General features: G+C 38.1%; 32 protein-coding genes, 4 long non-coding RNA genes and 1 other non-coding gene across 80 annotated transcripts; 21 read left to right on the top strand and 16 right to left on the bottom strand.

Annotated features, from left to right (window-relative positions):
* The first annotated feature begins 8,597 nt into the window (after nucleotides 1–8,597).
* On the top strand, nucleotides 8,598–57,432 carry LOC123872326. Of its 2 annotated transcripts, none has more exons than XM_045916541.1 (6): nucleotides 8,598–9,079; nucleotides 24,661–25,487; nucleotides 29,784–29,871; nucleotides 37,207–37,303; nucleotides 54,992–55,105; nucleotides 55,984–57,432. In XM_045916541.1, the coding sequence occupies exons 2-6, from the start codon at nucleotides 24,674–24,676 to the stop codon at nucleotides 56,971–56,973; spliced, it is 2,103 nt and encodes a 700-aa protein (XP_045772497.1). In that variant the 5' UTR covers nucleotides 8,598–9,079; nucleotides 24,661–24,673; the 3' UTR covers nucleotides 56,974–57,432. The 2 variants fall into 2 exon arrangements, with proteins under 2 accessions (XP_045772497.1, XP_045772496.1); XM_045916540.1 differs by having other exon boundaries at nucleotides 29,766–29,871.
* A 179,556-nt stretch (nucleotides 57,433–236,988) lies between these two features.
* LOC123872319 (broad-complex core protein isoforms 1/2/3/4/5) lies at nucleotides 236,989–286,065 on the top strand. Of its 3 annotated transcripts, none has more exons than XM_045916532.1 (8): nucleotides 236,989–237,555; nucleotides 258,483–258,530; nucleotides 269,890–270,123; nucleotides 272,396–272,578; nucleotides 274,344–274,811; nucleotides 278,341–278,509; nucleotides 278,920–278,967; nucleotides 285,840–286,065. In XM_045916532.1, the coding sequence occupies exons 3-8, from the start codon at nucleotides 269,938–269,940 to the stop codon at nucleotides 286,052–286,054; spliced, it is 1,269 nt and encodes a 422-aa protein (XP_045772488.1). In that variant the 5' UTR covers nucleotides 236,989–237,555; nucleotides 258,483–258,530; nucleotides 269,890–269,937; the 3' UTR covers nucleotides 286,055–286,065. The 3 variants fall into 3 exon arrangements, with proteins under 3 accessions (XP_045772488.1, XP_045772485.1, XP_045772486.1); XM_045916529.1 differs by lacking the exon at nucleotides 285,840–286,065 and adding an exon at nucleotides 281,063–285,449; XM_045916530.1 differs by lacking the exon at nucleotides 285,840–286,065 and adding an exon at nucleotides 280,230–280,961.
* Trnal-uaa lies at nucleotides 271,213–271,296 on the bottom strand. Its single transcript has one exon. It is a non-coding gene; the product is annotated as a tRNA-Leu (tRNA).
* Nucleotides 286,031–294,223, top strand: LOC123872320 (broad-complex core protein-like). Its single transcript, XM_045916533.1, has 2 exons — nucleotides 286,031–286,160; nucleotides 286,679–294,223. The coding sequence occupies exon 2, from the start codon at nucleotides 286,696–286,698 to the stop codon at nucleotides 287,020–287,022; it is 327 nt and encodes a 108-aa protein (XP_045772489.1). The 5' UTR covers nucleotides 286,031–286,160; nucleotides 286,679–286,695; the 3' UTR covers nucleotides 287,023–294,223.
* Nucleotides 294,224–295,598: 1,375 nt separating this feature from the next.
* On the top strand, nucleotides 295,599–304,057 carry LOC123872312 (probable ATP-dependent RNA helicase DDX52). Its single transcript, XM_045916523.1, has 12 exons — nucleotides 295,599–295,765; nucleotides 296,556–296,939; nucleotides 297,542–297,727; nucleotides 297,820–298,072; nucleotides 298,900–298,972; nucleotides 299,797–300,000; nucleotides 300,363–300,475; nucleotides 300,850–300,950; nucleotides 301,686–301,831; nucleotides 302,512–302,592; nucleotides 303,130–303,273; nucleotides 303,785–304,057. Exons 1-12 carry the CDS (start codon nucleotides 295,688–295,690, stop codon nucleotides 304,032–304,034), a joined length of 2,013 nt encoding a protein of 670 aa, XP_045772479.1. The 5' UTR covers nucleotides 295,599–295,687; the 3' UTR covers nucleotides 304,035–304,057.
* A 2,330-nt stretch (nucleotides 304,058–306,387) lies between these two features.
* On the bottom strand, nucleotides 306,388–334,272 carry LOC123872313 (protein halfway). Its single transcript, XM_045916524.1, has 10 exons — nucleotides 333,843–334,272; nucleotides 314,949–315,044; nucleotides 313,157–313,343; nucleotides 311,867–311,992; nucleotides 310,210–310,410; nucleotides 309,463–309,632; nucleotides 308,948–309,136; nucleotides 308,464–308,619; nucleotides 307,949–308,053; nucleotides 306,388–307,181 (listed from the first exon to the last, which is right to left on the bottom strand). Exons 1-10 carry the CDS (start codon nucleotides 333,870–333,872, stop codon nucleotides 306,903–306,905), a joined length of 1,539 nt encoding a protein of 512 aa, XP_045772480.1. The 5' UTR covers nucleotides 333,873–334,272; the 3' UTR covers nucleotides 306,388–306,902.
* Nucleotides 334,273–345,260: 10,988 nt separating this feature from the next.
* LOC123872875 lies at nucleotides 345,261–371,040 on the top strand. The gene is made up of 3 exons (XR_006797559.1): nucleotides 345,261–346,787; nucleotides 357,815–357,817; nucleotides 370,932–371,040. It is a non-coding gene; the product is annotated as an uncharacterized LOC123872875 (long non-coding RNA).
* Nucleotides 346,937–416,837, bottom strand: LOC123872874 (protein real-time). Its single transcript, XM_045917472.1, has 15 exons — nucleotides 416,522–416,837; nucleotides 397,057–397,206; nucleotides 395,873–396,004; nucleotides 390,768–390,897; nucleotides 388,756–388,932; nucleotides 363,694–363,809; nucleotides 359,896–360,085; nucleotides 359,033–359,121; nucleotides 358,413–358,671; nucleotides 357,797–357,915; nucleotides 354,162–354,287; nucleotides 353,761–353,893; nucleotides 353,122–353,249; nucleotides 352,269–352,390; nucleotides 346,937–350,667 (listed from the first exon to the last, which is right to left on the bottom strand). The coding sequence occupies exons 1-15, from the start codon at nucleotides 416,582–416,584 to the stop codon at nucleotides 350,580–350,582; spliced, it is 2,022 nt and encodes a 673-aa protein (XP_045773428.1). The 5' UTR covers nucleotides 416,585–416,837; the 3' UTR covers nucleotides 346,937–350,579.
* LOC123872876 lies at nucleotides 395,015–412,378 on the top strand. The gene is made up of 3 exons (XR_006797560.1): nucleotides 395,015–395,099; nucleotides 397,711–397,719; nucleotides 412,368–412,378. It is a non-coding gene; the product is annotated as an uncharacterized LOC123872876 (long non-coding RNA).
* Nucleotides 416,838–417,609: 772 nt separating the features above from the next.
* On the top strand, nucleotides 417,610–427,539 carry LOC123872824 (ubiquitin-like modifier-activating enzyme 1). The gene is made up of 8 exons (XM_045917374.1): nucleotides 417,610–418,543; nucleotides 420,748–421,158; nucleotides 421,809–422,067; nucleotides 422,632–422,807; nucleotides 423,221–423,442; nucleotides 423,914–424,165; nucleotides 424,547–424,852; nucleotides 425,552–427,539. Exons 1-8 carry the CDS (start codon nucleotides 417,809–417,811, stop codon nucleotides 426,323–426,325), a joined length of 3,135 nt encoding a protein of 1,044 aa, XP_045773330.1. The 5' UTR covers nucleotides 417,610–417,808; the 3' UTR covers nucleotides 426,326–427,539.
* A 240-nt stretch (nucleotides 427,540–427,779) lies between these two features.
* LOC123872825 lies at nucleotides 427,780–439,744 on the bottom strand. 4 transcript variants are annotated; one of them, XM_045917375.1, is made up of 6 exons: nucleotides 439,160–439,743; nucleotides 435,395–437,416; nucleotides 434,650–434,838; nucleotides 433,982–434,136; nucleotides 430,314–430,399; nucleotides 427,780–429,259 (listed from the first exon to the last, which is right to left on the bottom strand). In XM_045917375.1, the coding sequence occupies exons 1-6, from the start codon at nucleotides 439,250–439,252 to the stop codon at nucleotides 429,192–429,194; spliced, it is 2,613 nt and encodes an 870-aa protein (XP_045773331.1). In that variant the 5' UTR covers nucleotides 439,253–439,743; the 3' UTR covers nucleotides 427,780–429,191. The 4 variants fall into 4 exon arrangements, 3 of the variants coding, with proteins under 3 accessions (XP_045773331.1, XP_045773333.1, XP_045773332.1); XM_045917377.1 differs by lacking the exon at nucleotides 434,650–434,838 and having other exon boundaries at nucleotides 439,160–439,744; XM_045917376.1 differs by lacking the exon at nucleotides 430,314–430,399 and having other exon boundaries at nucleotides 439,160–439,742.
* Nucleotides 439,745–440,073: 329 nt separating this feature from the next.
* LOC123872855 (protein-S-isoprenylcysteine O-methyltransferase) lies at nucleotides 440,074–444,144 on the top strand. Of its 3 annotated transcripts, none has more exons than XM_045917445.1 (5): nucleotides 440,074–440,429; nucleotides 441,069–441,327; nucleotides 441,739–441,848; nucleotides 442,402–442,509; nucleotides 442,835–444,144. In XM_045917445.1, the coding sequence occupies exons 1-5, from the start codon at nucleotides 440,226–440,228 to the stop codon at nucleotides 443,027–443,029; spliced, it is 876 nt and encodes a 291-aa protein (XP_045773401.1). In that variant the 5' UTR covers nucleotides 440,074–440,225; the 3' UTR covers nucleotides 443,030–444,144. The 3 variants fall into 3 exon arrangements, with proteins under 3 accessions (XP_045773401.1, XP_045773402.1, XP_045773403.1); XM_045917446.1 differs by lacking the exon at nucleotides 440,074–440,429 and adding an exon at nucleotides 440,469–440,615; XM_045917447.1 differs by lacking the exon at nucleotides 440,074–440,429 and adding an exon at nucleotides 440,735–440,900.
* Nucleotides 444,145–445,604: 1,460 nt separating this feature from the next.
* Nucleotides 445,605–478,259, top strand: LOC123872854. The gene is made up of 4 exons (XM_045917443.1): nucleotides 445,605–446,115; nucleotides 470,663–470,768; nucleotides 476,543–476,693; nucleotides 477,409–478,259. Exons 1-4 carry the CDS (start codon nucleotides 445,736–445,738, stop codon nucleotides 477,729–477,731), a joined length of 960 nt encoding a protein of 319 aa, XP_045773399.1. The 5' UTR covers nucleotides 445,605–445,735; the 3' UTR covers nucleotides 477,732–478,259.
* Nucleotides 464,818–489,265, bottom strand: LOC123872860. Its single transcript, XR_006797556.1, has 3 exons — nucleotides 489,088–489,265; nucleotides 476,772–476,784; nucleotides 464,818–464,829 (listed from the first exon to the last, which is right to left on the bottom strand). It is a non-coding gene; the product is annotated as an uncharacterized LOC123872860 (long non-coding RNA).
* Nucleotides 479,048–499,727, top strand: LOC123872846 (rab GTPase-binding effector protein 1). 3 transcript variants are annotated; one of them, XM_045917429.1, is made up of 15 exons: nucleotides 479,048–479,232; nucleotides 479,300–479,401; nucleotides 480,419–480,556; nucleotides 482,985–483,091; nucleotides 485,487–485,573; nucleotides 485,911–486,018; nucleotides 486,527–486,584; nucleotides 487,090–487,205; nucleotides 487,625–487,857; nucleotides 488,157–488,250; nucleotides 488,864–489,039; nucleotides 491,820–491,922; nucleotides 498,102–498,218; nucleotides 498,531–498,641; nucleotides 498,948–499,727. In XM_045917429.1, exons 1-15 carry the CDS (start codon nucleotides 479,187–479,189, stop codon nucleotides 499,113–499,115), a joined length of 1,764 nt encoding a protein of 587 aa, XP_045773385.1. In that variant the 5' UTR covers nucleotides 479,048–479,186; the 3' UTR covers nucleotides 499,116–499,727. The 3 variants fall into 3 exon arrangements, with proteins under 3 accessions (XP_045773385.1, XP_045773384.1, XP_045773386.1); XM_045917428.1 differs by having other exon boundaries at nucleotides 487,087–487,205; XM_045917430.1 differs by lacking the exon at nucleotides 479,300–479,401 and having other exon boundaries at nucleotides 487,087–487,205.
* A 4,071-nt stretch (nucleotides 499,728–503,798) lies between these two features.
* Nucleotides 503,799–518,376, bottom strand: LOC123872839 (structural maintenance of chromosomes protein 1A). The gene is made up of 27 exons (XM_045917411.1): nucleotides 518,119–518,376; nucleotides 517,825–517,945; nucleotides 517,413–517,512; nucleotides 516,667–516,815; nucleotides 515,941–516,109; nucleotides 515,348–515,560; nucleotides 514,960–515,099; nucleotides 514,558–514,666; nucleotides 514,278–514,436; nucleotides 513,920–514,027; nucleotides 513,564–513,725; nucleotides 513,038–513,249; nucleotides 512,574–512,748; nucleotides 512,292–512,414; nucleotides 511,785–511,916; nucleotides 510,790–510,855; nucleotides 510,066–510,199; nucleotides 509,268–509,389; nucleotides 508,365–508,546; nucleotides 507,985–508,107; nucleotides 507,547–507,653; nucleotides 507,215–507,359; nucleotides 506,526–506,630; nucleotides 505,931–506,005; nucleotides 505,423–505,601; nucleotides 504,745–504,922; nucleotides 503,799–503,883 (listed from the first exon to the last, which is right to left on the bottom strand). The coding sequence occupies exons 1-27, from the start codon at nucleotides 518,228–518,230 to the stop codon at nucleotides 503,824–503,826; spliced, it is 3,660 nt and encodes a 1,219-aa protein (XP_045773367.1). The 5' UTR covers nucleotides 518,231–518,376; the 3' UTR covers nucleotides 503,799–503,823.
* A 940-nt stretch (nucleotides 518,377–519,316) lies between these two features.
* LOC123872859 (transmembrane protein 222) lies at nucleotides 519,317–524,833 on the top strand. Its single transcript, XM_045917454.1, has 4 exons — nucleotides 519,317–519,642; nucleotides 520,048–520,258; nucleotides 520,577–520,707; nucleotides 521,188–524,833. The coding sequence occupies exons 1-4, from the start codon at nucleotides 519,509–519,511 to the stop codon at nucleotides 521,264–521,266; spliced, it is 555 nt and encodes a 184-aa protein (XP_045773410.1). The 5' UTR covers nucleotides 519,317–519,508; the 3' UTR covers nucleotides 521,267–524,833.
* Nucleotides 524,834–525,062: 229 nt separating this feature from the next.
* On the bottom strand, nucleotides 525,063–525,452 carry LOC123872604. The gene has a single exon (XM_045916983.1). It carries the CDS (start codon nucleotides 525,450–525,452, stop codon nucleotides 525,063–525,065), a length of 390 nt encoding a protein of 129 aa, XP_045772939.1.
* Nucleotides 525,453–526,526: 1,074 nt separating this feature from the next.
* On the top strand, nucleotides 526,527–613,955 carry LOC123872840 (histone deacetylase 4). 9 transcript variants are annotated; one of them, XM_045917412.1, is made up of 21 exons: nucleotides 526,527–526,773; nucleotides 528,679–528,730; nucleotides 574,072–574,122; nucleotides 589,488–589,600; nucleotides 594,038–594,109; nucleotides 598,329–598,436; nucleotides 601,733–601,906; nucleotides 605,353–605,423; nucleotides 605,958–606,109; nucleotides 607,255–607,359; nucleotides 608,002–608,174; nucleotides 608,588–608,767; nucleotides 608,941–609,197; nucleotides 609,676–609,872; nucleotides 610,208–610,388; nucleotides 610,641–610,779; nucleotides 611,068–611,304; nucleotides 611,527–611,667; nucleotides 611,847–612,035; nucleotides 612,409–612,602; nucleotides 612,859–613,955. In XM_045917412.1, exons 2-21 carry the CDS (start codon nucleotides 528,691–528,693, stop codon nucleotides 612,920–612,922), a joined length of 2,838 nt encoding a protein of 945 aa, XP_045773368.1. In that variant the 5' UTR covers nucleotides 526,527–526,773; nucleotides 528,679–528,690; the 3' UTR covers nucleotides 612,923–613,955. The 9 variants fall into 9 exon arrangements, with proteins under 9 accessions (XP_045773368.1, XP_045773373.1, XP_045773375.1 ...); XM_045917417.1 differs by lacking the exon at nucleotides 594,038–594,109; XM_045917419.1 differs by lacking the exon at nucleotides 607,255–607,359.
* A 1,020-nt stretch (nucleotides 613,956–614,975) lies between these two features.
* Nucleotides 614,976–620,359, top strand: LOC123872852. Of its 3 annotated transcripts, none has more exons than XM_045917438.1 (3): nucleotides 614,976–615,192; nucleotides 615,765–616,797; nucleotides 620,141–620,359. In XM_045917438.1, the coding sequence occupies exons 1-2, from the start codon at nucleotides 615,063–615,065 to the stop codon at nucleotides 616,781–616,783; spliced, it is 1,149 nt and encodes a 382-aa protein (XP_045773394.1). In that variant the 5' UTR covers nucleotides 614,976–615,062; the 3' UTR covers nucleotides 616,784–616,797; nucleotides 620,141–620,359. The 3 variants fall into 3 exon arrangements, with proteins under 3 accessions (XP_045773394.1, XP_045773393.1, XP_045773395.1); XM_045917437.1 differs by having other exon boundaries at nucleotides 618,603–620,359; XM_045917439.1 differs by lacking the exons at nucleotides 614,976–615,192; nucleotides 615,765–616,797 and adding an exon at nucleotides 616,804–617,665 and having other exon boundaries at nucleotides 618,603–620,359.
* Nucleotides 620,360–625,597: 5,238 nt separating this feature from the next.
* On the bottom strand, nucleotides 625,598–634,207 carry LOC123872842 (GATOR complex protein MIOS-B). 2 transcript variants are annotated; one of them, XM_045917421.1, is made up of 15 exons: nucleotides 633,885–634,207; nucleotides 633,278–633,472; nucleotides 632,596–632,739; nucleotides 631,893–632,063; nucleotides 631,569–631,761; nucleotides 631,014–631,116; nucleotides 630,682–630,832; nucleotides 630,001–630,176; nucleotides 629,573–629,666; nucleotides 628,970–629,102; nucleotides 628,379–628,558; nucleotides 627,943–628,114; nucleotides 627,133–627,624; nucleotides 626,598–626,824; nucleotides 625,598–626,250 (listed from the first exon to the last, which is right to left on the bottom strand). In XM_045917421.1, the coding sequence occupies exons 1-15, from the start codon at nucleotides 634,006–634,008 to the stop codon at nucleotides 626,154–626,156; spliced, it is 2,652 nt and encodes an 883-aa protein (XP_045773377.1). In that variant the 5' UTR covers nucleotides 634,009–634,207; the 3' UTR covers nucleotides 625,598–626,153. The 2 variants fall into 2 exon arrangements, with proteins under 2 accessions (XP_045773377.1, XP_045773378.1); XM_045917422.1 differs by having other exon boundaries at nucleotides 631,893–632,045; nucleotides 633,885–634,206.
* Nucleotides 634,208–634,307: 100 nt separating this feature from the next.
* Nucleotides 634,308–656,929, top strand: LOC123872857 (ras-related protein Ral-a). Of its 3 annotated transcripts, none has more exons than XM_045917451.1 (5): nucleotides 634,308–634,454; nucleotides 643,098–643,280; nucleotides 644,561–644,721; nucleotides 645,761–645,935; nucleotides 649,673–651,856. In XM_045917451.1, the coding sequence occupies exons 2-5, from the start codon at nucleotides 643,128–643,130 to the stop codon at nucleotides 649,784–649,786; spliced, it is 603 nt and encodes a 200-aa protein (XP_045773407.1). In that variant the 5' UTR covers nucleotides 634,308–634,454; nucleotides 643,098–643,127; the 3' UTR covers nucleotides 649,787–651,856. The 3 variants fall into 3 exon arrangements, with proteins under 3 accessions (XP_045773407.1, XP_045773406.1, XP_045773405.1); XM_045917450.1 differs by lacking the exons at nucleotides 634,308–634,454; nucleotides 649,673–651,856 and adding exons at nucleotides 634,512–634,954; nucleotides 656,606–656,929; XM_045917449.1 differs by lacking the exon at nucleotides 634,308–634,454 and adding an exon at nucleotides 634,512–634,954.
* Nucleotides 641,449–642,773, top strand: LOC123872861. Its single transcript, XR_006797557.1, has 3 exons — nucleotides 641,449–641,533; nucleotides 642,698–642,702; nucleotides 642,764–642,773. It is a non-coding gene; the product is annotated as an uncharacterized LOC123872861 (long non-coding RNA).
* Nucleotides 656,930–658,260: 1,331 nt separating the features above from the next.
* On the bottom strand, nucleotides 658,261–672,254 carry LOC123872843 (GATOR complex protein WDR24). The gene is made up of 17 exons (XM_045917424.1): nucleotides 671,899–672,254; nucleotides 671,702–671,818; nucleotides 671,103–671,218; nucleotides 669,889–669,995; nucleotides 669,335–669,548; nucleotides 666,499–666,587; nucleotides 665,848–666,007; nucleotides 664,484–664,653; nucleotides 663,908–664,127; nucleotides 662,955–663,082; nucleotides 662,124–662,254; nucleotides 661,382–661,552; nucleotides 660,802–660,944; nucleotides 660,124–660,314; nucleotides 659,856–659,958; nucleotides 659,277–659,438; nucleotides 658,261–658,953 (listed from the first exon to the last, which is right to left on the bottom strand). Exons 1-17 carry the CDS (start codon nucleotides 671,996–671,998, stop codon nucleotides 658,825–658,827), a joined length of 2,451 nt encoding a protein of 816 aa, XP_045773380.1. The 5' UTR covers nucleotides 671,999–672,254; the 3' UTR covers nucleotides 658,261–658,824.
* Nucleotides 672,255–672,595: 341 nt separating this feature from the next.
* LOC123872848 (ubiquitin carboxyl-terminal hydrolase 30 homolog) lies at nucleotides 672,596–682,521 on the top strand. Its single transcript, XM_045917431.1, has 9 exons — nucleotides 672,596–673,043; nucleotides 674,341–674,513; nucleotides 675,320–675,491; nucleotides 675,890–676,059; nucleotides 676,605–676,692; nucleotides 677,421–677,557; nucleotides 678,063–678,194; nucleotides 678,618–678,805; nucleotides 679,351–682,521. Exons 1-9 carry the CDS (start codon nucleotides 672,773–672,775, stop codon nucleotides 679,475–679,477), a joined length of 1,458 nt encoding a protein of 485 aa, XP_045773387.1. The 5' UTR covers nucleotides 672,596–672,772; the 3' UTR covers nucleotides 679,478–682,521.
* A 3,084-nt stretch (nucleotides 682,522–685,605) lies between these two features.
* On the bottom strand, nucleotides 685,606–687,112 carry LOC123872856 (eukaryotic translation initiation factor 6). Its single transcript, XM_045917448.1, has 2 exons — nucleotides 686,417–687,112; nucleotides 685,606–685,928 (listed from the first exon to the last, which is right to left on the bottom strand). Exons 1-2 carry the CDS (start codon nucleotides 686,979–686,981, stop codon nucleotides 685,756–685,758), a joined length of 738 nt encoding a protein of 245 aa, XP_045773404.1. The 5' UTR covers nucleotides 686,982–687,112; the 3' UTR covers nucleotides 685,606–685,755.
* Nucleotides 687,113–687,284: 172 nt separating this feature from the next.
* Nucleotides 687,285–692,432, top strand: LOC123872850. Of its 2 annotated transcripts, XM_045917433.1 has the most exons (7): nucleotides 687,285–687,583; nucleotides 688,259–688,372; nucleotides 688,732–688,837; nucleotides 689,080–689,231; nucleotides 689,698–689,924; nucleotides 690,531–690,751; nucleotides 691,308–692,432. In XM_045917433.1, exons 1-7 carry the CDS (start codon nucleotides 687,395–687,397, stop codon nucleotides 691,550–691,552), a joined length of 1,254 nt encoding a protein of 417 aa, XP_045773389.1. In that variant the 5' UTR covers nucleotides 687,285–687,394; the 3' UTR covers nucleotides 691,553–692,432. The 2 variants fall into 2 exon arrangements, with proteins under 2 accessions (XP_045773389.1, XP_045773390.1); XM_045917434.1 differs by lacking the exon at nucleotides 688,259–688,372.
* A 68-nt stretch (nucleotides 692,433–692,500) lies between these two features.
* On the bottom strand, nucleotides 692,501–812,121 carry LOC123872836 (microtubule-associated protein futsch). Of its 15 annotated transcripts, XM_045917405.1 has the most exons (19): nucleotides 811,773–812,120; nucleotides 751,935–751,989; nucleotides 751,643–751,757; nucleotides 750,955–751,077; nucleotides 742,839–750,850; nucleotides 741,204–742,626; nucleotides 740,053–740,273; nucleotides 738,465–739,047; nucleotides 737,350–737,454; nucleotides 737,004–737,219; nucleotides 736,730–736,866; nucleotides 708,460–708,558; nucleotides 704,002–704,077; nucleotides 703,221–703,298; nucleotides 699,973–700,065; nucleotides 699,657–699,750; nucleotides 697,553–697,691; nucleotides 694,122–694,273; nucleotides 692,501–693,735 (listed from the first exon to the last, which is right to left on the bottom strand). In XM_045917405.1, the coding sequence occupies exons 2-19, from the start codon at nucleotides 751,986–751,988 to the stop codon at nucleotides 693,612–693,614; spliced, it is 11,844 nt and encodes a 3,947-aa protein (XP_045773361.1). In that variant the 5' UTR covers nucleotide 751,989; nucleotides 811,773–812,120; the 3' UTR covers nucleotides 692,501–693,611. The 15 variants fall into 15 exon arrangements, with proteins under 15 accessions (XP_045773361.1, XP_045773366.1, XP_045773362.1 ...); XM_045917410.1 differs by lacking the exon at nucleotides 750,955–751,077; XM_045917406.1 differs by lacking the exons at nucleotides 699,973–700,065; nucleotides 703,221–703,298.
* A 13,014-nt stretch (nucleotides 812,122–825,135) lies between these two features.
* On the bottom strand, nucleotides 825,136–827,020 carry LOC123872849. The gene is made up of 2 exons (XM_045917432.1): nucleotides 826,525–827,020; nucleotides 825,136–826,197 (listed from the first exon to the last, which is right to left on the bottom strand). Exons 1-2 carry the CDS (start codon nucleotides 826,985–826,987, stop codon nucleotides 825,266–825,268), a joined length of 1,395 nt encoding a protein of 464 aa, XP_045773388.1. The 5' UTR covers nucleotides 826,988–827,020; the 3' UTR covers nucleotides 825,136–825,265.
* A 1,926-nt stretch (nucleotides 827,021–828,946) lies between these two features.
* On the bottom strand, nucleotides 828,947–831,207 carry LOC123872851. Its single transcript, XM_045917436.1, has 2 exons — nucleotides 830,772–831,207; nucleotides 828,947–830,137 (listed from the first exon to the last, which is right to left on the bottom strand). The coding sequence occupies exons 1-2, from the start codon at nucleotides 831,097–831,099 to the stop codon at nucleotides 829,218–829,220; spliced, it is 1,248 nt and encodes a 415-aa protein (XP_045773392.1). The 5' UTR covers nucleotides 831,100–831,207; the 3' UTR covers nucleotides 828,947–829,217.
* A 1,226-nt stretch (nucleotides 831,208–832,433) lies between these two features.
* Nucleotides 832,434–853,823, bottom strand: LOC123872844 (protein deltex). 2 transcript variants are annotated; one of them, XM_045917425.1, is made up of 11 exons: nucleotides 853,502–853,823; nucleotides 853,064–853,269; nucleotides 852,219–852,355; nucleotides 851,220–851,457; nucleotides 850,572–850,820; nucleotides 849,868–850,028; nucleotides 849,207–849,318; nucleotides 840,869–841,170; nucleotides 840,297–840,457; nucleotides 835,544–835,652; nucleotides 832,434–835,102 (listed from the first exon to the last, which is right to left on the bottom strand). In XM_045917425.1, the coding sequence occupies exons 2-11, from the start codon at nucleotides 853,260–853,262 to the stop codon at nucleotides 834,893–834,895; spliced, it is 1,878 nt and encodes a 625-aa protein (XP_045773381.1). In that variant the 5' UTR covers nucleotides 853,263–853,269; nucleotides 853,502–853,823; the 3' UTR covers nucleotides 832,434–834,892. The 2 variants fall into 2 exon arrangements, with proteins under 2 accessions (XP_045773381.1, XP_045773382.1); XM_045917426.1 differs by having other exon boundaries at nucleotides 853,508–853,823.
* Nucleotides 853,824–854,390: 567 nt separating this feature from the next.
* On the top strand, nucleotides 854,391–867,380 carry LOC123872853 (double-stranded RNA-specific editase B2-like). Of its 3 annotated transcripts, none has more exons than XM_045917441.1 (12): nucleotides 854,391–854,560; nucleotides 854,827–854,885; nucleotides 857,599–857,661; nucleotides 860,653–860,733; nucleotides 861,364–861,457; nucleotides 861,923–862,044; nucleotides 862,859–862,973; nucleotides 863,224–863,337; nucleotides 863,831–863,970; nucleotides 864,846–865,005; nucleotides 865,421–865,498; nucleotides 865,811–867,380. In XM_045917441.1, exons 1-12 carry the CDS (start codon nucleotides 854,545–854,547, stop codon nucleotides 865,894–865,896), a joined length of 1,128 nt encoding a protein of 375 aa, XP_045773397.1. In that variant the 5' UTR covers nucleotides 854,391–854,544; the 3' UTR covers nucleotides 865,897–867,380. The 3 variants fall into 3 exon arrangements, with proteins under 3 accessions (XP_045773397.1, XP_045773396.1, XP_045773398.1); XM_045917440.1 differs by having other exon boundaries at nucleotides 857,599–857,667; XM_045917442.1 differs by lacking the exon at nucleotides 857,599–857,661.
* On the bottom strand, nucleotides 858,972–894,479 carry LOC123872845 (rab9 effector protein with kelch motifs-like). 2 transcript variants are annotated; one of them, XR_006797555.1, is made up of 8 exons: nucleotides 894,225–894,479; nucleotides 878,094–878,255; nucleotides 876,421–876,575; nucleotides 875,995–876,193; nucleotides 875,407–875,553; nucleotides 874,967–875,119; nucleotides 873,254–874,776; nucleotides 858,972–858,982 (listed from the first exon to the last, which is right to left on the bottom strand). XR_006797555.1 is itself a non-coding variant. In XM_045917427.1 (7 exons), exons 2-7 carry the CDS (start codon nucleotides 878,248–878,250, stop codon nucleotides 873,818–873,820), a joined length of 1,770 nt encoding a protein of 589 aa, XP_045773383.1. In that variant the 5' UTR covers nucleotides 878,251–878,255; nucleotides 894,225–894,479; the 3' UTR covers nucleotides 873,200–873,817. The 2 variants fall into 2 exon arrangements, 1 of the variants encoding a protein (XP_045773383.1); XM_045917427.1 differs by lacking the exon at nucleotides 858,972–858,982 and having other exon boundaries at nucleotides 873,200–874,776.
* A 5,810-nt stretch (nucleotides 894,480–900,289) lies between these two features.
* On the top strand, nucleotides 900,290–907,755 carry LOC123872858 (ras-related protein M-Ras-like). Of its 2 annotated transcripts, none has more exons than XM_045917452.1 (6): nucleotides 900,290–900,492; nucleotides 900,603–900,712; nucleotides 902,095–902,248; nucleotides 902,849–903,002; nucleotides 903,355–903,517; nucleotides 903,843–907,755. In XM_045917452.1, the coding sequence occupies exons 2-6, from the start codon at nucleotides 900,674–900,676 to the stop codon at nucleotides 903,927–903,929; spliced, it is 597 nt and encodes a 198-aa protein (XP_045773408.1). In that variant the 5' UTR covers nucleotides 900,290–900,492; nucleotides 900,603–900,673; the 3' UTR covers nucleotides 903,930–907,755. The 2 variants fall into 2 exon arrangements, with proteins under 2 accessions (XP_045773408.1, XP_045773409.1); XM_045917453.1 differs by having other exon boundaries at nucleotides 900,290–900,512.
* Nucleotides 907,756–919,080: 11,325 nt separating this feature from the next.
* Nucleotides 919,081–935,647, top strand: LOC123872603 (glucose dehydrogenase [FAD, quinone]-like). The gene is made up of 5 exons (XM_045916982.1): nucleotides 919,081–919,148; nucleotides 926,571–926,689; nucleotides 933,009–933,101; nucleotides 933,253–933,383; nucleotides 934,000–935,647. Exons 1-5 carry the CDS (start codon nucleotides 919,081–919,083, stop codon nucleotides 935,596–935,598), a joined length of 2,010 nt encoding a protein of 669 aa, XP_045772938.1. The 3' UTR covers nucleotides 935,599–935,647.
* A 65,653-nt stretch (nucleotides 935,648–1,001,300) lies between these two features.
* On the bottom strand, nucleotides 1,001,301–1,001,741 carry LOC123872602 (keratin-associated protein 4-4-like). Its single transcript, XM_045916980.1, has one exon. It carries the CDS (start codon nucleotides 1,001,739–1,001,741, stop codon nucleotides 1,001,301–1,001,303), a length of 441 nt encoding a protein of 146 aa, XP_045772936.1.
* A 4,675-nt stretch (nucleotides 1,001,742–1,006,416) lies between these two features.
* LOC123872601 lies at nucleotides 1,006,417–1,009,644 on the top strand. The gene has a single exon (XM_045916979.1). The coding sequence runs from the start codon at nucleotides 1,006,417–1,006,419 to the stop codon at nucleotides 1,009,642–1,009,644; it is 3,228 nt and encodes a 1,075-aa protein (XP_045772935.1).
* Nucleotides 1,009,645–1,016,709: the final 7,065 nt, after the last annotated feature.

Here is a 1,016,709-nt window from a genome sequence, read left to right as displayed (position 1 = left end):
TAGTACCCAGCATCACTATTGATTAAAACTTAAAAGACAGATGCAATTTTGATAAAAACAAGATACAATCGAGACAGACGCTTTTAAAGGAAAAGATGAAAAGATTACTGACTGAAAAATCTATCAACGCACAGCTCTAACTACTGGATGGACCGTGCTGAAATTGGCATGCAGATAGCTATTGTGACGTATAATTCAAACCCTAAGGGGATAAAATAGATACCCCTTATAATATATCATATACCTATTATAATATATCAGAGCTTTATATATTGTCAAAGTGACTAATCACATACAATTAATATGTTAAATGGTGGCTTACAATGACTGTCATCGTTTGGGTAATTTTTTGATTAATAATAACTAATAAGTTTTAAGTAATAAAGCCAAAACTCAAACCTAAGCATTTATTCAAATTAAATACTATTATTGTAGGTACACTTTTTGATTGTCAGTTGTAGAGTTTGTAAAATAATAATACATGAGCTATTCAGCTTTCGATGAAAAGGAACACCGAAAATAACATCTGCGCACTCTTTAATAGTTGTCGCCATATAATGACGCCATGATAATATTAATAAAAAAATATAGAATAAGGAGTACTACATAATAAGTGCCTTAGTCGAAGTAGAATTGTACATAATGTAAAAAATATTATTTTGGTGTTTTGTGTGTTTTGAGTTTTGAAATAAAACGTACTAATGAATATTTGTTTTCTTTGTTGTTCTTATCCACATACTAGGAAGTAAGATGAGAAGCTCCCGAACGAAACAGTGTAATTGCACGAAATAAAATACGATTTGTCGGTAGCATGGTAACTTTAGTCACGGCTGAAGCTTACCGCCAGGCCGAATCAGAAATAATTTAGAATAATTAAATCAAAAACTAGACAGACAGACAGATAGACGGACGGACGGACGGACGGACGGACGGACTGAGAGACACACAGACAGACAGACAGTTCCGTTTTTCCTTTTGAGGTACAGAACCCTAAAAATCACAAAACTGGTCCGAGTATGTTGTATTGTGGACATAATCATTTGATTTAGTCATACCACTGATCCAGAAACCCTTGAATTAAAACCACAGCACTTTTTTCGAATAACCTTCTATGGGGTACTCGCTACTAATCGCTTTACCGCTCGAAGCTACGAAGCACTCAGGAAGAAAAAACATAAACAACTGTAACAAGTGAAACACCAATGCCATTACTCTTTGCATAATCCGAGACCATTTTAAGGGTTCCGCACCCAAAGAGTAGAACGGAGGCCTATTAATGTCACTTTGCTATCTGTCTGTCTGTCATTGTCTAGAGCTCATTAAGTAGAGTGTAAATATAGTTTTACTCTCATTTATTTATTTATCACATTTTATCCTATTTTTAAACAATAAAATAACGAAAACAACAGAAAAAATAACAGAAACAACAAAAAATAAAATAACATAAACAACAAAAAACTAAAGTAACGGAAAAAAAAAATCATATAGTTTTTATTTTTATGTATCTTAAAAAATAAAGAAATGGGGGGCCGTCAAAGTTGTCAGTTTAACACCCTTTTTGTGACAGGGTCTATGTCAAAAATTAAGTGGTTGGGTAAAAATATAAAATTTTGGTACATTATATTTGGTATATTATGTAGTACGTACCATATGCAGTATTCAAACAACAGATACCGAACACAACGATCCATAAAGTAGTAAACCAAAACATAATAATTATGTACGGAATCCTAAATAAGCGAGGCCCGACTCGCGCTTGGCCGGTTGTTTAAACCTTATTTTTGCAGAAAAAGTGAAAATCTGTCGTCGTATTTTTAAATTTTCATTTAGGTTTAACCCTTGACCCTCTAAATTGGAGGCCGACGTATATACTCGTAGGCATATACTTATTATAAAAAATAGTGAAGCTTGCTATTCTTGTTGCTACTCCTTCTAAACATGTTTATTTTTCTCAATGTTCACTGTACACTTACCACACGTGTAAATTAAAAATTTATAGCCGACAAGTGAAGGTTACAGTAACTAGAAAAGAGCTGATAACTTTCAAACGCCTCAACCGATTTTCTTGGATTATAGCTAAGAATACTCTCGATCAAGCCACCTTTCAAACAAAAAAACTAAATTAAAATCGGTTCCTTAGTTTAGGAGCTACGATGCCACACACAGATACACACGTCAAACTTATAACATCCCTCTTTTTGGGTCGGGGGTTAAAAATAGAAGTACAAGACGTAGTTGAAGAGGCAAGTTGACGTCCGGCGGGCACTGGGGCAGGTGGAGCCGGGTGGGCATTAGGAAGGCCACAGTGACCTGGTTCACGACTGCAAACCGGGACAACACGCTTTTACCCACAACTAGGGATGTCCGAAGTACCAAAAGTATCGATATCCATTCCAATTATGGATATTATAAATGTGAAAGTGTGTCTGTCTGTCTGTCGCCTAACTTTTCACGGCCCGACAGTCTAACCGATTTTGCTGAAATTTCAGGTACAAAGTTTGCTTACATCCCGGGGACGGACATAAGCTACATTTTATCCGAAAAAATCAAAGAGTTCCTACGGGATTCTTAAAGGCCAATTACATGAAAGGCAGAGAAATAGCTTGCATCCCAGAAATTCAGTTGGACAATTATTTTTTATTCCAATTTTTTATACCGGGAAATTAAAAAGTTCCCACTGGATTACAAAAATCTAAATCTACGTAGACGAAGTCGCGGGCATCATCTAGCAAGACTATAAGTATATTATCATCTCGGTAGGAACGGCATTCCGAACCATTGGTAACTTATTTAGCACTTGAATAAAAATCTATTCTATTCTATTCATCATGATCAACCATTTGCCGGCTCATGGGTCACCTCTCAGAATGCGAAGGACTTAGTTAGGCCGTCTTTTAGCTGGTCAAGTGCAGATTGGCAGACTTCACACACCTTTGAGAAGCAAGTGATATTTAATCGCTTAACAAGATAAAGTTGAAAACTAAAACGCGACTGCGATCGTCTTAATAAACGCTGAAATATTATAGTAAAATTGTTTTTCTTTTTTGGTATATTTTAATGTTGTATTAAATTTATATTTAAATGAACTCGATAGCAAAAAAATATTTTGGAAGTATTAAGTAAGTCCCGCCCATTAGTTTAAACATCCCTCTGGACCACCACGTGGCTGAGGGTCGTCCTCTCCCTCGCGGTTTTGATATGTTTTCGATACTTGATATTTTATATCGATACATCGAAATATTCGCATCCGTATCGCCAAAAACATCGATATTTTTTCCTACAAGCCTATCCGCAACAATAGTTTATTCATACTCCCTCGGTAGAATTCTACTTGTTTCGTAGGTATATTCAATGTTTTGCTGAATAAATTAAAAAGATTTTTATCCTGAATACTTCTTAGAAAAATATAAAATTAAAAAATAAAATATGAATGCTAAATAAAATATAGGTCAAGTTCTATTTAGATAGGTAGGTATAGCAGCTAACTGTAGTTTGGTAAACACAATTTTCTATACAACAGACTGAAGGCCACCTCTGCGGATATATTAGGACTACATACTATCAGGATATAATATCATATTAAAAGGTATAGTTACCGGCAATTAAATAGTCATCTCTGACCTACGAGCTACGATGCGAGTGTAAGCTCGCGCAGCTATTGTTTCAAGAGCTGGTGTACTCTGTACGGATGTAGCACTCACACTAATGCAGATGGCGAACGGCGGGTGCGGCGCAGCGCGCGGGCTGATTTGTTCCGCTCTTTCGCGTCGTGCGCCTCACTGAAAGACGCCTAAAAAATGCTATTGCGACTCCTGTTACCATTAAGTTTAACAGGGCTCTCTCCGTCACTCGTTTCATACAATCGTAGTTCCAATTTCATTTGAATATCAAGCAACCAAAGTCCATGAAATTTTGCAGACATATTCTAGAAACTAATATCTGTGTCTGTGGTGTTTTAGATTTTTCTAAAAATATGTAGTTTTAAAATTACAGGGGCTCAAAAGATTTGTATGAAAATTTTTAAGACCGCGTAACTTTGAAACCGAATATTTCAACAGAAATCTGGAAAACCACAGACATAGATATTAGTTTCTAGAATATGTCTGCAAAATTTTATGGACTTTCGTTGCTTAATATTCAAATGAAATTGGAACTACGATTGTATGAAACGAGTGACGGAGAGAGCCCTCTTAAGAGGGGCAATTTGACTGTCGCGGACTATACTAGATGATGCCCGCCGCCCGCGACTTCGTCCGCGTGCATTTAGTTTTTAAAAATCCCGTAAAAACTCTTTTCCGAATAAAAAGTAGTCTATTTGCGTCGTCAAGATGCTGCTCTAGCTCAGTAGATGACACCCGTCGTGTGGATTTAAGTTTTTAAAAATCCCATTATATAGAATAATAATGATACGCAGAATATTTCTCGGGTGGCAGAGAAGTGCAAAAGATGTGTTGACAGAACAGCAATCATGCTAAATCGCTTCAACTCGCCTACATCTGGCTGGAGCCAATCTCAGCGTCCGCGGATTGCAAATTGATAAATGTACCTTTTGCCCCTACCATACGCTTATGTTATGTATGCCTATTTTATTTTTAACCAACCTTTTACCTTCAATCAATAAATCAGCCTGTTTGCGTCCACTGCTGGACATAAGGGCTTCCCAAGAGCGCGCACACATGATCCTCCGCCTTCCTAATCCACCCACTTCCCGCTATCTTCTTAAGGTCGTCAGACCAGCGGGTTGGAGGCTTTCCAATGCGCTTGCTGATACGCGGTCTCCACTCCAGAACACGTCTGCCCCAGCAGCCATCGGTTCTGCGGCAGACGTGGCCTGCCCACTGCCACTTCAGCTGGCTAATTCGCTGAGCTATATCGGTCACTCTGGTTCTTCTACGGATTTCCTCTTTACAAATTTTGTCACTCAGAGTGATCTCCAACATTGCCCGCTACGCTTTTACATTCACTGAGTGATATTCATCGCAAGTCATCGGGCGAGTTTTCACTTTTATGTCGTCCACATTTTTATCACTATCTATGAAAAAAAAAAACATACTAAAACACGAATGCGGACCAATCAGAAGAGAGAAAACTTAAATTAGCTCAACAAAAATCAAATTTAAAACTCAGAGTAGGGGCTCAGAGAGTCTTCGAGAACTGAAGTGGCAAACAGGTGACGTATTGTCAGACTGTCAGAACCAATTCAATATAACGAGTGTCGGAAGATACATAAATCTTTATGAACGCGAAGAAAATTACCAGCAAGGTCAAGGGCAATGTGATACAGCTACATTCTATTTTGCCTTTTGCGAAGCTGAAGTGGCAATGGGCAGAGCACATAGTTCGGAAAACCGATACACTTTGGGGCCCCAAGGTGCCTTGGGGCCTCGTATCGGAAAACGCAGTGTTGGAAGACCCCCCAATAAGTTGGTAGACGATGTCAAGCATCAAGAATTGCAGGGAGCCGCTGGATTCAGGCAGCGCAAGACCGTGGTGTATGGAAGTCCCTACAAGAGACCTTATCGGTTGATAATAATGATGATGATGATGATTTTTCCTTCATCATGATCAACCCATCACTAGTACACTGTAGAGCACGTCTCCTCTCAGAATGAGAAGGGTTTTGGCCAGCCTACCACGCTAGCCAAGTGCAGAATTGTAGACTTCACACACCTTTGAGAACATAATGGAACTCTCAGGCATGCCGGTTTTTTATACGATGTTTTCCGTCACCGTTAAAGCAAGTGATATTTAATTGCTTAAAAACGCATAGCTCCGAAAAGTTAAAGGATCGTTCCCGTAACCGAGCCCCCGACCTCTACAATATCACCAAAAACCTTCACCTTGCCGTCACCTTATTTAAAACTAAATGATGCCCGCAACTTCGTCCGTGTGGATTTAGGAAATCGAAAAAAAGGAAATAGAAAATCCCGTAGGAACTCTTTGATTTTCCGGGATAAATAGTTGTCTATGTCAGTTTCCGGGATGCAAGCTACCTCTGTAACATCGGTTAGACAGACAGAACGGACAGGCCTCTAAGAATCCCGTGGGAACTCTTTGGTTTTCCGGGACAAAAGTAGCCTATTTTCTTCCCGAGAAGTGAGCTAACTCTGTACCAAATTTCATCAAAATCGGTTAAATTGTTGGGCCGTGAAAAGGTAACAGACAGACAGACAGACACACTTTCACCTTTATAATATTAAGTATGGATGTTAGAGGTAGGTACTCGTAGCTAAGTATCTAACATTTTGCAAAGTAACGTTATTACCAAGTACTTTTCATGATGCCTTGTAAAGTACAGCTTGGCAGTGTTGTGGTTGTTTTGAAAATTCAGCATTTAATAACTGTTGTACGCTTGCGGGCACAAGTAGGTAGCTGTAATTGTTTACAATGCTTACTCTAACCTAGTTTTAAAGATTTCCCCCCTGGCTGCAGTGAAAAGATCGCTTTTGCTCGCGTTTTTCAATAGAAATATAAATATTTTATACAGTAACTACATAGATTATGCCCGCGCCTTTGTCTTCGACATAACTTAGGTATACACATACTTTCATAAATATTTTCCTACTTCTAAAAGAAGACTCCAACATTTTAAGAGTTAGTGTAGACTTAAATTATTTGAAATAAACAATTTTTATTTATTTCATTTATTATCTGGCATACTTGTATATGCATTGCGACTTGCGGGTAATATTAAAAAAAGTATGAGAAAATTTATGTTCAGCTGAATAAAGGTACCGTAAGAACCGAACAGTGTTCTCTCCTTCAATATTATAATTTTCGTGAATACTCACTTGAAACTGCCAAAATAAATATTATTTCTGCACAGGCTTATTGAATAACCATTGAATAAACATGGTTTTTCCAACTTAAAAACTTTGTTGCACTCCCTAATTGAAAGTCGTTATTATTTTTAAAACGTTCTTCGTACCCGCAATTTGGCGCAGTTATTAAAATTATTATTTTTAACCCCCGACCCAAAAAGAGGGGTGTTATAAGTTTGACGTGTGTATCTGTGTATCTGTCTGTGGCATCATAGCTCCTAAACTAATGAACCGATTTTAGTTTAGTTTGTTTTTGTTTGAAAGGTGGCTTGACCGAGAGTGTTCTTAGCTACAATCCAGGAAAAGCGGTTTAGCCGTTTGAAAGTTATCAGCTCTTTTCTAGTTACTGTAATTTTCATTTGTCGGGGGTGTTATAAATTTTTAATTTAGACTTGTTCAATAATTGATATCGATATTTGACGATTCAAAAGTACTTGTAAAAGTGTAATTGAATAAATATTTTTTTCTATCTCTCTTCTATCTGCGATCAGTCCATGGACTATAAACAGATTTGCGATATTTAAATGTTCACAATTTAGTGTAATTGAATTAAAAAAAAAATATTTTATATCACCGCTCTTCAAATTGAAGTCGTCATTATCAAACGATAGACGTCCACCGCTGGACAAGGCACTGTGGGAGTGTTCAGTATACAAACAAGGACCTCCGGCGTGCCCTGCTGGAAGGGTTCGTTCGCGAAGTAGAAGGTCCAATCTACTACCGGGCTTCGGCGGAAAGCTTCAGGAAAGCAAAACTGTGCCGTTTGGATTCTGCCCGCGACATCATCCATGCGGATTTAGGTTTTTCAAAACCTCATGGGAACTCTTTGACTTTCCGGAATGAAAAATCCTTCCCTAGGATGCACGTTATCCCTAAACAAAGTCAAAGTCAAAATTGTTTATTCAAAGTAGGTAAAATTGTACTCCTTTTGATGGTCGAAACCAAATGTCAATATCGGTTATAAGCTAGTAGGTAGACTGACAGACACCTTCGCATTTGTAACATTGAGTGATAAGTAAGTACAGACTACCTATGAATTATTATATTTTCACGCATATTATTATCTTTTCTAAAGTGTGAGGATGGATATAAAATGTTATTAATAATATCTATCTATGTAAATCACTGAATCACAGCTAAGCATCAGGTAACTTTTGAATTTTCGTAAGGCGTTGAGTTGTTTCAAGATTTTCCAGTTAATTATTAATGAGAGCGAGGAATGAAGTTATCGAAGTTAGTCTAAGTTACCTACCTAATAAAAACTGAAGCAAGAAAATGATAAAGCAAACACATCTTTTAATGAAGCAAAAAACAAAAGTAAATTATTAAGTACAAAGCAAAATGCGGAAAATAGGGGTAAAAGAACAAAAACTGTTACAATAAAGACATCGTTTTTAAAATTCGAACGTGCCCAGACAACAAATTGAGTGGATTATATGCAGTCACTTCCAATTGCAATTGTCTCTTTCTTTGCAATGTGATTTTAGTTTTCCTCCCTGTCTAATTTTCCAGTTTACGCTTGCGCTATGAAGCTTTTCCCGAAAGATGTGGGTCGGTCGAAGCTGCGTAGGTTGTTCAGATTTTAGAAAAAAAAATACACAATTTTTGCACAGCAAATCCAGCAGCTGGCTGTTATTGCGTATTTTATTTTAAGTTTAACTCTATGAATTATAATATCATACAGCTGGGAACTTCTATGTATCTGTATTAATAAAAATTGACGATCCATGAATATTTTGCTATGTGACTGTGAATATTTAGACCCAAACGAAGGAAATGGTTATGCTTATGTATATTTTGCATGTATACAATGTAACACATCCCGTGGAATTATCTAATTTGCAACAATAGTTACGCAAGAGACTGCGCAGTCTACGAAGCTTCGAGCGACCGGCGCGAGTCAGCCTCTGAAACCCGACGAACGTCCCGGGCACCGGGACAACCCGTGACGTGAATTTCCCTGTGCGAAAATTCGATATTCGATCTTTACTGGATAAAAACCCCAATGTGACATTATTTTTTTAAAACTTAAGCTCAGTGATATGAAATTTTCGAACGAAAGCTGACTGTAATTTTTGAATTTACAAACGAACGATTACTTTTTTTTTGTGGGAAGGTCTGTGAATGAAAGCATAAAGCGTGTGTGGTTTTTAAGGACGTGTTAAACTTGACAGTTCTTTTGTGTTCTTTTAATTAAATACATAAGTCGCATTATGGGGAGTGGTGGCTATGGATTTTTTTCCATAATGAAGGAAGTGGTGAGTAGATATTTTAATTAATGAACCGAGTTTTATGAATTCAATGAATGAGTATTCATAAATTCTGTACTTGAGTAATATAAATACAATATATTTTATAATATTCAACCCTATATTATTATGGTTGAACAGTAACTATTTGAGGACTCTTTTTTAGACAAACATTTACATTTTTACGAATATAATATTTTCTTCGTAGTTTTAGGGATCCATTGTGGTTATGCGAAGGATTTGGAAGCCTACCGTATTACCTACTAAGTATCTAAACATAATTTCTATCATAATGATATACCTAACTAGCCCCGCTAATCTTCCGCGTAGACTATACAAATTTCAAACCCCTATTTTACTCCCTTAGAGGTTTGAATTTTTAAAAATATTTTTTTAGCAAATGACTACGTCATAATAGTTATGTGCATTCCAAATTTCACCCCGATTCATTCAGTAGTTTGAGCTGTGCAATATATCCCTTGCTTTAGCGATGAAGGAAAACATTGTGAGGAAGCCTAACTGCCTGAGAGTTCTCCATAAAATTCTCAAAGGTGTTTGAAATCCGCCAATTCGCATTTGGCCAGCATATTTGAATCTTGCCTAAATTCAGGCCAGAGGACACCCGTGCTCAGTAGTGTAACGGTGATGGGTGAACAAGAACAAGAACTCTTAACTCCCTAAATCGCTTGGTTGCACGGCTCTGCCGTTAGTCTGGTAAATAGCCATGGCCGCAGCCACCAGAATGACATAATCTAATACAATTTAGAAATGGGAAATTATCTTTATCAAGCTGGGAATCGAATCCGGGACCTCTCGCTTTTAAGACCAGTAGCATCGGTTCGTCAATTTCAAAACAAACGTTTTATATAAGTAGCGGTTGCGAGTTATAATGACATGAAAATGATCCTATACTAAAGCTCAGAGTCCTTAATTAAGCTTCCATTCGGAGCTAATTAATGATTGAAATGAATACATATTACCTAAGTAATTACTTATTGAAATGAGCGTTTAACATATAAGAGCTTACACACACATAGTCAGTACACAGTAGGCAGGCAAACAATATCGAGGTATATTGATGATTTAATTTGCACAATATTGAACAATGTGGCGTTATAAGTAGGCGGTCCTGGGTTCAAATCCGAGCTTGACCTACGTAAGACGCGGCATTGACTTCGGGTGACCTATTTACGGAAAGTTTTTTGACCTCTAGCGTCAGTCAAATGTTTTATTTGCAACATATTGTTAACTTTTAATGAATAGAGGATAAAAAAATTTTTTTTCGTAGTTTTTTTATGGTATCTTATCAGTCTTCATATCTATCACCTGTCTTCAATTTTGCTAGCGTTTAGGTTACACCCTGTATATTTCACTGCTTTTTCATCACGATGAATGAAAAATGAGGGTACTTTTTCGTACAAGATCACTGTAGAATACCAATTTACCATCTTGAGGTTAATTAGGTTGATAGCGCTGCCCGGAGTCGTTTTGATCGTAGCGATCTAGCGCCACTCGACACTCAATTAAAGGATATTACATTAGATATAACCTTATTGTTTTTTCACCACGATCAATGAAAAAAACCAGCCAAGTGCGAGTCAGGTTCGCGCACCGAGGATTCCGTACTACAGTCGTATTTTTCTACATTTTTCATGATTCAAGGTTAACGCGAAGTACCCTATGATTTTCTTGACAGACACGACAGACAGGCAGACGGACAGACAGGCAGCAAAGTGATCCTATAACGGTTCCTTTTTTCCTTTTGAGGTATGAAACCCTAAAAAATGAAGCCTTAGATACACTTTCGAAAAAATCAATCTCCCATCTTGAGGTTGATTAGGTTGATAGCGCTGGTCGGAGCCGTTGTGATCTTAGCGATCTAGCGCCACTCGACACTCGATTACACACCTCTTCAAACGCGCCAGCTTACCTTTCATCTTCAGGCCGCGTTTACTTGAAAACGATGTAAGTATAAAAAACCTGGCCAAGTGTGAGTCAGACTCGCGCACCGAGAGTTCCGCATTTTTTCGACATTTTGCACGATAAATCAAAAACTAATATGCATAAATATAAATAAAAACCTGTTTTAGAATGTATAGATATACCCCACTTGGTATAGTTATCTTACTTTGAAAATTGAAAATACTAATCATTTATTGTTCATAGTTCATGAATATATTTCAATTTTTTTTGTGATGTAACCACAAATTCACGGTTTTCGGATTTTTTCCTTTACTTTGAAATTGCCAAATTTCATGATTTTAGCCAACGAAGTACCCTATAGGTTTTCTTGACTGACACGACAGACTGACAACGAAGTGATTCTATAAGGGTTCCTTTTTTCCTTTTGAGGCGCGGAACGGAACCCCAAAAAGTAAGAGGTTCTTCAGAGAACGCGTAGCTTAGAGGTTTAGACGTCACGCATCGATCTCGAGGATTTGCACCTCTAGTTTTGGAGTTATGTACATTTTAAGCAAATAACTATTACTAAATCTTGCTTTAACGGTAAAGGAAAACATCGTGAGGAAACCTGTATGTCTGAGAGTTGTCCATAATGTTTTCAAAGGTATGCGAAGTCTGCCAATCCGCATTTGGATTATGACCCTTTGCATACTAAGAGATACTCAGTAGTGGGCCGGCGATGTGTTGAGATAATGATGATGATGATTGAGTACTCGAGGAACAGCCAAAGGTCTAATGGAGGTAGAGGTCTTACCTCTATCTCCACGAATTCACAAATAAACATAGAATATTTCTGTAGTCGAGTATCTTTATAGTAGGTATAGAGCGGAGGTACAAACATTTTCTTCATTTCTCTAAACAGCTTACTTAAGTAGCTGTTATTTACTGCTAAATTCTAACAGCTTTTAAGTCGCAACTCACTGTATAGAGCAAAGAGGGAAGAGGGCATCTTAAAAGCAACTTGTTTGATTTTCAAATGGTCTCGCTTAGTCGCCACTCCGCGCCCGGAGTCGGAATGGGAAGCGATTGCCTTTCAAAAGATCTCATTTCGACTTGGCAATGGCTGGAGAAATTCCGAATATTTCTTTGAAAATACCAAGAAATTTGAAAAGAGAAAATTGTGTAATCAATTTTAAGTTCTAAAATAAAATCTAGTACACATTTTTCATAAGCCGAAGCATTTGACGGCCTTTCAGGAATTTTTTGAATAACCCCATGTTGTAATCTAATGGGAACACCGCAGAAGGGATTATTTATCTAACATAACCTTACCATGGATTTCAGCCCATATATTATTTTGATTATACAATTGTCACTCCAACTGTGTAAATTACAAGTGTAAATTGAAAATTTATAACACCCCCGACAAGTGAAGGTTACAGTAACTAGAAAAGAGCTGATAACTTTCAAACGGCTGAACCGATTTTCTTGGATTATAGCTAAGAACACTCTCGATCAAGCCACCTTTCAAACAAAAAAAACTAAATTAAAATCGGTTCATTAGTTTAGGCGCTACGGTGCCACAGACAGATACACAGATACACAGATACACACGTCAAACTTATAACACCCCTCTTTTTGGGTCGGGGGTTAAAAACAGTGTAAATAGAGATATTTTTATCTAACAAATCACACTAATTTGTAACTTGTATCAATTTCTGGGCCCAACGATGTATGGGAGACGGTCAGTCGCCTTTGGAAATAAATAGAAATTGGTAGTTCACTGAAAAAATAAAATGATCGCTGCCATCAAAATTTTGTTACTCGGTCATCCATCCAGTTATCTACATTAGGTATATACCTACGTTGTTTAAGTTGTTAGGACTAGTCCCCACGAACCTCACCTCACAAAACACAATCCCTGTGCTTTCTAAAAAACCTCGACTTCTGTACTTAATGTGGGTGCAAAATTGAAACGGCAGGTATTTCCCGGGTACTTCCGACCCGTAAATGTAAGGCACAATTTAAATTGGGTTGTGACCTCCTTATGCAATACGGTGCCTTAAGTACCTCTACGTAAATAGTCCTGTGCTATTGTGATGTGGGGACTTAGGTAGAGACTAGTTTTAACTCCCTGAGTGGTGAGCAGTGTGATCTTACAAATGAGAGGTCCCGGGTTCGATTTCCAGTCGGGACAGTTTTGGAATTAATATTTTCTAAATTGTCTGTAGTCTGATCTAATGAGAGGTTTCGGCCGTGGCTAGTTACCACCCTGTCGGGGAGTGATAGTTCAAAATGTATGCACCAATAGTCTATACCTCCAATTGTCCGAGAGTTGATGCTGAGACGTGTGAATTGGATGACAATAGATGATTGCGGTACCATTGAGCGTCTCGCGATGATAATAATAATAATAATAATAATAATAATTTTATTTGATACTTATACATGGGTTACATATCAAGATTGAGATTCCTACCTTCTGCACTAGGAAATACCTGTATTGCAGAAGGTAGGAGTACAAAGTTTACTACAAGTACTTGTGTTTGTTTGTGTGGGCGTGTGTGTGTGTGTGTGTGTGTGCGGTGTGTATGCTCGCGCGCTATTTCTTGACTATTAAAATATTTTCTGTTTCGTCATAGCCCTTAGCTACCAGCCATGGAGCCAGCCATGATGGAGGTGGGAGGCGGACATGAACTCTGTCAGAGGCATATAATATAGCATGATAGTCGAATTTTGATTCATTAGCTTTATTTTCATAAATATTTTCCGAAAAGTACAAAGACAAGAACCTTATGATGAAGATCAAAGGTGGACATGGAATTCTCTAACGGGCAACGGCGTACCTTTTTTATTTTTATTTCGATACAAGATCTCACCTGATGAGAAGTGCAAAGATGCAGTTGATGAAAGCGGGCTTACTTGGAAGGTGTATTACAGTTTCATTAAACCCATAACCCTGATTGGTTTCTACGCGGTATCGTACCGGAACGCTAAATCGCTTGGCGGCACGGCTTTGCCGGTAGGGTGATAATTAGCGATGGCCGAAGCCTCCCATCAGACCGGGCCAGAAAATAAAAAATTATAAAATTCCGAACCCCTGCCAGACATCGAACCCGGGACCTCCCACTAAGAAGACCACACAGCGCTTACCACTGCGCCAGGAAGGCCGTCAAAGAACGGAACCCTTCCTGTGCGAGTCCGACTCCACTTGACCTTTTTTTTCAGATTGCAAAATCTTTAAAATAAACACTTATCCTAGGTTTTATAGGACGCAGTCCTGGCAACGTAAACTTTTAAGCCCCTTATCGGAATGAACTTCAGAGCTTTCTTGAAATTAATCTTCTTAGGTATTTGCGTAGGTAGGGTTCCTTCATTCTTAGTAATAAATCTTGATAAAAATATATTTCAAAGAAAAAAAAGCCTTTTCTAACTTTTCCTTTGACTTATTTCATAAACCTATAAGTAATATCTACCTACATAGAATAGATATTCAACTAAACAATAAACATCGTAAGGTATCGTGAGAAAACCAGACAGTACTTAGCAAAACTGTTTACACCTCTAAATTCAAATTCAAAATATTTTTATTCCATTAGACTTTTACAAGTACTTTTGAAGTGTCAAGAGCAGCTACCACTGGTTTTTGATACTAATACTATTAGTAGGGTTGTAGTGTTAATATTTTTTAATTTTCTTTTAAAGAATTTTACCCAAGTTCATGCTGCAACTAATATTCCCCTTTCCCTTCCAATTAATCGTAATACTTGTGCCAGGAATAGGTACGACAACAGTGCACCGGATTAGAACCGGCAACCTTTCGGATTTCAGTCTGGTAACGGTTAAAGCCGTTGAGCTATCGAGGCTCAAAATTGACCACGGCTGAAGCCTTTCAAGAAACAAGCTAAATCTATCCTTTTGCTTTGCCGCAGTCTGGGGTACGGAACCCTGCTAGTGCAGTGAAATATTGCGCTGCTATTGCCACGAGTCACTGACTCGGAAACATAATAATTACAATAGAGGCGCGGTATTGTTCCCCGTACCAGTAACTTTTTGCCTCGTTTTTCCCATGTGAAATATTGTTTTCCAATTAAAACCAATTTCAAAAAAGTCTGGTCTGGTGGTGTTAATTTTTGGGGTTTCGTACCCAAAGGGTAAAAACGGGGCCCTATTAATGTCACTCTGCTGTCTGCCCGTCTGTAAAAATTTTTCAGGGGGGCTTCCATACATGAAAAAGGAAACAAAGAAAAAAAAATTTTTCTTACTTTAGCATGTGGGGTATCATTTTTTAGAGCTTAATGTTTATATTTTTATTTAAAAAACCCACTAAAAACACAGAACAAGTGTAAATTAAAAATTTATAACACCCCCGACAAATGAAGGTTACAGTAACTAGAAAAGAGCTAATAACTTTCAAACGGCTGAACCGATTTTCTTAGATTATAGCACTTTCGATCGAGCACCTTTCAAACAAAAAAAACTAAATTAAAATCGGCTCGTTAGTTTAGGAGCTACGATGCTACAGACACATACACAGATTCCCAGATACACCCCTCTTTTTGGGTCGGGGGTTAAAAATAGAACCCACACAGAAAGAATTTTGAAACTTTCCACCCGAGTGAATGGATCAGCTAGTTCTGTAAACAAATATATATATTTCTGTTTTGCAATACCTTCCTAGATTACATTTCTACGGTACATTAGTTGCGTGGGGGGTTGTGCTATAAGGCGAAACAACGTGAATTATGAAGCGACCTGTCAACTCACACCTGTCTCATCAAACTTGCATCGTGCCACCAACTGCACTGCGTAGTTGATGAGCAGCCACTCAAAGATGCTATTTCTGTATCATCATCATCAACCCATTGCTGGCTCACTACTGAGCACGGATTTCCTTTCACAATGAGAAAGGCGCTTCAACATATAGATTTTGCATGTAGATTAATTGTTCTAGCCATTCAAAGGGAGAACGCTGCCAGTATCTTCGGAACCTTACCTAAAGGGACTTCTTTTAATAATTTATTTTAGTTTTTATATTACATTTTTTAAGGTTTTTAGTTTTAGGTTCATTGTTTTTATAATTTAGATCTTAGATGTTCTGAAATTAAATAACTACTTTCATTGTTCTATAATAGATTTTCACTTAGAAAGGATTTTCAAAAGTTGCATCCTTGCGAAGCAGACACACCATAGTTCTGTATACAAATAGGTATTTTCTGTTTTGCAATACCTTCCTAGATTACATTTCTACGGTACATTAGTTACGTGAGGGGTGGTTCTGTTAGGTAAAACAACGTGAATTATGAAGCGACCTCTCTCATCAAACTTGCAGCTCGGGGCCAATTGTACCGCGTATTTGATGTAGAGCCACTCAAAGAGAAGCAGTTTTCATAATTAGGACATATCTTAGTTAGAAATTGTAGTAACCCTTATAAATTTTTAACCCCCAACCCAAGTTATAAGTTTGACGTCTGTATCTGTGTATCTGTCTGTGGCATCGTAGCTCCTAAATTCATGAGCCGATTTTAATTTAGTTTTTTTGTTTGAAAGGTGGCTTGATCGAGAGTGTTCTTAGCTATAATCCAAGAAAATCGGTTCAGCCGTTTGAAAGTTATCAGCTCTTTTCTAGTTACTGTAACCTTCACTAGTCGGGGATACCTATTTAATATACTTTCCTTATGTTTTATCACATATTGGACGGATCGGGCTTTGGCGTGCAGATACTATTATGGCGTAGACATTAAGAAAGGCATTTTTGAAAATTCAACCCCTAAGGGGATAAAATGGGGGTTTGCAATTTGTGTTACGCGGACGAAGTCGTGAGCATAATCTAGTTAATGATATGAGAGTAGGAGAATATCGTTCAATTCCAGTTATTTGTGTAAACGTTTAGTTACCTGTTTAAACTGGCTGCGATCGCATTGTGCAAACGCGGTGCTCATTATTATTGTATGTTAGCATTTCTGCAAACTGCTTAATGTACAATTATACATGTAGGTATAACTGCAAATGTATATACCTATTGCAACATACACCGAGTGGTTGTGTAACAATTCAAACTCTAACACCTACTTACTAGCAAATGATGTAGCCTACCTAAAAAAAACTTTTTCTAGGCGATTCCCGCGATTTCTTGGATGATTGATAGGCATACAAAGAATGAAAAGGTTAATTTGCTGCTATAATCCGCTGACAAAGGCAAATCTGTATGGTACAACATGCAGCATGCGACATGCACAACCCGCCCTCCCACTTCTAAGCATGCAGGTAAAGTCAGCCACCAAGCAAGCCCCAAGTACTACCACGCAACACCACACAAATCCAATAGAACACACTCGACGTATACTTTGCAAAGTATTTAGTAATACTAAACTTTGCAATTGTGCATTGTAAGGCCTACATCTCCTGAGGATACTTCGGTGTTGGAGCGAAATGTGCGTCGAGTTTGTCTGGTGGATTTGAGTGGCGTTGTGGTCATACTTGGGGCTTGCTTGGTGGCTGACTTTTCCTGCATGCTTAGCAGTGGGAGGGTGGGTGGTGTATTACGCATAATGCATGTTGTACCATACAGATTTGCCTTTTTCAGCAGATTATAGCAAATTAAGCTTTTGATTCTTTGTATACCATGGACTTCAGTGCGTTCAAAAGTAACGCCTACTTCTATACAATATTGGATTTTTGGTGTTCTCAAAGGTGTGTGTAGTCGCCAATCCGCACTTGGTTAGCGTGATGTACAATGACCAAAACCCTTCTCATTCTGTGAAGAGAGTTTCCATAGAGGAATGATGATCATAATTTTTTACCCGACTGAAAAGGTTATGGTTTTGACCTGTTCGGATGTAATATTCGTTAACTAAATGTACGTTTTATATATATACTAAATATACGTTAATAAATGTACGTTTTATAAATCTATTCACATTTTATTACTAGCCGATGCCCGCGACTTCGCCCGCGTGGATTTAGGTTTTTCGAAATCCCGTGGGAACTCTTTGATTTTCCGGGATAAAAAGTAGCCTATGTGCATATCCAGGGTATTATCTATCTCCATTTCTTTCAGCCAAATCCGTCTAGTAGATTTTGCGTGAAGGAGTAACAAACATACACACAAACTTTCGCCTTTATAGTGTGCGATAGTGTGAAGTGTGATTATATTTTATTTTATGTACATTATTATGTATATGTACATAAAAATCTTATAAAATCAAAATGGCGGATTTTATGCGCTTTGAGTGCGGGCTGAAAACATGCCGTGCAAATAAACCGTTGTCGGGGTTTTCAGAAAACTTTTTGAATTACTTACGAGTACTTGTTCTCATTTAATTTATGATCAGTTTTTTTAGGTTAAGTACAAGTAATTTTTTGGCTTTTCATTAAAAAAAAAAATGTTATTAGTATACCCCCAAAGGACATACACCGAACTAGTAATGATATTCATACCAAGTCAATTTAAAAGTTTGATTATGTCGTTCATGTTTCAAATTCAAATTATACTTTTGTGGACATTTCATACCCAGGAGACCATAATGATTGCTTTTCAACATTTACCTACTTTATCGACAAAGGTACTTATGTAGAGATCAATACTTCACATAATTTTAATACATTTTGCAACTCATAAAGCTTATATTGCTTTAAGGTTATAAGGCTTTGTAGGTACTTAGAGTTGCAGCGGCCGGAACCCCCTTTTTATACACAGGAAATGCCTAACGCATACCCTTCCGTCAGGGGAAACGGAGTGGTTATGTGGGGCTTGCACCCACTAAAACCTGTGTTTGTTCCTCAACGGACTGGCGGTTGCGCGGGTGTCACTAAGGTAGTATTCACCGCATTCCCGCCAGGTGGCCGAACCCTCCTGGCAGTTTAGTTCTTTTTTGGGTTTACCTACCCCCGAGCAAAACGCTGCGCGTATTATTAGGGGCTATCTACTCTTTATTTAAAAGAAATTCATAGTTAATATTATAAATGCGAAATGTGTCTGTCTGCCTGTCTGCTAGCTTTTTACAGCCCATCCATTTAAGCGATTTTGACGAAATTTGGTACAGTATCTCTGTACCAAAACAGTCAGTTTTCGTCATCGGTTTGCATCCTGGGGAAGGGCATAGATTACTTTTATCCCGGAAAATCATGGAATTTCCGCGAGATTTAAAAAAACCAAGGCTGCGGGCATCATCTAGTGATTTTTATGTTGAAAAATGTATGCCAAAGCACTTCGCGCGCGTTCGCTACAAAATGTATGAAAAACAATTTATAAAATTCAGAATGAGTTTCATTTGAGAGTAATAAATAAGTGTACTGGAACTTTTCCCCAAGGATCGAAGAAATATGCTATGCAAAGCACAATAAAAATAGAAAGAGTCAGGCTCGTGCTCCGAGGGTCCCGTAGGTACTACAGAAAAAGTAAAACAGTAAGATTCACTTTTTCTAACGAACCGCAAGCAAAACTAACTTTGTTTGTAGAGGTTGACCATAATTATTTCAGATTTTTCGATTGGTTAACTTCAAAGATAAGGGGGTACCGGTATTTTTTTCGACACTTTGCACGTAAAAATTAGCCAGGTACTATGCCTAAAACTATGATTTTTTTGTTTCAATGATGTTGGGCCACTATTATATATAACTACTCCACATGTTGATAGCTTTAATAGTTACTCGACTGTGACTGACAAACAGACGGACGGACGAATGGACGGAGAAAGTCGCATATTAGGGTTCCATTTTAACCATTTTGGTACAGAACCCTAAAAACTGTAGCTACACCTGCTATGCAGTAAAAGTTTGTTAAAGAGATTAGAAAAAACCAAATTGCCCCGTTCTAGATTTGTCCAATTTACCTGTACACGTTTTCATTTGATCGCGTGAGGTTCGCACGCTAGAACGAATAGAGTCGGTCTAGTTCTACGTTATCGATATATCGATGGATATGCAAAGTTTTTGCTGTTTCCTCCTCTCGTAGCGCAAGGCATTGCAGTCGTAATTCCACGGACACGTACGAAACGATTTGCCTCCTCGAATTAGAAATACTTAGATAACTAATTCGAACCGCTAGGATATGGAACGCCCTTTCGCCATCAATTTTCCCCTCTACTTTTAATATGGGCTGGGCACCTTCAAGTCAAGAGTGAATAAGCATCTTCTAGGTAAGCGCGCTCGTCATCAGCCATCATCACTTGACCAGGTCTGATTGCAGCTAAGTGCTCGTCTATAATAATTAAGAGAAAAACTGAAAAGCAGCTGAAAAAACTATGTAATCACACGAAATTAAATTGCACTTTACAAGAAGAGCAAAAAACCGAATAAATGCTGTTCAAAATTTACTGAAATTGTACTGTTTGATAGAATTAAACAACTTTAGACTCAAATATTAATCTTACTTGGTAACTGGTTACGAAACATTGCTTATACCAACGCGGACGGAAAGAATTTACAGTTTTAGGCAGCTTGCTTAGAATTAGTTCAGATTTGTCGTTGATTTCAAACTACGGAATATAATTTAATATATAAATATCTAATTATATATATTTATAATATAATTTAATATATATAATATTATGGGTGAGCGATATTTATATATTATATTTCCGTAGTTTGAAGGCAACTATTTTCGTGTAAGAAATAAGTCATAATTAACAACATTCATGTCATTTTGGAACGTCAGTTATAATTTGAAAACTATGCATGCAACCGTTACATGCATGACCGCATAGGCAGGTAAACGGTCGATTTAAACTCGTGTAACTATTTGTTTAACGAGTTCACTAAATTGCTCTAACTTTGTCTAGCTGGTTCAACTGTCACTTTATAAGTTACACTAGCGGCACGCTATGATGGCCGGTTTGACACATTACAATAGTGATGTGGAATGTCAATTTATTCTCGAACAAAAAACAATTAAGTTTTGTTTTTGTACCTGATTAAATAGGTTTAATAAAACAAAAATGTATATGTTTATTTAATTTATTTGAACGAACTGAATATTTGAACGAAAATGAATATACATACTTTATATGCACACAAGAAACATATGAATACAAAAGATACCAAAAAAGGTGCCACAAAAGACCATAATTAATCAGATTCGTCCATACTACTATTTTCACTGTCGTCACTGCTATCATCACATACATTAATAATTATATGTTCGTTTTCTATAATATTATCTATTTTCACATCACTTTCATAATCTTCCCTTATTAATTTAACAGTTCTATTCACAACCTTTTCCCAGTCTCCTTTAGTCACATGTTCACAAGCTTCTTCTAATAATTTTAGCATTTTTTTGTGGTAAATGGGGGTTCTGTATTGTGTCTTGCAGCATATCCCTTAATTTGAGCCCACACCAACTCAATCGCATTATACTCACAATGGTAAGGCGGTAACCGTATAACTCTGTGCCCATGTTCTAATGCTATTTCGTCAATGACGTATCGGATCTTGGTTGGTTTGTTTTCTTTTAAAAGACGTACTAATTCCGCTTTTAACATATTCATGTTTGCATCTACGCCATTTTTACGAAGCCATGCGACGATATCAGCTTTCTTTTGGGATTGGGCAGGTGGCTTGTCAATTTGCATCGAGTGGTATGGGGCGTTGTCCATAATTATAATAGATGGTTCAGGGAGGCTACACAACATTGAGGTAAACCATTCAGTAAACTTTTCTCCATTCATGTCTTCATGATAGTCTCCAGTGGTTTTTGACGCAAAAGCCATGAGAGAACCTTCGACAAACCCGTTGATGGTTCCGGCGTGACAAATTATAAGTCGCGATCCTTTTCCTACAGGAACTTTGGAAGTAGATGCTGCTGTGTCATCGTTCCAAGAACGGCCTACAGTATGGTTAGCATTAAGCCATGTTTCATCCAAGAACACAACATTTTGCCAATTTTTGATTTCTTTCACTTGCCGTAAAAAAGTATACCTTGCCATCGCTATATCAAATCTTTCCATCAATATTTTGCGTTTGTTACATTTTTTGTATCGAAATCCAATGGTCTTCAAAATCTTCGTTAAAGAACTTTCCCCACCGAAGAATAATCCAGCTTCCTTCAGTGAATGCACCAACTTTTTTCTTGTTGGATACTCCTTCTGTAAATAGTAGCCGTAAACATGTCTTCGGATAGCATCGGCATCAAAGCTATCGATGCCTACGACTGGTTTTGCTCGTTTTCTCTTTTTTGGTGTGTGAAGTTTATTTTCTTCTGTGCCAGTCTCGCCATATTTTTTTTTTAGTTATCCGTCTAACAGTTCGTTGTCCAATATTAAGCGCATCAGCTACGCGTTCAACCACTGTTGTTATAGGTAAAATTGGCCCTCCATTTTGAGCTTCACGATCGAAATAGTTACGAAGGCGTATTACGAACTCACGTGTCTGACTATTTAGAACAGTTCTCTGCGTACGTTCGGTCATATCGACGAAATCCACAACAAAGGGCTTGAACAGAGTCCAAATTAACGAGCAAGGGTCAACAGTAATGCAGTATCAATATTTGAAATCCAAAGCCAGGTCAAAACTATATCACAATCGCATTGCACTGACAGTTTATACTTTTCGAAGCAACGTCAATTCGAAACTGCTTTGTTTTGCATTGAGCATTGACGCGAGTTTGCCGGAGGTAGTAGTTGTGCTAGCCAGCGATCCTATGTGACGATCGTATTAGATTCCATTTTTAAAAATTTATTGATATTTTTTTGCGATTTCAGAGGTTTGTCCACATAGTGAAAATTGTTCATATTCACAAGTACATTCACCCCTTAAATGGTGCAAACTGATTTTTCTACACTTGTATACATTTAAGAAATCAATTTAATAAATAAATTTTGAGTCCTAAACCTAAAACTACATTCGATAAAATTTATGAATCTCTGCACATCACTATCGTCAATAAAGTAATACAATTATTTCCTTCAAAGTCGTTATCAATTAATACGGAACTTCATGAGCGGACAAACGTCAAACCGGCCATCATAGCGTGCCGCTAGTTTAGGGTAGTTGAATTTGTTACCGAATGGATGAACATTATTGATTTTTAACCCCCGACCTAAAAAGAGGGGTGTTATAAGTTTGACGTGTGTATCTGTGTGTCTGTGTATCTGTGTATCTGTCTGTGGCATCGTAGCGCCTAAACGAATGAACCGATTTTAATTTAGTTTTTTTTGTTTGAAAGCTGGCTTGATCGAGAGTGTTCTTAGCTATAATCTAAAAAAATTGGTTCAGCCGTTTAAGAGTTATCAGCTCTTTTCTAGTTTTCTTGTAGAAAAGAAGGTTAGATAACCGTTAGGTTCATAATATTATGTCAATAGACAAATGTCAAGCTGTCAAGATGGACGTTGCCTAAATACATAATTATTTATTTGAAAATGATGTTTTGGAAAACTCAAATACTTTGGATCGTCGGGGGTGTTATAAATTTTTAATTTACACTTGTATTAGGATTTATATTTTAGTACATATACTAGATGATGCCCGCGACTTCGACCGCTTGGATTTGGATTTTATAAAAATCCTATGGCAACTGTTTGATTTTCCGGAATAAAACGTAGCCTGTGTCTGTCTTTGGAATGCAAGATTTCGGTAAAAAAATAAATTGGTACACGCCTTTTCTCAGTGCGATTCATACGGGTTTCTGATACTTATAATCATTCCTCGTGAAATGTTCTGGTATTAGAATCTACCTACTTAGGTTGGTATAGCACATAAGTACCCATATGTTGTCTATGGAATAGGTAGGCTAGGCACCCCGTGTGAAGCCGAAAATGGACAATTACTATTATCAATCGCAATCAGTAATCTATTATGTAATATATGACCATATTCGTCATATAATACATAATATATTAGTGATTGCGAAACAGTGGACCGTGGTGATTTACTGCGGCCAATCAGCTGACGTCCGTCGAGCAATACTCGTATGTGGGCAATAATGGACGGAATAACGCTGAACGACGAAATCAGGGGGAATTCATAGCATTGTATTGTCGACTTTTTCATTCTTATCCTATTTTTAGGGTTTCGTAGTAAACTGTTCGTGTCCGTCTGTCGTGTCTGTTAAGAAACCTATAGGGTACTTCCCGTTGACCTAAAATCATGAAATTGCAAGTAAATCTTACAGCACAAGTAAAGGAAATAATCCGAAAAACCTGAATTTGTGGTTACATCACAAAAAAAAAATTTAAAATGTGTTCATAAAAAATAATTCCAATTTTCAAAGTAAGATAACTATACCAAGTGGGGTATCATATGAAAGGGCTTTATATTCTGTACATTCTAAAACAGATTTTGATTTATTTTTATATCTAATAGTTTTTGATTTATCGTGCAAAATGTCGGAAAAATACCTGAGTACGGAACCCTCGGTGCGCGAGTCTGACTCGCCCTTAGCCGGGTTTTTGGATATGATAGTACTTATTAAATGTAATGGTATCGTATAAACATTGAACATTACTTAGATGAAGTTATTAGTTGTGTAAAACAGCTAGATAGTATTGTGACGGGCAACTACGGAACTCTGTGCTGCGCGTCACTCGCCACGCACTTGACCGGTTTTTTCTAACCAGGGTCTGCTTAATTATGTTATTTTAGGTTGATTTGACAACCTACAAGTTTGAATGCATATTCTCATTCATCAAGTAACTTAAAAATCTGATTATGAAGAAACTTGCATACTTAATAGTTTCCTTTGTTCGCAGATTGGGTGCACGGATGCGATGGAATGAAAACGGTGCAACAAAACTAGAACAACCTCGAACTTTTCTCTTTCAAACAGAAAATGGCAAAAAATATTTGACTAGAGACGGCCAGGCTGGAGGAAATATGACGAATGTGAAATTAAAGCTAATGTTCTACCTGTTAAACGCACTATTATCGGCCGATTTGGTTCACTCACGGCCGTATTCTAATTTCAATTCAACGGATATAGTTATGGGGTTTTCTAATAATAGTTTTAATATACCAGTAGATTCTAATTCTGATACGCTCATAGTTGCCGATGAAGAGGAAACGGCTGAAGAGACGAACAAAAATTCCAATACAAATATGGAGGCGATAGTCAACGCAGAACAAGATAGAGACGAAGCGTTCTCAAGAAAAAATAATAAAAAACAAGACAAAATTAGTATACTAGAAATACCTAATAACGAAGCGGGAGCTTTCGAGAAACAACTAAACATATCAAGTCCGTTGCTAGAAGAAATGATAGATTCAGAGTCAGATAGGGAAGAAACTTTAACAGACATCCTTTTCAGACATGATTCCGAGTTAGTAGATTCGCCTAGATTTGAATTTTTAATCGCTGCTAAAATAAATAGTAGTGAAAATGGTACTGTAAGAGACAGTACATACAGTGTTAATAATATAGATAAAAGAAATAGAAATAGCACAGATGTATTGAGGAAAGTGGACTATGTAGAGTTGGTAGAAGTTATAAAGCCGTCGAATATGAATGAAAATAAAAGTGCTTATAATTTAGCTAACATCACTGCTCATAATGTTGAAAACGACTTGGCGCCAGACACAAGTGAGTAAACATTCTACAACTTTTGATGACGTGTGTATCTCTGTATCTGTCTGTGGCATCGTAGCTCCTAAACTAATGAACCGATTTTAATTTATTTTTTCACACGTTAAACTTATAACACCCCTCTTTTTGGGTCGGGGGGAAAGGTCGGGGGTTAAAAATCACAATAATTTGCAATCCTATGTCACCATGATATCAGATATAGATATACAGGGTGTTTGGTAATTAGTATATAATGACGACACATACCCATGCTACTTTGATCTGATAAACACAATGCTGAAGTATAATGACGATATAAAATTATAAAAATTTCCTTACCAAATTAAAAAAAAAATATGTCAAAGTTTTCATGACCCTAACGTGCCCTAACTCACTGAGATCGTTGGCCATCTTTAGATAGGCCGAGGCCAACGATGGGCACATGAGTTCCATGAAAACTTGGTCATAAAAAAAAATTAAAATTTTGTATGGAAATTTTTATAATTTTATTTCGTCATTATACTTCAGCATTGTGTTTATCAGATCAAAGTAGCATGGGTACTTGTCGTCATTATATACTAATTACCAAACACCCTGTATAGAATTCTCACGTTATGACAAACATTCAACTTCGATGATGCTCTAAAATGATATTACGTGAATATCTGAAATTCAGGACATTCCCGGGTAAGAATCCGGGTTATTATTTCATAAAATATGTAATTCAGCATATTGGTCATAAATAAAGGTCGGCATTACCAGGCCTGGGACATTTTTGTTTAGGGTCGGATTAATTTGGTATTAAGCATGTCATTGTCACGCTCAAATAAAAATACCTTCGCCATGTGCTTGTGGTTAACCGGGGTAGCTTGACAGCTTATTAGAGGCCAGTTTCATAACAGGCAGTTAAAGTTACATTACGGTTAAAACTAAACTTTGATTATCTCAAAAACTGATCAAGTGCGTACAGAACACGTATAAGTTAAGATTCCGTAGTCAAACTAGTTGCTAAAAACTTTGGCTGTCGTTATTTCTTTAACGAAGGTTTTTATTAAAAAATTCATTAGAATGCTCATAGTGATTTTAAAATACTTACTTACAAAGTATCACTTGAGGGAGTAAACTGATTTTTGTACGACTCCCGCTTTTTTAACATTCAGGAGTTTCTTTAAATTCACTATAGGCACACGTGTGACAATAATTACACTTGATGGCAAGTAATGATGTGGCATAAGATCTGGCACGTTTGCCAAGAAGATGAAAAAAAAAATAACTTAGATATCTTAAAAACAACAGTCAAAACTCTTGTTTTTAAGATAAGTATCTAAGTTTTTTTTTTTTCAAAATTTGAATATGTCTCTGTTCTTACAGTTTAATCTACATGACCAAATAGCAGTCAAATGATGTTTAATAAAAATAATATGTAACCAGCCATACCTAGTTTTAGCCATGAAAAGTGGGATACGACCAAGTTTAACCAACTGCTACCAGCCGCAATTAGTTGGATCCGGTTAAAACTAAATGTAACCGCACTTCGGCTTTTAGCCGTAACATATAACACAATTTAAATTACCAATGGGCAGATTAATTGGGTTTGTTCAGGAAAGCGTGTTTACGAGGTGCGTGGCCATCAGGGGCTTAAACCGGCTCGACGGAACCTTTTTGAGACATTAACGAGTGGCCAGCGAGCAGCAAAATTTATGGTGGACCCCTGTTTTTAGGAGGACTTGTTACCCGCACAGGATGTGCTTTCAGTGTTATAGAACGTCAGGGCATAGGCGAAGGCGGTTTATCAAAAGCTTTTTATTAGGTTGGTTGCAACTCATTTGTCCACAAGTGGGGGGGTCTTCCAACGCTGTGCTTTCCGGTGCAAGGTCGCCATTCTAGTATCTCTGTATAGCGCTGGATTCAGCCGGCGCAAGAACGTGTCGTGCGGAAGTCCCTAAAAGAGGCCAATGTCCAGCAGTGGACATCCATTGATCCTTGACCATCAGGGGTTTAAATCGGCTCGACGGAACCTTTGTGAGACATTATTTTTCCTTTACTTGTGCTATAAGACCTACCTACTTGCCAAATTTTAGGAGTCTAAGTCAACGAGAAGTAGGTACCCTATAGGTTTTCTTGACAGACGAACAGACAGACATACAGACAACAGAGTGATCCTATAAGGGTTCCGTTTTCCCTTTTGAGCTACGGAACCCTAAAAATGGTGGGTGCTAGGTTCGCTCATTCGTATAACTTAGACAGCACCCGGCAGTATCGATGCTACTAGGATAGCCGAATAATGAATAGCACCGGCCTTCGTAGCCATAAAATCTTTTCAATCTAAAAGAAATACTGCTATACTTCGCTTAGTAATTTTCCGAGAAATATCTAAATGGTTCAGGCACGGCTCGTTAGATAGCTGCCTATCTACCGGCAGAGCTGTATTGCCATCGATTTGGGTCATGTAAAACCAATCAGACTTATTAAACAGGTCACAGAAACAGGCGAGTCTATATGGTATAAGGGAAGGACGGAAGTCTAAATGGTTCAGGTACGGCTAGATAGATAGGTGATAGATACGGCTAGATAGATAGATCCACCGGCAGAGCTGTATTGCCATGCGGTTTGGGTCATGTAAAACCAATTAGACTTTTTAAACAGGTCACAGAAACAGGCAAGCCTTAAGCTACCTATATGGTTTGAGGAAAGGGCGGAGGTCTAAATAGTCTGTACACAGCTAAATAAATAGGTAGGTCTATCCACCGGTAGAGCCGTACCTACTGCAGAGCGATTTGGGTCATTATTAAAGAGGTCACGAAACAGGCAAGCCTTAATAGCTACCTATTCGATATCAGGGAAGGACTAAATTCTAAAAACCGGCCAAGTGCGAGTCAGACTCGCGCACGGAGGGTTCCGTGCTCGGGTATTTTTTCCAACATTTTGCACGATAAATCAAAAACTATTATACATAAAAATAAATAAAAATCTGTTTTAGAATGTACAAGTAAAGCCCTTTCATATGATACCCCACTTGGTATAGTTATCTTATTTTAAAAACACATTTTAATTTTTTTTTAAATGATGTAACCACAAATTCGTGGTTTTCAGATTTATTCCTGTACTTGTGATATAAGACCTACCTACCAAATTTCATGATTCTAGGTCAACGGGAAGTTTCTTGACAGACACGACGGACGGATTCCTTTTGAGGTACGGAACCCTAAAAAGTCGAAGGTTAAACCTTCCTTGTTTGACAAAAGTTTTTTTATGCCATTGCAAGTTAACCTTTGCGACTCACGTGTATACGGGAAGATGCATGACTAGTGACTACCCATGTGTTTGTCTGTTAGTTTGTCCTTCAATCACGCCGCAATGGAGTAACCGATCGACGAGATTGTTTGAATGGATATATTTTAAAGACCTGGAAAGTGACATAGGCTACTTTATATCCTAGAAAATCAAAGAGTTCCCACGGGATTTAAAAAAAACTTAATCCACGCGGACGAAGTCGCAGGCATCAGCTAGTAAGATATAAAAGAAGAGGGGACTTTAACACTTTTTGGTATCAAATATTGAACCATTGGGATTCATCAATCCATAATAATAGATCAAAGTTGATTACTTTACTCCTCGGAATATAGCCATCTTCTAAGTAATTACCTAATTGCGCGAATAGATTATCCCAGCTTAGGTAATTGTGTGCTTCGGCCCCTTAATGAATATTAGTCTAGTGCGAAGTGAGGTCGTAACCTTAGCTATTTACGCATGTGTGTGTGTGTGTGTGTCTATTTTTCATTCCATTACAAGTTATCCCTTGACTAAGATTTCACCTGGCGATAAGTGGTCAGTCTGAGATATAGCGGATAATTTTTCGTTTGGGTATGGCAGTTTTTGTTACACCCATTCCCCTTATCGGTTTCTACAGGCATCGTACCGAAACGTTAAATCGCTTGGCGGCATGACTTTCCGGTAGAAGGTAACTAGCTAGGGCCCTAGCTTCCCACAAGACGCGATTCCGAGAGAATTTGTAGGTTTCCCATTTTGGCACACTAGTGTACAACTAAAAACACACGTTCCTGTGTATATCTAACGCGAAACTTAGGTTTAAATCTATAGAGCGCACTTTGACGTTGCTTAGACTTAAGTTTCAGTTAAAACGAGACAGATTTATGCCAGCGGTATAGCGCTGTCTCGTTTTAGGAGTCCTTAGTCTATGGAGGAGAATAACGTCCGTGCCACGTCATGCCACTCGCCACGGACACTCAGCATGCATGCCCAATGAGCAGCATGTAGCCATGTGACCTGTCGCAGTTCTGTCCATGTTTTCAGGTTTCACGGACATGCAGACGTTGTTCCTGGCCTGCTTCGCCACCTTCCTGCCGCTACTCACCGTGCTCTTCGCGATGCTACTCATCAGGTGAGACCTTTGACCTTATATGATTAGACTAGCTACTTTCCACGACCTTGTCAGCATAGATTAAGATTCTAAATGCCCTGCTGGAGATTCCCAAAAACTTTCTATAATCCAAATCCATTCTGATATTACAAATGCGAAAGTGTATCTGTCTGTCTGTCTGTAGCTTTTCACGGCCATCAGTTTAACTGATTTTGAGGTATAGAGTAAGCTTACATCCCAGGGATTCCCGGGAAAGCAACGGGATCCTTAAAGGCCCATGCGTTTAACCGATTTATACCAAATTTGGTCCAGAGGTCACGAAAATTGACATAGGCAAAATTTTTATTCCGTTAAATCAAAGAGTTCCCACGGGATTTTTAAAAGAAGATCCACGTTGTTGACGAAGTCGCAGGCATTATCAAGTATGACATAAAACCGCTTCAGAAAGAAAATAGTGAAACTTTTGTAAGAATTGGTGTATGGAAATATGTCTCTTTTGGCACCGGGCCAGATAAGAACAAATATTACTGTGGTAATATCAGAGATCACAGTAGACAACTACGCAACTTTTTAGGGTTGCCATATACAGTCAAGATTTTTTTCTGGTTTTGGCCACTTCAGTTGTGGCTAGTTATCACCCTACCCTTAAAGATTAAAAGTTTAGGGTCTCTGGCAGGAGGGTGTCTGGCAATGGATGACGTGATTTCTAATACTATTCCGAAGATAATATAAAAAACAGACTTTATAGGTACTTCAACGTAAGATTTTTTTAAATCTTTATTACCTGTTATCTCCCAAAGCCACCATGATCCAAACTTCATAGTCGCTGATCATTCCTCCTTGTGTCAGGGACAACACGCAGAGAAACTTAGCTTTTATAAAATAACGAAGATCTGGCACGCGTTGGCTCTCTTATTCCGATACGATGTCGCGTGTAAACCGATTTTTTTTTATCTTGTCCTTTCCCGGTTGAAAGGCATACTACCTAATTTCAAAATAATAATTGTTGTGGGATCTCTGTTTGTTGCTTATAAATCCTCATTTGTACTGTGTCGCTCTTATTCATACTAATATTATAAATGCGAAAGTGTGTCTGTCTGTCTGCTACCTTTTCACGGCCCAACAGTTTAACCGATTCTGACGAAATTTGGTACAGAGTTAGCTTATGTATATCCCGGAGACGGACATAGGCTACTTTTTATCCCGGAAAATCAAAGAGTCCCCACGGGATTTCTAAAGACCCATTCGCTCAACCGATTTGTATGAAATTTGGTACCGAGGTAGCTTGCGTCCATGTTATTGGCATAGACAACTTTTTATCCCGAAAAACCAAACAGTTCCCACGGGATCTCCAAGATCCTTAATCCACGCGGACGAAGTCGCGGGCATCCTCTAGTCTCAAATAATGACTAATTTATACTTCCAAGATGTACTTACCTTCCTTTTTTTCGAGTTCGGAACTCTTTAGCGCCACGGTAAATCAATTTCACGGTAAATTTGCTCGGAGTAGATCCATTAACCGGAACCGGAGAGCATGTACGGGAGTTTCAACCGGTTATTAAGTTATCCGGTCATTCGCTGACTTACATCACATACAGTTGTTCGAATTGAAACTCTCTTTCAATAGCATTGGGTCATTTTTCGCTTGAGATATTGTAATTTCATAACTCTATTGGTCTAAACTACCTCTAAACACACTTGGTTGGCACTTATATTGATATGATTGGTTTGGTTAAAATTGGTTCTAACAATGTTTGGCCGACAGTTGGATGGCTTAGCCGGACTAATCATAAAAATCAGTCAAGCGCGAGTCGGACTCGTATACGAAGGTTTTCCGTACTATCTTACCAGAATAACACTTTTTTTATTTATTTTCATAGACATCTACTAAGACAGGATTTTTGAAACTTCCTAAGGGGGTAATATAAGATTACACGTTTGTACTCCACGTGAACGAAGTCGCGGGCATAAGCTAGTGTTATAATATTCAGAGAATGCGGTTGTTAGTGATAAGTCTGTAGACAATAACGCTCTATCATCTTGCATCGGGTAACGGAAACCCAATTACCAGCACAATATCCATTAACATTAGGCGGGTGTAATGACGGTATATCCGGCCGGTTGACCGGGCTCATTCAGTTGTCTGGATGTGGCGGTATTTCCCATTAAACGCTTTGTAATTTATTGTAATAAATTGAGTTATGGATGGGATGGATGGAGGATTTAAGAGGTATGAAATATTGACCGTAATTTATACTAATATTATAAACAAGAGGATGCCCGCGACTTCGTCCGCGTGGATTTAGATTTTTATAGATCCCGCGGGAACTGTTTGATTTTCCGGGATAAAAAGTAGCCTATGTCCGTCCCCGGGATATAAGCTAACCTTGTACTAAATTTCGTCACTGTTGGGCCGTGAAAAGGTAGCAGACACACAGACAGACAGACAGATAGACAGACAAACACACTTTCGAATTTATAATATTAGTATGGATAGTATGGCTAAGGGGAGGTTTGAAAGTAGCGCCAGTGGTAGAAAAGATAAGGGGTAATAGATTGGCATGTAATGCGGAGGGAAGAAAATCATGACACTAGAAGAATGTTAAATATGCATATGGAAGGAAAAAAGAAGAGAGGAAGGCTAAAGAAGCACGCAACCCATCCACCTTGGATGGATTGCGTGAAAGAATATAAAAGGGGTATGTGTATAAAAGGGGTAGAAAATACGTTGAAGTATGATGATTCGAAGAAAAAGACATGTTGGGCCGACCCCCACATAGCGTGAAATAAAGGACAAGAAGAAGACGATAATAAACGTGTTTGTCGGTTTGTTTTACTGCTATCTTTTCACGGAATATTTTTTATAGATTTCTTAAGGGAAAAAAGGTCTCTAAAAATGATATAATAGCAACACTTTATCACCCTCGACTTCAGTAGCCAGCAATTCGATTTGAGGATACAACAAGTCCTAGTCGTATCCTCAAATCAAATTTGTCAACCGTCGAGTTCACCCTCGTCACTTGAAGGATGTACAGACGATGAAACGTGATGGATAATTAAATCAATCACCATCGATCAAACATTCTATTCTGTTCTAATGGCCCGCTTTTAGTAGTATAGGATTGTCGCTCGTCGAAGCGATTCGCTTTCTCATTTCTAAAGGTGGATTTAGACCAAACGAATGCTCGCTCTATACTTACCCATTCTGTTAAATTCTCTTTGGATAAACAGAGATCGAATAAGGATCGAACAGAGAGAGTTCTGTTACAGAACTCTCTCTCTGTTTTTCCAAAGTAAATCTGATAGAGATGGTTACAGCTATACTCACGTATTTAGTCGACATACGCCTGACTAGTTTCGTATAGGTTCTATTTCGGATGGGACTGAGATCGCTGCGCGTCGTGGTTGAGAATCAAATGTTGAAGAGTGACCTTCGCTTCACCTCATCATCGCTTAGAGGGTGATAATCTAGTGGTTAAGATCTCCTATTCGGATATGTCTGGAGTTCAATCCCGGGCGCGCACCTCACACACACGCGCGGCCAAGTGCGGGTTGCCAGACATCACATACCTTTACGAAAATTATGGATAACAAAGCTTTAGTCACAATATTTCCTTCACTGTTAAACCAAAATTTTTTTTCGTATAACTCCAGATTCATCCGGAGTTATACCTCAAACAATACTCAATTTTACTTTCCACGAAATTCTGTAAAGGAAGATAGTCCCCATGGCATCCCAAAGTGTCGTTGATAGAAATGAGGTTCTATTTCGGCTGGGACTTGGGCCATAATGGTTCGGGAGCCACATCAAACGATATTCAATACTGGTTTATTGGATTTGGCATTGTGCGCCCTTTGAGCTCTCTCATATAGAGTGTAATATTTCCGCAGAGGATACCGAATATATTATTTTATATTACTACCACTATCACTTTCTAACTTCAACACAGGCTGTGCACGCTTTTTTTACAGGTTCCGTTCACGTTCGTAACCAATTTTTCGTAACCAGATACGAAATAAGATTAATACTTCGTTTTTAACCCCCAAGCCAAAAATAGGGGTGTTATAAGTTTGACGTGTGTATCTGTGTATGTCTGTGGCATCGTAGCTCCTAAACGAATGAACCGATTTTAATTTAGTTTTTTTTTTGTTTGAAAGGTGGCTTAATCGAGAGAGTTCTTAGCTATAATCCGAAAATCGGTTCAGCCGTTTGAAAGTTATTAGGTCTTTTCTAGTTACTGTAACCTTCACTTGTCGGGGGTGTTATAAATTTTTAATTTAGATACAATTGTCATATATTTAGATTTGTTAACCGACTTCAAAAAAAGAGAAGGTTCTCAATTCGTCGTAATCTTTTTTTTTTAAATTAAGTTGAGAGCACAAAATCACAATAATATTATGCACAATATGCGATATATCCGCAAATTTTAAACATTTTGGCAATAGAAATCCAAACTTACCTAGTCTCATATTGATTCAATATGTCCCTAATATCCGTATGAACTCAAAACCTAGTAATTCCTGAAGCTGAGCTAGATCTCGTTTCATATAATACAAATACTATTTGCATGGTCCCATATCACGGCGCATATCCACTTTCATGCAACATTGCAAGTTCACATATGAATTCAGTCTGTGATATGAGTAAAAATTCACTTTAAAGATGAATTTTATTACATTTTTAAACTGTGATAGCCTAGTGCTTAGAACGTCCGGCTTCTAATCGGAAATCGGAGGTTCGATCCCGGGCACGCACCTCTAACTTTTCAGTTATATTTGTTTTTAAGCAATTAAATATCACTTGCTTTAACGGTGAAGGAAAACATCGTGAGGAAACCTGCATGCCTGAGAGTTCTCCATGTTCTCAAAGGTGTGTGAAGTCTGCCAATCCGTATTGGGCCAGTGTGGCAGACTATGGCCTAAACCCCTTTCACTCTGAGAAGAGACCCGTACTCAGTAGTGGGCTGGCAATGGGTTGATCATGATGACATTTTCAAACGCTGAACTTACCTAGTAAACCTTAATACCGTCACGCTCGCAACTTTAGACGCTCCGCGAACTTTGATTTTCCTGGAAAACGTTGCTTTGTTGTTGCATAATTGAAGGACAAAGTATAACAAACAAAACACGCTGACGAAATTGTTTTAGCATATTTTGTTAAGAACATACAGTTTAAACTAAAATATCAATTACATATCTGTTGAGATTACCATGAAAAATTCATATTAATCCATATAGAAGCAGATATCTTTAAAATCCGGGTATCTTTAAAACAAGAGGGAATAGGCATCTTCCAGGTAAACAACGGGTGTGATTGTGGTTAACTACCCTTTTTAAATTCATTTAACCAAAAAGTAGGAAAAATTTGTAGATTTAGCGTGCAGACAACCAAAACTCTATCTACAATATGAGTTTTGATTTTTGTTCATTGGTTTATAGAAAATTGGTTAGAAGTGCAAAACTTAAATTTAAATTTTTTAAATGTTTTTCAGTGTTTTTCAAAGTCGGTACACTTTAGGAAAAGATTTCTTAAAGTTGGTGTATAAATTTCTAAAATACTAGCTAGTTTTCTTTATGCGTGGAATAAGTTGGGAACAGATATAAATCTAGAGAACGTAGATTTTGGCCACGGTCCAGATTAGACGCTGAGACAGCATACGATTTCCGTTCCCAGCTTAACTTGGATATATTTTTCAAACAATTTGTGCAACATATTGAGGGAGTTAGGATTCTAATGTAATACTTGCTTCAGTAGACTGAAGTTAAGAAAGACGAGGTCGTTGGCTTGGATTTTATTTGAAAAATGTCTTTTGAAAATATGATCTTGTATTTGAGTAGGTAGGTATGCCAAAATCCATATCCATACTAATATTATAAATGCGAAAGTGTCTCTGAATGTCTGTCTGTTAGCTTTTGACGGGTACAATATAGCTTGGATTTCAGCGAAGGACATCGCTACTTTTTATCCCGGAAAACCAAAATGTTAAAAAAACCTAAATCCACGTAGGTGAAGTCCCGGGAATCATCTATTTGGTTCAAAGATAAGTTGTATCCTGGGCATGAATTGCTTGCATCTCGTTGACGACATAGGTTACTTTTGATTCCAGAAAATCAAAGAGTTCCCACGGGAATTAAAAAAAAACTTCCACGCAGACAAAGTCGTGGGCATCATCTAGTTATAGGTATATACATATATTTTATTTTCATGAGTAAGTTTTGATCGTTTTTAGAAAATCAAAAATCGGTCAAAATATGCGAGTCAGACACGAAGGGAGCGGCAACAGAATTACACATTCTGTGAAAATTACGACTCTCTATATACAGTTCACGAGATACAGCCCGCGGACAGACATACGGAAGCGCCTGTTGGCACCCTTCAAAGTCAAATCAAGTTGTTCAAATTGGGTACTATTGTAGACTTTCTGATTGTTAAACAGTGCTGTAGTAGTGATAAAATTTATCATTATCATTATTATAATATTATTATAATATTAATTATCATTAATTATCTAAACTTAAAACTAAAGCTTCGGGTACGGAACCCTAAAAAGCTTATTTTGTTAGACGTCTATCTCTCGAACTTGACTTCGTCTGTGGTGGCGTTTGCTGGCGCGCGTGTTATGACTTTTTGGAGTGTTTTTTTGTTAGAAGTGGCCGGTTTTTGTGTTGTGCTGGTGTTTATTGCTGGTGGAACTGACTGGGAAGCGCTCTGGGGTGCCGCGTGTATGTCGGTGGGCGCCAGCACAGACGAAGTCCATACTTATACATATAGTTTCCCTAACTTGTAAATAACTACAAACTTGACATTGGCTAATCAGTGCAAAGCCAGACGAGAGAAAAAAAAAAAAACTCTTGAACTGGATATTTGCTAGCCATTTCAAAATAATGAATAGTGTAGCAGTCTACCAGATTGCTTCGAGAATGGATAGGCAATGTGAATGTTTTATTAACTACTTTCAGTCCGGCTCGCTCCGACTCAACGCTACACCTGTTGAATCATTTCAGTTTTTCATAGTCTATCTACCTAAGCTTCTGTAGTCTTAGGTACTTCTAAGAATAAGGCTGCGGCCACGCCTGTAAGCTTTACTCACATAAGTAACTTACATGATTAACTTACGACTTTACTAATTAATGTAAAGCCGTCCCGCTAAGCGATTTAGCGTTCTGGTGCGATGCCGTGTAGAAACCAAATCCAGCCCGCTTCCATCTGCATCATCTCTTACCACCAGGTGAGATTGCAGTCAAAGGCTAACTTGTATCTTGTATCTTGTTTGTCGATGTTGATTGTTGATGTTTTACACTTGAATAGGTATTTGTATTGTATGTCATGGTCCGCTAATCCTGTAAATGTTTTAGATGCGCGTTGCGAAGGTGGTGTCCAAGTTGCTGCAAGAAGGAGTCCGACTCTTCGACGTCCGTGAGCAGTGACAAGCAGGAGAACAATCACCAGCAGGTTAGTTAATAACCCATTTTTTTTAACTGCGCTTGACCACAATCATACCTGATGGAAAGTGATGATGTGGCCTAAAATGGAACCTAGAAGATGCCTATTCACTCTTGTTTTAAAGATACCCGGATTGTAATTGGTAGGAAACACAGATCGCGGAATAGTATAACCAAACCTTAGCCCCTCTCCTCCTTCTGCTCTGGTGCTGTTCGGGCGGCGATAATCACTTAACATCAGGCGACCCGCCTGTTTGTTTGCGCTCTATTTTTATTTATTTAAAAAAAGTAGTGTTACAATTGCAAAAGTTTGTCTGTCTGTTAGCTTTTTAAGGCCCAACGGATGTAATAAATATTAATAGACGTAGGATTAATCAAGAAATATCCAAAGGGAATACGTTACTTTGAATGGGTATTGAGTACAGAATAATTAAGTATAGTAAATACTTCATACTTCCGTGAATGTGATATTTCCAAAAAAAAATATAAGCAAAATCACATTTGAACAATTTGAGTTAAATTTTTGACAGGCGTTAATAAAAATGAAAACTTTTGCTTTAAAAATTTTAAAAGGCGTTAAAATGATATCTGTAGAGACGTCATGAGTCATGACACAATAAAAGGTCTATAGCAAGTACGCGATAAGTCGAAATGGCCATCGGAGTGGAGACGCCCCGCACGCACGCACATTTCTGCGGATGCTGTGTGGGTGTGAGGGACACCCCCCTTGCCTCATACCCCGATTGCCATCTCGATCTGTCGCGAAGTATAATCAACTAAAGTCATTTTAATTTTTAGGGTCCCGTACCGGAAAGGTGCCAACGGGACCCTAATACTAAGCCTCGGCTGTCCGTCCGTCCGTCCGTCTGTCAGCGGGGTGTATCTCGTGAACCTAATAGGTAGAGAGTTGAAATTTTCGCAGAATAAGTTTTTCGCAGTAATTTCATTATTTCCATATTTAAAAAAAAAAGTTTAGTAGAACAAAATACCATAAATAACAGAAAACAAACAATAAAATAACAGAAACAACAAAAAAATTATTAAATTAATTAATTATTATTTATTGTTAAACAAATTAATTAGATAATGTATTAACACTAGGTAGATAGGTATACTGGTTTATGAATAAATGAATTGTGAATTATGTTTACCCACAGTTACGGAAGTCGTATTTATTCAAACGTAGTAGTGTACCGATTATCTAGAATTTATTTCTGTCAAGGGAGGTGTAACTCTACCGCGCTCGAACCCAGCGCTATCCATACGAACGCAGTTTGGTTTTAATTTAAATCATAGTAATATTATAAAGGCGAAAGTTTGTGTATATGTGTGTACGTTTGTCACTATTTCACGTAAAAACTATTGGACGGATTTGGCTGAAATTTGGAATGGAGTTAGATTATACCCTGGATTAACACATAGGCTACTTTTTATCCCGGAAAATTATCGAGTTCCCATGGGATTAGAAACAAACCGATATCCACGTGAACGAAGTCACGGGTATCAGCTAGTAATAAATAAAACTCAATGAAATATTGCTGACACGTTCTAGAAACAAAGCCTGCAAATTACTTCTTTGTGGCTAATTCTTTCGTACATAATCAATAAACTAAATTGACGTGTTTAAATCTAGTTATCATCATCATCATCTTCTTAATTCATCGCCGGCCCACTAGTGAGCCCACGTCACTCAGAATGGCATGTGGCAAGGGTTTGGCCATAATAGTCCACCACGCTGCCAAGTGTGTGGATTGGTAGACTTCACATACCTTTGAGAACATTATGGCGAACTCTCAGACATGCAGGTGAAATGTTAGAAGGCGTGCCCGTGATCAAACCTCAGACCTTCTAAATAGAAGGCCAAAGTCTTAATCACTAGTTTATCACGGCTTTATCTAATATTTAGCACTCATTGGGAGATAACCTACCTACCGTATGTGGTTGGAAACTTATATAAAGCACGCGTATAATCAAAAAGCCATTAAAAAGTAAAAATATCGTCACATTAAAAGGCTTTAACAAAATTTTATGACATCGACATTATTCACATCCGATGTATTCATAAAATAAATCACCTCCAAAGTTTCCTCACCTAATCTGTTCTTGAGTACATTTCAAAAAAGAAAACCGAAAAATTCCAAAAAAAATCATCATTGCATCGCCGCTCGCTGCATTTTTGCCTGTAAGTTGTATAGATGTACCTCTGTCCCGCTCTATCGTGTGAGAGAGAAAGGGATAGGTGGGTGCGCTTGACCTATGCGCTTGCGCCGCAACGACCGATTTTGGCAGTTTGGCTGAGTGCGGGTGTGCTTGAATTCTTAGTGTACAGTCGGCCTTATTAAAATCTGAAAAATCAAGAAAGTTAATTAGTAGAAAATTAATTACATCACAAAAATTAACAACCCAATAAATTATAATACTTTGCTCTTTCCCTCATTTTGAAAACGAAGCATTAAAATATGTCCATGAAACTTTTGCAATTTTATTTTGTCTTCTGTATATTTTTATCAATGTCAGTTTAAATGTTTATATGCACTAAACAATGCAAAAACCTAAAGAATCAAGGTTCACTTCGCAAAGGAGTTGACATAAATAGTGACTCTTGTTACGAATTACAACGTAAAAAAGTGCAATTCAGCTCGCACAGCTCTGCGGCATAAAATTACATAAACACTTCTCTTTCTATCACGTAAACTCTCATCTTTCTCTCTTTCTCTCATAAGAGATAAACGCCATCCAGGGGCACGCCGCTTATCTACATTGCTCTGGTTACATGACCAAGTAAGCCCCCAGGCTGGTAAATGCAAGAGCTAAAAAATATCACATCAAATGTCGGCGAATTCTCATAAGACAATGGATTAAAAACTTTTGATAGGGATCGAAACCTTCATTAAATTTTTAAAAAGTTTTGGAGGGTAGGTGTGGGTGATTATTAGTTAGGTACTCGTTTAATTGAAGGCTCAGAGGCAAGCGATGGTTGCTCTTTGATTAAACTAATTAGACACCGTCTTTTCAGAGATAATTTCTACCGTAATTATGAAAGGCGATTGGTTTGAAACGGCATTGACGCGTTTTGCACGCTATACACTGCGCGTTTGAAAAATACAATTACTAAAACTACAAAATAAGGCAAATGGTTATTGGCATTGGATTGTGTTCAGGTAGTATGATAATAACCCTAAGTTTTTGCTGACGTTCAGGTTACACCTTGTATTTTATACCCACTGAAATATTAAATGCTTTAAATGGTTTAATCTATCGGCCTATCAAACATTTGTAATTAATTTGCTGATAAAAACTACAAATAAATAAAAAATTATATCAACGAAAATGAACGTCCGACTGTACCTCCAAAATCTATACATACACTCTTTCTATCCTCTAGTACTTACGAATAATGATTGCCTTCACGCACACATACGTAGTAACTTAAAAATCCACTACTACATACAAACGCACCCTTACACTGATATCTCCTATATTAGTGCAGTAAAATACGCTCGAGAAAATACGGTGCAACTTTTCATTGAATCACTTAATTTTTCAATTGGATAGATACTGGTTTTATGTCTCGTTATAGGTAACTTTTAGGCCCCGACCCAAAAAGAGGGGTGTTATAAGTTTGACGTGTGTATCTGTGTATCTGTCTGTGGTATCGTAGCTCCTAAACTAATGAACCGATTTTAAGTTAGTTTTTTTTTTTTGTTTGAAAAGTGGCTTGATCAAGAGTATTCTTAGCTATAATCCACGAAAATTGGTTCAGCCCAGCTCTTTTCTAGTTATTACTGTAACCTTCACTTGTCGGGGGTGTTATAAATTTTTAATTTACACTTGTATATTGTTAGTTTTGCTTTAGTAAAATTTGATACATAATATTACATTTATTTTATGCCTAGATTTTATAATTTAAATAGTTTTAGTAGGCTGATTGGTTTTGTAAACGGGAGATTTTTTAAAGTTTTTAAGGTTCTTACCATCACTATAAATACTACAAAGTAGCACGTGAACTATTTTATTAAAATTAGAGTACAATAAGAGTTAAAATCAAAAATTCTGTCCGCTCTGTTGTATGGAAGACGGAAGTGCAACACGAAAAACGAAACTAGATGGGCTTGCATCGACCGAATACGTGAGTGTAGCCGTAACAATCTATACTTATAATAAAACGAATAACTTTGACTATCATCAAAACTTGGCTACTGCCCAGTTATCAACTTGGAACCACGTCAATAACCCAACAATTCCAATAAATTATTGCCTTTGACAATTTTCTCTACTAATTATTACTGTAGTTTAAATTTAAGATCACTTACTATATTATTATATTATAATATAATCAAACATTACTGTGATATCTTATTTAGATTTTCTACAATTAATTGGAAAAGAGACAAACTTAATCAGCATCGTTAACATTTCAATCCTTCGTGCATCGACGGCTCCTACTGACACGGGTCTCCTTTCAGCATGAAAAGGGCTTAGGCCATAGTCCACCACGCTGGTCAAATGCTCACACACCTCCCAGAGCATTATGGAAAACTCTTAGACAGGTTACACATGAACAAATAATTGTCATTATCATCATAATGATCAACTCACGCTGGCTCATTAGTCGTTACTGTCTTATCCCAGAATGAGAAAGATTTGGCCATAGTCTACCCACGGTGGCTAAGTCATCACCTTCAGACACCTTTGAGAACATGACTGAAACTCTCAATCGAGTTTCATTGTTACAAATAATATTGCACATTAATTTAGCGTATGTCGTGTACACCACAAATTATTGCCAAAATTTCCCTTTGCCCTTTGCGCATGTGTGTTGCGCCTGCGCAAGCGTGTCGGTGTGCGTGTGTGCACATGTGTGCGTTAGCCGGTTCGGTGGAAAGTACATTTAGGGTACCTATAGTGAAAAGCTATTTATAGATAGGTAGCCATTTTTGGGTACTCGTTTTGCAGTTGTTACTTCGAGGGTCGCCTAAATTGAACGATAAAACTTTCAGTGTGAATTTTATGTTCATTATTTAGGTTAGGTACCTTATAATTAAAAGGAATTGCAAATCCTATCAGACTATATTAGTTTAGAAATGAGACAAAATTAATGGGCAAACATTTTTTTATATCTTACTAGCTGATGCCCGCGACTTCATTCGCGTGGAGATAGGTTTTTAAAAATCCCGTAGTTTTTTTTTAATTTTCCAGGATAAAAGTAGCCTAGGATTTGTTAATCCAGGGTATAAACTGTCAGCCAAATCGTAGTTTCGTAGTTTATGCGTGAAAAAGTAACAAACACACATACATACACACAAACTTTCGGCTTTATAATAATTTTAGTGTGATAGTGTGATGTGATTGGTTTTTTGGGGGTTCGATCTAGCATGCACTTCTAACTTTTCGGAGTCGTATCAGTTTTAAGCAATTAAATATCACTTGATTTAACGGTGAAGGAAAACATCGTGAGGAAACCTGCACGCCTGAGAGTTCTCTATAGTGTTCTCAAAGGTGTATGGAGTCTGCCAATCCACACTGGGCCAGCGTGGTAGAAAGGTCTAGGTAACTTTAAGACCGTTATAATGGCGCCAGTAACTAGAACAATACAAAAAATGACACCATAAAGGTGTCTGAAGTGTGCCGATCCGCCTGGACCAGCGTGGTAGATTATGACCTAAGATTTTTCATTATTATGAGAGGAAACCCGTGCTCAGTAGTGGGCTGGCAGTGGTTTAAAAAAATGATGATGATCATTGGGCGGTTTTACAACCCCGTGTCTCAGAAAACACGTACAAACTTCCTCTGGTGCTGCAAAATATTCATGGGCGGCGGCAAACACTTAACATTAGGTGAGCTGCTTGTTCATTTGCTCGCTATTTTTATTTAGAAAAAACCTGTCCTTCTCAGCTTTTTATTACAAAACAAAACTTCATGTATTCCATACGAGCTTTGAATCATTTTCACGTTGTTTTCTGAAAGTCGATGTGTTCTCCATGTCACAATAACGACAACTATACCAGGGGTATATCGTATAATACGTGATTCTGACGATACATGTCTGAATTTAGAGTTCCGTGCCCGAGGGGTGCCATCAACGGGACCCTATTACTAAGCCTCCGCTGTCTGTCCGGCTGTCTGTCTGTATCTCATGACCCGTAGGTTAGAACACAGAGTGTAAATTTCTATAGCATAACAAATACTAAAAACCAAAGTGGCAAATTTCAAAATGACTGCCATGAAAATTAGAACGTACGGTCGGCCTCAGAATTCGAGTAGCAATTCCGTGAAACTATTGCATCAAAAACCTATCGCACTTATGACTTTTTAGACACGCCACACACACCTAACGCATGTGCCACGCGAATATGATCATTAAGGTGCTAAACCACTTCAGGCTCCAATAAATTTTATTATAGAACTACATTAACACTCTTGTATACCTACATAATATTTTCGGTAATATATATTTTTTTTAAATTTAAACTTTACTTATAGGATACCTACTATTAAATATCATGTCACGAAAACCTAACCTTTCTTCATACGCATAAAAACATAACTCATGTCCTGACACCTTTTATTTTTTGCGCAACCATTTTCTCCGTAGTTTCTCGTTAAGCTCATTGTCTCTACTTTCAATACGTTATTTTCACCAACTTATTTTTGCACCTGCCAAAATTAAATTTACACGAAATTGAACTTTAAACACTGGTGATAAGGTTTTCTTGTGGGTTTGCGAGTTGCTAGTGGGATTGGTGTAAAACCACAGCATCTTTGTTACCGGGCGTTTGTTCGGGACTAACGGTAGATCTGGTTTCGAAAGATATGTACCTATTGAGATTTATATGTCGTATATTATGTATCATGTGTGTGTATGTGCCATGAATACTAATAAACCTGAAAATGAGATAAGGTTCCTTGAATAGTAATTAGGTGATAATGTGTTATGGCTTCATCGAATTTATTCTATCAAAAGTCAAATCAAATTAACTTCTCGTAGAAAGATTCAAACCACACCGGCTCACTACTAAGCACGATTTTTCTTTCACAATGAGAAGGGTCTGCTGGCCAAGTGCGGATTGGCAGATTTCACACACCTTTGAGAACATTATGGAGAACTCTTAGGCATGCAGGTTTCCTCATGATGTTTTCCTTCACCGTTATACCAAGTGATATTAGTTAATAACATAAAACCAGAGATATGTGGAATAAAAGGACATATCTTCATAACTTTGAAAAGTCGGAACCGAAACCGGAATCGGAAATGGAATCGGACGTGATGGCAGAAGAGAGATGTGTTAAGGACAGGCCTAACCCTAAGTAAATAAAACTACCTAATCAAAAACTCGGATAAGTACTAGATATAAATTAAGCCCGAATGCACAACTTGCCAAATACGAAACAAAACAAGTAATCGCATACAAACCTGATCGCTGGCCGCCACTGTTGCTGTGCATCAGCCTCCGATATTATAACTTCCGATTAAAATCGAAACCGAAATCGGAATCGAAGGTGCAAAATCAATCGGAAGTTCGGAACTCTCGGATACAGGCGGTAGTCTCCGGAACTAATCATCCGATTCTGAAAATTCTTGCTTTAATAGATGGCTGCACCCGTAGTGTTCCTGAGTGCTATCGATTACGATTAAGTATATCACGCGGACGAAGTCACGGGCAAAGCTAGTTTATATATAAAAATTTTGTAAGTATATGTAGAAGTTAATATAACGTAAAGGAACCTTATTGAGGTGTTATTTTGTTGGTGATTTGCTTTTTTGTTAGCACGTACATGGTACAAAGTCATAACTTCCTGAGTCACTCCCCACACAAAGTGTTGGCTCGCTGATGTCTATGGACGACTCTCGCAGCTTCCGCGAAACAGGCGCGGCCGCTTTCTCTCGTTAACGCTCTAACAAGAATATATCGAACCGCGCGAGATAAAAGGTCACCGATAAACCGACGTATATCGACGCATTTGGGTCCCTTTTGTATTAAGAGTAACGGTGCTAGTAAATAACAAAAAACTTTTGCTCTTGCGAATTTATTTTTACGAACACTATACAATATATTTGTATAGTTTTATACAACATAGTTTTCTATTTCCCGATCGAGTCTTTTTCTCTTAGGACAAAAATATACCAGGAAAATGAAAATCCCCGTCTTACAAATACTAATTAATATTAAATAACTTTCACTGGCACTAATTCATGGTGGCTCTCTCAGCGATTTGGCTAAATGTCTGTGCGATCGTTCGCCATTACCTCCGCAATGCTTCTCCATTAGTGGCGCCTTAATTATTGTTGTACACTCGTAACTGCTCATGACTTTGCTTACAATAATGAAAATTAAATAATCATACAAACTACTACCTTTAAAACAAGAGTGAATAGCCATCTTCTAGGTAAACGCGTCCTATCTTAGGCCACAATATCATCACTTTCCATCAGGTGTGATTGTGGTCAAGCCTATATTCATTGCCTATATTCTTGTTAGACACGACAGACGGACAGACAGACAGACATACAGACAGACAACAAAGTGATCCTATAAGGGTTCTATTCTTCCTTTTGAGGCACGGAACCTCGGAACCACGGAAAATATTATTCTAGTGGAGCCTAAGACTTCAGCCTTCTACTCGGGAGGTCTGGAGTACGATCCCGAACATGCATACCAACGGGACATCAAACCCAAAAGTCAGGATCTCTTTTTGCACCTATGCAAGACAAGTACTTAAAAACATTACAACAGACAAACCCACCTTTTAAATGTATTTATATAATAAAACGAATACTTGTTTTTGTCCCTGCACGTGTCCTTAATTGAGCAAATGAAATGCCTCTTGTTGCAAAGTTCAGGGTTCCTTGCAGAGTGACTGATTTATATGTCGTCTGATGATAAGGCTTAATAATGGATGTATAGCTTAGTGGTTAAACGTGCGGGCAGGGATCTAAAAGTCATAGGTCCAATTTCAAGCCGTTCTTCTTTGTGAATCTTCTCCGGTCGGCATTTGGTCGGAACATGGTCCTTTCCGATTTTCAAACATGTAATATAATTCTCCTTCTTCCTCAAACTTTCCGTTTCCAAGATGTTAAGTTTCCCGGGGCTAAGTAACCCACGCATATTCCACGTCCCTATCGTTTGGATTTGGCGCAACTTAACAGATATTCCAATAGGTATCTGAATTTCCATGGAGAGCCTGGTTTCTTGCTGCCCCGTGGCCGGTAGCACATTTCTCACCATCTGCCTCGGAAGCAGAGCGGTGCTGGTTGCTAGGCGGGTTAGGTTCATGCTGCAAGTGTGGTGGCTGATTGTACTTCCATGATGAATTTCTTGGAAAGATTAGTTTCCCCTTGCCTTCTGTACCAGTCATTTTGAGGATTATTTGCTTACCTATGCTGCTGAAGTCTCTTCTGACAGGTTGTCCCGCCAGGTGTAAGTGGCTATCCCGCCACAGGTCGGTCGCCAGTCGTTCTCCCCCTTCCCCCCAATCTATAATAATCATTTTCAAAAATATTATTCAGCAAATTTTAATTTGGAGACACTTCATAGATTTTCTATAGTTTGCAAGTTATCTATCAAATTGTTTAGTTTTAGAGTTATGTGGTTTTAGTGATTAACAAACAAAATTACAATTAGTTTGATTTGTTGTATTCAAATGAGAACCAAATTATGTTTGTTTGTATGTAAAGCGCTGACTCTTATATTTTCATCATCGTCTTGCAGTCCAAATGCTACTCTGTCTAGTCTCTAAGGCTGATGCCTGTAATAGTAGAACCACTGTAATATGTAGTTGTTATAATATTATATGTGTGCTCTATCAACCAATGGTTCCCCAAAATACTTGTGCCATGATATTTTCCGGGATAAAAATTAGCTTACATCCATCTTCGGGATGCAAGCTATCTATGTGCTAATTTATTAACCCATAAAAATGTAACAGTAAGGTACCTACCGTGAGGTCTATTCCACTTATTAATAAGCCTTACTCACAAACTTGAACGGGAAGCTGGAAGAAATATCTGTGTAGAGATAAGCATTTCCAATGTAACTTAATTTATTACTATTTTGTAACTACAATTTTGGTACATGAAAAATAAAAATAAATAACAGGCAGACAGACTTTGGCTTTTATATTAACTATATGAAAGTATGGCTATAGATGGATGACTTGCAAACATTGAATTTCTTTCGCCTCCAGCAGGTATTTTTCAATTACATACTTAATTTGACATTATCGTTGAATCATTGTCGAATTTCGATAAAATGTTATTTTACACTTTATATTAAAGTTGCCTTCAAACTACGGAAATATAATATAACATATAAATATCGCTCACCCTAGTTTTAAATGTCACTGTTCACGCTTAGATGTAAAATAATATTACATCTAAGTGTGACCAGTGACATTTAAAAGTAGGGTGAGCGATATTTATTTATTATATTATATTCCGTAGAGTAACGATTTATTTTGCCGGCTTGAAAATGGATATAATCATGATATCTATATGACATTTAGGATTAAATTTTTTAACTTAGTTCCCTTTCTAGTAATTTTTTTAGCTGTCTACGTTACCAGCGATCGATGCTAGAAAATATAATAATTCGTTTTGAACCTTAGTCAATTGTTCGTTTAACTCTATGGGAGATTAGTGCAATGGAGAATGATTTCGTAGAACATCGTAGGCGTAGAGCGTCGTAGCTAGATAACCGCTACGGTTGCTACGTCTGCTGCTACACTTCGTAGAAAGAGTTCGAGATATCTATGAAGCTACGGGTATATTTTTAACTAGCTGATGCCCGCAGCTTCGCCCGCGTGGATTGGTCAGATCCCCTGCAGCATCAGGATCGAGGAGTTGGACTCCAAATTTTTTATGAAACAATGTCGCAAAGTTCCTCTATCGATTAAAAAAGAAATGACGCAAATCGGTTCAGAAATCTCGGAGATTTCGGTGTACATAGGTAGAAAAACACAACTCCCTCTTTGAAAGTCGGTTAAAAAAGTAGCCTATGTTACTCCCTGGTCAATTCTCTACTTGTCTGTGAAAATCCCGACAAAATCAGTTCAGCCGTTCCCAAGATTAGCCTTTTCAAACAGACAGACAGACAGACAGACAGACAGACAGACAGACAGACAGACAGACAGATAGACATACAGACAAAAATTTTAAAAACGCGTGATTCAGTTATAGTATCGTTTAAATAACCATATGACCTTAATATGCGGTAGTTATTTCGAAATTACAGACAGACACTCCAATTTTATTTATTAGTATAGATAAATAATTAATTTCTATCTATTTATTCTATACAAATATATTATGATCTATAACATTAACTTTGTTTTATTATTTTAACGATGATTCTGTTAGCGATTTTGGTTAATAATTTTCTTGTAACGAATGTGTGTTACTCTGCCAATCCACACTGGGCCAGCGTGGCGGACTACGGCTTACACCCTTCTCATTCTGAGAAGAGACCCGTGCTCAGTAGTGAGCCGGCGATGGGTTGATCATGATGATATCTATAGCCCTTGGCAACCTGGGCGTTTTACTCGGCTTCTGGAGCGAGCTTGGATGGCTGGAGTGAAGACTTCGACGGGGTGAGGCAATGCATGCATGGCAGATGGAAACATTTAAGTGCGGAAACCGGCCCAGAGACAAGAAAGAGGTCTATAGTTCGTTACATAATCTCTTTGGAATCATGTACTAAGTTTGCCTTAAACTGCATTACTATAAAAGGCGTAAATTCAAACCACAACTGGTTCTGTGTAAAAATTGTCCGAATTCCGCAATAAAATAAATTAGAATCGCGATCCGGCGCACTTTACGACGTACACTATAGATACGATCGCCCGTAAATACTCCGTTTTACGACCAACTTCAAGTCGGTGAAACTTTACATTAGACGTAAGTTTCGGTAAAGAAAAACCCGGTCAAGTGCGAGTCTGACTCGCACGCGAGGGGTTGCGTACCATCGCACAAGCTATACATAACACTATTATGTAGTACACTTTTTTTTTTTGTTGACGCTGAGGAATGCATTTACGCATCCCCCCCGGAAGCTAGCCAGCCAGCCGTGAGGCAGCCAGCCAGCTGAGGGAGGGTATGTGGGACTCGCCGGCCGAGAGGCGACCGGAATACCCACTAAACCCCAGCGGCGCTACTGCGCGTCGCCTGGCGACTGGGTCACGGGAACGGCCGAAGCAAACAACCGCGACCCAGCCAGCGACGTCTGCCGAGGCAGACCCTCCACCGGGGACCTGCTCGGTCCCCACCACCGCACCTCCGTGACGCACCAACGAAGTGCGTCCCCCGACTTTGGGACGCGCACGTCGCACGCGTCCCATCCGCCGCTTCGTCCACTGTGCCCTCTGCTAGTCAGAGGGACACGCGGAGAAACCTCCCCCCCTGCCAGGTCATTAGCCATAGCCAACAATATCTCCGAAGAGAAATTATATTATTATTAAATTGCAGTGTATTATGTAGTACACTGCAAGTTAATGACGGACTGCCCCATCTATAATAAGTGATTTAGTAAATTATTTTTTACGTGTACAACAGTAGGTACACATTTTAATCCATATCCATACTAATATTATAATGCGAAAGTGTGTCTGTCTGTCTGTCTGTCTGTTACCTTTTCACGGCCCAACAGTTTAACCGATTCTGACGAAATTCGGTATAAAGTTAGCTTATATCTTGGGGATGGACATAGGCAACTTTTTATCCCAGAAAATCAAACAGTTCCCACGGGATCTTTAAAAACCTAAATCCACGCGGACGAAGTCGCGGGCATCCTCAAGTTATTAGTAGAACTTACAGAATTAATGTCAAAAACTTCCCGAAAATCTGACTATGATTACGATTTATATATTCACGAAAATAGACTATGTTGTAGGCAATTTTATTTAAAGCATGTATTTGAACAATAGCAATATTTGAATCGAAGCAATTTATTATAGCACCTCATAGTTTATGTGTTACCTTTAATATCGGAATAACTACCAAAACCCCTTAAAAGTTTCACCATACACGAAAGAAGGCGAAAAGAATTGCAAAAAAACTCACTTTTTTCGTACGCAAGCCTAATAAAATTTCATTTTTAACACAAAGAAAATCTGAGGCCTATCGAATAATGTGACGGGAGAAAAAAGGCCTAAGTCGTCAAAAACTCATAAAAGAATTCGGCGGAGGCATGCGGGGTGGGTTGCGGGCGGGCGGGGGCAGGGCTGCCAAAAATCTAGTCTGACTGGCTTGTATAGTGCAATGTACTGTGCGACGAATTTGGGCGGCGCAAGGGTGGAGTGGAGTGGCTTCAGTAGTCGAATTTTTGCTACTTGACAGTTAGAGCTCGTTCATACAGGCTGCGTCAGCGTAGACGTAGCGCGTACCATTGCGTTGTAATGTATGGAATTGTATGAAACATGGCATACCGCTTGCGTGGCGTGAACGTTCACGTAGACATAATGCGTGTTGTTGCGTCTATGGGTTCACGCGCGTCCCTACGCACGTGTCACGTGTACGTCCTGTATACGCAATTGGTGTGAATCGGCCTTAAGTGAGTAGGTGAGTGTTAGTCAACCCATTTCCAGGACACTGATCATAGGAACGGGAAATACCCTGTAGGTTTTCTTGCCAGTGACAACAGACAGACAGATAGACAACAAAGTGATCCTATAATGATCAAAATTTATCTATCGGTACATCTATAGTCAGTGCTCCAAGCGGATATCTTGCTAAATTTAAATGGGTGGTACTGAATTTTTGACTGTTACTTTGAGGTCCATTTTTAACCCCCGACCCAAGAAGAGGGGTGTTATAAGTTTGACGTGTGCATCTGTCTGTGGCATCGTAGCTCCTAAACGAATGAACCGATTTTAATTTAGTTTTTTTGTTTGAAAGGTGGCTTAATCGAGAGTGTTCTTAGCTATAATCGAAGAAAATCGGTTCAGCCGTTTGAAAGTTATCCGCTCTTTTCTAGTTTTCTTAAAGAGGTTTTTGTGTCGGGGGTTTTTTTAAATTTTGAATTATTCTTTGATTGCATGTCACCATAGCCTAATATTTGAATCGCTCCATATCATCGATTCAGGATCTACCCGAGAGTTCCCTCACTCTATAGCTGCCGAAGTATGACTAGCTTCTATTAGCAACATTGAATGAACTCACATTTTTAATATCCGTTTTTACATAGAGCAATGACCGCTCGCCCTCTGCGATTGACTAAGAAGAAGTAAAACATTAGGTTAAGCTAAACAACGACCTAACGAATTAATAATAAACAAATGTATGGGATCAGCATCATTTAGGCACAGACTATTAGAAAATATAGATAGAAAATCACCATCTCAACCCATCGCTGTCTCTGCGACGGTTCTTCTCTCAGGATGAGAAGGTCTTAGGCCATAATTCATCACGCTGGATTTAGATTGGCAGATTTCAGAAAGTTTATATTCGTAACGTTTCATCAGGAAGTAAAAGTAATGATATTTAATTGCTTAAAACGCACGTAACATCGAAATGCGTGCCCGGAGTCCCCGGATAAAGGCAGAGTCTTAGGCTGAGATTTATAGAGCACACTTTGACTTTGCTCAGACTTCAGACAATGTTAAAACGAGACAGCGTTATACCGCTGGCATACATCTGTCTCGTTTTAACTGGAACTTAAGTCTAAGCAAAGTCAAAGTGCGCTCTATAGATTTCAACCTTAGGCTGAGATCTTTAGAGTTGTTAATCATCAGTGGCGTGCACAGAGTTTAAAGCCAGGGTAAGCATTAAAGTATGAGCTTATTTTCTGGCAAGCCATAATGGAAAATAAGTGTTGATTTAGTACAACTAGGGTAGGCAGTACTTTTATACCTCTGTGAGCTGCACGCCACTGTATATCATAACATATTGCATGCTAATAACAGAGTTTGGCTGTACCCTTTTTGTTTTTGTAACATCTCTACCCATACGTGTTTACCCATATTCACAATAAAGAAAATTGAATTGAATTGAATTAGTACAGTCGCTGAGTACTCTATAAAAATTTCAATCTCTACGGTTTTCGCTGTGCAGTCGTTAGATAGTCGTATGGTCAGAGTAGGTGCATCTAAAAAGTGCAATGCGATCGCGGGAGGCTGCGAGTGGCGGCCGAAAAAATAAAGATGGCCGAAATGTGCGCGGGCGACGACCGGCCATCGACCCCGCACTTAGACCGCCTAGGCTTCGCAAGGTGACTTTGAGCTAACTCCTAATGAATATACGATATATCGTGTCGATGACTTTACTGACACACCGATTTTTTTGTTAAGTGCGTTTTTGTAGGTTTTAACTGCGTTAGTTAAGGTTTCTCTTTGATTTGAGAGATAAATCGAAAAATTGTTTTATTTTTATTTTTGGCTAGGGTCTTCCAAGAGTCTGTTTGGCAAAAACACATCATTTTTTAGGATTATTTTTATATGATTTGATATGGGATGCGAGTTCACAGAAAAATGCCTTAGGCGACAAATTCTGGAAAATACCTATGAAATATTTAAATATTATGTAGATGATAGACTCGGATCGTTAGAATTCTTGATTTGTATGGAAGTTGAGGAGTCTATACGCAAGGAGTTAGCGACTCCATACGCATAGACACGACGATTTTCATATAAATTACAGATTCCAACGGTCGCCGTCAACTGAGTTGCCGGGCGACTACAACGCGCCTAAAGAAGTTTTTATTTCAATAGCTTAAAGCTTAAGCTCAGCACATATTATGTTCATCATCATCATGGTCAACCCATCGTCAGTTCACTACTGAGCACGGGTCTCCTCACATAATGAGAAGGGGTTTAGACATAGTACATGGCCAAGTACGGATTAGCATGCTTCACTCACCTTTGCGAAAATTGTGTAGAGCGTAGTGGTTAAGACGTCTGCCTCCTATACAGGAGGTCGGGGTTTCGATCCCGGGTACGCACCTTTGACTTTTCAAGTTATGTGCGTTTTAATTACATATCCCTTGCTTCAAACGGTGAAGGAAAACATCGTGAGGAAACTTGCGATACCTGAGAGTTCTCCATATTAAGTTCACTTACTGTTAATCTAATGTGTGGCCAGCCTAATTGCTTATAACTTATGGATTTGTGCCGAGCGTGGGCGAAGGTACGGCCCGTCAATACACAAGTCATTAGCGGCCAAGTGTGCCGGTGTATTGTGCCCTCTCCATGTTACTCATAGCCAGCTTATGTTTAGATTTAGGGTTGCCAATTAATATTAATCCATATCATCATCATCATCGCGTGCCTTTGGCTTTTGTGTGGATTAATACTTTCGTATTAATCCACACTTCCTACTGATGTATACTATTCATAATAACAATACTTAGTATGTATGCCCTATTACTTTTTCAAGGCGCTATGAGATACAAGTATTGCGTGCATCATGAAGCCGTCTTCAGGACACTTTTTATCCCAGAAAATCGAAGATTTCCCACGGGATTCTTAATGGACCACCAGTTAAACCGCTTTATATATGAAATTTGGTTCATTGACATAGCAAATTTTTATTCCGGAAATTCAAAGAGTTTCCACGGGATTTCGAAAAACCTAAATCCACGCGGGCGAAGTCGTAGGCATCGGCTAGTCAGCCATAAATTATTCATCGCATTTTTATGTTTGCAACTTACGTGTTCAAAAGGTACTGTAAAAATTAATTTTTATCAAAATTCTATTAAAGTGTTAATTTTTTGTAATAACAATAAACCCCCAACCGAATTTTGGCCACAGCGGCTAATAGAGATTAGCCAACTGCGCGAGAGGCATTATAGTACACAAGTGTGTGCGTCTACACAGGTTCTCACTCTATTCCCTCACTCTCATAACCCGATGGGACGGAAATCCGACACGACAGGAGAGAGATCGGGCTGAGGACCGACGGCTTTACGTGCTGTCCAAGGCACAGGGGTAACAAACCACCAATCTAGGCTAAAGGTCATTAAATTAGCCATAAATTATTCACCGCATTTTCATGTCAGCGACAACCCTGATTACAGTGTGAAAGAATTACACCGTATTCGGAGTGTGTTTACGAATGTACATAAAACATTTTTTAGATTGCATGTTTTGAACTTGATGTCAATATAATAAACCTAACTGAAAGAGCTTAAATAAAAAAGGCTTTTTTATCTTTAATACTCATAATTTTAAAGATTTCTTTCAATTTGGGTTCAAGAATTAAAGTAATAATGTTTGCTTCGTGATATAAAGTAAAGACTTTCATTTAATAGGTTACAATACAGTACACATTTAAGAAAGGTCCTTTTAGTGCAGTGTTTGTCTCGTGGCTTCGGCCGTAGCTGGTTACCACCCTACTGGCAAGAGTTTCAATACAATACCGTGTCGAAACCAAAAGAGTATGTATTATATACATGGTATGGTTTATAAGAACTGCCATAGCTCCTTCCAGGTTAGTCCGCTTCCATCTTGGATAGGTCTTTCAAAAACATTGCGGGTATGTGAAAACTATAATTTTCCGAATTAGGGATCCGTTTACGAAATATTAAGCTGTACCAAACATTTCAATGAGAAATAGTCGACCTACTTATAAAGTGTACTTGGAGTTGTATTTGGATGAAGTTGTTAGTTGTGTAAAACAGGTATTTTTAATACGCATATTGTCACGGGCTTTACGGAACCCTTCATTCACGCGAACCGACACGCACTTAACCGGTTTTTTATTTTTTTTCAGCTGAAGTCTTCCGAGGAGGGTGGAACGGATGGGGACACGCCACCAGCTAATGGCTCCATTTTCACCATGACCCTCAAAAACAACCACCTCATCGTTGAGACCGAAGAAAGAAACGTAAGTATAGTTATTAGTATACAGAGCCTCAATAGCTCAACGGTTGAGGAGCGGACTGAATACCGAAAGGTCGTCGGTTCAAACCCCACCCGTTTCACTATTGTCGTACCCACTCTTAGCACAAGCTTTACGGTTGGTTGGAAAGGAAAGGGTCATAATGAGCATGCCTAATAATCTTTATATAAAGAAAAAATAGAGAAGAACATATTATTTGAGTCATCAGAAATATGTTCTATGGCGGGAGCTTTCGATGGAACGGAATCGTGCAAAGAAGCGATGTTTAACTAAACTAAGGAAACGAAAATACGTAATTAAAAGCCCTAGACTTAGAGATTGAGTCAAAAAGTAAACATCTTACTTGTTCTCCTAGGTATAAGCAGGATTCTTAGTTGTTATTTGATTGGATACTAACAGACAGAGAAATAAAATATTTTCAATTTAAATAGGTACTTATCCTTAATTTTTAATGGCCCAAGCCATTCACCATAATTTTTGTAATTTTGTAAGAGATAAGTTATTTATAATGTCGTAAATCAAATTTTTAGGAGACGCCATTAAAAGTTATCAAGAATAATAATTCTTCGTGATTATTACACTGTTAAGAAAGTTTTCAATCTATCATTCTTTGGCTTTTATATAATGGCTGTTAGTAGTGCCACACCAGCACAATGCACTTATCATCATGATCATCATTATCAATCGATAGACGTTCACGTTGAGTATAGGTCTCTTGTAGAGACTTCCATCACATCCAACTTCCACCAACATCTATCGGTTCTTAGAACTATGCCCTATAACTATGAATCAAGTTCGCTTCTTTGAAATTACCAACGTACTTTTCCTAGAAGATTTAGTAAGCTATAACTTTAATTTTTCAGGATATAACTAAGAACGGTCGGGAAACAAAAATGAAGTATTCTCCAGACAACGACGGCATATTCGTCGTGGAGGTCCAACAGTCAGCGGCCTACAGACCCAATAACAAATCACTCCAGAACTCCCCACCACACGACCCTCAGATTTCCACCAATCAGGCCCTAATCCATAGAGTACCTGAGGAACTAGACAGGAAACCCATCATGGAAGAAGATAGTGAAAGAAGCAGTGAAAAATTCGACAAGCAAGCCTTAGCTTTATCAAGCACAGGTCTATCAATTTCCGACCTAAGCATGTCTTCTATAGGCTCTCACAATATAAGCTATTCATACAGCAGTCAAATAGGTTACGACCAAGGACCTTTCGGATACCCAGTATACGCTGGCTACGACACTTCCAAAGATGATATTGGAGATCCGATTATACATGATAACTCCCAAGAACCTTTGATAGGTAAAACGCCAACTGATCCTGATAAACCTGTAGTAACAGCAGCGATATTTAAGCAAGATTCCATTATAAGCAATGAGGTTTTAAAAGGTCCAGGATATTGTATCGAAGGGTCTACTGATGGACCTTTACTATCTGATGTACAAGCTAGAGAATATAGCTTACAGCACTTGCAAGATCAGAAAGAAAAGAAAATGGAAAATGGAGTGGCTATACCCATATCCGATAGAGTTGACAGTGTTAAGACTTTTACTAGAACAGAGAGTTTACCTTCAGCACTAGAAGATGAACAAGAAGTTAAAGTTATGGAGACTATTGTTGAAGATTTACCACCTAAAGACCATTCGAAAGGTAAGAGACCTTCTTTACCCGTCATAACAACTGATATGTACGAGTCTGTGAAAGAAGTTATTCAAACTGGGTCTCCAAAGTTTGAGAAGTTTACCAATGAAATGTCACCAGGCGAGAGCAGTTTCGACAGTCCGCCAATGATAACTATAACGGAAGAAAGTGAGTCGGGTAAGTCTGATAGCACCAGTTAATTCATCTCAATTTTATTGTAAATAGGTGTAAGCAATGATGTGATTTGAAGGTTTGAAGGATATTTAAAATTTTGGTAGGAGTCTTTATGCGGTACCAGTTTACGTATCAATTGATGTTACCCTTTGCCTATTTTCAAAGGTCCAAAGTTCAAAGTTCGTCAATCATTTGTCAAAACTTATCAATCTAAGACATGAAATAGAACTTCAAGTTCGTAGAAAGATTGCATGGACGCGACCGAATAACATATACGCGAAAATCAGAACTCAGAACTTTTAACTTCTGGCAGTGGAAAATTTCTTACCGAAGTTAATTGCAATCTATCTCTATGTAATCTGTTGTTATGTTACTTAGAAGCGCTGTTACGCTGTTATTTTCCAAAAATTGTAGCAATATGGTCTTTATTGACAAATAACAACGCTGCAAAGTAACTTATAGACAATTTATCATTTTCTAATAAAGTAATAAGAATAAGAATAAGAAGTGTTTATAAAGTAAAATTATGCCGGTTTAGAATTAGAAGAAAGTTGTAAATTAAGAAATGCAGATTACGATTATCCAAGATTATAATAGTAAAATAATTATTATATTCACCGAGAATTCCAAATAGGATCAGTTTTAATGAAGACTGGTATCGCATAAGGCATAGGCAACAATTTTGTAAAATTTTCTTAGTAAGTAGTAGTTGTTTGCTATAAGCTTCTTTAAATCTATTTTGGTTCGTCTATCAATTTTTTTAACTGAATGTTGCTGTCTCAGACTATGAATTTGTCTAGATAGACCCTATTATTTAAATGTTTTTAATAAATCCAATCAAAAATCAAACTATGTTTTTGCGCATCGAATAAGTATAGGTAAAATTAATTCTGTTGAGTTATTTGTCTTTAAAATTAAATTAAATTCACTGAGGGCCAATTCAACTGACGAAAAAAAATGTCTTAAAGTTTTTGTATCGGAAATTAGAAATCTTCTGATAAAGTATATTTGATACAAAGAGCCATAGAGAAGCAACAACAAAGTATATTTGTCATTTGAAAAATCAGCGCATAATCCAAACATTTTTTATTACAATGAATATAATAAGAAGGTATATTTTTTGGATTCCTTAGATTTTTTTTAAATTTTTGCCTCTACTTTAAACATTATAGTTTATCTAGACAAATGTGTATTCAAAGTTATCTGTATTAGGTATTCTAACGTAGTTCGTACCTCTGTATTAATTTCTCGCTCTACGTGTCTTGAGATAATAGAATGTTGTTTCTAAAATTTGCAACATAAGACAAAGCTATTTTTTCATCTTTTTCTTGATTCTTACCTAGTTGTGTCAGTAAAAAAAAAAAACAGCGAATTTAAATCCGTGTAGCTAAAAATTGTATCTAAAAATACACAGTTTTTTTCGAGTAAACCGGTATTTTTTTATTTTTAACCGACTTCCAAAAAAGGAGAAGGTTCTCAATTCGTCGGAATGTTTTTTTACTCTAGTGCAAAAAGGTATAGAAGCAATTACCTTTGAGTTCAGCTGCCCACAAGATAAATAATTATTTTTGTTACACTGATGTAGTTTCGCTGCTTTTTTGGGATTTTAGTTGCTTTTTGAGAAGAGAGCTATAAGAGCTGTGAGAGCATAAGGCTATAATATTATATTCTGTGAAAAGAGTAACAACTGAATTTCATGTCAGCTTTTCCTAGTAGAATCTGCTTTTCGAACAAATGATACGAGTACGTACAATAACTGATCAAAATACCTTATTTTTCTTTTATCTTTCTTTTTAGCTAAAACTTTGTCTTATTTTGAAAAAGTTAGAAACCGAATTAGCATGTCTTACATATTATCACCTACTAGTGTCATAGTGAATATTGTAATTTCCTGTTTTCTGAGTTTTTTTTATAAATTCTTTACTTTCTTCCTAAACTCTGCTTCGTATAAAAAATATAGTCAATGACTATTGACACAGTGATATATAAGAGACGTTTATATATAATGTTCCTATGTAAAAGTTATTTTTGTTTTAAAAATGTATGGTTTCAAGAAGACACAGAAAGAACTATGTTGTCCATAAATTGAAATTCAATATTTCTTGTAAATGTCACTATTAAGGCACTTTGTTCCATCGCAGGCGAGGAAGGCATTAGCAACCACCCATTTAACGCTCAAGAAATCTACAATCGATGTATGATTCCATGTCAATAAAAATAGATGATTATATAGTAGATCGCTGACTGTGCACATTTGAGGCCAGAACTCTCTCAATACTAACTTTTTGTGGCAACAAGAGCTAAGAAAATAACTCGTTTAGTGATGCTCGTCAAGTGTGAAATGTATGTCTGGGCGACCGGTGCGAGTAATCACCCGTCTTTGCACACTCGCTTAGCCCAACGACAGAACTACCCTAACTACGCACTCGCCTCTCGTTACTTGCCAACTCGTTTTTTGTTTCTAGCTCTACTCTTTTCTCGCTCGTCGGTCGGACAACTGCCTTAAAGACGTGTATTTAATCTGAATCGCGAATTGTGAAAATTTTCATCGCTGAGTTGTTTTTGGCTATTGTATCGAGTTTTTAAAATCGTTGAATTTAATGAATATATAATAATTAGTTTTGTAAATTTATTATGAATAATTATAATTATTGTAAATAATAATAATTTTGTAAGTTTCGTCTAGCCTCATTGTGGCCAAGTTAGAGCAAATTATTACAATTAAATTGCATTTGGTCTAATTTGTTCATTTTTCATAATATTTAAGTACGGCAGAAATAAATAAAAGAGAAATAAAAAATTGTTTGAGATGCCTTTAAGCACCCATGCCTTTTCATTGCATTATTTCAAATCAGAGAGGTTTTACAGACTAGAGGAAAAAGACAGATTTGGAAATAAAAAAGAAAATTTTGTGGTAGAGTTATTTTAAACCAAGAACGTTTATTTCAATCTAATATCATAAGTTTACGAAAATTATTTACTTTTTAGGCACGACGTTTTAATTCTTACGAAAGGTAGGTTTCACTTAAGTAAATAAATTTTTTGGAAGAGATTTGTCTATCTTTTACTCTTAGTCTGTGCCCAAAATATAAAAACAGTATTGGTAGTTTGCTCAATTTAGCAAATAAGTTGAAGTGACGTAATTATGTTATTTGTATTTTTAATTAAGTAGTATAATTCTTGTTGTAATATGTTAATTTAATTACTATATTGACAGTGTTTTGGTGCGTACAAATGTATGGACTAGTTTTGGAGTAAGATATATGTTTTTGGTCTAGACTATAATTATAATTTAAGCGACTTACTTTCTGATACGCAATATTTTGAACTACGACTACACCGATAAAAGGAATCAATCTTTTTTTTTCTTTATTTATTTAAGGGCTTTTATACATAAATCAATCTTAGACATCATCTTTTCAACTTAACTTAACTTTTGGGTATTTTCAGCTTTCTAGATCGTTTATGAATCGTCACGTTTTTTGGTAATGATTGTATAATAGCAGCCCAAGCACAATCAGTTAGTCTTTTATCGAGGTTTTTGTTTGGAGGAATGTCAAATTTTCAGAATAAGTACCTACCTACATAACCCGTGTTTTGAAGTCAAACTGATTGTTCTGAGCTGTTAGTTAAAAGAGTTGATCCTACCAAAAAAACATTAAAAAAAATTGAATCTAATTTTGAACAATTATTTTAAATAGCTTTGTGAGAAAAGCTGACAAAAACATAGATGTTACAAGTCGTAATTAAAAAAATTAGAAAAACAAATGAACTAAAAAGTAAAATTTTCATATCTGAAAATGCGTCATACGTTAAACAAAACCTTGAAAACACTACACACCTTTACGGACTTCAAAAAAGCACCTACACTTTTTAAACGACTGCCCAACAGTCGTTTATAAGAAAGAGGAATGTGTTTCCACTACGCTTTATTTAAGGGTTATTTAAGAGATAGATAGATATCTGTTAAGCTGCGCCAAATCCAGACGATAAGGGACGTGGAATGTGCGCGGCTTACTTAGCTCCAGGAAACTTAACATCTTGGAAACGGAGATTATCAGATGCGGCCTGAACATCTGTGGACTTAGTGAAACCCACTGGAGAGATAACGGATATTTCCTGACTCCCATGCCGTATACTTTTCTGGCAATGAGACCAGCAGCCGGAACGGAGTCGCTCTCTTAATACCCGCACGCCAGAGGAACTGTGTGATCGGCTTCGAAGCAGTAATTGACCGGATTATCAGCTTAAAGAATCCCCAGTAAACCTGACCATTGTGGAAATACAGGGTGGTCAAAAAGTCGTGGATCAAACGCAATAGGGAGATAGAGGAGGACATTTCCAGCAAAAAATATTTCTACAGCATGGCCTTATTTAAATTGCCCTAAGAGTTATGAATATTTTTGAGATTTTTAACAAAATACCAGATTCTCTTACAATTAGACTAATTTAAAAAAAATGAGATAAAAAATAATAAAACAAACGATGCTGATACATTATCTAGTAATGACACAGCATCGTTTGTTTTATTATCTTTTATCTCATTTTTTTTAAATTAGTCTAATTGTAAGAGAATCTGGTATTTTGTTAAAAATCTCAAAAATATTCATAACTCTTAGGGCAATTTAAATAAGGCCATGCTGTAGAAATATTTTTTGCTGGAAATGACCTCCTCTATCTCCCTATTGCGTTTGATCCACGACTTTTTGACCACCCTGTATATGCCCCCACCAGCACTGCCAGTGATGACATTAGAGAGGTTCTACACGGAACTAGAGACCACCATCACAAAAGTCCCTCAAAGAGAAACTCTAGTAATACTGGGTGACTTTAATGCTAAAATTGGAGTAAACTCAAACCAGCTTAGCCAATGTGTGGGCAGATTTGGACTTGGAGCACGAAATGAAAGAGGTGAACGCCTCATACAGTTTTTTTTGACGTGACAACGTCTTATAATTCGACAGAGCCGGCTGCACGCACGAAAAAACATGACTCATGCGGCGTTACCTCGCTCTGAGGCGTTCCATGTAAGGCTTGAAGTGCAAGCGAGAGCGCGGAACGAGCGACAAAGAAGCACAATCGGCCTTTGTTGTCACGTTCAACTATCGTCAGTAAACCGACTTTACAGATAACCAATTTTTTTTCTCACTCGTCTGGCTTTACAAAGATTAGCCAATGTCAAGTTTGTAGTTATTTGTCACAAGTTAGGGAAACTATACAAGTATGGACCCCGTCTGTGCCGGCGCCCGCCGACACACACACGGCACCCCCTTAGAGCGCTTTCCAGTCAATTTTAACAAAAAAAAAAAACACTCCAAAAAGGCAGAGCACGCACGCCAGCCAATACCAACACAGAAGAAGTCCCCTCATACAGTTTGCAACTGAAAATTAGATAGAAGTAAAGATCGTACTCTAAAATTTCCGTTGTATTTACGAACATCCATGTTTTTATCAGATTTCCTAAATGAAAATAATATAATAATATATGGAAAGGCAATATTTTTTTGTGTTCTAGTTAGTGCCGTCCTTAAAACAAACGAAAATTGTGCCAAGCAAAATTGAATTCTATATAAGTTGTATCAAACGCTATTCTATTGTAAATGAGAACTACGTAAGGAGATTAGAATATGGAGATATTATAAAGAATAGATTATATTATAATTTGCATTAATAAAATAATTTTATTATTAATTTGTAATTACTTTTATAAATAACTAAAGTATTTGCGAATCAATAAATTGTGTTTTATTAGAGTTCCTTACTAGGTCAAGACCTAAGAAGTAAGAACCACTCACTTAAATGGAACTGCAAACTCCCTGATAAATATTAAAGATGGAAGAGGTAAAAAATAGAGACCCATAAAATGCCATGGCATACCGTGATATTCGCATATACTAGTTTATGCTTGGGACCTCAACCCCTAAAAGTTTTTGAAAATCCCACGAGTACTATTAAAAAATCTTATATGTTTAATAGTATAAGTAAAATTATCTCCATTCCAAATTTCAGCCAAATTGGTTCAGTCATTGTGGCGTGAAGGAGTAATGAACATCCAGACTTTCAAATCACTACCATTGACCTATAATGTACTATCACTACCCATTTTATAAATGTGTAAGTGCGGCTTTATTTGTTGGTTTGGTGGTTTGTTCTTCAATCACGTCACAACGGGGAAACGGATTGACGTGATTTTTTGCATAAGCATAGTTTGACCAGTGACATAGGGTACTTTTATCCCAGGATATCAAAGAGTTCTCACGGGATTTTTAAAACCTAAATTCACGCGGATGAAGTCGCGGGCATCAGCTAGTTTATGGTATAAGTAAGATTAGGATAAGTTAAAAAGGCAGAAAATTTCATACGTGTCTAAAGTGAAGACTTAAAACAAACCTACTTAAAAAAAGCGATTGGGTATACAAGAGTAACTTGTAAGTAATCTTACTGTCAGCGCCATCTCTGGGGTGGCGAGAGAAACGTGAGGAAAATATTCCTGCACGAACCCAATAGACTGTGGCTTTTCAGAAGACACCACAATATTCAAACCCACTCCAAGGTTCAAGAATTAATGGCGAAAGCAGGTGGCAAAAAGAACTTAATTCAAGTTAGAGACGTAAGATGGCTATAAAAAAATTACTTACTACTCTTAGTTTTTTTAATATTTCATATATTATGATAGGAGATTTTCGCCATGGCTAGCTATCAACTTTCTACAAAGACGTGCCGCCAAGTGATTTAGCGTTCTGGTACGACGCGGATGTTACGGAGAAACCAATTATTTATTATTAGAGTGGGTTTAGCTAAATTAAGACTGCTATGATATACCTTCCAAGTTACCCCGCTTTTATCTTAGAATGCATTACCACCTACCCGGTAAAATTAGTGACGGGGTAGAAATTCCAAAAATCTTCTGGAACTTCTTCAGTTTCAACTGACAGTCCAAATATCAACTTTCATAGATATACATATGAAACTGGAAAATTGACGGGTTTTCAAACTCTCATCCCCTTAACTTCTTAGGGGTGGAATTTCAAAAATTATTTTTTGGTGAACGCCTACGCCAGAAATGTAGGTACTATCAAAATTTTAAAAATCAAAGATTAAAAGTTTCTAACCCTAGCGGTTTGGACTTTTTAACCGACTTCAAAAAAAGAAGTTATGTATTTCGTCCAGGTGTAGTACATATTTATGTTTGCGATTATCTCAAAATCCAAAGAGCCAGTTTTGGTAATTTTTTTCACCATCGCAATTTCCATAATTTTTGAAAGGTTTTAGTGTGGAAATATACATAGGTATTATTCTTATGTACGAAATAACGCATAAATGTACACTTATAATACCAATTTTTTGGTTTTTGGTACCGATTACTCCGAGATTTTATATGTATCTAGATAGATGCCTAGAAGTTGAATACTTTTTATAGCGTCACAATCGAGTACGAGATACTAAACACATGTGCACACGCTAGAACTGCAGTTCTAGCATGCGTACATCTGTATAGTTTATAACAAAACAATAGATTAATTTTTTTTCCAACTCCAAAATTACCATCCAAATAAACATAAAGGCGTCGTCAACTACCCTCATCTCGCTATTGATTCACTGCGGATAATTGAGTACACGCGTGTCACCCCCCTGTTTAACCCCCCTCAAACCCCCCTCCACACACGTCGCACCTCATTTGATTACAACGGAAAAAGCGACGAAAAATCGAGTAGATGCAGTAATCGGCCGTCGCTATAGCAACCGATATTAACGGGAGCTAATGTGCCTACGCCTTAATGGGGTCGGGACAGTCCCGGAATTGGGGATCAATGTATGATAGTTACAAAATAAAGTAGGTATGATACTCACGTGTTTAGTCGGTGTAAGTCCGACTAGTTTCGAACCTATCCGGGGTACTTTTTCATAGGGACTCAGCTCGCCCGTACGGACCGCTATGTCGGACTTGTGTGTTTAAACGTTAAAAAGTTAGTATGGTTAATAACTTTAACGAAATCCTAATCCTAATATCCTTTTTTTATCCGCTGGTAAAAAGCAGTTACGCTTCCCGTATAAAAGCGGGTATGTGGGACTCACTAGCAATGCCACATTCGTATAGCATACCCACTAAAAATCCAGCGGTGCCGAAAATCCTAATATTCTAAAATGCCCGCGAATTTAAAGTTTTCAAAAATCCCCATGGAACTCTGAAGTTTTCTGGGATAAAAAATAGCTTTTCTCGAATGCAAGCTATAACTGTATCAAATTTTGTTGCAATCGGTAAAAAAAATCAGTATATGTAGTCTGTAGTAGTATATAAAAACACGCCATGTAAATTACGCACGCCGTGGCGAAACGTAATGTACTAAAAATAAATCATAATAATAGTAATTACCTACATTTTGTTATCGCACATGTTTGCCGCGCTTTTGAACGGAAGTCACGTGACATCTGTTGGTAATGTTTTTAGGAACGCAACCGTGGCGCCACCTCGGAAAACTATCTTAAAAGTGGCCTGCGAGAGTTCGAGTCACTTTGGTTCGGTCGATCTTAGTGTGCAGACGTGTTTTATCCATCTGTTATTATTGCGCTAACTAAGTTTTGTTGAGTATCAAGCCTTAATCATGTAAATAAGGGTTATATTTATTATTTCTTATATTTTTATTGAGGTTCACTTCTGTTATTCTTATAATTTTAATTCCGCCACGTCCCGATTCATTACACAAAATTTGGTCACGTTACCCGTAATACATAAATAGATTCCACGCATAATACATCCGATTCCACACACCCGCCTCCCGCCTCATTTTTGTGCCTCGCTAAAAAGCCTAAAACCACCCCCGGCCCAGTTTAAACATCCCCCCGGCTCATGCAGATTAGCTAAAACTACGCATTTTTTACCCCACTCGAGGGTGGACCTTTTTTCTCATTTTGCCCTTCTAACTACCGAAATGTGGGATGGGGTGGTGCGGAAAAGTTTACGTTTTAAATATGTCCGAAGGCACGCATTAAAACGGTTAGCGAAATACAAATCATTAGTGGACGGTTCTCGTTTTTGGCCTCGCGAATTTGCGTTCGGTTTGTTTTGTTTAAAATTTTTGGCGCTTATTAGGTCGGCCTTATTTGGTTTTGTTTTGAGCCGTTTGCTTTGGCGTTGAAGGTCTATTTTCTACTCCTGTGGTTGTTCGTTGCTAAGCCAAAGCTGTACCTTTACTATAAAGATATACTAATAGGTAAATCTCACTCTTCATGCGTCGTATTCCTTCCTCATTGTTGAAAATCGTGACCTTCTCGATTGAAATGAAATAAATGTATTTATGGAATGTAGGACAACTTTTGCCACTTATCATATTATATCAATACTCTATCATATAATTATCTCCGCATTAATTACATAAAATAACTTCTTGAGATAAGTAATATATTGTGGAACTCCCAAACCTATCTGCATTGTGTTGGTTTTTCTTCAATCACGCCGCAACGGAGCACCGAATCTAGTTGAGTTTAGCGACTTGTAGAGTGGCATAGGCTACATTTTAATCCAGAAAAAAGATCCCTCGCCATAAAAAAAAAATCTAAATGGTAACACCAACAGAAATGTATGGTACTTAATGGTAATGGTGGACGAGTGATAAAAGCGATGATAGCTTATATAATAGTGGTTATACGTCGGCCTCTTATATGGAGGAACGAGAGTTCGACTCCAGGCATACACTATTCTGCATTCTAAGCAACTAAGTATCACTTACTTTAACGGTGAAGGAAATCATCGTAAGTAAACTTGCATGTCTGAGAGTTCTCCATAATGTAGTCTGCCAAACCGCACTTGGCTATCTATCTATCTTCCTAGCTATAATCTAGATTCTAGACTATGGCTAAACCCTTCCTCATAGAAGAGACCCGTGCTGACTAGTAAGCCAGCGTTGGGTTGATGATGTGGCGGGCGAAGTAGCGAGCAAAGACTAGTATACTGCATAAACGTGAATATTATTTATATTCCGTGTAATACCTACATAATACCCGGTAACACATAAATCTATCAGATCTGATCGGACGCGCAGGTAGAAACTTGTAAATCACAATAAACTTTCACAATTTTTCGAAAGCAATTACTTCAAGCGAGCAGCAATTATGTTATTGTATTATAACGCATATGACAGGGGTATTCATTCCCAATTTATTAAATGCCTTACAAATAGCTCTCTCTCTCTCTGATTCGGATATACCTACTTAGTTCATGCAGCCAACAAGTCAGATTCTAAGTAAACCTAAAAGTAGACGTATTGATTCTATAATTAAAAGTTTTTTTTTTAATTTATAGACTAGCGCTTGGTTGCAATCAGACCTGCTGGCAAGTGATGATGCAGCCTAAGATGGAGCGCGCTTGCCTAGAATATGCCTATTCACTCTTGACTCGAAGGTACCTATACAAAAACTGATGCCGGAAGGGCGTTCCGTTCCGTTTTAGCGGTTCGAATTAGAAACGAGGAGGCAATTCGCTTCGTCGGTATTCTTGGAGTTTCGACTACGTAGGCAGATCATGACTATCAGATATTATTTTTAAAAACCAGTATCGATGGCTTAACGTGGTTTTCGAGGAAGAAAGCTAGATTCAAACCTCCGAAGTCGGTACCCATCCAGTCACCAACTTGTTGCTATCAGCGCCAAAATGGCGAATACCAAGTTGCTTCAAAAACAGGTCGACAATTGCAAGTCCATTGTACTTGTATAGTATAATTCAGATTGAAATCTATAGAGCGCACTTTGACTTAGCTTAGACTTAAGTTTTATTTAAAACGAGACAGATTTATGCCAGCGTATAACGCTGTCTCGTTTTAACAGTGACTTAAATCTGAGCAAAGTCAAAGTGCCCTCTATAGATCTCAGCCTCAGTGTTTTAAGCCCAGTAGTAAGCTGGCAGCCATTTTCCTGATAAACGTGAGGTCGCATTAACATTTTTCCGAAAGTAAAAGCAATTATGTTATCTACATAGAGCACCATTAATATAATATATGTGTCGGGCGGGATATTATTTCCCGATTTATTAGTTGCCCCGCGAACCCTCTCCTAATTCCTATAGGAGCACTCTGTACGCGTTTTATTTCTAAAACGATTTTAGATAGGGGTCGGTTTGCGTCGGGTAGGGGTTAATGGATAAGCTTGTAGCGGGGAAGTACTTTTTACCTGGATTTCATCATGATCAACTCATTTCCGCCTCACAACTGAGTACGGGTCTCCTCTCAGAATGAGAAGGGTTAGGCCATAGTCCGCCACGCTGGCCCAATGCGCATTGGCAGACTTCACACACCTTTGAGAACATGGAGAACTCTCAGGCATGCAGGTTTCCTCGCGATGTTTTTCTTCATCGTTAAAGCAAGTAATATTTAATTACAAAATACAAGATACAAGATACAAGATTTTTTATTTGCAGAAACATTTTTTGTTTACAGTTAGGTGTTATTAAATACATTGTAGAAATGTTTCACCTTACATAATCAGGCATGCAAAATTTGTACAAGGTCATTCATATTTAAGTTACAGAGTCATTCATATTAAAGATTCATTTATTTAAACTACTATTCTTTGAATGTCAAAAATTCATCTACTGTATAGAAGCACCTTTCTATTAGCCACCGTTTAAGCCTTAATTGAAATAAGTTTAATGGAAGTTCTCTAAACGCCTTTGGTATTTTATTGTAAACTATGATTGATTTTACTGCGCAGTTTTTTAATAGAATGGCACTTTTACAGCCTGGCGTTCTTTTTTTTGTGGGATCCCTAAGTAGAACTTTACTTTTATCTCCTAAATTTTCAAAAAAATGCGGGTTCTTTTTTACGAAAATCCCTACTTCTAAAATATAAAAGCAATTGCTTAAAACGCACATAACTGAAAAGTTAATGGTGCGTGCCCGGGATCGAACCCCGACCTCCGATTAGGAGGCGGACATTCTAACCACTAGGCTATCACAGCTTACCTTTTACCTGGATTTGAAGTGTCAAAAGCCGTGGTAGCATAGTGGTTGAGAGTTGAGACGTCCGCCAACTCGAGACCTCCGGGTTTCAATCTTAGGCACCTATAACAATAATGTGGTATAGGAAATATTTATACCTCTCCTTGTAGGTAAAACTGATAGGTATAAGTGACTACATCCTGAGATTTTAATATGGATAAAGGAAAAAAAATACTACTACATAAAGTTTTCTGATAACCTAGTGCCGTGATGGCCTAGTGGTTCAGATATCCGCCTGCTATTTGAGTGGTCGGGGGTTCGATCTCGGGCAAGCATCTCTATACTTTTCGGAGTTATGCGCATATAAAGCAATCAAATATAACTTGCTTAGCCGATGAAGAAAAACATCGTAGGAAATCTGCATGCCAGAGAGTTCTCCATAATGTTCTGTTTTTCAGGATTCCCGCTATACATCGATCGCGAACGCACAATGAAGCGACAGACATTCATAACTGCTTAACTCAGAACCCGTGGTCAGGTAAAGAATATCAGACTTTAAAACGATGTCGCTCAGTTAGAGTACCACCGTATGGCCCAATATGTAGAGGTATATGTCACCCCGAGGCGTCGTTACAAACGCCAATAATGTTTTTTCCAGGATTCCTGCTATAGATCGCGAACCTCGTACGATGAACCGACAAACATTCCAAACTGATAAACCCACAACCCTCCTGCGGTCGGGTAAAAGACATCAAACTTTAAAATGCTGACGCAGTTCCCTATCTCTATCTTAAGCTACATCATCACTTGCCATCAGGTCTCATTGCAGTCAAGCGCTAGTGTGCAAAGTAAACAACTGTAAATTAAAAATGTATAACACCCCCGACAAGTAAAGGTTACAGTAACTAGAAAAGAACTGATAACTTTCAAACGGCTGAACTGACTTTCTTGAATTATAGCTAAGAACACTCTCGATCAAGCCACCTTTCAAACAAAAAAAAACTAAATTAAAATCGGTTCATTAGTTTAGAAGCTACGATGCCACAGACAGATACACAGATACACACGTCAAACTTATAACACGCCTCTTTTTGAGTCGGGGGTTAAAAAGAAAGACTGTCGTGAATTATGGTGCACACCACTGTCGCTTATGTCATGTACCACACCCCGTATGGCCCAATATGTAGAGGTGGATGTCGCCCCGAGGCGTCGTTACAAACGCCAATAATGTTTTTTCCTGGATTCCCGCTGCAGGTCGCGATCGCTTGTACAACGTGAGCAACTTACTGCCGTCACAATACGATTTATTGGCGGGAAAACTCGCTGAAAGTATTATTTACTACGTTTTGTGTGGTTTAGTTATTTTGCACCTATTGTTTTTGGTAGCTGAGAGCTGTTGGCGTGAATGATTTTCGTGTTTTTTTTAATCGGTTTGATTTTTACGTGCGAGTATTTGGAAGTTATGCCCTAATTCACCAGCTGGAAATAGGTTTTTTTGTGGGGACTTCCACACTCCACGGTGGCCAAGACCGTGGAATGTTGAAGTCCCTATAAAGTGCCGCCTGAATCCAGCGGCTTTTTGCGACTCGTTTGATGTCGTCTATCCGTCTAGTGCAGGGGATCTTGCAACGCTACGTGTCTTCGTTCACGTGGATATAGGTTTTTACCCGATTAGCAGTCTATGTAGGTTTGTATTTATGTGTGTTCTACCGTAGCGCCTAAACTACTGAGCTGATTTCGGTGGTGACGGTGAGAGAAGGCTCATTTTTATTCAGATAAACTTTTACAAATACTTTTCAATTGTCAAAATAATTTAAATTTTAATAACCACTATGTGGTATAAACAGTATGCCGTTTCTACCAAGAAGAACCCTACCCACCCTCTTGTTGTTTCCATTACTGTCGATCGTCTTTTGGTAATCTACGATATCGATATCATCAATTCGATTGTTACTGAAACTCGAAATTTCCCACTAATTCAATTTTATAATCATCAATTGGAATTTCCGAATTATGAAGACGTATCGTTTCGTAAGAATTGGAATGGAAATGATATTGTAATCCATACCAATACTAATATTATAAATAAGCAAGTGTGTCTGTACCTACGAGTATGTGTCTGCTTGCTTATCAAGATCCACCCGTTTAGGATTTTGATGAATTGGTACCTAATATTTAGCTTACATCCCGGGGACAGACATAGGCTACTTTTTATTCCGAAAAATCAAAGAATTCCCAAAGGATTCTTGGCACAGAGATAACCTGTATCCCCAGAGAGTTTTTGAGGTTCTGTACCTCAAAAGGAAACATAAGGAAACCCTTATAGGATCACTTTGTTGTCTGTCTGTCTGTTCGTCTGTCAAGAAAACTTATGGATAGTTGCCGTTGACCTAAAATCATGAAATTTGGCAGGTCATATAGCACAAATAAAGGGGAAAAATCCGAAAACCTTGAATTTGTACATCTGTGAACATCACACATAAAGAAATAAAAATGTGTTCATGAACTAATAATATAAAATTCAGGAACTAATATAATTAGTAATTAGTAAATAAAAAATACCGTTCCTCCACCCTTATATCCGAAGTTTACCGGTCTATTCGAGTCGATTTATCACAGTTTTTTAACCCCCGACCCAAAAAGAGGGGTGTTATAAGTTTGACGTGTGTATCTGTGTATCTGTGTGTCTGTGTATCAGTGTATCTGTGTATCTGTGTATCTGTGTATCTGTGTATCTGTGTATCTGTGTATCTGTGTATCTGTCTGTGGCATCGTAGCGCCTAAACGAATGAACCGATTTTAATTTAGTTTTTTTTGTTTGAAAGGTGGCTTGATCGAGAGTGTTCTTAGCTATAATCTAAAAAAATTGGTTCAGCCGTTTAAGAGTTATCAGCTCTTTTCTAGTTTTCTTGTAGAAAAGAAGGTTAGATAACCGTTAGGTTCATAATATTATGTCAATTGACAAATGTCAAGCTGTCAAGATGGACGTTACCTAAATACATAATTATTTATTTGAAAATGATGTTTTGGAAAACTCAAATACTTTGGATCGTCGGGGGTGTTATAAATTTTTAATTTACACTTGTTGATACTTATTACAAAAAACCTCTACAAACAAAGTTAGTTTTGCGGTTCGTCAACACAAGTGATTCTTACCGTTTTACTCTTTCTGTAGTACGGAACCCGCACACTCTCACTTGGCTGGTTTTCTTGTTTCATCTAACTGTAAATCTTACTTATACTTACCGATTTAAGACTAGTCGTCGTTTTTTGTCATTTAAATGTAGATGGGTATATAGAGTCACGAATTCTATCAAATTAATCCATTTAATCCTCCCGACTCTGCATCCGTGATTATGTAAATAGGATACACGCTAAGTGGGGGTGGGGGGGTTGGCAACTTTTCACTTTAAAGGGTTTTTTCGATGGCCCTCCGTCCCTGGGAGGGGCTGTGGTCGCCCGGACAAATACGTGGAAAGTACAAGGACTAATTCGATTTTGTTTCGTATTATTACGACTGTGGAATCATTTTTGGTGGAACTTTTGCTATGTTTGTCAAATAAAAGTATTCGGTAAATACCTACCCTACCTGAAATTCCTACCTAAGAAATCTTAGTTATCTATATGTACGTAGATATGAACTGAACCGTTGGACGTGTTTTGTATTTGTATTTATTTATTCTTCGTTTCAGACTTATAAAAGCACTTACAAAAGTCACAATACACTGAAAAAATAAGTCTACCAAATATGTAGGATCTAAATAATATCAAAATAACAATAGTAACAATAGTAAACCAACGTGAACCACAGCTATGCCAAACATCCCTCAAAATAACCTATACAAAAGCGAAATTTTTTGGAACTTATTATTGAAACAGAATAAATAGGCATCGTTTAGAATCTGAGCAAGATGCGTTTCATTGTGATTACCTCATTAACACTTCACCCCCCGACCCAAAAAGAGGGGTGTTATAAGTTTGACGTGTGTATCTGTGTATCTGTCTGTGGCATCGTAGCTCCTAAACTAATGAACCGATTTTAATTTAGTTTTTTTTTTTGTTTTGAAAGGTGGTTTGATCGAGAGTGTTCTTAGCTACAATCCAAGAGCTACAATCCAAGAAAATCGGTTCAGCCGTTTGAAAGTTATCAGCTCTTTTCTAGTTACTAACTTTCACTTGTTGGGGGTGTTATAAATTTTTAATTTACACTGTAAGGTTATTTCTTAACATGTCAATACTGAAATCGGCACAATATCGGACGCAGGCGAGTGAGCTATAAACTCTGCAAAACCGGCTACCGCGGCCGTACGACTAATGAAGTCGTAATATTACTTTTTGTCCAACTTCCTCCCGTTTATTGTATTACGCACTTAGTGTTATGATGTACTTTATGTAGTAATCTGCTGGAGACTGTTTATTGGGTCACAAGTGTTAAATAATTGTCAAGTTATTCACTTAAATGTAAAAAATCGGCCAAGTGCGAGTCAAACTCGCGCACTGAGGGTTCCGTACTCGGATATTTTTTCCAACATTTTGCACGATAAATCAAAAACTATTATACAAAAAAAAAAACTGTTTTAGGATGTACAGGTAAAGCCCTTTCATATGATACCCCAATTGGTATAGTTATCTTATTTTGAAAATTAAAACATATTTAATTTTTCTTTAATGATGTAACCACAAATTCGCGGTTTTCAGATTAATTCCTGTACTTGTGCTATAAGACCTACCTATCTACCAAATTTCATGATTCTAGGTCAACGGGAAGTACCCTATAGGTTTCTTGACAAACACGACTGACAGACAGACAACAAAGTGATCCTATAATGGTTCCGTTACCCCCCCAACTTTTTGGGGTTAGGGAACCCCAAAAAACCACACCCTTCGAAAACTTGCATTTGTTTTAATAAAATTTGAGTAAGGTTTGTTCTGAGGTTCTGTTGTAAGTTTTCAAGAAAATCCGCCAGATCACTATTCCCAGATTGAAAAGAGTTTGGTCCACCATGCTGGTCGAGTGCGGATTAGCAGACTTCACAACTTTGCAACTTTGAGAAATATATATAGAACCTTAGACATGGAGGTTTCTTCACGGAGTTTTCCTTCAGCGTGTTTTGGTGTTTAAAAAAAAGTGATATAGAATATGAATAGAATAGATTTTTATTCAAATAAACTTTTACAAGTGCTTTTGAATCGTCAAAATAATCTACCACCGGTTCGAAATGCCGTTCCTACCGAGAAGAACCAGCAAGAAACTAGGCGGTTGCTCTTTTTAAGCGTTCAATTTACAATTTACAATAATATGACATATTGCTTAAAAACAACGTATCTTATAAACTACGAAACGGATTTTAATGCGGTTTTCACCAATAGATAGAGTGATTCAAGAAGAAGGTTTATATGTACCTATAGTTTATATTGTTTTGTGTTAATTTGTTGAAATATGAAGATAATTGTTTAAGGTGTCGGGAGAAATCACGCCGACTGAGGGCTTTTATAGAATATTTACTAATATTGTAAAAGAAAAGTAGGATAAACTCAAGAGCTACTCAACTGATTTTAAAAATTCTTTCACTTATATAGAAAGCTACATTAGCAAAGTAAGATGGGCTATATTTACTTACACAAGTGTAAGTTAATAATTTATAATACTCCCAACAAGTGAAGGTTACAGTAACTAGAAATGAGCTGATAACTTTCAAACGGCTGACCCATTTTTTTTTTATTATAGCTAAGAACACTCTCGATCAAGCCACCTTTCAAACAAAAAAACTAAATTAAAATCGGTTCATTAGTTAAGGAGCTACGATGCCACAGACAGATACACAGATACACACCTTAAACATATAACACCCCTCTTTTTGGGTCGGGGGTTAAAAAAAAATTGCTGGAGACTTCCGACAGACATTCTCATTGTTATGTAACGCGTGCAGATAATATCATTTCACTATACAAGTGTAAATTAAAAATTTATAACACCCCCGACGATCCAAAGTATTTGAGTTTTCCAAAACATCATTTTCAAATAAATAATTATGTATTTAGGCAATGTCCATCTTGACAGCTTGACATTTGTCTATTGACATAATATTATGAACCTAACGGTTATCTAACCTTCTTTTCTACAAGAAAACTAGGAAAGAGCTGATAACTCTTAAACGGCTGAACCAATTTTTTTAGATTATAGCTAAGAACACTCTCGATCAAGCCACCTTTCAAACAAAAAAACTAAATTAAAATCGGTTCATTCGTTTAGGCGCTACGATGCCACAGACAGATACACAGATACACAGATACACAGATACACAGACACACAGATACACAGATACACAGATACACAGATACACAGATACACAGATACACAGACACACAGATACACACGTCAAACTTATAACACCCCTCTTTTTGGGTCGGGGGTTAAAAATAAAATAAATTGCACCCTTGCATAGCCGGGGCGGGTAAATAAAGTAGTAAGTAAATAATTCTTGAAAGTATAATTTTCATCATTTAAAGTTCATAATTTAGGTTTCACGTGGTATGTTTGAATACCTAAACTATTTTAGTCCACTGCTCGCATTGAGAGGGTAAATTCGAGGTATAGTCAAACGAACACCTGGCCTAAGCCCTTGAAAGTCTAATTTTACAGTGCATGTGATAAGAAACCTTTTGCGCAAGGAATCATTGCTCGGTTTCCCAGAACGCGCCCTGTAGGGCGGCGGGAGGTCATCGTCCTAGGTACCCGAATTTCGAAAGGACTAAAAAACTTTTTCAAAATGGCCGCCGAGACCTGTTACCCATGTAACATTACTCTATGGCAGAGGTTAACGACATTTTTTTAAGTGTTGCGACTTTTTAGTTTTATGGTTTGTTATTAAGTTTTTTTTATTGTATGTGACGGTAATAATGTCGGAATAAAACTTATATTTTACAACCTTTTTCGAGGTAAATAGTCACAGTTTAGGCTTTATGCTGAAATTTAGTTGCTAAAGCATTACGTTGCATAATGCACATTGAAACATCACGCTGCTCATATGTCGCTCTTGACAATTTTTTACTGCATCAGAAATTATTAACATTAAGTTTAAGTTTGATTTGCATTAAATCTAAACTGACTGACTGACTATCTATCAACCCACAGCTCAAAGTTCTGGATGGATAGGGTTGAAATTTGGCATGCAATCAATAAATATAAACATCCGATAAAAATCAAATAAATGTAAACGTCTGACAAAAATCAGACATATTAAAAAGGTAAATTGCAGTAAAGCTTGTATTCCATCAAATTTGTAAATTAATGCATAAAACGGTAACTACTCAACTTTTGTTGGTAAGTAAACCCCAAAGCATGTTTTCACGAGCAGCCGGAGCGTTCGAGCGTGTGACTTTTTATGCGTTTTTTCTAGAAACGTTCTTTCACAGTGAAAAGTGTGAAGTACTTATTCAGAGAGGCACCAGTTGCGTACCCCGGGTGTACCTATACTGAGCGCAGGTTACTACAGCGTACCTAACTTGATATCGTGACTCTAGCAGAAGATGGGTATTTTACTACAGAATTTATCAATTTTTTTCGTGATTCTAAAAAATTGCACTTGCTTTTTACGTTGACATCTTAAAAAAATTAATCTATACTTTAACAAAACGACAGACTGTTTGGGTCTCTAAACTTGATATTATGCATGTAAATTTTCCCTATTACATAATATTTCCCCATTAAGAAAAGATTTCTAGAATACCACCCAGGCAAACTCGGTGTTAAAATTGACATCACAAAATGCATCCGCGCATTACAATTTCAATGATATAGGGAATCAGGTTATTTTCATCGTCATTTAGTAATTATAATAATTGTTTCCTGGCCGAATTTCAGCTAATGAAACCAAGCCAAAAGAAGTGCCGAAAGATAAAATTAACTTAAGCTTGTTTATAGTAATTGAAATTCTCATTAACTGATATTTGTGTAATTTCTTTTGAGAATAAAATTATGTAACTACATCCCAACTCAGATACCCAATAAGCAGTTAATTATGTATTATTTTAAATATTAGTTTAAATCAGGGTTATTAAAATATAATTAATTTAAAAAAAGAGTCGCATGTTGCTAACCCCTGCCGCGCCTACTTAGAACAAGTTGCATTTCACCCGGCACGCACACACACGCACTTATTCGTGTGTAAACGCAATAATCATGGCTTTGCGCCGATGCTCAGTTATTAGATCAACTGCATTTCCTTTCGTTTTTTAAGTAAATTAATCCTAATAATATTATAAATGTGAAAGTGTGGATGTTTGTTACTCAATCACGCATAAACTACTGGACGGATTTGGAATGGAGATAGACCCTAGATAATTTTTATCCCGGAAAATCAAAGAGTTCCCGCGGGATTTTGAACAACGTAAATCCACGCGGAAACCTCACATTTAGTAGGAACAGATTTAAAGAAAAGGTCGCATTATCCGGCGTGATTGACTTATATTGTGCGCTGTGGCACTTAGCTTACTTGTCATACAAATGAAAAAATTGGTAGGCAATGGGGACTGCTGATAGAAGTGAAAAATTAAAACTATAAAATACTTAGTTTTTTCATTAACTGTATTAACAAGGGTAAATTAAAAATTTATAACACCCCCGACAAGTGAAGGTGGCTTGATCGAGAGTGTTCTTAGCTATAATCCAAAAAAATTGGTTCAGCCATTTAAAAGTTAGCAGCTCTTTTCTAGTTACTGTAACCTTCACTTGTCGGGGGTGTTATAAATTTTTAATTTACACTTGTTGTAATAGTTCTAACATCGAAACGGTAGGTACCTAATAAACTGGTTATGGGCCGATTTTTCAATCGTCTTAATAACTTTTATTTGAGGTATAAATTTGAGGTTTTGACAGTTTTTGTATGGGAAATCTGTGAAAACATCAAAATTCCTCTGATAAAAGTTATTTGATATTTGAAAAATCGGATAATTGAAAAAATGATGTTTGAACGCACGGTCTAGATAATATTATTATGATAATTAGATTAGTCCGCGACAGGTTAAGATGGCAATCGGGGTATGAGGCGAGGGGACACCCAACACACCAGCACGTACCCGCGCTTGCCCGCATCGGGTTGAGCGGCTGTGCGGGGCGTTCCCTCCCCGATTGCCATTTCAAACTGTCGGGTACTACACGATACATGACGGAAAATCATTTATTGATGCTTTAACTAAATAATATTCAGAGTCCCTAACTCTAAAAATGTGGTGAGTCCTTACTCTACTTTATCTAAAGACCGACTATAATAGTCAATTAGCATAATATAAGGCAGTAGGCATCTGATAGAGTCGCAAGATTAGATATGACAATAGAAAGCATGAATATAACCTGCATTCAAGTGTATGCACCTACAGAAAAAGCCTCAGAAGAAGAGTTACAGAAATTCTATGACGACCTAAGCCAAAGTCTCGAAAATACACCTCCCAATACCATAATCTTAGGCGATTTTAATGTCAAAATCGGACAACCGATTTCAGAAGACGGTAGAGTCGTCGGAAAATGGGGATATGGTAAAAGGAATGATAGAGGCGAATTCCTTATACAATATTGTCTACAGAACGAGCTCTGTATCACAAATACCTTTTTTAAGAAGAAAGCTAAACAACGTTGGACTTGGCTCTCCCCAGATGGGGAAACTCGGAATGAGATAGACTATATCCTGGCAAAAAATCGGAAAGCAATATCCAACATTCAAGTGATAGGAACTACATACTCTACGGATCATAGACTACTCAGAGCAAGTTATAATATATCAGTCAGCTTAAAAAAGAGCAGAACATCTTTTGGACAAACTATATCGGATATAACGCCTACAAAAAGAGAAAAATTAAGACAGTGTTTTGAAGAAATAAGAAAGGATTACACTATGGACAATAAAAACATGCAACAAAAATATTCAGACTTGATTCAACATATAGTAAAAAGTACTGAGCAAATACCCAAAAAGAACAATCTAGCTGAAAATGAGTTTATATTTACAACGCAGCTCAAAAACTTGATAAAAGAAAGAGAAGAATTAAAGAATAAAAAATACAGAACTAAAAATGAAAGAAAACGACTAACTAAACTCTACACAAAAATTAAAAAAAACATTAATAGAAACAAAATTAACTACAGATATAAAATAATCGAAGAGGAACTGCTACAAAAAAGCTCAATAAAACGCTCTGACAAGCGCTTAAAAAAGAGCAAAGAATGGATGCCTTCAGCTAAAAGTAAAGATGGTAATAAAGTGACTAATAGAAATAAATTGATAGAGATCGCATCTAACTACTACAAAACCCTATACAGCTTACAACATAGAGCAAGCTCCCCGGAAATTGTAGACGTACACTCGGAAAACAGTCAGAACCCTCTACCACTATTAATAAGCGAAGTAAGAGCGAGCATCGCCTCCTTAAAGTCCTCAAAGAGCCCTGGCCAAGATAGAGTTACAAATGATATCCTGAAAGCAATTATCGATCCCTTAACTCCCATACTTACGCCACTATTTGACGAAATATTGAGCTCATGCTGTATTCCGAAAGACTGGGAAAACGCTATCATCACCTTAATATATAAAAAAGGTGACCCCTCAGAGATTGGAAACTATAGACCAATAAGTCTACTGCAAACTATCTATAAATTATTTACAAATATCATCTTGAGAAGATTAAGACCAACTCTAAATTCCCATCAACCTAGAGAACAGGCTGGTTTTAGACCAAAGTACAGCACTACAGACCATATATTTACGATATCTCAAATAATAGAGCGCTACAATGAATATAAACTGCCGCTCTACATAGCGTTTATTGACTACTCGAAAGCCTTCGACTCTATTTCACACGAGGCCCTTTGGAGAGCGCTAAAACATCAAGGGATAGAGACGAAATACATAGACCTGCTACAGGCAATTTACCAAAACAGTAGAGCCACTGTAAAGCTGGATCGGATGGGCACTTCATTCCCCATAAAGAGAGGCGTTAGACAAGGGGACCCGATCTCACCGAACTTATTTACAGCTCTACTAGAGCACATTTTTTCAAAATTGAACTGGGAAAATTTGGGAATAAAAATAAATGGAGAGTACCTAAATCATCTAAGATTCGCCGATGATATAGTGCTGATAAGCGAAAACCACGAGGATCTCTACTACATGCTCAAAACTTTAGACCATGCAAGTCAAAAATGTGGTCTAGAAATGAACCCGAGCAAAACCTGCATAATGACTAACCGCACAGAGATCCCCACGGTGATCCAAGGCCAAACGGTTAATTACGTGGAAAGGTACATATATCTCGGCCAAAGTATATCTTTCATCGACCATTCTGTAAAAGAAGTAGAAAGAAGAATTAAGATTGCTTGGGGAAAATATTGGTCAATGAAACATATTTTTAAGTCTAGGATTCCAGTATCATTGAAGAAGAAGGCAATGGACTCTACAATCCTCCCAACGCTACTATATGGATGTCAAACTTGGGCGCTTACAAAGCGAATAATAGGGAAAATACAAATATTTCAACGGGCGACCGAACGAAGTATGTTGGGCATAAAACTAAGCGACCGCCAGAGAAACCAGGATATCCGGAAGAGAACACAGGTTATTGACGCTGCGGAGCTCGCATGTAAACTGAAATGGAGATGGGCTGGCCATGTGGCTCGCGCTAGAGACGGTCGGTGGAGTGAGCTTGTACTACACTGGTGGCCGCGCGACCAGACCCGGCCGCGTGGCCGACCGCGCGCTCGCTGGAGAGATGACATCGAGGATGTAGCAGGACCTACCTGGACGAGACTCGCCACGGAGAGATCACAATGGAGCAAGATGGAGGAGGCCTACACCCAAAGATGGGTACCCAAAATATAAATAAAACCAATCTAAAAATAATAATAGGTGCATAATCCTTTACAATCCTTTATAATGAGTTATTATTGATATTTTGCTACTTCTGTTTAAACAATAATGAAAACGTTTTAATATGTTGTTATTAATAATAGATAATAATAATTAGTTGTATAATAAATAGTACATATAGTAAATTAAACTGAAAGATGACATAATATTATATATAAATCGCACGAATTAAATAATAGAATAAGGTCATATTTTTTGTTAGATATAATTTGCCCGTTTTTTTGACTTTATTTATTGTTTTGATATACTATGTGTTTTTAATATTTTGTTGGATAATAATGAAATTATTTAAGAATCATGTAATATATAAATAGTAACATATACATAATATAATATAATTATAACATATTATAGATAACATAATTATAAAACTAGTCTGTAAAATAATGTAAAAAAAAGCACCTATACTTAGAAAATAATTGTAATGATTTGGGAAATAAATGGCTTATTATTATTATTATTATTATTATTATTATTATCTATATAACTTACTCTCACGCCCGGTTACAAAATAGATATATATATAAAAGCCAAAGGGAATATAATATACTTACATACATAAAAATAAATAAACCTACATATACATTTACATAAATACATATTTGTACCGGGCGGAGGATTACGCCCCGGCAGGGGAGACCAAACGGCCGGGGGTCAGGGCGACAGGTTGAGAAAGCGGCGGACTATCCTAGCCGAGTCTAGCAAGACCGCTTTTTGCATCCTGGCTGCGAGCGAACTGCCACGGAACCCCAGTCGCCTCAGATGGTGAGCGAGGCTGACTGGGATCAACCCGTTTGCAGATATGACGATTGGGATGATTTCAGTGGACCCCACATGCCACATGTCGGAAACCTCGTGAGCCAGATCAAGATACTTGCGTTTTTTCTCCGTCTCAGCTCTCACGAGGTTCTCGTCATATGGAATGGTGATGTCCACCAAAAACACCCTCGACTGTGCTCGGTCCACCACCACGATGTCAGGCTTATTCGCTAGAATAGTCCTGTCCGTGATGATGGACCGGTCCCAATAGAGCCGGACTCCGTCGCGCTCGAGTACCGGCACCGGTGTGTACCTGTAATACGGCAGCCTCTCATCCAGGAGACCGTACTTCAGAGCAAGCTCTTGGTGAAGGATTTTGGCTGCTTGGTTGTGTCTGTGCAGATACTCAGTGTTGGCAAGCGCCGAACATCCCGAAAGCACATGTCTGAGTGACTCACCGGGATGGCGACAAGCTCGACAGATGTCGTGAGTGCCATCCTTCAGAATGTATTTTCGGTAGTTCCGCGTCTTGACCACCTGATCTTGTATCGCACAGACAAACCCTTCGGTTTCCCCGAAGAGGTCACCAAAGCGCAGCCATTGCACGGACGCTTTTTTATCTACGTGTGGCTCATTAAGAGCTTTAAAAAAGCGTCCGTGCAACTCCTTCTCCTTCCATACGGTCTCCCGGTCAGAGGTGCTAAGTACCACCGGTTTCTGCCACTCGGTTTTGGCTAAGGATAGTGGAGTGAGTCCTTTATCACATTCTATGACCTCTCTATGCATGGGGGACCCCCTCATCGTCTCAAAGTAGGTTCTGAGATTGGATATCTCCCGGTTATGCATGGTCTTGACGCTTAATACGCCTCGACCTCATTATTATTATTATTATTATTATTATTATTCTTATCGACCTTATTATTATTATTATTATTTATACTATATATAGCTCGATTACCACTCACTGACTGACTCATTGACATAATTGTTCTCCTAGAAAGAGACGGAAAATGATATAATGATGTAGGGGAGTTGTGTTCGGTTTCGGGAACCCTCTGGGGAAAAATTATGACATTTCGGAAAAACAAGATGGCGGCCGACGTGATTTTTGCAGCTCCTTTGTTTTTTAAGGGACTCCGTTCAAATTCGCAACTATTAAAGAATGTAGTAAACGATTAATGGGAAATGTCGAAAAAATTGGAAAAACAAGATGGCGGCCGAGTCGTAGCGTTTCAAAATTTTTGATTTTTCGACCCCGAACCGCGGCGCCACAGATCCGAGACGGGGTAGTCGAGGATAACTATTTTTTCGTGTTTCGCCCACGATTATCCTGTATTTTGACAGAACGGGAGTGGTTTTAAAAAATTCAAAATGGCGGCTGTCATGGCGGCTGTTTTGTTCGAGGTACGAAAAAACGCAATTTTAAAAGTTAAATATCTCAAAGTTGGCAGCATCGGAGCGATTCGGCTTCTATGAAGCGGTTGTACGTATAGACTCGAGGTATAGATCGGTGGGAAAAAATTACCCCATTTTTTGGGGAAATTTCAAGATTTTCGGGAAATTGTAAAAAATCGAAATACGCACTTTTAGCAAAATCCGAGTATGAGCGATTATGTGTTTTGCTCGTACAAATGACATTTGGGTATTTTTGTCACCGAAGACTGGCAACACTGGAATTTATCAAAGAAAAAGTGATTTTTGGCATGGTCTTTTTCACGGTATCCCCTTTCGCGTGGGTGCGAGCGAGAGGAAAGATTGAAACGTCATCGGGAGCGGTATATCCTGTAGTTAATAGGAAAATTATGAAACCTTGTAAAATCTTTCTGTGAAACGAGTTGGCGGCCATTTTGTATTTTTTTTTATTTTTCGAAATTTTGACCACGTTTTTGAGGCAGTTTGCAACATTTTGGAAAGTCGACATATATCAATCGATTGTGTGACTCAACCAGCAGTATCAAAATATGTAAACAGTGTTTCCACATTTGGGGAGATTTTCGAGATTCTCCCCAAAAACTCCTCCTGTAAAATTTTGTATGAAATTTTTTTTTTCCACTGATGGTTTCGTATAGAAAACAAAAAAAAAATCGAGGAAAAATTTGGAAATAGCTGATGATCGAGGATGTCGGAGACGGGTGAAGGGTCCGCTCAAGGTATTGAAGATAGGTGGGGGGTGCTCGACCAAATGTCATTCATGACGTCATCCAATTGCCAAAAAGCTGAAAAAAAATTCAAAATGGCGAAAAAAAGATGGCCGCCATACAAATTTTGCCGGCGTCCAGCTCGGAGGGTATAAAAGATGGAAGTGTGGTTTCTTGACAAAAGAGGATCAGAATCCAAAGGTCTACTCGATGAATAGAAAAAAAATTCAAAATGGCGGAATTTATTTTTCCATACATTTTGTATGGCGAATATTTTATGTTTTATTCTCCTAGAAAGAAACAATAAACGATACGATGATGTTCGGGAGATATGTTCGGGTGCACGATATGAGTAGGGAAAAATTATGATATTTCAGAAAAACAAGATGGCGGCCGACGTGATTTTTGCAACTCTTTTGTTTTCCAACCGATTTCGCTGAAACTCGCAATCTTTGAAGAATGTAGTAAACGATTAATAGAAAAAGTGGAAAATTTTGGAAAAACAAGATGGCCGCCGTACAAATTTCGTCGGTGTCTATCTCGGAGGCTATAAAAGATGGAAGAGTGGTTTCTTGGCAAAAGATGATCAGGGTCCGAAGGTCTACTCGGTGGAACAAACTCTGCATGCTCGCGGACCACTTTAGTGGTCCGCGCACCCACGCACCCTACTTTATTACCCTCAACTACCCCGTTTTTACAAAAAATGATATGGATATCGTTTTCAGGGTTTTCCAGGGTGCTGATTTTGATAATGACATTTATTTTGAAATCCAAGATGGCGGACTTACATTTTCTACAAAAAATAGAAATGCCTGTCATTTTATGGGGGTTTTCGGGGTGAATTATGTATCTTAATAGATCAATTTGGTTTCATATAATAAAGTTAACCTTACCACGTCACGCGAGCTGCTTTAGCAGCTCGCGCACCGAGCAAAACACTAGTTATACTATATATAGCTCAATTACCACTCACTGACTCATTGACATAATTGTTCTCCTAGAAAGAGACGGAAAATGATATAATGATGTAGGGGAAATGTGTTCGGATGCGGGATTCGACTGGGGAAAAATTATGACATTTCGGAAAAACAAGATGGCGGCCGTCGTGATTTTTGCAGCTCCTTTGTTTTTTAAGGGACTCCGTTCAAACTCGCAACTATTAAAGAATGTAGTAAACGGTTAACAAAAAATGTGAAAAAAATTGGAAAATCAAGATGGCGGCCGAGCCGTAGCGTTTTGAAAATTTTGAATTTTCGACCCCGAACTGCGGCGCCACAGATCCGAAACGGGGTAGTCGAGGATAATTATTTTTTCGTGTTTCGCCCACGATTATCCTGTATTTTGACAGAACGGGAGTGGTTTTTAAAAATTCAAGATGGCGGCTGTCATGGCGGCCGTTTTGTTCGAGGTACGAAAAAACGCAATTTTAAAATTCGAATATCTCAAACTTGGCAACATCGAAGCGATTCGGCTTCTATGAAGCGATTGTACGTATGAACTTGAGGTATAGATTGGTGGGGAAAAACTACCCCATTTTTCGGGAAATTTCAAGATTTTGGGGAAAATGTAAAAAATCGAAATACGGACTTTTCGCAAAATCCGAGTATGAGCGATTATGTGTTTTGCTCGTACAAATGACATTTGGGTATTTTTGTCGCCGGAGACTGGCAACACTGGAATTTATCAAAAAAAAAGTGATTTTCGACATTGTCTTTTTTCAGGGACGATCATTTCGCGTGGGTGCGAGCGAGAGGAGAGATTGAAACGTCATCGGGAGCGGTATATCCTTTAGTTAATAGGAAAGTTGTTAAATTATCTAATTTGCTTCTGCAAAAAGAGTTGGTGGCCATTTTGTATTTTCTTCAAATTTTCCGAAATTTTGATCACGTTTTTGAGGCAGTTGGCAACATTTTGGAAAGTCGACATGTATCAATGGATTGTGTGACTCAACCAGCAGTATCGAAATATGTAAACAGTGTTGCCACAATTGGGGAGATTTTCGAGATTTTCCCCAAAAACTCCTCCTGTAAAATTTTGTATGGAATTTTTTTTTTTCACTGATGGTTTCGTATAGAAAACAAAAAAAAAATCGAGGAAAAATTTGGAAATAGCTGATGATCGAGGATGTCGGAGACGGGTGAAGGGTCCGCTCAAGGTATTGAAGATAGGTGGGGGGTGCTCGACCAAATGTCATTCATGACGTCATCCAATTGCCAAAAAGCTGAAAAAAAATTCAAAATGGCGAAGAAAAGATGGCCGCCATACAAATTTCGCCGGCGTCCAGCTCGGAGGGTATAAAAGATGGAAGTGTGGTTTCTTGGCAAAAGAGGATCAGGATCCAAAGGTCTACTCGATGAATAGAAAAAAAATTCAAAATGGCGGAAAAAGTGATTTTCGACGGGGTCTTTTTTCAGGGACGATCATTTCGCGTGGGTGCAAGCGAGATGAGAGATTGAAACGTCATCGGGAGCGGTATATCCTGCAGTTAATGGAAAAATTGTAAAACTATGTAATTTGCTTCTGCAAAAAAAGTTGACGGCCATTTTGTATTTTCTTTAAATTTTCCGAAATTTTGATCACATTTTTGAGGCAGTTGGCAACATTTTGGAAAGTCGACATGTATCAATCGATTGTGTGACTTAACCAGCAGTATCGATATATGTAAACAGTGTTACCACATTTGGGGAGATTTTCGAGATTTTCCCCAAAAACTCCTCCTGTAAAATTTTGTATGAAATTTTTTGTTTTCACTGATGGTTTCGTATAGAAAACAAAAAAAAAATCGAGGAAAAATTTGGAAATAGCTGATGATCGAAGATGTCGGAGACGGGTGAAGGGTCCGCTCAAGGTATTGAAGATAGGTGGGGGGTGCTCGACCAAATGTCATTCATGACATCATCCAATTGCCAAAAAGCTGAAAAAAAAATCAAAATGGCGAAGAAAAGATGGCCGCCATACAAATTTCGCCGGCGTCCAGCTCGGAGGGTATAAAAGATGGAGGTGCGGTTTCTTGGCAAAAGAGGATCAGGATCCAAAGGTCTACTCGATGAATAGAAAAAAAATTCAAAATGGCGGAATTTATTTTCCCATACATTTTGTATGGCGAATATTGAATGTCTCATTCTCCTAGAAAGAGACAGAAAACGATACATTGATGTATGGGAGATATGTTCGGATGCGCGATATGAGTCTGGGAAAATTATGATATTTCAGAAAAATAAGATGGCGGCCGACGTGATTTTTGCAACTCTTTTGTTTTCCAACCGATTTCATTGAAACTCGCAATCTTTGAAGAATGTAGTAAACAATTAATAGAAAAAGTGGAAAATTTTGGAAAAACAAGATGGCCGCCGTACAAATTTCGTCGGTGTCTATCTCGGAGGCTATAAAAGATGGAAGAGTGGTTTCTTGGCAAAAGATAATCAGGGTCCGAAGGTCTACTCGGTGGAACAAACTCTGCATGCTCGCGGACCACTTTAGTGGTCCGCGCACCCACGCACCCTACTTTATTAACCTCAACTACCCCGTTTTTACAAAAAATGATATGGATGTCGTTTTCAGAATTTTCCAGGTTGCTGATTTTGATAACGACATTTATTTTGAAATCCAAGATGGCGGGCGTGCACTTTTTAAGGAAAAAATCGATATGAGTGTCGTTTTATGGTGTTTTCGGGGTGAATTTTGTATCTTAATAAAAAAAATCGGTTTAATACAACTCATAAACCTAACCACGTCACGCGAGCTGCTTTAGCAGCTCGCGCACCGAGCAAAAGCTAGTTATACTATATATAGCTCGATTACCACTCACTCACTCACTCACTCATTGACATAATTGTTCTCCTAGAAAGAGACGGAAAATGATATAGTGATGTGGGGAAGATGTGTTCGGATTCGGAAACCCTCTGGGGAAAAATTATGACATTTCAGAAAAACAAGATGGCGGCCGTCGTGATTTTTGCAGCTCCGTTGTTTTCCAACCGATTTCGTTGAATTTTGCAATCTTTAAAGAAACTGGTTAAAGATTAATAAAAAAAGTAGAAAAAATTGGAAAAACAAGATGGCGGCCGAGCCGTAGTGTTTTAAAATTTTTGATTTTTCGACCCCGAACCGCGGCGCCACAGATCCGAGACGGGGTAATCGAGGATAATATTTTTTTTTGGTTTCGCCCACGATTATCCTGTACTTTGACAGAACGGGAGTGGTTTTTAAAAATTCAAGATGGCGGCTGTTATGGCGGCCGTTTTGTTAGAGGTACGCAAAACCGCAATTTTAAAAGTTAAATATCTCAAAGTTGGCAACATCGGAGCGATTCGGCTTCTATGAAGCGATTGTACGTATAGACTCGAGGTATAGATCGGTGGGAAAAAATTACCTATATTTTTAGGGAAATTTCAAGATTTTCGGGAAATTGTAAAAAATCGAAATACGCACTTTTAGCAAAATCCGAGTATGAGCGATTACGTGTTTTGCTCGTGCAAATGACATTTAGGTACATTTGTTGCCATAGACTGGTAACACTAGAATTTATCAAAGTAAAAGTGATTTTCGACATGGTCTTTTTTAGGGGCGGTCGGTTCGCCTGGGTGCGAGCGAGATGAGAGATTGAAACGTCATCGGGAGCGGTATATCCTGTAGTTAATAGGAAAATTATGAAACCGTGTAAAATCTTTCTGTGAAACGAGTTGGCGGCCATTTTGTATTTTTTTTCATTTTTCGAAATTTTGATCACGTTTTTGAGGCAGTTGGCAACATTTTGGAAAGTCAATATGTATGAATCGATTGTGTATCTCGGCTGGCAGTATAGAGATATGCAACCGGTGTTGCCACTTTTGGGGAGATTTTCGAGATTTCCAACTAAGAAACTCCTGTAAAATTTTGTATGAAAAATTTTTTTTTCACTGATGGTGTCATATAGAAAACAAAAACTTAGTAAGCCAAAATTATGGAGAGAGCTGATGATTGAGGATATCGGAGACGGGTGAAGGGCCCGCTTAAGGTATTGAAGATAGGTGGGGGGTGCTCGAGCAAATGTCATTCATGACGTCATCCAATTGCCAAAAAGTTGAAAAAAAATTCAAAATGGCGAAGAAAAGATGGCCGCCATACAAATTTCGCCGGTGTCCAGCTCGGAGGGTATAAAAGATGGAAGTGTGGTTTCTTGGCAAAAGAGGATCAGGATCCAAAGGTCTACTCGATGAACAAAAAAAAAATTCAAAATGGCGGAATTTATTTTTCCATACATTTTGTATGGCGAATATTGAATGTCTCATTCTCCTAGAAAGAGACAGAAAACGATACATTGATGTATGGGAGATATGTTTGGATGCGCAATATGAGTAGGGGAAAATTATGACATTTCAGAAAAACAAGATGGCGGCCTATATGATTTTTGCAACTCTATTGTTTTTCGACCGATTTCGTTGAAACTCGCAATCTTTGAAGAATGTAGTAAACGATTAATAAAAAAAGTGGAAAATTTTGGAAAAACAAGATGGCCGCCGTACAAATTTCGTCGGTGTCTATCTCGGAGGCTATAAAAGATGGAAGAGTGGTTTCGTGGCAAAAGATGATCAGGGTCCGAAGGTCTACTCGGTGGAACAAACTCTGCATGCTCGCGGACCACTTTAGTGGTCCGCGCACCCACGCACCCTATTAAATTATTATCCTCAACTACTCTGTTTTTAAAAATAATAATGTAAAGGTCGTTTTCAGGGTTTTCTAGGGTGCTGATTTTGATAATGACATTCATTTTTAGATCCAAGATGGTGGACATGCACTTTTTAAGAAAAAAATTGATATGGGTGTCGTTTTACGGGTTTTTCGGGGTGAATTGTGTATCCTAATAAATAAATTCAACCTAACCACGTCACGCGAGCTGCTTTAGCAGCTCGCGCACCGAGCGAAACACTAGTTATGTATATAACTCACTCTCACGCCCGGTTACAAAATAGATATATATAAAAGCCAAAGGGAATATAATATACTTACATACATAAAAATAAATAAACCTACATACACATTTACATAAATACATACTTGTACCGGGCGGAGGATTACGCCCCGGCAGGGGAGACCAAACGGCCGGGGGTCAGGGCGACAGGTTGAGAAAGCGGCGGACTATCCTAGCCGAGTCTAGCAAGACCGCTTTTTGCATCCTGGCTGCGAGCGAACTGCCACGGAACCCCAGTCGCCTCAGATGGTGAGCGAGGCTGACTGGGATCAACCCGTTTGCAGATATGACGATTGGGATGATTTCGGTGGACTCCACATGCCACATGTCGGAAACCTCGTGAGCCAGATCAAGATACTTGCGTTTTTTCTCCGTCTCAGCTCTCACGAGGCTCTCGTCATATGGAATGGTGATGTCCACCAAAAACACCCTCGACTGTGCCCGGTCCACCACCACGATGTCAGGCTTATTCGCTAGAATAGTCCTGTCCGTGATGATGGACCGGTCCCAATAGAGCCGGACTCCGTCGCGCTCGAGTACCGGCACCGGTGTGTACCTGTAATACGGCAACCTCTCATCCAGGAGACCGTACTTCAGAGCAAGCTCTTGGTGAAGGATTTTGGCTGCTTGGTTGTGTCTGTGCAGATACTCAGTGTTGGCAAGCGCCGAACATCCCGAAAGCACATGTCTGAGCGACTCACCGGGATGGCGACAAGCTCGACAGATGTCTTGAGTGCCATCCTTCAGAATGTACTTTCGGTAGTTCCGCGTCTTGTCTTATTATTATTATTATTAAGGCAGTAGACACTGATAATATTAGTCGAACTTAGAAATACTTTTCACAGTGGTACAAATTCAGAAAGGTATTTTTTAGTTTGTGCTGGTGATATAGAAATGGAAAGAATTTAGTGCTTTTGAATCGTCAAGTAAATCTACCCCTGTTTAGGAATGCCCTCAATGCGGTCATTTCGAACCAATGGTACTTGTAGACTCATTTGACGATACCGTAACACTAGTTTATTATTAATACTTTTTACTGTAATCAAGATAAGAGTTTTTTTTATAAAATAAACTTACATCTTAATTAAAACTAAAAACAAATACAATTATTAAATTAAACTAAAAACTAAATTAAATCTAAAAGCTCATCGAAACCTTTGTTTATTATTTAAATTAAACTTTTCGTCATAATGGTACCACAAAAACAAAACTAATTTGAGACAAATCAGTTTAGAAAGTACAACATAATACACCCAGCATACAAAATAATACACCCTGGGATCAAACCTACCTAACACCTGTTGCATGCAAACTCAAACTCAAATCATTTATTCAAAGTAGGTTCTATTGTACTCCTTTTGATGGTCAGAATTATTAGATTTGTAAGATGATGTACTGGTTATAATTGATTACGTCAACTTAAAACTAAAGCTACGAGGGTTCCAAACGCGCCCATGCAAGTCTAGATTGTATGTTATTCACCAAATTTAGTTTTATTTTAGGACTGAGTTTAGGTTTTCTTGTCTTAAAATGAAACTTAAATTGGTAAATATAGGTAGTTTATATTTCTTGTTTTACTCATAATAGTATAGAGTTATTATCATTTTTTAACCCCCGACCCAAAAAGAGAGGTGTTATAGGTTTGATGTGCGTATTTGTGTATCTGTCTGTGGCATCGTAGCGCCTAAACGAATGAACCGATTTTAATTTAGTTGAAGGTGGTTGATCGAGAGTGTTCTTAGCTATAATCCAAGAAAATCTGTTCAGCCGTTTGAAAGTTATCAGCTCTTTTCTAGTTACTGTAACCTTCACTTGTCGGGGGTGTTATACATTTTTAATTTACACTACTTTAACTAAACCTAGAGCTTAAGAAGGCTTTAAAGAAAAAGGGATTCTCAAAGAAGTAATAAGGTCCAGGAAACGCCTGGAGTCAAAGATAGTGTCTTAATACATAATTATATCCACCAATTTTTCTACGCGCTTTCGCGCCCACACACTATCACACCACACACACACGAAGCCACAGCACACATTCCCGCAACCAATAAATAGATTGAACTAAACGGTGAAATTTAAAAAACGAACAAAACGAACGAATCGCATTCTCGCACACACTGAAACAAATGCAACCCAATCATTAGACTACACAAACTGAAATGCACTTTAATTTAAAGGTGTAAAGTTGAGAATTGAACGGCAGTGCAGCGTTGGTAGAACTAGCATGTTAACATTATGCACGCGTGGGAATGTCACGCACACTTAAGTTTAATTTTTGATTATCGGAACACCGAAATTTTCTTTGGTGTGTCGGATTGTCGCGGTGTGTGTGTTTGGGTGCATTCTTTTTGCGATGGTATTGTGTTTGCGTTTACGCGTGTGTTGCGTGCGTTGTGTGTGTGCGTCGTTTTGTCGTTGGCATGATGGATTCGTGTGTATCGGGAGTTTTTTTGCATCGCACACAGAGGGCCGGGTGAAAAAATAATTTTAACTGGCACACTGCAGTGTTTAATTTTTGAGCTCTCTGTCCTGCGAAATGGGACGTCATTACTTTTTTAAATTACAAATGTCGTCGGTTTTGTATTTCCATTTTCGTGTTTATTTTATTTTTGTATGAATCCCTCGTTTGTTGTATGAAAATCTCGCGGACCTAATGAATTTGCTCTCGAGTACGTCTTGTATGAAATATGTTCCCAATTTGTGGATCAATTCATCGGTGGAATCATTTTGATTGGGACTCAAGAGATACTTTATAATTCACTGTGGCTACGAGTAGATATCTTTATTTTGTAAAGTAGACATACCTTCACTAGCCTTTGTTTTCAGATTTGTTTGATTTTCTCGTCTATCTTCACAATGAGCAAGTACCTACTAGCTTATGTCCGCGACTTCACCCGTGTCAACTATGCAAACTTTCAACCCCTATTTTATCCCCTTTAGGTGTTGAATTGTCAAAGATCCTTTCTTATTGGATACCCAGTAAGAAAGGATCTTTCCTCCAGGATAGAAGGACTGAACCGTCCAGTAGTTTGAGTTTTGACAGATCAATCAGTCAGTCGGTCAGTCAGTCAATCACCTCTTTTTTTTTTAATTTAGTATATTTAGATAAAAGGAGAATGACTTACTTTACATCAACACTCCTACTCTATTCAAATCGTTGCATGTAAGTTCTCTTTCAATTACAATCCGGGTATCTTTAAAACAAGAGTGAATAGGCACCTTCTAGGTAAACGCGTCCCTTAGACCACATCATCACTTTCCATCAGGTGTGATTGTGGTCAAGCGCTTACCTATAGTGAATAAAAAAATAATAATAATAATACTTTCTTATTCTACGTTATGACGAAGAACTCACAAAGAAAGTATTTTCGAAAATTCTAGAATTCTAGAAATTGGGCAGTTAGTTCGCCTAAAAATAAAATCTATAAGGTATCTTTTTCAGCTATGTTTCAGCGTCCTGATATGAGATTTAAAAATAGCTTCCTAAAATCCAAATAGGTACTTACTTACCAGAAGTTTATAGTTAGGAATAGAAATAAAATCTCTAGAACTACTAATTATATGCACTATTTAAAGGGAGTCTCAGCTATGCAGAATACGAACGCATACTTTCCAAATCATCAGTTCGAACCACAACAACATTAAAACATTTACTTATAACATACTAGACGATGCCCACAACTTTGTCTGCTTGGATTTAGGTTTTTTTTAAATCCCGTAGGAACTAAGTATTTACTTTCCGGGATAAAAAGTTGTCTAAGTCATTTTTCGGGACGCAAGCTACCTCTGTCTCGTTTAACCGATTTTACGAAAATTCGTATAAATCGGTTAAACGGATGGGCCTTTAAGGGTCCCGTGGGAACATTTTAATTTTCGGGGATAAAAAGTAGCCTATGTCCGTCCCCGGGATATCAGCTAACTCTGTACCTTTCATCAAAATCGGTTAAACTGTTGGGCCGTGAAAAGTTAGCAGAGAGACACACTATTGCATTTATAATATTAATATGGAGTACCTATGGATTGATTTCAACATATTATGTAGGTACTATAACTTAAGTACATTTGAAAAGGCAAGAGTGAATAGGCATCTTTTAAGCAAGCGCGCTGCAATTTAAACCTCATCATTGCTTTCCTATATGTAGTCAAGTCCAAATGTATTAATAAAAAAAAAATTAGCAACAATCATCACAGGTTTTTTGTCCACAGTCCCTAACCCGTATGACTTCTAAGTCTAGATGAGTTTCAATCATATTGAGATGTCCTTGAAGTACAATCAGTTCGACATCTAAATAAACTAACTGACGAAACGTAGGTACTTTTGTTTACTAGCCCTACAAACTTATTTTTTATTCTGATTTTTTTTTTGGATTTTTGAATCACTATGTGTGAATAAAAATATTTTGATCTAAGTACATACTCTATTTGAATAGACTTAGTAAAATTCTTAAAAATAATCGACTTCTAAACCCACTACAAAAAAATTTGATTTTGTTTAAACACGTACTATGTTGATTTTTATTTTTTTAGAGTTCTGTATCAGAAGGGTGCCAACGGGACCCTCTTACTAAGCGTCTGCTGTCAGTCCGTCTGTCTGTCAGCGGGCTGCATCTCGTGAAGCGTAATATGTAGAGAGAAAAAAAAATTAAAAAGTATTATTTCTTGTACGATGGTACGGAACCCTTCGTATTCGAGCCCGAGTCACACTTGACCGATTTTTTTAATTTTTGCTATCTGTTGTTTCCGACGGACAAAAAATAATTCCTCAATAAATTGTTGCGAATGTAATATCTGCTTATTTGTAGAAAACTTATTTTGCAAGCACACAAAAAGAAACAATTTAGATTTAATTTACCTTACGTATCTCCAAAATAGGACATTTTTTTATATTTTCCGTAGGTATTATTATCAATTAAATTCAATTGGCAATAGACGTTAATCGTTCAAGTGTGGCCACTCAGTTTTGATTATCGTTATAATTATGGCGTTGTTAGGCTTTGACGTTATTAACCTTAATATAGCCGCAACATTAGTGAGTGTCTACATAAAAGGAACCTACTGTCGCAAGTGTCTAACCCCAGCGGCTAAGGTTTCAAGCAACAAGTCTTTTCATATGTGTAGGTGAATAGTCAACCCTACAAGAGCTAACCTTGAAAGATATGGCAGTTTTCATTATACCCATACTCCTTTGGTTTTTACACGGCATCGTACCAGAACGCTATATCGCTTGGCGGCATGGCTTTGCGGTACGTAAAACAAAAAAAAATTAAATCAAAATCGGTTCATTCGTACAGGAGCTACGGTGCCACAGACAGACGCACGCGTCAAACTTATAACACACCTCTTTTTGGGTCGGGGGTTAAAAAAAAACGTAACAAAAGTATCTATTTTTTTTTGTATTTTCCTAGTCCTCGTAAAAATGCTTCATATGGTAAAAATTAAAATCCCACGCAAAAATAGCAGCACTGATATTAGATCAGCCGGGAAACCAAGGGTGAACCGTCATTATCAGTTCCGTAGACGCGCTGTGACACGCGGAGTAACGACCGGGCAAGGTTACTGCGGGGTTACAGTACCGATGCAAATAGCAACCAACTGATTTGAATACTCTGAAAACGCTAAAAAACCGGACAAGTGCGAGTCAGACTCGCGCGCCGAGGGTTCCGTACTCGGATATTTTTTCGACATTTAGCACGATAAATCAAAAACTACTAATAAACAACTAAAACAATAAATAAAAATCTGTTGTAGAATATACAGGTACTTTCATATGATACCCCACTTGGTATAGTTATCTTACTTTGAAAATTGAAAACACGAATTATTTGTTCATGAACACATTTAAACTTTTTTGTGATGTACCTAACCACAAATTCACGTTTTTCGGATTTTTTCCTTTAGGTACTTGTACTATAAGACCTACCTACCTGCTGCCAAACTTCATGATTCTAGGTCAACGAGAAATACCCTAGGTATAGTTTATCTTGACAGACACAACAGACGGATAACAAAGTGGTATGAGGGTTTTGAGGTACGGAACCCTAATAATCGCATCGGGTCTTATTTCAAAAGTAAGTATAATTCGGCCTTAGGTAGGTCTTTCACGCACTACATTCGATCTTTATCCTAGAATTCTCTGTCCGAAGTAGCCGTCATATTTGTATGTACCTATTCGTATCAGATGCAGTGCGTAAAGAGCCCATAATCCTAGACCTTGATCAGAACTGGAACATCAATAAGTGGACTACCATAGAGTAAAAAACTAAAAGTAGAAATAATGAAAAAAAAAAAACAAGTAACCCGTTCCACAACATCACAGGTATCTCAGGAGAAAATCACGTTTTATTTCCTGCAAAAGCGCTAAACGATGATACACAATTAAAAAACCAAAGATACCCACCTCGTGATTCTAAGATCCATTGCTTTGTCCATTCACTAATGCGACATGCGTTACATGCAAAATTTATTAAAAATGTGCTCCTAAAAAAAGTATTACAATTGATGATTATGTAAATGATAAAAGAGCGCGGATTTGACCTGCAGCTCACTCTAGAAATACCCGGGATTTCATTACTTTTATACATGGCATAATATTGTATATCAAGTCTGTGAAATGAGCAACCGCTGAGTTTCTTGCTGGTTCTTCTCAGTAGGAAAGGCATTCCGAACCAATGATAGATGTATTTGACGATTCAAAAGTAGTTGTAAAAGTTTAATTGAATAAAAATATTTTTATTTTATGCGATGCGATGCGCTGCGACTTGTATTGCTGACATTACTAAGTGAACATTCGCCATAATATGATAATGATAAATGTTACACTATACCATTATTTATTGTGATTAACGAGATCTTTTTTAGATTTCACAATCTTTATTAACTTATTGGACTCTATCGCCAGAGAGTGTCATAATGGAGTCTCTTCTATACTTTTTCGTGCGAGACTGACTGTTTATCTTAGGGTGTTGTATGTCAATGGTGAAAAAGCAAAAAAACAATAGCAAACTCGCTGGAAGAAATGTACGTCCGTAATCCGTAGCTGCATGTGGAGCCACACACGTGTCGATACGTCTATTGGCGGCGCGCCTGTGTGTGTGAACTATCGCATAATCGCTGTAGTTGGAGCGATAGAAGAAAAATATTCATTTAATAGCAATTGTTTTTAACCCCCTACCCAAAAAGAGGGGTGTTATGAGTTTGACGTATGTATCTGTTTATCTGTGTATCTGTCTGTGGCATCGTAGCGTTTAAACGAATGAACCGATTTTAATTTAGGTTTTTTTTGTTTGAAAGGTGGCTTGATCGAGAGTGTTTTTAGCTATAATCCAAGAAATCGGTTCAGCCGTTTGAAAGTTATCAGCTGTTTTCTAGTTACTGTAAACTTCACTTGTCGGGGGTGTTATACGTTTTTAATTTACACTTGTGTATTTTTTGATTTCATGACATAAGTTACTAAAAAAGTGTTGAGGACATCCTGTAAGAAAACTATTTTAACGAAGGCTTTTGTGGTCGCTATTATATGTATATTATCGCCTCATAAGAAAGCAAAAAGAGTTGCTTTATGTGATAAAATCAGGAATGAGGAGATTTGTAGAAGAACCAATATAAGCTAGAGCTCAACGGGTTGCCAAGTTAAACCGATAGTCGTTGAGTTGCCAAGGCGCTGGAATTGTGACCTTAAACCGGAAAGCGCAACGTTGCATTGGTACATCTTCACTAGGCTGGATAGAATGACATCAAACGAAAATTACAGGGACTCGCTAGATTCAAACAGCGCGACGCAAGACCGTGTGGGAGTCCTATGTCCAGCTGTGGGAATTTATTATTTGATGACGGCGAGAGCTTTAAAGTGCTAGTTTAATATTCGTTAGCTATGAACATTCATATTATATTTTACACTATTTTCAAGAAAATTACAGAAAATAGAAGCCAAGCAATATTTTATTTAGATCTTTTTAGACTTTTTTTGCCGACTCCCATTTTCAATAGTGTGCGTGCTAGACGTCGCCTAGACGCGCTGACCCACTGCCCGGCGACCTTGCGTTTCTTATGTTGTTCTTGCATCTCTCTCACACGTAGGCACAACTATCGCCCTCTCCGTCGTGCGTGTTTCTATTGATAGGAAAGACGGTTAGGTCCAAGGTCACTCAGTTTCTATGGCTGAGGAACGTGTGTGTTGCTAGGGGATCGATCGGAGGCTCAGGAAGGGCTTATAGAACCTAACAATGATATTTGAGGATGTTGTAGGGCTTTATAGGGTATAACTCGTTCTAAGTGTATTATTATGGAGCTTTTTGAATAGGTAACTTGCTATCTTTTAACCGGTATCCTAGTCAAAGAACCGTAATTAGAATAATGCAACTAACCAACTTTAATTTTAGTTCTGTTAAAGCAAAGATCTATGAAGTGGTAAAGCCTATGCATATTTTAAGTAATTCGAAGGAAAGCATCGCGAGAAAACCTGCATGCCTAACACCATTGATTTTGAAAGAGCCACCCCTAGGCACAATCTCACCTCACAATATTTTCAAAGATTTCTAAGTCTCCGAATTCGCACTTGGTTAGCCCCATCAATGTTAGCCTATTTTAGGCTATATCATGGTGAGATCACAGTCAAGGGCTAACTTGTATCAGAATTAAAAAAAAAAAACTGGTCAAGTCCGAGTCAGACTTGCACCGAAGGGTTCCGTGTCATCGTACGTAAAAGGTATACCTAACACTTTTGTGTAGCACATGCAAGTTAGAAATGGGTTACTTACAGACTAACCAAACCAAGAAGCGCGAAAATAAATATTACAGCCAATGACTTCTATGTATACTTGTATTATGTATTCTATGTATACATAGAAGTCATTGATTACAGCCGCAATAGCTCAACGGTTACAGGAGTGAACTGAATTCCGAAAGGTCGGCGGTTCATACCCCAGCCGTTGCAGTATTGTCGTACCCACTCCTAGCACAAGCTTTACGCTTAGTTGGAGGGAAAAGGGGAATGTTAGTCATGATTAAAAATGGCTAATATTCTTTGAAAAAAAAAAATGAGTAGGTTTACCTACTCATTTTTTTTTAAAGAATAAAATTTTTAAAGATCTTCGCAGTTGGCCCATATAATGGTAATAAGGTAATGCAATACTTACTTGAAAGCATTAATTAAATACTTGCCGGTACGCACTGCAATGCAAAATGTAGCCACCATTTTTATTATATCGCGGACATAATTTATATTTTTATTATTCTTAGGTAGGTAGGTAGGTACATATTTACATAAAACCTAATTATAGCCATATTTAGCAGGTACAAGGAAGCAAAACATCTCTTGCGCATCGAAGAATAAAAAATTATCTACCGTTGCATCATTTGAATAATACGAACACCTATTAAAACATTTTTAGCTTAAAAAATTCAATGTTAAAGCACCTATTAAAGGGCAATTCACACCGGCAGTGTGTACTGTGTATAGTATATTTATTCCTCAATTGACGTACAAAGTAAATCTTCTCGCTGAAATGCATAAGAAACGCACTAAGTACACCTCGCTAGCTCAACGGTTGAGGAGCGGACTGGATTCCGAAAGGTCGGCGGACAGATACACAGATATACATATACCCACGTCAAACTTATAACAGCCCTCTTTTTGGGTCAGGGGTTAAAAATACACTTTATATTTTGACTTTAAAAATTACACCTTTTTTACCTGTTATGTCTCAATCCCAAAGCCACCATGATGATAGTCAGCTTTTATAAAATAACGAAGGTCTGGCCCTCGCTGGTTCTCACTCCATTTTGTTTATTTTAATAAGCTCAGGAAAACTAAAGTTTTTTTGAGCTGAGGGAAGTGTGGCCTAATTAGTGACAGCGCATATCAGTCGATTGCGATTGTCAAGCAACGTCGGTAATAGGATGGGTAACCGAACTTGGAGGTCCAAATGTGCCCGCCTCACTCGCACACTCGCTCACAGCCCAGCGAAAAAAATATCCCAACGACGCACTCGCTTCTCGTTGCTTGCCAACTCGTTTCTAACGCTTTTCATACCATCAGCAGAATTTAAGTTAAACCGCAGTGAGCTGAGTCCCTATGTAAAAGCACCCCGGATGGGTTCGAAACAACACGGGCTAACATCGACTAAATACGTGAATATAGCTGTAACAACCTATACTTAGAATTTAAGTTGTTATTGAAAATGCTCGGATCATCACTCCGTCTGTATGCGGTGACCCTTACTCTTAAGTTAAAAAAATTCACATAATTTTTAATTTTGCCTAATTTGCATAACAACATAAAACTAAAAAAAACTAAAAAAAGTATACGTCTACAGATCCTTTTGAAAGCACATTCAAAGTTGTTTGGAGGCAAAATGGAGTAAACAAAGCACTCTACGGCATTGTTATTCGTCTCTATGGCTTGTACGGTGAGCAAAACAAGTTATAGAATTTCAATGAACCCTTAGTAGGTATAGTTTTGCAATTGGTTTCGCCCGCGTGAAATTCCTGTCAAGCTAATATTATGCAAACTTCCATCCATACTACAATATTATAAATGCGAAAGTGTGTCTGTCTGTCTGTCTGACTGCTACCTTTTCACGGCCCAACGCCCAACTGTTTGACCGATTCTGACGAAAGGTACAGAGTTAGCTTATATCGCGGAGACGGATATAGGCTACTTTTCTTCCCGGAAAATCAAAGAGTTCCCACGGGATTCCTGAAGACCCATCCGTTTAATCGATTTGTATGAAATCTGGTACCGATTGCGTCCTTGTAATTGACATAGGCAACTTTTTATCCCGGAAAATCAAACAGTTCCCATGGGATCTTTAAAAACCTAAATCCACGCGGACGAAGTCGCCGGCATCCTCTAGCACTTAGTATTATAAATGCGAAAGTGTATCTGTCTGTCTGTCTGCTACGTTTTCACGGCTAAAATTTAGTACAGAGTTAGCTTACATCCCGGGGACGGCCATAGGCTACTTTTTATTCCAGAAATCAAAGAGTTGCTATGGGATTCTTAAGGGTTTAACCGATTTATATGAAATTTAGGACAGAGGTTGCTTACGCCCCGGAAATACGGCAACTTTTTATCCCAGGAAAACAAAGAGTTCCCACGGTATTTTAAAAACATAAATCCACGCGGAGGAAGTTGCGGGCATCATCTAGTAGGTTATATTTTATTTTCAAAATAGTTTGAGTCCCTACGAAAATTGTTATTGTTGTTGTATTATGATATTTTCATTGTCAGATCGGTCTAACAGGCCCTTTGGGCCGCGTGCAGTACGCCTCTTACGTGTCAGCGAGAAGTTACTTATTTTTGTACCTTAATAGATTATAGTTCTTTAAAGCAAGGTTAGATTTCAAATAATTTTTGAAAATAAAATCATCGTCATCAACCTATAGACGTCCAATGTGGACAAGCTATCTTGTAAGGACTTCCACACGTCTTGCGCCGCCTGAATCCAGCGGCTCCTTGCGATTCATCTGATGTTATGATGATTTTCCGGTGCGAAAAATAAAATAGGCATCGGAAAACTAAAATCCTTTCGGCTTTGCTGCAGTCGGCTAGTAAAATAAAGTTTTAGGTAATAAACTTCGGTGTGTTAACTTTAGTGGTAGGTTGTACAAACTAGAATCGCTATCACCATTATGGTATTATGATAATAAACGTCTGTCTGTAGGTTTTTATTTATTTTTAGTTCCTAGTCGTTGTTTGTGCATGACTAGCTGTTGCCCGCAGGTTTGTCTGAGTCATTTTCATTTATATTATGTATTTCGCGACAGGTCGAGATGGCAATTGGGGTATGAGGCAGGGGGACGCGCCGCACATCCGCACGTTACCCGCGATATCCCGCACCGAGTTGTGTGGGTGTGCGGGGCGTCCGCACTTCGAGTGCCATGTCGACCGGTCGCGTACAATACTAAGTATAAGAGACTGTTAGCCAAGTGAAAAGATCGGTCAAGTGCGAGTCAGACTCGCACAGTAAGAGCTGGGACACACCGAACGCGTATGCAGCACGTACACGTGACCACGCGCGTAGTGACGCGCGTGAATCCATAGACATGACAGCACGCATTACGTCTACGCGAACGGTCCGGTCACGCAAGCGGTATGCCATATTTCATACAGTTCCATACATTACAACGTCATGGTACGCGCTACGTCTACGCTTACGTGCTGCATACGCGTTCGGTGTGTCCCGGCTTTAAGGGTTCCGCACCATCATACCAGAAATAACACTTTTTAATTACTTTTTAAAATTTCCATGGCGATAATTTTCAAATGTTTATTATTTGTTGTTATAGTGGCAATAAAAATATACATTCTGTGAAAATTTCAATTCTCTGCTTAACATGTTCACGAGATGCAGCCCGCTGACAGACAGACGGACGGACGGATTCGCATTTATAATATTATCAGGATGTCATATTGTTAATGGAATCTATTGAAATAACTTTATCATAATAGAATAAATGTATTTCGTCCCTAAAGCTCCGGCTACACGCTCCGTCAATTCAGTTTGCGCATTTTCAAAGTTGCGACTGGACGGCATGACGGTATCCCGCGCAGTTCCAAAAGCTACTACAGATTGGACTGTGCAGTTCTCCGTGTACTCAGCTCAGATGCTCGATTGCGGTAGAATGACAGCTACAATGTCACGATCGCAATCACCTCTGATTGGTTGACGCTCGCTCACTATTGGCTACAATGCATTGTTAAAACAAGAGTAGCACAAAAGCCAATAACAATAATCGTGGTTAAGGCAAACTTAGAAAGGTGGTGGTACTTATAACAGGACATAGCCCACTAAACAAACACCTTTTCTTTATAGGTGTCACCGACAGTCCTTTGTGCAGGGCCTGCATGGAGGTCGATGAAACACCGACGCACGTGCTCCTAGAGTACACGGGCAACAAGAACGCCATCCCCAACCTCACTTCATTGAGCCCTGGCAACCTGGGCGGTCTACTCGACTTCTGGAGCGAGCTTGGGTGGCTGGACCGAAGACTTCGGCCACAGACGGAACAGACGGAACGTGCGGGAATCAGCCTAGGAAGAAAGAAGAATCGCGGTTGTAATAATGATTGATGCAGGTTTTACGGAATCGGTATACAGTTCCCTATGCAGTTTTAACTACGCAGGCAAGACGGAGCGTGTAGTCGGACCTTTATATCGGAGCCACCCCTATTCGCTTCCGCGTCTAGACGCTTGACCCTCGGGTCGCGAAGGGTCGCTAGTTGACCACTAGTTTCAAGTTCACGGGGACACTGGCCTTACGTTGTGTACTTACTGCTCGATGGCCTTGTTTGATATTAGCTATTTTACGACTGCTTAACCAGCTACGGTGAAAGTACTTACTATTTTTAACCCTCGACCCTAAAAGAGGGGTGTTATAAGTTTGACGTGTGTATCTGTGTATCTGTCTGTGGCATCGTAGCTCCTAGACTAATGAATCGATTTTAATTTAGTTTTTTTGTTTGAAAAGTGGCTTGATCGACAGTGTTCTTAGCTATAATCCAAGAAAATCGGTTCAGCCGTTTGAAAGTAATTATCAGCTCTTTTCTAGTTACTGTAACCTTCACTTGTCGGGGGTGTTATAAATTTTTAATTTACACTTGTACGACTGTTTAACCAGCTACGGTGAAAGTACTTACTATTTTTGAAAGGGTGTAGTAGTGAAGTACCTACTTGTGTACCTACTTCTTCTTTGTAGTAACGATCTGGCCAGAGTGGACGTTAACCAAGGCGTCTCTATTACCAATGGAAACTTCTGTAACACAATCATCAAAAAATACCTGCTCTGGGTTTTCAATTTTTAGGATTCCGTACCTTAAAAGGAAAAAAGGAACCCTTACAGAATCCTTTTGTTGTCTGTGTGTCAAGATGACCTAGAATCATAAACTTTGGCAGGTAGGTCTTATAGCACAAGTACAGGGAAAAATCCGAAAACCGTGATTTTTTGCTTACATCACAAAAAAATTAAAAATTGTTATTTTTGTACGAAGGTACGGAACCCTTCGTGCGCGAGTCCGACTCAAAATAAAATTTGACAAGTACTTTTGAATCGTTAAATACATTTGCCACTGGTTCGGAATGTCTTAGCCACCGAGAAGAATCAGCAAGAAACTTGACAGTTGCTCGTTTCAGTAGCAAGTAATTTGTGACAACTGGTTATCTATGATGGCCGAATCCGTAAATCTCTGTGACAGATGGACGGATGGACAGACAGACAGCCAGACAACTCAATCGGACACTAATTGAACGTAGTGAAAAACCAATTACCAATTTTGACGGCATCACAATATACGGACGAGTGAAACCATAATAAAACTAATAAAACAGCTTTTAATAAAATCTCAACAATGCTTTACAGAAACAGGTGTCATATTAGAGATGGATCATTTCACAGATAGCATGTGAAAAATCATTTGAAAAGACATTGCATGTATAACACTTGCTACATTACTAAAACCTGTGAAAAATCGGGAAGCTATTTAAAAATTACATCATCTAGTCTTGCTTTATTGTTACGCACGCGCACTGTCTAGACCCGAGCTAAAAGCGTGCGAGCGAGAACACTCGCATCGCTGCGTGTTAGAAAGTACTTACCTATCTGTTTATAATTAATTTTTATGATAGTGTTTTTATTCACACTTTTATAAACTTCTATTTTTCAAAATTTCTAAAGGAAATTTCAAAATATATTTTAAATGCACATCAAAACATATTTAGAAAGCATCTACTTTAATTATATTGTAGCTAATATCCGCACTTGCAATAATTATAAATGACTTTCCGTGAAAAACCATCTGTTATAATATTGACCATGATCATTGCTTAATTATTGTAGCAAACGATTGCAAGTGTGAAAGTCGAAAAAACACTTAAAATAGCCTTTAAAAGCACTGCTGTGAAAGAAAATAATTTCACGAATTGAAAATGATTTCAAAGTAGCAGTATGCTTATGAAGTAGAATATGAAGGTCGCAACTTAGTTATAATTTTGAACTCAGCAACTGATATTCAGCAATGAAATAAAATTTCATTTCATTTCAATAATGCCCATCTCTGTTTCCTAGATTATCATCCTATACTTAATCTATTTTGTTCACCCCATGGCACCCTTTACTATCCGTTCACGTCCGCCGCTGACCCGGAAGGTCAAGGAGGGCCGCAAGTTGACCGCTAGTTAAAGTTCACCGGAGCAGCGAACGACCCCTGTCACTGTGGCTCCTATTATATATCAGTAGTTTTGATAACAACGGTAAAATACAAAAATATTCAGTTAAACAGTTATTTATTATATGTATTATAGAAGCAGGCGTTATTTTGCGGCAGTGCATGATATACAAGGAACCAAAATTAAATTAATTAATTTGCTATAATCCGCCAAACCAACGAAATCTGTATGGTACGCAACACCACACAAATTCCAACACCACTCGACGCGCGTTTCGCCCCAACACCGGAGCATCCTCAGGAGATGTAGACCTTAAGACTTTGCAATTAGACATTTTAAGGTCATACATACACACGCCTTCATAATAATTAGTGTGATAGATAATACAATTCAAACGTTAAAAACAAAATCGCAAAAAATAAAAAAATTACAAATCAAAAATATCAATTTAACTAGTGTACTTCACACTCAAACAGAACACTCAAAAAAACCGGCTTCAATCTCCCTTACAAAGTTAGAAATAATTTTTATAAGTAGTATCTACACAGTACAAGCATGTTGAAGTGGTTTTTTTTTAATTTTCGTCGTTTCTTTTTACGCCCGCCCGCCTTCAACATGCGTGTTCGTAAACAATAATAATTATTTCAATACTTTGTAGTTAGAGAAGAACCAGTAATAAACTCGGCGGATGCTATTTTCAAAGATCCGATTCACAATAATTAATATGCTATGTACATATAAGTGCATAATCATTGCAAATTGCAATTCTGCTCATTGCTGGAGCGAGCTATGCTCTTTTTAACCCCCGACCCAAAAAGAGGGGTGCTATAAGTTTGACGTGTGTATCTGTGTATCTGTCTGTGGCATCGTAGCGCCTAAACGAATGAACCGATTTTAATTTACCTTTTTTTGTTTGGCTTGATCGCGAACGTTCTTAGCTATAATCCAAAAAAATTGGTTCAGCTGTTTGAGAGTTATCAGCTCTTTTCTAGTTTTCTTGTAGAAAAGAAGGTTAGATAACCGTTAGGTTCATGATATTATGTCAATTGACAAATGTCAAGCTGTCAAGATGGACGTTGCCTTGATACATAATTATTTATTTGAAAATGATGTTTTGGAAAACTCAGATACTTTGGATCGTAGGCGCGGAATAGTCCAAGAAAATCGGTTCAGCCGTTTGAAAGTTATCAGGTCTTTTCTAGTTACTGTAACCTTCACTTGTCGGGGGTGTTATAAATTTTTAATTTACACTTGTATCATATTTACGACAATCTTCGATTGTGTAATATGTTTTTTCAGGAGCATACTTTTAATAAATTTTTTAGACTTTTGTAACAGGACTAAAATTGATTGCAAATTTTTGTTACAAAAGCCATAGTCGACATAATATTGTGATATGGCAAAACACATTACAATTACCTCTAGCGTCAATTACAACGGAGATTGCCCGTACCTACCCAAATTACCAGTTCTCTGCATTAGGTGAACGAACTAACATCGCTACATACCTAACATACATACATAGCTGCATACACATGCAAAAATCTGTTAGTAAATCAACTCAATACTAAGACATTGGGCGTTTCTTCATTACACAGCACGCCTCCGACCCGGCACCGACACTAACCGTATACAACGACACGACACCGAACCGACCGGTGGCTTTATATTTAGTAGGACGTGATGGCTGCGTACATAACAAATTATATTTGTTGTATTTATTATAATAATTGAGGAAACACACGCCACGGTCTTGCGCCGCCTGAATCCAGCGGCTCCCTGCGACTGGCTTGATGTCGTCCGTCTACCTAATGGGGGTATGCCAACGCTGCGCTTTCTGGTACGAGGTCGCCATTCCAGCGCCTCGGGACCCCAACGTTTATCGGTTTTTCGAACTATGTGCTCTACCCATTGCCACTACATCAACGCCACCCGCTGGTCTATGTCGGTTAGTCTGGTTCTCCTAGGGATTTCCTAATTTCTGATTTGATCACGTAGAGAAACTCCAAGCTCACTGATTGACTCTGAGGTTGAAATCTATAGAGCGCACTTTGACTTTGCTTAGACTTAAATTTCAGTTAAAACGAGACAGATTTATGCCAGCGGTATAACGCTGTCTCGTTTTAACAGTGTCTTAAGTCTGAGCAAAGTCAAAGTGCGATCTATAGATCTCAGCCTGAGCTTTCTTAGACTATAGTGGGCGACCATGTCTCAGATCCATATGTCGTCAATGGCTACACGTGCCATATAATTTCATACAACTATGCTTCGATTGTGATAGCCTAGTGGTTAGAACGTCCTGTCTTAATCGGAAGTCGGGGGTTCGATCCCGGGCACGCATCTCTAACTTTTTAGTTATGTGCGTTTTAGGCAATTAAATGTCACTTGCTTTAACGGTGAAGGAAAACATCGTGAGGAAACCTGCATGCCTGAGATTTCTCCATGTTTCCAAAGGTGTGTGAAGTCTGCCAATCCGTATTGGGCCAGCTTGGCAGACTATGACCTAAAGTAACCCTTCTCTCACTCTGAGATGAGACATATTCTCAGTAGTGGGCCGGCAATGAGTTGATCAATATGTCATGTCGGTACCGGACCGGAGCCGGGCCGTGCAGTGAAGGAACGCCCATTAACGTGCGCGGGCGTCGATCTAAAACGCTCGGTCGGCTGATAATGGCCGACGGGGTGAACGACCGTCGTTACATATTTAGAAAAAAATATTTGGCAAATGCTTCAGTGCAATGCACTGCAGTGGCGTGCCGATAAATTGGGTGCAATTTATCTTTTGCGTAAGTAATTGTTGTAGGTAAAACCTGTGTGATGGAAAATATGAGTAACAAGATGTCCCCGGGACTACGTCCAAGTGAATTTCGGTACTTACTCGTATAAACCCAATGAGAGCACTTTGATTTTCCGGGATAAAAGTAGCCTATATTACTTCCAAGTTCTTTGACGATATCCATGCAAAAAATTAGAAAGAAAGAAAGAAAGATGAATGTTTATTTGGTGCCACAGAAAGTATACAAAAAATAATATCGCTCTTAGTGCGTGGTACCAAAAAAAACTACACTCAACATGTGCCGCGTCTGTGATGCGAATACAGGCACAGCGCTGGTCTTCCGTAGAGCCAGAAATTTCGGATTGACACCTCATTCATCAAAATCGGCCCAGTAGTGGTAGGCTTCGATGAAACACACAGAATCTGACACAAACATACATATATACATAGACTGTTGAAATCATAACACTTCCTTTTGGTTTCGCCGTAGTCGGGTAAAAATGGCGCCACGGAATTCTACGGGTGTGCAGTTTCTTGCGCCTGCAGTGCACAGCTCCCGTAGAGATGCGGTTCAGAAGCCTCGCACTCGCAGCTGCATGTGTGCGTTACATCTAGACTTTATAGTTGGCGCGAATGTATTTTGGAGAGTGACGCGCAATCGGCTAACGACCTTCCGCACTGGTTCAGCGATGCCGCGTCGCCCGAAGTCATTAGATGCAATTTAACATCGTCATCGTCATTCTTCTCATGTCACTCCCTCAGTTTTGAAGATTGTGGCTCCCTCGAGACGTCACCTTCTTCACGATGTTACCCCATTTTCCCTGCTAGAGGCCGTATGCGGCACCGCAGAAGGGTGTGTCGACCGCTTCTCTGATCAAGTAGAACCATCGTCTCCCGCGGGGTCTTTTTCCTCCAACCTTGCTTCAATTCCGCTTAAACACCTCACGTATTCCTAACGGGCAACAAAGTCAAGCTATGAGGGTTCCCTTTCCCTTTTAAAATGTGGAACCCTAAAAAATCATCCAGTATTAAATTACACAATTACAACGAGAACCTCGGCTCTCCGATAATTTGGTACAGTCATTGTACCCGGCTCACGCTCTAACGGTCAAAGATCCGATTTTAGAGCCAATATTTGCGTGTGCGCCTGACACATACGGTGGTTCATCAAACCAGTAGCCTTAAGAGGATCGTCTAGTTGTAAAATTTTCATACAAAAAGCGGTAACGTTTTTCTCCTCTGTATGCTCTATGCTCGTACGTTTTAATTTAAAAAAAATATTGCATAAAATCTTTCTTGAGTAATTTTTTTTAATGTACCTAAAACTACACTAAAGAACAAAAAATAAATAAAACGTACGAGCATAGATTAAGGTGTACTGATAAGAGAGAACTGATGATGCCACGTTGGCTCACATTTTTCAAAAAATCCCATGGAAACGCTTTGATTTTCCGGGATAAAAAGTTGCCTATGTCAATTTCCGGGACCCAAGTTACCTCTGTACCGAATTTTATATACATCGATTAAACGAATTTTATGTACATCGGTTAACGGCTTTTAAGAATCCATTGGGAACCCTTTAATTTTCCGGGATAAAAAGTAGCCTATGTCCGACCCCGGGATGTAAGCTAACTCTGTACGCATCAATATCGGTCAATTTGCTGAGCCGTTAAAAGCTAGCAGATAGACAGATAGACAGACATTTATAATATTAGTATGGATGTTATTTCTATAGACCCTACTAAGAAAAGACCCTACTGAGAAATTCCAAACAAGAGAAGCCAAAGTTGTTTAACTAGTCAAATAAAAAGTCAAATCTAATCTTTATGTCTAACGAGACTGGCAACAGGTTTGTGGTTAGGCACTTGTTACGTTTTGTGTCTGATGAGCTGAAACAGGATCTGTCGGAACGTGATAAGCGTTCACAGATAGTCCTAGGTCACGTCCACTGGTCACGGACGCTATTTCAATGTCAAATTGTTTTAACACTACAATGACTCCACAGTGTTTTGTTCTATTTTGATTTGGGTATTGTGCTTAGGGCACCTTAGGGTCTGTTTCACAACCGCCAGATAAGCTTTATCTTAGGAGTTTCGACATTTCAGAGATTTCCAATATAACAACTATCGTAACGTCATTAGATAAAGTTTATAAATAGTTATAAATAAAATTTAAATAGAAATTTATGTTCTAAAAGGTGTGTGAAGTATGCCAATCCAACGTGGTAGACTATGGCCAAACCCTTTTTCATTTTTAGAGGGAACCTGTGCTCTATAGTGAACCGGGCGGCGCGGTGGGTTGATCATGATGATGTCAGGAGTTTTATATGTTTGGAAATTAGTAACTATTCCACAAGGATTCGCATAACCGACTTATTTATTGGGCTGTGATGGGAACTAAGAATCAAATCCACCTATCCAAAATACAATTAAAAAAAGAAATAATTAAACTGCATCAGAAAAATAATAATATGTAACTATTTATGATATTATAAAACAACTATTTATGAATTATAATATTTATGTTAATATCTATAATTATAATCTATAATTCTGTTATAATTTATAATCACTTTTATGTAAACTGTAATCACATATTGTAAACCCATTTGGCCTTATTTTTATATAGTTTAAAATGTAAAATTATAATAATTGTACCGCTGTTGTTTACAAATAATGAATAAAATAAAATAAAATAAAAATAAGGCTCTCTTAGTTGATAGGATATTACTTTTTATTTTATTATTTTTTATTATTCAATTGTAATCAACAGCGTTATACAACATAATTATTATAATAAATCTAAGTTAAACTTAAGGCCACATGAGATTACCTTCTTAAAATTAATTGACAAGTATTTTAACAGAGTATACAATAATATAAAGAAAAACAATAAAAACAAAGAGATGTACAAAAATTAAAACTGTGTGTGTGTGTGTGTGTGTGTGTGTGTGTGTGTGTGTGTGTGTGTATGTGTATGTGTGTGTGCGTGCGTGTGTGTGTGTGTGTGTGTGTGTGTGTGTGTGTGTGTGCGTGTGTGTGTGTGGTGTATATGATTGTGCGTGAGTGTGTGCATGTTTAGTTGTTAACTATTTTTTTTTTTTTTGCGAAGATGGAATTCCTTTTTTAATTTATTTTTTGTCAGGTGAAATAAGTCGAACTCAGCATACTGCTTATTATAAGTGCGTGCCAGGCGCGGAATTATAGAATTTTGACCATAATTTGTGTTGGATTTACTCTGGTAAAGAAGACAAGAAGAAAAGAAGATAGATTATTATTATTATATAGAAGCTCGTCATGTACGGTTTGTTCGAACCTTCGCTACAGGCGATTAATAAACCTATTTTACATATTTTTTCGGAGTCTTTCACGCAATTTAAAATTTTAAAATTGTTTGTACCTACGTGTTTTGAAAAATGTTGAACAATTGAATATCTACATATGGAAGGTGCGGAGCAATGATCTACGTTTTTCTCTGGGAGTCAAGGGCGAATTGCAAGAAAATATGCTAATCTGTGATTTCCATACGATCCTCGTATAATGTTACGATACAAACATTAGGTTAACAGGGCTCTCTCCGTCACTCGTTTCATACAATCGTAGTTCCAATTTCATTTCAATTTCCTAATATCTGTGTCTGTGGTGTTTTAGATTTTTCTAAAAATATGTAGTTTTAAAATTACAGGGGCTCTAAGATTTGTATGAAATTTTTTTACGCCGCGTAACTTTGAAACCGAATATTTTAACAGAAATCTGGAAAACCACAGGCATAGGTATTAGTTTCTAGAATATGTCTGCAAAATTTCATGGACTTTGGTTGCTTAATATTCAAATGAAATTGGAACTACGATTGTATGATACGAGTGACGGAGAGAGCCCTCTTAAAGGCTTGGTATAAGTGTGAATTTTGTAAATCTAATTCAGTTGCACATAATCTTTAAAATAAACTTTTCTAAGTAAGTCTTTCATAATGCTCCCAGCAGAAACAATAAAATAACATTCCTATTAAACTCCTAATTTTTAACCCCCGACCCAAAAAGAGGGGTGTTACAAGTTTGACGTGTGTGTCTGTGTATCTGTCTGTGGCATCGTAGCTCCTACACTAATGAACCGATTTTAATTTAATTTTTTTTTGTTTGAAAGGTGGCTTGATCGAAGAAGATCGAAGATCGCTTGACAAGAAAATCGGTTCAGCCGTTTGAAAGTTATCAGCTCTGTTCTAGTTACTACTGTAACCTTTACTTTTTTTTTTTTTTTAATTATATAGACTAAACTTAGCATATCGGCTACGACGTAGCATTTTTCCAAATTCGACCCCCTATGATGACTAAGCCTGCAAATATTATATATTCTGTGAAAATGTGTTTATTTGTCTGTTACCTTTTCACCCGCTTAGCTGATTTTCACTGGTAGGTACATATATGTAGCTTTTATCCCTAACACGAACATAACTGAACCCTCAGTGCGCGAGTCTGACTCACACTTGGCTGGTTTTTTTTAAAGAAAACTAGTCATTTTAACGACTAACATTCCCTTTTTCCTCCAAATACCTAAGCGAGCTTGTGTAAAGCTTACAGTGGGTACGACAATAATGCAACGGGTGGGGCTCGAACCGCCGACCTTTCGGATTTGAGTCTGCTCCTATAACTGTTGAGCGATTGAGGGTTAAACTTTGTGCAAGTATCTGGAAAAATCCGGATAAATTGTAGTTAGTAGAAGCAAGTATAGCATCTGTATGAGTAGGTACGGCGCGATTGACTGTGTCGGCTCAAGGTCTGAGCAGGTCACGGCCGGCCGGCCGTTCGCTCTAATCTAAGATGCGGCAGAAATAGATACTATCGACGCTTTAGGTAATTCCAATTTACTCATTTACTCCTTTATATACTTGGAAAATACTAATTTGTCCTGTGGTTTCGATCACTTGTAAGTGTAGCTATAGACCATCCAAATTCTATCTATAATATCTCCATTCCAAACACACAAATCGACTCAGTCATTGTAGCGCGAAAGAGTAATAAACAATAAACATCCAAACTTTCACATTTATAAAATTAGCAAGATATATCATAGGATTAGCGTGGATTAGTAAAATCCAAGAGGATTTTTTTTTGATTTGATTAGAATAGAATATAATAGTATAGATTTTTATCCAAGTAGACTTTTACAAGTGTTTTTGAATCGTCAAAATAATTTACCGTTAAACGGATGAGCCATGAAATGTTAACAAACATACACTATCGCATTTATTTTATAAGTCTGGATAGCAGATGCCGCGTCCGTGTAGCGAGTAGAATGGCTGTCGAACACTTTCTTTCTTCTCTCTGAGCTGTCCGTCTGTTGTGCGTGTGTTGCTCCTCTCCGCCGAAATCTTCACACTAGGCATTTTTAAGCTCGCTCCAAAAGCTGAGTAGACCACCCAGGTTGCCGAGGGTTTCATGAAGTGAGGTTGGGGATCCCAAATGGCGCTCTCGTTGTTCTGCCCGTGCACTTTTGGAGCACGTGCGTGGGTGTTTCATCGGCCTCCATGCAGGACCTACACAGAGGACTGTCGGTGACACCTATAACGAAAAGGCATTTGTTTAGTGGGCCATGCCCTGTTATGAGTCCCACCACCTTCCTAAGTTAACCTCTGTCCAGGCGGGGTAGTTTGTTAGTTTGTCGTTGTCATAGTTTGATGTAGAACACCTTAAATGTTCACGTATTTTTGTTGTTCTGTAGTAGAACGGTTAGGAGGAACAAGGCTGTGAAGTTATCTATTTATCTGTTATCTGGATCGACGTCTGACGTGGAAGCATCACATAGATCAAAAAAGGAATGAACTAAACACTCGATTCAGGAATTTGCTTTGGTTGCTTGGTCGGCAATCCACGCTAACGCTTAACAACAAAGTACTTGTTTACTGCACTATATTGAAACCCCTTTGGCTGTATGGCATACAATTGTGGGGCACAAGCTGTAAGACAAATATCATGCGGATTCAAAGGGTTCAAAACAATATACTAAGGACAATAACTGACGCGCCCTGGTTTACACGCAACGATGAATTACACCAGTATCTTCATATACCAACTGTTGCTGAGGAAATAAACAAGTACTCCAAAAACCACAAAGTTCGTCTTGCCAAGCATCCAAACCCACTTGCCAACTCACTTCTAGCCGCCCCCAGAGTTAAAAGATTAAAACGAGCTGACGTGCTCGATATGTGATGGACGTTGGAGCAATGGCCCTTCCGTTTTAAATCTCAAATTTAGCCCAAATAATCTGCTTATAGTCCCCCCACTGATTGCAGATAAAGGAAAAAAAAAAAAAAAAAAAAAAAAAAAAAGGCTGTGAAGTTTCTGAGGACAATATCAGCTAACGTATCTGCCTATAACCAATAACCATAAAGTTAATTTACTCCTAATTTTTAGGGTTCCGTACCTCAAAAGGAAAAAACGGAACCCTTATAGAATCACTTTGTTGTCTGTCTGTCTGTCCATCCGTCCGTCGCGTCCGTCCGTTGTGTCTGTCAAGAAAACCTATAGGGTACTTCCCGTTGACCTAGAATTATGGAATTTGGCAGGTAGGTAGGTCTTATAGCACAATTAAAGGAATAAATCCAAAAAACTGTGAATTTGTGGTTACATCATTAAAAAAATTATTGAAATGTGTTTCAATTTTCAAAGTAACATAACTATACCAAGTGGGGTATCATATGAAAGGGGTTTATCTGAAGATTCTTAAACAGATTTTTATTTATTTTTATGCATAATGGTTTTTGGTTTATCGCGCAAAATGTCGGAAAAATTACCCGAGTACGGAACCCTCGGTGCGCGAGTCTGACTCGCACTTGGCCGGTTTTTTTTGTAATTGTTTATTAATATTGCTTACTTCATCGCTAGTTAAATTTGCACATGAAACACTGCAGACAGTTCAGTGAAGCGCGGTTCAAGGAGAGTTCACTAACAAGGCCTCTACGGCGTAGGGGAAACGTGCGTAACCGATGTGAAAACGTAACGCCGCGCCGGCGCAGGCCGCTCGACAATCATCTATATACAGCGGGTTTGATAAATCATGAATAACATGACAACTAACTGACTCGTTGGAAAGCCTGGACCACCGTGGAGATGTAAGCTCTCTTTGCGTGTTCTATCGCCTTTATATAATGGGGAGTGCTCAGAAGAGCTGTCTTTCCACTCTCCTTTTTCTACAACCGCACCGCGTGCCACCGTAAGCAATTTCACCCACACCGCAGGGTGTGGGTGAACACCGCACTTACAAACTGTGGAATAAACTCCCATCGGCAGTGTTCGCACTAGATTGGTGTTATTCAAGGGGTGGACCAACAAATTCCTGAAAGGCCGGCAACGTAACGGTGGTTTCTCTGGTGCTGCAAATGTTCATGGGCGGCGGTAATTACTTAACATCAAGTGATCCGCCTGCTCATTTGCTCGCTATAAAACAAATGAGATACCTGATTGCTGTTCTTTCCTCCCTACGTTGGGGACAATGCATAGAAACTTTCAGCTTTTATAAAATAACGAAAGGCTGGAACGGGCTGGCTCTTCATCCATTACATAAACATCAATCGTCTGTCACCAGTTGAACGGCCGCGATCTAGGCCACAGACCACGACCTAGGTCTACGTCTGGTCTAGATTACCGACGACCTTAGACGCTTACAAGAAATTTTTGCGTCTAAAATAAAATTTCTAGTTAAATTACTCGAGAGCTATTATTATAATGGTATCAAGGTGTTTGAAATATCACGTTTCATTGATCAAGACCTAAGTGGTTTTTTTGGAACTTCATTCATCTTTTTAATAACTACGTTGTAATTTTTACTAATACTAATCCATCCATACTATTATGAATGCGAAAGTGTGTATGTTTGTCTATTTGCTACCTTTTCACGACCCATCCGAACAATAGTTTTTAACGTAAAATCACGCTACGTAAATAATATAGATATACAGCCCGCAGACAGACAGACAGACAGACGGGCGGACGGACGGACAGCGGAGGCTTAGTAATAGTGTCCGGTTGGGACCTTCGGGTACAGAACCCTAAGAAAGCTTGTAATGTAAGTGTAGCGTAGTTTAGAACGACAATTTTTGGCGCGTAAAAATGACCCCTGTGCTTTGAGGTCCGGCTGTTTCGGGGATCTATTCCTTACACGGATAATTAGGAAAATAATTTCCTAATTGTTTCGTTTGTGGTTTATTGAAAGGCTTCGACTGTGGCTGTGGCTAGTTACTTCACTACCGGAAAAACCATATACTTGCGCGCCTGCTTCTATCTTAGACTGCATCATCTTGCCACAAGGTCAAGCGTTTCTTAAATATATAAAATTAAAAGGTGACTGACCGACTGACTAATCTATCAACGCACAGCTCAAACTACTGGACGGATCAGGCTGAAAGGCATGCAGATAGCTACTTATTATGACTTACACATCCGCTAAGAAAGGATTTTTGAAATTTTTACCCCTAAGGGGGAAAATATGGGTTGGAAATTTGTGTAGTCCACATGGACGATATCGCGGGCAAAAGCTAGTTAAAAACTAAAAGGCGTAAGATTTATTCATTCTTGAGATATTAAATTATCTGCTAAAATTGATTGAACAAGTTTTTATACCTGACCTAGGGTACGTGGGTACGTGTAGTGGTGACTATAGTTGAATGAGTCAACCGATATTTCTAGCAGAGTATTCTTTACACGGACGATTGCGATACGACACGGATGACTTTGAGGTTATTAATCTGTTGGTCTATTTTCAATAATATGGAAGAAAATGATATTTTTCTCGCATCAACGCAGATCATTTTTAATTGGCAATTAAAGTTAGTGTTAACTGTTCGCCGATTTTTCATGTTAAATGTATATTTAACATGAAAATGAATATTACATAAATTGTTTTCTTTTAATCAGGATCTGTACGATATCTAATTTTAATACACACCAAATAATTAGGCAGAGCAGAACAGTGCTTATAAGGTTTGTGTTGATTTTATTGTTAACGGTCGATGGACAACCCAAATTAGGTACTAAACGAACTAAATAGAATGTTAAAAAATAAGGGATGATTCAGGGTACACCATTCACTTGCTTCGCTTGGAAGTAAAAATCTCTGGAACTTAATTTTCGACTTTAAATCAAGGATCATTAGGTCCATTTTATTAGAACGCCATTGTGTTTCAACGCTCGAATTCTGTCAACATTGGTGAACTGTAATTAAGTAACATTTCATACTAACCACACTCGTCTCGGGTTTTGCTCCAGAGCACATCTGTCTTCAGAATGTCTGCCAAAAAGCGCAGCGTTGTAAGACCACTCACTAGGTAGACAGACGACATCAAACGAGTCGCAGGGAGCCGCTGGATTCAGGCGGCACAAGACCATGGCGTGTGGGAGTCCCTACAAGATACCTATGTCCAAAAATGGTCGTCTATGGGTTGACTAGCTTATTCCCGCGTCTTCGTCCCCGTGGACTACACAGATTTCAACCCCCTTTTTTTCCCCCTTAGGGGTTAAATTATCAAAAATCCTTTATTAACGGATATCTACGTCATAATAGCTATCTGCATGCTGAATTTCAGCCCGATCCATCCAGTCGTTTGAGTTGTGCGTTGTTAGATCACTCAGCTTTTTCTGTTATTAATATTTAGATGCTGATGATGATGATGATAATGATGATGACGTCTGCCCCAACGGCAGACAATGAACTGATGTCGACGTGTCCTTTAATTCATTTTAATGCAGTGAATGTCGTATCGTCGTCGTCCAGAAGAAAGATCCTTTTAAAAGGTGACGCATATTGTATCGTGGTTCTACAAAAAGAAACAAATTATATGAGGTGGGTATAATTCAATTTGGCAATTTAGTTCCCTATATCTATTCTTGAAACTGGTTATGTTAAAATACAAGTACCTATGTAAGATAGTGACGCTTTAGGTGTTTGCTACCAACATAATGAGTTATTAACATATTAAAATTATCAAATACTCATATATTATGTGAGAGAATACGTATTTTATTTAACTATAGATATACATATACTAATATATCTATATAGCTAAATAAAATAAGTAAATGGGGTAATGGTATAGAAAGCGGTAATAATTTAGTGTTTAAAATTTCGGCTTTCTTTTCAGGAAATCATCGTGAGGAAATCTGTATGCCTAAGAGTGGTTACGCACTCATCCGATTTGAGTCCATGAAAATACGGATATGAAAAATCGGCCCGAATTCGGATATTGCTTACGCACTAATCCGCTCTCTGATACAAATCCGAGTTAATTCAATGGACCTCTTTGACATATCTACCTATAATATGTCCGATTTGAATCCGAGGCATATCCGAGATATTATTCTCACGGATGACGGAGAGAACTCGGATGACGGAAGTCGGAGCTAGTGCGTAAGCTACCATACAGATATTTCGATGACTACTTCAGAACGTATTTTCACGGATTCGGATCGGATGCAGTGCGTAATCACCCTAAGAGTTTTCCATAATTTTTTTAAAGTGTATATAAAGTCTACTAGTCCACATTTAGGCAGCGGGGTAGACTATGGCCTGAACCATTCTAATATCGAGTGGGCTACCGATGGGTTAAGATATTAATGTTGATAATAAGCGTCCGCCTACGTTTCAAAATACAGACACATATATTGAATCACAAGCCCACATTAAGTCCTAAAGGCAAATGCATGCTAGGTCAAAGACACGATGTTAGGATATAGTGAGACCTAGGTCGGGTAACCTTGGCCAGTCCGTCTGTCCGGCAATGGCCGATGACTTATGCTAACTAAACGTATTTGTGGATCTACACAAATATTTTCTAGATTCAAAAACGGGTGTGAAAAAACCAATTATTATTATTCTGGCACTTGCACTTGTTTCGAAATCAATTTAACTTTCAAAATAGCTATTTGAATGAATAACTAGAGGTCGCAGAATCGATAAGGTTAAGTATTTATTTAATTGAATTATTAGCATATAGTAATTTAAATTTCATTTATTTTATAATTCAGTTTAAATCTTAGATTATTTCAGTCACGACTGTTTTGTTATTATATTTAGTAACTAGCGACCCGCCCCGGCTTCGCACGGGTGGACATTTATTTTTCTATTTTCCGGGATAAAATATAGCCTATACGGATTCGGAAGAATCCCTCTAAGTAATGGTAAAAGAAATTTTGATATCGGTCCAGTAGTTTTTGAGCCTATTCAATACAAACATACAAAAATACAGAAATACAAAAATACAAAGGTTTCCTCTTTATAATATTAGTATAGATAATATGTATAGACTAGCGTATTTCCGCAACTTCGTCGGGTGGACTACACAAATTTCAGACCCCTATTTGATCCCTTTAGGGGTTGCATTCCCAAAAGTCCTTCCTTAGCGGATGTCTTTGTCATAATAGCTACCTGCATGCCAAATTTCAGCCCGATCCATCCAGTAGTTTGAGATGAGCGTTGATGGATCAGTCAGTTTTTCCTTCTGGTTTAAGACTTTTATTAGTTCCATAAAGGAATTTCCACTTAAATGGAACTTACAGAGTTCAAAATTACATTTTAGAGCGCACAATTATTATAGATATGTTAGTAGACAATTAAAATATGTTATTTCAATTTCTAACTTCTAATACATAATATTATAATATTTATAATATATATAATATTAACGTATAATTATTACAAACTAATGCTGTATACTCGTACCTACATAATATTATTTAAATGGAATGCTAGGAATGATCTCATAATATTATTGTTAGCACATGACCTAGGACATAGACGCAGCTAGTGCGTCCGGCTCGACCTTGGCTAGCGGCCATTGACTTCTATTGTTATACCTACCATACCTACTTTGTTTGTAATTTAGGTTCACTTCCTTTGAAATGAGTATTTTTATTAATAATCAGCTTCTCTATTTATTTATCCGAACTACCTAAATACTAAAATGTTATAAATGTGAAGGCGTGTCTGTCTGTCTGCTAGATTTTCACGGCTTTGACGAAATTTGGTACAAAATTGGGATGCCAGTCTTAGGGATAGGCATAGGCCACATTTTGCCCCAGGCAAATCAAACAGTTAATAACCACAGGATGTTTAAAAAACCTAATTGTATAAAATGTAGTATCATCTATTTGGTACAGGATAACTTGTACCCTGGATACTAGCATAGGCCAATTTTTATCCCGGAAAATAAAAGCTACCCCACGGATATTGTAATATATTAGGAAAATCTACGTAGGTAAAATCGCTGGCATTATCTTGAAAAAATATTAGCCATTATGACATTACAAAAGTTTTTTTGCACTCGAAAGATCTAGAACATATAAATAAAGTTCTAAAAGCGCTAGATTGTTTACTGACCTAGGATATAGTCGGAGCTAGTGCGACCGGCGTGACCTTCAGTGGCGGGCGATGACTTTTGTCATACCTAATCTATTCTTGCGCGTGTGTGAACGTTTCTGTCAGTATGTCGATGGTTGTACGTATATTGCATTAGATGTGTTAGTTTTATGTTGTAAACTTTGTTTTTGCAAATGTAGAGGTTTATTGATATACGAGTTTTTAGGGTTCCATACCTCAAAAGGAAAAACGGAACCCTTATAGGATGACTTTGATGTCTGTCTGTCTGTGCGTTCGTCCGGCCGTCCGTCCGTCCATCCGTCCGTCCTGTCTGTCAAGAAAACCTATAGGGTATTTCCCGTTGACCTAGAATCATGAGATTTGGCAGGTAGGTAGGTCTTATAGCACAAGTACAGGAAAAATCTGAAAACCGCGAATTTGTGGTTATCACACTAATATTATAAAGGAGAAAGTTTGTATGTGTGTGTGTGTGTGTGTGTGTGTGTGTGTGTGTATGCATGTTTGTTATTCCTTCACGCAAAAACTACTGGACGGAGTCAGCTAGTATCATATAAAAAAAATATAAAATGTGTTTCAATTTTCAAAAAAAGATAACTATACCAAGTGGGGTATCATATGAGAGGGCTTTACCTGTACATTCTAAAACAGATTTTTATTTATTTTTATGTACTTATAATAGTTTTTGATTTATCATGCAAAATGTTGGAGAAAATACCCGAGTACGGAACCCTCAGTGCGCGAGTCTGACTCGCACTTGGCTGGTTTTTTTGTTTATAATTACGCTTTGACGCTAGTAACGGGGTGATCCACTAACTCAGAGATCATCACTAAATGAAAGCCATAAAACTCATTTAAGATAGGTTACTTCTACATTGCTGTTTCACTGAGCGACATCAAAATATACATATTCGTAGCAAGCCTTCAATTGATTAATAGTAAAATATGTCGAATGAGTAAAGGCTATCGTTGTCAACGATCCCCCGTCGATTTCCTACGTATGATATTATTGTTCTTATCTCTATCTGCCCTGGTTCGTGCATTCTCGGTTCCTAGATCGGTACATTTGTGATAACCAATTGAAATTGCTGTGATTGGCTGAATTTACCATGTTCTTGCTGCGACAGTGAGTTTGAGCCACTAGCGGAACAATGTTAGCCGGTCAGAAATGATTGCAATTAGTCAACCTGTTTGACGTCCGTGTTCTGTTTTCGATTACAAAAAAGAAAAAATTGTTGTTGCAATCATCAATTTTAGCAAATAGTGAAAGAGAGTCGGCCAATCAGAGGTCACAACTACCGTCACACTTTCTGTCACACTATGGCAGTAGGCATACCGAGTAATGAAAACAATTTTTAAATTCTGTCTAGGAAGTAGTAGGGTTGCCACCTGCCTCTTTTTGATTTACAGGCTACCACCATCAAAAATACGGGGTTTAGATTTGAAGAAATTTGAAAATTTGAAGTATTTAAAGAAATAGGCGGTGGTTCTCTCTGAAATGCATGGAAAGCCTATTTAGATATTTTAGTTTATTTGTAAGTTTTGTATTTTTTCTCCGTATGTTGCCGTGTCTTGATTGGTGAACTGTGTTTGCAATGTGGTTTTAAATAAAAGATTTATTTATTTAAATAGCTTTTAAAAACTCTTAAGTTTTGTAAAGCAAAATGTTATACATTTCATGCATACAATCTTTTCATTTTAACTTAAAATTACATTTAATTTGTAATTCCACCTTCACAGTATCAATACTATGGCCGTAGCCAGGAATCGATTGCGGGAGAGGTTTTATCAGGGCCGGAACTGAATCCTGTCATGAGGAAAAAAACATTCGCTCAACTTTATGGGCTAATTACCTGGTTAGTGGAATTTCGCCTTTCAATTTGTCAGTGAGATAAAATACAACAATAAAAAAGCGCGAGCGCAGTGAGCGTAAGTGTTTTTGGTTCAATACAGAAAAAATTAAAGTGAAAGGGAAACGAGTTTAGCCATAGCAAGATTATATTTTTAAAGCTTCCTATCCATACTAATATTACGAATACGACAGTATATCTATTTGCCTATCTACCCTTTCACGGCCCATCTTCTTTACCAAAATTTTGGTACTTACTATTCAGAGGTAACTTGCATCCCAGACATTTTTTTTTAGGCGGCTTTTTAGCCCGGAAAATCCCCCACGGAATTTTTTAAAATCTAAATTCATGCAAACGAAATTGCGGAGTTTACACCAAGTAATACAAATTCAAAGCGCGAGTGAAGTGAGCGCGAAATGTTTGATATATTTCCAAAAAAAATTGGTAAGCAAATGCAAGAAATAGTGTAAGTATTATTTTAGGCTTAGGTTTTTGACGGATTCCCAGGCGCAGTCGCCATTTCTAAATTTCTGGTCTGATGGGAGGCTTCGGTCATGGCTAGTTATATGGTTACTATGGCCCTAACGGCCAAGAAATTAGACTGCATCATCACTTACCACTAGAAAAGATTAAAGTCACGGGCTAACTTGTATAAAAAAAGGCTTACATCCTCAAACCAAGCCCCGCTGCCTTGGCTACGACCATGATCAATATCGAGTGGGTTTCGGCTACGCATTGCCGCAAAAGGAAAATATTCTTTCTACTGGACCTAACGTCAGTGTTTGATTTCGCCAGCCAGGTTTCTGTATCCCGAAATACGGGGTAACCAGTAAAATACGGGGCCTCTGGCAACCCTATTCGGAAAACACTGTCACATTCAAGTTAATGTCAAATATTTTGTTTTCAATTACAGAAAGCTGCATCAATCATTATTACAATATTTTCTTTGTTGTGATTGGCTGAATTTTTGAGTTTGAGCCAATAAACAGACTGTTTGCCAATTAAACGTCATAACAATATAAATGCCAGAAAGTTTAACCAAATAAAACAAACTTAATGAGAACCTAGTGAGAATGCAAACGGCACACAATTTATAATACATATTATGTTAGTCGTATATAATAGATATTATAGTAGTCGTTCACTTTGGTAATAGTCAGATTGTCATCAGTAAAATTGATATTGGTTGATGTATCGTAAATTATTGTTTCGGTGACAAATATTTTTATTATCTATTTATCTTTGAACAGAATGGAATAGAATGAAATGGAATGGAATACAATGATAAATTTTTATTCCTGTAAACTTTTAGGTAAACTTCAAAGTGTTTTTGGATGGTCAGACAAATTTACCACTGGTTCGGAATGCCGTTCCTACGTTTTCTAGGGTTTCGTACCTCGAAATGAAAAACGGAACTCTTATAGGATCACTTTGTTGTCTATCTGTCTGTCTGTCGTGTGTGTCAAGAAAACCTCTAGGGTACCCGTTGACTCAAAACCATGAAATTTGGCAGGTAACCTAACTGCGTAATTTTGGGTAGTTTTTTTAATCGATAAAGAAAGTTTGCGACATTGTTCAATAAAAAATTTGGATTCCAACTCCTCAATCCTGATGTTGCAGGGGACCTGACTACTAAAGCTAATGGGATTTAAAAAGTGTCGATTATTAATTGATATTGAAGGTATAGGATGCTGTAAGAAATTGCATTACTAAATCCTGGTGATCCCTCGGGATTTGAAAAGGATCATCCGTTTAAATATTCTTACGTGATACAGAAACAAGTTGCATCCCGGGGACGGGCTATTACGGAGAGGCAACTTTTGTTCTGGGAAATGAAAGGATCGGGATTTTTAAAAACCTAAATCCACGCGAGCGAAGCTGCGGGCATTAGCTAGTTGTAAATATATTTAAAAGCTACTATAAGATAATAGATAAGGTACTTATTTCCTTATATTTTTATTGTATGGCAGCGCGCGGTTTTAAATTATAAATTGCACGTCCTGTCCTTTTCTGTAATACATTTTTTTTTCAATATCTACCGCTTTATCTCATAGCAAGAGTCCGTAAGACATAATACAGTGAAAATAGGCAAAATATACAATTTTTGCAGTTTCCACGTCAGTACCTGTCGAATTTTTCTAACAGTGTAAGCAGCAGAGCTGAGTTTACCATCAAGTGTTGATATGTGGGTGTTCCATAGAAGCTTTGCATCTAACATTATACCGAGAAACACGGGGTTCTCCTTTATTTTCAACATATGATTATTTATCAATGAACTTATGTCATTTAAGGTCCTGGTATTGGGCAGTGTGAATTCAACACACTTAGATTTCTTTGCATTTGGAAGTAAATTGTTAGCAATAAATCAGAGAGTGACCTGTGATATGGCATTACATATAGTATAAATTGTCAAAAATTATAATATTAAAGCTGTGCGTATTGCGTGAGGAATAGGTTGCAAGAGAGTTGCAACTTGCAGGGTTTGATGCATGCGCTATTGCCAGCAAACATGAGACATATTTTTATCTACAGGCAACGTCTGAGTAGGTAACGCATACGTCTAACGCAAGTTGAAATGTACCAGTGTATTTAGTTAGACCTATCGACAAGTTTGGAGTTGGGTGCAGTCTAAATGTGGCCCGTGTGTTTAGACTGTCAGTTTCTGTCAGTTTCACGTGTCGTCCCCCGCACTTCACCACCCCGCTTACACAAATCGAGACAGCACGTAATTTTCAAGATTTCTGGGTGTAATTTCTGGTTTTCGTAGTTCCCACACAATTATAACAATATAAAATATATAACGATAATTTTTTTACTACATAATATTCATTAAATTTTCTAGGTCTGTGGTTTTTCCAAATTTCATTAAATTGCTCCATTGTCTAGAAAAACGAGCACAAAGTTGGGCCTTTTTTTAAAGAAAAATACAAATCTTTGAGCCCCTGTAATTTTAAAACTACATATTATTAGAAAAATCTAAAACACCACAGACACAGATATTAGTTTCTAGACTATGTCTGCAAAATTTCATGGACTTTGGTTGCTTAATATTCAAATGAAATGGGAACTACGATTGTATGGAGTAAGTGACGGAGAGAGTCCTGTTAACAAATCACTCACTTTTCTTATTCAACAAGTGTAAATTAAAAATTTATAACACCCCCGACAAGTGAAGGTTACAGTAAGAACTAGAAAAGAGCTGATAACTTTCAAACTGCTGAACCGATTTTCTTGGATTATAGCTAAGAACACTCTCTATCAAGCCACTTTTCAAACAAAAAAAACTAAATTAAAATCGGTTCATTAGTTTAGGAGCTACGGATGCCACAGACAGATACACAGATACACAGATACACACGTCAAACTTATAACACCCCTCTTTTTGGGTCGGGGGTTAAAAATGATAACAAGCACCTTGAAACTTAAATCTAAGCGAAGTCAAGGTGCGTATAGATTCAACCTGAGCTTTGTTATGAGGCCCATAGCACAAGATATAGATAGGTATTCCGAGGTAACGGTAGTCGGTAGACGCAAGATGTTCGTGTAATATAGACAATTGATTTTCAAATAGTCGCGTCAATCGTCATGCATCACACTAATATTATAAAGGCGAAAGTTTGTATGTGTGTGTGTGTGTGTGTGTGTGTGTGTGTGTGTGTGTGTGTGTGTGTGTGTGTGTGTGTGTATGTTTGTTACTCCTTCACGCAAAAACTACTGGATGGATTGGGCTGAAATTTATAATGGAGATAGATTATACCCTGGATTAGCACATAGGCTACTTTTTATCCCGGAAAATCAAAGAGTTCCCACGGGATTTCAAAAAAACCTAAATCCACGCGGGTGAAGTCGCGGGCATCGGCTAGTAATAGATATGGGTGATCGGGCGAAGCAAGGTGAGGCGCGAGTCGAGGTGACGCGGTGACCGCGTTCAGTGCCACGGCGTGTTTTTAACCCCCGACCCAAAAAGAGGGGTGTTATAGGTTTGACGTGTGTATCTGTGTATCAGTGTATCTTTGAATCTGTCTGTGGCATCGTAGCTCCTAAACTAATGAACCGATTCAATTTAGTTTTTTTTTTGTTCGAAAGGTGGCGTGATCGAGAGTGTTCTTAGCTATAATCCAAGAAAGTCGGTTCAGCCGTTTGAAAGTTATCAGCTCTTTTCTAGTTACTGTAACCTTCCTTGTCGGGGGTGTTATAAATTTTTAATTTACACTTGTAGGTTAGAACCCAGGCTCCGTTTACGGCGATTTTAACATGGTACTGATTCTGATTGCAACTAGGGTGATTACGCACTGCATCCGATCCGAATCCGTGAAAGTGCGCTCCGAAGTACTAAGTCATAGAACTCTTTGTATGGCACATATGCTACATTTTATCGAAAAAAAATCGACCTGACGGATGTTACATCCACAAAAGTGTTACATCTCCAAAATTTTTTTTCTTGCTATTGTATCGAGTGGGATATCAGATGAAAGAGGAAAAAATTCTGCGTTCAAAATCAATGCGAATACTCTAAGGGTGAGATCTATAGATCGTAGATTTTTTAGTCGATAAAAGCCTATGTCACCCGGACTATGGTAAATGAGGTCTCAATGAATTCGTTATTATGATAAAGAATTCATTGACACCTCATTTATCGAAATCGGCTCTGTAGTTTAGGCGCTACGGTGGAACACACATAAACACAAACATACATACATACCTACATATTTTTACTTTGGAATAGTCGGGTAAAAAGGTTCCAACTCCCTTATAATACATACATAAGAGTACATTCACGCTATATATTTTAGTTAAAACCTGTTAAATTATAAATGTTACAAAATCTCTAATAACGTTTTTATTATTTGGGAAACCCCAAAAACATCGGCACCTGAAATAAAAACAGATACCTACCAAATGCATCTTATAAACGTTAATATGGATAAATGGGCCAAGTCCGAGTCGGGTGTCGCTCTTTTAGGGATCCGTACATAATTATGTTTTGGTCACAGCTTACAAACCACTTTATGGATCGTGGTTTCAGTTTTTTTATTTAGGTATAGTAATACAAGTACAGTAAGTACGGATATTTTATATTCCTAACCAGTTTAATTTTTGAGATAGATCCCATCACAAAATTGGTCTAAAACTGACAACTTTTACTGCCTTATATTTCTTTATTTTTGAAGATAAAAAAATATATCGTACTCTACTCAATGAGCTCTGACTATGATAGCTTGCAATTTCACATGAAAGGCTAAGAAAAAATTTTCCCCTTTTTCCTTTTTCTCTCCCCCATGGTGGTGCGTATTGCTTCCGGCAATGGCTTTTCCTGCATGTTTAGCAGTAGGGGAGCGAGCGATGCATAATATCGAATGCTACATTTTGTACCATACAAATTTATCTTATTTCAGTGGATTATAATAAATTAAGGTTTTGGTTCCGTTTTACCCTTTAGTTACGGAACCCTAAAAATTAGATGCAATATTATATGCATATTATGCAAACAAAAGTATTTATATCTAATGTTTTTATTAGTCTGTTCCTAGACAAAGTCATGAAGGTCGAGCTCGAAGACTTAGTACGAGATTGTCATATTTCACAAAAATAGTTTTCTAATGACGAATCATTAAAATATCAGAGTAAAATGGACCTGAAACCCAATGATTTAAGATTTATTAAAAAAATCTACTAGCCAGCGCTTTTAGCAGAAATTTTGTAAATGCAATCTATTTAGATTCATTCAGTAAGACTGATTTCAGTCGTACTGGATGAACTAGAAAACAAGCCTTTAGGTCTAGTTTGCTCTGATATTAGGTACCTACTCGTATAGTTTTGCGATATTCGAAATCTATCATCGTTGTCGAGATTTTAAAACTCGTGCTAACTTCGGCTAGCGAATTAGAATTATCATTGCTATGTCATTGAGGCTAGGAAGGTGAATTATATTTGGTTAGACCAAATCTATTAGTGTGTGTGTGTGTCTTTACAGATAGAGTAGGTACACTGTACACACACTGATAAAATACGTTAGAAGAGTAGCTAGCGGACATAGCTAAGTGCATTTGAAAACTATTGTCATGGTATAGCAATCAAACAGTAAGGTTGAAATCATTGATTTTTCAAACGCCACCCCGTTTAAATCTATAGAGCGCACTTTGACTTTGTTTAGACTTAAGAGGGGTCTCTACGTCACTCGCTCCATACAAACTGAGTTCGTCTCTCATTGGAATACTAACCAATCACACTCAATGGAATTTTGTCAAAACGTTCCGGGAACTAATATCTATGCCTGTGGTTTTCCAGATTTCCGTTAAAATATTCGGTTTCAAAGTTACGCGGTCTTAAAAATTCACATACAAATCTTTGAGCCCCTGTAATTTTAAAACTACATATTTTTAGAAAAATCTAAAACACCACAGGCATAGATATTAGTTTCTAGAATATTTCTGCAAAATTTCATGGACTTTGGTTGCTTAATATTCAAATGAAATTGGAACTACAATTGAATGGAGTAAGTGACGGAGAGAGCTCTGTTAAGTTTCAATTAAAAGGAGACAGATTTATGCCAGCGGTATAACGCTGTCTCGTTCTAACAGTGTCTTAAGTCTGAGCAAAGACAGAGTGCGTTCTATAGATCTCAGCCTAAGACGAAAAACCGTTAGTTATTGGCGCAGGCGCTCCCCACTGAATTAGAAGTAAAAAAGAATTTATATTCAAACTATCTTATTCCCGCGACGTTGTCCACGTGGACTATTCAAATTTTAAACCCCTATTTTACCCCCTTGGGGGCTGAATTTCCAAACATCCTTTCTTAGTGAATAATGCATGCTGAATTTCAGCCCGATCCGTCCAGTAGTTTGAGCTGTGCGTTGATAGATCAGTCAGGCAGCTTTTCCTTTTATATATTTTGAAAAAAATAACAAAGTGCTTTCGTATCATGCTTATTTACCACTGGTTCGGAATGATCTTCCTACCGAGAAGAGCCAACAAGAATCTCGGCGACTGCTCTTTTTATTTGCACAGTAGAACATAGTGCCCCTCAGTCAGAAAAGTCGCAATATTAATAACTAGCTGACGCCCGCGACTTCGTCTGCGTGGATTTAGGTTTTTCAAAATCCCGTGGGAACTCTTTGATTTCCGGGATAAAAAGTAGCCTATGTGCTAATCCAGGATATAATCTATCTCCATTCTAAATTTCAGCCCAATTCGTCTAGTAGTTTTGCGTGAAGGAGTAAAAAACATACACACACACACACACACACACATACAAACTTTCTCCTTTATAATATTAGTGTGATTGCATCAAGAAGATAATAATCAGATAAAATATTAATTATTTTTATAAATCTACTGAATTTACTTGGAACTAGATTGCTAATTGCTATGTCATTGTGCAAGGTGAATCATATTTGTTTAGACCACATCTAAAAGTGTGTTTATGTGGGTGTGTATGTTAGATGCATAAAAATATGTTAGACAACTTCTATTGTAGGTACATATCTGTAATACTTAGATGAGAATGTATTTATAGGTGTGGGGAAATACGTGAATATCAGAAGGAATCCTCGTAGCTTTAGTTTTAAGTTTACGTAATTAATTATCACCATCATAATCATCTTACAAATCTAACAATTCTGACCATCAAAAGGAGTACAACAATACCTAATTTGAATAAATGATTTTGAGTTTGAAGGTTTAAAAATATTTTTGTAAGAAATAACGATTAGGTACTAATAATAATAAATATTTATATTTTTAAATGTCAGTATATTAAAACTGAATACATTTTCTTAAAAAGCAATTGAAAATGACGATGATGAAAAATATATCCAGGTATACCTAAATCTACTTATAAAAGGAAAACCTAACTGACTGACTGATCTATCAACAAACAGCTCAAACTACTGGACTAATCGGGCTGAAATTTGGTATGTAGCCACTAGCCAGCTATTTTGACGGAGACATCCGTTCAGAAAGGATTTTGAAAATTCCACCGCTAAGGGCGTAAAATAAGGGTTAGAAATTTGTGTAGTCCACGCGGACGAGATCGCGGGCAAATGCTAGTATTCATATAGGTATACAAGTGTTACTTTTTGTATATCATCTAGTTATCATAAGTATCAAATGTGGCCCAATACTAAATCTAAGCACCCCGACGCCACGCAGTCTTGTCTATTTTACCCCTAGAGTGTTAAAGCGCTATGCCAGAAGCTCGCTAAGTTGTTCCTGAATGAAGAGGAGCTTACGAAGCCGAATGGAGTAACGTAGCGAAACGAAAGTTGAGTAGGTGAAGCTGAATGAAGGGATGAAGCGAGTCTCTGGCGTAGCCCATTTAAGAAAGCTTGATTCATCATCACCATCATTATCGCCATCAGCATGTGTATGCTAACAGCTTTTCAGTCCGATGCGCTCGGTGGTAGGTATATAAGCTGAGCTTTGACAGATCAGTCAGTCACTCAGCCAGTTTTTCATCCATACTTAATACTATAGTGTATGTCTGTCTGCTAGCTTTTCACGGCCCAACTAACCGATAACTAGTTTTGATGAAATTACAGAATTACTCATACAGAACTAGCTTAAATCCCGGGGAAGGACATAGGCTACTTTATATCCCGTAAAATCAAAGAGTTCCCACGGGATTCTTAAAGGGCCTCCGTTTAACCGATTTATACGAAATTTGGTACAGAGGTAGCTTGCACCCCGGAAATTGACATAGGCAATTTTTATCCTGGAATATCAAAGAGTTCCCACGGGATTTTTAAAAAACCAAATCCAAGCGGACGAAGTTGCGGACATCATCTAGTTTTATATATTTAGAAGATAATGATGGTGTAATGGATACGGGAGTCAATATACTTGTTTGTTTATCACAAGTTCAAGTTTCCCGACCCTGAGTGAGTGAACTGAAGCACACGTGTGCGGCGCGGTAATATTTAGACATTATCTGTTTTCCCTGCGCGCACACAGCCATTTAGATGGAAAATATACCATACATACATCCATACATACGTTTTAATTGAAGCTTTGAACAAACTTTTAAACCTGTGCAATCCAATCCGAATGCTAGGAGTCTTATGGACCGGATTTCGCACCAACAACGTCTCCAAGACGTCGGCATTAAACAACGTATTTTATTTCAGCGTTAAGTACAGAGTCGCATACTAAAGTTCTTCGGACACATCTTCCGACGTGAGAGTGACTCCATTGAGCAGGGCAAGCTGGAAAGTACAAGAGGGCGAGGAAGGGCATCCATGCGATGGCCCGGTCCGCTGTAGGCGGTCTATTGGACAAGCTTACCAAGCTCTCGGCCAGCAGGCAGAAGTGGCGAATGCTTGTGAGGCATAAAACATCTGCCACGTCCGCTCTGCCAATAGTATTACGAGGAAGAAAAAGAAGAATTCAATCCATCAGCTAGTATGCGTCCACTGTTGGACATAGGCCTTTTCAAGAGCGCGCCACCTTATACTGTCCTCCGCCTACCCACAACTTTTAGATCATCGGTTCAGCGGGTTGGAGGTCATCCTGCACTACGCGTACCGGTATCTACGTGGTCGTGGTCGTAGTCAGTTCAGTGACAGACATGACCTGCCCACTGCCACTTCATTGTGCTAATTTTTTGAACTATGTCGGTCACTTTTGTTCTTCTGCGAATTTCCTCGTTTCGGATTTTATCCCTGAGAGAGTAACTTTTTAGTGCAAGGATGAAATTCGGTTGCTTATAAGTACGAGGTCCTTGGAAAACTTAACTGATCATGACTTAGTGAATATGGGACTTAAGTAAGGAAACCTTACGCTTAACTTGTATCACAAAAATAAAAGTATTAGTAACTAGATGATGCCCGCGACTTCGTCCGCGTGGATTGAATTCTTCTAACCTCGTGAGAAGATTTTCATTTTCTGGGATAAAAAGCAGCCTATGCCCGTCTCCTACAAACTATCTCTGTACCAAATACACGATTATACGCGAAACTTTGCGTGCGTCGACTACATGGACTTAGATTTTTGTCGAAAACGGTTAAATAGAGGCGGCTGCGTGAAAAACTAGCAGACAGACTACGAAGTGAACCTATAGGGTTCCCGTGTCCTTTTTAGGTACGGAACCCTAAAAATATCTACCCAGAGACACATTCAGTCCGTAGTAATATTAATAAAATAATAATGATATAATTTTTATGTGTAGCTGAAACGATATCGCCTGCTTATTTGAACACGGGCTCTAGGGACGCGGGTTCACAGCCCGGTGGCATATAAAATGCATGCGAAATTAGTTTCTAAAATTTTGAAAACTGATGCTATATTTTGTTGTTCAAATATTGATGCTTTGCATTTTACCACCAGTAGGTAATTATTAAAAAAAATATTTTTGACAAGTGTCACCGCTGCGCCGGCGATTAGCGAGAAACGAGTTGAGTTAAAAACTAGAAACGAGTGTGTACTTTGAATGCCTAGTTTTATCACTGGGCTATAAGCGAGTGCGACGAGCGAGTAATCGCACGCAATAAGTACATTAATTTTAACATCTGCGCAAACTGCGCGAGTGTTTTATCACCAAAAGAGCGTCGCTGAACGAGTTTTTCTTTCATAGCCCTTGTCGCTGTGACAAACTACATAGTTGAGGAAAAACTATGGATGGAATTTCTGAAAATCCTCACTGAAGACCATCACGGTCTTCTTTATATAAAAACAACCTACACTCAAAATTTCAAGTTTTCAGACCCAATGGTTTGACCTGTACATTGATATGTCAGTCACTCAGACTATCTATACTTATCTAATAATCTATACGGAGGTATGTTAGTTTGTATGTAGGAGATAATCTCCAGAACTAATGATCCAATTCAGAAAATTATTTCACTTTCAGATTGCTTTATATTCCTAAATTATATATATGACGAACAAAATTCCATTTAATATCGCCAAGAAATAATACGAAATTAAATCAAAAATATTCAGTTCATTGGTAAACGGTTGGTAAGGGCACATAAAAAGGCCTAATCCCGAGCTCCAAAGTGTCCCAAAACAAAAGGTGTCTACAACCTGCGCCCGCGCACCGTGCGCTTGTGTGAGTGTCGTGTAGACCCGGCTCAAAGAGTATGCAACCGAAGATGTTCCAAAATTATACATCGATGTCCAACATAGTTACTATAGCATATATAAATAGTACAAGCCAGTTAGCAAACTTGTAACAAAACATCGAGGCTTCACCTACACTGGCAGGCGTCAAATGTTACCTACATTTGACGCTAGGTAGGCAATAAAACGACTAAGTATCTTTGATTTCACGTCACCCCTAGCCTAATGTTTAACAGATGTCGTTCCAGGATCAAAACCGAGAGTTTTCCCACTCTGGTTCACTCTGGTATAGGTTTTTATAATTCTTTGTGACCGTTCGAAGTTTCAAGCGGTGGTGATATTTTAGAGGTTATGTCATAGGCTTCCTGTTAGGGAGTTCGAGGGTTCAATCCCGAGTAGATACAGATAACTTGGCAATCGGGGAGGGAATGCGCCACACACCCTCACAACCCCCGAGCTAACCCGATTCGGGCGAGTGCGGGAGACGTACGAGTATGCGTGGCGTCCCCCCGCCTCATACTCCGATTGCCATCTCAACCTGTCGCGGACTATAAAAAATGAATCAAGAAAAATTAAGAGAATAGAGGTTATATCATATAACTCAAAATTTTAAAAAAACCCCTCCACATAAACCTCTATAAAAAAACTAGAAAAGAGCTGATAACTTTAAAACGTCTGAAACGTTTTTATTCGTTTATAGCTAAGAGCACTCTCGATCAAGCCACCTTTCAAACAAAAAAAACTAAATTAAAATCGGTTCATTCGTTTAGGAGCTACGATGCCACAGACACACGTCAAACTCATAACACCCCTCTTTTTGGGTCGAGGGTAAATGAAAATTTTGTATTGCAAACTCAAATAAAGCTGTATGTCTCACAGAGTGTGAGGTACCGAGTAGGTAGGAAATGTCGCATCTGGTAGGTTGATGAATCGTGCATCGTTGTAGTTATAGGAATCGTCCTTTTTCTAACAAGGGCGCGCGGCCGACAACCCCGCTGCCTAGCGCTCTAACTCATGCTGTATAAGATTCCATAGCTATAGCTGCTTATGTTATCATCTCATACGAGCTTATGGCTATATAGCATGTTCTAACAACCGAACGTAAAATGGTAACTTTTATGTTACTTTGAGTTAAAAGTTATATGACACTCAGATACCATCTGAAAAATCAAAAACTTTTATGTAACTTACATAAAGTAGCCTGTGAAAAATCACGAAGTAAAATTTCATGTAATCGACTCGAGTTAAAGAGCGCGCGAGTGAGAACACTCGCATCGTTGCGCGATAGAAAAAGAACTACTTTAACTAGTAGCAAAAAATAATGCTTGCTGCATTTCATGTAAATTTCGAGCGTATGATCACAAATGCGAAAATTCACTTTACGTGAAAACCAGTTTGTAAAACTTGATCATAATTATTCCTAGTTAAATTAATGTAGCAAACGATTGGTAAGTAAGGAAATTAAAAACCGCTTACATGAAAAATAGCCTGTGAAATCACTGTGAAGAAAAGTCAACAATCATGCTCATCTCTAATCCACAGATACGTATATTTATAGACGTTGGGGTCCTAAGGCGCTGAAATGGCGACCTCGCACAGAAAAGTGCAACATTGGAAGACCTTGCACTAGATGGACGAATGATATCAGCCGAGCAGGGAGCCGCTGGATTCAGGCGGCGCAAGACTGTGGCGTGTGGAAGTCCTTACAAGAGACCTATGTCCAGCTGTGGACGTCTATCGGTTAATGATGATGACGATGATGATGATAAGTATATTCTGAACTCAATGACTAGGTAGACCGATTGCAAATAACTGTAATTAAGGCAAAAATACACGCCGATTCGCCGTGTAAGCGCTTTTAACATATTTAACCGTATTTAACCGTAATTGACAGACAGACACACGGGCGGGTCTATATTAGACGGACGACATTTATTCAATTTAAAAAGCTTTGATGCGGTTTTTTGTTATTTATATTTCAGGATCGCAGCGAATTTTAGGAATTTCAACGTTTATTCAGCATGAAATCATTAATTCGAGAGCTTTATTTGTGTTACCTAAAGAGCATTTTTATTAATTAAAATAGAAAATATAGAAGGGAAATCTGACTGACTGACTGACTGACTGACTGATCTATCAACTTACAGGTCAAAGTACTGGACGGATCGAGCTGAAAGGCATGCAAATAGTTATTATGATTTATGACCCTACTGCGTCCGCTAAGAAAGAATTTCTACACAGATTTCAAACCCGCCCTTAGGGGTTGAATTTTCAAAAATCCTTTCGTAGGGGATGTCAACGTCATAATAGCTATTTGCGTGCCCATCCTAATCCGTTTAGTAGTTTAAGCTGTGCGTAGATAGATTCAGACAATCAGCCAGTCAATCAGTCAGTTAGTCAGTTTTTACTTTAAAATATTTAGATATAGTAGGGAAATAGGGATGAGGTCCCCCTGTATATCGGCCGTCCTAACCCACTATGTTTCTGCGCGGCTGGTCAGGCGTGCGATAGTTGGAAGGTCCATTTTGTCCTATTTTTAGGGAACCTGTGAAGTCCTTGCGACCTTTACCGGATTTTTTTTGCTCCAATTCCTTTTTAAAGCCTCTATTTTCATAATCGACACCCTTTAAGTTTATTCAAGCGTAAAGTTTACTATTATATATAGAATAACGTTGCTAAAAGTTGTTAGTATAACTAAGAATTGGTTATCCTGGCGTTTTACCCAATTGAACATTAAAACTAACATGCCTCAAGCAAGAAGGCTATATCCAGGATAAAAAGTAAACTACATCTGTCTCGGAATGCAAGCTATCTCTGTCCTTTTTAACCGACCTCAAGAAAGGAGGAGGTTCTCTATTCGACTGTATTTTTTCAACAAAATCGGTTGAGCCGGTGGACCTTGAAAAGGTACCAGATATAGAGACCTATACTTTTGCAGTTATAATATGGGTTAAGTTATAATAGGTCAATTTATTGTGATATGTAACCGTGGATTTACCTATCAAAGATTATGTGCACTCACACATGCAAAGCCGATAGATCCGTTCACATTTCTCTTTTTTTCGCTTTATAAATTCTGCGTCTGATTTAAGCTTTTTATATACAAGTGGGCTCTTATAAGAAGTTCTAATATTCTTTTTATGGTACAAGTAGAGTCTTATAAGAAGTTCTTATGTCCTTTTTATTGTGAAATCCGTACGTTTTATATCTATCTTGAGATGACAAAGTTAGATGTAAGTGAATAAAAGATAATAAAATTTTTAATGCAGATGGTTTGTTAAAAAACATTGCAAAATTTCAAGTTATTTTAACATGAACGTAAAAGGCTTTAAAAATGTTGTTTATTGTACCTTTTTTTCAATGTAGGTGACCCTTTGAAAGTAATTTAATGAGTCTGTAGGGAGGCAGGTCTTCAGCAGGGTAAAATAGGGACATTCACGGTGCTAATTATGATGTATGATAATTATAATTAAAAATTTACGCGTAATATAAAAAAGGACGTTTTTAGTTCGGACTGTTTTTGGTATGTAATATTTTAATTGTATAAATAATGACTGATTTTGTGAAATAAATTGGTGACCTTGGTCTATATTTTTTACTCCTAAGTACCTAGCTGATACGTGCGACTCCCGAAAAATCCCGAGGGATCTTTGATTTCAGAATAAAAAATAGCATATGTCCGTCTCCAGGATAGATACTTTTCGTAGATGTAGGTATATATAGTAGAATGAATGGATGGGATTTTAATAGATAACAGACACACACCCTCGCATTTCAAATGTCTTAATCTTATTAGAATCGTATTGGATTGCATTTGGTATGCTTCAACTTATAGCTAAGAAACCTATATGAATTTCATTTTATTATTGATAGGTACATAGGTATTAGGTAGGTACTATGTATAAAGGTATGTTTTGTTTTTTCAAAGAAATACAATGTGGTGAAATATTAACTTGCAAACATGATTGAAATTTATACGGAAGTCAGGAAAATAGAGATAATATTTCTCAATAGAAACTAGAAGAAAATTAAGTTTAGCATGCGCAGGAGTGAAAGCTTTCACTCGTTCCTATAGGTGTTATGAGTTGTGATAGGTAGGTAGCGCCATGGGTCGCGCGGGCGCCTTGCATCATGCGTTGATTTAAAACATCTCTTTGTAAAAATAAGATCGAAACGAAGGCGATCGAATGCACCAGGAAGTTTACATTAGCGGCCAAGAAACTTCTTTCCTAAAACAAAGTTTGACGTTTTTAAATGCGCCCGCGCCGAAAAGCAAACAACCGGGGACCGACCGAGCTTCTGTTGCTCGTTGGAGAGCAAAGGAATCCTTTTTGGCGAAATTAGTCAGAGTTCCCGAAAAATACGGCCGTCGACCCCTCAGGGCAACACCTAAATATTTTAATGTCGAAAAAAAATCACCATGTTTACATAACACGCCGAAATTTTAAAGAAACTCCACTCCGAAGGGCCACGTTGGACGCACACAGATAAAAATTTCGTCTGTTGTCAGTGTGTGAGTGGCACACACACGAGGAAGACATAAAAATGCCCCATCGGTACATGTCGCACCACTACAATGAAGGGACGACGTAAGGCGCATACAAGTGCATAATTCGGCCGAGATGCAAAAAAAATATTTGGCAATGCGGCCCCTACGCGCCCGCCAGTCGCCCGCCCGACAGGGTTAGGTTAGGTTAGATTTTTTGGCTCAAAACGCTCGTTGGAGATTTTTTGAAAAGTTATCTACAACACTTGTATTTTTTGTCTACATCACTAGGAAAGGCGTCCTTCCTGGCCGCTTTATTATTTCGCCAGTCAGTACGTCGCAATTTTTTGAATAATAAAGATCTCGGTGCTCGCGTCGGCACGCTCTAGTCAGATTCTAATTAGAATTTTTACATTTCGGACGGACGAACTTAATAGATGGTTTCTTTATTTCCGATTTCCACCGGGCGTTTCGTTCCCTCCCTGGCCGCGGGCGCAGTGTTTCATTTTGCCAATTTTTTTACAGACATACTTTATTTACTATGATGGCATAAAACTATTTCGTTTACGGACTCAAGATTTTTTTCTTTTTATTTCAACGAAAGACTGCAGCAGTGTCTTGTGTCGTGTTGTGATTTATTTTATGAATTCTTTATAATTTTATTTGGACTCTTGTGCTTTTTGGTTCGATTTGTTTGGTAAGTGCTTTTTATTTCTTTTTATTTTATAATATTTCTCTTTTGTGTTTTTAATATTTACGTATTTAGTTTTATATTTTATATTTGCATATCGCGGAACAAGAGAGGGTCTATTCCGTATTTTTACTGATAAAATAAATGTTAAATTCGAAGTTACTATGGATCGCAACACAAAGGATTGTTAGGAATTAAAGTTGGGATCACAGATCGTATCGAAACACATTGTTTAGTAAATATTTTATTTAAAATAAAAAGCTGGCTAGACACTAGACACAAGGACACGTCGTCCAGTGACGTCAGCATCGCTAGGCACTGCCGAGAAAGTCCGCCATCTTGATTTTGTGTGTTTTTTTACGAAGCCTACAAAGTGCGCGGGCACAACCGCGCCATGTTGTTCTACATTCGAATTTAGAAAAAATAGCCAATTTTATAGTAAAAATATAAACAATTTTTATCTAACGGACTTTAGTAAGTATATTGAAGTTTGTATATTGATTTTATTAATTAAAATATTCCTATCATAAATAAACATAAGCAACACTGACTTTCAAACATAAGGTAGGACCTTTGGACATTCTACGATTGAAGTACAGAAATATCGATTATAATGCAATATTAACATTTTTCTTTTGTTCGTTACATTATAAGTTCATTCTAATAAATCATCATTATACGAGCGAATAAGGATTTTGAAGTCTTAGGAATACTATTACAAAATCCAATTTTCTTATAATCATGTCGATTTTAAACGGAATAAAACTTTTTAATTTTTCTGTAATTTTTCAATAGTACGTAAAAAATGGCGAGTATTTTACAATAAAACCACATAATCGCTGGGACGTACAGACTAAAAATACGGATATGGCGCCAATGAGCATTTATGGTGACTGGGTTAGCAGTTTTACTTTTTTTCGCTCCTTATACGCCGTTTTTATAATAATATTACGAGTGTAATGTAGGTGTATTAATGGTGGTCTTTCCGTCACTCGCTTCATACAAACGTAGTTTGGTTCTTATAATAAATAAATAATTTTTTAATCAATTAAACTTTTTCAAGTAGGTTTTTTGAATTTTTGAATCGTCAAATGGTTCGGAATACCTTTTCTACCGAGAAGAACCAGCAAGAAACGAAACAAACTCGATTGTACGACCCGCCCGGGTTCCGCACCGGTATCTTATTACAATTTTCGCAGGGATCTTCAATTTTTTTAATAGTAAAATATAGCCTATGTCACCCCGGAATAAAATAGCTTTCTACTGGTGAAAGAATTTTCAAAATCGGTTCTAGTAGAAGTTTCAGACAGTGTGTCATCCAAGTTCGAAGAAGAATGGCGAGCTATCATTTTTTTTGCAATATACTTTAGACTTACTAATGCTAATACTACTTTTTTATGTTTCTAACTGGAGAACTAAGTTTTCTGATAAGATTGACTACATTTTTAAAATTTGTGTTTCTAAGTGGAAAAATCAGTTTCTGAAAAGATTGACTATATTTTTTAAATATTTCTTACTGGAGGAATAAGTTTTCTAATAAGATCAACTATTTTCAACTACATAACCACAAAATATGTAGATTAACTTGGTCGGAGATTCATATTAACTACTAAACATGGAATTCGTCAGTTAATAAAGCTGTGTAAACCATGTAAGTTGTTTACACAGCTTACATGTTTTACGAGGCTTTACAATGCTAGTGAATTTAGCCACGCTACTCGTGGTTTTAAAGAAACAGTGATAGTATAGAGTAGACTCTACCTACGTACGTAACGCTACACAAAAAAAGATTGCAAAACTTGGCTTTAATTTTGGCATAACATAGTGGAAGTCCATCTATTATTTTTTATTTTCAAATTTTCCTAGGAACTTTATTTAAGACTCTCGTCTAGTAAAAAAAACGCGACGCAAGTACTTTCAAAATGCAATCTATATATCTAAGAGTATATCTATGCCGTGTGATAGAAAGATATGATAGAAGTCCTAGTTGCATAAGTCATTTGCCTACATTCTATTCTTGAAGTATTGTTCGGTTGATAACTTTGTTACCCCCCAAATCTTTACAAAATCAGACAACTTTGGCCTCATTAGATTCATTACACCTTATTCTAGACACGTACGTTTTTTTTTGTATTTTAGTTTAGTTACATAAAAAAAATACTTAAGAAAATTTTTAGGTCAAAAATATGGATATGTAGACGCTAGTAGGGAAGCATTGATTTTGGAAGCGCCTAGTAGGTAACTTTTAACATAAGCAATATTTCTTTAAAATTAAAACGCACGAGCGTTCTACAACATTTCTAAAAATTATGAAAATTGGACTACAATTATACAAGGAGAAAATCTTTATCGCTTTTAGTATGAAAATTTACAACTAGACGATCCTCTTAAAGACCCATTCTAGAAAGAATGCTATACAGAACCCTCCCGAATTCAGTCTGTTCACACTTGACCACGTTTTTGCGAATGGGAACTCCTCGCTAGCTGGCTTCACATGGAATAGAGTGTTTCCTGCTGCAATCTTCTTGACGAACAAACGGCGGCCCGTTTTAACTATTACTATTGTTATCTACCTACCATACCTAACTAACTACTATTGTATAGTTTGCGGGCCCGATTCGTTTGACTTTGAAATTAATTTGAGGATGATTTCATGTATACAGTAATATATGATGCCCGCGACTTCGTCCGCGTGGATTTATCCCGTAAAAATACCCGTGGGAACTGGGAAATGGGAAGGCACTGGCCCCTATAATACGGGCTGTCCTAGTTTAGGGGCCAGGACTCCATGAAATGCGTATATCTAAATTTGTGAAATAAATTTTCATTTCATTTCATTTCATTTCAACTCTTTAATTTTTCGGGATAAAAAGTTAAGAGGATGATTAATAAACAATAATAACAAAAATATTCTTTGTTTTACTTTTGAATAACTACTTTGGATTTTTATATTTAGATTTCTGGATTTTTAGGTTTCTAAAAATACCCGGGGAGCTCTTTGATTTCCCGGGATAAGAAGTAGCCTTTGTCACTCTCCAGGATCTTAACTAAATTCCATCGAATATAAATGGATTTCCATGCTATATCCATATAAAAGTCACGTCGATCCGTAGCTGTATTATAGCGTGATTGAAAGACAAACTGACAAGACAAGAAAAGACGAACATTAAAAAATATATCGTAGGAAACCTTCAACGGATTAAAAATAAATGTCAATGGAGCTCGGTTGCTATCATTCAGTGTTGATCACTGAGTTAGCGATTCACCCCCGCACTAGTGAGTGACATAGGCTACTTTTTATCCCGGGAAATCAAATTCCAATTAAATCAAAAGTTAAAATCAAAATCATTTATTCAAAATAGGTACTATTGTACATTTTTTGTCTGTCCGATTTGTTAGATTTCAAATATGATAATATAGTGGTCATAATTAATTACGTAAACTTAAAACTAAAGCTACAAGGGTTCCAAACGCGCCCAAGTCTGAGAAGTTAGGTGTTGTTCCCGACAGGTCGACAAGGCAATCGACGTATGAGGCGCTATAGATATTTAACAAAAGGATAGAATATTGCCTACCTATCATTATTACCCGGAACCCAAACCCTGAACGTTGCAGGCGTGGCATACATTCGACACTGCCTGCTGACCCTCAAACCTCGGTACAATCTTACTATCATACAACATACAACACGACAAAATAACCTCATATACATATCTCTGTCCTTTTACTACACGCAATAACCGATCTTTTGTCTCACTGTGTCAAACACTGTGTCAAAACAACGACACAAGGATACAAATCCTTTTATAATTCGAAACACAGAATTGAATTTTATGTTGTTGGAAAACGAGCTTTAGTAACCGTGATAGGTAGATATTTGTAATCTTTGCTTCAATTGGGATGATAAAATTTGAATTTTGTACCTTTGAGATAAAGTTCAGATTGTTCTAACAGACATATAAATGTATATGCATTGTGCATGTTTTATTATTATTATATTTAACCAAGCGTTTATTTCTTATTTTATTTTAGGATTTAAAAAATTCATTGCCATCAGGTGTAAAAAATAATAATAAGTACCTACCTGTTAAAGTTTTGCTTCTTAAAATAAATCGTTTTTGTCCGGTTTTGACAACTAGTCAAATCAGTATCTTTTTATCAAACTTCAAAACTTGCGCTTGGTATGCGAGCTAATATGAAATACTGGCATGTGACGTCACAATGTTTTTACGTGCTTTTTTAATTTCATCGATAATTTAAAATGGTTAATTTACTTGGACGTGGATTTTACGTATTTTGGAAAACCCTTTATTTATTTAATCAACGAGAAATCATTTATTTTTGACATAGGCACATACTGTATTGCAAATAGTAGGTACCTACCTAAATGTAATATAGTATAATACAAAGACGAAAGATTAGATTGATTGATATTTAGCCGATTTGAGGTACAAAGAGTAGGTACGTCCTGGAGATAGACTTAAGGCATAGTCTTTTTATCCTGGAAAATCAAAGAGTTCCCACGAGATTTTTTATCCTAGGAAATCAAAAACATCTCACGAGATTTTTGGTGTAGATTGACACAAATCCTATATAATTTCGATGTTCAAGTATTTATTAATTAATTTAAACAAGCACGTATCTTGTCTAAACTAATATCTAAAGAACTACAGCTAAAGTTAAATGTAAGAGCGAAAACTAAAACCACTGAAGTCTGAATCCGTAAGTAACAGTTGAAAAATCAAGGGCTGTGACAAGCACAATGTTTGAAGAACATCTTAACTATGAAGTGCTCTCGTAAGAATAGTGACAGAACTTTCAGATATTATGAAAGATGTCTTTCATCATGCTTTGGTTTAGATTATTCGGAACGACTTACTCCATAATTTTGTATAAATTAAGGTTTTGTAACTGAAGATTGCCAACGGGGTCCTATTAGGTAGGTATCTTGCCTCCGTTGTCTGCCCGCCTGTCTGTTAGCTGGCTGTATCTCATGAACTCATGTTATGTAGAGAGTTGAACTTTTCACAGAGTGTGTATTTCTATTGCCGCTATAACAACAAACAATAAATAACCAAGATGGCGAATTTTAAAATGGCCGCCATACAAATTAATAAAGTTGTATTATTCACAGAAATCGTGAATTAGGAGTTCTGTAGTAATATTATATCTTGTACCACGGTACGGAACTCTTCTTGTGCGAGTTAAACTCACACTTGACCGGTTTTTTTCAAATAGTCAGTTGGGAGTAACTGCTAAGTAAGTGAAACCCGACGATACCGCGCTACCCTACTAGTCGTATGCAAACATCTCAAACCGTCAACTCTAAACCGATCTCACACTAAAGGGATAAGGAAAAGTGCAGTACGTCTTACTCATTGTAGACAACCTTGAAGTTGCAATCATAATCTCACAGAAATATCAACTTTATCTGCATTTACATAAGCTACAATTTTAGTAAGCAAAGGGCGCACATAAATTCAAACAAAACTATACCTAATTATCAGGAAGTTAAGGTTATATATCGTGTGGACGAAGGTCTCCCGACGTGCAAAATGACGAGTTATGCTTTGTACTAATGTGGAAGGTCAGGTGTAACTAAAGGGCGCGAATAAAGCTATCAGAGCTTTTACAAGCTTTTATAAGCTTCTACAAGCTATATTTTGATAGTGTTTTTAGAATAATAAAGTATCCTGTTAGTGTTTTCAAGATCAAATCGGCTTACCATGAGATAGGTAGCTGTCGAAATAACCTTCAAATTCTGACACTACTAGTTGCTATATTTATGACGTCATAAATATTCCCCCCACCACATTAGAGAGCTACGACATGCAGTTTGGAAATCAGTAGACCACGCCGATCCCAAAAATACCACTCATCTATATAAACCTTTTCAGTCTTATGAAGATCGTAATTAGCGACTTTTTGGGGTCTCATATCTGCAGAGAATAAAAGGAACCCTTATAGGGTCACTTCGTTGTCTGTCTGTCGTGTCTGTCGAGATCTGCAAGGGAATCAAAACCTATAGGGTACTTACTAAAGGTTATTTAGAAATATGTGATTTGGCAGTAGTAGGTCTTTAATAGTCTGGTTATTAGGTAGTGATGTCTCATTATAGCACAAATAATGGAGAAAATTCGAAAACCATGAATTTGTGGTTACATCACAACAACAAAAAAAGTGCCATTTCTTGTACGATGGTATGGAACCCTTTGTATACGAGGCCGACTCACACTTGACTGATTTAATAAAAACACGCTGTATGATAAAAGGCCTCAATAGCTCAATGGTTAAATCAGCGGACTGAAATCCGAAAGGTCGGCGGCTGAAACCCCATCCGAACATTACTGTCCATCCTTGTCGTACCACAAGCTTTACGCTTAGTTGGAGGAGAAATGTAAGTAATCACACTTGACACTTAATATCACACTAATATTATAAAAGCGAAAGTTTGTATGTGTGTGTGTGTGTGTATGTTTGTTACTCCTTCACGCAAAAACCACTGGACGGATTTGGCTGAAATTCGGAATGGAGATAGATAGTATCCTGGATTAGCACATAGGCTACTTTTTATCCCGGAAAATCAAAGAGTTCCCACGGGATTTCGAAAACCTAAATCCACGCGGGCGAAGCCGCGGGCATTGGCTAGTAGTATTATAAAGGCGAAAGTTTGTGTGTATGTGCGTGTGTATGTTTGTTACTCCTTCACGCAAAAACTATTTCACGGATTTCGCTGTTTAAACTGAAAATAGATGATATCCTGGATTAGCACATACACTACTTTTTATCCCGGAAAATCAAAAGTTTCCACGGGATTTTGAATGAGCTAAATCCACGCGGACAAAGTCGCGGACTTAATATGGCAGAAAGCGAAATAGTTGAATGTAAAGAATAATTTTCCATTACATTGATTACGTAACTGGGCAGTGCAGAACTTTATACACGCAAACCTGAAACACCAGTCGCGCACATAACCCGTCAGGGAAATATGCCGACATGATTCCGACTCATAATTAATTTTATTTAACTTGGTATCAAAATGACAATTACTACTCGATGTATAACATACAGGGTGTAACCAGAACGCCAGCAAAAACGAAGACAGGTGATTGTACTGATGATTATTGATAAGATACCATAAAAAACTACGAAAAAAATTTTTGAAAATCCTGTATGTTTAAAAGTTCACAATAAAACATCTGACTGACACTAGAGGTCATCGAACGTCCCGTAAATAGGTCACTCGAAGTAAATGTCGCGTCATAGGTGTGGCATTGACCCGAGTTTTGCACGCTATACAACGCGGGTTTTAAAAATACTACATCACTAAAACTACAAGATAAGGCAAATGATTATTGGCATTGGATTGTGTAAAGGTAGTATAATAATAACGCTAAGATTTTGCTAACGTTCTGGTTACACCTGTATGTTATAGGCCAAAGCCGAGATGCCAGCATATCGCGACTGGCCTAGGCAATCTCCAGAAATGCTCAGAACACTTAGTCTAAAGCTAAAACTTTGGATTGGACCTAACAAGTCAGGCCAATTTAGAAGTGCCTTTATAAAATTAGGTACTTAGGTTAATTTAACCGCATTGGTAGATTTAAGTTTCGGGTTTGGACTGAACTTAAATCTACCAATTAATTAATTTTGGAATTTAGATATTACGAGTAAATTACGAAGAATTCCGTGGCGCCACCCGAATCCAGGTTCCAGCTGAAAACCAGCATTTCCAGCCAGGCATACAGCATTTATGCTGAATTGGGACCTATTTTTCTGGCTGTGCCACACATGTCACAGTTTATTAACCCCCGACCCAAAAAGAGGGATGATATTTAAGTTTGACGTGTGTATCTGTGTATCTGTCTGTGGCATCGAAGCTTCTAAACTAATGAACCGATTTTAATTTAGATGTTTGTTTGAAAGGTGGCTTGATCGAGAGTGTTCTTAGCTATAATCCAAGAAAATCGGTTCAGCCGTTTGAAAGTTATCAGCTCTTTTCTAGTTACTGTAACCTTCACTTGTCGGGGGTGTAATACATTTTTAATTAACACTTGTTGGGGTTCTTCTTCTACTTGAGGTCTTTTGGCTTTAATGCTTAAACACCGGAGGCAGCGCCGGCCGAGATAACCAACCCTTAGGTAGGTTAAAACGTGAGGTGTGGCACAACTTACAAAATATACCTTTTTTCTTTCTTTCAAAACCTCGCAGTCATAATATTATAAGTTTGGATATGGAATCTTGGATACGGACAGATTAATGCACATAAAATGCATCACAGTGCGACCTTATAAGCAAGTAAAGACTGCCTGAAGCAATAAATTTGACTTATACCTCACAAAACAAGCCTCGTCCAGCCCTAAAGGTTAATCGAGTATTCAAACGTAGTATATAATAGGCTTATGACTTGTTTTTCCATGAATAGATGAAAAAAAACCTCCCAAGGTAGACCGGTAGAAAATGTTTCTTGCATCGGGTAGGCGCGTGCAGTGTAAATACCTCAGAATTCAAAATAAAAATAGAAATGGTAAAAGCGCAGATGACTAGTGATACATCAGTTATTATAAAAACATATCATTTTCATAGCGTTTCAGTTTACACGGCAATGATATTATATTTTAAAAAAATTTGATAGTTTAAATGTATCTTAAGTAAAGATTTAAAACTACCACATTTGAATTAATCTCACACACACTCTCATTTATTTCTTCTACTCTCGTAAGTTGTGTATCTTCTTTCTTATTCATTAGCGAGGAGTGATTTTATATGCCATGTAATATGAACGTAACATATTCTAATGTAATATTATTCTTATTATCACTTTTTTCGCGTGCATGTGATATTCCATATGATATTCGAAAAGTATACCTACAAACCTACAAATAAAATAACTATTGTATAAAAGGTGTGTGGACATGTATTCATTTATAAAAATAGGGAAAGTATAGGCTTATAACATAGTAACAGTTTCATTTGCTTTGGAAGCTGAAGACGTGGTGAAGGCGTACTAACTAATTATTTTTGTGTGTGTGAACTCTGGGTGACTCACTGCAGTTCAGGTATTGAAGAACAGGGCAAACTATGTCTATAACTTATTTAGCATTCTGTGGTAAATACCTATACTTATTATTAACCAGTTTGCTTACGATTGTCGAGTGTTTACGATTGTTTTATGCTTGTTCATTTTGCACATTTTATGTCTAAATTAAAGGCATATTTTAGTTTTTTCTGAAAAATAAATAACACCCAGTTTGATTGAAGTAATAAAAATAAAATAGTAGTTAAATCGACTTCAACAAAGAAATCGGCTGATTCAAATGCAAAATAAGGGGAACTTCTAACGATACGTCGAGTCTTCAACGTTACTGGTAGATTTATGGTAGTCCTATTTTTCTATGATGTCATGTCACCATAGCAGCTCAGGATCAAACCGAGAGTTCACTCATTCTGGTCCACTCCGCCACTAGGCTATCGCGGCTTTTTACCTACAATGCTTTATCCTAATATCTAGATTGGTTTCCAGGTATCTTTAGCGTCCTGTGTATTGTGTGCAGACTGTTCACCCCAATCCTTGAAGCTTATCAGATGTCGGAGTGCAAATCATTTGGGGGCATTGCACACTACGATTCAGACGGAACACGTTTTGTTCAACCTAATGTCACATAGATTAACTGATCTTGAGCCATGTCAATATTATGACTAATGTTCCCCTTTCCCCTCCAACTAAGCGAAAAGCTTGTGCTAGGAAGTCGTTGTCCGACATAACCACTATGCTCCCCCGTGGCCAGTGGTATCCATGACAGATTTTCCTCAAGATAAAATAATAAAAGAAAGGAAGTCGGGAAGTGCACCTTTGTGTTCCTGGTGCGCCTCAGATGGTGCGTAGGGACTATATTGGTCCTCTGAGGAGGGTCCTCGTGGCCTAGTGGTCAGGACATCGGATGCGAACCCAGAAGACGCAAGTTCGAATCCAGAAGTAGGTACCCTGTAGGTGTCGATTCCCTTGACGGATCCAAATAGACAACGAAGTAAGGGTCCCTTTTTCCTTTTTGAAGTACGGAACCTAGAAAATTAATAAAATCTCTGATGAGAAGAGGGGAGGTCAGTGTACCACAGTCGAGCGGTAGTGGGATCGATTCTGGTAGGGGATCGAAAGTTGCGTCACCTTGACCCCGATATGCGCCTGCACATATCTTTATGCACTTACCACTTAATACTCCATCCAAAGAGAGAAGTTAGTATAGGGCTCTCTCTCTTACATAATTCCATACAAATGATAAGACCAAAAAGTCAATGGACGTTAACCAATTTGAGTCTACTAATCACGAACGAACCTATATTTTTGAATTGAATTTCGAATGTTGTTGATCATATTTTGTTGATATTGCCACTCGCCCAGGGTGAAGGAACTGCCTGTTTGATTTTTAATCGACGATATGTGGAATATTAGGCTATGGTGATGGAAAATCATAGGAAAATGGGGCTACTAAAGGGCTACATGCGTCAAATGTAGGTACTATAGTTCATACAAAATAACTTCTCACGTGCCATTTTGACTCTACGAGTCAACTATCATGTCAAAATTACGGTTCACCTACTAAAGTCGTACTTTTGACATGATATTTGACACTAAAGTTTAAATAGCGCGTACGAACTCATTTTTTACGCATTATAATATTTGATGCCTGCGAGTGACGTCTAAGCCTCGACATTTTGTTAGAAGTTCCCTAACTGCTGTGAGCTGTGGCTAGGCCTAGTGAATGACTATAGAATAACAAAAAGTTTATAGTGAATAACTATAGAATAACAAAAAGTTTATAGTGAATAACTATAGAATAAAATAAAGTTCATAGTGAATAACTATAGAATAACAAAAAGTTTATAGTGAATAACTATAGAATAAAATAAAGTTTATAGTGAATAACTATAGAATAACAAAAAGTTTATGGAATGCAAAGCATGCACTACTTGCGCCGTTTCCGTTTGGGTCGGTCTTTTTATTTCTTGCACACAGCGATATGAATGTCCCACTAGAGCGGCGCTTCATAGTAACAACATGTTTCAACGAACATCGGTATATTTCACAACAATTATTAAACTTTTTTAGGGTTCCGTACCTCAAAAGGAAAAACGGAACCGTGAATTTGTGGTTCCATCACAAAAAAAATATTAAAATGTGTTTCAATTTTCAAAGTAAGATAGCTATTTCAAGTGGGGTATCATATAAAAGGGCTTTTTTACCTGTACATTCTAAACCAGATTTTTATTTGTTTTTATGCATAGTAGTTTTTGATTTATCGTGCAAAATGTCGGAAGAAAAACCCGAGTACGGAACCCTCGGTGCGTGAGTTTCACTCGCATTTGGCCAGTTTTTTTAATTACAGTAAAAAAAATCTGCTAATCCGAACTCAATATAAATTAATTCTCTACAAGTGTAAATTAAAAATTTATAACAACCCCGACAAGTGAAGGTTATAGTAACTAGAAAAGAGCTGATAACTTTCAAACGGCAGAACCGATTTTCTTGGATTATAGCTAAGAACACTTTCGATTAAGCCACCTTTCAAACAAAAAAATTAAAATCGGTTCATAAGCTTAGGAGCTACGATGCCACAGACAGATACACAGATACACGTCAAACTTATAACACCCCTCTTTTTGGGTCGGGGGTCAAAAATACCCATTAAAATGTGTATTGTTTATAAAATGGCGAATAGTGTATTATTAGAGTTAAGTTCTCATGTGAATGACTTTTCTATGTCTTTATGAGAATAAAAAAATATCTTTAAACCTAAACCTATTGTTTTGGTGAACTTTTGGGATATATTATTTTGGTGAACCAGGTGAACTTTCCATTATTTTAAAGCGCTAGTTCGTCAACCCAAAATTCCAGCAACTTGTAACGCGATCGCGGTAATTAATTGGGGTAATAAATTAAAGCCCTCTATCCACCCTTAGCTTACGTCATCACTTAATAATGCTAGGGGTAGAGTTGAAGTTGTGTAAGGGTGGAAAACTGATCAAATTGTGAAATATAACTAAAACAATTACTTATTACTATAACGCATGGTATGTGAGGTTTCATTTCTTATTGAAATTTGGTGAATAATTTAAGAAATTGCATTACAAGTGTAAATTAAAAATTTATAACACCCCCGAAAAGTGAAGGATATAACTAGAAAAGAGCTGATACCTTTCAAACAGCTGAACCGATTTTCTTGGATTATAGCTAAGAACACTCTCGATCAAGCCACCTTTCAAACAAAAAAAAAAAACTAAATTAAAATCGGTTCATTAGTTTAGGAGCTACAATGCCACAGACAGATACACTGATATAGATATAGAATTTTACATTGATGTTTGTTTAGCTACATTTATTGTATTTTTTTTAAAAGTACTTTAACTGCCGAGCTTTTTGCTGGCTCAAAGAAAGAAACTTTTTTTAATAGCTGTATCTCCAAAAAATGGTTGATCAAAACCATCTACCATCATCTACCAAGCTGATGTTCAGCTAGGACCCTGATTCAGACGAATAAGGGCCTGTTTCAGAACCACCTGATAAACTTTTGTCTAACGGATCAATTTAATATTTTGACAGATTTCCAATACAGAAACTGTCATAGCGTTAAATTTATTCGTAAAGATTATCTAGAGATTTTGAAACAGGTCTTTAGTACTACAGCGTACTATTTCCATACTATACCCTACTACGTACACGTGAATAGATCAACACGTGCGGTGACGTCACAAGCGACTGAACTGACGTCACGGATAGCTACTACATACGTCATGCTAATATGCGACATCGACTAGTATGAACTTAAGCTACGTTTTTCTAGAAAGCGATGTAGCTACATCGCGATCGCCATAGCGATCGTAATATGAGAGTGAAACGGCGGATTCGTGGAAATGATACGTGGAAGTTCCTCAGTCATTACTGCAGCCTAATGGCTGCCTTTTTAACCCCCGACCCAAAAAGAGGGGTGTTATAAGTTTGACGTGTGTATCTGTGTATCTGTTTGTGGCATTGTAGCTCCTAAACTAATGAACCGATTTTAATTTAGTTTCTTTTGTTTGAAAGGTGGCTTGATCGAGAGTGTTCTTAGCTATAGTCCAAGAAAATCGGTTCAGCCGTTTGAAAGTTATCAGCTCTTTTCTATGTAGTTACTGTGACCTTCACTTGTCGGGGGTGTTATAAATTTTTAATTTACACTTGTTATTACTTAATGAATTCTACATGATGATGCCTACATCATAATAGCTATTTGCATGCCAAAATGCAGCCCGATCCATCCACTAGTTTAAGCTGTGCGTTGATAGATCAATCAGTCAGTCAGTCACTTTTTCCTTTTATAACTTTAGATTTGATCACGTAGACAAACTCCGAGTTAAAACTACACTCGGTGAAAGTACTTACATAAAAAATATGTAACTTAATATTATATTAGGAGAAAGGCCCAAAGTTCAAAGTGTTCGCATCGCATCGGCCACATGCAGGCTGGAGGTCCCATTCATGTAAGCGCGGCACTTTTGCGTCCATTGCCACAACATTCTCCGAGTACTCGGAAATAGAACTTTCTATCTGTGATCTCTTTTGAGTGATCGCGTGGATGGGTTGATGAATGACATTTAGTACCTATGCAATGCTTGTGGGAGTGATTTAGGGTTCCCTAGAGTAGCAAGGGAACGCTTATAGTTTCAATCAGTATGTCACATTGGCCACATGCAGGCTGAAGGTCCCATTCATGTACCTAAGCGCAGCATTTGTACGTCCATTGCCACAACATCCTCCGAGTACTCGGAAATAGAATTTTCTATCTGTGATAGCCTTTGCGTGATCGCGTGGATGGGTTGATGAATGACAGATGATGCAGTACTATGACATTTTGTATGCAGTGCTGTGGAAGTAATTTAGGATTCCCTAGAGTACTGAACCCATATAGTTTTGTCCAGTTTGTACGTCACAGCCATTTTAAAAATAAACTGTAATTATTACATATAGTTTATTTTGTTAATAATTATTTAATTTAATTATTATGTTTTAATTATTAATATTCTTGAAAAGTTATTACAGTTGTAGAAACCTGTTACAGTTACAAAAAAACCTTTCCATGTAGGTATATCTCTTGAATATGAAAATATGAAATGAATTGAATATGAAAAGTTCAGGGCTTTTACATGAGACGCATACGCATTACGCATGAGAGTTAGGTTATTCTCTAACCTAAATCTCATGCTAAAACTGAGAACTTTTAGCGTAGCTGAGAGCGTAGAGATGAATATAAATAATAAACACAAGTAAGGTAGCAAAGAGAACTTTAATGAAAAATATAAGTAGATAGAGGCCAAAGTCTCCTGAGGGTGTACGGCGCACGTAGAGACCTTTGATAAGATGAGAAGATGCGCCACGTGCCAAGGTAGCGCGACACAGAGGGCGACCGTATCTCAGCGAACAGACTTTAACTGCTTACAGTGTAAAAAAAACTATTTCGTCGAATTTTCTCGCCATATACCAATTTCCGGCATCCGCATTTCTCACCTTAGAATTAGGCAACCAATATAAATGTATCGCACCAGTAATCTGTCCGTACGTGCGTAGACCGCTTTCTAACTCATTTACATGGTGGAGGGTGCTGACTGCAATGTTACGTAATTAGAAGGTAACGATTTAGTTGTGTAATACAAAATGTAATTTTTAGGTAAGTAGATATCTAGCTATTTAGTACTTTTTACACAACTGCTCAAAAAGGAGTGTATTATGTTCAGAGATCATGTCCAGGGTTCACGGACCCGTACGAAGTGATTTGTCTCCTCGTTTTTAATTCGAACCGCTAGCATATGGAATGCCCTTCCGGTATCGACTTTCCCCTACATTTACAAATATAAGTCAAGAGTGAATATTATATTATATATATTATTTATATATATATATATATATATATATATAATATTATATTATATATATATTATATTATATATATATTATATATATAGTGAATATTACACCTTGTTGGCAAGCGCGCTCTACCTTAGCCTGCATCATTACTTGCCTCCAGGTCTGATTGCAGCCAAGCCTAAAAAAATAAAGAAAGAGTATATAATTATAAATTGAAAAAATGTATATACCTATGTGTGACTTTTTTATTCCACTATTAAACCTGCACTTTAGATGTATGGAGTATCGCTAGAATCGTCATCCCAGCTGCAGTCATGTTTTTAATATTTTTTAATATAAGTAATACTTACTTGCTAAGCAATTAAGTATCACTTCTTTAACGGTGAAAGAAAACATCGTGAGGAAACCTGCAAGTCTGAGAATTCTACATAATGTTCTCAAAAGTATGTTAGGTCTACCAATCAAAATGGGTCAGTATGGCAGACTATGGTCTAAACTCTCCTCATTCTGAGAGGAGACTCGTGCTCGGTAGTGCTCCAGCAATGGATTGATCAAGATGATGAGGATTACTTCTTAATGGCTGCTCTCATCTTCATAACATCGAGTGACCTACAGAACCTCCGCTTCGGGTCCAATTCACCTTGTATGTAAGCTTCTAAATATAACCCAGGACCTCGTATTCGGCAGCCGAGTGCTCGCATCATTGCACCTAGAGGTCATCACACAGCAATTTGCCTTCTCTGAAGCGATTAGCATTCAATAGCGTTGCAGTGAACAAGATGAGACAGTTTTTGGGCTAAGCTCGATACAATGGGCTGTCATTAAAATTCAGGCCGTGCGTCCGGCGTACAATGTTGTTAGGATTAAGGATGTAACCAGTAGGGCAGTAGGGATGTATCCAGCATGGCTGGAAATCCTTGCCCATCACTACATGTAAGGGCATCCTGAGGGCTTGCCGTGCCAACTATGTCGTGGTATCCTTAGGTGTTTCGATGGAAAGGCATTCCGAACCAGTGGTAGATGACTTTATAGCTCGTTCACACAGGCTGCGTAAGCGTGACGTACCGAGTACCATTGCGTTGTAATATATGGAACTGTATGAAACATGGCACAACGCTTGCGTAAAGCGTGGACGTATGCGTAACCCGGTGTGGTAGGGGTTTACGCGCGTCACTACACACGTGTCACGTGTACGTGCTTGGTGTGAATCGGCCTTTAGCGATTCAAAAATACTTGTAAAAGTTTAATTGAATAAAAAAATATTTATATTCGATTCTTAGGCATGCTGCAACCTCCTTAGGCACCCCGAAGCTTACCATCGCGAAATTTGTTCGTGCAGCTAAAATAATGACGAAGCGGGACACGGTTGCAGCTTTGCGGTCACCTTGCTTCAGCATCCCGAAGGTTATAAAAGCATTCCAAGGCAAGTTGAGGTATTCCGAACCCTGCCTGCTGAGCCTGCTGACATGGCATGCCTAAGCATGCCGTAGCTTTGTTTTTGTACTTGTGATGATTATTTATCATTGAGATTTAAATTTTATTGACATAACTATTATCTATACTAATATTATAAAGAGGAAACCTTTGTATTTTTGTATGTTTGTATTGAATAGGCTCAAAAACTACTGGACCGATTTCAAAATTTCTTTTACCATTACTTAGAGGGATTCTTCTGAATCCGTATAGGCTATATTTTATCCCGGAAAATAGATAGGATTTTTCGTGGTAGTGTCCACCCGTGCGAAGCCGGGGCGGGTCGCTAGTGTTATATATTTCCATTCGTCGCATGAAAATCCCTTGCCGTTCCACCAACGGATAGCCGTTAAAACCGACAGAGTCTCAAAAAGCACACTTTTTATTTACTGAAAATACGAGTAAGAAACTCTCTTTTAAAGGCGTACCTATTTAGAATTAGTTGGCTCGTTCTGAAAGTTTATCTTTGTAACGAAAAAAGAATTAATATTTGGCTGAGTTATGGATTAGCTTGAACATCAAATATTCCCATTCCCTATCCCGAAAAATCCTATTCCTAAAGTTAACCTATAGCTATAGTTGTTTACCCGACTGCGGCAAAGCCAAAAGGAAGGGTTATGATTTTAGCAGTCTATGTATGTAGATATGTGTGTACTGTGTATGTATGTTTGTATCCAGATCCTGTGTGTTCCACCGCAGCGCCTAAACTACTGGGCCAATTTTGATAAATGAGGTGTCAATTGATTCGTTCGGGTGACATAGGCTATATTTTATACGAAAAAAGTTTACCTAACGGATGTTACATGAAAAAAGTGGGGGTCTCCAAAAATTTTTTGTTGTTATTGTATCGAGTGGGATGTCAAATGAAAGAGGAGAAAATTCTGAGTTCATAAATATAAATGTACTAGGTACAACATTAAAATATACCAAGCGACAGAAAATCAATTTTACTGTAATATTTCAGCGTTTATTAAGACGATCTCAGTCGGGTTTTAGTTTTCAACTTTATCTTGTATTATTAGGACATAGGTATCCAAGACTTTAAGTAATAAATAGTAGGTACACAAAAAAGAAACAATTAAATTATGACTTGGCCATAGTGACCTATATTACGTGTGTTACATTGTGTTGTAGGTAATTTGTTTAATTTATTGATAATTTATTTAGTTTGATATTATTGATACTATAAAGTACAAGCGTATAAAAAACTACCGTCCTTTAATTTTGGTAGAGTTTTTGTGTAATTAATATTCTGTGACTTTGAAAAGTTTGTAAGTACTAACACGTTTCCAAAAATGAAAAAGTTCCCTGTCTAGCTCACCTTCAGTGGGCATGATAAGACTTCGCCATTTACGAAACTTTAACAGCCTAATTTACATCGTATCGCCTTTGAATATGAATGAAAATGGCTTAACGACAACGTATAATCCTAAAAAAATTACACCGATACTAGGTCTTAAGCAAAACCGCGAGAGCTCAAAATCATTTGACAATTCGTTTAGACCATGTTTAGACTGTTTTAAATGCACCGCGCCAGTCTACTGAGCGAATTTGTACCATAAACAAAAAGGAAATGGCCTATAACACATTAGCGGTAGATCGAGGCGGTTAGGCCTATTCAGAATTAGCGAGAAACCGCCAAAATGCATCGGAAGGTCAACGAACCTCGTCCGCCAAGGACAGTGCATTCCATTTTTAAATTTAAAGCTAGCGCGCCAATAGAAGGCAAGTTCTAAATAGCGCGGCCATCTTGCGTCGTCATTTTTCGCGGGAAGACTTTTTTTAATTGCGCCATTTGCATTTTTGAGGTTTGGCTATCATTTTTTGGGACAAACAATAGCCGTTTTGCGTATTATTTCGACGTAATTAGAGAGCGGTAACGAGTAACGAGAGGAAAGTTTTGACGGGGTCCTTAAATTATGCTCGCACCTATCTTATGACGACGCAATTGTAGTTTCAAAATAATTGAAACTGGTTAGTGATAAACAAATTGAGTTGCTCTTATCGTAAACAACAGTCATTTGTAGACTGCACTTAGGATATTAACATAAATTGCATTACATTTATTAAAAAAAAGAAACATGTATTTTATATATCAGTAAACCTACAAGTGCAGGTCCTACCTACTTAATGTACCATGCCTTTACAAAAGTTTAAAAAATCCATTAAAAGTATGCTCCTGGCAAAAGCATATTACACAATCGAAGATTATGTAAATGATAAAAAAGCATGGATTTGACTCGCTCCAGCAATGCGCGGGTCTGCAATTGCTTGTAGAGTATAGAATATTATTGTAAATTGAACAATTGAAAAGAGCAACCGCCGAGTTTCTTGCTGGTTCTTCTCGGTAGGAACAGCATTCCGAACCAGTGGTAAATTATTTGACGATTCAAAAGCACTTGTAAAAGTTTATTTGAATAAAAATCTATTCTATTCTATTCTATTCATGAAAACTGAAGGCAACAACAAATCTCCTATAAATTACTTACGTAGTTAGGTATATCTAGGACATTCAGCTTAATGTGATTTCTGATGCACGGAGGGAGGTGATGGCCAAAGTCAGTCACCCATCCAGTTACCAACTTGGATCAACATTGCGTGACCAGCGGAATCGAAAGTAGCCTATACCGTGCTCCGAAGCGTGTCATCATCATCATAATTAACCCATCGCCGGTTTACTACAGAGCACGGGTCTCCTCTCAGAATGATCAAGGCTTTGGCCATAGTCTACCACGCTTACCGAGTGCGAATTATTATTAAAAAAACGAGTACTTCTATACGTACCGTAAAATTGTATACCAAATCTTTGCAAAGAGCAACCGCCGAGTTTCTTGCTGGTTCTTCTCGGTAGGAAAGGCATTCCGAACCAATGGCAGAAGCTTTTGACGATTGAAAAATACTTGTAACAGTTTAATACTCACTTATTTTGAATTGAATTGTAATTGGCAGACTTCACACACCTTTAGGAAGATTATGGACAACTGTCAGGTATGCAAGTTTCCTCACGATGTTTTCATTCACCGTTAAAGCAAGTGATAATCAATTTTTTTTAAAGTTAGTTAGTTTAGTTAAAGTTAGTGCGTCCCCGGGATCGAACCTCCAACATTCGATTAGGAAGCGGACGTCCTAACCACTAGGCTATCACAGCTTCATCCGTAGCATGTAGTTTCCATACATTCAGCCAATAAAACTAATAAAAACTATTGCGATGGATCTGAATGGTGATAGGAATGCAATGCAATCCACAAAAACTGAAAAAAGGCAAAAAAAGAGCTAACGACGAGAGTGAAACTAAAAATACGCTCGTCCCCACGTCATGCAGCGTCACTGATCTATAGGTACATGACCTAGCCAATTGGCGTAAAGTTATCTAGCTATTCGCTGAACGGAACTCTAAAATACTACGAAAATAGGCTGAGTCAGAATGGACTAGTTTTCGGTTCGATCCTGAATCGTCGTTGAATGACGAATGAAAATTCGAATTTTTGTTATGTAGGTATGAAAATTAATATTTATTTATAAAAAAACCGGCCAAGTGAGAGTCAGACTCGTGCACCGAGGGTTCCGTACTCGGGTATTTTTCCGATAAATCAAAAACTAATATGCTTAAAAATACATAAAAATCTGTTTTAGAATGTACAAGTATAGCCCTTTCATGTGATACCCCACTTGGAATAGTTATCTTAATTTGAAAATTAAAATACATTTTAATTTTTTTTCTGTGATGTAACCACAAATTCACGGTTTTCAAATTTAATCCTTTACATGTGCTATAAGACCTACCTACCTGCCAAATTTCATGATTCTAGGTCAACGGGAAGTACCCTAAAGGTTTCTTGACAGACACGACGGACGGACGGACGGACAGACAGACAGACAGACAACAAAGTGATCCTATAAACGTTCCATTTTTCCTTTCGAGGTACGGAACCCTAAAAAAGACTTAACTTGGGATTTCAAAAAACCCATCGGAAGAAGTCGCGGGCATCTACTTAGTTAATAAACTCAAACTCGACTCAAACCCAAATCATTTATTAAAGTAGGTACTCCTTTTGATGGTATAGTGGTGATAATCAATTACGTAAACTTAAAACTAAAACTACGAGGGTTCCAAACGCGCCCAGGTCTGAGAAGAAAGACTAAAGCTCAATGCACATCTATATCTATACTAATAAATAAAATTGGAGTGTCTATCTGTAATTTCGAAATAACTACCGCATATTAAGGTCATATGGTTATTTGAACGATACTATAACTGAATCACACGTTTTTAAAATTTTTGTCTGTCTGTCTGTCTGTTTGAAAAGGCAATCTTGGGAACGGCTGAACCGATTTTGACGGGATTTTCACAGACAAGTGGAGAATTGACCAGGGAGTAACATAGGCTACTTTTTTAACCGACTTTCAAAAAGGGAGTTGTGTTTTTCTACCTATGTATAGCGAAATCTCCGAGATTTCTGAACCGATTTGCGTAATTTTTTTTTTAATCAATAGAGGAACTTGGCGACATTGTTTCATAAAAAATTTGGATTCCAACTCCTCAATCCTGATGCTGCAGAGGATATGACCAATCCACGCGGGCGAAGCTGCGGGCATCAGCTAGTTAACAATAAACGGAGACCGCTGCCGTCAGTGATCTGTCAAGTTTATTATAAACCAGTAGTGAGTTGAGCCTAACATTACGAAAATAAACCACGAGCCGCTTCCAACCAAACGGCCACTAGTGAAACTGAATTTAGTCGCTCGCTGTATAGTGCAACGACTCGCATAGGGATGGTCAATAGATATATCGATGATAGAAAATATTTGTCGATTAAATTTCTCCCCTTAAAACTCTCTCTCTCTCTGCGTCTGATTCTTTATTACTGAAGGTCGTGACGCTTTCTGCTTCTTATTCTGCTTGAGGTCTTTTGAGGCGCCGTGATAACCTAACCTGTAGATATAACTGGTAATGTGTTTCAAAAAAAATTCAAAGCTTTCAAAAATTTTGTCTAAAAAAGTTTTGTCTTTCTTTCTTTCTTTCCATTAATCACATAATAGTAAAAAAAAGGGATAGAAATGCTATTGGTTCCCAGATTCTTCCACATACAACTCGACTAAGAGAACAAGATATTCTTTGGTTTTTGAAATTTTTTTTTTTTAATGTTTATTTTTTAAGTTGCACACATCACAAGTTATATCTTAGGGGTTGGTTATCCCGCTGCTTTCACCACTTGAGCATTAAAGACAAAATGCCTCAAGCAGAAGAAGAGCTGGAATGAATTGTGTTATGTGTGGCACAACCCGAACAAAACGTTCCAGCGCAGTAAAATGTACCTATGCCTTGTACATACGTAAGAGCATACGGCGCTGGTTGCATCCGAAACCCTGATCTGGGTGACACCATGGAATTATACTACCAAATTGTACTACCGAGAGCAAAAATCCATAGATCCATATTCAATTACTCCATGGATAGTATTTGTCTATAAAACCAACTTATAATTTTCCGATAAAATTACTAAAATTGAAATACATAATACTTTGTAAAAAGTGGGAACTGTACTAATGAAACCTAATTTAGTTGCTCGTTGTTTAGTGGCACAATGAGTCGTAATAGGGATGGGTGTTAGCTCTAATAATGATATTTGTCGATAGAATAAGTCTTTTATTAGTTTCCAAACATTCCTATTTAAATCTATGTAGAAAATAGTCATTTATAATTTGATTTAGTAGCTCGCTGTATATGGTCAATTTTATAAGTATCGAAATTGTTATTAAAAGCCAGTAGCCAGTCCCAAAATATTATTACATAGATAGCTTTAGACAACTTTCAAAATAATGTAATAATTGCTGTAAATACAGTGGTTTTTAGAAAATATTTTCCTTATTCGTTAGTATTTTCGATGCACTAAGTGGGAATATACATATAAACGTTTTTAAATGAATATAAATGTAATATCAATTCGCCTAAAGCGTATGAATTTATATGCACACTAGAATTTGATGTGAATCAACCAACAATTAAGCTGGTTGGCCTTGTGAAGAAGGCTGATGTCGGTACGATAATAACACATTTATAATGTTGCTGCGTTTTCTTATGTTGGAATAATAAAATGCGTTTTTATATATTTGACGTTAATAATCACCTGCTTCCTATTTACCTACTGAAAATTAACTTCCTCGTTTATAATTAATTGCATAAGAAAACCGACCTGTTTGTAGTTTGTAACTTTATATCATCCATACTTGAACTGAACAGGATACAACTTTGACCAGAATGACTGTGTGTTAACAAAAAAATACCACAATTAAAAGGACACATCTTGCTCCCGACTTTTGCAACACTTTCCTAATTACGAAAAACCATTTCCACACTGATTGTGCTTGGACTGCAAAGACCTTACAACTTTTTTCGGTAAGTTTCAGTGTAAAATAACAGATGTAGGAATGAAAATAATAATAAATAGCCTGATAGAGATTTACGTGACTTAAAATGGCCTTCTATACAATTCATTACATCTACACCTAGCGTCATTTAGTGCTTACAGGAAACAGATTTTCCACAAGCATTGGGTGTAAAAAGTTCAAAAACCATTTAAACTAAAAATATGCGAAAATACATAACAAAAGATTTTAGATTTGGCTTTTCGTCATATAAACCGCTGCTGTCTGCATATTAAACTTTCCGATGCATCTTAAACAACAGTTGCGCCATAAACAGCATATCTTTTTGGGCATCATCATAAAATCTAAATAAGCATGTGCAACATTATGTGCGAAGTCAGGAAACGATTGTTTCTCCGTGCTAACTCATCGTAAATTCTTTCGACAATCATTGATATGCAACGAGTGTTGGCCGCTAATTCTACATAGCCGGATTGGGTGTATGCTGAATACTATACAAATATTTAAATAACCAAAAATTTGGAATTCACATAGTACGGTAACCTCTCTGGCTCAGCGGTTGAGTTCGATTAGAACAAAAAATATATACTACTCAATCAAAAATTTACAAAGCATTTTCAAATGGTCAGCGATTGGTGTTAAATTAACAATAGCTAAAATGTCCTTCCTACAGAGAAAAGACAGCAAGAAACTCATCAGTCACATTTTAGGGCTGGTTCAGTCAGCTATTTTCAGGATATTTAGCCTTGCCTAGCAAACTGCCCTTCCAGCTAAGCTATACAAACTGATATTGAATTCCAGCACAATGCGCCACCGTTTCTTACGAACTATTAGATCTACACTAACGAGTTTTTATGACAGTGCCATCAAAATCAGCACGCTTGCATAGGCGTTAACCTGCCTTCAAATAAAAAAGACTAAAATTCAAAATTAACATTCATACTATTGTTTTGTTACTAAAAAGTTCAATGCTCCATGAATGTGTTATTCAAAAGTAGTATAACGATTTCAATTTAAAATAACCTCAAGTCTAACCTTATGACACAAGCACAATATAAAAACGACATTGTTTCGTGAAAGAGGATCAGCACATCCTGTTATAAGTGATTTATTACGTTTTTTAATTTCCGATGTGAAGTGTCCGAAAAATTTTAATGGCGTCCAGTAGCCTTCGTTGGGTATTAAAGCGAATCGGTTGGAGAGGTCGTTATCTACAGACATTATTATTCAAAATCTGTCACCTTACTTACTACTGAGTGCCTTTTTTAACACGTATTGTTTTGTTACTATGTACCTATTACATTACATTGTAAAATATCATTATTTGTATTTTAACAGATATTAGAGGTTTCGGGGTGTTTTGTAACGAAAATTCACTGGTTTTTACTATACCTAGTATTTAGTTAGTATTTAACTTGTTTATTATTACCCTATCATACTTCCTGTACTAGGAGTAATAAACGTAAATTTTTGTTAGATTAACACAAACATTAACACAAAGTTAATCATAAAAAACAAGATGCTTTAATTTTCAATTAAACAAAAATAGAATTATTCCACGATACTCGACATCTCACACTATCGAATACATCCCATCACTAGTATTTCTAATTTCACGGTCGAAGCATCTATGTGTGCGTTGCGCTAGTGTGCGTGACCTTGCTGCGCGTTGCGTTTCGGCGGTCATTGAACCCGATGCATTCCCATCCCTTTGACTTTGGCAATGTACTATTTATACCTAGCATACACTTAGGTTCTATATCCATGTAAATATTTGAACAACTTTCGACTTTATTTTAAAGTAATAAAGTGTATTTTAGTTGGTTGATTGACATCGAATTTTCTAATGCGTAGGACCTAACTTTTTTACTTTGGAAGTGACCTATACATTTTATATTTAACAAATTTAGGTGATATGACTTTAATGCTATTCAATGTGGAGTATATTATTGTTATTATTTACCTGTTTATTTCCACCTTTTTAACGCTAGGACATTGTTGAGACCTAACTTGGACTTTGGTAACGTTCTACCTATTTATATTTGTGTTGGTGTATCTACCATCTAAGCCTTCATACTTACTAATATTATAAATGTCTGAGAGTGTGTCTGTCGGTCTGTCGGCTTACTTTTGGTACATTTGTTACAGAATTAGCTTACATCCCGGGGAAGGGACATAGGCTACTTTTTATCCCAAAAAACCAAATACTTCCCGCGGGATTCTTAAAGGCCCATCCGATTGACCGATTTATATGAAATTTGGTACAGAGGTAGCTTGCATCCCGGAAACTGACATAGACAAATTTTCATCCCGGAAAATCAAAGAGTTCCTACGGGATTTTTAAAAAACCTAAATCCACGCAGACGAAGTCGCGGGCATCATCTAGTCATTCTAGTCCATACATAAATATCCAGCTGTAATGATAGTTTCAAGTTGTCGAAATACATACCTAATTAACAAAATTACCTTCCTACTTCAATTTTTCAACTATTGACGTTGAATAATACAAGTGTAAATTAAAAATTTTCAACACCCCCGACAAATCATTTTCAAATAAATAATTATGTATATCTAGGCTACGTCCATCTTGACAACTTGACATTTGTCAATTGACACTTGAATATTATAAACCTAACGGTTATCTAACCTTCTTTTCTACAAGAAAACTAGAAAATAGCTGATAACTTTTAAACGGCTGAACCAATTTTTTTGGATTATAGCTAAGAACACTGTCGATCAAGCCACCTTTCAAACAAAAAAAAGTAAATTAAAATCGGTTCATTCGTTTAGGCGCTACGATGCCACAGACAGATACACAGATACACAGACACACAGATACACAGATACACACGTCAAACTTATAACACCACTCTTTTTGGGTCGGGGGTTAAAAAGACTTGTATAGTACGCGACAGGTTGAGATAGCAACCGAGTTGGGGACATGCACAGCCTAACCTAACCTAACCCGCTGTGGGTGTGCGGGGCCTCCCCCGCCTCACGCCCCGATTGCCATCTCATCCTGTCGCGTACTTACCTGTACAGTGAAACTTTTTTGCAAACTAGATGATTCCCGCGACTTCATCGGCGTGGATATGTTATGGTTTTTAATAAACCTTGTGAAAATTTCCCCATTAAAAAGTGGTCTACCTAAGTATGTGTTAATTTTTAGGTTAAGTTCCTAGATAGGAACTTGAAAATTAACGAATTTTCTTACGAACTTTAACCCCATATTTAACCCCAGGGGTGGAATTTACAAAAATTGTGGCTAAGTAGTTGTACCTTCATTAAAAAGAAACTTAGCTACTGTGAAAATTTCATGTTTCCAACCCGAGCGTCAGTCAGTCAGGAGTCAGGACTCAGTACATAATAACAAATAACTCTACATAATTATACACATAAGTACAAATCTTTTTGTACTTATGTGTATAATTATGTAGAGTTAGAGAAAAGAGATGAAAATAATGAACTTGGTCTTTTGAGGTAATTCTACCTACATCAATAAATCATTGTCATCATGATCAACTCATCGAAGCCCACCACTGAGCACCAGTAAGAACACTCTCGATCAAGCCACCTTTTAAACAAAAATAAAACTAATTTAAAATCGGTTCATTCGTTTAGGCGCTACGATGCCACAGACAGATACACAGATACACACGTTAAACTTATAGCACCCCTCTTTTTGGGTCGGGGGTTAAAAATAATTAATAAGTGCAAGCACTTAGCACCTTGTCATAGTAAATTCTCCAACAGCTTTCTAATATCAAACAAAACAATCCGAATGTGACACGGTTCTAATTAATTACGTATGCAAATCGTTAACAACTCCACGAACAATGTTCCTAATTTAAACTAACTTAAACATTCCAAATTCAAAATCTAACCCGAAACAAACCATTACCACAGATTACGTATATAACATCCGTCTACGAAGCGTCTAGTCGACTATTCCTCACATCCATTGCAAACAGACCCGTGGATTTGTATACAAACCCCCTTGTTGTTAGAATGCTCGTATGGACTGATCGGGACGCGGGAGGTCAATATAAAGTGGTCGATGGCATGTAGTGTGTGTAGTGGTCCTGACCTAGAGACGATAGTCGTGGCTCTAGGTCAAGGAAGGATAGACACACACATGTATGCTGTTGGTTAAGGCGGTTGCCCACTGAGCTGAGCAGTTTTTGCTTTTTTGGTATCAGTTTTGGTTTTCCTTTGTCAAATCTGGTATCCACTTGTATTTAAAGACCTCTCTGGGTCTAGGCTCTGGAGTAGCAAAACCATGCGTAATGTATTTTTGAAATAAAACTTCATAAGTCACAGCTTGAGAGTAACTCAGATCTTTTAACGTTCGCGTCACTTCCATCCGTATTTAAAATGGGCACCAAATAGAACAGCTGTTTAGGGGTCGCCGCCTTTTATCGAGGTCTTCCAAAGTACCAAGTACCAAGTAGTTAGTTCCCATAAAGTGCCATATTTTAGTAATAATATAAAGTATACTATACTATATTATTATTTAATATTTTATACAACCTGACCCACCCCACTGTACCACACTCTGTACTGGAAAAGAAACGTTGGAAGATAACCATCCCGTTGGTCCGACAACATCACCAAGCTTGCTGGAAAAACCTGGAGGAGGTTCGTCCAACACCGAGAAGAATGGCGTGTACGTGAGGAGCCTATGTCCTTGTCCACGCCTGTGTCCAACAATTAATAAATAAGCAAGAACAAGTGTAAATTAAAAATTTATAACACCCCCGACAAGTGAAGGTTACAGTAACTAGAAAAGAGCTGATAACTTTCAAACGGCTGAACCAATCTTCTTGAATTATAGCTAAGAACACTCGATCAAGCCGCCTTTCGAACAAAAAAACTAAATTAAAATCGGTTCATTAGTTTAGGAGCTACGATGCCAAAGACAGATACACAGATACACACGTCAATTTATAACACCCCTCTTTTTGGGTCGGGGGTTAAAAAGAAGAAGAAGACCCGGCCCAGGCTTGATTGGATGGAATTTATGATAATCCTCTGAGTTTTACATTATGATAAGGGAAAACTGTGATGTAAGAACTCAAGTCTCTATACATACTGAGTGGTTTGAAGCGTACGTTGATATATCAGTCAATTTAATATCTTTTTATATGCATAGTTGTATTTTAATAAATAAATCGAATAAACAAAGGCTCGGTGGATGCAAATCCTAATGCTGGTATCACACGGACGCACCACATAGAACTGCGATGTAGATATAATGTTCGCACACAAACTAACGAGTAACATTCGATATTTGAAATGCGACTCGGTTACATTCTGTGAATTATTCGAATTCGTTCTAAATATGAAAATAAAAGGTTTACATATAAATTGTCTTGCATGAATTCACGGGTTAAGATTCTAGACCTGTTGAAAATTAGCTTCATTGTATTTTACAACAGTTTCTGTCTTCCAAGTATGTAGCATCTTCATTGTCACTCTAGTTCTCATATACGGATCTCTTCATTTCTGATTTGATCACTGATAGAGTAACTCCAAGTATACCTCTCTGCATCGCTTACTAAATAACTCTGAGCTTTCTTATGAGGCATAAGCATATAAGCTGTGATAGCCTAGTGGTTAGAACGTCCGCCTACTAATCGGAGGTCGGGGGTTCGATCCCGGGCACGCACCACTAACTTTTCAGTTATGTGCGTTTTAAGCAATTAAATATCACTTGCTTTAACGGTGAAGGAAAACATCGTGAGGAAACCTGCATGCCTGAGAGTTCTCCATGTTCTCAAAGGTGTGTGAAGTCTGCCATTCCGCATTGGGCCAGCGTGGCGGACTATGGCCTAAACCCTTCTCATTCTGAGAGGAGACCCGTACTCAGTAGTGGGGCGGAAATGGGTTGATCATGATTTCTTATGAGGCATAGTTAGCGAATATGTCAGTTATGTGATTACTGGCAACACGCACTCTTTGAAGCACTGAGGCTTTTATTTTCTTTAGACATTTGTTATTATAGTCTCTAAATTGGCTCAGTTATGGTCTGGTAGGACGCTTCGGCTGCAGCTAGTTGCCTCACTACCGGCAAAGACGTACCGCCAAGCTTGACTGATGCGATACGATCAAACGACAAAGTAGCGGCGATACGCTAGTCGAATAATAAAAAAGTTTAAAATAAACGAACACTCAATAGCCGTTTAAAAAGAAAAGTAATAACCTAAAGTTGCCCTGTTGTCGAATTTCAATATATTCCTATACAACCTAAGTATAGTACCTACGCATCGCAATCCAGTTCCTGCGACCCTCTGCCCTTCGAGTCTAGCTCGACAAGTCTTCAAGAGCCCTTGGCCCTTTTTGTATCGACCAGCCAGTTAAAAGAACCCCTATCTGATTAAACATCGTGCATAGGGTAGGTCAACTTAGACTGGGCGGATTACATTCGGCTCGGAGTATCTTTGTAGAGAAAGGAACGCGCTTATTCGTAAAAAAAAAGAAAAAGTTTACATACGCACAAATCATAGACTACAGACTTCGATAAAAAAGAAAAAAGTTACTTAAGCTTATAGAATAAAAGACTGCTTAATAATTATGAAGGTGCTTCATGCTTTGTTATCATTAGGTAGGTAGGTATGTATTATTTCACTCGTAATTTTTTTATTTGAATTGGCAGTCGGTGGCAGTGGGAAAGAAACATAAAACTGTGAAATTGCGATGGTTTTTTTGGGTTTCAAAATAATATGTACTTAGTATCAAAAAATAAATAATTTCTAGGTAAAAAAACCATCAAATTCACACGAAAAGCCCAAGCCTGAAAAATGGTTACATAAACGTATCTATCTACACAGTCTTCAGACATCGATTCAAAACCGACAGGTTTATGCTTTAATATTTTCACATACTGGCACTCAAGAACATGCTGATTCGTAAAAAAACGGCCAAGCGCGGATTTGCACATGAAGGGTTCCGTACCATCGTACATGATTATAAGGATATGTAGTTTTGATCTTAATTTGAATGGCATCCATTTTGAAATTTTTATTATCTGTTGTTATAGCGGCATCAGAAATACACACACAGGGAAAGTTCCAACTCTCTACCCATTTTGGTTCACGAGATACAACTTGATAACAGACAGACAGATGGACGGACGGAGAGTGGAGGCTTAGTAATAACTAACACTTTTTGACAAAACAATATATTCTATTCTAAGTATCTGTTGTTACAGCGGTAATAAAAATACACATTCTGTGAAATTTTCAATTCTCTAGACCTATTACGGTTAATGAGATAAGGCCCGCCGACAGACAGACGGACGAACAGACGGCGGAGGCTTAGTAATAGGGTATTATTGGCAACCTTCGGGTACGGAACCCTAAAAAGGTTCAAATCATAGACTACAGACATCGACGATGAAAGCAGACATGTACTTTAGGCTTTATCATATTCACATTTTGTCATTTAAAAAATCGGAAGTAGCTATTGGGTAGGTACGGGGGTAGGTACTGTATTTAAAAAAAAACAAAAGCAATAATCCATTTTTAATTGCAAATGTCGAATGCAAATGGGAGATGAAAAAAATGCATTCCCGTTCGAATTACGAATTGAAAAATCGCAATCAGGCCGAATAAAACTTCATTTCAAATTTCGAATTCTGTTTAAAAAACATTCGCTAATTATTGAACGCTGCGGCTATGTGCCTACTGTCCGGCCGCCGTACAGCCTCGCCACACTTATTATTCGATACAATTAGTAAAAATAGCAAGCCATTGTGTTACCTTTCACCCATTAAAAAAGAACTATAATCGTGTACACAATTTCGACATTACGCGGACGTGTACATACTTTCGGTTATATTATATATTTGTTGCGTGTGTGCGTTTTTATATAGAGAAAAAAGGGTGTTTTTGTCTATGTGCCAAATAAAAATGAGGGCGTAATGTCCGGTTGCATGGGCCGTTTATCGTGTGTCGCCGTATGACGCGAACTGGGATAAGAGTCATTTTGTAAATAACCAGATATTTTTTATTATTCCATAAAAGTAACAGTTTTTTTTGTCTTCTATTGTTCTAAAGGTACATTATTTTACTAAGATTTGTATAGGGTGATTTGGCGTCAAATGTCATTCATTATTAAAAGAAAAGAAAACAGTGCTACCGGGTAACGATAAAAGATCTAGTAATAGATACTAAAACTTTAGCTATTATTTTTAAATAATACGTTTGAACATTTTAAAATGCAATAAGTTAGCAGCTGTTAAAAACAAGGACAAAAGCCAATGCACTTAGCTCGCATGCTAAATTGCGCGTCATTGAAATTAATTCACAATGTGGACACGATAGTAATTAATTATTATTATAACGCCTTTGCTTTACGACTTCCTTCTATCCTAATATTATTTAAAAATACCAAGTTGTCGTTGTCTCAAGCATAGATACCCACTTCTGAACATAGGTCTTATACAAGGTTCTCCAGGCGGAAAAAAGAAGACCTCAAGCGAGTTGGTGACTTATTTTACGCTGTGGCTCTACCATGGTTTGATATTAATCATACAGTAACTCAACGTCTTTGATGATTGCGAACCAGGTGGCATCGCTAGACTAGACCGTGCCCCAAGGACTAATAAAAGTGGCATATTATGTAGTTAGAGCGTCTCACCCCCTCACTCTCCCCGTCACGATTACTCTGTCTAGATGTTTCCGTTGACCGACTGTATTAGTATCTTTAGACTGAGACTAAACAAAATTCGTAACACTGTATTCTTCGGTATAAGATAAGACCTACTTATTTTTATTATTCAGATACAAGTTAACCATTGACTGCAATCTCACCTGGTGGTAAGTCATCATGCAGTCTAAGATGGAAGTGGGATAACCTGGAAGGGGTATGGCAGTTTTTATTAAACCCATACCCCTTTGGTTTCTACACGGTATCATACCGTAACGCTAAATCGCTTAGTGGCACGGCTTTGCCGGTAGGGTGGTTACTAGCCACGGCTGAAGCCTCCCACCAGACCAGTCCAGTAGAAATTATAAAATTCTAAACCCTGCCGGGAATAGAACCCGGGACCACAATTCTTACCACTGCGCCATTAAGGTCAACAGTCTACTTGTTTATATTAGGGAGTTAATCTTTTCCAAAAATGTCTAAATGCTACTTTGATGAATATACTGACAGGTTCAAGCGTAACCTCATCCTTTTTACAACCAGCCCGGAAAGAGATAGCGTTATTTTTAGACTTAATTTTAGTTTAATGTAGAGTTGGTATACAAATACCGAAATACTTAGCAGAGCGCGATTTAGTGCGAAAACGCACTAAATGTTTACAAAACTCTAAAAGAAACGGGATTCGTGCAGGCCATTAAATGCAGAATCAACGACTTAGTCTTTAGGTGAAGTTTGATGCCAGCCTCGATTTCACAGTGCAAAAGAGATAAGAATCTTCACTTTTTGTAATTAACACTATAATATTTGTTGTTTGCGAGCAATTTAATTTAAATAAGCAGCTATGTATCGAAATTTAAAGCTAATGAAAATTTTAATTGCGTAGTTATAAAGTAACTTATTTATAACAGCTATACTATATTATATTTGGGTTCCACTAAACTTTTGAAATGCAACAATTATTATTATTACCTTAAATGCTTCAGCGATTTCGTGGTAATCAAATAGATATATAAATACGTACTTAAAATTTTATAAATAAGTAATAAATAATCTTTGTGTAGTTAAAAACCATAAAAGTAAAGTAACTTGTGCATATTACAAGGTAACTGACACTTCATAAATCAAACTAATTAATTAGCTCTACAGAAACCAACTGTCCCTAAAGGCTAGGTAAGCCTGTGTTTATAGATGATAGTGTTTTCCTTAAATAGATGCCTCATGTCATACAAAAGAAAGAGGGAGTCTGCAAGTAAAATAGGATTATATCTAATCACCAATCAGAATAAGGTGGCTCTCCGTCATCAATGTTTTAATCAACTTTCATTTCGTAGTTCTTGATTAGACCTTAATTGTTACATATTATATTAATAAATGGTTTGTCTTTGCACACTGTGACATTTTCACGTGCAGTTAAAACGCGTTATCTGCAACTAAAACGCGTTATTTCAGTTTGTATTAGGTATGCAGTTTGCGGCGTTGCCAACGCCCTATGTAAAACGCGCGTTGACTGCGCGTGAAAATATTGTCATGTCAAATTGTGAACAATAACATAACAATGAAAGGCAATAAAACCTAAGCGCATTGAATATAATGCTATAATCCACTATTTAAACAATACACCGATTTAAAAATTAATCGATGCATCGAACGACCTGGTTGTTAAAGCACTAGAATTACGGTCAAAGGTTTACAAAGCAAGCAAATTCAGGTCTTGCACGAAGACATTTACTTACAAAAATATTCAAGTATTCATATTCACATATTAACTCATATTTATTATTTCTTGAATGTGTCATCCAAGTTTATGAATAACGGATTTTATTGCATACGTGTTTTAATTTTTGTACTATCGTTTGAAGACCTTGAAAAAACTATCAATCTAGAAATAGGTATGCCATACTAGTAATTGACAGGTCTAAATCTAGTTCTATCCCTTTAATTTAGTTTCAGATTGTGTATAAAACGGAATCAGCCACATTATCTACCTTTTTTTTTTAATTCAGACACAAGTTAGCCCTTGACTGCAATCTCACCTGGTGGTAAGTGATGATGTAGTCTAAGATGGAAGCGGGCAAGCCTATAAAATGCTTATATAATTATATTAATGCAAGCTAATATAAAATTTCAGTTCTTTTAAATTTTTAGGTATTTTGTTTCATCAAAAATACATATAATTATATTATACTAGCTACATATTGCACGATAAGTAAAAAATATTCATTTTTTATTTAACAATGAAAATTTTTCAGAAGTCAATGCACATATTATATTTTAATACGAAAATAAAAAATGAAATGTTGCAATTATCAAAATTCGTACTTACACACTTTTAAAAACAGTCGATCGGCTGACATTCGAAATTTAAATGAAGTAGCTATCGCAATTAGTGCGCACACATGCACAGCGTGTACGCGACGCACACACTCGCAGCGAGTGCAAATAAAAATGTTGTGATCAAAAATGTGTGAAAGAATTACGCACACACGCGCACTCCGCCACAATTCAATATCGCTTGTCATTGGGCGTAACGTCTGCATAAAATTTTAATAATTACATAAATATCTCGCTAATATAGTAAATCGGCAAATTGGTTTTGTTGTCTTTGTTTAATATTCAATTGAGTTATTATCTGGGGTCCAAATCCCTTTTTGAGTCGTATGAAGCTCTCGTGTCGTTAATATTAGTATAGTAATCATAGTATCTAATCATTTTTCTAGTTATTGTATAATGTTCGTAATAACAATCGCACTAATATTATAAAGAGGAAAGGTAGTGTGTATGTGTGTATGTATGTGTGTGTGTATGTTTGTTACTCCTTCACGCAAAAACTACTGTACGGATTGGGCTAAAATTTAGAACGGAGATAGATTATACCCAGGATTAGCACTTAGGCTACTTTTTATCCCGGAAAATAAAAGAGTTCCCATGGGATTTTTAAAAACCTACATCCACGCGAACGAAATTGCGGGCATCAGCTACCTAATAAGTGGTAAAATATTTAGAGATAGAGTCGTTTCGCTACTACGCGGCTTTCGTAGACGATCTACGACACGCGTAGACTTTGACTACGATACGCGTAGATAAAAATAGTTGTACAATAGATTTTTCTAATAAAAATACAACCGCATTATTTATGATAGAGTATAATTCTTAGTTACAATAAAAACAACGTTAACAAGTTTACATGATATTCTAGATAGATAAATAATATCAAAATTGAACCTTATCAGCTTGCATTATGGAGCTATTCTATATTAGTACTCATATTTATTAAATGAAAATTTCTGACAGGCTAGACACTGCCGATGCTTATTTTAATAGTCCTATTAGGAAAGATTTTATTTTATCGATCCTAACCTTAAAAAAGTTAGATTTAAGTCCCAGATAATTATAAAAGCAACCCGAGGAGACGTTATACCTAGCACTAGGTATCTACTGGTAGAGAAACTTTAGTTTTTAAGGCTTCATAGTCCATACCCGAAGAACCGATACACGTTGGATCCCAAGCTGCTGGAAGTGCAACCTCACACCGAAAAGCACGGCGTTGGAACACCCCCACTAGGTGGACGGACGACATCAATCGAATTGCAGGGAGCCGCTGGATTCAGGCGGCGCAATACCTATGTCCAGCTGTGGACGTCTATCGGTTGTGATAATGACCCGAAGGTTGCCAAAACGGGCGCCTTTGATTAAACCTCCGCTGCCAATCCGTCTGTCTATCAGCGAGCTGTATTTCATGAACCCTGATCAGTACAGACTTGAAATTTTCGCAGAGTATGTATTCCTATTATCGCTATAACAATAAGTAATAAAAAACCAAAATGGCGAATTTCCAAATGGCTGCCATGTAAATAAAAAAAATTAAACGTACATAATATTATATCTAGCTGAAGTGTAATCATAGCCAGCTGAAGTGGCAGTGGGCCACGTTTGCCGTAGAACAGATGGCTGGGGCAGACATGTTTTGGAGTGGAGACCACTTATCAGCAAGTGCAGTGTGGGACGGCCTCCAACTTGCTGAACTGACGACCTTAAGAGGATAGCGGCAAGTGGGTGGATGATGAAGGCGGAAGATCGTGTATGGTGGCTCGGTCTCGGGAAGGCCTATGTTTAGCAGTGGATGCAAACAGGCTGATTGATTGAGTATTATATCTATTCTATTATGTATTATCTTATCTAGGATATTATATCCTTCGTGTGCGAATAAGACTCACTCTTCACCAGTTTTTACATTTAACAAGTGTAAATTAAAAATTTATAATACCCCCGACAAGTGAAGGTTACAGTAACTAGAAAAGAGCTGATAACTTTCAAACGGCTAAACCGATTTTCTTGGATTATAGCTAAGAACACTCTCGATTAAGCCACCTTTCAAATAAAATAAATGAAATTAAAATCGGTTAATTAGTTTAGGAGCTACGACGCCACAGACAGATACACACGTCAAACTTATAACACCCCTCTTTTTGGGTCGGGGGTTAAAAACAAAATATTTTCCAAACCTAAACAGAATAGGTCGGTAAGTATCAACTAAAATGAATTATTAACTCAAAAATTAATCAGCTTCCACGGCAAATTGCAATTCGCAGATTTGCCGACGGTACTAAATAATACAACCTGCATCGCACGCCGCACGCACACAGCGGCGGGCGATGTGCGTTACAGCGGCGCGGCCATGTGGCGTATTTGGGTCAACTGCAGAAATAACCACGCATCGCCGGCCGACAGTTTTGCACTTTTTGTCGCTTAGAATGGGGCGGGTACTCTCACTGCGTAGTTTTCCTCATTGCTGAGGGTCCCAATCTCTATGTATTATTTAACATTGCTCTACCGAATTCTAAGGTCAAATATTTTTTTGGTTTTTTGACGTGACAACGTCTTATAATTCGATAGAGCCGGCTGCACGCACGAAAAAACATGACTCATGCGGCGTTACCTCACTCTGAGGCGTTCCATGTAAGGCTTGAAGTGCAAGCGAGAGCACGGAACGAGCGACAAAGAAGCACAATCGGCCTTTGTTGTCACGTTCAACTATCGTCAGTAAACCGACTTTACAGACAACCAATTTTTTTTAAATATTGAGACTTGGGAACCCTTTTTATTAATCATATATAATGACAGTAGTATTTTTGGCACAAATGCAGGTCCTTCTTGACTCTAAGATTTGAAAATTATATTATCAAAATAGTTGTTACCATCTGCAGAGTTTAGTTTTCAAAAGATTTCTTAAATTCTGGGATTAAAAAAAGTTTGTCACTGTCTAACATATAACTAAATCCATATAAAAAAAATCACGTCGATGCGTTGCTCCGTGTCAGCGTGTTAGAAATAATAACCGGAACCAACAGCTTATCATGCTCCATGAGACATGGAGGACATGAAAAACTTTGAACTTAAAAAATCGATCACCCATCTGGTTACCAGCTGAGTTCAACGTTGCTTAACCAGCGCAAACAACTGATACGCATTGACGCAACTAGGCCACACGTGTCTCAGTTACAGAAATATCCACGAATCGCCGGCGTGTGTTTTGCACTTTTTGCCGCTAAGAATGGGGCGAGTAACTTAATATAACTAATGCGTGTTGTTTGTTTCCTTTTTTTTGCAAATTGCGCTGACGTCATCATGCCAGTTGAAAAATTGCCACTCTTTAATCATTGAATATTATTAAATAAATTATTTAACCAAGAAATAACTTAAGAAAGCTGCAAGTTAAGTGTAATTTGTCATAAATAATAATTAAGTAATCTGATTACAGATATACTTAGTTTGATTTCAGGTATTTATGACAAGCAGGTAAAAGTTTAATTTTTTTAATGTTGAATACAAAGATCTTATAAAACTCCAAATAAGCAATGAGCATATTATATTATTTGTATTTTAAAAAGTAATACTTCGTATGTGCGTATGTGCGTAGGGCACAGACTAAATGTCAATGTTTACGCAACATGGGGTTAAAAAAACATGCTCAATGCTCATAGATGTCTGAGCATTGAGCATGTTTCAAAATATGGTAGCCCGTTCCAGTCTATAAAAGTTGTTGTTTGGATAGTAACCATTTTTGACTATAACTTAATTTTTTTACTCTATTGTCACTTATTGTCAGATTAAATCGCAATCAAACACCAATTTGTAATTAAATAAAAATCGCGTTTGGCTATCCTCATATTTTACCCAGAAAATTATTAAAGGTAGGTGAAAAGTCAAAGTTCGTTACATCATTCAGATATTCATGTTGGTTGAAATGAGGTCACACTTCCGTCCTCGATTTGGTGGTAACCAAATTATTTTGTTTGCAGTGCATCCAAAACAAGCAATCTTAATTGTACTTTTAACGAAAAACAAATAAAACTACATCTATAAGTATTTTATCAGATGTCGATTGTCATAAAAATGAATTTTAAAACCTTTCGACATGAGTCGTGACTTTCCCAACGACATTGGTACTTTGGTCACCTTTAATTGATATTTTAACATTGATAAACATTATTCGTAATTTTCTTCCTGAGAATCACAATCAGCCTTTTGACCTCTGTTGAGTTTAATCACTAATATTAAGCCTCCAAATGCCACATGACCGGTTAAGTTGAAGTAATTTTTTAAAGTAATGCACACGTCATCTCTCTTGACATACAAATGTTAAAAAGCATATTATTTGCAATGTTCTTTCGCTTCAAATTTGGTAGCTTATCTATATATGGATTGCAATTAAAATTAACAAGTACGTATTTTTGTGAAACTTAATCGACTGATGTAAATTGGAAAATGATTACATCAGGTTTACTTTATAAACACCAAGTATCTATTACCACAACTTTTAAATTCATTAATGCAATAAATGCAATTAGGTGTAATAATATTAATATCAAGAAAACTAAGAAAGTTGTGAGCAACGCTGCTTTCTAAAAAAATGTGTTAATTTAATTCACTAAGCTATAAAAACTGTACCAATTAAAGTTCACTAAAAGTTAGTAGAGTATGTAATTTTCCATAATATTACATTTTTTTAAATAGTTAAATATAATTTTCGCAACCCTTCTAGGTTTAAGAAGATTACAATTATTTTTGAAGTAAAACTTCTATTTTTCTTTTAAATAAGACTTGAAACTCACATCTTTTATCGGACTGAAGTAATTTTTCGACGATATTTTAAAATACCGCTAAACAGAACAGCCGTTTTGGGGTTGCGATTTTTTTATCGAAATGCAACCAAGACGTTAATGCCATAGCTTAAGAGGATCATTGTCAACGATCCCCCGTCGATTTCCTACGTATGATATTATTGTTCTCATCTCTATCTGCCCTGGTTCGTGTATTCTCGGTTCCTAGATCGGTGCATTTGTGATAACCAATTCTAATTGCTGTGATTGGCTGAATTTACCATGTTCTTGCTGCGACAGTGAGTTTGAGCCACTAGCGGAACAATGTTAGCCGGTCAGAAATGATTGCAATTAGTCAACCTGTATGACGTCCGTGTTCTGTTTTTGATTACAAAAAAGAAAAAATTGTTGTTGCAATCATCAATTTTAGCAAATAGTGAAAGAGAGTCGACCAATCAGAGGTCACAACTACCGTCACACTTTCTGTGAAACTATGGCAGTAGGCTTACCGAGTAATGAAAACAATTTTTCATTCTGTAATGTCATGTGGCAAGTAGGGTTGCCACCTGCCTCTTTTTGATTTACAGGCTACCACTATCAAAAATACGGGGTTTAGATTTGAAGAAATTTAAAAATTTGAAGTATTTGAAGAAATAGGCGGTGGTTCTCTCTGAAATGCATGGAAAGCCTATTTAGATATTTCAGTTTATTTGTAAGTTTTGTATTTTTTCTCTGTATGTTGCCGTGTCTTGATTGGTGAACTGTGTTTGCAATGTGATTTTAAATAAAAGATTTATTTATTTAAATAGCTTTTAAAAACTCTAGTTTTGTAAAGCAAAATGTTATACATTTCATGCATACAATCTTTGCATTTTAACTTAAATTTACATTTAACTTGTAATTCCACCTTCACAGTATCAATACTATGGCCGTAGCCAGGAATCGATTTCGGGAGAGGTTTTATCAGGGCCGGAACTGAATCCTGTCATGAGGAAAATAACATTCGCTCAACTTTATGGGCTAATTACCTGGTTAGTGGAATTTCGCCTTTCAATTTGACAGTGAGATAAAATACAACAATAAAAAAGCGCGAGCGCAGTGAGCGTAAGTGTTTTTGGTTCAATTACAGAAAGAATTAAAGTGAAAGGGAAACGAGTTTAGCCATAGCAAGATTTTATTTTTAAAGCTCCCTATCCATACTAATATTACAAATACGACAGTATATCTATTTGCCTATCTATTTGTTACCCTTTCACGGCCCATCTTCTTTACCAAAATTTTGGTACTTACTATTCAGAGGTAACTTGCATCCCAGACATAAACTTTTTAGCCCGGAAAATCCCCCACGGAATTTTTAAAACTCTAAATTCATGCAAACGAAATTGCGGGGCTTACACCAAGTAATACAAATTCAAAGCGCGAGTGAAGTGAGCGCGAAATGTTTGATATATTTCCAAAAAAAAAATTGGTAAGCAAATGCAAGAAATAGTGTAAGTATTATTTTAGGCTTAGGTTTTTGACGGCTTCCCAGGCGCAGTCGCCATTTCTAAATTTCTGGTCTGGTGGGAGGCTTCGGTCATGGCTAGTTATATGGTTAGTATGGCCCTAACGGCCAAGAAATTAGACTGCATCATCACTTACCACTAGAAAAGATTAAAGTCACAGGCTAACTTGTATAAAAAAAGGCTAACATCCTCAAACCAAGCCCCGCCGCCTTGGCTACGACCATGATCAATATCGAGTGGGTTTCGGCTACGCATTGCCGCAAAAGGAAAATATTCTTTCTACTGGACATAACGTCAGTGTTCGGTTTCGCCAGCCAAGTGCGAGTCAGACTCACGCACCGAGGGTTCCGATTCGGGTATTTTTTTCGACATTTTACACGAGAAATCAAAAACTGTTATGCATTAAAAAAAATATGCATAAAAATAAATAAAAATCTGTTTTAGAATGAACAGGTAAAGCCCTTTCATATGATAACCCACTTGATATATGTAGTTATCTTACTTTGAAAATTGAAAATACTAATATTTGTTCATGAACACATGACAGACGGATAGAAGGACAGATGGACAGACGGACAGACGGAAAGACAGACAGACTGATAGACAACGAAGTGATCCTATAATAGTTCTTTTTGCTTTTGAGTTACGGAACCCTAAAAATATTTAGTTTTATTTGCCCCGTATTTTATTTTCATAATTACCGGTTTCTCTATCCTGACATACGGGGTAACCAGTAAAATACGGGGCCGCCTCTGGCAACCCTATTCGGAAAACACTGTCACATTCAAGTTAATGTCAAATATTTTGTTTTCAATTACAGAAAGCTGCATCAATCATTATTACAATATTTTCTTTGTTGTGATTGGCTGAATTTTTGAGTTTCAGCCAATAAACAGACTGTTTGCCAATTAAACGTCATAACAATATAAATGCCAGAAAGTTTAACCAAATAAAACAAACTTAATGAGAACCTAGTGAGAATGCAAACGGCACACAATTTATAATACATATTATGTTAGTCGTATATAATAGATATTATAGTAGTCGTTCACTTTGGTAATAGTCAGATTGTCATCAGTAAAATTGATATTGGTCGATGTATCGTAAATTATTGTTTCGGTGACAAATATTTTTATTATCTATTTATCTTTGAACAGAATGGAATAGAATGAAATGGAATGGAATACAATGATAAATTTTTATTCCTGTAAACTTTTAGGTAAACTTCAAAGTGTTTTTGGATGGTCAGAAAAATTTACCACTGGTTCGGAATGCCGTTCCTACGTTTTCTAGGGTTTCGTACCTCAAAATGAAAAACGGAACTCTTATAGGATCACTTTGTTGTCTATCTCTCTGTCTGTCGTGTGTGTCAAGAAAACCTCTAGGGTACTTCCCGTTGACTCAAAACCATGAAATTTGGCAGGTAACCTAACTGCGTAATTTTGGGTAGTTTTTTTAATCGATAAAGAAAGTTTGCGACATTTTTCAATAAAAAATTTGGATTCCAACTCCTCAATCCTGATGTTGCAGGGGACCTGACTACTAAAGCTAATGGGATTTAAAAAGTGTCGATTATTAATTGATATTGAAGGTATCTATACCAAGTAAACACTTTGTCGTTGACCTCAACCCTGATGCTGTAAGAAATTGCATTCCTAAATCCTGGTGATCCCTCGGGATTTGAAAAGGATAATCCGTTTAAATATTCTTACGTGATACAGAAACAAGTTGCATCCCGGGGACGGGCTATTACGGAGAGGCAACTTTTGTTCTGGGAAATGAAAGGATCGGGATTTTTAAAAACCTAAATCCACGCGAGCGAAGCTGCGGGCATTAGCTAGTTGTAAATATATTTAGAAGCTACTATAAGATAATAGATAAGGTACTTATTTCCTTATATTTTTATTGTATGGCAGCGCGCGGTTTTAAATTATAAATTGCACGTCCTGTCCTTTTCTGTAATACATTTTTTTCTCAATATCTACCGCTTTATCTCATAGCAAGAGTCCGTAAGACATAATACAGTGAAAATAGGCAAAATATACAATTTTTGCAGTTTCCACGTCAGTACCTGTCGAATTTTTCTAACAGTGTAAGCAGCAGAGCTGAGTTTACCATCAAGTGTTGATATGTGGGTGTTCCATAGAAGCTTTGCATCTAACATTATACCGAGAAACACGGGGTTCTCCTTTATTTTCAACATATGATTATTTATCAATGAATTTATGTCATTTAAGGTCCTGGTATTGGGCAGTGTGAATTCAACACACTTAGATTTCTTTGCATTTGGAAGTAAATTGTTAGCAATAAATCAGAGAGTGACCTGTGATATGGCATTACATATAGTATACATTGTCAAAAATTATAATATTAAAGCTGTGCGTATTGCGTGAGGAATAGGTTGCAAGAGAGTTGCAACTTGCAGGGTTTGATGCATACGCTATTGCCAGCAAACATGAGACATATTTTTATCTACAGGCAACGTCTGAGTAGGTAACGCATACGTCTAACGCAAGTTGAAATGTATTTAGTTAGACCTATCGACAAGTTTGGAGTCGGGTGCAGTCTAAATGTGGCCCGTGTGTTTAGACTGTCCGTTTCTGTCAGTTTCACGTGTCGTCCCCCGCACTTCACCACCCCGCTTGCACAAATCGAGACAGCACGAAATTTTCAAGATTTCTGGGTGTAATTTCTGGTTTTCGTAGTTCCCACATAATTATAACAATATAAAATATATAACGATAATTTTTTTACTACATAATATTCATTAAATTTTCTAGGTCTGTGGTTTTTCCAAATTTCATTAAATTGCTTCGTTGTCTAGAAAAACGAGCACAAAGTTGGGCCTTTTTTTAAAGAAAAATACAAATCTTTGAGCCCCTGTAATTTTAAAACTACATATTTTTAGAAAAATCTAAAACACCACAGACACAGATATTAGTTTCTAGACTATGTCTGCAAAATTTCATGGACTTTGGTTGCTTAATATTCAAATGAAATGGGAACTACGATTGTATGGAGTAAGTGACGGAGAGAGCTCTGTTAAAGACTCTATTTTCTACTTACAACATGACAAAAATACTTTATTTGCATAAAATATAGAATCACACGCGCAGTCTAGTTAGTTAGTTTAACTTCAATTGCGCTTGCACACACACTTTGTTAAACCTACACACATCTTATTAAAAACAAGTTAAGTTTTAGAGATATAATAAGTTTTCTTTGTACTTTTTCAAAAAGTGAGTCAGCAACGCGACGATTTTAAAGGCTGCGTAACAGAATAAAATAAAAATTACATTTAATTTATTACACTATCTATGTGACATTAAATTAATATTGCAACCTCAGACATTGAGAGCCTACGTTCAATATTTTTTATTTGTAAATTACGCTGTTTCGGTGACATGTAAAAGACAAAGGTCGTAACGGAACAGGTTTCATGCATCGCAATCGATTTTATGCAACGAATATCGATTATTGGTGAAATTCTCGTGCAAATGGTATTATTAAGTATCGATGGTTTTTATTTATTGTTTATCGTTTGACAGCTTACTCGAATAACACTCCTACATAATAAATAATTAACCTTGATAATATGAGTTATCTGTCGTAGGTATACCTTACAATTTTATTTTATAATAATTGATTATAATCTACTTTTAATGTTACAACTGTTGGTGGTCTTTTAATAAATAAATGAATGTGATAATTTAATTCATGTTTCATGCCTATAACCTTCTCCCAATACACTCTTATTATGTTGCAAAATCATAATTTAAAATCACTATTAATACTATAAATGGAAATTATAATTATAATTATAAATTGTTTATTGCAGCCAAAATTTTACAAAAGTTACAACTTATTCTAGACAAAATTACGACTAAAACAACTAAAATATAATTTAAAATAATTTAGTATAACCTAACAAAACTGACAAAATTAGCACAAATTATATTATTGATCCACTGTCCCTAAACGCGGTAGAACCTGTATCTTAGGCGACAGTGCTCTCCTTTACTAATTGAATCATAGTTAATAGTTAATATGTCATACATAATTTTCTTTTTTTAATTTACATAAAATATTTCAATTTTTTATATTATTTCTTCTTTCTGCTTAATCTTAGTTAGGAAAGTCTTTGTTTCTTGGGGTTTCCTTCAATCACGCCGCAACAGAACAACGGATCAACTTGATTTTTTCACGGACACAGTTATAGACCTGGATAGTAAAACAGGCTACTTTTATCCCGGCACACAGTAAGAGTCTCCACGGGATTTTGAAATCTGAATCCACGCGTTCAAACTTGAACCTCAACTTCAAACCATATTTCTCAAAAAAGGACTACTGTACACTTTTGATTGTCTATTGTTAAATTTGTAAGACATTAAAATCGCGAGCATCGTTTAGTTATATGATAAAAACTTCAAAATAACCAGGTACTTTGACTTCATGAAGTGGTTAGTGTAAATACAACAACATTTATACCACAAAAAAAAAATTGTTTTTAAAAGTAGTCCTACCGTTGAAACGCACATTGATTGGTGATTTTTAATGCGTATTTTGCGACGAGGCCTGCATTTTTGGCAATAGAGTTAATGTTGACTAGTATGGAGTTAGACTTTGTTTTTTAAAACACAGACCAAACACTTTTTGATTGCAAAGAAGAGTTTTTTTTTTAAATTAAATACTTTAAGTAATACCCGCAACTTTATGTGCGTGATTATAGCTTTTAAATTAAAAAAAAAAAAAAAAAAGAATATTAGCCATGTTAAGTGACTAATATTCCCCTTTCCTCTTCAACTAAGCGTCAGGCTTGTCCTAGGAGTGGGTACGACAATAGTGCAACGGGCGGGGTTTGAACCGTCGACCTTTCGGTTTTCAGTCCACTCCTTTACCGGTTGAGCTATTGAGGCTCTATAGCTTTTAAATGTCCAGTAGAAACTTACATTTTTGATTTTCCGGGATAAAAAGTATGGTGTTGGCAGTGTGCAAGCCATCTTTGTGCAAGGTAGACGATGCTTGCGACTTCGTCCAAGTAGACTTAGCTTGATTATCCAGGACCAAAAGTAACCTATCCCGTTCCTATACAAAAAATATAAAGATCAATCTTGAGTCCCTACAAAATATATAGTACAAGTATCCGGCAGAAAATATTGTACATCGAACTTTAGAATGAGATAACGGTCTCGTAGAGCGTTGTCTCTGTCGTTGAGACCTACAAACAAAACGGCACATAGGTTTGAGTTGCAGATAGGACGCTCTACGAAGGCATCTATAAAGATATCTTTATAGGTACTAACATTTACCCGCAACTTCACATATGCGCTTAGGCATAGTGTACCTATCTATCAGTAAAGGATATTTCAAAATCGAATCATTAGTTCCGGAGATTACCTCTTACATCTAAACTTACCAACTTTACTTCTCTATATTATATTAATGTAAATTCAAACTTCACTCACTGCCCTGTGCCGATTCCGCTATTTTTGATATAATATATACTCATTTAAAATTATTTATAAATTTCCTTGAAATGTAGGTAAAATCACTATCATAAAAATTATTTATAAACTTCAATAATAATAATTTTGACCTCATAAAATTAAAACATGTTATATAGTCCGTACAAAATGACTTCTCACGCGCCATTTGAACTGTATTCTATGAAAGGGCTTTACCTGTACATTCTAAGACGGATTTTTATTTATTTTTATGCATATTAGTTTTCGATTTATTGTGTAAAATGTTAAAAGTATACCCGAGTACAGAACCTTCGGTGCGCGAGTCTGACTCGCACTTGGCCGGTTTTTCAAAAACATAATCAAAAATTGCAAGTTTGAATTCTGCCGGTTCCGCAATTTTTGATATGTATTTAAAAACTATTTAGGAATTACCTTGGAAATAAGGACTAAAATTGAAATTATATTTGACACATGAAGTTAAAACGGCGCGTGCGAAGTCATTTTTGAGCATTATACCTACAAAAATATAGGTTGTCAAAACACACTCATATTATCGGCGTCGAATGCACAAGGCAATCGTCCGTGTCCCATACACCGCGAGTCAATTCGTCTTGTTTAAAGCCCACAACTCATGTTTGCTTGCCCTACATGCAAGAGCACTAAAAATTTAGGTCAAAGACTTTAAAGTGTTTATTGTTTGACTGTTAGGTATCGCGTGGAGAACGATGCGCTTACTGCACGTTATTTGTTGCATTGATGAAGCTCTTTTTGATATGATCTTCGAGAACATCATGTTTTTGATGTGACAACGTCTTATAATTCGATAGAGCCGGCTGCACGCACGAAAAGACATGACTCATGCGGCGTTACCTCGCTCTGAGGCGTTCCATGTAAGGCTTGAAGTGCAAGCGAGAGCGCGGAACGAGCGACAAAGAAACACAATCGGCCTTTGTTGTCACGTTCAACTATCGTCAGTAAACCTACTTTACAGACAACCAATTTTTTTTTTGTAAGCCCGCCTACCCTTGGCTCGGGAATTTATGTGCGTGGATTTAGATCTTTGAAATACCGTGGGAATCCTTGTATTTTTGGAATAAAAATTAGCTTACATGTGTCCCTAATCATGTGAAGTTTGCTGTTATATGAAGCTATCTCTGTACCAAACGTAAAAATTGGTTTCGTAAAATAGGCCGTCACAAGCTAGCAGATAGACAGACATACTTTCGCATTTATAATATCACGTATAGATTTTATTATTACTACACTATTATTATAGCTAATTACTAATATAGTAACAAACAAGGAATTGGATTTACGCATTCCATTTCCACTTATGTTTAAAAAAATTAGAAATAAAGTATTACACCAACATCCGTTTCCTTTCTAGCCTAGCTCCAATCGGAGTGTGAAAAAAAAACTAAAAAAAAAATTAAGAAAATGTTGCCATCCCTAATTATAGTATCTGCATAATTGTCAGGAGCCTTCGATGGCCCTAAAATGAATCAAGATATTAAACTTTCCAAAGTTGGTGGGTAATTTATTTTTTCGACGTTGCATCACAAAAGCCGATGTGACCTCGATGTGAGCATGTGTGCGTGCCCTCACACATTGACATGCATGTGTTCGTAATCGATGCGTTCGGATTCACTAATACATGCGGAGTGGTTATGGGGTGTTCCAAATTGTATTTATTTTTAAAATATTGTGACATAAAATGTACTAAGTTAGGTAATTAAACAAAATTAGCAATAATTTGACATCGCGTTTGCTTTCAAACACAAATGTTATGATTTAATAAGACAAAACATATATTTCAAAATTTGATTCACAATAAGATTGCATAGTTGCATTTTAGTAAGGTAATATCTATGTTAAAAAGTAAGAACGAAGCCTTTACTTAATTCAAATATTTTTATTTCACATCAGCAAATCTGTAGCTCTAATGATAAGCCAAAACGAAACAGTCGCTTATTGTCTCGATATCAATAATTTGTGATCATTGTTGATTTTAATTTTAAATTGGCTAGATCTCTTGTGGCATCCTCTGAGATTAGATTTGCCTGTGGTCTCTGAATCCCCATTAGATCAGATTTTTTAATACAAGTGTAAATTAAAAATTTATAACACCCCCGACAAGTGAAGGTTACAGTAATAACTAGAAAAGAGATGATAACTTTCAAACAGCTGAACCGATTTTCTTGGATTATAGCTAAGATCACTCTTGATCAAGCCACCTTTAAAACCAAACAAAACTAAATTAAAATCGGTTCATTAGTTTAATGCCACAGACAGATACACCGATACACACGTCAAACTTATAAAACTTTTTGGTTCGGTAGTTAAAAATTATTTTAAAAAAAAAAGAAGAAAATGTGATAACATCCAGAACACGCTGTACACACCGCGTCACCAATACAAACAAACACGAAATTTCCCATCTGATCGGCTCATAATAAAATGTGGCTTTTTTATCACTATTTACTTTTTTCTATGTACTCGCTTAAAACTCGTATGTACCTACAGTACCTACTGTACATGGACCGCCTCTCATTTGAGTACGTAATCACTATGGTGGTGCAGGCTCTGTCTGTCCGTTGATAAGTACTAGTGGTAGTTTCATCACCAAATGGTTGGGCATTAGACTTTCTTCAAACGAATTTGATAACACGATTTGGAATAAACTGGCCTAAAAAATATTTTTCTTAAAAGACACATTAGGTATGATATATTAAACTTGCCGAATCCTCTAAATCTATGCTGGTTAAGAGGGGTCTCTCCGTCACTCGCTCCATACAAACGTAGTTCGTCTCTCATTGGAATACAAACCAATTATACTCAATGGAATTTTGTAGAAACATTCCGAGAACACAGATATTAGTTTCTAGAATATGTCTGCATGTCATGGACTTTGGTTGCTTAATATTCAAATGAAATTGGGGCTACGATTGTATAGAGTAAGTGACGGAGAGAGCCCTGTTAATAAACATTTTGAGATTTGTTTTTGCTATCTCGGAATAAAATTAAAACAAAAAGTGACAAAATAACAAAAATCTAAACCAGATTTTCGGAGCAATTTGATCCAAGTGGGACTCTATCCATCCATGGAGTGTACATTGACTTTGCTCTTTAAGTTAAAACGAGACAGATGTATGTAGAGATTATATAAGTTTGTCTCGTTTTACAGCCAAAGTGACTATTAGTACTAGAATATAATTAGAAAAGATGTCTATGAACGTTGTGACCGCAAACTAACAATGAAATCATTAAACGAATGAAAACCAAAATGCAATACGTCTAAAACGGCTTATTACGGAAACATAGAATTTAAGGGGTTATTTAAAGTGACATAATACTTCCGAGTTAGTCTGCTTCTATCTTAGACCGCATCACGATTACCACCAAGTAAGATCGTAGTCAAGGGCTAACTTACCTTGAATATCAAAAAAAATCGGACTTAAATAAAATTAATTATGTCATTAATTGTATACAGATTAATTAGGAAAAGTAGTTTTTGAAAGCTAAAGTGAGCTTAAGTCTTTTGCCCCGCCATTTTGGACCGGTATCATTATATAATAATATTCACATAGTTTTGCGGCGACCCTGTTATTGTGCTAATTTACCCTTTTTCCTCCCAATAAATTATTTTCTCAGTAATAATCGGCCCTGATAAACCCCAGTACAAAGTCACAAATTCACAATCAACCGTCAGGGCCCAGATTTATAGTTAACGTAAACTGTGTTATTCTTCCATTTAGTATTAGAACTTTTTCCGCTCATATTAACGCACAATTAACGTTAACTTAAAAATTACTTGAAAAGTTACACTACTAAGGCCTCTAAAGAGTTCTAAAGTGTATTTTACAGCGAAAAAAAACTACATAGATAGACAGCAATAATAAATTTATTGGGAGACCCAGTTAATGCGCTAATTTACCCTTTTTCCTCACAATAATTTTTATTCCTCGGTAAAAATGGACCCTGATAAACCCCAATACATAATCACAATTTCACAATCGACCGTCAGGGTCCATAGTCTAATAAAACTTTTCAAGTTAACTACTCACGCATAATTAACGTTAACTTAATGACAACTTAAAAAGTTAGGGCTCTAAAGAGTTCTAAAGGGTGTGTAATTATATTTATATATATGTATATATTACTTAATTGTCATTAAGTTGTGTAATGACATATTATACAGATAGCAATTATAATGTTTTTAATAAGACACAAAGCAGTGTTTGAAAGCTAGTGAGCTTCCGTTTTTTGCCCCGCCATTTTGGTCCGGTATTATATATTCACATAGTTCTGCGGCGGCTCTGGCAGTGCGCCGCTAATTTACCCTTTTTTCTGATTGATCGGTTAATTGGTACGGCGGAATCGTTTTAGTTGTGTGACGCCGCTAGAATCAATTATAAATTGCTTTTAGTTGATGACTTCTCTATTTTTGTTTTGGCGCGTTCAAATAGACTTGAAATCACAGCCATTAATGCTCGAATGTCTATGTTACTGGATTCAAATTCAAATCTTTTATTCAAATTGTCACTCCACGCATCTTATTTCGAGCAATTTTTAACCCCCAGCCCAAAAAGAGGGGTGTTATAAGTTTGACGTGCTTATCTGTGTATCTGTCTGTGGTATCGTAGCTTCTAAACTAATGAACCGATTTTAATTTAGTTTTTTTTTTTGTTTGAAAGGTAGCTTGATCGAGAGTGTTCTTAGCTATAATCGAAGAAAATCGGTTACGCCGTTTGAAAGTTATCAGCTATTTTCTAGTTGCTGTAACCTTCACTTGTCGGGGGTGTTATAAATTTTTAATTTACACTTGTTCGAAATTCAAAACTGATTTTAGGACATTATCTTACTTAGAAGCATCAGAAACAAAGTAGACTCCGAGGGACCCTTAAAGTTCCGCCAAAAAGTTGATTAAAAAGCGAAGCATAAAGCTTTAAAATTGGCTAAAGGTGCACGTTACGAGCAGGTGTCATCGACGTAATGTAATCATTAAATTATATGACACGATTATTATTTTCTTTGAAGCTTATATCAGGAAAGGATCAGAACATACTTTCATGCACAATAAAGAATTTGCTTGTACTAATTAGGGTGACAAGGTCCGGTTATTTATTGAATCAACATCGTTCACTGTTCACTGCTGGTCATAGGACACGCCACGGTCTGCCTACTGATTACCTACCTCAGTGTCTAATACTGAATGATAGGCACCGAACTCATTTGACATTTATTTTTAATCCATTGAAGGTTTTCGGCTAACAAATCTCAGTGAAGTAGTAATGAAGAACCAACCAATGTCAAATGAGCTCAGTGGCTATTATTCAGTGTTAGACACTGAGTTAGCGACTCGACCCACTGACGCCGCCTGAATCCAGCGGCTCCATTCGACTCGTTTGATGCCGTCCGTCCACCTAGTGGGGGATGTTCAGCCTACAATCTTCGTATTTTAATTGTTATTAAACCGCATCTAATTCTGAAAAGTCAGAGATGCATACCCATAATCGAACCCCAGGCCGTATAGGCCAAAGTATTAACCACTAGGCTATCACAGCTCCAAATCCACATATAAGTACGAGTATGTATGTGTGCAATGTAGGTATTTTTTGGAGGAAAGTGGAACGAGAAAGTTGAAATATCTAAAAATAGAGGCAAACACCAATGAAAGGTAGTAGCGGCCGAAAAGGTGCTTATTCATGCACGTATCGAACGGGAAATCGGGCCAAATTCGGCATTCCTTTATGAGTTTAACCAGACAGACCAGTCTTGTTAGTTGCACAAATGAGGGAGTTATTAATTTATTAATCGATTTCAATTTGACAGTTCTGATACGACGAAAGTTGGAATACCGCACCGAACTATAGAAATAACTTGAGTGCATGTTTACAAATTAAATATTATTGTAGGTAATCCAATTGCCGGCTCACTACTGAGAACGAGACTCTTCTTCGCCCGAGAAGGGTTTGACTATAGCCAACCATGCTAATGCGGATTGGCAGACTTCACAGACCTTTGACAACATTACGGAGAACTCTCAGGCATGCATGTTTCTTTACAATGTTTTACAGCAAGTGACACTTCCGCAGATACTCTCCGAAAACCCTGGACCTCCCAATAATTATGAGGCCGAACGTCTTGATTACTAAGTTATTATCGCTTTGTGTGCAGTCAGTATATTAAATGTTTATTCTATACTAGCTGATGCCCGCAGCTTCGCCCGCGTGGATTGTTCAGATCCCCTGCAGCATCAGAATCGAGGAGTTGGACTCCAAATTTTTTATGAAACAATATTGCAAAGTTCCTCTATCGATTAAAAAAGAAATGACGCAAATCGGTTCAGAAATCTCGGAGATTTCGGTGTACATAGGTAGAAAAACACAACTCCCTTTTAGAAAGTCGGTTAAAAAAGTAGCCTATGTTACTCCCTGGTCAATCCTCTATTTGTCTGTGAAAACCCGTCAAAATCGGTTCAGCCGTTCCGAAGATTAGCCTTTTCAAACAGACAGACAGACAGACAGACAGACAGACATACAGACAAAAATTTTAAAACCGGTTGATTCAGTTATGGTATCGTTCAAATAACCATATGAGCTTAATATGAGGTAGTTATTTCGAAATTACAGACAGACACTTCAATTTTATTTATTAGTAAGTATAGTATTACAGACAGACACTTCAATTTTATTTATTAGTATAGATAAATAAGTATAAGAAACGCACGTCAGGCTTTGCGTTATCATTCCTCATACCCATGACAAGGATTTGGAATACTAACTGTTCGTTGCAATAATTGACCCAAGTCAGTAAATAAATATTTGACTGACTTTGGAGCTCCATATTTGACCATTTTGTTTAGAGTATGTTGAGCTGACGATGGTTATTAACATTAATATTTGACAATAACTGTAAAACTTAAGAAAAGTCCAACTATTTTGTGTGATTAGTGGAAAGGGTTCATGATCCTTAATAATGAGGAGTTCGACACAGAGAAACTCCCTTTAGGTATACGAAATTTCCTATTTATTAATTAATGAAACCCCTGCAGCGAAAGAACTTTGGTCGTATTACCAATCACTTGATCGGTAGGTTTACATTAATAACATTAATTGACGTAATATTAAAAATTATGCGTAACTGCTACTGAATTCAATTTGTATACCATTGAAGGAGTTTCTTAGAAAATGTGGGGTTGAAATCCCCCGTCAAGAAGTAAAGTAAATAATTTTCACTGTTTATTTTAGAATGTTTTCTTCAAATGACCCATTTCAAAAGCGAATTCATCCGAAAGTAGTTCGTTATAATGCCATTTTTAAAAAAGAAAACTCAAAATCGCGAGGTGAAATAAACATGTCGCATTTCCTTTGCATGTGTCCGAAAAACGCATTTAAAAAAATAAACGGTGTCGGCGCGCGGGCAATTTGAAAATAGAACTCTCGCTCTCGACGGCCATTCCCCTTTTTTTGCTTTTTTTTATTTCCACGGCCCGTACGATAGAAATAGTGACGTATTTTTTTCAGGCTTTCGCTTTCATTAGTTCTCGCAAAAGCAAATAAAGATTGGAAAAAACTCGGTTGGATTTTTTCCGCTCGATGTTTTGTAGGTTTATTGATTTTTTTTTTTTAATTTCATACGTGTTAGCGACCGGATGTTTTCATCGTGACCGAAGCGCTTTGTGCCAATTTCCACGTGTCCGACTCGATTTTTGAATGGGAGTTTTATTCTAAAAAAAGAGTAGTTTACAGTTGAACAACAGATAAAAAAAGTTCGTTGTTATTTCTGTTACACTGCGGTAACATTCGTGTTGAATACGTTTTAAAAATTCATCACATTTTTATAGGCTTCAATCGAATTTCAATATACGAATTCAGTTTTTAGGTATCAATAGAATTTTCCTGGGGTCTCAAACACAATTTTCTGGTAATAATTAGGTATTTCAATATGTAGAAACGTTATAAGAGAGTTACAACAAGACTTCTATTTGATAGTACCTTATATTCGGTAAAGTAAGGTTCTTTAATTATAAGTAATTATAATTAAATAACTAAGTAATAAGTAACATAAATTGTAATACAAATAACGGTTCTTTAACGTCTATTTGTGGTATCTCTATCACTGATTCAAAACGCAGCTCTACTAATAGGAAACCGACAAAAAAATTAAAATAAACATATTATAAGATAACATAATATAATATATTATGTCGTACAAAGAAGTCGAAAAGAAGTAAATATACTCAATCGGGATAAAGACTAGATACAGATAGCGTATTTAACTAGGAGTCAAAAATATTTGCTTTTTTTTCAGTAAATAATTCTAGTCAAACACATGACTTTAATACACCAGCTGATTGAACCTAAGTGATGAACTTAGAAAATGCTTGCCTAATGGATACTTTTCAATCTAAGCTTTAAAGGTTGTAACCCTAGAATTGAGACCTAAAAAGGGCATTCCCTTTTCTACTTCAAGACACTTTGGCTTGTACTCGACGATAATCATATAGAAAAAGCAATAATGACTATTCACTCATACCACAAGGCAGAAAAGACGGACGCCGGAAGAGCATTCTTCTTACATCTTAGCGGTTCGTATCAGAAACGACGAATAAAAACGTTCCATAATATTGTAGCAGTGCGTATTAAAAAATAGATTGTTTTTATTCTAACCTAGACTTTTCCTGAATTCTCTTGAACCTGTATTATTATTTATTCAGTTCAAATTGCGTTCCTAAACAGAAAAACCCGCATTCGCAACGCGTAAATTGCGAAAGAAATCGCGTAACTTAAACACTCCAAATCTCCAAACATTTAGGTTAAAATATAAGCATCTTGCATAAGAAAATGTTGGGGTGCCACCCTCCGTATCTCCGTTTTTAGTATTTTAGTAAGTTCGGGGGGAAATTACCCCCTAGGGGGGTAGGCGGTGGGGGGGCAAGATGTTGATGTTTCTTAGTTTTATATTACCGTTTGCTTTATTGCTTATTTGTGTTAGTGTGGGTATCTATGCAGATGTTTTATGAAGTACCCCATGGCACGTTTTATAGATTTGTTTTAGAGTCTGCCATTACTTTTTTAAGATTAGGGCCTGATTTTTTTGACGAGCGTGCTAGTTTCAGTTTACTGGGTTTTTTTATGTTCCGCATTCGCATAGACGGCTGCAATTCCTTTTTTTATGATTGGAGGAATGGATATTGATTTGGGAAATATCTAGAAGTGTAAACCAAAATCAGACTTATCATTATCCTCAGCCTGGCCCACTACTGAGGATGAGAAGGGTTTAGGCCATAGTACACCACGCTAGGCAAGTGCGAATTGGTAGACTTACACTTTTGCGAGTATTATGGAGAGCTTTCGGGCATGCCGTTCCTTACGATGCTTTCCTACACCGTTAAAGCAGTGACATAAAACGTACATACCTCCGAACACACATCATTGCCTGGAAGAGTTCGTGAAGTGATACACACTAACTTGGAAATATTCTGTGATGATTTTTATTGGTATAGTATTTTATTTATGTACAATAAAGAGTTATCGCTTACTCCAAAAAATTAGACTAAGAGAGAATAATGTTTTTTAAACTTTGTGTTAAAAGCTATATTTTTGAGCAATCCTTTCTTAGCAATTTCGGCTACCTAGAAGAATACTAGGTTGGCTTATTCTTAAGATGTTACGTTTTTAGTCTAATAAATAACATTTATCATGAAGACTGCCCTAACACAAATCTCAACTAACTTGGGAACGGACTCGGCAAAGCTTTTAGAGTTTTTGCACTTGATTGTTAGAATACAGAGAACAACGGAAACAACATGTCTAGGTATCTACATTGCACAGAAAAATATTTTTATAATAACTTATTTTTGTAATTTTTAGAATTTCGCACCTCAAAAGAAAAAACGGAACTCTTATAAGATCACTTCGTTGTCTATCCGTCTGACGGTCTGTTCGTCCGTCCATCTGTCCGTCTGTCGGGTCTGTCAAAAAATCTATAGGGTTCCCGTTGAAGATAGATCTTATAGTACAATGAGAGGCAAAAATCTGAAAACCGTGAATTTGTGGTTACATCACAAAAAAATTATTAAAATGTGTTCATGAGCAAAAAAATAGTATTTTCAATTTTCAAAGTAAGATAACTGTACTAAGTTAAGTATCATTTGAAAGAGCTTTACGGCCTAACCCCTAAACCGATTTTGACGAAATTTAGTACAAAGATACTAGGTAGTAGCTTACATCCTGGATACAGAGATAAGCATACTTTTTAACCCAGAAAATCAAAGAGTTCCCACGAGATTTTTAAAAACCTGATTCCTGAAATTCCGCGGCGGTAATCACTTAACATCAGGTGACACGCCGGCTCGTTTGCTCGCTATTTTTATTTTAAAAAACCTAAATCCACGTAGATGAAGACTCTGGCGTCATTTTAGCACCAAATAAATGCAAAAATACGAAACCGTATCTAACAAAACTAAATAGAAACTAAACTAAAAAGATAAACATTTTCTCCATCAGAATTGGATTTATTTTCCAGGCGGTTCCCCTCCTTATTGCCTTAAGAGTATATTTAAGTTTTCCTCAATATGTTTTCGTAACCGCCGAATAACTTTCACATACTTACCCCTAGACCTTTTGATCCCTTATAAAAGAGTATTATTTGTCGTTGACAAGTTTTCGTTTGACTATACGAGTATTGAGTGATGGCCTAGTGGTTAACATGTCATCCTCCTATTCGAGAGGATTAGAGGTTCAATTTCAGGTAGGTATCTTTAACTTTTCAGAGTTAGATATGTGCATTTTAAACAATTAAATATCACTTGCTTTAACTGTGAAGGAAAACGCCGTGAGGAAATCTGCATGCCTGAGAGTTCTCCATATGTTTTCAAAGGTGTATGAAGTCTGCCAATCCTGCCAGTCTGCTATTGTGGTAGTTTCAAACTTTCATTTTAGATACGTACGAAATTATACGATCCAATTCTTTTTTACATATACGTAAAGCCATCATTGGCTCAACCATTAAACAAAAGACAGACATACAGACAGGCAGACACACTCGCGTTTTTAACTAACCTATAAGTAGGGCTAAGATAGACTTGTATACTACGAACGTCTAATGGACAGGCAAAGTGTAAATAAATTCACGTAAATACTCTTGGAGAAAAATCAGTAAAAAGAAAAACCAGACTAAAATCATTTTCAGTTTAGTTAAACCAATTTTTTTATATTGTAAAAAATAAAAATAAAAATTGTATTTCAATACAAAGCAAATCCGGCAAAGTCGTGTCGCCAAGCGATTTAGCGTTCCGGTACGATGCCGTGTAGAAACCAAAGCGGTATGGATTTAATAATAAAAAAAACTGCCATAACCCTTACAGGTTAGCTCGCTTCTATCTTAGACTGCATCACCACTTACCACCAGATGAGAATGCAGTCAAGGGCTAACTTATATCTGAATAACAAAAAATGTATTTTCACTAGTCAAAGAAAATTTTAGTATGTAAATTATGCTTAATTTACCACATTCGGCGAGTAAAATACAATCGAAATGAAATCCTAAAACTCACGTTCAAGACTAATCTACCACCAGCGAATTCTTATAAAATAATCAATTCCTCGAAAGAAACAGTCTTCATATATTGATAAATGAGGGCCCCTTCATATTTCCTACCCCCCGGGGGGTGGCAACCCCCCGTCTTAGGAGATAGTGCCAGGGCTGGGGTAATGAACTTTGGAGTTTTTAGGGTGATCTTATAAGATGCTGTAATGTAGGTGTATGTGTGTGTGACTTCTTGGTTTTATTTTAATTCGGGGGACGTGACGATCAAAGGGTAGGCAAAACGAAATACCCTACGTATAGTACGTAGGGTATTTTGTAATAGAACGGTCTCTATTGAATAGAGAAAGGTTCCCTTATTTTAGTGATGTTTAGAAAATATTTGATAGCCTACACTACAATAGCTACAGTTATAAATGTAAGAGGAATCTGCCCCTTTAAATTTTTTATGTGGGTAAAGTAATAGGATCTTCAAAAGAAAAGTGAATAGGTATCTTGTAGATAACCATTTACCTTAGGCTGCATCATCACCTACTATTTGGTGTGATCTTACATACCTATAGGAAAAAAAAGACGAAAGCAGTTCACTGGGTCCGTGGTTCGATTTCGAACCCTGACACCTATCTTTTCGATTTTTGTATATTTTAGGGATTAATATTACTTGCTCTGATGTGAAGGAAAACATCGTGAAGAAAACTGTATTTTGAGAGTTCTCCATAATGTTCTCAAAAGTGTGTAAACCCTGCACTTAGCCAGCGTGGTGGAATATGGCCAAACCCAGTCTCATTGTGAGAGGAGTCTCGTACTCAGTAGTGGGCCATAGATAGGTTGACATGACGGTCAACCACTCTAAAAAAGGAGTCCGTTTAGTGGTGATAAAAACCGCTGTGAAAACTAAATAACTTAAAAAGCGTGGCGGACTATGGCCTAAACTCTTCTCATTTTGAGAGTAGACCTGTGCTCAGTAGTGGACTGACGAGTCACCCAGCGTCCAATGGAAAGAGTTGCTGCTATGGTCGGAGTCTTTAGGGGATCAAATCAGAAATGAGACCCGCAGAAGAAACTAAAAGCTAGTATAGATTTAATTTTAAGTGAACGATATTAATTATCACCATTACATAATTATTATCTCAAAGCCAACAATCAACAATCTGAAAGTGTATAATAGGTACCTTTGTTTTGAATAAATGGTTTTGCTTGAAAGACAGCCTCGCGCCGGAAAACGCAGCGTTATTAGCCCTAATTCGCACGAGCGTTAAAAAATCGTTGCGTTAAAACCCGCCGTTGGGCTGACAATACAAAGTGCACGATAAAAAAGCGTTGACGTGTGAACAGATACTTGGGAATGCATTTGTTCTATTTGAACGCTTTTTTAACGGACGTTAAAAAAGCTCGTGCGAATTAGCCCTTAGAATCCCCACTATCGGTTGAAGTCAAAGTCTAAGTCAAAGTCATTCATTCAAATTGGGTACTTTTGTACACTTTCTGATTGTCAAACAATGATGTAGTGGCGATAATTAATTATGTTAACATAAAACTAAAGCTACGAGGGTTCCAAACGCGCCCAAGTCTGAGTAGACAGACAAACCCAAATTACGAGATTGTTTTATATCTATTAAGAGTTCTTCTATCAAAATTGGAGTAGTTAGGAGTGTCGCATTTTCGTAGCAGTCCTCATAGTTTAATTGCTAGTAGAGAAGTAGGCGCAGTTGGCAACCCTGTCAGCCTACGCCGTAGCCCGTAGCTCGTAGCCCGTAGCCCGCGTAGGCGCTAGTGCATCCCCCCTATACAACTTTTTACCGACCGAGCGAAATGAGCGGATAAAATATTGGTAGCTTCATTTTACATTTCTAACATTTATTATTACACAATTTTGTAAAAAATCTCGTAATTATTTGTGGGTATTTTGTGTGTCTAAAGAATCTATCTTTCGTTCTAAATAAGCATTATGTAAACTATCTATGTTCATTATTTTTCTTATATATTTTTTAATGTATAAGGTAAAAGGAACATTAAGTAATTATAGTTGTTTCCGTATTTATAAATAAGTTAAGATAAAGTAATTGCTATTCGTTTTTATATTTTTGTGAAACTGTATTTTAATGTTATAGTAAAAAAACTTGACTACACCTAAATATCTTATGTTTTGAAATTAAAAAAACAAATGATGAATTTATTTGAGATATAGGTAATCTAAGTAATTTATATTACAACCCCTCGTTTAAAACCCCTATTTCCCTTTAAAGGGTTTTAAGATATTATGCCTTTAATGATTAGGTTTGCTCTAAAAATTCCTATGAGGTCATTACGACCCCAAGTTTATCTTTTCTCTCATATCGTTGTACCAACTAACCAAATGAAAGTCCTTGTCCCTGCAACCACAGTATATGTTTAATCTCATTTTCCGCCTCACCCGGAATCGAACTCATTTCCACCGTATAATGAACATTTGAGCCTGCGGGGCCGCGCCCCGTTCTTATTTTAAACAACTACGCCTTATAATACATCCCGTTTCGCGACTAAATATCAGCGAATGTAGCGGTGTACTTCGACCGAGGCTTCTTGAGACTGGAGTCATAAATCAGATTTAATTACGCTTTTAACTGATTTTCTTAGTTCTATATTTAAAATAAATATATGTACTTTAATACAAGACAAGGCTAGACTAGATATTGAACATGACTACAGGTATAAGTTTCTAGATTTTGTAGATCTATATTTTAATTTTCTGTTTAGAAAAATAGGTTGAAAATATTTTATATACTTACCGATTTTGTAGAGAAATATAAACTGTATAAAGTTGAAAGTTCATTTTAATTGGAGACCCTGGGTTAGACGCAGGTAAGAGCAGGTTGGTAGGGCAAGAAATCATGCCTGAATAATTTAAATCACGTGCAGATCAATAAATAAATAAGAAATTTATTAAAATTAGAAAGGGCTGATTTTTAAACCAATTATCACCATTGAAAGTTACTTTATGTGAAATCATTAATGCCAAAAAGTTAAAATTCCTCAGTATAATAATTTATTATGGTGAATAATGAAAGGCTATTTAAAATCGACTCTTTATTGAAAATACGAGTTTAAATACAAACCATTTCAGCTAAATATCCATTTATGACAAAGAGACTCTGCAGCCTTAGTAGAGTCTTAATTCACTGCCATGAGATCGTAGACAGTGTAACAACTAAGAATGAAAAGCTCAAGCCGTTTCCGGCGCGCTACTTCCGCGTGGCGTATTTACAAGTATTGTAAGTATAGAATTATATATTTTATAACACCCCCCGCCCCCCTCGCAAACTAAGTCTTTGCGCATCTTTCTATCCCCCACCTTTTTGCCTTCTTCTTTTAAAACCACCCATCGTATGAACCCCTTTCCCCTTATTCGACTAATTTCGGGGTACGACTCGAGAATTATTTCTTGAGAGCCTCATGCAAACTAAAATATACCTTAGCAACAAACAATTACAGTCTAAAATAAGTAAAACAACGCACACAGTCTTGGGACTGTATCTTTTCACTTCGAAAACTAATTCGGAATTAGAAAATGGAAACAAGTGCGACGTAAACTCAAATTATTTTACACCGTATCACCTTTGTGTTAGAGTCGGTTTTTGGTTGGGCATAGTTCTAAAATTAGAACCGTTTCGTCAAAAATATGAAATTAAAATCTTCATACTAGCGAAAGAAGTTTTAGCATCTTTGTTTTAGACAGAGACGGCGGACGCTGCATTAGTCTCGCTCGCTCCCGCGGGAGGGAGGCAAGAGATGGGTAGTTTGAAGTAAAAAGCCCTGGTTCCTTGATCAATGCGCGGCGCATTCGGAATTAATCATAACTGGGTATTTTCGGTCTATTCCTGGGGGTGTGGGGGGGAGGCTATTGGATTCGTATTCTTAATGAAAATACGGCTCTTCCTGTTTACATTTTGTAATAAATTGTTTTACTCCGATGTTTGTACTTGGAAGGAAATCTCGCATTTATTATTTAGGATAGATAACGATTCGTCGGTCGCGGGTAGACCGTAAATTCGGTTTACTATCCGATCTAGTGCGGCGGCGTCGTAAAACAAAAAAATATTAAGCGTTTTCATTTTTATGCGCACGCTTTCCTTTGCTATGCTAATTTTATTTCTCAGAGACTGAAACGCATCTTAAACTTTAAGGGGACCTTAAGGTTTAATTGGTTTTGGCATACTGTCACATTGTCTAGACGGTAAAAAGCAAAAAATAGTATAGTCCGTACAAAATGAGAACTCACCCGCCATTTTAACTCTATCTCTCAAAGTAAAGGTACGATTTTAGTCGTTATTTTAAAGGTGAACCGTACTTTTGACATAACAGTTGACAAGAGAGTGGCAAATGAGATCTCAAAATATACGCATTAACAGGGCTCTCTCCGTCACTTACTCCATACAATCGTAGTTCCAATTTCATTTGAATATTAAGCAACCAAAGTCCATGAAATTTTGCAGATATAATTTAAAAAAAAAAGATTCCGACGAATTGACAACCTCCTCCTTTTTTGGAAGTCCGTGAAAAAGTACTTAGGTGCTAGACAAATGAATTAAGCCTCTTTAAGAGGGCTCTCTCCGTCACTCGTTTCATACCATTTCATACAATCGTAGTTCCAATTTCATTTGAATATTAAGCAACCAAAGTCCATGAAATTTTGCACACATATTCTAGAAACTAATATCTATGTCTGTGGTTTTCCAGATTTCCGTTAAAATATTCGGTTTCAAAGTTACGTGGTCTTAAAATTTTCATACAAATCTTTGAGCCCCTGTAATTTTAAAACTACATATTTTTAGAAAAATCTAAAACACCACAGACACAGATATTAGTTACTAGAATGTCTGCAAAATTTCATGGACTTTGGTTGCTTAGTATTCAAATGAAATTGGAACTACGATTGTATGAAATGGTGTGAAACGAGTGACGGAGAGAGCCCTGTTAACCCATAGATTAATTACACGCTGAGTACAATAAATTGTAAACTATGCCTTAAACTAACAGTTAAATAATTGAAAATAATCGAATATGAAATTAAGTTCACACTTTTGTCTGCCCGTCTCGAAATATAATGAAAAGTAGTACATTCGAAAAATGTATAGAACCAATATTAAGTCAAAATAAATTTTTATCGTATAAAAGCGAGAAAAAGTTGACCTTTATCGTGTTACACTTACTCAAATTAATTTCCTCATTTTAGTAGTAGTTAAAATACATGAATATCTAATCGTCAGACATCAAAAGACTTTCATTTCAGGGAAAATTATTATATAAAAAAAAAATCATCATTCAGTATTTCCCTAAACCATTTACGACAAAACCAGCATTTTTACATTCAAAATGTCTTCATTGTAGCAAGTGAATTTAACATATTGTGTAACCCCAATAATACGGGGCACTGGGCCGATAGCGAATCGATGTCTTGACCGCTAAACGCCTTGCAAAAATCACACAGCAATTCCTTTTATGCGCGATGAATGCGTTGCTCCAATAAAAATGCCAGGCGTTGCAATTTTTAATCCCATCGATGGATATGGTTTAGTTTGAAAATATTCTTATCAAATATTGCTGGAATAATAAGGTATCATATTTTTTAAATAATATAGTTATTGTTGAGTAGAACTCTATATTTTGACAAAAGTGTATTTAAAGCTTTTAATAAACATGATAAGCAAACCCATTTTCAATCCAAGGTCCTAATAAATAACTAACAATTGTTGCTGTGTCTGTGTGCTTGAGAGTTCTCCATAATGTTCTCAACGTTGTGTGTAGTCTGCTAATCCGCATTTGGTGGACTAAACCCTTCTGTGAGGAACCGTGCTCAGTAAAATACGATCTTAAAAAGTTATAGTTGAGACTCTCACTAAGTGGACTCTCTAAGGTGGAGATTGCTCTGAGCTATAAGGACACCTTTGCATACAATTGTTTTAGTTTCTTCGTTTTGTCTTGGTTATTTCATGTTTTGTGTGCAATAAAATCTATCTATCTAAGTAAACCTCGTCCCGTCTCCCGTCCCGTCCTCACCTATGGTGCTGAAACGTGGACACTGACAAATGGCCTTGTTCACAAATTCAAAGTTGCTCAGCGAGCTATGGAGAGGGCTATGTTAGGAGTTTCACTGAGGGATAAGATCCGAAATGAGGAGATCCGCAGGAAAACCAAGGTCACTGACATAGCCCAAACTATTAGCAAGCTGAAGTGGCAGTGGGCAGGCCATGCCTGTCGTAGAGGCGATGGCCGTTGGAGCCGGAAAGTCCTTGAGTGGAGACCGCGTTTAAGCAAACGTAGTGTGGGATGCCCTCCAGCACGATGGACCGACGATATAAAGCGGCTGGCGGGAAGTGGCTGGACGAGGAAGGCTGAGGACCGGGTGTGGTGGCGCTCTATAGGGAAGGCCTATGTCCAACAGTGGACGTCCACAGGCTGATGATGATGATGATGATCTAAGTAAACAGACGATATCATTGAGTCTCTAGATTCAGATGGCGCAAAACCGTGGTGTACCTTTAGAGACCTATGTTCAACTGTAGACGTATACGGTCTATCGGTTGATAATGATGATGATAGATATAACTAAGATTTCATTGAAATAAAAATACTACTTATAAGTATTTTAAATAAAAACATTTCCGGTTTTATTTGTATACTAATGATGAATGTTAATAATGGGTGCATGTTTATTTATCAGCTATAAACTATTAGAACGTCTTATCTAATTTACAATTTTGCTATCTAAGTACTAGACTGGTTTGATGCAGAATTACCTGGCTTAAACCTGAAAAATATCTATTTTAGCTACAAAGTTTATTATTTTACTACAAGATTTAAAGATTGTTATCGTAATCTATGTTGAAAACTTATTTAATTAATTCCAATCTACTTCATGGTCGTTATCGGCCTATGGGACGTCCACTGTTGGACATACGCCTTCCCTAATGAGCGCCACCACATCCGGTCCTCAGCCTTCTTCATCCAGCCACTTGCCGCCAGCCTCATCATATCGTCGGTCTATCGTGCTGGAGAGCTTCCCACACTACGCAGTCTCCCCTCTAGGACTTTCTGGCTTCAACAACCATCGTTTCTACGACAGGCATGGCCTACCCTCTTCATAGTATTATAGTTATTCGTGAAAACTAATTTATACGCACTAGCACAGTTAGATGGAATCATCATTTAACTACTTATTTAATTACAAGTACTTTTGAATAGTTTCCTTTTTATAAAATATCAATCAAAATAATTAAGTACCTATTTCTTTGTAAATTCAGAGTGCTAAGACATTATTATTACATATTTTACATAATATACTTATTGCTACTAGGTAGCTGGTGCTGTAGTTCGTCCGCGTGGATTTAGGTTTTTAAATCCTGTGTAAACTCTTTGATTTTCCATGATAAGAAATAGCCTATGTCACTCTCGTCTTTAACTATACCCATGCAATAGATCTCGTCGATTCATTGCTCTGCGGCGTAATTGAAGGACAAACCAAGGAACCAACAAACTTTCTCATTTATAATATGGGTAGGTAGTGATTTGACTCGAAACTTGAAAGCTAAATTATTTCTATCATCATAACTTTCCAGAGAATCACAATCCTCTCATATTGAAGCGTATCAACGCATAACGAAGTAGATAACTCTAAACAAACCCTAACCCCCGCGAGCCGGCACAAAAAGACCCAAACGAAAAAAAAAACAAAATAAAGGCACAAGTATGCCCGTAATCTAACCCGCGGCGTCACAGCCTCCCGAAAACCCGTACCTACCTACTCCTATATTCATTTCCGTTCCGTTAATACCGCATACTTTTAACTGTCTAACTAGGTGGGTGGGGGCCTCCCGTACCCCCTGCCCCACGCCACTACTTACACGCGGTAGGCGCAACTTTTATAATACTACGTACTCGGGCGCTTTTTAACGAACCCCCCGCGAAGGGGTCTCCACCTGCCACGCATACCGAAAAATACGCAAAACGGGGGGTGTGGGGCATTCCGCACCCCCGCCGGTTAGAAGTGGCCGTATTTTGCGTATTTTTAAATTATTCCCCACATACGGGTGTCGGGATGTTTAGTTCGGAAAATTCCCCGCTCCGAGCGCTTTCTAATTTCATCCGAAACTGTTCATGAGATTAGATTTCTCATTTTATTTATTTTCTTAACTATTTTTAAAAAGCTGAAGCCACGCGAACAAAGTCATCTAATCATATTGTAAATGGGTGAATTTCCCAACAGCAAAATTTACACGACACGGATGAAATTGGTAGTGTCAAACGTCGAATATTTCATCCGAAACTGTTGATGAGATTAGATTTTTCATTTTATTTATTTTCATTCGCGACTCGTTATCGCTAAGAGTAATTCGCGGTTACACAGTGCTGTGCCTACACTTGTAATGCCTATTAGCATATTTTTATTTCATGATGTAATTTTTGCGAAATAATTTCTAGCAATTTTTATTTTTTATGTAAGTTAAGTGGCTAAAAATATTATACGCATCTAAATAACATAAGTAGTTTTGCAGGCATTCAGATTAATGAAATGTATTTTTTAACGTCACTAAAAACACACTTTGTTGGTTTGTTGTTTGTCCGTCTATCACGTCGTAACGCAGCAACGGATGAATATGATTTTGCATTTGAAGATTTGGAGACTGACATAGGCTACTTTTATATCGAAAAATCTAAGAGTTTCCAGGGAATTTTTAAAACTTAAATCCGCGCGCAGATGAGGTCGACAGAATTAGACGTTTTATTCCAAAAAATTAAGAGACCCCACGGGTTTACATTGCCTAATAATGCGGACGAGATCAATGAAGTTATTTCAAACTGTATAACTCAAAATTTAAAAAACCCCGACACAAAAACCTCTGTAAGAAAACTAGAAAAGAGCTGATAACTTTCGAACGGCTGAACCGATTTTCTTGGATTGTAGCTAAGAACACTCTCGATCAAGCCACTTTTCAAACAACAAAAAAACTAAATTAAAATCGGTTCATTCGTTTAGGAGCTACGATGCCACAGACAGATACACAGATACACACGTCAAAATTATAACACGCCTCTTTTTGGGCCAGGGGTAAAAACCGGTAAAACTGCACAATTATAATTGTCCCGTGATTTACACTAAAAAAAAAAAAATAACAGACAAACTATAAAAATTATAGAGGAATAAACCCTTCAGTAGAGCCCTATTCCGTACCGGAAGTCAGTAGAGTGTAACACTGTTACACTGACATCACTGATTTCCTCACTGACTTGATTTCGCGCCTCCTCAAAATAAGGGTTAGATACACAGATATAGACATAAAAAAGCAGGTACGCTAGATAAGGAGTTCAATACAAAATGGCAGTTATTTTTTGTACCCATTCAAAATGTCCCATCAAGCATAGTGGGAATTAAAATTGAAATGACGTGTCTAATACGTAAAATGAAAGCTACAGTGTGACAGGTGATCGTAATCACCTTTGATTCTCTCTCGCTATGGGCTAAAATGAATTGTTGCAGCAAAAATACCATCAATTCAGCCAATCACAAGACAACAAAACGATAAAATTTTAAGTTTATCATCTCTCTGTCGAGTCTTTTTATGAACTAATGGGAGTGTTTTTGAATGAAACATACTTAGAAAAATATTATCAATTTATAGAATGACACTTGGCTGCAATCAGACCTATGGTAAGTGATGAGTAGCCTAAGTTAGAGTGCGTTTGTTTAGAAGATTTAGGGCAGTGAATGCTAGCCTTTATATTACGAAATATCATACGCACACTTGGCAATTATAGAGTCAGTTAGTTGGCACGTCAGTCACCTCGGCATGTAAGCCCGAGTTTCCTTATCGATATCAGAGTGAACCATGTGAACTAACAATGTTGTCATCGCATTGTCGGCACTATAAACTAACTAGCTGTGATTTCGTAAGCATGGATATGGGGTGTTAAAATCGTGTAAACTCTTTCGGAAGAAAAAGTCGCATTATATCACTTTCAACGTCTTTAACTACATGTAATAAATTACGTCAAACTGTTGAATTTTGTGTGTATGTGCGTATGTCTGTGCGTTTGTCGTGTGTGTTCCTCTACGTGTGTGTGCCTGTGTCTATGAATTGTGAATATGTGTGTGTGCTGTACAAAGTAATATTTAAGTAGTCGGCAATAAAAAGGGAACAGATAAAACCTCATAGTCGGGTAATACAGATTAGTGTTGTTAAGGATATCCATATCCGTAACCGAAACTATCGGATATCCGAAATAAAAAAATATCCGTAATACGGTTACTGAATCCGTAATAAAAGTTTTGGATAGTTTCGGATAGGGCGGAGTCTAATTAAATACTACACTCGTACGAATTAACTGTGCACTCCGCTGGAATGCGACACCTTCATCAGTTCACATTTTACAGTTCCTTAAAAAATTAATATCCGTAACCGAAACTATCGGATAATCCGAAATAATTTAATATCCATAACCGTAACCGAAACCGATATTATTTTTTACCAATATCCATATCTATATCCGGATCCGAAATTATATATCCATAACATCCCTAATACAGATTTAGGGCAGTGAATGCTAACCTTTACATTACGCAATATCATACGCCATGTTGGCAGTGAAGTCAGTTAGTTGGCACATCAGTCACCTCGGCGTGGCAGCCCGAGTTTCCTTAACAATGCTGTCATCGCTCTGTCGAGTCTATCTATAAACTAATGGGGGTGTTTGTAAATGAAACTTATTTACGAAAATATTTTTAGGCTTCTTCTTAGTAGAATCTGTTTTCAGAACTGGTGATAGGGTGACAGACTCACTACCAACAGATAAAGTAGACGTTTTAAGAGATGTTTTAAGAGAAGTTTGCTTTTCAGCTTTTTTACTTGAATACTAACCAATTAAACTCAATGAAATTATGTTAGCACGTTTAAAATTTTTTAGAATACGTGTCCTACAGGTAAAGGAGGGATGTTTTTTTTTTTGGTCATCCATCTCATGGTGAGTGGTGTCGTTAGATAGGTCTTTTAAGTATGTTGCGGGTGTGGGCGAGCTATTTTTTGATTTAGGGATCCATTTGCAAATATTAGACTATTAAGTGCTAATTTTTGTTAGAGTCAAGGGTACAAATAAAAGGGTAAAATTTACAAAAATCCTTTCTTAGTGAGTGGAAAAGTTTCTTAGGGAGTGGAGTCGTCAATAAAGGAACCTACTGTCAAAATTGCAAGTTTAGTTTAGTTTATACACCAGCGGCTTAGACTGTGCGTTGATAGATCAGTCAGTCTGTCAGTCTGTCAAGACAAATCTTTTTAGATATCACACTAATATTATAAAGGCGAAAGTTTGTATGTGTGTGTGTGTGTGTGTGTGTGTGTGTGTGTGTGTGTGTGTGTGTGTGTGTGTGTATGTTTGTTACTCCTTCACGCAAAAACTACTGGACGGATTTGGCTGAAATTTGGAATGAAGATAGATAATATCCTGGATTAGCACATAGGCTACTTTTTATCCCGGAAAATCAAAGAGTTCCCACGGGATTTTGAAAAACCTAAATCCACGCGGGCGAAGTCGCGGGCATCGGCTAGTAGGTATATAAAGAGGAAAAAATATTTAAGAGAAAATAAAACAAAATCTTATTAGCGATGAAATTTGAACTGTTTTTTTTTCTATTTTGACTGTGATTTCAATTTAATCAAAAACAATGTTGTTACCATGGGCTGATGTCGATGGTTGTTACTAGGCCAACTTACCTGAAAACACGAATTCTTTGGAGCTCAATGATTTAATTTGTTTATATTTTTCACTTTCACTCAGGAGATGAAATGGAACTAAAGGTCTTGCTTCTGTGGCAGAAAGATTATCATGTGAAATATTATATAGCTCTATTCATACCAATGACACTTAAATAAGGCAATAGAAATGGTTCCTTTTTTTACAAAGAACCCTTGATGTTCACTTTTCTGGGCCCTTGAATGTGCAATATTTGCTCGTAATACTCGTACATTATCTTGAAATAAAATGAATGAATTAAATATGAAATAATTTATTTTACAACAAAAATAGGTAGGTACAATAGGTATTTTTCAAACAATAAAAAAGAAAGTCCTGCTGATGCATTCACTTATTTATTCATCAACGCTCAGCCCAAACCCTTACACTTAGAAAGCTGAAATTTAACATGGAGGTTTCCTACAGCAAGACGTTGAATTATTTGAAATTACCACGAAAGCAAAGCCGCGAGTGTTCTAATAAAAATTTGTAAATAAAACAAATAAATATTTACATCCAAACAAAATAAATAAATTCTTACATCCAAAAAACATTAATTAAATTATTACACTACTAGCCGATGCCCGCGACTTCACCCGCGTGGATTTAGGTTTTTCGAAATCCCGTGGGAACTCTTTGATTTTCCGGGATAAAAAGTAGCCTATGTGCTAATCCAGGATACTATCTATCTCCATTCCAAATTTCAGCCAAATCCGTCCAGTAGTTTTTGCGTGAAAGAGTAACAAACATACACACACACACACACACACACACACATACAAACTTTCGCCTTTATAATATTAGTGTGATTACCACGAAAGCAAAGCCGCGAGTGTTCCAATAAAAATTTGTAAATAAAACAAATAAATATTTACATCCAAACAAAACAAATAAATTCTCACATCCAAAAAACGTTAATTAAATTATTACACTATTCGTGCGTCCGTTTATACAATAACTCGCACTGATGTATCACTAGTCATCTGCGCAGCGACTAGCTCGCACCTTTACCACTTCTATATCTATTCTGAATTTTGTAGTACACCTACACATCCTACTCTACAGTCTTCCTTTAATTGAATAGTTGAACGAAATCAGATACGATTTTCAGGATTCATTGAATCATTTAGGGTTGTATTGTTTGTGGTTTACATTAATATATTTAATAGGTTAAGTAATACCCAGCAGGCTGCTAATTGGATGGGTAACTTGATTCTATTTTCCAAATCTTAAAAACTTCCATACAGAGGTAGCATTTATGCGTGGATATAAATTCTTTTACTTGACCGATTTTTTTTTAATAGGCGGACGAAATCGGAAGTAGGTATATTTATTTCAAATGGGCTGACCTAGAGGACTTATAACAAGTCAGAACCACAGTTCATGACAGTTAGGGGACTTCTAACAAAACTTCGCGGCTTCGACGTCACTGGCAGGCGTCAAATGTTCTAGTACATTTGACGCAGGTAGCCCTAAAGTAGCCTTATTTGTCTTTGATTTTTAACCGACTTCCAAAAACGGAGGAGGTTCTAAATTCGTCGAAATCTTTTTTTTACTTTTTATTTTACGTCATCATAGCCTAATATTTGACATATTTGATTCAGGATCAAACCGAGAGTTCCCTCACTCTAGTACCACTGTTTCGGAAAGCAGCTTCTACTGAGAACAAGTGTAAATTAAAAATTTATAACACCCCCGACAAGTGAAGGTTACAGCAACTAGAAAAGACCTGATAATTTTCAAACGGCTGAACCGATTTTCTTGGACTATTCCGCGTCTACGATCCAAAGTATCTGAGTTTTCCAAAACATCATTTTCAAATAAATAATTATGTATCAAGGCAACGTCCATCTTGACAGCTTGGCATTTGTCAATTGACATAATATTATGAACCTAACGGTTATCTAACCTTCTTTTCTACAAGAAAACTAGAAAAGAGCTGATAACTCTTAAACGGCCTAACCATTTTTTTTGGATTATAGCTAAAAACACTCTCGATCAAGCCACCTTTCAAACAAAAAAAAGTAAATTAAAATCGGTTTATTCGTTTAGGCGCTACGATGCCACAGACAGATACACAGATACACACGTCAAACTTATAACACCCCTCTTTTTGGGTCGGGGGTTAAAAACAGGTCAGAAACTCGGCACATATGTGGTTCTAGTTTACCATAATAACCGGAATATAAAACACCTTGTCTATGACTGACTACCTTCATTAAAGATAATTAAGCAACGAAAAATCGATGCGCGATACATAATACGTAATATAAATAAATATCAGCGTCCCCACCAAAAATGTTCATCGCAAAAAACCATGTCCAATACGAGGGGGGGTGTATGTAAAAAACCAATTGTATAATAACCTGATCACATTTAAACATATACAAAAGTATGTATGTTGCCATGGAGGCGTCACACAGGGTGGCTGATTAAAAATCATGACATGCGCAGAGTAATTTAAAAACTACCGGAGGCTGGGTTAATTTTTAAGTATTGATCAAAAATTGCGTATATGTACCACCACGCTGGGGGTGGCTGGGCGGCGGGCGGCCCTCGTGCGTGAATTAGAACTTTTTTTTATACATTTTTCGGACGGAAATTTGTCATTAGAAAGTTCTTTTGTTGTAAGGGTTGTTTTTTGATTCTGTTTTCGGCGTAATGAGATGCTGAGGGCTTTGAGTGTGTGAGCTCTCGGGTGTATGGGAGTTGCTTTATTTTTTTTTTTGTATATCTTTGATATCCATGATGCATGCAGACTTCGAAAAGATATTAAAATTGCGTGAGATAATCTATCAAACATCAAAATAGGGTACTTGAAGATAAAAATTATAGTTATTCAAACTATACTCGTTTTTATTTTAATAAGTACATTACTGTAAACAACTAAATCGAAATATTAAAAATAAAAAAAAATAAGGAAAATAAGAGAATAATAATAATAAAAAATAAAAGCTTATACCTATTTCTTTATTATTAATATTAAAAATTTAAATGGTTAAATAAAATTATTTGGCTCTTACATTATCATCATCATCATTAAGCTCTCGCTGGCCCACTACTGAGTACGGGTCTCCTCTCAGAATGATAAGATTCAGTCCATTAGTCTGGCCAAGTGCAGATTGGCAGACTTCACACGCCTTGGAGAATATTAACTCTCAGGCTCTCACCTAGCAAGATAATGTTATTGTCTTTTCCAAAGAACGCCGAACAAGCTGATGGTATAGACAAATGTTATAAAATGCCGCATTACATCGCTTTTTAAAATCTCCCATTACACATCAATTTAAATCAACAGCACACGAAATCCTTGACCGACTTACAAATGCCCTAATTTCTTACTGAGCAAGGAAAACGGGGAGGCTGTAATATTTCCGCATTTTCATAACAAACTAGCTTATGCCCGTGACTTGCCGCGTGAACTACACACATTTCTAACCCCTATTTTACCCCCTTAGGGGTTGAATTTTCAAAAATTGTTTCTTAGCTTATGTCTGCGCCGTAATAGTTGTCTGCATGTCAAACAGTATCCTTCCAGTAGTTTGAGCTGTGCATTGATACATCAATTAATCAGTCAGTTAGTCAGTCACCTTTTAAACCCCCGACCCAAAAAGAGGGGTGTTATAAATTTGACATGTGTATCTGTGTATCTGTCTGTGACATCGTAGCTCCTAAACTAATGAGCTGATTTTAATTAATTTTTTTTGTTTAAAAGATGGCTTGATCGAGAGTGTTCTTAGCTATAATCCAAGAAAATCGTTTCAGCCGCTTGAAAGTTATATCAGCTCTTTTCTAGTTACTGTAACCTTCACTTGTCGGGGGTGTTATACATTTTTAATTTACACTTGTCTTTTATATATTTAGATAGATTTAAATCAACAGCAAACATTCACGAAATCCTTGACCGAGTCACAAATGGCCCAATTTCTTACTGAACAAGGAAAACGGTAGGTATATTTCCGCATTTTCATAATAAATACACTAGCTTACACTACGCGACGTCCCCCATTTTTGATTTCTCATTAATATTTAATGGCATCGATGCACTGATATGAAGGAACGAAGATATGCAGTTTCTCTAGAGTTAACTCTATGAGTAAGTTCTCGGTTTGATCCTGACTAGTTAACAGTGGCTAGTTACCACCCTACCGGCAAATCCGTGCTGCCAAGCGATTAAGCGTTCCGGTACGATGCCGTGTAGAGACCGATAAGGAGTAGATGTGGGGTTTAATAAAAACTGCCATACCCCTTCCAAGTTAGGCCGCTTTCATCTTAGACTGCAGCATCACTTACCACCAGATGATATAGCAGTCAAGAGCTATCTTGGATTGGAACTTTAAAAAAAAAATATTCGGAGAGGAGACCTTAGCCAAGTATTGGGTCGTGACGGATTAGATGATAATGGATATCTAGGATTTAGGAGCTATATCATGGGTAATAGGAGCCATATTTCGTATTTTTCTATCGGAATGTAACGCGGGCGACTGTGAATATGTTAGGAACAACTATAGATACGCCCGCGGCTTTGCGTTGAATTCCAAATGCTGCGCGGAACAATATGAGCCTCTCCCTCCGGCCGCGAATTATTGCGTTCATACTTCTATAGACTATTAAATATTAAATAAGTGGAATAACTATGGAATAATAAGACTTTTTCTAGAACATATTTCACTTGGAGTAGTAAATAAAGTTTCTGAATCTATACTAATATTATAAATACCACAGTTTGTCTGTTTTTTTATTCAGATACAAGTTAAAAAAAGTTAGACCTTGATTGCAATCTCACCTGGTGGTAAATGATGATGCAGTCTAAGATGAAAGCGGGCTAACCTGGAAGGGGTATAACAGTTTTCACTAAACCCATACCCCTTCGGTTTCTACACGGCATCGTACCGGAACGCTAATAAGTCTGTCAGTTACCCTTCATCTTCTATCGATTAACTCGGTTTCGCCGAAAGTTACAGATATACCTTGCATCCCAGAGATGGACGGATACTTTTTGTCCGGGAAAACTAAAGATCGATTCAATCACTGACCAACTTATCAACTCACCAGAAGACTAAGATTTAGCAGAGCTGCCCTTTATAATGTAAACAAGAAATAAAAACAAATTTTTCGAAAATGCTAGCCAAAAGAATCCACACACAAAATACTTGAACGTTTTTCATTATAATTTTCTTACTTTGCCTAACCTAATGCTTAAATTTTATTTTACCATGCTTAGATTCAAGGAAACAAAAATCCACTAAAACGTACTATGTACAAGAAATAATATTTACAAGAAACGTGGGCGCTGGATATGGTGGCGATATAAATAATTTGAACACAAAATTAACCCTGAATAACGGCATAACCAAAAAAATCTCATTGAAATATAGGAAGTAGGTACCTTTACTAAGGACTAGTAATTTTAAATCACTAACTCTGAATTTGAAGGTAATATTTCGGGAGGAAATTCTCGTGAATCGTCCTTTGTACTACGCAATTAGAGGGTACGTCTAAATTATTTATTTTCGCGTAGGCGCTCTACGCCGTAGTACTACGATCCGACGTAGATCCATTTATAATAACGTTGACGTACGTCGACGCTCCTTGAGAAAAAGTTATATCATTTTCATGGCTATTTATACCTTTATGCATATTTTTTTGTGGATGGCAAGTTGTTACTAATGAGGGAGGTATTACGGGGCATGTCACGCCATGGCGTAAATCTGATATCTATGCATATAAAAAGACTAACTGACTCATCTATTAACGTACAGCTTAAATGCCACAGGGGTTAGAAACCTGAAACTTTGACAGTAGGTTCCTGTTATTGATTAAACTTATGACGTAAGCACCCACTGAGAAAGGATTTTTGGAAATTCGACCTCTAACCTCTGTGATTAAATGTGAAAGTTTGCAGGAAAGTCTATTATTTATTAAGTTTTCATTTTGAAAATTTATGCATTAGTTTCAGATTTCAGATTCAAAATAAAGAAATATGTATGTTACGAATTTATAGGTACCCGAAGGGTGTTATGTTGAGGTTGACAGTTTGTGTGACTGTTCGTCAGTTTTGAAGCTATACCCCTTTATACCTTCTCTTGAACTGCTGTGATGTTTTGTATAGCGGTGGTTTATGGAGCTAGAATTCATTATTAAAAAGAATAATTGAACAAAAATCATGATTTTTCTTTATTTTTAATATAATTAAATTAATAGGAAGGAAGAAAGGAAGGCAGGCTATCAATGACGTCACAAGAAGATAAACGACAAATATTTTTCAATTTTTGAACATAAAAATAGAGTAATAATTCTAATAAATAATTCTACTGGGAAAATATTTTAAGCAGCATTTTAGTTAAATATAAACAATAGGTTGAGATACTTTTCATAAAACATTCCAAGACGCTATTGTTTACGAATTAAAAATGACATCCTTGTGCCGTTTGGAGCCGTATTCGTCTGTTGCTACATACAACCGGCAGTGGGTAGGTAGGAGTGCTTCACGTCACGAACTAAGCGCTCCTCGCAGGCTAAATCACCCGGACAGAGCCAAGAAAGCGTTGATAACAGCAGCCCGGCAACAAAAGAGCACGGGAAAATAAAAATTTAATAATTACACAACCCAACTCATAGTTGGTGCCCGGATAATGTTGGGAAAAAAAACTGTATCGCACCCTCTCACCCTACCGCGAAATTTTTCACCCTCCCTCGTTTAGCGAGATTCGATCCCGCAATCAGGGGGTGGGGGGGCATTTTTTGGCCTCCCCCCTACCCCTCCCATGCCATCGTAAATTGAAGCATATAATTTTTATTACGGCCCTGTCGTATGAGACCGTTGGAGTTGTCAAAATGTGATACAAAATGTATCTTAGTTAGCACTTTTGGTTGTTTCGTTTCTCCGTATTGGATGGAGGTTCTACCGTTTAGTTTTGTATCATCATCATCGTCACCCATAACCGGTTCATACTGAGCACAGGTTTTTTCTCAAAACGTGTCTATGGTTTGGCCATAGTCCACCACGCTGGCCAAGTCGGATTGTTAGACTTCACACGCCTTTGAGAACATTATGGAGCACTCTCAGGCATACAGATTTCCTCATGATGTTCTCTTTCACCGTCAAAGGAAATGATATTTACCTATTTGCTTAAAACGCACATAGCTCCGAAAAATAGAAGTGCTTGCCCGGAATCAAACTTCCGACCTCCTGAACATGAGATGGGCATCTTAACCACTCGGCTACCATGGCTTCAGTTTAGTATTAAATAACAGTCAGCGCAATATTACAGCTTTAATAACATAATCATATACGTTAGGGTAGGCTGAAAATCAAATGGTCGTAATTTGAAAGCTAACTTTAGCATTTGGCGCATCCATTCCTAAGTCAAACTGTAGCTTAGTTGAAAAGGTCAAATTTTTGCCTTATTATAAATACAAAAGCATTTCCGCGTCCCTGTAAAAACACAAAAATAAACCGTTATAATATTTAAGGGCTGTGTTTGATTTGTCATACTAAAACTGTTAAAAAACTTTTATTTTTCAGTTAAAGATTTATTTGACAATACTTAATTTTAGAAAATCGGTCGTAAATAAAATATGATGTTTAATAAATCATTATTTTTTAATTTACAGACAGGTTGAATTGGATAATTCATTTTCTAAATACAATAGAAATATTTTAAAACAATTTATATTCAATAAATTGACGACGTTTTTCAATGTTTATGATTATTATTATTACTAACAAGTTAATTAACTAAAATACAATAGCCGTCAGTTTTGGAAAACCAATTAAACCGTGAAATAGTTCAAACAAATCCTATTATAGGAAATAGAAAATGCGATGAGTGAATTACGAAATTAAAATACTCGCCGTATTGACAATGTAACGTTGGGCAACACGCAATTATGGCCTAAACGCGCCAGGTACAGGTTTCAAACAAATTGTTACCGCCAATAAATGAACACCGAATTTCCCGAGCATGTTTGTTTACAAACAGCGATGGGAAATAACTGAATTTTAGAATAAAAATGCCCTGGAAAAATTCAAATCCTTTCACTTTCGATACAGTGGGAATAAAGCAAAAAAGTGGCGGGCGAGTCGATTTTTTGTACTTTTTTTAGGATCCGATCTCTAAAAATTGCGAACGGACGCGTACGTAGCCTAAAAAATATTTCCATTCATTTGTTCGTGGCATAAAAAAGTGCTCAAATTCTTCCCACTCTCACTTTTCGTGTCGCTCAAATAAAAATATCCGGACATTTTTTTAAATCTATTTCGACGCATGATTTTTTCCAAGGTCGTCCATCGTATACAGGGCGAAGGTTTTGCGACGCGGAAGGGCGAAGAAATTATACAAGCTCTTGAAGTGATATTCTCTTAGTTGTTTATCAACCGATGGCTTTTAACCAAGACATAATTACGTTCATATTACAAGCCGTATGAAACCCGTTCTCGCTCATAGAGCCAATAACCTTAATTAATTATATTCAATGATCAGAAATTAGTATAAATAATATTAGAATAGTTTTAAAGTACGTATTCAAACTTCACGCACCTTTCAGAATATTATGGAGAACTGTCAGACATGCAGGTTCCCTCACGATGTTTTCCTTCGCCGTTCAGACATGCATCATCTTTATAATCAACCCATCACCGACTCACTACTGAGCATGGGTCTCTTCCTAGAATGAGAAAGGTCATAGTCTACCACGCTGGCCAAGTGCAGATTGGCAGACTTCACACACACGCCTTTGAGAACTTTGCGCATTGTGGAGAACTCTCAGGCATGCCAGTTTAATTAGAATTTTTTCTTTCACCGCTAATGCAAATGCTAATGCAAAAAGTTACAGGTGTGTGCCCAAAATCAAACTCCGGACCTCCTAAATACCACCACTGTAATACTAGAAATCATAATCATTATCATGATCAACTCATTGCCAGCTTATTACTGAAGCTGGTTTCCTGTCAGAATAAGAAAGATTTGGCCATAGTCTACATACTGACAAGTTGCGGATTGGAAAATAGCCTTAGATAGAATAAATAAAACAAAATTTAATTAAAAACATAACATTTATAACACAGCTCTTTAAGTTGTATTAATGTTTTTGCTCTTTTGAACTCATTTGCCTCCTAACATACGTGATACGGGTGTATTCATTATGTAAGTTGAAGCTTAGCTTAATAAGCTCGCGAAGCCTAGCCGTAAAGAGTTCTAAGCCTGAGGACTTTAAGCTGTGCTTTTTCGTACGGTTTTTCATTTAAATATTTTAGATTTCAACCACTACGTTAAAGAATGCTTTGGTATGCTTCTATGGAAAGACCAAATTATATTTTTAACCCCCGACCCAAAAAGAGGGGTGTTATAAGTTTGACGTGTGTATCTGTCTGTGGCATCGTTGCTCCTAAACTAATGAATCGATTTTAATTTAGTTTTTTTTGTTTGAAAGGTGGCTGATCGAGAGTGTTTTTAGCTATAATCCAAGAAAATCAGTTCAGCCGTTTGAAAGTTATCAGCTCTTTTCTAGTTACTGTAACCTTTACTTGCCGGGGGTGTTATAAATTTTAAATTTACACTTTTTAATGAATGAGTTCTGTTTCTGTTCTGTTCACACAGTTTCTGTTTATTTAAGAGTCCTTATTTCTAAGGCAGATTATTAAAAGATAAATCATCTCTTAAACTAATAATAAAATAACCAAAAAAAAAAACACTTAGTTTAATTTTTCGAGATTGGCTACAGTAGCTGAAATTCGGTCGCGAGGATATTATAAGTTGTAATTTCAGACCCTTTAGATTTAGGCTTTTCCGAAGTGTAATGTATTTGTAAGTTTTTAATTTAATTAATTTATTTGTACCAGAAAGTTGTAACAATAAGGAGAAAGAGGAAGAAAAAGTGGACCCCTGTCACTTATCTCTATAAGAGATCTCTACCAATGACCCTTAGAATGCCTAAGAATGCGAGAGGTTGTAAAGGGAGTAGAATAGGTACAACAATGATTGAAAGTAGTTATCTTTTATTTCAAGCTAGGTAAATAGTATAAAGTTTACAAGATTTACCTAAGTGTGTTAGTAACAATATCTAAATATATAAAAGGACGCGCTGACTAACTGACTGACTGACTGATTGGCTGACTGACTGATCTATCAACGCACTATTATGACGTAGACATCCGCTAAGGGGGTAAAATAGGGGTTTGAAATTTGTGTAGTCCACGCAGACGAACTCGCGGGAATAAGCTAGTTTCCTTATAATTTTTGTTAGTAGGGTAGGTACCTACCTAATGTTAGTACTAAATCAATCAATAAAACAGCCTACCATGACAACTCTAGGCGCCAAGTGGTCACAGCTATGTCTTATATCGGGCATTACCTTTAGTCCGCAGAATTCTGTTGTGACTGCTACTGAGTGAAGCCATCTTTTTACGGACAGCATGAAAGCCATCAGTCCTGGCCTCTAAATATAATATCCATAAATATTCTGAGTTTTAATATTCTAGAAATGAAACGAAGCAATCTCTTTCACCTGCTTCACAAATCAAAGCGGTTAATTTTTCCGAGGCTTGTTGAAATGGAAAAAAATGCCAAAAAGGCATATGAGACAATGTAGAGTCTCCAACGAACGTTGAAAGTGGAATTTAAATATGTAAGGAATTAGGAGAGGGGGGTGGCCGGGGGTGGTGGGGGAGGCGGGCGGGGTTTTTTCAAAACTAGAAAGAGATGAACACGCTTAGTATCGCGATCTGAGTCGCGTATGGTTTTTTTGGCAATGGGATTGAGTTAGAGGGATACGTCTGAAGATTTTTATTACTATTTTAAATTTGAATTCTACATATACAAGGAATAGAAAGAAAGAAAGAAAGAAAAACTGTTTATTTGGTGCCAACAAAATGTTAACTAAAAATAAATAAAATATAAAATGAGATGCGTGGTGTGTGGTACCAAAATTGTCTCCACTCAGCATAAGTCAAGATTAATTTGCTATAATCCGCTAAAAAAGGCAAATCTGTACAGTAAAATATGCAGCATGCGACGTGCACCACCCGCCCTCCCACTGCTAAGCATGCAGGAAAAGCCAGCCACCAAGCAAGCCCCAAGTACCAACACGCAACACCACATAAATCTACCAGATCACACTCGACGCAAGTTTCACTCCAATACCGAAGCATCCTCAGGAGATGTAGACCTTACAATGCACATTTTCAAAGTAATTAGACGTTGCAATTGTGCATGATTTTCTAAATTCCACGTGAGCGAAGCCGAGATGGATGAATGCATAGCTGATACGCAAACTACTGGACGGATCGGGCTGTTTGGCATGCAGATGTCTATTAAAACGCTGACATCCACTAAGGAAGGATTTTTGAAAATTAAACCCCCTTAGCCTTCAGGGCCTAGTGGGGTAAAGTAGGGGTTTGAAATATATGTACCGCGGGTGAAGTTGCGGGTATGTGCTAGCACATACCCGCAACTTCTTGCAATAAAAATACAAACCCCATACGGAAAACGCGTGCTGGTTGTTTCTTCAGCGTTTTGTACTACTTCTACAGTAGTAATCTAAATTAAAATATTAGTAGTAATATTTTAATGTCACATTGCATGTCGAGGAAAAAACTAACTCAAAAATAACATACTTTTTGCAGTTAGTCGCTTGTTAGAAATAGGACGCTACCATGACGTCAGCGTTCTAGGACTGTTGGTTAAAAATCTTAAGAATGATCTAGCGACCTACAACGTAATGTGTAGCCCACGCACGCGCTGTAATGAGTGCGCGGGGGGGAGGGGGAGGGTAGTTAGACAATTTTACAACTGCGCCGCTCCGTTTTTTGGGAGATTCGCGTCGCTAGGTGTGTTCAAGAAGATTAAGTTATTGGCAGATGTGTCATAGTATTGTTTACTTGTAAATACCTAAATAAACGAGGTACAATTGAGACTATGCTAAAAAAAAGAGTTTAATATGTTATTGAACTTTATCTGCGAGAGCACTCGACTTTGTCCGTGTTGATTTAGGCAAAGTCAAAGTCAAAATCATTTATTCAAAATAGGTACTATTGTACACCTTTTGTTTGTTCGATTTTTTTAGATTTAAAAGATGATGTAGTGGTGATAACTAAGTAAAGCTACGAGGGTTCCAAACGCGCCCAAGTCTTTTTAGGTTTTTAAAATTGCGTCGGAACTTTTTAATTTTTTGAAATAAGAAGTAACTTATTAGTTACCTTAGATCCTACAGCTGACACCAGTCAGCCTATTTATAACATGAAAGTACCCGATTATATAATTCTTTTTCCGATTTCTTAAATTCATCTATTTCAGAAGGTATTGCTAATGCTTTTTACGTAGTAAAACTTATACATAATTATATTAACTATGCCTGCGACTTCATTCGTGTGAATTAAGGTTTTTATAAATTCCTTGGGAGCTCTTCGATTTTTCGAAATAAAAGTAACCTATACCTAACCTATATCAAACTACCTCTGTGACAAATTTAATCAAAATCGGTTAAGTGGAAGAACTGTGAAAGATAATAGACAGACAGAGACCCATTCGTATTTCGGTATGATACGTATGGAAAGACAGAGTTACGTGATTTCGGTTCTTGAGTGGAAGTAATAATTTTATAGCTTCCTTACATCTACTCTTTCTCTATTTTTAACCGACTTCCAAAAAAGGAGGAGGTTCTCAATTCGTCGGGATCTTTTTTTTTTTTATTTTATTTTTTATTTTTTATGTATGTTCCCCGATTACTCAAAGACCCCTGGACCGATTTGGAAAATTTTTTTTTGTTTGAAAGGGTATACTGTGCAGGTGGTCCCATATAAATTTGGTGAAGATCTGATGAATATCTTCGGAGATGGAGAACAGAACTCCTCAATGGATAGGAGCAAATTGCTCGCGATCAGTGTAATAGCTTAGTAAACAGTAGGGTTTTAACTGGGCACAGCATATTATAGTACAGTAGGGCCACTAAAAATTGTGAAATAAAAAATTTTCAAAAGAAAAATAAAACCGACTTCAAAAACGACAAACACTAAAAAGTAAAAAATAACTTTTGTTTAGCTACACGTGTAATGCACCTAGGTATGAAGTCGGGCGAGCTTCACTCTTGGATTTCTAATTTTGTTTTAATATGCTCGCTCGACTTCATACCTAGGTGCATTACACGTGTAGCTAAACAAAAGTTATTTTTTACTTTTTAGTGTTTGTCGTTTTTGAAGTCGGTTTTATTTTTCTTTTTTTTGTACAAGATGCCACTCGCTGCTAACACTTTTACTACTACCCATTCCCGTCTCTGTATAACACATAATCTTTGCCAACATCTGTAGGTGAGTACAAATTTGCATATGTCGAAATAATTTAGGGGGTTACACACACTGGCGCGTGTTAATGTGTGCCGCCGCCAACTAAGAATAAGAAAATGTATAGATGCTTAGGGGAAGCACGATCAATGGAAAAATACATCGAGTAGAGAGGAAAGATTTCCCTTATTAAGATAATTTGAGTACGATATGAGCGATTTTTTTTATATTCGGCGGCCTTTGGCTGCATCGTCGTTTCATAGCCTTCAAATTCGTAGGTAGCGACTAGCGATGCAAAACCTTCAAGAACACGTGTAAAATATAGACCAAACATCCTCCTGTCTGAGTTGAAACAGGTGTTATTTCTAATGATATCACATTTTATATTACAGTAAGTTTGTTCAGGTGCCGTGGTATTTATTGAAGCTATTTGGATAAAACTATTAAGTATAATAAAATTACTATTTACGTTTTTCTATCCATGTTCTAGATTGACTAGTGGTTCAGTCAATTTTATTATGGCTACCTTCAAGTCAAGAGTGAATAGGCATTTTCTAGGCGAGTGCGCTCCATCTTAGACTGCAACACTTGCCAGGTCTGATTGCAGCCAAACGCTAGTCTATAAATTAAAAAATTAGGTATTTGCTTAAGAGAAACATTTTTAATTTGATAACAAGTGAGCCCTTAATTGCGGTTTTATTTGTCTTAAAATATATGAACGTAAAAGAGTTGAGCTAAAAATTAAAAATGAGTTGGCGAGAAACGAGAAGCGAGTGTGTAGTTTGGATAATTTTGTCGTGGGCTATAAGCGAGTTTGTGAGTGCAGCGGACGAGTTGGCTGTTATACCACGAACTCCGCCGAGTGTTTGGCCGACAAGAAAGCGAGTATTTCTTTAATAGCACTGTCGCTGCGAAAAACTAGTGGAGAGAGAGTTCTCATAGTCAGCGATCGACTATCAATATATTTATTTTATCTCTTTTATTGACACGGTATACAATATATCGATTTTACGTTTCTTGAGCGAGAAAATAGTCGATAGCTAGTCGCTTTCTCGTCGATAGTCGGACGGCAACTCTACTAATACCTAAAACTCTATGGATTCTTGTCACGTTAAAGAAAGCGAGGCACGCTATTCTTATTTAGTGCATCTATTCTGTGAAATGGCGAGAACCTTCAAGACAAGAGTGAATAGGCATCTTCTAGGCAAGCGCGCTCTATTTCTACTCAATTAAACTGATGTAGAGACTGGCGCCAAGAAAATTTGTCGTTTTAGTACTCATTAAGTAGCGTTAAATCTGCAGTAGAATTAAGATAGTTATGTAATGAATGAATGATTTATTTCCTCAATAAAATGTAGATACAGTATGTTGAAATAATGTCTGATGAGCCTTACACATTTTAGTATTGTAACTGGTGTTTGAATATTATCTTAAATTGAATAAAATAATTTTAAAAAGTCATTAAGTTAAGACATACATAGATTAGCTTTTGCCCGCGATTTCGTCCGCGTGATATCACACTATAATATTATAAAGGCGAAAGTTTGTATGTGTGTGTGTGTGTGTGTGTGTGTGTATGTTTGTTACTCCTTCACGCTAAAACTACTGGACGGATTGGGCTGTAGAATGGAGATAGATTATACTCTGGATTAGCACATAGGCTACTTTTTATTCCGGAAAATCAAAGAGTTCCCACGGGATTCTCAAAAAACTACATCCACGCGAACGAAGTCGCGGGCATCAGCTAGTAATTTATAAAGCCTATATATAGCTAGCGATAATGTAGCTATCTTTCAGACAAAGAATTTTTGGAATCGTATGAGTAGTTTTGAAGAACCATGCACAAAATTAAGCGATTCAATCGTGAAAAGTTAACAAACATAGTTACTTTTAGGTCCCCAAGTCTAGGTTTTAGGTCCGTTAGTCTTTTTTTACTCTACTTATACTTACTAACGTTTTACCTTGTTAAGAGGCCAGTGGAGGACGAATTAATTGCCCATACTTAAACGTAATACCAAAAAAAATATTTGGAGTTAAATAGTATTTATCTAGGTACCTGGATATAAATATTTTCAAAATACTTTCCTAAAATTTAACTTATCTTTGTTTTTAATTTAATATTTTAATTTAGATTTAAGTTTTTTTATAGAATTGTCAACTTATATTTCTTTTCTAAAAAGAAATGTAAGCGAATTGCTGTTAGCATATTTTTACGACATAAATTACATGTTATCTTCATATTTATTATACTATTGATTTAAAATTCCTGCATTATATTAAAATATTATTATGTATAGATGATGTTTTAAATGCCGTGGGCAACAAACTACAGTAGTTCATTTTCCTTTTTAGAAAATCATTAACGTATTATTACGTAAGGAAACCTGTACTTAAATGTAATTTTTTGTGTGTTTACTATATATAGAACTAAAATATTGTATATCCTACTATTGTGTATCTTTAGCCCCTATAATACGGGCACGAAACGCATGTACCTACTTAAATAAGATAAATAAATGTTCATTTCATTTCATTTTAATCAGGTGTTTATTTTGGTTTCAGATATTGCGAGTCTGGGCGAGGCGAAAAAGGTAAGTTGTAAGTAAGGTGGAAAATCTTCTACGCTGCCACGAGTAGGTTTCTAGACCGAGAGTTACCTACTGCTGATTTTCTATGTTTTTTTTTTTCAGTCAACAAGATTAGTCGTTTACCAAGATACTCACCTTGGCGGGTGTGTCCGTTTGTATTTGTATACATTTGTTTTATATGGAGGTTGAGCCATAAGAGTCTAGTGGTTTTGACGTCGATCTCCTATTCAGAAGGTCGGGGGTTCGATCCCGGGCATGCATTTCTAAGTTTTTAAACTATCTGCGTTTTATCCAATTAAATATCACTTGCTATAACAGTGAAGGAAAACATCGCGAGGAAACCTGCATACCTGAGAGTGCTCCGTATTATTTTCAAGGGTGTGTGAAGTTTGCCAATCCGTATTGGGCCAGCGCGGTGGATTATGACCGAATCATTCTTATTCTGAGAGGAGACTAGAGAGCCGGCGATGGGTTATTGATGATGATCATGATAATTATATCAAAAAGAATTAAGGTCCTAAACGTGTCTTAAGGCACGTGATTTAAGGCAAATGTAGACCTGGCAGTAGACGAACATCCTGGCTTAAAAACTTTTGCCAGTGGTTCAACATTAGTACAAGGTCACTGTTTAGGGCAGCGGTGAACAAAATCTAGCTAGCCTTAATGATTGCTAACCTCCGGTAGAAGATGGCACTAGAAGAAAAAGAAGAGACCCAGCGACCATCATATAAGTTAGTCATCATACATATAGTTTTTTTTTTAATCGACGATAATGTCATCAAATTTTATATATGGCCAAATAAATATACACAAGCACCTCTCGCCCCCGCGATAAAAAGAGATAAAACGATGGCCGGCCAATTCAATATGAAAAGCAGCACATTTTTCCACCAATCGGGGGAATTATTGGAAAAACTAGCAAATGAATTTATTATGCCCACCGAGAACGCCGCCCGCCCCCCCTCGGCCTGTGGTGCGCTCATTACGGATATGGCAAGGGTTAAAACATTTTTTTATACAACAATAAGGAAGTTCTTGCATACATTTTTTTAAGTATTTCTCTCTTTTTTTTTCATTAATTGTATATTTTTTTCTCGATGACTGGTTTCGAGTGCGACCTAATTGAAATTATTGTCAAGATGTCGTCATGAAGTAGGTGCTTCATATAAAATGACTAGATTTCAGAAGCAGTATTCAAAATTCAAAATCCGTAATATTTTTATTCAATTTAACTTTTACAAGTACTTTTGAATCGTCAAATGCACCTACCACAGGTTCGGAATGTTTTTCCTACCGAGAAGAACCAGCAAGAAACTCGGCGGTTGCTCTTGTCAGAGATTTGATATACAATATTATGCCATGTATAGAAAACAAAGTCCCACGCATTGCTGGAGTAGTTTTGTGTAATTGTAATTGCAGTAGTTTTGTACAAGGTGGTCTCCGCCTGGTATAGTTATGTGCGTGAGCTGGTTTTTTTTTATATTCGGATACAAGTTGGCTCTGGACTGCAATCTCACCTGGTGGTAAGTGGTGATGCAGTCTAAGATCGAAGCAGGCTAACCTGGAAGGGTTATCGCAGTTTTGACTAAATCCATACCCGTTTGGTTTCTACACGGCATCCTACCGGAATCTCAATCGCATGGCGGCACGACTTTGCCGGCAGGGTGGTTAACTAGTTTATATAAAGGCATTAGAATTAGATGTTTATTAGATTTAATGCACAGGTGATGTCAAAAGTGTGTTGATATTAAATAGGATACTATTAAAAAATAATAGCACTTTCATTTCGTTCCGTTCACTAATTTATAGTTGGGACCACCCATTTACCTTAGGTTAGTCTTAATATCTTTTTTATTCAAGACATAGTCTTCAAGAGTCCATCAGCAAACTCATTGCCAGTTTACTACTGAGCACTCTTCCCTCAGAATATATTCTTAAGCCATAATCCACCACGCTGGCGGATTTCAGTGCGAGTCAAATGCGAATTGACCGACTTTGCACATCTTTGAGAAAATTATGGAGAATGCTTAGGAGTTGGTTATTAGTGTAAGTTAATATATTAAATCGACTCATTTCTCTATATTAATGTAATAACGTTATAATTTGTGGTAATGATGTAATAGCAAATTGCTGGAAAAACTACTTTGAACGGGTCGGTTACATAAACTTTGCTTTGAAGTCAAGCGATCAAGTGAACTCCTTTGAAGGAAGATGGTAACTAGCCACGACCGAAGCCTCCTACCAGAGAAAAGCTTATATGATTACTAAATGATGTCCGTGACTTCGTCCACGTAAGTTAAGGTTTTTAAAAATCGTGACATAAAAAATAGCTTTTATCCGTCTTAAGCTACATACAGCTCGTATCTGTACCTGTCAAAAGTAAACATCTTTATTCAGTATGTAGTCTTCAAGATCTATTCAGTCCATCACCATCTTAACCCATTGCCATTCCACTACTGAGCACTCTTCTCTCAGAATATATGCTTAAGCCAAAGTCCACCAGGCTAGCATATTGCAGTGCGGATTGGCATACTCCGCACATCTTCGAGAAAATTATGGAGAACTCTCAGAATTCGATCATTAGTGTAAGTTAATATATTAATTCGACTCTATTTCTCTACATTAACCGTAATAACGTTATAATTAGTGGTAATGATGTAATAGCAAATTGCTCGAACGAACGGCTTTGAACGGGTCGGTTACATAAACTTTGCTTTGAAGTCAAGCGATCAAGTGAGCGGTTTTACGTTGCTTGCCTCTAAGAGGGATTTCAGATTGGACTTTTGGTGCGAAAAGATGCCTTGATGCATTCAATCTAAGTCTAATTTTGTTATTGTTAGATAGGCTTGCGCTTGACGACAATCATCACTTCTTCACAATAATATTATAAAGGAGAAAGTTTGTACGTGTGTGTGTGTATGTTTGTTACTCCTTCACGCAAAAACTACTGGACGGATTGGGCTGAAATTTAGAAAGGAGAGTTGTAAAGGAGGGTTTTATCCCGGAAAATCAAAGAGTTCCCACGAGAATTTTAAAAAACCTACATCCATGCGAACGAAGTCGCGGGTATCAGCTAGTATATTATAAATGCGAAAGTGTGATTGCTCGTTGGTTTGTCCTTCAATCATGCGACAACAGAGTAACGCATCGACTTGTATAATTAATAATTTTATTAAGTAATTAATAAATAAAATAAATGTATTAAATTAAATTAATTAAATTAAATATATTATTAATAACTTTCTATAATTGAATACCTGGAGAGTGACATAGGCTACTTTTTATCCCGGAAAATCAAAGACTCCCACGGGATTTCAAAAACCGAAATCCATGCGGACGAAGTTATCAGCTAATGCCTAATAAAAAGCAATGATGAGGTCTAGTTTGGAGGAGGCTTGCCTAGAAGATGCATACTCTTATCATAAAGCAATGATGTTATACTTTGTAGATGCCACGGATGCTGGAAAGGCATTCCACACCTTAACTAAATATGTTCACTGAGTCTGAAAACGCCTTTACAGTGCTTGTTTATTTTGATTCTATATTTCCTATATTTTTACGGATTCCATAAATAATTTTTGCGTAATTATATTCTATTTTCATTTTCTTATCGACCTTGTGGTACATTAATACAGGCAACGCAGCTAGACTCATTCCTCTGGACCTAAGGGTCCAAGAGGCTGCAAAGCTGTATACAGCTAAGCGTGGAAAACCACCGGACATGATAGGAGACAGTTTATTAGAGACGAACATGTGTTTTTAACTTAATTTTTTTTTTTGCTTAAAAAAAAAAAAATACTTAGAACAAAATTTTAAAATTTAAAAACGTCTCTGACATCATGTCAGGTGTTTTTCGTATATTAAAAAAAAATACAGGCAACGCAGACAAGCTCATATATTAGAAAATAGTATCTTTCTATGGTAAGCAAAACCGTAACAAGAAATGGGTTTATACGAAAATGGAGAAGAGGAATGTATCAGGGTGGAACAAACACATTTTTTGCATTTATAGTATTAAGATTAATTAAACACGTGTAAGCGCGCGTAGCGTTCTGTTTAGTACTTAAAAATACGTAAAAAACTCGGACCTTAACTCGGATATTGACTACGTACTAACCCGATCTCTGATCCAAATCCAAGCTATTCAGTGGACATATTTGTCATATCTACGTCATACGTCCGATTTGAATCCGAGGCACTTCCGAGATATTCTCACGGATGACGGAGAGAACTCGGATGACGGAAGTCGGAGCTAGTGCGTAAGCTACCATACAAATAGTTCTATGACTAGTTCGGAACGTATTTTCACGAAATCGGATCGGATGCATTGCGTAATCGCTCTAGGGCTACTTGTCACTTGCGTCGTAACTCCGTCCGAAATTAAGTTCTCGTTCGAGCAAGGGATGTAGGCAATGTACGCGAGTGGTGTAGCCGCACGTGCTACGAAGAGCTACGTAGACTTTACAAAGTCAAAGTCTTTCACCCAGTCAATTTCAATCTTTTGCTGCCTAATTTTTTGCTACCATAAATCACCATTATACATTAAACTTTATTCTATTAAAATAAATCAAATCAAATCAAATCAAATAGCCTTTTATTTCCGAATCTAACCTAATACATCAGTCCTTAAAAGTAGATAATTTGTATATTATAACTAAGTGTATTTATAGGTAGAATATAGACTTAAAAATTTTTAATTTCTGAGTAATGTCTCTTAATTCGGTGTGTCTGGTGGTATAGGCCTTCTCCAACTTTGGCCATCGGACTCTGTCTACTGCAACCCTTGTCCAGAAAGGATCCAACGTCCGACGGTCTTCCCATCTTCTGCTTGGTTGTCCCTGTCTCCCGGCACCATCCCTTGGATATCATAGAGTGATTTCTTTCCTCCATTTGTTTTCCTATTACCATAGGTATAACCGGATCATATAATATTCAAAGGGCGGACCAACCAATTCTTGAAAGACCGGCAACACATCGGCGGTACCTCTGGTGCTGCAAGATGTTCATGAGCGGCGATAATCACTCAACATCATGTGAAACGCCTGCTTATTTGCTCGCTATTAAAAAAAAATACATCCTAATGAGTAATATTACGTTAGCTTATATTTCTCCTTACAGATTAATTTCTATTATCTAAATTATTATTTGTTTACAGTTTAGTTTAGGAGAAATTGAATTATAAATTATTAGGGTTCTAGTAGTACTTTGCTAAGCTAATGATAATCTACTATATAAAAATAAGTCGGGTTTTCCTTCCTGACGCTATAACTCCATAACGCACGAACCGATTTCCACGGTTTTGCATTCGTTGGAAAGGTCTCGGGCTCCGTGTGGTTTATAGCAAAGAAAATTCAGGAAAAATTTCAACAGAAAAGCGTGAAAATCTTTTTTCATAGCATGTACTACAAACCAATATTTTAATCACCAAACGAAATGTTACAAAATAAGTCGGGTTTTCCTTCCTGACGCTATAACTCCATAACGCACGAACCGATTTCCACGGTTTTGCATTCGTTGGAAAGGTCTCGGGCTCCGTGTGGTTTATAGCAAAGAAAATTCAGGAAAAATTTCAACAGAAAAGCGTGAAAATCTTTTTTCATAGCATGTACTACAAACCAATATTTTAATCACCAAACGAAATGTTACATAAAACGAAGCCATCTGGTGGCGAAACGGAGTTCGCCGGGTTTGCTAGTAATCTATAAGTAGGTACACTAGCTGATACTCACGACTTCATCCATGTAAATTTAGGTTTTTTTTAAATCCCGTGGGAACTCTTTGATTATCCGGGATAAAAGTAGCTTATTTCACTATTTAGGTCTTTTATTATATCCGTGCAAAAAAACACGTCGATCCGTTGCTCCGTTGCGACGTGATTGAAGGCCAAACCAAGAGACTCACAAATAAACACATTATCGCTTCTAAATACATACAAGTGTAAATTAAAAATTTATAACACCCCCGACAAAGTATCTGAGTTTTCCAAAACATCATTTTCAAATAAATAATTATGTATCTAGGCAATGTCATCCTGACAGCTAGTCATTTTTCAATTGACATAATATTATGAACCTAACGGTCTGTTACAAAGTTACAAGAAAACTAGAAAAGAGCTGATAACTTTTAAACGGCTGAACCATTTTTTTTGGATTATAGCTAAGAACACTCTCGATCAAGCCACCTTTCAAATAAAAAAAAACTAAAACAAAATCGGTTCATTCGTTTAAGCGCTACGATTCCACAGGCAGATACACAGATACACAGATACACACGTCAAACTTATAACACCCCTCTTTTTGGGTCGGGGGTTAAAAAGATGGCGATTGACTGATCTATCAATGCACAGTTAAAATTGCTGGACGGATCGGGCTGAAATTTGGCATGCAGATAGCTATTATATTAGTGGTCCACTATACCACTGGTCTTGACTACCACCAAGACCAGTGGTCCTAGTCTCACTCTACATGCCCATAGAAGACCGAATACCAACAAAAGAACTGGTGGACCTCACAACACATTGTGAGGACAACGACATAGATCTAATTATCTCTGTCGATAGCAACGCACATCACAACCTGTGGGGATGCACAGCCAACAACAAAAGAGGTGAGAATCTCATGGACTTTCTACTAACAACCAACCTAACAATTACTAACAAGGGCACTGAACCGACTTTCGTGTCGAGTAGGTACCAAACCATAATCGATCTAACCTTAGCGTCAACCAGAGCTGCAGACCAAGTAACGAACTGGCATGTCAGCGACGAGCCTTCGCTCTCCGACCACAGGCGGATATGCTATGAGCTAGATCTGATGATAACCCAACACGCACCAAAGAGAAATCCAAGGAAAACTAACAGACTAAAATACAAAACCTTGCTAACGCATCAGATAGGTACAAACAAACCTAACGACATCGACGATATCGACAACATCGAACAAAACGTAAACAAACTAACGGAGTGCATTAAGACAAGTTATGAACAAGCTTGTCCTCTGAAGAAAATCAACACAAATCGACTGCCAAAAAACAGCTGGTGGGGCCCAGATCTGGAAAGAATGAGGAAAAACCTCAGACATCTTTTCAACAGAGCAAAAAACACCAGACAAGAACAAGATTGGGACAACTACAAGGAAGCCCAATACAAATACAACAAACGCGTCAGAGAAAAAGACAAAACCGCGTGGCAAAAGTTTTGTACAAGCATAGAGTCGAACGACACTGCAGCCCGCATACGTAAGATTCTAGCAGACGACAACACCCGCACACTCGGCTCGCTGAGGAAAGCTGACGGAACATACACGAAGGATGACAAAGAAATAAGCGAAACGCTCATTGAAACGCATTTCCCTGGCTGTAGAATAGTAGACTCAGCAGACTGGGAACACAACCTAGGACACCATCCCACAGATGAGGATTGGGATCTTGCTAACAACACAGTCACGCGAGATAGAATCAGCTGGGCTATTGACACCTTTCACCCTTTTAAATCAGGGGGGACCGACAAAATTTTCCCTGCACTTTTACAATGGGGAAAACTTCAACTGACACCATGGCTGGAAATAATATATAAGGCCTGTATAGCATACAAATATATCCCAACAGCCTGGAGAGAAGTAAAGGTAGTCTTTCTACCAAAACCTGGAAAGAGTGACTACACTTTACCAAAGTCCTTCAGGCCTATCAGCCTTACATCATTTCTACTAAAAACACTAGAGAGACTGGTTGATCGGTATCTCAGGGATGGAACCCTAAGACATGTACCCCTACACTCACACCAACATGCTTACAGCACTGGCAAGTCAACGGAAACCGCTCTGCATTCCGTTGTTGGCAAAATTGAACATGATCTAGAAAACAAACTATCAACACTGGGTGTCTTCATTGATATTGAAGGAGCTTTCGACAAGACAACCTTTAATAGCATAGACAGGGCCTTGGGACGATACGGGGCGCCAAGAACTATACGCAGCTGGATAAGAGCATTATTAGAACTAAGAATCATACAACTAGATATCAACGGAGTCACAAAAGGCATAGTAGCGAGAGGCTGCCCTCAAGGAGGTGTCCTATCACCAATCTTGTGGAACCTTGTAGTTGACGACTTGATAAACAAACTAAACACAAGCGGATTTTACACCATTGGTTATGCTGATGATCTCACCATCTTAATCAGTGGAAAACTAGAGAACACATTATATGAAGTCATGCAACGGGCATTGCGCGTAATCGAAAGATGGTGCAATGAAAATGAACTCACCGTAAATCCAAAGAAAACAGAGATGATTCTGTTTACCAACAAAAGGAAAATAGAGCTAACCAAACCACCAACTCTGTTCAACACAAGCCTCAAACTGTCAACTGAGGTAAAATACCTTGGTGTGACTCTGGACAGCAAGCTCAGCTGGAAAAGGCATACAGAAGATAAAATTAATAAATCGCTTACGATACTAAACCAATGTAAACGCATGCTGGGGAAAAAATGGGGGCTTAAACCAAAGATAATAAAGTGGTTATACCTAGCGGTAGTAAGAAGCTCATTAACATACGCCGCTTTGATATGGTGGCCGAGAACTCTTCTTACGACCGCCCAGCAAGAACTACAGAAATTTCAACGACAAGCATGCCTCGCCATTACAGGCTGCATGAGTACCACACCAACAACAGCACTTGAAATCATACTGGGGATCCCGCCCCTACACTTACAAATCAGAGAAGAAGCAACGCTCGCAGCCTTGAGACTGAAAACCTCAGGTCTATGGAAAGAACAGAACACAAGGCACACTAAAATTCTAGTGCAAAGCATAACCAAAGAACCACGCCTGGAGTGGAAATGTGACAGAACCAGGAAACAACACATACTGGACAAACCATACAAAATATATCCAGAGATAAACATAGATACGAAGTCAACACGGGATGCAATAGAAGTGTACACCGATGGATCCAAAACAAAAACTGGCACAGGAGCAGGGGCCTACTGCCAAGAACTAAACATGAAAATAAGTCACGCACTCGGTAAGGACAACTCTGTCTTCCAAGCAGAGTGTGTAGGCATTACAACCGCAGCCATAGCAATGGCAAATCGACAGGTAAAAAACTTTAAGATTAACATTAACTCAGATAGCCAAGCTGTTCTCAAAGCTTTAGCTAAATTCTGGACAACCTCCGAACTCATACAAGACTGCCATAAGGCTCTGGAAACACTCGCCATGTCGAATGATATCACCCTACGGTGGGTCAAAGGACATGATGGGGACCAGGGAAACGAGGCAGCGGACGCATTAGCACGCAAGGCCACGACGCTGAAGGTGACAGGGCCTCAGCCTATTGTACCCATACCCTTCAGTGAGTATAAAACTTGGTTGCATGAACTAACACTTAAGGAGCATTCCCAATTATGGGCAAACGCAACTGACTGCAGGCAAGCCAAAGAGGCTTTCCCTAACATAGATATACGACAAACTAACAAACTACTCCGCCTGGACAAAGGTAAACTTAGGAAGGTGGTGGGACTCATAACAGGGCATAGCCCACTAAACAAACACCTTTTCGTTATAGGTGTTACCGACAGTCCTCTGTGCAGGGCCTGCATGGAGGTCGATGAGACGCCGACACACGTGCTCCTGGAGTGCATGGTCGTGGCAGAACAACGAGAACGCCATTTGGGTTCCCCAACCTCACTCCATGAAGTCCTCGGCAACCTGGGCGGTCTACTTGGCTTCTGGAGCGAGCTTGGATGGCTGGAGTGAAGACTTCGGCGGGGAGGGGCAACGCACGCACAACAGACGGAAACGTTTAAGTGCGGAAACCAGCCCAGAGAGAAGAAGAAGAAGCTATTATATTAGAACGGCATTCCGAACCAGTGGTAGATGATTTTGACGATTCAAAAGCACTTGTAAAAGTTTAATTGAATAAAATATTTTGAATTTCGAATTTTGAATTTTATGACGTAGGTAAACTTCTGCAAAGAAAGGATTTTTCAAAATTCAACTGCTAAGGGGGCAAATAGGGGTTTGAAAAAATATATTGTCCACGCAGACGAAGTGGCGTGCTTATGTTAGTTTATAATATGGTGTGATTTCTAAATTCAAATTCAAATTCAAATTCAATAATTTATTCAATAAAATGTAGGTACAATATGTTGGAATAATGTCTGATGAGCCTTATACATTTTACCACTATAACTGGTGTTTGAATATAAAAGAATAAAGTGACTGCACTTGATTTACAAACTTGAAATTATGAATGTTGGTTTTTTCTATCTCCACTAAAAAAGATTTTTACTAATTCCACCCCACCTAAGTTGCGGCGAGTAGCTTTTCCATATTTATACCACCCGATGCAAAAAGAGGGGTGTTATGACACCCTTTGTCTGTCTGTTAGTGTGTTTGTCTCAAAGAATTGGCTCAGAGATAATGTCCGATGTGGAGCAAGAAGTTGGTAAGAGGAATACATATTGTTATAAAACAAAAATATACCAGATTTTAACTCGTTGGATTTTTAATCAGTAAAAAGGTTTGTTGTCACACCTGGGTTCGGTCGGGTGAAATTTCTGAAAGTAATTTCTCAGTCAGTCAGTCAGTACTGTCTCCTTTTGTAAATTTATATTAGAGACTAGATGATACCTACAACTTCTTATTTAAGTTCGTATCTAGGTCTTTAAAATTCCCGTGGAAATTCTTTGATTTTTCGGGCTTCACAGATCTTTGAGAACATTATGGAGAACTTTTAGGGATGCAGGTTTCTTCACGATGTTTTCCTTCACCGTTAAAGCTAGTGATATTTAATTGATTACACACAACTTTAATTCCGCAATCTCACCTGATAGTAAGTGATGATGCAGTCTAAGATGGAAGCGGGCTAACCTGGATGGCGAATGGCTGTTTTCATTAAACCTGTACTCCTTTGGTTTCTACATGGCATCTTATCGAAAGGCTAAATCGCTTGGCGGCACGGCTTTGCCAGTAGGGTGGTAACTAGCCACGGCCGAAGCCTACCAGCAGACTATAACTTCGAAAAGCTAGAGTTGAGACCCTCCGATCTGCCAAATAGGAGGCGGACGACTTAACCACTAGGCTATCACGACTTTACCCTAGATATACTACAACTTAAACCCTAATCAAAAACAAACATTCCGTGACTTAACCGATACGGCTGTCATCGCAAATCATCCGCCAACGAATGTACCCTGGAAAAACGAAAAAAACGTACCAAATAACCTTTCGTATTGTTTCTACTAATAAAAACTTCTAATAAACATGCAACTAAGCTTCGAGCTTCCGGCAAATAAAACATAAAAATATATCCTATTTTCATAGGGCGAGGGAGGCTCCCCCCCAGGGGCAGGGCACCCCCATCTGCGCAAAAACCCAAAAACATCGAAATGAAAATGAGTGTAGCAGGGAGGCAGGGAGTCTGTGTTGGTAATTCATTTTTAACATTAAGTTTGTGTGGGTTTTAAAGTACAGTCGATCGCATTATGCTAATGTGTAGTTGAGATCTTGTGTTTTGTGTCACCGCTTAGGTCTCGGCGCCCTTAGTGCAGCTTCGAAGGTAATCATTCATTAGTAATTAGCTTTGAATTCAAACTAAATACCTTTTTTTTATTTAAAAATGTTAATCGTCTATACCTCATCGCATCTTACCGATTTTAAAAATTCCACTTGAATGAATCTGTTTAAAATAATATAATAATTCAGTATTAGTCTATATAATACTAGCTGATGCCCGCGACTTCGTTCGCGTGGATGTAGTTTTTTAAAAATCCCGTGGGAACTCTTTGATTTACCGGGATAAAAAGTAGCCTATGTGCTAATCTAGGGTATAATCTATCTCCATTCTAAATTTCAGCCCAATCCGTCCAGTAGTTTTTGCGTGAAGGAGTAACAAAGATACACACACACACACACACAAACACACACACACACACACACACACACACACACATACAAACTTTCGCCTTTATAATATTAGTGTGATTTAAAAGGAAAAGCTGACTGACTGACTGATCTATCGACGCACAGCTCAAACTGGATGGATCGGGCTGAAAGTCATGCAGATAGCTATTATGACGTAGACATCCGCTAAGAAAGTATTTTTCAAAATTCAACCCCTAAAGGGGTAAAATAGGGGTTTGAGATTCCACGCGAACGAAGTAGCGGGGATATGCTAGTTAATAAATAAGCTTTCTTATTACTCCAATCGAAATTTCGTGATATTCCTTCTGATATTCTTCTTCCATGGGTTTCTTTTCAAAATAACTTTTTTTTTCTCGAATTCTGCAGGAATTACACATTTTTCTGATTCTGTAAGTCTTACTTAGTAAAAAAAAGTTTTACGTTTTAAATGAAAACACTTTTTGCAGCAGAAAATTAGAAGGAAATTCCTCTCGATGTAAAACGATTGTACAAATTTTTTTTTTTAAATAATCTCACTGAATCCTGAATCAAACATCCGAAGACCTCTAAAACGAAGTGCTGCAAGTTACAAAAATGTAACAAAAATCGGTTCTTCGGGAAGCTTGCTGCCTGCCAATCTTTAAAAAACTTTATCGTTCCAGCCAAACGTTTTCCCATAAGTCTATTTAAAATTATTGAATGAGATTATATTTCGACTTTGACTCCCCTTCCGACGTACCTACCTGTTGACGATTTTAATTTTTATTTCTATTAGCTTTACAGCTTAACTAGCTGGTGCCCCTGGCTTCATCCATATAGATTTAGGTTTTTGTAATTCCGTGGGGACCCTTTGATTTTTTGTGGTAAAAAGTTGCCTATGTGACTCTCTAACTTTTTAAGCTTCTTTCTCTATCCATGAAAAAAATTATGCCAATCCGTTGCTCCGTTGCGGCGTATAATCTAATAAACCAACCAAGCAAACAAACACACTTTCGGATTTTTAATATAGATAATGATAATCGAAATTGTACCATTCTAGCGGCTAGAATTGTTTGTTATTGAACTGACAAGTATACCATAGATTCTACAAAAAAAAAATGCTACGGACATCAGTTTATCTAACATAAACTTTTGATTTAAATATAGAGGAATTAAACTTAGAACATCAGGTTAATAAAAATAGGAGTAAGTATCTAGTAAGAGTTACTAATTTAACTCCAACGTAACTTGATCTTTTCGTAGCGGCCTACGCGCGTAGACGCATTTCCCCGGCTCTACGCATTGATGTAAGAACAACTACGCAAAGCTATTTCATTGATAGCTTTATGTTGACACTGGACGATACTTGTTTAAACTGTAATTTTATAACATACCGCACTATAATAAGTTACTTTTTATGCTTCATACAAAAAAAATGTATTTATTAAAGATGTATTTATTAGACTTTATCCGCGTGGCTTTGGGTCTTTTTTAAATCCCATGGGAACTTCATGATTTTCCGGGAACAAAAATAGCATTCTCTATCTCTGTGCCAAATTTTGTAAAAATAAGTTCAATTGATGGGTCGTAAAAAGCTAGCAGACAGACAGATAGACACACTTTCACATTTATAATATTAATACGGATTGTTAGATATTGTTTACGCATTGAAACAAAGCGTCATTGTTATAAAGTTGTCAAGTCAATTAAAAATGAAGGATGAATTATATTAATTAATAGATAAGTAGGCCTAATACGGAATACCGAGGCCGAGTGTACTCGACGCGAGTTCGCATTGTGCCCCTACACGCACACGCACTAGCGTGAACATAAAACGCAATTTTGTATTAGATTTAATTTGCCCGCACACACACACGCAGACGCGAGCGCCTCCGCACGGAAGTATGCCTTCCTCCGCACAAATTGATTGTGATCGTCGCTGAAAAGACGAATTTCAAAATAGCCTAATAACTTTTTTCTAAACAAGTCCTTTTTTTAGTATAAAGAAAGGCACAGCGACAGTAAGTGAAGCGTGACCAGCGCGTAGAGTAAGGGGGTGGACGTCTTGCGAGTGGCGAGTGGAGAGCATGTGCGCTGCAAAGAAAGTTCGAGAAGTGCATGCGTGATAGTTGGGGCGAGTTAGTGTCGCGCCGGGTGCAGTAGTGCGCGGCCTAGCGCCGCGGCGCCTCGCCGACGAGTGAGCGGCCGATTTAAAAACTATACTCCGAACTCGCGCAGAGAGCCGTAATACCACCCCCCGCGTAATGATTTTTTGGCGATGAATTTATATTCGCGCGCGAGCGGTGCCACTTTTTCGACCCCCCGCCGACCCACTCCCCCCGCTCATTAACGCAACCCAGATATGCAATTCTGATCTTTGACGAGGAGGCTGTAGTGTCGGCGGGCGCCTCGACGGGAGAGGTGCCCCGTTTTGTTTTTTCCCGCCCGGCTTCATTATTGATGGCATCGGGACGGTAATGCGGAAGCATGTGTGAACGTTTCATTACAAAAGGTGGACGCGGCTCGTGTTAATATCGCAGACCGGCCGGACCCGACCGGACGGGTGGACGCTTCCGCAAAAAAATAAACCAAATTAAAAAATAATAAGCGGCGATTAGTTTTTTTTTTTTTAAATTAAGAGTAATAAGGGTCGGTCTTGTATCGGGGTGCGAGCAAGTTGGAGCGCGCGGGTCGCAAGGCGGCTGGGGAAAGTTTGGCGAAGTTCGCAAAGTTCTCACGTGCGTGTGTGGCCGCGAGGCGTGAGTCGTGACGGATTGGCCGCTCGGCCGCGCGCTCGATTTCATTGGACACAGCACCTCCCAATTCGGAATTCCTCTGCCTAGTCTCAATTTGTGAATATTTGTCAACACTCGGGTTAAGTTTGTAAGTTTGTTTATTCGCCGTGTTCCGGGACCGGACATTGACTCCTAGTGACTTTGTTGATGTTTTGTTGATTGTTTTTGTTGAACGCGTTGATGCGGTGCCAGCCGGCTCACCAGGTGAGTGCAAACTTTAGCATTAACACTAGTTATCACATTTCAACTAATAATCCAATCCTAAATATTTTGCGTGGAAGTAACCGACTGAGCTTTCAGTTTCCCACAGTAAAGTGTAGAGAATTTTTACTTGTCTGGATTATGTTACAACTTCTTACAATCAAAAAAGACCAACTGTTAACTAATGATCCAGTTCAAAATTTTTGCGAGGTAGAACCGTCTTCAGTTTTCCACAACAAGGTGTAGAGAATTTTTACTTGCGTTGATTATATTGTAACTTTTTACGATTAAAAATAAGCAACTGATAATTAATTAAGTAATTAATGATCCGATGTAAAATATTTTGTGTGCGAGCTACCGGCTGAACTTTCAGTCGCCCATAAAAAGGTGTAGTGAATTTTTACTTACAATGATTATGAAGAGCTTTTTACGATTAAAAGAGAGCTACTGATAAGTTTTTGGGTTCTTTTTTTCAGTAAAATCTACTTTCCGAACCGGAGGTAGACTTCAATTACTAACCCAAATTATTTTGCGTGGTAATAACCAGCTGAGGTCCATAAAATGGTATACTGAATTTTAACATTGATAATATTGTAATCTTTTATGTTATGAAAAGAGCTGAGTTTCTTGCCGGCAGTAAAATCTGCTTTCGAAACTAATGGTAGAGCCACTGATGTAGCATATCAAAGATTAGACGTAGTGCAACTACATGAAATAAATAAATTTTGATTTTCATTCATCAAAAAAGTCTCTCAAACTTTTTAAAAACTAATAAAAATAAAATTAACCCGTTCCCAACTTGAATCGGTATTCAATTACTGTTCGTATTTTTGTTGAACTTGATTTTTATCTATCCCGAACAATTAGCGAGCCCCTTTGTGAGTTCAACTATTATGATGTAAATATATCTGGACGGACAGACGGACAGGGGTCTAGCTACGCTGCAAGTGCGTCGAGACCTCAGTATTAGACATTCTTGCATATGTAATTAATTTTTGAGATCAACAACCTATGCACCCAAACGGTTGATCTTATAATGAAATTTGAATATCAATAGAAAAATGTTTTAACTCTCTATTACAAATGTGCATAGACAATCTGACAAATGACTTTTGTGTGAAAAATCTAACCGGAAGTTAGAAATGTTTCCGTCCCAATGTGAATTTTTAACTGAACAATAAAAACGGTTACACCTACCTTTAAATAAGCGTTTTGTAAATTATTTGAATAGAATATAACGTACCTAGTAGCGATAGCCTATGTGCGTTTTTAACCCCCGACCCTAAAAGAGGGGTGTTATAAGTTTGACGTGTGTATCTGTCTGTGGCATCGTAGCTCCTAAACGAATGAACCGATTTTAATTTAGTTGTTTTGTTTGAAAGGTGGCTTGATCGAGAGTGTTCTTAGCTATAATCGAAGAAAAACGGTTTGAAAGTTATCAGCTCTTTTCTAGTTTTTTATGTCGGGGGTTTAGGTTTTTGTGTATCAATTAAATATCATGCGTTGCTTTATCGGTGACGGACAACAGCGCGGCGCGCGGCGTAAGGAAACCCGCATGTCTTAGAGTTCTCCATAGTGTTCTCAAAGATGTGTGAAGTCTGACAATCCGCACTTGTCTACAGTCAACTTGTCTATAATCCGCCATGGTCTACCAACTTGCTAGATGGCTAAACTCTTCTCTTCTGAGAGGAGATCCGTACTCAGTACCACTATAAGCCGGAAATGGGTTCATCAAGATGAAAATATTATTTGGGGGTCATAGAGAAAACCTATAAATTAAAAAAAAACTGTCTGTCTGTTCGTTATCTATGCATTCATGCATCGCTTATCCGATTAAGTTGAAACTTTCCTACAGATGTTGTTAGCACTTGCTTGAAGTTTTCTGATGTCATAGTAGGTACCATCAACGTGGAATAGGAGGCGCGCGCGTCGCATTGCAACGCATGCTGGGCATTCGCTACCTAGTTAAATAAATCGAATATCGATCAATAAATCTTATTTATCTTTAACTATTTATACTTACTTTGCATAACATTTAACTAATTAAGTTGTAAATTTGCCGTAGTTGTAATTTTATTAAACTTTTTAATAAGTAATTCTAAGTTTTACAGTTAATTGTTATTCATCATTAGGTTCTACATCTAAATTAGTAGGTAATTATACTTTAGAGGTCTAAAGTTTTTCTCATCATTTAGAATATTGCTCATGGAGGATTTATATTACCTTGAATATTAATCTGTAGGATAGATAGAAGATAACAAAAATTAAGTAAGTAATTTGTTGTTGATAAATAATATATTGAGAGGCCACTAAGAATACCTATTTCCTTTATGTCTAAAAGGGAATTGCGTGGTTTTAAATCTCATGAATGATGTTTGAAAGTTAGTCCTGCTGTTTGAAAAGTGTCATTGTCTAAAGGGCCGTTAAGTGTAAGTAGAGAGGTACCCAGGCTCAATGCCTAGTCGTTACATTCTGCAGTGCGAGCTCGGAGCGCGCGTGCAACATGGCTTGCACCCCTCCGAGCCATTGTGAGCTACATACGCCATAGACAGGTTAACTAGTCTGTACTTAAACTTGACCTTTTTTGATGGTAATTTTTGGCAGTTGAAGTTTCTTTCGCGCAAACTTGAGTGCTATAGTGCCATTGTGGGTTTATTTTTATTATTTACCAACGGATACCCGGAGTGCTAAAAAAAAAGAATGCTCCTAATGTATTGTTTCAATGCAAGCTCTCGGGTCCCCGGTTAACTCAATAACGCTTTCCAAATTTCCTCAAAAAAAGCTCGAGCCCCTGGGACCCACGGACCAAAGGTCTCCACGCCAAAAGGCACAAATATGAAGCTCCCATCGAGATTTAAACCTCTTGGCCCGTTCGGCGCTGGTGGCCGCTGCACCAGCCACAGAGGAGGTCGCCTGAATGTGGGATGCAGCTAAAGTGTCTACACACGTTGCACCCCAAACAAGCGACATGCCCGTCTTCCAAGGAACAAGCATCATACCATCAGGTCCCTAAATAAGTAGTATGGATACCTAATTTAAATAAACAGCCACCTTTTCAAATAACATTTATTTACTCATAGCTTCAACATACTTCACCTAAAATTGCTATCATTATCCAGATAAAAAATAATCAACGAAATTTTCATTAAAGAAAAGCAATCGTAAAACAGAAAGGCCGTCCCTACTACCTCTATCATCGCCCAAGCGGTCATCGAGTTGCATATATCTACATACCTTTTTAGTATCTATTGCTTTTTTCACTTTATGTCCGTTATATCGCATGCTAATGTGAAGAAAAATGCATGACATGAGAGTTTTTTATAATGTTTTCAAAGATTTGTGAAGTGGCTTTAGCCCTTTTCATTTTGAGAGGAGACTCGTGCTCAGTAGTAGACCGGCAATGCGTTGTGATAATGATAACGCCATAGCTTTTAAAAAAAAGGTGTTACAAATAAATAAAAATATTTTTTATTCAATTAAAGTTTTACAACTGCTTTTGAATCGTCAAATACATCTACCACTGGTTCAGAATGCCTTTCCTACCTAAAAGAACCGACAAGAAACTCAGCAGTTGCTCTTTTTAAAGATAAGTTGATATTTTTAATTTTATTACCAAAGAACACAAAAACGATAACCTAGTAGTTAACTTATTAGGATTTCAAATTTTGCATTATCGTTATCTAAACACCGCCAAATTCAATTCTGTTTTAAAGATAAAAACCAGATAAGAAAACTGCATTTTCGCAATCGAAACTTTATCATTTTATCAACTAGAAAAAATATCTATGAACACGAAATCGAAATTTCAATAGACGGAACGCAATCGAAAAACAGAGACGGTCCCCGCTAATTCATCCAGACGATCATCGATTCGCATCTATCTACGAAACATAGCCTTGCAGACTAGAAAAAAGAAAAAATAAAACCACCAAGTGCGATTCAGACTCGCGCACCGAGGGTTCCGTACTCGGGTATTTTTTCCGACAGTTTGCACGATCATTCAAAAACTATCATGCATAAAAATTAATAAAAATCTGTTTTAGAATACACACGTGTAAAGTCATTACATACGATACTCCACTTGGCAGGTACAGTTCTTACCTCAGGATCTTGCTTTCAAATTTGAAACACATTTAAAAAAAAATCTGTGATGTAACCACAAATTCACGGTTTTCGGATTTTTTCCATTACTTGTGCTATAAGAGCTACCTACGTGCCTTTCATGATTCTAGGTCAACGGGAAGTACCCTATAGGTTTTATTGACAGACACGACAGACGGACAGACAGACAGACAACAGAGTGATCCTATAAGGGTTCCGTTTTTCTTTTTGAGGTACGGAACCCTAAAATAATCGCGGCGACTGTCATTCCGTCTCCTAATCGCGGGCCACGCACGCGCGCCTTTTAATTGCGCCCGCTCCCCCCGGAAAGGGCCCGAGTTTCTGGGGATTAGCATACAGCCTCAGCAGGGGTGCACAGTTTTTAGCGCGCTATTTTTCGCGGCATTTTCGGCGGGGAGGGGAGTGCGTGCGCGCTGCAGTCGGCGACCGCCGGCGAACGCGCGATGTACCTACTCGTAGCGCCAACCAAAACGCGTGTCCCCAGGTGCGGTATGGACAAACTTCTCTAAAACCTGTGCAGTGTTGTGTGTGCTTCAAATTTTGAGAAAAAAAAAATTTTTTTTCGGTGAGTTTTTTTTTATCAAGTGACGCTTGCTAATTTAGGCGATAGCTGGGAGCAAGGTCGTGGCATAGTGATAATATTATTTGCACAAAAAAATTTGTTAGTGCTATGGATAACCTCATTTATAGGACAATGCGTGCCGTTGTAAGATTTCGTGTGCCTATTTTTTCTCGTCTATATAGTATATCAAATACCTACTATAATTGGCAAAATATGTTACACGTGTTTGCATTTTTTATCTCGAATGATAGGATCCACACACTATTCACGGAAAAAATAACACTCCATAATATTATTACGAACGTAAATTGCGTGAAAATATAATTATGTATATGTATAAGTAAGAAATTTAAAAAAATATATCAAAAAATCTACTTCCGGTCAGCTTCGTTTCCTCAAACATCATCTACATAGTTCCCAGTTCTTAACTAGCTTAAAAAAAGTCAAAAAAACGTACCTATTTTCATTTGCCAACTACTTAACTTAACTGTTCGAAACGAGTTAAGTAAATACTTCATGCTTAATCCTGAAGTTGAACTAACAAGCTTGAACTTTTTTCTCCTAATATCACTGAGAGTCCTGAATTTTTCAACAGAATCCAAGTTAAAGTTGAAGAATAAACTTTGAATCAGTTACTTTACTTGTAAATTGTACAAGTAGGAACATTCTATACCACATTTAGAAATAACTTTTAGTGACTAACAATACTCAGTAAAATCATAGGTCTATACTAACTAGCCTATTTGTGTGAGATAACGTCATTGGAAATAACTAGAGAAGAAGTTTCCAGAAAATCACCAAACTTTCTCTGAAAATAATAATAAGCAGAGTACCAAAATATTAAATAATAACATAATATAAAATTTTGGTTTTCACGCTTCAACAAAATTACGTAATTCAGGCATAAAACCCGTTTCTGTGCAAGAGTTTTTCTTAATTATATTAGTACACCGTACTTACGACCTCATGGATTTTGGTCTAAATGCTAAACTGTTCAGCTTCATAGCAGGTTTATTTTTTAAACTTTACCAGATGACTAACTGTAACTAACCGCTTTTAGTTCAAGTTTCAGTCGCCAGTTAGGTAAACTAGCTCAGTTTACTAAAACATTACTCAGTTGGGAAGAAATCATGTGCGTCAAAACGTTATTCATATTTTCTACTCAATTCAAGCTTTAATAATAATCATCAACATCATCGTCTCATATTCAAATCTTTCCATTGATGTGTTCTAAACTTTAATGAAAACTACACTGAAATCCGCTAAGAAGTTTAGAAGATACTAGCTTTTCCTCCCAACTTCATCCGCGTGATATAACTTATAGCCTACTATAGGATGCCCGCGACTTCGTCCGCGTGGATTTAGGTTTTTAAAGATCCCTTGGGAACTGTTTGATTTTCCGGGATAAAAAGTTACCTATGTCAATTACAGGGACGCAAGTTACCTCGGTACCAAATTTCATACAAATCGGTTAAGCGGATGGGTTTTTGGGAATCCCGTGGTAACTCTTTGGTTTTGCGGGATAAAAAGTAGCCTATGTACGTCCCCGGGATATAAGCTAACCCTGTACCTACTAAATTTTATTAGAATCGGTTGAACTGTTGAGCCGTGAAAAGGTAGCAGACAGACAGACAGACACACACACACATACAGCAGTAAAAGAATATCTTGGTTTCGGAGATTACCCCCTACTTATAAACTCACAAACGAACAACTTTTTGCTTAGGTGTTTACGCGAATATATAGACAAAGGAAGATTGCAACTTTGTTTTATACTATTTGGAAAAGAAGAATAAGAGTTTTGTAAGAGTTGTATATGTAGGTACTAACAGGGGGTCCGACGTAAACAAAACACGGGTACATAACACAACCCCCGTTATATGATAAAAAACCAAAAACAGCACCTCTCACCAACGCCGTGAAAACACGTAGACGTTTCAAAAGGAAATAAAAAGAATCTGTCGAGACACGAGAGGTTTGAAAACACAAGGTATTGCCACAGCTAGGCTACCATACAGTTCAGGATACAAAAACATAACATTTTTTAAACCCCGATCCAAAAAGAGGGTGTTATAAGTTTGACGTGTGTATCTGTGTATCTGTGAAATGAATGAACCGATTTTAATTTAGTTTTTTTTTTTTGTTTGGAAGGTGGCTTGATCGAGAGTGTTCTTAGCTATAATCGAAGAAAATCGGTTCAGCCGTTTGAAAGTTATCAGCTCTTTTCTAGTTTTCTTATAGAGGTTTTTCCTATATCGGGGGTTTTTAAATTTTGAGTTATAACAATCTACACTTTAAAATCTAGAGTTCAAAATTAAATTTTGTATATATTTAAAATGCGAAAGTGTTTGTTCGTTGGTTTGTTCTTCAATCACGCCGCAGCGGAAAAACGGATCGACGCGATGTTTGCGCAAAACCCTGAAGCCTATGTCCTTCCTCGGGATGCAAGCCATCTCTGCAGCAAAGAAGAATGGACCAAAAGGTCTTCATTGAGGACACTTCCGAAACTTGTTTACATTTATAAGCCACATTTATTACTTTTTAGGGTTCCGTACCGCAAAAGGAAAAACAGAACCCTTACACTTTGTTGTCTGTCTGTCCGTCCGTCCATCGTGTCTGTCAAGAAGCCTATAGGGCTGAATCCCGTTGTCCTAGAATCATGAAATTTGGCAGGTAGGTAGGTCTTATAGCACAAATACAGGAATAAATCTGAAAACTCCGAATTTGTGGTTACATCATTTAAAAAAAATTAAACTGTTTCAATTTTCAAAATAAGATAACTATACCAAGTGGGGTATCATATGAACGGGCTTTACCTGTACATCCTAAAACAGATTTTTATTTATTTTTATGTATAATAGTTTTTGATTTATCGTGCAAAATGTTAAAAAAAATACCCGAGTACGGAACCCTCAGTGCGCGAGTCTGACTCGCACTTGGCCGGTTTATTTCATATCGCCATCATCATCAACCTTACTGACTAGGGTCTCCTCTCATAATGAGAAGGAGTTTACCACACTGGTCAGATTGGTAAGCTTCATTTTTTTTTCAACTTTTGAGTATACTATCTCTCTCTCTCTCAACTCTCAGGAGAAGAGAACTCTCAGGCGTGCAGGTTTCCTCGCGATGTTTTTCGTCATCGTTAAAGCATGATTTTAATTGCTTGAAATGTACAGAACTCCGAAAAATTAGAGGTACATACCCGATTTAGTGTCCGACTTCCCCTATAGTAAGCGGACGGCTTGAAAGAAAGGCTGTCTACAGGTTTCTTAACCTATCATCTATATAAGTTAAAAATAATCATATTTTTCAAGTGGCTGTTCTGAGGATCAAGGATCTTGTATTTTGCCCATTGTCCTTACATCAAAAGCAAGCAGACAGACAGACAGTTCGCATTTTAGAATTTATTAGTATTATAGCCAAACATTAGGCAGTAATTAAGTATTATATATACAGATTAATAGTCTATTTGCAAACCTATATCAATATTTGCACAAATACTATTTTCCTTAAAAATATGGCAATGACCGACCCAAGGGTACAGTGTCAGTCTAATTAAATTATAATAATAATTAATTAGATTACAGTAATAATGCAGTTTGATCCATACTGCAATACCTACTTATTCAATAGAATAATCTTTTTTTTAATTGAAGATGTTACAATGAAACTTAAAGCTAGCCTTATCTAATTAGTGTACAAATTGGAATGGTACTAATAATACTGGGTGTATTTTCGCGCTTGACAGCCAGGCTGATCCTTTGCTCAAAAAATAAACCAGCCAGAATTATTTTGATGGCCATCGAAATTTTGGGTTTGTAAGATAATTGAAGTAGGCAATGGTGATAAATAAATCACGTAAAGTTAAAACCTACAAAGGTTTCAAACGCGCCCTGGTTTAAGAAGCCCACAACAAATTCAGCCGGGTATTCTTTTTATTGTTACCATTTTATGACTTGAAAGAGCTGATAAAAATAATTTAAACTAGACTGTTTATGAAAAGTAGAAACTCGTTTATGTTAGTGTACAATGACGCACAAGCGTAGGCAAATGTGACTTAAAAAACTTAAAATTCGTACTATTAAACACATAGATATAGCAAAACCAAACTACATGCAACTTTATTTTCACGCGATTGCCCAAAGAGAGAAGCGTAATGTTTTCACGTATTGAGTGTGTCATGTATGTATGTCAGAGTTTCCTTATGCCTTAACATCTTAATGCCTGAACAGATTTGGATGTACGGGTTGTCGTTAGAAACTTTAGTTACATCATCCCGAGTGACACTAGTTATCAATTTTTTGAAAAAAAAAAAAACAATTAGGCGACTGTAAGGCGCCATTTTCAAATGTGAAAAATTTAGCTTTTTACATAGTTCGTTTTTTGGCAGGGTAGTGTTTTCCATTTTTTGTAATTACGTGTTGGAGTTTAATAAATGGTTTTAATAGGTCGTTAATAAGGTATAATTCTATGCCACTAGCTTATGCCCCCAGTTTCGCCTGCGTTAGGTAGGTATATGTAACTTTTTAACTTTAGTGTTTCGTCCCTCAAAGGAAAAAAGGAACCCTTACGGTCTGTTAAGAAAAGGGAATCAAAACCATTTCCGGTTGACCTAGAATCATGAAATTTGGCTGGTAGCAATGTCTTATAGCACAAAAGAAAAAATCCGTAAACCGTGAATTTGTCGTTACATCACAAAAAATTAAAATATTTTCATGAACAAGGTAATTATCCAGTTTACTAAATCATATCATAGATGGTGCCGTCCATAATTAACTTGTAGAGTTGCATATAAAAGTGTTATATCTTTTACGATGGTACGGAATCCTTCGTGTGCGATTCTGACTCGCACTTGACAGGTTTATTTTTATTTTCTTGGGAATTCTACGTTATAGAGAAACCAGAGATTTTGCATGTAGGTTTTCACTTCATGTAGTCTCCCACTAAGAACGGATTTTCACAAAGAATCTATTCGGATGAATCCGGGGCAAGTTAGATACTACTACTACTAATGCAAAAATGTGTCTGTCTGTCTGTCTGTCTACTAGCTTTTCACGGCCCATCCAATAAACCGACTTTGGCGTTTCGTACAGACACAGCTTGCATTCTGGTTATGGACGTAGGCTACCTTTTATCCCGGAAAATCACATAATTCCCTGGGATTTTGAAAAAGCTAAATCCTTAATAATCCATCTAATCCATCCTTACTTACTATATATAGAAATGCGAAAATGTGTCTGTCTGTCTGCTGGCTTTTCACGGCCCAACCGTACAATTTTTTTTGATGAGAACAGAAATAGCTTATATCCCAGGGACGCACATAGTCCGTTCCTGGGATAAATCCGTTCGTTTTAATCCAGGAAATTAATGAATTCCCACGGGATTTTAAAAAACCTAAATCCACGCGGAGAAAGTCGCGGGCATCATCTAGTTAGTATAAAAAATATTGATTATAGTAGACACTTGTGCATCTCACAGTACCTTCACTATCAGACTAGACCAAAACTCAATGACTAAACAGGATACAGCGTGCAAAAAACCACCGCGATTACAGTATTCAATGTTAGTTCAGCTTGCTAAATACACCCAAATATCACTATTATTTACTTTACATTCTATTTATTACTTTAATCCTCATTGCTTCTAGTTATTCCTCATTGCTGGGGGTGTGATCCCTTTCCATCAATAGGGCCTTCGACTGTAGGAATAAAATGATGTGATGTTTTTGTATAGTGGTAGTTTTAGGGGGCTAGAATCCAATTAAATAAAAATCATGATTTTTACCCGTTATCCACAAAGCCACCATGATCCAAACCGCATAGATCGTTCTTTCCTGTGTTGGGGGCAAAACGCAGAGAAACTTTCAGCTTTTATAAAATAACGAAGGTCTGGCTCTCACTGGCTCTTAGTACATAAAGGCAAGTCTTTTATTGTGATTCGTTAAGCTATACAAGGAACCAAAATGTTAATTTGCTGTAATCCGCCAAACCAAAGAAATCTGTATGGTACAACGTGCAGCATGCGACATGCACCGCCCGCCCTCCCACTGGTAAACATGCAGGAAAAGTCAGCCACCAAGCAAACCATACGCACCATTGTTTTGGTTTGATTGGAGCAAATTAAGCTTTTGGTTCCTTGTATATCATGGACTTCCGCAAAATAACGCCTGCTTCTGTAATAGACATTTGTGAAGCTTATCTTGGGTGGTCTTAATGTTTACATCATACTTTTATTTTACAAACTCGAGCGAATCTCTCAATTTTAAACAACTCGGTTAAGCAATCCTAAACAATGAAATACCTCAGGTGAGTTAGTTGCGCAATAATCTCCGGCAATCGGCGACCATCTCAGAAACGATGAAACGAGACGCCTCTGACGGTGGTCTATGGTACCTACAAAAATCGGTCAAGTGCGAGTCGAACTCCCACACGAAGGGTTCCGTACCGAGACAGTTTGGTCTGGTGGGAGGCTTTGGTCGTGGCTACTTACCACCCTACTGACAAAGCCATGTCACCAAGCGATTTAGCGTTCCAGTACGATGACGTAGAGAAACCAAAGGGGCACAGGTTCGATAAAAACTGCTATACACCTTCCAGGTCAGCCCGCTTCCATCTTAGACTGCATCATCACTTACCACCAGGTGAGATTACAGTCAAGGGCTAATTTCTATCTGAATAATAAAAAGATATTTGTTGATCGTGTTGACTTAGAAGCTTGATTTTAATAGATTCAAGGAACCGTAGATATGAGTATCTATTTATTATTTATTTCAACTTAATACCTCGACGTGTTCCTGAGAAAAAGGTTCTTGACATCATCTTGACAGACAAACAAATAGACAACGAAGCGTTCCTAAAAAGGTTCCGTTTTTCTTTTGAGGCGCGGAACCCTAAAAACGAACACTTCATAGAAATTACTATTGTTCATTGACTGAGATTAGCTCTATTTCTTATCATAGGTGTCGGAATCAGCTGGTAGTGCGAATTTTTATCAAATGGATACTTTTTTATCCGACCACAGCAAAGCTAAAAGGAAGGGTTATGTTTTTAGCAGTCTATGTATGTATGTATGTAGGTTTGTGTTTACGTGTGTTCCACCGTAGAGCCTAAACTAGTGAGCCGATTTGGAGATAACCTCCTACGTGTAAACAGCTTACAAACTTTACAAAGGTTGATTATTCAGTGCAATCAAATTCTGAAGGAATTATGAGGAAAGTATTGCAACATTCGTATGAAATTGTTTTCCTTAACATCCTTAGAAATAAAACAATATGTCACACATTATAAATTAGTACAACGGCATTTAAGGGTCAAGTTGGATTCTGAGAACGGTTAAAATTAACCAATTAATTATTTTACTAACCGGAAAGTTGTGTTCGCACTATCTGTACAATAAACCCTAGTTGGAAAGCCTATCAACGAAAAATCATCTCTATAGTTTCAGCAATATAACACACAATAGCTTGCAATGGTTTTGCGCATGGAGTTATTTTGCAAGTGCAATTTTTTGGAAGTAAGACAATTGTTGCAGTGTAAGGTTTTCGGTATTTTGGTTTTGTATGGACATACGTGATTAGTGTAGGGTATTGTTTAGTACCGAACAATTAATATGGGTTAGTAGGAAACCGCTTTTATGCGAGACTAGTTGATGCCCGCGACTTTGTCTGCTTGTTTTAGGTTTTTTTTTAAATCACGTGGGTACTCATTGATTTTTCGGAATAAATTTTTTTTAATTTTCGGACGCAAGCTAATTAGCGATGTTCGGGTTTTTTCTTTTATTTGTGCTGTAAGACATTGTTACCTGCTAAATTTCATGATTCTAAATCAACGGGAAGTAGGTCCCTACTCTTTTTTTTTTATACACAGGAAATGCCTAACGCATACCCTTCCGTCAGGGGAAACCGAGAGGTTATGTGGGGCTTGCACCCACTAAAACCTGTGTTTGTTCCTCAACGGACTGGCGGTTGCGCGGGTATCACTAAGGTAGTATTCACCGCACTCCCGCCAGGTCTTGACCCGCCGCCAAGCGGACGGGTCCCTTCGCTAGGCTGGCTGCTACCAGCTCCGTCTCAGAAGCGCACCCGGAACACGGCGCGCTACCTCCTGACCTGGTTATGTATCGGTTGACGAACGCCCCTTACGCCTACTCTATAAGCGTTGATTACTTTTTGACAGACACTATAGACAAACAGACAACGAATTGATTCTTTAAGGGTTCCTTATTTCCTTTTGAGGCCAAAAAACCTAAAAATACAGACGAAGTCTCAGATAAGCACTAGAGCATACTACAAAAATCAAACAATAAATATAGATTTCCGGCGACGTCCTAACGTTTTTATTATTTAGCTGTTTACATATTCGGTTACATAGATATGTTGATATACAATATGTTTACACCGAGTCGTCCGGGCTACGCGATGTTTTAATATCCAAAATACCTTACTCGACCAACTAACATTCATGTTTTTTTATCTATACTGATTTAAATGATTTTTTTGTTCTTAAAATTGGTCTTTTTAACCCCCGACCCAAAAAGAGGGATGTTATAAGTTTGACGTGTGTATCTCTGTATCTGTCTGTGCCATCGTAGCTCCTAAACTAAGGAACCGATTTTAATTTAGTTTTTTTTTTTAAAGGTGGCTTGATCGAGAGTGTTCTTAGCTATAATCCAAGAAAATCGGTTCAGCCGTTTGAAAGTTATCAGCTCTTTTCTAGTTACTGTAACCTTCACTTGTCGGGGGTGTTATAAATTTTTAATTTACACTTGTCACAAATTTGCCTGAATTATGTTTGCAAAACCTGTATCTCAGGGTTCCCGCTCTTTCTCCTCGGCATTCAAAATAATTAATACTTATTTTAAACAAAAACAAAATTTAGAATACAAAAATTAAAAATACGTGTGTGTGCGTGTGTGAGTGATTGTGTATTGTGTGTGAGTAGTTTAACCCGGCTCTGTAGCTATCGAACATTGAGTACTTACACTTATGGCTTAACCCATTCTCATTGTGAGAGGGGACGCGTACTCAGTAGTGGACTGGTCACGGGTGGATCATGATGATGCTGATGATGAATTAAATAAAGCTTAAATAAACAATTAAAAAGCTGCGATATCCCTTCCATTTTAGACTGCATCTTCACTTGCCACCAGGTGAGCTTGCAGTCAAGGGCTAACTTGTATCTAAATAAAATATAAACAGATAACTTTCATCAGCGCGTTCTTCATACAAACGTAGTTTAGTTCACATTTGAATATCACATATTTTAAACTTGTAGCGTAGTATACGTTATACATACCTACACAATATTACATCGGTTTCCTAAATTTTCGTAAAAATTATTAAAAATCTAACTTAGCCTAAGTACAAGCATCTATCTATGAGTATTCAGCAGCTCTACAAAGCTAACTCGAAGTATGTAATTTAGCAAATTAAAGTAACAATCCAACTATTTGCAATCACATGACGTTGGCCTAAAAACCTCGAGTTTATCTATCGTCTATTCAAATAGAAAAAATAATTTCGACTAGTTTCTATTCCGCATTATCTACAATAATTCGGCACACGTTATCAGCGCGATATTTTCATATTCGCAATCTCGTGCAGTTGATAACTGGCCCTGCCCTAGGTTAGGGATGTGACGTGACGCACTCCATTCTTATCGATGTCGACAACTCGATAAGCGGAAGACAACCCCCTGGTATCGCGTGTAAGATTTATTGATAAATTGATAAATATTTTGTATAGGTCATGTTTATGTAAGGCTTGTAATTTTTAACTCTTCTTTACTCTACTTTATTTTTATAAAAATAGTAAGCAGGCGGGTCACCTGGACAGTGGCATAGGCTTCTTTTTATCTTGGAAAATCAAAGATTTCCCATGAGATTTTTTAAAACCTAAATCCACGCAGATGAAGCCGCGGGCTTCAGAAAGTAATAAATGAATATCAGGACTGAGCCAAAGCGTGGCTTTTTAGTTTGTTAGGGAGCCCTAAATAATTTTAGCGCTAAAAAATGGATTATCGATAAATAGGATACCGCAAACGATCCCATCCCTAGCGACAGTGCAGCCGTTATCGGGTTTTTAATACGTTGTCTAAATATTAGCAGCAAACATAGACGACTCTATCCGCAAAATTTGCTCGGATTCTAAACGCGCTCAATTTTAATTTACGAGTAGGTACAAATGTATGTTTGTGATTGTTTTTTAACCCCCGACCCAAAGAGAGGGGTGTTATAATATAAGTTTGACTTGTGTATCTGTGTATCTGTCTGTGGCATCGTAGCTCCTAAACTAATAAACCGATTTTAATTTAGTTTTTTTTTTTGTTTGAAAGGTGGCTTGATCGAGAGTGTTCTTAGCTATAATCCAAGAAAATTGGTTCAGCCGTTTGAAAGTTATCAGCTCTTTTCTAGTTACTGTAACCTTCACTTGTCGGGGATGTTATAAATTTTTAATTTACACTTGTTCCCCGTTGTAAATTCAAATAGGTACCTACTTTATTACATGTTGGATAGATACAAGCCATACTTGGCGAAAGTCCATGATATTACAAGGAATCACAAGTTTAACCCTAATCCTTACTAATATTATAAATGCGAAAGTAACCCTGTCCGTCTGTGGTTACGCAATCACTTTAAACTACTGAACCGATTTAAATGAAATTTGGTACAGAGTTAGTCTGGAGCCTGAGAAAGAACATCGGCTACTTTTCTATACGAAAAAAGGTATGTAAGGGGTTGAAATAGTTTTAGTAATTTACTTATGCTATTAAACCTACCTACCTAACTTTCACGATTCTATGTCGACGGGAAGTACCCTTTAGGCTTTCTTGACAGACACGATAGACGGACAGACGGACAGACAGACAGACAGACAACGAAATTACTTTTTTCAGTTTGAGTTTGATTGGTGTACCATATGATAGTACCATTGTTTGAGCAAAGAGAAAAACGCTTGTATTTTTACAACAATCCTAAGGCTTCTTACATGCGAAAGACATAACTTGTACCTATATTGAATGAATAGGTATTTAGGACTGTTATCAAGCACAAACGCAAACATAAAACTGTGATAGCCTATGGAATTAATTTTTCGTAATATTTCCATATAATTCTTTCATTTCTTGTAATTTAAACTATTTACGCAGCGCACGCCACGGAAGCTCTCAGATGAGACGATTGTTTTCTTCTTAATCCATATTATTACAATTTTCATAGGGATCTCTAATTTTTTTTAAATAAAATATAGCTTATGTCACTCAAGAATAATGTAGCTTTCTCCTGGTGAAAAAATTTCAAAATCTACTCAATTAAGTTCCAGAGATTATTTCCTACAAATAAACTCACAAACTTACAAACTTTACTTCTTTATAATATAAGTGTAGACGAGACCCAATTTGCATAAAAAATACGATTTTCATAAATAGATTTGAGTTGAACCCGTTAATCACGGTAAGCAATTATCCAAACACTGCAGTATAATAGACTCGATTCGCAATTATTATGAAACCAGCGAATAAATGAACTCAGCGGGTGTCATCTTTTGTTTCACGTGAACTTCCGGCTTTTATAACATAACGATATCATTTTTGTATGACTTTTAGTACTAAATGTTAACTAATATAAGTGTTAATAATATTGATAAGAGCAACCACTGAGTTTTCTCTCTTTCTTTTATTCTCGATAGGAAAGGCATTCCAAACCAGTGGTATATTTTTTGACGATGTAAAAGCACTTGTAAGGGTATCCTTGTAGTACGAAATTTCACCGTGCCGTACTCATATATTTACACTAACATAATTTTTGTATGACAAAATATTCTTAGTTACAAGAAAATTGGCGATCTACGCAACAGGCTAACTAGACACCGTAACAGGCTTTGCGACTCGAACGCTCTGCCTCAGGAGGTCCAAAAGTCGTTTGTGGTGGGTATAATCTTTTATAACAAAATTCCTCAATCAATTTTGGACTTGCCTTTAAACAAGTTCAAAAATCTATTAAAACTATGCTCCTGAGAAAAGCATGTTATACAATCGAAGATTATGTAAATGATAAAAGAGTGTGGATTTGACCTGCAGCTCGCTCCAGCAATGCGCGGGACTTCAATTGCTTTTATACAAGGCATAATATTGTATATCAAATCTTTGAAAAGAGCGACCGCCGAGTTTCTTGCTGGTTCTTCTCGGTAGGAAAGGCATTCCGAACCAGTGGTAGATGCTTTTGACGATTTAAAAGAACTTGTAAAAGTCTATATGAATAAAAATATTTTGAATTTGAATAAGCAGAACATACTTAAATATTGGCGCGAGGTTTACGCACCCACTGATTTTAATTTAATCATCATCCCAACTGTCTAGAGTTGGCAAGAGCCCTTATTTTATCGTGAGAAAGCCAATGCTCGGGTTAAAAACCCTACGCCATGAGGAAGAAATAAATATTTATCTATTCATTTTACATAACTCGGTATTTATATCTAGGTTTAAGAACGGTTATAAAAATAGCATTGACTTTATAGTGAAGAATATTGTGATGTTTTTAAATAGCTAACCTATGTATTTTACAATCATAGGTGTATAAAAGTGGAGTTTTCATAAAATAAATATTATGGTCATCTATTTGACTCTAACATTCCTCCTAATTTTTTTGTTAATGCTCGCACACGAAGGATTCCCTAGGTACCATCATACAAGATATAAAACTTTTTATTTTTGTGATGTATATTGTAACCACAAACTCACGGTTTTCGGATTTTTCCTTGACTTGTGCTAAAAGACATTGTTACCTGCCAAATTTCATGATTCTAGATCAACGTTTAGCTTTTGATTCCCTTGACGGTTCTTTAGAAACTCGACATTCAGACAGACAGACAACTAAGTGATCCTATAATGGTTTCTTTTTTGCTCTGGAAATACGGAATTCTAAAAATTACTAATTTTTTTTTTAATTTGTTTTAAACAACTCAGCGGACCACAAAGTAAGACATGCCTAAATGTAAATAAGTAAATACTTATAGAAAAAAATTAGCACGTGTAGTCATGTAGACTGAAAGGAGTTGCTATTCTAATGAAGCTCTAAAAACGATAACATTTGAACTGACAAGGAAAAAATGAATAACTCTTTGTGGAACTCAAGATAATGCTGTGGCAATTTGTTTACTAGATGCTTGTGTTATGGTGGGTCAGACTGAGCGAACGAGGGCGAGCGCAGGCGAAATGTGAGTTTCGCTGATGGATAGGATTTCCTGTAGGGAACTTGGCTGAATTATCCAGCTATTGTAAACGTTGTCTAGTATCCCAGTAGCGCACTAATTTCAGATCATTTTTTAACACAGAAAAGTTCAAAATTTGTGAAAAGTGTGAAAGCAAATCCTGTCTTATATTATAATGCGAAAGTGTGTATGTTTGTCTGCAAGATTTTCATAGCCCAACTTTTTAATCGATTTTGAGTGATACAGAAATATCCCATGGATGGGCATAGGCTACTTTTTATCCTGGACAATAATCATCGTTCTTATGGGCTTTTTAAAAACCTAAATCCAGGCGGATGAAGTCCCGACGAGATTTTGGTTTCTCAATCTGGCAAGCTTATGGACACCACATGCTTGATCATCTTCACTAATTGTGTCTGAACATCAGTGAATCTGATGTACTTTCCTACTCGCAGTAGCACAGCCGAAAACAAGCAAGCGCTGCGCTTCAACTCATTTGCTTTCGCTGTCATCCACCCCTGTTCGTTCGCTATCGTTCGTTAGCTTTCGTTTGCCTTCTTCGCTTTATCTGTACTCAGCTTTATGTGACTTGTTAGCTTATGGGAGCATCGGCCCTTCACTCCTTCTCATCGCAAGAACTTCTTAGTTGGTACAATAGAAAAAATCTATACATATAAAAGAATAAACTGACTGACTGATATGTTCAGCTTAAACTGGTCTAGAAACTTGTTTTGCATGCTTTTTATTAGTTTAACTTGTTCGTATGTCGTCATTCTATCGTAATTGATTTTTCAGCTACTTCCAATTGTACGATTGTTGAAGTTTTGTACGTGTGGTTTGAATGGAAATAGGTAGATGATTATGGTCTAATTGAGCGTCCTGATGATGGAGGTGGGAGGTGGACATTGGATCTGTCTGATGGCATATGGCAGCACAATGCAATTTGGACTAATTGGAATTTAAAAAAATTATATTGCAGTTCAGACGAGTATATTATATCAGTTAGCTTAGTGGTTAAAATATCGGCCTCCTATAGTCAGGGGGTCCAAGCGTCGATCCCGGGCACGCATTTCTAACTTTCTGGAGTTATGTGTGCGTTTTATTGTGCACTTGCTTTAACAGCGAAGGAAAAAATCGTGAGAAAACCTGCATGCCTGAGAGTTCTCCATAAATTCCGAAAGGTTTGCGAAGTCTGCCAATCCGCTCTTGGCCAGCGTGGTGGACTATGGCCAACCCCTTCTCAGATCCGTACTCAGTAGTGAACCGACGATGGGTGGATCATGATATTCAGTAGTTGATAATTTCATGATAAGCTTACCGAAATCCTTGAAATTGAGTCCATGTATCTATTTACTTTGGCACAAACAAATTAATACATAAAGGGGTCTATGTAACAAAATATCCATTTACCGGTCCCAACTAATACATAATGTACGTGAAAAAGGTACGTGGGTCGTGGAAAACTATATCCAATACGGATCAAAAACGGAGGCGTTAATACATACCTACCCGAGGCCCGGAAACACGTAGGCTGTATACATTAGTTCCGTAAACATCCAGTATATGAGTCGGAAGCGACCAATCGGAATGAAGGTCAAATTTTGAATAGCCAACCGGAGCGATTCGTTTGGAATTCCAACTATGTAGGCTCTATACGAAAGTGAAAGTGGGCCAATAGCGCGTCTAGTTTCTATGTGTGTGTGCCATGTATGCTCGTATGTAAATAGGTTGTGTTTGCATGTGTGTGTTGTGAATGGAGCTTTCCAGGCTTTGTTACGTAAGTTAATGAAGCCACTGTTTTGGAGTTTGTGAGTTAAATGACTTAACCGAATGTCCAAAGTTGTATTTCAATTGCTATGTTGCCGATGAAAAGTTAATTCGGATAATTTATTTCGGGTTAACTATTACATAAGACTTCGTATGCAAATATTGCGAACGATTTGATAAAGGGGTAAAATTTGTAAGTTTGAATGTAGGAGGTAATCTCCGAAACAACTCATCAATTAACACATAGCCGGCTCACTACTAAGCATGGGTCTCCTCTCAGAATTTGATAGGTAGCCATAGTCAACCACGCTGGTCAAGTGTGGATTGGCAGACTTCGTACACCTTTGAGAATTTATGAAGAACTCTCAAGCATGCAGATTCCGTCACAATGTTTATCTTTAACGCTTAAACTATCGCGAGTGATTTGCATTATAAGTATAGTTAGGGCTATACTCAACGTATTTAGTCGACGTAAGCCCGACTACCGCGACGCGCATCGATCTCTGAGTCCCTATGAAAAAGGGCCCGGATGGGTTCGAAACTACTCGGGCTTACTCTGACTAAACACATGAGTATAGCTGTAACAACCTATAACCACATAATTCTGAAAATTTAGAGGTGCGTGCCCGAGATCGAACCCCCAATCTTACGAATAGTAGGTGGACGTCTGTGGACGTCTAAACTACTAGGCTATCACGGCCTATCGATGAAGTAAAGTTTGCAAGTTGGGACGTAGGAGCTAATCTCCGAATCTCCTTATCCGATTTCAAAAATTCTTTCATTGATATAGTACGCGACAGGTCGAGATGGCAATCGGGGTATGAGGGATGCCCGCACACCCGCACGCCACTCGCGTTATCCCGCACCGGGTTAGCGCGGGGGCTGTGCTACAGTAATCTCTTCCTGGCAACCCATACTTAAGAACTTTAGTTTTAGCTTTAAAAGACTTACAAAACTACTAGCCGATGCCCGCGACTTCGCCCGCGTGGATTTAGGTTTTTTGAAATCCCGTGGGAACTCTTTGATTTTCCGGGATAAAAGTAGCCTATGTGCTAATCCAATGTATTATCTATCTCCATTCCACAGCCAAATCCGTCCAGTAGTTTTTGCGAGAAGGAGTAACAAACATACACACACACACACACATACAAACTTTCGCCTTTATAATATTAGTGTGAAGTGTGATAAAGCTGTGAACGGACTTTTTATTAGTTTTAGCTTTAAAACATGTACAAAACCTTAAAGCTCTGACATGGAAAATTATTTTTGTTTCAGATTTAACTCAAAAAGGTTGCAGTTAAGAGGGCAGTTGCAATCGCTAGGGTAAGTACAAAAAATTTAAACTTTTAAATACACGTTTTTTTCATTAGCCTTCCTACTACCTAGCAATTAACTTATGACTGATTACATACGGAGGTGGGCAGACGAAATAAAACGAATCTGTGAAATCCGCTGGACTCGCCAAGACCATGGCGTGTGGAAGTCCATACTATCCATACTAATATAATAAATACGAAAGTGTTTCTGTCTGTCTGTCTGTCTGCTAGCTTTTCACCGACTTTTTAACCGATTTTAATGAAATATGGTAAAGAGTTAGCTTACATCCCGGGGAAGGACATAGGCTACTTTATATCCCGGAAAATCAAAGAGTTCCCATGGGATTAAAGGCCATCCGTTTAACCTATTTATATTAAAGGTAGTATTTGGGCTTGCGTCCCAGAAATTGACATAGGCAAATTTCATTCCGGAAAAGCAAAGAGTTCCCATGAGATTTTAAAAAACCTTAATCCGCGGACCAAGTCGCGGGCATCATCTAGTAGGAAATATTTTGAAAGCTGCATTTAAATCTGAGGGACGTGTGGGCCTGGTCAAGTTACGACGAGGCATTATCAGTCTCAGTACCTAAGCAACATTGACCCTAACCGTTAACTGGATGGGTGACCAACTTAGGTATAGCATAGGTATAAATATAGATATAACAACTTGTACATGGTTTGGTAAAATTAGTCACATTAGAAAAGAAAGAAATATTTTTGAAAATGGAAATCAAAAAGGGGTTGAAAGTTTGCATAAACCCCCGTCATTTTTCAAGTTACGTCTTTTAGATTTGGGTTTTCGGTTATAATTTATAAATGAAGGAATAAGCACCTGTTTCAGGATTTTTGGAAATATCACCTCTATCGATTTTCAAAAACTCCATTCGAGCGAAACTGGCGCGGGTATTTTTAATTAGGTCTTAATTAGTGCATATAGGTATATTTACATTTTAATGTCAACTTCAATCAATAGATACGGTTTTAAAAACCTATTATAACACAAAGCAATAATTAAGTCGATTTTTGATAACAAGTAGGTAGGTCGTGACACTGAGCTCTGACACTAAGCTAGATAAAGCCTAAGTTTTTAGTTCTTTCAGAGATAACGACACTTTATTATATTATAGTTTCGTTATTTATTAAACAGTTACAATTTTTATAATAGGTACATAATTGACGCAACCGATATTTTTAGAGATATAAAAAATTGCCTTAGCGTGCTAAAATAGATAAATTCTTGATAAAACAATTTTGTAAGGTTCCGTACGTCGGAATCCTCATAGGATCACTGGGTCTATCCATCTGTCACCCAATTTGCTCCTAATTTAGTGAACCGATATTTCTGTGGCCCAAACACGAACATGTAACCTAAATAAATAAATTTTGAATATGGAGGTTACTTATGTGGGGACAAATCGCACACCGAGGGTTCTGTACTCGGTTATTTTTTCGACATTTTGCACGATAAATTAAAAACTGTTATGCATAAAAATAAATAAAATCTGTTTTAGAATGTACAGGTAAAGCCCTTTCATATGATACCTCACTTGGTATAGTTATCTTACTTTGAAAATTTTAACACATTTTAATGTTTTCGGATTTATTCCTTTACTTGTGCTTTTAAATCTACCTACCTGCCAAATTTCTAGGTCAACGGGAAGTACCCTATAGATTTTCTTGTCAGACACGACGGACGGACAGACTTACAGAAAGACGGTCAACAAAGTGATCCTATAAGGGTTCCGTTTTTCCTTTTGAGGTACGGAACCCTAAAAAATGCAAACTGTGTACTCTTTTTTCCTTCCACATGCATATTATTTAGGTAGGTATTGAAATCGGTATACAAGGAAAAAATTGAGTAAATAGAAGTATACTTATTAAATGATGATAGAGGAGAACATTTTTTATACATACACCGAGTAGATATTATAAGGTACAATAAAACAATAGACCAAAAGCTAGCAATCTTATTACCTATTTATTTCTACACTAAACCCCATTTAAATATTACCATAATTACACATTATTCACACACCATCTGTGCAATTTGAAAAAAACCTTGGAAATTACATTACATATTTGTTTTTCTAGACAAGGTAACGACAGAATGTAACCTATATTTAAGTAATATTTTAATATGAATAGATAAGTTTTAAGATCCGAAATGAGGAGATCCGCAGGAGAACCAAGGTCACTGACATAGCCCGAACTATTAGCAAGCTGAAGTGGCAGTGGGCAGGCCATGCTTGGCGTAGAGGCGATGGCCGTTGGAGCTGGAAAGTCCTTGAGTGGAGACCGCGTTTAAGCAAGCGTAGTGTGGGACGCCCTCCAGCACGATGGACCGATGATATTAAGCTGCTGGCGGGAAGTGGCTGGATGAGGAAGGCTGAGGACCGGGTGTGGTGGCGCTCTTAAGGGGAAGGCCTATGTCCAGCAGTGGACGTCCACAGCCTGATGATGTTGAGATAAATTTTAAAATAAATGGTGTAACTTAAATGACAATCAGTGTGTAACCTATCGATTACTTGGAAATAGTTAAAGACTTGGAGAGTAACTTTTTATCCCGGAAAATCCAAATCCGGAGTTCCAACGGGACTTTCTTAAGACCTAAACCCACGTGGATATCTATAAGTCAGTTGATCTATAAACAGCTGCTAAGGGTCTATAGGGCGTACCTACATATTTTAACTTTCCTCACCTCAGATGCTCTGACATAAACCCTCGTCTCGTTTTAACCCTAAGTAAAGCCTACGCTATACCTATGTAGATTTCAGCCTAAGAATTATTTCACGTTTAAGTAACTCTGTCTTATTTCAACTCTGAGTAAAGTTTGAGCTAGTCAAAGTATGCTCTAAAGGTCTCGAAAAAAATGTGAAATCCAAAACTAAAGGGGCTTAATTGTATATGCCTATGTCATACTCAGTTTCTCAATATAATAAATAAGTATGTTTGGAGAGATTATGTAAGAATCAACATTTACAAAATTTATAATATAGCACACTATCGAACCATTTTTATAGCACTAGAAACGTTCTGAAACCTAAACTATACAACCGATAAGATATCAGGTAGCCTAGGTCTGTGATAAACGCTAAATTTACAAAAAAAAACGCGATAACAGCCGGCTATCGTCGGTATGATGCGCTCGGTTCTAATTCATTTATTAACAAAATATATACATAGGTACCGATACCTATCCTACCCATGTTATAATTTTAAATAAACAAATACGTAACATAATGCGGACAAAATCCATACATATCATGTATGTGGATGATAACTTACCAAGTGCATTCGTAAGCTAAACGCAAGTATGTAATTAACTGATTATATTAAAACTTAACAAGCTAAACACACACACACACACTAAAAATGTTTAAAACCAATCAAAGATTACTACAACTACTAAGTTCATGTAACTTTGATTAAAGAACTTCTAAAAGATGTGGCATTCATTTAGATATCAATGCTTTTATCGGCGAAGCTTATACCTTACTTCCTTGATACCTAGATAAACTTGGCTCCTTTTTATTTATGTTTAAGTACATATAACGAGCAGGCGGGTCACCTGATTTTAAGTGATCACCACCGGCCATGAACATTTGCAGCACCAGAGGAACCGCCAATGCGTTACCAGCTTTTCAGGAACAGGAAGGATATCTACTTACATTTTTTGTGGAAACTCAAATTAGTTAAGACTAAAATACTCAAGGTTCTAACAAATTATTATTTATCTATTTAATTTATCAATGCACTTGCAAGTTCTACAGAGTAATCTAATTTGGATATGATTGATAAAGGCAGCTGTCATTGCTTTGATAATAGAACTAATGCGCTAATCACCGTAGTTTCTAAATTTTATCGACATCAATATATCGATAAGAAATAGCGTCAAGCGAGAACCGGATAGAGTTACGAAATCGATAAACTAGATTCGTAATCTTTTGTAGGCTAAATGGGAATAAATAATAGGGAATCTTGCCTAGAAAGAAGAAAGAAAGAAGAAAATAATGATTATTATCATCATCATGAATCATGATCAACCCATCGCCGGCCTACTACTGAGCACAGTATTTTAATTTAGTTTTTTTTTTTTTTGTTTGAAAGATGGCTTGATCGAGAGTGTTTTTAGCTATCATCCAAGAAAATCGGTTCAGCCGTCTGAAAGTTATCAGCTTTTTTCTAGTTACTGTAACCTTCACTTGTCAAGGGTGTTATAAATTTTTAATTTACACTTGTTGGATGATTTGTGTTGTCGTCAACAATGGCCTTGGATGTTATGATTTGATTTAACGATGCAGATCCCTAATATTTTGCTATCTAGTAAATAATATATCTAGTAGGTAGGTATAATGCACATGATAATGCATGTGTTATATAATTTATCGTGTCTATGCGAGATAGTGCTGATATAGAGTTTTCAACTTAAAAATATTAGCGTCAATTCAATTTTTGCGTTATTTCCACTTATCATAGAATTTTTATCTTTTTATTTTATTTTAGGTACTTACCCAAACGGAAAGGTTGTTAGTAGTTAGGTATCATAGATAAAATGGTCAATTCAATTGTAATTAACTTGGTTTAGATCGTAGATTTGGGAAAACCTGTTTGTTACTTTAGGTACCTATAAAATATTTCCGCACCAAATTGAGAACCTGAGAACCTAATCTTTTTTAAGTTTTTGTAAGTCCAAATTAAGTCCAAATACAAAGTTACTTCTACATAACATTATTCTCATCATGTCCAGTTATTAAGTAACCAAAAAAGTACATTTTTTTCTCATCACACTTAATATTATAAAGGCGAAAGTTTGTGTGTGTGTGTGTGTGTTTGTTACTCCTTCACGCAAAAACCACTGGACGGATTTGGCTGAAATTCAGAATGAAGATAGATAATATCCTGGATTAGCACATAGGCTACTTTTTATCCCGGAAAATCAAAGAGTTCCCACGGGATTTCGAAAAACCTAAATCCACGAAGTCGCGGGCATCAGCTAGTACCTAATATATTTTATAAGTAAGTACTTAAGTTACCTACTGTTAACTTTTAATTTTCTTCCAGTAGGTAGGTAGATTCTTTATTTTATAGGCATTCAACAATTTGTTTTACAATCAAGGGCGCTTTTATCTGAATAATAAAATTTTAAAAACCTTTTTTTTTGAGTTTGAGAAAACTTATTTTTCATTCACTTATCTTTGCAGTTCACGTTATTTTTCTTTTCAGTTATTTCCAAGTTTAAATCGCAAACTGTACCTACCCCTTTACATATTACGCAAAAATCCATTCTTTGGGTTCTCAGTTACTTGAAGTAAGTAGATACCTTATCTAACGAATTTTATTGATATGCTAATTTAAATACTAAGCTATGAGTAATAGGTACGAAATATTATCCTAGGTATGGAGGTCTTTTGTAAATTATTTGTACATAATGTAAATTGTCACCCAAACCCTTTATCGAAGTGACAAATATACAAAAAGTCTTTGATTCACTCACAAAGATGGATAGTTGTTTTTTAAATAGGCCAAAACGGACATTTTAGTCAGGATTCGTGTATTATGTATGGTATAAGTTTTAAGAAATGGATTGAATAAAATAAAAACATTTTATTTAAAACACGTTTCAAACGATCTAATAAAAATTAAACAGATCGATAAATGAAATCATAAGAAACATAACTATAAATATGTACCCGCAATGCAGGATTACATCAAACATTGTATTCTTTTTCTTTAAATAAACATTTTCATTTACTTTTTTCATTTGTAATTATCGAAAATATAAGTTAAAAAACTATACTAACTAATAAGTTTATTTATTTAAGTAAGACTAAAAGATTTTAACAATAACTAATCAGCCACAATGGACAATCTAAACTAGTGGATTTACAAACTTGGAAGTTGGCATGTAGAGTCTTTCTATAAGACATATACATAGTGTATTATGTATACACTATTTTTTGAGACGTTGCTTAAAATAGATAAATCCGTGCATCGAGGGACCAAGTCGCGCGAATCAGGTAGTTTAAGAATAAATAAAAATCGCTCCTGTTATGAATTAGGCCAGCATACAAAGGGAGTAGGTCTTTTCATAGAGATAAAGGCTGAATGGCAAAGGATTTGCCGCGTGGTGTGACGGCCTCTTGTTCAGAGGTGGGAATTTACAAATGGCGACATTCGTATGATAATTGCTAGACTTGGGGTGGGTTCTGTGTTTCTAGACTACTCCTGTGGATAAACGACTTTAATATGAAAACGGTTTTAGGGTTCCGTACGCAAGGTGTGCCAAACGGGACTCTATTACTAAGCCTCCTCTCCTCCTTAAGGAGTGAATTTTCAAAAATCCGCAATGCTCACATAAACTAAGGATTTTTTGAAAATTCATCCCCTAAGGTGAGGTGTTGGTGGTAACTGGTACCCTAGTGGATAATACGTCGGCCTCTTGTTCAAGGGGTTGGGAGTTCGATACGCACCCCTTACTTTTCGGTGTTAATAAAAATGTGCGACAGTGCGTTTTAATATACCTAATAAATAAAAATTAAAATGTGTTTCAATTTTCAAAGTAGGATAATTACTATACCAAGTGGGGTATAATATATGGACTAAACCTGTACATTCTAATAGTTCAGTCAATATGCAAATTGCCCTCCGAAAAAAGACCTACCGTAATTTGACATAATGAATCGTTAGGGGGGCATGTCAAGAGGTCACAGGAAACATTGGTTTTAGGAAACTTTTTCCTAAAACCAATATTTTCCAAGAAAAAAGCATTTCAAATTTTTTTAATTCATTTTTTGAATTTCTCAAAATCAGCAATCAGCGCGACCTTTTTATTTTTCCTGTGACCTCTTGACATGCCCCCCTAACGATACATTATGTCAAATTACGGTAGGTATTTTTTCGGAGGGCATCTAATTATTCCTTACATATTTACTGAACTATAAAACAAATATCATTTATTTTTATGCATAATAGTTTTTGATCTATCATGCAAAATGTCTGAAAAAATGCCCGAGTACGAAATCCTCGGTCCAAGAGTCTGACTCTTGGCCGGTTTTTAACCCTAAAATACCTACTTAGATTTAGGTTTTAATGACAGCCGTATCATGATGTCCACGTCAAGATAGTAACATTCCTACCAATAAGTAACCGGATCATTATTGTCGTAATGTCGGCCACTGGGTTATTGTCTACGGTTGTTTAAAAACTCCATTAATGTCCCACGCTCTTACTGCCTAGGCAATAAGCGCCATTTTCCTATTCTTATTATGTGATACGCGAAGAAGTGCGTGATTAGTTTGCGTTACTCGGAATCGAAGACTATCGCATCATTGGAAAAATGTATCTACTACCATCACGCATTAGTAATGCACATAGCATCGCAAATATTCAAGGAACGATGAGCTTAATAACCCAATAAAAAGAACAAAACATACCTAATATAATGATGCATAATAATAACTATTAAGTTTTTTCGTTGTTATTTTCTATTTTTGTTGTATCTATACAACTTCTCGCACTGCCAAGGGTCTACTTTTTCTTTCTTTTCCACTTTATTTTTTCAATTTTCTGGCACAAATACAAAAATTTAAAAAAAACCGTAAGTATGTTAAAAAGTTACAATAGGTAGGTAGCAGGTCTCATGTTAAACATGCAAGAACAGCAAGCCACCAAGCACCGAAATCTAAAACACACTCAAGGTACGTTTCACTCCGACCCCGGAGCATCCTTAAGAGATGTAGACTCTACCGATGCAAAATTAAATAAAAAATTTAAATTATTATGTGATGTAACCGTAAATTTACGGTTTTCGAATTTTTTGTCTTACGTGGCCCTACGTACCTACCTGCCAAATTTCATGTTTCTAGGTCTACGGGATGTACTCTATAGGCTCCTTGACAGACACGACAGACAGACAACGAAGGGATCCTATATGGGTACCTTTTTTCTTTTCGAGGTACAGAACCCTAGCAACCACAAAGAATCGTTGTGGAATAAGTAGTACTCATCTAGGTTTGAAAGTTTTCATTATATAAACTCTTATACGAATACTTTTAAGATTTTAAAATAACCTTTCACAACAAAAACTCGTAAACAATTCAGGTATACTACGTACAATTTAATACTTTTCAAGTTCGCTTATAAACATAATATTTTCTTTCGCGGTACAAACCATACAAAAGAGTAAAAACATTGCAATAGGTACGAGTAGGTCTCCGTGAACTTTACAACTTTTTGCCCTTTAATACTCGTTGTTAACTTCTGATTAACTCGGAAACCATAAAATGAAACAAAACAATACTTCGCTTTCCTAAAAATGGCGGAAAAATGGCTGAAAAGATATTGTTCGGTTTGGGCCACAAAAAGATTGTAAGGAACCCCCTTTGAATAAGAGGTAGGCCAAATCCAAAAGGCCATATTTCACGTGTGCTTCGCCGTGAAATATTTTTAGGCCTTTTGTTTTAGGCTTTGTTTTAATAACAATAACACTGTATGTTTTCGACTCTGAAATTTTGTAAAGACTTTGTAAAAACGTACCTATTTAAGAAATTAATACCATATATTCTTATTTTAGTACAAATATCACGTAACCACAAGTTTTAAGTTAAAATTTAAACCTCATCGGAAAGTTATTTTAAAATCAATTGTAAACTTTTTTCGACTAACAAGGTAAACTAATAAACAGACAGTCAAGAAAATCAGGGGGCACGGCAGTGCCCCCGCCAAGACGAGCCAAACGGCGGCCGGGGCGCTACGTACCTTTTTCTCGAAGTGTTTCGCCGTATTTTCGACCCGTCATAACTTCGGTCTGGATGACGCTAGAAAGCTGAAATTTTCAGTATAAGGTGTCCTCACCAAATTTACCAAATATACCAAGTATCAAATATCTAGCTTTTATGGTTACAGATTTATTGATACCTAAAATACGCCGATTTCGTCCCTCACTGATGATCATCAAAACCTCTACTCAAAACCTCTAAGGTACTTCCCGAAGTCCTAGAAGACTGAATTTTGGTATGTAGACTAGAAATTGACTACAAACTACAGGAAAATTAAGAAATTGGAAATGCCCCCCCTCTACGCCTCTTAAGGGTGAAGCAAATCTGTAAATTCTGTCGCTAGAATGCTGATATTTTCAGGATAAGATGTCCTTGGCAGCTTTATTAAACGCATTGAGTATCAATTGTCTAGCTTTTATAGTTTCAGATTTATTGACAGTCAAAACTTCTAGTCTGTAATTCTAGGGTACTTCCCGAAGTCCTAGAAGACTGAAATTTCGTGTGTATACTATAAATTGCATACAAACTACAGGAAAATTAAGAAATTCAAAATTTTCCCCCTCCACTCCCACGTATGGGGGAAGCAAATTATTTATAAAGTCTATCGCTAAGAATGCTGATATTTTCAGGATAATATGTCCTTGACAGACTTATCAAACTTACCAAGTATCAATTGTCTACCTGTTATGGTTTCAGATTTATTGCCATTCAAAACCCCTTTAGTCAAAAGTTCTAAAGTACTTCCCTAAGTCCTAGAAGACTGAAATTTGTTATGTAGGCTAGGGATTTCATTCAAACAACAGGAAAATAAACTTTTCCCAGTCTGTACATTTAAAAAATGTGTTTCCTGAAGTCCTAAAAGACTAAAATTTGATATATCTGCTTTAAAATTGAGTTGCAAGATTCCACTCAAACAAACATAGTTACATACATTGCAAGTGGAATAAAAGCTTTTAAAAAAAGAGGTAACGATAGAGAGCGGGCCATGAAAATGATGTAGGTACCTACAAAAAATAGATCCAAAAAAAAAAAATCTAGGGCACCTGCCAAAAAGAAATGAAATCCCACCAAAAACATTTCATGTAAAATATTGCCAAGACTCACAAGTTCATACTGCTTTCACTGTTAAAAAGTTATGAGATCTCTAGTAGAGCCAAGCCCCTAGCTGAGCTTAGAATTTCGCTGCCCATGGGACCTATCCCAAGTCCAAAGTATATAGCTCTTAAATGCTCTTGAGTATATCACATTTATAACAATAAAGAACAAATAACTCTACTTACAAGCTCTGATTCTACAAACCCTAAATCTTGGTTAAAAAAGTACGGCTTGGCCGTTTAATGTTCGTAAAACTATTACATGACATAACATATTATATTATGGTCATAAGGAATAGTTTGTTCGACAATTACTAATTTGTATTATACTTCATGATTGTCGCACAAGCTATTCCGGGCTTAAATATCATATCAGATAAAAGTACCACGAACATTAAACGGCCAAGCCGTCCTTTTTTAACCAAGATTTAGGGTTTGTAGAATCAGAGCTTGTAAGTAGAGTTATTTGTTCTTTATTGTTATAAATGTGATATACTCAAGAGCATTTAAGAGCTATATACTTTGGACTTGGGATAGGTCCCATGGGCAGCGAAATTCTAAGCTCAGCTAGGGGCTTGGCTCTACTAGAGATCTCATAACTTTTTAACAGTGAAAGCATTATGAACTTGTGAGTCTTGGCAATATTTTACATGAAATGTTTTTGGTGGGATACTACTTAGTAGTTAATGTAAAAACGTAAACTTAAAATTATTAAAGCTACAAAGGAAACGCACCCTGGTTTGAAAATAGGTACCTACATTATATCAGAGAATTATGAAAATTAAAAAAAATTTTATCAAAAAGCTATCACGCCTGACTACTAGATCTGCAAGTTACACAATAATTAAAAACAATGATTATAAAAACGGGTCACTCGATAGTAAGACACGAAGATATCGATTGTTTATTACATTGTGTGATGAATTATTGCACATTTGTGCTATTTTTTTGCACAATTATTATTTTATGCTATCGCCAATGCACGTTTCTATTTAAAGCTGTTTGTAATGTAACTTTCCCTGTTATCATGATCAACCCATCGCCGGTTAACTACAGAGCACGGGTCTCCTCCCAGTTGAGTCACTTTTCCTTTGCTGCATATGAATTGAAAGCTCTCAAAACTTTTAACTAGATGCCTCGATAAAGATATACGCTTGGAATTTCTATGCGTCTGTAATCAAAAAGATGCGAGTCAGGTCAAATGCGAGTCGGACTAGCACATGAAGACTTCCAAACCATCGTACAACAAAAACCACTTATAGCGGCCATCTTGAAATTTTTATTATTTGTTATTGCTGCTAGCAATAGAAATACACGTCTGTGAAAATTCCAACTCTCTACTTATCACGGTTCACGAGATAAAGCCCGCTGACAGACAGATGGACGGGCGGACTGCGGAAGCTTAACAGGGTCCGTTGGCACCCTTCGGGTACAGAACCCTACAAACAAACTTTTCAGATTTCCATGAAAGCTAACTCATCTTTCTCGTCCACAGATAAGACACCCATGACTCGATAACTGGCAGTAAACGAAACAAAACAAGATGGTGGACACACAACACTTTTGCCTAAGGTGGAACAACTACCAGAGCAGCATCACCAGCGCCTTCGAGAACCTTCGGGATGACGAGGACTTCGTCGACGTCACCCTGGCCTGCGATGGGAAGAGTTTGAAAGCACACAGGGTCGTACTCTCGGCCTGTAGCCCTTACTTCCGGGAACTACTAAAAGTAAGTACCTATTCTCGTCATCGTCATTAACCCATTGCCAGCCCACTACTGAACTGGTGGGAACTTCGGCCGTGGCTAGTTACCACTTTACTACCTTACACCCTACACCCTACACCCAATTTAGCGTTCCGGTACGATGCCGTGTAGAAACCAAAGGAGTATGGGTTTAACGAAAACTGCCATAGAGTTTATTCCATTATATTCCCAATGGTTTGTGAAGTTTGCCAATCCGCACTTGGCCAGCATCGTGGTAGACTTTGGCCAAAACCCTTCTCATTCTGAGAGGAGACCGGTGCTCTGTAGTGAGCTGGCGATGGGTTGATCGTGATAATGATGATGATGATATTCGTTATATTACATAATTATACTGAGAAAAGCAGTTTCGAAATTGAAAATGTGCGACCTACCCTTAACTTTTCTAAAAGTAGGTACTTGTTGGGTGAGCGACACGTATTGTACCTACGGTTGGGGTGGGAAGTCTAAAATTGTTTGTGGAATTTCATTATAACAAAAGGTTACCGTTATTCCACACTAATTCGAACATTTGAACTGAACTGAGTTTCATAATATCAGCTCTTTTCAGTAGAATGTGCTTTCCGAACCAACTTGACTACTTAAGCTATTTACTATAGAATGTCATATTATTTGCAATACATATTATAATGTTAATTAGGTACCTACCTATACCTTAAATATTTTCACCGAGAGTATGACTAATTTATGTTACTTACTACATCTTCAAATCAAATCATTCATTATAATTTCCATTTCAAAACAATCGGACGACATAGTCAGCGTAAAATCATTGCAAAATTTAAAATGATTCATATTATAAAAATCTCGAAGTTGACAAATTCGTCATGATTCCACGATAAAGATTTGGCCACAATGGCCAATAGTTCAATAAAAAGATCTTGTCGAGCTAGAAGACTCATAGGCGTAGACTCTCCTTTGCTGACGAAACTTCAAACTACTAAACCTAAGCCGCGGAAGGAGGGACGGACGGACGGATATGGTGAACTACAAGTGTTTCTTATTTACTACGGAACCCAAAAATGGTTTAAAAAATTAAAAAAAGCAAAAACAGTTTGTCAGGTGTGGGGTTCGAACCCACGCTCCCTCTCGGGAACCAGAGCTTAAATCTGGCGCCTTAGACCACTCGGCCAACCTGACTTGCCTGTCACCGGTGAAAATATGCAATCGGTAACGCATTCAACTTAAGTAGTAAGTGAACGTTAACAAGTGTAAATTAAATAACACCCCCGACAAGTGAAGGTTACAGTAACTAGAAAAGAACTTTAACTTTCAAGCGGCTGAACCAATTTTCTTGGATTATAGCTAAGAACATTCGATCAAACCACATTTCAAACAAAAAACTAAATTAAAATCGGTTCATTAGTTTAGGAGCTACGATGGCACAGACTGATACACAGATACACACGTCAAACTTAAAACACCCCTCTTTTTGGGTCGAGGGTTATTAAAAGTGTAGTTCGCGACAGGTGGACTTGGCTATCGGGGTATGAGACGGGGGGACGCCCGCACACCCGCACGTCACCCGCGCTTACCTGTAGCGGGTTAACCCAGGGGCTATGCGGGTGTGCGGGGCATCCCCACCCCGATTGCCATGTCGACCTGTCGCGATCTATAGTTATTACCTGCCTAGTTAATATGCAAGAGCGATAATAGAAATTGCAGACCAATTAGTAGGTAGGTAATGATTATTATTGTGTCGTATTAACTGCAGTTTTGTTGTACTTAGACAAGTTTTCTATGTATTTACTCGTATGTTTAACATAGTTTAAGCTGATTGAATATTTATTATATTAAAATAATTACTTAGTTAAGTACCTATTATCAATCTATACTAATTTAGACTGAAATATTATAAAGTGATAAAGTTTGTAAGTTTGTTTGCAGAAAGTAATCTCTGGAACAACTGGACCGATTTTGAAAATTCTTTCCAAAATAGAAAACTACATTATTCCTGAGCGACATAGGCTATATTAAAAAAAATTAGAGATCCCTAAGATATTTTAATAAGCTACCCGTAGCCGTGGCCAGTCGTTATTATTTAATACGCATTTTATTTATTGACTAAAAATATTTGTTACTCAGAGACTTGTACGATGGTACGGAACCCTTCGTGTGTGTGTCGACTCGCTCTTGACCGCTTTTTTATTTAAACTTGTGTAAAGCCAAGTTGCGCAAACAATTTTCGGTCTTTCTTGAGTTAATTAAGCCATTATCTTACCATGGTGCTCTTTTACAGTCAACACCATGCAAACATCCGGTGATAGTACTCCAGGACGTGGCGTTCACGGACCTGAACGCGTTGGTGGAGTTCATCTACCACGGCGAGGTGAACGTGCACCAGCGCAGCCTGTCCTCCTTCCTCAAGACCGCGGAGGTGCTCCGAGTCTCCGGCCTCACACAGAATGACGACGCTCAGGGGGTAAATTACATCTTCTATTTATTTATATGTGAGCCTCGATAGCTCAACGGTTTAGGGGCGGACTGAATTCCGAAAGGTCGGCTGTTCAAACCCCACCCGTTGCACTATTGTCTAGATCAAGCTTTACGCTTAATTGCAGGGGAAAGGGTAGTATTAGTCATGATTAGCATAGCTAATATTCTTTAAAAAAAATATGACATGATGACCTTATGGACTAAGAGCCAGAGCGTGCCAGACCTTGTCTGGTACAGGGTTGCCAGGACACTAAGTGTCTGGCAATGCATGACGAGATTTCTAATACTATTCCGAAGAAAGTATAAAAAAATTAGATATTATACTGTGACGTAAGATTTTTTACACCTTTATTACCTGTAATTATCTCCCAAAGCCACCATGATCCAAACTTCGTAGTCGCAGAGAAACTTTCAGCTTTTATAAAATAACGAAGGTCTGGGACGCGCTGGCTCTCTCTCTCTCTATTATGACTACCAGGTTATTACCCATCCATATTATAGGCTTGATTATAGGTAAATGCGAAAGTATGTTTGTTGGTTTGTCCTTTAATCACGCCGCAACGGAGCAACGGTTCGACGTGATTGTATGCATGGATATATTCGTAGTTAAAAACCTGGAGAGTGACATAGGCTACTTTTTAACCCGGAAAATCAAAGAGTTCCCACGGGATTCTAAATACCTAAATCCACGCGGGCATGAGCTAGTTATCTATAGCGGTAAATATGGTGATACCCTAGCGGTTAAGCCGTCACCCGGATCAACAGAAGGTCGGGCTTGCGATCCCAGGCACCTCTAACTTTTACAGGTTTTAAGCAATTAAATATCACTTGCTTTAACTGTGAAGGAAAACATCGTGAGAAAACCTGCATGCGTGAGAGTTGTCCGTAATGTTCTCAAAGATGACGTGTGAAGACTGCTATCCGAACTTCGACTGCTATCGGCAGCGTGGTGGCCAAAATTCTTCTGATTCTAATTCTCCGTGTTCAGTAGTGGGCCAGCGATGGGTTGGTGGTGATAGCCTATTTCTTCAGATAATTCAACGATATAAAGAGGGTAGCGGAAAATGGCTGTAAGAGGAAGGCTGAGGACCATGTGTGGTGACATTTTTTGGAAAAGGGCTATGTTTAATAGTGAACATCCGCCAGTCTCCGCAGGCTAAAATGATGATAGCATATACCTAACAAGTAATAATATAGGCTATTAAAAATTGGTACTTAACCAAATGGCAAAACATGAAATTCTTCAACAAATGTTGCCATTAATAGATAACTACGTCTAGACATACTAAACCACATTAGAATTTAGATTAAAATACCATATTTTAATAAGAGGTAGGTATGAAAATGTAAATTATTCTTGTTTTAATTTATGGTGCATATTCTTTAAATAAAAAGTTAATTTAAAATACCATCTAATCAGTTATGTAGTAAGTGCATTTTAAATATAATTAATTTGAATTGATTCAATATTGGAAACAATTACTAATTTTGTCTAACGTCTGAATTGCCTAACAAACCATATTGAACTCAATTCATGAACTTATCGAAATTTAAATCTTATTAACGTTGCAAGATGTCAAATCTTATAATTATTCTTTTTTACCGTGAGAAGGCCACGGGGGAGCATTGGTTAGTCAGACTCCTACCGACTAAAAACCTCCCACCGCTGACGACGGAGCACAAGGGACCGACAACATCTCGTTACTCCTAACCCTACTGTAATCTTTCTAACCCAGCATTTTGGTTCACAGCCGTTAGTGCAGAGCATCGCACGCGCAGCCGCCGCGGCAGCGTCATCTCCCCACACGCCGCCCCACCCCGCACACACCCCTCACGCTCCCCACACGCCAAGCTACACAGAGAAGCTCGAGGAAGCGCTCCTCCACCCGCCTTCAATCATGCGCCGCATTCCTCTACCGCCACGCCGGATGTCCCGCTCAGCGGACAACTCGCCCGACGTCATCAAACGCGTCCGTCACGACAACAACAACGATCAACCGCAAATCCACGACTTCTCAACAAAGAACCACTCGATGATGAACAACACTCGCGCGCACGAACAAGGCAACGGGAACGGCATCTCGAATTCCAGCTCATCGCCATCCCCGCGGCTAATGGATGAAGTCAAGAACGAGCCTCTGGACATGATCTGCCAGTCGAACCCTGACATCGACAGGAGCACGGATGACACGCCGCCACATTCCCATCACAGACCACTTGTGAGTTGGTAAAAGTCACCCATTTATGCATTTTTCCACAGATCTATGCTGTCAAATCCGTAGCTCTATTGCGTAAAACCTGCATCAATCATTATTTTTTAATAAAAAAATAGCGAGCAAACGAGCAGGCGGGTCACCTGGTGTTAAGTGATTACCGCCAGCCATGAACATTTGCAGCACCAGAGGAGCCGCCGTTGGGTTGTCGGTCTTCCAGGAATTTGTTGGTCCGCCTCTTGAATAACCCCATGTTGTAATCTAGTGGGAACACCGGCGATGGGAGTTAATTCCAGTTTTCATATATTACATGCCTAAATGTAGACTATTCTTGTTACAACAATGCATTTTAGCCAATAGTGAGCGAGCGTCAACCAATCAGAGGTGATTGAGATCGTGACATTGTAGCTGTCATTCTACCGCAATCGGGTAGCAGTTATGCGTATGGTTAGTCTGTATCAGAGTAGCGAGTAATTTTTTAAATCAAACCAAAACCCTTTGCGTTAAAAGCTTTAAACAAATAGGAATTTTTAAAAGTAAAACAACATAATGAAACATAACGTCAAGTTGGTACTTCATTGGCACGTATGCCATGACATTGAGAGTTACTGAGTATTAGAGACGACTTCTAACTAGAACGTGTACCCGGAATCGTGTTAGAGTCAAATAACTCACTTGGCTTATAATCACTACCCATCTATACTATTTATAATAAATAAAATTGGAGTGTCTGTCTGTAATTTCAAAATAACTACCGCATATTAAGGTCATATGGTTATTTGAACGATACTATAACTGAATCACACGTTTTTAAAATTTTTGTCTGTCTGTCTGTTTGAAAAGGCTAATCTTGGGAACGGCTGAACCGATTTTGACGGGATTTTCACAGACAAGTAGAGAATTGACCAGGGAGTAACATAGGCTACTTTTTTAACCGACTTTCAAAATGGGAGTTGTGTTTTTCTACCTATGTACACCGAAATCTCCGAGATTTCTGAACTGATTTGCGTCATTTCTTTTTTAATCGATAGAGAAACTTTGCGACATTGTTTCATAAAAAATTTTGAGTCCAACTCCTCAATCCTGATGCTGCAGGGGATCTGACCAATCCACGCGGGCGAAGCTGCGGGCATCAGCTAGTATTATAATAAATGCGAAAGTGTGTTTGTTTGTTGGTTAATTGGTTTGTCCTTTAATCACGTTGCAACGGAGCAACGGATCGGTGTGGATCGGAAGTGGTTTTTTGCATGGGAATCGTTTAAGGCCTGGAGAGTGACATGGCTATTCTTTATCCCGGCAAATCAGAGTTCCCAAATCCACGCGGACGAAGTTGCGGGCATTAGCTTGTAATAGGTACATAATTACTTATTATTACAACGGGAAGTACCCCGTAGGTTTTCTTGACAGACGGACAGACAGACAACAGAGTGATCCTATAAGGGTTCCGATTTTCCTTTTGAGGTACGGAACTTTAAAATGGTAATAATATAGGGTAATTCCGGGGGAGATGGCCCTATTAACTTTGAAGTCTGATTGTCAAAAAATCATAATAAATCAAACGATTACTTTAATCACAAACGAAACTTTAATTATATTTCTTATTAAATGTTAACAATAATCAGTCTTAAAATAAACAAAAATAATCATTCAGGCATGAAATAAAAATCTTACGATTGGCCATCTCTCCCCGTTTGTCCGGGTATGATGGCCATAGGAGTGGGGGAGTGATAGCCAGTACTCTTTTTCCCTTTCCCTTTGCCCTTACGTCCTTTCAACTCCTTCTTTTTCTTATTGCCGCAGACGGAGCACATATCCTCAAACTCCGTACAATTTTTATGCGTCCAGAGCATACAAATATTACATTGCAGCCAGTCTTCGACGAGTTGGGTCTTGTAATAATTTTCTCCACAGCCTCTACAGTTATCTTCTTCTTTGTCGTCGTTCTCACTTTCAGAAGTATCACAAAGGGACATGGGGACTTCTTCACAGCTACTGTCTGAGATCCTTCGAATGGCTTTCCGTTTTCTAACAGTCTTGTTTTCCTTATTTCTATCAGTCTCTATTTCTTGTTTAATCTTCTTTGGTCTCTTGAGCTTCTCTTCCTTTTCTTTTTCTTTTATTTTTTGCTTGGCGATGTAATCTTCAGACGTCAAAAGCATACTAACCTGCTTGGCGCGTTTACAGGCTTCTTTAATTTTGTTAGGCAACGGCGATATTTCATTCAGTACTTTTGTTGGTGTAGGTTTGTCATAATAATTTAATTTAATTTTTCCATTTCGCACTTCAGCCATGGCTTTTTTTAAATCTTCTTCTTCCCAAACCCCCCGAGCAGCTGTTGCTTTACGCACGTAGGTATTGGGCATCTGTAAAAGAATGTTTTGATTAATATATATATACCTAAACTAAAATACCGCAACGACATAAAAACATTATATGGCTAACTCACCCTGAAAATAATAGGCCATCTATCCCGATTGTTCGGGAGAGATGGCCATATGAATTAAAAGAAGAAACATACCACTATGATTCATAATTTATAGGTTAGAATGCGTGTAAACTTAATTACTTTACAATAACTGTGCTAAAACATGCAAATATTGTAAAATCTTTTTGCGACCACGTAATATGATAACCCCTTGCCTTATATTGAGCATTCAATCAAACAAAAAAGTGGAATTTACTTACCTTTTCATTTATTTTTTTGACAAAAACTCACGGACATTTGTCGCCGGTCGCGAAACGAAGCGTACTAAATAAATATTAGTGCCATCTATTGCCCAATAGACGTATTTTTATTTATTGGCCATCTCTCCCGTACGGCCATCTCCCCCGGAATTACCCTAATTATTTGGACCTAACTTCGTTTTATTTAGGTCTGTGGTTTTATTAAAAGTAGATAATACTAGTTAATCATTAGGTAGCTGTCACACTGAGCTACAGTTGGTAGTCTAAAGATAATAATAATTTGGAGATAAAAGAAACGTTATTACAAAGTTAGATTGCCGCTTCATAGTTGACGAGTTTGTTCTCGTTCATTTATAACGGTCTCCCATTTCGACTTATTTGGTAACTTAGTACCTATTACTTAATAGAAACTTATAGGAAAACTCAATTTACTTAAAAAGTGTTTTAAAATATAGAAATGGAAGGATTTTGAAAAATAAGGAACTCAGCGGTTGCTCTTTTCAAACATGCAATTCACAATGTTATGCCATATCTAGTGCAGACCCACGCATTCAAAGTCAAATCATTTTCAAAGTAGGCACTATTATATTCTTTTTGATAGTCAAATCAAGCAAAGTAAGATGATATTATAGTGGTGATAATTATTAACTACGTAACTACGAGGGTTCCAAACGCGCCCACATCTGAGAAGAGCCCACAACAAACTCAGCCGGGTATTCTTTTTACTATCAACATTGCACATAAACACACACACAAATTGTTACAGCGAGCCTAAAATAAAATGAATTCTGGTCATAGAATAAAACTTAATCCGTTTCATACTTTAATGCCTACATTATGATTGCCTCAGGGATGCGGGCCGCCTTCCCGCGCGAGCTCTGCAGAAGCAGACGACCGCACGCCGCCACCGCAGCTGCCATCTTCACCGTTTATATCACCCGCCGACACCAAGCTCTTCGCGACATCACAGCACAACTACAACTATAGCATGACAGCGCTCACTGATCACACATTGGCCGGTAATTGCTTTTTGTGACGTGTTTTCTTTTGTGATATATTTTTTTGTTTTATTTAGTGTCTTACTGTTTAGTTAATTTAAGATAAAATGAATTTGAATGATTTGAAAATGAATTTTAGTAAGGAGGCTTCAATATAGGTTTATTCAATAATTGGCGTGGATTTTAGATAATTGTGGTATGAGATTACCAATTAGGAACCTCCGGCGAAAAAAAAAATGATAGATAAATTTTTCTGTCTTAGGTTCAATACTTAAGTATTAACGAACCCGAAACTAAATGCAGTTAATATGGTGGCAGTAGATTCTAAATATTCGATACGGTACTTAAAGATATACTAATTTAAAGCGCAGGATAACAAAATAGGCTATTGGTTCTATCGACGAATGAATAAGAGCCATCGCTACTTGCAGGTCTGCAGAGTCCGCTGGCTCCAGATGGAATGGCGAGCACATCTCAAGGTGAGTCGCGGCTTGTCTAGCAACAAGTTTATTTTATGCATACCTACATATATTGAAACAAACGATATTTTAATGCACTGTCTGTCGTATGCCACCATCACCGCTTCCTCTCTGCTCTGTCATTATTAGGTTTATATATCATTATTAGGTTTTATATTTTTTACAAAATGTATGAGGCAATTATCACGTGACATAATAATATATTGTAATATATGTATTCTAATATATCTACTCCTAACCTATATTTATATATATAAATATATATGTCTTCATTATGTGCTCTGTGTTTTGTATTCAATATTAATGTTAGCTTTTGTGTTATGGTTCGATGGACTCTCGTACGTAGAATCTTTTTTCATTTGTCAGACTTGACCGCTCTGTGGAAATGAGAACTGATCATTGAACCAAAACGCAACGTGGCGTGCATGTTACTGTATTGTTACTCTAGTTTAATGTATTCTATACCAGAGAATTGCTAGCTTGTTTTCTAGATGTGTCTTGATAACTTACGCTAGGAAAATCCCTTGTCCCGTCGCTCCTACTTTACTTCTTTTTTTTCGACTCCTTCAGTTCTTTTAATATTCGACTCTATCCTTTTTATTCAAATAAATTCATTTAGTTCCTCTTTGTTAGATATCAAAACGCACTAAACATAATATTCAATTGGCTTACTTAATTAAATAAAAAAGCGTGCCGGTTAAAATGAAGACTGAAGAAAATTACGATAAAATCAAGAATACATAAATATGGAACAAATCCGATCGAATATTATTGTCATTCACAAAATAAAAGATCCCATGAATCATTCGTGTTTCTAAAAGCAGTCTCGAATTACCCTTAATCTTTATTGTCTTGGGAATCGTATCACGGGGACACAAGATTGGACAATGGAATTTTAGTACGTAGCGATTGCGCGATGTCAGTTTATTTAAAAAAAAAGATATTTCATTGAAGACTACTAACGCTTTTGTTCGAGAAATTTGAAACTGCACTCGCCGATACCGCGTCCCACAAGTTGTTATGAAAACAGGCGACTTATTCATCACACAATCATCGCTGAGCTTAACTAAGCCGTAGGTCGGGTTAGGAAGAGATATTTGCGTTACTAATACCGCTTGGCATTGCCTATATCGACGCGTCGGATGGCTATCATCAGTAAAGGGGGGTGGCGGTGCTTGAGAGTAACGAGAGGCTACGATAGTGAGTGCATTAAAAGTGCGTTCGGAAGCTTCGATGGGGCTAACTGCTTGTGTTGTGACCAGGTGGCGCCCGCACCCCCCAGGAAGAGTACCGATGCGAGCCCTGTAACAAGAGCTTGTCGTCCCTGACGCGCCTCAAACGGCATATCCAAAACGTTCACATGCGACCGTCCAGGGAGCCCGTGTGTAACATTTGCCGGCGGGTATACTCCAGCCTCAATAGCTTGCGAAACCACAAGTCCATCTACCACCGCAAGCAGCAACCGCCCTCCGCCGGCCAGGGCCCCTTCTACCCCGTCAACTGACGCGCGGCGCTGCCCCGCCCGCGGCCAGACGTTGCCATTCGAGGAACCCAAGCTGCCATCCCGACCACCTAAAACATAGCCATAGTCTTGCCCGTAGACCTCTGTTAAGTTTAAATAAAAATGTAACGCGATATGTTCCTAACATTTGTACATAGCATAGTTTTACGTGTACTTGCATGCGCATCGCCAGACTCTATATATTATGTATCTATAACTATCGTTACTAAAATGTACGCTTGCGTGTAAGCGTGAGCCGTCGTCGCCTCGCGGCCACCACGGCGGTACGCTTACACTCGCCTTTCTGGAACCAATTGGGACATCTGTGATCGGTACACGCATAACCACCAACGCTCCTTTTTACAAAAAAGCGCATTAGTCAAATTTTCATAATCGAATCACGTTTGAATTGCCTCTACAACCCAGGTTCGCTAAATTGCCACCCGTGAGAAATTTTTGGCGGCACTGAATTGTGCCAATTGGTTCCGTTGAAATGGGACCCGTTGGATCCGAGCGGTCGCTGTGGTGTTGGTATGCCCCGCGCGTGCGGGTCCTTGACTAATGCGCTAATGTTGGTTGTTATGTGTGGCGCAGTGGGCCCCTTGGGGGCGGGTCACCGATGCGAGGTGTGCGGCAAGCTGCTGTCCACGCGGCTCACGCTCAAGCGGCACACGGAGCAGCAGCACCTGCAGCCGCTGCACTCGGCGCGCTGCGGCCTGTGCCACAAGGTGTTCCGCACGCTCAACTCGCTCAACAACCACAAGAGCATCTACCACCGGCGCCAGCGCGGCCTGCCGCAGGCGCCGCCGGCGCTGCCGCCGCTGCCCGCGCCCGACGCCAAGCCCGCGCTGCAGACGCACGCCATCGACTTCTACAAGTTCAAGGACCAGTTCAACGTGTAGGCGCGAGACCGACGGGCGCTAGCGACTCCTTATTTTCTATCGTATAGTAGATGATTTATATTTTTTATCTCGCAGAGATTATTGACATGTTAGTGTCGCGATTTATTTTATTTACATTTCTCTTTTAAAGTTTATCTTGGAACTTGTGGAGGCGATCTCGTGGGTCGGTCGCGGCGCCGACTCTGATCAGAGTTTACTTCGACGTTATGGAAAATTAACATTCCAGTCCTAGGGAGGGCGACTTTCGGACGAATTTTTTAGAGAATCGATCGTACGCCCGCCGAGTGCAATACTGCGGTATGAGGATTCCTGAATTTTACACTATTGTTAAATGTGTGACAATAAGGCGAAGAGAAAAATTAATATTTTGAGAAAAAAGAGGAAAATCTTGGTGCTGTAAATTTATATATTAGGCTTAAATTTATAAAAGGAACAGTGTTCGTTGTAAGTAACAAAAGAGGCATATTGTTTTCAACGTTGTGTTCATTTTTCGGCGTTTTGCAATTTTATTTATTCTGTACTTTTACCTTCATGATCTCACACTTAGATATTTATACGAGATTACTAAAAATCTATTTAAAAATAAATAAAATTATATACACAAATATATAATTGGCTAATGAGGCTTTTCAAATTTATTATTTTATTTAGGTGTTTTGTTCATTGACTGTAAGACTGAAAGAGAACACGTAGCACCAATAGAACCGACATTTGATTAAACAGCCACCCGCAGACGCACGTCACCACACCTACAGTACAGTACAATACAATACCACAGGTTTCGTTACACAACCACCGAACAGGACTACTACAATAGACACGGCATCACAAACCAACTACTAATTCACATCACTTACTCTAAGAGTCGACTAATTTTACTTTTATATTACTGTTATTCTATCTAGTCGACTGTTTGTTTCACTCTCTTTTACTTTTTTCGATTATTTTCGCGTTATTTTGTCAATGCACAAGCATTAAGTGAATCGCAAGGTGCCATTTTAAGCGAATCAATATTATGGCTATAATATATTTTTTTAGTTTAGTCAGATTTTAGTTTTCAATCGTAAGTTTTATCACTACCTTGTGTTCGTTTCTTATTATTTTGTTGTTATTCATTTCTTTTCGACATGTTTTTTTATCATTTTAAACTTTAATAATTATTATATTCATTTTATACTGAGTTAGGGTAGTTATTTCGTTGGAATAAACTAATCAAACAACACATTATTGATAAAATTAAATACTTAATAGGTAATTACTATTAAATCTTAATAATTCTCAGTGTTAATGTTCCTAAATTTCAACAGTGTGAATTTTTTAATAATGAAATTTTTCTGCTTGCCATAATTGCATAGTCATAAAACTATTATTTTTTTTGTTTATATAGGCGACAAGTTTTTAGACGGTTTTTGTATTGCGGTCTAGATTCAGAGCAGCTGTTTTTGAATGTGTAATTTCCTAAATAACCATATCAGTGTATAATAGACAGTTTCAGTGTAGATATTGATGTCAAAGTTTTGTCAACATAGTTGAAGTTATCACGAGTGCGACTACACAACCGAAACAAACAAAGCTGGCTAAAGAGCCTTAAAATTATAAAGTTTGAAGGCTCTTATATATAAAAAATAATGTTTGTCCGTGTGTCCGTCAGTTAATTGTGCGTTAGCGCATCGTTCATCAGATTGAGTTTAAACTTTCAATGTTAAAGTTGAGTGAAGTCGGAGGTGTTTTCACTAGATTACAATGAGCATATTCAAGGGGCGGACCAACAATTCCTGAAAGGCCGGCAATGCATCGGCGGCACCTCTAGTGCTGCAAATGTTCAAGGGCGGCGGTAATCACTTAACACCAGGTGATTTTATAAAATAAAAAAAGTTCCTGATAGTACCATCAACGTGGCACGTGAGTTGCATAACAACTTACACCCGGTATAAGCCAGTCAGTTATAAACTCTCGGTTATATAGGCGTAATCTCGTGAACAAACATTGGAACCAATACAGTTGTGCTCAAAACTTCAAACTAAATTGCCATGACTAAACTGCGAAGTATATTTTTCGTAAGCACTTTGAAAAGGCCCGGCGCGAATGTTAGTTCTGTCAATTTGGCGTAGTTTGTTTTGGGCACGACTGAGTTCCTGTCAGTGTACTTTGTTGTCTGAATTTTTGTGCCAGCTTATTTAAATCGTAGGCAATAAATGTGCTAGAATTACATTTAACAATCAGCAAACTTTTATCTGGATCTAGACATACAAGTTGTACACAATTCTTATAATTTAACGTCAATGTACTTTTTCTAGTTCAATAAACATCACTATTTTTCAGCGTTGGATCGCTAAATCAATGTTATATTTCATTTTAATAGCAATAAGGAAATCTTATCTAAGTGTAAATGTAAACATATAATTTATTGTAACATTATACACATTAAGTAATTATATTAGTGCCTGCTTTACATAATTATTGTTTTCGATTTGGAAAAAAGACATATTTTGCGTAAACTTCTAAATTTTAGGAGTAGTGTTCGGAACACTCGGCACCTGTGAGGTGCCGCTATTTTAAATAACAAGTATGAGAGGCTTCCTAAAGTAAATTTGAATACTATACGTTATAAGGTTACGTTGTTATTACTATTGCATAAACGCTTAGCCATTACGATTTGTTTAGTTATATTTAATAAGCTTTATTACGATACTTTTAAATAATTGGAAGACTAGAGATTTGGTGCTAAATTGGAACGATGTTCGTGCTAGTAAAATATTAGGGGGGAAAATGGGATAGTCAAAAATGGAATCTAAATTGTTTTAAAATTTCGCAACATTCCGTGCACGGTGAAAAAGTAAAAAAATGTTAAGTTTTATTTTGCAACCCAATTGCAAACTTTTGAACGTAAGACGTAGGATTGTTGTTTTTGTGTAGTAATTTAGTGATAGTTTTTATTGTTAATTTGGGTTTGGGAATTAAGTTAGTTGACTATAGATATAAGATTTATCTGAATTCATAGCGGTAATAGCATCTACATGTTTAATTTACGACTACAGGGATGTGCTGCTGAAAGAGGCAGTTAATTTGGCTATGTCGACGTAGTACTAGACTAAAGATCTTGTGAATTTTATTTAGGACAAATTATTCAAAATTATGCCAAAATTAATAAACGCTATAGACTGATTAGACTAAGTACGCATTTCAATTGTACACTATTAGGCATATTCTCTAGAGTAAAATGTACAATTATTTACTAAAATTGATAATTTTTATAAAAAAAAGAAGTCAGAAGCGTGATTCGTTTCGGTTCGGTATTAATTCAAAATTTCTTGTGATTCGAGGATCTTTGTTTTTTAGTTTGTATTATCGTAGTAGCTAAGTTTTGGAGATCTCAGGAGATCATGTGGTCTATGGGTTTTTAAGGGCGATACTACACCGTGTTCTAAGAAGCAGAACACATCCCTGTCAAAACTACATTAGTTAGGATCTTAGCAAGTTTAAGACTGTTTCTGTGACCTGTTTAAGTTTTTTATCTTTCTAACGTGTTAAGGTATTTTTTCTTACCGCACGTTCAGGCGTGGCGACCTTATTCGATGTGTTCTTATACTTCTTGTTGGCATTTTTACTTATTTTATAAGGAATCTAAATTAATTTATTGGTTATTGTATTGAAATTTTATTTTTTTCTTCTTAAATTATTATTCTACTGTCCTTGGATCTTAGTGTTTTTGTTGATAATTGGCATCTATGTAATGCAGCCCATTACACTGCACAGTTATGGGGTTAAGGGTGCCAAAAATTGTTACTTTATGTTTGTCTTCCATTTAAACGCTATCACAAGAAATTGGCGAAAAGACAATATTTGAAGACCACCGCCTGACTAATGGGCTGCAAGACTCGATAGTTTTATGACTTAAATAATTATTAATTATTAAAATAATTTCACATCACTTATTATATACAAATAGTTATTTTCTCCTTACTTTTAAACCTTGACATAACTACTCATAAAATGTAATTGTAATCGTTAAACCGAACTTCATAAATCCTAATATTGATGATAATGGCGTTTTTAATAAAAACAAATATACAAAATGAGTGCCGTTAGTTTTATTCCAGACCTCACGCCGGTACGCTAGTTTGTGGTTTCCAGCTTCAGTGTAGTGATGAGTCGTAGTGCACCGTTCCTTACGTTGAGCTTGTCTGTTTCCGTTGTCAGAGACTCTACTTCCCGCCACCTGCATGTGTTTGTTCTAACACTTCATTGGCCACTGTAGCTTCGCAATCATTTATATTTATTTTTTTCTTAATTTTACTGTTTATTTTATCAATATTTTCAATCACTTTTTCACTCCTTGTTTTTTTCCAATGTTTTTATTTTTAAAATGAAATTCACAACTTAGAACAAATAACAGCTAGGTGTTATTTTATTTTACCGGGTTCGGGGACCAACCCCATATTTGTTTTGTTTTTTCAATTTGTTTTCAGGTAAAAAATTATTCTCCTGCACGCTATGCGCGAAAGTACTGTGCTCAAAGGCGTCTTTGAAACGGCACATCGCAGACAAGCACGCGGAGAGACAAGAGGAGTACAAGTGCACGATTTGCGAGCGAGTGTACTGCTCCCGGAACTCGCTCATGACCCACATATACACCTACCACAAGTCCAGGCCCGGGGACACGGATCAAATCCGGTTTTTTTAGTGACTACTTGGACGGAGTTGGCGCGGCGTGCGGCAGAATTCATCTAGCAAAGAGAACCTTCACGAGGCCAATCATCCTACAGCCGTACTTAACACCACTCATAAAGGTTAGAATCTGTTTATAGACAGCAATCTAGGGTTAACTGACCGCTAATGAATCATTAACAAAACTCACTTTCGATAGATTAATTAGGTTTAAGGGTCCTTTTTATCTTTCCGTTACGTTACTTTTGTTTTCGTTTATTTTTCATTTTTTTATTTATTATTGAACCTCCCGAGCCAAAGGCCCCCTCCCTACGGGTTTCGCAGTTTTGACGTTGTTGTGTTGCTTGGAGCATGCTTCTATCATTTTTGTTATCACGTGTTTCTGTGTCGATGTGGTTGAGAGAATTTCCTAAAATTTTACATAAGATATAAAACTCGTGATGTGTAGTTAGTCAATGTGTACAGTGCATATTATTAGTATTATAATTATTTTTTTGATAACCTCATACATTCAGACTCATACGTATCGCCTACCTTAACCGTTCTAAATCCGCATTGGATAACTGTACTGGCGCGTGACGAGTACGAGCTTCGCGAGCGGGTCTCCGTCGAGCTATAGAGAGAACGTTTTCCGTTGCAGCTGTACCGCCCCTCCGTATGCCCCCGCCCACCGCCGGCGGGATCAACGAGCCGCAGGAGTGTCCGTACTGCCGCCGGACCTTCTCCTGCTACTACTCCCTGAAGCGACACTTCCAAGACAAGCACGAGCAGTCGGACACGCTGTACGTGTGCGAGTTCTGCCACCGGAGGTACCGCACCAAGAACTCGCTGACCACGCACAAGAGCCTGCAGCACCGCGGCTCCAGCGGCATGCTCAAGCGCCTGCTCAAGACGTCGGCGCTGCACGGCGCGCTGCAGCCCGCGCCGCACCACCTCTTCGACCTGGGCGAGCACGCGCCGCAGCTGCCGCCGGGCCTGCAATGACCGCAGCCCACGGCGTGAACCGGCCCGCGCGCGCCCGCCGCCTCGCGGTAGGGGAGCGACATGTGCAATATACGGACGATGCCAAAACGATGCAGGACTCTGCCGCATTTCTAATGGTTAATTGTGTATTATAATGGTAGTAAAATATTGACGTTAGTTTTAAAAATGAACAGTATTGTCGCACGCGACTCGTAGGAGTCGTCTAGTGTTACGCTTCGAGGATCGGACTTCGCTTTGTGACCCCCACGAAGTTTGCAAGAGTTTAGTAGAAATGGTCAAACAGTGTTCAATACGACAATGTAATTCAGAGCAATACTAAAGTATTAATATGTCTAGTACTGCCAAAATAATGCCAACTGTATTCTAAAGAGATTGCATTTTTTTGAATCACTTTTCGATAAATGTCTAGTGTCAAATTAGATTCGGTAACTGTACAAAGAGAAACGTACAAATTTTAAACAGTAAATATTAAAATAAAGAAAATATTTTTTAAAGAAACTTTTTCGGATCGCCAAATCTAAATTTAAATACAGATTATTTAGGAGTTAATTACCAAAATTTTTAGATAAAAGAGAGAAAAAAATGTTAATGTTGATTAAAATAAAAGACTACTGAGAATCTGATTTCGAAAGTACAAAGGTGTTAACGTCTTATTGAACAATATATTGTATTCTACGTGCGTTTTGGCTTCAAATAATAACATTTTTTGATCAATGTATAAGTAGCCGTGCCTTCGTTCGTCTTCATGCGATTTTAAAAGGTTTGAGGGATATTCCGAACTGACAAAGAATGTGCAGATGGCTGCCGAACGAATCGTGACGGTAGGAGCGCGAGGAATGCTACGGGGCTGACCTCGAATACAGGGTTACAGGGAGGGAGACGCGAGGGCGATGAGGCGCAGGAGAGTCGAAAACTGAGGGTCTTCGAAAAGCAGTTCTCTGTTCGACGATCGTATACGTGCATGATTTCAAATCGTGAGACAAAAATCGTTTCGTCTGTATAAATTACGTAGTTATTAGGTATTCACTAACATAATTATATTTAATCTGTATCCATTTTCGGATTCTCTCTATGAGTGTATAGTGGTTTCTTATTTAAATGTCGACCAACGTAGCGGACGTCTCGTTATTGAAAATTTATTAGATTATTATTATATTCTCAAAATTCTTAAAAGTCTTAAGATCGACCATAAGATGGCTGCAGATGTAAAAATATATTATTTATATTATAGGAAATTGCTTGGGAACCGCATTTGGCTAAAATTGCGACGTACATATCTTTTCAGGGTGAAATCGACGAATTCATTTCGATATAATAGCGAATCTGCATTTACACATATAAGTATAAACCCTACATATCACATATATCTATAAACGAATAAAGATACAGAAATGAAAGTATTTCTACGCAGTGATATTTCACAAGCCAAAGAAAATAAAATGGGGATAATTTCTGCCAATATGCATTTATTTCGAGTAGAATAAAAACATTCTGAAAAATGATTATTATTGATTAAATTGAACTGTGCCATATCTTATCAAAATCATTGAAAAATATTATATTGTACGTAATTTAAATAAAATATACTATAAATTCATATCGTACGTTAAAACAGATAAAAATACGAACACGAAATCAATGCAAAATTAGCCGCACATTTTTGTTAATGCAATTTATTTTAAATTAATTAATTAATTTCGCATTTATTTTTCCAATGTTAAGCTTAGGTATATTCAAGTAGGTTTTTTATTTTATTTTTCGGAATGTTACATATTCTTGCTTTGTGATATGAGTTTTAATGGTTATTTGGTATAATTCCAAATATATTATAAGTTTTTATATTCAGCTTAAATTAATTTGTGAAACAAATTATTTTCTTCTGAGTTTTGGAGCATTTTTTGCTTTTAAACGTGGTTATCCCCGGTAACGCGCGTACCTCCATGTTTGTAATACCTCACATATTTTGTTTTTTATATATTAATTTTTATTTGAATGTTAATTAAAGAAACTGGCTGTAAATTCCGAAAGTAAGAAACGAATTCGGTTCGGAAACGTGAATCGTCATAGTATCACCTTAGGGAGCTTAGAAGAAAAAAAGCAAGCGGGTAGTTTGAATTGTAAATATGTTATAAATTAGCGATTAATACATAATTGAAGGATCGTGGCATCATTTGGGAATAAAGCCTCGTGATATTATTAACTAAATAGTAAATAGATAAAATCATTATTGGAAAGGATTTTTATATATATTCTACTAATGGATTTATTAATAGTGAAACTTAGGACTTAGTCTTTCTATAATGTTTTTATTAGTGTTTGCCTTTATTGTTTTCGCTGTGCAATTACTTATTTCATTGGTTCGGCCGTTCGAAAGCTTGTTGTTGACTGCTTTGTTAAAAAATAAAAGTTTGGATTGTTTTCCCACCAATTGTATTCGTAAAAATATTTTGTAATTCTAAATTTTTGATCTCAGTAGACAGCTGCGGACTAAATCATCTCGAGGACAGCCGTTGGTGATTGTTATTAGGCATAAGCTCTTTGGCGTTAAGTTTGCAAGTGTCGGCAAAAAGTGTTACAATGTAATCGCAGCGGTAAAATTTCAAAAAAGAATCCCATCAAATTTAACAGAATGTAACAGCGAAACAAGAAAAAAACATTTATAATTTTTGCAATGTATACCAAAATACTGCATTTCTAAATAGTAAGATTATTAAGTGAGAAAACTTTTTTTTTATAAATTATTCATCGTCTTGATTTAACTAACTGTACGTATAATTCATTTCGCTTCATAGCCAGATAATTTATTTTAAGTTTACTAATGAAATACGTTAAATAAACAGACTGTGTTACTAAGGTAGGTAATGCACAAAATAATCAACAACGGGATGCCTTCGTAACAGTACAACTATTACAATAGCCTACAATAAGTAAATATTATAAGATACTACGAATAAATTGCAATATGTAAACGAAATCTGCCGTTGAAGACCGATTTAAAAAATACTGGCATGCACACATGCTAGCACTATTTTATTTTAGAGATGCTGAATTTATTCTAATGTCGCAGCTTCAAATGTTCGTTCGTTTCGGTTTTCATATTGTAATTTAGACAGTTTTACTTTGTTTGCAAAACCTGTCCAATGTTACTGCCAATAGAATTCTTAATACGAATCATCGATGTTAGGCACGATCAAAACTTATCAAAAAAAAAATTGATTCAGATTTTTTACAACAATCAGTAGCCATAAGAAAATTAGTATCGGCTAATTGTAAATACATTATCACGTAATTTAAGATGGAATTTACAATATACGGTAAACATAAAATTAACACGGTTCACAAATCGGATTCACAAAACAATCTTGCTTTTTAAATCTAAGTATTACCTCCAATAATATTAAGTATTATCTTTGATAAATCTTTTAATTTTTATTCTTAATATAGCCAGAAAGCTCTCTGTGTAAAACTACTTGAAACATTTATGAGATCCGATAATATTCGTGCAGATAGTATTGCTCAATTTGCTATAAGCTACACTTATTAACTAACAAATAGATATACTTACATAGTTACGCCATTATTAGATTCTTTGCCGAATATATTGGTCGCCAATTTATGCCGGACCACATATTTTTTACATTTGCAAAGATGTCGTATATGTGCTGCGATCGACTCAATCGGAGCAATATATAATCGCATAGTGTGAAAATGTAAACACTTCAACTAATGAACCAAAGAACCGTGTTTCTGGTAGCTAATAGCTATATCGGGACGCCTAATGTTTGCAAGATTTTTCTACGCTCAGTATTTATTTAGGATCCTACATCAAAACCCTTTTTTAATAAATTATCTGTGTATACTATATATACAACTTGTATACAGATAATAATAGATAACAAATATTGCAGAAAATCTGGAAGAAGCATAAGCGTACAAGTAGATCTACACTAGAGAGTCTTGGGTTTACTTTAAACAGGATGAGTCAATAAACGTGATCATTTATATTTATAAATACAATAATTATAGATATTGTAAAACTAAACTATAACAGTTGTTACATAGTTATTTCCATACATACATTATTTTTGTTATCCATATCCATATTTAAAATGCAATAGTTTATCGATCGGTGATTTAATTTTGGGGAGACGTTCCCGAAAATTAAGTCATCGATCCCACCAGATCACAATAGTTAATTATTTAAAATAATTTTAGATTTGCTCGACCGGGGACGCGAAAGCCGTTTATTGAGAATAAATCGACACCATCTAAAATCTAGCCTAAGATACATTCGCATCGACTTATAGTTCGAAGTTATGCCATCGACTGGGTAACTTGTTTTCTTTGGACAATACTTTTTATTCTAGTTATTTTTATACAGATTTTTCGAGAACAAGCAGTGATGTTAGTCATATCACGGGGTTGTTCGTTGTTGTTTTTGACTCGATAAATAAGTCGTTGGTGTTTCTATCTGTAGTCGAATGAAAGTGAGCATTTACAGTTAAGTCGTTATATTCTTAAGTCAATAGCTTTAAATATACAGTATCTTCCACTTTAATATAATTATTATAAATACAGTTATAGCAATAGTTCCCAATCTGCCATAGTACCTCAGTAATTTTACACATATATCTTATCAATAAGTAACGCGATCGATAGCAGATTATTAGCAGACTAGAAAAAGGACATCATTCACTATGCAAAAACCTCTTCTCTCTAAATTAAAATCCTTTTAATTTTACAATATTGGCTACATTAACATCATAACAACATTAGAATCCATTATAAAAACTCAATGCTTTGTCCTCATAAATACCTACCCTAATTACTTACGTATTTTGCAAAACTGTTCCTATACTTAGCGGTTTTATACTGATAGAGGACTTTATATTTAAAGATTTATAGATGTAAATATAAGGAAGTAGTCGGGTGCTAAACACCAAAGCCACCAATCCCCAACATAATCTGCTGATCCCTTTAACTACCTATAGATACAATCATAGTTCCGTAATTCAAAGTGCACTTATGTCTTTTATATAAAAATAAGAAGTATTATATTAGTAGTTCATTCTGCGCCTCCCCGTCGAGCAATGATCGTTGAATACCCGTCTTTGCAGTAACTATATAAAAAGTATTTACAATATACCCACTTATGACATATATTGCTAGATGTAACTTTTATCTACAGAAATAATGGTAAGGCAGGAGTGTAGTTGCGCTAAAAATTCGGCTTGTGCGCAAACTTTCTTTCTTTTTCGTTTACGCCTTGTAATCTGAAGGCTATTAGTATTTATTAAGATGAATATTCATTATTGAATCTTATGGACTTAATTTAATATTTTCTACCCTATGTATACTATGGTGGAAAATGCATTGTTATGAAGACGCTCTGGTCGAGTTTTTATCAGAATTGCACGACTGTTACTTGTTATGCTTGGGTGACACATTTTATAAACAGAAATATTTTTTTAAGAAAATCAATTTATATGTCAATGTTAATTAAGTGGCAATTCTAATTTTAACTGCACTATATTTTTGCTGACACGATTAGGTTTAGATTTTCTTTTTTCGTAATTTAATGTAATGCACGATCTGCGTTTTTATTAGTATCAACTTTTCTTTTTTTTTAAGAGTTTCTTGTCTTAAGTAATGCGTACCCTGGATTCTTTGTGGAGATATACACATTTTATTAATTTATTTTATTTTTTACTGAGCACACGCTGTAATGCAGTGAATGTGGCATTTACGGCCGTTCAATATGCCTAAATATTGTGTTACTATTGTAAAAGTTATAGTTTGCCATCGTTGATCAAAGAGGAAAAATATGTTTTTACATACCTTTAGTTAGTGAGTTTTGTTATACTTTTCATGTTCGGAAAGTTGGGAGGGATGTACAAAAATGTTTCATAGTATTGTGTATCACTCAATAAGGTAATAGATGTGGGACCGAAGTAAGCGGCCCCATAGAGAGTTAGGGATCCTCTTGAAATTGTTGTAAGCTGAACATCTTCAGTCAAGACACTTAAAGTACTTGTTGTAGATTGTATGAGAGTGGAGTTAGGCTGACCACACATTGGATACTATCACTTGAGCTATGTTTCTGAAACGACCAACATGATCAATTTTTAGAAGCTCAAGCGTCCATCTAATTGCTCCAGCTATTCGCGTTTGTGTATAGCAGCCAATTAAAGGTCAGCCTGAATGAAATGAGATTATTCAATGGACACTTAAATTGTAAAACATTGTGACATTGAGAACAAATATTATTGTTGTAGGTACTAACATACTTAAAAATTAATCCCAAGAAAAGAATATGATTAAATTACTTAAAACATTATAAACATAGATAGCTACTTACCCCTTTAAATGTTACTTATTATCCGGTTTTTTAAGTATGTATCTCTAAATTATGAAAACAAATATTACCCATTCAATTTGTTTTTATAATGTAAAGAAATAGAAGATATATTTCATTTTGTGATTTCAAACAGAAATCTCAATTCACATTGTATATTGGTTTCAAAACACAAAATTAATTTTTAACAAAATATAACTTTGTCGACTTTGTTCCTGAGTATCAAATTTTAGCGCCAACTTCAAAATTGACAACATGGCATTCGTTTAGGAATTTCTTATTCATAAACAATACCTATGATACAAACGGGTGGGGTAACTTTGTTTTTCATGTTATTTTGACAGTGTTACTTTAAAAAGGAGTAGCTCAATTTTTCTGGAATACTTTTAAAAATAACACTTTTAACTTATTTAGAATAATTTGGTATCAATAAAGGGATTTGTCGTTAATGCAATATACCTACAGAAAAAACTATGAAATCCCATTCTCTAAAACAATTGCTACGTTTATTGTGAAATTCACATTGAAAAGTAGTTGCCTATTCAGCGTACCAATTTTTTACTATTTCTTTGTCCATTGAATGGGGGTGTCTTAACTTGTTTTGATGTTGTTGATAAATGTGATTAAGGAATCAAACGGGCTGCGTAGTCAGAACATATCAAAGTCGGAAAACCTAGTACTCTAAGTATCTTTGAATCTGACAATCACGAATAATTCTTTTATTGGGTTGTACTAGACGGTCCTTTCTGTTTTGTACGAAATCTGCATTTTGAATTATAATGGGAAATATAACAGTTGGATGTAATGAAAATATAAAATTTAATAAACTCGCAGTGATTCCATTGATGGTGCGTATTTTTATTTTCCCCCCTAGGTTACTTCCAGTGTCCAAAGTGCTGCAGCTGAGATATTCATATAGTCTAATTATATTGGACTTAAGAGTTAAAACGAGACAGATTTATGTAAGACATAAGACATAACTAAATCATCTCGTTTTAACTTTATGTTAAGTTTAAAAGAAGTCAAATTACGCTGTATAGATCTCAGCTCCCTTGCAATTTTACTAATTATTTATTTATTTATTTATTTATGCATCTATAACTTAAAAATAAATTATATTAATATTATTACCTATGCAATGAAAAGACGTGCACAAATCTCTACTAGAGAGATTTTTTTCTAGTCCCTAAAATAAAATCAAAGCCATCCATGATTATTTTAAAAAGTGGTAAGTTATTAAAGTAAGAGGGGTAAATTAAAAAAATAAACCTATAACTACCTAGGTCAAGTTAAATTATGTATCTGCGTAAATAATAAAAAATATGCAATAAGTACGTGTATGAATATACTCGCCACTACAGTTCCAATAAGCGGTTAACTATTGTTTAGTGAACCTTCACTTTTTCATTTTAAATTGATTTTTAACCGACTTCACAAAAGGAGGAGATTCTCAATTCATCGGAATCTTTTTTTATTTATCTTTGGAAGTCTATTATGTAAATATTGCCGACTAACGTAACGCAGTTCTTACAGTTACAGTGTCCAAAAATAATCCATACCTACTTATAATATTATTATAATTAATGGGAAAGTGTGCCTGTCCATCTGCTAGCTTTTCACAGTAAATACATTAAACTAATTGAACATAGCTTGCACGCTAGGAATAGACGTAGTTAGGCTATTTTTTATCCCGATAAATTGGTAATTGGAATGATGGAAATGCACTGACGGTTCCTTTGGTAGGGTGGCGATAATCACTTAACATTAGATGACCTACCTGCTCGTTTGCTCACTATTTTTATCCAAAAAATCAAATAATTCTCACGTGATCCTACCTAGCGGAGCATCGTCTTGTTTATAATTTATTATAATATAACAGTATTTAGTACAGGATTATACTCAGCTGAGTTGGTTTTGGGCTTCTTCTCAGTCGTATATTATTCTCGTAGCTTTAATTTTAACTTGACGGTATATCACCACTTAGTATCTCATCTATAATAATACATTTATTCGACTTTCGAGCTGTCAATTATTATGAAATAAGAAATATTGTGATTTAATTTATTATTATACTTTAGTAAATAACTATTCTAAAACTTTTGAACAATGTTACCCCACTTGACACTTTAGCTTGTGTGAATTCCTTTCTGAACGAATGATAGAAAAAATGATTGGCAAATGTCTGTCAGCTGTGACCTGTCAAGTGTCAAAATTGTGTCACTGTCAAATAAATATTTTGTTGGTGTTGTTGTATTAATGCACGTGTGTTTTAGATAATTCAAATTATATATACAATATATTCTTACAAATATGGATGCTTACGATATATTCAAAAAACTGACGAAGGGATTAAAGTTTAAACATCGAGTTTTGGGAGTAAAAAACCAAGTAAGTATCAACATAACCTATATCCAACTTTACATTCCAATTTCGCTTCAATTTTGAATGAAAACGTTATGCTTCCGACTTGAAATTGATCAGTTATTTCTATGGAGTTAATACCGAGTCAATATTCAATTGTTTGAACTTTACAATGCATTGAAAACATATTTATTATCAATGAACGTTCAGGACCGAAAGTAAACACGTCTGATGGTATAAATAGAACGATTATGTTTCAGTAGGACTCCAGATGTTAAGCAATGGCTTAGAATCTTAGGCCTATAGTGCTAGTTTTGCATATTTTTGGGGTTCCGCACCTCAAAAGGAAAAACGGAACCCTTATAGACTTTGTTGTCTGTCTGTCTGTCTGTCCGTCTGTCAAGAAAAGCTACAGGGTACTTCCCGTTGACCTATAATCATGAAATTTGGCAGGTAAGTAGATCTTATATAGATTTTCTTGACAGACAAACAAAAAAGTGATCCTATAAAGGTTCCTTTTTTCCTATTGAGGTAGCAAACCCTTCAAAAAGGATGGGTTCCCACTTCCTATCTTAGGCCACATCTGCACTGTCCATCAAGGGTGATTTAGATCAAGCATGTGCCCATAGTGAAAAAATAAAAGCTGATACAAAAAATATCAAACACAATACTGATTTGAAAGACTACCATACCATATCTGTTGTAAACAATGAACCATGACTAAAATTAAATATAAAACATTTTTAGGTAAGACCAATTTTGATTGACTACTTCACGAACTTTACTTGACGAATAAATACTTAATTTACTATTTCAGCAAGAACAAACTATTCCATTGACATTAAAAAAAGAAGAAGATATAAAACAGGAAAAGACAGAGCTGAATAACTCTTCAAATGACTTGGAACTTGAAAAGGAACATGATGATAGTAACTTGAGGTCTAAAGATGAATACGATGAAAATAATTCTGATTCTGAAAATGATTTAAATTCTGAAAATGAACACGATGAAAATGATTCAAGTTCTAGCAATGAATACAATGAGGGAAACTTAGTGTCTAAAGGTGGTAAAAATAATATCTTAGAAAAAGATGGTGAATTGCAGTTGGTCAAAGGTATTACTGTGGAAAATAAAAAGGAAAAGAAAAAAAGAAGTAAACTAGATCCAGAACAGTTGAAGAAGAAACTTGAATTGGAAGAGGTTTGTTGTTAATTTTAACTTATTTATTACTACAAGTAGATGATGCCTCGAATTCTGTTTGTGTGGATTTAAAGTTTTTAGAAATAAAGTGGGAATTGTTTTATTTGAGGTTGAATGTAATGTAATAATGTATGTTTACGATGCAAGCTTCATCAAAATCTTAAACAGATAGGCCATGATAAGTTAACAAATACTTTCGCATTGATAATAAATACTAGACTAGATGATGTCTGTAACCTGACCTGCATGGATATACACCTTTAAAAATCCTGTGGGAACTTTATGATTTTCTTGGATAAAATAGCTAATCACCAGCTCCGAGATTTGGGCTTTCTCTGTACCAAATTTCAACGAAATCGGTTAAACAGATAGACTGTGAAAGGCTAACACAGATATGTGAAAGTGTCTATACACTTTCACATAATATTAGTATGGATTTCTTCAAGAGGAAACCTGTATGCCTTAATGTTCTTCATAATATTCACAAGGATGTGTGATACATACATTAGACCTGCTTGGTATTCTCATGCAGAAAGGAAACCTGTGCTCAGTAGTGAGCCAGGAATGGATGAACCATGGTGGTGATGATGGATTTTTTGCAGCAAAACCGTTTTCGCAACTTGCATGGCATCAAAGCAATTGGAAGACATGTACCAAAAGCATTAGAAGATTTCTCAGATCTTGTAACTCGGTACAATATAGCACATACCCTGGTGGATACAGTCATAAAGTGTGGATATTCAGAGCCTACACCAATTCAGCGACAGGCTATACCTTGTATACTAGAGGTAAGTTTTATTTACTTTGCCTTTTTAGAATTTAAAAAATGTAGTTATTCTTTCATGGTTTTCGGCACCATTATTTGTAACTATTCTTTTAGGGACGCCAAATAGTAGCATGCGCCCCAACGGGCTCTGGTAAAACAGCAGCTTTTATAGTGCCATTGTTACATTTACTGGGGGCACCTTCAGGTGGCCCGAGAGCCCTAGTGCTTTGCCCCACGAGGGAATTGGCTCATCAAATATATCGTGAAGCGTTGAGGCTGTCAGAGTCAACACAATTGAGGTGTACAGTTATTAAAAGTGTAAAGGAAAGCAAGATTAAGGAACGAGAGACTACTATAAGGAAAAGTGGTACGTAAAATGGAATTTAATTGTTTCACTTTGTTTCAGACAGATTTATAAAAATTAATAAGCTTTTGAAGTTGAATTCACACTAATATGCTTTGTATGTTATATAATAGTCTTAGGTATTGTCAAATTTATATTTATGTGAATGTGAATGATATTATACTTGTTATAGTCAATTGGAATTTAGCAAACATACATTTAGCAATTTTACATTTTGGTATACTTACAAATGAAGTATTTTAATTATCTAACATAATTAATAATAATTATCTAACATAATCTATACTATCTATACTAATACTAATAAATAAAATTGGAGTGTCTGTCTGTAATTTCGAAATAACTACCACATATTAAGGTCATATGGTTATTTGAACGATACCATAACTGAATCACACGTTTTTAAAATTTTTGTCTGTCTGTCTGTCTGTCTGTCTGTTTGAAAAGGCTAATCTTCGGAACGGCTGAACCGATTTTAACGGGATTTTCACATACAAGTAGAGGATTGATCAGGGTGTAACATAGGCTACTTTTTTAACCGACTTTCAAGAAGGGAGTTGTGTTTTTCTACCTATGTACACCGAAATCTCCGAGATTTCTGAACCGATTTGCGTCATTTCTTTTTTAATCGATAGAGGAATTTTGCGACATTGTTTCATAAAAAATTTGGATTCCAACTCCTCAATCCTGATGCTGCTGGGGACCTGACCCATCCACGCGGGCGAAGCTGCGGGCATCAGCTAGTTAATAATAATTTGAAACTGCATTTGCATAATAGGGTACGTATACAGTACAGTTATGACATATTTTAATCATTTCTTATTTTTCAGATTTAGTAATAAGCACGCCAAATCGTTTGTGCTACCTGCTCAATCAAGAAAACGTAGGCATCAATTTGGATAAGTAAGATTCTCATTAAATGACATTTTTTGTTTTTCAACTGACTGTATGATCGCCAGACTGTGACTCCTTTATCTTGGCAACAAGTGGATGCTAGGTACAGCTTTTATCTTTCACTTCAATACATGTTCGATTGAGACTCAATCCCGGGCACTCACTAGGTTTTTGGAGTTTTAATCAATTAAACATTTGCTTCATTGGTGAAGGAAAATATAGTGAGTAAACCTGCATGCCTGAGAGTTTTCCATAATGTTCTCAAAGGTGTGTGAAGTCTGCTAGTCCGCACTTGGCCTAGTAAAGTATGGTCTAAACTCTAAACCCTACTCATTCTGAGATGATTTTCAGGCTGAGATTCATAGAGCGCACTCTGACTTCGATCAGATTTATAATCCATACTAATATTATAAATACGAAAATGTGTCCGTCTGTCTGATAGCTTTTCACGGCCCAACAGTTTAACCGATTTTGATGAAATTTGGTTGAAATTACTCCGGAAAATCAAAGAGTTTTCACAGGATTTTCAAAAACCTAAATCCATGCGGATTAAGTCATCTAGTTTCTACATAAATCTGTCTCATTTTAACTGTTTTAACTCTGAGCGAAACAGAGTGCGCTCTATAGATTTTACCTTCAGTAGCGGATCAGAGATGGAGTGAGATCAGTGGCGTGCATAGGGTTCAAAGCCAGGGTAAGTATGAACTTATTTTCTGGCAGGTCATAATAGTAAATAAGTGTTGATTTATAACAACTAGGGTAGGCAGTACTTTTATACCTCTATGAGCTGCACGCCACTGGGTGAGATGATGATGATCATGATCTTTTATCAGGGTTCAATGGCTAATCATAGACGAGGCGGACAAATTGTTCGAGGGTTCAACAGAAGAAGTGGATACATTTAGACAGCAACTCGATGTCATAATAGCCGCTTGTAAAGCCAAGCTCGCTATGTTCAGTGCCACACATACTCCCGCGATAGCGAAATGGGCCCGACACAATATGAGGGGACTCATCAATGTCACTGTTGGACTCAGGTAAGTGGACCTATAAAATTGTTGCGCTCGCTTCGCTTAGGCCTCATTTACACGAGAGCCTTTTTAAACGTCCGTTAAAAAAGCGTCCAAATAGAAAAAATGTATTCCCAAGTATCTGTTCACACCATACTGTACATTCTGACGTAACATTCTCTCGTGTAAATGAGGCCTTACGCTTCTAGTCATATTTCCATATTTTGTTCACTTCAGATTAATTTTTGATTCTGTTAAATCTTTTTTATTTATATATTAGTTGTTTTCATCAATTAAATAGTGATATATTTAATAGACCCACAGATTTTTCCATCTTTATAGTGCTAGTATTATGTAGATAGTATAATATTATAGTAAATATTGTTTAGGAACGCCGCGGCCACGACGGTGGAACAGGAGCTGATGTTTTGCGGAAACGAAAATGGAAAACTAGTTGCCTTCAGGCAGTTAGTGCAAAAAGGACTCAAACCACCTGTTCTAGGTAGGCTCTTACTTAAATATAAAAAAATAGCGTCTCCAATTTTTTGGAGTGGATTTTTGAAATATTTTTTCCTTTTTATATGATTGCCCAAGAAAAGAGTGTAATGTTTTCAGTATAATGTCATACGCTCTTAAAGTGAGTTTATTTATTCCGCCATTAATTCTAAATGCCTTAACAGATTTGGATGTATTTGGATGTTTGGATTAAAATCCTTACATAGGCCCGAGTGACACTGGCTATAAATTTTTTGGAAAAAAAAATTAATATGACGGCTATTATATAGCGCCATTTTTTTGGGCAGGGCAGTAGTGTTTATTTATTTTATTTTTGTTGGAATGTGTTCAGAATTAATATTTTCTTTGAATTTGTATCAGTGTTCGTACAAAGTAAGGACCGAGCAAAGCAACTGTTCAAAGAGCTGATCTATGACGGTATCAATGTGGACGCCATACACGCGGACAGAACACAAGCGCAGGTAATGATTTTGTTTTCTCAATTTATTGCTAAAAATCCTTTCTTAGTGAAAGTAAACGTTACTTACATGTAGTACATGAACTGGGCAGCACATATTATTGTCAATAGGAGTAAGTGAGACCCAGAACACCTTCGCTTCTGACGGGTGAAAGCACTTTGATGCTTTTTTTAGGGTTCCGTACCTCAAAAGAAAAAACGGAAACTGGCTGTTCGTCTGTCGTGTCTGTCAAGAAAACCTATAGGGTACTTCCCGTTAACCTATAATCATGAAATTTGGCAAGTAGGTAGGTCTTATACCACAAGTAAAGGAAAAAATCCGAAAACCGTGAATTTGTAGTTACAGCACAAAAAAAAAATTAAAACATGTTCATGAACAAAGTGGGTATCATATGAAAGGGCTTTATCTGTACATACTAAAACAGATTTTCATTTATTTTTATTCATAATAGTTTTTGAATTATCGTGCAAAATGTTGAAAAAAAACCTGAGTACAGAACCCTTGTTGCGCGAGTCTGACTCGCACTTGGCCGGTTTTTTCCATAAAAATGCTTTGTATGACGTTCGCTTAGTATGACGTGTTTGTCAATAATTCCCTTCGAAGTCATTATAAACGGATTCCACTGTATGTTAAATTTCATTCCACTGTAATTTTTCTTTTGCTATTTGTCGGCAGTTCGCGGGTAGTAGTCGGGTTTTAGAGCTGTTTAACGTCTTATTACATTTTACTTTTTTACAGCGAGACAACGTAGTGCGCAGTTTCCGTGTGGGCCGCATCTGGGTTCTGATCTGTACGGAGCTGATGGGGCGTGGGATAGACTTCCGCGGCGTCAACCTGGTCATAAACTACGACTTCCCGCCCTCCGCCATATCTTATATACATAGGTAAATTGCTAAGCTACACAAGGAACCAAAATCTTAATTTGATCCTCGATAGCTCAACGGTTGAGGAACGGACTGAATTCCGAAAGGTTGGCGGTTCAAACCCCACCCGTTGCACTATTGTCGTACACACTCCTGGCATAAGCTTTACACTTCATTGGAGGGGAAATGGGCATATTAGTCATGATTAGCATGGCTAATATTCTTTTTAGAAAAAAACCAGGCAAATCTATTTATGCTAAGCTAATGCTACAGTACAAATAAAATTAATTTCTTTCTCTCTTTCAGTACGAGAGAGTTTTAGAAACCGGAAACCTATTTGGAAACGAATGTGCTGCTTATTTTATTTATTGAAAACTAGATTATGACTGCAATCTCGCCTGCGTGAAGGCTACTTAGTAATTGCGGGGTAACTCTACATTTACCGAATAAAAAGTAGATTATATCCGTCACATAGATGAACAGATGGGCCGTCATAATATAACAGACAGACAGACACTTTAATATATAATATTAGTAAGGATAAATGACTCGAAAGTGGGCGATGGTAGTACACTAGTTACTATTGCAGTGCTTATAGCCATTTCTTGTACAACAGAAATTGTTCCTAATTGATTTTTGTTTTTTTTTTTTTTAAATCTAGTATTTATTGGTTTACTTTACACTTATGTTTTATATTTCAGGATAGGTCGTGCGGGGCGCGCGGGGCAGAAAGGTCGGGCGATAACATTTTTCACGCAAGACGACGTTGTCAACCTTAGAAGGTAAGATCATCATCACAACCCATCGCCGGCACATTACTGAGCACGTGTCTCCTCAGAATGAGAAGGGCTTAGGCCATTGTTCATCATGCCGGCCAATTAATGCGGATTGCAAAATTTCACAAACCGCCAAGAATATTATGGTTAACTGTCAGACATGTAAGTAAAATAAATAATAAGTGTTATTCTTAGTTACAAGAGTATTGGTGATCTACATAACAAGCTAACTAGAAACCGTAATAGGCGCCGAAACAGGTAGTTCCAAAAGTCATTTGTGGGAATGAATATAATCTTTGTCCGCGTGGATTTAGATTTTTTGAATCCCCTGGGAGCTCTTTGGTTTTCCGGGATAGCAAGTAATTTAAGTCCATCTCCAGGATGCAAGCTATCTTTGTACTAAGTAGATGGATGATACACACGGCTTCATCCACGTAAAGCGAAAATTCCATATTTTCCGCGAATCGTGAACAAAATTAGCGATTCGCATACGAGTGTAACACTGGCTAAAGAAAAAGTTATATGGAACCTTTGTATTTTCAGCATCGCGTCAGTAATGAAGCAGTCGGGTTGCGCAGTGCCCGAGTACATGCTGACGCTGAAGCAGAACGCCAACAAGAGGAAGAATCTGCTGAAGAAGGCCCCCCATCGAGACAAGATCTCCACTAGACTGGAGAAGCCAGAAAAGTAAGTTTCCATTACTCTTAGGCTGAGATCTATACACTTTGCTCAGACTAAGACACTGTTAAAACGAGACAGCGTTATACCGCTGGCATAAATCTATCTCGTTTTAACTGAAACTTAAGTCTAAGCAGTCAAAGCGCGCTCTATACATTCAACCTTAAAGACCTTAAAGCTGTTTTTCTTTAAGAGAAGTACCAGTACTACCACTTTGATAAGTTTTCTAGCAACTCATAATATTATTTTAATCATCATCACCATCATTATCAATCGATAGACGTCCATTGCTGGACAAAGATCTTTTGTAAGGACTTCCACATGCCACGGTCTTGCACCGCCGCCATCGAGCGGCTCCTTGCGACTTGTTTGTCCACCTAATGGGGGGTCTCCTAACGCTACGCTCTCCGTTATGCCTAGCACCATTCTAGCCTAGACTAGCCATTCTAGCCTAGCTTAGCCATTCTAGCATCTTGAGACCCCAACGGGAGAGTATTAATTTGTGTACAATTTATTTCAGGAGAAAACATGAAGAAAAATCAGACAAAAATGAAACTGACAAGACAAAAGACACACATGTGGTTAAAGATGGCAAAAATAAGAAGCAAAGGAAAATTGTAAATGGAGACTCCAGTAACAAGAAACAGAAAAGCGTAAAGGAAAAAGGATCGAAAGAAATACGAAACAATGAAATGAAGAAGACAAATACTAATTTAGGTAAAAATAAGAGGAAAAAGAAGAATTTCTCGAAGCCTGTTGTAAAGAAATGATAATAAATTCTTAATTCGTTTTTATGGAATTCGTAGTTGTTATTATTTTACTTTACGACCCACTTTTTTCTGAAAGAGTAAAAGAGAACCACAGATTTCTAAATAATGTAATAGAAGAAGCAGTAAAATAAACATAATATTTTTGTTTAGGAGTTGACTGAGCCACATTTGTTAAGTGTACTTTTTTTTTATAAAAAATAGCGAGCCAACGAACAGGCATCACCTGATGTTAAGTGATTACCGCCGCCCATGAACATTTACAGCTCCAGAGGTACCGCCGATGCGTTCAATCATTCTCTCAAAATGATTGAAATTTTTGAATGTGCGAGGGAGAAAGAAACTTCGCTATTCACAGCGCCATAACAACATGATGTAACTTCTCCATTAAAGGATAAATTAAAAACCCCATTTCAACTTAAATGATTTACTTACTTATACACATCTATACAATACATTTGGGAAAACATGATACAAAATATACAGTCTTCATTGCATTTTATATACAAAAATAAACATTGACATATCTAAAAATTACAAAAAATATAATCTATTTGGACATTAATATATTAAAAGCCAATTATGGCACCTTTTTACGTTGCTTAAGCCTCAAAATCAAACCACCTTCGTTATTTTAAATTTTATATTAGCACTTTGGTGTCAAAGTTGTAGCCAGAGGAGGGTCAGAGTATTCTATAAAAGGAGTGTCTTCGGAGTACGCTTTTTTACCGACTTTTTTACGAAGAGGTTCTGAATTCGTCAGAATCTTTTTTTTTTGTATGTTTCCCGATTACTAAGGCGCCTACCCGATTTGGAAACCTTTTTTTTGGTACCTACACCTACACACCGGTCCTTGTATATAATACCCTCGAGTTTTTACCTATAGCCACAAACTTGAATGTAATTTTCTTAAAGCTACCCTTACTGAACATTTAAGCCTCTGTACGAGTCGCGTACACTTTTTGTTTTCATTTTCACGTTTAGGCTAGGGACAAACCTAGGGCAATTCCGCCCCCAATTTTTTAACTAAAATGAGTGTCATATCTTGACGGGAATTCCGCTCTAATAGTCGTATTAAAATGTTAAAAATAAAAATTTGGATTTAAAATGTTCAAAGTGGTAAAAGTTCTCGGTGACTTTCGTAAAATCGAAGCGAAATTTCCGCTTAGTAGACTTAGCACAAGTTTGCACATCTCGACATCGTTGGTAGATTTCGAGTAGATACTACAACGAGTATTGACCTAAACGCCCTTGTTTTAAGATACGGGTTCGTCAGACATCTAGAGCCAGCGCCATACGCGAAAACATTCTAAAGCAAAAAAAATATATTATTATGGAATAAACCACTTTAAAGTAACTTACAGTAGATAACTTTTAGAAGATTTTACTTAGCCTCACGAAACTAAGAGAGGCTTATAACAAGGGATTGTTTCGATGTTCGAAATATATTATCAGGCATATATTACTGTCGAAATGTGCAGTCATACTAAGCATACAGATATTTTGTCGCTGATTAGGTTCGATTTGATGAATTCATCTCGCAAAATTCCTTTGTCGAATTTCCTCCACATTTGTACCTAGCCTTAACAAAATAAATTCATTTGCACCCAAGATTTTCCTACACTAGAGATTCTTTTCAAAAGTACCCTCTTTTAAAATTAAATCTAACTACAGATTATCATAATTACATATCATAAGATCTTTGTCGTCAATTATATACAAACATAATTATTCTTAATATACACGATAAACTTAATTAAATTCTTTGATATTTTACAACTTAGTAATTCAGGCGGACCACATCAAAGCAGTTAAATTGAGTTCTCGCAACTACAAATGACTTGAGCGGTTACGCAGTCATTCGAGCCGAGCCCGCGACAATACAGATATAACAAGTGTAAATTAAAAATTTATAACACCCCCGACAAGTGAAGGTTACAGTAATAACTAGAAAAGAGCTGATAACTTCCAAACGGCTGAACCGATTTTCTTGGATTATCGCTAAGAACACTCGATCAAGTCACCTTTTAAACAAAAAAAACTAAATTAAAATCGGTTCATTAGTTTAGGAACTACGATGCCACAGACAGATACACACGTGAAACTCATGACACCCCTCTTTTTAGGTGTGGGGTTAAAAACTTAGACCGAACTCTGATATTGCTTGCATACTTATCCGATCCCAGATCCAAATCCAAGGTATTGAGTGGACATCTTTGACATATCTACGTCATAGTACGTCCGATTTGAATCCGAGGCACATCCGAGATATTCTCACGGATGACGGAGAGAACTCGGATAACGGAAATCGGAGCTAGTGCGTAAGCTTCCATACAAATAAGTAGTTCTATGACTACTTCGGAACTTTTCACGGATTCGGATCGGATGCAGCGCGTAATCGTCCTTATTTATAGAGCGCACTTTGGCTTTGCTCAGACTTATGCCAGTGTTACAGATTTATGTAGAATAGGTAGATATAAAATATAAATCTAACTCTGTCATACGAAAAAAACGACGACGACGAGAGAGAAAAAAAACTTTGCCTTAAGTCTCAGTTAAGTCAGAGTGCGCTCTAAAGATTTCACCCTAAAGAGTCAGTTGCATATCAGGCATTTATAAACTCTTAAAGTTAAAGACTACCAAGCTACTTTGGGTTGCCCTAATTAGGGTTCGTTAATATTTGACCTTTGACTCCGTCTCTACTCGAGGACTTTTCGACCATCCTATACGACAAGCACGGCTTGATCATTGCCACTTCAGCTTGATAATGGTTAGGCCTACGTAGATGACCTTGCGGATCTTAATTATTTCAGAAAAACTCCTTAAACATTCAATGTATCACATAACTTTTTAAAGATCCTAATATATAATTTATTCGCATAACCAATCGCACGGCAGCCGAGGCATCTTATTCGCCGGCCAGGGAAGGTACCCAGCAGTTTTGAACACCCAATAGTCGTACGAGACTTTGCTTATTAACAGTACTAGTATGAGAACTTCTAGGCCTATGATGTAGTAGATATAGTCAGTCCAGTCTCTGGGTGTGTGGCACACTTGAGACTCGCGCAGGTCCACCACGCCGCCCATGTTGTCTTCGCATTTCAGGCCTTTGTAGTCTGGTATGTTTTTGAAATGTTCGAGCAGCCATGGCTGGAAAGAAGTTAATCATTCTAAGTACCTACATAATCAAATTGCGTAAGAAAGGTGAGTTGGTATCCAAATAAAACGCAGCTCTGGATTTGCTTGCCACCAGTTTTTGTAATATTGTTTTCACACTAATATTATAAAGGCGAAAGTTTGTATGTGTGTGTGTGTGTGTGTGTGTGTGTATGTTTGTTACTCCTTCACGCAAAAACTACTGGACGGATTTGGCTGAAATTTAGAATGGAGATAGATTATACCCTGGATTAGCACATAGGCTACTTTTTATCCCGGAAAATCAAAGAGTTCCCACGGGATTTTTAAAAAACCTTCATCCACGCGAACGAAGTCGCGGGCATCAGCTAGTTTGTAATATTTTGTAATATTAAACAAGTTGTTAGAACATAACGGCTTATGCCCACGACTTCGTCGGCGTGGACTACCAACCCCCTATTTTACCCCCTTAGGGGTTAAATTGTCAAAAATCCTTTCTAAGAAGATGTCTGTGCCATAATAGCTATCCCGATATCGCAGACGATACTGCCATTGGCGCTATTAGAATGCCATAAGCCTACGTTGTCGTATAAGTCTACAAATTGCGAAAAACCAAATTAAATTTGAATTTCGCGGTTAGACCCGTTAATTCACCTTAAAGTAAAGTAAAATAACCATCCGGATGCGATACCCAGGGATATCTGTATGGGATAACTTGGTACTCATGTACCAAGTTTTTTAAAAGTGTGTTTTTGTTATGAGACAGTTTTTTTTTTATTTACCTTGAGTACTTTTTCAGTGTTACAGTCACAATGAATATAGTTGCCGGAGATGAACAACGAGGGACCCACCGTCTCGAAACGATCGGACAGAATGTATGTATGGATCTGTAATACAAGAACAAACTTAAAATTAATAAAATAATGGTTGTTCCGTACCACAAAAAGAAAAAGAACTTTTATACGATCACTTCGTTATCTGTCTGTCTGTCATCTCTGTCAAGAAAAGGAATAGTTTTTAGGGTACTCCCCGTTGATCTAGAATCATGAAATTTGGCAGGTAGGTAGGTCTTATAGCACAAGTATAGGGAAAAATCCGAAAACCGTGAATTTGTAGTAACATCACAAAAAAATTAAACTAATTGAACACTAACAAATCACAAAAAAATAATTAGTTTACTAAATCATATATAGATGGCGCTGTCTATCATTGACTTGCAGTGGTAACATAATATCGACTGACTTGGCGATGTTGATCTGGTCACAAGCAGCTAAAGCCACATGGAAGAAGTTCTTACCGTCTTGAGTTTGTTGTGGGCGATGGAGAAGACCATGAAGTGATCTATGAACTTAGTGCCTTCCAGGTCCACGATGTTAGCGATGTCGTTGTGGTCCACAAACAGTTGCCGCACGTGCTCGTAGCTCTGGTCCGACACGGGCTGCAGGGATGTTATCTGCAAGAACAAAACACTTTACAACCTTGTTCCTCCTTCACCGATACTATACCTACTGTAGAGAATTGTAAGATCTTGGGCCAGGCAATAAGCCGTATATATCCTTTTTTTTTTAAATAGCGAGCAAACGAGCAGACGGCTCACCGTATGTTAAGTGATTACCGCCGCCCATGAACATTTGCAGCACCAGAGGAACCGCCGATGCGTTGCCGGCCTTTCAGGATTTGTTGGTCCGCCCCTTGAATAACCCCACGTTGTAATCTAGTGGGAACACCGCCCATGGGAGTTGATTCCACATCAAGAAAAATTTATAAGTGCGCCAACTTACGTTGTTGTATGAAACGTTGAGCCTCGCGGTGTTGGGCGGCAGGTTGGTGGGCATCTCCTTCAGGTGGCGCTGCGAGCAGTCCACCAGCACCGCCACCACGTTGTTGACGCCGTCCACCAGCTCGAGCCGGTCGGGCACGCACGTGCAGTTGCTGCCCGCTGGCTTGATGTCGCGGCAGCTGATGTTGAGCTGGGACAAGCAAAAGATTAAGAACTATTAAAAAACCGGCCAAGTGCGAGTCAGACTCGCGCACTGAGGGTTGGGTATTTTTTCCGACATTTTGCAACGATAAATCAAAACTTATTATGCGTAAAAATAAATAAAAATTTATTTTAGAGCACTTTCTCTCGTGAAGGAAAGAGTTGCCCTGGAAAAGAACCAGTTGAAGCGAAGGTTAAGAGCACCTTGTCGAAATTATGGAACATCACCAGCTGCTGTATGTCTCCAAGTCTTTAGTATTGGTTCAAAACCAGCGAACAATTGGAGGGAAGTAGAGGGAGAAAATCTCAGCGTACCTCTTTCTGCACCCTCAGATGGTCGATGGGAACAATGAGTACGTCCTTGAACCAGTTGAAGCGCAGGTCGAGCGCACAGAACGTCTTGTCGTAGTTCAGGAACGTCACCAGCGAACTGTTGTTCGTCTCCATTACTTTGAGGAAGTGCTTGCAGGGGAGGTAATTGTTGCCTGAGAAATAAAAGTATTGTTTTAACATTTACCTCAGGATGTTTAAAAATTATAACTTCTAGGTCTTCCGCTTGGAGTGCAGCTGGCTATAGATGAAATTCAGCTTTTAAACAAAGCCGTTTAGTATCTGCTAAGTTTAACGCTGAAGTGTGTTGTCGCTCCAATTTTATCTGTTGGTTGAATGTAAATTGTAGCGCCATTCGGAACCAAGCTATGACGGTTCGAAAATACGACGAAACGCTTCCAGAAAACGGAAATAGTGCCCCGTCCCTTTGTTAAGGTGGAGTACGCTTACCTAGAAGATGCCTATTCACTCTTGACTTGAAGGTACCCATATTAAAAGTAGAGGCGAAAACTGATGCCGGAAGGGCGTTCCATATCCTAGGGGTTCGGATTAGAAACGAGGAAGCAAATCGTTTAGTCCGAGGAATTTCAACTACGCTCGTCTTGACTGATATACCAAGCTTAGTACCTACACCAAGTTCATGAATATAGTGGATAAGACTGCGAGTGCAAAGCAGGCATGAATTTTGTCTACAGGATCTATCCCTGTAGATGTCAGTTCAAAACTTCTTACCAGATAAATCCACGGATATTTTCCGGTTGCTCTGCACCAAACTCAGTGGGAACTCGGTGAGGTTGTTCGTGGACGCGTCAAGTAATGTCAGGTTGAAGAGGTAAGCGAAGGGCCGCTGGATGGGCGGCTGAAGAGTTGCGCTGCTCAGGTTGTTGTTGGATATATTCAGACAAGCGATTGAGGAGTACTTTGGGAACTGACCTGGAAATTAAAGAAGCTATGGTTAGTTCCGTCGTGGTATAAGGACACGTTTAACTAGGTAGACCGGCATGCGCTTGACTGATATCACACCAGATAGTAAGTGGTGATGCAGACTAAGGATGTCTGCCTGGAATATACTTTGGTCACTCTTCTTTTGAAGGTTCCAATATTAATAGTGTAGCTGAGGGGGAAAACGGAAGCCGGAAGGGCATCCCATATTCTAGCAGTGCGTATAAGAAACGAGGAAGCGAATCGCTTCGTGCGAGTCCGTGGAATTTCGACTATGTAGGACAGACCTGTACGATGCCGCGCGGTCCGATAATAGAATGGCGAGGGCTAGATGTAAGTAAAAAGGAGTAGCAGCCCTCAAATATTTTGTCAGAATGACCCGTCTAGTGTACTGATAAACTATACGGACTAGTTCATTGTCCCCTCCGCCGTTGTCTAGCGTACTGATAAAATTATTGATTTCATCTGTATTTGTAAGCTAGATTATAATTGGTACTTACTGATAAGTTTTATCTCTTGAGTAGGTACCTTTAAGTTTGGCTTTAGCTATTAATAACTGCTTAAATCTTATAAATAGAGTAAGTAGATAGATACACTAGTCTGACATTGAAATAAAAATAGACAAACTTTTTATTCAAAAATTTTCTTCACAAAATGCTTTTGCAGATTTATTAAGTGAATCTGCCACAGGTTCGAAATACGTTTTCTACCCAAAAACCAGAAAGAAACTTGGCTACTGCTTTGCTAGATGAAGGAGCTGGTCTACTCCATAATGTATACTTAGATCTATAGAATACATATGTACTAGATATATACTGGCTACTTAGATCAAACACTTACTGCCATTATTCCTCTTCATTTCCGAGAGGAAATCCTCAGCTTGCGTTAAAAAAAGATAGAGGTAAATAGGTAAGAAAGTGGGTACGGTACATAGATTTATTAAATTGTTTTATATCAATTGTATGTAGTGCATATAATGAAGATATGTCAAACATCGCATTGGCTAAATGCGAAAAAACCGGCCAAGTGCGAGTCAGACTCGCGCACCGAGGGTTCGAATACTCAGTCGTAGTTTTTCGACGTTTCGCGTTTTGTTAGTTCAGCTCATTGAACGGTTAGTGCGATGCTCACCAGTGATCTTGCCGATGGTTCCGTCGGTGAGCGCCATGGACGTGAGGCGCCGGAAGATTGACTGCGACACGTCCAGCTCGGAGATCGTCGCGTTCAGGACGTGGAGGTGCGTCGTGTTTTGTTAGTTCAGCTCATTGAACGGTTAGTGCGATGCTCACCAGTGATCTTGCCGATGTTTCCGTCGGTGAGCGCCATGGACGTGAGGCGCCGGAAGATTGACTGCGACACGTCCAGCTCGGAGATCGTCGCGTTCAGGACGTGGAGGTGCGTCGTGTTTTGTTAGTTCAGCTCATTGAACGGTTAGTGCGATGCTCACCAGTGATCTTGCCGATGTTTCCGTCGGTGAGCGCCATGGACGTGAGGCGCCGGAAGATTGACTGCGACACGTCCAGCTCGGAGATCGTCGCGTTCAGGACGTGGAGGTGCGTCGTGTTTTGCGTCACTGAAACGAAACCGTCACATTTTAAATTATATCTCTAAAATTATTGCAGTCGATTGACTGAAATCATATGATGTTATTTAGTTATCGTTGGTTTCTGTTTATGGGCAAATTGCTTTCAGATTTCTCATTAACAAGTATAAATTAAAAATTCATAACACCCCCGACAAGTGAAGGTTACAGTAAATAGAAAAGAGCTGATAACTTTCAAACGGCTGAACCGATTTTCTTCGATTATAGCTCAGAACATTCTCGATCCAGCCACCTTTCAAACAAGAAAAAAAAACTAAATTAAAATCGGTTCATTAGTTTAGGAGCTACGACGCCACAGACAGATACACAGATGCATATGTCAAACTTACCTATAACACCCCTCTTTTTTGTTCGGGGGTTAAAAAATAATATGTTGTGTCTACTCAGGTAGGTACCTATCAAGTCAAGTAACTACATGTAGTATTAGGTAGATAGGTAGGTAAGTATGTCTTTAATATTGTCGCAAATATGTAACATATTTACACGCCCGCACCAAATCCCAGTGCAATAATAGCTTCGTCTTGTTCTGATTGCGAGCTATTTTTATTGTCAAGGCTGTCTGTTAATTACATTTCTATTATCTAAATCTCTGGCTGTTATCTTTACACAACTAAATATGTCATAGAGGGTATACAAATGACAAGTTATATTTAGTTAATTAATTTAAACATTTCACTAGCATTAAGTAGGTTTTCAGAAGTGGGATTGGATTGGATAAATTGGATTTAGGGTTCTTCTTAAATCCAGTTGTAAAATTGATTTCCCGGGATAGAAATTTGCCCATCTCAATTTCCGGGACGCAAGCTAACCCTGTGCCAATTTTCATATAAATCGGTTAAACAGATGAGCCTTTAAGAATCCCGTGGGAACTTTGATTTTCCGGGACAAAAAGTATCCTACGTATCCGGGATGTAAACTAACTTTGTACCGAATTTTATCAAAATCCGTGAAAAGCTAGTAGACTGACAGACAGACACACTTTCGTATTTATAATATTATAAGTAAACGACGAGCCATTTCTTACTTCCCTCGTCGTCTCGCTCGTATTATATTATTGGCTATATTAGCTCGTCTCGATGAACAGGTTATAGACAGGGCACAATATGTAGTGTAGTGTGTACAGTAGGTACTCACTGGTGATAGCTAAAGCCTCCTTCAGACGGAAGCTGTCGACGTCACAGCAGAACACGGAGTCGGGCTCCAGTCGCTTGCACTTCCCGTCCGTGGGGCAATCCTTGCGCGATAGATGGAAGCATTGGCCCAGCCTCGTCTCTACGCGAGGAGGCTCTGGCTTTGGGTTCTCTGTTGACTGTGGGTGCGCCTGAAAAAAACATTCAATGAGAAATTACGCCACTGTGCATCAGCTAAACTAGCTTTGGGATATTGCAAAATGTCCTACCTATTTCAGATCTAAGATGGTCAACTTGTGGCCCGCATTTTTAAGAAATCGATATGGGTGTCATTTCTGTGATTTTTCAGCGTGCTGATTACAAAAATGACAACCATTTTCAAAATCAAAGTGGCTGATGTCAAGGAGGCTCCAGAATTTACGTAAAAACCTTGGTGGTTCAACCTCCTACCCTAGGTAGGAGCAATCCTAGTTATCCTACCAAAGGAAATACACTATCTTGTTAACGAAACGCCGTACAAATTGTTTTTTAAGGAAGTTTTGTTCATTTTAAGGCTAGAAGCATCGCGAATTATATAACACTAGATGATGCCCGTGACGTCGTCCGCGTGGATTTAGATTTTTTTTAAATCCCGTGGGAACTCTTTGATTTTCCGGGATAAAAAGATTGCCTATGTACGCGGATGCAAGTTACATCTACCAAATTTCATTCGGTTACGGATGGGCCTTAAACAATCCCGTGGGAACCCTTTGATTTTCCGGGATAAAAGTAGCCTGTGTCCGTCCCCGGGATGTAAATTAACTCTCTACTAAACATAAAAATCGGATCAACCGTTGGAAAAACCGGAAAAGCTAGTAGACATACTGACACACTTTCGCATTTATAATAATATTAAGTATGGATTTAGTATTAAACTAATATTAATAATAAATATGGATTTATATAGGAAGTATGGTGGATATATATCTTGTGATCTTAGCGTAGAAAGTGCAAGATAGGTTAGTTGTAAACTCGTATGTTATTCATAGTCTTTAGTGCCTCTATGCAAGCTCACCGAGCGCTCTCCGATGCCCGAGGCCCTGACCTACTCGCTAAACGACCGACGTCTTTAAAAACTTCTTTAGAGTGAGTGCTCTTTAGAGTCACGTAATAATATGATGGCATATGCTATTGCAATCAACATGGGCGGGACTACTTACCCAAGAACGATCTGATGTACTCGTATGAACAACGCGAATCAATAGGTAGGTTAATTAGGGTTCCGTACCTCAAAAGGAAAAACGGAACCCTTATAGGATCACTTTGCTGTCTGTCTGTCTGTCTTTCAGTCCGTCCGTCCGTTTTTTTTTATTTCTTTTTATAGATTTTTATTTATTTTTACGCATAATAGTTTTTGATTTATCGTGCAAAATGTCGAAAACAATACCCGAGTACGGAACCCTCGGTGCGCGAGTCTGACTCGCACTTGGCAGGTTTTTCTTTTTTTTTATTTGCAAATTGATTTGTATTATAAGACAAACTAATGACATTTGAAATTATTGTTGTACTAGCTGACGTCCGCGACTTCATACGCGTGGATTTAGGTTTTTCAAAATCCCGTAGGAACTCTTTGCTTTTCCGGGATAAAAAATAAACTATGCGTTAATCCATACAACTTCACTTTTACAAACTCTCGGAATTCAGTCCGCTCCTCAACCGTTGAGCTATTGAGTCTTCAATGGCTATTAGTGCGATAGATGTGATTATTTGAAATTATTCGCGATGTATGATTTAGATTAAATAGATAGGTATCATACCTCCATACTTTTGTATTTAGAGTCGACCTCCTCCATCCTGGTCTCCGTGAGCTGCAGGTGCGCCGTCAAGCACGCCAGCAGCGCCCACACCATTACCTGCCAACAAACCACAACAATATGACGATCAGGATTTTTAGAGTGCCGTACCTCAAAAGGAAAAAAGGAACCCTTATAGGATCACTTTGCTGTCTGTCTGTCTGTCCGTCTGTCGTGTCTGTTAAGAAAACCTATGGGATAGTTCCCGTTGACCTAGAATCATGAAATATGGCAGGTAGGTAGATCTTATAGCACAAGTAACCATGGATTTGTGGTGACATCACACAAAAATGTGTTCTTGAACAAATACTCGTACCTAATTAGTATTTTCAATTTTCAAAGTCAGAGATACCAAGTGTGGATCGGAATGCTCAATCGCTTGTCAGTACGGCTTTGCCAGTAGGGTGGTAACTAACCACGGCCGAAGGCTCCTACTAGATCAGACCAGAAATTCAGTCAGTAATACCTGAATAGTTAATAGTAGATACCTAAGTAAGTACTGGAATTATAAGTACAAAGCGGTCATTACATCTGATTGGTAATACAATATTCGTTATGCATCTCAGTTACTAGACTATATTTGGTTTGTGAAACACTTAAATTCACCCACGCGTAACATTTTATAGCAACTCAGTTTGTTTTGATGATTCTTAATTCCCAAATATCATGACCAGCCTATTCATATATGTCGGCGGTACCGACTTTTAGCTGTCAATACTTTGCTCACTGAGCATTACGTCATCTCCCCACTGTCGTCGTTGGACTATAAAATCAGACACGCTGTGCGTAGCGAGGCATTATTCGTCCGGTTGTTGCCGAGGACACTTCTCAGTAGGAATAGTCTGTCGTACTGTAGGTTTTAGAGTAGTGGTTACCTAAAGTGGTACTGTTAGTTAAACGAGTTGTTATTGTGGTGGTTAGGTTAGATGGTTGGTTTGGGACCGGTGTAAGGGGTGGAGGAGCCGGTCTAGGTAGGTTAGGTTAGGTTTACCTAGTTACGCTGGTAGTTGTGACATGCAGTAAACGGAAGTATTGTTCTTAACACGTCTGAAGATCGCCTAGTGATCGAAGCAGACCCTAAGGATCTTCACCTGCCTTCATCAATTCTTAAACAATCCTCGGCTCGATCCGACATATACTCGTACATATCAGTGTGTTATTGACTATAGTGCGTTTAAGTATGTATTAATTGTAGAATTTGTAGGTATATTTTAAATGTTCCTTATTAAATAAATTAAATAACATTGATTTGATCATCATTATCATTATTAATTAGGATCCTTAGCCTTAGGATCGAATAAAAAAAGACAATTCATTTACATACAATAAATGCAATAAATGTACTTATGTATAATTAATAATTATTGATCTTGTTTGCCGGTGATCGAAGCTCGTAGCGCAGTATGCAAACAAGGAGGTCTATTTGCTAATCGGAGGCATGTTTTCGACTCCAGGACTCGCCCTGTAAGTATGCTCCGATGGCTCCGGCAATAAGGCGATAAATACACAGCCTTTTTTTTATAAAAATCCAGTGGTTGGGCTATGCTCACAAACATGTTCTCAAAAAACATTCGAAAATCAATTCGAAAATGTTTTTAAAAACATTCGAAATTCGAATTAGAAAACATACTTTCGTTTGTGATCGGTTGGTGAACCAAAATGGTTAGCACCCCCTGAGATTTTTGTCTCTATCATATGTATGAGAATACGTGACAGAGAGAGCGCTATACTAACTTCTTTCCGCTGATAGAGTATAGGTATGCGGTCAGTATGCAAACAAGGCGATCTATTTGCTAATCGGAGGCATGTTTACGACTCGAGGACTCGCCCTGTGTGTTCGGGCAATAAGGCGATAAATAGACGGGCATATTGTGTAGGAAAACAGTGGGTGTGCCACGCTGACATAATATTTAGGACTATAAAGCTTAACTTACTCAATAATTTTAACTCGTAAACTTAGGTAGGTGGTGGGACTCATAACAGGGCTCATTAAACAAACGCCATTTCGTTATAGGTGTCCTCTGTGTAGGGCCTGTATGGAGGTCGATGAAACACCGACACACGTGCTCCTAAAGTGCACGGGCAGAACATCGAGACTCGAGAGTGCCATTTGGGATCCCCAACCTCACATCATGAAGCCCTCGGCAACCTGGGCGGTCTACTCGGCTTCTGGAGCGAGCTTGGATGGCTGGAGTGAGGACTTCGGCGGGGAAGGCCACGCACAACAGACGGAAACGTTTAAGTGCGGAAACCATCGATATATTATATCGATGGTTACTAGGTAATATTCTTAATAACTAATCTTAATTATTCAGAGTGAAGAAGAAGAATATTACCTCGCAATCATCAAAAGATACTAGGTATATACTACTACTATACACTATACTAGATGATGCTGTGATAAATCAAGCTAAAAAATTATGAGTTTTTGATAAATAAAGTTGTCATATTATAATTATCTAGGTAAAAATAAATAAATAAGTGGGTAACTAATGTCTTTCACGATTTTTGAAATCGAGAGATTTCCCTCCCTCTTCTCCCTCCCACAAAGTGAGAATACTGGAGTACTGTTATAAATTTTGTGACACTGGTAAGTAGTTAAGTACATAGGTACCTACTTACTTTTGTATTTTGTAAAAGGTACCTAAAGTATGCCCTTTTGGATTTGTCATAAGTCATAACTCATGACGTCACTCATGACTTCAGTCTTCACTGTTATAGTCGATTCTCTGTAACATAGTCCTTACGACATACCATGTAATGTTAGAGGCATGACATCTAAGCCTGTGGTCTATTTGCGTTATCAGCACTGATAAGAGGATTCCTATGTTTACTGAGAGCAATCTGGGCTTGTGTTATCATTAACATTATTATGCATATAGGTAGGTACATACTTATATAAAACGAAAACAGCTATCATTTACTGTAGGTATGTATTTCATTTGGAAGGGAAGAAATTTCGGTCTTTTTACTATTTTTTTAGAATCTATGCGAGACTATGGAAGAGTACCTATACTTTTTTGAGTACTAAAACTGATATAAACAATTCAACTATCTATTATTTCGGAGTGTTACAAAAGAACATGACGTGTGGAAGTCCCTACAAGACACCTATGTCCGTGTCTAAGTGGGCGTCTATCGGTCTTTTTTGGACCCACTAACCCATTCTAAATACCGACAATCCTCTTCGGAAGTGACCAAAGCTTACACCTACCTTCTTAAGATCAGTTTCAAAACGTACACAGCATCCGATACACCATTATAAATTGAACTTGATAGTAATAGAGGTGAAAATTGCTTGTTATATTCTACTTTGTTTGGTTCTTATGAGGAAAGGAAGTGGAGTATTGGATAATTGGTGGCGGCCGGTAACCGCTCATATGTGACGCTAGCAAGTCTCAAGTCTTAAGGCTGAGACAAACAAGACGCGTGGCGGCAGCGTGGCGTGATGGCAACTGACAGTGCCGGCTTTACCTATAGTGCACGGTGTGCAAAGCAAAATCTAAAACCTAAAGTTTGGTTATATTAGATATTTAGAACATAAATATTCATGCGCCCTTATACTTGGGCACTTAGGTTCTATTGAGTAATATTATCTTAATATTATCAGATGCTCACAGTATTTTATGACATCACTAGATTTGTTTAGTGAAATACGGCCGTATTCACAATCATTACTATGAGGTCTCACAGTGCGCTCGAACGCATAGTGTAGGTTCCACCAATCAGATCATTGTAAATTGACGTGATACAGTCATCTGATTGGTGGAACCGACACTGTGCGTTCGAGCGCACTATGAGATCTCATAGTAACGTTTGTGAATACGGGTGATAGTCTATTTGAGTTGTCGTTTTAACATCTCCCGGGCGTTAGCCATATTCCTAAGGGAGTTGGCTAACTCCCGGCTTATGCCATTTCGCTGTGACATATATCATAGACTTCTATCCAACATTTAGAATATTTAGATATAACTATAGTATTTCCTTGTAACTCCTAGAGGCCGCGTTTCACACGCTGCCGTGTCGCGGCTTGTGTGTTCGGGCTTTAGCGTTGTAATTCTCAGGACAGCTCACTGTCTAATGTCGTACAAGGATGTAGACGAAAATACTTTTGATGACTAGCGCTCTACAGGTGAATTTAGACCAAACGAGCGAATTCTAGCTCTATGCTTACACTGTCAAATTCTCTTTGGATAAACCAAAGTAAGTTAATTACTAGTACCTGGTACCTAAAAAGTACCTTCCTAATTCCATGGGATAAGTAAATCAGAGATCGAGCATTGCTCTATTTTTAGAGTTCCGTATGCGAAGCAGTATCTAGGTACTCATGTGCCTAAAGGGTACCAACGGAACCCTATTACTAAGCCTCCGCTGTCCGTCCGTCTGTCCGTCTATCTTTCTGTCAACTTCGTGGATTTATTACGATAGGTTAGAGTCAAAATTTTTACGGAATGTGTATTTCTATTGCTGCTATAACTAAAATAATAAAATGTAAAAAGTGTTAATCCTTGTACGATGGTACGGAACCTTTCGTGAGCGAGTCCGACCCGAACTTGACCGTTTTTTATATTTAACTTATTCCTGTGCCAACTGCTAAATGCTAACAATGCATACCTATGTATCTAAAGTGATAACAATACATATCATGTACCTATCTAAAATTGTAAATTATTATCAATGCTAAGTGTTATATTCTATGCATAAAAGGTTAAAAGATGAATTGACTACTGACTTACAGACCTACAGAAACTTGAATTTTTTCCTGTAGGTTTTCTGTATAACGTAGATCCCACGAGCAGAGAGTTTTTAGAATTTCCATCAGTGCAAAGCCGGGGTGGGTCGCTAGTGATAAATTATATCGAACAACGATTCCCATACGAAAGTGATAACACGATCATGATTCATGATAGTGAGTATCGTTATCGGGATAGCTTGACATAGTATCGACAAGTCTTTTCATATGGATGATGAATGATGATGGATCCTCCTTACCAATATTATAAATGCGAAAGTGTTTCTGTCTGTCTGTTTGCTAGCTTTTCACGGCCCAACCGTTTAACCGATTTTGATGAAATTTGGAAAAGAGTTAGCTTACATCCCGGGAAAGGACATATCCCGGAAAATCAAAGAGTTTTTTAAGGCTTCGTACGTCCGAATAATAAAACGGTACCCCATATTATTATGATCACTAGCTGTGTCTAGGTCTGTCTATCTGTCCGTCTGTCACAGCCAATTTGCTCCAAATCTACTGACCGATTAAGTTGCCTACAAATAATTGAATTTCTTTGTGTTTTAACGGTGAAGGGAAACATCATTCGCGAGGAAACCTGTACCTATGCCTGAGAGTTTTCCATAATGTCCTCAAAGGTAAGTCTGCCGATTGGCACTTGGCCAGCATGATGGACTATGACCTAAACCCTTTTCATTCTAAGAGGAGACCCGTGTTTAGCAGTAGGCCGGTGATGGGTTAAGATAATGATGATGATTTAGGTATCTCTGCTTGCATATATGTAGTTAGGCATAGATATCTACTATCTAGATTCTACAGAAAATATTATACATGTGAATATACCTAAGCCTGTTTCCACCCTGCAATAGAAATAAGTTACCGATATTTATAGAGATCAATAGATGTCGATGAGACGAATTTATTGAAGTCCCGCTGTGAATAGCCATCTTGCTAGGACGTATTTGCCTCAACCATCGTAATATGCTCATATTATATCGTAACTAGGTATATCTAATAGATACCTAGGTGCAGTACGCGACAGGTTGAGATGGCAATCGGGGTATGATGCGGCGGCACATGAGCAGATATGCGACACCCCGCACACCCGCACGTCACCCGCGCTCGCCCGCACCGGGTTAGCGCGGGGGCTGTGACCCCGGTTGCCATCTCGACCTGTCGCGAGCTTGTATACTTGATACAACTGGGGTAAGGTTGTTGAAGTTATTAAGTACATAATATACCTAACCTGTATTTACTCGCATACCTACCTAATTGTAGCCTGTAGGTACTATTTATATACGTATAGTTCTAGAATGATTATAAATAAATACCTACTAAAATACAGTATAACTGTACGCTTGCTTATCGTAGGAGCGATGACCACTGGAGTCTGAGGTCGAGATCTATAGAGCGCACTTTGTTTTTTTTTTTTGGCACTATCGAAACGAGACAACGCTATACTGCTAAGTGTTAACATAAAACCATCTCGTTTTAACTTGAGCTTTAGTCTGAGCAAAATCAAAGTAACGTTTTTCTCTCTTTTCTTTCTTTCTGTCTCAGCCTGAAGCTGGAAAGTTCTAGAGTGGAGACCGCGAATAGGTAAGTAAACGTAGTGTGGGGACGTCCAGCAAGACAGGCCGATGACCTGAAGAAGGTGGCGCGAAGCGGGTGGAAGAGGAAGGCGGAGGACCATGTTGGGCGGATGGATGAAGAAGGCGCAGGACCAATATGTTTGGACTTAGGAGGCGCGCTCTTGATAAGGCCTGTGTCCAGCTGTTGACTCATGCAAGCTGATGGATTGGAAGCCTTAATAATTAACCTATACCTACTTTCGCATTTTCGCAGATTCTAATCAATTAATTTTAATCTAGTCACCGGAAAACATTAATTTTGTTTTACGAGACATCGATATCGTAAATGTCCTTTATAAACACATATAATGCATAAATTAAGAGCAATAAAATACTAAGAAAGGATATCGGTGTATTAAAATTTAAATATTATTAAATGTCTACATACCTAAATAAAATTATAACTGGCTGCCTGAACAATTTTTTTACATAGGGAGGTATTCATAAGTTTCCTCTTAATTACGAGTAAATATAAAGAATGTATAATAAATAATATAATAATATAGTTTCCTCTGAACATTAATGGCGGTCTCTAAGTTAGTACCTAACTATCTACAAATCTTCTACAATACAATCTACTTATCTAAAAAAATCATTAAGTTTGATTTGACATACAAAGGTGAGCCAAACTAGGTACCTACCTACATTTGTTTGGAACCTCTCACCACACCCTAGTCTGAGAAGAAGCCGAAAACAAACTCATCCAGTCCCAATATTAAGGCAATCGCATCACAACTTAAATATACGTACATATATAAACCTACATTGTAATATAATAAAAACAGAAAACATTGAAATAAAAAAGCAGTGAAGTTGGGCCGTTCACCTCGCTTTGTAACATCAAAAGTGCATCTTGCATTGTAACTCTTTAAAAATACATCATCCTTGAACAGCCAGTCACGTCCTACGCTATGACTGAGGTAGCGTAGACATACGACAATACAGCTACACATTAAAAACATGATAAAACTTTAAGTTTGGTTTTCCATAAAAACTTTAAAGCCGCGAGTTTGAGAACTTTGAACAGACGTGTCTTACTGATTGTTTCATACAGCACAAGTGTAAATTAAAAATTTATAACACCCCCGACAAGTGAAGGTTACAGTAATAACTAGAAAAGAGCTGATAACTTTCAAACGGCTGAACCGATTTTCTTGAATTATGGCTAAGAACACTCTCGATCAAGCCACCTTTCAAACAAAAAAAAACAAAATTAAAATCGGTTCATTAGTTTAGGAGCTACGATGCCACAGACAGATATGTTACGGGCAATTTGATAAGTCCGGGCACTATTAATAATGGCCGGTCTGTATTAATAATGCCCGACTCAAATGGGCAATGTGATTAAAACAGCATGATTAATCACTTTTCCCGGCCCTTATGAATAATGCCCACCCTATCTTGGGCAAAGTAATTAAATAGGTGAACTGTACTGTTTTTGTTTATTAAATGAAAGAACCTAACCTAGCCTAAGTTTTTTTTTATACGTGGGAAAATCCTCATGGATACCACCGTGCTCGGGGAGGCGAGGTGGTTATGTTGGACTCTTACCGACTAAAACCCCACGGCTTACCGTCTCAATTGTTGTTGCTGGGCACAGGGACACGAACGTATTTATCTGCGACCCAGCTAACGGCGCCCGCCAAGGCAGGCCCAGCTCTGGGACTAAAAGGGGCCCCAACACCGTTTAAGGCTCACCGGAAAAAGGGCTTGCCTTCCAACTCGAGGACCTACTCTTCCGCGGGTAACAGACTCCCCGTGTCTACTACCCGGAGACCCTACTCAAGGGGGCAAGCGACGGTCGTGTGCAGCTCACCTGCGCCCGATTATCTTGCGGCGCATGGGATGAGAGCTTTCGGCTTCCTCTCTCAGCCGCTCCGCTGCCTCCTTCTGCGTCATTACTTCCTCGCTGAAGAAGACCATCGCTTGCCAGGCCCTCTCACTGTCGACCATGGATTTAGTCACGGCGGGCAATGAGAGGTCCTGCCCCATAATATCCACCAGTGACTGGCGAGGCTCCGCCCACGCCGGGCACTCAGCCAGCGTATGTTGTGCCGTGTCTGAGACACTACCGCACTGGTGGCATTCCTCTGTGGGCTCTCTTCGCGCCGCCCTGCACAGGTATCTTCCAAAGCACCCGTGCCCCGTAAGAACCTGTACAAGGTGGAACGTGAGTGCTCCATGCTTCCTCTTCGTCCAATCCTCGAGGATGGGATGGATAGCTTCGATAATCTTATGAACAGCAGTGGGTGACTCGAGCCTCCTCTGCCAATGGAAGAGGAGTTAAACTAACCTAACCTAAGGCCCTCCCCCCGCACGTACGGGCCCCTGCCAACGGCCGCGGTCCAATTTATCAAATTGCCCGGCTACAAGTAGGGAATTATTCATACTGCCCGGTCCAAGTGATAAATTCAAGCTATCTTAAACACTAACTTATTACATGGACCACGGGCCGTCGGGCATTATTAATAATGGCCGGTCGAAGTGATAAATTAATCACTATGCCCATCGCTCTTGGGCATTATTAATAATGGCCGGCCCTTATTAATAATGCCCAGTTAATCACGTTGCCCGTAACAGATACACAGATACACAGATACACACATACACACGTCAAACTTATAACACCCCTCTTTTTTGGTCGGGGGTTAAAAATATACGAATCCTTGAGCATTCATTCCTACGCTATAAAATAGCGGTATATCTGCAGGTAGAGCAGACATACAACAATACCCTAAATCAAGAATAAGTCAAATATAAATATAAAAACCGGCCAAGTGTGAATAGACTCGCGTACCGGGGTTCCGTACTCGGGTATTTTTTTCGATAAGTAAATCAAAGACTTTTATGCAAAAAAAAAAAAAAATTGTTTTATAATGTAAATGTAAAGCTCTTTTATATGATACCCCTTGGTATTTCATATGAAAGGGCTTTACCTGTATACTAAAACAGATTTTTGTTTTTGATTTATCCAGCAAAATGTGGAAAAAATACCCGAGTACGGAACCCTCGGTGCGCGAGTCTGACTCGCACTTAGACGATTTTTTTAGTATTGCAGCATTGATAGCGTGTGAAAATAGGTGAGCGATGATTAATCATTGACTATCGAATACGCGATTAGCACATGAATGCGATAAGTATAACGAGTTATGTAAATTGACAGACAAAATCAGCAAAGGTGATGTCTATAAATAAATGCCTTTATTTTTAGAATTTAATTAATGCGAACTGTAGCATTCTTCGTTTTGTCAATATAGGATATCGGATAAATAAAATTAAAAATAAAACAAAATCTTTTAATGGCTAATGCTATTCGAATATCCTACCTATATGAGTTCGTATTTATGATGATTACTTAAAAATAGAGGTGGTTGTTACAAATACTTGTAATTATAAATTAAAAAACCGGCCGAGTGCGAATCAGACTCGAGGGTTCCGTACTTGGGTATTTTTTTTTGACATTTTGCACGGTAAATCAAAAACTATTATGCCTAATAAGATGCATAAAAATAAATAAAAATCTGTTTTAGTATGTACACGTAAAGCCCTTTTATATGATTCTTCACTTGGTATAGTTATTTTGCTTTGAAAATTGAAAATACTAAGTTCATGACCATTACATGACATTTTAACATTTTTTGTGATGTTCACAAATTCACGGTTTTCGGATTTTTCCCTTTATTGTGCTTTAAGCTCTACCTACATGCCAAATTTTATGATTCTAGGTTAACAGGAAGTACCCTATAGGTTTTCTTGACAGACGGACAGACAGACAGATAACAAAGTGATCCTATAAAGTTGCTCACGCACTTGAACTGCACTGCAACTGAACTGCAGCTGTAGTTCAGTTCGAGTGCGTGGTTACCTTAAGGGTTCCGTTTTTCCTTTTGAGGTACGGAACCCAAAAAATTGTAAAATGTTGCCATATGAAAAGAATTACGAGTTTCTTGTCGGCTCGTCTTAGTAGAATATGTTTTCCGAAGAGATAACAAATACAAATATTTTTCTTCTTTTCATTTTAAGTACCTACCTAAGTACTTAAGTAAAGTAGGTACGAGTAGATAAAGACCTCGTATTGAAAATTAAAATGTAACAAGGTCTCGAAGTTTCCACGCAGTCTACAAGAGCAGGCAAAAGGCATCGGTTTTCCATTGTTTTTCGCTCCACAGTCAACACTCGACACCTGTGCCGGTTGCCGCATGAATAAGTATGCATTTAACAGGGCTCTCTCCGTCACTCGTTTCATACAATCGTAGTTCCAATTTCATTTGAATATTAAGCAACCAAAGTCTATGAAATTTTGCAGACATATTCTAGAAACTAATATCTATGCCTGTGGTTTTCCAGATTTTTGTTAAAATATTCGGTTTCAAAGTAACGCGGTCTTAAAAATTTACATACAAATCTTTGAGCCCCTGTAATTTTAAAATTACATATTTTTAGAAAAATCTAAAACACCACAGACACAGATATTAGTTTCTAGAATATGTCTGCAAAATTTCATGGACTTTGGTTAGTTAATATTCAAATGAAATTGGAACTACGATTGTAATGAAACGAGTGACGGAGAGAGCCCTCTTAAATAAATACTTCGCCTTTGTTTTGCATACTGAATAAATCTGAGTGCAATAAAGTAAATTATTTAGCTTAGAATTTAGCTTGCCTTATCGAAAGTCATTCAAAATAGGTATGTAGTTTGCGTTCAAAAAAAATTAAGAAAACTGGGCCAGGAAAATTTTTGAGTCTTCATTATATACCTATGTACAGTATTTAAATTTTTTTATTAAGTAGATATAGCTAATGTAATAAAAAGCGGCAATAGACTCGTAGTCAGTATCCTATTCAAGGGATCTGGGGATCGATTCCAGACACGTATAAGTTTCTTGTCGACTCTGCTCTGTGGAATCATTTTTCCGAACCGTTGTTAGAGTACCCTATAACTACATTATAATATTATGTCGTTAAGCCACAAAATAAGTTAAAATCATAAGTTCAACAGGTTGATACGTCAGGTTTTGTTACTTTGGATCAAAATTTTCCTTGACTAAGGTAAATCATGTAGGAATGAATACTGATTTGTGCAACCCACTTTCCTTTTTATTGGTAGTCTAAGTTTAACGCTAACCGTAACATAACTGTAACCACCTGTCATGCAAATGGATTAAGTACTTAGGTAATTAACCCCGATAAAAACTTTATTTCCGTTAGATAAATATTCATTGTAATAACGTTGGGCTATTTTAGAACACATCCATACAATGTGCATAAAAATAGAAACAAGATGGCCGCGGAGTGCGGTGTGCATGTTTAATGTTTATAACATTAGCTCAGTTGATAGCTAATTGGCGGCAACTCCATTACATAAGCACAAATCTGCGTAAACTGTAACACAGAATTCCTTATTAGGTAATAGAAATAGCATCAGCATAGTATGGATTTTACATCTCACCAACGTAGGTAGAATTCAAGCCTTAAAACACTTCAGCGTTATGCTAAAAATTAACCTTAATTGCCATATTTTTAAGCTTAAGTTCGTCCACACATCTACAGGCAGCGCGCCAAGTGGAAAAGTTGTGGAATTAAAATTGCTGGGTACTGAATTTTTGACCAAAAATCAGGGATTTTTAGGTTAATTTTACTTTGACCTTATTGTGTTTTGACTCTCGAATTATATCAACGTTGGTGCGATGTAAAATCTCGTACAAACCTAACATTTTAGGCATCACAAACTGTAAAAAGTATGCATCAAGTGCCTAATATGGTTCTGAAAGAATTTTCGGATATGCATTGTTATTCAGATAATAATTCGATAAGATTCGTGTAATGACACGAAAAACAATGTATGAAGATACAAATCTATCTTCTTATATGTACAACTATATCTTGATGGTGACCTTGCATCGGAAAGCGCAGCGTTAGCATACTATACCCCCACTAGGTGAACCATTGGACATACGACATCAAACGAGTCGCAGGAAGCCACTGGATTCGGGTGGTGCAAGATTGTGGCGTAAAAGTCCCCACAAGAGACCTATGTACAGCAATGAACGTTTATGACGACGATGCAAATATACGTCTATTTCACAATAATATGCACTGATAGTTCACTAATCATATCAGTGCGGTGACAAGTCAGACTCCCTTGCCATTTCTATACCTAGGTGTTCTGAATTCTGTGGCCTGTACAAACGCAGCGTGGAATGCGCCCGCATCACTAAGCCGGTTTTAAATGCACCCACCTAATATAACTTTGTACCTATCATGAAATATAATTTAGAGAGGATCTAGAATCTTTTCCAGATATTTCTATTTCTTGCTAGTAGCAACAAATGTGTCGAGGCAATTTTGATTTGAAGAAATTGTTGGAACTGGCTGTAAACTAAATTGTTTATATTTAAACTTATTCTTATTATTATTCTTTTTCTAAAATCCTTTTGTTTTACGTTCGATGACTTTTTATCTCACTTCAAATATATATCTCAAACAGGACGTCCAAGCTTTTCTTTTTACTGATATTTTTCCTATAAATTCAAAATATCCCAACAGAAATTCTTCAAATTAAAAAATAAAACCGACTTCAAAAACCAAAAACACTAAAAAGTAGAAAATAATTTTTGTTTAGCTACACATGTAATGTACCTAGGTATGAAGTCGAGCGAGCATATTAAAACAAAATTAGAAATCCAAGAGTGAAGCTCGCCCGACTTCATACCTAGGTACATTACATGTGTAGCTAAACAAAAATTATTTTCTACTTTTTAGTGTTTTTGGTTTTTGAAGTCGGTTTTATTTTTCTTTTGAAAATTTTTTATTTCACGATTGTTAGTGGCCCCACTGTACTATAATATGCTATGCCCAGTTAAACACTAAAACATTTAATCAGCCGTTGATTCGATAATAATTATCAGCCTTTTTAAATATCAGTGAACTCCACCTTTTAAGGTTTAATTTAACTTCTTCATCGTCATCATTATTTCAGCCTACGTACTGGTGAAAATAGGCCTTTCCTAAAGAGTGCCACCACACCCGGTCCTCAGCCTTTATTATCCAACTACGTCCCTAGCACGACAGAATATTTCCAAAAAAAAAAGCTATTTATTACACTTCTTTTGCTCTTCTTCAAGAAAAAGCTTCGAAGTCATTAATTTGTGTGATCTGATCCCACAACGGATCCAATCTTAATTAATTTGCCGGATACGTAAAAAACGACAACAGGTTTCGCCGGAAGACGGATAAAATTAATCTTACGAATAAGTTCCGTTACTAAAATACTCGTCGGCAACTTTTTTGGTGGCGTTTATCATGGTGCTTGTAAGTTGTACCGGGACCGTTTAGTCGAATAAAAACTGTTTGATGATAGCAAAAAGCAATGACGCACTTTGAGGTTTGAGGGAGAGGAATTATTTACTATCGCCAAAATCTAAATCTCTGCCAGAGGACTGGACCACTGGTCAAAAATAGGCGGCTTATTGAAGGCTTGAATTATTATTTTTCCAGTTTTTTTTTTAAAGAATGCTAGGGCATCTTTCTTCTTTCTGCTCGTGTAACATTTATCATTACTCGTGAATACTTAACTTTTTCTTTCTTTAATTGATCATAAAGCTTTTATAAAAGATCAAGCTGTGAATATTCCAAATATTATCACAATCATTGTAATTGACTGAAATGACAGTAGTTCAACAATCTTACTATCAGTTAAGACGAAGAAAGATGTTGTGAAAAGTCCGACAAATTGGATGTTATTGCCATTACCGCTTCTGTCAAAGTTCAGTGCTGCGATAATTATAGTTCAGCGGGTAGTCGAACCTACGACCCTTTAGTTTTCATTTCACACGAAAACTGTCAAGTTTTTTTTTAGATTTCCATACTCGATGAGTGCCAAAGGGGGCTTATTACTAAGTCTCCGCTGTCCATCCGTCCTCCGTCCGTCGATCTGTTTGTCAGCGGGCTGTATCTGATGAACCGTAATAAGTATAGAGTTAAAATGTAGAGAATATTTATTTTTATTGCCGCTATAAAAATTAACAATTAAGTAATAAAAAAAATAAAAATGACTGCCATGAAAATAAAAAAATTGAATAATACTATTTTTTGTACGGTGGTCGGAACCCTTCGGGTGCTTTTCATTATTAACGTATTGCCATTGCGCTAAAACTTCTAATTACTTTTTTTTAGTATTTGAGTTGCGCAGAGCGGACGGATTATATTTTGTCAACTATTGCGCTGAGTAAAAAAAGGGAGAGGAACCTCTATGTCTACTCCTAGGCGTGTTTCTCGTATCCAATCCAGCTACAACAATAGTATGTTGCTAAAATAATACCTAGTTCGTTAAACTTCGTGATTCACAAATGTTTACGTCACTTTTACTATAAATCACACTTTTTGTTGCTCGTAGTTGTTACTCCTTAGTGCAAAATGTAAACTACAGCTAATTTGCTCATTGATGCTTTATACTACGTACGAAAAACGGAGTATGGCAGTATGGCAGACAAACAGGCAGATAGACAGACAGACAACGAAATGATTCTGTAAGGGTTCCGTTTTATCTTTTGAGGTACCCTAAAAAGATCAACTGCTGAGTTTCTTGCCGCATTATATTCTGTTTTCCAAACCGGTATTGGTAGGGTCTTGACATAATATCCTGAGACGCCTCTAACCTGACGTGGACGGCACCGCTGGGTTTTTTAGTGGGTATGCTATATGAATGCAGCACAAATGCATTGCCAGTGAGCCCCACATACCCGCTTTTGAGCGGCATGCGTAATTGCATTTTTACCAGCGGAAAAAAAAAAAACAAAAAAAAAAGGTCTTGACATAATAGTTAGTAGGTACCTATATGTGATACAGGCGGTCATTTTTAATGATGAATTAAAAATTCATATCATTTCATTCGAGTGAAGACGCAACTGAGGCAGCAATAACATAAGTCCTAACGATAACAAGTAATTAGACTGGTCAAAGATCCGCGGCTAATTCGATTGCGAGCCGAGTGCCGACCTCTCAATTGATGGGGCTTGACACTTGTCTTGTTTTATTGAGCTTACGGAAGATGGAATTCAATTGTAAATGTAATTGACTACACTTCCGTCCCACTACTTAAAGATTACTAACTTTTAGGGTTCCGTACCTCAACAGGAAAAACGGAACCCTTATAGAATCATTTCGTTGTCTGTCTGTCTGTCTGTCTGTCTGTACTCTGTCGTGTATTTCAAGAAAACCTATAAGTACGGTATTTCTCGTTGACTTAAAATCATGAAATTTGGCAGGTGGGTAGAGTCATAGGTCACGGAAAAATCCGAAAATCTTTAACATCACAAAAAGAAAATTAAGACGTGTTCATGAACAAATAAAGTATTTTCAATTTTCAAAGTAAGATAATTATACCAAGTGGGGTATCAAAGGGCTTTACCTGTACAATCTAAAACAGTTTATTTTTATTTTATGCATAATAGTTTTTGATTTATCGTGCAAGTGTTGAAAAAAATAACCGAATACGGAACCCCCTGAGTCTGACTCGCACTTGGCCGGTTTTTTATTTTTGTATTCCACGACATGTTAGCGTTTGACTGCATTTCAAACTAATGACAGGTTATTAATTTCATTTCAATCATTGTAAGTAGTATTCAGTGTAGAGCATGGTACCTTCTTGGTAGGTATAGGCTATATTATACCTAATAGTTTAGGTAGTAATTTAAACTAGAGATGCTACCTATCTCCTAAATCAATATTATACATATGTTCTACAATTTGCTTGTTTGTGAGTTTGTATGTAGATGATAGGCAGGTTCCTACCTCCGGAACTAATGATCAGATACTGAAAATTCTTTCATTGCTACCAAGATTCCATTAAAGCTTTTCTTTAAAAAATAGCTATTTGTTAATAAAAACAAAAATTATGAAAACATAATGTGGTGTAAAAAATTCATGAGTGAAAATGAATTTATCGATATTTTTAATGATTGTTACAAGTTACAACTAACATTACTAGTTAGGCACTTATTATCGTTTTTTTTTTTATTAAGTTCTCTCAAAACATAATTCACAAGATTCAACCTATTCATTTTTGTTTATTTTCTTGAATATTATCTTTTCAGCTGTTTACTGTTGTTTACTTAGGTTTTTTAAGATTTTGAAATATTTCAAACTTTCTTTACGAAAGAATAGATAGGTAGGTAAGTACTAAGTAGGTGCTTACTAGTTATTTACAATGTCGAAATCACCAGCAAAGATCATATTTTTAAAAATCCTTACCTGGGTAGGTAGGTACTTACTTAATTGGCTAATTGGGCACGATGTGACAAATTAATAATATCTTGTTTTTATGTAGGTGCTTTAGTTAATTAAGTCAATTTTTAAAGCTTTATTAAGAATATTTTCGTGTAAATACCTAGGTACCTACATAATCATGACCAACCCATCGCCGGCTCAATACTGGTCTCCACTCTGAATAAAAATGGTTTCGCCATAATCAACCACTGGAGAACTCTCATACGTATACAGATTTTTTCACAATGTTTTCTGTCACAGTTGCGTGATGATATTTAATTGCTTAAAATTAGGATTTAATTTTAAAAATAATTAATTATCTTCTAGTATTTAAAAGGTAGTGGGTTCGTTGACTACTGTATTTTTGTGCATTCATTTTTTGGTTCACGAAACTTGAAACTAATTAACTTCCGTCACATAATATTTTCACTTAATTTGTTTTCGCGATAGGCTATTAAAGCACTTTCTTGCCATTCCAGTTAACACGAGTCCACAAACATGTTAAAATGTCAGCAGTTTTAATATTTTACGATCGCATTACTAATCCAAGTTATTTTTAGCCGTAAGCATATATTATTGCGACACTATTATATGTCATCTGCCGAGAACAAATCCTGCTTTGTTCGTTTAAAAATAAACCTACATGGCATTTTAATTGGAATCGCACTCAATGGAATTATACGGTCTAAGTATATTTACTTACTTTAATCATACTATTATATATTCTGTGCTTTAATGTTTTTGTTTAAATAGATAAGTACCTTGAATTTTAATGTGTGTAAATGTTTACTTTAACTACGACTTAACTATGGAATGGAAATATTTCTTCATACGATTGGTAGGTAGGTAGGTATGTAGGTAGGTACGGAGCCGTGATTGCTTAGTCACTAGTAGCTCAAACCACGTGAGTTCCAAAGGATTCCATAATTCGAAGCTATGCCTTCGATTCTTCAATCTTTTAGAGTAAGAATTTTAATGTAGGTAGGTACTTAGGTATTAATTCATGATGAAGGCTGAGATAAAATAACTGTCGACTCTTATGACTTATTCTTTAGTATATATAATTTCGTATAACAATATTTGATTGACGGTTTTACTATAATGAACTGAACTTCCTACTCAGACCACTTCTAAAGCCTATCCGTGTTACGCATTGGATGCCATTGCCAGCCGCTTCCAACCGATTCTTACACAAGCTCAAAGTTTTTTAAGTGGTCGGGCAGACTTACACCATTAATTATATCGTGGTTCAAAACGGATTTGATATTTGTAAACGTAAATTATCTGAAAAATAATCGCTTACAAATCTAATTTCATCTACCTAGTTACTTATATATAATTTTTTTCATAATAAAAAGAAATTACGCAGAAACACTCAATTTTTCAATGATAGCTCTAAAATCTTTTGATTTATGGTTGAACATTAATAGAAAATTTAATATAAGTCTAACTACTTATAAAACTCGAATAGCAACAACTAGAAGCTGGGCCTATGCCAGTTCCCTCTCTATATCAGCAAGTTAGCAAACTCGGAGAAAAATAGAAAAACTTTCTATACTAACGTCCACTTTACTTTCTAATACATTGGGTTTCAATTATATACCTACTTGTATGTAATGTAATCCAACAAAAATAAAACTGCATGAATTCTAACATCATTGAATAAATACCTACTAGTTATATTCATTTCTCATAATATTTCAGAATACATATACATATAGGTAATATCTAGTAGATGGCTACTAAGTAGCTACCTACTTACTTCTGAGAAGTGATGCATCAATGACGTTTTAATAAGGAAAACAATACCAAAACAAAAAAAAAAAAATGTAGGTAGTTACCTAAGGTAATAAATAAACGCTGGTAACATATTATTCATAACAACATTCACGGGTTCGAGTTCTGGTAGAGGCAAATTGGGGATTTATAAGCTCTAAATTATCCCCGGTCTGGTCAGGAGGCTTCTGCCATGACTACTTACCACCCTACTGGCAAAACCGTGCCACCAAGTGGTTTAGCGTTCCGGTCCGACGCCGCGTAAAAACCGATAAGGAGTATGGGTTTAATAAAACATGCGATATCTATACCTACCCCTTCTAAGTTAACCCGTTTGACCCGTTTCCATCTTAGACTGCATCATTACTTACCACCAGGTGAGACTTGGCAGGTAAACTTGCAATGGAATTTAAAAAAAAAATTAAAACAATGGAAGTAAACAAAAAAACCACTCACATCAACAACACGACCTCTCGTTGCAATCATTTTTTAATTTAGGTCTGCCGCTGCACCGATAACAAAAAATCAACAATGCACAAATATTTCTACAACACACTCCTTGCCCCGATTTAAAACTTCACAACTTTCAAAGTCTATCTGAATCTAATAAATGTGCGCCCGGAACGGCGATCACTGTGATATAGAGCCATTTTTCACTTTTCGTAATAAATGAATAAGTCACTTTAGGTACAAATCGTAAAAATTGACGATCACTTTTGACGTACACGCACTAAACACATGTAGCGAGTCTAATTCGGATCGACTCCAACTTGGCAAAACACAAAACTGAATAGTTTACTGATGCGTACGCTACACCCGTATAGCTAGTAACAGCATGACGGTACTCTGCAGGCGAGATAAAGACGGCGACTGAATTATCAACGCGAAAGGCAAAGGTTGTGTGTGGTGGTAAAAAGGGATAGGTATATTTTCCACAGTTGCGTGTAAAGTATCCGGTATTCCCGTTTGAGAATTTGTATGTTTTGTGAGGTGTTGCTGGTTTCGATAACGCCTGTGGTGGTCACTGGTCAGCACTCAGCAGTAGCAGCTGACCTCTATAGATTATCTATAATTATAAACAAGCTCTTTGGACTATGTTGGATTTTTTTAAAGACTGGAAAACTAGAACTACGGTCAGATGTGTAAATTTTCTCACAACTGTTAAAGGATTTCTGTGGTTAAAAGAGTATAAAACAGCAAAAATATCCTACTAAGTATGTTAGATATTTTATAGTTAAAACAAGTGCACTTTGGTATCCAAGTTAACCAAACAATCAATTTAAGTAGCCCTATATATTTATTACTAATAAGTAGAATTTTAAACGATAAAGTTCAAAATCAGTTGATAAAATCAAATTGCCATAATTAATTTTACATAAGTATTATACTGGCACTTTCACATCTATTAATCTTTTTCATATACTTAGTACTCAAATATAAAAATTTATGATATAATTTTGTCATGTCACAATAAAATATGATCAAATATTTTAATTTGTGATTGTTTTTCATTCATCGATGAATTACATCATTTGAGCACTGCACAGCACTATGTCTAGGTACACAACAGAGCGTAGAAATTAAAACAATTTCAAAAAATTCTCCTAATTATTCATCGATAAATTACTTAATAATAATATTATTATGACAACTGCACATCACTATTATCCAAACTTTCCAAAACGTGAGTGACCTAACAAGTCGTAGGAAGGTAGGGTAGGCACCAATTTAAAAAACACGATTGTCCTGCTAAAAAATCTAACTAAAAAGTAACATTTTCACGTTTGAATATTGAATTTTTTCAAAAAATTTATAGCTTGTGTCACTCGACATGATGTAAGGAATAAGGATTTCAACGAACCCTATACATTTAAAATCTAAATCTGTCATTTAGAAGTCATGGTGGACCCTGAAAAAAATCATGATCATCATCATCGCGTGCCTTCTTCGAAACGAATTTCGAAATTTGGCGATCATCATCCGAAAAGCTTCTCTAAAAGCCGCCTCTTTCAATTTCGGGTAACTGAGCCCTGTCCACCCCTTTATTACGTCCAACCATTTACGTCTTTGGCGACCTTGAGCTCTTTTGCCTGCAATTCTCCCTTCCAACACTTATCTAAGGAATGAGAAATGCCCAAAGAAAGCGAGCTTCCTTCGCATGATGGAGGACATGAGTTCTCTCTCTTTGTGGACCAATTCCAATACCATGGTGTTAGATGCAAAGCTTTTCCAGGTTATCTTGAGCATTTTCCTGTAAATCCACATTTCGAAAGCTTGCAGGCGGTTAGTTGCTTTATTTTTGAGAACCCAAGTTTCACAACCATACAAGAGGGTGGACCAGACATACCACTTTACAAGGCGGCATCTTCAACCACGTCTCAACTCTCAATATGCCTGTCCATCTCTCTGAGCACGGGTCTCCTTTCAGATTGAGAAGGGTTTCGGCCATAGTCCACCAAGCTGGCCAAGTGAGTATCGGCAGATAATACTCAGAAAACATAATGTTATTAGGAATAATGCCTTCTTATTAGGATTTCTGTGAATACACTCCTTTGTTTGGGCGGTCCTGTAAAAAAATATTATACTTACCTACTTAATCTCCTCTTTTTTCGTAGATTGAAAACAAAAACTACTGCTTACATTGAATTTTAATTATTGTAGATGCAGATATAGATCTTAAAAGAAATCATTTAAAAATAAGAGCAACAAAAAATGCTTTTCTTGAATTAAAACTAATTAGCATTTAATTAATGAATCGTTTTTGTGGCTATTCGTAATTATGTCGTGTTAGCATAGATTTGCATAAATCAGTTGGTAGAGTGACGGCTGACAGGCCGTTTTTCTGCACGATATCATGATATCAGAATCAGAGTGTGTAGAGTGAGAGAGCTCTCGGTTTGATCCTGATTCGACGATATAGGTACATGTAATCAAATACATAAATGTATACATCAAATATAAGGCTATGGTGACGTGAAATCATAGAAAAATAGGGAGCTATTATAGGGCTACCTGCGCATGGATTTAGGTTTTAAAAAAAAATTGGTTGTCTGTAAAGTCGGTTTACCGACGATAGTTGAACGTGACAACAAAGGCCGATTGTGCTTCTTTGTCGCTCGTTCCGCGCTCTCGCTTGCACTTCAAGCCTTACATGGAACGCCTCAAAGCGAGGTAACGCCGCATGAGTCATGTTTTTTCGTGCGTGCAGCCGGCTCTATCGAATTATAAGACGTTGTCACGTCAAAACCCGTGGGAACTGTTGATTGCCCAGGTGTATGTACATATATAGGCACAACAACACAACTCCATTTTTGAAAATCTGTTAAAAAGTAGCCTAGTTACTAAAATGTCGGAAAAAATACCCGAGTACCGAACCCTCGGTGCGCGAGTCTGACTCGCACTTGGCTGTTTTTTTAATCGATAGAGGAACTTTGCGACTTTGTTCCATAAAATTTGGATTTTAATTCCTCAATCCTGATGTTGCAGGGGATCTGACCAATCCACGCGGGCGAAGTTGCGGGCATACATAAAATAAATAATAATAATTAATGGGGCAAACGCCATTTAAGACACAGCAGCGCCTTTCTATTTTACAGAGCAAATATGTATACACAAAACATATGTGTAGGTATTTACGTATATTTTGTCCAGAGTTTACCAATGTTTTAACTCGTAAACCTTTGCGAAGTAGCCATTCCAGTACCAACGCCTATCGGTTCTTCGAACTAACAAACTAGTAAGCATATAATGCATATTTAGTTAATGAGCTACTTAAGTAGCCAATATTACTGTAACATTTCATCCATCCATCAGCCTGTATGCGTCCACTGCTGGACATAGGCCTTTCCAAGAGCGCGCCACCAAACACGGTCCTCCGCCTTCCTCATCCACCCGCTCCCCGCCACCTTCTTCAGGTCATCGGTCCAGCGGGCAGGAGGTCGTCCCACACTGCGCTTACCGGTACGCGGTCTCCACTCCAGAGCACGTCTGCCCCATCGGCCGTCGGTTCTGCGACAGACATGACCTGCCCATTGCCACTTCAGCTTGCTAATCCTGTAACATTTAGTTTTTTTTTAAAAAAAAGGGTGACTGCCGAGTTTCTTGGCAGCTCTTCTCAGTGGAATCTGCTTTTCGAACTGATGGTAGAGTCTTTCAACATCATAAGTGGCAATATGCAATAAATAAATTCATTTCATTTCATATACCTGCCTACTTATTCCCAATTTATTCCAGAAGCATAATAATCAACAATACCTAATGAGAATGCATTTATAATCGGCAATAAAATTGAATTACAGTTTGTAATAACTCCTGAAATTGAAAAGTAAAGACACATACACACGGAAACTAATTACCGACGTGTTCCGATTTCACGCAAGCTCTGCGCTCGCGCAGTTAAGTTTATCAACATTGATAAACCATCTACAGGCTTTACTGCCACGTTTATGTAGGTTGCCATTCGCCCTATTTGCCTATGTGCTACTGGATTGTTGGAATCTAGGAATAACGTAAAAAGTTCTGGACCTACGCTTTATTGGGTCCCGTAATAAACAATGAACCCTTGTAGTTTCGCCCTGCATGCCCGTCCATCCATCCGTGGCCTATATTATCAGTACTAGAAATCTGTAATTTGATTTGTAAAATAAAAACTTAAAAAAAAATTTTCAGACCTCCCCAAATGTTAAGTGTGGTTAAATTTTTTTTTTCTCCAATTTCTTAGTAGCCATTTTAAAAAGAAACTGAGATAGTATAGAGGTAGGTTGATGGCCCAGTTTTCCCTATTTTCCACTTTTGTGATGGTTAAGTAGACTGGATACCTATTATTATCTAACCTACCTTTAAGCTAGCACCGGCAGTTATGTGGGTCATCTTTACACTTCTTATATTATGTATTTGCCTACTTACAAAGCTAAATACGATCGTGCTACTAGATCATCGAAAAAAGGGAATATCGTAAATTATCTAACTATGATGTCCTTTTTATTTAAACCAAGTCTGCATATTTCTAGTTATTTAGTTTCTTTTAATATGTGCAAAACCTACCTACCTTTATACACACGGACAAAGTCGCGGGCATCATCTAGTTTTTATGTAAATGCAAGTTAACGTTCATAGGTGAATACCACCTCGCCGCCCATGAATATTTACAACACCTGAGGAACCGCCAATGCTTGTCGGCTTTTCAGGAGTATATTGATCCGCCCGTTGAATAATCCCGATAATCGTGACTTGTTAATCTCTTTTTTTTATTTTTCTTATTTGTACCAGAAAGTTGTAACAATAAAGAGAAAAAGCAAGAAAAAGTGAAAAGGGGAGCACTTAATATCTCTATAAGAGATTTCTACCAGTGACCCTTGGCAGTGCGAGAGCTTTTATTATTTTTGCGTGATTTTTGCCCAGAACCGGGCAGTTTACGGAAACCCCAATTCCGCGTCCTCACAGCAGCATTAGAACTAAAGTAATAGTAGAAGTCCCTAACAATAGTTTCTGAAAAACACTTGTGCAAATACCATTTCGTTTCAAGCAGTGTTACTTGCACGCGCGTGCCTTGCGCGTGTCAAAATTGCCGAGTGAAAAAAAAGTTATTTAATTTTTGGTTTTTTTTTTTTAATTTTGTCGTGGCCCAGGACTCTAGTGTTTTGTGACGAGGACGACCCGAGCGGTTGAGCAAACTGTTTTTGGCTAGTTTGTTCGCCCCGGCTCGAGTCGTCATTGCACAGAATATCAGCGTTGCTAACTATAGGCTGTTGAGGACACGTCATTGGGTGCGATTGGTTCCTTCGCGCTACCGTATCACTTAGAGGTAAAAATTGCCAGCAATATTCTTTGTACCATGTTTTAGGGTTCCGTACCTCAAAAGGAACCCTTATAGGATCACTTTGTTGTCTGTCTGTCTGTTTATACTAAATAAACTAGCTAACCCGCCCCGGCTTTGCTCGAGTGGTTTTTTTTTTAAACCGTTGCAGAGGTGAAATTTCCAAAAATCCTGAATCTCTACTTTTAGTCAGATGCCCAAATCTTTATTTTCCTTTCATAGCTCTACTTACTTACCTTGAAAAATACTCATTTTCTACGACTTTCATACAAACTGTCATCCTCTAGAGGGAATCTCCAAAAACCGTAAAACACGTATTTTTTAAAGTATTTTTGATTGAAAATATGTACTTAGAAGTTTCATGCATTGTAAATACTCCATGAAAATTGAAAGATGACGGACTTTCATACAAAGTTTTATCCATATATAAAGTCTATACTTTTATCCCTTATTTAACCCCCTTAGGGGTGGAATTTCCAAGAATCGTGTGCCTACGTTAAATATTAATAAAGAAACCTACAGTCAAATTTTCAAGTTTCAGCTGAGTGTTGTCAGATCAGTCAGTCAGTCAGTCAGGACAGGTATTTTTTTAAATTGTTCCTACATATAAGATAGATAGAGCAAACGAGCAGGGTGGATGGTCACCTAATGTTAAGTGCTTACGCGCCGTCGATGAACATTTCAGCACCAGGGGCATAGAAATCGCCAATGCGTTGCCATTTTTCAGGAATTTCTTAAACCCCATGAAAATCTAGCGGGGACACTGTCGAAGGGAGGTTGTTTTAGCTTGCGCGTGGAAAAAAACCGGCCAAGTGCGAGTCAGACTCGAGCACCGAGGGTTCCGTAGTCGGGTATTTTTTCCGATGTTAAATCGAAAAATATTATGTACATAAATAAATAAAAATCTGTTTTAGAGTGTACAGGTAAAGCCCTTTCATATTATGATACCCCACTTGGTATAGTTATCTTACTTAGAAAATTGAAAATACTAATTATTTCTTCATGAACACATTTTAATATTTTTTTGTGATGAAACCACAAATTCAAAAAAAAAATCCAATTTTTTCCTTTACTAGTGCTATACTGTTGTAAGTGCTATAGTGCTTTACGACCGTAAGATTTTTACCTACCTACCAAATTTCATGATTCTAGGTCAACGGGAAGTACCCTCTGGGTTTTCTTGACAGACACGACAGACAGCCATGTCTGTGAGTCAGATAGACAGACAGACAACGAAGTGATCCGTATAAGGGTTCCGATTTTCCTTTTGAGGTACGGAACCCTAAAAATGAGCCATCCCTTCTTTCACCAGATGAGGCTGTTAACCGGTTAGCCCCGGGATGCAAGCTATCTCTGTATCAAAAGTCGTTTTAAACAGATGGGCCGTAAAAAGTTAGCAGACAGACAGACACTTTTGCATTTATAATATAGTAAGGAAACAAGGATAAATTGTATACTTTTCACGGAGAGAAGTTATGTCGGACTCCTCTTACCAACTAAAAACTATAGTGTTTATTATAGGGCAGGGTGGGCAGTATGTACTGTAGAAAATACAGCATCTTGTGAAACCAACGCAAACTTACAATTTCTAATAATCTAGATTTTTAATCCAGGCATACTACAGCGTTATCGGTTCGTTATTTCGAAAATTCTGCCTAGGAACAATGCAATCGTAAACTGCTGTTATAACCAGGTCATTATAAGTATTCTTTCAAAGGAAAATAGTTTCTGTCCCTATGTTGTAGGGGTGATTATGGCATAAATGTAAAAGTCTGATAATAATTATAGGCGTTTTCTTTAGAATTCATAACGCGAATGCGTTAATGAGCACAGTAAGTTACTGTGCCCAATAAGATTAACAATTAAACAAAGTCTACGAAGATATTTATTCATATTGAAAATATTTTTAACAACCATGGTAACAGGTCGCTATTCTCATGGTATACCGAATCCGAAGGCTGCCAACGGGACCCTGTTACAGCCTCTATCTCAGACCTTTGATTTTATAGTAAAATCAGCAAACTTGAGTAAAAAAACTCTGTAACTGTAAAGGTTGTATTTATACAGAACCCTAAAAATCATATATTTGCTCAAAATACACCTATTATCTATACCTATAGTATGCGACAGGTCGAGATGGCAATCGGGGTACGAGGCGGGGGAAGCCCCGCACACCCGTACGTCACCTGCGCTATCCCGCACCGGGCAGGGCTGTTTTTTTTAAATTCAAATACAAGTAAGCCCTTGATTGCAATCTCACCTGGTGGCATGTGACGATGCACTCTAAGATGGAAGCGAGCTAACCTGGAAGAGGCAAGGCAGTTTTTATTGAATCCACATCCCTTTGGTTTCTATTCGACTTGTCGCGTAAAGAGTGCCACTAACGTCGTAAAGTAAATTCCGCTTAAATAGAATATTTTTTCAATACGTGCCAAACTTTTTCAGAACTTAGGTATTGACCTAAGTTCTGAAAAAGTTTGGCACGTATACATAGATATACCTTGTATGAACATCTTTTAATTAATCATAACCATGGATTGTCAAGGGCTGTGCAAAGTACTTATATCAAGTTTTTACGATAAAAACTAGGCCATTAATGGTGTTGTACCTATTCATATTTTCCTGTTGTTGTTAAACCCTTATCTCTATCTTTTGCAGTTAAAATATAATTATTTCATTTACCTACTTAAATGCTATTTTATTCTGTGCAATAGTTGGCCAAAGATAACAATTATGATGGACTCAGTTAGGTGACCTGTAGAAGTATCTTAGAATGAGAACGGTTTAGACTATAATCCGCCACGGTGGCCAAGTGGTGAGCTTATAAGTGAACTTCTCAGATTCGATTCCCCGCAGGGTTAGTTTGGAGATTTATAATTTCTAAATTGTCTGTGGTCTAATATCTGGTGGGAGGCTTCGGCCATGGCTAGTTTTCCCCTACCGGCAAAGTCGTGCATTCCGGTACGATGCCGCATAGAAACCGATCAGAGGTACGGGCTTAATGAAATTCTCATACCTACCCTTCCAAGTTAGCCCCCTTATATCTCAGACTACATCATCACTTACCACCAGGTGAGATCGCAGTCAAGGAATAACCTACTTGTATTGGAATAAAAAACCTTCGTGCAAGCGAAGTCGAGAGCAAAGTCTATCTTGTACATAGGTAAGAACCTACCAATAAAAAAGAAGCAATAAAAGTAGATCTTAAAATTTTCCAATCTATCATTGCAACATAGAATCGTTCATTATAGGAACGCGAAATTTCCATGGCGTAAAATTGTAAGCGGTCTTATCGGAGCTATAAAAGATTTCAACTAGAGAAATAAACGATTGCCGGTCAATAAATCCGCTTGCTAGGAGCGTAGGTACCCACGTGTAATACCTACTAGTACCTACCTAACGTAGCTATAGTAGCGGAGACGGTGAACATTTTCAGGAGGTGCTTGAAGCTGAAAGTTTGTCAATTGACTCTACGTTTGCTTGAGTTTGGGCAACCCTCAGTTTGGCTGTGACGCCTGGCTGCACTGCTGTCGCTACACGAGTGTGGAAAACACGCACAGCGTGTAGCCAGCCGCTAGGTTGGGTTATTTATGTTGAGTAATCGCGTTTTTTTTTACATAAAACTAGAGGATGCCCGCGACTTCGTCCGCGTGGATTTGGGTCTTTAAAGATCCCGTGGGAACTGTCTGATTTTCCGGGATATAAAGTTGCCTATGTCAATGACAGGGACGCAAACTACCTCGGTACCAAATTTCATGCAAATCGGTTAAGCGGATGGATTTTTAGGAATCCCGTGGAAACTCTTTGATTTTTTGAGATAAAAAGTCTATGTCCGTCCCCGGGATTTAAGCTAACCCTGTACTAAAGGTCAGAATCGGTTAATTAAACTTTTGGGCCGTGAAAAGGTAGCAGACAGATAGACAGACAGACACACTTCCGCATTTATAATATTAGTATGGATAACTAGCAACGTTTACTTGCTTTACATGGATAGCGAAGTTTCCACACATTTTGATTTTTTTTTTAAACTGTTAATGGGAGTTAACATAAAGTTAACCTTTTTTACCGTGGGGGAACCCTCATAGTTACCATCGCGCCCGAGAAGGCACAGAGGTTATGTCGGGCTCTTAGTGACTAAGCTTCCACGGTGTTCCACGTATCACCTGGTGGCTGGGCTGGTGTAGCAAACACGTTCGCGCAACACAGCCTGCCGAGGGCCGTCCTTCGGGACCAATGAAGTCCCTACACATCGTCTGAGGCACACCAGTAATAAAGATGCGTTTCCTGACTGGAGGAGTGTTTTTCTATCGGACTCCCGTATTTATCCGGAATACAGACTCCCCGTATCTATCCGGAAGTTTTTCTCAAGAAGGTAGTGGTCATGGAGCCCGCTTGCGCCCGGCGCCCCTGTGACGGATGGTATGAGTGCCGATACATCCTTTCTCATGACTCTTTTTCCAACATCACCTCCTCGCAGGTCTCTACCGTCTTCCAAGATTCCACCATAATAAAATACTACACACATGATAATGATGGCCATAAGACCACCACTGCTTTGACCACGCCTGAACATAAAAGTTGCCTAACCTAACTTTCAAGCGTTTTCAAGCACCTCTTTAAAACTTACGGCGAGGTCTTGTTCTACAAGTTATGGTTACCTACCAATGCACGATGGTATAATCAAACGCCATAGAAGTGGAATGAGGTCCCTTATCGAAGCTTTGGGGTTTATTTAATCGGTTACGGCTGTGTAACTCACCGTGTTGTACAACGGTCATAAAAATCTTGTTTTATTCCACGTCTATAAAATTTTGTTTTATTACATTATACTACACATTTTTAGTAGAAATTTGGGTACTTCCAGCGTAAAATTCATGGTCGCAGATTTTCGTGATGCGTCGGCGCATCGCAGTATTTTTGTAAGCGCCGGAACGTTGAATCACGCCGTGCCTTAGGTTGACATCTATAGAGCGCACTTTAACTTTGCTTAGACAGAATTAAGTTTCACTTAAAACGAAACAAATTTATGGCAACGGTATGACGCTGTCTCGTTTTAACCGTGTCTTAAGTCTGAGCAAAGTCAAAGTACGCTCTGTAGATCTCAGCCTTAGTTGGTTGTCATAACGCCTTGTAAAGTTGTAAATTAACTATGGCCAAAGCATCTCACTAAACCAGAATTTATCAATTCTTAAACTGACCCAGCTGGGAATCGAACCCAGAACAATCCACTTAAAAACCACTAAGTCAAGAAGGTCGCCTTGTTAGAATGCTTTTTTTTTTCTTGTTTGTAACCTTTTGGGTTTAGACATAACATTCAGTAGATACAATAAATAAAACAAAAAGATGAAACTAAATGTATTTTATTTCATAGACAATAAAATCTAACATTTTGTTTAGTTCATAGGACTTTTAATAAATAACATTTTTCAATTCTTAACATTGTTTCTAAGCTTTTTGAGATTTCATCTATTTAATACATTAATTAAATTGCACATGCTTCCCTCGCAATACTTTCAAAATCGGTTTTACAATCAAAACTTTAAAAAAACGTGTTTAAAAGAAAGTGCCTAAATGTCTACTTTGTGATACTTTCAATAATTTCATCATCTTTTAGCTTTTAGATATTTTACTTGGCGATCAAAAAATCTACTCTTAGGAAAATTAAATAAAACAAACGAAAAATAAATTAAGACTTATATTTAAAAAAAAATCATAAAACAATATTTTGCGATAAACTATGACTTACGACTTAAAATACGTAAAATATTATGACTATATTATTTTATTTATTGCATAAAATAAAATATGGTGTTACTAGTAACAAGTTACAGATTGCATCTTATACAAGTGCATACTACATTTAGAGAACTCAATCGCATATTTCATCGCCATATTTGCTCTATATGTCAACTGTCATGTCAAATTTAATAAATTAAAAATTTTATAACACCCCCGACAAGCGAAGGTTACAGTAACTAGAAAAGAGCTGATAACTTTCAAACGGCTGAACCGATTTTCTTGGATTATAGCTAAAAACATTCTCGATCAAGCCACCTTTCCAAAAAAAAACTAAATTAAAATCGGTTCATTAGTTTAGGAGCTACGATGCCACAGACAGATACACAGATACACAGATCTAACTTATAACACCCCTCTTTTTGGGTTGGGGATTAAAAAGATTTTAGTCTTTATGGGTGAACCGTACTATTGAAATGACTGTTGATATTTATAGAGCAAAAATATGGCGAGTGAGTTCTGAAAATGTATGCATTATCTGTGACAGAAATTTGTATAAGGCACTTGTCCCACCGCCGACGAAGAAGCAAATACCTATCGACTATCAATATTTTCTCGCTTAAGAAACGTACAATCGATGTATGATTACGTGTCAATAAAAGAGATAAATAGATCGCTGACTCTGCACACTGTTCATGTCGGTGAGGATTATTCTCTGTCCACTAGTTTGTCGCAGCGACAAGAGCTATCAAAGAAAAAAACTCGCTCAACGATACTATTCAAACTCGCTTCTAGTTTCTAGCTCAACTCGTTTCTTGCTAATCGTCGGCGGTGGTACAAATGCCTAAAGCGTATGACAATTTTCACTAGTAAGTCTATATTATACTTACTTGTCACTTAAAAATAACCATATCCAAAATTAGAACTAAAGTTTTGATTCAATAAAATCTTAAGAAAATAATCGTGGTTTAACATGATCTAAGCAAAACGCCATAAATTCAGCTAATTTGTGAGTTTCATTGGTTATGCCACTTGCGGGGAGTACCCGTATGCTGCGTATCGACGAAGTAACCCGCAAAAAAATGAGCCATTTTAAAAAAACTTTTTTTTTGATAAATTAAAAAACTCTGTGGTAATCAAATCTCTAAACCAAATTATTAAGCAACGTTGCCAACTTAGTTTTTTTGGTACTAGTTCTTGTGCATTTTTGATATTTCAGTGCTTATAATTCCATTTTAAGAATTCCTAGATTTTTAAGAATTCCTTCCGCTTACAAAAGATAGTAAATAATATATTACAACTCAAGATATAAGTATCATGCGCCCCGATACTGTAAATACTATAAAAAGGGGCGTCCAATAAATCTTACATATAACAAAATAAAGCCCTATATCATAAGTATTATTATAGGGGCGTACGATACAATGAAGAGTAAAAGAGATGTCTAAATTGAAATGTTAAACCGGAAAAAAATTTTTTTTGACTATTTTCTCTTCCAAACTATTTTATTTTCAACGACTTTGCGCATTTTTTGCAAAAGTATCACTTTCTAGTGCATTTCAGAAGTTGGTTTAGTTCATATTTTCTTGGAAAGCAGTTGGCAACACTGCAGCCAGATCTAAAAATAAAATGTCATCTTTTTCACAATGTATTCTGCAGACAAGCATGTAATCCTCCATGTTGTTAAGATATTTTTGTGTGACAGAATTACAGTACCCGATAGGAAATATTGTACATCGAATTTTAGAAAGTGATAACGGTTTCGTGGAGCGTTGTCTCAGTCGTTGAGAATGACTAAACGTCGTATGAGTGACAGAGACAACGCTCTACGAAGCTGTAATCTCTTTCTAGTTCGATGTGCAATATTTTGGGCTGGGTACTGTACAAGCATTGCCCTAACATTTACAGATCTATGAATTATTCGTAGTATTTGCAGTATTTTAGAAAAATATGCGAGATTTCCATCAATTCCACAGTAAGGGGCCAAGTTAACTCTTACCTATTTATTACTATTTATTTATTAACCCTCAAATATTGAGATACTATAATTTTCTACGCGTATTACGTAATTTCAATTCTATGAGCAACATGTAGTTAATTGTTTTATAATACATCTGATAGTTATTATTAATAGTATTTTTCTATAACAAGTGACAATTAGAAACTATTTACTAAATCATTTAAAAAACCCATTCCAATTAAATCTATTACTTTCAAACAAATGACAATAGTATATAAACGTATTTACAAAAATCCAAAAAAAAATCCATTACAATTTTTAGGAAATGTCTAGATAGTCATAAACGGTCGTTTGTTTAAAAAAATATCTGCCCTGGGGGGCGGATATTTTTCACTTCACTGGGGTGAAGTTCTCAAAATTTGTTCCTTATTAATGATACTGATAAGGTTCAATTTTATTTGAAAGTGTCTAGTATGCTAGTAGTCATCACAAATTAGCCGCTTGTGGCTGTCTAGGCACTTCCTTTAGTTTATTAGGCACATCCATTCTTTTGCCGTCATTAGAAAAATATTAGCTCCGATGGAGGCTTCTTTTTATATTCATCAAACTTTGTACCTTACCTTTGTTTGCCTTAATGTTTCTACTAGACCTACAGAGTAAAATTTTTGTCCTCTTTATCACTCGCAATAATAAAGACAATAAGGCCCAGTTTCCACCTAAGCGGAGCGGAGAGGAGAATATGTGTTCAGTCGACCAATCAGATTTTTTGAAAGATGATGAAATAATTTTTCACATCTCATCTTAAAAATCTGATTGGTTAACTGAACACATTTTCTCTCCGCTCCACTCAGGTGGAAACTAGGCTTTAGCCCCGATGCACTTCCACCCATCTCGAATTTGGTTGACACAGGTTACAAAATCTGTAAAATGCAGTTGGGCATGGGCCAAAACACAAATAATATTCTTGCTGTCGGAAAATGTCAACTGGATCGCTTTCCCGAGTTTTCGCTTTAAGAATGAGAAAGGTTCAGGCCAACCAGGCTGGCTAAGTGCAGATTGGCAGACTTTACACGCCACCGAGAATATTTTGAAGAACTAAAACGATTTTGATGAATTACTACAAAATTAAATACCCTTGCAATATCTAACATATACGTATAGCTACAAATACATTTTACATTTAAACTATAATAACTAATAATCGTTGCGAGCGACTCAATATAAGACATACTATTACACACTATACGTAAATCTAAGTAATTGTCCACTTATTCAAAAATATACTCTATTTACTTGAAGTTAGGACAACAATTAGAACGGCTCAGCGCTGAGCTGTGTCATCGATATAATTTATTGCAATAACACGATAACATTGTTTAAATTCCACGTTGGACTCTATTCACATACGTCACTACACAGTTTAGCTATCATACAGTTCCGAAACGGACTTACATCGCGTCGCGGGTGATTACTGATTACCGCCCTACCCTTGATAAATAATGCCACGATGGAACCCAAATACGTAGCTTCTGTCTAACAAAATATGTATGTACAAAATATGACAGAAGCTTTGATTTAATTTTGTTAACAACAACAAAAATAAGGAAGTACACTTTGCACATTGCGTTGTTAAACTTACGTTTTTACTTATATCTTACTTGTATTTTCAGGGGCACTTTTTAAAGTCCTTAAGCTCATCTTGCAATTTATCTGAGTTATAGACAGTAACTGAAATACATAGTATGTGCCTTGTGAAATCTAAAGAATAAAGGAAAAGACATTATTTTATTACCATAGGCTGCTAGGGTGAAAAAGTTTTATAAGGAATTGAGGTAAGATAAAGCTATTAAAGTCATGAGTCGATACAAAAAAAAGTTTATTAGATAAATAATTATAATAAGATTATTCAGATAACCGGGTTAAATATAAATAAGTAACGAAGTATGAAATAAGAAATATTGCCTGCTTGCTCGATTTCACAAACAAAAATTTTGAGAGCGCTCCGCAATTATTAGATCAGTTCGTTTCTGAACTGTATGATCAAGCTTTGGTCATATAACATAATTTATATATTACTTATAACATCTTTAGTATAGTAATAGTGAAGCTTGTATATACATAGTCTTTATTATTAGACTCATTTGAAATAATGTAAAGGTTCTATGTTTAGTCATAGTTGTCAACATCTAGATAAACTACCTAATTTCATCACGATAATGTAGAATTTTCATGTCAGATTAAATGGGATTCACTGACTAATTTTTCACTAAATTATTACCACATTTCCCCAAAATTTCATGATAGGGGTAATACGGCATTACTTCTAGATAAACAATAACTAATTCCATATAGGGACATAAAATAATACAATTTCCGTTCGATTGGCGATGTTATCAGTTTGCAAAGTAAATAAGCAAAATAATTCAAAAATACGTAAGGTATTTAAAGATTGCCCCAATGTGTACCAAAATTTGATCTTTCAATAATTATAATTTATATACCAATCCCAGATTAGTCAAAAAATCACAAACAAAAGTATGATACGTTGAATAGAGCAATGGTTACGCATATTAAAAATGTAATTACCTAACTATAATAGCATCACACACACAGCATAGTAACTATTATACGTCTCATTGTATCGATCTGATTATGATTAATAACTATTTTTTAGTTAACTTGATCCATTTTAACTTATAAAAATAGTGAATCTATCTATTTGTAAATTACAAGAATCGTTATCTAAAAATTATCGTGGTCAAGCCATATCTAATATTTTATATTAGATATAATGATTAATATGGCTTGATTTTGAAATCGGCTCATTCCATGAATCATACTTACTCATTACAATAAACCTCTAAGTTTCATTAACATCACAAAACTACAAAGGTTTAAGGTACAATTATTTCCTCAAAGTCTAAGAGTGAAATAATATAAAATTATAAATATTACATAAGAGTTCGAGTAACTCAGGTAAAGTATAAAACTTTTAAGTATGCCATGGTCATTTTAGAATATTATCAATATGCTCTATATTGCGCTCTATACCTACACACCATAGTCTTACCGTTCAACCGCACGATCTGCACCAATAAAGCCGTGCAGAGCACAATAGGAGTATACAACATTTATAATGAAGTTACGGTACCAATAAATATTTTATTACGTTAGTAATAGTCACGCATAAAATGCGCACATTTAGAAGTCAATATTCAAGATTAAGAACTTTCTTATTACTATGAGAAAGACATTTCAGAACTACCAAAGTTCCTCTACCATCATATTTTAGTTCCTCCAGTATTATCACTTCACCCCAGCAAATGATCCAATCCAGCAATAGTGTATGTGATAACGTTACGTCATCACCAGAATTCTTTGAGAACCATAGAATTACGCGTACAATACGTACAATTAAAAGTCTTTATTAAAGATTATGGCCTTTGCCTTATTATTATTCATTTATTATTATGTAGAAACTACTTTAGTACCTCTTTCACCATTTGTTTATCAAAGTATTACTGTTCGCCTTCAGTATTACCGTAGGCCCCTAATGTTACCGTTTAGCCCCAGTATTACCGGTTGTCCCCGGGTCTTATAACAGAGGGGGCGAGAGCGTCGGGGACATCTGTGGTGGGGACATTTGTGGCGGGGACAGCGGCGCGGGGGCGGCGCGCGCGCATCACCTGGACGGGCAGGAACTGCTGAGCGACTTGCCGCTGAGACACGAGAACCCGCTGATTGCCGATTGCAAGCTGGACATAGAACCCCTGCAACGAGGTTATAATAATAAAACCTGCTATGTATTTAATGCGTTTTATCTTAATTTAAGGTTACCTTTCTTACGCGCATGCCCATACAAACGTATTACGCCTATGAATCTATTACGTCTATGAATAAAACGTATGTAACGTGTACCTTAGCGGTCCCGTTACATTCCTTATTTAGATCGCATATTTTTATTAACATAACCTGAAATCTGTTTGTAGACTTTTTATATGTCATATGTCAGTGTCCCAAACTTCACCATGACGTTTCTAAGGCGTGACGTTTGGGAATGTAATTCAACGATCTGTCAAACCCTCTTTCATATTGGAAAAAAAACTAGTAACATTTTTGACAGCTCGTTTACCGAATGAAGTTGGCATCTTTCGGTGGCCATTTTGAAGGTTCACTTTTTCTTCCTACATAGACAAGCAAACATTTGCTCGTCAATTATTAATTTTTAAAAATGTGAAAGTTAAACTAAATAAGTATAATACATATTTATGGGCCAGAGGGCTATAGAGTGGTAGGACACGGCGCTTTTAGCGGTAAGTGTTCATTTTTCTACCCAATCTCGCCATTAGAACATTGAATTTTCCAACAAGAAAATGGATGAAAATTTTAACCTAACATTTTCCTTGTTACAGCCGTTGATCCTAGATCGTTGATCCTAGATCTCGTCCCTAGATCGTCCTTCTCAGATTGTTATTATTTAACGCCTCATTTGAGCATTTATCATGAGGATTTTCCCGTAAATTTCATTTTGGATCGTACATGTTACGTGTTATATCGGATTCCATCCCGGAATTGGTGTGATGGAATGCAGTTTTCGGCCTGTGGAATTAGTTAGATATTCGACATGTGCCTAGCTTATTCTCTATTTTAACAAATTTTGTGATAATTTGGACTTTATTTTTTTATAACCTAGTGTGTGGCCATGTGGCCCAGGTACTATAAGTTTGTTTATTTTTGATAATTGTATAAAATATATAAAAAATTAAGACAAGTGACAATTGGCTCATTGTATCTATATATAAGACATATAAAATTAAGACAAGAACAAAGGGGCGATACCTATTATAATTTGTCATATTTTTTTTCCTCTTTAATAAATAAAATTTGTATAAAACTTTAGAAATTTAATAAATTAATTTTTAATAATAAATTTTAAATTCTTTGATTTTTATTCACCAATATTTATTTCTTGTGGATATTTGGCGTCCCGGAATAGAGAGCACGGCTAGGTGGACCGAATCTCTGACTTGCGATTAAAAGTCCAGGCCTCGGCAAGTCTATCTGTGGAGATTTCTATCCAGCTGGCTGGCGCCCGAAGGTTTTCCCTATATCCATTCTATATATATATATATTTTGTCAGCTGGAAGTAAAAGTAAGGAATTAATTCTATTGTATTGTTTTTTTAAATTTTATTTTAAAATTTTTCACCTATTGGGTGGTGAAAAATTTTCTTTGTTACACGTATTACGTCTATGAATTTGTAGTTCTAGCTCTAAAACTAAGAAAAATATCCATTTATATCTCCGTTATCTATGCCCTAAAATTTAAAAAAAAATTGTGATTTATGTCAGCTCAACATTGATTGTATTACCTGTAATGGTGGCTGGCGAGGGTCTCGTGGAAGTACATGAGCTGCGCGGCCCGCGACCCATCCAGCGCCTCACATCGCCACTGCAGCACGTAGCTGCCGCTCTCTGACATCACGTGAGAACCCTGACCAAATATTACATCCTTTAAAACCCTATTTTATTCAACGGACCCATTTTGATACAAGATTATTATTTATTAACTAGCTGATGCCCGCAGCTTCGCCCGCGTGGATTGGTCAGATCCCCTGCAGCATCAGGATTGAGGACTCCAATTTTTTTATGAAACAATGTCGCGAAGTTCCTCTATCGATTAAAAAAGAAATGACGCAAATCGGTTCAGAAATCTCGGAGATTTCGGTGTACATAAGTAGAAAAACACAACTCCCTTTTTGAAAGTCGGTTAAAAAAGTAGCCTATGTTACTCCCTGGTCAATTCTCTACTTGTCTGTGAAAACCCCGTCAAAATCGGTCCAGCCGTCCGAAGATTAGCCTTTTCAAACAGACAGACAGACAGACAAACAGACAGACAGACAGACAGACAGACAGACAAAAATTTTAAAAACGTGTGATTCAGTGTTGGTATCGTTCAAATAACCATATGAGCTTAATATGAGGTAGTTATTTCGAAATTACAGACAGACACTTCAATTTTATTTATTAGTAGTGATACAAAAACCGTGGGCATATAAATTCACTTAAGATTCCTCCGTCATGTCCGTTGCGTGTACAAGCATTACCTATATCTTGTACCATGGTACGGAACCCTCGGTGTGCGAGTCCGACTCGCACTTGGCCGGTTTTTCCTAACAAGTAGCCTTATCTGTATGTGGAGACCGCCGCATACATACAACGTACCTGTATGCTCTCGCCGTCGTGGCACACAAGTGTGGGCTCGACGCGCTGGTAGTGCTCCCCCTCCCGCCACCCGCAGCGCTCCAGCACCGAGCGGTGCTCCTCCGCACCGGCCCCGCCCACGCAGTCCGCTGCAAAGGGAAAACATTTGAGGATCTGGCGAAGAACAGCCATAAGTTCTTTTTAAAATTTTTTAAATTCAGATACAAGTTAGCCCTTGACTGCAATCTCACCTGGTGGTAAGCGATGATGCAGTCTAAGATGGAAGCGGGCTAATCTGGAAGAAGTATGGCAGTTTTCATTAAACTCATACTCCTTTGGTTTGTACACGGCATCGTACCGGAACGCTAAATCGCTTGGCGGCACGGCTTTGCCAGCAGTAAGTATCCTGTGAAATTATTGCTTCAAGTTGCCAGAATCTTTTTTATTATCTTTAAAACATATTTTATAGTATTTTATGAAATATACTAGTTAACGGCAGCATGGTCGGGAAGGTCCGATTCCCAGTCGCTCCGGTACACGGCGAATAACATGTCACGTCGCAACACATCAAGTACCCACATCAGAACGCTTTGGGACCGGTGCAATTACGCTTACACGTTTTGCAAAAGAATTAATAATTTTTGCGAATAGACTATTTACCAGCAGCATGGTCAGGAAGATCCAATTCCCGGTCGCTCCGGTACACGGTGAATGAGATGTCGTGTCGCAGCACATCAAAGTCCCACGTCAGGACACTCTGGGGGTCGCGGTTTTGCACTATCACTTCATGTACCTATACAGAAATTTAGATATACAGAAATTGTAAGTGATTTTAATAATAGACTATGGCCAAAACCCTTCTCTCCCTGAGAGGAGACCTGTGACTCCGTGAGCGGCAATGGGTTGATCATGAAGCTCTTCTTACTATGGGTGAGAAAAATTCCACGCATTTACGCAAGTATGAGCACGCTCCCTCGCACGCACATACGCAAATACACTCACTCGCGCACATAGTTTATTTATGAGAAGATGGAACAATGAGAAGATTATATTATACAAACCTGTGCCTTCCCCAAGCTGACGGATCGGTAGATACTGTCTTCGCTGAGGGGGTCTCCATCGCGCTCCGTGAACGCACCGCTCACGTACAAGCTCTTCGGCACCAGACCTCCTTCGTGGACGAAACTCTGGAAGAATCACCGATAACTTAGAAAATTACTTAATTCTACAGATATTCTATTTCTCGATGACCGTTTGGCTATGATTGTGTGAGTGCACACGTACACATTGTTATAGTGTGCGTGGCGCTCAGTGTCAACCGCGAGGCGGTTTAAGTTACGCACACAAATGTCTTATCTGTACACTTACTAAACAACCAAGGCTGAGCGATCATCGTAAAATAGAACATCTATAACTGTATGGTAGTTGTTTTTACTTTGCTGAGTGTTAAGACAATTGTTTCCGGTGGTAATAGTAGACGAGACAGTGTAGACAAAAACAATTTCAATTATACTATTTTGCACTACTTTGTATGTTTTGTACTTCCTTATTGCATGAAAAAAAACCGGCCAAGTGCGAGTCAGACTCGCGCACTGAGGGTTCCGGACTCGGGTATTTTTTCCAATATTTTGCACGATAAATCAAAAACTATTATACACAAAAATAAATAAAAATCTGTTTTAGAATGTACAAGTAAAGCCCTTTCGTATGATACCCCACTTGGTATAGTTATCTTACTTATATTTTATCTCAAGACTGTCGTTAAGTTGGAAATGCTCAACTCATATCCAACCAAAAGGATAGGTTTTTTTTTTTGGATAAACCCAACCACTCCAAAATTACGTTAAACCAGACCAGTTCTCTAAATCTAGTAGTAGCGTTAAATTTCCGAGCATAAATTGCCTTTTATGTATAGCAAATACATAGTATAGATATACAGGATAGATATTATGTACGTGGGCGGTCCCAGAATGAATTGGCCTGATATAGTTCTAAGCAACATATCGATACATGTTATGTTATATCGGACAGTACGTTTATCGTGTTACTTTATATACTAACATGCATCGACATGAAAAGCGTAGTCTCAGCTCAGCAGTGTTTTGAACATCAAGAGTCGTGTGTTTTTTGAAAAGGTCGCAAACCGAATACCGAAGCGTCACAAAGTTTCTGTTTAAAGAAGGCTTATCTCCCGCCCAAATAAAAGATCGATTAGGTGGTGTGTACAAGGAGTCTTTCCCCTCGTACAGCACAGTAAGAAACTGGGTGAAAGAGTTTCGCCTCGGGAGAAAAACCGTCGAAGACATCAGCCATGACGGTCGACTGGTGGAAGTGCTTTCTCCTGAAATTATTGCTCTAATGGGAGAGTAGGTTTTAAGTGGCCGCCGTTTGAAGATTAGAGTAATTGCAGCTAGATTTAGGCTCTCTAAAAGTACCATCCATCATGCAATCCATGACCATCTTCATATGAAAAAAGTTAGTGCAAGATGAGTTCCGAAACTTCTTTCAGCTGTGCAAAGACAGGAGCGAATGCGCTGTGCACCGAGTTTTTAGATTTTTGTGGAGAAAACGTTCACGAAGCTGGAACATTCACCGTATAGTCTAGGCCTGGCCCCGTTGGACTATTATCTGTTTCCAAATTTAAAGCGGGGATTAGGGGGAAGGAAATTTTCAAACGACGAAGAGTTGCAGGCGGCCGTCTTTAGTCATTTTGAAGACAAAGATTGCAGTCACTTTTATGAAGGTTTAGAGATGTTAGTTCGCAAGTTTTAAAAGTTTGTTTATATTAGTGGAGATTATATAGAAAAATAAAATTGGTTTCATCTCATTTTCTTAACTATTTCATAGCTAGGCCAATTCATTCTGGGACCGCCTAGGTAGTAAAAGACGAAACAAGTGTGCATAGTATTTCTAGCACATACATGACATATCACGAGGTTTCTTTCTGTACCAACTATGTTAATGATAGTGAACAAATTAGCGCGTACATTCTACAAGTATTGCGAGTTGCGACGTACATATTGCTAATGTTCTTGCGACTAAAGCTTCATGTACATACATTGTGGATTGAGATACATGTAGATAAAAGACTGTGCTATTTAGGACTGTTCAAAAATGCAAGAGTAAAAATCTTGTTGGGTAAAAAATTCACGTTAGTTAGAATTGAAAACTTATAATTTTTTGATTTACAGACTAACTTTTACAACTTTAAATAAACTTTTACAAGTGTTTATAAATCGTCAAATGAATCTATTGTTACTGGTTCGAAACCTCCTTCCTAACGAGAAGAAACAGCAAGAACTCAGTGATTACTTTTTTTTGAATTCAATTAACAAAATGATGCTCTGTACATAAGCTATTGCAGTCCCGCGCATATTACTGAAGCTAGTAAAATACATACTATTTATCATTTAAAATAATAATTGTCGACTTTATAATATGCTTTTTGTATGAGCATACTTTTAATAGAGTTCTCTAAATAAGTAACATGATGATGTAAACTAAATGCTTGCTTTAATTTTTAAGTTGAAGTTAAGTAGTTTTTCCTAACATCTTCTGTAAATGGACTAGTACCAAATCTTCATGATTTTAATCTTCCTAAATTATTAACTAGACTTAGTTCGACTCTTTACTTTATCTAGTTTTATATGAGTAGCTCTGATTTTATTTGTCTAGATTTTAGAAGATTAAGATTCCTATGATTCTCTGATATTTGAATAAAAAGATCTCATATCAAGATTTTTATTTTTCTACACCAGTTGCTATATACTAGGCAACTTAAAGAAGATAATTCAAAGAAACTTAACTAACTCTCAAAGCTCTTGCAATGTTGAACGATGTCCTCGACGACGCAACAATAGCACATTATTACACGTGGACACTTGTAGCGATGGACATGTTAGCTATGGACAGTAATCATCTCACGTGTCGTACATGGTCGTAATAGCGCTGCGGCACGTTCAGCGACGCGTCTACTATGTCCGACTGCCGCGGGTTACAAACAAACTAATTAAACAGATCGATTCAAAACACCTATTTTATCCTCCATTCATTTTTCCTTACACCTCTTCATAACAACTCTGTTTTGGATCTACCAAATTCCCAATGAAACATCTATTTTTTTTAAAATATTAGCCATGCTAATCATAATTTTGGCTTATCCCAGGAGTGATTACAACAATAGTGCAACCGGTGGGGTTTGAACCGCCTACCTTTTGGCATTCAACGCTCCTCAACCGTAGAGTTATCGATATATTCGAGGATTTATTCACTGCTTGGTTAAAATTCTGCGCGAAAAATGCATAATACAAAAATCACCTTTAATTTTCAATAATATCTATTTAGATTACTAAGCACACGATATGCAATGGCTAAAAAGTTCTTGTTTGGAATGGCAAACAAGAATTCTTGGATGCGAGTTGCAGCTTTTGCTAATAAATTGATAGCCAATATAAAATTTGACAATTTCATAGAACAATGATTTTTGTTTGGAATAGTCTATAAATTCGTTTAATTAAATATTAATTTCATTGCTCCTACTGTGTTTACAATATTGTTAGATAAAGATGCTATAGTTATAAATAAATACAGTTTAACAATTTGTGCATGTCGGATCTTAAAGTTAGAAATTTTATCGGGCAGTGGTTACACAGGTCATTGATAAAGATGAGGAATAGTTTGGGTCATGAAGTCTCACCTTGCAAGGTCCGCCGAGAAAGTCAGGAATGAGATCCTTGGGGATGTAGTCGAGTAACCCACCGGGTTGCAAATAGTCCTTGCCGCCGTAGAACAAGAACTTACTGCGAGTGTTTTCGTCTGAAATTGAGAGAAAATATTATTTGGTCAGTTGTCACTAAAGCCCACTTGCATAAAGGCAGTTAAAGTTACGTTTTGGTTACCGCTAAACTTCTTTAGTTAACTTAAAGTTAACATGGATGGAGTGTAACTATATTCGTAACGTAATTTTAACTGCCTATTATGCAACTAGACTAAGTAACACTCTGTAGCTTTGTATTTGGCTCTTGAAAGCTCTTTTGAAGATCAAAATTAAATTAAATCAAATTACATTATACGATATTTCTCTAAAAATAACAAATTGTCACCAACTTCAACTCAAAATCGTCACCATAACATGGTCCATATTTGTAAAATAAATATAAAGCATTGATATTAAACTTTTACCTTTTTAGAATAACAAAAATGCAGACGTTCAAAAGATTCGTGAAAGGTTTGTAAATCGTTCACAATTTCGATTTCAGTGCTCAATAAAGTTATTTGCGATATGTGTATCCATTGCTGACATCAACGCTTACCTATAAAAGTGCTAACAATAGTCCATAAGATCGGGAAGACCCTCGGCGCTCTCACAATGAGCACCCTTCCCATCGTCTCCGGATAATTCGCCTCCACGATCTGTATTATCCTCAGCAAAGCCCTGACTCCGGGCCTCCAGAGATGCCTCATGTTCAAGCCGTCCAAGTCCACGAGGAGACACCAGGATTGAATCGCGTGTTCTGAAGAACGAGTCGCCTCTTCCAGTAGTTTTAAACCCTCTTCACAAACGTGAAGCGTCTGAAATTTAGTGGACAAAATAAATTACTTTGAAAGATAAAAACGTGTTTGTATTTTGTCCTATTATATTAAAGAGGTCCCAACCCAAATAAAATGGCCCTGATTACAATCTACGGTATCGTCTATTAAAGTGACAAATATGTATTATGTTCTGTAATGTTGAGAAATATTATTATAGCTCAAGTCTCAACCCTAGTTTTAGTGAGACAATCCATTTTCTTTTATGGAGCATCTCTAAATTGTATGTCTGCTTCTACTTTACGAATAAACAGTTAAGTTAGTTTTAGCAAAACTTTGTTGCGTTGTAGATCTAAAAAGCAAAACATGCAATATAACATTTCATTACACTTTGGGCACTTACCAACTTCAAGAGTCCATCTTCTCCAATAGATTTCAGCAATCCCTTAACATCCATTTGTCCCAGTCGAAGAATGTATAGTGGACGTCCGTCTACAATCAAAAAAGGAACTGCTTGTAAAAATATCCTTAACATCCATACTAATCCATATCCATACTAATATTATAAATGCGAAAGTGTGTCTGTCCGTTTGTCTGTCTGCTACCTTTTCACGGCCCAACAGTATAATCGATTCATCGATACAATCGAAATTTGGTACAGAGTTAGCTTTTATCCCGGAGACGGACATAGGCTACTTTTTATCCCGGAAAAACAAACAGATCCCGCGGGATTCCTAAAGACCCACCTGCTTAACCGATTTGTATGAAATTTGGTACCGAGGTGGCTTGCGTCCCTGTAATTGACATGGGCAACTTTTTATCCCGGAAAATCAAACAGTTACCAAGGGATCCTTAAAATCCTAAATCCACGCGGACAAAGTCGCGGGCATCCTCTAGTTCTACATCTTCTGATCGTGTTTGCACAGTTTTTAACATACACAGATTGTGTAAAAAACAGCACAAGAAGGAATGCGTTTCCCAAGATCATACAAAGAAACTATTGATCTTTTCTTAAAATGTTTCTGGAAAGATGCTGTTGATTGGGTTTGGAATAAATTAGACTAGAATTAAATTGTCGCACCCTCCGTCGTTGTGATGGCAGCCGCCAGGGAAGTACTGTTTCAGGACGTCAGGTGTTTCGTACTCGGAGTGGATGCGGTATACCTGGTGCTTTTTACACCAGAGTTATGTCTGTGAGATTAATTTGCAAGTATTTTCTACCTGGAGGCAACGTAGAAAATGATCAGGATAGACTAAGCTCCTTACCCTTGTCGTGGTGATGCCAGCCGCCAGGGAAGTACTGCTTGACGACGTCCGGGGTCTCGTACTCGGAGAGGATGCGGTCCACCTGGTGCTTCTTACGCCAGAGTAACGACTGGGAGAGCATTTCTCGAGCTTTTTCCACGCTGAAGTCCCGCGCCCGAAGGAAACGGAGCAACGTTGTATCGCTTGGCACCTGAGGAACAAGATGTTAAGTATAATGTTATAATACAGAACTCGCACATCGTACTACAATATTGCCGTGATAGCCTGGCCTTCTATTCGGGATGTCGGGAATTCGATCCCGCGCACGCACCTCTAAGGCTGAGATCTATAAGACCGCACTTTGACTTTACTCAGACTTAACAGGGCTTCTCCGTCACTCGTTTCCACTCGTTTCATACAATCGTAGTTCCAATTTCATTTGTATATTAAGCAACCAAAGTCCATGAAATTTTGCAGACATATTCTAGAAACTAATATCTGTGTCTGTGGTGTTTTAGATTTTTCTAAAAATATGTAGTTTTACAATTACAGGAGCTCAAAGATTTGTATGAAAATTTTAAAGACCGCGTAACTTTGGAACCGAATATTTTAACAGAAATCTGGAAAACCACAGACATAGATATTAGTTTCTAGAATATGTCTGCAAAATTTCATAGACTTTGGTTGCTTAATATTCAAATGAAATTGGAACTACGATTGTATGAAACGAGTGGAAACGAGTGACGGAGAGAGCCCTCTAAAGACACTGTTAAAACGAGACAGTGCTATACCGTTGCATATATCTGTCTCGTTTTAACTGAAACTTAAGTGTAAGCAAAATTAAAGTGTGCTCCATAGATATCGACCTAACTTTTCATTGCAATGCATTCAAATCAATTAAGTAATCAATTAAATATAAATATCACTTGCTTTAACGGTGAAGAACAACATCGTGAGGAAATCTGTATGCCTAAGAATAATGCCATACTGTTTTTAAAGATTTATGAAGTCTGCTAAACCGCACTGGACCAGCGTGGCAGACCGCGACCTAAGCCCTTCTCTTATAATTCAAAACGTATTTTAACTATATCAGTTCGCTATGTAATATTACATTTACGTATTCAGCGTAAGTTTTTTTTTTAATGCGTATATGATAAAGTTGTTTGCCCTCTTTAACTCTGTCACTTGTATTATAATTTTTTCCTGATATTCTATCAGGTCACGCTCGTGCTTATCTCCTGAACCCGTATTATCACAAAAGTAGCACGCATGTGATTTGACCTACGAGCAAAAACTTACTTTGAAAATTGAAACACATTTTAATATTTTTTAGGGTTCCGTACCTCAAAAAGAAAAACGGATCCCTTATAGGATCACTTTTTTGTCTGTCTGTCTGTCAAGAAACCTATAGGGTACTTCTCGTTGTCCTAGAATCATGAAATTTGGCAGGTAGGTAGGTCTTACAGCACAGATACAGAAATAAATCTGAAAACCGCGAATTTGTGGTTACATCATTATAAAAAAATGTGTTTCAATTTTCAAAGTATGATAACTATACCAAGTGGAGTATCATATGAAAGGGCTTTACTTGTACATTCTAAAAAAGATTTTTATTCATTTTTATGTATAATAGTTTTTGATTTATCGTGCAAAATGTTGGAAAAAATACCCGAGTACGGAACCCTCAGTGCGCGAGTTTGACTCGCACTTGGCCGGTTTTTTTTTAATGATGTAACCACAAATTCGCGGTTTCCAGATTTATTCCTTTATTTGTGCTATAAGACCTACCTATCTGCCAATTTTCATGATTCTAGGTCAACGGGAAGTACCCTATAGGTTTTTTGACAGACACGACAGACGGACGGACGGACGGACAGACAGACAGACAGACAAACAGATAAACATTGTGATCATTTAAGGGTTCCGTTTTTCCTTTTGAGGTACGGAACCTTAAAAATTGGTAGAATACGAACCGATTTCTCAACGATCATACGGCACAGTAAAGAAGCGAAAGAAAATACCGTGTGCAAATAAATACTAGGAAGTGAGTCGATGAGTCGACAGGTTTGTGATTAAAATACACATCACCAGCCTTGCGGAGTGCGGAAGTGCTCGTGTGGACACTACGACGGGTATCTACTCTCTATTTACTCGCAGTTGATATTATAATATAGTTTACTACGTGATGCTAGAAACTTTGCTTTTTCGGGATGAAAGGTAGTCTATGTCATTATCCAGCCAGGCCTTTAAGAGGGCTCTCTCCGTCACTCGTTTCATACAATCGTAGTTCCAATTTCATTTGAATATTAAGCAACCAAAGTCCATGAAATTTTGCAGACATATTCTGGAAACTAATATTTATGTCTGTGGTTTTCCAGATTTCTGTTAAAATATTCGGTTTCAAAGTAACGCGGTTTTAAAAATTTTCATACAAATCTTTGAGCCCCTGTAATTTTAAAACTACATATTTTTAGAAAAATCTTAAACACCACAGACACAGATATTAGTTTCTGGAATATGTCTGCACATGGACTTTGGTTGCTTAATATTCAAATGAAATTGGAACTACGATTGTATAAAACGAGTGACGGAGAGAGCCCTGTTAAACTCGACTTTGACTTAAAGTTTCGTAGCAAATTGGCTGTGACAGACGGACAGACAAACACACGTATGTTCCTTTAAGGGTTCCGTTTTAAAACGTAAGGAACCCTAATACGCTAAAAATATACACCTAATCAGATAAGTAGCTAAATAACTTTAGACTGCTGTTCGCCGCTTACGACGAAGCGTAATGGAAATCAGTATTTCATCTGACCTCGGCCAAAATTAGATTACTTACCTTAAGTAGGCTAGGCCGTTCCTAATGAGGAGAAAACCTTAAATTCTTAACTTTTTAATGCTCAACTAACCTACTTACATTACCAAAAAAGTACAGTAATGGATTTGGTAAAAAGAATCAGCATTTTTGAACAATTTTTTATGACATTGATTGATTCAATCTGTTTGCGTCCACGGCTGGACATAGGCCTTCCCAAAAGCGTGCAACCACACACGATCCTCCGAATTCCTCATCTAGCCACTTCCCGCTACCTTTTCAAGGTCATCCCATACAACGCTTGCTGGTATGAGGTCTCCATTCCAGAACACGTCTGCCCCAACGGCCATCGGTTCTGCGATAGACATGGCCTGCCCATTGCCACTTCAGCTTGCAATTCGTTGAACTATGTTTCTCCTACGGATTTCCTCGTTACGGATTTTGTCCCTCAGAGAGACACCCAACATAGAGCCATAGCCCGCTCCATAACACGCTGAGCGACTTTGATGTTGTGGACAAGACCAACTGTCAGTGTCCATGTTTCAGCGCCATACTTCATAACTAGTTAGGGTTCCGTACCTCAAAAGGAAAACGGAACCCTTATAGGATCACTTTGTTATCTGTCTGTCTATCTGTCTGTCCGTCCGTTGTGTCTGTTAAGAAAACCTATAGGGTACTTCCCGTTGACCTAGAATCATGAAATTTGGCAGGTGGGTAGGTCTTATAGCACAAGTAAAGGAATAAATGCGAAAACCGTGAATTTGTGGTTACACCACAGAAAAAAAAATTAAAATGTATTTCGATTATTCAAAATAAGATAACTATTCCAAGTGGGGTATCATATGAAAGGGCTTTACCAGTATATTCTAAAACAGATTTTTATTTATTTTTATCCACAATAGTTTTTGATTTATCGTGCAAAATGTCGGAAAAATAACCTGAGTACGGAACCCTCGGTGCGCGAATCTGACTCGCACGTGGCCGGTTTTTCATATTGAACTAACCTTTCCCTTCTGTAAGTCGGCGATCCATTTCCTGAGCTGCAGCAGCCTGGACTCCTGCATGGGCGTCAGTTCCCCCAGGTACCGCTTTATGTACTCGCTGTCCAGGGTGTATTGATCTGCAACAAAAATATATCATGGATAACTTGAATACCTTCAAAGCAAGAATTCAAAGGATAAGAAGACATGATTGTCATCAAGCGCAGGTAAAGTGCATCTTCTAGGCAAGCGCACTCCAATCCAAACCTCATCATTGCGCTATTTCTCAAGCATGATTATCGTCAAGCGCAGGCAAGGCATCTTCTAGGCAAGCGCGCTCCAATCCAAACCTCATCATTGCGCTATTTCTCAAGCATGATTATCGTCAAGCGCAGGCGAGGCATCTTCTAGGCAAGCGCGCTCCAATCCAAACCTCATCATTGCGCTATTTCTCAAGCATGACTATCGTCAAGCGCAAGCCTATCTTACAGTTTAAAAAAAAATTATACAATATTTCTTTCCTTAACAACATTATCATGATCAATGATCATCATGTTCAGTAGTGGGCCGGCGATGAGTTGATCACGAAGATGAAGAAGTGCCATAACACACACAAACACACACACACACACACACACACACTAACACACGCTTAGTTCTGTTATAATTTATAATTACTTTTATGTTAACTGTAATCATACTCGTATATTGTAAACCCATTTGGCCTTATTTTTATATAGTTTAAAATGTAAAATTATAATAATTGTACCGCTGTTGTTTACAAATAAAGGAATAAAATAAAATAAAATAAACACGAATTTTGTTCGCATCGTATTGTGAGCATTGAAACATGTACTATTTTATTAATGTTTAAAGTTTAAACAGTTTAAACTATCGTGAGTCCATATGAAAAAGGGCCCCGGATGGGTTTAAAACTAGTCGGGCTTACATCGACTAAATACGTGAGTATAGTCGATACATTCTATACTTATTATGTACTAAATTGTGATTAGTGTTTTCCTCGCTCGTTTACTAGAGAGCACGAACTTTACTGTCAATCCAAGGAAAAACAACGGTCGCAGAAAATAGCTCACAATCAAATTTTTAGACAGAAGTTCCAGAAAATTCCTTGAACAATTACGTAAATTCATTTTCTTTGTGATTCGCGTTTGTTGCCAACAATGTCTGGTGTTTATTGCATTCTAAGAAAAGGATGAATGAGAATCTTTATAAATCGTGGGTGTTTCAAAGACTTTTGGCACCACTGACCTGTACTAATACGCTGGACTTGCGATCGCCGATCTGTTTTTGAAGAAACTTGATTTTTGCATTTTTGGCGCTGATAGCAGGAGCAAGGGATATGTGAGCGTACTCGGAACTAAATGTTAGTGATGAATGAGTTGAAAGGTCAACATGGTGTCAATATGAGGACCATTGAACATAGTGTCATTTTTAACTCTCGGTATGTTTTGTCGGGCGCGGCGCTTCGAATCAACAGATAAAAAAAAACAATTTGTATGGCCCGTCCAGCGTACCAACTTGTAAATGTCCATTTCAGTGTTTGGCACAGAATGTACTGACAGTGCTTTTCCATTTCATGTTTATCTTTGGATCTGTTTTAACGCCTCTAAATTATAGCCGCACTTTACTTTGCATTTTTTTTAGGTTACAATGGAATAATACGAGGTCACATGCTATGCAGATACCTACCAACATACCGTAAACAAAAATCGGGCAAGTATCATCATCAAAGTCAAAGTCATATATGCAAATTGGGTACTGTCGTAGACTTCATCATTGTTTGACAAATTCAACAATAGACAATCAAAATGTGTACACTGGTAGAGCTTGTCTATTTTGAAATGACGCGCCCCACTACATAATTTTGTTGACTGTAAATTGCGGTGGTGGGGCGCGTCATTTCAAAATAGACAAGCTCTACCCAATTTGAATTTTGACTTTGGCCATGTGAACTTAGCCTAGCTCGCGGTGTGACCTTCGCTTAAGATCGGGGACTTTACAAAAACCGGCTAAAATCCACAAGCGCTTCGCGAAAGCTTACCATAAATATTTGCCTTACAAATAAAAACAAAAGCAAAACCCCCGCAATACAAACGTTCGCTAAGCCAAAACCGACTTAAGCTTCAGGCGGGAAAGCTGTATGTTCATTGTCCCTTATCAGTGCCTGCGACCGTGGTGCTGGCTTACTGAGACAAGGTCCCATTTGTCACCCGCAGCGTGGCTATGTAGAACTTTGCGCAACCGTTGGGTCAAGGTCCACGGCTAGAAAGGGGTTACTGGAAGCGCCAACGATTTATATTACAAGGTTTAAAAATTACTTTTTGAAAATCTCAGAAAAGTTTTTATCTCAGGCACCTAACACTAATCGCAGACGGACGATAAAAAGTCGACGATAAACGATGATAAACACAGGACGTTAAAGTCGCTTGTCCACTGAATCGGAGCTGAGCGGAGACGAGTAAAGCAGACTAATCAGGATTTTGTCAGATGACGGAATGAAATCATCATGACTTCTATTAATAATCTGATTAGTATGCTTGTGTGCTGCGCTTCGGTGGCCAGGTAATAGTTTTCGTACAAAAAGCTTCCAAAAGTCGCAAAAATATACATAAGAGCCACCGTTAACGCCTAGAACAATTTTTTTGAAATACGTATTAGCCATGATAATCATGACTAATATTTCTCTTTCCTCTCCAATTAAGCGTAAAGTTTGTCCTAGCTGCAGGTACGACAATAGTGCAACGGGTGGGGTTTGAACCGCCGACCATTCGGAATTTAGTCCGCTCCTTAACCGTTGAGCTACCGAGGCTTTTAATCGCATTGATCTGCACTAGTACAAAATTGTTATTCGTAGAAACCACCTAAACAAAATGCAGACGGATTAAAGTGTGGATCAATAATGTTTTACATAATTGAGGAATGTGGTGTTGAATCATCACTTTCCGTGATAGCTATAATAATCTAGTGCCCAGTTAGAACAGTTCACGTAACTGAATGCAACATTTGATCGTGATTATACCTATTTTTAATAGTACACACAAAATACATCTATACTAATAAATAAAATTGGAGTGTCTGTCTGTAATTTCGAAATAACTACCTCATATTAAGCTCATATGGTTATTTGAACGATACCAACACCAAATCACACGTTTTTAAAATTTTTGTCTGTCTGTCTGTCTGTCTGTCTGTTTGAAAAGGGTAATCTTCGGAACGGCTGAACCGATTTTGACGGGATTTTCACAGACAAGTAGAGAATTGACCAGGGAGTAACATAGGCTACTTTTTTAACCGACTTTCAAAAAGGGAGTTGTGTTTTTCTACCTATGTACACCGAAATCTCCGAGATTTCTGAACCGATTTGCGTCATTTCTTTTTTAATCGATAGAGGAACTTTGCGACATTGTTTCATAAAAAATTAGGAGTCCAACTCCTCAATCCTGATGCTGCAGGGGATCTGACCAATCCACGCGGGCGAAGCTGCGGGCATCAGCTAGTTCTAAATATACATAAAAGGCATGAGGATAACTATTATGACGTAGATATCCGCTAAGAAAGGGTTTTTCAAAATTCCACCCCTAAGGGGGCAAAATAGGGGTTTAAAAGTGTAGTCCACGCGGATGAAGTTGGCAGTGCAACTTACTATTGTGATAAAAAGCGGTTTTACCCGCATTTAACGCAGGCGATACCGAGGGCAAATACTAGCGGCAGATTAATTAATTAATATTTACTAACAACAGTTATTAATATAACCTTTACGTCTGATATAATAGTAACCTTTTCAGTATCTAATAAAACATTGTCTAAAGTCTAACTCTAAACCATCACGGCATATCTATGACACTGCTCAGATGTCTCGAATTATATAACTTCTGTATGAACTTTGAGTCCCTCATTTAATTGTACTCCTACGTTGTGATCGTGATAACATCCCTTGAGGCTGCCTACGCGTACTTCGAAACACCCACGCATTGCAGGGACCAATTAAAATATATTGAAAAGAAAATTCATTCATTCATTCATTCTAAGTACCTACTAAATTGTATTTTTCAATGGCATCATTACATTGTAGTCGGAAGATTACTTGAAATCATCCACGCATTTTAGGGACCAATTAAATATATTGAAAATAACTATATCATCCTTAGGTTAGCTATTATATTTTATTTTATATTTTACTGTACGACTTATGTTTATGTTAATGCACGCTGTGACTGCCCGTAAGTAGAGTTGCATAAGAGCCATAGAATGTAAGGAACAACATGTATAATTTGAATGTGTAACTCTGTGGGCGGTACTATAGTAAATAAATAAGTAAATAAATATCATTCGTTCACAAGGTACCTACTAATTGTCTTTATCAATGGTCTTGTAGGTAGATGATTACTTATACTGTATCGCAAAATATCCTGGAGCGTCCTGCGCATAGATATTTTACAACACCAACATTTTTCAGGACCAACTAAATATTGAAGAGACATTATTATGTAACTAATTATTCATACATTCAGTATGTACTCATATAAGGTATATATGTGATCGCAATATTTGCTGGAATTGCCTATTTATAACGCGGTCACGCATTTAGGGGATGAATTAATTAATTACTGGAGGAAAATATCTGGAGGAAAATATATCATTCATTCATTCCTTTATACACTCACTGCCACTCATGTCCGCGACTTCGTCCGCGTGGATTTAGGTTTTAAAAATCCCGTGGGAACTCTCTGATTTTCCGGGATGAAAAATCGCCTATGTTTTTCGGTATGCAAGTTACCTCTGTATCTCGGTTAAACGGATGGGCCTTTAAGAATCCTGTGGGAACTCTTTGATTTTCCGGATAAAAAGTAGCCTATGTCCTTTACTGGGATGTACCTAAGCTAACTCTTTACCCATTAATACCGGTTAAACTTGGGCCGTAAAGCTAGCAGATACACAGACAGACAGACACACTTTCGCATTTATAATATTAGTACGGGAGTATGGATTCAGTAGGTCCCAATCGTCACGTGTATTAGGTACACCTATTGTGATTGCAATATTTCCTGGAGTGTTGCGCTTCGCATACCTACTTCAAAACACTTACGTTTCAGGGGCCATTAAATATTGAAGAGAGCCACACAACTTCTGTCATTTGCATGGTTTAACCCTCACAATAGCGCACTTTGTCGCTGATGTCTATTGTTATTTCTCTGAAAACATTTGTGATTGTTTTAATTCTAGTGTCTATGCATTTAAAAGGAGAAACTGATACACGTACAGCTCAAACCACTGGCACCCACTGGGGCTAGAAAATTAAAATCTTGCATGTAGATTTTTTTATGATTTAGGTAGATCCCTACATGATCCCTACTAAGAAAAGTTTTTTCTGAAATTTCGCCCGTAGCTAGGAAGCTGGTATAGGAAGTCAGCTAATCCATACTAATATTATAAATGCGAAAGTCTTTCTACCTTTGGTACAGATAAAATTTTCATCCCGGGTAAAAGGACATTGGCACATTTGTCTCGGAAAATCAAGAGTTCCCAGGGATTTTAAAAAACCTGTCGCTTTTTGATTTTATTAAGTTTTAAATTACATCGGTACTAAAAACTCCAGGTTTTCACTTTAAAAACGCCGGCTTTTCACTTTAAAAAATTTTTGCATTAATTTTACATTTAACTTTTTAATATTACCGTGAATTAGTGGTTCACGGTTTTTGGACTTTCCTCTTACCTGTGCTGTAAGACCTACCTACCTGCCAAACATGATTCTAATTCAACGGGAAGTACCCTATAGTTTTCTTGACAGACACCACAGACAACAAAGTGATCCTATAAAGGTTCCTTTTTTCTTTTTGAGGTACGGAACCCTAAAAATAGGACTTTAACTACTAATGGTATCATTCTTTCAAACATTGTGGTAGGCGCCAGGCGTCAATACATACATTGTATGGAAAGGGTCGTCACAATACGCGCTGTGTATGACGTCATTCGCCCACGAGCGCGTGTGGGCGGACTTGAAAACTTGCCGGAACAATGCGTTATTTCCACTGAATCCATACTAATATTACAAATGCGAATAAGTGTCTATCTGTCTGTTATCTTTTCACTAACTTTCACTATCAATATTATAAATACGAAAGTGTGTTGGTTTGTTGGTTTGTCCCAAAGACCTTACACTTACTAACTGTAAGGTCTTTAGTTTGTCCTTCAATCACGCCGCAACGGACCAACGGATCAGCGTGATTTTTTGCATAAAGCCACATTACCCCAAGTGCTATCTATACTTATAAAATAAAAGACTTGTTTTGACTGACTGACTGATCTATCAACGACAACTAGTAAGCTATGAATTATTATATTATCAGCTATAAGCTACCTGGAATCTGGATAATTTAACAGAATTCGATATACACAATATGTTATAAGTATAACCTTGACGAGTAGAAACTAAACCTAAAGTAAACCCTTGAACGAATTAGTAAGCATACTATCTACAGAAAAGTTCATATGATAAAGTTCATATCTCGAGCTAGAAGTAATAACTTTCAGTCGTTACCAACCTTAGTTACCGGCCATCAACCCACCTTTACTTAATTAATCTTTACATGGAATCCATGACGTCAATCCGTTTCATACATGTAGAACATAATATACAGATGTAAAATTTAATATACCTATAGGTGTTAAGAGTTACGACGCCCACCTTCTTTGTGACTTATTTATTAAAGTTATAATCAGGCAAGAAAATACATAATAAAACATTTTCATAACAAGCCCAAAGGCTAATTACCAAGTTGCCAGCTAATTAGGGAATAAGTCTGTAATCATTATTTTCTTCAAGTACTATAGTTACACTGTAAATTAATAGAATATGTAACGTTCAAGACTGTATACTGTAATTTAGTTTAATATTAATGGATCGTGATATTAATATGAAATCGTGAGAACAAAAACACATCCGCGAAGTAGTTACCTACGTGCATAGTTCCAGCTAGGACGCAATGACACTGGTTCACTGAAATAGACCTTATACAAGGAGGTACGCTGCTGGAAGAGTTGTGCCATATAAAATGATAGACTATTTTTTCGTGCCGAATCTAAGGCTCCACTAAGCGTACAGTATCCAGTATTGTACGTCAATCCTTAGAAAGAGATAGCAATTTCGTAGAGCGTTGTTTCTGTCGTTGACACCGACAAAACGTCACATAGGAATGAGTGACAGAGACAACGCTCTACGAAGCCGAGAGCTATTTCTAAAGGTCGATGTACAATATTTCTTGCCGGCTATATGAAATTTGACATTGGTACCTACTAACTCTGATCGCAACAAAATTTTAGAGAATTCGTATCTTTTTCTTATCAATGTAATAATGAAAGGACAGAGAAACTTAATTTAATATAAAACTATCAAACCTCGTGACGAGTCAGTCTTGAACAGTGTTTTTTTTGTAGAGTTAGCACTAAAATTTTGTGTTTAATTTAAAATTTATTATCCCTGCTTTTTTAGCAATATCAAAAAGAAAAAGATGCTGATACTCTTTTAGTTTAGAGTAAAACATCAGAATTGGCGCCATTTTGGGAGTATTGGTGTTCGTGTTGACGATGACAGATGTCTCATCAATAACATAGTTTCGAGTACGCGCACAAGACGCTCACTGCTGCTATCAGCGCCAAAATAGCGAAAATCAAATTGCTTCACAAACAGGTCGGCAATCGCAGGTCCAGCGTACTTGTGTTCGTAGATGTCAGTGCACTGGCTACATTCTAGGCATTCTACAAGATTCCCAGTAGATTGAATGCATAAAATATTATGTAAGTAACCGTACGGACAGGAAATTATAGAATCATAGAATATTAATATTAAAAGAGATTTTTATATCTACTGGAGTGCCTAGCTAACGAGTACCTACCTAGATCTTGATTTCCGACAATTTATTTTATTTTATTCGGACACAATTTAGCCCTTAACTGCGATCTCATCTGTTGGTAAGTGATGATGTAATCTAAGATGCAAGTTGAGTAGTAGTAAAAGGTGTATGGCAGTTTTCATGGCGGCCATTTTGGAATTTTAGCAGCAATAGAAATACACATTTTATAAAAAATGCAACTCTTTACCTATTACGGTTCACGAGATACAGTCCGCTGATATACAGACCGACAGACGAACAGCGTAGGCTTAGCAATAGTAAATAATAATTAAAAAATACTGATTGGGCTTCACATTGATAATAATACTTCCTCTGATTAAAATTTTCAAAGTAGTTAATTTACAAAAATCGTCTCGATGTTCTATAATGATAATGAGTATAGAAGTAGCACACAAAATGTAATCAGTGCAAAAAAAAACAGTACTTTTGCAACTTGACGTCAGAGTGGGAAGTAAGATACGCCCACTCGCAGCATCCCGTCGATTTCAGCAAACATTCAGATTCCTCGAATTTCTTATCGGAAGCTATCCCGATTTATCTCCTCGGAGATGAGTGATTGAATTTATGTAGCTGTGACGAATCGGATCGAAAAAATTGATGCGAATATTATTCATAACTTACTTTCGATAATATATTTTATTATACAGAGCGTTTGATGCGCGTTTCTTCAATTCGTATTGAAGAGTACCTATTGTAGAATTAGATTCAGAACACCCTCCAAAAACACAATAAATAAACTCAAAATTAGGTAGGATAGCAGAAAATAAAATAAAACGAAAAAAAAGGAAAACAAATATATATAATAAAATAAAATACACTTAACTACCTCAACTCTGTAGTCTCCGCCAGAAGAACATCGAGGGTGAATTCAGTACCAGCACTAACACCATAACACATAACAAAACTATGACTAAGCTATCCCACCTAGTGATATACCCGACAACTGTGCTTTCTCTCTCACAGTTGTAATGTTTCAAAGACCCTCTCTTTGAGTTTTCATCAAAACTTTTAGTATTTAAGTCTGTCTTACCGAGCTGCATCTGATCCAAATCCTTTAGACCCAAATTCCGTTGCCGTGCCAATAACATTGTCTCTTCTATATTTTCCGTTTCATCAGAAATCGCCTTTGGTAGTGTCGTATCTACCTTCTGTTTACTCTTATTCCTTCTGAGATTACTGCTACTCAATACTCTTTTTTTCTCTCCTATAGAAGGAGATGACGATCGCTCGTGCACATTCTGTTTGCTTTTAGTTCTATTGGAGCTTAGGCAACGGAAGATACCAGATTTCTTTGATTCTACTGAGTTTTTGTCAACCTTTTCTCTGCTTTTACTTCTAGACATGTGAGCGCTCGGCCCACTGGTGGAAGCAGACTTTTCTTGTGAATGTTTCATATCCCTAGTATTGACATTAGATTTACTGCGAGGCGTCGACAATTTTTGTATTGATCTCTGTAGGGTGAGACTACTTAAACCACCTGAGGCACGTCTGGATTTGTCTTGGGTCTGGCCTGGCCTGGATATATCTGGGAAGGGCTGGGCATCGGTTTGCTCTTGCTTGGATATAACTGGGATACTCTGAGACACGGTTTGGGATGTGCCTGAGGAAAGGAAGGAAAGGTTAGGATAGGGTTTTGTATTAGGATAGGATTGGAGTTAGGACTTATGTATGAGACATTGAACATTTCATGATCTGGTTGCTTTGACTGTAGATTTAGGTACAGATGAAATGTATAAGTGAGGGTGGGAAATGCTTATACCGTATTTTCTATAAAGTCTAGCTAGCAATTCAATACTTGCTTTAACGGTGAAGGAAAACATCGTGAGGATCCCGCATGCCCGAGAGTTCGCCAAGGTGCCAATCCTCACTGGGCAAGCGTGGTAGACAAGAAACCCTAAACCATTCTCATTCTAAGAGGAGACCGTGCTCAGTAGTGACCAACCACCGGCGGTGGGTTGATCATGATGATAAAATCTAGACTGGTAATAACGTATTCAAATACCTCCCTTTCTTTAAAATAACATCGAAATTCAAAAACATTTGAAATCGTACGCGCAATAGAGCATGGCAAAGGTCAGAGGCCATTATCATTATTCATTATATTCTAATTACCAAATTCCTGAAATTCAAGTGGGGCCTTTGTCCAATGAATAATTACTACAGGCATTTGTAATTGTATGATAATGAGTATAGCATTAGTCTAGTAGTTAGAGCAAATAGAATTGTTACTAGAAAGCTGCGGATTCCGAGTTCTAGCAATACGCGTAAATTTTTTGACCGAGCGAAGCAAGGTCTGAGTCTACTTGAGTGAATTTGCACTTGTCCGTCCGTCCGTCCGCCTGTCCGTTTAAACATAATATGTGGTGAACTGATGGCCCCCAGCCGAATATTGCATAAAAATTATGAAAATCTTTATTTCAGGGGGGCTCTCATAGAAGCGAATGCGAAGTAAAAACAATTTTTCCTGCGTTACATATTTTTTTAAAGACGATTTTCCGGAATAGGAAGTAGCCTATGTCATTCTCCAGGTCCTAAACTATAACCATGCCAAAAATCACGCCGATCGGTTGCTCCGTCTCCGTTACGGCATGGTTGAAGAACAAATAAATACACTTTCGCATATAACATGGGTAGTGATGGAAAGGGGTCGCGGCCCTCAGCAATGAGAAATACGATGCAGAGACAGAGAGACGGCATTTTAAAAATGAAGTTCAATTCCAATTTTTAAATTCCAATGACCGAGCAATGTCACAAACGTACAAAACGATGTATTTCAATTTACATATGAAAAAGCTTTGTGGCCACTGCGGCGCTGAGTTTCAGGGACCGTGTTACTGAATACAACACATCTGTATATAACAGCTCACTGAAATGGACATGATATATACAAGTAGGTACCTACGCTGGAAGAGGTGTGGGACATGATATATACAAGTAGGTACCTACGCTGGAAGAGGTGTGCTATACGAAGTGACAGATATTTTTTGGGCCAATTCGAAGCGAGCGCAGCGTACCGGGAATTAAAATTGACACTTACGTCAAATGGTCTTCGTAGTGACCCCACAGTTCACGAAAGACATGGAACTTCTAACAAAACGTTGAGGCATTGACGTCACTGGCAGACGTCAAATCTTAGTACATTTGACGCAGGCAGCCTTAAAGTAGCCCTATTTTTCTTTGATTTTACATCACCATAGTCTAATATTTGACATATCGGCGATTCATGATCAAACCGAGAGTGCCCTCATTCTAGTTCACTATGTTAATAGTCTTATCACTGACATTTAGTTCCTAATAATACGTTCACATTAGGGATGTTATGGATATATAATTTCGGATCCGGATATGGATATGGATATTGGTAAAAAATAATATCGGTTTCGGTTACGGTTATGGATATTAAATTATTTCGGATTATCCGATAGTTTCGGTTACGGATATAATTTTTTTAAAGAACTGTAAAATGTGAACTGATAAAGGTGTCGCTTCCAGCGGAGTGCACAGTTAATTCGTACGAGTGTAGTATTTAGTTAGACTCCGCCCTATCCGAAACTATCCAAAACTTTTATTACGGATTCAGTTACGGTTAAGGATATTTTTTTATTTCGGATATCCGATAGTTTCGGTTACGGATATAAATTTTTTAAAGAACTGTAAAATGTGAACTGATAAAGGTGTCGCATTCCAGCGGAGTGCACAGTTAATTCGTACGAGTGTAGTATTTAGTTAGACTCCGCCCTATCCGAAACTATCCAAAACTTTTATTACGGATTCAGTTACGGTTAAGGATATTTTTTTATTTCGGATATCCGATAGTTTCGGTTACGGATATGGATATCCATAACAACACTAGTTCACATGACACTCATTGCTGCTATCAGCGCCAAAATATATAACGAAATATAGTTGCTTCGAAGACAGGTTAGCAATGGCAGATCCAGCGTAGTATGGTAGAGGTCAGTGTAACAGCTGAATAATATATCGTGTGTATTGTGTATTCTGTACGCATATTTACCTCCGTTTAATGGGTTTTGTTTCTTGTCACCGACTCAAATGTTTTACATCATATCACACTAATATTATAAATGCAAAGTTTGAATGTGTGTGTATATGTATGTTTGTTACTCTTCCACGCAAAAACTGTCTTAAACTTTGAAGGAAAGCTTAAATACCCTGACTTAATACATAGGCTACTTTTTATCCCGGAGAATTAAAGAGTTCCCGCGGGATTAAAAAACTATATCCACGAGGACGAAGTTGCGGGTGTCATCTAGTCACAGTAATATTATACAGGCGAAAGTGTGTGTGTGTGTGTGTGTGTGTGTGTGTGTGTGTGTGTGTGTGTGTGTGTGTGTGCGCGTGCGTGCGCGCGCGCGCGTGCGTGCGTGCGTGCGTGCGTGCGTGCGTGCGTGCGTGCGTGCGTGCGTGCGTGCGTGCGTGCGTGCGTGCGTGCGTGCGTGCGTGCGTGCGTGCGTGCGTGCGTGCGTGCGTGCGTGCGTGCGTGCGTGCGTGCGTGCGTGCGTGCGTGTGTGTGTGTGTGTGTGTGTGAGTGTGTGTATGTTTGTTACTCTTTCACGCAAAAAACTACTAAACGGATTTGGCTGTAATTCGGATTGGAGATAGATTATAATCAATAATCATATTCATAATTTACTTATTGCAAATACACGTTTTACAATAGGTAGTACAATATTTTATACACTGGATTAACACATAGGGTACTTTTAATTTCGGAAAATCAAAGAGTTCCCACGGGTTTTTGAAAAATCTAAATTCACGTGGACGAAGTCGCAGGCGTCAGCTAGAAAAAAAAAACTTAATCTTGTTAACTATGTCCTTTGGGGAAAACTTGGGCAAATTAATCTGCGTTTGGTTAGCAGGGACAAATAGAAGCGAGGCGTAACGTCCTTGCCGAGAAACGTCCTTCGCAAACGGCGGCAAGGTCTGACATCCAAGGATCGTAACTCTCCTAGGATTTTTAATGTTTAAACTATCGTGAGTGATTTCCATTTTTAAACCCCGACCCAAAAAGTGTGTTATAAGTTTGACGTGTGTATCTGTGTATCTGTCTGTGGCATCGTAGCTCCTAAACCAATGAACCGATTTTAATTTAGTTTTTTTTGTTTGAAAGGTGGCTTAAACGAGAGTGTTCTTAGCTATAATCCAAAAAAATCGATTCAGCCGTTCGAAAGTTATCAGCTCTTTTCTAGTTACTGTAACCTTCACTTGTCGGGGATATTATAAATTTTTAATTTATACTTGTTATGATAGTGTTTTTACCTACACCTACACTACCTCTCTGAATATTTTTTGATATACCTACGTATTTAAAAATTATGCAGATAGCTATTATGACGTTGACGTAGACATTCGCTAAGAAAGGATTATTGAAAATTTAACCTGTAACCTTAAAATAGGGGCTAGAAATTGGTGTAGTCCACGCGGACGATGTCGCGAGCGTAAGCAAGTTTAAAAATAATTATTAGGTCAAATCTCATACGTGCTACTTCAGTGATAATACGGGTTAAGGAGATACGTGACCTGATCACACTATAAAATATCAGGAAACAAGATAAAGTTGAAAACTAAACCCCGACTACAATCGTCTTAATAAACGCTGAAATATTACAGTAAAATTGTTTTCCTGTCATTTGGTATATTTTAATGTTGTTGTACATCAATGACTTTCTAAAACAAAGGTCATTGTTGTACATTTATATTCATGAACTTAGAATTTTCTCCTCTTTCATTTGACATCCCACTCGATACAATAGCAAAAAAGATTTTGGAGACACCCACTTTATGACGTAACATCCGTCCGTCTATGCCACCCGGACCTATACAACGAATCAATTGACACCTCTTTGATCAAAATCGGCCCAGTCATTTAGGCACTACGGTGGAACACACAGATTCTGGATACAAACATACATAGACTACTTTGCTGCAGACTTTGTACAGTTGTTATTGACACTTGCAAGAAGGTTTCTGATAAAGTACCATAAATGAACAATAAATAGGTGCCGCGCAAATTTTTCATACATAGTAGCATTGCAACGCATGTCATAAAATATAATTGTACTTCCACGAACACCTAAGACTGGTTTTAGAGCAGTTATTTATTCATCACGCGAAGGAAAACGCCGTGCGAAAACCACAATGTGGCGTCGGTTTAATTAAAAGGTACATGTTTCGTCCCATTCTAAAAATACAACAAAATCGATAACGAAGACCTTTTTTAATCGTGAGGAAAATCCGTCATGAATACCACTGGCCACGGGGCGCACAGGTGGTTATGTCGGACTCCTACCGACTAAAAACCTCACAAAGTACCATCCCACCGCTGACGACGGAGCTCAAGGGAACGCCTCGCTAATGAAGACCTGATCCAAGTTGTTGCAAAAAAATCAAGCAATTTCGGAGAGTGTGCACAGGAACTTTTCGATCTTGTCCCCCCTTCACCATTTTACCACCGAACCGCAAGACATCGGGCGAGTTTCCATCCTTATGTCGTCGACATTCCATCTACACGCACGAAACGTTTTGCGTCTTCATTCCTCATACGCATGGCTAAGGTTTGGAATACTCTTCCGAGATCAGTGTTTCCTACCAATTACAATCCGGGTTTCTTTAAAACAAGAGTGAATAGGCACCTTCTAGGTAAACGCGTCCCATCTTAGACCACATCATCACTTTCCATAAGGTGTGATTGTGGCCAAGCGCTTACCTATAGTGAATAAAAAAAAAGAAGCAAGTGCGAGTCGGACTCGCACACGTAGGGTTCTGTACTATTGTACCGAGAAATAACACTTTGTACAATTTTTAATTTTCATGGCGGCCATTCAGAGCCAGGCAGTGATAAATGCATTTGACGATTCAAAGTACATAAGTTTATTTGAATAAAAAATTATTTCTATTCTATTCTATTAATGGGCAAATGTTCTATAGTGATTGCTGAATGCAGGGTACACAGAGCTGAGTAAACGCCAGTGAATTAATTTGGTTCCTGAGAGTTGGCAGAGGTCCAGAACTTAACGAATATAGGTATTCTCTATTTGGACTCTACTTAAGTTAGAGGCTCATTTTATATTATGCTTTTTTTATAACTAGAATTAAAAAGATTTTTGGCACACTATCAAAATAACCAACCAAATCAAAACATCACACAAATCACACAAATATACACAGTCCACAATCTCTAGAATTTCAGTTAAAATGTTCCTCCTGAGTCCCGATCGAATTTCGGCCACGGATTGAGACCAGCCAGAATTATACATGCAAAAATCATCCAAATCAGTCTAACATTAAAACAAAACTTTGAAGCCCCAAATATCCATGTATGGTCCCCAATATGGTCACTTAAACGGAAAAATAGTTCAGCAAATCTACAAGTAACTGTGATTTTTAGAGACCTACCTATTCAAATACTTAACTGAAATTCATCATAAATTATTACTTCATGTTGGTATACATATTTACGGCTCTAAAGTTCTTGGCTGTCAAAGTTAAATCTTAATAAAATATTCATTACCAATGGGACCGCTTTGATAATCATGCCATCACTACGGTTAACAGGAAAATATTTCCAGGTCCCGACCCTCGCTGGGCCTGTTGAATAATTCCCTCTTTGAATATTGTAGTGTAATCGCAACTCCTTATGTTTTATTCCCATGTTTCAAGTTCCAACGGTTTTATTCTTCACATTTTTATATGCAACCTTTTTCGGTGAGAGCTTTATTCAGATGTTTTTCGAATGTTTTATTTATCTGTGACAATATACGGAACTTTAAAACAGGGTTTAGAGTTTTTAAAAGGGTAGATAGTTAGAGGGTAGAGAAAAATAATAAAATTTTCAAAATGGCCGTCACGCAAATTAAAAAGTAGGTTATATCTGGTACGGAATCTTCGTGTGCAAGTCCAACACGAAATTAGCGGTTTTTTAGGGTTCCGTATTTTATATTTGATGAAAAGGGGCAACCAATGTTAGCCTATATAGAAATGTCAGAAATCAGAAAATTTTCCCATAAGTACAATTTTCACGAGCACCAATATTTTCGTTAAATTGCGCGTAAAATCAAATTATTTGTTGTTTTCGTTGGTCGTATAACGCACCAAATAAACTCTAAGGTTGAAATCTATAGACCGAACTTTGACTTTGCTTAGACTTAAGTTTCAGTTAAAACGAGATAGATTTATGCCATCTATATAACGCTGTCTCGTTTTAACAGTTTCATAAGTCTGAGAAATGCTAAAATGCGTTCTATAGATCTCAGCCTTAAAGACTAAAAGCTAAAACATAAACCAAACCATGGACCATTATCTTTTTAACGGCCTCTTATAAAAGATACGACGATAATAAGCTATGTTTTATGCCAGACGTTGTTTACTGCCCACCACCGACGTCAACATGTCTATGGGATTAGGAGACTTTTTGGCGACGAAGGCTCTAAGTACGGATTGTTGCGGCTATACTCGCATGCATGCAGGTATTAAAAAATTTCAGGTAGAGCTACAATTTATAAGGTACTTTAATAGTTATTATGTAATTTATTTTAGTCTACCAATCCACATTGGGCCAGCGTGGCAGACTAGGGCCTAAACCTTCTCACTCTGAGAAGTGACCCGTGCTCAGTAGTGAGCCGACAAATGGTTGATCATGACGATGAATAAGCTACGAACTTTTATTTACTTAGGCAGATAAAGAACTACATTTCTATATTTAGAAATCACAAGTATTAAAGCAAAGAAATAAAACCCTAGTGTACTAACTTTAATTAGATGCTATTTGAGAGTAAATAATTTAATTATTTTAGGCAAAACTAGTAAAGAGAAGGAATGAAACGATGTACAAAATTAACACTCTTTTTATTTTTCAATGATTCATTGGATTGGTTTATCAACGAGTTAAAATGGGTACACAACAATTACACAGTTAAGATGAGTTTCCACGGAAATTATTAGGTACATTATTAGGTATACATAACACAATTTATAACAATCAAATACAGAGAGATACAGTAAGAATACTTATCTTTATTCGAGGAGGCTCGTTGCACAAAAACTAACTACTCTCACCCCAACAGTGGTTTATATAGGTTACTATCTTTCTTTGTTCCCTCTACATTTTCCTTATACCAAGCTGACAACATAACACAATATTCTGTTCATAGTAAACAATTAGGCTGAATTACTATCAATTATATGTTTCCAGGCACTAGTTAACATTAATATTAATAATTGAAACCATTATCAAGTTAATACAATATTTAGTTTAAAGTTATTTATCAAAAGTACACACAAGTCATAAGTCAATTGAGGTATTTTAATTCACAATTATAGTACAGCATTACACAAAATTATTCTTAAAGATCATAAGATATTATTCTAATAATTAACAAATAGTTTTCTCTATTTAAAACATTATTATAATTTAATTAAGTAGCAATGACGTGTAACTTGAAAGTTTCTGTCGGAACTCTATAATAGTCAACTGTTCTATTCTTGAATCACATTATTTTCTTGAAACATAAATTAACTACACATTACATCACAAAATTAATAATTATTTATTCTAATAATGTCTACACTTTTCTCTGTTTTTCAATTATACATATTTTAGTAACAAAAATAAAAGAGTATAGCTAATCTTGATAATCAGCCTATTACCATCATAATAAGTACGAATACAAGATAAACAAGTGTTGCCACCCCTTTTTACAATTATTGCTACCTAATTTAATAGTAAACAGTGTTTACATACTTCAATAATTAACTATTCCTCATAAATCACAGAATAAATTTCTTATTTTAAAATAATAATCTATCACGGCCAAACTGACCGTGCTTCGCTCTCGAAGCATAACGACAAAAAAAAAAACAACTTTTCACATAAGGACAATAATAACTCATGACACAGTGAAAAATCAACATGTCTGTGGCTACCATTTACTCCTTACTTTCAATGTGTGTGAAATCCAAAATCACTCCACCATTAATTCCAATAAAAAAAAATTGACAAGTTTTTATTTCTTACCACAGTACATATGTGATACTCCATGGCCTTAAACACCATTGGTTTTCAAGCAGCACCAGAAAATAGCCATGAATACCATTGGTTTTTGAAGCACCACTAAATAATAAAATATCCTTTAACACCATTCGTTTTATAGCAACATTTTATAATATCCTTTTAACACGAGTGGTTTTAAAGCTATAGCATTTATTTTTTTACTAAAAATTACAATCTATCACTGGTCATCGACATACTTTTTTATTCACTACTTTCAATATAATCTTCAACCAAGACATTTTGATCTATCCATTCACCAGGCCAACGTCTTAACTTTTCCTTGGCAATTATAATATCCTTTAAACTTCCTTTCCCTTTTAAAGAAAATCGATCATTTTCCAAAATATTGATAATTTCATATGGACCTTTGAATTTGGCTCTTAATTTATCATGCCGTCTGTGATCCTGATTTACATAGACTACGTCCCCAATGTTATATACTATATTATCTCGCCTGGATAAATCAAAACGCTTTTTAAAATCACTAGCTACATTGACTAGTCGTTGGTGAGCTAGTAAACGCTCAGCACGAACATCTACTAATTCTTTTTGTACATCATTACCATTATCAGTCACATCATTCAATCGAGCCTGTATGCAAGGTATATTACCATTAAGCCCAACCAATAAACGAATAGGAGCAAAACCAGTAGATTTTTGTATAGTTGAATTGAGTGATAATTGAACTTTCCATAAACCGTTTGGCCAATCTGACGTATTACATGACGTAGTTAACATATCTATTATAGTTTTGACATACCTCTCTATTTGACCGTTAGCACGTGGAGTGCCAGTAGTTATCATATGATGTTCAACTTGCCAACTTCTAAACAATGTTTGTAATAGTTTACATGAAAAGTTTGTACCGCGATCTGTAATGACTAGTGAAGGGGTGCTAAATAGAGTTAACGATTCTCGCACATTATTGACCATTTCATCACCACCCATTGACTTCAATGGTTTTAAAATACAATACTTTGTGAAACCATCTATAATCATAAGAATGTATTTATAGCCGGCACTAGATTGTTGAAAAGGACCCGTACAATCTAAATGTACCGTATGGAAAGGTATAGGAGTTTTTTCTATTGGGTATAACATGCCTTGTTTGGGCCCTGTATGTGATTTACGCTCTGTGCAAACTAAACAATGAGAAAGATACTTTTTAATAAAACTTGTTAGTCCTGGAAACCAAAAAGACTCAGAAAGTTTTTGAAAGGTTTTATCATAACCTACATGACAATTTTCATCGTGAAATAAACGTAAAATGCTTAATCTGCTGCCTTTGGGAACATACAACCTTGCCCTACCATCGGAGTTAGTTTTGTAGTATAATAAATTATTTTTAACTAAGTATTGGTTAGTATCCAATTCGCCCGCCTGTACTTTTTCAATCAATGACTGAGTTTCATCATCCTTTTGTTGTGCGATTTCTAACCATGAGTTAATTGGTATAATACATTAATGATCTCCTTAGATTCTGGATTGAAAATCTCAGTTGTTGATGTAGATAATTTAAGTCGGAACCCCGTAACCTTATCTGATCCTATCGTACCAATTACTACGAAAAAAGAACCTAAATTATCTACATAAACAAGTAAAAATTTAAGATGTCGTACAGCTTTAGTTATGGCTCTTTGAAAGACAGATGGGCCATTGCAAATTCCAAAAGGCATTTTCACAAATTCGAAATGCCCATCTGGCGTGACAAATCCAGTATACTTAACAGAGTCTGGTGCAATAGGTATTTGGTAGAACCCGTTTTTCATATCGATTGAAATAAAATATTTTGATTTACCTAGCTTATCTATCTGATCCTCGATAAGGGGCAAAGGAAATTATTTTATTTAGGGCTCTATAATCTACGCACATTCTATCATTTCCGTCCTTTTTTTTCACTAATAATATGGGACTCGCATAGTCCGATGTACTCTCCTGAATTATATTGTTATTTAACAAATCCTTTATTATTTCTTTAACCTTTTCTCGTTCCACTGCAGCTAACCGATACGGGCGGTAATTGATTACTTCATCTTTTTTTTATCTAATTTTTAATTCTCCCGTTCTGACGGTACTCAAATTACCGTTAGACGGTATAATGGACGGATATTTCGTAAAAATTTTTAAAATACTTTCCCTTAGATTAGAATCAAGATGTTGGATCCTATCAGATAATTGGGATAAACTGTTATTACCGCATTGATATTCTAGTAAATTAACTTCTTGTTGAATTACACGAATCTCTGTATTTCGAATTAATCTACTTCCATTTGAATCTGTAACAATGGCTACGTCCGGATGTAACACCGCATTGCGCCCTATTATACAATCATATTTGAAATCATTATTTTTTTCGACGTAAATATCTAACTCGAGACAAATTTCCTCAAATTTAACAGGAACTGTTATTTTCCCCTCTACGTTTATTTTTCCGTTACCTATACCATCAATAGTAAAAAAACAAGGCGATATATTACAATCAAGGCACTTGGCAATTGAATATTTAATGATACTACAACTAGCCCCCGTGTCAAGTAAACAGTTAATCGTGTAGTTATTGATCGTAATCTCAGTTAATTGTCATAGTTGTTTAGCAGCAGTTTCCTTATCGATCCGTTTTTTGTGAAAGCAAAAATCAATGGAATGACCCTCCTTGCTACAAAATACACAGTAAAGATTTTTAGTCTTTTTTACAACTTCTTTACCGTCTGAAGAAGAAGAAAGATTTTTATTTCCTTGTAAACATTGAGAGGAAATATGGCCTAATTTTCCACAAGAAAAACAAGTACGGTCCTTATCAGTTTTAACTCGCTTTGGAATACTAGGCCCGGCACTATTATCGGCATTATTTTCTAATGGGCGTTTTCTTGTTTGTTTCGAAAATGTAGAAAACAAAGTTATTAATTCCGACGTGTTAGTAACGGAAGTATTATGGCAAGTTATTTTAATATTTGGTTCCCGAATTCCCCCACACACAAGCTCAATTAATTGATTTTCAGAAAAATTAATCTTACAACTCTGTAAAAGTCTTAACTTTTCTCTTGCATAATCACAATACGAATCACTTGAATCCGACGAATACAATACAGCCTTTGATAATTTTTCCGAAAGATTTTTCTTTTCAGGATATAATGCAATAATATCTTTGCTAAAATTCTCCCAATTTCTACCTTGTTCGGGCTCCCATGACTCAAACCAAGATAAAGCAGACCCTCGGAGGGCCTTACCTGCTTTAGCTGCTTTTTGAATACTGCTCCATCCAAGCTCGGTGCCGAGTAACTCGATGCTTTTGCACCAGGTCTCAGCCCCGTTGTCGCTTTTCTCAGGATCAAAAATAGGCAGCGCGATGTCATCGCTGCGTTGATTGGATGTTAACGAGTCACGTATACTCTTCAAGATTTCTTGCAGCTGCTCGTGGTTGAGATTCATTGTCCCTCGTTTTTTCAAGACCTGTGTAACAAAAATGCTATTAGGTTTCCATTGCCATAAATAATTCGTATCCCACTTCTGATATTAAAAAATTTCAGGTAGAGCTACAATTTATAAGGTACTTTAATAGTTATTATGTAATTTATTTTAGTCTACCAATCCACATTGGGCCAGCGTGGCAGACTAGGGCCTAAACCTTCTCACTCTGAGAAGTGACCCGTGCTCAGTAGTGAGCCGACAAATGGTTGATCATGACGATGAATAAGCTACGAACTTTTATTTACTTAGGCAGATAAAGAACTACATTTCTATATTTAGAAATCACAAGTATTAAAGCAAAGAAATAAAACCCTAGTGTACTAACTTTAATTAGATGCTATTTGAGAGTAAATAATTTAATTATTTTAGGCAAAACTAGTAAAGAGAAGGAATGAAACGATGTACAAAATTAACACTCTTTTTATTTTTCAATGATTCATTGGATTGGTTTATCAACGAGTTAAAATGGGTACACAACAATTACACAGTTAAGATGAGTTTCCACGGAAATTATTAGGTACATTATTAGGTATACATAACACAATTTATAACAATCAAATACAGAGAGATACAGTAAGAATACTTATCTTTATTCGAGGAGGCTCGTTGCACAAAAACTAACTACTCTCACCCCAACAGTGGTTTATATAGGTTACTATCTTTCTTTGTTCCCTCTACATTTTCCTTATACCAAGCTGACAACATAACACAATATTCTGTTCATAGTAAACAATTAGGCTGAATTACTATCAATTATATGTTTCCAGGCACTAGTTAACATTAATATTAATAATTGAAACCATTATCAAGTTAATACAATATTTAGTTTAAAGTTATTTATCAAAAGTACACACAAGTCATAAGTCAATTGAGGTATTTTAATTCACAATTATAGTACAGCATTACACAAAATTATTCTTAAAGATCATAAGATATTATTCTAATAATTAACAAATAGTTTTCTCTATTTAAAACATTATTATAATTTAATTAAGTAGCAATGACGTGTAACTTGAAAGTTTCTGTCGGAACTCTATAATAGTCAACTGTTCTATTCTTGAATCACATTATTTTCTTGAAACATAAATTAACTACACATTACATCACAAAATTAATAATTATTTATTCTAATAATGTCTACACTTTTCTCTGTTTTTCAATTATACATATTTTAGTAACAAAAATAAAAGAGTATAGCTAATCTTGATAATCAGCCTATTACCATCATAATAAGTACGAATACAAGATAAACAAGTGTTGCCACCCCTTTTTACAATTATTGCTACCTAATTTAATAGTAAACAGTGTTTACATACTTCAATAATTAACTATTCCTCATAAATCACAGAATAAATTTCTTATTTTAAAATAATAATCTATCACAGGCATGTATTTAGTCGATGTAAGCACGATTAGTTTCAAACGCATCCGGGTTCCTATTTCATAGGGATTCTATCAGTGATTGGACTTGGGTGGGTTCCTGGTAAATTGCCCCAATTTAGAAATTAAAACCACATTGCAAAAAAAATAATCAAAAAAAAAGAAAGTCGACTTGACTAAAAAGTAGAAAATACTTTTATACAAGAGTTAATTCAGTTCTATACTAAAAAAATTAAATTTTTATGATAGTGTTTTACCTACACTTCATGAAATAACTTTTAAATACATATAAAAAAAGCGGAACCGGCAGGCAAGCAGGAACTAGATGTCATTCAGTACTGAGTGAACATACATATCACGTCACACGCAGCTAATACTCATAATACTGATAAACCATACATTTCATCAAAACTGCCTATATGAAATGTCCTTGAATTGAACTTCACAAAGTATGTGGGTAGTACTTCGAGTAAGTACAGCAAGATTTACGAGTATAAATAAAGTTCTAGTGAGGCTTTCAGGGAAAAGCAATTTGCTTCTGACATGAAAAGGAAAATTAAGATCCCGTTCACATGGGACTAAAATACCACGTTTTTTTGCACGTTAAATTTTACCGAACACGTAGTGGCGCATACAGTACTATCCCAAAAGTCAAATCATTATTATACATAGTAGGTACTATTGCACTCTTTTTGATGGTCAGAATAGTTAGTAGTAGTAGTAAGATGATATAGTGGTAGCAGTGGTTTCCCGTTGCCTTCTGAAAGAGGCGGCTTTTAATAGAGAAGCTTTTCGGATGATGATCGCCAAACTTCGTTTCGAAGAAGGCACGCGATGATGATGATGATATAGTGGTGATAGTTAATTACGTAAACTTAAAACTAAAGCTAGCAAGGAGTGTTCCAAACGCGCCCAGGTCTGAGAAGTGCCCACAATAAACTCAGTTAGTTTTCACGTAGTTAAACTATTTACGTTTTTGTGCAGTACGAACAACGTGTGAATGGTTCAATGTAACTATGCTCGACTACGCATTTGGTAAGTATATCGTAATATCCTGTAAAAAACGTGCAGTATTAACGCCCGTGAACAGGGTCTTACTCTAAACCCAATTTAGCAATTACCATTGAGAAATAAGAAAATCGATTACACGCCACTACGTATTCGGTAAGATTAATTTTATCTTTACAGTGTTTGCATGTGAACGGTGCCTTACATTAAACCAAACTTAGCGGCTGCCAGTGAGAGCTTGAGAAGTGAGAACAATCAATTATCTCTTATCCTCCGTATTAGATTATATCATGTTCGAGTTTGCGAAACGCTTTGAACACTCGAATTATTCCCATTTGTAAGGTTTCATAAAAAACATTTTTTTTTCTTATATTTATTTATTTTAAGGGATTGGAAGACCGATCGTAGGTACTGTATATGGCAGTCCTATCGCACCTTATAACATAGATTAACGTAATTAACAACACAGCTAGGACTGTCTCTGCACGTAAACCTGTGTAGGTACTCCTTTTATATATATTTAGATGTGGTACAGAAATCATCCAGTTAGTTTTAATAAACGTAGGAAGATTGTCTACTTATGGGTAATTTAGCCAGGGTAGCCAAGCCCTGTGATCTATCCATCTATTTGCCTAGACCCAGATCTAATCATGTGTCTAGACTTATAGTAACGTTTTATAAATAACCTTTACTCAGAAATACGGTCGCCATATCGCACGGTATTACGGCTTTTAGGATTTAATGCCAAGAAAGGCGTTAGGTACTTTACTTAGGACTTTAGACCTTCGTTTCAGACTGCGATCAAAGTTTACGACCTATCAGAGACGACGTTATTTCCTTTCTTTTGAGATGGTTTCTTCGGTTTCTTTTGTAAAAGATTTGTAATGAGTTTAGGACTTTATGGCAAGATATGTTTGTACGTTTTTTACATAGAATTTTCAGGCCTTTTTGGTACTTAAACTATTTTTAAAGCTTTAAAAATTGTTCCGTTTAATTTTGGAGACCCCACTTTTTTGATGTAACATCCGTGAGGTAAATGTTTTTCGTATAAAATATAGCTTATGTCATCCGGATCTTTACTATGTATCAATTGACACCTCATTCATCAAATTCGGCCCAGTAGTTTAGGCGCTACGGTGGAACACACATAATCTGGATACATAGACTGTTAAAATCACAACTCTTCCTTTTGGCTTTGCCGTAGTCGGGTAAAAAAGCATTCGAACTGACCTGGTATAGAATGCTTCTTCGTCTCGGCGATGGGTCGCGGCGACAAGGGCTCGGTGCCGCGCGACACCACCCGCCTCAGCTCGCGGTTGTGCGCGGGGTCCGACGCCTTCCACGGCCGGAGGTCCGTTATCCCAGCAGCGGTGACCTCCTTCATGAACTCTTCGATCAGCTCCTTCCCTGGTGAAACAGACAAAGAAAATTATTATTAATATTAAAATAAATATCAGAATACCCGGCTGTTTGTTTTTTTTTTTTTTGACTTTGAAAAGAACTAGAGTAACCGACATAGAAAACCACTCAACAGATTTATTATTTATTTATTTATTTATTTATCGATTGTGCTTCTTTGTCGCTCGTTCCGCGCTCTCGCTTGCACTTCAAGCCTTACATGGAACGCCTCAGAGCGAGGTAACGCCGCATGAGTCATGTTTTTTCGTGCGTGCAGCCGGCTCTATCGAATTATAAGACGTTGTCACGTCAAAACTGATAGACATTGGGGTCCCAAGGTGCTAGGATCGGGACCTCGCACTGGAAAGCGCAGCGTTGGAAGACCACCCACTACGTAGACGGCGCCGGCGCAAGATCATGACGTGTGGAAGTCCAGCGGTGGACGTCTATCACTTGATAATGATGATGATGATGATCCGTTTTTCATCCGTCAATGCAACGGGCGGGGTTTGAACCGCCGACCTTTCGTAATTCAATTGGCTCTCCTCAACCGTTGAGCTATTGAGGTTAATATTCTGGATGGATGATCCTCGTGCAAAACCCTCTGAAAAGCATTACCACAAAATATCCCAAGACGAATAGGCTATTTCTGGATGAGTTGGGTCCAGACACGATGTGACCTTTTCAAAATGAAGGACGCTTACGACCGAAGCCTAGAGATCTAGCAAAAGTTCTATAATACAAGTCTATTTTAGTCATCCCTCCTCGGATACCGCTTTTCATCTCAGACGACATAAAAAGCCTCATTTTTGGCATAAGATTTGTTATGGTAATGTGGATGGTAAGTGTCTACTCATACGGACCACATCTCCACTCCAGAGCGAGAAAAATGTCGCCAGGCAATGTCGTGTGTGATCGCTGCAGCTGCCTGAAGTTGCGTTGTCGCAGTCTCACAAATTACTACGAATAGAGCAAGGGCTGTTTGAGCTGGCGCCGCCACCACGGCCGTTGAACGCGACTGTATACTATTGTGATATGTGTGGAGCAATGGCATGCAAAGCGTTCAAAGTTGAAATATGCATTTTATACTGATAATAGTCTGTCAACTACGTCAGTTATGGCTAGACAATTTATTGTCCATCATGATTAAATCACCCGTGCCGGTCAATGCGACGCAATATAATTAAAGAAGTTTGATGAATATTACGCCCTACTTATTTTGTTTTAACCTAACCTAACCAACTTCATGTAATTTTCAGTATTATTTTTTTCTTTTCGAAATAATTGCAGTAAGGACTTCTTTTACTTTTTGGTTTATCACTGTTATAAGTAACAACGCGTTTTCATGCAATTTTCGGCTGGTGGATACTTTTTTGCCGCTGTGGCGTGGTTGTGGCACGTCTTAAAGTATCCTAAAGCAAAGTTAGGTCTGTAATCTGTATTTATGAAGTGTATGTAAATCACATGTATAAATGTATGAATTCACTCAGCCGTGATATACAAGGTCATCAAACATAGTATATAATTTAGATTAGTTTCAGGACAAATACATAATATGAAACTTTTTAGACAACCACCGTAATAAGATTTGAATTATGTAATTTTTCCTCCAGGATTATGAATGAATGTATGAATAAATACATTTTCGGGGTTCCGTACCCGAACGATGCCAACGGGGCTCTATTACTAAGCCTCCGCTGTCCGTCAGTCCTGAGAGTTCTCCATAATTTTCTCAAAGGTATGTAAGGTCTGCCAATCCACACTGTGTGTGACAGACCATGACCAGACCCGTGCTCAGTAGTGAGGCAGCGATGGTTTTATCATGATGATGGTTTTATCTTTACCTTTAGCAATATTGGCGGCGTACTGCTTCATGGCGATCTTCTCGACGGTGTTCTCAAAGCCGAAGAAGTTGGTCACATCAAGCAAGGCGCTCTGCTCGAAACACGTCCATTCCGGGTTCTCTGGATGCACCTGATGGAAAAACCACTTGATAAAAACTTTTTGGAATGTCAAAACCTTGAAAGACCACCCTGGCGCAATGGTGTGCGGTATGGACTCATAAGTGGAAAGTCGCGGGTTCGATTTCCGGCAGGGGCATTTTGGGAATTTGTAATTTCTAAAATTGTCTCTGGTCTGGTTAAAAAATTATGCTATACTGAATGTATTGATTACCTGTTAGTTTCTGATGAGGTAGAGATACCTTTACCTGCCACTTTATAAATTCCCAGTATTTCAACATTTTCGAATTCAACATTGTGGGAATTGAAATTCAACGTTTTGCGAATTCAACATTTTGGGAATCGAAATTCAACAATTTGCGAATTTAATATTTTGGGATTCAACAATTTGGGAATCGAAATTCGATATTATGAGAATTCAACATTTTAGGAATTCAACATTTTGAGCATGAAGGGAAAAATACTGTGGTTAAGCTCTTTGTTATTACTCTACTACTACTCTACTCTTTGCTCTCGATACAAAAGTTTAAAAGTTTATTTGAATAAAAATATATTCTACTAGCCTATTCCCGCGAGTTCATCCGCGTGGACTACATAAATTTCAAACCCTTACTACCCCTAAGGGGTTGAATTTTCAAAAATCCTTTCTTAGTTTCGGATGTCTACGTCTTAATAGCTTGCTTGCTTGATAGATCAGTCGGTCAGCTTTTCTTTTCATATATACAGATTCTATTAACAAAATGAAGGTTGAAGGAATACGATTAAATGTATCGATTTGGTCCAATTAACATTACAAATGCGTCAAGACTTGAGACCCGTGTACATGACAACAGCTGTTGAAACTTTGACATAGCTCTTATTGAAAAGCCGTAAGGTTCATAATACCCATCAATGTTGGTATCCTTCGCAAGGCATTGAATAGAATATGCATCAATAACAACCTTCCTGGTGTTCGATTCGAGGATGTAGGCTTCCTGTTGCAAGGTCGGTAAGAACTTGGTATCCATTGTTGTTCAATATACTAGCTGTTCAGTTTATTGCTTTGATCCTGGAAACGGCTGAACCGATAGACGACTATACGAGGGGTTTTGTAGAGTCTAGAAAATTCTTAATAATTTTGTGATGTAACCACAAATTCACGGTTTTCGGATTTTTACCTTATAAGACTTACCTACCTGCCAAATTTCATGATTTCTAGGTCAACGAGAAATACCTTATACGTTTTCTTGACAGGCGGACATACGGATAGATGGACAGACAGCCAGACCGAAAGACAACAGAGTGATCCTATAAGGGTTCCGTTTTCCCTTTTGAGGTAAGGAACCCTAAAAATGGGCATCCACAGGCTGATAATATGATGATGTAACAAAATACACTGGATGAAACCAAATTAGTACCTTCGGTGCCATACTATACGTCCTTAGATCGAACTTTCTTTAATTTTAGGAGTGCTATCTTGAGGGATTCTTAAAACTAAATTACTCGTACTATACTAGTAATAGGTATAAGTGGTAATTAAAGATGAATTAAGAACAAATTGAGGAAATGTCATAAACGAAAAAAAACACTTGGTGGCGGCCACTTCTCGTGTCGAGAAAAGATCAATTAACATGATCTATTTGAATAAAATAGAGATAACAATTTCTCATGTCTTATCACAATTTATGTGAGATATTTATAGCAAACAAAGCTACCTACTTATTTGTTCGTAATACGATAAGAGATGAGTTATTTATTCGCTCTCCTATTTATTTTGAGCAATTAACTATCACTTGCTATAACGGTGAAGAAAAAACATCTTGAGAGAGGCATGTCTGAGAGTTCTCTATGATTCAAAGGTGTGTTAAGTCTGCTAATCCGCAATTGACCAGCGTGCTGGGCTTTGGCCTAAGCATTTCAGGAGACCCGTGCTCAGTAGTGAGCCAGCGACGGGTTGGAACTTGAGATGATGATAATATGTACCTTCTTCTGATAAAACATCGATAGATCAACGGTTGAGAAGCGGATTGAATTCCGAAAGGTCAGCGGTTCAAACCCCACTCGTTGCACTATTGTCGTACCCACTCCTGGCACAAGCTTTACGCTTAATTGGAGGGGAAAGGGGAGTATTAGTCATGATTAGCATGGCTAATATTCTTTTAAAAAAAGATGTTTTCAAAAGTAACCCAAAAAAAAAAAAAAAAGAGAGCTTAAGTAGAAGAGGTTATTTCGGTTATTCTCTAGTCTAAGATATATAGTGTTGAGACTGAGGTGTGTGTATTCGAAATTATAGATATTATGTTTGCAATATTGAAACTTTGGAACATAACATATCAGAAAATGGTGACTCGAACATAAACGTTTGACTTTTAGAAAGAGCTAGGTAAAAGTTTGAAGAATATTTGAATTTAAATCTAACCAACCCTGACATATCACCAGTCGATATCTCTAACTTCCTCGCGTTAAACTATCTTCAGTGAAACGTGTCAGGGTTAGACCTTGTTGGATGTTAAAGTGAAACGCATATAGAATCATGTCTTATCGTATCACAGGGTATATTCGATAAACAGATCAGCGACAAAAGTTATGTTTCTGCATAAACTGTTAAGACACGGTAATATTATCTATATATTACCGTGGTTAAGATTTTATAGCCTTTATCTATGACCAATATTGTGTTAATAGCCTGATAGGCGCACCACAACAATTTAGCAAAGCTTTCAAGTTTTTTTTAAAGAATATTAGCTATCTATTCTCAATAGTGTGTTTGTTTGTTGGTTTGTTCTCCGATTGCGCCACAACGGACTAGTGTTGTTATGGATATCCATATCCGTAACCGAAACTATCGGATATCCGAAATAAAAAAATATCCGTAACCGTAACTGAATCCGTAATAAAAGTTTTGGATAGTTTCGGATAGGGCGGAGTCTAACTAAATACTACACTCGTACGAATTAACTGTGCACTCCGCTGGAATGCGACACCTTCATCAGTTCACATTTTACACTTCCTTAAAAAATTAATATCCGTAACCGAAACTATCGGATAATCCGAAATAATTTAATATCCATAACCGTAACCGAAACCGATATTATTTTTTACCAATATCCATATCCATATCCGGATCCGAAATTATATATCCATAACATCCCTACAACGGACCAGCAGCGCGGCGGATCGACGTGTTTTATTTGCATGGAGTACCTTCAGTTAAAGACCTAGAGACTGGAGAGTGACATAGTTTACTTTTCAACCCCCGACCCAAAATGAGGGGTGTTATAAGTTTGACGTATGTATCTGTCTGTGGCATTATAGCTCCTAAACTAATGAACCGATTTTAAAGGTGGCATGATCGACAGTGTTCTTAGCTATAATCCAAGAAAATCGGTTCAGCCGTTTGAAAGTTATCAGCTCTTTTCTAGTTACTGTAGCCTTCACTTGTCGGGGGTGTTATAAATTTTTAATTTACACTTGTTATCTTAGAAAATCACTAAAATCACTTTTATGAAAAACCTAAGTTCACGCGCACGAATCGCGTGCGTTATCTAGTTGTTTCAAATAGGTATTGTTATGTTCAGTGAATTCCTTATGGGTTAAACACCCCTTGAGACTGGCCTTGTATTACCATTTACAAACTAGATTCAATATCTAAATATACAAGCTTGACCGAAGATATATTACCAAACTACTCTAACCTGATCCATCAAAAAGCACTCTTGGAGCAATATTCCCTAAAACCAAGTTATTTGTGGAGCTAAAAGCGTTTGTAAATAGCTTCCATGCGTCACGGCCATCGACGGCAAAGTTAATGCCGGTAAATTACATACATTACACAGCTGTATGTATTACAAAAACATATCGGCGCTCGGCAGCTATGCCACGTGCTGCAGATAAAACTTACTTTGTTTACCATCCACAGATTATTATGTAAGCAACATGAATTACAGTCAAACACGAATTGGATATGTCCCACGTAATTCAGATAAGCGTTTTTTAGGGTTCCGTATCTATAGGGGAAAAACAGAGCCCTATTAATGTCATTCTGCTGTCTGTCTGTCTGTTCGCGTGTCATTGTCTCTAGCTCGTTAGCGACTTCGGAGTGATATTGCAGACTTTCATATTTGAAACTCGAAAATTTTGGAACGGCTTTGTAGATCTTGGCTTAACTAGTAATCCGCCATATTACTTTTTCCCAAAATAGCGGCCACGCATAAAACCTATTTTAATCAATAGCTGGTATCAATACAAATAAGTATAGTATGAGACGAAATCTTCCAAAGTGTAACCACCATCCAGTACAATTTTGATAGCTCTACTATAGTCATAATATTATAGCTAACTTAGATATCTCAGAAACGTGACACTTTGGAAGATTTTGTCTCATACAATACTTGTTTGTATTGATGCCAGCTATTGATTGATAGGTATAGGTTTTATGCATGTCCGCTGTTTTGGAAAAAAAATGCCGGACTACTAAGGTAGGCCAGGCTCCATACTAAAATATTCAAACACCTTTGAAAATGGAAGTCGATGACTTACCTATAAAAAAAATCTCGAATATTTCTGACTCGACCGTTTCATAAACCCGTATTGTTTTCGTCTTATAATAATATCAATGAATCAATCAGGATAATGCAACATGTACATTTGTCAATATCACCTGAAACGTTTATCTAGATGAATGGGCGTACAGATTGCAGGGATTTAGATAGGTATGTACTCCTAATGCACTTTAAATCTGAAATTACATTCAAAAATGCAAAAATAGTACTGAAGGAAGGAAGATAATTGTGTCATGTGATCATATGTGATCATACTGTGTATTGTGTGTACAAATAAGTCTTATTATAGATGTACCTATAAGTTATTAAATTTAAGTTGTATGACTTTTTCGAAAATAAATATGATTTGATTTGATTTGAACTTGAAATTCCGGAGTTCAAGCCTATCTAATTGTCCAACACGAAATAAATAATTTTGATTTAGAAAGGCGGCACCAAATTACTCACAAAATATCGACACTTCTCGACAACCCCGACCCTGGCGGCGAAGGTCTCGTTGGTGGCTTCGATCTCTAGTATCCTGCTCTTGAGGTCCAGGTGGTTCTTCTGAATGAAGTACACGTAGTCAACACCGATCATCTACAACAAACGGAATCAATTATACTCTATCCACAGGAGAATTTAATATAGGGCTCTCCCATACAAATGACAAAGACAAAAAAGTCACCAAATATTGAATAAGAGGAATAAGCAATAGTGTTATATTTAGGAGCATACTTTTAATAGATTTTTAAAATTGTGTTAAGGCACGTCTAGAACTGATTGTGGAATTTAATTATAAAATATAACCTATACGATGAGTATGAGGATAAGAAATAGAACAGATTTCCCTTCTTATTTAAACCATTTATAAAGCACCAAACGCAAGTCAGGCTTTTAATTAAATCCCTAGATTTCATCTTGAGATTTAAATAGATCAATCTTTCTCTAATCTAAATAGATTAGCCAAAAATATCTTGGTAAGCAAACTTTTTCATAAAAAAGTTTTTTATGAGCCGGCGTTTACTTAATTAAATTATAATTTCCTATTTCAAAGAGAATTTAAGTTCTAAATAATCCGAATCTGACAGATCTTTCATTTAAGCAGCAGGTCGTCTTGACTCTTGGCCTTTGTAATTGCCTACCTTCTTCATAAAATTAGCGACCTTTACATTAAGATGTAGACGTCATACTAGTCTTAGGGAACCGCTGGACCTAAAGGCGCAAGATCGCGGCGTTTGGAAATGCTTACAAGACCTATATCCGGTTGTGGACTTAGGTCTTGTAGGGATGGATGTGTGGATGACGACAGCAAGATGGCAGTGTAGGTGGGGAATCTCTTTTTTTTATTTTATTTAGATACAAGTTAGCCCTTGACTGCAATTCCACCTGGTGGTAAGTGATGATGATGCAGTCTGAGATGCAAGCGGGCTAACCTGGAAGGGGTATGGCAGTTTTTATTAAACCCAATACCACTTAGGTTTCTACACTGAAACGCTAATTCGCTTGGCGGCACGGCTTTGCCGATACGGTGGTAACTAGCCACGGCCGAAGCCTCCCACCACTCTTCTATCACCCCTATTGCTGTCTTCGTGAGTCGGAGACTTGGAAAACTTTCTTTACTATACAATGATATATCAGAACATGCCCACCTTCTTCAGCAAGTAAGGCGCCTCCACATTGAGCTGACATCTCCTGATGGTGTCTCGCTGTGAGTCGTCTGCCGTCCAGCTGTCCTCGGTGATGACGCAATCTATCACCACAGGAATCTGCGGGCAGCTGGGAAACCGCATCTCGTATGCCTGGGGACAAACATTTTTTTTTTAATTTTAAGTACTTGGAAAGCTGTGATAGCTTATTAGTGGTTATGACATCCGCCTCCTATTCGGGAGTTTGGGGCAAAACCCCAGACACGCACCTCCAACTTTTCGGAGTTATATGCGTTTTAAGCAATTAAAATATATCACTTGCTTTAACGTTGAAGGAAATCATCAAGAGGAAACCTGCACGCCTGAGAATTCTCCACAATGTTCTCAAAATGTGTTTGAAGTCTGCCAATCCGCACTTGACCAGTAAGTAGATAATAGTAGTTGAATGCTAGGTAGGTTAAACAACTATTTTTCTTTAATTTCACGTCACTCGTAGCCTAATATATTTGACCAAATCAAAACCAGACCAGTTCCCTCACTCTAGTTCACTCTGCCAAGGCAGTGCAGGCGTCACTTGAGGTGCCACGGCTGGCTCTATTGGTAAGGTACTATGTTCTACAATTATTATCGTAATGCCCACATAGATACTTCACGCAGGATTAATCAGTTGTTTTAACAAAGTTCTTAGCTTTGTCAAGTAAGAAAGAATGTCCACACTACAACAAAGTTGGATCACTCACAAGTTTAGCGCGAGATTCTTCAAATTGAGGTTTGAGTCAAATGAACTTTGAACCAACTTTCATACTTCTGATCAAACTTTGTTTGAAGGTTTGAGAGTTCCATACTTTAAGAAATATTAGCGACATGACGAATGACTAAATCTATATACATATAATAAAATTGTAGAAAAGTGGTGTCTGTACAATGGAAATATATAAAAAAAAAGTAGCAGGGGTTGTTATTATATCGATGCCGAACCCGAAATTGTAATTAATTTTTTTTTTGTCTGTTTGTCTGTTTGTCTGTGTGTTTGTGCACGCTAATCTCAGAAACGGCTTATTCGATTTAGATACGGTTTTCACTAATATATTGTAGTAAGCTTCACTTAGGATTTAGTGTTTATTTCATGTCAATCGGTTCATAAATAAAAAAGTTATGTCAATTTAAAGAATCACGGCGCCTCGCGCCTGAGCGTCCGTGGCTATATAAAGCGCGAAAAGTCACTATTCCACGCGAACGAAGTCGCGGGCACAGCTAGTTCCAAATGAAATCTGCTGTAAGTCCATATATTGCTATATCGTAGAGTTCGTAGACGGAAGAAAACGTAACGAAGAAACGTAATCCTCTAGAATCTAACAAAACCAACTCTAGATTTTGGCGCCCTTCTTCTTCCTCTGGGATTTTACGATTACATCGAATGTGGTTCAGAACGAAATCTGAGTACCAAAGTTTAAACTTAGGTTAGATTAGATTAGAACATAAATATTCATGTGGTGCGCTTAGGTTCTCTTGGGCAATATTATCATTTTTTTTTTATAGGGGCCATGCTAAATGCCATTATCAATAAGTGTTTCACTAGACTACAATCGAAATCTGATCATCCCGACCCCATGCAGGCTTATCGCAGGCTTATCTATCCTACCCCTAGAGAATTTTCGTGAAGAAGAAAATCGGTCAGTTCGGTCTATCGTTCCATCTCATAAACTATGCTCAATATTCTATATTACTAGATTTGTTTAGTGAAATGCACTTGATGGAGTTGTCGTTTTAACATCTCTCGGGAGTTAGCCATATCTCTAAGGGATATGGCTAACTAACTGCCGCTTTATGCCATTTCGCTGCGACATATATACTAGTAAAGTATATGTATTGTTTAGTGTAATCTTTTCAAAGGTGTGTGAAGTCTGCCAATCCGCACTTGGCCCAGCGTGGCGGACTACGGCCTAAACCCTTCTCATTCTGAAAGGAGACCTGTACTCAGTAGTAGGCCTACAATGGGAATTGTATATTGTGTATCATGATGATGATACACAAGATACTATTCTGTGAGTGAATAAGAAAGAAAACGTGACGTAAATTGACGCGACGCGCGTGAAAGGTTTGCCGACAACAACATAGGTTCAGTAATGCAATAACACAGCGCCAGTAAAGCAATAACATAGCGGTAACCGCAAACGGGAATTCTGAAGCTGAAACCGTTTATGGATTCAATACAGATCGTGCGAATTGTTGCACGCACTCGCTTTGACAATGACAACTCACGTATGGATTATTAGATTATCGGATCCTCGGTTATCCCCGTTTACTACTTCCACGCCATTGACAATTTTCTTTTTACGGAACGCGGTCTACGTTTCATAAGCATAGGTAGATAAAGTTAAATATTCTATTCCATATAATTTTTTTATTCAGATACAAGTTAGCCCTTTACTGCAATCTAACCTGGTGGTAAGTGATGATGCAGTCTAAGATGGAAGCGAGTTAGCCTGGACCCCTTCCAGGTTAACTCGCTTCCATCTTATGGCAGTTTTCATTAAACCCATACTCCATTGGTTTACCACAACGCTAAATCGCTTAGCGGCACGGCTTTGCCGGTAGGGTGGTAACTAGGAAGTCTTTCACCAGAATTATTACCAGAAAAATGAATTATTGAACTAGTTTCTCTTGAAACTAGTAGTTGTAAGTAGCTCCAGAATCTCCGCCTAAAACGCTCGTGGATGCAATTTGGAATACCTAACGTCGGCATACCTAACTGCTAGGTATAGCACTGATGCGGTGTTACGCTCAAAGGCTCGTTGCCTAATCTCGATTTCATATCCGGCGTGCAAGGCCGGCCGCCAGACGTTGCCACACTGCTCCGATCAGCGAAGGCCTGAAGGAAAGAGTAAGTATCTATTTTTCATTTTTTAATGCTCTGCGAAGGGTGCTGTCCGTCCGTCCGTCTGTCTCTCAGCGGGCTGTATCTCGTGAACCGTAATATGGAGAGAGTTGAAATTTTTACAGAATGTGGGCTAGTACCGCTTCCAAGGAGTATTTTTTATTCATTCACTGTAGGCAAACCCTTGCCCATATCACACCTGATGGAAAGTGGTGGTGTGGCCCAAGATGAGACGACAAACAATAGTGAATATGCCTTTTTTGTTTTCGCAAAAAAGGTTCCTAAGACAGTTTCTCTGCATATCCTATAGTTTTTGATTTTCCCACACTGACCCAGTTAAAAAAAATACTCTGTATAATCACAACGCTCCCTGAGAGTGTTACTTAATTGAGGCAATGATAATACACATGAAAATTTTCATAGTCTTATCGACTGAATGGTCTGAAACCCCTCAAGGTTGATGTGGCTAAGACGTTACTGCAAAAGTCCTACAGGTTTTCACTGGTTACCAGAAGTAAATGAGCCGACAACAATTGCGATGATCGCAATGTCATAATGATAAGTTTCGCAATACAACCACAGCTGTCGATCGACCTAAAAACCTTGGCATTGCCCGGGCTGAGAGAGACCAGACAAAATACTGACTGACTGTTTATATTAATAATATTTATTCCGTCATGTTTATTTTAGTTGGTTTGGGTTTACTGCGGGAATTTGGTGAGCTGCACAAATTCAAAAGGAATTTATTTTTGTTAGGTTATTTATAGTTAGCACCATTCCACTTTGGCAAATTATACCTAAGCGAATTTAAATTTAAAAAATCTGGATCTAAAATCCATCTAAACTCAAACTTGATCAAGAAACCTGGGGCCAAATTGCGAATATTTTTAAGGCTGAAATTCTGGAACCTCTAGAAAGTCATTCAAATTGATTTCTGGCCTACCAACCTGCCAAATTTCATGATTCTAGGTCAACGGGAAGCAGCCTATAGATTTTCTTGACAGACACGACAGACGGATGGATGGACAGACGTCTGTCTGTCTGTGAACGAAGTGATCCTATAAGGGTTCCTTTTTTTCTTTTGAGGTACGGAACCCTAAAAACTAACAGTCATGCACTTTTTCGACATGTAACTAACTGCATGTATGTTTACACATACCTACTTCAAAATGGAGTAGAAAGCTGATCAGCCGGAAGTAGACGTGATTTAATACGTGAGAGGAAATAATAATTACACCTAAAATTACAATTTAGATTTAGGTTACACGAACCTTATGCGTGTATTACGCGTTTAAAAATATTGTTTTGTAATGATGAAGCAATTATTTTTATGCTTCATTTCATACTGGTAGTTCCTCTGGTACCTATTTTAGATGTCCATGGGTTTAATCGCTTTTAACATCCAGGTGCTCCGAGTTTCAACTTTCCGTTTGATTTCATCTTTATATTTGTAGTTACCAAAGTATATTGCACTAGCTGAAGCCCGCGACTCCATTCCCGTGGGTATAGTTTTTAAAAATTCCGTGGGAGCTCATTGATTTTCCAGGATAAAAAGTAGCCTATGTGTTAATTCAGGGTATATAATCTATTTGCATTCCAAATATAAGGCAAATCCGTCCATTATTTTTCGTGTGAAAGAGTAACAAACATCCATGCATCCATATTATAATATTAGTAGGATATAGAGTTCTCATTCTGAGAGGAGACCCGTGCTCAGTAGTAAGCCGGCGATAGGTTGATCTTGATGATGAGTATGATGATAGTATGTCTAATGTAATCTCCGACCGAACCTGCGGCTTCAGCCAAAATGGGCCGAAATTTGGGCCGAAGCCTAAGTTTTCTATAGCAAGTGCCGAAATCGATTAGTAAGTAAATCAATATCATTAACAACCCTTCATCACCGGCTCAGTCTTGAGAACGGGTCTCAGAATGAAAAATGTTTGAAAAATGCTGGCTAAATGTGGCAGACTTTACACACCTTTGATAATATTATGGAGAATTTTCAGACATGCAGATTTTCTCACGATGTTTTCCTTCACCGTTAGAGAAAGTTTTTTTTAATGGCTTAAAACTCACATAACTCCGAAAAGTTAGATTAGATCCTTATTAGATTTTTTTAATAAGTTTGCGCTTAAAAAACTGTCAAGGGGCACTGGTAGAAATCTCTTATAGAGATAAGTGCTTTCCTGTCCACTTTTTCTCTTTATTGTTACAACTTCCGGGTACAAATAAAATAAAAAACTTTAGACCTTTTTATGGGATGTTCACCTGGATAAGTGGATAGCCTTAGATCAGACTTCAGATAGATATCTATCACACTTGAACAGATAAATTAGCACAATAACGCTAACCACAAAATGATAATGCTAATAACAGGTAATACCAATGCTAAGCACAAGAACGGAGCGGGGAATCCTGTCACGATTCCGTGAAGCATAACAAAACAAGTATTCAACTAATGTTTTATGTTAGGGTTCCGTACCCAAATGGTAAAACGGAGAGCCCTAATAAATGTCACTCTGTCCGTCTATCCGCGTGTCACGGGTCTCTAGCTCGTAGACGAAATGTTGCTCGTGTAGAATGTTGACCCAAAACCGAATATTGAATTTGAAATTCGATTAAATTTTATTTTTCAGGGGGGCTCCTATACGTGGAAAAGGAGCTAGAATTTGCATGTGGGGTGCCAGATGGTCTAAAGCTCAATGAGTAGAGTATGAATATAATTTTTGTTTTTTTAATCTTAAAAAATAAGGAAATGGGGAACCGTCAAAGTTGTCAGTTTTAGAGCATTTCTGTGACGGGGACTATCACAAGAACTATGCGATTATTGCGATGTTCTAGCTCGGAAAAGAAATATTTCATACACCCAAAATATGATGTTCATAATAATTATGTACGGAACCTGAAAAGAGCGAATTCCGACTCGCACTTGACCAGTTATTATATACATTTTTTGCGGAGATTAGAAGGAGTGAGCAAATATTGTCGCAGTCGCCATTTTTCACACGACACCAATTTCTAACTAATCCTAAGAATATTGTTATGATCACCTTTTCAGTTTTCAGCAGTGTGTCTATGTTTCTGCCACATACATAGCAAATGCTGAGGGGAGTCAGTTTTGGTACCACACACTACGCATCTAATCACCAATTTATACAAATAAACAATTTTAATTTAATTTTAATTTATTATTTTATGGAAACATACAGTATTAATATATCTTTCTAAAGTATGGAAAATCTTCGCTTGACTGGTTTCATGGTGCCGTATTTTTTTTTTTATAATTTCACCCTTATAAAGGTAAGCCTATAAAATAACAAGATAGGTAATATGTAAATCTCATGCAAGTTCATGCCAACTCGCAATGAAACCTTCGTTACAAATGGTAATATTGATTTCCAATCCAAGAGCGCCCGAGGGTGAGCCGGGGCGCCCGCTGAGGCGAAAGGGCATCGTGTGCCGTCCGTTACGACATCCCCTCACATAATATTATCTTTGATGTCTTTGATCTACCGTTTGGTATTCAACGTTCATAACAAGGTCAGGGGCAAACCCTGTGGGCAATCCTAACAGAAATGTGCGCGGAAATCCAGTCAAAAATCTAAAATCCGCACTTAATATTATAAATGCGAAAGTGTGTCTAGACGTCTGTCTGCTAGCTTTTCACGGTCCAACAGTTTAACCGATTTTGATGTTTGGTACAGAGGTAGCTTACATACCGGGGAAGGACATGGGCTACTTTTTATCTCGGAAAATCAAAGTTTATACGGGGTTTTTAAAGGCCCATGCGTTTACCCAATATAATGAAATTCGGTATAGAGGTAGCTTGCATCCCGGAAACTTACCTAGGCGACTTTTTATCCCGGAAAATCAAAGAGCTGCCACGGGATTTAAAAAACCTAAATCCACGCGGACGAAGTCGCGGGCATCATCTAGTATACAAATAAGAACGTTCTTCGTCCGCTCTTATTTATTTCCAATCCAAATGAACGTTATCTTAGCAGATATACGAAATTCCCTAATTCCCAGCGCTATTTTATCAAAAAACATTTTTCGGTCATTAATCTTGATGTTCTATTTTCTTGTAACAATAAATTATCTAGAAATAGCTCCATGATTCCCCACGCCTTCGGCAAAACAAAAACAAAACTGTTGGGAAAATGGAACGCAGCCCATAGACAACATTCAATTATCCATCTGTCACTGGGGAACACTGCACTCTTACGTCTTGTCTCTGCCGCGTTACGCGTAATAAAGTTTCAAGTTCTCTTGTATTTTTTGAATATACTTAAATAATTATAAATTTCAAGCCCGTGTTTCAATTAACATATCATCAGGTTATGGGCCGTCCCATACCTAAATAATAACAAGTAAAATGTCAGCAAGTAATCACTTAAGTTTGTGTGAAAAACTCAAAGGGCGTGACAATTACGCCACGTGGAGTTTTTCTATGAAAGCTCTGTTGCAGCTGGAAGATCTCTGGGAATGCATCGATAATGTCAACCCTGACCCCAAGAAAGACACTAAGGCAAGATCTAAACTTATTTTATTAATTGACCCCACATTATACGTGCATATTAGAGAGGCCGCTACGGCCAAAGAAGTATGGGACAATTTGTCACGGGCATTTGAAGATTCGGGCTTAACTAGGAAAGTAGGACTCCTGAAAGACCTGATTAATACTACTTTAGAGAATAGCTTAAACGTGGAAGACTATGTAAATAAGATTATGACCTCCGCACATAAATTGAGAAACATTGGTTTCCAAGTAAATGATGAATGGCTCGGGACATTGATGTTGGCAGGGTTACCCGATGTATATAAGCCTATGATAATGGGTATTGAAAGTTCCGGTGTAACAATTAGTGCAGATCTGATTAAAACTAAGCTCTTACAGGAAGTTAAATCATCTGATACTACTGCATTTTACACAAACAGTAAAAGTAACCCTCCGAAGCACCAACAGCAGTCAAAGCCGAAGGGACCTAGGTGTTTCCGATGCAACCGTTATAACCACTTGAGCAGGGACTGCTGGTTTAAGAAGAACAACAAATCTAACAATAATGATAATAATGGATTTATCGCCGCTTTTTCAGCAACAACCCTCAATGACTCGCAGAGCTGGTACGTGGACTCTGGTGCCTCAATGCACATGACAATGCACAGAAGCTGGCTAGAAGATGAGATGCCTCCACCTATCAAAAGCATAAGGATAGCTGACAATAAAGCATTGCTCGTTGAAAGCTGTGGCAACATCACAATCCCAGTACTCGACGCTGAAGGCTGTTTGAGGAGCATTCAGGTTAGAAATGTCATTTATGTACCAGAGCTCAAAACTAACTTAATATCAGTCAGTAAAATTATAAAAAATGGATGTAAAGTGGAGTTTAACGCACATGGTTGCAAAATATTAAACACAAAAGGTCAGAAGGTAGCAAATGCCACCTTAATAAATGATATGTATAGACTTAATACTGCTTACAAGGAAGGTCACGCCATGCCGGCTCTTATTGAAAGTGATACCTATCTGTGGCACCAGCGTATGGGCCACTTAAACTTTACTGATATAAACAAGATACCTAACTGTACTACCGGTGTAAAATTGTCTCCGATGAAGAAAGATATAACTTGTATAAGTTGTTTAGAAGGAAAGCAGAGTAGGCAACCTTTTCCAAGTGAGGGCTCCCGGGCAACTGAGTTGCTAGAGCTCATTCACTCCGATGTGTGTGGACCGATGCAAACAGCAACACTTGGAGGTGCCAGGTACTTTGTCACTTTTATAGATGATTTTTCACGTAAAGTATTTGTATATGTTATTAAAAGTAAATCCGAGGTATTTGAAAAGTTTATTGAATTTAAGACCATGGTGGAAAATCAATTAGCAGGAAAAAAGATTAAAAAATTAAGGAGCGACAATGGCACTGAATATAAAAATAAAAATTTTGAAAATTATTTAAAAAAATTTGGTATTTTGCACCAATTTAGCAATCCATACACCCCTCAACAAAATGGCTTAAGCGAAAGGATGAATAGAACTATTATTGAAAGAGCTAAATGTATGTTATTAAATGCTGAATTACAGAAAAACTACTGGGGCGAAGCAGTGGTTACTGCAGCACACATCATCAACCGCTCGCCAACCAAATCCCTCTCTGACATCACGCCTGAGCAAGTATGGACTGGCAAGCAGCCAGATTTAAGCCACATGAAGATTTTTGGGTGCAAGGCCATGGTGCATATACCAAAAGAATGTCGCCAAAAGCTTGATGCTAAATCACGTGAGTTAATTTTTGTTGGATACAGCAACTGTGTAAAGGGCTACCGTTTTATAGACCCTCGTACCAAACAAGCTATAACTAGCAGGGATGTTGTATTCCTTGAGTCTACAATAAAAAGGAATAAAATCAATAACATGGAAAATGACTTGTCAATAGAAAACAATATATTATTAGAAAATAAAAATGAAAATTTATCAAAGGAAAAGGAAAATAAAAAACAAATTACATCAAACTCATCATCATCAGAAACGATTTATGTACCATTATTTGACACAGACACAGAAGAAGAGGGAAGTCAGCCTGATGAAAAAAAGAATGAGTCAACATCTTCATCACACCAAGATTCAAGTCAATCATCACACTATACTAATCCTGTTGATGAAACATACATACCTGAAGAAAGTTTCAGCTCTCCTATATATGTGAACACTCGGCCTCGGAGAAATGTGGCAAAAAAGGAAGACACTATCTCGCCTTCTTCTTATATATGCATGAACAGTGAATCAGCGATGAGTATTCTAGACAGTGACCCACAATCCCTCACCGAAGCTTTACAAAGCAATAATGCTGAGTTATGGAAAGAAGCGATGAATGAAGAATATCGGTCATTGTTGAATAACAACACATGGGTTCTTGTAGATTTACCTAAAAATAAAAAGGCCATACCTTGTAAATGGGTATTCAAGACCAAAACTGATGAGGAGGGCAACATTTTCAGGTACAAAGCAAGACTTGTTGTGAAAGGCTACTGTCAAAAGAAAGGTATAGACTACCATGAAATCTATGCTCCAGTGGTACGCTACTCTTCATTGAGATATGTCATTGGCTTGGCAGCTAAATATAGTTTAAAAATTTACCAGATGGACGCTGTCACTGCCTTTCTACAAGGAGACATAGAGGAAGAAATATACATGTCACAACCGCCATGCTTTGTGGAAGGCGACAAAGTCTGTTTATTAAAGAAGTCAATATATGGCCTAAAGCAGGCGAGTAGACAGTGGAATAAAAAATTAAATACAGCTCTCCTTGAAATAGGCATGTTGCGCTCTAAAGTTGATCCTTGTATATACTATAGAATAATTGATAAGGAAGATATGTTGTTTATAACTGTTTATGTTGATGACTTACTCTATATATTCAACAAAGAAGATACAGCCTCTATGATAAAGAAAAAGTTAAATGAAAAATTTCATATGAAGGACTTGGGAATAGCAAAACAGTGCATTGGCTTCAGAATAAATCAAAACAGTAATCAAAATGAAATATCATTGGATCAATCTCTATACATAAAAAAAATACTTAGTCGATTTAATATGAGTGATTGTAAAACTGCACACACACCTTGCGATCCCAATGTGCAATTAAAGAAAGCTGATAGTAATGAAGAAATTTTAAAGAATATTCCATATCAAGAAGTGATTGGATGTCTGTTGTATCTATCACAAGGAACCAGACCTGATATTGCTTATACAGTCAATATGTTAAGTAGATACAATAATAGCCCAACAGCTCAACACTGGATTGCAGTCAAAAGAGTACTTAGATATTTAAAGGGAACTTTGAATACCAAACTTACCTTCAAGAAGAATGATGGCAATATTGTGGGATACTGTGACGCAGATTGGGCTACCGATGTAGAAGACAGGAGATCATGTTCTGGATATGTATTTTTGTTTCAGGGTGCTGCAATAAGTTGGTGTTCAAAAAAGCAGCCAACTATAGCTTTATCTAGTACAGAAGCTGAGTACATGTCATTGGCCACTGCTATACAGGAAGCTATTTGGTTAAAGCAGCTGGAAACTGATTTTTGGCCTCATCTTTTAGGTACACCTATCTCCGTTTACTGTGATAATCAAAGTGCCATTAGTATTTCAGGAAATGATGTGTTCCATGCAAGAAGTAAACACATAGATGTCCGCTACCACTTCATAAGAGAGAGGGTGACAAGCAAGCAAGTTTCCGTACTCTACAAATGCACTCAAGACATGGTGGCTGATGTTCTAACAAAGGGTCTGCACCGGCCTAAGCACATAGGATTCTCCAAGGCAATGGGTCTGCGTTCAGAGGAGGATGTTGGGAAAATGGAACGCAGCCCATAGACAACATTCAATTATCCATCTGTCACTGGGGAACACTGCACTCTTACGTCTTGTCTCTGCCGCGTTACGCGTAATAAAGTTTCAAGTTCTCTTGTATTTTTTGAATATACTTAAATATTATAAATTTCAAGCCCGTGTTTCAATTAACATATCATCAACCACTCAATTACCAATTCCAATTACCAATTCGCTAAGCGGTGTACGCAAATCTGCCGTGTCAGCTAAGTCCAGGCTAAGGGTGATCCCCCGCCCCCTTCCAGGTTAGCCCGCTTCCATCTTAGACTGTATCATCACTTACCACCGGGTGAGATTGCAGTCAAGGGCTAACTTGTATCTGAATTAAGAAAAACCATAGCACACCGCGCAGCCAGAATGAACTTGAGTGCGGGAACTTTCAAATACTAGACTGTGGGTGACGAGAAATCGAAGACAAGTGTAAATTAAAAATTTATAACACCCCCGACGATCCAAAGTATTTGAGTTTTCCAAAACATCATTTTCAAAATAAATAATTATGTATTTAGGCAACGTCCATCTTGACAGCTTGACATTTGTCTATTGACATAATATTATGAAACTAACGGTTATCTAACCTTCTTTTCTACAAGAAAACTAGAAAAGAGCTGATAACTCTTAAACGGCTGAACCAATTTTTTTAGATTATAGCTAAGAACACTCTCGTCTCGATCAAGCCACCTTTCCAACAAAAAAAACTAAATTAAAATCGGTTCATTCGTTTAGGCGCTACGATGCCACAGACAGATACACAGATACACAGACACACAGATACACAGATACACACGTCAAACTTATAACACCCCTCTTTTTGGGTCGGGGGTTAAAAAATAGGCGGTTCATAGGCTACCTAGCGTTAAATATAGGAAGGAACATTTCACGACTGCCAAAAACGTTTTTTTGCAAATTCCCTGACTGTCGTGAACTGTGGCGCAGTTCCATGTTATTTACGTATGAAAAACAAAGCACCAGAAAGTTAGCTTAGCTGAGCACAGCCAGCGCAACATAGCTCAGTATTGATTGGTCAAAAGACTTTAAGCAAATTAGGCGTGATTGGTTAGTTATTAGGCGCTACAAAACTTACAAGGCTAAGTGAAGTGGTAGTGTGGTAATAAATGTCCGAAGCATTTTCATAATTTTCTATGACTACAATAAATTATCTAGTAATAGCTCGAGCGATGATTCAATACGCCCGCGGCAAGTAAAACAAAAACAAAATATCAATTCGCTAAGCGGTGTACGCAAATCTGCCGTGTCAGCTAAGTCCAGGCTAAGTCCAGCTAAGTCTATAATCGGATTAGGCGCGACTGGACTTTAGTTGTTAGGCGCTACAAAACGGTACAACAAACGCGCAAATAGTATTAAAATATCAGAGACATGTACTTATCGGCTGGTGTTCTTTTCACGCTGAACGTCGGCACTGGCGACCAGCGCGTAACCAGTCAGCGCTGACTGTCAGCATTATTGAGAAATCACATCACACTAATATCACAGTTTTACGATGTACTATATTATAAAGGCGAAAATTTGTGTGTATGTGGGTAATCTGGGTATGTGTGTATGTTTATTACTACTTCACGTAAAAACTACGTGTCGGATTTAGGTGTTCGGAATGGAGATAAATAATGTCCTAAAAGTTTTGAACGTAAGGTGGAGAATCACGGAATACGGAGGTGGTATCAGATTGAACAGCTCTTCAGAACGCTCGCCCTTCCACTTGTAGAGTCGGTAGAGCTCATGTCTTTTAGATGCTCTAAGGACTCAAGACACAAGACACCAGACCAGAGTGAACTAGAGTGAGGGAACTCTCGGCACTTTGATCCTGAATCGTTGACATGTCAAATATTAGGCTATGGTGACGTAAAATCAAAGAATAATAGGGGTACTTTAGAACTACCTGCGTCAAATGTACTAACGTTTGACGCCTGTCAGTGACGTCGAAGCCTCGACGATTGTTAAAAGTTCCCCGGACTTCGTCTGTGTTGGTGTTAGCTGGCGGGCGTGCTCTGCCTTTTTGGAGTGTTTTTTTTGTTAAAACTGACTGGAAAGCACTCTAAGGGGGTGCCGTGCGTATGTCGGCGAGCGCCGGCACAGGCGGGGTCCATACTTGTATAGTTTCCCTAACTTGTTACAAATAACTACAAACTTGACATTGGCTAATCTTTGTAAAGCCAGACGAGAGAAGAAGTTCCCCTGTCATGAACTGTAACAAGACTTACTACTGCAGACAATTGTATCGTACCATTATCGTACATTAGCTTCTTTTACTTGTCCCACACATAGCAAAAGGAGGCGTATAATTTCGCCAACGACTTGGCTTCCTAAATCGACGTCAATGACCGTGCTACTTATAAGGTTTGCCTAATTCGCATTATTGGATGACATCCCATAGAAACCAAAAAAAATATAGGTATTTTTTTTGGTTTCTATGGGTTTTTTTGGTTTCTTGGTTTGTATGAATCTAAAATCTACCTACAGTCTGCGGCCTAACGATGACCCAGCTAAGTTTGGAAAGACAACAAGTAGGTACGTCATAGGTACGAAACTTTTCCTTATTTACAATTCATTAACATAATTACAGAAAATTCAGCTCTGCTGAAAATCCAGCAAGACAATAACATATATAATACAAATAATAGAACGTGACAATGCAAATTATAAAATACATCTTTACCTGTTGTTCCTTAGGTTGAAATCTATAGAGCGCACTTTGATTTTGCTTAGACTTAAGTTTCAGTTAAAATGAGACAGTTTTATGCCAGCGGTGCTATCTCGTTTTAACAGTTTATTAAGTCTGAGCAAACTCAAAGTGCGCTCTATGGATCTCAGCCTTTTAAACTCATTTTCATTGGTTCTTTCTTTCTCTCTGGTACATTGTAGGCCATTGGTAAACTCAATACATGTGAAATTAGTTGATTGATATAACAGCATCCAAATATCCTCGAGATAGCATAAAGACCAATTAAATTCAGTTCAGCGAAAGGAATGCGTTTACGAAATCTCACGCATTCCGAATGCTTTCTTTATCATTATATTGTTGACATAAATCTAACGTTTTTTAACTGAAACTTCAGTCTGAGTTGAGTCAAAGTGCGCCCTATAGATTTCACACAGATAAATGAAATATACAAGAATATTAGAAATAGTCGCTGACACACGAGTGAGTCCCACGGGAAATGCGTTAGGAAGTGGGTTAAATACTAGCAGATGTTTTAATTGACGTAGATTCATCGTATGTCTCCAGATGGTTTCAGCAGAATTCCGATCAAAAACAATTTAACTGAACAGTTGAACACGAAGCCATTCATTCCAGCCCAGCACACGGAATTTCTACTTTTTCACTCATTTATGTGTTACTTTTGTTGGTAACATAACGCCTATTTTTCTATTCTTTGTTGTTCTAGATCTATAACTAAGCCATATAATATCGATTTATCTTTCCATTATATATGCCTTAAAACAATTAGTATAATAAAATTGTATACATGGTAAAAGTTATGGCCCTTGAAAAATTTCTATTTAAGAGCGATATTTGAGGGAACTTTGTAAAAAAATGTCTTTAGTTTGTGTAAAAAAAAATGTTTTTTTTTTTTGCCCAAAAATAGGCGTAATTCGAAACGCCGATTAGCAGTAATTATCACTTTACCATTTTTGACTAAAAATTTTTGAATCTTCAGCAAAATTCATTCACCTGCCCTCCCTGGTGAGGTGCAGTTAAAGGAAAAGGTGACACGCACAAATAACGTTGTTTTCGTCACTTATGGAAACAGCACTATTTTAGGTTCCACCCGCCAACTAGTTATCCCTTTGATGAAGCGAGCTCTTAACATTTGAATATGGTAGTGTATTTTATGTTTTGTAGATCTTAGGGCATATGTTCTTTCGAGGCTAGGACCTCGCTCGCTCTTTAGAAGTGGAGGAACCATCAAAGAGAGAAAAAAAGTTCAAAAAACTTTGACCTAAGATGCAAAATTATTAATTCATATTTAGACGCTAATAAATACGAAGAAACAATTTTAGCCTGATGATTATGTTTTGCGCAAGATAACTGGTTTCTGCGTTAAAACTTGTTACCCAAGTTGTCGGTGTGAGAGGAATGCTAAAATTCATTTTGCACGGATTTTTCTTTTAATTGGGGAGTTTTAAAAGCCTTTAAGGACTTCCATCGTGCCTTGTACTTAATGACTTGTATCCTGTAACGTGTAATTACTTGCCTAAGTAGCACGTACGGAAAATCTCATATACTTGAGTTATATTTTGCGAAATTGGTGCAATTACTTTAGGTTTAAGACTACAATTACTTAGTATGAGAAATACTACTTAAATATGAAAGTGGTTGCCAGCACTCTATTAGACATAAACGAGGTGGTCTATTTTTAAACTGATTTAATGGAGGTACCTAGTTTGCTGATAGCGATTTTTCCTATCTCTAATAGTTTTAATGGAAATGAAGTACATTAGAAAATTGCCAAATATCTTTTTTTCAAGCACATTAGGTAGATATTTCCGAAACTATTGGTTCTATCAAAATTAACCTAAGCATCATTTAGTAGATGTTTAACTACAATTATTTTTGCCACTGACCGGTTTTTCATAGGTTTAATAGATTTTGCGGAAATTACGCACGGCTGGGGATATATTTGAGGGGGGAAGGGGTGGAGGCCAAAGTCCATAAGTCTTGAGGAGAAATGTCTAAGAGCATATGAAATTATGTGCCAAAAAACAAAACTACGTTATTTATTTTGAGGTTCCATTCAAAGCAGTTAATCAATAAGCATTTTTGGCAAAGGCGCGCGGCGTAACACCTTTACAAAAAATGCTGTTTCATACAGCTATAAAATGTTTGCAATAATTTGGGTTATGTTTTGCGCATCGGACATATGCGGCATATATTTGCGGAAATAAAACTGAATTGTGTTTGGAACGGCGCCGATTAAGAAATTGAGGAAACGTGTCATCAGAGAGATAGGCTGTTGAAGGAGACCGAATGTGATTGTCGGCCAATTTATCTGCCAAAATAATAGGATGTTGTTGGCGGTCGATGTTCGGAAATTGTGCTGAGTTAGTTCCCCAATTAGCCATTATACCTACTGAGGAACGTGTGACCCCGTTGCGATAGTGCATATTTATCATCACCATTATCAACCGATTGACGTCCACTGCAGAGCATACGTCTCTTGTAGTTTAAGACTACAGCGCTCACCACTAAGCCACGAGGAAGTCATCAGTTTGTTGAATTAATAACATCTTCTTCTATAAATATAAAAGTATAGGTACTGTGAGTGACTGATTGACAGACAAAGCGTAGATGAACCCATCGGTAAATCTAGAGATTCGTTTGGCAGACATATTTCTTGAGTACCATAGGGCCTTGGGGAGAACTAAGAAGCGATTTTGAAAAATTCCAACGGATCTCTAAAAAACGTATCCACACGGACAAAGTCGCGGGAATAACCTTAGTTATATAAATCAAAGATTTGTGTAATACACACGCCTGTTGGCACAGGGGTCTTATTTTGGCATTGACTAATTTTGAAACTGAAAACTTTAGGGAAACTGAAACAATAATTTGTCACTGACATTTTGTAATTTATTATGCCTGCCTGTCCTCAAAAATCGATCGATCTCGGAGCCTAGCACGGAACTTCGGCAAAAGGGTCACGCCACCTTTAAGGGGGTAGCTCTGAATTATTTATTATTTTAAACGAATGATTCCCGTGACTTCGTCCGCGTTTTTAGGGTTCCGTACCTCAAAAGCAAAAACGGAACCCTTATTGGATCACTTTGTTGATGATCACGTCCGTCTGTCGTGACTGTCAAGAAAACCTAGTTGACCTAGAAACATGAAATTTGACAGGTAGGTAGGTCTTATAAAACAAGTAAAGAAAAAAATCCGAAAACCGTGAATTTGTGGTTACATCACAAAAAAATTAAAATGTGTTCATGAACAAATAATAATTAGTATTTTCAAATTAAGTAAGATAATTATACCAAGTGGGATATCATATGAAAGGGCTTTACCTGCACATTCTGAAACAAAATTTTATTTATGTAAAAAAAAACCGAGTATGGAGCCCTCGAAGCGCGAGTCTGACTCGCAATTAGCCGTTTTTTTTTTTAAATCCCGTGAGAACTCTCTAAATAAACAGGGCGCTGGCATGGCCGTAGTCCACCACGCTGACTTATTTCAATTAAGGCTTAAACGGTGGCTAATAGAAAGGTGCTTCTACACAGTAGATGAATTTTTGACATTCAAAGAATAGTAGTTTAAATAAATGAATCTTTAATATGAATGACTCTGTAACTTAAATATGAATGACCTTGTACAAATTTTGCATGCCTGATTATGTAAGGTGAAACATTTCTACAATGTATTTAATAACACCTAACTGTAAACAAAAAATGTTTCTGCAAATAAAAATCTTGTATCTTGTATCTTGACCTGGTGTAGATTGGCACACATCTTTGAGAACATTATACAGAACTCTCAGGCATGCAGGTTTCCTCACGATATTTTTCTTCACCAGCAAGTAAGTAACAGCAAGTAATACTTAATTGCTATATACAACCCTAAAAAGTTTGGCTGGGAGAGAACCCCGAATCCCCCGACAGTAAGGTCAACGCCTTAACTACTAGGCTATCACTGCTTTTAAAATGTTTTATGCAGATGTGTTGTTACTGATTTTTATGGCAATATAAAGTAGATAAGAAAAATACACTGTAGTTAGTGTATTATATTTTTATTATAAACATTGTCTTATCTAACCGATTAAGAAAAAAATAGCAGGAACAATCAATGTGATTGACCTTTCTGCTTCCTAATGACATAATAACTGTGGTTATTTAAAAAAAATATTACTTTAACCATGTTACTTACTTAAATGTGGGTCTGACCTTTACCTATTAATCAATGGTAGAAGTTTTTACTTAAAGTAGAAGGCTCCAAGATCCTTTTACATATTCTTACTTACATGGTATTTAGTATGTATACATAGGTATTAAGCTTGTTTTTGAACAGTCAGCATTCTTTTTTTTAAATACTTTCTTAATTAAGTAGTGACTTAATTGAAAAGTAATTAAGTACTATATGTTTTATGTTATAATTAAATTAAGATGAACAGCAATGTTTATAAATGTCATGTTGCAATTATATCAAAAGGGTACTCAATTTTCTTTATTGTTCTACTTATTTTTGTATATATTATGATTGCAATACTTAATTTTTAAAATATTACTTTTACAGTGAAAACATTTAAAATACAAATCAGTTTTATGGAGTATGCAATTTAGGCCACGAGTCACCACAGCCAATCTCAATGATAATAATAATTTAGTCTTAATGCTCACTGGGCAGGAGATATTATAGTGCACAAGTGTGTTGCACTTAAACACTCTATTCCCTCACTTCCTCATCAATGGGACACCAATCCAGTAAGACCATGCCATACATACAAAATAAAAATGCCATGTAATACATTCCAGTACAAATGCAGTGTCCTGTCTGTAATTAAGTAAGTATTATAGTTACAGAAAGAAGTAATTCTAAGAGAAAGAGGTAGTATGTCATCTAGAAAGAGGTATAGGTGTATTGCTTGTCTGAGATGGCTCGTGGGATAGAATAAGGGTTGCGACAACTATCACCCTCCCGCAAGCAACCCACACCTTATCTTACAAGCGGCCTTAGTATAACGGTATAGGTACCTAGTACTACCTACCTGTAGTAGTAATCTAGTTACTTACCTACTTCATTTTTTTGGGAAACAAATTGTCAGGTTTTTCTCAATTGAATTGGAAACAAAGTGGAATTTGACTAACCTTGAAAGACTTCTAGACAAGTTACACTCATAGACAAAATACTTAAAAATTACATATCGTAGTTTGTTAATTATATGTAAGTATAAGTATAAGTTGTTACTTAATTATGTACTACTTCAGTCTTCAATTATAATACATATTTACAAATTACATAAATAAGTAATTCACTATTTTCATTATTTATTAGCTCGTGGATATATTATGTAGGTCATTTTTAACAATATTTTTGTTGTAACTCTTTACTATTCCAATGGAATTTTAATTCAATGAGACATTTAAAAGTTTATGATTGCCATATTGATCAATAGGTCGTAAACCAGTCCCAAAGTTGAATCAACTGTACCAAATTAAGTTTCGAGGACATTTACAAAAGCAGTACTTACGGCCATCACCATTTCGAAGGGATACTTATGTACCCTCACAGGAGAAACGTATTCCTGGACCATGATTACAAAGTTCAACAACTGTCTATAAAGAAAAAAAGGATCGCGATCCTTGCTATAAACACTATTTACACCACAGTCATAGTGCTCCAGAGTTCACTTGTAAAATTTTTCGTGTTATATTTTATAAAGTTTCCCTTCACTCTTTTTACAAGACACGAAAATAAACGAGTAAAGAAATGTCAATTAGAGACAAAATCCGCGATAAACACGGCGAACACCAACTGCACAAGATGGATTGATTAATAGAACTGAAGTTAGCAACGATTTCGAATTGCTACCTATAGTTTGACACTTCTTGCCATGGAGTTGCCATTTTCTTAATTTCTATTTCTACCATCCATCTCCACTGTGTTTTTTTTTTTAAATTTTAAATCATAGACCTCAAACTGTCTATTTCTACTAAATATCATCCAAATATCACCAGTTTCATTTTTCAGATTTAGAAGTACTTATTTTTTTTTTCTCTCGCCTGTCCTTTACACAGATTAGCCAATGTCAAGTTTGTAGTTAGTTAGTTATTTATTTTACAAGTTAGGTAGGGAATCCATAATATAGGACTTCGTCTGTGTTGGTGTTAGCTGGCGGGCGTGCTCTGCCTTTTTGGAGTGTTTTTTTTTTTGTTAAAACTGACTCGAAAGCGCTCTAAGGGGGTGCCGTGCGTATGTCGGCGAGCGCAAGCACAGACGGGGTCCATACTTGTATAGTTTAACTAACTTGTTACAAATAACTACAAACTTGACATTGGCTAATCTTTGTACAGCCAGACGAGAGAGCAAAAAAAAGAACTATAATATAAGTATGGACTTCGTTTGTGCCAGCGCTCGCCGACACACGCGCGGCACCCCTTTAGAGCGCTTCCCAGTCAGTTCCATCACCAAAAACACCAGTAAAACACAAAACCCGGCCACTTTTAACAACAAAAAAACACTCCAAAAAGCGAGCCAGCAAACGCCAACACAGACGAAGTCAAAAGAGAGACATCGGTGCATAGATAATAATATTATACTGGCTAGCATCGCTGGTAGAAAATAACAAAAAAATAAAAATCACTTCCGTAGACCATTTTCTCCACGTTGATTGCGGCTAACTTCAAGACAGTGAGTAAGCGGGCCTTCAACAAAGCGAATTGCGAATGTCGTCCGCAATTATTTGAAGATTATTTTCTTGATTGAGCCGTAAAAACCCAAAGCAAAATTCTGCCAAAATTGTGCGCGTTCGTGCCCGATGTCTAGTGCTGAAGTCGCCGATAATTCCGTTGATCCCCCGGCGAAAAAGCGGAAGCTAAATACAGGAGAGGCGAGTTGCAAATCCTCAGCAATGGCGAACAATGGAACGCGTGTTGAAGATGAAATCGACGAGAGTTTGTATTCGCGGCAACTTTACGTGCTGGGGCACGATGCCATGCGGCGCATGGCCAGCTCCGACGTGCTGATCTCGGGGCTCGGCGGTTTGGGCGTCGAGGTTGCAAAAAACGTGATCCTCGGTGGCGTCAAGTCGGTGACCCTGCACGACGACCGCAACTGTACCGTGGCGGACTTGTCGTCTCAATTTTACCTGTCCGAGGCCACGATCGGCCAGAACAGGGCTCTGGCTTCGTGCGAGCAGCTCGCTGAACTTAATCACTACGTGCCGACGACGGCCTATACGGGGACCTTGGATGAGGAGTTTTTGAAGAAATTCAGTGTGGTTGTGTTGACTGGAGCTTCGTGGGCGGAGCAGCAGCGTGTGGCAGCCATTACTCGCGCGAATAACGTAGCATTAGTAATTGCAGACACTAGAGGGTTGTTTTCGCAGGTGTTCTGTGACTTTGGTGCTGAGTTCAAGGTTCTCGATGTCAACGGTGAGAACCCCGTGTCGGCGATGGTAGCTGACATCAGCCATGAATATGAAGCTGTGGTTACTTGCTTGGATGACACTCGCCATGGTCTTCAAGATGGAGACTATGTTACGTTCAGTGAGGTTTGTATGCCCGTATTATTTTCCAAATTTTCTAAAACATTATTAATCATGCCTAAATATAGTTTTGACTTAGCGCAATATTGGATAATGCTTGGTAAGTTTTTATTCATCAGCCAGGTTCTTACCAGACATGCAATCATTGTTTTCAATCCTATTAATTAGCTGACACACACTTTGCTAAAATTCAGACTGCAAGATTACATTAAATTGACCCCTAGCTTGTAACCATACTTGTAATATCTTTATTAATCACTGTTTTCACAATAAGTTCCAGTCTTTTATGAGATATACTTTCAATCTACTTGGACAAAATGTTTTTGCTCTATGTTTCTGATACTAATTGCTAAGTTGTGGAATGCCATTATGATGTCTGTGTCTTACCCCATATAACCTAAGTACCTTCGAGGCAAAAATGAATAGGTATAAGATATCTTCTAGGCAAGCACACTCCAACCTGGATCTCATCATTGCTTTTTATCAAGCATGATTGTACTACTATAAATCTGGCATGCAAGTATTTTAGATACTTTCTCCATTCTAAATTCATCCATCATTCTAAAATCCTAGAACCCTAGCTGGTTAACCAACTACTTATTATTCCAAAACCATTATATAGGCTACAAGTTAATTGGTCTGCATACTAGAATAATAAAATGTCCTTTTCTAATATATCAAGGTTCCTTTGTGTGCAAGATTACTCACTGTTGAGAAAATGCCTTACTAGTAATACCAAAACCGACTTTATCACCTGTAATTCTACACCTGTTTTTTCATTAATTCATGATTCACAATTTACACTGACATGAATCACACAGTGCAATAAACTTTGTGCTACCATTCAGGTCAGATCATATTTTATGCCTGACTTTAAATAAGACTGCCTTTTCACTAAAACTGTGGGAGTATTTTTTATTAAATTCCATTACAAATTACTCCTTGACTACAATCTCACCTAATATTACAAATTATGTGTTGATGTTAATCTAAGACAGTAACAGGCTAACTTGGATGAGGTTTGGCAGTTTTTAGTACACCCATACTCCTTATGGGTGTATGTGACAGCATACAGGAATGTTCAGTCATTTGGTGGCACAGCTTTGCCGGTACGGTGGTAACTAGCCATGACCGTAGCCTCCCACCCCACAAACTGGTATATAGATCATATTTTATGCCTGACTTTCAACAACAAGGCTATACAATGCAACCTGCATTGTCCCTTGTATTTCCCTAGGTGAAGACTATTTATACATTGAACATATCACAGGGCATCTTTTCATAGCATAACTCTGGTGGAAAAAGGTAAGCTTAAGTAATGAAAATGAAGCATTTATAATAGTGGATGTTGCACAATCCTTTCTTTACATTCTAGCACAATATCCTTAGTGAAAAGGCAACCTTTGGGTAGAATTGTTGCTGGTATAAGCTAAAGCTACCTATTGTAGGACATAATAGCACAAGCTTAATTGGAGAGGAAAAAATCAGTAAAAATAATCATTGGAATAAGGCTTAGGCTGCATCTTACCAGCAGGTCTGATTGTAGCCAAATGCTAGTCTATAAAGAAAAAAATGGTTCAAGAACTAATAAGTGATTAATAGAAATGAATGGCAACTCACAACATACAGCAATGCTGACTATGCTACAGAGAGAGTTCATTCTAATATTCATTTTGGTCCAATTGTAATATTCGTTCTAATGGTATTCTAATTATCTCATTCTAGAAAGTTTCATCATGTTACACTCATAGTTAATCTTGTTAACATTGCTACAAGTATGGCTGCATATTTATTGCTCATACAGATTTACCTACTCATATTAGAAAAATGACAATGGTACTTGTTATACTAAATCTAGAATAATTTTTGTGCCACCTAATACAACATACAAAAAGTAACAATGCCTATGTGTTTGATTATTTTCACATTGTTCATCCAATTTATTTCAATTACAGTTTGTACAGTTCTTGTTGGGCTTTTTTAAAGGTTTCTGAAATAATACTTTTAAACTGCAATAGATGACGCGGGAGGCACATTACAATGCATCCTGGGCATTAGCTAGTACAAAATAAAAATAGAACTTCAAAACAGCTCTTGTGAAATACTATTAGAATTGATTCATGTCAAACTTTTTCAACCCAATGTTCAGATTTTAATTCACTCATACACTATCTTCCCCCACACACTACAAATGTTAAAAAAACTTTCAGGTGCAAGGCATGACAGAATTAAACGGCTGTGAACCCCTCAAAATCAAAGTACTGGGACCATTCACCTTCAGTATTGGAGACACTACCAACTTCTCCAAATACCAAAGAGGTGGCATCGTCACACAAGTTAAGATGCCCAAGATATTAAACTTCAAACCTTTAAATGAATCTATCAAGAACCCAGAGTTTTTGATCACCGATTTTGCTAAAATGGACTACCCGCAACAGCTTCATGTTGGATTTTTGGCTTTACACAAGTTTAAGGATGCGGAGGGACGTTTACCCAAGCCTTGGTGTGATGAGGACGTTGTCAAGTTCATGGAACATGTGAAGAATATTGTGGAAGGGGAGGAGCTGTTCAAGAAAGGGGAGTTTGAAGCCAACAAGGAGCTCTTGGAGACATTCTGCAAGGTATTTAAAAATAATTCTTACTATTTTTTAAGTCAAAAGCTGTAACTACATTCTGTTGTGGATCTATTTTAAAATTTAAAAAATTTAAGAAAATCAATACTCATTCTTACTATTAATTAATAATATAAATGCGAAAGTGTGTCTGTCTGTCTGTTTGCTAGCTTTTCACAGTCCACCGTTCATCCAATTTTGATGAAATTTGATACAGTAATAGCTTACATCCTGAAACGACATGGGCTACTTTTTGTTCTGGAACATTAAAGAGTTCCCACAAGACTTAAAAAATCTATTTCCATGTGGATAAAGTCTTGGGCATCATCTATTTGGTACAGAAATATCTTGCATTTTGAAAATGATCATAGATTACTTTTTATTCCGGTTAATCAAAGAGTTCCCAAAAGTGTCTTCCCTGTTCTCTTTGGGGAGCGATCGCTTTATTGAAGTTTCTACCCCTCTCGAATGCCATTTTCAACAAGTCATATTAAGAGGCCCTGGCATCCTGGAGGAGAGGCTCCAAGAACTGCATTCCTGTTGGATGTACTCCCCTGGCCTCATGCACCTTCTATGTAGGTAAGACAGCTTGCGCCACAGCCGTCTTCCCAGAGTCGCCGGCCAGACAATTTATAACCTAAAAATTGAAACATCTACAGGTGTCAGCGGGAGACCTAAACCCAATGAACGCAGCGATCGGAGGAGTAATCGCCCAGGAAGTGATGAAGGCCTGCTCCGGAAAGTTCCACCCCCTCGTCCAATGGCTGTACCTGGATGCTATTGAGTGTTTGCCCAAGGACCGTTCCGCTCTCAATGAAGAGAACTGCAAGCCCACAGGGTCCAGATATGATGGTCAGATTGCTGTCTTCGGCAAACATTTCCAGAAGAGGATTGGCGAGCTGAAGTACTTTATTGTTGGTAAGTGTCACATTTCAGCACTAATTTCAGAAAAAGGCACTGAAGTTAGAACCTCCTTCTTTCTTAAAGTTGATTTAAATAATTTGTGTACTTTTTTGGAGCAGTGGAGCAATTCATCATTAAATATCTACTGGAAACATACAACATAAACATAGTCTGAAAATGCGTGTAAAGTCATCCATCCATAGTCCATACACACTAAATGCAATTAAAAAATGCATCATCTACTGATGACGTCATTGGAACCTTTCGTCTTGTGCGATGCTTGGTGATCATCTGCTCTAGATGAGGTTTGAGGATGGACGATAAAGATCCATAAAGTTCAAACACATACTAGAATGGTATGGGGTACCACATGATAGTTTCAGTAAAATTCATCCAATGGTATGAGACCCCAATATCTATCGGTTTATCAAACTATGTGCTTTACCCACTGCTACTTCAGCTTTGCATCCAGATCAGCTATGTCAGTCACTCTGAATCTCCTACAAATCTCCTCATTTCTGATTTGGTTGTGGTCTAATAAGGATACTGTGGGTTAAATTAACTATTATATTACTATAGGTGCCGGCGCCATTGGTTGCGAACTTCTCAAGAACTTCGCGATGATGGGAGTAGGAGCCGATGGAGGTCAGGTCACAGTCACCGACATGGATCTGATAGAGAAGTCCAACCTCAACCGACAGTTCCTCTTCCGGCCGCGCGACGTGCAGAAACCCAAGTCCAGCACTGCTGCCAAGGTAACTAGATCTTTCTACCAATGTCACTTCATAGCAACTAGAGCTCTTGTACACAAGCTGTAGTTGCTATGAAGTGATATTGGTAGTGAACTTCGCAAAAGTGACCAGTGTTAGTAGACCTCAATGGGCAGTATTTAGAGGTTTACTACCTCTGATCTAATCACAAGACTTCTTGTATGTGCAACCTTTGAAATTACCCAAAATAGACCTGCAAGCCAAAGTAATTTTTAAGCTTGTAGGGGTCTTCCATAGTTGTCAGAAAAACAATGTAACATTGACTATTCACCATAAAAAAGCCTATTTTTATTAATATTCAAATCATTTGTACAGAATTTTATGAATATTGTTACCTCTATGCTTGGATGTAAACCAAAATATTCTCTAAATGTACTATAACTCCTCTTTTCATTTAGGCAATCAAAGTGATGAATCCATCAATGAACGTGGTGGCTCAAGAGAACAGAGTATGCCCGGAGACAGAGGCTGTATACGATGATGCGTTCTTCGAGGCTCTGGATGGAGTGGCCAACGCGTTGGACAACGTTGACGCGCGCATATACATGGACCGACGCTGCGTGTACTACAGGAAGCCACTGTTGGAGAGTGGCACTTTGGGGACTAAGGGCAACACGCAGGTATATAAATGGATTTTTGTTGTCCTGGTAATAAATAAAAATTGAATATGCTTGGTCTAGATCTTTCTCTGGACAATTTTAAATAATTTTGACAAAAGTTTCTCCAGAGTTTTCCTAGACAATCTGGGCAGTTTGGATTTTGTTCTGAACAATCTAGAAATTGCTCTTGATATCTTAGTCATTGCTCTGTATGGTATGGTTATTTTGACTTTGGATAGACAAATTACAGCACTGGATGGCCTATCTAAATATCTTAGTGAGTCTGACCTCTGCTTTATATGTTCTTACAATTGCTTTAGACAGCATGGTTGTTGCATTGGTGTATTCTGCATGGACTGTCGAAATATCTGAATTCTGACTTATATGGGCTGACCATTACTCTAACAAGACAATCTAGCCATTGTCCTAAACAGCATTTGTTCTAATCAGTCATTGGGAACTTTTACTCAATTCGCAATGTGTATGTTCCAGGTGGTAGTCCCCTTCTTGACCGAATCCTACAGCTCATCCCAGGATCCACCAGAGAGGAGCATCCCCATCTGCACCCTCAAAAACTTCCCCAATGCGATAGAGCACACCCTACAGTGGGCCAGAGACGAGTTCGAGGGTCTGTTCCGCCAGGCCGCGGAGCACGCTGCGCAGTATCTCACAGACCCACACTTCCTGGACAGGACCATGCGTCTGCCGGGAAGCCAACCTTTGGACGTCCTGGAAAGTGTCAGGGTAAGTCAGTTTCTACTAAACAATGGTACAAGAAGTGTGATAAATTCAAATTCAAAATATTTTAATTCAATTAGACTTTTACAAGTTCTTTTGAATCGTCAAAAGCATCTACCACTGGTTCGGAAAGGTATTCCGAACCAGTGGTAGATGCCTTTCCGAACCATATGATGTTACCAACTAGATGGCGCTGCATACAGTTAAATCACGCTTAGTATTTTGATCTACAAGTAATATTATATTATAATTAGAAAGTTGACACTATGTCAGCCAAGTTTAGTGAAGCTGTATTTCATCATTTCCAAACGTGTAAAATTTAACTTTTTAGTACTTTTTTTGACAGGGCAGTGCTATTTTTTTTTATTATGTTTCATTTTGTTTCAGAACGCGATCACCGAACGACCGCTAAACTTCGACGACTGTGTGACCTGGGCGCGCATGCACTGGGAAGCACAATACTGCAATCAAATCAAGCAGCTTCTCTATAACTTCCCTCCAGACCAGCTCAACACCAGCGGGGTTCCCTTCTGGTCAGGGCCTAAGAGGTGCCCGTCCCCACTGGAGTTCGACCCTGAGGATGAACTGCATCTGGACTACATAGTGGCTGCTGCAAACCTCAGAGCTCAGGTGTATGGAATACCCCCCTGTGTAGACCGGGAGAGGATCGCCAAAGTCGCTACGAGCGTTCAGGTGAGTTGGCTTCTCTCTACTTCCCAGCAGACCAGTACAACACGAGCGGCGTTCCTCTCTGGTCAGCGCCTAAGAGGTGCCCATCCCCGCTGGAGTTCAACCCTGAGGATGGACTGCATGGATGGAGGATGAGGATGGAGTGGCTGCTGCAAACCTAAGAGCCTGATTCAGGGGGTATTCCATACACCTGATATGGATTACCCACCCTGTGTAGACAGGGAGAGGATTGTCAAAGTTGCTATCAGCGTTCAGAAAATAAGCAAAAGAACTCCTTTAGATCTCCCATATTATGATAACTATTGCTAATAACCATCGATGTATAATGGATTAGCCTTTCCCATACAATTCCGTCCGCAAAAATACGCTTGAATCTTACGTCATCGTCATTGACAAAGTCAAGAGACTTTTGCAATTTCTCTTGACTTTTTGAGCGCGTTTTTTATCTTCGAAGGGCCCATCCATATACATCGATGCTAATAACTCTCTCAAAAAGGCATATTCTTAATTATTATAGGTGAATTTCAATTTGAATATCCTCTACATAGTTTTTACATAATTAAATATCTCCATTATATCATTACAAAATTACAGTTTCTAAATAAACATACACTTCTTTTAATTTATATATTATTTATTTAAATAACTGCCTATTTAAAGCATTACTGCAGCAAGATTTTTTAAAATATGGGTATATTTCAGGTGCCAAGATTCATACCAAGATCCGGTGTGAAGATAGCAGTCACCGATGCTCAATTACAACAGAACAATGACGAAATGGACCAGAACCGAGTCAAGAATATCGTGGCCGACCTGCCTCCACCCAGCAAGTTGGGTAACCTGAAGATCACTCCGTTGGAGTTTGAGAAGGACGATGATTCTAATTTCCACATGGACTTCATTGTGGCAGCTTCTAACTTAAGAGCCACAAATTATAAGATACCTCCTGCGGACAGACATCAGTCCAAACTCATTGCTGGAAAAATCATCCCAGCCATCGCTACCACCACCTCAGTTGTTGCCGGCCTGGTGTGCCTCGAGCTTTACAAACTCGCTCAAGGCTTCAACACTTTGGATGTCTTCAAAAATGGTTTCGTCAACCTAGCTTTACCATTCTTTGGTTTCTCTGAACCAATTGCAGCCCCGACTAACGTTTATTATGACAAGAAATGGACCCTCTGGGACAGATTTGAAATCAAAGGAGAGATTACGCTACAGGAATTCATAGATTACTTCAAGAATGAACACAAACTCGAAATTACGATGTTGTCTCAAGGAGTATGTATGTTGTTTTCATTCTTCATGCCCCCAAACAAACGTCAGGAGCGCCTCAACTTGCCAATGTCGGAAGTGGTGACTAGAGTATCCAAGAAGAAGTTAGAACCACATGTGAAAGCTCTAGTGTTCGAACTGTGCTGCAATGACATAGACAAAATCGACGTAGAGGTTCCTTACGTCAAGTATACTCTGCCTTAACAGAAATTTCTAGAAAAAAAACAACAAAAAAAATAAACATCGTCAGAGCCGAAGTTATTAATTTACGTCGACGCACGCGCCGGCGGGTTTTTGTGGCATTTAAATGCATAATAGCGATGTTTTACACGAATTTCACTTACGGAGGGTATTTTTAAAAATTCAATAAGTTTGTCGACGCGAGTAGTTATAGATGTTTTATACGTGCTCGTGAGCCCGCGAGCGGCGACTGTACAGTGATATGATAGTGTTAACCGCGTGAAGAGTTCTTTATTTTGTGCTTCACACACGCTTTTATTGTCTACTGATAATTATTATATGGTATTTTAGCGTTTAAACTATACTGATATCCATTATAAATATTAATATTTAACAACTACACTCACGGGATTAGTCGGAGTATACCCGACTGTACTTTATCCACGGAAACAAGTTAGTATAGCGCTCTCTCTGTTACCTAATCCCATACAAATGATAGAGGCAAAAATCTTAGTGGGCGCTAACCATTTTGGGCCACCAACAAATCAAAAACGAAACTGTTTTCCAATTCAATTTCAAATGTTTTTTTGAAAACATTTTCGAATTGAATTTCGAATGTGATTGGTTGGTGTCTCAAAGTGGTTTTCCCACTGAGATTTTTGTGTCTATCGTTTGTAGAGAGAGAGAAAAAGAGCTCCCTAGAAAGAAGTTAGTAACTTCTTACCAGGGAATACTCTTTACGTATAGAGTATAGTTGGGCATACTCCGACTAATCACATGAGTCTAATTGTTTAGATATTTATATTTGTAATGATATGGTATATTTCGTATATTTATGGTAGTATAATTATTGTCTGCTCACGTGCCGCCACGGAGTGCGCCATTTAGATTATTTTTTTCGCGATTCTTACATACAATTATGGAAGTGTCTTAACGACCACAAGTGGTTGTTTGACATTAAAAAATACCAGGCCACAAGAGGTTGTTTGTTTAAAAAAATATCCAACCATTAAGATTACTATTGTTTTCAAAATTTGTTCCTTAATGCAAACAGATAAGGTTCAATTTTTGAAACATAATAGTCGAACAATAGATAATAAAATCTGCGTACATCAAAATGTCTTACAATCTAGAGTTAAAATATTACAGCTTTACTTTTAAATGTTAATGTCAAAATGGAGGCAGATTTAATTTAAGTCCAAAATTGCGGCTAATGAACTGTTACATGGCCAGTATTACAAATGTAACCTTATCCAAATTACATTAACGAGCAAATTTTAAAAGCTAAGAACTTGTGGCTGGATATTTTTTATCACACAAACAACCTCTTGTGACCTGATGTTTATTATTATAAAACAACCACGTGTGGTCGTGTAGACACTACACTTATTGATTTTACACAAGTTTGTCTGATACTTTTAAAAAAAATGTTTAAAATCAGAAAGGTCTGTATATGGAGGATTAAAAATTAAATAAAATTCGAGCATAATTTTGTTTTATTTCTATAAAAAAAATGTTCTTATAAAAAATTACATAGTTTAAGATTCCCGAATCTTCATAGTTAGTTCTCTTTGGAAATATTAGGTACAAATACAGCACAGAGATTCTATACAAAAACATGCCAATATTCAAGTTGGATAAGTTTGAAACCTAAAAATACATAATATTATTCATAATATTTAGATATGCATACATTTAACAGAATGTAGCATATGACTAGAAATATTGTGACCAAGGGTGTATATTATAAATTTTTTAACTCGTAGCAAGTTTATAACGAAAATACAACCGATTTTACAAAGACTTACCTACAGATATCTACTCTCCCTATCAGATTTTTACTGAACCGATTTCCAAATCGGTTGGCCATACAATCTGCTATTACGTAAGTCATCATGTAAAAAAAATGAAGAAAATCAGTCTGTACATACAAAATCAGGTATAAATAGTAAAATAAACAACCATATTATAATTATTAGGCACCAGAGCTTCGGAAGCCATGAATATACAACCTTAATTTATTACAAACTTATTGCTATAAAATGTTATTGTATTATGAACCTTGTACTGACAGTATAAAATTAAATGTTGTTTGCATTAAGTTTTAAACTAAGGGTCGATTCACATTGACAGAGGCGAAGCGGCAATCTAATTCTGTCTAATACGTGCGCCTTTTCGTCGTTCATTCTCTGTAGAAGTGCATTACGTTATAGAAATAAAGGTTAGATTATGCTACTCGTATCTAAAATTTTAGATTGACGTAATTTTCGATTAGGTTCGAATCTAATCTACGTCAATGTGATCGACCCTAACTAAAATATAATTCAATGGAATGTTAGATTTCGACTTCACAAAATAATTCAGTATCCTAAAAAGAATTATACAAACTCTATAAACTTTCTAAAAGATGTTATTTTATTATGAAATTAAACGCTAAATATTAGTGTTAACAACATTGTACACGATTAAAATATACAAGAAATCTCAGACTCATTTTGCTATAAAATAAAAATTGTTCGTTTTCATTAAAGCTTTTTGTGGGTAGTTACGCAAAGCACTCGCGATACGGGTTCGACAATAATTTCAGTACTACCCACTTCTATAAGTTAGTCGATGTACCTGCGCAGAAACCTATAAGCCTTGAAAGCTATATGTGCGAGTGTATTGTACATTCCCGCTAATTTAAATCACCCTTACATAATTTCAATTTGTATTCGTAAAATAATATAAATAACTATGGTATTAGCACAGGTTAATATGAAATATCTTACCGAAAATAACAAAAAGGCAAAAAAGCATAATAAATATTTGGTAAACTAAATGACCCTAGTTTAGGCCCTAATGCGATTTCCAGCAGTTGCTAGCTGCGATACGAGGCACCGGGTGGAGGTCAGCGCCACGGGCGACGCCGCGGGCTGGGCATGTAGCGACGCACGCTCTTGTCGCCGCTAAATGTCTCTGAAATATTACCAATGGATTAGTTGGACAGATACTGGTACTTGATGGCAACAAAATTTTAGAGTATTCACATCCTCTTCTTACTAATGTAATATGAAGAGGACAGAAAACTTAACAGACAAAATCTTTGTCCTGCCCGTGGCTAGTGACAATTTCAGAACTTTGATTCATTCTTGAGTTGCATATCATGTATTAACTTAGGATTTTCTAATGATTAAGAATTACTTAATAATTGTACTGATTCTGAGCACAAAAACTATGAGTTTTCGCATCCTCTTCTCACTTATGGAATATGAAAAGGACAGACACAGTTAGAAAGTTTTAAATTTAATTTTAGAGCTGTCTAACCGCAAGACTAGCTGCCAGTCGCGTGCCTATTGTTTATTCCGTCCTTTTCTAGCAATATTAAAAGGAGGAGGATGCAGATACTCTTAAGTCTTAATGTAATTTAGAGAAAGACAACAGAATCGGCGCAACTCGCAACTAAATTATAGAGTTTTCACTTGCATATGAGTGGATATTATACAGAAATATTAATGTAGCTTGATATAAATATAAACATATAGCACATAATAATGTAAAAAAGCGTAAACTATGCAAATGATACAATATAACACTACAGGAAACAAATATTTAATGCATTATATTTTTTGATTAGTAGGTACACAAAATAGCTAAAAAAATCAATTTTAAAATGAAAAAAAGATTGAAAAGGACATATGCCATAAAAAGTGGTAAAGATAAGAAAATAGTGGTAAGTTTGAATATTTTAGTATGGAGCCTGGCCTGCCTTCATCTCCGCCATTTCCTTTTTCCCCAAAATAGTGGCAGCCATTTATACAACTTTGATAGTTTATATCTCAGAAATGTGACACTTGTGATTTTGTCTCATACAATACTTATTTGTATTGAGGCCATCTATTGATTTTACAGGTACAGGTTTTATATGTGGCCTCTATTTTTGGAAAAAAAGAAAAATGGCGTACTAGGCAGGCGAAAATATCAAAGCCCTTTGAAAGCTGGCAACATTCAGGTGAAAATAAAATAGTGTTACCATAGTTGGACTGAGTCATGAGCGAGGGAGCGAGTCGCTTGGCGCGCGCCGGGAACGCGCCCGAGTGGCTGTGCGACATTACGTCCCTGTTATATAAACATACACTACTACACATACATAATAATATTATGATCCACCACCTAGTTAATATTATGATAAAATAATAATGTTTACTTTTTAAATAATAATGTTTAGTTACCTACTGATGAATTTTGTTGTTTTTTTGCTGAAAATCGGCTAACTCCAAAAACTGGTTTTTGAGTAGGGTTAGACAAAATACTTTGGTATTAATATTTTTTTAAATTATGTATTAATTTTTCTTTGTGCACCATCCCGCGCTCTGATCATTTTGTTCTTCAACGGTTGCTTGTAAGAGATTGCTTTAGCGATAAAGCCCTCTTTGCACCCTCATGTATAGTTTCTTCTGTCTGTTCTGTATATGTTTGTGTGTGCAATAAAGATTTCTAAATAAAAATACTTTTTTTTAAACATTTTTCTAAATTCCCAAGACGTTATTTGACGATCAAAAACAACTTTTTCGAGTTAGCCATATTCTACCAAAATTGATGTAAATATAAGGTAATTAATACATATTAATATAAAATTCATACTTATCTATAACTACATAACATTACAATGCATTAAGCTTGTATTTTCTTTATATAGATAGTAAATAACACTCAATAACTACAATAAAAAAGTTACTAGGAGATCTGTAATTTTTAAACTTAAGTTTTCTCTGCAGCAACATAACCGCATCACGGATTCACGACGTCTATTAAAAAGCCGGAAACACTCTTTAAAAATAAAATGTGCGTATATCCGTTTCGTTTTTTTTAATTGCGGCGGCCATCATTGATTTGAAAATTATTGTCATTGACATCGTTTCGTAATCAGCGGACCGGCATTAGGGCATTTGACATACGGCAATGTAAGATCTCGAAACCCCTCGAAAATAATATCCATACTGATTCCATCAATTTATTTAAGGGCCAACAGTTTTATACAAGGTGCAAACAGAACGCTAGCAAAAACTTAGGGTTATTATTATTATACTGCCTAAACACAATCCAGTGCCAATAACCATTTGCCTTATTTTGTAGTTTTAGTGATTTAGTATTTTGCAAACCAGCAATGTATATCGTGCAAAACTGGGGTCAATGTGCCACTTACGACGCGGCATTGACCCCGAGGGGCCTATTTACGTAACGTTCGTTAACCTCTAGCGTCAGTCAGATGTTTTGCTTGCAATATATTGTGAACTTTTAAAAAAATCGTTTTTTTTTGTGGTACCTTGTCCTGTCTTCGTTTTTGCTAGCGTTGTTATAAGTGTAATAATCTCCTGTAATATTAAGAAAAATCACGCTTTACAGAGTAATTTAATTCTAATTTATGCATTATTTTAGGCTTCATTTAGACTAAACTAGCGGCACGCTATGATGGCCGGTTTGACGTTTGTCCGCTCATGAAGTTCTGTATTAATTGATAACGACTTTGAAGGAAATAATTGTATTACTTTATTGACGATAGTGATGTGCAGAGATTCATAAATTTTATCGAATGTAGTTTTAGGTTTAGGACTCAAAATTTATTTATTAAATTGATTTCTTAAATGTATACAAGTGTAGAAAAATCAGTTTGCACCATTTAAGGGGTGAATGTACTTGTGAATATGAACAATTTTCACTATGTGGACAAACCTCTGAAATCGCAAAAAAATATCAATAAATTTTTAAAAATGGAATCTAATACGATCGTCACATAGGATCGCTGGCTAGCACAACTACTACCTCCGGCAAACTCGCGTCAATGCTCAATGCAAAACAAAGCAGTTTCGAATTGACGTTGCTTCGAAAAGTATAAACTGTCAGTGCAATGCGATTGTGATATAGTTTTGACCTGGCTTTGGATTTCAAATATTGATACTGCATTACTGTTGACCCTTGCTCGTTAATTTGGACTCTGTTCAAGCCCTTTGTTGTGGATTTCGTCGATATGACCGAACGTACGCAGAGAACTGTTCTAAATAGTCAGACACGTGAGTTCGTAATACGCCTTCGTAACTATTTCGATCGTGAAGCTCAAAATGGAGGGCCAATTTTACCTATAACGTCAGTGGTTGAACGCGTAGCTGATGCGCTTAATATTGGACAACGAACTGTTAGACGGATAACTAAAAAAAAATATGGCGAGACTGGCACAGAAGAAAATAAACTTCACACACCAAAAAAGAGAAAACGAGCAAAACCAGTCGTAGGCATCGATAGCTTTGATGCCGATGCTATCCGAAGACATGTTTACGGCTACTATTTACAGAAGGAGTATCCAACAAGAAAAAAGTTGGTGCATTCACTGAAGGAAGCTGGATTATTCTTCGGTGGGGAAAGTTCTTTAACGAAGATTTTGAAGACCATTGGATTTCGATACAAAAAATGTAACAAACGCAAAATATTGATGGAAAGATTTGATATAGCGATGGCAAGGTATACTTTTTTACGGCAAGTGAAAGAAATCAAAAATTGGCAAAATGTTGTGTTCTTGGATGAAACATGGCTTAATGCTAACCATACTGTAGGCCGTTCTTGGAACGATGACACAGCAGCATCTACTTCCAAAGTTCCTGTAGGAAAAGGATCGCGACTTATAATTTGTCACGCCGGAACCATCAACGGGTTTGTCGAAGGTTCTCTCATGGCTTTTGCGTCAAAAACCACTGGAGACTATCATGAAGACATGAATGGAGAAAAGTTTACTGAATGGTTTACCTCAATGTTGTGTAGCCTCCCTGAACCATCTATTATAATTATGGACAACGCCCCATACCACTCGATGCAAATTGACAAGCCACCTGCCCAATCCCAAAAGAAAGCTGATATCGTCGCATGGCTTCGTAAAAATGGCGTAGATGCAAACATGAATATGTTAAAAGCGGAATTAGTACGTCTTTTAAAAGAAAACAAACCAACCAAGATCCGATACGTCATTGACGAAATAGCATTAGAACATGGGCACAGAGTTATACGGTTACCGCCTTACCATTGTGAGTATAATGCGATTGAGTTGGTGTGGGCTCAAATTAAGGGATATGCTGCAAGACACAATACAGAACCCCCATTTACCACAAAAAAAATGCTAAAATTATTAGAAGAAGCTTGTGAACATGTGACTAAAGGAGACTGGGAAAAGGTTGTGAATAGAACTGTTAAATTAATAAGGGAAGATTATGAAAGAGATGTGAAAATAGATCATATTATAGAAAACGAACATATAATTATTAATGTATGTGATGATAGCAGTGACGACAGTGAAAATAGTAGTATGGACGAATCTGATTAATTATGGCCTTTTGTGGCACCTTTTTTGGTATCTTTTGTATTCATATGTTTCTTGTGTGCATATAAAGTATGTATATTCATTTTCGTTCAAATATTCAGTTCGTTCAAATAAATTAAATAAACATATACATTTTTGTTTTATTAAACCTATTTAATCAGGTACAAAAACAAAACTTAATTGTTTTTTGTTCGAGAATAAATTGACATTCCACATCACTATTGTAATGTGTCAAACCGGCCATCATAGCGTGCCGCTAGTGTAAACCTTGTATACAACGCTGTAAAACTGAAGGTGGATGCCTATTTAGGGGTTACTTGTGCAGTAATACTCACGCGGGTCGGTAAGGCCTGCTCGGCGTGAGCGGTGCGGGCGACAACCGCGCGGCCAGCAGGCGGCGGCGGCTGCGGTCCGCGGCGATCAGCGCGCACCTCTCCTCCGCGGAGCTGGCCACGAATGTGTCGTGTAGCGAATAGCATGCCGCTGTGATCTGGAGACGTATATATATTTTATTAGATACTTCAGCAAAAATCAATTTGAAGTTTCAGACGTATATGAATACAATACAAGGCTTAACCAGAACGCTAGCAAAAACGAAGGCAAGTGATAGTACTGGTAAGATACCATAAAAAATGCGTTTTTGTATCTATTACAGTTTTTAAATATATTGCAAATAAAACATCTGACTAACGCTAGAGGTCAACGAACATTACGTGAATAGGCCACTTGGGGTCAATGCCGCGTCGTAGGTGCAAAACTCGGGCATTAACCCGAGTTTCGCACGCTATACATTGCGGGTTTGAAAAAACTAAATCACTAAAACTACGAAATAAGGCAAATGGTTATTGGCATTGGATTTTGTTAAGGTAGTATAATAATAACCCTAAGTTTTGCAAGCGTTCTTTTTAAACCCTGTATAAAACGAATTCAGACATCCCCCATCACTCCAACTAAAAGCAAGAAACGAATATTGAACATGCAAATGCATCACATCATCTATCACCTGCTGTATCAATCGCCTATGTAGATCGACATCAGCTCCACGGATCCCCTCGCGATCCTGATGCAACTGCAGGGCGCATAGTAAAGCGTCCTTGATGGTCTGAACCGTTGCTTGGACGCGTTCCGTCTTCATCAGACGACGCACGAGGTAACCCTTTGCATATGCCACGATTTTGGTTGCTGCAGCACGCTGGTAAATTGTGGGTAGTACATAAAATTGTGTGAGAAAGAATTTCATGAACAAATGCATGGCTAATTTTTATTAATTTAAATTGTGGATACTACATAAAATTGTATTTCATGAAAAGTGACAAGGGAAATATTTGAAATAAACACCAAAAGTGATTCAACAAAGATTCGAATACTTCATGATGGAATGGCTGATTTTAATTCTGTTTACAAATAAGTTTATAAGTACATTAAAGTTGTATTTAATAAAAAGACAATTATTTGAAATAAACACAAAAAAGGATAAAAAAAAGATGAAATATTTGAGTATTTCATGATAATTGATATGGACAGAGAGAAAACAAAGCATTAGAATGCGGATATATTAAAGAAGAATCAGAAATGGTAAAAGGAAAAAGCAGAAAGAAAAGTAGTGAAAGTAAAGAATAAACAAGGAACTGCGAATTTATTTAAGAAAACCAGTTGAGAAATACAAAACAGAAGAAAACGAAAGTAATCTTACAAACAAAATCACATAAATTTCAACTCATCAAACAAAATACTAGTATATTACTGACCTCTTGAGCTGTAGGCGGTCGCGTAACGAATTTCTTGTTGGTTCTACAGCACATGCTATTGATGGAATTCTGTATGGTCTCCTCCATACTTCTGATGGCTCTATCTGTCGACCTGCACGACGCTGCCATCACCGGCGCGGTCAGAGGACTCTCCATGATCGAACCGCGGATGGTATTATGGCCCGAGCTATGACCGGAATTGTGCATGAAAGGTTGGCATTCCTCGCTATGATCAGAAGGAAAGGTAACATTCAAATCGGCCATCGTGTCGTTCGTTCGATCGGTCAAGATTGGATCGTATTCTCGATCGGAAGAAGCGCTCGTCTCATACGTAAGTTTTCTCGAAGTTGGCGTATTCTTTCGTACAGGAGAGTGAGTTCTTGTTCTACTACCTTCGGGTGGCTGATTTGAACTATGAATTTTTTCATGATCATTGGTGTTTTTAGTGGTTTGCTTCTTTATGCTTCCAGTGATGTCTCTGGATTTTTTGAGGATGTTATCGCAATAATTAAGGTAATTATTTGTTTCATTTAAGGTTGAAAGGACTGGACTATCACAGGTATTTTGTTGTGGCTTATGGTTTATCACTTGGCTCAAACTCACGGGTCCTCGATCAGGAATTTCACTGTTTTTATCAGGCCATGCTTCTTTTACTTCATTTGGTGATTTGGGACAGATTGTTTTCAGTTGGGTGAAAAGCAAATTGTTCTGCTCCTCAAAAACCTGCTGCAGCAACATTTGTTCTTTCTTCTGTTTTTCTACTAGATTCGCCATTTGAATTAGTTGCTGTTTCTGGATTTTCTCATAGAGCTCCCTGACGCGGGTAGCTGGGTCTTCAGATTCTGAGATTGGCTTTTGTTTTTTATTTTCCATTTCTTTTTTGTGATTTGCCGTTTGTGTAGCAGGAGTTTTGACAGTGTTTTGAGCAGGATGGGAATTTCGAATGGGACTCACAGCTTTCTTTGGCTTCTGTATAGGTTCTGATCTATTCATACTTTTGGGTGGACTACGCTTCAGTCTTTCTTGTGCCAGTGATCTAGCTTTAGGCTGTGTAGATTGCACTTTTCTAACAGGCTTTACAGACACATTTTTAGCAGTACTATAAGCGCTTTTTGAATTGCTTATTATATTTTTTTTCTTTAATTCTAAAGCCATAGATGACCATTTCTGTTTAGCGGATTCCAGGTCCCAACTTCTTCGTTTTTTATTTGTATTGCTAATGTTGGATAGAGATTCACTCATGGAAATGGATGTTACTTCTACTCCTGTGTTAATTGACTGAACCTCCAAATGAGCAAGGAGCATGGGGCTCGGTATCAGAACTGTATAAGATCTTTGTCTTACTAAAGGTGCAGCCTGAGATGTTTTTATGCTTTCCATGTGAATATCGTCAAGGGAACCGGTAAAGCTTTTAGAACTCAGGGATGATGGGCCATTGTGGTTGAAATGTGCATCAGATGGATCTTTTAAAATATTTTTATTGATGCTGACACTGAAGCTTAATTTTTCATCTTTGATAGTGCTATCAAAACCATTATTACTATCAGAATTAGTTAACACCTTAGTTTCTTTCTGAGGGCAATCACAATCGCGTTCAGGCAAATCATCAGCGGGAGAGTTTTGACTGTCAAGTAAATTTTTACCAGTTTCATTGACACTCAAACTAAGATCTATCACAAACTTGGACGATAATTTAGAGCATGTACTGTCTGTATCAAAGTTTGAAGTGATGTTATCAAAAGTGTTACTTGCTTGAACTCTGCTAATTTCACAATCATCCAGGCACTTTTCAGTAGTTACTGCTTTTACTTTATCGTTATTAGCATTGGAACTGCTTTGAACATCATCTTGGGATAGTTCATAACTGTGTTCAGAGTCAGGAAGGTCAGGAGCATCAGTTTTATCATCGCTGGATTCAGTATCACTCTCGGTTATCAATGGTCTTAGGGTTTGTATTCGTTTTTCGACTTCTTTTGCTAATAGTTTATAATATTGCATCTCTTTACGGCATTCTTTAGACAACTGCAAAGATATTAATTAGTTTTGACATTACAAAAAAAATACAACAGTGAAAAATATTTCACCTGGGAAGATAGAAAGTGTATTGTTTCTTGGAAGCCTCTTCTAACTAAGCACATAATATTAACTTTCTCTTATTTATTTAAGAAACAAAAATATTAATACTGAAAAATAAAATAAGAAAGAAAACTATAAAAATAATGAAAGTAAAATTATGTTAAGTGTATAAACCATACTACCATACTAATATTATAAATGCGAAAGTGTGTCTGTCTGTTACCTTTTCACGGCCCAACAGTTTAACCGATTCTGACAAAATTTGGTACAGGGTCAGCTTATATCCCGGGGACGGACATAGGCTACTTTCAATCCTGGAAAATCAAAGTATTCTCACTGGATTCCTAAAAACGAATCCGCTTAACCGATTTGTATGAAATTTGGTACAGGTAGCTTGCGTCCCTGTGATTGGCATAGGCAACTTTTTATCCCGGAAAATCAAACAGTTCCTACAGAACCTTTAAAAACCTAAATCCATGCGGACGAAGTCGCGGGTATCCTCTAGTAATGGATATATAACATTCACAATTTTATTGATCTCTTCCTATTGGAAATCCTTTGAAATAGATAGAGGACATGAAAAAATTCATTGGAGTATTTTTCAAAACTTCATTCATAGTTAGATTCATAAAATACTACTATGCTATACCAATTTATTATGCATAATTTGGTGCACTTATAAAACTCCAAGGGTTTCAAAGACACCCTGATCCGAGAAGTCAACAACAAATTCAGCCAAATATTATATTACCACAGTACTAATAAATTATAGCCATTTTTAATTATTATCGATTTAACTAAAAAAGTACCTCAAATTATGTCAAATATTTATGATGTCATATCTGTGTATTTCATACAAGCTTCCTCACTAAGCAAGCAATTTGATGTTTGATAAAAATCCACTAATTTGACCAGTAGTCATCATCCCTATTGCAATAGACTTTCAAAAGAAGAATGAATAGGCACCTTCTAAGCTCCACCTTATCGCATCAATCACCTACTTTGGTGTGATAGCAGTCAAGAGCATGCCCATTTTATTTTTAAAAAAAATTGTTCCTATATTTAACTTCTTCCTATCTATATAAGAGAGAAGTGATGATTCAAGCTGCATAGTATGAACACAGGAATAAATTATCTTCTCAATGACAAATGTGTCATCTTTTAAAATGCATTCTATTGCTTGTAACTAAATGCATTTGATGCATTGCATGTATGTTTTGGATCTATCATCTTTCATAATAAGTCATAACATATTATGTATTATAAAACTAGGTGATGCTTACATGTGGATATAGATTTTTTAAAAACCTGTGGGTTCTTTAAATTTCTAAGATGAAAAATAACCTATCTCTATCCCCTGAATATATCTCTATCCCCTGAATATGAGCTAACTCTGGACTAAATTTCATCAAAATTGCTTAAAAGGATGGACTGTGAAAACATAGCAGACAGATAGAACCCACTTTCGCTTTTGTAATATTAGTATGGGTGGAGTTTGCTCCATCCATATTTGTCTATCTGTATGCACAATACACTAACCTCGGACACTGTGCATGCTTTTTCATTTTGAGTTTGTTGGGAGGGAGACAGTCTTAATGTAAAAACAACGACAAATTTATATTAATGGATTTACTCACGAATTAAATATAGACTATGATTACTAAAAATCAAAGTTAAAGTTTAACTTACGACAGGCGGTAGAAGTGGCACCCCATTTATCTTCATACAAGACATGTATTGGTTTGATTGCCTCACCGATTTCACATCCCACGGGTCGTACATTGCGTCGATTACCTCACACTCCAGGCTCTGACCAAATAATGGCCCGGCCCTGAATAACACACGCTTACTCCAAAAAACACATTACCAGCCACTTCGGAAATTAAGTAGTAGGAAAATAGATTAGATATAGATTTAATATCCGTTGAGATACATAATACTGTATTACATATTGTGCTTTAGAAAATTGTTACGCGAAATTAAACACAACGATGTTGTCATGGAGAGGATGTCAAGTATGAAGTAATTACTAATTAGCCGGGTGGGATAATTTGAATTTTACATCAAACATTACATTTTATGATATTTATTATTATTATAACTCAGAGATTTATCGAAATCTCGTGAAGATTTCGATAAAGTAATCGAGGTTAAGGCTCACGACATCATACACACGAATTTAAATTAAAATGTTTGATAGAGAATTTGTCCGTTTTACGAATTTTAATTTTTTGATGTCCGAAAATGAAAGAAAAGAAACTTGTCATGTTAGACGGTAGAGTGTAGACCACTAGCTAGCAATTTGACCAGTAGCAAACAGTCTCTTGGCAGGTATAACCAATCATAGAATTGCTTACTTTTTCTAATACGTTTTAAACCAATCAGTATTTAAAACACATCAACATGTCAATGTCATTGTACAAGCAACCTTCAACCATAAATACACCATAGACAAGTTTTTTTAACTGAGTTTTTTTTTATAAAATTCTCCCAATGGACGTTCATAACGTTTACTTTTTCGCTTTTTATCGGAATCGGATTTCCCGGATCGGATACAGTGCACAACTGCTCTTTCAACGACGTTTTCTATAAAGTTCAAAAACAGCCGAATATGAATTTTGATTTGTCAATGTCAAAAATAAACAAAATGATTTTGATCATTGAATTGATGACCAATTTGAATTATTTTTAAAAATTAAATCAAAGTATGTATTTTAGACTATTCAGGTATTCAGTAGTATTTTGAGGCTACATAATGATGAGAGACGTAAGCCCCGCCGCAGCGCAAGCTATATTGTGTTTTTCACTATCCTGCTTAGTGTTCACCGTATCGCTATTTTCATCGAGTGTTCTCGGATTCACTTCCGAGCTGTGGGCGCTCACATACTGGGGCCCCGGCCTATATTTCTGCCTGTTGAACTTCGTATTACGATACTCTCTAAAAGGCTTCACATATGATGTAAGTTTAGATCCAATTAGTAAAAATGTGTAGAGGTTATTGTTGATTCTTTATCATTAGGGAAAACATGTAGCTGTATCTAGCTTTTTGGTCACTTTAGTGTAAGAAATAGTATATTAAACTTAGACAAAAGTTTTAAATACGTAAAAGTTTAAATGATTTAATATGGTAGTCAATCTAACTTCGGTAATTTGTTTTTCTTTTAAGTAATAATAAACTAATCTTGTTTGTTAATCTATTTATTGTTACTTGCTTACAATCCAATGAATAACATAATATTATTACTTTATTCAAGTGCCCAGGCATGGCTTGACATGCTAACTTCACTCGCAAAATCTAGTGATATTGGTTACAACTAAGTAATGAAAGAAGTAAAAGTAAAAAGACCAAAACAGTGCTCAATTTAAATATTATTACACTTCTTCATTCGGCCTTGAGTTTCATTTCTGCAATTAGACTTAGCAGTCTACTGTATGTATAACTTTATATTAAAGTACAAAGCTCATACATATTTTAAAAAGTGAAAAAAATTTTGAATTGCTTGTGTGTGTGACACATATGTTTTGTGGCACAGACTTCATAGATATTGGCATGGCAAAATAATAGCAACATGTTAAAGTGTACCTGTATATTTTTCAGGTAGCAGTCAGATCAGCCTTCCTAGGCTCAGCGTTTGCGACAGGGCTATACTTTGCCACATTTGACAACAGCTGCCACATATTTGGACTATATGCCATGGCATTCTCCATGTTTCACTTCTCGGAGTTCCTGTCAGTGGCCCTGACCAACCCTAGAACCTTGACGGTGGACTCCTTTATACTGAATCATAGTGTACAGTATTGGGTTGCGGCTGTGTCCAGTTGGGTTGAGGCGGCAGTGGAAAATTACTTCTTTCCTGGTAAGAAACTTCACTCTCTATTTTTATTTATAAAGGAGAGCCAACAGTTGATGCATTAATTAGTAGCTACATTGCAATTTTATTTCAGGGTAACATGATAAATGCTCAACTGACTAAATGCAAACCTATTATAGCCATCACAAATTATTCGACAATATAATTATATAAATATATTATGTAAATATTAATTTGTTTGATTATGTATGTACTCTCTTGCACAAAATGTGAGGAGACACCGAGACAAGGCTAAAAAATTCTTATAAGATGTTATGTACCGGGCAGTGCCCAGTAAAACCATATATGGTTGTTGTGGCACACATTGTATAAGTTTAATAAATATAAAAAAATATAGAAATAAAGTCAAGTCATCATACTTAAAATTGATTTCATCTCAATAATAAATTGTTTTAGGAATGAAAACTGCATTCTGGCTGTCTCGCATAGGAGTGGTGATGTGTATAGGGGGAGAGGTGATGAGGAAACTGGCCATGTTCACCGCCAAAACCAACTTCAACCATCATGTAAGTTTATTTATTTAGGTCAATAACTTCTTCTTGGTTTGGTGGATGCAGGGCACTTCAGACCCCGTATCACTTTGACCATTGCCGATCCATTGTGATCACCACTGTTTTACAGTTCTCGTCCAATTCTAATCGCCACGGGGAACAGCAGCAGACACTCGCACCAACCTTGAACCCAACCCTCAATGTCTATCGCATCTTCAAACTATGTACCCTCACAATGCCACTTAAGCTTTGGAAAATGTTGGATTATAGTCCGTGTTTTGTAAAATATTGTGTGATTCAATGCTAGAAACTAACCCTAAAAATTATATAATATACTCTGAAAAACCTGCCACTTATAAATTAGCCAAATTAAAAGATCTTCAAAATTCCCTGCTATAGCCAACCATTCTTTAATGTGTCTCTTGAATTCTACATGTCATTGGCAAAGTAAATTATTGTGTTCGTGCCATTCAAAAATACGATTTCTGCGCAGGTACATTAGCATAACTTATAAAAGTGGTAGTACTGGGCATTTTAGTGTGTGTTGATTTAAGTAATGTTATTGTAGGTACAAACGGTGAAGAGTCCTGACCACCGGCTGGTGACGCACGGGGTGTACCGTCTGTGTCGACACCCCAGCTATGTGGGCTGGTTCTACTGGTCCATTGGCACACAGGTAATTTTTAGGGCTCCGTACCTCAAAAGGAAAAAAGGAACCCTTATATAAGATCACTTTGTTGTTTGTCTGTCGTATCTGTCAAGAAAAGGGAATCAAAACCTATAAAGTACTCCCATTGACCTAGGATGATGAAAGGTGAGTAGGTATATCTTGTAGCATAAGTAAAGGAAAAAAATCCGAAAACCGTGAATTTGTGGTTACATCAAAAATTAATATTCAAGAACCTAATTAGTTTATTAAATCACATTCAGATGGCGCTGCTCATTATTAACTTGCAGTGTTGCACATAAAAGTATCAATAATATATTTATCTCGTTTGCAGATAATTCTGCTAAACCCGATCTGCGTGTTAATATACACCTTGGTGTCGTGGTCATTCTTCCGAGAGCGCATCTTCGCAGAGGAAATGTTCCTCATCTCGTTCTTCGGCAGTCAATACCTGAACTACCAGAAGAGGGTGGGCACCGGCCTGCCCTTCATCCGGGGGTACATACCTGACGGCACTGGCGCCTGGTGAAGAGGGGGTGGGATTAACTGGGACTGAACACTTGAAGACCAAAGAAGCGCTGGCCAAGGACTTATGGGCTGAGTTTGTGGCACTGAGCTGAGTAAAAAGAATTATAAAAGCACATTCATTGTATTATAATAATAAAATAAATAACTTTTTGTTAAGAAAGACAACAAAAATTAAAATCATTCAAGTGTGAATCAGACTCATACACAAAGGGTTCCATACCACTGTACAAGATATAACACTTTTTCTTTTATTTTAATTTTCATGGTGGCCATTTTGAAATTATTATTTTCTGTTATAGCGGCAATAGAAATACACATACTGTGAAAATTTCAACTACCTATACAGCCTGTTGACAGATAAACGAACGGTTACCAAATGTTATATTTAAGAAATGTATTTATGGAATTGCAATAAATTGAAATTGAACGGACGGACGGACAACTGTGGCTCAGTAATCGGGTTCCGTTGGGTATGGAACCCTAAAAACTACAACTTAATAAGAAGAATTTTAACAGGACTTCTAGTAATGCCCCATTTTGTACCACTAAGCTATTGTTATTAAAATATGTCAAAAATCAGATCTCTTAATGCATTTTTTAAATTTTTATTACCCTGTATATAAATAGTTAATTAACTTACCTATTGTTTTTATAGATTTTGGTAATGTGAAACTAAAATGTTTACTTATTGACATGTCATTTGAAACTAAGTTTCTTAAGCTACCAAGACCAGAACTTTTGTAATATATACTTGCCTTACTTATTTATAACAAATATTTGTATATAATCGAACTTTACAAACATTGGAATGATAGATTTTCGTAATGTTGCATTAAAATTGTATTAGCACAATCCCGGTTCTCAAATAATTTATTCGTAAAAATTAATTGTTCACTAATAAGTTTCATCAAACAAAACACCTGCTAGTTAAGCCTTTTATTGTATAAGTTAATTAATTACTGTAAATAATGATATGTACCTATTTAATAGGTGGTTCTCTATTGTACATAATACTATTATTATTTGTGTATGTAGTATGTACTATATTGTAAAGAAAGTTTGATTTGTACAAAGGTTGTGAATGTGAAATTCAAATAAATTTAAATTTGATCATAATTTTGTTTTATTCCAAGTCTCTTTTTGTTGAATAACAAAGTCGCATTTAAATCGGTCCGTTTGATTATTGCGATGGCACACATATACAAAAAAATGAATTATTATATGACTTAATAAAACAAAGCACGTTCGTCTGTTTGTCCGTTTGTTTAGCAGCGGGCTGTATCTCATGAACCGTAATAGGTAGAGACAAGTGCTGCACAGAAGTGTACAGTCCGAAAAGGCTCTCTTGGCCCTTGGATGACATTGACAGGGGGCGCAGTTGTAGCACAAGGGCTGCCAACAAATAAAAATTAAAATTATATGGAAGGACCTCATGAATAAACCAATGAATCAAATTGTTTATTCTTACTACTCCACAATAGATGGCGCTACTTAATATTTGTTAGTATTTGTTTAACTTTTTTCCAAAGCTGCTTTCTTCTAAATTAATCTACATTGATCATTCTAAAGTATGATATCTTACTAACATTTTGCATTTTTGTAAATTTTAATTTAAGAAAATATTTTTTTAATAACTAATAACATACAATAACTAACAATGATGGCGATCGCAGCGGGGTCTTCTACGTTTAACCTAGATCAAGACGGGGGTCGTACGGGCCTCGAGGCATAGCCTCCTTGCCCGGGTGTGGCGCGGGGAAGAACACTTCCCCGGTAGCCGTTGTCGGCGATGTTGGGAACAGTTTAATATTTGAAATCAGTTGATGGTTAACTAGGTAAAATTTTTCATTCATTCAGGTATTAAAGCATAGCGATTAGAAATATTAGGTTATATACTTAACCCTTTATGTTGGTAGCTAGTACCTAAGTATGAACCTATATCGTAATCGACAATAATTATGTTAATGTGTATTTACATCATCTGTGACGCTTTGAAACGGGCGTGAAAGTCATTAAGTAATTCTAAGGTAAGTACTATCAGTCATTTAAAATCATTGGCGAAATCATTAGGTAGAGTGTTAACCTAAAATGAAGCTAAATATCACCTCGCTTTAACGATTAAGGAGCACATTTTTTACCCAAACACGGCAAAGCAAAAATGAAGAGTTATGATTTTAGTAGTCTATGTACCTATGTATGTGTGTATGTATGTTTGTATCTAGATTCTGTGTGTTCCACCGTAGAGCCTAAAGTAGTGGGCCGGTTTTGATGAATGAGGTGCCAATTGATTCGTTGTAAAGGTCCGGCTGACATAGGCTATATTTTATACGAAAATATTGACCTAACGGATGTTATTATTATATAGTTTCGCCTTAATGAAGCATAAAATTTTCAAACGGCAAGTTACATAACATAGGCGATAATTGTTTAATCCCCTCGCGACATCAAACAAAGCATCAACATAATACTACAAGTCAGAAAGAAGTGAAATTACATGACGTCAGTGAAGAAAGTGCCCGATGCAGGTGGAACGCCACAGCCGAGCGAAGACTGTTCTGTCTGACTAGACAAGTTTTCTTGGCAGCCGGCAGTCCGCGATACACCGGCGTAGCGGGCGCACGGGTACTAGAGACATGGACAACCAACCCAACTTGCTGTACCTCTAGCCTGTGACATACGCCGTTCTGTCGTATGTTATGTGTGAATAATGTCTTTCCGTAGGCTCATCAGCGCCGTACGGTACGCGCGGGAGGCTTTGAACCGAGGCGCCCCTATGGCCGACGGAATCCTAAAGTCCTTAATATCAGTTATAGTCATATGTTGCATTGCGGTTTCTTCCCCACAAAGTGCGTCCGCGAAACCCTTCGCTTTTACCTTCCCCGCGAGCTGGTCTCTCGCTGGGCTGGTCGGGACGGTGGGAGCGAGGTCTGAGGACGCGGACAGAAGGGAGCCGGGAGTGAAGCCGTACACGGGCAGGAGAGTCAGCAACGAGACTCTTCGCATGATCTACTTCCATGATCAGACTGTCGCTGTGGTGGAGCTCGGAGAAGACAAGCTGCTCCTCAACTGTGAGCTCATCGAGACTTAGTGAGTGATTTTATCCATGTAACTTATAGCTGATTCCCGCCACTTCATCCGCGTGGATTAGGTATTTAAAATCCCGTGGGATCTCTTTGATTTTCTAGGATAAAAGTAGCCTATGTCACTCTCCAGGTTTTTAAGTATGTCCATGCAAAAAAATCACATCGCTCTGTTGCTCCGTTGCAGCGTGATTGAAGGACAAACCAATAAACCAACAAACCAACACACTCTCGAATTTATAATAGGGTAGTTAACTTTAAGTAGGTACCTACCTACCCAAGGGCTCCTTCTTCAAAGTTGTATAGAACAAAACATACGCGCCGATTTGAAAAACCTTCTCCTTTTTGGAAGTTGGTTAAAAATCGTAGCGGTCTACGCTACGATATTCTACAGAGGTAAGTTTGTGGATGTAATCTCCAGAACGAAATATGATCCGGTTCTGAAAATTCTTTCACTGATAGATATCCACATTATCCCTGAGTGATAAAGGCTGTAAAGTATACCTATATTATGTACCGCGGACTAGGTTGCGGGCAAATGCTGGTTACAAATAAACTATTTTAGGATACTTTCCCACACTCTACTATCCATCCACAACTATTTCGATGTCATGGTAAAGTCAATCAATAAATTGATTGACGCTCAACGGTCTCTTGAAGCTGTAAAAATCAAACTTCTGAAGCTGTATCTATCTATCTTCTAATTTTATGTCGCATATTTTGATACTTACTCGCAAATAAATCAAATCCTATCTAGGCATCTTGTTGACCTAGGATCTGGAATCGTGAAGTTTGACAAGAAATAAAATCTCACAGTACAAACAAAGATTTAAAATACGAAAATCGTTAATTTTTAATACTTAGATTAGTAAGTATACATCCAAGAATAAAAAATCAATTAACTAATTAGTTACTTAAACATTTAATAAAACATTTTCGATTAAAAACATACATTTGCAGTTGAAGATAATTTGAGCAACTAAATAATTAAGGGATTTTTTTTAAATTTAAAAACCCCCGACACAAAATCCCTAAAAGCAAGACCATGTATTTATATTGGGTCTTATTTTTATTAACGTATCATTCGAATATACGGAACCCTAGGTGTGCAAGTCCGTTTTTTTTGTACGAAGTTAGGTAACTATTAAACCTCTATTTTGACCTTTTGCCATATTCTAAGTTATCTATGCAGTAAAAGACCTTAAAAGGTCCATGCCCCACGAGGAGCCGAAAATTTATCCTGTGCCAATTGATTAAATTTCAGCATAGTTTTATCTATTTTGAACCTTGTGTTTACAGTTTTAAGAGCTGTAATTGGTTGCACGAGGAGGAAATATAGTTAAACTTTGCACATTTGTCAGTTCGCAAATTTATTGCGGATGTTCGGATTAAGATTGACTGGAAACGGCTAGGTGGTTACAAATGTTTAGGAAGTCTAATTCAAAATTTTCCACTTAGCAGGTCCTACTAATATTGTCAAAAATACACAATTGCTTCGATGGCTCAATCATCAACATAATTATTATCCTTCCTAGAAGCCTTCCCAAGTGAACGCCACAACATCCTGTCCGACTCCTCAAGAATCAGCTTGGCTGTCTAGCACGGAAATGCAGCCAGTATTCTTGGCAACATCCCATGCGGGCATGATTAATTATTTGTACAGTAATTACCTAATAAGATAAAGTTAGCTTGTAACATTTCTTAATTCTCTTTTATAGTGTAAACTCAATATTGCGAACTTATTATATAAACTCCTAACTAGAAATTGCTAAGGTTCATTTGGCCTATTCTATTCTATTCGCTACTTAGGTATATAAAGTTTATAGTGTTTATTTTGTAGGTATTTACATTACTTATAACAATCTTTTTTTTGAAGTTAACCAAAATAAAACAACAAACGTTCCTAAAAGCAGGCCCCCACAAGCAGCGGGGTAGGACCTACGCTGCCAGTGCGTGGTTAGGGCATATGAGTAGATATATCGCAGGTCAGGGCTCCAGAGTTAGGAACCTCCTCATAATCGGAATCGAGCTGGCTTACGACATATCTACTGCCATTCCTGCCCTTGGTCCAATAGCCAAGCGATAGTTTCTTATGTTAGTAAAGTTATTAGAACTAGTTAAATTAATATTAAAACTACACGAAAACAACAAATTACATTAATTAGAGGTCGAAAACTAAAATTGGAACCCATTAGTGTACAAAATTTTAATTAACATTGACTATAAATCGAGTCGATTATCTCTCGAAACACATGGAATTGAATTACCAATCTATAATTTGTAGCAGCCTGTTCACATATATTCCGTCAACGATTCGTTAAAGGCGAAGATTTTCACATAATTTGATCTATAAAACGAATCTTTATTTAATAAAATCTATCTGTTTCAAAAACTAATCAAAGCGTTGATCAATTCTAAGCTTCAAAGTTTGAAACTGCATCAGCGCAAAGTTGCCGGTCTGTTGATATTCTAAAGGAATATCCTTTAGAATACCAACAGACCAGAGGAGAGTGCCCAAAAACTTTTTGACCTGATTCCTCCTTCACCTCTCTCCTACCGTCCAACAGGCCACAAGACACTGTCAAGATCTGCACCCGTACGTAGTCGAAATTCCACGGACACGTAGGTACGTAGTATTGGCGTCACTCAGAAAAGCAGGTATTATTTAATTATTTTTATGGAATTATTGGAATGTCCTCTTATTTACCAACACAAAAAACACAAGTTCAATGTGTAAAGGTAATCCGAGAGTCTTAATCTAAACAAACTAATGCCAAAATAAATAATTTAATTAGAGCGTGATTGCTATCACAACATCTAATTATACAGTTCACAATCCAAATACCGAAAATATGCGATATCGCTCCGAATCTCGGAAGGAGACTAAACTACAATCTTCGAAACACCCGTATTTATGCAAGTTCAATCTTGTTGGCCTCCTAGCAACAGATTGTATGACATCGAATGAGCCAAATATCGATTTTATCAATCTACCTGCATGAGATAAATTAATAATTTTATATTATTTTTGACAACTCAAATCAATTTTTAAAAATAACCTTACAGTTCGGCCGTCCTGAATTTAACACGTCCTCGTGTTTCTAATCAATCTTGTCATGTCAGTCGCGGGCTTCCTTGCCCTAAGTCAAATCCAAATCATGGGCTATCCTGCCCTCCGTCAAATCATTAAAACCTACCCTTGAAGTGCCGAACTCTCAGTTTTAATATCAAGTCAACAATAAATCCAAACGACTAACTTCCCATTCGATGTATACAAAATCTGAACCACTTATTGCAAGTTACTTTCCACTTCACAAAAGACTAAATTCTTAAAAAAAAACTAAAACTTTTAGTCACCAAATCAAACTCAATTAAAATTTTAATCAAATGTGGGTTGTTTAAAAAAAGATACCAAAGCGAAATTAAGGCAACGTGAGACACGTCCCGCTTCTGAATTATTGGCGTCACTCAGAAAAGCAGGTATTATTTAATTATTTTTATGGAATTATTGGAATGTCCTCTTATTTACCAACACAAAAAACACAAGTTCAATGTGTAAAGGTAATCCGAGAGTCTTAATCTAAACAAACTAATGCCAAAATAAATAATTTAATTAGAGCGTGATTGCTATCACAGCATCTAATTATACAGTTCACAATCCAAATACCGAAAATATGCGATATCGCTCCGAATCTCGGAAGGAGACTAAACTACAATCTTCGAAACACCCGTATTTATGCAAGTTCAATCTTGTTGGCCTCCTAGCAACAGATTGTATGACATCGAATGAGCCAAATATCGATTTTATCAATCTACCTGCATGAGATAAATTAATAATTTTATATTATTTTTGACAACTCAAATCAATTTTTAAAAATAACCTTACAGTAGAGATTTGCATTCGAACCGCTGGTATATCGAACGCCTTTCCAGAATCACTTTTCCTTCCAATTTTAATCTGGGTAGCAGTGAATAGGCATCTTCTAGGTAAGCGCGTTCCATCTTAGGCCGCATCATGACTTGCCGGCAGGTCTGATTGCAGTAGGCTTTACTCACAAAATCATATCATAGTCAAAATCGAGAAACAACGCTAGAATACGAAAAGCTAGGCCACGTAGCCCGTCACCGCAACGTTCACTAAATTATTCATTGGTCTGTCCGTATTGACTTCTCCAACGACGCAAGCAACGGCCGATACTTTCGATACTTCGCCATTTATATGTAGGTATAGTAAACAAAACGTATCAACATTTCAGCCTGCATACGTTCCACTGTTGAACTTGAACCTTTTCCAAAGAGCGCCACCACACATGCACCACACTCGGTTCTTTTGCTGGTGATTCGCAGTCAGTGATCAACACTAATGAATAGATATAAAGCTCATTTGACTGTGGTTGGTTCTACTTTTTTTTTAAAGAATATTAGCCATGTTAATCATGACTAACAGCTGATGCCTGCGACTTCGTTTGCGTGGATTCAGGTTTTTAAAAATCACGTGGGAACACTTTGATTTTCCGGGATAAAAAGTAGCCTATGTCACTCTACATGTCTTTAATTAAAAATAAAAAAATCACGTCGAGCCGTTGCTCCATTTCAGCGTGATTGAAGGACCAACCAGCAAACCAATAAACCAACAAACACACATACCTACTTCCGCATTTATAATATGGGTACTGTCTCCTTGTAATTTATTTTTAAAATGGCTGTGGCCTGTGACACAGACAGAGTAGACGGACGGACTGACTGGACGGAACTAAGGTTCGTTGTTTTAAGAGGGCTCTCTCCGTCACTCGTTTCATACAAACGTAGTTCCAATTTCATTTGAATATTAAGCAACCAAAGTCCATGAAATTTTGCAGACATATTCTAGAAACTAATACTTATCTATGTCTGTGGTTTTCCAGATTTCTGTTAAAATATTCGGTTTCAAAGTTACGCGGTCTTAAAAACTTACAAACAAATCTTTGAGCCCCTGTAATTTTAAAACTACATATTTTTAGAAAAATCTAAAACACCACAGACACAGATATTAGTTTCTAGAATATGTCTGCAAAATTTCATGGACTTTGGTTGCTTAATATTCAAATTAAATTGGAACTACGATTGTATGAAACGAGTGACGGAGAGAGCCCTGCACAAAAGCACGCTGGATAATTCCCGTTGCAGCATTTGAAATCTATTTCATCGTCCTTGCCCGTGATCACGCCGCAGTGGCTTCGCCGTACGCTGCCCGTGCCGCATGCAGCTAACTGCGATTCTATTATTTTATATTATATTCAAAGACATATTTATATCGTTGATTTAACTATGAAGTTAATGGTCCTCTAAAGTAATACTGTAAATATAATTCCAGGCATATTAATAAAATTACAATATACTTAAATTAATAATTATAAATTAAAATTACTATTAGTTATCGTCGTCACTCGTCAAAAAGACCACCCCTGGTTGCCCCTGGACCAAAAGTGCCCATCAAGCTGGCAGCATTACCCCGCTGAATGGCGATGGACAATTAGTATAGTAATTATTATATTATATTATATTATAATAAATGTAATTATTATAGTTATTAGATAAAGAAAAGATAAAGATTAAGTTTTATTGTAATATTTTCAATAAAAAAAGATCTTCCAATATATTTGTATATTTTTCACTAAATACTTATGTGCGATATTTTAGTTGATTAGGGAGTTGTAAAAGCGTATAAATAGTAGGTACCTTCTCATTGAGAGACATGAAATATGGAAAGCAAAATACGCCTCCGGGATGCAAGCTATCTCTGTACCAAATAGATGGTGCCCGCGACTTCGTCCACGTGGGATCAGAATTATTAAAAGTCCCGTGGGAAGTTGGGAACTAGCCTTTCAGGTTCTCATTCCATAAAACTTTCAGCAATTTGGACAGCATTGGCCAGATTCGACACAGGTGGATTCCTCTTTTTGATTAAAAAATATTAAAATGCAAATTGAGTGCGCCAACTCGGACCTATTTGGTTTATATGCATAAAAAATGCAATATTGTGATTGCATTGCTATTTTGATGTTAATTAACACTAACAGGACATTAATTTATAGTTTACACCGTTTCGGCCGAAGAGCTGAAATGTCTTACTTGTCTCTCCACTCAAGGGTACCTAGTCCTCTCTGAGGCTCTCAACTCCATTCACACACACCCTCGACCTTCCGAAGAGAAGGCGGAAGTTTTACAGAAATTGACTTTTTTACAGAATTAGGTATAATAATAATTGACATTTCCATAAAAAGACTTATCTAAATAAAAAATTAAAAAATATATTAAATTAAAAAAACCTCACTGAGGCCACCGCAGCGAGGTATTGTTGAGTTGATGCTGGCAGCATTACCTCTTTGAATGGCCAAACTAATTCCTTGCCCAAGTACAGCTCCCTAACCTAACCCTTTTTAAAAATTCCTTAAAAAGAGCTCGAGGTTCCGGGACTCAACGGCTCCAAGGTATGCACGCCAAATATCACAAATACATAATTTAGGTATTGATTAATTCAATATTGCAAGTAATTACTAAGTAGTTAGTCCCGTTTGAGCTTAGACCGGTCTCCAATCCATACCAACTTCTATTGAGGCACAAGGACGAATTGATTCTATGTGCGGTAGCGTGGGTACCTACAAGCTACCTAGATAATTACTCACTAATCACTATCGATCTCTTTATATTTATACTGACACTGCAGTTACTAATTATCTAGTTCAATCAAAAATAGCACATTACTAATGTGTATTTAGGTTTATACCGTGATAGCCAGGTGGCTAAGTTGTTGTTATGGGTAAGTAAGCTCCTATTTGGGAGGTCGGGGCTTCGCTCCCGGACACGCACCTCTTTCCCGGCTACTCCCGTTGACCTAGAATCATATTTGGCAGATAGGTAGAATTTATAGCACAAGTAAAGGAAAAAATCCGAAAACCGTGAATATATGATTAAATCACAACAAAAAAATAAAAAATGTGTTTCAATTTTCAAAGCAAGATAACTATACCAAGTGAGATACCTATTATATGAAAGAGCTTCACATGTCTAAACAGATTTTTATTTATTTTTATGCATACTTAATAGTTTTTGATTTATCGTGCAAAATGTCGGAAAAAATACCTGAGTACGTAACCCTCGGGCCTTTTATAGGCCCCATATAACTGCTGATTGACAATTTATTATTGATGTCAATTCGGAAATAGCAATTCAGCAATGTATGACCTAGGCTAGGGTTATAACAGTACATAGACCTACGTTAAATACGGCGACCTCTATCTAAAAAGCATCTAAATTACAAATTCTAGCGATCGCCGTCGACCGAGGTGCCGCGCCAGCCGACTAGACCGTGCATAATTTAATTTATTTATTTATGGAAACACATAGTAAAAAAATTAATAATGACTCTAAGAAAGGATTTCCACAAATTCCACCTGACCAAGGCCGTGACAGGTCAGCTAGAATAAAGTGACGCAAGTAAAAAGCGCAATGAGATTGTGTAAATATAGTAATCTGTAGTAGTCACGCTGATCTCGGTGATCTAATGTGTAATGAGTACGCTTATGCGCACGCGAGGCTATTGTCCGCGAAACGCTCACTTTTGTTTCATCTATTTATTATGAACTAGGCATCGTTACAATGATCTTGACATTGCGTAATGGTTCGCTTATTGTTTTCGCTTCTAGATTTATGAATTACTAACTGATGCCCGCGACTCGTTCCCGTGGATATAGGTTTTTAAAAATCCCGTGGGATTCTTGGAAAAACTTGTCTCTGGAAATCAAAGAATTCCCACGGGATTTTTAAAACCTAAATCCACGTAGACAACGTCGTGGGCATCATCAGCTATTTGGTATAGAAACATCTTGAATATAGGGATGTAGGCTACTTTTTATCCAGGAAAAACGAAGAGTTCGACTGACCTTAGGTATACATGCGGACGAGGTCGCGGGCATCGTCTGGTAAAAAGAAAAAAATATTTTTTTAAATAAAGAGTCTGAAAATAATTTCTACATTGAAGTCTGAAATTTTAACAAAAGAAAAAGCTTTTAATCAGAATAGTCTGATTTTCTTTGTAAATTCCAGTTCATTGAAGTGTCCAGAACTCGCGAATGTGGACTGTAGTGGTAGCTGTAGGTATGTTATTCGCTCACAATACGCACAATCACAATGGCGGGTCGGATGACGGTTGCCAGCCCAATTGTTCGCCCATCGCTTCCCCGCCGCTCAAGAATATTGGACTCGTGTTGCATCCTCTGATACTCGTAACTGAAAAATGTGTACCGACGCGGAAGCTACTATTATTGAAACTGATCAGCGCAAACGTCTGATTTCCGAATCCTACTACCTAATATTATAAACGCGAAAGTTTGTATGTATGTATGGATGGATGGATGGATGGATGTATGGATGTTTGTTACTCTTTCTGCAAAAACTACTAGACGGATTTGGCTGGGAGATAGATTACCCTGGATTAACACATAGGCTACTTTTTATCTCGAAAATCAATGAGTTCCCACGGGATTTGTATAAACCTCTATCCACGGGAATGAAGTCGCGGGCATCAGCTAGTCTCCAATATTTGCTAAGGTGTGCCTCTCACGTGGGTTCTCAACAACCTTCCTAAGGTGCAACGTCGAACCTTGTGGTCAGTAAAATCACTGGGAGATCCCGTGTTCGGTTCGGAATGTTTTCAGGGGCTTGTTTAGTCTGGCTGGAGGTTTTAGCTGTTGCTAGTTTACCACCTACCACTTGCCGCCAAGCGCTTTACCATTACGGTACAATGTCGCATTGAAACTAATTAGGGGTAGGTATATATGTGATTAATATTGCCATTCCAAACATATTAGATGGTAGTAAACAAGTGTAAGCCTATCTTTACAATGGAGTCCTTTTCCCCTCGTGATAAGCAGCTACAGCAGTTGTTTTCCGTGTCTCCCTGTCTTTGGCTCCTGCCTTGGCATGGCTCCACGAAAGTCTTATTCTTTTAAAGTCTGCTTCAATGGACCTCATCCAGGTGTTTATCTGGTCTCCTTCGACTTGAGACTTGAAACTTGAGCAGCTTTTCCCATCCGCTCTTCGCAAAATATGCCCCACCAATCGTCATCTGGGAGTTGATGGCATTGAAGTAAGTTTTTAAATATGCCTATACCTTGCTGTTTGTAATATTTTACGAAAAGCTTGTAAAAGGCATTCAGAGTACAAACCTAGCAGCCATTCTCTTAATTTGTGACGTAGACAAAATTGCCTTGAGAAATCCAATTAATATCGAAATAATTATTTTTTATTGGTTTGAGCGTATTGGGTGTTTCCGTGGGTTTTGAATAGCTTGCCGACATGCCGAAAGATTTCGTGTCAACAAGCATAAAGTGTCACGGAGTCGACAGTAATATCCATACTTAGTTACCAAAAGTTAAATGTAAAGCAAAATTCAAGTGAGAAGGCAAGTTATATTGACGACATTCGCGACGGCAAAAATGCATACATTATTACATGACTTCCTAGAAAGCAGCTAGTTCATTAAAGTATGTAGAATACCTTACCTACAGACCATTTTCATCTGCATTTTTTATGATTTCGAAGCATCCTCATCAACTCACAAACATCTAACTACTTACTGAGCACGAATTCTGTCAAAACGAGAAGGGTTTGAATCCACCATGAACCATAGACAATAGAGTCTATAGACCACAATCCACCACGCTGGCCAATCGCGATTGATTTCGCCAGACCTGGTTCACCTCGACCGCCCGTTGTGCCAGACCCTTTATTTCCACGCACATGCAAACTGGAATCAACTCCCATCGGCAGTGTTTCCAATAGATTACAACATGGGGTTATTCCATGGCGGACCAACAAATTCCTGAAAGGCCGGCAACACATCGGCGGTACCTCTGGTGCTGCAAATGTTCATGTACAAGCAGCAAGCCTGTTGTAGACATCTATCGGTTGATATTTGATAATGAACTTGTAAACCGAAGGGTTAGCTAGTTATTAAAATATAATAATTATTTGTATCGGAGTGAATAACAGCAGAATGGCCTGTAGTCTGGCGCACTAATCCCTTTGCACTTGACATGCTTCGCTAGGTCGCTACTCGCTTCCCTCTACACGTGACATAACATTTACTTTGTTGCGTCTTTACTCTTCGCAAATCGCAATCTTTTTGCTCGTTGGTATAGAAATTGAAGTTTCTCAATTGCTTCGCCATTTAGAAAAATCCGGTCTAGTGCGAGTCAGACTCGTGCATCGAGGGTTCCGTACTGGGGTATTTTATCACCGTACTGGGGGAAATTATGCACCATAAAATTCAACTATTATGCATAAAAATCTATTTTAGAATGTACGGGTAAAGCCCTTTCAATTCATATGATACCTCACTTGGTATAGTAATCTTATTTTGAAAGTTGAAAGTAATAGTTTGTTTATGAACACATTTTAACTATATTTTTTTGTGATGTAACCACAAATTCACGGTTTTTGGATATTTTCCTTTACTTTTGTGCTATAAGACCTACATACCTGCCGAATTTCATGATTCTAGGTCAACGGGAAGTACTCTATAGGTTTTCTTGACAGACGGACAGGCAGACAGAAGACAACGAATTGATCCTACAGGGGTTCCTTCTTTCACGCACGAATGGTTCCGTACAATCTTAAAAGAAATAGCACTTTTTGTGAGTAACCACATATTCGCGGTTTCCTGTACTTGTACTATTAAGACATTGCTGCCCGACTTTCATCGTAATTGAGGTCGTCAACATTATTTTAAAATAGGTACCATTTCAACTAGGGGTGGTGCTCCAAAATCGATGGTTTCAACAAACTCACACCTTGGCGGGGTTTGCCAAAATGTAGTTTTAACTCTTATCATTAACAACCGATAGACGTTCATCTATCTTAGGCTGCATCATCACTTGCTAGCAGGTCTGATTGCAGCCAAGCGCTAGTCTAAACCTAAATAAAATTAGTATAAACCTAAATTTAAAAAAAATAGCTCTCTCCATCGCTAGCTATGTGACTCTGAGTAATAAGAGAGTTATTAGGTCCATAGTTAGTTTTAACTCTCCCTTTTTAAGAAACCCTGACTGTAGAATACTTTATACTACGGAACCCTAAAAACTTGTGCAAATTCTTTTCCTAGACAAGTTTCTAGAAGGATCCACCAGGGCCGGAGGGGGGAGGCGCGCGTCATGATTCAATCATTGAACAATTGCTGCGTCGGAATCCGAACCTATACGCGTTATGCAATAGGGACGTAATTTGCAAATAAAAAAAAAACAAAAAAATTATCGGTAAGGTAGTGATATTTGTAATAAAACTGCAATTTTTAATAATCATAATCATATTTATTTTGCAAAATTGTGGGTAAATAACAGAAAGTACTCGTAGTACAGTTCAGGTCTAACTACTGTTAGACCCGAACCCAACCTACTGCCGCAGACAGTGTGCAAAAATATGATGCAACTACATCCAATCAGTGGTCACTTTAAATTAAATTAAATTACCAAAATTACATTGCAAAAAAAATACATTTAGTCACAATACAAACAATTGTATTTGTACAATAAGAGCTGATATTCCAAGCGCCAAATAAACTAATTAACGAATTGGCTATAAACCTTCTCATTCTGAGAGGAGACCCGTACCCAGTCGAACACCGGCGCGGCTTAAAATGATGATAACGAAGAACGAAGCCTCAAATTAAGTTTTTATTTCATAACCATTATTCATGCATCATCTCCTAATAACATAATATTATCTAACGTGAAGTTTGGCTTTATAGTTACGGAAAGAGACAGAGTTTATGAATATTCACGAATTACTTATTATGTTTTACTACCTACCTTGCACAATATTATTTTCAAGCTGTTGTAAACATCGGTTACGTGAACATAAGACGTCGGGACGATTTGATGAGCTGCAAATATATTATTTACTTAAATAGCTTACATTGACAACGTAGTCTCATCTAGATTCTAGTTATTTCATGCCTATTCTTCCCGATATGCAGAGCATTACAAATCAAAGACGACCAATGGTAGATTCACTTGACGAGTCAAAAGTAAACTTTTTTATTTATTAGTTGCTAAACCTGGCTACGCTTCGCTGTACTGTATCTCAATGTCGCATTAATAGAGTTAACCTTGGGATTAAAAGTTTATAAAAATAACACTCTTATACTATGTGGTGTAAAAAATTGAAAAAGACAAGTGGTCAATATCGTCTTGTATGCTGTGCAACATCTCGAACAGGGCAATACCTTGCCCTTGGCTTGTGATGCCCCAATGCTGAAATCTCGGCCACTGATTCGAATTTTTAGATTTTTGCGGAACATACGGAATCTGAATTTTTATATATTACAGCTGATTGCTGATACCCGTGACTTTGTTCGCGTGGATATAGATTTTTAAAAATCCCGTCGCAATTGTTTGATTTTTTGGAATAAAACTAGCCTATGTATTAATCCAAGGTACCTCCTAATCTACCTCCATTCTGAATTTCAGTCCACTCCATCCAGTAGTTTTCGCGTGAAAGAGTAACAAACATACACACAAACATACACACAAACTTTCGCCTTTATAGTATTAGTGTGATGAGATAAAAATGTCTATTTAAAGCGTTAATCTAGTAGAGTGCTGAACGGATTTTATTAAAGTTTCTGAATTTGAATTTTTATTAAAGTTGTAATTTTATTAAATTTTTAGATAAATGAAAACTTCTCTAGTAAAGTTCTGATTTAAAACACGACGAAACGTAAAACCGAAACCAAAAAGAGACAAACTCGTACATCTATCAGCTAGTGAGAGAATGAAGTACTTTATAGTATCTAAGAAAACTCAGTAGGTAACACATATATGCGCTATGCACAATTAGCGCTGTTTTAAACCAAAATTTATGTATACAGTTTTAAGCTAAGATAGAAACCAGTGGCGTAACATAACGCTGAGACGCCTGGCAAAACGCCAAAGGTCCCCGAGAGGCTCGCTTAGACGTTATAATTTATAATATCCATAAGTTTATCCGCTTATTAGATTTAACTTAGAAATAATTTATGCGTATGCGTATACGTACCTACTTATTTTTCTTATCCATTATTCGTATCAAAAAATTGTATCAATCAGAAGAAAAAGATAACAGGATAAAGTTGAAAACTAAAACCCGACTACGATCGTCTTAATAAACGCTGAAATATTATAGTAAAATTGTTTTCTTGTCCCTTGGTATATTTTACTGTTGTATTCATGAACTCAGAACTTTCTACTCTTTCATTTACATCCCACTCGATACAATAGCAAAAAAAAATTTTTGGAGACCCCCAATTTTTTGGTGTACTCGTAACATCCGTTAGGTCAATTTTTTTTGTATAAAATGTATCCTATGTCACCCGGACCTTTACAACGAATCAATTGACACCTCATTAATCAAAATCAGCTCAGTAGTTTAGGCGGTGGAACACACTGAATCTGGATACAAACATACATACATACATAGACTGCTAAAATAGTAACCCTTCCTTTTGACTTTGCCGCAGTCGGGTAAAAAGTAGACAAGGTAGCATTAAATCTCTATAAGAGTGTGATTATAAAAGTTGTTTAATAAGAACTACCGTATCCCTTCCAAACTAGCAAATTTTGTTTGCATACTAGGTTATATTATATCTTAGACTGTATCATCAGTCATCACTTACTTACTACCACGAAAGATCGCAGTCATATGATAAAATAGAGTTCATGACTCTACAGAATCAACTCTTACGTAAATAGTTATTTTAATCGTTAGATAAACTAACTTATAATATGAGCTATATTTCACGTAGGCCAATATGTGACTTTTATTTCATCGATCAAGACCAACGCGGTTTCAAAAAACAGATTCTATGAAGACTGCGTTACTAACCAGTCGTAGAGTCTTGACTTTGACAGATTTCCTATACAAAAGTTAAAAAAACAAAACTTATTCCATAGTAATTAACGATCATTTGGCGATTGAAAAAAATTATGTGTTTCATTGCTATGAAAATTCTTAAAAACAACATGAACATCTCTTTAAAAAAAAAATAACATGGAAAACGAAGTAAAAAGTGTGTGAACATCTATCAACCGATAGGTTACAATTACAAGCAACAGATTGTGAACGCTGTTGATTACGGTTTAATAAAAATAAAATAAAAAAAACATGCCGCATGCCTCTGTATTGCATAAGACCGTTCGCAAATTGCTATTATGTGCCCGTTTAGGATCAGACACGTGAGATCGAGACAGACTGAACGCTGAAAGGGTTAGAAAGTCGTGTGCAATTCTTTCCTTGTCTTTTCAAGTTCTTATGTTTGAGGGGATTTTTTGGGCAAAATGCCAACCTCAAAATTTTCCTGATTTTCCGGTGTTTCTCCCGGCTCGTAGAGTGCCCGCGCGCGAGGGTCGTGCGCTGCGACCGCTTTTCGCGATTTCCCAGCAAAGAAACGCGATAATTCGAGCGCATCTTGTCGGCTGAATTGTGTCCCAAGTCGATTTACCTAAGACAGCTGCAGCTGTCTCATTGAGTGTCTCATACAAAGATCGATTCGTTAAAATCGCAAAAATCTTGAGCCCTCGCTCGGTCGTTCCACATTTTCGGGAGAAAATTTCACAGGGCGTCGCTGTCCACCGGCTCCATCAATCTGAAAAAGAAAATTCAATATTTAAAATTTTCCACAAGTCACTTAGAATTTTTTTTTGTGGCAAAATGTCAAGCACAAAATTTTCCTGTTTTTCCGGTGTTTCTCGGCTCGTATAGTGCTTGCGCGCGAGGATATGTTTGCTGCGACGGCTTTTCTGTGATTTCCCAGAGAAAAAACGCGAAAAACGGAAATCGACTGTACTTTTTGTGCTACTGAACCTAGCAAAAATAATGTCATGTACATTCTACAAGATTAATAAATTTAAATTAAAAAACTTAGGTAAGTATGTAAATAAATTATATGGGTACTAGACCTTATAATGAGAGGAGGCCCGTGTTTAGTAGTGGACCAGCGATGGGTTGATCATGATGATGATGATAAATTATAATATGAAAGTTTTACTTGCCCAGAGAATACTTACTAATACTTACCCAGAGGCGTACATAGAGGCGTAACACCACTGCCTACCACAGTAGAAATAGTTGAATGCTCATTTGTCATTATGATCTGATCAGGAAATAGGTACCTACTCTACCTTAGACTCTAAACTCGGGACTCCGAATGAGAAGGATTTAGGCCATAGTTCACCACGATGGACAAGTTTGCGGACAAGTTGGCGGTTTGGCAGACATAATACAGCTCACTTTTTGAAGTAAACTTGTAGGATATGAGCATGATATTTAAGGAACAGTCGGTTGTACTTGACCATCTGTCCTGTCTGGGCCGGTGGGTTGGTACATTACATCAATTATTCACTTCGGTTAAATCGAATCATGTATGTTTGTATAAAAGTGAAGGTTATACATATAACCTTCTTTAATATTAATTTTACTAACAAGTTTCAAATAAAGGATAATCGATATGATGGGAGTTTTCTTATACTTAAGTAAGAACCGAACAAAGATAGTGTCACAGTATAAAGAGAGACACAGTAGTCCAACACCTTTGATCTCGTGGTAAATGACTACCACGACAACCCTTCAACATAGAACCCTAACTACGTAGGCCAGTTCTGGTCGCTCCTTCGCCCCGCACTTACGGCATATTAATATTGCTCTATCCAGACGGCTTCGTCGAACCTCTGTATGTAATATCATATCCTTACTCTGTGGTATGGGCAAGTAAAGGTATGGTAGGGTAGAGATAGAACCCGGGTAGGCAAAGTAGGCCGGTGATGTGTTGAGAATCTTGAGATGATGCATATGATGATCATCCCTATTATCTCTTCGGGTAGTGGTATTCGAGTGGTACAAGATATAGCACTATCATTTTTTTTACATGGCGGTCATTTTGAAATTCGCGATCTTGATTTTTTATTATTACTTTGTCGTTATAGCGGAAGCACACTCTGTGAAAATTTCATCTCCTAAAACGGTCCATGAGATACATCCCGCTGACGAACGGACAGTGGAGGCTTAGTAATAGGGTCGTTGGCACCTCTCGGGCACGGAACCCTAAATATTAAAGGGTACCTAATGAAAGGGTCTAACTGGAAAAATATGGGGTTTTACACTACGACATATATTTTGCACAGTATTAGTATAATAAAAACTATGACCACATATTATAAAGGAAGTAGACATACTGTATACATAATTTACTGGGTAGTTCCAAGACATAAATATACCTAATATGTATAACAGTAGGCATGTATCTAGGAACTGAGTAGCCGGAGGTTGCTATTTATCTTGTGAGTAACTCTGAGTCAGGCACAAATCACAATGCTGGAGTTTTATGCGGAGGTCAGCAGGCAATCACTTTATTGCGTTAAAACGATAAGACGTTGTACACGCTTGTTACACGTTTTTAGGGTTCCACAGTGAACAAGGAGTCTATAAAGTTTCGCCATGTCCGTCCGGTTCGTTCGTGATTTATGTCAAAGATTATTATTAGGTATCACGCGGACAAAGCTTTTCCGCAATTCCGCATAACCTGCCTGCTTCCATAAAACATTTTAAAGAAAAAATATCACAGCTGTAAATCGAAAATTAGTTACTGTTTGCTTGCATTTGTTGCATTTCGTATATGTTTAAGGTTCTATTTTTTTTTATAAAAGTAGAAATAGATTGAAAGATTTTTGTAAGTATTTATTGTCTTTGTATTCTGTAGGTACGTACTCTTATGCGTTATTATTGTAGTTAAATTGTCGTTCATACGTATAAATTGCAGTTTTATGTAGATTCTTCGTTGAAATGATCATGAGACTTGCCTTGCAAAACTTTACCGGCGGCGACGCAGGTCTTATGATGCGCGGTGTCAGACGGCAGTTGCAACACAACGTATCTAGCTCAAGGATGGCGGATAGCGGCCCAACGCGCTGGACCATAATATTAATGACCCTACTCGATGTGCTTGTTCATTGAATTTTAATTTTTTAGGGTTCCGTATCCGAAGTAGCACCCTTCAGGTTCGGGTTTGCACTTTGTGAGCGGTTCGCGTGCGATAAAAATCTGCACGTTGTGCACGTGTTCGTGAGTTTTAGGCTGTGATCTATGGAGCGCACTTTGGCTTTACTCAGACTTACAGACAGACAGGTTTATGCAAGGGCTTAGATGAATTCATCCAAGTACCAGGGATATAATGCCCTTGCGTTTCAAAAGTCAAATTTCGCTGTATAGATCTCGGGGTTAGAAGTGAGTATACCTAAACATGGTACGTCATTCGTTCGCGACATGCACGAGCACACAGAGACAGTGACGCGAATATAGGTGTTCGATACGCGTTGTTTGCACGGTTCGTACGCGTGCGCAGGTGTGGATTCACCTTTGCAGTAAAAGTAGCACAAGTATTTCAGTGATTAGGCATGACAAAGCGAGTGACGGATCTTAGCTACTTACCTACTATCTGAATAGAAGGGCCAAACAAACTACATTATACCTATAGGTACCACGACTTTCTAACAGTGTCGTGCCGCGATGTGCGCCTGCGCATAGAAAATGTCATCACAAACAAGGTTGACCAAACAAAATATCTATAGGTATTTACAAGCTAGATCCATCAATCGCTTCACTCTCTTTCTTTTAAGGGGTCCGGACCTTGAGAGGAAAAAAGGGTCCCCTAAGTAGGATCACTTTGATGCCTGGCTGTCCGTCTGTCTGTCGTGTCTGTCAAGAAGACCTATGGGGTACTTCTTGTTGACCTAGAATTATGAAATTTTGCAGGCAAAGGAAAATATCCGTTTATAATAAGTTTAGATTCGCTACTTCGGGGCAAGATTGAAATTTAAGTGACCTGTGCTTTATAGCACACGCCAGAGTTTCTAGGACACATTGAGGTAGAAATTAGAATAGTACATACTACCTTCCGCAGAGATTTTTCGAACTGAGAGCATCAAGAGATTCTATTTCGAAACAGTTGATGTAAACAGGATGTAAACCGGCAGGTCATTCAAATTTCATTGAAGCCCCTTCACGGACGCTTTTACTCGCGACAACGTATGGTGTTACATAACATTTGTATTATAGCTACACATATCGCAAAAACTTTCATACCTACTGTGTGGTCTCAGACTAATCTGAATAATATGTAACTAGTATTCATAATAAAACTCACTAAAGTAGGTAAGTAAGTAAGTAGGTACTAGTAATGAAATGATATTTATTGATCAAAACTTTGTTACATAAGTTTTTAAATTCTGTAAATAATGGTGAAATTCAACTAGGATTTATTTAGCAAGAAACAGTTAAAAATTATTTTGCTATAATCCGCCAACAGACAGACTGTTGGCGGATTATAGCAAAATAATTTTTAACTGTTTCTTGCTAAACATGAACTTCCGCAAAGTAACGCCTGATTCTATCCAATAGGATTTATTTGATAATTTCAAAAATATTATATATTTAAAAAAAGTTATTTACTAGAATTAGATAGGCGCTGTGCCGATACCCCCAGTATCTTAGAGCGCACTTTGACAGCGTTATACCACTTTCATAAATCTGTCTCGTTTAAAAACTGAAACTTAACACTAAGCAAAATCAAAGTGCGCTCTATAGATTTCAACCTCTGTTCAGCCGTTTAGAAATTATGGTGGAATACCGAAACACATAGTATATACATACATACCTAGTACCTACATACATCAACTCTACATTTCTCCTTTATTTGGGCGATCGTGTAAAAAATAATAAAACTGTACAAACTGTTATGGTTAAATAAAGAAACTCACATAGTAGGTACATGAACCCTGAAAACCAAACAGATAAAAAAGTACCTACTGAAAAACATACACTCCTTTTTTGGACAATCGTATAAAAATAATTAAATTTAATAGTTTAATAATTAAATTTAATAGTAAATTTAATAGTAAATGAAGGTAGGTAAATCGTATAGTACTCCAATCAGCATAAAGTTGCTTACTAACTTGTTTCTATAGTGCTATAAGTCGTACAAGTCTAAGCTAAGACCAGGTAAAGGAACGTCACACAACTTGCTAGGTAGGTACCACGACAGTAGACGTATAACAACATGTTTGTTTGCATTGTCACTAACCTACTGAACCACATTTCTCCGCCGGTGTAGAATTTATAATAGGTAATTCACACCCGGCTGCCCTGGGTTTCACATGTCTCCACTCTCCAATAAAATTATTGTTGTCAATACCTACTGTAAGATGATACAATTTCACTTTATTTTGAAATAAGAACTCTGTGGAGTTTACACATCCTGTTGCATTCATTCATTTATACACGTTACGAGTTAAACGATATAACTTCAATTAAACATCGTGAATTGATTTATTCGATGGTAAAAAGTAGTCCTGGCAGTCGTTTGCGGAAAAACTGCATCAATCGCAATCGTTGTAATTGGCTGAATTTATGGTATTCTTGTTGCAACAATACGTTGTAGCCAATAGTAAGCGAGCAACAACCAATCAGAGATCTTTGTTTGGTAGAATGACAGCTACAATCAACTTTGTAGCTGTCACTCTACCGCAATCGAGCCGCAGATTGCAATCTCTATCTATTGCGAATTTTAAGGTGCAAGGCACGGGTCTGTCCGCGACTAGTTTGTGAGTGACTCACGTCTAACTCATTATTTTGACTAATTTCTGAAACTGAACACTTTCAAGTAAAGATTTTTATATAAACCTGTGGAGATAATACTGCCATTGGCGCTATTAGAATGCCATAAGCCTCCTTTGTCGTATTAATTAATTGCGAAAAACCAAATTAAATTTGAATTTCGCGGGCAGACCCGTGCCCTGTACCTTAAGGACAATATAATATCGTGGTAGCGTGGTGGTAGCTACCAAACTCACGGCATCAATTTGCGGCAACTAATTACACAACAAAGTTACAGTCATGCCACCGCGTGCCTCGATCCTCGTTAAGGATCAGACGAGGCTGACAGCCTGAAAACTTTGAAGTTCAAACAACCGATTAGCTTAGACATAATATTATCCAACTAAGGTCGGAAAATTAATAAATTTCTATACAATTTGTGACATGAATTCTATACAATTTTTTTCTATAGAACTTGTGAATAGTGACAGGATTTTTATAACTTGAAAAAATTTAAACAGCACTAACCGCGAACTGCCGATAGCTAGCGACAAATACAATGAAATTGTTTTTCTGTCGCTCGGTGTATTTTAACATTGTACTATTATTTATATTTATGTACTCGCATTTTTTTCCTCTTTCATTTGATATCCCATTCGATACAATAGCAAAAAAAAATATTTGGAAACCCCCACTTTCTTGGATATAACATCCATCAAGTCGATTTTGTCAAGTCGATATGTCACCCGGACTATAATAACGAATCGATTGACATCTCATTCATCAAAATCGGCTCAGTAGGTTAGGAACTACATACTATACACACATAAACACAAACCTACATACATGTTACATACACAGACTGCTAAAATCATAACCCTTCCTTTTGGCGTTGCTGTAGTCGGGTAAAAAGCAACGCTGAGTTTCTTGGCAGCTCTTTTCAGTTAGAACTTTTTTCCGAACTATTGTTGGTAGGGTTCCAGACGTACCTACAATCTACATTGATTATACCTCTATAATCGAAGCAGACGTAGCTTAAGAGACACTCATTGATTTTAGAAGAGAGCTACCTAGGAGACACTAGTACTTTTTTTTAATGGAATTTTATATGACGCTAGTAATTACATTCGAATTTCGCGGGCAGACCCGTGCCCTGCACCGTAAGGACAATCTAATATCGTAGTAGCTACAAAACCCAATTTTATTTAGGTAACTATTTCATGTACCACTCCTACATGAAATAGTTACCTAAATAAAATTTGAATTTTTGGGTATTTTTAACCGACTTCAAAAAAAGGAGGAGGTTCGTCGGAATCTTTTTTTTTACCAGAAAAAACGACTGAAAACTGGCACTTCACCATGAGGAATTGAAGCGATCTCGGAATGTAAAGTCGGAAGTTCGTCACAGCTGACTAGACCGCGAGGCGAGCACACTGGACGGTAGAGTGCGCCATATCGCGTGACTAGACATGCCGCTTCCGATACACTAACTAGTCTAGCCGACATACAGTCCTCAACAAATCAACGTTGAAAATACCGGTCAAGTGCGAATCAGACTCGCGCACCAAGGGTTCCGTACTCGGGTATTTTTCCGACATTTTGATCGATAAATCAAAAACTATTATGCATAAAAATAAATAAATATCTGTTTTAGAATGTATCGGTAAATACCTTTCATATGATACCCCACTTGGTATAAGTAGTTATCTTACTTTGAAAATTGGAAATACTAATTAATTAATATTATTAATTGTTCATGAACACATTTTAATATTTTTTTCCGATGTAACCACAAATTCGCGTTTTTCGGATTTATCCTTTACTTGTGTTATAAGACTACCTACCTGCCGAATTTAATGATTCTAGGTCAACGGGAAGTAAGTATAAGTTTTCTTGACAAACTCGACAGATGGACAGACAGACAGCAAAGTGCCCTATAAGACTTTCGTTTTTCCTTTTGAGGTACGGAACCCTAAAAATTGTCCTGACTTACTTAATAATTAATATTAAACCTTGTCTGCATCTCCGATCCCGTTGAACTCTTTTCCAGAAACATAAACCACTGCTACATACAAATACTTAACTTTTATAGAATCAGTCCAAGGCTTTATCATTTCTAATATTATATTTAATGCGCCACAAATAGTTTAGGTGCAACTTTAAAGTTCACAACAAGTCCTACTTAATTAAAAAAATTATAAACGCGTCTGCCCTACCAAAAAACGAACTAAAAATCAACAATTTTCACATTGAAAATGATGCATTTGAATACGACTGCCATATCTAATGAATTAAAAAAAAATATTCAGGGATGATTTAAGAATTTTAACGATACCTATCAAATCTGTTCAAGCATTTAGAAATCATAGTGGAAAGAAACTCGCATAAAATTTTATTGTAAATATGACCTTAACACTTTTTTTTTCTGCAATCATGTAAAAGGAAACAATTATAATCATTAAATTCGTGTGAAGATTTCGATGGGAAAGTAACGACTGATATATTATAAGTTGATCTGGTATTACGGGAAATGCGAGAACCAGTTTGGAGATGAGGATGCTGTGAAAGTGAAGTGAAGAGTAGATCGAGGTCGCTGGGTTATGTAATATCTCTATTTGGGCCAACCTTGGGGCCAACGCTCCGACGCGGCTCTAGGCCAAACTGGATAATGTTTTATTATTACGAGTAACTATGGACAGCAGTCAAAGGTTAAATCAATTATTATATTACTAGCTGATGCCCGCGACTTCGCGACGTCCGCGTGCATCATCCGTATCTACTCATGTGCATTATCCATGCAAACGAATATAATAAACCGGGTAAGTGTGAGTCGGGCGGATTTTTTTTCCAGCGCCTTTTTCATGTATGGGAGCCCCCCTGAAAATCTAAAAAATAATTTAATTTAATTTCTCATTCAATAAGTGGTTTTAGGTTAACGTTCTACATTAAATATCAAAATTTCAGGTCTGTAACTCATTTCGTTTACGAGCTAGAGACCTGTGACACGCGGACAGACAGACAGACAGCAGAGTGACATTGTTAGGGCTCCGTTTTTACCCATGGGGCACGGAACCCTAAAAACACTTAAATTATAAATGCGAAAGTGTGCCAGTCTGTCTGCTAGTTTTTCACGACCCATCGGTTTAATGGATTTTGACTAAAAGTACAGAGCGTGCACCCTGTGGAAAGTTAAAAGCTATTTTTCGTCCCGGAAAATCCAAGAAGAACTCTTTGATTTTCGGGTTTTATTTATTTATTTTGAAAACTTTATTGCACCCAACATAATATAGGTATATACAGAAAAAATTATTAACATAAATATATATGTATACCTAAGTAATTCTATGAAGATGAACTTTGAAAATTACATTGGTTTTCAAAAAACCGTGAGCGCTGTTTGATTTTCCGGGATAAAAAGGAAGTCTATGTCCCTCTCTCACCGCTGCACTGTTGCGAACCAATTATACACAAACATACTTTCGTATTTATGAGTAGTGATATCGATATTGATTTTAATAATAAGCACTGGTCATTATCTCAGGTCATGGTTAAGTTTAATGACAGTAAGCCAAACCATACCTGCCTGCCTATCTAGTTGCAATATTAAATCGGTAATTTGTATTCTTTGTGGAACCGAATGACTTGATTGAATACAAAATACCTACTTATATGGTGTTCCCTCCCCGATTGCCATTTCAACCTGTCGCGTACTATACCAAGACTATACTTAGGTACTACGACACAGTTTACGGTGTATACGCGACATCCAATTTTAGCTAACTTTTTGACCTATTTTATACTTTTGTTTGTCGCTGAGGTCTCCGCCAAGCGCTTTATGCAAAAGCTAAAAATAAATTCTCATTAGTTACCTACGAAGGCTTTTGCCCTAGTGGGTACCTACTACCAAACTACTACATATTTATCTGATACCTACATACTTACTGTTATTTTAATACAACAGACAAAAATAGAAAACAGATAAATTTTTTATAGCGGATTATATTATAGCAAATTAAGCTTTTGATTCTATACAACATATATTATACAAACAGCGAAAGTGTGTCTATCTGTCTGTCTGTTACCTTTTCACGGCCCAACAGTTTAACCGATTTTGATGAAATTTGGTACAGCTGGTTAGCTTACATCCCGGGGACGGACATATGCTACTTTTTATCCCGGAAAATCAAAAAGTTCTCTCAGGATTCTTAAAGGCTTATCCGTTTATCCGATTTTTATGTAATTTGGTACAGAGGTAGTTTGCGTCCCGGAAATTGACATAGGCAACTTTTTATCCCGGAAAAGCAAAGAGTTCCCACGGGATTTAAAAAAAAAACCTAAATCCATGCGGTCGAAGTCATCTAGTTTTATTATAAGTTTAGATAGATATGGGATTAATGCACCATGAGCCATAGAGCACATGTAGAGGCCATCTCAGAAGCTCTGCTGCCTTCATGGGTGGCATGCATGTGGCATGGAGATGGAGATTTCTGACAGACACTCCCGACTCTCGTTGTTTTCTAACGCGTGCAGAATCATTTCACAATAAAATAAAATAAATTGCACCCGTGCGAAGCCGGGGCGGGTCGCTATTTATTATAATATACAGAAAAGGATATCCTCCAAATATAATTAGGTACCTTTACCTATCAGCTAACGGAAAATTACCTGTTAAGTGTTAGGTAGGTAGGTACTTAATTTCAACTTACGGGAAATAGACGTTTCGACGTGGTACCACCTATTTGTAAACATAACTACCTATCTTAAATATCCGTCCAGTTGAGAAATAATATTAATGGTGTCTTAAATACCAGCAACAGATACTTAGGTGCTATTTTTTCCTAACATACCTAAATACCTACATCATAAATAGTTTAAAATGTTTTCATTTTTTCCAGTGATGAGGAAGACACAGGCCGTCTCCTCCGGCAGTTGAGCAGGATCAACAGGCCGCTGGGCGTCAGCTTCCCGCAGATGATCAGGCTCATGGGGCAATGTCAACAGGTAATATCCCCATCCTCATCAGGCAACACTAACGCGATAAGAAAGGCAGAGGCCGTCTCATCTGGCAGTTGAGCAAGACCCACAGGTCGCTGGGCGTCAGCTTCCCGCAGATGGTCAGGCTTATGGGGCAATCTCAACAGGTGATATCCCTAACCTCAAACCTCACCAGGCATCTCTAATGCGGTGAGGGAAACACAGTCGTTCTAATTCAACAGTTGAGCAGAATCAACAGACCGCTTGGCATCAGCTTCACGCTGAAGATCAGGCTCATGGGGCAATGCCAACATAATATAATCACCCTTACCTCATCAGGTATAGTTTTCGTTTAAATACTAAAAATCTAGTTTCTATTTCGGTAAATACTATCTCTTGTACTCATATAAGAAAATATTTTATCAATTTTGCATAACAAAACATGTTACTTATGTTTTTATGTAAGTGGGTACGTAACGATGTAAACAACTTACTTAAATGTAAAGTTAACCTTAAGTTCAAAGCAATGAATCTTCGGTACATACGAGTAACTTCTAGTCGTTTAGAGCTGTAATGAGCTAGGTAAATATTTGATATCCATACATTTTATTACTAATTGTTAAATACGCATTATTTATCACGCTAATGATTTATTTAGTAATGAATTTCTCATGTATGTAAGTACCTACTTAATTTTCCCATCTTCATTTTGTAGAAACTAAGAAAACATGTTGATTTACTTACCTACTAGGCATATAATAGCTTCGTGTGTTTATTTCGATGTTATAATTATTTGAGTCCAATTAGCAATTCAGATAATAATTATGTTGTTCGTTTTATTTTTGCTAAAACTTTATATTTATTTGAAGTGGCCTCGTTTAATTGCTGTTCTTTGTTTATTTAGATTTAAATAGATTAAATTGCTGTAATAATTAACACACATATGGACGATATAATAATAGTATACAGACCTAGTTTCATATTAAGTATATTCATTACACGATGCAGCAATAGAGTCTAAAGAGTCGGACTCGGAGAACATTACGAAGAACTCCCAAGCATGCAGGTTTCCTCACGATGTTTTCCTTCACCATTAAAGCAGGACACTTAAAATACACATAACTTCGAAAAGTTAGAACAAGCTTGTCACCGCTTTCGGCTACATAATATTTGATTCATACTTATCATGCAGAACGTTGTCATGGCCTAGTGGTTAGATCTTCTTCTTCTTCTTTCTTAGCCTTTGTTAATCCATTGTTGGACATAGGCCTCCTCACGTGCACGCCATTCCTCTCGGTGTTGTGCGAGCCTCCTCCAAGTCTTTCCCGCCAGCTTGGTAATGTCGTCTGACCAACGGGAGGGCTGTCTTCCAACGTTCCTCCTTCCGGTGCGTGGCCTCCATTCCAGCAGCAAACGAGTCCATCGCTCGTCTGTAGTCCTACACACATGCCCTGCCCATCTCCATTTCAACCTGGACACTTTCAAAACAATATCAGTTAGTCTCGTTCTTTTCCTGATAGTGGCGTTTGGCACACGGTCAATGAGCGATATACCCAGCATGGCCCGCTCCATTGCTCGCTGTGCCACTTGCAATTTGGATGTTATTTGTTTTGTCAGTGTCCACGTTTCCGAACCGTAGGTCATTACTGGCAGCACACATTGCTCGAACATACGCCGCTTGAGATAGATGGGGATCTTCTTATTCTTTAGGACGTCGGATAGTTTGCTGAAGGCAGCCCACCCGAGTTGGATTCGGCGTTCCACCTCTCTCATTTGGCTTTGCTTATCTAGGGTCACTACTTGACCCAAGTAAACGTACTCGTTTACCTTGTCAATCTGCTGACCTTGGATAGATATATGGTCTATATCTGTGTTCCGACACATGAATTTTGTTTTTCCTATATTCATTCTTAGTCCAATAGCAGCAGAAGCATTTTGTAGCTGTTCGAGCATTGTGCGCAGTTCTTCCGGTTGTTTGGCGAAGAGTACGATGTCATCAGCGAAACGAAGATGTGATAGCATTTTTCCATTAATGTTCACTCCGTTTTCAGACCAGTCAATTAATTTAAAAACGTCTTCTAAAGCGGCAGTAAACAATTTTGGGGATATAGTGTCACCCTGTCGAATTCCTCGTTGAATGCTGATTAGCTCAGAGAGTTCATGAAGCCTCACTTGAATTGTGGCACCCCTGTATATTTCCCTTAGCACTTCCACATATCTGTTGTCAACCAAACATCTTTTTAGTGAGTGAAATATTGCCCAGTGCTCAACGGAGTCAAATGCTTTTTCAAAGTCCACAAACGCTAAGCACAGATCTTGATTGTATTCCACACTCTTTTCTATTAGTTGTCTTACTGCAAATATGTGGTCTATAGTAGAAAATTTGCTTCGGAATCCAGCCTGTTCCACTGGCTGTGCATGATCGAGCTTATTAGTAAGTCTGTTAGTCAACACCTTCGTAAATGTTTTGTATATGTGCAGTAGAATGGATATAGGTCTATAATTTGCTAAATTAGTTTTATCTCCTTTTTTAAATATTAGTGTCACTATCGCATTCTTCCACTTTTTGGGCGTGATGCGTGGTTAGATCATTCGCCTCCTAATCAGAGGTTGGGGGTTCGATCCCGGGCACGCACCACTAACTTTTCCAAGTTATGTGCGTTTTAAGAAATAAAATATCACTGCTTCAACGGCGAAGGAAAACCTCTTGAGGAAACCTGCATACCTGAGAATTATCCATGATGTTCTCAAAGGTGTGTGAAGTCTGCCAATCCACACTTGGTCAGCGTGGTTGTACTGTGGCGAATACCTTCTTATTCTGGGAGGAGATCCGTGCTCAGTAGTGAGCCGGCGATGGGTCGATGATGATTATGACGCGACTAGGAATTCGCGACTCGTAAAAGTGTGTGTATGTTTGTACTCGAGTGTTGATTCTCATAGAACGCCGCTAAGAACATATTCACAGAACATTAGGAGGTGTTCTGTGTTCATATTAGAAAAAAATAGGGCCAAGGGCGCGCCGTCCACTGTCAGAGACTGCACATTTAATAGAAACAGATACTTATAATGAAATGCAATAAAATGAAAAGAATGAACGAGTCGTTTCTTAGCAGAAACACGTAAGCGACGACGGTGTATAGGACATTGTGAAAACTATTTCTATGTGACATTTAAAAATAGGTGACGCTATAAATTTCAAAATTTCAAAATAATATATAATAATATCTCAATAGTTCTACTAATGTCTTAGTTTTTAGGTTAAGTTATTTACTTAAGTTTAAATGTTACGATACAATTAATTTATTTTCGATTTTTGGTATTGTTTAGTTCTGTTTTCTAGTTTTCTAAAATTTTAGTTTTTTGTGTATAGCTGTTCTAAGCGACACGTCCATTATGTTATTGACTGCATATGTACACACTTTTTTTTGGAGAGTGGCTAGTTTTTTTTTTCATGGCTTTATTGTAATATTGTATTATTATTGTCATTATCTGTATTGTGTGCTTAATAAACAAAACAAAACAAAACAAAATAGCCACTATGAAATTAAACAAAAAAAACCGGCAAAGTGCGAGTCTTACTCGCGCACTGCGTCTGGTCCTATAAGGGTTCCGTTTTTCCTTTTGAGGTACGGAACCCTAAAAATTAAAGTAAAAAAGTTCTTGTACGGAACCCTTCATGTGCGAGTCCCACTCGCACTTGGCCGGTTTTTTAAATTGAAATTTAAACTTACCTATAGGCCATAGTACGCGTCAGGTCGACATGGCAATCGGGGTGCGATTGCCCCGCACACACCGGCACAGCCACCGCGATAACCCGGTGCGGGATAGCGTGGGTGATGTGCGGATGTGCGGGGCGTCCCCCTGTCTCATACCCCGATCGCCATATCGACCTCTCGCGTACTTTACCTACAATAAAACTCAAAGCTACCTTTTCTAATTACATGAGACCATATTTTGAATAAAAGCTTATTTCAGTCTGAATAATATACTGATGCTATTCCGATAGCGTCATAAAGTCGTCGGATCAAACCTCGTAGATAATGTTAGATCGGGAAACTAGATAAGCTGTAATCGGAGAATTGGCTTGAACTTGTAGCAGATCCGACTGTTCGAAATTCAAATTTATAATTTCCGGTATCATTTATCTTTTAAATGACTGAGCTTTTCCAAGCTTTCTTTATCGTTAAAAATGTAAGTAAGTACTCTTAATTTTAACTAGCTGATGCCCGCGACTTGGTTCGCGTGTTATTCACGGTCTACGCAGAGCGGAGAGAAGATGTGTAATCCATCAGATATTCAAAAGATGACGTGATAATTTTTTCACGACATCATTAGATATCGCGAAAAAATACATTAGTATCTGATTAATCGACTGAAAATACCTGGCCGTGCCCGGAACTTACTTACCCCCGATATCCTGAGTAGGAGCCGAACGTTTAACTACTAGGCCATCACGGCTAAGGCTGGTTATTTAACTAAATAAAATAAAATAGGCTTTTTTTAAGCCGCTTATAGCAAATTAAGCTTTTGGTTCCTTATAGGTACAATATCATGGACTTCCGCAAAGTAACGCCTGCTTGTATACAACATAAAAATAGCCTTTATTTCAGAGTCCACAATATTTTAGAAAGTAAGTATTTAAGTCATTTGCATCACAAAAACTCTTTCAACTCTGAGTGCCTCGCGGCAAAGGCATGCTACAGCTCTAGCCAGTGCTTGTGCCACCCTTTTACATAAGTAGCTGCTACTCTACTTGCTAGTCCTCCATACATCTTTGCTGCCCTCCTTTGTTTCTATTCGCATCTCGCGGGTACCACTATGTCGCTAGGGTACCTAGTTACTCCACTTTCAAGTAAAGTTTAATTAGGTTACGCTTAAATTACTAAAAATCTCGATTCTTAAACAGATACCTACTTAAGAAATTCTAAAGCTTATGAATTACAAAGCGTGTTAGAGAATTTCAATAGGTTTCAAGTTGTCAGCTTTTTAATGAAAATAAGTTGTTAACATAAAAAGGTCCGCGATGGACGCTTGCCAAGAGCTTGCCAAGAAGTTGCCAAGCTTGGCAGTAGGTGTTAATTAAGCACGTACCTACTTCCGACATCAAAGACCGCGGGGAATTGGAAATCGTGCTTTTCCTTGAACCATTTTCTTGTTCTTGTCCAATGAAATTATTTAATTTTGCGATTTCAAAATTAAATAATTTACTAATTGCGTATTTTTTTTTACAAAATTAAGTTTACAGAAAACTTTTCCTTTTGGATTAAGTAAAGCAATAGTTATGTAGATATTTAATGCAGTTCCCTTCACAAAATCTAACCAAGTAAGTTTGGCGTAGCCCGCACAACGATTTTATTTTATTTTATAACACCGTACCGCGCGTTTGTATCAAATCACATTTTTTTTTCCTGCGTGAATTTTAAATCTCAGTGCGGGCTTCTATCTCTATACCTACCTATGATTGCCGGTGTTACGACAGAATTGCGAAAAAAAATCGCACGAGTTAAATTAGCTGTGCGGGCTAGCTAAAGAGCCGACTAAACATTTCGGAAATATGTGCGTTTTAACGCTTAAACAATGAAACATCACTTATTTTAATGGTGAAGGAAAATATGAGGAAATCTGCGCGCCTGAGAGTTCTCCGTAATGTTCTCAAAGCTCTGTGAATTCGTACTGGGCCAGCGTGGCGCACTCTTCCCTAAAACTTTTCTAAAGCGTGCTAGCATAATCCCAGCGGCCGTCCTTTCAACTTTGTTATCGTGAAGATCATCCTCTAATGTGACAATGCTTTGGTTGTACAGGTGGAAGGAGTGGAAGCGGGCGAGGGTGAGAGCAGCAAGCGCGAGGGGTGGCGGGAGCGCGGCGCGGCGCACGCGCGGCTGCAGGCGGGCGGCGCCCACGCGGGCCTGTTGGGGGGCAGTCCGCTCTCTCTGCTACAGGGCATCATACCGGGTAACACGACGATCCTATTCAACGTACTTAACCCTTCCAGTATGCCGTGTTTCTATAATATACCTAACAAGTAATCACCATTATTATACTGCTGGACATAGGTCTCTTATCGGGACTTCCAAACGCCATGGTCTTGCGCCACCATTACTCTTGGCGGGAGGTCACCATTCACCTTGGGATCCCAACGTCTATTGGCTTTACGAACTATGTGCCCTACCCATTGCCTTCAACTGTGTTGAGCTATGTCGGTTACTCTGGTTCTCCTCATTTCACAATAAACCTAGCGCACTGTAACTATTTTTTAGACGCTAGGTTACTATTTTGCGTAAACTGTTCAATCAATCACAATATTATTCCACTATGTTTTGTTGCGATGAAAGCCACCTAATTATAATGTCGGTAGCGATTGCAAAAACATAAAGTAGAGGCTTGAATGAGTTTGATTCGAGCGTGTATTGTATAATCCCCGGTTGATAACTAGTGAGTAGGTATACCCTAGTCCCTACGTAACAGCAATACGCCTTCATCATGATCAACTCATCGCCGGCTCACTACTGTGTACGGGGTACTTACTACTCTTAGAATGAGAAGGTTTAGGCGGTGGGCCATAATTTGCCACGTTGGGCAAGTGTGGAATAGCAAACTTCTGATTCTTCATTTTCTTCTAGATTGTACAAAAGTTCTACAACGCTTATCCTTTATCTGTTGCTTGCAGGTACAAAATGGTGCGGCACCGGTGACATAGCGGCCGACTACCACGACCTGGGAGCAGACCGGTCCCTCGACCGCTGTTGCCGCACGCACGACCTCTGCCCCAGCAAGGTCCGCGCCTTCTCTCGCCGCTACAACCTCACCAACAACTCGCTCTACAGCAAGTCGCACTGTACATGCGACGACATGCTCTTCGACTGCCTGAAAACCACCAACACATCCGCCGCGCACCTCATGGGCCACATCTATTTCAATATAGTTCAAGTTCCATGCTTAGAAGACTATACTACTGGTAGACGATTCAGAGAAGCTAAACAAGGCTTTTAACGCCATCTAGCGTCGAGTAGCTGAACTAAAAAGTGGTTTGTGAAAAAGCGCCATCTAGTAGTTACGTTGATTGTTTGCACGGATTTAAATAAAACGCTGTATATTTTGCATTTATATAAATAAAATATAAAACTGTGTTGGCGTGTTTATGTGTAAATAAATAATTGTAAAGAATATAATTAACGTAATTAATGATAAAATACACGTTAAACCTGTGATATGTCTGTGCCTTGAATTGTTCTTTATTGTATATTGATTAGAAGATGGCGCTATAGCATTTCACATACCTACCTACCTAATTAAAATTTTATTAGTGAATTTGTTTTAAAATAGTGAAGTAATTATTTATTTGTCCTAATAATTAAGTTATCAACTGTGAATTAACGATTAACAGTAAAACGTTTAACTAAATAGAAATTGATTGTTTCGTAAAATAATGTAATAGCACTATGAATAATGTATGTAAGTAATAAATCGCTATAATTTCAAATCTAAGGATTACCAAATACAACTGTTTATTTTATTAATCCCCGATGTTTTATTTATTTATCATCCTTTTTTTACATTTCGTATAAATAAGATTGGTCCTTCGAGCGAGATATATTACATCCCAATCCAAAGTAACAAAGTTAAATCGTTACCTAGGAAACAAATTAGGACGCGGCTAACAGAGTCGGCTGCCAGCAGCGACTTATAGCTGACTGTTATAAATATCTGGTTTCTACACTGAATTACTGTGCAAACTGTCGGACATAATGTGGCGGACGGTTCGGACGTCCGAGGGATAACACGCAAATGACAAGTCGTTTTACTAATGACAGTTCACACAAGTCAGCAGCTGTTTCTTTCACGCTTTAGTTAACGTGTTCAAGGACGGGTTATACACTCTTCTCATTCTGAGAGAAGACCCGAGCTCAGTAGTGGGCCGACGGCGATGGGTTTAGTAGATAATGAAGTAGGTCAACTGATCGGTTGCTACGTGGCATCGTACAGACGGAAAAGCTAAATATGGCAGCACGAATTCGCTAATAATGACTAGCCGTAGCTGAAGGCTCTCACTAGACCTATGCACTAGACTAAACTTAGGCCACTTTTTATAAAAATATACATATATAATCGAATGCGGGATTTCCCGGAGGTCATCAAAAATTCATCCCACAGTCTACGACATAGAAATGAAGTTTGTGCACTATACTCGATCTGGATCCGATAACCGGCATTCGCTACTATTACATAGAGTAAAGACAATTTATGATTTCTTTGTTGTCTATAGTTATCAATATTGTGATGACAAAAACGTCAAAAAATGACAAAAATGTCAACCAATTTTGCATTTTTCATGATCACCGTCATAATTTTTTAATGACTTGTTTTTCAAGGAAGTGATAATATGAATAATAATCATAAACATATGCTTAGAATATAAAACTAGGTGAACAAATAACCTGGGCCGCGATGGACGAGCAAATGATGACGTCCAGCGAGCCTGCTGGAACTAAAGGTGTGTTGCGATGCTGCTTGATTTGTGGTAATGTCTGCAGGAAGTTGAGAAGTGTTTCTGTTTCAAGTTGTGGGGGCTGACGCGGCGGCCGGGCCAGCAAGGCGGGACCTTGAGGAAGAGTTTAACATGCAAAGAGCTAGGATGAAGGAGCTTTTCTTGCAGAAAGAAGGTGTGTATCGCCCTGATGGACTGATCAAGATTCTCCTTATCAATTTTGTGTTGTGTCCTCATTGGATGTTTAATCATCTGGTTGTGCTGTCATAACATAAACTCTGTTTACTAAAAATGAAAATAACTGCTTAGATAAGTTACTTTACATTATACCTACACCATAATGTATTAGTGATATTAAATTAAACATATTCGATACAATTACAGTTTATCTTTATAGTATTGGGCAAAATACAGACATATTGTGGGAAAATTATGCAATTTTCAAGTTAACTCATTAAAAGACTTTCTCTATAACTAAAATTTCCTACAGAACTGTCAACTAACAATGATTTAAGTAATTGCACACAATATTACTATTTAAATGATATTTTACATCATCACATAATCATATCCATACATAAATAGGCCCCTATTACAATAACTTAAACAAAAATGTAATATGTGCATGCTAATTTCCAAACATGTGAGTAAGTTCACTAATCTTTAACCAATATTAAACAAATCAAAAAGTAACATCCATTTTTCATTTCAGTAGATTGCTAGGTAGCAATGAGGCCCCCAAATTGTCCTAAAGTTATAAGTTTTGCTTTTTAAATGTGATTTTCTCTGAACTGAATTTTGTGATGTAACCACAATCATATCATTATGTCCCTGGCCCACTACTAATCATAAATCTCCTATCAGAATGAGAAAGGTTTACTGTCAAGAATTTAATCTGAGTAGTTTCCTAAATTCTTTTCGAGGAGTAGGTTTACTTATTTACCTAAGTATTTTTTGGTGTAAAATGAAAAGATTATTTTAAAAGATTCAAAAGTTATTGCCATAAAGAAAACATTATTAAACGAAGTAAATTCCACATATATAAGTCTCAAAACTTACAGATGCCCAGAACAGAACCCCGGGTCCTCAGAATAAGAGGCTAGGTGATATCTTAACTACAAGACTATCACTGCTTAACAAGCATATAAAATATGGTTCTATTGATGGGAATTTATCCATAATTGATTTGCAGAGGACCTGCGCTGCTTGATGCTAGAGAAACAACAACTGGACTCGGAGGTACTGGGGCTCCGCGCGGAGCTGCAACAGCTTCAGACCCTGAGCGAGAACCAGAAGTCTGAGATACAGAGTCTACAACTACTTGTTAACGGTAAAGAATTGCTTTGTGAAATATAATGTAACTACTATGTAATCTATACTAATAAATAAAATTGGAGTGTCTGTCTGTAATTACGAAATGACTACCGCATATTAAGGTCATATGGTTATTTAAACGATACTATAACCGAATCACACGTTTTTAAAATTTTTGTCTGTCTGTCTGTCTATTTGAAAAGGCTAATCTTGGGAACGGCTGAACCGATTTTAACGGGATTTTCACAGACAAGTAGAGAATTGACCAGGGAGTAACATAGGCTACTTTTTTAACCGACTTTCAAAAAGGGAGTTGTGTTTTTCTACCTATGTACACAGAAATCTCCGAGATTTCTGAACCGATTTGCGTCATTTCTTTTTTAATCGATAGAGGAACTTTGCGATATTGTTTCATAAGAAATTTGGAGTCCAACTCCTCAATCCTGATGCTGCAGGGGATCTGACCAATCCACGCGGGCGAAGCTGCGGGCATCAGCTAGTTATGTAATATAATGTGTATAGTAAGTATGTGCCACGCTTAATATGATGATTTTGAATTATCCATATTATACCTAGTTGTATCAATGATTATATTATTCAACAATTAAAAGCCAACTGTAGTTTTTGTGGCACTGAACATAGCAGGAATAATATCACATAATTTCTATAAGTTTAATAAATAAAAAATAAAAATCAAAGAATGTACAGTTGCACCTATTTTGAATGAATGATTTTAATTTAATTTGACCAAGGCCTTGATAGTTAGAGGTTCAATCCCTGCTGATTCCAAAATTTTTAATATGTATTAAGAATATATTTCAGTTCAATCATTTATTTGTTCAAAGTAGGTACCATTTTACGCTTTTTGATTGTCAGTTGTTGGATTTGTAAGAAAATGATGTAAATGAAATAAAATTAAAACTAAAGCTATGAGGGTTACAAACGCGCCCAGGTCTGAGAAGAACCCACAACAAAGTCCGGTAAATTTCTGAATGTTAACTTCCAGAGCCAAAATCAAACTAAGCTAAGTCATGTTTTGATATTGTGTTGATTATAAGTATAACCGTATAACATAATGAGCTTATCATAAAAATAATAATTAGGTTTAAATAAATTGCTGTTCATATTTTCCTCAAACTCTTTCTATCGAATCATGACATTTAATCAGTTGGTATTAGTGTAAGTTGTGTTGTTTAAACATCATGTTTCCATTTACTCGCGCCACATTCTGCTTCTGGGGCCCTCAAGGTATTATTTAAAGCAGTTTTAACATATTATAGTGTAGATAATGGGTACAAACCATGATTAATTTGATGATTTTGACTTGTCAATATTTTGAGCCAGTTGGACGAGTCATGGTCTCAATAGAACTGCTAGTTGGATGGGACAGGCATTCATTAAACCACGAAGTAAGCCTTAAATCATTATGTTTCACATATTTAAAAACAATGATACTCAAAATAAATACTTATTTTCTTTGGTTGGTGCGGAATTCAACTCGAATTTCCGCTAGCCATTAGTGCGGAAATATTCGTTTCTAATTGCTATTTGAACTAGGTGTTTTTCCCTTTCTAACACGCAGCGATGCGAGTATTCTCGCTCGCGCGCTCTTTAGCCTTTTTGGCCCTTTAGTCTTTAGGTTGACAACCGTGCCTGCGGGAAATTGAAACAGTAAAGCGAGATTAAATATTGTTGTAATTTTCCAACTTTATTTATTTACTTAGAAAACTTTGTGAGATTTTCCTTCACAATTTTTCACAGGCTACTTTAAGTAAATTACTAATTATCTAATTAATTAATATGAAAAGGGCTTTCGTGGGATTTTCCGCATGCTATCTGTGACTTGGGGATCCGAATGTGCTAGAATGGCGACCTCGCAACCTTGAAAAATCATATTACAATGTAAAGGATTATTTAAATGATACAAAAGCTTGGGAATGAGTTGCCAAACAGCATTGATAATTATTATAAGTGTAAGTGATTTTGTAAAGTGGTGATAATAAACAAAAGAATACCTGGCTGAGTTTATTGTGGGCTCTTCTCAGACTTCGGCGCGTTTGGAACCCTCGTACGTTTGGTTTTAAGTTTACGTAATTAATTATTCACCACCATATCATATTTCAAATCTAACAAATCGGACAAACTAAAGGTGTACAATAGTACACCTTTTGAATAAATGATTTTGACTTTGACTGAAAAAGCGCAGGGTTAGAAGACGCCCCACTAGACAGAGAGACGATATCAAAAGAGTTGTATCGAACCGCTGGATGGGAGCTATGCAAGACTGTGGTGTGTTGAAGTGAGGCTTCTGCAAGAGATCTATCCAGCACTGGATGTCTATCGGTAGATGATGATGACGATCTGTGAAATGCTCCAACTCTAAGCCAATCACAAACACAAGATAAGAACAAGTAGTACGATAGCGAGTGTGTCTTGGTTCGCAGAAACAGTGGAGGTGTCGTCATCAGGCACGGAGGAGCTGCGTCGGCTGACGGCGCGCAACCACGAGCTGGAAAAGCAGCTCGCGCAGCTCAAACAGCAACAGCAATATGTATGTAATTTTTTTTAAATAATTATAAAGTACTGACAGCAGTACTTTACTAGGATTACAATCTAGCCTACGAGTAAAGCTAATAAGTAATATTATGTTAACCTAAACTTATAAAAGTACTTATATCTAAGAGTCGTCCATTGACATATCTTAGTTTCTAGTTAGTTTTTATTTTAAGACACTTTGTTCTTGTGTTCATTAAATTGCACTAGCACTAAATTTTCACTTTGTTCTTTCTTGTGTCCTTTACACTGCACTAACACTATAACTACACTAGCTCAAAAGGCTTAGTCCTTTTAAGTTTACGTTTGTGTAATTTGCCATATCTAAATTCACTTTACTCAAAACATTTTTAGTTTGTTCAAAACTAGCTAAGGCTCAGTTTCCACTTGTAAACAACACAGTATAAAAGTTACCACGTCATCTTTTAAAAAATTAATTGATTGACTGAACATACCTCTGTGCTCCTTCGGACTTCGATCGAGTCGAATTTTCGAAAATCGGCGAGGGGGGAGATTTCCAAAAATCCTAAGACATATTTCTTTATTTTTACCAGTACCTAGCCAATTTTCATGAAAATAACTCATTTTTCATATACTTTCATAAACATTGAGCAAACAAATGTGTCTAGAAGATTATATACTTTGTCCACGTGGATTTAGGTTTTTAAGGATTCCGTAGGAACTGTTTAATTTTCCGGGATAAAAAGTTGCCTACGTCAATTACAGGGACGCAAGCTACCTAGGTACCAAATTTCATACAAATCGGTTAAGCGGATGGGTTTTTGGGAACCCCGTGGGAACTCTTTGATTTTCCGGGATAAAAATAGCCTATGTTCGTCCCTGGGATACAAGCTAACCCTGTACCAAATTTCGTCAGAATCGGTTAAACTGTTGGGCTGTGAAAAGGTAGCAGACAGACAGACACACTTTCGCATTTATAATATTAAGTATGGATAATATTTGTATTTTATTTTTGTATAAAAAGTAATGGCGTGGTGTATCGAGCCTTACATTATCGATATTCTACTCATTAGCATATCGCCTCGTTACTCCGCTCGCGCATTTGCATGTGACATTCAAATTAGGCGTTTTATTTCTACCTACTTGCTGCGTTTACGTGTTTGGAGTATTCGATGCGTTGTGGACATGGAGCACGAAACCCTTAGAGCAGCTTTTGCTGTCTCTACTGGATAATAGGTGTCCATAATGTGTGCTGGATGTAGGTCTCTTCTAGAGACTTTCGTAGGATCTCCTTATTTCTCGTAGAGAGACCCGGAAAGCGCGGCTTTGTAACCCCCCAAAGTGGGGGTGTGCTCACTAGGTGGACAGACGACATCATAAGTTGCAGGGAGCCGCTGGATAGCGGCGGCGCAAAACCGTGGCGTGTGGAAGTCCCTACAAGAGATCTACGTCATGCAGTGGATGTCTATCCGTTGTTGATGATGACGATTATAAACAGTGGTACATTCATTTGGACAGCTTCATCAAACACGATTTATACCCGACTGCGGCAAAGCCAAAAGGAAGGGTTATGCATGTATGTATGTTTGTATCCAAATTCTGTATGTTCTACCGTAGTACCTAAACTACTGGGCTGATTTTGATGAATGAGGGTCAATTGATTCGTTGTAAAAGTCCAGTTGACATAGGCTATATTTTATACGAAAAAAGTTGACCTAATGGATGTTACATCAAAAAATGTAGAGGTCTCCAAATTTTTTTTTTTGCTATTGTATCAAGTGGGATGTCAAATGAAAGAGGAGAAAATTCTGATTTCATATTCAGCGTTTATTGAGACGATCGCAGTCGGGTTTCAGTTTTCAGCTTTATCTTTGTTTAAAATAGCTCTTCTACATGTACTATCTTAGTTCTATGGTGTCCGCCCTCTGCCTCGAAAAGGAGACATAGGATTTAATGATGATGGCCAATAGCTACTCTATGGGTTATGTGCTCTATGTTTTGGGGAAAGTCGACATAGTTAGAGTGTACCTTATCGGAAACACTTGTCTTTTAAGTGCCCATGTTTAAATGTAAAGTACATAACATGTAAAAATGGCATAGTGCATATATACTTAACATAGTAATATCACAGAATACCTAATAGTACCTTACAGATACAGAAGGCTCATTCCGCACTTGTTTACTTTCTGTACTATCAACTCTATCGTCTTATTGCTAACCACTTATTCGTAAAACTATATCGTTTTCTTTTACCCTCCGTTTAACGATAACTCTTTATAACGCAATAAAACACCCGGTTACTTCAATTTCGCCATATAGAGTTTACACTGTATTACAAATGAAAATATAGCAATCTATCTGATTGGTATAATGCGTGAATATCGGCAATGAGGAGAAACGCAATGAATGACGCAAACAAATGGCGTTGGCAGGACTCCATGATGGCGCCAGGCATGTTCGTGCGCACGCTGGCGCGCAAGCTCGTGCCCGACGCAGACGACCCGCAACCCGGCAAGAAGGTACGTACACACACACACACACGCACTCACTCACTCCTACGTCTAATACTATAGCTATGTCCTTTGCACCATGTTGGTTGCCTGGTAGAGATCGCTAGGTAGCGATAAGGCCGCCAAATTGTACCTACCTTGTTTTTGCTTTGTATTTGTTTTTTCTGTATTAATTTTGTGGTGTACAATAAAAAGTATATTCATTCATTCATACATACATACTCACACACACACACCGCACGTATACACGCACACCACACGTATACACACACACGACATGTATACACACATTTTTTATTTAGCTGTATGTTTATATAGTATCTAACTTTAACTTGGTGTTCTGTAGAATGAGGAGAACGAACTGGCCAACTCTATCATCGAGCCGTTGGAGATGGAAATCACGGCGCTCAAGAGCAAGCTGCGCGAAACTGATGCGCAACTACAGGAAACGTTGGTAAGCGTCATGGGTAGCGGGCCGCATAACAATATAGACCGTATAATGTAAGAAACAAGACACATTTTCGTTGTTGTTTTAATACACACGAATGTGTCATACCCTCATATTACATAAAAGGTCATATATTATTCTATTACTATAAGATCTTCTTGAAGTGCCGTCTTCTACCGGAGGTTGGCAACCATTGGAGCTATCTGCACCATGCGCTGCTGCGCGAAAAAGAGATCGGGTACTCTTCCCGTATTATTGACATTGGCGTAAATTGTTGAGCCACAATGTTCTTCTTCGGTCAGGTGGTTTTCTACCGATTCTTCCCTGAATAATGAGGTGAAGGAGGTTATATTTGGTATTTCTCATAATGTGGCCGAAGTACTCCAACTTCCGCACTTTTATGGTCATCAGGATTTGAAGATTTTTGATTAACCTTTGTACTATTTTAAGGTTTATTTCATATATTTTTTTATCATTGTACACTTCTTGGATTAACAAGTTTTCAAAATTCCAGAAAGCCAAAGCAACACCCGGTGCGACCAGCAGTAGTGGCGACATCAAAACTGAAACTGGTATATAAGCATGAATTATTTTCCAAAATCTTTTGTGGGTATAAAATTACTATTTTTAACTGACTGGTGACTCGTTCTCTTGTAATGGTTTAAAGACATTTTAACGAGAACTTAGTGATTCGAACCTAAGACTGAAAGCAACGCCCCATCGTCTCACTAGATGGCACCATTGGTATCTTCAATTTGAAATGAAAATAGAAATTGCGGCCTGAATCACGCTAACGAAATTTTAATCCCAGAAGACTATTTGCACATACAAACATATACAGAAAACATTAGAAGAAACTATACTCAATGGTGCGAAGGCGGCCTTATTGCTACAGCAATCTCTTAAGGCAACCTTTGTTGTATGAATTTAGTGACAGGAGCGCGGGATTGTGTACAGTCAAAATTATACAAATTCCAAGATATACAACAGTCCGAATCCCTTTTTTCAGTTTTCGTTAGTACCTAACACCCTGTATATTATGCGTTGTCTGACACGCACTGTTCGTTGTGTTAGCAGAGGGTCGGCAGGCGTGCGACATGTGTGCGAACTACGAGCGACAATTAGTCGCCGAGCAGGCGCGCGCGGACGCGGCCCGCGACCGCGCCTGCCAGCTTGAGCAGGCGCTCAAACTGGTGAGTGTAATACCGGCTTAACTCGGTCCCCCGCCTTGCTCAACCACCCGCTTCCGCCACCTTCAGATTAGCGGTCCAGCGAGCCAGAGGTCGTCCTACACTGCGCTTACCAGTACGCGGTCTCAACTCCAGCGGGGTGATTCGCTTACTCAGTGTCTAACAGTGAATGATAGCCACTGATGTTGGTTGGTTCTACATTGCTGCTTCTCTGGGTGATATTAAAATATTTTTTCGTAGAAAACCTTCCGGATTAAAAAATGAGCTCGGTGGCTATCATTCAGTGTTAGAAACTGAGTTAGCGATCACCGCGCATAACACGTTCTGCCCATTGCCACTTCAGCTTGCTCATGCTTCGAGCTATGTTACTTTTGTTCTTCTTCTAAATGACTAGGCCTAACTAATTAATTCTTTCGAATCAGGCAACCGAGGAACTAGAAGGTGTGCGATCCGTCCACGACGAGACCATCCGCAGCTGGCAAGCGGAGCGAGCTGACAGCGCCAACAGACTGACGGAGCTCGTGGACGCGCTCAACACTGCCAAGACCGACCTCGCCTCCAAGGCCGAGGCGGCGGACCTGGCGTCGCAGCGCGCGCTCGAGCAGGTCACCACCCTCACTGTGGACAGGGAGACGCTGCAGAAGAAACTTGACACGTACGTTTTTACGGCCAAAGTATACCATTTCTAAACTTAAAATATGGGGTATGTAACTGCATACTATGGAGTAGGGATGCTGCGAATATTCGCATTCGCGGATGCGGTAATACGGATGCAGAAGTAAGCCGGCCGCGTAGGGTCTAGTCTGCGTGCGTCTTTGACTCATTCTTAAGGTGCAAGTAATGTATTAATTTAGGATTTTCTATTTATTGAGAATTACTTAATAATATATGGGTTGATTGAAAATTTTTGTCGATTTGTGGGTCAGTTCATTTGGGCATTCTGTGTGGTTGCAGGCTAGAGCGAGACAACGCGATGCTGGTGGGGCAGTACACCAAGCAGGCAGCTGAGATGCAGAATGAGATTATCAACTTACCTGACAACGTTGCGGTAATGCTACTCTGTTTATTTAAAACTAGATGATGCCCGCGGATTCGTCCGTGTGGATTCAGGTTTTTTTAAATCCTGTGAGAGTTCTTTAATTTGTGGGGATAAAAGCAGTCTACGTCTATCTCCAGGTTGCAAGCTATATCTGTAACAAGTATACAATGCCTGCAACTCCATCCGCATGGATTTTGGTTTTAGAAATTCCGTGCGTAGCCTATATGCAACCAGGATGCAAGCTGTTACAGTACCTGTCAAAATCGGTTGCATGGACCGTGAAAAGCAAGCAGACAGACATACTTTTATTAGTATGAATCATAATTATAGGATTTTTGCAGTAAAACTGTGCGACTTTTGGTAAAAGGTAAAACTTCCTGCCAGCTATGATATTGGTACCGCCAAAAGAAAAGTAAATAAGTACCTTCTGGGCAGGCACGCTTCACCTTAGTCTGTATCATCCCCTTTTTGATTTGATTGTAGTCAAGCCTATATAGTTATTAAAAAAAGATGCTACTTCTTTAGGTAACGTTCATACGTCATTTCCGTTGAAAATAGCCGCCAAACAGAACAGCTGTTTTTTGTTAAATTGACGGTTTTTCACAACGCTGCTTTGTTCCAGGAGTTACAAGAGTTGTCCCTACAACTTCGCGAGCAGCTAATTGTATGCGAGACGGGCAGACAGACGGCGCTGGCCGGGGAAACTGAGCTGCGGTCGCAGTTGCTGCAGCACGCTGCGTTGCTGCATCGCCGCGACACGGAGCTGGCGCAAGCGCTGCAGCGGCTGAAGGAGGCGCAGTGAGTGAATGACCTATAGGCAGATCCGACTCATGAATCTATGTACACAGTGTAATTAGAACGCTAGCAAAAACTTAGCGCTTTTATTATACTACCTAATCACAATCCGATACCAATAACCATTTGCCTTATATTTGTAGTTATTGTGATTTAGAATTTTTAGTTTAGTATCAAACCCGCAATGTATAGCGTGCAAAACTCGGGATCAATGCCCGGCCTACGCCGCGGCATTTGTTTACACCGTGCGCGTCACCTCTAGTGTAGTGTTTTCTTTGCAATACATTGTGAAATTTTAGAAAATGGAGGATTTCAGTTCGCGTTTTTTGTGGTTCTTTTATCAGTAATCATCAGTACTATCACCTGTCTTCGATCTACTCTTATTTAACACTATCTAATGGCAGTGGCGGTCTTAGGGGGTGGCGAACGGGGCAATCGCCCGGGGCCTCGCTCTTGCAGGGGCCTCGCGCAACAACCCAAGCAAATTATAAAAAATATACATTTTTTAAACATATTTTTTAATTAAAACTTTTGATTCTGATCTTTAATTACTTATTAAGGTTATTAAATAACGGTAAATTAAAATAAAGTTAGTTAACTAATTCATCGCTCGGGCAATCCCCGTATTTTATTTCGTTCGTCAGTTCTTGTCACCTTAGAATTATTTTGCTTGTAGTATGAGTTACAAAATTGTTACTGGTAAGGTTTTGGGGATTCAAACTCCCAGACAAAGAAAGCTTAAAATAGACTAATTCTCGAATTCCTTCAGGCTTAAAATGTTGAATTCGTAAAATGTTGAATTTGCAAAATGTTGAATTTCGGAGTTGCTAAATGTTAAATCCCAAAATGTTGGATTCGCAAAATGTTGAATTTGAATTCCCAAAATTAAATGTTGAATCTTAAAAGTAAGCTTTTAATTCCCATATGCTTATACGTAAATCACAAAAAAAAACCGGCCAATTGTAAGTCGGACTCGCGCACCGAGGCGAGGGTTCCATACTCGGGTATTTTTTTCTGACATTTTGCACGATAAATCAAATATTTCAACGTTCACACAACAAATTCAACATTATAAGAATTCAACATTTTAGGAATTCAACATTTTGGACCTGAAGGCTCGAATTTACCATTCTCTTATTTAAATATATCGAAAATTTTGCGCTCGCTTCGCTCGCGCTTTTATATTGTATTAGTTGATGCCCGAAACTTCGTTCCCATCGATTCGGGTTTTAAAAAACGTCGTGGAAACTCGGGATAAAGTATCTGTGCGCAAGCTATCTCTGAATTATCTACCAAATTTTAGCTAAGAAGATGGGCCCTGAAAAGGACTTTGGCTAATATTAATATGGTTTTTTTTGTAAATAATATATCAAAAATTTCGCGCTCGCTTCGCTCGCGCTTTTATTGTATATTATTTGATACCCGGAACTTAATCCACATGGTAAGTTTTTGAAAATCCCCCTAGGAACTCTTTGTCTTTCCGGGATAAAAAACATGAGAAAAGTAGAGTGAGGTGCTTTGAAACATAAAATTTTGTTATGGCTGAGCTCGTTTATATTTCTCTTTTTTATCTGTATTAAACAAAAAAGTTGCGCTCGCTACATATCTTTCAATTTTATTGAATACTAGTCGACCGGCCCCAGCTTCGCACAGGGAGCCTATCTATTCCATAGACAAAATATGGGTGGTATTATGGAACAGGTAGACTCCCCGTGCGAAGCCGGGGCGGGTCAACTAGTTATGACTAAGAGTCTACTTTCTACTAAGCTATTATACTGATCGCGATCGTTATGCTGTTACCCGTTGAGGAGTTGCAGCCTCTATTTCCGAAACTGTTCATCAGATCTTCACCAACCTTACATGGTACCAACCTGACAGTACTATAACTTTGTAAAAAAAAGAATTGTGAAAATCGGTTTAAATTTGACGGAGTTATTGAGTAAAATCGATAAAAAGTTTGATCCTGTATCTCGAAGAATCCTTAATTTTTTTGGAATGAAAACTACCCTATATATTAACCCGGAGCACTTTCAGTGCACCTTTCATTTAAATCCGTTCAGTAGTTTTCGCATGATGCGCGTACAGACAGATAGAAAGACAGACAAAAATTCTAAAAAAAATTGTTTTGGGATCTATATCGATAATAATACTTTCTTCGATTAAAATTTTCAAAATATATCAAATGTACAGAAATCGTCCAGTTACAGTTTTATTCTAAGTATCCAAGATTACGTTCTAGTATTGAGTGAGCTGGAAATGTGTAAATTAAAGTATTTGAAGTATTGAGTAAGGTAAAAGTAAAAAAAACTGTGTGATACTTAAAAATTATTTCTGACTGTTTGTGCGAAACAAAACAAGATTCACGAAATGAGTTCGCGTGATCGTGATGCCGGCAGGAAAATTGACTCAGGTAGTTCAAAAAGGAAACGAGGTATCAAAAGAAAGCAGGTAAATCTACGTGGATCTTTCGTCTTATCATTCGTTAGATTATTGCGCTTTAATTAAAGATTTTAGTCTTAGGAAAAGCCACTTATATCAATTTCAAAATTTATCATCTTTGTATTTGTTAATTGTGTAAATCTTTTAATGTAAAATATTTTAAAACTCTATTTATTTGTATAACTTTAGCATTTCTCCTCAAACATGAAAAATACCTAAACAAACAAACAGACCTACTTTCGCATCACATACTTTTCACGAAGAACAAACTAGGGCCTCGCAAGACCTGCCGCCCGGAGCCTCGCAATGGCTAAGACCGCCTCTGTCTAATGGTTTAATTGCAGGGAGGAGTTGGACCGACTACAGACTGAGCGAGAGCAGATGACGGAGCTAGCGGACAAGCTGCGGCACTCCAACGACATGATCGAGCAGTTACTCGAGGATAAAGTGAGCATTCAATTATTTATAACAAGTAGGTGATGCCTGCGACTTGAAATGAAATGAATGAGATATGCTTTATTGTACACCATCATAAAAGAAACACTATAGTTACACGACAAAAATAGTAGTGCAATTTAACTTTGAAGCGATCTCTGCCCAGCAACCACACTACAGAGGATATAATGACTTGTGGGAAAGGGTAAAAGAGTGTGGGTATGGGGAAGGGTAGAGTGTACGTTAACAAAAAAACAAGAAATAAAACAGCAGCAACCGCCGAATTCTTGCTAGTTCTTCTCTGTACGAACGGCATTCCGAACCAGTGGTAAATTATTTTGACGATTCAAAAGCACTTTTAAGAGCGTTGATGCATGAGCTTGGAACACAAGTTTAGGTATTTACCCGAGGTTCTTTGTTTGTTTCCGTGAACGGACGTACCTAGCGCAGTTTAGTTTATAACAAACCGTTTTGATCCTAGACGATTTTCAAACAGATTATTTTTTCAATATTTTTAAGTATGTGGTGTTAGTTTGTCGTTTTTTTCAAAACAATGATGTTTTTTAAAACAGTGTATTGTCTTTATAGATTAAGTACGAGTGAATAAAACTTATAATTGTAGTCAGTAGTTAATACTAATCTTTTATATACTTGTGTAAGTATAAGAGAGTCAAGAAATTATACAAAATTCAACTTTCCTTATACATATTTACGAAAATATGGTTCCCTTATCATGCACAGTATAAATAGTTACACCTACTATAATAATTTTCACACATATATTTATAAAGGCTAAAATAAATGTGAAATCCGTCTAAAATTTAAACAGTCTTAAATATTTAATTTGCAATATTATCAAAAATATAATGCAATGCTAATACTCATAAAGACATTGAGCATTTTTTATTTATTTATGGTCCTTTACAATCTTTTCAAATTTTATTGTTAGTACTAAATCGTACTAACCGTAAGCGCAAGACAATGGACAGTACAAAAATGCAGATGTTACACTTGAGTAGGTATTTATTCATCAAAAATAAGTGCATTGCTACACGAGTAAGCTAGGGATACAAAAACAAAATAAGATAAAGTTCAAAACTAAAAGTACAAAAACCCACCAACTACTTTTAAAGACTTCACCGCAGATGATTGATTTATATTTGAATATGTATAAATTATTATATACATGTATTCGAAATTTTCATAGTAACTGCTATGATTTGATATCAAACTCGATCCATCTATTTCAAGTTTATTTTTTCTCGATATACATTTCTTTTTCATGTCATGTGTAGGTAAACCAATTTCAATATACTTTTTGGGTTTTGTAGGTTATATCTCTTACATTCGTTTTGATTATGATAAGTTCTTTTATGACATATCGGAAAATTTTATGACATATGACAATATAGCCTCTAACACACGGAATGGTAAAGCGAAGCCAAAGAGAGATCTCATTTATCAAAATTTAATGTGCAGTTTGGCAGTAATAAGTGAATCGATGAGCCAATAAACAAACAAATACGCAACACAACACGTGACAGGTTGTGATGGCAATCAGAGTGAGGACGCCCCGCACACCCACACAATCCCTGGGCTAATCCGGTGCGGGATAGCGCGGGTGACGTGCGGGTGTGCAGAACGTCCCCCGCCTCATACCTCGATTGCCATCTCGACCCGTCACGTACTATACATAGCTCCCGAAAACTCAGTCCTCTCTTAGTTACATACTATAATATTATAAATGCGAAAGTGTGTCTGTCTGTCTGTCTGCTACGCTTTCACGGCTCAACCGCTGAACCGATTTTGATGAAATTTGGTACCAACTTAGGATATTTTCCGGGAAAGGACATAGGCTACTTTTTATCCCGGAAAAACAAACAGTTCCCCCGGGATAGCACGCTGTGTTTCACGCATTTGTCGTTCAATAACGCCGCAACAGAGCTACGGTTTGACGGCATTTTTTGCACAGACATAATTGAAGACATAACAAGTGATACAGAATACTTTTTTTCCAAAATAAACAAACAGTTCCCAAGGGACAGCACGCTATTTTTCACGCATTTGTCCTACAATAACGCCGCAACAGAGCTACGGATTGACGGCATTTTTTTGCGTAAACATAGTTGAAGACCTTGCAAGTGATATATGCTACTTTTTCCAGAAAAAACAAACAGTTCCCACGGGATAGCATACTATTTTCTCGTATATTTGTCGTTCAATAACGCCACAACAGAGCTATTTATTAATGTCAATTTTTTGCATTGACATAGTGGAGGATCTAAAAAGTGAAATAAGCAACTTTTCTCTCTAAAAATCAAACAGTTCCTGCAGGATAGCATGCTATCGTTCAGGCATTCGTCATTCATTAACGCCGCAACAGAGCTACAGATTGACGCTTTTTTTGCAAAGACATAGCTGAGAACCTAATAAGTAATAAATGAGACTTTTTCTGCCGAAAAATATGGACACTTCCCGCGGGATAGCATACTATTTTTCACGCATTTGTCGTTCAATAACGCCATAACAGACCTACGGATTGACGGCATTTTTTGCACAGACAGTGAAGAATCTAAAAAGTGAAATAAGCTACTTTTCTCTCTAAAAACCAAACAGTTCCTGCAGGATAGCATGCTATCGTTCAGGCATTCGTCATTCAATAACGCCGCAACAGAGTTACGGATGGACGCTTTTTTTGCAAAGACATAGCTGAGAATCTAATCACACCAATATTATAAAGGAGAAAGTTTGTATGTGTGTGTGTGTATGTTTGTTACTCCTTCACGCAAAAACTACTGGACAGATTGGGGTGAAATTTAGAATGCAGATAGATTATACCATGGATTCGCACACAGGCTACTTTTTATCTCGGAAAATCAAAAAATTCCCACGGGAATTTTAAAAAACCTACATCCAAGTGAACGAATTCGCGGGTATTAGCTAGTCACATCACACTAATATTATAAAGGCGAAAGTTTGTCTGTGAGTGTGAGTGTGTGTGTGTGTGTGTGTGTGTGTGTGTGTGTGTGTTTTTGTTACTCCTTCACGCAAAAACTACTGGGCGGATTGGGCTGAAATTTAGAATAGAGATAGATTATACTCTGGTTTAGCATATAGGCTACTTTTTATCCCGGAAAATCAAAGAGTTCCCACGGAATTTTTAAAAAACTACATCCACGCGAACGAAGTCGCGGGCATCAGCTAGTAAGTAATAAATGCAACTTTTTCTCCCGAAAAATATTATATGAACACTTCTCGCGGGATAGCATACTATTTTTCACGCATTTGTCATTCAATAACGCCACAACAGTGCTATGAATTGACGTCATTTTTTTAGGGTTCAAGCAAAAACGGAACCCTTATAGGATCACTTTGTTGTCTGTCTGTCTGTCTTTCCGTCGTGTCTATCAAGAAACCTATAGGGTACTTCCCGTTGACCTAGAATCATGAAATTTGGCAGGTAGGTAGGTCTTACAGCACAAGTACAGGAATAAATCTGAAAACTGCGAATTAAAAAAAAATGTTTCAATTTTCAAACTAAGGTAACTATACCAAGTGGGGTATCATATGAAAGGACTTTACCTGTACATTCTAAAACAGGTTTTAATTTATTTTTATGCATAATAGTTTTTAACTTATCGTGCAAAATGTTGGAAAAAATAGCCGAGTACGGAACTCTTAGTGCGCGAGTGTAACTCGCACTTGGCCCAAATAGTTCGCGCAGGATAGCATGCTAAAACACATGATAAAATAACTTAGGCATTGCATAAAATATTGTAACAAACCTCAATTATTATTAAAACCTTGAATCACGCGAGTGATGCCGCGGGTAATAGCTAGTTCAAAAATAAAACCATCATAAAGATCCACGAGGGATGACCACGTGCAACTGATAGTAATTATCCTATTGTTTCAGGTGTTATGGTAGAGTGTACAATGTATACAACCAAAATCTAAATACAAAATACCGTACTAATGCTGTAAAAGACAATAAACTAATGCTATTATGCAAATGAAAAAAAAGAAATCATAATGGAATACAAGAAACCGCGCTAATGCCATAAAATGACGATGAATCATCAAAATTTTATTTAGCGGCTAGGACAAATAGCAAGGCTATTGGGATATAGCATTGTCAGCCGGTAATAACTGTAAAACTATAAGCCTTTATGAATATTTGATTCTGAAAAATTATAATTCTAGTCAATAACTAATTATACAAAATTCAACTTTCCGTTTATTTAAAAACATGGTTTTCCTTATCACAAACGGTATAATGAAACCTTGAGTATTGAGTTTTAGATATTTATAAAAGCTCTTGAAATAAATGTGAAACCCATGTAAAATTTAAACAGTTAAAAATTTATTTTTTAGAAATTATTAAAAATATAGATCAATGCCACTGCTCTGATAGGCATTGATCTATTCTCTACCGAAATCGCGTTTTACAATTTTTTTCAAATTTTGAAAATTAAATTATTCCCTTTCAATGACAGGGAACAATAGATACCAATGCAGCTATTTGCTCGAGGCAATACTTATTTATTAACACGTTAAACGCCATGGGGGTCACCGGTGACCTCACCCTTCCTCTATCATAGCGCCATGGGGGTCACCGGTGACCTCAACGTATAGTCATATTCAAACTACTTTTTCTCGCCGCCGGCCATACTGACTGTTACTTTATTCGTACTCCGTGACCGGCACGGCGCTGTAGAACTATACTGCGCAGTGGGACAAACATACCTTGTAAGGAATTGAAAAAATGAAAGATAGCGAAAAAAGTAACCAAAATAAAAATTCAGGATATATAATTCAAATTAGTCTTTATTATTTAAACGAAAATTAGCAGTCTTTATTTTTTAATGAAATACAAACATAAAAATCAGTTTTACTGAAAAATAAAATAAAGTGTAGCGGGTGGCCGGCGGGGTGGCCGGCGCGGCGCCGGGTACCGGAAAATATATTTTCTGTATTTGTGCGCCATGGGGTGCACCGGTGACCTCAGCTATGTATTTGACTGTAACTATGTAACCCATGTACAGAATTGAATAAAACTTATTTTCTATACGTATCGTAACATAATAAACAAATTACGACCATATCGTATTTTTACGATTTTAATTTTTTTCTATCGGCGTTTAACGTGTTAACTAGCTGATGCCCGCAGCTTCACCCGCGTGGATTTAGGTTTCTAAAAATCCCGTGGGAACTTTTGATTTTCCAGGACAAAAGTAGCCTATCCGTAATAGCCCGTCCCCGGGATGCAACGCATTTCTGTACCACGTAAAAAACATCTAAACGGATGATCCTTTAAAAATCCCGAGGGATCACCAGGATTTAGGAATGCAATTCCTTACAGCATCATATAAACACAATTTAAAAATATACAAAAAGTTTTAATCTATCTTTAAGAAAAAATAGCGAGTATTAAAAATACCTAGTATTGAGAAGTGATAGTCGCACTACAATTTCAGGTAAATCGTAAATAATCCGATAACAATTGCTAAGCAAACAAGCGTTACGTCCGTTCTCGGAGAGGCCTCGGCCGATACTAATTTCCTAGTTCAATTTACTATTGCTTGTTGCTCGGTTTTGTAGTGTGTTTCAAGATTATTTTTTGGAAACAAATATTAATTAAATTTAAATATTTTTTTTCTGTTTATATTGCAAATATGTTCTTCTTTAATGAGTACTTAGTTTTATTTATAAATGAAGAAAAATAACCCACCTAAATGACAGTTTTATGTGTCTGTAGTTTTATGAAATTATGACTTTTTTGTTTGAATTTTTATAATGTAAAAAATGCCAAACGAAAGATTTGGTTCTGTCATCTTATTAGTTCAGGACCTTTTCTTTGGTAAATATATCTCTTTGTGAGAATCGACCAAGTAACTTTTGATGTAGTGAACGTCAAAGATGACACGAAATCCAAAATTCAGTAATAGTCTTTTGGTATTTTAGGCAATAAAAGATAAACTATGAATAAATTGCAAAATGTTGTCTGTCAATTTAATAAAACAGGAAATATTCTACAAAGTAGTATATACATGTTTTACATAAATGCAGTGTTTAATAAAATATAGGGGGGCAAAATGGCTTAAGAATAGCTCATGCCGGTTCAACACTCTTAAAAGTTTACTTGAATAACAATATATTGTATTGTATTATGTATGTGTGCTTGTGTGCAGAAACGTCTCCAAACGGAGGCTCTGGAGACGCGGTCGCGCGTCACCGTGCTGCAGCAGGAGCTGGACAACAGCGAGAAGGTGCAGCAGGACTTCGTGCGCCTCTCGCAGTCGCTGCAGGTGAGAAACTTCAACTTGATATTACTTTTGCGAAAGCGCACTTCTCTTCTTGCTGCAACCTTTTTTTTTGCAACTAGCTGTTGCTCGCAACTTTTGTTCGCGTGGATTTTTTTAAAATCCCGTGGGATTGATGATCCCACTGATTTTCCGGTATAAAAAGCAGCCCATGTGTTAATCCAGGGAATAATCTATCTCCATTCCTTTCAGTAAAATCCGTCAACTAACCAATAAACCAGCAGCATACATACATGACACTTTCGCATTTATAATATGGGTAGTGATATTAGTATGGAGTGTGTATGTTGTCGCCAGGTGCAGCTACAGCGCATCCGCGAGGCGGACACGGCGGTGCGGTGGCAGCACGACGACGATGTCAGCGAGTGCAACGCGTGCCGCACCTCGCTGCCCAACAACAAGAAAAAGGTATCTTCTCTCCCACGAGCTCCGAAATTGCTTCATTATTTAAAAACTGGCCAAGTGCTATAAGACCTACCTACTTGGCAAATTTCATGATTCTAGGTCAACGGGAAGCGCCCTTTAGTTGTTCTTGGTAAACACGACAGACGGATAGACAGACAGACAGACAACAAAGTGATCCTATAAGGGTTCCGTTTTTCCTTTTGAGGTACGAAATCCTAAAAAAGATAAATTGGCGGACTACCTTGGTGTGTAAAATCTTCCAAGCCCTTTATTAGTTTTGGGAAAACAATTTCATCCTCGTAATTCTAGATCCACTGCCGGCACTGCGGGCGCATCTTCTGCGGCGCGTGCGTGGCGCACACCGTGCCGAGCGGGCCGCGCGGGCTGCCGGCGCGCGTGTGCTCCGTGTGCCTCACGCTGCTGCAGCCGCACGCCGCGCCCTACTTCAGCACCAGGCCGCCCAACTCTCCCGACTAGGGCCCCCAACTCTACCATCTCATGCGGAATGTAGTTTAGAGCCTAAACTCAAATGCCGAACGCCGTCGAACTAAATCTGTCATAGCAGCATACTAGACGCTCCGCAGCCGTCCCGTTAGCCGCATTGCTATAACAGCATTACGCAATTCCTCTTCAGCACCAGGCCCTCCAACTCGCCCAACTAGGGCCCCCTCCTCTACCATCTCATGCGGAATGTAACAAGTTTAGGGCCTACACCTGTCATAGCATCATAGTTTTGTGTGCATACGTACTAGACGCTCCGCAGCCGTCCGGTATGCTGTATAGCTATAATAGCATTACGCAATCGCAATTTCTTACTTCTTTATTCGTACCTAAAAAGAGACATCTCTATCAGTGATTCTTGGCAGTCAGAGGTAAAGAAATTTCCTAACTAGGAGCATCTATGTATTTAGTAGAGGATGTTCAAAGTTTGGAAGCTGCAAATCTGCGATGCAACACTGGCGCATATTCTGCGGCGCGTGCGTGGCGTGCTACGCTCTACTCCAGCACCAGGCCTCCCGACCAGGTCCCCCACCTCTATCATCTGATGCGGAATGTAAACAATTTAGGCCTTACACTCATAATATAATATCCAACGATATGAACGATAGAACGAATGACGTCGAATCAAATCTGTAAAGGAATCAGTTTCGACCGAAATTAAAATCTAATCTACTGTAATTTGTCTGACTTAGCATTTACTAAAAAAAAAACTTGTAAAAAAAATTGTGTCTTTTCGACGTTGCTAAATAACTTGTCGACAGATTACATACAAATAGGGTTTGAGTTTCAGCCATTAGGGAATCATAACTAAAGTTTTTTTTTTCTCTTTCGTCTGGTTTTACAAAGATTAGCTAATGTCAAGTTTGTAGTTATTTGTAACACAAGTTTGTTAAACTATACAAGTATGGACCCCGTCTGTGTCGGCGCTCGCCGACATACGCACGGTACCCCCTTTTAGAGCGCTTTCCAGTCAGTTTTAACAAAAAAAAAACACTCCAAAAAAGCAGAGCACGCCCGCCAGCTAACACCAACACAGACGAAGCCCTAACTAAAGTTTGACTGTTATTGAAAAGAATGCACTAATCTGCAATCCTGCTTTAAAATAAATTCATATAGTGCACGCAAAACTAGTAGTCCAATTTGCAACATGGCGGTTTGCGCAGACCATAGACTAAGGATTTAAATACACAAGCTTCCTATTCAGTTTGGACTACTGTTTTTCACGCACGATGGTTATACCATAGAAAAACCTATAGCTAAATCAAGCTTTTTCCCTGATTTTAATTTTATAAAATTAAGTATTTTATGATAACCTCAGAACATAGGTTCCTTTGTATAAAATCTGTAATTACATCTACAATCAGCAATAGCTGCTCATTGCAAACGTTTGAATTTTTGTATCATACTTAAATATATTATGTAGTTATTATATTATAGCAAGTTATTTAATTTTCTAGATAGTGAATTTATTGTTCTAATGTAAAGCATCTAACAATACCTTAATTATAGTAAAATTATAAATTTTCACGTAACAATATTATGATGAAATAAAAATATTGATTTCATTGTTATCATATAAGGGTTAATCATCATCATTGTGCATCTCGGCCATGAAGGTATAATACACGTGGAGCAAGCGCTCCTAATGTCTACTTCAAGACACTATCGCTATCCCACTTAAACTGCCGAGCGAGAACGAGAGGTCGGACATCACTGGTGTCCGATCTCTTGATCTAATTTGGTAATCAAAGTGGGACAGCAATAAATTATTGGTGACTCAAAGTGGTTAGGCCCATATTATTATACTCTTTGTTAGGCCCACTAAGATTTTTGTCTCTATCATTTGTATAGGATTATGTAACAGAGAGAGCGCTATATATTCTTTCCGCAACTAGAGTATAGAGATTGTCTCAAGCTGAGTTAATAAAAGTTGCTCCACAATGTAATATAGGTAGTGTTATGGATGCTTTACATTGTACCGTTGTCTCGTTGGAGACTGTAAATAGTTATAACTTATGGATTGTTTAGTATCCTGTAGATAGTATGAATTTGGAAAGGTTTCAAACCGTACGATCGCGGGACCCTTATTTGTTTTACGCATGTACACCTATGACCTATACTCGAGAACTTGAATTGACCTATAAATAAGGGCCAAATTGCTTAAAGAATGTTTACTACAAAGTTGCCTAGCAACTTATGGCAGTAACCATAATAATACCTTTGCAGGGTGAAATACAGTAAAGCCTGACCAGAAAAATTAAATACCTCGCCATATTGCGGAAAACCCGTGGAATTAATACCAAGAACATAATATACTTAATGACCATAGACCATAATATATTAGTAATGTGCCCCCCAGAGCAAGTTTTTATATTTCTGGCCAGGCTTGTCGAAAAATCTTTTATCACCTCATCTTTTAAAAATCAGATTGGTCAACATCTCCTCTCCGCTCCACTTGGATGGAAACCGGGCCTAAGGTCTCGGAGGGACCATGACTAAAAGAATGCCCGTGGCATCTTCCAGGGACCACGGGTAACAAGCGGTGTAAACGACATTCACCCTTAAATTAGGCTGAAATCTATAGAGCGCACTTGTGACTGCTCAGACTTAAGACACCGTTAAAACGAGACAGCGTTATATAGCTGACGTAAATCTGTCTCGTTTTAACACTGTCTTAAGTCTGAGCAAAGTCAAAGTGTGTTGTGTAGATTTCAGTCTAAAGGGTGGCAATTTGATAGTCGATGATATTTCGAACGTGGATAAATTCTTAGCCAGCGAATAAGGGTCCAGTCGGCAGTAAAGCGCTGTTGCATTTCACACCAATATGTCTTATTCTTATGTTGTTAATTGTACGTTAAGGAATCGGCGCAATAGACCTGCTCGGTCAAGTGATAAACAAAAAGTGCTAACTAACATTTACTGTACGTTACGTTTCGGGAATTTACTCGGATCGATCCACATTTGTCGAGTCAACCTTACTTTTAGTTTTACATATGTATATCTTTAGTATTGAGATGTTTCCACCACACGAACGTTAAAATCTCATACTAAGCAGTAAGCATACAGATAAAAATCGGCCTCGGACAAGAAGCTTTCGTCTGTTTATGAGCTCTCGCGTGAATTAAATTATTAACTTATTTAGGGCCAGTTGCACCACGGAATATTACCATTAAAATTAAACTTACCCATTTGTTTGACGCTACGCTAAATTAAGCTCTCATTAAGACCAATAAATGTGGACCGGTCCGAGGGTGGTGTTAAATAAGACTAGTTGATATGACATATTGTAAGATAGATATTTTATTGTAAATAAAGAGCTCGATATGAACCTTAAGTGTCGTAGTTATTTACCACAAATCCGAAGAACAAAAAAGTAAAAGTACAAGATTGTACATTTGTCTTACCACAAAAAATTACACAAGTCAATAAGACAATTACCCACACTTATTTTAAACCTGACAGATTCCGCGCAAAAAACGGTCAAAATGTTAATTCAATTAAGTTTTTTTTTTGTGATAAGACCTTTATAATCTAAATCGGAACAATGAAGGTCGGTTAAATCAAAATATTACTTTTTTTTAATGAATAGAATAGTCGCTCTCGCTCGCACAATTTGCAACCGCAAACTTGCAAGTGAGAGGGCAATACATACGAAAGACAAATAATAAACCCTAGTTCATACACCAAAAACCAATTTTAAAATTGTTAATAGGTATTGTATTTTATAATAAATTACTTGCTTTATAAGGGTGCAAACAAATTGCGTCGTGGTATAACTCAATGCACTAACGCACTCTGGAGTACCCTAGATCATCAAACCATCAGTTCAATGTGTTTGCACCTCAACTCTTAACTCGAATAAAAACAGCTATAATGCGTAAAAAATAACTTCTCACGCGCCATTCTAATTATTTGTGTCAAATATAATGTCAAAAGTACGATTTTAGTCCTTATTTTAAGGTGAACCATACTTTTAACATGACAGTTGGAGTGATAGAGTTAAAATGGCGCGTGAGAAATCATTTTGTACGGACCATATCAAAATGTCATTTAAAACACCTTCCTGCTAGTGGTCAGTGAGGTATAAATAAAAATCAATACAAAATACTCTCCCAGCCCAGCTGTACAGTTGAAAGTTTATATGTATATGTCGTACTTTAGGCTAATGTCAAATATTATGACGACAGTCAACTCTACAGTTAGACCAGACAGTCTAGAATTAAAGAGAAACTTATGAATAATGCGTAAAAAATGAGTTCTCACGCGCCATTTTAACTTTATGTCGCAAATGTCATGTCAAGAGGATTTTAGCCTTATTTTAAAGTTGAACTGTACTTTTGACATGAGTTGACCCATACAGTTAAAATGGCGCCTGAAAACTCATCTTATACGGACTATAACTACGGACTATAACAACTTAGATAATAAGATGCACTTGCACCAACCTGATAATGTGACTAAGTTAAGTTACATTCTTTGTATCTATCCTTTTCTTGTCAACCACAGAATAAACTTGAAAATAAGTGACACACACATCTTTTAAATTATAAAAAACAAAAGCAGTTTGGTGCAAGTGGTATAAAGGGCCGATTTTCCAATAGCCTTTTTGACAGGTTAATTTATAAAAAGTTCTGTCAAAACCTAATTAAAAATCGGACCTAATAAAAATATTTGAACCTATACTCTAATCAGGATACACCTCGAGGCTGAGCGTCATGACGTCACTGACGAGGCAGTCTGCCGGCTGGAAAAAAAGGAATCGATATCATCATCATCATCAACAAGCCAGCTCTGGCCGCTATTGGTTTGTCTCTAAGAAGAAAGGATGGCTTACATTTGCAATAAGTGCTTTCAAAACGGCACCAAAATAATAGTCCGACTTTATTTCAAACTAGCGACCCGCCCCGACTTCGCGTGGTTAGCTTTTAATTATGTAGCTTTCAACTAGTGAAAGGATTTTCAAAATCAATTCAGTAGTTCCAGAGATTACCCCCTACAAACAAACTTACAAACTTTATCTCTTTATAATATAAGTATAGATTGATATACAATCATAACCAACGTTAAGACGTCAGTATGCTGCAACGTGCCTTTAAAAATTCCTCCTCCCTCCGAAATCTTGCTTTTACGGGGAATTTACCCCTTAACACCAAGATTTCGGAGGAAGAGAGAGGGAGGGAAGGATTTTTTCTGTAAGTTGATATCTACATAAGATATGCATGTGTATGCAAACGTGGTCACTTGAGCGATGACATGTTCGTGACCTGTCATCTACCTAATTCATACTTAATATTATAAATGCGAAAGTGTGTCTGTCAGTCTGCCAGCTCAACAGTTTAACCGATTTTGATGAAATTTGGCACAGAGTTGGCTTACATCCCGGGAAAGGATATAAGCTACATACTTTTTTATCCTGGAAAAACAAAGAGTTCCCACAGGATTCTTAAAGGCCCATCAAAGATTTAGTACAGAGGTAGCTTGCATCCTGGAAACTGACATAGGCAAGTTTTTATCCCGGGAAATCACAAGGTTCCTACAGGATTTTTAAAAACCTAAATCCACGCGGTCATGATCTAGTAGGTATAATATTATAATGTATGGTTACCGCGGAACAGATGCCGACGAGGGCGTCCGCGCATCCGTAGAACTCTTCCTTCAGCGAGATGACGATGGTCTGCAGCGAGCCCTTCTTGGAGCGGATGAAGGACGCCACTTTGCCGATGTTGGTGTTGTCGAGCGCTGCGTCGATCTCGTCCAGCAGGAAGAACGGCGCCGGCTGGTAACTGTGCAAACATTTGAAGGTGCATTGAACTTCAAAATTCATCAAAGGAAAAAGATTGAGATGTTCTGGGACCTCTGATAGAGGCGGACTACGGCCAAGCCAAAAGGAAGATTATGATTTTAGCAGTCTATGTATGTTTCACCGCAGCGCCTAAACTATTGAGCCGATTTTGATGAATGAGGCGTCAATCGATTCGTTATTATGGTCCGGGTGACATAGTCTACATTGCATACGAAAAAAATCGACCTGACGGATGTTACATCCAAAAAGTGAAGGTCTCCAAAAATTTTTTTTGCTATTGTATCAAGTGGGATATCAAATGTAAGAGGAAAAAAATTTGAGTTCATAAATATGAATATAGCAAAAGTTAAGCGACAGAAAATAAATTTTACTATATCTATCGCTATCTATCGGCAGGTCGCGGGTAGTAGTCGGGTTTTGCTGTTTCACTTCATCTTGTTCTTTTATGCTGACATCGGCTCTTATACTGAGCACACTGACCTGTGTATCGCAAAGAGCAGGGCAAGCGCGGCCACGGTCTTCTCCCCTCCAGACAGGTTGGACATCGGCTGGAACCTCTTGCCGGGCGCCACGCAGTTGTAATTGATTCCATCTAAGTAAGGCTCTTCAGGGTTCTCTGGACCGAGGAACGCTTGTGCTGACTGGTTCATCGCGAGGGCCTGGTAGAGCGTCATGTTTAGTGTACTATCCGGGACGAAGGACCAAAATAACAAATGTGCTTGATGGTCAGATTTTAACTGATTCTTATACAATAAAGCAACTTGTAAAAATAAATATTTGTAAACAATTTTTGTTAACTATGAGCTACATAACAAGAAAATACATGTTTGAAACCATTACACACACTTGAGATTGAGCATGTTTTTGGTAAGTTTTGTAGAAAACTCAATATTGTTTCAATGCATTTTATGAGAGTACCCAATAGTCTCAGAGAACTTTTAGGTACACAAAAGAAAAGTTAAAAACACAGAAATACGAATCACAGTACCTTATAGATAGCGTCGATCTCATTCGAAACGTGCTCAAAGCAGTCCACGAATTTGTCGTGACGTTCTTTCTTCACCTGCGGAATGTACAATTTATTTATAATCGACAATTTAGTCCCCCTGATGTAATGAAGTTAAGATGGGCTTGCGCATGGTTATTCCGGCGCCTCTAACACTTGAGCACTAAAGCCAAAAGGTCTCAAGCAGAAAAAGTGACGGAATAAACTGTGTCATGCGTGGTACAACCCGAAAAGAAGGTTACAACTCAGCATAATGCTGTATACCTTGCACATACGCAAAAGCATATTGCGATTCAGATTGTTAGAGTACTGTGTAAGTAAACGCCCTTCCAGCTTCCGGAATCAGTTTTCCCCTCCACTTTTAATATGGGTAAGTCAAGAGAGTATAGGCATCTTCTAGGCAAGCATGCTCTATCTTAGGCTGCATCATCATGCAGCCTAAGAAAGATAGAGCAAATTGCTGCTGGCAAATTATGACTTGCCAGCAGGTTTGATTGCAGCCAAGCGCTAATCTATAAATTAAAAAAAACGCGTTTCCCCCCGGCGCCGCGGCGTCCTGTCAGTGATCAAATCGTACCTTTTCGAAGGCCAGCCTGGCTTTGTGCGCGCGTTTCCGCGCCGCCACGAAAGCCTCGTTTGTGGCGTTTACTTTCTCACGCACTTCGTTCAATTTTTGCATTGCCTGAAAAAAATCATATTCATTGTTTAAGTTTTGAATAGACGAATTTTGTAAATTTGAACGTAAGGGGTAGTTTCCGGAACTAATGATTAGATTCTGAAAATTCTTTCACTGATAGTCTAGGCCGAAGCCTTTCACCAGACCAGACTAGAAACTTATCAAATTTAAAAAAAAAAACCAAACCCCTGTCGGGAATCAAGCCGGGGACCTCCCACTAATAAGACTACAGCGTTTACCACTGCGCCTACACGAGAATCAGAGTAACCGACATAACTCAGCGGGTTGCGATGCTGAAATGGCAATGGGTAGGCACATAGTTCGAAAACCGATAGACATTGAGGTCACAAGGTGCTGGAATTGCGACCTCGCACTGGAAACCACAGCGTTACCAACCGCAGGGGAAGACTCCCCACTAGGTGGACGGACTACATCACGCAAGTCGCAGGGAGCCGCTGGCTTCAGGCGGCGTAACACCGTGGCGTGTGGAAGTCCCTACAAGAAACCTATGTCCAGCAGTGGACGTCTATCGTATGATGATGATGGTTATTTATGCCTGAAATAAAAGTCTATTTATTTTATTTAGTTACCCGCATGTTCGGGGCCTGTATCTTGTCGACGGTGTTCTGCAGGGAGTTGATAGCCTTCTGCAGCTTGTCGGCCTTGCGCTTGATCTCATCCGGCTCCTCCAGCTCCTTGAGAGCCTCGCCGAGTGAGCGGTAGTCGACGCGGATCCTGCACAACGAGACATTCGGCTGACCAAGAGACACCTACATCGATAACAATCGATAACAAGGTGGTTCTCAATTCGGCTCGTATATTTTTTTTTATGTATATGCACCGAATTTTTCAAGGTTTCTGGACTGATTTCCATTTTTTTTTCCATAATATGATAGGCTTAAGATGTGTCAAAGTATCTGACCTGGAGTCCCGCTGGTACTGCGCCGCGCTTGAGTAGGACGACAGCTCCGACTCGTCCGACGTGTCTGCCAGGCTGCCCTCCAGCAGTGGGATCGCTATATCGTCGATCTGTACAACGTACCAAACTTATGCTTTACCAAACTTACTAAGTCTGTACTAAACTTATAATTAACTTAATGTACTGTTACGACGAAGAAGAATATGATAACTAGGATAACTAAAACTACATATAATTTAGAGTTATTAGTATAATTTCGTGGCGTCCCGACTGAAAATCAGCGCTGTATGCTTTTATAGTATATGTACAAGGCATACAGCATTATGCTGAGCTGGAACCTTTTTTCGTGGTGTGATACAATTTATTCCAGCGCTTCTTCTGTTTGAAGAATTTTGGGACAACCAGCTCCTAGATATGACATGTTTCTTTTCTTAGCCTCACCTTGCACTGTCGCAGGATGTTGTGTCGCTCGCTGCGGCGGCTCTCGATGCGCGCCTCGATGCTCGCAATCTGCTTCTGGATCGTCTGGATCTCCTTTTGTATGTTGGCCACTTCCTTGCGCGCCTGCCAAATACAATACATATAATATTATCTATATTTCAAGCCCGCATTGTATAGTGTAAAACTCGGGTCTACGACGCGGCACTGACTTCGAGTTACCTATTTACGCAAATTCGTTGACCTCTAGCGTCAGTCTGATATTTTATTTGCAATATATTGTGAACTTTAAAAAATACAGGATGTTTTTTTTCGCGTTTTTTTTTTATCAGTAATCATCAGTCTATCACCTGTCTTCGTTTTTGTTAGCGTATATCACTGACCTGCGAGACCGCGTCGTCCACTTTGTCCTGCGCAGCGCGCGCGGCGGTGCGGTCCGCCTTCAGCGCGTCCGCGCGCCGCAACTCGCGGTCAATGTCCTGCCTCTGCTTGGCTTCCGCTTGTCGACTGGCCTCCAATTCGTCCTCTCCGTCTTGTACAGTACGCTCCCAACGAGTGACGTTCTCTGTTGACAACGCAACAATCAACAAGATAAAGTTTAAAGCGCCGGCCACACAGGCCGCGTATGCGTCGCGTAAGCGTAGACGTAGCGCGTACCATTGCGTTGTAATGTATGGAACTGCATGAGACATGGCATACCGCTTGCGTGGCGTGAACGTCCGCGTAGATGTAACGCGTGCAGTTATGTCTACGGATTCACGCGCGTTACAAGCAAGTGTCACGTGTACGTGCGCGCGTGTCAATAGGCTTTAGAACTAAAACCCGACTGCGATCGTCTTCATAAATGCTGAAATATTAGAGTAAAACTGTTTTTCAGTCGCTTGGTATATACATTAGCAAAAAAAATTTTTTGGAGACCCCCACTTTTTTCATTTAACATTCGTTAGGACAATTTTTTTTTGTAAAAATTATAGCCTATGTCACCCGGACCACCTTTACAACAAATCAATTGAAACCTCATTTATCAAAATCGGTCCAGTAGTTTAGGCGCTATGGTGGAACACACAGAATCTGGATACAAACATACATACATACACATATACAATACATACACAGACTGCTAAAATCATAACCCTTCCTTCTGGTTTTGCCGCAGTCAGGTAAAAATGGAAATGTCTCGATGGTCACAAGCGGTCGGTTCGATTGCTTATTGCTAACGTTTGCATATATACATTTCTAGATTTTTTTCTCGCCTGGTGTATTCTGTCAATCGTATGTGTACTCACTCTGCGTGTCGCGCGACCGCTCGAACTCCAGGTTGGAAGCGATGCGGTCGATCTGCGCCTCGAACTCCATCCGTTTCTTGGCGCGTTCCTGCTGCGCGCGCAGCTCCCGCTCCTCGTACTGACTAAGGAGATAAAAACAACAGTAAATTAGGCATTTTTAGGTAATATTGTAAATGCGAAAGTGTATCTGTCTGTCTGCTTTTTCACGTCCCAACCGCTGAACCGATTCAATGAAATTTGGTACAGACTTTGGATACACCCTGGGGAAGGAGATAGGCTACATTTTGTCTCGGAAAATCAGAGTTCCAACGGGATTTAAAAAATAACCGAAATCCACGCAGGTGAAGCCGCGGGCATCCACTAGTAATATGCTAAAGTGCCGGTCTGTCAGCTAGCTTTTTATTGTATCCGTTTAACCGGGAAGGACATAGCCTACTTTTAGTCCCGGAAAAGTAAAGAGTTCCGACAGGATTTCAAAATACCTAAATCCATGCAAAGTTGTGGGCATTATCTAGTTTATGTGCGTTTTAAAGACAGTGCGTAGAGTTATATGCGTTTTAAGGAATTAAATATCACTCGCTTTAACGATGAAGGGAAACATCGTGAGGATACCTGCATGCCTGAGAAATCCCCATAATGTACTCAAAGATATGGAAGTCTGCCAACCTACGTTTGACCAGCATGGTCTCTCGCCACACCCTTCTCATTCTGAGAGGAGATCCGCGCTCAGTAGTGAGCCGGTACAATGGGTTGATGATGATGATGAATAGTTTAAGAGTTATCAGAAAACAAGTATACCGTATGTTGGCGACGCCTATATCCCTGCAGAAGCCGCGGAAGACGACGTCCTCCACGTTGTTCATGTTCTCTTTGATCTCCTGGATCTTCGCGTCGCGGCTGCGGATGGTGCGCTCGATTTCCTCGATTTGAGGCTAAAAACCACAATAGTTTCGTTGCAAATGCAGAACTGTTACGGAAAATATTGCTTACAAGTCCATAAAAAAAGGCCAAAACATTACGTAAAAAGATTGCTTATAGAAGTCCAAAAAAATGGTCAAAAGATTAATACGGAAAAAGATTGCCTAGCAGTCCTAAAAATGGTCAAAAGATTGTTATGGGGAAATATTGTTCACAAGTCCAAAAAAAATTATCAAGAGTTGTCAAAATAAACCTTTTATTTTATTTATTTTGTACAAAAAGTTAAAACTAAAACAAACATTAAAACGACACGTACAAGGACAATTACTTATCGCTTTAAGAGATTTCTTCCAGAAGCCCTAGAATGTGAGAATAAAAAACTTAAATGTAAAAACGTAAATGTTTATTTTCCAAAAGGAACTTTGCTTCATTTAAACGCAACATAGAGCCCCTATCTTTTTTCCTGTGTGAAGACATTCCTATAAAATAATATGTGTATTCTCAAATTTCAAATGACGTCCATTTTATTTAGTAACTATCAGTCATTTCAAGGGAAACAACATGCAGCATAAAACCTTGGATCCAGGATTTACAAAAGACTCACCCCAAACATGTCCATCCTACGCTCCAACTCGGCGAGCTCGGCATCTAATGTTTTGATTTGTTTGAGCTGAAAACCAAAGTTCAAACTTACTTAAAATACTGATTAATTAATTAATGTAACCTATCAACTATTTTACTGATAGTTTTGGGCCTGGACTGCTGGTATGGTTAAGTCGCAAAGTTCATTTTTTTTTTGAAATTTTTGTGATGTACGGGAGCTGTGTCTGTATGCTCGACCGTAGCAATAGGGAAATTTCCCAAGAGCGGTGTTGTGCTCGGTAGCGCCAGCTGGGCCGACGGTTGTGCGTTGAAACTTCTATATATAGTCCAATTTGGTAAACGCTCTGTCATTGAGATTGAAAGTTGCGTGTTCTATTTTGAGTTTCAATTAGGCTACCCGTGCTGCCATCTAGTGTTTCGAGCGTTGTTGATTCAATGAGTTTTAGAAGCGACATCTTCTTGCGAATGTGGCAACCGCTACAGTGTGAATAATCTGGTGATCAACTAAAGTATATACTAGTGTGAAATCCTTCATAAACTGTACAACTCTGATAGCCATCTGTCCCGTCATGAATGTTTTCATAATAAAATATGAAATGTACCACTCCTTATGAAATGTACCACAGCCTAGTACGGAGCCTCTTAATATGAGCTAAGAATGGCCATTGAGGAGATTTTTGTTGGTAGAAATACCAGTTCACTCACAAGAAGATTTTTCAAAAAAAAGGTGGTTTAGGAGACATGTTGATGAAAAAAATTGGTTGTCTGTAAAGTCGGTTTACTGACGATAGTTGAACGTGACAACAAAGGCCGATTGTGCTTCTTTGTCGCTCGTTCCGCGCTCTCGCTTGCACTTCAAGCCTTACATGGAACGCCTCAGAGCGAGGTAACGCCGCATGAGTCATGTTTTTTCGTGCGTGCAGCCGGCTCTATCGAATTATAAGACGTTGTCACGTCAACAAAAGACGACAATGAAAACATGCCACAGTTTAGTACCGTAGTGTCCCGATCCGTGAGCGCGTACTTGAGCCGCGACTCGAGGCCGCGGATCTGCGAGTCCACGGTCGTCAGTTCCGACTCTTTGCGCGACTTCTTCATCGATTCACGCAGTTCCTCTGTCAGTTTTTCCTGAAAATCACCCTTTATTTTAACTTGAACCTTAAAACTAGTTGGGCTTACGTCGACTAAATACGTGACACAAACATGTTTTCAAAAAACATTCGAAAACAATGTTAACACCCAATGAGTTTTTGTCTCTATCATTTGTATGGGATTACGTAACAGAGAGAGCCCTTTACTATTTTCTCTCCGTTGATAGAGTATAAGTATCGAAGTAACATCGGAAGAATGCGAGATGCGATTTTTTTTATTTTTCGTTTTAAACCTTTTCAAATTCTATTAAAACTTTTAAAAAAAATGATAAGAAGTATATTTGTGGTGTTTTAAGGATTTTCGGTAGATTCAGCTTAAAATATATCGAAAGCTTGAACATGTAATCGTTACCTTTTTGGCTTTGAGCTGGGAGAGGTGCTTCTCGTCCCAGCGCTTGGCCTTGCGCGCCAAGTCCAAGGAACCACCAGAGATGATGCCCGACTTCTGATAGAATGTACCGTCCAATGCCAGTGCCTGTGGAATAATGCTGTTTTTATCAAATAATAATGATACCCCACGACTGTTTTTTGATACCGTAATTACTGTAATTGTAACATATTGTAATTCAGGGTTTTCGGATTTTTTCTTTACTTATGCTATAAGACCTACCTACCTTAAAAAAAAATCACTCACGTCATATCGGCTGTTCTTGGTGCGGTCGAGGTCGTAGGCCACGCGCGAGGCGTCCTCGGGCGTTTCGCACACCAGCGCGTTGTTGGTCACGAACAACACTGCGCGGTGTATGGCGGGCGGCTCGTAGCGCAGCACGTCGAACAGAAGCTTCACGTTTTTCGGTTCCTTTATGTCCCTGCAAGAAACAAAGTTTTTTATACTGGTAGAACGATTGGAAGGATTTTCTGAAAAACATTCCAAGCCACAATCAAGTCAGAATTGAGATTACATTAAGACAAAACCGATCAAGTGCGAGTCGGACTCGCACACGAAGGGTTCCGCAGCATTATACAAGAAAGTATTTTTTAATTTACATGGTGGCCATTTTGTAATTTTTATCATTTGTTGTTGTAGCGTCAATAGACACTTTGAGACAATTTCAACTGCAGCGACTCTTCTCTGTGGCCACTACAATGTCCACGCACCTGAGCCTCTCCCTCAGGGGTTTGGCCTGGATGTAGTCCAGCGGCAGGAAGGTCTCGGGCTCCAACATGCGCTCCTTGAGGACCTGGATGCAGCGGCGGGCGGTCTTCTCCGTGTCCACGACGATGGCTTCCATGTACTTGCCAAGCACCTTGGTGATGGCCACGTTGTAGCGCTTGTGAGTCGGCTGACACATGTTGATCATGCGGTCATACTGGAATAACGGATTAAACATAATATTTCTTGGATAGGAGCAGGTGTTACTTTGCGGAAGTCCATGATACCTAAGGAACAACTAGCGTAAACCCTACTAATATTATAAGCGCGACAGTGTGCCTGTCTGTTTGCTAGCCTTTCACGGTCCATCTGTTTAACCAATACACCCAAAATATTATTATATCTATATGGTAAAAGTGCAGCATGCAATATGCGCCGCCTCTATCTGTGTTGCCATATTATAATATGTAGCGAATTAGCTTGTAGTTCCTTGGACCCAAGATAGAACATGAGGTATCATCTACAACTTACCACACCAGGTATCTCTCGTTTGAAATTCTCAACAATCTCCTGCTTTTTCTTCCTTCGAGCTTCTTCGTGTTTGTCAACCCTCGCATCGCCGAGCTGAGAGGCTACATCTTCTAGAGCTTCCTGCAAGGCTGCGGCGCGACCGCGGCATGAGCCTACATCTGCCTGGAAAGTCATACGTGACTTAGGACATGGGGCAAAACTTTAATTCTTCTTTTTGACTTGTTTTAGACAATTTAGATTCTCTAATCTGAATATTAGATATCTCTGACGACTGTGATGTGAAAATAAAACAAAATTATTTTAAGACCCCATAAAGAGCTCATAAAAAGATCAGGAAATTCCAGAAACAATGATACCTGTAACTCAGCTCGCAGCCTCTTCTGCTCCTCCAGGGCCTGCTCCGAGCTCTTGATGTGCTCGTTCAACTTCTCCACGCGCTTCATCGCTTCGTTTCTTTCGTGGCCCTGATGACAAGGAATAAGGTACAGAAAGTCACAGTGGTTGAGGTCCACACAATCCAACAGAACAATGTTTTTCTTTTAATTTATAGACTAGTGCTTGGCTGCAATTAAACCTGTTGGCAAGTGATGTTGCAGCTTAAGGCTAGTCAATGGTCATACATAATTAAGTTTACAGTCAAGTTGTTTGACGGAGCCCTCAGCCGGCACCCTTCAGTCTTCAGCTCCTCACACCCTAGCCTCGAGCCTGTCTCACCTTCTGTCGATGTTTGTTCTCGAGCTCTCCCTTGCGCCGCATCTCGTTGTCGAGTCGGTCTTGGTCGGCCTTCTGCTCGCGGTTGACCGAGTCCAACTCCTGAAGGTAACGGGCCGCTTGGCGAGACGCTTCCATCTTCAGCTCTTCATATTCTCTTATCTAAAAGATAATAACGATTTTAATACTTTTTCAAGAAGGATATGCCTTTGGACATTGGAAGCGGAATTTGGACTATGTAGGAGTTCAGACTGAAGATCATCAGAGCATCAGAGCTGATTACCTGAGCCTCCTCCAAGTGCACGTCAGCGCGCGAGTGGTTGGAGCCGGTGATGGTGGCTTCCCACTGCGCCTTCTGCTCCTCGATTTGACGCAGCTCTTCTTCCAGTTTCCTGTTACCATAAACAAAATATTCTATTTCAAGTGGACATCAAGGGAAACAACATATACCCTGAGCGAATTATTTTAATTCCAGACAGGAAAGTTCTGTTGTATTGTATCCGGTGGTTATAAGTAAGTGACGAGATTTAAAAATTGGTGGTGATCACTATGGATCGGATAAGGTGATTAATACAAGGAATTAAGGACCTGTGCAGCTCCAAAAGAAAAGGAAAAAAAACACTGGTCAAGTGCAAGTCAGACTTGTACATGAAGGGTTCTTGTGTACATAAAAACAGCTTTTAACCTGATGTCAGCCTGGTGAGCCTCGTGCGCCTTCCGCGCTTGCTCGAGCGTCTTGATGGAGCCTTCCAGCTTCTTCTGCGTGTGCGTCACGCGCTCCTTCGCTTTGATGAACGTCGGCCGCTTCTTGGATATCTCAGCTTCCTGCATTCAAATAAGAAGCAAAACTACCTATAGGTTACGGAGAGAAGATTAAAGAAAAGTTTAGCGAGGAAAAGGGGAAGGGAAAAAAACTCGATTTAAAAAACAGTACGATTTTAGACAATTAACGATTATCGTAGCCCGCGAGTCACCGCAATCATTTGACATAAGCGATGAGCTCAAAAACTCATCGTCTGATTGCTCATAGTTGCTCTAGACGAACCTTCAAACCAGCAACTAGTGATACTCACCACTTCTCTTATTTCCTGCTCTATCCTGGCGAGTTCCCGCTGCGCAGTGCCCGCTTCCTTCTTCTTCTCCTTCAGAGCGTCTTCTGCTTTCTGCCTCTTCTTCTCCACTTTGGTCAGCTCCGACTGCTTGTGCTGGAGCTCCTCTTCCGCGTTCTGGATGTCTTTCTCATTGTGGTAGAGGTGGAATAATTGCAGTTCCACTCGTTGTTGTTGCTGAAATATAATGCGTACAAAATGAGATCTCACTCGCCATTTTAATTTTATGTGTCAACTAGCATTTTAAAAGTACGATTTTAGTCCGCTTACTTGTTGTTGCTGCTCTATGGCTCTTTGCACTGCGGTTTGACGTCCGCTTACTTACGGCAGCGACTGTCACAAATTTCAAACTAACTTACCCCCTTAGCTAGGAGTTGAATTTTCAAAAATTATTTCTTAGCAGATGTCTACGTCATAATGGCTATCTGCATGCTCAGTCCAATTTGTCCAGTAGTTTGAGCTGTGCATAGAGCAGTCAGATAACCTTTTCCTTTTATATAATTTGGTTACAATTTAAAAAAAAAAATGGAAAAAATTGACAATGAAAGGAAATTTACCAGTTCCTCTTTAAGACGGGTATATTTCTCTGCCTCGTCCTTCTCGTACTTGGCCTCCTTGCGCTCGGCGGCCACCCCCTTCTTCTTCTGGTAGGAGTACTGCGCTTCCTCGTCCGCGCGGTTGACTTCCGCGCGACACGCCTCGTACTGCTCCTTCAGGACTCCCGAACTGAGAACAATACATACTGCATTTTAAACAACTGCCCAATAAACTGGGCAAGTGCGAGTCGGACTCGCACACGAAGGGTTCCGTACCATCGTACAAGATTGTGTACTTTTTGTTTTTAGTTTGCATGGTGGCCATTTTGAAATTTCGATACAGCGGCAATAGAAATAAATATTCCATTGTGTCCCTGGAATTTCGACTATGTACGAGTGAAGACCTTTGCGATGTCTTGCGGTATAATAGTAGAGAGGTGAAGAAGGATCTAGGTCGAAAAATTCTTGGGTACACTTACCCTCACTCCGCCACTTACACCACGTGTAACAGTGTACGAACTACGCGGAGTGTCTGAACAACGCGAGCGTCAATTGAGATTCACAGCCTCACCCTAGGAACCCCTTGGCAACCTGGGTTGTCTACTTGGCTTCTGGAGGGAGCTATAATGGCTGGATTAAAGACTCCGGTGGAGAGGGGCAATACAAATATTGCAGACGGAAACATTTAAGTGCAGAAACCTGCCCTAGAGAAGAAAGATAGAAATGCCAATGGATAGTACTACTTACCCACTGATCTCCTCAAACAGAGCAGTTCTCTCCTTGGGGTTCTTCATGGCGATGCTTTCTACTGCTCCTTGGAACACCAGGAAGTTCTTGGCCTTCACATTGATGCCTAGCTTCTCCAGCTCCGACAGATACTGGCTCACTGACACCGACTGCAACAATCACTTTTACTATTATAGAACCCTAAGGGTGCCTGTCCACCATAGTCGATCAATCAGATTTTTGTCAGATGACAGAATACATTATTATCATGGCATTTATCAACATATCCAACAATCTGATTGGTCCGCTCAACACATCTCTCCTTCACTGGACAAACTTCCTAAAGCAGTATTGGCCCAAAGCTTCTTCTAAAATGGAACAAGATCCATTGCTTCCACTTTGGGGTGACTCATCACTTATCCCTCGAGTGCAATGTCTCCTGATGACTTCACACTCAAGTGCTAACTTGTAATAAAATAATGAAAAGAGATGTATGGTGCTGTCTTAGTTAGGCTCACTGGAAATCAGCATCCAGGTACCGAACAATATTGCAATCAAAGATCACAATTTCTTACTTTGTAAATAAATACCATATTCTTAAATGAAAAAAGTCAGTCATTTATTCAAATTGGGTACACTTTCTGATTGTCAAACAGAAAACAAAATTTAAATTTATTACACATTTGCCATGTTTTTTTACAATTTTTTTCATCAGATAGTAAATGTGAAAATTCAACTTTATTTTTACAGAAAATATTTCAACATACCTGTCCATCAATTTTGTGATCAGAGGACTGCCCAATAACTGACCTCTGGAACTGCTTCTCTGTCAAGTCTTCTAAGATGAAGGTTGCTGTCACCGAGGCACTGCAACAACATTCTAGTTTTAAGAAGTGGATGACAGAAGACTGTGATGTGTGGAAATACCTACCAGAGACCTTATGTGCAGTAGTGAATGTCTATCATTTGATGATAATGAGGTACATATCTCATAATATACAATTTTTTATAGAACCACCTTGCCAACTTCTGTAGATTTAATAAAAAAAAATGCAAATCATTCCAGAGGACTAGGAGATATACATACAAAAGAAAAAAAACAGCCCTAACTAAGAACCACCTCTTTTTTGGAAGTAGGTTAAAAATAAAATGTTTATAAGAACATAAGCAGGTATGTACCTTCTTGAAGCAGGTTTATTGATAGAGGCTCCATGGATTAGGTCACTGAGACGTTTCACTCGCAGCAAGGATGTCTTCTCACCCATCACAAAACTCACTGCGTCCATGAAGTTAGATTTACCTGATGCAATATAAATAGAAATTTATCTGAGAATGTCGAGATCAAAAGTTCTCCAAAGCAGTACAAATAGACTTTAAATTTTTCGAAAATCTGTCTGTTGGTAAGGAAACGATCACTATAAAAGTAAAAAGAAACCTCGGTTTCTTGTTTGTGTTTAGTATTAAATGAATTACCTGAGCCATTGGGGCCTACGACGGCAGTGAAAGACTTCAGAGGTCCTATGCGGTGACGCCCGCGGTAGGACTTGAAGTTTTCCATGTCTATATATCGTAAAAAAGCCGGCATTGTAAAAGTTTGTGAAAAACTCTAGCAAACACTTTCTAAATCACTATAATTCACAAAAACATTAGGAAATCTTCGCGCCAAACATATTTCGTCAACAATAATTTACTTCACACCATAGACAAAATAATTGACAACATTTTGTCATGTCATTTTTTTTTTTTGTTTTCCTCTCTCGTCTGGCTTTTACAATGATTAGCCAATGTCAAGTTTGTAGTTATTTGTAACAAGTTAGCTAAACTATACAACTATGGACCCCATCTGTGCCGGCGCTCGCTGACATACGCACGGCACCCCCTTAGAGCGCTTTCCAGTCAGTTTTAAGAAAAAAAACACTCCAAATAAAGGCAGAGCACGCCCACCAGCTAACACCAACACAGACGAAGTCCTCATGTCATTTCAATACATAGTTTGACAGATTTGACATCGATGCAGTGTTTTCACTTTTAAGGTTTAGCCTTATTTTACGGTGAAACGGCTATTATTAGGTACGGCATAGGGCGTTTTTATGCTGACCGGGATATAACTATTATTGGATAATTTGAGGTAAAATCAAACTTCAGGTGTTAGCCATATTTTTTATAACCACCCGATGTACATAACTTTTGGTTTTGTAGATTTATAAGAGGAAATAAGCCCAAAAAGATTAGAAAAGGGCAGAATGAAATTTATTTTTTCAGAAATTATGGAATAATAGCTTTCTTACATACTTTAATAACTTTTTTATAAAAATGAATAGCATACATTGTTAATAATGAGATTGAGAGGTATTCAAATTGAAAATAAAAGAAAATGATAACCAAACACCCTACAAGTCTTACGATGTAGGATCACGAAACTTATGTTGAAATCTTTTGAATAATACCTAATCAACATGAAACAATATTGTTATGTGCCCTAAATAAGGTTTTTCAAACAATTTTTATAATGGTTTTGGGGTAATTCCTACAACCAAAATCGTATTGTGGAAACATTGCATCGATTTGATAATTTCTATAATTTCTACTTTATCTATACCTTTGTACATTGTTATCTGCCAAAGTCAATGTCATAGTGATTACTGTGAGTGTGGTGATTGCATACTCTTTGGTCAATGTTAAAAAATTAAAAATATCACTTGTCATTTTCCAAAATTATTAAAATAAAATTTTACATTGAAATTTATTAAATTAAGTGAAGTTTTTTTTAGTAAATCGTTAATTACTACGAACCACAATTGTATGTTACCTAATTAATTAATCGAAAATGAATGCATATCGCGAGCGACGTTAAATTGGTACAATGAACAGTGACCAAAGTCCTGGAAGCCCTATAGACTTAAGTGACCGCGAACAGGCAGTCCTGATGGATCCTATAGACCATGCTCGATCCCGGTATCCATATTGCATAGTGTGGACACCTATACCAGTTCTAACGCAAGTTTTTTTACCACTTTATGTATAGTTAGCAAGTTGAAAATTTAGCTTATAATAACAATAAAATAATAGTTTTCTCTAGTTTTTTATTAGTGATTTTTCCCATATATAAAACTATAATTTTCCTGTGTAATATAATAAGTATGTGTATCACAGTACAGTTATTGCTAATACATAAACAATTTTTATACGTAGTTAGGTACATGTATTTTGTTAGCAATCTGCTAGCTTGTTCTTGTCAGTTATAATAAACACAATAGCAATGTTTATGAAAACCATTAATTTAATCAAGCCGTACCTATCTCTGCTTATTTGCAAAAAAAATTAACAACTCAACTTTATAAGTACAATACATAATAAAAATAATAATATATTAATTTTTACTTAACATTTGTGTTTATACAGGTGGATTTTCCCATTTTTGGGCCACATGGGAATATGCATGTCAAATGGGGTGATAAGAGACTTTGCAGGCCCATATTTTGTGTCGGAAGACCTCATGGCATTTGGAAACCCCACCAAGTACTGGCAGCTGTCTCCCCACAGAGCTATAAATGGGCAGGCGGGCTGGGATGCTGCTGTTGCAGAGGCGTCAGAGATATACAAGAAAAGAATGGTGAACTAGCTATTTATTTGGTTTTTAGGGTTCTGTACCTCTAAAGGAAAAAGGATCCCTTTTAGAATCACTGTCTGTTGTGTCTGTCGAGAAAAGGGAATCAAAACCTATAGAGTACTTTCTGATGACCTAGAATCATGTAATTTGGCAGGTAGGCTTGTCTTATGGCATAAGTACTTAAATCACAAAAAAATATTTGGTCATAGCAAATGATTAGTTTTCTTTAATTACATATAGACATATGCTGTCTTTCATTAATTTGTATATTATTATGATCTAAAAGTTTGTTTAGAAATGTAATGTCATTTTATTTTCCAGCACATAATATTCTATGACAACTGCCATTCTCACGTAGCAACGGCCCTCAACATCATGAACTATGGTGGCTGCAAGAACTGGAACATGGTGAAACTGGCTCTCTATATGATACCATACTCACGATATGTCAGGTAAAATTACATTTTCTTCCTTTTTAGAAACAAATACTATGTTGAGTAGAGAGAGAGAGAATACTATTACTAGTACTACTCACATGAAGGGTTCCGTAACACCATATCTTTTTAATTTTTTTGTCCACAATAATTCATGGTTTTCACTTTCAGATTTTTCCCTTTACTTATAAAACATTGCTAGGGTTTGCCAAAATTCATAATTCTATGCCAATGGGCAGTATCCTATAGGTTTTAATTCCCTTAACAGACAGACAACGAAGTGATCCTATAAGCATTAAGGATTCTTTTTTCTCTGGATATATGGAACTATTGCATTGTATTGGAAACCTCAGCTAATTTCAATATGTAGAAAAATTAAATGAAATTCAATTTTGCTATTTAATAGAATAGAATAGATTTTTATTCAAATAAACTTTTACAAGTGCTTTTGAATCGTCAAATAATTTACCACTGGTAAATAATTTGTTGCTGTTTCAGTTTTGGGGCATTTCTGAAGACGTGGTTGCCATTTTTCATCATAGTGGCGTTCATTTGTGGGCTGGCAGCAGTTATTTAAGGCCTAAAACAGGTGTCATTGGCAATGTGCAAGCAGGATGTCACAAAGAAATCGCATGTGCGAGCTGTAATACCACAGAACATACACCATCATCATCAACCCCTCGCCGGTCCAATACTAAGCATAAATATCCTCTCAGAATGAGAATTTAGGCCATAGTCCATCTCACTGAATAAGTGCGGATTGGCAGACTTCACACACCTTATGGTCACACTTTCAGACATGGAGATTTACTCACTGTTTTCCTTTACCATTAAAGCTTGTGATATTCAATTGGGTAAAATTCCGGAAAATTAGAGGTATTGCCTATAGAACTCCCAACCTCCCGAATAGCAAGTGAATATCATAACCACCAGGCTATCACAGCTTAGAAGACAGATACACTTTCGCATTCATAAATAATGTTTGGTATTATATTATGATTATGAGTGAGAATTACTGAATGCTGAGATACAAGTATATGAATAGAATTATTTATTGATCAGTGACTTGCAACTCATTTTATGTAAAGAATATATTGCTCATATTTATAATTTAATAATAAGTATATTGTATTAATATTATATAACATTGGTATGTTGTTACTTAATTGATACAATTTATTAAAATGCTTTATATAATAATCATTTTATACAGTGTAAAGAGAAATAAATTACAGTAAACACTATGTTTTTGCATAAGTTAATTGGAGAAATCATTATTTTTATACTCTTGCCATTTTTACATTATGTAATAGAGTAAAATGATAGTTGCAATTTAATATTTACTTTTACATAAGTAATTAATGTATCAATAGGTATATAATAATTAATATCTTACCATTTTCTTTGCTTGTGTCTGTGTCAACTATGTAGTAATATAACATGTACTTAGTACTTGATATAAAGTTTATGAGTATACCTAATATGTAACTTATAATAATTAGTAGTATGTTATATAGAGAATGTTTTTAAGAATGCTGTGTTCTTGGTAAATGGAACAAATCTGAGACTAAATACTGACTGATCAGACGGCAAGGAATTTATGATAAATTATAGTGATTATATATTTTCAACTACGATTTTGAACTAAAAATTTTCACCTTGAGTCAGAACTGATTTGAAATTTAAAGTGCTCAAGGATTGTAGATAGAGTATTTGCAACTATGATGTATGATCTTTTTATTGTGATAGACTCTATATTTCAATAGATTATTTCCTTATAAATACTAGTGTAAAATTTATCAATATTAAAAACTATTTGTATGTCTATTAATGGAATTTAAAATAAAATGTCCCAGTTATAAGAATATAATAGAATTTTATTTAAAATCATTATAATACATAGACTTATAATAATAAATTAGAATATTGATTTAAGTTGACAAAAACGAGCATAGGAGAAAGCAGGTCACCTGATGTTAAGTGTTTACCGCCGCCCAATATTATCTTTAATATTATATTTAATTTGTAAATAATAATCAATTTTACATCATATTATAATGTGTTTTAATTAAAAATAGGAATGATTTTCCAATATATTGACATATTAGCTGGAAATATTTTGATTCTGCATTATCAGGTGATATACATGTTTATATTATAATAATATTTTATAGATATTAATCAATATAATATAATTCAATATTTTAATAGACTTTGTAGTGTTAAAATGTAATTATAATATTGTCGCTGTTTTGTAGAAAGGGTGAAGAATATATTTAAATTCTGTACACAGAAAAATGTCTTATTCGCCCTTTCTACAAACCAGCTGCAATATGGGAAAGTGATATTTGTCTTGCAAAATGTAATTTTCAAGTAACAAATGACAAAGGATGCCTTTTCTATTCTTACTTTGAATACATTATGCTGATAGGTTCACGCCAGGTTGAGATGGTAAGGCGGGGGGTATGAGGCGAATTAGCACTGTCATAGTTATGGTGTTGCATGATTCCACATTTATAGACGTTGCTCATAGTGTTGTGTATTGAAAAATATGACTTTAGATGCCAGTTTGTCATGAGTAATAATAAAATTATGAATAATCCATTCTCAAACACGTGGACTAGCCGGTAAAGAATTGATTGTGACACTGAACAGAAAAAAATTTGTTATTATGTTATGTTGCGTTTATTTATACACTGGCATCTTTCAGAATAAAATATGATTCAAAATCTACATAAGGACTACATGAACAATTGAAATCTCTTTCACAATTCAAATCAAGTGTTCATAGCGATGTTAGTATAAGTTCATTTGATTTTGAGTGTAATAAAATATTACTATAAAAAGGGCAGTAATAATTTTACTCTCATTTTGTTGTGTACCAATAAAATTATCGATATTGATTACCCAGTATGGGATGTCATCTTACTAGAAAATTGCCATCTTGACCTGTAGTGAACAATTATTTTTATTTCAAACTATAATAATAATAATATTATAAAACACTTCAATGTATTTATCTTATAACATCTACAACATTCCTTATGTTATTAAAATAATGTTTTCAATAATAAAAATGTGTGTTGTAAAGTTTTTTCATGTTTAAAATTAGACAACATTCTAAATAGAATATTTGTCATAATGGTAAGTAGATAAGGAGAAAAACACAGCTCAAACTACTGGGCCTAAAACTTGACATTTCACAATATATTATATTTCTTTTCTCTTAGTCCCCACTCAGAAATGATATTGAGAAATAAACGTTTACCCTCATGGAGGTTGCATGTTATTTTTTCTCGACAGATGCATCATGCAACAATGGCAAACCCGCAAGCAACGTTTTAGAGCCATTGACAAAAATTGTAGTAACAATTTGAAGATGAAAACTGAAATTTACAAGGAGTATAATTTTACAAATCTACCTTTACAATTTTTGATTGTGTATTTTCTTATTGAAAATTAAACTTGTGTGTTTTATTTTGTAATTTTTATAAATGTACAATCAAATTACTTGAAATTTTAGTTATTGCATAAATGGCACATTACCAAATTGAAACATTTTTATTTTATCACATTTTTAACCCAAATAATAATAATGGCCACTATTGACTATGATTACTTTTCGCATAAAAAGTTAAAACATTTACTTACCTACATTGTACAATATAATAAGAATTATGTGATCAATATAATAATACGTAAGGACTAAATTACATTTTTTGTTGCACAATCAATTTCATTAAATAACAACTACTTAATTTAATACATAGAAAAGAAAAAGAATACTTCTTATTTTTTGTGTCATCATTATCAACTTAATACAGGTCTCAGAATGAGTAGAGTTTAGGCCATAATCCATCACTAAGTGACGATTGGCACACTTTACACACCTTTGGGAATATTATGGAGAACTCTCATGCCATGTAAGTTTAACTACATAGGATTATACAGTAAAAGCTGGTAAAACCAAAAGTGATATTCACCATTAAGTTACAAGCTACAAACTTTCATTAAAAAAATCTTATAAAAATGGCTTATCTAGTGCCTAGTACACAGAAATTGTATCTGCTAGCTATGTGTTTGCATATATTCTTGCTGATGAAAATTTAATAAAATGTGTGCTAGTAAGTCTGATTTTAGTTTATCCTTGAATGAAAATACTCTCAATTGAATCGATATCTAGCAAGCAAAGAAAACTCATCAAATTACTACTACCCAGATATTTGTGGCTGATTCTGTTGTACACAATCTCTTAACTAAATTAACAGGATTATGAAAGGAATAGAAATATATTCAGTCCTATCAAGTGTCATTTTAGTTAAGAGATTGTGTACAACAGAATACATCTGTCATTAAAAACTAAGCATTGCTTCTTATCTAAACTCTTGAAGAACACTCCTTTCCAATGAGAAATCATAATTGTAGCCGCTCAAGTTCACTTTACCGGTGAGGAAGGCCAGAAGATCGCCGATCTCTGTTGCGAACGCATCTTTATTTGTAGACATTTCTATTTCTTTCGATAGTGAAAAGGGTACACCTTGTAAATAATGGAATGTTGGCTCTGCATTTATCCTCCTAGGAATTGGAGGCAACGGGGCCGGCCGAGGAGGGTACTGGTTCCCACTCACGCTAGGATATAACCCTCCTCTGGGGGAATTCGGGTCCACAATAACAAATCCATCGTCTGCCTTTGGTCCAGGAATAGGTGGCGTATCGTCTTCCACTGGTGATGATCTACGTTTACCAAAGAATGACGAAAACATAATTTTGTGATTAAAGATATGACTTTTTAACAATAATTCTTCGCAGCAAAACGATTACGAATCGAAATATTAGAAATAATTAAAACAATAATTCAAACATATGACTCAGAGGGATGCAACAAAAACAAACTTTGACAGAAGCAGTGCTGCCAGGTCTTAATTTCACTTTCGCCGTGCGCTAATTGGAAAATATATGTCCTATTTTTATCGGTTATAAACTGACTTGTATAATTGCACTATAAATAATCACCATAGTAATATCATTTATGTGAAAGTGTCTCTTACCTACCTTTTTTGACGCCATATGCTTAATAACTTTTGGTACAGAGATAGGGAGCTTCTCAAGACTTTTTATCTCTGAAAATTAAACGATCCTCGTGGTATGTATTTCTACACAAAAATGCCCATCATCTATTTTTTCTAACATTCTTTAATTTTGAAAGAATTAAGTTGACGTACCTATGCGGTAGGTACCTACGATTTATGGCAAATGTTTACATTTATGTTCATGTTTAAATTTTGTACTCATGAGAATATAATTAGTGTAAGTATATTTGAAATAAGAGGAATATCTTAGTTGGTTAAGAATTTGGGTGGTCTGGGGTTCAGACTTTAACTTTTCGGAGTTCTAAGCAATTGCAAATCACTTGTTTTAAACCAATTTCAAAAAAAGAGGAGGTTGTCTATTCGATATAAATCCGTGCCCTTACTTAATTTCTTATTATTCCTTATATTGTACTGTAATACGTCTTACTGACATTTAAGCGAAATTCTGGCCTGCCTTAAAAATAACAGTGCTAGTTCAGTTTTGCCCTAAATTGGTGGGAAAATACTTAAAGTGGCAACACTATTTGACTATGAATTTTGACTTTTGACATGGCATTAATGCATTTTTTAACTCGCTTCCAGCACTGGATACTAGTTTTTTGATGCTGATAAAAATAAGTCTATTGGCTCCGTTAACCTGTGTCAGTTTATTTATTATAAACAACAAGATTCTAATTGATATCCAAGAACTTTACTTTCTAATTAGATCAATCCATGGTGCGTACAAAACCCACAAAAGCAAAGATTGTCACAGAAGCGAAACGTATCGTGACGTGAGACGTCAAAAGTCAAAACTTGGTCTAAGTGGTCAAAACATTAAATAATTTCTCATTGAGTTGTTTTGAAAGAAATTTGTTTTAAATTCTTTTCTTTTTGTGTTTTAATGTGGTGAACGAAGTTTAATAATGTTGTTTGTGTGTGAAATACTTTAGTTGAGTGCTGTTTATGGTCAAATTTACTTCAAGTTCTCAGAAGTCCAGCTGGTTGGAAACGGGTTATTATTCATTTTAGTTATTAGTAATTACATAGTAGCGTAAGATATTCTTGTTATAGATGTACATTTTAAACGTATCTTGACCTTAGCTTCCTAGAAGAAGTAATGCCGCTTTAATTATGATGAGAATTTCCCGCTTATAAAATATCATATTTTGTTGTACCAAAACATTGCGTTTAACTTCGCACTTGGTCTTTCACAAGGAGGAAAGTAAGGAAGGAAAGGTTCCATATTATTCTTTCGTTTCTAGATTTTGTGTGATTATTGATTTGAATAATTTTTGCGACTATAAAGTACAGGATAATTTTTAGCAATAGATACCTAAGTCATGTTTCTGACTAGTGCAAACCAAGATACAATGATGCATAAAACAAGAAGGCTAAATGTATGTGAGAAGTTCTGAATCCCGACACAAGCAAAATCGCCTAACTATTTGAGGAATTCAATGTCCAAATTTAGACACCCTAAGTTTTTTTAATATTATATTATTAATAAACACTTGTATGTGACATATACGGGTAGCAACACAGTCTCCATAGATTTTTTTTGTAAAGAATATTAATCATGCTAATCATGACTAATACTCCCCTTTCCCCTCCAATTAAGCGTAAAGCTTGTGCCAGGAGTGGGTACTGCAATAGTGCAACGGGTGGGATTTGAACCACCAACCTTTTGGAATTCAGTCTGCTCCTCAACCGTTCAGCTATTGAGGCTCTAACCACCCATCTAAGTTGGTCACCCATCTAGTTACCGACTGGGGTAAACACTGCTTAATCAGTGTGATCACACTACTATAAAGGCGAAAGTTTGTGTGTATGTGTGTGTGTGTGTGTATGTTTGTTACTCTTTCACACAATAACTACTGAATGGATTTGGCTGAAATTTGGAATGGATACAGTAATATCCTGGATTAGCACATAGGCTACTTTTTATCCCGGAAAATCAAAGAGTTCCTACGGGATTTTAAAAAACCGAAATCCACGCGGGCGAAGCCGCGGGCATTTTCTAGTCATTTAATATAAGCTGTCACAACTTGGCCACACACCCCTCCTCAATTATTTATGAATTAGTAAACTAAAAATAACAGTATTTAATAATGTTAGACACTTTGGTAACAACTTCCTCTGGTAGTTGTAGAAGGAGAAGAATAGATAAGATTAGGTGACTGGCCATGTTCGAGAAAACATTGTTTCATCAAATATATTAAATTAAGCAATAGCTTCACAGATATGTGATGTGTGGGCTATTATTTTATACACTATGCATTGTACCACATCTAGGCCAAATGTAGAAAGGTGATTTTATTATCTATGCACCCTTCTCATTTCAGGAGACAACCTGACAAATCAGATGCTTTAAACACCTACTTATTGCTATCCTTTAACTTACTGCGGGCAAGTCATCATGCAGCCTAAAATAGAATAGAATAGAATATTTTTCAAGTAAACTTTTAGAAGTGCTTTTGAATCATCAAAATAATTTACCACTGGTTCGATGGAGTGAGCTTGCCTAGAAGATATCTATTTACTCTTTTGAAGGTGCCCATATTAATTATATTCTAAAAGGGTTAGAAGTGAATACCCAGAATCGAACCAGGAACCCACCCAAAAGTAGGCTGATATCGACCATTATACTATCACTGCTTAATACACTCTTATACACCATACATAAGTTATAAGAACATATTTCCACCACTTTTTTGGGGTTCCGTATATAAAGGGTGCCAATGGGGCCCTATTACTGAGTCTGTCTGTCCATCTGTCTGCCAGAGGGCTGTATCTTGTGAACAATCTCATGAACAAAAAAGTGTCAGATATTTCTTGTAAGATGGTACGGAACCCTTCCTGTGTGAGTCCAACTCGCACTTGACCGATTTCATTTGTAATTTTGGTCATTTCCTTTCAGGGCATTTCCACCATGGCTGATGATGACCCCGGGCATTCCTCATCTAACTCAGGTATGTTTTTATTTTTTATTCATGACTCATTATTTAGATTATAACGCTACGCTTACGCGCTACAGAGGATTTATTTATTTATTTTCTTTATAGTAAGTACCTATTTAGTGTGAAACATGCTTCGTGCGTTTTGCATCCGTGTTTCTGCACTAGCCTTTAAGTCAATTAACTATTAATAATGTCCTCTCAACGGAATTGCGGCCACGGCGGCAAATCTCTTTAGAAACTAGCTAACTGCGCGGCAGATATTATATTGCGGAAGTGTGTGCGCAAACACTTGCGTACGCTCTATTCCCTCACTCTCAGAGCCTGATGGGACGGAAATCGGACGTGCGCTCCGAGGCACGGGGGTGAAACAATGCAAACTTCCTAACTCAGGGCTAGTAGAGAGTTTTTTAACAGAACAATCCAATATCCTACCTACGGATGTTTTTCCCGACCCGAAAATCGACCGTAGGACCTCGTCATTCGCAGTCGAATATGATAACCACTAGACCAACGAGGCAGTCAACGAGTCCTAAAGTTGCTTAGGCAGACATAAAATGCGACTGAAGCTGCAAGGCAATATAGCACGCCTGTGAATCTGTCTGTCCAATCCTTTAGTATGACCAGAGAGATCCGGCTCGAAGGACCAATTTTGTAAAATAATAAAAGAAAAATTGGTCAAGCGGACTCGCACACGAAAGGTTCCGTACCATCGTACAAGAAAACGTACGTAACACTTTATTTTTTTAATTTTCATGGCGACTATTTTCAAATTTTTATTATTTGTTGTTATATATATAGAAATACACGTTCTGTGAAAATTTCAACACTCTACCTGTAACGGTCCGCAGTTTACCTTTTACGCAAACTTTGAATTTGTTGAAATATCTTCAATATGCCTTCTGGGAGCTTATTATAGCTTCTAGTCTTTTTACAAGATGAGCTTTCTGTGGTTGCCTGGCAGAGATCGCTTCAACGCAATAAGGCCGCCAAATTGTACTACTTACTATTTTTAACCGACTTCCAAAAAAGGAGGAGGTTCTCAATTCGTCGGGATCTTTTTTATTTTTTATTTTTTATGTATGTTCCCCGATTACTCAAAGACCCCTGGACCGATTTGGAAATTTTTTTTTTTGTTTGAAAGGGTATACTGTGCAGGTGGTCCCATATAAATTTGGTGAAGATCTGATGAATATCTTCGGAGATGGAGAACAGAACTCCTCAATGGATAGGAGCAAATTTCTCGCGATCAGTGTAATAGCTTAGTAAACAGTAGGGTTTTAAATGGGTACAGCATATTATAGTACAGTGGGGCCACTAAAAATTGTGAAATAAAAAATTTTCAAAAGAAAAATAAAACCGACTTCAAAAACGACAAACACTAAAAAGTAAAAAATAACTTTTGTTTAGCTACACGTGTAATGCACCTAGGTATGAAGTCGGGCGAGCTTCACTCTTGGATTTCTAATTTTGTTTTAATATGCTCGCTCGACTTCATACCTAGGTGCATTACACGTGTAGCTAAACAAAAGTTATTTTTTACTTTTTAGTGTTTGTCGTTTTTGAAGTCGGTTTTATTTTTCTTTTGAAAATTTTTTTGTTGTGTACAATAAAGCATATTTCGATTCGATTCAATTCAAGATGTGACCGATGTCTCCAACCGTACGGAGTGTAGGCCGTAGGTAGGTACGGGCACCTGTATCCTGAGATGTAGGGATGGTCGGGGGCTCGTCCCGGCCGGCGATCGATGGCGGCAAGGCCACGGCCGCGCGGCTATCGATTACGTATAAATAGCGCAGCCCTACTGCGCCCGCGCCCTCGCGCCACCTCCCCGCCCGGTTCGACGCCCCCTTGACCTTGCCTCTTCCACGTGCCTGAACCTCGCGATTATCTACTGCCTACTTCCTATCCTATACGTGCAAAGAGGTGTCTCCTTACTACCCATATTAGAATCCTTACTAACATCACTCGTCACTATCCCTATTATAAACAAGCCGATGCCCGCGCCTTCGTCAGATTGAAATCCCGTGGGTACTTACTTTTCGATTTTCTTCTCCAGGACTTAAATTTAAAAAGTGTATAATGGTAGATAGTAGATAGTAGTATGGATTTAAAACATTTTTCTCATGAAATGTCGGAGCTTTCCATTATGCGCTGAAGGTGGCCATCGAAGACTTTTAAGTACTTAGACGTAACAAGGACGTAACCTGATTTCTTCCGCAGGACGTGGAGATTTGATATTTTCCGTGTGTAGGTACGCGGGGAGTCTAAAAGTTCTTCAAATATCTTGAAGAACTTCATTCATATTCTAGCAAATAAACACTTCTTATTCTCATTCTCTTCTTATTCTTGTGTGCAACTGAAAGCGGTTGCTTCTGAAGAAGAAATAATTTATTTTGACAAAGGCATCATCCCCATTATTATTGTCGCTTTTTTCTCTGATACATAGAATTGATATTATGTACCTACCCTTGGTATGTACCTAATTAAACTAAAGGTAACGCGTAGCACGGAAAAAGTTCATTTTTGTAACAACCTTTATAAAGGTCAATTCGGCTACTCGGACAAAAATCCAATTCTTGGTATTTTCGGGAGTACGGCCACGCTAATGATAATACTCGTATATCATATTGAGTGGGTGTTTTATGGAAAGAGGGACTAACTGCCTAAAATGATTTCTACGAAAAAGAGTTGCAGTATTATTTTGAAGTTGTATATAAATTATTTTGTCAGTTATCGGTAAATTTAAAATAGAGATAGGTAAGTTAAACATTTGAAACATTGGAACAAAACCGTGAATTTGTGGTCAGATCTCAAAAAAAAAAATGAACAAATAGTTAGTATTTTCAACTTTCTGAGTAAGATTAATATAGCAAGTGGAGTAGGAACTACTAGGAATCCTAAGAAAGGGCTTTACCTGTAGGTAAACGTTTTGCGTCTTCATTCCTCATACGCATGGCAGGTTTGGAATACTCTTCCGCGATCTGTGTTTCCTACCAATTACAATCCGGGTATCTTTAAAACGAGTGAATAGGCACCTTCTTGGTAAACGCGTCCCATCTTAGACCACATCATCACTTTCCATCAGGTGTGATTGTGGTCAAGCGTTTGCCTATTGTGAATGAAAAAAAGGTACATTTATAACATTTTTTTATTTTTTTTATTTGAGAAAACATACAGCTTAACATATGAGGTCCTAGTCTAGTACACTAAGCCAGTTAAGTTTTCACACAAAAGGACTCATTATTTAATTCACCACAGTTCCCGATCTGGCAAATTATTTTGGCTCGCATACAAAATGCCGAAAAATAAAATTAGCATAAGTTTGCATAATTTCGATGCATAATAGTTTTGGGTTTATCGTGCAAAATGTCGAAAAAATACGACTATAGTACGGAACTCTCGGTGCGCGAGTTTGAATCACACTTGGCCGGTTTTGTTGTTTGAACTAGACTTGAAGTTTCAAAAGAGGCCTAAAGTAAGCTTACTGGAAATAAATTCATCATCATCTAGCTATAAATAAATTGACTGCAGTTAAACCTGTCATCGATAAAAATAATCCGCTCACACAACACAATGATAATAATGAAATGATTTGCTAATAACCATCGATGTATATAACCGGCCAAGTGAGAGTCAGAGTCGCGCACTGAAGGCTCCGTAGTCCGTAGTCGTGTATTTTTACCCGACTGCGGCAAAGCCAAAAGGAAGGGTTATGATTTTAGCAGTTTATGTAATGTATGTAAGGTATCCAGATTCTGTGTGTTCCACCGTAGCGCCTATAAACTACTGAGCCGATTTTGATGAATGAGGTGTCAATCGATTCGTCGTAAAAGTTCCTAGTAAAGTAGGTAACTGAGCTAAGCCAAGCCGCGGATGGACCGTCATCATGGCGAAACTATAAAGGTTCCTTGTTGACTACGGAACCCTAAAAACGAAGTGTTCATTACACCAGACACCAGGCTGACATTAAACATAAATAGACAACTGTCATTATTAATTATACTCTTGATAAGTAATAACAGCACAGATTTATAAACAGCCTCGTCGATCGCTTAATTGCACATTGTGTCAGTTTGTCCATTCCCATGTTTATATCTCATCCGCCTTTATAGGAATTACTTCATAAATCTATAATTATTAAATACTAGCGACCCGCCCGGGCTTCGCACGGGTGAATTACTTTTATTCTATGGAAAAGTGGTTATAATGGCTAAAATATAAATGTTTGGTTTATACTATCGCGGACTTTTTTGTAGGGATTATTGAGTTCTACAACTTTTCTATAGGAGTCAACCATACATCTCTAACCATTTAGGCAGCGTTCGCGAGAATCGTTAACGTACGGCAGTTTTTTCGACGCCTTACTCCACAATTTTCACTACCACGAAAAATCCTATCTATTTTCCGGGATAAAATATAGCCTATACGGATTCGGAAGAATCCCTCTAAGTAATGGTAAAAGAAATTTTGAAATCGGTCCAGTAGTTTTTGAGCCTATTCAATACAAACATACAAAAATACAAAGGTTTCCTCTTTATAATATTAGTATAGATGTATGTACCTACCTACCATTATTCCATTAAATTGAGACAATAGTCATTGTTGTAACTGTAATATCTGGCGTTAATTATTAATATACAACTTTATCATTATTTATTTTTGAAAGAGCGAAGGGAGGCCTCCGTTGACAGTAAATAACTTGTAACTAAACTTCGAAGTTTCACCTGCACTGGCAGGCGTCAAATACTATCTACATTTGACGCTAGGTAGGCTATAAACGACTAGGTATCCTAGGTATAGTGCGAGAAGGATCTTTTGGCACTGGAATGACATTGATAGGGGGGGCGGGGGCGTAGTTGTAGAGCAAAGGCTGCCAGCAATAATTAGAATCTCCTCAATTTTAGGGAACATGTTGAAAATGTCAATGTTGAAATCGAGTAAGTTTTATCTAATTTTGACTGAATTTTGCATGGACTGATGGATTTGCAACCTATCATGTTAACCTGCTCAAATACTATACTTATCTAGTGCTAGATATAGGCTATATAATGCGAACACTTTTATGCTGTACCTATTACCAGGATATATCGTCAAGTTATGTAGGTATAGGGAAAGGCTCTAATATTAAAAAAAAAACAGTGAAAATCAGATTTTTTACTTAGCAACACCACATACAACGGGACAGCGTGACACTTCACAAAATGGCGGCGTTAGTTCCGATTTTGGCCACACGCCAAAAGATCCTTGTCGCACTATATCCTTGATTTCAGGTCACCCCTAGCCTAATAATCGACAGATGTCGATTCAGAATCAAAACCGAGAGTTTCCTCGGGTTTCCTCTTTCCTCTAGTTCACTCTGTTTTGAACCCCGCTGAAACTTGTGACAACTGACAGCGCAAACTACTATAAGCGTTACAATAAATCAAAAAGCCCGTAAAAGAACAAATTGCCTAGCTGTCTCCTTGTGTTGTGACTACGGTTGTTTGGATACGGAAGGTCAAGGGCGTATGTAGGAAGCCGGGAGAGGCCCGGGCCTCAGGGTGGCGGCGCTCCCCCTCCCCCTCCCCCTCTGCCAGGGCTGCTAAACGTACTATTGTAACTAATACGTATTTTGTTTACGCTACGGTATTATTGTGTTTATTATTTATGGGCAGGTTTTATTCATTTACGTTGGAGTTTCCTCAAACGTGTGATTTTATTTAGGTTGAACGGATCTATCAGCCCGTGAATAATTGAAAAATTGGCCGTTTGTTCTAATCCTAATTAATATACTTTTTAGGGTTCCGAAGGCTGCCAGACAGGTTGTTTGTTGGTTTGTTGGTTAATTTGGCATTAAGTTTCACAGCTGGCCGCCTGCCTGACGTCAACCCTCTTTGGTTCGATTCGGTTCTAGAAGAATGTTAAATATGCATGCGGATGGAAAAAAAGAGGAGAGGGCGACCAAAGAAAAGGTGGACGGATTGCGTGAAAGAGGATATGCGTATAAAAGGGGTGGATTATATACCTACGTTGACGAATGACAGAAGAGAGTGGAAGAAAATGACATGTGGTGCCGATCGCACGTGTTGTGGGATAAGGTCAGGAAAAATTACCCGAAGGGTGCCAAGCAACGGGAATCGGAACCCTATTACTAAGCCAAGAGCACCCGGGAAACACGCTAACGCCGGGGGGAGGGGGGAGGGGGGTCTGACTCGCACTTGACCGATTTTTTCCGTAATCGAAATCACAATTCAAGTGATAAAAACGGACTGAATGTACATGAAACCCTTTTATCCTTTTTCGGTTGGATAAAGGAGTCAACCCTAGTGACTCCAGAACATGGGCGTGGCTGTGTCTGGAAATAGCCTCAGCAACACGGTTTGTCAACACACGCCCCCGCAGACGAGCCTGCGGGGGGCGAAGGTGCGCTGGGGGTGGAGGAAACCCCCCTCCGAGGATTCTAGGAAATCGTTCTGCGTTCCCACCTACCTCTAAGCTACTTCATACCCAACCCAATTGTTTTCGCCATTGCAACCGTTGCAGAGCTGTTTGGCACGTTTGGTTTTACTGGAACTTACTATTTATTAAAATATGACCTGCTACAGCTTATAATACAGGGCAAGATAAAAGGCAAACGTAGACCTGGCCTAGAGATGAGTGCCCGCCGCCCGGGATCGAAACCCCAACCTTCCGAAAAGAAGTCGGACGTCTTAACCACTTTATTATGGTTAGGTAATAGTCCATCTAAAACGCAACACATTGTGATCATCATTGTAAACAGATAGTCATCCAATGCTGGATATAGGCATTGAACTAATAATACATAGGTACCGACTACCGATATCTCTCGCAGGAACTTGCGCCGCCTGAATCCAGCGGCTCCCTGTGACTCGATTGATGTCTTCTGTCCACCTAGTGAGGGATCTTCCAACGCGGCGCTGTGCTTTCCGGTGTGAGATCGCCATTTTAATACCTTGGGACCGCAAAGTCTATCGGTTTTTTGAACTATTGCCCTGTCTATTGCTATTTCATCTTTGCAACCCGTTGAGCTATGCCGGTTATTCTCGTCCTTCCGATATCTTAATTTCTGATTTGATCACATAGAGAACCACATTGTGTTGTGCTATTAACAAAGAATAATTTATTGTAATTGGCTGAATTGGTCACATTCTCTGAGTTCTGACCAATGGCGACAGAACGTCAGCCAATCTTTCTTGTCATCAAACTTTGGCGCTAACGAGGTAGAAGGTTTACCATCGTGGTTTGACAACTGCTTGCAGTGTGACGATCTCTGGGTTTTACCACAGTAGGTACCACGTCAAAAACTCATCACACGCGCTTAGCATGCGAGCTTCTATGAAATACTGGCATTTGACGTCGCAATGATTTGACGTGCTTTTTTAGTTTAATCGATTATTGAAAATGGTTAATTTAATGACAATTAAAATGACAAAGTATTTTATGTATTTTGGAAGACCCTCCATTTAATAATCACTGAAAATAATTTATTTCTGACATAGGCAAATACCGTATTTCAAACTATTTTACTATTTTACTCTGTTAGGAGTAGGGTATGTTTACGTTATAATAACTATCCGCATGCCAAATTTCAGCCCGATCTGTTTGAGCCGTTAATAGATCAGTCAATCAGTAAGTTAGCTTTTACTTTTAAGTATATTATTTACTTAGATTGAAAATAGGTAGACACCTAAATAGCATAGGAGTTAGATATAAAGCTCGACAATACAGGTTATCTAGGTCCACGCGTAGCTGTGGCAGCACTATGTATAGGTAGGTACTAGGTAGGTACTTAGTTATAAGCTAGGCACGCAGCCTCCCCCCACGTGCAAGCCACCCACCAGGGCGCGTTTAATTGCGCTTCGATGTGGAGCGCCGCCGCCCGCGCCGCACCGCACCGCAACGCTGCTTCTATCGAACCGAATCACTGTTTGTTTTGCATTAATTGACTATGGCGGGCTGATCTGATAGGCACTTGAGCTCGGAAAACTAGATTGCTGATTACTCCAAGTAAATAAGTAGGTAGATATATAAGGCAATTTTTTTTATTTATTCAGATACAAGTTAGCCCTTGACTGCAATCTCACCTGTTGGTAAATGATGATGCAGTCTAATATGGAAGCGGGCTAATCTGGAAGGGTTATATCAGTTTTTATTAACCCCTTGGGTTTTTAAACGGCATCATACCGGAACGCTGAATTGCTTGGTGGCACGGCTTTGCCGGTAGGGTGGTAGCTAGTAACGGTCGAAGCCTCCCACCAGGCCAGCTACCAGTGATTTAGAAAGTAGATATAAAATTCCAAACCATGCCGGAAATTGATCCCAGGACCTCCCACTAATAAGACCACAGCGCTTACCACTGCGCCCTGGGAGGTCGTCAAAAGAGTTATTGGTAAATGGTACCTATCTACAGCCGAAAATTAAATCACCCATAGTTGCTCCGACGTTATCATACCCCATCCATGTTATGAGTCTTAAAGCATTAACCATAAACTAACCTAGGCGTCGATCATAAGGGTAGAAAATTACGTTCTCTAATTCCTTCAACCATGACCTTAAGAACGTGTATTAAGTATAAAACGTTTTCGATAACGGGGCTATTTTAATCTGACCGCCACTTACCAAGCTATGTACCTAAATGTTTTACTCATGCCGAAACGATTAAGATGCGGTCTAGCTGTATGTAGTTCACTGTTCAACCTCCACAGAGCAGTCGGGGCCTCGTTGCGAAACTACCGAAACAGCATCAAGAGCTCCGCAAATAGACACCGCGAATACATGCACTCAAAGTTAACTGTTATAAACCCGATCGCACAACATTGTACGTTGTAAACTTGTAACGTTTTCAAATGGTTACGTACACGCCTTAATTCTAAAAATAGCATCCACCCTCGTACTTACATAATTATTGTTGGTTGGAGGCTGTGTTTCCTTCCCCCACCACCACCCCACTGCGCGCCCGGCCCGGCCGACGCGACAGTCGGTATCCGACCGCCGAGCAGTGCGGAACACGCTTTTCGCATTCCAAATGTATGTTATGTTCTGCGCATATTGAAAATATGTAATCTACACAAAATGTTAATCACCTGTTTTTAATTCTACTTATTTCTAGATTTAATTCGTTTATCAAATAACATACTATCCGAAATTGCTTAAACATTTATCGCATATAATGAACACATTAATTTAAAAGTTAGCTAAGTGAGATTAGTGTGATAGTGCTAGTGTATTTGTTTGCTAAACTCATTATCTCACAACAATGTCGGCCAACCCGGCGGCTGTTACTGCCACAGGTAAGCTAGACTGTAGAGAAATGTTACTACTTTGTCTGCCTGAATAATTATTGGGACTGGAGGTCTTTCTCTAAAAATCCTGTGGGTAATCTTTGATTTTCCGGGATAAAAAGTTTCCTATCTCAATTTCTGGGATGCAAGATACCTACCTCTGTAGTCTGTACCAAATTTCATATAAATCGCTTAAACAGATCTGCTATTAAGAATCCCGTGGGAATTCTTTGATCACCGGGATAAAAAGTAGCCATGTCCGTCCTCGGGAAGTAAGCTAACTCTGTACCTCATCAAAATCGGCAAAAAGCTAGCAGACAGACAGACATGCTTTCGCATTTATGCCTACTATTAATAGTACGGATGGATGAGAGATATAGTTTGTCAAAATGTCATTGTACTACTTGGCAGACTGCATGAACGATATGTACAAAGCACATTTCAGGATTCTTGATCTACAAACACAGAACACTAGTTACCTAGATATTCAGGGACCACTTTTCTGCAGCATTTTAACCGTCGCTTATGTGAGTAATAGGGAGAGATCTAGTTCTCCTCATTGATTCAGAAATTACTGGACTAATTATTATTATTATTCATTATTTCCTCCTCAACCATCAACAATTAACGTTTGGTGATAAAACTGATGGAACTCTAGAATGATAATTTTAATCACCTTTTTCTTTATAAATATACCTTCTTCCCACCAAAAAAATTGAAACACCTTGCAACACCTTTTAGTTTAGAAGTGTTTTGATTTTTTCGATGAGAAGTATATTTTGACCGGCTAAAACTCACTTGTTTGTATTAAAACTTTGTTTTGAAAAACCTTTTTCTTTTCCATATTGTCTTAAAAGCTCTCAGGCAAATCAATTCTTTGCGAATCTCTATCTTATAAACAAACTCTATTATCCAGATTTCTTGTGTGATTTCAATGGTTTTTGTAATCTTTTTTGTGCTTTTGTTTGAAATCAATCAGCACTTAAGGACATCTCTTTGTGTGTATGAAGGAAATTAGGTTTCGTATCAATTAACTGTTTTAACATTGTTTTAACGACCGCTTACGTTTCGGACAGTAATGACAATGGCAGATCATTTTACGGGTTTTTAACCCCCGACCCAAAAAGAGGGGTGTTATAAGTTTGACGTGTGTATCTGTGTATCTGTGTGTCTGTGTATCTGTCTGTGGCACCGTAGCGCCTATAGTAATGAACCGATTTTAATTTAGTTTTTTTTGTTTGAAAGGTGGCTTGATCGAGAGTGTTCTTAGCTATAATCCAAGAAAATTGGTTCAGCCGTTTGAAAGTTATCAGCTCTTTTCTAGTTACTGTAACCTTCACTTGTCGGGGGTGTTATAAATTTTTAATTTACACTTGTATATCGTTACGTTTACTTATGTCAATACAATAAGGAAGTGCCAGGTATCTTGGTTTCCCGTGTTTTCGCTTTATTCATGATCATTTAAATAAATAAAGTCAATAATTAATCAATGGAAAAGTCAATCAAACCTGCTTTTTATTATGTATAGTTGTAGTTAAAACGAAGGTGGGAAACAAATTGATTGGGAATCAATATTCTGGAAATCATTTCTAAGCAAGTATTATTAGAAGGCTAGGAAGAGGCTTTGTTTAGTTCTTCTACAGCTACTCCTAGGTATATGTTATACCCGCTGACTAAAACTGTTTAACCCCGTGTGGGCTCTTTGATCTTTCGGGATAAAAATCAGCCTTCATCTGTGTCCGGGATGCAAGTCTATCTGTACCAAACAAATGGTACTTTAGATTTAGGTTTTTTAAAAATCCCGTAGAACTCTTTGATTTATCGGGATAAAAATTAGGCTTCATCTGTGTCCATCTGTACCAAACAAATGGTACGGACCCCTAAAGAAGGTTGGAGTTTATTTTCTCACAGTTATAATATAATGAACCCCGCTCATGTCACGATGACGTGTCGATGTTGACCCGATTAACCGGAATTCGGTTGCGTGTAAGTTAACCGCGATGAAAGTTCGGGTTACACGGAAAACGTGAGCTCACGCTCTTTTACAATTTACGAGTAGCTACACCTCATCACGTGGTGTTGCAAATCGCGCCGAGTTTGTTTGAAACAATTTGATGCAATTCTCTAAGGCGTGTTTATTGTGTGGTACCTATTTTTACACGACTGGCCATTAAAAGATGTGTAATGTTTTCAGGCTTTATGTAATTTGTGAATTTCTTTATTCCACCATAACTTCTAAATGCTTGAACAGATTTGTGTGTATGGGGTATCGCTAGAATCCTTACACCATCCCCAGTGACTGTGACTGTATTTTTTTTGGTAAAATTCAATATGGCGGCTGAATCTAACAAACCACAGATTGGAACAATTATTCCACTTGTAAATTGTGGTAATACTGTACCTTACCTACCTAGTGGGTACGTGATAGGTTAGGATGATGACAGTGAATTGTTAGAAAAATGGTTGCTGTCAAACCGCAACCGGTCAAGTCCTGCCAACCCGCACCTGTCTTTACCTTCTTATGTATGAGAGCCGAGAGGAGACCCATGCTTAGTTAGGTACTGCACACGAGTAAGTACTGAGGCCGCGGCGATGGGTTAGTTTAGTATGATGACAGTGAATTGTAAGAAAAATGGTCGCTGTCAAACCGCAACCGGACATTTGGGCCACGATTGACGCACAAGCTAACTGTGTTCAGGCGACAGTTTGTATCTCGGAAGTTGGATTTCCCACCGTGAATCACAGGCGCGTCAGTATCTTTGAAAATAGATGTCGACCGGCGACGCGACGGTAGCCCGCGAAACTGTGCGGATCTTTGATTTTTGTTTTGTCTACGAGATTGGACTCACTTGTTATTTTCGGCATTGATGCTGTTTCGAATTACGTTTAGTACGTACTTTTGAGTCAATGTTTTGATTATTTATTATTGCCCAATCAAGACATATTTTTGATTACAAGTTAACCCTTACCTGCGATCTCATCTCACTGGTGGTAAATGATGATGCAGTCTTAGGTGGTAACGGGCTAACTTGGAAGAGGTATGGTAGTTGTAATAAACCTATTACTTACTTATGTTATACGGCATCGCTTTGACGGCACGGCTTTGCCGGTAGATTGAAAACTAGCCACTTTCGTAGCCTTCCACCAAACTAGAATATGGGTTTCATAAAACTGCCAAACTCCTTCTAAGTTAGCCCGTTTCCATTTTAGACTGTATCAACACTTACCGCCAGCTCAGATTGCAGCCCAAGACTGATTTGTAGTAAAAAGTTTGGAACTGTTATGAAAATGTTGAAGGCCGTGTATCATTGATCGAGAGTTAAACGATTTAATGGGCGTTTGATTCGTGACTGGGCTATTTCTGTCGGGCGCTGGGCGGCGCGGCGCCGTGTCAGCATCACACGGCGTATGATGCATGTGCGACTACCGAAAGCCCGACGTTGGCTGTAGCATGGCGCCTGTGAGACAGCGCTTGATTCGATGCAGGAAGCATTGGCTGAAGGTCGTTAGACGCGAGACAAAATACTATAGTTCCAAAAGCTTTGATTTCTTGGCTAGATGCCAAATAATTGTGTGAAGTGGGGAGCAAAATTTAGAAAAACGGATCCTGGGACCAACGGATCCTGGGCGGCACCTAGGGTTGGTCTTAGTCTACGCTAGGTAAGTGCGGATTGGCAGACTTCACACACCTTTGAAAACATAAACATTTAGGCTCGCAGGTTTCCTCACAATGTTTTCCTTTGCCGTTAAAGCAAGTGATATTTAATAGCTTAAAACGCACATAACTCCGAAAAGTTAGAGGTGCGTGGCCAGGATCGGAACCCAGACTCCCCAAAGGACACCGAACATCGATGTAGGCTGAAGGCTTAACCACTAGGCTATCACTGCCTATACCGTTAAACCTTATAGATTTTTTACATGACTACTAGCTAAGATCATCTCAGATCAGGATTTCTCCTTTCACCAAAGGTTGCCTGGTTGAGATTGCTTTACAAGCAACTAGCTGATGCCCGCGACTTCGTTCGCGTGGATATAGTTTTTTAAAAATCCCGTGGGAACTCTTTGATTTTCCGGGATAAAAAGTAGCCTATGTGCGAATCCAGAGTATAATCTATCTCCATTCTAAATTTCAGCCCAATCCGTCCAGTAGTTTTAGCGTGAAGGAGTAACAAACATACACACACACACACAAACACACACGCACACACACACACACACACACTCACACACACACACACACACATACACACATACAAACTTTCGCCTTTATAATATTAGTGTGAAGTGTGATAAGACCCTTTGCATACAATAGTTTTAGTTTATAGTTTGTTTGTTTTGTCTTGATTTGTTCTTGTTTTGTGTGTAATAAAGTTTTCTATCTACCATCTATGTAGGATCAATGAACCAGCGTATGTTTTTAACTAGATGCTATAGATAACGGTCATCAGATATTTCGAGTGGATGAAACGGCGAGCTGGGTGGCGCCTAGACTCTAGAGTTACTCACTCACGGCGACGGACGGTAATAACTGCCAACTGCGATGATGATTTTACCTCACCATCGGCTGACTCAGCATCTTGGCTCCATGCCTAGCTTATTTAACCGATAGATCTCGTGCAAATGTTACTTTTAGGGTTCGGGACCTCAAAAGGAAAAAAGTGCCCTTATAGGACCACTTTGTTGTCTGTCTGTGTGTCTATCCGTCTGTCGTGTCTGTCAAGAGACCCTATAGGGTAAGTCCATATCACATACCTATAGAGTGGGATATAGTGGTGACAGAAAATACTTATCATCATCAATGCGTTCGTCTACGTCGTTTTACTGTTAAGGAATACTTCTTATCAACCAAAATCAAAAAGAATTACTTAGAATAAAGAATCAAAGTTGTTTTTGTGGTTGACTTTATACAGATAGTTCCAAGTGTACGCCGGATTATTTCTCTACCCACTACGTCTAAGGGCAAAATAAATTACTTTTAATTGTGCTAATACTAAACGCTTAAGTTCACCTTTGATCTTACATCATGCTTTAAGTGCGTCAAACTTTTAAATACAGATGACGCAGTTTTCGACGACTTAACAACTTCAGTTCCTAAAACTTTTGTACCTACCGGGCCCCGTCACATTCCAAGACGTAATGGCGAAGGTTAAGCCTTGTCGAAGTTATGGCGTTTCTTAGAAACTTCGTCTACTATATACGTACAAGTTATAACTTGTAGTTATAAGCCACCACTCGATATCAAAGATAAAATACTTAGTAAGTAACAAAATGTAGAGTAGTTTGAGCCCCATCAGATAGACTAGATAAAATTCAAATCAGTGGTAGATATAGATGACGATACAAAAGTACTTAGAGGTAATTGTAAAAGTTTTTTGACGACGACACTTGAGTCTAGCAAAAACTAAATTTTGAAAACGGCTTCTTGAATCGAATCCATTTAAAGACGTAGGGTGTCCCACACCATAAGATAGATGGGGAAAAAGATTTGCAGCGAAGATTTCTAGTTGAAGAAGCGTGTAGGGGAGGTTTGTACCCTAATTTTTTTTAAACCAAATTACAGGTTTCTTATAGTCTGAGCTAATCCTCGGACGGCCGGACAAACAGGTGTGCGTATTCCCAGCAAAATAATGTTTTTCTTGATTTAAGGTTAGTAGATAGACAGAAAGATGGACATTAGCGAAACTAAGCTGCGTCAGCGAGGTCGTCAAACCGATCTGCAATAGGTACTCATCCATTAATTTATCACCATTAGAAAATGGCACATCTAATATTATGTCACAGGGAGTGTGATCGGTGGAGTGTTTATTTTGCGATCCCTGGCGACATGAAATCGTCGGCGCCGCTCTGTCACTACTCACTTGCCAGTTACCGTATTTACTTCATCACGGTTTTATATAGATCTGCAGCCATTCGATGATCATTTTGTCGATTGTTTATTTGTGTTGGGGACAATATATTGGGGACGCCGTGAAACTTTCATCATCATCATCAGCCTGTGGACGTCCACTGTTGGAGATAGGCCTTCCCCATCCAGCCACTTCCCGCCAGCCGCTTCATATCGTCTATCCAACGTGCTGGAGGGCTACGCTTGCTGAAACGCGGTCTCTACTCCAGGACTTTCCAATGGCCATCGCCTCTACGAAAGGCATGGCTTGCCCACTGCCAATTCAGCTTGCTAATAATTTCAACTTTTACAAAATAACGAAGGTCTGGCCCACGCTGGCTCTATCTTTATAACTCAATATTAATCAAAGACAACAAAGAAATATAGCTTCATTCCGCAATCAAAACAACATTTATGAATTTCGCTTGAAACAACAGTCAACGATTCTTAAGTTAAGAGTGTGCACAAGAACTCTTTGACCTGGTTCCTCCTTCACCTTTCTACCATCGTACTACCAAGCATCGTCAAGGTCTACATCCGTACGTAGTCGAAATTCCCCGAACACGTACGAAACGATTTGCTTCCTCTTTCCTAATTCGAACAGCTAGGATATGGAACGCCCCTCCGGCGTCAGTTTTCCCTTCCACCTATAATATGGGTACCTTCAAGTCAAGAGTGAATAAGCAACTTCTAGGCAAGCGCGCTCCATCTTAGGCTGCATCATCACTTGCTAGCAGGTCTGGTTGCAGCCAAACGCTAGTCTATATAATTAAAAAAAAAATCTAATAATCCCAAGATCATTAAGTAGATTTCTATAAAGGAATTATAATAGTCTTGGAGTGTTTGTGTTGAAAGATGTAAATATATTATTGTCAGTTTAAATGAATTTTAAAACATAAACATTACGAGATACCTTTTGTCCTAAGTTGTAACATTGAACAATGCAAACAAGTATGACGTTAGCTGAACCAGATTACCTAGATCTGTTGAAGAGTCTGTTTACATCTGATATTTGTTTTCTTAAGATAGGATAACAAGAAGAATATTAAATGTATAATTTTACGTTACATTTTATATTTTGTGTTTTATCTTGCCTTGTTTTGTATTTTCGTACAAGATTTTAGCTAATGCCCAACATCGTTGCATCACTTGCAATGTGACTCGCCACGTTTACGTTCGTTGATGGTTTTAAGTCCGAACCCTACGCGCTTGCACCAACAACAACTGTACAGAGTTTCAATTCATGCGCGAACAAAAACATACGACATACACAAAAACACGTTGTATATAATACGAACACAAACATTAATTTTTATTTATGTAGGTAACCTTCGTACGGTGATGGAGCTGGCGTGTCTATGATGGGCAAAAGTCTCATAAAAATTAAGATTTAAAAAATCCTACTGAAATCTGAATGCAACTGGCACGGTGTTGTTTAGCATGCGGCACACCCACGTGTTTTGAATGTGAAAAGTCAAATGTTAGTCCAGTAGGGTACGTACGTGGCTCCGTAAAATATCCCCTGCGTGGGCGATCAATATCCATTATTTAGAAAGCTTCATGATTAGAAACGATCAATTTTTTTCAGTACTTGGCTGTGCTATTTTCAGCACATGATATCGTAAAGGACTACCACTATCTATCCACGTGATACTGAATCATGCAGTGGGTGGTAGAAAGTGTTGAGCGGAAAAAGTTATGGTTATATTGTAACCGATAAGTATTATTTATAAGGAACTAGAGGATGCCCGCGACTTCGTCCGCGTGGATTTAGATTTTTATAGATCCCGTGGGAACTGTTTGATTTTCCGGGATAAAAAGTTGCCTATTTCAGTTACAGGGACGCAAGATACGGTACCAAATTTCATACAAATCTGTTAAGTGGATGAGTCTTTAGAATCCCGCGGGAACTCTTTGATTTTCCGGGATAAAAAGTAGCCTATGTCCGTCCCCGGGATGTAAGCTAACTCTGTACCAAATTTCATTAAAATCGGTTCAGCGGTTGAGCCGTGAAAACGTAGCAGACAGACAGACAGACACACTTTCGCATTTATAATATTAGTATGGATAAATCAGAAATCGTGAATTTGTGGTTACATCATTAAAAAAAAATTAAAATGTGCTTAAATTTAAAAAATAAGATAACTATACCAAGTGGGATATCATATGAAAGGGCTTTACCTGTAGGTACATTCTAAAACAGATTATTATATGCACTAAGTATATTCCCTATCTTTAACCACGGATTGTTTTTTTTGACTGAATTCTTCTTTGTCATCATTTATAGGCAATTCTATAATCTATCAAATGGTGACAGAGTTTCACGAGGTAATTGTGATCGTCACATTGTAGCTGTCAAGCTTTGCTGCTAAGGCAGTGTCAGCGGACTCTCCATTGAATTAGTCATTCAGTCAGTCAGTCATCATTGAGTCAGTTAAGTTGATTGATTAGTTATTATCAAACTGAAACCAATCTGCGTTTGTGTGTAGCAAGTGACAAAGAGACCACCGTTAAGCCTGTCAGTTTTTACACGAAACAATTTTCGGTTTTAGAATGATTTTACTCAGACTTTTCCACTGCCACTCAACCGCGATGTTATCTCGAATTAACTAATACAAAACGTTTGCATTCGTTCGCGTCATAGACTAAAATTAAATAACATCTTCCTAGTGGTGAAGTTTTTGCGAGATCTCGACAGTAGGCTTAGTATGAGATTTTCAAGTCACTAACGTTGATAGATTTCAAGCGTCGAAATATTTTTTATTTATTTATGGACTAGTGCTTGGCTGCTATCAGACCTGCTAGTAAGTGATGATGCAGCCTGGAGCGCGCTTGCCTAGAAGATGCCTGTTCACTCTTGACTTGAAGGTACCCATATTGAAAGTGGAGGGGGTAACTTCAGCGTTAAAGTAAAATAAACTTTAAGGATGTTAGAGCTCAAGTTTGTCCATACATCTACAATCAGCGCTCCAAGCGGAAATGTACAGCATACACACGACGATTTCCATATAAATTAGAGATTCTAATGGTCACCGTCGACTGAGTCGCCGGGCGACTAGTTGGCCTTGCATAGTGGGTACATAAACCTCGCGATTTCTATGAACGTTTGTGAGAAGTAAAATCTCGTGCTAAGCACACAGTTGTGTCACGTCCACTCGGCGTGGCCTCGACTTTGACGCGGAGGAGATAATTTAGCGGCCGCCAACTTCCACCTCCGAGCGAGTTGACATAACATCTCCACTTTACATTTATTTCGATCGAAAGATCTTCTTCAAACTTTTTCTTTGTTTGCTTTATCTATCTTGTATTTTTTGTCTGAAGTTCCCCTATTCCCCTGAATACCCGTGGCGTAGCGGTCTAAGGCGATACTGGGAGACGCAGGTTGAAATACTGTCGTTTCTGCAATTTCTGATATGTATTTAAAAATTATTTAGACCTTGAGGTTTACACCACTCAGTGGTGTTGGAATTTGTGTGGTGCTGCGTACCATACAGATTTAGTTGGTTTGGCGGATTATAGCAAATTAAGCTTTTGGTTCCTTGTATATCATGGACTTCCGCAAAATAACGCCTGCTTCTATAATACCTTGAGGTTTAACAAGGATTCATTAGAAATCAATTTAGAACTATTAATTTTTAACAACCTTTTTTACTAAATCTCATGTTTCACCTAACTTTTAATTTTCTTCCGACAACCAAGTGACATGGGACACCACAGTCAACCTTTTGTTTTAACTGAAACATGATTTTGTCCATATAGATACCATTTATGTACCGATTGCAGACCCGATTTACTATCCGACTGCAGTAGATAAACTCCACGAGCACATAGACGACCAATATTTTTAGCTAATTTAGAAGAGCGCGTTTTTGAGTTAAAAGCACAAAAGTAAATGCTTGGTGCATTTAGCACATCATTTCGCATACAGTTAATTATTCTAAACGAGTATAGAGCTTTGGTAAATGAATTATTCAATTTTTCTAACTGGACGTAGTTATATCGAGTTGTCTATGGAAGATTTGCTAAGTTCGCTGCAAGTAGCTACCTAGGTACCTGCGTGTAATTGTATCCTGTCGGCAACTTTGTGATGACGCGCAAGTTTTTTTCAATGAATAATTAACAGCCAACGTGATTATTGTCACGTAAATAGGTGCAAATTCTCTTTGCGTCAATCGTTTCGATGTCTTCATGTTATTGAATGTCTTTGTTGAGTTTTTGTGCGCGTTAATTGGTTTTCAAAAGGCGTTTGACCGTGACCATAAAGATGTATTGTGATCTTCATTTATTTAGGAATTGATGGTAATTTTGTAATGTTTGAATAACTTATGGTTCTCAAGTTATAAATAGCTTGAATTGCGTCAACAGATTAAATTATGAAAATCATTAAAGCAAGAGTTAAAAAATTCACCACGGTTTTGTGTTTAACCTTTTGCAGAACTTTGTTATATCATTTTATATGTACTTCGCAGAACGCTTTTGTTTAAACTGTGTGTTATGACAACCATTCTCATTCTGAGAGGAGACCCTTGCTCAGGTAATGGACCGGTGATGGGTTAATCATGATTTTGATGTGTGCTATGATTTGTGTTAAGTATGTATGTAGGTGGACAATTATCAGGCTGTGAACTCTCCACGCCTCCGTGTGACACGATCCCTCAGGTCACTGCTAATGTTGTCATCGCTAGTTTCGTGCCGCTCTCGCGTAAGACCCAGTTCTCGGAAAGCTGCATTTCGCTTCAGGGCGCTGGCACGCGTTGTCTTGTGTTTACTGCCAAGATTTTGGTCGTTTTGACAAAAACGAGTGCGTCAGCGTGCGGGTGCGGTGCGGTGCTGCAGACAGCGGTTCGCAGTGGCTGCTCCGAATGAATGAGGCGCGCAGTGCGCCCGCGCAGCGCCGGCCCGCGCTCCACGTCGCTCAGTGTCCGCCTGCGACCCGAGCTCGCCTGTCGCGTTCAGTGTCACACCAGTTCGCCCTTCGCCGCTCCTCGCTAGCGGCAGTGCCAGTTCCGACATAAGATGCTTGCGTTCTTCGCAGTGGATACCGTTTGTGTTACAGTTTTTCACAGTGTTTAAAAGTGGATTCCGGACTATACCAGGCCGTGGAGCACGCGCAGCGGCTCGAGCGCTCCCAGGCCATGTATGTCATAAATTTAGGTGAGTCCGCAATCCTTTATACATTCCTCGTTCTTCACCATCCTATTATTGGAACTAGACGGAACCGGTACTCGTCCGATCGAGCGAGCGTGGTTCTAGTTGTGGACGGATCGCGGGTCGTCATTTAGGTTCAGACCTAGTTTTTTTCGCAAAGATCTTTCTATGGAAAGTGTCAGGATCGCGGCGCAGTGTCTCCACTACGCCCAGGAATTGGCTCAGTGGCCCGGCGTTTATATAAACAACTCGTATGGTTCCATTTCAATTTGTGTTTTATTCATAGCGCACTCCAAGTATCTATGTATGTTTTTAACAGTTCACGTATACAAAGTGTGGGCGTGTGTTGGTGTGTTTGCGCTATCGCAGTTGCTATTTTTATCATGCAAATGTGTGTGTGTTGGCCTGTCCGTATGAACGTTTTTGAATGTATGCGAGTCGTATCCGCGTTCGTCTTGTTATCATTTTCTTTACTTGATATCGTTGCGAATTACTTCATGACTTGTCATGATTTACATTTAGAATTTTACAAGCACTGTTATTTTTCTCGCTTACATTATTTTAAAGATAAATTGTATCTTCTACACCTAAAAACTTCAATTCGTTTTTCAATAAGGTCTCTTTTCGTTTTCGCATTATGTTGATCTGACTCGACATTTGATTATTCAATCACAAAAGTTCGCATCGTTATTGGTAACATCTCAATATGTAAAATGAAATGCATAAGAGGATAAAATAAAAGCTTTTTATAGACAAAACCGGGTTTCCAAGTAGAATCAAGGATGATAAGCACACATTATCGACCACCATAAGTATGCTACTTTATTATTGCCTTGAGTGGTACGAAGCGATTCTAAATTTAAATTCTTATCTCATTTATGTATATTTCCCTCGTTAAAATTTTACATACACAAAGAAAATTACCATTAGCTACATTGATATACAAATTAGGTGTGATATTTTAGACTCAACTTATTTTTAAAAAGGCTGCATTAAAATTTGGAATATTGCACAATCTTTTGCGTAACCTTCTCGTTCTACAAGTTACAATGCCACATGATTTTGGAAAGGTTTTTGAATTCGAACTGGTTGTAGTTCTGAATTTACACTTTCTTATTTGTTAAATGTTAGTGTTATTTGACTTTATACTAACATACGAGTGGCAAATTGACTAAATCATCGGATTTTAGCTGGCTAATGTTACAAAACCAACTACCCAAACATTGATTGATTCAAAATGACAAATCCGTTTGTATCGTTAACGGTATTTTTGTCTTCTGTATCACACATATAAAAGAGCAAACTGACTAACATATTATCAACTTCAAGTCAAACTGCTGAGTCGAGAAACTTGAGATTTTGCTTATAGGTTCTTTCGCCCTAGGAAAGGATTTTATGAGATTTCAAACTTCAATCTAGTTGGTAATTAATTACAATTGTTGTAACGTTTTACGATTATGATTTATTTGTCATACTTAGCTGATTACTATTAATGTTTACTTGCACTATAATGTCCACGTGCTATATTCGTGTGGAGCATAATGTCAGTAAACAGCTCAGATTCTCATTTAACAATTTTACTTGATAACAGATAGATTATATTTTTTTTTTATATTGTAATTTATAATATTCTAAACTTCTTGATTAAAAAAATCCTTCTATCAAGCCTTCATCTTTTGTACACTTTTTGTGTCTATAAATTATTGAATTAATTTGCAATATACACGTACCTACCTATACTTTTTTCTCTGTTCCTGCCCTGGTCCAAATTAAATCTGCATTTATAAATACCGGTATTTAATAGTAACATCAGTTGTAAAATTATAATATTTTATTAGATCTAATAAATATTTCATGAGTTTTACATCTTTAAACATATTATTATGATAATATCCGCTTCATCTTGCATTTGTATTATCGCATCGATAGTTCTGAGAGTTGACAGAAATAAATTATGATTTGTATTATATATTTTAATGATTTCGTAAACATTCTTATCAATTACGCAGCAATTATGTGGTGTTTGTTACAATATTCTGCTGCGATATTGAATAAGTTCTAAATTTAATGCCGCTTATCAATGTTATTGCTTTGAATGTTCAACAAAGATTAAATAACGAACTGCTTACATAAAAACCGATGACCTATAAAATAATTATAAAATATCTAATCTTAAGTATAATAATATGATTTGATGAAGAATCTGTAGTTTTTGAACAACCAGCTGATGCTAGCAATATTAATTTTACAAATTCCATGAAAACTCTGCTTTTCAGAGAAAAAAAAACTTTATAGGTACCCGTGCCCATGATGCAGATTATCTCTGTATCTTTCGTTAGATCCGTTTAGCGGCTAAGCTGTGAAAAGGTAAGAGACAGACAAATAGACAGACTTTTGCATTCATATTATTAGAATAGATATGGCTTTGGGAAATGGAAAGGACCTAGAACTACAGTTTAGTTGATCTCTCTCTCTCTCTCCGGTCGTTCCTTCATTCCCGAAGATCGTGGTTCTGGCAAGATCCCAGCCTCGAATGGATCAGCTGTTACCGTTTTTTCCTGTTTGTGGCCATTTTAGCGATAGTGTAGAACTGACACGAATGGGTATACTCCAGTTGGTCAGACCATCTTGTTTAGTTGACATTAGTGTAATTTTTCGTGATGCTTTTAAAATTTTTTGTTTAAATAAGTTTTCGCTCGTTTGTTGGTAAGTTCTTCTTGTATCTTTCACAAACATTACTAGGCCAGTTGTCCACATCAACAACATGGCCTGGCTCGGATCCGTCAGAACCTGTCCTGAGCGTCCCAGAGGCAGACAAGTCGACGCTGACCGCCAGCCAGACCAGGCCGCTGACCGCGTGCCGGAACTCGATGATGGATCACTCTGTACCCGTTTGGTGAACTCAATCAATAAGGTGTTACACATTAAATATAATACCTATAAAGATTAACTGGAGAGTGAAAAAAATCAAAAACGAAGTCTGCTACCTACTAAACGTACGTACGCGTACAATTACAATTTGCGTGTCCAAATTACGGACTTGGCTTGCGGAGATATTAATCTGAAGTGCTTTCTAAAGCTTGTGAATTTCCGTTGTTATTGTTGGCTACATCGTGCATACATTTGGATCGACGCCTGCACCATCAACCGAAAGATTGCACGTCGCATCTAACGGCCGAATTAGACGATTCACCTTTAGTGTATTTGTTTAGTGAAAAACAATGAAAGATAAACTGCTATCATCACAAACTCAAACGTGTTTGTTAAAATAAAAAAGTTTCATCAATCCTAATAATAATATAATAACGTAAACTTATTGAAAATTGAGTTGCCTAACAGCTTTGAAAGTTCTAATAATTTTAAGTGATATTGTATATGGGTGATACTAAAACGAATACCCGACTGAGTTTTTTGTGGGCTCTTCTCAGATTGTGTTTGTCGCGTACAATGTTACCTATTTTTAACCCCCGACCCAAAAAGAGGGGTGTTATAAGTTTGACGTGTGTATCTGTGTATCTGTCTGTGGCATCGTAGCTCCTAAACTAATGAACCGATTTTAATTTAATTTTTTTTGTTTGAAAGGTGGCTCGATCGAGTGTTCTTAGCTATAATCCAAGAAAATCGGTTCAGCCGTTTGAAAGTTATCAGCTCTTTTCTAGTTCTTGCTGTAACCTTTACTTATCGGGGATGTTATAAATTTTTAATTTACACTTGTGAATAAATTATTTGACGAACACGTCACATAAAAAGTCTTGACTTAGGTACTTACTCAACGCCCAGCCCAAACTCTTGAACTTAGAAAGCTGACACAGAGCTTCCCTTTATAATGAGATGATTAGACAAGGATGATTAGGAAGGAAAGATTAGAATAAGATTTTTCGAAATTCCTGCGGAAGGAAGGAAGGAAGCCGTGGGTGTTTGCTTTTTATAATAAATCATGTGCACCTTTTCTTCGCGACTTTGCGTGGATTTAGATTCTCAAAGATACCATTGGAATTTCTCAAAATTCTTTCTACCTTACGGAGAGAACAAAGATTGCAAAGTTGATATGTCAATCACTTAGGGCTGATTTCACAATCTTCAAATAACTTTTATCTGAGGAATAAATTTGAGATTTTTATAATTTTTCTATAGGAAATCCGTCAAAACGTCAAAATTCCTTACATAAAAGTTATTTGAAGATTAAAAAATTGGCCCTAAATCAGTTTATTTCTTTTAACACATAAATTCACACATTTCATTCAAGAGCATATGCCGAATTTCTTGCTGGGTCTTCCCGGTAAGTAAGGCATTCCGAACCAGTAGCAGATGCTTTTACGGTTTAAAAGTACTTGTTTAATTGATTTTTTTTTCGATTACACGTAGAGCGAGCTACCCACACACACCGAATATCGGCAACCAGAATGTGTGACAAGTGTAAATTAAAAATTTTCTACACTCCCGACAAGTGAAGGTTACAGTAACTAGAAAAGACCTGGTAACTTTCAAACGGCTGAACCGATTTTTTTGGACTATTCCGCGCCTACGATCCAAAGTATCTGAGTTTTCCAAAACATCATTTTCAAATAAATAATTATGTATCCAGGCAACGTCCATCTTGACAGCTTGACATTAATTAAGCTGATAACTTTTAAACGGCTGAACCAATTTTCTTGGATTATAGCTAAGAACACTCTCGATCAAGCCACCTTTCAAACAAAAAAAGTAAATTAAAATCGGTTCATTCGTTTAGGCGCTACGATGCCACAGACAGATACACAGATACACAGATACACACGTCAAACTTATAACACCCCTCTTTTTGGGTCGGGGGTTAAAAAGGCACTTAATGAACCGTCCAATTCAGACTTACGCCAAAATGTTTGGGTTGCATTCAATCCGATGCGTGGTGTGAGTTGTAATGCTAGTAGCGTTTTTATTTTTTCCGTTTTACGTCATTGTTACTCAGAACTGCGTCTAGACAGACACGTCTTTGTATAACGCACCGATTGGATACTGAAGGACACATTTTAATTTTAATGTCACCATCTTTCGGGCTCTTTTACATTGTAAAGAACTTCTTTGAAGATATTTCTTTATAGCTAAAGATTCGTCTTTATCACAATGAAGACATTCACAATTCACATTGTGTATGATAAATTTTGATTTAGAAAAGCCTTTTTTATTATTATTGTACTCTGTAGACGACTTATAAAATTTCTTGTTTTAAGTTTATGTATTTACGTTATTAACGCTTAAAGCAAAACATTTCAGACACAGAAAAAATTAATCAAATATCACTTGCTTTATCTGGAAAACATAGTGTGGAAACCTGTATACCTGAAAGTTCTCCATAATATTCTCAAAGGTGTGTGAAGTCTGCCAATCCGCACTTTGCCAGCGTGGTAGATTATGGGAAAACTGGACTATGAAATTTGTGGTTAAAATGTGTTCATGAACAAATAATTAGTATTTTCAAACTAAGATAACGAGTCTGACTCGCACTTGGGCTTTTTTAATTATTATGTGTTATTGTTATACTGTTGTTTACACCGACCGACCCTCATTAGTGTGTATATATGCATAGTTGGCGTCGCAGTTACTCATGTTTTCCATTATTGTACTCATTCACTACACGGTGGAAATGCCTTGTAATGGTTCGAGTTTATTATCCTGTATGCCTCAGTGACCGCATTGGCGTCAATCGGTTAATTATACTTAACCTGTGTGATAAATATATATTTATATAAGGAACCAAAAGCTTAATTTGCTATAATTTACCTGAACTCTAATTATTTGTTGAATGCCGATAGTGTAGGCGTACCATTAGAAAGCGGTTTCGACACTGCCTGGATTGAGCGCTAAAATAAACTTGTACTATTTCATTATCATTCAGATAGATAAACGAACGGAGAATTTCATGTTCATTTCCATTTATTGCATTAATAAGATCTATACAGCGATCTTGGTCTTAATTGTTGGAGGATATAATTTATTTGACGAAGTTTTCCTACACGATGTTGTAAACAATTTATTATTATAGCTCCAGTAAGTAGAACTCAATTTATAAGTAAACAAACAGATAAATTTTGTTTTTCATAAATATTGAGATGTGATTGTAACAAAATGTTTTAACATTGTTTCTGCCAAAGAAAGTTATGTATTACAAAAAGTTATCCGATAAAGAGTGTGGAAAAATATTGTGATGAACGAAATGGCGCGGTAATTTATCTATTGACATATTAAATCCATATAAAGTATAAGTAAAGTAACAAAATATCATCAGCATCATCATTATCGACCGATAGACGTTCACTGCTAGATATAATATGTCTCTGGAAAAGATTTCCACACGCCACGTCTTGCGCCGCATGAATTCAGCGGCTCCTTGCGACTCGCTTGAGGTCGTCTGTTCACCTAGTGGGGGCTGTTCAAAAGCTGCTCGTTCCGATGCGAGGTCGCCATTCTACCACTTTGGGACCCCAAAGTCTATCGGTTTTTCGAACTATGTGCCCTATTAAAAACGCGTTAATAGCCGTTAATGTAGCCGCGGCATCGAATACCTACCGTATCTTTCTACTGGTGAAAGAATTTTAAAAATCGGTTCAGTAGTTACAGAGATTACTTCCTACAAACAAACTTACAAACTTTACCTGTTTGTAATATTAGTAAGTATATGTAGATAAAGAGGCGAAAAAAGTTATTGTGATAGAACGATTAAGCGCAATGGCGCGGCTAATTTATCTATTTTCGTCGTTTTCACTTCCGAGTTGGGTGAAAAACACCGGGAAGCCAACTCGGCCTTGTACTGAAGTCAAGGTTGCTGTTGTTTGTACATTACAATAGCCAATTAACTATTGTTGAACTTTATTCTTTCTTGTGGACTCGTCGTCATTATCATCAACTCATCGTGAACAATCAAATAGTTATTTAATCAAATATTTTCTCCGCAATAGTACATATTAGAAATCACGTCATGCTTTACCCCCCTGCCCTTAAAGTGGGTTAAGTTTAAGACGTGATTTCTAAAACGTTTATTTGATGTAAGATTTTTTACACCTTTGTTACCTGTTATCTCCCAAAGCCACCATGATTCAAACTTCACAGTCGCTGATCGTACCTCCTGTGTTGGGGTCACAGACCACCTCGCTGGGGTCAATACGCAGAGAAACTTTCAGCTTTTAGGTATAAAATAACGAAGGTCTGGCACGCGCTGGCTCTTTCCCTATTATGACTACTATACGAACAATTATAGGTTTCATATTAAACTCTGATAGGTACTTACGTACCTACTAGGTATAAGTTATGTTGATAATAATTATGAAACCCATGCAGTCATTTTCATCATCTTTTTTTTTAATAAGAATATTAGCCTCGCTAATTATGACTACTACTCCCCTTTCCCCTCCAATTAAGCGTAAAGCTTGTGCCAGGAGTAGGGTACGACAATAGTGCAACGGGTGGGGTTTGAACCGCCGACCTTTCGGAATTCAGTCCGCTCCTAAACCGTTGAGTTTGCAAACTATGAATTCTAGTATTTTGCCTATCCACGAATCAGTGGAGCGTCAAATTGCTTCCGTATTCTCGCACTCGGAAGTCTAAGTTCTTTGAATGCTATCATTGATTGTTGTTATTGAATTTTTTGTTCAGATGCGACATCTTCGTTTACCTTAAAACACCTTTTAAACCCCCGACCCAAAAAGAGGGGTGTTATAAATTTGACGTGTGTATCTGTGTATCTGTGTGTCTGTGTATCTGTGTATCTGTCCTTGGCACCGTAGCGCCTAAACTAATGAACCGATTTTAATTTAGTTTTTTTTTTGTTTGAAAGGTGGCTTGATCGAGAGTGTTCTTAGCTATAATCCAAGAAAATCGGTTCAGCCGTTTGAAAGTTATCAGCTCTTTTCTAGTTACTGTAACCTTCACTTGTCGGGGGTGTTATAAATTTTTAATTTACACATATGTAAGATCACATTGATACTAAATGTAAATAATACCTGTTTATGTTAAGTATAAAAAATTTAACTTGAAATCATTGGAAGAAATTGCTAATACTATAAAATGGTTTAAGAGACTGGTAGGTAGATACTTTCTTGCTTTCATTTATCCTGTAGGTACCTACTTAATTCAATAAAAAATATATTTATAATGAATATGAAAATAAATATATAGAGATTAATATTTACTTACTCTTTTTAAATTTGTGAATAGGAGTTGAAATGATACATTTAATAAGAAAATTGTGTACTGTACCTATAGTTAATGGACATCAAAGCCGATGCTATTAATCATAAATACCTATAGGTACTATAAGAGTTTTAATGGTGGGGTAACTCAAGGAGGGACAATGTATTTTCCCTCACATGACGTCGTATCATAAAATCTTTTATGACCGTGCTATTATTATAGGGAAAATGCGTTATAACGTTGTTGCCATAAGAAAGTTAAAGGTCATCTACGCCTACGGATGTCAAGGAAAAATTCCTACTGACCTAAAAAAAAAATATTTTATTGAAAAGGCACATAAAACAGGAAATCCTTTATAACTTTGATACCAAAAACACCATAATCCAAAGTTCATAGTTACTGATCGTTCACCTGTGTTGGGGACAGTACGCAGAGAAACTTTTAGCTTTTATAAACTAACGAAGGCCTGGCCCTCAGCGAGGGCCAGGCCTTCTGTCTTAGTCTTAGTCCATTATATAAATTGTAACACTTTGGTTAGCAAAACAAACAATAAAGCAAATGGAACAAGAGTTTACTTTATGTAATTAATTCACAAAGATACAAGTCACTTACTGGTTGATTTTACTCTTAAATAGTCGAAGGTTTTTTGGTGAGAACGGATTCAAAAATTTTGTAAATAAAAAACTGATCACGTCATTGTGATCTAATTTGGCCGTGGTATTTAACCTTTTATGAAAAAAATAAACTTGCTCATGGAGCCTTAATTATGCTAAATACGGTGCGGTAACGGTATGTACAGTTTCGATATGGTTGCAGTTTTTGAAGGTTATGCAACTTTATTTTTGGAAAAACCTTTTATGCTAAAATAAAACGGTCACGAAGACTAATTAAGTGAAACACGGTATTTGTCGAATCTATATGGTTGCAGTTTTCGAAAGCCATTTTTGAAGGTAATTCAATTTTATTTTTGGAAACTGTTTACTTACGAGTAAGTAGGTTATCGAACGAATAAATACAGTATTGAAGAATTTTCGAAGTAGGTACTTAAATGCAAAAGTGTACGAAATTATTATTGACTGGCAATATTAATTTAACTAACTCAGTGTCTAACACGAAATGATAACCACCGAACTCATTTGACATTGGTTTTTGGATTTTCTCTTTTACTTGTGCTATAAGATCTACCTACCTACTATTTCATAATTCTAGGTCAACGGGAAGTACCCTATACTCTATAGGTTATCTTGACAGACGCGATTTGCACTGGGACTGACAGTCAACAAAATGATCTTATAAGGGTTCCTTTTTTCCTTTTGAGGTACGGTACCCTAATAGATTATAGTACGTAGGCAAGTACGAGTATGTGAAGTTAAACATAGAATGTGCGGAATTGCATCACGTGTACAGAATTACCTCACGAATATAAATAAACAGTATGGCGGAGCTAATGTACTACGGGCTGTCCATCAGGTATTAATAGCGTGCAATTTGCATACGTGTGGCGATTTGTACTAGCTTCTTCTGCGTTATGGTGGGCTGTGCTGTTGCATTTTTAACATTAATAAATATAAAGTATAGATTGGTAATAATTTATCAATAGCTGTTAATTTTGTAGAATTGGGTGAGCGGGCCGTTGAAATCGTTCGTATAATTTACGACGTCTAGTCGCTCAATATACTCCGCATGGATGCATCGACGGACGGACGCACGGGAGGATGGCTGACGTTAACGATGGACTGATGACATCGTAAAATTTATGGAGTCGTGCCGTATTATTGCCGAGTTTACGCAATGCCATCCTGGGTTGAGACAATATGTTTAATTTTATCATTTAATTGTTAGCAGAAAAAGGTTATTGGGGCTGATGGTAGTGGTGCAACAATATGAGCAATCAGCTTGGCTTTGATTTTGGAAGATGATGGGTAAAAAGTTTTCGCTTGTATTTCGCTTTAAAAGAAAAGAGAAAGTAAAGAGCTATGCATTGATAACTAAAACTTTTTGTAGATGACCATTATTGTATTGTTCTTTATGCACAATTTATTAATAATTGCTAACATTATTATTAATAATTGCTAAATGAAGAACTAATGTCATTCTAGGGTCAATCAAGAAGTTATTAAGGTTTTATTATACTGCTCAAGTAGTTAAGTTTTTTAATCTAATCTAAAACGAAAACTAATAATAACTTTAGACATAATCTTGGATTATAATAAAAGTAATAATTTCATAAAAATATTAAACAATTCCTAACTTTAGCTTTTTGATGGCGTGACCTTTCTCATGCCATTCGTAAGTAGTAGTAACACCTGATTCAATAGAGTCGGGGTCAGGGATCAGCTCATAATGGCATTTATAGAGCAAAGGTTGGCGGACTGACGTGGGAGGAAGTGTTAAAGAACAATTCGCTAAGTACCAAAAAGAACTGGCTCGCGACGGTTTAACCCGATTTTTATGCCTACATATTTTGCGATTTTTAGGAGTCCGTACCTCTAAAAGAAAAAAGGAACCCTTCTAGGATCACTTCGTTGTCTGTCTGTCTGTCGTTTCTGTCAAGAAATCTATCTATCTAGGTACTTCCCATTGACCTAGAATCATGTTTGGCAGGTAGGTAGGTCTTATAGCACACGAAAACTGTTTTAAAACGAAAAAATTTCCGCAGTCGAATATTTATTTTCCCATAGATACGAATAGGTATGTACTGGCGAAGTATTGAATTGTTTAAATTGAATGTTGTTAATCTTAATATCTACTGTCACAATGACTATCTCTATATCGATTTTAAACTGCATGTTTTAGATTGTAAATTGATATTTATCGCGATAATTAGATCTGTTATACAGATATCAAATAGTAATTTGATATTGGGAGCCTAAATAAAATCAAAAATTGAATTTAAATTGACACTCAGGAATTTATAATTGGATATTTTCGTCATATTTTCGTCTTATTAGTAAGTTGCTATAATTCTACACTATTTGTCATGATAATTAATTGGTTCAATAATTTATGCATGAAGTGAGGACTTATTTTTTTATTTATGCACATTCGTATTTGTTTGAATGAACTTTAAAAAAGCCGACTATGTACCTACGTCATAACCTAGCATATGAACATTTATTTTGTTATTCATATCTCTATACATTTAAATTAAGTCATTTATATTATATGGTGATTATTGATGCTGGCAAAGTGATATTGATATACCGGTATAACCGGTAAATATACCTACTGGTTACACAATGGGTACCCAAGTTAACTTGATAATACCGGTTTGCAGCACCCACTAACTAATAACTTTGTCAGACATTGAATAAAAAATAATGTAGTTTTAAGGGTTCCGTACACAAAATATGATGTTCATAATTTTATTATATACGAAACCCTAAAAGTACGAGGCCCGACTCGACTTGACCGGTTTTAATTATGCTAAATATGCAGTATGCACTCTTGCAAAAAGTGCTACTGTTTCTCTCATTATCTAACATAACTTATTCCCGCGACTTCGTTTACGTAATTTATAGCCTATAGCACTTCAGGGTGATGAAGCTACTTATCTATTAGTGAAACAATTTTCAGAATCAGATTCCAGAGTTCCGGAGATTTCCTCCTACATCCAAACTTACAAAATATCATCAATGAGCGTTCCCGTTCTTTGACCGTAACATATCCATCTTATTCTTCAAGTCTGTAAATGGATGAAGATATTATATCATTAGCTACTGGATGTTTTTATGAAATGCTATTTTTAGTATCTATTGCTAAAAAAACTAACCTTGTAGCGTGAATATTAAACCAAAGTTCAGTGTAAAGTACAGTTTCCGCTGTTAACCACTAAAGTCAAGTCAATATTACTTTTTGTAGCACATTTAGATTGATTCAGCGGTTTTCCTCGGAATAAAACGACTGATGAGATTCTTGGAATGGTTTTATGACATCTCTAGTGCAAATGTACCTACCTACTTTTAGAAACAAACTTGAAGACATGCGCAACATCCGGTTTGATTTCAGTACGATGTTTTCATGATGACACGATGAAGTTAGTGACATAGACGTTCCTATGTTCGTTGATCATTTTGATCGTAAAACAGTCCATATTCGACTGTTAATTGTATGATCTATGACTAAGATATCGAGTTATCTCTCCATTATCTAGGCCATAAAACAGTAAATATGGTGAAATTGTAGTTATTTTGAAAGTTATGACCTAAGTTCACCTTAAAATTTCGAAAACTTGCGCAATGTATAAAATTAAGAGTATGTCAACGACAATTTATAGGTACCTACCTACACAGCAACTTTTGAAAATAAATCAAGAGCTTTAATTAATTCTAATGACCTAGTTCTTTTATTGCATAACTTCTTAAAATAACCCCTACTTTCAATTTTGGTCGCGGACGAATGTTTTCCAAAATCCATGTATCTTTATTTCACAATCTCTCAAGCTTTGACAGTCGGTTCCTTTTGCATAGGCACTCAGAAAGTATTTTTGAAAACTCCCTAAGGTAGGAGGATGAAAAGTATGAAAGTTCGACATTTTTGAAGTTATTTTCATCAAAATTGGAATTTAAGCTTTTGTTTAAAAATGAAGAAGTGCATTTATTTCCGATATTTTGGAAATTCCTCCCTCTTACTGATTTTAAAAAAATCCACTCGAAACCAAGGTGGGTCAACTTACTTGTGCTATAAGACCTACCTACCTGCCTTTCTTGAATCTAGGTCAACGGGAAGTACCCTAGATAGGTTTTCTTGACAGACATGACGGACGGACGGATGGATAGACGGACGGACAGACATACAGACAACAAAGTGATCCTATAAGGGTTCCGTTTTTCCTTTTGAGTTACGGAACCCTAAAAACTGAATAAATATATCATAGATACGTTCTATGAAAGTCTGTGATGAATATCTGTGTATGTGGTTTGCCAGATTTTCGTTAAACTAATTAGATTCAAAGCTAGAAAAAACGAGTTTAACTGAAAAAATCGTTTTTGGAAGCCTGTTAATTTTTTTCCAAAATGATGTTGGAGGTCCCGTAGAGCGTGGCTCTATTTTTATAACACATCATAGAGAAAGTAATTACATACTTACTTTTATTAAACTAAGTCCTAATCACACTAATATTATAAAGGCGAAAGTTTGTATGTGTGTGTGTGTGTGTGTGTGTATGTTTGTTACTCCTTCACGCAAAAACTACTGGACGGATTTGGCTGAAATTTGGAATGGAGATAGATAATATCCTGGATTAGCACATAGGCTTTTTATCCCGGAAAATCAAAGAGTTCCCACGGGATTTCAAAAAACCTAAATCCACGCGGGCGAAGTCGCGGGCATCGGCTAGTTTCAGATAAATCTCAGCTGACGAATATAATTATATTGATTAACTTCAGCTCCCATGGCATTGAGTATCAGTATGAGCATTGATAAAATAAGCAAAAAAAAAAAGACTTACTACAAACAAAAAACAACAATTCCTTTTTAATTTATTAACAAGATCGTTGACCGTGATATCGTCGAAGGTAAAAAAACAAAAATAATCGCAATTTTGTTTTTTTAATGTAAACATGAAATTAAAAGTAGGCTATGTTTATTATCAACAATTAATTATTGTTTTAAGGTCTTGTGGCTCAATTGTTTTGGTAATCCATACTTCCGTACTAATCTATACTTCCATACCAATATTATAATTGCGAAAGTGTGTCTGTCTGTCTGCTACCTTTTCACGGCCCAACGATTCTGACGAAATTTGGTACAGGGTCAGCTTATATCCCGGGGACGGACATAGGCATTTTATCCCGGAAAACCAAACAGTTCCCACGGGATCTTTAAAAACCTAAATCCACGCGGACGAAGTCGCGGGCATCCTATAGTTAAGTATAAAATTCCAGATTTCCACTGCCGGGAATCGAAGTCGGTACTTATAAAACAGCGCACGTTGCTGCGCCAGGAAGGTCGTCAATTTTTTTTTGCTACATGATAGCATCTCGTAGTAGCAAATGTGCTCGACTTGAGGACAGTGGCTCTCCAGCCTGGCAAAGTCACAGATAACACAACCAACCTGCTTATAAGTAGTCTGTCGGCTGATTGCAGCTGCAACAACAAGAAAAAAATTGTTAGCATCTGCGAGTCTGATTTTTAGGTTTCTACTTCATTAGCATAGGTTACTACTGTTTTGAACACCCCAAAAACACAAACGTCTCGCTATGCTGACGCGGTGGCGTAAAAACGAGAATGCCAGCTGGCGATCTCCTTTAGAGTCCTCTTAACTGTGAAGGAGGGTTATAATATGTAGAGAGATCAAAAACTAAGGTGGCTTCCGCGGAATGCGTGAGTCAGTGTGAATACAGCTTGTAAGAGTATAGCGACGTTACTCTTTGAACCTTCCCAAAACCCTAGAAATAAAACTTGAATACAAGTGTAAATTAAAAATTTTCAACACCCCCGACAAATCATTTTCAAATAAATAATTATGTATATCTAGGCGACGTCCATCTTGACAGCTTGACATTTGTCAATTGACACTTGAATATTATGAACCTAAGGGTTACCTAACCTTCTTTTCTACAAGAAAACTAGAAAATAGCTGATAACTTTTAAACGGCTGAACCAATTTTTTTGGATTATAGCTAAGAACACTCTCGATCAAGCCACCTTTCAAACAAAAAAAAGTAAATTAAAATCGGTTCATTCGTTTAGGCGCTACGATGCCACAGACAGATACACAGATACACAGATACACAGGTACACAGGTACACAGATACACAGACACACAGATACACAGATACACACGTCAAACTTATAACACCCCTCTTTTTGGGTCGGGGGTTAAAAATCAATTTAGTACTCTACAATATGAGTGATTATCTTCTACTATTGTAACTCGTGAGTACTACTTACGTTGTGATGATGTAGATTGTAGGCGGACGGAAGTGTGCGCAGGCGCAGGGCGGGCGGCAGGGGAAGTGACGCACCGCGCCGAGCGGAATTAGCTGATACAAACACGTTGCACTTCTGGTTCTAGATAGTTTCGTTTTATTGTTTGCGCTTTGCTAATCGGAGAGGATACAGATGTTTGTTGTTACTAGGGTTATTCCTGTGCTGTATTGCGGATAAATGTAATAAATACAGCCTCTATAGCTCAACGGTTGAGGAGCGGACTGAATTCCGAAAGTCACATCGGCAAACAGCTTAATTCGCTGGGTTTAAAAACTTGAGATTTTACATGGAGATTTAGTCTGCAACGTAGACCCTGGCTAAGAATGGTTTTTTAGACATTCCGTCGGAGCGAAGACGAAGCCAGGAGTGGTCATGTGACGTAAGTAGATATGTCTTAGATGTATGAATAACTTGATAGGATAGCTTGAATAGGATGTAGATCAGAAATTGAATTAGTGCGTAAGCAATATCCGAATTCGGTTTGAGTTTTTATATTCGTATTTTCATGGACTCGGATCGGATGAGTGCGTAACCGCTCTTAGTAGGTAGCCAATAGAGAAGTAAGTCCTAATTTTTAATACTACTAACAATGATGACCATAGTCAAAAGAATTAACTTTCTATTACGGGCCTAGAAACCTGTTTAAATTATCCCACTTGTGAATTTAGTATTCTCGTCTGCATCCATGGCAGACATACCCATGCTACGCTCGCATGGCTACACGGGCTGACAGATTTAATCGCCGACACTTTTAGCTCGTCTACAGTTCGCCCCATATAGCCATAGCTATAGAACCCGTCGGCTATTTCGGTTACTCTATAAACGGAGAGCCCGGCCGGGTATATTTAGAAATGGCCAAACGCACCGATGCTCTTCGCACCTGATTGGATGCGGGCCAGGGGCTTCGTTAAGGATTTTTGCGCCTCTATTAAACTTGATAAATTGGTAACTCTAATTTTTATGTGTGCCTCGTGTACTAAGCCCTAGATCCAGCCCTAAAAAAGACACGATAGACCGTGGAAGTGTGACGTCACAAGTCTATTAGGGTTGTGAGCACGCCCATTGCCCATCGTACCCACAACGGTGGGTCCGTGCTTGAACAGAGCGAGAAGATGTTCAGTCGATCAATCAGATTTTTGAGAGATGACGTGATAATTCTATTGGAGTATCTTATACCCATGGGTTTAAGTTGTAGTTAAAATTAGTTACATTGATATGAGATATTCAATTGCTACTTTTGCGAAGAGGAAGACACCCCGAGACATGTGATTTATTGCGCGGATCTTACTCCTCGTACACACACTGCCCGTGTGGCATGGGAAGGAGCGAGGAACGGAGGCAGAGACGTAGTGTGGCCGCGTTACTCGCATGTTCCTCATTCATGCCCATTGTTCCCTATTTTGTTGGTAAGTATGCAATAGCGCGCACGCTGCCACAGTTTCGACGTCCATCGCGTTGCAAAGGCAAGCGACCTAGTGCAGCGGCGTCGCGATTAATTGCGCGAGTAGAGCAGTGTATGAACGAGGGGTTAGAATATCAGCACAGGGAGCAAGTGACAGTGTAGACGCAAAAATTTGATAGCCCGTATGGTGTCAAGCGAAGAAGAGTGGCATAGATACAGTCAGATGCCGAGGGGCATAATGATGAGAAGAGAGAACAGAGAAAAGCATGAAAAAAGGAAAGAGAACAACTAGAGGTTCAGCACGAAGTAACGTAAAACAGTTTCGCGCTGATCTCGTAGAGGAGAGGTTCTTTTAGTTCGAGATGTTCATAGCGAGTAGCGCATCTGCCTCAACACTGCATACCTTCGCATCACACGACAGTGTCCAGTGAACGGTGAACAGTGATGTCTGTGGTACAAGGCGTTAACACGAAGAGCGATCAATCTACTCGCGTTGCCAGCGTGCTTGGCACGGGCATGGACGTAAAACATGTGCGATTCTATTCCACTGCATACCTCTTGTGTAATAGATTTGCTCTTGACTCTATATTGCAATCACACCTGCTATATGTTACGGTATAGTTGAGATACATCATAACGTGCACTCATAGCCAAGACGTTTAACTGACTTTTGTATAAGCGAACTGATGCCTTGCCTTTGCCTTAAGCAGATCTTAACCAAGAATGTAGTGTCACCAAAAAATTAAGACAACTCTAACGAACAACGATATGCAATGGCTAATTAATAAAATTGTTCTTCTGGAATAAACCTTTCAGATTTACTCCAGAAGAACAGCAAAGTATGGCCCATTCTGTATCGTTGTTTAGGTTAGCGTTCATCTTACCTAGACTGCGCATCGTCACTTATCTGCTAGCTATCAGATAACTGATAAGATAGCGGCTTATCTGAAAAGGAAAATAGCTAATTATGGCTAGAGTCGAATACTTTCTACAAATATGTGTTCAGGGTCCCCAACCACTGTTAGTTATACAAGAATCAAAGTATGATGTTTATTCATATTATTGGTGACGAGGTTACCTAGTAAGATAATAATATTTACTTTACGGTTAAACTAGAACGGCTTTTGGTAGTTTTCCACGTTCTGAAAGTGATCTTCTTCGTCGTAGCAATCTTGGTCGAGTGGTCGTGGTCATCACGAAGTGACGTTTTTGAGGGCAGATGTTATACGCCTCACGAGCATTCGCTACTTCTCCTTGCTGGCCGATAGCCTGGTACACTCGAGCAAGGTACCGCTCACAGCGGATTTAATTTGCTCGGTCCATCGCATAGACGATCTTCCTCGCCCTCTTGTACCCTCCACCTTGCCCTGCACTACAAGACGCTCAATGGAGTCACACTCTCACGCCGGACATGTCCCAAAAACTTAAGTATGCGACTCTGTACTAATGCCGATGTACTAATGGGTGTTGACCATTTCGCGTCGTCGACCAATCACAAACGAAACTATATTTCGAATTGAATTTCGAATGTTTTTGATTGGTCGGTGACTCAAAATGCAGTTAACGCTCACTGGGATTTTTGGTTCTATCATTTGTATGAGATTACGTAACAGAGAGAGCGCTACACTAACTTCTTTCTGTGGATAGAGTATCAAGCAATCAATCAATCAGCCTGTTTGCGTCCACTGCTGGACATAGGCCTTCCCAAGAGCGCCTCATCACACACGATCCTCCGGCTTCTTCATCCACCCACTTCCCGCTATCTTCTTAAGGTCGTCCAGCGGGTTGGAGGTCGTTCCACACTGCGCTTGCTCGACTCCAGAGCACGTCTGCCCCAGCGGCCATCAGTTCTGCGGCAGACGTGGCCTGTTCACTGCCACTTCAGCTGGCTAATTCGCTGAGCTATGTCGGTCACTCTGGTTCTTCTACGGATTTCCTCGTTACGAATTGTGTCCCTCAGAGAGATCCCCAACAATATAGAGTATAGTTAAACTGAATCACAAATAAATGCAAGTATGCATTCTGCAACTGTGTCGGGTTGTCGGCGGCCGGCGCGGTGGCAGGCTGCCAATTAGGTGGCCGGGCGGCTGCGGCGCCGGCCCTCGGGAGATCTCTGCGATTGACCTCCACGCCGCTGACTCATCGCTAATGATTAAGATCTCTTTAATTTGATCGGCACTCGTAGATCCAGGGCTGAGATAAATGGCCTTTTTGTTCGCCGTCTAGCGTTGGTAATCACCCACGTGGAAACTTTAAGTTGATGGCTGGGAGTCAAATGATACTCGTTATTTAACAATCAAGTAGAAACTGTGTCACGTTTTCAAAGTTATGCTCTCTGTGATGTGACATGCATTTTACTTCCGCTGACTCCTGACAAGATCTCTAATTGTTGCTCATGCATGATCATCGTTATCTCCGTTATCTAAGATCACTATCATTTCTGATCGGTTTACATTCTCTCACATTGTCAAATCTCTTAAAACGCACATGACTCAGAAAAGTTAGAGATGCGTGTCCGGGATCGAAAGCCCGACCTCTCGAAAACAATACAATAAATTCAACCTATCACTACAATTCAGATCAATCAATGTACTAATCAATGTGTTAATATTTCGTGTTCAGGAGAAAAATACAGATCTCAAATAATAGAAGTATTTTTACCCGACTACGGCAAAGCCAAACGGAAGTTATGATTGTTATGTTCTTCTTTTATTCTATTTCACTGTGATTGTTTTTATTTGGTACCTTTAAGTAGGTACCTAACTACCTGATAATTTATTTCTGTCTTCCATCAAAGCACACGTGCTACGACTCTATTATTTTTAACGGTTTTCCTTTTAGATACGACAAGATAGCATTGTGGGAAATCCGTACGCTACGTGATTTTTTTGATAAATCATTTTTTGTTGAAGTTGTGCGAGTGTTAAATCGGATTATTCCTTTTTGTGTGGGTGTACGATACAGTTAGAAGAAAATATTGGATGTATACGAAATTTTATACTATATTGTTGTAACTACAAATAAATATAGGTTCCTATATTTGTTATTGAATTGAATATTTATGTAACCAAAAGCGTTTCCAGATAGGAACTATATTCCAGGTTGTACGAAGCTATAGGTATTCCAGGATATCGGCTCTTTTGCAACACTCGAATAGCATTCGGAGTCGTAGAAGAAAGCTCGAAGTGACGTGTGACACAGATAATTTGTGGTCATAGGTAAGATGAGATGCAGCGCGGCGTGTCGGTGTCGCCTTGGCCGCGATCGCGACGCGTTGTGCGGCAGACTGTGGGTCGCCGCGGCCCCACGCACTGTTAGCTACTTGGAAAACAGCTGCATTGCCTCGTCGTGTACTCCAACAGAATGTGATGTTCACATTGTTACAGTTGTACAGTCAAAGGCTAAGTCGTGCAGCACCTTAATGATCGCGTGTCATGGTTATGCACATGCGTTAGGGGGTGTGGCGTGTTTATAGAAAAAGGTCATATAAGTGCGACAGGTTTTTGATGCAATAATTTCGCGGAATTGCTACTCGAATTCTGACGCCGACCGTACACCATCATAGAAAGAAACACAAAAATAAAATATTACACAACAAAAATAGTCAGTAAGTAGTAAATTCAAGATTAGAGGCATAAGCATGACTGAGTAAGTTCCTGCGGTACTGCAGGAGCAGTGCGGGAGGGGTGTGATGACGTGACGCGAGAGTTTCCTCCACAATATTGCCTCTTCTCTCTTTCACTTCAAGTACGATCCGTCTTCTCCTGACCTGCCCCTATGTTTTATAGGCATTCAAAAATTATGGCGATCGGTGACAAAGGATTGGCATTTGTCCTGTAAGGGTTTTTTAAAATTTCATTGACCTTTTCAAGCTGTATATGTACGTCTGTTTTGCTATTGCACGTATTTCCATCGAATAAATTGTAAGTACGACGTAATGTTATTCATTATTACGTGACCAAGAATTTCCTTCCGCCCGCGCCTCTTAAAAAATAATAATTTTTGTCCTTGGTTATTTCTATCGACGATGACTTGTTGTATAAAATTATTGAACTGGTATAATTGAAAATGCTTCGTCACGTTTATATGAATTTGATCGGTATTATGTTTTACCATAGATTTTCCATCAAAGGTGCGTTCCTAGCGTGAAATTACAATCCACCGACAATGTACCTCTATTCTAAGAACCTAACCCAACTTGATAAAAGTTAAAGAAGGTTTACCAAAAATTATATGTTTTTTTTCCTAAGCAAATACCTTTTTTATAATCTTTATTTTTGCCGGGGCTTTATCCGTTCGCAATTCTGTCGCCCTCATAAACAAATCAAGCAAAATACTATCTAATATGATTTTTTTTATTGTAATATATCTACTTAGATGAAATGCATATTAAAAATTGAAGTCTGACTTAAGTTATAGTCATATACCTTAAACTCCTATAGCAATATAATTACACTTTTAAATAGACAATTAATAGTGAAAAAATAGTTGGTCCTTCGAGCCGGACAAGCATCTCAATCATTATTTCAGCCTGAAGACGTGTTTTCTCAAAGAGCGCCGTCGCCTACCAAACCCGGTTGTCAGCATTGCTCATCTACTTACCGTCACCCTCTTCACATTTTAGTGGAGCGTGCCCTGAAGTTGCACTATGCTGACTTAACGCGGTCTGCACTCTAGAACAAGTGTAAATTAAAAATTTATAACACCCCCGACAAGTGAAGGTTACAGTAACTAGAAAAGAGCTGATAACTTTCAAACGGCTGAACCAATTTTCTTGAATTATAGCTAAGAACACTCTCGATCAAGCCACCTTTAAAAAAAAAACTAAATTAAAATCGGTTCATTAGTTAGGAGCTACGATGCCACAGACAGATACATAGATACACAGATACACACGTCAAACTTATAACACCCCTCTTTTTGGGTCGGGGGTTAAAAAGTGTATTTACATAAATTGATGTCTTTCTCGAGAGGAAAAAAACTTCTTTACGAACGAACAAGAATAACGTTTACTTCTTGTAGGCCTATTTTCCTACCTATTTTGAAATGTCAAGGTTGTCTATTTGTAGCGGTTCGGAAAGCAGATTCTGGCAAATATTCCGTAGGCCTTTCTGTGCTCTTTATTTTCTTGTTGAAGGTCGTAAGTAGTCCTGGTTTGAAATAATTCAAGTTTGCGCAGCTTCTTTTAGTACTTACTTAATAGGTAGTTTCGTGTTGTTTTTTGCAAGAGGCTTGTGCTTTAGAAAAAAATACTGCTTGTTATAAAACAATGATGAGGTGTAGGTTAGAGTGCGCTTGCCTAGAAGATGCCTATTCACTCTTATCTTGAAGGTACTAATAGTAGGGGAGCCCAAGAGGCTAAATAGGGATTTACTCGAGCGTCCTGGGGATCTATTGCATTGTGAAGATCAGATATCTACTGTAAGCGGATAATCTGTGTATAAGCGGATTCTATTTATTTATTGATTCGCGATAAAGAGCTATTTTGGTGCAGGAAAACCTATTAAAATGATTTAACCACCTACTCGTACCTATACCTATTGCTAAATAAATAACGATAGTATGAGCTTAAAATAAACTTTAGCCTTGATTGGTACATGTTTATTTTCGTGCTTATTGCGTTTAAATGTAAAGCTATTGATTTTCCTTCCTGTACTGAAATAACTAATACTCTGCATAATCATGTTCTTTTGTAACCGAGGAATGATAGAGTGAATTCCTGCCGGTATTTCGAGGACAGTCGCTATCTATGGTAACAACTTTCATCATTTGGTTACCTTATGCAGATCTTAGCCTCCACAACCAAGAGATGTTACTATCTGATTTAAATTCTACTAGCTTGTGACCGCGACTTCGTCCGCATCTGTGATTTTGCGGGATAAAAGCCTATAATCTTCTCCACTAATCGATATACTTTTCCTTTCTCGTAACGTAAACACAATGTGAGCCAACGATGACCGCGTTCGCAAAAACTTATGCAAATGTAAAAAAAAACTTACTGATGTTAGGGAAAATCCCACAAATACAAGTTTCGATACATCTAGTGGAATATTCCGCTGCATACCTATACTTAGACTTCGTGGTAATGGAAGATTTGCATTTGTCGGAGTTATCGGCGCGCGCGAATTTTACCTTTTATAACGCAACATGGAGGCAACTGATATGATCGTCAAAACATTATACGCAATCCGACATTTTACCTACTGTAAATCATCATCATCATCATCAACAACAATCCATTGACTTCACAAACCTTTGAGAATATTATGGGAATCTCTAAGGCATTCAGGCATTTGTTTACGATATTTTTCTTCACCGCTAAAGCAATATCTCTTGCTTTAATTATGAAGGCCGCCATGAAAAATCAAAAAAAATAAAATACTAAAAAGTACATCTGTAGCTACTTATAATATTATAAAGAGGTAAAGTTTGTTTGTAGGAAGTAATCTCTGAAACTACTGAACCGATTTTGAAAATTCTTTCACCAGCAGAAAGTTTCATTATTCCTGGGTACCATAGGCTGTATTTTATTTTCAAAAAAATTAGATATCTCTATGAAAATTTTAGCGTTCCTGTGCGAAGATGGGTCGGGTCGCCTAAGTAGTTACATTTTGCGCGATGGTACGAGACCAACTCACATTTCACCGTTTTTTTGTTTATCAATGGACGCATTGCAACTTGTAAGGGTTCCCACAGGAGTGTATATCGGCAAAGATAGGGCAAAGTCACCCCAGCTGAGTGGCGGTGATAAGCGGGCGGAAGGGCGACAACCTCGCCGGAAGTGTTATCAGACTGACACGACAGCTGCGTTTCGGCGCGGCTGTGTTGCTACTCGCTCGTATGGGCCGCTTCATGAATGGCAGCTTTGAGTTGTACCGCGCGACCTAACCCACACGAGTAAACAACGATAATCATATTTGAGTACGCTTTTTTACCCGACTGCGGCAAAGCCTACGGAAGGGTTATGATTTTAGCAATCTATGTATGTATGTATGTAAGTATGTATGTACGTTTGTATCCAGATTCTGTGTGTTCAAACGTAGCGCTTAAACTACTGAGCCGATTTTGATGAATGAGGTGTCAATTTATTCGTTGTAAAGGTCCGGGTGACATGGCTATATTTTATAAGAAAAAAATTGACCTAACAGATGTTACATCAAAAAAAGTGGGTGGTATTGTCAACGAAAAGAAGGGGCATGACTTTTAATATTTTATCACCGGGGCCAGAGCACAGGGATAACGGGAAGAGTTTTAACAATTTCATTCAATTACCGCAGTCCCCTTTAAATGGGGACAGAGGACGGGGACAAAGGGATGAGTTTTTAATAATTTTATTCAGTTCCCCCTGTCCCCGTTAACGGGACCACGGTTAACGGGGATAACGGGACTACATGGTACCGCAAAGCCAAGGTCTGCCCCCGTAGGTATCTAGTCAAAATCCACGGCTACATACGAAGTGATTTGGCTCCTCGTTGCCAATTCGATCAGCTTGGATATGGAACGCCCTTCCAGCATCAGTTTTCTCCTCCAATTTAATATGGAGAGTCGAGAGTGATTAGGCATCTTCTAGAGCAAGCGCGCTCCATCTTAGGCTGCATAATCACTTGCCAGCAGGTCTGATTGCAGCTGAGCGCCAGTCTATAAATTTAAAAAAAAACAAGTACTATATACTATTAATATTTTTAATGAGGTGCGCGCTTGGGATCAAACCCCGGATTAGGAAACCAACGCATTTAACTATAAACCACTTGACTATCACCGCCTTAATGGCATAGGATAATCGTCATTTTTCATTTCCGCCATTTTTCCTCCGTCCATGATTTGACTTTTTTAAATTATTCTACTCAGCAAAGGCAATGTTGCTAACACTTTTAACTTATCTCTAGATGTAACTTCCTCTGTCAATGCGATCAAAATATAAATAACATAGCCATAGCCACGCTGGTGGATTATTTTCGTAATGCTTCTCGCAACCAGAAATAGCGCACGGAGTCGCACGCGGAAATCTATTGGTTTGGTGTATTTCAGGGTATTGTAGAAATAGCCCGCTTGACAGACCGAGATGCGGGGCGGACTATTTTCACTCCGCGCCAAAACCATTTATTACTTTTTATTCGAAATTTATAGCTTTAATTGACTTTAGAATAGTGCATTTGTCAATAATTTTACGAGGCGAGGTAGCAGACATAGCAAAGAATAGGGATTTTTACGTTTAAACTGTCTATATACGGATGGAGGATAGTGATGCCATTGAATTGGTGTAATTCAGGGTATTGTAGAAATAGCCTGCTCTAACAGACCGGGATGCGGGGAGACTATTTTCACCCACGTTTAAACTATTCGAATTTCAGAGTTTCAAATATTAATTGACTTTAGATCATTTGACAATTGTTTTACGAGGAAAGTATTTCCGAGATTACTAGGCGAGGTTGCAGACATAGCCAAGAATAGGGAAATTGTAATCCAGATAATCTACACATCTAGGTACCTCATTTATTGATTCTCTATAACGTTTTTCTAAAAAAAATTTTTTTTCCAGGTAATTCAAATGGCACAACCTATAGACAACAGCATTATACTTCCGATGAAGGTAACTACCATCTTAATGATAATAATTAATTAAGTTTATCTTACCATCTTAATGATAATTAATTAAGTTAAGTTCCTTGCGGATTTAGGTTTTTAAAATTCCCGTTGGATCTCTTTGATTTTCTGGGATAAAAAATAGCCTAGTATGTCACTCTTCAGGCCTTTATCTAAGTATATGTATGCAAAAATCAGTCAATCCGTCGCTCCGTTGCGGCGTGATTGAAGAACAAACCAATAAACCAACAACCCGAAAAAAAACATTCGTATTTACCTATAATATGGATAGAGATTGTGAGAGATTTATAGACAATTTACATATATTTAACATAACATTGTATTATAAAATCTATTACCGTAAAAATCATACATAATAATATCTACATATTATTTAAATTGAGTAAAAAAAATATTAATTTGTTTCCATGTTTCATCGATAGTTCTTCAAAACATATAAAAAAAAATGTTATCATTCCGATATTTTAACGTTGAACACGCGTGATCTCAATGAGAATATTATGGTAATCGCAAAATTATATCGAAATAAAAAACCGGCCAAGTGCTTGTCAGACTCGCGCTCCGAGGGTTCCGTATTCGACATTTTGCACAATAAATCAAAAACTATTAGGTATGCATAAAAATAAATATAACTCTGTTTTAGAATGTACAGGTAAAAGCCGTTTCATATGACACCCCACTTGGTATAGTTAGTTATCTTACTTTGAAAATTGAAAATACTGATTAATTATTTGTTCATGAACACTATTTAATATTTTTTTTGTGATGAGACATGACAGACTGACAGACAGACAACGCAGTGTGTAAGTGTAAGGTTACTTTTAAAAATTGATTTAAATTTTTTTTTGTCATTTGTCAATTTTTGTTTTTTTGTCAATTGTCAACGATAATATAAAATTATTAATTTATCTAATGAAGGTAGTTTGATAAAATCTATATTTGGCTCATTCGATGTCATACGATCTGTTGCTAGGAGAGCAACAAGATTGAACTTGCATAAATACGGGTGTTTTGAAGGTTTTAGTTTAGTCTCATATCATTTAGATATCGCATATTTTTGGTATTTGGATTGTGAACTGGATAATTAGATGTTGGATAGCAATCACGGTCTAATTAAATCACATATTTTGCTATTAGTGTTTTTAGATTAATACTCTCGGATAACCTCTACGCATTGAACCTTTGTTCGCTGTAAGTGACGCTTATACTATAAGGGTTCTTTTTTCCTTTTGAAGTAAAACTCTAAAAAAGCTTCCAGCTCAGCGTAATGTATGCCTTGATGAATAAAAAAAAAACTATCAAATTTATCGACATTTTGTGTGAGCGAATGACTTTAATATAAACTATAAAGTTATTTGCGGTTAAAACAATATGATTATCCCCTAACTGACGTAATAAACTCAGATAGCGAATTCTATTTCCAGAACAAGCACTTCCTCGAACGATAAGCCCCAAGGCCCGGCTCACACTTGACCAGATTACTGTTTTAACTAATACACTGTTTATTCCGATAATGGGTTATAAATAGTCCAGTACTTTGAGATAAGTGCTTGTTGCTACTATTCTGTTCTGTTTTTAGTTCAAGTTGAGTCAACGTTGAAAGTAGTCCTTTTGATTTTGCCTTGGGTTGATTTGTAAGTTTATAAAAAGTTTTATTTTAGAATAGAATAAGATTTATTTGGTTATCTAACACATACTAAACACAATAAATATTTACAAAAGTAACGCCTTAAAATCTGACTTAACTTAAACAGTGTCTATACTAAAATATATGTGTCGTGCCAACGAAAAGGCCTGAAACTCAGCTATGTTGTGGATACACAACAATTTTAAGTACTTGTGGTACTTACTTATCTATAATCTGCTATATTTTTACCCGACTACGGCAAAGTCAAAGGTTATGATTTTAGCCGTCTAGGTATGTACGTATGTATTTTGTAAGATAATACTCTAGTTGTATTTTGTGGTTAGATACAGATATTTGCAATGCTTTCAAACAAATCATTCTCAGTCATTGGAATAATCAAATTAGAAATATATTCGCATAATTTCCAGTGTTCTGCAAAACATTCACAACTAATCACTTTCAACTGCTTAAATTAATAAACCTACATATTCAAATCAACAAATCATATGTCAATTCACATATACATCTGCGATTTAGATTTAAAGTCGTATACTTAAAAAATCGTTAAAATACCGTCATTTTTTCCATTTTTGACTACCATTTTAAATCGCTCGTTATTACAACTATCACATTAATAAAATAAATACTTAGCATATAAATTCAATTCGATTCTTTATTTGCATAAATGCGGGTATGTGAACATACAGATGTTACAGTATATGAATATCACCACAAATCACCAGGTCGTGCAAAAACTAAATGAATATACAACTAGGTACGAGGTACATAATTTACATCCAACAAACGTCTCGTTATTATAATAAATTACAGTTGGAAAACAGTTAATCATATTAAATTAGTAAACTTATTAAGAAGGGTTTATTCGCAGTGCACTTCAAACAAATGTATTTTCAATTTTTTTTTTTTCAGTACATATATCAAAAATTGCGGAACCAGCAGGAAGATGCAGGTTCGAATCCGGCCGGTATTTAAAAACTATTTAGAAATTTCCTTGAAGTGTAGGCAAAAACACTCATAAAAATTATAAAAAAACGTAGTTTCTTTTATTTGGTAGGTAGTATCCACCTAATCAAACTCAACGAAATTGTGTAGATACGTGCTAGGCTATGATTTCCGTTATAACATTCAGTTGCAAAGTTACACTGTCAAGAATTTATATACAAAGCTTTATATCTGTGAAACTAAAAATAGTAAATTTTTACGGAAATCTGGCAAAATACAGACATGGATATTAGTTTCTGGAACGTATCCATCAAAATTCCACAAACTTATTCAAATAGGAATAAAACTACGTTCGTATGATCCGAGTGACAGAAAGGCCGCCGTTAATTCAAAGAAAATTCATGCTACTGAATGTTAAACAAAAATTAAGATTCATAATTGATATCTCAAAAGATAATTTGTAATACGATTTGCGGTCATTTTATTTTAAGTAATATACAAAGTTCACGTTAAAGTGCGTGCGCTCATTTTCAGTAAAATCAACAGAATGATTTATTTTGTCTTTAGTCATTTCTGTTTGTTTGAGTCGCCTCCACATTCTTGCGTCCATGATGGTTACCTACTATATTTAGCAGCGCGTCATCTTTGACTTTATTTAGATTACCACCATAACCGTTATCTGCATTATCACTTATCAGTGTGAATTTAAAAAAAATTGTTTTAGAAAATATGTAGGTTATGTACCTACCTACCTCGACATATTTAGAAGACGAAACTAAACTCCATACAAGCGTGCGTTAAAAACAACTCTTGTCTAACCCTTAGAATTGAGCAAGCTAGAAATACCAAAGCAAACAAGTCGTGATTTAAAAAAAAAAATGTCTGTCATTCCAATAAAGATCTTGTGTGAACAAAGTGTTTTCCACATTTGAAAATACACCATACAGCTGCCACATTGCCTATGTCATTCGGGATGATATAAAAATTCTAACAATACCCCATACATCCATATCTATTCAGCCATTTAGAAGTTATAGTGGTATAAAGAAACATTACATACATATTATATGAACCCTGAAAACATTACACTCTTTTTTCACAGCATTCCGAACCAGTGGTAGATTATTTTGACGATTCAAAAGCACTTGTAAAAGTTTAATTGAATAAAAATAATTTGAATTTGAATTTGAATTTTCCCCCCTGTTGTGTAATTACTACCTAATGATTAAAAGATTGATTCAGAAAAACCCGAGAAACTTTTCATTTAACTGAGTCAAAATACTGTTTCGAACTTCAGAATCATAACTCAGTTAAGTCAGCAAAACTTTCCAAAACGTTATTCTGGACTGGATTCGAACAAAACCATTCGTGATTAAATCGTGCAACACATAAACAAAAAGGGCCCGAAATAGCCCCCTTGTATAACCACCGCCGAGAATAAACCACGAGTGGGAAAGTATCGAACATGTTATTTTTAGAGTTTGCCGGCGCAGCACTTGTTTCAGCCTTTGTTGGGCAGAAATAACCCATCAACCTCCCCGCTGATGGACGGGCTCCATGGAGCGAGGGAGGGGAACAGGTTGTCGTGATCTGTTTTTAGTCGCCTTTTCTATTTTCAAGCTGGATGCATTTGTTTTATTTAACTCTCTGCGTTGTCTGACTTTAGATTCTGATTGAATATCAAATGGAGCTTATTTTTAAAGCTCAACGCAAAACACGGTGTTTTATCTTTGGAACGCATTATGGCCTGCAATTTCACTGTGGCATAGTAGCTGCCAAATGGATTAACCGTTTGTTCAATGTGATTTATTTTGTTTGAAAGCTTGATTCCACGAAAAGTTTTATCGTAAAAGCCTGTCTCTATTGATGTTTAAACTTTTTTTTTTTTTAAAGAATATTAGCCATGTTAAATGGCTAATATTCCCCTTTCCTCTCCAACTAAGCGTCAGGCTTGTGCTAGGAGTAGGTACGACAATAGTGCAACGGGCGGGGTTTGAACAGTCGACCTTTCGGTTTTCAGTCCACTCCTTTACCTCTGGAGCTATTGAGGCTCTAGTACTGACTGACTGACTTCTTCCCAAATCTGGGTGCGTTTGGAACCCTCGTAGTTTTAATTTTAAGTTTACATAATTAATTATCACCGTTACATCTTTATTATCCTACAAATCCAACAAGTGACTATTAATAATAATAATAATATTAAGGTACAATGTTACATATTTTGAATGAATGATTTGACTTTTGACTTTTATACTTGTGACCATAATGTCTACTCATGTTGACTTAGGTTTATTTAAATTATCTCTACGAATAGAAATTGAAAATGTTTCAAAAGTTCAAGGTCTGCCAATGGCATAATGTTAATTCCTATTTGTAATAACATGAATATTTATATATTCGTGCGATGCCCTGTGCCAAGATATCATTACTTGGACATGGATGCTTATCTTAGTTTGTTCATTATGAATGGAAATGTACATAGGTACGTTGCTATTTTTATTATTCTAGATAACAATCGATCGCCTTATCTAACGCTTACGTTGGGTTTCCCACCTGCTTAACATAATTAGTAATTTCGTGTGATGAATAATAATGATTTTTAAATCGTATCTTTATATACAATCTATGTAATTATTTTATAATGTATATGAAATATAGCTCAAAATATGGATAAAACTGTAGCTAATAGTTATAAGATACTTAGTTTAAAATAAAATAATAAATTAGAATGATGTAATGCATTCTTTTGTGAAAACACTAAAAAATTTAAGTATACAGAATACTAATTAATATTGTATCAAAGCGAACATTATGTTCTTTACGAAAAAATGTATCTTAAAACCGAAATTATTTTTGTTAAATAAAGTTCTAAGAAGAAAGGTCAAATTGGACTATTGTAGACCAACTGCTAACTCCTAGCACGCTTAGTACAAGGGGAAAAGTGTCGTGTAAAATTGATCTTCTAACATTATAAAAAATATTTTAAAGAAACAAATATCCACAATTTACTCGTACATCATTGACAGAGATAATTTGAAGAGAGCAAAAAACGTGTTGACTCGTGACAGTTTATTAGTTGTAACTTGTATCCAGAATTAGTTCCAGCTATAAATACGTCGCGGGAATGCGTGCATCTGTTTATAGCGCCGCAGTCGAGGCGGGGGAGATGTTCGCCTCCCTCTGGTACCGAACCTGTAGCTCGGGACAAGTTCACAAAAACTGTCTCGAGGGTTGCACTTGACAGTCGTAAACATTGCACTTTTTTTGAAACCAACCCTTGCTGCTAATAGGGTGTTTGTTAGGATTTTCTGTATTTTTTTTTTGTCTAACCATGTCAAACTTTTTGTGCATTATAATATTCTTCATCATCCTAAGCCTCCTTTAAGGTCACAAACAAAACTGAAACAGGTTCACAAAAACTGTCTCGAGGTAGGTATGCACTTGACTTGACAGACGTAAACATTGCACTTTTTTTAAACCAACATCATTGACTACGCTGCTAATAGATTTTTGTGATGTTTGTGATTTTTGTCTAAACATGTCAAGCTTTTTGTATATAATATTCTTCATCATCCTTGGCCGCCTTGTGTCTTTGTTTACTAAACATTTTTCACCCAGCTATTTCCAATTTTTTCAGTATCTACATTGGTGCCACCATCATCACTACGCAAAGAGTTCTACTACTTCTTCAAGTGTATATAATTTTTTACTTTTTCCGTATTCAGTTCTTTAATGTAGATATGTAGTGCTTTTTATAAAGAAGTTAGTGATGTAACGCTTTTAGCATAAAATCATCAAAACACTTAAAATATTCCATTTAAATGCCACGCGTTCATAGGACCTGGCGCCAATTTGAATAAAAATAATATACCTGCCTAATTATAAAACAGCACGCAATAGGCTAATCATTAAACATTATACGATTATACAACGCGCCAACCTATAAATATAATCTATTAAAACGCTTCCAAATACAATGTTATCTGGTTCACTATGAGTGTTAAAATTCGGCGGTCACAGATATTGATGACTCAAATTAAAAATAACCTCGTTTTAATCGTGGATATGCGTGCCAAGTGTTTTAACTCCATTGGTTAACATTGCCTCTCATAAATGCCAAGCCAAGTATAATTTTGCGAATCAATTGACTCTACTATTTATCCAATACTGATAAAACTTTAATAAGTTCTGTTCCTTTTATGACTTCGAAAAAGAAGCGTTTAGTGTCTTCAGAATAAAAGGCATCGTCATCATCGTCGTCGTCAACCCATATCCAACTCACTACAGTGTACGGGTCTCCTCTCAAAATGAGAAGTGTTTACCTATAGTCCACTATGTTGGCCAGGTGCAAATTGGCAGACTTCACACACCTTTGAGAACGTTATCTAGAACTATTTACCGATATTTTCCTTCACCGTTAGAGCAAGGGATAACTATTATAACTTCGAAAAGATAGAGGTGTGTGCCCGGGATCGAATCCCGACCTCTGATATCAAGCGAATAGTAATAAAATAATATTAGTGCCTCATTAAAACCAGGACAGTACCGAATCGAGGTTAACAAATAAAAATATTATCGTCATAAGAGACAAAGAGTGTTCACATGTTGTGAGTCAAAGATACCGGAATCCTTTGCTGTAGTCTTTGTATGGGCTAATTTTAGCCGGATAATTATAGGCCTGATTCACTCCTGCGCAGTTCACTCCAAACTAGATTGTCGTGAATTATTACTACCATCTGAGTCCTGGTTAAACGGAAAACCGTTTCGTATTGTACTGTGATTGTCATGTTCACAAGTGTAGTGTTATTAATGGTTCTTCAGAATTAAGAATTAATTTTGAAAGGAAATCTTATAGAAATTCAAATTTCTGTAAACAATCCGCGATCACGTTTGAAAAAGACGCTTAAACCCAGCAGAAGGACACTTTTTCACTTATTTACAATGATTTATCTACTCTAGAGAGCTCATGCCAGTAGGTATTTCATAGAAGATCGCATACTAAGCGCGTGTTTTGACGTTTGATAATAAAATACTGATTTGACTCGGACACCGAATTGGTTTCTTCCTGTACTACTATTTCAGTCTTATCGTACGTTACTTCGTCATAGTTGTCGTCACGTCGACATAATATCTACTCATGCTATCGCAGTAGATACTAGTAACGCTATCGACTAAAAAGTACCTAGACATTTCGGTTTAAATTTTTTTTAGCGCGAGATAGACTCGCGCTTGACGACAATCATGCCTGAGCAAAAGAGCTTAACTTTTCACATCTGTAAGACTTTTTAAAAAGTTTGCAGAAAGCTCAAAAAAATGTAATACAGACGCCTCAGAAGAACACAAATCAAAGATCAAAGCCAACTTGCGTCATTGAAATTGCGTTTATTCGCACAATAATCACGTATTTAACTGTCCATTCACTTCGGTATCAAAACAGTGGTCGAGTATGTATATGCCATCATAATATATCATCACCTGTTGTGTAGTGAGACCGGACATGCCTCACATAGTTTGGCGAATCTTACGAGCGCGCGGCTCTTGCGTGATGCGTGATTTGGTGATTAACTCACGAAAAATACGCTCTCTGAATAATAATTATGCTAAGTGTAACATACAGTTTACAAAAATTTATTTTAGTACGGTTTTGACTTGCCGCTTTAGTTTTGCAACCCGCAAAGCGCTGTCGGTTACTCTAATTCTCCCACAGATCTCCTCATTTCTTTTTTTTCCAATTTTATTTATTAGTAAGTGTAAGATAATGCACATGAACTTATAACTTAAATATCGCCAAACTGCACATACGTTTGTTGGCGAGTTGGCGCTTATAAAAGGTTACGCCGTGGCCTTTACCATAGGTAATACTTACAATATAACCATTGAATTCACTGTAGTCAGTCGGTAAAGGAGTCCTTAATAAAAACTTCTTTTTGACTTGATCACGTAGAGCAACTCCAAAACTGTCTCCATCGCCCATGTATTGACTCGGAGATTTTTGAGTGTAGGTGTTTACTACGAAGTAAATAAACGTACATGTATTGTGGCAATGAAATATTGTTAAAGTTATATAAGAGTACCGCGTAACACGCTTTCCCACGGCGCGGCGATCGAACCAGCTCGTGTTGGTCGCTCGGGTAATAATCTCTACAACTACATAGTACAAAACAAAATCTGTCCCTCTGTACGCTTAGATGTTTTTAACTACGCTTGGGATTTTAATGCTTTTCATCAATAGATATAATGATTTAAGAGAATTAGAAAGTATAGATTAATATTGTTTTGCGTAAATTTATTGAAATATAACGATGTCGTCAGATATCAAGAAGAATATCGGATACCATTACCCCCCCGTTAAGTGGGGCAGAGAACGGGGACAATGGGATAAGTTTTTAATAATTTTATTCAATTACCGTTGGCCCCATTACGGGGGCACTGCTAACGGGGACAACGGGACTACACGAGTTTATGGGTGTCTTATTTATAAAATATAAGAAATAAGCATACTGACCACATTAGGATCTACATTGCACTCGTGGGAAGTCGGGGCGGGTCGTTAGTTTACCTTATAATATTTGACAGAAGAAAGTCGTACAAAGTCCTTGGCAAACAAGTTCTGAGCGAGTGCAAAACATAAATGAACTTTGATTTTACGAGCTTTTTCATTCTTTAATTAAATTTTTTAAAGTTTTTATTAAATACATTGGATTCAAGTTTGTAACATAAAGAAGTTGGTGGTAGGTGGTGTTTGAGTCTAACCATTGTACTACTATCAGTTATTTAATACTTACAATTTGGCAAAATAAATATGATTATGACTATGATTATGATTATTGTTGGTGTACCTAAAGGCGGAACCATGCTTAGGACTTAAACGTTATATACACTAGAATAGAGTCAAATTGAATGGTCATTTCAAAAACCGCATAAATTACTTAGAATTTTTTAAGAACCCAATGAAAACAGTTTCATTAAAAATGAACTAACTTCGAAGCACTTACATAGTTTTTATCCAGTTTTTACATCTTCCTTTGAGTATGAGATAGGTAGGTATGTTTGTTTGTTTTCAGAGAAGTAGTAAATCCGTTTAAAGTGAAGCGTACAAATAAAGCTGAATGTTTCCGGTGGCGGCTGCATTTAGCGGATTGGAAATAGAAGCGGACGCCCATCGACGGATAAATATATTTGCTTCGGGTGGCCAGGAATTTTGAAAAGCAAGTCAACATCAACCGACCGTCGGCCCACTACTGAGCACAGGTTTCTTCTCAGTATGGCCACAGCTCACGACAATTAGAGAACTTCTAAGATAACGTCGAGGCTTCGACGTCACTGGCAGGATGTTAGTACATTTGACGTAGGTAGCCCGAAAGTTGCCCTATTTTTCTTTGATTTTACGTCACCATAGCCTAGTATTTGACATACCGTGGATTCAGGATCAAACCGAGAGTTCCCTCACTCTAGTTCACTTTGGTATGGCTAGCAGGGCTATGTTGGTATACAAACCATCACATTGGTTGGTTGGTATGTTGTTGGTTGGTTAATATACTTTGGTTCTCCTAGGGATTGCGATGCTGGACTGCTGCTTCTGGTCACTGTTGGACATAGGTCTCTTGTGGGGACTTCCACTCGCCGCGTTCTTGCGCCACCGCCATCCATTGGCCTCCTAGATTTAAATATAGAATACTAAGCATAGTTCGCACTACAGGTCGATATGACAATCGGGATGGGGACGCCCCGCGCACCTGTACAGCCCCCGCGCTAACCCGGTGCGGAACAGAGTGGGTGACGTTTGGGTGTGCGAAGTGTCCCCCATACCCCGATTGCCATGTTGACCTGTCGCGAACTATACGTGTTACTAATTGCCAAACAATGGCATGGCGTGCGAAATAAAGTGTATCGTTAATTGGATTATTATACAAATTATACTCCCCGCGTAAAAATCATGGCAATCCTATTTTCAGAAGCGAAAATAGTGTAACGTTTTGGGATGTGGAGCGGCCAGTTGGTGTTTACGGTGTTCTGTTTTTAGGCCGTGGCCTGCTATGGGAATATGGATATGGCTAACGGCATTATTTGTTTAAAATATTTTTACTTCACTGTAGGTACTTTATTTTGACTTTTATTCTGATACAAGTTAGTCATTGACCTGCAATCTCACCTGTTGGTAAGTGATGATGCAGTTTCAGATGGAAGCGGGCTAACCTGGAAGGGATGTGGCAGTTTTTTAAAACCCCTATATACCCCTTTGGTTTCTACACGGCATCGTACCGGAACGCTAGATCGCTTTACGGCACGACTTTGCCGGTAGGGTGGACACTAGCCAAGCAAGAAGCCTCCCACCAGACTAGACCAGAAAGAGAGAGACCCTAAAATTATAAAATTCTAAACCCCTGCCGGGAATCGATCCCGGGAACTCCCGATAATAAGACAGCAGGTCTTACTACTCCGCCAGGGAGGTACACTCAGAACAGTATAATATATAGTTAAATTATTTGCAGTCAAAAATGAAAGACACATGACAAAATGCATGATTAATATTCATTGTGAAGTTAATGAATTGTGTAAATGTATGTCATACGAGCATACGAGTACGAGCAGCGACGTCTCACGGTTAACACATTTGACGGTAGATACATAATGATTGAACATGTAAGTACTACGTACAGCACGTTAAATTATTAATGGTTGATTTGTTTGCAATCAATGTATAGTTGAATATATACACATACAAGGTTTAACCACAACGCTAGCAAAAAAGAAGACAGGTAATAGTACCTACTACCTACTGATGATTATTATTGATAAGGTACCGCAAGAAAAAAACGCGAGAAAAAAAAATTCCTGTATTTTTTAAAAGTTCACAACATATTGCAAATAAAACATTTGACTGACGCTACAGGACAACGAACGTTACGTAAATAGGCCACTCGTAGTCAATGCCGCGTCGCGTCGTACGAGTAGGTAGGGCACTGACCCGAGTTTTGCACGCTATACATTGCGGGATTTAAAAATAATAAATCACTAAAACTGCAAGATAAGGCAAATGGTCATTGGCATTGCACTATTTGTAGGTAGTATAATATCAACCATAAGTGTTTTTTTACACCTTGTATAGTTGCCATGAAATAGATATTATTATTATAGTCGTTCTTAATAAGTGTACATGAGTGTATATCCAGCCTAAGAATAATTTACTTTGGCAACAGTTAACAGGCAGGTACCTACTTCATTGATTACTTACATGACATCAAAGTGATAAAAACTTGACACTTAATTTTAATTTTTAACCCCCGACCCAAAAAGAGGGGTGTTATAAGTTTGACGTGTGTATCTGTGTGTCTGTGTATCTGTGTATCTGTCTGTGGCATCGTAGCGCCTAAACGAATGAACCGATTTTAATTTACTTTTTTTTGTTTGAAAGGTGGCTGGATCGAGAGTGTTCTTAGCTATAATCCAAAAAAATTGGTTCAGCCGTTTAAGAGTTATGAGCTCTTTTCTAGTTTTCTTGTAGAAAAGAAGGTTAGATAACCGTTAGGTTCATAATATTATGTCAATAGACAAATGTCAAGCTGTCAAGATGGACGTTGCCTAAATACATAATTATTTATTTGAAAATGATGTTTTGGAAAACTCAAATACTTTGGATCGTCGGGGGTGTTATAAATTTTTAATTTACACTTGTGAAAATTATTAATATAAATCTACATTAATCTTTAATTTTGTATTGTTTTTAAGAAAAAAGAATGTTTTTGCATGCCAACTTGGATTGGTACAGCTGACCAATATTTTACTATGTCTTTACACCTTTAGGTATATATCTGTATTTGCAGATAAATGAATTGAATTGAAAGTACCTACCTAGTTTATTTATTTCATATATTTATACAGCTTTAGTATCCTATTTAACATGTAAATTGAAGCCAAGGTAAGGCATACTAAACTCCAAAGGCGTTTTGAGGTCGATCGGCCATTAGTTACATTCAATATAGTAGGCGGGTCACCTGATATTATAACAGATTACCGTAAAATTCGTAAAATCCACGTCCGTTGTTAGTTTTAATTTCGCATACTATTTTAAATTATCGATTTAATTAAAAAGTACATACTACGTCAAATTATGACTATGACGTATTATGTTTATGACGTCACATCTAAGTATTTCATACAAGCTCCCTTGCTAAGCGTTTTGAGGTTTGATAAAAAGTCGCTGATTTGACTAGTTTAGTAGTCATCATCCCTATTAAAGCAAATTAGGAAAACCTTTTAAAAAAATACCGCGAACTATGGAAGGCTCTTTTAAAGGCGCTCGCGTGCGTTCTCTAAAAATAGATTTCCATAAATTAATCGTGTATTATTCTCCTTTTCGCTCTCGCGTCGGATAAATCGATAGGTGTGAAGGAGACGAGTACATGTTAGCGGGTGGGGCGCGTCCTTCACTTGTCGAGTTCGCTATTTTTATAACGGGCGGGCGGGGGGTCGGGGCGCGGGGGCGCTCTTTGTGTTTTGCTCTATCTATTAGTATAATATTGTGAAATAGCTTTGTTTCACTTTTTTAAATCGCCTAGCTTCAAAAATTATTTACCTACTGTGTTTTTTAACTTGACTACGGCAAAGACAAAAGGAAGGGTTATGATTTTAGCAGTCTTTGTACCTATTTATGTTTGTATCCAAATTTTATGTGTTCCACCGTAGCGTCTAAACTACTGGGCCGATTTTGTGTGCCGACAATATCATAATACAATTATTATAATCTATTTATAAATCTCATTATCTTGATTTGATACCTACCTTCCACTAATACCTATGTTGTTGTATCAATTCTGCATACATTTGCATGTTTAACGATTACTTACATACCTATAAAACGGACAGACGTCGGGCACGTGCAACACTGATTAAATGTACGAAACTGGTTCGTAATATCTACATTTGTATAAAAATTAACATTTTTATAGCTATCAACCCAAATATATTCTAAATTAAATTGGATGTAAAACTTTTAGTTTTCTTTTTGCAATTATTTATCATAGAAAAATTGTGATGTAGACTCGCGTAGAGAGCTTCGTAGAGGTGCTACGTCATAACAGATCGTTTCGGGTTCGTAGACGGCCGGCGTAGACCACTTTTGTCAACAGCTAAGAATCCTGGGTGGCATTGTTTGATTAAAACAAGTGTTTATACATGTTTACTACTTAAAATATTTTTTTTTTATAAATCAGTTTAATCATGTTATAAGCAAAACATTATTTGTGTTAACCAATAGAGGGTCGAAAGTCTTTTTAGGGTTCCGTACGTGAAAGGGAAAAACGGAACCCTTATAGGATCACTTTGTTGTCTGTCTGTCCGTCGTGTCTGTCAAGAAACCTATAGGGTACTTCCTGTTGACCTAGAATCATGAAATTTGGCAGGTAAGTAGGTCTTATAGCACAAGTACAGAAATAAATCTGAAAACCGCGAATTTGTGGTCACATCATTTAAAAAAAAATTAAATATGTTTCAATTTTCAAAGTAAAATAACTATACCAAGTGGGGTATCATATGAAAGGGCTTTACCTGTACATTCTAAAACAGATTTTTTTTACGCATAATAGTTTTTGATTTATCGTGCAAAATGTTGAAAAAAATACCCGAGTACGGAACCCTCAGTGCGCGAGTCTGACTCGCACTTGGCCGGTTTTATAAAACGTTTTATTAGCTCTCTTTCTTTACGGTCTGTTTGTTTGTTAGTTTATTTTGTCTGTTCTGCACAAATATTGCAATTTATTTCAAACTAACTTGAAGAGAGACAGCTAGAGGCTTGAAATTTTAAGCATACCTATTTGAAACTGGATGACAATGCAACATCAACTATAGCTTTCATGTCTGTCTGTTTGTTAGGCCGGCTCTTTTCAGTTGAATCTGCTTAGGCAAAACGGTGCACAGTGACAGAGTCAAAGACGTAGCATAAGAGGAATTAGTTCTCCTACAAGTTTTTTTTTTTTTGATAAAGGTAAGGCTTTGTCGTTTGCTATGATAAAATATAAATTAAAAGACAAGACAATTCGCGAAGGGCACGATCTAGGCCCCTTCTATATTTAGAGTTCTATAAATAGCCCCGTCCCTCCCTCCCCCGGCGTCCGCCCTGGCAATGTAGGTCACATTTATTTGTCCGTCACCCTCTCCAAGAGACGAGCAGCGAGCTTACAGCTCAGCTTACTTTCCTTTCTATTAAATGTCTCTTTTTTTTAGGTCCTTTTTCTTATCATGATATTTTCTTATAGAACTCATTAGAAAGAGACAATGTAGTGCCCTGTATTGTTATTTTTTTTAGATCTTCTTTGTTTTCAAGATATTTTATGAAGTAATAGACTTATTGGGAAGGTACACTGCACTGCAATAAAATGTCACTTGTTTTAACGGTGATGAAAAACACAGTAAGGAAACACTTGTGCAGCTTGGTGGAAAATGAACAAAACCCTTTCCTTTCTAAGAAAAGACCCAAGCCCAATAGTGCATCGGATCAGGTGCTGGTGGTAATGCACTGAAAGATATATTTTATACTAGCTTATGCCCGCGACTTTGTCCACGTCGCCTACACAAATTTCAAATCCCTAATCTCTTAGGGGTTAAATTTTAAAAAATCCTTTCTTAGCGGATGTTTACGTCATAATAACTACCTGCATGCCGCCCGATCCGTCCAGTAGTTTGAGCTGTGCAATGGACAGACCAGTCTATCAGTTAGTCCCCTTTTCCTTTATTATATTTAGATGTATTCCTTATTGTTACAGAGATGGCGCACGAGAGCGCCAGCGGTGCGGAGGGGTCGCCGCACCACACGCCGTCCCCGCCGCACGCCTCGCACCTGCCCGCCGACACCAGCTTCCACCACCAGATCATGCAGGTGAGGACAACCGCCAGCCTATAACTACCCTCACTGCAACACGCACTATACTATTCAAATTATATACCTATACGACGGATGATGCGTCACGACGAAGAACATTCATGGCCAACCCTCCACCTCTATGGGAGCAAGGGTATAGAACGCCCTTTCGGCATCAGTTTTCACTTCCACTTTTAATAATATGGGTACCTTGAAGTCAAGACTGAATAGGCAACTTCTAGGCAAGCGCGCTCCGTCTTAGGCTGCATCATCTTTTACTGTCTGATTGCAGCCAAGCGCTACTTACTCTCTCTTCGGTACTTGCTCTTGGCGTTTTTTCCGGGGGCCCTTTTTTGACTTCCTACAAATAATTCAATTTCATGGCCAGTTGAAGATGCTAAAATAAGATTGCTATCTAGGCCAAATATAAAGCAATTTGCGTCGAGTAACATTGTGATAAGTGATTTTGTGTGATAAGTGAATAAGGGCAAGACGCTAACCAAGTTCTTTTAAACTAAACGAGGCTGTTAATTGCTATTTCGGCCGAGATTTGTGTAGTACTTTTCGATTATTTGCGAGGAAACAATAAACAAATGAATTCAAGATTCAGACAGACAGACAGACAACAAAGTGATCCTATAAGGGTTCCGATTTTCCTTTTGAGGTACGGAACCCTAAAAATTGTGTTAAGCTTATGAAAACGCTCACACTCATTTTCATTCACTGCGCATTTTTATTTAAAAACTTTTTTTGCCGGAATATACGCTGGCGATGTATCTGGCAGCTGGCACGTGCGACGTGCTCGTATATATAATTTTATGTCTTCAAATGTGCCAAAATCTATCAAAAGGCCAATAAAGTTTTTTATGACCAACTACTTAGATAATCCAAATTAAATACAAACGCTTTGGATTTCCTTGTAACTGTAATCTGGTGCAACTTAAGGGATTTAGTTTTGTTCGTCGTATAGATACATATTTGAAAAGCATAGTGCACCAGGTACCTACATACCACACTAATTGCAGTACGCCTTGGAGTCTATACCACTGAATATATGATTGTTTAGGATAAAAGACAATAAATATAATATTATTGAATATTTTGTTTATTATATAATATATTTCATATAATAAATAATCAATTCAAATTTTTACCAGCTACATGAATATACTTAAATATTCGCTCATCCCCATCAACTCATCGTCGCTGGCTCTCTACTGACCACGGGTCTCCTCTTAGACTGAGAAGGGTTTGATGTCTTTTGTCCGCCCTATAGTGGGGAGTCTTCCAACGCCGCTTTCCGATTCGAGGTCGCCATTATAGCACCTCAAGACTCCAACGTCTATGGAGTTTTTAAACCCACTGCCCTGCCCACTGCCTCTTCAGCTTTGCAACCCGTGTGCCTAGTGGGAGATTTTTAACCTATTCGATCGCGTAAAAGTTACCTGCGTTTTGTATGGAATTGAAACAGCGCCATCTAGTGACAAGAAGATGGCGCTGTTTCAATTCCATACAAAACGCAGGTAACTTTTACGCGATCGAATAGGTTAAAAATCTCCCACTAGGCACACCGTTGAGCTACGAGTTCAGCTCGTATGTCGGTTACTCTGGTCCTCCTACTCCTCATTTCTGATTTGTTCACGACACAGGTATTCGGTGGATCACGAGCCGATTGTGCAGATTTCAAAATTGAAACTTTTATCGCCTAATATTGACTATGATGAAAATAAACTCACCGTCGCGTCGTCTGTTTCAGCAATGAAGACCCAATTTCTCAGAAATCGGTCGCTTCTGAAAACGCGAACACGTTTATGAGTTTATTGGAGCCAAACATATTATTATTTGATAGTAAACGTAATTTATTAATACAATAACAGTGTCGTTCTGCATAATCTTTTAAAAGGATTCGGTGATTAATTACTATTCATAGTACTCACTTTAACGATCCAAATTTGCAACTTTAGTAGATCCTGATGTATATTTCGCATTGTTTGGCATTAATGTTAACTTATGTGCAACTTATACATACATACTTGGAAAATAACCGGTACCGTTTTAGTTAACGAATACAAATATTTTTGATTCAATTAAACTCTTGTAAACATGTACCTACTTTTGAATCGTCAAATGCATCTAACAATGATGCAGCTATAACTCTTTTCCATGTGGTAGGGTCATCGTAAACCCCTGACCTTTTCTCAGTGCAGCGCGCTCAGTCTCGACTCTCGATTTTAAAAACGAACGGTATATTTTTAAAATTTCCGAGCATGCGTTATAAATAAAGCCATACATACGAACACATGTACACAAAACGCGGAACGTGGTCCGTCCATCCGCACACATATACACTGTATATTTACATGCGTCCATGTATAATCCGGGGGATAATTTTAGAAGGCATGTTGATCCGGCCTCCGTAAATATAACGCGGCACGGTATTGCAAATTGGAAAACATTCGGCCATTATCGCTCGCCGCTGATAGGATCAAATATCCGGTTGGATGTGTAAAAATATCGACGGTGCAGCTGTTTGGCGTTCTGTCTGTATTTTACAAGTTGTTCTGTTAAATGAAGACGGGAGGCGTTGGCCCGGTGCCTTCAACACCATTGTTTCAGATCCAATCTAAGATCTTATTCCTCTTCCTGTCATTCCACGCTATGTGAAGTCGGCATAACATTCAATCTTCTTCTTCCATTTTCATCTGTTATCTTCAACGCATTATCCACCCCTTTTACATGCAAATTCCTCATTTACGCAATCCATCTATCTTTTCTTTGGTCTTCCTCCTTCCACATGCATATTTATATTTCAGATCCATTCTGAGATAATATAATCAGAATTTACAAAGTTAGTAAAAGTTACGCCGCCTTCCCGTCTCGAAATAATAGTTATTAAGTACTTAAAACATTGACGGAGTCGCCAGAACAGGATACTACGTTGCAACAAAAAAATTGCTTTCACAATATTCCGTGCAAAACAGAGTGCATTTATCCCTGGAATGGATCCAAACCGTTTTCCACGTCAGATGTAATGCTCACATCTACTTTATTTCCTTGAAATAACGAGATGTGGAGCACCGGAATGCACCATAAATTTTGAGTTTTCAAAATTAAACAAAATCCTATTGATAGTTAGATCCCATTGTTTATGCCAGGTGATGGCGCATGAATATGACATATTTAAGCAAATCTATCATGCTGTGTCTAAACATCCTCAAGATAATATAAGATGCATAAGTTTTCTCAAAGGTTGATGATGTATATGAATATACTAGATTATGCCCGCAATTTCGTCCGCATTGACTACACAAAATTTATTATAACTCCTTAGAGATTGAATTTTCAAGAATCTTTTCTGAGCGTCTTTCCACGTCATAATAGCTATCTGCATACCTGTCAGCCTGATCCGTCTAGTAGTTTGAGCTGTGCGTTGATAGATTAGTCAGTCAGTCAGCTTTCCCTCTTATATATTTCAACATGCAGCAATGTAAATATTACACTACCTTGTGGAATGCTGAATGCAAAGCCGACCGTTTCCATGATATTAGTTATACTTAGTGCAGTTGATCCATAAGTTTTCTCGTGGGTTAATGTCGTTCATGATGTGATGTTTATGATTAAGTAAGTATTAACGTTCGCGAAATCTATAACCAAATCAGTGTATTGCATCGCCGTAGTCGGTTAAGAAAGAAAGAAAATTATATATTTTTACGCCGTCAACCGCCCACAGTCCCGCGCAAAACATCCGTCCGCGCGGCTATTCCCGGCGCGCACGCATTCCTACGCCCGCCATTTCTTTTTTCCACCGTACCAAAATAATGTTCGCGACGCCAGAAATATTATGCGCAGACGCCGGCACAGCACCGCTTTGTGCACGCCGTTTTGTGCCGATATCAAGGCTACGGCAGGCGGGCATCATCCACATATCTGGAGCAACAAATGGTTTCAATAACTCATATCCTCATTTGAAAACTACGGAATCGTCGAAAGTTGAAATCTTTTGTGCAATACAAAAGATTTCAACGATACCGTTGTTTGCAAAAATATTTTCGTGCGGCAAAAAGGGTTACTTTGTGAATTAGCCAAAATACTATCCATGTTATAAACTAGCCGATGCCCGTGACTTTGTTCGCGTGGATTTAGATTTTCAAAAATCCCGTGGGAACTCTTTGGTTTTCCGGAATAAAAAGTAGCCTATGTCACTCTCCAAGTCTTCAACTATATCCATGTGTAAAATCAGGTCAATCCTTTGGTCCGATGTAGCATGATTAAAGAGTGACGCGGAGAGTGACATAGGCTACTTTTTATCTCGGAAAATCATATAGCTCCCACGGGATTTTAAATACCCTAGATCCACGCGGACGAAGATTCGAGCATCATGTGGACTCCAATGGCTACTCATGGTGTGGTAAGTCGGCAAGTGGTATATCTTGATGTGTTTCCTCTCCTTGTCAGAGTCAGAGCCCGAGAAAGAACCATATCGCCGAGAGGGCGAAACAGTCTTTAGACAATAATTTCCTGATGCAAGTGAGTCCTTTACTATACATACGCCCGAATACGCGTACATAGTGCGTCAATATTGGGAAAGGATTCGCCATATTAATTCTATGGCTAAGATCTATAGAGCGCACTTTGACTTTGCTCAGACTTAAGACACAGTTAAAATGAGACAGCTTTATACCGCTGGCATTAATCTGTCTCGTTCCAACTGAAACTTAAGTCTAAGCAAAGTGAAAGTGCGCTCTATAGATTTCAACTTATGTCTCAACTGCCATGTCAAAAGCACGGTTTAGTGCGGCAAAGGTCGTAGCTCATTTACACGACACAGCTCCCGCACGGTAAAGGAGTAAACATTCAAATATGAGCTTAAAGTCGTACTCTGTATATACGTTTTATAGTGATAACATACAATTGCAAAGTGTAAGTGTTGTGTGTAAATGAGCTATAACCTTAACCTTTGGTAAACCTTACTTTTGACGTAGCAGTTGACACATATTGGGAAAATATGGCGTGTCTGTTTTCAAAAATTACGCTTTATACATAAGAGCCCGTGTCAAATTCAACGAATTCTCAAATTAATTATTGCTATTCTGGAACATTACAAATTATAGAATGTCATACAACTAGCGCAGAAGAGGGGTTTATTCGTAGTACGTTTGAAAACTAAAATGTATTTGAAAACTAACCAATCAAACTAACAAAATAGAGTTCGTTAGGTTAATATTCAAATGAGAACCAAACTATTGGTCCAAGATCCCACTGCCGCCAGACGTTCCTTATTTTCTGATAAACAAAATATGTGGGATAGAGTAGTTCTAATGTGTACCTACTTTTAATATTTTAATATACACATATTTGCTAGTTTTGTATTGTACCTCGGGTCAATTTAAACATATCAGTTGCTAAAGGCACGTAAAAACATTACTCTCTTTTCTTAATGTCTGAGTGCTGATTTTTATGGATATTTCCTCGAGTATCATAATATAAAAATTACGACCCAGACTATAAGTAAGATAAACTATGTTATTTTTGCAAGCTTTAAAGCGTCTGGCGAAAATAACCGTCGTCAATATCAATTATTAACAATATTCCGTAAAACATACATAAGCATCAGCAGTCAGACTTTTAGAAAAGTGAGTAAATTTTTTAAATAGGTATTTTTAGTAGCTGATACGTATAAATTGTACAAGCTAGCAGATATGCGTACATTATTAGTGCAACCTAGCACTACTCTATCCCACACTTTTTGTTTCTCAGAAAATAAGGAAGGTCTGGCAGCAGTGAGATCTTGCTCTATACCTATTATGTTGTATGGAGCCAGTGACGGAAAGACCATATTTAAAATGTGATAAATGATAATCAGATGATTAGATGTCTTAGAATTTGTTGTTAGTTTGATAGCTTATATTGTTGCAGCAAGATTAACATGTGTCGATAATACATTAGTAGCTTGTGTTGTAGTTTCTTAAGTACCTATTCAAAAAGTGCAATAGGTGCAAAATGCGCAATTTTAGTTCAATGAATTAACTTCATTCATTTATTTTAACTTGTTAACTTCCCGCGCAGTGATCCAAGAATATTCATCTCGTAATTTTAATACAATGAGAGTAATTTCAAATCTTGGCAAGACACCATGAGCTATATAAAGCAAGTTTTAATGATAGACTCGCGAGCTCCACGTCGTTTTCTAAATTAACTGGTTTGACAATAAATGTAGTATGTGCCATGTGGCAAACACTGCTAATAGAATGGTGATTGATTTATTACTGAAAGTTTTATTTAGCAGCTCGAAACGGTTGTGTACTAGTTACAATGTTACTTTCTTGCTCCGTATTACTACACTTAGGTCAGTTTTCTGTGGTACTGATTCAGATAGCTACTAAATTTTACAGTATTGGCATCTTTTTCTTACCAACGTAATAAGAAAAGAATAGACTCTGTGGCAACTAAATGTTAGAGTATTCGCATCTTTTTCTTACCAAAGTAATAAGAAAAAGACAGAAAAACTTATTTTAATAAATTAACTGTCAAACCTCGTGACTTTAGGTGCCAGTCTTTAGCATCGCAGTAGAACTAAACTTTTAAGTTTTTAATTTATAGTCATTTCCCGTTCTTTTTTTTTTACTTAATATTAAAAGAAATGATGCAGATACTCTAAGTTTACTTTATAGAAAGACATTAGAACCGACGCCAGTATTCACTGCAGTCTTTATTACGCCTTTGTAATTTTTTAAAATTTTGTTTTAAATTGCCAGTTTCTTTCTTTTTTTATCTAAATCTTTTAATAGTTTCTGACGATTTTCGTAATGTTCCATAATCAGTATTTATAGTTTCGGCATCATCCAAAACATTCGTCCTATCTCTCTGATAAGACATTTTATTTCCTATTCTGATAATTTCTTCCTTTTTACATAACACTTTGTCTTTGTTTGAATATGACACCCGTTTTAATGTTATTTTTGAACTAAATCTGTGTGTGACATAAGTGTGTGATGCTAATTTGACGATTTGTGCTTTAGGTATTTTAATCACATTCAATATTGTTGTAAATGTTTTGCACTTCTATTGCTTTTTTATGTTTTATTTCAATAAATACAATTATTAGGTATTGCTTATAAACATACAATATTTATATTTTATATTTAAAACAAATACATCTAATCTGACAGAGAATACATTACACAAACTGTATTTACATCGGGCAGAAATAAAATTCTTAATTGTAATATTTTCTACATATCTGTACTAGTGCTAATATTAAGAGCTACGTAGTAAGTTTAGATGTAGAGAAAATTCTTTCACTGATAGATTATGTTATAGGCTACAGGCCTTAAGACTATAGGACTATAATTTATAGCCTATAAACCTATAGACTTTAGGCTATAAATTATACCGTGACCGAAGTCGCAAAAAAGCTATTATTAAATAAAATTGAGAGAAAAATAAAATTTTGTTATGTGTTATTTAATTAATTTCTGGCATATAAAAGCCGTAGGTAGAGATTTGGCTACAGTCCATTTGGCCGCTGCCCTTCCAACAACAATTCATTCATGTAGCTATCGCTCATCTACTGTTTAGTGCTCACACCGGAAGTGGACTGTACACTATTTAACAATATTTCCGCTACATGGCGAAAAAAAGGAGCATACCAGACCCGTTTTAGGGTTCCGTATCTCCGGAGAAAAATAAAAAGCGGTCAAGTGTTGATAAACCCAGCACAGTTTGATCTTTACGAGTATTGTCAGTATTATTAACGGATTAGATATTAATCTGAGACTCCTGTAGAGAAGCTGCTATTGTTTGATAACATCGCATGGCAATTGTCGTTCGTCAAATCTATAATAGATAATAATAGATAGCCTAGAGTTGCCTATTGTCTTTGACAAACGAAATGTAGAGACTAACAATATATAGAATCGTATCGTAGATGTGCTTATTACACACCACACATTTATATACAGTTGTAATGTAAGGGTGTTACCACATAATATATTCGAACGAACTTGAATAATTTGCTGAATCCCGATAGGGGAGCTGTACCATTAGCGATTCTTATCAGATTACTTGGCGATTGAAAATTCGACCCAAAGTTTTGTTTGAGTAGACACTTATAGAGCAGGATCCCACTGCCGCCAGACCTTCCTTATTCTCTGAGAAACAAAATATGTGGGATAGAGTAGTGCTAGTATGTACTATTAACGTATGCGTATATGCTAATTTAAAATTTTGTTTTAAATTGCCGTGGGCCAACTTACAGGTATCAACGATCATCTACTGAATGATCCAAAACATATACTCATTTTTCTTTAAGTCTGATTGCTGATTTTCATGGATGATTTACAGAATATTGTTAATAAATAATTAATATTCTATACTGCCAGACACTTCCTGTTGGCGGTAATTTCCGCCAGACGCTTTAAAGCTCGCAAAAAATAACATAGTTTGTCTTACTTATAGTTTGAGTCGTAATTTTTATGTTATGACACTCAGGAAATATACATAAAAATCAGCACTCAGACATTAAGAAAAGTGAGTAATGTTTTTACGTGCCTTTAGCAACTGATATATTTAAATTGACCTGAGTTACAAGATAGCAAAATATATGCGTTCATTAAAGATACACACTAGCATTACTCTATCCCACACATTTTGTTTCTCAGAACATAAGGAAGGTCTGGCGGTAGTGGGATCTTGGACCATTAGTAAAGCGCTACTAGGATGTTTGACGTGACGCTTTACGTTACAGCTGAAGAAGCAGCAACAGTTGCAACAGGAGATCTTGTTGCAGCACTTCCAGCAGCAGAGGCAGCAGCTGGCTGAGCAGCACCAGCAGCAGATTCGACAGCATTTAAAGGTGATTTGGTTCAAATCAATCTTGAGCTTTAAACGAAAAGTTATGTGGGATGTGTGGTACCAGTCGATTGTGCTGGTTAAGCAACGTTGACCCAATACAGTGCCTAGATCTACATCATGATCAACTCATTGTGCATCGCCGGCGCACTACTGAACACGGGTCTCTATCCAAAATGCCTTTAGGCCATAGTCTGCTACGCTGGCCCAGCGTGGATTGGCAAAGAAACGTGCAACGTATTTTTCAGATAAAGTGCATCGTCGATGGAAAATTCCAAAATGCCCACCAGTGCAGCTCACTCGATATAATTAAGCTGTGTCAACATTTACGACTCAATATAAATTAGACTTGATAAAATAGGTACCTACTTATAATTAGGTTATCTTACTTCCTGTATTTAATCTACTAACGTCATTGACTATTTCTATACTTTAATAGCTTTTCACAAGAATTCACCCGCATGGATTTAGATTTCGTAGAATTTTCCAAAATCAAAAAATTTATAAAATGACATAAACTCATGACAGATGATATGATATGTTATATGATGTTACAGATGTTTGTATTATCACCACTTCACAAAATCACTTAATAATATCTCTATGCACTTACCTTATTAGAATTATCAAAGCTGTAACGCAACTCATTCCCAGGCTTTCTTATCGTTTAAATAACTCTTTACATTACAAACCTATAGAGCTGATTTTTATTATTAGAGTATAGAATTATAGATCTGTCTACTATTATTATATACCGATGGACTTTAAATAATCCAATATTTCAACGGCAGATAATAATAATAGCACAATAACATTCCATGCGACGTTTGTCGTTGGCGCGAGTCGCGGGTCGCGGCGCGGGCGTCGCCGTGGATGTCACGCCGGGTATAAATAGACGTGAATGGCCTAGCACGTATTCTGCATTACATCACTCATAATGCGCTCCGCCGACCGTGTTAACCTAGCGTGACCCCAATTAGCGGATGGGAAAAATGCTAAGCGCGATGACACGGTTTAAGATAGGAAGACATTTGGTTAATTGTAAGAGGTGTCTTCATTAGAAATTTTTATTGCAGATACCTCTCTCTATCTCAGAAATCTCTGCCTTTAACGTTTAAAACTTTAAACTATCGTGAGTGATTTCCATAGAATAGATTGTCACGGCTAGACTCACGTATTTAGTAGATGTATGCCAGATTAGTTTCGAACACAGCCGGGTCCTTTTTCAAAGGCACTCAGCTCACTGCGCGTTGCGGTTGGTCTGAACAACAATACTTATAATCTCTACCTTGTTTGGTTTTGACTTGTTTTACTATGAGTATTATGAATCTTATATGCACGTATGTATATGGAAATTGCGACTGAAAAAGAAATGGGTTTTATGAGTAATTTAGAATGCTGAAGAGTTAAAGTTAAAGCTAGTATTCATTTTATTAATAACATTATTATGAATCTCGTTAGGTATAAAACGAGGTTGATAGGAGCAGAATTTAATCCACCAGAAGTATACTAATAGGTACTTTCTATTATATCACTTTCCAAAACTATTTTATTATTAGTAATATCATTTATCACCTAATGATTCACGTTTTTCAAGGAAATATCCGTTTAAACATAAGAATTTATGCGTGGTATGTGGACAGTATCCAAATTTTTGTATCATTTAAATAGTGTTTAATGGCGTAAATCTGTGACTTGTGACGCATCGTATAGCTTTTTAATTTAAGAAATGCCAAAAAATCTTATTTTAAATGTATTATAGAAGCAGGCGTTACTTTGCGGAAGTCCATGACATCATACAAGGAACCAAAAGCTTAATTTGCTATAATCCGCCAACCAACGAAATCTGTATGGTGCAACATGCAGCATGCGACATGCACCGCCCGCCCTCCCACTGATAAACTGCAGGAAAAGCCAGCCACCAAGCAAGCCACACGCACCACCACTACCCAGCACCACACAGACCAGAGCAGGCAATTAGCAAATTCTTTGCTAATTGCCTGCTCTTGTCTGTGTTGTTGACTTACAATGCTTAATTGACTTTGCAATTAGGCATTGTAAGGTCTACATCTCCTGAGCATGCTCCGGAGTGGTGTTGGGATTTGTGTGGTGCTGCGTGGTGGTGGTGCGTGTGGCTTGCTTGGTGGCTGGCTTTTCCTGCATGTTTATCAGTGGGAGGGCGGGCGGTGCATGTCGCATGCTGCATGTTGCACCATACAGATTTCGTTGGTTGGCGGATTATAGCAAATTATGCTTTTGGTTCCTTGTAAATCTTATTTTAACACTAATTTATGCCCGCAACTTCGTTTGCGTGGACCACACAAATTTCAAATCCCTATTTTTTACCTCCTGAGGGGTTGAATTTTCAAAAAAACTTGCTGAGCGGATGTCTACGTAATAATAGCTATCTGCATGTCAAACAGCCCCAGCTGTCCAGTAGTTTGACCTATGCTTTGATAATAATCAGTCAGTCAGTCAGCTATGCGTTAATAGATCAGTCTGTCAATCAGTTATTCCTTTTATATATTTAGATGTTGCGATTTGGCTACCAATATATTCAGTAGTTGATAATGAAATCGAATTACATCTAGTTGATAATAATCACTGACATCATCATTAAAGTATTGATTAAAAGATACGAAAGTTGTACAAATGATATCGACATAATCATGGGTAGGTAATCCATTACCTAAATAAAGTACCTACCCAAGGGGTTTTTTCATTTTATTTTGAATCAGTCTTTACAGAATAATATTGTGCAAGGGCCAATGATTCTAACGTTTCATTTACTATAGTAAATTGGTGTAATTTTCTCTTAATTAACACTGACTGTATTTTGCATTAGCATATCCATTGACACAGTTATCACAGCTACTGTGTGTGAAGTGAATATACAAAGAATCGCTTTGAATCCTGGATAAAACTGGGGTGTTTATTTTGGATATTTACCTAATCAAGAAGCTTAAGAAAATAATGGTATGGTGGTATGGAATCTGAGCGTAACTTAATTTTAGGGTATTCGCATCTTTTTCTTAGTAATAAGAAAAGGAAGACCAACCTAATTTAATTTAGAACTGTCAAACGTGGTGACTTATTTAGGTACCAGTCACGACTGTTTGCCTATTGCGCAAAGAAATTAAAAAATAAAATTTAGTCTGGGAATGAGAATTGGGCTCGTCTCTGTAAAGTCCAAAGAAAGCGAGCTTCCTTCGCATGATGGTGGACATGAGTTCCTTCTTTCTTGACCCATTCCAGTACCTTAGTATGCGATGTAAAGGTATTGGTTTACTTTTATTTCAGTTATGGGAACAACAGAAAGCGATGGAAGAGGCGGCGCTGCGGGAGGCGAGAGAGGCCCGGGAGGCGAGGGAGGCCCGCGAGAGGCACGAGAGGGACCGCGTGGAGCTGCTGCGGAAGAAGGATAAGCACGAGCCCAGTGCGAACGCGTCCACGCAGGTCAAACAGAAATTACAGGTGAGCCGTGAGGTGTTACCTAAACAGTTTTTACAAGGGTTCGGTGTTTGGCAAGTATGAAGAGGCACTACAACACTCCGATGCACATAATCTGCTAGTGCCCGTTGTCGAACTCTTAACTTTGATGTTCGTGAAACTATTACATAACATAACATATTTTAAGGTCATAAGGAATAGTTTGTGCGACAGTTACTAATTTGTATTATATTTCGTGATTACGCACAAGTTATTCCGGGCTTAAATGTATGTATAGCAGATAAACACTATTGACACGCACGCACTATTGAGCTGTCCTGTGTTGAGCTGGAGCGATATATTATAGTTTGCGCATACCGACCTCCTTCGGGTGACTTTTCTCTGTTTGAGGACGTCATGGAGGAGGCACTGAGGCGGATATGTAGGTCATCAAAAAAAATATTGATTTGTGGAGACTTTAATATTGATATTTTACTTCACACCTCCTTTACAGACAGATTACTTAACTTATTTAAAAGTTTTAATTTAGAAAACATTTTTGTTGAGCCCACACGTGTAACTGCAACTTCAGCTACTTGTATTGATAACATTTTTGGTGATTGTAAAATTGTTAAAAAATCCATTATCACCACTCTTAGATCCGACCACTGTGGACAAATGATATCTGTTCCCAGCTCTCAACAAAATATAACAAAAGTTATAAAGTATAGGCCAGTCACCACCAAAAAAGTAAGGCAATTCAAACTCAATATTTTATCTACTTTACCTACAATTGACCTTACACAGGGTGGTCCGGATGAACTCTATAAAGCTTTTTTTAGCTGTATAAACTCCCAATTTAATTGTATTTTTAAAGTCATAGAAAAAAGATTGTTTAAAAATCTTAAATTTAGTGAGTGGGCTACTGCTGGCATTTATAAAAGTAGGAACAAGCTGTTTGACTTGTATGCAGAAAAGCAATATAATTATACTCCAACATTTGTTCAGTATGTAAGAAATTATTCAAAATTATTTAGAAATGTTTGCATACAAGCTAAGTCAATTTACATAAAACAGAAAATTATTAATTCTGATAATAAAATCAAAGCAGCTTGGGCTATCATCACAGATGAAACTGGGAAACGTAAAGTGGAAAATAATAAATTGGAACTTAAAATTAACAACCATATTACTGACTCCGACTTAGAAATAGCAAACGTATTTGAGGACTTTTTTCGAAACATTCCAGTTACCACTACCAGTTCCCTTAACTCGTCGCCAACGGAAGCCTACACTCTTCTAAGGAGCAATGTTTCTGAGTGCAGTGTATTATTTAAATTTGAACACGTTACCCCATATGATATTGTTAAAGTATTCAAATCGCTACAGTACAAAAAAACCGGAGACCTATGGGGAATTTCAGTAAAAGTAATCAGCAATATTATTGATATTGTTGCTCCATATCTTGCTCTGATCTTTAATGAGTCCGTAGATTCAGGATCCTTTCCAGATCTTATGAAATACAGTAAATTAATTCCTCTTTTTAAATCGGGTAGTAAAACTGACCCAAATAATTACAGGCCAATTTCAATTTTACCGACTTTTAGCAAGATATTTGAAAAAATTATGCTCAACCAACTGCTCCAGCACTTTAATCTGAATAAATTACTTCATTCGGAGCAGTATGGTTTTACTAAAGGTCGATCAACAATCGATGCGGGCGCAATGCTTTTAAAGCATATATTCGATGCATGGGAGAACTCACAGAATGCTATTGGAATTTTCTGTGATTTGTCTAAAGCATTCGATTGCGTTTCGCATGAGACTCTCTTGGCTAAATTGAACCACTATGGAATCAAAGACTCTGCGCTTAGTCTCATTGCGTCCTACCTCAGTGATCGTATACAAACTGTATGTGTAAATGATGTGAAGTCATCCGGATCAGCCTCACTAATGGGTGTTCCACAAGGCTCTATCTTAGGTCCCTTCATGTTTTTGGTATATATAAACGATTTACCATATTTCGTCCAAAATGATTGCGATATTGTACTATTTGCTGATGATACGTCTTTGATTTTTAAAGTCGATAGAAATTATAATAATTTTGACGATGTAAATAGAACCATATCGCAGGTTACTCATTGGTTTACTGTTAATAATTTGCTTTTAAATGCAAAGAAAACTAAGTGTGTCGAATTCGCATTGCCCAATACTAAGACGGCAAATGATTTTAATTTAATGATAAATAATGATATGTTGAAAGTAGAAGAAACTACCGTGTTCCTAGGGATAACTTTAGATGCAAAGCTTCAATGGAACGCCCATATATCAACACTTGCTGGTAAACTCAGCTCTGCTGCTTACGCTGTTAGAAAGATTCGACAGATAACTGATGTGGAAACTGCAAAAATTGTATATTTTGCCTATTTTCACAGTATTATGTCTTACGGAATCTTACTATGGGGTAAAGCGGCAGATATTGGAAAAAATTTCGTATTACAAAAAAGGGCAATACGCGCAATCTATAATTTAAAACCGCGCGATTCCCTACGAGAGAAATTTAAGGAAATAGGTATTCTTACAGTAGCTTCTCAATATATTTACGCTAATATAATTTTTGTACGACAAAACATTCATAGTTACAAAAAAATCGGTGATTTCCACGACCGGCAAACTAGAAACCGTAATAGGCTCGCATATCCTACGCTCCGCCTCAGGAAAGTGGGAAAATCGTTTGTGGGAATGAGTGTAATATTTTATAATAAAATTCCACAATCAATTTTAGACTTGCCTTTACACAAGTTTAAAAAATCTATTAAAAGTATGCTCCTGGAAAAAGCTTATTATACAATCGAAGATTATGTAAATGACAAAAAAGCTTGGATTTGATTCGCTCCAGCAATATACGGCGTTGCAATTGCTTGTATACAGTATGGCATATTATTGTAAATTGTACATTTGAAAAGAGCAACCGCCGAGTTTCTTGCTGGTTCTTCTCGGTAGGAACAGCATTCCGAACCAGTGGTAGATTATTTTGACGATTCAAAAGCACTTGTAAAAGTTTAATTGAATAAAAATAATTTGAATTTGAATTTGAATTTGAATTTAAAAATTCCACGAATATTAAATGGCCAAGCCATACTTTTTTTAGAAGATGTAGGGTTTATAGAATTAAAGCTTGTTCGTAAAGTTATTTGTTATTTATTGTTATAAATGTGATACAGTCAAGAGCACTTAAGAGCACTATATACTTTGGACTTGGGATAGCACAAATGCGCCATGGCCAGACAAATCTAAGCTCAGCTAGGGGCCTGGCCATACGAGAGAACTCATAACTTTGTAACAGTTAAAGCATTATGAACTTATAATTGTCCCCATAAAACCCATACTTATATAATTCACAACAGGATCAAAAGACCCTCAGCGATGCAGGAGAATTCAGAGAACAATACTTCGAATACCATTGCTCAAAAATTCAAATTGAATTTCAGGAGTTCCTAAAGAAGAAACAAGCGGCAGCAAATGCAAACGGAACAGTAAACAATTCACCCTACAGAAATTGGTATGTTCCCTTCATTTTGCCAATACATACTTTTAAATATACATTTTTAGGGTTCCCTACCTCAAAAGAAAAAAGAAATCCTAATAGGATCACTTTGTTGTCTTGGCCGGTTTTTTAATTTAAGATAGTCATGACAAACATGCCTAGTCAAAAGCAATAATGAAGTTAGTGAATAGCGACGCGATAGGAATAGAGGCGTTTATTTAATTTTACTTGAATTGCACTTTATTACGTCGTTACAAGAGTCGCTATTTATTTAAACATCTTTGAAAACATTATGGAGACGAAGCATGCAGGTTTCCTCAACGCATTTTACCATTAAACCAAGTGATATTTATTTGCTTAAAATGCACTCAACTCAGAAAAGTTAAGCCGGGCACATACCTCAACCTTCTGAGTTGTGAGCATTTGTGCAGGATCGAACTCTAAACTCCTGACTGACTGACGACGTGTTAACCAATAAGGTATCACCGCTTTTAAGAATGTAGATTATGGTGATCCTATTTTCATGATTGCTTGTCTTCTGTCTCAAAGGGGTATAGTCAAATCGTCATCAGGGGAGTCGATAACGTCAACGGGCGCGACGGCCACGGCGCACCCGTACCGCCTCACCGCGCCCCTCCCGCTCACACTCAACGCCGCCCCCCCGCAACCCTCGCCCGCTGACTTCCCTCTCAGAAAAACAGGTATGTACCATTCAAAGTGTGAAATAACTTCTAATTGAATTGTGATAATGTTGTTATCTTTGAGTGGACTAACTTCTTAATTCGAGGTAGGAAATATTATACATCGATATTTGGAAAGAAATAGTGGTCTCTGTCTATGAGACCGACAAAACGTCACGTAGGTATGAATGACAGAGACAACGCTCTACGAAGCCAAAATCTCTTTCCATAGGTTGATGTATGGTTGGTTTTCTGCCGGCTACTGCATATGAGAAATCGTTATAGGAGCTGTCATTTACCGGAATCGTCTAAACTAGGATTATCACCGAGATGTTATAGGCATAGCGAATAACTGAGTATGCTCCTGCGGTAGTGGAGCGATGTGGAAAGGACGAAAGTCACGTCATCACACGCCTCCCGCACCGCTCCAATTCCGCAAGAACCTACTCAGTTAAGCCTTATGCCTATAAAGGGGATCTTTTTGGATCTCCTCGTTCGAGATTTACGATTTTGTTGATAACAGCTCTGAGCATATAAAGTGCGTCTGATTGTTTTTCTATACCTCGCAGAAAATAATTAGTGAATTGAGTGAAATGTTTCTCTAATATATCAAATTAACTTTGGCTGCTGTTACAGCAGATTACTAACTAGATATTTTTCAAAACTGATAATAATTAATATATAAGCGCTCAGAATTATTAAGAGCGAAGCATGATGAATGTATGAGTATTGTTTTGACGAGTGGCTGACGTCATAATATGTAATATAATATAGTTGAATTAACAAATGTGCGCCGAATATAATCAAAAGCATAAAGATAAAGGGATTAACCAATTTTAAAAATATCAAAAAATCTGTCTTATGCGCAATTTATGACTCGGTAAAAATTTCAACAGAGAGTTACCCATATTGTTGGCAAAATGAAATTTTATTTTTAACGTTTAAAGAGTTCATAATCTATGCCAGATCTCCGCTAGTTCGACCTTTTTAAGGGCATTCGAACAAATTGGAATGCATACTCTGTAAGGAGTTTGCTCGTCGAGCGTGTAATTTGTGTGGTGAATCTTATGAACAGTAGTTGTTCCACAAAAAGTGGTTGATCCCTTTGTCTCGGCGCGAGTGTGCGTGTGTGTGTGGTAGCTAGTGTAACCGCATGTGTGTGCCAGCGTCGGAGCCCAACATGCTGAAGGTGCGGCTCAAGGCGCGCGTCATCGAGCGCCGCGCGTCGCCGCTCGCGCGCCGCCCGCTCAAGACGAGGATCAAGCATCGCAGTGAGTAGACACAGTGCACAGCCCTAACATAGGAACGACACTCGACAATGCACACAAACCATGTTTGCTACTTATCCGAAAATAGTAGCCACTAACTTGTGTATAATGCAATGCATATGCACTCATTATAATATTTGCTCTATTTGAACTTTGAAGATGATATTCTACTTAGAGGCTAAATAAAACTCAAATGAACTTATTATTCGATTCGATTGCTTGTGCCATATTTTTCACAATTTGTTTTAATGCTCAAGTTTGTTCGTATATAACCAGCGCCCCAGCGGAAACAGTGCGAAATTAAAATCTGTGGTACTGAAATTTAGATCCATTTTACTTCGACGTTATTTGGTTTCGACTCTCAAATTCTATCGACGTAATTAATATCACCTATCCATTCTATAGACGTAAAATCTTATACTAAGCACACTGATATTGACGAATTATTTTATACTCGGAACATTTTTCTTACGCCTTAAGTTCCGCAACACAAGCGGATAAATAAATATCATTTTAACTGATATTTTATATGATAGAATTTAAAGCTGAATAATATAACTTATGGACACTCAAGGATCCTCAAATATCAGGGGATTTTCTAATTGAAAAAAACCTCTTGTTAAAGCCATAATGTGTGGTTCGTAGATTGCGACGGCTCGTCGCCGCGCGGCTCGCCGCCGGGCGCCGTGGCGGCGCCCATCCGCGAGGAAGAGGAGGGTGGTCGCGCGCCGGAACTATTATTCTCATCGCCTTCGCTGCCCAATATCTCGTTGGGCCGGCCGCACGCGCCGCCTAGACATGTGCCGCCCGCGCCGCCCGTAAGTGCTTTATTCTGTTATTTAATTCCTGTCTTTTATTGGTGCTAACGGAGATGAAGAGTTCCCACAAAGAAGTGGCAGTCAGTGGGAACAGAAGTGAAAACAATGTATGTAATTATATACCACAGGCCGCTGCCCGTTGCCGGTCTGGGTCAATGCGTCGCATCACGGGTATCGCGATGCGGTGACGCGAATCCATAAGTTTTGTCCCTACGAAAAATCGCTCAACGCGGCTAAAGAAGCTTTTCACTTCAAAAATATAACAATTGTTTAACGATTATAACAACTGTGTTAGGGTATAATTTTGTTTGTATATAAAATTATATCATGCTCCTGGCCTTCCAAGTTTTTCTAACCCCAAAATCGTCCAACGCGCTTTATAAGTTTTCACTTCAATAAATGATTGTGTGTAGGTGACGGTGGCGTTACCTCCCGTATCGGAGGCGGAGGCGTACATGGGCGCCGCGGCGTTGGGCGCGCGGCTCAGCAAGCGGCCGCTGGGGCGCACGCACTCCGCGCCGCTACCCCTGGGCGACCCCGCGCTGCAGCCGCCCTCCGCGCACCACTACCTGCGCGACCAGATACGCAAGACTGTGAGTTGAGAGTTGCTTTTTACACTCCCATATGATCAGTTCTCTTTCAGCTTAAGTGGCAGTGGGCAGTCCATATCTGTCGCAAACCCGAAAATCTTAAAATAGGTAAAAAGCGAGGTCTCCGTCACCAAAAGGAAAAAATTCGTTTAACATATTCGTTTGTCCCTCCGCAGGTATTGACCCGTGCGCACGACGCAGCGGCCGCGCAGTTGCGCGAGGAAGAAGGCGAAGTCATAGACCTGACGTCGCGACGCCCCGCCACCGCCGACGCGCCGCCCGGACCGACGAGCGCGGCGGGCCCAGCGGTGCTGGCCGGCGCATGTCCGGCGGTGGGCGCGGCACCGCTGGCGCGTGCGCTGTCGTCTCCGCTGGTAGGCGCGCGCGCGCCCGCCACAGGACTCGCGTACGACGCGCTCATGCTCAAACATGGGTAAACCTTCCATGTATATTTACACTTTTATATTATTTATTTTTATCCACTTTCTTTTTTTTTTGTTTTATTTTAAACCATGAATCTTGATACTGTACACAGTTTTAAACTTAAAAAACACAAAACACGTTAGCAGATTTGGTCCCTTATCTCCAGTATAAGATGACAGTCTAAAAGCTTGTTTCATCCATCCCGCCCAACGTACCGCTGATACATTTCAATTGATTTCTACACTACCGAACATTGCAACAAGAGATATCCACATAAATTGCACACTAGACAAACATTATCACTACATTTTTTCACAAATTTAGCATTTTATTTTCTTTTATTAAGGACTGATTTCATCATAATTACGTTACCTAACTGAAGAAGGAGTTTGACTTTTGACAGTTTTTGTATAGTAAATCTGCCAAAATTAAGTTAAATTACGTCACGATTAAAAAAGTAAAGATTAAAAGTAAGTTGACTTGCGCAGTTGCGCATGCGGCGCGCACGCCCCCACGCACCCGGAGCACGGCGGGCGGCTGCAGTCGGTGTGGGCGCGCCTGTGCGAGACGGGCCTGGCCGCGCGCACGGAGCGTACGCGCGCGCGCAAGGCCACGCTGGAAGAGTTGCAGAGCGTGCACACGGAAGCACACGTCGCCGCGTGGGCGGGCCGCGCTACCCCGGCAGGTAAAATACACTGTCTGTACGTCGTATTCTTAAGACATCGATGAGGGTCGTGATCCAATAATTACATAATAGTAGGTAAAGAGTTTTTGGGATAATGCGGTGGGTTCCCAGATCCTTAATACAAATACTCGCCAAATCTCGCACCAGAAAGCGCAACGTTGGTAGACCCCCTACAATATAAATAGATGACATCGAATGAGCCACATATCATAGAAAAATAAGTCAGTGCCGTTAATATTTCTTACCACAATAATTTGCCTGTTCTTTCGATTGACTTACCATGTTGGCATTGTTTGTTTGATCCGGCTCGAAGGACTGAAAAAATTCCTCCTCAGGTGTGTCAGGCGGCAAGGGTGAGAACCGGTCGGTGCGGCTGGTGCGGCTGGCGTGCGGCGGGCTGGGCGTAGACGCAGATACGGCGTTCAGCGACGCGCACACGCCGGCCGCCGCGCGCCTCGCCGCGGGGGCCTTGTTGGATCTCGCCACCAGGACCGCGCGGAATGAACTGAGGAATGGGTACGTGTAGAGCCGGACGTTTGAAAGCGTATCTTGGAAAATATTAAATATGCTTTAAAAAACTATAAGTCGGTTATTAAAAGCTGGAAAGTACTCACACCAACGCAATTTTATTGTACCGCATGTTCTGAAAAACTCGATTTATATTATTTTAACGAGGCTGTGCCCAAGCTGTCACACTGCCATGACTTTTGAACTCCTTGTCTTGGTTGTTACTTCAGCAGGTTGTATAAGTTTTGGTGTTGTGCGCAGTTTCGCGATAGTGCGGCCGCCGGGCCACCACGCCGAGCCCAACCAAGCGATGGGCTTCTGCTTCTTCAACAACGTGGCCATCGCCGCGCGCATCCTCAACACGCGCCTCGGCTTGCAGAGGATACTTATTGTCGATTGGGTAAGTTGGAGTTCTACTCACTAGAATATAGTGGAGGGGCCGGAAAAATTTCTCTTTTCTGCCCGTACGGAATTACATAATTTTGTACACTTAACTTGAAATCTTATACACGTAGAAATAGACTATTAGTATAGCTGCAGAGGAAAAAATAATCAGAACGAACATCGTCCCTTCGAAATCCACTTTAGATTATAGTTTTCTAATTTTTATTTTGAATTATACTTTCTACTTTGTATTCATTTTATTGTTATCGACAATGCGTCAACGTGTCCATATTTTGTCTATCAGGACGTGCACCACGGCAACGGCACGCAACAGATCTTCTACGAGGACCCGCACGTGCTGTACATGAGTTTACATCGACACGACGACGGCAACTTCTTCCCGGGCACCGGCGCCGCCTCGGAATGCGGAGCCGGACCCGGCTTAGGATACACCGTCAACATAGCGTGGCCCGGCGCGCCGCCCCTCGGCGATGCGGAGTACCTTGCCGCCTTCCGGTCCATCATCATGCCCATTGCTAAGGTGAGTGCATACGGTTCGAAGGACCAAAAATTTATGAATTATTGCCAAGGTTTTTGAATCCGGATTGTAGGACCAAAAAATTTAAATTAGCAGTGTGTTCAAGTCTGGTTCGTAGGACCAAAAAAATTGAGGAGTTAAATCGCCAAGGTATACAAGACCGGCTCGTAGGACCAAAAAAAATCGACAAACAAACTACCATTATATTTTAATTTCTATCAACAGGAATACGACCCTGAAATAGTTTTAGTATCGTGCGGTTTTGACGCGGCGGGCGGTCACCCCGCGCCGCTCGGCGGATACAACGTGTCCGCCGCGTGCTTCGCGCAAATGACGCGCGACCTCATGCAGCTCGCCAATGGAAAGGTAAGGCACTCCATATTAACACAGAGCTATCGTCGGCCAATGTCTTTTTCATTGGTTGGTAGTCAGCAGCGCAACTTTTACACTTGTATCTTTATGATGAATCGTCAAATTTAAAAGAAAAAAAACTTTCTAAACTCTATTATGAATGAACTCACAGTTGTGTATGTGTGTGTGGGCAGGTGGTGCTGTCGCTGGAGGGCGGCTACGACCTGGCGGCCATGTGCGACTGCGCACAGGAGTGCGTGCGCGCGCTGCTCGGCGAGCGCGCCGCCGCACCCACGCTCGCCGAGCTGGCCCGCTCGCCCGCGCCGCACGCGCAGGCCGCGCTGCGAGTCGCCATCGCCGCGCAGGCGCCGCACTGGCCGCAGGTAACAACTAAACATCTATTACTCTGTTGTTTTTCTTATTATAGGAAACTATCAAAATGCCTTTGATAGCTAATCAGTAAGAATTTCGATTTTAAAACACATCCCTTTTTAACTGTCTACAGCTAACTAGAGTGATATTAAATTGTTAGAATCCTTACATTAACTTAAGTTACACTGGCTTTAAGATTTTTTGAAAAAAATTCAATGTGGCGACTGTAAGACGCCATTTTCATATATGAATAATTTTACGTTGATCGTTTTTGGCAAGGCACTCGTGTTTAGACTTGTTAAAAATGTTATTCGTGTGTCCGCATAAGCACACACATAGAATCGAGTTTACCTTTGCTTTGATCTGGCAATCGTTCGTCCGCAGGTGAAGCGCTACAGCTCGCTGGTGGGTCTGTCCGCACTGGAAGCGGGCGGCGCGGCGGCGGCGGCGCGGCTGGGGCGCCTGCAGAGCGAGCGCGACGCGGCCGACACCGCTGCGGCCATGGCCACGCTGTCCGTGCATCAGCTGCCGCCCGCTGCGCCGCTACTCCCGCCGCAGACGCAACCGCTTGCACTCAGGTACTTTACCACTACTAAACTAATATAATCTATACATAAATCACTAGTCCTGACTGACTGACTGATTTATCAATGTACAGCCTAGACCGTCCGGGTTAGAAATCAGAAATGTTGACAATAGGTTCCTTTTATTTCAGTTCAAGTTTCAGTTGTTTTAACTATATTTGCTACTTTTTTCACTGACTCCTTTAGATAACTCCTCAAAGCTCACTTTACTACTAAAGACAGCAGATTTACGTTTACTTGTTATCCACAGCAGGTCGGCGGAGAGTTCTCGCTCGGTATCGGAGGAGCCCATGGAGCAGGACGAGGGCAAGTGAAGCCTCACTCTCTCCGCTGCCGACACATTCCGCGCTCCCCGCGAGCCGACAGCCGCCGGCGAGCACTGCCGGGCGGCGCCGAACACACGCGTGAACTAAAGCTGTATATTGTGACATGTAATATATGAGCCAGCGCGCAGGGCCGCTCGCCCCTCGCCCGACAATCTCCTCCCCCTAGCACCGAACTTGAGATTATTATCATCATCACAATGTTACAATTGCCAGAGTTAAGGCCACTCGCTACAACTGTGTTGTATTTTTGTCATGAGTGTCGAAGAGGATTGCGGTTCTCAAATGATCGCCATCAAAGTTCGGTGCTAGGGCGCCTGTTTCCGCGAAGCGAGATGTGTTATATGTATATTACATAAAATGTCTATTCGATGTGATTCATAATGAATTAGTCTCGGTGAGGCGATCGTGTGTGTAGATGGTAAAATTAAGACAAATCTTAATTTGAAAGCTTTAACGTAGTAAAATTGTAAGTGTACAAAATGATGTTATTATTATATATTTGGATATGCTTTTAAGTATGACTAAGAAGTGTATTATCGTGTAGAAGTAGATACTGTCGTACCTCCGCGGCCGCCGCCGCAGCGTCTCTCGACGTCGAGCGTCGTCAGCGACCTGGGACGGCTACCTTTCACGCCGTCGTTTCAACGAAATGTTTTTATTGGATGTTATCGCTCGGCGCAGATTTCTATTTAAATTTTGTCGGAAAAAGTGTTTCAACATTCCGCCACGAATGCGTTGTATATTATCTTTGTCTATACCAAAGACTTCAGATTTGAAAAGTATGTCTATCGTAATTTGTATATTGTATTTGTTAAATGGACGTCCTTGTAGAAACTCGCAAAGTGTAATACTATTGAATAATGCGTTGTGTTGTATTGTTGCGATTTTATAGCAAAGTCTAGAGGAAACCTAGTAGCCCACTAAATATTGTTATTTTTGTATAGAGAGGAGTTTACGAGAGGTCTTCGTTTCGTTTTAACTTATTGAATCGGTGTTGATAGTCTTTTTTGAGAAACAAATATTTATCCGTAAATTATACTACGAATATATCTCTGATCGATTTTAATTCGATGAATAAAATAACTATGGGTGTCGTGTCGCATATTCGTTCCCCGATCCGTAGCGCTCTGGACGTATCTAGTTAATTTGTCGCGACCTGTCCGGTCCGTAGTCAACGAGGTGTTCAACGGAACGATTTTAGTAGATTTCAATAAATGGATATTTCCTATTCTAATTACGAATAATATATGAACTAATGACCGTTTTCCAGATAGTGTATTTTATAACCTACGATTAATGTTTAACGTCACAGATAATAAATGTTCGTTGGAAAATGTAGATTATATTTTAACGGTGTTGCCACAGAGTCGTCCGCCCGAAGCTTGCAGAGTGATGTGAAACGCAATTGCGGTGAAATATCGAGTCTAGTTTTTGTTTAATTTATCGATGTGGGTACTACCACATTTATAATTCAGCAGCAGCATATAAAGCAGAATTCGTAGAAAAGCGCAACCTGACGACTAAAACCGAATGTACAGTGTACACCAATGAAATACAGACTTTATTGCTTGACGTTAAGATTTTAAACACAAGAACATTAGAGATTCGTGCTATCTCGCTCATATTTCGCGCGTAGGTAACAATAGCAGTCGGACCGCTCTATGATTGGATTGAGATATTTTCGCGCTAAAAATACGATTTCTGCGCAGGCACATCGGCGTACCTAACAGAAGTGGTAGTACTCTATAGTATTTGCTCGGGTCGCGTGCAATAGTTTCTCCACAATTGCGTTTCACAGGCGGCACGTGAGACACTTAGGTTGAAATCTATACACTTTGACTTTGCTTAGACTTAAATTATGCTTCACAAGCTTCATTCTAGCGATTTGGGGTTTACTTATTGTAGCAACACTTTCTACCCACCGGCCTTCACGTTATTTGTAGTAGGGAAAAAAACAAATTTACGTATGGTATCACTATTGTGTCCGCCATCTTGTATACATCCCTGCCTCGACTCACATTAACATTTTCGTGCTCGAGGCCTTCGCACGCAAACTTATTTTTCAAAATTTATATTATAATATTAAGGTTTTTGAAGCAGTTTATCAAGATTATAAAGAAGTTTCATCATGGGAAAGCGGAAAGCAGAGGAAAGAGAGGCAAAAATTAGGAAGAAAATAAGAAAATTGGAAAAGAAATTGGCACCAAAAAGAGGACGTATAATGCGTTTACCTTCCAGCTCAAGTGACGAAAACAACGGTAAGTACCATTCGCAATAATTGCGCCATTAGACAATACTATGATGCGAGACTCCGCTTTGGGTTTTCTCCTTCATTTTTACGCCTTTATGAATATGATGCGAGACTCCGCTATGGGTTTACTCCTTCATAATTACGCCATTACACAACAATAGATGCGAGATTCCGCTTTGGGTTTTCTCCTTCATAATTACGCCATTACACAATAATATGATGCGAGACTCCGCTATGGGTTTACTCCTTCATAATTACGCCATTACACAACAATAGATGCGAGATTCCGCTTTGGGTTTTCTCCTTCATAATTACGCCATTACACAATAATATGATGCGAGACTCCGCTATGGGTTTACTCCTTCATAATTACGCCTTTTATGAATGCTAGGATGCGAGATTCCACCTTGGATTTGCTCCATATTTAAGCTTTACAAGCTAGATTTTTAGACTGAACAGACTTACTTTATTTACTTACCCACTTTATAATAATTTTTATTTTTCATTGGAAGTGGGTACCCACCTTACTTTTGGTTTTAACAAAAGAAGAAATAAAAAACGTTTCGTACGTTTTTTCAGATGTCAATCAGTCGGAGAATGACGCATTATGTGATCCTTTGTCGGTGTATTTTGACACCACGGCCGTACATGACGATGAACGTCCAGACATCATGTCAGCGACGGCATTACCTGGAACAGCTGTCGAAACGACAGTTTTGCAAGACAGTGGTGCCGATTCTGCAGTCCCAGGTCCGGAGGGAAGTACTGACCCTGAACTAGATGGTTCAATTCTTTCATTGTTGGGTGACGCCCCTGAGAATAATAGTGAATTAGGACTACCTATACATAAGGATATTGCCACTAGGTGGCAAGAGATTTTGCAGAAGGGTTTAAAAGAAGACATTAAAAAAGACTTAATCAAATTATATCCTATACCCAATAATTTAGAAATATTGATACCGCCAATCCTAAATCCCGAAGTAAAGGCAGCATTAACAGAGCCTCTAGTAAAACGGGATTTTGCTATATTTCACAGACAGAAGCAGACCGGGATAGCATTGTCTGCTCTTGGCAGATCGGTAGACTCGATAGTAAACGACCCCGATAAAAGTTTACAAAATATTGAGATAAAATCAGCCTTATTAAGACCAATTAGCGATGCCTGTCGCATTTTATGCGACTTATACCAACTTGAGACCAAGAGGAGAAGAACTCATATAATAAATTCAATAAATAATAAGATGAAAGACATAGTTATGGACACAGTGCCAGGAAAGTATCTTTTTGGTGACAATATATCAGAAAAGCTCAAGACAGCCCAGGGTATTAATAGATCTGGGCAGATTTTAAAGGTCATACCAAATAAAACACCCTTCTCTAATTCAAACAAGAATACTATGACGGCTACACCTAGCAATGTTAAGTCTTTAAACCAGAGGACCCCATATCGGAAAACAGCTGCACGTTCTTATATGGGGAAACAACGACTGCAGGATCGTGCAGCACCAGCAACGGTGGCAACAAGCAGCCGCCAGCGACACTACCGCCGCAGCCCGCCGCCGCCGCCCCCTCGACGTCAGAGACAGCAGCGCTATTGAACAGTAACGACAAGGTACGTTATGCAGGGCGATTGTCTTGCTTCTCTCAACAGTGGGAAAATATAACTAGTGACCCGCTTATATTAAGCTGGCTAGACGGTTATGAAATTCCTTTTATGTCTACGCCTAGTCGTGGTGATATACCCTATACTATTTCACATTCAAATCAGGAATTACTGGAATTTAATAAATGTATACAAAAATTATTGAATATCAATGCCATTTCGGAATGTAATCATGAGAAAGAGGAATTCATCTCTAGTGTCTTTTTAGTGCCCAAACCTAATGGAGAGAAACGGTTTATTTTGAATTTAAAATGTTTAAATAAGTTTATTAAAACAGAACATTTTAAATTAGAAGATTATCGTACTGCAACCAAAATTATGTTTCCAGGTTGTTTCATGGCTTCTATTGACCTGAAAGATGCCTATTACTTATTGCCAATTCATGTATCATATAGAAAATATTTAAAGTTCAAATTTAACGATACACTTTATGTATATAATTGTTTACCGTTCGGGCTGGCGACGGCGCCTTATGTTTTTACAAAATTATTAAAACCAGTAATGGAGTACTTTAGGTCAAATAATATACTAACAGTTATTTATTTAGATGACATTATGATTTTTGGAAAATCATATTTAGAGTGCAATAAAAATATTTTATTTATTAAAAACACGCTCGAAAATCTGGGATTTATAATAAATTATGAAAAGAGTTGCTTAACACCTAAAAGAGAATGTAAATATTTAGGTTTCATATTTAACTCTCAAAAGATGGTATTAGAACTACCCGAAGAGAAGAGGCTTAAGATTCAAAAATTAATTTTGAAATTCTTAAATACAGAAATATGCAGTTTACGTGATTATGCTAGATTTGTTGGTATGTTGATATCAGTCTGCCCTGCTATAGATTATTCCTGGTTATATACCAAGCTTTTTGAAAGATTTAAATTTTTATGTTTAGTGGAAAATCCTTCATATGACCAGATTGTAAAACTCCCAGATACATTGCATGAGGATTTGTTATGGTGGTTAAGACACATTATGAACGATTATGCTAAAGTACGAACTCATCATTATGAGTGTGAAATATTCTCAGACGCCTCTCTTACGGGATGGGGAGCATACTGTAATAAGAATAAAGTCTATGGTTTTTGGACCGAGGAGGAAAGAATGCAACATATAAACTTATTAGAACTTAAAGCAGCTTTCTTTGCTTTAAAGGTCTATGCTAAACATCTTACTAATACGGAGATTCTTTTACGTATAGATAATACTACGGCTATAGCATGTATTAATAAGATGGGTAGTGTACAGTATGCACACCTGGAAAAAATTACTCGTCAAATTTGGCAATGGTGTGAACATAGGAAGATTTTCATATTTGCATCATATATCAGCTCCAAAGACAATGTGGAAGCAGATGCAATGTCTAGAATGAAATTCCAAGAGACAGAATGGGAACTTGCAGACTATGCCTTTCAGGAAATTATTCTGTCACTAAAACAACCTAGTATTGATTTGTTTGCATCTAGAAATAATAAGAAATGTCCCATTTATGTTTCCTGGAAGCCAGATCCTGAAGCTTATGCAATTGATGCTTTCACATTGTCATGGACTCATCTAAATTTTTATGCTTTTCCTCCTTTTTCCATGGTATTAAAAATGATACGCAAAATTATAGATGATAAAGCTGAAGGTATTGTTGTAATACCGAATTGGAAAACACAGCCTTGGTATCCATTATATCAAAAAATTAAGATCTCTAAAGAAATATACTTTCGTCCAAATAAAGGATTGCTCGTATCTCCTTTCAGAATTCATCACAATCTGCACAGTTCACTAGAACTGATTGCCGTGAGATTGTCAGGGAGACACTACTAGGACGACAACTTTCCCCAAGATCTGTGGATATCATGTTAGCATCATTGACGGATAGTACATATAAGCAATATGATGGCTGTATTAGATCATGGATTAAGTATTGTGAGATTAATAACATATGCTATCATTCTGCATCTATTTCGGAAATAATACATTACCTTAGTCAACTTTTTGATCAGGGAGTACGGTATGGCACTATTAACTCTCATAAAGCAGCAATAAGTTTGTTAATGGGAAATCCCATAGATGATAATAGGATAAAGAGATTCATGAAGGGAGTATATAGATTACGACCTCCCACACCTAAATATGATATAGTTTGGGAACCTAATATCGTTTTAAATTATTTAAGCCAATTCTGGCCCAACCATACATTAAGTTTAGAAGATTTGTCAAAGAAAACAGTCACGCTTATTGCTTTAGTAACGGCTCATCGTGTCCAGACCATCTCCCTTATCAAAATCAGTAATGTTGTTATAAACCAGGGTAGTGAAGTTATTATTAAAATACCGGATTTTATAAAGACTTCTGGACTTAACATAAATCAACCTGTATTAAAACTCCCTTTCTTCACTCCCCGGCCTGAGATTTGTCCAGCGTTAAGCATCATTGCTTATTTGAATAAAACTGCACCTTTACGTGTAAATAACCAAGAACGATTATTCTTAAGTTATAAAAAACCTCATCAGGAGGTTTCCTCCCAGACTATAAGTCATTGGATAAAGTTTATTTTGGGTAAAAGTGGCGTTGATGTATCGATTTTCACCGCGCATAGCACTCGCCATGCATCTACTTCATCTGCCAATAGAATTGGAGTCAGTATTGAGGTAATAAAAAAGACAGCTGGTTGGAGTGAACAATCGGGAGTTTTTGCAAAATTCTATAATAAGGAGATTATTAACGATCAAAATTCATTTGCTCGATCCATTCTTACGAACAATAATAATAATTGTGACTAAATTAAGTAATCTGTTTGTAATGTAGTTATAAGAACTGAAACTTTACTTTATCATGGTTTTTTTTTTGTGATTATAAAATCAATGATTATTCTTCTACTATAACTTCTATGAAGAAAATCAATAAAAATAATATATAATAAGATACTTTTTAGTGTGTCATTTTATACTACACAGGGACCGTCTTACCTACCTATTTCTTTAATGTATTATTTTTACTATGAACAGCTATAAACATCTACAATAAGTAAACCCCAAATCGCTAGAATGAAGCTTGTGAAGCATAATTTATGATCAAACGAACTTACCTGTAAGTGAAGTTCGATCCAAATTATGCGAGCAAGCTTCATTCGACGCGATTTGGGAGAACCCACCCTAATCTAGTGATGATAAAATATAATACGCGTGGTCGTATTTGAAATAGACCCTCCCTATGCATAGATATATCTACATACATCATGTAAAAATAATAACATCATAAATAGGTATTGCCCCAGGGTATTATTTTATTTCAGGTACCTAACTAGCTTTAAACCAATGAGTCGAGGCAGGGATGTATACAAGATGGCGGACACAATAGTGATACCATACGTAAATTTGTTTTTTTCCCTACTACAAATAACGTGAAGGCCGGTGGGTAGAAAGTGTTGCTACAATAAGTAAACCCCAAATCGCGTCGAATGAAGCTTGCTCGCATAATTTGGATCGAACTTCACTTACAGGTAAGTTCGTTTGATCATAAATTTCAGTTAAAACGAGGCAAACTTATGCCCGCGGTATAACGCTGTCTCGTTTTAACAGTGTCTTAAGTCTGGGCAAAGTCAAAGTGCGCTCTATAGATCTCAGCCTGATATATTTTTGTATGATGGGTGTCTGTAAAGCCGCGAACGCCGGCTTGTGTGACGTCATCGACCAAGTCGAGGCGGCACGGCCGGCGGCCGCGGTCGTACGCCGGGGGATGCGATCCTTGTACGATAAACAGATTTAAACAATGTTGTATCTTTGAGAGTTTTATTGTTAAATTGGAATACAGATGAAATAATTATTTAATAAATGTATATATTATATATATTTGGAAATATATCAGCATTTTCATTTTTATTGCCTTTTGATTCTCGTCATTTTAACCCTTACTGCACTAAGTACAAAAATAGAGCACTCTGTATTTAAAACAAAATACTTAGGGCCTGTTTCATAACCGCCAGAAAAACTTTACCTAACAGATAAATTTGATATTAGATGACAGTTCTTATTGGAAATCTGACACTTCGTTAGCTAAACGTTATCCGACGCTTGAAACACGCCCTTCTACTTATATAAATTGTGGAAATATAACGCACAAAATTTTATTTGTAGTCTTAGCACGAGGTTTGCACATCCGATCCTCGACAGCGATTGAAACACCATATCAAAGTAACATGTAACTAAGTTTCCTTATTTCAAATTGTACTGAATGTACAACTAACATGGGGATTTAGATCCATTTTACTCCGCGAGGCAACGAGATTCAAAATCAAAGCCAGTTATTCAAATTTGGTATTATTGTACAGTGTACACTTTCTGATTGTCAAACAGATGATGATGACAAAATTGATGTAGTGCTGATTATTATTAATTATGTCAACTTAAAACTAAAGCTACGAGGTTTCCGGTCGATAAACGTCGAGATATGCTAAGTGCCAAACATACTATAAAATATTTGTATATTATAATTACATGATGTTTGTATGAGTAATTGACTTTATTTATAACACGGTGAAGACAAAAAGGGCATAGAGCTAAAATATACACCCATAACTAGGCTTCTAAATAAAATATTAATGTATTGACTAAAATAGAACACAAGTAACTTATTCAAACAAAAAAGACTACATTTATTTTATGTACATAATAGTTTTATTTATAATAATTTATACATTTAACAACAAGACTAGTAAATGAGAAGTCAATGCGTAAAACTACTAGATAATATCAAACAAATTAGAGTACCTATAGAACTAGTGATCTCAGGAAACTATAGTTAATAAAATATAGGAGTCCTGTGACAGATGTCGGAGTGACATAAATAAGGCTGCGACAATGCTGAAAATCCCTCATAATAATATCGATATCATTGATACAAAGCTACAAATGTCGATTTTATTTTAACTATGTATATTGTTTTCATAGATAGGTAGGATCACTAGGATAATAATTTGTTAACTACTTATGATAATGAATTTAAACAAAAGGGATGAAGGTTTCATGTATTTAATTATGTAGTCATGCACAACGCAAATCATCGACAATTTGGTTATGATAACAAAAGGAACGTCACTATTAATGTCCATAAAGAAATGAAGTATGATAGATAGATAGATAGAAACTCTTTATTGCACACAAAAACACATATAAGGATAACAACACAGTAAGAAGAAAACAGAAAAAAACAATTGTGTGCAAAGGCGGCCTTATTGCTTGGAGCAATCTCTACCAGGCAACCTTTGCTGAAAGGAGAAGTTCTAGGAAGGAGGTTGGATAGTACCAAGTCGCAAGGATTTTTTTACAAAGATTTATATATATACTAATAAACATAAAAAAGTAATTATATATATATAATATATAAATATATATGTATATGCTATATATGACAATATAGTTACTTGCATATAATATAAAAGGGATACATATAATATAAAAAATAATAATATAATAAATAAAAACAATATTTAAACTATTATGGCATAGATAAGTAGAATTCTTTCAAACGATTTTTAAAAATGGGCAGGGATTTCGAACTTCGAATATTCTTGGGGAGGTCATTCCACAGTTGTACTGCATGTACCGTAAAGGACCTCCCGTAGAATTTTGTGTAATTTCTTGGGGTTTGGAGCTTGTTATCCGAGCAAGAGCGCAACTTCATGTGGCGATCAGCAGCACCGAGGAAAGTGAAGCGATCTTTAAGGTAGGGAGGAGTGTGAGGCTCATAGAGAATAGAAAAGAGTAGAATGAGGACGTGGAAATTTCGTCGCCGTCTAATTGGCAACCACTTGAGACGAGAACGGTATTCGCTGACATGGTCAAATTTTCTCAAGCCAAAGACAAATCGAATGCAAAGATTTTGCAACCGTTCCAGCTTGTTTAGTAACTCCTCATTCAAATCCGTATAGCTGCTATCGGCATAATCAAGAATGGGTAAGAGCAGAGATTCAGCCAAGGATATTTTTGTTTTGATTGGGAGGAGATTCTTCCATCTTTTAAGGGAGCCGACAGCAGCGAAAAGGCGTCTGCTTACATAATTGATATGCGGAATCCAGGAGAATGACGAGTCAATAAACAAGCCGAGATTCTTGACAGTATGACTGAAAGGCAATGTCGAGTTATTCAGCACAATCGAACCTACAGAATTGGGATCGATTTTACAGGTTAGCTTAGGGTTACCGATGATAGCAGCCTGTGACTTACTAGCGTTTATAGTTAGCCCGTGCGACTCACTCCAAGTACTAATTTTACATAAGTCTGAATTAATTTTACAAATACCCATCATCACTTCATCCGCAGGTACGGATAAGTAAATTTGTAGGTCATCGGCGTAAAGGTGGTAAGACGAGGAGAGGGAATAGGAGATAGAATTAATAAATATAGCAAAAAGTAGTGGCGAAAGGACACCTCCTTGAGGCACACCAGCACGGAGACAGGAGACGGAGGAAAACTTATTATCAATACGGATACGTTGCTGACGATGCCATAAATAAGAGTGAAACCAGTTCACAACGTCTTGTGATATATTAATAGACTTAAGCGTGGCTAGCATTATATCAAAATCAACCGTGTTAAAGGCATTACTAAAATCAAGAAGAACAATAATTGTCACAAGTTTGTTGTCAAGACCGTAACGAATGTCATCACAGATCTTAGTGAGCGCAGTGACAGTGCTGTGTCCTGGCCGAAAACCTGACTGGTGAGGATTAAGTAGGTTATTATAGGATAGGTAAAGGCGAAGTTGAGAGGAAACTATACGTTCAGCTACTTTAGAAAGGAACGGAAGAATAGAAATTGGTCGATAGTGAGAGAAAGATGAGGGATTAGTTGTTTTGGGAACAGGAATAACATACGCTGCACGCCACGCGCTGGGAAAAGTACTGGTCGATAACGAGTAATTAAGAATATGACAAAGAATCGGGGTCACTTTTTCCAGCACAAGCTTTATCATTTTCCGGCTTATACCATCACTGCCAACAGCATCAGATTTGATTGCCAAGATGTGTTTTTTGACGTCATCAGGAGTAATTGAGTTAAATATAAATGGGGGAGAGTCAGGAGTAGGTGATGCAGTAATACGGTTTAAAGTATCATTTTTTATATGGCTATCCATTGGCGTAATTGCGGTAAAATGTCTATTCAAGTCATCCAAGTTTACATTCTTTACGGTCTGACAATGTTGCTTGCCAATCCCAAGTGAATTTAGGAATTTCCAGGTTTTAAAAGGGTTACTGTTATCAATAGACTTATGAATATAGTCACGTTGAGCATCTCGGCAAAGTTTACTGCATCGGTTCCGTAGTTTTTTGTATTTATCGAGATGCTCTTCAGTTGGTTGTAGTTTATATTTAGCTTTTGCTTTGTTACGTTTAGACATAATAATTTTTATTTCTTTAGTTAGCCACGGAGCCGGTAAATGTTTCAACTTGATTGGGCGCAGTGGTGCATGCACATCAAAGATTTCAATTAACAAAGAATTAAATAAATTGAGCTTTTCATCCACTGTAGCAGCATCAAAAATGGTATCCCAATCTATGTTGTTGAGATCCTGTAGGAACCTATCATTATTAAAATTCTTGAAGCTCCGTCGCATGACAACAATGATCAATGAATGAATGAATGGCATGATAATGATCGTATGATATTTTTCGCGTACATTCGTCATACATTTTTACCATTACAAAGATGACATCTATCACAGGACTATTATATATTTTATGAACTATAGTACATTTCCATAAAAATCATTTCTATGAGAAAAACATACTATGTATGTATCTCGTAAATGCATACAAAACGACTACAAGGCAGACTACAGAATACATACAGAAACGCCTATGTTCCATTAGTACGAGTTTTTATGGAAAAATTTCTTTAAGTTAACCCATATTAATATAATTAGTCTATCCACAAATACCTTGGTACATTATATACATGAAAAATATTCCAATTATTAATTACAACCAAAAGCACCATTTCTTTATGAAAATATAGCACTTATTAGGAACGCAATTGAGGTAACCAAAGATAATCACTAAGTGAGAGTGACATGATTTTATACTACTACTAGAAATCTGAGTAGTTTATGATATGCTATTTTGCAAATTAAAGAAAGATTTTACTAGGACGTATTGAAAATAAATTATTTCTATTACTCTTCGAATACCTACTTACAGGCTCAGCCTTGCGCCTTCTGCTAACATCACTCACAACTTCGTAATATTAAGGCCTCATTTACACTAGAGCTTTTCGTTAAAAAAACGTCCAAATAGAACAAATGTATTCTCAAGTATCTGTTCACACGTAAAAAAACTTTGACGGTGAACTCGGGAATACATTTGTTCTATTTGAACGCTTTTTTTTAATGGACGTTAAAAAATAGCTCTCGTGTAAATGAGGCCTAAAGGTTGGTTAACAAGGGCTGGCATGGTCACAGTACTCACACAAAAGACAATAATTTATTAGGTAACAGCAATTTAACTACTCAAATAATGTATCGCTGTAATGAATATAATGAGTATAATTTGTATCATTCATAAAATGACTGCTCCCGTCACTATTTTATTGTGATGCATGAAAAACACAGTATTTCACGATATTGGCGCCGATTCTGTTGTCTTCCTCTAAACTAAATTTAGAATATCTGCATCCTCTTAATATTGCTAAAAAAGGACGGAAGATGTTTTTCAAATGAAGATTTTAAATTTTAGTGCACATTACGAAATAATAGGCTCGCGACTGGCATTAACGTCACGAGGTTTGACAGCTCTTAGTTAAATTTAAAACTGTCAAACTGTGTCCGTCCTTTTCATATTACACTAGCAAGAAGAGGATGCGATACTTTGCGAATACGATGCGATGCGAATACTTTAAAATTTAGCTGTGCTCAGTATTGTTATGCCAGAAGCGATTTTTTTTAATATAACTTTTTATTCCAACCTAAAAAATTAGTGGTAGAAAATCACGCTATATTTAATAATAGTATAAGCAAAACAATACATTTTTCGATCACGTTTATAAGTCTGGTTGCGTGCGGAAGAGACGGAGCCTTCTCATGACACTTGCGCTTATTCATATTTCACAGATAAGTACACAAACGCATTGTGTGAATGTAATGCCAGCTTATATTAACACGGCTATTACAACGTTATTACGTTTTGTGAGTGAAGTTAGTAGGAAGTGTAAAGTATTTGAATAATGCAGTACGCATTGATTTTGTTTTTGAGGAAGTGTGGCAGTGTTTGACCCCTAGAGAGAGATAAAATGGCGTGTGCGAGGTCGGTGTCGCTAGGAGGGCGTGTGCGGGGGCCGCGGCGCGGGGTCCGGCGGGTCGAGCGCGGAGCAGCGGCAGCTGCACGAGCTGACGGGACACTCCGAGTGTTCACTGCAATACAAACGACACTTGCATTTTACAAAACTGACCAATATCTCTTTATTTATTATAATATAAAATTAAGACTCCAAACAGTTTAAAATAAAGTAAATTAGAAGCATCAAAAGATTTTTGTGATGTATATTTTTACCAAAAAAATATATACATTCAGGTGCTATTTGTCTTTCCAAGTCCTACCATACCATTAAGCATTGTTTCTAAAGCAACGTCAACAAGAATGCATAATAAAACCAACATCATCTAGTTGGACATCAGATTAAATCCATAGGAAAATGAAGTAGTACCGCGACGTAGCTCGGTACAACGCCATCTGTTAACAACATCTATAAGCCCGTCACCTGAACCACTGCAGCAGATGTGCGGCGTGTCCGCCGTGCCGGCACGCCACGCACCAGCTGAACCAGCCGCCGAAGGTGGCGGCGGGCGCGGGCGCGGCGGGCGGCGCGGGGGGCGCGGGCGGCGCGGCGGGCAACGCGGCCACGCCCCCCGCACCCGTGCCCAGGTGCAGCGAGCACACGCCGCAGCGCGGCAGCGGCTTGCGGCAGTTCGGACACGACGAGATTTGCTGCAACAATGATTTGCCGGTCACTTTAGATGCGTTTTCTCATGAATTCGATGCGCACACGTACGCATCACAACGACAATTCCAATGGCTTCCTATACTACGTTAACCACGTTCGAAGACCCCTATCTTTTAGAAAAAAAAAGAAATGTTGCTAATTCTAGACAAAGTACTGTGAAGAAGTCGTGTAATACATTGAATTCAATTCAATTTATTACACTGCTCGTCCGTGTTACGCGAGCCTATCGCAAACATTACGCGACGTGTGGAAACTGTTAATGAACTAGAAATATTATAAATCTGTAAGCTACCTTCATTTTGGCGGCAGGTGGGGGCAGCCTCGCGAACGCCGGTCTGGGCCTCGCGTGCGCGGCCGCCGCGACCGGCTTCCCGCAGTACGTGCACGCGACGCCCGCGCTCGCGCCGCCCGCGCCGCTCATCTCCCCCGCGCCCGCCGCCGCCACCCACGTGTCCAGCAAGCACCGCGGCCACCACAGCCGCCACGCGTCCAGCAGCTGCCGATACTCCGCCAGCCACGCGCGAACACGCGCGTCTCGCAGCAGCTCCGGCGGGCAGCACCTTGCAGCGACCAACGCAGCAGACTGCACGTCCCCAGTGTTCTCCAGCCAGGTCTGCAGCACGGCAATGCCGTCGTTGCTGATGCCGGTGAGCAGCAGGGCGGACAGGTCGCCGCGCGCGCGCAGCTCGTCGCAAATCCGTGTGACATAGTCGTGCAGTTTTGTGTCGGAGAGGAATATGCACGCGAACGCCACTCGGTCTTCTAGACGCATTTCTGTTTCGTTCTGTGAAATGGTGATTTTTTTTAATCAAAGTTAAGATTACGATGAAAGAATTAGAGATATAGTAACTAAGAAGTAAGAAAGATTCTTTACAATAACACGCAATGTAAGTATTGTTTACGACAGGTCGAGATGGCAATTTTCTAGTGAGATGACATCACATACCGGTTAATCAATATCGACCCTCCCTGCACGATTCACTTCATATCCCGATTGTCATTTCGACCTGTGGCGTACTATATGGTGTTAATGCGATCGGTTGTGTCAGCGCTGTCAGATTTTTTGTCTCGACTCGTAGTGGGTGTAAGGCGGCAGACTCACGAGCACAGCGGAGTAGTCGGGCAGCGGGTCGGGCGCGGGCGAGTTGGCGGCGGCGAGGAAGTACAACAGCGCGCGCAGGTAGGGGTCCGGCAGCGCGGGCGCGGCGGCGGCCAGCGCCTCGCGCCACAGCCGCTCGTCGCCCGGCGCCAGCGCGAGCGCCGCGATACGCAATCTGTCACACCGGCAACTTTACTTGTCTTTTTATTGATTCATTACAGGCAAGCGCTGGACCACAAACACATCTAATGGAAAGTGATGATGTGGCCTAATATGAGACGCGTTTACCTAGAAGATGCCTATTTACTCTTGTTTTAAAGATACCCAGATTGTAATTATTTCAGATTCCAAATCTTAGCCCATGCGTATGAGGAATGATGACACAAAATCCCTAGTACAACTTGTCCCCCAGCCCACACAGCTGCAGCTCGTCACTCACCGCGGCTCCTGCGCACGCGCGAGCACGTCCAGCGCGGTCCTCAGGCGCAGATGGAAGGCAGCGAGCGCGGCGGCGCGGCACGGCGTACCGGCGGCCTCGGCGCGCTCCACGCCCGCGCCCGCGTTTTCCCAGCCCCAGCCCCAGCCGCACAGCTGCAACGCGCGCGTTCGCTCCGCACTCCTGACGATCATAGTAGATACTTCAACATGGGCATAATGGGCGCCGAGATAAATCCCAAGCACACTAGAGCAACCCCCGAGAGTAGCCAGAGTGATGCATCTAGAATCCTTGGGTGCCCCTGGTGGTTCAGGGGCACCCAAGACAAAGACACCAATTACCCCTGCGTTGAATACTCTACTTTTCACACCTCGCGAGTCATTAAATAGAGGCTAATAAATAATTAAAACAATATTCAATATAATAATACATAGTTATTTCAATAACACTACAATACAAACATTTCGAAGATAAGTTCTGTAGGAAATTCAATTCTATACTTTACTTTTATTTAAGCTATGTCGGTCGCTTTTGTTCTGCGACTTACCTCGTTCCGGATTTTATTCCTGATACCCAAAGGAAAACTTTACTAACCTGTAAATAGTAACTTTCCGGTTGGGCAGATCAGGAAGCAAGGCAGCCACCACCTCTGACCGATACCCCTCTCCGGGAGAGCGCAGCACGCTCCGCACTCCGGGGTGCTTCCATGGACTGTTCCGAATACATCCTGGAACAAGTACTTTACTTGCACTTTGTATCATTTTATAACAAAAATACAATAAATCTAAAGCTTAATTCGCTGTAATTCACCAAAATAAACAAATCTGTATGGAACATGATGTAGATAACACACTTTATCATTTGAACATCAAATGATAGCGTAATATCCGTAATGCGTTTGTATGGAGAAGAGTCTAGAAAGCGTAATCTTAATTCTATTAAAAGATTTTTCACAAGTGAGGGTCGAGGGGGGTCATTTTTTTTTTAAGAAAAAAAAAAAAGAATATTAGCCATGTTAAATGACTAATATTCCCCTTTCCTCTCCAACTAAGCGTCAGGCTTGTGCTAGGAGTAGGTACGACAATAGTGCAACGGGCGGGGTTTGAACCGTCGACCTTTCGGTTTTCAGTCCACTCCTTTACCGGTTGAGCTATTGAGGCTCAACCGGTATGAGGTCATTTTGTAACGAACTATTACCATCTTCGACGAGTGACTTGCTGAGGGCCAAAAAATGCCACAGTCCGCTCAGTGCCTCGTCATCAGCGAGGTCTGCGTTCTGCCAGAGGTCCGGCTGAAAATAAACCCTTTTTACATACAGGGTGTAACCAGAACGCTAGCAAAAACTTAGCGTTATTATTATACTACCTGAACACAAACCGATCCCAATAATTTTAATAAATAAATTGCCTTATTTTGTAGTTTTAGTAATTTTTCAATGTAACTTAACTTGCAATATATAGCTTGCAAAATTTGAGGCAATGCTCCACCTACGACGCGGCATTGACTCCGAGTGGCCTTCTTACACAACCTTTGTTGCCTCTTGCGTCAGTCAGATGTTTATTGGCAATATGTTATATGTATATAAAGACATAAAAGATTAACTTTTACACACACGAGACCCATACCTTGAGCCCGTAGTCTGTAGAAGCCCTTGTGCGCGCGACGTGCGAGATGTCCGGCACGTGCGCGTAGAAGGCCGCGTGCATGCGGCGCAGCGCGCCCGCGCCCGCCCACGCCAGCGTGCCCGTGGCCCCCCACGACAACGTCACGCGCTCGCACACCGTGTACTCACTCAGGGACCCTACACACAAAACATAGGGAACAATATCATATAGTATCAACTTAAGACTACAAAATGATTTTAAATTAAATGCCTCTTAATTAAAGTAAAAAGTATGCTAAATAAATTTAAAAATGTAAGTATAGGTTTGTATGAAACTAGTGGTTCATCCCGAACTAACCTGTATTCACAAACATTTATTACTGAAATATCAAACCTTGCTGGCAAACTGAGTTCTGCTGCTTACGCTATTAGAAAGAATCAACAGTAAACTAATCTGCAAACATTGCCTATACTAGTCTTATAGAATCACGAATCATGATATGGGGTAAAGCTGCAGTTATTGTGAGGAATTTTGTATTACAAAAAAAGGGCAGAGTAAATTGATAATTTATATGAACTAGAAGCCTCAATAGGCTTGCGGCTCCTGAGCTTCACTTCAAGAAACTCCGAAAATCGTTTGTGAGACTTTATACAAGTAAACAATAATATGATTAAAAAAAAACTCAAAGACTTATTATATTACCCGATAATGCGAGAGCCAATAGCCTCGCGCACTGCGTAGGGTGGCAGGCAAAAGTCGCCAGCGGCGCCCCGCAGATAGTTATATCTCGCTCCACTGCGGATCCCTCTTCGGCCTCGGCTTCACACTCCTCCAACGCCGCCGCAGCTGACACCTGTTTCCAATGATGCACGGTATTTGCTTGTGCCAGTGGTTTCCCCGCCCCATTCAATTATTTTGTACAAGAATCTATTTACATAACAATTGCGAATATATAAAGGAAGACTTCGTTCACGTGGATGTTTTTTAAACTCAATTGTTAGAAACAAATAAATTCAGAGTAAACTGTATCTCACCACACTGTCCAATGAGTTCTGAGCCTTATACTCGTGCGCTTGCTGGATGTCGTGCAGTCGCAGCGAGTTGGAGTCGCGCTGCAGCGAGATCAGCAAGTTGCGTCTGTGAACAGCAATCCGCTTTACAGGCAACAGCTGAACAGCTAGTGTTATTGCTGTTTGTGAGAAATTGTAGAAATACACCAGGAACTATACCTGGTCAGGAAAACAAGCTAATAGAGAAGTGAGAAACGGTACATCATTGGTTACAGACAATGGATGAGAAATGCAAGTCCACATAGCAACCACAGTGTTAGTCTTTTTAAGGGGTGTCTTCAACATTAATGGTCTTAACTGTCTCTCGTTACATGTCTTATGGTGCTCCTTACATTTGTTTTCAGTTTTTGATTTTATGTTGACTTGGCTAAGTCATTAGAGTGTATTCTGTTTATTTCGTAACTTGGCGTGTTTCTCAGACTGATTCTTGCTATACTTTTGAAGACTCAAATTCTATGTTTGTCACCATAGTATTTCCATTGAAATTCAGAACTAGATTTCGAGAGCCGTTATGCTTACCTGGTAGGGCTCCACTGAATCTTGCGCGGCGGCTTGGGCAGCTGCAGAGAGAGCAAGGGCTGGGCCAGAGACCGCGCGTCCCACACCGCCACGCCGCCCTCGCCGCGCGACGCCACCAGCCAGCCCTGCGGCGCTGCGCTCGCGCCGAAACACTGCCGTGTGTTCGCTACCCCGCACGCTTTGCCACCGCTTTCTATTTGTAATTGATCATTATCATCATCATCATTTTTCGAGTTAAGTTCGTTTTATAAAAACTTCGAACTTGTCAAACAACATCACCAGTTTGTCCCCTGGAAAATATCAAAATGAAAAATCTATACATACCACGTAGATCGTAAATCTTGAGATGCTTCAGGTTCATGGACGCGACGAGCGTGCGCGGCGCGAACGCGCACCACGACACGGTGTGAGCAGTCTCCCCCGTCGCCACCTCCGCCACGGGGCGCGGCGGCTCCGACGCAGGGGGGGACGAACTCTCTACCGGGATATCAGAACCTTTTTAGTGCCAAAGAGATCTCTTCCATGAGGCAATGACAGATAGGTAGGTGGTAGATTTTTTGAAAAAATGTAAATATAGGCTTAACCTTTTTATCACTCTCGATTTAAATCTTTTCTTTTTTTAATCTTAAAATAAATTAATCTTTTTTTTTGTCAGCCCTAGCACAGACTACGGTCTTTTTGGGCAGCAAAATTTCAAGCACCAGTCTCAGTTTTTGTCTAGTGTTTTGGTCTACAACAATTGGTGTAAAATGTTATTTTTTAATTAAGTCTTTAATTAAATAAATAAATAAATAGATTCATTTGATGGTGGATTTCAAAAACATTTGTACATGTGGTGATTTAATCCATACTTTCATACTACTATTATAAAAGTGAATATGTCTTTCTGTTCCCTTGTCACATTATAACACAGTTTTCACAGTCGAAAAAAACTACCACATATCCTGGAGATGGACATAGGATAGATACTTTTATTCTGAAACATCCAAGAATTACCACAGGATTTTTAAAATCACCATCTAGTTACCTATAAAGTCATCTGTACTGCAAGTCTGCACGTCCCACAGCAGGATGCAGTTGTCACTGCGATGTTTCTCCAGCCCCACAGCCAGCAGGTTGTTTTCTCTGCGGTTCCATGAAACTGAGTTGCAAGGACGGGGGTACCGCGCCACTAGCACATGTAAAGAATCATTAAATAATTAATCTTACATTATATTGAGGCTTATATTTGCACAGTTACTAGTAAAGATATACTGTAAAGTTGCTAATTTTAAGTTATGTATTTCTTATAAAGAAATTGTACAATTTTGTTTCTAAGAGATTTTATGAAATATTGGAATGCAATTTTTCTTTGATTTAAAATAATACCCCTGGTAATCCAGCACCTGTCTAATCCGGCACCCCTTGTAATCCAACATGTCTATTAATTATTGAATTTACTAAATTTGACATACATAATGAAATATGATTTATACTTCAGAGTATGTGTAACATATAGAATCTTATCATTGGATCTGTAATTTGTCTGAACTCTTTTGTAAAAAATTCAGGAGGGGGCTTAGGCTGTACTCCATAATCTGACAAATTGGATAGTTCAGATACTGCCCTGCAAAATGTTTGTCGGATTACCAGGCATCCACTGTATTATGTTATTATGTTAGTTTTCAATTCAAAGACAATATTGTGAAAAATATTTAATTTCTGATTACCGAATTCCCTTCCAACTAGTCCAAGGGGGTCATAGGTCTGTTTGAGGCTAGTCAGTGTGACTCTGCCACTGGCATGCCCCAGTGCTAGCAGGGGGTCAGGGTGTTCCGCTATCGCACTGACGTCTACACATCGCACTCCACTCCCACTCTGTGATGCTACTACTACTGCACCTCGGGTGGAAGACAACTGGGTAACTGTACAGAGAAAAAAAAACTCTTAATTTCATATAGAAATAGCAATCATAACAAAGTATAACGGCAGCCTAATCACAAACATTGATGTCTTCTAGTCAAGGCACTCATCTAAATATATAATACAAGAGATCTAAAGAGTTCTATTTGCTATGCTCACATGTGTCCACCAATTTAATCTAGATCCCATCACTTTTTGGTGAAGGAAATCATAATAACGTGACGTGTATATCTCGGCCGATATTGCTGCATAATTATGCATAGTCCCCTAATCACCAAAAGTAGTTAAGTAATAAGCCTAACTCCTCTTTTTCCAAAAGTCCTTTGGCCACAGACATTATAACTTTATGTGTAGTAGACTTACTTTAAGACATTAGAACTAAAGCGAAGTAAATAATAACAGTTAGACTCATACATGTAGTCTTCTTTTCAATATCTTGAAGCCGAGAGACCTCGTATAGGGTTATGTCCTGACCCCATACAATGAACTTATCTTGATGCACAGGCGACCAAATTACATCTAATTTGCCGCCTGACATTATTTCTATTGAATTAAATGCCTGGGTATGAAAACAACTGATTTCATAACTTATTTACTTTTCGAAAACATAGTTTTTATTTACAGCACTGATTTTACAAAAATATTTTGGTTTTCCGTTGTTTTGACATATCAAGGTTTTTTTTTTTGACAATCACAGACGAATACCAGAAGTTAAAAGTTTGAAGTCAGTGACAAAGTGTAAATGCAAAGTGATTTAAGAACGCCGCAAAGAGACTATTGGCAAAGTTGTCAATCACTACGATAGACTATTCGCCTGAGACTCGGTTATTTGTCTGTGACATCATTTGACAGATTAATTTATGCAATTTATGAGCCTATTGTACTTTTTGGACTTTTACGAATTTGTGGCAATTTATGTGAAATCGAGTGATTTTAAAAGCTTTTGAGTTAGTAAAACACCCCTGAAGCCTTCCAGCACAACCGGTGAGTGAGGAAAATATTGTGTAGTGACTAGCGGTGTACCATATTTAGTTGGCGAGTGACGTGATTCGATGATTGTTTACTACAAACTACAGAGGCAACGCCTCTCGTTTTCCCACAATTTCTCGCGCATTGTCTCGCAGTTCTCACGCGTAATCGCTCTCCTCGACCCGTTTGAGCCACTAACCACTATAGTTACTGTTAGATCGATGGTTGTACAGTTCCAACATCACAACAGCCTGTGACTTGCATTTGGTAGATTTTCGGTGAATGTTCTTGTCTATAGCGATTTCTTTGACCGTAAAATAGTTCCTTAATAATTCTAATCCAGTTACATTGATTAAAGTAACTTAAGGTGATGCTCATTTTATAAGGTGCTAGCATAAAATGGGATTGGTAGGATATTTGTTTGCCTGTTGCGCTCAGAAGTCAGTGCCAACACTTTAGTAATGTTCTCAGCGATCGCATATCAACTGTCATCAACTTTTTTGAAGGAACAGAAGGTAAGGATTACAGTTTTTTGACTGTACAATATATGCTAAATTTTATACTGTTGCTTAAGTTCTAAGTTGCTTAAGATGAATTGCATCAAAATGGAATAAGTCATTTTGATGCAATTCGCTAGTAAATCTAGGGATTACCTACATTGCTTTCCAATCGGAAGTAAGAAAGCTCCTAATTCTTCAAGAAATAAAAAGTAACACTATATCCATCAAACAATCCGAATGCCTGGAAATAGCAACTGTTACAGTAGTAAAGATATAGGTACTTGAACAATGCTAACAAATCTAATGTAATGGATTTTACAACATTGTGGTTACAGAATTTATTCTCAAAAGAAATTATACAAATTTCACTTAATGAGAAATTCATTCAACTTCAAATTCTTCTCAGAGATTTCTGAGTAATAATAATTACTCAGTAATAATGATAACATTGCTAAGTTACAATTGACTAGTATTTGATAAAATATTTCAAATGGTTCTTAATAATAATTGATTTTTTAATTTAATTTTGATTAATTTATTTAGCAAATATTTTAGGAAAAAATCAACCCAATAATTTGGGTTAATTTTTTAACTAATAAATTTACCATTTCCAACTCTTGAAATTTTTATAATATCTGCTACACAGTTGACTCATTTCTATGGAAATTGGCTGATGTGGCCCAAATTTGGTTGGGAGGACATTATTATCATTATGTTTATTTTATACTTACCACCATAAATGTATTTTTTTAATTCAGATCCAAATTCAAATATCTTTATTGCGAACTAGGTGATGCCCTCAGCTTCGCCTAAATCCACGCGGGATTTAGGTTTTTAAAAATCCTGTGGGAACTTTTGATTTCCCAGGACAAAAGTAACCTTTCCCTAATAGCCATATGAGCTTAATATGAGGTAGTTATTTCGAAATTACAGACAGACACTCCAATTTTATTTATTAGTATAGATTTGGATTAGTTAAATGGTGTGAATAGTCTAGATTTAATTTATATTTAAATGAAATGTTGTAATTACTGTTAGTGAGCTTCTTACATGAGTACAACAATAGTTATAAAAAAATAAGTATTTATTTTTCTTTACAAAATGAATTAATGATTGCTTCAGTAATCAGTCACTATTGTATAGAATAAAATATTAAGTACATTGAATTGAAAATAGTGATTACAGCACTTATTTTATCATTAAATTTTAGTTTTCCTTAGTGTGATTGAAAGGTAAACAAATAGCTATCCGCGGCCTATGGGCCTTGACAACAAGAACGGAAAAGGTTCCGTTTTTCCTTTTGAGGTACGGACATCCTAAAAAATGATAATATATAATGCATAAAAAATGAGTTCTCATGCAACATTTGTGTTAAATATCATGTCAAAAGTACGATTTTAGTCCTTATTTTAAAGGTGAATACTGTACTTTGATATACAGTTGACCCATAGAGTTCAAGTGGTGGGTGCAAACTATATATAATTATGTCTTGAGTTAAGACTAAGTATAAGTACAAAGAAGCAAACACTATTTATTTACTTATTTAGTTCAGTCCAAAAGTACATTGCCTCCAGTTTCACTTTTGCACCAGTGTAGCTGGAAAATGTATTTATTGTTCAGATGAAATAGTGTTTTTGCTTATAATTCTATTGTTACATGTTTGCCAGGCATTAACTGTCATGCTATGTGATTAATTAGAAATCCAAATGTACATAGCCAACAGTTTAATGTCCTTGTATGATGTATCTTCATAAAACTTATATTATGATCTAATATGACAAAGTTCAAAAACCTGATTACTTTGATATTATAATGTATTTTCAATATGCAACATCTTATTTTCTTCTCTATGGCTCTTTGTACTGTAGTTTTATAATCTGCATTAATATGCGATATCTTATTATGATTCAGTATTTAAAAAGAAAAAAGAAAACTTTTATAAGGTCACTTGTTGTCCGTATGTCTCTCTGTCTGTCTGTCTTTCTGTGTGGCGAAGACCACAAAATAATGAATTGATAGACCAATCAGCAGATGTGGTCATAATGTTATTTTGATAGTTACCAGAGAGCTAGTAGATCTAGTCTATAAGGGGAGAGCACTGATACCGATAATACAGGTGTAAACTTATCATAGGCATCGTAAGCTCAACCTTATTTTGACTGTAACATTACTGAAACAATAAATGATTTATTTATTTACCAGACCTACCACGCCCACGACGTTGTCTGTGTGCATTTATTCTTTAAATTACTGTGGTGACTCTTTGTTTTGTCGTGTTAAACAGTAGACTATGTCACTCTCCAGGACTATACCTAGTACCTACCCATGAAAAAAATCACGTCGATCCGTTGCTCCGTTGCGACGTGATTGAAGGACAAACCAATAAACCAACAAACACTTTAGCATTTATAGTATGGGTAGTGATTTAGCTCGGAATCAACTTAGCTTACTACTAAGTTACTTAGGCAACTTAGGTCAATTTAACTATGACAAAATCTATACAAATCATTACACCTTTGTCACAGAGGTCGCGTCGTGTTTCCGCTTACCATAATTATCTCATTATCATATAAATTCCCTGATTATTGCAATAGACAATTGTTTTAATAGTGCTATAATTTGTCTCGCGAATGATTCACTACAGTGAGTCAAATCTGCGCAAGGTCGGTGATAAGAATAACATTGAACTGTGACTAATTCACAAAAAGTATAACTAGAAGCACCAGTTATAGGTACGGCTAGTAAAATTAAAGATCAGATGAATAGTGTGCTTTGATTTTGCTCAGACTTAAGACAGAGTTAAAGCGAGGCCCATATATCGAAAGTTTGGTGGGACCATAGGAGGTTCCTGGTTCATGAGATAGAGCCCACTGATAGACAGACGGGGGACGGACAGACGGACGGGTAGCAGAGGTTTAGTAATAGGGTCCCGTAGGCACTCATCGGATACGAAATCCTAAAAAAATGTTTTTACAACACTCCACAAATGCATAGCTTTATACTAGGTACCACCCAGATACCTACTACTACACTTAAATGCTCGAGTTTAAAATAACGAATCGTAGATAACAGTAATGGGTATTGATGAACGTCACGCGTAAGTAGTTTTAAACTAAACCATACAAATGCTGAAGCATTTCACAGAGGAGTAATGAGCAATGCAGGCCGTTATCAAGCGCTGTTATCTGTTACCTACTGCCATTTTAGGGTTCCCTAGTCGACGAGGAACCATTATATAGTTTCGCCATGTCCGTCTGTTGGTGGCTTAGCTCAGAGATAGGAGCTATTAAAAATCTATAAATTTAATATGGCTAAAGTGTTAAAATAAAATCTTTAAAAAAAATTATTTTTTTTCAGAAAAATTAAACAGAATTATTTTTCCTTATAATTTTCTACTTCCTGATGACTTCCTGTTTCTATATTCCGTTTAAACCATAGTAGAGGCATAAATCGTTACGATTAACGATTAAATAGAAAAATAATATCATCATCATCAACCCAGCGCCGACTCACTACTGAGAATGGGTCTCATCTCACGGGTCGGCCAGAATGAGAAGAGTTTGGCCATAGTCCACCGCGCTGGCCAAGTGCAGATTGGCAGACTGTACACCCCTTTGAGAACATTATGAAAAACTATTTACGAAGATTTCACTCAAAAATTTTTTCCTCACCATTAAATGCAGTCTAAGATGGAAGCCGGCTAACATGGAAGGGGTATGGTAGTTTTCATTAAACCCATACTCCTTTGGTTTCTATGCTAGACTATAGCTGTGCGGGTACTAAGCGACAAACATGGGAGAGAAAATATTGGTGCATGTCGGTGACAAAAAATCCTAACAGCAATCATGGTTGCTATTTAAGCATTTTTATCGCGATCAAAAGTTTTGCTTTTGTTTCCCTTTCCGGAACGACCTTTGTGCACAATGCTGCCTACCGGTATCTATTTAATCCTTTGTACTCATCACTTCAGTATTGCTGCCACAGTTTCACCCACTAACTACTCATTGAGATAACGTGCAGAATGACAAACGCGTTAACTGTTGGACCGATTAACTTTTGTACAAGGAATTTCCAACTTTATCTCAAAGTTGGTAGAGTTTAAAATTGTTTTATCTCATATGCATAGTTGGTAGTATATGGATAACATGCCTGTTCTTTGTTGTCAGTAATTAGCATGGGAATTGGGTATGTCTGATGGCTGATGCGGAATGAGTATGGTGTGACTAATATTCATAGGCTTCGGTAGATGGGCAAACTTAAAATCCTATCATAGTCTGATTCAGATGGTGTCATCAAATCAGCCAGCAAATTAATGTGACTGAATGAATTTTCCACTACGATTGTCTGTGGGTTTATTAAGAAGTCAGTGTAAGTAATTGTAATTATTTACTATTTTTTATGCAATTAAATATTACTTGCTTTATCTGTGACGGAAAGCATCGCGAGGAAACCTGCACGCAGAAGAGTTTTCTGTATTCTCAAAGATGTGTGAAGTCCGCCATTCCGCACTTGGCCATGCGTGGTACTCTATGACCTAAACCTTTCTTATTCAGAGGGAGATCCGTGCTTAGTAGTGAACCGGCGATGGGTTGATCATGATAATGATGATCTTCAAATGTTTAGCAATTTGGGCCATAAACTCATCAAACTTGACAAGTTACAGAGACGTCACATTTTTAATTATTTTTGCGTGAACGCGTGCATAATACTTAACGTTCCCTTCTGTATCACAGAATCAGCAGGTCGATTCCGGAAATCCTGCATCAATCATTATTACAATCGCAATTGTTGTAATTGGCTGAATTTATGATATTCTTGACGAAACAATGCATTGCAACTATATAAGTGAACGAGTGTCCACCAATCAGGTGATTGCGATCGTCACACTGCAGTTGTCATTCTACCGTAATGAATAGGCTGAACTCTGTATGCACATGATTGCAATCAAATTCGCACGTCTGCCTATAGGTTGGCCAATTGGCTCGTCTAAGCCAGACTCTGAAATGGATGTCTCAGCCAGATTAGAACATGCCATAGCAGACTTGTTGGCACGTCTGTAAATGCTTTAAATGTCTAAAGTTAAGTACATAACTTTATCATTATTATCATTTGGGAGATTCCCACTGGGGCGCTCTTTGTAGAAACCAGTTAGCGCGTATAAAAAAGTGAAATTGGTTCGAACGGCGGCGCGCTTATCAGCTGCTCGCGGCATAACAATCGCGTCTGGATCGTGCGAATATGTGCCTGTATTTAAATATCTAGATTATTTTATACTTAGACAAAACTGTATCATTTTGACTTTCTCTGGCCTATTAAATTATTTTAATGACCTCCGCGGCGCAGTAGTAACGGGTGAGTGTTGTTGTATGTGTTATATAATTGAGAGGTCCGGATTCGGCTCTCGGCAGTGTCATTTTGTGAATTTATAATTTCCATTTGTCTCTGTCCATGCCTCAGAGGTTCTGCAATGTGGACAGTGACAAACGGCTTGATCCACCGATTTTAAGTCGCTCAGCCGCAGTTATGGAGAGGGCTGTGTTGGGAGTCTCTCTGAAAGATAAGATAAGAAATGAAGAGATCCGCAGGAGAATCAAAGTCACTGGCAAAACCCAAACCACCACATCAACCACACCAACAAGTCGGACCATCTTGCTCCAGCAACATAGTCCGACGATAATGGCTAAAGAGGATGGCGGGAAGTGCTAGATGAGGAAGGCTGAGGACCTGGTGTGGCGGCACTCTTTGGGAAAGTTCTTTCCCAAACTCCGCCAGGCTGAAATGATGATAGTAAATTTCTGATTCACCTCTGGCCAAACAGACAATTATTGTCAACAACACTACATTGATTAGACTTTGGAAGTGTTTCGGATTTCATTCTGCCCTCTAAACTAATACGTCCTTATTACAATAAGGATACGGGAATCTCGATTTCAACAGATATTAAACCCGTCTATTCTATACAAAGCACGACTAAACCATTCCCTAAGTTAAATAGAAGCAGGCATTATTACCATACAGATTTCTTTGTTTTGGCCTGGTTTTGGCACTATGTGGTTTTGGCGGACAATAGCGTAAATGTGCAGTCTTGGCTCGCCTGAATAGATAGTTTGTAAGTAGTTGAAGTGAAAGTTGAATGATGTCATCCTCAATGTCGTCTATTTATGGTATCAAACACGCACGACCTATAGGTTGGGCCTTGAAAGTCGATATAATTCGAAGGTAATCCATACTTTCCCATTGTTATATGGTGATTGGTGTGGGTGACAAAATACTTTATGATTATCTTCAAAACTGGTCATTTCATTATCTTGCATGTGTAGTTGTGATCTTATAAGTAGTTCGATTCTCGCAATTTTGTAGTTTATAATTTCAAAATTGGCATCAGTTTTTCCTTCCAATTTTAATAAGGATACCTTCAAGTCAAGAGTGAATAGGCATCTTCTAGGCAAGCGAGCTCTATCTTAGGCTGCTTCATCACTTGCCACCAAGTGTGATCGCATCGTATTTAATCCATTGAAGGTTTTCTACGAGAAAATATTTTACTATCACTCAGCGAAGCAACAATGTAGAACTAACCAATGTCGAATGAACGCTGTTACATACTGGGTTAGCGAATCACCCCCGCGCCGCGCTGGTGGCAATTAGGAGATAGATAGGAGAGTCTGTCAGGTATGTACCTACTTTAATAAACTGTTACAGATGGTCACCGACCCCATTATAAAATCATAATCGTCGTCTTAGCGACAGGCATTATGTGAAGCCATCAACATGCTCACTATATTAGATTCGCCCACATGTTTCCTTTTTAGTTATCTCCAAGTCTCAGACATCAGAAGTGGAATAGACGGATATAACCATTGAATCAAATAATTCATCCAAGTATCAAATATATATGACAATGGCTACTCTGAACAAAAGTCGTGGTTCACAAAGCTGTTAAAACTGAACATTACACGGGCCATCAAGTTATTAGCAAAGGTTCTCGCACACTGGAATGGACATATAAGAACACGCTGGAAATGGTGTGGCATACAAAATGACAGTTATTTTTTGTGCCGATTCGAAGCAACCGTCCGAGTGTACCGGGAATTAAAATTCTTCTTCTTCTCTTGTTTGGAAGCTTTTTCTAGTGCCAACCCAGCACAATGCACTGTCGTTTTATGTCAAATGGTCTTCGTGTTGACAGATGTCTCATCACTAACATTTAGTTTCGCTTACGCTCATGTGACGCTCACTGCTGTTACACGTATCAACGGCAAAATGCCGAAAATCAAGTAGCTTTAAGAAGAGGTTGGCAATCGCAGGTCCAGCGTACCTACTTGTATTGTCAGTGACCAGTGCCCTCGTATCAAAAATCTTGTTTGGAATGGCAAGTCTAGTGCAGATACATAGAGATCAATTATAACGTAGATTATGTTGCCTTCGATTATTATTTATCTTTATTGTGGCTTTTTATGTTAAACAAGTGTTTATCTAATGCTTTAAATCTTTTAACACTCAAAGTTTATATAGCTATTTTATCAATTTTGTTGGTTGATAATGCCAACATTATTAGTTATGAAAAAAAACGTTTTCCTAATATGAGTATTATAGATAAATCGCAGTAATAAATAAAAAGAATTGATTCAGGGTGACGTAAAAAAGCAATCCATTAGCTCGATTCCGTAAATCCTGCATCAATCATTATTACAATCACAATTGTTGTTATTGGCTCAAATGCTATTCTTTTTGCAACAATGCATTGTGGCCAATAGTGAGCGAGCGTCAACCAATCAGAGGTGATTGTGATTGTGACATTGTAACTGTCAATTTACCGCAATCGAGCTACTAATGTTATAAATGCGAAAGTGTGTTTGATTGTTACCTTTTCACGATCCAACCGAAATCGCAACGCATCGGCAGTTCCTCTGGTGCTCCAAATGTTCATGGGCGGCCGTAATCATTTGACATCTGCTGACCCGCCTGTTCGTTTGCTCGCTATTGTTTATATATTTTTTTTTTTCAAATCTCGTAACGTATGGTAATAGGTACATATCTATTTATAGCTACGTCAAAAGAAAGCAGTATTAAATATACCTGACTTTTCGATATCAGGGGACCAGAATCGCGAATGTGTCAAGATTTTTCAATAAAAGAAATTTTGTTGTGATTGTTCCAGTTGTATTCGCGGTGCCCCGCCACCATAACCATGTCGAAGAAGCCGGCGGCGCAGCCCACGCTGCACAAAGTGATCATGGTGGGGTCGGGCGGCGTCGGCAAGTCTGCGCTGACCCTGCAGTTCATGTACGACGAGTTCGTGGAAGACTACGAGCCCACGAAGGCGGACAGCTACAGGAAGAAGGTATGTTTCATTTGTGTACAAGCAAAGTGATCATGTTGAAGTCGGGTGGCGTCGGCTGCGCTGACCCTACCTTCCACTACAAACTAACATTCTAAAATAAAATCATCTCATGTGTTGTTTCGCAACGTTTCAATACAACTGGTAGATCGATAAGTGTAAACAGTTGCAATCGGTAAGTGATACGCGTAATGCGCGGCCTCGAGCGTCACCGCTATCTGTCATCTGATACTGAGAGAACACTGTACCCTCAGTATAAGATTTTACTTCTCACCAATTTGGATAGTATTCGAGAGTCGAAACAAAATAGCGTCAAAGTAAAATGGACCTAAAGAATCTCAATTAAAGTCAAAAATTCAGTACCATTGATTTTAACTTCGCAACGTTGCCACTTGGAGCGTTGGGTGTCTATATATGTACAAACTTGAGCATTAATACAAGGCACTTAAAGGCCATTTTACTTTGACGTTAATGTGTTTCGATTCTCAAACAATATCAACTTGGGTGAGAAGTAAAATCTTGTACTAAGGGTACTGGATGTCAGTAAGAGCTACTGTCAACTTGTAAGCCATACGATTACAATTACCCATTGAAATATAGATGAAGGTTTTGATGCGCGATAGCTAACGGATTTGTTTCACAATAGGTATATCTGCAAATTTATGGGCAGGAGCACATTCGTGATTTCCTACCAATTACAGTCCGGATATCTTTAAAACAAGAGTGAATAGACATCTCTTTTTACTATTGATTAGCTTTCGCTGGATGAGAATCATATTTAGTAAAAGCAATGATGAGGATTAAATTGGAGCTCGCTTGCCTAAAAGAAGCCCATTCATTCTTGCCTTGGAGGGACATAAGTTATACACAGCAGGAAACACGGACGTCGGAACCGTAAGCCGTAGCAGTTTATATCAGTAACGTTGAGCAAAAACGTTTCGGGCGAGTAGGTAAATTGGATGTCGAACAAGATTGTGAATTTCCTGTGCACACCCTCCAATTGTGTCCGAAATCTGTCCAAAATAATCTAGGTAAACGCGTCCCATCTCAGACTGCATCTTCACTTTCCATCCAGTGTGATTGTGGTTAAGCGTGTGCCGATAGTAATAAAAAAAATATTCAAATGACATTATCAACATACAGCTCAAACTCTAAGGCACAAGTTTCTACCTAAAATTATGCATGTAGATTTTTTGGACATTTTCAGAAATTCTATTAAGCCAGTTGGATTCTCTAGTCTTGGATAACAGCTAGAGTTTAATTATTTTTTTTAAATTTTCCAGGTGGTCTTAGACGGCGAGGAAGTTCAAATAGATATCCTGGACACGGCGGGTCAAGAGGACTATGCGGCGATCCGGGACAACTACTTCCGCTCCGGGGAGGGGTTCCTCTGTGTGTTCTCTATCACGGAGCCCGAGAGCTTCGATGCTACGCAAGAGTTCAGGTATCCAATTTACCATTCAAACTCAAACTCAAAATCATTTACTCAAAGTAGGTACTATTGTACTCCTTTGGATGGGCAGAATTGTTAGATTTGTATGATGATATAGTGGTGATAATAAATTACGTAAACTTATAACTAAAGCTACGAGGGTTCCGAACGCGCCCAGGTCTGAGAAGAGCCCACAACAAACTCAGCCGGGTATTCTTTTTATCATCACCACTTCACAAAATCACTTAACTTATTAGAACTATCAAAACTGTTAAGCAACTCATTCCCAAGCTTTCTTATCATTTAAATAAGTAACAAATATACACACACACACACACATACACACATACAAACTTTCGCCTTTATAATATTAGTTAGGTTTCTAACCAGTTCAGTTTGTTGATGGACATTTGATTTGCACTTGAATAGGATAATGTCACGAAATCGAGTATTTCATTTATTATTTTAATTGAAATCACTGTTATTAAAATTCTTGAATGAATTTGTAGAAGCATGAATTAAATGTATGATGCATTGAATAATGTATTGTAGTCATTTTGCACGCTAGAAATTGACAGATTGTAGGCGCTACGTATAAATATTAATAAGATAATATTTACACAGTTACGCAATAAGTGGTTGTTATAAGAGTTGTGGTGACGTCAACCTTCTATGCGGGAAGTCGGGGGCCCGATACCGGGCCGCGACCTTTAAATTTTCGGGGTTATGTATGTTTCAAGCAATTAAATATCATATATTTTAACGGCAAAGGAACAAATAATGAGAAAATCTGCATGCTTGAGGGTTCTGCATAATGTTCTCAAATCGAATTTCTTCATTGCGAATTTCTTTATTCAAAGGTGTGGTCTGCTAATCCGCACTGGGATTATGTCCTTCAGTTATGGCTTTCTCCCCTTCCTTTCTCATTCTGAGAGGAGGCCTGTAGTCTACACAGTTGTGGACTACTGATGGGATGATCATCGCCTTAATAGAGCGAGGTCCAATTCACACTTGACGGGTTTTTTACTCGAAACCGCGTTCCTTCTTCCAGAGAACAGATCCTACGCGTGAAAAACGACGAGAACATTCCATTTCTGCTTGTGGGAAACAAGTCTGACTTGGGGGACAAGCGGCGCGTGCCGCTCGACGCGTGCCGCGAGCGTGCCGCGCACTGGCAGGTGCCGTACGTGGAGACCTCAGCCAAGACGAGGGATAACGTCGACAAGGTAATCTCACACTTATATAACATTCCATTTCTGCTGGTGGGGGATAAGTCCGACTTGGAGGACAAGCGACGCGTGCCGCGAGCGTGCCGAGCACTGGCAGGCGCTGTACGTGGCGACCTCAGCCAAGACGAGGGATAACGTCGACAAGGTAACCTCACACCTATATAACATTACATTTCTGCTAGTGGGGAACAAGTCTGACTTGGGGACAAGCGGCGCGTGAGGCACGTGACGCTCGGCACGTGCCGCGCATTGTCAGGTCCTGTACGTAGAGACCTCAGCCAAGACGAGGGATAATGTCGACAAGGTAAGCCCACACCTGTATCCTACTAGCAGATACCCGGCTACCCTGAAAGAACATCTTCGCATTATTGCCTTTCTAATGAAACCGGTTTGGGGCTCGTCGGTTGGATGGTTTCAAAGTCTATAACGAACCGGTAGGTAGAAACATTTTTGTGTTTTATTAATTGAGATTAGTCATAGACTTGAGGAACTATGGTTAGCTAAGTTTCCTTCTCTCTCGCGCATTCTAACATTTTCATTGATTGCGAAAGAATCAATACACTTTTAAGAAATGTGGCTCGGCCAAGTCCTATACAATAAAATTACGTTCATTTTAGACATATTTTTATCATAGTTTAGAGGAAAACAACAGAACCGACGCTAAATATTCCAAAATATTTAAATTTGTCTGTATTTGTGCAAAACAAATCTACATTAGTAATAAAATTAAAAAAGCAGACAATAAAATAAAAGCAACGTGGTCCATAGTAAATAATGCGACAGGAAAAGTCAAAAATAAATATAATGACTCAATATACCTAAACGTGGGTGGACATGTGACATCCCACAGTGTGAGTGTTGCTAACACTTTTGAATCAACGTTTGCTAGTATTCCTATCGAGACTACAAAAAACTTAATATCTTCACCTGATGACGCAGAGTTTCTCTTAAAGGATAGTTTAGAAATCGTAGCTCCTAATTTTAAATTTGAGCACATTACGTATAAAGATATTGTAAAATCTTTTAATTTAATCAATGTAAAAAAAAGTGAAGATCTATGGGGAATGTCGGTTAAAGCAATCAAATCAATTATTTATGAAATTGCTCCTATATTGGCACACATATTTAATATTAGTATTGACGAAGGTGTATTCCCGGATTTGATGAAATTAAGCAAAGTAGTTCCAATTTATAAATCTGGTTGTAAATATGATCCAACCAACTACAGACCTGTGTCGATATTGCCAGTTCTTAGTAAAATATTTGAAAAAGTATTACTAACGCAATTAAGTGCTCATTTTAACATCAATGGATTTCTACACAAACAACAATTTGGGTTCACGAAAGGCAGATCTACAACTCACGCTGGAGCTGACTTAATACAGAATATTTTAGAGGCCTGGGAAAAATCGCAAAACGCAATTGGCATCTTTTGCGATCTTTCAAAGGCCTTCGATTGCGTAAACCACGAAATTCTAGTCCGAAAGCTGAAGTACTATGGAGTTACTGATGAGGCCCTAAAACTTATTTCATCATACTTAACTGACCGAGAAATGAGAGTATATGTCAATAAAGGAACATCTGTAGGAACTAAGGTCAAATTAGGAGTGCCACAAGGATCAATTCTCGGTCCATTTTTGTTCCTAGTCTATATTAACGATCTTCCTAATATAGTAAAAGAACTAGCAGATATCGTATTATTTGCTGATGACACTTCTCTCGTATTTAAAGTTAACAGAAAAACCTGTGATTTGGGCAACCTTAATAAAGCACTAACCAAGCTTTCGCAATGGTTTTCGGTCAATAACTTAGCATTAAATAGTAAAAAAACAAAGTGTGTATATTTTGCCTCATCGAACTTTCGTGGTGAAAGAAATGTTGAGATATTTCTCAACAATGAAAAATTAGAAATTGTCGACGAAGCTCTTTTCCTTGGACTAACTATTGATTCTAGTTTACAATGGGGACCGCATATTAATATTCTGTCAAGTAGACTCAGTTCAGCAGTATTTGCAATTCGTAAAATAAGGCAGTTAACAGATGTTCAAACGGCTAAAATAGTGTACTTTGCATATTTTCAAAGCTTGATGTCTTACGGAATTCTGTTGTGGGGTTCTGCTGCGGATTGGAAAACAATTTTTATACTCCAAAAAAGAGCTATTCGCGCCATTTATAAGATGAAGCCCAGAGATTCTCTAAGACATTTGTTTAAAGATATCGGCATTCTGACCATGCCTTCACTTTATATATTTGAGAACATTATGTACATTAGAAAACATCTACCATCGTATAAGAAGAACTCTGACTCTCATCACTATAATACACGAAATAAACATAAGTTAAGTGGACACAAATACAGGTTATCTAAAACGACTAAATCATTTATGGGCAGTTCGATACGCTTCTACAACATGATTCCAAAGGATATAACCGATCTTTCTGACAGGCAATTCAAAAGTAAAATAAAAGAAATTTTAATTAAAAAAAGTTATTATAAGATTAATGATTATATAGATGATAAAAACGCATGGAAAATGTAGCCCTGCACAAGCTATTCAACGAGCTAAGCTAAAAATTATGTACCTACTTGTGTACCCGTAATATTAGTTTACTATTGTTACTATTGTTATTTTGATATTATTTAGATCCTACATATTTGGTAGACTTATTTTTTCAGTGTATTGTGACTTTCGTAAGTGCTTTTATAAGTCTGAAACGAAGAATAAATAAATACAAATAAATACAAATTAAAAATTTTAGATTATGTCTCTAGAGAAAAAATATTATTTTTCTTCGCAAGAGCACAAACGGCGAACCGCAGAAATTTTAATTAACGCTAAATGATCTAAAAATTATAGTATAGTTCACACACAAAATTTTCTAACAAACTAAAATAATTATTATTAACCTCACGTAGTTATACGGGCTTTTTGCACAGCTCTGCTTGGCTGTCTTGGCTTTAAACCCTTTCTGCTCACTTCCAGCCAGGCAGCGCTATGCTTGACATTCTTTTCTTGTAGCGTTAGGCGCAGCGCACACCGACAGAGCCGAGGTGCGCCGTTTTTCTTGATAACAACTCAAACTTTGTTCCTTTAACATAAAAGCGGTGCGCAGCAAACTCAAGTTTATTGTTAATATGTACGGTGTAATTTCAACGGTGTATACAAAGTCATAAAGCTGAGTTTGTTGTAATCAAAAACACTCGCTTCTACTTCATTCAGTCTGTTTGCGCTGGGCCTTAAGATTGACTAAAGTCACGCAACATTTGAATACAGAAAAGAATTAAAAGCCCAATCCCATAGAGCCAAACTCAAACGCCCGAAAAATACAGCCAATTACTAAAATTAATATGAGTATCGCAATGTTGTGGTGCTAGGGAACAAATTTTTTTCAACCAATCAAACCAATTTCAAAATCCAATATTCAAACTGAAAATAAATTTACAAAATTTGCATTTTATTTATTTATTTAATTAAAAACTGAGACTGGTGTTTGCAATTTGCAGCCCAAATAGACCGTAGTCTGTGCTAGGGCTGACAAAAATTTATCGGCATCAAAAGATTAAATTTTTTAAGATTTAAAACATCAATTAGTTATCATTATATAGGTATTAGGTAGTTCGTTTAGTTTGACCACAAATGAAGGTGATGGTTCCTTGTCGGATTTGTCTGTATGTTAGCTTGTTGGGTCGCTGGTGTGTTGTCCGGGTGCTGATGGTACTTTTGTTTGTCAAGGTGTTCTTTGACCTGATGCGCGAGATCCGCTCGCGCAAGTCGGACGACAGTCGCGCGACTAACGGAGACGTGAAGAGGAAGCCGCGCAGGAAAATCAAATGCGCCATTTTGTAGGTCCCGACAAGACTGTCGCAGAGTGTGCGCGCGCTTTGACGGGACCTTGCGGGTGTTACGTGTAAAGGACTCCGCTAGTGCTTAGTGCGGTTAGTGCGGACGCTGTGTCGCGATGTACGCATATGTCTGTGCGGTTACAAGTCTATTTTCATTGGCGACGCAACTGTGTGAGGTATTTTGTGTGGAGCGGTCTAATATGAACTTTATTTTGTAACAAATAAGATGCATATTTCAGTAGAAGTGGCACAATTCACGACAATTATGAAACTTACGCAACTATGTGAGGTTTTTTCCGTGGAGCGGTCTAATATGAACTTTATTTTGTAACAAATAAGATGCATATTACAGTAGAGGTGGCACAGGTCACGATAGTTAGGAAACTTGCAACAAAACTTCGAGTCTTCCTATCTACATAGGTAGGCTATGAAAGGACTAGGTCTAGTCTTTGATTTCACGTCACCCCTAGCCTAATATTTGACAGATATCGATTCAGGATCAAAACAGAGTTTCCTCACTCTGCTTTTGGTAACATACAAGATGTTATCTTTCAATGTAATAGTGACTTTGGACTTTTTTTGGGGTACTGTGCGAGACGCAAAATAAATGCATTGCCCCTCCAAATTCGACACAAACAAGTTTATCCTGTGTATCTTGCATTTTAATTTTTACAAAATAACACCTTACCACAGACTACAGAAAAAGATAGGTTAAATGTGTCTTAATTGCAAAAACGAATTTATTTTTTAAATTGTTTTCTGCGGATGTTTTCATTCTTGTCTGCTTGTTTGTTTTTCTTTAGATTGTGGAATCTGTATTAGTTACATTATATGTCGTGGCCAATGAAAGTAGACTTATAAATCTCGGTTTCTGATTCAATGTTGCGTGGAGTTGTCACAAGGTGTGACTGTCACTGATATTGTCTAGTATTAACTGTGGAGCAGTAAGGCTACGTAATGTGTCACTATTCGCCCTGTACGGTGCTGGTATTATGCTGGAATTCTGTTCATGGTGGTCTAGAAAATACTGGAACACTTATTCGTGTGAATACGCACGAATAGTGAATCCCGGTGAATTCCCAACGAGTCACACTCAATCGTGTCACAGTGGAACTCATTTTTATTTAATCACATTTATAGTACTTATAAATTCTTACCTTGTTTTACGATACAAGTTAGAGGAAGGTAAGGAATTGAGTGAATACAGGGTTAAAAAAATTAGCTAATTATTTAATCAAATTATTTCCCGACGTTCCAATCACTATGAGTACGACTAACTCGCACCCAGTCTGCAAGCTCCCATAGTACTTGGAAGGTCGCGATTGTTCGTGCGTGTTCGTACGTATTCGCACGATAAAATTCGTATGAAAACGCATCCAGTGCGGCTAACCATTACATTCGTAAAGAAACACCTAAGGGTACATCATGAACAGGATTCTGTGAATAAATTATTTTGTTATTAATAAAGCATCGCGCTTGCATGTTATTTTTATATATCGAATTTGCAGTGTTCACGTCGCACGATAAGTTTTAGTACACTACACGGCTAATAGAACATGATCTCCTTTTTAATAAAATCTAACTATAAATAAAATTTTGTAAAGGAGCTCAATATTGCATGAAATTGCTGAAAAGTATGTATTTTGTAGATTTAAGGAAAAAGAATGACAGGAGACCTGGCAAACTTAATAGGAAAATAATGCTGAACTGATAAAGTTAATTTTGAGTTTGTACATTATTAAAATCAAGCGAGTTGTACGTAATTTCTACAATGGCCTATTTACAATGAGAGTTCTCAGAAATGGCAGACGACTTTAGGTCTCAGTGATGCCAAATGGTGGTGTAAATTAAAAAAAAACCCTCATTGCCTTTGCCAGTTAACCTTTTGTCTATCTTTTTCCTGTTAGTCTGTGGTGATAAATTGAAGTTTTTAACGTGATTTTCTACTTGAATTAGTAGCGATTTCTACTGTATCTGAAGTTTGAATTAAGAATGACACATTATACTAAGCTGATTGCATATTCTAGTAACAGAACTAGGGAATAAGATGCGTGACGTAAGGCGCGTGCTATAATTTATATATGCATTCAGTTTTATTCGTCGAATACGATATCGAAATGCCAAGCAAATTATGTATGTAAGTCGCAAACAAACATTTTAAGATAGTTTTCTATATTTATTTTAGAATTTAAGTGCTAAATGTGTTGTGTTATGCGGAATTGTATGGGTTTAGTGTTCATAGAAATGGTCCTTCGAACCGGATAAACTTTCGAAAATTCGATTAAATTATTTAACCTAAATTCCGACCTCTCTGGTGCAGCCTTTTTGCAATTGAAAATTCTGGATTTGAGTCCCGGTAGAGTCAGCTGTTTAAAAAATTATATTTCCTTATGTGGCGGTAGAACGAGTTGCCGTCGAGAGTGTGTAGTACAATCGAAACATCGTCATCAATCGATAGATGCCCGCTGCTGGACATAGATCTCTTGTAAGGTCTCCCACACGCCACGGTGTTGCGCCGCCTGAATCCAGCGGCACCCTGCGACTCGTTTGATGTCGTCTGTCTACCTTTTGGAGGCGTCTGCAAACGCTGCGCTTACCGATGTGACGTCGCCATTCTAGAACCTTGAGACCTCAACGTTTATCAGTTATACATCTTGTGCTATGTACATGTTGCTTGTTCATTCGCAACTAACTGTACTGTAAAAGTCGTACCGCCTATGGATTTAGCGTGCCGGTACGATATTAGCGCTAAACTAAAATAGCAGGTTTTAATACAATATTACTATTCCTTTCATAATGCTCGCTGCGGAAAAGGTTAGCACTAGATTTAGACCTATTAATTTTGATTAGCCACTCTGAATCAAAAAAAAAAGAAGCTTATCTGGTTAATGCCATTTTCTATGAACACTAATTACTGCTGTGTGAGTAAGTGAACTGCTCACGGAATGATTATAGATTAATTTTATTTTTATTTTTTCGCCTTATTTTTCGAATTTAGTCTCCAAAACTGTCCCTAATTATTTAGTTTCAGATTTAGTTAAAACCTAAGATCGCTTACGACTATAGTGTAGATTCTATTGAATGTTGTAAATGTACATTATGTATGTTAAGCGATTTTGAAACTTATCTCGTAGTAGCTAGAGTAATTAATCGACCGCAACTTTTCTATAAAGCATACACAGATGTGCGGACATGATCCAATCACAAAAAATAATTAAATGCCAAACCACAGATGGTCATGCAGATGTATGAATAAGACAGCTGCCAACGTAAGTTGGCATGTCTGTATATGCTTTAATATATTAACCAACTAGAAGCAGTTGTTTCAATGGTGTGCATAATTGGGCATAGGAACGAAAATGATCAAAAAGTCGATTTCATTCCACAATTGCTAAAGCTCTTTCCACACAACTGTGCAGTGCCAGCCGACCCTTATTCTGGGCTTTTATGTGAAAACATACACGGTGTAATCAGAACGCTAACAAAAACGAAGACAGGTGATAGTACTAGTGATTACTGATAAGATACCATACAAAAAACTACGATTTTTTTCAAATCCTGTATTTTTTTAGTTTCAGTTTGACAGCTTTTATAGTTTATTCTTAAAGTGGCTGTGACACTAACAGGTGGACTCAACAAATCTATAACGGTTCCGTATTACGGAATCCCAAAAACGACATCAGAGCGCGGTTGTGTGGAAGATATTATATTCGAATCATACATCAAAACTAGTTAATAAATTTTTGTACGACATAATAATATTAGCTATTTTACTGTACTATAATAATCACAAAATGCAATATTTTCTATTTTCTTTATAAGTAATATAAATATTGCTGCAATGTACGCTTTTTTTGTCTATTATCCTGCTTTTATTTATTATTTACTAGATGATGTCCGCGACTTCGTCTACTACGTTGATTTGGATTTTTCAAAATCCGTGGGAACTTTTGTGTTTCCCGGCATAAAAAGTAACCTATGTCACTCTTCAGGTCTTTAAAAAATCACATCGATCGTTGCGACGTGATTGAAGGACCAACAAGCACACTTTCGCATTTATAATATTAGTACTGATACAGCGCTTATAACCAATTAAATAAATACTTCGAAGGGGGTAACTCATAAAACTGCCAAAAGTACTAAAATAATGCAAAAGATTTCCTTAAATCGTACTATAGAAAAAACTTGTATAGAAAGTCACAGAATTAAGTATGTATATTATATAAGTGTAATTAATATGTATATCTCAAAACATATGACATAATTTATGATATAGTTGTAATATGGTGGTGCGTCGTAAATAGATAACTACATAAAAATATAAGCCAGTCTAAGGCTGCAGACACACTATAGTGTTGTTAATAAAACCACAGATATCAGAATGAGTATAGAAGTGTTATAGAAGCGTGACATTGTCGCCGTGCCAATGAGTGCAGACCTTTACGGTTCAAGTATTAAAGATAACCGAAACTATTTCAATTACAATTCAGAGTTCTGTGGTTAGAACGCAAAATGTGTGATGATTGACCAATCTCTCTTGTCTCTTGATTAAAATGCTGACACCATAACATACTGTGCATGTGTTCATATAAAATATACAACTACTATCGCCTTCTGTCGCTTCACAACACTCCACAACACAATAGTGTCTATGCAACTTTATGAAACAGAAACATACTTAAAACACGTGATTTGAGAGTTGAGACTAAGGTTAAAAACTATAGAGCGCACTTTAAATTTGCTAAGACACAAGTTTCAGTTAAAACGAGACGGGTATATGCCAGTGGTATAACGCTGTCTCGTTTTAAGTGTCTTAAATCTGAGCAAATAAATTTATTAGTAAGTATTTTCTGTAACCAGAAATACACTATATACCGCGATCGGATATCGCATATGTCGCATCGAGATCGCTTGTTATAAGTATGTTTCCACCTTAAACGTACTGTGCTTTTGTCCATAAATATCAAAATAATGTTGCTCAATGTTTCTTCACATTTCATAATAATAGCCTTCTGCAATCCAGCTACTATGATAAAATAATTACAAATCCTTAATTATTCAGTTATTATTAATCAATTATAAAAAAAAAATCATAGATAATCTTATTTTTTTTAAATGTAAATACGAGTAAGTATGGCACTAATCTACGAGTATCTCTATTTAACTTCAAGGGAATCTCAGATATTCTTGCAAAGGTATTTTGCATCAAACATTCTAGTTTTAGTTTTCAAAGATTTGACCAAAATGTACACAACGAAAATTAAGTTGCAGGAAATATCACAATAATAAAGACTTCACAATTTTGATGAATACATACCTAATAAAAAAAACGTTTTCAAAAAGCTACATACGCCGCCTCTATATTGTCTGGTAATAGCGATGTAACATCTAGGCCCTGAGTAACTGAACGAAATTTACTCACTGCATATACAGTGTTTATATACACATTTCTGTCATACGTTTAAATTGTGTAAGGCCTCAGGGATCCAATATTAAAATATAAGTGTCTATTCAGGCGGACCACACCGTACATATGTAACAGAGCGGCAACAAGTAGTATTAAAAAAATACGATTGCCTGTCCTGACTAAAAAATAAAAAATTTCACATCTAAAAATGATAAACTGCCATTGTGAATGTTTTTTCGAAAAAAATTATAGCCAGTGTCACTCCGGATGACGTAATGATTCTAACGATACCCCATATATCCAAATCTGTTCAAGCATTTAGAAGTTATGTTTGAATAAACAAACTCACACACATTAAGCTGAAAACATTAGAATAAGTCGTGTGGGACGCGTTTTCTGTGTCGTACCTAACGACATTTTTGCCACTGTAATGTAGTTTGAATACAAGGAGCCATAAAGGTGTTGTGCAGGTCCTTGTGGTCCGGTTGAATGGACACTAATGCGAAATCGGTCGGAAATCAATCTAGATGCGGCATTACGATCGCATCGCTAGATATCCTATACATATATAATAATGTAATTAGATGTATCGTCTAAGTGTCTGTATGTATGTACGCAATGTATATCAGCTCCCACGGATAAAAGTTTATAATGAAATGAAAAGACAAGCAAAAATTATACTGATTTGCAAAATGATCGTCTCTTATTTACTTACTACCATTTCAAACTATACGAGTAGGTACCGCTTGACTGAGATGGCTCGTGGGGTGCCGTTGCGGGAGAGAGATAGCGACGTTAAGAGCAGTAGTCGTACTCGTTTGTTTTTTATGTACACGTTTTGCACATGCGCAATTAATAAAGTTAGTTGTCGCGTGCGTCCTTATTTCTGACAAGTGACTTGGGTGTAAGACCTAAAGAGCGCACTTTGTCTTTGCTCAGACACTGTCAAAACGAGACAGCGTTAGACCGCTGGCAAAAATCTGTCTCGTTTTAAATGAAATTTAAGTCTAAGCAAAGTCAAAGTGGGCTCTATAGATTTTAACAAAATTTGAAATTAGTGCGCTCAACTACGCATGCACGAATTGCACACATGCGCATAAAAGCAAACAACACGACTCTTGGTTTTACATGAATTGCTGCCCTCCTGCAACCTGGGCATTAACTCCCTGTAGGTTCTCAATCAAACACTAAGGTTGAAATGTATAGAACGCACGTTGACTTTGCTTTGACTTAAGTTTCAGTTAAAACGAGACAGATTTATGCCAGCAGTATAACGCTGTCTCGTTTTAAAGTCTGAGCAAAGTCAAAGTACGTCGCTCTATAAATCTCGGCCTTAATTGAAATAGTTAAATATAGGTATAATACAATTTAACGACATGTAATTAATTGAGTTTTGTTGACGGTGTGGGTTGACAGGCGTTCTTGACGCTGATTCGCGCGATGTCGGCGCAGAAGCGCGGCCAGGCTGCTCCTGACGACGCAGCAGACGACGCCAACAAATGCAAGCTCCCCTGCTGTGCGATTGCCTAACTTGTGCCTAACGCCTTAGAGTCGAAATTCCTACATCAATGGGACTGGTAGTTACTAGCCCCATATGACTACAGCTTTAGAATATACAAATAATTTTAGGTTTAAAGGCTGTTTTACGTCGGATCCACGACACGCTACAAGTTACAACGCGGCATTCTACAAATGAAACTGAACACCACACACCCGCATGTCATCTGCGCTATCCCACACCGGGTTAGTGCGGGGTGCCCCCGCCGCGATTGCCATCTCGATCTGTCGCGTACTTACCTATTTCTTCAGCAGGATGACGGACTATAATTCCAAAAGATTATTTTTAAGTTTATTAGGTAGTTATGTATATAAGCTAAATACTATTGATATTACTAATTTTATTTTTATAGGTATCTACTTATCTCTCTCATAGCAACTACTGCAATACTGACTTTGTTTTCCTTTCAGTTAGAATAAAAAATATATAAAATGAAGTACAATGTTAAAACTGGTTCTAAGATTGAGATCTATAGAGCGCACTTTGACTTTGCTGAGACTTAAGTTTCAGTTAAAACGAGACAGATTTATGCCAGCGATATAACGCTGACATAAATCTGTGATAACCTAGTGATATAAAGCTGTGATAGCCTAGTGGTTAGAACGTCCGCCTCCTAATCGGATATCGGGGTTCGATCCCGGGCACGCACCACTAACTTTTCAGTTATGTGCGTTTTAAGCAATTAAATATCACTTGCCTTAACGGTGAAGGAAAACAACGCGAGGAAACCTGCATACCTGAGAGTTCTCCATGTTCTCAAAGGTGTGTGAAGTCTGCCAATCCGCATTGGGCCAGCGTGGCAGACTATGGCCTAAACCCTTCTCATTCTGAGACGAGACCCGTACTCAGTAGTGAGGCAGAAATGGGCTGATGATATAACGCTGTCTCGTTTTTCACCAATGTCAAAATCAAAATGCGCTCTATAGATCTCTCTTATAACTAAGGGTTCGTTCAGACAGACCGGCATGGAGAAAATCGGACAGTTTTTCTCACATACTAGAAGACCGGAGTCGACCGGCAGCTGCAGCCTGAAAGAGCACACAAACAGCCAGAATGAACCTTATTACAATGTCCTAAAACTCGATTTTAAATATCAAATTTTTCCCTGTTCTCCGTCCCGGTCTATTTGAAGGGACCTTTAATAAAAGACATCGGTTGTCTGACAGACTATTCACTGCCATTTTCTACCTGCATATCTATTTCAAAATGACACATTCATGATAGAGTATCGTCACCTTAGTAGTCATAGATAAGGTATTTTAGTAACCTATCTTTGAAATCAAAGAAAATTTAGAAACGAAGAAAATAGAGTCAAATTGCATCTATGTGTCTTTTCTAAAATGTTTCAAAATATTCAATACTTTATAACTCCAAATTGGTAAAGATTTATTAGGAAGTTTAGAATAAACATTGCAGTATTTTAGAAAAGACGCTTTGTTGCGACTGGTCAATACGTCTTGAGCCTTACTGACTGACTGACTGAGGAAAGAATGATATAATTGTTTTATTTTTGTATGACTGACTGAGGGTGATATAAGCTGCAAATAGTATGTAAAATGTATATTATGTATCTATTAATCCTTAGTTTTTGTACCTTTATTAGGTAACTTATTTATAAAACAAATTGTATCAGTATTATAATTATACCTATTGAAGGATTGAATAATGTAATGAATAATAGTTTAAGAGTAAATAAAAACGCCTGTAATATATAATATGTTTTTATTTATAAAAATACAATAAAGGTATGCAACAAATTATTATAATTCAGTCATAAATTAGTAAAATATACAAGTTTTTTTTACATATTTTACAGTAATTAAATTCATAAAATAATATCACGGTATTTAAATGACTTGGTGGTGTGGATTTCAAGTCATATTAAATGACTTGATTGTGTGGATTACATTTTTTTTTTTAATACCAAGGAACCCTTTGCTGCACTAGGATAAAAAATCCCATGTTTGTGTCAAAGATGCAATGCAAGTCAACTTTGTATTGTTGTAGTAGTATTGATTTTGTAGTGTACAATAAAAGTATATTCATTGATTCATTCATTGAAAGTGGGTGGTGGGTCTCAGCCGAGTTGGCAGGCGTGCCCGCAGCCCGCAGGGCAGAGATGGTGCTTCTCCGCCCACGCGCGCATGTGCTGCAGGTGTCCGCCGTGCGCGCAGCCCTGGCACCACGCGTACAGTCCGCGCACCGCCTGCGGACAGCGAAACATTACGAGCTGGCTCAGGGACGCGAACCAAGAGCCTCATTGATCTAGTTCACTTGTACGCACTGATATGGACATATATCAGTTACCACCCTACTGGCAAAGCCGTGCTGCCAAGCGATTTAGTGTTCCGGTACGATGCCGTGTAGAAACCAAAGGAGGATGGATTTACTGAAAACTGCTACACCCCTTCCAGGTTAATTCGCTTCCATCTTAGACTGCATCATCACTTACCACCAGGTGAGATTGCAGACAAGGGCTAACTTGTATCTGAATAAAAAAAACACCCCGCCGCCGGAACGCCAGCTTACCTGATGGCACACGGCGCAGAGGTCGGGGGGCGCACGCGGGCTGCACGCGTCGCACGCGGCGCGCGGGCGCGTGCGGCGCCCGCAGCGTCCGCAGCACGCGGTCACTGTGGTGGACTGCTGGGATAAGCTCCACACGCTGTTCAACCATGCGCAGCGGATCACCTGAATACCATTTAAGAAATGACAAAAAAACCCGCTTCTGACAGAAAACTCAACATGGTAAAAAAATACACTAATGTCATGATGAAGAAAGAAGAAAAAGTTTGTGTGTGTCTGGCTGTCTGTCTGTTCAATAGCTGTATTTCGCATATCGTTGATCCCGAGTTTAAACCTATCGTTGATATCGATTCTTTACCGCGGCGCGCAGTGAGCGGAGTCCCTATGAAAAAGGACCAAGATGGGTTCGAAACTAGTCTGACTTACATTGACTAAATACATGAGTATATATATTACATTCTATACTTAAAATGGAATTCACTCACGATAGTTTAAACATTAAAATCATTGATCCCATTATGTACTCATGAGTTTCAATGTTTAGTCACTATTTAGATGAAAAATGAGGTATTTAGAACTTACCTCGGTAGCGACGTTCCACAGTTTGTGTCTCTGCAATAACTCAATGTATCCCAGCAGCCACTGCTCCTGCAGGCTCTCATCGATGTAGGGGAATAGGTCGTTCCTGGCAAAATAATGAAAACAAATGCCAAAAATTAATCTTTAAATCAAAGTCAAAGGAATTTACCTCCAAACAACTCGCGGGGTACGGGGTACGAGATTTTTATGATCTTTCATATAAACACATTATATTTTCTACCACACTAGAAGCTTCATTTCAGCTGTTTACCTGTGGTCCTGTAATGCCAGACATACAACAGCCGCGGTCTGCACGTCTCCCAGATCCGCGTGGCTCTTCAGCGCCGCGACCAGCAGCGGCGCCGCGTCCAGGGCGTTCCGCGAGCCCCTCGTCGCGCCCTCCCGCACGCACAGCGAATCTCTCTCCCCCACCTCCGCTGATTCCACGCCTTCTCCATCCCCCTGCGTTTGAAAGCATGCATGAGTCGCTCACGAAACCATGCTATAGTTCAAGTTAATATACACCTCAACCGGCCAAGTGAGAGTCAGACTCGCGCACCGAGGGTTCTGTACTCGGGTATTTTTTCCCACATTTTGCACGATTAATCAAAAACTATTATGCATAAAAATCTGTTTTGGAATGTACAGGTAAAGCCCTTTCATATAATACCCCACGTGGTACAGTTATCTTACTGTGAAAAATGAAAATCGTTTTTTTTTTACTTTTTTTTGTGATGTAGCCAAAAATTCACGGTTTTCGGATTTTTCCTTTACTTGTGCTATAAGACCTACCTAGTACTGCCAAATTTCACGATTCTAGGTCAGCGGGAAGTACCCAATAGGTTTTCTTGACAAACACGACGAACAGACAGACAACAAAATGTAAGGATTCCGTTTTTTCTTTTGAGGTATGGAACCCTAAAAAACGCGTGTTGCCAGAATCACTCACCGAACTACAGTTTTGGCTGCTGGATCTCCTTAGAGTAGGCGATATGGGTGGCGGTGCGTAGCCCGAGCCCGAGCCGGAGCCCGACGAACCATCGGGCGACGAGGCCCCTGCTTGCGTCGTCGAATTACGCACCGTGGATACATCTGGAAAGAATTATAGTCTTTTTTAAACTATACAGCGTGTTTTATTTAACTTGGCATATCCAAAACCACAGGCCATACGGGGAAACTGTATTAGGGATCTTTAGGTCTTATTTAGTGAATTTTTCGGTCAAGTGTGAGCTGTCCATAAAAATAAATGAAATTGACTTTTTTAAAATGCCGATCGACTCAATTCTATGTAAGGATTTTATTTAAAAAAAAAATCGGGACAGTAATCTAAGTAAATGTTTTTTCAAACAAACTACGACAAAGGCGTCGCAAGTCGTATACACACACTAACTCAAAAGTTTTAGTCCTTTTTAGTCTTCTCACTGTGTCTGTTACGTCGAGTAGCTGGATTGCCTCAACGTTAACGTGGTGGTGAAGCCTTCGATCGTGGCTTTAATTTGACGACGATGACGACACAAGAGACAACGTACCATTCCCCTCTATGTCCTGGTCGTGGGTGTGCGGATGTGGCGCGTGCGCGGCGAGCGGCGCGAGGGGCGCGGGCGGCGCGCGCAGCGGGAACGCCTCGTCGGGCAGCGTCCAGTCGGCCGCGTCCACGTCCACGTAGTGCGCCGATGCGGCCGACACCCAGCCGCCGCCCTCTGGCCGAATGAAATCCATACTTAATATTATAAATGCGAAAGTGTGTTTGTCTGTCTGTCTGTCTGCTACATTTTCATGGCCCAACCGCTGAACCGATTTTAATGTTTGGTACAGACTTGTGATTCATCTCGGGGAAGGACATAGGCTACTTTTTATCCCCGAAAAATCGAAGAGTTCCTACGGGATTTTTAAAAACGGGAATCCACGCGGACGAAGCCGCGGGCATCCTCTAGTTAAATTTAAAGCCTTTTTTAAATGCGAAAGTGTGTCTGTCTGTTTGCTAGCTTTTCACGGCCAAACAGTTCAACCGATTTTGATGAAGTTTGGTACAGAGTAAGCTTACATCCCGGGGACGGACATAGGCTACTTTTTATCCCAAAATCATAGAGTTCCCACAGGATTCTTAAAGGCCCATCCGCTTAACCAATTTGTATGAAATACAGAGGTAGCTTGCGTCCCGGGAATTAACTTAGGCAACTTTTTATCCCGGAAAATCAAAGTGTTCCCATGGGACGAAAACCTTAATGCAGGCAAAGTCGCGGGCATAAGTTAGTGGTATATAATGCTCACCGTCATCCCGTTTCGCGAACTTGGCGGGCGGGATGTAGATGCTGTGCGTGGGCAGTCCTAACACTCCACTGTTTTTGTGCGAGCGGTTCTCCCACTCTTCCACTTCCTCCATCGGCTCTTCCTCCACCACACTGAAGATAAGATAACGTAAATAGAACTGTCTTTCAAGACTCTTTTTTCTCAGGAACGAGAAGTTAATATAGTAAAAGAGTGGTAGTCAGAAGTATTTTAGAAAATACTTTTTTTTTTTTGAAAATTTGCCTATGTCAAAAATAAATTATTTCTGAGTGATTATCAAATCAATCAATCAAACTTCCAAAATACGTCAAATATACGTTTTTTGTTAGTTTTAAGAGTAATAACCATTAATTGTTGCTTAAACTAAAAAAACACATCAAATCATTATGACGTCATATTATGCCAGTATTTCATTGAAGCTCACATACTAAGCGTGTCTTTTGACGTTCGATAAAAATAAACTGATTTGACTAATCGTCAAACACCTGCAGCTCGATTGCGGTGGAATGACAGCTACAATGTCCGATCGCAATCACTCTTGAGTGGTTGACGTTTGCTCACTATTGTCTACAGTGTATTGTTGCAACAAGAATAGCATAAGTTTAGCCAATAACAACAATTGCGATTGTAATAATGATTGAAGCCGGTTTTATGAGATCGAGCTACACGTCTCCTCTGAGTATGAGAAGGGTTTGAGTATAGTCCACCACGCTGCATCAGGTTTTACGGAATCGAGCGATTATTTAATGAAGTTGGTAATAATTAGATAAGTCTCAAAATCGAAAGGATTTTTGCGTGTTAGTTATTGCGTACCTGTACGGCGGTAGTGGCGGCGCGGGGTCGGCGCGGGGCGGGGGTGCGCGCGGCGGGGGAGGTGCGGGCGCGTTGGGCACGGCGCGCGCGCTGTACACGCTGCGGACCACCTCCCACACGTGGCTCACCTATGAACCAATCATCATGATCAGCCTAGGATGGGCCCACTATTGAGCACGAGTCTCCACCCAGGATGAGAAGGCCATAGGTCATAGTCCGTACACTGGCCAAGTGCGGATTGGTAGACTATATACACCATTGGGAACAAGATGGAGAACTCTCAGGCTTAGGTTTAGGTATATTTAATTACTTGAAACGCGCATAACTTCAAAAAGTTAGAGAGCCCGGGATTGAACCCCGGACCTCGCAGATAGAAGGCGGACGTCTTAACCAAGTTCCACTAAGCTATCGTTTTCTATGAATTAATGGCACTTGTCAAAAATTAACTTTTCAGGTCAAACCAGAGATATATCTAGCGAAGATTCCACAATCGCTGCAGTGTAACAAAATTGGAGTCCCTTAAGCGTGGACAAAACATGAAAAGAATTTTTCACGCGCGGAATATGGTTTTCCTGAACTACCCAAAAGCGGCTTTATTACTTAGCCTATCATAAAAACTTAAATTATTATATTCTACCAACTCACCATGCATCGCTAATGTACCCTCGCCACTCTTGCATCATATCCTGACAGTAGTCTTTTTAGCTAGTACATGTAGAACATGTAACCTGATGCGGTATTTTTTGGCACATTACACTGTCCCTGCAGTCCGAGCGTCTCACTTTCTCCAACACAGCACTCACCATATACCGCTGATGTTCCCTCGTCAATTTAACGTTATACTCCGTCAGCACGTGAAGGGGATGTCCTTTGATACGGCACTCCTTCGCACAGGCCGTACTGCACTCTCAGGGGAGATTGGGGAGGGTCTCGCATCCTCCTAACATACACACCATATACCGCTGATGTTCCCTCGCCACTTTAGCGTTATGTTCCGCTAACACGTGAGGGGGATGTCCCCTGATGCGGTACTCCTTAGCGCAGGCCAGTACTGCACTGTCAGGGGAGACCGGGGTGTGTCGGGCTAGTGAAGATGAGGCACCGCCGGGGAAGGCTCGTTCTAGAGCTGCTTGCGCTGCTGCGCTTAGGGAGCCTGCTGTGGGTTGCTTGCGACTGGAAAAAAAGGCAAAATAAATGCTTTAATGACAACCTAGCACTGCAAGGAACCAAAAGCTTAATTTGCTGGCACTTAACCTAGCACTGAATAGATAGAGTTAGAGATGGGTAATCCTAAGTCTCTATCATTACTGGTGAAATATACGAAAGGGACATTTTTAGCATGTTCAATAACCACCTCTTGACGATTTTTAGTGGCGATTAATCAAAGCTTTACAAAATTTTCTTTCCTCGCTTTTTCAACTTTCAAATTAAAGGGAAATTGTTTACTAGACTTGGCAACTATTGAACAGCCAGGGTAGGTGATGATCGATGAGTTGGAATTACCCCAGAGCCCGCATAGCTTCACTTACCCCAAGCCGGGAACATGTCGCTCAGCAGGTTGGGGAGTGTGAGCGGGCAGGGGACACTCGGGCACCGCGTGAGCTAACTCGCCGCGGGCAGACACGCACACGCTCTGCGGGTTGGCCCACAACACTGGGTGTGCTGCCTCGTTGAATTTGTGCCGGTATAAACTGCAATCCTGTCATAAAAAAGTTTGCGTGTAATCTTTTTGAAGCAAAACTAATCCACTTTCTAGCAGGCTCTGACATACCGCTATATCAGTGGGACCTCATCGATTATAACATATAAGTTTTTTCTTATTTTATCAATTGCTTGATGATGCCCGCGACTTCATCCGCGTGGATTTAGGTTTTTAAAAATCCCGTGGGACCTCTTTGAATATCCGGGATAAAAAGCTATAAAGGCTATGTCTGTCCCCGGGATGTCAGCTAATTCTGTACAAAATTTCATCAAAATCGGTTAATATATCGGTATAATCGGTTGGGTAGTGAAAAGTTAGCAGACACACAGACAGACAGATAGACACACTTTAGCATTTATAAGATTAGTATGGATTATGAAAACTACAATTTAAGAAATAAAAAGGGCAAAACACTCGGATTATAAGTAGGGATGGTATTCAAATGTAAATTGGTGTTAGGACATAAAAGTCTTCCTGTACATAATGTTATCATGATTTAAAAATAGAACACTTAAACTGAAACGTGCGTCGTTTTAGCTAGTTCTACGCCACGTGTAGCTGCAACATTGTTGCGCGAATCTCTTCCTCGCGACAGGTTTATATTTGGTTCACGTGTGTGAGGGTCGATGACTTTTATCATTATTGAACTGCCTTAGCTCTTCGAAGTTTTCAAAGCAGAATGACAGGTCATGTTTGTAGTATTAGGTCCCGTTTGTAACAACATCCCGGTTTCAACTTTCGGGTTGGGTCAACAAAGTTTTTAAGATACCCACTATAGATAGTTATGTTTCTACGCACTAAAACCCCCTTGTGGCCATCCTCGGCGCATATTTCCGAAACTCGTTCTTGCTGCTTAAATACAGTGGTATTTTCACTCAACACAAAGCCTATATTGGCTCCCCAGTGATACTCGCTGAAGTGGGTGGCCTCTTGAATTCGCAGTAAGCTGGGCTGGTTGAACTGATGGGGAGGGGAGCTGCATCAGTGGTCTTACGGACTATGGACAGCTTTGTCCAAAGGAGTGTGGGTTTAATGAAAACTGTCATACCCCTTCCAGGTTAGCCAGCTTTCATCTTAGACTGAATCATCACTTACCACCAGGTGAGATTGCAGTCAAGGGCTAAATGGATCTGAATAAAAAAAAATGTGGGAAAACCCCAGGAATGAAAGAGAAGAGATGATAATGTTTACCCGGCTGGTGGAGAGGAAGGCGTGCGGCGAGGCCTGCCACGCGATGGCGGTGGTGACGTCGCGGTGCTCCGCGAACGTGGCGAGCGGCACGTGCGGCCGACGCACGTCCCACACGTGCACCGCGCAGTCCAGCACCAGCGCGCACGACGCCACTTGGAACCTTTGACACAGAAATAAATAAATGAATCTTTATCAACTAACAAAACATAGTGCTTACAAGCTTTAGTGTGAGGCCCTGCCTCCTCATGAAGTGAACTGTGTTTCAGGAGGTAGTCTAGTCTTCCCATACCTAACATATTGTAACAACATACAACCACTTATTATTAAATTGATTTGAGCAAACGTTACTGGAAACCGCTACATCTGCCCTCAGAATAACCACAGTCTAACTCTTCTTCAAAACTGAGGATTAGACAAACTAGAAACCGTAATAGGCTCGCAACTCCTGCGCTCCACCTCAGGAAAGTGGGAAAGTCATTTGTTAGAAAGGGTGTCATTTTAGAGGAAATATCTAAAATGTCTAGATTTTCGCGTCCAAGGTCACAGATTGAACTGAAGCAATATCGACCGTTTTGAATGGTTGCTTTGAAAACCTGTACCTATGAAACGTAGGCAAATGTCGAATTATCTGTGACAATTTAAGTTACTTACTTCTTCTGAGGTCGCCATTTCACATGTCCAACGGATGCTATCGTATAGATAGTGTGCTCTAAGTTAGGCCTCGCATGGATGTCCCAAACCTGGAACAAATTATGCTCTTTCAAAACTTATGTTCTACAATAATCGAAATCCTGTGCATAGTAGCGGGCAGAAAGTATTGTACATCGACCTGGTGAAATCGGCACCTCGTAGCGCTTTGTCTTTGTCACGTATACCTATGTGACGTTTTGTCGGTCTCAACGACAGAGACAATGATCTACGAAACCGCTATCTCTTTCTAAAGATCGACGTACAATATTTCCTGCCGGGTACTGTATTTTGTTTGGTGAAATCTTCAGCACTCCTTAGGTACCTACTTCCTGGTAAAAAAAATCATCTAAGATGTATTTACCTATTTCATTGAATGATGCCCGCGACTAAGTCCACGTGGATTTAAGTATTCAAAAATCTCGTAGAAACTCTACGTAACGTCCAAATTAGATTTTAGATTTAAGTTTTTGAATATACCGTGGGAACTCTTTGATTTTCCGGGATAAAAGTAGCCTATGGTTTAGGATGCAAGCTATGTTAGTTAAACGAATGGTCCATGAAAGCTGGCAGGCAGACAGACACACTTTCGCATTTATAATATCAGTGTGGATTTTCAAAAAATCCTTGCTTAGAGTCTATGTTATAGGGGAAATCTGCATTTTAAGTAAGTAACTAAAATCTAAAGTAAAAGAATAGTTATTTTGTACCGTCGGCGTCGCGTCGATAGGTATTAGAATAAACAAAAGTATATTTTTGGCACTAATAGGTATGCATAGCATGTTGAACCAGTAGAGATAAACATATTGCGTCATTATACACTGAGAGATGATGCATGGATCCTAGGACGGTATGATCCGATTGTACAAAGGTAACGGAGGAACCAGCAAGGTCGATACAATCTCAGTCGTTGCGATTGGCTGAATTTTGGTATTTTTGCTGCAACAATGTATTTTAGCCAATAGTGAGAGAGTGGCAGTTGGCAGCCAACGAGAGATGATTGTAATCGTCACACTGTAGCTTTCATTTTGCCGCAATCGATCCCCTGGTTAAAAAGTATACCTACCACGTTGTCCATGTTCACTAGTAACCTATTTTCGTTTAACGTTGATTTTAATAGGACCCTTTCTATTTTTTCTACGAGAATTATTACAAATTAGATTTAGAGTAAGTATGTTTAGTATGAGATTTCATATCTCCCCAACGTTCATAGTATTCGAGCATAAAACACCTCAGCGTTATAGTAAACTAAATCTTAACTTCCTTGTTTTATAGCTCAGGATCGCTCATACCTGCATATTTTATAGTCAGCGCTTCAAGCGAAATTTTTGCAAAATTTAAATCGGCAATAGTGAATTTTTTTTTGAGTTCAAATCAAGTAGGTAACTTTAGGTCCATTTTAGTTTGACGTAATTGTATTTCTACTCACGAAAATTATCAACATTTGTGAGATGTAAAATCTTAATATACTTAAGTTTAAATCTATAGAGCGCACTTTGACTTTGCTTAGACTTAAGTTTCAGTTATAACAAGACAGATTTATGGCAGCGGTTTAGCGCTGTCTCGTTTTAAGTGTCTTTAGTCTGAGCAAAGGTAATGTGCGCTCTGTAGATCTCAGTCTAAGCACATAGATTTTTTGGCCAGCTCCGGGCCTACACTATCATACCTACAGCACGTGCGCGCCGTCAGACGACGTTATCTGCGACCTACTTCGCAACTACCCACAATAGCACAATAGATACTCTCGACACGTGTGGCTCTAGCACTTTGGCTACTTTGTATGCTCTACAGTTACACGGGTCTCTGTGCTGTTCTTTAGATGGTAGGTAAACATTGATCACCAGATGATACCCGCGACCTTTTCTGCGTGGATTTAAATGTCGTTCCGTACCCGGAGGGCGCCAACGGAACCCTACTACTAAGCCTCCGCTGTCCGTCCGTCTGTCCAATCTCGTGAACCATAATAGGTAAATATGTATCTAGTTGACATTTTCATAGACTGTGTTTTTCTATTGCCGCTATAATAATAAATAATAAGAATTTCAAAATAGTGTTATTTCTTATACGAAATGTGTAAGTCCGACTCGCACTTGACCGATTTTTAAAATCCCGTGGGAACTCTTTGAGTATTCGGGATAACACATCTTTAGGTCTATCTATATCCATGCAAAAAATCAAATGCGTTGCTCCGTTGCGGCATGATTTCAAGACAAACTAACAAACACACTGACTCGGTCAGTATGCTAATCTGTTTATATTAGAGATAATATCGACGAAAAATAGGCATTAGGCACAATTATATTTGTTCAGTCTAAATTTATGCATTCATACAAAACAAGTCGTTAAATTATCATTAATTTTATTATTGCTATCTAACCCGGAAGATAATGATCAAATAACATTTAAGTCACTTGCAGAGTTTTCATAAGTGCAAGGTTAATGGTATGGGAAATAATTTTTTGTCCACTCAAATAAAAAAGATTTTAAATCTATTGATAGAACGTTACTTTGCGGAAATCCATAATATTATACCTACAAACCTGATGATGAAAACTAAGAACCATGATATAGGAACCTAAAACTTAAATCGCTATAGTCTGTCAAAACGGACAAATCTGTGTGGTACAAGGACAACATGCGATATGCATGGTCAGCCAAGGCACATAGGGATGCCAGTTTCAGGCGAACACAAGGCCAGAGTGTGCAGTGAATTGATGCAGGGCTCTTTCGTGGCGTCTCGCGTTCTTCGAAGTGTCTCGTGGCCACAGCTGGACAGTACCGCTTGCAGTGGGTGTAATACCTTTATAGTCTTGTCCCGCGATGCCGTGGCCAGCCAAGGCACGTCGGGATGCCAGTCGCAGGCGAACACAGGGCCGGAGTGTGCTGTGAACTGATGTAGAGCCCTTTCATGGCGTCTCGCATCCCACAGCTGGACAGTGCCGTTTTCTGACACGGCCGCGAAAACGTGCGCTTGGTGCGGACTGAATTGGACGTCGCGAATTGATTCCGTGTTGCTGGATGGACACCATATAACATTTAAATTTTTACAGTTAACTCTAAGTTAACTCTGAGCAAAATAAAAGGACACTATGCCCAAAACATAGTAAGTACACAATATCAACATCTTACTAACACTATGGGTCAAACGACGTTATACTCGTCCAGTCTCTCGTATCGCCGCGTTAGTATCAGCCTGTGGGCCCATAGAGTTTGTACCGGATTTGGCGGCATGACGAGACTCTCATCAGTGCAGATGGGCCCAAGGTAAATTTTATCATTAATTAAAAAGCTCTCTAGCTTGTATCTTTACAAAATCGATAAAATCATTTACTGAAAAATTAAGAAAGTACTTACCTAATAAAAGTTCTTGCAACTTCCTTCATACGAAGATCGAAGCATTTCATCATCCCATCTTGAGATCCTGATATAAGCAGTGCTGGCTCTGTCAGGTGGAAACTGACCTGGTAAAATAAGTTAGGGAAGGAACTCAAAAATAGAGATATATGCATTCAGCCTAAATATTCTATGAAGTAAGATTTTTGAATTTACAAGTATCTCTATATTATGGATTCATAGATTTGGAAAATTCACACTAGCTAAGTAGAAAACAGCAATGTGTTTCGTTGTCTTCTACAGAATCAGAGTATGTAGGTCTATGTCAAGCGTCTAAGGAGGCGGTATACCTACGTAATTTGCTAGGTGAGTTCCTCTTAGTAAATGATGATTGTTTAATTAGTCCAGTTGTGGTGTATAATGACAATCAATCTTGTCATAAAATAGCAAACAATAAGATGAATCACAACAGAACTAAGCATATTGATATTAAGTATCATTATATAAGAGAGGCTATAGCAAATAATTTAGTTAAAATTGAATATATGCCAACTGAAAAAATGGTGGCAGATATTTTAACAAAATGTTTACATGGTCCTAAAATGAAACATTTTTTATCAGAGTTATGTCTGAAGATATTTGATTAAGGGGGCATAGGGCATAATATTGTAATTGGAATATTATGAGCTTGCCGTAGAACTGGTTTATAGTTTAATTTATTTTGTAATCAAATATTTTCGACAGTTTTATTTCTTTTATCTGATTGACAGAAAATTGTAAAGGCGTGTTTATATTACAATGTAATAGATTGAGGGCGCGATGTAAGGGCGTGTTTATATTACACTGTAATAAGTTAAGGGCATACTATGTCAGTTGCGATGTAATGGATTAAGGGCGCGTATTGGAACATAATATATGTAATCTCATTACATCAAGAAAAACTTAAGACAAAAATAATGTTCTATTTTTGTAGGATGTTTTTCTGTCATTCGATATTCGAGATTCGATGTTTCGTTCCACATGATTGTCGTAAAAAAGTATGTCTTCTTGTAAACATTAAATTATAATTATTAATATAATAAAGATTGAGTTTGTGGGCGGAATAAGATTTTATTATTTTGTCTTAAGTTTTTCTTGATGTAATGAGATTACATATATTATGTTCCAATAACTATAAAGAAACTCGGTAGTCTCTTTTAAAAATGACTTTAATAAAAGTTTAATCTTTGATTTACCTTATTAACAGTTCTCTTGTGGTCAGAGAACACATGTTCTTGCTTGGAGCGCCCTGAGCGGCCGAGGTTCCACACAACCACTGCCCCGTTGGTAGCTGCAGTTGCTAGAGTGTTTTCTACAACAAAAAAATACAGTTTTCAAAGACTTCGAAAAAGTTTTTTAGTTTATAGACTAGCTGTTAGCTGCAATACTGGCAAGTGTGATGCGGCATAAGATTGAGCATGCTTGCCTAGATGGTGCCTAATGACTGTTTTAAGACTTAAGTTGTTACAGACTTAAAGGTACATTTAAAAGCGAAAAACTGGTGCCAGAAGGATGTTCCATATGTATGGTGACCACAACAACTCTGCCAAGAGTTTTGCAATGAAGAACAATAAAACCAGATAAATATCTCCAAAAGGAAGTATACATGAGTAGATGATATATTTTAATCCATCCATTTCAATACTAATATGCAAAAAGTGTGTCCATCTGTCTGAAGATAGGACACTTTTTACCCCAGAAACATAGCACAGAAATTCAAAGATTTCCCACATTTTTTTAAATCTAAATGAATGCGGAAGTTGTGGTAGCAACTGGTATAAAGTAGAAAACTTACCTTCAATAGTACTCCAAGCAACATCAATAGATGAAAAGTTTAAATTTAAATTTTTTCCCACACGCAAGTTGCACACTTCCGAAAAATCATTTTCGCCGATCGAGAACACCTTGAACACTGCCAAAAAAATAATATCATACATTTTACCAAAATAGTAGAAAAAAATAAAAACATTATTTTGTTTTTTTTTTAATTACCATTTCTCCCGGCAATTACTACTTGTGTACAGTCCTTATTCAAAGCCAATGCATTCGCAGGGCCTTCCTGGGATACGCAGATAGTGTTTGAGGGTATCATTTTAGTTAATTTTATAGGTAATAATTAATTATTCGTAAATAATAAGATTCTCTTTATGAGTTCGACTTGCATTGTTTCTGATTTAAATACCTCACGCACGACTGTATAGCGCTAACACTAGTAGGTAGTAACATAATAGAACATGAATTAATTATAGTATTATCGCTACAGTAGTATTTAGATCAATATTTAGTATTTATTTACATTAAATCTTGCGGCACAAATAAGACAAAGCATGTTTTGATTTTACCTTAACGTCAACCGTCAACCTTCAATGTCATATGCCATGCGCAAATGTCATTATCAAAATATGTACACGCTACATTTTACGCTGCTAAGAGGAAGGCAGATTTGGATATGCGCATTTCCTTAATTTCCGTCTAACTGCTGAAAGAATAGATAGATATTTTTTTGCAAATATGAACTTTCAAGTTTTATGGAGTACCATATTATTTATGGATATGTATTTGATAAAATTAAAAAATATAATATACAGAAAAAACGTACTGAGTAATTTTGCGTGTAACGAAAAAAACGTTGGATTATTCTTTGCCAGAAACGTCAAACTTTCAGCAATCCTTTAAACGTCTCACGTCTGTCAAAAGAAACGAAACTATGAAACTAATGTCACAACTCACAATAGAAGTCCCAAAATTAATATTTTTCTACTGAGAAATCGTAATAATAATGGATTTTTCTTATCCTTGTTGCATTTGAGTTGGAGTTGTATGTAAAAAGAATGTGTGAAAAATACTGAGAGACTAAAGTGTTAGTATGGATGGTGGTGACAGGATTTTAGTGGCCGCAGGGCTCACTGCGGCGGTGGTTGTAGGAGCCTTTGTGCTTTGGGGGCCTGGAGGAGCTCCTAGAGTTCGCAAGCGTCGAGGGCAGATAGCAGGGCTCCAGAACTTGGGCAGGACCTGCTTCTTGAACACCTTATTACAGGCGCTCGCAGCGTGCCCTACATTTATTGAGTGGCTAAAGAAGTACGCTAAAGCAAATGCCCATAATAGTATGATTACGACACTGTATACAGTTATTGAAGGTTTGTAAACAATGGAACAATAAGGAATTATTGCATATTTTAGATATTCATTTATGGCAGATTATATAATGGAATTTTGTTATGAATATTATGTGCTTAATGTAACAGTCTACAATTTAAATTGATATTTAATATGTATTATGTATCTGTGTTTTATCATAAATCACAATAAAGGCAGTCTACAAGTGTAAATTAAAAATTTATAACACCCCGACAAGTGAAGGCATCTTGACAGCTTGACATAAATTTGTCAATTGACATAATATTAAGAACCTAACGGTTATCTAACCTTCTTTTCTACAAGAAAACTAGAAAAGAGCTGATAACTCTTAAACAGCTGAACCAATTTTTTTGGATTATAGCTAAGAACACTCTCGATCGAGCCACCTTTCAAACAAAAAAAAGTAAATCAAAATCGGTTCATTCGTTTAGGCGCTACGATGCCACAGACAGATACACAGATACACACGTCAAACTTATAACACCCCTCTTTTTGGGTCGGGGGTTAAAAACTCAAATACTAAAAGAAACTGGGAAGTGTCATTTCATACCTGTGATAGTCATTTTTCTAAAACACTTTCGAAAAGCAAATTCAAATAACTTTTTATTACCTACTTACTAAACTATTTCCAACATTAGTCTGTATTAAATATAAGGCAGCCATTTTATAAATAAGAATGGTATGATACTTTAAGCTCCCACTGTAAATCCAGGAATCCTTATAACTTCATCCAATCTGTCTGTCCATCAGTGTCACTGCCACTTTAAAAATAAAGCTATAAAGTTGAAATTTTGCTGTTATAGAAACCTATTACAACTACATTTCAGAGGCAATGTTTAAATTTTACAAAATAAAAATTGTCATAGTTTTTATCAAATAGCATGATTACAGAACTATCTTATATGCATGTCCTGACTGACACACACACTTGACTCAGTTGTTTTCACCTCCCTATATAAAATCTCAAAGGCAGGTGGTAAACCACCTGCCTTCTTATCTTGCCTTTCAAATTACAGTCAAACTTGCTTTCATAGTTAGTTAGGTTAAGTAGGTTAAGATTTGCTAACAAATAAGTTTAAGTTACATGTACTAACAATAATATGATCCTTTTGGTTGTTTGAAATAAAACATTTATTTATTTATTTGTGTTTTCATAATCTATACTAATAAATAAAATTGACATAGTAATATAGTTTAAAACTCTTAATAATGACTCCAAAATAAAATTTGGAAAAGTTTCTGCCATTAATCAATGGATTTCATAGGGCTTAGTATTGACTATATGTTTATTTGTAGTGGTAAATGGCACACACGAATCAGCACGTGGCACGCCAGTTTGTCCCCTGGGTGTGCTGCAGTCCCTCAGAGCGGCGGGGTGGGTAGTGCCCGCAGACCAGCAGGATGCTCATGAGCTGCTGCATGTGCTGCTGTCCTGCATCGAGGAGGAGACTGCTGCTATGGCTAAGAAGGTTTGTCACTACACTAGGCATGTCAGTGTGTCTACTTTGCATGTTTGACCTTAGTTTGATGTCAGAGCTAATAGGCAATAAACCTTCAAAATATCAAATGGGTTCCAGGTGTATGCCATGAATGGAATGACTTTCCATATGTTGATTTCAAAGTATATGTGGTTGCAGTGTCATGTTAAGTGTCGCTGTGTGACACATATGGACCCTGTATTTGTGGTGTCATATAAGCTGCATCTTTGCTTTCCTTTTTCTAAAAAGGTGCTGATTCCAAAAAATGTGGAATTTTCACAAGCTGATATTTCTAAAAAGAATAGTAAGAAAGACCAAGGGTTATAATTTGGTACTATGAGGCAAAATTTTTTAGAAAACTCAGTTTTTTCTCACTCTCTTTTTCAGTGATGACTACTACTTTTTGGAATTAACTATTTTTTAGCAGAAAGATGGTGGTAGATCGTAGCTCGACACAAGTGGTACCCTGTGATGCCGTGTCATGTACGACACGTGGGCCACAATAGTTGCATTGTTATGTAAACATCTGCGAGAAGACCTGTTAAAAAAAAAAAAAATCTTTTTTTTTGTATTGGAAGGGTATATTATTCCTACACTTAGCAATTTACATAGTATAGTATACATAGAGGCATTAATAGACTAGAATAATTTTATTCTAAATAACTTTTGCAAGTGCTTTTGGATCGTCAAAAGAATTTACCACTGGTTCAGAATAACATTCCTACTGAGAAAAACCAGCAAGAGGCTGGTTGCTCTTTTGCTCTTTTACATGTAGTAATGGGGTGGTATTTGGGCAGCCGGGCTGTCTGTCGGACGCGCTGGGGCTGGGCGGCGCGCGCGCATGGTCGGCGCTGGCGTCGCCCGCGTCGCCGCCCGCCGCGCCGCTGTCGCTGCGTGGCGAGGGCCCGGCGCGCCCCGCCCGCCCTGCCTCCGCCGCGCCGCCGGGCGAACCCGACCTGGCTGATCCTGGTAAATAGGGTCCACATATTCATCATCATCATCATTAATCTATTGCCGGCCTACTTCCTACTGAGCACATGTCTACACTCAAATAAAATAAATAAATAATTCACCATGCCAGTCAATGTCATATGTTTTGAATAATCCTGACTAGATGATACCCGCGACTTCGCGTGGATATAGGATTTTTAATTCCAGGGCAACTCTCTAATGTTCCAGGACAAAAGTAGCCTATGTGTCAAGTCAGAGTATAAACCAAGTAGGTCCAAGTGGTTCTGGCGTGAAAGAGTAACAAGCATAAACACACATACAAACTTTCACCTTTATAATATTAGTGTGATAATAAAATTAATTAAGCTGCATGGTGGATCAATTCGACCCTAGTCTGAGAAGCTGTTGTTTGTCAGACGAGCCAGCCCCAGAGCCGATGCAGCTGAAGAAAGGCGTGTCGCGCTCGTTCTGCCACCTCAGCTCCGTGGGCAGGCGCTGGGCGGCCGCGCCCGCCCGCCCGCCCGCGCAGCCGCCCACACGCGGCACCCTGGCGTCGCGGACGCACTGCACAGTTTGCTCTACCAAGGTACGGTCAGCCTCAGAATTTGAGTAGCAATTCGTCAAAACTATTGCATCAACCTGTCGCACTTATGACCTTTTACTATAAACACGCCACACACGCATGTGCATAACCATGCCACGGGAATATGATCATTAAGGTGCTAAACGACTTACGGCCTTTGACTGTACACCTGTGTTTTTAATTGGACAACATCATGATAAACCTATCGCCGGCTAACTACTGGGCACAAATCTTCTATCAGAATTGACCATAGTCTACCTAACTGGCCAAGTTTTTTATTTATTTATAGACTAGCGCTTTTCTGCAATTAAACTTGCTGGCAAGTGATGATGCAGCCTCACATGGAGCGCACTTGTCTTGAAGATTCCTAGAGAAGAAGACTGATGCCGGAAGGGCGGTTCATATTGTAACGGCTCGGATTAAAAACAAGGAAGCAAATAGACAGAAAAAAACGTTTATTTTTTTCAAATCGCTTCGTAATAAGTATTTGAATTTCTCTTAAATTGATTGAAAACCCAGGAATTTAGAAATTTAAATACTTCTTCCAGAGTCCCGTCCGTTATGACAAGTTCGACAGCATCTCACTGTCCATGGCGAACGCTAGCACAGGACTCTCGGGCACATTTAGCTTATCCGGTAAGTAGTTACGCGTTATTTTAGACAAAGAATACTGTAACTTGTAATCCTTAATTCCTATTTGAAAACAGTATCTTTACAACTTGCCTGGTACACTTCAACCGCTCGTTGTGCCAGATCTTTTTTTCCACGCACATGCAAACTGTGGAACTCTCCTGTGGTGTTCCCGCTAGATTTCAACGTGGGGTTATTCAAGGGGCGGAACAACAAATTCCTAAAAGGCCGGCAACGCATTGGTGGTTGCTCTGGTGCTGCGAAGGTTCATGAGCGACGGTAGTCACTTAATATCAGGTGACCTGACTGCTGTTTTAATTTCTCAAGTCCTTAAAATGTAAGATTAGCCAGTGCATAGTTAATAAATTTTGGCGTCTAGTGAATACTGATACATTTTAAAAAAAATGATGTTCATCATCATTACAATCACAATATGTTGCCACCACCCATCCACTTCTTACCAACGTTGATAGTATTTGAGAGTCGAAACATTTTAGCATTAAGGTAAAATAGCCCTTAACTGCCCTGTTTTAATGCTCAAGTTTGTACATATACAGCCAGCGCTCTGAACGGAAACGATGCGCAATTAAATGGAACTGAATTTTTGACTTTAAATCAAGAAGCTTTAGGGCCATTTTACTTTGACGTTATTTTGTTTTGACTGTCGAATACTATCTAAATTGAAGTAAAATGTTATACTGGTACTGTACCAGAGCTATTGGTTATATGTCAAGCTTTGCTGCGCGCGTTCACTGCGCCGGAGATGGTGAAAGGCGTGCGCTGCACCAAGTGCTGCCCCGAGGACGCCGCCGCGCCGCCCAACAGCGAGCACGCCTACACCAAACACATACGCACCGTCAACTTCGGCAAGGTAACGCAGTAATATTCTCTTATGTATATATACACGCGATCGGAGAGAGATCAGGCGTAGGCCTAACTTTAAATCGGCCCAGTCATTAAGGCGCTACGGTGGAACGCACAGAATCTGATACAAACATATACATTGCTAAAATCATAACCGTTCCTTTTATCTTTGCCGTAGTCGGGTAAAAAAGCAATGATGTGATCTACGTTCGAGTGCGCTTGCCTAGAAGATATCTATTCACTGTTGCTTTGAAGGTATATTTAGGTTATATAATATGCGACAGGTAACATTATAAACCGTATCGGAAACGTTTCGCACGAGTAAATTGAATGTCGACCATATAATAATGTCACCATGCTCCACAATAGAGTAAAAAGGTTTTTTATTTAAATAAAACTTTCAAAATTCAACCAGAAAAATTTAACTTGCAGCTGTGCAATTGTTTTTGTCGTAGAAAGAAACAGATGGCGTTACCTCCGTATTAATACGTAATTATATTTCGCTTGAGCAGTTGCCGCGCTGCCTGGTGCTGCAGATAGCGCGCGTGGAGTGGCGCGGCGGCGGGCCGAGCAAGCGCGGCGAGCATGTCGCCTTCCCGGAAACGCTGTGCATGGCGCCCTTCGCCGCGCAGCAACGACCACAGGTATGCAGGGCCTCAAGCGAGTGCTTGACTTTGACCATCTTTTTGGCGGCTGAAAACTGAGCCCAAGAACTGGTCCGCGCAAGAGTCACAAAAAACGGAAATTATCCCAGTGATCCAGAATATTGTTATTGCGTCGAGAGCTATAACTAACTTTTCAACCGCCAATAAAGTGCACTAGACGGGTCTGCCGGCGAAATCAAATTTAATTTGGTTTTTCACAATTTGAAAGGTAATACAACAAAGTAGGCTTATGGCATTCTAATAACGCCAATGGCAGTATCATCGCCATAGGTTTATATAAAAATCTTTACTTGAAAGTGTTTAGTTTAAGAAATTAGTCAAAATAATGAGTTTGACGTGAGTTACTCACAAATTAGTCGACACTCTGACTCGTAATAAATCCTGCAATTAAAATGATTACAGCCAGACCTAGTGTCCCTGATGGGCGAAGGTCGCCTGCGAAGTAGTCTATCAGTCCTCAACGCATCGGCGAGCAACGCAGCGGACGACCGCGCGCTGTACCGCCTCACCGCCGTGGTGGTGCACGTGGGCGGCCCCAAGTCCGGCCACTTCGCCACCTACCGTCGCGGGAACGGGTTTGAGAGCAAACGGTATGTATATCTGTCTAAAGCCGGACATATAGTATCCCTATAGAAGGTTGACTCCGGAGTAGTCTTCGACGCATCAGTAAATAAATAATTTACAACAAATATGTAAAGCTGTGATAGCCTAGTGGTTAGAACGTCCGGCTTCTAATCAGAAAGTCGTGGGTTCGATCCTGGGCACGCACCTCTAACTTTTCAGTAATGTGCGTTTTAAGCAATTGAATATCACTTGCTCTAACGGCGAAGGAAAGCATCGTGAGGAAACCTGCATGCATGAAAGTTCTCCATGTTCTCAAAGGTGTGTGAAGTCTGAAAATTCGCATTGGGCCAGCGTGGCTGACTAAGTATGGCTTAAACCCTTCTCGCGTGAGCATAGCGCACGTGAAATCTCTTGATAAATCTTGCTTTATAGACTACTGCTATGTTATAGATTATTATAGATTATTGTTGGCAACTAAGTCATTACTAAAATAATAAAAAAATTGCATCTAGTAAAAACAAATAGGTAATGCCGAAAAGTAGTTGTTCATAAGCTCACGAACCCCCTACAGATGGTGGTACACGTCGGACACGCTAGTACACGAGGTGTCGCTGCAGGAGGTCCTGCGCTGCGCCGCATACATGCTGTTTTACGAGAGGCTCATCGACCCCCCACCGCCCATCACTACGCACTTTTAAACTACGGAGCTAAAGCGACGAAAAGAGTGAATTGCCAGTTAACGTGCAGAATGTGAGGTGAACCCCTTGGCACGAAGATCAGAGGTAATTGCGATCGTCACACTGTAACTATCAGACTACGGCGATAGGCCTCCAGTACTCTGTGCTTTCGCCTCGCGTTTTTCGAACGATGTCTTAAAACGCAAGTTTTAACTGTCTCGCATTTCTAAACGTTTTTGATCTTTATGATCCATCCCTTTAAAATTGAGTGAATTCCTAATAGCGTCACGATTTTTCATAATGATGCACTACTCGAGGACATGATTCAATCCGTCAATAAATATTCAATAACATTATTTGTTTCAATCATTTTATAGAAGCGTCATATTGATCAACTTTTTAAGTCTACAAAAAATATTCCCTCTAGAAATTCCGGAGTATAAATAATGACTAACTACGTAACTCCTCGAAAACTCCTTTAGCTGCATAAGAATGTTGGGTAAAAATCGGTTCACACGTTTTAATCGATAGTTCGGATAAACCGATAGACTAGATCAACAGGCGTTTAAGTTTTATTATATTAATAACTCATACTTTAACTGAAAATTATAATATGAACTTTACAATGGACACTTATAATAAAGTCATAGACAAAAATTCAATTTTATTTTTGTATAGACATTGAAATATGTTTCGCAATATTTATTGACAGTCTGAACCTTAAAACAATGATATTTGTATATATCGAGTCTCCTTACTCGACTCATTTTTGATATTTGTTACTTATGTACTTATTACCATTAAATAGCTTTGAGTACAATGGGTTACTTGTTTTACAACAGTGCCCTAATAAAAATGGCTTATACATGATACTAGGCCGCGGATACACTTACAACTTACATGATTAACTTACGACTTTACTTATGTAAACACTTATGAGTACATTTATAGTGCGGCCGTTTTAAGTTTGCGTTTTTGACATGTGTTAGTTACATACAAAATAATATTGTGTGCTCTCTCGCACACATTATTGTTTAGGTGTCAAAAACGTATACTTAAAACGGTCGCTCTGTACCTTAGTTTTATTGCCAATTAACTACGCAAGTGACTTACGTGAGTAAAACTTACAGGTGTAATCGTGGCTTTATGTGAGTTGTAAGAAATAAACACGACTGAATATGGTTGTTCTGAAATGAACTTATAGTTTAGTGATAATACGTATGTGTTAGACATTTATATATTTTACAAGTGTGTACCTACTATAGTAGCGAAGAATTTATTAAAATGGAAGTTTGTAATTATATTATTGTTTAGATTTTAGATATTATTCGTTTTAATGTTGATTGAAGCATTATTTATTTGTAAATAGTACGCTTCAAGCCATGTTGATACGGATGTGGTCACATTGTTATGGCTCTACTTTAGTTTGACAATTGTTCATTTCTGTATGCACCTTATAATTATTTATCATCGAGTATGTAACCCTTAAAGCAGCCATACGCGTACGTATTGCTTAGTAAAAGTTTTACCACTTGTTCTGGTATTGGTATTGATTCTAATGGCAACTGAATTCGAGAGTATTCAAATCTTTTTTTACCAAAATGTTAAAAGATAAGGAAAAACAAATGTATTTTCATTTAAAACTGTCAAATATCGTGACTTAGTTGCCAGTCTTGCACATAGCCAATTCAATTGTAAAATTCTTTTTCATTTTTCCGTCCTTTTTTAGCAAAAGATGTAGGACACTTTAAATTTAGTTTAAAAAAGACATCAGAATCAATGCCACTATATTATTACACCTTATATATACTTAACCAATAAAAGAATAAAGAAGACGAAGAAAAGTCAAAGAACGCTTTTTTATCTAAGATGGACTGAGTCGCAAATAAAAAAAAGGGTTATGTGCTTAACATGGATACCTCCACTAGCATTTGAAATTACTCGTATTTTCCTATTGCATTTTTGGAAACGCTAGAAACATATCTCTCGTGAATTTTCTACGAAACGTTTTTCATTCTATAATGATGATCTAAAATTCTATAATCCTGCTTAATTATTCTAAAACTTTGGGAAGCCATTTTGTAAAAATAAAAGTACTTACCGAGACTTGTATCGACAGATAGTTTTTACAACAATAATTTAGTTTGTACCTAATGAATACTAAACCATTTAGAAAAGAATGGAATAATATTTTAAACTTTTTTAAACTGATAATTTTGTCAAGTTTAGTTTTTATAAACATTTTTTTTTGTTTTTTTGGTGTGTATAGTTAAATTATCAAAAAATATGTACTTACTTAAACTATTTATTAATTTATATTTTTTTACTGTAATACCTATTGTATTTTTATGTTTGGTGAAAAATTTATCTGTCGATATACCTATGTGTACATTTTTATATGTTTATTGTCTAAAAACGTTGGCGTCCTTGATTCTCCTTAATAATACTAAGATGTTAGGTTAGTATATAACTAACTTTGCTGGTTCTAAATTTTTTTATGTATTTGCTTACATAGTTTTTATGTATAACATATTATTGTTGTGTTTATTAGTTAGAGGTATAAGTCAGGAATAGCTGCTTGAAGTGCCTCCACCTGATAATGATAATTGCAAAAAGAAGATAATGAGATATTTGGTTAGTCTGGGTGATTAGTTAACTATTATTTTTAAACTGACGGGACTAAAAGTAGTGCAATTCCAGTCACAATACTCTTTAGAGAAGAATGGCATGGTTTTTCGTACCTCCAAAAGTCGTACCATTATCTGAACATATTTCTTTTGGTAAACCCTGTGTTTTCGAAAATCATTGAAAACTTAAAAAGTGCTATGTATAAGTTGCCATAAAAGAGGCTGTTTTGTAACAAATGATAATAGTGGTTAAGATAATGTTACATCTGCTTAATATTAGATAGCAAGTCTGATATTGAATTTTATCAATCGTTGAATTAAGTCTGTATTTCTAAAATTCTAAACTATGCTCACTTTTGACCCTTAAGAGCACTATAGACTTTAAAATATGATCTTTTGTAAAAAGAACAATATCATAAAATGTTTTTAAATATGTGACTTAAGTGGTCTTACTGTACCTAATTAAATGTCCTTCACTGATCGTGCTAACATAGGGGAATGGTCTACGATCGCATCGTGTATTCGTGTTCTGTGAATGAAGTATCTAAATGTACATTGATTTTTATAATGAATTCTATATATCTAATTACTGCTGCATTTACATTATAGTTAAAATTTGTATTATATCGATTTAGTTCCTTAGACCTAATTCGCACGAGCGTTAAAAAAGCGTTGCGTTAAAACCCGGCGTTGCGCTGAAAATACAAAGTGCGCGTTAAAAAAGCGTTGACGCGTGAACAGATACTTGGAAATGCATTTGTTCTATTTGAACGCTTTTTTAACGGACGTTAAAAAAGCTCTCGTGCGAATGAGGCCTTAATGTTAATACAACATTATTTTTTTTGGATACTATAAATATAGGCTGGGCGCACATTGACAACCGTCGCCTAATGTCTAGCAATCGGTCGTTGACGGGTTTTCCGTTAACGTAAATTGGCCGTTGATTTTCGTGCGTCAACTTTCGAGCAACTTGTTAACATGATGACCTACCATGTTATTCTTAACACAAGTGTAAATTAAAAAATAACACCCCCGACGATCCAAAGTATTTGAATTTTCCAAAACATCATTTTCAAATAAATAATTATGTATTTAGGCAACGTCCATCTTGACAGCTTGACATTTGTCTATTGACATAATATTATGAACCTAACGGTTATCTAACCTTCTTTTCTACAAGAAAACTAGAAAAGAGCTGATAACTCTTAAACGGCTGAACCAATTTTTTTAGATTATAGCTAAGAACACTCTCGATCAAGCCACCTTTCAAACAAAAAAAACTAAATTAAAATCGGTTCATTCGTTTAGGCGCTACGATGCCACAGACAGATACACAGATACACAGATACACACGTCAAACTTATAACACCCCTCTTTTTGGGTCGGGGGTTAAAAAGAGAAAGTTTCAGCGGTCGACGATGTGTGATGCGAATGCGATGTGATTCCCGTTCTACGAGTAGTAGTTAATTGATAGATGGTCAACAGTTGATACGAGATTGACGATTGATTTAACAGCTAGTGGTTTAGTTCAACCCCATTGCTTCTATGAAATGTATTCATTTCCATTCAGACACTCCTCTGACTCAGAGTGTCTCTAAAAATCCTATGCTGCTGAAATAAGTGATCGCTTGGGCGATAGGTGCCAAAAAGCGTTCAGCCTAAATATCCACAATTTGTAGACATGGGATTTTTCTACCTACAATTTTCATGTTTCGTCCATTGCATCCACTATCATATTTCGTCCAATTTTTTTTAAATGATTTGTACTTGTATTTTGTTGTAAATAATATTTCCTTGTTTATTTTTTATAATAGACTATTGTTTTATTTTGGTAAGATACTTTAATTCGATTAGTTATAGGCAGCTTAGTTATGTTTTAGATACTGACTCCATATTTTAGGTTGGCTTACATTTCCGCCGCTACGATTTTAGAAATAAAAAAATCGGTCACGTGGAGTCGGACTCGTACATGAAGGGTTCCGTATCATCACATAAGATATACCTAACACGTTTATGGAGAATACTGCAAGTTAATGATGGACAGCGCCATCTATATTAATTTTTTTCATAAACATATTTGTTTTTTGTAACAAATTCACGGGTTTCGGGTTTTTTCCTTTACTTGAGTTATAACCTACTTTCCATTTAAGAGTAAATCAACGGGTACCCTATCCCATATAGGCTTTCTTGACAGACACGACAGAAAGACAGACCACAAAGTGATTATTTTCCTTTTGAGGTACGGAACCCGAAAAACATGTCGTGGCGCCGCCAATAAGCCAACCCTTAACTGAAACATTTTTATCATAAGAATGGAATACCTATCATATCATAAGTGGCATAATATTGTTTAGTTTTGTTCCTAGTGTGATTGGGACTTGGTTTGGCTTCCGATGGAACCGTTGTGTCAATGTAGATAGGATGACCTGTTTGATCTTATTATTAATATTATTGATAAATAAAGTGTATTATTAAATTATTGGTCTGGTTTTTTTGTTACCTACCCCTGGAAGTTACACCTTAAGTATATCGACTCATTCACTTGCAGAATGCTTTGCCCTTTAATGCTCTCAGCCTTCAGCTGTAGAGACTCTAAATAGTTCAAATGATATAAATAGCTATAGCTTATAACTAGAGGCTAGATGCTCAGACAAGCTTTGGAGGAAGAAAAGCTTTTACTATGAGTACCTTTTGCATTATTTATAAAAAACTGGTCAAGTGCGAATCAAAGTCGTAAATGTAGGGTTCTGTGCCATTTTTTTTTTTTTTTTTAAAAGAATGTTAGCCATTTTAATCATGACTAACATTCCCCTTTCCCCTCCAACTAAGCGTAAAGCTGTGCTAGGAGTGGGTACGACAATAGTGCAACGGGTGGGGTTTGAACCGCCGACCTTTCGGATTTCAGTCCGCTCCTATAACCGTTGAGCTATTGAGGCTTCGAAGGCATTGTACAAAAAATAACAATTTAACCAATGTTAGTGATGTAATCCAAATTCACTGTTTTCGGATTTTTCCCTTTTCTTGTGCTATACCTACCTATCTGCCAAACATGATTCTAGGTCAACTGGAAACACCCTATAGATTAGATTGTTTCATAATATGATAACATGTTGATTTTTCAATTAAATCATGATTGACTAGAAATAATTTTTTTAAAGTGTTCATTATTATTTAGTGTCGCAGAAAAACTTCAATCAGGTAAATTAATCTAGAGCTTTTCTATGGCAAAAGACAGTTGATTGTTGTTTAGTGTACCACCAAATAATGTTAGCATGTACCTACCATTTTTTTTCTATAAATTAGAAAAAAATTGTTTATACACTGGGCTGCAGTCAGATCTGGTGGCAAGCTTTGATATAGCCTCAAATAGAGCATGCATGCATAGAAGATGCCTTTTGACTCTTCTTGAAGGTACCTATATTAAAATTGGAAGGGAAAACTGATGCAGGAAGAGTGTTCCATATCCTGGCAGTTTGAATGAGAAATGTTAGCAAGTTAACATCAGTATTTAAAAAAAAGCAATAACGTTTATTATTTTTTATTATGTACTTAATTAGTGTAAAAACACAGGTCACAGACAGTTTGGTAATCTGATCAACAGAAATTTTACATACAAAACAATATTATAATAAAAATTGCAGGTAGATACAGCCCATCCGGACTACACAGGTGTTATGACATACTATCGATGAGGGAGGCACGCATTGTGGAAGTTATGGCAGTCGGCTTAGCATCGTTTAGCTTGAAGACACTCTCTATCACAGATATCTCTGTTGACGTAGTGTCCATACCACAGAAGGCACACCAATCATTGACCACCAATCCAGCAGCAACTACTTCACTACCTACAAAAAAATAGGAAACATATTAAGAATTAGCTTTTACAGTCATTTATGTATCACTGAGTATTAAGCATTTTCATACTTAAATCATCATCACTTAAAAACAAATGTATAGGTCTTTAAACTACAATAATTCTGCCATGTTAGCCAACTTTCATCTTTGCATTCTCAGTTAGCACTAGATGAGATGCTACAATATTAATATTTAAAAATTAATATATTAGTCCATGTAGATTATTTCAAATGTCTCTTACACTATGTTTGGGAGTACCTTGTCATAAAAAATATTCAGCTGTGTTTGAGGTTATATAAAACAAACTATGGTGAAAGATACACAGTTAATCTGATATTAGTTATATGCTTTTAGTTAAGCTATTATTTAGATTGGTTCAGTAGTTTATGAGTAATTCATACACAAACCAATACAAAACAGTTGTAAAAGACTGACTGAACTTCAAAATAATAATTAATTATTGAGCTGAAAATATTACCTCTATTGACCGTCCCAGCTACTAATGGAACTTGTAGTAAAGACGACAACTCGTCCTGGTCCTGTATAGTCGTTTTAGGGTGCACCAAGCCCCCTCTGTTAGTTAGCGCTGTGTATGAGCCTACTAACACATTTCCCGCGACTGTCTGTCTGAAGACCTCGACGTTTAATGTGTCTGCGAGGATTTCTTCCGTGTCCTTATCTAAATCAGGGTGTACGAGGGCTACGTAGTCGTTGCAAGCGATTACATTACCGAGCGCGCTTAAGCGCTCCTCGACCCTTTGTACTTTGACTGTATCCGGCAAGCTATTCCGTATATGTTGCAACTCTGTGTCTGTGGTCGACGAGGGAACAAGCAGCCCGTTCTTGTTCGCAACAGTCATCCTCCCGATGATCCTGCATCCAGCTATACTGATATGCACCACTGGAATCGTATCCGCGAGCTCAGCTTCGAACACGCTGTAGAAGTTCTCCGAGCCGCCGATAGCGACGAGGCAGTACGAGTTTGTCAGTTTACTAAACACTCCCACTTCGTTATTATTCTCGAATTGTACACGAACCGCCATGATTATTAGATTTCTTCACAAGTAGCGTGCAGTTTCAGGATATTTCACAAGTTATTTTGGTTTCACGTGGAGAGAAGAAAACACAGAAGTCAGAAGGAACGCGATCAATGCTTTTTATTTGTCAATGTCACTTTGAAGTTTTAACTTTTTTAATGATTCTGAGTTGTCAACTCTTATTTCTCTATGTTGTGCAATCGGAAGCGTTCAAGTTGGCAATGAAACAAAATTATACAGTATAATCTATCTGTATAATTTCTGATGCTGACAAGACACGGACAAGATGATTTTAAAAGAATTGTCGTTTTTGACGGTTGTCATTCAATAATTTTGAAAAATATGTGTGAAAATATCGGGTAAATTTTCTTGTTTTGATAAAAAAATTAAAATGTTTCCGGACCGGTATAAGTGGTGCAATGCATAGCTTAGCAAACCTGAACTATCTAGTAAACGCTAATGAGATCCCAACATTTCCAAGCGATAGAGTTCAAGACTTGAGACGAGCAATTCTTGCGCCGGTTTTTTACAGACCAAATATCCAACAAACCTTGCAAAGAATTAATTTTAGATTCCATAGAACTTGCAGCTTTTATAATTTAATACGGGTAATTTACCAAGAGAATTTAAAATTGGATACCTAACTTTATTGTAAAAACATTTAGTTAAGTTATTAACCTGTCTAGAGCGCTATATGGTAGTGCAACCAGGGTGGGTGTACGCTTAGTTGCGCAACCGAACAGACATTGGACCCCCTCCCTATATAGGTGTATTATACATTTTGTTGGTAGCGCGACCTGGTTGCGACTCCGCTGGTGTCCTAGGGAGATAGGGCACATAGTGCATTCTTACACGAGACAATCAGATTTGGGCTTCAACAGCTATAGGTAGGTAACTCCTCCTAGTCACATAAGCGCAAAACTTGTAGGAACTAGACTGTCTACAAGTTGATGGGAGTTTAAGACAGTAATGCTAGTATTGGCGTCACTCAGAAAAGCAGGTATTATTTAAATATTTTTATCGAATTATTGGAATGTCTTCCCAAAAACCTACGCAAAAACACAGGTTCAATGCGTAGAGATTATCCAAGAGTTTTAATCTAAACAAACTAATGCCAAAACACCCGTATTAATGCAAGTCAATCTTGTTGGCCTCCTAGCAACAGATTGTATGACATCGAATGAGCCAAATATCGATTTTATCAAACTACCTTCATCAGATAATTTAATAATTTTATATTAATCACGTTAAAAAATAAGAATGAACTGTATAAACTTGTCCAGGAGTGTAATGTAGCGGAAGGTCAGACGCTGCTCATATTCTGGGGTACGAGGAGTTCGGAGAGCAGGCTGACTGTAAGCATGTCTGCGTCGAGTTGCTCGTCACTTCACATGCCCGTAAGCTTCATTGCGCCTTAGCTTTTCATCCTTCATTATTATCTAAAGTAAATAGAAACCCCAACGGATATTGGTTTTTCAAACTATGTGCCCTGCCCATTGCTACTTCATGTTTGCAATCCGCTGAACTATGTCGGTTACTCTGATTCTCCTACGGTTCTCCTCATTCGCGATTTGATCTCGTAGAGACACTCCATAGCTCTCACCATCGCTCGGTGAGTGACTTCAACGAAACAATAGAAATTAGATTTATTGTAGTATAGGTGAGTAAAAGGCCTCACAGATCTTACCGAGCGTTTTCCATATCTATTAGTGTCGACTTTCATGTTTTCCTTTCCCTATTTGCTGTTATTTTCCAGCCTAGCGCACATGTTGCTAATACCACCGTTCATCGCGACAAGGATTTGCGCTCCACAGCTCAACAGACCGACATTAGCTGTCGTTCTCCGGAAATAGGATCACCAGGTAAATTTTCTTCTGTAAATCTTAATTTTTTTAGTTTAGTGATTAGCCTTGAAATAATAAATTATATCTGCATGTTAAAAACTAACATTTAGTTTGTAAAATACTACATGCCCAATTAACAAATTTCCTCTTTTTAGAAGTTGCTGAATTTATTATTATTTAAGTATTTATTTTGTGAATAGCCTCAGAAAATACTGTTTTTTATAAGGCAGGCCAATAAAGATATCTGTTGCAACTCGCAGTAAACCTGACGGAAAGCGAGGAGCAGCGTTTGATTCGCGAGCGCGTGGCAGATTCCCTGACATTCTCCTCGCCTGCCTCTTCCCTGCTGCCACCGACCCGCCGCTCCGTGTCCATACTGGGCTCTGTTTGTGCTCTGCTGCTTAAGAAACAGGTTTGCAGTGTCGCCTTTAGTAAAATGACAACCTAGTAAAATCCCACTTCTGATGTTAGGACGGTTAAATAAATAAATACCCTTTCCAGCCAAGACAACAAAAATAATAATAATAGATAGAGTGCTATATATACAGTCCCCGGGGAGTTAAGGAGACGACCAAAGTTTATATGCTCCTTGGTTCCTCGAGACCCAGGTATCCTTTCTTAAGTCTAGCTGGCTCAACGGGACGCTGCCTCAGCTAAATGCGGCCGTCAGTCAATTGCAGCGCTGGTTTTCAGGCATATATATATTCACATATGGCATATATATCACGGTCTGATAATAATAATACACTTATCAAGACACAACGAGTGTATCCGCCAAGTTTGTGGCTGGTTCGCCTGTGCCGTACCGCGGCACCATCGTTGAGGTGAATCGCCTTCGCTGAGCGTTGGCTGCTGCTGTAAAGAGGCTGAATGGTCAGGCTTCAGGCGCCAAGGACGCACCCAGCGTGACCGGCAGCCAGCGCTCGGACAACATCTGCCGCATCTGCTTCGGCGGCGAGTCGGCGGAGCGGCTGGTGCGCCCGTGCTCCTGCCGCGGCACCATCGCGGCGGTGCACCGCTCATGCCTGGAGCGCTGGCTGCTGCAGGCCGCCACTTCCTACTGCGAGCTCTGTCGCCATCACTACGTCGTCAGCCGCAGTCACAAGTATGTGAATAACAGTACCTACTAAAATATACCCACTTAAATTACGAATAAAGTTATATTTAAGGCGATATTTGGCTCACAATTTACTTTACTTATATCGTCTATCATCATAGAGTTCAGACAGTTTCTAACGGGTCTAAATTTCTTGAAATGGGAGATGTCTATCTGTGCTTTGGGAGAGCTAAGCATAGTGCTTCTGCGGTATTAGAAAAGGTCTTAAAATACTACTTAAAATAGTTTATTACAAATTGGTTACGCGATGGTTCGATGAAATATCCTAGCCATAAAACTCGAAAACTCTGCATCCAGGTCCAATAATAATGGGATCCAAGATCCCATTTTCTCGGAGTGGTCTATCTCCAATAATCTAGATCGTGTCATTTTCAACCGACAGACGTCCACTGCAGCTGGATATAGGTATCCACACGCCACCTTGCAGCGCCTGAATCCAGTGGTTCCCTGCAACTCGTTTTATGTTGTCTGTCCACCTAATGACTCGGGTCTTCCAACGCTGCGCTTTGCGCTTTCCGGTGATCGTCATTCTTGCAACTCGGGACCCCAGCAGCCAAGTTTAGTCGAATGTATATGCGGCGCTGATGCACTCAGGTGGTCGTGGGCGCGGTCGCTGCTGGAGTGGGCGCGCTCGGGGCGGGGGCGCGCGCTGGCTGCCGACGCGTGGAGGGGCGCGGCGCTGGGAGCCGCGTCGGTGCTGGGCACGGCGCGCGCGCTGCACGCGTGCGACGCGGTCTTGCAGGCGGGGGCTAGGCGGGGAGGAGGCGTCGCGTTGGCTGCTAACCTGTTCTCATCGCTACTCATTGGTATTATTGGTGAGCATCATATATATAAGTTGCCATTTTCTGACTGTACCATAGCGTGGGATTTTAGTTGGCACTGGTAGCAACAAAATTAATAAGTAGTTAGGATCAAAACTCTTTTAAGATTAACACCTATTCGAAGAATTGTGATCTCTTTAGATTCCAGAAGTCATCAGGAGGTAATTCTGGATGTTCCTGGCAAGTTATGCGTGGACTACTTGCAATTCTTTAAATAAATCATTACGTCATAGAGAGATTTCATTGACTGTAGGTACTAGGTAGGTAGTTAGCAAACGTGACCCAGAAAATAGAAGCAACCGTCTGAGCTTTCAGTTGCGCACAAGATGGTGTAGTTATAATTGCTGTTCCTTGTCGGCCCTTGTCAGTAGAATCTGCATTCCGAATCGGCAGTAGAGTCACAGACGCAGCATAAATAAATGAATTTCGATTTTGACAAAAATTATGTTGAATTTGACGAACATTGACGACTCTCTTTATGTACCTAGGTACTTTTAAAAGAAATACCGCGGCAATACTTCAACCGCTTATGATACCTAAACTTTTCCAGGCGCTCTCAACGGCTTGCTAACCACTTGGATGCTCCTCAAGATCCAAGAGCACCAGATGTCGTGGCGTGCGTGGCGCGATAGCACGCTGCACGTGCACGTGGCCCTCGGAGACACGACGCCCACGCAAAGCACGGCGTCCATAGCCACCGTGGTCGGGGACTCCCCTGACGCCACGGCGGACCGGGCTACTAACATTGCTGACCCTTTTATGGTTGCACTTCCTTATACCTTATCGGAACCTTAACAAAAACCCAATAAAACCACCCACCTATAGAATTTTTCCAGTTTTATACTCTCTTCTTATTGACTGCCTTGGTTCTATATCCTGAGTGAAATTTTGGCTTTTATGCAGGTTTTGAAAAATTAAATTAATATAGCAACAAATAAGATTCAAAAATGTCGCAAATGTTTGTATATCTAGTCATATCTACATGTGCCTTCATAATAATACTTTTTGCAGTTGTATTTACGCGACACATTACTGTTCCATCATTTTGCTAACTAACCACTTTTATTTATGTTTCTTAAAACTGGAAATAAAACACCGATTAAAAATTGTTAATCATAATATTTTATTTCATTATAATTATATTATTATTATCAATATAAATTATGTTTTTAAATTATTATAGTCAATTATATAAAATTATTTCAGTAGGTAATAGAGACAATTATTATTTCAAGCAATTAAATAAAACTAGTACGTCAACATTGTAATAGAATATTGTTAGAGAAGTAATTCGTAGTTGAATCGCTATGACATTCAAATAATAACTTCAAAGTCAAACTTGACAGTTATTGTATGAAGAGGTGTCAAGTTTGACCTTTCAAATTCTTTTTCGCGGGTAGTTACGAATTTAATGCCATAGACTAGGGATCTGCACAGAGCGATTTGAGGATGCATCTTGCTTATATAGATGAATAAGTGAAGAAGATTCTCGCTTCGAAGCTTACAGTGCGTCGTGTTTAAACATATTTATAGCGAATATAATACCAAATTAACGGCTATGACCTACAAATACAAAATACTTATATCATTCGAAATATAAACCGTAGACAGAGAAAACTATAGACTTAACTTCCATAAGAAAGACGTATTTATAGAAATGTTTAATTAGGAAAAGGGCACAGATACCTAAAGTTTACAGGTACTGTCCAACTTAATTACGTGACTATCATTTTTTTTTAATTAAGGCACGGTCATGTCTATAAATTTCTTAGTTTACGGCAAAAGTTATTGTTAGTAAATCTTACGGGCTAGATATAAAAAATCACATACATCTTGAGATTAAAAATAAATAGGAGGAGTGTATACGAGACTGCGCGGAGAAACGGCGAGTTGGGCGAACTTGATAAACATCTGACAACATAACACAAACAATAACAACACACACACCAAACGATAAATAGACGGAACCAAGTAACGGGCAAGTAAAACACTATACTGCCAGTTGCCACGCGTAACTTGTGCGACGCAAAGCGCGTGGCACATCTGGTCACTGCGTGTGTATTATATTATTATGTTAAAACTGGACTAGAATTTCCAATAACATATGATATTTTGTAACACACTCTTTTACATTTCGCATTTTGTTACAATATGACTACAATGCCCTTGTCATAGGGAATCAGGGTCATTTTTATGAAAACATTTGTGAGAGGTCCCTCTATTTTTCGTTTAGTCTATGTCACATACACTCTTTGGACTCATTAATCTTCCACAATACATATTTGTGACCTAAACGTTCGACTATCTTAACGCTCTAGCTACTAAACATTACTAAACGGGAAAATGCTACTTTGCTACTCTAGATTGCTATTCTACTAAGTAGTAGTATCGAGACACGGGATACTAAACTAACAAAAACTTTACAAAGGAAACTTTAAAACCTTGTTATATTAATTTACTTTAGAAATACAAATCATTTTTGGCAAAGTTTTTGACATTTTATACATACCTATCTTACTCTCACCCAGGACAAGAAAAATTTCTAAAGATAACAAGATTCTAATGTTGCAGTAGGATGCATAAATTGCCTCCTTATTACCAAACTATTGTTGATTGTGTTGTTTTGTTATCATTGCTATAATTGTTATGTGGGTCATCATTCGTTTTTCCCACCAATAGTAGCCATAATTTCTAAGTCCAAGAAAACTACAACCAACTTTTACTCGTACATGCTTCTGTAGGTTGGTTCGCAAGTCACCACCAAGGTCGACAAGGTGTGATTCAATCAAAGTTTGGTAATAGAGGGGTAAAAAGTAGCATGTTCCCGTTCCACTGCGGGGCGATAGAGCGACATTCAGCGCTCGTCCTTGAAGCGGCGGTAGATGGACTGCACGTACGTGAACACGCACTTCCAGTCCGGCTTGCGCATCGCCACCATGTCGTCCACGTCCAGCAGTGGGTAGATGCCCGCCTTCTCACTGGAAAGGACAATATACCTGGTCAGGATCTAATCTGTTGGTTTTTCTATAAATAGTGCCGAGCATGTTATACATTGACTAATAACCTCCTTTTTTCATCAAATAACTTTATGCGTCGAATTAGAGATTTAGGTATACTTTTTTGGTAATTTCAGTTTATATGAGAAGCTGGGCAAACCATCGATTTACATTGCAAAACCTGAAATTGGTGATTTAGAGAGAGAGGACTGTATGTGATTTTGGCGATACATCCTAAGCTCGGTGATCCAAAGAGACTCTTGACCTCTTGAACTCATGCTTATCTTCATGAAGTCTTTATAAGCATTGTCGATGTAGCAGTAACTGGTGATCGATGAAAAGGTTAAATTACATAGCAGTGAACTTACTCGGCAATTTTGAAGGCGAGCGTGAAGTTGTGTCGGCGCTTGTCCGGCGAGAGCGTCGTGTAGTCGAACGCGTCCGGCAGGAAGTGGTGCAGCAACGCGCAGAACGCCAGCCCGTCCGCCCAGCTCGTCGAGAAGTTCTCCAGCTTCACATTCTGCCAACACAACAGCGCAGCTCAAAATACATGTTCCAGAAACGACGAAAACCCCGACATCTCCATGTAAACGCATGCTCCAGAAACGACGACACTCCCACATTTCCATTTACAGATGTGGCGTACCCACCTAGCTAACTCTGCAAATAATACTCCAGAAACGATAGAATATCCATCATTCCTGTTTGACGGTGTGGCGTAATAATCCCGATCAAACAGGGTCCAGAAACGACGGAAACCTGCCAGATGTGCCATTAAAACCCAAGCGGCCTATATTCTTTCGAAAATATGGGAAACCATCATCCACGAACATGCCAACAAATCGATATTTCGTCTTTTAAGTTCTCTCGAAGCAATGGAAAACGCAAAACTCCCCAACAGCTAGGTGACTAGATGTATAAGATCTTATATACGATACAGACAAAGTAACGTCACATGTAACGTGCTGCATTGTGTTGCAATATATTCTGGCGTGACGATAATATAATATCTTTCCAAAGTGATAAGAAACCAAATGGGACCTAAATGAGCAGCTACATCTGAAGATCTAACAACTTGATAGGCAAAAGAGAGTATTTCAAACAGACCTTTGACCTCTGCTCGATTCTCTGTATAACACAAAAAATCGAAATCAAAATAGTAACAAGAACATCCAAGTTGGATATCCATTATCCATCTCACAAATTAACCGAGTTACGTTCGTTTAAATCACTTCTATTCCAATAATTCAACCTTATTATGATGGCACAATATGAGGTTGAATGATTCAATAACTCTGGTTTGGATGATTATTATCATGGCTTTGGTTTTAGTACCTATTCCTGTTTTTGAATTTTGTAGCACAGACAGGAGATAGAGTGATTTTTGAGATTGACTGTCTTGTATAGAGTTGAATAGATTTTGATCTGTCAGTATATTTTTGTGGTCTGTTAGATCTGATTTTTAGTAACCACTTTTAGTTAATTAGATGATGTATGGTCTAATCTAAGCATCAAATATTTTACAAAGATTAGGTAACCAAGCTTTTCCTTATCTAAGCGTTTTTATGCTCTAAGAATCTTATAGTCTAAGTTTCTATCCAAACCTATAATTGTATATTTGCAAACCATATTTCAACAAATATATTGCATCTGCCTGAAAATTCTTGGCTTACGTTGCCTTTGAAATGGAAACATGAAAACACACAAATCATGCAAATGTACACAAAACATAATAAACCCAAATAACAAAATGTTAATCATGGCAATTTTGCTTTTCTGTTACCTTTCATATGACTCCAAAATTATACAGTAATCCTTAAGCACGTCAAATCGTTAGTTTTTAAAATCACTTCAATCTTTAGAAAAAATATTCAAGATCACGTATTATAGTGAGCTTATATTTGACAATAATAATACATTTTAGTTTAGTTAGAAAACATATCAGACCTTTTATTGCCAAACGCTAACGCAACAAACGTAGTCTTTCTTATTGGATGACCTTTTTCTACTCTCGGCTAAAATTGTGAGTTGTCCTCGAGTAGAAGGTTGTCAAACGATTGAAGGCATTGTTATAATTGCTTTAAAGTTTGGTAATAGAGCGTCGCGTGTAAGATTTGAGTGAGATAACTCGTCACTGAAATTGGCGAAAAGTGGCAGTGTTATGGAAAAGTGAAAGGTTAGCGCCATCTTCACTGACCAGTTTTATCTCAAAAATTGACACACGCGCAGAAAGGCTATAAACCAAAGTAATACAATTTGGTCATGTAACAAAGTAAATAACATATACTTGAGTGTATGTGGTATACCGTTGAGCATATATACAGGGTGTAGCGGGGTATAAAGCGTCAAATAAGCGTGAAGTGTATAAGTGCAAGGTGACGTGGCGTCGTGTTACGATGCGTACACAACAAACGCCAACGCAGGGCTTAGCGTTGGCCATCCAATGGTTGGTGATGGACCAACGTCGGTTTCGTTGGCCCGTTGGCCCGCGTTGGCGCGGTGTGTACGCAGTTTTCGTGCGCGGTCCGCATGCTACAGTGTCGACAACGTCAACGCGTCAGTCTGGTACATCCGCAGACCCCCTGGCGGCAGATGCACATTTCCCTTTGCCTCTCACTTATTATAGAGATACCCGTGATGTCATTGCAAGGATAACAAGTTATAGGAACCAGACCACAGAATTGTAGAGCAATGCAGTAGTTTAATATTAAACTTTTATTTATTTATTTAACTATTATTTATATGCGTTTATTTGCATATGCCAATGCATAGCTTTGTATTGTTTAGTTATGAAACATCTAGGTAAGTACAACGAATCTAACATGTAGATATTTATTCATTTTGAGGGTGAATGTGGTTATTAGTGCGTTGGAGTATCTAATCAAACTCCTGAAAGAGTAGACAAAGTTATCTGATTGTGTTCCATATAAATTGTAGTTTCAGATCATTTTTAAATCATTAAAATACAGCGAAATCGATGATCTGGTTTGTGAAACATTTCTGCTAATTAGTTCGGCTTTTTTTGTAGAAAGATTTGTGCATCTGCTTATCCAGTCCGCAACAAAACATCCCCAATACGTATATTATTTTTATCATCCATAAATTTTTCTTTGGTGATACGCTTTGATTTTATCCCAAAACCGTAACCCAAAAGCCGTCATGAGCGCCGAGGATAGGATTAAAATTTTATACACATCCCAAAAAAGTACCCCAAGTTATCCATAGTTACAGATGATTACTCAATGTCAGTTCCTCCATAGTTACCCTTGGTTTAGTGCGAATCGTTACTTACTGCCCCGACTTTACCTGATATCTACCTCCCACATTGCTTGCCACCATATTAATACCCAGGCTTTTAGAGCGTATCACAAAGGAATTTGTTTAACGGTGGTCTATCCGTCACACGCTCCATACAAACGAAGTTTGGTTCTCATTTGAATATTAACCAATCAAACTCGATGTGATTTTGTGGACACAATTTGTGAGATTTTCGTAAAAATAACTATATAGTTTTGAAATTGCACGGGTTTAAAGACTTGTATATAAATCCTTGAGACCGTGTAACTTTGAAACTGCATATTTTAACCGATATCTAGAAACCACAGAGATAGATATTACTTGCTGGAACGTATCTGTTTTCATTGAATTTGATTGGCTGATATTCAAATGAGAGCCAGACACTTTTGAGTGGAGTGCACTACGAATTACCCCCTCTTAAAGGTTTGCTTTATAATAATTACAAGGTGTTTTGTGAATCGCAGTGGGGTGTCAAGGGTTGGGGGGCGGATCGTGAGTGTACCTCGTAATCCCGGGTCTTGTCGCGACACCACTGCAGCAAGCGCTCTTTAATAGTGACTGCGCTGGCTTGCAGCGCGGGGTCCGTGAACTTGAAGTAAGGCTGCGATGGAGAGCCCGGGCTCTTCGGGGTCTTGGGCGAGCTACAACCGGGTCTCAGGTTAATCCTTTCCACTTCACTGCGCCGACGTCGCGGATTCGCGCAAACACCGCTCCGCGAACATTTGTTGTGACAACGTCTTGTTATATGTCCTTACTCTCTACATGTTCGGCAAAGGAGTATTATGGCACTACGTTAATGTAATAAAAATGTGAAATTGTTTCTAACCGTTTCTTATCTAAATCTCTGAGCTGATGGTTATTTTACCAGAAATCGATAGCTTGTTACCTGAAAACTAAGATAGACTAAATACTTTTACTGTGATAAAATATCCTACCGGCTGCGCCATTTATTAGATATTTGTGATTTAATGAAACTGGTTAACTATTTTAACTAGCTTGGTTTATTTAATAATTGGATGGTCATCCTCATAGAGCATAGGTACAATCCGTCATACAAATAATGACAGCACGAAAGCAGAAATACCACTCAGTTGTATGGAAAATTCCTGTAAAATTCCAAACTAATCTTGACAGCTGTCAAATGAAAAGTTTTAAGAAACACGCATTGGTAAAGGCATTAAAGACGTTGCCACACTCAAAACACTCGCGGTCGTGTCGATTTTATGTAGAAAGTAGACTAAGGTCCTACTGTAATGTTTCTTAAACTTTTCTACGCGTAAGTAGGTTGGTGCGCACTCAGCCACTCGCAATGGTGTGCCTTCACGCGTTGTGCAAGTTATGGCTTATGGTAAGGCAAGTTATGTACATTTGTATTAATGACGCGTGCCTTGATTGTTTGTCTGTAAGCGACTGTCAATCTGGCTAAACTTTGTGTGGATGTAAAGTATTCTAAAATGCTTTTGGTATGATTGCTAAGAACGCACGGAGCCTTTTTCTAGTAATTTAATCCCACTAGTGAATCTACATTTGCTTATTGGTAAGATCCTTTTTATGTATAAATAGCGAGCAAATGAGCAGGCGAGTCACCTGATGTTAAGTGATGAACCCATGAACATTTGCAGTATGAACTGCCAATGCGTTGCCGGCTTTTCAGGAATTTGAATAAGTTCTAGGATCGTTGTTTTAATAAAAAAAAAATTCGCAAAACTGTAAGTTTATTGGATACTGAAACTTATATTTTTCTCGAGTTTAATTTCAAAAGGCAACGGTTTTCTAAAAAAGTGTTTTTTAAGTGGGTATATATTATGTACTCTGCTCCGTAAGTGCTTAGGAAAGCGATGCTATGATGCTTCTAGAACTTTAAAGAAGCAGCTATGACTATAAATATACATGTTACATGAATACCATTTACTGTGAAATTATAATATTTAATTTTTATGTAATAGGTAGGTACTTATCGTATCCAGTAATGGCTGTCAAAATAAATACGCTGCATTAAATATAATATACTATCAAGCAAATATTGGGTATATTATATAACTACGAAGTCTTTAAGAAATTACAAGAAGTAAGTAACTAATATTATGATCTTGTGTTACGCACTGCGGGTTACCGCAAGTTTTTTTTAATTATGAGACAAAGAGTGTTGGTTGTTATTTTTTTTTACAAAATATTGTGGAACAATCCATCAGCGGTAAACCGTAGCGAGTCTTCGATGTTATTGAAGATAGTACTTAATAATTATTATTATAATGTTGTGTATAATTATATTTTGGACCAGAACTCTTATTGTAAGATTTCAAGTTAATTTCGTCACACTGCGTTCGTCAATCTGCAAACCAAGCACAATTAGTGCGACATCGTGTTCTTTCTGGATAAGTTACTAAGCGACGTTTTTAACTGTTTAAAAAAGACCATACAATGTTTATCACGTTGTGCTAAGAAACCTATCCACAGACTATAGATAGGATTGATCATTAATTTTGGCCGTGATAACTTGAAAAGATACACTAAAGAATCTGGGGTAGTATTTATCGTTTATGCTACGGTGTTTGAGACATTATGTTTGAGTAATATGTGGCGGAGGTTTGTGACAGTTTACTTACTTGGGAGAGTTAGTAGAGTTTTGTTTTTCGAGCTGACGGAATTTGGCGAACGGCGACACTTGTTTCGGCGCCGGCCTGGTCATGCTCTCAATTACTGTGGAACAACCAAACCGATAATTAATGTTAAGTATTTTAATGGCCGTATTACGAGTCACGAAAGTCGTAAAAAGTAGGCGGTTACTGCAAAGGTTATCTGTCAATCATGGTCAAGAATAGGTATCTGTCTCTATACCTAAGTTCTCTAATCTAGTGCATTAGAACTATTCTACATTTTCAGCTGTATGATTTGACTGATAGGGAATTATTCGAATATCACCTTTAGAATTTTTGATGGTGGTGCTACTGCTAACGGTTTTCTCGGTGGAGTTCCTCCTCACGCTCGATGTTACAGTCGTCACTTCCTCTTCCTCTGCAAACGAGAGAACACGCTATAACGAGCCAGTCCAGTGGCGATGGCGCTCATAGCTCACAGGGAACACTTGCAAAACAACAGCAAGACAATACAGAGGATACTTAAAGCTATTAGTCAAAATAACACTGTTACGGGACTCGGTGAAATGAAACGTATGTTACTGATATGTATGTACATCGACGTGAGGATGGCCGCGGGGTGCGGAGGGACATGCGACGCGACACAAGCAGGCAGCCCACACACACACGACTCACGCGCGTCTCGCTCGTCCGCCTCTAACTAGTGGAATGTTGGCTACGCGAGCGCCGACACCAGGTCCTCGAACGCGTCGTCGGCGTTGCTCTCGTCCAGGAACTGCAGCTCCGACACCGACGGCATGGTGCGGCTGCGGCCCAGCGCGAACTGCGCCTGCGCGCGCAGCGGCCGCCGCGGCGCCGCCTGCCCCGCGAAGTACGCCTCCACCGTGCGCTTCTTCTCCGGCAGCTCCTCGCGCGCGATCCCGCCCTCGAACAGCTTCGGCACGGCCAGCAGGTGCATGGACTTGGTGCGCGCCACCACCCTGCGCGGCGAGCCCGCCGTCGGGCCGAATTCGCCCATCCTGTGCCAGGAGCCGGAGCGCGCCAGCGCCGCGCCGGGGCTGGAGCCGCGGCTGCCGAGCGAGTCGCCGGAGAACACGGACTCGCGGGACGCGGCGAGCGCGGGGCTGCGGAGCGCGGCCGGGGAGCGGGGCGGCGAGGCGGCGTGCGGGGGAGACGGGCCGGGGCGGGCGGGGGGCGGGGCCGGCCGTACCTGGTTGCGTCGGGGGGCCACCTTGTCGAGCGCGCCGCGCAGGCTGTCGGCGGCGCCGCGCGTGCGCACGCCCGCCGTGATGGTGGCGGCGCCGCGCACCGGCCCGCGCATCACGCGCGTCACCACGCGCCCGTGCTCCGTCGTCGCGCCCGCCTCGTGCACCCCGTTCTGCAGCTCGGGGGGGACCTTCGGCTTCGAGGGGCTCGCGGGCGCCACGCGCTTCGTCGGCGAGGGGATGTATTCGTAGTTGTTACTCTCGTTCATCACGACGTCCGGCAAGTAGTCCACCTTGTGCGCCTTCGCCTTCTCTATATCGGGAGTCTGTTGGAGGGGTACGAAGGTGGAGGTGCCGTTCTGCGGCGTGTAGTCCACGATGGTGTAGTTGGGGGGAGGGGGAGGCTTGTGGACGGGAACTTCTCGGCCGTCGTTCACCGAATTGCTGCGGGACTTTTCCCTGATTTGCCTCTCGTAGAATTCTATTTGGAGCTGCTGCGCGTCCACTTTGGGTGGGAATCGTTCCGGGCTGGGGAGAGTTTTTGTTTCGCCGAGTTTTTTCACGAGCTCCGGCGCTGCTAGGTTGTTCTGGCTCGGGATCGGTTTGATCGGATAGTTCGTCTGCGGACGTACGTGAGTCGGGGGTGGGGGCTGCTGGTATCCGTACGTTTTGGGCGGCGGAGCCGTTTGCGACTCTACCTTATTATTATAATCGTACTTAGTGAATCCGACAGTCCTATCGACTTCGGGCGTCGAGTGCGAGGGCGCGTGCGAAGTGGGGCTGAGTGCGTTTATAACGAGCGGGTAGTCGGTCGATGGAGACACTGGAATGCTGCAAGAAGGCGGACTCCAAATGTTCGGGGGTGCCGTCGTGGGGGACGTGATCTTCTTGAGTGGCTTAAATGCGGACATAGGTGCGTGAGAAAATTGATTTACCGGTATAGGCTTTGCAATAAACGGTTTAACTATTTGTTTGACCGGTGAAATCGGTGTCTGCAAGATAGGCGGATGGACGGGCGGAGGCGGCGGCTGCGCTGGCGCCGCGGCGTGGCTGCGCAGGGAGTCTCTGCGTTGCGATACCCACGGAGGTTTAACGATTTCGGGAGTGATGTCCGCTAAGAATTTCCGTGGCCGTGGTGCAGATGTCTGTGAACTCTCGTTAGCGTTTTTCCAAAACCGTTTAGCCGATGAAGCGCTCAAAGATCTTCCGTTTTCCTGTCTCTCGCGATTTTCAAAGTTATTTTTAATATTACCGAACCTACTACTCCAATTGGCTTGCTTGACGGCTGGATTTCGTGCTATATTATCCTCATTTTTCTGCATGAACGCCAAAAATTTCCTGTCGTTATCAGTTTGCGGCTGAAACGGGGGCACCTGCGGAGCGCGCTGGACGTTGTTTTCTTCGTCCGTGTCGTCGTCGAACCTGTACCCGCCGAGCGGCCGGCCGATGTCTATGGTGTTCGCACGTTTCATGCGACTGCGCTTGTTGTTGTTAAATCGACTTAAAGGTTTCGATAGATCATCGGCTGCGGCCTGTGGGGCTGCGAAGTTGTACCCCGGCGGTGGGGGTCTGTAATACGAGGTGCGCTTCGGTTCCTCTTCGGGTTTCTGTTGCACGAGGGCCGGTCGGCTGACCGGGGCTCGTCTGATAGGGGGAGGAGGTTCCTTCTGTACTTTAGAATCAAACTTATTAGCGATAGCTGCGATGCTGTTTTTTGTGTCCGAGCGCCAGCGTTCGGCAGCACTTTTAGTATGGTCGAGCGCTGCGTCTGCTATTGAATGTCTGAAAAACTCAGGTTTGCGAGGCGCAGGTGCTCGTCTTTCTACGACGCAAGCATCTCTGTGTATTTTCGGTGCGTCGTAAGTGACGTTATGCGGCATGGGGGCAGATTTGTGTCGCGCCTCGACAGGCGTGTGATAACTGACCTGATCGTCGATACTTTGCTTGCGTTCAGGGGTGGACGGTTCCTCGGTGCTCGGGTTGGATTCCGTCGAGGAGGTGCATGGGGTTATGGGTTTAGTGGACTCCGGTAGCAGCTGGCCTCGGTCTACCATGCGCCGCGCTTCCTCTAGTTCCTCGCGGGTGACGCCGACGGTGTGGCGGGAGGTGCGGCTGCGTCGTTTCGGCTTGCGCTTGCAGCCGTCCAGTCTGTCCGCGGCATCGAGGGCGTCCTCTAGCCGGTCGGCAAGGGCTAGGAGCGCGCGCGCTTGGGGGTGGTCGTTGGGGGGCGCGAGGGCGAGGCGCAGCCGCTGCAGCGAGCGCCGCACGTCGGCGACGACGTCGTGCGAGGCGGCGCCGAGGCCGGCCAGCAGGCGCTGCCCGCCGCCCTGCAGCAGGCCCTGCAGCAGCGGGAGGAGGAGGGACTCACCGCGTTCGGCCGCTTGCTCCTCTGCCTCGACGGGCTCGCCGGCCGCCTCCAGCGCCGCGGTCACTGCGCTCGCGCATGCTGAGGACAGTGCACGCATACATTTAAAACTCTGGACCTTGATTTCATGAACACTTCTAAATACACTAGACTATTTTAAATCATGCAGCACAAAAAAGCTGTAAAAAATATGAAGACTAATAACAACGGTAGCTTTAATTCACTAAGGAAGGAAGATATCAAAAATGGTAGGTATATACTATAGAATACAGCCCAGCAATATTCTTGACCCCCAAATTAAGATCTCTTGTGCTGTGTAAACGCTTCAAACAAATAAATACAGCTGCGTATATATTTTTTAATTTTTCGCGGACTCAAAGAAATATCGTTCGTGTAATACGTAGAGATAGGTATACATAAGTAACTAGGTAGATATATGTAATTTAAGATACAATTTCTATTGAATAGATTCTTTCAAAAGTGCGTCTATATAATATCTAAGCGAAAAATTTCATGCGAACTGCAATAACCGCCTACTTTTTACGTTTACATATATAGAAAATTTTATCGTTGCATTGTTAAAAAATAGGTCGTTTCATAATTTGTGTCAGGAACCCTGAAGTGGGTGTATGTGTATGTGTATGTGTGTGTGTGTGTGTGTGTGTGTGTGTATGTGTATGAAAGGTGAAGACGAAGCACATCAAAGTATTAAAATAGTATTGACTATTGACGGAGTGGTATCGATGTAAAATATTGAAATGTCAGCAATGTAACTGGGGTGTACCTTCTTGTTCAGCCATGAGTGTGCGGAGGCGCGCGCGCAGACGTCGCCGCTGCTCGTAGTCGCTGCACTCGTCCAACTAGAATTCATTCAATTTATGCTATTAATTACTAGCTGATGCCCGCGATTTCCTTTCCGTAGATATAGGTTTTAAAAATCTCGTGGGAATTCATTGATTTTCCGGGATTAAAAGTAGCCTATATTCCCAGCCAAATCCGTCCTGTAGTTTTTGCGTGAAAGAGTAACAAACATCCATCCATACAAACTTCCGTGTTTATATTTGTATGATTACCTATGGTCATGTGTAGGTAAATATCACGTTTTTTTATTGCAGATTTTTTTTAGGTATTCAATTCATAGACTTGGCTGCAATTAAACTTGCTGACAAGTGATGATGTATCCTGAGATGGTGCGCGCTTGCATAGAAGATGCCTATTGACTTGAAGGTACCCATATTAAAAGTGCAGTGAAAACTGATGCCGGAAGGGCGTTTCTTAACCTAGCGGTTCGAATTAGAAACGAGGAAGCAAATTGCTTCGTAGGTACCTATGTATGTCCGTGGAATTTCGACTATGTACGGGTGCAGATCTCGGCGATGCCTTAGACCCATTACCTACAGTTGACTAGTCGCCCGGCAACTCAGTCGACGGAGACTCACGACTGGTAGAATCTGTGATTTTTTTTTTTTTTTAATTATATAGACTAGCGCTTGGCTGCAATCAGACCTGCTAGCAAGTGATGATGCAGCCTAAGATGGAGCGCGCTTGCCTAGAAGTTACCTATTCACTCTTGACTTGAAGGTACCCATATTATAGGTGGAAGGGAAAACTGACGCCGGAAGGGCGTTCCATATCCTAGCGGTTCGAATTAGGAAAGAGGAAGCAAATCGTTTCGTACGTATTCGAGGAATTTCGACTACGTACGGATGCAGACCTTGACGATGCCTGGCAGTACGATGGTAGAAAGGTGAAGGAGGAACCAGGTCAAACAGTTCTTGTGCACACTCTCCGAAATATATCCTGTAGAATACCGATAGACTGGCAACTTTACGCCGATGTTCTAAACTTTGGAGTTTAGTTTTCATCAGTGCTTCGTCACCAATGAGTCTTCTAGCTCGGCGATCCACCGAATCCAATGCTTCGAGCTGGTACTTGGCAGAGCCATCCCATAAATGGCTGCAGTACTCCATGCACGATCGAACTTGAGCTTGGTACAGGGTGAGAAGCTGTTCCGGCGTGAAGTACCGCTTGACTTTGTTGAGGATGCCAAGTTTCTTGCCAGCTGTTTTTGCCTTGGATTCGATGCATTGTCCAAAGTTGAGATTGGACGAATTTGTATGGAACTTGCCGAGTCTATTACGCACGGACACGACACGGCGACTTCCATATAAATTACAGATTCTAACGGTCGCCGCCGACTGAATTGCCGGACGACTAGTCCACCACACGTAATGGGTCTGACGGTACGATAGGCTTGCGCTTGACGACTATCATGCCTTAATAAAGGATGCAATGATGATGTCAAGTTGGAACGCGCTAGCCTAGTAGATGCCTTTTCACTCTTGTCTTGAAGATAGTCTACTTAAATTACATGTGGCAGGAAACACGGTTACCAGAAGGGCTTGTTCCGGACTTTAGTGATTCGTATCAGAAACGTTTCGTGCGAGTAGATAGTTTTGAGCTTTTCTTCTATTGTTTTGATTTTAGTAGATAGAGATACCTAAGTAGATAGAATAACAAAGCTTTAAGCCACCCATTGTGTTTTATGACTACCTGGTTTATGGTTATAGCTACTTAAGTGCACTTTGCATAAAAGAAAACACTTTACGTTTAAGTAAATAAAAATCGCTAGAAAATCAATTGTTATACAAACATGTGTATGTACCTACTAATAAAACACTTCACTTACGTACTGTAAGCAAGACTCTACCTATTTACATTATTATTTATAATGGATTTTTAAACTAAAACAAATATTAGTTAAACGTTCAACCGGCAGAAGTAGTTAATGTTGTAATAATGTCCATGTTTATTTAATAATAATAATATAAGCCTGTATTTATTTTTTATACGTTTATAGAAATGAGAGTTCTGACTACATTGGTGGTGAAATCATTCATTTTGTTGTGTTATATTTACATTAACTTTTACTTCATTATTTAGAAACTATAAGTAAATAATATTAGGCAAGTATTTGCTTTTGTTTGGTAAAATAGGTGTGCGCTTTCATCTTTCATCAAACCACGAAAAAGCTTAGCGAGCAGGTTTTAAAGATTTTAACCGTATAATTCCTGAAAACCAGTATTAATCAGGCAAGATTAGAAAGATACTCTCCGCGTCTGTGTGTGTATACTGTATAGGTATATATAAACTTTCATTTTTTTTCATTTCAATTACAGATTTCACTATAGGCTTTGGAATGAAGTAATAAAATGATGTGATAATTTTTTTTGCGGTAGTTTATGGGGCTATAATTAATTATTAAAGAAAATAATTAAAAAAAATGGATTTGATTTTTTTTCGAAATTCGCTATACATCACACATCATTTTATTACTACAGTCCAAGACCCATAATTACCAATATTGCCACAATATTTTTACCATATTATGAGTCCCAATGTACAGCAACACAATGGCGCCTGCAGGGGGAAATGATCAGTTACCGGAAACCGGAAGTGAAGTGACTTGCTTTGTGTACATCTCCTATGTACCGGTATGTAGGTACCGGTGTGCCTACGTCACGGAAATGCACTCAAATGTTTACTGTAGTTTACTGCTAGTGGTTATGGTCACGGTACCATAATTATGGATATTTACACTTTCTAGTTAGTTAGTTCTATGAGTCATTTTTTTAAAGAAACTGATATTTAAAAATTAAGTACCTAACCTCTGTTTGTGCAAAACATCGCTCTCTTTATTCGCTACCTATTTTAAAAGTAGTAGAGAGAATAACCTTCATTATACAAATTGACGTCGATACATCAATAATGACTATTGTTTATCAAAATTGCCCCCGGGCAGAAAGTTGTTCATGTACCTACCTAGCAGTGTAATGTTAGAACACTGAAATGGACTTATACAACTAGGTACGCTGGAAGAGGTGTGCCGTACAAAATTACAGTTATTTTTTGTGCCTATTCGAAACGCCCCACCGAGTGCACCGGGAATTAAAACTGACATTTTGTGTCAAATGATCTTCGTGTTAACACTTGACACTGTGTTGAAAGATGTCTCCGTTCCGAGTACGCTCACATGACGAAATGGCGAAAATAAAGTTGCTTAAAAACACAGGTCGGCCATCCACAATATCAAGTTTGGAACATGAGCAGCTATAGTTTTAAGTTTACGTAATTAAATATCACCATTACATCATTGCCATTCGAAGTCTGTCGATCTGCACTTGGTCAGTGTGGTGGACTATGGTCTATGGCCAAACCTTTCTCATTCTCAGAACAGACCCGTGCTCTGTAGTGACTAGTGAGCCAGTGATGGGTTGATCATGACGATGATCATCATTATCTAACAAATTCAGCAATTGGAAATTAAAAAGTCGGCATACAATGGTACCCAATTTGAATAAATGGTTTGATTTTGAGGTTGAAATCTATAGAGCGCACTTTGAATTTGCTTAGACTTGGCTTAGACTTAAGGTTTAGTTAAACCGAGACAGATTTATAAGGCTGTCTCGTTTTAACGGTGTCTTAAACCCGAGCAAAGTCAAAGTGCGCTCTATAGATCTCAGCCTGAGTTTGAGCAGTTCCAGCGTACTTGTATAAGCAGAGGTCAGTGCTTAGAATGAATTAAGTTGTCTCCAAGCTCGGAGTGGGAAAGCAATAAGTCATGGTGAATATCGGGACAGTCATCATGAGTCGACGCTCGTTTTCACTGAACGACTCGACAGCCGACAGTCGACACGCCACATGAAAGTGAGTCTGACTTAACAGGGTTAACGGTCTCGTGGCTGCAAATTGAGACTCGTTTGTCAAGGTAGGGTTGTTTTGAAGGTTAATCCATACTAAATAATATTAACTAGGTATGGATACTTCAGTACCGTCATAGATTTGATAATACGTACCGTAGTACAGTAGGTATTTGGTGAAGAACGTTGACCCAAAACCAAATATTGAATTAGAAATTCAATTAAATTATTTTTCAAGGGGCTTCCATACATGAAAAAGGAGTCGGATTTTTTTCTTACCATAGCATGTGGGGTATCATTGTTTAGAACTCATTGAGTAGGTATATAATTTTTTAGTTTATTTTTTATCTTAAAAAATAAGGAAATGGGAATGAACCCGGGACCTCCCACTAATAAGACCACAGCGTTGCGCCAGGGAGACATAGGTGTGGAAACTCGCCCGGCGTCTTGCGGTACGGTGGTGAAAATGTGAGCAAGGGTATATAGAACCTTAGCGGTTATAAAAGGGGGAAAATGAGGGGGTTTCTGAGCTGGAGACTTACTAATTTCCTCAAGACGCGCTCGTCCCAGCACTGCTCGATGTCGAGCTGCTCGCTGTGGCGACTGCTGCTCACCTTGCCTGCACTGCTCTGGACTGTCTCCTGGAACAAAACACAAAAATTTTACAACTTTACATTTACCGCTGTCTCGTAGTAAAACTAAGTTCTGCTTTTACCCCTGATAGGGCGTTCACTGATTCGTATTCAGTTCGTTTTCGTGATTCGTGAAATACGATTCGAAGTGGCCGTCATACAAAACGTACGGATACGTGTACACTCATTCCATTTGCAATTTGACTGATCCGAATAATTCCTCCGAATAGAGTCTCTCGAAAAATAAAAGAGGCAAAGAAAAGCTAAAGCTAAACAAAAGCTTATACGATGAACTACAAAATGGTGTTTTGTCACCTTACGTTACCTTAAAACTTAAGCTACGATGGTTCCAAACGCACCCTGATATGAGAAGAATATATATAATTTTTTTAATGCCATTACAAGTTAGCCCTTTACTGCAATTTTATCTGGTGGTAAATAATGATACAGTCTAAAATGGAAGGGGTATGGCAGTTTTTAATAACAACCATACCCCTTTGGTTTCTACACCGCATCATACCGAACGCTAATCGCTTGGCGGCAGGCCTTTGCCGGTAGGGTGGTAACTAGTCACGCAGTCTCCCACCAGACCAGACAAGAAATTATAAAATTCCAAACCCCTGCCGCATCATTTAAATTATCAAAGTTTGAGCCTTTGACAGATATTTAGTGGTTAATATTAGCGGGAATGTATGAAAATGAAAAAAAAAACCGAAGCTCCGTGGCAGGGACCTTGTGTGTTGTGAACGAGTTTGCCCTTCAGACTGACAGTTCTATTTCTAATCCACCATTTCTCTTGATGACTCACTTTTAACCTCTTTATAAATTTTAAGTAAGTTGGGGACATTTTAATGAAAATCTCTAAGAATGAAACAATAGTTCTTACATCGTATTGTTTAAATAGATATTTTTTGTATATATTATCTAATCGTAAAGTAAGGGTAGGTATCTATCTAGTTATGCGCCCAGTTCAATACAATTATTTGCACAACGTGTGAAGGTACATAAGATGTAAAATCTAAGAAACAGAGTTACACATTAACATTACAGAATTGCACATTAGGTATGTCCACGTACAAATATTGAGATTACCAAGGAAAAATATTAAATTTTCTTGTATTCTATCATGGAATAGGCGCGACTAGACCGATGGTATCCAAAAGCACTTAGTAGTTTCAAGTTCAGTTAGTCCAAAAAATTCCCGAATTTGAACGTTTAACTTGAACTTTGTCTTCATTTTCGTAAGTAGGTATATATATTATGCGAATGAAGCCATGACATAAAGTTAATTTTGTAAAATGAGTAGGAAAGCTTAATTTTAATCACATTATTTTGAGGTGAAGGTTGGAAGTGTTGGTTACCTATCAATACCTTCAATGCCATCAGGCGTCTACGGATAAAATAATTAAAAAAAATATTCTCAATTCGACCATTAATTGATTAATTTTTATGCGTGCTAATTACGGCATTCACAGACAGGCTTTAATTGTTATTTATTTTTGTCTCTGACAAGCGTTCAAAAGGAGAAGGTTAGTATCCAGTGGTTCCCAGCAGTCGAGTTTTATAGTAAAGTCGACAAAAACTAGCATTGGAAGTGGGCATCACCTTAAAATACAAGTTGCTACAATGCTGTTCAAGGCTTCAGCGGGTTTCGCGATCTGACTGGCTGGCTGGTAGCTTTCATAATTTACATGTCTTAAAATTAAGGAAATTAATGTAGGGTGCATCATGGATGTAGGAAATAATAATTCTTTTGGTATGCATATTAGGTAATTGACGATCAAAGAATGTTATCTTGTAAAGGAAAAAGCTAAATACTTAGGTAAATAGAGTATGACAGATGGCAAATACCTACTCGGTCAAAACTTACAATAAAATATTATAGACTTCTTAGACTGAAGTTAATGCCTTTTTGATGCATAGTGGAACACTCATTTCCATTGACAGCCTGTTAAACCATTTGACAGGATGTTAAATTAACAAACTGAGTATGGTTAAATCGGGTCTTAGAGGACAATGAAAGTGAATAACAGATATCTAGTTAATTGTATTTTTCTTCGGTGTATTTTATACAGAAAGATCTGACACTGTCCCCAAACGTATATAAATATACAAACAAATGTTTCAAACAAAAAAAACACATCTAATAATAAATCGGAAACTTTATTACACAAGATAGTTATCAAAGCAGTGATGTAATGGAGAAAAACGCAGTGAATATTTAGGCCAAGATTAATAGGAAAATGTGTTTCAGAATTACAGCACTCTACTACATTCTTTTAAACGTCTGCGTGGGTTGAGAATCGTCATAACAAGCCGTTAAGACGTTCCCACTTGCCTCCGGCCTGGGCCTTGGAGTAAAATATGCACTAGTATAATATTATTGCTGTATCTAGTTGTAAACTTTTATGAGCCTAGGATTAATTCATCGAAATAAATGTGTATTAACTTCCGGGCAGATATTTCAACAGCTGAAATAACGAATCTTTTTGTATATTTCCTTGCGATCACAGAAGTTTTGCTGTTACAGGGTGTTTGTGCAACATTCTTATTCGTTTTCGTAAAAATAAGTAACAATACCTATTTTATCATCATTATATTTATGATTTCTTATAACTCTCATTTTAACGGCAATAACAAAGAAACGAGAGAATCTTTAAATAGTTTGAGCGAAAGGGAGGGAATCGTGCAATAACGCACCAACTGCGTTGTAATGTTTTTGTATGAAGACCAACCAAGACGCGTTCTCCGGAACAAGACAAAAACAAAACGACCATGATAACATCCCGTCTTGCATTGCGTCGCACGCGCAGACTTATGGGCATGCGGCGAATGCCGACACGGAGGTTTTTTATCAATGAATTTAAAGAAACAGTTTCTATTATAAGAAATTAGAGAAATGGAGACAAGCAGCGAGTGACCGTGACATCGGTCGAGGGAAATCGACTTTTGAAAACGGTTGTGCTACGAAACGGTGTTTATTGAATATGGTTTTCCGATATCCGATTCCGATTATAATTTTTTTTTGCTATGAAAAAGAAGTAACTTTATTACACTAAAGTTGGGGATAGCAGGCGACCGGGAACTTGCTACTCCCAACTTTAGTGACACTTGGCCTTGTCCACAAGTTTATAGACGCTCAACGCCCAGCTGGCTATGTATCTCTCTGGAGGACAAAATCCGTAATGACGAAAACCGTAGAAGAACCAAAGTAACCGAAATAGCTCAACCAATTAGCAAGCTGAAATGGCAGTGGGCAGGCCAGGTCTAAGGGTAGACGTGTTCTAAAGTGGATACCGCGTACCAGCAAGCGCAGTGTGCGCCGAGCTTCAGCGGATTTTGCGTAAAGGATCAGCCTGGCTGTCCGATGCGGAAATGCTGTCAGTATTCTTGACACCATTCTACGCGGGCATAATTTGTACAGTAAGCAGATAAATCTAGCTTTAAGTTTTATTGTAATATTAACTAGTAAAGTCGATGAGGCAGACGTGTTCTGGAGTGGAGACTGCGAGTGGAGTGGAGCGAGTGGATGAGGAAGGCGGAGGACTGTGTTTGGTGGCGCGCTCTTGGAAAGGCCTATGTCCAACAGTAGACGCATACAGGCCAATGGAATGGAATGGAAAAAAGTAGAATTGATGTTTTAGCACAGAAAATTTTACCATGTTTATATATACTCTGTCATCAATCTCATACAATAAAAAGAAAAGTCCTGACTCACTCACTGACTCATCAGCATCCAGCCCAAACCCTTTGACCTAGAAAGCTCCGCTTAGGTTCCCTTTATATTGTTGACAAGGAATAAGGTCGAATTTTTTGAAATTCTCACGCAAACAAAGCTGCGGGTGGTCGCTACTTTAGTAGTTTAATGGCTACATTAGGTTAATAAACTATTCTTCGGGTTAAATTAATATTAATTTATGAACGTCGTCAGTCTGTTGAGTCTTGTCTTTTAATTGCAACAGTGATTAGTGACATCATCGTCCGTTTAGAACTTTAGATCAATTAAGAAAATTTTACTTATGGCTACTTTCTTCATATTACAGTTCATCTTTGCCCAGTGACCAAAATACAGGGTGTAACTAGAATGCTAGCAAAACCGAAAACAGGTGATAATACTGATGATTACTGGTAAGATACCACAAAAAACGTGAATTAATATTAAAAAAAAATGTTTTGTTTAAAAGTTCACAATATGTTGCAAATAAAGCCTCTGACTGACGCTAGAGATCAACAAACGTTGCGTTAACAGGCCACTCGGAGTCAATGCTGCGCCGTAGAAGGGATATTGACCCGAGTTTTGCTCGCTAAGCATTGCGGGTTTACAAAATACTAAATCAATAAAACTACAAAATAAAGCAAATGCGTTGTGTTTAGGTAGTATAATATAAGTTAAGTTTTTGCTAGCGTTCTGGTTACACCCTGTATAGAAATTATTAAAAACAATGATGAAATAATAACTGTTGTTAGCTGAAGGTAAAGTTATTGTAACATGTTTCTTTATGAAAACACTAACTGCTAAGACAATTTCTTATCGGCTTCTTCACCAACTTTTTGCTTGTAAAGCTTCATTTCATGGGTCTATAAGAATTAAATACGTTTGCAGTGCTGAACAGATAAATAAAGAAACTGACAGGCAAAACAGGGCGTTAATAAAAACGTAGTAACGATTTGATTTTGACTTGGTGACCTACTTTTAGTAGGCTATACAAGTCGTGTTGGTTGTTAAGTAATATTGATTCAAGTCGGTTGGTTCCAGTTTTTATCAGTTTTTAGGGTTCCGTACCTCACAAAACAAAAAAGGAACCCTTATAGGATCACTTTGTTGTCTGTCTGTCTGTCGGGTCAGTCAAGATACCTATAGAGTACTTCCTGTTGACCTAGAATCATGGAATTTGGCAGAAAGGTAGGTCTTATAGCGCAAGTAAAGTGAAAATCCGAAAACCTTGAATTTGTGCTTACATCACAGAAAATTAATTAAGAATCGTTTTTTTTGTACGATCGTAACGGAACCCTCCGCGTGCGAGTCCGACTCACACTTAAGCGGTATTTTCTGTGATAATGTCTAGCGGAAGATGACAAAAACTGATGTTTACTTGCCGTGACCAAGTTTAAAAAACTATGTTTATATAAAGAGAGAAAACATTGTTTCCGGAAAAGTATGTTTATGTTTGTGCAGATGTCATTCACACGGCTGCAAATTGGACACGACGAGAATTGGACCCATTGCTTTGACTACTCCAAATTCATGGAACATAATAAAGAGAGTGTTATGGTCCATGGAACCGATAGAGCATTTGACGATTCAAAAGCACCTATTTGTAAAAGCTTATCTAAATAATAAAAAATCTAAAAATGAAAAGAGGAGCTACCATCAATGCAGGATGATGCTTATATATTCTTCTGAATTAGAAGCTTCGGTAGCTCAACGGTTGAGGAGCGGACTGAATTCCGAAAGGTCGGCGATTCAAACCCCACCCGTTGCACTGTCGTACCCACTCCTGGCACAAGCTTTAAGCTTAATTGGAGGGGAAAAGGAGTATAAGTCATGAATAGCATGGTTAATAAAAAAAATTGTGAGATAATACCTCTGTCTTGTTTTGACTCTGTCTTAAGTCTAAGCAAAGTCAGAGTGCGCTGTATAGATCTCAAGATGCTACTGCTAGTGTGATGATAAACTTCAGTGATCAGATAAGAGGCGGAAATGCAGAGCGAATGAGTGCGTGGTGTCGGTCGCCGTAGAAGATCAGTGGGGCACATTTTTGGCAGGTCACCGCGCGCTATCGACGCCCGCCTCGAAATAGCGGCGTACGATGTGCTCGCTAGGAAGAGCTTAGATCATCGCCCGATGCTAAACTGCGAGTGAGATCAAAAGAACACGATTTATTCATTAATTAGGTGCCCGTCAGGCTAAAGAACTTCGCAAAGAGACCTAGCGATAAAACAATTGTTACAGAGATGCAGATTTATGTGTCACAGTTGTTTTGGGTTCCGTGTCTTAAAAGGAAAACGGAACCCTTATAGGATCGCTTTGTTGCCTGTCTGTCTGTCCGTCCGTCTGTCAAGAAAACCTATAAGTACTTCCCGTTGACCTAGAACCATGAAAGGCCGGTAGGCAGGTATAGCACAAGTAAAGGAATAAATCCGAAAACCGTGAATTTAGTGTTACATCACAGAAATTACTAAGTAATTAAAATGTGTTTCAATTTTCGAAGTAAAATAACTATTCCAAGTGTGGTATCATATGAAAGGGCTTTACCTGTACCTACATTCTAAAACAGTTTTTATTTTATTTTTATGCATGAGTTTTTGATTTATCGTGCAAAATATCGACAAAAATTCCCGAGTACGGAACCCTCAGTGCGCGAGTCTGACTCGCATTTGGCCGGTTTTTTTAATATAAATAGTGAGCAAACGAGCAGGCGGGTCACCTGATGTTAAATGATATTACCGCCGCCCATGAACGTTCCTCTGGTGCTTCAAAATCGCCAGAGGAACTGCATTGCTGTTTTTATATTCAATGTTTGACAGAAAACACAACTAGAATACCTTAAATTTAGCTATATAAATATTAAAAATCGAATAAAATGTGACACGCACTTCGTAGAAAAAAAGTACCTAATATAACAAACGCCAGTTTATTCGTTAGATAACTGTCCGATAACTCATTTTCTATCTATTTATGTGTTTAATTTATTTCCATGTTACAATTAAACGATTTTGTAATGAGGAAACATGGGGACTCAATTTACTCAAGAGGTCATAAAAGTTGCTGTCTCTTTTGCAGCGACATAAAACTTTTACGAGCAACATTTTCCGTTATGCAGGAATAACGTTTTTGTTCTTATCAATCAATTAAAAGTTATCACCGATTTTTTAAAATTAATATTACAATTTGAGCCTGTATAGGTACTTTGAATCTCGAAAATCCCATAAATTCTTTATCAATGAATTCAGCGTTGGCTTTATACACTAAGGCCAAGGACAGAAGACAATTCTAGCGGAATTCCGCTGCAACACATTGAAATATTATTTCCGCGCGTCATTTTCCGCTTGATTTGTTCCTAGCCTAAGCAAGACTATTTTTAGAAGTCTTTGTATAATTGTTTTGTTACTTCTACCACCTCAGAAAAATACTTCTACTAGTATTCTATGTCTAAAATTAAGGTCTTCTACATTATATGAATTCATGTCATATATTTTAACTCATAAGAAAGTTCAGATGTACGAAGGAGAGAGCTATGCCTGGAGTTTCTCTACTTGATTAATTAATAATTGAGAAGATTCGTAGGAGAACCAGAGCGACCGACATAGCTGAGCGGGTTGCGAATCTAAAGTGGCAATGGTCAGGGCACATAGTCAGAAAAATCGATAGACGTTGCGGTCCCGAGGTGTGAGAATGGCGACCTCGGAACGGAAAGCGCATCGTTGGAAGACCCTCCACTAGGTGGACAGACGACATCAAACGAGTAGCAGGCAGCCGCTGGATCCAGGCGGCGCAAGACCGTGCCTTGTGAAAGTCCCTACAAGAGACTTATGTCCAGCAGTGTAGGTACGCCTATCGGTTGGCAATGGTAATAATGATGTCTAATTTGACAAAAGCTTATGGGCAGTTTACATTTTCAGCATTATCCGACATGCATTTAGGAGTAGGAATGGGGAAATTGGGTGACAGTTGGATAAAGTGGTGAATTAGGTGACAGTTGGATAAAGTGGTGAATAAGGTGACAAGTGGATTAGGCAGGTGGATGTAACAAAGGGCACGGGAACGCTGGCGCGGGGCCAGGTGGGTCGTTGGGATACTACGCATTTCGGACACAATACAGTGAACTACTGGTTTAAGTAAAGTAGGCTGAAAAATGACTAACGTTTTATGTTATGACAAGTTCATAGAAACTATAAAAAAGTGTGCCATTTACCTAATCTCCTATCTGGTAATAATTTCTCACCTTTTCATTCTTATCATGTCCCTTTTATAACCAGTATTTGGTTTTCGCCTTATTATTCCTAAACCTGATTATTCGCTTCTTGTAGAAGAATTTGATTGAAGTATTTGGTTTTGGGTCAACGTTCTGCAACAAATACTAAAATTTCAGGTTCAACTCATTTAGTCTACGAGCTAACTGTGGCATGTGGACAGACTGACAGCAGAGTGACATTAATAAGGCTCCGTTTTTACCCTTTGGGTACGGTACCCTAAAAAGATAGATACCTATCTCTATACGAGAGAAAATCTTAATGGACAATGGAGTATACCTAATGTGGTTTTTTTTGTATTTCCCGGACAATCACAATTACAAATGTGCAGTGTTCATCTGGTGGAAATGATAACGGTAATGCTGCGCACGCGCACGCGACGGTATATTATCACGCGCGGTCATAGCAGAATAGGCTCATTAGTATAAGCCGTTCTAGAAGCATTAGTTTTAAGTAGCCATTTTATATTTTAATTTTGAATCTTATATTAAAAATTAAAATATAAATTTCGCAGTTAGGTAGCCCATTTGCCAAAGTTACGGGAATTAGGTGTTGCGAGTAAGTATACTTCATTGATTATTTTGGGATAAAAAGCAGCTTATTTCATAGCACTCAGTGTTTAAGCTATCCCCATTCCAAATTTCAGCCAAATCGGTTAAATTGTTGGACCGCGTAAAGCTAGGTGACAGACAGACAGACACACTTTCGCATTTATAATATAGATTAGGTTTCAGATTATCTTCCCTCAAAGGAAGGCTGCAGTTTGACCAAGGCTTTGGATTGAAATCTGAGGAATAGTGAGGAATTTAATTTGTAGAGACCAGCACGAAGTTCCTACAGCGAAAAACTGCTTACATACAAAATTTATTTGCATATCAAAGTGTGAGTTTTCCAAAGTTCAACGAGTGAGTTTGTTATCTCTTTCAAACTATTAATCTCTACTTAAAAAAATAGCTTATTTTTAAGTGCTTTGTACGCCAGATTATATTTAAAGTCAATGTATTAAAGTCGTTAGACACCTATGTGCATGATATTTATTAGAGTTATACATGCGTTCATCAAATTGTATGTGCACACATACTATATGTCTCAAAGCTGGCATTGTTGAGTCGATTTCTACATAAACACAGACCCTTTGTGCGTGAGACCACTTGCCTAATTATTGAGACAACATTTACTTTTTCACTTGAGGTTTAACAGGGCTCTCTCCGTCACTCGTTTCACACCATTTCATACAATCGTAGTTCCAATTTCATTTGAATACTAAGCAACCAAAGTCCATGAAATTTTGCAGAAATATTCTAGAAACTAATATCTGTGTCTGTGGTGTTTTAGATTTTTCTAAAAATATGTAGTTTTAAAATTACAGGGGCTCAAAGATTTGTATGAAAATTTTAAGACCACGTAACTTTGAAACCGAATATTTTAACAGAAATCTGGAAAACCACAGACATAGATATTAATTTCTAGAATATGTCTGCAAAATTTCATGGACTTTGGTTGCTTAGTATTCAAATGAAATTGGAACTACGATTGTATGAAATGGTATGAAACGAGTGACGGAGAGAGCCCTCTTAAGCAAGCACTTTGCTCAAAAGTTTGAAGTATTTTATCATTTTAGAAACTGAAAGGTAGCGCTAGATACGTTGCTTAGCCGTTGGCATTTCAAAATGTCCTTTTTAAGAATAGAAAATCTACTTAGCTATCTTATGTGTGACCGAATTAATTAGTGTGTTAATTTATTTCGCAACTAGCCGATGCCCGCGACTTCGCCCGCGTGGATTTAGGTTTTTGAAATCCCGTGGGAACTCTTTGATTTTCCGGGATAAAAAGTAGCCTATGTGCTAATCCAGGATATTATCTATCTCCTTTCCAAATTTCAGCCAAATCCGTCCAGTAGTTTTTGCGTGAAGGAGTAACAAACATACACACACACACACACACACACACACACATATACAAACTTTCGCCTTTATAATATTAGTGTGATTTTAAAGAGCTAGAGAAAGGCTACTCAAATAAAGAGATGCTGCGAGCGTAAGTAGAATAAGATAACTAGATTTGATCCAACTTTTCTTTATGCAGTACGCAACTTATTGAAAAGAGGAAATTCGTATATACAGACTCTTCTACGTACACAACGAAGTACTTACTCGTAAGCTATTTATACTACCTTCTACGCAACTAATATAATTATTGTTTTTCATTTATCGGACGTATTGAATTCAAGACAACGCAGAAAGACTTCTGCGCAAATTAATATCAACAAATTACACGTAATCGCAAATCTATCAACACTAATTACAGCAATTATACTATATATAGCTCAATTACCACTGACTCACTCACTCATTGACATAATTGTTCTCCTAGAAAGAGACGGAAAATGATATAGTGATGTAGGGGAGATGTGTTCGGATTCGGGAACCCTCTGGGGAAAAATTATGACATTTCGGAAAAACAAGATGGCGGCCGACGTGATTTTTGCAGCTCCGTTGTTTTCCAACCGATTTCGTCGAATTTTACAATCTTAAAAGAAAGTAAGAAACGGTTAATAGAAAATGTAAAAAAAATTGAAAAAACAAGATGGCGGCCGAACCGTAGCGTTTTCAAAATTTTGATTTTTCGACCCCGAACCGCGGCGCCACAGATCGGAAACGGGGTAATCGAGGATAATTATTTTTGTTGGTTTCGCCCACAATTATCCTGTATTTTGACAGAACGGGAGTAGTTTTTAAAAATTCAAGATGGCGGCTGTCATGGCGGCCATTATGTTAGAGGTACGAAAAATCGCAATTTTAAAAGTTAAATATCTCAAAGTTGGCGACATCGGAGCGATTCGGCTTCTATGAAGCGGTTGTACGTATGAACTTGAGGTATAGATTGGTGGGGAAAAATTACCCCATTTTTCGGGAAATTTCAAGATTTTTGTGAAAATGTAAAAAATCGAAATACGGACTTTTCGCAAAATCCGAGTATGAGCGATTATGTGTTTTGCTCGTACAAATGACATTTGCGTATTTTTGTCGCCGGAGACTGGCAACACTGGAATTTATCAAAAAAAAAGTGATTTTCGACATTGTCTTTTTTCAGGGACGATCATTTCGCGTGGGTGCGAGCGAGAGGAGAGATTGAAACGTCATCGGGAGCGGTATATCCTGTAGTTAATAGGAAAATTATGAAACCGTGTAAAATCTTTCTGTGAAACGAGCTGGCGGCCATTTTGTATTTTTTTTAACTTTTCGAAATTTTGATCAAGTTTTTGAGGCAGTTGGCAACATTTTGGAAAGTCAATATGTATGAATCGATTGTGTATCTCGGCTGGCAGTATCGAAATATGTAAACAGTGTTGCCACATTTGGGGAGATTTTCGAGATTTTCCCCAAAAACTCCTCCTGTAAAATTTTGTATGAAATTATTTTTTTTCACTGATGGTTTCGTATAGAAAACAAAAAAAAAATCGAGGAAAAATTTGGAAATAGCTGATGATCGAGGATGTCGGAGACGGGTGAAGGGTCCGCTCAAGGTATTGAAGATAGGTAGGGGGTGCTCGACCAAATGTCATTCATGACGTCATCCAATTGCCAAAAAGCTGAAAAAAAATTCAAAATGGCGAAGAAAAGATGGCCGCCATACAAATTTCACCGGTGTCCAGCTCGGAGGGTATAAAAGATGGAGGTGCGGTTTCTTGGCAAAAGGTGATCAGGATCCGAAGGTCTACTCGATGAATAGAAAAAAAATTCAAAATGGCGGATTTATTTTCCCATACATTTTGTATGGCGAATATTGAATGTCTCATTCTCCTAGAAAGAGACGGAAAACGATACGATAATGTAGGGGAGATGTGTTCGGGTGGGGGAGGCGAGTAGGGAAAAATTATGACATTTCAGAAAAACAAGATGGCGACCGACGTGATTTTTGCAACTCTTTTGTTTTCCAACCGATTTCGTTGAAACTCACAATCTTTGAAGAATGTAGTAAACGATTAATAGAAAACGTGGAAAATTTTGAAAAAACAAGATGGCCGCCGTACAAATTTCGTCGGTGTCTATCTCGGAGGCTATAAAAGATGGAAGAGTAGTTTCTTGGCAAAAGATGATCAGGGTCCGAAGGTCTACTCGGTGAAACAAACGCTGCATGCTCGCGGACCACTTTAGTGGTCCGTGCACCCACGCACCCTACTAAATTATTATCCTAATTTACAAAAAATATTATGGATATCGTTTTCAGGGTTTTCCAGGGTGCTGATTTTGAAAATGACATTTATTTTCAAATCCAAGATGGCGGACTTACATTTTCTACAAAAAATAGAAATGCCTGTCATTTTATGGGGTTTTTCGGGGTGAATTATGTATCTTATTAAATCAATTTGGTTTTATATAATAAAGTTAACTTTACCACGTCACGTGAGCTGCTTTAGCAGCTCGCGCACCGAGCAAAAACTAGTTATTATACTATATATAGCTCGATTACCACTCACTGACTCACTCACTCATTGACATAATTGTTCTCCTAGAAGGAGACGGAAAATGTTATAATGATGTAGGGGAGTTGTGTTTGGTTTCGGGAACCCTCTGGGGAAAAATTATGACATTTCGGAAAAACAAGATGGCGGCCGAGGTGATTTTTGCACCTCCGTTGTTTTCCAACCGATTTCGTTGAATTTTGCAAACTTTGAAGAAAGTAGTAAACGGTTAATAGAAAATGTAGAAAAAATTGGAAAAACAAGATGGCGGCCGAGCCGCAGCGTTTTGAAAATTTTGATTTTTCGACCCCGAACCGCGGCGCCACAGATCCGAGACGGGGTAGTCGAGGATAATTATTTTTTCGTGTTTCGCCCACAATTATCCTGTATTTTGACAGAATGGGAGTGATTTTCAAAAATTCAAGATGGCGGCTGTCATGGCGGCCGTTATGTTAGAGGTATGAAAAAACGCAATTTTAAAAGTTAAATATCTCAAAGTTGGCAACATCGGAGCGATTCGGCTTCTATCAAGCGATTGTACGTATAGGCTCGAGGTATAGATTGGAGGAAAAAAATTACCCCATTTTTGGGGAAATTTCAAGATTTTCGGGAAATTGTAAAAAATTGAAATACGGGCTTTTTGAAAAATCCGAGTATGAGCGATTATGTGTTTTGCTCGTACAAATGACATTTGGGTATTTTTGTCGCTGAAGACTGGCAACACTAGAATTTATCAAAGAAAAAGTGATTTTCGACGGGGTCTTTTTCACGGAATCCCCTTTCGCGTGGGTGCGAGTGAGAGGAGAGACCGAAACGTCATCGGGAGCGGTATATCCTGTAGTTAATAGGAAAATTATGAAACCGTGTAAAATCTTTCTGTGAAACGAGCTAGCGGCCATTTTGTAATTTTTTTAATTTTTCGAAATTTTGATCACGTTTTTGAGGCAGTTGGCAACATTTTGGAAAGTCAATATGTATGAATCGATTGTGTATCTCGGCTGGCAGTATGGAGATATGCAACCGGTGTTGCCACTTTTGGGGAGATTTTCGAGATTTTCAACTAAGAAACTCCTGTAAAATTTTGTATGAAAAATTTTTTTTTCACTGATGGTGTTATATAGAAAACAAAAACTTAGTAAGCCAAAATTATGGAGAGAGCTGATTATTGAGGATATCGGAGACGGGTGAAGGGCCCGCTTAAGGTATTGAAGATAGGTGGGGGGTGCTCGAGCAAATGTCATTCATGACGTCATCCAATTGCCAAAAAGCTGAAAAAAAATTCAAAATGGCGAAGAAAAGATGGCCGCCATACATATTTCGCCGGTGTCCAGCTCGGAGGGTATAAAAGATGGAAGTGTGGTTTCTTGGCAAAAGAGGATCAGGATCCGAAGGTCTACTCGATGAACAAAAAAAAAATTCAAAATGGCGGAATTTATTTTTCCATACATTTTGTATGGCGAATATTGAATGTCTCATTCTCCTAGAAAGAGACAGAAAACGATACATTGATGTATGGGAGATATGTTCGGATGCGCGATATGAGTAGGGGAAAATTATGACATTTCAGAAAAACAAGATGGCGGCCTATATGATTTTTGCAACTCTTTTGTTTTCCAACCGATTTCGTTGAAACTCGCAATCTTTGAAGAATGTAGTAATCGATTAATAAAAAAAGTAGAAAATTTTGGAAAAACAAGATGGCCGCCGTACAAATTTCGTGGGTGTCTATCTCGGAGGCTATAAAAGATGGAAGAGTGGTTTCTTGGCAAAAAATGATCAGGATCTGAAGGTCTAATTGCGAAACAATCTCTGCATGCTCGCGGACCACTTTAGTGGTCCGCGCACCCACGCACCTTACTTTATTAACCTCAACTACCCGTTTTTACAAAAAATGATATGGATGTCGTTTTCAGAGTTTTCCAGTGTGCTGGTTTTGATAATAACATTCATTTTCAAATCCAAGATGGCGGACATGCACTTTTTAAGAAAAAAATTGATATGGGTGTCGTTTTGTGGGTTTTTTGAGGTGAATCGTGTATCTTAATAAATAAATTTGGTTTAGTATAATAAAGTTAACCCAACCACGTCACGTGAGCTGCTTTAGCAGCTCGCGCACCGAGCAAAACACTAGTCTAAAAATAACGATAAACCACGAGTTACAACAACGGATCTATCAACATTTTACAAGCTACTATAATTCTATTCGGGTAGTCTTTGTTTACAGCGCATAGGAAAGCTTGAGAGGAGCCTAACCTTGGCCTTTTTGGAGTAAAAGCGCGCATGTCCAAATCGGGAGATGTGCAGAGATGAGTTGAGGAAGGGATGCTGGGGTCGTTAGTCGGCGCACGCGTCGGTTGGCACCGCACCAAAACTCGTGCTCGCCAGTACCAACTACATTCAATAGCGGTTTGGTTATACATTTTGGGACAAATTTTCTTTTGTTTTTTCCATTCCATTCCATCAGCCTGTATGCGTCCACTGCTGGGCATAGGCCTTTCCAAGAGCGCACCACCGAAAACGATCCTCCGCCACGTTTCTCTTGTGAATGTGCGTAATAAAATAGTATCTTGGTAGTACTGCGAAGTATGTATAAAAAAGTTTTCATATCGATTCCGAAAAATATACAAATAAGAATAAGGATATCTTTTTGATATAGATAAGTATCTATTTAGGTGACTGCTCGCAGCAGCACAGGACGACATCCATGAAATCCACAACACCTAGGCATAAGACTACAACGTACAAGAAACCTATTATGCCCAACATTAATAATATTACAGGAATTTGAGCCACGAGTGGGTAAAAATAGGTAGCCATAGGTACTTACTATCTGAACATATCGATATTACGACAGTGTCATAGTGTCAGACATTTGGACGCCAATTTACGCGTACCTATTTGTTTACAATAGATGATATTAAGATCTCGTGACCAAAATCATAGCTCGAAAGACTTATGCAAGTAGGGCTTCAATTACTGAAACGCTATCTAGCACCAGAGAGCGCAATGTTTATAAAACCAGGCTGAAAGTCCTTAGACAGAAGTAGCTCAAGTCTGTGAGTTGTGGAAATTCTTACCAGAGACCTATGGATGTCTATAATCCACCGACTGTAGGCTGTAGACTGTAGTAGTAGTTACTGAGGGTATTTACCTATAGGCTGAAACTAGATGGCGCAGTGTTTGTAAAGGCTGGCTGGTAAGGGAACAGACGACATCAAATGACTCACAGAAAGTCGACAATAGAAAGCAGCTCAAAACCGTGAGGTATGGAATTCCTTACAAGAGATCTATGGTCAGCACTTGATGTCCATATTGCATCGGCTAAGACACTGGCATCTTTGATTGGCTAACACTCTATTACCTATTGGCAGAAAATGCACTTACAGGAAACCATAAATTCAACCAGCCAAAACAATAAAGATTAGCAACATGATTCGTATTGAACTCTTTGATAAATCATAATATGTCTAAGGTTGCAATCTATAGAGCACACTTTGACTTTGTTCAGACTTAAGTTTCAGTTAAAACGAGACAGATAAATTATGCCAGCGGTATAGCGTTGTCTCTTTTTAAGTGTCTTAAGTCTGAGCAAAGTTTATAGATCTCACTAAGACATGTGCTATATTCTAGGATATGTCTTAGAAAAAACGCATTCTTGTATGTTCGTACATAGAGTTCCAAGCCAAGAAACCCGCGCTCGACGTCACCTGCGTATTTCTGTCCGCATTTGAGGAGACAAAAGGCGATGATTTGCTGTTATTTCGGATTGTGTCACCGCTTTGAAGAATTCGTACAATAAGGAACAAAAGATGGCCAGACACAACAAAGTGAAACAAAGTTACAAGGAAATCACTACTTATTTCTATTTTCTGCACACCTAGTTTCAGAGTGGTTAAGAGTAAATAAATATTTCATTCATTTGTTCTGTTTCAGTTCTCACGAACAATCTGGACCTTCAATTATTATTAGGACTGATACTGCGAACCAATTGGTATCTATCTAAATACGATTTCTATTTCCTCTCATCTCGAGTGCTGCGAATGATGAACTCTGGTAATTCAGCGTTCGACAGATACCCCGCAGGTAGAACAATTGACCCAGTTGCGAGATGATATATTTAGCACTATCGGACTATAATTAGACGGAAGTGAACGCTCTACGCTGAGTTTCCACGCAAAGTACGCACCTAGGTATATTTCACGAAATTCTGCTTGACCCGATTTACCACGAGTGGCCAAAACTAATTGTCCTATAAATTTTTTATCTGTACCTATACTTAAATATAAAAAGAAAAGCTGACTGACTGACTGACTGACTGATCTATCAATGCACAGCTCAAACTACTGGACTGATCAGGCTGAAACGCATGCAGATAACTATTATGACGAAGATATCAGCTAAGAAAGAGTTTTTGAAAATTCAATCTTTAAAGGGGTAAAACAGGGGTTTGGAATTGGTGTAGCCACGCGGACGAAGTCGCGGGCATAAGCTGTCTTCTATTCTCCTAAGCCGAGATCTCTAGAGCATATTATACTTTGAGTTTGATCAGACATTATCTAGGTCTGTCGCCGAATTCTAGAAGGAATTCTAGCAAGGGAACTAGATGGAGTTATAGAAATTGATGATAAAAAATGGAAAATAGGTAGGTTCCTTTTGCCAAGAGGAGAAATAACTACACATATTATACGAGACTATGTTTGTTTGTTGGTTTGCCTTTCAATCACGTCGCAATGAATCAACTTGATTTTTGTGTGGTTATAATCAAAGACCTGAAGCGTGCATATGGTTAGTTATTATCCTGGAAAATCAAAGAGTTCCTACAAACTGAGGCGCCACTGGCTGGGTTGCGTTGTCTTTGGCCCCGTAGCCCAGCCACTACGCGATGAGTGGAACCCCGTTGGGTTTTTGTCGGTCAGAGTCCGACATAGCCTGCGTGCCTTTCCGGGTGCGGTGGTATCCATGAGAATCCACGGAAAAAAAGGATATTTAACAATCCAAACCTTGAAGTCGCAGGCATCATCACAAAATAAACTAGCAAGTCATGGAGAAAACAAACATTAGCTGACGTCACGTTCGCCACGTGTTGACAGTCATATGATTTTACAGTAATTTGGCACCATCAAAATTACCTAATCATAACATTTGTCTCCAATTTGGCACACCTGAATCGGCCCCATAGCCAACGATCCAAAATTCTTCGTTTCGCGTTCTCTACTGAGTACTGCGGGGTGATTCGCTAACTTAGTGTCTGACACTAAATGATAGCTGATCAATTAAATACCTTAAATCAAATACACTCACTTACCCATACACACACAAACACCCACAAATACATAAATAGATACATTTTCTGACATACACACACACACACACACACATGCATGGTGACTCTGATATTGTCACGGAAGAATGGAAGATACACAGAAGGACTTAGATTTCCTTCTCCTAAAAGAAGGCTCCAGTCTAAACATAAGTTATTTGAAATAAACTATATATTTTTGTTTTTTAGATACAAATAACTGTGTGGAAAACTTACCAAGTGCATGTCGGTACTCAGAACACGCATAAGTTATGTAGGGTTTCACAACCATGCTGATTGCAATTTTTTTTAAAGGTAGCTCTAAAAAAAATCCCGGCGGAATTTCAGGAAATCCTTTCTTCACGGAGGTTTCATTTATAAAGGCAACCTACATGCGATTCTCAATTCTCAAGTTTCAAGCGGTTTGTAATCCATCCATCCACATGATATTCTGTAACTACATACTCGTATATCGATTCCATAGCGCACATAGCTACTTCCGATGAATACGCATGTTACACAACACCAAGATAACTTCTTAATGAACACTTTCTCTTAAACTTTTAAATACTTCCAAATATGTCATCATTTAATGATCGATAACCTGCATATCAATTAATGAAGAATCGAATCAGGTATAACTTTTAGTGTAAAAAATTGGTTAAGTGCGAGTATGTTTGCACAGGAAGGGTTCCGTGCCATCGTACAAGAAATAAAACTTTTTTTTTTAATGTTCATGGCGGTAATCTTGGAATTTTTGGTATTTGTTGTTGTAGCGGCAATAGAAATACACATTCTGAGAAAATTTCAGGTCTCTACCTATTATGGTTTATGATATACAGCCCGCTGACGGACAGACGGACGGACGGAAAATGTAATCTTAGTAATAAGGTCCCGTTGGCACCCTTCGAGTACGGAACCTTAAAAAGAGAAACAGATTGTTGTCTCGCAGTACAACAAGCAAGTTTCAGGTTTTCTTGCACAAAATATCCAGACTACTACCTTCTACTGTTTGCTACCGGGTTGTGGGTTACACGTAGCTATGCTTTATTTAAATTCAAATTTCTATATTTTTATCTATGTTCACTTGTGGTGCTTATATTGTGATAAGACTATGAACAGTTCGGAAAGTAAATTCTACTGAGAAGAGCTGGCAGGAAACTCAGCAGTCTCTTTTCAAAAAGTTCATAATATCTACTCTCATTTATATTCTCTAAAGAGTAAAGCTTGTGTTGCGTGTGTAAAGAGAGAGATTTCAAGATAATAAATAGGTAATAGGCCACTTTTTGAAATGAAATCCGTAAAACCGTCACCCGATTGAAGTTTTAAAGTACGAATCTAAGTTTACACAACCTTCGTAGATATAATTATTTTACAAATTCAACAATTGACAATCCAAAGTTGTCATGACACAATACAGTGGTAGGTACCCATTTTGGTGATTTGAGTGAGTTTGAAATCAATCATGATTTTGAGATTCAACTTACCTACTACTTTTTTTTTTGAGTTTGAAAAAAAGTACCTATTAAAATATTAGGATTCGTGATATCATTCTGAACAGATGCGGTGTGTGTTTGTGCGTCGTCGGTAGTAGAGCTGCGCAGTCGCCGCAAAAACATCCGATTGCGCGCTGATTGCTTCCACATTTATATCGCTTTATGACCGACTGAAATAACTATCACGATTCACGATCACTACCATGTTACTAGTTACTACCTACTGCTGGATCCAATACATGATCGCTAACTAATGGGCCTCATAAAAAAGTTCAGAATCACTCAGCAAGCGATGGAGAGAGCTATGCTTGGAGTTACTCTACGTGATCAACTCAGAAATGAGGAGATCCGTAGGAGAATTAGAGTAACAGACAGCTCATCGCGTGGCGAGGCTGAAGTGGCAATGCGCAGGGTACATAGTTCGAAAAACCAATAGACGTTGGGGTCCCGCAAGGTGTTGGAATGGAGACCTTGCACCGGAAAGGACCCCCGACTAGGTGGACGGACGACATCGGGCGAGTCGCTGGGAGCCCCTGGATGGCGTCGGGCACAAGAGCGTGGTATGTGGAAGTCCCTACAAGAGAATTATGTCCAGCCGTGGACGTGTATCGGTTGTTGATGATGATAATGACGACTTCCTGCTGATTTAAGATCGCATCACACTATCACACTAATATTAGGTATAAAGGCGAAAGTTTGTGTGTATGTATGTTTGTTAATCCTTCACGCAAAAACCACTGGACGGATTTGGCTGAAATTCGAAATGGAGATAGATAATATCCTGGATAAGCACACAGGCTACTTTTTATCCCGGAAAATCAAAGAGTTCCCACGGGATTTCGAAAAACCTAAATCCACGCGGACGAAGTCGCGGGCGTCAGCTAGTCTCAAATAAAATGTTTTCCGAGATATTTTACTACAGCCAGGTTGCAAGTTGCAACACAAAATATCAAACTGTAGCGACTGTAGCCAAGAATTTATGACAGTAATATATGTTTTGGAATCCCGAAAAATAAAAACAAAACTCACAATAAATAACTGACTAAAAATGCTGACAAATGGGTCCAGAACTAAGGGTTTATTCCTAGTGCACTCTAAATAAACATAGTTTGGCTTTCATTTTCAATACTAACCAGTGAAGTTTTGTAGATACGTTCCAGATAACGGGGGTTTTCAGATTTCTGTTAAAATATTCAATTTCAAAGGTCTCAAAAATTTACACACAAATCTTTAAACCTGTGTAACTTTAAAACTAGTTATTTTTACAAAAATTTGAAAATCACTGACATAGATATTAGTTTCTAGAACGTGTCTAGAAAATTACGTCGAGTTTGATTGGTTAGTGTTGAGATGAGAACCTCCGTTTGTATCTTAGACTAGCGACCCGCCCCGGCTTCGCACGGGTGGACATTTATTTTTTCTATTTTCCGGGATAAAATATAGCCTATACGGATTCGGAAGAATCCCTCTAAGTAATGGTAAAAGAAATTTTGAAATCGGTCCAGTAGTTTTTGAGCCTATTCAATACAAACATATAAAAAACAAAAATACAAAAGTTTCCTCTTTATAATATTAGTATAGATAAAGGGTTTGAATGGAGCGATTGACGGAGAGACCTGTGTGGAATATTTAAATCAATAGGTATTATCTAGGCAGGTGAGCAATAAGGTCGCCTTTGCATACAATTGTTTTTAGTTTCTTTGCCTTGTCTTGGTTATTACATGTTTTGTGTGGTGTTTGTGTGCAATAAAGTTTTCTATCAATCCATTCTTCTTTATCCAATGGCCATGACTTCAGTTATAGATCTCGAAATTCAAACATAGTTTTATATTGATTTTGCCGACACACCAATAAAACGAAATGAAGAAAACTTAAAATTTTGAAACAATTGATACCTATTTTTTTTGCGCGATTTTAACAAAAACAAAAGTGTGAATATTATCAATGTTTAATAACCTGTGACATGACATGCTCTGTCACGCTTGACTCTATCTCTCGTAGAGTCACAGTTCGCCGCGCAACCTTGTCACATGTCACAAGCACAACCATGTCACAACAAACAATATTAACATGACTACTGGCTAAACGTGCATTTACATATTCGCACGAATGGCGAGACGGGACGCCAGCTAGATATTCACTTCACACGTTCATTCCAGCTAGGTGATTCGCTAACTCAGTGTCTAAAGCTTAATGATAGCCACCGAGGTTGGTTGGTTCTACGTTGCTGCTTTACTGGGTGACATTAAAATATTTTTTCATAGAAATCGTCTCGCAATCGCGCAGTAATTAAAGATATAATATGTTTTGCTCGACGAAACTTTGTACAAATGCTTTGGGTTTTTAAATGAATCTGCGACTAGTTCAATATGCTCAAGATGGGCTGCGATGGCGAATATGTATATGCGCGGTAAATTGTAAAAACCAAACAGTGAAAAATAGTAGACACCTTGAAAAGAATGTGGTGTGAATAAAATGTGAAAAAAGTTTCCGCTCTAAATGTTTCTGGTATTTCGCAATTAATCTGGCTAACTATGTGATCTCGACGGCCCCTCTAGCGTAGAGGCGGAAGCTGTGTGTCTCATATATGGGATGTATCGGGGTTCAATTCGCCCTAGTAACAATTTGGGAAATTTTGATTTCTGAATTGGCTCTAATGACTAATAATTATGGTCCCAAAAATAATATTTATGTATTTAAATAATTTTTAAATACGTATCAAACATTGTGGGACCGGCAGAATTCAAACTTGGATCTTCTGGGATCGCATCCGAGGCCTTGGCCATAGTCCGCCTCACTGCCAGTGCCGGAATTCAAGAAATTTATTTATTTAATTTAAATACCTAGTAAACGTTATGTTACGAAGAGTTCTCTCTCTACGCAAAAGATCTGGCGATTCTGGCTTAATATCTATAAATCACTTGGATTAGCAACTACCGCCCACAGTGTCCACACGTGGTGTTGATTTATTATTTATTTACATACAATAACGTCACAAGTATGAAACCACTCATAAATCATATTAAATAACATTTATTTACTTATTTATTAATTACAGAGGTTTTCTCTGTAGAAGTTGAATTCTATTAAATATCACAAATCATAGAAAAAAAATTATGTTGCGTGTACGAAAAAAAACCAAAACCAAAAGATACTTAAAATTCGCAAAATATTATAGCTTAAAAATTAAACAAAATATTCATTTTTCAAAGGAGAGACTGCCAATATAGGTACACGCCAACTTAAAGCTACAAGGGTTCCATACACGCCCTGGTCGGAGAAGAAGCCCGTAACAAACTCAGGCGGTTACCTATAGGTCATTCTACTATCACCGTCTCACAATATAACTTGAATCTAATAAAATCTAGCCCTAAATAAAGCCCATGTAATCCGTATTTTTAATTTTATCTAAAAAATCTACTAAAATGCATGCCTACTTATCAAAATGTATATGAAATTACAATTTACAATAACTGATAGAGTTTTGAGTTTTGAGTATGCAGTGCCTCTACGCTTATATAGGAAGTCTCAACTCAACTCAGTATCAACTCACTAGATCAATGCATTGTTCTATAATAATAGAATAATTAATTATAAACTAATTGATCAAAGCAAGCTTACCTAAGCGCGTCGGATGAAAAGCTCAAATCCTGAAATAAGCTTCACTATTTTCGCGGTTATTTCAAAATGATTGCAAGTTATTTGGCAGTTTTTTTTTCAAATTAACGGTCGCGACACTGTTTTATTATTAACAATTAATTTAACATCCCATAAAATGGTTATATGCGTGTAAATTTTGATAACATTTGAACAAGCAACCGCTCTAACCGGGGTCTGGAGATGGACTACGCGCGGGCAGTTCCTATACGTCACTGAACCAAATATAGATTCCGAAGCTTTCCAAGCGACTTTCCTCTCGCCTTATAGGGGAGGTAGGGGAGCATTGGGCACTTTTTTACATAAATGTTAATAAAACTGTTATTTTTTATCATAATAAAAATTGTATTCCCAATATATCAAGCACACATATTTGGCAGTAATTATTGCTAAGAAAAGTTTTGGTATTATAATTAGTTTCAAAGTTACAAAAGATCTTCGAACACTTGTCCAAAGTGCCCAAACCTCCCGCTGGGAGGGAGGTTTGGGCACCCCTATAGGGAGGTTTGGGCACTGAATTTAATATGCAGGATATTGCTTCACTATATAACTATACTTAAGTATTATACATAACATTGCTATAAAAATTGTAAGACAAACAGTTTTTCTTATCATAGACTTTAGAAAAATTAAACAATGTGACTTAGAATCAATAATGCACGATGTTGGACTTAATATATTTTAATAATTTATATTTAAAGGGGCATGAGACGGGCCTGCCCGCGAAATCAAATTTAATTTGGTTTTTCGCAATTTTCAAACTAATACGACAACGTAGGCTTATGGTATTTTAATTGCAACAACGGCAGTATCATCCTCACAGGTGTATATAAAAATCTTTACTTGAAAGGGTCCAGCTTAAGAAATTAATTCTAGTATCGACTATTCTCACAAATTAGTCGATACTCGAATTAATTTATTAAACTGGACCGAAGCGATGTCGTTCATATACAGTTTTAAGATTTTCAAAAAAATCTCCGACATTTTTCTTATTGAAAATTGTGGCCCGTGAGAGAATGGTAGCTTCTGGTGTCCTTATCGAAAGCTGAGGTTGTCTTTTAAAAAATCCCCTTATCCAATCTTTGGATGCAAGTTTCTTCTTGGTCCAGTTACCTGGCATTTTTTTTCAATGGCAGTATTAATACTAATAATAGAAATAATATTTTTATTCATAAACCAATTCGCGTGCCTTCATTTTTGACAGTCTATGGTTTAGTTTAAACGAAATTACAAGATATTCTGAAATTTTTTATTCTTTATCTTTCGTGAGTATTTGAGATGATATAAATTTAGAAAAAATATCTTTCACGACGCTACATGCTTTATGTATCTTTGAAGGTTAGACCTGGGTATATCATATTTCATCGCAGTAGTTTTAATTTTTCCTCCTTTAGAAACTTCTTCCAATGCGCGCAAAATAACATCTTTAGGGATTTCACGTCGCTTTTAAAAAAAAATGAAAACGGCATTATCCTGAAAAGAAATGATTAACCATTCAATTCCAATAGGCATATCAAAAAAGCACAAAATTATGACATCAAAAAACACTTAAAAACAGGGAGCATTGGGCATGCCCAAACCTCCCTCCTACCTGCGTGCCCAATGCTCCCCATAACCTCACTTTTCAAATAGATTTGAATAAGTTTATTTTTATCAAATGTTGAATCCTAATTGACAGGTAAATATAATCTTCATTAAACACAATAAAAGAAGTTAACACAGATACTTACACTTTCTTGCAGATTTCTGTGTTATGTTTCTTCAAATCACAATCAAAATAGTTACTTCTGTACGCTACAAACCGTTAAGCGCATGTAATTTGACAACCAAGTGAAATGACAGCTGACACTTTTGATAAGCGGTGTTGCCAGTTATTAAATTATAGTGCTGTGGTAGAAAACAAAAAATATCTAGAATACATTTTGAGGAATGAGGGGGTGCCCAAACCTCCCGACTGCCCAATGCTCCCCTACCTCCCCTACGTCTTTTTGGTAATATAAGGTTTAATTTCGCGTGTAGTTGCATACGTTATTTTACGTTTTATAGCGTGTCGGTGTGTGAAAAGTAGTTGCGGTGTTATTTTTGCCGGCGATTTTCTTCGTTTCCCGCGCGTGGCTTAAAACGGCAAGGCGGCTGCGCGGGCGCATTCACCTTAGTATGACTTTGCACGTTTCTACAACGTAGATAGATATCGAGTGAAATTGGACGTAACCTATTTTCTGAGAAACGTTCCAACTTACGATCAAGTCAAAATTAAAGAAATATCCCGGATTTTTCTTTTGCGATGCGATATGTCATTTGACCGTAATGTTATCAGTTTTTTTCATAAGTATCTTTCTTCTCTCTGGGCTGGTTTCCATCTGTTGTGCGTTAATATCTTTCTTATTACTTAAGCCAACTTTTATATCAGAGTATCGAATTTTTCGAAACACTTTATGACAAAATTCCGCAATCAATCTTAAAATTGCCTTTACACAAGTTTAAAAATTCAATTAAAAGTAGGTATGCTTCTGATTTTTTTCAAATAGGTACATGGTATGATAATTATTGTAAATCGAATCTTTGAAAGGAGCAACCGCCGAGTTTCTCTCTTGCTCTTCTCGGTAGGAAAGGTTTGATGAACCAGTGGTAGATGCATTTGAAAATTCAAAAGGTTTTCAAAAGGGTAAAGTTTATTTGAAAATTTAATTCTTAAAATTAAAAATCTATCTGTTTTACCCTGAAGGAATTTAGGTACCTAAAGTACCTTTTTTCATCATAAAACCTTAAGGGAAGGCGGCCTAAAAACGTATTGCAATTTATAGAGCATTTTGATATTCGAAATCTATCAACGTTTTCGAAATGTGAGAACTCGTACTAAGGGTTCAGATCGGAAGCTTTTGTTTGTACTTTGTAGCTGCGAGTGGATAGTGATTGTGAGTAGTCAATAATGACTTGCGCGATGCTGTGCCACAGTAGTGGCACGTTCCATCAATCAGCCGGCACACGAGCGGAGAAGTGATACAACCTACATACCTTACAGAGCGCGAATCATAATATAGTGAATTACTATGAGTGAAATGTTTCATTGAGCTATCTTTTAGCGAAGACGTTTAATTGAACCATAATTAACTTTAATACTTACTTCGTGCTTATGAGTTTACTATCAAATGTCTTCATCCACGTGGATTTAGGTTTTTAAAATCTCGTAGGGAAGGAACTCTATGATTTTCCAAAACTATTATTTTTTCACCCTAGCATGTGGTATCATTATTTAGGTAGAGCTCATTGAGTGGAGTACGAAGTAATTTTTTATTTTATTTTTATCTTAAAAAATAAGAAAATTGGGGGCCATTAAAGTTGTCAGTTTAAGACCATTTTTGTAAGGGGACTATTTCAAGAACTGTAGTTAGGAAGTTGAAATTTTGGTATATTATATACCATATACCTACTGTTTTTAAACAATAAATACTGAAAACAACGATTTATGAAATAGTTTGTATTTTTTGGGTTCCGTACCTCAAAAGGAAAAACGGAACCCTTATAGGATCACTTCGTTGTCTGTCTGTCCGTCGTGTCTGTCAAGAAACCTATAGGGTACTTCCCGTTGACCTAGAATCATGAAATTTGGCAGGTAGGTAGGTCTTACAGCACAAGTACAGGAATAAATCAGAAAACCGCGAATTCGTGGATACATCATTTAAAAAAAAATTAAAACGTGTTTCAATTTTCAAAGTAAGTTACCAAGTGGGGCATTATATGAAAGGGCTTTACCTGTACATTCTAAAACAGATTTTTATTTATTTTTACGTATAATAGTTTTTGATTTATCGTGCAAAATGTAGGAAAAATACCCGAGTACGGAAACCTCAGTGCGCGAGTCTGACTCACACTTGGCCGGTTTTTTGGGTTTTTCTTACACGTTTTATTGCGATGTTCTAGCTCGGAAAAGAAATATTTCATACACCCAAAATATGATGTTCATAATAAATTATGTACGGAACCTGAATAGAGCGAGGCCTGACTCGCATTAGACCGGTTTTATTTGAAGGGAATGACTTATGATGCCACACAAGGAACAACGGCTTAAATTCAAAGTAACCCCTGCTTGCTTCTACAACATTTGAAGATTACTCGATGGACTGCACTTGGCAGCACTAATGTTTATAATGACGGCTACACACGGAGACGATTGTTTGGGAGAAAATGTCGGAAACATCGCCGCTGGACGCAGGCCAACTATAAGTGCACATGACTATGAGACTCGTCAAAATTGAGATCTGAAGAATAATATCACACACCGCCGAGTTTCTTGCTGGATCTTCTCGGTAGGAAACGCATTCCGAACCAGTGGTAGATGCTCTTGACGATTCAAAAGTACCTACTTTGTAAAAATAATTCATTCTCATCATTAGCATCAAGTTCCGAATACGGTCACATGACGATTACACCTGCATTCAGCGCCAAAATGGCGAAAATCAAGTTGCTCTTTAAAAAACAAGCCGGCAATCACAGGTCCAGCGTACTTATATTAAGACAGGTCAGTGGTCTTCACGGTAGCACAGTTTAGTTCATTCTGATGGTAATGTGGGTCTTTCAGAACAGTGCAGTGCGCTGTGCAGTGATAGATTCACACAGCTTTGAGAACATGATGGAGAACTGGCAGGTATGATGGTTTCTTCACGGTGTTTTTCTTCATCGTTAAAGCAAGCAAAATACCTACCATGAAGTACATTTTTTTTCAATTATTAAAAAAGATGCTAATGTTGTAGCAATCCAAACACATATCTGCGAAGCAAAATTTAGCGGAAGATTGGAAAGGTCGAGTTAGTTTATTTTACAGATTGATTGCGGAATGGGAAAGCAGCCAAGTGCTGGCGGTTGCAGCGGGTAATTTTAGTCTGGACATTGACTTTAGTATTGCGTTGCAGATCAAGACGTGGGGATTTTACGAACGATGTTCTTCCGGATATGTTTATGGCGTTGCGTCGCGTCCTTCAGACGATAGGTTCTTGACCACAATAACACCTGATGGAAAGTGATGATGTGGCCTAAGATGGGACGCGTTTGCCTAGAAGGTGCCTATTCACTCTTACTTTAAAGAAACCCAGATTGATGACGCAAAATGTTTCGTACGTGAAGGTGGAATATCGATGGCATAAGGATGGAAGCTCGCCCGACGCGACGTCTCTTACGGTTTGGAGGTAAAAAGGCGAAGGGACTACAACGTCGAAAAGTTCCTGAGCACACTCTTCGAAATCCATACTAATATCCATACTAAAAAATCCATACAAATACCAATTCACTGACCTGTTTGATGACCAGCTTGCCCGTGGGCTTCTCGGTAACGTAGTTCTGCATGCCGGCCATGAGCACGGTCGCACCCAGGAACTTGTTCAGCAGAGCACGCGCCTCCGTGTCCGCGCTGCTGTCTCCCTCTTCAATCACTACGGCAATAACAACCAGATGTTATGTTTTGGTCTAAAGAGCTGTTTGACCTCATTCCACCCTCCTTTTACTACAACCGCACCGCACGCCACCGCAAGTCAGTGTTATATATCAATGTAATAAATCGGTTCCTCACCTATATCAGCGTTCTTCATCCTCGTCAGGATGTCTTGCACGCCAGTGACCTTGGTGGAGCTGTCGAGGAAGGAACGCTCCTGCATGCGGCCGTGCCCCGACCGTGTGGTGGTGGTGGTGGTGGTCCTCACGCCGTCGCCATCTTGCTCCGTGGTGGTGGTGGTCACCACCTCATCTTCTGACGCCAGGCTGTGCTCGCTGTCTGTGCGGGTCAGACCTATGAACAAGCGGTTCAAGTATTTAATTGCAAGGGAAGTGTAGGTAAAAGCTTACTTCGCTATAATCCGCTAAAAGTTATAAGTTTTAGATACTAATTTTATAAGTACTTATAAGATTTTAATACTAACCAGCATGGGTAGAGGAGTCGCTGGAGATGCTGTCCTTCATGGTGGATGTGCGAAGAATCAGCCCAGCTTTAGGGTATGTAGTGCGCTCTGACTTCGACGTTTCACCTTAAAAAAAGGCATAAACAAATTGGTTTTGCTTTTACTTATTGCTTAAATTAACTCACTCATTGCTCACGTTTCATTGGCATGTTTTTTTGATGGACAAGTTTATTCGGTAACTTTAAATACCTCATGTCATACTAGTATCAGTACCAAATGAATTATTTATTCAAATGCCTCCTACTATTACTAGATATATTTTTAAGTATTACTAATACTATGGAACTAATTTTGCCAAGCCAGTTGATTTTCGAATGCTGAACTATCGTATGCCTGAACTCGAATTATTTGCCGAATACCGATAGTGGAGCCAAGAACCATGAAGAAAATTCGTAATGCATGATCGAGAAGCGCAAATCGACGAGTTACGAGTTCACTGTTGCCGGTATAAAGGCTGTTGAATAACTGGACAGTACGAAATAATCACGCAAAAAATAGCAGTTACGAAAATTGGCCCCAGCACAAGGTACAGAAACATAAAAGTGTATTAATCTTTGTCTGGCATACCTAGTTTATAAATGCCTTGTTATCTGATTTATTTAAGTATAAATTATGTATTTTTTTATTCAGATACAAGTTAGCCCTTAATCTCACCTGGTGGTAATGGTAAGTGATGATGCAATCTAAGATGGCAGCGGGCTAACCTAGAAGGGGTGGCAGTTTTTATTAAACCCTTTGATTTCTATATGGCATCGTACTGGAACGCTAAATCGCTTGGCGGCACGGCTTTGCCGGCACTGTGGTGACTAGCCACGGCCGAAGCCTCCTACCAGAATCAATATAAAAATAGAAAGCAAACGAGCAGGAGGAGCACTTGATGTTAAATAAAACCCGACAGTTTTTTTTAACGCCAGCTTTTATGCGCCTTTTCAATACCCCTATAATTTGTAATTTATAGGGAACACAGCAGGTGGGAACGTTTTCCAAAACTTGATGTTACGTGACAGAAAATACCGCAAGGAGTTTTTCTATAATAGAGGATCTGACGTTTGAAATAAAATAAAGTCAATACTCACTGGCACTCTTAATGTATTTCTCAGTCAGTGATTTCACGGAACTTTGCCTCACTGTTTTTCTTTCATCCACCCTTTTCGCGATCTTCTCGGAATTCTCATTCGCTTTCTTCCCCACAGTCTCCATCTCCACTCTCTTTTCTGTTTTCTCCTGCACTCTCCTTCCCTTATCTTTAGTATCAATTTTTCTGTCCTTTAAGACACGTCTCTCATAGTCATCTGTGTCCAAACGATCATTTATTTTATCGTTTAAATCAGTGATCCTTTCTGTTCTGTTCTGAACGTATCTGTTTTCTACGCGTTCTGTTCTGTTCTGCACTTGTCCATCTTCTACGCGTTCTGTTCTGTTCTGCACTTGTCTATCCTCTATAAGCTCTATTCTATTCTGTGCTTGTCTATCTTCTTCACGTTCTCTTCTGTTCTGAACGTTTCTATCTTCAACAAAAGCGTCTATGTTTTCAACTTTTTCCTTCTGTGTGTACTTCTGTTCTCTTCTGTCTATGCTGTTAGTTCCGCTAGTGATTCTGCTCTCAGTTATTCGGCGGTCGCTGTGTGTAAACTGATCTATTGCAGCGCGTTCTTCTTTCTGTTTAAAATGATAGCAAATTATAAAGTTGGGTACGTACGTTCACGCGACGTGTGTTGAATTAAATAAAATCATAGTTCTTACGACCATGTTCATACTACATACTACATGGTATGTATAACCGAAGCGATGCTGCGTTAGGTCGATGTAAATAGTATTCTTTTGCCTTAGGTAGGTAATCTTTTATTTTAAGAATCCTTAGGTAATTTTACTACGAAAAATGTTCCCCACAACTTATATGGTTCAGCGTGGAAATGCAACTAAGTAGCATTCTTGGTCACTTGGTACCATTCCATGTGACTACCATTAGAATATTAATTAGTTTAACTTCTCATTGAAATGAGTTCAGAGGTTTTACTGTTTTACTGTGAATCATCGACTAACTAGGTAGGTATGTTTAAGTACAAACCGTCTTCAAAAACTCTAGGCGCAGTTTTAACTGAGAATGCGTGGTAAGGGATACATGTATTTAAAATTCAAAGTCCGAAAACTTGCCTAAAGTTTGTGATAAGAAAATGTGTAAAAAAATGTCAGAATTTTCCATTTACATTATTAAAAGTTTAGTGAAAATTACTGTTTATTGTAGAATAGAATAGATTTTTATTCAAATAAACTTTTACAAGTGCTTTTGAATCGTCAAATAATTTACCACTGGTTCGGTACGTCTCATGATAAATATTAGTGTTCAAAATTGAATGAGATGGAAAGTAGTTCTTAGTGACAGTCTTGTTGTTATAATTTATCATTTAGGTACTTTTCCCATACCTGTGTATCTACCTGAATATGTATAAGTAGGACCAAGATTACTTTTCCATCAGAGATGCCTAAAATGTTCATTTTAGCTTTAAACTAAACTGAATTGAACGGTGAGTTTTACACTCATCACCTAGCCGCAAAACATATTGTACATCCCTGGTGGAAAAAATCCCTTTCCTTATTTTATTAAGACATAAGGCAACTTGCACTTTACGATTTATTGCTAAGAAACTAACAACAGGAACTTACGTTATTAACTGCGCTTAAAGTGGTACCAGTGTCACCGCCGAACTTCTTCGTCGTCGTTATAGCCGCCAGACCATGCAGAAACCTCGACGGCTTCTGTTCCTGGGACTGCAGGAGCTTCTCCAGGTCCTGAGGCTCCGTGGAGTAAGCGGTCACGGAGACGGTGCCTTCTGGTTCGCCTCCGTTCCGCGAGTGGAACTCTTGGCGAACCACAGTACCTTTCACTGCCGGATTAGTAACGAAAATGTTAGCCAACCGTTTATATAAAAAGGTATTGTTATCGAAATAGGTACACACACAAGAACAATAATTGCATCTAAAAGTGCCGGTCTTGAAACTACAGTTTTTTCCAATGTTTGTAATGAAAAGTTACGTTTATTTACGTAAGAAATTAATAAATTTAACGTATATTTACTGAATTATAACAGAAATTAGTTGGTACACTAAACCAGTTGTCAATTTTAATTCCTTATAATGACTAAACTGTAGCTCAGCTGCACAAATATTTAAAGAGTGATGTTGTGTGATTCACAACGGAATTTAATAATAATAAAGATAAGATGTTATAGTACGCGACAGGTCGAGACGGCGATCGGGGTGGGGACGCCCCGCACACCCGCACAGCCCCCGCGCTGACCCGGAGCGGGATAGCCTGGCTGATGTGCGGGTGTGCGGGGCGTCCCCCGCCTCATACCTCGATTGCTATTTCGACCTGTCGCGTACTATACAATATTCTTGCTTATTCTTTTGTGCACAATCTCTAAATTAAACCAAATTGACAGATCTAAAACTCCTTTTCCTCAAGGAACACTATGAAAGGGATAGCAATACATTTAATCCTGTTATTTTAGATTAGTTTAAAAATCGTGTACAACAGAATTAGCCACATTATCTATCTATACTTCTGTACTAATATTAAAAAGAGGCAAAGTTTGTGAATTTGTTTGTAGGAAGTAATCTTTGAAACTATGAACTGATTTAGAAAATTCTTTCACTATTCAAAAGCTACATTATTCCTGACTGACATAGGCTATATTTTAATTTACAAAAATTAGAGATCTCTACGACCATTGCAATAAGCTAAGTGCAAAGCCCGGGCGGGTCGCTAGTTAATAATTTAAATAAATGTTCAAACAGACAGAAGAATTACAAACCTTGATAATTTGAAGCTCCATTTCTCAATGCCTTGATACCAAACAAAGGTCTGCCATCAGCGTCCAAAGGTCCTGGACCATAACTAGATGTTATAACATCAAGAGGTTTGGAGATCACTTTCGACGGACTTGTAGAGCGATACTTAGGTTTCTCAGGCTCTACTTTCTTCGTGCTAAAAGTGCGAGTCTCTGATGTTATCTTCTTTAAGTTCCTGTTTGTGACCCAAGAGGGTTTCTCTTCTTGCTTCTGTTTTGGAGGTATCTTTTTCTCGATTTCGTACACAGTTTTTATGATGGTTTCCTTCTTAGTTTTAGTTGTATCTGACTTCTGATGGTTGAGTTCAAGGTTTGTGAGTCGATCGGGGCTGTGTTGGGTATGACGTGGCCCAGCAGGGCTTTGAGTTCTGAGATCTGGACTTTGAACTTTACGTTCTGGACTTAGAGCTTTCCGATCCGGTACATGAGCTTTACGGTCTGGACTGTGAGCTTTTCGCTCAGGACTAGGAGCTTTATGATCTGGCCTGTGCGCATTGCTATCCGAGATGTATGGTTTTCTATCAGGACTGTGCATTTTTCTTTCGGGACTAGATTTTCTGTTGTCTAAATCAACCTTTCTTTGTGGAGTTGGACTTTGAGTTCCAGGAATACTCTTGTGTGGTGATGGTGATCTCTTACCGTTGATATGAACTGTTTCAATGGTATCTTTTGAAGAAGTGCGTTCGGTGATATTTTTAGATGTAGTTTTCGAAATTTTTGTTTCGACGGCATGATGAGTTTCAATCTTTTTAGATTTTTGCTGTTCTACAACTGGTGTCTTCTTCACTTTTACATCTGAAGTAATATTTTTGTCATTTTCGTCAAGTCCAACTTTTTTCATGTAAGCAGTAGCGTATTCGCTAAAGCGATTTGATTTAGGTTTTGGTGTAGCAGTCTTCGTAGGTGAAATTGGTCTCGGTTTTTTATCAGGACTAGATTGCCGGAGGGGACTTTTGGATTTAGTAGGGACTTTTGGAGCTAGCTTGTTAGGACTGCGTGATCTGATATCCTTGTCTGGTAATGTCCCTGTAGGTTCTTTAGCATGCCCATTTAACATTGGCTTGTCATTTTCCTTTGGATGACTATCGGATGTCAAAGGCATTTGTGGAGATTGTTTTCTAGTATAATCAGGAGTTGCAGACTTTAGTGGGGAATGCTTAGGTGGTCTTTCAGGTGAGTGTGGTTTTTGACTTGCAGGTTTTGCGTGGCGCTCAGGGGATCTGTTTTGACTTTGACGTTCAGGTGAGCTAGTTTTAGTAACTTTAGTTATAGTTTGTTTATTTCTTGTAACAGTGTTTGTAGTTATTTGTTCATTATCCATCTTCTTTGCTACACGCATTTGCGCTCTAATGCGTCTTCTCTGCTCGTAGCCCACGACCTTTTCCAACTGAAAAATAAAAATTAGAAAATATTAATAAAGTTTCATATTTAAAAATATAACCTACATTTCAATTACAATTTTCAAGTACGGATCATAGAGTCCCGGCGTGACCACAACTCATACAACAGAGTCGAAATATCGAAAAAATAAAATTATCTAATTAATTGTGGTATGTATTCGTTATCTAACTCAACATTGTAATAATATTTGGTACTGACCATTTGTTCCAGGAGGTCTAGGTCGAAGATATCCTCTATGCAGGGTTGATGGTGCTCAACACTACTGCGTCGGCGCTCAGCACTGGCGGTTGCTCTCTCAATACTGGTTCTGCGAAGTTCAACTCCAAACTTTCCACTGCCACGTCTACTGCTGATATCAGTTTCCTCTGAAACTTTTGTTTCTTCCTTTAGTTGACTAGTTTTGGTTGGTCTTTGATAACCTGGCACCTTTTCTTGAGGTTTGTCTGATTTTTCAAGACTCGGTCGCCCCTGATTTGGTAGATCAGCTGCAGAAGTAATAGTCGTCACCGTAGTTGAACTGATTTCTTTAATTTTATGTGAAGGAGATCTGGGTCTATCGGGCGACTGTGGTCTTAAACGAGCAGGACTACTACGAGGTTTCTCGTTGTGAATAACATGTGGTTCCCGAATCTCTGAAGTAGTTTCTTTTAAAAGAGCCTTTTCAGATATTGATGTAGTGTGTTTTATAACTTCAGATTTTGGAACATCGTTATCGAAAGAGGATTGTCGAACATTCACTGAAGATGTTAGTGGAGTCTTTTTTGTTAAACTTGTATCAGGTACTTTCGAAGGCTTAGCATTAGGTACTTCCTTAGTTTTAGGAGAGGTTGTAGAAGCTATATTCTCAAACAATGCTTTAGCCTTCTTAACTGCTTCACTACTACGTAATGTAGTTATTTTAACTGTAGAAGTTTTGTCAGATGTCTTAACATTAGGGGTGACCACGTCTCTGACTTTAGCATTAGATGACGCAGTTTCTTTTGCAAATGAGGGTTCTCTTAAATTATTGTTTTGTTCTGATTCAGATGTATCTTTGATATAATCATTTAAATTTTTATTTATTGTATTATCATCCTGATTATCAACAATTTTTCTCATTATCTTTTCATGTTGTTCTCTAATTTTTCGTTCTTTCTCTTCACTTTCAAGAGTTTCATTTAAAAATTGTTCTGCGGTTTTCACGAATTTGTTTACCTTATCCGAAACACTCAGTAAACAATCGTCACTTTTCAAAGAGTCGTCTACACTACTTAGATCAGGGCGCTCAATTTTCTGAGCTGGTTTTGTTTTAGTAGTTTTCACATTTTCAGCTGTTTCAATAAACAAATGAGCTTTGTCATTTACGCTCAATTTTGTATAATCATCCTGGTAAGTTGTGTTGTTATCATATTCATCTATGATATTACGAGAAGGACTCCTATCCTTAGAATCAACCGGCCCTTTAGCAAACTTGTTAACTTTTTCAGAGACTGACAGTAAGCACTGATCTGATTTTAAATTTTCTTTATCAAAATCTGAATGGACTTTCCTTTCTGTTTCCTTAAATCGAGTTGTAGTATCTTTTGTTTTGTTAACGTTGTCTATTTTAGTATTAAACTTCGATACTTTGTCATTCACGCTAAGTAGACTGTCATCTCTCTTCTTGATATCGTCCGTTCTTTTCACAAACAGTTCGTCATCCTCACATATTTCGACAATGTCATCTACTATAGATTCTGTTTCATGAATCGTATGGTGAGTTCGGGTGTGGTATTCATCATCGGGTTCATTCACTTCATCGGGAAATCTGGGTGTACCATTATCGTCTGAAAATCCGACTGGCGTTGGACAAATACGATCTGGAGAGTTTTCACGTGATGACTTTGCTTGTTGAACATCAATAATTACATCGTCTTCATCTGTCGACGTATTCAAAGCTGTTGCTGATTTAGGTTTGCTTGTTGGTAATTTTGTTTGGGAATCTTTAGGCGAATATTTTTGATATTTGTTTGTAGTAGTCGTTTGTTTGGTAACTTTATCATTTACTTGAATTTCAGGTTTAGACCTCATTCTTTGTGGCGAAGTCTTCTTAGTTTTCAATGTAGTATCACTAGCCGTTCGCGTTACTTTTATTTCAACATCTTTTTTCAAATAGTCTTTAGTGCCTTTTGGTGCAAATGTCTTTTTAGGCTCCTGTTCCAAAACTTTATTGATAGTATTTTGAGTAGTTTTATTTGTTGAAACTTTAGTTGTTGATGATTTAGTAAAACTAGATTGTTTTACTGTAGTGTTAAGTTTCTTAACATCAGTTGTAATTGATTTATCTGTTTTTGTCGGTGACGGCCCGCTAGGTGATGGTTTACGTATATGAGAAGGAACTTGATCTCTCGGTTTGATACCACTTGTTTTGGTTACCTGAGGAGATTGCGGTCTTTCAATTGGTGATTGTGGTTTTTTGGGGGATATACTTCTTGTTGGTGCAGGGGATACATTGGATACCTTTTTTGTGGGAGAGACATTTCGTGATGGTGGTTTACTTGCAATTTTTTGATCTTTCACTTTCTCGCGGTTTTGTTTTTCAATATGAGTTATATCATCATTCTCAATAATTGTAGTTTCTTTTGTTATTGTAGTTTGATTTACCATATTATCTGACCCTACTTCTTCAGTTGACAAAGTTACTGGTTTAAATGGAGTCTTTTTATGAGTTGGAGATTTTTCAAAGCAGTCTGGAGAATGTTGTTTAGGCAATTTTTGTATTCTGTCTAATTCTTCTCTCTCCTTTTCAGAAACAATAAATTCTGAGTTATATTCGGAATTTGTAGTTGACACTGTTTTGTTACCAACTTTTACTTCACTATTTTTTGCAGGAATAGTCTTTCCTACAGGGATTTTGCGTGCTGGTTTTGTTGAAATTGGTACAGTTGATAAGTGATCAGTTTCGTCTACAATAACTTCTGTAACATTTTTCACAAAGGCTTCGTTTATAGTTTCAGTGGCATATTGTATTTCAGATTTGGTAATAGATAGCTCAGATTTTAATTGCTTTTTAGGTGGACTAGGTGACCTATTTGACTTGGGAGAAACGACAGTTGGCTTATCATAAGTACCATGAGCTTGCCTTACTGGACTATCATGGCGCCTATGTGTACCTATCTTTTCTGGATATTCTGGTGTTATAGCACTTTTCTTTTCTTTCTGTTTAGGAGTTTGATCTGTGGCCTGACTTTTTGTTAAATTATTCTTCACATTATTTATTTCATGGCTAATATCTGTTTTAGGTAAGAGTGACTTAGGCTCACGAGGTTCATAAGTAGGATCATTTTTAATTTCACGCGTAGGTGAGGGTTTTTTATAGCCTTCAGTTTTTGTTTTATTTAATAGGCTTTCGGTATTACGTTCGTGCTCATAATTTGACATAATGTCTTGAAGCTTGGTAGGCGACGTATCTCGAGATGGAGTTTTAGTCTTCTTTGAAGTATCGGTGATGTTACTCAGACTAACTGTCGTTTTATTTTTATTTTCAGTTTCTTGTGTAGTACATTCTTCAGTCTTTGTTAGTTCCGTAGTTTTCTTTACATTTTTTTTAAATAACAAGTTTTCTTCTTCTCTTGGTGAAGGACTTCTACAAGGCGAAACACTCGGTGAACTAACATTAGCTTCCAAATTTTTTGAACTTGTGATATTTTTGTTTGTAACAGATTCGGTTTCAGTTGCGTCTGTATCAATCATGCCTAGTATTTTCCGACATCTTTCTTCGTATGTTTCACGTCGTTCAAATGGTGGTTTAGTTTTTATTGGTTTATCTTTTTCTTTATCAGGATGATCTTTAATTTGAACTTTATGCTCCGTGAATTCTTTCGTCTCGACATTTGGTGAAATTATAAAACTTGTAGGAGGTTTTTCTGTAGGCGATATCTGAGTAATCGAAGATTTTTTCAAAGAACTTTTTCTAGGAAGGCTCTCTTTTGTTGGGCGTTTTTCTGGAGATGGAGATCTACAGGGAAGTTTTGATGACGGTGAATCTTTAGAACTGTCATCTTTTGGAGCGTGAGTCACTACCTTTCTTGGTCCAGTATTAAAATCTTGTTCATCTAAGTCTGTGACAATTGTTTTATCAGTTGTAGGTGATTTATAATAGACAAAACCACTCACGGATGTAGTTGGTGAACTTTGTCCAGATGAAGGAGCCTGCTCAAGATCTTTAGGTTTTCTCGTTGGACTGGTAGATGGGGTAATGAGTTGTCTTGGTCGTTCTTTTAGCTTGGTTTTATTAATTTCTTCCGTAGTTCTTTCCGTACCAATAAAGTCAGACGTATGCTTGTATTTACTATCTTTCGTCAAAGATTTGACCGGCGAAGTACTGTTTCTTGGAGATTTATTAGTCGGTGTCTGAGACGGGGCACGCCCTATTTTTGGAGAATCAAGATGCTTTTCAGGCTTTGACTTTTCTATAGTCTCATCTGTAATTGTTACGCTGCGTCTTTTTTCTTCTTCATAAGTATTACGCTTTAGATCATAAGACTCAAACTTAGATGGTGACGGTGCCTTACTGCGTTGTGAGACAATTTTTTCTGGAGAATACTTAGGTTCGTATTTTTCAGGAGCGTCTTTTGTTGGGGACTCTTTGCGGTCATAGGAATCTGTGAATTTGTCTTTATTGTCTGTGATAACAGGATGATTATCTTTGACTGGGCTGTATCTGATGGTAGAAGTTGAATTCGGTGCTTTATTTCTCGACGGGGACGGACTTTTTTGTGGATAAGATTTTGGTGAAAAATCAAATATATCAGGATTTTCATCCGGCAAATTTTTTCTTGTTGGTGATTTTTGTGAAATAGGTATGTCATCATTTAAGTTTCCTTGTCTTACTGGACTTGCTGGGCTTGGCTTTGAAGGAGAAGATGGTATTTTCTTATGATAGGTATCAGGACTAGGCGAACGATGTGATTTCGTTGTTTCATTTACATTTTCAGAATAATCAGTAGAACCTTCGTTTTTAGTCTGCTTTTGAATCATATGAACTAGTTCTTCATTGTCATCGCGAGTATACATTTTCGTTTCTTCGTCAATAAATTTATAATGTTGATCTGAGATTTTATTAATGGTAGGTTTGGAAGATCTACGCTCGGGGCTTTTAGAAGGTACATTTTTTGTTGGTGATGTTGCGCTAGGTAATTTAGAATCGTCGCTCAATTTCGGTTTGCTGGTAGCTGTTGGTCTCATGTAACCTGGTTCACTATGAGATGTTTCCTCCGGTTCTTGGCTAGCATTTCTTGCTGGGTTCTTAGGATACTTTTGCAAAGGTTCAGTTGAACTTCTTGTTGGCGATAAAGATTTAGGGTATTTTTCTTCTTGACTTGAGATTCTTTGCGGTTCCTCAGTTGGTTTAGTCTTTGCATTTTCTTGAAATTTGTCAACTACATCGTCGTCTTTTCTAAACAATTCTCGCTGTATATCTGATTTAAGTCGATCGGGGCTGTAGTTTTTAGGTGACGTGGAGAGAAAATTAGTTGGTCTTCCGTCCATTGGACTAGAGTTCCATCTCTGAGGAGTAGTGATTTTTTCAACGTCTTCAGTGGGAGACCTTGGTCTATCATAGACGTTAGCTTTACTTTTCGGTTTTCTTTCTGGACTAGGACTGGTTCTGGAGCGATGATTCTGGTCTGGTTTCTCTGGGCTTGTACTCAGTCTTGACCGGCGACTGTCTTGTAGATATTCTTTAGAACTATTATGTTTGTTTACCGTAGTCTCTTTAACTGTTGTAGTCGATTCAGTAGTGGAATATTTATCAGAACTAACAGTTCGTGAAGGAGAATGTCTATCAATTTTACTCGGACTTCCATCTCGACTCGAAGGTTTCTTGGAAGTTTTATCAGGGCTTTCACCTCGAACTACAGGTGCTCTGTAGCTCTTTTCAGGGCTTTCACCTCGACCCGCAGGTGTTCTGGAACTCTTATCAGGGCTTTCATCTCGACCCACAGGTGTTCCATAGCTCTTATCAGGGCTTTCACCTCGACCTACAGGCGTTCTGTAGTTTTTTTCAGGGCTTTCACCTCGGCTCGATGGTTTTCTGTAAGTCTTATTAGGGCTTGTACTCTTATCAGGGCTTTCAGCTCGACCTACAGGTGTTCTGTAGCTTTTTTCAGGACTTTCATCTCGACTAGCTGGTTTCCTGTAAGTCTTATCGGGACTTTCACTTTTACCCACAGGTGTTCTGTAGCTCTTTTCAGGGCTTTCACCTCGACTCGATGGTTTCCTGTAAGTTTTATTAGGGCTTATACTCTTATCAGGGCTTTCAGCTCGACCTACAGGTGTTCTGTAGCTTTTTTCAGGGCTTTCATCTCGACTAGCTGGTTTCTTGTAAGTCTTATCGGGGCTTTCACTTTTACCCACAGGTGTTCTGTAGCTCTTTTCAGGGCTTTCACCTCGACCTACAGGTGTTTTGTAGCTTTTTTCAGGGCTTTCACCTCGACTCGATGGTTTCCTGAAAGTCTTATCGGGGCTATTACTTCGACCCACAGGTGTTCTGGAAGTCTTATCGGGGCTTACATCTCGGCCCACGGGTGTTCTGGAAGTTTTATCAGGGCTTTCACCTCGACCTGTTGGTGTTCTGTAAGTCTTTTCAGGGCTTTCTCCTCGATTAGCTGGTTTTCTGTAACTCTTGTCAGGGCTTATGCTACTTCTTAAAGAAGATGTGCTCGACTTAAACGTCTTACTTCCAGGAGAGGAAGCCCTTGTCGATGGCCTAGTTGGAGTATCGGAACGAAGAGTACTCGCCCATGCTTGGTGTGCAGGGCTCAAATCATTGCTTATCTTCCTTTGAGTATAATCAGTCTGATATGTTGACTGATACTGATCAGTACTCGTTATCTTCTCTACAACTTTATTTTCACGTGTGATTTTGTGGACACGTTCGTCAGTATTTTTTTGCGAATGAATCTCACTGGTATCATGGTGTCTCACATCCGTGTCATCTTTCGAAGTAGTAATATCTTGACGAGTGAGATGATCACGCCGAGTGATATCATCTACATCGGTTTCGTGCTTACGTTGTTTTCTGTATTTCTCAGTAGTTCTTTCAAAGTCATCAGTTTTATTTTCACGTGTGATATTGTGTACACGTTCGTCAATATTTTTTTGCGAATAAATATCACTACTATCACGGTGTCTCACATCCGTGTCATCTGTTGAAGTAATAATATCTCGATGAGTGATATGATCACGCTGAGTTATATCATCTACATCGCTTTCATGTTTACGTTGTTTTCTGTATTGGTCAGTCGTTCTTTCATAGTCATCAGTTTTATTTACCAAATCATCCTGGGTTTTTCTGTAATCATAGTCCTCAACAGTTGTGTGAGAGTCTACCCTGCGGTTATTTCTATATTTTTCGGTACTTTGATTGTAGTCATCGACTTTGTTTTCAGAATAGGTTTGATTGCGTTTAAAATCATAATCATCACTAATCTTTTGAGAGTCTACAATATCATTTCTATCATTGGTAGATTCATGAATAATTTTTGAGGAGGTTTCATTAATTCGCTTCTGCGAAGTTTCATAAGATTTGTTTGCAGTTCTAGTTTGATAAGAGTGCTGTTCTGAATGACTAGTCTGAACTGAAGGGGCGCGGAACTCCCGGCGAGTGCTCGTCACTCTAGTGCCGTCTGGTAAACGCCTAGTTTCCACTATAACTTTCGTATTCTCATCCGGATAGTCAACTTTCCTCGAAACTATTTCTCCTTGATTGAAATCAATCCTTAAATTCTGTTCGTATTCACTAGTATTTTGTTTTGTGAATTTCTGAGAAGTGATATCATCGACTTCATCGGTACGATTAGTGTTGTAGGATTTTTGTGAAGACAGGTCGAAGTCATCGGCGGATTGATATGGCACTGCTTCGCGAGTGGAAACTTTTTCGAATTTGGACGTGGCAGTCGATGAACTTGTTGTTGATGAGGAAAGCATTCCATCCTTAGTTTTGCGCACGACTTGTTCATGTGCTGCGGTGTTAGAAACGTTTTCATTCCGTTTGAGACTAGTTTTTCCATCGTCGTATTCAGTGGTGGCTTTTTTGTTGTAGTCTACCGCTGCGAATTGACCTTGGCCACCATCGACGTCGTATTTCCCTTCTATGTTAGCGTGGACTGACTTCACGTGCGTGCGGCCGTCGTCTGTCGTTCTGTTCTCTGATTCTACATTCCATCCAGCGTTGGAAAGGTCCTTGAGATCTGGAAAATAATTTTAGTTATGTACTGGGAGTTTTATGATATGTTTTAGGTTACTGGTTAATGCGTTAGTGTTGTTAGACTAGTGTCGTGGTGGCGGTAGGCACCTTGGCCGCGGTACGTGAACTCCTTGGTCGGGGAGCTCGCATCCCGAACCTCCTTGCTTTTCATCGATTGGAAGTTCTGGTCGGCGAACGACTTCACGTGGCCGTGCGTAGTAAACTCACAACCTGTCGAAAGGGGTCGATAAAACTAACTATTTTAATACATAAAACTTGTTTACATCATTACGTGGTAATAAATATGTAAATAGGAGATAATGAAGAACCTAATTTATGATCGTGCACAAGTTTCCGCATAATATAATATCAGACAAACGACAGTAAATAAATCATAATTGACGTTATTTCATAATAACATAGCGTATGCGAAGTATTTACAGAAAAGTACTGGAGAAATATTATTTCTTGATCTAGATAAAATGGGTTCTTTGTTTGTAAATTCCTTAGATTAATGATATGATAAATCTATAGTAAATTCTCAGCATTTATATTTATATTTATACTACACGTAAAAGTGTCTGCCTGGTAAACTATTAAAACGATATTAAAGAAAAGATGCAAACCAAATGCAACGTCTCTGCGAGGCTGTTGAGTCTCTAACCCCGCAGTAAAACTAGGTTACTTAGGCTAGTTTTGCCGCGGGGAACATTTCACAGGAAAAACAGCTGGTTCATATTATATCATAAGAACTTAAATCATAAGGACGAAGGATATAGGTAAAGGAGAGTAGTACCTTTGGCGTCGACGCCGGGTTCGGGCGAGTATAGGTTGCGCAGGCGCTCCTCTCGCAGTCGGTACATGTGCGCGCGGATCTCTTTCTTTCGTGAAAAGTCCTCCGTTTGCTGCCACTGCAGAAACAAATATACGATGACATAAGTAAGGAAATGTTGAGATCTAGAAAGCGTGCTTTGATGCTGAAATTGAGACAGCGTTACATCGCTGGTAAAAAACTGTCACATTTTAATTGAAACTTAGGTCTGAGCAAACTGCGTTTGTTTAAAGTAACCCCTCTATGAAAGACTTACCATCCGACGCAGGACGTCTTCGTCTCGGATCAGTGATACGTCTGCCTCAGACATACTGAAAAAGAAAAAAAAACTTTAAAAAAGTAAACATTGAAAATTCATCAGTCGGCTTTGCATTCCCACATGGATGACAGTCCACAAGGGTAGTAAAGGTATAACTATTACCTGTACTTATTATTAGATTCAAATTCATTTCATTTCAATACAAAACTTAGAAAGAGAACAATTAGTTGAGCTGTATGGTGGCGCCGGCTGGTAAATGTTTTAATTGAAACAATTTCATCTCAGACGCCTCTGATTTACTCTCAATGAAGTTAATAAAGACGCAATTAATATTGCGCACGATGCATCCACCCTCAGAAGCATTGTTTTGTCATTTTTATGATGACAAACTTTCGGTTGCTAGTAATAACATACCTACATAACGAAGTACATAGTAATTCGAGATATGGTCAGAGTGAATTAGAGTGAGGAAACTCTCGGTTTGATCCTGATTCCCGAACCGACATCACTGTCAATTATTAGGCTATGGATGACTTGAAATCAAAGATGATGCCAGTGTAGATGAAGCCTCTAGTGTAGATGAAGAGGTTTTGTTACCATAACTATCGTGAGATAAGCAAGATCAGTCAGAGTTTCTCTCCTTAAGTAAATTAGAAATGAGTAGATCCGTAGGAGAATCAGAGTAACCGACATAGATCAACGGGTTGCGAAGCTGAAATGACAATGGGCAGGGCACATAGTTCGAAAACCCCATTACCAAGACGTTAGGGTCCCAAAGTGCTAAAATGGCAATTTGGTACGGTTGACCTCAGAATTCGAGTAGCAATTCCGCGAAACTATTGCAGCAAAAACCTATCGCACTTATGACCTTTTTTCATAAACATATGCCACACACATCTAACCACGCGAATTACATTACGGTGCTAAACGAGTTACGGCCTTTGACTGTACATACTTGCTAGGTGAACGTATTCGTAACTCCGATGTCACGTTTACTAGCTTGACATCTTTACACGGTAATGATTTGACATACAAATTACGAACGCTTTTTACGCTTTCAGTCCATAAGGGGACGTTCATAAACTTTTATTGATAAGTCGCATTCTATGCCTTTCTAGGTTGATTGGGCGACCATATGGCGGCGAGGCGGCCGCTCCATAGCGCGACCCCGCCGCCCTTGTCCTGTAAAACAGAGCCTTAAATGGCGACGTTCTTGCAAATCTTTGTGTATGGAGTATGGACGTGCGAGGCGAGGCAAGGATTTTAAACAGCTGTCTGTTAATTTCGTAAGTTCTTTGCGGTGACAATATTGCCGAGGCAAGGACACATTTTTTCTGAAAATAATATAGGGCATGTGAAGTTATAAGACTGACTTTAACTACCCTTTTCACTTCTAGGGATTTGTTTATTCTAATAAACTTTTACATAGAAGTAAAAATACCTAGAGAAAGAGTTTTTTGAGCAATAATGAAACATCTGGATTCAGATAGATTTTTAAACACTCTTTTGATGATTAAGGGTTTGTCCTCGAACAAAATTTTAAGTACTCGGTAGATCCATAGCTAACCTGATATGCCATTTTGCTTCTTTTATGCCTTAGAAAAATCTATCGGGTATCGCCCCAAGTACATAATATACTGGTTTGGTACATGGCCGTTGCAGTTTCCAGAAACCTTTTTCAAAATGACATACCTAGGTACCTACCTGCTCAGCCTACTAAATGATGAGTACGTTTCGTAAAAAGGTCTCTACCGAGTACCGACTTATTTACAAATTACTTACTTTAAACCTCATAATTACCAACTGTTAAAAGTACATTGGCTGACCACATCTGATGTAGCCAGCATAGATTTTGTCACTACGTTTCAACCAGTATCAACCAGTTTTAAATCTTATATGTATGACCAGTAAGGGTGATTTTGGCGTGAGAAATCTACATCTGGGTATCGGTATTCAGTTTAGGAGAGATTAGGATATCGTAAGACATGGCCGAGATAAATGTTGGAGCATGCGTCACAGGAAGTACTTACTATAGCTCCTGACACGAAACCTGATAAGGAAATTCGTCTAGTTACCAAATAAGCGACCAATTTATTATGTGCTAACTTTTAACTATTTATAAAGTAAGTCGACTTTACTAAGAGTAAATACCTAATAACCTAAATACCTACAATAAACTAATATTAGTAGACTAGCTAATGCCCGCAACTTCATCCGCGTGGATTTGGATTCTTAAGAATCCCATGGGACCTCTTGGATTTTTCAACGAAAAATCCAAAAATTTTATTTTTTGACGAAAAATCACATCGATTCGTTGGACCCGTTGGCATTGCCACGTGATTGAAGGAAAAACCAATAAACACACTGTCGCATATTTAGGTGGTATGAGTATAGTGATCTAATTACAACAAACAAATTTTGAGAGTTGGATCCTGATTGGAAATAAAACACAGACAAATGCGAGCTGAACTCGATAGTTATTTATTTAAAACCGATTATGCAGTTGTAACTTGCTTTGCGATTCGATAACATAAATAAGCAGACTCGTAAACGATAAATAAAAAATATTACAGTCGTATTTAACTTCAGATGTCGGTTAAAAATAACCTTATCACTATCACCATAAATCACGGTCGATCGTGATAAATGTATCAGCGAGTAATGTGTACTCAAGTCGCAGGTAAGTGCTGATGTGTAGGGTGACCAAGCGTCAGGTTTGGTCGGACCAGTCCTGGATTTTAACTAGGTAGGTACCTATACCTATGTTTTAAATTTTTCCGTGACGTTAAGTACCTACCGAGAATTTAATCATTTCAATATTTTCTCTAGTCTAGTCTGGGACCACCCTACCGGCAAAGGACTTGTCGCCAAGCAATTTAGCGTTCCGGTATGATGCCGTGTAGAAACCAAAGGGGTATGGGTTTGATAAAAATCCTACCCCTACCCCTAATGCCTACCCCTTCCAAGTTAGCCCACTTCCATCTTAAACTGCATCATCAGTCACCACCAATTCAATTCAATTCAAATCATTTTTATTCAAGTAAACTTTTACAAGTGCTTTCGAATCGTCAAAATAATCTACCACTGGTTCGGAATGCTGTTCCTACCGAGATGAACCAGCAAGAAACTCGGCGGTTGCTCTTTTCAAATGTACAATTTACAATAATATGCCACCAGGTGAGATTGCAGCACGATTGCAGTCAAGGGCTAACTTGTATATTTATTTATTTATTTATTTACTATAGTACCGCCCACAGAGTTACACATTTAAATTATACATGTTGTTCCTTAAATTCTAGCGCTCTTATGCAACTCCACTTATGGGCAGTCACAGCGTGCATTAACATAAACATAAGTCGTACAGTAAAATATAAAATACAATATAATAGCTAACCTAAGGACTAAGAAAAAATACCTAAAAGAAAATAAAAATATGAATTTAAAAAATGTTATATTATGGTCGTACTACACGCAAGCAACTTTCGAGTCAGCCTTGAACCACACAACGCAATGAGTCAGCGACCAGTGGACAGCGGTCACCGAGCAACCAGCGATTGCAGCTCTACTTTAATGCCTAACAGTATCCCGCCTCTGAGATATTGATTTGATAAAATATTAATAAAAATTATCATGCTATTTTGCTTATGTACTAAGATTTCCATTCTGCACTAAATTACTCAGTTGTTACATAAAAAATCCCTCGATAAAAATACAAGTTTTGTTTTGTAGTCATTGCTAATTACATTAATGACATTATAAGACAATATGTCAGACTAATCGCTCGCTGCTTCGCTCAGTGAAAATATAGCTTCCTCTTCATTCATTATCCCGTGAGAATTCAAAAATCCAGCTTTATATTTTGTTATAAACTTTCGAAGTTCGAACCCAACCGGGGTTCTTTTTCACAGGGACTCAGCTTTCAACGTGCGTCGCGATTAAGTCTGCGTACCGCTCGCACGCAGTTATATTTTGTTGTCCACAATTCACATTATAAAAGAAAGCTTATAGCTTTCTAGACCTAAGAGCCCTTAGGGCTGGGTGTTGATAAGTCAGTCAGTTAGTGAATCAGGACATTTCGACATAAATAGCCATAAAACATTTAAACATAAAACCTGTCTGAAATCTGCATCTCGCATAATCTATGATGAAATTGGAGAGCTTGAACTAATTACGTAAGTAAGTAAGTAAGTACGAGAGATGTAACATGTTTTGTTTGTTTGTTATTACGAGTAACGACTCAGTACCTCACCGCTGCTGCACTGGCATTCAATGTGACCATTAACAGGGCTCTCTCCGTCACTCGTTTCATACAATCGTAGTTCCGATTTCATTTGAATATTAAGCAACCAAAGTCCATGAAATTTTGCACACATATTCTAGAAACTAATATCTATGTCTGTGGTTTTCCAGATTTCTGTTAAAATATTCGGTTTCAAAGTTACGCGGTCTTAAAAATTTTCATACAAATCTTTGAGCCCCTGTAATTTTAAAAATACATATTTTTAGAAAAATCTAAAACACCACAGACACAGATATTAGTTTCTAGAATATGTCTGCAAAATTTCATGGACTTTGGTTGCTTAATATTCAAATGAAATTGGAACTACGATTGTATGAAACGAGTGACGGAGAGAGCCCTGTTAAGTTAGTAAGTGTAAATGAATGGTCATTTGAAATACTTAGCGATGACCAACTTGTTCAAATTAACAAGACAATTCTTACTTTAATAACGTTAAAAGGTCTTAGTCAATGAAAATGAATAATTAATTGTAAAGTTGGAAAAGAGACAGGATAGAAAAGCGTTTGCCCTGGTTTCAGTTTTTTTTCAGTTTCAATTTTTGAGTAAATAAGTCGGCCATGATTTGAGAACTTCAAACTCCAGCCCCGATTTATCTCGAGTAGAGTTTCCGACTAGTGGAGATAGAGAGAACCAATAGGTATGCAATAACAAACTTTCATTTATTTTAACGCATAACATTTTTGATTTATCGTGCAAAATAATCGGGAAAAATACCCGAGTACGGAACCCTCGGTGCGCGAGTCTGACTCGCATTTGGCCGGTTTATACCACTCAACGATCTTCAAGTTCAAAGCTGATCCACTTTGGATGGGTATAGCTGGGTATGGGTACATCTCGGAGACGCACGTTTTATCCCGGAAACCCACAGGTTCACACAAATGAATCACGGGCATCATCTAGTCACTATCCATATTACTAATGCGCAAGTGCGTTTGTTTGTTGGTTCGTCCTTCAACCACGTCGCCATGGAGCAACGGATTGACGTGATTTTTTGCATGGGTAGAGTTGAAGACGTGGAGAGTGGAATAAGCTACTTTAATCCTGGAAAATCAAAGAGTTTCCACGGGATTTTTCAAAACCTAAATTCGCGCGGACGAAGTCGTGGGCATAGGGTAGTTATAGATGAATCCGCCTGCATCAAAAAGGAAATACAAAACTGTTTTAATCAATTTGTATTCCAGCAAGCTAATGGTGGTTTATGGTGAATGACCAATCAATGATATATACGATCGCTTTCACTATCCACCGGACAAGGTTACCAGAGATGAGCATCATCACTACTTTGAAACGATTTTCATTTGGTGAAATTAGTATTTTTTTCACAGTGATTTTACAGGCTATATCTTTCACGTAATGTGTCTTTTTCAATTTTCGCACTCACAATCTTTAACTAGCGATCAAGGATAATCAAGCTTATAACGCCAATATTTCACTGGCCGTTTTTCACGGCAGGGGTTTGGATATGATTTAAGTGCGATAATTTGCAATGATTTTTAATTAGATGCTTTCTAGCATGAATTCTTCGTTGCTACGTGATTTTTCACAGGCTTCTTTAAAGTTAAGTAAGGTAGCAATTAGTGTCACACATGAAAAGGATTTTCACGTGATTTTTCACATGCTACCTGTGAAATAATCCATCTTTGACTTATTACCAATGAGATATTTACATTCCGAACACACGTACTTCAAGCTTCAATTCCAAGCACGATCGTACTTACACGATGGCGGAATGTTCTCCGGATATGGGAATTTGGAACAACCATGGAAAACATATAAACGTGTAGAAACCTGATGATTACCATGAGAATACAGTATTAGATTTCCATGCATTTCGCTTTCTACGAAGTCTAACTTTTTTGCTAAACCAAATCCTTGAAATGCATATAGTTACAAGAGAACAGCAGTGATATGCGATATTCGGGATGTCGGGGGTTCGATTCCGGGCACGCATCTCTAGCTTTAATGTGCGTTAAATGTCACTTGTTTTAACGTTGAAGGAAAACATGGTGAGGAGCTGCATGACTGAGAATTCTCCATCATATTCTACAAGGTACCTATCGGACTTCGTCTGCGATGGCGTTTGCTGGCGCGCGTGCTGTGCTTGTTTGGAGTGTTTTTTTTGGTTAAGAGTGGCTGGTTTTTGTGTTAGTTGGTGTTTTTTGGTGGTGGAACTGACTGGGAAGCGCTCTAAAGGGGCGCCGCGCGTATGTCGGCGGGCGCCGGCGCAGACGGAGTCCATACTTGTATAAATTCAATAACTTGAAAATATCACAAACTTGACATTGGCTAATCAGAGTAAAGCCAGATTTAAAGAGAAAAAAAAAAGGTACCTATCCACATTTGGCCATAGTACGGGTCTCCTCTCAGAGTGAGAAGGGTTTGACTAGTGAAAATACGCTTGACCATGATCACACCTGATGAAAAGTGATGATGGGGCCTAAGATGACACGTTTAAGAAATTCAATTCTTGTTTTAAAGATTAATTCTTGGTTTGTACCTAATTGGCAGAAAACGCAATATCGCGGAAGAGTATTCCAAACCTTAGCTACGAGTATCTACCTACTAGACAAATCTTTACATCGGCCATAAATCACACTTTAAGTTTACGACTTGCGCAGGAGTTGATAAAGGATGGAACAAAAATGGCGCGTGAACACCTACAGTGCAAATGTAGCCATTTATTCTATTGCACGAATCTGTAAATCTTTGCTGAATTACGTCAGCCCTGACAAACAAACAGATTATGAAATTAAATAAGTATAGCGAATGATATCACTGATTTACCTAGATCATGGATCCTAGCGCATTTGCAGAGATTATTACGAGTTTATTTAAAGAGATCAATTTTATAAATTACTACAACTTTAAGGTAATGAAAATTACAGACAATTACAGTACCCGGCAGAAAATATTGCACATCGAACTTTAGAATGAGATAACGGTTTTGTAGAGCGTCGTCTCTGTAGTTGAGGCCGACAAAACGTCACACATGTATGAGTGACAGAGACAACGCTCTACGAAGCCGAAATCTCTTTCTAAAGTTCGATGTGCAATATTTTCTGCCGGGTACCGTACTATCTGGTACCAGCGACTGCCTGCGTTCCTGTAGGTCGTTATTTAAGAATCCCGTGGAAACTCTTTAATATTTCGAGATAAAGGGTAGGTATACCTAAGTAGTCTACTTATATCACTCTTCAGGAAAAAATCTGTCAAGTGCGAGTTGCACTCGCACACGAAGGGTTCCGTACCATCGTACAAGAACTAAGACTTTTTAAATTTTGTTAAATTATTATGGGGGCCATTTTGAAATTCTTATTATTGGTATTATCGCAGGAATAGTAAAACCTGACAAGTGCGAGTCAGACTCGCGCACTGAGGGTTCCGTACTCGCGTATTTTTTCCAACATTTTGCACGATAAATCAAAAACTATCATACATAAAAATAAATAAAAATCTGTTTTAGAATGTACAGGTAAAGCCCTTTCATATGATACCCCACTTGATATAATTATCTTATTTTGAAATATGAAACACATTTTAATTTTTTTTTAAATGATGTAACCACAAATTCGCGGTTTTCAGATTTATTCCTGTACTTATGCTACAAGACCTACCTACCTGCCAAATTTCATGATTCTAGGTCAACGGGAAGTACCCTATAGGTTTCTTGACAGACAGACAGACAGACAACAAAGTGATCCTATAAGGGTTCCGTTTTTCCTTTTGAGGTACGGAACCCAAAAAAATCAACTCTCTAGCTACCTGACAGACAGACGGGGCGGCGGCGGTAGGACAACGGAGGCGTAGTAATAGGGTCCCATTGGGACCCTTCAAGTGCGGAACCCTAAAAACTAAAACAGTGTGTGTAGTGTGGCGATATTTGTACAAAAACACACCGCTACATTTAAGATAAAATCCAATACAAACAATGACTTCATGCACACAAAAAAACTAGTGTTTTTTTAATAGCAGTCCAAAAAAGCCATAGATATAGTTTCAATATCCATTTACGGCGTTTTCTTACGTCAGTTTCCGTCTTATATAGCAAAACAAGTGTAAATTAAAAATTTATAACACCCCCGACGATCCAAAGTATCTGAGTTTTCCAAAACATCATTTTCAAATAAATAATTATGTATTTAGGCAACATCCATCTTGACAGCTTGACATTTGTCTATTGACATAATATTATGAACCTAACGGTTATCCAACCTTCTTTTCTACAAGAAAACTAGAAAAGAGCTGATAACTCTTAAACGGCTGAACCAATTTTTTTAGATTATAGTGTAAGCTTGGCCCATATTAATTATCTATAAAACATAGTTGGCGCCACTCAAATCATAACATCATATTAGAAGGCGTCATTGATTGGCTGAAGTTGTTCAACATCTGATCGATAAACGTACTGTATATAAAATTCTTATAGTTTTTAGTTGATGAATTGTAGCATAATAAAGGATAATATTTGTAATCAATATATAAGATGAAAACATCTTTATTACTTAGATGATTTGTGAAACGAGCTTGATGATTTGTATATTAGTCACTAAGTTTATTCATTGTACAATTTGGATTGGCCGATAACGATAAGATAAAAAGGGGAGTGGCTAATAAACGTGGAGAGGTTACCTGTAAGAGTGGTTTTAAAACGACGACATTCAAAAATATACTAACGTAAGAGGAACAACATTTATTTGACACAAATGTAAAAGTTAATAAATTTAAATATGAAATAAAAGTGTAATAATTTATCATAAAGATTGTGTTTGTGATTTCGTCAGACCTTACCCAAAAGGTCAGAAGAGGGACATCAAGAAAATATAATATTTTCTTGTCACGCTCACGACTCAGAGAAACAAGTGGAAATATACAGAGGAACGAGAAAGAAGTGGAGGTCTAGTAGACCACAGACATTTTGGAGCACAAGGCCAATATTTGGGCCTCAATATATCAAAGTACCTAGTCATGGCATCAAAGGATTTCTGGATAAACGGGTAGGATCTTTCCATGATTTTATTTTTATTGATACCTATTAATGGTAATTTTTTTTTATTTGTGTGGGTTTTCGTTTTGTTTGTTCTACATTTAGTTATCATTTTGTTAGAAAGCTTTGCTCCGAGTTGGAATGGAAATTATATAACGTTATGATACCTAGAATTACCCACATGTTTATAATTCATCTTGTATATTGGTTATACAAATGCGATCGACCTTCAAATTGTGGTTTAAATAACATTGAGGTATTTAGAAGGCTTATTTTACAATGAAAAATGAAAAATGTTTATTTACAAAATACAGTCTTGTACAATTTTCCTGTGTCTGTGTGGTGGTACCCGCACTAGGTTATCCTGTATCGTGGGTACAATGGAATAGATAGTGAACATAGTGTTAAACAATATAAAAAGTGTGGTTTACTTAATGATGGGCGTTATTGTTACTTTTAAATAGTTTTCAGGATGTATCTACTATGTCCTGCCGGGGTTTTATTTCTCATTAAATGATTTCACAGGTGAATATCTCACGGAACGTGGTATTTCAATCTTCACACTTGTAATCGTGTGCCGAATTAGTTTGGTTAAGAGTTACGATAGGGATTTATTTTCACATAGTGGTTTTGTTTTACGGAAGGTAGGTTCTGGATTTAGGTTCAATCGTTTGCTGCACTCATTGTATAGATAGATGTTTTCCTTTTTCTAGCACACAGTGACGCGATATTATCACACATATTGGCGTCACTCAGAAAAGCAGGTATTATTTAAATATTTTTATCGAATTATTGGAATGTCCTCTCATTACCAACACAAAAAACACCAGGTTCAATGTGTAGAGGTTATCCGAGAGTTTTAATCTAAAAAAACTAATGCCAAAATAAATTATTTAATTAGAGCGTGATTGCTATCACAACATCTAATTATTCAGTTCACAATCCAAATACCGAAAATATGCGATATCGCTCCGAATCTCAGAAGGAGACTGAACTAAAACCTTCAAAACACCCGTATTTATGCAAGTTCAATCTTGTTGGCCTCCTAGCAACAGATTGTATGACATCGAATGAGCCAAATATCGATTTTATCAAACTACCTGCATTAGATAAATTAATAATTTTATATTATTGTTGACAATTCAAATCAACTTTTTTTTAAAAATAACCTTACACACAGCACTCATTGGGCATCTTGAATGTTGTTTTGTGAAATTATTATTTTTTGTAAACCGCTTTGGGATAAGGTAGAAAAAGTTACATGAAATAGCTTTTCGTTTTACGCCTGCCAGTGAAATAATCCGTCTCTACTTGTAATGGTTACTAAGTGATTGGGGATATAAAATGTTAATTGATAAAAATGAAGGTGATCCGTTGTAATAAAGTAATAGTGACCAGGGTTAATAAATTGAGCATTTTGAGAAATATAAATCCTAAAATGGGTGTAAAAGTAGGTTTATCTTATCTGGTTATTCTTTAACTAAATTTAAAATTATGGTAGGTAGGTAGTCAGATAGTTTTAAAATACGGGGTGCATAAATAAGTGTTTTTTTTTTTACAAAAGTGAGGAGAAATGTTTTCATTTATCTATTTTTACCACTTGAAACGCGTAATGTTTGAGTTTCAAACATAACTTTGCTGATAACAGCTCACCATGAACAACCCATGGCCGGCCCACTACTGAGCAACAAGTGTCTCCTCACAGAATGAGAAGGGTTTAGGCCGTAGTCTACCACGCTAGATAACAGCTAATTTACTTTTAATACTGGCACAATAATTTGAGTACTACGAGTAGCAGGTAGGTATAGTATATGGGCAGCGGGGGTTTTTTTTTTGTTTACCTGTATTCACGCAATTAACTGTGTACTGCCGCATTTAAATGCAATATGATTTTGTTTTTATTGGATTAACATCGCTTGGCGGGTTAAATTCCTGGCAAATGTTCTATTAAAATTAGAGTAAGTTTTTTTTTTTAATGGTAATATACCTACAGTACTGCCCTTAGGGCAGGGTGCGATTATAAGTACCTACTACCAAAATACTATTTTCTTTGTTGTACGAAAGAAATTTTAGGCAAATATCTTTGCACTACGCTCGCGTTTGTGGCATGACATTATCCCAGAAATATATTTAAAAAAATTTTCACGCTCGCTTGACTCGCTTCGCGATAGTTCAGTTTCGATATGCATTTAGTTAACGAAACTCTCAGGAAACCACGTTTGTTGTGCTCTCGAAATTGATCAGTCTGTTTGATAAAATCGAAATGCGGTGCCTTATAAATTTCGCTTAGGAGCGCCGGTAGTATCTCATGATAATATGAATAGTGATCATAATTTTTTTTTTAGGCTGATTAAGCATTGAAGGTTTTTCGGCTGGTCTGGCATTTCGCCTGATTTTATGTTTTTGCTTATTTAGCGCGTTCAGGAAAGCTTTGACAACGTTTTATAACATGAGTATATATATATTTTTTTTGTTTTAGTTACCGAAACAGAAAAAAAAAAGCATTAAAGATGTGGGACCGAGGGATAAATCTAGTGTGATTTTTGGTTGGATTATGAAGTTGTAGTTAGGGTATTTAAAATAGAAAGATTTCAATTGTAGGAAATGATGTAAAACATGTTGAGGATAAGTTGTGTAATAAAGTCGATAATTCACTTGTTGGATGTCACGCGATCTCATTGCGAGGAGGAATCTTTTTCTTGTCTCTGTTTTTATAAATACGGTGTTCTGACGGGTTTTTTATTTACGTCTCGGATTATTGAATACTTTCGGTGTTTGATTGGACGGTTAGAGGTTGCAAAAGCAATCGCCCTCTAATTAAAACATTTATTTAGGCATTAGTTCAATTTGGATTAAATCTCGCGAAAAGCCACGGTGGCTGTCTCTCGCGCGTCTTGGAAAGACATTCCTAATGCCTGTTTTTCTGAGGGAGGGATGCATTATCAAGTGAGATGAGCTGCAATGTTTGCGGCTGACTATTTTGGAAAATTTGCAATCGTGGCAAGTGGAGTAAAGTTTGACTAAGCTATTTAATGAACAAAGTATATAATGGATTTGGTGAATGGTTATATTATATAACATTTTGATAAATGGATGAATTTGAAGAGTGTATGTATGTGGTTGATGCACATTTGTTTCATATTTTTACTTAAGTTATAAAGTATTACATTTGGTGAGTAGTTATTTATATTTGGTAGGGTAGGTTTGATAAACAGGTAGTTATCTTGATTAATAAGTGAGTTATCATTTTATAAATGCGTACTTTAATGTTTGATGAACTGGTATACTTGATAAATGTGCATATTTTCATACTTCAAAGACAAGTTGTACCTATTAGTTTCTTCAAGCTTTTAGTTGCTGATAATTATATTAACATTCTTTAGAGCGCATGTCCTATGGACGAAATCGTTTATACATACTTTCACTGTTTGAAATGTTACAATCATAAAGATATAGTTATGACTAGAGGGGGTCATAGCTTGTTGCCGCTCTTGTACATCCATGTGTCAACTAGGTATTGTTATCTCAGTATATTTCAGGGAACCTCCGTTCGGGTGAAAGCGATAGCTGTTGGATAAATGCTTGTTGGGTTATCAGAAGACCGGGTAGTCTTCGATGAGGTTACTTGTAAATATTATAGCGAAATAGTAAGTTTAAAAATAGAATGAGGCTAAACTAAAAAAATGAGACAAAGATAAAAATAATAACTTAAAGCATTGAAACAGCATAAAGTGAAATAGTAACTTACAAACTATACATACATATTTACGAATTATGTAGATAGATATAGTATTACTGGATTATGTATATCAAATAAGAATACTGTCAGCTCATGTTTTGTTTTCGGCGTGGTAATTTTACGCTTAAAACTCATAAGAGATATCATGAGGTTCGCTTTCTGTAAAAGTTATTAGCTTTAACAGTTAATTGATTTATTACATTATTTATTTATTATACACTCAACAAGTAAAAGTATTTTGTTTTGACAAAATCCAAAGAAGTACCTATTGGATTAATAAGGCAAGGTACGAAGCATTGGCTGGATTTTACAACATTTAAAGTTTCCTGTTCATTTTTATCATTGAGTTAATTTGAGGCGGAAGGATCCTCTGGAAAATTTTTAAGATTAAGTTATTAGTAAGAAAGTATATTTTGATTAGGTTAGTTTAAAATGTACAGCCGGTAATTTAAAAAAAATATATATATTTAATTTTACATAATAGGTGAAGCTGGTTGATGCACCAAAAATCGAATTATCATAGGAATTTAATTAAGCTAACATTTTTATTTATTATCAACTTCAAATATACAGTAGCAAACTGATTAGTTGGAATACATGCAGTGATTGGAATATTTAAGTTCCGATAGAAGAATCTATATCGTGGCTTGTTCCTTTATGGACAAGAATATTTTTTTTTGACTCGTGGGACCACTTACACAAAATATCAACGTTCGGTTTGGAGGTCTTCCATGGCTATTCCTACAGTTCCATGAGGTATTGAAGAGGTTAACACTTTGTCGCTCATCACATCAACCAGCACGGCATTTGGGTATGATGGATGGATGTAGATAGGTACACATTTGATGGGGGGGGGGGGTTTAGTGGTTTGTATCAATAGGAACCAGGGGTTGAATGAGGAAGGCTGAGGACAGTACGTGTGGTGCTTACTAGGGAAGGTTTATGTTCAACAGTGACCTTATGATGATGACGATGTAGATGACGATGATGATGATGATGGACGTACGAGGACGAATCTTTTACGAAACGAATAAAGGAAAATCGAACAGATGCGGGTCATTACGGTTAACATATAAAATAATGTATAAGGTACCTACTTTCTTCTAATCTTTATGATCGATCAGCTTGTGATAGAGATCTTGATGTCGTAGAGAATAGAGATGTATCGAACGGAATATTTATTTCATTTTTTTTCCTGCTATTATGTTGATATCGCTTTTCTCTATGAAAAGGAATTAATGATAAACTAATAGGTATCATTCGGCGGCGAGTCGCGACTGTGTCGTTCCCAGGGTCGAATTTGGTAGTTCTGCTTATGTTACTCGAAACGACAAAGTACGCCATATGGTGCATATTATGGCTAAAATAAAATATATAAGTATCATGTGAAATTATAAATCAAAGATTCTTTTTGCATGTAGATATTATATGGTTAAGAGGCACAAGTGACGCAACTACTGTACCCTGGCGTTTGTTTAACATTGTCCATTAGTACTTCAGAATGTGGATTTTGCTAGAAAAAAAAAAAAAAAAAAAACAATAGGTAATTGTAAGAAATATGGGAAGCGTAATCTGCATTAAAAGAAAAAGTTTGAATTGGAAGCAACCAGGCATAGGATTTTCATACATCCGTAATCACGTTCCTTTCAACTCTCTAACTATCACGGTTCACGATACGCCGTTCACGGTTCAGGCCGTGACGCACGTGCAGACGGACAGACGGACGGAGAGCAGAGGTTTAGAAAATAGGGTCTCGTAGGCACCCTTCGAGGGGTACGGAACTGGAGAAAACTAAATTATAATAATGATAATAGGTTTTCTAGGTTACCAAGTAAAATTACTTCTCTTAGGTCGGATTGTATTATGATGGATGCTTATGAAACAAAATTAAATGAACGGTCTACTCAAAGTGTTTTATGTTTGCAGGATCCAAGGATGTTGGAAATGAATAAATGAGGAAAAGAAAGACCCAAAACTAGGTATGGGTCAGGGACACAAAGTCCCAAGGAAGGAAAGCCCCGAGGTTACGGGCTATGGACAAAAAGTCCTATAGGAGGAAGGAGGTAGACCCTAGGATAAGGGTCATTAAAAATTTGGATCTGGAGGGAAAGAACCCTAGGATAAGGGTCATTAAAAATTTGGATCTGGAGGGAAATAAGGACAATCACATATGTATCCCGGTAGAAGAGAGACGCGCCAAGGCTCGGAATCCGCGATTTTCCAATAAGAAGGGAAGAAGAAAATATGTGCGTAAAACTATTGCGTTGAAAGTGTATGAAAATGTTTTGTGATTTAAATCGAGAACTGGCGGCGATTAACTTTAAGTTTAGAGAGTTTATTTTATCAAAAGGACAAAAAGTTCACTTACACATATTCATATTAAGAATCGCTCCCGATTCTAAATATAAATATAGAAGAAAACATAATCTTTAAAGGTATGGTGACTATACAATAATATAAAAAGTCAAAACACGTTATATTCGTTAACAAACTATACCTACATCTAGCTAAGATATCTATGGTGTTTGACACTGTTTGATTAAACTTTAAACTTTGTAAAAGATTTTTCCTCCAGTATGAGTTTCGGCAAGTACATTATGTAGTAGAGCTAGGTAGTTTACATACCATAATTAGTCCTAGCTTTATGTAATTGTAGCATAATAGGTATGTTCGTTTTGTGTACCATATTTATGAGATTTAGCTTTAAAGTGATGCGTGTATGTACGGACTTTAATAGTATTTTCCTAACAAATAGACATATTTTGAATTTGTATAATTGACTTATATAATATAGTTCATCAGTTTTCTTATATAATTCTTTAGTGGGAAGGAGAGTCTAGTTGGAACAGAACTTTTAACAATTTATTTTGAGATACTTGAAACCCTTTAAAGTAGTTTTTAGTAATTAGTTTTACATGCTCATCCCCAAATCTCTATTGAGTGTTCCTGTAAAATATTGGCTTGTGAGTTATAATTGATGCTTCGGACTTTATGCATATACCTACCTTCTTTGATTAAATTGAGGCCTCCTTTAGTTGCTACTGGTCTCGCAATTTTTGATATCTTTATGATTTTTGAAAAATTATTTATAAATTTAGAGTGTCTGCATCTTTTTATTTTAATATTAGCGGAAGAGAACAGAAAAATGAATTTTAGATTAAAGGCTAAATTTGAGTGCTACTGTAGACTGGCAGGTAAAGTTCCGAGGGTAAATAGTTTGGAATTGAATTGAGTTTATCTGCTATTTTCTAATTATATCGGATGGAAAGGGGTGCTGCGAGTGCTCTAAAATTAAGTTGCAATCATAATCAATACCAATGTATCAATAAAACTGTATATTCCTTCTAGTTAAGTTAGCAAGAATATTAATTTAATTAATTACTATCTTAATTTTTTTTTTGTTTTGTTGAACTAAGTCTTTGTCATTTTGGTTGTGAAGTTTACATGTTACTTAAGTTTTAATTTTTTTTTAAAAGCGATGAGACTCGCTTAAAACAGGATGGCCGAGCTGTAAGCTTGGCCCATATTAATTATCTATAAAACATAGTTGGCGCCACTCAAATCATAACATCATATTAGAAGGCGTCATTGATTGGCTGAAGTTGTTCAACATCTGATCGATAAACGTACTGTATATAAAATTCTTATAGTTTTTAGTTGATGAATTGTAGCATAATAAAGGATAATATTTGTAATCAATATATAAGATGAAAACATCTTTATTACTTAGATGATTTGTGAAACGAGCTTGATGATTTGTATATTAGTCACTAAGTTTATTCATTGTACAATTTGGATTGGCCGATAACGATAAGATAAAAAGGGGAGTGGCTAATAAACGTGGAGAGGTTACCTGTAAGAGTGGTTTTAAAACGACGACATTCAAAAATATACTAACGTAAGAGGAACAACATTTATTTGACACAAATGTAAAAGTTAATAAATTTAAATATGAAATAAAAGTGTAATAATTTATCATAAAGATTGTGTTTGTGATTTCGTCAGACCTTACCCAAAAATAGCTAAGAACACTCTCGATCAAGCCACCTTTCAAACAAAAAAAACTAAATTAAAAACGGTTCATTCGTTTAGGCGCTACGATGCCACAGACAGATACACAGATACACAGACACACAGATACACAGATACACACGTCAAACTTATAACACCCCTCTTTTTTGGTCGGGGGTTAATAACAAAATGAACGCGTGCGATAAGCTAAGTTGCGGATATTTTGCTTAAAATGCGCCTGCGACCTTACTCTTAGGCTCACAGGAACACCTTGTCTGAGAGAACAAAGACATAACAATGTTATATTAATGTTGTCGTTCTTAAATTGAGACTGGTTTCCTGACCCATTATGCTAGGGCTGCCAGCTCCAAGAGTTGTAAAATCGGCCAAGTGCGAAGAGGACTCGCATCCGAAAGGTTCCATATAACAATTTTCATTATTTTTTATTCACAAATTCACGGTTTTAGAATTTTTGCATTTACTTGTGCCATAAGACATTGCTAACCATCTCTCATGATTTTTGGTCATGACAAGTGTACCCTATGAGTTTTGATCATGTTTTAATTAATGGGTCTTGATGGACAGGACCGACTGATAGACAGAGAGACATTAGAATAAAGTATATTTTTATTCAAGTAAACTTTCCTCAAAATAATTTGCGCTGGTTCGTTCCTATCGAGAAGAACCAGCAAGAAACTCGGCGGTTGCTTTTTTCAGGTGTAGTAAAATAATAATAGCCATACTGTACAAGCAAGACAACGAAGTTATCCTATAATAAAACCCAAAAAAATGCTAAGTAATATTTTTTCTACAATCAAATCCCATAACAATGAAAGGTCAATCACTGCATATGTTCTAATAACAATTAATCCCACCACAAATAATCCGATTATGATTTTTCAACGTTCAATCGATAAAAACGGTTAAATGCGAGTCGAGCCTCGCTCTGTAAGGGTTCCGTAGATAATTATGAACATCATATTTTGGGTGTATGAAATATTTCTTTTCCGAGCTAGAACATCCAAATAAACCGTAAAAGAAACCCCCAAAAAATGATCTTTTTGTTGGTCATAGCTTACAAACTATTTTATAAATAGTTGTTTACAGTATTCGTTGTTTAAAACCAGTAGGTATGTATATGGTAGGTAAATAAAATACCGAAATTTCATATTCCTAACTATGTAGTTAGCCGGTTTGTAGGAGCAAAGGCCATACCCCTTCCAGGTTAGCCCGCTTGCATCTTAGACTACATCATCACTTACCACCAGGTGAGATTGCAGTCAAGGGCTAATTAGTATCTAATAAAAAAACCGGGCACTGAGTGCACTGTGCGCTCCTTTACAAAAGCAATACCACACCATTAAACCAGAGAGGTCGTTCATCCCAGCAATAAGTTTCGCTAATCACTTCAACCCGCCTCAAAATATGGCAAAGAATATTTCACCAAGAGATTTATGATGCATCCCAGTTATTTATAGCATGTATCCTGTAAGCCACACGGCAAAATGCAACCCCGCGGCGCTCCGTCCTGTAGTCACCTACCTACGTTGCAAGTTATATTATATCCTCTCGGTGTAGTTAAATGGAAACTGGTTTCTTTTGCAAGGAGATGTTGTAGGGTCTTTGTAGGGTTGCGTACCCTACTTTGGGTTTAGTTTTCTGATGCTCGCGACTTCATCCGCATGGACTTAGGTTTTCGAAAAATCCCGTGGGAACTCTTTGATTTTCCGGGATAAAAAGTAGGCTATGTCACTTTACAGCTTTTTAAGTATACCCATGCAAAAAAATCACGTTGATCCGTTGCTCCTTTGCGACTTGATTGAAGGACCAACCAAGGAACCAACAAACTACGGGTAGTAGTGATTCTGAGACGTTGGTGTGTAAATCTATCAATCTGTATGATAGACCAAAGACACGTTAGTCTTACACTTTGAATTGTGTACCTACCTAGGTATATTAGTGATCATACATTGTACATAAATAGGTCCTAAATTGAGCACTAAGATATATTTTTATGAATGATTCAGCCCTAGACCGGTCAGGCAGGTTCGTGCGTAATGCCTAACCGCCGCGCTTATACCATACCATACGTAATATCAATAAAGTAAGATGCCTCACCGAATAATAAATATTTTATAAAAGTAAACGATAAATTACAGGAGAAACTGACTAACTGACTATCAACTTACAGTTCAAATTAGTCTCGAAAATAGAGATTTTGTAGTATGTAAGTTCTATTGTAGACTCCACCAAGAACTTGATGATTTTTTTCTCATAACATTTATTTTGTACCTATACAGAATAGCGGTGAGTAACGTTACTAATTTCCTAATTAGGTAAACTAAATTATACTTAATTCATTTTTTTTTTTAATTTCACGTTTATATGATTTTCCAAATTCGGATCTGGGATCGTCTGTAAATGTAATTTAATTTAAAAAAAACACATCCCTTGGAAAAATCGAATGCGTTGAAGTCTTTTATATAGCGCAACAACATCGATCGAATATTTAAACCTAGAAATATTTTTATCGTATTTATTTAGAAGTTTATCTCTAACTACTAAATCGTGTACTAGTTTTCAATAAATAAGACATTGAGTTTCCTTCTGTGCAATTCGGAATAGATATCTACTCGTAAATGTTATCATTTGTTTGGTACAAATTATCCATTCCTAGGCGTCGTTATTGTCTTGTAAGTAGTAATTCAGCCAGTAATAGCGGTACTTCACCTAAATCGGGTGTCGGTAAGTAATGTAGTTGCTAGAATATGCAAATTATGCGATAATAGCTATTGCCCGTGACTTCGCATGTGCCAAGGTTTAGTGCATGGAAATACTCGTAAACTATGCTAAGTTTAGCTAAATAGGGGACACTGCCCAAAAAAGGGCTCATGTATACAATGCTAAGGATGTATGTGTATAATTTCTAAATGCCTGAACAGATTTGGATGTATGGGGTATCGTTAGAACACTTACATTATCCCAAGTGACATTAACTACACATTTTTTTGAATAAAATTCAATGTGGTGGCTGTATGGAGACATTTTTAAATATTAATTTTCTTACTTTTTAGTTTAAAAAAAATTCATACATGTGCAAATGTAGAGCGCTAAAGTCGTAAGGTAGGCTCAAATATTGAGTACCTACACCTATAGTACGCGACAAGTTGAGATGGCAATCGGGGTATGAGGTGGGGGGACACCCCGCACACCCGAACGTCACCCGCGCTATCCCGCACCGAGTTAGCGCGAGGGCTGGCGGTCCCAATTGCCATCTCGACCTGTCGCGAACTATAAACATAAAGAACATAACACGTATATCACATGTACGTACGAGTAGGTTAGTTACCTATTCAGAATGGGACTAGCCTTCACGGTCTGCGAATCCTTCGCGAGAAGGGAAGGTGGCCTGTTGCTTTATCTTGCCTTTGTAGTTTGTTCTGACTCCTAAGGTTATGTATCCGCATATTATTTGGTAAGCACTTACATGAATACTGAATCATAGGGATCATCATTATCATCATGATCAACCCTTCGCAAGCTTCGTAACAGAGACACGAGAGTTGAAATTTTCAGAGTGTGTTGTATTGCCGCTATAATAATGCTTGACTAATAAAAATAAAGATCAACATGCTTTAAAAAAAATTAAAAGTCCATAATATAGTGTTATTTTTGTACGACAGTACGGAACCCTTTGTCTGCGAGTTCGACTCGCACTTTTTCGAATTGTCAAGTGAATCTACCACTACCAGTATCAGTACCTAATGCTGGTTGGACAGAGAAGAACCAGCAAGAAAAGGAGCACAGACTTGCAGTCACTTCCTAATGAGTAAATTTAATGCTATACTTATCCGTGTTAATGTAGCCGTGATATCGATGTCCTATTCGAGTGGTCGGGGGTTCGATCCCAGGCAAGCACCTCTAACTTTTCGGAGTTACGTATGTGGAGAAAACATCGTGAGGAAACCTGCCTCAGAGTTCTCCATAATGTTCTCAAAAGTGTGTGTAGTCTGCCAGTCCGTACTTGGCCAGCGTGGTGGACCCAGGACCAAACCCTTTGCATTCTGAGAAGAGATCCAGTAGGGTGCTCTTGTAGTGACTAGGTTGATGACATTTATTATAGGATTGCAGTCACCTCCTAATGAGTAATAAACTATGTGCTTATTATTTATTATTGTTTATACAATATATTTGTCCATCCGTCCATTGCATCGGTGCCGATGACGAAGTGTAATTGTCATCAGTCACAAGTAGGTGCTAATGTGAATACAGAGACTCCGAGAAATACTCATCAATCAATTCATCATGATGGATATGGAAGTTATAATACTTAACTTGTTCGTGCATATTAATAAAATATCTTTATAATAATGAAAGGTAAAATTGACTGATTGACTTTAACGGTGAAGGAAAACATCCTTAGAAAACTTATAAGTATGCCTGAGAGTTCTCCATAATATTCTCATTCTCAAAGGTGTGTGAAGTCTGCCAATAATTTCAGAACCTATGTAGGTTCTGAAATGATAATAAGTTATATACACTCAATATCTACATACATAATACTATATACACAGCCGTGTAAACAATATTATAAGTACAATTCGTGTCAAGGCGTCGATTTGCGAGTCAATTATTTTATTTATTTTCGCGAATGACATCATGTCCTGATAACCACTTACTTCGGAAAGGTGAGTATGAGCGTTGAGCACCAATAATTGAGAGTAATAAAATTAATAGGAACTGTGGGTGTCATTTAGTAGGTATCGGTACATAAACATTGAAGCATACAGCTATTGCGTCAGATTTCAATATAAGTGTGGTAAACAATAATCATCTTTTTTTATTAGCAGCAACTCAGTTTTAAATTAAATCTTCATTAGTAACTTTATCATTAAAAAAAAAATTCATGGTCACAGCTGTTCTAAATGTAAAGATCCTGATTTCTGATGGTATTATGTTGACGCGCAGCGAGCCGAGTCTCTATGAAAAAGGACCCCGGATAGATTTGAAACTAGTCTGGCTTACATCGACTAAATAATTGAGTATAGTCGATACATTCTATACTTAAAATGGATATCACTCACGATAGTTTACACAAAAAAATAGGTAAGTTATGATTAGTTTGAGTTTAAACTAAATATATACTTCCAGCACTCACCACTATCTGAGAGGAGCACTGTTTCGCACATGGATGGCTAAAGTAGGTAAAGGTAACTAACTCCCTAGCGATGCGCGGGCGCAGGCGACAAGGCTCGGTCGGCGCGAACGAGTGGATGCGGCGCGGGGTGGCTGCGACGGCGCGAGCGCGGCACCCACGCGCAGCCGGCTCACATGATGCTGGACCGCTACATCATTGATTTATTTGCGAACTTAGCGATTTTTACACGACTGCCCCGAAAAAGGAGTGTAATGTTGTCAGGGTGTATGTGAGTTTTTGTACTCTACCACTAGCCTGACGCCCGAGACTTCTTCCGCGTGGATTTAGCTTTTTAAAAAGTCTCGTGGGAACGCTTTGATTTTCCAGGCTAAAAGTAGCCTATAATACTGTCCAGGTCTTCAACTATATCCATGTAACAACTTGCGGAGTGATTGATGGACATCCCTTAGGGATAGAGACACATAGCTAACTCCCGATTTATGTCATCTGAGTTGCCGGGCGGCGAGATCGTGCGTAATGGGTCTAAACTCTGAACCAACATAGTCAACAAACCAGCAAACAAACACACTTTTGTCCACCCTCTACCACCCTAAATATGGGTCACTACCCTATAATATTATGCAACAGTGTGGTCTGTCTGTCTGCTTGCTCTTTTCACGACCCATCGATTTAATCGATTGTGACGTTGAAATAGAAATAGCTTGGATACAGGGAATGAACATAGGTTACTTTTTGTCTCAGAAAACTTAGAGTTTCCACGGGATTTAAAAACAATTTAATCCATGAAGTTACTTTTAGTCTCGCGGAAAACTCAGTTTCCACGGGACTTTTGAAAAATTTAATCCACGCCGAAGAATTCGCGGATCTTAACTTGTGATGTTCATAAGAAGCAACAAATCGCGAGTGATTTCTATTCCTTCAAGTGTCAACCGCGAGTCGCGACGTGCAGCGAGCTGGGTCCCTGTGAAAATGGACCCTGGATGGGTTCAAAACACGTTGGGCTTATGTCGACGAAACATGTGAGTAAAGCCGGTATAATTTTACTTAAAACTGCTGAATATCATTGTAAATTGAACAATTGAAAAGAGCAACCGCCGAGTTTCTTGCTGGTTCTTCTCGGTAGGAACGGCATTCCGAACCAGTGGTAAATTATTTGACGATTCAAAAGCACTTGTAAAAGTTTATTTGAATAAAAATCTATTCTATTCTATTCTAAAACAAGTTACTTACTTCAAATTCTAATGAATAAAAAAACACTATGTTGAAAATAGTTGCGTGTCTTAAAAATAACTATCTTTTTTCATAATAATAATGGTGGTCTTTGTTAGCAACACTGGCTAAAATACTGTTTATTATCAGCAACACTGACCAAATTACTATTTTTATATAACTTTTGTGTAATGAAACAAGTGTAACCACGTCAATACACCTTATTAAATATGTCATTATACCTTTGTCAATATACGTTTCATGACAAGACGTATATTGACAAAGGCAATTATTATTGTCCGGAAGTAGTTGGAGTTTTCTTCGAGAGTCGGGCCAGCCCGCTCAGTCAGTGTATTTTTGTACTCCAATCGAGAAGGTGTGAAGTGGAATATTGTCGAAGTGTTAAAGTGGCAAATTGTAAAGACAAGTGGTAAAGTATAAGAAATACAGCATTAATTATGAGTAAGTTATGTTTTATTTCACTACTATTAATAATAATAAAATTAAAATCCTGAGATCACAAAATGTAGGTATCTGTTGGCGCGATCTGAGATAGCACCGACATTTCAGAAGTGGGTAGAATTAACGCAAAATCCACTAAGATATACAACATTTAAACGTTAAAATTTCTTTTTATCAAAATAAAATAAAATGAAACACACATTTTGTGATTATTTCATTTTGTGATACTAGTTACCAACAAATAAGAACCGTAAACTTGTCATTTATTTTTAAAATACCCATATTTTGTGAAATTGAAATTGATGCTAGTCACATGACAAATAAAATTCGTTTTTGTTTCAAGTTTTTCTTCTTCTGCAGTGATAAGGCGATGCTAACAGGAGATCGATGAATCATCAAGGCAAATCCTTGATATAATCGACTTCTTGTGGGTATTGCATAAACATTAAAATTAATTCTCATTAGTTTCTCTGAGTGACTTACTCGTACGTCCTCACGGTGATAGTCAAGGAGAATATAGTCGCGTAATGATCAGAAAAATATGAATATCTGTATTTATAATTCATAATTGAATAAAACTAATATGTTCCACATGCATAGAACCTCATATTTTTTCGAACTTTTATTGCCTCCCGTATCTGGTATGGCTTACAGCGAACCCTCCCGAACAAGATGGTGTCTACGTCTCAGTCCACCGAGATGGTGCGGCATCGCGGAAGGAGGCGAAACGCTCCAGGATCTCGGTGGCCGCGCCAGCCGGCGCTCACGCAGCCGTTGCTCGGGCAGCCGCGCCAGCCGGCGCTCACGCAGCTGGCGCTCGGGCAGCCGGCGCCCACACAACCGGTGCTCGTAGCCGGCGTCCACACAACCGGCGCTCGCAGCCGCGCCAGCCGGTGCTCACGCAGTCGACGCTCGGGCAGGCGCACCAGGCGGCGCCCGTGCAGCCGGCGCCCACACAGGTGGTGCTTGCAGCCGCGCCAGGCGGCGCTCACGCAGCCGACGCTCACGCAGCCGCGCCAGCCGGCGCCCTTGCAGCCGGCGCCAACACAGCCGGCGCTCGCAGCCGCGCCGGCCACGCAGTCGACGTTGGGGCAAGCCGTGCCAGCCGGCGCCCATGCAGCCGGTGCTCGCGCAGCAGCGATAGCCGGCGCCCACACAGCCAGCGCTCGGGTGGCCGCACTGGCTGGCACTCACGCAGCCATTGCTCGGGCGGCCGCGCCAGCCGGACCTCACGCAGCTGGCAGTTGGGCAGCCGTGCCAGACGGTGCCCGTGCAGCCGGCGATTGCAAAAATGAGTCTTTTCAAATATTTTTTCGAAACTTTTAGATGCCTTGAAACCTAAGATACGCTCAGATTCTCACCTAGTGGGTGAGAATGGCAAGCTAAATTGTTAACTGCGTTTCTTTCTGACGAAAATTACGATCGGATGCCAAGATAACCGATGATAGCTAACCTTTCCCAATTTGGGGATTCGCTGGAGACATTCTACTAGGGTAAAATTGCTTTAATAAATATTTGTCATATGAATTATGACACAAACCGAAGTAAACCATTAAAAGCGCAGTCCTCAGTTAAAACTATAAATATGCAGTCCGAACAGGGCCTGAAGAGCTCTCGTAGTTGTAACTATAAGCTCGAGGGTCACAAACAGACGGGTCAAGGGTCTTGACAGAGCCTTAGTCCAATTTAAAAAAAAAAAAAAAAACAAATGTGTCACGAACTTTGTGTGAGTGTGTGGCAAGTGTGACGTTGCCACGGAACCAAGCAGTACTGGTTCAAGCTACTAGCTTATTTTTTATTATTTCTCTTGCAGTCATGTCTTACGAGTAAGTATATATATAATGTTACAACATGAAGCCCCGTCAGGGCGTTCCACAGTATAACATTGGTAATTATGATATGTTACAAGTATTATTTCAATTCTACTAAGTGTTATAATTTATGAAAATCATAAAGTATGAATAACAATTAGTAAATAATCATAAAGTATGACTGACAAATTAGTAAGGAACAAGCAGTAAATAAATGAAAATAAAATATGACTTATAAATAAACGTTATAGGAGCGGTCATATCGTTAATCAATCTTAAAAGAACTTAAGTATAAAGAAAAGTGCATACATACAAAATCACTATCGTATTATACCCGGTCAGTCAAAGAAAAAATAACGGTTATGATAGTTTCAATTAATAATCGTACTTATCGTTTTTTTTATATTAACATCATAAGACTGTCAGAATAAATCAAATTTCGTTCAAGGCTTTCATTGATTTTGGCAGCGAATGTTGCATAATTAGATATTACGATTTAAATAAAACCCGTAGTAACTAATATACTGACAAAGATTTGAGAATACTGTGGTACACACAGTAAAATAGTTATATTAGCACCTGTACAGTGTCGCGTAACACACAAAAGCATACATATAGCACACGTAAATATTGAAGTTACAACTACTAAGGACGCCCACATATGTAAGCAAAACCAGTTTAGTCAATGCGCATCACGTTGCGTTGCGTTGGTTAAGTTAGAAAGAATTCTTAATAAATAGAGCAATGAGGATAATATTAATCACTCAATGGATTTAAGGTATCGTCATTCGGGCTAACACGCTTTGCACTTGTGGTGTAACAGGTACGCCCACGATTAGAGGTTATGAGTTCAAATCTCTCTTGTACATTGTCTTTGATGTTTTGTTATTTGTAGTTGCATCGATAAAATGTCTCAAAAAAAAAAAAAACAATAGAACAGCTGTTAACAAATTAATAAATAGTAAGGGAGTTAGCTTCCGTACTTGAATTGAGATCCCTGTTCTTTTCAGTAAAGCTAATAAAAGTGCCATATGTTACTAGCTAATCGAACAGTTACAGTTATAGACATATTTCTTTCTTTTGTACTTTTTATTATTTGAATAATTACATAGGTCTAAAGACCTAAAAACAAAATCAATTCTTATACATATTAAACTTATTTAACATATTATAAACTAAAAGTAAGAAGATAAAAAAAGGGGTGTCCGTATTCTTCGATAATATTTATAAATTGCTTATGCAGTTTTGCAATACATATGAATTTTATTGAAATGGATGAGCTTTACATTTTATTAACAATATTAACTAAATGAGCCATTGGTGTTATGAATTAACATGATTAAATGAATGAATTAAATAAATAAAATCTCTATTGTTTCTAATGTTGCACCTAAAAATTAGTTTGAGCTTCTGATGACCAAACTAAGCTTTATTTAACACTGATGCACTATCTATAACTAGAATTAAAAAAAAAAAATTATATTTTTGAATAATGTAAATGTAGGCTTAACTTAATCTTTTTTTTGTCAGCCCTAACACAGACTACGATCTATTTGCAAATCTTTAAACACCAGTGTCAGTTTTTATCTAGTGCTTTGTCTACAACAGTTAGTGTAAAATGTTCTTTTTAATTAAGTCTTTAATTAAATAAATAAATAAAAAATAAAATAAATAACTAAACCCGTGTTATAGGTAACAGTGCTCTCGATTTACAAACTAGAACTAGAACAATAAAGAAGTTACACAGATAATTTAATTCAAGATTAGATGACGTTAGACTGTGTACATTTTAATACACATACCTACATATATACAAACTAGATCACTTTTCTGGAGAGCCCCTCTCTCTCTGTTAGTATGAGATATGAGGATCTCTAATCTCATTAACAATAATTGTGAAATATTACTGGCTGGACAGTCACTAAAGTGGAACCATTGTATAACCGTTATACAGTTGCACCGTTCACCCTTGCAGACAAATATAAAAATTTACTTTATGGCAAAACATAACTAATCTTCCTTCATAATATAATTAAGGTTAATTAAATAAATACATATAATACAAAATACAAAAATATTTATTTCAGTAAAAAACAAGTTTAAATATATTTTAAATATAACATAGAAATTGGGACCGTCCCAGTAAGTAACTGGTATTAAACTAGTACTTGTGGCGGGCGGCCCCGCTCTTCCATAACATATTCTGTTACAATTGAAATAAATAAGTAGTTTCTAATAGTAATAAATTATATAGAATATATATATAGAATCTCTTTAATTTTCAACCTATATTTTAGAAATTTGGGTATACTGCTCGTATGATACTTACCAATATCATTAATTGTCGTGTGACCTCACTAATGGATAGGTTTTGTCCAAACAAAACAAATATATTTGCAACATCGTTAGATTTTTCATAGTTGTGAGACTTGTTTATGTAGAAGAGACACAAAATCACGGGAAACAAAATTATGTCGTAATTTCACGGAATCGCGTCTTAAGTAGGTGCGATATAACGGTAGTTAGTTTTTTGTAATGATTTTGAATTGTCAAAATAATATAAAATTATAAATTTATCTGATGAAGCTAGTTAGATAAAATCGATATTTGCCTTATTCGATCTCATACAATCTATTACTAGGAGGCCAACAATATTGAACTTTCATAAACATGGGTGTTTTGAAGGTTTTGGTTTAGTCTCCATCTGAGATTCGGAGCGATATCGCATATTTTCGGTATTTGTATTGTAAACTGGATAATTAAATGTTGTGATAGCAATCACGCTCTAATTAAATTATTAATTTATTTATTTAATTATTAATTATTTTTTTAAATTAAAACTCTTGAATAAACTCTTCGCATTGAACCTGTGTTTACGTAGGTTGTGGGAGGACATTTCGATAATTCAATAGTATTTAAATAATACCTGCTTTTCTGAGTAACGCTTATAATAGGTTAATATATTGGTTGAGGGCAGCTCCCTTTTTATGCTGAATGCGTGAGATGAGTATTATATACTTTTACGTATAAGTTTCACCTATATGTGCGTGTTAAGGAATTTACAGTTATATCGTTGGTAATATCACACATTCACACGTGGATGCGTGTTGGTATGCCTTGCAAACTTTTGTTGTTTGTACATCATTATCCCAATAATATTAAACACAAGAAAAAAGTGTTACTATATATGCCCGTTACAGACTTTGAAACCATCCAACCAATGAGCCTGAAATCAATGTCTTTAGAAAGTTAATAATGCGAAGATTGTCGTAGACTACTAAACCAATGCGTTAGGCACATTTCTTCTAGCATAGTACCATGCGCCAGGTTATACGCTGGTGTGTTGTAAAAGCACTGCGTTTGTATTAAAGTTGACGAAGCAAAAGTAGAACTGTTCAAAGTGTTACACATTACAATCGTATACCAGTCATGGTAGGACAGTCCTCAACGGAACAGTCTCATATTGTTATTTAGGATATATGATAGATTGCATATGTCGCAGGACAGTAGTGAAGCTATTTTCAATAGACCACATGAACACTCCTTAATGTCTTCCAGTGAATCCTCAGAAAGGGACCCATAATTGGCTAAACATCTAATTGAAATAAATATCACAACAGTTGATGAATTAACAATTAAAACATAATCGTTTCATTCGAATCGGATAGTAATTGCATACAAAAGATAGTTCACAATAATATAAAATGCTGAGTAACTAATGGATATGGTTATAGGTTTATGGACAACCCTGGTCCTAAATGAATACATATAGTTCAAAGTTAATGGACAACCCTGGTCCTAAATGAAAATAAAAGGGTCATTCAAAAATATTTTCGTGTTGGAAATAAATGACAATAAGATTAAAGTTTTGTTAAATTTGATAAATGTAACACCAAATGAAAGATAAGGAACTAGATTTTTATCAATGGAAAACAACCATTTTTAAATGGCAATCACTAACTTTAAATTCGCTTAATCTGGAGCCTAAAATTTCAATCATCAAAATTAACTTTGCAGTAACGGATCGTAAATTTTGCTTTCCAGATAGCCTCATAAGAAAAAGTCAGTAAGGGTTAAACCTGGACGGTGGCCAATTAACGTCGTCTCGATTACGCTCTTACTGTAGAATTCGAGTCAGTTGACAGGGTTATCGGGATTTATATCCTGTACGGCAACAGTTTTTTTAGGACGCAAGTGTAATGCCTTTTAATAATCGGCAGAACTGTGATTTATTCAAATTCAGAGTTTTTGGGACCAAAAGCATTATAGTCTTATATTAGCTGAGACAGATGGACATATAGTAGACGGTTTCCCCGTTCTTGAAGTTCTTATGCAACCCGGTTTTTTTTGGCCGGCATTTTGTTCCCAGTCCCCGCTTGTGGACCCAATTGAATTTGCACTTAGAACATTGTTTTTACCAACATTAAATTAAAATATTTTATTGAGACGCCCAGTAAAGATATATATTTAAATCCTGATCCTTGTAAAAAAAAAAAAAAACCTGTAGACCTTTCCTCACCCTCTGTTACCTGCGTATGACAGACTACAGACAAAACAGAAACGAAAATATTTCTGAATCACCCTTTAAGGGACAGCCCTGGTCCTAGAATAAATATGCTGGGACAACCCTGGTCCTAGAATAAAATATGCTGGGACAACCCTGGTCCAATATTTATTTTAAGGACCACCATGGTTTGTGACTATGTTTATAGTTAAAATATAATTTGTTAATTTGAAATTATTAATTAGAGGCCTGGTGGCATACGAACAACGTTGGTCTTAGCATTTAACATTGGACAACCTGGTCCAATATTAATTTCGAGGACAACCATGGTCCATGATTACGTAAATACTTAAAATAGAATTTGTTTATTTGAAATTATTAATTATATTTATAGAAAGTCAGAAATTATTAGTGATAGAATAACGTAAATCTGCCATGTTTTGTTGCTTGTCGCTCGAGGTCGACGACCCAATTTGGATGGCCGACTGTTAGCAACACTGGCTAAAATACTGTTTATTATCAGCAACACTGACCAAATTACTATTTTTATATAACTTTTGTGTAATGAAACAAGTGTAACCACGTCAATACACCTTATTAAATATGTCATTATACCTTTGTCAATATACGTTTCATGACAAGACGTATATTGACAAAGGCAATTATTATTGTCCGGAAGTAGTTGGAGTTTTCTTCGAGAGTCGGGCCAGCCCGCTCAGTCAGTGTATTTTTGTACTCCAATCGAGAAGGTGTGAAGTGGAATATTGTCGAAGTGTTAAAGTGGCAAATTGTAAAGACAAGTGGTAAAGTATAAGAAATACAGCATTAATTATGAGTAAGTTATGTTTTATTTCACTACTATTAATAATAATAAAATTAAAATCCTGAGATCACAAAATGTAGGTATCTGTTGGCGCGATCTGAGATAGCACCAACATCTTTTTATTAAATAGATCGCGTAAGCTTAGGTTTTACGTTTTAATTTGAAATAAGTTAAAATTAAATGGTAATTTATGTATGTATGCGCATCCGAATGACCGGATGTGTTGGTAACGGGTAGAGTAGAGTGAGCCTAAACAAACATGAGAGGTTAGCGGGTTCGATGCCTGCGTTCATCTGATATCACTGTACAGATGCATCTTATTTGTGATTAAATTCCTAAAGCTGGTGAAATTGTGGTACTTAGATGAAACTTGAAACTCTACAGTTAGTTAAAGCAAGCACATAATATTATGTGTAATGACTGCGATTAGAAGGTTAATAAGGGCCTACTTTTAGTGTGCAAATATGAAGTGTCAAAACATAATTTTTTAAACCCCGACCCATAAAGAGGGGTGTTTGACGTGTGTATCTGTGTATCTGTCTGTGGCATCGTAGCTCCTAAACTAATGAACCGATTTTAATTTGGTTTTTTTTTTGCTTGAAAGGTGGCTTGATCGAGAGTGTTCAATAGCTATACTCCAACAAAATCGGTTCAGCCGTTTGAAAGTTATCAGCTTTTTTCTAGTTGCAGTAACCTTCATTTGTCGGGGGTGTTATAAATTTTTATTTTACACTAATTGTTGTATCAGTATGTTACAGTTATCTCAAGCCATTTCCGAGAAAATGGGAAAATATGCCAGGACGTAGAAGAAAAACAGTAGCAGAAAATTCTAGCTAAAATATATTCTGATGAACTAATATGACGCCATTCGTGTCAACGTAAAAGGAATTACTTATTTGCATGTTTTATAATAATGGCTACCTTACCTCGAACCGGTTATACATTGAAATGAGCTTAAACATGTAAAGCTTTTGAGAAGATTAACGACGCATATGAATGAACATTTATTAATTGATTCAAGACGGCGGTGTGAGATTCAATTCAATCATAAGTAAGAATGCAATCACTGATTACAAAAAATAAGATTGTTTTAAGTATTGTAATATATAGTTCAGCATTGTTTCATGTAAGTACATATTATACCTATGCTTCTTCGAAAAAATCTGGAGAAAAGGTTTTTGTGTTGACTGAGTGAGAGAGTTGACTGGACTGTTGGACTTGTAAGCAATGGATAAGTAGAATTAGAGACATAAAGTAAAATAATCATGATGAGGTCATCAATCCGGTATGGCTGAACTTGAAAGGTTTGAATTCTGTCGGTTTAATTAACTGTCGTATCAACTTCAGACCCAAGATTTACGCTTAGTTGAAGGGATAAACGATTTCACAGTCATACCAAATTAACTTTTTTTTCGGTAAAAAAGGAAAATTGCCAAGTGTTAACAGTCGGCAGCATGTAACCGCGGCGGCCGTAAACCTGACCACCGGCCAATGTCAGCGTTGCTGCAAATGACGCCACGCGCAGATTTGCAGCACGAAACCATTTATCACCTAGATTATAACACCTATCTACCTGATCTCAGGGTTTCCACTGAATATGCATTATGACCTTCCAAGTTCTAAATAGCTTAGAGATGAAATGTGACAATTAATTCATATCTATATCTATACTAATACTAATAAATAAAATTGAAGTGACTGTCTGTTTGAATGGGCTAATCTTCGCAATGGCTGAACCTATTTTGACGGGACTTTCACAGACAAGTAGAGAATTAACCAAGGAGTAACTTAGTAGTTCTTTTCCCCCTTATATGTAATATATTAAACCAAGATGCAACGGTAGGCGGCAGGCACTTGTGTTTTACCTAGAAGATGTATAAATATTTCCTACGCCATATTCTGCCGTAAAGGTTAGATGGCAATCGCTTCGTTTAGAACCGATTAATCTTTCAATCTAGCCTGTCGTGATACAGACCTTTACTACTAACGACTCAAATGGCAGCATTACCAACTTTACCTTGATCACGGGTTATTATGAACTATAGCAACTCTAGCATGAACAACTATAGCGTTTAGCTTTAGATAGACCGTGTCCGCTCGCGTATTTACGTTTCCGTCTACAGCTGTTATAGGAGGCAGTACATTACACGCACGTTTTTGTTTCGCTTACTCTAAACTCCCTTTCCTAACCCGTGTTCAATTTAAGGCACGCGTCCTCCAATCACGCACGGAAATTATTCTTCCAAACACGTATTCCTGTGTAGGGCCAAAAAATTGTCAAGTATTGGATTTTAATGAATTCTCCGTAGGTACCTTACCTACTACTTAGCCCGGAGTTAGGAAGTTGACGTTAATGCACCCTCGTGCCTCGGAGAGCACGTAAAGCCGTCGGTCCTGCGCTCGGTCTCTCTCCGGTCGTGTTGCATTTCCGTCCCATCGGGCTATGACAGTGAGGGAATAGAGAATGCATACCCTTGTGTTTGGGCACACACTTGTGTACCTTCTACAATGTATCCCGCGCAGTTGGCTAATCTCTATGGAGTGTGGCCAATGAAATTCATTCGGGAGAACAATGTCGTTGTACCTATACGTATCCAGTAAATAGAAATGGCTGGTAAATTATTAGGTCTTGTCAGTGACATTGTCTCGTCTCAGGCGGTCTATATTTAGTGCTGACGAATAAATTCAATAGAATAATTTTGGCACAATTGGTTGCGATGGCCATTGGGTAGATAGGTATTAGTGTAGGTAGGCGCCTCCCGCAATCTGCACTCATCCAGGAAGTTCATAAAACTATTGCAGGTAATTGAAGAATTTAAAAAAAAACAGAAATTTACCTCTATCATTGGCTGATATATATTATATAATATTTAACGATGGAATGGAATCAAGTTACTAATTATTCCTACGTAAGTAATCTATGATTAGCTAGTTAGCTCCGATGTCGCATATGTATGTAGTCATAATAGAAATTAGAATCCTTGTTTGAGTATATCTGTTGGTGTAAATGTCCAAAAAATAGGGCTTTGTCCGCGAGGATGTATAGGTTTTATTGAAAATCCCGTGGGAATTCTTTGATTTTTAGGGGTGAAAGTAGTCTATTCAGTCACCTGGTTTCAATATATTATTGAAGATACATTATGTAAAAATCGGTTAAGCTGATGGGCCATTGAAAAGGTGACAGTCAGGCATATGTACAGATAAATTTAGCATTTATTTAAATAGGCACCTACGGATTATGAATTGTGTGATTTACATCGATGTATGATTTAGTAGCCTTTTCTGAGGACAGTAAAACTTAATATATAATGTCAAGAATCTGCTTGAAAAATAAAGATATAATATCAACATGACCCGTGTCGAGTTCATACAAATTAGCACACTAGCTAGTTAAAACTAATTAAACAATAAAATTGCTCATTATTAAAATTATTCGTACATTTATTTCGGGAATATTTGATAGGTACGTAGGTATTACTAGTAGACATTATTATTAACGACTTGTGTAGATCAGGGACTATTGTTGTTTTATGCTCTGTCTTATGAACTCATGAGAATGCGTGTTTAAAATTTTGATGCCACCGAAATGATAGAACTAGCCACCGAAATGACAGAACTAGCCACCGAAATGATGAAACTAGCCACCGAAATGATAAAACTAGCCACCGAAATGACAGAATGAGCAGCCTCAACCATACATCATCATCATCATGATCAACCCATCACTGGCTTATCAGAGCATGGATCTCCTCTAAGTGAGAAGGATTTTGGCCATAATCTACCATGCTGGTCAAGTGCGCATTGGCAGACTTCATTTTGTCCACGGAGGGCAGAAATGGATCACTAAAAATTGCATCGCATATCGCACACAATGGATTAATAGTACGGCGAAATGCGATAGTAAAAGATCAAGGACTTCAGTTGGATGTCCAACTTTTGTCCTCTGCGGACAGTTATTAGTTTGCGCAGGCAGTTTCCTTTTTTGCAGTATCAGTAATAGGAAAGTAGGCAGATTGGATTTGCCTTCTACGCGAAATGATCGCGTCACCGCTAGGTTTGCTCCTACACAAAGATATAATAAACATATGCATTAGTAACAGACAGGACACAGCGTCAAAAGTTATACAGCCATTTGGCTAATTTTTGCTGTAATGCTATGTAGCATCAATTTTTAGGGTTCCGTAAATCCAGAAAAAAATAAACCCTTACAGGATTCCCGTTGACCTAAAAAAAAATGAAATTTTGTGAATTTATAACACTAGTAAAGGGAATCATCAAAAAACCGTGAATCTGGACACAACAATAGAAAAAATATTTTTTAGGATTTCTGCGACTAAGGGTTCCGTACTCGGGTATTTTTTCGACATTTTGAACGATAAATCAAAAACTATTCTGCATAAAATAAATAAAAATTTGTTTTAGAATGTACAGGCGAAGCCCTTTCATATTATGATACTCCACTTGGTATTCGCATTTGTCCGGTTTTTTACTAGGTAGGTAGGTACATTTAATTTTCCGGATTGATCATGATGAAGATGATAGTGATATCCACTCTATACGATGTTGATATCGCCGGCCGCGGTGGCGTGGGCGTAATATTATGATAAGATGTCTATCAGCGCCATAATGGCGCTGTCACACGGCGCGACTGCAGACGCTATACAGCCATTATTGATATGATTTGTGGTGAACTTGATAGCTCAATACCATGGCTGCTGGGCTGCAAGTAGCAGTGGCGTGCAAGTCACAGACGCGTAAAAGCACTGCTTACCCTAATTGTAATAAATCAGAGCTTATTTTTCGTGATGATCTACCAGTAATTATGTTTCTACGTAAATGCTTATCCTAACTTCAAACCTGTGCACGCCACTGACAAGTAGCATCCCTAAATAAAAGGAAAAGGCATCTAACTATTGACTAATCTATTAACGCACACCTCAAACTACTGGACGGATCGGGCTGAAAGGCATGCAGATAAGTAAGTATATGACCTTAGAATCATCTGCTAAGAAAGGATTTTTGATATTCAACTTGATGGATTTGGCTGTTTAGAATGGAGATAGATTATACCCTGGATTAACACATAGGCTATTTTTATGCCGGAAAATTGCCGGGTATCAGCTACTAGCTAGTGAGTGATATACCTACCTACTTAGTTCAAGGAATTGAAACTTAAATTAGGTTGTGGTTACTGTCTTAATGTGAAGTGCACAGGAAAATAATACTAGTTATTACCATGCAGTATCTACCAATAATATTTTGTCAATGAGTAATTACTAATAATATAATTAATTATGAATTTGTTGACTGCTTTTCCTTATTTACTTGACTTAAAGTTTGGAATTGAGTTGAAGTTTGAAAGTAACAACCAGAGTTAGGTGCCCTTGTTTTAAGCAAATATTTGTCAAGTTGTAGGTATACAGTGAATAGGCATCTTCTAGGTAAACGCGTCCCATCTTAGGCCACATCATCACTTTCCATCATGTGTGATTGTGGTCAAGCGCTTGCCTATAGTTAATAAATAAACATACTTACAGTATAGTAAGTACCTACTCTAACTAACCCGATAGGTTAGCTAAGTTAGCTCGCTGTTCGTTTAATTCTCACGTAACAGTAGTAGGGGATTCGCCGGTTCTGCCCCAGGCCCTGGCCCCCTCCCATGCCTCGCTGCCTCAGCCCCCTCCGTGCCTCGGTCAAGATCGAAACCTAAAAAAAAAAAAAAAAAAAAAAAAAAAAAAAAAAAAAAAAAAAAAAAAAAAAAAAAAAAAAAAAAAAGGTTTTGGGGTACGCTGAATCGATTGCGCTCACTCCCGACGTCGTATCTCTAACGGTTGCAAAGTTAGCTTTTCGAAAAACTAATCCCTAGTTCGTTATCTAATTGCTTAATCACCTACTAATGACGCTCTATTGTTCGCTGGCTCGTTGCTTCATTCTATGGGTTTTAAAGGAAACGCATGAATCATAACTACTCTTTATTAGCCTTCAAATATTGATTTAAATAACTCACATAAAAATATATCATTCTCTACTGTATTTTCATTGAATAAATCTAAAAAATCTGAACTTGTATAGTAACCTGAAAACATGAAATACAAATACATTATACAATATTCTCCACAAACTGATGTGTAATCATTCTGTATCCGCCTTGTATTGAATTGCCATATTCTTGTATTTCTTTCCAAGAACTGCTTATGATATTTTGGTGGTGCTCGTCCAAATGAATCAAAATATTGTCCAACACCATTTGTATCTATATATATGGCTATCCAATGCGATCCTGGTTTATAATCGGGGTCTAGATTGCTTATTAAATAGGCTGGTGTTTCAACATAAATCGGTAACCGGTTTGCGGCATACACATTGTCTTGCAGACTTGGGTGTATTCTTCTTAAATATGTCTTTATCCCTATTGTATTCATATTACTTCAATACTACTGATCTTATCGCTGCCGAGGATCATACATGAATGGGACGTAAGATCATGTTATTTCAGATATATTATAAATCATCAACCCATCGCCGGCTCACTACAGAGCACGGGTCTCCTCTCAGAATGAGAAGGGTTTTTTGGCCATAGTCTACCACGCTGGCTGAGTGTGGATTGGCAGACTTCGCACACCTTTAAGAACACTATGGAGAACTCTCAAGCATGCAGGTTCCCTCATGATGTTTTCCTTCACCATTAAAACAGTGTTATTTAATTAAGTACTTGAAACGCACAAGACTTCGAAAAGTTAGAGGTGCGTGCCTGGAATTGAACCCCGACCTCCGATTAGAAGGTGGACGTCTTAACCACTAGGCTATCACAGCATAGTCTTATTAAAAATAATGGTCCATAACTTAAATAAAAACAAAAAATATTTCTTGTATCAGTGTTTTATTACAAACCTTAATAATAATGTAGGTACAAATTATAACTTAATCTATTTACAGAAATTAGGTTTCTTAGCTGCTATAGTCCACGCTTACATTACGATTTTTATCAATTTCAATAACATTGTCAAACTCTGCATATACGATGCAGTTTATCGTTTCAGGAATAGCTGAATCAAAGCGAACTTCTAGCCTCACACTACCGTGCTTTATAAGATTCCAATGACTAGAGTGAGCTGATAAATCAGGAGTTAAATCGAATGCTAAGAGACAATAGCCTTTTGCATATTGTTCCCTAGATATTCCGTTCCCTTCATTTAAAAAATGGATTCCCGTGCCTGAGAATAACGTATGATAGGCTGAACTGAAAGTATTATCATCGAATGATGGTTGCAAAGCTTTTGAAGGTATTTGTTGGCCATCAATATATAAACTAAATGTATTCATATGATAATTTTCAAAGTTGAATGGATTTTTCGTAAGAGTTCCATTAAATGCTGCGTTGTTAACAAATCCGACAATACATCTTTTAGGAACTTGACCAAGAAAAATATTATCGAGTGTTTTACCCTGAACCCCTGAAGGAATTGTTAAAACTTTAACTTCCGCTCGAGTTATTGGATATTTTGCAGTAGTAGATGCTAAAACTTTTTGATGTGCAAGTAATACAGTCGGATTGATCCGCGCGCGTCTAACTATAAGGGTTGCATCCGTGATACACACTTTAAGTTTTAAATCATTTGAAGAAGCCATAAGACTGAAAGTTTCCCTTGAGCGAATTAATTTAACACACATCTCAACACCATTAATCAAAAATTTTTCCTGGTTGAATATATCACCATGTAAGTGTCCAATCATTTCTATTTCTTTACTTTCGGCTGCAAGACTCTGTCTTTTAGTAAAACCTGTATTTTTTTCATCTACTGAATCCATATTCCCCGCAGTATCTTCATACCAAAGACCGCAAGTCAGGTGAGATTCTTTTGCTGCTGGCGCATAGTTTAATAATGTCTCAATGTAAGCACGGTAAGCGTATGTATTGTTTGGAGGTGAAATGAGTTTTTGATTCAAGTATACATCCAGCTGACTGAAGACTGAATGTAACCAATTGTTAATTGGAGCTACAACTGCAGATGAACTAAGTTTTGATAAGTCTTGATTCACTATCTTAGCTTTTAAATGGATCAACGTATGAGACAAATCTATGTAGTCTTCGCTCGTTCCAGGTATTTGAAATTCTATCGGTCCATCATCAGCAAGGGATGAAATGGGTTTGTAATGAATCCATAATCCATTTTCTATACTTGTTTGCGTTGATGGCAAAGCAAACAAATCTAACTCTGATTTAATACACTCACATGAATGATTATGTAAAAAAGACATAATTAATTAGAAAATATATCTTTTATTTTATTTTGACTGAGCCTTGATTTTTTAATAGCTTTCACTTTAGCTGTCAGCGGTTGAATGAATGAAGATTGTCGTTTTCTTTTAGTTATATATCCTGAGCCAGACATATTAATTCTGTCTATCTTGTCATGAACTTTCCTTTTTAAGTTTGAACTAGCTTCCTTAAGACGAGTTTTGATAGAATCTTCCAAAGGTCGTGCGCTAACCATATCCGATAGAAGACCAACACCTGCATTTAATGCTTCTTTTCCTACAGCTCGAGCACCACTAGAGAGTAGTGGTAAAATAGACCTAAACAATCCTCCAAGAAAACTCCCAATACCATGACCACGTTGATATGGTACACCTTTATAAATTACTCCAATACCTGACCCAGCCTGATGTGAATAATATTGCTCGTAAGGACAAGTTATCTTTTGATAAGGATCCATTATAATTTTCTAAAGTGAAGTTTAATACACACAGTTCCAAACTGGAATGGGATTTTATTGCCTGTGCTTGACCTTATATCTATTTCAATAGTATCAAACTCCCGCCGCATAACAGGTAAATAGTGAGGTGGTGAGAAAATATGCATTTTATTTGCTCCATATACATATGTTGCCGTATCTAAAGGTACAATTCTGAGAAGAGGAGCCATTACATCCCCCACAATTTGCGGTTCTATTATATCACAATAAACAAACAATTGAGATGGCAACCCTAATTTTAAATTAGAAGGATAGCTCCCAATTTTATTTACTGCAAGATTTTTGTTTGGTTCAAATCCAAGTTGTAAACATAATTTGGTTGACAACTTAAGTGTGTCAATTGAGTTATCCAAAATTGATACTGATACGTGTTTGGTTATTTCATCATAATGAAATACTATTTCTTCAAAAGTATATCTATTTAAAGTTTCTATAACATGTTGAATGCTATCATAGTTCATGGCCGGAATCCGTCCTTTATAGTGCACTAATGAATGTGTGTCATCATCAGGCATCAAAACCCATTTAGATGTGTTAATAACATTTTCATGTTCTTGAACAGTAAATACCGTACAAGGATATTGAATTTCTACAACTCCAACAAACCATTCACCTTCTAATATAAGGGATTTTGGTAACTTCGTTGAAAACATAGTTGTTTTGTTTTCCGGGAAGTATTCCATTGAACTATTACTAAGTAAAGTCAAATAAAAGTTTTCCTTTATCATATTTGATTTAAATTATACTCTAAAACCCAACTGTTAAATTTATCAGGATAACCTTTCCACTTCACTAACACTTCTTTTCTGTTGCCGGAGTATCGAGAACTAATGATTTTATCTATTTTATAATTTGAGGAGGGGTCATAAAATACTTTTTGTAATTCTTTTTCATAAAAAGTTCCAACTATAGGTTCGTTTTGTAAATCTTTCAATGTGTAAACTACATGTGGGGATCTATCTATTATTGAAGATATAACAAATATTTCATCACTCCAGTTAGATTCATAACCTTTTTGAAAAATGTGTTTATATTTTGAAATTCTAACATTATCACCAACATGAAATGTAGGTAGTGAATTTTGTGATGATGGTTTGTTAGTTGCTTTCCTATCATATAAATTTCTCCAAACAGTCATTATATTGTTAGAACTAACATCACAAGGACACATCTTAATACTAGAATGAAAACTATGGTTATACGAATATACCAAGTCTTGTAAAATATCTATGTATTTATATGTATTTTTGTATGTAAAATAGCGCCACATTTTAGATTTCAGAGTTCTTTGAAACCTTTCTACAATACTTGCTTTTATATCAGGATTATTTGTAGTGTAATAATTTATATTTTTGCTTTTAAAATACTTTTTAACATCTTTAGAAACAAACTCAGTTCCTTTATCCGATTGTATGTGTGTAGGAGTCGCATTAGATTCATTAAATATACTTTCAAAACATTCGATTATTGTTTTAGAGTTTTTCTTTTTCATCGACCTAGCATAAGCATATTTACTAAAGACATCAATAACACACAATATATAGTTAAAACCATCATTATATTTCGAATAAGTTCTCATATCACTAAGATCAGCCTGCCATAATTCATTGAGATTTGATAATATGTATTTGTTTCGAGAAAACTTTCTGTGAACAGGTTTATGAAGAGTATAGGTTTCTTGTGATTGTAACCATTTCTTTACATCCGTTTTACTCATTTTACCTTTCATGGTCTTTGATAATTTATCAATGCTACTAAACCCAGCTGGGTGTTTTGGATTATAATATATATTATTAATTTCTAATAAGGGGTCCATTTTTCCCAATCAATTTTCTTCCTAATTTTTTTAATATATTTATCACCACTACCTTGTGGAGTATTTAAAGTTCTTTCATCAGATGTAGAGTTCCCTTCGAGTGATTTCATCTGAAGTTGATGAATAAAATCCGACCTCTTAGAATTTCCGATGTAAGTCAATGGTACTTTGATTGCATGTAATGCCTTGGCAAACTTTTCCCAACCTATTGGATCACTTTTTTTTAGTGGTCTCAACGAATCATTAATTAGATCAACAATATTACTTCCAGGGACTTTTTCATTATTAATTATCACTGTACCATCATCATCATCCCAATAAATTGTATTTTTACTCAAAGAAATCAAGTTTAATAACAGCTCACCTTTTTTCAAATATGATTTTGGTATAAGACTTAGTATTTGAGTTGTTGAGTAACGTGGTTGACTATGTTCATTCGAATTTTTATTTTCCTTCACTTCAGCTGTTGGTGACTCGAACGATACTAAGTCTTTATTTTCCATGTTGTTATTTTTATAACTCTTAGTTTCATTTATATTGTCAGTAATGATTGGCAACTCGATAGGTTGTCGTTCTCCTTCGGTAAAATGTAGGTATCTTTGTAGAATTTGTAGATATAAAATACATTTTTTCCGATCTTCGATATTACTATTTAAAATCTTTTGCATTTCTGCATCTAATCGGGACATAGGATTTTCAGTATTGGTATGCTGCTTTAGTTTTTCTATGAAACTAGGCTCAACAAGCAACATTTTTTTAGCATTTTCCATTTTAAACTATAGATGATACTAATCCACTCAAAATAGAACCCAAAATTAAAGGTAAAAATGCTCCTCCTTTTTGAATCAATATCTTTTTTCTTAGTTTATTTTTTCCCTTGCGAACCAAAGTGCGAAGTATACTTTTAAATTTTTTTAACTTTTTCTTTCGTCTATCTTCTAGTGGAACTTTACCTTGTAATACGTTGTGAATGCACTCACAAATGCAATTTATCTCTTCTTCTTCACAGGATTTTAATAATGCTTTTTGATATTTAGGTTTAAGTGTATGCAACGCTTGTAGCAGCTCTTTATGTGTCTTTAGGCTTCGATGCATTATTTGTAAATGATAGGAATTTGATGATTCTTTAAATATTTATAATCTTTTGGTGGGATATATACGACGCAACATTCATCAGAGGGAAATATTTTTGTCTTAATTCGACACATGTCATTTGTGTCTTGTTTCAGATCAATCATCAAATATCCATGTGCTTCTTTTGTCGCATCCTTATAGGCATCCTCAATGAATTTTGAATTTTCTGGTGACACTTGTCTTGATAGGTATCGTATTTGTGTTTTATCACGAGGATTTTTAAAATAAATAATGTAACTTGAATTCAAAGATATATCTCTTTGTCCTTTTCCCTGATGAAATAAATTTTGAGTAATATAAAAAACACTTAAGTTTCTGTGATGACTACCTTTAGTGAAAATATCTACAATACGACCATCAGATTCTCTCATAAGATCATCAATTATAACAAGGTGAGCATCTTTGCCATCAAACATTGTAAGATCAGGAATTCCTTGATGATAGTTAACATTTGATAAATTATATAGTGGTTGCATTTCATCATAACACCAAGTAATTTCAGCAAAGTCTCTACTGCAAATTTCTTTCACATATTTTATGAAATTTGTAACAAAATTTGATTTTCCACAACCACTTGGACCAGCTACGATTGCAGTAAATGGATGAATGAAACACAACATTGTAACGTGTGTTACTTGAAAGGTTTAAAAAAAGACTGAGACATTTCAGTGACAGTATAACATTTTATTTTACTTAATATACATTATATACAATGGAATAAAAGTTCTATGAAACAAAATAAAAATCAAAAAGAAATAAATCACATTAAACATTATTTTTTTTTTAAATCTATTTACAAAAATGAACTAGAGGAAAGTTGTAATAAAATACATATAAAGACGAAAGTTAAAATTAATTTCTTAAAACTATATAGTATTTACAAGTAAAAAAATAAAATAAAAGACACATCAAATTACAATAAAAATTCCTTAAAATATTTACAAGTAAAAAATAAATAAATTAAAGACACATCAAATTACATTAAAAATTCCTTACACTACATTTCTTAAAATACCTCATTATTACTAATTTTATAATGACCCCAAGCTAATGTGTCAATATCATTTTGTAAAATATACCGCTTGGTGTCATTATACGACAGACAAGTTTTATTAATGTTTTGTGTGAAAATCGCATGTTTGATGGATCGAAATCTTAGCATATTACAATACTGAATTTTTTTATCAAGTAGACACGATCTGTAATTTTCCATGGTCATATTTTTTGTGACACTTTTATTTACTCCTTTTGCTTTTGCAAAAGTTTTATGGTCCACATCCAGTGCATACATTTTTGATCTTAATCCTACGAATTCTCTTAAAATTTTCCCATTATTTTCATCTTTAAAGAATCCTAACTTTTTTTTATTTATTTTTGGATAGCCGTAAATATTATCTTGTGGATAATCGGATGTATCGAAATAATTAATTAGATCACATTTTATATCTTCATAAAAATTGTCTGTAAAAATTTGATAAATTAAACTATCTGTATCTGTATACAATAACTTAATATTCTTGTTAAATTTTTTTATCATATAATTATAATGGAATTCATACATTAAAGTTTTAGAAATGTCTAAAATACAAAAACCCAAATAAATTGGTTTGTTATAAGTTAATTTGGTTCTGCGCAACTGTATTGCCACCAAGTTATCGTTGAAAACGGCTAAGCTATGGAATTCAGGTTTAGCAATTAAGTCTTGTGCCCCTAAGACTTTACCACGATTTTCCCAATGCGTTAACATTTTAACATTGACTCTCTTTTCGATATTTTCCATAGTCTTGCCGAAAACGGAATTGTTCATTAATTTATAAAAATCTTTCTCAAAATCTGAAGTAGCCAAAGTTCGCATATTCGTATTTAAATCTATATATGTTTGTAACCAAGGACTTTGGTTAAATTTTAATATTCTATGAATTTTAGTTAACTTTATACCCATACTAAGACATTGTTTTAGATTTCTATAATGAATTTTATATTTCGTTTTATTATTAAGATTGGGTACTAACTTGATATCTTTAGAATTCCCGATACGAAGATTTTCAGGGCATAAAGGTAAGTCGGAATGCAAATCATGAAGTTCATTAGGATACTCCAAATCGACTTCAAGAATAAAGCCAATATCCGATGTGTCTGATACTTTAAAGTTTGTTTCAGTGTTTACCCATTCAAACCCACCTGTTGGAAGATACTGGGACATGGCCCAACCATAAAGATTATTAGCGTCTAGATATGTTAGATACGATTTGGGTTTTTCCTTATCATAATCTTCCATAAATTGATTATTTGCTTTTGCATAACGATTGCTACATTGAGATATGCCTCCTCTGATCCCAGTTTTAATAAAAGCTATTTTATCATAGTCGGTCAATAACTCTAGCTCAATTTGAGTATATTTAAGCATGGCATCCCAACTTAAACCTGGAGCTGTGTAATAATGAGCTGGATCTAATCCATATGTTTTGATGCAAATATCACGAAAATTTTCATATATATCCGTTAATAACAAAACATCCGTTTGCAAATACAGATTCGAATAATCTAACATGTTTTGACAAGAAAAATGACTCCAAATATCTTTTGCATGATTATAGTCATCATCGGAAACATGGGAATTAGACAGCGAATTGTAAAATTGAGGTTGAGATGGGAGTGATGATGATTTTAAACATTCAATGGAAGTCATGTATTCATACGGATAAATACCTTTTCTTCTTAAACGACTAAAGTCATCATTATGAGGAAAGTTTCTTTTTAACGATCTAAATTGATCGTCATTGAGATTTTTTGCTAATTGATCAAGACTGCACGGCAAAAATTTGAAAGAATCTATGAATCTCAAACTTATCTGTTGGTTATTAACATTTAATATTTTTGAAAACGAAATATATCTTTCTTTATTTTGAGGTATTACTTCGATTTCACCTTCCGTAAAATTTAATGAATGAACAATGAAATGTGCGTCATAATTACTAAGATTATGTAAAATTACAGGAATATGACGGGGAGCGCGATATTTTTCCACACATGATTCATGTGCTACACCTCTTAGATTTCCAGTGTGCCAGTCAAAGTCCAGAATGGATTCTCCATTAAGTCTTGATTCGCATATGTGACAGTTATGAGAATTTGCAATAGTTATTTCATCATCTTTTGTTAGAGGGTTTGGGCGTTTTTGAAAACTATTTTTTCTGCATATTAGTTTTATGTCCTCATAGAGTCGTTCCATGAATACTTTAGTGCAATCTGGACCGCTGTATGTTTCATATTTTGAAAGGCTATCATCGTATGAACATTTAATATAATATCCGAAACTATACACTTCGTGTTTCTGAATATTCTCAGTAAAAGGTTTAGAGGGATCGTTTGAGCATGAATTTATTGGTTTTAAAAACGCTTCGAAATCAGCATATATTACAAATGGTATTCTTAACTTTTTATTAAACTTATCAAACTTTATTTTATTGTTTGATGATGGTTGTCCAAACCAATTTTTTTTAGATAGTTCACTGTTTGGTAATTCTGTAATGATATGAACGCAATCATTTTGTTGGTGGGTTTCTAATCTCTCCTGTGTAGGAAAATGTAAAAGACACCCATCACATAAATAAATGGCATGTTCTTGGTTTGAAATTTGCTTGCTAACTAGTCGTGACATGTTTTTAATATAGCAATAATGCGAGTTTGTTTGATTTGAGATTAATAATAAATTAACATGAGTACTATTTCGAGATTTTGTAAAATAGAGGGGACCTACAATACTATGATTTTTCTTTTCTTTATTATATTCTAAGCCAAAAACATTCACACTTATATTGTTTTGCTTTTCAACTTTAGGTATATCCGTTAATTTGACTGGAAATGATATACCATCAAATTTAAGTTTATCTGAATGCATGCTGTATGACGAGACTCTATCGGTTTTGTTATTAGCAGGAGGATATAAAGCAGAAAGTAATGCCCATTTGAAACACATATAATCAGCATTTTTAACATTTATCACCGCTTTTTTTGCTCTAATATCTTGAGGTAAATCAATATAAGATGTACCACGAAGCGGGTTAAATTTATTTACATTCATATGTAAGCATTTTATGTTTGTTAAACTCCAGCCACTGTCTTTTCTTTCAAAAGAACTAATTTTATTTTTAAAAGTGTCACATAATGATGACAGGAAAATATTTAGATCGTCTCCACGGAAAACTATATAGTTTGATGTTTGAAAGTCAAACGAGTTTGTTAATTGTTTGGTTTGTTGTATAAAGTCTGCGTGTAAAATGAAGTTTACCTTAAAAACTGTATGTTCTTTGATCGACTCTTGAACTAGGAATAAAATATCATTTTTTATTGAATTCAAAAATGATTCAGGGGTCTTAAAAATCGACAAATCATCATTTTTACTATTTATCATGTACGTTATTATTCTTTGTCCAAAAGCTGAATCAATTACAGAAACATTCGATAATGATGGGTGCGACTTTAAATGATTATTTTTATGTAAATTACTTTTTAAATGATTAGAAAAATACCTTTTGGTTATAAAAATATTGCAAATATCACACTTCACTTTATTACCTTCTGAATATGCAGATGGTGTAGTGGAGTTATTTTCTGAGGATTGAACAGATGAAGTTGAGGCTCCCTCATTATATTTCACTCTTTTCGCAGAGTTGTTCACTGTGGAATCATTGGACCGCTTTAAAGCTCCACCAATTTGAAGTTTCTGTTTAGTTGGGCTAGAAATAAAAAATAGAAGCATATAAAAACAATAAATAATACACATCATATAATTTTAAAAAGAATAATGCTTAAATACTTACATGATTGAATCAATTGCTTCACACATATTATACAATTCATTATCATATGCTGGATCCAGTAAATCACAATAATCCAAAGCCTCAATGAGTTCCTCATCATTAATTGAAGTGTTGAAAAATGAGCTAACACAGCTCTCAATTGTATCTTCCATTGCTAACAGTTTATAAGACCACAGAGGGAGACTTATTCATTAACAGCACCAGGTGGCTTACTGACATTACTATAGGATTTACAATGTGTTTTTATACTGCTTGTATAAGTGTTACGTCGAATTAATCTCACAAATTAAATTATGGTGAAGTATTTATGTGAGGTAGTTTACTAATGATAGATTAAGTTATTAATTATTAAATGAGTATTTTTTACAACCCTCTGTTTCTGCGATTTCTTTTGTAATATTATAAATTATCTCATTCGTGTTCGCAAAATTTCCATTAGCCTTTTCTGTATAATATTTGATTTTTACATTAGCATGTTTCCAGTGTTGAGACTGAGGTATTTTGGCTAGTTTTTTTAGGTCATACACCTCTAATTTAATGAGATGTGTGGCTGTCGCACCATCGTTGGAGTTCGTAGATATATACGATATACTGCCATCTTTGTTAGCTCGAGCCACTGTTGAACTAGTTTTGTTTTTATTTTTTGGGGATGACTCGAAAAAAATGTCTATATTTTCAGATTTCCTTTTCATTTTCTTTGATGGCATTTCATGATCTATGACCAAATTTTGTGTTTCTTCTTCTACCAAATTCGCAGGAAAGTAATATTGCTTATATGTATTGTTTTCTTGACTATTGCAAGGGGAGTACGATATATTCTGTAACAATAAAAATAAACTATCATACTGATATCATAAATATTTACAATAATTTAAAGGGAACTAAAAGAAAATAAATTACACACTCACCTCCATTGTTTATCACACGACACTTCTTAATCACACACTGCTAATAAACACTTGTATGAACACAATATAGATTTAAAGTCAAACTGTACTCTCTCAGTACTCTTCAGTAGAAACGAGGTAGTAAATATGACAGAAATTATTTATTTTGAGCTTATATAGTAAAACCAATGCCATTATCGTTAGTGAAGAATGTATTTGCACCGATAACAACTAGTTAAACAGCATATTATCGAAAAAGGTTTTGTAATCAATATTTCAAAAATGTGGTTAGTGATTGTAACAATTATTGAACAAAGCCAAAAGGAACGTGATAAGCTAACTACCTAGATAAAGATGTATTGTTGGAATTTTCTAATGACGGACCTACGGAATTTCAAATACCTGGAATGAATAATGACTAATCGACACGCGCCTGTACTACTTGCTCTGACTGTATTACTTGCACATCAAAAAGTTTTAGCATCTACTACTGCAAAATATCCAATAACTCGAGCGGAAGTTAAAGTTTTAACAATTCCTTCAGGGGTTCAGGGTAAAACACTCGATAATATTTTTCTTGGTCAAGTTCCTAAAAGATGTATTGTCGGATTTGTTAACAACGCAGCATTTAATGGAACTCTTACGAAAAATCCATTCAACTTTGAAAATTATCATATGAATACATTTAGTTTATATATTGATGGCCAACAAATACCTTCAAAAGCTTTGCAACCATCATTCGATGATAATACTTTCAGTTCAGCCTATCATACGTTATTCTCAGGCACGGGAATCCATTTTTTAAATGAAGGGAACGGAATATCTAGGGAACAATATGCAAAAGGCTATTGTCTCTTAGCATTCGATTTAACTCCTGATTTATCAGCTCACTCTAGTCATTGGAATCTTATAAAGCACGGTAGTGTGAGGCTAGAAGTTCGCTTTGATTCAGCTATTCCTGAAACGATAAACTGCATCGTATATGCAGAGTTTGACAATGTTATTGAAATTGATAAAAATCGTAATGTAAGCGTGGACTATAGCAGCTAAGAAACCTAATTTCTGTAAATAGATTAAGTTATAATTTGTACCTACATTATTATTAAGGTTTGTAATAAAACACTGATACAAGAAATATTTTTTGTTTTTATTTAAGTTATGGACCATTATTTTTAATAAGACTATGCTGTGATAGCCTAGTGGTTAAGACGTCCACCTTCTAATCGGAGGTCGGGGTTCAATTCCAGGCACGCACCTCTAACTTTTCGAAGTCTTGTGCGTTTCAAGTACTTAATTAAATAACACTGTTTTAATGGTGAAGGAAAACATCATGAGGGAACCTGCATGCTTGAGAGTTCTCCATAGTGTTCTTAAAGGTGTGCGAAGTCTGCCAATCCACACTCAGCCAGCGTGGTAGACTATGGCCAAAAAACCCTTCTCATTCTGAGAGGAGACCCGTGCTCTGTAGTGAGCCGGCGATGGGTTGATGATTTATAATATATCTGAAATAACATGATCTTACGTCCCATTCATGTATGATCCTCGGCAGCGATAAGATCAGTAGTATTGAAGTAATATGAATACAATAGGGATAAAGACATATTTAAGAAGAATACACCCAAGTCTGCAAGACAATGTGTATGCCGCAAACCGGTTACCGATTTATGTTGAAACACTAGCCTATTTAATAAGCAATCTCGACCCCGATTATAAACCAGGATCGCATTGGATAGCCATATATATAGATACAAATGGTGTTGGACAATATTTTGATTCATTTGGACGAGCACCACCAAAATATCATAAGCAGTTCTTGGAAAGAAATACAAGAATATGGCAATTCAATACAAGGCGGATACAGAATGATTACACATCAGTTTGTGGAGAATATTGTATAATGTATTTGTATTTCATGTTTTCAGGTTACTATACAAGTTCAGATTTTTTAGATTTATTCAATGAAAATACAGTAGAGAATGATATATTTTTATGTGAGTTATTTAAATCAATATTTGAAGGCTAATAAAGAGTAGTTATGATTCATGCGTTTCCTTTAAAACCCATAGAATGAAGCAACGAGCCAGCGAACAATAGAGCGTCATTAGTAGGTGATTAAGCAATTAGATAACGAACTAGGGATTAGTTTTTCGAAAAGCTAACTTTGCAACCGTTAGAGATACGACGTCGGGAGTGAGCGCAATCGATTCAGCGTACCCCAAAACGTTTTTTTTTTTTTTTTTTTTTTTTTTTTTTTTTTTTTTTTTTTTTAGGTTTCGATCTTGACCGAGGCACGGAGGGGGCTGAGGCAGCGAGGCATGGGAGGGGGCCAGGGCCTGGGGCAGAACCGGCGAATCCCCTACTACTCGTAACTGACTGGTCACTATTTAGATCAACTCCATGTAGGGATCCTTGCATCAGATCCAATAATAGAATCAGAAGGCTTGCTTGTAAAAGTGAAAACTTGTCTTGCTATGGACTATGGAGTCATGTTACTGTACCTACTCGCCGCTCTATAGGTTTGCGGCGAATTTACCGCAAGGCCGCTGTGAAATTGACCACACTATAATATTGTAACTAAACATACTGTCACTTTTATTATAGTGTATACACGGAGAGAAGTTAATATACGTCTCTCTCTGTTACGTTATCCCATACAAATGACGCCCCCATTTAAAAAACTAGAAAGATATTTTAGACAGTCAAAAAATCTTAACAGGGATACTAGATAGGCTTGAGCTCCGGAATTCCGGTTTTGGTGTAACTCCGGAGCTTCGGAGGTTTAAAGGTTCATTTGTAAAACCGGAGTTATCGTGAACATAACCGGAGATTCGATTTTCATATCTTTAGAAGTAAATCGAGGTTTTCAGCGGTTTCATTATACACTACAAGGCCTTGATAAATTGTACATTTGAAATACATTACAGGGTAAAAGTTATCCAATTTTATAGATGGAAATCCTAATAAAAAAGTCCAAAAGAAAAATCTTACTACTAAATAATAAAAGGTCGTAAAACAAAGTTTCCATTTCATTTTTCTAACTGATTTGTTTTATTTCATGGTCAAGAGACTTGAACATTTATTTAAGTGGAAGAAATATTTAAATCAAATGCATTATTGGAAGAAATTCAATTTTTTTAAATAAAGCATCGAAACTCCGGAACTCTGTACTTTGAACGCTCAGCATCAAAACCCGACTCCGGAGCTGAAAAATAGTCCGATTTTCAAGCCTTACTAGGTATCCGAAATAGGGACTGACTGTTTACATATTGACCGAGGATACTAAACTATTGTAATAACTAGGTAAGATAAGTAATATTTAGGTAATTGTAAGCGCAGTGTGGGACGATCTCCTGCCCGCTGGACCGACGACCTGAAGAAGATGGAGGAGAGCGGGTGGATGAGGAAGGCGGAGGACCGTGTTTGGTACAGGCTGATGGATTGGATTGGATTGAATCACTAGGTAGGTACTAGGTATTCTAGGCCTTCAAACTTCGTTCCCAGTGTCCAGGATGATTCAATCAAAAAAGGCAGACTGTAAATTTTCCAATGATCTGAATAGTTCCGCGGGATGTTGGAGAACATAAAAACAAACTGACACCCACAGCAACGCCTCTGCAGAACTATTATTTCATTCAATATCCTGACAAGGTCAATGCCTATCTATCTAAATTCATCTTTTGTCTATCCATCTGTATGTCTAAATTCGAGATTAATATAATTACGCACTATAAATTATTATTTGGAAGACTATGTTTCACTGCCTACATGCCAAAATAAAATAAATGAAAGGTAGCGGTACATTGATGAACATTTTTGAAGATGGAGGCTTTGGGTCCATGGATGGAGGATGGAAGTTCTTAGGTTGTTTAGGTTAGCTCTTTTCTGCAATCTAACTGGCCTGTTCAGTGGGTCCAGAGTTCCACTCCAGGAATACTCCTCTAACTTTTCGGAGTTAAGTGCGTTTTAAGTAATTAAATAGAACATATCATTTGCTTTAACGGTATAATAAAACATCGTCCAACCTGCATACCTGTATATCGCCACAATACTCTCAAAATCCGCACTTAACCGTGGAGTATGGTATAAACCCTTATTCTCATCCTGAAAGGGGACCCATATTAATAAATAATTGAGATGATTAAGATCGCATCTCTAGACGTCATATTTTTGTAAGATTCTCGTCTCGCCGTTTCCGATGCATGTAGATGAGTGGTCGTTAGCGAAGTCCTTCCGTGACAGTTGTGCCCAAGAGACCATATAAAAGGAGTCCCCATCCTTCATTATGCATGCCATGTGCGCTGTCTGTATGTCCGTGTTTCTGATTACAGATTAATTAAACAAAGGACATCTAGTTCAACATAATAAAACTATAAAATTTGCGTATTCTTCAGTTTAAGTCTTAGATAAATTAACAGTTAAGTATATAAATGCTTGAATTTTTTTCTTTTCAATGCCAATAAAATATTAATACACGAAATGCAATAAAGATAAATTGAAATTTTCTGTACCATTAACTTAGTAAACAGTAATTCTTTTTTTATTTTAAACTGTCGAAGGAATCTCATGTTTTTAAAATTTCTTTTCAACGAGGTATCACTACAGCTTTTTTTCAAGTCTCGCTTTTCAAGTTCCCAAAGTAGACTATCCCGAATTTATTTTTTCAAAATTAAAATATGCCTTTGTAAAATTTGTAAATTTGTAAAACTGTGCAGAATTTTAACTTTACAACAGACAGACGGACAGACTTCGGTAATGGCAAAGTTTCTTCGAAGAGTTTGAGTGTTTGTTTAAATAAAATCACTCAAACTTTGTATACTCTTACCTTATATCATAACGAAAGTAATGAAAGAGACATGTTATCATCTCGCAATAAACACAATCTTCATAATATTTACTGATACGGCCCGATGATAAGCTCGGTAATGAAATACGCAGTTGAGTGTAGGACTTGAGCTCCGGAATTCTGGTTTTAGTGTAACTCCGGAGCTTCTAAGGATTACAGATTCATTTGGGAAACCGGAGCTATCGTGACCATAACCGGAGTTTCAATTTTCATATTTTAGAAGAAAGTCGAAGCTTTTTAGCGTTTACTTATACTGACAAAGTCTTCATAAATTGTACATATTATGAAATAGGAAGTAGGGTAAAACTTGTACAATTTTATCAATGGAAATCCTAACAAAAAGTCTTACTATTTAATTTCTCTATGTCGGTCATAAAATAAAGATTCTTTTTCATTTTTTTAACTGATTTGTTTTATTTCATACTTCACAGACTTGAACATTCATTTGAACGCCAGAAATATTCAAATCAAACGCATTATTTAATGATATAATTTTTTTTTAAATGTAGCTTTGAAACTCCGGAGCTCCGGACTTGGAACGCTGAGCATCAAAACACGACTCCGGAGGTGAAAAATACTCCGATTTTCAGGCCCTAGTTGAGTGTTTGCTGGGGAGACATGCTTGACAGACCCGAGGGCTTGCTAACTGCTTGTAATAGACAAGTTGTCGAGGGCGCCGCTTTGAGAGAATTGTCCATTGTGTGATAATTAGTAGACACGATTAGCGGAAAAAATGCTTACAAAGCTCAAAGCTCAAACTGATTTGAATAAAAATGTGAATCAAAACTCATTCGACGACCTCTTTAGTTCCTAGCGCTGTGGTCCATAACTGGACTTGGGAAGTCCCGGGTTCGATTCCCGGCAGCCGGGTTCGATACCTATTGCGGTTCATGAGATACTGCCCGCTGCCAGACAGACGGACAGACGGACGGACGGACTGACGGATGACAACAATGGGTGCATTTTATTAGAAATGAGCGAGTATGTACATACAGCAAAATACATAATATAATGCATTTAGTAATTAACTAATTAGGTTTAATAAGTGATAGCACACCGCGCACGTGTTTATCACATATATACCTAATTGTACAGCTACAAGATGTATGGCGCAACTTTATATGTTGATAAATAAATTGTCACTAAAATTCTTAGAACCTAGAAAAATATTTATTACCTACGCCCAATTTTAAAGAAACATATTCTAGTTCATGCTCTATCTATTTTACCAACTTTATGGGTCCCTATTCTCCGAATTCAAAGAATAATTATTTAATAATAGTCGAAAAAACGTATATTTACTTCGAAAATTTACGTAAGTAGGTACAAGATTAGGTAGCAAATACCTTATATGAAATGACATCCGATATGGACAAGGTAATGTACCTATATCAGTCACAAATAATTAGCCTTATTTATGGAAAAGATAGCCTTCAAAATACTGTTATTCGTTCGATAAAAACTCAAATTAAAATAAGTACGTTCGACACAATTATTTTGATAATTTTCAAGACAGTTGTCGTAGTAAATATAGGTAGGTATAATAATTGTAAATGTATTTTTTCGATTAATTAGTAGTATCGGTGACCTACAATAAAGGCCTTGTGAAAAATTGTGTCAATATTTAATTTTAAATCCACTTTTAATTAAATACCTATTTTTGTAATTTAAAGTCATGGAGTCTTTGTTTTTAAAATGTAATTAATAGCATATGATTGCTTGAAATCAGTAGGTAATTATTTTGTTAGATACTCGTAGGTATTCAACTCACAGCTGTGTCTTTGGACGTGGGATATTAGAAAAAAAGCAGTGATTGCCTAGTAGGTATGAAGTCGGGGAATCCAGGTTCGATCCCAGGCACGCACTTCTAATTTTTGGAAATTAAGTATCGCTTGCTATAACGGCGAAGGAAACATCGTGGGAAAACCTGCATGCCTGAGAGTTTTCCACAGAGATCTCAAAGGTGTGTTAAGTCTGCTATTTCCGCAAGCGTCTTCGCCGCCGAAGACGAGGTCTCCGATTTCTAACGTCCGCGTCACCCAGACGTAGACTTACGCCATGGTCTTGGGGACATATTATGGACATTTCGTCCCAACGTCATCCTGAGCCGTAATCCGACCATCACAGGAGGTGCCCCCTGATCTCTTCAATTATTATTTGTTCGAGTCCTAGGGTTGGTAGGTCCTCCAGGTGGAGCTTCGCGTTATAGGTATAAGAGTCATTAACCTTTCTTCTTCTTTCTTTCTCAACGAAAATGTCATGGTATCCCCGACCTCACTTCATGAAGCCCTCGGCAACCTAGGCGGTCTATTTTGGAGCGAGCTTGGATGGCTGGAGTAAAGTATTCGGCTGGGAGGGGCAACGCACGCACAACAGACGGAAACGTTAAAGTGCGGAAACCAGCCCAGAGAGAAGAAAGAGTCATTAACCTATTTAGACCACAAATCAAGGTTCCCAGTATGTTAAGTAGACAAGTAGTCGTATAATTAGTAACGCATATTATGACAAGTCACCTGTCACGGTCCGTGGCGCCATTGTAGTGGCCACCACTATACTGTAGTATAGAAGTACAAACAGGGCTAGGGAATGCGAGGCTTTGTGTACCAACGGCCGTGAGGCGTCGGGTGACACAAGTGTTCCTGTCTTACTCTGACGCAATGTTTTGTAAACATTTAACCGACTTCTGAGCTATTTATCTGCTACTTTAATTACATTGAGAACTCCTGTAATCTTTTGTAAACTGTAGCCGATAGTTAAACAGCAGGCCTAGCGCCGATGAAGTAGGATTGATATTAAAGTCTTTTGTAGGGACTTCCACACACCATGGTCTTACACCACCTGCATCCAATAGCTCCAACGCTGGGCCTTCCGATGCGAGGTTGCCATTCCAACACCTTGGGAGACCAACGTCTCTGTTGGTTTTTCGTACTCTATATACCTACTTCATGCCCATTGCCACTTCAGCTTCGCAACCCGTACAGCTATGTTGGTTACTCTTGATCTCCTTCAGATCTCTTCATTTATGATTTGAACACGTATAGATAATCTCCGAGCGTATCTCTCTCTAAGCATAATTTCTCCATCGCCCAGTCAGTGACTTTGAGCTTTCTAATAAGGCCTATAGAAGCAATCATAAGAATTAAGAACCAAATAAATTCGCATAAGGATATGTACCTACAACCAAAACTATAGATATTAGATAGATATCTAAATTAGTATAACATATAAATAAGGCATAAAGATAATGTAGGTAAGTCAATTGATATCAGTAGATGATCTTCTGATATGAATCGAGTTGATGATGGCGGGCTGACATGAGCACAAAAGGTTCCCGGGCGAGGCCGCGATCAGCATTCGAGAACATCAATACCGATCTCGAAGAAAAGATAATATATGATAAACGACGCGTTCCGTTCAATATGTTTAACAATTTTAATGAAAAAGAAAATTATACTTAGATTGAGAGAAGTAAATTTTTTAAAGTCACCTCAATTTTCAAGAAGCTAACTAAGAACCCTTCAATTTAAAATTCACTGAATAAAAAAGTATGTAAATCGGACTGGAAAAAATTGCGTACCTACTCTAGAACTGTAAGACATAAGTTAGGTATGTAGGTACCTACTACATACAAATGTATTTCTAATGTTCTAACAGGGCATTACTTAATTAATTATTGAATCCAAAAAAAAAAGAGTTAAGTACAGTAACAACTGTTATTCGTAAAGGGGTAAAAGGCTTTTAAAGTAACTTGAAGTAGCTACTTATTTAAAAAGTCACTAAGCGATGTTATAGTTAAAACGGTCGTTAAAAATTCTTTCACTGGCTTTAAAGATGTACATCTGCGTCACATAGATCGCCCAAAACCGTCGAAAAATTCATAAGCACCGTTAGATTCATTTGCTTTGCATATTATAATAGGTTCAAACATTTCTCACAATAGGTATAAGATAAGTTATAATTACATTTTGTGTAACCACAAAGTACGCAGTTAGCTCATCTGCTAGATATTTACTACTTAGATACTTATCATCGTCTATAAGATTGTATTTTTTTAAAATCTGCATGGGTAGTAGTAAATAGCAGTGGCGATTTAATTTGGTAACTTAGTTATAAATTGCAAAATCCAACAAATAATTGCCTTCATCTCAAACCACAGGTCTCCGCACAGAATGAGAAGCGTTAGTTTGACCATAGTCCATAATGACATATGATTTGTCGTTGAGCTTTAAACGAGCATTTGAAAGTAATTTCAAAAGAATATGCGTCAGTACTAGATGACATTAAAAGTCACCTTAGACTGATTATAGTTATCTGAAATTCGAGCACTGAGGATAAGTGAACCGTAGCCTAGTGGTCAAAGATGCTCCAGACGCAATACCCAAGAGACGTAAGGTTTGAATCCTGCTGGAACAACAATTTTTGCTATGTATTTAAATTTTTAACATTATTTAGAAATTTCCCGTTTTTCAAAAGTACCAAAAAGATCCAACAACAGGGCTTATTTTATACTTTTCAAGAACTAACCCCATTAATTCGTTTCAAAGATTTGGCAAAATAAATGGGTTGATAATGAATTGTAAATTATGACGGAACAATGCTTCGCAGAACGCGGTCGGATCTTATACGGTCTTCAAATCTCCACACAATACACTTTGCAAGTTGCAACCACTGCCCTGTCACGACAACATGCTACATAGCTTGCTTTATGCTTACATTTCATCCTCATGGCTCAGAATACATTAGTACTGTTTATGGAAAGAAATTGCCTTACCCTACTAGACCTTCCTTCTTTTTCCTTGGTAGCAAGGAAAACCTTTTGAAGAAACTTAACTCCATAGAGAAAGTCTGTAAAGTTTTTCTTAGGAAGAAAAAGGTGAAGAATCGTGTATGATGGTGCGCTATAGGAGTCCTATATCCATCAGCGGATGCGAATAGAGGATGATGATGAAAACCCCAGTGACTATTCAAAGTACATATTAGAAACCTCCAGGACTTTTTTAACTATTCATTGCCTATACCCATTGTGCCATATAATACGTAAACTGTACCAAAAAATAATAAATATAACACAATTACATAATTGAACACTTAAAATTTGTTAAACATTTTAAATTTTTAACGTCTGAGATATAAGACAGTTTAAATAACAAGAAATTCAGTGATCATCCTGACAAAGTCATCACGATACCTATTGCCATCTAAACTCAACACCTGTGACTTGACGATGTTTTATTTCATGTTTAACATGGGACCAAACTAATTTTATAGCACAACCAAATTCACTTTCAGTAACTTTGCCATTTTTTCATTCATGTATTAAGATTTCTGTGGTTTCACTAGTTCTAGAAAGTGTGTTTGCGTTGTCTTCATAAAATCGATCACCGAATATACGACTAGGTATAGTCCTCCTTGTATGGCTTTTAGAAGTGGCCGGTACTGTCCAATTAGTTATACACGCTATCGATGTTAATACTTATCACAAAAACCTTAGGCAGGTCACACGCACAACAGGTGAAAACGTTTAAGTGCGGAAACCAGCCCAGAGAGAAGAAAAAAAAGAAGAAACCTTAGTCAAGTATATAATATTTCTGCCCGCATAAATAAAACTATCGGCAATGTATAATCAAAGCCGGTGTTGTATTTATAACGCTCAATTTACATCGTTCCCATAACATTCAACGGCTGCCTCGAGTAATAAATTACATGGGATGTTAACAAAGAAACAATTTGTTTTCCGGTTTCCTTGTTGAATTATCTTCGTAGACCAGAACACCAACTCAGGTTACGTGCAAAAGCGTGATGACAACTATCCAAAACATTGTTGGCGAGATTTGGATATTTCTAAAATCTAAAACAAATTGGGTAGGAAGTAACTAAATTGCCTTGAAGAAATGTACCAGAAATTGGATCCCTAAAGTAAATCCATTGCAGACCAAGCAAAGAAAGAAAAGTGGACAGGTAAGTAGATAGGTGAATGTTCTTGCAAAATAAAGAGTTTGAATTCAAACAAACAACCACAGCAGGGAAGAGTCTAATAATAACAAAACAGTTAGTATTTCTTTTCATGTAGTATGTAAATGAAAGTAGATAAGTAACTTAACCGCCAGTAAGGATACGAATAGAGAAACTAAATCTCATGTACCTAGTACGTAAATGAAAGTATTTTTATAAGATTTGCTTATAATTTACCAAAGAAAATGAACCGCCAGTAAGGATACGAATAGAGAAAAACAAAATCTCATTAATTCAAATTCTGATAAGTCGAAGAATTATTTGAATAAAATCGAATAAAGAAATCGTTATAAAACAAATGAACAGCCGTAACTTGAGAAGGTGCTTAAGAACATAATAATCGAATAAGCATATCTAGGTAGTAGGAATGATAAAGAGGAGTATGATTTCAAAGAAATCCAAACTCATAGTCCTAGTGCGAAGAAAATTCAACAAAGAAATCATAATAATATTGAAACGTGACGAATACATAAGTCATAAGGTGTTTGGTGACTACCAACAGCCAAATTCCATAACACGGGACGAGACCCGCGAACTATTTAAATAACAATAATGTGACTCACCTGATCGCCGGTTCTGTTCTAATACGACGATAACATTTGCGATTAGAATCTTGTCTTCTCTCTTCTAGTGCACAGTCCGTGGATTATCAGTTTTCACCTTATTATGTTAATTTGCTAAATCAGTTAATTAAGCTCACATGTGTTATTGCTAAGCGGTTAGTTTAAGATTAAATAATAATTTAAGTGTAAAGTTATTCGCGGAATGTTCGCGGATTCGTTTCGTTCGTGTGCCGCTCTCATGCACTTTTTGGGGTCACTCGGGGTCGGGTCGGATGGGTTTTGTCTTGTTTAGGAGCAGTCGGTACGTGCGGCGCGTATGGCGTCCGAGCGATCACTAGCGCCTGCAGCAGGCTGCCTCGCCTCGCAAGGCGCGAGGTTTCGTTGGGATGCGCCGGCGCACCCACCTCCTCCCTTTCCCGCAGGCTTTCGTGCCCCGAGAAACTTATCGCGTTCCGAGAAAACCAACTCGACGCTACGCTCGACTCGCACGATGTATAGTGATGTTATAATACTCTTGACCCAATCGAAGTCGAATTCGAAATGTCAGTTGACACCTTAAAACAAAGGTTAAGGTCAAGGTTATAATTTATTATTGCTTTCTTCATTACCTAACTGGTTATGAAGTATTATATTACTTTGTTATGATTCTTATCTTTCTTATGCGTATTGTAAATTTAATGTTTAGTTTTTTTTAATAAGTACTTAACTAATTATAATAGTACTTCTCGGGGTTCAGTATCCAAATAGTGCCAATTTGATCCTATCAGTAAGCCTCCGCTGTCCGTCTGTCTGTCCATTCGTCTGTCTGTCAGCGGGCTTTATCTCATGAACCGTAATTGATAGAAACTTGAAATTTTCACACAGTGTATAACAAATGATAAATTCTAGGATGGTAAATTTCAGAATAGCGGCCATGAAATATTAAAAAGTAGTTACATAGTGTTAAATCTCGTAAGTTGTACTTATTGGGTAACCAACTGAATCTAATTAATTAAAATGTTAATATTTTTCAGGGCCTCAAAATGTCCGATTAATTTATAATCGAAAGCTCCGATTCTTTAAAGTCGAATATGAAGGGACGACCCTGCTTGGAGCCGCATACATATCCAATTAGCCTAAGTGTGTTATTTATTTGAGACGATTGTTTTTTTTATTTACAAAGTTACCGTTAAGAGCCCTGGGTGCTATAATGTGTTATGCTTTGACAGACAATCGCTGTTTACAAACATAGTAGTATACAAAATCGTGCTTAGTTTTCGCTACGAAAGCTCAAAAGTTTGACATATTATAGCGCATGTTTAATTACATAAAAGCTTTATTAGTACTTACCTAACATTATCGCTAGATATAAAAGTGGATTTAACATAAGTTTAAATTAATATCTCACAATAAATAAGTAATTGATCTTAAACTGAGCAATGAAAACATTGCTGGTTCTCCAGTTTAATAACATATAACGCGAATAACGCGATGTTCAACGGCGTTTCCCGTTAAACGTAGACGTAGCCACGATCAACGTACATCGGCATTCACAATGCCGTTTGGCGTTAGACGGTAACTCCAATTCATGTGGCATTAGACGATAGACGTATGAAAGTTAAATGTTTTTCAAATCAGACAATTACTTACCAAGGACATACATTTTGCATTTTCGAGATAAGTAGTAACTTAATCTTAAATCATCAATATTGTGTCAGGCCCACGCGTTAAACAATGGCGATGTGAGAGAGATTTGAGAGAGAGTTATCCAATAATTGAATTTGGCGACGGCATGACACTGTCACTGTGCAGATGTAGAGACGTGAAATATTGATGCTATCTCAATATCTCAGTTATCTTACTCTGAAAATTGAAAATACTAATTATAGAAAACATTTAATTTTTTTTTTGTGTTTTAGTTTTCGGATTTTTTCCTTTACTTGTATATCTAATAGGTTTTCTTGGGCAGACCGACAGATAACAAAGTGATCCTGTAAGGTAGGAAACCTTCTTTCCTTTTGAGGTAGGTACGGTATTTTATTGACCTTGACACTTCTATCATCATCGTCCAGCAATGCGCGAGACTGCAATTACTTTATACTCGTAATTAGGCAATAAGGCCGCCTTTGCATACAATCGTTTTTGTTTTTAGTTTCTTTGTTTGTCTTGGTTATTTCATGTTTTGTGTGCAATAAAGTTTTCTATCTATGTATTTACTTTTATACACGGCATAATAGGTATTGTATTTATCATTAGTTTTTTAAGGAACTTGCTAGTTATGACAGCAATGTCGATCTCAGAGCTGGCACGGTATTTACAAGACGTGAGTGTACAGAACTCGACTAGGCCATGGTCTAAGCGAGTTGTCAAGGATGATGTGATGATACTATTTCCAGATAAAATCATCTTGTACCTAGTTGATGCAGAATACATTAACTATCAAATAGGAGAATCCTTGCCAAGGTTTTCTTTTACATTTACATGACGCATTGTAGGTTTTAATTAATCTTTGATCTCAGTTCAAGATACTACTACAATCAACATCTACACATCGTCATCATAAACTAATGTCTAATTGCCGGCTCACTACTAAGCACGGATCTTCTCTCAGAATAAGACAGATTTAGCCATAGTCTATCACTTTGCAGACAAAAACCTAGGTTTTTTCTAGCATTCTGGTTACACCTTGTATCACTCTGAAAAGTTAGAGGTGCGTGCCCGAGATCGAACCGCGGACCCGCCCGACTAGGGGCTGAAGTCTTAATCACTAGGTTATCATAATCACCGCTTAACATACGTATATGTTACGGGCAATTTTTTATAAGTCCGGGCACTACTAATAATGGCCGGTCTGTATTAATAATGCCCGACTCAATTGGACAATGTGATAAAAACAGCATGATTATTATTATTATTATTTTATTACTTTGCACAAGATAGGGTGGGCATTATTAATAATGGCCGGTTAAAGTGATAAATTAATCACTTTGCCCATCGCTCTTGGGCATTATTAATAATGGCCGGTCCTTATTAATAATGCCCAGTTAATCACGTTGCCCGTAACATATACACGTTACTTTCTTTTAATGTTTTTAAAATTGCGGTTTGGAAGTTTGTTATGGAGCACTGTTTTAAGATATGTGTATAACATGACTTTAATACTGTGAGGACAGTTATTTAAAGAATGTCAACATTCGCTCCAATTACATCGGCCCAAAATGCTAAATAATTAAAATGATAAAACTCACAAAAATGTTAATTTGAAAACATGAGGCGATATTAACTTCGATAAAAAAACTTAATTACCTTTAAATAATAAACCTTACATAAATTGAAATTTTATTATTGCTGTAAAAGATGGCGGCTTATGTAGTACGTAGGTACAGTCAGCAACAAAGCTAGGCTCACTTACCACCAGGTGAGATTGCAGTCAAGGGCTAATTTGTATTTGAATAAATAAATAAGAGGATGCCCGCGACTTCGTCCGCGTGGATTTAATTTTTTATAGATCCCGTGGGAACTGTTTGATTTTCCGAGATAAAAAGTCGCTTATTGACTTACAGGGACGCAAGCTACCTCGGTACCTTTCATACAAATCGGTTAAACGGCTGGGTCTTTAGGAATCCCGTGGGAACTCTTTGATATTCCGGGATAAAAAGTAGCCTATGTACATTCCCGGGATATAAGCTTACTCTATATCGAATTTCGTCAGAATCAGTTTAACTGTTGGGCCGTGAAAAGATAGCAGACGGACAGACAGACAGACACACTTTCACATTTATAATATTAATAGTATGTATGGATCGTTTCGTTTCAAAATTGACTTTGATTTGACATTCAAATGCAATAAATAAAACTAGCTTCCACGACTAGGCGTGGTTATATGTTTATCAAAAATCCCTTGGGAACTCTTTTGATTTTTCGAGATAAAAATTGTCCGTTACCGGATTTAAGCTATATCTGCAGGAAGGTGCCAAATTTTACAAAACCTAATAACCCGATGGGCGTGAAAAGCAAGCAGATACATATTTTCGCATTTGACGGGATTTTCAAGTCTAAACCCATGCGGACGAAGTCGCGGGCATCTGCTAGTAATTATAGCTTACGGTAAAAATACCTAGGTAGATAAAGTTTAAGAAACTGCTTTTCCTCGAATCCTAGTGATAGTATAATCTAATTGGAAAACTTTCGCGTGGGCTCCAACCATTGCGTCAGAGGATGTCAATTAAAAGACAACCTTCGTAGGTGTAAGGAAAACCGTATTTAAAAATATTAATGTGTAAAACGTCTCGACTGGCGATGTAGCCGCCATTGGTTCGAGGTCGATATGATTCATGCTGCGCTTGCGCCGTTTATCTTGGGTGTTATGCTTATGAGTATTAAGGAGAACGCACACTGTCGGAAGACTCCCAAGAAGTAGACTACACCATGTTTTTTTACTAGCTGATGCCCACGACTTCGTCCGCGTGGCTTTGGGTTTTTTAAATCTCGCGGGAACTCTTTGATTTTCCGTTGCGCATTAGCATCGTAGCAACCCCCTGCCAGACACCCTAACACTTTTAAAATTTAAGAGCGTCTGGCAGGGGGTTGCCACCAAATTTAATATCTGGCAATGCATGACGTGATTTGTAATTTACTATTCCCAAGAAAATATGAAAAATTGGACTTTATATTTTGACGTGTTTGACGCAAGATTTTATACACCTTTATTACAGTGCTATCACCCAAAATTACCATGATCCAAACTTCATAGTCGCTGATCTTTTTTATCTGTGTTAGGGACAATACGCAGAGAAACTTTCGGCTTTTATAAAATAACGAAGGTCTGGCACGCACTGGCTCTCGATCTATTGCAACAGCTAGGCTGCATTGTGTGCGCCTATAGCAGCGCAACTCTGTCTCGAGGTATAGGGTCATCTTTATTGATGGATAATTTTATTGACTTGAATTTGAATAAGTACCTATCCTACTTATAGTTAGTCAATAAAGTCGGTTAAGTTATAGTGTTTCAGTTATCTTGATCTTGAGCTATCAGGGTTAGCCAGCCATTGAATGTGGTGATTTCTTTTTTTTTCATTCAATTACATTCTAGGCAACACACATTTGCGTTTCTAAGTTTTTCTGCGACATGACAGAAAAAGCTAATTAGTTTTTTTACCGGAGTTTTCTTAGTAGAATCTGCTTTCCTGTAGTTACTACAAACTTGAGCCTTGATAGCTCAACAATCTAGAAGCAGGCTGAAATCAATGGAAAGGTTCATGGTTAATGGTTCAAACCATACTAGTTAGTTTGCACTATTTATAGTAGCTATTCCTATTAACATAAGCTTTATGTATGGTTCTAATTAAAGGGGTCAAAGAAATATTCGGTAGGTATTCAGTCGTACCTATTATGGCTAATATAGTTTTAAAAGAAAACAGAATTTACAGAAAAATTATCAGATTAAATGCATATTATTACTTTATTGAATAAACAATAAAATTGACCATGTTTTTCATTAAAAAATAGTGATACAATTATATTATGAAGTATATTTCGGTAATCTGTTTTGCCCTTACTGTGAAGCTGTGAACACCCAATTAATGTTGAATATATCCGACCTCAAACAGCTGACGTGCCAATAAATTTTGCATACAGCTTAAGAGGCCTCGGCTCGGACTCCGGGGGCGACCGAACAAGGCCAGCGAAATGCATACCCGTCCCCATTGAGTAAAACGACTCGAAGAACAATCGAGCGCCAAAAAAGCGCCTCTCCTCACCTTTTCTTTTTTGTGGACGACGACGGTGGGAAATAGTTATAAGATACATGCAGTTTGATTCCGGAAAATTTGCATCAATCATTATTACAATCGCAATCGTCGTGATTAACTGAATTTATGGTGTTATTGTTGCAACAATGCTTGTAGCTGTGAGCGACCGTCAATCAGTCAGAGGTGATTACAACTGCCACATTGTAGTTTCAAATCGATTATTTTGGGGATATCACTGACTCTAGTAAAATGGCAACTCTATGTCTTTTTCTTTACATGACGAGATAATGACGTCATTATCTGTATCACAAACGAACGTACGTCTTTGGATGGCTTTGGAATGACATTTGCTATTGTCTTAACTGACTGAGTATTTTTACAATAATGAAAAAGTTGTATAAACAAGAAAAAAATATTTTCGCGTTTAAACTACCACAAATTCATACTTTTCGAATTTTTCCTTTACTTGTGCCCAGTGTCGGATTAAGACTACTTGGTGCCCTAAGCAATCCATGCCTGTGGGCCCCCCTATCCGTATGTCAACTAGAATCGGTCTTTAAACCTTTACCGCCTATAAAATTAGTTTTTTGTTTATTTATTGAAATGCGCCTTGCGGCTTTCGGGGGCATACGAATTGTCGAATGCACAAGCGGGCAGCGAGTGGGCAAGCGGGAGTGGGGTTATGACTCTAGGTCGGACTCTATGTCAACTTAAAACGCGCGAATTCTCAAATTAGTCCTAGAAACTTTTTTTGGTGTGGTTTTTGTTGACGTGAGAGTGAGACGTGATGCCCTAAGGACGGATTTTTTTTGTGCTTCTTCTGGTGCCCCCTCAGACGTGATGCCCTAGGCAATTGCTTAATTTGATTAAGGGTTAATCCGTCACTGCTTGTGCCTACCTACCTACTTACCTGCCTTTCATGATTCTAGGGCGACGGGAAGTATCCTATAGGTTTTCTTGACGGATACGATCGATGGACTAATAGACAGACAAACAACAAAGTGATCCTATAAGGGTTCCATTTTTCTTTTTGAGATACGGAACTCTAAAAATATATTAAAAATACTTTCATCTACTGGGGAAAATGTAACATTATTGTTAGATCTGTATTTTTCTTAGTTTAGACCTAGTTTTATTGTATCGTAGTCTACAGACTCATAACACTTACAAAGTAAAAAAAAATTGCATGCTAAAATTGAAATCCAATTAAGAAAGCCTTTAAGTCCATAAATTACAATAAACCCCTGGTCTGGAAATATCGATGAGCTTATGAGTGTCGTGAGTGTGCGTGGCACAGGGTGCGTGGGCGAGTGACGTCACCCGACCACCCTATATAAGGCAATCTCCTTCGCCAGTAAATTATCGTGTGTCAATACAGTTATATTACATACAATGTAATGGTAATGAAATGATGTAACCTTTGCATTTTTTGCAAATAGCTATTTAGGTTTCGTCAACTTGCAATTTTGGGTGAAGCTTTCTACAATCGTAGATCACCCATATTACAATAAAAAATCATAACCATTTTTTTTGGATTTGCTGTAGTCGGGTAAAAATACTAAACTGTTTGTTTCTTTCCTTCAGGGCTAAGATAAATTAAATATTTAAAGGTTGGAGAAAAAGCTATGAAAACAAACCGATGAGTAGGTACTTATTCGGCTGGTTTGACTAACATGTCTCATTTCGAATCTTTGTCTCTACATCTCTCAAAAAGCATGACTTTATATTACTTTTTATGGACTTTTCGCTACAGGGATTATAAATAATAAAATATGCAAATGTGCTTTCTATTCGAATACAAGTCTTCCTGGAAATTAAAATGGGTCGGCGCGTGCGCAGTTTATTGGGAAGCGTCGTGCGCACGATACACAAGTCGTACCTAATAGGCACAATAATATACTTACTAATAATAATTATTATGTACGTTGGACATGCACGACACTTCTCCAATTGCATAGTAATGATACCACAACTCTATTCACCAATCTTATGCTTTAAAAGAAGTGATCAAGCTCAGATCGTTAGGATTTAGTCTAGAAAGATTATTTTTGTTATTCAGATACAAGTCAGCCCTTGACTGATATCTCACCTGATGGTAAGTGATGATGCAGTCTAAGATGGAAGCGGGCTAACCTGGAATGAATATGGAAGATTTCATTCCTTACTCCTTTGGTTTCTATATTGTATACTATGTATATTGTATCTAGCATACGGTCCTGTGGCACGCCGCCTGTATTGCTCTAAATCCAGTATCCCCCAGAGCGGGGATGGGCAGAGATGGTCAACCTAAGCTTTTGATCGACGAGGCGACAAACGACAGTCGTTACGTTGATAAAACCTGTCGTGTAATCTAAAGATGCTTAAAAAGCTGAATGAATCAATATACGGGGGCGTGACCTTGGCGAATGATGGATGCTCAGCCGAATAGCCCATTGTATTTGATCCTCTAATGGCACAGTTAATTGCTAGAAATTGCAGGGGTACTCAGTGGAAAGTAGGTACTACGCCACGAACGATGGTTTTTTATTTATCATTGAAACGTTCGTTATTTATAATCGTACTAGACTTGAAGATGTTTAATCTTGACTCTCAAATTAGTAGGGGTGCGTCATGGATGAGCCTGTACCCGGGTGTCACCGATGATAAATGCCATCAAGCATGTGACTTTATCGCAGCTTATTTAAACTTAAATAACTGCATTGTATTTGTTTAAGTTTAAGTAAGCCCTTTGCCTTCAAAGTAAAACGAGATAGTTCACTTATGAGTGTACCTATAACCTCAGTAACCTACATTTTCGGTGAGTAAGTGTCTGCGCATCAAGGGTAGCCGGTTCGACGCTTGCGATGTAGCTGAGGACAGACTTCATTGTCCTTTCTGTTTTCAAGTACTTACGTACTTACTTGTATTTTTTTAAATAGGTTCTGCAAATAAGTTTTTAACAAAATGAAGAAACTTAATGACATCTAGACGCATGGAATCAACATTTTTTGATTTTGAAACAGAAGCACTACTTACTAAATTTTGAACACCAGAAGCTTTATATATCAAGTGGGGTATCATATTTACCTTACTTGTACGTTCTAAAACAGAGTTTATTTATTTTTAAGTATAATAGTTTTTGATTTATCGTGCAAAATGTCGGAAAAAATACCCGAGTACGGATCCCTCGGTACACGAGTCTGATTCTAAGTCTACGGGAAGTACTCTATAGGTTTTCTTAACAGACAAGACAGACGGACAGACGAACAGACGGACAGACAGACAGATAGACACACAGACAGACAACACACTTGATCCTATAAAATCCTTCAAGTGAGAGTTAAAAAAGCGTTGAATTCAACCTTCCTATTCCTTACATCTATCTGTTCGAGTGTATCCACTGACAGGTAGGTACTTACTTATAATGGGTTCGATTTCTGATTGCGGTTAGTCTAACGTTACAGATTGCAGCGAGAACTTTACACGCACTTGCAACAGCGGCGCTTGCGCAAGTGAAGTTAAATGACACATTACACTAAGTAAACATAATTTGTTAAGTTCTATCAACACGATCAAGCCATCGCCAGATCACTCCTGAGCAAGAGTCAATGAGAAGGGTAGGCCATGGTCGGCCACATTGGCCCAGAGAGGATTGGCAGACATCACACACTTTTGAGAACATTACGGAGAAATCTCAGGCATGCAGGTTTCCTCACGATGTTTTCCTTAACCGTTAAAGCATGTTTCTTAAAAGTAAAGATAAACTAACACTTTTCAGAGCTATAGTAATTAAATATCAATTGTTTTGCTTAAAACGCACATAACTCTAAAAAGTGTTAGGTACTTTGTTTAGCCCAGGTATTTCCGAGGTTCCGAGTTCCAACCATATGGTCAGATCGGTTTGATCATAAAATTAAGTCGAAATTTTATTACTATAGTGTTAACCTACAGCATGTATCCGAAGGTTAAACCTATTTATAAAGCGCAATATGTGTCAGAAATAATTAATAAATAAGTAAACTTGAATTCTAAAGAATCATTTTAATTGCAAATCATCAAAAACAGGCCAGGGTTGGTGACATCACGTTGATTGTAGAAAACAAGATTTTCCTCGAAGCCTGCACTCGTCCCGATATGGTGGTGGCCACCGGCCGGTGCCCGGTGCCACCGATATGGTGCTCATTGCTAATTCTGCTATTCACAGTTGAGACAAATTGGTTGAAATGTGCATTGATTCATTTGCGCTGCGTATGCGCTGCCAAAGTACCTAGAGGTTTTTTCAAATTCTACCGAATAAAATGAGTGTAAAGTTCATTGGTTCATGTGTGCGTAAAAATTATCTGAGTATCTTTATTCGGTTTATGGGGTATCGTTAGAATCTTTTTAATACAGTTGCTCATAAAGTGGCGTATTGCAGGGACGTATAGCGTTCGGGATGTGGGCTATCACATACTCGTGCTTTTTCTTTACCTTTCCCGCACTCGTGCTTTTTCTTTCCCAACTGTCAAAATATTAAAAAGAAAAACCAACCATGAAGTTTTTACTAAAAAAAATCATAGAAGTTTTTATGATTCATGCAAATACGTATTTCTAATAAGAAGCTACTAATTTGTTTCAATATCAGATTTAATGATTTGATTGAATGAGTTTGGTTAGGTTTCATTTCATTTCATCTCATTAAATTTCATTTTCATTTCATATCAATAAAAAACTTCTACTGAAGACTTGGCTGTATGGGCATAGTTCCCTTTGCCTACCAGAATGGGTGAAGAAAAAAAAAACTCTGCTTATATTCTACGGTTGGCGCCATTTTTCAGAAATTTTCTTTGCGAGTTTAGTTGTTGGTTGCTTAAAATGAGTAATTTCGACCCTAGTTTTTTATATCTATTAACAATAAAGTTGTTTTAAATTAAATTAAATTAAGTTAGTTGAGTTTATTGTGTTTATATTATTTTATTAAATTGCTTCATTTTTTCGCAACTGTATTAAAAATAGTCGTTCAGTACACGTGCGGAACCGTCATTGCAACTCGTTCCGACTGTCAACCCTCGCCTTCAGCTACGCCTCGGCTCGGGTAGACATTTGTCGGAACTCTTTGCAATGACAGCCTTTCCGCACTTGTAATGAAATATACTATTACACCATCCCGCGTGACACAGGCTATTATGTTTAATTTTTGGAAAAAAATTCAATATAGCGGCATTTTTGTGTCTACTTTTTAATTCGTTTTTTGACAGGACAGTCGTGAGCTCCACAACTTTTAGAGTTCCACACCCCAAGGCTGCTAATGGGACCCTATGACTAAATCTCCGCTGTCTGTCCGTCCGCCCGTCTCTGTTAGTGGGCTGTATCTCGTGAACCAGAATAGGTAGAGAGTTGACATTTTCGCAGATTGTGTATTTGCCACTACTGGAAAATTTCAAAATGGCCGATAGCGGCCATTTTTAAATATCCATAGGGATATTTAAAAAAAACTAGTGTTATTTCTTGTACGATGGTACGGAACCCTGTGTGTGCTAGTCCGACACGCACTTGGCCAATTTTTTAAGATACTCAATTCAATTTTTGAGAGTAAAGTAGGTAGCTTGCTAGGTATTTTATGATTGTTCGACATATTTTTTATTTTGGTAAAGCAGGTAACAATAGGTATAAAATTTAAATAGGCACGAAAAACTTAAAGAGGAATTTTTACGAATCGAGGTACCTATTTTGGGTCATTCATAAAAATATCTTCTCTCATAAATGGATGCGCGTGGGCAATGTAGATCGAGAACTATATTGACTTATAATATGACAGATTATGTCACTTTAACACTTTAGAAGACCTTTGATTTCCTATGGATTAATTGAGTTTTCTGATTTTATCTCAGGAATAAAGCTTCTCATGATAAAGGTACTCTGAATTTTTTTATTAAGTAAAAAATATGCATCTATGTAGCTATATATAGGTAATTACTAAGTACAACTTGATAATTCTACTCGTAAACTATCAAACCAAAATAAGCATACGTAAAAATCTACAACTTCAAGATTTCCTAGTTCTGGAATAAGGATTTTTTTTGAACTTTGGGGGCCTAGTAATTTTCATATAGCAAAATAATCTTTACTCAAAATATGATGTACAATACAGCTCAAACCTCTGCGCTGGCCTAGAAAGAGATTTTAGGTACAAGTCTGTTCTTTAGCTAAACTCCGCAACTCTATTTGACCACCTCTCCAGCGCAGTGGTACAAGCGCTGTGTTCATATCAGTGGGAGGTCCCGGATTCGAATTCCGGCAGGGGATTAGAATTTTATAATTCCTAAATCTTTGGTCTGGTCTGGTGGAAGGCTTCGGCCGTGGCTAGTTGCCACCCTAACGACAAAGCCGTACCGCAAAGCGATTTAGCGTTCGGGACGATGCCGTGTAGAAACCAAAGGAGTTTAATAAAAACTGCCATATTCCCCTTTCAGGTTAGCCCGTTTCCATCTTAGACTGCATCACCACTTACCACCAGGTGAGATTACAGTCAATCAAGGGCTAACTTTTTAAATTGTAATGGATAAAAAGAAGGACTAGTTTATCACGGCACGGCTATTAATAATAAAACCGGCCAAGTGCGAGTCAAACTCGCGCACCAAGGGTTCCGTACTCGGATATTTTTTGACATATTGTACGATAAATCAAAAACTATTATGGATAAAAAAAACTAACAATCTGTGTTGGAAAGTACAGATAAAGCCCATTCATATGATTGCACACTCGGTATAGTTTTCGGATTTTTCCTTTACTTGTGCTATAAGACCTACCTTCCTGCAAAATTTCACGATTCTAGGTCAACGGGAAGTACTTACCCTACCGAACAGACCGACAACGAAGTGATCTTATTAAGTTTTCTTTTATTCCTATTATGAGGTACGGAACCCTAATAAATAGGCAGTTTTTAAATTTTGGTAAAATTATGCCAAGGGCCATTAATAACGTACCAACCAGCTGCAGTATCTTTTAATCAAGGGCCATTCAGGCCCTCAAATAAGATGTCAATCTGGTAAGTAAATGTCACCGTGAGATAGCCTAAATGTTATAGTTGCTGGCCGTCGTCGGCCGTCTAGCATGATATGGAGGCTGTCTGTGAGCGCGACACGTTCTACATGGAGCGAACAGATGGTGTCTCTCAGGACAGGGCGACCATGTATCCAGCTTCTCATTAACCCCCGACCCAAAAAGAGGGTGTTGTAAGTATGACTTGTGTATCTGTGTATCTGTCTGTGGCATCGTAGCTCCTAAACGAATGAACCGATTTTAATTTAGTTTTTTTTTGTTTGAAAGGTGGCTTGATCGAGAGTGTTCTTAGCTACAATTCAAGAAAATCGGTTCAGCCGTTTGAAAGTTATCAGCTCTTTTCTAGTTGCTGTAGTAACCTTCATTGTCGGGGGTGTAGTAAATTTTTAATTTACACTTGTTTTTACTAAGTTTTTACCGGACTAGGTCTCTTCCAGGACTTTGAGATTATGAATTTGATGAATGGTTATTTTTTTAAATCCTTAAAACCAAAAATTTAATAAAGAACTAGGTAATGTGATCCGATGTTACACAGATAAGGATTAAGGATGTCAAGTATAGGGAATGGAATAAAAATGAATACTTGTTTTTAATATTTTTATTAAAAAATATTTTAATAGGTATTTTAAAAAAACGTCATAATTTTATCATCGGATATTGCTATTCATAAATATAAATTAGGTAACAGTAAAATAACATTAGTAAAAACAAATCGATTTGCTTTATCCTAAAACTAAACTAACTTTATGCCGTTACGAATCTCTCGACGAATTCTTCACAAACTTCCAACTGTCTGTTTCTGTAATGGCAGTTCTCGCGAGCGTGAGATATCACAGGCGCAGATCTGTCAACTTCTATGAATTCCACGTACGTGTCTGGATCGTCGAAAGCCTTCTGCGCGGCGACCGGATCCATTAAAACGAACGGAAATATCATAATCGCCACCACCATGCCGAACTTCCGAGCCTTCTCACACCAAATTAAAAATGCATCTTCATCATAGCTCAAATCACGCATTCTCTGTTTCGTCAGCTCATCTACATTATCCACGAATTCCGAATAATAATGTCTGAGGAGCACGTTTTCATATCGATCGCGAAAATCTCTAGAAGTAGTCAAATACAGCAAGGACATGACATCGAATTCGGGCGGACCGTATCGAATACATTGGAAATCTAACAGCAAAGCATTTGTTACTTCATCCCCCTTGTACTTAAACAGTATATTGTTTGCCCAAAGATCTTTGTGAACGATTACGTTAAGGGTATCTTCATATTCCTTAAGAGTGTTACTGCCTTTAATATAAAGTTCGCATAACTTTGCTTCCAAATCTGCCGGGTAATGATCGTATTTTGAGGAGAATTCTCTAAGAAAATTGTTAGTCAACTTAGCACCGCTTTTCACCCATAGTGTATCACCGAAAGACATCGGTGGCTCCAGTACAATATCACCGTATTTGTCCATAAAATTATATCCACGATCTTCAGATTTCTTTTTTGACTCGTATTTTGCAAATGCAGCGTGAAAACGTGCTACCGTTGATACAGTAGTGAAGATGTGGTCTTTGTCGAGATATCTTTGCACCGGATACGTCTTGTAGCCCTGCTCACAGAGGTCAGGCATCACTAATACCTTATCGTTATGAATAAAGGCTTTTGTGTACCAGGAGTTTTGACCTGAAATAAATACAAATATAGGTAGAATATACAGCTAAGTATGAGTAATTTTTTCTATGAATGAAATACTTATTGAAACAATTTTAACTAAGCCAACCAGTTAGCTCAAAGTTATAGCTCTGACTCGCTAATGTTTTCCCTTCCTTCTTTTGTCTTTAATCTAAAAGGTATATGTTGGCAGAGAAGAAATATTGATATTCTTGTACCTAGGCGAAACTCGAAATTAAAACTAGGTAATATTAGGCAGGTAACACCTCTGCTTTTACTACGGCTACCGGAAACATACCTATTATAATATTATAGCTTACAACGCATGCTAGATCTTACCCCCAATTTCCTGCATCTCTTCAAGCAAATTAAACATCAAAGCCTCTCTGTTAAAAAACTGGTTTTCAACAATCAAATCTGCTTTTGGCTTGTTCACTAGCGGCAAGGTCTTGATAAACAAATGTATCCTCCTCACGCAATCATTTTCTTTTACATTAATTGTCATTTTAAAGTGGTCTCCGACGAAACCCTTTAAGCCATCTTCGGAGGCTGGTCTTATATGGTAATCAATAATTTCAAATATTTGATCCGTTGTCTGTTTTACTATGTAATGAAGTTCCTTTTCAGTCAAAATGTCTTCTGTTTTTTTCAATAGCTTCCCATTTTCAACACTATCCATTTTGTCTTCCCGATATACACATCTGATCTTGTTTCTGGCTGTTTTCAAATGCTCGGCGAATAGGATGCACTTGCAGAATTGCTTCCCTGTCGGTGAATTATCCAATAATAGACGACTGTTCATATCATATTGCACATAAAGAGGACGTTATTTCTTATGCAGTAAGATTTTTATGAAAAAAGTTGCCTTCATTCGTTATTATTATTTTTATAACACCATTGCTACTACAGCCGCTGAATTCAACTCGGCTGGCATCCGGAATGCTTCGAGATGTCTTCACGTCCGAGATTCCAGTCGCCCCAGTAGGTGCGTCTCGTTTGATGCGGTCTGTCCACCTAGTCGCCACCCTACCGGAAAAAATGTGCCGCCACGGCCGAAGCCACCCACCAGACCATACCTAAGGAATAGCTATATCTTCAGTCTTCATATCTAGGAGAAACTGGATGACTGACATATCAACATCTCTAAAAAAATTGCGATTTTTAGGGTTCCGTAGGTACCTTAAAGGGAAAAAGGAACCCTTATTGGATCACTTCATTGTCTGTCTTTTTGTCCGTCTGTCTGCCATATCTGTTAAGAAATCTATAGGGTACTTCCCGTTAACCTAGAATCATGAAATTTGCCAGATAGGTAGGTCTTACTAAGTAAAGACATAAATCGGAAAACCATGAATTTTTGGTTACACCACAAAAAAATAAAGTATTTCACGAAAAAAAATAATTTAGTGAATCACATTACATGGCGCAATCGTGTTCTACATAAAAATGTTAGGTATATCTTGTACGATGGTACGGAACCCTTCGTATGCGTGTCTGGCTCGCACTTGATAGGTTTTTTGTAATTGCACTTATAATATGTACGTAGAAATCCATCTGAGGAGAATAATATTATGAAAAAAAAAAATCTTTACCATCGATAAAATAAACGTGTTTTTATTGAGCGTGTATATTTTCACCATTTTTGGCGTATGCGGGAATGTTAATAGGCTTGTTACGACACCGTGTGGAATGAGAGCCGAGCAGCCGCGGCAGCCGTGGTGTGAACCAGAATTAGGTCAATGCTGCTCACTTCAAATGTAGGTAACTAAGTATTTAGTAAGTGTAACGCGTAAAAAATGAGTTCTCACGCGCCATTTAACTTTGTGTCAAATATCATGTCATAGTACGATTTTAGTCCTTACTAGCTCATGCCCGGAGCTTCGCCCGCGTGGATTTAGGTTTCTGAAAATCCCTATTTAGTTAAAATCCCTATTTATAGGGATAGTATAGATTTTAAAGGTGAACCGTACTTTTGACATGAGAGTTGGACCCAGTCATTTTTTACGGACTAGGTATAAGTATATATTATGGTTCAACAAAATACTTAGTCCGAACAAAATAACTTCTCTCGCACTCTCCTACTTATGCAAGCTACAGTTATTATTGGTGTCACATCAAAAGTTTCCAAACTTGAACTTGCGCAGTGGGAGCATTGTATTTCTATGGGATTGGGTGACTATATTGATTTACCTACATAACATTTTTGGTGTCCCTTTTAGAATTAAACTGTCGACCTTTCAGATTTCAGTCCCCTTCTAAACTGTTGAACTATCGTGGACCAGGTTAGATAATAAGTAAACTACACTAAGTACAAATCCTGTCCGCAATCGGGTACAAAGGAAAACCTATTATATCTCGCCCATCCTGAATTATGTGATAACGATCAGGAGGCTAAGTGGAAAATTGTTGCCACATGTATGCGATCGGTTTGACCCTGGGCTTCAGAGGGCACCTGCATTCACTCTTTGTAAACTAGCCATCATCTTCATGATGAACGCATCGCCGGCTCACTACTGAGCATGGAATGAGAAGAGTTGGGTGGCCATATAGTCAACGCTACCATGCGGATTGGCAGACTTCAAGAACATTATGGAGAACTCTAGTCTAGGGAATGCAGGTTTCTTCACAACATTTTCCTTCACCGTTAAAGCAAATGTCATTTATTAATTACTTAAAACACACTAGTTCGATAAGTTAGAGGTTGAAATTGAAACCCGGACTAAGAGGTCGATTTTATCATCGCTTTTTTTCAAACTTGGGCATATCAATTAACTATATTTTTAGTTTGATTTATTTCATCACATCAGAATTACCTACTTACAATGATATAAAATCTAGTTCTTTTAAAATAAAGTTATGAATGGAATCCGCTCGCCGGCCATCTGCAGTTCCTTACGTAGATAGTATATAGTATGGCTCACTACGTCGTATAAGTACCTAACTACCTACCTACATTCAATTCTCGTAGGTATTTTAATGTTGCGCTTAATATTGTTTAAAAAGTTCGGTAAATTGATTGAGGCAGTTTTCTCTCGCTACATTCCCAAAACGTATTTTCCCACGAATTCTTCACTAACTTCCAACAACTTGAGTCTGTACTGAATATTTTCTCTAGCATGCTCTACCACCGGCTTGAATCTGTTCTCTGTCAGGCGCTCCATGTACGTATCCGGGTTATCAAACGTCGACTTCCCTACTTCAGGATCCATGCAGACACAGGGCAAAGTGGCACTCGCTTGTGCCATTCCAAACATACGGGCCTTCTTGCACCAAGTTAAAAACCCTTCAAAATCATATTTCAAATCTTGCAATCTCCTTTTAGTAGCATCGTCTAAATTCTCCGAAAATACTCCATAGTAAGTCTGAAGAACTTCACTTTCATAACGATCCCGGAATTCGTTAGACGTTGTCAAATATAACAACGACATCAGATCAAATGCAGGTGGAGCATAAGTTGAAAGTTGAAAGTCTATTAGTACAGCGTTTATTGGTACATCATTTTTGTACTGAAACAGAATGTTGTTCGCCCACAAATCTTTATGAATAACTAGATTGAGGGTGTCTCCATTATTTTTGAGACTGGCATAACCTTGAATGTAGAGTTGAGCTAGTTTTTCTTCCAAATCTGCAGGATAATGTTTTGCTTTAGACGAAAATTCTATAAGGATGTTGTAAGTGACTTTAGCTGCACATAGTAGCCACTGAGAGTCACTGAACTCCTGTTCAATAATTAAGCCATTTTCCTCGAGAAAGTCTGGTTTTTGTTGGTTTCTTTTTGTGAAGTAGTTCGCAAAGGCTGCGTGGAAGCGGGCCAGCGACGTGGCCGATACGAAGACGTGGTTGCGATCAAAGTATGTCTGTGACGAACATGTCTTGTAACCGTGGATGGAAAGATCTGGCATTACCAACATCTTCTCGTTATGAATGACTGCTTTGGTGCACCAGGGTTTTACACCTGCAATAAAATAAATATGATTTGAATCAGCGATATAAATACAAGGATGATATAAAAGCTTAATTTGCTATAATCCGCCAAACCAACGAAATCTGTATGGTACGCAGCACCATACAAATTCCAACACTACTCTTGAGTAAAGAGTGTGTGGTGTTGAAATTTGTGTGGTGGTGTGGTGGTTTGTATTTTGCGGAAGTCCATGAGGACTTCCGCAAAATAACGCCTGCTTCTATAATACAGCGATATAAATGTTGAATTATCTAATACCTACAAATATCAAAATAAAAAACACTTGTACCGAGTACTAATACGAGTATTTTCTTGTTCCTTTTATGGCGTCGGTATTCACTTAGAGAAAGGGTTTTTTGAAAATTCTACAACTAACAGGATGTTAAATAAGAGCTGAAAGTTTGTATGAAAATCGGTCATTTTTCAAATTACCCTACATCTACTCGTATGAAAATAATTGGTATTTATAGATATAGATTTTCGGACATAAATGAAGAATACGTGTTTATGAAAAGAAGTTTATCATCGTGATGATGAAAGCTAACGGTAAACAGAAAATTGCATCAAAATACCGGCATATCGAGTTTGTTTTACTCGTAAAATATGAAGCCAGGTAAACACTTACAGTTCACCTCCTGAATATGTTCAAGCAACTGAAAAACCAAAGCTTCCTTCTTAAAAAACTGATTCTGCTCTATGAAATCAGCTTTAGGCTTATTTCTCGTTGGTACTATCTTTACGAACAAATGGATCTTTCGCACAAAGTTGGATTCATTTACGCAAAGCGTCATCCTGAAGTGCTCTCCGAGGAAACCAGCTAAGCCTTCCTCACAAGCTGGTTTGAGATCGTAACTTATGATTTGGGAACCCGGTTCGCACATTCGAGCTACTATGTAATGTAGCTGTTTCTCCGTCAAGACGTCGAGTACGCCTTTCTTCTCTGCTTCGGACATTTTGGTTACTGTAGAACAGAAGTCTTGAGATATCAAAAAGACCTGCTTTTGTCGCGAATAAACCGTGTTCTACTCAGGAACCTAATCATTTATAGCACGCTTTTGCTTATTATGCTGTTATCATTTGTGCATCTTCGTCCAACTAGCTATTACTCGCGAATTGGTTTGTGGAAAAATGTTCTATGGGGGAAAAAACCCATGTTGTGTGCCCTAAGTACCTACCTACTCTTCCGCGATCCATGTCTCCTACCAATTACAATACGGGGGACAGAACTTTCTCTTTTTAAGAACCATCGAGAAGAATGGGTATCTGCTATAGGCAAATGCGTCCCGTCTTCACTCACTCGTCCCAGTATCATCACTTTCCATCAGGTGTGATTGTTGACAAAGCGTGTGCTTATTTTTAATTAAAAACATAATATTTTCTCATAGCCAAAGTAATTCTTATGTCCATCTCTGAAAGTGCATGCATTATTATGTACCTACCTAATTTAAAAAATCGATTCAGCAGTTAATTAAAAGGTAATGGACAGACAGGCTTTTGCATTTTCAATATATAGGTGTGGAATTATTTTATCTATCCAATAATAGATCGTACCTACTACCCAAGCAAAACTGCACTCTATTTTTAAGACAGTAGGATTCAAATTGATATTTTCAGTTCAAATTTGCCTACTAACCATTCGCCGCAGTAGATAACGGTATATTTGTATGTTTCGTTGTAAGTATAATATTTGAACAAGGGCTGTGATTGCGCCATAAATTATTAGTTCTGAATTGTTATTATAATCTTGTATCAGATGTAGACTCCGGTAGGAATAAGATAACAGTAAATTAAATAAGATATTATAATAATTATTTTTATCACAGCACTAAATGTGATCCTCCATGAACGCAAATATTTAATTATCTCATTGTTATCATATAAAAAAAAAACAAAAATTCACAGAATGCCCGACTGATCTATGTTTATAACAATACAGAAATAACAGAAACAACAACAAAAAAAAAGAACACATTTGAAGCAGTTCAGTCAGTTCCTTTTGTTTAAAAAAAACATTGAAATTCAATTAGAAAATAGTTTCGATTCTGATTGGTTGGCGACTCGAAATGGTTATCGCCCACTGAGATTTTTGTCTCTATCATTTGTGCGGAATTACGTAACAGAGAGAGCGCTATACTAACTTCTTTCGAAGGGTAGATTATAGCCATAAAGTTGTAAGCAAAAGAGCTACAGCCCACAAAATTATTGTTTGAATGACCTGTCTAGTCAGTGAATACCTAGTACAAAAAGGTCGAGAGTTATTAAATTAGTAAATAAAACCAAAAAACTGTATAGTGTAAATTTATTTACTTATTTATTCAATAATATTTAAAAGGTTCATTTAAGTTCTTGTAAAATGCTTATAGGTACTTATACAATAAAAACATTTCATCGTAACTTGTAAAGCTTTTCTTCGGAAGATCTGTTAAAGGAAGACAGACTGATATAGCTTGTTACACATAAAGTCACGGAAGTTGATACTATGTTTCCTAAATGACGAACATAAAGGCAAACATGACATATTGTGGAAAAAGATAATTTTTTTCTTTTTCTTCTTAGTATAAGATTTTAATTTAATAAATTCGAGAGAAAAACATAATAACATCAAATTAAAATCAACCTAAAGTATTTGATTTAAAGTAAAAAATTCAGTACCACCGATTTTAAAGCCTTGCGAAATTAAAATCGATGGTGCTGGATTTTAAACTTGAAATCGAAGGCCTTGAGGTCCATTTTGATCTGACGCTATTGTTTTGAATGCTGGTGAAATGAAATCTCATACTAAGCACACAAAAATGAGCTTTTACTAAAAGCTACGAAATCTAAATTGCGTCAGAATGTAAAGGTGCATTTACACATTCGCATGAGAAGGTGCGACGAGTAGTGAACCAGGAGGAGATTTGTTTATTCGACTCCGGTTTCGTCTCGCAACCCTGCAATGGCGTGATTATTCGCGACATGTCGATGACAATAACCGCCACGATGGTGAATATGTGAATGCACGGTAACGCCTGACACATCTACCTCCACTTCCTTTATCAACTTACGTGACGTGTACATACATTATATACAAATACAGTTAATAATATTTATCTACTCTCGTATCTTAAAATCCTGATTATGAAATCAAAATGTGCCATATATTGGCATACTTTAATCACAGAATTCTATAAAAAAAAAATCATTATGAAACTATTTTGGCAGCAAAATCAAGAAAAAGATATGACAAATGTCACCAAGATTTTATGGTCTGGTTATAAAGATATGAGTTTAGATATAATAGTGTATGAAATTCTAAATAATTAGGTATTAAAACACTCGTGTGATAATATTAAAAACTCGCGTGGCGACTCGTTCTTTGCATACACACACTCGTGTTTTAATTACCTCTAATATGTAACCGTTTCATAGTATACTTATATTTTTATACTAAGGCACTTACTGGCAAGATCTATATTATAATCTAAAATATAGATTAAATAATGTAAATATTTTCAGAATATTCGTATTTGAGTCAGTCTTAAATATAATAAAAAGATGTAAAGTTAAAAATTACCATTAATTTAATAACTAAGTATGTATTTATTTGTATAGTGTTGGAAGACCATAAGTTCTAATGGAATAATCTTGGAAGACCATGAACACTAATGAGATAGTATCACAAAAATCTGGAAGACGAGTTTGATATTTAGTCCAGCAGTGAGGACAGGGTTTTGACCAGATCAGTCAGATAAAACCCATATCTAATACAAATCTTAAAACTTTTTTAAGGTAAGCTTTGATTTGTATACATAGGAAGTATTCGTCACTGCTCAGCCATTTAAAAAAAAGAATTTGTAAGTTCAAAAGTACTCGTAAAAGTTTAATTAAATAAAAAATATTATGAAATTGATTTTCACTAACATCGGGACGTAACGTATCGTATCTATTTGTTAGTTTATTCAATAAATTGTGATTGTCATCTTGTTATAACCTAGTTTTGTATTACATATTATTTACAAAATATATTGGTCTTTAACACACATTACCTATGTAAAATCATGCAACATTTGGTGTAAACTGTACAAAAAAACTGTAACACATTATAATAGATTCGTTGCAAAACTTAAATTAGTTAAACAATAAAATAATTTAATTATTTTATTAATATACTACGTCTGTCTGTAATACACACCAACCTAATACTACACATTAATAGAACAAAAGTTTGAGATATACGTTAAAAATAATACTGGAAATATTTAGCTGATAAATGCAGATCTTTTCCAGTCTAGTTTTCTTAATGAAACTTCTTTAGTCTGAAATATTGAAAGGACAAAGTATCCATAACCTTTGGAAATATAACTTCGTTTTGTGAAGTCGGTAAAAGTTAAAACTATGTGATACTTCCGTAAAAGATCGAAAACTCACTTTTCATAACGTTACAAAAATCATGTTACATACAAGGATGTGGGAAATGCCTATAAGTTAAAGGACCATGTCATAATTGTTGGAGAACTAAGGAATGTTAGTAGTGTTGAGCATGTGGAGGTAACCATCACTCGTTCTGTTTCACGCAGCAACTTCGAGAGGTGGGCAGCGGATGCGGCGGCAGATGGGTATACCGCTCAGCATGTCAATGCTGGCCCAATGCAGATACCGAATATAATACCGAATATTGAAAAGTATTTAAGTGAAAGCTACATGTACATGTTGTAAGTGTCGGAAAGGTCACTGTGGTAAGGAATGTTAGTGGTGTGGAGGCAAGCATCACTCGTTGTCAGTTTCGCGCAGCAGCCTGGAGAGGTGGGCCAGCAGCCTGGGCAGCGGACGCGGCGGGTGCGGCGGCAGGTAGTGCTGCGGCGCGGCGGGCGGCGGCGGCACGCGCCACGCCACCACGTGCTCGCGCCCCGTCGTCTGCGACGCGCTCACCGTGAACAGCACGCGCCGCTCCCACGCCGCGCGCAGTGCCGACAACACCTAAACATCATGGTGTTATTCAAGCGGCGGACCAACAAATTCCTGGAAGGCCGGCAACGCATCGGCGGTACCTCTGATGCTGCAAATGTTCATGGGCGGCGGTAATCACTTAACACCAGGTGACTCGCCAGCTCGTTTGCTTGCTATTTTTAATTTTTATAATAATATTTATATCATAAAAAAGATGACGACATTTTTAAACGCCATCAGAGTGGTGAGACAGCCCACAGAATCGTAGCTATACTCGGTTTCGCTTAGGGGTTGTTGCTCACATGAGTGAGTGGAACGTGAGATGTGGAAGCGTTAGTTCGTGATATTCCCTATTTTCATCACCATTCTCCTCAATCGCCACCCTATTAATTATAGAAGCCACTTTAATTTTTTTTTAATTCCCAAATCACAGTAAAGTTACAGGTTTAAATACGACCCGAAGTATATTACCTCTCTGCCCAAAGGTGTGTCCGGCAACAGCGAGTGTCGGGGGAAGCCCACGGCGTAGTAGGGCGCGCCCGGCATCGGGTGTCGCGGGCCTTGTCTGCCGGACTGGAAACTGTAATAAAGTCAAAGTCAAAATCATTTATTCAAGATATTCAATAGACACTGTGTGTATGAAAATCGACGCCCTATATCCATTATATATATCGATATCCGGCTCAAAGGACTAAAACTATGTTAAGAATAAGTAGCTAATGGACGGTCAGTGTTTCACAGTCGTCGCTCGCGACCCGATGCGAGTGCACGTATGCGCGGCTACCGGGTTTTAATCGTTTCGCAGTGAGTAGGTAATCTAATTACCTGACTCCGCGTGAATTATGACTGACCAAGGGGTCATCACAATTAACGAGTTTTTGGCATTTTGTCAAAACAAAATGGACATTATGGACGAACTTAGTATAGTGCAAATTTGTGCTTCTAACTTCACTGACGAGGAAGTAGAAGCTGGCAAGACGAATCTTTTTAACGCTCTCGCAGGTGAGGGACTTAAATTCATTCAACGGAAGGGTGAAGATAAGCGGAAGAAAAACATCCGTGATGTCCTCAAAGTGTTTCACGAGATCAAGCCGGAGCTGCAGCCTACCTACGTCGCGAAAGACCTAAACCGACTTCCACCTGTGTCTTTTGACCACGTGGATGTGACACGGCTGTTGAAAGATATTCTTATTTTAAAGACAGAGCTTCAACATCTACGTAATGATTCAATTTCTAAATTAGAGATTGATAACTTGAAGACGAGTATTGTTTCGGAGGTATGTTCTCGCATCGGGCCATCTTCTGACACACGAAAAGAACCTATACACTCACGCAGTAAGATTGAAAATGCCGGACAAGGGACGAAGCGGCCAAACGCGGCTGACAAGAATCGTGCGCCCACCTCGCCCCCCGCGCCGAGGCGCAAGCGCTCTGACTCACTGGTCACTGTCGCATCGCCGCCGTCTTACCGTGATATTGCAAGTCGAACGGTGACGCAACGTGTGAATGTCAACCCTATGCGTACGGGCGATAAAGCTGTAAATGCACATGATGACGACGGATTCACACTTTTTGTGAATAATAGAAAAAAACGGCAGCTACGTAATAGCAACAAATGTGGCACTGCGACCGATCCTAGTAAACTAAAAGTAGCTCAGTTACCCGAGGCCATCTATTTGTCGAGACTGGAGACTACGTGTACTGTTGAGCACGTCAAGGAGCACATAGAATCTAAGGGAGCACAAGCTATTGACGTTTTGATGTTACCCCAAAGGAAAGAATTAGATTTTAGGTCCTTTAAGATCATCGTTGCGAAACAGAACCTAGATACATTTTTAAGCACGGAGTTCTGGCCTGCAGACTTGGTTTTTAGGAAGTTTAGAGAACGTTTTTCTAACGTAATTAAAACAAATTAATATGGATAGTACACCAAATAAGATAAAAATGATTACGTTTAATTGTAAGAATATCAAGACGTCGATGCAACAAATACGGGATTTGTGTGGTGTGGCGGATCTAGTCGCCCTACAGGAGACCTGGCTTTTGCCGCATGACCTCGGCATGTTGGATACCATTGATAAGGATTTTAGCTGTGTGGCAAGGTCTTCGGTGGACCTCTCTGCGGGAGTCCTGAGGGGCCGTCCCTACGGCGGTCTCGCGCTGCTCTGGAGAAAGTCTAAGTTCCCTAACGTGTCTATTGTGAACTGCTCTAGTGATAGGGTGATAGCTATTCGAGTGGCCAATGGTGCACAGCCATTTATGGTGTTTAGTGTATACCTACCAACTGATAAGCAGGATAACGTTCCCGAATTTACAGACTGCCTGGCGCGGGTGAGTGCCATAATCGAGGAAAATGACATTCCACTAGTTTATATTTTAGGTGATTATAATGCTCACCCTAGTGCCAACTTTGGAATTCAATTATTGACTTTTTGTGAAGAGCAAGAACTTTTATGTGCGGACATTGACGAGTTAGGTATAAACTCGGACACACATACGTTTGTTAGTGACGCGCACGGCTCTCGTAGGTGGTTGGACCATTGCGTTACGACTCAGGCGGCGCGCGACACTATTGTGTCTATCGATGTTATGTACGGAGTGTACACGTCCGACCACCTGCCATTGTGCGTAGAGTGTAAGATCGACCTCTGTGGTGGTCTAAACCCAAGCGAGAGCCGGGCACTGACTCATAATTATAAGATACGTTGGGGGAACAGAAATGCTAGTCAAATAGATGGTTATTACGAATACTGTAAGTGTGAACTTGAGAAGGTGAATACGTATGAATGTATAAGTTGTATAAATATGTGTAGTAGTTGTGTAAGTAGCGATAGTGACGACTGTTTTAAAAATATTGACGAATATTATGATAGGATTATTAATGTTTTACAAGTATGTGCCGTTAAATGTTCAAATGTGCGTCCTTCCATAAATAAAAATCGTAAGCCTGTAACCGGATGGAACCTCCATGTCAGGGAGAGTCACCGAGCGGCTCGCCTTGATTATAAATGCTGGTTAGTGACTGGCAAGCCGTCCACGGGGTATATATATGACAGAATGGTGGGCAGTAGAAAAGTATTTAAAAATAAAGTGAAATGGTGTGTTCGTAATGAGGAAATGATTAAGATGGACATACTAGCTATGTATAGAAGGGAGAAAATTTTTCCGAAATTTTGGACTGCAACAAAAAAATTGCAGCACAAACAATGCCTGCCTGTATCCGTGGATGGCTTGCAGGAGCCCAGAGAAATAGCAGAATTATTCGCCTCGAAGTTCAAAATACACTCGATGTCAGCACAAAGCCCGCAGACGGCAACTCGCCCTGTCGTTGCTGTGCAACCAGTGGTGCAGTTCACAGTCGACGATGTAGCCAAGGCAGTACGTGGAATGAAGCGAGGCAAGTCTCCTGGCCATGACGATCTTAGTATAGAGCACATTCTATATGCGGGTGAAGTCCTATGGTCCAAGCTATGTGTGCTTTACAATTTATGTATGAAGCATGCATACCTTCCTGATCCTCTCATGAAGACAGTAGTCGTGCCCATCGTCAAGTGCAAAACAGGAGACTTGGGCTCGTCTAACAACTATAGGCCTATTTCTCTGGGCACCATAGTGGGCAAGGTGTTTGAGCGCCTGTTGCAGCCCGAACTGCTGCAGAAGGTGTGTATAGATGACGCACAGTTTGGCTTCCGTCCCGGTGTCTCAACAGACTCGGCCATCGTCAGCCTCAAGCACACGGTTGACTATTATGTCAGCCGTAACACGTCAGTTTACGCTTGCTTTCTGGATCTGAGCCGCGCTTTTGATCTAGTGAATTATGAAATCCTCTGGAGCAAATTGCGCGGCTCAGGTGTCCCTAAATCAGTGGTAGAGGTGTTGAGATACTGGTATGGGGGACAAACAAATCACGTAAGGTGGGGCGACACGACCTCTGATGCCTACAGATCAGAGTGCGGGGTTCGTCAGGGCGGACTGACCTCTCCGGATCTTTTTAATGTGTACGTCAATGACTTGATCGGAGGCCTGAGGAGCACTGGAGTCGGCTGCCATATCGATGGTGTTTGCTTTAACAACCTGAGCTATGCGGACGACATGGTGCTCCTTAGCCCGTCGGTCAAAGGTCTCAGAAAGTTACTGTCAGTCTGTGAGAATTATGCTAAATCTCACGGACTGAAGTACAATGTCTTGAAGACTGAAATGTTGATTTTTAAAGCAGGGAAGGGTCCGGAGAGGATTCCCGAAGTGTTTTTGGACGGGACAGCGGTTCGGGTCGTTGGGCAGTTCAAATATCTTGGCCACATCGTCACTGACGATCGTAAGGACGATCTTGACATGGAGCGAGAAAGGCGGGCATTGTCGGTTCGGTGCAACATGCTCGCGCGCAGATTTTCTAAATGCAGTACAGAAGTAAAGGGCACCCTCTTCAGGGCTTACTGCCAGTGTTTTTATACCTGTCAGTTATGGTACCGGTACAAGAGGGCGTCCTTCAGCACCATAAGGGTGCAATATAATGATGCATACCGCATCCTTATGAAGCTTCCAAGATACTGCAGCGCATCGAGCATGTTCGCCGAGGCGGGAATGCCCGATTTCTTTGCTGTTATCAGGACGCGGATATCTTCCTTCTGGGAAAGATTGCGTGGCTCTGATAACAGCATCCTCCAGGTGGTAGGCCAGGACCTACGCAGTCCAATGATAGCACATTGGAGGTTGATGCATCGAGATTCAAACAGAAAATAGCTCAAAATTGCTCACCTCCAGTGTGCTATTTTGAATTTAATTTAGATAATGTTAATATTATTATAAATTATTATTTCTTCTTTTTTGTATACTTTTTTGGGTTTTTACCCTAAATAAAGAAATTATTATATTATTATTATTATTAAATGTCATCACTTACCAGGATCCAAGTACTCCGCTGAAAATGGGTTCCCCTTATATCATCGGCGCGCGTTCCTACCGCCGCAGAAGAACCAAAATACCCAACATAGCTCCACGGGTTGCAAAGCTGAAGTGGCAATGGGCAGACTTCATAGTTCAAAAAAACGATAAACGTCGGGGTGCCAAGATGCTAAAATGGCACCTCGCCACACAGACTAGGTGGACGATATCTAAGAGTCTGTGGAAGTAGCTGTATGGCGGCGGCACAAGACCGTGGCGTGTGGAAGTCCCTACAAGACCTATGTGGAGCAGTAGACGTCTATCGCATACAAGTGAGGCTTACTTGTAGGTGACGAGTATAGAGGCGGTGTCGGGCGGGTGTCCGGGCAGGCAGGCGGGCTGGCGGCGCCACGCCATGGAGCCGGGCGGCTGCTCGCCGAACACGCGCGGCGAGCGGCGCCCGAACTCGTGCCCGCACACGATGCACTCGATGTACGCGCTCTCCTGCACACCCAACATTCCACATTACACACACTACACTCATGTTTCTCTGGCTGGACTTAGCTGGACCTGGCGTCCTTACTTCCACCTGCTACTGAGAGTTTCCGACAAAAACCCAAGACTCAGCTGCTAGGTACTAGACCAGCAGGGTGATTCAGAACACTCCATTCCGTAAGTTATCGTACGATAAGATGAATTTTTCAATTGAAAATACATCTTACACTATGCTGTGTCTCTATGAAAAAACCCATCCAGGGTCCCCGGATGGGTTCGAAACTAAATACGTAAGTATAGTCTAGAAAATACTTATAATGGAAATCACTCAAGAAAGTTTAAACGTTAAAACAAAGGACAAACATCGAAAAACCTAAAAAACAGAAGCTTTGCTGAATCAGCTCTAAAATGTCAACTCACCCCTCGCTCCCTCAGTCGGTCGAGATGCGCGCGCAGACACCTGAGATGCAGCACGTGGTGGCACGCGAGCGCCACCACGCGCACGTGCTGCGCGCGCGAGTCCGCCAGCGGGCGCGCGCACACCCAGCACAGCGCACCCCACTGTGGGGACACCTCCGACACCCAGCGCCACACCTCCTCCTCCCCCTCCTCCTCCATCCCCTCCCACGTCTCCCCGTCCCCCTCCGTCGGGTCCCCCTCGCTCTCCGACGTCCCCGATATACCGAGGGTTAGATCGTGTAAGTCGGAACTCAGTTTGCACTCTGTTGTAGTGGTGTCAAAAAATAATTTATCTATAATACATATTCAATATAAAAAAATATTCAGGATATTAGATATTCCTTAAGCCCCATATTTAATATAAAATTTTTAAAGCAATACATTTTCTATTAGTAATTGCTTTTAAATTTGACGAGGCGTTTGCCAAAGATAGACCTACGATCTACGTCACACGATATCAGTAGCGAATATCATACGCGATAAAATATTATATTCTATCGCTACGCGTTGGTTTTTAATTCGTTTGGAATATCGCCCCTCGGTAGTTTCATTTATCAAAAAGATTCTTTCGATTTTGCTATTCAATCAGGACAGTAGTTTTATTTATTTGTGAACTTGGTTGTGGGTGAATACTGAATGTAAATAATAGAACCGTTTTTCCCCCGAAGGGTAAAAAACGGATATTTAGGTTTCAGCCGTAGCTTGAACCACATGTGGGAGATTACCCTTCCAATATCCGTCGTCAACACCTTCTATCTCTTTCGCACACTAGGTAAATCCGTGATGTCTTGACTATACCTGTCCTTGTCTGTTATGAATGAATGGAATGCCTAGCCAGGCAGCGCGCGGTGGCCGTCTTCTTCAGTACCTTGAGCAATGAGCCGGCAAGGCCCTTAGGTGTGGTTCAAGCTACGGCTGAAACCTAAATATCCGTTTTTTACCCTTCGGGGGAAAAACGGTTCTATTTAGGTGTTCGAGCCTACGCTTGAACCACATGTGAGACGTGTTTATTATCTGCCGGCGCTGCCTGACTAGTCGTAGTGCATGACACTCGATATATCAAGACTAGTGCTAAGCGTACTGTGACTCTTAATTTATGAAACGATATCTGATACAGAAAAATATAACAGTAATTCATTATTATTTACGATAACTATGAACGTTTATTACAAAATAACATAACTGTTTACCAAAATTAATTTAGATCACGACAGTACATAATAATATAAAATATCATCAACAGAACAGACTTTCCCAAAGTTAACGTAATTGCTTTGATTGATAAGTTAAGTAACATATGCGTAATTGAAACATTCGATAGCGATTCATACCATTATTATTTATTAGCTACGCAATCGGCGTAAAGTTTATACTTATAATATTTGGATTGCAGCTACAGTTTGGTTTTATCTCTTTGAAATAATGGAGAAGTAAAGTGTTTCTGGATCGCCAATTTTCCCTTTCCGGAATTCCGTCAATATCACAATGCATACCAAGTACCAACCCAGTTGTAAGTCGCAACTACTGCCCTAAAGCTGCCTACTATTGGAGATATGCCAACTTCTTTAAATAATGTTTTGATCCATCCTGCGATCACAGTTCGGAGGCATTCTTGACTCTTCCCCACGTAATAATGAACAGGCTATCCAAGCACGCTGTGTTACGGCGTAACTATCTTTGAAATAGAAATGGTTTTCTTGAACCAAAAAGACTAGATCTAATCGATTATCTGAATTGGTTTCTATCTTTTTCAGTAACCAACTTGACTGTCTGTATGATGCCGAATCAGGTTTAGAGCCAAACTTAGGCCAGAATATTATTTTATACCCCTTGTCTTCGAAGTCATCCTTTCAGATAGAAGTGTTAAATGGTGGACTCTTCTTTTCGCAGAAAGAACAGAAGGAGCACCGAAGTGTGTATTGATACTGCAAACAGGCTCTTGTAATCAAATTGGTATGAATGTAAAAATGTTAGCAAGTCTTCTGCTGAGCATGAAGCAGATTTTTTTTTTTTTTTTTTTGCAAAGATACCTTTCAGTATTTGCCTAACCAGGGGATGAGAACTGAGCTCGGAGGAACTTACAAGGTTTCCGGAGTTTGCCACAACCAACTTGTGAACTGCTATGGTCCTGGGCGCCAGCTTTATAACTTCATAAAGGTAACACCAGTACCTAGCCAAAACTTGTGGACTAGGGTCATCTGCGAGGATGTCCCTCGATTGTACCTGCAGCATCTTAACCAGATTGGTCTATAGGTTTTCAGAAACGATAACCTCCAGATAATTCCCACAGCTTAACTGCCTCCTCTGACCAATATACTATCTGTTTGGACGCACCAACCAAGCCGCCAACTCCAAGTGTTCCAGTCCTTGAAGAGCACAATTTGTGCGGAAATCTATTAGATTTTAGCGCAGGGGTGGCTTTTCTTTCCTTTGGTCTAGTTCTGGTTTCCCGAATACTCTGTTCCACTGTACTTCTGACTTAAGTGGCGAACTATTCGTGGAATTAACGCTGGTGGCGGAAATATCCACCCCAAGTTATACTTTCACTGCCACTGAATGCTTCGCAAAATTGGCTCTCTGTATCGGTCAAATCTTCGCTGACTTGCTTCAGAACAACTGCTGACCTTCTCGTGGCAGAGAGATCTCTGGTATTTCATATTCCTGGGATATCCCCGAGAGACCTCTTATATTGAGGTGTCATTCTGGTAAAACTCTCTCTCTCTCTTGACAACCTGTCCGCTATTCCGTTGTACAGACCCCGGTATATAACGAAATATGATGTGACAATTCATTACATCGCATAATTCTAGAATTTGTATCACAGCATTCAATAACTTTGTCCATTTGGTGCCACCATGTTTGTTTATATAAACCACGCTCGTTCAATTGTCCGATTGCAACATTAGCGTTTTGTGGGAAATTTTGGGCCCTAGTGTTCGAAGGGCTTCGTATACACCCCATAATTCCTTTAGGTTGCTGTGCCATTTCCTTTGATAGGGGGCCTACTTCCGCCACAGGTGACGACTGTTTGCTATGGCACCCCAGTCTTTCTCTGCTGCATCTTCTAGTATCAGTAGTAGCATCTGTAGTAACAAAGATTGATGGATCTTGATAATGGATCGGTAATGTTTTGTGCATATGTTTTAGCCACCTTTCCAGATGTTCTTGCACAGCATCTGGAATCGGATGCCTCTGATGCGGCCGAGTTGTTTTAGTAAGCGAGATGATTTCTGAATTAGGTGGCAATGAAGTCGACCCAGAGGGACTGTGATTGATGCGAAATTTAGTTTGCCCAGATTTATTCTTTATTTATTTATTTGCATTCATGTCTTACATCATAAAACATACATATATTATAATATTACAACATGAAGCCCCGTCAGGGCGCTGCAAAGTATAACATTGAAAAATACCTAGTTAATTAATCAATCTTAAAAGAGTATTGATAAATAACAAATGCATTAAGCAACAAGTGCATTACAAAATTACTATAGAAACTTTGATATTTATTTTGGCATTGTGCCGACTCCATCGAGCTTTTTCTTGAAGATCCTGACTTCAACACTTCTGAAACTCTTGCATTTTCGGTGTCAAAACACCCTTTCACATTCAAATTCAAAATATTTTTATTCAATTAGACTTTTACAAGTACTTTTGAACCATCAATGGTTGAGTTTCGATGAGTGTTCCAGGTAATACCCCCCGGATATTCTATGCTGAACGAAGCCTTTATCGAAGGTTTCGTTTGATTGATCTGCCATCCCAGGCTATTTAAATATTCTGTAGCAATTGTAACTTGTTGTTCCAGGATTATCGGATCTTAGTCAATAAACAGAAAATCGTCGAGATATACTATTACCCGGATGACTTTTTGACGAATCTACTGGCCCACCCAGTTCGTAATATTGACAAACGCTGAAGGGGCACTCGCTAATCCGAAAGGTAGACAAGTCATCTCGTATATTTTCTCCTGTTACAAGAGTGACAAGTATCGACGATGATTTTGATTGGTGGGCACATGAAAATATGCCTTCGAAAGGTCGGTTCATCATGAAATCTCCTTTACCCAAATGAATCTAACTATTGCTGCGTTATCAGGCGAAATTTCAGGGCTAATATATAATCGTTGAGCCTTCTCAAGTTGAGTATCGGCCCATGACCTCCATCTGTCTTTTTCCTCAGGAACATTGCTAACAAGAAACCTGACTGATGTAAGGTCCGGGATTTTAACATTCCCGTATTTCTACAGACGTTTCTGCAGATGCCTGTGTCTGCTAACTCTGAGCGTTTATTCGAGAAAATTTCGCTAAGGGGGAAGTATTCTTGAACGGAATTCTGTAGCCATTTAATATTTTTAAAAGATTCACTGGCGCCTTTTCCCACAGATTCACGAAATTGGCTAGGCATCCTGCGGTGAGGAAGTCATTTCCCTCCTTTCCCCTGCTATGTTGTGTAAGGAAAGGGTCTTTAATGACACCCCCTATGTTATACGGCGGATCTCTTTTAGTGGTGTTTCGTGAATTACGAAATCTATAGTGAGCCGGTTGAGAGGTTTTCGGTTTCGCCGTTTTGTTCGTGTATGGCTTTTCCTTATTAGGAAAGAGTTTATGCATACCTTCCAACTCTTTTACGACCTCTGTTGGGGATTCTTCTTTGAACAGATGAGTTCCTGATGGGGGGAGGGGGGATATTGTGCAGGTTACCCCTGAACTAATAGGTTTATGGGTCTCTCTCTGTTTTATTATTTCTGCTCAATGACCACATACGTATCGCAGAAGGGCATTCGAGTTTTCCCTGAATTCGGAATTTGCTGCAACAAAATCGCGGCCCACCACATTTTTCTAGAATCTCAACTGATTCCCAACTGGAGTTATTGGTGCCAACTGCCCGGAGATTGTTAGGTTTTAAAGAAGTAAATACTGTTGTCGCTTGGAACTACTTTTGGACGTCCGCATATCTCACGTTACAGCAACTAGTCTTACCTAGTCTATGGCAATTCAAACCATGCTTTACGGCCGGAGGATCTGCTTGCGCAACCTTAGGTTCTTGTTCTACGGTGGTTGGCGCAAAATCAAAAACGGTAAGATTAATGTTCTTGTCTTCCGTCAAACTCGCTAGTTCCTCTGCGATTCAGCAACCCTTCTTCGAAGATTATCTTCTTCAGTTTCGCGGTTGTTAGACCAATGGGGAGAAGCTTCGCTTCCCTGGACCTGGTCGTTTTCCTCCTCTTCTGATTGTGTACTGTCCGACGCAACGCTCTGCTGCTGGTTTTGTGTAATAGTTATGATATATTTGTTTTGCTCTGTCTGCGAGCTAAGTACTTTGTTAAACAATGACATTTACCGACTCAGCACGGAAGCGAAATGTTCGCCACTACCTTGCGTTAGTGTGTCATAGGACTGTGAACGAGCAGATGAGCTCAAGACGTTTGTGCAAGCTCTACGCTTTGCTGCGCTATGATGCACTTCGGCAGGAATCACCAACGATCGTTTCGTAGCCGTAGAGGGGCATCTTATTTCCGTTTGTAGACTGAAATGCTCCAACTCTGAAGAAGCTTCCCGCTTTTTTTGTGAGTTTCAGCTTTAGCTCCCTTACAGTGCTCATAAAGGCATCATAGTAAGAGGAAAGTATTTTCCCCATTAAGTTGTGTGGTGCATAGAGAAGAGCTCTTTCCAGAGGCCATTTGACATTACTTGTAGATGGGTTGAAAACTCGCGCTAGATCTACTGTAGGAATGGCAAACTTTAGCTTTGCCTCCATTACTGCCGGGCCTTGGTTGCCCCCAAACCATATGCGTCGCGTAAGCGTAGACGCAGCGTATACCAATGTATAGGAATTGTATGAGACATGGCATACCACTTGCGTGGCGTGAATCGTTCGCGTAGACGTAATGCGTGCAATTATGCCTACGGATTGACGCGCGTCACTACGCACGTGTCACGTGTACGTGCTTGGTGTTTTTATCTTCTACGCAATGTAGGTACTGCAGCAAGGAATCCCATTGACGTTAGTGCGCCCATGGTTCTGGAATTAGATGCGCAATTCAGTGATCTCGTCATTTCATAGAATACATTTAGTTTATCAGTGCTGCATTTTGTGAGACAATGGTCGTCACACTAAACGGAATGACATCGCAGTCGACACGACAGCCGTCTTTTCAGTTGAGACGACGCCGCCGTCCCATTTGATGCGACACGTGTGACGCGTCGCCTGAATTGGGACGTACCGTCGTACCACCGATGCGACGACGGCCGCCTCATTCTAGGCGACACCCGCCGTCTCGAACGAGGCGTCGGCCGTCGTACCATTTTAAGGTATTTACGAGTAATATGTGACTCGTTCGTCGCTGGGCCTTATGGCGCCGAGCGGTAAAATATTATCAACAATGGGCTTGAAAGCGCCGATCGGATAGTGCGCGTAATAATAATTACTTGAGTGACGTGTTGACTTCACGAATATCGAAAGCGTACTGAAGAAGACGGCCACCGCGCGCTGCCTGGCTAGGCATTCCATTCATTCATAACAGACAAGGACAGGTATAGTCAAGACATCACGGATTTACCTAGTGTGCGAAAGAGATAGAAGGTGTTGACGACGGATATTGGAAGGGTAATCTCCCACATGTGGTTCAAGCGTAGGCTCGAACACCTAAATATCATATTTCGATATTCGGAGTTGATATTATCACAGATTAGGTTAGTTACTTGATTTTGTAGATTTGTGACGCGCATATTTGTTATTATAGGTTAGGTACGTAAATTGTATTGGTCTTTTTGGAAATGTGTGTGTTTGTGTGGTCTCATGATGGAACCGGGTGGGCATAGTGGATTATATCCAGGGTCTCATGATGGAACTGGGAGGTAGCCATAGGAACCGAGTGTCTGTTATAGCTCCGGCGTGCTTGGAGCTTGGGTTGTTCGATTTTTGTATTAGTTTTAGCCGTGATGAAGGCTAAAATAAAAACTCGTTATTAAAACGATTTTTAAATAGGTAACTGGGTAAACTTATCTACTTTTTGTACCTTCTTGACATTTCTTTATCATTCCAATTGTTTTTAATTTTGCATAAATACGTAGGTAGGTATAGGTGCCTAGGTATTTAGAGTAAAATTATTACCATATACTATACGTCTTTCGGGATTTCTTTATTGTCATGCTTTTTAGGGTTCCGTATCTGAACCTGAAGGGTGCTAACAAGGAATACAGAATCTATTATTTATTTTTGTGAAGCTTGTAGGTACTTATTGAAGTAAAGGTTTACAAGTGCCTTTGAAATTTGTTGGTACTAGTATATCGTGTTAGGTACTATTTTTATTACTTGAGTGTTATTGAAATGGAGACCCGTGCTCAGTAGTGCGCCGGCGATAAGTTCTCACTTCTTTTTGATGATTCTTATAAAAAAAAAAATGAAAAGAAATAATTTAAGTATAAAAATACAAAATAAAAATTATTTGTTTTTTTAAAGTGATATAATATATTTCTACAGAACCTCCTACGACACCTCCCAGACGTCGCTTTTAAGGTGGTAATCTGTATAATGGTTCGCTAGGGGTGAAAGCAACAGAAAAACAGGTGCAAGTGATTCTCGACCTTATTGACGGTAACGAGAAAGTTGTTATTTTGTCATATTCTTGCTCAGTATCATTCATAGATTGCTAATATGTGGTTTTCTGAAATATGTCAATAAGGTTGAAAATCGTTTGCATGCAAGTTTCTGCTTGCGGCTTTTTTTTTTGATAGTTAATATATTTTAACGTAAAAAATATTCAATATTTTTCTGTAACAAACATTAATATTATGATATAGGAATCTAACCATATTTGACACCTCTACTCTGTTGACAACAGTTAAATTGAAGACAATTTGCTTATTGGTGAATAGCACAATAAGCAAATTTTCTTCAATTATGATAGTCACACAGCACAATCAGTAGCACAATCTATGATAGTCAACTAAATCAAAAGTTAAATCTTCTCACATTTTGGCAACTGGAAGAAATCCTTCTAGTAGAGATAAGTCATTCTTTGTACATGTCAAAATAATGTTAACAAGGAATACTTTATTTTTTTAATTGTTTTGATTTTATCTTATCTCAATTTCGACTAGAGAGATACTATAATTTTAAAGTTTAGATCGCTTCTAATAATATTACAAGAATGTTAAAAGTAACTAGCAGACACAGTTTAAAATTTAAATAATTTTTTCACAAATTAATATATTTTATAGTATGATTCCACATTCTCAAAGTGTAGTAATCACCTGTTTCAGCATACATAAATGGCAATAAAATGCAAGCTCACCCATATTCCTGTCGTGAGTGGAAACCAGTTGGTCTGAGTGGTGTTTAGGCGTGGGCTCGAACACATCGTCGCTTCCCGCACTGCAGTTGAGCAGTTCGCCCACTGACGCTTGCTGAAATACAAACATACGTGCATATTGCGTTTTGAACACATCAATGATATGTATATCTATACTAACCACGGCTACTTACTATACACCAACCACCCACGGCTTCGCTCCCGTGGTCTTGTTCCTTGCTATTCATTACAAAGGAAACATCAGAGCAAAATTTCAGAGTGCAAATGCAAATGCTTTAAAAAAAATCCTTACTTAGGGAGGATTTATGTAGATAAATCCTCCCTAAGTAAGGATTTTTTTTTAAATTCTATCTGAACAAAGCGGGGATGGTTTAGCTAGCAATCAAATTTTCTCATGCCTGATTTTTATTTGTTTTTCAATATATTCTTAATTCTTTAGATGCTCCTATGAAGTTAGTTCCATTTTCGCTTTATAATTCTTCGTAACAACTACGTGCTGCCACGAATCACTTAAAGGTGAGTAAGAAATGACCCCTATTTACGCTTAGTGTATTTTTACAGTGGTCATACAAATAGACAATTAAATTTATTAATAGGATTTTCGATCCCACCCTTGGATGCTCTCCTATCTCAAAATATGTACCTGCAAGCTCTCTTTGCTCTCGTGGCTGAGGTAGGTGGACACTGTGTCGACGCTGTGTCGCCGGCCGGACCTAGTGCTGCTACACTCAGTGTCGGTGTGTCGCTGCTCGTCCACACTTTGCTGCTGCTCCATCACTACTGCTGCTGTTTTGTTGTTGTTACCTGAACAAAGTGACTCAGTCTAGGACATGTTTCCTGGTTTTTGGTACACATTTTAAACCAACTGGGTTTCATCCCACTTCTGATGACAGACCACCAAGATACTGCAGAACTAATTTTATGATAATTTCAGTAATTGTATAGCAGCAAAACAATTTGTAAAAACTGTCTTATCTATACTTATACTAATATATAAAACACAGCTTCAGAAATACTTCATATTATACTATTCAATTTTATTTATTAGTATAGATGTCATACACTACTGAGCACGGGTCTTCCTCAGAAAGAGAGAGGTTGAAATAAAAGAATGCACACCAATGCTCGGGACTGTAATTATTTTTGTACATGGTGTATTATATTGTAAATCGAATCTTTGAAAAGAGCAACCAATGAGTTTCTTAATGGTTCTTCTGGGTAAGAAAGTCATTTTGAACTAGTAATTGCATTAAACAATTCAAAATTAATGATAAAAGTTTATTGAATAACAAAAAATTCCTATTCTAAGCAAAGATCACCTAGTCTGAAAGTAATAAAACAACTTACTACTAAATATATTAAGGTTGTGCAGAATCTGTCGAGCCAATCCTGGTTTCCTATCCTTGGGCGACGCACTCCTGGCTCCACACCTGTCTCTGGGCGGTGCAGATTTTGATGACTGTATTGATTTGGCAGACTGCATTGATTTGGCTGATTGTACAGATTTGGCAGATTGTATGGATTGTATGGACTGAATTGATTGCACTGAGTGTACACTGGAACCTGTGTGCTGTTGAGGTATTCTTGGTCTCCGACCTATGAACGAAAAAGTTTTACTAAAGGCTTATGTATATTAGTTCCAATATTTCTGTAAGCTTTTTGTCTTTGTGAGGCAAATGATAATAATTTATTCACATCAAATTGTGAAAATATGGAAATTCATTCACTGAGGATATTTAGGCTGCCATATCTCAAAAGAAAAAAGGAATTCTTATAGGATGACTTTGTTGTCTGTTTAAGGGAATCAAAAGCTATGGAGTACATCCTGTTGACAAAATGTCTTCAAACATAAGTAGGGAAAAATCTGGTAACCTGAAAATGGTTCCATCACAAAATAAATTGAAGTGTTATTTCTTATACAATGGTACGGAACCCTTCATGTGCGAGTCAGACTCGCACTTGTCCGATTTTTTATTTAATTATGATCTCGCTCACCGTCGACGTGCGGTCGGTCGGGAGGCGCGGGCGGCGGCGGCAGCGCGGCGCGAGGCGCGGGTGCGGGCGGCGGCTCTGACCTCACCAGTGGGTAGGGCGGGTGCGCGGCCCTACGCAACAGCCGCAATGCGCATCCCCGCGGCCCTCGCGCTGTCATACTGCACAGGCACAGCAGCCAGCCCTCCCATTGCACCGCCTCTGAGCCTACCGTCCACGATTCCTCCAGCCGACATTGCACCTGGATGTATCAGTGATCATATTGGTTTATTTGTGTGATTATGCTTGAACAGTTGTAGGACATGATATTGGGGCAGGTTCGGCCAGGTTGGGTAAGCTTCGCGGTGGCATTCATGAGGATTTCCCCACGTTAAAAATAAGGTTGGGTGAGCTTCAAAGCACAAGCAGAGTTTTTCTAAACCTTTGGGGAGGCAGAGGACGGGGCGCGGGTGAGCGGGGCGGCGACGCGCCGTCGACAGGACGTCACGGCGTGGACGTCACACTGCATGTATGACGTCACGTCAGGGTCCAGCCACACTTGGCGTGATTTCTCGAGCATTTGAAAAAAAATATCAAATGATTCTGTTGTCCAAGCGGTATTGAAACGTTTTCTTGACCAAAAGTAAAGTGGCCATTTTCATCTTTTCCACGATTTCGTTGTCCACTTTTGTAATTAAGCACAGAGCAAAGTCAATGTCAAAGTCACTTATTCAAATTGGGTATTATTTATACTTACTTTTTGATTGTCAAACAATAGTGGTGATAATTATGTTAACTTAAAACTAAAGCTACGAGGGTTTCAAACGCGCCCAAGTCTGAGAAGAGCGCCAACCGCGACTGCGCTATGTGACATCTTCTATATTAAATAATACTTATTTAACAACACATCCCGTCGCCATCCCGCCCCATCTGCTGCCTGCCGATTGCTTCACTTTCAATACAACAAAAAAAACTTAAGCCAGTTATTTCTAGGCAAGTTATCACAGTATATTCAATACCCACCTCCATAGGCAGGGGATCATATCGCAGTTCAGCGGCTCGCGGCGGGTCGGCGAGGCGCGCCCACTCCCAGCGCGCGCCGCGCCCGCCCGGCGACTGCACGCTGTAGCACGCGCGACGCACTGCACACTCGCCCACTCCTGCATTCATCATTACCCATATTATAAATGCGAAAGTGTTTGTTTGTTGGATTGCCCTTCAATCATGCCGCAACGGAGCAATGGATCGACGTGATTTTTGGCAAGGGTATACATATCTGGTGAGTGACACAGGCTACTTTTTATCAAAGTAAATCAAAGAGTTGGAGGAGGCCTATGCCCATGGACAAACTGAATGAAAAAGAAAAACAAACAAAACACCAGTGTCAAAATTATTTATTTGTTTAAATTATACACTGTACACAGCATTAATGTATAGCGTGTAATTTCAGTAAATAAAGGCTTTAAATTATTATTATAAATCAAAGAGTTCCCACAGGATTTTAAAAAACCTAAATCCACATGGACGAAGTTGTCAGCATCAGCTAGTATCCATATAATGTTACAAGTCCTAATTTAAAAATTAAAAACACTATTGCCCTGCTATAAAATGAACTATGTATAATTTTTTACATTTAAAAATGGCGCCATACAAAGACCTATTTGAATTTGAATTTTTACAGAAGTAGTGTACAGTATGTGGCACATAAATCACATTGCATCAGATACTAGAACCAAGTTGGATGAAGAATGTTACTAACTAAGATGCTTAGTAACCTATTATGGAGCATAAATGTCTGCCGCAGGCTAGGCAACTTTGTTACTAAACATTCTTCATCCAAGTATAGTTGTAAATGAATCAAGTTTTACCTGGTGTGTCTGAGCTCTGTGTGAGAGTGCGCAGGTTGACATAGTGTCCCTTGAGTGCGGGCTCCGCATCCGACAGCACAACTCGAGTCAGCTTCTTAGCATGGGCCCTCTCCAGGGTCCGTGCCACCCCGGGCGAGTGTGGCAGCCACTGTCCCTCGTGCTGCCACTCCCATACCACCACACAGTGCACGGACGACATTCCTCAACTGGGAAGGAAACTGTTTATGTAAGCTGATAGCAAGCAAACAATATGTGATAACAGTTTGTTGCTCTTTAGTCTTTAATGGACTACTAAGAAATAATACCTAACTTTGTGCGTATAGTCTTAGCTACTGAGGACTATACTTTGTTGACTAAAAATGTTCTACATGAACTTTCAAAAGTTTTGGTAAGTAGACACAAAATTGAAAGGATAAAAATATTAAACAAATTTAACGCACATACCACATCTTATTAGTTCCAATCAACTTTAACTCGATGCTTAGTAATCAATCAAGTCTTGTTAACACAATAATTCACCAACAATTCACTGTGGACACCAATAACAACAGTTACAAAACTTCTGTGTGATGAATAACTTTTGAGTTCCAACCAAATGCTTAGATCCTCAGGTAGACATTTAAAACGGAGCTTGTTATGGACTCGTTATTATATTATGTAAATCACAAGTTTTGTTTGTGAAAATGGGAACTCGAGAATCGAAATGAGTACATAAAATTAAAAATTAGAAAATGTCGCTTGACATATTATGACTCGTTTACTCGTTAGTCGTTTGGTCTTTTTTTCTGGTCACTTGGTCAGTCAGTTTTGTATTTGTCTGTGGTTACTTTTTTTTTTATATAAAGGCAGAACACGCAGTGCCACGCCTGCCAGCTAACACCAACACAGACGAAGTCCCTGTGGTGTGGTTACATGGACGTATTAGGTAGGTATATTATGTGTGGTTACTTGCCGTTGACACTTTTGACACTAGGTATTTGACGCTTTTTAAGAGAATCCACAGATTAAAACTGAAACTTTATGTCGAGTGTACACTCTTAGCGAGACAAGCTGATTCGCGTGACAGGACAACGCGATCGCTGCCTCGGTATTCCTATCCCAAGTCCCCTTGTAACTCGCAAGAGGTGATTCAGACCTGTGATTCAGACGGAGTCAAAATGGAGTCAAAAGAGATCTTTGCTCTTTTGCGTTCCTTGAATCTGGAGTCAAAATTCAAAACTCTCACAAGTAGGTACCTCGCGGATTCGTGCTCTTTTTATGCTTCTTGTACACTCTCGTTTAAAACAAGACATGACGCTTTTGACATTGACAGTTGACACAAACAATACAATCCAAACAGTAAGTCTGCCATTTTGTTTTTTGCTTTAGAAAGGCGAAAAAACTAGCGCGGTTTTAGTCACGTTTCAGTGAAATTAAACCAAAGAAAGAAATCAATTTACTGCACATTTTCTAATAATTAAGAGTCGATAACTGTGATTCTCATGTCTTACAACAAGTGTAAGTTTATATTCCCTATTTCAATATGATTAATATAAATAGTTGGCGGCTCATCCTCCATTCATGCGGAAAAGGTTTAGATTTCTTCGTTTCGTTTGTCTAAAGAATATGTTTTAAATACAATAAAATCAGATTCGAAACGTTAAAACTTTAGCTTTCCATATTATTATGATTAGTTTACGACCCAAAACCAGAATCTTATAGTATTGATTTATTGAACAGAGCATGTGCAGCTCTTCACACTTCCTATTTTCGTGTTTATTCAGATAATACCCGCAACTCCGGGCGCTTCAATACGCCCGGTCAATTTGTGCCTGCTGGAGAGGTAAGTTTTGTAACACTGAGCTTTGTACCTACTAATTTACTAATAATAAAGAGCAATTACGCACGTCCGACTGAGTCGCCGGGCAACAAGTCTATTCTGCATAGTGGGTCTAAGCGTCTAGCATTGTGCGCTTTGGTACCTTACTCTTAGATGCTCTGAGCTTACAATAAATACCATAGCTCAAGGAAGAAGTCCAAAATACTTTCAAGTGGTCCATAATATTATTGACCAAATCCAAAATTTCCAAATTTGCTCTAATCATAGGCTCAGATTAATGAGAAAAAAAGTTTGTACAATAATATCATGGATGGAACAAAGTGTTTTAATTATAAAGGAGAGTATGGGGAAACTTAAACCAAAAGAGATACAGAAAGACAGTCTTTGTTGACTATTGCTGTATTTATTTCCTTAAAAGATAAACAACATAAAGAAAATACAAACTATGCCAAAATTTGATTCCATAGTACTGGTAAGTAACAAGTTTAATTCTTGAATAGACTGTGACACCAAGGTAAGCGTCAAGGTCGCTTTCTTTAGGATTTAAAGGACTACTTCTATAGACATTATGTTCGCTGCATCAACTCCATAGCATAGTTGATCCTATAGTATGCCTATGTCCATAGAAGTCCATATAAAGAATATTAACAGAACTAGGCAAGATGGTGCAGGTCAGATGCTGGGTAGCTCTAATGAGCTATGACCTTAAGGCTGAGGACTATAGGGCTTTGAATTTGCTCAGAATTTACTTTGAGTTAAAATGAGAGAAATTTATGCCACTCACATGTCTTGTTTTAACTGTCTTATCAGCAAATTATGTCTATAGAGTACAGAAAGTACTGCCTAAAAAGCAAAAGTCAATAAAGACATAACAAGAACTCTTGTATCTTTAAAAACTTCCTCATACATAGCCTGATAAGTAAAACTGTACCTAAATATCCAAAATATACAAAAAGTAAAAACATATAAATAACGAGCTATATGTTAACAGCACAATGCAGAGCCCACAGACCCCTGGCACTGGCCACACAAAGTTGCCAGCCACTCTCCAACTGCGCCCAAGCTTCTGCCTACCACCTATGTCATACCAGATGAGAGTTGACACCTTATCTCTTGCGACATGTGGTGTCCACCAAGGCATTGCTTATACTGTAGCTGAGAGGTAAAGAGCTACAAATCGTAATCCTAACCTATTCTGCCATTGTATTTTGTAAGAGAGTTTCAGGATGTGAAGTAATAAATGTAAAACTAGTTTTTGAAAAAAAAAAAATACAAGTTGTAATTTAAAAAAATTAATAGCCAGTGTCACAGGATGATGTAAGGATTCTAACAATACATCCAAAAAATTCAGGCTATTAGAGGCTTATGGAAGCCATATTTAGACCTGTTATTTTAATTTAGAGATTGTGTACTACAGAATTAGCCACATTACTGGCTACAATGCAGAGATGTGACAGAATCCTGTTATATTCAGCCAATCACAATATTTCAATTGTAGTACCACTCCACAATCACCACTCCATACTAAGGAGGCTGATCTTTCCATTACCCTCATGAAATTTATGTAAATAGACTATGTATTACTATTAGATTAGCTAGAGACATTCTGAATATGCTAACAAACATTGTTAATACCTAATTTCACTCCCAATGTACCTAAATGTTGGAGACAACAAAGTTATAAGTAAAGTAGTGATAAGGGTAAAATCTGTTAGCATTTGAATTGGTATATATAGTACCATTTTGTCAAATCCAGATTTCATAACAATGAACATGTCACACTTTACCTCTCAACTACCCTGAATATATGGAGTATTGTAAGTTGGGCCGATGGTGCGTGCTTGCGGGCGAAGTGTAGGCCTCTAGGAGGGTGGCTGAGGACTGAGAATGCATTATGGTCACGAGGCGCCAGTTTCGTGCACATACCGGGTTCTCTAGACTTAACTTAGCAGCCCCACGCTCCTGGCATGAGACTGCCCTTTGCCATTGCAACAGAGCTAATGTCTCGCGGCAAACGACAGTTTTGTTGCGGATCGGTGCAGGATGTTGGTGCAATGGTAGAGGCTCAGCGTCATGATAGGAATGTGGTGGGACGTGGTTAATGTGCGCTCATATCTGAATGGCGAGGTTGACTGACTTGGACGTTGTTGAAGGACTGTGTGGACGGAACTTCCTATCTTTCTTTTTCTTCATATGCTTATTCAGGCATTTAGACACTGTCCACCAACTGTACATCATTCTCTAATCTCTACCTTTAAGTGACTTGGAATGAGGGTGCTCAAACCATCAATCTTTTAGGATCTATTAGATTATCATACTCAACAACCATTCACATGAACCAGAAAAAGTTGACTGTTGCAGTATCAGGTAGTAGAACTTGTATCCCAAACATGGTGGAATAAATCACAATTTAAGGTAATTTCCCTTTGGATTTGCAAGCTATTTTTAACCTGACCTATTTCTAATCCTTCCCGTTATACAATACGTCAATTGCAATTTACCTGATTTGAAAAACCCCTGTTGAGTTACGTGCTGGTTATTCTTGGTACAAAGGGCATTCTAAACTAGGTGGGGTACAAGGGTAGGTTTTGAAATGTAAACGCCCTTCTGATCCCACTTGTGATGTTTCCCCTGTGGTATGAGTGGTGTGAGCGTGTGTGGGGTGTGAGCGCACATTGGCAGCGCGGCACTGAGCCAGCTGTCGGCGGGTCCACAGGGCGGCTACGGCGGCGCCCCGGCGCAGGCGCGCACGCTGCAGCCCGTGCAGTACAACAAATCGGTAAGTAAACTACTACTACGCGCAAGGCACACCGGCAGCCACCGGTGTAATGCAGGGTGTGATTAGAAAGCAAGCGAATACTTAGCGCTAGTAATTATTATCATACATATTACCTAAACACAATCCGATACCTATACCCATATTTTGCGTTATAGACAGTATTAGTGATTAAGTACTCCAAACTGAAAGATTTTAACGTGGTCGTGGTTGTAGTAATAAAACACATTAACTTCACAAACTGAATTATATTATTGAGACTAATTTTACTAATTTTGTACAAAGATTGTTTCGGAGACAAATTAATTGGACACGTAATTTTTAACCAAGAGGGCGGAAACATAGATGCTATAAAAGACATTGACTTTGACATTTCATACATAGATAATAAAATACAGTAGAGGTGTCAAATATGGTTAGATTCCTATATCATAATATTAATGTTTGTTACAGAAAAATATTGAATATTTTTTACGTTAAAATATATTAACTATCAAAAAAAAAGCCGCAAGCAGAAACTTGCATGCAAACGATTTTCAACCTTATTGACATATTTCAGAAAACCACATATTAGCAATCTATGAATGATAATGAGCAAGAATATGACAAAATAACAACTTTCTCGTTACCGTCAATAAGGTCGAGAATCGCTTGCACCTGTTTTTCTGTTGCTTTCACCCCTAGCGAACCATTATACAGATTACCACCTTAAAAGCGACGTCTGGGAGGTGTCGGAGGAGGTTCTGTAGAAATATATTATATCACTTTAAAAAAACAAATAATTTTTATTTTGTATTTTTATACTTAAATTATTTCTTTTCATTATTTTTTTTTTTATAAGAATCATCAAAAAGAAGTGAGAACTTATCGCCGGCGCACTACTGAGCACGGGTCTCCATTTCAATAACACTCAAGTAATAAAAATAGTACCTAACACGATATACTAGTACCAACAAATTTCAAAGGCACTTGTAAACCTTTACTTCAATAAGTACCTACAAGCTTCACAAAAATAAATAATAGATTCTGTATTCCTTGTTAGCACCCTTCAAGTTCAGATACGGAACCCTAAAAAGCATGACAATAAAGAAATCCCGAAAGACGTATAGTATATGGTAATAATTTTACTCTAAATACCTAGGCACCTATACCTACCTACGTATTTATGCAAAATTAAAAACAATTGGAATGATAAAGAAATGTCAAGAAGGTACAAAAAGTAGATAAGTTTACCCAGTTACCTATTTAAAAATCGTTTTAATAACGAGTTTTTATTTTAGCCTTCATCACGGCTAAAACTAATACAAAAATCGAACAACCCAAGCTCCAAGCACGCCGGAGCTATAACAGACACTCGGTTCCTATGGCTACCTCCCAGTTCCATCATGAGACCCTGGATATAATCCACTATGCCCACCCGGTTCCATCATGAGACCACACAAACACACACATTTCCAAAAAGACCAATACAATTTACGTACCTAACCTATAATAACAAATATGCGCGTCACAAATCTACAAAATCAAGTAACTAACCTAATCTTTGATAATATCAACTCCGAATATCGAAATATGATATTATTTACATTCAGTATTCACCCACAACCAAGTTCACAAATAAATAAAACTACTGTCCTGATTGAATAGCAAAATCGAAAGAATCTATTTGATAAATGAAACTACCGAGGGGCGATATTCCAAACGAATTAAAAACCAACGCGTAGCGATAGAATATAATATTTTATCGCGTATGATATTCGCTACTGATATCGTGTGACGTAGATCGTAGGTCTATCTTTGGCAAACGCCTCGTCAAATTTAAAAGCAATTACTAATAGAAAATGTATTGCTTTAAAAAATTTATATTAAATATGGGGTTTAAGGAATATCTAATATCCTGAATATTTTTTTATATTGAATATGTATTATAGATAAATTATTTTTTGACACCACTAAAATACAGACATAGGGTTGCATTCTTTTACAACACAAACCCGCAATGTATAGCGTGCAAGATTTGGGGTTAATTCCCCACCTATTACGCGGCATTGACCCCGTGGCTATCTACGCAACTTTCGTTGACACCTAGCGTCAGTCAGATGTTTTACTTGCAATACATTGCAAACTTTTAAAAAACACTCATAGGATTTTTTCCCTGGTTTTTGTGGTATCTTATCAGTAATTAATACCTGCCCTCGTTTTTGCTAACACCCCCTATATGAACTCTAATTAAGCTTTATTTACTTTGGCATAGTGCGTCTTCCTTGTTTTGTTTTCAGTGTGCCAATTTCAATGGTATGACCAAGTACATAAGGCTGAGTTTAGGTAGACTGTACACTATTATCCACAGCTAAAACTAACCATGCCCTATCTATCCATACCTATCACTAAGGCTGAGATTTATAGAGGGCACTTTGACTTTGCTCAGATTTAAGACTAAGGACACTGTTAAAATGAGACTGCATTATACTGCTGGCATAAATCTGTCTCGTTTTAGCTGAAACTTTAAGTCTAAGCCATAATAGCCTAATATTATATTTTGTCTAAGCAAAGTCAAAGTGCGCTCTATGCATTTCAACCTTAATGCTCTTGATCTTAATTACCGAAGTTAGCCATTACAACTTCAGTTTGACTTTCAAAGTTAAAGCCATTTATTTAATAGGTAATTAAAATTAGGTAATATTATAATGTACATAAGGGGTACATATAAAGACTTAATGACTTTATTTGTTGATATTTCGACCCATGGCATGGCTCGTGGTCGACGGGACTGCTTGGTATTTAGGTAATGGTGATAATAATTAATTACGTAAACTTGAAACTAAAGCAACGAGGGTTCCAAACGGGCCCTTGTCTGAGAAGAGCCCACACCAAACTCAGCCGAGTATTCTTTTTATTCATTTTTTGTTTGATCCCAATTCGTGTTATATTATACATAGAAACTTCATGAAATCAGAGTTTTAAAGTTTTTAAAATATTTTTTCTCTCACACAGCAGGGCAATAGCAACCAAAACCAGAATAATTACTCTAACTTCCAAACTCCAGCGCCGCCGCCGCCGCCTGTCAAACCACTCGTGAGTATCTCAATTCTCGACGATGATTAGCATCTATGGTATGTATGGATATTGGATATATGTATGTTTGTATCTATGTGTGTAGCGCCTAAACTGCCGAGCAGATTTTGATGAATGTAAATGAAATAATAATGTCCTACCGACCGAATATCAGCCAAGGCGGCCAATCAAAAAAAATAATCTTAAAAGATTAGCCAACTGCATGAGAGGTATGCGCAATCACAGGCGAACTTTCTATTCCCTCACTAATAGCGCGATGGGTCGGAAATCCGACACGACCGGAGAGAGATAGGGCGCAGGACCGACGACTTAACATGCTCTCCGAGGCACGGGTGTGACACTGCCGACTTCATAACTCCGAGCTTATAGTAGGGACTTTCATACTATTTTTGGCCCAACCCGGGAATCGAACCAAAGACCTCGTCATACGCAGTTGAACATGCTTACCACTAGACCAACAAGGCTGTCAAATTTGAACAGCTTTTTTTATAGACGCTAGTCTAGTATTGCTTGGCTGCAATCAGACTTGCTAACAAGTGATGATGCAGCCTAAGATGGAGCGCGCTTGCCTAGAAGATGCCTATTCACTCTTGATGTGATCTGATGCAATAATGTGTAATTGTAACGCAGAACCAGCAAATAGATGTGGATATGAAGGTGGAGCCCAACTCTGACTCCCTGGAGGACAACCGGCCGCCGTGGATGAAGGCCAAGCTCCAGGGAGGTTCGTTTACAAGCGCTTCACCTTAGTTTACCACACACACAACACACAAGTACACACTAGATTTTCCAATCTGCACCTAAATTGACACTTCTTATTGTTTTTTGTCAAAAACGGAACCCTTATGGGATCACTTTGCTGTCTGTCTGTCGTGTCCGTCTTGTCTGTCAAGAAAACCTATAGAATCATGAGACAGGTAGATAGGTTACAGGTAGATAGACGATTCAAAAGCACTTGTAAAAGTTTACTTGACTAAAAATATATTCTATTCTATTCTAGTAGTTTGAGCTGTATGTTGACAGACCAGTCAGTCCCCTTTTTTTACATATTTGACATATTATTTAGATTATTGTTATCAATTGTTGAAATGGTGATTCATTTCAACAATTGATAATAATCAAAAATTTTACAGTGCTACCAATTAAAAAAAATAAAAGGCTTGGATTTAGTATAATTGTTGTTGCACAGTGAAGAAGATCTCCAACAAGGAGCGTCGCCGGCGCCAGAACGAGAACTTGCGGCGCCTGCTGTCGCCCAAGAGCGCGCTCATGGTGCTCAACGAAATCATGCCGGGCGAGCAGGTCACCAACGTGAGTACACTGCACAGCCTGTAGCCTGTGAGAGCGGAGTTGTTGGACAGTCTACGGGCACTTAACACTGGAATTAATAGTCTAGTCTGGAGGGAGGCTTCGGCCGTGGCTAGTTACCACCCTACTGGCAAAGCCGTGCCGCCAAGCGATTTAGCGTTCCGGTACAATGATGTGTAGAAACCACAGAGGTATGGATTTAGGGAAAAACTGCCATGCCCTTTCTAGGTTATCTCGCTTCCATCTTAGACTGCATCATCATTTACTACCAGATGAGATTACAGTCAAAAGCTAACTTGTATCTGAAAAAAAAGGGGCTACTTTAGGGGAAGGATGTGTGTACGAAACATGGTGTGTAGGTAAGTTCATGAAATGCGGTAGGGAATCCCAAATGACGCTCTCCTTCTGCGACGCCTGTGCACTCTAGGAGCACTTGCATCAGCATTTCATTGACTTCCATGCAAACCCTACATAGGTGTCGGTGAAATCTATTACGAAATGATGTTTATTTAGTGGGCGGACGCGCGCTATGATTGGCTAAGATATTGCACCATTCAAAGATAAGATTTCTGCGCAGGTACATTGACGTAATTTATAAAAGTACCGTTCAAGTTTATGTTGACTATGGTCTTGTTGAACTTGTCGTAACTTACACAACACAATAACCTTAACACTTTGAAACCGGCCTCCGCTCGTCGCCTTAGCGCTTGCTAGAAGGCCTGAAAAGTTGACAAATCTCAGCCCATTTCGGCTGAAGTCGAAGTTTCGGTGGGACATTAATAAGTATTTATGTTCACAATAGAGCCTCTCTTCTCAGCAATTCCACGTGGAGGCGGTCGGCGGCGCCGGCGGCAACCAGTACTTCCGCTCCAACACGTCGCAGAGCTTCTGCGCCGCGCTCACTCTGCAGGGGAACAACTACAAAGGCTACGGTACGTTACCTGCCTCGCGAGGCAGATGCCTCGTCCGAGCGCTGCCTCAACCAAGCTCATCACTTTAACCTTCAAAATGTCATTGCATAATTTATTGTACTCGTAATTTTATAATTTTGAAAATTTACATAGAACCACAACCTTCCTGGCTCACTGCTGAACGCTGTCTTGTAGGTGGGAGCAATTTATAATTGCTAAACTCGAGGGAGTTGCCCTCCTAGCAGACAGATGAGGGAAGTTGCGTTTGCAGGAGACAACAAGCTGACGGCGCGCAACGCGGCGGCCGAGCAGGCGGTGCGCGACCTCATCCTGCGCAAGATGACCAAGGTGCTGCTGCCCGAAGCCAACGACAGCATCACTGAAGGTGATTACTTGAATAAAAATATATTCTACTAGATGATGCCCGCGACTTCGTCCGCGTGGATTTGGGTTTTTTAAAAATCCCGTGGGAACTCTTACTTTTTCCGGGGAAAAAGTCGCCTATATCAGTTTCCCGGATGCAGCTACCTCTATATTTTTCATATAAATCTGTTAAAACGGATGAGCCTTTAAAATTTTTGATTTTCTGGGATGAAAAGTAGCCTATGTCCACTTGGTATAGTTATCTTACTTTGAAAATTGAACGACGAATTGATGACGGACAGACAGACAGACAGACAGACAGACAGACAAAGTGGTCATATAAGGGTTACGCTTTTCCTTTTGAGGTACGGAAGCCTATAAAAGCTACAAATAAATCTGTCAATCAATCAGGCGGCGCAAGACCGTGGTATGTGGAAGTCCCTACAAGAGTGATGTGCCCAACAGAGAACGTCTATCAGTTGATAATGATGATGAACTCTGTCAATATCTTTCAGAATCGACGGAGGGAGGTGAAGGCGAGGAGGAGGAGACCCTGCCAATGATCCAGCTGGCCTCGTTCGCGCTGCACAAGCTGTTCGCCGAGTGGGAGTACGAGGGACACAAGGTGCCGCAGCTCAGGATTCCCAACGCTTCCGTAAGTTTTCACTTTTGTGAGTTTTCTGGTTCAAGCTTCGGCCGTGGCTTGTTACCACCCTCACCGGAAAGCGTTCCGGTACGATGCCGCGTAAAAACCAAAGGGTTTTGGGTTCAATAAAAAAACTGCCATACCTGTCTACCAGGTATCCTGACCTACTTACTGCCAACTGTCTTAGATTGCATCATCACTTACCACCAGGTGAGATTGCAGTCAAGGGCTTATTTGTATTTGAATTTAAACAAAAATGGAGTGATTTTTTTTATTTTAAATAATTTAATTACGTTTAAAATAACTATTACTTACTTGTATTTAATTAGGTTTATCACTTTTTGCTAATTATCTAATATTAAGTTTACTTGGCGCAATACAATCGTTGTGTACACTTATTACTGACTAGCTGAAGCCCGCAGCTTCGCCCGCGTGGATTTAGGGTCTGAAATCCCGTGGGAAAGTTGTCACAAAGTTCCTCTATCGATTAAAAAAAAAATTACGCAAATCGGTTCAGAAATCTCGGAGATATCGGTAGCCTATTTTACTCCCTGATCAATCCTCTACTTGTCTGTGAAAACCCCGTCAAAATCGGTCCAGCCGTTCCGAAGATTAGCCTTTTCAAACAGACAGACAGACAGACAGACAGACAGACAGACAGACAAAAATTTTAAAAACGTGTGATTCAGTGTTGGTATCGTTCAAATAACCATTTGAGCTTAATATGAGGTAGTTATTTCGAAATTACAGACAGACACTCCAATTTTATTTATTAGTATAGATATAGTGTGTAAGTATGTAGTAAATGTAAAATATGTATATTGTAAGTGTTCCTTTTTAAATAAATGAATATAAAATATCGTAACTGGGTGTGGTGTCGGCAGGTGTCGGACACGGGGTCGGTGGCGGGGTCCGAGGGCGGCTCCAACGCGGCGCCGCGCCCGCGCGCCCTCAAGGTGAAGGTGCTGCCGGAGAACGCGGCCTCCATGCACCCCTGCATGCTGCTCACCTACATGCGGCCGCAGCTCGAGTACCGCGAGCTAGGTAACCATCACCCACTCATCATCATCGCCGGCTCACTACTATATATATGTATAATCTTACAAATCTAACAATTCTGACCATCAAAAGGTATACAATATAACCTACTTTGAATAAATGATTTTGAGTTTGAATTTGAATGAGAAAAGTTCGGTCATAGTCTACCACGCTGGTCAAATGTGGATTAGCAGACTTCACACTTTAAGAATGTTATGGATAACCCTCGGGCATGCAGGTTTCCTCACGATGTTTTCCTTCACGGCTAAAGCAAGTGATATTTAATTGGTTAAAACGTACATAACTCCGAAAAATTAGAGGTGCGTGACCGGAATCAAACTCCCGATCTCCCAAATAGGATGCGGACTTCACGACTATTTTCATTTCACATATTATAATTTCAGTAATGTGTGTATTGCAGGCGTGGAGGGCGACCGGCCACAGAACATGCTGTTCACGATGGGCGTGGACGTGGACGGCACCACGTACACGGGCAAAGGTGAGACACGCGGACAATACAAACGTTTTGGAGTTGCTCCACATTTGCTAATGTTTTGAATTCAGGTAAGTTTTATGAAAGTTTGGCATTCGCCCAATCTTCTAGCCAGTGTACTGACCACTCCTTTACAGTGTGTTTGATTAGAAATGAGGAGTATCAAATGTAACTGTACATGTAACATAACAAATGAGGAGTACATAAGTTTATAAATATTTGCTTGCTGCGAAATGGCTTGTTTTATGCCCTTGTCATACAATCTACTTTTTTGTCTCTAGAAGCATGGAATGAAATAAATATCTATTCTGGTTACAGCGACGAACAAGAAGGAAGCTCGCAAGCAGGCCGCGCGCGCCGCCTGCGCCGCCATCTTCGGCGTGAACTTCGACGCGCCGGCCTAGACGCGCACACAACACACCAAATAGTTGAGCGGAGTCTACTATTGTTGATATAACTATAGTTGTTCTACTTCACGGTGACCGCTCAGCGTTGCTTGTAGTAGTGAGTGTACCGGTAAGCTTTGACGCATTTGTGTGCGTAACCTTAGAAAACTAATAGTTTCACTCCGCAAAATCATTTAAATAAATAGCAACTCTTACTACGACACAATAAAGTGCAATTCACGTCGCACAGCGCTTTATTACCTAGCACTATATTTACCTAGAAGTTGCCTCTCTTTCTTTCTATTTATCTTTTCTCTTATCTTTTCTTGCGCGCGGCAACGGTCTGAATTGGCGGTCGGGTCCCGCCGGGTACTTGAAGCTCTAAACGCCAGGCCTGGCGCAGACACTGCCACGCACACCAATACAATGTGTACGTGTACACTCACACAGCCAGACGGTCTTCGTGAAATAGAACCTACCCTACCTAAATTCGACTTTATGTACTCTGAGAATAGCGTTTAAACTATCGTGAGTGATATCCATTATTTACAAAATATTCTAATGACTTACGGCTAAACTCACGTGATGCGTGCTTCCATAAAGAAGCAGGTTTCCAGAGTACTGCCACTTTTATAGGTTACGCCGATGTACCTGCGCAGAAGTCTTATTTGTGAATGGCGCGAAAATATTGTAAAAATGTAATGGTTCGAAACTAGTCGGACATACTCCGACTAACACGCGAGTTTAACCGTCAGAGATTTATATTTTTTAACTGTCAATCTAAACATCAAATTCATTCCTAAGATTACTAAGTGATTGGAAAATCGGTCCAATGGTACAGCTCGACTATCAGGGTACAACAAATGGTTCGAGTTCGGACTATAATAATAATTACAGTAATTATTATCCCGAATAGCGTGGCCACTTCGGCAAACAACTGGCCACATTATTCGGGATGCAGCGAATGTTTTGTGTTTGGCGAATTTTTAAATAAGTTTGGCGAATCAGCCGGCCGGCAGACGTGACGTTTTGTGATAGCTAATAGTCCTCTCTGGTGTATTAGGTATATACCGGAAAAACAAAGAAAAATAATCTCGCGGTTAAAAAAACTATATTCGGGTACGCGGAACAATTCCCAAAATCACGAACCATTTGCCGAATCCCGATAGTGGAGTCGTACCATAATAGAATAAGAAGTAGATAATTATACGCAGGATTTTCTCGGGCTTTGCGTAGAGCCTTTTAACGTTTAAAAAAAACTGACAGATTTTTACCGTTTAGTTTTATTTAGTTCCGTACCATCGTTCTAGGGTCCCGTTGGCACCATTCCGGGTACGGGACCCCGGAAACTAAAGGTTACTTCGGAACCCTAAAAAGATCTCTATCAAATCAATTATGGAAAGGAATTTTAACGGATCATGTGTACAAAATGCTATTAACAAATAGCTCTTGTAACAAAGCGTCTTGTGAAAAGAATTAAACAATTTTACTTTTTACTAAAACTGTGTTTTATTTGTGTGTTACCAGTTACCACCACCCGACATTACGGTCAAGGGCTGTCTTGTATCATAAATAATTTAACACTTCTCACACACTTCTTGACACAAATCGCAGACATCATCTAGATGGCCGCGATTTCATCCGCGTAGATTTAGGTTTGTAAAAATTCCGCGGGAACTCTGATTTTTGCGAATGAAAACTAGTCTTCATCTCCGGGTTGTAAGCTATTTCTGAATCAAGTAAATGATGTAAGTCATCCACGTCAATCTAGGTTTTGGGAATGGGAACTCCGGGACAAAAATAGCCTGTATCCTTCCCCGTGACGCTAACTACTAACCACATTATAGAAGTGGCACAATTCGTTTGCGCAACCTTACGCCGACTAAAACCCAATGAAATGCAGACCTTATTGCTTGACGCTAAGATTTTAAACAAGAACATTAGAGACTTGTGCTATCTCGCTCATAATTCGCACGAACAAAACATGGCGCCCAAGCCACTAATAGCGAACAGAGGCGCTGTGGATGGCTGAGATATTTCCCACTCAAAAATAAGATTCCTGCGCAGGTACATCGGCGGAATTAAGTTGTAATGTGTACCAAAATCGGTTTAACGGATGGGCCATGCCTATTAGACAGACACGCATTCGCATTTATAATATTAGTTGGGAATGGATTTTAATTTATCCATGTATTAAAAAAATACGAAAGTGGTAATATGTCTGCTAATTTTCACACGGCCCGTCCGCCGTTTTTAATGATAATAAATAACTTTGATCCCGGGAAAATTAATTTGATCACAGAAATTTAAAAACCTCTCAGTGGACAAAGTCGAGTACAGGCATAGCTAACATCCTGGGCATGTAAACCCGAGTACCAAGCTGCTTTTATCCCGGAAAATTTACCTACGAGATATAAAAAAAATCCACGCGGCCGGTCGCCGCTGCACTGCTGTATATAGCATCGGCGAATCCGAATTGAAATACAAACGTATTTTTAGTAAGTATTTTTTTAATATGGAGTATAGATTCTGTTTCGGTTGCACTAAAATTAGTTCAGTAACTTTTAGTAAGTTAATTTCTCTTTAAAAAATAATCCGAATAATTGTGCTATATTACATTCTTGATTAAGGATTTTTAGGGTATTAAAAATAGATATTATTAGGTATGTAGCTACATTTTTATTAACATCAGAAACAATAAATTGCAATTTGAGTCCGAAACACCATCTCTTTACCAAGATGATGAAGTTGTAAACATAAACAAACAAAATTGTACAAAAAATGCTATTACTATTTTAATAAACTTACTTATAATAAAAGTAGGTACGTCTTGAAAAATAAAAATATGTCGATAGTTAACTAAATAAGTAAACATTTTATCCCACCAAAAACATTTCATGTAAAAAGTTAGCCAAGACTCACAAGTTCATAATGTTTTCACTGTTAAAAAGTTATGAGATCTCTAGTAGAGCCAAGCCCCTAGCTGATCTTAGATTTGTGCTGGCCATGGGACCTATCCCAAGTCCAAAGTAATATAGCTCTTAAATGTTCTTGACTATATCACATTTATAACAATAAATAACAAATCACTCTACTTACAAGCTCTGATTCTACAAACCCTATATCTTGGTAAAAAAAGTACGGTTTGGCCGTTTAATAACTTTTAACGTTTAATATGTTATGTCATGTAATAGTTTTACGAACATTAAACGGCCAAGCCGTACTTTTTTTACCAAGATATAGGGTTTGTAGAATCAGAGCTTGTAAGTAGAGTGATTTGTTATTTATTGTTATAAATGTGATATAGTCAAGAACATTTAAGAGCTATATTACTTTGGACTTGGGATAGGTCCCATGGCCAGCACAAATCTAAGATCAGCTAGGGGCTTGGCTCTACTAGAGATCTCATAACTTTTTAACAGTGAAAACATTATGAACTTGTGAGTCTTGGCTAACTTTTTACATGAAATGTTTTTGGTGGGATTTCATTTCTTTTTGGCAGGTGCCCTAAATTTTTTTTGGATCTATTTCTTGTAGGTACATCATTTTCATGGCCCACTCTCTATCGTTACCTCTTTTTTTAAAAGCTTTTATTCAACTTGCAATGTACTCGTATGTAAGTATATTTGTTCGGGTGGAATCTTGCAACTCAATTTTGAAGCAGATATACCAAATTTCAGTCTTTTAGGACTTCAGGAAACACAGATACTTGGTACGTTTGATAAATCTGCCACGGACATCTTATCATGTAAACTTTAGTATTCGAGCAACAGATTTTACAGATATGCATCTCATATACGAGGGGATGAAGGGGGACCCGATTTCTTAATTTATCTGTTGTTCATAATTCTTGAAATTTGTACTTAATGCCAAATTTCAGTCTTCTAGGACTTCGGGAAGTACCCTAGAATTACAGACTAGAAGTTTTGACTTTCAATAAATCTGAAACTATAAAAGTTAGACAATTGATACTCAATGCGTTTAATCAATTTGCCATCTTATCCTGAAAATATCAGCATTCTAGCGACAGAATTTACAGATTTGCTTTACTCATAAGAGGCGTAGAGGGGGGAAAATTCCAATTTCTCAATTTTTCTGTAGTTTGTATGCAATTTCTAGTCTACACACCAAATTTCAGCCTTCTAGGACTTCGGGAATTACCCTAGAATTACAGACTAGAAGTTTTGACTGTCAATAAATCTGAAACTATAAAAGCTAGACAATTGATACTCAATGCGTTTAATCAATCTGCCAAAGACATCTTCTCCTGAAAATATCAGCATTCTAGCGACAGAATTTACAGATTTGCTTTACTCATAAGAGGCGTAGAGGGGGGGCATTGCCAATTTCTTAATTTTCCTGTAGTTTGTATGCAATTTCTAGTCTACACACCAAATTTCAGCCTTCTAGGACTTCGGGAAGTACCCTAGAATTACAGACTAGAAGTATTGACTGTCAATAAATCTGAAACTATAAAAGCTAGACAATTGATACTCAATGCGTTTAATCAATTTGCCAAGGACATCTTATCCTGAAAATATCAGCATTCTACCGACAGAATTTACAGATTTGCTTTTCCCATAAGAGTCGTAGAGGGGGGGCATTGCCAATTTCTTAATTTTCCTGTAGTTTGTATGCAATTTCTAGTCTACATACCAAATTTCAGCCTTCTAGGACTTCGGGAAGTACCCTAGAATTACAGACTAGAAGTTTTGACTGTCAATAAATCTGAAACTATAAAAGCTAGACAATTGATACTCAATGAGTTCAATCAATTTGCCAAGGACATCTTATCCTGAAAATATCAGCATTCTAGCAACAGAATTTACAGATTTGCTTTACTCATAAGAGTCGTAGAGGGGGGGCATTGCCAATTTCTTAATTTTCCTGTAGTTTGTATGCAATTTCTAGTCTACATACCAACTTTCAGCCTTCTAGGACTTCGGGAAGTACCCTAGAATTACAGACTAGAAGTTTTGACTGTCAATAAATCTGAAACTATAAAAGCTAGACAATTGATACTCAATGAGTTTAATCAATTTGCCAAGGACATCTTATCCTGAAAATATCAGCATTCTAGCGACAGAATTTACAGATTTGCTTTACTCATAAGAGTCGTAGAGGGGGGGCATTGCCAATTTCTTAATTTTCCTGTAGTTTGTATGCAATTTCTAGTCTACATACCAAATTTCAGCCTTCTAGGACTTCGGGAAGTACCCTAGAATTACAGACTAGAAGTTTTGACTGTCAATAAATCTGAAACTATAAAAGCTAGACAATTGATACTCAATAAGTTTAATCAATTTGCCAAGGACATCTTATCCTGAAAATATCAGAATTCTAGCGACAGAATTTACAGATTTGCTTTACTCATAAGAGGCGTAGAGGGGGGGCATTGCCAATTTCTTAATTTTCCTGTAGTTTGTATGCAATTTCTAGTCTACATACCAAATTTCAGCTTTCTAGGACTTCGGGAAGTACCCTAGAATTACAGACTATGAATAGTGATGATCATCAGTGAGGGACGAAAACGGCGTATTTTAGGTATCAATAAATCTGTAACCATAAAAGCTAGATATTTGATACTTAGTATATTTGGTAAATTTGCTGAGGACACCTTATACTGAAAATTTCAGCTTTCTAGCGTCATCCAGACCGAAGTTATGACGGGTCGAAAATACGGCGAAACACTTCGAGAAAAAGGTACTACGTAGCGCCCCGGCCGCCGTTTGGCTCGTCTTGGCGGGGGCACTGCCGTGCCCCCTGATATCCTAAATAAATGCTTGTGTAAATTGCATATTTCTTAAGTTAAACTGTTATGTCATCTATCTATATTTAGAATATTTTGGTTTCAAAATTAAATGTTAATATAAAAAAATATCACACACAAAAATTAACAATAAACGAGTAGGTACTGTACAGGAAACAACAATAATAACTAACAAAAATAAAGAACATCAAAAAATTAGGAAATCCTTAATTATCTAAATTATTTAAATAACTTGGCACTTTTCATTGTACCCTCAAACGAATGGACGCGATCAACCGACAATAATTTTAAAACTAGTCGCACATTTTTACTCTCGTCATGAGAGTTGAAAAATGTATTGTACCAAGAATGACAAGAAGTTAGTCCGCAAACGTACATAAATGCCGAGTTGAACGTCTTTCTCTCAGGCTCAGTTCTATAGATAGTCTAAATTAGAGATGTTACGGAGGTTCAATTCTGATTGTTCGGAGCTTCCGATTTATTTTGCACTTTTGATTCCGATTTCGGTTCCGATAAATTTTAATCGGAAGTTATCTCGAAGAATAGAATAGAATAGATTTTTATTCAAGTAAACTTGTACAAGTGCTGCTAACTTCACTACTAGTACCTAGTAGTACCCATAGGTAGTACCTACTGTTTAAGATTTTAAATTCGTTTTTCGATTCTATAGTTTTTACTATCAACACCCAGGCGACCCACCCAATACCTATAGCTTGCTTATTTTGAAATGACGTGCCCCAATACCGCAATTTACTCATCTAAATCAACAAAATTATGTAGACAAGCTATACCTGTATTATTTTTTGAACTAATAATAAGAATTTAACTGATGAATGATGTTTGTAAATTTATTTTCATTTAGACCTTTTCCGCCTCCGATTCCGAAAAACCAAATTAAAAACTCCAGTTCCGATTATTCCGAATTCCGATATAGCCACTTCCGTAACATCCTTGGTCTAAAATTTAAAAGGTTCAGTCGCCTTTCAACCTTTTTCAACTTTCGTGGTAGTTAGATTGTTGGTTTTGTCGATAATATCTTCCACCAAGAACAAACATGACATAGAATATACATTTCTTTTGATTATAAATTGAATAGTCAAGTGTTTTTTCTATGCATACCTAAAATAAAAACATGGGAATGAAAAATGGTAAAAAGTACCTAGCATTATCGTTTGATGACTTTACATAGCTAAGAAATATTTTGGATGGAAAAGTATCTACATATAATAATACTTAGTCATTTCTTATTACCTATTAATAACTTTACTAAGAAATAACAATACAAATTACAAGCATATGCAGAGTGTAACCAGAACGCTAGCAAAAATATATCTTGTAGTTTTAGTGATTTAGTATTTTGCACACCTGCATTGTATAGCGTGTAAAACTCGAGTCAATGCCCCACCTAGAACGTGCCATTGACTTCGAGTGACCTATTTACTGAAGGTTCGTTGACCTCTAGCGTCGGTCAGATGTTTTATTTGCAATATATTGCGATTTTTTTTTAAAATACAGGACTTTTTTTCGTAGTTTCTTTTATGGTATCTTATCAGTGATCATGAGTACTATCACCTGTGTTCGTTTTTGCTAGCGCTCTGGTTACACCCTGTATTAATAAATACTTATACCTACTTACATTTCCTAAATCTATGGGCGTTTTAGAATTTAGAATCTAATTAAATTAGTGTTCCAAACATGTTTAATCTATGACTAAAAATCACGCTGAAATCGTGCCATGGCTTATGTTACGCGCTCAGATTTTGTTGGAAACTAAGGTATTTTGACTTGAACTGATTCGAACCTGCGAATCTAGAGAATCCACGCGAAATGGGGATCCACAGACAAAACCAATGAGATAACAAAACTATGTCAGTGGGCAAAGCTGAACTTAGAGGGCCCGACTTAGAGAGCTCCGGCCGATGTCAAGTTATAATCAACATAGTTTTGTTTGTTTGCTAGCTTTGTTAAGAATAGTTGATCTCCATTCGATCATTTAAAGATGTATGATACCTGGAAGCTCGTAGGTATATAATTTATAGCGTTTGACAGCTCAGTAGGTATAGCCGCCAGTCGGTTCCACAGATGATATATTACCTCTGTGGCCGGTGCTGCGCCATGTGTCGGGATAAAGCAGTGTGGATCCCCGCTATGGCTCCTTAAGAATACAAATTACAATAGTTTGAAGCTCCACATGGACAAGGGGCTCTGCAGCAGCGCCAGGTGCGGCGGCTCCTTCCCGCCGACTAACAGCAAGTGCAGCTGCCTCTCCCCGTTCCTCGAAACGCTCCGGGCGCGTCTCTCGCTCAAATCCTGCAGCTCTATGTCCCCCGGACCCACGCCAGAGTCCGGAGTTAACGCGGACCCTAAATTCCTGATATCCGGACCCAAATAATGAGGGTTACTGAACCCGGAAGACGCCCCGGAAAGCCTGTTAACCCTCTCAGCGCTCGCGTAGTCGGATGTCGACATTTCCGCTTCGTCTTCGGTAGTGATAATCGTTTCTGTGAAGGGCTCCTTAGTAAATTTGACGGACGCTGACTTGGAAATCGGGACGATTTTATTTTTGGTGACGGTTCCGTTCTTGGAGCGCTTCAGCGCTATCTCGCGTTTGACGTCCTCCTCTTCTTCGGAATCGAGGTAGACCAGCTTGGTGGCTTCGGCGGGGGTGAGCACGGGCGTGGGCAGCACCATGTCGGCGAAGTCGGGGACGGAGATGGGTTCGCGCGACAGTTCGGAGCGCCGGCCGTCGGTGTCGTCGTCGCGCTTGGGCGCCTCGTCGCCATCCGCCGGCAGCCTCTCGTCGATGATGTAGGCGGAGCGCGACTTGGATAAATTAGAATGTTCAGTTCGGACTAGACTTTCGGTGGAATCTTGGTCTCCCGCCAGTACGGTGTAGGAGCACCTCGCGGCGCGGCGGATGTGGAAGCTCGACAGCTTGGAGATCTCCCGCAGGAAGCCGGCGGGCGCGTCGGGGCGGCCGCGGGCCTGGCTCTCGGGTCTGGCCAGGGGGGCCACGGGGGCGCTCCGCACGCGGCTCGTGTACGAGCCTCCTATTAGTAAGGCGCGGCTGTCGACGCGCGCCGATGGCCACTTCACGCTTTGGGCTATGCGCTCCCATGTCTCCGTGGCTGTGGATAAAATAAAGCATTATGATTAAAATTAGCAACATAAGATCATGTTCTGGGGGCTGTCTTGACGAACGACAATGGTTTAACAGTAAAGGTTTGTTACAGTTTATATGACAAATAGGTACTTATTACGAAAATCTGTTAGAATTCTGCAGCTATATTTGGTAAGTTTGGTAGATAATGTACGTACCGAAGTGGAACCTCCACAGCTCGTTGGTGGGGTGGCCGTTGGCCTCGCCGCCGAAGATGTAGAGGTGCGCGCCGGCGCGCAGCCCCGCGTGCCCGCTGCGCGCGCTGGGCGACAGCTTGGGCGGCGTGCGCACCTGCGTCCACACGCGCGTCACTGCCGGCAACACATACTCTCAGGCGGGAATTGTCGCACACGTGGCATAACAGGAAAAACCAACATCTCAGCTGTGTTAGTAATGTCTAGTCAACAAGAAACAAGGATAAGACAAGAAATCATTTGTAAATTGTTTGAAAAGTGCCTCGGGAAGTAAACGCTCAAGTACGGGCGCGAACAGGCGCTCTCCTGCGTTTTCCGCTTAGCCTGGCATCATCACTTTATACCAGGTGAGATCACAAACACGAACTAACTTGTAATGGTAGTAGTGTGTGGCTAGTACGTACGTGTGTCGTAGTGCCACAGGTCGGCGCAGGCGCGCAGGTCGCTCTGGCCGCCGTGCACGTAGAGGCGGCAGTCGTGCAGCGCGGCGGCGTGGCGGTGCCGCGCCGGGCCCGCCGCGCTCGTGCGCACCTGCTGCCAGCTCTCCGACTCTGCGCCGACAGAAGCTCATCTCGAATACTTGCCAATCACCATCATCATCAACCGTCTTGTAGGGACTTCCACACGCCATGTCTTGCACCGCCACTACCGACTCGCTTGATGTCGTCTGTCCACTTAATAGAGGTCTTTCTACGCTGCGATTTCCGGTGCGAGGTCGCCCTGCTAGCACATTGGGACCTCAATGTCTATCGGTTTTTCGAATTATGTGCTCTGCCCATTGCCAGTTTAGCTTCACACCCCGTTGAGCTATGTCGTTCAAGCAATAAATAGACTGCAAATACTTGGACGTCGGGTATCTCAAAGAGATTTCCCAGTCTCAGTTATGAAATAAACGTTTTTCTTTCTTTCTTTCTCTCTTTCAAGAGTGAATAAGAAAACGTACGTCCGGCAGAAGTAAAACAATACGGAACAACAGTGTTGGGATAACTTGCCGTAGTGGAAAGCCCACAGCTCGTTGGTGGAGCCGCGCAGGTCGCGGTAGCCGCCGTACACCAGCAGGCAGTCCTTGAGCGCGTGCGCCGAGTGCCCGCGCCGCCCGCGCGGCCCGCAGCCCGCGCCTCCGCCGCCGCCGCGTGCGCGGCTGCGCACCGGCCCGCCGGGCTGACCCGGCAGCTTGCGCCAGATGTGGCTCTAACGACGAAATTACTATTATTGTGGCTTGCAAGTGCATCCTTAGGTTTGCTAGCGCATCCTTACAGGTGTTTTAGACATCACAATTCGCACACCGTGGAAACAATCGCATAGAAAAACTTATAATACTTGAAATTAAAAGGCAAGGCCTCGAAATCGATCTCCAAAACAGTTGTAAGAACTACTAAAAGAAACTGGCGCTCCCCAGCAACCTGTGACAGTGGTACCTCAGTGTCGTATATCCAGAGCGGGGTCTCGTTGGAGAGCGCCCCCGCCTCTCCGCCGAACACATAGAGGCGTGTGCCGTGCGCCGTCGCGCTGTGCTCCTGCAGCGCGGGCGGCGGCTCGCCTCGCGCCTCCAGCCGCTCCCAGCGACTGCTTGCTGGAAGGAACAGATACAAAAGTTGCCTCATTCCGTTTGCATCCACCCTTGAACACTCACCCTACGATATATAGGATGTATAATCATGGCAGAATCGGCTCGAGCACATATATCACTCGGGAGCAATCAATACCCTCGTAGTCGCGAGATCGAAATGGAATACTTATACAGATAATATATTTTCACCAATGAACGGACTCACTACTAGCCCCGGATCCCCAAGCCCAGATGGCGGGCCTACACGATTACCCCGTGCCCTACCCCGTACCCGGGTAAAGAGGCTACTTACGTCTCGAGACCCGTAGCCCCGCTTTGCCTTCGGCCAACTGGAGAAGCCAGTTCAAGCCTCCTTCGTTGGACCAGCGATCGATGCAATTAAGTAATGTTGGGAAGCAATTATAGATTTCCACGTTATAACAAGGTTTTAGATTTATAGCAATAGCAAGCGGTATTTTTCTTAAAAAATTAAGAATTGAATTGTTGCAGAACTGTTTCAAGCGTTCTCAATAAATCGAAGACGAGATTTGTCTAGTTTTGTTTGTGTTTGTAGAGTTTAGAGTGAGAGGAGCGGTCTGGCTTATCAGCCCCGCAGATCGCGCTCGTGCCCGCGCCGCAGCGCCGCGGCGCCGCAGCGAGCGGTGTCAAGAGCGCTCTCGCGGTGCCAGCACTTCTCTACGACACTCACTAATTAGGTCGACACCAGCTTAGCCTTTACTACTACTTGAACAGAGCACAGAGGTGGAACAGAGGTTGGTATATTTCCTATTGTGAATATAACATACTTAGATTTTTATTTGAATAAACTTTAACGGGTGGTTTTGCATCGTCAAAAGAATTTACTTACATTAGGGAGGAGCATGCGAAGAAGCCTACATTTCTTGTTATGGAATTTTTGAGGTGGGTAGGTCTTATAGCACAAGTAGAGAAAAAAATCCGAAAACCGTGAATTTGTGGTTATGTCACACGGGAGAGTGCGGGTCTTCTCCGTTTGGCCGGAACGGCCAAACGGGGGTACGGGCCTCGAGGCATGGCCTCCTTACCCGGGTGAGGCGCAGGGCAACATTGTACCCTGGTGGTGATCTTTTAGCCAGGATTTCACCGGCTAGGGCCCGCCATCTTGGCTTACGGCCCTAGTGGGCTTCTTTGTATGTCCGGTTTTGTTAGTCCGGGATTGGTCTCTGCGCGACGGCGTTGAGTTCGCTGTCGAGCGCGGAGACGGAGTCATGTGTCACACATAAAAAATTAAAATGTTTTCACGAAATCACATATAGATGGCGCTGTCTGTTATTAACTTGCAGTGTCCTACAAAATAGTGTTAGGTATACCTTGCATGATGGTATGAAACCTTCGAGTGCGAGTCCGACTCTCACTTGAGTCACTTGACCGATTTTTTCCCCTAAGTAGGCCTCGCGAACACTGTCTTGGCGGGGGCACTGCCTGGGTGGGGGGGTGTTTTAGGCAGCAATAAGTAGTGCCCAAACCCGTGAGCGCAGCAAGCGCAAAATGTTTACAACTTACCGAGACAGTAGCGCCAAAAGTCGCGCAACGGCACAGCACCGCCGGCGCCACGTCCGCCCAGCACATACACGTAGCCGGCCAGCAGCGTGGCGGAGTGCTTGGCGCGCGCACACGGCGCCGCGCGCTCGCTGCCGCCGCTCGCCACCGACGACCACATGTCATCTGCAAACATTCATTTTATTACTAACTAGGTGATAGCCCGCGTCTTCATACGCGTGGATCTAGGTTTTTCTAAATCCCGTGGGAACTCTTTGCCTTTCCGGGATAAAAAGTTGCCGAAGTCAATTTCCAGGGCGTAAACTACCTCTGTTACATCATATTCAAATTCAAAATATTTTTATTCAATTAGACTTTTACCAGTACTTTTGAATCGTTAAGAGCATCTAGCATATAAATAGGTTAAACGGATAGACCCTTAAGAATCCCGTAGGAACTCTTTGATTTTCCGGGATAACAAGTAGTCTAAGTCTGTCCCCGGGGTGTACATATGCTAACTCTGTAACTTTCGTTAAAATCGGTTCAGCGGTTGAGCCGTGAAAACGTAACAGACAGACAGACACACTTTCGCATTTATAATATTAGTAAGTATAGTATGGAACCCGTAGTTATGTCCCGGGGACGGACCTATGCTACATTTTATCCCGGAAAATCAAACAGTTCTCACGGGATCTTTAAAAACTTAAATTCACGCGGACGAAGTCGCGGGCATCTTCTAGTTTAAAATAAATTTGCAAAATATATTAATTTATTTTTGTGGAATCCCACAATCTCGGGAACTGTGTGATGACTGATGTACAATGTGTTACGTACGTACAGTACATTAGTTGTCGGAATAAGTAGAGCACTTTCGGTCAGTGGTCTGTAACCTAAATAATAATTAATAGTGTAGAGGTCTTTAACTTTGTCTTAATTATTTTTTGTCTTCTCTGTGTCTTCATATGAAAATAATTTGGCTACCTAATACACAGTTGACCTGTGACCGTTCTAAACTAATGATGACTATATAATTAAAATGATAATGTATAAAATCCTGGATCACGGGATTTTAGAATTATAGGCATTTTTTAAAATTCGAAAATATAAATTGGACCTCATCTCATAAGACTACTTTACAAATTTTAGTTCTTGGTCGAATGAGCACAATTAGATTCAATCATCAGTAATTTAATTGCATGAATCATATTCTTGGAATGGGATCTGAAGACTGGAGGAGTTATAGTTGTTCTAACACTAGTAACTTAATTAAAAAGGCTGGACTTAAAAAAGGTTCAATTTGGCGCGGATTTTTATTTTTTGGGTTCCGTGGGTACCTCACAAGGAAAAAAAATCGTTTTCTGTCTGTCTGTCGTGTCATTTCTATCAATTCAAGGGAATGAAAACCTATAGGGTACATCATGTTTGGCAGGTAGCAATGTCTTATAGCAGGCAAGTAAAGGAAACAATCTGAACATTACAAAAAATATATCAAGTAGGAACAAAAAACTAAAAAGTGTTCGGTAGGTATTTCTTTTACGATGATACGGAAGACGGAATTCTTCGTGTGACGTGTCTTTTCCGACTTGCACATACGGATAGTTTCTATTTTCAACAAACTTCTTCTCTGGTACAGAAGGTACAGAGAGGTTGTAAAAGCACCTACAATATGTTTTTGTGTATCTCTACTAGGTATGTAAATCTGCTATGCTTTGGTGCGATACTTCTATGCAAATTACTATTGTGTTTATGCTCATGTACCTAAGTAGGTATATATTTTATCTTGGTTGATGCATTAACCTCTTGTAGTATAAGTAACTACTCTATTCACTAGTTGCGTACACGCTCGAGTTCACTTTAACATAATATCACTTTAGTGCTAAAGCGCCTTTGCATCGTAAAGAAGGAAAATAATAATAAGTGGAATATCGATTTCATTAAACTATCTTCATTAAATAAATTAATAATCTTGTATTATTTCACAAAATTCAAATCAATTTTTCAAAAAAACACTGAACAGTACCTATCGCTTTTCCACAAGCTTTTAACAAAGTGCACCAGATTCCGTTTTCAAGTCATAATCACGCTTTCTCTTCAACGGGCATCCTATAAAAGAAATGCATTATGCCCTGCGGGCTTCCCCTTTGTGACGTTTTATGGGGAGTTTCACGGAATAAAAGAAAGTCTCCGTCCCTCGGGGCTTGTTGTTGCGCCTTTCATCCTTTTCCGTAACTACTGCTCATTGAAGATATGCGTTTCGTGTTTTGCAGGGGACTTCAAATCCGTAACCATTGATTTACGTAGGTACATGTTTCAACTTTTAACTATTTGACGGTTTACGATTTTCTATATATTTTTGGGAATATTTTCCGTTTTAAGGTGTGGAAGAGGTTTTTCAAGAATTAGTTATAGCAGGTTCCAAATACAGAAGGTTAAAGAAGTTTTCCAAAGCAGCGTTAAAGAGCTTCGGGGCGATTACGTCTCCCTGTCACACTCCCCGCTGCAATTGGATTGGTCTCGTAGTCTGGTCTTGTATTGTATACGGACTGCCATGGGTAGTGTTTTCGTACTTTATGCAAGGATAGGATAAACAACAGACGATCTGGCATCTCTGTAGCGATCCATCTACCGAATCGAAGGCTTTCTCATAGTCCATAGATCGATAGACGTTGGGGATAGCTGCTAAAGACGCGACCGGAAAGCGGAGCATTGCAAGGCCCTCACTAGGTACCGTGGACAGATGACATCAAACAAGCCGCAGAGAGCCGCATTATTTTTGTATTCCACTGGTTTAAATGCAAATTCTGTTTTTGATGGCTACTTCAATTTTTCAGAACTCAGCATAGAGCTGACCCCGGGCTGTGTCGATTTTAAACCATCCTACAAATTAAAATGATCTTTGGGATATAGCCAATTAGGTGAGAGCAGCTTTCGAATTTTCTCAATATTGGAAAATATTTTATCTGAATATCATGCCAGCGGGGTTTCGGAGCTCGGTGCCAAATCTGACTATCTAGGAAGTTTGTAACATCTAGGTAGACAGTGAATTGTTTCCTCCGGGTTACGAAAACTGGGGCAAATCAATAATTTGTAAGAAACTGTTCGATCTCATGATTGCATTGTACTTTGAGTTAGATTTTTATTTTTGTGTTAGTCGTTTAGGAGTTACAAAATCGGTCAAGTGCGAGTTTGACTTGCTCACCAAGGGCTCCGTACCATTTCCGTACAAGAAATAACACTTATTTTTTTGTGACGTCATCAGTCACCACCAATTCCCGGTTTTCGGATTTTTTTCCTTGTGCTTTATGAATTATGACATTGCTATTTGTCAAATTTCATGATTCTAGGACTCTAGGCCAATGGGAAGAGCGCTATAGGCTTTGATTCCCTTTGTCTTGGCAGACACGACAGACCGACAGACAACAAAGTGATCCTATTTGGGGTGGGTATAAAGGATTCCTTGTTTCCTTTTGAGGTACGGAATCCTAAAGAATAGAAATCTTCTCAACAAAGGACACAAAAGATCTCACGAGATGTGAAAGTTTTTACGGTGTGAATTTTACGGTTACGGTATCATGAAATAAGGCCAACAGCAATGTCTTATAGCACAAGTAAAGGAAAAAATTCGAAAGCATTGTATTTGTGGTTATATCACAAAAAAAGTGTTAATTCTTGTAGCATGAACCCTTCGCGCGCGAGCCCGACTCACACTTGACGGGTGTTTTATCTCTGTTTACCGCTGTGTTTGCCGAGCGTCTGGTTTCCAGCAGGTAGATAGGAAGTACTTTCCTACTGTCAAACAAACTCACCCTTCTGTATTAAAATAACAAGTTGTTTCAACGGGGGTCGGACGTTGCGTTGTTTTGGTTTTCGGTTAGGGGTTCATTATTGCCAACGAAACTGTCCTACTGAGGGTAGGTAGATACATGCACTTCATCATCATCATTATCAAACGATAGACGTCCACTGCTGGACGTAGGTCACTTGTAAGGACTTCCCGCGCTACGCTCTTGCGCCGCCCGAGTCCGAGGCGAGAAGTAAGCTTTATTTACTCACCATTAGGTAAGTGTTCTCCACTGAAACTGGTCAATTTCCTTACACATAACTATTATTGTGTATTCTTAGTAGTATTCTTGACCGAAACCGTGTCCATTTAACTCCGGATGCAACTAGGGGGCGCTGTAACCCCCCTCGCTCAGATGCAGAGTCACACCGGGGAGGGGTTGCCGCCCCCCTCGGCGGGGGAGGCGATTATCTACTCTCCCCCTCGAAGCCTGGCTGCGCGGCTGAGAGTTTAATTGAGGACCTCTATCGCTTTTGAAATCACAACTCGTTATAAAAAATTTCCATACATTCCCATGCGACTTGTTAGTTTTTAGGTTTTTACACGTTTTTAGGGTTCCGTAACTCAAAAGAAAAAACGGAACCCTTATAGGATCACTTTGTTGTCTGTCTGTCTGTCCATCTCTTCCTCTGTCGCGTCTGTCAACAAAACCTACAGGTTACTTCCCGTTGACCTAGAATTATTTTTGGTAGGTAGAAAGGTCTTATAGTATAATTTTCAAAGTAAGTAATTTTCGATACCAAGTGGAGTATCAAATATAACCTGTACATTCTAAAATTGATTTTTATTTATTTTTATGAATGATTGTTTTTGATTTATCGTTAAATGTCGGAAAAAATACCCGAGTACGGGACCCTCGGTGCGCGTGTCTGACACAAACTTGACCGATTTTTTGCTAACGATCAGACTTTGGGTTAAAAATTCGGTAAAATCAAATAAAAGTGCAACAAAGTGCACTGCTTGGCTGCATTCATATCACGAGCATGAATAGGACGTCATTCGCAGCCTCGGAAGGCTTTGTGCGTAGGACGTAGGTATACTGTAGGTATTCTGTGCTGTATTCATGCAGCGTCATTCAGCCGCCCGCCCTCTCATTGCATGTCGAATACAATAGCTGACATTTGTATTTTGTACCTATTCAGTTCACATTTTATTTTTAGAGTTCCGTAGTCGACAAGGACCATACAGTTTATTATTTATTAGTGTGCAGTTTCGCCATGTCCGTCCATCTGCAACTTTACTCAGAGCCTGTAAGTATACCTATTTACTAAGAAGCTGTAATTCGGCATGGGGAACCCTAAAAGAGCAAGGCCCGACTCGCACTTGACCAGTTTTTACCTCTTGTGGTACGAAACCCTAAAAATTGGCAACAAAAAACTTGAGAAGTTGTCTCGATTGTGAACGTTTGCGCACAGGTCGTGCCATCAATAATGCATTTCTCCATTTCATTTCGTCGCCGACTTGTCCGTGGGATGAAAGTTTAAACTCGACTGAGCGCAGACTAGGGCTTGAACTCCAGTTTTGGGGTGATTCCGGAGCTTCGAAAGATTACAGCTTCGTTTGTAAAACCGGAGTTATCGTGAACATGTTCCGGTTATAGGATATAATATTTGATTCTCATATTTTTAGCAAAAGTCGAGCTTTTTCAGCGGTTACATACACAGTACAGAGTCTTCATAAATTGTACATATGAAATAGAGTGAAACTTATCCAATTTTATCGATGCAATGGAAAACAATAAACAAAAGTAATATTAAGATCTTTAAATGAAGTTTAGTAATTTTCATTTATCTAACTGATTTGTTTTATAGACGTTAACGTGCAAGAAATATTCAAAACAAACGTCATATTTAATCATATTCAACTTTTTCAATGAAGCTTAGAAACTCCGGAACTCCGGACTTGGAACGCTGAGCATCAAACTCCGACTCCGGAGCTGAAAAATAATCCGATTTTCAAGCCCTAGCGCAGACATTGGGGACATGTCGGCTTGTCGGGGTCCGGGGCAAATTGGATTTAACCGTAGATCGTACTTATCACCCCGTCTGCTGATCGCAACACGAGGGGGACTGTTACGCACTTTGTTATGCTATTACTTACGTCATAGGGAAGATGTGAAGAAAAGAAGGGAACATGTAATTACTTAGTTACATTGAAAGTAAGAAGGTGTTATTAAACATATCGGAGATTGTTATTTTCAGGAGCTGGTTAAAAAATAGTTCACGGGACGCGAAGTTGCGAGAAAGAATGAAAAACACGGAGTTACCATCTTGAAAAAAATTGTGTCAACAGTTCTAGTACGAATATTTCACAAGAGTTGCTATACCTTCACATTTTTTATACCTATAATCATCACATTCGTCGACGACTTCGTCTGCGATACATATGTAATTTATAGCCTAAGTTACTTCTGGATAAAGTAATTTTCTAATGGTGAAAGAATTAGTAAAATCGGTTCAGTAGTTTTAGAATTTATCGATTACAAACAATCAAATCTAATATTATACGTATAGATTAATTTATTTGTGACATTTCTTACAAGTGACAGAGATCAAGCCAGGCTCCTAGCATTATCGGAAAAGGAATCTGGGTATTGGCTTCATGCCTTGCCATCCAAGAATCTCGGCACCCTTTTAGATAATGAAAGTTTTCGTGTGGCTCTAGGTCTCAGATTGGGAACACCGCTGTGCCATCAGCACAGATGTCCGTGTGGAAAAGAGGTTGATAAATTTGGAATCCACGGACTCTCTTGCCAAAGGAGCGCTGGTAGGCTATTTAGGCATGGCTCTCTTAACGACACAATCAAAAGGGCTCTTGCCACCATAGACGTTCCTGCGCTCATTGAGCCGGCAGGGATTAGTCGGGATGATGGCAAGAGACCTGATGGATTGACGCTGGTTCCCTGGGAACGGGGACGGGCGCTAATGTGGGACGCAACGTGCGTTGACACATTGGCCCCGTGTCATATCAGGGAGACAGTATCAAGACCGGGAGCCGCAGCAGAAATGGCTGAAAACGGCAAGCGGCGCAAGTATGCCTCTCTTATTGAGAGTTACATTTTTGTTCCGTTTGCCGTGGAGACCCTGGGGCCATGGAGTTTTAGTGCAAAGAAATTTTTACGAGACATTTCACCGCGTTTAATAGCCTCATCAGGTGACAGAAGGGCTGGCTCATTTTTTGCGCAACGGATCAGCCTGGCTGTCCAACGCGGAAATGCAGCCAGTATTCTTGGCACCATTCCACGCGGGCATGATTTGTATAGTAATTAGATAAGGCTAGCTTTAAGTTTTATTGTAATATTTTCAATAAAACGTATAGATATAAATTATAATAGATAGAGGAGGAAAATCCTCATGGATACCTCAACGTTTGGACATACCACATGCCCGATTTTATTAGAGATGCTGCCCAATGCCTACGGACTAAAATTTTTCTCTCCTCTTCAGCTCTATATTTCAGGTCCTTTTGCAAGGACTAGGTACCCTTACTAGTTAGAAAAAAAAATGGTCTATAAAATAGGTACCTAACTACCTTAGCCGGCTACAACTCAGCAGTTAGGTAGGTATTCTTTTAAGTACTATTTAATTCGGTATTACTTACATTCTATGTTTCTAGTTCGAATAACATTAAAATTTTAAGGCAGCACATTTTGTTCACGAAAACCGTGCGGCTTGTATTGATTACAGCGTCCAGCCATTTCAACCTTTCACATAAGTGGTTCAAAATTTCCCGACTGGAAAATATAACCATGTTTGTAAGCAAAAATCAACCAAAAATGTTAAATTATAAAGATTATATTTACATAAAACTAAGCTGCAGTTCCCTTTTGGGGTTAACAATTACTCGCTCATGGAAATTGCACTTTAATTGGTAGAGCTAGGGTTTATTTTCGCAGATTTTTGTCAGGTGGTGTGAGCCCTAGAGAGGGTGAACGACCCTCTATTTTCTCGTGTTAGTGTTACGCAACATGTCTGTCTGTCAGTCGACAAGGCGGCACTTGGCGTAATTTAGCACCTTCGAGGTTTTCACTCTGTTTGCACTCATCGGGTGAACAGTGAACACCCCTGCCGATTGGAAGCAAAAGAGTCAACTAGTCACATGTAATGTACATTAAATTAGGGTGTAACACAGGTGAAGTTGCAGACCCCACACAGGAGAAATGTGTAAGGATAGGTAGCGAGCAATGTATATCAAACTACCAAAAGAAGAAGGAGAAAATCTTTGCAGATTTCTACCTACCACGGCCGTAGTCAGAAATTGATTACGAATTGATTCGGGGGAAGAGTATGTCTGTCTTTTCCTCTAGACCGAAATTTGTCACTGATCTACATAATATATTATAAAACACTGAATAAAATAGATGGCTAAAACCTGCACCCCTAAAATGGCCGTAGGTTTTATTGATAAATCCAGGAGGAAATAGTTGCAGGTTTCACTGAACATAAAACAAAAATGCGAGAGCAACGAGAGGGATTTTTTTGATAAGTACCTATTAAAAAAAATGGTAAATTCAAGGGCGTACCTATACACATATTAAAAAAAATCACGTCATGTATGAGAGTAAATGATAGAATATTTATAGAGCTGCAAGACAGAATTAAGATTTAAGCCTTATTGTATGAGAGTAATGAAAAGCGAGTTAAAACAGGAGTTATTACTGTCTGACTGGGTAGCAGTGGAGCACCCCCCCCCCCATCAGTTGTGGGGGGAAATGTAATTATCGCGTCTATCGCCACAGTCTGCACTGGACCGTGTGCCAAAGATCTATCACCATAAACTTAACTTGTTAACTATATTATTTAAAAAAGTCTATAGTCTAGGTAGGTACTTAGGGAACCTAGGAACATTGTAAAGAGCCCATTCAGATTTCTAATTTACCCATGCCCTATTTTGATGATGCAGCTGATTCAGTGGTGCACAATGTTTAGACCTGTAACTATTTTTAACTAGGTATTATAAAGTATATACACTTGCGGTTTGCTACAAAGGCCAATCACATCAAATAGTGATGAGATGCGATCTTAGGAAGAGCGCGCTGCAGAGCCAGTAGCCACCTTGGTGCCTCTCTCCTCTTATTTTGAAGGTATCAATATTGTAGCAAGCGTTTTATGATGTTACAGATGTTGTACAACCAAATAAGCACGAGTGTGTAACGGACACAGGGTTAGGATTCCACTACCAACTGTCCAGAGTTCTGAATAGTAGAGTCCTGTACCCTGTCAGACATGGATTGTCGCCGTCTGTACCTATTTCCACAGCTATTTCGCAAAACGTAGTGCTTTAACCTCTAGACTTTTGGCAGAAGGATCGAATGATCGAAACCTTACGTTTATTACGTAATATTACGACCATACGACGTATTTTCTTGCCTCTCAAGTACGTTTGTACCACCCTTTCAAAAATAACAAACAGTGTTACATAAGATCAACTAACGTCTCAGCTGATTTGTAATGCTGTTCTGATAAAAAAGAAACAGTAAAAATAAAACCCTTTCATATATTTAGAAGATAAGGATATCCTGAGGGATAGATTTGCGACTCTTTGACATAATGTCGGCTCTGATTCTATTACGTTGAGATACTCAGAGCATATGGCTCTTTATATTATGTAAATCAAATTACCTACCTACGCTACCAGTTTAGAGACTTTGTCAATTAGGTGAACCATAAATAGGAGCATGTTAGGAGCTAGGACAGTGTTAGTTCTAACCTCTTCAAACTAAACGATGGGTACCATTCAACTTTGTGGCGAGGCTGAAGGGACCCCATAACAACGTAAAGTATTCGCACCATTCCTCAACACAATCGAGGCAATTTGCAATACATGACAGATGAAAATTGAAATCCACCTGCCTTCGATGGGAGACGAACCATGGCGGAAATAAATCAATCGTCCTATGAAACCTGACTCGACGCGATGCTAATTGTCAATAGGTATGTATGGATATGGTGTATCTACATTGTCATTTTTTAATTAAAAAGATTTATTTATTTTGCCGAATGTGAGTAATTAAATAAATGTACAAACTTAGACTAAGAATTGGTCTTCGCTGCGCTCAACGAAGCGGAGATCAATTTTTATTAATCTAAGTGTACAAAATACAAATATCTTAGATGTAGAAAATTTCTTGTTCTGGTAGAGACTATACAATAATATTCGCACGAAGCACAATAATATAATTATGTTATTTAGGTACGTACGTCGAATATATGAGGGTGTGGTCGTAAAAAAATGTATAGTTGCATTCATGACATCGTAACAAACGTTACATACCTGACTCAATGATACATTCATGATCAACTTAAAGCTTAGTTCAGAATCATACAATATTATGATTAGAATATTATATTATTTTTACAATATTATATTATTATTGAGATCGCATAACGATTTCGCGACCCTGGGGTCCCGGTCCTTTAGTAGGTGTACGAGGGGCCAAAGCCAACTCGCAGAGACCCCATTAAACATTATATACACTAGTTTACATTAGGTGATACCGCTAAGAATGGTGACACTTATTTTTTTTTGATTTTTATTTTGAGTTCGCAACTTTTCCCGATATTTCTTTTGCCTTTCGGCATTGGTCATTGGTGCCATCTGAAATATAAATTGCACTCTTCGCAATTTTGTGGTCAAAACGACGATAAAAGTTGGACGAACTGAATTAATACAAGAGCTAGATAGAGAGAGAGATTCTATATAATTAATAATTCGAAAAATTATTTTTTTAAAGCAAAATTTTAATTTAATATTTTTTAACTTTACCAGCCAATAACAGACCAGCAAACCAGAAACTTTTGATGGACACCAAACACGATAGATATAAATAACTGTATGTACTAAGTATTTCAGGCATAAAGAATCCTACGGTTATCATTAACAGGGCTCTCTCCGTCACTTGCTCCATACAATCGTAGTTCCAATTTCATTTGAATATTAAGCAACCAAAGTCCATGAAATTTTGTAGAAATATTTTAGAAACCAATATGTATCAGTGTCTGTGGTGTTTTAGATTTTTCTAAAAATATGTAGTTTTAAAATTACAGGGGCTCAAAGATTTGTATGTGAATTTTTAAGACCGCGTAACTTTGAAACCGAATATATTAACAGAAATCTGGAAAACCACAGACATAGATATTAGTTTCTAGAATATGTCTGTATGTCATGGACTTTGGTTGCTTAATATTTTCAAATGAAATTGGAACTACGTCTGTATGAAGCGAGTGACGGAGAGACCCTTCTTAAGAAATTAAATTAAGTCAATATTGAATTTCTAAAGAAGTGTACTCTCCGCCTTACAATCGGTCATGACCGTAACGTTACACATTTCGTTACATATGTTACAATCATGACAGAAAAAAGCGAACGACATAGCCTCAAATCAAAATATCACTGTACAGCGAATAATTACGGACAGAGAAGTAGTTTCATTGTTTTACGCGATAACAAAGCTTTATTAACCTTTATTTATGAGTTCGAAAGAATGTCCAATACTCACCCTGCAATTCAACATAAGAAAAACAATTTTTGGCGACAATTCTCGCGTCAACACACACTGACAATTTTCCTCCTAACAAACATGGCCGTTTTTATTTTCTGAATGTTGGCGCCTTGTTCAATAGTGTTGCCAATAAATGAAAGGCAAAAGCAACCAAATTATTTATGTAGTATGGCAAAAATAGGCGTTCTAATGTCGTTACATTCAGGACGTTACACACGCACAAAAAATTGGACACATTTTAGAAGTTGAAGAAAATTATGGTTATTGATAAAAGAATGGTAACCTTTTGTAAATACGTTGAAAAAGTAATCAGTACTCGAACCCAACTTACAAATGCAACATTAGGACAAAAGTTTTGTTAAAATGACATGTTTTCGATAATAGTCTAGTAGTTGGACAAACTGTTTTTGTATGGAGCAAAAATTTTGCCAATCGGAAAAAAACTAAAATAAATACAAATTTGTAAGGATAGCTGAGATTTCATGGTTTTATTTAAACTACAGATAGGTTATATTTAGATCAATATGGAACATATATTCGTAACTAAAACAGCACTGATTCTATGACAAAAATAAAACCAGGACAACAAAAAAAAAACTAATGTACATTTTTTTGCGACCGAACCCATGAAACTTAGACCTTTGGTTTTTTGTGCGTTTCTTTTTATTCCCCTTAAAAACACTACTCAAGTAAGTATCTAATACGGTTTTCAAGCATTAGGTAAGTACTACAGATTTTATCAATCTCATGATCTCATTGCTCTTCTATGGTCATGGTCGTACCAACTCGGAAATGGCACCGCTTTGGTTTATAAATTAGGTATAAGGCTGCATTTTCAACATAATGAAACAGCACAATATAAATGTCAAACTTACCCCATTTATAGCTGAACAAAACATGCATCAGATAATTACTTCGCTTACGCCCACACAATGCTATTGTTATACTTGTGATTAAAGTAAAACATGTAAAATCAGGAGGTATTAAAGTAGTACGTCATGTACTTTTAGTTCTTTATATTTTCCCTTTTGGTGTTTTTGAGGGGCAGCCACGCGTGACTGATGTTAAATATTATCCACCCCTGTTCTGTTCCATTCAATTTTTTCGGTAAATATCAGTCCCCTAGCTCGAAACTACGTCTAAAAGTATTCAAACGACCCGTTTTTATTTTCATATGAAAATATTCCGAACGTTTTTATAAAATATTCTGAGTTTTTTACCCGACTACGGGTAAAAAACTCAGAATGATTTTAGCCGTCTATGTAAGTATGTATGTTTGTATCCAGATTCTGTGTGTTCTACCCGCAGCGCCTACACTGATAAATAAATATTTAAATTAACTTAAGAGTGTAACTTTGAATAACTGATTTTGATTTTCAATTCAAGAGATATCGCAGCAACTAATAACGCATTAAAAATACCTAACTAACTATTGTTTAATAAATAGCGATATTCAGTTTCAGATACCTACTCAGTTACTTCACCACCATCATTATCATATTATCAACTTTACTGTAAACTGTGGTCCTTGACATTGACGGAACGAGTGGGAGGTCCCACGTCGGGCGCCAAATCTCTCATCGATTCATTACTATCCATTAGTTAATCTCATTACAGTCCTCGCCTGGGTCACCTATATAATTTCTCCGGAAGAATTCAAGGTCCGAAGGTTGTATACGCTGTAAATTAAATTAAACTACGTAAGTATTGGTTATATTGGTTAAATATTTCAGGTCCTGTCCTTGAGAGAAATATTACCCGACTGCGACGAAGCCCAAAGGAGGATGTTTTTTACTTACGAGTACGTGTTTGGTTTCTTTTGTTTTTGATTGATTACTAATCTTGTATGGCTATTCAAGGCTCAGAATCTTTAACAATGTAGTTAAGAAAACGTACTTAGAAGAAAGAATACAAAAGATTCTTTCTTTTTTAATATAGAAATTTCAATTATGATACAAGTAAGTACATAGGTAGGTACTAGGCACTTCCCATAGCTACATAGGTAGCTAGTGGAAAAGCCTAGATAATATTGATTGCCTAATGACTCTGGCAACTACATTCTATTAATTAATAACGTCGTAGAAATATTCTGTATATTAGAGGAAACTTCAAAACAGTATCATACTTAGTAGTAGTAGTAGAAGCAAGATGTAAGTGCTTTCGTATGGATTCCAAATACAGGCGCTGGTTTCTAGCTTGGCACGAACCAAAGCATCAAATACTAGTTTTATCGTGTGACAATTTTGAAAATCTCGAGTATTTCGCAAAACAAATCCCAACCGTTTGAATGATTCGGAGGCGAGTGTAGAAATATGGTCATGGAATGTAAGTTTATGGTCAAATATTACTCCTAGATCCTTTATATTAGTTTGTCTGGGCAACTGAACCCCGTTCATATTATACGGGAAGTAAACTGGACACCTCTTGCGTCCAAAAGTCATAGCCGAACATTTATTGGTGTTGAACTCCATTCTGTTTTCGTCACTCCATCTGCTTCTTGAAAAGGTCCAAAAAGCCTTTTTAAGGTATTTATATAAGAGATTGTACGGGTATTACCCATTTATGTACCCCACAAAATTTCTTCAAGGGCACTTGGGTTTCAACTCGCTTAAAACCCGACGAGAGTGCGACCAAATTGGTACAATTTGCAAGATTCTTAGGGGTGTGATTGACTGCTCTGAGCTGCACAACAAGCTCTGCTCCGTTTATGCACCCACTGATTACAGCTACCTGCGCCGCCGCCGCAAGTTTTTCGTGAGTCCGTTTAGTCGCACGGTCGCGCGCGCCAGGTCTCCCATACCGCGCACTTTGGCAGCGCTGAACGCCCTGCTGAAGGAGTCCCCTCGCTGTGACATATTTGCTGACAAATGGGCTGACCTCATAGGTCAGATCCTGCACTTTTGTGAGAATTTATAATTGACATATTTGATTATTGACTTTATTATTATTATTATTATATTTTTTTTTTTTTCTGAATTTATTTTGATTGTGTAATTTAATTTAATTAGTGTAATTGGACTTAAAAGGTCCGTTCTAATTAAATAATTAATTAAATAAATAAAATAAAAAAAATAAATCAAGATCTTATCGTCTGAAATTCAAAACTACGAGTATGTAACCAAATATACTTAGTACTTACTAGTTACTTATAAGGAAAACATATTGCTGAAAATTAAATCTGTAGATATTTTATGGTACCTTTCGTGTATGTTACATGCTAACAAGTATAAATAATCGCTTTTGGCGTAACCACGGTTCACGGCAGTTAGGGAACTTCTAACAGGACGTTAGCGCATCGACGTCACTGGCGTCATTTGACGCGGGTAGCCTTAATATAGACCTTAGCCCATTTTTCTTTGATTTTACATCACCATAGCCTAATATTTGACATATCGTCGATTCAGAACCAAACCGAGAGTTCCCCTAGGAGCTCCCTCACTCTAGTTCACTCTGGAATGACGACGTTAGCTCGTTACGATGTAACGAGGCAATATTGTGAGTGATAATCACGTTACGTCCCACGTTGGGCGCCACACTTCCGAGACAGTATTTTATTGCGTCGCGTCGATAAACCCCACTGTCAAAGTCAGTCGAGTCGTTTGGTGGGAGACTTCTGCCGTTAACACCCTGCCAGCAGCCGCGCCGCCAGGCAGTTTAGAGTTCCGGTACGATGCCACATAGAGACCGATTAGGGGCATAGGTTTAGTAGAACTGCTATTAAGTACCTAGGTACTCCTTCCAAGTTAGCACGCTTCCATCGTCGATTGCATAGTCATTCATCACTTACCAGTTACCACTAGCTATTGTAGAATAAAATCCATCTATATCACTAATATGTATTATAAATGTAAAAGTGTGTCTGTCTGTCTGTCTGCTACCTTTTCAAGGCCCAACAGTTTAACCGATTCTGACAAAATTTAGTACAGGGTTAGCATATATCCCGGGAACGGACATAGGCTACTTTTTATCCCGGAAAATCAAAGAGTTCCCACGGGATTCCCAAAAACCCATCCGCTTAACCGATTTGTATGAAAGGTACCGAGTAGCTTGCGTCCCTGTAATTGGCATAACCAACTTTTTATCCCGAAAAATCAAACAGTTCCCACGGGATCTTTAAAAACCTAAATCCACGCGGACGAAGTTGCGGGCATCCTTTAGTTTACAATATTTTTTAAAATATAATAAACTAGCTTATGCCCGCGTCTTCGTCCGCATGGACTAGGTACAGAAATTTATTTTGGTGTTATTTTTTGCGTTTTTAGGGTTCCTTTTTTCCTTTTTATGTACAGAACACTAAAAACAAAAAAAAGTGACACCGAGATAGATTCTTAACATGAACGCACACTTATCCGAACCGAACGCGTCGAACGAAACGAATTTTTGAATACTGTAAGTATATGAAATCGCGTCAAACCGTCCGAATCTTCGTAAGTATTTCATATAAGTACAGAATTCTAAAAATTCGTTTCGTTCGACACGTTCGACGCGTTTGGCTCTCATAACTGTGCGTTCACCTTTATGAAGATATTAGACCCATAAGATGCCCGTAAGTATTTCAAATTAACATTTCGTCCAACTTAACTATTATGAAAACTCTAACATACCTATTAGATATTTACTAGTACCTAACCTTAATGTAAAAACACATGTATAGTCATTGACTCTATAATACAAACAACAACACTATTAACATTGTATAAATAATTCAAGGAACACTAATGAATATCTCAGAAATTGCGGCACTTGTCTCCGCGGCGCTCCATCGACAGCACAAGAGGCACGTTACGAGCCGCTACATCAACAAAGCACTCACCGGTACCACAGCATCCCAGTTATTCCATCTGATTATAATCCTAATCGATCACTATATGTTTCAGTTTTCCAACCTATACGAGGGTCAAAGACCCAACGAATACTAATATTTACTACAAACAGAGCACGCAATTTTATTTTTATGAGTCATTTCTTTCACATTGTTTGGTTCCCGAATTTTCTTTGAACGCAGCGAAAGACGTGCACCTGACGCAGCGGGCTACGACGCACTAGTTTCGCCGTTCGCGGTTCGCCCACTGCCGGCTGCCCCGCGGCGGGCGCCGCGCGTCTGGGCTCGGAATAATGAAGGAATAGACTACAGGCCCATGTTTAAAAATGGGTGGGTCATATGAACCACCAGGTGACGTATACAGGACGATATAAGAGCATAAAATAATAAGTTTCAGCACTATGCCGTCACTTGTAAGCTGTCCAACAGAGTGCTGGTGAGAATTGAAAAGTGCAGGTAGAGTGAGTACATTTTGGTCATATATTTTTGTACGGCATTTTTACCATCGATAGATCCATGAAAAATAATAAGAAAGCGCGCAGTGCCGTAAAAAAATGGTGCGCCACAAAGTCAGTAAATCATCATCATCATCATTTATTCATTCTTAGTTCTTAAACTATTTCAATGCACAAATAGTTATCCTAAATATTATTTTACAATATTTTGCTATGTACTAAGTATTTGTTAGTAGATGTGCCTTATAAACAGTAGGTATACAATGTTAGAAAGTTAGTAAGAACATACGAATAGGTTTGACAACCCCTGTGCTAGTAAACACTGTATTACAGTGGGTTGACTTCTCCCGTTCCTAAGAACTTAATTTAAATGTGTTAATATGGTGCGCTGATGGTCGGACATGCAAAACCGTACCAATACAACAGCGTTATAATCAAACATAGTGTACCAATAAAAATAAAAAGTCTTAATAATATATTTTAATGGAGGGTAGGTAGTGATTGTAGTTACGTACACGCGGCATTGTTGTGAGGTATCATGCAATCCAACTGCCTGTCACTCCTTTGTGCGTACATTGAGTTATGAGTTTTTAGAGACCGAGTTCTTATCCTGTATCACTAGTAATAAATATTAGTAATGTAGTGTAATGTTATTGTTAGTAAATATTAAGCCTATAGGTTTTCGTGCGTGTGCGCTTACGTGAATTTTGTGGTATATATGTATGTGTGCATGTGTGTATATGTAGAGTATGCGTGTGTGTGTTTGTGTGTTTGCGTGTGATTGTGCATTGTGTGTTGTTTATGTTTGCAGTTTGTCATACTACTACTACTAATATCATACTATTTTAATCAGAAGATCCTCTGTTTCACCCCCCGGACCACGGAAAGAGAGGGGGTTGCTACCCTCAATTTTTTCCCCTTGTCGCATGATTTTTGTACGGCGTTGCGGAATAATGGATTAGAGGCTGTATTGAAACAGTATGAAACTAGTGCCGTACAGAATTAAATGACCAAATTTACCCCGGAAATTGTCAGAAAATCAAAACATTTACTGACTTTGTGGCGCACCATTTTTTTACGGCACTGCGCGCTTTCTTATTATTTTTCATGGATCTATCGATGGTAAAAATGCCGTACAAAAATATATGACCAAAATGTACTCACTCTACCTGCACTTTTCAATTCTCACCAGCACTCTGTTGGACAGCTTACAAGTGACGGCATAGTGCTGAAACTTATTATTTTATGCTCTTATATCGTCCTGTATACGTCACCTGGTGGTTCATATGACCCACCCATTTTTAAACATGGGCCTGTAGTCTAGAATATAAAATCTGAATTCGTCCAGAAATGTTACGCAACGGCCGCAAGTGTCTAAATTATGACTAACGCACTGACAATTAAACTTCCGGTTTTACATAACGGAATTTACGGAAGTTAACAGTAAGCGCGAATTGTTTAATAATGGTTTGATTATGTAGGTTCTAGGTATTTACTTATTAGCATAATAACATTTAGGTAAGTACCTACATAGTTAGGTACTCCTTACTTACGTAAGTTTTTTTTTAATGTTTTACAATTCATTAGCAATAACTACATAATAGTTATTATGTACTTATTATTACCTTATGTACTTAATATAAATATTTCAGCAGCCTATAATAAGTAGGTAGGGTAGGTACTAGGTACCTACTTGCTTACCTATTAGGATCAAAATTTTCTATAAGTATGTATTTTAAAAATTCAATTCTTCATAAACAAATTTTCGTAAAGTAGGTAAAACTCTAGATGTAGGAACCTCATATTTTTCAGCTAATATTATGATCGCTACGTCCTCAAACGAGGTCAACATAAAATATGTGCCCCTAAATAAATAAACAACGTTACACAATATTTTAAGGTCATTGCGGCCAATGAACTGTGAAATTCATTTTTTCATTCCAATTTTTCCATGAAAGTGTAAAAAAATAAGTTAAGTACTAGATGCAAGAAAATTAGTTACGTAGGTAACTAAGTACCTATAATTAATTAAGTTCGGTAATTATTCACATATTAAAATATAATGACTAGGTCATGAGAGTAAAACCAAATTCGGCAAAAAAGTGTAAAAGTTTAGTTCGGTATAAATAAGCAGATGATTTTATTATGATGTATTTTTATTTGTCACCAAACAAGAAGCAAAATAACAGTAAAAGGACAGAAAACACAGACACAAGTGGGATACAAAGGGCCTTATCGCTCATTAATTATCTCTACCACTCTCTACTAAGCCCTAAGGTAATCTTAGAAATAAAAAACAAAATATAAGATATAAGAAAAAATAGACTGAATACCTATTATACTAATATACATTCAAATACCTAACTAATATTTTATTAGTAAGTTAAATACACACATAAGCCATTTTTTTTAATGTGAACGTAATCAGCGATATTTTAAATTAATATTTTTATTACATTGAACGTTTTATAAAATACTAGATGATGCCCGCGACTTCGTCCGCGTGGATTTACGTTTTTCGAAATCCCGTGGGAACTCTTTGATTTTCCGGGATAAAAAGTAACCTATGTGCTAATCCTGGATCAGCCAAATCCGTCCAATAGTTTTTGCGTGAAAGAGTAACAACATACACACACGCACACACATACACAAACTAATATTAGTGTGAAGTGTGATTACTTACAACCATTTTCTTTTCTTGTTTATCTAAGAAAACTATGAAAATAAGTAGTATTGATTTTTATTAAAATTATCTATTCGAAGGCAATCCGCTACAATGTGTATATCAGTTTTTGAACGCAAGCGGATCGATATTGCGGCTTGTTGCGACCAGTGAGGAAAGCGCGGGAAATCCGTGCAATCGCCATCTTGAAAATACGTTGCCATGGCTACCGGTTATGCCACTACTACACTCATAGACTACACTTAACTATTATTGAAGAAATAAAAAACTTTAAATCTTGCATTTCCTGCATTTTTATAAGTAATTAGCAGCAAATAATAGACAGACGGACAGCTGAGGCTTAGTAAGTAGTAACAGCTGGGACCCATTGGCATGCTTCGGGTACGGAATCCTAAAAATAGTCGTCTGATCAGTGGTAGGTGTAGTAGGGTGGTAGAGTAGTATAATGGAAACCGATTGTGATTGTTGCAGCACTATTGTAACCATGCTCCTAGAGCAGTTGTCGCGTAATTACTATGTGAAGAGCGACTCCGGTGCACGCTGATTTATTTCGAGTACCACGGTCTCCCAAAGTGAGAGCACACATTACCCAGTACCCGGCAGGAAATGTTTTACATTGACCTTTAGAAAGAGGAAGCGGTTTTGTAGAGCGTTGTCTCAGTCTTTGAGACCGACAAAACATCACATAGGAATGAGTAACAGACTCAACGCTCTACAAAGCCGAAATCTCTTTCTGAAGGTCGATGTTGTTGTCTGGCGCGACGAGCTACGAGCCAATCGATCCTTGGACCAAGCGAACCACATTCGATTCAAAGTTACATGGGCTCAAAGATTTAAATACAAATCTTTTAACTATAAAACTAGTTATTTTTACGAAAATCTGGCAAATTACAGACAGAAATAGTTTCTAGATGTATTTACAAAACTTCATTGAGTTTATTCAAATAAAAATCAAATGTATGTAGCGAGTAACGGATAGATTCCAATCATGAAATTGCTAGCGCTATCTGGCTCGCAAAGTAACTTTAGGAACCACTGGATATCTGGATGGCACTTAATCTCCTGTTTAATCTGTTTTCCTTTTGTGGGATGAAAATAACTGACAAGATTGGCAATGATTTATTGTATCATACGTTCATGATTGTATCTTATTAGGTATTTGGGAGCGGAAATGTTGCCAAAGATTAGATAAATAATAATATAATATTTAGGCATTTCAGTCGGGTATCAGATGTTATCGGTTGCTATCAATATTAATAAATCTGGGTCGGACATAATGCTGTGACACTTCAGGATGGGTAGGGTTCAGAATGTAAAAGCCGCAGTTCAGTTAAGTCCCTGCTTACGGTAAGTTCAATTAGCCGAATTTATTGAAAATACAATAATTTAAGAATTGTTATGGTGTGGTATATCTACCCGTACTAGTAGAACAATATATCTACTAAGTATATAGCTATGTACCTAATCAGTCGTTTTAACTGTACTAGCAAGTACAGAATTGACGAACTGTACCTACTATCTAACCTACTCATGAGTAGTAGGTACCTAGTATTATAGCAAAAAAGAAAAACTATTTATTTCTTAAATTGTGCTACACATGTTCTTCACATCTTATATCGAGTTGGTTATCCCGGCGAAAGCCAACATGCCTCAAGCAGAAGAAGCCTGTCTGTGTACTGTGTGTAGCTTTGAATGTTTTATCAGAATACTTGCAGATATACCGCGGTATATTATACCTACAAACCTCATTTATTCAAGCTCACGACGTGAAGCTCGAAGCCTGCTCTGAGCCCTCCGCCCTCTGATATTATGGAGAACTCAAAGACGTACAAGTTTTTCCTCAGGATGTTTTCCTTCGCCGCCATATTTTGCTGTGTAAAACGCAAATAACTAAAAACAAAAGTTAGGGGTGCGTACACGGGATCGAACCCCCAACCGGTAACCCCGAATAGCTGGGAGGCAGACGTCTTAACCACTAGGCTATCGCCACCCTATTTTTACCCGATTATAACAGCAAAGTCAAAAGGAAAGGTTATGTTTTCGTTGTATTCAGAGTTACTAAAGATCAGCGATTCGCTGATACTATTTCTATTAATTATTTTTATAACTCTGTGATTCCGATTTCTCATAGATTCAGTGATCTGGTCAATGTTATTACAATCGATAAGTAGGTACCAACGTGTTCGTTTGATGTTGTGCAGTCGACCATATCGAGCATATTAAAGATCTATGCAATAGTGCTATACCTACATTAATAGCTAGCGATTGATCTTCGGTTGTTACTAATTGTTAGCACCCCATAGCAATCATTTTAAAAGTATCAGTGGTGGTAGAACACTCACAGAACGATGAACGTGTTGTGAAAATAGTTTTTTTATACTCTCAGAGGTGAATAATTTCATGACTTCCATAAATAGGTAACTAGTCTTTACGTCTTTCTATTTGCAAAATTATTTTGAAATTGTTTAGAAAAGGTACTTAGGTAATAAGTACCTAAGTAGTTACAATGGTAACTAATTATTAACTAAGTAATTAAGTACCTATTATAAATAAAAATAGTGTTATTACAAAGTTTTATTAATTTTTTAAAACGCCTGTAATTTTACACATTATACAAAGCTTATTCGAAAGTTGCTCTTGCACACATAACAGTGTTACAAACAGCCGAAGAAAGAAAAAAAATTGAATTCATATTGATTCCAATTTCCAGGGCACATCCGATACATCATACAAGACGATATTGTACGAAGAACGTTTAGTCAGTAGATAATAAAATATAAATACCTAACTTGCATTTTTGCACTCAATGACACTCATATTAATTTTTTGTTCTTCTCTCAATCTTCTTAAATTTTTGAACGAAATCCGTTATCTCTAGATACAGCTGACACTGACATTAGTGATTTATCTGCATTTATCTGTCAAAGTCAACCTCAAAGACATAAATATAGACCTAAAAATTCTCTAAATTCGAAAAACGAAACAAGGAAAATAGGCCTTCCTATGTTTTTAAAGTGATAAACATAAAAATTACTTACTTTCACAAAGTTCCGACCAATCCGTCCATCCTGTCATAGCGTTAGTCCGTCCGAGTGCCACACAAAATACACAAAGCGATGAGGTGAGCCGAAAATTGCGCAGGTATCTCGACAATCGCGAATTGTGATGGACTAAGGCGTAGGAGTAGTGAAGTTGAACTGATGGGGAAAACTATGTTGTCTAATGTTGCAGATAATAAGTGCCCATGAGCGCCGCTCACTCAATTTTGATTGCAGAGGAACCCGAATCAAATAACTGTAAATATGACGCGCCCGGGACCGCCGAGCGAAAATCTTCCCACAGTAAGTTCCTTTATCTTATCGTTATGAAAAATTAACAGACGTTCTATAACTGATTCACTTTTGTTATTTTATTGAGTTCATATTAGGAAAACATTTTTAGCATAATAATTCATACTATTTAACATTTCCATGTTATCACTTCTGATGTTACAATTTAACAGTATTCATACATAAGTTGCAATTATTTAATTATAGTAAGTGAACATAGATTATGTTGCTTTTCAGCATTGATTTGCTTTGTGCCATGGTGTCTATATTCAGAGACTGCGATGGTGTATGTGCTTTGCTTATATTTAGCCTACGTTGTAGTCTATGTACACAAAAACATTGTTATATTGCATGTTAGAGATTCATTGGAAAACTGATGCCACAGATTTTTTGATTTTCCGGGATAAATAATATCTATGTGCCAAATGTCATATTGAAAAGGTAGACAAACACACTTTAACATTGATAATATTAGTAAGTACAGATGTTGTTATATTAATTACTCATTAGCCACTTAGTTTGTCCTACTGTTAGTGTGTCAGTAACATTGCACACTTGCACAGTAATTCACTGCTTGTCCGTGACCAAGTCATTTGCTTGTGTACAATGTTGATGTGAGGTGATTGTTCTCATTGTAGTATGATGGTCTTGGGTTGGGAAGAAGTACCTATAGTAATATTCTTTGGTTGGTTATGACATTGTCAAATGTCCTCGGTCACACATATAGAAACACAGTGATCCTGGCATCTGATGTTCTGAGGAATCTGGTGTTTCTCGTTTGGTAGCTCAAGACTTGCTAATCGTTTGAGTGTTCTTCTGTGAGCTACATAACTCGCTCCATAGTGCACTGAGCTACTTTAATTTTGGGGATGAGATCAACTGGTAGTGTCCACATTTCCGCTTCATAACTCATAACTAGACATCGGATTACATTCAATATCAAAATAGCAAAATGTGCATGCAGATATCCACAAAAATAGGTAAAATATGTAGAGTCAAAATACTATTTATAATTGGAATTTATTCTTATTTATTCCTTTAAGATCTGGGGTTTATATCTTATCTTGCAATGTTTCCGATAGCAAACTGGGTCACTGTTCAATCATGTTTTCCAATATTTTCAAGGACTTGCACATGGTTTTTAGTTTCTAATCTCTCAATGTCTGCAGCCAATCACTGTTCCCGCTTAATTACAGCACACCTAACATTTAGCTACTGGAATATGCATTTGCACATGCAAAAATGCAAATGCATATATTATTGTGTCTAATCATAACAATAATGTTAGTTAGTGTAGTTTAAGCACAAATCGCTAAAATTAAATTAAATTAAAAGCAGGCTTCCTGAGAACATGCTAGAGAGCAGGTCTTAATGATTTTATGTGGAACTTCCAGGTGAAACTGGTAGTGGTGGGGGATGGCGGCGTGGGCAAGAGCGCCATCACCATACAGTTCTTCCAGAAGCTGTTTGTGACCGACTATGACCCCACCATTGAGGACTCTTACATACAGCATACAGAGGTGGACGGACAATGGTGCATACTGGATGGTCAGTTCAGTATATCACTGGCTTGTTATTAGAGATGGGCCGAGCACTCGTTTATTACTCAGTACTCAGCATACTCAGTAATTTTTTGAGTACTCATACTCAGCCAAATAACTCGGTTCAAATGCCGAGTATTTGATTAAGTCAAATAAAGATGGAAATATAAACTATACAGAGCTAACAACATTCAATCACTGTAAACAGCTGGCAAAGTTGCAGGTGCACATAAAAATATTGTCAAGTAGGTATTCCAAATGTGGACATCTTGTGTACTATGTTTTGCCCGCCACATAAATGGGTTTTGGTGTTGTGGTAAGCAGTGGCAAATCAGCCGCCATGATCATCATCACTATTATGCATAAGTTTGTTTGAGCGCCGAGTAACTCGGCCGTGTACTCAGTTTGGTGCAAACTAAACTGAGTAAAACTCGGCGCTTGGTTACTCAGTATAAGTTGTGCTTGGTAGATCAGGTTATAGGCAAACCCTTCTCATTGTGAAAGTCTGAAAGGCGATACACAGTTAGCAGGAAGCCGGCGATGGGTCGATCATGATGATGTACTGTTCCAGTACCTGAGTTTAGTGATGATACACTGATGGTTCCAGTGCTGGACACGGCGGGGCAGGAGGAGTTCAGCGCGATGCGCGAGCAGTACATGCGCAAGGGGGATGGATTCCTGTTGGTGTACTCCGTCACCGACAAGCAGAGCTTCCAGAACATTCGCCACTTCCACACGCAGATCTTGCGCGTCAAAGATAGGTGAGTGCTGTTGACATCGTGAACCTTTTCACCACCTCATCTCTACTCTCTTGGGTATCAACATCTCACCTAACCTCAATTTCAGCCTTTGAAAGTAGGAGGAAACGTGGATGTCGAAAACATCAACTGCCTGTTGTGCCAGAACTTTTTTCCACGCATATGCAAACTGGAATCAACTCCCAATAAATTACAACATGGGCGGACCAACAAATTCCTGAAAAGCCGGCAACGCATCGGTACCTCTGGTGCTGCAAATGTTCATGGGCAGCGGTGATCACTTAACACCAGGTGACCTGCCTGCTTATTAAAAAAAAATGAGCTTTGAAACTGAGAATTTGTTCAATGTTTTCAGGGAAACATACCCCATGCTGGTGGCAGCCAATAAGGTGGATCTGGTGCACTTGCGGGTGGTGAGCGAGGACGCGGGCCGCGAGCTAGCTAGACAGCTGAATGCTCCATACATTGAAACCAGCGCTAAGGAGCCACCTCTCAACATCGACGCGGCCTTCCACGAGGTATCTTATTATTTTAGACGCGCAGTGTCCCATGTATAGGTATATAATATATTAATTTATGCCTGCGATTTCGTCTGTGTGGACCACAAAATTTCAAACCCCTATTGGGTTGAATTTCAGAAATCCTTTCTTAGCGGATATCTACATTATAGCTATCATTTACGCCTTTCAGCCTGAGCCATCCAGTCGTTTGAGTTGTGCGCTGATAGATCAGTCAGCCAGCCAGACACCTTTTCCTTTTATATATTTAAATAGATTCATTGTGTTTTCACTTGTGTTGGCAGTCCCCACTCGCCACTGATTGCCAATGGTTTTGTTGCTTCAGCTGGTGCGCATCATCCGCAACCACCCGCAGCAGGAGGAGAAGCAGCGGCGACGGAGGAAGTTCTTCTCCAAGTGCACCCTGCTCTGAGCCGCGCCGCACACACCGCCTGCACCCTGCTCTGAGCCGCGCCACACACACCACCTGCAATGCACATGTGACGCCCGATCTTATGTTGTCCTATTTCAACGAACACCGTTTGTCTTTGTTTGTGTGAGTGCACTCGTACACATTGTTATAGTGTGCGTGGAAGTGTCGACCGCTTTTTTTCGACTCGGAAAGTGATGATGTGGCACAAGATGGGATGCGTTTACCTAGAAGATGCCTATTCACTCTTTGTTTTAAAGATTGTTGGAAAACACAGATCGCGGAACAGTATTCCAAACCTTAGCCATGCCTATGAGGAATGATGACGCAAAACGTTTAGTGCGTGTCGATGGAATGTGGACGACATAAGGGTGGAAACTCGCCCGACGTCTTGCAGTTCGGTGGTAGACTGATGAATGCGGTACACTCACTCCTACAATCAATTGAGCGGTTATCGTGAAATAGAACAGCTATACCACATATACGAGACGAGAACAGGCATACTTTTCAATATACAAAACTACAAGCAACGATGAAACCCATAAACGCGGTCGATACGCATTCGTACAGCACTAAAACTATGACAGTGTGCGGGGCGTCCCCCCTGCACGACTCACCTTATACCTCGATTGCCATCTCGACATGTCGCCTGCTAGAATTGATCTCAAGAAGAAAAAATATATTGAATACCCCTAAATATTTATGAAAATGAAATCTTTAAATATACTTTCTGCGGAATAGAAGAAACGTGACTAAAATTACTTAAATATACTCATCTATAAGCCAAATGTAAACCAAAGATGAAACTAACGGTATTGACTAGTCTGTAGGCTTAATACGAGTTTGCATATCTCGACAACGTTTATAGTTTGAACACTGAAACACTGTAACGTCAAAGTAAAAGTGAAGATCACTTTTACTTCGACTTTATTTAAAGCTTAAAATTCGTCTAAACATGAACAGCCAGCGCATCAATCAGCGCAGCGAACAAACAGCAACAACACCATAAATACGGCAGAATTGAACGTATACCTAAGTATTTTTACGATACTTTAAAAAAAATATATAGTGTTATAGTGTTTCGATACTCGAAATCTATCAACGTTGGCGAGATGTGCATACTTGTACTAAGGGTGCTGATTAAATATTGACTCGACTATAATAACAAGCCTTAAAAAGATAACCAAATAACATAATAAGTCTAAACCAAATAAATATAAGGTAATAATAATTAAGACCAACAATAAGTTGTTCAAATTCGATAACAAGTAAAAAACTTACGGCCTTACCACAACAATCATAAACAAGCATTGTTGTGTTGTTATTGAACGCGTGTTTACTTCAAATCTGATAGATTTTCCATACAGAAACTGTCAAAACGTCAGTTTGAGTTTAATCATTAGTTTAACATTTTGTTTTACTTTTTGTGGTAAAACTCTTAAGTTTTCCACTATAGGATGTTTAGTTCAAGTTTGCACATCTCGATCACCATGATAGATTTCGAGAGTCGAAATGCAATGTCAATCTTAATGTATCTAATGTCTTAAACTTAGCAAAAGGAAAATCAGTTCTGAGCTTTAGGTGCTTTTTTAATGTTTTGCTTTTGATACTCGAAATCTATTAACGTTTTCGAGCTGAATTAACTTGCACTAAGTGTATGACTATTGGATACGTTGCACAAATACCATGATTTTATACTGTTTTCATATTTTTTTTTTCGAAAACTACTTTTTACTAAGTTTTCTGAGATTTAATGGTGTTTAAAAATGTAGCCGTTATTACTGTAATGCTTGTAACGTTTGAACTTATCGTCTTAGGCCCGGTCTCCACCTAAGCGAAGCGGAGCGGAGAGATGTGTTCAATCAACCAATCAGTTTGTCAAACGATGATGTCAGATGTGATAATTTTTTAAAAATGAATAACTAATCAGTCGGAAAAGTTAAAAAAAAAGTACCTCTAATTTTTTTTTGTTTGATGCTGTTGTTTATTTTCATTAATGCAATGTCATTGTTTATTACATTACAATATAACATTATTGAAAAAAAATATGTTTTTCTGGCGCTACAAAAATAAATATATTATGTTATAAGTTTTTATAGAGCTTTTGTATTATTTATTTATGAATGTATTAAGTTTTTTAGATAAGTTATTTTTAAAGTATAAGAGAGCACAATAAAAATGTGTATAAATACATATATCGCTGTATGTTTTATGTATTATGATAAAACGGCCGGTTCACATTGATCCAGTCGGTGGACCCAGTAAGCTATTGTAAAGTGCTTTACTGCAGTACAGTAATTGCTATAATGTGTACCGGCCGAAGCAGTGTCTATGAATATTATTTAAATTATTATTTAAAGCTGTTGCATACAATACTTTTAGCTGCTAAAATTACAAAACAGGTACAGTACAGGTTAATTAGTATGAGCTGGCACGTTCAATCACTTCTCTTTAATCCAATTTTTCAGAAAATATTGTATCCTAATCTCAAAATAGACACTCATTGGACTAACTAAATTCAGGGGCCCTTCCGTCACTTACCCCATACAATCGTAGTTCTGTTCTCATTTGAATATTAAGCAACCCAACTCAATGAAATTTTGTAGATATATTCTAGAAACTAATATTACGCTGTATTTTTATTTTAGTAGTAAAAACAAAACAATATCTTTCTCTGTCACGCTCATTAGGAGCGTGCGAGGGAGACAGAGAGGTTTTTCATGATACTGGCGCCTTCATAGATACTTCACAAGCGCAATGTGTGAATGTGTTGTACGTGCCAGCTCTTGTTAAGACGGCTGTAATAATGATTGTTGATGTTTTTGTGTAATCTGTGCTAGCGACAGACTTGATGCGACCGATACGATGTCGCCATGTAACAGGAACAGTTAGTACTATCACCTGCCCAGTGCCCATACACGATCAAGTTTACCGGCCCTCGACCAGCGTCCAGTAAATTTGATGGTGTATGGCTATCAGTACGCTTAATATAAGATTTTACACTAACGTTGATAGTATTTGAGAGACGATGCACTTTAGCGTTAAACTAAAATGGCCCTTAACCACCTTCTTTTAATGCTTAATTTTGTACAATTTTAAGCCAGCGTTCCAAGCGGAAAGTTTGCGAAATTGAAATCAACGGTACTAAATTTTTGACTTTAAATCAAGTGTAGTTAGGGACATTTTACTTTGACATTATTTTGGTTTGACTGTCGAATACTATCAAAATTGGTGAGAAGTAAAATTTCATACTTAGCACACTTGACTGGTACTTTAACTTGACGGTAAACTTGATCGAGTATTGCCAACGTGGCTTTTCGCACTTTGGATGCGTTTTCGTTCAAATGGGTGTACGTCGTAAGTACGACTAACTCGCACCCAGTCTGCGCGTTCAGTGGTTTATGATTTCTAAATCTCTGGTCTGGTTTAATGGAAGGCTTCGGCCGTGGCTAGTTATCACCCTACCGGCCAAGCTGTGCCGCCAAATTTTACTATATATATCACTATGTATCGGCAGTTCGTTATAGTTTTGTTTAACTTTATCTTGGTCAGGTCATCGGTCCAACGTGTACGTGTGCTCATGCGAGTCAAATTCGTACGAAAACGCAACCAAAGTGCGACTAGTCCAAAGAATCCCGTACACTCGCCTAACGCTTTAGGCATACATACGTTTGCCGAAATATTGGTCGGCTGAATGCGTTAGCCCAATGTGTACTGGAGCCATAATAAATCAAGCAACGCGTAAACCCCATGTAGCCATATAAGATTGATGTATAAATGTTATAATATGTAACTAAATGTAACTATGTAATTAAATGTTAACTTTATATACACGTGTTTTGAGGTTCCTTTTCCCATGTACATCACTAAAAAACCCTCATAAAATTACAATGAAACTGTAATAACACTTGGAAAACTCTCAGGCATGCAGGTTTCCTCACGATGTTTTCCTTCACCGTTAAAGCAAGTGATAACTGAAATCCGCACGTTCGGCCAGCGTGCCCCTAGGCCAACCCCGTCTCACTTCGAGAGGAGACCCGTGCTCAGTAGTGAGCCGGCGATGGGTGTTGATGAACCAGAGGCAATTTAAATATTATAAACAAGAGGATGCTCGCGACTTCGTCCGCGTGGATTTAGGTTTTTAAAGATCCCGTGGGAACTGTGATTTTCCGGGATTAAAAGTAGCCTATGTCCGTCCCCGGGATATAAGCTAACCCTGTACCTTTCGTCAGAATCGGTTAAACTTCACTTCGTCACTTTTATGAAAAGGTAGCAGACAGACACACACTTTCGCATTTATAATATTAGAATGGATTTTTTAATTGTCGCTGCCGGAAATCAAACTCGGGTCCCCCATTCATAAGGCCACCACGCACCACTGCGCCGGGGAGGTCCTCATAAGCATAATAACCTGAATTTTATGCGCACACAAATCTCGAAAAATTTGTGACGTAGGTAATTTTTCTAGTTTCAATAGGTAGGTTGGTACATATTAACTGATACGTTTGAATAAAACCGGTCAAGTGCGAGTGGGACTTACACACGTAGGGTTCCGTATTATTGTACAAGGTATACCTAACACTTTTATGTAGATCACTGCAAGTTATTGATGGACTGCACTAGGTACCTATATATTATGTGATTTCGTAAATTAGCAATTTTTTTTTCACGGTTTTCAGATTTTATTCCTTTACTTGTGCCTACCTACCTACCTGCCAAATTTCATGATTCTAGGTCAACAGGAAGCACCCTATTGGTTTTCTTGACAGACTCGGACAGACAACAAAGTGATCCTATAAAGGTTCCTTTTTCCTTTTGAGGTACGGAACCCTAAAAATAATCATAATGTTTAACGAACGTCAATGTTAGGCATTTACCTAATTAATGAAAAATTAAGTTTTTTTGCGTAAGAAAATAAAGTCGGAATATTTATCACTGCTGCTTACAAATCGTGTCGCAAAAACATCACAACTACGGTGTATTTTCTTAGCTAGTAAATAACGTTATACCAGGATGCAGAAAAACCCAGCGTTGTTTACACAGTTGATTTATCAATCATGTTTATGTTGGGGTCCCAAGGTGCTGAAATGACGACCTTACAAAGCGCAACGTTGGAAGACCCCTCGCTAGGTGGACGGACGACTTCAACTATCAAGCGAGGCGCAGGGAGTCGCTGGATGGCGGCAGCGCAACAGCGTGGCGCGTGGAAGTCCCCACAAGGGACCTATGCCCACCCGTGGACATCTATCGCTTGATGATGATGATGATGATTTAGCATACTCTGTGTGACGGCCTTCCTGGCGCAGTGGTAAGCCCTATGGTCTTATTAGTGGGAGGTCCCGAGTTCGATTCCCCGCAGGGGCTTGGAATTTTATAATTTCTGAATTTTGGTCCTGTCTGGTAGGAGGCTTCGGCCGTGGTTAGTTACCGCCCTACTGGCACAGCCGTGCGGGCCAAGCGATTTAAAAAGAGGGGTGTTATACCTAAGTTTGACATGTGTATCTGTCTATCTGTCTGTAGCATCGTAGTTCCTAAACTAATAAATCGATTTTAATTTAGTTTTTTTGTTCTTGGTGGCTTGATCGAGAGTGTTTTCTTAGTCGAGAGATTTTCCAAGAAAATCGGTTCACCCGTTTGAAAGTTGTCAGCTCTTTTCTAGTTACTGTAACCTTCACTTGTCGGGGGTGTAATAAATTTTTAATTTACTCTTGTGTTAGTAGCAAATACATTATAATTTGACTTGAGACCTCTATTCGCGTCATAGCACAATATTACATGCTTAATGTTTTACGACGGCCCATAACAATTATTAAACACTGGTTTAAAATAGTTAAATTATACGTTTTTGAAACGAACATAACTAATTGTTCAGTTAATGTTGTATTTTTTTGCTACATCTCCTATAAACTGTTGAGAGAGTAGTTATTTGCGTACAATTTTTTTCTTAGCGAAGGCGTGAACAATTTGTGAAACCTGTTCCTTTTTATTTGGAAATTGTTATCATAGGCTCAATAATTACGTCCGGATTGAAGATTTTATAATATATGGTTAATATTTTTCGAGTATTTAAACAACTCTGCTGACGCAGAAAAGGAAACATGACGTGTACCTAAACTCAGATAATAAGTATCTATAAAAATCTTGTTTTATTTAGGGTACCGTACCAAAATCGTAAAAAAAAATTAAAAAAAAATCGACTTCAATAACCACAAACACTAAAAAGTAAAAAATAATTTAATTTATTACCGAATATATTATTATGTAGGTATACAAGAGTTAATCTAGTTCTATAATAGCATTTTTGGAGCCGGTGCCAATTAGCCGCACGAGCCGTTTAGGTCCTACTCTTCCTACTGTTTGTGACTCTACATTGGCACCTCATAGGTCAGCGGTGGGATGGAACTTCGTGTGGGTATCAGTAGTAGGATTCCGACATAACCACTGTGGGCGGTCGTATCCATGACGGGTTTTCATCACAAAAAAAAGTTCATAAATCGGTAAGTGCACAGCATAGGTACGGCGCGGCCTTGCTAAGCTTTGCTAATTTAAGATTTTAGCATGTCTATGATTTAGCATAGCACAGAACATACTTAGCACATATATGCAAAATGATTACGCGTGGAAAAGAGGGTCGACCACCTATTTTTAGTAAATACCTAATTTTTAATAAGAAATTAATGTTCGTGAAACTATTAAATTAAATGGCCAAGCCATACTTTTTTTTACCAAGATGTAGGGCTTGTAGAATCAGAGCTTGTAAGTAGAGTTACTTGTTATTTATTATTATAAATATGATACAGTAGCTATATACTTTGGACTTGAAATAGTTCCCATGGGCAGCACAAATCGAGTCTCAGCTAAGGGGCTTGGCTCTACTAGAGATCTCATAACTTTTTAACAGTGAAAGCATTATGAACCTGTGAGTCTTCGTGAAATGTTTTTGGCGGCATTTCATATCGTTTTTGGCAGGTGCCCTATTATTATTTTTTATATCTATTTCTTTTACATCATTTTCATGGCCCACTCTCAATCGTTACTCCTTTTTTTAAAGCTTTTATTTAACTTGCAATGATAAGATAAGATAATTTATTTGCAAGAAAGTTGGTACAATAAGATGGAAATTTATGATTAGAGGCCTTAACTTTCTACTAAATTATTAGTGTGCAAATATTTAAGATAACAAAATAAATTAAATTAAATTAATGTCAAACAAATTAGGAGTCAAATGCATTACTTCAAATTTCATAAAAATCAGGAAATAGATATTACAATAGAAAGAGACAAAACAAAGTGACAAAATATAATTTTTAATATATTTTGTCACTTTGTTAATATAGTTAATGTCATAATCTATGTAACTATGTTGGTTCCGGTGGAATCTTGCAACTCAATCGTGAAGCAGATATCTTTAACCAATTCTATATGCTATTCTTAGCCTCTATACCAAATTTCAAACTTCTAGCGAATTGACAGATATACTAGGACTTAGAAAGGGGCGATTTCTTAATTTTTGCGTTATTTCTATGAAATTCCTAGTCTACACACCAAATTTCAGTCTTCTAGGACTTCGGGAAGTACCCTAGAATTTTTGAAACGTTTTGATGATCATCAGTGAGGGACGAAATCGACGTATTTCAGATATCAATAAATCAACCTTGTTACCATAAAGGCTAGATAATTGATACCTACTTGGTATGTTTAAAGGTTGCTGAGGACACCTTGTACTGAACATTCATCACAGCTTTCGATCATCATCCAGACCGAAGCTAGGACAGTTCGACAATACGACGAAACGCTTCCAGAAAAGGTACCTACGTAGTGCCCCGTCCTTCAGTTTGAACATTGGCGTCTGAAACATTACGAGTTATGTTTTTTGCATCTCCTGAAAAGTGTTAATTTTGAGTTATGTCCTTTTTTTTCTTTGAGGCACTGATTTATTCTAATAAATTCTGAAATATTTTGCGTTTTGCGGCGGACTAAGTACGTATTTAACTATAGCAATATCGGTAATTTAACGAAGCTCGGCCCGCGAAGCCACAGTTCATAAACTTTTATTTGGCAAAAAACATTATTAATGTTTGTACCTAAGCCAAGATTATTATATGCTTCCTTCTTCAGGTGTAATTTATTCACAGAGTACGCACACCAACGCACGATTTCAGAAAGTAGGTTGAATACATATTTTAGGGTTCCGTCTCTCCAGAGAAAATTCTGTCTATCGTTTCTGCCAAGACCCGTCAAGGGAATCAAAATTTATAGGGTAGATACTTCCCGTTGTCCTAGAATCATGAAGATTGGCAGGTAGCAAGCCACAAGTAATGGAAAAACTCTCAAAACCGTGATTTTGTGGTTAGGTTACGAAAATCTGTCTCAAACCAAATCCCAAATCAGTAGTTCCCAAAGTGGTCGAGTCTCGAGGCTCGACCACTTTGGAACCTACGTTGGCGACCGACGAGGGTCTACGTTGACGCATCTGGCCAGTAATGATATAGGTACCTACGCAATATGGATCCTAGAGGGCACCTAACTATATGCCTCACAAAAAGAGGCTTTGCTTGGACTTTCTCTACGTCATTTTTTACAGGTATAATTATTAAAAACTTCGAGAGTGACACGGACTACTTATCATCCCGGAAATCAAACAGTTCCCGTAGGATGTAAAATCCCAAACCGGGACATGGCCGAGATGGGACTAACTTATCGGAATCATAAATATATGACACGTGCAGAGTTGCGGACGCAAGCAAGGGTTTTAAGTACGTCACGCACCTCCAATAGTTTAAAGAACCTATAAAAATATTTTTTGTTCACAAAAACCGGCCATTAATAATAATTATTTTTATTCCGACTAATTTGAGGGGTTGTCGCTACGAGATGAACATCCGCGAGGCGTCGACAAAGTGCGTAAAGCTAATTGCCCTTAAGCTGCTCGCACACTGCCGAAAGAACTTCATTAAAAAATAGTTACTAGTGTGTTTATTTCTGTTAGCTTCTCGCAGCTCAAGCGCCGTGAACCACAGAGTTTGCTTGTTTCTTGGATAAGGACATAACATACCTAGGATTTCATTTTGGAAAACCGGGATTAAAAACAAATCTAAAACCACGCAGATAAACTCAACCTTAATCTAAATTCGCTCGTAAAAAGATTTATGAAGTAGTTACACGTACGATATGATATTATACCTACCTATACATACCAGTTCCATGACCTATCGTGACAAAATTAATAACAAGTATCTACCTCCGCCTCACAGACGCATCGCATGTCTCAAAGACTAAAATGGAAACATGGATGGCGCTCGGGAAAGTGAAGCCAGAAGCTTGATTGGCCGTGTTTCAATACAAACAACGAGCGACAGTAGCAGTAGGCCAATCTAGTCAGAAAATTACGCTAAAATATCTGAATTTGAAGGGGCGCACGTTTATAAGAGACCAAATTTTTTTTCGGTTAACATAATCATGGTGATGTAAGAATCTCCACGTAGAGTGCACTGTGTGGGCCGATTGGCACCTCCACGTGCGGTGCCAATCGGCTTCTCCGGCCGTTAGGTAGCTACCTACTTGTCTATAATTTCCAATTAGTCTATGAAAGGTCCATCGAAATAGTCCGTTCCTCTATCTGGTGGAGTTGATCTCGTTTCTTTTGCTCAGAAAATAAGAGATAAAATCTAAGCACTACCAATTAGTAAGGCAGTATACTCGTGTATTTGTCTTCATAGTCAGTTCTACTTCTAAGTAACATTATGTCATCATCTATCCTAATATTCATTATATTTTGTTAGATGTCAAAATGTTGATTTCATGTAAAGCACAATAATATCTCTTATTAGGCTCGGTGGAATTTCTAGAAACCTTTGTTACTGAGGTTCTACAGACAAAACTTGATACAAAAATCTCAAGGTTCTAAACTCAGATTTGAAGTTTGAACTGTACTAATTGACATACCACTAACCTGCCGATTTTCTCTTTCTAAAGTTCGATGTGTAATCTCTCCTGCCGGTGTACTGCAGTTAGTTTTTTCATAACCCCTGTCTTACAAAAATCAGATTAAACGGTCCCTGAACCATATTGTTATTAAGAATTTATTCCGAGATTTTCTGCGAAATAGTAATATGCAAATATTATCACTATGTTTTTGGGCTAAGAGTCAACACGTGCCAGACCTTCGTTATTTTATAAAAACTGAAAATTTCTCTGCGTATTGTCCCGAACACAGGGAGGAACGATCAGCGACTATGAAGTTTGGATCACGGTAGCTTTGGGAGATAACAGGTAATAAAGGTGTAAAAAATCTTACGTCAAGGTACAAAATATTTTTTTTTTACATTTTCTTCGGTTTAGTGTTAGAAATCACGTCATGCATTCCCAGACACTTAGTTTAGTAGCAACCCCTGCCAGACACCCTTGACTGGCAGGGGGTTGCCACGGCACCAAGTGACTGTGATTTTTAATACTATTCCGAAGAAAATATAAAAAATTAGACTTTATACTTTGACGTAGATATTTTACACCTATAATACTTGTTATTTCCTAAAGCCACCATGATCCAAACTTCATAGTCGTTGATCATTCCTCCCTGTGTTCGATACAATACGCAGAGAAATTTTCAGCTTTTATTAAATAACGAAGGTCTAGCACGCGCTGGCTCTTTCTCTATTTCATTTAAAAGTGCATTCATCTGTAGGTGAATATGATAATTTTTGAGGTGATTCCGTCATTTCGAACTAGCTAACTGCGCTTTTTTAAGCTTTTAACGTTACGGTTATTCACAGTTCACACGTCACTAACCCATAGATACACTCATTTTTAGGGGTACGTACTTCGTACCCGAAGGGTGCCAATGGGACCCTAAGCTTTACGCTACTAAGCCTCCGCCGTCATGCATCCGTCCGCCTGTCTGTCAGAGTGTATCTCGTGAATCGTAATAGGTAGAGACTAGTGAGTTAATTTTTTTACAGAATGTGTATTTAGGTATATTGTGGCTATAACAACAAATAACAAAAAAATCAAAATGGCGGCCATGAAGTTAACAGTAAATGGCTTGTTTCTTGTTACCTAGGTCCTAGGCTAATTTTATCTAGAAAAATCAAGGAGTTCCCACAGGAGTTTTAAAACGTGGATTTTCACGCGGACCAAGTCGCGGGCACCTGGCAGCCGAGCTATGCCGATGTTATGGTACTTTAAATGGACTACAATGGGTTCTAGGCCGGCAGTTCTAATGGAATAAGAACCGTTTCATATTGTTCCAGTTGCTACTTCTATAGCAGTAAATCTTTCTAGCGCTGCACTACACTTGCACGGATATAGTATCGTTGTCTAAATTAATCCGTTTTTTTTAAATAAATGTAGCGAACAAACGAGCAGGCGGGTCACCTGATGTTAAGTGATTACCGCCGCCCATGAAAATTTGCAGAACCAGAGCAACCAGGCTGTGAGGGTGAAATTACGTAATTAGAGTGAAGCAGGTGTAACTTTATAGATCACCTGTCATGTGTTAAAATAACGACTAAACATCTTGAATAAAAATCTATTCTATTCTAAAATCGAACTTTTCACATGATATTTGACATATAAAAAAAGGTTTGCATACAAGCAAAGTCACTCTGCATAAAGCAAAAAATTATTAATTCTGATAATAAAATTAAAGCAGCTTGGGATATCATCACGGATGAAACTGGGAAACAAAAAGTGCATAACAATAAATTGGAGCTAAAAATTAATAACCGTATTATTGACTCCAATATTGAAATTGCAAATACATTTGAGAATTTTTTCCAGAACATTCCAGTCATCACTACTAGTTCCCTTAGCTCTTCACCAACAGAAGCCTATGATCCTTTCAGGGCCAATGTCACTGAATGCGGTGTGTTGTTTAGGTTTGAATACGTTACTCCATATGACATTGTTAAAGTGTTCAAATCTTTACAAAGCAAAAAAACCGGAGATCTGTGGGGAATATCAGTAAAAATAATTAACAATATTATTGATATTATTGCACCATATCTAGCCTTAATTTTTAATGAGTCTGTGGATACAGGCGCTTTTCCAGATCTCATGAAATGTAGTAAATTGATACCTCTTTTTAAATCGGGTAGCAAAAGTGACCCAAACAATTACAGGCCAATTTCAATTTTGCCAACACTGAGCAAGATATTTGAGAAAATCATGCTCAACCAACTGCTTCAGCATTTCAATTTAAATAAGCTACTCCATTCTGAACAGTATGGCTTCACTAAAGGTCGATCAACAACCGACGCGGCCGCAATGCTGTTAAAGCATATATTCAATGCGTGGGAGGGGTCACAGAATGCCATTGGTATTTTCTGTGATTTATCCAAGGCATTTCATTGCGTTGAGCACGAGACTCTTTTAGTTAAATTGAGCCACTATGGAATCAAAGACACTGCGCTTGGTCTCATTGCGTCCTATCTTAGTGATCGTATTCAAACAGTATGTGTGAATGATGTGAAGTCATCCGGATCAGCCTCACTAATGGGTGTTCCTCAAGGCTCTATTCTAGGTCCTTTCATGTTCTTAGTATACATAAACGATTTACCATATGTAGTCCAAAATATTTGCGATATCGTACTATTTGCTGACGATACGTCTTTGATTTTTAAAGTCGATAGAAATAAGGACAATTTTGACGATATAAATGGTGCCATATCTCAGGTAACTCACTGGTTTACTGTAAATAATCTACTTTTAAATGCAAAAAAACGAAGTGTATTGAATTCGCACTGCCCAATACCAAGAACACAAGTAACATTAATTTAATGATAAATAATGATATTTTGAAAATAGAAGAGACTACTACATTTTTGGGGATAACCTTAGATGCGAAGCTGCAATGGGGCACCCATATATCAACTCTTGCTGGCAAACTAAGCTCTGCTGCTTACGCGGTTAGAAAGATTCGACAATTAACTGACGTGGAGACCGCTAAGAAGTAGATAATTTTGCTTATTTTCATAGTATTATGTCTTATGGAATCTTAATATGGGGTAGAGCGGCAGATATTGGGAGAATTTTTGTATTACAAAAAAGGGCAATACGCGCAATTTATAACTTAAAACCACGCGATTCACTTCGAGAAAAATTTAAGGAAATAGGTATCCTTACCGTAGCCTCTCAATATATTTACAACAACATAATTTTTGTAAGACAAAATATTCTTAGTTACAAGAAGGTTGGCGATCTACACAACAGGCTGACTAGACACCGTAACAGGCTTGCGACTCCTACGCTCCGTCTCAGGAAGGTCTAAAAGTCATTTGTGGGAATGGGTATAATCTTCTAAAATTTCAAAATTCCTCAGTCAATTTTGGACTTGCCTTTACACAGGTTCAAAAAATCTATTAAAAATATGCTCCTGAGAAAAGCATATTATACTATCGAAGATTATGTAAATGATAAAAAAGCGTGGATCTGAACTTCGATTCGCTCCAGCAATGCGCAGGACTTCAATTGCTTGTATACATGGCATAATATTGTATATCAAATCATTGAAAAGAGCAACCGCCGAGTTTCTTGCTGGTTCTTCTCGGTAGGAAAGGCATTCCGAACCAGTGGTAGATGCTTTTGACGATTCGAAAGAACTTGTAAAAGTCTAATTGAATAAAAACATTTTGAATTTGAATTTGAATTTGAATATAAAGTTAAAATGGCGCGTTAGAACTCATTTTTTACGCATTACTTTAGACTTTTACTATGTATTTTCCATCGTCAAGTAAATCTACCACTGCATTGGTTCGGAATGCTCTACGGAGCACAACCAGCAATCGAGAAGAGAGCAACCGTCGAGATAATACCTAGTGTTTTGAAGCGAACAGACGTAGCGGACTGATATGAATATTTAGTGATGGTGCGTATTATAATTTTTTTCCGAGAATTTGCTGTGATTCGAGATGTTAATAAAAGGGTTAATTCAAGGTTTAACTTGAGTCGCAGGTTGAAGATCGCGCCGCCACCACCTCGCCGACTTCTATCACAACTAGACGATCCTTAACACGTCTAATCGTATTCTAGTTTAAACTATACCTACTAGGTATCCTAAAATAATCTCAGTTTGAGATATTTCGGTAAAGTAAATCAAGATAGTGTTCATGAAAGTTGTGAAAGTCATGAACTTTTTTGTGAAATAATTAAAAAACTTTTTTGTGCATTATAATTTTTTTTGCATGATTTTTGTGTGGTTCCCGCGGCATGGATGATGATAAAAGGTATAGTATAAAATTCCTATTTTTTTTAAGTTTAGAATCTGTAGGTAATAATAGATAACAAACATAAAAATATGTCACACCAAATATAAAGTTAGTATTAATTAAGTTATAATCATTGATTTTGAAAGAGCCACCCCTAGTTATAATCATGTAGATGTACATCTATACTTTCATTTATAGAAGTAAAGTTTGTGAATTTGTTTGTAGGAGGGGGTAGTCTCTGGAACTACTGAACCGATTTTGAAAATTCTTTCACCAGAAGAAAGCTACATGATTCTTGAGTAACATAGGCTATATTATTATTTTTTTTTCAAAAAATTAGAGATCCCTACGACGACGCGACGATTTTAATAAGCTACCCACGCGAAGCTTTTGCGGGTCGCTAGTAGATTATAAAAGCTGTGATATCTTAGTAGTTAGGGATAGGTCTCCTATTCAGTGGATGTGGGGTTTGATTCTAGACTCGCACCTCTAACTTTTCGGAGTCACTTGCGTTTTGATCAATTAAAAAATATCACTTGCTTCATAGTGAGCAAACCTGCTGTGTACTCGAAAGTTCTCCATAATTTGCTCAAAGTTGTGTGAAGTCTTCTAATGCGTACCAACGACGCCAGTGTGGTGGATTATGTCCTAAGCCTGGAGCTGGTCTCAGTAGTGAGCCGGCGACGAGTTGATTGATCATGGTGAAAACCGGGTACATAGGTCTCTACTCTCCAGTCTGTTCATATGGTCTTTACTCTTTTGCTTGACAGATCAGAGAGAAAGAATGAAATTAATTCTTTTATTTGCTCTGCAAGAGTCAGCGTTTTTCCTCGTTTCATAGTAGGTAAGTATGAGTACAACAAAGCTAGGTTAGCACCCGCCCATAGTTCTTAGTTCTTTCAGTGACCTAGTCGGCGGCCTGAGGAGCTCTGAAGTCGGCTGCCATATCGATGATTAACAACCCGAGCTATGCGGACGACATGGTGCTCCTTAGCCCGTCGGGCAAAGGTCTCAGAAAGTCAGTCTGTGAGAATTATGCCAATTCTCACAGACTGACTGGACTTAAAGTACGATGTCTTGAAGACTGAAATGCTTATTTTTAAAGCAGGGAAGGGTCTGGAGTGAGTTCCCGAAGTGTTTTTGAACGGGACAGTGGTTCGGGTTGTTAGGCAGTTCAAATGCCTTGGCCACATCGTCACGGACGATCATAAGGACGATCTTGACATGGAGCGGGAAAGACGGCCATTGTCGGTTTGGTCATCGGTGCAACATGCTCTGTCTGTCTTGTGTGTCAAGACTCGAGAATTAAAACCCATAAACTACTTCCCGTTGACCTAGGATCATGAAATTTGGCAGTTAGCAAAGTCTTATAGCACACGTAAAGGGCAAAATACGAAAACCGTGAATTTGTGTATACATCACAAAAAAAAAGTGTTATTTCTTGTTCGATGTACGGAACCTTCGTGTGCGAGTCCAACTAGCGCTTGACTGTTTTTTTAATATGACGTGTCGTAGTGGAATTATAAGCGTAGATATCCGGGCGCGCTATTCCTTTAGAATTTGTACCCTGGCCGAGTTTCCGATTGTGTACGTTCAATCTAGTTATTGTGTTATAAAAAAATTATTGCCGGAATAATACAATAACTTACAAGAATTAAAATTATAATAAGTACAAGTTACATTAATTAATACAATAATTAATATTAGGTAACTTATAAATTTGTATTATTGTAATTATATTATGTAATTATAATTGAGATAGCATTGTATTATTCCGGCAATAAGTTTTTAAACGTTTCGCACTTAGTCCTTTGATCAGAGAGCTTGTTATAATGCCAGTTTTGCTCTCAATAGACGCTACTGACGACGCGATGCTCAAGTAGTGATGTGCTCGTATGTTTTCACGTGTGAGTGGCTCTCTGTGTTCGCCCACAAAATAACAATATTCGGCCATTAAATACATATTATTCTTTTGTAGTTCTGTGGACCCGAGACATCGATGCCCTGAGTGTATCGTTGAAATTAAATAAAATAAATAAATAAATAAATAAATAAAGCCTTTAATGCTGAAAAAAAAAATTAAATAAGTTATATAATTAAAATATATATATCATTTACGTAACTGTCATATTTTATTTATCTTTATTTATGTTTTGGCAGGTTTTGGCAAAGCAATTTTTTATTGTAATATTTTCAATAATAAATATATCCTAAAATATTTTTTTTAAATTAATTTGCATAACATTTCCTATATTTAAATATAATAAGTAGGTAACTCCAATGCGACGTACGATTATCCGTTCTTGCGTAGCTTCTAAAAGCTATAGTCGCGCGCTTCTATGCAAAAATTGCGTGTTTGTAAGTAGTAGGTATAGGCGCAGAGGAGGATATATTTATTATCTACTTAATATTATGTAGTTTGTAGGGGGGCTAGTTTGTGAATTTATGTATATCACACTATCACACTAATTTATTATAATTTATTAGTGTGATAATATTATAAAGGCGAAAGTTTGTATGTGTGTGTGTGTATGTTTGTTTGTTACTCCTTCACGCAAAAACTACTGGACGGATTTGGCTGAAATTCGGAATGGAGATAGATAATATCTTGGATTAGCACATAGGCTACTTTTTATCCCGGAAAACCAAAGAGTTCCCACGGGATTTCGAAAAACCTAAATCCACGCGGATGAAGTCGCGGGCGTCAGCTAGTAGGTAGATAATTCTTAATTTGCCTCTAGTCCGTTTCGTAGCAGGTCTGATTGCAGCCAAGTGCATGTCTAGAAATTAATCTAAAAAACCGGTCAAGTGCGAGTTGGACTCACACACGAAGGGTTCCGTACCACCACTTTTTAATTTCTTTTGTGATGTAACCTCAAATTCAAGGTTTTCGGATTTTCCCTTTACTCGTGTTACAAGACATTGCAAGTTGCTCTGGTTCTAGGTCAACGGAAAGTAGGTACCCTTTAAGTTTTGATTCCCGAGTCACGACAGAGACTCAGACACGACAGAGAGACAGACAGAGAAAGAAGTGACCCAATAAGGGTTCCTTTTTCCCTGAGATACTGAACCCTAAAAAAAGCTTCGACCGTTATTTACCATCGGCCACTTTACCAGCAAAAACGGACGAAGTGAAGACGGAGTGAATTGCTAAAATATTAATTTCTTTTGCTATATTTAGAAAACTAGTAGAACCGACTTCGCACGCAGAGCCAATGATAGACAAATGAATGTGTTATACCTACCTATTAGAATATTAACCTTCCTCACATTCATTAATGTTCTCAATGATAATGAAACCTGTATTGAAAGATTGAATTCCACTCACAAGTTTAGCTACTTACCAGATTTTTACCGAAATCGAAACTTTTTTATTCAGATACAAGTCAGATCTTGACTGCAATCTCACTTGATGGTAAGTGATGATACAGTCTAAGATGGAAGCGGGCTAACCTGGAAGGGTACGGCATCGTACCGGAACGCTAAATCACCTGTTTGTAAGGGAACAAATTAAACTGTCCCTTTGTATTTAAGGTGTTATATTACTAACCCATTCAACTGATCACGATTGACTTGTTGTTCATTGAGGAGTTCCGTTTTTCTCCAAAAATATCTAACAGTTCTTCACCAAAACATAAAACCAATCTGACAGAGTACAACTTTTAAAAATATATCGAAAAATTTGCTCAAAGACGGAATTATGGAGTAACATTGAGAAAATTCGATTGTTTTTCAATATTATATAAGCTATCCTATATTCCTATATAATAATATATCCCGGAGTATTAACTGTAAGTATGCCAAGCTGCGTTTACATACTTAGTTTGTAGTTTTAGGATGATGGAAGCACAGTCAGACAATAACTCTAAGTACCCATATTATGGATAGTTATTCTTCCTCCAAGTATAATTTCCAAAATATATTAAGTATATACCTATTAATGTAGGTAACGGATCGTCCAGTTATACTTAGTTTTATTAGGGAATATGTAATTATTTTGGAACTTAAAACGTAAGTAGTTCTTTAGGCACCTCGGTGTACAGTGGGTTTATTTTATTTGAAGTTACATATTTTACTTGGTGCTTAGTCTATGGCTCTAAAAAATTATTTTGGTGGGCATTTAATTTGTACCCGTTTTATTATAACATAGATTCACTGCTTCATAGGTCCCTAGTATGCATTTTGAGAGCACTTTATACTCGATACCAGCTGTTGAGGCTTTATTATTACGTTGTTTACATCATCACATCATTGTTGTTTATATTATCTACATATTTTCCTAGTTACAACTGTGTATGACTACGTTTTTAAGAATTTTTACGTTGTTGTACAAAGTTGGCATCTTGACGGAATAGGTATGGAACGGGATGGCATGCGTGTTTGGAATAGGCGCAACTGTTGTCATTGACTCGTGGAACCAATTATATAAACATTCCAACAAGTTTTTGGAAAATTACCATGACTTCATTATGATTTTTTTATTTACTGAAACTAGACGATGGCCGCGACTGAGTTCGCATGGATTTAGGTTTTATTAAAAATCCCGTGGGAATTTTTTGCTTTTCTGGGATAGAAAGTAGCCAATGTTAATTTTCGGGACGCGAGCTACCCCTGTACCCACATAAATCGGTTAAACGGATGGGACTTTAAGAATCCCGCGGGAACTCTTTGATTTTCCAGGCTAAAAAGTAGCCTATATCCCCAGAATGTAAGCTAATATTAGCCAAGTTTATCATGATGACTAATATTCCCCTTTCCCCTCTAACTAAGCGTACAGCTTGTGCTAGAAGTAAGTGCAACAATAATGCAACGAGCGGAGCTTGAACCGGCGACCTTTCGGAGTTCAGTCCGCTCCTGGTCCGTTGAACTATCGAGGCTTGGGTCAATTATGACGTCGCATTACATAACCACAAGCCATAAACTTTTTTGGCTAGGTCGAAATTACCTTGTTGTTCTAAAAATCTAATTTGAGTCATTGTTCTTTGGATTATGTACTATTCTATACGTAAAGTAAGGTATATTATAATTCACACAATATCGATATAATATTATAACTTAATCGCTTTGGTCACAGCTTACAAACTATTTTATCAATCGTTATTTTCAGTAAGTATTTGTTGTTTAAGTAGGTACAGAATATATATATATAATGATACATAATATACTATTCCTGTCTAGTTTAGTTTTTGAGATAGCCCCCGTCACAAAAATGGTCTGAAAACTTTGACGGTACCCCATTTCTTCATATTTTAAGATAAAAAAATGTGTTCGTTTTCTACTCTATACAATAATATGCCACATGCTAGAGTAAGAAAAAAATATTATTTTCGACTGCTTTTTCATGTGCCCCTTAAAACTAATTTAACTGAATTTTTAAATCAAGATTTGATTTTGGGTCAACGCTCTACCAAATACCAAAATTTCAGGTTTGCAACTTATTTCTGTGACACACAGGACAGACTGATAAACAGACAGACAGCAGAGATTAATAGGGCTCCGTTTTTACCCTTTGGGTAAGCAACCCTAAAAATGAGCCTCATATCAATATAAGTGAGAGATATTATGATGAATTTGTTAAAAACTCCAATGTGACAACCCTGCAAACAGCTAATCGCGGAAATGAAGTACCTACCTATGAACTCGTAAAACTCTGCTATGAACTCGAAGGACAGTTTGAACGTTTGGCAAACAAGAAAGAGTCTATATACCTACCTAGTAGATACCTCATCATATATATAACTAGCTGATGCCCGCAGCTTCGCCCGCGTGGATTGGTCAGATCCCCTGCAGCATCAGGATTGAGGAGTTGGACTCCAAATTTTGTATGAAACAATGTCGCAAAGTTCCTCTATCGATTAAAAAAGAAATGACGCAAATCGGTTCACAAATCTCGAAGATTTCGGTGTACATAGGTAGAAAAACACAACTCCCTTTTTGAAAGTCGGTTAAAAAAGTAGCCTATGTTACTCCCTGGTCAATTCTCTACTTGTCTGTGAAAATCCCGTCAAAATCGGTTCAGCCGTTCCCAAGATTAGCCTTTTCAAACAGACAGACAGACAGACAGACAGACAGACAGACAAAAATTTTAAAAACGTGTGATTCGGTTACAGTATCGTTCAAATAACCATATGACCTTAATATGCGGTAGTTATTTCGAAATTACAGACAGACACTCCAATTTTATTTATTAGTATAGATATGATTTTATCAAACACGTTTTATACCATACCTAGGTATTACAGAATTTATATATTACTAGTTGATGCTCGCGACTTCGTTGGCGTGGATACAGATTTTAAAATCCCGTGGTAACTCTTTGATTTTCCGGGATAAAAAGTAGCCTATATCTCCATTCTTTTCAGTTTTTGCGTGAAAGAGTAACATACATACACACTTACGTTTTACTTTCACCTTTATAATATTATTAGATGATGCCCGCGATTTCGTATGCGTGGATTTAGTTTTGTTTTCAATCCCTTGGGAACTCTTTGATTTTCCAGAACAAAAAGTTGCTAATGTCAATTTCCGGAATGCAAACTACCTCCGTACCAAATTTCACATAAATCGGTCAAACAGATAGGCTTTTATGAATCCCGTGGGAACTCTTTGATTTTCCGGGATAAAAAGAAGCCTATGTCCTTTCCCGAGATGTATGCTAACTCTGTACCGAATTTCATCAAAATCGGTTAAACTGTTGGACCGTGAAAAGGTAGCAGTTCGACAGACAGACACACTTTCGCATTTATAATATTAGTATGGATGGATAGAGAAAGTGTGATGCATGCTGAGTTATACTTTATGATGAGTTTACATGGTCTGTGACTGTGTTATGTATCTACGTAGGTTTTAAGTATAGGTACATAAAATCGCTAGTAAATCTTTAGATAAAAATAAATATTCTGTTCTGTAATCGAATACAGGTTGTCACTATACCATTGACCTGTTATAAAATAATGCTACGTAATAATTAATTCGACGATCAACATTCAACGATCAAGGCCGAGATTCGCTTGAACGTCTCGTGCAGGTGCGATATTGTATCTAAAGCCGAGTCCAGACGAGTGTAACGTGTAATGTAAGATTACTTGTAATTTAGCGTCAACAGTGTGGACGGCACACGAGCTCAAAGCGAACTGTGTACGCGAATCTATTATTGAATTCCAAAATAAGCTCTGCAAGCGCCTTTGTGTTCGCGCAAAAAACCGACAGCTGATGGATCAGCGCGAGCGCCGGCGCGAGCGTTACATGAAATGTTCTTGTGCCGTCCACACGTAGAATTCGTGTTACATTACACGTTACACTCGTCTGGAGCCGGCTTAACGGCGACAGTTCACGTTTGACAGGTTTTCCTTTCCGCACTTTCCTCATGCATGAGCATCTCAGGGTTCCGTACCCGAAGAATGCCAACGGGACTCTATTCCGGCTCCGTCCGTCTGTGTATCTGTCTGTCTATCCATCGGCATACTGTAGGTACCTATCTCATGAACCGTAATAGGTAGAGAGTTGAAATTTTCATATAGTAGGTATACAAATGTATCTATAACTGCTATTATCATCACCAGCATCATGATCGTCCATCGCCGGCTCACTACAGTTCACGGGTCTCCTCTCAGAGTGAGAAGGGGTTTAGACATAGTCTACCACGCTTGCCAAGTGCGGATTAGCAGACTTTACGCACCGCCGAGAACATTGTGGAGAACCCTCAGGCATGCAGCTTTCCTCACGATGCTTTCCTTTACCAAGAGCATTACTTGAAACGCATATATTAACTCCGATAGGTCAGAGGTGCGTGCCCGGGCTCGAACCCCCGACCTCCCATTAGGAGGCGGACGTTCTAACCACTAGGCTATCACAGCATTACCGCTATAACAACATGTAAAAAAAAATTAGAATGGCTGCCATGTAAATTAAAAAACTAAACGTACCTCGGTACGATTCGCATTTGACCGAGGTTTTCCTTAGGGTTTTCCAATGTTAGTTCGTTCAGTATTTCTGCTCTGACATTTGTCATCATGATCAACCCATAGCCGGCTCACCGGTTCACTACCGAGCACGGGTCCCCTCTCAGAATGAGAAGGTTTCGGCCATAGCTGGCTAAGTGCGGATTGCCAGACTTCACACACCGCCGAGAACTCTGAGGTATGCAGATTTCCTCACGATGTTTTCCTTCACCGATTATTAACATAACTTCCTGTTAAATATTTGAGTAGTTATAGTCATTGTGTTAGGTACCATGCGTGTAAGTTTTCCACACGTAAAATATGCATGAGTGTTATTTTACATAGAAGTAACATAGCAGTGATAGCCCAGAGACTCAGCCTTCAGCTATTCAGGGAGTCGTCGTCGGGTGTTCGATTCCGGGCACGCACCGCGAGGAAAGGGGACAAAGGGGGTGCTTCCTTGCGTCGTTGGCAAGGGTACTGACAGTTGTTGCTTGCAGGTGGTCGCGGAGGCGCGCACAGCTGCTGGAGCGGTGGCGCGCTGCCCGCGGGGGACTGCTGGCCGGCGGAGTCAGCGGCGAGGGCCGCGCCAGGGGACTGCTCGAGATCCTGGCCCTTGGTACGTGCCTATACTTACCCATTTGTTTTGTATATACCAAACAGTAGTGCAGTGTAACGTGGAGCACGTTTGCTCGAAAGCTGCCTAATCACTTTTCTTTTGAAGGTACTAATTATTATTAATATAGCTAGCGAGGAAAATGGAAGCTGGAATTGCCATATTCTAGCAGTGCGTATTAGAAACGAGGAAGCGAATCACTTCGTACGAGACTGTGGAATTACGACTACTTACTATAATAGAAGTGCAGACAATTGCGATACCGCGCAGTCTAGTAGAAAAAACCGGCCTAGTACGGGTCAGACTCGCGCAGCGAGGGTTCCGTACTTGGGTGTTTTTTTTCGACATTTTGCATGATGAATTAAAAACTATCATGCATAAAAATACATCCATGCATGTCATGCACTGCCCGCCCTCAGCCGATGGACATTTTGTACGTCCAATTATATGGACCAATAATTTCGCCGATTTTCATCATAGACTAACTTTTTCACTACGTGTACGTATCAATATTGTAATCTGGATGTTTAATTTTCTGCTGACAAAAAATCGGTATGATGTGGACGGAGTCTAAGTACTAGGTAGTAGGTACAGTAAAGCGAGCAATATATGTACCAGTAGCACCACAACCAGACTCTTCGAAATACAGGAGCTGATGTTGACTACAAGCTGCACGGTTGCAACAGACAACAGGCATGCTCCGAGTACCTTCTATACAACAATGTTTTCGATTTTCATTGATAAAATTAGTTTGAAACAAGTACAATTTATACTAATGAACCAAATACTCGGTACAGGTAGTACCGAGTATTTGGTACAGTCGGTAGGTAGGTACACTTTATACAATAAAACGTCAAGTACCTACTCCATTTCTCTTTTAAAATTGGGGTTCATCTTTATGAAAAATTATCCAGATTATACAGAATGCCAACAAAATGAAAATACCTAAGTAGCTAGTTAATGAACGACCCGTATTATTGTAATACCTTTTCAAATTTAATATTTCCATCCCCGTATGTTTCCCAGGGGATGTTTCGCAGAAATCTCAATTTGGAAGCATCTTTGTTATTTTATAAAAATGTCTGTTTGTCTCAAACAAACAAGTTTGAAATCTCTCCTTTCTGGTAATTTATTATCCTTTGTGAGGCGAATTTATCTCGACCGTGGTTTTGCCATTTTTTGCCCAAATGCGGCCAGGGACAGACTCAGAGGGAGATATCTTAAGTGTACAATATAATTGGGTAGATTATATATGAGCGCACCTGCATGGAAGACGCCTATTCACTCTCCTCTTGAAGGTATTAATAATATGGTGAGTGTTTGGGGAAAAGCTGCAAAGACATCCCATATCCGAACCGATTGGTGGTAGAGTCTTGACTTTATCATAAGAGCCATGAGTTTTACATGAAATAAACATTTCATAAAAGGAACCACAATGCATAATCATTGCAAAGTAAGACTTTGCAAGTGTGCATTGTGGAGTATATTACCTCCTAGGATGTTTTAGTTTCGGTGTGAAACGTACGTTGAATGTGTGGTGTCTACTTTAATAGTAGCAGGGTGGGCGGTGCATATCGCAAGCTGCACGTTATACCATACCGCATTATAGCGAACGAAGCTTGTGGTTCATTGTATAGCATCGACTTCCGCAAAGTAAAGCCTGATCCAAGAAACACTTTGTAGATTAATTTAGCGACGTGTGGCAAAAATGCCATCGCCAATCGCTTGATTTAGCTTAATCATACAAAAGAGGGTGTAGTTTTCCAAACCGAGGGGGTTTGGACCACCGGCCTGGCTCCGCGCACGCACACAATCATGTCGGCTCGAGTTTACCCACTTCGCGGATAAACGCTGTAATTTGGTGTATGTTGAATTGTGACCGTATTTACCAGAATCCTTCTGAACGTGAGTCGAATGTATAATTTTTGTTGGGTTGCTAACTTTTTAACCGACTTCAATTAATTAAATGCTTTTTATTATAGTCCGTTTTTCCTCATCTCTAAAAACATATTACAAGTGGCTCCTCGCTGAAATGCGAATCAAATCAAATCAAGTTTATTTTTGCAAAATTGTAGGTAAATAACAGATAGTACCTACAATAGGCAGTTAGATGTAGGCGGTATACAACGTAAAACACACATAACTTCGAAATTATAGAAATTCTCAGTATCAAACTTCGGACCTCCATGTAGAAGACCGACGTCTTAACCATTAGGCTATCGCTAACCGCTATAAGGTAAAGTTACCGTAGACAAATTAATTCAATTAGGTAACTTAATTAGTAGCATTTCTGTGTTTTGAAATTCTCTAGGCAAGCCAGATAACAGGAGGGTGGTTGTGCTCTCGAAAAAGAAAAAAAAAAAACAAATAGCGCAAAAGCTTCGCACAAGAGTAATTACAGGCTAGAGGTCATGTTCATTTGTGTTGTAGCTCTGCGCCGGCAATGCGGGACCTCATGTTGCATTTTGTGTACACTGTAGAGTGACAATACGATGACAAAACCCGGCCAAGTGTGAGTCAGACTGGCGCACTGAGGGTTCCGTACTCGGGTATTTTTCCGACATTTTACACGATAAATCTTAAGCGCAAGACGTGTAAATTAAAAATTTATAACACCTCCGACAAGTGAAGGTTACAGTACTTAACTAGAAAAAAGCTGATAACTTTCAAACGGCTGAACTGATTTTCTTGGATTATTATAGCTAAGAACACTCTTGATCAAGCCATCTTTCTAACAAAAAACACTAAAGTTAAATCTGTTCATTAGTTTAGGAGCTACGATGCCACAGATAGATACACAGATGCATAATACACACGTCAAACTTATAACACCCCTCTTTTTGGGTCGAGGGTTAATAAAAATAAATAAAAATCTGTTTTAGAATGTACAGGTAAAGCCCTTTCATATGATACCCAACGTGTTAAAGTTATCTTACGTTGAAAATTGAAAATGCTAACTATTTGTTCATGAACACATTTTAATTTTTTTTTCGTGATGTAACCACAAATTCACGGTTTTCAGTTTTTTTCCTTTACTGTGCTAACCTGTACTGTGCTGGTCAACGGGAAGTACCCTATAGGTTTCCTCGACAGACACGACGGACGGAAAAACAGACAGACAGAGAGACAACAAGTAATCCTATAAGGGTTTCGTTTTTCCTTTTGAGGTGTGGAACAAGCCCAACGTGTCGAATAGAAATCGCGAACACAAAGGAATCACAGATTCACAGCAATTAGGGAGGCAGTCGGGAGTGCGAGGGAATAAATCCACTTAGAGGGAACACCTGCGCTCCTTTGTGATAATTGAGGACCTCTCTGTGATGCCGCCTCGAGCGGTTTTCACACCAAAGATTGCAATGAAAAAAGTTAGCTACTTAATTCAATTCATTTTTTACCCGACTGCGGCGAAGCCCAAAGGAGGGTTATGTGTTTGACAAGTATCTATGTGTGTATGTATGAATGTATGTCCGGTTATAACAACTCAACGGCTCAACCGATTCCGATTTTACGTAGTTTTGCACTAAAACCAGGAAATAAATTAAATATTAAAAAAAACTAAAAACCCAGACTGCGTAAAACAAAATCTAGACTTTACTGGTAACTAAAGAGCAAAAAATAAGCTTTCTACTCTATAAACTAGCATTTGATAAGATCATAAACGTAAAATGTTAGAAAATGTATGGCGGGCGGGGGTAATATTTAGCCAACTAGGACTATTATCAGGATTATTAGGACTATTAAAAAACCAATCCAAAAACGTTATTATAGAACTAGATTAACTCTTGTATACCTACATGATAATATTCGGTAATAAATTAAATTATTTTTAACTTTTTTAGTGTTCATCAGGTTATTGAAGACGATTTTTTTTGAAAAATTTTCTCCATACGATACGATCTCGATATCGTTTATCGCGTGATAATATTGATAGTTTACCACACCTCGTGTAGCAAACCAGTTTTAGTAGTATATAAACATACTAACATTGTGGCAACTTGTATGGGCATCAATGAATAACACGGAAGTTGTGATGGGTGTCTTGGACTCAAGCTTCTACTTTTAACCTGCTTTACAAAATAAGCGTTTTTCTTTCTTCTAGCCGCCCTGGGGCTTATTGCATACAATTAATTGAGAAGGTGCCTTGATATTTTACTTGATTTAAGTTAAAATAATCATTAGGTACTAAGTATTTAAACGCCAAACCTACTTTGTATATACTCGTACGTATTTGGTTATACCTACATTAAATAGGTACTTACTACTTAGACCTATTCTTTGTAACGTCGTAGCTTAGTTTTTAATCCTATTATGAACATTTTTGGTCAGATTATAATATGGTAAACATGTTACTGACGTAGACAGTTTTGAATAATAAAACCGGAAAAGAGCATGCATGCTGCAAGAGCGATTTGAACTAGCGGGGGTTCCGTAGATTAAATTAGATTACGCATGTTGAAGTAGCCTGTTAGTAGTAATATGCATTAATAGTCTTAAGTTTAAATAAGATGTCAGAAAAATCATTATCTATTTCTTTGTATACCGATGGCTTCCTACATATTGAATGAAATAAAATAAAATGCTACCATTTTCCGCAGGGAGTAATATGAAAGGGATGGCAATATAATATTAAGACGTGTCATTTTAGTTTACAAATTGTGTACAACAGAATGAATCACATTGTTGGGTAATAATATTATGTATAATACTTATATACCAGATGATGCCCACGACCGCGTGGATTCAAGTTTTAAGGATCCCGTGCCTCTTTGATTTTCCGGGATAAAAAGTAGCTTATCTCCGTCCCCGGGATGTAAGCTGACGTTGTACCAAATTTCATCAAAATCGGTTAAACCGTTGGTTCGTGAAAAGCTATCATACAGACAGACACATTTTCGCATTTATTTTTCCCAATAATGTGACACTCATCCCCAAAATTTCAAATTCGCACACTACTTAGTTATTGAGAAAACCCAGTTTCCTGATGATGGAAAAGTGTCAATAGTTATCTTTTCAGGGTTCGGTTCTTTTGACACAGAACCCTAAAATCGTTTAGAAAAACAGATTTGTAGCTATTTAGTCATCTGGAAGCGATGACCTAACAGTTCAAGGCGCCGCAGGTTCGCGGAACTGCACGACGTAGGTATCTACTCTAAAATACTACAGTTTGAGGAAAAATTCCAATACAAAATGTGAGTTCAGGTTTTGTTGCACAACCAAATATAAGTTGAGTAGAGCAGGTTACTGATACTATTAATATTGTATACAAATACATTGAGAAATAAACTAGTAAGTAGGTATATCTACTAACACATCCATAAGAACATTGTGGAGGGCTCTCAGGCGTGCAGGTTACCTCATGACGTTTTTCTTTAGTAAGGAGAAGAAATATTTTTTACCCGACTGCGGTGCCTGCCCAAAGGGAGGCTTATGTGTTTGACCTGTATGTATGTCCGTTCCTATTTCCGCTCGTAAGTACTAAACGACTCGACGGATTTTGATAAATAAATGATGTGGGTATTCTACGGATACGTCAATAGATTCGTCTTGATAGCACTAGCGGCTAGTATCGCTGTGTAGGTAAGTTCAATTCCAAAAAAGTCAAAATGGCGCGCCGCAAACCGCAGTCGGGGGTGTTTCAAAAACTTTTTAAATTATTTGGTATTTACTGTTTGCTTTAACAGTAAATACCAAATAATTTAAACTGATAAATTTCAATTAGGTAGGTACTTATTTAAAAACGAACATAACGTCGAAAAGTTAAAAGTGCGTGCCCGGAATCGAACCCGCGATCCATTGAATAGAAGACTGACGTTTTAACCACTAGGCTATCGACGTCTTAACCAATATGGTTAATTGCAGCCAAGCGCTAGTCTGTAAATTAAAAAAAAAATCTTAATTAATAAAGTTTTATCAATATAAAGCTCTACCTATTGTACCTAAATTGCTCAATGAATATTTTTAAAAACTCGTTAGCGACAATCCGCGGATCTCTAGCGGAAAGTTTGACGGAGTTGGCGCTTTGTTGTCGCTTCATGAAGCACTTTGATTGAAACGGTGAAATATTAGATTTCTTACTGCTTTCCAGCTCTCTGGTGCAGTGGTGACATAGGTTGAACATTGAAATCTATACAACGCACTTCGACTTTGCTTACACTTAAGTGTCAGTTAAAACGAGACAGATCTATGCCAGCGGTATAACGCTGTCTCGTTTTAATAGTTTCTTAAGTCTGGGCAAAGTTAAAGTGCACTCTATAGATCTCAGCCATAGTGTGTGTCTGGTGAGACAATTTAGAAAAACTAACATTGTATTTTTGTACAACAGTGCTGACGGTGCTGGCGGCGGTGTGGGCGACGCAGCGCGCCACCACACTGCGGGACTTCGGCAGCGAGCACTTCTTCGGAGACTCTGTTACTGGTATGTTTGTATATCAGGTGTTACCTACTAATCCCTACGGCTGTAAGGCCGCGACTGCTGTGATCCGAATAGTCTTCTCCTTCTTATCCTTAAGCCTTTCAGATCCTTAAGCTGGGTTAGCTATCTTGAGCTGGTTGTATTGGTGTTGCAGATGGCGAGGAGTTCGACTACATCGTGGTGGGCGCGGGCCCCGCCGGCAGCGCGGCGGCGGCGCGCCTGGCGCTGGCCGGCAGCCGCGTGCTGCTGCTGGAGGCCGGCGGGGAGCCTGGCCTTATGAGCAAGGTACGCTGCTGCACTCTTTACTGCGCTTTCCTCCCGATCGGACCTAAGCAACAGCTGCCGATCTCACCGGAGACTAGCAAACTCATCATCATTTTCAACCATTTTTATTTCACAGCTGGACATAGGTTTCTTGTGGGGACTTCCACACCGCCCAGACTTACGCCACCTGGGACAGCTAGCTGCAACTCGCTTGATTTCGTCTGTCCACCTCATGGAGGGTTTTTCAACCCTGCGCTGTCGAGATCGAGGTCGCCAGTACTTTGAGAGACCAACGTCTATCGGTTTTTCGAATGCGCCCGGCCCATTGCCATTTCAGCTTCGTAATCGTAACCCATTATGAACCAACTGCACAAGAAATATTGTGCACAAACACTAACACAATTTCTGTTCACCTATTCTATGACAATGCCGTAGAGAGATGCAGGACCCGCGCCATATAGTGTACTTTCCGTGGCCGCACCGTAGCACCGCCAACTTCTCGATTGCTAGAGTTTCTTGATAGAAAAGCCCAATAACTTTTTTGATCCGACTCTGACTAACCACTATACTCGTACCATCAAGGCAAATCAAATCGGGGCCGTATATTAAGTTATAAGTATTATATTTGCAATTTCAGATGCCGGGAGCCACGTTGGGGCTGACGGGCACGTCGCTCAACTGGCACTACGCCACGCGGCCCAACAACAAGTCCTGCCTGTGCAGCGACGGGCGCGCGTGCCGCTTCGCGCGCGGCCGCTGCGTGGGCGGCTCCACCGGCATCAACTTCATGATGTACACCCGCGGCAACGCCAGGGACTACGACTACGACCTCCCCGGCTGGAACTGGGAACACCTCGAGCCCTACTTCCTGAAGTACGAAGGCCTCTACGACTCTCATCGCCTGCCCGCCTCCTCGGCTCGCCACCACAACACGTCCGGAGTGGTTCCCGTCGGGTACTTCGGCGACTCCTCGAACCCGTGGCACGAGAGAATCGTCAAAGGACTCCGATCCCTCGGCGTTCCGTACAATCCTGACGTGAACGCTCACTCCCAAATCGGAGTCTCCCAAGTGCTCGGCTACACGGCGGGAGGCGAACGAGTGAACATCGGCAAAGTCTATCTCGAACAAAAGAGAGTTAAAAATAAATTAAAATTAGTCAAGAACACGAGATGCACTGGAGTCATCATCGATGAAAATAACGTCGCCAGGGGAGTGACAGTCTTCAGGGAACCCAATGAAACTTTGCATTTTTTCTCAAAACATGAAGTAGTGTTGAGCGCAGGCGCCATCGCGACGCCTCAACTGCTGATGCTCTCGGGAGTGGGACCGAGGAAGCATTTGAAAGAGTTCGGTATCCCCGTGAAAGCGGACCTGCCGGTCGGCGAGGGAATGTCGGATCACATCTTACCAGTTACCTACATTCAAGTCGACGATGAATATAAGTCATCGTTCCAGTTTTCCACCCTCGGAGAGAAGAGTCTTCAAGCCGTGCAGTGGCTCGCCACCCGGAGCGGCCCTATGGCGTCCATCAGCCTCACCGACGTCACCACGTTCATCAACACCGCGTGCTACAACTTCACGCAGCGACGCTTGCTGAACGATCGGCCCGAGTGCGAGCTGCCGACCCTGCAGCTGATCCACGCTTACATGGACAAGGGTTTGGGAAGCTTCGCCCGCTCCATAGCGCGGCATATGTTCTCTCAATGCGACGAGGTTTACGAGAGGGTGTTCTCCTTGAACGAGGAGAGCAGTCTCGTAGTTGTATCTCCGATCTTGCTTCAACCCGAGTCGCGAGGCCGGTTGCGGCTGGCGAGCTCCGACCCGCTGGTGCCGCCGGCCATCACGCCCAACTATTTGGACGACGAGAGGGATGTGGAGGAGATGGTGCGGGCGTTAAAGTTCGTGGAGCATATTGTCGAAACGCCAATCTATAAGAAGTATAACGCGTCGGTCGTGCGGGGTCGTTTTCCCGGTTGCCCCGATTTCCCGGAGGAGGGTTACTGGGAGTGCTACGCGCGGCACATGACTCAGTCCGTACATCACGCGGTGGGCACGGCGGCGCTGGGCAGAGTCGTCGACGAGCGGCTGAAGGTCATGGGCATCAGACGCCTCCGCGTGGCCGACGCGTCCGTGCTGCCGTACGTGCCGCGCGGCAACACCGCCGCTGCCATCATCGCGATCGGAGAGCGACTGGCAGACTTCCTCATAGAGGATCGAGAACTAATCCTCCATTGAAAATAGGTAGATCTTCACTGGTTGAAGATTATTCAGAAGCAAGAAAGTGAAGAATTCCATTTTGGAGATTTGACAAAGTAGACGATGACTGACGACGTCGTAATCAATAATGGCGGCTATGAACTAATATTACACCCCATAAACTATCATTAAACAGTCATTTAAAAAGACTTGGTGTGACTGACTGACTGATCCATCAACGCACAACCTAAACACAGGTTCCTTTTATGACGGCCCCAGGGGGATGAAAATTGTATGAAAGTCCGTCATTATTCAAGTTATATCTACTAAAAGTGGTATTTAGGACAAAAACGTACTTACTTACGTGTTTCAGGATTTTTTCCACCCCCTCAAATATTTTCATAAATTGTACCCGAGCGACACCGGGGCGGCTCAACTAACGTTTAACAGAACCAATGAGGAGTAAAACTCATATTCTAGCATAATATTTCTGTTTTTGTATCCATATTCTATTTTGTAGATGGTCTTAGCTTTGCTTTAGACCGACACAAGTCACTAGTCTTCTACTCAACAAACAAGTGTCAATTAAACATTTATTACACCCCCGACAAGTGAAGGTTACAGTAACTAGAAAAGAGCTGATAACTTTCAAACGGGTGAACCAATTTTTTTTAGATTATAGTGTTCTTAACACTCTCGACCAAGCCACCTTTCAAACAAAAAAAAAACTAAATTAAAATCGATTCATTAGTTTAGGAGATATGATGCCACAGACAGATACGCAGATACACAGATACACACGTCAAACTTATAACAACCCTCTTTTTGGGTCGGGGGTTAAAAACTATCACTGACTGACTGACAGATAACGCACAGCTTGAGCCGGTGGATCTAGAAGCATGGAATTTTATACAGGACTTCCTTATGTGGGTGAATGCTAAGAAAGGATTTTAGAAAATTCACTTCCAAAGGATTGATTCACACTAGCAGCGAACTGCAGCGAAATCCTAGAAAGAAAATTAGAAGTAAGTAGAAGATGCTTTATGTGGTGGTGATTCTATGTACCTTTTAGAATTTTAGAAATTTTAGAAATTCGTTTTGAATCGCTGCCAGTGTGAACCGACCCTAAGGGCGTTTGTGCACTCATTCGTATTCATTTTCGTAAAAATACGATTCAAAGTGGCCGCCATACAAAACGTATGTATGCGTGTACACTCATTCGTATTTTTACGATTCGTATATTATATGATGGATTTTAAAAATACGGATCGTATTTTTACGAAAACGATTCCGAATGAGTGCACAAGCGCGTAACAGTGTTAAAATATGGGACACTTTGACCTATAGTACGCGACAGGTCGAGGTGGCAGTCGGGCTGGGAACGCCCCGCACACCCGCACATTCCCCGCGCTAACTCGGTGCGGGAGAGCGCGGGTGATGTGCGGGTAAGCCGGGCGTCCCTCCGCCTCATCACCGAGTAGCGAAGGAGCCATCTCGGCGATAGGGGTATGAGTTGTCGCGAACTATGCCTGCCTAGTTTTTTAAATCGAAAAAAAATTAAGCGCATTTCAGACTATGGAATATAATTGTATATTACAGTCTGGTCAAAACAGACATTCAAGCATACAATAATTCGTATAGAGGTAAAAATTGGCACGAATGTTGGGAATACCAATATAAATTAACTGTGAAAAGTTCCCATTGATCCCAGATTTGTAAAAAATATATAGTGTACAATGTCAAAGTTCACAAAAATGCGATTTTTGCATTTTCCAGCTAAATATTAGGTACACGTCATATTCCGTAGTCTGAAATGAACTTTACCGTTATTTTAAGGTTTCTATAGTACAATTTTAGGTATAACTGTAAATATATTATTTAACTGTAATAATAAGAATTATTTAAGTAGGTACCTAAATGTGACTCAATTGAAGAATATTGTATTGTATTATAATAGTCGATTAATAAATAATTTTACCTACTTTGGAATTTTATTTGTATCGTACTATATGATGCCGGCAACTTCGTCCGCCTGGATTTAGGATTTTTATATCCCGTGGGAACTCTTTGATTTTCCGGGATAAAAAGGAGCCGATGTAAACTAGCTCTGTACTTGTATTTAATCAAAATTGATTGAACGGTTGGGCCGTGAAAAGCTAGCAGACAGACAGACAGACACACTTCCGCATTTATAATTAAGTATGGATTACCGAATTATAGGAAGTACTGTATCTTATAGAAGAGATCTTTTAGTGAGACACTTGCACACTGTCGCCCATTGGTGTCGCGTCCCATGTCGCGTGTCGCTGTCGCTCAGTCTTCCTTTAGGGGCAATTATTTCACAGATAAAATAAACATAGTCTCACAGTTCACGACAGTGAGGAAACTTGTAAAAAAACATCTACATTTGACGCTAGGGAGGCTATGAAACGACTACCTAGGTATTTTGGATTTCACGTCACTCCTAGCCTAATATTTGACAGATGTCGATTCAGGATCAAAACCGAGAGTGTCTGTAATAATGTATGGAAATGTATGGAGAGCATTTGACGCGAGCGTCCGCGACTCGCAACACTTTCTGTCGCTCGCGTCGCTCGTCGTATTTTGCTTAAATTATATTTTGTTTGCGTAAATAAAACCCAATCAGCCTGTATATTTATTTCAGCGAAATTCCTTTTTGTTTTTATCTCTAAAAAATATTTATTTAGGGATGTCCCATACTCCATGTCCTCAGCTAAAAGCTGCCAAATAAAACAGGACCGCTTTATGTGGAGTCCACAGAATGTTTGCGAAGCTAAGTTAATATTACTTTTATGCTGAATCTGGAGCACTAGTTTTGCGAATAAAGCCCGGAAAATTTATTTTGCTTTTATAAACCAAATCAGTACTAAAACTGCTTGGAATGTTATTTGTTTTTAGTTTTCAACCGACTTCAAAAATAATAAGGATGGATGTTTGTTAGTTAAATATAGAAATGGCAATCAGGTAATTAGCGATCTTTCTGTTTACAAAACGAAGATATAAAACGCCGCCGTGCTCTGCTCTTAATGAATTAAGTGAATCTTCCGCCCGGTGATTGTATCGATCAGTCCGAGAGAGAATCGAGGAATTTAATGCTTTTACAGTTACTTACTTTTACTTATTTATTTCCACACGTATCCATACTTCCATACTTAACCGATTTTGATGAAAGGTAGGTACAGAGTTAGCTTACATCCCGGGGACGGACATAGGCTACTTTTTATCCCGAAAAATCCAATAGTTCTCACAGCATTTTTAAAGGCCCATCCGTTATAACAGAGGTAGCTTGCATTCTGGAAATAATTGATATAGGCAATTTTTATCCCGGAAAATCAAAGAGTTCCCACGGGATTCTTAATAAACCTAAATGCGCGCGGATGAAGTCGCGGGCACCATCTAGTTTCAAATAAAGAATACAAGTTGAGTAGAACGCAAGCATAAATGAAGACAGGTGACAGTAGGTACTGATGATTACTGATAAGATACCTTTTTTTTTTTTTTTTTTTTTGACGGGGGGGAAATCTTCACAAGATACCCTACCTCTTTGAGGAGAGATCGGGTTATGTGGGATTTGTACCCACTAAAACCCCCTCGATGGCCATCCTCAGCGCATATTAAGAGGCTCCGGGAACTCTTACGAACGTGCGCCGGTGCCTCCCCTGCGCGACGCCCAGTGGGCTCATCCTGAAAGATGCACTCCCCTGGCCTCGTGCACTTTGCATGTAGCCACGACAGCTTGCGCCACAGCAAGCGGTCGTCCTTCCAGGGTCGCCAGCCAGAGCTCCGCTCCAGCTACTACAGCGGCCCGGTCCCAGCGCCTGGGACTACTGAATGGAACGATCAGAGCGTTGATCAGCGCCGCCCTGATGTCTCCGCCTCCGAGAAGGATCGGCTCGCTCGCGGTCCCGCTCAGCGGCCTCCTTCTTGCACATTACTACTTCACAGAAGGAGACCACTGCCCTCCATGCTTCACTGTCCTCCAGCATTGCCGCTATGACAGCAGGTGGTGACAGGTCTCTCCCAACGTAGCTGACCAGGATGTGCCGCTCAGGTTCCCAGGCAGGGCACTCTTCGAGCGTGTGCTGAGCGGAGTCCCGGACCTCCCCACAGTGATGACACCGCGGTGTCACCTCGCGACCGATCCGACACAGGTACTCGCCGAAACAACCATGTCCGGTAAGTACCTGTGTCAGCCTGAAAGTTAAGCTGCCATGTTTTCTCCCCAGCCAGGCTTCGAAGTTTGGTAAAATAGCCCCGACAACGCGTTGACGTGCGTTCCTATCCTCTTCCAAGCGTATACGCCAATTTACTAAGGCTTGCCGGTGCGCTTGCCGTCGCAGGGTACCAGTGTCCGGCCCGTCTGCAGTTCTCTGTAAGACTGCGCGGGTCTGGGTGTACACCCTCGCATCCATGTCCGCCAGTATATCCAGCGGTGGAAAGCGAGCCAGTACAGTAGCCGCCTCAAAGGATATGGTGCGGTATCCACGCGCAACCCTTATAGCCATCTTTCGCTGTACGCTATTAAGTTTCGCTCTGAGACGCTTTACACCAGAAAGCCTATGCGACCATACAGGCGCCCCATAGAGAGCTATCGATCGGACGACCTCAGCGTAAAGTCGGCGAACTCCTTCTTGTGGTCCCCCGAGATTAGGCAGCAGACCATGCATTGCTCCAGCTACTTTCTGAATTTTAGGGACTAAGCGCTCGAAATGTTCCTCAAATCCCCATCGGCCGTCCAAGGTAAGACCCAGATATTTGAGGTATTGCCCTACCTGGACATCTACGTCACCCACTCGAATCGATGAGCTGGGTGGTTCCAGTCGCCTAGGAAGCCCATGGAACCATAGTGCCTCTGTTTTATGAGGCGCTATCTTTAGTCCAAGCTCGTGGATTTTGGCCACTACGCAGGCCACGCCTACCTCTGCGAGCCTTGATGTCTCCTCGAATGTGTTGCCTTCAGCTAACACCATAGTGTCATCGGCGTAGCAGACTAGGGTGATACCAGAGGGGACAGTGACACGAAGAACTGCGTCGTAGGCCAGGTTCCACAGAAGTGGTCCTAATACGGAACCCTGTGGAACACCACAGTTTACTTCTCTCCTGTGCATGCGGCCATTCCGCCCTGTGTAAGTGATTGATCTGTCGCATAGGTACGCCCCAACTATGTTGCGCAGGTATACGGGAATGTTATGGTGAGTTAGAGCATTCCTTATAGTATCCCAAGGAAGTGAGTTGAAGGCATTGACAATATCTAAGCTCACCGCTAATGCCACCCCACCCCTGCTAAGGGCCCGTTCCGAAGAGGCGCGTACGTAAAGGATCGCATCGACTGTTGATCGGCCCTGCCGGAAACCAAACTGACTTTCGGACAAGTCGGGGCCCACATTTGATAGATGATCGCTGAGACGGGCAGCTATAATCCGCTCGAACAGCTTACCTACTTCGTCCAAGAGACATATGGGTCGGTAAGCTGATGGGGACTCCATGGGTCTACCTTCCTTTTTAAGAAGAACTAGCCGCGCTTCCTTCCACCCGGATGGGAATATGCCTGATTGAAGACAACTGTTGAATAGGTGTCTCAACCTGTATTCTAAAACCTCCAGAGCTAACACCCAGGCGCGGCCTGGTATGCCATCTGGCCCAGGTGCGGTATTACAAGTTGCGAGACGCCTAACCGCTCGCTTTAGTTCTTCTTCCGAGACATCTAGTTCATCTGACCAGGCTTCTTGCGGTGCCGCGATGGTGGAGGGGCTGTTTTGGGATCTAGGAAAAAGAACATCGACTATTCGCTCTACCAAATTTGGCTCAAGAGTTTCGGTCAGTGGAGGGATCCATGGTCTGAGTTTGCCCAGTACCATTTTGTATGGGCGTCCCCATGGGTCCCTATCCAGCCCTTCGAGCAGCTCTCTCCAGCTCCGCGCTTTAGCGTTTGCAATTGCGATCTGGAGCAGTTTTGTAGCTTCTCGGTAAGTGGAGTAGGCAGTTGCGATTGCTTCAGCTGTAGATCTCCGTCTTCTTCTGGCCCTAGTGTATTGGCGTCTGGACCTTAGACATGTTCTGCGCAGATGTGCAATGTCTTCGGACCACCAATAAACCGCCCGATTTTTGGCCTGCCGACATCTTGGCATCGATGTATTGCATATCCGTGTCATAGTTTCCCGAAACCAGGCCGCCTCCTCTTCCGGATCGGATAAGACACCATTAATTTGTTCTGGCCAGGCTGCGACGCAGGCAGCTGCAACTAATAAATCGCGGTCTGCGATTTTAAAACTGATAAGATACCTACCACATGAAATTGCAATGTACAAAAAAATCCCGCATTTTCTAAGACTTTTTGCATTGCAAATAAAACATCTGACTGACACAAGAGGTTATCGAACCCAAGCAAAGCTGGCGAATCGGCTAGTTATGTGTAACGCTATGTCTAGGTATTTACTACTAAATAACGAAATTGTTAATTTTCCGTTCACTCGTTTTTGCGTACATCACACAATTTATTGCCGATTCGATTTTCGCAGTTCGAAAGGCTGTCTAATCGAATTCAAATATTTTTGATTAAAATCGGTGCACCTGGTTCACGAATTTTTCGTGGGCGTAATTGAGTACAATAGGTATATGGTATATATGTAATATACCTATTATATGAAATTAATTTTATTACAATGTAATATTTCAGTTTTTAATTTGGATAAAAGGCCGCGTGCAGCTGTGCCTCGTCTCAAAATATTGGAAGTGATACGAAATGGCCGCTGCCTCTCCCGTGTGAGGATTACTGCCTTAATCCAATCACTTTCGGGAAATTCACGGGTTCGTCCGTCCGTTGTAAAAGGACACGTGTTTAATAATATTATGTGTATAACTACTCTATTGCGTAATTTTAGCAACGGTACATAGATTAATGTCATAGTGATAATCAACCCATTGCCGGCTCACTACAGAGCACGGCTTTCCTCTCAGAGTGACAAGGGTCTAGGCGACAGTCTACCACGCTGGTGTATCACTTACCTAACAGTAAAGTGAAGGAAAGTATCGTGAGGAAATTTTGCACGTCTGAAAGTTGTTCATAATGTTTTCAAAGGTGTGTTTCAAGTCTGCCAATCCGCATTTGACCAACGTGGTGGACTAAATTGTTCTTATTCTGAGAGGGGATTCCGTGCTCAGTAGTGGCCGTGCAACGAGTCGAGATGATGAGATCATTAGATGATTGTGACGCACACGTAGACTTTGATCTTAGTTATATCTTATGCATAGGTACTGTAACCAATGCAAATGGTCATTAGTTTAAATCAATTTACTATCCAATTAGTATAATACCACAGATCCGGGGTAGGTATTGTGAATTAACTATAATATTATTACTATTATGTAGGTTTTAAAAATATGATTGAACCAAACACACTTTCGCATTTATGATAATACTAACTGATGCCCGTGACTTCGTTCACGTGGATATAGGTTTTTGAAAATCCCGTGGGAACTCATTGATTTTCCGGAATAATATGTAGCCTATGTGTTAATATCGGGAATAATCTATCTCCATTCCAAACAGCCAAATCCGTCCAGTAGGTTTTGCGTGAATGATCCCCTACATACAAACTTTTGAGTGTATAATATTACTACACCTATAGGTATCTATAGTGGGATGGGTAGTGATTAGTATGAAAGATTTTTTGCTGTTCACATTTTTGTTTGCCACGAGACAAATGTCGGCATGTAAATAGTCATGAAAAATAGCAACATGGAATAAGCAATTTGTGATTGTCAGTTGTCACAATAAATCAGCAGTGGCCTCGGAATAGCTAGCGACTAGCGAGTAGCGAGTGTACGGCGGAGTACCTCCAGACGTGTCTCGTTGAGATAACGCGAACGCACCCTCGCGGAATTTTAATCCTGAAAGCTATCGACTCGAAGCGTTCTGAATTCACGATTATGTGGGGTTAATAACATACCTATTACTCGTAGACAGGGTAGTTAGTTCGAAAGTCAATGTAAACGCGTCCCGTCTTAGACTGACAGCTACCTTTCTATTGTGATTGTGATCAAGCGCTGGCCCATAATGAATTAAAAAAAAATTAATATAGAAAAGATTGATTATGTCTTTGCCCTAAGTAGGTACATTAATTTTCGTTAAACCTATAGTTTGACGTTATCATTCTCTTGGTTATTTAGAGGAAGGCTAACTTCCTCTGTCCGTTCGACAAAAACATTTTCATTTTTTTCTTTAAAAACTAATAACGCTAGTGCAACGGCCTCTGTGGCAGATTTATGATTTGTTGTTTGCGTATAATTTTTTTAGGGAGCCTACTAAGCCTCCGCTGTCCGCCCGTCCTTCCGTCCTTCTGTCCGTCTGTCTGTCAGCGAGCTGTATCTCAAATAGGTAGAGCGAACAAATTTTCACAGAATATTTATTTCTGTTGACTCTGTAACAACATAAAATTAAAAAGTGTTATTTTTGTAGGATGGTACGGAACCCTTCGGTTACGAGACCGACTCATACTTTTCAATTTTTTCCCCGTGCCATTAGTTAGCCGATGATTCAGTACCTAATAACAGTGACCGATTCTACTACAACAATGAAATAGTCGATATATTTTATGAGAACTACTCATGCAAATTCCTGCTCGGGCAGTTCCGACCTCGCTGGCAAACGGGCCGGTAAAAAGACCGACAAAAAGTACTTTGCACTATTACGTACCAATATAATATAGGTACTTGTTATAAAATTGACCCGAATAAGGTTCTTATTATAAGACTGCTACGAAGTTCAAGAGAGCTCACCTTTGTGCGCAGAAATGGAAAGTCGAACTAATACTGGAAGGCCACTTTACAGTTTTGTTTGCAATGTTCTCGGAAATTGCTCGGAGCGGACGTCCGCTCCGTGGACACAGCGGACAGAATTACATGCGCTTTGTTCCTTTATTCTTTCTGATGCACGATTGTTTTCTAAACTGTATAATATATTACACACACGTCCGGTAAGCAGAGTATTTCTATTTTTGAAGTGAAGCTTCTTAGCATGAATTCATCTCATTAGTTGGTTAGTGCGTAGAGTTCTCCATAATAATATGAGTGAGTGAGATAGAGTATAAGATTTTTGTAAAATTGGTAAGAGCCTCGCTTTTGTAGGGTTGAAACACCTGACGGTTTTGATAAACTAGGACAGTGAGTACCACTGGCTCTGCTTAAGACGTTACCGTACACACCTACTATCTTAGTTATACGCTCATAGAACTTTTTTAAATTGTTTTATTGTTTATGTTGATATTCGGAGGGGAGATGGATGGCACCGTCCCCGTCGTGGTCCAGGCGCTGAACTGATGGAGTCCTGTCCGATGTCCCACGGATGACCTGAAAAAATTGCGTTGATTTTCATAGAACAGTAGGTATTCATTGTAATATGAGCACCTCAGAGATAGCTGTAACCCCGATATTAAATTCTACAATAGCGGCTAAGCCTGAACAAAGTTGAACTAACTTCGTAATATCCTGTAGAAAGCTGTAAAGCTCTGGTATCTATAGGTAAGTGGTGTAATCTAAAGGAGATTGCTCTTAATTGGCGCAGTGGGGCGGCGGGATGCTGCGGCGCAAAAACTGTGGAGCAATTGTCTCCAATCGATTAGTAATCGCTTCGGGGAGGGAGTGTAGGAGATAAGTAGGGCTGACAAATAAAGGCGGGAGAGTTTTTATTGCTTATAAATATAATAGTTTGGGCCTACCTCGCCTGATGATAAATAAAGCTTTCGAAATCATGCATCCTTTCAGGCTCAGTTAGTGAATGTGAAGGTTTCGGTTTGGCAGTACTGATGTGTACTGCCAAACCGAACTGATATTTGTGGTACGTTCATCTGTTGCCTCTGACGAGTATACTCTAAAGTATTTACATAATTTTGACGATAGAGGCAGTTATCATTGGTTATGCCAAGTTCCGCATGTCGAATTTTTAACCGACTGCCAAAAAGGAGGTGGTTCTTAATTCGGCGCGTTTTTATTACGATTATACGATTTAATCGAATACACTAAGTACTCTAAATTATGTAAGATAGATCTAAAAATTTCGTCTTTTCATTTATTAATTCGATACATTAAAGTTTCAATTTTAAGTTGTTTGAAGTTTTTCAAGGAAAGCAGGAAAGGAAGGTTTAAGAGTAAGTATTGTGTTGTTGCATAACTTTCTATCAGCCCTGTGTGGATATATCTGGCTTCATGAATAAGTTGTACAGCGGTTGAGCGGAGAAGCAATTATGTTTGTAATCCATTCGAGAGTGTGGCTCGTGCTTTATTTCATTCATTTACTTTGATTCAAGTGACGCTATTCGTTTTGTTCCACTTTATAGTTAAACTTTTTCAAACTGAATAGAAGAAAAGACAAGCGGGTTGTACCCGATATTAAATGATTAGTGACTACATTTGGTACAAATTTTGACTGCCAATTGCTGAATATTAAATACGTTAACTAAGCTTGGAGGGTTACAGATGCGCCCTGGTCTGAGAAGAGCCCACAACAAAGCCGGTCAAGTGCGATTCAGACTCGCGCACCGAGGGTTCCGTACTCGGGTATTTTTTTGACATTTTGTACGATAAATCAAAAACTATTGTGCATAAAAATAAATAAAAATCTGTTTTAGAATGTACAGTTAAAGCCCTTTCATATAATACCCCACTTGTTATAGTTATCTTACTTTGAAAATTTAAAAACATTTTAATTTTTTTTAATAATATAACCACAAATTCCCGGTTTTCGGATTTATTCCTTTACTTATTCTATAAGACCTACCTACCTGCCGAATTTCATGATTCTAGGTCAACGGGAAGTACCCTATAGGTTTTCCTGACAGACACGACGGACGGACGATGATACTAAAACGTACATAACTCTAAAAAGTTAGAAGTGCGTGCCCGGGATCGAACCCCGGACCTCCTATAGGCATCCGACATATTAACCACTAGGTTTTCATGGCAAATAACTCATATCTCCCAAATATCCAGTTCCGAGCTCCATAATAATATTATTATCTTTGCGTTAATGGATGATTTCAGTAGGTACTTATCCATTTCTCATTTCATCTCGTCTTTGCCTTCATTGCCTCATCTTCAAATCAATTTCAATTTGAAATCAATATTGGCCCGAAGGCAACTGAGTTTTGCGGATTTATTTCGTGTAGGTAATATAATATAATCACACGATTTAGCCTCATCGGGTGACATGAGGGCTGGCCCATTTTTTGCGCAATGAATAAGCCTGGCTGTCAACCAGCAATGCCACAAATGCAGCCAGTATTCTTGGCACTATTCCACGCGGGCATGATTTGTATAGTAATTAGATAAGGCTAGCTTTAAGTTTTATTATAATATTTTCAATAAATTTTCTTTAATTAATAATATTAATTTTTATTTCATGCAAGTACCTAAACAACCCCATAGTAGTAAAAGTACCTACACAAAATTAATTAACTGCCACTCTACAAGTCGTTGCGATACTCTGTGGAAATAGAAACAAGTAACAAGTTGACCACGTGGCAAGCTTGTACAATTTCAATAGGGGCAACTGGCAAGTTATTTCCCGAGGGGGAAGCGATCACAACTCAATAACCTACATTGTATTGATTTCATTTGATGTAGGCACCTACGTCACAGTTTACACACTTAGGGTACTTGTAACATAACAAGTGTAAATTAAAAATTTATAACACCCCCGACAAGTGAAGGTTACAGTAACTAGAAAAGAGCTGATAATTTTCAAACGGCTGAACCGATTTTCTTGGATTATAGCTAAGAACACTCTCGATCAAGCCACCTTTCAAACAAAAAACTAAATTAAAATCGGTTCATTAGTTTAGGAGCTACGCTGCCACAGACAGATACACAGATACACTCGTCAAACTTATAACACCCCTCTTTTTTGGTCAGGGGTTAAAAACGATGTCACTGGCAGGCGTAAAATGCTAAGCCGGTCAAGTTTAAAGCGGACTTGAGGCGGGGCGCATCCAGTAAACATTTTTTTTATAAAAAAATTGCGAGCAAACGAGCAGGCAGGTCATCTGGTGTTAAGTGATACTGCCGTCTATGAACATTTGCAGCACCAGAGGTACCGCAGATGCGTTACCGGCCTTTCAGGAATCTGTTGGTCCGCCCCTTGAATAACCCCATGTTAATCTTGTGGGAACACCGCCGATGGGAGTTGATTCCACAGTTTGTAGACTTGACGGTGTATGGCTAGCAGTTAACTGAACGCCGCTTCAAGTCCGCGACAAACTCGACGGTTTGACCGTGTATAGCCAGCATTAGGGATTGAATTTTCGAAAATCCTTTCTTAGCGGACGTTTTCGTCGTAATACCTATCTGCATGTTCAGCCCGATCCGTCCAGTAGGGCGATTCCGGAAAACCTTCGTCATTATTACAATCGCAATAGTTGTGATTGGCTGAATTTATGGTATTCTTGTTGCAACAATGCATTGTAGCTAATAATGAGCGAGCGTCAACCAATCAGAGGTGATTGCGATCGTGACATCGTAGCTGTCATCCTATCACAATCGAGCTGCAGTAGTTTAAGCTGTGCGTTGATAGATCAGGCAGTCAACGTTTAGTTTTATACACTTACACTTCTGCAAGTTCTTGCAAGTGGACACAGCTTCGGCACTAACAGTTAATCGTTGTTTAAGTGAAGTTTGACCGCGGTCATGCGGGTCGCTGACCCGAGAGATTACAGTTAGTTAGCTTATCAATTAACTTTAACAAAGCTCAGTACATTTTCACGAGATTACCTCTGTTGAATTATCCCTGCTGCTAATGCCGGCTCGGTAATTTATAGCACGTTTGGAGAGATGCCTCCGCTCTGTTCATTACCGCTTGCGATTCAATTAAAAACAGATTGTTAGCTTACATTGTCTCTGGATGAATTAAGTTGTAAGTTATGTTGATTTTCGTGAATTTGCTGCTTTATTAAGATTATCAGGGCTTGAATTTCCATTCTGAATTCGTTAACATTTGAAGGATGAAATAATATTTGCATAAAGGCATCTATAGACGTTCCAACTACAAGTTCGTCGCACCGTCGCGTCGCAATGTCGCCTGCCTATTGGTTTTCTGTCAGCAAGTCCACAAGTCAACAAGAGTTCCTCCTTCAGCATTCTGCCTAAGAACAGGGAGAAACCTGAACGTTAACATCCTTATGTGATCGACGTCCAATCTACCCACATTTTTGTCCTACTAAGTTTATAACGCCAACCGGCAACGTCCGTTTTTCCTGAAACATATTATGACTTGAGGACCTTCAAGGTAAGAATGAATATGCATCTTCTAAGCAAGCGTGCTCCAACTTGGTTCTCATCATTGTGTCCTAAAGCATGGTTGTGTCAAGCGCAAACCTATCCTGTAAAAAAAACCGGCCAAATGCGAGTCAGACTCGCGCACTGAGTGTTCCGTACTCGGGTATTTTTTCCGTCATTTTGCACGATAAATCAAAAAATATTATGCATAAAAATAAATAAAAATCTGTTTTAGAATATACAGGTAAAGTTCTTTTTCATATTATATATCCCTCATTCCTCCCTCGTTCTTTCATATATTCCTCACTTGGTATAGTTATCTAACTTTGAAAATTTAAACACTTTTTTCTTTTTTTCTGTGATGTAACCACAAATTCACGGTTTTCGGATTTATTCCTTTACTTGTGCTATAAGACCTACTTGCCTGCCAAATTTCATGATTCTAGGTCAACAGGAAGTGCCTTATAGGTTTTCTTGACAAACACGATGGACGGATGGACGGACAGACAAACAGACAACAAAGTGATCCTATAAGGGTTCCGTTTTTCTTTTTGAGATATGGAACCCTAAAAAGTCGAGCCAGTCAGGTAAGTTGGAACGTGTCTGTAGCTAACTTCTTAGCAAACCTAACTAGACTTTTTAGTGAATAAGTTCATTCATTCATTGTACCATTGCGCATTGGCGCGCTTCCAGGCAACGATTGAATAATAGGAATCACAGCTTCAGTTCGGAGCGATGTCTGCGAATAGTGAATGCTTCATGAACAGAGCCTGATACCGGCGATAAATACTGTTATTTATATACGAAAGAACGCAGCTGGCGTGTTAAGGGTTATACACACTTAGCGCGCGATGAAAGGACCCTTGTATATGAATACATTTTTTTTAATATTCCTGAACAAGTTAACCCTTGACTGCGATCTCGCCTGGGGTAAGGGATGATGCAGTCGAAGATGGAAGCGGGCTAACTTGGAAGGGGTATAGGAGTTCCAGTAAGCCGTAATCGTTCCTACGCAGCAATTTCCCAGTGTCTGTCTATCCATAATAATAAAAGTCACAAAGTATCAGCAAGTTTACTCAAAGAGTTTTAGAATAATTAATTATTTATTAAATTAATTTTTAAACTTTTAAAACAAGTGCAAATTAAAAATTTATAACACCCCCGACAATGAAGGTTACAGTAACTAGAAAAGAGCTGACAATTTTCAAACGGGTGAACCGATTTTCTTGGATTATAATAGCCAAGAACACTTTCGATCAAGCCTGTTTTCAAACAAAAAAACTAAATTAAAATCGGTTCATTAGTTTAGGAGCTACGATACCACAGATATCATCATCATCATCATATCATAATCATTTATTTGCTCAAATGTAGGTTAGCATAGATTTTACAATTTACATACACATACACATATACACACGTCAAACTTATAACACCCCTCTTTTTGGGTCGGAGGTTAAAAATGCGGTCTAACGACCGCTCCCTAGTGCTAGGACAGCTTGCGCCACTTATGATATGTCAAGAATCTACCACCGGTACGGAAAAAAGATTCTGCTGAGAAAAGCCAGCAAGAAACTCAGTAGTTGCATGAATCCAGCGGCTTTCTACGACTCGTTTGCTGTCGTCTTTCCGCCTCGTGGAGGGTCTTTTACCGCTGCGCTTTCTGATGCGACGTCGCCATTCATAGCAACTTGCGAGCTGTTGAGCTATGTCTGTTACTCTGGTTCTCCAAGTAAGTCTCATATTTTCTAACTCTCATTTTAACCGCGTTGAGAAATTCCAAGCACAGCTCTCTCCATTGCCCGCTGAGTGATTCTGGCGCATTCTTATGAAGTCCGGAGTGTAACTGGCAACACACACTGTTCCAAGACTTTGGTGTTCAAGCAGCGAGGAATTTTGTCTACGGGATAAAAAGTAGCCTATGTCCGTCCCCGGGATATAAGCTGACCGTGTACCTTTCGTCAGAATCGGTTGAACTGCTGGGCCGTGAAAAGGTAGCAGACAGACAGACAGACAGAGAGATAGACAGATAGACAGACAGGCAGACAGACAGACACACTTTCGCATTTATAATGTTAGCATGGATAGTATGGATTAGTGTGTATTCACATGTACCACAACCACACCACGTCGCAGCGACAAAATGTGGTCAAGCTGTGGTTACGTGTGAATAGTGTCGCAGCGGCATTTTGCAGTTGCGTTGTGGTACCGACAAAATGTGATGTGGCTGCGCGTTGTCGCTGTCGTTGCAATGTGGTAACCGCGTGGTCATGTACAGTTATACTCCGGCTTTCGTAGAGAAAACACGGCTTGACTGAACGTAGTCATGGAGGAAAGATTGTTGTTGCTATCCTTGTTATGGCTTTTATTAATAAGAAGAAGACGACGAAGAAGCTAGGCGCGCGCTGTTGATGACGTCATGTCGTGGCGATGTGGCCGCGGTGCCGCCGCCGGTGGTAGCGTTGCCGTCGCGATGTGGTTGCGATGTGGTCGTATTACACAGGTGGTCGATAACAACGGCAAAATGTGGTACGTGTGAATTGTAATATTAATTTTCAATACAAAATATACGCCCGACCACATGGCGTCGTTGTGGTGTGGTTGTGGCTGTGGTGTGGTTGTGGTACGTGTGAATTGATCCTTAGGGTAGGTATGTGTAGACTGTAGGTGGATTAGGTGCGGTAAAATGTCAACTAAAACATATCGTTAATTATACAAGGCGGTGTCATTGTAATAACAGTGACACCCGCCGAGTGTCGCGTCTAATCAATTAGCGGTAGTTACCGCACTAGGGCCGTAATGACCTCCGTTATGTCGCACGGGGTAGTTACTGTTTGCTTTACACTTATTAGTTTGATTCCATTCCGCTTGAATTAATATTATTGTGTCTATTGTCTACAATGTCGAGTCAATCATTTAAGGCTTGGGTACACGATCGTTAGGAGCGCTGATAGCTTAGTGATAGCTTACTGGATCTCTTATTTGGTAGGTCGGGGGTTCGACCCCAGGCACGCACCCCTAACTTTCAGAGTTATGTGTGGTTTAAGCAATAAAATATCACTTAGTTTAACGGTGAAGAAACACATCTTGTGGAAATCTAAATGCCTGAGAGTTCTCCATAATTTTCTCAAAGGTGTGTGAAATCTACCAATGGGCCAGGGCATCAAGCCAGCCACCGAGCCATTGTGGCAGACTGTGGCCTAAACTCTTCTCATTCTGAGACGAGATCCATGCTTCGTAGTGCACCGGCGATGGGTTTATCGTGATGATGATGATGATGAAAAATATGTCTGATAGTTATCCAAAATGTTTTCAAAGGCGTGTGAAATTGAAGAATTCCTCGCGCGTTTTCCCACTTGATATGTCCGTAGCCTTATGTGGAAATTCACGAAAGTAAACAAACAAAATAATTGGCTGTAATGAAAACGAATTATCTGAAGCCGTTGTTAATTGAATTGCAGATCCGAGCGAGCGGGCGATAAATCCCACGCGCGGGAGCTGATCCCACCGGTGGGACGAACTGAGTGTACCTACAACACTTGCTATCGAGTATCGACCTACTTTTACTTGACTACGGCAAAGCCAAGAGGAAGGATTATAATTTTAGCAGTCTATGTATGTAACCCTTGTATTTAGATATGTTCCACCGTGCGCATAAACTACTGAGCCGATTTTGAAGATTGATGAACGAGGTGTCAATCGATTCGTTATTATGGTCCGGGTTACATAGGCTCCGTGTTATATGAACAAAATCAATATGGCGGATGTTACATGGAAAAAAGTGGGGTCTCTGATTTTTTGTTATCTGAACTCCTGAATTAAACGTACGGAGGTGATTTAGATATATTGTGCGTGGTGTATGGTGATGCGTACCTATTACTCGCTTGGTTGCTTGCTTGTCCTGCGTGTGTAGCAGTGGGGGGGCGGGTGATGCATATCGAATGCCGTAGAGAGGTACAGCCGTTGTACAAGTTTGTCTGTTTTCGTATTTTTTGTTGTTGCCAATTAAAAATTAAATTATGGTATCAAGGTACAAACCCCTGCTCTTCCATTTTCCTGGATATTTAAATTGTGCCTAGATATTCACTACGTGTATTTTCACACAATTTTCTCTCTCTGAAGTCTGTGCTGTAATTTAACTTAAATTAATGACAAGTAGGTGTCTGAAAATGTTCATCTTTGTTCTTTTCGCAAATAAGATTTATTCCCAACACGCAGACAGACAGACAGACGTTGAATGATAACCAGAACAATACCTCAGTACCCACGAGCGAGGCGCTCCACTCAAAGTCTCAAACACCTGTCAAGCTGTCAATACGTTTCCATACGATTGATAGCAGCGCGCCTTACAAAGGATACTTTTCTGCTTTGTTGAATTCTAAAGAAAAATGAATTTATTTCTCCACTAGTTCTAGAGTAGGTACCTATACCTACGGTTCTCGGTCTTTTGATGTGTATAAATAAAAACCACTTTGATCTTTTGGCTACATATCAATCTAAATATTTAAATCTTAATTTTTTTTGATTTTATTTGATTTGAAGTTCTGACTCGCTGACCGGCTGATTCATTAACGCCCAGCCCAAACCCTTAGACCTTAGCTGGCACACAGGTTTCCTTTACAATGTACTAGCTGATGCCTACGTCTTCGTCCGCGTGGATTTAGACTAATATATTTCATAATTTAGAACAATATAGGTCAAAAGTAGCCAATATTCTACCCCGGGATGTAAGCTACATCTGTATTCTGTACCCGTCAAGATCGCTTAAACGGATGGGCCGTGAAATGGGTATCTACTATCTAGTACTACAAACATTGGTGGATTCTTCAAAACTCCCGCGGACCCGAAGCCGCGGGCAGACGCTAGTTATCAATATAAAATGTGTTAGGTACCCTATATCTTTATTCGGTATTTCCAAGTTTTCAACCAAAACAACTTAATTATAAATCACTTTATTTTATCTTTCCTCACTTTCTAGATAGATATTTTTTTCGTTACCTTTGATAGTAATAATATTTTCCGCCCGCAATAAAAACCACTTAACCATCATGTCTGTCTAAATTATATTCAGAGTGTAGAGAAGGATCTCTACACTCTGAAGGTAGGTGGTTGTTTCTGAAAATGATAAATATTGAGTAAATAATGAAAGCACAGAGGAAAGTCTCCAAATTAATTTCCCGAGTCATCTTTCAAATTAATTATACAATCTAAATTAATTATACAATCTGAAAGTACGGCGTCATGTTTGAGAAGCCTGTATTGTACGCCGACATGTCGCGCGGTGGCGACGTGGCCTTAATGACGTCACTTAAGGCTCAACGCCTTCCTAATTCGATTCCTCAACAGCCTGTGGGAGTATATTGCGAGCGATTTAGTGAACAGGGGCATCGTGTAACATGAAATCTGGAATCTTAAATCTCTTCTGAATTTTAAGTTGGGGTTTTAATTCTTTTTAGGGTTCCGCATCTGAATGGTGTCGACTGGAGCCTATTTATAAGACTGCTAGCCTTCCATCCGTCCGTCCGTCTGTCTGACAGTGGGATGTATCTCGTGAACCGTATTTGGTAGAGAGTTGAAATTTTCACAAAATGTGTATTTCTTTTGCCGATTTGCCACTATAATAACAAATAATAAAATCATCTTACATCGACTAAATACGTGAGTGTAGCCAGTACATTCTATATTAAAATAAAATAGTAAAAATTAAAAAATGACCAGCATGAAAATAAAATAAATAAATAAGTGTTATTCCTTGTAGGTACGTGGTACGGAACCCTTCGTGCGAGAGTCCGATTCGCACTTGAGCAACTTTTTTAATACCAAGATAATTTAGCTACGATATTCTCTGAATGAGATACAATGTGTATAAAAGCTTTGTGTAATGTGGGAAAGTGCTTTGTTTTACATTTTGCCGTTCTAGGAGGATTGTTCACGTCACGGGGTTCTCACTACAAGTATTATGAGGATAAGTTTCATGTTCTCGTACAATTTCATCATTTATTAAGTAACGAGTAGGTGTTAAACCTGTTTATGCCAGAGAGTTTACAATTTGCATGTGTTAAATAATATTGTGAGAATTATCTGTGTGCCAGTATAGGTTTACGCATCACACATTCCATTGCTTGTTTTAATTAAAACACATTTTACATTCATCTCACGTTTTATTTCTCAAATTACGTCTTTGCATTTTTACCATTTTTAGGGTTCCGTACCTCAAAAGGAAAAACGGAACTCTTATGGGATCACTTTGTTGTCTGTCTCTGTCAAGAAACCTATAGGGTACTTCCCGTTGACCTAGAATCATGAAATTTTTAGGTAGGTAGGTCTTATAGCACAAATACAGGAATAAACCTGAAAACCGCGAATTTGTAGTTAAGTAGGTACATCATTAAAAAAAAAATTCAAATGTGTTTCAATTTTCAAAATGAGGTAACTATACCAAGTGGGGTATCAAATGTCAGGGCTTTTTTACCTGTACATCCTAAAACAGATTTTTATTACAATAGTTTTTATGTATAATAGTTTTTGATTTATCGTGCAAAATGTTGGGAAAAATACCCGAGTACGGAATCCTCGGTGCGCGAGTCTGACTCGCACTTGGCAGGTTTTTATAACCAAGGAAACTGCGACAATAGAACACGGATAAAGTATAATAACACCCAAGACTTACCTTTTAACAAAAATAAATTGGTATAGCGGAAACCGGTACAATAGGACGATACTTTTTCCTAATAATTGTACTAACAATGTATTAAGTTTGTACATATTATTATGTTGAACCACTTCTCTCCCATATACAGTGAAGTGTTCAAAGCAAACCACAAATATACGTGTTTGTTTTTATTCATTATAATAATAGGTTATAATAATAATAAATATTTCAGTATATTGTGCCACAAAGTTTTTGATGAGCGTAATTTTAATTAATGTGTTCCCGCTTGCGGCTAAAACTGACTGTAAATGGCTGAAGCCGGCTGAACGCGCCCGGCGCCGGCGCCGGCGCCCTGAACAACACAACACGACGCGCGACAGCGCTCCCGGCGCTTTGATGTCTACTCTCTATACTAACTGCAATCTTTTATGCATTTTAAATTGCGATCAAGTGTGAATCGGACTCGTAAACGAAAGGTTCCGTACCAACCACAAAACTTAACACTTAAGTACTTTTTATTTATTTTAAACTACATGATCCCCGCGACTTCGTCCACGTGGATTTAGGATTTTGAAAATCCCGTGGGAACTTTTTGATTTTCGGGGATAAACAGGATGTAAACTAACTAATAAAATCTATCGGATAATCGGTTAAACTAGTCCAACGACCGTGAACAGCTTGCAGACAGACAGACATACTTTCGCATTTATAATATAATATTAGTGTAGATTTCCATGGTGGCTATTTTGTTTGTTGTTATAGAAGTAATAGAAAAAATGCACACGCTGCAAAACTTTCAACTCTCTACCTGTTACGGTTCATGAGATACAGCTTGCTGACAGACAGACAGACAGACAGCGGACGGTGACGGTGGTCTCGTAGGCAACGCTGCAAGTAGGTATTCAGTGTCACCATACCGCTGCCACCATATTGTGTCAATGCAAGGCATGTAGGATGACAAGTAACTTTTATTGCGAAATGTCCACAACAACGATGTAATTTAGGCTACGTACTGTGCTTTACTGAGAGCCTGATGTGTGTGATGATTGTGCTTTGGATGATGGTGGATTTAGATTAAAACCTGCATTATACAATGCTACTAGGGACGGAACTCATATAGGTACTCATACTTTGTATTTACCTCACAGGTAAGCTAGGAATGCTCTATCTCACAGTTGAATTGTCTTATTGAAGTTACAGATTAAATGTTGCGTTTATAACAATATTGTAAAAATCTGCAAAATGAAAACCTTTGAAATGCCTAGATACACTGTTACTCATTTATTCTCTAAAATGTTCGTAATCTAACGCCGAAGCAATTTGCTGGATTCGCTTTCTCATTTCCGCTAAGATAAGGAATGCCCTTCCGGCTTCCGTTTTCCGTACTCTCCTATATACGTAACTAGATGATGCCCGCTGCTTCGCCCGCGTAGATTGATCAGATCCCCTGCAGCATCAGGATTGAGGAGTTGGAATCCAAATTTTTTATGGAACAACGTCGCAAAGTTCCCTTAACGATTTAAAAAAATTACGCGAATCGGCTCAGAAGTCTCGGAGATATCAGTGTACATAGGTAGAAAAACAAACTCCTCCATTTTTCAAAGTCGGTTAAAAAAGTAGCCTACGTTACTACTTGGTTAATCCTCTACTTGTCTGTGAAAGTCTTATCAAAATAGGTTTAGCCATTCCGAAGATTAGCCCTTTCAAACAGACACGACACTTCAATTTTATTTATAAGTATAGATGATCAAATCATACCTTCAAATCAGAAGTGAATAGACAATATCTTCTTGGGCAGAGCTTTACCAGACACCGAATCATCCATGAATTTCTCTATGCGTCCTTTTTCTCCTTGCTGAGGGCTATCCCTTCCTATTGATCCATTCAACACATTTGAATCCATTAATGGACCGAGTTTTTCTGGTTTGGATCCCAGGCTTGCACTTTTGATTTTTCAGGTGCGCTTTAGAATTAGTAAAGTCAATACAATACTATAAATAATAAAATAGACGACGCAAAGAGGTCTGAGATGCAAAAGTTTTCCTGCCAAGCTATTGTAATGTTCTTTTTAAAAATACCTTATAGAGAAAGGATCGTAGAGCTAATCTTTCCACTTGCTTTTACAAACTTTACCAATTTGTTAAAGCAACGCAACGTTACCTTTTAATAAGATCCTCTAAGAGTTAAGTTTATGTTTTGTATAATAGAGTTACCAACAAAGTGTGTAAGTAGTTGCGAACTCCTTAACACAGACAAATTACACTAAAAGCTCTTTACCAAGTTAACCTTCTTAACGTTAAATTACATCACGTTAATGTTAAGTAATGTCGGAATACTCTGTCACGTTGGGTTAAGCTTTAGTTTATATAATATGACCTCAAAGACCTAAAACGCTCATTGAGCGAAAATACAGCTCACGACGCGCTGTGGTCACTGTAAACATCCACATCGCGAAATTCGTGTTATGGCTCTTATGAAAACGCTTACGATGCGACGCTTGTGGAGTGTGGACTGTAGGACCCATACTGCAAATTACTGTGCGTCGTATTCTAATAATATTATGGTGGCGTCGTAGCTTTTCTTCATTACCACAACGCGTCGTTAGCGTTTTCATAAGAGCCATAACACAAAATTCGCGTCGTGGATGTTTTACAGTGACCACAACGCGTGATGAGCTGTTTTTTCGGTCAATGAGCGTTTTCGGTGTTTGAGCGTAACATAATACACATAAGTATATTTAATTTTGTAATAATTAAATATTATTTTCCCTAAAATTAGCGTCTCACAGGCTGAAATTAATTATTATTCTGATTCAGCGAGACTTACGCTAAGTGGATAATATGATATTATAACAACATTATAATTTACAATGCTTGGTATAAAATTGATTATATTTAATGACTAGCAACCGCTCGCGGCTTCATTCGTCGAAAATGTAAATCCAGCAAAAGAGTTCGGGCTAAACGTTAATAAATCAGTAAATGAGTCAGTAGGGTACCTACTTTTCTTTATATGTAACATGTATTTTGGGGCAGATGATGAGAAGATCAAAAAATAACATGCCTACCCGGCTGAAAACGGCGCCATACTGTCGCCATTTTGTTTAATTAAAAAAAAAATAGCCAGTGTTACTCAGACGATGTAACGATTCTAACGAGATCTTATACATTCCAATCTGTTCAGGAGTTGAAAAACTCACAAACATACATACACCCTGATAACATAACACTCCTTTTTTAGGGTTCCGTACCTCGTACCTACGTAAGGAAAAAATACCCGAGTACGAAACCCTCAGTGCGCGAGTCTGACTCGCATTTGGCCGGTTTTTTGGTCGTGTAATATAGACCTATTCTGTATACAGATGGGTGCATAAATTATGAATTTATCCATTTTCAAATATTCTCTCTGTGCCTCGGAGAATCCTGTAGATGTTTTGTAAAAATCAAATCGGTTATGAATAACCGAGTCCTAGTTAATCCGGGAAGCGGCCGGGACGAGCGGCGATAACATTTGCAAGTAAACTGCCTTTTTGGGGAAACTCTTGGGACAAAAGATAAAAAATAATGACTTGCCCGGCATACCTACCTACCGCAGTGAACTGAGATTATTTATTCATTACTTGTCGCTCCGAGATGTCCCGGCCTCACGAGAACACGAGCTCCTGTCCCGGACGTGGCTGCCCGTGCCGATGCTCTGCTCCTGACTTGCTATAACGTGCTATTTATTGTACAGAATGGTTCATATTGTTGCAAACATTATTGATTTTTATGCCGAACTAGTGGTAGATGCATTTGACGATTTAAAAGTACTTGTAAAAGTTTAATTGGATAATTTTTTTATATATGTTTGGGATTCCATAGTTAAGAAGGAACCCTTTTAGTTTTGTGTTGACTGTCTGTCTGCCCATTTATTTGTTTCTGTGTCTGTCCGTGTATTTTATTTATTTACTAACTTACAAGTTACAGTCTTTCGCCGCAGCTGTAGTTTCATGTAGGTACCTACTTACGGGAAACCGCAGGCATGAAGTTAGTGAGATTGTAGTTTCATCATGTATTACCGCATTTCTGTAGATGTAACAACATCACAGGTAGCTTACACATAACAAATGACTGTGATAGTAACCGCGTTCTCCGAGATTGCATTTATGAATATTATAGCGACGGAGCGTCTCACGCCGCGCGGGACGTGCGGGCGGCAAATACAGACCAGATTATAATATTATATCAGCCAAGTCGACGTACCCTGACATACAGGGTAGGAAGTAAGTTACAGGGACATTTGCGAAATCCACAAGCTGTAACATTTCCGCTATCACGCTGCGAGGCTCATAATTTTTTAAGTTTATCTACACATCAGTCCTAACCTCAGCTCACGGATATTATCTAAAATCTTGTATAAATTATAGGTAAGTATATTTATATACTCTACACAACACAAAATCTGCTATGTATTTTTTTTTAGGATGTTCGTTTTTGATGTAATTTAGTTTGGTTTTAAGAGGCGTGTGTACATGAAGAACCCCGTTCTTTAGCATGTGTGCTACATCAAGAGATGATCTTTTTAGCTATGCGATTTTGATCTAAAAGTAAAGGATATTTAAAACAAAAAATAGTTAAAAAGAGTCTCTGAAAACTTGTGAACACTTATTAAACTCCTGAACACTTATTAAACTTTGCCATAAGTGCCCTTCTCTTAGTCGGGTTAAAACGAGCTTTAAATGTAAGAGTCTACTACTTAATTACCTGGTAGATAGATGGTCACTTAACTGAGACCCTGGTTTTTAGTAAGCTAAGCTTGTTAGATAGAGATAATGGTAAAGGTAAATTCGACAAAAAAGGGAAATAAGATAAATCAACATGAAGAAGCACTCTTATCACAAACTCCCGCAATAAAAGAACTTGGCATCGGAAAGGTTAAACTAAATCAAATTAGTTACCTCCGTTTGCCGCAGCTAGGATTTGGAAGTCAAATACGCTCCATAAAATCGAAAAGGGATGTTATTTGTCCAATTTGTCTAATAACAAAAAAGGGTTGACGTAAGTAAGTATAGCATTTGAGTTTTCAATATTACGTTTCGGCATGTTAATGAAATGACGTGACGGTAGCACAACTCATTCAGAAGTGAAAACTTCGCCTTAACTCTTTAAAAGTTTCTGTACTAAATACTAAAGTTAAATTATTATGACTAGCAGAATTCCGTCGCAGCCGAAATATGGAGGAACGTTTCAGTTTTAATGTACGTGCAATTATAATAATGCTAACAGGAAAAATAAAAAGTAAAAGCAGAAGCCGGGACATAATTAAAAACTGCTGTTACACGACAAGCGCCCCACGCGGCGGCAGAAAAGGGTTGTTTTTGAAAAACTCTCGCTTCGTCAACCGGATATTAAAAGCTTTTCCGCTGCTAAATGATAACATAATGCGAACCCCGACCGGAGACGCGTGTGTGCAGGTAATGCCGAGATATTAACCCTTACATTATGTTTTATGAATAAAAAAGGTAGGAATGTTACTTTGGAGTTCCATGGCATAAAATAGATCTGTTTATTGTTACTGTTGACACGGGTTGGAAATTTATTCTAAGAAGTTAGAAGTGAGGTAGAAAAATGATAAGAATTCATCCAATATTACAAATGCGAAAGTGTTTTTAAAGACACATCCGCTTAAATGATGATTTGGACGCACAGGGAAAGTTAGTATCCAGGAAACAGGCACAGGCTCAAGAGTTCGAATGGGACTTTTTACAAACTTAAATCTACGCAGCCTAATGTAGGCAACAACTATTTAGTACGTACTATGTGTGAATAGTTTATATATTGCTGTTCAATAAGACTGCTCTATTTCAAGATCTCGTTCGGTACTAGCATGCTTTTAGCATAGACGTATAATATTCGCTCTTAGATATAGATTTGTGTAGATCCAGCGATCCAGCGATCCAGTGAATAACATAACCATATAGCTAACGGAATACTATACTACTACGGAATACCGAGCCGCACGTAGCACCTGTTACGCTATGTTACATTCTCTTTCCTGAAGCTTTCCTGCCACTGAAAATGAGTGCGCTGCCGCTGTCTCAATATTGCAGATGCAACACTTATGTATGTACTTTACTAAATTACTCATATTTACAACGATATGTGTGATATTTTACCTGAAATATATTTACTAAACTATAGAGCAATATACTCGTAAGTTAGCGGCAGTCGAAGTTTCGCCGGGAACAGAATCGCCCGTTTGCGGCTTTGCGGACTTCAGCAACCATCCGTGTACCTGTGGCGGAGTTAAGTGAAATTGTTGTGTAACTACTTCACACGAGTTGGCAGCGACGGTGACTTCTACACAGGTGAGTTTATTGTGTGATTGTGTTCGTTTATTTGAAAACTTTGGAATTACTACTGGTTGACACCGTGTGCTTCATGCTTATGAGCCCGTGGACGTCCACTTTTGGACATATGCCTCCCTTATATAAGCCCCTCTTTTGAAGCCTATATTGTGATAGGCGGGGAAAACGGAAGCCGGAAGAGCATCCCATATTCTAGCAGTGCGTATTAGAAACGAGGAAGCGAATCGCTTCGTACGAGTCCGTGAAATCAAATTTTTTTGAATGAAGAATTAGAATAGATTTTTATTCAAGTAGACTTTTACAAGTGCTTTTGAATCGTTAAAATAAAGACGAATGAAAACTGTATATTTTAAAGAACTTTGCAATTTTTAAATTATACGACTTTAATGCGGAATTTACATTACGAAATTAGTGGCACGAAATAAGTTTCACAATGCATGCATAGTGAAATTAATGTCGTGAAACTAATTTCGTGCCTCTTATTTCGTAATGTAAATTCCGCTTAAAGTGGAAGTACCTACCTAGTGTCGGCCTCGGAGTGGCGACGAATGTTGTCGTCGGCGAACTTGGACGATAATGAAATGGTATTGTTTTACAATTTCGGCGTCCCGTGCTCTGAATATTAAACACGATAACAATTACCGAACTTTTTGAACGAAAATGACAGCGTATTATTGTCTGTATAATTTGTTACTGCAAATAATTATTTTTTACCTACTCTGTTGTTTTGTCTTTATTGAAATGATTTTTCATAGTTTGGATTTCTTAAAAATTTCAACTGTGTCCAGAAATAAATGCAAATAAAGCTGCACTCTCTATACCTCATTGTCATAGTAAAGTATGGCACTAGTAAATAAAACTAAGGCGGCGACAGGAAACATTATAGTGTGTGTGCGCATTGTGCGTCGTACGTGCGCTCCCTGTTCCCTCAAACTCATAGCCCGATGAGACGGAAATCAGACACGAACGGAAACAGATCAGACGCACGACTGACGGCCTTTACTTATTTGCTCTTCGAGTTATGATCGGTAGACACCGCTAACTTCCTAATTTCGGATTGCCATAGAGTATTTCTTGATAAAACGTGACCCCAGAAGCATCACATTAAACAAACAAAATCGCTGTAAACAATGCATTATTCGGTTGTTATCTAGCGTGTAAATATTTAGGAACAGATTTTAACAGATATTTTTAGCTAATTACGTTTCCGGCGGCCAGAAGGATTATTTTTAACCTATGCTAATTCCTTCTGCACCAAATGTTAGATGCGGACTAGTTTTAGGTAGGTACAATTATACGACTTAATATAATAGCTAACCTAATCTAAAGCCTCGATGACACGGGGCGAGTTTACAAGCTGCTAGCGAACTCGCTGCCTTGTAACTTGTAAACTTGCCACGTGTCATCGAGCTTTTTCACAATCTGCTTTTGAATTATCTGATTGTAAAAACGCTGCTTGAAAAATAGAAAGCCGGGCTAATTTACTCGCCATTCGCTGGCGTGTTGGCCTGTAAGCTAGCTAGTAGCCACGTGTCATCATCACTGCTAGTAAACTAGTTGCGAGCATCTGCGTTTTGGCAGTTAAAGCTAAAATGTCAACACGCTAGCTAGTTGGCTACTGAGCGAGTGGAATGTTTTGTGTGTCATCGACACTCACTTACTCGCTCACTCGCTAGCTTTTAAACTCGCCGACTAGCAGCTTGTAAATTAGCCTAGTGTCATCGAGCCTCTGAGTCTGTGTGAACTGTGATGACAGAGTGCTCTTCTTCATAACATTTCCCACTTAGTTTTAAACACCTTAACTAGCTAGTAATGAAACATTTTAGTTTTGTCCCAATTGTTTAAAAACATGTGGTCACTATGTAATATCGTGCGCTGGACTCACCCTGGACTCAATGACCTTATGATTTAGCCGGCGAGGCTGATTTGCTACACACTATGTCACAGTTGGAATATAGTTACATATTAAGCTGTACAATTCTATGTTAATATTTTTTTTTAAAGTAGCCATTTTATTGTAGACCTTTTATTATATTTGGTAAGTAAGTAACGTTCTGCGATAGGTACATTCGTAAGGAAAATTGCTTTTAAAAGTTACAAACAATAACACAGAAGCTTATCTTTAAAAGGGATGTTTGAATTAAAGGGACAGCTAATTTAACGAGGCCCCTACCCTCGTAAGTAAAGAAAAACACTGGGTCCGTAAAATAAATAACACGAAATAAATTGATGAAACCGACTGAAGCATCCGCGAATAATGAAAAAGTTGTGAATGGACATTTATTTGAGGACTGGCGTTAAAATGGTGGGCAGTTTAACAAATCGCAAGCGACTATCCGTGATGATCGCAGTTCATCTAGCTCATCTCACGCTCACAGCCTCCCGCCGTCGGCACACTCGCTCATCTGTGCAGTCAGTTGTATGAGATGTCACATTTCACCAACGTAAACGTAAAGTAGGGATATCTAAGCGTCGAAACGCAATTAGACCTGAGAGTATTAGACCTGTCAGTCCTTGGTTAAAGAGGCAAGAAGCTTGAGAAGTCACCCATCATCATCACATGCCTGTTATCAAGAATAGAGCAGGGGATGCGGCAGGTGCACTTACAGGCCTATATCCCTCGAAGATCAAAACGAAGATGCTGGACGATATGGGTAAACTCATTTTTGAATTTCCGAAACTGTCAAAAAATGATATTTTAATCTTACTATTTAACTGGTGGGACACTTCGGCCGTGGCTAGTTACCAAGTTACCACTCTACCTACCTTTGACGCGCTCCAGCAATGCGCGGGGCTGCAATTGCTTGTATAGTATGGAATATTATTGTAAATTGAAGAATTGAAAAGAGCAGCCGCCGAGTTTCTTGCTGATTCTTCTCGGTAGGAACGGCATTCCGAACCAGTGGTAAATTATTTGACGATTCAAAAGCACTTATAAAAGTCTATTTGAATAAAAATTTATTCTATTCTGTTCTATTCTACCAATAAAGCCGTGCCGCCAAGCGATACAAGCAACGTTCCGGCACGATGCCGTGTAAAAACCAAAGAAGTATTGGTTTCATAAAAACTCCTATACACCTTCCAGGTTAGCCCGCTTCCGTCGTAGACTGCATTATCACTTAGTACCAGGTGACATTGCGATCAAACTTGTATCTGACAAAAAAATAAAAAAATAATTTAACTATTACTATTTATATATTTAAGTAAGAGCATTCTTACTTAAATTAAATATATAAATCTTACTTAAATATATATTATATATAAACTTTTAGAGAGAACATTATTATGCTCCGCATAGTTGCGTGATTACGTCGTACCATGCAGCCTTTTATTATCTGCGGGTAGTTCCTCCTTTCTACTTCCTCTGCGGAGTTTGCATCGACGCAGTGACCCAGGACACAGAGACATTGAGTTAACGGCCTGTAGAGCAACAAGCCTCATGGGTATAATATAATTTAATTACTCATACTACGCTCCTCCTGAATTAGCTTTACCATCAAGTAAGTTCGCAATCAAGAGCTGAAAAGTTATCATTCCTTGCGGAAAATTGCTGCTCTATAAGTACAACAACTCCACGCACAGAGAGGCTATGTAGAGGCAGGTTTGTAGGCAAGGACACTGCTGCTCCGCTGAAGGCTTCGCATAAAAGTTTTCTCATAAACGGCCGATTAATCTCGCGCATTGTTTAGACGACATCCCCCTCCGCCTCGCCACCGCCCCCACCCGCCCCACCCCCGCCCCCACCCCGACCTCCACTCGTTAATATTTTGTATAAACGCCTCGTATGTGAGGAATTAATTCCAGTTGTTTTCAGGATTTCGCCTTGAGTGTTGATGTTAATATGAGAATAACACCTTTGAGTGTTCCATTTCTAATTGAGGTAGATACTTATTCTGAGGTGTAACGTAGTGAGACATACAAACGCATACATTTTTAGGGTTCCGCACGCAACGCAATCCTATTCTAAGCCACCGCTGTCGGTATGTCCGTCCGTCTGTCTATCTATTTGTCTGTTGGCGGGCTGTATCTCAAAACCGTAAAAGTTAGAGAATTGAAATTTTCAGAGTGTGTATTGCCGCTATAAAACCTGAAAAGTTGAGCCCTTCAATTCACTCGAATCACTTGAATTCCATTTATATAATAATTGGAAGATCTCAATGTTTAATGGCATTTAATTGCCCGTATGGAATTTGAGAAAAATTACGGCTAAAGAAACCGAAAATTAAATTCTACGGTTACGAATTATTATTATCATTCTTTATCATTCTCTTAAAATTCTGGAAAAATTATATTCGCGTACCTACAATTATTCATCTAGTAGGTACCTACTCGGAATTGTTGGGGAATGTACCTCATTAATGTGAGCGGAGAGCGGGCGCCCTTGTTTTTCCAGGAATCAGGATAAAACGCGTTTTTCGCATGACTTTTTTTTTGATAAAATTATTTTTATAATGAACATTGATGTTGAAAAAGGACCTTTTCATTCAGGCGGGAGAGTGGCTCGGACAGGTCTAATAGGGATGTTTCCAATGTCAAAAATAAATTGTATTTTCTAGGGGATCATTTAAGTAGAGGGTCTTCCAAAATACGAAAAACCCACGATAAGTAATAACCATTTTAAATTATCGAATAAACTAAAAAAGCACGTCACGCATTGTGACGTCACAGGCCAGTATTTCATAGAAGCTCGCATACTAAGCGCGTGTTTTGACGTGTGATAAAAAGTTACTGATTTGACTAGTTGCACACTATCCTACTGTCTCTTCAGTAGAGCAGGCTTGAAGCCAGGCTCATTGGGAGAGATATATTGTGTTGCCGGTCGCCAAGTTTAAAACAGAAGTAGTTTTATTTGTTTTGGGTAATAAAATAGATACATTTTATAATAATTAATTTTTATTGGGGCGTTTGAAATAATTATTCTGATATCATTTGCATGTTTTAGCGCAATTAAGTAATTATTTAATCTCGATGCTGAAAGCCATGAAATAATATACAAAAGCTTAAAAGTATATTATTAAAGATAAAATTCATTCGAGCTTATAATGGGCATAATAAAATATCGTTAATTTTCATGCGAACACGACCGCTCATTAAAAGCCAATTATTATGGAGCTTGTTATGAAAACATTCTTCGTGAAAAAAAATACCGACAGATTTCTATCTTACCGAAAAATGAAAACCGAATTATTTTTTTAATTAACTTAAATATTGATTAAGCGTGATAGCCTAAATTAAGACGGCACGCACCTCTGAATTCTCGAAGTTTTGTGTGTTTGTAGCAATTAAAATCACTTTAACGGTGATGGAAAATATCGTGAAGAGTTCTCCATAATGTTCTCGGAGGTGTGTGAAGTCTGCTAATCCGCACTTGGCAAGCGTGGTGGTGTATGTCCTAACTCCTTCTCATCCTGAGAGCATAGATATGTCCCGAGAGAAGACCCCACGCTCACTGTGGGCTCGATGGGTTGAGACTGAGATGACGATGATGAGCCTGTCTACCTAGTGGGAGTCTCCGACGCTGCGCTTTTCGTAACGAGGTCGCCATTGTAGAAGGTCACTGCCTACCTTGGAACCCTAATGTCTATCGGTTTTTTGAACTTCGCCACCCGTTGAGCTATGTCGGTTACCCGGGCCTGGTCTGAGGCCTCATTTCTGATTTGATCACTAGGCAATAAATACTTCTGTACTACTATTGTATACGATAGGTAAAGTTCCGCAACGTTAGGAAAACGCGACGCAACGAAGTGTGGCAAGTAAATATTTCCACTCCGCTACCTGCTCACTAGTCACTACCCACTACCTACCTACTACCCAGTACCCACTTACCCAGGCGGCGGCGACGCGACGGCGCGCGGCGCGGCGCGAGCGTGACGTCGCGTCGCGCAAACAGCTGCTCAACACTTCAGACGGAACTTATTTGCTTTTTAATCGACACATTACCGTAACACTTAGCTTTACTAAAGACCGTCTGTATACTTAGATATACTTTTGGGTTCGGAAAATCAAAAACTTTCCTCAAGAGGCGTGCCAACTTGGATTGGTACAGCTGACCAATATTTTACTATTATATTTACACTTTTATTTGCCTGTATCAACAAATAAATAAAGTTGAATTGCATTAAATTAAACAGGATATGTTAAAAACCTAAATCCCTATCTAAGAAACTTCAGAACTTGAGAAGAAAACGCTGGCATCATATACTTAATTGGTAAAGAAATACTAAGCTTGAATTCCTAAAACCGATAGGGGTCCGTTTTTATCACGGAAAATCAAAGATCTCCCACGGGATGTATAAAAAAATTAAGGGAGCGAAGTCGCGATCATCATTTAGTGTCAATATAAATGAAATAATGTTATATAATTAATATAGTTGCCTGTAATGAAGTTAATGTAAATTAATTAAAAGTAAACAATCTCAGGCGTTAACCAATTTTATTTCTCAGACAACCTTTTCTCCGCGAAATTATAAAATGGGTGAACTTTTTCAATTTAATAAGGATTTGCTTGCTCAACTAGCCGGATAAAATGTAGTAAATAATTGTTATTTTTTTAGAAAACCGAAAATTTCTTTTATCTTCTCTCCTTAAATAGGTACAAATAATGGTCACACTAAATATTATTAAGGCGAAAGTTTGTGTGTATGTGTGTATGTATGTTTGTTACTCCTTCACGCAAAAATTACTAGACGGATTTGGCTGTTTGGGATGGAGATAGATAATATCCTGAATTAGCACATAGGCTACTTTTTATCCCGGAAAATCAAAGAGTTCTCACGGGATTTTGAAAAACCTAAATCCACGCGAGCGAAGTCTCGGGCATCGGCTAGTGTATAATGTATTTTGAGATCTCATTCACCATTTTAGCTCTATGTGTCTTGACACATAAGAAAGTACGATTTTAGTCCTTAATTTAAAGTGAACCACCTGACATTGACTAATCTGTGTAAAGCCAGGCCAGAAAAAATAGTTATAAGATTTATGTTGATAAAAAAAATGTATGCTCTTTACGCGTATTTTTGTCGACTTCAATTCCACTCATATTCATTCAACATGGCGTTTAGAAATTTGAGAGGTGTCGTGAAAGTTGCAGCTGAGGCTGGCCGAAACGAATGGTGGCTGACACAGTAATAGGACTCTTGCAAAAGGAATAAAAGCTCCGACGGGTACTTTTGACTTGCAAATGAGGCAGAGCGATCGACGCGAGGCGTTGGGCTGAATGTGGGATGTTTGAACCGAATGCATACATTCGTGGATGAATTCGTTATGCCACCTACTTCTCTAGCTCTGCTAGTAACAACTGTATTGAAAACGTTTTCCTTTTTAAGACGAATAAAAAACTGTTCAAAAACAGGTTAAAGAATTTATCAAATACCGGAGATTATGGTCCACATATTATAAGTATGTTCCTACAGAAACTTACAAAATTCGCACTATACATTAGACATTAGCTGATGTTTGATATGCACCGGCAAATAATATTACTAATAAGTTTTTACATAAAGCACGTAAGCCACAGCGACTAAGTGGTTAGTTGTACATCGACCACAGAAACATTGACCATAGGTAGGTATGTCAGTCGGTGAGTTTATCATTTTCGCCATTAGGTAGGTAGACCTATCTGATCGTAGTTCAGAGTAAAGTTGGCGATAGAGCAAGTTATCTGTAATTCAGATAGTGTTCGGTGTCGGATGTTATTGTAATGTTATTATCGGGATATAATCTGTCGGCCCCGCGCCCCGCACCCCGCACCCCCGCACCCGTCGTACGGCTCCCGAGGGATTTGTATGGTATCCGCCACAACTACTATGTGTTAATTAGTTATGCTATTACTAAATTATAATCGTTAACTAATATGATATTATGTATACGATATTATGTCAATGCATTACTTTAAATACTATATAATTACTTAACAAGTGCAAATTACAAATTTATAACAACCCCGACAAGTGAAGGTTACAGTGACTAGAAAAGAGCTGATAACTTTCAAACGGCTGGACCGATTTTTTTGGATTATAGCTAAGAACACTCTCGATCAAGCCACCTTTCAAACAAAAAAAACTAAATTAAAATCGGTTCATTAGTTTAGGAGCTACGATGCCACAGACAGATACATAGATACACAGATTCCACGTCAAACTTATAGCACCCCTCTTTTTTGGTCAGGGGTTAAAAAAATACTGTCCTGACTGACTGGACTGATCTACCCACGCACAGTCTACATCGCTGGGGTTAGGAATTTGTGATAGTGTCCTTATGACGTAGAAATGATTTTTGGAATTTTCACCCCTAAGGAAATTAATTTTCATGTAATATCAATGAAAATTGGTATTTTGGGATTACATATCAAATAAAAATTTTTTCAGGATTTTTAGAAATTCCACACCCAAGGAAATGGAAGTTTGTATAAAATGAATTAAGAAGAACGTGATACAAGATTTTTGATAATTTTTCCCCCTCAGTGGTTTTCAAAAATTCCACTCGATCGAATCCAGAACCGGAAATAAAGTTAGGATTTAAATGTTGTTTGTCCAAATAACGGTAAATGTTGGAAAATATTCCGAAGTTTCCGTTTGGTTCGTTCTCAAAGGAATCGTAAGATTGCCGGCGCCTCGGGAACGCCACTCTCCTTTGAAGACGAGCGATTTCGGTAATACGTTGAATTTGATCCGGTATTTTGAAAGTGCCGTTTTTAAAATTTGTATTTGGTAAATTAAATGATGTTCAACCCGTTTTAGCTATAACTTGTTTGCGTTCTGTCCGTCATGGTCCGATGGGACGGCAATCCGACACGACCGGAGATAGATCAAGCACAAGACCGGTGGTTTTGCGATGCTATAAAAGATCATGAATGATCACACTAATATTATAAAGGCGAAAAAATGTGTGTGTGTGTATGTTTGTTACTCCTTCACGCAAAAACCACTGGACGGATTTGGCTGAAATTCGGAATGGAGATAGATAATATCCTGGATTAGCACATAGGCTACTTTTTATCCCGGAAAACCAAAGAGTTCCCACGAGATTTCGATAAACCTAAATCCACGCAGACGAAGTCGCGGGCGTCAGTTAGTTATATCTAAAATAGAATAAAATAGTGGCTAATACCTGCTAAGATTGGATGCCATGGCCAGAATCAGAAAGAGATACCTATTATTTGAAAACAAGTGTAAATTAAAAATTTATAACACCCCCGACAAGCGAAGGTTACAGAAATAACTAGAAATGAGCTGGTAACTTTCAAACGGCTGAACCGATTTTCTTGAATTATAGCTAAGAACACTCTCGATCAAGCCACCTTTCAAACAAAAAAAACTAAATTAAAATCGGTTCATTAGTTTAGGAGCTACGATGCCACAGACAGATACACAGATACACCGATACACAGATACACACGTCAAACTTATAACACCCCTCTTTTTGGGTCGGGGGTTAAAAAAAATGATATGAAATTTCCCCTTTTTCATATAGAACAGCCACAGAACAAATAATACTAATTAAATCTGTGCGAACAGCATTTAAGATGTCAAGACGCTAACACTATAGTATTATGTACTGTTTTATGTGGTGTATATTACAAGTATATTCATTCATTATTCGTTAGTAACTCTAATAGGTACAATGCTAACAACCCAACCCTAACCTGCTCACATTCGGATCTGGATTATTATTCCCTATTATACGTAGTACCTATCAAGTCAAATTCCCCCACGCTTCAATTCTTCCCCTGTGGCTAAATAAGATTCACTTCGAAAACATTTTTAAACTAATGCGTACCCAACACAAATTCGTTACATTTAAATTGCGAATTCAAGCAAACGTAGACATATTTTTGTACATTTTCAGTCAAAGCCGCCATAAACCACGAAAGCCTACGCGAGGAATTTCACCTGACGTGGTTTTTAGGGTTCTGTAGTCTGTACCCGAAGGCTGCCTTATTATTTTGCTTTTTTTTTTAGTGTTTGTCAAATCAAATGATTTTTTATTCTGAGAATAAAATCGAATACTACTTATTTATTTTATTCTCATAGTTATTGTAATAAAATACGAATATAAATAATGACGAAGGTTAGATAGTAAAGATAATTTAAATGAAAAATATGAATAGGGGGATGCCAAAGTTTCCTGCGGGTGTACACCGCTCACGGCGACTTGATGTCGTAGTGGCGTTTTTGAAGCCGACCGTAGTGTTACATTTCATACGTTGGTACGGACCGCTTCGTGCTTGAGTCCGACTTGCGCTTGGCCGATTTTTGCAAGAGTTTTATAGTTTACGAGTAGATATAGCAACATTCGCTCTCCGACCCGAGCAGCTTGATCGTTAGGAAGCCGATAAAACGGCCATCAAACGTGCGGAACGACTGATTGTGGCGCGCCTTTACCTTTCTTACCTTTTCATTCACTTACTGTACTGGTACTCGTTCACATGGTGGCAGGAGCTTACAACTCCGCTATTACCAAATTAGTGCTGAAGTATTATACAGTATTGGTACTTTACATTTTTTTTTAAATTGAGAATGACGTAGCCCTTGACTGCAACTTCACCTGGTGGTAAGTGATGATGTAGTCTAAGATGGAAGCGGCCTAACCTACTCTTTTGGCTACTACATACTCTTTTGATTTCTACACGGCATCGTATCACAATACTAAATCGCTTGGCGGCACGACTTGGCCGGAAAGGTAGAAACTAGCCACGGCCCAAGCCTCTCACCAGACTAGACCAGAAATTTAGAAATTATAAAATTATAAACCCCTTCCGGGAACCGAACCTGCGACCTCCCGCTAATAAGACCACTGCGCCAGAGAGGGAATTCCTGTAAGATTTCTACATGAAAAAAATTCACGGTCGGTTTGAAATGCTAGTAAAATCGACGATAGGCTGCGTTCCTAAACAATGAAGCATTGGAGCTTATGTCACCCAACTATACATTTCTTCTCTCGAGTTATTGTTTTAAAGTTAAATTGCTTGTAAGTAATATATTACTGATTTTATTTTGATGCGTAATTTTAGTTTCAAGGGCGCTATTCTAATTAATTGTCCATTACAGCGAGTTTCTCGCTGGTCCGTGGTTGCCGCTCTGGAACTTTACCCATCCTTCTACTGGTTCAACTTGCCTCCAATCACTGGGATAAAGCGCTGCGCTGAATCTTACCGGACTCACTGGATTCAACTGGAATAATGTGAACCTGCCATACAAGGGTCTTGTGCCTCGTGTTTAGGTATTTCGTTACGGTTTGGGGAAATACGTGCAATGGTAGCGACAGGAGTGAAGGCTACAACTGAAGGACGGGTCGTCGGCGTAAACAGCTATGAAAGAAGTTTATTTTTTCCTCGCCGTGTTTATGTTATCTTTGAATTTATCTGTTCTGTTGTTCACTGAGTGAACACAGACGCTGTGTTTACGTTTTGATCCAAACTTTTTGTGTGAAAGATTTTATTAACAACTGATTACATGTCAGGGGTATAGGTTTAATAAAACTGCCACTTAACCCGCTTCCATCTTACACTGCATCATCACTTACCATCAGGTGAGATCGCAGTCAAGGGCTACCTTGTATCAGAGTTTTAAAAAAACTATTAGGTAGTACCTATTAGTGAAGTAGTTAATAAGACGTAAGCTCCGAATTCAGGTAGGTTTCCTCACGATGTTTTCGTTCACCTGCTACGTAACTCCGCAAACGTTCGAGTTGCGTATCTGGGATCGAATCCCCGAACTTCACACCGCTCTACGCTAGAGCCGAAAGCGAAATAAATAAATAAAATAAAATATCTTTATTTTCAAAAAGTTGTAAAAGTGTGGTTTGCTCGTGGTCTTGACTAGGTGACCTGTGTCGTGGTAACCATGTATGACTTCCTAGAATGTTAATTCACAGAGCATTAGGAGAGTTCCTTTTGCGATCACAATATTTTATATGTTTCAGAACGCACGCTACTTATTGCTTCAATTCGTTGCACTAGACGTAGATACACGCGAGCGACTCAAACAACACAAACAACACATTTCATAGTTTATTCCTTCGAATAGGAAACCAATCAGATGCGGCTTTGGGGAGATTGCTGGCTGCCGACGCGGCGCGCGGCGGGAGATTTGCTCTGTATTTTACATTTCGTTTTACTGTTTTCCATCCGCCTTTGAGCTGCATCATATTTATTGATATGAGAAAATCGAGTTATAGGTATAACAAGAAAAATTGGTGTTCAATCTTAAGAGGGTATTTGATAAGCCCGAATTTGGAGTCACCTAGGTCAGACTGAACTAGCACTGATATGGATATATACAAATACGCTGGAAGCAGTCTGTACGTGTTACTTTTTTGTAGCAATTCGAAGAGCCCCCTCATCGAGCGTATTAACACTTCATGTTGACACCGAGGTGACAGATGTCTCATCGCTAACATTTAGTTCACGATCACACAGTCCTCACTGTTGCTATCAGCGAAAATCAAAAACAGTTTGGCAATCGCTGGTCCAGCGTGCAAATTAATAGAGGTCCGTGATGCCTAGGTTAGCCATAAATCTGACTATAAGTAAACTCTGAGCAAAGTAAAGTGAGCTTTATAGATCTATCGTACAGTAGGTACAGTTCAATATGATTTGAATTATCACGGCTACCGGTCTTTTATGATATAGGTATAGAGAAAAAAGTTTCTAGATCCTAGTTTCTAGATAGATAAATTCAACCGGTATTTCAGTATGTGAAAACACACATTTTTCTATTTGGCGATGGTAGGTATAGGAACGATGATGATTAGATAATGCGCGTTGTGTTAAACACTTACATATTCATGAAGTCACGATACAAGTAGGTAGGTAATATACCTACTCGTACGACCTCGAGAGACTAACGCGGTAGAGACTGTGGAATATTTGAGTTGAAAAGAACCAAAGCAAAACAACTAACTAAATATTCACTTTCCGAAGTCAGGGAAAGTATTTGCAAAGTATCACAAACTCGGTTCTTTGACAAAGAATCCGAGATTACGAATAAAACTTTGGTAAATTCTTGTGTCAAGTTTGAATTTACTTTCTTATGTGGTTTTGTGCGCGTATTCAATTCGTTTTCAATGTAAACTACAACTCTGGATTCATGTGTTAAGCTATAATGCTCCTTTGTCCAGAAGTAATAGATAGGTAGGTAGGTATAGGCTATCAATTACATAGTAATATAAAATATTTACCGCGGACGAAATTGCGAGTAAAAGCTAGTATACTGGGCATTGACCCAAGTTTTGCACGCTATAAAGAATGCGGGTTTGAAAAATACTAAATCATTAAAACTACAAGATAAGCCAAATGATTATTGCCATTGTATTGTGTTAAGGTAGTATAATAATAACGCTAAGTTTTTGCTGGCGTTCTGGTTACACCCTGTATAATAAGTATCTTCAAGGCAAGAGTGAGTAGACATCTTCGAGGCAAGCGCGCTCCTTGACCGATGACCACATATCATCAAGTCTCTCCTGTGATGAAAAAAATGTAGCACATCATCTTTTAATAGACTAATTTGGAGTCCTCTCGACCCACTGGTCATCCATCTGTCATCGTTTCGATTCGATCCCGCGCACGAATACATTTACACGCTTCGAAGAATTGCTCCAATTGATATGCTAAAAAGGTTTTTGCATAATAATAATAAGATCCTTTTTTATATTTTTATCACTTTCTATGCTGGTATTGTACTTCCTATAAGGTAGAATAGAAAAATAACTTCTGCCGTGTATCATAATGCTACTCACGACACAAAAATTCCAGTTTTGTTAAAAAGACGAAAAACTGACTAAAATGATTTGTCTTATTGAGCATGTTGCAGTTGATTTTAAAACTAAGCGAAGACTAGATTCTTCGACTTTGTCTGCGTGAATATCGTAAAAGCTTTTTCATTTTACGGAATAAAAAGTAACCTATGTCACTCTCCGCGTCTTAAACCATATCCGTAGATAGAAAGACAACACAAACAAACATACCTTCGTACTTATAATATAGGCAGTGATACATCGTTAAGAACCTTTATTTTTACATGTTTTCATTATTCTGCTGAAATTCGTAAAACACTCAAAAATATCATATCATTCAAGATGTTCATTTAAAGTATCCAACAGTGTTTTTGTACAATCTTCAAAGAATTTCATCCGAAACAGGCAATTTAAACAGGCAAGCTCTGAGATTCCCTCCAGCGAAGAATTGCGATGAGCCGTTAATATTAATGCGGTACTAAGTGTTTGTTCGGAATGTTAGCTTCACAAATTCACACACACAATTTTTGTTCGACAATAAACTTTACTTGTAGTTTTTTACACTTCTTTTAATTTGAACATTTAATTAGATACCTAACTTGAATTAAGTTTTTCTACGCACTGACTCATGAAAATTTTTTACCACAGAGAATATAATCACTACTTTCGTTTCTGTCATACACTTAAATGTCACTCATTGTCAATGTCAAAGGGTCGGTCTATGGTGCGAACAGTGTTTATCAGCGCACTCGGAGACGGCCGTGGAGTTTGAACCCGCAATAATTCCCTAATATCGATTACATTTCACGGTTTCATTTCAAAAAGGTTTTCCATTACAAGAAACATCTACTTTTTTTATAAAGAATATTAGTCATTTTAATCATGACCGACATTCCCCTTTCCCCTCCAACTAAGTGTTAAAGCTTGTGCTAGGAGTGGGTGCGACAGTAACGCAACGGGCGAGGATTGAACCGCCGACCTTTCGAATTTTAGTCCGTTCCTATACCCATTGAGCTATTGAGGCTTCCAATTGATTAATTATATCAAACCATCATTTGCTTGTAAAGGCTACAAGTACAAAGTATAAATTTTTAATTTATTGAAACTGTGGATGAGTACATTAGTATGGATTTCCACCTTACTAAAATGTTTCACAGTGAAATAGGTCGTGACATTTCCGATAGTTTTAATTTGAACCGCTTTCATCGCTCGACTCATTCCGTATTCTAGTCTGCATTAGTTCGTGCATTCGTTATTAATTTCTAACTACTGCGTCCATCTAGTATTAATATAATCTAGTTTTAATTCAAAAAGCTTTTAGCTTTGACCATTTCCTAGCGTTAAAATAGTAATATATCGTTCTGACTGAATTTTGACGCCGGCGGCCCATCTTAATAGAGCTAACTGCGCGGGAAAAACTATAGTGTAGACACCGGTGCACTATCTATTCCTTCGTTCCTTCACTGTCATAGTCCGATGGGACGGAAATCCAACACGCCCGGAGAGAGAACAGGTGGAGAGAACGGGTGCAGGTCTGATAGCTTGACGTACTTTCCGAGGCACGGAGCTTCCTAACTGAATTTTGTTAACAAAAAAAATCAAATACTTAACTATTCACATAGCTACGGGAAGTTCTGAATCCATACTAATATTTATAAATTCAATGCAAAATTGTGTCCGTCCGTCTGCTATCTTTTCAGGGCCCATCAGTTTAACCAATTTTGACGAAAGATACTTACAGGGATAAGTAGCTTACATTTTGGGGATGGACATAGGCTATTCTTTGTCTCGGAATATCAAAGAGTTTCAGTTCACAAGATTTGAAAAAACCTTAATACTTACATGTGTATGAAGTGGCGGGCTACATCTGGTATTTTACCATACATTTAAATTGCTAAATATTATCTTTTTCAAGCAATTTACCCTTTTCAAAAACAAGCGCAGCAGTAATTCAGTCTGTTTGGAGCCGGATTAAAGTTTTAATTCTCGTGTATTTAATATTTTTATCATTTGCTACGCGACGCTGCAAGGCCTCGGCCGGGGGCCGGGGGGCGGGGGGCGGGGGTGGAAGGGCTAATTGAATGTGTCCGTCCACTTGTGGCTCGCGCACTGATGACTGTGGGGTGCAGTCATTACGACACGATACTACATTACAATAATGTTTAATTAGGGTTCCGTACCTCAAAAGGAAAAACGGAGCCCTTATAGGATTGTTCTCACCTTGTTATCTGTCTATCTCTGTGTCTGTCTGTTCGTATGTCCATCTATCGTACCTGTCAAGAAAACCTATAGGCTACTTCCCGTTGACCTAGAATCATGTTTGGCACGTAGGTAGGTTTTATAGCACAAGTAAAGGAAAAAATTCGAAACGATTTTTAATTTTGAAAGATGATATAATGGAAATTATCAAGCATGCATGTTTTTTTCACCTAAAGCAAGTGATATTTAATTGCTTAAAATCCACATAATTCCGGAAGTTACAGGGGCTTGGCCGGGATCAAATCCCGGACCACCGAGAAAGGCGCGGCGTCTTAATCACTAAGCTATGACCGCTTTGAGAAGTAGGTATAGGTCTTTGCAAAAAACTTTTCCGTCGAAGAAAGAAGAGACTTGTGTCAGACTTCTCGACTATTTCAAGTCGCATCTAGAGTCTAGATTAAGAGATTTTAGTACTAGACGGTTAGTGAAAACTTAAAATAAATAATAGAATGAATTTCTTGACAATGCAGCTGACTGCGCATAAATCTCACTGGAGACAAAGCAGGGAGACGGGGCGATGCGGTAGCTTATCTCGAGATGCGGTTTCATGGTCGTCCGTCCCACTCGCGGGAGACAATAGCTGCTGGATTACTCGGCGTCTTAGCTGTCTTGTGCGGAACTAGGGGTGTATTCAGGCAGAGCTAGTTAATAATTTGGTAGATAATATGTCGGCCTTTTACACAAAACGTTTCTTTTTGACAATCAAAATATAGAAAAACTCGTTCGTTCGCATGTAAAAAATTTTTTATTCCATTACAATTTACAAGTTAGCCCTAGACTGCGATCTCATTTGGTGGTAAGTGATGATGGATGCATTCTTAAATGGAAGCGGGCTAACTTGGAAGGTGTAGCAGTATTTATAACACCCATACTAACGGGTTTCTACACGGCATCTTATTAGAACGCTAAAACAATTGGCAGCACAGCTTTGCCGGTAGGCTGCAGCTAACTAGCCACGGCCGTAGCCACCAGACCAGACTAAAGACTCCGCCGGGAATCGAACCTGGGACCTCATTGTATGAGAGCACAGCGCTCACCTCTGAGCCACACAAATAACAAAATTTAATTATATTTTTATGTAACCCAAGTACAATGCCATCAATTTTATTTGACTTTCTTCATCCCCCATCCCAAATGTGTACGGAAATTGAATCTTTATAGCGCGACGTATCTTTTCATTGCGTAAATCGACGTCAGAAGCTTCGGCGGGGTGTCACCTACTGTGTAGTGTGTACACAGTGTACCCACATACAGTAAGGCGGCGCCCACGAGCTGGCTTTACGCGAGTAGCTGGCACCTACCACCTGAACGCATTCACTTCGGAGAAAAAAAAACACGTAAAAAGGCAGCAGAAGGGAAACCTGCAGGAAACTAAATTTCGAGATAACAGGACGAATGGAGGGCACTACTACCAGGAATATAGGTAATTGTGAAGTTAGAGAATTATTGTACATTTTATTTCTTTTAGGTATTTACATATTATTATTCAGACTCCTAATTTTCAATTTCATGACACGAGAGGATTTGGTAACTAAATGAAATGATAGGAATCTCTCTAATTTCTATCTCATTTTCTCGCAGGCTAAATCCTGTAGATGTATATATGTCTCCCTCTTTTTTGTTTCATTGATTTTCAAATCGAAACGGTACTAAAGAAGTTTTCACATCATAATAACTCAAAATTCAAAAAACCACCGACACAAAAAACCTCTATAAAAAACTAGAAAAGAGCTGATAACTTTCAAACGGCTGAACCGATTTTCTTCGATTATAGCTTAGAACACTCTCGATCAAGCCACCTTTCAAGCAAAAAAACTAAATTAAAATCGGTTCATTCGTTTAAGAGCTACGATGCCACAGACAGATACACAGATACACACGTCAAGCTTATAACACCCCTCTTTTTGGGTCGGGGGTTAAAAATATTAAGGTTTCTCCGCCGACTACTGTCAGTAGCCCGGCCCCCGTCGCACCCCTGTGCCGCAGGATTGCTCTGTCTACACGTGCCCGCCGGCCGACTGTACGGAGTAACTTTTTAGGCTGTGTTGTGCATAAAGCTTGTTTGGAAAAGGGGAAAATATTATGTTTTTCTTCAGTAAGTTTGCTTTCGATACAAGTTTATCCGACGTTTATTAGATTTGCCTCTGTTTCGGAAACATTAGGAATTACGATCGATTGTTGAGACTATCACAGTGCTTTTGTTTTTTTATGGCAAGTTAGCTTTTTTAACTACCTAAATAGGCACAGGCTTGACTGCTGTCACACCACAGTGCAGATGCAGCCTAAGCCGGAGCGCGCTTGCCTAGAAGGTGCCTATTCACTTTTCTTTTAAAAGTCCCAATATTTTAATTGGCAAGGTAAATGGAAACCGAAATGGCATTCCATATTCCAGCAGTGCGTATTGGATCGTACGAGTCCGTGGAATTTCGATTGTGTTAGGGTGTAGACCTTTATGATGCCTCCGATATTAAAATGGCGAGGGGAGAATTAGATCAAATAGTTGCTGAGCACACTCACCCTGCGATCTCATCAAATGACATGATAGTAATATAATATAATATATGGCATCACTATGGAATCGGTAATCGATTTCCAGTGGCGTCGTAATGGAACGTTAAATCGCTATGCGGTACGCCATTGCCGTTGGTGCTGACTTGGAGTGAACAAAGTCTCTCATCAGTGTGGACCTGAGCTAATTTAGAATAAAATATAAATAATCATATTAACCATCGGGAATTAAAATTTGGGATCTCTTTAAGAGATTTTTTTAAACATAGATACAAAACATTAATTATTTATCTACCTTCATAGAGATTACATTTAGTAAAGCAGAGATAGAGACGAGGCAATGTACGCCGAAGTAAGTAATAAAGTTCGAAAGATGTATCGTTTCTATTAAGGTGGGCAAAGGTCAAGTAGCCTAAGGTCTAACACAGACGACTGCTTTTTGTCTGTGACCGAAGTTTTCCGAAAAACAGGAAACGGTGTCGTAGAGCCCAAGTGTGATGATCTCAAACGCTTCTGATTGGCGAAATTATCTCGCTATTTCTTAAAATGCATTGTTGCAGGAAAGTGCCATACATTCAGCCAGTCACCATAGTGAGCTCTATTTTAGGCTGCATCATCACCTACTACCTAAGTATTTGGCGTGATTGCAATCTAGCGCATGTCTATTAATTAGTTGAAAAAAAACTAAGTTTTTCCCGAATCGATCGGCAGTTATTTTACATAGACTCAACGTACTATCTCTCAATCGACGAGGTTTGGCTATAGGTACTTGCTCATGTTTTTGCAGTTTTTACCTTTTTTGTGGGACGTCAGCCTCAGAGTAGAAAATTTCGGTCGTGTGCCATTGGCATTAATCTTAAAGCAGTGTTATCGAATGGTGTCGTAAATATCGTCTGCGAGGTCGCGTCGCGGCCGCGTCGTGCCGCCGAGAGTTATGGTTATTGGACAAACTTCCAATTGTCTCGGGATCACGATAAAGAAACGCTCTTACTTGTAATCCTTCACAGCTACCTGTATAAAATTTAGATGATGATTGAAGATTAGGTTTTTAAATCACCTACGCTAATAGACTCGCTTATTCAGCTCACTTACTCGACCTTCTCTTGGCTACAGAGAGATCGCCGGCTCGCTTCGCTCGCCACCTCTCCTCTTCGTTCCATTCGATCTAGGTTTGCTTCGTTCAGGACCTCCTTCGCGAGCTTCTCGCCTTACAAAAACACTCCAGAGGTTGAAAAGATAAGACTGCATAGAGTCGGGTTGCTCAGTTTTCGTTCTGGTTTAGTTATTATTACGCCATTTTATAAACTCACGAAACGTTTACTAATAAATTTACCCAAAAGTGTATTTAAATGCCAGCTAGCAGTTAAATATATAGAAGTCCAGTGTTCCATGATCATAAACTTGCGAATTTAATACAGTATTTTAGTGACTTTATTACATTAACAAATACAGTTATACGAAACAGTAAAAACTATAATAAACCCGGCGAATCCGTGCTCGGGAAAATGTAGAGTTGGCTGAGCGCCACGCTGCACGCTGCCTCGCCTCCTAACCAAATAACTGTAAATCGCTGTTGGTAGGCAACACTGCCAGAAGCGGCCTGTGTATGCCGAGTGGACTCCAGCGCTGGGAGTTATTGCTTTAAACTTTAAATATTTATTGGGAATCTCGACCTATTGCTATTGCTTCGGAAAAATGCCGTCTGAAGTTCAAACAACGCTTTATATTTTATAGAATCTAGATATATTATGTAGTCCAATTTTAGTATTATTTTTCTTCGTTCATGTATAATAAGATTTTTTAAACAAATATTTCGTCGGAACTCTTTGATTTTCCGTTAAAAAGTGTATGTTTTTCTTTGAAACGCAAGCCGTCTCTGTACCAAACGTCAAAATCCATTTAACGGATGAGCCAGCGGACAGACAGATTTTTTTTTGCATTTTTAACTATATTACCTATATAAGTGTCGTCACTTTACGTTTCTACAATGCAAAAGATCATCGTTGTTATTTGACATTACAAAATTGTAACAATTTGTTATTTGCACGTAAAAACCTACTGGACTGTACAAAACACAGCTTTCGCAGTTCGGAATCATGAAATAACAGCGCTAAGCTTAATCATGCGGTAATCAGTAGGCGCGCAGCATCCCGCACATCAAAACACAGATAAACATCTAAAGCCGAAAAAAGTGTGGGCTTTACTTGACGTACGACGCGTGCCCGGAGACGTCAGAACTAATTTTATATTAAATACTCAAGATCAACTCGCTTTCTACTTGTTCATTTACTACACGCCCAAAAAAAAGAGTGCAACGTTTTCTTTATTCTATCATAACTTTTAAATGCCTGAACAGATTTGTACGTACCGTTAGAATCCTTACATCATCCCAAGTGATAAAATGGCTATACTTAACTTTTTTGAAAAAAAATTCAGTATGGCGGTTATATGACACCCACAGATCAGAGAATAAGATAAACGTTTATAAACTAAGCATTAAGTATTTTTATAGTTAGATAATATTTATTACAGATTACGAGTCGGTACTACATGTTAAACATAGGATAGAGGAAATGGGTAGACTGTCGTTAAATGCAGGAAACGATGTGACAGAGACGTGGTCTGTTTAGTCTTTGTCATGAGCTAGTATGTGTTGAGACAAAGGACAATGAGCAGTTTCTTGAGTCACGTCCTGTGTGATAGTCTTCGTTAGGGTCGCCATCAGTGAATTTATAAACTAGGACAAGAACATGAAAACTCCGGATTTTCGAGCGTAAAACCCTGACATATTAATGGTCAAATTTTTTACCTCACAAATTATATATAGCAAAATAAAAAATAGTAAAAATCTCATTCAATATTCATAAGCCACGACGGATGGATAACGTGCGAAAATAAGAAACCGAAAAAAAGAGTGCATGTAAAACTTATGAAGTAGATAGAAGAAGAGTTCACTTACTTGAAGAAAATACCTACCTATCGCTATCCCACTTCAACTAACAAATTAGAGCATAAGATCGGTGGGTCCATTCTTTCGGTCTCGCTAGGTAGTTGAAGTGGGACAGCGATAAGTAGGTTTTGTTTCCAGCAATCCAGGTATATATGTATATTTGTAGATTGATTGGAAAAACTCAGCCTGTATGCTCCGGACGCCCACCAAACTAGGACAAATCCGAGGAAGCCCGGACAGATGGCAACCCTAGTCTGGGTGTATCGGCGACTGGCGTCGGGCCACTGGGGTCGGTCGTCCGGCCATTAGCGTGCCACTCGATACCCCATTAGCGACGTTGCGTGGGTTTACAGCGAAACACACCCGCTCTATATTTATATCGAGGAAATGGCGACTACGTGCATAGTTTGATCTCAACAACACGTACGAGAACTTGCGCTGTTTTATTTTTATTCGGTTAAAGTTAGCCCTTTACTGCGATCTCATTTATTAACATGTGACGATGCCGTTTAAGATATAAATGAGTAATATATAAGTAAAGTTCGTTCACAGTACCTATATAGGGTGCTATAAGGTTATTTGTGTCCGGTCAACTGACACCGTAGCCGGGTGCAGCGACCTGGCTACGGCGTAGCACACTTCGTAGCCGCTAATGTGTTTGTCCACTGCGCCCGACTCGCGCCCGCGCGCCGCGTCGCACCCGCCTCTCCACAAACGCCTGTTGACACGCGTTGATTAGGGCACTGCATGCCTGAAAGTTTTCCATAATGTTCTCGGCGGTGTGTGAAGTGTACCAATCCGCACTTGGCCAGCGTGGCTTTCACTCTGAGAAGAAACCTGTGCTCAGTAGTGAGCTGGCGACGCATTCACGATGATGATTATCTAAATTCTAAATGGAAGCATTCTTTTATTATATCACTAGCTGATGCCCACGACTTCATTCTCGTGGATATAGGTTTTAAAGATCCCGTGGGAACTCATTGATTTTCCGGGTTAAAATGTAGCTTATATGTTAATCTAGGGTATAATCTATCTCCATTTCAAATTTCAACCGAATCCATTTAGTAGTTTTAACAAACATCCATCCATACATACTTACAAACGTGTATAATATTAGAAGGATTATGTTGTAAGTGTACAAATTATACGGGCATTACGGAAACCCCATTGTCTGTTATCTCTACGACGCCATTGTAACCGCTGTTCCCGACACAACAGTAATGTGCGGTGAGCTTTACAATAACGATGGCGGAGGGAGCGTGTTTGCTCTGAGATGTCCATTAGATGCGCGCTTGCCATTAGCAGGTTAAACGTAGTTTAACTACCTAAATGGCGCAGTGGTGGGCGCTGCGGTAGCGAAGGTCCCGCGTTCGATTTCCGGTGGGGGAAATTTAGGAACTTATAGTATTCTATAAGTTCCTAAATTGCCCCTACTAGAAATCTGACCGTGGGTATACGCGGGTATGCCATAATTCTTCCCATTCGATTCCCATTTCAGACTGCATATTCACATATTACCTTTCAGGTGAAAGCGCATTCGAGAGCTACAATATCGTTATCGAAAAAGAATAAAAACCCGCTCAATAGATTGCTTTTACGTTCAATTTGTACGGCTAACCGAAGCTTTCAATATGGTCCGCCAGGTTAGCTTTTTCATGCATTAAATACATAAATGCACGGAGTAAACGAATTTCTTTTAACTATACAAAACTATTTTATTTGTGGTTGTATTTTTTATTTGTGTATTCAGCGAAGAAAAAATTTCAAGAAAACCTGCACATACCTACCAGAAAGTTTTCCATTGTTTTCTCAAAGATGTGTGAAGTCTGCCAGGCCGCTTCTTCTCGTATGCCCATCTCATTCTGAGACAAGACCCGCGCTGCGAGCCGGTGGCGATGCTCTTATTGATAATGTTACAAAACTTACATGTTGTATAGAAGGAGGCATTACTTTGCGGAACTTCTTGATCGTCACTTTGCAATTGAGCATTGTAAGGCCATATCTCCTGAGGATGCTTCGGTGTCGGGGCGAAACGTGCGTTGGTGTGTTTTGGGAATATTTGTGTGCTAAGTACTGCGTGGTGGCGGTGCGTATTGCGTGCTTGGTGGCTGGCTTTTCCTGCATGCTTAGCAGTGGGAGGGCGGGCGGCGCATATCGCTTGCTGGATGTTGCACCACACAGATTTGTGTATTTCAGCGGATTAAGCAAATTAAGCTTTTGGTTCCTTGTATAAAACTTAAGTAATTAAGGCACTAGTTAAATAGGTATAATTGAATTTAATTTTCCGCTTCAATTATCTACTTCAGTAATCACTGGTGTAAACTAATAATAGGCATTCGGTTTGCGGAAACCACGAGCTGAACAGAACACTGCACGAGTTCAGTTTCCGTCAGCACATGACACGCGACACGCGACAGGTGCGGTGTGACACCGCCCTAATTAAACCCTGAAATACCAATGTTCGCCAATTTTAGCAAAGGTTTATGCTTCAATTTTATTATAATCAGTAAATGCAAAGTATGTATGTAAAGGGTGTCTGTCTGCCTGCTAGTCTTCACGGGCCATCCGTACATATAACTGACTTAGAAAAATAGCGTGCAGCGCGGTGAACGACATAGATTAATTTTTGCCCGGAAAATCAAAAAGTTCCCACAGGATTTTTAAACGCATAAAAGTGCGAAAAGCTTGGTGGTATTTTTATAAACGTAGGTATGTTGAAGTACTTAGCATTTGCCTAAGTAATAAATTAATAATAAATTGTGTATCTACAAGCATATAATCGTCTAAGTTACTAGTGACTACATATACTCTAAGTTACAGTTTTTAGTTACTTCATTACCTAGTGCTAATATCACGTTATGTCATCTTAGGTAATGAAGAATTAATGAATAGGTTCTAATGAAGAATATTATAGTGTTTTAAAGTGCGCACTTCAGACAAATACGTGACCAATCGATACGATATTGAACTTTAAACAAAATCGCTGGGCTTAGGTTTAGCCAGAAATCAGAAAATAACGCGGGAGAACTTGACCTTTCGTCAAACTTATTTTTATTGCTTTTAGGGCCGAAGCGATAAAACTAAGTTTTACGTAAGGTCAATAAACATCCCCGTCCAATGTTGCGAAATATCTCGCGCTTCGACAATAAACTCCTGGAGCGAAATGAAAACTGTAAGAAAACAGTTATTATTTACTCGCGGCCTCTGAGATGACAGAATGCTGCAGCAAGTGGACACTATATATATTATTTTGTTCAACTACGGTCTGTTAGTTGTTAAAGTTGAGTATAACGTAAACACAAACCAGGTCTATTGATTAAATTCAGTGCTAATAGTCCCACAGGGAGCATTATGAAGAATATAGCTACTTACTGTATTTAGACCAGTCAATTCAGCTTACGTCTCTGATTGTATACAATGTAATTTTATAAGTAAGAAACATGTGTGGAAAGTAGGTAGTTATGAACAAATAATGAAGTTTTTGATTTTGCTTTTTTCCGCATGTTTTGGGTTTTACGTTATGTTGAATTTATGATGACTCCAATAGTCTTTGTCGTACGGATCCCTGAGATGATCTCATTTTATAGAATGGGTGTAGTTTGGGAGATATGAGGCTCATAATATCAACACACGTTGCAGAATATAGATGCAAAAATTATAACTCTTTTGCAGACGAGTTAAAACCAAGCAATCTATTTTGCTCCCAATAATATTATGATAACTTTGAAACTTTTTCAAAATGATATCGCTTGCACCGTCATTTCACCGGACATTCCCCTCGGGCTACGAAAGTATTTTAAAAGTACCAAGAACTTTGCTCGTAACATAGAACGAATGAATCTACTAAATAAAGTTAAATTGACATTTTTTCTTAATTAAGTAAAGTCTTCACTGTAGAACTACATATAATATTACTAGTGTTTCGCTCGGTGCGCGAGCTGCTAAAGCAGCTCGCGTGACGTGGCAATGTTATTTTTTTATTGAGATAGACAATCCACCCCGAAAAACCCATGAAACGACACCCATGTCAATTTTTTCTTAAAAAGTGCATGTTCGCCATCTTGAATTTCAAAATAAATGTTGTTACCAAAATCAGCACCCCGGAAAGCTCTGAAAACTACATCCATATCATTTTTTGTAAAAACGGGGTAGTTGAGGTTAATTAAGTAGGGTGTAGTTAATCATTTACTACATTCTTCAAAGATTGCGAGTTTCAACGAAATCGGTTGGAAAACAAAAGAGTTATAAAAATCATATAGGCCGCCATCTTGTTTTTCTGAAATGTCATAATTTTCCCCTACTCATATCGCGCATCCGAACATATCTTCCATACATCAATGTATCGTTTTCCGTCTCTTTCTAGGAGAATGAGACATTCATAATCGCCATACAAAATGTATGGAAAAATAAATTCCGCCATTTTGAATTTTTTTTCTATTCATCGAGTAGACCTTCGGATCCTGATCATCTCTTGCCAAGAAACCTCACTTCCATCTTTTATACCCTCCGAGCTTGACACCGGCGAAATTTGTATGGCGGCCATCTTTTCTTCGCCATTTTGAATTTTTTTCCAGCTATTTGGCAATTGGATGACGTCATGAATGACATTTGCTCGAGCACCCCCAACCTATCTTCAATACCTTAAGCGGGCCTTCCACCCGTCTCCGAAACCCTCAATCATCAGCTCTCTCCATAATTTTGGCTTACTAACTTTTTGTTTTCTATACGACACCATCAGTGAAAAAAAAATTTTTCATACAAAATTTTACAGGAGTTTCTTAGTTGAAAATCTCGAAAATCTCCCCAATAGTGGCAACACCGTTTCTATATTTCGATATTGCCGGCTGAGTCACACAATCGATTCATACATATCGACTTTCCAAAATGTTGCCAACTGCCTCAAAAACGTGATCAAAATTTTGAAAAATTAAAAAAAATACAAAATGGCCGCCAACTCGTTTTGCAGAAATAAATTACATCGTAAAACAACTTTTCCAATAACTACAGGATATACCGCTCCCGATGATGTTTCAATCTCTCCTCTCGCTCGCACCCACGCGAAACGATCGCTCCTAAAAAAAGACCACGTCGAAAATCACTTTTACTTTGATAAATTCCAGTGTTGCCAGTCTCTGGTGACAAAAATACCGAAATGTCATTTGTACGAGCAAAACACGTAATCACTCATACTCGGATTTTGCTAAAAGTGCGTATTTCGATTTTTTACAATTTCCCGAAAATCTTGAAATTTCCCAAAAAATGGGGTAATTTTTTCCCACCGATCTATACCTCGAGCCTATACGTACAACCGCTTCATAGAAGCCGAATCGCTCCGATGTTGCCAACTTTGAGATATTTAACTTTTAAAATTGCGTTTTTTCGTACCTCTAACATAATGGCCGCCACGACAGCCGCCATCTTGAATTTTTAAAAACTACCCCCATTCCGTCAAAATTAAGGATAATCGTAGACGAAACCAGAAAAAAATTATAAGTTTCAATTTCCCGTTTCGGATCTGTGGCGCCGCGGTTCGGGGTCGAAAAATCAAAATTTTGAAAACGCTACGGTTCGGACGCCATCTTGTTTTTTCAATTTTTTCGACATTTCCCATTAATCGTTTACTATTTTCTTCAAAGATTGCAAAATTCAACAAAATCGGTTGGAAAACAACGGAGCAGCAAAAATCACGTCGGCCGCCATCTTGTTTTTCTGAAATGTCATAATTTTTCCCCAGAGGGTTCCCGAAACCAAACACAACTCCCCTACATCACTATATCATTTTCCTTCTCTTTCTAGGAGAACAATTATGTCAATGAGTGAGTCAGTGAGTCAGTGGTAATTTCACTGTAGAACTACATATAATATTATGTTTGAAGACCTCAAAGATTCAATGTAATTTTAAGTAAAACTATTAACGATTCTTAGTAAAACTCCAGTCTAGTAATTTAAATACACGTTCAGTGTCGCGTACAAATGAATTCTCAAGAAGTTTTTCTCCTGACCAATTCCAAAGTTTAGAATTTGACAACAAGCAAAATTCCTTCAAAATAAACTCCAAAAGTCTATTTAAATATGCAATTACTTACTTGGTTTTGATTTTCACATTAATTTTGAAAGAGCCACCCCTGATTTTCATTAGGAATAAATTAACCGATCTATCGGTAATTGCACGAAATCAGGATCAGAGGTTTTCATGATTTAGGAGAAATAAAAAGTATTTTTAAAATAAGTAGGTACATGACCAAAGAACACCTAAATAAATAATTATTTGGACTCTAAGTAAGGGACTATTTTATCAGTTGATAAAGTTAAAAAGGGGAACAGTGGCATTTTCTAATCTAGTTGGGTAAATAAACTCAACATGCAACAAATATACAATCGTTTTATTTAATCTTACATTGTTTACCAATCTTTAATTTCTGAAACTAGCTGAAAACCCTTACTGTATTACTTTTCAGTAAAAAAAATAATCGGACTTCCAAATACAATTGTAAAACGTACGTCTGACGCACATCGTTGCCACATGCATCGTTTCGCTCTTCGTAGCGTTATTTCGTTCCACATTTAAAGCAATAAACCTTTTCTGTATCCGCCCTTTGAATTTATATGGTTATTGAAAAGTAGTCGTAGCTACTGATAGACACAATTATAAGTAAATGAACAGTCAACAAATAGCCAACGAGTCGTCGTGATTCGTGAACTACAAGTTCGTTGTAAACTACAAATGCCTGCCAAATACATCGCCACAAAGAAATTTATTCTGTCAATCATTTCAACATAACAAGCCGCTTTTCCTATGTCCCTCTCGACCCTTTGTACCCGTAACTATTACATTATACCAACAAAAAGTCGCCCACAAAAAGATCGTTATAAAGCTAAAAGGCCATTAGCTTCACACAGCGTGACAAAAACCGTGACACGACGTGACAAGGATTAGCGGCCGCGTGACGCGCGTGATCCATGTGACCCAGCGTGACATCCATACCGGGCATTGTCATATATTTGTGACAAGGGATGCTTTTGATAGCGAAACTATTGAGCTGTAGACTACAGGTCACAGTATAGATACACACACAGTGATACGACGCTCTTGATATTTGCGGGTCGGTGGTCGTAGCTCCCAGGATCAGCCCATGTAGCGCCATGTAGCCAAGGCTGAAATCTATAGACCGCACTTTGACTTTGCTTACACTTCAGACACCATAAAAAGGAGACAGCGTTATAGTATAGCGTGCATAAAGTCTCGTTTTAACTGAAACTTAAGTCCGGGCAAAGTACGCTATGTAGATTTGAGCCTAAGAGGCGCGAGATAAGAATAGAATACCTCGCAGTCACATTTTCACCAGTGATCGAAAATTCGGGTGCAAGTAGGTAATGTATACCTATGAGGGGCCCAAACGCCGGCCATGACCCGGGCGCAGGATGATTCAGATCAAGCGAGCGTCGCATTCACTTTGGAGGCGTCCTGTTATTTTACGAATCTCCTCCTTGCTGATCTGATCGCGCAGAAGATACTCCAAATATAGTGCTCTCAAAGATAAGTAAAGAATGTTTAAATAATAAAAGAAATTTAATTTAATAGACACCACCTGCAGTCTGTTTTTCCTTATATTTCTCCTATTCTTAAGGTTGCCTGCTGAAGATCGCTAATTAACGATAAGGCCGCCTTTTGTATCCTCTTTCTGTCTGTGTTTTTTTGGTCTTTTACTTTAATGCTTTTTGTGGTAGTACAAATAAAGAGTAGGTAAGTATAATAAATTAATAATAAAAAGTAAAAATTTAAAAGAAAATAATAATATGCCGCGTCTCAGGTACAAAATAACTTTGATAAGAAATCTTAGTACCCGTGGGTTCGCGTCAGCTCAAAGGGCGCATGTCGCGAAGAACATCAAAAATTGAAAGCTACTCTGATACAAGACGCGCGGAGCAACATGAATATGTGATTAGTTAGTAACGAGTTCTGTGCATACAACTACAGTGTACTACGTGGTACCACTACGTCGGTAACCTTACCTGGACCTGTATCACGCTGGAACGGATCTCAATTTAATTAATAATTTCCTCCTGATCCGCTGATCGAATTTCCCGTGAAATGAAACGTGATAGTTTAGAGGTTAATACGTTCACCTTCCACTCGAAGGAGTTCACCTTCTATTCTATTGGTAGTCGAGTGACAAGTTTATATTGCGTAGTGCGTAAGTTGGTACTTGGTACGGACTCTACGCAGATGCATCGACCACAAGAGGAGAACAACTTCTCTATCAAGTGCTCCAACTTAAACTAATTCATCAGATAAGATAAATTTCATCAGATAGGAATTAAAAATAACGGAGCGTTAATATTATCATGAACTTATACATAAAGTATAAACACAGCCTAAGCATTGCCACCCTGGCATGGCAATCTTGCGGATTATATTGACAGACAAAAGTCGGTACTAGAACATACTAAAATTATTATAGTATCTGTTTTATCTAAAATAGGTAAATTCACTGTCCAACCCACAGCGTGATGAGATTAGACAGGCCACGGCGGCAGGTCATTGCGGTCGATCGTAAACCTGGAATAAAATCTTAATTGAACAAGTGTCACCCCCTCCCCTCGCCCGCCCTCACCCCCGCCCACCCCGCCATATACGTGTATCTTTATGGGCCTTACCACCTCTATACGTGGGGCGCACTGTACCTGGTAGCAATTTTAGGCTAGGCGCACACTCGCGGTTAAATGACCGTCTGGTCAAATAACCGCCTCGATTTATCATACAAAATTGTCATCATCATCATTTTTTTATTCAGATATACGAGGCTTTGACTGCAATCTCACCTAGCGGCAAGTGATGATGCAGACTAAGATGGAAACCAATGGATGTACCGAATTAATTTTATTATCAAATTATAGACGTCCACTGTTGGACGTAGGGCCATGCCGCGGTCTGGCGGAGGTGTTCCAACGCTCCGTTATTCGGCACGAGGTCGCTATTCTAGCAGCTCGGGACTCCAACGTCTATCAGTTGCAAAATTGTGCCGACTACATTATAATTTCCGCTTGTGAATTACATTGTCGTACGATTTCGTGTGCGCCTTGCCTTATGCCTGTCGTAGTCAGTTCGTAGCGCAACGGAGGTATTTTTGTCGGTATCTGAAAACGTAAAATACAAAAGGTTTTGTTGGTCGCATTTTTCATGTCTGGGCATTTGAAGGTCGTTCGTATAGCTAATACGTGAATCTATCTATCTTTTATGAATTTTACTTAGAAACATTTTATTACCTTATAAAGCTTACGCCCGCGCCTTCGTCCGCGTGGACGACACATTTTTCAAACTCCTATTTACCCTTAGGGGTTTAATTTTTAAAAATTCCTTCTTAGCGAATGTCTACGTCATAATATCTCTGCGTGCCAAATTCCATCCAATCCTGACATCCGAACATTCGATTGTGCCTGTGTGGATTAAGGTTTTTAAATATCCCGTGCAATCTCTTTGATTTTCCGACATACAAAGTAACGTCTTTAACTTATATCCATGCAATGAATCACGTGGAGCCGTGTCACACAGTTTCTCATTTACAACAATAGGTCGGGAGTCGGCATGTAGTTTAATTATTGCATATAGACTGGTTTATTGTAGTAGTATAGTGTTCGCAATTCGGGTGTAATCGAAGGACAAATCCCAAGTGTCGACGGACGACGATATTGACTCGACACGATCGGGCCACGGGCGACACAGGCCGGCGGTACTGCGGGGCCACGACCCTTCGCACAAGCGAGCTGAGCTCTATAACGGATAACGTAAAATACGAAAGGTTTTCTTGGTCGCATTTTTCGTGTCTGAAGACCTTTGAGCCACGGCTTTGCTGTGCGTCTACTGTCACCACCTCATCTCGCACAGTAAGAGAAGAAAGAAAGAAAAACATCAAATCCCCAGTCTAGTGCGTGTCGTAATATAAGTATTAGCTGTTTTACATGGCTGACAACTCTATCTTAGTAATTTTCAATGAAAATACTACTCCAAAAGTATAAAGTACATAATATCTAGCAAGTCGTGGCCCCGCGTCAATACCTCGCTCGGCGCTATTCGGCGCTTGATGGGAAAACTAATGGATTGTAACATCTGCCTCCGGGATCCGATGGAGCGTACTTGTATACTTGTGACACTGGAAGCCGGGCACCGACAGAGGTCGGTTCGAGAGCTGTCTCACTCTAGTTCACTCTGGTTGGACTCTCTATTTATCCGATGGAGCGTACTTGTATACTTGTGACACTGGAAGCCGGGCACCGACAGAGGTCGGTTCGAGAGCTGTCTCACTCTAGTTCACTCTGGTTGGACTCTCTATTTATCCGATGGAGCGTACTTGTATACTTGTGACACTGGAAGCCGGGCACCGACAGAGGTCGGTTCGAGAGCTGTCTCACTCTAGTTCACTCTGGTTGGACTCTCTATTTATCCGATGGAGCGTACTTGTATACTTGTGACACTGGAAGCCGGGCACCGACAGAGGTCGGTTCGAGAGCTGTCTCACTCTAGTTCACTCTGGTTGGACTCTCTATTTATCCGATGGAGCGTACTTGTATACTTGTGACACTGGAAGCCGGGCACCGACAGAGGTCGGTTCGAGAGCTGTCTCACTCTAGTTCACTCTGGTTGGACTCTCTATTTATCCGATGGAGCGTACTTGTATACTTGTGACACTGGAAGCCGGGCACCGACAGAGGTCGGTTCGAGAGCTGTCTCACTCTAGTTCACTCTGGTTGGACTCTCTGTTTGATACGCTTTGCCGCTGACTGACGAGAAAACCTATTTATGTGCAGATCGACAAAAGCACATTCAAACAGACAGTAGGAGAGTTATCTTTATAAGTAGGTATAGTAATGTGTATTTGAGAGGTACTAAATCAATAAGTCTTTAACAATTTATTTTTAGGTCTGTATATGAAATTCTCTTTAACAGTAAAACAATTATTACAAACAAAGGTTAGGTATCCCAAACTCGACGGAATTTATGAATTGTTTCCGTCCTCGTCTGACACAACTACGTTGGTATTTTTTTGTAAAAGTTCGCGGAGCCTGCGCTTCTGCCACTACTACAGTAATACCTACAGTACAGTAAGTACAGTAGTGCCTTTCGTTGGCACGACACATAATACATACATAATACACTGTTTAAGTTAAGTTAGTTTTTAAGTTTTATATTTTAAATTTTATATTTTAGGGTTTATATTTTTTATTTTTATTTTTTATTTTTAGTTTTGTATAAGCGTCATTATTTGTAATACTATGTTAATGTGTCGGTTTCAACGAATAAATTTTATTCTATTCTTTCTATTCTAATAATTGGAGTGGCGAGTGCTGGTCACACAATACCCGACGCGACCGACGACGTAACGTTGACGCGGCTTCTGGGCGCTACGAGCGTAATGCAGGGAACTGCATGGATTGCGTTCACTTTACGGAGCTGCTGTAGTCGCAGTAGAAACAGTATTTTCACATTTAGTGGCTGCTGCATGACACAAGCTGACCAGGAGTTTGAGAAAGTTCGTGCTCGAGCTACAGGGGGTAAAAACTAAAACAAAAAGAATGCGTGACGAAAAATGTATTGTAGCACTTCAAACTAAAATTATATTAACTAATATTAACTAAATAATAAAACAACTTTGAAACAAGAAACACAGGTACAAAATGGCGACGACATACACTTTAATGTGTAAACCCTTTCAAACAGTTGCCACCAATAATATATGTACCTTCTAGAAGCCACGTTGGAATTATTTCCACTGCGCCACATATCATATTCATCAGCCCATACGTCCACTGCTGGACTGCATTTTCAAAAGCGCGCCATTGAGCAGAGGTCTCTCTCTTATTCACTCGTTTATTCAGGTCATCGATGCGGTCATCGTCCCATCTAACATCACAGAACACGTCTGCCGCAAAAATTGTCGCTTACTTGGTTAATCTTTTAACTGCATAAATCACTTTTGTTCGCGTTGCATCGTCGTCTCGCAGCACGTCTGACCAGGGCCCTACAGCCGCGTGTCTGCCATTCCCGGAGATTTATCTCGCGAAACAAACTGAGCAATGCAAGCATTTTTGCTTTGATATTTATACCGCTGTAAAACACGCGAACGAAAATTCAGGATCGTATAAACATATCTCACCTAACATACCAAAATACTTGCTCATACGCAAACAGAAAGTGTTTATATAATATTAAAATTAGTAAAATTAGTAATCAGCTATATTCTAATCAAATGAGAAACTGACTGACCGACGTATCAACATACAGGCGTGGGATTTAGAAACTTGAAATGTTGCATGTGTCAGGTATAGCGTCAGCCAGCGGCCTGACGGGGGGTCCAGGGTTCAATCCCGGGCACGCACCTTTACGAAGTTATGTGCGTGAATCAATGTATTACATTTCGAGGAAACCTGCATGCCTGAGAGTTCTCCGTAAAGTTCTCACTTCTCAAAGATGTTGAAGTTTGCCAATCTGCACGTCTTAGCCAGGGTGGTAGACTATGGCTATACAATATACATACCATCCTAATTCTGAGAAGAGACCTGTGCTTACAAGTGAGGAATTGATTATGATGATATTATGTGGGTACCTACCTAACGCTACTTTACCGTGGAGGGGTCTCTCCGTCACTCTCTCCATACAAACGTAGTTCGTCTCTCATTGGAATACTAACCAATCATACTCAATGGAATTTTGTAGAAAAGTTCCGGGAACTAATGCCTATGCCTGTGGTTTTCTAAATTTCCGTTGAAATATTCGGTTTCAAAGTTACGCAGTCTTAAAAATTCACATACAAATCTTTGAGCCCCTGTAATTTTAAAACTACATATTTTTGGAAAAATCTAAAACACCACAGGCACAGATTAGTTTCTAGAATATGTCTGCATTTCATGGACTTTGGTTGCTTAATATTCAAATGAAAATGAGGCTACGATTGTATGGAGTAAGTGACGGAGAGAGCCCTGTTAAGTACAGAGTGGACGGCTTCAGGATATTGAGTTTATCAAACACGAATCTCGCCCCACTTGTGGTAGGAAAATGGTCGCCATATACGATTATGATGGCCAATATTTGATACATATACTCACAGCCAAACATTACCTTCGCTACATCGACCTCCAATATTAAATTGCAAGCTACGAATAGAGTGCAAGTATTGATTTCTATTGTGCAGGGAATTGTACTTGCTTGATTTTTAAAACTAAAATGTTTCATTTTCTCATACACAATTCAGACCAACTGAAAAATCATTTCAGCTTTTGTTGTCGTTGCAGAAATTTAAAAAGTTTAATTTATCGAATCTAGGGCGCTATCGAATCTATAATCTTTATAATAGTAATGCAATTGAATAAGTGCCTTATTCAATTGTATTCAGCACGATGGACCGACGATATAAAGCGGCTGGCGGGAAGTGGCTGGATGAGGAAGGCTGAGGAGCGGGTGTGGTGGCGCTCTATAGGGAACAACAGTGGACGTCCACAGGCTGATAATGATGTATCTTTAATACAATCCAATCAACTTCTAATATCATTGAATCCAATGATCAGCGATTACCCGCTCTATTTATCGATAGGATGATACTTATCGCTTTGTGAAAAGCTCAACCTACATACCAATATAATCGTCACCCTCAAATTCATCACCCGACCGACGTCCCAGTGGACGTCGAACTGTGGACGCTGAACTGTTAGGAACTGTCACACGCACCGTTATATTTTCTTTAGAAGATGCGAAGAAATTGAATTTCCTGAGAGAGCGAACCGGAGCTAAGGTGCAATTTTCGCGATTGCATATTTGATTCCACTTTCTCGTATAGGAAGTGATTTATTATTTCATCCAATATGATATTCGTAGTTCCTGAATAACTTCCAAAGTTTCGTATTTCAAAAGAAAAGTAGCTATTGAATATCTAACTTGCTGAAGCGATGGATGTTTTTTTTTTTCAGTGACTGAATTCTATAAAAAGAAAAATTCTAGAGTTTAGGATAATTATTATAATACAGGTATTTAAGCTGAACTCCGCTAGAGAACTCAGTCACTCAAACAAAACATCCATCGTTTCAGAAGTCCAAAACATCAGGTACCTATTTTTCTTTTGACGTTGAGGTCCCAAGTTGTTAAAATGGCGACCTCGCACCAGAAAGCGCAGCGTTGGAAGCGTGTTCTACGTGAACAGGGATCCACAAGGTGGAAAGACGACATCCAACGAGTCGCAGGGAGGTACGCTTGATAATGATGATGGCGATGTTCATCCTGCCGTCACTAGCAACCGATACACGGCCGTAATCAATTCATGAATGTGGGTAGCTACTGTTTCAGCAGCATTTTCCTACCGAGAACGACTAGCCGAAACATAACGGTCGCCATTTTTAAAAGTCTATACATAGCAGCGTGCTATGCAATAACATACAAAGTATTAGAGAGCCGGCTCGGTTTATTTACGCCTTTGCATAAACGAGCTTCCACCGACCCGACTCTCGGATTTAAACAACGACTTTGTAATAGAAACTGTACGTCTGTAAATAGTTAATGCCTGAGTCAACCAACAGTCTACACTAAGCTTTACACAGAACTGAACAAACACGTAGTGTGGACATTATACCTAATATCTATATTGGTATAAAGGACTTGTAAAAATTATAAAATTGAAATAAGTCCAACATTTTATGCTTCATAACGTGCATATAGGTTTAAGTTTAAAGACGTTTAATTCTTATAAAGACAATTATAGTGCCAAACTATATGTATTTAATATGGACCTTTCGCATCTTTAAATTAAACACCTAGTTAGATTTATAAATTACAATAATTTTAATCAAGATCCATTGAGTAGAATCCGTGTTAAAATTAAATCCAAATGTAACGTGAGCAGAAACATATTTTAAGATAATAGGCACATAGATCAAAATGAGAAAAAAAAAATGGTTCTGCAGCACACAAGCCTCTGTAAAAGGTTTTCAGTATGCAAACCGGGGAGGCAGTTAATCCTATAACGCTACATGGCGCCGTCATATCATGCTGAGATCTAATTATTGCGAGCTTGATGCAGTCACAGCCGACTCCGCCTCGCCGGAAACTCTCTACCTATTTTTACACTGCTTTTACTGTCCGTGGGTTTTGTGGTATAAAGATATGCAAGTTTTTTTTTCAAGCTGAAGTGGCAATGGTACTGGGTAGGACATGCCTGTCGCGGAATGTGGCGCGGCCTTGCTATGCCCAGCAGTAGACAAAGCTAAGCTTATGAGGATAATACTAAGTTTGAAGACTTCCCTGACGCAGTGGTGAACGTTGTGGTCTAATTAGTGGAAGGTACCGAGTTCGATTCCCGGCACAGGAATTGTGGATTTTAATAATTTCTTTTTCTCTGGTCTGGTCAAGTGGAAGGCTTCGGCCGTGGCTAGTTACCACCCTACCGGCAAAAGCCGTGCCGCCAAGCGATTAAGGCTTCCGGTACAATGTCGTGTAGAAACCAAAAGGGAAAGGGGTTTAATAAAAACTGCCATACCCCATTTCAGGCTAGCCCGCTTCCATCTTAGACTGCACCATCACTTACCACCAGGTGAGATTGCAGTCAAGGGCTAACTGTATTTGAATAAAAAAAACGCTAATAACAATAATACAAGCCAATATAAGATCAATTTAGTAAAGGAATGTGAAGTTGCTTATGCGATAGAAATCAAACGCAGTGTAAATATTTCGCTATAAACGTAAGAATTACATACTATTATAATCGCTTTATATCGGCTTTAAAGTATGACGGCCAGTGAGACCTATAAAGTTCACAATCGAACGCAGAGTTTATGTGTTTCCGATACCTTATGGTCCACAAGCAGGCGACTCGCTGTGCCGTGGGGATTTGTTCACGTGTATTAGTTTTCTATACAAGTATCTACTCAATTATAGCTAAAGGCTGTATTTTATAACGCTATGGTACAATAGGGCCTAGAGCTATAAGCTTACTTGTAAACTTAATTTGTTCCCCTCGTTATCAAACCATTGCTTGTCAACTAGTTTGCACGAGTCTCCTTTCAAAATGAGAAGGGTTTAGACTTTAGACTATATTCTTCCACGCTGGGCGAGTGCAGATTAGCAAACTTCACACGCCTTTGAGAACTTTATGGAGAACTCACAGGCATGCAAGTTTCCTCACGATGTTTTCCTTCACCGTCAAGGGATAATCAATTGCTTAACGCACTTTTACTCTGGATAGTTACTGAGGTTAGATTATTTTCGAGTGGCAAAAATTTTATGTTCAATGGATTACTGGCAAACTGATTAAGTTCAATGTTTTTTTGCTGATCTATCGCGTTATCAAAGATAAGTTCTAGTTCATAAGTATGGGTTGCCTGCAAAAGATTACTATTATAGTGATAAGGTAGCCCTTTGTTTGTAAATCTTTCCTGTATTTTATTTTTTGTCATAGTTTTAAGCAATAAAGTATTTTAAATACTTTAAATAAATAAATACATAATAGTATAAGATCTTAGGAATAATTAATTTCTGCAAAGAAATGAAGCGTCTGCAATCTACAGAGCATTAAATAGTGCTATAAAGTACAAAGGATTGTATTTGCATTTAATGCGGTCAGCCCCACTGCGGCGCCGCGGAGAAAACGTTCCCCGCTACGCGGACAGAGCGGAGAGATGTGGGGAATATACAAACACAGGAACGGGGATTTCATTTAGCATTTTCTTAAATAGACACATTTTCTGAGGAGTTATTCACCCGTGAGCAAGTAGGTTTCAATTCAACAGTGTTGGCGTAATAATCTTCTTTTCAAAGGAGGCTGGCCTAATATGAAATAGATGTTAATTAAACTTGAATTAAATGTTGAACGAACTACAAATTTCTGGTGATATTTTTCTACAGATAGCAATGGGTATCTACCATTTGACCCACCGCGCAATTATGGAGAAAAAACTCACTGTAAGTAACTATGTGAAAACTGAAATTGTAGACCCTGTGGTTTGAGTTGTGCAATGAAATGTCATTCTTTTTAACCCCCAACCCAAAAAGAGGGGTGTTATAAGTTTGACGTGTGTATCTGTGTATCTGTCTGTGACATCGTAGCTCCTAAACTAATGAACTGATTTTAATTTAGATTTTGACGTGACAACGTCTTATAATTCGATACAGCCGGCTGCGCGCACGAAAAAACATGACTCATGCGGCGTTACCTCGCCGCAGGCCTTTGTTGTCACGTGCAACTATCGTCAGTAAACCGACTTTACAGACAACCGATTTTTTTTTTGTTTGAAAGGTGGCTTCATCGAGAGTGTTCTTAGCTATAATCCAAAAAAATCGGTTCAGCCGTTTGAAAGTTATTGCAGCTCTTTTCTAGTTACTGTAACCTTCACTTGTCGGGGGTGTTATAAATTTTTAATTTACACTAATTGTTATCCTTTTATATTATGTAACTAGATGATGGCCGCGATTTCATCCGAATGGCTTTAGATTTTTAAAAATCCCGTGGAAATCTTCGATTTTCCGGGATTAAAAATTCCATCCTATGCCCATCAAGCAAGCTTATCCCTATGCCCGATTTAATCAAAATCGGTTAAACGAATGGGCCGTGAAGAAGTAACAGACACATAGACAGACACACTTTTGCATTTATAATATTAAGAATAAGATGAAAGTATGGATATGGATCACATACGTATGAATAACAAATGATATGAACGATAAATGGCTAAAAGTAAGTGGGACAAATTATTTCATTGTGTCGCTGTGTTTTAAATTTTAATAGAGGTGTGGTAAAAATGAAGATTTTAAATTATTATTATTGGTGATTTTATGATACGACCTTTCGAAAGTAAGATTTTATATCTTCTATATTAAGGCTTATTCTGGGCTATAATTCTCTTTAATCTATATAAATCATATCAAACATTTAGTAGTGAGGGCAAAAATCCAATTACCCCCAGCCTCGGCGCCAATAAAAGCCTCGTGTACATATCTATGCTCGTGAGCGATAAGGACGCGACCCTCATCATGTTGCACGCTTGCCGCCCGCCCGACACTCGCCCGCCCGACACTCGTCCGTCCTACACTCGCCCGCCCGACACTCGCCCGCCCGACACTCGCCCGCCCGACACTCGTCCGTCCTACACTCGCCCGCCCGACACTCGCCCGCCCGACACTCGTCCGTCCTACACTCGCCCGCCCGACACTCGCCCGCCCGACACTCGCCCGCCCGACACTCGTCCGTCCTACACTCGCCCGCCCGACACTCGCCCGCCCGACACTCGTCCGTCCTACACTCGCCCGCCCGACACTCGTCCGTCCTACACTCGCCCGCCCGACACTCGCCCGCCCGACACTCGCCCGCCCGACACTCGCCCGCCCGACAACTTGTACATACAGGAAGTTGCACGAACCACTCGAGCGTGTGAAATGGGACTGAAACAGTTCCCAACTGTTTCGGTTTCATTTCACTGTTACTACGAGTGAGCAATTGCTTTAGAGCATCGCCAGCCGCTGGCGACAGCCTGGGCTCAAACAGACGTCTGCCTTCTACTCCAGATCTTACTTTTCAGTTATGCGCGTTTTAAGCAATTGAAATATCACTTGCTTGAACAGTGAAGGAAAACATCGTGAGGAAATCTGCGCACCATGAGCGTTCTCAAAAGTGTGCGAAGTCTGCCAATCCGCACGGCCAGTGTGCTAGGCTGTAACCTAACCCTTCTCATTCTGAGACGAAGCCCGTGACTAGGGAACCAAGGAACACGAAATCGAGGCTTTGTATTTATTTCGTAAAAACTTAGCTGACACAACGAAACAGGGAACGCCCTGGTATCCTGAATAACTTATACTAATAGTATTCGAGCCAGCACGTCCGCCGCGCATGGAGGGTGCACGGCCCGGCGCCGGCCCGCGCCCGGACCGGAGCGCCGTCGTTCCCACACGGCGTAATTGGATTAGTCACGTCATGTCGCCGAGGTTGTGTGCCGAGTGCTTACAACACCTTGCTAGGGTTCCACACCCGAAGGATGCCGACGGGATCCTATCACTGACTCCGCTGTCCGTTCGTCCGTCTGTTGGTCAGCGGGCTGTATCTCGTGAACCATAATAGGAAGAGAGTTGACAATTTTACAGAATGTGTAGGTATTTCTATTGCCGCTATAACAACAAATAACACCTAAAAATTTCACAATGGCCACCATGAAAATGAAGAAATTTTAAAAAGTGCTGTTTCTTTAACAAAAAAAAAAAACTACGAAACCTTTCGTGTGCAAGTTCGATTAGCGCCTGATCGATTTTTTCGCATAAATTCGACTCATGCTTCTAAATTAAGATTTCTTATTTCTGGATAGCTACAGAAACAGTATAAATAAAAACACGTGTCTATGTACCTATAGTCGCCACTGAGAAACACCACTTTAATATGTAATAATAATGATTACCTACCGTAGGTGTAAAGCTGTGCTTAACTACGCCCTACACGGATAATCCTCAAACTAGCAAACTTAAATTAGCTTCTCTACATGCGTCGAGCTCGCGCTCCACTCGCGACTTGCGAGTTGGGAACGTAACTTGCTTCGGCCTCGAGTAGCTACCTACTGCGCTGTAATGCTGAGTACCAGAGATGTGGTTTCGCCAATTTGCCTAGTCTTGGCACACATAACATAATAACATTTAATAAAGCTGTGACGACGCGACGCTTACGAGTAACTTGAAAGTGCCAAGTTTAAGTGGAGTTCTAAAGTTTCCATTATCTATTGAATATGCGAGATTGCATCCCCCCTCCCACCCTCTGCACCCCTTCTACCCCCCAACAGTCTCCAGTGTATCGGCGCTTTGCTATGGTAATAGGTAATTGTTTGTTTTTGTCTCCACCACCACGTCGCGGTATCGTCGGGACTCGGGATAGCTTTCAATAAACTTAGATCTAATAAGCTTTGATTATTCCACCTCCTCAGCTCGAGCAATAAATTCAAATAAGGGTTTCATCTATGTTCGTTGGCCTTCAATCCTATACTAACAAATAACCACACATCATCATCAAACCACTGTCGGCTCACTACTAAGCACGGCTTTCCTCTCAGAATGAGAAGGGTTTGGCCGAGTGCAGCGGATTGGCAGACTTCACCACCTTTGGGAACTTTATGGAGAACTTACAGTCATGCAGGTTTCCCGCGATGTTTTCCTTCACCGTTAAACCAAGTAATATTTCCAAAAAGCTAGACTTGCCGACTAGCAGGCGGGCATTTTACCCAATGGGCTGTCCTGTCACTGCTAATCAGAATAATTATGATAATTAGATATAGTTAATTAATGCATTCCAAGTTGAGGTTTTAATCAAACCGGCGCGCTGTGAGCAGCTAAGTAATTAAAACCGTTAAATCGACCGCGGCTAAAGGGAATTTATGATCAACGCTAATTGAACTGAATTCTAAATCACAATCAATCCAATATCGGAAGTGTATTGTGACGTAAGGTCGATCAATTTCATTAGAGCGGGCGCACACGATCGTATCGTCAAAATCCAGTATTCTCAGCATCCATAAAGCTTAGCTACGATAACAATTACGACTTATTCTATGATTGGCCTAAAATGATGTGTATGTAAGTTTCTTTAGTCCACCATAACTTTCTAAATGCCTGAACAGATGTGTATGTATGAGGTATCGTTAGACTCCTTACACAAACACGAGTGACACGGGCTATATTTTTTGATGAAAAACCACAACATGGCGGCTGTATGGCATCATTTTCAAATGTGAGTTATTTTCTTTTTCTAACGGTAGCTACTTACTTCGTGCTGGGCAGCAGCTCCGCTCGCGGCAAGCCGGCTATGCATGACAAGTAGATGTGGTGATGGCATACGTAATGCCGCCTCTGTATGCACTGAGTCAGTCAACTCACCCTGTCGGCTCCCTCCGCGCCTTCGCTGCACACCCGGGAATAATGAACGCTGCCCTGATTGCATTACTGAATAAATAATGACATATTCATTGTTACGCGCTAAGTTCGTCTTTCTCCAATGATGTAAGTGGATGGCTTAGTTTTCATACGTCCGCTCATTGAGCCCTCTTCCCTCCGAGTAGTGATGCGCTAATCTATAAAAACTGGTCAAGTTCGTACTAGAAACGCATAAGGTAGAGTTCCTTAGCAATTGCTCACGCTACTTGCTGTATAAAATCAATTTTCGGCGCCCAATTTTCATGTTGAGATATCCTGAAAAATCTGTTAAATATTTCTTAATTCTATTATGCCTCTGTATAGCGGTAACAGATTTACTGTTCTAGAATTTTAACTTTAAAGTTCTTGTAGATTTTTAAGTAACTATCAACACAGACAGACGTACAGACAATAATATATTTCTCATGAATTCCCCTCCTATATACTACTCGCTCTATTATAAATGCGTTATAACAAGGTTTTCTTATATCCGAAGCGGGTATTTCCTGTCAAAGACTGATTCCAGATAATCTTTCATATTAGAAAACATATAATTTACACACACATTATGACTGGACAGTATGTTACGACATGATGAAGAGCATAATGTCCGAGACTCATTAGCTGTGCACTCTCGTTCAGCAAAACTTCGCGAGGGAAATGACCAAGTTCGTAAGTAAGACTGATCGATTGGTGATTATCCCCCCCCCCCCGGGCTTAGCGCGATATCCTCACCATGGGGGGTCAATCTAACACGTGGAAGAACTCAAACAGAACTCTGTTAACTACATACCTACATACAAAGGTATTACGATTCCGTACAAAAACGGTAAAAAAGGAACACTTATGGTGCAACTAGCCTCAATTAGCAGCACACTGAAATCCGAAAGGTCGGCAGTTCAAAGCCCGCCCATTGCACTATAATATTGTTAAAAAATTCAGCAGTAGGTATAGTTTGACTATTAGATACGCGTACTGTCACAGTCAAAAGTACGGTTTAGTACGTTAACCGGGTAAACGGGTACGTCGTACTATTGATATGGCAGTTGATACATATAGAGCAAACTATGGCGAGTTCTCAGATTGTACGCGTTGTACACGCTCTGAAACTTCCAGCTGCTTTGCCTTAGTCAGTTGACAGTACCAAATAAATAGACATACTACTTCCAATGTTGTGAGAAAAGATTATAAATAAGACAAGAATTCTTTGAAAAAGTATTTAGATACCTACTGTGCGGACAACGTTGCCTCTAACCCCAGGTGAAAACATATTTCAAGTTGGCATTTATTCATGTTCAATGCCGGTCGGCCGCCGGGAGTGTACCGGGCCGGTCCCGACGCGCGGCCGGCACCGGTGTTCAGCGCGACAGTTTAGTCTCAATTTATGAAGACAAGTACCCCTGGAGCAACATCAATCGAGTGGCGTCGAGTAAAACATTCAGTGTAAGGTATAAGTAGTTGTATACTGCTTAGGGCATTGATTTAACTTGTGGTTTCTTTTGCAAAGGTTCAATTAAGCTGCGTTTATACTGTTCAGTCGACAATTGCTCACAACCATAGATAACGGAAATTCCATACTCAGTGTTCAAAACACATACAATCTGTTCTAAATACAATGAAACAACGAACATACATTCTGCACAACAGCTACTGAACAGTTTACTCTCGTTTCTAGTGAATTCGAAAAAGATCGGAGATCAACCGAGCACATCCAACGCTGAGCGAATGCTCAGAGAACCTTTCACTCAGTGAAAGAGCAAGGGAAAAATCATTCGCTGAATCCAACCGGTCTTCACCGACTGAACCTGTTCGTTCGCCATGCATACCGCGCGCGCGTGGACGAAGTGCGAACGATGCTCGCGCTCAAAACTGTGCACAACACTGAAGTGAAAGAGTAGTTTTAAAGAAACGTTTTTAGAAATTCCCCGCGAGCGAAGCATATAGTAGTGTTCAATAAATAAGTAATAATCAGTCGCAAATAAACAGTCAGAGGAGGAGTACGTGTCTTTTAATATCCTAATACTGCCAAAGTAAAAAGAAGCCTTAAGTCCTCAACATATGGTCGAAAATCGAAGCCGGATTCATAGACAAGCAAGTGACACGAAACACGAAGCGCGTCGAGTAAAGATACCTACGGTAATTAGCAAGGCGCACGCCAAGTGTGGCGCACCAAGTTCTATGAAGACACATTTTAGCAGTGCATTATGACTACGACACCGGACCAAGTTATAAGCATTCTGGAAGATACGGCGCAACTATTCCAAAAGGCTAAGATCAACCTTAAGAAATGCCCTAAGGAACGCCTCACAAAGGGGTACCTGGAATCCAGAATTAAATCTATAAACGAATATTGGCAAACATTCAAGCAAGCTCACCAAGATTTAATAAGGTGCACTACAAGGGAGCAGAGAGGCAATTTGCCATATTTCGTAAATGAGGAATTCTATGTACAAGAAGACGTGTACCTCTACTTACAAGGATATCTAAAGGATTTGTTGGAGTTAAAAACCAGTTCCAGTAATCGAAGCCCAAGTGTCAACGATACGAGTACATCGAGTCATGTATTAGCGCGGTTGCCGAAAATACAGTTGCCGACGTTCGATGGAAAGTATGAAGAATGGCCAACGTTTCAAGACTTGTTCGTTTCATTAGTGCATACGGACGCTGCGTTAACCAACGTGCAAAAGCTACATTATTTAAAAACAAGTATCACAGGTGAGGCAGCAGCTTTATTAAAATTTATTGAAATTACAGATGACAACTACTCCCTCGCCTGGGATATATTAAAAAATAGATATGGTAGTAGACGGCTAATAGTTAATTCCCTGTTAAAACGACTTTTTTCGATTCGCAAAAGTAATAATAATATACAGTCCGCTCAACATATAAAAACACTTTTAGACACCACTAGCGAAATTATAAATAGTTTGCGTAATCAGAGAATAGATACGGACTCCTGGGATCCTATTTTAATATTTCTCACAGTGCAGAAACTGGACCAAGAGTCCCACAAGCAATGGGAAGATTTTGCACACAAGGACAACGTTGACGAACTACCGGCGTGGGCAGATTTATCAAAGTTCCTCGACAATAAATTCAGAACTTTAGAGTTAGTGACCTCTTCTACAAGTAAAGAGAAGACTACTAAGGAAAAAGTGTTCCACGTGACCAACCAAACGAAGATGTGTATCCGATGTAAGGGTGACCATACACTAGGCCACTGTCAGGAGTTTTTAAAATTGTCTCCAGTGGAAAGAGGCCTTTATGTGAAAGAAAACAACATCTGTTTCAACTGCCTCTCTTCGGGACATATTTCTTCCAGGTGCAGGGTTCCGCATACTTGTAAAATTTGCCGTAAACGACATTCTACGCTTCTCCATCGAAAAAGAACCACAGACACTTCGGATAACCAAGAAACTATACAACCGACAGTATCTACCGAACATAAAGGAGAGATAGTACAAGTTAACGCAAGAATCGAACCCACTACTGAGGTACCTACAAGTGAAACCCTATTGGCAACGTCTTTAGTGAAAATAAGGGATGACTATGGGCACACTACTGTAGTAAGAGCTCTCGTGGACACAGGATCACAAGCAAGCTTCGTAAGTGAAAGGGCAGTACAAGCTTTACGATTGAAGAGGAAAAGCATTAAAGGCACGATCACAGGTATTGGATCAACAAGGACGACTGTAAAGCAAGCAACAGAGTTATACGTCTTACCAAGACACGAAGAAGCATTCAAGATCAAGACGTATATCATGCCAACGCGACTCACCTCAAAATTACCAACCACAACCATCTCTAACAACACCTGGACGCACTTAGAAGGTCTCGTTCTGGCAGATCCAAGTTTCAACCAACCAGGACGAGTAGACATGTTGCTCGGTGTAGATGTATGTGCCCAAATTATGAAAGGAGAAATTATCAAGGGTCCCCCAGGAACTCCAAGCGCGCAGAATACCAGCCTGGGTTGGATCTTATTCGGCACTATACAAAAGACCCAAGGAGATGAGATTATAAGCATGCATCTGAATCTGGAATTGGACAATATGCTAAAGAATATGTGGGAGCTAGACACAAATGAAATACGAAAACATACACAAGAAGAAAGAAATAAGAAAGAAGAAATATACAAAACTACAACCACCAGAACAGATGAAGAACGATACACTGTAGAACTACCAAGAAAAATAAAACAGCTACAATGTGCCGAAAGAAAAACAAGAGATATTGCGCTAAAAGGGTTATATCAGTTAGAAAGAAGATTTGAGAAGAATACAAGTTTAAAAAATGAATACGTTAAAGTCATGGAAGAACATAAAGAGATGAATCACAAGGAAGAAGTACCAAAAGAAAAAATCAACAATCCAGCAGTCGGTCTACTACATCATGCCGTGGTCAAAGCTAAGGTGAATAATCTGGAAAAGGTTGCCAAGACTGCAATGAATACAGATTCAAAAGAAGAATTGCGAAAGGAAGGCTTTGTGCTGCAGAAGTTGTGCTCTAACGATGCTGAATTCCTGAAACAATTTGAACTAAAACAAAGGAGTTCCAAAGTAAACCTAGATATAGTAATCAATGATACTATACGAGCACTTGGATTACAATGGAACAAAGGAACTGACAAGTTACAATACAATCTCAACTTACCTGCCGTAGCTGAGCCAAAAAGAACTATCCTCGCTGATATACACCGTCTGTTTGACCCGCTCGGCTGGTTAGCGCCTTCCATTTTACTTGCAAGGTTATTAATTCAGAAACTATGGTTACAAGGATTAACGTGGGATGAAGAAGTAAACGACGTGATTTCTGAAGAATGGCTCGATCTAAGAAACAGTTTCCAACATTTATCTGGAATAGAGATTAATCGATGGCTTCAAACAACTGAAAAACTGATGAAGAATGTTACAGTTCACGGATTTTGCGATGCCTCCAATAAAGGTTATGGTGCCGTCGCTTATATGCGAGTAAAAACTTCTGAAGGAGAAGTGAAGACTACAATCATCGCAGCCAAAACACGTGTGGCCTCGGTTAAGTCTAAATCCTTACCTCGTCTTGAACTCAACGGCGCAGTGCTGCTTGCTGGTCTTCTAAAACAAATACAGGAATCTATGAGAATACCCGCCAGCCAGATGTATGCGTGGACGGATTCTACTATAGTTTTGTCCTGGCTATTTGGAGATCCTGCAAGATGGAATACTTACGTGCGAAATCGCGTAGTTGAGATCCTAGATGACATCGGCAATCACAATTGGTATCATGTCCAATCGCAAGACAATCCTGCTGATATCGCCTCGAGAGGAATATCCTTGGTAGATCTGAAAGAAAACAAAATGTGGTGGAAAGGTCCTGAATGGTTAAGTAATGATGAGATCGAATACTGCAGACCGAAGAACATAAGTACAAATCTGGAAAGAAAGAAATTTTAGAAACAAACCTAAAAATAGAAAATAAAGATACAAGGTTAACTGCGAAATTTGAAGAATGTGATAATTTAACGGAACTGCTAAAAGTTATAACTTACAGTAAAAGATTTTTAAAAGGAAAGAGATTGCAAGATGAAGACATAGCTATCACAACAAAAGAGTTAGATGAAGCGTTAAAAACATGCATTAAGATAACACAGCAAGAAAGCTTTAAGGAAGACATAAGTTATTTAAAGTCTAATGGAAAAGTCCAAGTGAAAAGTAAATTAAAAACCTTACTACCTTACCTTGATAATGAAGGAATCGTCAGGGTGGGCGGCCGATTGCGCCATGCAGATCTAAACCAAGATGGTAGACATCCTATAATACTAGACCACGATACTTACCTGTCCAAGCTCGTTGTCGCCGACGCCTATTTGAAGACGTTGCATGGTGGACCACAATTGATGATAGGATACTTACGCCAAAAATACTGGATCCTGAAATAAAAAAAAAAGTGTAAAATCAGAGTTTATGAAATGTTTAATATATGCCAAGCAAATTCAAGCCATAAAGTCACTACTTACGGAGACTCACCTCTAAAAAGAGTAAATCCGTCAAGCCCTTTTGCACACAGCGACGTGAAAAAGTCCGATAAAAACTGGCCCTGTCCCGTAACTTGTGTATATAGTAGCAAAAGTAGTGATCGGCAGGGGTTCGTATCCAAACTCAGTGCCATATCAATAGATATTCCTCAATTAATGAGTTACCATTTAATTTTGTGTTATTTTAAGATTTTAAAAAGTAAATTCTAAAAATGTAATTTTTATAGTAGAACTTGGCTCGACACACTGCCGAGATGTCACTCTGAAACTGGTTCAACAATACTTGCCTACTAAGTTGTATTCCATTCAATGGTCGCTTAAAGATTTCCTATCTACCTACGTTTGGATTAATATTGTCATAGAATTTTACTTGTCATGTTAGCTAATGCCTACTACTAATTTGAGTTTTATTCTTAGTTGGTATAAGGGTTAAGTCGAAAAAATGTTTATTTTTATTAGAGTATCATTTTAACATTGCACCTAGGTACCTACTTTAATAGAATTTTCGAAGCTATATTCTGTTATCATGTTTTGCTAGTAGGTGCATAATGATTGTTAGGTCTTATTGTTACCTAAGTTTTAATTGGTTTATGCGCATGTTGTAACTTTGTATGGTTTGATTGATGTCGTAGTGATTCTATATGTGAATAACTAATAAGGAGATGTATTTCAAGTTCACAATTATTGTCATAATATCATTAAGGATTAGAAAGGACGGAGAGTCCTTTGGCGGGCGGAATGTTCAATAAATAAGTAATAATCAGTCGCAAATAAACAGTCAGAGGAGGAGTACGTGTCTTTTAATATCCTAATACTGCCAAAGTAAAAAGAAGCCTTAAGTCCTCAACAAGTAGTACTTAATACAAATAGTAGTTGTAGGAGTAGTTTAATTTGGAACGTTACAAAGTCGCGTCCGAGTTCCCGACAACAGCGCAAGTTTGCCGCGAGCGCGGCGCGAGCACGCCGGAACTTGGATTGGGTTAAGTTACAAATTACAAGTCAGGAAGCGGGAAACTCGCCGAGTCGGAGCCTTTGTTTGAACAAACACGTTCTGTTTATACATCTACTCCGAATTAATCTACATTTTGTTGTAGGTGACCCTATTTCAGTCATCCACTTAAATTATAAGTACTTAGCTACATAGTTTATGCCCGCGACAGTCTACGTGGACTACTTAAACCCCTATTTTACCCCCTCAGCGGCTGAATTTTGAAAACCTAAATCCACGCGGACGAAGTCGCGGGCATCATATAGTTTGCTGTAACCCATGAAACAGACAAATGTATAGCAAACGTTCACAAAGTAACGCCGGCTATACAACAAGTAGGATCAGTGAAGATTTCTATAAACATATCCATTTTATGTGTGTGTATGGATTGATGGAAACACATAAACAACGGGCAATGTTGCTGGAATAAGAAAACAGTGTATAAAGATTTCACAAAAATGAGCGCGCGCTCCACGCGAGCAGGAAGCCGGGGATTTATTGCAACACTCGCAATAAATTAGTATTTAACTCTACAGCTCGCGGTTATCGTTTGCGCGAACGTACGTCCGTTCACGGCTTCCCGCTGCTTCCCCGACAAAGTAGGTATCATGCTGTTTGTACACAACTCCAGAGCCATGAGAGAATGATGGCACCCCTGGCGCAGTGGTAAGCGCTGTGCTCTTATTAGTGGGAAGTCCCGGTTTCGATTCCCAGCAGGGTTGGAAATTTTATTATTTCTAAATTTCTAGTTTGACCTGGTGAGAGGCTTCGGCCATAGCTAGTTACCACTTACCACCCCGGCAAAGCCGTACCGCCGAGCGATTTAACGTTCCGATACGATGTCAAACCAAAGGAGATCGAATGTAGAAACCAAAGGAGCGTGGGTTTAATGAAAACTTCCATACCTCTTCAGGGTTAGCCCGCTTCCATCTTAAAGACCGCATCAGCACTTACCACTAGGTGAGATTGTAGTCAAGGGCTAACTTGTATTTGAATAAAGAAAAAGAATGTTAATGAAGCGTATATACATCGATGCGTAGCGCAGACGACTTATCGGCTAAACAAAAGTCGATCTCGTTTTGGACTAGGTGTAAGCCGAAGCTACATTGCATGCAAAGTATAAACTCTTCTTGTGCTTTGGTTCGAAGAAACATTTTGTTCATCACGTCATCAATAAAAAGCTGTACAAGAGCAGCATTGACTGAACAGCGATGTAGCTGAAGTTAGGCGGTCTGCGGCGAATCTAATATTTGTTAAATAATAAAATTGATACTGCTATGTTATTGCTATCTATTTACGCCCAAAAATAAAATGTATGATAAATAATGGAGTGTTATCACTATACCGCAGTTTGCTCCCCCCCACCCCCGCGCGGCCGCCGCTGTACCAGATAATTATTAAGTATCATTATTTTTACTTTTTAGCCAAGGTCAACAGAATCATTGTGATAACGTTATTTGTAGTCACAATTAGTTCAAGTCACAAGTTACAAGTAGTGTAGCACAAGTAGTATGGTAAGTTGAATAAATGATTTGAATTCGAACGAGGCAAAGGTTTCGCTAAAAGTACGCTGACTACACATAAGTACCTACTAAGGATAACAGGACCAAAGCCGATTACAAACTACGAACTACGACCAGTAACAACGGAACATACACACTGAACACCCACGGGTTATGAAAGTCCCTTAGTAATGATCACAAAGCTTCGTCGACGCCAAGCTTTGCGAAACTCCCAAAATAATGGGTGTGTTACCCGCCAGTGTTAGTTCACTAACAAGCTATCGTTAAAAGTAAGTTTGTGATTCGACGCTAGAGCTCGCCGGCCCCGACGAATAGTATGCTAATCAACATTACCATAGTTTGCTTTTTGTGATTTTTTTAATGAAGTTAGCATCAAGGTAAAGTGATAACAACCAAGTTACGCCTTACACCACAGTAATTACGCTAACCGCCCGCCAAGTTAATTTATCTAATTGAAGCGCAAATCTCAATATTTGTGTTGAACTAATATTGAGATTTGCGGTTTGATTGTCTCACGCCCTTAGCTTCTGGATGAGTGGCGTGACTTGGTTCATTCATTGGTTGGTTGCTTGCTTTGGTTGGTGGTTGGTTGGTTGGTGGTTGGTTGGTTGGTGGTTGGTTGGTACTGTTCTCGTGAGCCGTAGTTACCGTATGATACTGTCGGATTGCGGCTGTGGTTTGTAGACATCGGCGCCTACGATGGACGTCCCGTACAAAGGCTTCTTGCCCACATTACGGTCGTGTGTGTCTGATGGGCATACGCTTGGGCTACAGCTAATGGAAGAAACAAAAGTTTGACTGACGAACAAGGCGCGCGGCGAACAAGACAACCTTGCCATCTTGCTCACTTCGTGTCACCCACTACATTGATAAATCATTCGCTGCGCAGGTTCAAGCTCATAGTCACGATTAAGTACCCGAAACCACCGGTCATCCGTCCATATAATATTAATATATTCTTTTTGTCAGCGGGCTGTATCTCATAAACTGTAATAGGTAGAAAGTTTGTGTGTATTTCATTTGCTGTTATAACAACAAATAAAATTAAAAATTTCAAAATGGTCGCCATGTAAATTAAAAAAAATTAATACCCATAAATCTTGTTAGATGGTACGGAACTCTTCGTGTGCAAGTCGGACTCACACTTGACGGTTTTAAAATTAACATTGTGCATAGTGTCGCGTCACCAGGGCGAGCGGGGCGGAGGGCGGGCGGAGGGCGGAAATGAAATATGAGGTTCTCGTATAACTTTTAAAGTACGATCGAATACGATACGAAATAGAGTACGAGTAAGAACGCTCGTGGACCATCGATGTATACGTACAGCCTTCACAGAACATACGCGTAGATATAAACCTGTCATTTACAAGTATGGATGGGCGCATGAACTCGTATACCTGCCTGTTAGATGTAACAGATAGGTGTTCGAGCAAAGGTCAGCAAAGAGATACACTCCACCGTGTGTCCGGTCAGCCGATATAAGTGAACCGATACGTGAAGTGCTCGCCAATTACCGGCATAGCTGCGGAGTGGACAGTGGAGGGCGGGCGGCGAGTGGCGGCTCTCCGCTCGCGGCTCGGCGGAGAGCGCACTCTCGCACTAATTACACTCACTTTACTGCTGTTGAAATAATAACAATCTACTCTGCCATGCTATAGGGTACTCCAAGCCTTTTAATGGTAAGCTATATAACTAGCTGATGAATTCAAATTACTGATAGAACCAAAGAATGTGATCTTTTAAAATGAATATTGATATTTTCAACTTGATTTATATTTTCTATTTATTTAGCAAACTTTTGAGCATTTTGGCTAAGAAAATGTATTTTGATGGTAATTCTGTCAAATTATTATAGTTTTAGATTAATTTATAGTTTGGTGTTAATTTAATGTGTAACGATGGGACTGGCTTGTATATCACACCTAAAAACCCCTGAAAATAAAAAAAAACACCTGCCCAAGGTGCCCCTGGGCACCTTTGGCCCAGGGGCAACTAGTGGCGGTCTATTTGACAATGTATAATCCATAATTAAATATGTATAAAAAATAAGTAGCCATGATCGTATAAATACTCGTAGGTAGTTTTTAATTATTGACAATAATATAATACATAATCAGTAATTATCAAGAAAAGGTACTTAGTGCACCGTCCTTAAGTTTGGCTCGTCTTGGCGGAGGCACTGTCGTGCCCCCTTATTTGACTAAATTCGTTTCGCAATAAACCCATCCGTCGTACCTCTGCAGGAGCGACAGGAACTGTTACAATCAATTAGTTTTCTCGTTACGCGACCCCAACTTTATGGAGTTTGAATTGATATCGACTCTACCGATGAAGCTGACTTGTTCTCCAACTTACCTTCCGAGCCGGTGCGGTGTGCCGCGAACACTCTACTCGAGCCGAAGTTATCCATTTACGATGTCGACAATGTTATCTCTCGATGTCAAGAGACGTGAAATTAACCGACTATCTTTTAAGTGAATCTGGTTTGATTCTTAGCAGACGCAATTAGGGCATTTCTATATTACAATAGGGATCTTGCGTTATGTGGTAGGCTTTGACTAGCACTACCTCACTAGCAAAGATGTGTTTGAATAATTTCGTGTTGCAGTAGTTACGATAAGCAAGCCCGCTTACATCCTCTCTCACCGCAGTAAAGGTGCTAGAGCTAAACCAGAGCACCCAAACCACTTTGGCCAAACTTCTAAAGTGCTATTCCATGTCCGTAAAAAATTTAAAAACGGTGCATCATCAATGTTTTGATATCTACTCGTGTGGAACGCTCAGGTTTAAAAATAATCAGGTTTAAATGAAAAAAAAACTATTCGTCTTTCTATATTTTGCGAGGCATTGACACCAGTACGAGCAGGTATACACCTGCTTGATCACCGCGACAAGACGCAGGGTGCGCGCCGACAGCTCGGAAAGCAGGAAGGCAGTTGGCTGTTTGTTGCAGGCTCTTTAGCGCTACACTTAGAATGTAGAGCTAGGCACGTTGGGAACCCTCGTAGCTTTCGGTTTAAGTTTATGTTAATAATTATTAAATTCATCAATTAATTATATCGGCAGCCAAAAAGTGTATGATGTTTACCCGATTTGAATATAATTGACTTTGAGTTAGGGACGTAAGTCGGGTTGGTGTGTGGCGGCTCGCTCAGGGAAACACGGTGCCACCGACCGCGCCGCCTGCTGGAGCGGAGAATTCATCCCGATTTGATGAATTTGCCGACCGCAACCATAGAATAGAATAGAATAGAATAGAATAGATTTTTATTCAAATAAACTTTTACAAGTGCTTTTGAATCGTCAAATAATTTACCACTGGTTCGGAATGCCGTTCCTACCGAGAAGAACCAGCAAGAAACTCGGCGGTTGCTCTTTTCAATTGTGCAATTTACAATAATATTCTATACTATACAAGCAATTGCAGACCCGCGCATTGCTGGAGCGAGTCAAATCCATGCTTTTTTATCATTTAGCCTATTTAGCATCATAACCACAATCAGATTCGATTTGCAGTTCAGTTGTAATTAGGTTTTCATTTTCATCGAAAATTACTCGGATTCTAGATCGCTAGGTAGCGATAAGATCCCCAAAATATACGTACATACTCAACTCATGTGTTATGCGTTCTGTTCTCTGTTTTAATTTGTATAGTGTGTGCAGAAAATCTGCGAACTTATCCCGTGGGGCTTTGAGATCGATTGAAATATGCCACTCGGTTGCATCCAATAATCCAGCTGTCGTCGACAGCGCTTTCACGCAGTTGTGTTTCAGTTTTGTGTTAAAGCTGGTTCCCACTCGTCAGCTCTCGGGCCCGGATTTTAATCGGATGTTCTGATCTGAACGCGACGGAATCTTGCTCTCTTTGTTATTCCGCCTACATGCTTATGCGATGTAATTAAACTAGTAATGGGCGTAGGGATTTGTTTGTGAAGTGTGTTATTTTCGTCCGTCCTTTCGTCTCGAACACTTA

Source organism: Maniola jurtina, chromosome 15 (assembly GCF_905333055.1).
Source record: "Maniola jurtina chromosome 15, ilManJurt1.1, whole genome shotgun sequence".
NCBI classification, from domain to species: Eukaryota; Metazoa; Arthropoda; class Insecta; order Lepidoptera; family Nymphalidae; genus Maniola; species Maniola jurtina.
This window is presented reverse-complemented; position numbering and strand designations above follow the sequence as displayed.

What these genes read in the sequence shown, in the direction of transcription:
- LOC123872850 (XM_045917433.1), top strand. Translation starts at nt 687,395, where the DNA reads ATGCATAGCTTAGCAAACCTGAACTATCTAGTAAACGCTAATGAGATC. An exon ending in GCTTTTATAATTTAATACGG is followed by an intron (nt 687,584 to 688,258) that starts GTAATTTACCAA and finishes AAACTTGTCCAG; the next exon opens with GAGTGTAATGTAGCGGAAGG. An exon ending in CTCTGCTGCTTAAGAAACAG is followed by an intron (nt 689,232 to 689,697) that starts GTTTGCAGTGTC and finishes CTGAATGGTCAG; the next exon opens with GCTTCAGGCGCCAAGGACGC.
- LOC123872842 (XM_045917421.1), bottom strand. Translation starts at nt 634,008, where the DNA reads ATGTCAGGCGGCAAATTAGATGTAATTTGGTCGCCTGTGCATCAAGAT. An exon ending in CTACAGACTACGGGCTCAAG is followed by an intron (nt 629,667 to 630,000) that starts GTATGGGTCTCG and finishes GTTTATTTTCAG; the next exon opens with CCGGACCTCTGGCAGAACGC. An exon ending in CACCTGCCGCCAAAATGAAG is followed by an intron (nt 626,825 to 627,132) that starts GTAGCTTACAGA and finishes TCATTGTTGCAG; the next exon opens with CAAATCTCGTCGTGTCCGAA.
- LOC123872858 (XM_045917452.1), top strand. Translation starts at nt 900,674, where the DNA reads ATGACGCGCCCGGGACCGCCGAGCGAAAATCTTCCCACA. An exon ending in CGAGCGAAAATCTTCCCACA is followed by an intron (nt 900,713 to 902,094) that starts GTAAGTTCCTTT and finishes TGGAACTTCCAG; the next exon opens with GTGAAACTGGTAGTGGTGGG. An exon ending in ATCTTGCGCGTCAAAGATAG is followed by an intron (nt 903,003 to 903,354) that starts GTGAGTGCTGTT and finishes CAATGTTTTCAG; the next exon opens with GGAAACATACCCCATGCTGG.
- LOC123872319 (XM_045916529.1), top strand. Translation starts at nt 269,938, where the DNA reads ATGGTGGACACACAACACTTTTGCCTAAGGTGGAACAACTACCAGAGC. An exon ending in AGAATGACGACGCTCAGGGG is followed by an intron (nt 272,579 to 274,343) that starts GTAAATTACATC and finishes TTTGGTTCACAG; the next exon opens with CCGTTAGTGCAGAGCATCGC. An exon ending in AATGGCGAGCACATCTCAAG is followed by an intron (nt 278,968 to 281,062) that starts GTGAGTCGCGGC and finishes TGTGTGGCGCAG; the next exon opens with TGGGCCCCTTGGGGGCGGGT.
- LOC123872846 (XM_045917428.1), top strand. Translation starts at nt 479,187, where the DNA reads ATGGACGAGCAAATGATGACGTCCAGCGAGCCTGCTGGAACTAAAG. An exon ending in CTGCAGAAGAAACTTGACAC is followed by an intron (nt 487,858 to 488,156) that starts GTACGTTTTTAC and finishes GTGTGGTTGCAG; the next exon opens with GCTAGAGCGAGACAACGCGA. An exon ending in GCCTCTCGCAGTCGCTGCAG is followed by an intron (nt 498,219 to 498,530) that starts GTGAGAAACTTC and finishes TGTTGTCGCCAG; the next exon opens with GTGCAGCTACAGCGCATCCG.
- LOC123872825 (XM_045917375.1), bottom strand. Translation starts at nt 439,252, where the DNA reads ATGTACGACCCGTGGGATGTGAAATCGGTGAGGCAATCAAACCAATAC. An exon ending in GACCGCCTACAGCTCAAGAG is followed by an intron (nt 434,839 to 435,394) that starts GTCAGTAATATA and finishes ACAATTTACCAG; the next exon opens with CGTGCTGCAGCAACCAAAAT. An exon ending in ATAGGCGATTGATACAGCAG is followed by an intron (nt 434,137 to 434,649) that starts GTGATAGATGAT and finishes ATACGTCTCCAG; the next exon opens with ATCACAGCGGCATGCTATTC.
- LOC123872824 (XM_045917374.1), top strand. Translation starts at nt 417,809, where the DNA reads ATGTCTAGTGCTGAAGTCGCCGATAATTCCGTTGATCCCCCGGCGAAA. An exon ending in ACTATGTTACGTTCAGTGAG is followed by an intron (nt 418,544 to 420,747) that starts GTTTGTATGCCC and finishes AAAAACTTTCAG; the next exon opens with GTGCAAGGCATGACAGAATT. An exon ending in AGTCCAGCACTGCTGCCAAG is followed by an intron (nt 422,808 to 423,220) that starts GTAACTAGATCT and finishes CTTTTCATTTAG; the next exon opens with GCAATCAAAGTGATGAATCC.
- LOC123872844 (XM_045917425.1), bottom strand. Translation starts at nt 853,262, where the DNA reads ATGTCGTCCGTGCACTGTGTGGTGGTATGGGAGTGGCAGCACGAGGGA. An exon ending in CAACCTTAATATATTTAGTA is followed by an intron (nt 850,029 to 850,571) that starts GTAAGTTGTTTT and finishes CACTTTGTTCAG; the next exon opens with GTAACAACAACAAAACAGCA. An exon ending in ACACACCTTTGGGCAGAGAG is followed by an intron (nt 835,103 to 835,543) that starts GTAATATACTTC and finishes CATGATGTTTAG; the next exon opens with GTGTTGTCGGCACTGCGCGC.
- LOC123872845 (XM_045917427.1), bottom strand. Translation starts at nt 878,250, where the DNA reads ATGTGGTCGTCGGTGGCGAGCGGCGGCAGCGAGCGCGCGGCGCCGTGT. An exon ending in CTTTTGGCGCTACTGTCTCG is followed by an intron (nt 876,576 to 878,093) that starts GTAAGTTGTAAA and finishes TGTTCCTTCCAG; the next exon opens with CAAGCAGTCGCTGGGAGCGG. An exon ending in TCTGGATATACGACACTGAG is followed by an intron (nt 876,194 to 876,420) that starts GTACCACTGTCA and finishes TTTCGTCGTTAG; the next exon opens with AGCCACATCTGGCGCAAGCT.
- LOC123872849 (XM_045917432.1), bottom strand. Translation starts at nt 826,987, where the DNA reads ATGAACAGTCGTCTATTATTGGATAATTCACCGACAGGGAAGCAATTC. An exon ending in AGAGATGCAGGAAATTGGGG is followed by an intron (nt 826,198 to 826,524) that starts GTAAGATCTAGC and finishes TATTTATTTCAG; the next exon opens with GTCAAAACTCCTGGTACACA.
- LOC123872851 (XM_045917436.1), bottom strand. Translation starts at nt 831,099, where the DNA reads ATGTCCGAAGCAGAGAAGAAAGGCGTACTCGACGTCTTGACGGAGAAA. An exon ending in ACATATTCAGGAGGTGAACT is followed by an intron (nt 830,138 to 830,771) that starts GTAAGTGTTTAC and finishes ATTTTATTGCAG; the next exon opens with GTGTAAAACCCTGGTGCACC.
- LOC123872312 (XM_045916523.1), top strand. Translation starts at nt 295,688, where the DNA reads ATGGATGCTTACGATATATTCAAAAAACTGACGAAGGGATTAAAGTTT. An exon ending in AATGTCACTGTTGGACTCAG is followed by an intron (nt 300,001 to 300,362) that starts GTAAGTGGACCT and finishes AATATTGTTTAG; the next exon opens with GAACGCCGCGGCCACGACGG. An exon ending in GACGTTGTCAACCTTAGAAG is followed by an intron (nt 302,593 to 303,129) that starts GTAAGATCATCA and finishes TTGTATTTTCAG; the next exon opens with CATCGCGTCAGTAATGAAGC.
- LOC123872843 (XM_045917424.1), bottom strand. Translation starts at nt 671,998, where the DNA reads ATGATACCCTCAAACACTATCTGCGTATCCCAGGAAGGCCCTGCGAAT. An exon ending in AAATGGCGACCTCAGAAGAA is followed by an intron (nt 666,008 to 666,498) that starts GTAAGTAACTTA and finishes TCTGTGTCAAAG; the next exon opens with GTTCCAAGTGGCGTCGTGCG. An exon ending in CCGCCACTACCGCCGTACAG is followed by an intron (nt 662,255 to 662,954) that starts GTACGCAATAAC and finishes TCTTATCTTCAG; the next exon opens with TGTGGTGGAGGAAGAGCCGA.
- LOC123872840 (XM_045917412.1), top strand. Translation starts at nt 528,691, where the DNA reads ATGGCTGATGATGACCCCGGGCATTCCTCATCTAACTCAG. An exon ending in CGGAATGAACTGAGGAATGG is followed by an intron (nt 610,389 to 610,640) that starts GTACGTGTAGAG and finishes TGTTGTGCGCAG; the next exon opens with TTTCGCGATAGTGCGGCCGC. An exon ending in GGATACTTATTGTCGATTGG is followed by an intron (nt 610,780 to 611,067) that starts GTAAGTTGGAGT and finishes TTTGTCTATCAG; the next exon opens with GACGTGCACCACGGCAACGG.
- LOC123872854 (XM_045917443.1), top strand. Translation starts at nt 445,736, where the DNA reads ATGTCTTTCCGTAGGCTCATCAGCGCCGTACGGTACGCGCGGGAGGCT. An exon ending in TGTGAGCTCATCGAGACTTA is followed by an intron (nt 446,116 to 470,662) that starts GTGAGTGATTTT and finishes CATTTTTTCCAG; the next exon opens with TGATGAGGAAGACACAGGCC. An exon ending in GCTACAGGGCATCATACCGG is followed by an intron (nt 476,694 to 477,408) that starts GTAACACGACGA and finishes TGTTGCTTGCAG; the next exon opens with GTACAAAATGGTGCGGCACC.
- LOC123872603 (XM_045916982.1), top strand. Translation starts at nt 919,081, where the DNA reads ATGATTAACAACCCGAGCTATGCGGACGACATGGTGCTCCTTAGCCCG. An exon ending in TCGGGCAAAGGTCTCAGAAA is followed by an intron (nt 919,149 to 926,570) that starts GTCAGTCTGTGA and finishes TGTTGCTTGCAG; the next exon opens with GTGGTCGCGGAGGCGCGCAC. An exon ending in GCTCGAGATCCTGGCCCTTG is followed by an intron (nt 926,690 to 933,008) that starts GTACGTGCCTAT and finishes TTTGTACAACAG; the next exon opens with TGCTGACGGTGCTGGCGGCG.
- LOC123872853 (XM_045917440.1), top strand. An exon ending in AGTACAACAAATCGGTAAGT is followed by an intron (nt 857,668 to 860,652) that starts AAACTACTACTA and finishes TCTCTCACACAG; the next exon opens with CAGGGCAATAGCAACCAAAA. An exon ending in CACCACGTACACGGGCAAAG is followed by an intron (nt 865,499 to 865,810) that starts GTGAGACACGCG and finishes TTCTGGTTACAG; the next exon opens with CGACGAACAAGAAGGAAGCT.
- LOC123872604 (XM_045916983.1), bottom strand. Translation starts at nt 525,452, where the DNA reads ATGTTTTCGTCATTCTTTGGTAAACGTAGATCATCACCAGTGGAAGAC.
- LOC123872326 (XM_045916540.1), top strand. Translation starts at nt 24,674, where the DNA reads ATGCGATGGAATGAAAACGGTGCAACAAAACTAGAACAACCTCGAACT. An exon ending in CGACTTGGCGCCAGACACAA is followed by an intron (nt 25,488 to 29,765) that starts GTGAGTAAACAT and finishes GACCTGTCGCAG; the next exon opens with TTCTGTCCATGTTTTCAGGT. An exon ending in TTGAGACCGAAGAAAGAAAC is followed by an intron (nt 55,106 to 55,983) that starts GTAAGTATAGTT and finishes TTAATTTTTCAG; the next exon opens with GATATAACTAAGAACGGTCG.
- LOC123872852 (XM_045917438.1), top strand. Translation starts at nt 615,063, where the DNA reads ATGGGAAAGCGGAAAGCAGAGGAAAGAGAGGCAAAAATTAGGAAGAAA. An exon ending in CTCAAGTGACGAAAACAACG is followed by an intron (nt 615,193 to 615,764) that starts GTAAGTACCATT and finishes ACGTTTTTTCAG; the next exon opens with ATGTCAATCAGTCGGAGAAT.
- LOC123872859 (XM_045917454.1), top strand. Translation starts at nt 519,509, where the DNA reads ATGAACAGTGACCAAAGTCCTGGAAGCCCTATAGACTTAAGTGACCGC. An exon ending in ACACCTATACCAGTTCTAAC is followed by an intron (nt 519,643 to 520,047) that starts GCAAGTTTTTTT and finishes GTGTTTATACAG; the next exon opens with GTGGATTTTCCCATTTTTGG. An exon ending in CCATACTCACGATATGTCAG is followed by an intron (nt 520,708 to 521,187) that starts GTAAAATTACAT and finishes TTGCTGTTTCAG; the next exon opens with TTTTGGGGCATTTCTGAAGA.
- LOC123872602 (XM_045916980.1), bottom strand. Translation starts at nt 1,001,741, where the DNA reads ATGAAACCGAAACAGTTGGGAACTGTTTCAGTCCCATTTCACACGCTC.
- LOC123872857 (XM_045917450.1), top strand. Translation starts at nt 634,901, where the DNA reads ATGTTCTCAGCGATCGCATATCAACTGTCATCAACTTTTTTGAAGGAA. An exon ending in CTTTTTTGAAGGAACAGAAG is followed by an intron (nt 634,955 to 643,097) that starts GTAAGGATTACA and finishes TGATTGTTCCAG; the next exon opens with TTGTATTCGCGGTGCCCCGC. An exon ending in GATGCTACGCAAGAGTTCAG is followed by an intron (nt 644,722 to 645,760) that starts GTATCCAATTTA and finishes TCCTTCTTCCAG; the next exon opens with AGAACAGATCCTACGCGTGA.
- LOC123872313 (XM_045916524.1), bottom strand. Translation starts at nt 333,872, where the DNA reads ATGATTGCAACGAGAGGTCGTGTTGTTGAT. An exon ending in CGAGAGGTCGTGTTGTTGAT is followed by an intron (nt 315,045 to 333,842) that starts GTGAGTGGTTTT and finishes GTTTGTTGGCAG; the next exon opens with GTAATGGTGTGGGCGCTGCT. An exon ending in CTAAATACAAAAGTATGGAG is followed by an intron (nt 313,344 to 314,948) that starts GTATGATACCTA and finishes TGTTTTTTTCAG; the next exon opens with GCGCACCCACAGTCAACAGA.
- LOC123872836 (XM_045917395.1), bottom strand. Translation starts at nt 751,988, where the DNA reads ATGTCTGAGGCAGACGTATCACTGATCCGAGACGAAGACGTCCTGCGT. An exon ending in CTTTAAGCGCAGTTAATAAC is followed by an intron (nt 739,048 to 740,052) that starts GTAAGTTCCTGT and finishes CATTTTAAACAG; the next exon opens with AAAGAAGAACGCGCTGCAAT. An exon ending in ACTCATGGCTGAACAAGAAG is followed by an intron (nt 703,299 to 704,001) that starts GTACACCCCAGT and finishes CACTGTCCTCAG; the next exon opens with CATGCGCGAGCGCAGTGACC.
- LOC123872874 (XM_045917472.1), bottom strand. Translation starts at nt 416,584, where the DNA reads ATGGTCCAGGAATACGTTTCTCCTGTGAGGGTACATAAGTATCCCTTC. An exon ending in CCTTCGAAATGGTGATGGCC is followed by an intron (nt 397,207 to 416,521) that starts GTAAGTACTGCT and finishes GTTTGTCCCCAG; the next exon opens with GCATACGAGATGCGGTTTCC. An exon ending in CGCCTTACTTGCTGAAGAAG is followed by an intron (nt 396,005 to 397,056) that starts GTGGGCATGTTC and finishes CGTTTGTTGTAG; the next exon opens with ATGATCGGTGTTGACTACGT.
- LOC123872856 (XM_045917448.1), bottom strand. Translation starts at nt 686,981, where the DNA reads ATGGCGGTTCGTGTACAATTCGAGAATAATAACGAAGTGGGAGTGTTT. An exon ending in AGCTGGGACGGTCAATAGAG is followed by an intron (nt 685,929 to 686,416) that starts GTAATATTTTCA and finishes ATTTTTTTGTAG; the next exon opens with GTAGTGAAGTAGTTGCTGCT.
- LOC123872855 (XM_045917445.1), top strand. Translation starts at nt 440,226, where the DNA reads ATGATGAGAGACGTAAGCCCCGCCGCAGCGCAAGCTATATTGTGTTTT. An exon ending in TAAAAGGCTTCACATATGAT is followed by an intron (nt 440,430 to 441,068) that starts GTAAGTTTAGAT and finishes TATATTTTTCAG; the next exon opens with GTAGCAGTCAGATCAGCCTT. An exon ending in AAACCAACTTCAACCATCAT is followed by an intron (nt 441,849 to 442,401) that starts GTAAGTTTATTT and finishes ATGTTATTGTAG; the next exon opens with GTACAAACGGTGAAGAGTCC.
- LOC123872848 (XM_045917431.1), top strand. Translation starts at nt 672,773, where the DNA reads ATGGATGGTGGTGACAGGATTTTAGTGGCCGCAGGGCTCACTGCGGCG. An exon ending in CCGCGCAGCAACGACCACAG is followed by an intron (nt 678,195 to 678,617) that starts GTATGCAGGGCC and finishes AAATGATTACAG; the next exon opens with CCAGACCTAGTGTCCCTGAT. An exon ending in AACGGGTTTGAGAGCAAACG is followed by an intron (nt 678,806 to 679,350) that starts GTATGTATATCT and finishes AACCCCCTACAG; the next exon opens with ATGGTGGTACACGTCGGACA.
- LOC123872839 (XM_045917411.1), bottom strand. Translation starts at nt 518,230, where the DNA reads ATGCCGGCTTTTTTACGATATATAGACATGGAAAACTTCAAGTCCTAC. An exon ending in GGCTGCGAGCTGAGTTACAG is followed by an intron (nt 513,726 to 513,919) that starts GTATCATTGTTT and finishes ATGACTTTCCAG; the next exon opens with GCAGATGTAGGCTCATGCCG. An exon ending in TACAGGCCCCGAACATGCGG is followed by an intron (nt 506,631 to 507,214) that starts GTAACTAAATAA and finishes GATTTTTTTCAG; the next exon opens with GCAATGCAAAAATTGAACGA.
- LOC123872320 (XM_045916533.1), top strand. Translation starts at nt 286,696, where the DNA reads ATGCCCCCGCCCACCGCCGGCGGGATCAACGAGCCGCAGGAGTGTCCG.
- LOC123872601 (XM_045916979.1), top strand. Translation starts at nt 1,006,417, where the DNA reads ATGACTACGACACCGGACCAAGTTATAAGCATTCTGGAAGATACGGCG.